This window comes from Schistocerca americana, chromosome X (assembly GCF_021461395.2).
Source record: "Schistocerca americana isolate TAMUIC-IGC-003095 chromosome X, iqSchAmer2.1, whole genome shotgun sequence".
In the NCBI taxonomy this organism is placed as follows: domain Eukaryota; kingdom Metazoa; phylum Arthropoda; class Insecta; order Orthoptera; family Acrididae; genus Schistocerca; species Schistocerca americana.
This window is the reverse complement of record NC_060130.1, coordinates 557298249-558451681: the sequence shown is the minus strand read 5'-3', so window position 1 is coordinate 558451681 and position 1153433 is coordinate 557298249. Positions and strand designations below refer to the sequence as shown.

The following is a 1153433-nucleotide window of genomic DNA, read 5'->3' as shown; positions in this document are numbered from 1 at the left end:
AGATATGACAAGAGACAAATTCAACGTGCTTTAGCGAAGTATGAACCCAGCAAACAGAAAATAACAAGGAGGAAAAGACAATAGTGTATCTGCCACACACCAGCAAATTATCAAACAAAATCAGCAGAATCCTGGCTCAACATAACATTGAATTCATTTTCTGTCCACCACTGCAAACACTTGCCCTATTAGGAACAGGGAAAGAAGACTTGGGGCTCCATAAACCAGGTGTTTACAGTATTCCATGTATACGCAGTAAGGCATATATCAGGAAGACTGTACAGACAATGAAAAAAAGATGCAATGAACACAGAAGACAGATTGAACTCAAGAAATCAACAAAATCTGCAGTTTCAGAACACTCCATAGCTACAGGAGACCTGTGAAGTGTGAAGAAATGGAAGTGTTAAGACAGATTTCTTCATTTTGGGACTGTGTTCTGAAGGAAGCCAGTGAAATATGAGTGACTGTTGGGCTTATCAACAGAGACACCGGGTTCACTCTCAGCAAAGCTTGGGACCCAACAAAATCACAGTATTGGCCAAGAGTGACTTCTGAGCCTGACACAGGCCACAGGAATACTAAGGGACCAGAGTCAAAATACCACGTCATAAAAGTGACTCCACCCAGCTGGAAACCCGACAGTAGTACAAACAGTTGATTCACTGGGAAAATGTAAGACTGCACATCACTAACAAGCTATTTATAAACCTCACAACTGTGAACAAAGACATCTTTTTCCAGGTGGACCAGGAGCTACAATTTCTTTGGTATCCCTCCAAAAGTACAAGTATCTATGTTCCACAGAATAGTCTCCACCCGCCTGTGTGTTGGTACCATATTGTAGCACATCAATTCACCTCCATGATCAGTCACAATCACAGCCCCCTATAAGAATGTTACAGAGTTGATAACTCTATTTTTTGTTGATAGTCACTCAGCCCTAAATATTTTTGATCTGGATACCTTCTCATTGTTTGGTTTCTCCATCAATGATGACGTTCATGATGTCCCTGCAGTTCCCTTCCAGGAACTTTATGACCTCTGTGATGCAGTCACACCTGTATTGAAGGTTGGCCTACAGTGCACCACAAATTTCAACTCTCCTGTCTCCTTGCGACCACATGTGGTGCCCCATTTCTGCTAAATTTGGCCTGTTCCAGTCTCCTTACAGACTGTTGTTAAGTGGGAACTCAATCAGTCTGACAGTGCTTGGGTGGCTGAACCAGATAAAACAATAATCACATGGGCCACATTTCTGCTAGTAGTCAAGAAACCCAGTGGCTTCCTCTGGCTATGCAGAAAATTTAAATCAACAGACAATGCCCGGAGATAAGTAGAAACCATAGGCTGTGGCCATAGGCTTTACAACTACTTCATTGTAGGCACTGGAGAATTTCACAAATGAAAGTGCTTGTGAGACAACATGCTTAATGGACAGAAATCAACAGGGACATGAAAGCCATGGTGTGCTGCTGTTCAGCTTGTGCCCAGTGTCAGGCAGCACCATCCCAGTCTTTCAATCCCTGGTCCATCTCCTATCAACTTTGTGTGACTAATAGTCATGGATGCCTACTCTTAAATACTGTTATGTGGTAAGTATGGTGTCCACAACAACAGAAGTCACAATGAACATGCTACTTCATATTCTTTCCATTGAAGGGTTTGCCTGATCTACAATATCAGACAATCATGTCAGTGGCTTTCAAACAACTGTGCATATCAAACAGCACAAAACACCAATGTCAAAGTGGAGTTTATGATGAAGACATTTAAGCAGCAAATGTTGCAAGCAATGGGAATCACCATCATAACAGCAGCACTTGCACTTTTTCTCAGCATGTGCTGGACCACTCCCATCAAAGAACGTAGTGTGTCAGAGCTCCTTTGCAGCAGACAACCACTAGCACTCCTCCATCCCCTAGTCCAACAGCCCCAGGAACCCCAGACCTGACACTTACAGTGGTACCCACTGGGAACAGCAGTATGGGCATGCTCATACAGAGCAAGAACCACAGGGACACCAGCAACAGCAGTGAACACCCATTGGCAGTCACCACATCAGTCAACACACCAAAGGTGCTGTCATACAAACCACATCCACCCACATCTACCAACTGCACCGACACCTGTGGTACAACCTGAACTAGAAAGACCAGCATTACCAGTCCTACGACCTCGCAGATATAACTTGTGCCCACAAAAACCAGTGCCAATTTCATGGGTCACAAACGTGAAGATGGAGATCTCCCTGCAGCCTCTACAGCCACAGCCAACAATACTCAAGCCAACAACAGCCACACCACCACATCCCCGTATAATGCCAGACATTCTCATTTCCTCATGCCAGCTAGTGGGCTTAAGTGTTGGGACACCAATCATGCCACCAGTTCGCCTTTCAAAAAATTGTTGAGGACATTTCCAGCCATATATGCTCATTTCCGGTGTGTGTGTGGGGGGGGGGATCTGGTATCTTGACCTGGCAAATTTGGAAGCTCACTGGAGAGCAGGGAACTGGATCTCAGCTGCAAGGTGGAGCTTTTGGAGAGATAAGTGTTAGTATTGTCTGGCCACACCACCACACATCATTCCACTGGGCAACTGGAGCTCATGGCCACCCTGTAAGTTATACCATGAAGCAACAGGGACTCAGTGGTGTATTTGCTTCACTATTGTGTCACTGCTGTAATGCACCATTGGTTCTTGGTCATGGCTTTCATTGCATCTTAGGTTTTGTCTCTCAAGATTACTCACCGGAGTTTGTTTATCTATAGTGTCATCTCCACTTGTCCATTTCCTCACTGTTTGTCTTTCTGTTCACACTCAGCAATCCACTTTTGATGTCCCCAGATTGGTCAGTCCAGCCTCATCAGGTTTCTTCTGAGTCATTCCTGATATTCACTCAAATCTTGGTCATAATACTCAGTTTTCCATAATTATAAATATGTCTTTGATGTTGCATTCCCCACTGAAGAAAATAATACATAGATAGAGGGCATAAAAAAATTATCAGAAACTATTAGAAAACTTAAATGCAGCAGCAAAACAAAACGTACATTTGAAACTATGAGGGCAAATAAAAAATTACTTACACTTTTGCCATAATGTTTGTTACATTGCCGTTATCTTCTGTGCTTGCACATGTCATTGTTATACTGTTGTGGTAATGCTGTGACAGTTTTATCTTATTTCTGCCATTGTTCTTCCTTCTGTTGCAGATATTGCATGGCAGCTCCATTAGAAGTGTGCACCAAAGAGAACAACAGACGGTGATCCGATTTCTCTGGTAGGAGGGTGTCAAAGGGGCAGACATTCATCACAGACCATCATCTCAATATGGGAGAAGTTCACTCTCACATAAAACTGTGTTTTTGTGGATCGAGAAGTTTAAAAGGGGTCAAACAAGTGTAACACATGAAGAAGGAGTGGGACGGCCATCAAACTCCGCTACAGATGACAACATTCAGCAAGCTTGAGAGATGGTTCTGGCAAAGAGGCTAATCACTATCAATAAGGTAGCATCCACTTATAACATCAGCCATGGCTCTGCCCATCACATCATCCACAACAAGCTCAGTTTCTGTAAGGTCTGTGCATGATGGGTACCAAGGAAGCTTACTGACAACCATAAGCTCACTCATTTTAGGGTCTGTCAGTGCTTACTCACTCACTTCAGCAATGAAAGTGATGTGTTTTTGAGCAGAATTGTCACTGGAGATGAAACTGGGTGCATCACTACGAGTCTGAGTCAAAGCGCCGGAGTATCCAGTGGAAACATCCTGGATCACCAACGAGGAAAAAATTCAAGACGGGGCCATCCGCAGGAAAGGTTTATGTTAACCGTGTTTTGGGAATCACAGAGGCCCATACTGGCAAGGTTCATGAAAAAGGGAATGACTATCAACAGTGTGGGGTATAGTGAATTGTTGGAAAATAAGCTGAAGCCAGCAATTCGCACCAAACGCTGATGTTTGCTGTTGAAGAAGGTGTTGTTGTTACATGACAATTCACTGCCACACATGGCCTGTCACACTATTGAAACCATTAACAAGATGAAATTTGATGTATTGGAAACGTTCCCTACAATTCAGACCTTGCTCCAAGTGACTTTCACTTGTTTGGGCCACTCAAGAAGGCTTTGAAAGGTCGCCAATTTGCATCAGATGTTGACGTGTGAAATGTGGTGCAAAAGTGGCTTCATGACCAACCAGAAACCTTTTATTTGGGAGGAATACATAAGCTCATTGACCGTTGGGCCAAGTGCATTGAGAAGGAGGGAGATTATGTATAAAAATGATGTGGATTGTATACCCCTAGCTTCATGTTAATAAACGGTAGCATAAAAAGTGTAGATAATTTTTGACTTGCCCTCGTATAGGTAAGATACTACAGGAATGCATACAGTAAAGTTATCATTTATTACCAAGTCTGTGTCATTCACCAAAAATGGCTGGATGGACTGCATGAAGAATTACAAAACTGATGTACTGCAATACAAATATGTAAAATTTCAAAAAAATTGAACAGCTTAAGCATTTTACTATACACACATTTCATCTCCCACTGACATTTTAATTATGTGGCAGATTTATTAGTTTTGGAGGTAGTTCAGTAATCCATTCACTTTCCGCGCAGTCAATAATTTCTTGGATGGTATATGGCAGACATAGTTTTAAATACTGAATTTTTTTCTTGAACCTCTCCAGTAGCAGAACCTGCACTTCTATGGATAGTAATTGTAACATTTTCAGTGAATGTGTCAAAAAGCTATCACTCGTTTTGGACAATTGACAGGTTGGTACATTTATGTTCTCTTTGTTGTGGGGTATGTGCCTCTTGCTCAAGGAATATAAATTTTCCTTGAGAAGGAAAGAGGCATGTAAGTCCATATTGACTGTAAACAGTCATTATTCAAAAGTTTGTGAATAATGGCCTGCAGTGCTCCTGTTTCCTATTTGATATAATGATTCTTACTACCTTTTTTTGCAATAATAGCACATCCTTGTAGCCTGATAAATAGCCCCAAAGCTGTTGTCAACAGGTAATATGGCTATAGAAGAGGGCATGATCTAAAATTATTAGACATTGTTCTGCAATTATGGGTTTTAAACTCCTCAGGAGGTATACTACTCATGAAAGTTTCTATACATTGCTCAGTGTGTCTATTCCATGTGAGTTTGTGGTTTATTACAAAACCCAGCAGTTTCACAGTTTCTCCATTTTCCAGATATGTATTAATGCTGAGGCTGTGTACCATACACTGACTTTTGTCTGCATTTATTTTCATCTTATTTGAGGTTAACCATTCCGTGGCCTTTCTGAATAGCACATCTGATTCCAGCACTGCTCAAGTTGGACTTTCCCCCTTTTCAATAAGAGAAATGTCATTGCCAAATTCTGGCATGTTACCATCTTGGCTTAGATTATTTAGAAAAATGAGAAAGAGTAGAAGGGCTATGACAGAACATGGTGGTACTCCATGTTCTAACTTTTGTTTCTGTGGTGTTGCTCCTGGGACTGAAACAATCTGCTATCTGTTTTCTAAATAGCACTGAAGGGTAGTTAGAACAGCGCTTCCTACACCATAGCATTTTAATTTTTGGGTAAGGTCTTATGGAGAAAATGCAGTCAAATGCTTTGTTCAAATAACAAAGTATGAGTGTCATTAGCTCTCTCTTTCTTCAGATTCTAGCTGTATTATTATTTTTTAGCAAGTCTATTGCAGCTGTAATTGTGGACTTTCCCTTTCAAGAACCATGTTGTGCATGATGGAAGAGAGTGTTTTCCTCAAAGTAATCCAAAAGCTGATTATTCATAATAGATTCAGTCACTTTCGCTAAGACTGGAATGACTGAAATTGACCTATAGCTTGATACTCGATCTGGGTCTCCCTTTTTGTAAATTGGAACTGTCCATATCAGCTTCAAGAAGTCTGGAAAGGCTCTTGCAGATAAACAATTGTTTATTGCTTTGATTAATGACTGAGCATTTCAGTGCTATTACAGTTGCAGAAAAATATATCAAATGACTTAGTTGTCAAACAAGGATGTAACAAAAGGAAATTAATCTAGAAATTGATTAATATTGATGTGGGAAGAAATAAAGTAAGACCATTAATTTGTCACATGAATTTAGAAAAAATTAATAGAAAATCAAAATCTGCTATAGAGATCCATGTTCAACATTGTGTGCTGCACAGTGTGCTCCAAAACACTTGTGCCTACAGTAGTATTATAATCTGTCATCATCTACACCTACATGTCTGTTATGCAGTTCAAACTTAAGTGCCTGACTGAGTGTTCACTGAATCATTTTCACAATATTTCTCTACAGTTTCACTCTCAAACTGTGTGCAGGAAAAATGAACACTTAATCTTTCTGTGTGAGCTCTAATTTTTCTTATTTCATTATGATGGTCACTTCTCCCAATGTAGAAGGGGGCCAACAAAATATTTTTGCACTAAGAGGAGAAAGCTGGTGACTGAAATTTTGTAAAAAGAACTTGGCACACTGAAAAATGCCTTTGTTTTAAATATTGCCACCCAACTCACGTATAACACCCATGACACACTCTTCCCTTTTCTTCAATAGTACAAAATGAGCTGCTCTTCTCTGGACAATTCTATCTAATAAGGATCTCATACCACACAGAAATACCATGTCAGAGGATGGATAAGCATAGTGTGGGCAGTCTCTATAGTGAATTTGTTGCACATTCTAAGTGTTCTGCCAGTAGAATGCAGTCTTTTGTCTGTATTTCCCGCAACATTACCTATGTATCACTCCAATTCAAGTTGTTCATAATTGTAATCCCTAGGTGAATTTGTAGCCTTTAGATCTGTGTGATTTTTGCGTACCAAAATTTAATTGATTCCCTTTAGTGCTCATGTGAATGACCTCACACTTTTCACTGTTTAGGGTCAATTGCCACTTTGTGTATCATACAGATATCTTGTCCAAATAATTATGCAATTGGTTTTGATTTTGTGATGACTTTACTAGAGGCAAACGACAGCATCACCTACAAACAATCAAAGATTTGTCGCTGAGTGCCACCTGTGCTGCTTCATAAAGTGGGTACGCCTCTTTTCACTGTTGTCCAATCACTTTCCACAGATGTTCATGACAGTAGCATGCAACTGGCTCACTAGTTTCACTGTTTTCAAGACACTTATTCCCAGGTGCTATTTTACTTTATTTATTTATTGCAATACATGTTCTGTAGCTCTAGTTCTGCATGTTAACACATGGATGTGGAACAAGTCAAAAACATTCAGTTCATTATTACATTAGTTTCCATAAGGACAATAAACAAAGATTAATAATACAAGTTGGAAAGACAATTGATAGGATAAAATTACACTCACAAGCCGAGTTCCAGATATAACATTCTGATTTTGTCCAAATAATTTTTTACAGCTCACCAATTAATCTGATTAACACAGAAAGATATATTGAGGCAGGAATATACAACAGTATTTGGGAAATAAAATCAGCTATCTCTGCTATAGAATTCATCTAGAGAATAGAAAATTTTTTCAAGCAAGAACTTTAGCTTACTGGTAAACAGTACTTTTTTTTATCTCTTAGACACTTTTTATTACTTGGAAGTGCATTGAAGATTTTTGTGCTTGTGTATTTCACACCTTTTTGCACCAGGGACAGATTTTTCAGCTTACAGTGTATGTCACATTTCCTCCTTGTGTTATGGTGATAGTACATTTCATTTGTTTCATATTGTGAAGGATTGTGAAGCATGGATGTCATGATTGAAAAGATATATTGTGAAGCAGTGGTTAGGATCCCTATTTATTTAAAAAGCTTGTGACATGAGATTCTTGTAGGCACTCTACGCAAACTTCGGACAACCTTTTTCTGACTTGTAAAAACCTTTTTCAATAGTGGTGAATTTCCCCAGAAGATTATTCCATAACACATAAGTGAATGAAAGTAGCCAAAGTAAGCAGATTTTGAGACAGTGATGACTCCAATTTTGGCAATTATCTGAATGGCAAATGTTACTGAGCTGAGCCTTTTCAGGGTTTGATTGATGTTCTGTTCCCAGGTAAGCATGCTATCTATATATATTCCCAAGAATTTCAAACAATCTGCTCTCTCTATCTGCTGGCTCTCGTATATAATGTTTATTTTCTGTGGACTTTTGTGATCAGAATGGAAATGAATATAATTAGTTTTGCTAAGGTTTATTGATAAAGAATTTACTGTGAACCAGTTGAGAACATCCTCAAGTAAATAGTTGGCATTTAATTCTAGATGAGAGGGTATCTTACTGTCTATCGCAATACTTTTGTCATTAGCAAACATTGTAAAATTGCTTGCTTTGTTTGAGGACAATGGTAGGTCTTTAATATATGTGAGGAATAGCAGGGGACCAAGGATAGAACCTTGTGGAACTCCATATTTTACTGTTCCCCAGTCAGACTCTACCCCTCCTATGTGACTATTGTTACCATCTAGCACTGTTTTCTGTTGTCTGCCCTGTAGGTAGGATTTGAGCCAGTTGCCCATTTGTCCTCGGAGTCCATAGTGGTATGTTTTCTCTATAAGTATTCTATGACTAACACAGTCAAAGGCTTTAGACAGATCACAAAATATGCCCACAGGCAATGTATTTTTGTTGAGGCATTCCAAAATGTTATTCGTAAACGAAAATATTGCTTCAGTTGTGGAGATACCTTCTCTGAATCCAAACTGGTTTTTACTAATTATTGCATGCTTTTCTAGGTGACTGACTATTCTGGCATATATTACTTTTTTGAGAACTTTAGAAAATGTGGTCAAAAGAGAGATAGGCTGATAGTTTGTAACATCTGAGGCATTGCCTCTTTTGTAGAGGGGCTTTAAAGTAGCATATTTCATCCTTTCAGGGAAGATATCTTGTTTGAGAGGGGCACTGAATATACGAGATAGGATTTCACTGAACTCATTGCAGTAGGCTTTTAGCAGTTTGCTAGAGATTCGTCAACACCAGTTGAATTTTTTGCTTTTAAAGAAATAATGGTTTTTCTTACTTCCTGTACTGTTATATGGGCTATACCTATCTGCTCTATGGAGTTTGAGAAATGAATTTTCAGTATTTTTAATGCTTCTTCTAATGAGTCATTGTATCCTGCTTTCCCAGCAACACTTAGAAAGTGCTCATTGAAAATTTTTGCCACAGTATTTTGATTTTGTACCTGTCTATCTTCAGTATTGAGAACAATGTTTTGGGACCTAATGGGGCAATTTGCACCAGTCTCACTCTTTATAACTTCTCATACAGTTTTGATTTTGTTATTAATTTTGGAGCACAGGTACAAACTTTTTGACTTCTGAATAATTTTGCAGTGGTTATCCAGGGCTTTTTGGTATGTTTTGTGGTTTGGATCTTGTATATCCTTTTTGGGACGGTGCTTTCAAATCTCAGTTACTCTTCATTACTGAAAAAATTGTCCTTGGAATGGGTAATTTCTAAATTATACATAGGTGCCCAGTCTGTGGCTTGGATATATGGTTTAAAAATCTGGATAGTTTCTTCATTAACTGTCCTAACTGTTTTCCAACTGAGGCCACTATCATTCAGATAAATATTTGTGCTGTTTATAGTGAGTCTTTGTCCATCGTGGTCAGATAGACCATTCATGACTTTCCCAGTAGTCGTATCACCTATTTTGGTCTGTCTATAAATATATTATTCATCAGTGTGCTTATACATGAAGTTATTCTAGTAGGGAAACTAACCACAGGAACCAGATTATACGTGGACAACAGATTTTCTAGGTCTGACCTGTCTTTAGAATTTGTTAGAAAGTTAACATTGAAGTTCCCAAGCATTATCACATCTGTTTTGTGTTTGGATATGTATATTAGGAGAGCATCTAGCTTGTTCAAAAAGAGACTAAAGTTCCCTCAAGGTGCTCTGTATACTGTGACTAGTGATATAGGGGAATTATTCAAGGACAATTCTGTGGCGCAGACCCATAACAACAGATTTCTCCATTTACAGATTGTATCATCACTAGAAATATTCCCAGTTCATTTCTATTCTTTTATATACTTTCCTTACTGCATCACCTGCAAATAACACTACCAGGGAGCAGTCAATCTCAGGGGGTCAGAGCTCACAATGTTTTGGCTCTTCAGGGTTTTTTACTGTCTGTCTGAAGCTTCTCTTCCTGGGACAATTATGAAGTTCATAAATGGATGTTTAGGCACAATGATTACTACATGTTTTGCTACTTTCTTTTGTGACACTGATTTCAATTTGTTACCTATGTCAGTATTTTGAATGGCCACTGGCGTGGAAATAAAAGTTGCTGCACTGGTGTACGTAGAGGAGCATGTATTTGTTATCACACTGTTGGTCTGTGTCAGAGTTTAATGTATTGACTCTGATCTCTAAACCACTGATGAAAAGGGTGTGGTAAATGGGAATAGGTGTAACAATCTGTGTATCTTCTTTTTTTTCACATGAGCTATTCATCTGGTGAGCTTTATCCCCTGTAACTTCTTTTCCACTTGAAACACTGAGCAGTTTTGGCTCCATGCTGCAAAGTTGCTGGAGTAGCTGATAGAAAATTGTGGGAGTGAGGATTGATATCTAATTTATATGCTGCATTGCCTGTGTTGGCAGCTGGTTACATGCAAGTGTAATTTCATTGTATTGCTATTGGCAGTTAAAACACTTTATGTCTTAAATTAATACATCAGATAACAAAATTAAAAAATGGCTCTGAGCACTATGGGACTTAACATCTATGGTCATCAGTCCCCTAGAACTTAGAACTACTTAAACATAACTAACCTAAGGACAGCACACAACACCCAGTCATCACGAGGCAGAGAAAATCCCTGACCCTGCCGGGAATCGAACCCGGGAACCCGGACGTGGGAAGCGAGAACACTACCACACGACCACGAGATGCGGACTAACAAAATTAAATCTACATGGGCAACAGTTAAAAAAAGAAACTGAGGAAGCAGTTAAAGAATGAGACGACTTGGTCATTACGAGAAACAACAAAATAATTAGTGATAGCTCTCCGGTACCCAGTATATTTAATAATCACTTTCTTGAAGTGGCTCAGAAGATTGGCACTGACAGCCATAAAGCAATGGAAGACTTGCAACAAGTATTACCACATACATATTGGCAAGAAATTAAGAATGTAATTATCTGCCATAAACACTCACAGAGTTGATACTATCTCAAGTAAAGTACTTAAGTCCTGTTCTTCAGATATATGCAATGACTGTCTGGCCTCACTGCCTACCATATCTTTAGAGGTGCTGGAAAGGACTATGTGTGCAAGAATAATAACAAACAACTTTCAGAATAGGATACTTAGTCTCAATTTGGATTTCAAACAGACTCTCTCTTAGACGAGCTCATATATTATGGTATCAGAGATCTTGGTGGTTATTGATTTTCTAACTAAAAGGATGCAGACAATGGAAAGTCCAGGATGGAGTAACAACAATATGAGAATGATATGTTGCTACTCACTACATAGAGGAGCTATTGCGTTGCAGACAGACACAATAGAAAGACTACATATATATGCACATCTCACACACACATAGCTACTGTCTACAGCCGAGATAGTAGCTCTGTGTGTGTGTGTGTGTGTGTGTGTGTGTGTGTGTGTGTGTGTGTGTGTGTCTTTTTTTCTGCTTCTGAAGGAGGACTTTTTTTTTTGTCTGAAAGCTTAAAGTATAGCAGTCTCTTCATTGTGTATGTCTCAATTCCCTACCTCCTCTATGAGGTGAGCAGCACTTTATTTTTTTCATATTGTTGTTAAAAGCATACAAAGTGTCACATTAAGTAATTCAGGGAGTGTATACAACGAAACTTCTTCAGAATGGGGAATAATCACTACAGGTATTCGAGAGGACTCAAATTTGGTCCAGCCTTGTTCATTTTATGTACAAATAATCTATCATCTCATATCTGAGAAACAAAAATAATTCTCTTTGCTAGCAGTGCAAGTAATGTCATCAAGTCTAAGCATGCATTTACACTGCCATCTTGCTGCTTGCCTGCATGGCCCAGCAATGATGAAACAAGCCCACTGAGTCTTAACAGCCCATTTAACCTGCACCATTGTTGCTTGCCTTGCTGCTAACAACAATCTTCATCAGGCAATGATGTCAAGCTGGTTTGTGTTTTGTGCCATGACCATCATTATGTACGCTGAAACTTGAGCTGTAATTGGCTGGTTCAAGGTCACCCCAGCAGTGCCTTGTTTGCCTCTACTAGCCACGTGAAGAGCTGCAGGGTAATTACTCCCAGTGAGCAGTGAGCAGCGATGTTGCAACATAAATGTGATAAGGCTCCCAGCAAGTAGTGAGGAATGATACACCAACAGTGAGCAGCAAAGTGATGGTGCAATGTATCAGCAGTGAGAAGTGAGGTGTCAGCAGCAAGGCTGCAGTATAAATATATCCCAATGGAGTAATTTCAACACTTGAAAATGGAAATAACAGTTACTGAAAATTAATAACTGGTTCTCTGCAAATGGACTGTCATACATACAGTTCCACACTGAAAATACCTGACAGCATCATTAGATATAACACATGAGGGAAAAATCCATAAATGAAATAGACTATTCAAAATTCTTAAGTGTTTATATTGATGAGAACATGAACTGAAACTCACATGTTACAGATCTTCCTGAATGCCTGAGCTCTGTAACTTTTGTGTTAGAGATATAAGATTTTGGAGATTAAAATTAACTTACTTTTTTTCTATTCTCATTCACTAATATCTTATGGCATACTTAAATATAAATCACTACATGTGTTAAAAAAACTGATTTGTTCTAAATCCCAGCAAGAGGTGATGACCATAAAACATGCAGATAACTAACCAGCGATCCAGGAGCTTGGTACACATAGTCAAACTTTCAGGTGAAGGAAGTACGGAAAATTTTGTTTCAATTCACACGTTATGCATTTTTACTACATTAACTTCTTTCAGCTATAGTAAATACAAACTTAAACTTCAGGGAACATATTGAGCTTTCAATGGACACAGTGCATGGATGTTTGACTCCTTAGTATCTTCTTAACCTTTGACATTAACGACATCCGTATTCTGTAAAGTATTGAGTCTGTGAAATGATGGATAAATTACTTATTTTCTACAACCTCCTTCCATGGCATAAGAGTGGCATTCCAAAGGTCACCTCAGCTTCTTGTTATGGAGTCAGACCAGTTTTTTCATACTGTGAACTTCCTCTCAAAATGAATGATAACATCATTATCGCCTTAGTACAACTATTAGATAACTTAAAATAAATGTTATTGAAAGGAGCAATCAAACAATGGAAAATCCAGGATGAAATGCAACAAGGAGCATATTCAAGAATTTCTAGGACATGTAAAGTTTGACTGTACACAAGGTGTTACAAATAATTCTGATCTGATAAGCTCTTTTATTGTTTGCAAAGATCAGTAGTTTAAGATTTGTACTTGTACTGACTTTCCTTCCAAAACTGATTTCTTTTTACTAAAAAAAATATATATATATTTGCTGCACTGGTCCATATGGTTACCTACTTGTGATTTCCAAATAAACCAACTGCTATAAACATATTAATTTGTAAAGAAATACATAATAATACTGAGAGACACAGCAAGTATTTTAATCATACACTATAATGTCATATCTTCATTAATATGCTATTTTTCATTCACTTGTTCACCTCCAAAAATACCACAACATTTCAGAAACAATTGTCACTGTCAGAAGTCATTCATTGTATTTTTAGATAGTGATTCACATCCTTCTGAATCTCCTCAATGTGTAGGTTTTTGTAAAATTGCCAATGTTCTGATCTTAGTGGTGGAATTGCACTGACTTGAATAGGACATCAGATCATTGAACTTTCCTTTTGTTATAGACAGGACATATATGTACAAAGGTTCAGTGGCTGATAATGAGATATTGCTGATTTTTCTTTTTATAGTCCAGAGCTCTAAACTCCTCAAAAAGTGTTCTTTACACGGAGGTCATGGGGTACCTCCTAATATTGTGTTGGACCTCCTTATGCCTATTGCACTTCAGTAACTAGACACAGTATGGACTCAACAAGTCTTTGGAAGTTCCCTGCAGAAATACTGAGCCATGTGATCTTTACAGCCATCCACAATTGTGGAAGTGTTGCCACTGCAGGAATTTTGTACACAAACTGAGCTCTCAATTATGTCCCATAAATGTTCAATGGTATTCACGTCAGAGGATCTGGGTGGCCAAATCATTCACTCATACTGCCCAGAATGTTTTTCAAACCAATTGTGAACAGCTGTGGCCTGGTGACATGGCAATTGTCATCCATAAAAATTTCATTATCATTTGGGAACATGAAGTCTATAAATGGCTGAAAATGGTCTCCAAGTAGCTGAACATAACCATTTCCAGTCAATGATTGGTTCAGTTTGACCAGAGGACCCAGTCCATTCCATGCAAACACAGCCCACACCATTATGGAGCCACCACAAGCTCGCAGAGTGCCTTGTTGACAACTTGGGCCCATAGCTCCCTGAGATCTGTGCCACACTCAAACCATACTATTAGCTCTTGCCAAATGAAATCAGGACTCATCTGACCAGGCCATTGTTTCCCAATTGTATAGGGTCCAACCGATATGGTCATGAGCCCAGGACAGGTGCTACAGGCAATGTCATGCTGTTAGCTGTCATCTGCTGCCACACCCCATTAACACCAGATTTCACCACACTATACTAATGGATAAATTCATTGTATTGTCCCACTCTGACTTCTATTGTTATTTCGTGCAGCACTGCTTATCTGTTAGCACTGACAACTCTGGGCAAACACTGCTGATCTTGGCCATTAAGTGAAGGCCGTCAACCCCTAGGTTGTCTGTGGTCAGAGGCAATGCTTGAAATGTGTTGTTATTGGCAAACTTTGACACTGTGAATATTGGATTTCCATATAATCTCCAAAATGGAATGTCTTATGTGTATAGCTCCAATTAGTGCTACACATTCAAAATCTGTTAATTCCTGTCATGCACCCATAATCACATCACATATCATTTCACATGAATCACCAGAGTACAAATGACAGCTCCACCAATCCATTGCCCTTTTAGACCTTGTGGACACAACACTACCACCATCTGTATGTGTGCATATCACTAGCCCATGACTTCTGTCACCACAGTGTAGATCACATAATAAATGGGCACTGTTTTGTGAAGTTTAGCCAGCACATCCTTTGTCATCTGAATGGATTCCCATTCACATCTTCTTTCGTAATAGTCATGTGGGGATTCAGACAATACTTCCAATTGATAATCTTCTCAGGGTTATTTAATGAACAATATAAGGTTTGTAAGCCTTCCGTTTCACACTTCGCGCAAATCCCTTTTAAAATCCCTTGATCAACATAAATTAGCTGCAGGTATTTTTCTAGATCTATCAAAAGCCTTTGCTGTCCCAAAACATAACATTCTGCTCGAAAAATCAGAAAGATGAGGAGTAAGAGGTGTAGTACATAGCTGGTTGTGTTCATACCTAAAAAACTCGCATGCAGAAAGTATCACTTCAGTATGAATTCAACAAAATGAATAAAACAAGAACTAACTCCTTTCTTTCTAGTGATTTACCAATAAAATATGGTATACCACAGGGCCCAATCTTAGGTCCACTTCTCTTCTTGATTTATGTGGGCGACTTAGTTGAATATATGAGTCCCACAAAAACTATCCTGTTTGCTCACTGGATCCAGTCCAGAAACTTTGCAGTCAACAGCAGAAAGTTCTATGAAAAGACTTTCTGAGTGGTTCACAAAAAACAAACTCATTATAAATACTGAAAAAACTGTGTGTGTTGATTTTTATTTAATTCCTCCAACTAATCAAATGTCTATTCAAGCACAATTAAAAAATGATCCCCTAGAAAATGTAAGTATCACAAAATTTTTGGGTCTATGGGTTCAGCAAGACTTAAAGTGGGACACACATATGAATAACTTGTCTAGAAAACTATCATCTGTGTGCTATGGCCTAAGGATTTTAAAGGCTACAACAAACAAAACAACAGTACTGCAGGCATACTATGCACAGTTCCACTCACTATTCCAATATGGGAACATTTTCTGGGGATACTCAACTCACAGTGTAAAGGTTTTTAGAATGCAAAAAAGAGCTCTAGGAATAATTTGTGGCCTTAAAAAGATGGAGTCCTGTAAATCTCATTTTACTGAGCTTGGTGTTCTAAATGCTCCAGGTTTATTCATTTATGAAACTATCTTGTTCACTAGGGACTACCTCCTGAAAACAGACAAACTGCTACAGAACAAAAATGTACACAACTATAGTACCAGAGGGAAATCAAATATACATCAAAAATATCACACAACAACCACCTATCTGAGGAGCATAATTAACATTGGTGTAATACTACACAATAAGATACCAGAGGAAATAACAAAATGCTACTCATCCAATAGTTAAAGCTAATCTAAAGGCATTTCTAATAAAGCACTGTTTCTATTCTGTCAGAGAAATCTGAATACATAACAAAATTAATTGTAATAGGTACCTATTTTTAATTTCCCTACTATTTTGCTAATACTATGTATTATTGTAACTTATCTTTGACCTGTCCAATATCAATTGTACAATTTGTGCTATATAATAAAACTGGACCCATAAAACATCAAATCAAATCAAACAGTCTTCAAATCAGTAGGCCAGTACACTTTTCTGACTATTTTTTTTTTTCTGTAGTGATTGTCTAATGCACCATGTCAATTTCATTGCAGTATGAATGAAAACCAAGCATTTAAATCAATGTTTTTGAGGATATATATTTCCTGAACAGTGGTCAAGGATATTGCAGCAACAAATTAGTTTAGATTCTGTCCTCAACAGTGATTGCAAAAACAGGAAATGTGGTTTATCATTTCAGTGAGGGATTTGAAATATTCGTTCAAACAACTTGCTATCCCAAAGCTTCCTTGTTTTCCCTCTATTTCTGACCACGTGAAACAATCTCCTCGATTTCATCTTATGTCAAACACTGTAAAATTAAACGTTTTCAAGCAATGTTGGAGGGATCAGTTGGTGCCAAAACTTGCTTGAGATTAAAGTTGCACCTTACCAAATTCCCATCTGAGCTTTGTGCTCTCTCATTTTTTTTTTTTTTTTTTTTTTTTGTTTCTTCTCCTCTCAAGCCCCATATTTTGTTTAAGGGTGAGATAATTAGGTGTAAATTCGTCTTTTCTGACACCAGGGTTAACGTAGGCCAGTAAGAGATGACACTGGCCATTTTTGAGATACTGAAAAGCTTGATTATACGTCTGTGAAAATATATTCCTGTAAATACGAGGTTTAGCCATTTCACATTTTCTGTACATAGGGATTTATACAGGGAGTACACAAGTGTTATATTAATTGATGGACTTAGAAATTTTTCTGTTGTCCCAGAGTGACAATTGTGGGATTAAACAACTGCAAAACTTTCAGTGTGATTCACAACATTAGCCCAAAGTTCTGGTGAAATCACTTTCTTTACATAATGGACCCTTTTGTCTTTAAAACTTGTCTATTTGTATGTTCTTTCCTTGATCTCTATAGGCGCAAAACCTTTATAATTTCCAAGTGTATCCAAAAAACATTTCAATTGAGCTGTGGTGGCATGATCTGGTCAATATTCAACCACAAAACTTTATGTGATTCTTGAGTTTCTCCCGGCGTATTTGATAATCAAAATATCCATGGGTGTACTGCCGGTCTACAGTGTCCAACGGGCACAATATTTCGCTGATCATACATGTCGCCATCATCAGGTGAACTGACGGACTGAGCTCCTGTGAACGTGCCGGCACAGAGATCCGTATGCTATGGCTGCTCAGAGGGAGTGGGTTCGGTTGCCGCGGCGGCCGATTTAAATACCCTCCGCCCACGGCGCACTCCCTCCCCTGTCCACGTCCCGAGCCACGGTCACACGGTGGAACAGATTGCGATGGCGTCTGAGATGACGTTGGTGTGAGGCTCTGTCCGCCGTGATCATCACAACTATATGTTTGCTCAAATTACTCTTGATTAACCCAATCGCTGGTTCCCAAGCCTTATTAAGATTATAGCCACAGTCACGGTTTATGTGGTCATCATTGGTGCGAATTTCGATGGCCCCTCTAACAACGCTGTCCCAGTATCTCGACGTCTGTACCAGAATCCTCGTGTGTTCATACTCCATAGCGTGATTTTCCGACAAACAATGTTCATCGACTGCTGATTTGCTTGGATACATAAGTCAAGTGTGCCTCTGGTGTTCACGGCATCGATCCTCGACGGTATGCATCGTCTGACCAATATACGACTTGCCACATTGACATGGAATCTGGTACACGCCAGCCTTCCTCAAACTGAGGCCGTCTTAGGCGCTCCCCACCAGTGCACGAGTTTTATTCAGAGGACAAAACACAGTTCCGACCCGGTGTTTCTTCAAAATGCGGGCGATTTTCCCCGAGAGTGCGCCTGTATATGGAATAAACGCAGTGCCTACCTCCTCCCTCATGATTTCATCCATCTCCACCGGTTGTGCTGTAGTGGTTGGGCAGAGAGCACATTGAATCTGCCACTCTGAGTACCCATTTTTTCGAAATACAGTTCTCAGATGTACCAATTCCTGGGGTAGACTCTCTGCGTCAGAGATAGTGCGCGCCATATGTACTAGAGTTTTAAGTACCCTATTCCTCTGTGAAGGGTGGTAGCAGCTGCCTGCATCAAATACAGATCAGTGTGCATTGTCTTCCGATACACCCCATGACCTAGGGTGCCGTCAGCCCTTCTCTTGACCAAGACATCAAGGAAAGGTAAATTACCCTCTGTTTCAGTCTCCATAGTGAATTTGATGTTGTGGTGTATGGAGTTTAGATGTGTAAGGAAGTCAAGTTGTTTATCCATACCATGTGGCCAGATGACAAACATGTTGTCCTTGTAATGGAAAAAGCAAGTAGGCTTCCATTTGGATGATGACAGGGCTTCCTCCTCGAAGTTCTCCATGTACAAATTCACTACCACCGGTGAGAGTGGGCTACCCATGGCGACTCCCTCCGTTTGTTCATAGTATTCTCGATTAAAAAGAAAATACGTGGAAGTCAAGACATGCCTAAAATGTTCAGTGGTCTTCTCGTTAAACTTCTGACTAATCAATTCTAGTGACTCTCGCAGGGGTACCCTCATAAACAAGGAAATGACGTCAAAACTCACCATGATATCTGACTCATCCAACCTGAAGCTATCAAGGCGTTTAACAAAATCCACGGAATTATGGATGTGATGAGGGCATTTACCCACATAAGGACTTAATATTCCCGTGAATGACGACCTCATAAACCGTGACTGTGGCTATAATCTCAGCAAGGCCTGGGAAGCAGGGATTGGGATAATCAAGAGTAAATCGAGCAAACGTATAGTTGTGACGACCATGGCAGACAGAGCCATCACACCAACATCATCCCAGAAGCCGTCGCAATCTGTTCCACCGCGCGACTGTGGCGCAGGGCGCGGACAGTGGAGGGAGCGCGCTGTGGCCGGAGGGTATTTAAATCGGCCACCGTCGCGACCGAACCCAGTTCCCTCTGAGCAGCCATAGTGTACGGAGCTCTGTGCTGGCACGTTCACAGGAGCTCAGTCCATCAGTTCACCTGATGATGGCGACATGTATGATTGGCGAAATATTGTGCCCGTTGGACACTGTAGACCGGCAGTACACCCGTGGATATTTTGATTACGAAACTTGATCTTTGTCTGCTTTCTGTGACTCGTGGGTAGGTGGCACCTACAGTGAGAGAGTCCTGCTGTGTAGTGTGCAGAGCAGCACTGGGTAGGGTCAACAGTGAGCTCTTGTGTGTAAAGTTGTTTCTCAAGTCATTGGTATGGTGCCATCTGTTGTTGTTGTCTCCTGGAACATGGTCATGGATAAGAACTGGTGGTGCCGGGCCTCCCCGATAGCAGTAATATATATCTTCTTGTTGCCTTTGTGATGCAGATGAGGCTTCAAGGTGAAGTTTTACATTCCTACCCTTTAATAGCCATGAGAATTTTCCATCTGCCAAGTTGCACTGATCTCCTTCTGTATGGTCTGTTGCCATAAGAGATAACAGAATTAACACTAGAGTTACCATCTGGTGTGTTCATGAAAATCTGGGCAATGCATTATAATTCTTGGATTGGCAAATGAGATTTTAAACCCTGTGTTAAATATTAATCAAACCTTGAATTTAATTGAGAAACATTTTAGAGGTGTGATGATGTATGTTGTGTAATGTATTGTTTTAAACTGTTTTAGTTATTGCCAAGCCTTGGCACAACAAAGATATATTGTTACTTGATTTATGGGTTATAGTGGGCCAGTATAATGGGCATGGTACATGTTAGTTGGGAGTGGCTTCAGAGGTCAGTGTTTAATTTTAATTGTTTAGAATTGTTCCTGTGGGGCCAAATTTATATAGAGCTATACCTCAGTTCAAGGTTGAAGGCCCACCTGATTATTCTGGGTTGAAAATGTTGTACACTTTCAATGCCATTGCAGTTTACGTGGCTTAGGGAGTTGTTCGTTTATGAGAATTTAAATTAAATGCCTGCCATGTGAATTATTACTATTTAATATTAATCTGGCTGAATATCCATCATTTTAGAATATTTAGTATAACTGAACTTAACAAATTTGTAATGTTCAAAGAACTTTGCACTGAAAATCTAACCTGGATACTCACTCCACAGATTCTTACAATTTAATTATTGCCCAGGCTGCTCATTAATTATTTTAAATTTTCTGTACAACTGAATTTAACAAATTTGGGATTGTGTAACGAATGTCTTGTTGCTGAAAATTTAACCTGAATGCCCATCTCACAGATTCCTTGGTTTTATATTAACTGTGCTAATTTTGTAATTTTCATATTTTGTAAAATCTTAAGACTGTATGTATGTGCTTTCAGAAATTCAAAACAGTGAAATGTGTTGCAAATAAAGGTGAATCTGGGGCCCAATCCTTTTACCTTGCTTTTCTTTAAATTTAATTAAGGTGCTGCTGAGCACTATGAATGAAGTATCTTTTTCTCTTACACATCTCTAATTTATACTACCTTTAAAAAACGTAGTCTTTCTGCATGTCTCAACTTTTATAATACTTCCTTCTGCAGTTGTCTTGACACTGATTTTCCATGCATACTCCTGGAACATGCACTTTCGTGGATGAAGCATAGCATTTATTGTCCACTGTTCTAGGTGTCTTAATTCTTTCTATTATTGATTTTTACTGAATGTGGTTTTTCCATGTTTTCTACATTATGATCTTTTAAAGGGTTGCACATCAGTAATGTCATCTTCAGATGCTCTTTTCAATGAAAGTGTTCTACTTGATTAGCATTTGATGGTTTTAAGTGCTTCAAATGAACACCCACTCTTCATTGCGGCTCTTCATCTGATTTCTCATCAGATTGCATTTGGTATTCTGAAGAAGGAGGGGAGATATCAGATGGAATATCTGAAATAAGACTCTCATTACTGGCAGTCAAAGCAGAAGACCAACTGGCTGATTACAGAGGTTTTGCCCTTAGGACGTATGAAGAACCAGAGCTTTCTACAGACATGTTTTAGTATATATTTAAAACATTCCTTAATATTCAGCTTAATAAACATTACAAGAAACCAAAAGGATAAATTTTAATAATTCCATTTCCTGTCTATAGATATCTAATAAAACAGAAAAAAGAAATAAAGTATCACAATATGATTTCAAAATTATGGTACTTTTAAGAATATTGTAATACAACCACCCATGGGATTCTGAATTATGTACAAGAACTTTCATCATTTTTCTCTCTTGAATTCATTATTAAAAAATTAATGTCATGGAAGGAATTCTGGATGAACATAAAATGAATGTACTCTCAAAAACACATGTTTTGAGGCATAGTTTGTTAGTATCGCATAGTGGGAAAGGGGTGCCATTCATGTCAGTGCATTACCCTATAAACATCAACCTCATGGATATTATAGTTTAGAATAGGTTTGTTTACAGATAAATCTTCTGCTACCAGTCACAATTTTCTTTATTTACTTTCCACACAATGCGCATTGGGAAATGATTCCCATTTTCAACTGTGTTTTTTGTGTGTATTATGCCATTTCTATTGATGTTGTCAATGCATAAGAGTCTGCTTCATTTCATTCACTTTACTGCAATATATAAGAAACACGTGATTTTTTAGATGGTTATCGATTCTTTTCTGTGGGTTGTCACCACTAACTTCGAGCCTCCAACAATAATTGAGGTTAGGAATGTGCATGACTCTGGCTATCAGACGTCTTTGTTCCCACCACATGTGCCCTCCCTCATTGATGGTGCAGTTACCTCTTACAGATCTCCGTGCAGTGTGGGACCAATGGCGATTTCTGCAAATGCTTCATTGGACAACCTACCACCACCAGGACAACGATTTGCCACGCCGCAATCCATGCAGTACCACTCGGATTCCTGCCACGTGGCCAGAACTGCTTTGTTCACAGGTCAACCTCCTCAGCATCCAACCACACCCGCACCTGCCTCGGTTCAGCATCAGCACATGCCTTCCTGCTTCGATACCTTGGCCTGCAACAGGAACAATAGCTTGTTATCTGTGCCTGACCTCCATCTCCGTCCTACTGCTGCGCCTCAGTGTTTTGTGCCATGACATTCACCTTATCCACACACCGTTTTGAGTGGAGTGATTATGAACAGTGAACATTCACACATTCTGTCTGACGTTCGACATCATTTTCCACACTGTGCTTCTGGACAGCCCACACCTCTCCAGCCTCCCTGCAACACAGGTGGCTCTGGCTCTCATTGTACATTGAGCTTTCCGCGGACTAGCACGCGTTTTCAAACTTTGAACTTTTTCTCACCTGTCGCCCCCACGTCAGCTCCAGTCGAGCTTCCACTACTGTTCTCGGCACATCTCAGTACCTCATCCATGTCGGTCTTCCACGACATGTCAATCCAAACACACCTGCAATGTGTGGAACTTCCGCAACCGCAATCGACACATTGTGGTGTCTCACCCACGTCGCCCTTCAGTGTCGTGATGGATCCCACTCAACCACAACGTGTCACCTTCAAGCTGCCACCCGAACAGCTGTCGTTGTCACATCCCTTGCAGGCACACTCTCCTGGAATACTACAGCAACAACAGCTTGATTCAGGCAGTGCCCAAACAATCTCAACTCAACCTGCTCTTCCGAACATTCTACAACGCATACTGATGCTGCCGCCGTTTAATCCCGACAGAGCAACAACCTGGTTCAAAATTGTGGACGAAGTGTTTGGCCATTACAAACTCAATGAGTCAACCAGGTTTCTGTGCCTCATCACCTACCTGCACGACCAGGAGGACTTGATTGCTGACCTCGTCGATGCCCCGGACTCATCTACCCAGTATACTCTAGCCAAAAAGACAGTTCTACGTCGGCTTGCACGCTCAACTGAGGCAGCAGTAACGCAAGTGCTCCACATCAAGCAACTAGGCAATGACAAACCTTCCCAGCTCTGGAGACAGCTACATGCCCTGGTCAGCGCCGATCTATTCTCTGACACAGATCTCTTCTCCATCTGGTCAGATAAACTATCTCCTCACATCCGCTTTACTCTGGCTCAGAGGTCTCCCAAACCTGTCGAGCAAAGAATGACTATTGCTGACAAGCTACACGATGCATCACTGCTCTATTTCAGCAGCCACTGCCTACCTGACAAGTCTCAGGTTCAGGTTCATCATTCTGTGGCCGGACGCAGCCGGGGCCACACTGTGCTGACCATTCCGCTCGGTCCGGGAAGCAGTAAACAAGCTACTGGGACGTCACCGGCTCTGTCCACGGTCACGCCCCCTCCTGAAACCGAGCCTGCTGCAGCCACCGAACCTCATCCACCACCACTGGCAAACAACGTTCCACAGGAAATGCAACCGCACGACTCGTACTGTTACTTCCACACACGCTTTGGTGAGGCGGCATGGAACTGCAGACCACCCTGCTACTTCCCAAACGCCTGCGCACAACATGACAGGCACCCCCCCCCCCTCCCAGTGCTTCATTCTGTCCAGGAACGACCGGATAATTGCGGACAACTTTACATTAAAGACATTTCATCGGGATACCTTTTCCTAGTGGACACAGGCGCCAATATTTCGCTGCTGCCTACCTCCTTAGCATTGTCGAACATCCGCCCTCATCATACTACACTGCAGGCCGTGAATTCATCTAAACTCCAATGCTTGGGTTCAACCTCCCACGTCGTCTCACTCTCCACAAACTGCAAATTCGAATGGACTATTTTAGTGTGCGATATTGAGGAACCTATACTAGGCATTGACTTCCTGCGACACCACAAACTTTCACTGGACCTAGTGCAAAACACTGTTTTTCATCACCCATCCAAGACTCACTTCCCCTGTGCTCCGTCAAGCAAACCCCCCCTCGCCTCCCCAGCCCCACCCCCACCCACCAGCCCCATGTGACACATCGGTCTGGGCTCATCTCATCTGTACATGCTCGTCTCTGTCGACGGCGTTACAAGAAACAACGCACAAGTGCCTTGTTGAGCTTGAAAACGTTGCTCGCCTACACAAGGAAAACTTCGAGCTCTCCTCTGGCTCCACGAAACTCAGCTCCAGCTCTCCCACGCAGCAAAGGAATTACAGACACTGCAGCTAGGTCAAAGCAAGGTCAGTAAGTGCGCCGAATCTGCTTGTAGTCCCAGCAATCGAGCCTCTGTGTGCTTACCTCCTGCTACCCCTCGCAACTGTGCTATCAAGTCTGCCATAATGTGTACTGACAGTTCCACAGGGACACACCCTCATAACACGGCAGCATTTGACACTCGGCCGGACACGAGTGCGCTTGCGCCACGAGTGTCACATGTTCCCAAACTGACAGCTCCTACCCCTCCCCTTGTGGACAGTGCCTCAAACTATTCAACTTTGGCTCCGGCGCGCCGCTGTGTGACCGCCTCTGACAACAAAAACAGTGCACTCACACCTAGCACTTCGCCCGCAACCGTACTGCCACAGGCCGCGCCCTCGGACAATGGACTCACTAACGGCTTACGAGCTCTACCGAGCGCACCTGACCTTGGTGCCATTGCTTCGGTCCGGTGGCCATCTTGTCGCGTTGACTCCTGGGACACCTTGCCGCTTCGGCTACCGTCGGATCCGCCGCGTGGCTCCGAAGACCACGACCACGCCTCGCCCGCCCTGCCGGCCGCACATTGTAAACAAACCACCTCCTGCGCCGCTGGCAACATTTCCATCATCACTAACGACACAGTTCACAAACTTCGCCTCACGCCAGGTCCCCCGATCTCCAGTAAACCACGTCGACTTTGTCTCGTGCGCCTCTCCGACCTTAAAAAGCAAATTTCTGAAGTTCTAAGCTCCGACGTCATTGAACCCTCTGCCAGTAGCTGGTCTACGACCATTCATATGGCACCCAAGAAAGACGGGGCCTGGCGCATGTGCGGTGACTACCATCGACTAAACGCACAAACAATTATGGACACGTACCACATACCCAATATTGCCGACTTTACCAGTTCCCTCACATGTGCGACCACGTTCTCTGTCATTGATTGTAAACGGGCCTACCACCAGATCCCCATGGCACCTGAAGATATCGAGAAGACAGCAATCACCACCCCAATCAGGTAATTTCAGTTTTGATTCATGCCCTTTGGTCTGAAAAACGCAACCCAGACCTGGCAACGCTTCATCAACGAAGTGCAATTCGACCTAAAATTCTGCTTTGCATACCTTGATGACATTCTTGTGTTCAGCTCCTCCATCAAGGACAACATTCGACATGTGCAAACTGTTATGTACACTCTTGTGGCAGCAGGCATCGAGACCAACCAGGACAAATTGCAGCTACATCAACCCGTTGTCACTTTTCTTGGTTTTCGGGTCTCTGCCGATGGCATTTCACCGCCCCCTGAGAAAGTACAGACAATACTAAACCTACCCAGACCTGTGTCATTCAAAGAGCTCTGGCGCTTTCTGGGGATGGTTAATTATTATTGCCGACATCTACCTCAGGCTGCGGAGGTTCAGGCTCCACCGATGGATGCCTTGGCAGGCACCCACACTTCTGGATCTCGGCCCGTTCCATGGACCCCTGCTATGCTGACTCCTTCACCGCCCTCAATAATCTTCTTACCGAGGCCTGCACCATCGCGCATCCTCATCCCAATGTGCAGCTTTTCATCACCATGGACATGAGCGATACTGCCACCGGCGCTGTCCTTAGCCAGACTATCGACGGCCAGACTTTGCCTCTGAAGTTCTTCTCGCGCAAGCTCACCAATGCACAATGGAAATATTGTGCGGTTGACAGGGAGTTGCTCGCGGTCCACAAAGCGATCAAGCATTTTAAGACTGATGTTGAGGGTCGCCCTTTCTATGTTTTAACGGACCACAAACCCCTGGCTGCAGCCGTTACAAACCCGTCAGCGAACCCGACTCCTCGCCGATGAGGTCGACACCAGTATCGATCTGAGTATCGTCTTTGAACTAAGCTAAACATTACCTTTGTGCAGTCCCGCCATCCAGTTCTTTGTAAGCCTTGCTTGTGTAAAGAGGTGAATAAATGAACTACTGCAAAATGGGAGTGATGTTTGGTGTAACTGACCCAAACATCCTCCTCAACCCTCTGCAACCTGAAATATCATTGGACGTAAATAGTAAGTTCTAAATGTTTACATCACACATACACCAGTCAAACTGATTTCTCAGTCATTTCAACTTCATGAAATGACGTAGTACTACAGAATTTCTTTAGAAACCAAGGGCTTTGCTAACTCTGTGACAGTCTTGGTTACAGATTTATGGACTGCATTACTGGGTGGAAGGTTGTACAATTCCCTTTGATAGCTCAGAGATGCACTACACAAAGGAAACAGCTACTCAGGTAGCAGAATACTTGTGGAGAGGACGGAAGGGTTCTTTAGGCAAAGCAGCAGTTTGAGGCACTTTGATGAAAACTCACCAGCTGACATGCAGGTAGTGAAATCAGACCATGTTCAGAGTAAAGACACTTCAACTGCCAATATTTTATCAGTAAATTAGCAAAGTATTTGTGACAAATTTCGTGAAATTACTGCCCTCCAGGAAATTTGTCATGCTCAAATTACCTCAGCGAGTCATGGAATGCGTATCAGAAAGAGAGAATAAACACCATAGGAGGAGTAGTTTTCATTGCAGTTGACAAAAATATTGCCCCTATTGGGTTCCAATTTGAATGTGACTGGACGTATAGTATAGGTGAAAACAAGCTAATTGCTGGATGATTTTACCAGTCACTCGGTTCTTCCATGACAGTTTTTAAGTCATTCAAAGAAAGTCTGTTCACTAGTGCAGAAATATCCAGATCATGCATTAGTCAGAGATGACTTTAACCTACCAAGTATAGACTGTAATGTCTATCGATTCACTGCAGGGGTTATGGACAGGCAGTCTTGTGAAGTATTTTTGAACATACTGTCCAAAGACTGTCTAGGGATTAGGAATCAAGATGTCATACTAGTAATGATGGTTACTAAAGTTAAATTGATCAAAAAGGCTGCAAGAGTGTTTTTGCTAGAAAGAGTAGTTATGGAGTTGTTAGCATCCAACTTAGACAATGAATGGACACCATTCAGTTCCAATATGATGGACACAGAGGAAGTGTGGGCAAAGTTTAAACAGACTGTATATAGCACTCTGTAGGAGTATGTGCTGAGTAAGTCTATTAAGGATGGAAAAGACCCACCATGGCTTAATAACAAAATCTGGAAAATGATGAGGAAGCAAAAACTGATGAAACTGGGAACAAGCAGAGGAAGCAAAGACTGCTACATTCTCAATTCAAAAACATGCATCTGTTAAAAGGTCGATGTGCAAACCATGCAACTACCACCAACATACCTTAGCAAAAGATCTTGTCAAGAACCTGAGAAAATTCTGGTCACATGTCAAATCATTCAATGGGTTGAGAGCTTCAATCCAGTCACTCATTTGCCAGTTTAATGTGGCGACAGAAGATAGCAAAACGAAAGCATTTAAGAAATTGTTCATGCAGAGGGATTGTGCAAACATACTGTCATTTGACAATCAGACAGCCCCCATATGGAGGACACAGAAATAGGCATCCTTGGTGTAGAGAAGCAACTGAAAGAGTTGAAAACAAATAACTCACCAGAGCCAGATGGAATCCCAGTTTACCAAAAGTACTCTGTGGCATTAGCCTATTACTTAGCTTGTATTTATCGCAAATCTTTCGCCTAGTGCAAAGTCCCAAGTGACTGGAAAAAAAACGCAGAAGATGCTCAAGGATTCTGCAGTAAACCAATGTCAAGGATATTGGTCTGTAATTTTGCGGGTCAGTTCTCTTATGTTTCTGGTATACATTACCAGTTGGGATATAACTAATTTCCATGAGTCAGATAAGCTTTTATTCACAAATCAGCACAGATTTAGAAAGCATTGCTTGTGCTAAACTCAGTTAGCATTTTTGTCACAGTACGTACTATGAAACCATGGATGAAGGGTTCCATATTCCTAGACTTCTGAAGAGCATTTGACATGGTGCACCACTGCAGTCTGTTAATGAAGGTATGAACATTGGAGTAGGTTTCCAGATATGTGAGTGACTTGAAGACTTCTTAAGTAATAGAACCCAGTACGTTGTCCTTGATGGCGAGTGTCCACCTAAGACAAGGGTATCATCAGGAGTGCCCCAGGAAAGTGTGATAGGACTGCTATTATTCTCTCTATATATAAAAATGATCTGATACACAGGGTGAACAGCAATCCACAACTGTTTTTCTGATGATACTGCAGTGTACAGAAGGGTGTCAGCAATGAGTGACTGTAGGAGGATGCAAGATCACTTAGACAGAATTTGTAGTTGGTGTGATGAATGGCAGCTAGGTCTAAATGTAGAAAAAATGAATAGGAAAAACAATCCTGTAATGTTTGAACACAATTTTAGCAATGAGCTATTTGACAGTCACATCAGTTAAATATCAAGCTGCAACACTGCAAAGAGATACGAAATGGAATGAGCATTTAAGGATTGTACTAGTGAAAGGGAAGAGTTAGCTAAGGTTTGGTGAGAGAATTTTAGGAGCATGTCGGTCGTCTGTAAAGGCGGTTGCATATAGAACACTAGTGCAGCCCATTCTTGAGTACTGGTCAAGTGTCTGGGATCGCCACCAGTTTAGATTAAAGGAAGACATCAAAGCAATTCAGAGGCAGGCTGCTAGATTTGCTATGGCTATGTTCATTCAACACACAAGTATTACAGAGATGATTTGTGAACTCAAATGGGAATCCCTGGAGGGAAGGCAATGTTCTTTTTGAGGAACACTATTGAGAAAATTTAGAGAACCAGCATTTGAAGCTGACTACAGAACAGTCCTACTGCCATTAATGTACAGTTCATATAAGGACTACAAAGATAAGATAAGAAAATTAGGGCTCATATGGAGGCATATAGGCAAATGTTTTTGCCTCACTCTATTTGCGAATGGAACAGGAAAGGAAACGACTAGTGGCAGTACAAGGTACCCTCCACCATGCACCATATGGTGGCTTCTGGAGGATGTATTTGGATTTAGAACACCACTACATGCAACATGTAAATGTTGTACTTTAGAGGCCATAATGCTATTACCAGGTAGCATGCTTTCCTGGCATCTGGTGCCCCAAGTTAGTGCATTGCACAATTTAAGTTTTATTACACAATTCTTTTTGCTTTTTGGAAGAATTCTGCAAATAGTTTGTATTTGTCTGCAATAGTTTTAATTTCTATAATTGCTTTTGTATTTACCAGTGCTAGGCACCTTTTTTTTTTTTTTAATTAACTACTGGCAATTAAAATTGCTACACCAAGAAGAAATGAAGATGATAAACGGGTATTCATTGGACAAATATATTATACTAGAACTGACATGTGATTACATTTTCACGCAATTTGGGTGCATAGATCCTGAGAAATCAGTACCCAGAACCACCACCACTGGCCGTAATAACGGCCTTGATACGCCTGGGCACTGAGTCAAACACAGCTTGGGTGGCATGTACAAGTACAGCGCCATTCAGCTTCAACATGGTACCATGATTCATCAAGAGTAGTGACTGGCGTATTGTGACAAGCCAGTTGCTTGGCCACCATAGACCAGACGTTTTCAATTGGTGAGAGATCTGGAGAATGTGCTGGCCAGGGCAGCAGTTGAACATTTTCTGTACCCAGAAAGGCCCGTACAGGACCTGCAACATGCGGTCGTGCATTATCCTGCTGAAATGTAGGGTTTCGCAGGGATCGAATTAAGGGTAGAGCCACGGGTCGTAACACATCTGAAATGTAACGTCCACTGTTCAAAGTGCCGTCAATGTGAACAAGAGGTGACTGAGATGTGTAACCAATGGCACCCCATACAATCACGCCGGGTGATACGCCAGTATGGCGATGATGAATACACGCTTCCAATGTGCGTTCACTGCAGTGTAGCCAAACACGGATGCAACCATCATGATACTGTAAACAGAACCTGGATTCATTCGAAAAAATGACGTTTTGCCATTCGTGCACCCAGGTTCGTCGTTGAGTACACCATCGCAGGCGCTCCTGTCTGTGAGGCAGCATCAAGGGTAACCACAGCCATGGTCTCTGAGCTGATAGTCCATGCTGCTGCAAACGTCGTTGAACTGTTCATGCAGATTGTTGTTGTCTTGCAAACGTCCTCATCTATTGACTCAGGGATCGAGACGTGGCTGCACAGTTCATTACAGCCATGCAGATAAGATGCCTGTTATCTCGACTGCTAGTGATACGAGGCCATTGGGATCCAGCATGGCATTCCGTATTACCCTCCTGAACCCACCGATTCCATATTCTGCTAACAGTCATTGGATCTCAACTAATGCGAGCAGCAATGTCGTGATACAATAAACCCCAATCGCGATAGGCTAGAATCCGACCTTTATCAAAGTCAAAAACGTGATGGTACCCATTACTCCTCCTTACACAAGGCATCACAACATTTCACCAGGCAACACCGGTCAACTGCTGTTTATGTATGAGAAATTGGTTGGAAACTTTCCTCATGTCAGCACCTTGTAGGCGTCGCCACCGGCACCAACCTTGTGTGAATGCTCTGAAAAGCTAATCATTTGCATATCAAAGCATCTTCTTCCTGTCGGTTAAATTTCGTGTCTGTAGCATGTCATCTTCATGGTGTAGCAATCTTAATGGCCAGTAGTGTAGCAGTGTATCTGAATGCCACTGTAGCCCGATTCTGTTTGAACCAGTCACCATTATCACATTGACTACAATCAGGCTGCCACTGGCCATAGCAGAGCCTTACACATAACGCCACATGCCTGCCAGCAGCCACAGTGAAGCCTTATTCCCCACACCCTGGCCTGGGCTGGCCTGGCCTGGTGGTGAAACATCCATCACTACACACACAGCTGTCAACACGTTAAATAAGTTACAGTAGTGATTCAGATCCCTTGGCATCAGCACAAGGCATAGCAACTACTGCAGAACTTGGAGCCTTAAGGGGGGAAACCATATTTGGAGGTTCAAAAAATTCAATTTTGTATTGCATAAATCGTTAGCTTAACTATCCAAGAATACACTGTCAAAATTTCGGAGCGAAATTCGCATTTGTTTAGATTTTATGAGCATATAACTGAGTAACATCAGGCAAATCAATAATGGCGTCATACTACCATATGATTTCCATGGATGAAAATTTTCGACATGAATATTGCCCAGAGGGAGAACACAGCTGGTGTGAGTGGCAGGAACGAACAGCCTTTGAATGGAACATAGACTGCACGCTACTCCATTGCACCCCGACATACAGAAGGAAATCCTTCCAATATATGAAGATTTATCAAGGGATGAATTACTGGAGAGATGTTTAGATGGCCACACACAGAATGAAAGTTTTAATTCCACTATTTAGCGATTAGCTCTTAAACACTTGCACTCTGGACTAAAAGTTGCTGAATTGGCATTGTATTTAGCCGCGGGTTTATTCAATGAAGGAAATTTACCCCTTCTGATGGTCATAAACGAGGCAGGAATTGTAGCAGGCACACAAAGCTTCAATTATGCCGAACAAATGGATAACCAGTGCGTGAGCCAACAGAATTGACATTCATTGAAATCGAAGGAAGGTGGGAGAGCTCGGAAAGCACTGCTGCAAGAGCAAAACAAAGCCTATGAGGAAGAAGAAAGATTACTATATGGTGCTGAAATCACAGATTAATTGGTAAGCATTTTACATTATTGTTAACTTCCTTGAATTTCTAGTTTCCGAGAATTTATTTTTCAAACGCTTTTATCTCGAAATGACCTTTTTCACATTTGCATGCAGTCTAACTCAAAAAGTACAGAACTGGTCATTATGAAAATTGATAGTATAGTTCTTTACAAAATTACAAATTATATGAACCAACTTGTGAGATGATATGATTTTAAGGGTATTTTTCTTTGCATAATTAGAGAAAAAAATTGTAAAAATCGAAGTAAATTGTTTCAGCACCAGCAAAATTTTTAATTTTCATTATTTTCACCTGCATTGAGGTTCATATTCTTAGAAAATAAGTTACTAATGTAAAATCAAAACCTTTTCGATTTCAGATGAAAGTCAGAATGGCTACACTGCACACAATTGGAGAACTATACTCACAACCTTCAGCAGACAGCACAGCATAACTTTTTTATTTTTGGCTGAAATTATTTTTAAAAAATTCACAAAAACTGATCGAAATATGAATGAAGTGATGTTAAAATTTGATTAAATTCTAATTAATTCTTCCCACCCAAAAAAAAGCCCAAAAAATCGGTGTGAAACAGCCTCCTAATGTGGTTTCCCACTTAAGTGTGGTCTAGTTTTTATGAATGCACGACCCAGTCTTGTACCTAATTCTTCTACTTTTTGTCTTTGAGAAGGACAAGGGCATGTGAGGATATGGCTAGAGACTGCGGGCACTGTAATATTGTGATGGAGCAGGTTGCTGCTTGTGAAAAGCTGGAAGGCATGTTGACCACTATCTACTGGATTCATACGGCCACTGCAAATCATGTTAGTGATGAGGTGACATGACTGTCTCCTTTTGCTGTGGGATCAGGAACCTTGTCACCTACTCTTGCTGCTGATATGGTCCACAGAGAGCCCCAACACGGCTGTTGGAACATGCTCATATCCGGAGCTTTTTCATAAGAAATATTGGATATGGTGAATGGATGAAATGCTAGCTCCATCCTAGTACTGAAGAGCTATGAAGCATTGCTTCCCACCGTTAATGAGACAGAGTCAGCAGGCCTTGCCTCTCCTGTTTGTGCAGCCGTCTCTCCCCTATCAGTGTCCGGGCACCTACAAAGTGAAAAGAGGGATGCTGTTAATTAAGGAAATTCCAATGATAGCCACGAGATGGCTTCTCTTAGGGAAACAGAATTATGGGAGGGAAATAAACCAAATGCGCACTGTGTGCATCTTGGGAGGAATTGCTGCTAAGTGGAAGAAGCTATCCTAGGAGCAAATGAGAGAAGATGCAGTGGTCAGCTGTTTATTGTATCTCATAAGCAGAGATAACTTCTCGTCACTGGATTCTGAGTCTGGTACATGTAGTGAAGACAGCTATCCTCACTTGTTATCACACAAATTAGTAATAAGGGTCAATCAAACATAGCCTAAGTTTGATACAATGGAAACACTGCAAACATTCAGTAGTGGGATGCTATTACACATTTAGCAAATGCAGTATAATTGTGGTTACCTCTGAAAGACAATATATGAGGTCTGTTAGAAATTCCAAAAATTCTGGAACATTTGTAATTTCGCATCAATGGTGGGTTGGTGCGAAATGTTTGTACATGCCTGTGTTTAATGTTTCATTGTTGTATATCTGTTAGTTACTGTTCAGTACTGTATTGGGTAGAACACTGCATTACATAGTTTGCAAATTTGGAGATGGTAGAGTTAGAGGAGCAATGTGTCTGCATTAAATTTTGTATGAAACTCGAGAAAATCTTTACAGAGAGACACCAAATGATGCAGAAAGCCTATGGCGATGAGTGCTTAAGTCGTACTCTGTGTTACAAATGGTTCCTCATTTAGGACGCTCTTTTACATCTACTGACAATGTTCATGTCAGAAATGTCAATGACATTATGTGTGCCAATCAAAGACTGACTGTCCAAGAGATCCAGGAGCATGTAACATTTCAGTTGGATCATGTCATGAAATCGTAACACAGCACCTTGGAATGCATAAAGTTGCTGTCAAGTTCATCCCACAGTTAACAAGTTAAGACCAGAAAGACCTTCGCCTTGCAATCTGTGGATCACACAAATGAGAATGAGATGGCTCCTGGTGACCTTTTTTTTACTTCTGAAGCTAAAAACCACATTAAAGGATGAAGACTTGCAGCAATAGATGAGATAAAAGAAAATTTGCACACAGTGCTTCATGCAGTCCAGCAAGAGGTGTACCAAGACTGCTTCTGGAAGTGGAAATGGCACTGGGAGTGGTGTATCAATTGTGGAGGAGAGTGTTTCAAAGGAGATCATTCACATCACTAAAAGGTAAGCATAGAAAAATTTTGTAGCCAGAGGTTCAGGATTTTTTGAACAGGCCTCATAATCCACAGTCAAGATAGCAAGTAAATTAATAAAAGTGGGCAAAGAGCCATCTTGATTTAACTTACAGTTCAAAGAATTTTTGAAAAAATAGAACTACTACACTTCCACTGCAAAAGAGATTACAAGGAAATCGACAGAAAATAACTCTTCTGCATCAATAGTAATGGACCATTTGTTAAAGAGTTCATTCTAGTTAAAATCAACCAAGCTACCATGCTGGAACTCGACATAACCAGTGGCCACAATCTGAGTCTAACCATGGCCAGTGATGATGGCAGGTTGCAGCATGATCACGTGGCTGATTTGAATGAGAATGAGCCCCTCAGAATGTGCTTGTGACCCTGAAAATAGCAGCAAAGAAAGATGTAATACAAAAGAATTAAGTGTAGCTGTGGAACTGTTATTTTCAAATAAATCAGCTACAGACTTCAACATAATTTTTTTTCAAAATAATGAAGATCATGCCATGTGGCATGGTGTTGAAACTGAAGACACCTAGACCTACAGGATAAATATTACTTATTTATAAATGCATTTATTTATGAGGACATTACCACATCAATGCTCAACTGCCCCACAGACTTGCAAATTAGACACACTTATATTAGCACCCTTGATATTGAAATACAATTCAAGCTATTTTGGGTGGACAAGATTCCAGGACCTGGCAGAATTTCAGTTACATTTGTATCTGTATTTTATTCAACTTATAATATACATATTACAGATCATCTGATCGTATTGTACAGGAGACAGGTCAATTTTTTGATTATGATACACATAGTTACATAAATTTCCAACAATAATTTCACAATCACAGGTTTATGTCAAACACAATAATATTATTAAAATGTTTTTGTCATGATGTGCCAGTACTTATTGTCTATATTTTCCATACGTTATTTTGTACTTGCAATATTATACACAATTAAATCCGTCCTTTCCGAGGCCCGTTCTATTTTTGAAAGCAGAAATCATAATCCACTACTGACTTACTGGGCCTATCGTAGCTTCACCAGAGCCCTGTTAGCTGTCACTTTTCTGGGTTCCTGTAGGACCTTCACAGCTACCATAGTGGTCCCGGAGCATACACAGTCCCCACTGTACCTCGCTCCTACAGGCAATCCCCAACTTCATGCCGTTGCCCGTCTCCCACAACTTGGGCGAGGGGTTGGACTTGTGGGAGACAAGAGTGTCAGAAGCCTGATATGGAGAAAGGATGTACCCCAAATCAGTAAAAAGGTTACATACCAGTCATACTATGTCCCAATCCTGACATATGCATCAGAAACCTGGGTTATGAAAGGAAGAGAGAAAAAAAAACTACAAGCTAGTGAGGTGACATTCTTGAGAAACAGTATTGGAGTGACAAAGATAGACAGGTTAAGAAATGAGGGGACCAGAGAGTTAATGAAGGTGGAACCATTACAGGAGGAGATAGAGAAATCAACGCTGAGATGGTATGGGCACATTAAGAGAATGAAGGAGAAGAGGATACCCAGGAGGATACACGAGATGAAACTGGAAGGAAAGAGACCAAAAGGAAGACCGAGAGACATATGGCTGAAAGGAGTGGAGGAATGCATCCAGAAGAAAGGAGAAGACTGGACCAAGGTGAAGACGGAAAGATGGTGGCAAGACAGAAGATGATGGAGAGGCCTATATTCCATACAGACCTGGCCAGAGGCTGGAAATTGTCCAAGATGATGATGATGATGATGATGATGATGATGATGATGACGACAATGAATATTATACACAATACTTTATATTAAATAGTTACACTGTTCAAATGATCGTCTCATCATTTGTAAATTCCTCAACTGAGTAGTAGCATTTTTTTCACCACGAAACCATATAGTTTTCACGTCATTCTCATGTACTTGGGTGTCTGTTGGTAGAGTATAGGCAATGTGTTGGAAGCATGAAACTTTCTTTGTTTCTAGTATTGTACATATGTTTGAAATGGTTTTCTTCAGTTAGCTCAGGATTATCTTGTAAAAAGATGGTAATCTAAAATATGTACAGCACAGGATGAGTAACAGTTTTAGGTTCTTGAATAGCAGGCAACAGGATGTTCTTGGAGGGGCAGCACACATTCTTCTAACAATTCCTTTCTGAAGGAGCAGGATTTGTGACATGTGGCTTGAATTCCCCCCAAAAATTAAACCATATCTAATTATGGATTCAAAGTAACTATGGTACATGACTTTCCTTGAGTTTATGTCCACATCCTAAGCATGTCACATCTAAGTATTTGGGAGTAATACTAAGAAACTATACAAAATTGGACAATCACATAAAATCATTGTTAGAGAATGTGACTCAAAAGACATTTATTGGAAGGGTGTCTAAAGGAAATCACATATAAGGTGTTAGTGGCACCCATTCTAGAGTTTTTTTTTCCAGAGCTTGTAGCACTTATCAGTATATTGGAGTATAGTGTAAAAATCTGAAGAAAAATGATCAAGAACTTTTCTACATTTTCTCCCAACAACATTTCTCTTTTATATAGTATAAATATATCTATATATCCTAAATATTAAAGAAATACATAACCTATGTCTGTCTGAAAGTTTGTTACAGTATTGTTTAAAAATCTGAAGAAAAATGCTCAAGAACTTGAAGTTTTTTGCCAGCATTTTTTTCATGATGTAGCAATGTTTAGTACCTAAATTTTTTAAACGTTATTTTATACATACAATATTATACACAATACTATGATATTAAATATATACATTGTTCAATACAATGTTTATTACAGGGTTGTGTAAAAATCTTAAGTAAATTGGTCAAGGACGTTTTGAGATTTTCTGTAACAACATTAAACTACACCTTGCCCTCATATAGTAAGTATAGATAAATATGTATGTAATACACAAAGAGCAAAAAGGCAAAAAGTGACGAGAACTGTCAAAAACTTCTTGACAGATACACTTCAGAGGTTTACATGTTTGTCTAATGAACATTCCCACGGACACAGAATATACATTTTTAATATATATAATATGTAAATATATCATACATAATAGAGACACTTTGTTAGGAAAAATATTGCAAAGTTACTGACTGATTTACTTCTAAATATTACACATTACTCTAATAAGCATCAGATGCGCATAGATGTTTTTTTTAAATATATACCTGACAACACTTCTCAGTTGCTAAATACATATGGAAATTGGATGTATGTCCTAATCTCTGTCTCCTCACCCCTCTCTTTGTCTGTCTCCTCCTCCTCCTCCTCCCCCCACATTCTCTGTCCATCACCTCCTCCTCCCTAACTTTGTCATTCTCCTCCTTCCACCTCTCTATTTTCATTTTCTCTCCCCACTCTCTGTAACTTGGAGCCCTGTGTATCGGTGTTGCAAAGGAAACCTTGACTGGAAATTGAAATCGCTTAAAATGAATGGGTAAATCGGTTGGGATCATCTGTATACGGGGTTTGAAGAAGAATTCTCCAGCTGCTGGATTTAGAAGAATAATAGTAGTTTCAATGAGAGCAAAATTAAAATTTAAGACAGTCTTGATTGCAATCTTGTTAAAATATTGTTTTATTCGAGTGAGTGACCTGTTTCGGCAAAGAGTCGTCTACAGACTCTGGAACGATGGGTGAACACTGCTAGATGAGTTCCGTTGACCCTCGACGGAACTGATCTAGCAGTGTCCATTGACCGCTCCAGAGTCTGAAGATGACTCTTTCATAGAGTTGAAACCGGTCACTCACTCCAATAAAAAAATATTGTAATAAGATTGTGATCAAGACTGTTTTAAATTTAAATTTTAACCACTTTTAAGACCACTGAATATGTTTTCAAAACTTCAATGAGAGCATTTCGCATGGTTTTAACTGGCAAACAGGTAGGAGTAGAAAGTATTGGGTGAGTCAGATTCCATAATAGCATTTTAATCATAAGCAGATAAGCTGTAAGTACATCATTCCCATTTTCTGTTAAAACTGAATGTGAGGAATGAAACAAAACACCACATTGCTGTATATACAAATTTTGTTTACAATTTTATAATAGGGGAAAGAATATATATAAAGCAGAAAACAAATTCTCTGATTGTTTAAATGTCCTGATATGGCAATTAAAACTGCCTGCAAGACAGAAAACTAAACCACACATTTTCACAGCACAGCTCTTTTTTCTCGCATTTGGTTTTAACAGACTCCCTTTACAGTGTTGTTTAAAAAATGTATAGCCTACGTCCATCTGAATATACGAGGGTTGGAACTTTAATAGTGGCAACTATTTATTTACACCTCGTACAAAATAGATACATATTTCAAAGTTTTACTGTCCCTTCAAAGCAGTCACCTGCATTGTGTATTAGCCATTGCCAGCGATGTGGAAGTTGTAAGATACTCTTAGCAGTGCCAGTTGTGTTGACAGTTCGAGCAGTGTGGTCTATTGCCTGACGAATTTTTAGCAGTTCCAAATCGAATACCGTGAAGTGTTTCCTTCAGTTTAGAAATCGAGCTGAACTTACGAGGGCTTAAGTCAGGGGAGTGCAGTAGGTGGTACAGCACTTACCAGTCCCATCATCAAACAAATCAGTAACAGCTTGCAATGTACGTGCTTGAGCATTGTTCTGCAAAATGATGGTCAGGCCTTGCAGAAAGTGTCATCACTTCTGTCTCTAAGTTGGTCGTAGGTTGTGTTCCAAAAATGAACAACATAGAGGCAGAAGTGATGACACTTTCTGCAGGACCTGACCATCATTTTGCAGGACAATGCTCAAGCATGTACAGTGCAAGCTGTTACTCATTTATTTGATTGATGGTGCTGCTAAGCACTATACCACCTACTGCACTCCCCTGACTGAAGCCCTCATGAGTTCATCTTGATTTCTAAACTGAAGGAAACACTTCACAGCAATTGCTTCAGAACTGCTACAAATTCGTCAGGCAATAGACCACGCCGCTTGAACTGTCAACAAACTGGCACTGCTAAGAGTATCCTGCGACTCCCACATCTCTGGCAACAGGCTATACACAATGCTGGTGACTGCTTTGAAGGCCAGTAAAACTTTGAAACATGTATCTGTTTTGTACGAGCTGTAAATAAATAGTTGCCACTATTAAAGATCCAACCCTCGTATATTAGAATATTGTGCAAATGTCTGATGTAAATCAGTAAAGCACGTTTTGCTAACAAAGTTTCTCCACATACTTCCTAATATTCTGTCTGACGCCTTTTTGCCTGGTATAGTGTAGCAACTTGACATGGTCTCAACAAGTTGATGGACATCCCCTGCCTAAATATTGAGCCATCATGCCTCTACAGTCGTCCATAATTACCAATCTGTTGCTGGTGCAGGATTTTGTTCACAAAATGATCTCTCAATTATGTACCATAAATGTTTGATGGGATTAATGTCGGGCAATCTGGATGGCCAAGTAACACTTGAAATGTCAGTGATGTTCTTCAAACAACTAACAACTGTGAACAGTGACATGGCATATTGTCATCCATAAAAATTCGTAGTATTGCTTGTCTGTTAGCACTGACAACTCTACGTAAATGTCGCTGCTCTTGGTCATTAAGTGAACGCCATTGGCCACTGCATAGTCTGTTGTGAGAGGTAAAGCCTGAAATTTGTTATCCTCAACACACTTTCGGCACTGTGGATCTTGGAATACCGAATTCCCTAACAATTTCCAATATGGAATGTCCCATGTGTAAAGCTCAAACTACCATTCTGCATTCAAAATCTGTTAATTCCAGTTGTCTGGTCATAACGAAATCTTTTCACATGATTCATCTAAGTACAAATGACAGCACCACCAATGCACTGCCCTTTTACACCTTGTTTATACGATACTACCGCCATCTGTATATGTGCATACCACTATCCCATTTTATACATATAACATGTAGCCTACGTCCATCCGAACGTTTGTCAGAACACTGAGTAAAAGTTTGAAGTAAATCAGTCAAGAACTTTGATATTTTCAGTAACATGAAACTACAACTCGTTTATGTAGTACTATATATAATAAATATTGGGGAAATTTTAGCAAAGATCTCTACCTCAAATTTTTACATGATACTCTATCATACATTCAGATGAACAAGGGCTCAATACTTTTTTAAACACCAATGTATAGGTTCCCTGTTTAGACAGACAGAGAAAGACAATGCTGTGCTGCTTTGCTGTTAAAATGTGGAGTTTTGTTTTCTTTCTCACAGTTAACTTTAAATACAGTAGTGGGGCACTTAAATCATTAAACACATTGTTTCTCCCATATATATTCTCATTATATTTAAAACTGTATACACAACAATGGCCATTTTGTTTTCTCCTAACAGTCTGTTTTCAAAGAAAACAGGAAAGTTGTATTTCTGGTTTACTGGCTTATGATTAGAATACTATTACAAAATCTGAATTTGCAATGATGATGAACAAAGCTCAAGGTCGGGAGGAGGGGCAAGACAGACAGGGATAGAGGAAATGGAGATATGAGGGGGAGGAGATGGACAGAGAGAGAGAGAGAGAGAGAGAGAGAGAGAGAGAGAGAGAGAGAGAGAGAGAGAGAGTGGGGGGGGGGGGGGGGGGGAGGATGAGGTTAGGACGTATATCCAATTCCCATACATGTTTAGCAACTGCAAAGCATTGCCAGGTTCACGAGTTGCTTTATAAATGCTTCCCAAATACTTAGTTTAAATTTCACAAATTTATATAAACTATGGTTTGGCACACCACCATACAGCACATCATTAGTTCCAACTATCAAACATGAAGTAGTAAAGGTGATTAAAAGCCTAAAATTTAAACTGGTGTAACTGATGTATCGGTGTCACTTCTAATCTGTAGTTTTACAAATTGCAAAGCACTTGGCTCAAGTTGTGAATTTATCACTCACTGAGGGAGTGTTCCCTTAAAGATTAGAAATACCAAAAGTGGTACCTTCATTCAAGAATGGGAATAGGCATAACGTTGAAAATTATCAACCTATTTCAGTCCTCTTGGCATTCTCTGAAGTAACAGAGATTAATGGAACAATGAATTGATGAGTACTTAAGACAACCCAACCTGCTGAATAATAATCAGCATGGCTTTGGAATAGGCAGAAGTACAGAAATGGTAATAAATGATTACACTGGAAGATCATACATTGTGGAGCTCACATCAGCTCGTGTATGATAAAATCAGATTAGTATCAGCCAGGAAGGTCAAAATAGGTGTACTGCACGATAGTGTGTTAGGCCCCTATCTGTTTTGTTATTTATGTAAATTACACATACACCTAACGAACTGCAGCCAAGCTCATCTTTGCAGATGACAGTGTAATAGCGAGATATTGTGAGGACACACTGACCCTTAATATCAAGAAAACAGACTATTTACAACTTTGAAAGATGAATAAAAATCAATATCTCTATCTGGCACTGGGCACAAATGAGTGAGTTAGAAAGGGTACACTCCACAAAGCCATTAGGAATGTGTGTTGATCAACATTAAAACTGGAAAGACCATATAACCGAACAGTCAGATTCAGTTCTGCACATATTGCTCTGAGAATTATTTCTAGAGTTTTCTCCTCAGATTTTGGTTCTTTCCAATCCCTTGTAGGTTATGGAATAGTTTTCTGGGGTAAAATGAAATTTTTATGAACACCCAAGGGCTATTCGAATCTCATCACACAGCTCTACTACCGTCAACTGCCAGCCACTACTTACAAAATTGTCTTTGCTTACTGTACCCTCCTTTTACATATACAAATGTGTATTCAAAATAAGAACAAGACTTTGTGATCTGCAAATCAATTCCAATTACCACAGTTATAATACATGCAACTGTGGGTCCCTCATATAGATCAAGTTAGAACAACGTGTACTCGATACACTAGTGAGCCACTTAGGTGTTATTCCTTGTAAGTACTGCCAACATACATAATGAGGATGGAAATGGAAACAGCTTTTAGAGCAGAGTTAAAAATCTTTTCTTGTTGAGAAGTGTTCCAACACAACTGAATACATTAGTTTACAGGGCTCCTACACTCATTTACTGTCGAGTTCTTTTGATTGTTACCTTCTGTATCATCTTTGCTGCATGTGTGTTTGCAAAAGAATGTTTCTGCTGTTTGGTTCCCATTTCTTCAATTTCAGATGCAGTGCAATACACCACCTCTGAGAAGGGATATGGTGCTAGCGTAGCTGTGATGGATAGTATTGGCAGATTTGTGTGTGTTGTACTTTTCAGCAGTATCATAATGTGTTTGTGTTTTTATTTTTTCACAAGGTGTTTTATATCTAAGTTTCATGATTCAGCAACAGCATTGATTTCTTATACATGCTGCAATTTAGACTGTATTTGTGATCACTTCCAATAGTGTACCAAACAAGGTGGCTGTGCCAATGTTAATGTACTGGACTCCCATCATTCGGGAAAACTGGCATTTATTCCCTTTACGGCAAACCTGACTTGGGTTTTTCCATGGTAGTTCCTTCGATAAGGCCATGGCCAACTTCCTGCCCTGTCCACAGCTACTAATATACTTTGTCAGTGGTTTTTTAATATATTATTTCTGTGATGCATCTGACATGTCTGATACTATTGTACTAAATGGTCTCCCAATTATCAACACTATTATATTGTGGTTGATACACACTTGCTTTCCTCTGACAACGATGATGGAAATGTAGCCAGTTATAAGGGTATGTGCAGTTTATAGGGACATCAGAACCAGTGGGACCTTGCTTCTTACATACGAAAAAACATACAATTTCATATACTAAACTTTTTACCATCAGCAGAAGTGGGCTTATTTTCAATTTGGTAACACTTACCGTGCAGAAATGCTTGCCCTTAAATTACAACAAAAAAATATGAACTACGCATAAAGAAATTTTCAAGTCTGTTTTTAAAGACAAAAAGCTTTATTGGACAAGTGAAATATTCCTCACTTTACAAGATAAATGACAAAAATTATATAATTTTAATCTACAGCAGCATCATTTTCCTTGCTTCCTTTAAATAAATACCAATACTTACACACTAAACATGCAAAATGTAAACACGTCCTCACCAACATTACACTGCAATTCTTTAATGTGTTTTTAACAAACCCATTGGAGGAAATTACTGACTCTTGTATGAGATGCTGAGACAGATTTCTATGCATAGCTTTTAACCCCTTACAACATTCATCCATAATAATCTAGCATTCAGATGTGTGTCAAGAATTAAAAATACAAAACTTGTGCTTTAAGTCCATTTTACACATTTCTGTGAGTGTACTCATAACAGTATGAATTATATGAAGACTACTGTTTTGACAGTGTGGAACAGGTCACTGCTGTATATAATTTGCAATGCAAACATACAAAAGCTATGTAAAAAGAGGCAAATAAACAGCACTTACAAACATTCTTGGGAATGAAGAAAAGCACCACAAATGGAAACTTAGCCTATTATTATTATTATTTTGAGTGTATGACCTCAGTACATTGAGGCAAATACTCTCACTTAAAAAAGGACATTGACCAATGTACAAAAACTGATCACTCCAACAACTCGCTGCGAAAAAACCTCAAACATTTTGTAAATAAGTTCGATGTGGACAGAAAACACACACAAAAAATCCTCAAAAGAGTCAGAACCGTTAGATGCTAGAAATTTGAGAAAACATGTCTCGCATAGAACAGCCCTGAGCCCTTTAATGGAAACAGATGGAAAATTTTTCCATTTTCAGTACAGACTGTTCTAAACAAGGCAATGGGAGGCATACTAGGCAGCACATCTACATTTTACCAGTCTAAGATTTTTTTTTGATGTGCAAATGCTCAGTAATTGTGAATGAGAATTGCTGACATGAAGTATACCTGTAAAATTTCAGTCTCATCACGAAACAAAAGTCCACTTTCACTGAAGTCCTACTACACGAGAGCATTTAATATGTCATGGAGGCATTTTTGTGTGGTATGACAAGTACCAGATGTCATTAATATATAGTTATGTTTATCAGCATAGTATGAACAAAATAAAGATCTGCTAAGGCATATTTGAAATGGAATACTGAAGGATAGCAACTACATATACACAAGACATTTTCAGAACAGCGTACTTCAACGAATGTCAGTATGAAATACTTTACATACACCAGGCATACTGTTTTAAGGAAACCAAGTTACCATCTCGTTAATTTTTTTCCATTAACGTTACGTATTTCAGCCTTGGGTCATAAAATGACACTGCTGATTTTGACTTTTAGCAAGTCACTGTAAGTGAAGTCAACAAATTACTATGCAACTCTTCGAAGGACAACTGAAACGCCACTCCTGGTCCATTTAATTGTACTTTGATATTACACGACATGTTCTTATCATTTAAAGATATGCTACAAAGCTGAAACCAATAATGGCAATGTGTGTCACCTATGGTTAAAAGCTATAGTAAAATACTTCAACCGCTCTTTAAGTTCTCTATTTCAGTACTGACAACAGCCAATTAAACACACAACTGTGTTTTACCGGAAAGCATAAAACTGTGTGTTACTGGTCACTCCATTAAGTAATTCAAGTTACAAAATTTTGGGGCTGACCAAATAAACCACCTTTAATGTAATGAATGTTCTTTGGAACAACGTATACCACTAGTTTCCATAATACTGTAGCATTGTATACAACATGAGAACTAATCCAACAAAGTATGTTGATCTGTTGTGTGTGTGTGTGTGTGTGTGTGTGTGTGTGTGTGTGTGTGGTGGTGGTGGGAGGGGCAGGGGCGGGCAGCACTGTTTAAATCTTGTGAACACAAGTAATGAAAGTTCACAAGGTAACAAACATTTATTCAATTTAGTGTTAATGGCCGACATTTCTGCTGCACCGAATACCTAAGTATTGTTTTTCATTTTAAGACTTAATGAGAGCTGTTGAAATCCAAGAATTTTGTATCAATTCAATTACATGTGCAATGGAGAATATGCAAGCAAAATATGTAAGTGCATGTTATGTAAAATAACTTTTACACAATTGTAGACAATCTGACCTATTAGGGTACGCATTACAGCAATTAGCACGTTTCTACAAACAATTTGCAAGAAAGATGAAAATTATAGATTTACATATTAATTTGCTTTATATGTATGCTTCTCACATCATAACTGTTTATATTGATGTGTAGACCGCAAAACGACAAGTTGACATTCAACTCTGTCATGATTCAAGCAAATATGGAGAAACTGATAAATGATTCTGCAATTAACATGTTATCAAAGACAGATTTATGAGAAGAATGTTCTAGGAATCAACAATCTTGCCAGCAATCTCAAACGAACAGTCTGTAACTGTTACATAAAAGTCACCTCCCACTAACACTTAGTTGTACTAAGATGAGGAAAAATGATTTGATTTAATTATTTCAATCCCATTAAATAAAAATATTGCATTAGGGACTATCATTTATTATTAAATTGTTTCCAGTCATACTATCACAAGTATAATTATTTTTAATACATGTACTGTGTCCACCATCACAAAAAATTTGTTCCACATCCTCCCTACCTTCCTTCCGATTACAAACCCTTATGCCAACTACATAGATACATACTACTTCATCGACACTGGTAATAACATTTGGATTGGTACGGGTACAAAGTTTCTGTAAGTTATTGGAATCATTAAGAGCGTAATTTCTGACTGTGTAAGGCTGAGAACAAATTTAACAAACTTTATACTGGTGATTATTTCCAATTACGATACACAATGCCCCTCTGTAAAGTGAAATAAGTACCCACAACCCATTATGCAATATACAGAAAGTAATTGTCTTCTGTTTTGACCCTATCCAGTTAATGCATTAGCACATTACTTTCATTTTGTTAGATACATAATACTGTGACGAAGTAAAAAATTAAAAACTTGTTCAAAACTTTATTTCAGTTGTCGAGTACATATTATTCACAAGACTTAGATTATAATTCATTCATATCAGAACTTGTGCTTGGAACACAAATACATGACTGGAATCCATATGATATAGGTAAAGGAAATTTTACTATGTTCACCAACTGCAACATACCACACCACACAAGAGTCCACACTTCAAGTCACAACTGTGCTATGATAGAGATAGATAGAGATACAGAGAGAGAGAGAGAGAGAGAGAGAGAGAGAGAGAGAGAGAGAGAGAGATTGGGTAAGTTCAGATGGCAACCTGACCACCAGAATATACTGTTCTCAGCAAAAGGCTGAAGAACTTTTAAATGCTTTCATGGCTCAAATTTAATGCAGGATATGGTCCACTTATTTCAATGTCATTTTTGTATTCAAGTGTCATACTACTAAACAACCTGACACCAAAGGATAATGAAACCTGAAATTAAAGTAAACACATAATCCTAAACTACGATTTTTGGGCAGTTACATTGTTGTGCAATAAATGTGCACATCCCTGAGCATGTGCTGCAGTGTTTACTTTGAATTCAAGTAGGATTAAATATACTGTCACACCGACCCACATTGTATTGTTAAAAAGCGTAGTAAACCAAAAATTTTGTATATGGTTATGAAAATATCTATGTTCAAAGACAACAATTAAATGAGCTTTGCATTAACTATCACAGTTATGGAAGCAAAATACTTTCCACAAAACACATCACAGATGCAAAGAAATTTGTTGCAGTTCATTGAAAATTAATCACTTCAGATTAAAAGCTTCTATTCCTGTAATGAGATACGATGTAATTAATGTAATATAGAAAAATTTTAGTACAAGTTTGTGAGACACAAGAAGGATGCAAAAAATTTAATATGCTGTAGTATCTTTGCTTCAAAAATTAGGGTTACAACAAGAAGATTTGTGTCAAACAATTTGGAAATTCACCTTGTCATTTATTTCCTGACAAGCTGATTACCGACTAAAGATTTCACAAAATGTTTAACACTACTACTAATCAAAAGAATGAGAACTTAAATAGCAATGTACTGGATATGCTATCCAGAAATTTGAAGAGGCGACTGTTACAATACCCAGCCAACTCACTGCTCAAAATTTTAACACTTTAACTATATTGGGTTTTAAAGATTTATGAATTTCATAATGCAAAAGTCACATTATGCAATTACAGTGAATCCAGACACATCCTTCACAACATTACACAGTCATTAAGACAAAGTCCACTGGGACAGTTAAAGTATGCTAAGCGTATGACATATGGGAACAGCAACTTTTAGAACTTTTTGTATTTCATAACTCTTGACTGCACACAAGACAATCAGAATTCGTTTATTTCTGCAGTGTAACCTGAGTGCCTTAAACAACACTGGTGTTACAATAACCTGAATATTCATTGTGCAAATTTTAGAACAATATCCTATTAAGACAGACAATTTGAGGAACCACACTATCAAACTGACAGGCAATATCTGTTGCATGCCCACAGCTTGTTTAAATAGTGTTAAAATTTAAGGTAGAAATTGCACCTCGAAAATATAGTAAAACTTTAGAATCTATATCTTATGTAAATGAAACCCTTATTTGGTGTTTTGAATGTTTCATGTCATCACACAAAGGAAGGTATACAAGTTGCATTTAAGTTGTATATAACTTCATGGCCTCAACAGATGTTACCTTCATACAATACCAACTTCTGAAATGACAGCTGCATGCACTGTAAGGGATGCTCATACACACTCCCACCTAAATTTACTTAAATAATTTTGTGCAAACATCCAGTTAAACACTGGTCATATTTTTTGTGCTGATACAACTATAAACTGAGTTACCATTACAAGTTCTCACATGTAATCATGGGCAAATTAACAAAAAATATCAGAAAATATAAATTAAACTGCATGAAATTTATAAAAATCTTACAGACATCTGGAACTCACATGTGATCATTTCTGTCATTTTAAGTGTCACATAATGCTAATAATATTAGCAGTGCAGACAATCTATTAACTAATTCAGTAAATATCTCCTGCATACACCAACCAACATGCAAAACCAAGGAGAAGCAGAAGCAGAAGAAGAAGAAGAAGAAGAAGGAGGAAAGAGAAAGAGAAAGAGAAAGAGAGAGAGAGAGAGAGAGAGAGAGAGAGAGAGAGAGAGAGGGAGATGCTTAGCAAGGTAATGACTGCAGTTTTATTACTTAGGTTTGTACATGCTTTCAATAATAAAATTCCAGTGAATTACATAGTAGATGTTACAAGCAGAAAGCAAATTAAACCATAGCATTCCTTCAAGCAGTACAGTTCATACACAAGTTGCCTAACAGTAATTATTACGCTTTAACATTATTTCCAAAGCACAACTTAGTGCTTTGACTTGACTCTGGTACTACAGTGTGCAGCATGCTTTTGTCATTTTGCACTTGCTGGCACGAAAACTTCATTATAAAGCAATCAAATTAGCTGTGACATTATTAAATTTATGTTCAGAAATATATTTAGCGCTTTTCTACATGTTGCCATGTTAGTAGGCTAAGCGTATTATCTTGCTATCACCATGAGGTTAACATTTGTAAATGCAGCTCATCATAGCTTCCATGACTGATTCAAACATACATATTTCACTAATGTGACTCTGTACTGACTATGACCTACCATCCATTAAAGGTATTTCCATATTCAATAATATATTTACAAGTTATCATGAAGCACCAAACTGGCAGTACTTTTGTCGTCTTGTTATAATGAAAATTTAGAATATTTAATATTGCTAAGTACAGGAAGATAAAGAGCAAACCTCTGACATGTAACGAACATGACAAGCAGAGGACAAACTATGAGAACCAGTGACACATTTATTCACTGACAGTGGTATTAAATAGCTATCTATACAAAGGATTTCCTCTAAATATTGGAACAGATGATTTACAGTTCAAAACCGTCCCTAGCTTGAAGATACAACATCCAATACATTTACAATCAATACTGAAATGAGGTACCACTAATTACACAGATAAATATTTTTTGAAGAAATTTTTGTGGGACATACTATGTTGAAAGAAAGTTCACACCTATCAAATGTGAAAGGAACCACATGAAATTAAATTTGCAACAGCAAGCAATATTTTAAGTGTTGCTAATTGTGCAGCTCACATAATTAATGCCCTTCTGATAAAGAGTAGGAAGTTTTTAGAAATCTGGTTTGCAAAATAAACCATACTTTTAATTTATACACATCTTACTGACAGACAAATTCTACAATAGAAGCCAAACATTTACACACATGCTCTCCATAACACCAAAAATGGTCTGGAGCTACCTGCGGACTACATTAACCACAGTACAAACAAATGAACTAAACACGACAAGAGTTCACTACATGCACCTTTGGATATACAACAGATGTACCAAAAAATATACTACTGCAGTAATGCATACGATCATAGTGACCTTGACTTTATGATGTAGTGTCAAAAATTGTCAGACATTTATAAACTGGCAGCACATACCAAAAGCCTCATGATGTATTTTGGGGCTGAGAGGGTGGGAGGGGATGGGGCAGTCGCAAAGATTTTTTACTAACTGTTTACAAGCTTACAAGCACTTCCATATACAGGAAGAGCATGATTTTCAGAAAATACAAGTCATTTCCAGTGACACAAATTATACTTTTACATTTATGCCACCCATATAGTATCCTAATTTAGCCTAAAGAATTATTCATATCAAATCCTGATTTTAAATATCTTTACATTGCCACAAAGCTTTGAAAATTCACAAGCTGCTTCTGCCTAACAGTAAATAAAATGCAACCTATTATTCTAAGCATAAGGGATACAAAAATTATGACGACACTGATAGCATCACCTGCCTAATGTGGAAAAGCAGTCTATATAATGTTAGTACATACAACTACATGAAACACTGAATGCCAGTTCGGCACACACTGTGAACACACACTGACAGGGGAGGAAAGCTTCAGTGAGAAAACTATTAACATTTACATTTGGAAATACATTCTTTCTTCAAAATTCTCTTTGGTATTCATTCAATGCAGTTGTCGATCCAAGCTCTCATACAAAGCTGCAACCAGAACGTATTAACAGATTTACCTTTATTCTATACTCTTATTTCAGTTAAATAATAATAATAATAATAATAATAATAATAATAATAATAATAATAATAATAATAACAGTGGTAGTAGTAAATTCAAATACAAGTGTACACAGTTGTCATGCATACATTTAACACGCCTAACCAAAGAAATCTCCCAACACTGGAGTCCCTCAGAATATTAATACACTTAAATGAGATTATTTGAAAGTAACATTCACAAAACACAGAGAAGTTATTTAAATATGTGCAACTTGCAAGATGCAGTACAATGGTCACTTTACATCGGTATAACTTAAGTTTAACATCCTATAAACAGTGTGCGCTCCTTTCCACACACACACACACACACACACACACACACACACACACACACACACACACAAACAAAACAAACAAACAACAAAATGCATTATTTCTTGCTTCTAGCACTACAAATCAAAAGCTGGTTTCCTTCCTACATGATTCTGTTCTTTTTATAACTGTCCTCTTTCTCCATGCAATTAATTTAAAAATGAATTACATGCCAATAACACATTAGAATGATTTCTCAATTTCTGCAGTGCAGCTTTAATTCCAAATTCGTAGAAAACTGTCCCATGACCCTGTTGCCACTGCCATTCCATCTTCTGTTACTCCTAGACAGCTAACTCTGTTGTCATGGCCAGCAAGGATACCTATAAAATAATTTTACCATAAATTACATCAGTTAATTTTAGAAGTAGACGATCATTTTTACACTCTGCGTAATTAATAACTTCTGTCCAGTGCATTTTAATGGTCTTTATATGTACACAACAGACAGACTGTTTGAAACACTGGCTAACAATTCTACACTGCATGCACATAATATCTGAATATCTTGATTTTAGTTACCGCACAGCACAAGTATTAACAGAAAATATATCCAAGTGTCACGTAATCGAACTTAGCATAAATTACTATGGATTTTCAGTGCCCTACACCATAAATAATAATTTGAGGTCTTCAATTTCATTACTTTTCACTGATGGCTACTGATAGCTGACACACTACGCACTATTCACTTGACCAATGTAAGTAACTTCCACGATTTGCCTTTCAGTTTTTATTAGTGCAACAGTTTCCAGAATTGCATTTAGTATTTTTTTTGATAGAGGCAAAATTTCCATTGGAAAACATCTAGATTGCAAAAGATTTAATTAGACTTAAGTGGTTTCTCTTGACAATTGGAACGTACAAAGAAGGCTGAGTATCTACATTTCATTTCACTGTGAGCATAGCAAATTCAATTAACATACATTAATTTTAAAAGTAGTGATGAATGAGTGTACAAAACTGGAGAAAGTCTATCAGTTATGGTACACTAATGATACTTCTAAAGGTAATGACTGTCAATCAGAAAGGAGGAAAATTTAAATCAAGAAAAGCCTTTTCAGTACATCATGTATGATGTTAGGGGGAAACGAGTGTTCAACAACTGACACGATTCATGCTGACAAAACGTGAATGTTAAACAGGAACATGGATACCAGGAACACATTTTGAATTAATAATTTGAAATTACAGTTATGGTTTACTTTCTCTGTGCAGATGAAAAACACACAACAAATGCATGCAAATGAATCTTATGTCAACAGTGTGAAGAAAGAACTCTGAATACCAGTATGGCCTAATGATAAGCTGGAAGTGAAAAATGAAGTGAAATTTGTTCTAATTGAGGATGTGAACTAAACTAATGCCAGCTGTGTTGTTGCAATCATCAATATGGGAGTGTAGCAGAATAATTTATTTCTATTAAGTGCAAATACACAAATGTTGAAATTCTGGGCATTGACAAACAGAAGTGCAAATGTGTATATAGATAACTCATACTACTCCCTGTTGTAAGAAATGTGGAATATAAAAAAGCTGCCCACCAGCTGTACTTTTGACAGTTTTCAGAATTTATCTGGGGATTTAATCTCTTCATGGCTACCAATATGTGAACACGTCTTATTTGTTGATCAGTAGTTCATACGAATAAATTCATTACTATCATAAAACTGTTTTTACAATCCTGGAGCTGACTGTGGGAAAAAAAATTGCAGCTCTTCAGAAGTCCGAAGTTCTTGGGACATACCGTATTTACTCGAATCTAAGCTGCACTTTTTTTTCCGGTTTTTGTAATCCAAAAAACCACATGCGGCTTAGAATCGAGTACAAAGTATGTGGAAGTTCTGAAAAATGTTGGTAGGTGCCGCCACAACTAACTTCTGCCGTCTAATATATGTAGCGCTACACAGGCATGCTTTGCAGGCACAAAGACTGCCAGATTCTGCTCAGTTATAGACAACCCAGAAACAAGGTAGGTCACTTAACAAAAGCTGTTAATGTTTAACGTGGAGCAAAGTTGAAACCGGCCATGCCAGGTATGATGGAAATGGGAGAGACATGGTTGAAAACCGATGTTAAGTGATCAATGCCTGAACTGTGGCAGACAATGGGTTTTGTAGCCCTGAACTGAAACCCTTGCCCTAACCTAACCCCAACGTCCTGATGTGCCATGTATCCCAGGGATATGTGAACAATAATCTGCAGCCAAACTAAAATCACGATCCCTTCCTCGACAGCATGTAAGGCTAACCTCTATGAGCCAACTCTAGACCAAAATGTCAGTTTCACCGTTAAAAGCCAACTAATTTCTCTATGTCATTCGTTACCTGAAACTATCTTCACATTGGCTACACAAACTGCCATGTTACTGGACGATGGCGAGTCTTGCATGCAGATTACAAGCGACATGCATATTCGAAACGAAATATGCATGATAGGAAGAAAAAAAACCAGCAGATAGAAAAGTCAATATGATGATGAAAACAACACTGCAAAGTATTAGAAATAAAAAGTATGTTTAAACCACTTAATTGATAAGCATAATGAACTCTTTTGATTAGATTAAAAACTAATAAATTTCACTGCAGTTGACCGGATTTGAACCTAAGACCTTCTACCCATCAGTTTTCTATGCTAACCACTAAATTACGCTATTACTCTGCAGATATTTCTTGTATTTCCGACTCTTATGACGGTGTCCCCAAGAAAGAATGCTTGACAAGGAAACCAACTAATTGTCGTGGCAGCTTGACAACAGTGAATGGTTTGGACATCATGATGCATGCTCTGACTGGAGGGAATTGGCTCCAGTGCGTGAAGGTCAACTATCATTTAACTTTAATCAGACTATAGCAAATAAACTGAAAAGAATAGTTGCTACTCACCATATAATAAAGATGCTGACTGACAGATAGATGCAACAAAAAACTTTGAGAAATTTTCTAATGCATTACTATACTCAGTGTCCATCGTCCTTTCTCTTCTTTCCTGTGTTTCTCCTGTTGCCTTATGAAGTGTACTTTCTGATAGTATTTTTGTTGCGCCTATCTGCAACTCAGTATCTCCATCATATTGTCATTTGAAACTAATGAGTGGAGCTGTGGAAACTGGAAATGGAGTGTTGAGTGGAGATATCTGAATTTTTGTGACATCTTTCTGTTTGAGTTCAATAGGCATGTGACAGCAGCAGAGGCAGCCAGAAACATTTGCACCATGTAGGGGAATTGGTACCATTGCACAGAGCATTGCAAGAAAATGGTTCTCTCACTTTAAGGACAACTGTTTTCACATTAGATACTCTCCACATCCAAGGAAAGAACTTTGGGGTTTGATAATCACTTAAACGCATTAATCCACAATGATCCACATCAGTGTACTCGAGAGCTGGCAAATGGTATGAACTGATAATTCCAGCATCATGCAACACTTGCATACATGGGGAAGTTGTATGAGCACCACATGTATAATCACAAAAATCAGTGAGTGGCCATGTGTGCACCTCTGCTGGCTCATCATCAATTGGCTCGTGCATGACACCAATCATTCCCACCCTGTATAGTTACTGGTGACTAGAAATGGTGTCTATGTTATCATAAGGAAAAGGAAGGAATGGTTGTCCCAAATAAAGCAGCACATCCCAGTAGAAAGACCTGCACCCATCCACAGAAGATAACATGATGCATCTGGTGGAACAGTGATAGTGTGGTGCACTGCAAATTGCTCCCCACAAGATGTAACTACCACTGCTGACATTTACTGTATATAACAGTCATTTTGGAGATGCACTCCAAGAACAATGACCAGGGTGACTGCATGAAGTGACGCTACTCTACGGTAACTCCCACCTGTATTCTGCTAAACTGACAAAAACACTATACAGGAGTTTAGCTGGGAAGTCATTCTGCACCCACCTTATTCATCTGATTTTGTGCTCTCAGATTCTCACATTTCCCACTAACAATTTTCAAGCAACTTCCTTCCCAGATAAAAATGCATTCCGAACACAGCTTGACGAGTTCTTCGCCTCAAACCACACGATTTCTACAATTGCAGACTAAAAGCTATCCCAGCATTGGCCGACTGTTGTAAATAGTCAAGGAGAATATATTATTGGTGACTATAGCCTATGTTATGTGTACCTGTTGCATTTATTAAACTTACGGGGAGTCACTATGAACCTATGCACCAACCCAATATATTTTTCTGGTCAAAATTGTGCTGTTGGTTTTTCTTACGTTTTGCTGAAACACTATTATATGAAATAATTTATTAGAATAACACTTTGCACCATCTTATTTGCCTCTACAACCACACTGTTCTTTCTATACTGCTGCTAACAATTTCTCCCCCATACTGCCAATTATTTGCATCTGCAAGAACTACAAAAGCATTTTAGATATTGTAGTAACAGAATTATCCCACTGAATTTTGTTAAATTATTTTCTATTGAAGGTACAAAGTATGTACATTTGGTGAATGCCATTATACAAGCTATGAAAACACTGGCTTAAGTTTATGGAAGTAAATTCTTTTCAAATTTTACAGCAACCAATACCACAACAGAATATACTCCACAAGGCAAAACTTGTCTCTCAATACCAAATCTTCAATGATTTCTTACCTGCACGTTCCGTTTTCATTGAGTCCCAAACATTACAATTGAAGTCATCGTAACCAGCCAACAGTAAGCGACCAGACTTGGAAAATGCAACAGATGTAATCCCACAAATAATATTATCATGAGAATACATTGCTAATTCTTGATCTGCTCGAATGTCGAATAGACGGCATGTCGCATCGTCACTGCCTGTTGCAAAGGCATAGCCATTTGGAAAGAACTGCAAAAAATAAAATATAAAAATTAAATCAAGCATTGAGAAAAACTTACTATTACGCTCTGAATTTTTTGAAGTGCATGTATGCCTTGAGCCCTGTTTTGCTAAATGCGAGAGGAATACAACTACAAAATTAAGTTGCGTTCACTGGAGTACTGCTATATCTGTACAATTTCTGTAATTATTCATAATGAAATATTTAGGAAATAACAGACTTCATCAATAGGGTGGATAGCTCCAAATTTCAAGTACAAAAAAATTGATTAAAATTTTGACTGCAAAGAAAAATGTTTCTCACCGTCTCGAAGTTTTGTTCAGAATCTCTGTTTGAATGGTTATTAGTTTGGGGAACAAATTAACAATGTCTTCTAGTATAATTTTCCAGAGTAATTATTCTAGAAGAAAGTTTTGATCACATAAAAGCGAGAAGTGAGAGTGGTATGTGATGTACACCCACAGTCTTCTTGTAGAGACTACTACACAGAGAGATGTATTTTAATTGCACCCTCACAATGCACACATTCATTAATGACATTAATAATAAATAATTATTGTGATTTTGATAAAAATTGTGTTCACAGCTAAAGCACTGGAAGAAAACATGTATTAGTTACTTATTACTAAATCTGTTAGAGGAACATAAAATAATTCAGAATGCAACTACAAAAGCCTTTCAGCAATTTCCCAATACTATGAAATGTCGACAAATACAATGTACAATTTTCAAATTGATATTCAGTTAATTCTTCTGGCCACCTTCTATTCCACAGACATGTTTAATGAAAAATTTGTAGCAGGTATACTATACTACAAAAACATTTCAACTTTATTATTTTCCACTTTTAACGTGAGCAGTGACATTGCTATTAAGTTTACACCACTGAGATATTTAGAGCCAGTTGTACAAACGTCACTACCTGGAGATCAATTTTCACCTCGGTTCAGAAAGTCTGTTCAACAAACCACTAGATTGCTTTGACACTTAACCACTGAATGAGGTTCAGTATTGGTCTACATCAGAAAGAAACACATTTGGCACCACCCCTAAAAATCAGCTACTTACACGATTATCATGATTCGACCACAGATATTAATCATACAACAATATCTTTACCACTGAATGTATCTTGTCTAGTACAAGAAAAGTAAGCAGAAAACCGCACAGTCTTCTAACTTCTCCCCAGCCAAAAAATGTTTATTGCTGGATCTCTTATTGGGTCAGTATAGAGACACAACAGAGGGCAAAAACCTGATTAAGTTACAATGATTAATGAAGGGTAGGTGTGGAAAGAAGCTGCTGTTACGTAATTCACAGAACATAGGGACAAATCTTGACTGGACAAGTTTTAAAATGTTTTGCAACAATATCAAGAAATGCACAAAGAAAGCATTCACGCATGCCAACATATAATTTCAGCACACAATTATTAAATTTCATCTTCATGTAATTACAAGTGCTAAGCAACCTATAGCAAAATTGTGTCAATTTTTTGAAGCTGAAATGCTGGAGGTGGTAATTTTGTGAGGCCTACTGTTATGGTAAGGGGGCAAAAGCTAATTTCAGCACTGAAGCTAGACTATTTCCATTTCCAGCCCCTTACAATGATGCAGATTTTCATCTCTAAGTTACGCATGTTTGTTTGTATGTATTTTAATATCATCTGATGAATGTTGTGAAATAAATTTGCCATGTAAAAGGCAGTCTACAATATTATTCATTATGTTCCTGTTCATTTCTTGTTCTGATATACATTTACACAACACTGAAGGCTGCAGATGATTCACAGCAACAGTAAATGAGGAGAAGACTAACTTCAAATGAAAATATTGTTCTACTCTAAGACACTAACAGGAGAGGATGTTTAAATTGAGCTGATAATAATAGTGTAAGTTAAACTCTGCAGCAGAACACTGCATGTTTTGAACTGAAAAATCTAATTCTATGCGGATATGCAACCAGCAGGTCAGGATTCTGTTACAGAACCTACAGTGTCAGAATAAAATCCCGAAAACAAAAATATAGAAAACTTTCTCTATGTGAAATGCCAATTTTTACACAAGAAGTAGAGTTCCTTGAAGTTAAGCATAAAATGAAAGTACAGTGCTTGTTCGTGGAACGTGAAATAACGGTAATACTAAGAGTAGATAAAAGAAACCAAAATAAACAAAAAAAAATCATGTTTTCAAAAAATTTATTCCAATTTTGTAACCATTTTTACGTAAACACATTGACTGTAAATTCTGCCCTCATTGCACCACAACTCCAGTTACTGTCATTTATTGTTGGTAATGGAATGTCTTTGTAGACCCTTCTCCAAACAAAAGCAGTGTCATCTGTTTTAGGCTCCTTATATAATGCCCTGACAGCTATATCATACTGTGCCTTACAATTTAGTTTTACTGAGTCATGAACTTTAACAACTAGACATTCTGGACATTAGTAAAGATTTACAGAGGTGAAAAGTGGTATGTGGAAGAAAAGAACTTCCAAGAACAAACCTGGCATCAAATCTGAGATCCTATCTACTATTCCAGGACAACCACTGAGCTGATAGTTACCAACTAAAACATGTGCTTTGATGTAATCAATAAATTACATCACACATTAAGAGGGAAGGAGGGTCAACAAAAGTGTGTCGTCATGTGACAAGGATGGGTGGGGGTGGGGGGGAGTTGTAAGCTTTGTGATATAGCAAGTATGAAGTTTTGTTTTGCATTATGCCTTAAAAACATTACCAATTCTATCATCATCATCATTTACTAAGGTTTAAATCTGTCTGTGTACTTGCAAAAGGATGGGTGATATGGGAAAATTCCAGTTAGATTACATCATGACACCTCTAAAAAGGGCCATCACAAAAGCTGGGAAGGAAAACATAGGTACAAAGAAGGTAACTATGAAATACTTTAATTGATAGATGAAAAGAGGAAGTACAAAAATGTTCTGGGGAAACTCAGGTACAGAGAAATACAAGTTGCTGAGGAATGAAATAAATAGGAAGTGCAGGGAAGCTAAGACAAAATGGCTGCAGCAAAAATGTGAAGACATCAAAAAAGAAATGATTGCTGGAATGACAGACTCAGCAAACAGGAAAGTCAAAACCACCTTTGGTTACATTAAAAGCAAGGGTGATAACATTAAGAGTGCAACAGGAATTCCCCAGTAAATGCAGAGGAGAGAGCATATAGGTGGAAAGAATACATTGAAAGCCTCTATGAGGGTGAAGATTTGTCTGATGTGATAGAAGAACAGACAGGAGCCAATTTAGAAGAGATGGGGGATCCAGGATTAGAATCAGAATTTAGGAGAGCTTTGGAGGACTTAAGGTCAAATAAGGCAGAAGGGATAGATAACATTCCATTAGAATTTCTAAAATCATTGGGAGAAGTGGCAACAAAGACTATTCACGTTGATGTGTAGGATGTATGAGTCTGGCAACATTCCATCTGACTTTACGAAAAGCGTCATCCACACAATTCCGAAGATGGCAAGAGCTGACGAGTGCGAGAATTACCGCACAGTCAGCGTAACAGCTCATGCAGCCAAGTTGCTTACAAGAATAATATACAGAAGAATGGAAAAGAAAATTGAGGATGCGCTAGATGACGATCAGTTTGGCTTTAGGAAAGGTAAAGGCACCAGAGAGGCAATTCTGACATTGCGGTTAATAAAGGAAGCAAGACTAAAGAAAATTCAAGAGACGTTCATAGGATTTGTTGACCTGGAGAAACTGTTCGACAATGTAAAATGGTGGAAGATGTTTGAAATTCTGCAAAAAGTAGGTGTAAGATATAGGGAGAGACGGGTCATATACAATGTGTATGACAGCCAAGAGGGAATAATCAGAGTGGACGACCAAGAATGAAGTGCTCATATTAAAAAGGGTGTAAGGAAAGGGTGTAGCCTTTTGCCCCTACTGTTCAATCTGTACACCAAGGAAGCAATGATGGAAATAAAACAAAGGTTCAAGAGTGGAATTAAAATTCAAGGCGAAAGGTCAATGAGACGATTCACCAATGACATTGCTATCCCGAGTGAAAGTGAAGAAGAATTACATGATCTGCTGAACAGAATGAACAGTCTAATGAGTACAGAGAATGGATTGAGGGTAAATCGAAGAAAGACAAAGGTAATGAGAAGTATTAGAAATGAAGACAGTGAGAAACTTATCAGGATTGATGACCATGAAGTAGATGAAGTTAAGGCATTCTGCTACCCAGGCAGTAAAATAATCAATGACGGATGGAGCTAGGAAGACATCAAATTCAGACTAGCAATGGCAAACAGGGCGTTCCTGGCCAAGGGAAGTCTACTAATATCAAATAACGGCCTTAATGCGAGGAAGAAATTTCTGAGAACGTATGTCTGGAGTACAGTATTGTATGGTAGTGAAACACGGACTGTGGGAAAGCCAGAATAAAAGAGAATCTAAGCATTTGAAATGTGGTGCTACAGACAAATATTGAAAATTAGGTGGACTGATAAAGTAAGGAATGAGGAGGTACTGCCCAGAATCGAAGGGGAACGGAATGTGTGGAAACACTGATAAGGAGAAGGGACAGGAAGGTAGGAAATCTGTTAAGACATGGCGCAAAGACTTCCACGGTACTACAGTGTGTAAACTTTTAGATGGCAGACCTCTCCCTAGTCCTGAATCGGTAGAAGTCGGTAAACGTCGAGAGGCTTCGGTAGGCACGCAGTTTCGACGGCTGCCAACATTACGTAGCTGACTGTTGTACAAGGTAGCCATTGTTGTCTGCTTCATTATTGTTTTGCGCTGTACTGTTCTGCGTGTTTTTATTGTGCAGTTGTGCTAAACATTATCAAAATGAGTGAAGAGGCAGTTGCTGGCCCACCTCGGGAGTCGCCAACAACCCCTACTGGTAGGCCTACGGTTAGAAGGAAACCGGTATTAACGTAGCGATGCTCGCAAAATTATATTTCATGTTATTGAATGCTGCGAAAGTGAAAGGGAGCAGAAAAAATTGCTTCACCCCATTTACAAATCTTCAGTGAGAGCTGCTACATACACAGGACAAAGCATGCGTAGCATTCGAAGATTCAAACAGTTTTCCAAGAATTATCCTGGTGTTGCCACCACGAACGCCTGGCAAGAAAAGGTGAGTTTCCATTTCAAATATTTTGTTCGCGATAACTTTGAAGGAGCCCCCTATTTCGTCCGAATTACCTTATATTTCATTTTTCCTTGCTACCGTATTGCTTTGTATGGAAACACCACTGGTTACTGTATTATTTCGAAACGCATTCATTCATATTACAGTACATTTCCAAATTTAAAAAAATACATGCAGTGCAGAAGGAATTTTCTTATAAATCTTTCTCTCTTTTAACTTAGGAAAAGAAGTGGAGAAATCGAAGTAATGATCGATGATTTCAACGAGCGTGTCATTCGTGACACGATAGCGGAATTTTATTCAGTGCGGAAGATTGTGCCGAGCCTGCAAACACTGCTTCCAGTTTTCTACAACAAAATAGGCTGGAAGTGGAGTATTGTCTCACTGAGAAAAGTACTTTTGTCTATGGGATACATATGGCATAAGGTGGAAAACAAGAGGAATGTGTTCTTAGACCAGACATTGTGCACTGGCGATCTCGTTTCATGGTTTGTGAGCGCATAGTAAACAAACACTATATAATGGAAGGAAACATTCCACGTGGGAAAAATTATATATATAAACAAAGATGAGGTGACTTACCGAACAAAAGCGCTGGCAGGTCGATAGACACACAAACAAACACAAACATACACACAAAATTCAAGCTTTCGCAACAAACTGTTGCCTCATCAGGAAAGAGGGAAGGAGAGGGGAAGACGAAAGGAAGTGGGTTTTGAGGGAGAGGGTAAGGAGTCATTCCAATCCCGGGAGCGGAAAGACTTACCTTAGGGGGAAGAAAGGACAGGTATACACTCGCACACACGCACATATCCATCCACACATACAGACACAAGCAGACATATAAATATGTTTGCTTGTGTCTGTATGTGTGGATGGATATGTGCGTGTGTGCGAGTGTATACCTGTCCTTTCTTCCCCCTAAGGTAAGTCTTTCCGCTCCCGGGATTGGAATGACTCCTTACCCTCTCCCTCAAAACCCACTTCCTTTCGTCTTCCCCTCTCCTTCCCTCTTTCCTGATGAGGCAACAGTTTGTTGCGAAAGCTTGAATTTTGTGTGTATGTTTGTGTTTGTTTGTGTGTCTATCGACCTGCCAGCGCTTTTGTTCGGTAAGTCACCTAATCTTTGTTTTTATATATATAGGAAAACATTCCACATGGGAAAAATATATCTAAAAACAAAGATGATGTGACTTACCAAACGAATGCGCTGGCAGGTCGATAGACACACAAACAAACACAAACATACACACAAAATTCAAGCTTTCGCAACAAACTGTTGCCTCATCAGGAAAGAGGGAAGGAGAGGGGAAGACGAAAGGAAGTGGGTTTTAAGGGAGAGGGTAAGGAGTCATTCCAATCCCGGGAGCGGAAAGACTTACCTTAGGGGGAAAAAAGGACAGGTATACACTCGCACACACGCACATATCCATCCACACATACAGACACAAGCAGACATATAAATATGTTTGCTTGTGTCTGTATGTGTGGATGGATATGTGCGTGTGTGCGAGTGTATACCTGTCCTTTCTTCCCCCTAAGGTAAGTCTTTCCGCTCCCGGGATTGGAATGACTCCTTACCCTCTCCCTCAAAACCCACTTCCTTTCGTCTTCCCCTCTCCTTCCCTCTTTCCTGATGAGGCAACAGTTTGTTGCGAAAGCTTGAATTTTGTGTGTATGTTTGTGTTTGTTTGTGTGTCTATCGACCTGCCAGCGCTTTTGTTCGGTAAGTCACCTAATCTTTGTTTTTATATATATAGGAAAACATTCCACATGGGAAAAATATATCTAAAAACAAAGATGATGTGACTTACCAAACGAATGCGCTGGCAGGTCGATAGACACACAAACAAACACAAACATACACACAAAATTCAAGCTTTCGCAACAAACTGTTTGCTCATCAGGAAAGAGGGAAGGAGAGGGAAAGACTTCTTTCCCTCTCCTTCCCTCTTTCCTGATGAGGCAACAGTTTGTTGCGAAAGCTTGAATTTTGTGTGTATGTTTGTGTGTCTATCGACCTGCCAGCACTTTAGTGCGGTAAGTCACATCATCTATATACACACACACACACACACACACACACACACACACACACAGTTTTACTTCCAAGCCTTTCGTGTAAGCATGACGCGCAATTTGTAGTGCCCGCACTGCAACTGGTAGGCGTGCCTTGTCCCCCCAACGGCTCCTCTTCCCTTCCCTCGCCAGCCAATGCTTGCTTCCTACTCTCCCCGCACTCCCCTCACAACTCTGCCATCTTACAGTAAACACACTGTAGAGGGAGCTGCAGAGGGCAAAAACCGTACAGGAAGACAGTGATTGGAATACATCCAGCAAATAATGGAAGACTTAGGTTGCAAGTACTACTCTGAGATGAAGAGGTTAGCACAGGAGAGGAATTCGTGGCAGGCCGCGTCAAACCAGTCTGAAGACTGACAACATAAAAAAAAAAAAAAATCACTTTTTGACATGGCACCCATGAAATGTGATTCTTGTTCATGCTGACTGCACCTATGATGTCACACGTCAGACTTTCATATGAACTGCCAATGCTCTGATTTCATTTCTGTCAAACTGTTTATACCATTCCATCAAAATTCTACTTTCGCTGAGTAATGGACATGCTTCCTTGGTTCTACTATTTTGTGATTGTGACTGATTTATCTAATAAATTTAAAATGAGTAGAAAATGATTTCAGTTTTCTTTAGCGCAAACTATATAAAGTGTACAGTGAAGTTTATGCTGACATAAATAAAATCTACAAGACAAAGTCAATACCTTGTAGAGATGTTTGAAAAAGTGACTATGTTGAAGGTGAAGTGGTTCCCAAAATCAGAGAATTGCAAATAAAACTGAAGAAAAAAAATGACACTTTTTTTTAATTTATGAGTCGTCAAAACTGCCAAACAACTATTGCCCATGGGTGTAAAAGCAAGAGTGTTTTATATTTAACATTTCATTCTGCACCACAAAAAATATGTTTTGTGTGCTGTGGCAAATTAAACAGAATAAGCCCATCAATTATGTTCAGTAATAGTTCACTACTTATAAAGCAAAATCAGCCACCGCATCTTTCTGCTTGTTGGACGCAATCTCTGAAAGTACAAGGTCGTGTGCAAGATGCCCATACTCAACATTTTACATGCTTACGATTGACTGCTGGAAGAAACCAACCAGGACATACCAGGAGAGACTGAAGATATAGGTATGCAACAACAGGAAGCCTGTTACCTTGAACAGTACCAAAATCAACTCCCTTGTAAGAACGGAATGAAATTGTAGGACTAGAATCTGAGCTCAATAGCTTGCTTTTAGAATGGAATTCTGGCCTGGCGGCAACACATGAAGCAACAAAAAGAATAACAGCAGTCAATAAAGCCTTTCAACAGGAAAGAAACGTACCTAAGAGAAAGATCAGCACAGCCAAACGACAGACGAAAGTTTTAGTTCTAAAAACAAATTCTACGAATTTGTACAAGTAATTCCAACTTAGCAGAAACTCTTTAAATTTGAAATACTGTTTGTCAGCCTAGAGTAGAAGAGAATAAATCTGGTTTACTTTAAGTCCCAAAAGAGATTGCAGTTTTTGGTGGTGCAGCTGATGACCGATTCTGCACCGAGGTTAAAAGGTGCTGCAAAACACTATGATTTACAAGCCAAAGCATGTAAAGAAGGCTTCACAATAAGTCAGACTACTACTCTGGTGAATCAACATGGGGGAAGGGGAAAAAAAAAACACGTGGTAACTGCTCCAGTTAAACTGTACAAATGACACTTTGCTTCATGTAATGCATAAAGATGACAAATTCTTTACAGCTACTACAAGAAACCTTGAACCTTTAGCTTCAATTTTGGGCCAAGGTCAAGTATTATTTTTATCTTTGGATGACAAAGCACATGTGCCATTAGCTATTACAACAGTAAATGCTCAAGAGCCAATATTAAGGCACCTTGACTACAGTATAAAATTACCTGACTATAACTTTGTGGTCATCGAAAAATAAACTTTTCCCTCAGTTTATGCAGTTATCTTAATAAAGGAAAGATGGACACACATTGGGCGTACATTTGTACAGATTTGTAGTGGAAAACATTCTTCCTCTAATGCAGAGACTCTTGCCACAGACTGACTTTCTGAATTACCAGCTTTTGGAAAGTTAATGAGAACTCAATGTTTGCTTCCACTTGTGATAATGGTCCCAACAAAAATATGAGTTACAGTTTCAGCTGTGCAAAATAAAATATTTTAACCTTGATGCAATATACATTGCTACAAATGCTCCAGGAAGCAGTGCACTGAACACAGCAGAGCGACAAATGGTGCCTCTTAGTTGAGAACTTATCGGTGTTCTGTGCCAACAGATACCAGACTGTATATTGTACAGGCTAGGACTTCGACAAACGATTGCACGAAGTATGCAAATCACATATGTGAATCACAATATCTTTCTTAATTTATAGAATGCGAGGTTATGTGTTGCAGTCTGACAAACTAGTTTGTGGCAGTTATTGAGATATGGGGTTTTTTCTGCCACCTGTTTGGATTAAACATACTTCAGACATGTATGTGTCCTGTAGGAAATGGTGACTCCAATGGTAAATTTACTCCATTGTTACTATGTATCACATCTGAACCAAGTTCTGTACCAACACATGCAAGAGCCAACAAGAGGTATTCCTCAGATTCATCCTCAAAAAATTGCAGGTAGACATGGCAGGGGAGTTCTTTATTTGATGAACGATCACAATGCTGTATTGTTGGATGAAAATGATGTGAATACATATAATGTTCCCAACATTAACCCAATCGAGAACACACTGAACTGCTATGCCAACAGTAAGTAATATAAAGAAATGGGATCAAAGTTCTTGGACACAAAATGATTAAATTTTGTAGGTTATGTTTTACGAATTTTCTAAAACTTTTGATATATTCTTGATTTTATGACAAATGATTTTATACAGAAATGCACAATTCCAGAAGTGTTTAAATTTAATAATTTCTAAATTTAAAACTGCAAAATGTTTCTTCATACAAGGGGGTGGGTGGGGCAGTCACGTGGCCACCTGAAGCAAGGAGACAGCCCCTCCAAAAATCATGAAGTTTGTGCGAGGTAATTTATGGATGGCACCATACTACTAGTTTTGTCCCTAACAGCTTAATAGAAATTGAATATTTACTGATAGTCTAGCCAGGAAAACATTTTTGTAAGATGCGTTCGATCATTACTGGCTGTGGTAGAACGTGTTGTACTTCGTCTTTCACTGCAAATTTTTCTAGTTTCCCATTCTCACCCAGCCACCGTGTGTCTAGGTCTTAAATTAATGATAATTGTGAGCCACCTCCTAGAATTGTTATGAGTTCAGTTGTTATCTGCACTCATTAGTTACACAGCTGATAAAGTCCAAGCTTCAGTAATGTGAATGTGGTGTATTCATACATTTACTTAATGTATTTTGTGTTAGTAACTTTCTAATATTTCCTTCTTTTAACTCTTACTTGTGCAAAAAATAGTGTTGTTTTGTAATGTCACTAGGTTGAGAACTGACTACTGCAGCTGATCTTTACTTGACCCACGAAATTTCGCATCAAAAGAACTGGTACCCTTGTCTAATATGGTCTACAGCACACAGAAGTGCCGCAACAGGACGTGGGATGGACTACACTAATGTCTGAAGTAGTGCTGGAGGGAACTGACACCATGAATCCTATAGGGCTGTCCATAAATCCGTAAGAATGTTCAAATGTGTGTGAAATCTTATGGGACTTAACTGCTAAGGTAATCCGTAAGAGCACGGTGGGGTGGATATCTCTTCTGAGCAGCATCCCAGATATTCTCAATGATGTTTATTTCTAAGGAGTTTGGTGAGCAGCAGAAATGTTTAAGGTAAGATGAGTGTTTCTGGAGCCACTCTTTAGCAACGTGTGGGGTGTCCCATTGTCCTGCCGGAGTTGCCCAAGTCCATCAGAATGCACAATGGACATGAATGGATGCAGGTGATCAGACAGAATGCTTATGTATGTGTCCCCAGTCAGAGCCATATCTAGATGTATCAAGGATCCCATATAACTAACTGCACACACCCCACACCATTACAGAGCCTCCACCAATTTGCACAGTCCCCTACTGACATGCAGGGGACATGGATTCATGAGGTTGTCTCCATACCTGTACACATCCAGCTGATCGATATAATTTGAAACAAGACTCTTCTCACCAGGCAACATGTCCCCAGTCATCAATAGTCCAATGTTTGTGTTGACACACCCAGGCGAGGTGTAAAGCTTTGTGTCTTGCAATCATCAAGGGTATAAGAGTGGGCCTTCGGCTCCAAAAGCCCATATCAATGATGTTTCATTTAATGGTTCGCACACTGACACTTGCTGATGACCCAGCACTGAATTCGGCAGCAATTTGCAGAAGGGTTGCACTTTGTCACATTGAACGATTCTCGTTAGTTATCGTTGGTCCCATTCTTGCAAGATCTTTTTCCAGCTGCAGCGATGGCAGAGATTTGATGTTTTACCACATTCCTGATATTCTGTTTCATTTTCTACCAGCTTGTTCACTTACAACAGCCTATGCAATGATCCTTTTCATATTAATTCAAATTGTTGCACCCCTGTTAGTTATGTGAGCTGACTGATTCCAACTGCAATGCACTAACACAGTCATAGGTAGTATGTTTGCCATTCTGTTATATACAATTTAACATTCTTGAGCGTTTAACGTAAGCCGCCAATCAACACCACTTTTAAAGCTTATGAAACCAAACTAAATACATGTGCAGCATTTTTTTTTCTTTTTCGAGCACTTCATTACAGATAACTGCATCATCTAATGCACCCCAATCTTCTGATGACAATACAGATTCTCACTACCAGCCCAGTAGACACAGTTCTGAAAAAGGGGTTGGTTGATAACAGTGGAGTAATTTTAGTTTTCAGGTGCATTTATGTATTATCCTTAGCGTGAAAACCAAAGTTCTAGACCCTTCCCCCTTGTGAATTATTTGCCATCTTGAAAAAAGTGCTAAGAAATGCCACTTTTTCCAGTTTTTGATCAGTACATCGCTTACAGAGCATTTTTGGTAAAAATATGTGCTTATCAATTTTGAAGTGCGTTAAGTTTCCTGCGAGTTTCACATATAACGTGTTGGAAAATTCTGAACCGCTACTGAGACTTTTTTTAGTTCAATGTTGTGCAAAATGCATAACAGCTAATCTTGTAAAGGATTTAATTTCCTTCAAGAGTCATACAAAATGTTTGTAATTACTCCCTATACACACCAATACTGTTGCATAACAATTTTAGTGAAAGTGGACTTTAAAATGAATATACCATCCTCAGTAAAAATAGTATTCCTGAATGTAATATCTTTAAGTAATTATTCATGCAATATATAGACTTAGTTCATGAGATTCGTGTAATTTCTACGGAATGCATTCTCGAAGGAACAAAATCCACATTTTACTCTACCTTCACGCCATTACCAAGTGAAACAAAAATGGGAAAGAGCAAAGCTGATGATGTAGATGGTGGCTACCTCCTACACAGAGTTCAATGATATCCGAGCGAACATTTTTCTACTATTTTTGAAAGTCTTGTGACTATGTACAGTGACATGATCAAAATACTGTGGTAGTCTTCGATGGGTATGCCACAGAACAAAATAAAAGGGACACTGAAACAGCTCATTGTTCAAGGCTACAATCTTCTGCAAAATTTCTCTTTGTCAGTACCATGTTTCCACAGATGCCAAAGGATAAATTGTTTGAAAAAATTCCCCACTTCATTCACTGCTTTAGAAGGAATTTCTGCAAGCACAAATGGTCACGAAGCAGGCAGAAGATACAGATCTATGGTTAGGAGCCTGTGTACAGTGCTGCTTATTTGTGGACGATGTTGCCGTTTTCTGTTCCTCCAGCAGTGTTGCAAACCACTGCCCTGAGGTACCCCATTCTCCTGCTAAAAATGATCCAACAGCATATTACCACCTTGGGACCTAAAATAGGATGTCGACAGCAAGGACTGTATGAAGATAGAAATAAGCAGTGGAAGTAAGTTGATAGAGGAGCAGGAATGTAAGATCTGTGCCCTTCAGGTGCAGTTACAATGTGCAAAGAAAGGAACTAGATAGGTTGAGGAGGGTAAAGGGTGGTTGGGAATGGGAACTGGCAGTTGGCAAGAAGGCAGCTAGGAAGAGGAGGTATCCAGACAGTTATGCTTTTCGTATATTCAACAGATTTGACCAACTGTCAGAGTTGAGTGGAGAGGATCCTCGTGTAGCTGTAGATGTACGGACATGCAGCAATCCTCAAGCAGTTAGGAGGCATATGTCAGTTGTAAAGTCTAACAGAAAGAAAAGAGCTCTGATGCTAGGTCGTCCGCACGGTAGGGGTGTGGGCCAGCAGTTGCTGGAAAAGTTGGGAGTGAGTACCAGGTCACCAGCACTGTGAAGCCTAGTGCAGTGTTGGCTCAAGTGACTGATAGCATAGGGGAGTTATGTAGGAATTTTACAGAGGAGGATCAGGTAGTGATAGTGGGTGGAGCAGGGAACAGTCTTGATTGGGACAGGGAATATGATGGAAGTGGTGGCCTAGTAAAGATAGCTACTCAAACTGGTGGCACTAATGTGCATTTCGTGCAACTGTTTCAGCATCACGATTGGACTCATCTTAATGCGGAGTTAGGCACGTTAAGATAGGGCTGGAGAGGGCGCTGATGGCAGAGGGCAGGGGTCACATCTCAGTGGTGCCAGTTGGGTCTATCAGTAGATTGGAATTCACTAGGCATGGCCTGCACCTCAATAAGTACGGGAAGGGGAGGCTGGCAAAGCTTATAGGTGAACGTGTAGTGGGTGGTGGTATCACTCATGGAAGAATTCCTGTAGTAGGCGTTAGAGCTGCACCTGTTTTAGATTGTAGTCAGCTGACAGGTATACCAGCTTAAAGGAAGTCCCTCTAACTAAGGGCTCCCCTTCAGAGGATGTTATGTTTCCAAGTACGGAAGGAATTAGTATATTTCATCAAAATATAAGAGGTATAAGAGGTTAAGTTAGTGAACTGCTTATAGATGTTGACTAAAATTACTGGTATATCAGAGCACCACTTAAAATTATTTAACAATTCAGAGGCTTCCTTTACCAGGATACAGATTAGCTGGTTTTTTTCAAGTTGGGGTGGGGGAGTGGCTATGTATGTAAGAAACAGTATTCCATTTGAGTCCATAGACTTATCACAGCACTGCACTGAACAGATATTTGAATGTGGTGCAGGGGCAGTTGAATTTAGTGTAACTAAACTTCTAATAATTGATGTTTATAGGTCCCCTAACTCTGCCTACAGAGCATTTCTGGTCAAGCTAGAGAGGGTTCTTGATTCACTTTGTAGGAAGTACCAGAAATTAGTTGTATGTGGTGACTACAATATTAATTTTGTACATGATGGTGCAAGATGAAGGATGTTGGCATATCTCAAATTCAAATGATCTGATGCAGACAGTGTTTTTCCAACTAGGGTGGAGGGGAACAGTAGCACAGCCATAGACAATATTTTTATTCGTTCTTCATTACTAGATGGGCATTCTGCTGGTAAAAGGGTTAATGGCCTTTCAGGCCATGATGCACAAATTTTAACACTGAAAAGGCTTTAGTACTCAAACAAATGTCATATTTAATTACAAACTATGTACGAAAGTTAATCCAACAGCAATAGAGAGTTTTTTAAACATTGTCAAGGAACAGGAGTGGCAGGATGTTTATAGTGCCAATGACACAGTTGACAAATATAATGCTTTCCATAACACATTTCTAATGCTCTTTGAGAGTCTATTTCCATTAGAGCATTCTAAACAGGGTACTAGCAGTAATAGACAGCCTGGGTAGCTGACTAGTGGGGTAAGGATATCACATAGAATGAAGTGGGAGTTCTATCAAAACGTTAGAAGTAGTCACAATCAAGCTACAGTAGCCCATTACTAACAGTATTGTAAGATGCTTAAAAATGTTATTAGGAAGGCAAAGAGTACGTGGTATGCAAATAGAATCGCTAATTCACAGCAAAAAATTAAAACCATATTGTCAAATGTGAAGGAAGTGTCTAGTCAGCAGCACAAGATTGACGATATAAAGTCAGTTCGTAGTAAAAATGTTTCTGTTGCTGATAAATCAGATGAATGTACAGTATTTAACAGTCATTTTCTGAGCATTGCTGGTGAATTAAATAAAAATTTACTTTCTACCGGGAATCCTATCACTTACTTGGCAAATGCCTTTCTGAAATTGATGCCTGAAATACTCCTCTGTGATACAGATAAGGGGGATATTGTGTCAATAATTAAATCACTGAAGACTAAGGACTCTCATGGTTTTGATGGAGTGTCAAATGGTTCACAACTGATAATGCTATATTCTCTTTTCTCTGTGAGGTACCGGATGAGGTAAACAAAATATTTCAGAAGCTAGGTATATTTTTTGATTTAACTAAGGCATTTGATTGTGTTTATCACAAAATATTGCTCCAGGAAGTCTGACCATTACAGAATATAGGGAGTAGCTCACAACTGGTTCACCTCTTACTTTTGCAACAGACAGCAAAAGGTCATTATTCACAATGTTGAGAATGGCTGTCATGTGGGGTATGAGTGGGGTACAGTCAAATGTGTGGTGCCCCAGCGATCAGTGTTGGGGCCACTCCTGTTCCTTATTTATATAAATATGCCTTCTAGTATTACAGGTAACTCTAAGATATTTCTGTTTGCTGATGACACTAGCTTGGTAGTAAAGGATGTTGTGTGTAACACTGGCTCAGTTTCAAATGATGTAGTTCATGACCCAAGTTCGTGGCTTGTAGAAAATAAACTAACACTAAATCACAGTAAAGTAGTTTTTACAGTTCCTAACACACAATTCAACAAAATCTGACGTTTTAATTTCACAGAATGGGCATATGATTACTGAAACTGAACAGTTCAAATTTCTAGGTGTTCAGACAGATAGTAAGCTGTCGTGGAAAGCCCACGTTCAGGATCTTGTTCAAAGACTTAATCCTGCCATTTTTACTATTCGAACAGTACCTGGAGTGAGCGATAGTTCGACAGGAAAATTAGTCTACAATGCTTATTTTCATTCATTTATGTCATATGGTATTATACTTAGGGGTAACTCTTCCCATTCTAAAAGGGTATTTTTGGCTCAATTTTCGGGCAATACGTGGTGTAAGTTCGCGAACCTCATGTCGACCCCTGTTCATGAGCCTGGGTATTTTGACATAGACCTCTCAATATATCTATATCTATATCTATATCTACATCTACATCCATACTCCGCAAGCCACCTGACAGTGTGTGGCGGAGGGTACCTTGAGTACCTCTATCGGTTCTCCCTTCTATTCCAGTCTCGTATTGTTCGTGGAAAGAAGGACTGTTGGTATGCTTCTGTGTGGGCTCTAATCTCTCTGATTTTATCCTAATCTCTCTGATTTTATCCTCTTCGCGAGATTTACGTAGGAGGGAGCAATATACTGCTTGACCCCTCCGTGAAGGTATGTTCTCGAAACTTCAACAAAAGCCTGTACCGAGCCACTGGTGAGCAATATTCAAGCAGTGGGTGAACAAGTGTACTGTAACCTACTTCCTTTGTTTACGGATTGCATTTCCTTATGATTCCTCCAATGAATCTATGTCTGGCATCTCCTTTACTGACGATCAACTTTATATGATCATTCCATTTTAAATCACTCCTAATGTCAGTAGGAAAAGGGAGAGAAGGAAACATGGTAGGTGAATATGGATTGGGGGGGAAGAAATGAAAGAGGAAGCCGCCTTGTAGAATTTTTCACAGAGCATAACTTAATCATGGCTAACACTTGGTTCAGGAATCATAAAAGAAGGTTGTATACCTGGAAGAATCCTGGAGATACTAAAAGGTATCAGATAGATTATATAATGGTAAGACAAGAGATTTAGGAACCAGGTTTTAAATTGTAAGACATTTCCTGGGGCAGATGTGGATTCTGACCACAATCTATTGGTTATGAACTGCAGATTGAAACTGAAGAAACTGCAAAAAGGTGGGAATTTAAGGAGATGGGACCTGGATAAACTGAAAGAACCAGAGGTTGTAGAGAGTTTCAGGGAGAGCATAAGGGAACAATTGACAGGAATGGGGGAAAGAAATACAGTAGAAGAAGAATGGGTAGCTCTGAGAGATGAAGTAGTGAAGGCAGCAGACGATCAAGTAGGTAAAAAGGCGAGGGCTCATAGAAATCCTTGGGTAACAGAAGAAATATTGAATTTAATTGATGAAAGGAGAAAATATAAAAATGCAGTAAATGAAGCAGGCAAAAAGGAATACAAACGTCTCAAAAATGAGATCGACAGGAAGTGCAAAATGGCTAAGCAGGGATGGCTAGAGGACAAATGTAAGGATGTAGAGGCTTATCTCACTAGGGGTAAGATAGATACTGCCTACAGGAAAATTAGAGAGACCTTTTGGAGAGCAGAGAACCACTTGTATGAATATCAAGAGCTCAGATGGCAAACCAGTTCTAAGCAAAGAAGGGAAGGCAGAAAGGTGGAAGGAGTATATAGAGGTTTTATACAAGGGCGATGTACTTGAGGACAATATTATGGAAATTGAAGAGGATGTAGATGAAGATGAAATGGGAGATATGATACTGCGTGAAGAGTTTAACAGAGCACTGAAAGACCTGATTCGAAACAAGGCCCCGGGAGTAGACAACATTCCATTAGAACTACTGATGGCCTTGGGAGAGCCAGTCATTACAAAACTCTACCATCTGGTGAGCAAGGTGTACGAGACAGGCGAAATACCCTCAGACTTCAAGAAGAGTATAATAATTCGAATACCGAAGAAAGCAGGTGTTGACAGATGTGAAAATTACCGAACTATCAGTGTAATAAGTCACAGCTGCAAAATACTAACGCGAATTGTTTACAGATGAATGGAAAAGCTGGTAGAAGCGGACCTCGGGGAAGATCAGTTTGGATTCCGTAGAAATGTTTGAACACGTGAGGCAATACTAACCTTACGACTTATCTTAGAAGAAAGATTAAGAAAAGGCAAACCTACATTTCTAGCATTTGTAGACTTAGAGAAAGCTTTTGACAATGTTAACTGGAATACTCTCTTTCAAATTCTGAAGGCGGCAGGTATAAAATACAGGGAGCGAAAGGCTATTTACAATTTGTACAGAAACCAGATGGCAGTTATAAGAGTCGAGGGACATGAAAGGGAAGCAGTGGTTGGGAAAGGAGTGAGACAGGGTTGTAGCCTCTCCCCGATGTTATTCAATCTGTATATTGAGCAAGCAGTAAAGGAAACAAAAGAAAAATTCGGAGTAGGTATTAAAATTCATGGAGAAGAAATAAAAACTTTGAGGTTCGCCGATGACATTGTAATTCTGTCAGAAACAGCAAAGGACTTGGAAGAGCAGTTGAATGGAATGGACAGTGTCTTGAAAGGAGGATATACGATGAACATCAACAAAAGCAAAATGAGGATAATGGAATGCAGTCAAATTAAATCGGGTGATGCTGAGGGAATTAGATTAGGAAATGAGACACTTAAAGTAGTAAAGGAGTTTTGCTATTTAGGGAGTAAAATAACTGATGATGGTCGAAGTAGAGAGGATATAAAATGTAGACTGGCAATGGCAAGGAAAGCGTTTCTGAAGAAGAGAAATTTTTTAACATCGAGTATAGATTTAAGTGTCATGAAGTCGTTTCTGAAAGTATTTGTATGGAGTGTAGCCATGTATGGAAGTGAAACATGGACGACAACTAGTTTGGTCAAGAAGAGAATAGAAGCTTTCGAAATGTGGTGCTACAGAAGAATGATGAAGATAAGGTGGGTAGATCATGTAACTAATGAGGAGGTATTGAATAGGATTGGTGAGAAGAGAAGTTTGTGGCACAACTTGACTAGAAGAAGGGATCGGTTGGTAGGACATGTTTTGAGGCATCAAGGGATCACAAATTTAGCTTGGAGGGCAGCATGGAGGGTAAAAATCGTAGAGGGAGACCAAGAGATGAATGCACTAAGCAGATTCAGAAGGATGTAGGTTGCAGTAGTACTGGGAGATGAAGAAGCTTGCACAGGATAGAGTAGCATGGAGAGCTGCATCAAACCAGTCTCAGAACTGAAGACAACAACAACAACGCCTACTCCCAGATAATTTATGGAATTAACTGCTTCCAGTTGCTGACCTGCTATACTGCAGGCTAAATGATAAAGGATCTTTCTTTCTATGTATATATTCCTTACTGTCATTTCTTCGTAACAATATTAGCTTATTCCCAAGAATAAGCAGCTTCCACTCAGTTAATACTTGGCAGAAATCAAACCTGCATTTGGATTGGACTTAACTCTTGTGCAGAAAGGTGCAGTATACTGCTTTACCCGTTTTCAATAAGCTACCACCTGAATTCAAAAATCTTAGCAGTAATCCACACACTTTCAAACCAAAACTGAAGAGTTTCCTCATGGGTTTGAGGAGTTTCTTGAAAAATTAAGCTGATTCTTCTTGTATTGTTAATTGCGTTTAAGTAAACTTATGGAGTGACTTTTTCGGGTTCATAAACATTTACTTTTATCTGTTATTACTTTTATGTTGTAATTTCATATACTGACACGTTCCATGATCTGAGGTTAGCTCCTCAATTTGGTCCTGCGGAACTTGAAGTGTATGTAAAAAAATAAAAATAAAAGATGAGGAGCTCCAAGATGTATTGTACACCTTGCTGATATCAAAGAATATAGTGGGACAGTGTGTTTATATAAGATAGCCTACTTAACAGCCACCTGTAGTAGGATCAAGCTGGGGACAGTGGACTAAAATCTCTGGAATCCACACTGTGAGTGGTTAAGAAGTTGCCTGGTCTCTAACAACCAGACCACACGATGGTTTATCATCCCCTCCAGCACCTGGGCTACACAGCTAGTAAAGGCGACACTCCAGTAACTACTGGGACATGTTAAGTCCTTGGCTGCTTTGGGCAGAGGTATCAGAATTGCCTCCCTCCACAAGTTGGGCAAGTTACCTGTTTGCCATGTAGGAGTAAAACTTTCAAGCATTATTTCCTTTGACACTGCTGGCTAATGTCTAAGAATGCAGTACAAGATTTGGTTGTGAGTGGATACTGTTCATGAAAGGGCAACTGTAAGACTCAAAATTGTGGGATCTGAAGTTCAATTTGTTCCACCTTTGCAGCTGCACGGAAGTGGTGAGACGCCAGATCCTGGCTGGCATTGGCAGTAGTTTTTGCAAAATGCTCTGGCAGTGTGTGAGTGATGTCTCTCGGCATTGTTTGGAGACACCCCTGTTTCAACACTGCTACTACTGGTAAGTGACTGTTGACCAGAAATAATCCTGATAGTTTCCCATACTTATTGTGGACCAAGTGGAAAGGTTGATAGAGTCTGGGAACACTTGCCATGACCTTTTTCTTGTACTTCTTCATTACACATCAAGCGTTGGATGCTTTTAACCCAAGATGCTGTCAGGTTCGCCACTGTTGGGCAGAACTTTAAGCACTGAAGAGCCACATGCCTGACCCTTATGCTGAGTAGCACTCACTGGTTGTAAAAACAACAGGTTGCCTCTTAAGACGACCTGAGGACTTTCGGATTGGTAAGTCAGCGACACGACGGATTACTCCCTTGATGTGGTCCACCCATTCCTGAACACTGTAGTGGTCGAACACAGCCAACGGGCTGAACAGCATCCAGTTAGCCCTGCTTACCATCCACTGTGGTGGTTTCTCTTAAGGTAATGCTCCATCCAGTAGGTGAATGCTGAGTTGGTAGTGATCACTAGATGAAGGTCATCAATGACTTCCACTGAACAGTCTACGGGGGCAGGAGAGCAGAAAGAGAGGTTGATGGCAAAGAATGGCCCAATAGTAGAACAGAAATGGGTGGAAGTACCTGTGTTGAGCTAGCAGAGCTCACAAGACATGATCAGGCTCTCGAAAACGAAATTGTTTTTTGAAATTATTTCATTTTGTAAGGCAAATCCATGAGGGGAAAAAAGGACTCTCTGGAATTTACGTAGACCCTCTTGGAAAAAAATATTTGAGAAATACGAAGAGTGTGTCATTTCTCTTAACCCACGAATGCCCCCTCCTCAACCGACAGACATTTCCCAGAAGTCATCGAATCAACGGAGAAAAAGATCAATCCAACACTAGTACGCATAGTTTGCTCCAAGAAGCAGGAAGCATGTGGGAAGTGTGTCTGGAGAGGAACGTGATACTACTGCCCCAGTGTCATGTCCCCCTTGTGCATCACATCACACTTCAGAATCTGTAATAAAAAACAGATTTCCAATACCATTCTAGTGTGACTGCCATATGTGTATCTTATCTATCACCCGATTTTTATCTTTAACTCTAAAATGTCTATGTAATAACCATTGTGTTTTAAGTAACATCTGTAGAGACTTGTGATGAGCCCAAGTTATCTAGGGATAATACCTTTTATGCACTTCCATCTACAATATCTTCTTAGGTTTTCAAGATGAACATATGAATGAGTTTCCAAAGCAATGTATTTTCAAAAAAGTAAAATACACAGAAAAAAAGGTACGGTTTTGAAAGTTTTGAGACTGCAAGAGGTATGTTAGGAGGTTAAGTTACAAGTTCACTTCATTACAAAATCAAGCTGATACATAGATGGAAGGAGATGATATAAAGTTACTTCTACAGCAAAACATGCCGTAGGGATGAAGATATCTGAAGTAAATAAACTCCCAATTTAAACTATTGGGATGTGGTTTGAGAATGCAGGCATGACAATTACAGAACTTTGTTCTTAAATCACTGCAAGGAGAACTCAGAAACACTAACAACTTACTTGAAAATGTGTGCTTAACAGCACATATAGACACCAAAGGTGTGAATGGTGATGAAATTTCATTCATAACAGAAACAAAGCAGCCATTAAAGAGAAGACGTTTAAGCAGTGCACGCTGGCACTCAAGAATAGCACATTGGAAACACGAAGAGGTGATATATCCCACTTGCCCACATCGCACAAACTGTTCAGCCAAGTAGCTGATTCACTTGGAAGTGTCAGTGAAGTTTCAATAAGATACAAGGGATATTCCAATATGTTTGCTATCTAGTATCAAGTCACCAATACAAGAAACTATCAATTATGCTCACTGTTCACTTACAGTATATCACAGTGTTGCAAGTATGTCCAGTCAGACAATATACTACCCCATTGCTACCTACCAGTCAGAATGATTTGAAGGAAGTAAGCAAGCAGAGTTTAATGTCCTGTCAACTGCAAAGTCATTAGAGATGGAGTACAAGCTCAGATTATGAAAGGATGGGGAAGAAAATAGGATGCGCCCTTTTCAAATGGACCATTCCTCCATTTGCCTGGAGCGATTTAGGGACAATGTGGAAAGCCTAAATCTTCATGGCCAGATGGGAGTTTGAACTGCAGTCCTCCCAAATGCAAGACCAGTGTGCTAACCATTGCGGCAAGTCCTACGGTGGAGAATGGTTTGAGGGATATTACACAGATATGAGAGTTCTTGTGCGACTCTCCATATCAGCTGACTGTGCCCATCTGCGGCGACAATAATCAAGCAACATGTGCTTGTCATTCAGCTGTCTGTGGCAGCTGACTGATCAGAGAAAATCCCAACCCTTATGGACAGGTTTCAGGGTTTAAGAGTATGATGGCTTATTAAACATGAACCATAATTTAAATCTTACAGCTGTGGTTGTGAACAGAAATGTGTGCAACCTTGACGGGATGTTGCTGGGGCTGTCTAGAATCGCACTGTGATGCCACAGTTAGCAGGGTATGATCACTCAAGTGAGGCCACCAAGTGCAAAATTACCAAGTTTCTTGTGAAAGAAGGCCCCAAAACATCTGGAAATTTTGATGAGGCTCTGTGCAGTTTGGGGAAGAACCGCTTTGAAAACCAAAGTGTATGAATGGTATTAAACATCTGTGGCAGGATGGGTAGCTGTGGGTGACATAACCACTGGAGATGATCCTGTGCAAGCATCACAGTGGATGACGTTCATGTCACACAGGAGTTTATTGCAGAAGGGGCCAGACAAATCTTTCTGAAATTGCTTCAGTGGTAGGAATAAGCAATGGAAGTACTCAAGCCATCATCACTGGTGATTGTTTTGCATGACACTGCTAGGCTGCAGTGTACTACTACAATGAAGGGAAAAAATTGAGCGAAGTCACTGGCAACTAACATCCCCCTTACAGTCCAGATTTATGACCCTGCTCCTACCACATGTTTGGTCTGCTGAAAGAATATTTTCTTGACACCAGAGTCATGACAATGCAGCTGTAGAGGAATCCGCACAGAAGTGGCTGTGCGCGCGCGCGCGCACACACACACACACACACACACACACACACACACACACACACACACACACACACGTGGGGGGAATTAGAGTTATGTGTCAAGCTAGATTTGGTGGCCAGGGACCTTTTAAACCTTGACTTGGACATGGCCTCCCTGGCAGATCAAGATTGGAACAGGGTACAAAATGCCTCTTGGTCCCCAGTAGAGTGCACCAGGAAAAATGCCTCAGTGTGCCAGTCTGTGGCGTTTCAATTTACGTTTAAGGAAGCACAGCAGATGGTGGGAGGATGCCCACTTATTAATCCAAGTGGCAAGCAGTATGATGACACTACCCTACAGGTAGGAATGTGCCTATTTTAAGTTTCATCAGTGCAATGGTGCAAGTAGCCAAAACTTCCACTGGATGTGACAGAAGACATCTATAGGCAGACCTGCAGAGCACTCAAGACAAAAGCTCCAAAATCTAACATTTCCAGTGATGAGAAGCTGACACTTAAAAGGCTCTAGAAGACTGCAGCATTGTGGTTTTGCCAGCAGACGAAGTAAACTATGTTAATTTTGCAGCAGAGGGATTATGATGAGAAAGTTTATTAACTTCTGGAGGATGCAGCATACATATTTTCAGAATATGATCCTACAGACAGGCTGGACAAGACAACCACAGCTCTCTGAGGCAACAGCCATGCCTGCACGATTATTTTCTAATAACTACGGTCTAGAGCACCAGTTCAACATTAACTGTATGGACTGCCAAAAGTACACGAACAGGGTATGCCAATACACCCAATTGTCACCAGTTTCTTCAAATACTTACCTGGTGGGTACATTGATGTGCCAATGTCACTGAGCCCATATGTGGGCAAGTGGATTCACCACATCCACAATTCAGGACTTCTTTAGTGTCTTGAGCAACTACATATCACAGAATCTCATGTAATTGTCAGTTTTGATGTGGTCTCCCTGTTTACCAAGGTACCATAGAAAAAACTCGCTGGAATAGATAAATTTGATAGTGCTCTAGTGGACCTGCTCAGACATACAGGGTGTTTCAGAAGTGATGGTCAATAATTCACACGTTGAACGTACATGCTAAAAGTAGCTAGAAAGCTCCAATAAACATGGGTGCACAAATCAACCATTGTTGTGATACAACACTTTCTGTTTCAGTTCAAAAATGGTTCAAATGGCTCTGAGCACTATGGGACTCAACTGCTGAGGTCATTAGTCCCCTAGAACTTAGAACTAGTTAAACCTAACTAACCTAAGGACATCACAAACATCCATGCCCGAGGCAGGATTCGAACCTGCGACCGTAGCGGTCTTGCGGTTCCAGACTGCAGCGCCTTTAACCGCACGGCCACTTCGGCTGGCTCCTGTTTCAGTTCATTAGCTTCTAGGAACACATGGCATCTCTAAACGTTAAAGTAGGTGCTCGAAATGTTGTCCATGCATCTGAATGCAACACTGAATTCTTGTCTGAAATGAGCTGCAAATCCTCTCAGGCAGTTCTGGAGAATTCTCTAAATGCTGGAAGGCTGCTTTGATCCACAACTATAATTTAAGAGAGTAGACCTCAGTAGCATAGTTCAGGCTTTTGACATGCCCCCCACAACGAAGTCCATGAATTTTAATCCAGCCCTTGAGGCCATTGCATAGGCCCTGCTCTACCTAACCAATGTTGACCGTAAGTCCAAGTTAGAAGCCAGCACACTTATAAATAAAAATGTGAGGGAGCACAGTCATGCATGAACCACATGGTCAGGTGTTTGTTCAGTGAGACATAATCACGTGCATCTGTAAGTACAGTCCACAGGAACTACATGTACTTCTGTCCGGTTACTTTCTGTGGTAGAAAGTGTGATCCGATTATGCAGTCTTTGAGCAGTCCTGCCCTGATGTTCAACAAATAACGCTGCTGTTGTCATGAAATGTGCTGCATTAGGATTGACACTGGACGAAATGTGACAGTTATGTTAGTTGAGAAATACCGTCACAAGTAAATCCAGCCTCATTCGTGAACAGAATACTTCTTACAAACAGGTGTTTCAGGGTACACTGCTTTTGCACCCATTGGGAGAAATCCTCTCTGGGAGGGAGGTCTGCATCATTGAAGGCTTGCACTCACTGGAGATATGGACAGAGTACTTGCCAATGTTAATTCCACCACACACTGTTATGACTCTGTAGGACACACACTTGGGTAGCAATCCTCCTCATTGAAGCACTCCGACGTTCATGTAGGCCTCCACCACTTCCTCAACATCTGGTTTTATGGATCTGGGTCAAATGGTTCTGAGCACTATGGGACTTAACATCTGAGGTCATCAGTCCCCAAGAACTTAAGAACTACTTAAATCTACACTCCTGGAAATTGAAATAAGAACACCGTGAATTCATTGTCCCAGGAAGGGGAAACTTTATTGACACATTCCTGGGGTCAGATACATCACATGATCACACTGACAGAACCACAGGCACATAGACACAGGCAACAGAGCATGCACAATGTCAGCACTAGTACAGTGTATATCCACCTTTCGCAGCAATGCAGGCTGCTATTCTCCCATGGAGACGATCGTAGAGATGCTGGATGTAGTCCTGTGGAACGGCTTGCCATGCCATTTCCACCTGGCGCCTCAGTTGCACCAGCGTTCGTGGTGGACGTGCAGACCGCGTGAGACGACGCTTCATCCAGTCCCAAACATGCTCAATGGGGGACAGATCCGGAGATCTTGCTGGACGGGGTAGTTGACTTACACCTTCTAGAGCACGTTGGGTGGCACGGGATACATGCGGACGTGCATTGTCCTGTTGGAACAGCAAGTTCCCTTGCCGGTCTAGGAATGGTAGAACGATGGGTTCGTTGACGGTTTGGATGTACCGTGCACTATTCAGTGTCCCCTCGACGATCACCAGTGGTGTACGGCCAGTGTAGGACATCGCTCCCCACACCATGATGCCGGGTGTTGGCCCTGTGTGCCTCAGTCGTATGCAGTCCTGATTGTGGCGCTCACCTGCACGGCGCCAAACACGCATACGACCATCATTGACACCAAGGCAGAAGCGACTCATCGCTGAAGACGACACGTCTCCATTCGTCCCTCCATTCACGCCTGTCACGACACCACTGGAGGCCGGCTGCACGATTTTGGGGCGTGAGCGGAAGACGGCCTAACGGTGTGCGGGGCCATAGCCCAGCTTCATGGAGACTGTTGCGAATGGTCCTCGCCGATACCCCAGGAGCAACGGTGTCCCTAATTTGCTGGGAAGTGGCGGTGCGGTCCCCTACGGCACTGCGTAGGATCCTACGGTCTAGGCGTGCATCCGTGCGTCGCTGCGGTCCGGTCCCAGGTCGACGGGCACGTGCACCTTCAGCCGACCACTGGCGACAACATCGATGTACTGTGGAGACCTCACGCCCCACGTGTTGAGCAATTCGGCAGTACGTCCACCCGGCCTCCCGCATGCCCACTATACGCCCTCGCTCAAAGTCCGCCAACTGCACATACGGTTCACGTCCACGCTGTCGCGGCATGCTACCAGTGTTAAAGACTGCGATGGAGCTCCGTATGCCACGGCAAACTGGCTGACACTGACGGCGGCGGTGCACAAATGCTGCGCAGCTAGCGCCATTCGACGGCCAACACCGCGGTTCCTGGTGTGTCCGCTGTGCCGTGCATGTGATCATTGCTTGTACAGCCCTCTCGCAGTGTCCGGAGCAAGTATGGTGGGTCTGACACACCGGTGTCAATGTGTTCTTTTTTCCATTTCCAGGAGTGTAACTAACCGAGGCAGGATTTGAACCTGTGACCATAGAGGTCTCGCGGTTCCAGACTGTAGCACCTAGAACCGCTCGGTCACCCCGGCCGGCTGATCTGGGTCACCATTCTCATACATGGTGTGCAAAACTCCCAGTTTCTCTACGGCACTGGTGCCTGTCACATCACATCGCCTGTAGAGAGGAAAAGCTTCTTCATACAATCGTGCAGCCTGAAGAGCACTGCCACTTGCTATGTCATACATAAAGGGCAACCTCTGTCCGTGGTGCCTTCCCATTCATAACAGTGAGGCTGGTACCGCACAGTGCATGGAGGGGGAAAGGGAATTAGTTGTGCATGCATAAACAAAAGTCTATCTCAAACCTTGTGATACCAATGCAAATACCATCGTATCCAGGGGCATTTACAGTTAGTTCCTAACTTGAATTAGTGCAATACATCAGCAACGGCTGATTTGTGGACCCGTGTTTATTGGAGCTTTTTAGCTACTTTTGGCCTGTACTTGCCATGTGCCAGTTATTGACCATCACTTCTGAAACACACTGTATATGGACTAACATTTCTCTGTGTGGGGCCAATATTACAAGCAGACAGTAATGGCCATGGGCTGCCCTCTGTCTCGAGTGGTTGCCAATCTGTTCTTGGAAACATTTGAGGAGGAAGCATAGATACAGCTAGAAAAAAACTCGCAGGCTTATTCGGCCTACATGAACGTCGGAGTGCTTCAATGAGGAGGATTGCTACCCAAGTGTGTGTCCTAAAGAGTCATAACAGTGTGTGGTGGAATTAACATTGGCAAGTACTCTGTCCATATCTCCAGTGAGTGCAAGCCTTCAATGACGCAGACCTCCCTCCCAGAGAGGATTTCTCCCAATGGGTGTAAAAGCAGTGTACCCTGAAACACCTGTTTGTAAGAAGTGCATGACCTCACGATAGCAAAAGGCTCAATTAGATTTTACAACACCTTAACTCATGCTACCTGAATATAAAGTTCGCCACAGAACTGGAAAGTTACAGTCATCTGTCATTTTTGCATGTACTGGTCAAAAGGAGAGCAGATGGGTCATTTGGCCTAGCGTGTTATCAGAAACCAAAGCACACTGATTTATACCTGCAAGCTACAAACTGTCTTCACATAGCACATAATAATGGAGTCCTGAGACACTGGTCCAGAGGGCAAACACCTTGTCACACCAGACATCAGAAACAGAGTTCCAGGCTCAGTCTTCTGCAAAAATGGATGCACAATCAAACAGATTCAGAGGCCTTTCAACTAGCCACTGCACACATTAGAGAAGATCAAGATGAAGCAAAGGCCGTAATTTACCTGCCCCATGGGCCTCAATTTCTGACAATATTTGCAAGACTCTCAGAAGCATTAATATCATAATAAGACTTCTGGGAATGTGAAAGCTGACTTTGGTTTATGAAGATCAGAAATTTATGATACATCTTGCCAATGTGACGTGTTATACGTCGGCAAAATCACTAGGGCAGTGGACATCAGATGCCAATAACATCAGAAGCACACCCGGCTGTGCCAATTAACTAAATCAGCCATTGTTCAGCACTGTCTGGAATTTAATTGTATCAAAATGTACAAAAACATGAGGGCTTTGGCACAGATTTCCATATACTGGGACAGTGTTCTAGGAGTCAGCAGAGATACAGGTGGCAAAAGTAACCCCATTAATCATGACACAGAGTAGCAACTCCACAAAGCTTGGTATCCTGCACTGGAGCTGCTAAAAATGCAATTTTTGCAGCAGCAGAACTAAACAAAAGGAGCTGTGAATGCAGACATAGGGAACAAACCCCTACACAGAGCATAACTTGCAGGAGGAATGTAACCTCGTGACATCTTTGACAATCATCAGTATTTCGACATATGCATAAAAAAGAGACGTGCATATCCAGGGCACAAATAGAAACCTCAACCTGCAGAAACTAATTGGAACTAATACGAGCTTCGCACACTCTGAGAACATGAATTTTGACAACTACTCTTTCTCTTTGCCTAATCTGAAGATCACTGAATTAACTTCCCATTGCTTTTGTCAAGTAATACTGATGCAATATAACCACATGAAGTTTTTGCACTGAAAGATTTGAATGGAGTCTATGGTACCATATACTCACCGTTACAGCATTGATGTCAGACTCGTGGCCAGGAAAGGTTTGCTTGCATGAACCCTCTCTGATGTCCCACAACTGCAACAGAAATAAAAGTTTACTGATAAATATTAATAAAAGGTACAATTAGTTAAGATACTCTGTCACATTTACATGAAGAGTCATTCAAACAATAACAAATACACCAACCATTCATAAATTTCAGATGTATTATTCCAGGAAAATAAGCAGCACCACTGCAGTGACTATGGTGGCAGTTTGAACTATCAAGCGTATACAACATGTGGGCAGTCAACCAGTCAGTTGTGAGCAAGGATAAACCTAACTACTGGGTGTGTGGCCCCAGTGTGTCAATGTTTTAATGCCACAAATTATAATGGAGCAATGTCTCAAACATGAGTTCAAGACATTATCCAGACTGTTTTGAGAAAGAGAAAAGAGTGTGCAAAGTTCATTCCGTAGACCTCGACTCATTAATAGAAACGACACATGGACACCAGCTGCAACTCGATTGTAATGAAAAATGCAGTTCATTCTTTTCTGTAAATAATTATCACAAGTGACAAGACTTTGTGAATAATCTTTGGTGACAAGACTTACATCAATCTATCACAAAATGACAAACTGCATAATGGTGTCTTATGTTCCGCCGAGACATAGAAGGCACAAATGTCATGTGCGAGTTAAGCAATATCCCAAAGAAGGATTTTTCTGACAGTTTAACAAGGTCACATGAACACTGTGTACACTGTATTGAACTGGGTGGAGGGGGATGTGGAACACTAAGCTTTAAGACCACTGACTTTTCTCTCGTTTTTATTAATCCAGCATGCAAACTTTAGACTGACATGGTCTATTTAGGCACCTGTAGTTTGTGATACAGGTTGCCCAGCGAAGAAGCACCATTTTAAAAATTAAGTATCTCTAAAACAAGGATCAACAAACCAGTGCAACAAATGGTATGTTCATTGTGAAAACTATAAAGATTTTATACAGAACTTTTGCAGTAGTTCAAAAAACTTCTCACAGATGGCACTGTACACTGTGCAGCTCTTAAAGTATTAGTGAGCATAATTGAACTAGCCCTCCACACGAAGTCTTTGCAATCACATCACGATCTTTTCAAAATACCCACTATCTGCAGTACAGAGGTGGTGCAAACGAACAATGAAATTTGCTATGAATGAACAGAAATGGCTTCAGATACCACACAGATCGTCAATTCAAGCTTGTATAGCATGGTGGGATGTTCATGTGGATGGTGTCCCTCACTGTGCTCCCACAAAGTACTCTAAGGAAGTCAGATCGGGTGAATATCCCTGTGCTAGCAAATGTGCAATAATCCAATGCAATGGCTATTCCCAAAGTAGTCACCAAGAAAGTGAAACACCTGTTCAGTGTGACGTAGTCTGGCTCCATTTTCCATGAACCACTTGGTGCCTGGACAATCCTCCAATACTAGCTGTGTAGCAACTAACACCTCCAAAATTGTAATTTAACGTTCACTAGTTATCTTTTCTTGCATGAAATAGGGTCAATGATGCTTCTGCAGCAAACTGCAACCCTAAGAGTAACTTTGGGAGAATACAGTGGTTTCGCTTTACACAAACAGATTTTTTGGAACTCCAAAATTGTCTGTTTTGTTTATTCATGACACCATTCAGGTGGAACATACTTCATCTGTGAACGAGATGCAGTCAACATCAAATTCTTAATTATAAATAATTGTGAGAATCTGGTTCACAAAGCCATCCCTAAGTCTCACAGCTCATGCACGCAAGGCCTGGTAGCTTTGCATTTTGAATAGAAACATGTGGGCTGTGTCTCAGTATTTTCTGTGTGCTGGGATGTTTCAAACCAGTCTCTGCTACAATTCTTCGGACAGATTTTCTTGGACTTTGTTGAATAAACTGTGACGACATTTTCAGAAGTAACTACAGTTTGCCTGGGGGGCCCACGCTCCCCAATGTATCATCTACACAGCCTTTCCATTGAAATTTGGCAAAGAGCTTGGGCATGGCTTTCATATGGGTCATTTTGGAACATTAAATCAAATGCACACACTGCACCTTTTTGCCATGTAACTGTGCATTTTTCTGTGTATTTCTGTACCATAAAAACTTTTTGTTCATTGAAATACATGATTTCAAGCCTTTCCTTTGGTACTAACCTTCCACATCTCAATAGTGGAACTGATAGCTCTAAAATGTGTCACTATTTTTGGCAGTATGTATTGTGACTGGAGTACCATCTGTTAGCAGCTTTTCTAGCTATTCTGAAACTTCTGTGCAAGTCTTACAGCTTTTACAATAAACATACCCTTTGTTAAACTCATCTATCAATCTTAGTTTTCAAGATATTTAATTTCGAAATCACCATCTCCACTGGGCACCCTGTACCACAAACTGCAGGCGCCTAAGTAAATCTATCCTGCAGTTGTTTTCATGACCACACATGTTACCATGTGCTGCTTATCAAATTGGGTCTGCAATATGCTAACATACAAATGCAATAGCAGTCTAGTCCATAGAATTTTAAGTCTACTTTATTTCACTACAAAAGGTTTACAAATTGTTATACCTGGGTACTCTTTTCAGCACAAGTAACACTTTTTACTTCAGATTAAGTTAATACTTTAAGCATGATGATGATGCCCTCATGCTCATACACAATCAAGTGCCATATTATCATACAACATTAATGAAGACACAAGCAGTCCCATTAACCAACAATACGATGATATTACTTTAAGACTGACAAATATTTGCTGTAACTGGTAACAAGAGACTGCAAGAAAGGAGGTACTACAGAATTAGATGATGAAACAGGTTTTTCTTCAGTTCATTCTTAAGTGTTACTACTACAGTCAATTTTTTCAACTTTTGTAATCAGGTAACAAATCAAATGAAACTTCGTCTTCGTAAAGTGCTCTCAGCATTGTTTTGCTTATAAAAAGTGGCTTTTTAATGCACCCTCATAACCGTCATTTAGAGTTTGAACATCCAGACACTTATCCTTTTATCTGCAGTGCACAAGGTGGCTGAACACTTAAATGGATGGATTTATGTTTATTAGCACAGAGCCCTTGTTGTTGTTGTGGTCTTCAGTCCTGAGACTGGTTTGATGCAGCTCTCCATGCTACTCTATCCTGTGCAAGTTTCTTCATCTCCCAGTACCTATTGCAACCTACATCCTTCTGAATCTGCTTAGTGTATTCATCTCTTGGTCTCCCTCTACGATTTTTACCCTCCACGGTGCCCTCCAATGCTAAATTTGTGATCCCTCGATGCCTCAAAACATGTCCTACCAACCGATCCCTTCTTCTAGTCAAGTTGTGCCACAAACTTCTCTTCTCATCAATCCTATTCAACACCTCCTCATTAGTTACATGATCTACCCACCTTATCTTCAGCATTCTTCTGTAGCACCACATTTCGAAAGCTTCTATTCTCTTCTTGTCCAAACTAGTTGTCGTCCATGTTTCACTTCCATACATGGCTACACTCCATACAAATACTTTCAGAAACGACTTCCTTACACTTAAATCTATACTCTATGTTAAAAAATTTCTCTTCTTCAGAAACGCTTTCCTTGCCATTGCCAGTCTACATTTTATATCCTCTCTACTTCGACCATCATCAGTTATTTTACTCCCTAAATAGCAAAACTCCTTTACTACTTTAAGTGTCTCATTTCCTAATCTAATTCCCTCAGCATCACCCGATTTAGTTTGACTACATTCCATTATCCTCGTTTTGCTTTTGTTGATGTTCATCGTATATCCTCCTTTCAAGACACTGTCCATTCCGTTCAACTGCTTTTCCAAGTCCTTTGCTGTCTCTGACAGAATTACAATGTCATCGGCGAACCTCAAAGTTTTTATTTCTTCTCCATGAATTTTAATACCTACTCCGAATTTTTCTTTTGTTTCCTATACTGCTTGCTCAATATACAGACTGAATAACATCGGGGAAAGGCTACAACCCTGTCTCACTCCTTTCCCAACCACTGCTTCCCTTTCATGCCCCTCGACTATTAACTGCTATCAGGTTTTTGTACAAATTGTAAATAGCCTTTCGCTCCCTGTATTTTATACCTGCAACCTTCAGAATTTGAAAGAGAGTATTCCAGTTAACATTGTCAAAAGCTTTCTCTAAGTCTACAAATGCTAGAAAAGTAGGTTTGCCTTTTCTTAATCTTTCTTCTAAGATAAGTCGTAAGGTCAGTATTGCCTCACGTGTTCCAACATTTCTACGGAATCCAAACTGATCTTCCCCGAGGTCCGCTTCTACCAGTTTTTCCATTCGTCTGTAAAGAATTCGCGGTAGTATTTTGCAGCTGTGACTTATTAAAGTAATAGTTCGGTAATTTTCACATCTGTCGACACCTGCTTTCTTTGGGATTGGAATTATTATATTCTTCTTGAAGTCTGAGGGTATTTCGCCTGTCTCATATCGTGCTCACCAGATGGTAGAGTTTTGTCATGACTGGCTCTCCCGAGGCCATCAGTAGTTCTAATGGAATGTTGTCTACTCCGGGGGCCTTGTTTCGACTCAGGTCTTTCAGTGCTCTGTCAAACTCTTCACGCAGTATCATATCTCCCATTTCATCTTCATCTACATCCTCTTCCATTTCCATAATATTGTCCTCAAGTACATCGCCCTTGTATAAACCCTCTATATACTCCTTCCACCTTTCTGCCTTCCCTTCTTTGCTTAGAACTGGGTTGCCATCTGAGCTCTTGATATTCCTACAAGTGGTTCTCTTCTCTCCAAAGGTCTCTCTAATTTTCCTGTAGGCAGTATCTATCTTACCCCTAGTGAGACAAGCCTCTACATCCTTACATTTGTCCTCTAGCCATCCCTGCTTAGCCATTTTGCACTTCCTGTCGATCTCATTTTTGAGACGTTTGTATTCCTTTTTGCCTGCTTCATTTACTGCATTTTTATATTTTCTCCTTTCATCAATTAAATTCAATATTTCTTCTGTTACCCAAGGGTTTCTATTAGCCCTCGCCTTTTTACCTACTTGATCGTCTGCTGCCTTCACTACTTCATCCCTCAGAGCTACCCATTCTTCTTCTACTGTATTTCTTTCCCCCATTCCTGTCAATTGTTCCCTTATGCTCTCCCTGAAACTCTCTACAACCTCTGGTTCTTTCAGTTTATCCAGGTCCCATCTCCTTAAATTCCCACCTTTTTGCAGTTTCTTCAGTTTCAATCTGCAGTTCATAACCAATAGATTGTGGTCAGAATCCACATCTGCCCCAGGAAATGTCTTACAATTTAAAACCTGGTTCCTAAATCTCTGTCTTACCATTATATAATCTATCTGATACCTTTTAGTATCTCCAGGATTCTTCCAGGTATACAACCTTCTTTTATGATTCCTGAACTAAGTGTTAGCTATGATTAAGTTATGCTCTGTGCAAAATTCTACAAGGCGGCTTCCTCTCTCATTCCTTCCCCCCAATCCATATTCACCTACTATGTTTCCTTCTCTCCCTTTTCCTACTGACGAATTCCAGTCACCCATGACTATTAAGTTTTCGTCTCCCTTCACTACCTGAATAATTTCTTTTATCTCATCAGAGCCCTTTCATCAAGTAATTATTGAGAAATGTTTGTGTGCTAAAAAAAGGTAGGATGATGACAGATTCCTCCTAATGTGCCACACTAGGTAACTGCCATTCAAACAATCTCCTTCACCATATTCTTTTTCTGAATAAAATGTGTCACAATTGTGACATTCAGCATTACCTTGCCACAGACTGGTGCACAGTTACCACCACCAATCTCTCAAACTCCCTAACATAAATAAGTTTTTTTTTCTTTCTTTTCAAAACTGTCTTCTTTGCAAACCAAGGTCAAATAACGTTATATTTTATTCAACGGAGTTAATGTTTCCATCACAAAGAGAAATTTTATTTTTCTATTGCAATGTGTGGCAATATTTGTGGTGAAATAGGACCCGTGTCAACAGTAACAATGCTTTATATCTCCAACCATGTTCTTTGCTCAGTTACAATTCGTTGATTTGTTTAACTTTCTTACAGTTTCAGAAAGCGAAGTAATGGTAAATTGGGGGTATGTGGATGAAGACTGACTTCTCATTTTGTAAATAAAATGAGGTCATAGTGAAATTAAACCAATTGACTGAGGACATGAACCATTAAGCCAATGAAAGTTAACTGCTTACCTACTACACAAATGATGCACCCAAGCCTTCTGAGGATTATTTTTGCAATCATCTCTTATTAAATTTCCACCTGAGAATACTCATTTTACAAACTACTCAGAACAAACTTAAAAAGATAAGAACTTCATTACGAATCATAGAACTCTTTGTAACATTTAATTTCATTTGAAGGTTAATCTAGTTTTAACTTTATAGCCATCAAAGCAATAATAAGAAAATAAAGGGATTTCCAATATCTTGATTTTGTTTTTCCTCTTATATATTTAATACTGTCTATAGCTGGAACTAGTAATCATTTCAAGTGAAGTGATGAAGACTGCAGAATGAGATTTTAACTCTGCAGCGAAGTGTGCACCGATATGGAACTTCCTGGCAGATAAAAACTGTGTGCCCGACCGAGACTCTAACTCGGGACCTTTGCCTTTCGCAGGCAAGTGGTAGAGCACTTGCCCGCGAAAGGCAAAAGTCCTAAGTTCGAGTCTCGGTCCGGCACACAGTTTTAATCCGCCAGGAAGTTTGATGAAGACTTAATTATTTTCTTAGATATCAAGGTCTCACGTCTTCTAAAAAACCAAGACGCATTTCAAGAATTCCATGACTTTTAAACATGAAATAACTAAATTCCTGAATGTAGGGACAAGAATTAAATGGAACTGAACATATAACAAAATTAATTTATAGGCATCCATTACTTTCACACAACTGTGTACTTATTTTGCAGTCAACTTCCCACATGTACCTTTGCGGCAGCAAGGCGGAAATAAAGTAAATGTATACAATAAATATTGCAATGAAACCACAAAAATTTTGCAAGCTTTATGAACAACTGATTATTGAGAAACTACATTCACATGAATGCCATGGTAGGAAGGATGGATGGATGATTGGGTTTAATGTCCCATCGACATGAGGTCATTAAAGACGAAACAAGCTCGGTTAGTGCCAGAGATCGTGAAGGGAGATGGCCATGCCCTTTTGAAGCAACCATCCCGGCATGTGACTGAAGCCATTTAGGGAAATCACGGAAAACCTAAATCAGGATGGCTGGATGTGGGTTTGAACCATCGTCCTTCCGAATCAGAGTCCAGTGTGCTAACCATTGCGTGAATGTTGTGGGAAATATAAATTTTGTGACAACTAGGAATACTGCATTCATTTTACAAGGTCATTCTTTATAAAGTTTTGATTTATTATCATTTTTCCTGATCTGTCAGCACTGCATCAGATCAGACTTCAGTTTATACGAAGTAATCAAGTCAATAACAGTTCAAACAAAGTAGAGCTAAGTGCTGTATTCAGACAATTTTTTTCCCCAGATATTCCTACAAATGTTTTCAAAAATTTTATACCCAGAAACTGTTACAAAAACACACTGTTGTAGAATATCAAAGAACGCTTATTGTACTGAATTCTGAATAAACAATACAAGTTTTAACTTTGGTATACCATCCAATTACCATTCAACTACTTTTCCATTTTTTCTAAATTTTTTTCGCAAGTACATCATACACTAACAACAAAAACCTAGAGCCACAGAACACATAAGTGACTTGGTTTAACCCCGAGTCCCAATAACATGAAAAAGTTTAACTTCCAAAATATTTTCATAAAATTACACATTTATAATCATAGTAAACAATGAAGACAAGAAGAAATAGGCAAAAGTACACAATTTTTTTAAAAGTTGTGCTGTCGGTTTGGAACTACTGGGACACAGTTTTTAACCACCCAACATTTCATGAGATATAGTTGAAAGTAGACTCACATTTTACCTTAACACAATACATCTCTAAACTTCCATGAACTACGCACCTAAAACAATTTACTCTTAAGCAACAGGCAAAAAATGGGCCTAAAATTCAATAAATTCTGTATCAAAGCCGCATACTGCCCCAGTGGCATTTTGAAACCACCCATAAAAGCAATCGTATGCACTCAAATTACATTACAGTAACTTTCGATATGCATACATTCAGTGTCAATGGCAACCTCAATATGATAAAAAAGCGTCAGTCTCCCAGAATCAGATAGCACAACCTCTGCATCAAATGGCTTTGAATGCTGCTAGAATGCATTACTTTCATAAAAGTAATTCATGGTTCCACCATATGACTGTCTTCCAACAGCACTGGTGGTTTCATGCTGAAGACACTGGTACTTCAAAACAAAATTTGTGAATTTGTGGTTTCAGGCACTAACACTGACCCTGATTAGTTTACTTTTAATGTTTTTCATTATACTTCCAAATTTGCTTCATTACATCAAGATGGGTTAATTATTTTCAGTGTTTTTAAGGTATGATACCAACTAGCAGAATGAACTGACCAGGATTTTCAGAGATCCCAGTTATCATGTAACGATCTTTGTTTGACTTTTCTGTATAAATAGAAACCCCATTTGTTAACACTACTGATGTGCAGTGAGTTTCTTGAAAATTAGAGAGATTTTGCTTCATATCTTTCTTTACAGCCTGTAGCATTTTTCATGATGTATGCCACTTTTCTCACACACAATCTTACCTATTTCAAAATACGTCATCAAAGTGCTTTTAGAAATGAGTTCATAAATCAACCACCACCTCATGTTTTTTTTAGCACATTCCACCTTTAAGCTTGATTTCTGTTTAGTAGCAGAGTAGGTGAGCATCAAACAATAATTCAAATGTCCAAGAACCCAAATTACAATTGGTTTTAAGGAATTTTCTACCAGTAAAATTTCAACATGATTTAGATTCTACATTAATGTGGACATCTATTTTTAACAAACACACAAGTGTTTGGAAGGTAAGAACTTATCGTGTTCACAATAAAGCACTTATAACTCAACCTTTGCACAAATTGTTCTAAATACTCTTAATGATAGCTTAAAAGTATTGTTTTGCATATTTCATTTCCATTTTACTTGTTTCCAACCAACACTGTGCACAAAAACCTTTAATTCAACAGGGGCAATGAACTATAACAAAGTTTGATTCATGGGAAAGGAAACAAACCCTGGATTAAGCACTTGACAAACCAAATTTAATATCTGGAAAGTTCAATTACACTAGCACAACTTTACAAATATGCTGCACTGAGTTGTTAGCAACTAACTGCACATGCAGGGGAAAATAGCAGTAACATTGTCTAACAAAAACATTCCTTGTGTGTAGAGACCTAAGTGGATGTACATTTGTTGTGCTCTATGTTTCATGTCTTTTTGTGAGATATAATGCAGCTAGTGTTCATCTCTGGCATATTAGTGTAAAAGGGGGATGCAACATCAACTGAGTTGCGAAATCCATGTAATTAATGTTTATTTACTTAGTATATAAGCCGACTTCCAATATTTCCTTTGTCTTCAAGTAAAATCATGTCTTTCACAAATTCATTTTGTAAACTTATGGTACAATTGATACTAAATTTAAACCGTTTTTCATTTTAATTTTATCGAAGCTTGTGCTGGTGTCGTGATAAAATATGTAGCATTAAATTGTCAAATGTAAACAAACTGTGCTGCTGAGAAATTTTGGCCACACTATCTTTGTTCACAACAATTCCCATGCATCATTATCTAATTACTTGAAAAAAGGGCAAATATTTTCCATGAATTAAAAGTGTTTTGCATAACTTATTTCTTAATAAACTGGTGTTTGATTTACAGTTACTGTAAGTGGAATAGTGTATCACATTACCTCCCTCTGTTAAAAGGGATGTGCACCGTCTACATTTATTGTAAATTTGCACAAATGTCAAATATTTTTAATGATCATAAGGTGAAATACTTTTCAGAGAAATGGCAGAACTGTTATCAAGTTTTAGGCTAGCTGTAATATTTGTAGAGAGAATCAGCAAAGCTTAGTATCAAGATATTTGTTTACTATTCCGTGAAACACTACATCAGGGATAAGATATTTGCTCACTGTTCTGTAAAATACTGCAACAAGCATAATGAAACCCCACTGTCTTTCCTGTTCTCTGACAGGGACAAACTGGTTGCTATTCGTAAGCAGGTGGAAATCATCCTGACTACTGTCAAGTAATTAGATGCTGCTGTGGATGAGTGTTTAGGGAGTTGTGTACCAGACAAACCAAATGTTCCTCAACTACTATTCTCTCTTGCCGGACAGACATGAATCATCATTACTTTTCCATTACATAGTGAGTGGCATGTCAATACTGCATCTAGGTGTCCTAGACAGGGGAGACAGAACATGGAGAATGTTGGAATTGACCCCACCCAGCTAACCAATCAGTTCAAGGTGTTGTCTCCCACTGAGACCAAAACTGAGCCTGAGCCACTGACACACACACCACCTTTTGGGAAAGGTGCTGTATCCTGTAACAAGGTGCAGCTAACAAAAGGGTAGAGGTCTATTCACGAAGGATAATGGTCTATTAATCATTGGTAGTTTAAACATACAGTACCCTTTAAGAAAACAGCAACATAGTATGGGAAGAAACGTCAGGTGCACTCAATGTTTACTCCTGTGGGCCTCATCCAGCACACTGAAGAGGCTATTCCAGCGGCCATTGAGAAAACACGGAACACAATTAAGCAAACGATGCCTGTCTGGGCTCCCATGTCATTTTGATCATTCCAGTGATGAGCAGAGAAGGTTGAGAATGCCAGCCTTGCTCATCATGTTTCAATGACACTCACAATCTGTAGCACTGTACCCAGGACAGATAGTGGCCCCATGGTCCTAAGTCAAGTGGAAGGCTTGAAGCAGATACTATGAAGGTCATGTGCCTCCCTAAACTTCCGCCACACGGTCGAAAGTTGTAGGGTCCCCTACATAGGTCAGGTGTGCACTACATATCAGAGGCAGCTGCCAAAGTAGCTGACTGTATTTGGGGCCACGCATAAGGGTTCTTTAGATTAGGCAATTCAATCCAGATAATAGTAGCTGTAGGAAACCCAAAATTATCAGTGTAAGATGCAAAGTTAGTATGACTGTCAGGAGAGTGTCACACAGGTGTTGAAAGAAATTAACTGCCAACTCCAAGACAAGACAAACTATCCTGAGAAAGTCTAACAATGTTCCAAGACCCAGCTTTATAAGACGACTCTGAATATATTAGAACCCTTACGTATCACTCCCATATGGATCACAAGAACAAAATTACACCACGCACAGAGGAATTTATACTATCACTCCTCCCCCACACTAGACGTTAATGGAATGAGAGAAACCATAATAAATGGTACAATGGGAAATTTTTTTGCCAAGCACTTTACAATGGTTTGTGGAGTACATATGTGAATGTATTTAAGAACGCCTAATTACATGCTCTATTGGCCTGACAAATTTCAACACCCACAATTTTACTTACATAATTTCATGTTAAAAAGTAATTGGAACTGCAGGGTTTACAATGCCCTCCCCACCGTCTCAATTACTTTGTCATTTTTAATGCATTTTATTTAATAAATTAAATTCACCACTAGCAACATACTGTTTTGTCATATTAGTTTGGAAATATTTTCATGAAAATCATTAAGATATTGTGTAATTATGGAAGCAGATCTTAAAATGATTTGTTTTTCAATAATTAGAACTTTATTCCATTAATACCAGTCTAATTTGTCTCTATAGCAACTATGAGAAGAAATTCATTTTAAGAAGAACAAGATGAATTATCCTAATTGCTTTCAGTTTCATTTTAATAAATGAATGCGTAATCCACTCCTTTCAGAACACTATTTCTCCATTTCCATCTATAATAAAGTCCGAGTTTTGAACTATACACATTTCTTCCCCATAATTGGAAATTCTATCAGTTCAAAATAAGCAGAAAGCTCATTGATCATTTTGTCTCCCTCAACACAGCACTTTCATGCTAAATCTGTGTGTCTTCCATTGATCACATCAGCCCTCTAACTGTTAACTGTTCCTTTTATTTGTAACTAAACAGTGTTTCTGAAAAGGAAAAAGTTGGATTCTCCAAACCTTCTTTCCTGCCAAATGCATGTTCTTAAATTTTAGATAAAAACTGGACTGTGTTAGCACACTTAAACTGTAGGCAGAGCTAGTATTACTTTACTGGTGTATTATTTCAATGAGTTACACCACCACTAAGCTTTTAGTTTTAACTATCTTCATTCATACCTTTTATCTCTTCATGAGATTAGTAACAGAAAGCAGCTGATGTGTGAAAGCTAATCAGAAGTTCAGTTTAAATATATATGCTCCTGTGAAAGTGTTAGCAGATGTGCATTTGCAGTAATGTTAACTAGGGAACATTATGTTAATAACTATTTTTTTCGCTTATAGATAAAGTGAATACAAATTCCTGAAAGAGCAAACTTGTGCCATACACAAAATTCTATTTCACATAAAAATACGTATTCCCACAATATTTCATGTGATTAAGTGCTTTAAATAGTTTTATTAAAAACACATTGCACATTTTTCTTTGTTACAGTTTTTAAATCTGTCAAAAATGTGGGGAATCAGTAAATTTAGACCAGTGATCTGCAGTCTTGAAGCATTTAGCAGGCAGTAAACACAGAATGGCCACTTATGTGCAACTCCTAAACCATTTCTTCTAGGTAGAAGATCTTCCTCTTCACACATCGTAGTTTCGAAACGTTCCAAGTATTGTGCAGACTTATGACACTCTTCTTTTATGTGATATTCCTTTACATAAACTGGAAGTCCAGGGTACAGAAACTTTTTTACAAAATACAGAAACTTTGAAATCCCAGAAGAATCAACATTAAGAAAAATTTATGTGCCTGACTATTATGAAGAAATGCTAAGAAAGATCAGACCAGAACTTGAAAATAAGAATTGTGTAAGCACTCGCAGAGCATCAGACTCTAGCCATAGGAAAATGGGTTATCATGTGACAGGTGTGCTAGAAAATGATAAAATAATTTCCAAGTATTGTTTTCTACTAGCATGTAAAGAAATGTCATGCATCAAATCATTTAATAATGGCTCCCTTATTCAATTAATCTCTGCAATTATGGCTGAATGAGGTGACATTTGGTATTGCTTTACTCTTTCTTAAGAATGCTGCTCCATATACGAAGAAGGCAGCTAAACGCCTTCCTGTAAGCTAACCACCACTTGTGTAGAGATGGTTTGCATGGACTACGCGAGCAGTTATGTACATTGTACCCTAAAGTGGACACATTAACCTCAAACGGCAAAAACGTGTTAGTAAAAGTGCCGATTTGATTTGATCAGAGCCAAAAATCTTTATCTTGCACTTCCACCTAGACACAGTTACTTGTTGGGGACCATGGTTGGATGCAGCCGTGTACTACGCAAATGATTTTGAAATTTTTAAATTGTGATTGACGAACTACATAAAGACGACACTTCAATTTAAATTCTTCAGAATTTAACAGTACACTAAAAAATGCATTACCTTACATACCAAAAAAATTAGAAACATCAACCAGTGTCATAGTGGCCCCTTATCAGAGAGCCTGCACAACCGAAACTAGGCGGACTGCTGACCTCCCTTCAAGAGCTCATATCAAAACATTGCCAGTGGATGTAAACATCAACAGACTTTCTTCATAAACATGGCACTACTTTGTGAAAAGCCATTTGACAGAGATCCACCAATTGGAACTAATTTGACTAAGAGTAGCACTCCACAGAATCGGCGTTATAAGCACGCCAGTAGAGTCAGACCGGCAGTGCGTATCTACAGCTAGGACAGCTCCGGCCAATACCTACGCCGGCTCTAGCCCAGAAGACAGTCGTCATAGTCTTCAGTAGAAAGTTTTATCTTGTTGGGCGTAATGCCACTTTGTAATTGTGTAGCATAGTGTTTGGTTATTTGTTTCCATTGTCTTGTGCTCTTATCTGGCTTTTGCCACCACAAAAATTGTTGCATTTCTTGTTCTTGTGTTTGGAAATTAGTGCATGCCAAGAAGGCATTTTAGTTAAAGTGTGTTCAAACTTTATCATTAGTTCTTTCCTGCTGACCGCAGAACACTACAACCAGCTTGTAAACTAAGACAGTTAATGAAATGCATGACACTGAGGAAAAAATAATTCACTGTAAGGTCCAGAAGTGGAAGCTATTGAACAGAAATTTAAAACTGTGTTCGACAAAATCATGGATTTCATACTGTGTGTAAAATTGCCAAGGTTTTTGAAGGGGAAGAAGATGGCGGTGAAATTCTAAGACTATCATGCAATGTTCAAAGATCCTTCTCCCAGTGTTTTGAGTTGTTTTGAGACAACAGACATCACTTTGTGACAGAAAACTTTGATAAAGTTTTCAGGGTGAGCAAGTTGTTTTGATTCATCACTGCCTCAGCACGATTGGCGAGCTGATTTTTTTAACATAAGCATTTACAGTTTTTTTAATATTTGAACTAAATATTTTTTATATTTTTCCTACACATAAAATATGTTTAAGTTTAACACAAAAATCTGTTCCATAGTGATGACAGATGACGAACAACATAACCAAATATTGTACTATTGTAGTCAACAATATTAAACATTTTACATGAACCACTTACAAATTTTCAGTATTGGGGTACAGAACTAATTGCCGTAGTATATTTCACTGCAAAGATTCAATTTTTTATACTTTTGTATCAAACAGCTGTACCTTATTTCTGCTATAGTGCCAGTTGTACTAGTTTCATAACCTCAATTTTCATCAGACTGATACTAACTCTTCCATAAAGTAAATATCTTGTGTATCATTTTAGCTAAAGTAAAACAATGAAGAGTAGTATAACACTAATCATCATTTAAGAACCAACACTAAATAATCTGCTTACACTAAAATATTGTCACAATTGGCATGCGTGGAAACATTTGCAGACTAGTGATAAATGATTGTCAGTGCGAAACCTGCCTACAGTCGTCTTCTTCTTCTTGTTGTAGGATGCTGCGAGACAACCTGCTTGAAATGAGATGTGGTTGGGTTTTGGCACTGTAGTAATAGGGCTTATTCCTCCACAGTAATGAGAAGGAGCAGCTGATATGAAAAATCCCAAGACCATGTGGTGGTTAACACTAGTAGAATCATGACAGCTAAGAGCTGCAGATGACAGCAGTAAGGTTAATAATATGGGACATTATGGTATTGTGTGATCACGCCTGCCAAACTTGGCAAGAGATTTGAGATGCTACAAGTCTACTAGCTTCAAACTTAATGTCTTCAAAAGACTCAGGGCTAAGGGTACTGATGATTAAAGCAAGCAGACAACCCACAGAGTTTAACAACAGTAGCAAAATTGGAGAAAATGTGAAAGTTGAGGGTAATAGTAGTCAGAAGGTTAAAATGGCCAATGTCCTCCTGCAAGGGAGGTTTCATGGGAGGGGAACATCTTAATTAGTACAGTAATTCTGGGTAGTAAATACCAAGTAACAAATTTTTTATGGGGAGGGGCCACCATGAAGTACTTCGCCCATAACCTGAAGTACACAATAGGCTATTTTCCTATGTTAAAAATATGGTTCATATTATTGTTTTTCTGGTTTATTACAACATCCAAATAATATTTATACTCAATATTCTTACAAAGTCTTATTTTATGTATTTATTTATTTATTGTTCAGCTAATTCAATCTATACAAGATGTAGCCTCTAAGTTATTAAATGCATTTTTAAGAGGTTTTTCCATGCATCTCTGTCCAATGCTGTCTTCTGCCAGCTGAAGCCCGCAACTTTCCTGAGTTCCTTATCCCAGCATTCAGGGGGTCTCCCTGGTAGTCTTAGTGTTTTTTTTTTTTTTTTTTTTTCCTGGAACTCCACTCTAAAACTGACTTTGTCCATCTTTCCTCCTCCGTTCGTGCAATATGTCCTGCCCACTGCCATTATAGAGTCTTAACCTGTTCTATAATATCTTTTACTACTGTCATTGCTCGAATGTCTTCACTTTTCTGTCGATCTTTCTTAATGATACCAAACATTGACCTTTCCATAGCACCCTGAGCAGTTCTAAGTTTCCTTTTGAAAAATTCATTTAAATTCCAAGTTTCCCACCCATACGTTAAAACCGGTAGGACACACTGATCAAAATATGTCTTCCGTAAGTAGACTGGCATGTTAGACTTTAAAACATGTTTCATTCCTTCCATAAGACCTCCAACCCAATTTAATTAGACGAAAAATTTCAGGTTTCAAATCCCCTTTTGTGTCAATTGCCACAGATAAACGTATTCTGTAACATTGTTTATGATGTTGCCATTCAGTGTTGCTTGTCCTGCAGCTACTCACTTATTACACCTAAACTTAGTTTTAGAGTCCAACTTCCTGACAACGATCTGTTACGTCTTTTATAGAGGACTGCATTTCCATCTTACTGTTAGCTAGGACCACTATATCATCAGCAAATCTCAGGATGGTGAGCCTTTTACCATTTATCCTTATTCCTCTGTTGTTCCAAATAATTTTGGACATAGCCATCTAGAGAACTGCTATAAATAACTTCTGGGATATATGATTGCTCTGCTTTACTCGTTTTCCAATGGGAAATTCGCACTTGTTTCTTCCAATGTTGATAGATGCTACAGACATGTCATAAATGTTTTATAGGTTTTTTTTCCACTCCTTGCTCGGCTAGTGCTTGTAAGACTGCAGTATGGCTGACAGAATCAAAGGCTTTTTCGAAATCAATGAAGGCTATGCACAGTGGCATTTCATATCCACTGACTCGACTGATTACCTCATGCAGTGTGTTTATAAGGTCAATTGTACTGAAACCACTGCGGAATCCAGTTTGTTCTTTGGGCTGTGCAGTCTCCACTACTATTTTAATGCGACTTATCAGGGTTTTAGTGAACACTTTATATATAAACAGAAAGTAAGCTAATGGAGCGGTAGTTCTTCAGATCATGAATACTTCCCTCCTTATGTAGTACAACTATGTTTGTTTGGATTGGGATGCTGCCATTCTGTATACATGAAATAAAGACTTTAGCCAGATGTTTTTCTGTTTCCTCCCCCATAAGCTTCAGTATGGCAATTGTCAGACCATTATGACCCCCTGCTTTGCCATTCTGCATCTCATTTATAGCTTTTTGTATTTCCTAGTGGTTCGTATGTTCTTTCACATAATTTACTGTAGAAATTCTTTACATGCTTTAGAATTTCTTCCTTTTTGTTATGCACATTATCACCATCAATTGCTATGATTTCGTTTTTACCAATCATAAGCTTTTGTTTAGCTTTCTTGCAGCTCCTTTTATTCTCTAACATTAATTTGATGGTGTTTTCATCGTATTTTAGTACGTCAGCTTTCATATTCTTCCTTATACACCTACACAGTTCTGAATATTCTATCTTGTGACAAGTTTTAACTTTCATCTCTCGTCTTTTTATGAGTAAAGCTTCGGTTTCCACCCTAAACTTTCCTAGTTGTTTAGTAATTTTTGTCACAGTCCACCTATTTGTTTTGCAGTTTCCATTGTCACTTCAGCTAGATTTTCTACTGTTGACTCTTCTAATCTCACTCAAAGGGCACACAGAAAATCCTTTTTCCTTTCGTTCAATTTATCCATATCTATAATTTCTTTTTTCTGTGATATTGGTTTTCTTCGTTCTTGTTGAGTATTAATGTTTATTTTCACTGTTACCAGTTAATGGTCACTAGCAGTATTAAACTTATTCAAAATCTAAAGATCTTTGATTATTTTGGTGTGATTTGAGATGATAAAATCTTTCATTGTGGGTCTCATGATTTGGGCTTCTCAATGGTCATTTTTTATTATGGTGTTTCTTAAAAAAGGTGTTCATGATGAATGATTTATTTTCTTCAGCACAATGAACTAGCCTTTCACCCCTTTCGTTCCTCTCATCGATTCCATGGCAGCCTACTGAGAAATCACCCTGGTTTTTGATACCAACCTTGTCATTTAAGTCCCCAATTACCAGTTTAAAGTGGCAGTCTCGTCCTTTGTTATGTGCATTTTTACTTCATAAAATTCCTCTACTTCATCATCCTAAAAGCTTGCTGTCGGAGCGTATACTTGGACCATTTGTAGTTTTGTATCTTTTTGAGATTTTAATAACAAGCCTTGCTGCTCTACTTGATGTTCCTTATATTATTGATACTTTGTCTTTTCCATCTTTACTTATTAGGAAACCCACACCCTTTGTTCTACCATCTTCATCTCCGAAGTGATAAAGAACATTAATTATGTAATTAAAGCTTAAAAATCATTAAATATCATGATTTGGTCATGTGGTCAAAAACACTTATTGGCTGCAGCTCTGTTGATGTCAGAGGCTAGGTGTAAGACAAAGCTATACACATGTTAGCTAAAGTTACTAGGTTTCTGCGTACTACTTCCACAAACAGCTTCGCTATTTAGTGACAGTAGGCACAATTACAGGTTTTAAGAAACCCCCCGTAACATCATTAAACTCACTCAAAACTAAGGAATTTTTTTAAATTTTGCACATGGATCCACATTTTAGAACTAGATTGTCAACTACCAGTTATGAAAAACAACCCAAAGCATAATGGAATTATTCTTGGCAAATCTTGCAAACCGATTTCCTCTACACAAGACACTCAGCAGAGGCACCACTCTGAGCAGTTGTTCTGCAGTGCAATGGATAGCGCATCTGACTGTAGGTAAAGATGACACTGGTTCAAACCCCGACCCAGGGTCATGTATGTTTAGAAGTTTTACACAAAATACGAAAATAGCATTAGCAAGAACTCACTGTAGCATTTGTTTAAATGGTGGAATGTAATATACATAGCTTCACATTAACCTAGTCTAGCAATGGACAACTGAGGATAATTGCATTTACTTTCCTTCGTACAAACAATTCACATTTTGGAAAGCATTGCTAGTGGTGAAGATGTCACCACATACCCACAGTACAAGAAGGTGTAGGTTAATGAGGTTTTGTATACGGAGAGAGATAAAGCATGTACAACATGCAGATAACACAAACTTAAGGGCTGTGACGTTTGTCAGTGTAAGCTAACATCACTGTGTGAAGCAGACTTACTTCATCTATATGTAAGATGATGAAACTTCAGAAGTTTAAACAATAAGGTTCCTAGCTGGACTTGAAGATAAACATTGTTTCCAAAAAATATGTGGTTGCATTAACCATACGATATCTTTTTGAACATGACTTGTGAGAACAGCAATTGCAAATGTAAGCACACGTAGATGGCAAACGAAAAACAACAATGCTCTGTTTCTGATAGGTGTGGCGAAGCTTCGTAATTGTCATTTAGTTGACATACAAGAAAAAAGTTAAAATATTCTTTCTGGCTGGATTCAAAGCAGTGATCTATGGAAACTAACTATAATTCAACTGTCTACTGCTCTAACAACTATCCTTCCTCAACAGTCGGAAAACATATCTCAGAGGCAAATTAATGTTAACTTCAGAATGCACAATATTTTCAATTAAGCTAGAGAACTTTTTCATCGATGTGGTTGCAATTACGACGTGGCGACAATTTGCCAGTAATGTCCAACCACATTTTATGCATCTTCTCATTCTTTGGGACACTCAAAAACATTTTAGGGGGTTTTATAGATGTATTTGAACAGTGTTGTACTAGACACCATCTGTAACCCATTTTCCAAAACTTAAATTCCATAACAAGCTATCACTGTAAATGAGCTATACAATATTAGGAGCATCGATCTAGCCAGTGATGTCATAGCCATCATATGACAAACACAGTGTTTTAGAGGGGTTTCAAATTATTTGAATTTCATTACTGGTTTTTATAAAAGAATACTGAAATTCAAAAGGAAGAAACATGTTACGACAATTGCCCATTTAAGAGGATTTCCAGAACAGTCAAATACCCTATCGATGAGGGTTAAATCAGCCATCTTGATAGGAATGGCTTCACACTAATGTAAAGATTATAGCTAGGGAGCAAGAAGATTAGCATTTCACGATAAATACAAATACAGATGCCAATCTGCATTTTGCAGACTGATGTCTCAAGCAATCCTTGGAAGAGCATTTCATCTACATCCGTGTCAGTTGTTTGGGCAATCTTGTGTCACGTACCTGTTAGTTTCATGTAACAGCTCCGCTATAGGGCCCAGAAATGCGAGTTTGCAATATATTTAGGCATTGTACAGATCTTCTCACTTCTACTAATGACAGATCTGGCCTATATGACCAAATGTGCTTTTCTGACCGACTTATTTCATACCAGTCTGATGTCTGTTGACATACAGTATAATTTTGTACTCAACAGCCCAAGGCCGAAATCTGGATCGTATAACAAAATAATTGTTACTGCCAAATGGTGCCAGTATCATTCAAAAAATTGATGACTGTGCCGCCAGCCAAAATAAAGATCATCAGTAGACACATACTCAGTTCACAGCAGGAAAATACCACTGCTTCAACAGAACGATAATTCGAAGATAGCTTAAATGTAGCAGAAAGAATAAAAGGGTCTTTCAGGAGGCGGAGAACCTCTGATTTTTGCAACAAACAGTCCAGTCAGAAGTTCCCTAATCCTCCCCCTCCTCCTTTTAAATAGCAAATTTTGAATCACTAAGGCTATGCCTTCACACATTTAGTGTGGCAAGCTTTTGGACTTGTGCATCTAATCATTTACAATCTAAGAAAAGTAGATGCAAACTTTGCTGCCAACAAATACTACATTTTCCAGTCCCTAATTATAGCACAATGGCCAAATTCTTAAGCACTGGATAAAGCATTCTGCCCAATGTTTAAATGTTGAGCCTAGGAGTCACAAAGTAGAGTAATCACACATGGGTAACTGATTAAGCTACATCTTACAGTCACACCACACACTAAAGCACCAACATTTGGCAGTTTCCAGCAAGATTACCTGTACAGTTAATTTACAGAAGTGTTCAGCATAATCAGAGCACCATACGTTCAATCCTCATGATTTTAAATATTTTTCATTAGTACTTTAAGAATAATGTTCCTAACACCTAGTGGAAACAATCTAAGGAGAAATTAAAACTGCAGCTTGGTGTGCACAAAGGGTTACATCTAGACTTTTTAGCAAAAGGTAGAACATTAAAAATGCTTAATAAAAATGATTGTCTCACACTACAGGTAACTGAAAAATTAATTTTATCCTTGTTTTTGGAGCTGTTGATGTTACTATCTTCAATGAATGTGACTGTGTTCAATGCATAGGTAGTATGAATAAAAACACTTCCAGTCACAATCTGGTGCTGTTCTATTGAATTGCACAATACATTTCAGAGCCCAGAGGCATTTTTAATCATACTACCTGTGAAAATGTAAAGTTACGTATGTGCTATGCACAACAATTGTTTTGAGGTCATAGTAATTTAAGAGATGCACACAGACAGCTAAAACTCAATACCACATTACTGAAGGCACAATATACAGAAATGGTGGTTGGCCATATTAGAATTGAATGAAATCTCAAGCAATTAGCAAAAATGAGTATTTCCTTAAACAACTCTGCTAGTGTTGTACTTAAGCTGTGAACTCTCAAAATAGTAGTTGTGAATGGTGTACACCCCCCCCCCCCTTTCACCACAGCAAATGTTTTAATACTTCATTAAGCAATTAGAGAATATACTACTAAAACATTCTAGAAGCAAGTGTAAAATCCTTTCAAGTTTATTTCAATACCACAAAAATAATGTTACAATTCTATCAAGTCCCTTTTTTATTTACTCCTGGTGATCAGTTTTGTCTTCACCTGGTCATCAAACATGTAAAAAAAATAATGCACAATGCACAAAAAATCAAATTGTTAATTTTGCAAATTTGACCTGTGTCTAAGGTGAGTTACTGCAACATAAACTGATCACCAGGAATAAAGAAAAAAAGCAACTTTAGACTATTTCAAGCTTAGTGTTTCATGATCAGTCACTGCAATTCCTTAGAAGCCTTGCCTAAAATTTCTGATCACATTCGTTCTTAATTATGCTTAGTTAAAAGCATGTTTTAACTTTTAGCTTCATCTGATGGCTTCTCAGTTGTCTCTTCCCAAAATGTCGATCTGCTTAGTTGCTTCTTGCATTCTGCTGACCACTGTTTTCCAGTGGTGTTAGCTTCCTTTGCAAATGTGTGATTTGCAACCCCTGATGGTACCTTCTGTGGCATTCATTTCTCTCAAGTCCTGCTTTACTATTTGTAACCAAGTAATTTTTACCTTTGAGTTTATCAAGTTTTTTCCTGTTAATCTAGCACTGTCCATTTACAGATGTGACCACAGAACTTCAAGTATCTTCTATTTACTGCATCAGTAAACTCTTCTAGTGCTGCATACAGGTCCGTAGTTTTTCTTTTAATCCATATGTCATTAGTGGTATCATTTTTCTTAGAATTTCTCTCTTCCTTTGCAATTTCACCAATTTTCAAATGGCATCCTAAAGATTTGTTTGGAGCATATAGTGCCGTCTTGCAATGCTGAAGATTTGCATTATGAGATATCACTTTTGTATTTTAGTGATTCCATGCTATTCTGTCCACTTCCTGGAGTTTAGTGGCTCTTTCTAAATTGGCTTTGCTGTTTAGTCCAGACAATTTCTCCCAACTATTAACAAGAAGACATGTGAAAATTTCCCATATTCCATTTGTAGTGGGGCCCTTCTGATATTTTTATGCAGATTTCCCAATCAAACGATTTCTCATACGATATTTTAAGGTATGTCTTTCGATACTATCTTGTGTAGCTTCTCTATGGCATACTTCACTTCCTCATTAGTTTTAGTGAAGATAGATAGTGCGTCGAGAAACACTAGGCAGTTTAATTCTCTGTCCCGATTATGTACTTCAAAAGGTTCAGAAATTTCACCCAGAAACTTGAGATGATGATGTCTGCAAGGATCTGGCAGATTATCATCTGGTCTTCCTGTCTAAGCTGAGTTGTTCTGAAGTGTGTAAAAGTGTCAACAGTCATATAAACAAGGCAAAAGGAATATACTTATGTACAAAGGGCACGAATAGATGTTAGTTGCTTGTTTGTGATGTATGTGCTTCTATTCCTACATTTAGCTGATCCGCGACACTACAGGTGAAAAAGGGCTGCACACTGCTTATGAACTGCCAGGTGATGGTTTGGGATTTACAGCAGTATCTTTTATGTTTTGTTGGTACATGAAAATGCAAACAAAATACCTCACAGTGGCAATCTATACACAAAAAGAAATACACTGATTACAAAATTTGTACACGAGCCCCACGTGACAGGTCAGCAATGTAATGGGTAATTTGGAGTTCTATTTAATGCACAAAATAGCCAGGACCAAACCACGGCAATTTTCTTATTAATCAGGAAACGAAAACTACGTATGGCAAATTAGGTTCAACTGTCTGGTGCCAGTAACCAAAAATAAATTCAAACCAGCTACCAAATTCAGTTCATTCTTAAAATTAACTAAAAACACAAGTACAAACGTTGACTACTGAAAGCAGACCCATTAAAATTACATACTCTACCAGGAGACACATTCGGTTTTTCCATCCGAACTGTTAGATCACAAGAAACTATTAAATCACTGAAAAGCATTAACTCTTCTAATCATGTTAGTATTTGAACCAAACTATTAAATACCTGCTCCTCGGGTGGAGTGTGTTTTGATAAAGGTGAGGGTTGTAAGTACAGCTATCAGTTCTCTTGTGTAAATACAATACTAAATCTGGAGGGAACACTATTTGAAGAAATTATGATTGGCACATACATACCAATTATTTCTCAATCTACAGAGCATCCTACATAGATCTGGGAGAAGAACAAGTAGAATCAACAGCATTAAATTCCTTGGGTTTCACCAACCGTAATGTTTCGCCTGTAACCCGGTAACACAGTAGGGCAGGAGATACATCATAGTGGGTTTTTTATGACAGGATAGAAGTGCAAGTATCCAGAGTACACAAGAGTTCTTTGAAAACTTTGGTGAAATGTACTGAAGCTGCCCACCCTTTTATTAAACAATCACTAAGCAGATGCCAGACATGCAGGAGAAAATTGAATATGAGGGTTGTTCCAGTATTCTATTAAGTTTAACACTGTAAATTATGAGACAACTCCATATCTTCATGGAAGTACTAACACAAAAAAAGCCACTGTTACAAGCCAAATTTCAGCATGATCTACTTTGCTCAGCAACAACAGGATAGTTTGTGCAGGCAATCCACTGATGACCCTACCATAATTGAAAACAGTTGCACCATGATGTTTATAGAATTTTACAAGGTGGTCTGATCTGCTCACCGAGAGGTATTACCACAGTAACATACCAGGTCAAATTTGAAGTGTTGATACCCAGGTCAATATCTGCTGAAGTAGTTGGTGAACAGATATGAACTGGGAAAAGTGCAAAATCTGTCAAAATGTATGCTTCCAATTTTTGGTCCAGATCTTCAATCTATGTAAAAGTGGAGATAGTGTGCAGCAAACCAGAGTGACATGTAGCTGTTACAGGGCAAATATCAACGTAAAGCACTAATGACATCACGTCATGCACGAGTCACAGTTCCATCTATTTCAGTGATAATAAGCATGGTTCTTGAAACATATGTACTGTTTTCTTGTCTGCAAAGGCTGTTAAGGGGGTGTTCCAACTAACATGAAAACAAAAAACAAAAAAGAGAGAAAGAAAAGGAGTATGAAGACTGACAAGTTGCCACAATCCCTATCCATGTAGGGTGTTGCTAGGATGCAGTTCCTATCCATGTCAGAAGTCCAAGTATACTGCAATAAGTTGGTTGTTGATGCATGAAGGCATCCGACTCCCAGAGTCTAATCACAGAAGGTGACTAACTGTAGATCTGGCCCATTTAAATCTGCAATGAAGCAGTGAGAGCAAATGTCTAGATTACAATCACCAAGAAAATAATCTTAATGATCTGCTCCAGTAGTTTACACCAAGTTGCTGATAAACTGATCTGACCAGAACTGCTGTTTTAGTGTGGATCTTTGTCAATTCTGCAGAAGTACCTCTGCCTCAATGCCCAGTCAAAGAGGCATTTTATATCAATGTTTCTTTGTTCAGAAGAGGTATTAAACTGTACCCAAGTTCATGAATGCTGATGAATATGCTGATGCTTGCATTTCTGCATGATAGTATTCACTAACTTCATGGAGGATCAGTTCAGATGACGGCACTGATAATTCCAGAATTTTGACTGGGGAGAATAATTCATTTAAGCACCTCAACCTGGCCCACACTTGAGATGCTAGACATAAGCTACTGCATTGAGTTACTTCTATCCGTAGAGACACCTTAATCAGCTGTACCATTATGTGGGATAAGTTTGGATGATTTCATGTGAAAAATATCCACCTTTACAGTGTGTACTCTAGCAAGTAGTCCCCCAAGCGCAACACACAGCCATGTCCACCCATCACTAAGTGTCTACTCTGGTTCTCATCAGAAGGTAACAGCTTAGGCATCAACTATGTAAGTCCTGCATTGCCTCAGAATACAATCTGTACACAATACGATAACCTCAGCACAATTAAGGCTACCACAAAGGCTTTTCCGCCAGAGTAATTGTCCATTTATGAAGAAGCCTATCATCATTGCTAGGGAGCCATCTGGTATGTCCTACTCCAAATGATTTGCAGTACTATTAAAGTCTGGAAAACGGGGAGTAAAACTCTAAAGCAGGGACACACTGCCAAAACATGATATCAATGAAAATGTATGTCAGAACTTACAGAATAACCCGAGCAGCACACACATTTAATCAAGGCATCAACAGGTCAAAGGTGAGCTAGATAATCTGAGTAGTACGGGGCAGATAGCGAGAGAGAGGGAAGGGGAAGTGGAGGAGGAGTGCATCAGAAAGATAGAGAAATGATGCAATGGTTTAGTGATCCACACATGGGAGTCAAACCACCTGGGCGCACTGCAGGCTTACCATTAAACCAACACTACATGTACATATTTTCAAACAAAGAATATAACATTATTGTTATTTCCCTGAACAAACAGTTCAAGCCAGACACACCATGTAGTGCACTCAGCTGCAGAACTGCATGTCTTATTTACTTTTCCTCTCTTCACACCACAGGATCTGTCGGGTATCTTTGTGAATGCTACACATAGTGCCAAAAAGCTGTTGTACTTGTGATTAGGAGAGTGCAGTGGCTCACAACTGTCTGAACAAATGTAACATTTGGAACTTTCAAATGCTGTCAGATGACAAGTGCACTACAAATGAGCAAAATGTCAACTTCCATTATGTCAAATGGACTAAGCATCAGTAGTATCTAATAAAAATATGTGGATCATAAGCCAAAGTGTAATTTCTGAAGGACACCGCTGTTGCACAGCTTGCTGACACTAAATTAGACAGCTTACTAACAGGCAGACGTGCTGTGTCATCGATAGGCACACAAACAGAAGGTGTATGAAGCTTGGCTATCTTTCAGAATGCACTTCCTTTCTCTAGCTGTAGAAAATACACCCCCCCCCCCCACAGTGGCCGCGCGCGCGTGTGCGTGTGTGTGTGTGTGTGTGTGTGTGTGTGTGTGTGTGTGTGTGTGTGTGTGTGTGTGTGCACGCGCGCCTGCACGTAGTTTCAGGTCTTATGGTCAAAAGCTTACGTGTTTAGTAGTCTTTTTGTCCCTGACTGTGACTAGACATTTCCATTATATGCTGAGTAGAAATCTATCCTTTTCAAAATAATATTATTCCAGGCCATATTTTCCACTGTGACTGGAAATTCATTCCTTCCACATTAAACTGCAGTTTTGGCTACGAGTCATTTTCAAACATCAAAAATACAGATCTGCATCACAAATACAGATGACAGAGGTATATTTCTGATGCGTACTTTAGGATGCTTTGAACTGGCTTCCTAGCCGAAAGTGCAATTTAGTAAGGAATAAATAGATGTTACATTATCAGCCAGTCATAGAGCAATATTATCCTTCAAAAACATAATTATTAATTATCAGGAAGTTTATTTTGAAGACATGGGTAATTTTCCATGACACTAAACTTGTCATAATAGTAAATTTGTGTTACAATTTAAAAAGAAAGTGGAGTAAGCATATCTGACAATTTAGAAGCAGCAGTGTTGCAGCAACCCACTGCAGCTACTTTTTAAAATAAAATTTCTAACCAAGAAATATCTGCCCTTTACGCCATTGCCACTAACAACACAGCGAAATGGCCCTTACATCTGGCCAAACAGATAAACACGAGTGTAAAAGCTACCTCATTTGAAGCTAACGGAATAGCATTAATAAGCAATCAAAATGCAAGACAGCTACAGTTGACAAAGATCTTAATAACATACCTTTGCTGATGCATCACAAGCTCCAGATACAAATGTACGCATATCTGGAGAAAGAGAGAGAGACATCACATCACCAGTGTGTCCAATAAATGACGTGCACTGCTGTCCTGTTTCGATGTCCCATAACGCACTGCAAAAACATTTACATAGACAAATGATTGAACACAAGTGGCTTTATTAATTTTTGTGTAAATAGATTGATCAAAATTTGAAACAAATGTCTAATTTGATGTGGAATGTCTCACCATGACATGTCTCCTGAACTTGTGACAATCTGATTATCGTCAAGAAATCTGCAACAGGACAAGTAGCCGGTGTGTCCTGGCAGTTCCCGACTTACACGTACATTTCCTTCTCTCGTTTTGAGACTGAAATTAGACCAGGAATTAGTCATTTGTAGTTGTTGAGTTTCTACTTTCATACCAAGTAACTATGATTAAAGACTAATAATGTTACATCAAATTTAAATAACCCACATGAGGAAAGGCAAAGAACAGATTTGTTTATCTGTAGCAAAACATTTTGAAAGTTACATTGTGAATCCTTTTAGAAGTTATCTGAAAGAAAGAACAGAAAGTACAGAAGGTACACCATCGACATAGTGGTTGCCTAGTCGAAAAATATATATCTGGCAACCACAAACTCCTCTAGGACACCTGGACTTAAAATATATCAAGGTATCCTAGAATTGTTCATCTCTTCTAACATTTTCACATTCTATCACATCAGCTAATAAAAAACACAGGTTTCAGTTACTACGAACTACGCAAAATTCTGCCCTAAACTGAAATCAATACAAAATGTTAAAATTTAACTTTTTTAAGTTTATTTCTAAACATAGTCTCACATACCTGTAGATCGAACAAATGTTATCCAGGCCACCACAGGCCACGTAACTCCCTGAAGGAGCATAGGCACATGTCATAACCCAACTTGAACGCAAAGGAATGGCATGCACCTTGTTTGTTGTGTAACTATCCCAAACTATTAACTTGCCATCCTGAGACGCCGACACTAGGTTCCTGCAAATACTAAACATTGATTATATCTGTTACTTTAGGATATGGCTATGAAGGGCTAACTTTTCAATGAATATGCCAAAAGCAGTAATGGGTCAAGACTCATGCAACCATTTTAAAATAAAAGAACTTACTACACTCCTGGGACCTAAAACTACAAATTCCATTTATGGACTGGGTGTTTTGTTATAATAATAAAAAAAAGAGTCCAGTTATACTGCCTGCCTACCTACAGACTTTACTGCCAACATATATTACCTGTCCTAAACAAAAAACTGAATGACAATTACATATTACAGCTATATAGCTATATAACATGCAGTTCTAGCTCAAGCAATAATGTGTCTAAAGGAAACTTATTGAGCATGCAAGGATGGGTACAAAAGTACATCCAAAATACACTTATTTTGATATTTCTGCTTTAAGTACTTGACATATTCACCAATTAACCCTCCATTTTCTGCTCAAACAGCGAAACAGTTACATCAGAAACAAGCTTAGGAAAAAAAAAACCACACACACACACACACACACACACACACACACACACACAGACAGACAGACAGACAGACAGACAGACAGACAGAGAGAGAGAGAGAGAGAGAGAGAGAGAGAGAGAGAGAGATCTTACCTAGAATCTGAGCCCCAATGCATTGCATAAATCTTTGCAAGATGCCCCCTAAGTGTTCGACGTGTGCGCATTTGAATTCGTCCGATGGGTTCCATATTGCTCGTTGCCTGAACGAGGCTTGTATCGCATGCAGCTTTCCTTGCATCCTGAAAAAAAATGAAGGGAAGAAAAATCTACCTGCTACCACAGCACCAATTATAATAATACAGTATTCTTTATTATCTGATATCAAAGATAAAAGTTATGGTGGCGAAAGTTTGGGTCAACAGATGTGTCCAATTCCGGACACACACTAGTGAGGGACTACGTACCTGAATTGTTTGCGAGTGATGTTGGAGTGGGACTGAACTTAATGTTACTCGACATTTTGGGAGTTTGTTTTTGTCTTGACAGTGAATTATCTTCATGTAGGTAGTTATTGGCTACTACTTTTTTCTGGTTTAAAATTGTTAGTTGATATTGTTAATGGTTTGAAAGATTCTTTTGTACCAGGTATGGGTCTTACAATGACATTTACTAGTTCTGTAATTTCCAATGTGACAGTCTGCAGCTGTGGTGAATGTTTTGAATGATTTCATGATGCCTTGAGGTGCCATTCTCTTTAATTGATGAATGATTGTACAATTTCAGCCTTAGGCCATTTTCAAGTATCAAACTTAAGCATTATACACTGGATACATTAGTGGCATTTGTTATTTTGACATAGGAGTAAGTTATATCTGTAGATATACTAGACACATTGTAACTTACTTTATGGATGATTATTTAGTAGTATAATATACCATGTCCACCCTTGCTTCTGCGACTGCACGTAATGTTCAAAAATAAAGGTTTTTCACTATTTTAGGAGCACGTTACACGTTACTTTCAAGTAATTGTTGCGAAGCTCTCTTTTATAAGGTCCTTTTTAATACGCTTAGCACTAGAAAGATTATAATTATTTTACAGAAGTTTTACACAAGTTTGTTAATTACTCTACATGTGTAAATGTTATCAATTATATTTAACTATCGTTCATCATTAGTGCAAATACGACTATGTAATTCCTTTGAAGTAAATTATTTGTTCTCTTATTATGGGAGAACGTCATTTTTAAATAGTAGTTACGAAGATCTTCTATTTTAAATCTATCGCAGTACTCTAATGAAACAGTACTGAAAACCATGAGATTCGAGTAATAACTGCTTTATGTATGCGTGATGTTTTGCATCAGTCATTTATCACTGAGTGCAGCAATAATTTTACATTCTATGATTCTGCAATGCTTTGTTGTGGAACTGGTAGGAAGTTGTCTAAGAATTTCCCATTCTGCAGGATTTAATGGAAGAAATTTAAATTTACATCCATCTCATAGACCAGCCAGTTTTAAACGAGCAAAAAGATTGCAAAAATGGGAAATTCCTAGGCTACTTTTTAGCAGTTCTATGACAAAGCATTACAGAACCACAGAATGTAAAGTTATCACTACACTCATTGTTAAATACGACTAATGTGAAACATCACACAACCATAAACCAGTTATTACTCTACTCTTAGTTTATATGAGACATACTCCCACAGTAAGAGAACAAATAATTACACGTTACTTCACAGAAATTACATAATCATATTTACACCAATGATCAACAGAAACAAAATATAATTTTAAAAATGGCATATGTAGGTTAATTTACAGAATTCTATAAAATAATTATAATACTCTTAGTGTTAGGTGCATTAAAATGTTGATGTGTATAACAGCTTTGCAACAAATGGTCAAAAGTAACATGCTCTTAAAACAGTGACAAACCTCTATTTTATGAGCATTACATGCAGTCATTAGAGCAAGGACATAGATAGCATAATATACCACTACAGATTCATCTGTAAAGTAAGCTATGTGTCTAGTATATATATAGATATGACTACTTCCTATGTCAAAACTACAAGAGTCACTAATGCAATTTATGAACACCACAAAACAGTACTGATCACCACCCACTCTTAATCTTGCTTCAACAAAAATTGTTATGTCCTGCAGTTTCCTTAGCAGCTGAATCAGCTCTAGCTCATAAATGTTGTGTGAATATTCACGTAGTGTGATGCCAATAGGAAAACCTTCAGGCCCCCGTAACGAGTGAACTTTGTCAAATGCACCCTTCTCTCACTGCAGATTTGCAAACAAACCCATAAATGTACAAATAAAAAAGGTTTTCAGTTTAAACTGTGAGTATGAAGCAGATGCTATTCGCATATTGACAGCATACTGAGAATGGCCACAAAAACAGACAAAACAGTACTGGCACTGACTTTGACAATGTATCTGAAGAAGGAAATCGAGATGCTGGTTCAAGGAATGGTTTAAAATGAGAGAACTGTACACATGAAAACCTGTTAATGAAAATGTTACACTCAGAAACTGATTATTACAATCTCTTCTACTTGGTCCTCTAATGACAGTTTATTAAAATACTGTAACATGAGAACATATAGACAACATTACCTGTAGAAGAAACGGAGAACTTAAAGTTTTGTATTTCATCGCTGTCCAACTTTTATGTTATGCATAAAATACATATGTAGTTTGTTACATCTTCCTGCATTATATAAGGCTCAGAAAGATGTAGCACCTCTACCAATTTGGTAAATGCCAGTGCTGTTTTCTTTTTATCCTTGATCGTAGTTTCTATAGTTGTGGGAACCCTGGATAGTGTGAGATAAGGTGTAATAAAACCTATTTTTCACTAAACTTATGTCTTGAAGGAAAGAGGGAGGGGGGGCGGGGGGGGGGGGGGGGGGGGGGGGGGGGAACACACACACAAACAATGGCCACCATCTTGTCAGACTTTTCGTTAATCAAAATTTCTCACTAACACAAGCTATGCTTGACACGCGCGTCAAACAACACTGTACCTGGTCAAATGTTTGGCAAACATACTGACAAGTTGATTGTGAATGGGGGCCTTAAATAATGGTGGCCAGTTGGGATCTATGACCTAATTCTTTCAACACTACCAATGGCACAATTATAAGAAGGCCAATTCATCAGTACTCTCACAAGCTTTGCTTAGCTTATAAAATCTGCCACTAGATGGTGCTAATGGGGTTAGTATTCATGCTCAACAAATTGATACACTTGTTAATATTTTTTCTGTGCTATTTTACTTTGAGTTAGTGTTTGCAATTGTCATTTTTTTAGTTCAAAAGCTGACACAAATAGAGGACTTACTGACAATGAAATTCATAAATTATTAGAATATACGAGTGATACACAGTACTTTATGAAAGTAGCAATAGTTCAGAAAGTTCTTGCCGACATGCTGAATGAAAGTAGAGAGAATGGAAGATGCACAAAACAGTGAAGTATTTTAAACTCTACAGCTGCTACCACATGCATTTCACTTGCTGCCTGGACCAAAGCATATGCTGCCAGTGGGATCTTCTGCAACTGATTATTTCAATCTACTTTTCATTGCAGTGTTACTTCAGCTGATTGCCACAGAAACACACTGATTAGCAGAGCAGTTTATACTGAAACATGCTACTTTGTCCAGCCCATATAAAAAAAAGCGTCATAATAGCTGAGATATGAGGTTTTATAGAATTCTTGCTATGTATTGGACTGAACAAAAGATTTATACTGTTCTTGTACTGGACTACAAATCATCCTAACGCATGTCCAGATTTTGACAAAGTGCGTTCTGCTTCTAAACACATGTGTCAGGTGATACAGAATTGCACAAATTGGGCAGACTAATACTGTTTATTACAATTAGGCTATTATCTCTCTAAAAATATTTAAAAAATTCATTTCTCTTATGTCACAACTCAGAAATTTGTATAGATTTCATGGAGAAGTTGGGCTTTCTTTAAATTAAGTGTACAGTTAATCATGTAGAAAAGGAACCACATTTACACTATTATTTCAATATACTTTTTTTGGTTACTCAAACAATTTAAAGCAACATCTGACACTCCGGATGTAGCATGATAAACTACACACTTTTGTGGGTACAAAGTACCACTCAAAATTGAATGCAAAAGGGTTAAATGAATTTTGCTACCACCTCCTATTACTCTGAAGAAATAATGGTGGATTGGGGGGGGGGGGGGGGTCAACATTACACTGATTACTAGGCCATTATTGTCAGGACAAAACTATATATTATGAGGAGTAAATCTGATATTTACTTGTTAAAACTGACATCTGCAGTCATAACACGTCAGAAATAAATGACTGACAATCTAAATTTGATGATTAAATGCAATTCAGACACTACCACTCACGAATATGAGCTCAATGTTTTAACCACTTTACACCTCCACCCTCGTTGTGTACCACTTGCAAATTATCCTGGTAAATAAGGTAGTGCCAAAACAATGATCCATTTTATTCATGCCAACTTTGTCAAACTTTATGGGACTAATTCCTACTGAGCGCTTGGAATACATACTTGAAGGAAATAAAAATGTAAAACTGTGGACCAAGATTTGGGAAATACGGAAGCGTCCGATCCCACCCGTCTGCTTTGACCCATGACGTCACAAATATGGCGGAAACAAAAACAAACACACACACTTTCCACAAGAAGCCCAATGACACTAACGGGCCAAGCGCGGGAAATGGGGTGTTTTGGGTGGGGGGGCAAACTAAATATACACAAATTTAGGCGCCTTGCATAGCTACAACGTGTAAGTGAAGACAGCCATGTATGAATACCCACCCACCTCCCCAGGGGTCGTAACCCCTGCAACCCACAGAAGATGAAGATGCTTCAGTAGCTGATTAGTGTTTTTTGTCTTTTTAAAAAAAAATCTCACGGGATATAACGAACAGATCAGAAAGATAAATATAATAAACTAAAACAGAAATTCGAGGAAACAGATAATTAAAATAAGTAATAAGTGTTTTTAAATTAAAAAAAAAAAATCTCACGAGATAGAACGAACAGATCAGAAAAGTAAATAAAATAAGATAAAACAGAACTGGAGACAGCCACACTCAAACCAAACTCCGCACCGTCATGACGTCACACACGACAACACCCTTACGTCACGGGTCAAAGCCGACGCGTGGGATCGGACGCTTCTGTTGACCCAAGATTTGTAGCCAACTAGCCAGAACAGTAGTCCAACACTACAAGTGTGTACTTGCTTTCTCATAACAATTGGTAGCTGCAGTTCATTCAACAACTTAGCATATCAGCATCAACAAATTTTAAAGGCCCACATAACTATTTAGTGATTTTACAAGAAAGGTTTAACACTGTAAACACCTCTTTGGAAATTGCATACTTACTCTAATAGCATTTTTCAATGTTTCAGCTTCTTGTCGCAAACTGTCTAGCTCATTCATACTTGCTCAGAACACACTGGACACAAATCTGTAAACAAACAATGCTTAATACACCATCATAAGATATTGAGCAAATTAAGCACACTAAACCAGTATACTACCGCATACATTAAATAAAAACATCCACATGACTTAAGTAATATCTTACAAAACGAACGAACACACACACACACACACACACACACACACACACACACACACACACACGAGAGAGAGAGAGAGAGAGAGAGAGAGAGAGAATAGAAAACCTGCACATATCAAAATATAAGCACCATATCTTCACACTCCACTGCTTTGTTGACATAGGAAGAAATGGCTTTTCTTAAACATTCTCTTCATTTCACAGGATTCACTAACTATCCTGGGCAGCAGGTAAGATACTTTGCTTTCATACTGTGTATTGTACTGGATTTCACCTTCCACATAGCTTAAGCATACAAAAATTCGATTTTTTCCCCTTTCCTTTAATTAAGCTTACAATTCCTTTCACAATTTTTCACCCAAAACCTACATTTTTAAGACCAGCTTTGATGAACATTTCTATAAACATAGAAGGAATATCTGGACTCAACTGAAGTAGGTAATCCACAGGCAAATTAATTACTATAGGTTATTAACAAATCCAACAGCATGACAAGTCGTACAATGTATAGTAGTCCATGCTGTCACACTACCTATTTGAAAACACAGAACATCCAAATGAGATTTTCTGTTCTTTGAACACAATAGTGTTAATCATAGTATTATAAAATCTAAAAACTTGTCAATTTTTATATACCCACCAAATACTTGGCTACTCTAAGTTTGTCATCAAACCAGTTTCCTTCTACAATGTTTTTAATACCGCATCATAAATAAATCAATAAATTAGACAACAAGAACCACTTTTACCATTGCCATTTATACATAACACTATTCAAATAGCACACTAGTACATAAATGGTGACACAGCACTCAATACTCCACATACTCTGTGCAGCATTCCACTGAACACACTTAGTATTTACATTTATTTATCTCAAACTTTATTCCAGTACCCAAAAACATGGGCAAATGGAAATATTTTAGTAAACATGAGGGCAAATATAGATAATGATTTAGTAATTTGTAAATTTTAGTTTAAACTGGAATAAGCATAGGCAAATATGCAATCACTGCAATGTGATATGACAACTATGATCGTGACAAAATTTAAAACTACACTAGCCTAAGCTATCAAAACTTTAAAATATTTTCCTTTCTGCTGTCATTAGCAAACCATTGCAGAAGCGTCAAATACGGTTATCTCCACAGTTTTTAAGACTAGAATGATAGAGCTAGATTTTAGGAATCCTGAATAGAGGTACATGGGAGGACAGGAAATATCAAAAAAATTACAGTTCCGCCTGTAGTCAGTAGAGGACAAATACCAATACCTGAAGTGGGAGTGGTCGAACATTTCACAAATTTAGGAACGGGCGCTATAATTGCGCAAAGACCCGTTTACACAATTACAACAAAACATGTTTAACTCAATATGCTATTCCAATCACTTCTGCTGCGCTTAAAAAACATACGGATAACGATTATTTTGAAGTACATTTGTATAAACTTTTTTCACAAACACCCGTATCACGTAAACACCGCACAATTCCCCTAACACACAATAATCCTATGACGTTATCGTACAAACTTCACTTCTACACGCACTACCAATTACGAAAGGGAAGGTGCGGTTTTTGACATGAACGGCCATGATGGTAGAGTTGTACTTATTCCTCGCGATCATGAATCAATATTCCCCTCCGTCACGCAAGATCATCATAATTCGCACTTCGAAACAACTTCTTATGAATTACTACAACATATAATAACTGCTCTTACACGTACTTCCACGAAATATTGTGCTGCCCGCACCTCGAGTTACTTATACTACGTAACGGATTACAAACACAAAACACCGTAACCAATTTTTTTTCTGACGAATTACGATACATACTTACAACTTAAAATGCCCCTGACGATTTCTCGTGGGTCAGGGAAACATACAATTCGCGTTATATCCGTTTTCAGCCACAAAACTGTCCTATTCACAACACTTACTACACCAGGAACACGGTAGGGTGCGGCTTCCCTCTGCTAAACTTTGAAAGCCCCGTAGCTACATGACGTCACTCAGTCGATTTCTGAAATGAAACATGAAAAGCGAACATGCAGGAAAGCCATACTCTGAAAACAGACAAACGGGAGATTCGATAATGTGTAATGATGTTTATTTTGCTGTAAGGAGACTACTTCTAAAATTCATTAAAGCACTGTATTCGTAAGCAGAGTTGTACCATTTTCAGTTCCAGTTGTATAGCCCAGTTGCGCTTACAATAAAATGATATAAAATCTGTTGCAAAATGCGTTTTACGTTAAGTTGTAATACGAGAAAGCTCCTTGTCGTAAAAACTGCCACTATAGTTCATCACTGATACATAATAAATTATTATTACCATCTGCAGAGATAAGTATATTTAGAAAGTATGATGACGGGAAACACACAGTATCACGGCTGCAAACAGCATATCACAGGCGTCTACTTATCAAATATGCAATATGAAATATTTCAAAATTTCTCCAAATGAGTAACATGCGTTGAAGATTATTCTTTCGAGGCTTTAGATTCTTATTCATTTACAACTGAAATCCTCAATGACCAGAGAGGAGAACTTACTCAACCATAGAGCACAACAGCCACATAGTGACGTACTAAAATACATTAGTGATAACTTAGTGCTCATGAATATATACCGGGCAATATTACACATTAATTATTTGTTTACGAGTAATGTCATACAAAACTAGGACGTTTCCAACATTTCAAATCCGTACTCATTCTTTTGCTGCCGATGAAAAAATTATTAGTAGATCCAAATAGTTTGGCAAGTTCCAATGCATGTGAGAATCTTACATTTTTTCAAGTACTGGTATTTATCTTTTGTTTACATATTGTCAATAATGAACAGTACTTAACCATTCGTTAGGCCTAAACTGAAGCAGTGGCTGTTGTTTTGTATAAGACATTGCTAGTGTTAAATCACTTACCCTATTTCTGCCAAATATACGAGATTTGCAGATAACTTACTCATAACGAAATATCAAACAAACTTCATGGTTAAATGCTTTATGTTGATTGATTGTGCTCTTGGATTGACAATAACGTATTATGAAATGCGTAACAACATGAATTGTACCGTGATGGGTTTTCGTAGTTTCAGGCTTCAAAATAACGTTACAGCCACCTTTGCTAACCGTACGGATTCTATAGTCCATTAGCGATTTTGTAACACCCCTGTGTAATATGAAGGGCAAACCGAGGAAATAGAACGGTAAGTTGTCGATTCCAATTAGTTCTCATTGTTCTCGAGAAATGACGTCGGTTCTCGCTTTTCAGTTCTTTGTTTGTGGTGTCAATTGTTGACACAAGCGTCTGTACTCCTGCCAGTGTCGGAATTGCAGGTAATGTGACTCTTATCTACTTTTAGTATCAATACGGTAAAGTTGATGCTGTTGTCCAAAGCAGTTGCGTAGCGCGGTAATTCAGATACATTGCTGATATGTTAAAAGTCTTGAGTTTGAGTCTTGTGAAACGCTTTATCCCGTTATGGCCTGGCTTTTTGTTCTTCAGCGTTGCCAATTCCCAATTTTTTAATTTAATTGTGGCAGGGTAGAATTTGCTTTAGTAGAAAGTAAACTGGAGAAATATCTTTTTTTTTTTTTTTCATTAAATGGGCCGCCATAATGGTCCAGTCATCGACCTGAGAACTGCTTTTGATAGAAACAATTAAGGCGCTTGGGGCTTTATAATGGTAAACCAAGTTAAGTAAATTTTACAGGAGGCACATTTGAAAATTGATAAAAATCCATAAATTGGGTGTGGGATATGTTTATTGTATTATAAGATGCTACATACATTAAAGTATCTTCTCGTACGAAACAGAGCATTTTTAACTATTGCACTTTTCGAAAAACAATATTAATTGTAAGTATAGGGAAAACATAATTTTGTGGCTTGTCATTGTATATCACCAAAGTTTCAGTGCCAACCTTTGGCTTCACTGATATCACAATTGCCGTCACTTCCAGCGTTGTCTAAAGCCCCTCCCCCTACACACACACACACACACACACACACACACACTCACTACTACTGCATGCTTGACAATCACGCTTGCGCAAGCGTGCTTGTGCAAGCTTGCTTGACCGTGTGTTGGGCAAATTAGCGCAAGCATCAGACTTGCACAAGCAGCTTGACGCTTGACCGAATTTCGATTATGCGTGCTTGTGCAATCCTGCAAGCGTGTCCATTCTTGCTCGTGTGTGCCGAGAGCCTAGGGAGGCTTGAACAAGCACACATCTGTCATTCGGACACAGACTGTGGAGAGCGCGCGTTTATTTACATTTTGTGTCGTTTCGTTCTGATGTCGGACCGGGAAGTTTTGGAGGAATTTATTAGGTGCTACGAAAGACACCTATGTTTATGGAATATTAAAAGTAAAGAATATCACGATAAAATGAAAAGAGACGCAGTATATTAGGTGCTTCTCACAAAGTACAAAGAAATTGAGCCATCAGCAACTAAAGATACTGTTATTAAGAAAATTGATAGATTACGAACGAATTTCAGACGAGAAAAAAGGAAACGTGACAACAGGGCCCGCAGTAGACGAAGTTTGTAGACCTGTTCTGTGGTACTTTGATCTTTTCAGCTTTTTAAATGAACAGAAGACACCAAGATGCTCTTCGAGTAATTTACAAGGAATAGAGGTAAGTGAGACAGGTTGGTAGTGGTATTTAGTTACAGTAGCACTGTTACAATTTAGATATATACCTATGCTTTTATTTGTTTGTACTATACTGCAATATACATGGTTTTCTTTTACATTTTTCTTTACTGCTAATGCACAAAATTATGTTGCGAAGGAACTTATCCTTCATTCACAAAGTAGTTCATAAATTACTCTCTCACGTTTGACAACAAGTGGAATGTTTCCTGCAGTAGACCTTTGCAATGGTAGCATATTAGAATCCTCTATTGTTAAATCATTATGGAACAAGCCATGTTCTATGTCCTTCAAATCAAGAGAATCATGTGGGGCATAAGTTTGATTCACAGTACTCATTAAATAATTATGTAAAGCAACTGTTGCCTTTACCACCTTATCGATACAGCTGACTTCCAAATTAATAGGTGTCTGGAAAATCCCAAAGCGTGCTGCCAAGATCCCAAATACATTCTCAACAATGCGCTGAGCTCTGCATAATCTGTAGTTGTAAATTTTCTTTTCCATGCAGTTCAAGTCACTCTGCCGAAATGGTTTCGGCATATCAGTCCTCAAAGGAAATGCATCATCCCCCATAAATACATATGGTAGTTTTCATAAACTGTCTGCTACTTTTTTCTCTTTTGGAATGTTGAGGGTGTTACTTTGTAGTCTCCTAAAAAAATTCAGTGTTCCGAAGAACAGCGCCGTCAGATATTCTGCCATTTGTGCCAGAATCGAACTGAATAAATCTGTAATTTACATCACCTATTGCAAGTAGGACCATACTGCGTGTATATTTGTAATTGAAATAAAATGATCCACTTCCAGCTGGCGGTACTATCTCTACATGCTTTCCATCTATACTTCCAAGACAGTGTGGAAAATTCCATCTCCTTTCAAAATCCTTTGCAATACTGGCCCACTCATCAACTGTTTCAGGAACCTGAAAAATGAAAAGCCCCAATTTTCGACATGTTACCTTAAAATTACATTATTATGAAAAGTACTGTATAGTATTCTCACATCTATTAAATTATTTTGGGACCATAAACACATCTATGTGATCTCTCCTCCCAGCCCCACATGAAACATGCTTATTTACATGAAGGTAATATTTGCCCCTATTACTATATTTAGATTATAATTGTAATCTCGTTTGATTTTCAGCACTGCATACAGCATTCTCTACTGTTTAATAAAAAAATATTGTTTTCTGTAATACAGCTACTTCTTTGAATTTTCAATGTTCAGTATTCATGAGCATTCAGTATTATTTGCAGAATGAAATTACCACAGTACCACTCCCCATATCACAGAATATGGAGGAAGATTTGGAGGTTGAAGTAGAGCCTCTATCTCATTTGCAGCTATATGAAATTTCCACTGTCCCATCTACTAGTGATAAAGGGTCACCAGAAGTTTTCCTTTAAAAAGTAGACAGAGAAGGCCAAATAGTAAAAGAAGGGGTACTGGAATGGACTCTGTTCTGGGAGTTATTAGAGAACATTTCCAAAGACAAAAACAAAAGAAAGATGACGACCCCCATGAAGTTTTTGGGAAATCGGTTGCTGCTAAAATGAGAGACATATTGGACCACAAACAAAGACTGGTGGCAGTAAAAATTATAAATGATACCCTATTCAACTCCTCCAAGAACCACGGACCTTGCCATTGGTGGGGAGGCTTGCGTGCCTCAGTGATACAGATGGCCGTACTGTAGGTGTAACCGCAACGAAGGGGTATCTGTTGAGAGGCCAGACAAACATGTGGTTCCTGAAGAGGGGCAGCAGCCTTTTCAGTAGTTGCAGGGGCAACAATCTGGATGATTGACTGATCTGGCCTTGTAACACTAACCAAAACGGCCTTGCTGTGCTGGTACTGTGGACGGCTAAAAGCAAGGGGAAACTACGGCCGTAATTTTTCCCGAGGGCATGCAGCTTTACTGTATGGTTAAATGATTATGGCATCCTCTTGGGTAAAATATTCCGGAGGTAAAATAGTCCCCCATTCGGATCTCTGGGCGAGGACTACTCAGGAGGACGTCGTTATCAGGAGAAAGAAAACTGGCGTTCTACAGGACGGAGCGTGGAATGTCAGAGCCCTTAATCGGGCTGGTAGGTCAGAAAATTAAAAAAAGGGAAATGGATAGGTTAAAGTTAGTTACAGTGGGAATTAGTGAAGTTTGGTGGCAGGAGGAACAAGACTTTTGGTCAGGTGAATACAGGGTTATAAATACAAAATCAATGCAGGAGTAGGTTTAATAATGAATAAAAAAAATAGGAGTACGGGTAAGCTACTACAATCAGCGTAGTGAACGTATTATTGTGGCCAAGATAGACACGAAGCCCACGCCTACTACAGTAGTACAAGTTTATATGCCAACTAGCTCTGCAGATGATGAAGAAATTGATGAATGTATGATGAAATGAAAGAAATTATTCAGGTAGTGAAGGGAGACGAAAATTTAATAGTCATGGGTGACTGGAATTCGTCAGTAGGAAAAGGGAGAGAAGGAAACATAGTAGGTGAATATGGATTGGGGGTAAGAAATGAAAGAGGGAGCTGTCTGGTAGAATTTTGCACAGAGCATAAATTAATCATAGCTAACACTTGGTTCAAGAATCATAGAAGAAGGTTGTATACATGGAAGAACCCTGGAGATACTAAAAGGTATCAGATAGATTGTATAATGGTAAGACAGAGATTTAGGAATCAGGTTTTAAACTGTAAGACATTTCCAGGGGCAGATGTGGACTCTGACCACAATCTATTGGTAGTGAACTGTAGATTAAAACCGACGAAACTGCAAAAAAGTGGGAATTTAAGGAGATGGGGCCTTGATAAACTGACTAAACCAGAGGTTGTAGAGAGCTTCAGGGAGAGCATAAGGGAACAATTGACAGGAATGGGGGAAAGAAACACAGTAGAAGAAGAATGGGTAGCTCTGAGGGATGGAGTTGCGAAGGCAGCAGACGATCAAGTAAGTAAAAAGACGAGGGCTGGTAGAAATCCTTGGGTAACAGAAGAAATATTAAATTTAATTGATGAAAGGAGAAAATATAAAAATGCAGTAAATGAAGCAGGCAAAAAGGAATACAAACGTCTCAAAAATGAGATCGACACGAAGTGCAAAATGGCTAAGCAGGGATGGCTAGAGGACAAATGTAAGGATGTAGAGGCTTATCTCACTAGGGGTAAGATAGATACTGCCTACAGCAGAATTAAAGAGACCTTTGGAGAAAAGAGAACCACTTGTATGAATATCAAGAGCTCAGATTGAAACCCAGTTCTAAGCAAAGAAGGGAAAGCAGAAAGGTGGAAGGAGTAGATGGAGGGTCTATACAAGGGCGATGTACTTGAGGACAATATTATGGAAATGGAAGAGGATGTAGATGAAGATGAAATGGGAGATATGATACTGCGTGAAGAGTTTGACAGAGCGCTGAAAGACCTGAGTCGAAACAAGGCGCCGGGAGTAGACAACATTCCATTAGATCTACTGACGGCCTTGGGAGAGCCAGTCATGACAAAACTCTACTATCTGGTGAGCAAGATGTATGAGACAGGCGAAATACCCTCAGACTTAAAGAAGAATATAATAATTCCAATCCCAAAGAAAGCAGGTGTTGACAGATGTGAAAACTACCGAACTATCAGTTTAATAAGTCACAGCTGCAAAATACTAACGCGAATTCTTTACAGATGAATGGAAAAACTGGTAGAAGCGGACCTCGGGGAAGATCAGTTTGGATTCCGTAGTAATGTAGGAACACGTGAGGCAATACTAACCTTACGACTTATCTTAGAAGAAAGATTAAGAAAAGGCACACCTACATTTCTAGCATTTGTAGACTTAGAGAAAGCTTTTGACAATGTTAACTGGAATACTCTCTTTCAAATTCTGAAGGTGGCAGGTATAAAATACAGGGAGCGAAAGGCTATTTACAATTTGTACAGAAATCAGATGGCAGTTATAAGAGTCGAGGGACATGAAAGGGAAGCAGTGGTTGGGAAAGGAGTGAGACAGGGTTGTAGCCTCTCCGCAATGTTATTCAATCTGTATATTGAGCAAGCAGTAAAGGAAACAAAAGATAAAATCGGAGTAGGTATTAAAGTCCATGGAGAAGAAATAAAAACTTTGATGTTTGCCGATGACATTGTAATTCTGTCAGAGACAGCAAAGGACTTGGAAGAGCAGTTGAACGGAATGGACAGTGTCTTGAAAGGAGGATATAAGATGAACATCAACAAAAGCAAAACGAGGATCATAGAATGTAGTCGAATTAAGTCGGGTGATGCTGAGGGAATTTGATTAGGAAATGAGACGCTTAAAGTAGTAAATGAGTTTTGCTATTTGGGGAGCAAAATAACTGATGATGGTCGAAGTAGAGAGGATATAAAATGTAGACTGGCAATGGCAAGGAAAGCGTTTCTGAAGAAGAGGAAATTGTTAACATCGAGTATAGATTTAAATGTCAGCAAGTCGTTTCTGAAAGTATTTGTATGGAGTGTCGTCATGTATGGAAGTGAAACATGGACGATAAATAGTTTGGACAGGAAGAGAATATAAGCTTTCGAAATGTGGTGCTACAGAAGAATGCTGAAGATTAGATGGGTAGAACACGTAACTAATGAGGAGGTATTGAATAGAATAGGGGAGAAGAGGAGTTTGTGGCACAACATGACAAGAAGAAGGGACTGGTTGGTAGGGCATGATCTGAGGCATGGAGGGATCACAAATTTAGCATTGGAGGGCAGCGTGGAGGGTAAAAATCGTATAGGGAGACCAAGAGATGAATGCATTAAGCAGATTCAGAAGGATGTAGGTTGCAGTAAGTACTGGGAGATGAAGAAGCTTGCACAGGATAGAGTAGCACGGAGAGCTGCATAAAACCAGTCTCAGGACTGAAGACCACAACAACAACAAATAACCCTATTCATGGCTGAGCCAGTTGAAGCCCACCCACACCGTTTGCGATGTGAATGCAGACTCCATTCTGCTGTACGATAATTACTGTGCAACAGTGGGCAGAATCAGCTTAGAGTCACTTGCATTATTTGTCAGTAATGCCAGTGACAATTAATATGTAAAGTTATTCATTTTGTAATAAAAAATTAAATTACAATGCCATTTTTCATTGAATACAAGTTCATTTCTGCTTTTAGGGTAAAATTTAAATTTTAACAATTTTAGAAATTTACATTGTCCTTTTGATTAGGTTTAACCCAGTCGTAAAACATTATTTTTCCTATATGTAATGCTTTGGGTAACTGCAGGCAGTACCAAAAGAAAAACGAGTGTTAATAATAAGTAAAGACATAGAGTATTATTTCAGTATTCAAGATTCGCTTTGAAATGTCAAGATATTTGCAATGAATGACCTGCAGCTTTGCAGCTGAATTCACTGTCCTCAAATAAAGTCACCAAATAAAGTAATGCAGTTGGGTACTACAACAACCATTTCAAACTAAAGCAAAAGGTACAGAGGCAGCTGTAATCAAATGCTCATAAAATAAAATTATGCTGTTTGGTATGGCAACAACCATTTGAAACAAAAACAAGAGGTTCAGAGACAGTTCACTGATAAATGGTTGCCATGAGTGTACTGATGAAAAATAGTTCGCTAGCATATGAAATGTTTTCATTTCAAGTCCAAAAAACGTACAGTAATGTGGCATTTATAAGTTCTACAATATTTATAGAGTTGGGACTGTAAATGCTATGGGCTCAATAAGTAGTTAGGTTAAAGTGCACAAACCAAAAATACATTCAGTGGCCAGAGAAAAACTTCATAATGAGAAAACAGTGTTTCACTCTCCTTTAAGTAATTACTTTTGAGCGTCTCAATGATAGCATGGCAGGTTTCAGGCACTATGGCACATAGTGCCTGTGGTGAAATTACAGACGTGTATTTGAGGTCTTCATAACTCCTTCCAGTCGCGAGAAATCGTAATGTTGCTGTTAGGCTTTCGTGTGGTGTTATAGCCTCCCCCATGACTGTATCCAGCTTCTTAATCAAAGGCGTCGCGAGGGACAAAAGATTCAAATACGTTTCATCATTCATCCTGAGGTAATTGCGCCAATCCGGAGGATATATCTTTAATTCACTCAGTAAATTTGTATGAGAATACGATTTTCGTTCTTTAAGCCACTCTTTACTCCAAATATCGCATTTCCTCTTTTGTTTTTTTCCGTAAAACAAGCAAAAAGGCTGCAACAGCAAGCGCATCGTCGTCTGTGCTCGACATTTTCCAATGTAAACAAACTGATGCTTTTACGTGCGTGCATGAGTCGTGTGGAGGCGCGAGAAATGTGTGCACGCTTGTACATCCATAGTTTTCGCTTGTAAAAAGTTGGACCAGCAGTATGTTTTGGAACAAGAAGGACAAGCTGCAAGTCAACTGAGATGATCACGATATTGGAGCTGGTCTTGCCTCCAGCAATATCTGCTGTCATAGTAGCCTGCATTGCCTCTGTTTTCCGGTGATATAGTTTCTTTTCTTCCGCAGTCACCGACTTTTTGTTGGGCATTGAGTAGGTTGCAAGATTTAATCTCAGTATCAAGCTCGTTGCATACTTTACAAGTGACAGAAAAAGGCATCTTGAAACCCATGTTTTATTCTGTGCAGGAAATAAGTATGTACTTATATTCTGTAACAATGGAAATTTTCTTTTCCTCACAGTAGGGCAGATAATGATCCCTGTATAAAGAACTGATTGTCATCTCGAAGTCAAAATAAATCTTTCTGGGATCCATGTGCCTGCTGTAGTGACTTTGGTTAGTGGGTATGCTTCGTATATGCTTGTGAACACCTTCTGTCACTTCAGGTGGATATTTCCGGTGATTTTTGTGGTACCCCCTTTGATCTTGCTTTAAAAACTCTTTCCCACTACCAACTTTCCTGACGATGTTTTCCACTCTTTCTCATTTGGGTAGTCCATGAATGAAGAGAAAGGCCTTCTTACATACGTCGATGACTTCGCCTTGAATCTTAACAGAGTATGCAGCAGTGATCTTTCGAGAAGACTGTTCCTTTTTTTCCTTTTGTTCGAGTAGGAGTGTTTTGAAGGTGCCGTTGAGATGGATGAAAAGATGTAGTTGTTGAGTGCATCAAAATTCCCAAAGTCCCAGAAGCCACGGAATATTGCGGAAACGGCTTCTCCTGTCTTCGTCATGCATTTCCGACGGTAGTCACATGGAGGTCCCATTTCTCTGGAAAGTACTTTTTTCTTGGTTGCATCACTCGTACATTCTTGACCCTTAAAAATAACAATGATTCGATGTTATTACAACTTGTTTATCCCAAAGAAAATAGGTGTTGACAGGTGTGAAAATTACCGTACTATCAGTTTCATAAGTCACGGTTGTAAAATACTAACTCGAATTCTTTACAGGCGAATGGAAGAACTGCTAGAAGCCGATCTGGGGGAAGATCAGCTTGGATTCCATAGAAATGTTGGAACACACTAGGCAATACTGAACCTACGGCTTATCTTGGAAGATAGGATAAGGAAAGGCAAATCTACGTTTCTAGTATTTGTAGACCTAAAGAAAGCTTTTGACAATGTTGACTGGAATACCCTCCTTCAAATTCTGAAGGTGGCAGGGGTAAAATACAGAGAGTGAGAAACTATTTACAATTTGTACAGAAACCAAATGCCAGTTAAAAGATGCGGGGGGCACGAAAGGGGAGCATTGATTGAGATGGGAGTGAGACAGGCTTGTAGCCTTTCCCTGATGCTAGTCAATCTGTATATTAAGCATGCAGTAAAGGAAACAAAAGAAATATATTGTGCAGGAATTAAAATCCATGGAGAACAATTAAAAAAGTTTGAGATTTGCCAAACAAAATTGTAATTCTGTCAGAGACAGCAAAGGACCTCTAAGAGCAATTGAACGGAATGGACAGTGTCTTGAAAGTAAAAAAATGAAAAAATGTAGTCGAATTAAATCAGGTGATGCTGAGGGGATTAGATTAGGAAATGAGACACTTAACTGATGATGGTCGAAGTAGAGAGGATATAAAATGCACAATGGCTATGGCAACGAAAGCGTTTCTGTAGAAGAGAAATTTGTTAAGATCAAGTATATATTTAAGTGTCAGGAAGTCATTTCTGAAAGTATTTGTATCGAGTGTAGCTATGTATGGATGTGAAACATGGACGATAAATAGTTTAGGCAAGAAGAGAGCCGCACAGGATAGCCGCGCGGTCTGTGGTGCCTTGCCATGGTTTGCGCGGCTCCACCCATTGGAGGTTCGAGTGCTCTCTCGAGCATGTGTGTGTGTGTGTGTGTGTGTGTGTGTGTGTGTGTGTGTGTGTGTGTGTCGTGTAAGCCTAGGGATCGATAACCTCAGCAGTTTGGTTCCCAAGAATCTACCACAAATTTCAAATTTCCAACAAGAGAACGGAAGCTTTCGAAATGTGGTGTTACAGAAGAATGCTGAAGATTAGATGGGTGGATCACGTAACTAATGAGGAGGTACTGAACAGAATTGCAGAGAAGAGGAATTTGTGCCACAACGTGACTAGAAGAAGGGATCGACTGGTAGGACACATTCTGAGGCATCAAGGGATCACCAGTTTAGTATTGGAGGGAAGCGTTGAGGGTAAAAATTGAAGAGGGAGACCAAGAGATAAACACATTAAGCAGATTCGGAAGGATGTAGGTTGCAGTAGTTACTCGGAGATGAAGAGGCCTCCGCGGGATAGAGGAGCATGGAGAGCTGCATTAAACCAGTCTCTGGACTACAGACCACAACAACAAAATGAAAAAAATCGTGTTACTTACAATAATACTAGTATAATATTATTCTCTGCTGGCTCTCAGAAATAACCATGTAAATAATTGGTGTTATTTAAGTAAAGTTATATCATTTTTTCTAATGTTCTTTGACTCTGTTTAATAGCTGTGTACATATCAGATTATACCAACGTTTATGTTTTGCTGTTTCACTTAACTCCGATATCCGCTGCCACCATCGTTGCCTTCCATCCTTACGAGGGAGATGGGCACCTCTAACTACAGGTGTGAAGTCTCTCTCCTTACGGAAGACAAAAAAATGAAAAAATCACTAACAACATGAACCTACTTATCTACACTGAACAATACTGCAATTTAACACCTGTATAGTGGTAAGCCACAATAGCCCCTAGAACAATACAGAAACCTAACAACTATATAATCACAAACCACAGTAACTCTTATAGCGAGCTCCTAGATATGCCCATTGCAAGTATGACAATCGTTTATGGTTAATGGCCACCATATAAATATCTTAGAAAGTGTCCCATAGTTCAGGGTTCCAGTAATCATTACTATTAAGAAAGTTCAGCACTGACGTAGTAAGCCACTTTGCCACATGAGATAATACGGCATGTCACATAATTACAATTTGTGATGCGTACTTTTAATGATGCTGATATCAAATGCATCTGGCTGATAACCCACATCTACATCACTATCAGAGTATGAAGGTTCACTCTCAAAACCATCTGCTTCTCTGTAGGTTCCACAATGTATTTTGTCATCCGAACAAGTCACACTGTTTCCTCTGCAGGTCGCCATCTTGGCTGTGGCATACCATACTAAAGCAAAATATAATAATAATAAAAAAATGCAGTACTGTGTCTTGGGGCAATACAAAATAACAGAGAGTGTGCTGCCATTTCTTGGTTTCTTCAAATACTACTCCACCAGTGGCTTGCCATCCTCTAACAGATACGAAAAACGTAAAAATCTCCATTTCGCCCCGTCTGTGGCTTATCATTATCTAACCCTGAGTGCCTCAATTTTTTCTCTCATTGACACATAATAACATTTTACATTGGGAACACTTTGAATGGATTCCTGATTCTGTACTGTAAATAACATAGGTTCACATTTTCAAAGATTAGCAATAAAGTCTGACCATGAGCTCCAAGATCTTCTGTTCAAATTTCATATGACAGCGAAAATCCCTTCTTTCTTCCTTTGATCTGAAAATAATTAGGTAGATATTTTTTGTTATAACTACCATCTTAAACCTGACTTTCTTCAGATACTGGAGAATAACCTATTATCTCCTTATCTACCAGTTTTCTTGTTATGGTCTGTCATGCAAGAATACGAAGTTATAGACCTGACAGGACTATGTACAAAACATTTTATAAGTATATTTTCTAAAAGTTTTCGATACTTTGTGCTTCAAACAGTTATTATTATCATAATCAGATTTACCACGAAATTGGGAAAAAGTATGATGGCCAGATTATCACAATAAACACTCAAAACTAAGCACAGAATGACCCACACCCAACTATATGCAACCGAATAGCATGAGCACTGCAAGTGCTGAGATTCAAACTGCTCTGGAGCTACCAATCACACATCTGTAAAAGCTCTGTGATATGTTAACAGCGTATCAAACTAAGAATAAATGGGGCATAACAGTCGTAACAGGCTCCGAACTAAAGACAAAGTTTATGATTTTTTTTTGTTGTTGTTGTTGAAGTGGGACACACAGTACATCTGATCATAAAATTTTAAAACTTTCATTTTTAAATCTTTATCTCAATTACTTTTATTATTAATTTTCCTCAATCAAGTGGTTTAAATGTAATTTATTTCATTTCTAATACTTTAATATGTCATTTTAATCATTGTGTTAACTATTTTATTTTCTCTCGTTTCTTGTTTCTATCATTCTTCTTTCATTTTGACTCTCTGTCCATGTGACTTTAATTATTTTCTATGTATTAAATTCGATTTAATTTCTTCCATTTCATCATTTTATAAAGAGTGGTTAGAAGCAGTGTGAAAAGTTTTTAAGGGTTTTGCAGAGTAGATTGTGTTGATAAGTAACTGTTAAGAAAAAAATTCGATATGTTGCCCCGTTTCCTGGTTAATTAACACTAAAGTTAACAAGTCGGGCCGTTGCGCACGCAAATTCAAGCGGCCGCTAGACACAATCAGCCCCGGATCTACAATATTTTCAAACTGTGGCAAAAACGTGATAGTGCTGCCAGACCCCCCTTCCCCCTTGGCCTTAAGTGTGCCAAAGTGCAGTGCCACGTCTCTTTACACAGCATTCTTCTATCGTACGTCACTGTATTTCGCTCTGTGGAAGTCAAATTTGTATATTATGTAACTTATATTCAGGGCAGTGGTGCCTCTCTTGCTCCCAGTCGGCCGATTTGATGTCGTACCTACCCCCCCCCCCCCTCCCCCCTTAAAAGAACTAGCAGTTATTACTGGGTGGGATTATTTGTGACCGGGAGAATAAGAACTCTTCAGATAATTTGCACTTTTTTTGCGTATTAACTAATAACTTTCTCTTTTTTGTGACATCACATTAAATATAGGAAACATAAAAGCAATGAAGACAAGAGACAAGCAAGACAGTACACATTTCGTCAGTGCTTCGGTCCCAGACTTTTTTTCTCTCTAAGCTTGCGACGGCTTCACAGGGCGTGCTTTCCTTTCTGCGAAAGACTATTACCTCATCAAAGTTTGTCAAACGTTCTGCTACTTGAAAAATCAAAATGTCGTTGACTAGCACAGAAAAAGCTGTTAATACGAGTAATACCCAAGACTGAAGTGGTTTCTCGATCTAATTACGTCTGTTTTGTCGCTTTCTGCTGGATAAAGCGAAATAGGCCTTTCCAATATTGCAGCAACTGTAACACACGCCTAATAAGCCAGACTGTTTTGGCACAAATGGTCATTTTTATCTATCTCATTTACACAAATAACACGACAGAATATAATTCACGAATTACCAATATCAAATGACTATTAGGGCTACTGCAAGCAAAAAGTTTTATGGTAGGGAATAGTTTCACATTTCATTCACATGGTCCAGTTTCTCAAGCATGACACTGAAAAGCAGTAGTAGTAAGAAATTATTATGGAAATCTGGAATCGTCATATTCTTCAATATAATTTGTGTGATGTACCCATTTCTTCTCCTTCTTCGTTCTCACAAACAATCTTGTCACCACTAATTCTGTAACTATTCCCGCCATGATCAAAAGTTATTCTGTGGTTAACTCCACTAACCCTGTCAGATATCACCAGTTTAGTTATCCCGCGTTTATTCTCCGGTTAGACGCTACTCCGTATTCGTACAGTACGTTTTCGACACTATTCCTAAAATAGAATTAAGCGGCTGCTGACCAGGAACTGTACAACTGGCCCTTAGTAGTGCAACGATGTGGCAAAAATTTTCTCTCAGAATTTCATTTTCTTGAATACACTGAGAAGATAATATGTAATCTTTCTTACCTGTTATTACTGTTAGTCATTTATTTCCACTCTGGTAGTCTGAATCTATGGATTTCGCTAATAATTATAAAAATGCTTATCATTCGCACACCCAATCAACCACGTAAACAAACAGCGATTGGCATTCACCCGTTCGGGTTTTTTCGGCTCTGGTCGTATAGCCCCGTCCCCTTTTCACTTGCGGGAATGAGACGCAAGTTTTCGATTCTCGGACTCTTATTTGTGCCTGCTGACTTTTATTATAGGAACTGAGAAAACGTCATTGACTTCTTCATTTGTTAAACAAATTAGAATGTTGAATTGATATATCTCTTAAAAGATGCAATATATTTGCAACATCAAAATCATAGAATTTCGGAAGGAAATGTCTCATTAACTTTCAAAAATGGTTGTTAATATGCAAGTGGGTAAAATATTTTGCAAATAAGTTGTGATGAAAATAATGAACCGGCAACAACCTCTGTGGGCACCCCACAAATACAAGTAAAAACCGCTGGTAAACGTCAATGCGGTTGTGGCCCTCTAAGCCCAGGTGTCGAAATGCGATGCTGAGCAGCCGTTTGTGGCCTCAGGGTAGTGTCAGAGCCTTGTGTAGTGGAGGCCTTGGTTTGCATCTTTCAGGGGTATGGATTTTAATGTGATGTTGCTGAGGACATAGCTTCTATGGCTCAGAACGATTGAGTCAACGATTAGATTTCTAGTAGATGTGGTCTTCGTACATGAAAGCCAGTTCTAACGGAAATAACACACGTAACATGTGATACATATGATTGCAATAATGAGCAAATTCAATTTAATCTGTGGAAGTATATTTCTGCTATCTCTGGAAGGCTTAGAAAATATTTAACAAGACTATGTACCATCTGAACAAAAGTACTATAATATTGTCCTAGAGGAGTTACTGAGAGCGATGGACTGGGCTGGCAGTAGGAAAACGCTGACGTGTGTCTAAAACGAGCGATATTAATGTCAAATCCACAATTTTTGGGGTCTCTAGGCGTTTAAAATGTACCACAACGAATTCTTGTCCTCATGGTCGTACACATACCGAATTGAGATTGTAGTAATGTCGCTTACCTTATACCATTGACCTGAGATCGACAACAAAGACTTGTTTTTGGCACGATAATGTCCCACTGAAGCTTGTTGCACACACAAGATTGGAAGTGACCAGTTCCAGAACAAGACAGTGCTGTTTTGTGTGATACCGTTTGCTGTCACTTTACGTTTTCTGTGACATTTTGTTTGTTCATTTAACATACAAATCCGAGACAGCAGTGACTCTGATACTGAAACATAAAGATACAGAAAATGGCGACACAAGCGGTCATGGAAAATATAACAAACTACAAGGATTGTTTGTGTTCATAGCTGCCCAGCTCGGGGAGGGTGAAAAGTAAAAGTCTGTCATGTAACATTTATTTCAGAACTAAGAAATTAGAAAATTCACAACGAAAGCAGAAAGAGCATAAAATATTGCTGCGAGCTACGCTTTGGCAGTGTGGCGTAGTGATTATTTGTCGCTGGCTTGTGTGCTGTTTGTCGCCAGTCCAAAACTAACCACCAGTAATCATTTTTTATTTAGTATTTATCATTTATGGAAGGTTCCTGAAATATCATATGTTTGTAATGTTTGTATATTCTGAAATATTCGATGTCCATATAAATATCAGCATTCTGGTATATTTTATGTTTGAATAAGTAATTGCACTTTCTGTACAGGAGTTCAGTTATGTTCTGTCTGTACAGTGGTGTTCGTAATAAACGTCCTTTCAGTGCTAAGTGTTAAATTTCATTGACGATCCTGCTTTCAAATATGGACTTGCGTATATATACAATGTGATGTTGTTTGTTGGAGACGCCAGGTATTTCAAAACCTCTACATCGTTGTGGCTCCAATTAGGCTATGTAAAACCTCCAACTACACGGACAAGAACAAGGATAGAAGCAGTACATCTTTCCTAAGACCCATATATTCAGGAGACCAACGGATTCCAAGCCAGCAGTAAATCAGCTACCCATCAGGCATCCACCAGTGTTCTCCAGAGATACTGTTCAGGACCCGACAAAATGGCTGAAAGGATTCGACTAAATCACCAAATAGAAAATGTAGGATGACATGGTTTGTTTGGCAAATGTGCAATTTTACTTGGGCAGCACAGTCCAGCAGCAGTTCGAGAACTACGAGACTAGCTCAATACCTAGGACAATTTCCTGACCAAACTGAAGGAAACGTTCAGAGACAATCAGCAGTAAGTCTGCTTAGTGGAAGAACAGGGTTCAAAGTCATGGAGAATTGATATAGCGCTACATACAGAATGTTTTGGCACTAGGTCACATTGTAAGTCCATGACACAAGCTGACAAAATCTCACAATTGGTGAAAGGTGTTGTAGAAGACACATACCAAGCGCTTCTGGTGAAGTGTTACAGTGTAGAGTCAGCGCCAGCACGCCAGTCGGGAACGACAGAGAAGAGATGGCTGTGAGAAGACATCAATCAATCGCATGCTGACTGATCCCCCTCCAGGACGACAACACGACAGCAGCGGCCCCTAGGTGAAGACGACATAACCACCGCTCCCGAGTGGTGCCAACCGACTTCGATAGCAGCTTCATCGTTAGCCACTTCGTTAGGCGGTACATCGTAACCTCTTTCTTTAGCAGTCTCTAACAAGGGAACCTCCCCATCGCACCCCCCCCCCCCCCTCAGATTTAGTTGTAAGTTGGCACAGTGGATAGACCTTGAAAAACTGAACACAGATCATTAGAGAAAACAGGAAGAAGTTGTGTGGAACTATGAAAAAAATAAGCAAAATATACAAACTGAGTAGTCCATGTGCAAGATAGGCAACATCAAGGATAACGTGAGATTAGGAGCGCCGTGGTCCCGTGGTTGGCGTCATGTAGTCCAAATTCTAGATCAGTATGATTCAGGTGCCATAGCGGTTGACAAATTTGAGCATCCGCCAATTTGCCGCATTGCGTCGTCCCTTGCTCCAGACTGGCTCAGCAGGCAGTAACAGCACGTGTGTGCCAAGTCACGTAAACAGTTCTCTAAACAGCCAGCTACATTAGTGAATAGTCCACCCACGGTAGCTGAGTGGTCAGCGCGACAGACTGTCAGTCCTACGGGCCACGGTTCGATTCCCGACTGGGTCGGAGATTTTCTTCACTCAGGGATTGGGTGTTGTGTTGTCCAATCATCATTTCATCTCCATCGACGCGTAAGTCGCCGAAGTGACGTCAAATCGAAAGACTAGCACCAGGCGAGCGGTCTACCCGACTGGAGGCCCTCGTCACACGACATTTAATTTAATTAATGAACAGGATTAAATCATGCCTTTATTGCTATTCACGGCACAAACGCCAAGATTTCCCATCCTGACAAGCACAGCGTTATGCTTGTGGCAAGAAAGGTTATGTACAATCTGTATGTGTGCAACAGAACGAACATAAGAATTCCACCCTCTCACAAAAATCTAGTCTCAAGGCCCATGTAATCAATGCAGTGTTTTCAAAGCCTGCTGCCAGCAATAGCAACGCTACGCCAGTCTAACAAACTTTTTTTTCATTTGCATCTTACAAGGGGAGGCCGCCAATTGTGAAATTCAGATTCGATTCATACTGCGCATAATAAAAGCTCATGGCCAGAGGTGTAATGTGGCAAAGCACCAAGATGCACTTCTCAGCCGTTGTCGAGAAAATCGACAGTTAAAAGAAACCGTTACGGTGAAATACTCTCGACTATTAGTATTTTGCTACAGCGTCGTGGCGCAGCGGTAAGTACTCGGGTTCGTAATCCGAAGGTCACCGGATCGAATCTCGCGCCATGCAATTTTTTCTATTATTAGTTTTTTGTAATTGAAATATATATATACAAAGTATTAATGAATTGCTTATGCATGTTGGTGAAGGCGGATCGCTCTCCAATTGTACCACCTCCATTTTTCCTTTTTTTTTAACAGGATGTACCAAAGCTCTCCCGTCGGCACTGATTTTCGACAATGTTATAAGTTGCGCTAGGGACCGCATCTACCTTCTTTCGAAGTTAGCAGGCAACTACGCTGTTATGCGGCGGCTCGTTTCGGCCCATTCAACATCTGTCCTCCAAGTGTAACGAGCGAGTAACGGAGTTTATATTTCATACTTGCCACAGCAAATTTGTGTTCGTGGGGTCTCTATTCTAATTCGAACGTTTGACTTACGCTATACGTATTCGTTTCGGAATATCGTTTCTACGTCTTCCGTTAACTATACGTGGTTAACATTATGAAGACAATTAATAACATTCGTGAAATACATATATATATATATATATATATATATATATATATATATATATATATATATGTGTGTGTGTGTGTGTGTATATTTGAATTACAAAAAACAAATACTAAGAAAAAAAGGTTGCATGGCGCGAGATTTGATCTGGGGACCTTCGGCTTACGAACCCGAGCGTTTACCGCTGCGCCACGACGCTGTAGAAAACTGTTAATCGTAGAGAGTATTTCACCGCAACGGTTTCCTTTAACTCGATTTTCTCGACAACAGCTGAGAAGTGCATCTTGGTGCTTTGCCACATTACACCTCTGGCCATGGGCTTTTATTATGCGCAGTATGAATCGAATCTGAATTTCACAATTGGCGGCCTCCCCATGTTAGTGGGAAACGTGTGAAATTTCAGTTGGACACGGGCGCCTCTGTTACATTGCTGAATCGTAACACACATGAACTGTTAGGGTCCTCGCGACATCTAAAACTAGCACGCACTTGACGGCTTCTAATAGACAATACATTCCCATTCTTGGAAAATGTACTTTGCCTGCCATGCATCGCTCACATACATGAACTGTGACTTGCACTGTGCTACAACCACACGATTATAGAGAACATTTTTGGCCTCAATACGTTTGATTTGTTTGGCTTTCAAATTCAGGACAATGTATTATCAGCGACTGCATTCAATGCCAACGACAGTGTAGCTAGCTTGCTGAAAGAATCCTCTGAACTCTTTTCTGAAGGTTTAGGCAAGGCTAACAATTTTGTTGCACGTATTACTAAGAAAGACAGTAACTTTTCTCATGGCATTCCGGAACAAAGTGAGTGCTGAACTTACAACGTTCCAAGATAGCGGAGCTATTGCACCCTAACAAACTAGTCAGTGGGCAAGTTGTAACGTCGCGAGTCAATACGCAATAGCATTTATTGCACTACTTTGCAGTACGGCTCGTAGCTTTGGAGCCGTTGGCGGTGATAGAAACAGCCGCTTGTATCTTAGGGTCTCATTAGCACCTGTCGCTAGCCTAGCCATGGGAAGCGGTACCTGTGTCAATTCGAGCGGCAGAATATTCAAGCCCCTAGAATCTAAATAAACTATATTAAATATTACCCAATTCAGTTAAAAGTCAATATACTGCCCTTTGTTATTAAAAGAAGATTGTGTAAAAATCTCACTTTCTAGCTGGCATACTTTCAGAGTTAGAGAAAATTATCTAAAGTACCCCAAACAGACACTTATAAGATGAAATTCAGTTAGGATTAATAACAGTTTGTCTTTTAGTATTATTTGGAATCATTACTGGAGTTCACAAAATGGCAGAACAATTTATTTGAATTTTCATAATTAAAAACGTTAACTATTTTTCATTTTCGTAATATAAAATTCAGAAAAGATCAGTATTTATTGTGTTGTGTGAGTAAATGAGAATGAGTCAGTGTGTATGTGGGACATACGAAAAAATTCAATATTATCTTATGTTAAACATTACGTAACTATGTCATGGGAAAGTGTTAAGCAAGCAAGTTGCAATGAAAAATATAATTTCCCCACCGTGCTGATGATGTATGTCCAAGGGTACTCGCTTTTGTAAGAAGGTAGCCAGAATAGCCATTTGCAGAGTAATAATTTTCTAGTTCTTTCAAGATTAGTTTTCTTTTCGTTTGGTTTTCTTAAACATTTTATTAACATTTGCATGATGAAGTGACGTAAATGCATCTGTGAATGTTGATTGGCGTAAGACAGTTTTAGCGTGAGAAAGAACTCGAATTATTTGATTGGTCATTTTGAACAGCCAATCAGAGTTAAGCATTTCCTGTGCTTTGCAAGTAGTTATAGGCCCTGGGAGGAACGGCAGTTAGAGGAGTCGCTGGTTAGCTATCGGACATGCAGGTAATGTTGGACGTGTCCGTCTACATTATGAGTAAAATAAAGTTATTGGTTTCTTGCGTGCGGATTGTATTGCTGTGAAAACAGTTGCATTTACGGACAGATTGTACCCTTGGACATACATCATCAGCACGGTGGGGAAATTACATTTTTCATTGCAACTTGCTTGCTTAACACTTTGTTAGAGAGATTAACACGTGTGAACTTTCGGCCTTTGTAAAATTCCGTGTGGCATGTTTCATATTCGTCTATGGAATATTTGGCGAGCAGTTTCTTTACTAGAAATCTACTGAAAAAGGACCGAATGTGAAACTCGTATATTGTAGCAGAATAATGACTGTAACTCGCGTAATAATTCGTGTCCGAGTTAAGTACATTTCTGACTGCCTTGTGTGTGTGTGTGTACTGGGTTGTATGAACTGTGAGCTGAGGACAGTGCTATTATTCGTTAATTAAATACGGGCTGATGGCAAGTGTTTAATTTTGAACCTAAAGAAGTAAAAGAACTCGTTGCAGAATTTTGCCATTTTTCTAAAGAGATGAAGCTATCGCCCTCCACCCGAAATTTGTTAAGATATTACTAACAGGATAGGTTGCTACCAGAGTTTACCGGACTTTGCAAACGTAAGTATTGACGGTGTTTTTCTTTAACACTGCTTTTAACATCGTGTGGACAGTATCTACGTATGCAGAGAAACGGGCTGGTGATCAGACGCCGTACTGAGGTAGGTGGAACTTCTGTAGTGCACAAGCCGCGCGGGATTAGCCGAGCGGTTTAAGGGGCTGCAGTCATAGACTGTGCTGCTGGTCTCGGCGGAGGTTCGAGTCCTCCCTCGTGCATGCGTGTGTGTGTGTTTCTCCTTAGGGTAATTTAGGTAAAGCAGTGTTTAAGCTTAAGGTCTGATGACCTTAGCAGTTAAGTCCCATAAGATTTCACATACATTTGAAAACTTTTTGAACATTTTTGTAGTGCACAGTAAGACCAGAAACAATGAACAAACATTCACGCCCGCAAAAACGACAAGCCGGCCCCGCCGCAAAGTCCACTGGTTTTGCTCCCCAAACCTTCAGGTCGCATTCGCCTCTGTGTTGACTAAGTCTACTGTCAACCCACAGACTGTCATTGATACTTATCCATTGCCACGCCCAGAGGATCTCATGAACAGGTTAGGCACTGGTCGCTACTTTTCAAAAATTGATTTGCGCAACGCAAATCTTCAAATACCACTAAATGAAGAATCTCAAACCGTGTGTGTTGTGAACACTCATTTGGGCTTGTTTAAATATTGCCTTTTGGCAGTGCTTCCGCATCCGCCGTTTTCCAATGGTATTTGGAACAGTTGACTGCTCAAGTACGAAACTGTTCAAACTATTTTAACGATGTTGTCATAGCATGTCGTACACCTGAAAAACACATTGCAAATTTGTGTGCTTTGTTTCATGTGTTATCTGATGCAGGACTAAAGTGCGGATTGGACAAGTGTGATTTTTTAAACTTGAGTTGCAGTGTCTTGGTCATGTCATAAACATTCAAGGTGCACATCCTATTCAGTAAAATTTGTTAGTCATACGTGACCTGCCAGTTCCTTGCAATGTCACATTTTGCGGTCAGTCTTAGGGAAAATGAACTATTATATTCGGTTCATACCAAATGCTGCACAAATCGCAGCTCCATTGCGTCGCAAGAACGTCCGCTTTGTTTGGACACATGAATGCGAAGAAGCTTTTCAAAAACTTAGTGGCACTGCTCAGTGATCGATGCTTGGTTCTCCTTGATCCTGACAAACCAATTGTGTTGCAAGTTGATATCTCTTCTTATGGAATCGGTGCAGTGTTTTCGCATAGATTTAGTGATGAAAAGACGTATTGCTTCCGCATCAAAAATATTGTCCAAAGCTCAGTGTAACTATTCACAAATAGAGAAATAGGCATTGGCTATAGCGTATGATGTGTCCAAATTCCACCACTATTCGTATGGAAGGAAATTCTACTTAGTAACGGATCACAAGCCATTGCAGCACTTGTTTCATCCGATGAAGGCGGTTCCTGTACGAACTGACCGAAAAATTGCAAAGATGGACTTTGTTGTTCTCTCAATACCAATACCAGGTTGTGTATCGTCCGACAGCTCAACATGGTAATGCGGACGCGCTTTCACGTCTTCCGACTGGCCCTGATATAAACTTTGATGCTTCTGCTGCATCTTGTTATCACATCGATGCTCAGGATTCTATTGCTTCGATCCTTTCCTCTGAACTATAGGAAAATTGCACAGGCCACGGGAGCTGATTCAGATTTGCAGCAAAAAATACACTCGCACATATTGACCTCGCTCATTGCATAACATAAAGAACTCTGTAGTGCGCCGATACTTTCCACGTCGACATAGCCTCACTATACAGCGATATGTGATTCTTGTGCATAATGACATTGGCAATCACGCGTGTTGGTCCTCACAACTTTGCAAAAGGAAGTCTTGCAGTTACTTCACCAAGGACACTGGGGAATTGTTCATACGAAATAGTTAGCTCGTCGACTCTGTACTTGGCAGTGTATACACCCAAATAGAACAGATGACGTCACAGTAGCAAGCATATGGGGAAAATCAGTCTGCTCCGCCACAAAAGTTATCTGCTTGGTCTAAGTCGCAATCACCATAGCAATGTGTGCACATAGACTATGCCGGTCCATTTCGGAACATTCGTCGGTTGATGGTGGTAGACCCTTACAGCAAGTTTCGTTTTGCTGTGCCAATGAACTAGACAACGTCACGTAGCACAATTCAGGCGTTGTCCTCTATTTTTTGCCTCGAAGGCTTGCCTGAAGTCAGTGTCCGACAACGGCTCTCAGTTCACGTCGAATGAACGTGAAACATTCTGTGAACGCAATGGCATACAGCATCTAACTAGTGCACTGTTTCATCCACAGTCAAACAGCGAAGCGGAACTGTTTGTCAGAACCTTCAAGCAGTAGATGACCAAACTTCGCACTGCACACACCAGGGATCTCGCCTCCTATGGTCCGCACCCACGAGTTGGACCATCGCTGGCGGAATTGCTTCACGGCCGCCGCCATCGGATACTGTTCCACCTGCTTCACTCTCCTCAGCATTCGGCACCAAAGGAAGGTCGCAAGTATCGCATCGCGCTACATGATATTGTTTTTCAGGGTTTTTAGCGACAGCCTCGGTGGGCGCGAGGCGAGATACTTTGACGACTTGGCATATGCATGTATCTCATTTCAGGCCCAGACGGCTTGCAGCGCTGACATCACAATCAAATACGCCACAGTCATGTGCACGGTGATCCTTCTGTATCTCTACCCCCAGATTGACGGATCCTGAGGACAGTGCTGCCACAACAGCCACCAGACGGTGTCATCACGACCTTGTGGGACGCCCCCATGAAGACAGAGCCTTCGCCTCCTCTGCAGGCTCTCGTCCTACCGATGGAGCTGTACCCGCCCACGCCGCAGCGACCGGCACCTTCTACATACTGGTATGGTCCTCAGGAGGAGGACGCATACCATTTTGGGCATTCTCTGGGGGAGGTTTCCACGAGAGTGAAGGCCGGATCGCGGGGCAGGACCGGAAGTCTGACGTCTCCTGTAGCCACAGCTCCTGGTGCATCAGAGCATCCACGCACCTGCCTCCCCCCTCCTCCCCCCCCCCCCCTCGTTGTCGTGCTCCATGTATGACGACGGTCCATCGCTTTGGGGCGGAGGAATGTTATGGCGTAGAGTCATCGCCGCACGTCAGTTGGGAACGACAGAGAAAAGGTGAGCCAATCGCATGCTGACCTACCTCCCTCCAGGACGACAATGTGACAGCAGCGTCCCCTAGGGGAAGACGACATAAGTGCCGTGTGTGACTGGTGGCAGCCCACTTCGATAGCAGATTCAATGTTAGCCACTTCCTTAGCTGCCGCATCATAGCCTCTATCTTTAGCAATCTCTACCTAGCACAGTCTTGTATTTGTCTATTCTGAAGAAGACTGATTATTTTGTATGTCGCCCTTTGCTTGAGACAGATCTATCCAAGTTAAGTATTTGTACTTCTCTCGTTATAAAAAAACTCATTAATACGAGTTGTTCGGTTGTTTATCTAGCAAACCGAGTATGCAGGATTCCTAGACACAACATAAAAAAGTCCCATCAACTGAGGAATTCATAAAGAGGTGCCAGTGCATTGAGGGAATGCAACAGAAAAAAGTGTATGAGAGAAGTCTGACCCACTCCCGAATGAGGGCCCTATGGTAGATGCAGAAGGCCACTGTGACCTCGCCTCTCTCATCCACCACATTATAAGAGAATAGATACAGCATTTTGTGGCAACTAGAACTGTCAGACCATACAAGCAAGATACAGCTGCCATGAATGTTGACCTGGTACTCCAGAAGTTAACTGAGATTGTTTAAGAAGAGGTGTATCAATATTTATCACTGCTTTCAATCACCATCTGAATGCCCCAGGAAGAATGGACTTGGCCAGCTCAGACCACGCAGCCATCAAATGACAACCCAATAATCGACCAATGCAGGTCCAATCAACTCCAACAGCAAGTGCAAGAAGACACATCTAGAGGACACAGGACAACATGCCAGAGTGTTTCCACTGTAAGATGCCCTGGATACATTGTATGTTGATGCAGATAAAGAAGGCATGTTATAGAAAACTATTGCGCTTCAGGACATCAGCCATCACAACAGTTTTATTGACACCAGTCAACATCAGACGACTGCAGTCGACCTGTCTAACAAAGCCCATCCCTGTACCCCAGACAAAGTCGCTTCCCAACACGCCCTAACCATTCCCTGATGCTGTACAGAGATACCAGCCGCTAGCCTAGCTGCCAACATCAGGAAAACTGTGCAAGGCGATCATCTGTGGTGGTGAGGCTACCACAGATGAAAATCCTTCATGGACGACAGTAACAAAGATGTCAGGAAATCTCTCTGAGGTCATCATTGATGGTCTGTCTGGGTGCTAGTCGACTCGGGGGGACTTCCTTTTCTGCAAATTTGTATGCTTATCGTTGTCAGCTGAAGCAGACAATGTCCTGTGATACCGCAGAGATTGTGCTAAACGTCGCAAATGGGAAATACATCCAGCCAACAGGAAAATGTTTTGAAAGAATAACTATCAATGAAATAACACAGCCATTCAGTGTTGTCTGCTTAACTGAGTGCTGTCATAATAGTATTCTCGGATGGGGCGTCTTGCATGCATCACAAGGAGTCAAAGATTGTGGAAGATTAGTGCTTCAGACTGACAATGTTATTCCAGCAAGCACAAATAACGAAGATTGATCTGGGCGGCTTTTTTCGATTGAAGGTACTGTTATCTCGCCATCAATGGGCGAGTTCCAGTTGCCAGTCGAGATGCTCAGTTAAACTGTGAAGTTTTCGTTGACTGCAAAACGGTACTCAGGCTCACAAAAGAAATATACACTCCTGGAAATGGAAAAAAGAACACACTGACACCGGTGTGTCAGACCCACCATACTTGCTCCGGACACTGCGAGAGGGCTGTACAAGCAATGATCACACGCACGGCACAGCGGACACACCAGGAACCGCGGTGTTGGCCGTCGAATGGCGCTAGCTGCGCAGCATTTGTGCACCGCCGCCGTCAGTGTCAGCCAGTTTGCCGTGGCATACGGAGCTCCATCGCAGTCTTTAACACTGGCAGCATGCCGCGACAGCGTGGACGTGAACCGTATGTGCAGTTGACGGACTTTGAGCGAGGGCTTATAGTGGGCATGCGGGAGGCCGGGTGGACGTACCGCCGAATTGCTCAACACGTGGGGCGTGAGGTCTCCACAGTACATCGATGTTGTCGCCAGTGGTCGGCGGAAGGTGCACGTGCCCGTCGGCCTGGGACCGGACCGCAGCGACGCACGGATGCACGCCAAGACCGTAGGATCCTACGCAGTACCGTAGGGGACCGCACCGCCACTTCCCAGCAAATTAGGGACACTGTTGCTCCTGGGGTATCGGCGAGGACCATTCGCAACCGTCTCCATGAAGCTGGGGTACGGTCCCACACACCGTTAGGCCGTCTTCCGCTCACGCCCCAACATCGTGCAGCCCGCCTCCAGTGGTGTCGCGACAGGCGTGAATGGAGGGACGAATGGAGACGTGTCGTCTTCAGCGATGAGAGTCGCTTCTGCCTTGGTGCCAATGATGGTCGTATGCGTGTTTGGCGCCGTGCAGGTGAGCGCCACAATCAGGACTGCATACGACCGAGGCACACAGGGCCAACACCTGGCATCATGGTGTGGGGAGCGATCTCCTACACTGGCCGTACACCACTGGTGATCGTCGAGGGGACACTGAATAGTGCACGGTACATCCAAACCGTCATCGAACCCATCGTTCTACCATTCCTAGACCGGCAAGGAAACTTGCTGTTCCAACAGGACAATGCACGTCCGCATGTATCCCGTGCCACCCAACGTGCTCTAGAAGGTGTAAGTCAACTACCCTGGCCAGCAAGATCTCCGGATCTGTCCCCCATTGAGCATGTTTGGGACTGGATGAAGCGTCGTCTCACGCGGTCTGCACGTCCAGCACGAACGCTGGTCCAACTGAGGCGCCAGGTGGAAATGGCATGGCAAGCCGTTCCACAGGACTACATCCAGCATCTCTACGATCGTCTCCATGGGAGAATAGCAGCCTGCATTGCTGCGAAAGGTGGATATACACTGTACTAGTGCCGACATTGTGCATGCTCTGTTGCCTGTGTCTATGTGCCTGTGGTTCTGTCAGTGTGATCATGTGATGTATCTGACCCCAGGAATGTGTCAATAAAGTTTCCCCTTCCTGGGACAATGAATTCACGGTGTTCTTATTTCAATTTCCAGGAGTGTACATGCCAGCGATGATCATGAGCATTATAGTTGGTCAAGGAGAACTTTGGATCACTGACATGAGCGTCCACAGCTCATCCTTAAACGTTTGTGCGTAGGACAGGAAGGGAAGCTTAGTGTCGCTGATGAAGAATCATACTCTATTACTAAGGACAACATAAGGAGGGAAGCTCATACGGAACTGCCTATAGGATCTGGTCTGATCGAGGAACAACATTGTGGACTGATGCCATTCTGCGGCTATTTTCTTTGTTTTCTGATCCGGAGTGGAGAAAAAACAGACCAAACAGCCCACAGTAAAACACTGTATCAACATCAGGGATCATTCATACATTATGCAGCACTTATATAGTACACCCCAGGCTGAACAACGGATAATCAGGGAGGAAGTCGAGGAGATACTGAAAGATTAAATCACTTACATTCAGGGAGTCCTTGGTCTTCTCTTGTGGTCCTCGCAGTGAAGAAACAGGGCACATGGCGTTTCTCTATCGATTACCAACGACTGAAAAAAGTCTGCACATTAGTGATGTGAGAAGTTTTCTTGAAATGTGCTTGCACTACTGGATATTCTTAAGGGGCTCTGGAACGCCCTATACTTGCAATGTTAAAATAACGCTTATAAATTACATCTTTCCTCACAAAGTATTTGAGGTAGGAAGTTGAACTTTTTACAGATTATTTATTGGAATATGGGCTACAACTTAACACAGGGATTTTACAAAATTTTAGTTCAATTATTAAAGATGATTTTTTTTTTCAATTGTAATGAAAATTCACAACATTTTTTTGCAATTTTTTATTTATATATTCAAAAATATACAGTTTTTTGGAAAAAGGCTGTGTTAAATTGTGCAGAAGGTACTGTGTAACATTTACTGAAAGTTTGAAACAAATATGTTTGGAAGTTCCTTAGAAAACATGTAATTAGTATGAGAAAATAAAAGTTTTGGGAATCGAGCGACAAAGATTGGATTAACTTTTTAGTGCATTCCAGGTCCATAGGATGGATTATCTTCACCATCTGCAAACTCCTCCTCCAGCTTCCTCTTGTTCCTCCTCCTGTTTACTCTTGCTTGTATTTCTAGACTCTTTACAGCCCTGTCTGCAGCCCGAAGGCGTTCCTTGTCTAAAGCAAGCATCGCTCGTTGTTGTGTTCGTAGATTTTGCTACCATTTTCTTCAGTTGCAGTTACTGCAACACTGTTCCAAAGGTGGTCATGTATGAACACTTATCACATTTCAGTTGTATTTCACTAGCAAGTCCTACGTGCTTTATTATGGAGAGTTCCAGACCAGCTTCACTACAATGAATACATCTTACACAGTTTGAAAAAATTCCTTTGAGAACCGACATATCAAATATTTCATTCACATCCGATTCGCCCATAAAACATTCATAGTTTTCACTCATTGAACCAGGCTTCTTCTGTGAAGTATTTTCTTTCCCACTTTGAATGCTATGGGCAGGTGTACTTGATAGGTTAGGTTCACTCACTTGGTTATCGTCTTTATTGTTTACAGTAATAACACATACCTTTGACTTTCCAACATTTCTCCTTTTCTTAAAAGCCTTCAGAGGATTTCTAATAACTTTACTTTTACTCATTATTATACTTCAACAAAACAGAGACTCAAGAAACAGAATTAATTACGAATATTTTCGAGATAACGACAGAGTAAATAAACATGAAACAATCGACAATCACACCAGCGATATATATTGAACCATCACAGGTTAGCCACAACACATACTTTATCTCACATCACTAAAATGTACCTGATGAACTCGGACGTTAATAATAACACCATTTGACAGCAGTTTAACAGCGCCACAGTGGGTCACGCCCATGTAGAACACATTTCAAAAAAAAATTTAAAATAGTTGTAGTCTTCAGAATTGAATAAATTATATATCTATTAAAAGGTAATAGTCTGCAGATTCAGAAAACGCAAAAAAGTAAAAATTGAACTTTTCATGATTTTGAGCCTTTCCGGAGCCCCTTAAAGGACTTCTGTACCAAGGCGAGTCCCTTGCAAGAACTACTGCAGGGAGACGCGACATTTTCCACGAAGGAAGTGCAAGAAAGATTTTTTTCTCCTCATTAAGAAGGCACTGACATCTTCTCCAGTCATATTGTTGTATGACAAGAATGATGAGAAAGAACTGCACGTCTGCACTAGCGGGTATAGGACAGGTGTAAATTCAGGAAAGTTCCGAAACGGTGATAGTTTATGCTTCCAAACGACTGTTCAAGTCCGAGATGAGCTACTCTGCAACCAAAAAAATAGTTATTTGGTAAAACATTCACTGTTGTGACTGACCACCATTGTGTGTGGTGACTGATTAACCTGAAGCATCCGTCAGGTTAATTGGTGAGATGGGCACTGAGGTTTCAGGAGCATGAAGTGACAGTAGTATACAAATGAGAACGTAAGGACAAGGATGCTGACCACCTTTCAAGGAATCCTTTGGTGTAACACAGCAGTGTGGCTGAAATGTTAACCACAGATGCAATAAATGGCATTGCTGCTAAGCAGAGGGAAGATCCAGCAATTGTAAAAACCATAGAAGCCTTGAAGGAGGAGGAGTCAACCAAAGGAGATCTCTAATTAAAGAAACCAACATTGATTAAGAAAAACTATGATCCAGGAGGGCAGCGATGATTGCTAACCATCCCAACTCATCTACGGCTAGTTCTCCTGAAGGGTTTTTCCATGATGCACCACCATCTGTTCAGCTCGGATTCGTGAAAACTAGAAATGCGTTAGGCTGGAAACAAAAGATGAATTGTGCTTGTAGTGAAGTATCGAAAATATTTCATTTCCATGTATTCATGAAAATGCCTTTGAAACTAAGAAAAACATTCGTACAAAGAAACATGCATGATTTATAAATGTATAATAACAGTATCCACATTAAGAAACATGATCCCGGACAGTTTGTGTACGCTGGGCGGAGCTGCTTCGCGTCTCTAAAACGCGATTTTGTGATTATGTAAACGTCTCTATGGCAACACCTCCTCATAGCTCTACAGACAGCTAGCGTTTCCACCTACAACCGTTTATGCTTCGCAGTTGAAAACTGCCAAAAGTGCTGCAAGGTGTCAGGGAATTCCTTCAGATGACTAGACTATTGGAGTGTTTTCGTAGTAAAGAATACATGTATTAAAACTTCATGAAATATGTGGCATCTTTTCGGGTGTCTCAGTATTTATGACGTCATATTCCTTGAACTATGAGTCATACAATAATATATTTTTGTAGATACATTCGGCGGCCTGTGTGGATACTGCCTGAAAATGTGTCGCCAATACATGTACAGATCATGGTATTATAAAAGGTATTAAATGGCAATACCTTGGAGGAGCTGTCATTTGTACTCAAGTGAGTCACGTGAAAAGGTTTTCGACGTGATTATGGTCGCATGAAGGGAATTAACATGCTTTGAACTCGAAATGGTAGTTGGAGCTAGACACAGGGGACATTGCATTTCGGAAATTGTTAGGGAATTAAATATTCCGCGATGCACCACGTCAAGAGTGTGCGAGAGTACCACATTTCAGGGCTTACCTCTCACCAAGGACAGCGCAGTGGTTGATGATCTTCACTTAACGACCGAGAGCGTTTGCGTACAGTTGTCAGCGCTAATACACAACCCTGCGTGAAATAACTACTGAAATCTGTGTGGAATGTACGACGAACGCATCCGTTAGGGCAGTGTGGCCAAATGTGACGTTAATGGGCTATGGCAGCAGACGACCGACGCGAGTGCCTTTGCTAGCAGCATGACATCGCTTGCAGATCCTCTCTTAGTGTGTGACGATATCGGTTGGACTCTAAATGACTGGAAACCCGTAACCTGGTCAGATGAGTCTCGATTTCAGATGGTAACAGCTGGTGATAGGGTTAGTGTGACGCAGATACCACGAAGCATATAGAGACAGCATGGTTCAATATTTATTCAGGGGACTTCCAGTGTCCTGTTGAGTCCATGCCACGTCTAGTTGCTGCACGACGCTGTGGAAAAGGAGATCCGGCACGATATTAGGATATTAGATGACTTTTGTCACCTCAGCGTAGAATTAGTAGAAAAGAAGTAATGAATTTAAATGTCATAGACTGTGGCAGTTTTTCACACATCTGTTATTATGACATGATATCTCCTGAACTATGTGTGGTACCATGATATACTTTTGCAGATACATTTAGCGGCATATGTGGATACTGTCTGCGAAATTTATCGCGATTACAGTCAGTAATACATTTAAATGTCAGCGCGATGCGACAGTTTTTCACGCATCTCATTGTTTATTACGTCATATATGATGAACTGTGACAGGTAGGTGGTTCTTACCTCACAGCGACTATTGCGTGACAGTAAGAGATATGTGCACCAAGTTCGGTTGAAATAGATAGGGTAGTGCAGGAGGAGATGAGGAACACACACTTATATACATACATTACATACATACATACATACAGACAATGAGGTGACAAGTCATTGGACACCACCTAATATCCTGTCGGACATGCTTTTGCCCAGCGTAATGCAGAAACTCGACGTGGTATGGACTCAACAAGTTGTTGGAAGTCCCCTGCAGAAATGTTGAGCCGCGTTGCCTCTATAGCCACCCATAATTGCGACAGTGTTGCTGGTGCTGCATTTTGTGCACAAACTGACGTCTCGACTGTGTCCCATAAACGTTCGATGGAATTCATGTCTGGTGATATGGGTAGCCAAATCATTCGCCCGAAAAAAAAAAAAAAAGGCTCTGAGCACTATGGGACTTAACTTCTGAGGTCATCAGTCCCCTAGAACTCAGAACTACTTAAACCTAACTAACCTAAGGACATCACACACATCCATGCCCGAGGCAGGATTCGAACCTGCGACTGTAGCGGTCGCGCAGTCCCAGACTGTAGCGCCTAGAACGGCTCAGCCAGCCCGGCCGGCCATATTCGCTCGAATTGCCCAGAATGTTCTTCGAACCAATCACAAGCAGTTGTGGTCCAGTGACACGGAGCATCGTCATCCATAACATGAAGTTCATGAATGACTGTAAATTGTCTCCATGTAGCCGAACATTACCATTTCCAGTCAATGATCGGGTCAGTTGGAACAGAGGATCCAGTCCAGTCCATTCCATGTAAACACAGCCCTCACCGTTATGGGGCCACCACCAGCTTGCACAGTGCCTCGTTGACATCCTGGGTCCATGGCTTCAAGGGATCTGCGCCACATTCGAACCCTACCATCAGCTCTTACCAATTGAAATCGGGACTCATTTGACCAGCTGACGATTTTCCAGTCGTCTAGGTTTCAACCAACATGGTCACGAGCCCAGGAGAGGTGCTGCAGATGTTGTCGTGCTGTGAGCAAAGACAGTCACGTCTATGACTGCTGCCATAGACCACTAAAGCCCAGTTTCGTAGCACTGTCCTAACGGATATGTTCGTTGTCCGTCCCACACTGATTTGTGCAGTTATATCACACAGTGCTGCTTCTCCGTTAGCACTGACAACTCTATGCAAAAGTTGCTGCTCTCGATCGTTAAGTGAAGGCCGTCGACCATCGCGTTGTCCGTCGTGAGAGATAATGCCTGAAGTTTGGAATTCTCGGCACACTCTTGACACTGCGGATCTCGGAATATTGAATTTCCTAACGATTTCCAAAATGCGTCTAGCTCCATCTACCATTCCGCGTTCAGAGTCTGTTAATTCTCGTCGTGCAGCCATAATCACTTCAGAAACTTTTTCAAATGAATCGCCTGAGTACACATGACAGCTCCACAAATGCACCGCTCTTTTATACCTTGTTTAGCCGATACCACCACCATATGTATCTGCGCATATCGCTATCCTGTGACTTTTGTCACCTCAGTGCACATACTTTTTAATCATATGTATAGATTCACCCATCAATCCTGCAATAATTACATCTGACTTTTCTTTTCCTTGTTTAGAATCTGATTGTGATTCAGTTCACCACCTAGCCGAAGTATCGATAGAGAAAATGTCAGATACTCAGGCTACATGCGACGGCGCGCATGAAGCGCTGCAGCCGCGGCCAGGTCATCTGCATGTGTGTGTGCCGCCAAGTACTGTACTTCGCCCCGACTCGCTCCAGCCAGTATCTCAGGCTCTGTTCACAGTGTACGGTTTTTTCTGTAAGGTAAAAAATCGAACGGTGACGGACTTTCAGTGGAACGAAGAAGAGCATGACCGCTTATATATTACGCAGTGACGGCAAAATACCATAATCGTGCCTAATAGGAGCCGTCCACTGTCAATAGTCACAGCGACCGATAACGTAGTGGTGTACGTGACCAAATATACACTTTCACATTTGACGGTTTTAAATCGAACGGTCAGCGGTTAGTTGCCATCGAAAGCGTGTAGTTGCATTTTCGTTGTGTATTATCTATTGTAGCTGTTTAAACAATGGAAAATATAGATGCAGAAGTTTTGTTTAACCTTGTGGTAGCCCGACCTGGTGCTGTGGGACAAATTTATTGACATCTACGGAGATAGAAATGCTACGAAAGGTGCCTGCCATGAAGTCGGCGTGTACAACTACTCCCAGAATTAGACACTCTTGATGTCAAGGACAAAAATGCATTTGGTAAACTCCAAGATGCTACTCCAGGCGGATGTAAAATGAATGTGCGCAACGGAAAATAATAAACGCTAAAATGATGATTTGGCCCTGTCTGACAACCCCCTGAAGCAGATCTTAGGATCTCTTAATTTTGTAAATTACAATCTAAACATAAATGAATGATGAAGGCAACTCATACTACTAAATGATAAACCCTGTTGTTGAATATATTTATTTATTATAGACTAAATTCCACCCTTTAAGTACAATTGTCTATATTTCCTAACTAAAATTATTAATCAATTGCCCAACTGTGCCCCTTATTATAACTGCGGGATCTAATATAAATAACGCGAAATGACTGACATCATCTACGTACCAACACTAGAAGACACTACTTTCAAAGATGATCTACGGTGATGTGGAACCTCAGTGGAAATAACCTAACATGATCACAGCTGTTTAGCTTTATAGCCCTAATAAGCCGAAGCAAGTTGCGATATCACCATATGTACTGCGTCCGGTGTGTCGAAGTGTTGGTTCTCGTACTCGTCTGCGATGATGGAAGAACTCCAGCCACAAATAAACTCTTTCAAACACTAGGACGGCAGAATATACTCTAATACTGTCTTCTCCCACTGTGTTCTACAGACGATAAACGTGAACTCCCAGACACAAGGACGGAGTTTACTTAACGTCTCAACGTAAGCATAGGCAGAAGAAGTGCTCTCACTTACTGAACGCTGCATACTCAACGACGACTTCCAAACCGGAGGTGCAGTCCAGAATCGTATAGGTTCGCAACAGTACAGTGCCTAAGTATTCTAACCGTAAACTCTCCGAAGAGGAAAGACAGCAGGTCCGTCTGTACCAACAAAGCTGATACTGAGAGACCGTCAAACACAGGCGCTGACAACGGAAGACCTCATCTCTCCGCAGCTGGCTTCCCAGCAATACTCGGCTCCTCCCCCCCCCCCCCCCCTCGTAATTCCGAAACGAATCATATTCCCAAAACCAAGGAATATTCTCCCTCTCTACAGATTCTTCCAAACACCGACGAACCATATTTTAGTCTTTTGTCGTCCAACGCGGAAAGTTTGCGAGGAAATACCTTTACTCATACAATGGTATGCTTCTGAGTAAAAATCCGTGGAAATAACCGAACCTTCGTGGTTTCCAAGGTGACGCTTCCTCGTTCCTCTCAGCTGCGTCCAAGATTTTCGTAGTTTTCGAAGTATAATCCTTCCCGTCCGGCTAAAACACTGGCCGGTCGCGACTCAATTGTGCCCCAGCACTCAGGTGTCCCAACGTCCGTCTTGCTACTTCCTGTGTTTATGCAGGACCAACTCACCTGTATGGGCCTTCCACCCAGGGCTTGAGTTCTGCCTGCCGTTTCATTTCCACTATCGTTCCAACCTCTACTAGTATAGGTAATCATTAATTACGCCATTCTGATAATAAAGACACTCCGTCACCTTTCATGCAATAAGCGTTAACAATTATTTACAAGGGGTACGTGACAATGTCAGTCTCCATTATGTAATCATATATACGTCCCATTTGTCTCGCCACACTTCTGACGTCAGAAACGACACATCTACACTGTCATCAAAACTATCCGGACACCCCCCAAACCATGCGTTGTTCATATTACGTGCATAGTGCTGCCACCTACCGCCAGGTACTCCATATTAGTGACCTCAGTAGTCATTATACATCGTGAGAGAGCAGAATGCGGCGCTCCGCAGAACTCACGGACTCCGAACGTCGTCAGGTGACTGGGTGTCACTTGTGCCACAAGTATGTATGCGAGATTTCCTCACTCCTAAACATCCCTAGGTCCACTTTATCCGACGTGATAGTGAAGTGGAAACGCGAAGGGGCACGTTCAGCACAAAAGCGTATAGGCCGACCTCGTCTGTTGACTGACAGAGACCACCGACAGTTGAAGAGGGTCGTAATGTGTAACAGGCAGACATCTATCCAGACCTCACACAGGAATTCCAAACTGCATCGGGATCTACTGCAGATAGTATGACAGTTAGACGGGAGGTGAGAGAACTTGGATTTCATGGTCGAGTGGCCGCTCATAAGCCGCACACCACGCCGGTAAATGCCAAACGACGCCACGCCTGGTGTAAGGAGCGTTAACATTGGACGATTGAACAGTGGAAAAACATCGTGTGGAGTGACGAATCACGGTACACTATGTTTCGATCCGATGGCAGGGTGCGCGTATGGCGAATGCCCGGTGAACTTCAGCTGCCAGCGTGTGTAGTGCCAACAGTAAAATTTGGAGGCGGTGGTGTTATGTTGTGGTCGTGTTTTTCATTGAAGTGGCTTGCACCCCTTGTTATTTTGCGTGGCACTATCACAGCACAGGCCTACATTGATGTTTGAAGCCCTTTCTTGCTTCCTGCTGCTGAAGAGCATTTCATGGATGGCGATTGCGTTTTTCAACACGATCGAGCACACGTTTATAATTCACTGCCTCTAGCGGAGTGATTACACGACAATAACATCCCTGTAATGGACTGGCCTGCACAAAGTCCTGACCTGAATCCTATAGAACACCTTTGGGATGTTTTGGAACGCCGATTTCGTGCCAGGCCTCGCCGACCGACATCGATACCTCTCCTCAGTGCGGCATTCCGTGAAGAATGGGCTGCCATTCACCAAGAAACCTTCCAGCATCTGATTGAACGTATGCCTGCGAGAGTGGAAGCTGTCATCTAGGCTAAGGGTGGGCAAACACCATACCGATTTAGGGTGCCACGAACTTGTATGTCATTTTCAGCCACGTTTCCGGATACTTTTGATCACATAGTGTACAAAAAACCTTTCTCACGTCATTTGCACTCGGTCATTTGCACATAGTGTACAAAAAAACCTTTCTCACGTCATTTGCACTCGGTCCTCCTCTTATGGTTCTGTCTAGAGGCAACTCTTTCAAACCTGTGACAGACATTGCATCTATATCGCTATATCCGTCTCTATCATGAACAGAATTATGGAATACAATGTAAGCATTTACAATAACGACAGCATAGTCTGGTTGTACGTTAATGGCCCTGTGAAATATGCGCCAGTTATTAGTGAGAATACCAAAGGCGCACTCGATATATCTTCTGCTCCGCACAGCCAATAATTAAATATTCTTTCCTCCACTGTTAGATTTGTTCCTCTAAAGGGTCTCAGGAAATGATTATGTTATCCAAAAGCTTCATCCCGAGGGAGAAGTTACATTCGGGTTTTCCGTTCCTGGCAAACGTTTTTTTTCTGGTAATTCTTGCTCTCTATTTTCTGTTGACTGTCTCAAACTGGACTGCTTAAATATTGACGAGTCGCAGTCCTTACCAGAACTTCCCACATCAACATACATAAATCCATATCTGGAATCTGGTACTGCCATTAGAGCTAATGAATTATATCTTTACAGTTAAAATACATTGACACGGCGTTAAAGAGGCAGGTAAGATGGATGTGTTTCCACAGATTGCTCCTATGCAATGTTGAAAATTAGCTCTTGTTTCAAATCCAGAAGCAGTAGAGTTCCACATCATTAGCTTTGGCGCTGTAATACAGTCCTCTCTCATTATGGACTAAGCTGCTCGATATACATCTTGTACTGTTTTACTTGTCGTTGAAACTCCGATTCTGTCACAATTGTAGTGTAGATCGGTAAAAGTACAACCACTTGCATAATATCTAGAAAATAAAAATTATACACGTAACTTTGAATTTTCACCTACAGTTACATATACCGCTTTATTATTGTTGCGTTTCAGGTAAAGAAGTAATAAGGAGATGGATTAATCTTCGGGATTTTTTTTTCGAAGCACAATATCAAGGTCAACAAGAGAAGAGCTGGAAAGCTGTATAGTTGAAGAAATACGTATATATTGATCATCTGCAGTCCTTAGCTGAATTCTATGACAAGCGAGAGACTGTTGATAGTTTGGAACAGAGCAAGGAACAACAAAATGAGGGGGAAGAGGACATGGATCTGCAACTGCAAGCTTCTGCTGATATTTGGGGTGTTTCTGCTCCAGTGACTAAAAGATCAACAAGTATATCACCAGTTAAAAACACAGGAAATCTGATGAGGTCGAACTGAGAATTTTAAAAGCAATAGAAGAGAGAAATCTTGAAGTAAAATGGCTTTCTTACAAAGTCTCATGCCTCATCTGAAAAACTTTGATGATGAGGAATTACTACAGCTTCAAATGGTAGTTTTGCAAGTCATAGGAAACAAAAAACATTGCACCCTCATCCACCTTATTAATTACCAGTCCTCCAGTTATCCCCAATTGCATTTTCTGTAACCTCTAACCACAACTCAGTTTCAGTTCAGGAGTTTCTCAACACCCCTAATCAATCTCCTTTTCTTTTTACCGCCAACAATTAAACATTCATGGCCAAACTCCTTGAACTTATGCGCAACTACCCAAACCTCACCAATCTCAGCAGCGAGACTGAATGTGCTATGTCTGCAGGAGCTATACTACCCTGCTGGACAAATCGCTTTCATGGCCGCCTCATGGCAAATTATTAGCATTGGAGAAGAGTTAAAGACCGCGCTAATTGTGACCAACAGGGCATGATGAGTCTCGATTTTATCACAATTATCGAAGAGCCAGTGTAACTTCGTAGAACTTCAATCACCTCTGGGTGTGCGTTACCTAGTGAATATGTACTTTCAGCATGGAGGGAACATAAAGGAGCACTTGGACCATCTTATTAGCGTCATCACAGCGATGTGGGGGCGAAAAGTCATTGCGGTGGCGACATCAATGCGAAATCCCGCTCATGGTGGCAGTGGTACTCGAGCTAAGGCGGAAGAAGCAATTATGGCCTTGCAATTTGTGGTGGCTAACAGGCTGCGTAACACCCCCACATACACTGGCGGAGGGGAGCGAGGCCACGAATGTCGATGTCACTTTGAGGAGCCCAGTGTTGCAGATAATGTTAAGAACTAAATGGATATGGTACATGATAGGGTCACCACAGGTGATTACATTCATGTCGAGTGACAGCGAGTGCCACTGGGGCACAGCGTGGGAGATGCAGCTTAACAGCTTAACCGCAACAATACTGATTGGGAATGCCTGGCAAGGAAGTGTGACATTCCAACATTGTCAGATGACGACGTAGATGAGGTTACCAAGGAGCTGGTAAGAGCACTTACCAAGGCAGTGAAGGCAGCTGTACCAACTAGGAGGAGAGCTGTAGCGACCTCTCCATTGCCATGGTCTGCTGAACTAGGGCAGATGCGTCAGTCTGTCAGGAGAGCGAGGAGGTACTACCAACAAAGTGCCATCTGGGAGGAAAAACAGTACTGTCTTCAGCGATACCGAGAGGCCAAGGAGCTCTTCCAAAAAGAGCAAAGTATAGTTACACCCCACTGCTGGGAGTGGGATGGGGACTGGATAACAGGGTCTTAGTGCGAAACTGCTGAGGTCTTCTCCAGTCCTTGTTGCCTGATGATGATGAGCGAATGAACACAGATGAGCAGTGCCATATGAGAGCAGAGGATTGGGCTGATTATACTAAAAATACGTTGATATACACCTTTTCAGAAGAGGAGGTAGCTACCCAGATAAAATCCTTGAAGAGAGTTAAAGCTCCAGGGCCAGATGACATTGTAGTGCAGGTGATGTAGTTCCTTGCTCCCCAGCTACTTGCACCTCTCACAAGACTTTATAATGAGTGCCTTAGGCTTCGAAAATTTCCCACCATTTGGAAGAAGGCCAATGTAGTAATAATTATGAAAGGTCCAGATAAGGACCTGGCAGAGGCTAAATCGTATAATCCAATCTGTGTATTAGGCCTACTGGGGAAGTTACTCGAAAAGTTGCTGGCTGGCAGACTGGCGGTCCACAGAGTGCTGTGTGGGATGAGTGACAGGCAGTTTGGCTTTCAGCTGGGACGATCGTCATCTGACGCTGAAGCCCTGGCAGCTGAGGTCTGTGATTCAGCTCCGACAAGTACATAGTCGACATCATAGCAGACATCAATGGTGCCTTTGCACCCCCTGTGGTGGCCCCCACTCTTCTCCTGTTTACTGGAGAAAGAGTGTCCAGGGCCATTATGTGGTTGTCTTAAAAGCTGCTGTGTGGGTTTGGCTATTGTGCCTAGTGGGCCAGTTCGTAAGAAGATAACAATGGAGTGTCCACAGGGCTCTATCTTGGTGCTGCTCTTCAGGGATATCAACATGGAGCCTTTGTTGGGCAGCTTACAACATAGCGACGATTTGCTAGAGGTGGTAGCCTATGAAGACGACCTCCTCCTGTTGGTTGGTAACCGTAGCCATGAATATTTGGAGCATAAGGTTGAATGGGCCATGAGTTTACTAACAGAATGGTGCCACAAATAAAAAAATGAAGACTGCCCCCAAGAAATCCATATACTTACTCCTAAAAGGACAATTAGTCAGGAACCTGAATGTGAGGAATGATGGCTCACCATTTCTTTGCCGTTGCGAGGCACAATACTTGGGAGTTGTCATAGATGAGAAATGGAACTTTGCCACACACATTGAGACGGTAATGCAGGGATCGTCAGATGTGCTCAACAACCTTATTGGAATTGGGCACAAAAGATTCCATCTAAGAACAAACTTAATTGAACCGTATCATAATAGTATTCTTACTTCTATAGTGGGTTATGGTTAAGGAGTCTGGACACACACGATCACCTGGGTCATGCCTGTCAAGACTGTGAGAATAATGCAACGAAACATGTTAGTATGTTCTGTGGGGGGTTACAGGGACATGTCTGGGCGGCGCCTTGTTGGTGTTAATGGGGCTTTGTCCCCTTGACATCAAGATAAGGGAGCAAGCAGCTTGATATTGGGTAAAAAAGGGCAAAATTGAGAGGACAGCTGAAATTCTGGGTGTTCAGGTGGGGGGAAGAGCTGCGGAAGGAATCCTGAGAGGCTGAAGAAACAGGCCATAGGACCTATCAACTGCTGCCCGGCATTCACTTTCTCACGAGACGTGGACCACGTACGATATATTTTTGCCGGCTTGGGGAGCGGATTACACCTTCGTGCGACTGTGGGGCGATGGAGGACAGGCCTGACCACGTGGTCTAAGAGTGTCCCATACATGATGATGTGGCAGCCGAACTCACAGCAATTACCCAACTATGACACATATAACCTGATACGACAACAAGAGACCTTTCAGACACTTAGTAACCTGGTAAACGAGGTATAAACTAAGACTCTACGGGAATTCCTGAGGGATAACAACGAACCGTAGGATATAAAAGGTGAAGGGCGATTGCGCCTATCCTATGCCGCCAGGTCGTGGACTGGCCGACCGCCGTTACGGTCGGAATCCGCCATGCCATGGAACAGGGGCGGGGGGGGGGGGGGGGCGGGCATGGCCACACTTTCTGCGCAACCCACTTAGTTTTAGTTATAGAATCAGACTAGTTAATAGTAGGGAGCAGTTAACTGGTGATAGTAAATGTAGTAACAGACTGCAACCAAGGTAAAAGTTTTTGGGCCAGAACAGTGCCAGGGCAGACCCACTGATGTTACCATGGAGGGCATGGCCAACTTAGTAGGTTCATAGATCTCCGGCACAGCCTATAACGCTTCAAATAATGTAGTGACAATAGAATTTAAGTAGCTTCAGTAGAGTACAATAGTAAAAGGTAAAAGTAACTTGTCCTTTGCAGACTTAACTGTAACTTCACTACTTGTTGATTAGCTGCACGTAAAATTAAAATCATACGAGGGTTGGGACTTATAGTGGCAACTATTTATTCACAATCGATACAGACAGTTACATGTTTGCAACTGTTACTGTCCTTCAAAGTAGTCACCAGCGTTGTGTAGAACCCGTTGCCAGTGATGTGGAAGGCGTAGTATACCGTTAGCAGAGCCTGTTGTGTTGATGTTGCGAATGGAGCGGTCTTCTGCCTGTCGGATCCCTGGAACAGTTCTGAAGCGAATGCCATGAAGTGGTTCCTTCATCTTCGGAATCAAGGACTCAAGTCCGGGGAGTATGGTGGATGGTACAGTATGTCCCAGTCCCATCGACCGAACAGAGCAGTCACAACTTGCGCTGTATGCGCCCTCGCATTGTCGTGCAAAATGATGGGGTGGGTTGCGCAGGAAGTGTGGCCGCTTCTTTCGCAAAGCTGGTCGCAGGTGATGCTCCAAAAACGAACAGTGATACTGTGCACTGACCATCTGCTATGGATGAACGTAACGCGTTAGGATAACACCATCGCTATCGTACACGAGAATCACCATAAATTTAGACCGCTCCATTTGCACCATCAACAGAACAGGCTGTGCTAACGGTATACTACGCCTTCCACATCGCTGGCAACGGGTTCTACACAACGTTGGTGACTACTTTGAAGCACAATAACAGGTGCAACCAAGTAATTCTTTTGTATCGGTTGTGAATAAATAGTTGCCACTATTTAAGTTTCAACCTTCGTATAAGTAGGACCCATTAATTACTTAGTTGTTGGGCTATTATTGTATGATTATTGATAATAAGAATAAAGAATTTAAAAAAAAACAAGCACCCTTACGTCAAGAAATTTCTTATAGCTAACCAATTTCAGCCATCTACAATTAGAAATAAGCGCGACCAACTGTAACCAGTATCTCGTTATTTCAGGGACTTCACTTCTGCAGAAAGTGACGAGAACAGCCTTTCCATAATTTCGGTAGCATCTTCAGTTGCAGACAGTATTGATGTTGGTACAAGTAACTATGTATCAGTTCATTATTTAAAAAATTGTATGTTCTCTGCTTTGTATATATTTTATTTTGCAATGTTATATAGTTCAATAAAGGCATATTGAGATCATTTCTGTCGCTTTTTCTTTCAGTATCCAGCAGCTTAATAGCATGTTTCAAGAGTTCTAGTAAATGCAACTATACACAAACAAAGCATTTATTTATATTTACCTTAATGTAATGGCCAACATCTCAGTTGCTTGTACACAGTTCCTAGTTTGTGTATTTTGGCGCTGAATGGCATTCTTGAGTTTTTCATCTAGTTCATCAAATGACGCAATGGAAATTCGAAGGCTCAAGTCGCTGCAGCTAGGTACGAGTTTAATCAATGTGTTAAACAACGTAAGCTAACCTACCCAGCCCGGGTTGGTGACTTACAAGACTGGGCATGCAAGTGCGATTTTCCTGTAAACAGTATGGCCCACGTATACTGACTCCTTAAACCGTGATATTATTGTCTGTCTAGCTCCTCGTGGAAAAATTAAAGCGATAGCTTTAGAGTTATTTGATCCCACCCTGAATGATGTCTTCAAACTTGCCATAACTTATGAATAAACTGCGTCAAAGGTATGTCTCACGTTCTTAGCAGTATTAGTCGCTATTGTGCTCTGTGATCAACTGATGACTTCCAATCAACGACATCATCCGAATTACCGAGCACCCGTTAGTCCCATAGTTCGGTGACATGGGATTCACTAGTTAGTGCAATACTTAGCGATCCCCCACCCTCATCGTCGGCAGATGCACACGAACAGAAGCTCTTTGTTCGCAGCCAGTGTGTCCCAAAGCGATCGGTGGCTCATGCGTTTTCCACGTCGACATTGTCAAACGATCCCAAAAAAGGTCGTGCCGTCAAATCATGTGCAGTTTGCGGCTCACGGCATCAACAACGTCGCTTCCCTTCCATGACGTCACCTGCTTTGCATGTCGCAATCCGGCTCACCTCGCGAGTGGCTGCCTCGGCCAGCGTGCGTAAGCATCGGCCGTCAGCGTGCCACACGCTATCTTGACGGTGCCCATGGCGGCAACAGGTGGGATACAGCGTCTCATGTTGTAATTGGACATTAATGAAACGACGGCGGATCTCTAGTTGGACACAGTTTCGGATTAAGGGGGATACATACCAGAGCACTGGTTTCCGCAACTGTGGCCACCGCAGTGCAAATTGGTAATGTACAATGGCAAATCGATCCCGTTGCGCGATCACATCGTCGTTCAAGCTGAGTATAAAAATTCAGTTTAGCAACCTAACTTGCTAGCAGTCAACCCTCGGGTGACAACTAACATTTTTGGCCTAGACGCTTTTGCACTTTGCCGATTTCAAATTCAGGACCAGGTAAATCTAGTTTCAACTGCAATCCCATCACGCTATTTGATACATTGTGTGCGACAGTTTAAGCAGCTGTTTGAACCTGGGCTGTGCAACAGGGTTCCAGGCCCACGTATCCTTCCGCCATGTGTAAGCAAGTTAAAGCAGAACTAACCCCAGTATTGTCTAGCCATTGGGCTATGTCCATGGTCATAGTTAACCAAATGGTTCACTTTGAATTTATAGTGATTTTAAGTATACAGTTAATGCTCAAGCAAATGTCGATTTCCTGAGGGTATTTTCACTCTGTAGTTGCAACCACAAAGAATGCGTGTTTTTTTTCACCATACGCGTTTCGCTTTATTGAGGAAAAGCATCATCAGCAATCTGTAATTAAGTTATTTACATTGTGATTTACTTACGATCGAAAATCAGTTCGTTACTTACGGTGATTTTCGTTTGATTTCTCGCCTACATCAAGAAATGCCGGCATTTCCCGATGTAGGCAAGAAATCAAGTGGAAATCACCGTAGTTAAAAACGAGCATATTGTTAACGAACTGTTTTTCGATCTTAAGGTAAGTCAAAATGTAATAACTAAATTACAGATCAATGATGCTGCATTACCTCAATAAACCAAAACACGTATGGTAAAAAAAAACACGGATTTTTTTGAGGTTGCAATGACAGAACAAAAATACCCTCAAGAATTGTAAGGCAACCATGGACAATATGGCCATGCAAATGAAGAATTCGATGTCTATTTGCATACCTGTTCTGGGCCAGAGGAACTGTTGACTAAATTAGCTGGGCGCCATTACTTCTCAAAGACGTCGCTGACACCTACTTTCAGTTGGCTGTAGATGATCAGATGAAAGAGCTTTTGGTGATTAACACGCCGTTCAATATGTATCGCTACAACATGTTGCCATATGAGGTTGCAAGTGGTCCCGTGATATTCCAAAAATACCTTGAGAAATTCATTGAATGTATCCCCAAGAATGTTAATTACTTAGATGACGTGCTCGCAACTGGGGCCACTTGGGAGCAGCACATGCCCAACATGAAAAAGTTGTTTGAGCGGCTCCAGGTTCATGGTCTGCATCGTCACCTCGACAAATGTAGTTTCTTCGAGCCAAGTGTCAAGTACTTAGATCATGTATTAAGTAAAGATGGGCACACACCCACAGAATCATGTGGATGCCATCACTAACTTACCAGCTCCTAAAAACGTCAAAGAATTATGCTCTTTGCTTTGAAAAGTGAACTATTATGCCATGTTTATTCCCACTGTGGTCCACATTTCGCATCCACTCAATCAGTTATTTTTAAACAATGTGTTAAATCTGGGTGGTCAGAGCCATACCAGAAGGCTTCCGTGAAACTTAAAAAGTGCCTTAGGTCAAACCTTTGTTTAGCAATGTTCCATCCCCGCATGTGTTTAACACTTGCCACTGATGCATCTTATTGTGGCGTTAGTGCTGTTCTGACACAAATTTGTAGTGAACAGCCAAAACATTATCTAGTGGGAACTTCAGCTACCGAATGTAACAGCATCACCAGATGTAGCGGGAAGAGGTAGAAAGGCACCGTATTATGACTCGTCTGAGCTTTCCAAGTGATTTATTGTTTCCAACTACAGTGCCCCTATTCTTCTCCTTCTGTGTTACTGGGTTCTGCAATGCTAAGGACACCACCTCGCTGTCTGTGAAACGGCTTGGCGTGGGATGACTGCCTCAGCGACCTGTGCACACACTGCTGTGTGTCGGCCTTGTACGGCAGCGGGGTTGCGGCGTCGTTAGGATGCCAGCAGTTGACCCAGCGGTCTGCGACCCTTCCAACTCTGCTCCGCTCAGTGTTGAGCCGCAGGTAGCCAGCTGAGTGCTTCTCGCCAGCTGGCTAAGATCGTGGCGACAACAAGCGCCAGCGATCCGGAGTCCGAATCTGCGGCCCTCGCCTCAAGATGCCTCCAGCATGTGTTGGAAGCCAGGACGACTGTCCACGGTAGCGCGCCGTGGAGTGGCACACCACTGGCTAGCTACGGACCCCGCGTCAGCCTCAGAGGTTCGAACCAGCGACCCACCATGGACTGGAAAGTTGGAGCCCCATCTGGTGCTGCGTGTAGCTGGTGGTGTGACACGCCCCACAATCCAGGAGAGCTGCCACACTAGAATGAATCTCGTTAGAAACCTGCACCTATTTATATGGGGCTGTGCACCTCTGTTTTGCCATATACGCCACTTCATGTCACATACTCATAACACGCTAGGTTGGCCAGTGGACCCTTCTGCCTGTGATATGCAACATGCAAAACCACTACATATACTCTTTCAGCAATTTGACCGCCCTGTGGCCTCTATTCTACTCCACAACTGTTGGTATGTGTAACTCACTGCAATCCGGCCCGCACCTGGCTGTAACTTGTGCTCAGAATATTGCACAAAACTAAATTTCCATATCCTAAACGATGGTACCACTACAATTATGACCACTGCTCACTGTGAAGCTGGATGTCGCCTGGTGGCATTGCGGGCATGTGACATCGTAAGAAAAGTATCTAAGTGGAGCAGAGAAAGATGGGGGTTCACACTAGTGAAAATGTGGGCTGCAGATGGGGAAATCCATTGAGATAAGCGACTCTGATAAAGAGCAAATTATTGTTGTGTAGAGCCTGTGAACGACTGTCTCTGAAGCGATGAAGCTGGTCGAATGCTCACCTGCTACTGTCGTGAGCATTTACGGAAAGTGGTAGAAGAAGAGTTAATCTCCACTAGGTGCTAAGTGGTTAGACGTCCAAGGCTCTTCACAGAAATTGGAGTTCTGAGGCTTCTCTGCTCTGTAAAGGAGGGTGGATGGTGATCTGTGGCATCTCTGCCTAAAGAGCCCAATGCTGATGCATCAGATGTGCTTCGGAGCACACCATTCATTGTACATTGTGGAACATGAAGCTTTGCAGCAGACTATTCCTACGTGTTCACATGTTGACCCAACTACGTCGATAATTACGACTGCAGTGGGCACGGGACCATCAGTATTGACCATCAGGATTCGACTGTGGATCATTGGAAACGCATCGGTTCTTTAGATTAATCATGTTTCTTGTTGCACTTGGGTGTTGGTCGTCTACACAAGTGCCATCATTGAGGTGAACAGTGCCTTGAAATGTGTAGTACGCCATCGATGCAAGATGATGGGTGCAGTATTATGCTATGGATAACATTCACCTGCGCTTGAATGGGACCTGTAGTAGAAATCGAAGACATCATTTCAGCTGCAGACCACTTGCATCCGTTCATGCTTGCAGTCTTTGATGATGGTAATGTCATCTTTCAGCAGTATAATTGTCTGTGTCTTGAAGCCAGAATCGTGGTACAGTGGTTTGAAGTGTATGATAGTGAAATCATGTTGATGTCTTCGCCACCAAATTCGCCTGATGTGAATCCGATGGAACCCTTCTGGATCGCTATCGGGCGCTATCACCAGATACACAAATCAGTGGCCTGTTATTTATGGGAACTACATGACTTGTATGTAGACACCTGATACCACATACATCCACAAACCTGCGAACAAATACTAAAATTTATGGTATGCAGAACTGGTGCTGTATTGAGTTCCAAAGATGGACCAACAAACTGTTAAGCTGGTGGTCATATTGGATAGCTCGTCAATTCATTCCAACAGCACAGAAAAACCCATTGCATTTGCATTTAAAACATTAAATGCGGTGCAGAGAAATTTTTCGCAAATTGGAAAAGAAGCATTGGCTATCATATATAGCGTCCGGAAGTTTCACATATAGTTCTTATTTTGATGTTTGGTCCCTATTCAAAACCTCCCGATAAAATGGCACAGTGGCTGCAGTTGTGGGTATCATTCCTAAGTAACTAGCATTCTAACGTTGTCACACTTTCTAGCTTACTATGCGGCCCAGATGCCAACTCTGCTAGGCATGAAGTGTTGTGTTTTGCCTTAGACGCAAATAAGTGACACACCCTTGATGGATATCCAATTACGGAAATTGATTCAGCAGTAGAAACGGGCCATGATTCACTCCTCTGCATGGTGTTGTCTGCTGTATGGCCGGGTTAGCCAGAGCTCTTTCCTAAGGACATCAACCCAGAACAGCGCACTTTTTTTTCCTTACGGCACAAGCTTGTCTTCACTGAGGGGCTTATTTTGTTAGATACGGACAATTCTGAATGCAGTGTGATAACTCCTCCTATGCTCTACTGCTGCACACTGAAACTCTCCCACACCGTACACTGGGGGATGTGCAGAATAAAGGCAATAGTGTGGTGTCATATGTGTTAGTCTGGGTTGACACCACCATTGAATGCACTGTCCAGAACTGCCATGCTTGAACCCACAACCAGTCGGCCTCATCACAATGTATCTCCCTGACCACCCCTGGCAAAGCGTATATGTTGATTTCGCCGTGCATTCTGGGAAACAATGTAATTGCTAGTTGTCAACACCCTCTGTAATTTTCTGTACGTCGCACAGTTGGCTACAACTACTTGGCAGCTTCTAACTGTGTCTCGTCTGACATATGTGCAATAGAGGGGGCAACTTCAACCCTAGTTTCTGGCAATGGCCTCCAATTCACGGCATCTATGTTTTAGGATTTTTCTCAATGAAATGGCACTGAACATCTGACCACCACTCCTTTCAATCCTGTATTCAGTTCAGTCAGGACATTCAAGACACAGACGTGCAACCAACCATGGGGTAGCGCTCATCAGCTTTCTCGCCACCTACTGATCCACCCCTGTAAATGGACGTAGCCTGGTCGAAATTTTATGTGGTTGTAGACCATGCACGCTATTTTACCTGCTGCCCCCAACTCAGTGGACCCATCTCCCCCCTGCGCAACTGTATTACCACGCAGGCTCCCACATTTGGGCTCATACTTTCGGACGTAGACTTGGGTGGACCAAGAGTGGTATCATCGAGAATAGGGGATGGCAGATGTTTGAGGTTTTGGCTGGTCAGGAGCAGCTGGTCTGGCATCGGAATCACCTCCAGATACAATATGGGAGACTATCCCCATTTGCCCTCAAAAGCTGACGGAAAATTATCTCGACAACCACCCTAGGGGCGAGCCAGTCCACCAGCGTCTTTCTTGCCACTACAAGCTTCATTTTCATGTTAGGCATTAACAGGAAGTCTAAAATGATATGCGATGGGAGCCAATGGAGATGGAACCGCTTCCGACCCCTACACCGCTTCTGGCTCTTACCCCTACCACCGGTGGCCCTCTCTCTTTGTCTTCAATGGCGGCTGAATACTTTTGGACCGTCATGTGTGTGGATACCGAACCATTGGTCGCATCTCCGCCACGTCTGCCACTCATTCCCCTGCTGGCAGGCGCAAGGTGTACCGGAGACTCTGTCAATTGGTCGGGACTCAAGCAAATGGCACTACCTTCTGACCCAGCCGATCATGTTGAGGACCTTTCGTGTAGGCCTCGACGGGGATTCTTGCATCTTCTCCCCTTTCGCTGCACAGTCGGTACAGACCTAGTCATTTCTGGCCCTGTGCGTTGACTGACAATAGGTGGGTTTTAGAAGCCAACAGTGATCTAGTTTGTCCACCTAGCGCGAGTATCGATAGAGCAAACATGTGAACGATACTCTGGCTACATAGGATGCCGTAGTTTCTGCCCACATGAGGCAGCACAGCCGCTGCAAGCGCGTTGGGCGGTGCCTCCTCCTGACGTGTACCATAAGTAGCACGTTCCGGCTCGCCGCAGTTAGTCTCTTGCCAGTCTCTGAAGCCTTTTGTTATGTGCCATTGAATAGTAGAGTCGACCATGCCTGATTTACGTTTGTGATTTGGATTGCTCCCTCGACTGTTGTATACGCTTAAAATGGCTTTGCTACACTCAGGACTTGTTTTAATTATCTTCTCACTTCGTGAACTCTGCTGTCATTGACCTCAGGAGCCATCTGTTTGTTTCGCTGGTCTCTGCGTTTCCACAGTGCGAGTAATTACAAACTGTCTTCTGCCTACGCAGAGTAGGGTAGCAAAGTGGCAGTCAGAACTTTCTCACCGTGCAGTTATTCCAGTGAAGCATTGGTTACCGCGTTCATAAATTTGTGGTAGCATTTAAATGGGACACAGATGATTGCAGAGGTCATAACATCCCTCTAATAATGTAATTCTGATTAATAATATATTCAGTGTGTATATTGTACTAGGCTGTTAAACTAGCAGTCTCAGCAAGCCATTGCAGCGACGGGCGTCCTCTTAGCCAGAGGCTGAACATCCCTAGGGACAGACTTTCCCGTGCTCTAAGAGCTGTGCTGCGGGCACAGGGCAGCTTCTCCATCCTCTAGGCCCAGGCCCAGCGATAGGGCGCCGCTCCTGTGACCGTTGTGCACTGGACGCCACACTGGCGGAGCAGGCTGGCTTTTTTGGGACGTGGGGACGGGCATCTATCGCATTCACCGCGCAAAATAGCTCCCAGCGTTATGAATTGAAGAAATAGGTGGAACTGTGGGAGACCTCTATCTTTCTTTACACTGTGTCCTATTCTACCAAACAGCTCCCTGTAGTGTTTACTGGCCACAGGCCAGATGCGCGTCACAAAGGAATAGAGTGTGGGCGGCTGGAATGGCAGATAACATTTTCCAGGTCTACGGGAGCGCAAAACTTGAGGAATGTTTGGCCAGCTTTTGAAAAAAGGCCTGTGTGACCTTCTGTGGACATGGTGACTGTTAACCCTAGTACTGACGTAGACAGCGGGACACTTAATGATTGGACAGGGCCTAAAAAGTGGACAGAGTGGGAGACTGGCTGCACTTTTTCAAGAAATGGGAGCGTGTACGAGCTCGCACTGGTGTGAGCTATAACCTTTTTCGAGAATGGGAGTTTGCTACCAGATTGTTAGTATTTTGCTTAACCTGGAGAAATTAGAGAACGGCTAGCGGGTAAATAAACTTTTCAGAGGAGAGAGGGCAAGGATTGTAACGAAGCACACCATTGGAAGCTCGTCTGACAAACTCTCTGATTGACAAACCGATGCTTTTCTGTGAAACCTCCACAGAGAACTCAGAGCAGCGTCGTTTCTCAACATTTCTTCTTCGAGTCGTTTTGGAGGCACTTTCTTTCATACTTCATTGAGGACTTCTTCACAAGGCTTCTACGCAAACTCTTCCGTTTGGGCTCCTGCACGAGAACGCAGCTCGTTGTCTGCGGCTACTTAGGTTGCAGAGACCTCTTTGTTGGCTCTTCTAGATTTCACTTAGGCGCGTCTTCATCTACAGTGGTTGCAGCCTACCTTTTCATAACACAGAACTATGGTAAGCTCACGCAACTTAAGTGAGTGCGGGATGAGACCAACGAGACAGTGGTAGGCACAGTTCTTTCTAAAGCTAAGGGGGCTCGTTAGGACTTTGTGTTCGATAGCTTACTGATGATTCTGATACTTGGGGTTCGTCTATGTGTTTTTCTTTCCCCAGAAAGATTTATAGAATCATCATGTCCGATACGGAATCGTTTGTTTGAGTTCGATGGCGTGCAGCTTAATTACTAAATTTTTTTCTCTACCTCTTCCCCGCGAGCTTTGCCACTCACAGGTTGTGTTTAATTAAAGGTGTTGTATGAATTTAATGTGTCATTTTTCTTTTGTCTCCGTTGGTTTGGAGGAGGTACTGTTCAATATGTAGGGTGATTCAGCATAACAGTTAAAAACTTTCAAGAGAGGCAGAGTGCCCTAGGCGATGGAAAGTCACATATCAGGTCACGATCGGAAACGCTTTCATGGCGCGGTAGTGACGGTACAAAACACAAGAAAGGATGCACAGACACAGAGTGAGAAAAAGTGTTTATTATGCTTAGTACAGCAGAAACCAAGAAATAGGGACAAAAACAGGCATCATCAAAGGAAGTGTCCGAAATTGCGACCCCAGACTATGAAGCTGGCCTTACATCTCCGGCACACCCGGAGATCTGCTGCTCTGGAAAAGACTGGGAGTGTCCCTGGGGAAACGTCAAAACGCTGATGTACGATACCGCCGCCAACGGTACTGAAGAACTTGCACACATCGTGGAAGCTGCTGGGAAAGTCCAGAACATCGGATCTTCCATGAGACGGAGATGTGATCCTTACATCACGGGCTGGTGTCGTAATTTCGAACACTCTCTTTGATGACGACCATTGTCTGATTTTATCCTTATTTATTGGCTGCTGCTGAGCCAAGTGTAATAAACATGATTTATCACCCTGTTCGTGTCCCGTTTTCGACCATGTATTGCTATGTGGTAGGCACAGTTCCTTCTAAAGCTAAGGGGGCTCGTTAGGACTTTGTGTTAGATAGGTTGCTGATGATTCTGATACTTGGGGTTCGTCTATGTGTTTTTCAAATGGTACAAATGGCTCTGAGCACTATGGGTCTTAACATCTATGGTCGTCAGTCCCCTAGAACTTAGAACTACTTAAACCTAACTAACCTAAGGACATCACACAACACCCAGTCATCACGAGGCAGAGAAAATCCCTGACCCCGCCGGGAATCGAACCCGGGAACCCGGGCGCGGGAAGCGAGAAAGCTACCGTACGACCACGAGCTGCGGACTATGTGTTTTTCTTTCCCCAGAAAAACACCATCGTCTAGGTGTACTCTATCTCCTCTGAAAGTTTTTGACCGCCCTGCTGAATCATCCTACATAAATCATATATTTGTTTTCCTTTTGCATTTTTATCACAATAAACTACGATCAAAGTAAAGATATCTTGGATTTCAGTAGACAGATTAACCTCATAATTCTATTTATTACGATTGTTTTTGGCACGAACCACACCAACGTCTCATTTGTCAAGGCCATTAATTTCCAAATAGTTTCGTTGTGCACAGATGGTCACATCACATCTGAGACAGAGGGGTAGGGGGAACAACATGCATATCGGTAAGTTTCATTCGATACAGCTCAGAGGCAATGTTTCCATTTAGCCATAGCCCACTCCATCGTATTGTACCGCACGTCTCTGAATAGCACTGACTAATGAATGGGCCTGTCATTGATTCATAGCAGGTTTTGTCGTGGGATAATGTAAGTACGATACAACAGAGCCACCTTATGGACAAATAAAACAAACAAAACCTGCATCATGACTTCCTGGTAATCAGGCTCGTCCTCTATGTTCCCTTCCAGGAAATAGAGAATGTACATGTAAATAAACAGCCCAGTACGTGTAAACTTGTGTGCATGTAATTCCAGACAAAGCAGCAGAGAAATTTACTTCTCCGGCCGCAGGTTCCCTATCTTAAATTGTTCAGTGGAGCATTCTCTAGGTCCTGTTACGTTTTTGCACGTTCTTACGGAAACACCCTGTATAACTATCAATATACATACGAAGGGAAGGGGCTTAACTAATAAATGGTTTCATGTTTCCAATGGTACCTATCTCCTTCTTTGTGCCAGTATTGGGGTACGCAAGTAGGTATGAGTGAGCACCTAAGATCTTGGCCACTCGGCAACGGCCGTCACATAATAGATAGAATTTGCAGATTTTCTTCTGTATCAAGTCTGACCGCAGATGTCTTCGGACTAATTGTGGATTTCCCTTTATGACAGAAGGTTTCCAGAAGGTGTGATAGTGCCTGTCTTTCCTCAAAGCTTCCTGCATCCAGATCCTTCTCAGGGCAACTCTTAATTTTGTTTCCATGTTAGGCGTAGAGGAAGGGGGTAAGCTCACCGCTTCTCTTACTGGCGTCATTGTGGGATTGTCTAACAATGCTCGATATTCGATAATGGACGGGTGTCTGAGTTCTTGAGGGAATAGTGCCCAGAGCAGAAACCTTGCATTGATGTGCCGACTGCTATTCAGGGACGTTAGCGCCCAGTGGACGGTCGCTTCTCAACCTGGTGGCCTAGAGCGTACCATCGGAACCTATTCAGACTGTAGACAGTGGTCAATAGCCCATTATGTCTCAAAATGCGCCAGAAGGTCTTCCGCGGCTTCTGGTGAGGCCTGTTCTGTGTTGAGAATCTGGTTTAGCCGATGAGCATCCAGAATTAAATGATTGCCGGCCCCTGGTTTGTTTAAAGCTAGTCCGGCTTTGCTAAATGTCCTGTTCGATCTGTACATCACAATGCATCATCTGGTCAATCTGCTCTTCCACTGCCTTCAGTAGATAGGGAATAGAATAGGGAGAAGAAAAAAAATTGTTACCCTTCCTTCATCTGGAGGTGACAAGGACAGTGGTGTGGTGTACCTTAGGTATGTGGCACCCCTGGCAAGAATTTAAAATGGCGCCCTCTAAAGAAACCCCCAGGAAGCAAAGAATGCACCCCCTTATCAATACAGGGAGATTGATATTTACCCTTGTCCCAAGAAAATGTGAAGGCGTTTCTTGGCAAGTATATATATGCAGTATTGTTAATTTACAGAAATTTAAGACAGAACGAAACTAATTTATAGCCCAGAATCAAAGATGTTATGAAGGATTAAGAAACAGAAACGCACGTTTAAATACAAAAACTCGTTATATTTTACAAAGTTTATTTCAAAATACATTGAGTTGCTAGGAATACCTATATCAAATTTAACTTTACGCTGTTATTAAGCTCAGTTAATTTACTTAAATGCTACTTTCCTGACTTTGATTTTCGCAAAATTATCAATTAATTCCTCTGAGTTAAGTTTCACTACCTTTTCATGTTCAGTCGATAAAATGGCTAAATTTGACAAACGTTCCTGTCCCATGGATGATCTTAAATAATTCTTGATGAGCTTTATTTTACTGAAGCTTCGCTCACATGAGGCCACTGTAACAGGAAGTGTTAAGTAAATTCTAAGAGCTATTTGGATCTTCGGATGTATATCTTCTAAAGAAAGCTCTTGAATCTTTTAAGAATGTCAAGTGGTGTTGCTTTTTCAACATGGTTAATGAGTTCTTTAGCTTGTATACGAAAAATTTCCAAGTCTTGTGACAGCTCAACTACATCTACATCATGTGAATATTTAATCCAAAAATCTGCAGCATGTTTAAGAAGAACATCAATTGGCTCTTTTTTTAGAGCTTCTCCCGTTAGAAAAATTCCGAAGATATTGAAGCCATTGCCTCACACCTCTTAGTGAGTTCTGTCAGGATTTGATTATAAAACAAATTTGTTTCCCTCTGAAACTCCTGTTCTGAGTCGAGATAGTCATCATACATTTGTTTGTTTGAATCTGAAAGACGTTGAATTATGATCTTCCGTCTTTTTTCAGCAAAATTATCATCGATAACGATTTCTTGCGCCTGCTTTGTTGCATAGTCGATTGCTGGACCAATACCTTCATCTCGGATTTCCTGAATCGTATTTGACAATCCCTTTATCATTTTGCTAGCCTTGTTGTCTGCAACAGTCTCTTTCTGAAGTGACTTGCTGATTTTATCAATCGAGACTAGAATCCTTTCCCACAGATGCAAAAGACATAGGAATTTGATGAGCCCTTGACCCCCCACTGACGTTTACAGGTTCCATTTGTCTTGGTTAATGTCAATCATTTCGTCCAGACTTGCATACAGTTCGTTCAGTGTACTTTTTAATGCGGTGACTGCTCTTCGTTTGGTTGACCACCTAGTGCCACAATGACCCTTCAACGTAATGTCGAAGTTACTTAACACAGCTTGCCACCTTTCTGTAGAGCTACTGAAGAAAGTAAATATCTTTTGAACTGTTCCAAAAAAAGTAATCATTATAGGCGAAACAGCGGCAGCATGCGATTCGGTAAGGTTTAAACTATGTGCAGCACATGGTACAAACTGAGCAGTATCATTTTCTTTGAGGATCTGAGCTTGCACAGCGATATATTTTCCGGCTATATTGCTGCCATTATCATAACCCTGACCTCTGCAATTATCAATACTTAGCCCATCTTCTATAAGTTTTTTAAGAATGTGCACTGAAATGCCTTCACCTGTTTTCTCATTAGTGTTGCTAAAGTCAATAAAACTTTCTTTAACTTGACACTTCCCATCTGACAAGTCAACAGATCTAACAACATGGCTCATTTGCTCAATATGAGCAGTGCCTGATGTGCAGTCAAAGATGATCGAAAAGTATTTTCCATTTTTTATATGATTCAAGATTTTCTGCCTCACGTTACTTCCAATTAAAGTTATGAGCTCATTTTGGACTTTAGGGGAAAACTAACTGAGTGCATTTTATTTGATTTAACGTATGCCATATGTTCTGCTAGTTTAGGATGACTGTGACTTATTAGTTCTAATGTTCTAAAAAAACTCAACCACTTGACTCGCCAATGATTTCTTTCTTTGCTGTTCCTCGAAGTGGTAGATTATTCTTAGCACAAAACATAATTACATCTATGACTAATTTCAGTATGTTCCTCCACTTCTCTACCCCCTTCTGAATACTTTCTTAAATTCCATTATCTAGAGTTTTCTTTTGTTTTGGTCGGTTTTGCAAATTTTCCACTGGATGCAACACAACCTGTGGCTGGATGAGTTTTCGTGATTGTAAATGAGAAGGTTTAAGTGATTCCAGTCATTGAAGCCTTTATTAAAATCTGAAAATGAAGATGACTTTCCACGATGATCCTTCCCAAGAGGAGACTGGGAAAACAAAACAGAGAATCTTCCGACTGGCTATAAAGTAACCATTGTCTTCGCACACGTTCGCCATGTGTGAGCTTTTTGTAAAACCACTTGCATCTAAACGTCGATCTCCATCCGACACGAGAAACTTGAAGGTTGATTCGTCAACTATTTGAGGGCCACGTTCAACCAGCACAATTCGAATACTATCAGTAATCAATGGATAGCTAGGCCATTTTTTGGATCATTAAAAACTATTTCACCTATTTCTGATGAACAGTCTTCTTCTAATGGAGGTAAATCATGACAACCTCATCTAAAGAACTATGTGTGGAAGATTCGTACTCTTCAAAGTCGTTTTCTGAAACTGGTGGGGCTATATGATGGGAAGTTGATGGTTGTGATTGGTTGTCATCATTTGTATGTGGATGTGTTTCCGTATCATCAGATTCAAAATCGGCATTACTCTCATCTTGATCTGTTGCAATGTTACATGTGTCCACCTCCTTGTTGGGTTTTAGCCAATTTTTCAAGTCTCCTGAAAGGAAAACTGCAGTTCTTTCCTTTTCTTTTCTTAGTTTTTTGAAATTCACTTCCAGATAGTTTTTTAGGTCCCATCTCTTTGTTGTATGCAAAGAAATATTTTAACCTGGAATGAAATATAAATGAAAATAAAATGAACCTATACACATAATAATAACAATAACATATGAATAAGTTATAATGGGCCACACACAAAAGAACCCTCTGGGCTCAAGTACCACCAATTCGCTCAAGTACCGGGTGATCAAAAAGTCAGTATAAATTTGAAAACTTAATAAACCACGGAATAATGTAGATAGAGAGGTAAAAAATGACACACATGCTTGGAATGACATGGGGTTTTATTCGAAAAAAAAAGAAAAAAAAACAAAGTTCACAAAATGTCCGCAGATGGCGCTGGACAGCAAAACGTCAGTGACTGCGCATGACAATCGTGTATAAAAGGAGCTGTAATGAGAGAGAGAATCAGATGCGCCAGCAGTCGCAACATGTTGACGTTACCTGAAAAGGCGCTTTTAGTGAAGCTGTATTATCAGAATGGGGAATGTGCTTGTTCAGCGTTACGATCCTATCGCCATAGGAAGGGGATTCGAACGTGTAAAGGTCCGTTGACAAATGCAGCTGTGGCGAGAATGATTTCGAAGTTCGAAGCCACGGGTTGTTTAGACGATAGACCCCGTAGTGGCCGACCGAGCACAAGGCGTAATGCTGCTGAGACGGTTCAGGAAGAAATGGAGACTGTAGCGGGTTCGTCTATGCACGGGGAAGTCAGCGCTCGTGCAGTCGCACGGCGCACCGGCATTCCATACACTACTGTTTGGTTGGCACTTAGGCGTACCCTCCGATGCTATCCGTACAATATCCATCGGCATCATGAACTGTTAGGTGGCGATTTAGTGAAGAGGAGGGCATTTGCGGTGTGGGCGTTTCAAAAGATGGCGGAAGATGACGATTGGTTGAGTACCGTGTTGTGGACCGACGAAGATCATTTCACCCTCCGAGTGTCTGTCAACGGCCACAACTGCAGAATTTGAGCTACCGAAAATCCTAGAACTGTCGTGGAAACTCCATTGCACGACGAGAAAGTCACGGTATGGGTTGGATATACCACATCTACCGTTATCGGGCCTTTTTTCATCGAGGAAATGCGTGATTCTGGTTTTTTAACTGCTACCGTGACGGGTGAGAGGTACGCCGATAGGTTACAGAATCGCATCATCCCCAGCCTGGCTGATAAACACCTGCTGGAACGTACGATGTTTATGCAGGATGGCGCTCCACCCCATATTGCTAGACGCCTGAAAGATCTCTTGCGCGCGTCGTTTGGTGATGATCGTGTGCTCAGCCGCCACTTTCGTCATGCTTGGCCTCCCAGGTCCCCAGACCTCAGTCCGTGCGATTATTGGCTTTGGGGTTACCTGAAGTCGCAAGTGTATCGTGATCGACCGACATCTCTAGGGATGCTGAAAGACAACATCCGACGCCAGTGCTTCACCAAAACTCCGGACACGCTTTACAGTTCTGTTCACAACATTATTCCTCGACTACAGCTATTGTTGAGGAATGATGGTGGACATATTGAGCATTTCATGTAAAGAACATCATCTTTGCTTTGTCTTACTTTGTTATGCTAATAATTGCTATTCTGATCAGATGAAGCGCCATCTGTCGGACATTTTTTTAGCTTTTCTATTTTTTTGGTTCGTATAAAACCCCATGTCATTCCAAGCATGTGTGTCAATTTGTACCTCTCTACCTACATTATTCCGTGATTTATTCAGTTTTCAAATTTATAGTGACTTTTTGATCACTCGGTACTCTCCCCAGGTCAGGCCGAATCTAGACGAGATAATCAGACTTGTCATGTCGAAATTTGCGTTGATTTCTGCCACTTGTAGTTGAAGTCACTTAAACCCACATGCCAAATTTCAGCTGCTGAGACACAGTGGAAGTTACCTAAGAGAAATCACGAAAGAATTTATTTAGTGTGTTGGCGCTTACAAGGAAAGGCCGGTCCACACATTACAATTTGTCTGCACAGATATCTGCGCAAATGTGTGTGCATGCAAAAGATCACCGCAAATCAGATATTAGATTGTAGAGCGTACCCAGGAGCCGATATAGACCCAGATCACAATTTAGTAATCATGAAGAGCAGGCTTAGGTTTAAGAGAACCGTTCGAAAGAACCTGTCGGAGATTAAATGGGATACCAAAGCTCTGAGGAATGATGAGACGCGTTTGAAGATAGCGAAGGCTGTGGATACTGCGCGGTCGTAAATACCAGAGTAAGAAGTTCAAGTGAAGAATTGTGGACATGTCTGAAAACAGCAGTCACAGATGTTGGAGTGATAAACATAGGAACGAGGAAGGTAAAAACGAAGAAGCCATGGGTAACAGAGGAAATACTTCATCTGATCGATGAAAGAAGGAAGTATAAAAATGTTCAGGGAAATTCAGGAATACAGAAATACAAGTCACTTACAAATGAAATAAATAGGAAACGCAGGGAAGCTAAGGCAAAATGGCTGCAGGAAAAATGCGAAGAAATGGAAAATGAAATGATCGTCTGTAAGACTGATTCAGTACAGAGAAAAGTGAAAACAACATTCGGGGAAATTAAAAGCAACAGTGGTATCATCAAGAGTGCAGTGGGAATTCCACTGCTGAACGCAAAGGAGAGGGCGGATAGATGGGAAGAATACATTGAAGGACTCTATTAGGGGGAAGACGTGTCAGATGGAGTGCTAGAAGAAGAGACGAGGGTTGACATGGAAGACATAGGGGATCCCGTGTTAGAGGTAGAATTTAAGAGGGCCTTGGAGGACTTGAAATCAAATAAGGCTGAGGGGATAGATAATATTCGATCGGAATTTCCGAAGCCATTGGGAAAATGCAACCAAACGACTGTTCAACTAGGTGAGTAGAATCTATGAGACTGGCGACGTACCATCAGACTTTTGGAAAAATATCATGCACACAATTCCGAAGATAGCAAGGGCAGATAGATGTGAGAACTACCGGACAATCAGATTAACATCTCATGCATCGAAGATACTGACGAGAATAATATATGTAAGTATGAAAAAGAAAATTGAGGATGTGTTAGGTGACGATCAGTTTGGCTTTAAGGAAGGAAAGGCACCAGAAAGGCTGTCACGACACTGCGACTGATAATGGATGCAAGACTGAAGAAAAATCGAGACACATTCATAGGATTTGTCGACCTAGAAAAAGCGATTGACAATGTAAAATGGCGCAAGATGTTCTAAATTCTGAAGGGAATAGGAGTAAGCTATAGAGAAAGCTTATCCATCGACTCTTTGATTTGGTCTGAATGTCAAATATCAAGTTAAAAAACTAAAGCAGCAAAACAATGTAGAAGTATATCAAAAATAACGGTGACAATAAATGCATGACTTTTTAATATTTCTTTGAATTCAAACAAATTTTATTGCCACCACATTGCGCACACGATTTTGCTTTAGAGTACACAATACTAACGAGGTAAGAGCTAGAGAATTTAGAGTTAGCCTATTTGTTTCAAAAACATTTTCCATAGAGAGATACAATGTGTATCGAGAAACATTTCGCAACCAGATATGACTGAAATTGAAATGCTCAGAGCTTGGTTTACGAATGCAAATTGACTAGTGCGGTGTCGTCAGTTTTAGTGAACATTGAATGCACAATGCACGTAGATCTGATATTAAAAAGAGAATGAGCGTTAGGACACTTTCAATCAAAGCTGAAAAATACAAAGGTGACTTTGCATTCAACGTCTGCTATTGACACTTTTTTACACAATAATGCCCGTTATTAATCTGGAAGGTTCATTGTTACCTGTGTGAATGGACAAGAAACTTTGGTTCACGCCTGATAATATCAGCTTAACGTACAGAAAAAATTGTGAAGGGATCATCGATGTCTGGAGGGGAAAAAAACTGTAAGAGAGAGAGAGAAATAAACATCTAGCATTTTTCACACGTCAGGATTTATTTCCGTTTTACAGAAAGTTATTGTTGTCGTTCTGTGTTCTGTATTCCATACAAACGCTTTGAGAAATGCAAGAAAATTCTGCTGGATTTCATTAACCCGGAGAGTCACAGTGGAATGCACGAAGGGACACTTCGTGCCTCATGTGGCAAAACAGCAGATAGTAGTACAGTGGAAAAAATTCAGAGATACCATCAGTATCTCGTTTCTACTTGGCACGTACATCAGAGTTGCTTCCTTAACACTGCTTGCTTTTATCAAAAACATTCAGCTGAGATTACAATGAAATTAGCGTCACTTTGATATTTATCGAATTTGATGACATTTAGGATAAAACAACTGATTTCATCTTCAATACTTTTAAATCTTATGTGTAATTTTAACTGGTACGTCTGTTATAAACAATATGGCAAACAGCCAAATCCTTTTAGACAGCATATCAAATGTTACTGAAATAAACAATAAAGGTGCTACAATTATCAAACACGAGCATGTTCATCTTTATTAATTTTAGTAAACGAACTGTAGTTGTGAGAAAGAAAAATTGTATGACTGGCATTGTAGATGAATGAGTTCATATTATTTTAAATAATCAAAAGTTAAACTCTGTTTTTTTTTATGAACTCGTTAACAACAAGACTGATAACTTTAGTATCTTCCCTAGGGACGCTTTTGGCAACACCTATGTCGATTAAAACGTATAGTGACATATGCATGACTTTCCACAGATTTTGATACGTATATATTGTTATAATGTAGTTTTGCCTACTTCTACGAATTTCAAATAAAAAAAATTGACTGTGAAAAAAAATCAGTCCATAAATTAAGCAGATATACGTAAGAAGCGTCAAATCATAAATAGTGCTTTTCTACTGCGAGGAAAACGGGGAAAATGTTTAACTGCCTGCAAAAACAAAATAAGTGTTTCATTCAAACATGAATGAATCGTAGCTGCTTATGAACCATGAGCATGAGCACAGGAAACATATTGCTATTACAGAACACATGACTCACCTTCCTTGATGTACGACCGATCACTTCCTCTTGCTACACAGGCTACAGATGAACTGGTAACTGTTGAGTTTTGCAGGGCCGTGTAACTGTGAATGCAGCTTCGGCGAGCCTTTGAGGGGGACAGTCAGCCTCACGGTCGACAGGATTAGTGTCGGCACCGAGGTCCTTCTGCGAATTGGCGACAGGCGACACGGGGGTGCGTATCTGGCCTGGCTTCCTTTCGCTCGCCAGCTAACACAAACACCTACCACTACGAAGGTGGATGGCGATTTTGAAACCTGATGGAAAGCGACCAGGATGGGGAGGTAGGCGAGTCGTCACTGCCAACGAACTTTTAAGTGCTTAATTAATTCTCAGTATGATAACCAGGTAATGCCGAAAGTGTACATGGTGCGTTCAGCATTACTTGTTCTACGTCGCTCTCGTAAGGCCTCGTGCTTCAAAATCTTCACCCCCAAACGTTTGGGCAAGTCGTAATTGCCCTGTCCTGGCGAGAGTACAATTAAGCCAAAAGGATCTATGTTCCTTCAAAACCTCAAATCTGCTAATAAATTGTCGACTCAGCGGAGATAAAAGAATAAGGTAAAAAGATTTGATATGGCAATTAAAATAGCAAAATTAATGGGACCAGTAATATTAACAACGAGTCTTGTTTACAGGTGTATGTGATAATTGTTATTAAATAGGTCTAATATGACTTTCTGGGTACTTTGTTAAGGCAATATTTTGCAACTGTTGCCATAAGCTAATATAACAAGTAAATAATATTTGCTTACCGTGAATATAGAGTATACGTTTACTTGCCCAATTAAACAAGAAATATGTCAACTGGATCTGACCACAATCGCACTTTATGCATTTGCAGGTAGATGAAGATGTCAAAACTGGTTTCCAAGGTTATGTGCTCTCGTGCTCTAATAAAAAAGTTCATGGATTAAGGAGATTCAGCTTGGGTAATATATATCAGCTGAGCACTGCCAAAAAATCAAGAATAAATTAGTAGTAGTAGTATTTTTCAAAAGTTTGTCTAAAAAGATAATACCGGCCGCGGCGCACAGTGTGTTTTAGCAGACTGCACATCTACGCCATAGTCTGCGTTTCTTGGACTGGTCACTTGGAGTGACATAAGGAAAGTGCCTCCCAGTAAAGCGAAGAGGATTCTCATCAGAGCGTCTTCCTTTACTATCTCTTCTCCGTTCTGCAGCAAATTTTTCCACAATTTCTCGTACCAGACTGGCCGCGGCGCAGCGTTATTTCTTCAGAGGGCGGCGCGGCGCTCCGTCATGTCATCGTCGGCGGCCTTTGGAATTTGCGCCCCCCTTGCTCTTGTGCCCCTGTCGGGGGCCACTCCTGCCAACCCCTAGGTACACCCCTGGACAAGGATAGGTCGTAAATCTTCACGGTCTTTTTTGGAAAGCTTCAGCAAGGCAGCAGTTCAGTAAACAAACTCGCTTGCTATTCCCGAAAGAAACATTTTCCCTCTCGTATTCTTCTCTCCAGCGCGACCTCTGGCGGGCATGGGGAGGGGAGCACTTGTCCCTGAGTATAAATGCTAGTACCTATCTGATTTCACGCTTTTCCCTTGCACCCTCGACGTCCGAGAAGGGCGGCACATACATAACTGTCACGGAACCCCTCTTCCCATGGACTGTCAATGGTTTGCAGGAGGGTAAAATTATTCACACTCCGTTCACACAGCTGCTAATCTCTTCCCTTTGACAACAGATTATGGCATTCGTGCACCTCTGTCAGTCACCCCTAAAATTATAGGTACACACATTTGACTCGGTATAAGTGCCTGCTGGTACCATGTTACAGCGGATAATGGTAGCTCTGTCAAAATTTATTTATTAATTGGTCTTGACCTGCGACGGTAGTGCGCATAATTCTCACAGTCATTATGTGGAAAATCCCTATTTTGCTGAGGTCTTTGAGGACGTCAAAAAAGTCCTCGGAGATAGCCGAGATAATCGCGTCGGTATCGATAAGAGTCTTCTAGGTCGCACCAATGCAATTTAATTCACTTCTTGGGCTCTGATATGTCTGTTCAGAGAACTGGTATTCCTCTGCTAACAGATCTTCTAAGAGATTCTAAGCGCGGTTGGCGTCCCTTCCCAGGTCACTACAAATAGCCAGCGGGAGTAACTTAGTTGTGGTTTCTAGTTTTCCGACGAGACTTCTCAGACTGATACAAAGGCTGTGACTGGTGCTCTCTCCTGCACTATTGGTGGGGGCTTGAGATGCCAGCAGTTAGCCTTAGTTTTCTCCCTCTAGTGTTTACAAAATGCACTGACATGATGTTTCTTTCGTTTGATTTACTTGTCCGTAATTACTGTTCATATTACGTCCCGACTTATTATTCGGCCGTCCAGACGTGTTCTCTCCATGACCATTTGAAGTTCGTGACACACTAGGGGAACAACCTTGTCCTTCGCTATTGCAATTTTGGCGACTTCGCTCTTCTTAGAAGTCGTCTAACGTGGCGTGGATCTTTAAGAACGGTTGTATCCCGACAATGGGGATGGTTAACAGCTGACAACACACCCACTCTGATATGCAGTGCTCAAAGTAAATGTTGCATATTGTTTTGTTGTTGATACTGAACATAGTAGATACAGTCACAAGAAAACAAAAATAAGGGAGATAAACACATTTCCACTTGACAAAACAAACAAAAAAACTAAAACAAAACCTTACAAAAGATTCCACTCCAAACACTAAAGTTTCTTTTCAGTGTCATCTTGCGTAACACACCGTTTACGAACCAATTGGCCCTCCTCTTAATTGGAGGCACTTTTGAATATTGTTAGCCATACACTTTGCCACATTGTCCAGATTAGCCTGTGGAATATTCTCAAACAATCCACGTGTGCACTGCCGGTCCATAGTGTCCAACGGGCACAATATTTCGGCGATCAGACATGTCGCCATCATCAGGTGTGCTGACGAACTGAGCTCCTGAGGGCTGCGTGGCTTCTTCGCGAAGAAACTTCAGTCTTCGAGTAAAGCGGAGTTCACAACATATACATGTTTTGCCTCCTATTTATTCTGGTGGTGCGTCTTCTAGAGGTGATTGGCTTCTGGTTGTTTCCACTCTGTCTTCTTCTTCAGTTACAGCCTATGCCGTAAGGAGCTGGGGCCAGCGTGTGTTGGCATTGCGCCGTATCTTCTGCCCCAGAGAGCGTATGTACCGGTTCTCGGATTGCCGCGCCTGTTCGTAGAAGCGGCGGGCAACCATACGGACGTGGTCCTTGACTTTGCGGACCTCAGCGAGGTCGTGCAGTGGTCCAGATGGGAAGTCCCGCGGCAGGTGCAGCGCGAGGCGGAGAGCCCTGTTCTGCAGAGATTGTAGTTTCTTCAGGTGGTCGTCTGCCGCATTCCCCCAGACGACAGACGCTTAATCGAAGACAGGGCGGATTAGCACCCTGTACAACGTGACGCCCAGTCGCGGAGGAAGAGTCGACGTCGGGTTGAGCAGGGGGTAGAGCTGGAGAAGTCGACCCCTTGCTTTGTTTACGACGCCCTTCACGTGTGGGCCCCAGGTGAGGCGGCGATCTATGGTGACCCCAAGATACTGCGCTGTCGGTCGCCAGTTGACAGGACTGCCTCCAACGACGAGTGGGGGCAGAGCGGCTGGGATGAAACGACGGGTTGCAATGAAAAATTGCGTCTTGGCGCCATTGAACTGCAGTTTCCACTTGACGGCCCAATCGGCTAGGGTGTCGACAGCGTGCTGCAACCTCTGGCGAAGTGTGTCCGCGCGCATACTTCGTGAGTAGAGCGCAGTGTCGTCGGCGTACAGTGCTAGATGCACACGAGGGACCGTCGGCGTATCAGCCGTGTAGAGCGTGTACAGGATCGGCCCCAAGACCGACCCTTGTGGCACGCCTGCTCTGATGGGACGGACTGTCGACAGGCCAGTTTCTGCACGGACGTGAAAAGTCCGTCCATCGAGGAAGGACCGCAGCAGACGGATGTGGGATCCAGGGACCCCCATTTCGAGAAGTTTGAAGAGCAGCCCATCGTGCCAGACGCTGTCAAAAGCGCGCGAGACATCAAGGAAGACTGCTCCGAAGTATTCGCGCCTCTCCAGGGAATCGAAGGCTTCTTCCACGAGTCGGAGAAGTTGGTGCTCCGTAGAGTGGCCCTTAAGGAAGCCGAACTGGGCATCTGGGAGTAGAGCTTCGGCGGTGACGTGTTGCTGTAGCCTCTTCAGGTAGATGCGCTCGAAAACTTTCGAGATGGCAGGCAGCAGACTAGTCGGGCGATAGCTCTTCGGCTGCCGGAGATCTTTTCCCATCTTAGGAATAGCCACAATCTCAGCATACTTCCACTGCAGGGGAAAGTGACCGGTGCGAAAGATCTTGTTGAAGATTGCAGCCAGGTGAGTAGAGGCATCCTCAGGCAGTTGTTTCAGCATGGCAGTGGAGACGTCGTCAGGACCTGCAGTTCTCTTTGGATTGAGGGCCTTCAGAGCCGCCGAGACTTCTTCAGGAGTTGTGGCCTCGATGTCATCATCGCCCTCCGTTTCCAGATAGCGAGGGAGCCGGTCAGCGACCATCTCTTCATGTTCTGCGTCCAGTGGATCCTCTACAGGCTTGAAGTTCTCTTCAAAAACATCGGCGAGGGCATCAGCCTTCGCGTTTGGTTCACAGACAGTTCCGGTTGCAGTTCGGAGAGGCGGCATACGCTGCGTTCGCCGTAGGAAGTGTTTCGCGGTCCTCCAGGCAGACCCGTCGTCAAGCTGAAGAGTCGCCACACGGCTAGCCCACTCCCGGTTGCGGTGATTGTCCACAGCCACCGTGATTTCGCGCCGCATACGGTTGAGTTGCCGTTTGGTGGCGGGGTTCCGTGTACGCTGCCATTCGCGGTACACTCTGTTCTTCTCGGCAATTTGTGCAAGGAGATCGGGGGGCAGCTGTCGAGAGTGGTCCTGGCGCTCGCGTCTGGGCGGAGCCGCTTCATTGACTGCGGCGAGGGCGGCGTCCGTGAAGTGGAGGAGGGAATCTTCACCTTCTGCGTCGTCTACAGGTGGCATCCCAGCTAGGGACTCGGTCAGGGTGTGGCGAAAGAGATCCCAGTTGACTCCAGAGAGTGACACCCCACGCCTGGGTAACTGCAGTGGGTCGAAGTCGACGTCAAAAACAACTGGCACAAGGTCGGAGGAGAGAACATTCCGTGTCGAGGCGAGGATGCGGTGCGGAATGCCTTTCACGACCGCGAAGTCGACGATGTCCGGTTGTCCATTAGCGGGGAAGATGGTGGGATCATAGGGACCCACTACCACGGCGTCATTGCGATCCACGATTCGGAGGACGCGGCGTCCGTCTCTGTTGGTGAGTCGTGAACGCCAAGCGACGTGCTTGGAGTTATAGTCTCCAGCGATGAACAGCTTGCCTCCGATGGAGAGAAGAGATTCTAAGTCCGCATCTACCCATGGATGCGACGGTGGTTTGTAGATGGCAATGAAGGTTATGGCTCCCGCTGACGTGTGCGCGACAACTCCAATCACCTCCAGAGTCACGAGCGGCGGCAGTTGAATCTGGTGGTGACGGATCCCATTCCGTATGTAGATGGCCATTCCTCCGCCGGCAGTTGGCCTGTCAGCACGGTAACAGGAGTAGTTCGGCGCTTTGACTGCAATGCCTGGTTTAAGGCGGGTTTCGCTCAGCAGACAGATGTCCACGGCTTCATCACGAAGAAATTGACGAAATTCGCCAGCTTGTGTGCGTAGACAGAGGGTGTTCCACGCGACGACCGTGAGTCCTCTAACACTTCCCATAATGAGTAGTGGAGGAGCGTCTGGTGGCTGCCGGAGCGGCAATCTTCTGTGCAGCGGTCAGGTGCTGCGTGAGGACATCAAGCAGTTTTGTTGTGCTCGCCACAAGTGCGGTGAGTTGAGTAATCAGACTGGCGATGTCCGTGGCGGAGGCGGCAGGAGCCGTATCTTCTCTGGCGCCGATGGAAGTGGCCACCCCTTCGCCATTGTATGTGGCTTCTTCTGGGGCGTTGGTTGTGCGACCCCCCGTCCTGCGCCGGCCGCCGCGGCGTTGGGGGCGTGCACCAGACGTCACGGGTAGGGCAGCAGAGGAGGGGCCCGATTCCGGGTCCGACGAATTCTGCAGAGGTGGAGTGGCGGAGTTTAGTAGTGGATGTCGTGCCCCTGCGTCTTCAAAAACATCGCGGGTGTGGGAGTCTTCATTGCGGCGACGTGCCTGTGGGCCTGCATGGTCGGCGTCATCGCTGTTGGGTCGGCGGGGCGCCAGTCCTCTGGCGACAACCGTGGCGTGGGAGATTGTAGGTTCAGCCTTGGCAGACTTCTTCTGTTTCGCGGCGACTGGCTGGCCTCGCTGACGAGCACTGGCGCGTCTCCAAGCTTCACAGCCGCGGTAGCTGGCAACGTGAGCGCCCCCACAGAGAGCGCATGTTGGCTGCTGCTTCCGAGGGATGGGGCAGTCCTTCGCTGGGTGTGCACCGGCGCACTTTACACATTTTTCAGGCATGGAGCAATGCCGGGCGACATGGTTGATGCCCTGGCACCGGTAGCACTGAACAGGGCCTCTCTTGGCGCGCAAGTCTTCTGTGGTCACCGAGACGTTGGCGAGTCGGGTGAGCTGGTAGAGCTTCCTGTTCTCGATTGTATCGGTTGCGATGACGAGAAACAGGGGCATGTAGTCACGTGATTTGGGCTGCTTCATCTTGACCACAGTTCTGACACTGAAGTCGAGCTCTTCGAGTTCTTCTTTAATGTGATCCGGCTCCATGTTGAAGGGCAGATGCCGGATGACAATCTTCAGGACGCGGTCCGGTGTGGTGGCGTGAGTGAAGAAAGGGATTGCCCTTTCAGACGCCTCCTGCGTCACGCGTCGGTAGTCGTCTGCTGAGCGCAGCGTAACCTTGTACATGTCTCGTCCGGCGACCTTCATATTGTAGACTGCCGTCGTCCAGCTATTGAGAAGCTGTTGCAGCTGCCGGAAGGTCCCTTCGTATTTCAGAACGATCGGCGGAAGTGGCGCATCCCTCCTTGGCGCCGTGGAAGGGCGCGGTGGTTCCTCTGGGGCATCCTCAAGGGCAGCAAAAGTGTTGGCAGTGGATGCCGGCTCGTGAGTGGACAGCACCCGTCGTCGCGCTGTATGGCGTCGCTTCGAGCGAGTGAATCCGTCAGCGTCGTCAGCAAGCGTTCGTTTCGATCGCTTCTCAGCCGGGGAGTTGCGCCCGCCGGTAGGGGCCGTATCGTCTTCTCTTCTGCTTTTGCCGGATTGCCGACGAGGTGGTGGTATGGCAGACGGGTCGTCTTCTTCCGACTCCGGAAGCGGAACTGTAAGCGCACCCATAGCGATATCCATCATGTCCTCATTCGATGCGTGGTCCGTCATAAGTGGGGGGCCAGATGGGGCCGCCGACGTAGCAAGTTCCGCCGGACGGCGAACTGCCACACCCTTCGCAGTACGTAGCTCCGTTCGCTTCGACATCTCTCGCGCGAATTGAGCTCCTGAGTGCGAGTGGCCGTCTTAAATCCCCTCCCCTCGTGAGGCGTTTCCCTCTGCGGTCCGCGCCCGCGCGTCAGCGGTCGGCGAGACGCTGGCGTTGGCGTCTGTGGTGGCGTCGGTGTAATTGCCTCGTCCGCCCTAGTCGCCCGTTCGTTTCCTTTGCTGAGCGCCTTTTTAATTAGATACGATGCTGCTTCCCATGCCATGCTGAGGTTGTAGCCGTAATCTCAGTTGATGAGTGTTTCCCTGGTACGAATTTGGATAGCCTCTCTAACGACGCTGTCCCAGTATTTAGATGTCTGTGCCAAGATCCTGGCCGGCTGGTGTAGCCGAACGGTTCTAAGCGCTTCAGTCTGGAACCGCGCGACTGCTACGGTCTCAGGTTCGAACCCTGCTTCGGGCATGGGTGTGTGTGATGTCCTTAGGTTAGCTAGGTTTAAGTAGTTCTAAGTTCTAGGGGACTGATGACCTCAGATGTTAAGTCGCATAGCGCTCAGAGCCATTTGAACCATTTTTTGAACCAAGATCCTGGTATGTTGGTAGTCCATTTCGTGGTTTTCGGACAAACAGTGCTCTGCGACCGCCGACATGTTGGGGTACCCAAGTCGAGTATGCCTCTGATGTTCTAGGCAATGATCTTCGATCGTGCGCACTGTCTGTCCAAAATAAATCTTCCCACACTGACACAGAATCCGGTATATGCCAGCCTTCCGCAAACCGAATCGTCTTTGACACTTCCCAATAATGCTCGAGCTTTTTTTTTTTTGGTGGGCAAAAGACAGTTCCTACTCCGTGTTTCCTCAATACTCGTCCTATTTTCCCCGATAGTGCGCCAGTGTACGGTATACAGGCAGTGGCTATCTCTTTTTCCGTGACTTCTTCCGTCTCTACACGCTGTAGTGTAGGGGTGGGGCAGAGAGCGCTTCCGATCTGCCATTCTGAGTACCCGTTTTTCCGGAATACAGTTTTGAGGTGTTCCAGCTCTTGGGGTAGACTCTCTGCGTCAGAGATGGTGCGCGCCCTGTGCACCAGTGTTTTTAGCACCCCATTCCTCTGCGCAGGGTGGTGGCAGCTATCCACTTGCAAATACAGGTCGGTGTGCATTTTCTGCCCGTATACCCCGTGGCCCAGGGAGCCATCCGCTCTTCTTTTGACCATGATGTCCAGGAATGATAATCTTCCTTCAGTTTCGGTCTCCATAGTCAATTTGATGTTCGGATGTATAAAGTTCAGGTGTGTAAGGAAGTCTAGGAGTTTGTCCCTTCCATGGGGCCAGATCACGAACTTGTCATCCCCATAATGCAGAAAACAAGTAGGTTTCCATTTGGATTACGCCAAAGTTTCCTCCTCGAAATACTCCATATAGAAATTCGCGACCACAGGCGAGAGTGGGCACCCCATTGCGACTCCTTCTGTTTGTTCATAGTATTCTCCATTAAAGAGAAAATACGTGGAGGTCAGAACGTGCTTGAAAAGGTTGGTCGTTTTCTCGTCAAATTTCTGTGCAATTAGCTCAACTGAATCTCGAAGAGGCACCCTGGTGAATAATGAAACAACGTCAAAACTCACCAGGATATCTGAGTCTTTCAGATTGAAGTTGTCGGGACGTTTTACGAAATCCACGGAACTACGAACATGATGAGGGCATTTACCCACATAAAGGCTTAGTAATTCTGCCAGGTATTTGGCAAGCAAATATGTAGGTGCCCTAATGTTGCTGACACACCTGAACTCCATACATCCGAACATCAAATTCAATACGGAGACCGAAGCAGAAGGAAGATTACCATTCCTGGACGTCATGGTCAAAACAAAAGTGGATGGCACCCTGGGCCACGGGGTATACAGGAAGAAAACGCACACCGACCTGTAGTTGCAAGCAGATAACTGCCACTACTCTGCGCACAAGAATGGGGTGCTAAAAACACTGGTGTACAGGGCGTGCACCATCTCCGACGCAGAGTCAGCCCCAAGAGCTGGAACACCACAAAACTGTATTCCAGAAGAACGGGTACTCAGAATGGCAGATCAGACGCGTTCTCCGCCCCACCTCTAAAGTACAGTGCGTAGAGACGGAAGAAGTCACGGAGAAAGAGAGAGCCACTGTCAGTGTGGGAAGACTTATATTGGACAGACAGTGCACACCATCGAAAATCGTTGCCGAGAATATCAGAGGCACACTCGACTTGGGTACCCCAACAAGTCGACGCTCGCAGAGCACTGTTTGTCCGAAAATCACAAAATGGATTACCAACATACCAGGGTCTTGGCACAGACATCTAAATGCTGGGACAGCGTCGTTAGAGAGGCTATCGAAATTCGTACCAGGGACCGACTCATCAACCGGGAATGCGGCTACAACTTCAGAAAGGCATGGGAAGCAGCATTGTGTCTAATTAAAAAGACGCTCAGCAAAGGAAACGAACGGGCGACTATGGCGGACGAGGCAATTACACCGACGCCACCACAGACGCCGACACCAGCGTCTCACCGACCGCTGACGCGTGGGTGCGGATCATGGAGAGAACGCCTCGCGAGGGGAGGGGATTTAAGACGGCCGCCCGCCCTCAAGAGCTCAGTTCGGCAGCGCACCTGACGATGGCGACATGTCTGATCACCGAAATATTGTGCCCGTTGGACACTATGGGACCGGCAGTACACCCGTGTACTGTTGGAGCAAGAAATACGCTGGGAGAAACTGAAGAATCACACTGTGGAATATTGTCCCATTCCTCCACAGTGGCCTCTTTAATGAACTGTAACATCTTCGGTGGGACAGAACGGTTGCGTGGCGCTCGCTTTAGAATGGCCCATGCATTCTCAATCCAGTTGTGGTCTCGAGAATATGGTGGCAAGTCTATCCGACTGATTCTCTGTTCCACTAGGAAGGATTCACAAGATTGTGACGATGGGAGCGCGCATGCCCGTCCATCAGCGTGAATCTCACACCAAATGGAGTGACAATGCGTGCATTCATGTCGTCCTAATATTTCACACCAGTCATCGTCCCATGTATTGGCACAAGGGGTGTTCTGCGGCCATAGATGATTCTACCCCAAAGTATGACTGAACAGCATTGCTGAGGATGGCGGTCTACGATTCAGTTAGAGTGTAAAGATTGTCCTCGTCGCCTCTACACACGAATATCAGTATGGTCAGGGTGGAGACTTATATGGGTCTCATCAGAAGAAAACGTTGTGTCCCACTGTTGCCCACTCCACAAAGACAGGTTTCGTGCCCATGCGACACAAGTTCCTCTCCGAATCCGATTTTGTGGAGGAGCCTTGAGAGGTCTCCTGGCACGTAATCCCTGCTCATGGTGCCTGCACTCCTGTAGTTGTTTGAAACTGCCGCCATAGATGTGTAGCATTGTGTTGATTTCTGCTAGTTGTTATACGCAGATATCAGTCCTGCACACCTACTGTTTTCCTCCCGTGGCCACTTCTGTGACGATACTCAACTTCTCCTGTCGATAGAAACTTGTTCCAGATTCTAGAAATATCATTTTGACTAACAGCAACATTCGCTGCGACGTCCACCTTTCTCATTTCCTGTTCCATTAGAGCGATTATTCGGAGCCTCTAGTAGTAAGTTATTCTAAAGCAAGACCAGTCCCTTGATGACACACAGCACCAGTACTGAAATGTTTACAAGTGACACTGTTGCCATAAACTGTACATGGACTGTTTCAGCTAGAATTACGTGACAAACAAAGCAGTGTACTGATATCACAACATATTTCCGGATCACAAGGTTCATTATTAAAGCTTCGGCAATATACAACATTTATTTTGACCTCTGTGCATTGGAATCATTTCCTCTGCGTCTACTAGTGGGTCCAGATGTCGCACCGCCGAAACTTCACACAAAAAGAACTTTATTAGAGTCCTTCCACCCGGACTGTACTGTGGGCCGGTCGTTAAAGATTGTCTGACTCTTTGCTGACGTGCCCGACTTCAGTACTGAGCGAGAAGCTCTCGGCCTAACTGTGACAAATGGAAGCAGTGCCGCCATTTAATTTACTACCGTAGACCTCCTTCTGAAACCAAGTGCTGACCAAATGCACTCGACAGCTGCCGTGGAATAATGCGAACTGTGTAAAACCAGTCGCTGAAATCCTGCACTAAATCTACTGGATAGTTATTCGACGACGTACCACTAAACCTTTGCCAGTCAAGAGGGGTAAACGGTACCGTTAGGTGACAGGGAAAGTAATCAGCAATTAATTACACGTAAACGGGACGTGTCCTCGCGAGCCGAATTTTCAGTGCCTACACCGGTCGGAATGGTCATGGTAGGCTCCGTCGATGTGTGAAAGATTTTCTTGTGTTCGTACTTTCTACTTCAGTGACCACTATTTATAGCGGACGAGAGTTCAGAGGACCCCAGCTGATGACAGCTGCGGCGGCGCAGTGCGACCGCCGGCGCCCAGCTCAGCAAATGCTTGTTGCCACACCAAGACGAGCCACTTGGTCTGTGGCGCGTCGACTTTGAATTGCTTCCTGGTCTACGGAGCTTGCCTGTGGTTCAGCCAACAGTGACATGGCCACACTCCTTTGATTAATCCGTCGTTCAGCCGTGACATTCAAAACTCCACAACTTATTTGTTATATATTTTTTCTACTTCTAAGCACTGCTCGGCAGTCTGTTCTTCACACTTGCTTCGAGTTCTTCCAACTGTTTTTCAGTTAAGAAACAATGTAACATAGCAATACGGTGTGACCAGATATTACAGATTTTGTTACCCCCACGCTTTCGTTTAGTGACTACGTTGGACATCTGATCATCAACCTGACTAGCTTTTCCACTGTACTATTCTCTGAAAGAACTGTGTCACATATCTCACCCCACTCCTTAAAGGCTAAGATCTGGGCTTCAATTTGACACGACTTGGTTACAGCGGGCTTGGAGAACCACAGAAAAAGAGTTACTAAATGGTCCAAATAGCTCTAAGCACTATGGGATTTAAAATCTGAGGTCATCAGTCCCCTAGACTTAGAACTACTTAAACCTAACTAACCTAAGGACATCAAACACTTCCATGCCAGTGGCAGGATTCGAACCTGCGACGGTATCAGCAGCGCGGTTCCGGACTGAAGCGCCTAGAACCGCTCGGCCACAGCGGCTGGCTAAAAGGGGTTACTAACACCTTCCATTTTCTGCTCAATCTCTGTAATTAATCCTGCAATCAGTTTTACACTTTGCTCATCTGACATTGATAAGTTGACATTTTGAGCTTCTAAACCTCGCGACAGTTTTCCCCTTATTCCTGTCATCAAGCGCCCACAGACAGTTTGCATCTCGATAGCAGCAACAGCCGGTTGCAAATAGATACTCCACTTTCGATGATCTCTGACTGCTATCGGAGGTGTTGGTGATCGGGCGTTCACGCGTTGTCGGCGTGCTGTGACTCGTCGTTGTCGTTGGTGGCGGCGGTAATGTCGTCGACGTTGTTGGCGAAGTCGTCGAGGTCGGTGTCGGCGGAGCAGCAAAGGCGTCGGGGGTGTCGGGTTCGGCTCATATCTTAACCACAGCTGATGTGCCGGCCGGCGCATTGACGCTTCGAAAGGAAGCTGGCGTCTGCGGCGAGGCCAGTTCTTCCGTAGGCGGCGGGTTTAGAGAGCACGCATTGGAGGGTATCTATCCTCTCTGCCACGCTGTTTTTCGAGCTGCCTATCCGATTATGCAAGCACTTCCTCATGGCTAACTTGTTGCAACAAGTAACGACTGGAAATTACTCTCTCTAGCGTGATAGGATAACAACAGAAAAATGATCGCTACCCAGAGTAGAGGAAGAGATTAGTGCGAAATGGATTGTTATCCTGTCATCACTAAGGGGTTGGCCAAGCGTGGCTAAAGTCGCACTAGGGGTGATTTTCCGAAGTCTACTGGAATGATTTGTGATCCGGATTGTATTGTGAGACTGCAATTAACGAAATCACTATCGGTCGTATCACGTTTCGGCAAGTTTGTAGCTTGTTTGTTTCTTTTATCTTTGGGTGGATTTAAATTATAGGAATAAATGAGTTCTGCCTGTCACCGTCTTCCCTACAATCAGGTTAGATAGACCTGACCTGATGATCTGCAGCTCTCTGGACCATGATGGCATTGGATTATTCTACATGTACTGCAGGGATTTCGATTGCTTATTGAAACTAATTCGTTAATGAAGACGACAGGGGAGCCCACAGACAAGTAACAGACAGGTAATTACATTATTTAGTATTTATTTATTTATTGTATGGATATACATATAAAATTCACAGAAAAAAAATGGTTCAAATGGCTCTGAGCACTATGGGACTTAACAGCTGCGGTCATCAGTCCCCTAGAACTTAGAACTACTTAAACCTAACTAACCTAAGGACATCACACGCATTGATGCCCATGGCAGGATTTGAACCTGCGACTGTAGCAGTCGCGCGGTTCCGGACTGCGCGCCTAGAACCGTGAGACCACCGCGGCCGGCAATTCACAGAAATATTTTGAAAATAAAGTAGAAAAGGAATAGGCAAGACCTTTAGTCTCAGTTGATCTTATAGAGTGACGTCAAGAGAGTCTGTCGAACCCAAAGTTGTTGGAGAGGCACTGAAGATATCTTTCATGTCTCCAGTGAAACAACTCTTCTGACATTCGTCTACAATGTGGTCAATGGTCTGCTCTGAAGCTTCTCAGTCTCACGTTGGGGAACCCGACAGCCCCCATTTGGACATGAAGGACTTAGTCTTCTGTGTTGACATCGAATTCTGTTTAGTTGACACCAGTTTCTTCTAGGCTGCTGAAGCCTGATAGAACTATGGGGCCCTCGAGGCCATGAAAAGATGTGCTGGTGCTGTCTCATGACAAACCTCTGCAATCTGGACTGGTTGGATCTCACGAGCTGTGGAGAATGGTTTCCTTGAGTTGATATACAGGCTGGATGGACTGAGCACAATTTTCTGGAGAGGTACTCTTTGGAAAAATTGTTTTTCCACTCACAGGTCACTGCTTCTTGTCGTCTTAAGTGTGACAGAGCAATGTTACTGTAGCAGACCAACCATATTTCGTAATACAGCAAATTTGCAGAGTTAGAAAGAGGACTGCAGCATCACCAGCCACAGGCGAGCGCAGGTGTTGTGCTTCACAAAATGTAACAATGTGTCACACTTCTGTGAAGCAGGCCAACATGGTGCTGTGTGGAAATAATTAACGCATAAGTAATGAAGCAACAAGGTGTCACAAGCCTTTCCACACTGGTGGCTGTCGAAATGTTTAATGTATGAACCAAAATGCATAGTGCATACCAAACACGTGTATATTGGAAGAGTATGTATACCCAAACCACCTTACTAAATTCACTTCTGTCAGCACTACAGCTCTACCATTATAGGGAGAAGTGTCGCCTAGCCAGTGTATGGGATGCTGATTGAGGACCACATTTCACATCCATGCTGGGGCAGCCCACACTGAAGCTGTACGGTCCTGCAGCCATCGCTACAATGGGAAACTCTGGACCAGAGTAGCAGCTCAGTGGCTCACTCCCCATTGCATCACCAGTCCGCCAGTAGCAGAGCAACCTGCACATCACCCCACTCTCCATTGTTGCCAGATGTATCCAAGATGGTGGCGATGACGTCATCCAAGATGGCGGCGTGTAGACTTGGCAACAGTGCATGGCATCATCCTAGCTGGTGGCCATGACATCATTCAAGATGGCTGATTTTGGCAGGAAGGTAGGTCAATTGGGCTACCTCCACTAACCCAACCCCCCCTCCCCCAGAAAACGGTGGGCAGTTCAAATTCCATTAGGACAATGGAATGCACCTAAGAAAATGGCGGGAAAATAGGTGACATGGGCTACCTCCACTAACCTAAATCATCCGACCGCCACCTCTTCCTAGGAAGTTTGAATTTTGGAGGGAAGATAGGTCAGTTGGGCTATCTCCACAAACCTAAGAAAATGGCGGGAATGAAAGGGCGAAGGCCCGCATCTCGTGGTCGTGCGGTAGCGTTCTCGCTTCCCACGCCCGGGTTCCCGGGTTCCCGGGTTCGATTCCCGGCGGGGTCAGGGATTTTCTCTGCCTCGTGATGGCTGGGTGTTGTGTGATGTCCTTAGGTTAGTTAGGTTTAAGTAGTTCTAAGTTCTAGGGGACTTATGACCACAGCAGTTGAGTCCCATAGTGCTCAGAGCCATTTTTGAAATGAAAGGGCAATTCCACTAACCTAAGTCATCCAACCGCCAATTACTCCTAGAAAATGGTGGGGAGAGGACTCGATTGATGCAGTACAGCCATCCAGTGTGTTCCCCATGAGGTCTAGACTCCAACTGACCTAGTACACAGTACCACCAGCAGAGAGTGCACTCATATGTGATGTAATCCAAGATGGCGGTCATGACGTCAGCTGATGACACAAGTACCATTACCCAAGATGGCGGGAAACAGTGTGTTCACCATGAGGTCGGGACCTAGTACACAGGACTTCCACCAAAGAGCGCTGTCGTCCATTCCGTTACGTAATCCAAGACGGAGGCCATGATATCAGCTGATGACACAAGTACCGTTATCCAGGATGGTGGGAAACAGTGTGTTCGCCATGAGATCCGGACCTGGTACACAGTACCACCACCAGAGAATGCTGTCATCCCTTTTATACGTTTGACCACTTACTCTCTTTTGCTATTCTAATGGGACATGTCTGATGTGTATAGCCCATGTGCATACTAACATCACACTGTCTCACCCACATGCGCATTCTTATGTCACAGTGTCTAGCCTGCAAGCACATACTGACGTCACAGTTCGTGTTCTAGAAATATGCTAGCGATTATAATGGAACACGTGCGACATGTAGCTGACACATTGCACATCTAACAAAGTTCTCAAGTCACATCACTTTGTAAAAACAAGCACCAAGTCGAAATCACGGAAATTCTATAGTGTCCCACAAATATTTAACGTTCACTTTCTTGATATCTTCATAGAAAACTTCCTACCCTAACATAAGCTGTTTACCAAAATAGCCCAGAATTTCATCTTTTCTGCTGTACACCATTCCTGAATACTAAAAAAATTCTCTATTTTACACTATTGTCCATTAAAATTGCACGAAGATGACGTGCTACAGACCCGAAATTTAACTGACAGGAAGAAGATGCTGTGATATGCAAATGATAAGCTTTTCAGAGCATACACACAAGGCTGGCGCCAGTGGCGACACCTACAACGTGCTGACATGAGGAAAGTTTCCAACCGATTTCTCATACACAAACAGCAGTTGACCGGCGTTGCCTGGTGAAACGTTGTTGTGATGCCATGTGTAAGGACGAGAAATGCGTAACACCACGTTTCCGACGTTGATAAAGGTCGGATTGTACCCTATTGCGATTGCGGTTTATCGTATCGTGATATTGCTGCTCCTGTTGGACGAGATCCAATGACTGTTAGCAGAATATGGGACCAGTGGGTTCAGGAGGGTAATACGGAATGCCGTGCTGGATCCCAATGGCCTCGTATCACTAGCAGTCGAGATGACAGGCATCTTATCTGCATGGCTGTAATGGATTGTGCAGCCACATCGCGATCCCTGAGTCAACAGATGGGGACGTTTGCAAGACAACGACCATCTGCACGAACAGTTCGAAGACGTTTGCAGCAGCATGGACTATCAGCTCGGAGACCATGGCTGCGGTTACCCTTGAAGCTGCATCACAGACGGGAGCACCCGCGATGGTGTACTCAACGACGAACCTGGGTGCATGAATGGCTAAATGTCATTTTTTCGGGTGAATCCAGGTTCCGTTTACTGCCTCATGATGGTCGCATCCGTGTTTGGCGACATCGCCGTGAACGCACATTGGGAGCGTGTATTCGTCATCGCCATACTGACGTATCACCTGGCGTGATGGTATGGGGTGCCATTGGTTACACGTCTCGGTCACCTCTTGTTCACATTGACGACACTTTGAACAGTGGACGCTGCATTTCAGATGTGTTACGACCTGTGGCTCTACCCTTCATTCGATCCCTGCAAAACCCTACATTTCAGCAGGATAATGCACGACCGCATGTTGCAGGTCCTGTACGGGCCTTTCTGGATACAGAAAATGTTCGACTGCTGCCGTGGCCAGCACATTCTCCAGATCTCTCACCAATTGAAAACGTCTGGTCAATGGTGGCCGAGCAACTGGCTCATCACAATACTCTTGATGAACTGTGGTATCGTGTTGAAGCAGCATGGGCAGCTGTACCTGTACACACCATCCAATCTCTGGTTGACTCAATGCCCAGGCGTTTCAAGGCCGTTATTACGGCCAGAGGTGGTTGTTCTGGGTACTGATTTCTCAGGATCTATGCACCCTAACTGCCTGAAAATGTAATCACATGTCAGTTCTAGTATAATATATTTGTCCAATGAATACCCGTTTATCATCTACATTTCTTCTTGGTGTTGCAATTTTAATGGCCAGTAGTGTATCACCTCAAGACTTTCTAAATGATTTTCTTCAGCGTTTATGAAGCTAAACTAAATCTAACAAACAGTAGTCTTAATACCAGCAACCTAGTATTACACATAAATAGCATTCACGTTCGAAAAAATCACTAAGCTCACAGACCTTGAGCGAGATGCAATAAATCCTTGATCAAGACTATATCTAATTGCATTCTCTTCAGATGAGTTCGTAATATACACATAATTACTTCAAATTCGAAGTTTGTACTCAGTATCATCCAGTGTGTGTTCCAAATAGCATCTTCACTCATAGTATGAATTCTTTCGCTGTAAATCGAAAAATAGACTCAGTTCTCCTCGAGGTACTGGAAGCATCTGGCAAGTTCAGCTTCCAGTCACTAGGACCGCTAGTGAGCTCACCCCTCACCCCCACCCCCCCATAACATTCAAGACCCATTGGTTCACGCTGAGATCACGTGATACTACGTCAACACATCTGTATAAGGAATCGCTCTCCAACAGTCTTTCTCACTCATCCGTTGTTCGTCGCATCGTTTGTTTGTTCGTGTGTGTGTTCGCTATTTCTTTTATCCCTGCAAAGATGAAGAGAGTTAACTCCAACAACAACACATCAGAGTCTAGTGAGAAGAGACTTAGAGTCCAGGATACGGGATTGCAAAGTGAGTAAATAATTTCTATTTTTAGTGGGAATTTTCGTGTTTATGTTAATTTCGCCTTATTAATTCTGTGTCCTTGTTGTAGTATAACTCGCTGATTTTGTCCTCAAGTGTGAGGAGCGGGCTGGACCGCAACAGGCTCTGGAAGTCTAGGTTCCTGTGTTTGATGCACAGTCGGAATTGCCTTGTGAGTATAATTTTCATTCTAATTTGTACTTCTTCTTCTATATTAGCCCATTCAAATTTTTTTATTTCATACTTCTTATTTTTTTGGTTCTAGATCATCTGAAGCACGCATCTCGTGGTCGTGCGGTAGCGTTCTCGCTTCCCACGCCCGGGTTCCCGGGTTCGATTCCCGGCGGGGTCAGGGATTTTCTCTGCCTCGTGATGGCTGGGTGTTGTGTGCTGTCCTTAGGTTAGTTAGGTTTAAGTAGTTCTAAGTTCTAGGGGACTTATGACCACAGCAGTTGAGTCCCATAGTGCTCAGAACCATTAGATCATCTGAAATAAATTCAGATTTAGGCAGAGCTGGGGGATGTTAGACGTAGCAGTGCTGCAGTAGATAATTGTTTTCAGATCCCAGTTGTAGACAACCGAGAACGGCACTCACGTAAGTATAGAGAAAAATATCCATGTGTGTGATCTTTCAGCGTAACTAGACATTCAAAATAAATAAAATTATCTCTCATCCTGTTACAGGAACAGCTCTAGACGATATGGATTTACTGGACAAGCAGCTGGAGGCTGTTCATCGGCAGATACAGGAGCAGCCTCCAGCAAATAACAATGACATGGCCCAGCAGCATACTTGTAAGTGAAAAAAAAGATTACCTATCTCTAATAGTGATGCTAGTAGTAGTATAGAAACTTTTTTTTCTCTAACAAATCGATTTATATATCTTCTTTGTTCTAGTCGAGGACCGACGAGATCAATCATATCTCTCGCTCCTGTATGACAGTTATGATGATTTTTTTGACGGTGTGTTGGAGTCACCTGATGAATTGTTTATGCCCTGGAGACAGAGCGGATAGGGTAATTACTTATTGCCATGTGATCGTTATAATTCATCCTTTCACCGCACCAGCAGCGGTAAACAATGTACCTAACTATTATTGTTTATTTTATCTCTACTTGTTCTTCTACAGCGGTCGCACCTCGACACGGCATCGCACGCATACCGGCGGCAGCTAAACCATCCTCGTTATCATCAAAGCAGCAAAGCAGTGTCCGGAAAGTCATGCATCTCCTATAAGGGCGCCGCTAGTCTCCGTGCGGGAAGTGCACGCCTCAGCGGCCACGGCTGCTGCACCTGTGGGCGACCCTGTTCCGGGCCGCTCTCACTGGGAAGCGGCTACTGCAGCCTACCCCGCCACCATCGCTGCAGCTTCCGCTACCCTGGCCGCTACACCATCACTCTGCTCTCCACGGGCCGCCATCTCACAGTGGCTCGATTCATCATCAACGTCTCCTCCTGCACCGTCACATGAGGTACAGCGCTCACGCCTATCCGCCTCACTAACTCCGTCGAATAGTTCTAGTTATAGAGTTATACTATTAGTGAAGATCCAGTGGCTAGTGGCAGTCCCCTCCCCAGTCCTTTTAGTGAAGGACATCAGGTCAGTGATACCATACCTCAGTTGTAGTGCTCGGTGATTGTCGACGCCTTTGAGGAACGAACGTCGTTCACCAGGATCGAAAACCCGGCAGGGGGGTACCGCGATTCTGTTGGATTTCTAACCGCGTGCCTTCCTGTCATGGAAACGGAACTCCTCAAGGTATTCAATGATCCACGGTATCCCGCAATTAAATGCAGTGCTACAGTGCTATGCTTTGCACTGAATTATCGCAACCCCCCCCCCCCCCCTCTCCAAAGTTGAATCTGGTGTTGGAGAGACGAGTATTCATTATCTTTGGGGGGGTTATGGCATGATAACGCTGAGCACATCAATCGCCGAGTGGTTTCGTAAATTCACCAAGTCAGATGAGGAAGACAAGCACATCGTTGTCGGCCCAGCCAATTTCTCAAAATTTGCCGCTGAGAGTGAGCTGCATGTAAACGTGCTGCTCTTCTCTGAAGGTGGTAATTATCACCATGTTTGGATCAAAGACAAGTCCTGACTCCTTTCCTACCAACTGTCAAGTGATCGTCGTGTAAAGCATATTTGCTTAAGGTGCCTCAATTATTTCTCCTCAGGCAAGTTAGTAGCTGTGCGTCTAGTAGACTGCACTTCCAAGGATCCCGTACGTGTTATTATGCCTACTGAGGACAACAAATTCATAACTTTTAAGATTGCTCACCACCAGGACTGATGCCCGTTTGTAGTGTATGCTGACATTGAATGTCTCCTAGCTCCTGTGACCCGCTGTGAAGGCGACCTTACAACTTCACATGCCACCTTTACAGAGAAACAAGTGCCATATGCGGCAGTGTACCAAATTGTATCGTCATATAATTCTAGTCTTAACTACTACAAATCTTATGCTGGGGACAGTCCTGCGGTTTGGTTGCTCTCTGAACTCTAAAAATTTTCACCGGAGGTTGATAAGCTTTACAGCGGCAATGTTCCCATGAACAAATCGAAGGAGAATGAAGATTTGTATAATAACGCCACTGATTTTCATATTTGTGGGCTGCCTTTAGACAGAAAAGTGGAAACTCCTCGTAGGGAGCACTGTCATCTTACAGGGAAGTTCCGTGGCACAGCTCACAATGAATGAAATTTGAAATAGCAGCTACCTGGACACATACCCATTTTCTTCCACAATTTAAGTTGGTATGACGCTCACTTTCTAGTTGAGCGCTTGACTGATTTCGGTTTGGAGAACAATCAGGACAGTGTTCTACCTTAGAGCGTCGAGAAGTATATTTCATTCTCCAAATGAACGATGCCAAGAATTACGATCCGCTTCCTTGATACGCTACGTTTTCTGAAGGCACCACTCCAGAAACTTGTTGAAACTCTACCTCAGAGGGGATATGCATATCACTCGAGCTGTATATCCCGCCGAGGAAAAGTATCAACTTGTCACTAGGTAGGGGGTTTTCCCATATGAGTATGTGGGTGGTATGGCGAAACTCAACGAAACCAGGCTACCCGACATAACTGCATTCTCCAGCAACCTCACAGGCGATGCCATAACGAATGCAGAGTATGAGCATGCTGTGAATGTCTGGCAGGAATTCAATATTTCCACTTTAGGAGAGTATGCACGGCTTTACATGGACACAGACATGCACTTGCTTGCGGACGTTTTCGAGAAGTTACGGAATCTACCTATGACCACGTATTCTCTGGATCCCACCTTTTATTACATGGCACCTGGGTTGTCTTGGTACGCAATGCTCAAGAAAGCGAAGTGCAGCATCGAATTATTGATTGATCCTGACATGCTTCTTTTCTTTGAGCGAGGGATCCGTGGGAGACTTTGCCAATGTGTCTATAGGCATGCGAAGGCAAATAACCCATGGACGGGTGACAGGTTCAATGCATCACTTGATTTGAGTTATATAATGTACCTCGACGTGAATAACTTATACGGGCACCCCATGCAGCAATCACTGCCGATTGGCGAGTTTCTATGGGTGCCCAAAGACGAATGCAAGGGGTTAGGTGGAAAAATCATGGGGGGTATGGCTGGTGATTCTGATGTATGGTATGTGGTCGAGGCAGAACTCACATACCAAATTAGTTTGCATGATGCGCATACCAATTTGTCACTGTGTCTAGAGAAACTAGTTCTGCGAGGAGGCTCCACACCAAAACTGATGACAATGCTGGGGGATAAGCGGATATATTTTATTCATTATCACAACCTCCAGCAATGCCTCAGCTTGGGTATGGAACTGGTTACAATCACCCAGGATATCTTCTTCAAGCAGTCCCCCTGGTTGAAGGAGAATATTGATTTGAATACGAGACAGAGAGTTTCCACGACATATGACTTTGAGAAAGATTTTTATAAATTAACGAATACTTCAATTTTCCGTAAAACAATGGAGAATTTGAGGGAGCGACGTGAAATTTTTATTAGGACCGAATGGGATGGGCGTTATGGCGTAAGAAAATGCATTGCCAAACCAAATTTTAAGTGGGTCGCCATATTCAATAAGAACTTTGTTGCTGTGGAGATGGCGAAGACTGCAATAGAGTTTACGAAACCTGTTTATGTGGGGATGTGCATACTAGACCTATCCAAACTCCACATGTACCGCTTTCATTATGAGTTTGCGAAAACTCATTTCGCAGATCCTAAATTACTTTATATAGATACAGATAGCTTCATCTATTGGGTGAAGAACTGTGATCCATTTGAAGTAATTAGGTGCCATGGTAATGAATTCGAAACGTCCTCATATGCGGCCGATAATCCTTATGCTATTATTCCACAGAACAAGAAGGTTATTGGTCTTATGAAGGATGAGTCGAATGGATTGCCGATTGTGGAGTTTGTAGGTCTACGCACAAAAATGTATGCCTATTGCACATTGGAAGGCGCCACCCAGAGGCGGGCTAAGGGTGTGCATCGCATGGCATCAAGAGCCCTCTCTATCAAAGACTATTTGCAGTGACTGTGCAGTGGCGTTCGTGGTGCTGCACTGCAGCCACTGCATATGGTACGACAGACCAGTATTCGATCGAGAGGATACAAGGTGTACACTGTACTACACCCTAAAACTGGTCTGTTGCCTTATGATGAAAAAAGGGTCATTTGTGATGATGGGATTGAAACTCACCCATACTCACACTACTCACTTGTAGCGAGAGAAGGGGTGGGGGACTCTGATTGAGTGATAGTGAGAGAGAGTGTGTATGTGTGTGTGTGTGTGTGTGTGTGTATGTGTGAGAGAGAGAGAGAGAGAGAGAGAGAGAGAGAGAGAGAGAGAGAGAGAGAGAGGGAGAGAGGGAGAGAGAGAGAGTGTGACTATAGAGTACTAGTATGACCCTTTTATTATAGTGTAAGTATGTGATCACCAATTTAGTACTGGAGGGCAGCATGGAGGGTAAAAATCGTAGAGGGAGACCAATAGATGAATACACTAAGCAGATTCAGAAGGATGTAGACTGCAGTAGGTACTGAGAGATGAAGAGGCTTGCACAGGATGGAGTAGCATGGAGAGCTGCAGCAAACCTGTCTCAGAACTGAAGACCACAACAACAACAACAACAACAACAAGTATGTGTGTGTGTGTGTGTGTGTGTGTGTGTGTGTGTGTGTGTGTATGTGTGTGTGTGCTGGCCAGTGTGGCCGTGCGGTTCCAGGTGCTTCAGTACGGAACCGCGTGACCGCTACGGTCGCAGGTTCGAATCCTGCCTCGTGCATGGTTGTGTGTGATGTCCTTAGGTTAGTTAGGTTTAAGTAGTTCTAAGTTCTAGGGGACTGATGACCACAGATGTTAAGTCCCATAGTGCTCAGAGCCATTTGTGTGTGTGTGTCATGTAAATATTTTGTGTGTGGAATATATATATATATATATATATATATATATATATATATATAGAGAGAGAGAGAGAGAGAGAGAGAGAATGTGTGTAATATTTTTGTGTACTATGTACACGTGTATCGTAGAGAGAGAATGTGTGGAAAAGAAAGGATAAAACGGAAAAAAAGAATAAAATTTTATGTTTATACAGGGTGTTACAGAAAGGTACATTCCTCACACACAAAGAAAGAAAATACGTTATGCGGACATGTGTCCGGAAACGCTTACTTTCCATGTTAGAGCTCATCTTATTACTTCTCTTCAAATCACATTAATCATGGAATGGAAACACACAGCAACAGAACGTACCAGCGTGACTTCAAACACTTTGTTACAGGAAATGTTCAAAATGTCCTCCGTTAGCGAGGATACACGCATCCACCCTCCGTCGCATGGAATCCCTGATGCGCTGATGCAGCCCCGGAGAATGGCGTATTGTATCACAGCCGTCCAAAATATGAGCACGAAGAGTCTCTACATTCGGTACCGGGGTTGCGTAGACAAGAGCTTTCAAATACCCCCATAAATGAAACTCAAGAGGGTTGAGGTCAGGAGGGCGTGGAGGCCGTGGAATTGGTCCGCCTCTACCAATCCATCGGTCACCGAATCTGTTGTTGAGAAGCGTACGAACACTTTGACTGAAATGTGCAGGAGCTCCATCGTGCATGAACCACATGTTGTGTCGTACTTGTAAAGGCACATGTTCTAGCAGCACAGGTAGAGTATCACGTATGAAATCATGATAACGTGCTCCATTGAGCGTAGGTGGAAGAACATGGGGCCCAATCAAGACATCACCAACAATGCCTGCCCAAACGTTCACAGAAAATCTGTGTTGATGACGTGATTGCACAATTGCGTGCGGACTCTCGTCAGCCCACACATGTTGATTGTAAAAATTTACAATTTGATCACGTTGGAATGAAGCCTCATCCGTAAAGAGAACATTTGCACTGAAATGAGGATTGACACATTTTTGGATGAACCATTCGCAGAAGTGTACCCGTGGAGGCCAATCAGCTGCTGATAGTGCCTGCACACGCGGTACATGGTACGGAAACAACTGGTTCTCCCGTAGCACTCTCCATACAGTGACGTGGTCAACGTTACCTTGTACAGCAGCAACTTCTCTGACGCTGACATTACGGTTATCGTCAACTGCACGAAGAATTGCCTCGTCCATTGCAGGTGTCCTCGTCGTTCTAGGTCTTCCCCACTCGTGAGTCATAGGCTGGAATGTTCCGTGCTCCCTAAGACGCCGATCAATTGCTTCGAACGTCTTCCTGTCGGGACACCTTCGTTCTGGAAATCTGTCTCGATACAAACGTACCGCGCCACAGCTATTGCCCCGTGCTAATCCATACATCAAATGGGCATCTGCCAACTCCGCATTTGTAAACACAGCACTGACTGCAAAACCACGTTCGTGATGAACACTAACCTGTTGATGCTACGTACTGATGTGCTTGATGCTAGTACTGTAGAGCAATGAGTCGCATGTCAACACAAGCACCGAAGTCAACATTACCTTCCTTCAGTTGGGCCAACTGGCGGTGAATCGAGGAAGTACAGTACATACTGACGAAACTAAAATGAGCTCTAACATGGAAATTAAGCGTTTCCAGACACATGTCCACATAACATCTTTTCTTTATTAGTGTGTGAGGAATGTTTCCTAAAAGTTTGGCCGTACCTTTTTGTAACACCCTGTATATGCACACCATGTGTGTGAAAAGAAAGAAAAAAGGACAAAAATATTAAAAAAAAACAAAAATAGAAATAAAATTATATATTTATTTATTTGTTGAAATACAAAGTATTTCTATACTGAAAAAAAATATGTCTATGAGCCATGTGTGTGTGTGTTTTTTTTTATAAATAGAATAGCTTTTAAGTTTTTCACCTGCTGCTAGCCATACAAGTCAGAATAGTTTTTAATTCTGTATACATACCTCACAGATCATCATGATTCTTATCGTAAAACAAAAAAAAAAAAACCTTTGCTATTGTGGACTGTTGAAATTAGGTTCTACGTGTGTGCAATCCATCAGAATTATTGCAAAAGCTATGCTACTGGGGCTGTCGAATTTAGTTGTAGTAAAGAAACTATCTCCGCTTTAGTTTTTAGCATAGGTTTATAAAATAAATTCATACCACTGTTACTGTTGTAGCGTTTAAATGAAAAGTATTTCTGCATTGGAGTAGCAGATTCAATTTGTACCTCAAGAATACTATATTTTACCTCAAGAATACTATATTGTACCTCAACAATACTATGTTGTATTTATGTTAACTGAATAAAGCAAGAAAAAAAATTTAGTTACCATAAATCTTTCTTGTTGTTATTTACAAAAACCCTAACCCTATTGCATTATGTATGTATATGTACATATATAAAGCCTGTGCATGTCTCAAATGACATTAGTTTTGCTGAAGATGAGTGCTGTTAAGCAGGTGAAGTTTAATATGGATGATAACAAATTATATAGAATGGTTACATGGAATTATGCTTATCATACAACATGAACTGTGTTATGGGAACAGGAGGCATGTGACTGTGTTCGCTTCCAAAGATATATAGCAGACATATCTAAAATTATATATTCTGTGCTTGAAGAAAAGCACAGACATAGCATGTGGTTGAAAAACTGTACAGTGTCAAAGTTGGAACAGGGTTGGAAAAAAGAACACAGAGGTTGTGAGGTAACAATTCATTTATTTCTCAGCCAACTCAAAAGTAATTTTACATTTTCATAAGCAGATACAGCAACACTTTTTGATACATGTTCTTGAGTCGATGGAGAGAAGGACACCCGTAGAATTCCAGGACTTGAATAGCGGCAAACTTATAGATTCGACGCATCCATGAGATCTTCTCCTTCCTCTTCACGTAGACAATGGTAGCCGTGTGATCGAATAATTTAAGTGCAGTCACCCTATCTTTATAGGGTATGACAGGATCATCCCAGTAAATTCAATAGTAGAAACGTGTCAACCACTTCGCACTCTTCCGTGTCTTAGTACACTTCACATACTTGAAAGACCTTGGTGATGCAGTGATTGCTGAGAATGTCTCTCTTATACCAGCATCTTGTGTGTACACTACAAACGCAATATCTTTAAATACGATCTGTCTACTATCACCATCATAGAAACCCTGAGCGTCCGCAATGATGTCCACACCTTGAGACGTCATTGTGAAATGCTCTAGGTATCGTGCAGCACCTATTCATTTATACAGCTCGTTGTGCAACACCGGTGAGCGGTCAGTAGTTGATCACATGGCCATGTAGAACTAGAGCATACACGGCAGTGTGTTCTGGGAAATTTGTCGATGATTCAAATTCTATTCGCACATCTATAGGTCTAGATTTAATTATCTCGTTCTGCTTCAAGCAGTCTATTACAATTATCTGTCAAAGCTCCTTGTACTTATGTGGACTGAGTAGACACCCTCCACCCTCTCATTCGGCTATTTCATAGTAAGAAGCACGAAACCTTGCATACATGTGATAAGCTAGACTGTATACATTTTGATTCCACTGCAGATGAAAATTGTCATATGGGTAGAACTCTGAATTGAGGTAGACTTTGGGATTAGTTAACTTACAGTTGACGAACATGATGGAGTCATTTGTTATATTAGCTCTTCTATCAGTCTGAAACGCAAGTATGATGAATCTAGGTGTCTCTAGCTGCGAAGAGGTTTTAATATCCCATTTTTGTCTGCTCTCAGTAGGTAACACTGGGTACTCGAATGTCTCCCACGAGCGAAATGTCAGTGACAGAAATGTACCAGAATTTAGGACTTTTAAAAGCTTCAAACGCTCCTTGTCGGATACACTGATGTGAGGCATTTTCCATATTATCTTGCTGATTGTGATCATATTCTACTCTTGAGCTCCTTGAATGTATGAGTTATTGTCCGTCGCACTCCATACCAGAATGAGTTCCTGTTTAGCGATCTTAATAATCTGTCTCCTGTTCTCAAAGCACCCCATAAGCATTTTTAGAGGTATGCATGCAGTAAATCGCTTGTACTCTGCAACTGTTCTACCCTCTCGATCGTCTATGAACCAACCCGCATTTTCTAAGCTATGCAAATCTGCGAGTGATGCAGAGACGTATGTTTTAAGGGTTGATGTTATGCTGACATTGCGTGTACAGTCGATCTCACATCCATTGAGTTCATAGCGCATCTCTTGGAACAGGAATGCTAAAGCATTACATGTCAGCTTGGATCCCACTGTATTGCTGCCGTCAGTTTTCTTGAATGAGCACTCTAGATATATAAAACTCTTGCATGGAAGCGTGATCCTGATTTCATAGTTCTTGTTAAATGTGGTTGAAGCGTAACATTTATGGGAGAAGTATTCCTGTCGTATAATTCTCTCATAATACTCTACTGGACTGGTTATAATGAGCGAGGACGTCATTGCGCGGTTTCAGGCCAACTGATTTAAGAAACTCGTAGTTTGCACGGGTTATCTCTTTGCTGTTCGGTAGCGAAGTGGCATGCCATGGATTGCGCGCACTTGCTTTATACCGTATGCCCATCCTGCCTAAGATGTAATCGTACAATTATTTCCTCACCATGAAAGTCAACAAGTTGATTAGTCTGGTCCACAATACGCAGCTCCATATAGTCCAATGTCTGAGCTGTCACTGGAAGGTATACTGCATTGGCAGGGGTCTCAACAATCTTATAACCCGTTGCAACTGAGGGGAAGAATCCGTAAATAGTATGAATCAGACTATCGTTGAGATAGGCGTTCGTTGCAATGTTACACTCGACTCGGATTGTGCTGATGGGAAGTGTGTCCACAGTCTGATCTGACTTGTAAAATTTACTTGTATCCTTCTTCAAAACCTGCCATTTTGTGAAACCCAGCAGGTGCCCTATTGAACCGTTCTGGTTAAAGTCAGTCGTTGCATTTACAGTCTTTATTTCAGATTGAAGTGTATTGATGTTTGCACATAGTGATATTTGGTATGCTGTTGTACGTCTCCAGTCCAATCAATGAAATATTCCATTCACCAACGTTCAAATCAATTGGCGGGAAGTAATTTGCATGCAATACAGATGACCGTTCTTTTAACATCAAAGTGTAAGACATTGCATCTGAACCTCAACTGATGATGGTATGTTTAAAGCTCCTCCTTATATAGCATGCTTCTTCTTTTTATTTATGAATAGACCAAGCCCTTTCCAGTACGGTTTCAAGTATAGTCCTTTTCCGATGGCTGCGGCTTCCGTCATGCGGTTATGTCTTCTCGCCTCTTCTAACTGTGCTTGCGAGTTTTGCGCGTTCTTGACCGTTCGAGCGATAGCTGCAGCACCACCAGCGAGGGAACCTACCGCCGAGAGCGCGGAAAGCGTGGGAATGAGAAACGGAATAAAACCGCCAGATATCTTGGGTATTTGCAGAACTCGAGGTGCTTTAACCGATCCTCTTCTTCTTCTTCTTCCCGCACCTCTGTGCTTCAGGGCGTTTTTAGCTGCATACAGCGCTGTCAGGATACAGTTCTTAAAAAAAGCCCTACTTCCCGCCCTTGTCCTTCTTGGTTAGTGCAGAACGTGCAGCATTCATAACTCGCTCTAAATTCATCACTACTAAACCCAACTTAATTTTTCCCCGCATGGTTTTATCAGCTGCAAATGCTGCGATGCATTGACCTATGCCAATATCCTTTCTTCTCCATACCGCCTTAGCCTTCTCATCTAAAATCCTGTCTGCAATGTGACGACTTCATAGATCTTTATTTGCAGCGTATGCAGTGTCGTGTTCCGTACACGCTTCGTCGAGCAGATTAACCTCCTTATCATCTCGTGCCAAGCGTTTCTGAAGCTTTGTCCCACGTCCACAGTAGTTATACCCAAGGACGTGTAATTCCACTGGCAGTTTGTCTAGAATACCACCACCTCCTCTAATGCGTCTCCTAACACGCATGTTATGCCACTGCGGTGGTTGTGGACTATTTGCCCCCATTATACAGCTTATCTATTATATAGCTTTTCGTCGGCATCAATCCAACTGTTTTGTGTAGCAGGAAAACCAAGCCATTTGACTAGTGCTTTATTTCTCCGACGTCTTATGACTCTTTCCACGAGAAAAACACTCGGTTCTGAGCTTTTCTGCAACTCTTCGGTGTAGAAGCAGCCTGCAATTTCTTCGCCTTTACTATCCTTCAATATATAAGCTCTAGGATTCGTTCTTTGCACCTTTGAAACTGTAAATATCTCAGTTGACCAGTTCGGTAGGTATGATTTCTCAAATGCCGTCTTTTGTTTTGAGATGCGCACCAAATCACCTACATTAAATTTCTGTCTGCGTGGATCCAGCATTTGAACGCGATAGTACACCGTATCCACGAGTTCATTATCGCGAACATCGATTGGTCTCATTTTCATTGTGGTATGTTTGGTTCGATTATATTGAGCAATTATTTCTGTGAGGATGTCTGTCCATTTGTATGGTCCGCGATGGTTAAAATGCATCTACATTCTACCTTTTATTGTTCTGTTCAGATGCTTCACGATACTTGCCTTCAAGTGAGTGAACGTTGAGTAGTGATGTATTCCGTACCGCTGCATCACGGTCTTGAAGTACCTATTATAGAACTCCCCACCGTGATCGGTTTGGAGGTTGTCTGGGCATCGATTCGTTCCTGTCTGTAGGAAATGCTCAAAAACATCCGCAACATTTCTACCCGCTTTTGTTTTGACAGGTAATGGGCAACCAAATTTGGAGTATGTATCAATAACCATTAAAATATATTTGAATCCGTTAGTCTCATGTGAATATTCCCTCATATCTGCAAGATCAGCTTGCCATAAGTCATCCAAACCCTTAATCATAATATGCCTACGAGGGTATGTTTTGCGTGCTGGTTTGTGCAGTTCTCGAACTACTGTTTCCATACTTATTCGATGATACCTCTCTCTCCAAGCTCAGAGATTACTGGAACAACCTCATTCGAATGAGCTGTATTACCTGCAGCAGCTGATGCCATGAGCAGCCGTAGTCGATCTATTAGCTCGTTAGGGTCGTCATAATATATATACTGCGAGATTCGACTGTTCACTGCTTTATGCTCAATGTCAATACCATCACCGCTGCTGCTGCTGTTGTTGTTTTCACCTTCCAGTATTAGTTTTATAATGGTTTTATATTTCTTGTTGCTCAGGCTTTTCGTGATCTTATGTACACCAGTCATGTGCAGTATTTCATGGTACATTTACCTATCATTAACTGAATAATTTATAGGTTTTTTGGTAGGTCTTAGGAAAATAAGATTCATTATGGCAGGCGTTCTCTCAAGCCGCCTATCACCAATCTGTATTGTGTCATCAGTTACAGTTATAGTATGCGTACCCAACATGTACGGTCTTCCCCTGCTAAGGCCGAATGTTGTGTCTATCTGACCAGGGGTGTGAAGGATAATGAATTCGTCAATGGAAACAACACCCTCGTTGTCTTTTTTTTCTGAGAGCTGTCGTAATTTCTCACGAACAGGTTTTCCGCAATTGAATCACATTCTGCTTCGTCGACAGCTCGGTGTATACTAATCAGACATCTCCACAGCGTGAGGCTTTATATATTCGGTCATTTTCTTGTTCCTCTTACTATCTACCTGCTCCCCCTTCTCAACAACAGGGAAATCTACATCTGTTTTACCCTCAATAGCCTCGACCTTTTCAGTTAAGTCGGCTACTTTCTTACCGACTTCATTAACTAACTCATTTAACACATTCACCATTCTCAAAAGAGTCTGGTAATACGTCTCTAATTCCCTGCGCATACCTCTAACTTTATGCACAATAGCCTGAATCTTCGCATCCATCTACAGGTGAATGTTCTGTCTGTGTACACCCATTCTCTCGGGTTGAGAGCTAGACACGCGCGCGAATTTGTCCATGGTGCAGCGTATACTGATTTACTAACCTCTCTTACCGTGCTATATATGCAAAAACTCTTCAAAGTTTCGCCTGTATCTACCATCACTCAGTTTTCTTATTTTATCAATAACGAGCAACCCATACTGTGAATGATTCCAGCAATCAGCACATATCTTTACAAAATCATTGAACGACATGTCAGTTCCGACATATCCCTAGTAGATGTGTTTTAAAATCAGATTGTCTTGTTTGAAGGCTATAATGAGGTTTGCATTATTCCTAACCAACTGTTTCGGACTTCTGGAATATGTTTGGCTTAGATAAAATACATCAGCACCCATATGACGACCAAAAGAGAAATATTTTCGAATTTGGTCTTGGTTTTCCACAGCAACATCGTCAAATATGAAGACAGTGTTTGGCTTTGCTTTTTCTGGTGGAGGGATATCACCGCTTTCACTGAATGTCGTGTATGTAACACCATCTACATCGCGCAATATCTTCTGCAGTAGCTGATACTTGGGTTGAAACGGTGTTTTTGAGAATACACAAACATGCTCAAATCCGCCTCCATCTACATGTGTTAGCAGCGTCATGAGGACATTAGTCTTCCACAATTGGATGGACCTACAATAATTGCTCGTATATTATGAGGAAGGTGAATTCCATTCTTCTTTTTCTTCTTCAGATCTTCTTTTGCATCTTCACAGGACCAGTCACCTACAACAAAGTCCTTGTGATGAGGGTGTTTCACCCATCCCGCCATGATACAGGGTGTCCCAGCTATCTTGTCCACCCAAAATATCTCTGGAACAATAACAGCTATTAGAAGACGACTTTCACCGGTATCAATGTAGGGCTGGGGCCCATGAATGTACATATTTGGAAACATTCTAAAACGAAAGCATATGTGTTTTTTAACACAAACCTTTGTTTTTTTAAATGAACCTCCTATATTTTTTCTTCAGCAATCCATAGCATGACAAAGCACATACACAGTGGCGTTGATTGCATCGCAATATTCCCATTACATCCCGAGATATTGAGACGCGAAGTTGACGCTTGAAACACCCGACATGCGCTGCTAGCGCACGTCCTGAGGCTCAGGCGTGAACCCCATGCTGCCCTTAATCGCGATGTGATTGACATGTGTAATCACACCTTCATACTTATCAAGAGGTCCGAAACGAATAATACTGTCTGCTGCATTAACGTCGTACATTCCAGCAGGTATTTATCCCATAGGCTAGGGGTGATGCGGTTCTGTAACATATCAGTGTACCGCAACGTTAGTCACAAGTTAACATATATATATATATATATATATATATATATATATATGTGTGTGTGTGTGTGTGTGTGTGTGTATTACCCATGTAACTTTTTCATTCATTATGTGAATAACTGATATGGCATTGAAAAAAGTATTAGTAATTGTAATACTTTGACTATAATGAGAGAGGTATGAGATAAAACACAAACACAGTTTGAGATTATGTATGTACATAAATTATTTATTTATTTAAATATCATACGTGGGGTTTAGTATTTAAGGAATATCATTACACATTGTATGTGTCTTCTTCTTCGCACCTATACAGTATTTGCCAAATAAAGTTTTCTGACATGCACTAAATTAAGCAGGTTATCTCACTCAAGCCAATAGATATTTCACAGTACTCAGGTTTTTCACACACACATTTAATCTGTTTCTCTTTAGGTTCAGCGTTCATGTGCAAACAAAGCTGCTGCTTCAGATCATAAACATGTACACTATGCACATGTAGGGAGTTTATAACTTCATTGTATGCACAGTCTATGCTAGGCAGCCAACGATTCAGTCTCTCCAATGCAAGACATAGCACAGCGTTCCGATCGTATAACTTCATAACTGGGGCATGTCTTAGATAAACACAGTTGTCACTCAATTTCACACATAATGCACAGTCATCATACACAGTTGTAATAGAAAGCGTTATACCAATAAGGCAAATGTCTGGGGGAGAACGAGTTGGGTAATACTCTGTAGTATTCTGCTGATTGATGTAGCGCTCTGCACGACATATTTCTTCCCAGTTGAAGTCGGGAATTGTCACTTTAACACCTCTTGATACATTTTCAATTTCCATTCTTGCATGCAAGCCCCAGACATGATGTGCTTCTATACCAACGTTTTCACGTTTCATTCCGCTGAGAGTTAAATTGTTGGTGGAAGTGAAAGGCATGGGTACACGTGATGCCTTCTTATCCACAGCATCTGCACTCTGTGGTTGCACTATCACAGGGATGTTCTGCTGGGAAGGGTCATATGTCGGTGACCAATACTGTCTTCCATCTTGATGTTGTTTAGGACCACTAGCAGCAGCGTTTGATGTGTGTGTGTGTTGGGGGGGGGGGGGAGGTGGGGTAGATCGTATGTCCTCATCACACAAATTTTTGAGTGGGACGGACAACAGCACCTCCTTGTTCTCCTCCAGCAATTGAGCTAAGTGTGATGCAGGGTTCCACATTCTGGAAGTTGTTGCTCCTGCAGCTCTAGAGGCAGCTGCAGGTCTTGACAGGAAAGCAGCCGAGGTTGCTACAGGTCTGGAAGTGGCAGAGATTGGTATATTGGCACTCGACCCTGTTGGCTTGGATGCATCAAGGGCTACTACTGAGCAAAGACGAGGAAGCATTTGACATGGACCAATACGAGGAAACAATGAAGAATAATAGTAATAATAATAATGCTAGTCACAGAGAAAGATGTGATATGGGATACTTACTTTTCCATTTCCTCCTGCATGGCCATGTTGGATTGCGACTGCTGTTGACACTTCATGGTTCTTCTTCTTCTTCTTCTTCTTCTCATGCTGCTGACTGACTGAGCAAGACTGAGGTCTCAGAGCTGCTGAGCCTCCCCTATACCCCCTCCAATGACGTCACCGGCAACCAACATCCTACTGGCTGAAATCTAACACGTGACTGGATTAAGGGTTCCCATTGGTTCCCACCATTTCCCCCATCCCAGACAATCATCTAGGATTATGTCATGGATGAGGGCAACATCTGGTGGTGGTACTGTGTACTAGGCCTGGACGTCGTGGCAAATACACTGTTTGCCACCATCTTGGAAAATGGTACTTGCATCATCAGCTGACGTCATAGCCACCATCTTGTATTACGTCACAGATGAGGGTGCTCTCTGTTGGTGGTACTGTGTACTAGGTCAGTTGGAGTCTGGACTTCGTGGAGAACACACTGGATGGCTGTACTGCATCAAGTTGTTTAAATAAATAGTGCATGCAAAATAATAAAGACTTATGTCCAGCACAGGTTGAGTCATCTCCCCGCCATTTCCTAGGACAAGGTGGTGGTTTGGTGACTAACACTACTGACCATTAAAATTGCTACACCATGAAGATGACATGCTACAGACACGAAATTTAACCAACTGGAAGAAGATGCTGTGATATACAAATGATTAGCATTTCAGAGCATTCACACAAAGTTGGCGCCAGTGGCGACACCTACAACATGCTGACATGAGGAAAATTTCCAACCGATTTCTCATACACAAACAGCAGTTGACTGGCGTTGCCTGGTGAAACGTTGTTGTGATGCCTCGTGTAAGGAGGAGCGTACCATCATGTTTATGACTCTGACAAAGGTCGGTTTGTACCCTATTGCGATTGCGGTTTTGCGTATTGCGACGTTGCTGTGCGCGTTGTTGAGATCCAATGACTGTTAGCAGAATATGGAATCGGTGGGTTGAGGAGGGTAATACGGAACGCTGTACTGGATCCCAACGGCCTCGTATCACTAGCAATCGAGATGAAGGCATCTTATCCATATGGTTGTAACGGATCGTGCAGCCACGTCTCGATCCCTGAGTCAACAGATGGGGACGTTTGCAAGACAACAACCATCTGCATGAACAGTTCGACGACGTTTGCAGCAGCAAGGACTATCAGCTCGGTGACCATGGCTGCAGTTACCCTTAACGCTGCATCAAAGACAGGAGCGCCTGCGATGGTGTACTCCACGACGAACCTGGGTGCAAGAATGGCAAAACGTCATTTTTTCGGATGAATCCAGGTTCTGTTTACAGCATCATGATGGTCGCATCCATGTTTGGCGACATCGCGGTGAATGCAAATTGGAAGCATGTATTCGTCATCGCCGTACTGGCGTATTACCCGTGTGATGGTATGGGGTGCCATTGGTTAGACGTCTCGGTCACCTCTTTGTTTGTATTTACGACAATTTGAACAGTGGACGTTACATTTAAAAAAAATGGCTCTGAGCACTATGGGACTTATCTACTGAGAACTTAGAACTACTTAAACCTAACTAACCTAAGGACATCACACACATCCATGCCCGAGGCAGGATTCGAACCTGCGACCATAGCAGTCGTGTGGTTCCAGACTGTAGCGCCTAGAGGCACTCGGACAATCTGTCCGGCGTTACATTTCAGATGTGTTACGACCCGTGGCTCTATCCTTCATTCGATCCCTGCAAAACACTACATTTCAGCAGGATAATGCACAACCGCATGTTGCAGGTCCTGTACGGACCTTTCTGGATACACAAAATGTTCGACTGCTGCTCTGGCCAGCACGTTCTCCAGACCTCTCACCAATTGAAAACGTCTGGTCAATGGTGGCCGAGAAACTGCCTCATCACAATACGCCAGTCACTAGTCTTGATGAACCGTGGTGTTGTGTTGAAGCTGCATGGGCAGCTGTACCTTGACACGCCGTCCAAGCTCTGTTTGACTCAATGCCCAGGCGTATCAAGGCTGTTATTACGGCCAGAGGTGGTTGTTCTGGGTACTGATTTCTCAGGATCTAAGCACCCAAACTGCGTGAAAATGTAATCACATGTCAGTTCTAGTATAATATATTTGTCCAATGAATACCCGTTTATCATCTGCATTTCTTCTTGCTGTAGCACTCTTATTAGCCACTAGTGTAGTTTAGTGGAATTCCCCTATTACTCCCCCTCTTTTCTTAGGTTAGTGGAGATAGCCCAATTGACCTATCTTCCCTCCAAAATTCAAACTTCCCACCAATCCCTAAGAAGAGCTGGCGGTTGGATGACTTAGGTTTGTGGAGGTAGCCCAAGTGAGCAATTTTCCCACCATTTTCTTAGGTGTGTTGCATTGTCCTGATGGAATTTGAACTTCCTGCCATTTCCTGGCGGAGGGGGTTAGGTTAGTGGAGGTAGCCCAATTGACCTATCTTCCCACCAACGTCAGCAATCTTGAATGACGTCATGGGCGCCATCTTGGATGCCGTGATGCACTGTTGCCAAGTCTACAAGCCTCCAACTTGGATGTCGCCATCACCGTCATCTTGGATACATCAGGCAACAATGGAGAATGGGGTGATATGCAGGTTGCTCCATTACTTCCACCGTCCTCTGACAACGTGCGATGGCTGGGCGAGGAGCACGCTGCTGTAGCACGAGAGCCGTGCCAGTCCTGCAGAGCATGGAGAAGTGCTGCTGGCAGAGGAGTTTGCATCATGAAGGACACAGCTCGCTAAAACTTCACTCTGTCAGGAATCCTAGTCATCAACAATACCTGAGGCAGTGGAATTGCTGCAATCCTCTACTGGGCTGCGGTAAGATGAAATAATAAAGAGTATTGAGTGTTTTCCAGACTGTTTCCCTGGAAATGCCAACCACATCCTACAGTGACATTCACAAAGGGGTGCCAGTATTTGGTGCCTTCCACAAGTGGTGTCAGTTGCTGGCGTTGCCTTTTGAGCGTGACGTTCGAACCTACAGTCCATGGTGCAGCTAGTCAAGATATTTGATTGTTTATTGTGGAGAGTGTAAGAGTCATGGAGAGAAGGCTGGACTACAGGCCATGTGGAAAGTTAGTTTCGTTGTGGGTAAGTAATCTGTGAATGTATCAGGCGTTAAAGGTAATAGAAAACAGGATTCGTTAGTGCCTGTCCGATGTACACGGTGTAATTTGCTAGGTCATTCAGCCACAGTGCCCAGACTTGGTAGATGTGATGTGTTTCACATTCAAGCATGACGTTTACATTGCTTGACAGTCCCAGGAGTCCACGTGGTTAATGGTTAGGCGTAGGAATTAAGATGATATGCTTTCTTCTGTTGTAGTTATGATTTTCTTTTGTGCCAGAATGAGTAAGAATAATGGCTATGATAGGGCAGAGTCAGGGGTGCAAGGAATGCCACAGCCAGAGGGAATACGTATATTGTCAGAAAAGGTAGCACAATTTGCTGCAGTTAATATGGAGTTGCGTGGTCTATTGTAAGTGCAGTCGCCACAGCTAGGTATATGGCTGTCAGACACAGGTCTAGTTGCTTCTTTTTTTGGTAAATCGGCTGAGGTTGAGCATCTTAAGAATTTGACAGAGATGGCGAGTTGGATGTATATGGAGCTTTTAGCAGTGGCAAAGCTAAGGTTAACAGGAGAAGCAAAATCTTATGCGTGATATATCGAAGCTCGTAAGGGAGCAGAGACATTTGAGGAGTTGGGAAGGGGTTGGTGCGTAAGTATAGGAAAAAGAACTGCGCCAGATATTTCCAGAAGCATTTAGGTATGGTAGTGTATATACATGGAAAGTCTGTGGAAGAATTTGCAGATAGGGTAAGAAAAATCAGTTGATGTACACATGAGTTGGGACTGCGTGCAGTAGTGAATGGAGTAATATTGCAAGAGGCTGAACACAGGTCAGTTGACGCATTTTTAAGGGAGTTGCCTTCAGAAATGTCAAAAAGATTGCGAACAGGAGTTCCAATTGATTTGTATGCAGCTCTTAGGATGGCACTAGAATGTGAGGAAAATTATGTGTCGACCGGATTAAAAGGCAGACGAGGAATATTGTCGCCTAGTATAAGATGTTTAGGGTGTGGGCAGGCCGGCCACTGTGGCCGAGCGGTTCTAGGAGCATCAGTCCGGAACCGCGCTGTTGCTACGGTCGCAGGTTCGAATCCTGCCTCGCGCATGGATGTGTGTGATGTCCTTAGGTTACCCAGGTTTAAGTAGTTCTAAGTCTATGGGACTGATGACTTCAGATGTTAAGTCCCACAGTGCTTAGAGCCATTTTGAGGTGTGGGCAGATGGGACTTGTGTGGAGGTTCAAATGGTTCAAATGGCTCTGAGCACTATGGGACTTAGTTTCTGAGGTCATCAGTCCCCTAGAACTTAGAACTACTTAAATCTAACTAACCTAAGGACGTTACACACATCCATGCCCGAGGCAGGATTCGAACCTGCGACCGTAACGGTCGCGCGGTTCCAGACTGTAGCGCCTAGAACCGATAGGCTACTCCGACCGGCTTGTGTGGAGGCAATGACGCGAACCACAAAACAATGGAAGTAAGGTCAAAGGTCAGTATAATGGTAGCAGTTGTTGTTGTTGTTGTCTTCAGTCCTGAGACTGGTTTGATGCAGCTCTCCATGCTACTCTATCCTGTGCAAGCTTCTTCATCTCCCAGTACTTACTGCAACCTACATCCTTCTGAATCTGCTTAGTGTATTCATCTCTTGGTCTCCCTCTACGATTTTTACCCTCCACGCTGCCCTCCAATGCTAAATTTGTGATCCCCTGATGCCTCAGAACATGTCCTACCAACCGGTCCCTTCTATTTGTCAAGTTGTGCCACAAACTCCTCTTCTCCCCAATTCTATTCAATACCTCCTCATTAGTTATGTGATCTACCCATCTAATCTTCAGCATTCTTCTGTAGCACCACATTTCGAAAGCTTCTATTCCCTTCTTGTCCAAACTATTAATCGTCCAGCTTCAGGGATAGTGGATCATGGAAAAAACGACGTCGAACAGAGAAGGGAACTCAAGGTCCATCTAAAGACGATTCCACCAAAATCAGATGCTACAAAGGTGTATGCGGAGTTGAACTGTGCAATCGAAGGAGCAGTATGTGAGAAGAATTGCAGCATAGTACTGGACACAGGCGTGCATGTGTCAATTGCCAGTAGGGATTTGGTGAAGCAGAAACAGAGGAACCCACCACTGTACAGGCTATGTGGAGTGGAGAATAGTGACGTCAGGTAATTGAAGTCAGTGATCATACATTTTTGTTTGGGTGAGGTTCAGTTCAGTGAATGTGTCGACATTGTGGTACATGTAAGTGAGGGATAGGACATGATTCTGTGGTTAGTTTTCTTGCATCAGCATTTTGTCAAAATCTACCTTCGGCAACACACAGTGGAGCTGGATGGAATGATGTTTCAGTCAGGAGAAATTGTTGCCAGTATAGGACTGTCTTGAGAGGAATCTATCATTTGTGACAAACCAATTAAACAGTGAACAACTGTACTAAGGCTCGATTCACACTATTGTGTAACAGAGGGTACCAGTAAGTTGCTATGGATTAATGTTGAGTCTAACTTACCTGTAAGAATGTCGTCTGTAGTAGAACAATTAGAAGCAAATGAAGTATTAGATACAGCCGGTTGTTTTGTGAAAAGAAATACTATGTCCATTATGATTATCCAGGGTGTTAAGCTGTGGTCGGTTGATGAATTTTGTCTCAATTCCCAACGTTTCGTCTCCGTCTGCGGGAGACATCTTCAAGGGGACGAAACTTTTTATCTCCAAAGTCTTGAGGTTGACAGAATGGCTGTTAATCCCTAGTGTGGATATCCCGGATGAGGAAGCACGAGACGCGTCGGGTATCGGCCACGGGAAACCACCAGACGCCACTGAAACTGCATTATGAGGAAAAGAGAAGCATCTAAAGGGGAATGATGAGAAGCAGATGGGGAAGTTACTGCTGGAGTTTAAAAATGAGGTTATTCCAAGTGCGCCAATGTCAGCGACACATATTACGCAGCACTGCATACCGGTGGGGAGTGAATCACCAGTATACCGCAAACCATCTACAGTACCAAGATACTTACAGCCAGTCCTGGAGGAGTTCATTCATCAGAAGCTGAGGGATGGAAATGTTGAGGAAAGTAATAGCCCATGGTGCGCAGGGATTGTTATTGTTCTTAGAAAATCAGGTGGTGGACCATGAAAATAGAGATTTTGCCGTGAATATCAATACCTGAATGTACAGACGGTAACAGATGACAGCCCTTTGCAACACACTGCGGAAACTACAGACTATTTGGGCCAGTGCAAATATTTTTCGATTATGGGCTGAAAATTGGCTACCATTAGCTAGAAGTGGTTCTGGAAAACTGGCCATGGGGTCATTATCAGTTCAAGAGGATGCCTTTCGGACTGAAAAATGTACCTATGACGTTTCAGTGATTGTTGTGAGTTGTAAGAGGTTTAAAACCACATTAGTGTATGGTATATCTGGATGATATAATCATGTTTGCGAGTGATATGGAGCAGCACAGACATTCCTTTAGGGAGGTAGCATATCTCTGCCACGCAATTAGTAAAGATAGCGTTGATATCGACCCAAGGTTAGTGAACACGTGTGCGAAGTGCCTGAACCAGAATCAGTGAAGGGACTGCAACTGTTGCTTGAACTCACAAATTACTAGGGGAGGTTCATGAAAAGATTTCCAGATATTGGCAGACACTTAACATAGTTACTGAAAAAATATTTGAAGTTCGTGCGTATGGGGGATTGTCAGCATATATCCGGGAAAATGAAAGAATTTTTTTACAGAAAATCCAGTTTTGGTGTTTCCTAATTTCAACAAGGAGTTTATTCTTTTATGGGATGCATCCAAACCTGAATTTGGTTGTGTGTTGAGTCAAGAAGTTGAGGGCATGGATCGCCGGCCGTGGTGACCGAGCGGTTCTAGGCGCTTCAGTCCGGAACCGCGCGACTGCTACGGTCGCAGATTCGAATCCTGCCTCGGGTATGGGTATGTGTGATGTCCTTAGGTTAGGTTAGGTTTAAGTAGTTCTAAGTTCTAGGGGACTGATGACCTCAGAAGTTAAGTCCCACAGTGCTCAGAGCCATTTGAACCATTTTTTTTCTGTTTTTGTTGAGTCAGTTGTTTGGTTTATGCACAACATAGAAAGAGCGTCTCCGCTGAATTCAAAAGGGATTTGTCTTTTCAGTTTGCAGTTTACTCTCTCAGTCCATGTTTGAAACGAGGAGACACAGTTCTGGTTCTGTTCGTCCTGCAACACGTACAACTGAATTAGCCGTGTATCTCTGACGGTGTCTTCCGAAGTCGGAGACGAAACGTCAGGGAATTGTTTCGTATATCGACCACGGCCTCTCGGGCAAGAAATTTTAAATGAAGTAAACGTCGGTCGTGAAAGCCTACACTGTATCAATAGAAATTAACTTACCGAGATATAATTTCAGTGACAAAAGTTGTGGTAGAACAAGCTGACATTAGATACTGTGCTTTATCAAATTAACCGGTAACATAGAAACAATTGAAACTATCAGTTTAGAATGATTAATCAACGTCAGAAGTTATCAGAAGAGTACAACAAAAGCAAAACAGGAATAATGGAATATAGTCGAATTAGTCCGCAGCTCGTGGTCGTGCGGTAGCGTTCTCGCTTCCCACACCCGGGTTCCCGGGTTCGATTCCCGGCGGGGTCAGGGATTTTCTCTGCCTTCTGATGACTGGGCGTTGTGTGATGTCCTTAGGTTAGTTAGGTTTAAGTAGTTCTAAGTTCTAGGGGACTGATGACCTCAGATGTTAAGTCCCATAGTGCTCAGAGCCATTTGAACCATTGAGGTCACGGGACATCCAGTAGCCTATGCATCGAGACAGATGAATTCAGTGGAGAATAGTTACATCACGCCAGGAAAAGAAATTTTGAGTCTTATTTATGGAATCATCTACTTCAAGTGTTATCTCTAAGGGAGTAAGTTTCAAGTCGTAATGGATCATGCAGACTGAAATAGTTGCTGGGGTTTAAGGATCCATCGAGTACATTATCAAGATGGGTGATATGGAGTGAGTTCGGTTATGAGGTGATACCTAGACCTAGAAAAAAGCATGGAAATGCAGACAGGTTAAATAGTAAAGTAGCGGTATTACAGGTGTGAGGTAATAAACTTAAGGAGTGGCAAGCAGCACAGAGAGTGGATAAGGAATGTAAACAGTTTCGTAAGCATTCACTGTTCTGTGTGCATGACTGGTAGTTGTGCAGAGAAATTAAGTTTGGGAACATGAATAGTGGTGCCAGCAAAGTTTAGAGGAAATGTAATGAAGGAGACACGTGGATCATGTGTTGGTGGGTCATGGGGGGTGTAGACGTACCAACAGAAGAGTAGGAGAGAGGTACTAGTGGAGGAACAGAGAGACACACATGGATCAATACGTATGGAGCTGTACACAGTGTGCACAGAGGGCGGATTTGTGTTGAAAGAGAGTACAATTACAGAGATTATGTGAAGCATTAGCACCATTTCAGTTACTTTGGATCGATACCTTCGGCCCTATCAGCAAAACATCTGCAGGTAACAAGTATGTGCTCACAATTATAAATAATTTTTAGGCATATGTAGAATTGCTCACTATGCCATCTAGAGGGTAATAACGCGAGCACAAGCGCTAGTTAACAATTGGGTACTGACGTTTGGAGTACCTGAGATGAATGTGACTGATCAGGGAGCCAACTTTGTGTCAGATATGTTAAAAGAATTGTCTCGGCTGTTGTGTGTAAAGAAACTGAGAACTAGTCCCCTACAGCCGCCAGCTAATGGAAGAATGGAGAGGGTCCATAGAACAATAGGTTAGAGTACTATGCGGATGCACACTATAGCAATTACGAAGTAAATAAACATGCTGGCGCAGCATAACCTTCACACAAATACTGGTTGTCCACTTATGATGTAGTGTATGATCGTAAGATGCCATCACTGCTCGACCTAATAAAAACTAAGAAGAGATAAACGGGGGAATCAGTTAAAGAATTCACAAGGGTGATAACAGAATTATGGAATAGGCACTGGAAAAGGAAGAGGAAGCAGTGAGCCACACACAAAGAATGCCACAGTACAAAGTGGACCAATGGGTCATGTTGTCAATCCCAATGCTCCAGACGGAGAGATGAAAAAATTCATTATGATGTGTTAGGAACCACATTAGGTTGTAGAAACTACGTGGCCAGTAAACGTCAAGATCCAGTTACGTACAAGGTCTACAATTTCACTTGTGGGACGATTGAATCCCTTTTGGGAGAGTCCATAGGTTATTCCGGGAGTTACGGAACTGGGACGAAAGAAGAAGGGGAAGGAAAGATGCAGCGGATCCAGCAGGGAGATATGGACAAGAAGAGGCGAGGACGCTCATGTGCTACAAATAATTCAATACTTTCTATTGCTGACAGTACGGGTAATGTAACGGATGATGATAATTAGAAGGCCGAAATTCAAACTCTAGCTTTCAAAAACTCGTTTACGGTAGAGGACTGCAGCACCATTCCCCCTTTCAATTATCGAACAGACGCAAGGATGGCTGACATAGTGGTTAGTTTATCTGGGATTGTAAAACAGTTAAGATACTTAGACGCCAGGAAGGCATCTTGCCCAGACGGTATCCCCGTAAGATTATATGTTGACTATGCTACAAATATAGCACCGTTCTTATCCATCATCCATCAGATATCATTGGAACAGCGGAAAGTTCCACGGGACTGGAAGAAGGCCCAGGTCATTGAAATCTATAAAAATGGTAGAAAATCGGATGCACATGATTACCGACCAATTTCACTGACGTCGATTTGTTGTAGAATCATGGAACATATTTTGTGTTCAGACATAATGACCTTTCTAGACTCTGAGAAGCTCATCTGCAGAAACTAGCACGGTTTTAGGAAACAGCGGTCATGCGAGACACAACTGGCCTTCTTTGTGCATGATATACAACAGGCTCTAGATACCGGCTCCCAGCTTGATGCCATGTTTCTCGACTTTCGAAAGGCGTTCGACTCAGTCGCACGGTACAGGTGCGGGACAGCAGTTCCAGGAAGTGTTGGGGAGTGAGTACCAGGTCACCAGCATTGTGAAGCCTTGTGCCCGTTTGGCTCAGGTGACTGACAGCATAGGAGAGTTATGTAGGAATTTTACGAAGGAGCAACAGGTAGTGATAGTGGGTGGAGCAGAGAACAGTCTTGATAGGGACGGGGAATGTGATGTAGGTGGTTACCTGGTAAAGATAGCTAGTCAAATTGGTGGCACTAATGTGCACTTCGTGCAGCTGTTTCAGCATCATGATCGGCTTTATCTTAATGCGGCTGTTAGCTGCGTTAACATCGGGCTGGAGAAGGCGCTGATGACAGTGGGCATGGGTCACATTGCAGTGGTGGCAGTTGAGTCTATCAGTAGATCGGGTTTCACTAGGCATGGCCTGCACCTCAATAGGTATGGGAAGGGGAGGCTGTCAAAGCTTGTAGGTGACAGTGTAGTGTGTGGTGGTGGTGGTGGTGGTGGTGGGATCACTCATGGAAAAATTCCTGTAGTAGTTGGTGTTAGAGCTGCATCATTTTTAGCTTGCAGTCAGCTGACAGGTATATTTGCTTAAAGGAAGGCCCCCTAACTAAGGAATCACCATCAGAGGACGTCATGTTTCCAAGTAGAGATGGAATTAGCATACTTCATCAAAATATAAGAGACATTAGATATAAAGTTAGGGAATGGCTTATAGATGTTGACTCTGAAATTATTGGTATATCGGAGTACCATATTAGTAATTTGACAATTCAGAGGCTTCCTTTACCAGGATACAGATTAGCTGGCTGTTTTCCAAGGAGTTCTTTGCAGGGTAGCGGAGTGGCCATGTATGTAAAAAACAATATTCAGTTTGGTCCATAGACGTATCATGGCACTGCATTTAAGAGATATTTGAATGCTGTGCAGGGGCAGTTGAATTTAATGAAACTAAACTTCTAATTTTTGTTGTTTATTGGTCCCCTAATTCTGACTTCATAGCATTTCTCCCCAACTAGAGAGGATTCTTGATTAACTTTATCCGAAGTACAAGAAGTTAGTTACGTGTGGTGACTTCAGTACTAATTTTGTACATGATCTGTGCAAGAAAAATTCATATGATCTGATGCAGATTGTGTTTTTTCCAACTAGGGTGCAGGGGAACATTAGCACAACCATAGACAATATTTTTATTCATTCTTCATTACTAGATGGACATTCTGTTAGTAAAAGGGTGACTAGCCTTTCAGACCATGATGCAAAAATTTTAACACTAAAAGGCTTTTGTACTCAAGCAAACGTCACATGTAATAAGAAACTATTTAGGACAACTAAATCAATGGCAACAGAGAGTTTTTCTAAACTCATCAAGGAACAAGAGTGGCAGGATGATTATAGTGCCGATAACAGGTGAAAAATACAGTGCTTCACTTACTTTGAGAGTTGTTTTCCATTAGAAAGTTCTAAATTGGGTGCTAGCAGTAAAAGGCAGCCTGGGTGGCTGACTAGTGGGATAAAGGAATCATGTAGAACAAAGCGGGAACTATATCAAAATGTTAGAAGTAGTCACAATCAAGCTACAGTTGCCCATTACAAACAGTATTGTAAGGTGCTTGAAATGTTAATAGGAAGGCAAAGAGTATGTGGTGCACAAATAGAATAGCTAATTCACCTATATTTGTGCATCTATTCATGTGGATTGCTAGTAGAGTCGCACGGCGGCTAGGCGCAAGGCGCACAGGTGTGACCGATGGCCGGCCGAAGTGGCCGTGCGGTTAAAGGCGCTGCAGTCTGGAACCGCAAGACCGCTACGGTCGCAGGTTCGAATCCTGCCTCGGGCATGGATGTTTGTGATGTCCTTAGGTTAGTTAGGTTTAACTAGTTCTAAGTTCTAGGGGACTAATGACCTCAGAAGTTGCGTCCCATAGTGCTCAGAGCCATTTGAACCATTTTGTGACCGATGTCCCCAGTTATATAATAACTACAGTCAAGGAAGTACTAGGTATTAACAAATGCAAGCGAATGACAGACAAAGACCCAACCTGGTGGAAGAGACACATGAAAAACAGCTTGCAACATAGAAAAGTGCTTCAAAGAGTGGTATTCGTCAAAGCAGAATCCGAACGCCTTGCTTACATACCAGCCAACAACAGGCCAGGAGGATATTTACTATCTTGAAAGCAACAACCAATAATAGTATGAATAACCCACTCAGAATATCTGAAAAAGATGAGAAAATTTTCAAAGTTGCTGAATTCAGAAGAAATCAGTTCAAAGATGTAAGAGACAATAAATACATTAAAAAAACTTCTGCAACACTGTTAACTTTCAATAAAGACATTAATGGAAGGTGGCAAGAAAACTGTTACAAAATGTTAAATGAAGACTTCTCCTAAGAAGCATCATATAATTTCTCAGCAGTTTCAGGCCCATTAGAAGTTATAACTTTGGAAGAAGTAAAAATCTCCCTTAAAAACGCAAAAAACGGTGAAGCAACTGGTCCAGACGAAGTACCAGCTGAACCTCTAAATATGTGTGGGGATTCCAGTACATTCTGGTTCACCATACTGTTTAATCTTATCTTAAAAGCAGGAAGAATGCCTTATAACTGGAGAGGAAGTAATCTAATCCTGTTCTGCAAAAACAAAGGCGCTGTAGCCGGTTGTGGAAACTATCATGCAATAAAAGTAACATCCAAACATTGACGTGGGAAGCAGCGCTTGCAAACGAATTAAACAAGATGAAAAGAACTATGTCCAATCAATGTGGTGTTATCAGCGGGGCAGGCACTGTAGACTCTTTTCATACTGATAAAATCATAATGGAAAAATACAAACCACAAGAAAGACCTCCATCTTATGTTTATTGACATCATTTAAGCTCTCGATCGACTGTCAAGAAAGCTTACGCGGCATGCTCTTTGAGTGCAGTGTTTCTCAGAGTACTACATATCTGCTGTCAAGGACAGTATAAGAACACCAAGGCAAAAGTTGTGAGCCTCAGCGACGTCAGCGAAGAATTCTAGGAAAAAGATGGAGTCTCTCCTTTGAATTCACTGCTATACAAACTCGTCGTGAACGGTGTCACAGAACATCTACAGAGACCAAGTCATTGGGCAGTTTTATACACTGAAGACTTAGATCTAATAGCAGAATTCCTGCCAAAAATTCAAGACGACCTTCATGCTTGGTACACGGTGGTAGAACGTAGAGGACTTAGAGCAAACAGGACTAAAATGGAGCATATGTATTGTAGCTTCTCAAGATCGGCCACCAGTTCGAAAATTAAACGACATCTGGACAATGCTCTTATAACGTCAAACGATTAGTTCAGGTACCTCGAATCAGTAATAATTACCACAGCTTGCATGGATAAAGACACTGAAAACAATATAACAACTGTCTAGTTGATATGGAGGCCACTAACTGGGGTCATCTGCGATGCAAAAACACCTATTTAAGTCAATGAGAATGGATACAAACGAGTGATGAGACTAGCTATAACGTATAGTTTAGAATGCTAGGCTACGTGCATATCAGACGAGCAGAAGTTCCAGTTTACAGAGACAAGGACACTCTGCTGGTCTGGAGGAGTGATCTTACAAGACAGAGTAAGAAATGATGATATTCAAAGCTTGTTGAAGGTGGCAATCACGGCAGAATGTCTAAAGATAATCAGCTAAAGATTATCACCTAATTTGGTGGGAGCAAAGACAAGAACAGTACTCTGCAAAAAAAGAACTGAAAAAAGGCCCTGAACACTCACCAAATGCATGGCATACCACCATAAGAAACAACCTGAAAACGATGGGACTGCACCCTGAAATGATGCAAATATCTTCAGAATTGCGTAACAAGATTAAGAGGGCTGAACTCAAGAAGTAATGCACGGAAAATGAAGAAGAAGAAGATGAAAATGAAGAACAGAAGGAGGAGATTATGTGCTCAGTAACTGTATAAATAGCTGACTCAGTAGGGTGACCCTTTTCAAATTCAGACTGTGATTGGTTAAGTATCCCATTAGTACCCAGATGGTTGACAACCCTTGAATACATTACCTTCTCAAAAATTTTAGAAAATGATACTGGGAGTGATACTGGGTGGTAATTATTAACATCTGCAGAGTCATTCTTTTTTACAGAGAGGCTTAACGACAACATATTTCAACCTGTCTGAGACGACACCCAAAATTTAATGATGCATTTCACAGTGACTAAGAACATTACACATTGTGGGACTACAGCTATTTAGTACTGTATTGGCTATATTATCCACCACATATGAAATTTTCCTTTTTAGAGTCATGAAGCTTTTTCCAACTTCAATTGTGGATATTAGATTAATTTTTATTTCACTAAATACCCTCTGTATTGCTTCTCTGGCGTACTCTCTTACTTTCTCTTCTGAATAATTTGTAACAGTTTTACACCTACTTCTTAAAACTAAATATTAAAAATACCTGATACAGATGAACAGGTTTTTACAAGCTGCTGTTCATTTAACATATCATCTTATATGTATAGCATGGCACCCTCTTGTATGACTCCGAAGGGGCAGGACCACACTAATGGGACTTCGCTGGCCGAGGATGGAGCTGAGTGGCGTGCCAGTGGGGCCCATTGGTAGGTTGCTGGTTGATAAAAACCCTTCATTACGTTTCAGTTAGACATTTCTCCATTGTCAATGTGAAGCAGATGCGCCCAATCTGGTGCAACCAGCTGGCGAGGGTCAGCAGAAGGCTGGCTAAACACCAGTGGGATCTTTCTTGCATTGGCACACTGCAGTGCTGATGTTAGGCTGGACAGAAAGCCACCAGTGGTCCATTAGTAGGCTAAGGCGCAGACATCAATGAGGAGCTCTTCTTCTTACTGCACCTGCATTATAATTACATTCATGGTTCTTTTAACTTAATGCTTTAATAATTTTCGTCTTATTCATGTGAATTGCAAGAATATTTTCATTTGATATTGTGCTTCCTATGAAATTTGGTTTTGCTACGAGTTTTTCACATGTATTTGCATCTGAAACTAATATAATATCCACTCTATTTGCAATATTTTGCATCATTTTTCCAAATACTGAGGTCGTCATGAGCGAAAAAATACTTTACAAAATCATTTGTTCCTTTAGTTCTTATTTTCGTATTTATATCAACATATTTTTGTAGTTAATTAGGTTGTTTAAATTCTAGTGCTCTATATATTTCTATCCCCCCCCCCCCCCCCCACATCACAAGAACCATGGACCCTGATGTTGGTGAGGAGGCTTGCGTACCTCAGCGATACAGACAGCCATACCGTAGGTGCAACCACAACGGAGGGGTATTTGTTGAGAGGCCAGACAAACGTGTGGTTCTTGAAGAGGGGCAGCAGCCTTTTAAGTAGTTGCAGGGGCAACAGTCTGGATGACTGACTGATCTGGCCTTGTAACACTAACCAAAACGGCCTTGCTGTGCTGGTACTGCGAACGGCAGAAAGCAAAAGGAAACTACAGCCGTAATTTTTCCCAAGGGCATTCAGCTTTACTGTACGGTTAAATGATGATAGCGTCCTCTTGGGTAAAACATTCCGGAGGTAAAATAGTTCCCCGTTCGGATCTCCAGCCGGGGACTACCCAGGAGGACGTTGTTATGAGGAGAAAGAAAACTGGCGTTCTACAGGTTGAAGCGTGGAATATCAGACCCCTTAATCGAGCAGGTAGGTTAGAGAATTTAAAAAGGGGAATGGATGGGTTAAAGTTAGATATAGTGTGAATTAGTGACGTTCGGTGGCAGGAGGAACAAGACTTTTGGTCAGGCGAATACAGGGTTATAAATGCAAAATCAAATAGGGGTAGTGCAGGAGTAGGTTTAATAATGAATAAAAAGAATAGGAATGCGAGTAAGCTACTACAAACAGCATAGTGAACGCATTATTGTGGCCAAGATAGATACAAAGCCCACGCCTACCACAGTCGTTCAAGTTTATATTCCAACTAGCTCCGCAGAAGACGAAGAGATTGATGAAATGTATGATGAGATCAAAGAAATTATTCAGATAGTGAAGGAGACGAAAATTTAATAGTCATGGGTGACTGGAATTCCATAGTAGGAAAATGATGAGAAGGAAACGTAGTAGGTGAATATGGAATGGGGGTAAGAAATGAAAGAGGAAGCTGTCTGGTAGAATTTTGCAACAGAGCATAACTTAATCATAGCTAACACTTGGGTCAAGAATCATGAAAGAAGGTCGTATACATGAAAGAAGCCTGTAAATACTGGAAGGTTTCAGATAGATTATGTAATGGTAAGACAGAGATTTAGGAACCATGTTTTAAACTGCAAGACATTTCCAGGGGCAGATGTGGACTCTGGCCACATTCTATTGGTTATGAAATGTAGATTAAAACTGAAGACACTGCAAAATGGTGGTAATTTAAGGAGATGGGACCTGGGTAAACTAACAGAACGAGAGGTTGTAGAGAGTTTCAGGGAGAGCATTAGGGAACGATTGACAAGAATGGATGAAACAAATGCAGTAGAAGACACATGGGTAGCTTCGAGAGATGAAATAGTGAAGGCAGCAGAGGATCAAGTAGGTAAAAAGACGTGGGCTAATAGAAATCCTTGGGTAACGGAAGGTATATTGAATTTAACTGAAGAGAGGAGAAAATACAAAAATGCAGTAAATGAAGTAGCCAAAAGGAATACAAACGTCTCAAAAATGAGTTCGACAGGAAGTGCAAAATGGCTAAGCAGGGATGACTAGAGGACAAATGTAAGGATGTAGAGGCTTATCTCACTAGGGGTAAGATAGATACTGCCTACAGGAAAATTAAAGAGACCTTTGGAGAGAAGAGAACCACTTGTATGAATATCAAGAGCTCAGATGGAATCCCAGTTCTAAGTAAAGAAGGGAAAGCAGAAAGATGGAAGGAGTATACAGAGGGTCTATGCAAGGGCGATGTTCTTGAGGAAAATATTATGGAAATGCAAGAGAATGTAGATGAAGATGAAATGGGAGATATGACACTGCGTGAAGAGTTTAACAGACCACTGAAAGACCTAAGTCAAAACATGGCCCCAGGACTAGACAACATTCCATTAGAACTACTGATAGCTTTGGGAGAGCCAGTCATGACAAAACTCTACCATCTGGTGAGCAAGATGTATGGGACGGGCGAAATACCCTCAGCCTTCAAGAAGGATATAATAATTCCAATCCCAAAGGAAGCAGGTGTTGACAGATGTGAAAATTACCGAACTATCAGTTTAATAAGCCACAGCTGCAAAATACTAACACGACTTCTTTACAGACGAAGGGAAAAACTGGTAGAAGCCGACCTAGGGGAAGATCAGTTTGGATTCCATTGAAATGTTGGAACACCTGAGGCAATACTGACCCTACGACTTATCTTAGAAAATAGATTAAGGAAAGGCAAACCTACGTTTCTAGCATTTGTAGACTTAGAGAAAGCTTTTGACAATGTTGACTGGAATACTCTCTTTCAAATTCTGAAGGTGGCAGGGATAAAATACAGGGAGCAAAAGGCTATTTACAATTTGTACAGAAACCAGATGGCAGTTATAAGAGTCGAGGGGCATGAAAGCAGTGGTTCTGAGGGGAGTGAGACAGGGTTGTGGCCTATTCCTGATATTATTCAATCTGAATATTGAGCAAGAAGCAAAGGAAAAAAAAGAAAAATTCGTAGTAGGAAAATCCATGGAGAAGAAATAAAACTTTGAGGTTCGCCGATGACACTGTAATTTTGTCAGAGACAGCAGAGGTCCTGGAAGAGCAGCTGAACGGTGTGGACATTGTCTTGAATGTAGGATACAAGGTGAACATCAACAAAAGCAAAACGAGGATAATGGAATCTAGTGGAATTAAATCGAGTGGTGCTCGGGGAATTAGATTAAGAACTGAGACGCTTAAGGTAGTAAATGAGTTGTGCTATTTGGGGAGCAAAATAACTGATGATGGTCGAAGTATAGAGGATATAAAATGTAGACTGGCAATGGCAAAGAAAGCGATTCTGAAGAAGAGAAATTTGTTAACATCGAGTATAGATTTAAGTGACAGGAAGTCGTTTCGGAAAGTATTTTTATGGAGTGTAGCCATCCATGTATGGAAGTGAAATTTGGACGATAAACGGTTTAGACAAGAAGAGAATAGAAGCTTTCGAAATGTGGTGCTACAGAAGAAGCTGAAGATTAGATGGGTAGATCACATAACTAATGAGGATGTACTGACTAGAAGAGAAATTTCTAGCACAATTTGTCTAGAAGAAGGGATCGCTTGGTAGGACATGTTCTGAGGCATCAAGGGATCACCAATTTAGTATGAGAGTGCATGCGTGGAGGGTAAAAATCGTAGAGGGAGACCAACAGATGAATACACTGAACAGATTCAGAAGTATGTAGGTTGCAGTAGGTACTGGGAGATGAAGAAGCATGCACAGGATAGAGTAGCATGGAGAGCTGCATCAAACCACTCTCTGGAGTGAAGACCACAACAACAACAAATATTCCTGTCATCTTTATTCCTATAGACATACAGGGTCTCCCAGCTATATTGTCCACCCAAAATATCTCTGGAACAATAACAGCTATTGGAAAACGACTTTCACCGCTATCAATGTAGGGCTGCGGCCCATGAATGTACATAATTTGGAAACATTCTAAAACGAAAGCATATGTGTTTTTTAACACAAACTTATGTTTTTTTAAATGGACCTCCTATATTTTTTTCTTCAGCAATCCATAGCATGACAAAGCACATACACAGTGGCGTTGATTGCATCGCAATATTCCCATTACATCCCGAGATACTGAGACGCGAAGTTGACGCTTGAAACACCCGACATGCGCTGCTAGCGCACGTCCTGAGGCTCAGGCGTGAACCCCATGCTGCCCTTAATCGCGATGTGATTGACATGTGTAATCGCACCTCCATACTTATCAAGAGGTCCGAAACGAATAATACTGTCTGCTGCATTAACGTCGTACATTCCAGCAGGTATTTATCCCATAGGCTAGGGGTGATGCGGTTCTGTAACATATCTGTGTACCGCAACGTTTGACACTAGTTAACTTCGCTTATCGTTAATCCGTTACTAAAAAGGTAATGCCGTTCAACGTTAAAACTTTACTTTACTGTAGATCTAGCGCAAGTGACAGTTAATCATTCACTCGTAATAGTAAAATTAATGTTGATGGTTTTAGTGAAACGAGCAAGTGGACTAAACGTTTTACCGTTGTTTAGGTAAAAATGTTTTGATTTGTGAAGTTCAGGTAGGACATAGAAGATGAATATAAACGTGTTTAACCAATTAGTTTTATTATCACATAATTATCAATGTTATGTTTATCTAATGCGTTAAATGACAAATTGTTGCAAACAAAAGTTTCTTAACATCACTGGGTAAAATGGCCCTTTGTAGAAACTTCCACTGTGACACCAGTACTACGTACTAAACATATCGTTCACATCTCATGCTCAAAGTGATGCCCATTGGCTTGCATACATAGGGTCACTCTGCGGATGAAGGATGCCCTACTTCGTGCTACTGTTTCCTCTTTGATGGTTCTATAAGCATCAATAATGCGTTGCTTCATGTCCTCTGGTGTTGTTGGTTCATGTTGGTAAACAGCATCCTTCACTGCTACCCAAAGAAAATAATCCAGCGGTGTAAGGTTCGGAGATCGGGCAGGCCACCTACGTGGGCCACCTCGTTCAATCCACCTACCAGGGAACTTACGGTTCAGAAGTCGTCGTACTCGTAAGGCGTTATGTGGAGGGCATCCGTCATGCTGATACCACATGACCATTCTCCGGTTCAGAGGTACGGTGTCCAAGAGAACAGGAAGATTGTGTCGTATAAATCTGGAGTATTGTCTGCCATTTTGGATGCCATTTATAAAGAAAGGTCCGATAATGGTATCTCCAATAATCCCACACCAAACACTAACTTTCCACGGACGTTGATGCTCTACCTGACGGAGCCATTTTGGATTGTCTGCGGAAGAATAATGCATATTCCTCATATTGACAATTCCTTTGTTGGAGAATGATGCCTCGTCGGTAAAGAGAACATCTGCAAAAAATTTGGATTAGTCAGAAGTTTTTGCTGAGCCCTCCGACAAAATGTTACCCTATTGCGGAAGTCATTTCCATGAAGATCCTGGTGTAAATGAACATGGTAAGGATGAAATTTATGACGTTTAAGAATACGCTGTGCACTTGATTTCGGCACACCAACTTCACGTTCAATTTGACGTGTGCTGATTTGAGGATTCACAGCTATGGTAGCGAGCACAGCAACTTCAGCACGTTCATCTGTGCGTGTTCTAGGACGATGTCGAGGTCTTGGATTTAAGCTTCCCGTTTCACGTAGACGAGATGTGAGACGACCAAACATCCGGCGCGAAGGCGATGGCTTGTCAGGGAATCGTCTTCTGTGCAGTCGTTCTGCCAGAACAGCATTTCGTCCACGTACAACAGGGTACAGTACAGGTATGTAGAGTAGGGTAGAAAACAGACGTCACTAGATTACTCTGATGCACGACTACACTGGCAAGCGGTGTACCGCACGCCAAAGTAACAACAAATGGGATGCTCGGAGGGTGGTGGAGTACAGGAGTTTGCATGGGTCGCAAATCATCAACAAGGCGAAGTGGTAACTGTGGCAGTAGTGGGAACTACGTTGGACACTTGACTAGGTAGAGCCAGGCCCTGCGCGACAGGCACAATGGGTCATATAACGCATTAGATAAACCTTATTTTGGGGGAGCAGGATAAATAAGACAACCTGACGGGTGTACACCGATCGGTACTGGTTCATATTGTGTACGTAGATACGTAAAACGTGCAAGAGGGAAACATTATGTGCGTATTATTCGTTTCGGACCTCTTGATAAGTGTGGAGGTGTGATTACACATGTCAATCACATCGCGATTACGGGCAGCATGGGGTTCACGCCTGAGCCTCAGGACGTGCGCTAGCAGCGCATGTCGAGTGTTTCAAGCGTCAACTTCGCGTCTTAATATCTCGGGATGTAATGGGAATATTGCGATGCAATCAACGCCATTGTGTATGTGCTTTGTCATGCTATGGATTGCTGAAGAAAAAATACAGGAGGTCCATTTAAAAAAACATAAGTTTGTGTTAAAAAACACATATGCTTTCGTGTTACAATGTTTCCAAATATGTACATTCATGGGCCGCAGCCCTACATTGATACCGGTGAAAGTCGTTTTCCAATAGCTGTTATTGTTCCAGAGATATTTTGGGTGGACAAGATAGCTGGGACACGCTGTATATTGTTTAAAATTTCTATAATGAACTATATGTATTTTTTGCTATTCAGTGTTTGTAGTAACGTTTTTCTTTAGTGCCAGGCACAAAATTATTTTGAGGAGCTAATAATAAATTTTTATATTCGTCATGTAAATTTTTTAGATATTATAAGTCTACTTAAAAAATATATCATTTTTATGAATTACCACCAGTTTTCATCACGTTAGTATCTAAATTGTTGTCTAACTCATATTTCCCAAATCATAATAATTGACTCACAGCCCAGTCATAAATTATATGCTTCTAAATATATTAAATATTTTGGTTTCGTATTTTAACAATAATTTTTCAGATATGTATTGTATGTTTTGACATATCTTTAACAACATTGAGATATTGCCTCTAATTCAATTTTCAACCATTAATAGAATACTATAATGATCTAATAGTTGTAATTTAACCTCAGTCAGTTTCAACATCGAAACATAACTTATATTTGGAGCTATAAAATTCCAAGATGGATGTAAATCGCAAGCTTTTATACAATTTTTTCTAAAATTTTCAAAAACATCAGATAACAACACAACATGTCTTAAGACATAAAACATGATTCCAAGATATTTTATATTAAATTTTCCCCTAATTAAATTTGGATGTTTATTCTTATCATCTCTAATATCACATTCATTCAATTTATTACAGAATTTTTGGTTTGCTCAAAAATCTGTTTCTTCAGATTTTTCTCTTCAGCTATCCATATAATCATATGGATAAACAGCATTTTTAATTACTCAGTGTACTAGACCTTCTGGAAAAAGTTTTCTAATGTTTGTAGTTTGATTATCTCTTAAATTTGGTAACAGTTTATCAAGTGAAGATGATATCAATTTAAATGAATCAATGAATCTGGTTTTCAAAGTTAGTGTTTTTCTATCAAAACAAATAGATCCATCTTCATTATTTCTTATTGAATCAGTTTCTAATTCATCATAACTGAGTCCCTTTATGAACAACTGAGAATCATATCATGAGAGATGTGTACATGAATAGATGCAAAATTTGAATGTTTTCTTGCAAGTTACATTTATTATGCAATGGATTTATCTATTTTCCAGTTAAATGGCTACAATAATGAACTTTATGTTTTTGTGAGTAATGACATGTTTTTGATTCATTATATCTTTGTTGTTCTTCACGTATTAATGGCGTCATTTTCTCATTTTCGTTATAGACATTACCTATATTTTCAATTTCCTTTTTCCTATCTTTGATATATTTTTATAATAATTTGGTCTTCTATATACAACTGGATTTTTGTAATGTTAGGCAGTAGATTTAATGTAACAACAAAATTTATTTGCTTTTACTTTTTGATATTTCACTGTACATGAGTTTTCTTGATCAGGTTGACAGTTATTCGTTTTTAAAAGTAAGCTTTCAAACTCGATATAAATCACAAGAAAAACTCTCTTTTGTATGTTTGTAATTGTAAACTAATGTATTATCATTTATCCAGTAATTCTACTTTGAAGGGTTTGTTAACTGAAAATGTGGAATGTGATTGAGTTCCCTTTATTACTCAAATTTATTAAATGTATTACAGAAATAAATTTCGATTCCATAACTATTAATGTCTAAGCTGAAAAAAAGTGGAGATAAATCTTTAATTCAACAATAATGTGAGATATTTTTTCTTTAAATATTATTGATTAATGTGCTTATCACATTCACATTTAGCTATTTTCGTTATATGTACTTGTTAATTTTTATCCAATAAATAAAGATGAGTAGATACATTAATTTTGGTCTCTAATTTTGGAACAGCTTCAAATGGAACCAGAAAATAAATTCTGTGTTAATTTGTCAAGCTTCTGATGAATTCTGAGCCATCAGTTATATATTTTTTAACTTACTCTGTATTTCAATCTCCAGGATACAGTGCTGATTTTTTAGATCAGAGAAAAAATTCTTGTTCATTGTTTTTTATTTTTCTAGTAATTATATGTAAGATTAATCTCTTGATAGAATACATTTATTGATTGCTAATTTTAATTCAATAACTCGATCTAGATCCAACAAGATCCTCAAGAGTGTAATTCAGGCACTTGTGATATTATTTATTTTTTTCCCCTTTACATAAAATGTAATCAATTTTATTTCATTAATGATCATGCAATTATGTGTTTCAGTTTTAAAATTCACTGTTTTTTCAGAATCTGACGTATGCATCCTATAAATCAAAAAAAGTATAAAATTGACTGTTTTCACATTATGTAATTTCGAATTTTCTATCACTGTGTTACTAATTTTTGATTTCACACATCCGAAAAGACAAGTAAATTAAAATTGTTCTCTATGTTAACAGTGTCTAAATTGTTTTCAAACACTGTATTAATTATATATTGTTTTTCATTTTTTTTACAAATACATTGGTAGAAAATGCTAATATTAATATGAGTTGTTTCTGACTCGTGTGGCCTATGCAGACAAATTACAATGCCAAAGCAAACGTCAGAATCACAGAAAAATTTGTAAATAGTGATATATTTCTGATAAAAATGTTGGCACTAAGCATAGAAATACAAAATTACGGTAAAATGGATTTTAACCTTACATCCAAAAATGAATGTTAGTACAAGACTAAAAAAAAACTATCCCCGAACAGGCTATGAAGGCCCAACGGTACTGACGGACCGCCTTGTCAATCTCAGCCCACAGGTGTCACTGGATTCGGATATGGAGGGGCATGTGGTCAGCACACCGCTCTCCCGACCGTATGTCAGTTTACGAGACTAGAGCCATTACTTCTCGGTCAAGTTGCTCCTCAGTTTGCCTCATAAGGGCTGAGTGCACACCTCTTGCCAACAGCGCTCGGCAGACCGGATGGTCACCCATCCAAGTGGTAGCCCAGCCCGACAGCGCTTAAATTCGATGATCTGACGGGAACCGGTGTTATCACTGCAGCAAAGCCGTTGGCTTACTACAAGACACATACCCATTAAAATTCACCGGCACCATAACGTTTTCCCTTCCTGCTTATATGATATTTCTTCCTGTAATTTCAAGATCAGGGTAGCCATTTTCGTGCGTTTTCTGAATGAAAACCTACCCACAGCCTTCTTGAGGAGGTGCAAGGGTACGGATATCTGATTGTAAGCCAGTGCCTATTTCCTTGGAACTTGTTGATTGTTTTGAAAAGGACTTCAATGTATTCCCTAAATTTATATTTGCTTTCGCTGCAGTTTTCCTGTAAATCTTGCAACTCGTATTTCACAGTTTGAGTTGATGCCAAGTTTGGAGTAAAGATGGTTCTGTTTGATGGTGATAGAAAGCAGAAATTGTCTGAAATTGTCTTTGCCAACTTTCAGCGTGCCATAGCCCATTACGCAGTCCGTATTTCAAACATTTCTTAGATGTACTTGTAATTTGAATGCAGCGAAATCATTTTGGGATCTAGGAGTAAACATTCCAAAGATGTGAAGTAGCCAATACATTTTTTGAAAAAAAAATTGAAGTTTTAGGCTGGAGTCTGCCCTTAAAATCTGGGGTATCTGTTTCTAAAGGGATTACAAGTAGTGTGATGTTTGAGTTAGAAACTTCAATGCGGTCAGACGCATCAGCATCAACGTATCAGTGCCAGATGCCTAGTCTATAGGTTTATTGTATGCAATGGTATGGTATCTTGATGCACTTAGTGTTCTACTAATGTGCTTCATAGCTTTGGACACAACCAAAAAATCCAGTTTACAGCAACTTACAATAGACTCCAAGCAAAAGATTATGGACACCTGGAAGGCAACAGAGAGACGCTGATGTGAAAAAAAAATCCGCTTTTAAGCTATATGATTGAAGAAATTATTCATCACAGAGGAGCAGAGAAATAAACGTCTCAATAATTTTGACTATGACAAAACAGTTTTGTTTTCGGGAGGAACATTCAACGAATGAATCTGCAGTTAGATCAAGTTACCATACTGCTTTTCAGCTTGCAAACTACTTCGCAGTTTCACTGATTATGGGTTATGTTGAGAGCGAGGAAACTCGGCTATAGCTATAATTTTACACCTACAGTGTGACGTCTGCGTGATTAGTTTCATAGCAAAATTAGTCACATAGACTTCGTTTCTTCAATGTAAATTTTCACGACTTTACAAGTCTGTAGCTATGATTATGTCGATGTTTAGACTTCCATGTACATACTCCTTTTTTACGCAGTGAAGAGAACGGAATCCATCCTCAGAAGCACACTGGCAGATGTTAACTTAAGAGTTTGTCTTCGAATTAGCATTAGTCGAAAATGGTACCAGACACTAATCCCTTAGTGAATAGGGAGCTAACTAATATTAATTGACATTCTGTATTTTTATGTTTAACTTTTAAATGAAATGGTAACGAAATGTAAATTTTTCAGCTTAAATTTCGCCCTAAAACGGCATTCTTCATAAGGCTCCAACAGTCGTAAGAAACACCTTGTTTCTCACTTAGCTGGCCTCCGTTCTTTGCATCATCAAAATATTAAAAGATATGTTGAATTTAATCGTCAGTTCTCATTATGGTGAATTTCATTACCAGTTCTCATTAATACGTCTTTGCCACGAAACACATCAATGAGTCACCCTGAAGCGGTTCATGGTTCCTCATTGCTGTGGTGTGAGCGAGAGCTACTATGCTGAACTGCTAGAATTTTTAGTTCCCCTGTACCTGCGAAAAGTCGGTTAGCCCGGCAACAGCTCCAAGTTCCGTGCAAATGTCACTCCGTGCAATTGTCCCAACCCCGATTTCTTCGCGTCGAAACAGGGTAATTTCTACCCTAGAGACGCTGAACAGCTTGTTGAACGTTGGGAAGCAGCTGGGAACAATAATAAAATACAGATATTGATTGATTTGTTGTTCATTTCCTGTCTATTTTTGTGGATACCTAAAATTTAATAAAAAACGGCAGAACTTACGGGCAAACCCAATACAATAAGGAATAATGGTGAAAACAATATTTATTTATGGATGCGATCACGAGCATTTTAAAACGTTATTACAGCGAAAAATTTAATATTTATAGCTCCTTGGCTTTATTGGGATACCGCCTGTATTGGGGTGATACTGTATCTATCACAAAGACATGAGAAACACAGTACATGGAGTCCTTTTCCCACCATGCACATTTAACCTTAATAATATTGGTGAAAAACGGCTCTCTTTAACATTTAAAAGAATAATCGTTCAAAAATATTTTAAGGCAAACTATGCTAAACGAGCATGAGCTTATTTGTGGAAAACTAGGAAAGAAAATGACAAGACTCGAACGCAGTACGTACAGATTTTTATTCTGCCACCTTAGACAGTTCTCATAAGACTTTAAATTTCAGTTTCTGGAAAATGCTTGAGGAGCACATCGAACATGAGAAGCACTTATTATATCTACGTATGTAGTTCTATAGTGCCGAAGTTGCTGGAAATTCGTGACGTGCTGGGGTATACTTCCCTTGTGTGTGGTAGCATAGGCGTCCGCAAGGGGGGGCCAGGATGGAAGTTGCCCCCCCACCCCTGGAATTTGGTGTACAGAGTTTTTATTCATTGCAGAATTCATATACGCTTCTAGAAGAGTGTGGGTAACTGTCAATCCTCTGGGATATAATACTTTTTTGTGTCTGCTATGAAATTTAGTTCTTGTGGCGTGACACGTCCCGAAACTGACCCACTCATTTATTTAAAAAATGGCGCTTTTAGGGTCTTGCCTTCCTGGATAAGCTTATGCGGGCGCCCATGTGTGGAAGCACTAGCGCCGATAACGGCATAGCGTGTGGTGCCCCCTTGTCCGAGACACGCCATGTGTAAGGGCACCGTGATCCCTGCTTGCCACGCACCTGTGCGTGCTAGCGTGTGAGTTCTCCACTCCCTTCGTCCCGCCCCCCCCCCCCCCCCCTCCCCATCCCACCCTACCAGCCAAGCATCCGCCCGCACTTCCGCTGCACTGCAGCTAAGACAGGAACACCTGTCGTCGGATTCAGAGGGATCTTGTTGCAATGCAGGCCCATGGGCACAAGTTACCATTGTAGAAGGGCGATAGTAAAGCAGACGAATGAGTAAAGTTACAGGCAAGAGAAGAGTCAGGAAACAGATGTGATACACACTACAAGACAAAGCGAGGCTCCCTTCCTTAAGTGTTGTGGAAATAAAAGAAAAGGGAAGGAAGGAGATACCAGTCGACCACAGTATCCGTTTGAGAAGTATGTTAACAGAAACAGTAGTTTCCTTGACAAACTTCTATTTAAAGACGATTATCGCATAAACAGCATCAGCAGTTCGTACATCGGTACGAACACGGCGTGCTTAGCAACCTATAATTGTCGTTTGTGTTACGATCATTTCTGCGTTTCGATGTATCGTGGCACTCCGTCTATTCACTTATAGTGTTGGTTTATGAGAGATAATGCTCAGTCGTATTTCTCATCTACATCTACGTGATTACTCTGCAGTTCACAGTTAAGGGCATGGCAGATGGTTCATCGACCCACATTAGAGCTGTTTCCCTATTGTTCCACTTTCGAACAGCACGTGGGAAAAAGGAACTCTTAAATCTTCCCTTGTTAGCTCTGATTTCTCTTATTTTATTGTGATGATAATTTCACCCCAGACAGGTGGGCGCCAACAAAATATTTTCATACCCTGGGGAGAAAGTTGGTGATTGAAATTTTATGAGAACGGAAAACTCCTTTGTTTTAATGATTGTCACCCCAATTCGCGTTCATATCCGTGGCACTCTCTCCCCTATTTCGCGATAGTACAAAACGAGCTGTTCTTTGAACTTTGATGTCCTCCATGAGTCCTATCTGATGCGATTCCATACTGCACAGCAATACACCAGAAGAGGGCGGACAAGCGTAGTGTCAGCAGTCTCTTTGGTAGATCTGGTGCATTTTCTAAGTGTCCTGCCAATAAATCGCAGTATTTGGTTTGCTTTAACCAAAAAGTTATTAATGTGATGGTTACGGTTTAAGTTATTCGTAACTGCAATCCCTAAATATTTAGTTGAATTTACAGCCTTTAGATCTGTGTGATTTATCATGTAACATAAATTTAGCGGATTCCATTTAGTACTCATGAGGATAACTTCACACTATTCATAATTTAGAGTCAATTGCCACTTTTCGCTTTGTAATTGGTTTTCATCATCTGATGTCTTTACAAGACGGTCTATGACAGAATCATCTGCGAACAGTCTAAGAGAGCTGCTCATTTTGTCTCCTAAAACGTTTATGTAACCGAGGAACAGCAGAGGGCCTATAACACTTTCTCATACAAGTTTAATGAAAGGGAAAGAGGTGGAGAAAACGAAGAGCACTTTTTTTAAAGTAAAATACAAAACTATTGAAAAACTGTTTTTATTCATTACCAGTCATACATAGGTCTTACAATAAATAATGCTGCACAATGTTTTTCTCGAAACATTTTTGTTCTTATGAGTTAGAATATGTTGAATGTGTCAGTCAACACTTATTCTACATTTACTAATTTTCTACATCGTTTACATTACGTGCTATGACCTTACACAAGCGTTGTGAAGAGTATGTATTCCCTGTGCTAGGATCCATGGATTTCTCCCATCATCTACAAAGGCTACATAGAGAATATTTCATTGGTCCGAACAAGTTCCCATGTTCTGTGACTTACGTGTGCTTGTACATTATCGTATTGGAGGAAGACTTCTCCTGGATTCTTGTCAGACCGAACACTTCGACAACGGTTTTTGAGCTTCTTGAGAGTCTTCACATATGCCTCTTAGTGAATGGTTAATCCTTTAGGAAGCACTGTCTCGAGAATGAAACCATCACTATCCCAAAAGACTGTCATCTGGAATTTTCCAGCAATGGAGGATGCCTTGAATTTATACTTTTTTGGTGATTGTGGATGGTGTCACTCGAGTGACTGCCTTTTTCTTACCGACTCAAAATGATGCACCCAGGTTTCGTCACCTGAAATTATCTGTGACAGAAAGGACTATCCAATTGCTTCAGATTGCTCCAAGAGGTCATATGAAGCGAATTGTCTTTGAATCTTATGGTCTTTTGTGAGCATTTGTAGAACGTATCTTGAAAAAACCTCTGAATATGTGAGAGTGTCAATACTTTATGTCTTCCAATGACGGAGTCTCAGTCATTTCACATGCACTTCCAACGCTCACGGATAGCTGTAGAACCGAGTGTTAAGTTACGATGCACCAATATGCACTAATAATGGCATCCGTGTGATCCACCATGTCGAGCGCAATGGCTCCGACAGAACGTCCCGATCGTGGTCGACCATGAAGCTCACTTTCTGCGCTTCCTTACGCTTTAAATCTCTTTACCCATCACCCAAGAGTAATCCTATGAACTGAAACTCTACCACATACAGTACACAACGTTTATGGATGTTCGTCATGGTTCCTTTTCCCTCAACCAAGTATATTATTACAGCACATTGCCTATAACGAGTGTCTTGCGTAGACACCAATTTGACGGTTCACTACGACTCTGCCATCTGTCGGAGTCGTTCGACACTTCACACAAGCGCAGAAGAAACATCAAATTTGAAGCACATTATACATAATTTGTTTCCAGAAAGCAATTAATATGTATACCAAATATGGTTGAAATCACTCCAGGGGTTTAAGAGGAGCTTTTCATCAGCGGCTTTGCCAGAGTACAAATATGTCACACATATTCAACATATTTCACATATATTTGTACATATATTTCACCTGTATCTGTAGTTTTACTGCATGTCTACATCTACATCTACATTGATACTCTGCAAATCATATTTAAGTGCCTGGCAGAGGGTTCATCGAACCACCTTCACAATTCTCTTTTATTCCAATCTCGTACAGCGCGCGGAAAGAATGAACACCGAAATGAACAGCGAAAATGTAATAAGCGATAAACTCTTTTCCATTCATCATTTTGTGAGTGTTGTCAGCCAGAAAAAGTTTCATAAAGGTTTGAAATTGTATTTAAAGTTTGTTGTAGGTCACTAAGTGTTCTCATTCTCAAGTACTGGAGAAAAAAAGTCTGGCTATTCGCGTGTCGTGGACTGCACAATTTTTTCAACCCAACCCCCATTGCTTTGAGATGTAGGTGATTCTTACCTCCACAGTGATTTTTCCCTGACAGTAAGTGATACGTGTACCAAGTTTAGTTGAAATCGGTCCACCGGTCTATAAGGAGATGAACATACAAACATACATTTTTATAATATGTATAGAGGTAATATATATACACATCAAGATAATCAGTTAAATCAGAGGAGGCACTCCCATAAACAATAGGCAAATGAAAATGCGTCTACGGTGAGCGCAGACAAGAAATATACCATTATCAATGTACACGCCCCCGCGAATGGGAATAACAAAAAAGATCACAAATCAACAGAGAAATTCTGGATACTATTAGAGACATTGGTGGCCAAGATCCCCAAAGATGACACAAAAATTTCGCTTGGGGATTTCAACGCACAAATCGGGAGACAAAAAAGTCACCAAAGAAATGTGGGAAGATTTCCCCGCACAAATTTACAAACAAAAATAGCACGAGACTCACCGAACTGTGCCAGCAGAACAACCTAAAGATTATGTCAACATCCCTCAGGAAATCTTCGTGAAAACAGAAAACATGGAAGATGAGATGGGAGAATTCCAAACTGACCGTGCAGCGATATCCTACCCAGTCCAGAAACAGATCCATGACATTCATGTTCTCAGAGGTGCAAATGTTGATTCAGACCACTACTTAACTCCACACAAAATTAAATTTACACCGAAGAAAATTCAACAGAAAAGAATACATGTAGAGTAGTTTGACGCGAGAAACATCATAGAACCCAACACAAATCAGAAGTGGGAAAGACAAAAAGCAAACACATGGGAAGAATTCCATAGAAAAATCACATAAAAAGCAAAAGAAGTGACACCACTGAAAAGGAACACTAAACACCCATGGTGGGACTGAAAGTGTGAAGATGCACTGGAAAGAAGCAAACAAGCCTTCCAGGAATACAACAGTAAAAAATCTCCGGAAAGCCTATTTTGTCTTAACGGGATGCAAAACTCATTACGCAGACCAAGAGAAAGAACACGAAGAGCGCTACACAGATATATTTTCGCAACCACAATACGAGAGAATTCTACAGGATTTCCGCAAGGAAGGTCCGCGGGTGCACATCTCAAAACTTATGCTTCAGAATAAAAGAGGGAAAACTCGCATTAACTAATCAACAGGATTGTCAGGAACTGGCACGGTATTTCTCTGGCCTCTTTAGCTCCTCTGAGCCTGAAACAAGATTCCCAACACAGACGGCAACCACCATCACCCGGAATCATTCCCACCAACATGTGAAGTGATCCACAAACATAAATTAAAAACAACAGGACATCCGGCGATGACGTCATCACTGTAAAACTACTAAAGCACCTTGGGCCAAAGTCTCTTCAGGAACTTACACAAATAATCACAATCAGGTGGCAAAGAGAAAAACTTCATGACGGCTGGAAAGTGCACTTATCCGTCCGCTGAACAAGAAAGGAGATAGGGGGACTGTTAATAACTACAGAGGGAGGAATCTAGCTGATACAAGTCATACACAAAATTTTCTCGGCGTGTTTAAGCAAGGACAGTTAGAACACAAAATTGATGAACAGGCTTCCGCTCTGGCACTAAGATGGTTCAAATGGCTCTGAGCACTATGGGACTTAACAGCTGTGGCCATCAGTCCCCTAGAACTTAGAACTACTTAAACCTAACTAACCTAAGGACATCAGACACATCCATGCCCGAGGCAGGATTCGAACGTGCGACCGTAGCAGTCCCGCGGTTCCGGACTGCGCGCCTAGAACCGCGAGATCACCGCGGCCGGCTCTGGCACTAAGAGTCTAAGCACTATGGGACTTAACATCTGAGGTCATCAGTCCCCTAGACATAGAACTACGCAAACCTAAGTAACATAAGGACATCACGAACATCCATGCCCGAGGCAGGATTCGCACCTGCGACCGTAGCAGCAGCGCGGTTCCGGACTGAAGAGCCTAGAACCGCTCGGCCACAGAACCGGCCCAGGCTTTCGCCGCGGTCGTGCATGCACAGAAGAAATCTTCAACATGAAAACAGTTCTGAAACACAAGGCTATGAGGAATGCATCAGTTATTTGCACTTACCATAGCTAGTTTGATTTCAATATTTCAAGAAACCATACGATCCTGCTGACCGACAATCCTTGTTCAGCGTCTTAGAAGATCAGGGACTCGACCCAAAAACACTACAACTAATCACAAAATCGAAAAAAAATTGGTGAAATCTCTGACCCCCTTCATGAACCAAACTGGAATACGTGAAGACAACAGATTATCGCCAGTGAATATCCAAGGACGCTAGGACAATCCTAGGACAAGATAGAAATCTCAAACCTAGCTTTCGCAGACAACCTGGCCATACTCTCTGATAACGAAGCAACGGCACGAACAACATGAGACTGGAATAGAAGGGAGAACCGATAGAGGTACTCAAGGTACCCTCCGCCACACGCCGTCAGGTGGCTTGCGGAGTATGGATGTAGATGTAGATGAATAAATAGAAGCACTAAAAGAACGGGCAGAAAATGTTGGCCTGCAAATCTCTTGCCAGAAGTCTGAATTCTTCTACTCAAAATTGAACATACAAAAATTTGACACAAAGTACGGCAAGATAAACAGAGTTACAAATTTCAGATATCTATCCGAAATCCTCGAGCCTACAGGAGGAGAGAAGATCTTACAGAAGACTAGACTACAAAAAAATGAAGAGAACTTACAGTAAAACACAAGACATATACACTAATACGCCAAAACATTATGACCACTGCCCACCGCGATGTTGGATGTCACCTGGTGGCGTTGCGGGAACATGACACTGTAAGGAAAGTATATAAGTGGATCAAAGGCAGATGGGGGATCATTTTAGTGATGACACGGGAAGCAAATTGGGAAATTTAGTGGCATAAGCGACTTTGACAAAGTTGATATTTTGCAATATTTTAAACATAGGTGCACAACAGCAACGGTTTCACGTGATAAAATTATAAACAGCCGACCAGTTGCAATGGATAAAGAAATTCTTTACCTAGGTTTCGACAAATATAAATTTGTCTTCTTCAGAAGGTAGCCTAAGGACAATGAACATCATAGCTTACGTTAGAAAAGTATGAAACTTTTAAGCCAAGAATAAATTTTAACACAAATTAGAGAACTCTTGCACTACAGAAGTATGATAACGGCGACTGGTACTTACAATTTTACATTAGTAAAGACTAATCTGCCATCCCCGTTTTTACAAACGTCGGCATAGATCCATGTGTCAAAAATAAAATATAGTCCTAGAAGTAAGGTTTGTCATGTAAATATAAAATAGCTCATGGATCTTGCAGAGCTCACAACCGACTGAGTGTAATCGGCGAGCGTAGTTACTCTGAAAACAGGGCAGGTGGCGCTCGTGCCGAGAAACATGTGCCAATTGGCGTACAAAGGCAACGTGTAAATTATCAGTGCGTGACAAACCCTAATTCTAGGGCTATATTTTATTTTTGTCACATGGATCTATGCCGACCATAGTAAAAACGGCGATGGTACATCAGTCCTTACTAATGTAAATTTGTAAGTACCAGTCCTCGTTATCATTCTTCTGTAATGCAAGAGTTCTCTAATTTGTATTAAAATTTATTCTTGGCTTAAAAGTTTCATACTTTTCTAATGTAAGCTATGATGTTCATTGTCCTTAGGCTGCCTTCTGAAGAAGACAAATTTATATTTGTCGAAACGTAGGTAAAAAATTTCTTTATCCATTGCAACTGGTCGGCTGTTTATAATTTTGTTGATATTGTTGTTACCCACAGCCTGTGAACGAATTTCTAGGAAATTTGGCATAGCTGATCGAATGTACACGTGGTACTTAATGAGCATCTACGGAAAAAGGCAGAAGGACAGCGAAACTAAACTACCTCTAGGCACTAAATTGTTGGACGTCCACGACTCTTCACAGAACGTAGGGTTCAGAGGTTTGTCTATTCTGTAAAGTAGGACAGGTGTGGCAATCTGTGGCATCTCTGTCGAAAGAGCGCAATGCTGGTGCATACGTAAGTGTTTCGGAGTACACTCATCATCGTACATTCTTGAACATGGGGTTCCGCGACAGGCGAACCCTACATGTTCACATGTTGGCGCAAAGACACCGTCAATTACGATTGCATAGGCCGCGGATCGTCGAGAGTGGGCAGTGGATCAATAGAAACGTGTCGCCTCGTCGGATGAATCACGTTTTTGCTGCACCAGGTTGATGGTCGTCTCCACAAATGCTACCATCCACGCGAACTGTGGTCCGGAATGTGCACCACACGAAGGACACAGATTGATGGGAACAGTATTGTGGTATGCTTGATGTCTTCCCCGCTTGTGATGTCATCTTCCAGTACGATAACTGTCTGTTTCTCAAAGCCAGAAACGTGTTACAGTGGTTTGAGGAACATGATAATGTACTCACGCTGATGTCCTGGCCACGAAATTGATTTGATGTGAATCTAATGGATCCCAGTTGTGTCACTATCAGGCGCCATCATCGCGTACACAAATCACCGGCCCACTGTTTAAGGAAATTACATGACCTGTGGGTGGACATCTGGTGGGACATATCGCCACAAACCTACAATAAACTGTCAAATCCATGATACGCAGAATCGGCGACATATTGCGTTCCATAGATGGACGAAGAAGTTATCAAGCTGCCAAACCTAGCAGCAGATGTCAGAAAAAGAAGGATAAAGTTCTATGGGCGCATCAGCAGACTACCGCCAACAAGACTCACGAACAGAATTCTGACATACATACAAGGGGTAAACTTGACCTAGAAAAAGCACAAGTCGATCCATTCATACAGAGATCAGACACTACAACACAGTAGTCAAGCGTTAAAAGCTGTAAGAAAGTGAGACACTAACACTCCATACGAAAAGCGACATGAAAAGCACATTGAAGAAAGAACGCAAAATCATAAGAAAAATTCTCGGCCCAGAACTGAGAGAAGACGGATACAGACTACACTCTAGGAAAACCAAGACAAGATGCCAAACCTAGCAGCAGATGTCAGAAAAAGAAGGATAAAGTTCTATGGGCGCATCAGCAGACTACCGCCAACAAGACTCACGAACAGAATTCTGACATACATACAAGGGGTAAACTTGACCTAGAAAAAGCACAAGTCGATCCAATTCAAACTGAGGACAGAAACATATACAGAGACAAGATATGTGAGCCTAATCCTAAAATATTGTTTCCAAAATTCGAAATATCCAAACTAGTATTTGAAGCAGGAACGTTTGTCAAACAATGCGTTACGAACAAAAGGTTCACACAACGTTTATCAAGATCGGAGCTTGCAGTGAATTCTTTGGAGTTGCTTGCAATGCAGTAGTGCTCCAGTCGAACACCAACGAGCCGCCAGCAGCAACGGTACACATTTTGCTTACTTGCGACTGTAAATAATTGAACAGTAACAGTCTGTCTTTGTTGAGGAGGATTTATTAGTTTTTTTCTAGATTTTTGCTGTATATAGCATTCATTGGTGTTGAAAAGATGACAGTAGCGTAGTGCTCTAGTCATTGGCATTAAGCGAGGTGGTGCAGTGGTAAAACGGTGGTTTCGTTCTTGGGAGGACTTCAGTTCAGAACCCTGTCCTTGAATCCAAATTTATGTTTTCCGTGATTTCGCTTAAGATAAACTTCTGGATGGTTTCTTTGAAACGTCACGGCAGTTTTACTTCCCCGCTTTTCTCCGCTACGACCTCCGCGCCGATGGGGCGCTAAGCCATAATCTTCTTTTAGTCTTTGTCATGAGCGGCAGCCAGCACCAGCACTACTGAGTTTCTGTAGAATGCATAATTTGGTTTCCAGAATGAATCGAGGCTTCCTGACAGAGTAAAACTATGTGTCAGACTAGAAGTCGAACTGGGAACTTTGCCTAACACGGGCAAGTGCTCTAATGGCTGAGCAGTCCAAGCACGACTCATGACCCGCCGTCACAGCTTTACTTCCGCCAGTACCTATCTCCCACTTTCCAAACTTCATAGAAGTTCTGCATACCTAGCGAGACTAGCACTCCCGGAAGAAGCGGCATTGCAGAGACATAGCTTAGCCGCAGCTTGGGAGACTGTTTTCAGAATGAATAGTTTAGTTGTTTTATTACGTACCTCAAACTGGAAGTGGTTAGTTGTTTATTTATTGTCTGTTTTGTGCAGTGATTTTCATTTCTCTAATTGTTTACTTTTTAGTGTAGCGTTATCTGATTTTCTGGTGTAGTTTTACAATGCTGAAGCGTCAGAGTCTCCTGTCTCAATTTGTATTAGCGGCCGTTGTAAATAATAAGTAATGCTTCAGTCTGTGAGGAGCGAATGATAACCAAGAACAGCACACCAACAGTACTTAGATTTCTCTGGCTATTCATTTATTTCTTGTTGTATACTTGAATGCAATAGCCTCAATTTGTATTAGCGGCCGTTGTAAATAATAAGTAATGCTTCAGTCTGTGAGGAGCGAATGATAACCAAGAACAGCACACCAACAGTACTTAGATTTCTCTGGCTATTCATTTATTTCTTGTTGTATACTTGAATGCAGTAAAGATGGATAGCGACTGTGTCTGTTGTATACAAAGGCAGAGAGAGGAGGCTTCTCTCTACAAACAGTTGAAGGACAGTTGATCATTCTCGACAGACTTCAAGTTGCTGCCCTTGATTACTGTGGCGTTGAGGCAACTGTAACGAAGGCTGTGGCACCTTTGGTGTTTTTAGCATCACCTGGGATACCCGATGTAAGAGCACCTAATGATATGCCTGACATGGTCCATTGACACGCATCTGAGGATGAACAGCTTACAATGGTGTTGTCACGAATCTCTGGGCGAAAAGTGAAAGTGAATACTGGCAGCACAGCTGCCCTCTTGCGCCTTAAGAACAAATTTGATGTCTTGGCCATTGCTGAGATTACATTTAAGGCAGCGTGGCATGCATCGTCTGCTGGAGCAATCTGCTTGAAAAATCTGGGCAAATGTAGAGGGTGGACCTGCTGGTAATTGGGAGCCCAAAGGCAGTTGATGTAGCCTCTGAGAGAAATAGCAGGCTCATCGAGAAGCAAGGCCTGAGTCCACTCGGTACATTTACTGCCACTGGATCTGCTGTGTATGAAGGCAGGGAGAGTAGATCACTGTCCAGAGACAGTTGGAAGCTGTGTCGATCGTGGTCGACAGACTTCAAGTAGCTGCCCTTGGTTTCAGTGGCGATGAGGCAACTGCAGCGAAAGTTGTAGCATCTCTGGTGCTTCTAGCATCACTCCGCAGGAGCGTCAGTGGGAAGGTCCAAGGATGAGTTTCACTTATTAACAATGTCTACGAAGTAACAGAAACAGATAGCTAGATGAAACTAGAAGAAAATAGCAATAAAATTTCAAATTCCAAGTTGAATGTATATGCCAATGATGAATGAGTGCTTACAGCCGTGAATTATAGAAGGTACGTCTGGAAAGATCGGTGAATAGTCTCATAAAAGAAAGGAAAGAAAAGTTATCAACAAAATACCTTTACCAACCTTGAAATTAATCACAATTAGCTGACAGTTTACAGCACTTTTAAAACCGATGCCGTAAGTGTCTTGCCGCTAATGGTGATTACTTTGAAGGCCAGTGAAGGTATTTTCCTTGTAACTCTAATTTCCAGCATTTTAGAAGACCATTCATCGAACTTCCCAGAAGCACATTTTCCAATATCTAGGGAAGTTAGTACGGATTCCGAATGTAAAATAATATGGCTGAAAATAAGTGTTAAAGATGGACCATCCAAGGGCTTTTATTGAGTCCGGTCTCAGGAGCCACTGTGGCACAACGTTTGACGAAAAATTTCCTTATCATGTTAAAGCACTTGGAAAGGGGGGGGGGGAGGTGGGGGGAGGGATTTTAGCTTTTCAGCTATAGAATGGATACTTACAGTATTGAACCAAAACATTATGATCACTGCCCATCGCGAGTTGTACACTGCCTGGTGGCGCCGAGGACACGTGGCTCGGTAAGAGAAGTACATGAACGGAGCGGAGACGACTGGAGAAACATTCTAGCGACGATAGCCGGTCACTGTGGCCGAGTGGTTCTAGGCTCTTCAGTCCGGGACCGCGCAGCTGCTACAGTCACAGTTTCGAATCCTGCCTCGGGCATGGGTGTGTGTGATGTCCTTAGGTTAGTTACGTTAAAGTAGTTCTAAGTATAGGGGACTAATGACATCAAATGTTAAGTCCCATAGTGCTTAGAGCCATTTGAACAATTTTCTAGCAACGATAAGTGGCGCAAATGCGGAAATCCACCAACTTAAGCGACTTTGACAAAAGCCAGATTATTGTGGCTCAGTGCCTGGGAGTCAGCATTTCGGAAACGAAGCTGGTTGGCTGTTCGCGTGCTACTGTCGTGAAAATCTATCGAAAGTGGTTGAAGAATGCTGAAACCTCGAGTAAGCGACAAGAAGTTGGACGTTCACACCAATCAGTCCAGTGCACAATGTTGAACATGGTGTTCTGAAACAGAGGACCCCTACGTGTTCCCATACTGACCCAACAACACCATCAGTTGTGATTATAGTGGGTACGTGATCTACAAGATTGGGCTGCAGACAAATGGAGTCGTGTCGCCTGGTTGGCTGAATCCTGTTTATTCTTCAACCTGGTCGATGGACATGTCCAGATACGTCGTCATCCAGGTGAATGGCTGCTCGGAAGATGCAGTGGGCCACAGGCACAGGCCGATGGGAGCAGTGTTAAGTTATGGAGGACATTCGCCTGGGCTTCCATGGGACCTGCGGTAGTAATCAAAGGCACCATGAGTAGCATTTCTGGAAAATTTGGTTTCTGCATCTTGAATACATTCAGGGCAAGCATACATTCAGGGGAAAATATATTGTTCTGCTAAGTGGTTTTTGAACCTCTCGGGAGAGTCCATCCTTCTGAGAAACCCTCACCCCATCCCTCCTCCTCCTCCTCCTTCTCCCCACTCCTCTGAGAAATCCTCAACTCCCCTCCTCCTCACTGATACAAGCACACTTTTGATATCAAGTTAATTGACTAATTAATTAAACTGATAAATTAACTAACTCCTCCCCCTCTGGTAAACCCCCAGGCCTCCTCTCACTTCCCCACTTCCCGACCCCATCCCCATCCGGAAATTGGCGAAAAAAGACTCAATCTGTGCTGGAGAGGAAGGATCTCAAAAAACGAATTTCAAAACAATTTCAGTATTAATAATAATATTTTTGATGCATATTTTTTGTTTAATCAGTTTGCAGGAAACAGGGCTTCTCCACTTGGGTAGAGCTCATTTCTGCCCCTACTTCCCATGGTGTAATATCTGTAAGCACTGAGGAATGGAGTGAAGTGCAGTATGGCAGCCGCCTTTTTCGGTCACCCGTGCATATGTCTGTCATCCAAGCTGCAGATGCATGCATCTGCACTCCACAGAGGTCGAGCCTCTACTGAGACCTCCAGGTGGCTAGATGGCAACAGCATTTCAGTTGGTCCCTACTAGTAAATCGCTCAGTCTGTGTTGAGCTGTCAGATAGGAAGTATCTCAATATGGAGTGCTCATGTGATGATGATGAAAAAAAGTGAGGTGTTTTGGTATAATATACATTTTGCTAAATATTTTAGCTCCGTTGAGAACTATGTTACTGCAATATCTCAGTATGTAGTCTCCTCATGAGAAGGTACTGTCATAATGTGTTCAATTGACAAGATGTTGGTATTGGAGATAGAGAAGTTTATTACCTGTAAGCATGCAGTTGAGGACTAGTCCATAGCCTCTTACACGAGGAATGGAAGGAGGTGGTAATGGATGAGCTCAGTACTTTCCAACAAATAATGGCGATGCTGCAGGATGGGCTGAAGATACATTTTGCAACTCATAGAGACTGCTGCCTATGTTGGAACTGTTCACGTTTTTTGCAATGTCCCGTCAATCCACAGTGCAGGATACAACTTTGTCCTATTCCACTACCCATGACAGAATGAATCAGACGTGTTTACCTTGGTGTGTGGGCCTTCACCATTCCCCCCTTCCCCCACCTGAAAATTGGTGGGAGCTAATAGCAATGCGGGAGCACTGCATTCGTTCATGTGATCGTGACATTGGGAGCAGAAGACAGACGTGTTCTTCGTGACAGTTAGTCAGTGGAAGAACCATGAAGAGTCAACAGCAGCTGAGATCGTCCAGCGCCTTCCAGCAGGATAGAACGAAGCAGAAGAGTAAGTATTCATTACATGTCTCTCTTACCATTACCACATGTAGTGGTTCTTTCTTTTCTTTGTCAAGTCTCATTTCTTTGTTCAAATTCATGTCTTTGTCAGTGGATGCTTATTGCTTTTTCTTCTTTGTTCAGCAGCCTCCAACATGTCTGGACCGGCAGTGACCTCCAGCGTGTCTGGACCAGCAGCAGTCACAACTGGCTCGTCAGGACCTCTGTTAACTCTGGCATGTTGGGGCCAGCAGCAGCACCGTGGGATCCTGTAGCGCTGTAGCACACCTGACCAGCATGTTGGAGCAAGACAACGAGCTGCTATAACCTATCCCGCTCACTGATTTTTGTAATGAAGACAGACAGACAGTCCCTAACCCTCAGAATAACTGTGCTAGACCCTACACAACACAATGCAGTTCAGTATTGGTGTCCATCATACACATCGAAGAACATTCCAGTGTTACTGCAAGGACAGAGTGTTGATGTGGTGGACGAGAATCTTCCAATTTCTCCTAGTCCTCCACTGGTTTTCATTTCAGCTTATAATTTAACAGCTAGTGGTATAGAAGCCTCAGTGGATGGTGACTGGCATGTTGGGTTAGAGATTGAAAATGCAACAAGAAGTGTTGAAGTGCAGTTTATAGAGTTAGAATGGGATGAACTTTGTAATACAGAACCATACATTATTCAACAGATGACCTCTGAGTATTCTCCATCTCCAGGCACTTACTATGCTGACCTAACGCTATCTACAACATTATTGTATGACTTTTCAAACACTCACGGTGAGATCTAGAGGTCGATCCATTTATCTGCAACGCTTCACCTTTGCAAACTCGTTCAGTTTATAGATGGTGCTACCCCTTGCGTTGGAAAGACTCAATTGTGGGCTGCCATGTGTGCCAACTGTGTACAAAGACATTGTGAACTATCTCTGTTTGTATAGTTTGCATGCAGACCATTTAGAACACTGCATCAATATGGTGTAAAAGAAAAACTTAAAGGAACACCCATCAGTTTGAGAAAATACAGGCTGAATTCTGTGCGTGCAAGAAAGCTTTATTTGCTAAATACTTTACTGATGTGAAGAGTAAACTAGTGAATTCTTACTGAAGTATACCATTGCTGATAGGTAAATAAAAAAATATATTATCGCAAATTTTCGTTGTTTTTCTTATTCAAGTACCCCGTCATTATACAATGTAAGGTGTAGCCATTGAAGCTCAGTCAGTAAGATGACTGCGCTATAGTGACTACACATATTATTGTTACAGGCGTTCATTTTTCTATAGTAATCCATTGCACACCAAAACTTGATGTAGTCGGTATCATGGCAGGGTGAGTGAAGCACGACGACTTTCTTGTGTGTGAAGACGTCAATTAAGCATATGAACACCACTGCACGGAAGGCTGTTCGAGAGAAGTTACAGCTACTGAGATTAGGACATTTGAATTGAAGGCAGACACTGAGAGAAACTGTTAAACCAGTTACTGACTCTTTCGATGAAATCTCAGCGAAATTACACAGTGACGTCGATGATGCTATTTCCGGTTTCACTAATCGTCACAGTGCTGCTAGGATAGACAAAACATTCGGTATCAGTGGTGAAAAACCGTACATGTTTAGCATGTAGCCTATAACTTTAGATGAAGCCGAGCGAGGGGCGCGGAGTTTAGCACACCGGACTCGCATTCGGGAGGATGACGGGTCAGATCCACGTCTGACCATCCATATTTAGATTTTCCGTAATTTCCCTAAACCGATTCAGGCAAATTTGGGATGGTTCCTTTGAAAGAGCACGGCCGACTCCTTTCCCCATCCTTCCCTAGTCCGATGGGACCGATGACCTCGCTCTTTGGTCGCCTCCTCCAACCAACCAACCTTTAAATGAAGAAACAATACAGATGGACGATAGGGAATTTCAAATAACACCAGGTTTACTGAATCTCATTTTCATGCCTCAAAAACAATAAAATTTCCTCCCAGAGATCAGGAGATGTATGGTGAAATAATACATCTTACCAGAGTACACAGAAAATCAGGAAACCGACGCAGTGCGAAATACAAAAACATTATAAAACCGTTAATATTAGACAGTCGGCGTAGCAGCGGTTAAGGTACTGACATTCAGCATGAAGGAGTCAGCCCCCACAGTATATATACTACAACGACCCCAATGAGCTGGCATATTGACTACGACTGCACATGGCATCAGCTGTTGCTGGCAATACCAGTCATTCGAATGAAGTTGTCTCGGTAATTTCAGGGCTTACAGAGAAAGGTCTAATCGAATAAGCATGGAGACAGTAGTTCGAGAACTGCGCATACCAGCTTGTAAGGCATACCCTCGTAGGCATGTTACGATTACAGGTTTGGATGACTTATGATAGGCTGGTCTTGTAGATATGAGGGAATATTCACATCAGAATAACGGATTCAAATATATTTTAATGGTTATTGATGCATACTCCAAATTTGTTTTGCCATTACTTGTTAAAACAAATACGGGGGAGATGTCATGGAGGTGTTTGAGCGTTTGCTGCAGACAGGGATGAATCTCGAACAACCTCCAAACTGATCATGGTGGAGAGTTTTGCAATAGGTATTCAAGACCGTGATGAAGCGGTATGGAATACATCACTACTCAACATTCACCCACTTGAAGGCAAGTATCGAGGAAAATATGAACAGAGCAATAAACGGTCAAATGTGGACACGTTTTTATCTTCACGGCTCATCGAAATGGACAGTATTCCTCCCAGACATAATTGCACAGCACGGTCGAACCAAACATGGCACAATAAAAATTAGGTCAATCGATGTTCGTGAACATGTACTCATGGATACAGTGTACTGTCATATTAAAACGCTGGATCCGTGTGAACAGAAATTTAATGTGGCTGGTATGATGCATATCTCAAAACACAAGACAGCATTTGAAAAGTCATACTTCCCATGCTGGTCTAGTGAGATATTCACGCTTTCCAAAATGCAGAGAACAAATCCCAGAACTTACAGTGACACTTAAATTTCAGGATGCTTTTACAAACAGGAAATGCAGAAGACGCTCAGAACCACATAGAGCGTGTCATAAGACGTCGAGGGAATAGAGCACTAGTTTAATGGCTTGGTTTTCCTGCAACACAAAACAGATGCACTGACGCTGACAGTTTGCTATTTAGTGGGGAGCACATAGCGCAACCAGCACAGCAGCATAACATGTATGATAGGAGACAATTTGTAGGAGGTGCTGGTATTCTCGACTAACTTCCAGTCGAATTGCACATTCCGGGGTATAATTACTATGGACCTGGCACAGAGCTTCAGAAACGTTTGGCTCTTGGTGATAAAGGGATTAACCTGCTAGACAAGGCATCTTTGGAACACGACATTCCATACGCAAAACATTACTGTGCGTTCTTGACTGTTCTGGCAATAGCCGCAGCACCACCAGTCAGTGAACTCATCGCTGAGAGACCTGCGAGGGCAGGAATGCAGACGGGGATAATTCAGCCTGTCTCGGGTATCGGCCGAACACGGGGTGCCTGGACCCCACACTGCAGATCGAATTTTAGCTGATAAAGCCAAGGCAATACACGCGAGAAAGGATTTTGGTATAGGGCAGCGCATTGCTTGTGAATTCCAAGCAAGTTATTAACTCTGCACGTCGCGCACTGAAGAAGAAGAAGAAGACAACTATGGAGAAGAAGAAAAAGAAGAAGAAGCCAGAGCAAGGGTGTTTAAAAAACTTTACCCTGAGGGCGATGTATGCAGCTAAAAGTGCCTTGATGCATAAAGGACCTGTTAAAGCACCCCGGGTTCGGTCGATACCCAACACATCAGGCGGAATTATCCCCGTATTCGTTCCTGCCTTCGCAGATCTCTCAGCGATGAGTCCACTGAATGGTGGTGCTGGGGGTATTGCCAGAACAGTCAAGAACGCACAGTACTCCCAGAAGCAGCTAGAGGAAACAAGAAGACGTAACCGATTGACAGAAGCAGCGGCCATCGGAAAAGGACTACACTTGAACCGTACAAGAAAAGACTAGGTTTCTTCATAAATAAAAGAAAAAAGCCTTTTAGCTATCCAACCGGATACACCGCTCTCAAACACAGATGTGCTCAAGTTTTTAGGAAAAAATTCAGCGTTACAAGATTCCATGGTGTTTTTTTTTTGTGGCGGTGTTCGTAGCGACAAGCAATTCGCTGTAGAAACGGCTTACGAAGTCACCGCCACACTTTTAATAGCGGGCCGACCGGTCCGCTGGAACAGTGAACAGAAAGATGAAAACCCAAACACTCAGGTCTTTATTAACGAAGATACAGAAACACAGTGGTGAACTCCGTGTCTACAGAAATCTGTCTAGTTCGAGTCGGAGCGGCTAGGTCAGCGTCGGCTGACGACAAACAACAACTCTGCTGCGATGAACACACAACTGACTAGCAAGTACACAATTCGGTGGCGAGTATACAACTGAGCGGCGAATACAGAACTGTCCTAGCGCTCGCGACTCCAGCGCTTAAGAAGCCAGAAGCCAGCGGTGGCGCGCGCAGACTTGCGGCGATTTCCTGTCTCGCTGGCGCTGCTTATGCGGACGGCGTCCGGACTTTGATGCTGCCAACCTTTTTGGCAGCGGGCTCGGGTGGCATTACTGGCTAGGATATAACAGTTTTTGTGCGGGATACATTACTGAAGACCGTGTGGAAATCTGGAGAATGTGGGATTGTGAATTTTGATGTTGTTGGGGGACCAGGAAAGCAGTGGGTGGTAAAAGTTAAGAAAAATACAAATAACGTCTACTATTCCTATTCATTTGGAGATCTGCAGCCACCAGAAGAGTTACAACGATACTTCACCAACAAAAGATGTGTATTGTATAATTTTCATCGCTACCAAGACATTAATACCTACTTACAAGGGTATCTCTGCGTCATATTTCTCCTAAGTTTACGAAGAAAGATATATATAAGGAGATGAATTAAGCATACACCAGTCACTTGAGATTCAGGTGCAATGTCGTGTTCTCTGACTTTAAAAGAACGATCGTCATTATTACATGTGAATTACTCCCCACCACCTGATTTAAGCAACGGATAATGGAGCATTGCACTGATTGGACTGTAGACATACAACAGAATTCCGAATATCACAGAGGCTAACAATAAACTTCATCTGGAAAATAATGGTGGAAAAGAAATAGGGGAAATAGAGCCTTTTGAATACGATATTGACGATTTAAATAGAGTTTTAAAATAGTCTGGAAAAAGAGCTGTGCTTAACACCAGTACAATTAAATTTGAAATAAAGACAATGAGAGCATTCATTAACTTTAACCAGGAAGATTCAATATGACGGCTACAGGGGTTTCACAAAAGGACAGGTTTCGAAGAAGGATCCTAATAAATTTTACAGATCCGACCTGTCAGTGAATATACTTCCTGTCAGGGCAATCCGTGTCGAGTGTAGCATTGCAATAAACTCTTATTTCAACAATAGATTGATTCTAAGATCGCTGAGACTCCGACCAACGTTATTTACCTCCCAGTAACAGTTCAGACATTGGACTATCTGGAGCTGTGTGTTGTGGACCAGGATAATCAACTTGTCGACTTTCGTGGCGATGAAATCATTGGACGACTACATCAAAAGTGGAACCTCGAACGTGCAGAGACCTGGAAGCAGCGGCGGGGAACCTCAACCAGCCAGAACCTGTTGGAAGCAGAAGCGACAACTTTTAACACGCCGGACCGCAAGTGTTGGCGGTGAGCTTCAACGAGTCAGGCATCGCAGCATCCCCCAGCGTCCCGTATTCTCAGCGAAGACAGGATGGGCATAAAGTATAAAACCAACATGAACAACGCACGGTGCGGCACTTCACGACAGAACACCAAAGTGAAATACGTGCAGACTACGAGTTCCTTAAATCAGTGGGTCTGAAACCGCGCAATGACATCGTTCGATATAACTAGCGCGGTGGAGTATGATGAATTTATTATAAGCAAGGAATTCCTCTCATATAAACCTTATGCATTAACCACATTTAACAAAAACGACGAAATTAGGATTGTCATCCAACACCAAGCACTTTAACCCTCACATGCAAGAGTTTCATATATCTTGAGGGATCATTTACGAAAAGGGATGGTATTGCTGCAGCGTTATCGAACCTTACATTAATGCTTTAGCATTCCTGTTTCATGAGGTATAGTATTAACCTAACGGGGTCGAGACTAAGCGTACGTGCAACGCAGGCATAATATCAACTCTTAAAATATATTTCTCTGCTTCTCCCTTGGATTTGAACGATTTAGAAAATACTGGATGGTTCATAGACGAGCCAGCGGATAGAATAAGGGAAGAGTACAAGAGAGTTACTGTACGTATACCCTTAAAACTGCTTATGGGATGCTTTGAGGACATGTGGTGAACTGTTATGAATGCTAAACAAGAACTTATTCTGGTACAGAGTGCAACGGATTACTCATACATTCAAGGAGCTCAAGAGGAGTGCGAGTTCACCATCCATAAAATAATTGGAAAATGCCACATATCACTGTGTCGGATGAGCAGCGTTTGAAGCTTTTAAAAGTTCTAAATGCTGGTGTATTTCTACTGTGAGCATTCCACTCACGGGAGATTTTCAAGTACCCAGTGCTACCGACTGCAAGCAGACAAACGTGGCCTATTAAAACCTCCGCTCAATTGGAGACTCTCAGCTTCATCATACTTACGTTTCAAACCAACAGACAAGGGAATATAGCAAATGATTCCACCAGATTCGACAGTTGCAAGTTAACTAATGTCAGAGTCTACCTGAACCCGTAATTTTACCCATATGATAATTTACACCTGCAGTGGAATGAAAGTGTATACAGTCTAGAGTATGACGTGTATGCGAGGTTTCGTCCTTCATACTATGAAGAGGAAGAGTGTCTACTCAGCCAACGGATATTCAAGAAGCTGCGGCCAGTCATTCCAGTCACTGTAATAAACTGCTCAGAACAGGACAATATAATTAAATCGTGTTCTATAGAACTACAAATTGAATTTGAATCTTCGGCAAAAATTCCCAGAATTCACTGCAGCGCATGCTCTAGTTCTGCATGACTGTGATTAACTATTGCCCCCTCACTGGTGTTCTGCAACGAACTGTATAAGTGACAGTTGCTGCACGATACCCAGAGCATTTCACAATGGTATCTCAAGGTGTAAACATCATTGCAAAAGCCCAGGGTTTCTATGACGATGAGCACAGGTAGTTCATATTTAAAGATGTTGCATTCATAGTATACACAGAAGATGCCGGGATAATGGAGACATTCTCAGAAAACAATGTGTCACCAAGGTCTTTCAAGGATGTCAAGTGTGCTGAAACACGGAGGAGTGCAAAGTGGTTAACATGTTTCTACCCTGGCATTCACTGGGATGACCCTGGGATACGCTATAAAGATATGGCGATGTCGCTTTGATTATTTGATCACACGGATAGCATCATTTGCATCAAAGGCGAGCAGAAGATCATACGGATGCGTCGAATCTTCAGATTTTCTACTATTCAGGACCTGGAATTCTATGAGTGTCCTGCTCTCTATCGACATAAGAGAAAGAAGAAGAGGGAGAAGATGTGTGAAAACAGTGTTGTTCCTGCTTATGAACATGTAGAATTACTTTCAAGGTGGATGAAAAATAAATAACTTTTTACTTCACAATCGGTGTATGATATCTCTTTACCCTGTTTCATCTTTGATAGTAAACAGTTTTGCTCAGATACTATGTCTGTGGTTTTCTTCAAGTACTGGTGATATATATTTAGATGTGTTTGCTATATGTCTTTGGAAGCAGACATGGTCACTTGCTCACGTGCTTCCTGCTACCATAAGCCAATTCATGCTGCACTATAGATGTAATCCCATGCAATCATTTAATATACTTTATCTTCCACGTTAAATATGTTAAATTTCACCTTCATGTTCAAAACCAATGTCATTTGCGACTTGCACATTCTTTATGTATACAATTGGGGTAGGTTTTTTTGTAAATAACAAGAAAGACGTATGGTGACGATTTTTTTTTCATTTGCTCGGTTCTCACAGATACGATTTCGTTCTTGAGATACAGTTTGGTTCTTGGGGTACAAATTGTTTGTAATATTCAATACAGAGATACGTTTTTTACTAAAAAAAAAGAAAAAAAATCACATGTTGAAATATTTACAATTTTCAGATATACAAATCTATGCCAAAAGCTAATGTGGAGATACTTTTATTCTTACACTACAATAGTCCCATTAGTAGCAGTTGCGTGATTTTTATACAACAACAATTTCGATGGACTGTAATCACACTTGGTCGACTAGTAACAGGTGGAACTTAGAAAAACTATTTTATTTTTTATTTATTTTTTTAACCTTATGGGACTTAAATGCTAAGGTCATCAGTCCCTAAGCTAACACACTACTTAACCTAAACTATCCTAAGGACAAACACACACACCCATGCCCGAGGGAGGACTCGAACCTCCGGCGGGACCAGCGGCACAGTCCATGACTGCAGCGCCTAAGACCGCTCGGCTAATCCCGCGCGGCAGAAAAAACTATTCTGTTTACTTGACGTGAAAGGTGGGTATACGTATTTATGAAGTACAATTTTTGTCTTGTCGGCACACATGGTGTAGAGATATTTTTTGAAGTGCAACTTTTGTCGATGCACATAGTGCGCAGATATTTTACACTTCTTGTCGATGAACATAGTGAGTAGATTTTTTTTACAAGGTATGTATATTTACAAGTGTAAACAGTACAAATTCCTCACACACATGGTGTGCATGAATAAATAAATATTTACATGACACACGGGAGGGTTTCAATCCCGTCATCACAATGACCCTTTTTATCTTCATGAGGTGAGTGTCCGACTTCAGATTGCAGCTCAGTGAACACCACGTGTCTTCTTGATTGAATATTAGATTGCTGCACTATATGCTGCAGCTGTGGCGGAGCACCGTGAACACCACTGCACAGACACTGCAAACCGTCTTCAACAGAGATAGCTCTCGATGCCGCAAAACGCACACCATTAGCCCGCCTCTGGGTGGCATCTTCCAATGTGCTAAACACATTCATTTTTGCCCACAGACCTACAAACTCCACAATCGGTAACCCATGCATTTCATCTTTCATTAGGCCGATAAACTTCTAGCTCTGAGGAACAATACTCTAAGGATTATCGGCCGCGTATGAAGATGTGTCGAATTCTTCACCGTGTCACCTCACAGTTCTTCACCCAATAAAAGAGTCTATCTGTATCCATATAAAGTAATTTAGGATCAGCGAAATAAGGTTTCGTAAAGTCATAATGAAAGCGGTACATGTGACGTTTGGATAATTCAAGTATGTACATCCCCACATATATAGGTTTCGTAAACTGTACTGCAACCTTCGCCATCTCCATAACAACTAACTTCTCACTAAATATTGCGATCCGTTTAAAATTTCGTATTGTGATGCATTTTCTTATGCCCCGACGCCCATTCCATTCCGGTTCTAATCAAAATTTCATGATGTTCCCTCAAATTTTTCATTGTTTTACCGAAAACCGAATTATTCATTATTGATTTAAAAAATCTTTCTCAAAGTCACGCATCTCAGAAGCCCCCGGTGCCGTATTCAAACCAATATACTCCTTCAACCAGTGGAACTGCATGAAGGACATAGCTCAGGTGATTCTCAGCAGCCTCATCCCTGATCTGGGACATTGCTCCAGATTACGATAGTGGATAATGTATCTCCCGTTCTTCCCCAGCGTTGTCATCAGTTTTGGGCTGTGGACTCCCCGTGGAACTAGTTGTTCTGGACAAAGAGGCAAACTGGCGTGTGCATCATGCAAAGTAATAGGGTATGTGAGTTCTGCCTCCACCACACACCTCAAATCGGAATTAGCCTCCACATCCTCGATACGTCCACCTAATCCCTTGCATTCAGGTTCGGTAACCCATCGGAAATCTCCAATCGGCAGTGATTGTTGTACAGCGTGCCTGTATAAGCTATTGACATCCAAGTACATGATGTATCTCGAGTCAAGGGATGCGTTGAACCTCTCACCCAACCTGGGTTATTTACCTTTGCAAGCCTACAGACACATTGACAGTGTTCCCCATGGATCCCTCGCGCAATGATAGTTCGATGTGTTTATTGAGCATAGCGCCCCAGGACAACCCAGGTGGTGTGTAATAAAAGGCAGGATCCAAAGAATATGTGGTCATGCACAGACTTCGACATTTCTCGAAAACGGTCGCAAGCAAACGCCAATCTGTGTTCACGTAAAGCTGTGTACACTCTCCTAAAGTGGAGATTCTGAATTCCTTCCAGACATTCACGGCATGCCCATACTCTGCATCCATTATTGCATCACTTGTATGGTAGCTGGAGAATGCAGTTATTGGGTAGCCTTGTTTCGTTGAGTTTTGTCACGCTATTCATATACTCGTATGGGAAAACCCCATTCCGGGTCACGAACTGAAACTTATCCTCATGGGAAAATCCCTTAGAGGTAGAGTTTCAACGAGTATCTGGAGTGCTACCTGCAGAAAATGCCTGCATAAAGGAAGTGGAGTGTAGTTCTTGGCGTCATTCATTTGCAGAATGAAATATATTTCTCAACACCCTCAGACAGGACATTAACCTGATTTTTCTCCCAGCCGAAATCAGGGAAGTGCTCCACAAGAAAGTGAGCGTCGTACCCACTTAAATTATGAAAGAAGACTGGTGTGTGGCGTGGTAATTGATACTGCAAGTTGCATGTATTGTAAGCTGCGCCACAGAACATCCCCGTAATCTGACAGTGGTCCCTACGAAAGTTTCTGCTTTTCTATCTAATGGCAGCCCACAAATATGGCAGCGAACTGTGTTATTATACAAATCTTCATTCTCCTTCGATTTGGTCACGGGAACGTTGTCGCTGTAAAGCTTATCAACCTCCCACGAAAGTTGTTCAAGCTCAGTGAGGAGCCAAACCGCAGAACTATTCCCGACGTATCAATTAAGACTCAAATAATAGGATGATGCAACTTGTCACGCTGTCACATATGGTACGTATTTTTCTGTGAATGTAGTGTGCGAGGCTGTAGAGTCACCTTCACAGAGAGTCACAGGAGCCAGGAGGCATTCAAAGTCAGCATACACAACAAACAGGCATCGCTCCTGATGGTGAGCATTCTTAAACTTTATGAATTTGTTTTCTCCAGGAGGTACAATATAAAGGTACTGGGTCCTTGGAAGTGCAATCTACTAGATGATTTGCTAATGTCTGACGAAACAACATTGAGACACCTGTTTATCATTGTGAATACTCAGTTGGGATGAAATCACTCGGGAAATGTCCTTGATTCAAACATATTGATGTCTGTCTCCATGAGAGAATAGCAGCATGTTCACATGCATGTTACACTCAACGGCAAATTTTGAGAAATGGAGGGGTCCGGCGAGTATATGCTTGTTCTGCTCATCTGACTTCCATTTCTCCAGGCCATAAACATGAACCGATATTCCGGTATTCTGCTCCTCAAATTTAGGTATGTACAGGATCTTGATGGGGAACTCAATACTATCAAAGTTCTAATGCTTATGAATGTCAAGGTATCTACCATATTGAGATGTGTGCTGCGAATTTTTTGCGTAATTTCTTTCCCAGCTAGGATGGAACATGCAAAACAAGCTTGATCAGTTTTACTTTCGACATTAATACATGACTTTTTGTCAACTATATCCTTAGGAAGCTTGATATAGCTTGACCCTCCATTTATTGTGGAATAGACATGCATATGGATGTCAAGGTGTAGTATACGACTGAGTGCTTTAGCTGACCCTCTGACTTCCATCTCAAAAAACCGGTCCACTATAGCCTCAAGGTGGATTCATGAGACTGATTTACTCTCAATATCACGCCACCATCCCGCCAAAGATAGTGAAGGCTTTTCTCTTCAGTGGCAGAAGTCTGTTTGGGGTGATGGTGGGGGGGGGGGGGGGGAGAGAGATAGCTCGATGCGAACACCATGCTGTATTTAATGGCGGGATAATGTGAATCATTAAAAAGCTTGAGGAGTTCCATTCCTAGAAAAGGAAGGCATGCTCTTAGAAACCCTACATGGTCTCGGACATCCCTGCTGGATTCTCGATCCTAGAATAAGATTCGCTCCTCATAGGCATCTGAAATCATTGTGTATTTTAATTCTTGTGTGGTGTTACTAATCTGGTGCCTATTATTATCACTAAAAGAGTAGGCGAGGGAACTGGCACTAACTACAGGATTAGTACCATTACTACTACAACTACAATTATTTGACGATGACTCTGTTGCTGCTGGCTGCATGGAGAAGCAGGGAGGTGTATGTTGTGGTTTAGGCAAGAACATTAGGGAAGGAGGAGATAGTGCAATGCCCAGTGTGAGCACCCTGGCTTTGGCTGCAGAGATGGTTGTTGGCACAACCCTGAGCCAGTTGCCTGACGGAGGGTAGACCATGAGCACACAAGGTCTGTCTTACAAGGTGTAGCGTGCCGCACAGGACCTTGTCTACACAGTTGTTTCTTCGCTGCCCCTGGTACCTACCCCATGGCTTACTGTGCTGACTGGGACTGTCCCACAGGTACAAGTGATGGTAGAAGAATAACAAGAAATAAGTACAACGTTCCAGACATCGCAGCTGCTGCTGCAAGGAAGGAACGAACACTGATTATTTTGTAGTGTAATAAATATGTAATGTACTGAATCGACTGTGAGAAAGCTAAGTGGCAAAGACGTTATCTGAGAGACTCTATGATAATTATATCGTTGACTCGGAATATTACTCTTCCTGTGGTTTACTCGTAATTAATGGTAACTAGAGTTTTCTGTTCGCTTCTTTTGATGTTATGTGGAGAATTGTACAAGAGACACAATAAACCGTTATTATTTCATGAGAACAAAGGTGAGCGTCACGACCTTTATTAGTATTTTTGGAAGTATTGAAATAGCAGAATTGTTTCAGATTGAATGCGACGTGTACGGGAAGAGACGTGGACAACAGCACTCGAACCTGCAGTCTCATGTATGAATAGTTGCTAAAAATATCCAGCCGTCTCTCCCAAGACTCTTCATACGCGCAACAAACAGTAATTCTTTTAACAGCACTATCAGAGACAATTTTATCACGTTGTTACGACCTTTTACTGCGAGCATAATACATCGACAACAGACAAACAAAAAATAGACAAGCACATAAAAGAATCTACCACAATTTGTAAGTAGATTGAGTACAGATATAAATTACCTACGTCTCTCTGGCTCCATGACATACCCCTCAGGTCATCAGGCATCTCCTCATAGCAATTCAGATTCCTCTCTACCTACTCCACCCATTGAGGCAGCTCCTTGCCCGAACCATTGTGGATCCATCCAGCGAGGTCCCCAAAATCACCTGCAACAGCAATATACACTGAAGAGCCAAAGAAACTGGTACACCCGCCCAATATCGTGCAGTGTCCCGCCAGCATGCAGAAGCGCCACAATATGTCGTGGCATGGACTCGACTAATGTCTGAAGCAGTGCTGAAGGGAATTGACACCATGAATCCTGCAGGGCTGTCCATAAATCCGTAAGAGTATGAGGGGGTTGAGATCTATTCTGAACAGCATGTTGCAAAGCATCCCAGATATGCTCAATAATATTCATGTCTGGGGAGTTCGGTGGCAAGCGTATTGTTTAAATTCAGACGCGTGTTCCTGGAGCCACTCCCTAGCAATTCTGGATGTGGAAGGGGGGGGGGGGGTTCGCATTGTCCTGCTAGAATTACCCAAGTCCGTCGGAATGCACAATGGACATAAATGGGCGCAGGTGTTCAGGCAGGATGCTTATGGACGTGTCATCTGCCAGAGCCACATCTAGACATATCAAGGGTCCCATATCACTCCAACTGCATATGCCCCACACAATTACAGAGCCTCCACCAGCTTGAACAGTCTCCTGCTGACATGCAGAGTCCATGGATTCATGAGGTTGTCTCCATACCTGTACACATCTATCCACTCCATGTAATTTGAAACGAGACTCGTCTGACCAGGCAACTTGTTTCCAGTCATCAACAGTCTAATGTCGGTGCTGACAGACCCAGAGGAGGGGTGAAGTTTTGTGTCATGGAGTCATCAAGGGTACACGAGTCGGCCTTTGGCTCCAAAAGCCCATATCTATGATCTTCTGTTGAATGGTTGACACGCAGACACTTTTTGATGGCCCAGTATTGAAATCTGCAGCAATTTGAAAAAGGGTTGCCCTTCTGTCACGTTGAACGATTCTCTTCAGTCGTCCTTGGTCCTGTTCTAACAACAGGATCTTTTTCCGGCCGCAGCGATGTCGGATATTTGATGTTTTACCGGATTCCTGATATTCACGGTGCACTCGTGAAATGGTCGTATGGGAAAATCCCCACTTGATCGCTACTTCGAAGATGCTGTGTCCTATCGCTTGTGCGCCGACTATGATACCACGTTCAAACTCCCTTAAATCTTGATAACTTGCCATTGTAGCAGCGTTGCCAACCGCAGCGCCGATTCTGACTGTTTACGTATCTCTGTATTTGAGTGTGCATGCCTATACCAGTTTCTTTGGCGCTTCAGTGTATTTATTTAATAAAAAAACGTACACACACAACTAAGAAAATTTTTTAGACGATACACTTACACGATAGCTGTGACGTGGATGGTATCACAACCTCTCTGCCGCTCCCTGCACCTGATCTTCGATATCATCTACAGCAACCATGTGTATACATCAGACTCGTTGGTCGTGAAATTACAGCAACAATACTTTTTTTAACGAAAAGAACATTTCTCTGACTCGTTTACTACTAAATAACAATAACATATTATACGTACACAGTACAGCAAAGAAGAAAATATATATGTACTGACGCTGTTGACGCTGCCGTTGCTGTTTCCTCTCAGCTTCCAGCTGATCCATGGTTTGGTGGATGTATGCTGAAACAACAAGAAAACAATTGACACAGAAATCTGAACAAATGCTATGAAATCTGAACAAATGCTACGAAATTTACGAAATCTAAACAAACAGTGGTTTGATACTATGACACTTTTTAAAGAAAATATACACTACGAAATCTGATCTCATGCTATGAAACCTAAATCTGAAAAATTACTACGATACTGAAATCTGAACACAGTGCGATTTGAAACTAAGAATATTGTTACGAAAATATACACTACGAAATCTGATCTCATGTTATGACATTAAATATGTACTTACCTGGCAATTCTCTTTGCCTCTGGCAATTGGTACTGGGACTGGTGCTGTAGCTGCTTGAAAAACGCTTCACCTCTCAAGCAAACTAACACAGAAACAGGAAAACTGAGAATCAAACTGACGCAACTGTGCGAGGACGAGAGTGGAGGGGTAGGGTTCATATACACTTTGTGATCAAAAATATCCGTACAGCCCCAAAAACATACGTTTGTCATATAAGGTGCTCTGTGCTGCCACCTACTGTCAGGTACTCCCTGTGAGCGACCTCCGACATTGTGACAGAGCAGAATGGGGCGCTCCGCAGAACTCACGGACTTCGAACGTGGTCAGTTGATTGGGTGTCACTTGTGTCATATGTCTGTACGCGGAATTTCCACACTCCTAAACATCCCTAGGTTCACTGTTTCCAATATTATAGTGAAGTGGAAACGTGAAGGGACACGTACATCACAAAAGCGTACAGGCTGACCTCGTCTGTTGACTGACAGAGACTGCCGACAGTTGAAGAGGGTCGTAATTTGTAATACACTGACATCTATCCACACCATTACACAGGAGCTCCAAACTGCATCAGGATCCACTGCAAGTACTACTACAGTTATGTGGGAGGTGAGAAAACTTGTATTTCATGTTCGAACGGCTGCTCATAAGCCACACATCATGCTGGTAAATGCCAAACAACGCCTCGCTTGGTGTAAGGAGCATAAACATTGGACGATTGAACAGTGTAAAAACGTGTGGAATGACGAATCACGGTACATAATGTGGCGATCCGATAGCATGGTGTGGATACGGCGAATGCCTGGTGAACGTCATCTGCCAGCGTGTGTAGTGCCAACAGTAAAATTCGGAGGCGGTGAAGTTATGATGTGATCGAGTTTTTCATGGAGGGGGCTTGCACTCCTTGTTGTTTTGCGTGGCACTATCATAGTCACGCCCGGGTTCCCGCGTTCGATTCCCGGCGGGGTCAGGGATTTTCTCTGCCTCGTGATGACTGGGTGTTGTGTGATGTCCTTAGGCTAGTTAGGTTTAAGTAGTTCTAAGTTCTAGGGGACTGATGATCATAACTGTTAAGCCCCATAGTGCTCAGAGCCATTTGAACCATTTGAACTATCATAGTACAGGTCTACATTGATGTTTGAAGCACCTTCATGTTTCCACTGTTGAAGAGCAATTCGGGGATGGCGACTGCATCACGGTCGAGCACCCGTTCATAGTGCACGGCCTGTGACGGAGTGGTTACACGACAATAACATTCCTGTAATGGATTGGCCTGCACAGAGTCCTGATCTGAATCCTACAGAACACCTTTGGGATGTTTTGGAAAGCCGACTTCGTGCCAGGCCTCACCGACTGACATCGATACCCCTCCTCAGGGCAGCACTCCGTGAAGAATGGGCTGCTATTCCCCTAGAAACCTTCCAGCATCTAATTGAACGTATGCCTGCAAGAGTGGAAGCTGCCATCAAGGCTAAGGGTGGGCCAACACCATATTGATTTCCAGCATTACCGATGGAGGGCGCCACGAACTTGTAAGTCATTTTCAGCCAGGTGTCCGGATACTTTTAATCACATAGTGTACCTTCACAGATTCAGCATTAACCAATAGGAACGTGGTATTCTGAGGAGGGATGAAAACCTCTGTCTGCGTGTTCTGACGTGTTGGTTCGCATACGAACAGGAAGTAGCCACTTGAGAGAGAGTGGTGGTGATTACCGAGGTATCAAATATTAGAGGGTTGCTACCACCTGACGCTTTGGTCTATAGGAAGTAGCCGCTTGAGAGAGACGTAGTGGTTTGATAGGAATTCCCCAGTTATCAAATATAAAAGGGCTGCCACCAGGAAGCGGCACTTTACAGGGGCTGACTGACACACGTGTGGGCCTCCAGCCTGCTCCAGCCAGTGGCAGCTGGCTGTGAGGCCTCCGACAATGGTTTCCCTGCGGTGGGTTGTGAATCACACAATGGGGGTTTTCTGTGTGCACAGTCGGCGTGGTTGATGGCCACCCTGCACATATCCAGTCTCACCGTAGATTTGTGGCGACAGTAGAGGCGTACACTAGAGCATATATGCCATTAGACTGCAGACATCTACAGCAAATGGAAATGTCAGTGCTCAGTGCTCCGCCTGGCATCTGGCAGCGCTCAGCCAGTAGACGTGTCACAGCCTCTGCAACATGGCGATGTGTGCATCCACTGCCCTGTCGACAGACATTTATGTGAGCAACCCAAAATGGGGCTACTGTACCACACTTCATTTCATTTCTCGGTGCTTACAGTTATTATATCATCGGAAGTGGAGGAAGACGTGAGCTCTATGCAAGTGGCGGAGACCTGTCTCCCGCAAAATAATAAAATGAAGAATATGCATCAAAATATTATCATTATTATTGAATTTGATTTGAATTTCATGTTGTAAAATTATTCCTCTCCAGCACAGACCGAGTCTTTTTTCCACTAATTTCCAGATGGGGAGGGGAGGGAAAGTGGTAGAGGAGAGAGGATTTCCCAGAGAGGGAGGGGGTAATTAATTGATCAATTTAATTAATTATTCATTTAATTTGATATCAGATGGCTCTGAGCACTATGGGACTCAACATCTGTGGCCATCAGTCCCCTAGAACTTAGAACTACTTAAACCAACTAACCTAAGGACATCACACACATCCATGCCCGAGGCAGGATTCGAACCTGCGACCGTAGCAGCCGCGCGGTTCCTGACTGCGCTACTAGAACCGCTAGACCACCGCGGCCGGCTTAATTTGATATCAAAAGTGGCTTGTTCAGTGAGGGGGATGAGGAGTTGGGGATTTCCCAGAGGGATAGGAGAGGAGGAGGACGGATTATCTCTCCAGGGTGTCATAAACCACTTAGCAGAACAATAGGTTAAGGGACCACTGGGTCGAGGAGAGGTGGAAGTTAAATCGCCGTCAGGGAAGGCGTCAAACATGAGGGGATGCAGATGGTTCGCAGCTGTCAGCGTATCTTTGATGATTACTACCACAGGTCCTATGGAAGTGCAGGAGAATGTCTCGCATAGCACAGTACTGTTCCCAGAAGCCTGCGTCCGTGGCGCGCTGCACGTTACGAGCCGCCGTTTACAAAGATGACGGAGTTTGTGGACACGACCGTCGGCCTAGTGTAGCAAAAATGTAATTCACCCGAGGAGCAGACACGTTTCCATTGATCGACGATCGAATCCCGATGGTCTCGTGCCCACGGCGAGCGTAACTGACGATGTCGTCGGGTCAACATGTGAATACGTAGGAGTGGTCTGGTGCGAAACTCCTTGTTCAACAATGCACGATGAACATTAGGCTCTGAAAGTCTTGTCCGTCCACCAGGAATTTGCTCTTTCGGTGGAGATATCACAGATCACCATCTGTCCTAGTTCACAGAGAAGACAAGCTTCCGAACCCCACGTTCTGTGAAGAGTCGTGGACGTGCAACCATTTAGCGCTTAGTCGTAGTTCAGTTTCACTATCCTCCTACCTCTTTCATGACAGTAGCAAATGAACATTCGACCAGCTTCGCTGTTTTCGAGATAATCGTTCACAGGCTCTGCGTAATATAAATCTGCTCTTTGTCAAAGGATTTCCCCATTTGCAGCCCATATCTTGGCTAGGGCGATCCCCCGTCCGTGTCTGCTCCGCTTACACACTTCTGTTACCGAGTCACGTGCCCGCAACGCCACCAAGCGGTATCGAACGACGCGGTGGCAGTGGTCATAATGTTTTGACTAATCAGTGTATAAAGATGATACGTTATTTGACGTCGTCACCCAAAATCTAGAAAAGTTATTGACAGATTTACTTCAGATTTTTACTTGATGCTCTAATAAATACTAAGATGGATATATATGTAAAGAGGAAGCGTGGTTAGGAAAAATCACGAAAACTTACTGATTGATTTACAACAAATTTTTACACGATATTCTAACGTAAGAAACTTTCAGACAGGCAGAGGCCATATATTTTTTTAAACAACTACTGAAGAAAGAAAACGCTGTGATGTGAAAATGGGCAGCTTAATTTTTCTTTCTCGTAGTCAGTTTTAACTGTGAGATCAAGTCTTTTAAACCTTTAGACAAACTGTTTCTGCCATGTTCTTTCTCCTTATATATAATTTTAAACAAAAATTGTATACATAACAATGTGCTGTTTTGTTTTCTTGCTCACAGTCGACGACAAAACAAGAAAGTTTTATTTTTTGACTATCGACTTATGATTAGAATACTACTACGACATCTGATTCGTCCGAAGTTCCAATCTAACCCGTTCGCAGATTAAATCTATGCGAAATATTGTCATTGAAACCTCTATCCTCATAGACCCGACAACTGGAGTTATCGCTCTCATACCCTGTGTACCAACGATCCCAACCGATTGGCCTCTTATTTTAAGCGCTTTCAGTTCCTAATCAAGGTTTTGTTAGTAATGACTATAAACAAAAGTTAGTGTCAGGGGGTGGGGAGGGGGGGGGGAGAAGAGACAAACGAAGAGTGGGGGGGAGGAGGAAATGAATACATAGGAGGGGAAGGCTGAGAGAGACCGAGAGAGAGGGAGAGGAGGAGGTGGAGAGAGAGAGAGAGAGAGAGAGAGAGAGAGAGAGAGAGGAGATGGAGAAGAGAACGTATATTCAATTCCGATATCTGTTTAGCAACTGCGGAACGATGCAGGTTTCGGTAGTAGCTTATGAAAGAAAGGAACATGTAATGGGTCAATGCGTCTCAGAAGTGACAAGAAAGTTGATGGCGAGCTACTAGAAGGGTTAGGTATAGCTGCTTTGTTTACTTTCCTGAAGAATAATAATATAAACTACTACACACAACACGGAACACGAATCATTCCCACCGAGCGAGGTGGCGCAGTGGTTAGCACACTGGACTCGCGTTCGGGAGGACGACGGTTCAATCCCGCGTCCGTCCATCCTGATTTAGGTTTTCCGTGATTTCTCTAAATCGCTCCAGGCAAATGCCGGTAGGATTCCTTTGAAAGGGCACGGCCGACTTCCTTAACCGTCCTTCCCTAATCCGATGAGACCGATGATCTCGCTGTCTGGTCTCCTCCCCCACAGCAACCCAACAACCCAACGAATCAAGCCTGCTTTCAGAATGGCTATGTTATTGATACGGTGTACAGTATTGTTACGTAGCCCAGGTTGACAAAGGGCGTGAGCACTCTACGGTGACCTGAAGCCACTTGAATTTCACCTACCAAAATACGGCCACCATAAAGTGTGCGACTAGAACCCTACATGCAACTGAGCCCATGTGATCATTCTATTTCATATCTCTACAAATTGTTACACACAGGTATCTTTATGAGTTGACTGATTCCATATTAGATTCAATTTTGGTCATATAATATTACTTTTCTTCGTTTTGTGAAGAATATAGGCTTACATTTATGAACCTTCAAAGCAAGTTGCCAGTCTTTTCTCCTAACCGTAGTCTTACCACGCTCTGTCTATGCATTTGCACAACGTTTTCAGATAGTTCTCGATTACAGATAACTGTATCATCTGCAAAAAGTATGACGATATTGTTAGTATTGTCTGCCACGTCATTATTACACAACATGAAAAACAAGAGTTTTCACCAGTTTCCAAGTGCACGCCTGAAGTTACTTCTACTTGTGTCAACGCCTCTCCAGCCACGGTAATATGCTGCTTCCTCCCTACCAAGAAATGCTCAGTCAGGCACAAACGTTTTTTGATAACCCGTATAATCGCACTTCCTTTAATAAACGCTGGTGCGGTATCATATCAAATGATATTTGAAAGTCAAGAAATACTGCATCCAACTTATTGTCAGGCTCTCAGGATGTACGTGAAAAAAGCACAAGTTAAGTTTTGCATGACTGTTTTCGGAATCCATGATGGTTGGGCTATAGGTAGTCGTTCTGTTCGAGATCCCTTATTATGTTTGAACTCAGAAATAAGAATATATGTCCAAAGGAATACAGAAATATAACCATACCTAAGCAAACACAGAAGGATCTATTGGAAAGTTTTACTAGCACCAAAACTGCAGAGCATCAACATGGGAAGCAACAAAACAAAACAAATTTGGAAGATAGTAAATAATAGAACCTTTTTGGAGTCATTAGTCTTATGACTGGTTTGATGCGGCCCGTCACGAGTTTCTCTCCTGTGCCAACTTCTACATCTCACAGTAGCACTTGCAGTGTATGTCCTCAATTACTTCTTGGATGTATTCCATCCTCCGTCTTCTTCTACAGTTCTTACTCTCTACAGCACCCTCTAGTACCATGGAAGTTATTTCCTGATATCTCAACAAATGTCCGATCATTCTGTCCTTTCTTGTCAGTGTTTTCCGTATGTTCCTATCTTCGGAAATTCTACGGAGAACCCTCTCATTCCTCACCTTATCAATCAACCTAATTTTCAATACTTTTCTGTAGCACCACATCTAGATGCTCTACTGTTTCGGTTTATCTTAGGAGAATGAAAAACTGTGCTCCGTAGAATGCCAATACAGTTAATGAACATTACGTGAACATAGCACCAAATATAGTAAATACATATGCAGTTCAAATAATAAAAATTTAGAAGCACAAATTTGTAAAAAAAAATCTGTAACAAGTAATAGATACTGAAATGAGAAATGCTATTCATAAATTTTTAAAAAAATAGAATGTCTAGTGTTGTTGATAGGATTCCAAATAAGGTAATGAAACACAGTCCACCGGGATAGATTCTCAGCTTAATGATATCTTAAATATTTCTTTCAGGACAGTGTATCTACATCAAAACTAAAACTGTTGTTGTGGTCTTCCGTCCAGAGACTGGTTTGATGCAGGTCTCCATGTGCAAGCTTCTTCATCTCCCAGTACCTACTGCAACCTACATCCTTTGAATCTGCTTAGTGTATTCATCTCTTGGTCTCCCTTTACGATTTTTGCCCTCCACGCTGCCCTCCAATACTAAACTGGTGATCCCTTGATGCCTCAGAACATGTCCTACCAACCGATACCTCTTCTAGTCAAGATGTGCCACAAATTTCTCTTCTCCCTAATTCTATTCAATACCTCCTCATTAGTTATGTGGTCTACCCATCTAATCTTCAGTATTCTTCTGTAGCACCACATTTCGGAAGCTTCTATTCTCTTCTTGTCCAAACTATTTATCGTCCACGTTTCACTTCCATAGACGGCCACACTCCATACAAATACTTTCCGAACGAGTTTCTGACACTTATATCTATACTCGATGTTAACAAGTTTCTCTTCTTCAGAAACGCTTTCCTTGCCATTGCCAGTCTACATTTTATATCCTCTCTACTTCGACCATCATCAGTTATTTTGCTCCCCAAATAGCGAAACTCATTTACTACTTTAAGCGTCTCATTTCCTAATCTAATAACCTCAGCATCACCCGATTTAATTCGACTGCATTCCATTATCCTCGTTTTGCTTTTGTTGATGTTCATCTTATATCCTCCTTTCAAGACACTGTCCATTCCGTTCAGCTGCTCTTCCAGGTCCTTTTCAGTTCCTGACAGAATTACAATGTCATCGGCAAACCTCAAAGTTTTTATTTCTTCTCCATGGATTTTAATTCCTACTCCTAATTTTTCTTTTGTTTCCTTTACTACTTGCTCAATATACAGATTGAATAACATTAGGGAGAGGCTACAACCCTGTCTCACTCTCTTACCAACCACTGCTTCCCTTTCATGCTCCTCGACTCTTATAACTGCCATCTGGTTTCTGTACAAATTGTAAATAGCCTTTCGCTCCCTGTATTTTACCCCTGCTGCCTTTAGAATTTGAAAGAGAGTATTCCAGTCAACATTGTCAAAAGCTTTCTCTAAGTCTACAAATGCTAGAAACGTAGGTTTGCCTTTCCTTAATTTATTTTCTAAGATAAGTCGTAGGGTCAGTATTGCCTCACGTGTTCCAACATTTCTACGAAATCCAAACTGATCTTCCCCGATGTCGGCTTCTACCAGATTTTCCATTCTTCTGTAAATAATTCGTGTTAGTATTTTGCAGCCGTGGCTCATTAAACTGATAGTTCGGTAATTTTCACATCTATCAACACCTGCTTTCTTTGGGATTGGAATTATTATGTTCTTCTTGAAGTCTTATCAGTAGTTCTAATGGAATGTTGTCTACTCCTGGGGCCTTGTTTCGCCTTAGGTCTTTCAGTGCTCTGTCAAACTCTTCACGCAGTATCATATCTCCCATTTCACCTTCATCTACATCTTCTTCCATTTCCATAATATTGTCCTCAAGTGCATCACCATTGTACGGACCCTCTATATACTCCTTCCACCTTTCTGCTTAGAACTGGGTTTCCATCTGAGCTCTTGATATTCATACAAGTGGTTCTCTTTTCTCCAAAAGTCTCTTTAATCTTCCTGTAGGCAGTATCCATCTTACCCCTAGTGAGATGTGCCTCTACACCCTTACATTTGTTCTCTAGCCATCCCTGCTTAGCCATTTTGCTCTTCCTGTCGATCTCATTTTTGAGACGTTTGTATTCCTTTTTGCCTGCTTCGTTTACTGCATTTTCGTATTTTCTGTTTTCAGCAATTAAATTCAATATATCTTCTGTTACCCAAGGATTTCTATTAGCCCTCGTCTTTTTACCTACTTGATCCTCTGCTGCCTTCACTATTTCATCTCTCAAAGCTACCCATCCTTCTTCTACTGTATTTATTTCATCCGTTCTTGTCAATCGTTCCCTAATGCTCTCTCTGACACTCTCTACAACCTCTGGTTCTGTCAGTTTATCCAGATCCCATCTCCTTAAATTCCCACCTTTTTGCTATACACACAATAAAGCAACTCTACAAAAATGAAAGTGTATCTGACTGAAATAATTATAGATTAGTGTCACTATTGACAGGTTTTTCTGAAGTAATCGAAAGGGTACTGTATGAAAGGCTAACTTATTCCACGAATAAAAATAAAATATTGACAAACCCTCAGAACGGGGTTAAAAAGGAACAGATCAATAGAAACAGTAGTCTTTCATTTCATGAAAATGGTCCGAAATGCCCTGGACAGTAATGAATTAAGCAATATGATATTGTTAGATTTGTTCAAAGCGTATGATGTAATCAGCCACGCCGGCCGCGGTGGCCGAGCGGTTCTAAGCGCTTCAGTCCGGAACCGCGCGACTGCTACGGTCGCAGGTTCGAATCGTGCCTCGGGCATGGATGTGTGTGATATCCTTAGGTTGATTAGGTTTAAGTAGTTCTAGGGGACTGATGACCTCAAATTTTAAGTTCCACAGTGCTCAGAGCCATTTGAACCATTTATAATCAGCCACGACTTACCGCTTGTGAAATTAGACTGTTATGGGGTCTGGGAATTTTCCTACGATTGATTATAGTCATATCTATCTAACAGCCAACAGACAGTACAAACATGTCATGAAGAAAAGGAATGTGTTCAAAATTACAGAAAATTAAATACGTAGTGCCCCAGGGTTCCCTGTCAGGTCCTCCGTTATTCCTGATGTACAGGGTGGTCAGAAACAGTCTGAAAAGCTTGTAAGGGTGTTGCAAGGTAGGCTGTGCTGAGTGAGAAGTGTTAAGAAAAAAATTCGATACGTTGCGTCGTTTCGGTGTTAATTAGCGCAGAAGTTAACCAATCAGGCCGTTGCACGAGCAGATTCATTCGGCCCGCCAGGGACGGTGTCATCAACTGTGCTCTTCGTTTGATTTTCTAAAACCGAACAAGAGAGCGATAAAAAAAATTGGACTTGGGACGGGTAGTAAGGATCGAACCCCAGCCAAAGACTGTGTACAGTCTCGTGCGCTATCATCTGCGCCGTAGCAACTGACTCTAAGGCCTCGTTCGCACGAGAGCTTTCTCAACGTCCGTTAAAAAAGCGTTGAAATGAAACAAATGTGTACCGAAGTATTTATTCACACGTCAGCGCTTTTAAAAAGCGACGCTTCATTGTCGAGTACTGCTCTATTTTAAGCGCTGGGCGTTTTTTAATGTACCATACGGCACTGCTAGGTTACGTTCAGACGAGAGCTAAAAAAGCACGACACTGCGTTCAGTAAAACGCGCACTCACTTAGCATTCACTCGTGCCTCGTCTGTAAATATTGTGTACACGTTCACTATTCGCATCTATCTACGCTTTTAGCTTGATACGAAAGGTTAACGTCGTGGGCTGTAGATTCTTAAGTGCTGATTATAGAGGCTGAATCTCAGCCTTTGCTACGTACGAAACCTCTGCCTGAGTTCGATTATAAATCTTTAAGAAATGATGCTTGGCACTAGATAGCAGTAAAATTATCAAGGACTGGAAATCACTAACCAGAGAAGAAAAAATAATCGCTGAAAGTATATAACGAATCATTACTTCAATGAAATAAAATAATTAAGAAAAATTATAAAAACACCTCTGATGTAGATAGTCTCAACAATTGATCTTATATTCATCTTTCCTGCTTATTCGAGACATACTGCCACGGGATGGCAGGTCCGCAACTGTTCAGTACTGGGGAAATTGGATAATTTTTACTACCGGTAGCCGGCAACCTCTACAGCTGAACTTTATATCAGTGCAACTGAGACGGACAAAATACAAACTATCCTATTCTTCTTTCTGTCTATTGATAGCTTTGTATTGCCACGTAAACGAACATTGCGACGATGGAAAATATTTAGTAAAATAATCTAGTACTTCCAGACCCACGTAGTTACTTCTTAGGCCTGTTAGCTGTAAACGTTGTAATGCGCTATCAAATCAAATAATATTTCATCAGATTGGACTCCATCTTTAATTCTGACAAAATTGTGCAACACGCCACATGCTTTACTTTCTGATATTCTGCGATCGCGTTGAAGACCTATGGTTCTAGTTAAAATTCGCCACTTGTTTTAAAGAATACCAAAAGTGCATTCAATTATTCTTCTCGCTCACGGAAGTCGGTAATTATGAATACGTTGCTGCACAGTTAAGTTGCGATTTGGATATGTTTTAAAACGTCTTTAGGTAAGGCGAGGGCTTAATCACCAAACAATATCCGTTTGAATAATTAAGTAGTGTTCTCGTTTCTGGTAATCAATTTGCCCAATCTCCTGTTAAATGATATATGTTTAAATACGTTTGGGTCAGCGAAACCACCTTATGCCCCTATTTCACTGCAAGTAAAACAGTCGTTTGCATCACACATTGCCGTTAAAACAATAGAAAAGTAGTTCTTGTAACTGTAGTACTGGGAACCACCTTTATAGGGGATTGTTATTTCAATATGTTTGCATCGACAGCCCCGATCACATTAGGAAAATTAGTGCGGCGATAAAATTCTTCTGAAATATTTTAAGGTCATCCTTTTCTTCTGGTATATACGTAGTCATTAAACAATGCCATATTGCGTCACGAACTTGCTTAACAGTGGTATATATGGTAGGCACTTCAAGTAGAAACTGATAATAAAAATCATGAAACTTATTACCTGACGTCAGAATTCTGTTAACAAACGAAATTCAGGTACAAGGTGACAATTACTGAACTATACGAAAAAAACGTAAATTAGTTAAAAACTACGGTGTACACACACTTTATACAACATGTAAACGTCACAACAGATATTCGGAATTAGGTTATGACATGTTTGATAGCAAAATTTTGCATGGCCTGCTGAAGTGTCAGAACATCGACGCTGTCGATGGCCTCTTGAATGGCTGTTTTCAGCTCGGTGATGGTTTTGGGGTCATTGCTGTACACATTGTCTTTAATATAGCCCCACAAAAAGGAGTCACATCTGTTCAGATCCGGAGAATATGGCGGCCAATCGAGGCCCATACGAATGGCCTCTTGGTACCCAAGAGCAAGAATGCGGTCCCCAAAGTGCTCCTGCAGGACATCAAACACTCTCCTGCCTAGATGGCGTCGAGTTCCGTTGTGAATGAACCACATCTTGTCGAAATCAGGGTCACTTTGGATTATGGGGATGAAATCATCTACCAAAACCTTCACGTTCCATTCAGTAGTCACCATCCTATCAAGGAATATCGCACCAATTTTCCATAACTGGATATTGCACACCAGATAGTCACCCGTTGAGGGTGAAGCGACTTCTCGCCGTGAAATGAGGATTTACAGTCTCCCCAAATGCGCCAATTTTGCTTATTGACGAACCCTTCAAAATGGAAGTGGGCTTCGTCGCTAGACTAAACCGTGCATGCACATACTAATTCCCATCATGTCCCACAGCCAACCGTGCACTTTGAACGTCATACTGCAAACCGTTCAGAAATTATGACCATTTTATTTCATATAATTCAATAATTGTCACCCTGTACAAATAGATAAATAAATAGTATCATTTTTTTATTCAGGCAAAGACTTCCAAGCAAAGTAGAAACATATAAGAGTCAATTTCGGCTTGAGTATTAAGTCTAGAAAGATGAAATGAGATGATCATGTGGCATTGATGGCCTGGAGGCCTCTTCTGGGAAAGTTCAACCGCTGGGTGCAAGTCTTATTTCAGGTAACTCCACACTCGGAGATTTGTGCATGGGTGATAATGAAATGATGATGAAGACAGCACAACACCCAGTCCACAAGAGGATAAAATCTCCAAGCCAATCTGGGAATCGAACCTGTGCCCGCTGCACGGTAGGTAAACACATTACCATTCAGCTAAGCAAACGGACTCCAGAAGGATGTTACATCAGGACAAGGTGCAAAGAGGAGAGAGAGAGAGAGAGAGAGAGTGAGAAAAAGATATGGTTATCACGACGAATGCTATTTCTTGTTCCACATGTCAAAGATACCAAAGCATTTGTTAACTACAACACTCTGAGAAGGGAGTGAAAGTACTCAAAACGACATATCAGCATCACCAATTACTGAAAATTCACCGGCTTCGCCGCCTACTGCCTCTAGTAACGTGCAACGAACCGCAATAATAAGAAAAAAGAAAAAACATCTTTTGAGGCGAGATTTTTAAAAGCAGTAAGAACTGAGAGGACAGAATCTGATGAAGACAGAACATTTTGTCTCTCCTTCATCAAATCGCTGAAAAAGATGGATGATGACACCAAATCGTCAGCAAAAATTGAAATATTATATGTAATTCACACATTTTCAAATAGATCACACAGCAGTTCCCGTTCATTGTTTCATACTACAAACTCCGAACCATATTTCAATCAGACACAGTCAACACATGAGCAGCACTCACTGGGAGCGTCCGTCGCTCTACATCAACTACACACAGTTCTAGACAGATTCGGCACAAAGCTATTTCACCACTTTCGATTCTGTTGCTAGCTCACTTCCATCGGCTACCAACACATCAAGTTCAATAACGATTCAAAGCCTACTGAATGTACGCTCACCTGAAAAATTATACAGTATGCCTCAAGATAACTATTGAATTCAATACCCATGTTGTAATGAATAAATAATGACTGATTGTAGAACTTTTTATTTGTTTAACCTACTTACCTCAGTGGTACAACTAATTGTTGTATAGGAGGTATCGCCAATCACATGTTGGTATCATGAAGTGTTATTCGAGATCCCACTATTCATAACAGTTAATTGAATGTGAGTAGCAGGGCAACAAGAGCATCACCCCACTCTGCATTGTTGCCAAATTTATTCAAGATGTCGTATCCAAAATGGTGACCATAAATATGGTAATGTTGCAGTGACGTCACAGCGGGAAGTTCAAATTTTGGGGAAAATAGGTCAAGTAGGCTACCTCCACTTATGTAACCCCCCTCATCTCCCCCTCCCCTCCCTTCCCTGCCCCAAGATAATGGCGGGGAAATTTTGGCGGGAAAATAGGTTATTTGGGCTACCTCCTCTAACCTAAGTCATCCAACCTCTACCTTATCCTTGAAATTGACAGGAAAAGGACTCAGTCTGTTCTGGGCTTCTGGATAAGATGGACGCAAGTCTGTATTTTGCATGCTTGTTTCTTGTCATAGGCAGTAGCTCCATCCAGTTTGTTCACAGTGAGGTCCAGAGACCACCTGACCTAGTACACAGTACCACCACCAGAGTGGCACTGTCACCCCCTGACTCTCCCCTAAGCCAAGATGGCGGCCTGGGGACAAAAGGCCGAAAAGGATTCAGTCTGTGTCCAGCTGCTGGAGAGGAAGCAGTGTACATTATTTATTTTCAGTGGGAAGCTGGGGCAATTTATTTAGGGGGTGGATTTCACATAGTTTATTTTTTTATTATGCTGATACAAAACACTCACTGTGATGTGCTTGGGGTCACAATACGTAGCCTACAAACCTGCAAACGACTCGTAAATTAGTGAAATAATGCAGTATACTGATGTACAGGCAAGCAAACAACACGTAAATTGTAAAAATAATACATCTAAAATGCTCTGCAAACACACTCACTAATTGTAAACTGTCAAAATGATGCATTGCACAGCCTTCAGACATGTTCACAAAATAGTGCAGTACATAGATGTACAGACACATTTACTAGACCTAAAATTGTCAAAATAATGGACGTATAATGGTCTGCAAACACTCTCACAAAGCTTAAATAGCCGAAAATATTGCAGTGCACAAACACTCATTGCATGTAAAACCGCTTTCGAACTATCGTTAAGGAATTCAACCGTAACGTGTCAGTGGTCTGTTCCCTAGAGAAGTTCAAGGCGCAGACGCCAGGGCGGTGTGCGCACGCCTGGTAATGTGTTTACCTGCCCAATATGACTGGTGTGCTAACACATCGACATGAGATGTTTACCTAGTGACTCCCCCTCACAGATGCAGCCTTAAGGTTGTCAGTGCTATACTGACGTTTCATGTCTATGTAAATAACAACCAAGACTCCCTCTGGACCAACTACAGAAATCTTTTGCAATTTTTTCAGAAACTGTTTACGAAAATATCCCACAATAACACAGGATGCATTCTTCCTAGTGATCCTAACAGGACAGCATATCCATTACATATCAACCGTTCCTGGAAATCGTGAAGTGCTGCAGAAATAGTTAGCGGTCGCTTTTGTTGTTGTAGGACCTTTCGTGATGTCTCAGGTTTTCTGTATGGAAATTCTTGACGTAAAAGAACCTGTTTACGAAAATAGCCCAGAATAACACCGAATGCATTCTTCCTGATGGTCCTAATGAGACACCCCACCCACCATGTGTTACCCTTCCTGGGAATCGTAACGTCCTGCTTTAAACATACATCTCAGAAACGGTAAGTGTTCTCGCCGCTAAAAGCCTTCATCATGTCTGTACATGCTTGCAAAAACACCTTTAATCATAACAGCATTCTTGTCATCTGGAAAGAGAAATGATGGCCGCATCAAGCCCTTCCAGTAAATAGTGACGATCCATAAACGTTTCTCATTGGCTGTCCATTCAAATGAAGTTCTTATCATTGGTCGCCTTGGTCTATATATAAACCCACAACCAACCTCCATTGTCCTCAGTCAGCTGCTGTCCGCCTTGTTGTGCGTACCTTCATCTCTGTGTGTGCATGCATTTTTCTCCCCAAGATGAAGAGAGGTAGCAGCAGCAACAACTCAGAATATAGTGGGAAGAGGTGTAGAGTTCTGGAAGCAGGTTTACCGAGTGAGTAAATAATTAGTATTTTGAGTCTAAGGTTTCGTGTGTATGTTAAATTCACCTTATTAATTCCTTCTCCTTGTTATAGTACAACTCCAGGATTTTATCTTGGAGTATGAGGAGAGATGGGAGGGGGCTGTACCATGGCAGACTCTCAAAGTCCAGCCTCCTGTAGTGGATTCACAGCCAGGATTACCTTGTGAGTATAATTTTCATTGTAATTTGTTCTTGTATAATAGTAATTCAAAATTTTCTTATTTCATACTTTTTTTTCGGTTTATATATCTTGTTTTTTGTTGTTGTGGGTGAGACAACCAGTTGCCAGATGCCAATTCTGACGAGGACAATGACATGCCTGAATGGATCAGATAAAGGGCCACTGAAATAGAGGAGGAAAGGCGCCATGATCTGACCCTGTTAGATGATGATGATGACTTCTTTGAGGGTGTGGAGGAGTCGCCCAATGAAGTGTTAGCTCCTTGGAGCCATAGTGAAAAAAGTAAATACTCACTCTGCTTATAACCTTGTGGTCATCAGTATTCTTTCTTTCACTGTGCCAACAGTGGTAAGTAATGTACGCAACTATTATTTTTCTATCTCTTCTTCTACAGCGGTTGCATATCCGCAGCCACAACACAGTGTGGTGCACATACCAGTGGTGGCTAAACCTTCTTCCTCACCAAAGCGCGCCCGTTAAGGCAAGCATCGCCTATAAGGGGAAGACTGTTTAGCTTTCGCAGATTATCTGACACTTATAGCAAGCTCAGCTTCCCTGGGGGAAGCCTCCATCGTAACCGCCGCCATCAGCTCGGCACCGCCGCTCTGGCCGAGCAACGAGCTACCATCCCTCAAGTTACCGGGTTGGGTCTACAGCAGCAGCAACAACAGCATTGGGAACCATCACCACAGTATTGATATTCCCATTTGTCTGACGCGGTAGCACCACAGCATCCTCCTCTGTCATCATCATCATCTTATTCGCCCTGTCAGAATCAGCGTAAACACAAGGTATTTGTGCCTCGGCGCATACCGATTTGCTCCTGCCCAGCACCATCATCAAAGGGGTGGATGCAGAATAGCATTACTAGTAATAGGGAAGATCCTATGGCTGGTGGCAGTTCTCTCTCTCGTCCTTTTTGTGAAGGATATCAGGTCAGTGATATCACACCACAGTTAGAAAACTCGGTGATTGCAGACACCTTCTAGGAGTGAATCTAGTTCACAAGGATCGAGAACTTGGCCGGAGGGTACCGCGACCCTGTTGGTCTTCTAAGGGTGTGCCTTCCTGTCATTGAAACGGAGCTTTTCAAAGTAGTCAATTATCCATGGTATCCTGCCATTAAATGCAATGCGGTGCTCTGCATCGATCTATCGCAATCCCCCCCCTCAGCTTGATTCTGGTGTTGAAGAGACAACTCTTCATTATCCTTGGGAGGGTGTGGGGGGGGGGGGGGATGGCGTGATGATGCGGCGCACTTCAGTCGCCGAGTGGTTTCGTAAATCCACTTGAGTGCTTTACTGGCCCCGTTTGCTTAGATGGAAGTCAGAGGGTTAGCTCAAGCACTAGGCCTAATACTATGCCTGGACACCCATACATATGTCTATGATTCGGTAAATGGATTGTCAAGCTATATCAAGCTCCCTGAAGATATAGCTTATAAGCAGGCATGCATTAATGTCGAAAATAAAACCGATCAGACTTGTTTTGTGTGGTCAGTCCCGGGTTGCGAGAGAAATTACAATTACAGAGATTATTGCAAGCGTCCCAGTACATACCACGTAGTTGATAATATTCATAAGTGTTATAACTTTGTATTGAGTTCCCTGCCAAGATCCAGAGCATACCTAAATTTGAAGCTCAGGATACCAGAATATCGGTTCACGTTTATGGTCTGGAGAAGGAAAGCATGTCAGATGAGCAAGACAAGCATATTGTTGTAGCGCTCCTCCATTTCTCAAAATCTGCTGGAGAGCGTGAGTGCTCCTCTCTGAAGGTGATAATTATCACTCTGTTCGGATCAAATACATGTCGCGACTCCTATTCTCTAAGTTGTGTAACTGTAAGTGTAAAAAGCACATTTGCTTAAGGTGCCTCAGTTATTTCTCCTCAGACAAGCTATTAGCAGTGCATCTAGTAGATAGCGCTTCCAAGGGCCCGGTACGTGTTATTATGCCTACTGAGGAAAACAAATTCATAAAGCAAGTGATGCCCATTTAAAGTGTATGCCGTCTTTGAATGCCTCCTTGCTCCTGTGACCCGCTGTGAAGGTGATCCCGCGGCCTCACACATCACATTAAAAAAAAAATAAAAAATAAAAGTACCACATGTGACAGCGTACCAAATTGTGCCGTCCTATGATTCCAGTCTTAACTGCTACATATCTTATGTTGGGGATAATCCTGCAGTTTGGCTGCTCACTAAGCACGAAAAACTTTCATCGGAGGTTGATAACCTTCACAGCGACAATGTTCTCATGACTAAAATGAAGGAGAATGAAGATTTGTATAATAATGCAGTTGATTTTCATATTTGTGGGGTGTTGTTAGACAGAACAGCGTAAACTCCTCGTAGGTTCAAAAATGGTTCAAATGGCTCTGAGCACTATGGGACTCAACTGCTGAGGTCATTAGTCCCCTAGAACTTAGAACTAGTTAAACCTAACTAACCTAAGGACATCACACACATCCATGCCCGAGGCAGGATTCGAACCTGCGACCGTAGCGGTCTCGCGGTTCCAGACTGCAGCCTCAGAACCGCGCGGCCACTTCGGCCGGCACTCCTCGTAGGGACCACTGTCATCTAACAGGGAAGTTCCGTGGTGCAGCTCACAAACGTGCAATTTGAAGTATCAGCTACCAAGGTACATACCTGTTTTCTTACATAATTTAAGTCGGTATTACGCTCACTTTCTAGTTGAGACCCTGGATGATTTCGGTTGGGAGGAAAATCAGGCTAGTGTCCTACCTGGGAGCATCGAGAAATACATTTCATTTTCCAAACGAATGACGCCAAGAATTTTGCTCTACTTTCTTGATACGCTAAATTTCATGCTGGCGCCACTCCAGAAACTCGTTGAAACTCTGCCTCAGGAGAATATGCATATCAATCGAGCTGCATTTCCCGACGAGGAAAATTTCAACTTGTAACTAGGAAGGGAGTTTTCCCATATGAGTATGTGCATAATATGGCGAAACTCAACGAAACCACACTATCTAACATAATTGAATTTTCCAGCAACCTTACAGGCTATGCCATAATGGATGTATGAGCATGCCATGAATGTCTGGTGGGAATTCAAACTCTCTACTTTATGGGAGTATGTATGGCTTTACATGGACAGAGACGTGCGCTTGCTTGTGGATATTTTCTTGAAATTCTGGAGTCTATGTTTGGCCACATATTCTCTGGATCCCATCTTTCATTACATGGAACCCAGGTTGTCTTGGGACCCAATGCTCAAGAAAACATAGTGCAGCATTGAATTATTGACTGATGCTGACATGCTTCTTTTCTTTGAGCGAGGGATTCGTGGGCGACTTTGCCAAAGTGTCCATAGGCATGCGAAAGCAAATAACCTGTGGATGGGTGACAGGTTCAACGCATCCCTTGAATCGAATTACGCAATGTACCTAGATGTAAATAACATATTTGGGCACACCATGCAGCAATCACTGCCTATTGGTGAGTTTTGATCGATGCCCATAGATGAATGCAAGGGATTAGGTGGAAAAAATCATGGGGGGTATGGCAGCTGATTCTGATGTAGGGTATGTGGTGGAGGCAGAATTCACACACCCTATTGGTTTGCATGATGCACACACTGATTTGCCACTGTGTCCAGAGCAACTAGTTCAGCGAGGAGGCTCGATGCTGAAACTGATGACAACGCTGGGGAGTAAGCAGAGATACATTATTCATCATCGTAATCTCCACTAGTGTCTCAGCTTGGGTATGGACCTGGTTAGAATCACCCAGGCTATCTCCTTCGTGCAGTACTCCTGGTTGAAAGAGTATATTGATTTGAACACAAGACAGAGAGTTTCTGCGACGTGTGCCTTTGAGAAAGTTTTTTACAACTTAATGAATAATCCAATTTTCAGTAAAACAAAAGAGAATTTGAGGAAATGACATGAAATTTTAATTAGAGTTGAATGGGAAGGGGAGGTAAGGTGTAAGAAAATGCATTACCAGACCAAATTTTAAGTGGGTTACCATATTCAATAAGAAGATGCTGTGGAGATGGCGAACACTGCAATAGAGTTTATGAAACCTATTTATGTGGGGATGTGCATACTAGACCTATCCAAACTCCACATGTATCGCTTTCATTATGAGTTTGCGAAAAGTCATTTAGCAAATCCTTAATTACATTATATGAATACAGATAACTTCATCTATTGGGTGAAGAACTGTGATCCATAATGAAGTAATGAGGTACCACAGTAATGAATTTGACATGTCCTCATACACACCCGATAATTCTTATGGAATTATTCCACAGAACAAGAAGGTTATCGGCCTTATGAAGGATGAGGCTAATGGACTGCCAGTTGTGGAATTTGTAGGTCTGCAATCAAAACTATATCACACAGTGGAACGTGCCACACAGAGGCAGGCTAAGGGTGTGCATCTTATGACACTGAGAACACTTTATTTATTTTATTGAAAGTTCCATTGATCCTCATAGCAATGGAGTTGTAAAGATATGGAATGAGTCAGTATTTTTACAATATTAACAATACAGTAGCACACAATACGGTTAAGGATACAGGGCACTTTTCTGGTTCAGTATTATGTAAAAATCAACACCTATTTCTTTCAGGCACTTCTTTTTCTTTCAAATGGGCCAGCTAAGGACCATGATATTCAACTTTTCAGCCTGGAGAGAGACTTGATGTTTGCCCAGTAATCCCACATTCTCTGGCTATGTTTCTCCTTCCTCTCCTTTGCCCACAGGGCACCAGTCTTTTTACGGGGTGTCCTGAAACCTCTTTTCTTTTAGTATCCTTCTGAGAAGTGCTTGGTTTCTAATGTTGCTTTCAGTTATGTTCAGTTCCTGAATGTCTTTCTTGACTCCTATCCGCCATGGTGTCATGGTCTTCCTGCTCTTCCAGTTGCTGAGAAGTCGGTTGGTTAGTCTTGTTTGGTCCATCCATGTGATATGTCCATAGAAAGCGAGACTTCTCTTCCTGGCTACATCTGTGATTTTCTCAGCATGATTAAATAGCTCCTGGTTTCATTGTCTTCTGTACTCACCATCTGTTTTGACTGGTCCCAGAATTTTTCTCAGGATATTCCTCTCCTGAATCTCTAGTTTATCTGCCAAGCCTTTCCTGTTCAGATTCAAGCACTCTGAGGCATATAGGGCTTCAGGGCGGATAACTGTTTGATAGTGTTTTAGTTTGGAAATGCAAGATAGGCATTTCTTATTATAGATGCTCTTGGTTAATCGATATCCTAATTGTAAATTATTAATCCGAGTTGTTAGTGCTGCTCCTTCTGATAGATTAGGTTCCAGCCATTCTCCTAGATACTTGAATCTGTCAACTTTCTCAATTTGACCTTGTTCCAACTGTAGTTCATTGGGAGTATCACTGATGTTGGTGAGGTATTTTGTCTTTTCTAGGGCGGATAACTGTTTGATAGTGTTTTAGTTTGGAAATGCAAGATAGGCATTTCTTATTATAGATGCTCTTGGTTAATCGATATCCTAATTGTAAATTATTAATCCGAGTTGTTAGTGCTGCTCCTTCTGATAGATTAGGTTCCAGCCATTCTCCTAGATACTTGAATCTGTCAACTTTCTCAATTTGACCTTGTTCCAACTGTAGTTCATTGGGAGTATCACTGATGTTGGTGAGGTATTTTGTCTTTTCTAGTGACAATTGAAGTCCTACCTTGGCAGTCTGAAGTTTGAGCATATTGAGCTGCTTTACTGCTACTTCCACTGAGCTTGCTATAAGTGTCAGATAATCTGCGAAAGCTAAACAGTCTACTACTAGTCCCTTCCACCTGTGTCAAAGGTAAATACTGCTTGGCATATTTTGTACTTCCATTTCTTTTTGCCACTCTCTGATCACCTTGTCCAGTGCACAGTTGAAGAGAAGAGGTGAAAGTCCATCTCCCTGTCTAACTCCTGGGTTTATCTCAAAGCTTTCTGAAAGGGTTCCCCTGAACTTTACTCGTGAACCAGTGTTACTCAGAGTCTTTTGGGTAACGCTCTGCGTTTTCTGGTCCAGGCCTATTTCCTGCAAAATTCTCATAAGAGTATGTCTGTTGATTGAATCATATGCTTTCTGGAAGTCAACGAAAGTAACTTCTTTCAGGCACTGTTTATAATGTAATGTTTTACAGATTTTTTGTTGATATCAGAAAATGCAGTACACTTTCTAACCAAATTAGAAGTATTTTGAATATTTTTGAACTTGCTTAGGGTTATTAAAAAAGTTACAAGGAAATTGATGCAATTTTTTTTTTTTTTTTTTTTTTTTTTTTTTTTTTTTTTTTTCAGAATGCTTCCTCAAATTGAGGTGCCATTTAATCCAATGTTATACATTTGAAGGAGACCAAATTTTTACCAGATATGGATGGCATGATGCCTGAGGTACTAGACCTATTTAATTCCATCTGTTATGTATATTACAAGGATAAAAAATATCACATCTTACATTTTAATTTTTATAATTTTTTCCTACTAAAAATGTTATTTTTTCTATAATTTAGTTGATTCTGCAATAAAGCATTCAAGTAATGATGTCCTCGACATTGTCATGTCCCATCAAGTGCAACAGCACTGTCCCAGCTTCCACTAATATTTACAGTTTCTTCCACTGCATGTTTCACAGATGCTTTAGACACAACTGTCAGGGCACATAAAATTATTTTTATGTACTTGCTGAACCTACTGGGAGGAGGAGGATGGTCCATCAAACCACAAAACATTTGGGCAGCCTTTTTTCCTTTTCCTATTGCATGCATTGCATACACTAACTTCAAATTCACATCATACAAATTATGCACAATGTTCGAAGTCATTTTTGAGGTAGATTTATTACAGGATCTACACATAACAACTAATTTGGATGCTAAACCCTTCCTGGTACTTTGTTGTTCAGTTATTTCCAGACAGCCTACACCATCACATTGTTTACATTTCACCACTTCCTTCATCAAAGAAGATAAGACGCCCACATAAACATCACAAATCCGCTACAAACAGCATCATTGTTGACATAAAAATTTGAATCACCAGGAGGTGTGCCATGTGGGAGTTTCTTCCCTGAAGAACTGATACATAGGTTACATTCAACAGTGTGGCTTGCTTTGTTTGTGAACTGGTTACCACGGAATTTCCTTTTATTGAATTTCTTGGTCCAAATGGCTCTGAGCACTATGGGACTTAACTTCTGAGGTCATCAGTCCCCTAGAACTTAGAACTACTTAAACCTAACTAACCTAAGTACATCACACACATCCATGCCCGAGGCAGGATTCGAACCTGCGACCGTAGCAGTCAGACTGTAGCGTCTAGAACCGCTTGTTGAATTTCTTGATGGGTGGCATAGTTTGTATTTATTGTACACTAAAACATATGTACTTCCATAAATATATGTAGCACTTGGGCAACAAACATTCAGTAACCGGTGAACTAACTGCTTTAGCAAAACAAAAGCAAGTAGTAGCAAAGTTAATTACGTCCAGACACTAGAAACCTGCACTGTTACCAACATATACAATGTATCACACATATAATCACTGGAAACGGAAAGTTCACAGTCCTTTTGGAAACAATACTTTTTTCTGTAACAGAAATAAAGGGGGCGCAGTGGCATATATGACTGTAACTTTAAAATTTGGTACATATAGGTCTTTTTCATTTGAAACCCTGTAATGTACATATCAATGTAATCTGGAAAGACTATAGAATTTAATAAAGTCACAAAAAATTTTCGATTTTTCCACCATTTATAAGTACCCTGTACCCTAAATTCGGGAAAAACTTTTCCCGAGGGCATGCAGCTTTACTGTATGATTAAATGATGATGGCATCATCTTGCGTAAAATATTCCGGATCTCCGGGCGGGGACTACTCAGGAGGACGTTGTTATCAGGAGAAAGAAAACTGGCGTTCTACGGATCGGAGAGCGGAATGTCAGATCCCTTAATCGGGGAGGTAGGTTAGAAAATTTAAAAAGGGAAATGGATAGGTTAACGTTAGATATAGTGGGAATTAGTGAAGTTCGGTGGCAGGAGGAACAAGACTTTTGGTCAGGTGGGTACAGGGTTATAAATATAAAATCAAATAGGGGTAATGCAGGAGTAGGTTTAATAATGAATAAAAATATAGGAGTATGGGTAAGCTACTACAAACAGCATAGTGAACGCATTATTGTGGCCAAGATAGACATGAAGCCCACGCCTACTACAGTAGTACAAGTTTATATGACAACTAGCTCTGCAGATGACGAAGAAATTGATGAAATGTATGAGGAGATAAAAGAAATTATTCAAATAGTGAAGGGAGACGAAAATTTAATAGTCATGGGTGACTGGAATTCAAGTGTAGGAAAAGGAAGAGAAGGAAACATAGTAGGTGAATATGGATTGGGGCTAAGAAATGAAAGAGGAAGCCACCTGGTAAAATTTTGCACAGAGCATAACTTAATCATAGCTAACACTTGGTTTAAGAATCATGAAAGGAGGTTGTATACATGGAAGAACCCTGGAGATACTAAAAGGTATCAGATAGATTATATAATGGTAAGACAGTGATTTAGGAACCAGGTTTTAAATTGTAAGACATTTCCAGGGGCAGATGTGGACTCTGACCACAATCTATTGGTTATGAAGTGTAGATTAAAACTGAAGAAACTGCAAAAAGGTGCGAATTTAAGGAGATGGGACCTGGATAAACTGAAAGAACCAGAGGTTGTACAGAGTTTCAGGGAGAGCATAAAGGAACAACTGACAGGAATGGGGGAAAGAAATACAGTAGAAGAAGAATGGGTAGCTCTGAGGGATGAAATAGTGAAGGCAACAGAGGATCAAATAGGTAAAAAGACGAGGGCTAGTAGAAACCCTTGGGTAACAGAAGAAATACTGAATTTAATTGATGAAAGGAGAAAATATAAAAATGCAGTAAATGAAGCAGGCAAAAAGGAATACAAACGTCTCAAAAATGAGATCGACACGAAGTGCAAAATGGCTAAGCAGGGATGGCTAGAGGACAAATGTAAGGATGTAGAGGCTTATCTCACTAGGGGTAAGATTGATACTGCGTATAGGAAAATTAAAGAGACCTTTGGAGAAAGGAGAGCCACTTGTATGAATATCAAAAGCTTTGATGGAAACCCAGTTCTAAGCAAAGAAGGGAAAGTAGAAAGGTGGAAGGAGTATATAGAGGGTCTATACAAGGGTGATGTACTTGACGACAATATTATGGAAATGGAAGAGGATGTAAATGAAAATGAAATGGGAGATATGATACTGCATGAAGAGTTTGACAGAGCACTGAAAGACTGAGTCAAAACAAGGCCCCCGGAGTAGATAACATTCCATTAGAACTACTGACAGCCTTGGGAGAGCCAGTCATGACAGAACTCTACCATCTGGTGAGCAAGATGTATGAGACAGATGAAATACCCTCAGATTTCAAGGAGAATATAATAATTCCAATCCCAAAGAAAGCAGGTGTTGACAGATGTGAAAATTACTGAACTATCAGTTTAATAAGTCGCAGCTGCAAAATAATAATGCGAATTCTTCACAGATGAATGGAAAAACTGATAGAAGCGGACCTCGGGGAAGATCAGTTTGGATTCCGTAGAAATGTTGGAACACGTGAGGCAATACTGACCCTACAACTTATCTTAGAAGAAAGATTAAGGAAAGGCAAACCTATGTTTGTAGCATTTGTAGACTTAGAGAAAGCTTTTGACAATGTTGATTGGAATACTCTCTTTCAAATTCTGAAGGTGGCAGGGGTAAAATACAGGGAGCGAAAGGCTCTTTCCATATTGTACAGGAACCAGATGGCAGTTATAATAGTTGAGGGGTATGAAAGGGGAGCAGTGGTTGGGAAGGGAGTGAGACAGGGTTGTAGCCTGTCCCCGATGTTATTCAAGCTGTATATTGAGCAAGCAATAAAGGAAACAAAAGAAAAATTAGGAGTTGGAATTAAAATCCATGGAGAAGAAAGAAAAACTTTGAGGTTCGCCGATGACATTGTAATTCTGTCAGAGACAGCAAAGGGCTTAGAAGAGCAGTTGAACGGAATGGACAATGTCTTGAAAGGAGGATATAAGATGAAGATCAACAAAAGCAAAACTAGGATAATGGAATGCAATTGAATTAAGTCAGGTGATGCTGATGGAATTAGATTAGGAAATGAGACACTTAAAGTAGTAAAGGACTTTTGCTATTTGGGGAGCAAAATAACTGATGATGGTCGAAGTAGAGAGGATATAAAATGTAGACTGGCAATGGCAAGGAAAGCGTTTCTTAAGAAGAGAAATTTGTTAACATCGAGTATTGAATTAAGTGTCAGGAAGTTGTTTCTGAAAGTATTTGTATGGAGTGTAGCCCTGTATGGAAGTGAAACGTGGACAATAAATAGTTTAGACAAGAAGAGAATAGAAGCTTATGAAATGTGGTGCTACAGAAGAATGCTGAAGATTAGATGGGTAGACCACATAACTAATGAGGAGGTATTGAATAGAATTGGGGAGAAGAGGAGCTTGTGTCACAACTTGACTAGAAAAAGGGATCGGTTGGTAGGACATGTTCTGAGACATCGAGGGATCACCAATTTAGTATTGGAGGGCAGTGTGGAGGGTAAAAATCATAGAGGGAGACCAAGAGATGAATACACTAAGCAGATTCAGAAGGATGTAGCCTGCAGCAGGTACTGGGAGATGAAGAAGCTTGCACAGGATAGAGTAGCATGGAGAACTGCAGCAAACCAGTCTCAGGACTGAAGACCACAACAACAACACCCTTAATTCATGACCAGACTCATAGCAACAATATGGAAAACTAGAAGAAATAAAAATGTATTACATACATCAGAATTAATACGTATGTGAACACTTTCATATTACCAATGTTAGAGTATTTGAGCAATGATACACTATGTGATAAAAAGTATCTGGACACATGGCTGAAAATGACTGACAATTTGGTGGCGCCCTCCATCGGTAATTCTGGAATTCAGTATGGTGCTGGCCCACCCTTAGCCTTGATGACAGCTTCCACTCCCGCAAGCATATGTTCAATCAGGTGCTGGAAGGTTTTTAGGGGGATGGCAGCCCATTCTTCACAGAGTGCTGCACTGAGGAGGGGTATCGATGTCAGTCGGTGAGGCCTGGCACGAAGTCGGCAATCCAAAATATCCTAAAGGCATTTTATATGATTCAGGTCAGGACTCTGTGCGGGGCAGTCCATTAAAATGATGTTGTTGTGTAACTACTCTGCCACAGGCCTTCCATTATGAACAGATGCTCGATTCTGTTGAAAGATGCAATTGCCATCTCTGAGTTGCTCTTCAACAGTGCGAAGCAAGGAGGCGCTTAAAACATCGATGTAGGCCTGTGCTGTGATAGTGCCACGCAAAACAACAAAGTGTGCAAGCCACCTCCATGAAAAATACAACACCATAACACCACGACCTCCAAATTTTACTCTTGGCACTACACACGCTGGCAGATGACATTCACCAGGCATTCGCCATACCCACACCCTGCCATCAGATTGCCACAATTGTACTGTGATTCGTCACTCCACACATGCTTTTCCACTGTTTTATCATCCAACGTTTACGCTCTTTACGCCAATCAAGGCATTGTTTGGCATTTAACAGCGTGATGTGTGCCTTATGAGCAGCTGCTTGACCATGAAATCCAAGTTTTCTCACTTCCTGCCTAACAGTCATACTACTTGGAGTGGATCCTGATGCAGTTTGGAATTCATGTGATGGTCTGGATAGAGATCTGCATATTACACATTATGACCCTCTTCAACTGTCGGCAGTCTCTGTCAGTCAACAGATGAGGTCTGCCTGTACGCTTTTGTGCTGTATGTGTCCCTTCACATTTCCACTTCACTATCACATTGGAAACAGTGGACCTAGGGATGTTTAGGAGTGTGGAAGTCTTGCGTACAGATATATGACACAAGTGACACCCAGTCACCTGACCAAGTTCGAAGTCCATGAGTTCCACACAGTGCCCCATTCTGCTCTCTCATGACGTCTAATGACTACTGAGGTCACTGATATGGAGTACCTGGCAGTAGCTGGAAACACAATGGACCCAATATGAAAAACTTATGCTTTTGGGGGTGTCTGGATACTTTTGATCACATAGTGTATAACACTGCAGTAACAAATAGTTTACATTTATGCTTACATTGAATGGCTAACTGAGTTGAATGATAAAAACTCGCTCCTATATATTAAAAAATTCTCTAATTGAGTAGAATGACTTTTGCACTACATATTCCTTCAGTTTGCTCTTGAACTTTGGTGTTTCAGGAGCAAGACTTTTGTAGGCACTGGGCAGAGCATTGTAAATTTTGATGCCTGTATAATTTACCCCTTTCTGTACAAGGGTATAGTTTGACTGGTTGTTATGAAAGTCCTCTTTTGACGTTGTGTTGTGATCATGACATTCACTACTGGTGTTGAAGAGAGAGTGGTTTTTATTAATGAAACATACAAGAAAGTATATCTACTGAGATATCATTGTAAATACCTGCAGCTTCCTAAACATATTCCTGCATGAATGCCTTGGTTGCACACCACTCATTATGCATATTGCTCTCTTCTGAGCGATAAAATCATTTTTTGCCAAGGCGTGGTTGCCCCAAAAGATGATTCCGTAAGACAAAAGTGCATGGAAATATCCGAAATAAGAATGTGTCGTAAGAGCTGCCCTCTCTATCAAATACTATTTGCTGCACCACAACCGCCGCATATGGTATGGCAGACCAGTATTCGATTGAGAGGAGGCGAGGTGTACACTGTGCAGCAGTCTAAAATCGACCTCTTGCCTAATGATGATAAAAGGGTCATTTGTGATGACAGGATTGAAACTCTCCCCTACTCAAACTACTTACTTGCAGCGAGAGAGAAGGGGTGGGGGACTCTGATTGAGTGAGAGTGAGAGAATGAGAGAGAGGGAGGGAGGGAGATAGAGAGAGAGAGAGAGAGAGAGAGAGAGAGAGAGGAAGATAGTCTGCAGAGAAGTAGCATGACCCTTTTATCATAGTGGAAGTAATTTTGTGTGTGTGTGTGTGTGTGTGTGTGTGTGTTTGTGTGTGTGTGTGTGTGTGTGTGTGTGGTATAAATATTTATGTGTACCATGTATGCATGTACATACACACACATAGACCATGTGTGGAAAAAAAGATAAAAAAGAAATATACACACACACACATCATGTGTGAGCAAGAAAAATGTTTAAAAAAAACAAAAAACAAAAGAATATTGAAAAAGCATAAACATAAAAAAAATTGTATATTTATTTATACTCTATATATGTGTAGCCTCCTTGTACATCTTGCAAATAGAATAGTTTTTAAGTTTTTCACCTGCCGTGAGCCATCTAAGTCAGAATTATTTTTAAGTGTATACAGGGCGAGTCACTTAACTATTGCCACCTATAGTAGCTCCAAAAGTATGATATGAGCTGAAAAGTTTGTGGGACAAAAGTTGCATGGGACAACAGGGGCCATATTATGATGTTGGTTTTTTGTTGTTAGGTGGGGTCACTTCAGAGATATGAAGGTCACCTTTGTTTTTTTAAATATGATGCTACAGTTTGGTACTTATTTTCTGAAAGCTGCTGTTGGGACAAATCCAATGATGTGTAACAGTAAGGTGTTTGATGGTCAACGAAGGTCACAAAGGTGGCATGAATCTCCATTCACAGAAGGTGTTCTAAGTGGTCCATTGGTATTAACGCAGTGCAGCAATCTTCTCATCATGGACTGAGTAGTATTTCTTATCACATCGGCACTTATCGAAGCACATGCTCTGACAATTCTCTCTCGTATATCTTCAGGTGTAGTTGGAACATCTTTATAAACAGTGTCTTTTTATGAATCCCCACAAGAAAAAATCCAGAGGCGTCAAGTCTGGCAAACTAGCCAGCAATGACACATATCCTCCGCAACCAATCCAACAATTTGGGAATTGTCTCTGCAACCCATTTCTAGCCATCAGAGAAAAATGTGCTGGACACCCATCATGTTGATACGACATTCTGTTCCTTGTTGCAAAAGGTGTTTCTTCCAATAACAGACCTAACGTTTCTTGCAGGAATGTGGTGTACTTCCTACCATTAAGATTTCCTTCAATGAAGTAGGGGCCTATAATTCCCACACCATACATTCATCAACCACAGCTTTTGGTGTGCAACTTGCCGCAGCCAATATGAATTTTCAGTTGCCTAATAATGCATGTTATACAAGTTAACATTTCCATGGGTTGTGAATGTAGCAATATCAGTAAATAAAATCAAATTAATAAATGTGTCATCCCTCTGAATCTGAAGTTGACCCCATTGGCAGAATTCAATGCAACGCATACAATCCATACTAGTTAATTCTTGGTAGAGACTGATGTGGTAAGGATGATATTTATGGCAGTGCAGAACATGAACAACACTACTCTGGCTTTCAATTTGATGTGAACTAACACAAGAATCTCAGACCACAGTGGCAAGAGTACCAATTTCCGTTTTCTCGCTAGTAACTTCCCTTTGCCGCATATGTTTCCAATGTGTTAAAGGTCCAGTTGTTCTCAACTTATCATACACATATTTAAATGTATGACATGGATATCTTTCAGTGCATAACCAATGAATTTCATTGGCATTCTCTGTAACATTAGATGGATACACCATATTCGGCGAACATTTACTATTTGCACGATATACAAGAGAGAATTGTCAGAGCATGTGCTTTGATAAGTGTCAAAGTGGTAAGGGATACCACTCAATCCATTATGAGAAGATTGCAGCACTGCATTGATACCAATGGTCATCATTTCAAACACCTTCTGTAAATGGACGTTCTGTACAAAGTCCCAAGTGACTGGAAAAAGTGCAGGTGATTTCTGTATATAGGATGGGTAAAAGAAGAGACCCACAAAATTTGCAGACAAGTATCCATAACATTGGTTTGTTGCAGAATTCTTGTACATATTCTCAGTTCAAATATATTAAGTCTCCTTGAAATGGAAAAACTTCTGTCCAGGAATCAGCATGGTTTTAGAAAGCATTGTTAATGCGAAACTTAGCTTGCTCTTTTCTCACACAATATCCTGCAAACCATGGATGAAGAGCAACAGGCACATTCCATATTCCTAGATTTTCAATAAGCATTTGACACCTTGTCCCACTGCAGATATGTGAGTAGCTCAAAGACTTCATAAGTAACAGAACACAGTACATTGTCCTTGACGGCTAGTGTTCATCGGAAACAAGGATATCTTCAGGAGTGCTGCATGAAAGTGTGATAGGACTACTGTTATTTCCTATTCACATAAATGGTCTGGGGGACAGTATGAGCAGCAGTCTGCATCTGTTTGCTGATGATGTTGGGGTGTCATCATGAAGTGAGTGTAGGAGGATACAAGATGACTTACACAAAATTTCTAATTGGTGTGATGAATGGCAGCTAGCTCTAAATGTAGAAAAGTGTAAGATAATGCAGATGAGTAGGAAAGATAAACCCATAATTTTCAAATACATTATTAATAGTGTGCTGCTTGACAAAATCACATTGATTAAATATGTGGGCATAATGTTGCAAAACAAAATGAAATGGAACGAGCATGTAAGGATTGTAGTAGGGATAGTAGAGAAGACAAATAGTTGGAAGAATTTTAGGAAAGTTTGGTTCATCTGTAAAGGAGACAGCATATTGGAAATTAGTGTGACCCATTCTTGAGTACTACTCAAGTGTTTGGGATCTGCACCAGGTCAGACTAAAGCAAAACATTGACGAAATTCAGAGGAATGCTGCTAGATTTGTTACTGGTGGGTTCGAACGACATGCAAGTATTATGGAGATGCTTCAGGAACTCGAATGTGAATATCTGGAGGGAAGCAATGTCCATTTTAAGGAACACTATTGAGAAAATTTAGAGAACCAGCAGTTAAAGCTGACTACAGAACAATTCCACTCCTGCCAATGTACATTTCACATAAGGACCATTAAGATAAGATACTCGTAAATTAGGGCTCATACAGTGGCATGTAGGCAGTCACTTTTCCCCTTGCTGTACTTGTGAGTGGAGTGCTTTAAGCAGTTTGCAATAATATCTATTACTGTACAGTACATCAGTTACAAAATGTGTATTAAAGGTTTCATGCATGTTTCAGAATATGTGTATGAAAATTATTTTGATTATTACCTTCTTGGAATTACATAATAATCCAAAACAACCAATTCAAGATGTGATGGCATTTTATTATCATTGCAGTGCAATGATACAGAAACAATTTTATTTCAGATCAATAAATTCATCAATATTTATTTTTATTTCACTACATAATTTATGACTCACAGTAACTGTGTAATACTGACAGAATATATTACAATTAAAAATATTTTTAAGTCTTGATTAAATATTATTACAAGGATATTTCCTTGGACAATATATGTACAACACTGCAAGAAGTCATTAATTAGCTCAGACTCAGACTAGTGACAGTGGATGCTGCTTGCATGGCAGAGCATACCACACAGCTGCTTATCATAAATTGACACAAACAACACAGGAAAGACAATTGTTTCCACAGCCTTACTACATATAGCCTTGGTGGCTTGTAAATAAAAGAGAAAAGTACATTGGAGATAACAGCTGAAGAAGCAAGGGAGAGCTGCGATAAAAAAGGAAGGAAGAAAATGTAACTTGAGGATTTAGTGAGTATCATTCATTCCTAAGAAACCCCGTAGCTCCCAAAAAATCATAAACTTTCCAGATAATACAACAGTTCAAGGAGGTGATACAAAATGATAGCAAATATTCAAAAGTTTCGGTAAGGATACGTTTCAAGAAACTGGACAAAACAACAGAAAAAAAATTGAAAGGGGACAGAAGAGTGGAGGAAACCAAACAACATGTCAACATTAGGAGAAAGAATGAAATTTGCTTACATTCTCAAAAAAGAAGGATTATGACACATGAAAAATAAAATATGTCTTAAATTTATTATAAATATCTAAAACTTCTTCTGATTTCTCCCATTGGTACAATTGCTTAAATATGAAAACTAATTAATAGTTTCTGTGTTCATAAACACCATCACTCACTCACATGTAGGCCTACAGAAAAAGACAAAGACAAAGAAAAAGACACACACACACACACACACACACACACAAACACACACACTTATGTAGAACAAATAGCTTACACACATAACACAGGAAACAATTATGTTGCCTGCAACAGTTAAAAAGACTTAGCATAAGGTGATTTTCAAAACCTAACAGGTATTTTCAGAAGTATTTTGTTTTTGGTAAACTGTCCTAGTAATTTCTGTTGAAGATCCACCAAGACAGTGCACAGCCTCTCAGTATAAATTATTTCAACTATTATCCTGCACATAGAGCCGTGGTTATCTACTCTACATCTGTGCAAGATGTTATAACATTCACACAATCATATTTGCTACACAAAGAATAACTTTCGATCTAATAGAGACAATAGTCATATGAAAAATGCACAATAAATTAGTAAATATCACATAATAAAATTATGAGGAAATGATCTTCTATGTAACCATAATATATTCAGCTACAATGTAATCTAAAATGCCCTTTATGAGGTCACATCAGTATTTGAATCACAAGTGCTGCACATTTAATGTTTTTCTGATGTGCATTTGGCTTTGGGATGTTTCCTGTTGTACTTAAATGAAGAGAAGGTGTAGAGCCACTAATGTACTGAGGTATTGGAATTCTGCTCATTTCTTGAGTCTTCATAGTCACTTTCACTTCCCACAGTATTGTTGCTTGACACAGACTCTGTAGGAGCATTTAGTGGTTGCCCTTCACTAAATTTTGGCACTTCTAGAAGGCTTCTGTTTGCTGCTGGCTGCTGCTGCACAGGCAAGTTACCAGCATTTGCATCTTCAATAGCTTTCCGTAACTGAAAAATTATATCAATATTAATACAATATTGGTGGAAGTGACCACTACTAGAGTACATCTGCCTAAAAAATTAAACATGCTTTCATTTACTAAAAATCAAAAAGAATTTTCAAAACACATAAGAATTTATGAAATATACTAACATCACAAACAAACGTTTTGAACTGTTTGGTACAATTTGGTTTCAAGAGGAAGTGCTCATTGTTCTGATCTGAATCTTTATCTTTGCTGAAAGTTGCATTAGTACAAATACAGGATTGTCGACATAAAAGTTTTCTGGGTATGGCACTGCGTCATAATGTATAAAACTACTGCTGCTGGTTTCCTCCACTCTTCTGTCCCCTTTCAAACCTTTTTTTCTGTTGTTTTGTCCAGCTGCTGCAACCGTGGCTGAAACGTTGGTTTTTCTCCAGCAGCAGTAGTTTTATATATTATGATGCGGTACCATACCCAGAAAACTTTTATATCGACTGACTCTGGCCGCGGAAGCCTACGCAATTATATCAAGAGATTGCTTTGTCTTGTGTATTATTTTGATTCACAATTCTTGTGTGTGTGTGTGTGTGTGTGTGTGTGTGTGTTGAGGGGGGGTGGGGTGGGACTGCACTGGACTTACAGTAATAACGTTCTAGGGGAAAGATAATTAAATCTGGTGTTAGTTCGAAAACATCTGACACAGACTATTCATAAAATTTCATACTTTGATAATTGCTTCATATATAAGTGTTAATGTTCTCTGTCATAATCACTATTTGTCTTTTCTCAAAAAATTGTGGAAGTCATGTTTGCAATACCTACATAAAAATTAGCTCCACAAAGACATCATGCATTTAACACTACAATAGAAAGGAGTTAAACACAGGTGTATGCATGTATCCAACAACCTGTAAGAGCAAGATAAATGTCTTTTGGGTAATATAGTGGATGTTAATAAAGAAATTGGAAGAACCTTCTGTTGGGAAACTCCTCATATTCAGTTTCAAATGATTTTTATAGGGAGTTTTAAAATTAATATATTAAGTTATAGTATTATTAATATTAGCATTATAATAGAGGGTACACCAAATATATCTAGACAGAGCAAATATACTGAGGTGCAGGTTTTGCAAAGTTATAGTGAACAATGTGGCAAATTTTCTGTCGTGTACCTGTGACTTTTAACATTTAATGCTGCTGAATTATGTCACTACCTTTGCTTTTTTAAAATGATACTCTTAAAATTTTTTTCTGAGGCATTGGATAGAGCCTTTAGAGAGGACTTCAGTGACATAGCATGTGTGGAACTTGATTGTATAATAAAGTAAACTCTTGTGGTATTGTTGGCTGGGAGAACACAAAGTACAAATTCAGCTCCTAATTAAAAAGGTTTTTCTGTCTAGAATGGCACCCTTCCTTCACAAAGTATGAGAGTTGTGTTTGTAAATGTATCTGAATAGTGTAGATGTGTGTGTGTGTGTGTGTGTGTGTGTGTGTGTGTGTGTGTGTGTGTTGGATGATGATGAGAGAAGGGAGAGGGCCAAAAATGACTGCCCTACTGTAAGAAATGTGATCTTACTTGCCACTCAGGTGTGATTCATGTGTTTATTATTATGAAAGTCACATTAAGCGGTGAAAATGTTGACATTACTCACTGATACATGCAGTAAAACTTTCTGGACAGTCGTTACTGCATGTAGACTTTCATTTGAATTTTTTGCAGCACAGGCCCAGGTTATAAGGCATTTAATGCTTTGGGAGGTACTGCTGTTTCCTTTTACATCTTTTGTTTTAATATTTCCAACCCACAGTTGAAAGTCCAGAAGAGTTAAGTATGGTGAACATGCACACTATTTCATGTTTCATGAATGACTGAACCAGTGACCTGCAAATGTTCTGTTAAGGTTTTAACATGTGTGCAGCTAATTAGTCATGAGGATCACTATCAAATGGAGGACCTGAGTTCAGTTTCGATTTTTGTCATATTTTATTGCCTGCCTTATTCCTGGGAGGGCATGGTTGTGGCACACTTAGCCTCGTGAAGATATCAGAGAAGGTACTTTAAGAAAATAGCAACTTCAGTTTTGGAGAGTTAACAGAACAGCTGGGAGAGTGGTATACTAACTACAGACTACCCCCTATTCTGATGGCCAGTAACCCGTTAAACACAGGATCTAACAGCAGTTTATCAAGATAGCTTAGTCCTCTTGGTTTGGTTGTAGTACGTTAAATCAGTTCTACTTTCAATCATATCTTGTTCAGTTTGAGAACACTTCTGTCTCAGTCAATGCCCCTTTGTTCTTCCTTAATATTTAAAAATTATTGTGAAATTATGCTATACAAAACCAAGCTTTTTTCTATAGATGTTTGCAAATTTTAACACAACAAAAATATCTACACAATTGTACTCACTGCACAGAAACATTTACTTACCTCTTTCAGTCCTACTACTCCTATCAGTCTTCCAGTGGCAGTGACATAGGCATGATTAATTCCAACCATTGAGAAAAGTGAGTGGACCTTGAGGAGGGAAGTTCTTTCCACCAGCTGAAATGGAGCTGGATCAATGTGACACTTTTCAAAATTTGTGGCTTTCCTCATTTCTTCCTCTTCCCAGTGTTTCTGGTCCTCAGGAGACATGTCTATAACCCTTTCTCGAGGCTGTAAATGTGCAATAGTTCATGACACACCTGGCTAAGACATACAATGATTTCTGTTGACTTTGACTAGCATATCTACAATATTTGGCAGCACTGTGAATTTAATTTTTCGCTTCCATAAGAATAATATTGAACATGCATGCAATTTATCTGTTACAGTTTATTGAAGAAAAATCACATGAAAACAAATCATTCACTTAGCAGTGTTAACACAGCAATAAAAAATTACCATTTATAGATGATACACAAATTTCATAAAAGTTAATATACACTTCATGAGTAATTATTTTTACATCATACAAGAAGTAAAATTCCTAACAGTTTACTTGCTTGGGGAGCTTGTCATTACAAACATGTCACTTGTCTGATTATAAAACTTGGTTTTTTCACAAATTTAGCACCCAAAAGTACAGTATCATATTATATTCACTGATCAAACTTGACAGTTTAAATTGTGAAATCACTAATACTGATATTAAAATAACGACACGTTGTTGTTTTGATTAGAAGTTCTTTTGCATTTCCTGTTATTTTTAGATTATCACTTAATATATTGAAAATAGTGTTTTTTGTACATAATTACAGCATTCAGCTTTATTTCACTCTCAAAGCTTTAGGCACAAAAATTTTTGAAATTCATAACAGCTATAAATCATAGCCGTGACTTTGTTGACATACATAAATATATTACATCTAAGGATCACCACTGATGCATGCAGCCAATACAACACTAACTTGATGGTTATTAATGATGTAGAGGTTATAACAGCTGTGTAGCAGAAGGATAATTTGATGCCACAGAAGGAAATTTTTATGGATAGCATCAGATTATAAATATATTAATGAAAAATGCAGAACATGTAAGAGAAATGTGCAGGAAAGGTTTCATCGAATGGAGCAGCAATGCTTCCCCATCACTCTAGGAACAAGCAGAATGAAGGCACTGGAAATGAAGAGGAAACCTGAATTAACAGATGGTGCAGAGGATGATATAGATACTGTGGCTTATGTTACACACAAGAACTATTGTGAAATTTAAGTAAACTACACACATCACAAAAAGTTTTGCATCACCCTGGTTCCCAGAACTCCTGAAGACAGACGTTGACTGCGGATATTGTTTCACAGACACAGTCCCTTCGACTGTTCAGAGATGTTACTAAACCTGCCCAAAGATGTAAGCAACCATGGATGAGCAGCGCCTATTAGTCGGTGGGGCTCCGACAACCGATCAGTTCCAGTCATTCCACCAGGATGGAGGTACACGGGTCATGTTGTTTGTAGTTCAACCATGCCTAGATGGTCAATACCACAGTTTGATCATGTCCACATTGCTACTTTGTGCCAGGAAGGGCTCTCAACAAGGGAAGTGCCCAGGCATCTCGAAGTGAACCAAAGTGATGTTGGTTGGACTTGGAGTAGATACAGAGAGACACGAACTTTCGATGACATGCCTCGCTCATTCCGCCCAAGGGCTGCTACTGCAGTGGATGACCACTACCTACGGATTAGGGCTCGGAGGAACCCTGACAGCAATGCCACCATGTTGAATAATGCTTTTCGTGCAGCAACAGGACATCGTGTTACAATTCAAACTGCGGCAAGGTGGAGGTTCCCAGATGTTTTGAGGTGGCATAATGTGGGGCTGACAAATTCTGCTGGTGGTCATGGAAGGCAGTGTACCAGCTACACGATATGTGAATGCCATCCTCCGATCGATAGTGCAACCACATCGGCAGCATATTGGTGAGGCATTCGTCTTCATGGATGACAATTCACGCCCCTATCGTACACATCTTGTGAATGACTTACTTCAGGATAACGACATTGCTCGACTAGAGGGGCCAGCATGTTTTGCAAACATGAACCTTATCAAACATGCCTGGGGTAGACTGAAAAGGGCTGTTTATGGACGACGTGATCCACCAACCACTCTGAGGGACCTATGCCAAATCGCCGTTGAGGAGTGAAACAATCTGGACCAATAGTGCCTTGATGAACTTGTGGATAGTATGCCACGATGAATACAGGCATGCATCAATGCAAGAGAACATGCTACTTGGTATTACAAGTACTGGTGTATACAGCAATCTGGACCACCACCTCTGAAGATCTCACTGTATGGTGATACAACATGCAATATGTGGTTTTCATGAGCAATAAAATGGATCAAAATGATGTTTATGTTGATCTCTATTCCAATTTTCTGTACAGGTTCCGGAACTCTTGGGTACGAGGTGATGCAAAACTTTTTTTGATGTGTGTATTATCTAAACACCCATTGAGCCTGGTGGATTTGTCTCTTAGACAGACGGAGTTTAGTGATCTCAATGTATCTAATAGGTGCATTACGTTTGTAGTCCGATATCTAATGTCTATGTTAATATTGCCAAATATCAGATGTCTGCAATTTTTACATCTTAGGAGCATTATTATCAATTTTTTAAAGTTTTATATAAATTATTCTTCGTTATTATTAGAGGAGTGATACACTGATACAGATATTAGTTTCTGATTTGGTATCAATATGGCTGAAACTGCTTTTATAGATAAAGAAGTTACATCTAACCTCAATATTCTACATTATATGTTTCTTTGATAAAGATTGAAACACCACAATGCTTCAACTTGGAACTTGGAACTGAGGCGATGCAAAACTTTTTTAGGTGTGTGTATTTGTTTTTGCTTTATTTTCTATTTTCAGTTATTAACATAATTTACTCAACAAATAATTGGCATAGTTCTACTACAGGTATTTTTTGAGGCTCTTATGTTAAAAAAAAAAAAAAAAAAAAAAAAAAAAAAAAAAAAAAAAAAAAAAAAAAAAAAAAAAAAAGAATATTTGTAATTATGATAACACACTTTTTGTTAATGATAAGAAAATTCTTAGGAAGACTCTGTAAATTATGGCAGTTGTCTTATTTTCAGGATCACCAGGTAAATGTAGCATATTTGTAATGAGCAGTTGGAAGTAGTCAGCAAAGGTAAGGTATGTAAGTAACCATACTCATTCAACATAGTGACATAGGTGGTTATTAACAATAAGAATAATGAGAGACAAGAAAAAAGTAGCCATATAATGGCAGCAAAGTGGAGAGCAGACATCAAGTGTAATATGCTATCATTCCTCTTAGCCACAACTCCACTGATGTGAGTAGTTACAAGAGGCAATCAGTAAGTTTTTGTTTGAGGCTGTTGCTGCAGTGTATATGCAATGTAGCACAAATCCAATGTGGGTATATAATCCCCAATGTATGGACAGGGATTAGGATAGCATTCATGTCTTTCTGACATGCATGCGGTAAACATGCCAGGCTGTGGCTAAGCCATGTCTCCGCAATATCCTTTCTTTCAGGAGTGCTAGTTCTGCAAGGTTCGCAGGAGAGCTTCTGTAAAGTTTGGAAGGTAGGAGACGAGGTACTGGCAGAAGTAAAGCTGTGAGTACCGGGCGTGAGTCGTGCTTCGGTAGCTCAGATGGTAGAGCACTTGCCCGCGAAAGGCGAAGGTTCCGAGTTCGAGTCTCGGTCGGGCACACAGTTTTAATCTGCCAGGAAGTTTCATATCAGCGCACACTCCGCTGCAGAGTGAAAATCTCATTCTGGAAACATCCCCCAGGCTGTGGCTAAGCCATGTCTCTGCAATATCCTTTCTTTCAGGAGTGCTAGTTCTGCAAGGTTCACAGGAGAGCTTCTGTAAAGTTTGGAAGGTAGGAGACGAGGTACTGGCAGAAGTAAAGCTGTGAGTACCGGGCGTGAGTCGTGCTTCGGTAGCTCAGATGGTAGAGCACTTGCCCGCGAAAGGCGAAGGTTCCGAGTTCGAGTCTCGGTCGGGCACACAGTTTTAATCTGCCAGGAAGTTTCATGGAAATGAGAACTTCAGCGACATTATTCCCAAATGAGTCCAAACAGGACCAGCATGCTGTTATTCTTTTCTTGGCTGCTGAAAGACAAACTCAGTAGAAATCCATCTGAGGATGACGAATGTGTATGGAGTAGCTTGTCTGTCAAAAGCCACTGTTTTGTGGAATGCTGCACTAAGTTCCGGGATGGGATGCATGTCACCATATTGCAAATGTCGTAATGCAGAAGTTATGCCAACCAAAGAAGGAGACACTTGAGTACCTACCCTATAGTCCTGATCTCTCTCCATGCAATTATCACACCTTTGGTCTCTTAAAAAAGGCCTTGAAATGTCAATGATTGCATTCAGATAAGTATGTGTAGCAGGAAGTTACAGACTTCTTCATCGGGACATGGTGTTTTACCAAACAAGTATCTTCAACCTGGTGCATTGGTGAGATGATTTCCTCAATGGTCATGGCAATTTTGCCTGATTGGCATACCAACTCTGGAATGCATAGCCTTTGAATGGAAACTTTTTGATTGCTCCTTATACATGCATCTAGTCATGCTTGACATAGCATTACAAGTGACAAGAAAGCTGTCAGTTTTGCAATAGTAGATGAAGAGACAGCAACTTTGATATTCCATAACATTCCTTTTTTAACATTTTATAATTTATCCTTTATTAAAGAGAAACTGATAATGCTTGTTACACACTGCATGCTTTTAAGTGGTAACGACAGGTCTGTTACTTCACTCTACCATGATTTACAAAAAAAATTAAATAAGCTGGTCATATTTTCAAGAATGAATGTGCCATCTATGACCACCTTTCAAACTTATAAGGGCTCAAATAGAAGGAACTTACACCAATTTCAATCTGAGCATATGAGCTGAAGAGAAATCCAGTCTCTTCTAGATAGATAAGTATAAATATTTTCATTATATTTTGGTAGCATCAGGGAGAAAACACTAAAGCAATGTAATACAATATTTTGTTCATATGCATACAAACTACATGCAGTCATTTACAGTGATGAGCTGAAGCTTTATGACCACTGCACACCAGAAGACTGATTGACATCTGCTGGTATTGTGGGCATCTGAAGCAATTTGCAAAATATATAAAAGGAGCAGAGACAAATGGGGAATCATTTTAGCAATGATGCAGGCTGTAGATATGGAAATCCACTGACATAAGTGACTCTGACAAAGGGCAAACTGTTATGACCTGGCATTGTTTTGAGCATCTATGGGAAGTGGTTCATGGACAGTGAAACCACAAGTAGGCAACTAGGTGTTGGACATCCATGCCCTATCAAAAAATGTGGAGGTTGGAGTCTTATCCACTCTGCACAGCAGGACAGGAGGCAGTCTGTGGCAGATCTGATGACAAGAGTATATTGTTGGTGCAGGCACAAGTGTTTTGGGTATCGCACTGTTCAGTCCATGTTGTTGAACAGGGGGCTTTGCAGTAGATGACCCAATTACATCATAAATTATGATTGTAGTGGGCACAGTATCAACAAGAATGGACTGTAGATCAATGGACATCTGTCATTTAGTCGGACAAATCACATTACTTGTTACATCAGTTTGATGGCAGTGTATGATTAAACTGTCATCTGGGAAAACAGCTGCTCAAAACAAGAAATATGATAAGAACACAGACTGTTAGGACCATTATTATGCTGTGGGGGACATTCACTTGGGGCCTCTGGTAGTAATCAAAAGTACCATGACAGATGTGGACTACATGACCACTACTGTGGACCTTCTGCATCCTGTCATGCTTGATGTCTTCCCTGATAGTGATTGCATCTTCCAGAAGGAGAACTGTCCATGCCATAAGGCCAGAATCATGCTACAGTCATTTGAGGAGCATGATGGCAAAGTCACACTGATGTCTTGGCCAGCAAATTTTTCTGATCTGGACGTGAGAGACCACATCTGGGAAACTATCAGGTGCCAGCTCCACACCCACAAACCACTGGCCCACAGTTTACAGGAACTGCACGACCTGTGTGCAGACATCTGGTGCTGTATACCTCTGGAAATCTACTAAGGGTCTGTCAAAACCATGACACACAGAATTGCTACTGTATTGCAATCCAAAGGTGGACCAACACATTATTAAGCACAAGGGCATAAAAATGTGGCTCTCAGTGTAAATCACGTAAGTCTATAAGAAGCATTAAAGAATTCAGTTATTCACATATGAATTGTCTAAAGCATTCTCATAATGACTTTTTCATTCTACATAAATGTAACCAATACAACACATTATTCAAAGAAGTAATTTCAAAATAAATGCATCTGTTTTGTTTTGGGTTCAATGTTCAACATACAATGGCCACAGCGGAAAGTGTATTCCAACTGATAATCATTACCTTGCTAGGCCACATGTGGTAGTTTGTGCATTGCATTATAAATTTAAACTCACAGACATTGTGTGAGGTCCTTCAATATGCATGTGGTTAAGTTTACAAGTGTGAAGTATAAGTGGAGGAACAGCCTTGATGCTTATTAATAGCAGTAACATTCCTGCCAAGGCCTATTGCATGTTAGGGAAAAAGTCAGTTGTTTTCGAAACACTTCCTTGAATAATTCATTGTTCCTGGACTCTTGAAATACTAAAATGCATTTGGTTATTTTGTACAGAACAAAAAATCACGTTTAAGTGTACATACAATGTGTTTATATTTGTTGTTCATGTTACAGTTAAACTTCTATAGGTTCTTAAATTATGCCTAAGAGTGCAGGTTTACAATTTACCAATGTGATTGTATTCTCCTGGTATTATGAAATGACAGGATATGTGTGTAATAGATTGTATATCCTGAATTGATACAGCTTAGCTAAGTCCTGGCACATACATGATACTATATTTTCAAACAGTATAGAAATATGGCTGCAGCAATTCTGCAAAAACAACTTCTGCACAATTTATTTTCCATCATCTCAGGTCACTGCCAGTAACAGAACTGTACAGTGTCTGGTAGAAAAAGAAAAAGTTCTCAGCTACAGCCTTACATTTCCGTAAGTATTAACATGTTGCCAGCTATGAGAGTGTGTTGGTGATCAAGATTTGCACCCTACAATTATGTCTTGGGAAACAGTATTATATTTAAGGTCAGAGCACTTATTGGAGTCAGTACAAGATGAATCAAATTTTCTAGATAGAACACCAATAAACATGCCCAGTAGTTAAGTGTGTGTGTGTGTGTGTGTGTGTGTGTGTGTGTGTGTGTGTGTGTGTGTGTGTGTGCATGTGAGAGTTTCACAATGTGATTACTAACCAGCTGAACCTTCTTCAAAGCTCTTGGGCTGGTAGGAACAGTGTTAACATGATTTGCTTCATCTGTGGCATCAGTTGCTTCCATTTCCACACCTTCAGGTTCTGGATTAACATCCTGAAGAGTTGCTGATTTTTTGAAAATGGCTTCAAAGGCTAATCGAATTCTGGAAACAAAATATATAAAAAGTATAATAGAAATTCAAGAACATTTCTCAAGGAAAATTTTAATATTTTTTTTTATGAACACATCAATTCACTGACATAAGACAAGGATAGGGAATAGTTACAAATATCTTGGCCTAATGATATTTTAACAGACTCCCTAAAAGTGCCCATTCAGTGTCATTGAACAACTTCAAATGTACACAGAGAAAATGGATACCATATATATGAAGTAAGCCATGATTTTCTGTTTCTGTTCAATCCCCACCAGTTTATTGTAGTATATTGTGTCTTTAATAGTAACTCAGTCATTACCTTGGTATTAGGTTCAGATACCATACTGTTTTACCAATCTTATTTCTATTGAACATATCATACTCTCATATCAGAGTCAACTCACAAAGCCAGTTACAAGGACACCCACAGCATAATGAGGCACCAAACCATGATGGGACTAGACAGTTTTTACATTCACAGATCAGGACAAAAGTTTGCATGTTACTATAATTACAATATCATTGGCTTCTAGCAGATCTCATTACACGTTTTAAGTGAAAACTGTGGTACAAGGAGATATTTAACTAGATCAGAAATTAGGTACGGCATATTGTCTTAACTATGATCATAGAGGAGTGGCACACATTGTCATGTAATTTTAAATGTTTTTCTCTATGTATAAATGTAAAATACAGTTTGACACAATGTTTGGTGAACACACAGTATTATAAATACTGTAGATTGTTTTCAGAATCTGCATTGTTCAAGACAGAGGCTCAAAGTCATTAATTACACACACCTGAAATTCTTGTACTGGATAATATGCTTAAGTATTCACCCGTTTTCTCTGTATACATTAGAATTTATTTAATGGCACTGAAAGGGAACTTTTAGGGAGTTTCTTAAATATTGTTAGGCCATGATATTTATAACTATTCCCTATCCTGACATACTGCATGCCAGTACCTTGTGTTATATTACTGAATTGACATGTTCACATAAAAATTATTAAAGAAACGAGGCATATTTATTCATGCACAACATCTTGCAAGCAATTGATACAGATGAACAGGTAGATTTTGTCATCCTATTTTTCCGTAAGGGGGTTGGCACAGTACGATATTATCAACTACTAACAAGGAATTGATCATATAAACTATCTTTGCTAATATGTTATTGGCTCCATGAATATTTGACTTATCAGAATCCAGTGCATTACACTGGACATTGCACATTTCACATAAACAAAAGTAACACTGCATATGCCTCAAGGAAGCACAATAGGATGTTTAATGTTTTCAATATACATGGACAATTTATCATATAGGATCAGCAACAGTGTAAGATTGTTTTCCGTTATTGCAGTTGTTTTCAGGAAAGTATCATCATTACACAAATTTAAGGAATTCTGAAATACTACGTCAAGATTTCCACTTAGTGTAATAAATGCCAGCTCTCTTTAAATGTAGATAAATGTAACATAATAACTATAAAAAGATTAGTGATGAACATCATGAGCACATCACAGTATATACATATTTAGTGATAATACTTAAGAAGCAATATGAAATGGGGCAAGCACACAAAATCAGTACTGGCAACTGTAGATGGAAGATGTAGATTTGTTGAAAGGGTTCTGGGAAAATGTGGCATATATGTAAGGAAAAACACTTACAAGACACTCATGTGACCAATTCTCAAATATTGTTCAGATATTTGTAGTCTTTATCAAGTAGACATTGAACGAATTCAGAGATGCATTGCTAATACTATAAGAGGTTGCTACAGCCCACACAAAAATTTAACAGTAATGCTTGGACAACATAAATGGGAATCACTGGAAGAAAGTTGATGTAGTGCTCATGAAACCCTGCTAGGTAAATTCAGAGATGCTGTACTGAAAAAAGACTGTGTGACCATTATGATTGCCTTAATGTATGTCTCATGCAGGGATCATGAGCAAAAGATAAGGGAGATTAGGGTGTATACAGAGACATATAAATAATCATTTTTCCCTTACTCAGTCTGCAGCTCATGGTCTTGTGGTTAGAATCATTGACACTCAATCGCAGAGCCATGGGTATGATTTCTGGCTGGGTGGGGAATTTTCTCCGCTTGGGACTGTGTGTGTGTGTGTGAGTGTGTTTTGACCTCATCATCATTTCCTCATCATTGATGCACAAAAAGTGCCATCAAATAAAGAGACTTGCACCAGGCAGCCAAACTCCCCTGAGGGGGGTCTCCGACCTCGAATTTTACATGCATATTTCACTTTATTTCCTCACTCAATAACTGAACAGAATACAAAAGAAAATTGATAAGATTGGTATGATATACTGTACAATGGTTTGCAGGGTATTTATGTAGCTGCAGAAACATACCAACTAGGGTCTGTCACAACATTAAATTATATTTACCAGTGCAGTATCATTTTTCACTCAGAGGGTTTCCACCACACCAGAATTCTAAAACCAGAGGGGAACAGAGTAAGATAAAATGTCTATAGAGTGGGAGTGTGTTAGTAATGCAAACTGTTATCATATTTTTGCCAGAGTTGAAAGCCACATTATGTGAAAAAAAAGTAAGTAACTGAATATTAAACACCAAATCTTTGGCTTTGCATGTGAAACATACCCACTGACAGTAATATGTTATAGCAAACAGTGTTAAACAGCCACTATAGTAATTAAGATGCCAGTACTGATGATTTTCAGGTTTCTCATTTAGATCAACAAAGCTTTGGAGACTTACAGTTTTATTAACATCATCTACATTAAAAATAAAGCCTGTTGGTCTTTTTTTAATTTTTATTGGAAACAAATAAGAATATGATTTATTTACAGATCATGCAGACTGCTGACTTCCCTCCACCATAGCAATAAATTACAAGTACCATTCCTTTCTTGGAGGGTGGACCTGCATTCTTTTAAAATTTATAAACTACCTCAAACAATGGAAAATCCAGGATGGAATGTAACAGTATTATGAAAACGAAAGTTGCTACTCACCATATACCAGAGATGCTGAGTTGCGGATAGGCACAATAAAAAGACTGTCAAAAATAAAGCTTTTGGCCAGTAAGGCCTTCGTCGAAAATAGATGACACACACACACTATGCAAATGCAACTCACACACACGACTGCAGTCTCGGGAAACTGTGTGTGTCTATCATCGATGTTTGACGAAGGCCTTACTGACCAAAAGCTTTATTTGTGACAGTCTTTTTATTGTCCCTATCTGCAACTCAGTATCTCCACAATATGGTGAGTAGCAACTTTTCTTTTCATAATACTGTAAACTACCTCAAATATTCACTCACTTCTACCCATGTTTCTTTCCTCATATCCCAAATATCTTTGGTTGTAGATTCTAATGGCTCTTTAAATGAGAATATAATGGGTACCTGCATTTGTGTCAAAACTGGATGGGTACTTAAATTACATTAAAGTCATTAGGTCGGTAAATTCACTCAAAAAGGGGCGGGGATAGATAAACAGACAGAGGGAGAGAGAAAGAGAGAGAGAGAGAGATGCCCAATATCACCACTGGGTATGATTTCCAGCACTTAGCAGTGATGATGTGGGGCAGCGTGATGTGCATAGAATTGACTGGCTCATTTTTCCTGGAAGATCGCACCATTGGGGAAACCTAGCTTGAGTCAATGTGGGATTTTGGCATCCCAGAACTTCAGAATAGACCCAACTTTGGTGAACTGTGGTGGCAGCAAGATGGTGCTCACCCTACTTCACCAACATTGTTTGGGTGTTCTTGCATGAAGTGTTCCCTGAGCGCAGGATTGGCTGTGGAGTGGCCAGCCAGATCTCCTGAATGCACCCCATCAGACTTTTATTTGGGGTTATGTTAATTTCCTTATCAGTGAGCAACATCTGTGTAAGCTGGTTGTTCAGGAGTTCAACGGTGTTCCGGTGGATATGTGCAGGAAGGCATGTGAAAGCATCGCTGTGCATTTGGAAGCCTGTGCTGATGTAGAGTGTGTCCTGGTCACCCACTACCTTGAAAATTAATGATTATGTCATAAAAATTACTAACATGTAAGCATCATCCTATTTTTGTAATCCTTACTAGCATGTAATAATAAAAATAACATATAATCAAAAATCTGTCTAAATAAGTATCTTGTACAGCAGTTGAGAAGCATAATGATCAGGCATCAAGAAAGCCTACAGATAAGTGAAGGAGGACAAAGGTTGATACAAGGATCATTCTTCCTCATCATTATGTGCTATTTGATTGAAAGTGAAATACTAACCTATAAGGACCTTCCCTAAGGGATGAAGCCCACAGTAAGCACAAGGTGATACACTTGTCCTGTAAGGCAAGTGATGAAACAACATCCACCAGAAAGGACACAGTGTTTCCTGTTTTGTGTTAGCAGTGTGCAGCTTTGAATTATGATGAAGTAAAATCACATTTTGTGACAATTTGCATGGGCACTTATATCCAAAGGTTCTTTTAAGTGTTTAATAGCAATGAGCATTGATTGCAGTCCCAGCAACCATCCACTACACCTGCAGATAGTGAAGAACAGGCTTAACATTACTTTCCAGCCAGAGATGACTGGGCCTTCTTTGGATTCGGTGACATTTGAGACTGCTTTTTGTGACTTTGAATTGCACATGAGAAATGGACACCCTGTTTCATCCATAGCCACAATGTGCTCAAAGAATTTTGTTGTTTTCTTTTGGTATTGGAATAGATGTTCTCAGCCCATTCCCACATGCAAGTCTTTCTCATGAAGTTATGCAGCATTCTTCTTCACCAATATGCAAACTGAGATACTGTTCCAGAACTGATTAGAGGTTTCTCTTTAAGAGGACCTGTATGTGAATAACTGTCGAAAAATCAATTTTTTGATTTTTGTCTTAATAATTCTCTGTAGTTTTATGAATGAGAAAAAGTTTACTTCCATGAAAATGGACCACAGAATGTGCCAGAATTACAGGAATTTCAAAGTGAATGCCTGCACCACGATGTCCCCATGCCACACCATCAGTTCAGTTAAAAATAAAGTTTTCTCATTCATTTCGTTTCTATGACTATTTAGTCCCTTAAGTTGGCTAGCCTGTGAAAGCTTTACATCTGCTTATCTTTTGATTATGCAGAGAGTTTAGTCATGGTTTGCTGTGATTTTGCTGCAAATATTTTGTTTGTAGTGAAGTAATTGTGTGTGTGAATTTATTATTGTGTACATGAGTTTCTTATTCCACTTGAAAGCAATGAGAAGAATTAAGAAGTTCGGTGTTAAACAATGTAAATTTTATGGAAATTGGTTCACCAAATGGATCAAATGGATTAACTCTTCTAATACTGAAATACAATGTGATACAACACTTAAATCAGCTTCAACTACTCAAAGTGCTTCGAAGCTAAAACTGAAATATTTGGACAGTGGGCTTGACAGTATTAATGATGATAATACAGAGACACCAACTATTGATTCAGGTAGTGTTATTGTTGACCTCTCTGTTCTGTCTGAACTAATAAATAAAGCTTTTCAGTGTAAGGAATGTAGCAACAGAGGTGCAAAGGTAGTTGAACAGATATGTGCTAGAAGGGGTTGTGCATCAAAATTAAGCATTGTAATTTTTATGATTTAAGCAAATGAGGTTATACTTGTGGCATAAGTAAACAGATAACACAAATATTAAACTTGCTTATGCTATGAGGTGTATAGGCAAAGGGTACAGAAATGCACAAGTTTTCTGTGCTCTTATGGACTTACCTCCCCCAACAAGGTTTGACAGGTACAATAAAATTATTCTACAGACTTAAGAAGAAGTAGCAAAGGATAATATGAAAAATGCTGTTCAGGAAAGTGTAGGCACGAATGACAACAATACATGTGTGTTTGCACCCTGGATGCATCCTGGCAACAAAGAGGCCATAGTTCCCTAAATGGTGTAGTGACAGCTACCTCATTGGACAATGGTAAAGTCATTTATGTGGAATGTATTACCAAGTACTGTCATGACTGTACTAATTGAACTGAAAATCTTAAATGTTTGATTAATTTTAGTGGTTATAGTGGAGGGATGGAATCTCAAGGTGTTGTGAAGATATTTCACAGGTCAGTGGAGAAATATGGTGTGATGTATAAGTCTTACCTAGGAGATGGAGACTCAAAAGGGTACCAAAAAGTTTGTGAATCCAAACCTTATGCTAACACAAAAATTGAAAAAATGGAATGTATTGGACTGCGTCCAGAAAAGGTAGGGTACAAGATTGAGGAACTTGAAGAGTAATTTGAAGGGAAAGAAATTAGCTGATGGTAAGTTCATTAGTGGACGTGGTCGGCTTACAGATGAAGAAATGGACAGGTTGAAGTATTATTATGGACAAGCCATAAGACAAAATAAACATGACCTTGAGGGAACAAAAAAGACAGTATGGGCTACCTTCTTTCATAAATCCTCCACAAATGACAACCCATGCCATGCACTCTGCCCACATGGCAGTGATTCATGGTGTGTCCACCAGAGGGCTGTTACCCAAGGTGAGACCAAAGTGACAAGATTATTAGAGAAATATTTACATGGTAGGACTCAAAATCCAAATGAAAGTTTCAACAATTGTATTGGGAGCAGATACCAAAAACTGTTCTAGTAGGACTAAATACTTCAAAAATAGGTGTGCTAGATGCTGTTCTATGTTTCAATGACAGTGCAGTGTCAAGGCTTAATGTTATGGAACTGATGGGAGTGCCTGGTGGACTAAATATGCATAGAGCTCTAATACCCATTGACCGAAGGAGACTCTTCAAAACCGAAAAATCAGTGTTGGAAGCCACCATAGAAGCAAGAATAAGAAGAAGACGTGTGAAAAAGGGAAGGGAGAAGAACAACACAGGAAACAAGATGAATATGGACATGGGATGTATTAGTGTCATTCAATTTTAATAGAAAATGCAAGTTTTAACTTTAACTTGAATTTCCCAAAAGTTAAATTATTTCATGTTCTGGTACACTTTGGGCTAAAAACTATTAAAGGTAGAGAGCTGAAATTTTGTGTACTGTCTTAAAACATGCTCTACTAAAAAGTAGACTACTCCTGTGACTTAACTTTGAAAATAAAACGCTGTTTTGAAGAAAAACTCTGAATTCATTTCCAAAATTTTTGATAATCATACTTAAAATTTTTTTGTACTCAAATTTATGACAGCACTATCTTTTCAAGAGTATTCTTTAAAGATAATACTTTAAGGAACTTACAAGAAAAAAGGTAAACCTTCTACTTTGTTTGTATTCTGAGTAATGTGTAGTACCTATGATGCACATGAATAATCAGCATGGTTTATTTCGCTTGCAACAAAAAAATACATTTAAAAAAGCATGAGAGTAAAGCTGCAGTTCATACATAAAAATGTTCCCACATGATGTCTTTAAAGATGGTAAGCATTATATGGGCTTACAAATCTTATTCTTTGAGTTACACTGTTTAGAAAACTGACAATTTTTTCACTGTTTCCCCTGGTATTCACAGACCAGTCCCTCTAGGGTGAGGGAGATCCACAGTACTCCATTTGCACTCTGAAACTGGATCAAACATTTGACTACAGTGCTATGTCCAGAGCATGTTTCATAATACATGGCATCTGTACCAAGCGTGGTGGCGCAGTGGTTAGCACACTGGACTCGGATTCGGGAGGACGACGGTTCAATCCCGTCTCCGGCCATCCTGATTTAGGTTTTCCGTGATTTCCCTAAATCGCTTCAGGCAAATTCCGGGATGGTTCCTTTGAAAGGGCACGGCCGATTTCCTTCCCCATCCTTCCCTGACTCGAGCTTGCGCTCCGTCTCTAATGACCTCATTGTCGATGGGACGTTAAACACTAAGCTCCTCCTCCTCCATGGCATCTGTTGATAGTAAATTCCATTTGCTGTCACACTTTCTTTGTGTGAAAATTTAATAACTACATGTTGTACTTACTTGAAAGTATCCACTACACACCTCTGCTATGACAAATAATCATAGCACCGTGAGCTATTGTGTATGGAAGTGCACAAGTTCTGAACAATTGTGACATGACTAGTTTAGCTATATTGCCAGCTCATGGCTGAATGACAAGTATTCTCACTGTTGAGGACTTTCTCTACGTTTCACTTAAATGACCTTATATAAGGCTCAAGTGTTTTCACTCAGCCCTACTTTGACCACTCTATCACTATCAAAGTAAAGTCCTGAAAGGCATTCTTTAAGTTTTGGAAACAGATGAAAAGCAGAATGGGGCCAAATTGGGACTGCATGGAGGATGATCAATGACAGTGAACCCAAGGTGTCGGACTGTTGAAGATGTTGCAGTGCTTCAGTGTGGTCTGGCTCTATCATGCTGAAGGAGAGGGTGGTCCATGTGTGGAGAAACTCTCCTAGTATGAAATTTGATTACAGAATGCTTTTTCTCACACTCTGACATAGTTACATTACCCACCACACTACCATTCAGATCCCTTTAGTGGCAGAGGGATGCAAATCTGCAAACATGAAGAATAAAGATGTAGAATATTACTAACATCTTGTTTTATTGAAATACCTTTAAGAGCCTTCACATAAAAAAATTCAGAGGCATTACTTTTCAGCATGCCCTTGTACATTTCATTCCTTCACACACACACACAGTTACTATTGTGATAAATTATTAAAGTTTGTTATCATTTGTACAAATATTTACCATTAAATTGCAATCTGCCTGCTTTAATTCATGAAAGGTATAACAGTATTCCACAAATATAGTTGAGTAACACTCTTCTAACTGAAAATTATTTGAATATAACTCACCTACTCTCAGCACCCGTCACAGTTGTGTATGGAGTTACACTTGGGCTTACGAGAGGGCTGAAGCTTCTTAGTGTAAATGAGTTTGTCTTCTTCAATATAGATTTCTTTGGCTGACTCCCAGAAACCGGAGAAAAATGGTTCTATAACGTAATTATAAGCTTTTAAAAATCAGAAGTGAAGATTCACAGAAGAATTACATGCTTTCTGTGCACAATTTGTTCTATTAGGAAATCGCTTACAATTTCAAGAGTATTTTATATTAAAAAAGGGAAGTAACCCATTTTTCTTATTCTATAAATTACATACAGACACAATGTTGTAATATGTCTATCATAATGAAAAACATGTACAAGATTAACAAAATACTTGTCAATTATTTTATGGAAATGACAAATAGCCTCTTAGTATGATATGTAGTTGTAAACTTTACAACAAACAAAAAAAGCAAGTTAGTATTTTTAAGTGCAATTATATTATCGGGAATCTTGAAAATATGCACAGGAACTAGCTATATTTTATCACTGCTGGTAATGATATATGCTGATGAGCCAAAACATTATGACCACCTGCTTAATAACTTGTTCATCCACCTTTGGAATGAAATACATCACTGACTCTGTGTATCAGGGATCTGCCAGTTTGTTGGTGGTACATGGCATTAGATGTCTATGCACAGGTCAAGTAATTCACATAAATTATGAGCTGCTGATCTACATACTCAATGATGGTACCTGACAGTGACCCAGATCGGTTCCATAGGACTTACATCAGGCAAATTCTGTCACCGAGACATCAACTTCAGTTCACTATAATGCTCCTCAAACCACTGTAGCACAGTTGTGGCTCTGAGACACAGACAATTATACTGCTGAAACATGACATCACCACTGGGGAAGACATCAAGCATGAATGGATGCAAGAGGTTTGCAACTATTAGCATGTCTTTGATTACCACCACAGGTCTATGCAAGTGCAGGAAAATGTCTCCCAGAACGGTTCCATAGGACTTACATCAGGCGAATTTGGTCACTGAGACATCAACCTCAGTTCACTATAATGCTCCTCAAACCACTGTAGCACAGTTGTGGCTCTGAGACACAGACAATTATACTGCTGAAACATGACATCATGACTGGGGAAGACATCAAGCATGAATGGATGCAAGAGGTTTGCAGCTATTAGCATATCTTTGATTACCACCACAGGTCTATGCAAGTGCAGGAAAATGTCTTCCATGGAATAAAACTGCTCCCACCAGCCTGTGTCCATGGTGCACTGCACAGTTCAAGCTGCTGTTCACCTCAATGATGGACTTTGTGGAGATGATCATCGACCTCACGTTTTGTGAAGAGTCGTGAACATCCAAACATTTAGCACCTAGTGGTAGTTCCTCTGTCCTTCTACCTCTTTCCATAAATGCTTATGACAGCAGCATGTGATTATTCATCCAGCTTCACCGTTTTCAAGGTAATCATTCATAGGCATTATGTAACAATAATCTGCCCTCTGCCAGAGTCGCTTATCTCAATGTATTTCCCCATTTGCAGCCCATATCTCCACTAGGGTGATCCCCAATCCATGCCTGCTCCCCTTACATACCTTTCTTACTGCATCACATGCCTGAAACGTCACTAGGCAGCATCCAGCATCACAGTGGGCAGTGGTACTAATGTTTTGGCTGATCAGTGTATGTGCATACACACTAAATGACTTGCTGCTAAAATTGTTGAATCACTACATACTTTAACCAGTTCCCAGTTTAGCTGTTTTCTCTGTGTGATTTAAAATATCAGTACAGTACTGAAGAGATGAAATATGAAGTATTTTAACAACTGTCAGCACCTGTCAACCATATGTATACCAGACAATTACCTTTCGGTTTCCTCTAAGCCTGCTAATACCCTCACTTACGTCTGTGGAAGCTGTTCATTTCTCTGTCTTCCAGTCCAAATTACCCCATTTTCCTTCCAATCCATTTTCCTACCAATCCATTTCCCTTCCCACTACTGTCTTTTTCCAACCTACCCCATCTGAGACAACATGCTCTAATTTGATAGATGATCAATAATAATCTATAACATTTTATGTGTCTGCAAGCTGGTTGGTGTATTGTGAGTTGTTACCTGTCCTCACACTTCTTTCTATTGACACCTGTAGCCTGCAAATTAATGTAAGATGGATGGCAGAAGTTATTCTTTTATGTGATTTACTTATAGCTCTTCTAAGTCTGTTCACAGGTAGGACACAGGCAGTCTTATTGAATTCTAGCCTCTGTACCAACTATTTCCTTAACATACATGCGACTTTCCCCCATAAGTTAAACTAGTTTGTGATTGAAACTTCTTGGCAGATTAAAACTGTGTGTGAGACCAAGACTCGAACTTGGGACCTTTGCCTTTCATGGGCAAGTGCTCTACCATCTGAGCTGCCCAAGCATAACTCACACCACGTCCTCACGGCTTTATTTCCACCAGTACCTCATCTCCTACCTTCCAAACTTCACAGAAGCTCTCCTGCAAAACTTGCAGAACTAGCATTCCTGGAAGAAAGGACATTACAGAGACATGGCTTTGCCACAGCCTGGAGAATGTTTCCAGAATGAATTGTTCACTCTACAGTGGAGTGTCCACTGATATGAAACTCTGCTGCAGAGGGAAAAATTCATTCTGAAAACACTCCCCAGGCTGTGGCAAAGCCATGTCTCCACAATATCCTTTCTTCCAGGAGTGCTAGTTCTGATAGCTTTGCAGGAGAACTTCTGTGAAGTTTGGAAAGTAGGAGGCAAGGTACTGGCGGAAGTAAAGCTGTGAGGATGGGACGTGAGTCATGCTTGGGTAGCTCAGATGGTAGGGCACTTGCCTGCGAAAGGCAAAGATCCCGAACTCGAGTCTCAGTCCCGCACACAGTTTTAATCTGCCAGGAAGTTTCATATCAGCGCACACTCCACTGCAGAGTGGAAAATCCATTCTATCTTGTGATTGTTTCTAGTATACATCACACAATAATTTTATAAGCAATCTCATTCATAGATAAATTGCAATGTAATACTGTTGTATCAAAGCCTAACACCTGAAATCCACAAATGACTGTACGTGGTCCAGCCTCTTTAATTCAACCACTGCCTATGTTCGACATCAGCATGTAATAACAATGCACAGATGCCAGGTGGCAGCACTATCAGTTGGTGGGGTGGGGGGGGGGGGGGGGGAGGTGCATTAAGTGTGTCAGGGATACAAAAAACAGTGCAGTCATGATCACAATGCAGAAATAGAGCTATTTATCTGCTGTCCAAAAGAGTATCATCATTGGCTTTTGAGCCAAGGGTGGAGCCATTTCCAAAATGGCTGAATCTGTTAACTGTTCACGTCCCAGCCACTATGGTTAAAGTATATCATGCATGGCAAAATGAAACTACCAAAACCCTGCACCAGGGGAACTGTGGTGCACCATGGGCCACAGATGGCAAAGGTGTACAATAGCAGCAGAGATGTATACAGGTGAATAGATGTGCAACTGTTGAGCAACTGACCACCCAGATGATCCAAGGGGCTACCAACAGTGTCTCCTCAATGATTCTTCAGCAAATGTTAATGCATATGGGGGTCTCCACAGAAGGTGCCTGATTCAGGCACCCATGCTGAATGCTGTTCATTTGTCATAAAAGCTGGTATCTTTTCAGACGAATCACATTTCATACTCCATCGGACAGATGGGCACTGATATGTACAGCACGAAATGTCTGAAAGCAAATACCCTGTAATAATCATGGAGAGGGCCAGGCCAAAGGAGGAAGCATTATGGCCTGGGAATGTTTGCATGTCTAATCATTCTGGAAGGCACAGTGGATCAACACAAGTTTACACCTATCTCTGGGCTTCATATTTTTTCTCAGCATGATGGCATCTACCAGCAGGCTAATGCAATGTGTCACACAGCCCACAATGTACTTGTGCAGTACAAAGACTCCCTGGATTTGAATCCAGTCAAGAATCTGTGGGACAACCTCGGTTGGGCTGTTCACACCATTGATCCTCAGCCAGGAAACCTAGTGCAGTTGGCTATGGCACTGGAGTTGGCATGGCTCCACATCCCTGTCAGTACCTTCTAGACCCTCAGTGACTGTCTTAGTGTGCCTCTTGCAGTGGTTCACACTGCAAAAGGCAGTTATTCAGGCTTTTGACAGTTTTTATTAAAAGTCATTAAACATGTTGTAAAATGATACTACAGTTTTACATTTTACGAGGTATGTAATTTCACATTTCTCTAGATATGGGATTGTTGCAATCTTTGTACCAGTCTGGTAATTTCTTGACATCTATCTCAATATTTGTGCTTTTTTGTGAGGGGGAGGGTTTTGTTTGTGTACAACACTCCTTCACTCACACATAACTTTATAATATATGTATGTTTATTTATATTTCTTTCAGTGGAATTATCTCACTGGTAGTTTTTCCAATCTCAAACAGTGCACAGGAAAAGTGTACAATTAAATTGTTCTGTAGGTGCTATATTTTCTCTTATTTTATTACAATGATGATTTCTCCCTATGGAGTATAGTGTCAACAATATATTTTTGCATTTATAAAAGAATGTTGGTGACTGAAGTTTTGAGGAAGATTTCGCAGCACTGAAAAACACCTTTGTTTTAATGATTGCCACCCCAACTCACATACACTATGTGATCAAAAGTATCCAGACACCTGGCTGAAAATGACTTACAAGTTCGTGGCGCTCTCCATCAATAGCCTTGATGACAGCTTACGCTCTCACAGAACAATGTTCAGTCATGTGCTGGAAGGTTTCTTGGGGAGTAGCAGCCCATTCTTCATGGAGTGCAGTACTGAGGAGGGGTATCGATGACAGTCAGTGAGACTTGACATGAAGTCGGCGTTCCAAAACATCCCAAAGGTGTTCTATATGATTCAGGTCAGGACTCTGTGCAGGCCTGTTCATTACTGGGATGTTATTGTCATGTAGCCACCGGCCGTGCATTATGAACAAGTGCTTGATCGTGTTGAAAGATGCAATCACCATCCCAGAATTGCTCTTCAACAGTGGGAAGCAAGAAGGTGCCTAAAACATTGATGTAGGCCTGTGCTGTGATTTTGCCATGCAAAACAACAAGGGGTGCAAGCCACCTCCATGAAAAATACAACACCATAACACCACCGCCTACAAATTTCACTGTTGGTGCTACACATGCTGGCAGATGACATTCACTGGGCATTCACCACACCCATACCCTGCCATTGGATTGCCACATTGTGTACTGTGATTCGTCACTCCACACAACAGTTTTCCACTGTTCAATCATTCAATGTTTATGCTCCCTACACCAAGCGATGCATCGTTTGGCATTTACTGGCATGATGTGTGGCTTAGGAGCAGCTGCTCAACATGAAATCCAAGTTTTCTCACCTCCCGCCTAACTGTCACAGTGCTTGCACTTGATCCTGATGCAGTTTGGAATACCTGTGTGATGGTCTGGATACATGTCTGCCCATTACACATTGTGACCCTCTACAACTGTCGGTGGTCTCTGTCAGTCAATAGATGGGGTTGGCCTGTTTGCTTTTGTGCTGTACATGTCCCTTCACATTTCTACTTCACTATCACATTAGAAACAGTGGACCTAGAAATGTTTAGGAGTGTGGAAATCTCGGGCACAGATGTATGACACAAGTGACACCCAATCACCTGGCGACATTCGAAGTTCGTGAGTTCCGCAGAGCACCCCATTATACTCTCTCATTGTGTCTAATGACTACTGAGGTTGCTGATATGGAGTACCTGGCAGTAGGTGGCAGCACAATGCACCTAATGTTAAAAACATGTTTTTGGGGCTGTCTGGATACTTTTGATCACATAGTGTATCATATCCATGACATTCTCTCCCCTATTCTGTGATAATATGAGGGCTATCCACAAAGTACATTACGTTTTGGAATTAAAAATAAATAAAGTATTGGAAATTTTTTTAATTATATACAGATGAAAGCCACACTTAAATACTACTTTTCTACATAGTTGCCATTTAAATTAAGGCACTTATCGTAGCGATGGACGAGCTTGGAAATTCCTTCATCATAAAATTCAGCTGCCTGCGTCTTCAACCACGTGGTTAATCAGTAACCCAGTAGGAATACGATTTTTGTGGATTTCCTGGAAAGAGGCACTACAATAAACTCTCAAAGGTATTGCCAAACTCTGCACAACCTCAGAACAGCAATACAAAACAAGCGCAGGGGAAGTTGGGCTCAAAGATCTTGCTGATTCACGACAACGCCCGGGCCCACACGGCAAATGCCACTCGTGAAGTTCTCGAATCTTTTAAGTGGGAGTTGTTTCCTCATCCGCCGTACAGTACCGACCTGGCACCGAGCGACTTTCACTTATTCCCAGCAATGAAGAAGTGGTTGGCTATGCAGCGTTTTGATGACGACGCACAGCTTCAAGAAGAGGTAACCACGTGGTTGAAGGCGCAGGCGGCCGAATTTTACGACGAAGGAATTTCCAAGCTCGTCCATCGCTACGATAAGTGCCTTAATTTAAATGGCAACTATGTAGAAAAGTAGTATTGAAGTGTGGCTTTCATATGTATATAATAAAAAAGATTTCCAATACTTTATTTATTTTTAATTCCAAAACGTAATGTACTTTGTGGATAGCCCTCGTACAAAATGAGTTGCCATTCTTTGAACTTTTTCAGTATCCTTTGTCAATCTTATCTGGTACAGATTCCATAGCGCAAAGAAATACTCCAGGACAGAATGGACAAGTGCACTGTAGGCAGTCTACATCTACGTTAACATCTACATTTACATACTCCACATGCCACTACATGGTGTGTGGCAGAAGGTACACTGTACCACTACTGGTTGTTTCCTTTCCTGTTCCACTTGCAGATAGAGCAAGGGAAAAACAACTGTCTGTATGCCTCCATATGAGCCCTAATTTCTCATATCTAATCTTTGTGGTCACTACGTGAAATGTATATTGGCAGCAATAGGATTGTTCTACAGTCAGCTTCAAATGCCAATCCTCAAAACTTTCTCAGTAGTGTTCTTTGAAATGAGTGTCTTCTTCCCTCCAGGGATTCCAATTTGAGTTACTGAAGCACCCTATCAGAAACAAATTTAGCAGCTCTCCTCTGAACTGCTTCGATGACTTCTTTTAACTGGACCTGGTGTGGATCCCATTCACTCAAGCAGTACTTAAGAACAGGTCACACTAGTGTCTTGCATGGGGTCTGCTTTACAGATAAACCACACTTTCCCAAAATTCTCCCAATAAACTGAGGTTGACAATTCACCTCCCCTACCACAATCCCCATATGCTCATTCTGTTTCATATTGCTTAGTCTCTTTAGCAGACCTGTTGCATCTTCTAAGTGTCCTATAAACAAAACACACTCTTTCATTCCTGCTCCACAACATTATCTCTGTGATCATTCCCATTTAGGTTGCTTGTAATAGTAATCCCTAGGTCATCATCATCTTGGACAGTTTCCAGCCACCAGGTTGGGATGAAGTAACAGTGGATATGATAAGAGCAGCAGGAGAAGTAGGAACCCAGTGGCTATACAGAGTGCTGAGGGTGGTGTGGAAGGAGAACGGAATTCCTGAGGATTGGAAGAAAGGAATTATAGTCCCGATCTTCAAGAAAGGGGATAAAAGGAGATGTGAGAACTACAGAGGAATCACCCTGCTATGCCACTGTGGAAAAATCTATGAAAAGATCCTGGAGAAGAGAATAAGAAGCAGTATTGAAAGTAGACTGCAAGAGGAGCAGTATGGTTTCAGACCGGGAAGATCAACAACGGACCTCATATTTGCGGTAAGGCAACTGCAGGAAAGGCACTATGAGTACGGGAAGGACTTAATCATGGCCTTTTTAGATATTGAGAAGGCGTATGACAGTATCTATAGGGACAAGCTCTGGGATGTGCTGAACGCAAAAGGGATAGATGAAGAGATAACACGAAAAGTCAGAAAAATGTATGAGGGAAGTGAGAGTTGTGTGAAAGTGGGGAGGGAACGTACTGCATGGTTCAAGCTGGAAAATGGGCTGCGACAGGGAAGTGCACTTTCGTCTTTATTGTTTATTATTGTTATGGATGAAATCCTACAGCAAGTATCAAATGCAATTGGAGATCATAAAATGAAAGCAGTGCTTTTTGCCGATGACCTGATGTTATGGGGAAATTGCGAGAAGGAGGTGCAAGAGCAGTTAGATGTATGGGAGGCAACGGCAGCACAATATGGAATGCATTTCTCTGCAAAGGAAAGTGAAATAATTGTCACAACAAGGAAGAAGAATAGGCCAAATGTGGATATAACTTGTGGAGGGGAAAAACTACAAGTGGTAGAGAACTTCAAGTACCTGGGAAGCATGATTGAAAGTAAGGGGGGAAACGCAATGGAAATAAATGAAAGGTGCAGAAAAGCAGGGCAGTTCTTCAAATGCATTAGGGGGCTTATTTGGAGCAAGGAGGTGCCACAGAAATCCAAGGGAATTATATACCGAACCTACTTTGTCCCCATATTGGCATACGGAAGTGAGACATGGGTAATGCACAAAAGCGACAAAAGTAGAATACAAGCTAGTGAAATGAAGTTCCAGAGGAGCAGGTTGAGTGTAACAAGACGAGACAGATTGCGAAATGTGTATGTGAGGGAAAGACTAAAGGAGGAACCAGTACAGGACAGGATAGAAAAATCAAGACTGCAGTGGTACGGACACATGAAGAGAATGGATGAGGGAAGAATTCCAAAGAGGATGTTTGATCTGCAACTGGAGGGGAAGAGGCCCAAGGGAAGACCAAGAGATAGATGGGTGAAGGGAGTGAAGGAATGTGTGGCGAGAAGAGGAGAGAACTGGACGAAGGTGGAAGAGGGGGAATGGTGGAAAGACAGAACACGATGGAGAGGCTTGTGTTCCCGACAGACCCAGCCAGTGGCTGGAAACTGTCCAAGTAATCCCTAGGTATTTAGTTGAATTGATAGCCTTCAGATTTATGTGATTTGTCATGTAACCAAAATCTAACAGATTCCTTAGTATTCATGTGGATGACCTCACACTTTTTGTTAATCAGAGTTAATTACCACGTTTTGCACCATACAGATCTCTTGTCTAAGTTATTTTAGAATTTGTTTGATCTACTTATGACTTTATCTATGGCAAATGACAACATCATTTGCAAAAAATCCGATCTCATAACTGAGATGATACCACATATGCACACAGTTTGATTAGAAGTAGCTTGTGAGAAATGGTGTCAAAAGCCTTTAGGAAATCTAAAAATATGGAATCAATTTCAGATCCCCTGTCGATAGTCATTATTACTTTGCACAAATAAAGAGCTAGTTGTGCTTCATAAGAACAATATTTTCTCAATCCGAGCTATGTCTTAGTAGATTGTTTTGTTTGAGGTAATTCATAATGTTTGAATGTAGTACATGCTCCAAAATCCTACTGCAAATTGGTGTCCATGATTTCTTAAATATTGGTGTGGCCTGTGCAACTTTCCAGTTCTTAGGTACGGATCTTTCATCAAGTGAGTGGTTATATATGATAGCTATGTATGGAGCTATTATATCAACATACTTTGAAAGGAACATAATTGGTATGTAATCTGGACTGGTAGACTTGGTTTTATTAAGTGATTTATGCCACTTCGGAATGCTGAGGATATCTACTTCTAAGTTACTCACATTGGTAGCTGTTCTTGATTTGAATTCTCAAATGTTCACTGTGTCTTCTTTGAGGATGGTATTTCAGAAAACTGTGTTTAGTAACTCAGCATTAGTGATGCAATCATTGGTAACATTATCATTGCTGTTGCACAGTGAATGTACTGATAAGGCACTGATAGTGTCTTGCCGCTGGTGTATTTTATATACAACCAGGGTCTCTTTTAGTTTCTACCAGATTTTGAGACAATGTATTCATTGTGAGAACTGTTAAAACATCTCACACTGAAGTCCACACTAAGTTTTGAGACCGAGTGAAACATCAGCAATCTTTGAGATTTTGCATTTTTTAAAATTTGGCACACTGTTTTTGTTGCTACTACAACAATGTTCTGGCCTGTTTTGAGTACCTTGGGGGATTAGTTTCATCTTTTATTAATTTATTTGGTATAAATGCCTCAATTGTCACTGATATTGTTTCTTGAATCCAAGCAACATAGTTAGAGTGTAAGGAATGCAGACTGTCTCGTAGGTAAGCATCAAGTGAATTTTTATCTACTTTTTGAAAACAGATATATTTTGGATTTCTTTTCAGTGGATTTGGGTGTCACAGTACTCAGTCTCGCTACAATGACCTTGTGTTCACTAACACCATATCCATTATGATGCTCCCTATTAGCTAAGAATTATTTGTTAGTAAGATGTCAAGTATGTTTTCATAGCCATATACACGTAAGGTGGGCCCCTGAACTAACTGCTCAAAATAATTTTCAGAGAAAGCATTTAGTATGACTTTGGATGGTTTTATGCTGGGCACTGACTTTATAGACATATTTTTGTAATGAATAAAGGATATGTTGTAATCACCACCAACTATAACTGCATGAGTGGTGTATCTGAAATAAGACTCGTGTTTTCTTTGGACCATTCAAAAACTTTATCACCTAAGTCAGGGGTCTATAAAAGGAACCTATTATTAATTTAGTCCAGTTGCCAATTATAACCTCTATCCCTACTATAATACCAGAACTTTCTACTTGAATTTCCCTACAAGTTAAGCTACTTCTAACGGCAACAAGCGCACCACACCACCAAGTGTATTTAATTTATCCTTTCTGAACATCATTATGTCCATTGTAAAAAATTTATGTGAATTTATCTCCAATTTCATCCAGCTTTCAGTACCCATACTTATTTGAGCTTCAGTCCTTTCTTTTAATGCTTGGAGTTTAGGTTCTTTCCCAACACAGCTATGACAAATTACAATTACAACAACAACAGTTGTTTTAGGAGTAAAGGAGACCACTCACTGAACCAAAACTTTGCTAGCTTTTGGAAGAAATTCTTGAACGAGCTAGAGTTTAAATACAAAATCTACATCTTCTTACAAAATGGCTGCAACTGTACAATGCTTTCAGTAAGATATATAATAATATCATTAATAAAGAACAGATTTTACTTTCTACTCATTAACTATTAATAGTGTACAAACTATTAATTATAAATAAAAGAAAAACAGCTATAATTAAGAGTTGAGAAAATATCCTTTTCCAGAAGTAGTAATGCCATTATAATTTCAATTTACATTTCCCTGTTCTGAGTGAAGCAGACTAGCATATTTACTTCAGCATATGCTTGCCAGTCTTTGACGTCCTATAATAGAGTAGCTAAGTAGCAGTGAGAACTTGACTACTGAACATGAGCAAGCTGTGTAAGCACCAGCCATGTGGATCAAGTGCACTGTTACCACAGAACCATGCTAGTGATAGAGATCTGTTCACTAGTAGTAACTCTTAAACTATTTTTCTTTCTTGTTTTTGTCCCATTAACATTTTGTGCCCCTCTGTGCTTGCACACATGACAGGAGCCTATCTTGCCACCCCTTCAATATGACCCTAATCACATCTAAAAATGTACCTGCCATCTGCATCCTCTGGTCAAGTGTAAAGTATACTTCATGGAAAAACTTTGTTAACTGCTGTGGCCATGTTTATCTCTTTTTTCAAAACCATACTTTGATTGTACCAGTATAAGCAGTTCATGTCTCATGAAGAAGACACCAAGCTGAGTCAGAATACCACTTTCAAATATTTTGCTCATAGTGGGGATTAGTGGTATTGGTGTCCACAGCTTCTGGCCTAGCAGTGAACATTGCTGGTTCTGGATTCTGGCATCTTGGGTTTGATTACCTGCCAGAGTGGAGATTCTCTCTGCTTGTGGACTGGGTGTTTGTATTGTTCTCATCATTTCATCTTATTATCATTGATGTGCAAGTGGTGTAAAATAGAAAGACTTACGTTAGGCAGCCAAACTACCCAGACAGGGTCTCCCAGCCAATAATCCCACACAACCATTTCATCCAGTGACACTGGCCTACTATTTTCAGAGTCATGCCTTACTTTCTTTTTATAAACCAGCTCAACCACACCAATTTTAGTGGAGTTGAATATATGTTTTATCTAATGCTGCAAATTGTACAGTAAAGTAAGAGTTTCTGGGATTTCTGCTAGCCAGATCTTAGAGTGAACAGCCTAAGACTGTGCTAATATTAATAGCTAAGTCATTAACATGTAACATGAAGAGAAGGTATCCCAGCATACTCCCCCGGGCAAACCTGAAATTTTTTCTGTGCCTGTGGATGATGCTCCATACAGTATAAGAAAGCATGTCTTGCCTATGAAGAAGTCCTCAATCCATCCACCGTACTGGCTAGATATGCATTATTGTATCTTCTTCAGCAGGAACTAGCCCAGTGTCAAACTACAAGCTTCTCAAACATCGAGAAATGGTCAATCAACTTGGTTACCTCTATCAATGGCTATATCACATGTGAACTGTGAAAGTTGGATGTCACAGAACTAGTGTTTCAGAAATCATAATGATTCCCTTCTAGAAGGTGAATTAATGGCAGATGTGTTAATGTTAGATAGAATGAATTACATGATTTTGTTGCAAATGGAAATGAATAATATTGGGTGGTAGTTTTGTTGCCCTTTTTATAAATATCTGTTAGTTTCCAAAGTTATTTAATTAAAAATTTGTCATGGATGGATGAGCCTCAAGCCCCTGAAGAATTCAAGAAATTTCAGCCATTTTTGTGGATTACTGGTGCTGATTTCTGTACTGAGGACATTTCAGTTGTTACTGAGACTAAATGGAGGTATTATTTCTGGACCATCCTTTGCAAAGACATGTTTGCAAATGAAATTACATATTTCTACTTTTGTTTTTCAGTTGTCTATATTGGATCTTATGCTGTCAACAAGAACATGGACAAACATTTTTGTACCTCTAGCTAGGAACCCATTTTTTAGTGAATAAGCAACTAGCTTCATGAACTTCAGGTATGAGTTCACATTTCTACTCAAAGTGAGATACAAGTCCTTCTCTTGACCAAAGGGAAAGAAGAATTGATTATGTTCTTAGAGATGTGGGAAGAAGAAATGTTTCTTCACATTTTTATTCATTTGCAGAATTCTGAACTCCCTGGCTTTTGATTAAGCACATCATCTTAAAAACTTCAATAACAGTTCTCCTAAACTGAGTAAGTGCTTCTTCACACTGACCTTAGGTTACCTATCCTCTACAGTTTTCCCACCGTCTACACCTTATCCTTTATTCATTTTTATCTCTTGTTCCATAAGAAATTTGTGACCCATCACGCTGAAAATTCAGTGGATGTTTCCAGTCACAATACCATGATATTTGGCCAAGCTGCTGATATGTGACTGCTTAATCTTTTATTAATGCGTGTAAATTGTATTGATTTAGTTAGTATCAGTAATATAAGAGACTTACTCCATCCCCTGCATGAATATTATTTGGTGAAAGTAGATCAGCTGCTGACTGTTGTCGAAGTTTGAGGATGTCGGGTGCAGGAATGACTTCAAATCTAGATGGTCTCCTCTGCTTTTGCTGAAATTCTTCTATCATTTTTCTTTCCATTTCTTCCTTTGCTCTAAAAATACATAATGAAATAAATACATTATACCGGTACTCCATTTCTTGACTGATGTACATGTCTGTACAAGAATATAATGAAGGAAAATCATGAGTGGAATATGAATATCTGTGAGTATAAAACCAAAACTTAAAAATTATTTACAAAATAAAAGTTTTTTATGGTAATGGAATACCTGAATTAAAATGGGTTACTTAAATTAAGAAGTTCTGGATGGTAGAGGGAGACAGGTAGAGAGAAACCTTCTCTTATCCTCTGGTGTTTGAAGAGGGGGATGTTGTGTGAATGAGTGCCAGCTAGTAATAGTTATTTCCTATGCGCCTACATGCTGCTATATGCCTCCACTACCTAGTGGAGGCATATATGTAAACTGAAATGTAAATATTTAGCATGACCCATCACATGGAAGAGAATTATTTTAGCAATAAGTAAACACTAATAGTTGATAGCTTGAAAATGATATTGCCTATGAAATAAATCCCCCCCCCCCATGAACCATGGACCTTGCCGTTGGTGGGGAGGCTTGCGTGCGTCAGCGATACAGATAGCCGTACCGTAGGTGCAACCACAACGGAGGGGTATCTGTTGAGAGGCCAGACAAATGTGTGGTTCCTGAAGAGGGGCAGCAGCCTTTTCAGTAGTTGCAAGGGCAACAGCCTGGATGATTGACTGTTCTGACCTTGTAACAATAACCAAAACGGCATTGCTGCGCTGGTACTGCGAACGGCTGAAAGCAAGGGGAAACTACAGCCGTAATTTTTCCCGAGGGCATGCAGCTTTACTGTATGATTAAATGATGATGGCGTCCTCTTGGGTAAAATATTCTGGAGGTAAAATAGTCCCCCATTCGGATCTCCGGGTGGGGACTACTCAAGAGGATGTCATTATCAGGAGAAAGAAAACTGGCGTTCTACAGATCGGAGCGTGGAATGTCAGATCCCTTAATCGGGCAGGTAGGTTAGAAAATTTAAAAAGGGAAATGGATAGGTTGAAGTTAGATATAGTGGGAATTAGTGAAGTTCGGTGGCAGGAGGAACAAGACTTCTGGTCAGGTGACTACAGGGTTATAAACACAAAATCAAATAGGGGTAATGCAGGAGTAGGTTTAATAATGAATAGGAAAATAGGAATGCGGGTAAGCTACTACAAACAGCATAGTGAACGCATTATTGTGGCCAAGATAGATACGAAGCCCACACCTACTACAGTAGTACAAGTTTATATGCCGACTAGCTCTGCAGATGACAAAGAAATTGAAGAAATGTATGATGAAATAAAAGAAATTATTCAGATTGTGAAGGGAGATGAAAATTTAGAAGTCATGGGTGACTGGAATTCGATTGTAGGAAAAGGGAGAGAAGGAAACATAGTAGGTGAATATGGATTGGGGCTAAGAAATGTAAGAGGAAGCCGCCTGGTAGAATTTTGCACAGAGCACAACATAATCATAGCTAACACTTGGTTTAAGAATGATGAAAGAAGGTTGTATACATGGAAGAACCCTGGAGATACTAAAAGGTATCTGATAGATTATATAGTGGTAAGACAGAGATTTAAGAACCAGGTTTTAAATTGTAAGACATTTCCATGGGCAGATGTGGACTCTGACCACAATCTATTGGTTATGACCTGTAGATTAAAACTGAAGAAACTGCAAAAAGGTGGGAATTTAAGGAGATGGGGCCCGGATAAACTGAAAGAACCAGAGGTTGTACAGAGTTTCAGGGAGAGCATAAGGGAACAATTGACAGGAATGGGGGAAAGAAATACAGTAAAAGAAGAATGGGTAACTTTGAGGGATGAAGTAGCGAAGGCAGCAGAGGATCAAGTAGGTAAAAAGATGAGGGCTAGTAGAAATCCTTGGGTAACAGAAGAAATATTGAATTTAATTGATGAAAGGAGAAAATATAAAAATCCAGTAAATGAAGCAGGCAAAAAGGAATACAAACGTCTCAAAAATGAGATCGACACGAAGTGCAAAATGGCTAAGCAGGGATGGCTAGAGGACAAATGTAAGGATGTAGAGGCCTATCTCACTAGGGGTAAGATAGATACTGCCTACAGGAAAATTAAAGAGACCTTTGGAGAGAAGAGAACGACTTGTATGAATATCAAGAGCTCAGATGGAAACCCAGTTCTAAGTAAAGAAGGGAAAGCAGAAAGGTGGAAGGAGTATATAGAGGGTCTATGCAAGGGCGATGTACTTGAGGACAATATTATGGAAATGGAAGAGGATGTAGATGAAGATGAAATGGGAGATATGATACTGCGTGAAGAGCTTGACAGAGCACTGAAAGACCTGAGTCGAAACAAGGCCCCCGGAGTAGACAACATTCCATTGGAACTACTGACGGCCTTGGGAGAGCCAGTCCTGACAAAACTCTACCATCTGGTGAGCAAGATGTATGAAACAAGCGAAATACCCTCAGACTTCAAGAAGAATATAATAATTCCAATCCCAAAGAAAGCAGGTGTTGACAGATGTGAAAATTACCGAACTATCAGTTTAATAAGTCACAGCTGCAAAATACTAACACGAATTCTTTACAGACGAATGGAAAAACTAGTAGAAGCCAACCTCGGGGAAGATCAGTTTGGATTCCGTAGAAACACTGGAACATGTGAGGCAATACTGACCTTGCGACTTATCTTAGAAGAAAGATTAAGGAAAGGCAAACCTATGTTTCTAGCATTTGTAGACTTTGAGAAAGCTTTTGACAATGTTGACTGGAATACTCTTTTTCAAATTCTAAAGGTGGCAGGGGTAAAATACAGGGAGCGAAAGGCTATTTACAATTTGTACAGAAACCAGATGGCAGTTATAAGAGTCGAGTGACATGAAAGGGAAGCAGTGGTTGGGAAGGGAGTAAGACAGGGTTGTAGCCTCTCCCTGATGTTGTTCAACCTGTATATTGAGCAAGCAGTAAAGGAAACAAAAGAAAAATTCGGAGTAGGTATTAAAATTCATGGAGAAGAAATAAAAACTTTGAGGTTCGCCGATGACATTGTAATTCTGTCAGGGACAGCAAAGGACTTGGAAGAGCAGTTGAATGGAATGGACAGTGTCTTGAAACGAGGATATAAGATGAACATCAACAAAAGCAAAACAAGGATAATGGAGTGTAGTCTAATTAAGTCGGGTGATGCTGAGGGAATTAGATTAGGAAATGAGACACTTAAAGTAGTAAAAGAGTTTTGCTATTTGGGGAGCAAAATAACTGATGATGGTCGAAGTAGAGAGGATATAAAATGTAGACTGTCAATGGCAAGGAAAGCGTTTCTGAAGAAGAAAAACTTGTTAACATTGAGTATAGATTTAAGTGTCAGGAAGTCATTTCTGAAAGTATTTGTATGGAGTGTAGCCATGTATGGAAGTGAAACATGGACGATAAATAGTTTGGACAAGAAGAGAATAGAAGCTTTCAAAATGTGGTGCTACAGAAGAATGCTGAAGATTAGATGGGTAGATCACATAACTAATGAGGAAGTATTGAATAGGATTGGGGAGAAGAGAAGTTTGTGGCACAACTTGACTAGAAGAAGGGATCGGTTGGTAGGACATGTTCTGAGGCATCAAGGGATCACCAGTTTAGTATTGGAGGGCAGCATGGAGGGTAAAAATCGTATAGGGAGACCAAGAGATGAATACACTAAGCAGATTCAGAAGGATGTAGGTTGTAGTAGGTACTGGGAGATGAAAAAGCTTGCACAGGATAGAGTAGCATGGAGAGCTGCATCAAACCAGTCTCAGGACTGAAGACCACAACAACAACATGAAATAAATTTATTTGTCTACATTACCAGAAAACTGAAACATATCTACATTATTAAATGACTAAGTCAGCTGATGGCACCCCATTCCAGTTGCAGACTGCCTACATTACAGCTTCCAGAGGCAACAGAAATTTGATTTTCAATATTTAATATAATTATTTACAGAATTTACAAACTTAAAATGCTGTAATAATCTACTCATTAAGAGGTGTAATCTTATGTTAAGGTTTTCACAAAGTAATATGAGTATTATTGTTTGAAACTATATATGTTTTGAGGCAGTCTAGCCTGTGGCACACAAATTAACCAGACTACAGTCATCACTTGTTTGACAGTGAGACTACTTATTAACTTTCAACAAGCTTTACACATAATTTCAAAACTTTATGAAACTCTCTCTGACACTCCCCCACAAAATGATGAAAGGAAAAGTGTTTATCGATTACTAAATTTTTGCTGTTCATGCAGTAAAACTTAAGGATCAGGCATGATATTTCAATTTATTACTCCATTGCATTGACTATTCTGTCAGTTCTTGGTAGAATATTTTATTTGTTATGAACGAAGAAACACAGAACTGATGTAATGTTCTACAATATTTAATACTGTGGCTGTGAAATTTTTTTTAAGGGTCAAACATTTTTAAAATAGTTGAGCTACAGAGTATCTCAGTTGGTTTACAAAGATGACAATAGTTATAGTTGGATTTAGGAGTAAAACAAGGGATTGTATCAGTAAAAATATGATTAAAATCTGTTTAAGTTGGATAACATATGTGACACATTAAATAATGAATTACATGACAAATTACAAAAATTGTTCTGGGATGAAAAAAAAAAGTTGAACTGTACATAGTGAAATTTGGTCACATGTTCCAATGGGGTGCCTGAACAAGATAATTTGGTCCTGAAAAGGTCCAATATTACAAAGAGGTACAACATAACAAGTGAGACAGAAAGGGAAATGAAACATCTGTAAGTATACAAAGTAAATTTTTTAACAGGGAAATATAAATTACAGTAATTGAAATACAGGACAAAAATTAGGCATGTGAGTAGTAATGGTGATTAACAAAGTGGTTTGCATAGGATTATTAGTAGTATTTACAGTTAGAAGTGACAAGCAAGGGGACTTAGTCTGATCATTCAGTATTAAGCTTCAGCAGTGGACATATACACTCCTGGAAATTGAAATAAGAACACTGTGAATTCATTGTCCCAGGAAGGGGAAACTTTATTGACACATTCCTGGGGTCAGATACATCACATGATCACACTGACAGAACCACAGGCACATAGACACAGGCAACAGAGCATGCACAATGTCGGCACTAGTACAGTGTATATCCACCTATCGCAGCAATGCAGGCTGCTATTCTCCATGGAGACGATCGTAGAGATGCTGGATGTAGTCCTGTGGAACGGCTTGCCATGCCATTTCCACCTGGCGCCTCAGTTGGACCAGCGTTCGTGCTGGACGTGCAGACCGCGTGAGACGACGCTTCATCCAGTCCCAAACATGCTCAATGGGGGACAGATCCGGAGATCTTGCTGGCCAGGGTAGTTGACTTACACCTTCTAGAGCACGTTGGGTGGCACGGGATACATGCGGACGTGCATTGTCCTGTTGGAACAGCAAGTTCCCTTGCCGGTCTACGAATGGTAGAACGATGGGTTCGATGACGGTTTGGATGTACCGTGCACTATTCAGTGTCCCCTCGACGATCACCAGTGGTGTACGGCCAGTGTAGGAGATCGCTCCCCACACCATGATACCGGGTGTTGGCCCTGTGTGCCTCGGTCGTATGCAGTCCTGATTGTGGCGCTCACCTGCACGGCGCCAAACACACATACGACCATCATTGGCACCAAGGCAGAAGCGACTCTCATCGCTGAAGACGACACGTCTCCATTCGTCCCTCCATTCACGCCTGTCGCGACACCACTGGAGGCGGGCTGCACGATGTTGGGGCGTGAGCGGAAGACGGCCTAACGGTGTGCGGGACCGTAGCCCGGCTTCATGGAGACGGTTGCGAATGGTCCTCGCCGATACCCCAGGAGCAACAGTGTCCCTAATTTGCTGGGAAGTGGCGGTGCGGTCCCCTACGGCACTGCGTAGGATCCTACGGTCTTGGCGTGCAACCGTGCGTCGCTGCGGTCCGGTCCCAGGTCAACGGGCACGGGCACCTTCCGCCGACCACTGGCGACAACATCGATGTACTGTGGAGACCTCACGCCCCACGTGTTGAGCAACTCAGCGGTACGTCCACCCGGCCTCCCGCATGCCCACTATACGCCCTCGCTCAAAGTCCGTCACGGTTCACGTCCACGCTGTCGCGGCATGCTACCAGTGTTAAAGACTGCGATGGAGCTCCGTATGCCACGGTAAACTGGCTGACACTGACGCCGGCGGTGCACAAATGCTGCGCAGCTAGCGCCATTCGACGGCCAACACCGCGGTTCCTGGTGTGTCCGCTGTGCCGTGCGTGTGATCATTGCTTGTACAGCCCTCTCGCAGTGTCCGGAGCAAGTATGGTGGGTCTGACACACCGGTGTCAATGTGTTCTTTTTTCCATTTCCAGGAGTGTATTTATTAATTCCTTTTATTATGTAAACTAAAGGTGGAAGAGGGAGAAGGAAAAGAAAGTAGAGGAGCGGATGATACCAGCTACATTGGAACTTTATACAGAATGGGCGGCGATGGGTGAAAATGTGTGCTGGGCTGGGACTCAAACCCAGGCTCTCCTGCTTACTAGGCAGTTGCGTTAACCAGTGCACCAAATGGGCATAGTGCTTACTGCGGTGTCACTGAGTATCAAGAGTGGTGCAAGAAGATCTGACAACTGCAGAGATACTGCACAGCAAAGCAGTATCATGAGGTGCCAATGAGATGCTAGGAAGAGGCCATGCCTTTCACAATTCCAAGGCACTGCCACTAAGCCTCTGCCCTGAAATAGGATCACCAGAGGTCAAGAGGGCAGTTTTGTTCAAGGTTGGATCCCACCCACTTCCAGGAATTTCCTGTTGGAGTTAAACCATCGTGCTGCCTACTCGCCAACGCAGCCTGTGTCAGCCATCAGGGATAGAAGAAACTTCCATCTGCTGTGAAATGTGCCTCCACACCAATGTTAGTAGAACAGCATCAACACAGGTTGATGAACTTGTGTTTTCTAGTGACTTTAGTGAAGCCACGATACAGCCATTCTGAACATGTATCAACTTGTCACCTAGTAATCATTGCACATTTACTGTGTTCTGAACCACAAGTCCACAATGTTCAGTTTCATAGCTACAGCTGAATCTGGTGAGCAAAGATAAGTTTTTCTGTAATTAATACAGCATTACTTATTTAGAGTGTTCTAATTAACAATATTATTACTATCCATCTCAGTGTCCACGAAGTCGGACACAACTTTTATCACAAATGTGAGGACTATCTCAATGCACTCCAGCTGACTCACATTCCCAACTGAAAACCACCTACCCACAGTACCCATCCATGTCCTCCATGCTCACTGATTTTTAGATTTCCACTGGAGGCCGAAAGATAATGTGCATCCAGACTAAAGATTGTGAATTCACTGACTATCAAGGAGAGTAATTATATGAATGCGTGGTGTCTGTTGTCTTGGACAAGTCTGAAAGAACAGACACTGCACATTTATATAATTAACATTCTTTCATGGTAGTTCCTTACTTTGTAGATGTTATGTAAGACTTTATGTTGTACCTTGTAATTGTGCCTTTCTTTAAACAGGTGGTCTGCAAAAGTAGAGTCTCCTTTTCTATGTTTCCAACTTATATGGAATTCCTTCAAGCAGAATGATATTGACCTACCAGACTGGTTTGTATAGAATCTGTCACAATTACAAGTGATTTTTCATATTCCACCCTTTTCCAAAGCTGACTTTGCCATTGGACAAAAAGTGTCCAGTGGCACTGTGCTAATAAAATGATGTTGCACAGTGCCTAGATTTAAGCATTCTGGCTACATTCAGAGAGATTTTTCCTAAGTATGGAACCATGCACCATTTATTAATTTTACTATATACTCTTCAACTTATTTTTCCTCTCAGAACAATTGTAATTTGTCATGTAGTTCATTATTTAATGTGTTACGTATTTTACCTAATCTAAATATTTTTACATTACATTCTTTCCATTTCCATTTTTATTATCACATAACACGCCTAATACAATCAAAGAATGTGACATAGGTGACTTTTCAGTTTTACATTATATATAATAATACTGAAAATAGACAATAAACTAATAATACATATGGTGTAACATCTTCGAAGAGGTATTTTAATTACAATTATAATGCATTGTTGCCATTCAAGAAATCTTCTATACTATAGTAACATTTATCTTTCAGATATTTTTCCAGGTCTCTTTTTGTACCTTTTACATTTAGGTGATCCATACCTTTCCATATTTTATTTACAGATTTCATGCCCATACAGTATAGGGTTTTTTCATATGATTTTAATCGTTGGGTAGGTAATATGTAGCTTGTTCTATATCTAGTATCATACTGATGCAAGAAACAGTTGATCTCAAAAAGTTGTGGGTTTCTTTTCGTGAAAGTGAGAGTTTCATAGATGTATATGCTTGGAATGCTCATTAGGTCTAGTTTTACAAATAAAGGTTTACAATGTTGCTTTGGTTTTGCTCCCACCATTGCTCAGATGATTCTTTTTTGTAGTCTAAAAGCTCTAAGTAAATTTGTTTTTTCAGACTTCCAGAAAATTATACTATACCTAATGACTGAAACAAAATATTCATTATATACAGTTTTTCTTACAGCCGAATCAGTAATACTATACAAGATAAAATATATACAAGACTATTCAGTCGACCCAGTATGTTGTTAACATGGTGACCGCATAACAGGTTTTTATTGACTAATATGCCAAGGAATTTGACACAGCCTGCAGTCTCTAATTTTTTGTCCATATTCCTTACTTCACTTATAGACTGTGCAGATTGTTTTGTGGTGAAATGAATGATTTCTGTTTTTGTAAAATTTAATGTCAAGTTATTGTTTTTGACCCATGCCTCCACAATTTTACAGTTTTAGTACTTAATCAAGCATTAACAATTGTCACCATTGGAAACAAACTGAAAAACTCTGTAGCTACTGTTTTAAAATCTTTGATCCTACAAAAAAATTCCACGGCTACATATATTTATCTTTTTACCTGACAATGTCATACAGCTGAAAACTGGTTGGTAAAATAATAAATGTTGCAGAATATTTCACCAGTCTCATGTGTTTTTTCATTCATAATATTACTTCTCTGCTGCTAATTCTATTCACAACACATTTTTCAGACAGTATTCACATATACCACTGGGTGTACCTGTGTAATTATGACATTGTATTGCACATAGTTCAGGAGATATGACATAGTAAATATCGAGGTTTACGAAAAACTACCTTTTGATTATAATGGTGTGGAAATTACTCAGACTATATTTATTCAGTGTTTCATAATGAGAGCACTTAGAGACCTCCAACAAACTTGACACATAATTTCAAACATTTTCTAAACTTTTTCCTGTTTACATGCTTATTGTCGAATATTTATCACATTGACTCACCTGTAAAGTAATAAGAAGTTTGAAGGTGTTTACTACATTGGAGTTTGATTCTTTGCCGAACAGAAGAGGTTTATCAGTAGAAACTATAACACAATACAGAACATTGAGACATTCACTTTCATATGCCTCATTTTCATTATGTTTGCAGAAGAATGAAGCTGATAATGTAGAATCATGAAAAATTTTTCAAGTAATCCTGACAGTATATATGTCCTATTCATGTAAATTTTCATCTGGACAGAGAAATCCCAATCAGAAAAATAACTGTTCTCTCATCTTCTGTGTGCAATATATGCAGTTTTCATATACTGTATATAGTAAAAAAAAAAAGTGGTATAGTGGTAAGGCATTATGCATTAATCAGAAAAGACCTCTGCTCCAATTCTTCTGATGTATGTTCTCTACAACTTTCTTTAAATTTAGTATTCTTCTCAGAATTTTTGCTAGATCCCAAAGTACACTTGATATAATATTTCCATGATTCACCTAAATATTGTCTTTAAATGAGATAATGTTGCTGTCTTGCTGAACGGCATTAGCACATTGCTGCAATGACCTTGGTCTTTGCAGGATTTTAAATTCAAATAAGAAAAGCCTGTGTCACTTGTTTGTTTTTATTACATCTTGCCATCTGGCAGTGTTTTATGTCACAGTGTTCTAAAAGATAAGAAATATCTCACCTGATGACTCAATGCAGAGTATGCTGGATAACTGAGACTACAAAGGCTCATGCAGAAACAATTATTGAGTGAGAAATAAAATATAAACACAAATAGTACCACATAAATCCCATTTACCTTTCTTGTGCCTCTTTCTGCCATTTGGCTGCCACTTGAAGTCTTCTTTCTCGACCAATATGTCTTTCAATGAGCTTTATCAACTCAAGTCGCTGAATAGACCCAAGCAGGATCATAGACTCTGAAAATATATTTCATAATCACATACTTCTGTATATTTATGTAAAATAACTAAAAAAAGCCTGTATAACAAATTTTACCAGGGCTGTCAACCAGAGGAAAGCCTTTTAGATTTCTGTTCTCTTTCAAGGTGTTCTTCAGGCTCTTGTAACTCATTCCATGCCATATGAACTTCACATCACGAACCATGAAGTCTTCTACATATATGTTGTACATTCCTGTAATGTAAATTATCATGTTCTTTATAACATGCAACTTAAGCAATAGTGTAAAAAGCTAAATTGCAACAAAAGCAACATGAAATTATGCAAAGAAATTTGTATCTGAACACATTATACCAAATAAACAGCAGTACACTTATAGAATTAATATTTACCTGAACTAGATGGCAAAAGGTCAGGAAGATATGGCAGTTTTTTAATGAGAATAATACTGTCATAAAGTGATGGCTGCAGAAATGATGCTATTGCATTTGAGATTAAAACAGCAATCTGAAAAATAATAGAACAAGATCACTTAAATTTTTGTTTCAATATTAGGATGTTGGTAAATGTAATCAATAAATTGAAATGCTATGATGCAAATAGATGAATAACTATATGTGACCCTGTACATCTGTGTCAACTGCTTACTGAAACAAAGTGAAATGTCCTATGCTGAAAATATAGTAAAATAGATAGCCCAACAACTAAAGCCACATACAAAGGAACAGCAAAGTAATTTGACCAGTGGTTGCTTATCAAACAAACGTCAGATAAACTGGCAAATGAGTGATAGATGTTGTTGAAAGAATTCTATGAAAAATGTAAGACCAACAGTCTGTCTATTTTAAAGTGAGGTCTATTATAAATTTTGTGTCCTGATCTACACAATATCAATCAGTTAGTTTTTTAATGTGCAATCTCTTGAGGAGAAAGTAATGATGTCCCCATATTTCATTACATAAAAATTCAATAAATGATTTAACGTACAGAAGATTCACAAAGCACAAAGAGTAAACTGAATGTTGTGTAAATTTACAACACTTTTAATCATGCATCATATAGTTGAGAAACATTCTTAATAACCTTAAATACCTAAATTAATCTTTAATTTACAAGTGTCTGCATATATTTTCCATATTCTTCTATGATAATATTACCATCAATGAAAAATTACATTGCAAAACACTATCATTTCTGCACAAAGATAAAGTTTAGTTTCTTGCTTTTAATTTGTTTTGAGGGATGACTGTGATGCTGACCCAGAAGTGGATGACTGTAAGGCCAATGGCTGATTATTGTGAACAGTGAACAAACTACACTTCAAGCAAACAGTGCTTGACCAATGAAATGTAGAGTGACGATTACAGTGGAAACAGGGAGTAAAATTCATTGCTTCTTACATGGTTTATAGAAGGCTCCAGTTTCTCTTTCCAAGATATATCACTTTTGATGAATGAAGTTTGAGTATAGAACTACACGTTAATGATTAACAGAAAGAAGCTGTAACCATCAATGCAGCCGCATAGTGGTAAAAATACAGTACAAAACATGCTGCAATTAATTACTTAAATTCTCTTCCTTAGTATAATGATTGATTGTGTATGAATGGACATCATTTGTAAAAATAATGTCAGTTTCTATTAAGTACACTCTCCCCATCCCATGAATTGTTGTATTTATCATAAATGAATAAAATTGTGTTTTTTCTGCACTGTAGTAATTTCTAAATGTCGTATTCTACATGAGATATTACATAAAACACCATTATTGTAATGAATGTAACGTAAAATCTGTGGAGTGCCTGGTGGGTCTAGTCTTGTCAAATTAAATAAATAAGTAAACCAAACAAATAAATCTCTCCCTCTTTCCCAGCATTTAGAGTCTGAGACCAAACAAAAACTATGTTTAGAAATTTAGAAATGTCATTACTGTTCTGTAATCTGATAACTGTCATATGTTTATTAAGATGTGGCCTAGTGTAAATTATATGGCAAAATACTGCGCTCTTTTGGGTCACTGTGCTATAGTAAAAAGGCCCCTAACCTTAGATTGAATACATTAGCAGAAGTATGTCATGGTTATTTAATCCTACCTAAGGTACAGAAATGTGGCATGCCCCAAGTTGTTAATATTATCAACGACAGTTAATTACTTATCTGTAGTGAATTATCTTACTCTTGAGAAATGAACATCTGTCTGAGCAGTAATTTAAAGGAAGACAGGAAGACATCATAGAGTCCTGCACAAGATTATTGCTACCTATTTTCGGCTACCTCATTTTCCAGATTTCCTTTGCGTAATGCACATGTTAGAAGAATATTCTAGTATAACTCTAGAAAGAGACCAGACAGGTACATAAACAAGACTGGCTTGTAGCTAAGCTTTCTAACAAAGTGCTTTCTCAAAACTAACAAATTAACTAAAACATGCACACACACTCATTCTGTATTGTCTTAGCTTTGTAGCCATACTGAGATGATGGATGCATGAGGTGGAATGGGTACAAGGAGAAGGAAGAAGCATAGTGATGCTTTCTAGAAATAATGTAGATTGACAGAACAGGGATACATGGTGAGCTGTTACTGTTAGTCTTTCTACTGTTTTTATACCATCGTGGTCTTTGATATGTTGGCAAGTGGCTCCTTTCCATCCTGTAACCATGTGTCACTCATTCTTTGTACCTGTTTTGTGTCCTATCTCTGTATTTTCTCTCCCTCATTGTCTATCCATATTTCCCCTTAAATTTTCCTTCTTGCCTTTCTTTTCACAAACCAATTATCATCCCACAATAGAGTGCTTGTGCAAAACTATTGTTACACCTCATTGCACCAGTCAAGCTATTTTTGTTACAGAACAGTTTTCTGATTACCTTCACTAACCCAGGACCTCAGTTAATCATTCTCTATTTGTGATGTTAATTCATTTTAATTTTTAACCTGCCAATTCCTCCTCTAATTTCTTGCTATTATTTCACGTTATATATCAGAACCAATGTTGCAAACTACACCATGGTTACTCTGCATGCTATGATCATAGATGCAAATGCAAATGCACAGAACAAAGCTATCAAGCATTGTGAGAGTTCACTCTCAAGTAACCCAATACTACTGAAAAACTGCCAAGGCTTTCATAGCCACTTGTTGACAAATTGCCTGTTGGCTTTTGTCTTGAGTTTCTCTGAAGATTTTTCTGATATTTAACCAGCACAAGTGACTGGCATTCTCAAAGCTTCACTCTCTGTTGCTGGTGCCACCAGCAGTGGAGGGTGAAGCTTTAACAATGTTAGGCACTTGTGCTGATGAAACATCTGAAAAATCATAAAACAACTGTCGGCCAAAGAACCTGAGCCAGAAGCCAAAGGCAATTTGCTTATCATACAGAGTGAATAATTTTTCAAATGGAAACACCCAACAAACCTCAGTAAAACAGAGGTCACAGTGTTCCATCTCTATAATGAAGAGATACACTGATGAACCAAAACATTACGACCATTGCCCACCTTGAGGTAGTATGCTGCCTGGTGGCACTGAGTGCACATGAAGTGACAAGAGAAATACATGAGCAGAGCAGAGATGGATGGGGAATCATTCTAGCAATGATAAGTGTTGCAAGTGCAGAAATCTGGTGACTTAAACAATGCTGACAAGAGCTACATTGTCATGGCCCAGTGCCTGGGAGTGAACATCTCAGAAATGGCTAATCTGGTTGGCTGTTTGTGTGATACTGCTGTGAGCATCTATGAAAAGTGGCTGAAAAAAGCTGAAACCATGAGTAGGTGACAATGTGTTGGACATTCATAACTCATCACAGAACATAGGGATTGGAGACTTGCCTGCTCTCTAATGCAGCATAGACAGCAATCTGTAGCAGAAATGAAACTTCCTGGCAGATTAAAACTGTGTGTCAGAGCGAGACTCGAACTCGGGACCTTTGCCTTTCGTGGACAAGTGCTCTATGAACTGAGCTACCCAAGCACAACTCACGCCCCGTCCTCATAGCTTTATTTCTGCCAGTACCTCGTGTCCTACCTTCCAAACTTTACAGAAGCTCTCCTGCGAACCTTGCAGAACTAGCACTCCTGAAAGAAAGGATATTGCGGAGACATGGCTTAGCCACAGCCTGGGGGATGTTTCCAGTTGGTAGAGCACTTGCCCGCAAAAGGAAAAGGTCCTGAGTTCGAGTCTCGGTCCGGCACACAGTTTTAATCTGCCAGGAAGTTTCATATCAGTTCACACTCCACTGCAGAGTGAAAATCTCAATCTGTAGCAGATCGGACCACAGAGTACTGTGGTGGTGCAGGCACGATTGTTTTGGAGCACACTGTTCTGTGCACAGTGTTGAACATGCTGTTCCACAGCAGAGGACCCCTATGTGTTCCCATGTTTACCCAACAACATCATCAGTTATGCTTACAGAGGGCACGGGATCATTGAGAGTGGACCGCAAATCAATGGAATCATGTTGCTGGTCAGATGAGTCCCATTTATTGCTAAACCCTGTCAATGATTGTGTCCAGATATGCCATCAACTGGGCTGCTTGAAACATGCAGTGCGCCACAGATGAAGGCCAGTGGGAGCAGTATTATGTTATGGAGGACATTCACCTGGGCTTGCATGGGACCTGCAGTAATAATCAAAGGAACCATGACAGCTGTGGACTACGTGAACATTGTTAGGGACCACCTGTAACCCCTTATGCTCAATGTCTTCCCAGCAGTGGTGGCATCTTCCAGCAGGATTACTGTCCCTGTCACAATGCCAGAATTGTGCTGCAGTGGTTTGAGAAGCATGATGGTGAACTCACAGTGATGTCTTGCCCATCAAATTCAGCTTATCTGAATCTGATGAAACCTAACTGGGACACTATTGGGCACCAGCTCCATGCCCACAAATCAGCTACCCATAAATTACAGGAAGTGTATAACCTGTGCATAGGCATCTGGTGCCACGAACCTCTAGAAACCTATCAAGTACTTGTTGAATCCATTGCTCTCAGAATTGTATTTCAGAGGTGGACCAACACAGTTTTAACTAGGTGGTTATAATTTTTTGGTTGATCAATATTCATAGTAAGATACATGTGTTATTTGACGGCACTGAAGTTTTCCCTTATGTACTTCCCAAAGTGTCTAGGTGTAAGCCTTGACTGGACACAGCAATTAACCAGCACTACACATACCTGTCAAAGAAGCTTAGCACAAGATTAAATTTTCTCCACAAAATATCTGCAAACAACTGGGGAGCAAATGCAGATACACTACTCTGTTCACTAGTATACTCAGCTGCTGAATATTATGCCCCTGTATGGAAAAATAATGCACATACAAACAACACAGACATACATCTGAAAGAGGCCATACAGACCATTGCTTGTATTGTCAGATTAACTCTCATATAATTCTTTAGATGACAGGTTACCATACGAAGTTAGTTCTAAATGGCTCTTTCCAGATTTCCCCAACGTTTCACAAGCTACCTTGGTTTTATCTTCATACCACAGAAGTTTTCAGTGCGATCAATAAGTCGAAAGACCACTGAAATGATCTTCCACCACAGAAGATGAATCACATTCGAATTTCCATGAGGGAAGTTGTAGAGTTCTATCAACCTAATCACGACTGGTAAAGATTTGACAAAAACCAAACAAGACAAGGGAGATGTAGAAACATATTGAAGATGCATGTTTATTGTTAAAGTACAGCATGTGAATGTTGTCCAGAGAAACAGATAACAAGAGATACTGAGAAGAGTTGCCCATTCCATGTTTCTATAGGTGGTCTGAAAGACATAAATAAAGTGACACCAAGTGCTGCAATCTGGCTGTCAAACTTAATCTTTAATTTGTAAATAAATTATATGTGTATATGCATATGTTCTGTAATTCCAAATGACAATAGTATTAGTAGTACTAGTGATGATGATAATAATAATAATAATAATAATAATAATAATAATGGTAATAATAATCCATACCAGTTGCCATATAATTTCTATTTTCATTGTCATTCTCCAATCCCTTGAATAGTTTTTCATGTTTTATGTACAGTCATTTCATGTTGTTATTCATCCACTGTACATACTTGTTTTGCAGATATTCTTCCATCATTTATCGAGAGTGTTTAACTCCATTATTGTCCTACAAGTGTCTACCTATGTAACCATTCCCCAACATGCACTGATTTCTTTCACTAAAGCCACATCTCATTCCTAATGAAATACTGGTCCACATAACTGTGTCAGTTCAGGAAAGCACCTCTGCCCCTTCCCACTCTTCCTCCTTGTTCCCCTCAGCCAGGCCACCTAACACAAACACTCACCCTGGTTGGGCTGCACCACCAGGATATTGTAGCTGCAAGTGTATATGTGTAAGGATATTTTCATCAGTTTATTATCTCTCAGCAAGGATGTTATCTGAAAATTTAACCACAAGTCAGTCCTCTTTATATGACTGTCTATTGCTTAAAACCTCAACAATAAGGTGAGTGATTGTAACATAACAGGTGAAACTGTGCACCTGAAACAGAGTCATCCACATATACATAAAGTTATTAATTTCTGCTTGGGTAATTTGTACTGATATTTCATTTTCTATGTTCATTTAATAATAAATTTCTATATTAATAACTATAGAAGAATTTGAATAACATAATGCAAAATGGGCAAAAAGGAATAAAGTAGTTGTATTGATTAGTGATTTCTGGTATGGTTTGTGCAGTATATTAAAAATAAAAATAATTGCAATTAAAAAATATAATAGTACGGGATAGAATAAGTGTACAGAATTGTGTAATATATTTGGTTTAAGTATTTGTATATTGTGAAAAATGTTTGTTTGCAAATGAATGATGGTCAGGTGTTTGGATGTTAATTTGAGTAGAGCAGTGTCACTTGACAAAATGCAGGACAGAGATGCAAGGCAGACATCATGGTCTTTTGTGTGCTGGGAGCCAAGCAGGTATGGTGAGCTAGAACGGCCTGGGGCCATACGTGTTTTGATTCTGAGGCAAGATCAGACCTACATGACTCTTCAGAAGCTAGTTTCTGGTTTATAAGTTTGTGAGCTGTGAACATAGTGGAATTATGGTGACTGTGATGCAGTGAACTGTTTATTGCCTGCCACTGTTTTGCTAAAATTACATACATATTTGATTGGACCATTGTGTATAGGACCATCATCATAGCTAAGCAAGTTTCTATGAATAAAGCAATGATATAAGTCTAACATGTGCTAAACATACATTAATATACCTAATTCTAGATTTCATTGCTCAATTTACTCTTACATATCTGTACTTCACTGACTGATCTCATAGGCCACCTTAATAATCGTTTATGTAATGGCATAAAGCAATGGTGTCCAACAAAACTCCTGTGCAGACGATCCATTTAACAGACTGTGCGCTCACCCTCTGCTCGACTTCAAGCAGCAGTAGTTAGTGCTAACTGCTGGTAAGACTGCAATTGGTTAGGCTCATTTTGGATTGGACTGTTTCCTTTCCACTTAAAGTACTTTGGGATCAAGAGTTCCAGGAAAAGTATAGGCCTGTGAACACAGTTAGTGTGTGTGTGTGTGTGTGTGTGTGTGTGCAGAGCTATATGCAGTGCATAACAGTAATGGTCTAGCAGTGCAACCATTGCGCATATGTGAATATTAATATAATTGTAGGTGGCAGTGCCTAGTTTGTGCTGTAACATTTTGTGGGACAGTCTGTTTCACAAATTCGGGACCCTGCTCATCCATGTGAATTTCTCAGAGCTGCAGTGTTTATGCTGGTACCAGTCCATGTGGCAGCTGTAGCAAAACGTTGCTGACTGTACCGGCACCCGTGAGTGTGTCTGCCTTTGCCTGGCCATCTCTGCATAATTCCCTGGCCATGTCCACACTGCCACCCAGTCATTTCCACACCATCACCCGCTCCATGTGTTGCAGTAATAGTTGACATCGCAGAAGCCCCAAGTTAAGTACAAGCATCAGTTGCATTATATATCTTGCGTTGCTAGTCATCAGCCATGGCCAATGAGATGCAGAGACTTTTAAGTGAATGCAGATCACAGGATATTAGGAGTGACTGTAGTAGCCCTGGTATCCCAGAGGAGCATGGTTGGGTGCCAGGAACTGAACTCACGCACTGAATGCACTGATAAAAAATTAGAAATTAGAAAATCTAAAATCTGAACTAGATGCAAGTGTAAAATTGGCGGTTTAAAAACTGAACTTGGAGGTAAGATAAATGCAGTAAATCAAAAGTTTGCGCTGTTGGTGAGTGTATTTGAAAAACTTGAAAATAAACTAGAAACTTGTGAAAAAACTGTGAAAGACATCAGCAAACAAATATACAAATTAGAAAAGTAGTTGGGTACCAAACTGGGGACTGTAGAATCTGAATTTGGGGGACAAATTGAAGCACAGGAGATGAGGTGTAGGAACTCCACACAAAAGCTGAACTAGATTCGGTAATTAAAATTCGTAATGAAAAGTTAAAAGGGGAGGTAGAAATTATTCAAGGACAGATAGACAATCTGAAGGAAACCATAAGTAATGTAGCACCCGGGCAGGCAGGTATGATAGGGTGTCCCATGACAATTGGTACAAATACAGGGTGCGGCAGCATTCATAGCATAATTTGACTTGCATAGTACAATAACGTACTCCAGGAATGCACGCCAGCTCGTGCCACATTCGTGTACTAACGAGCTACCATTTCAAGTGTCACAGTGATATGGAGTGGTGGAGTGCACAGCACCATGCCTTTGCTGTTGAAAGTTATTTCAAGAATAACAACTCTGTTATTGCTACCCAGCGTCTATTTCAGCAACATTTCAACTTGGGATGTCATGGGAAAGTTCCAGATGGACAGACCATTGTGAGGTCGGTATGTGCATTTCGAACAATAGGTTCTGTTTGCAATGGGAAACCAGGAAGAAGTGAAAGAACTGTGCAGACACCAGAAGCCGTGGAAGATGTTCATGCTGCACTCCCGCGTAGCCCAAAAAGATCAGCTTGTCGTCACGCGCAAACTGTGCATATGTCCAATCGCTCAATCAGGAGAATATTGCATTAAGATCTCCATTTTCACCTATATAAGCTGCAGATTCTTCAGGACATTAGGTCTCACGATTGGGTTTCATGTGAAACATTGTGTTTAATCATGCGTAATCTCCTTCGCCAAAATCCACAGATGTTGCACACCATCCTGATGTCACATGATGCTCATTTTGTGTTATGTAGTTGAGTGAATAAACAGAATATGCATTATTGGAGTGATGTAAACCCACATGAACTGCACATCAAGCCCTTGGACAGTTCTCGTGTCACAGTGTGTTGTGGAGTTGCTTCCTTTGGGATTATTGGCCCTTACTTCTTTGAGGATGACAGCAGTGTGGCTGTAACTGTCACCAGTGAACGGTGCCTAAATATGCTGCAAGACTTCGTTCTTCCCCAATTAGGTATGGTCGATGTGGATGTGGAACAATTATAGTTTCAACAAGGCAGAGCGACCTCGCATACAGCCAGAGTTTGCATGGATTTCTTGCGACAGGCATTTCCTGGCAGAGCAATTTCTCATTTTGGTGACATTTTCTGGCCACCTCACTCACCTGACCTTTCATGTGCAGACTTTTTCCTTTGGGGCTACCTGAAGCAAGAAGTGTTCCAATCACATAGTGCCACCATTCCTGAGTTGAAGGATCGCATCAGAACTGCCTTCGGCAATGTCCCAGGGAATACATTACGCCGAGTTATGGAAAGCTTCCAACGCTGCCTAGATGAATGTGTTGTGCAGAGGGGGCATCATTTGACAGGAGTCATATTCAAAGAGTAATCCACACAATGGACAATGACTTACACATTAGTAAATGGCATACCTTTAACTATTAATTGACATAATGGTGTGTTTTTAATATCCTAGTATCAACACTGCCGCACCCTGTGTAAAGCCATTCAGTGGTAAAATAGGTTCCATGTGCTAGATTTCTTGGCTAAGTGCAAAAATAGCTTTATAACAGGGATGAGTGAGGAAACAAAAGTAAAGTTTGTAAATAGACAGCTGGAGGGACCAGCTCAGACTTCGGCTAACCAACTTGCTGATGAATTTGTAGACTATAAGAAATTTGAAGTAATGTTCTTGCATAAATGTTGGGGACAGGCCAAGCAATTAATATTGGAAAATGACTTCTTAAATGGGCCAAATTATAGAAGTGGTAGAGAAACTATGAGAGAATTTTGTGTGAGGGATCTCAGCAAACTAATACACTCCTGGAAACTGAAATAAGAACACCGTGAATTCATTGTCCCAGGAAGGGGAAACTTTATTGACACATTCCTGGGGTCAGATACATCACATGATCACACTGACAGAACAACAGGCACATAGACACAGGCAACAGAGCATGCACAATGTCGGCACTAGTACAGTGTATATCCACCTATACCTATCGCAGCAATGCAGGCTGCTATTCTCCCATGGAGACGATCGTAGAGATGCTGGATGTAGTCCTGTGGAACGGCTTGCCATGCCATTTCCACCTGGCGCCTCAGTTGGACCAGCGTTCGTGCTGGACGTGCAGACCGCGTGAGACGACGCTTCATCCAGTCCCAAACATGCTCAATGGGGGACAGATCCGGAGATCTTGCTGGCCAGGGTAGTTGACTTACACCCTCTAGAGCACGTTGGGTGGCACGGGATACATGCAGACGTGCATTGTCCTGTTGGAACAGCAAGTTCCCTTGCCGGTCTAGGAATGGTAGAACGATGGGTTCGATGACGGTTTGGATGTACCGTGCACTACTCAGTGTCCCCTCGACGATCACCAGTGGTGTACGGCCAGTGTAGGAGATCGCTCCCCACACCATGATGCCGGGTGTTGGCCCTGTGTGCCTCGGTCGTATGCAGTCCTGATTGTGGCGCTCACCTGCACGGCGCCAAACACGCATACGACCATCATTGGCACCAAGGCAGAAGCGACTCTCATCGCTGAAGACGACACGTCTCCATTCGTCCCTCCATTCACGCCTGTCGCGACACCACTGGAGGCGGGCTGCACGATGTTGGGGCGTGAGCGGAAGACAGCCCAACGGTGTGCGGGACCGTAGCCCAGCTTCATGGAGATGGTTGCGAATGGTCCTCGCCGATACCCCAGGAGCAACAGTGTCGCTAATTTGCTGGGAAGTGGCGGTGCGGTCCCCTACGGCACTGCGTAGGATCCTACGGTCTTGGCGTGCATCCGTGCGTCGCTGCGGTCCGGTCCCAGGTCGACGGGAACGTGCACCTTCCGCCGACCACTGGCGACAACATCGATGTACTGTGGAGACCTCACGCCCCATGTGTTGAGCAATTCGGTGGTACGTCCACCCGGCCTCCCGCATGCCCACTATACGCCCTCGCTCAAAGTCCGTCAACTGCACATACGGTTCACGTCCACGCTGTCGCGGCATGCTACCAGTGTTAAAGACTGCGATGGAGCTCCGTATGCCACGGTAAACTGGCTGACACTGACGGCGGCGGTGTACAAATGCTGCGCAGCTAGCGCCATTCGACGGCCAACACCGCGGTTCCTGGTGTGTCCGCTGTGCCGTGCGTGTGATCATTGCTTGTACAGCCCTCTCGCAGTGTCCGGAGCAAGTATGGTGGGTCTGACACACCGGTGTCAATGTGTTCTTTTTTCCATTTCCAGGAGTGTACACTTAGATAGACCATTAGGGGTACTAACGGAAATATCAACATTAAAAAGAAGGCCGCCTGAGAACTTGCAATGGGATATAATGCACAGCCCTACTGATTCAGTGGAACAGTTTTTGAATTTTGTTGAGAATGTGGACAGGGCACTGCATTATAAACCAAAATTGGTAGAATACAAGGAAAGTAGCACAAATCAGAATAAGGGTAATAATTATGGAAATAATTTTCATCACAATGTGAACAGGTGTTCAAGTACTAGAAATCGGCAGAGTGACAATGACAGGGACTGGAGAAACAGGCAGGAGAGAGAATAAAGAAACCATTTGGTCTCTGGAATGTGATTGAGTCGATGCTGTATGTTGACAAGTGATATGGTTAGTGATAAAAGGAGAAATTTCTGTTCCAGTATATTAGTTATATATGTGTAATCGGTTAAGCATATTGGGAGATTATTATGTATATTGACTTCTTGTTGTGTGCACACGCGTAAGAAATTTTGGAGGAATTATGGTCTCTGTTGGGTAAATATAATTGTTATTTTGGGGGGTTTGTTCAGTATTTGTAACCAGGAATAATATTGAGGTGTGGAAAGAAAACTTGTGGGGACAATAGGTTGTTTTCTAATATGGCAAGAAAACTTACACATGGAGCTTGAGGCACGTGTGTGGGGGTGGTGCAGGTTGTGAGCTGGCCAAGAATTAAATAAATAAATAATTATTAAATAAATAAAAAGTCTCAGCAATGGAAAATATCTGTAATTTGAAGAAAATGGTGATGGAATTATAACTAGAAATTATATGCAATGAACTGGTAATTACTGTTTGCTGGGTGAAGTAGCACATAATTTACCTCTTTAAGTTAATTGTTTATGGATTATGAAATCTGTGGGAGTGATTAGGTTCTGAGATTTATTCACAAGGAGTTTGCATTTGTTTGAAATTTATCTGTGCACTTTGTTCAGTGTTTCAGGATCTTTCACTTGCGAACTGATACAGTGAACACATCATAAACCAATGAGGATTACATTATATTGATTGCTGGGGAGCCATGGGATCATAGATACAGGCAACTTTTGATTTTGGTCCTTTGTTTGACATTTGTCACATTAAGGCTTGGCTGATGAGAGGAGTACAACGCACTGGTGGCTGTACTATAATGTGAGACATATGGTGTGCTGATGCAGAGATGGAGATGGGACTCAAGGAGGAGGTCCTTGCTTTGGCAGCAACTGAACAACTGCAGTGAGTGCATACTCAGTGAAGTGATGTATAATGACAGGGAGAACTGAAGATAGGCAATTCCATTTAAATTGATTTTCATTGATGCCTTTAGAGACCAATTATTGAAATTATTAATGTGTTTAGAATCTAGAGATCACTTATGGTTTAGATGTATAGTTGCTTACACATATCTTATTTCAATGCCAAAATCTTCGTCCCATGAAGTTACTATTAGCTATCACAGAGGTAATGTCTTCATGAAGTGGAAGTATGTAACATAACAGGTGAAACTGTGCACCTAAAACAGAGTCATCCACGTATACATAAAGCTATTAGCTTCAGTGTGGGTAGTTTGTACCAATACTCTGTTTACTATGCTAATTTAATAACAAATTTCTGTATTAATAATTGTAGACGGATTTGAAGAACATAATGCAAAACAGGCAAGGAAGAATAAAGTAGTTGTTTTGACCAGCGATTGCTGGTACAGTTCGTGCAATATATTAAAAATAAAAATAATTGCAGTAAGAAAATATAATAGTATGGGATAGGATAAATAAACAGAATTGTGTACTGTATTTGGTTTAAGTATTTGTATATTGTGAAAAGTGTTTGTAAACAAATGATGGTGAGGTATATTTGAGTCGAGTGGTGTCACAAGACAAATCGCAGGGCAGAGACGCAAGGCAGAGATTGTGGGCTTTGGTGTGCTGGGAGCCATGCAGGCAAGGTGGGCTAGAATGGCCTGGGACCACATGAGTTTTGATTCTGAGGCAGGATCAGGCCTATAGGACTGTTTAGAAGTTAGTCTTTGGTTTATAAGTTTGTGAGCTGTGAACATAGTGGAATTATGGTGACTGTGATGTAGTGAACTGTTAATTGCCTGCCACTGCTGTACTAAAACTATTTACAGATTCCATTGGATCATTGTGTATAGGACCATCATTCATAGCTAAGCAAGTTTCTATGAATAAAGCAACAACATAATTCTAATGTGTGCTAAACATACATTAATATCCTTAATTCTCAATTGCATTGCTCAATTTACTCTTACATTCTGTACTTCACTGACTGAGCACATAGGCCACCTTAATAATTATTAATGTATGGGCATAAAGCAGTGGTGTGCAACAAAACCTCTGTGCAGATGAGCTGTTGAACAGGTTGTGCACTCACTCTCTGCTGGATTGCAAGCAGCAGTAGTTACTGCTAACCATTGGTAACGTTGCATGATTACCTTTATTCTTCCCATTACAATAGTTCAGGGAAAATGTGTTTGGTAGTGCTTGTGAATATTATATGTCATATGTGACAACTGAGAAATAAAAGCTTTAAATTATATACAAATATGTTCACTCCAACTGCGGTACAATCATTTTTTTTTTTTTTTAAATCAATTTGTGTTAAGCACAATTTTGAAAACACTATTTGTCACAATAAATACTTCTTTATATTATACGCCTGAATTATATGTTAAATATATTTGATTGCATAGGATCTCATAACATTATATATTTTATCAGTTGAACAATCCTCTCGTGCCACACTTGTTATCAACTTTGTCGTTTGTAATAACACTTAGAAATATACTGAGGGCTTAACAAATAAATATGTATACTCTTTCATCCCTACATTGTGTCAGTTATTCTATATCATGCAAAAGGATATAACAAGAGACTGCATGTGAAAAAATCAGAATTTGCCATTCAAAGGCTTACTTTGCTATGCTAAATCTTAGTCAGCAGCTTGCCATAATAGGTACTTAGGTGTATCATCTGTAGATTTAAGCTGACTATTGTACATTTAAGTACAAATAAGAACATACAGAGTGTTTATCATATAACAAAGCAGTTATTTTTTCCACTGTAAATTATTGAGAGAATCTTGAATGAGCATTTTATTTTTCTGAGTATATTTGTACTTATGTTTATCTCTCAGTTCAAAACAACCCTGGGTATTAGTGTGACAGATTTTCTGCCCTTACATTTTTATAAATTCCCTTCCCCCCATTTTCCCTGTTGCTTGCAGATACATATTTGTACCAGTTTTCAGTTTACTTAATCATATTTTATTTGCCAGTTCATTTTAGTTCATCTTTTATTTTCATTTCAGAGCCATAAAAGCATGTATGAAAATTGACATCTATTCTAGAAGCAAAATTTCATTAGAATCCTTACCATGATTGGAATGATATGAGTTACTTGTCCTGTCAGTTCAAATACTATAACTGATACAGAAATTGTGTGAGTAACAGCACCAGAAAATGCTGCAGCTCCTACAGTGGCATAACCACCTGCAAATAAAACAATATTACATTAGTTGTGAGAATGTTCTTATTTCAACTTATATGAACACATTTCTTCAAGATCTCACCATGTCTAATGAGACTACTTGTGCATCAGCATTATATTAAACATTACATGTATTTTGGACAATGGAGACACAACAGTCATAGAAAGAAAGATAACAAATGTATAGGCCTATTAGGGCTTGAGCTGTTCTGGGGTCATGATCGGCCACACCTTGATGGAGCTGTGAGGCGAATAAATTTTGGGTTAGGGATGGCTCTGGGGCAGCTAACTTTGCTTGTGTTTCTCTGGTGCCTGTCAGGACTATCAACACATGGGGTTTCACTAGGCATGGCCTACACCTAAACAGGACTGGGAAGGGAAGATTGGTACAGCTGATTCATGAAAGTATAGGGGGTGGACTTCGGGCCACACATGGGTACATCTTGCCATGGGTAGGAAAAGTAAGTCTTTTTAGGATAAATCCAGACAACAGGTTCCCTTGCCTAAAGAATATCTCCAGCACTTTAAAAAATACTGAAACAATCACCCACAAGACAGATTTTAACACTCCAAGTATCACACATACCAGATGTTACAAAGAAAAACAAACAATTGTAAAGAGTAACACGGGGCATTTCGCAGACTTAACGATCCTCCATCAAAACGTGCAATCAATAAAAAATAAAATACAACTATTAGATGTTGAGCTCCAATCTTTGAACTGCACGGTAGTTTGTGTTACTGAGCACTGGTGTAGGGAGACAGAAATACGACATGTAGTGCTATCATCATATGAAAGGGCAAACTCTTACTGCAGAACTGCTTCAAGGGGTGGAGGATCATGCATTTATGTCAGAAAAGGAACACAATTTAAATCAAGTCACGACCTCAGTACAGCAAGTGAAGACAAACACTTTGAAATATCAGCTATTGAATTAACAGGGCTTGATATCACCATAAAATTAATCATTTTATGTGTGTATAGATCTCCCAGTGGTAGTCTGGACACTATTTTCAATAAATTAACAGAAGTTCTAGATAATGTCTCAAGTACAAAGGTCAACATAATTCTGTGTAGGGACATTAAGATCAACACCAATACCATAAATGAATCCAGCAGCACCCTCATAAATATCCTTCAGAGTTTTGGCATGTCCCTATTGGTCAATAGTGCAACAAGGATTACTACAATGACTGCATCAGTAATTGGCCAGGTGGCCACAAGTATGGACAGGGAAAAATGTGATGTAGCTGTAAAAGATCTCAGACTATCAGACCATCTCTGTCAAATAACAACAGTAAAATCAGGCATCGAATCATTCCCTAAACTACAAGCCTATAAATGACATCTACCAGAAATCAAAATAAAAGATTTTTCAAAGAACTAGCAAAACAAAGCTGGGATGAAGTGTATAAGGAAACCAATGTGAATATGAAATTCTCTAAATTCTCCACATTATTTAAATTGAACTTTGAAAAGGCATTTCCAAAAGTGTGCATGTCTATATCAACACCTCACAAAACAGCAGGTATTAAGAAGTCCTCCCAAACACTTAAATACCTCTGTTCCATGAAAAAGAGTTGCAATGATCCAGAATTCTTAAATTTCTATCATAGATACAAAAAGATCTATAGGAAGGTGCTGATTGCTACAAAAAAGACATTTAATGAAAAAATAATATATAATACAGAGAATAAAAGCAAAGCAGTCTGGAATGTGATAAAAAAGGAAACAGGGAGAGACAAGGAACCACAGACTAACATAGTGCTAAGGGAGGGGGACAAGGTAATAAATGATCCACAACACTTAGCAAACTATGTAAATGAGCATTTTTCGAGTATTGCAGAGAAGTTACAGCAAAAATTCCCCCCAAAAAATATAACACCTGTAAATAATGTTGCACTAAATACAATGATGTTACCTCCAACCACAGAGAATCAAGTCAATAAAACTGTTCAAAAAATAAAAAATAAAAAGTCAGTAGGCTTATATGAAGTACCAATGTGTGTACTGAAACAGTGCATAGAGATTATACAAGACTCCTTAACAAATACAATGAATGAATCCTTCACATCAGAACATTTCCAGAGCAGTTAAAACAGGCAAGAGTTGTACCTTTGCTTAAGAAATGTAATGCAGAAGACGTAGAAAATTACTGGCCCATTTCCCTGCTGTCACCATTCTCAAAAATAATAGAAGCAATTAAGAAAGACAGATTAATGAATTACCTGAATAAATACAATCTTTTAAGCAAACCACAGTTTGGTTTCTGAAGTGGCAAAAATATGGACTCAGCCATAGTAGAATTCACAAAGGTTGTACTTGATGCTCCTGACAAAGATGAGTGGATCTTTCTAAGGCCTTTGATACAGTTGACCACAAGATTCTATTAAATAAATTAGAGGAATTAGGAATAAGAGGGGTAGCTAATGACTGGTTTTGATCATATACCTAACAGATAGGGTACAAAGAGTAGAGATAACACATACTTCAAATAGATCCAAACATTTAGTAAAACACTTATCAGAACCAAAATACATTAATATAGGGGTTCTCCAATGTAGCATATTGGGACAAATACTATTCCTGATATACATCATTGACTTTCCCAGTAGTGTTACTTATGGCGAAAAAATTCTCTTCGCTGATGACAGCAATATTATAGTCACTGAGAAAACAATGCCATGAACTTCAGTTTGGAGAGGGAAAATGACAATGTTAAATTAAGTATAGATGGCACCTCTATAGACTGTGTAACAAATGCAGAATTTCTAGGAATGAATATTGATTCTCAGTTGAAGTGGTGTGAACACACAAAGGTACTTGCAATCAGAATGTCATAAGTATGTTATGCCCTTAGAATCCTATCATCAGTGTGTAACGTGCAGTGTTTTTTAGTTACATACTATTCATATGTAAACTCAATTCGTACCTATGGCAATCTATTTTGGGGAACAAATGCACAAAATATGAAAACAATTTTCAAACTCCAGAAAAGAGCCATAAAAGTCTAACCAAAAATGGTAGTCGAGCTCACTGTAAAGATCTGTTCAAACCACTGGGAATTTTAACTGCTCCATGTGAATATATTTATCAGTCAGTTGTACAAATCAAAAATAATATTAGTAATTACTGCACAAACAGTTTGTCCACGACCATGGAACAAGAGCTATACTCAACTTACATTTGCCAAGAAAAAATAAACATAAAACTAAAAAAAGGATTTTCTACCAAGTAATAAAACTGTACAATAAATTACCAAAAGAGATAAAATAAATTGTAAAAATACTCTTGTTTAAAAAGGCACCTAAAAAGTACCTGTTATGCAATACATTTTATAAATTGAAGGATTACTTTGATAAAACAGAGTAGGGGTTTGGTAAGCAAAATGTCATACAAATAAATAATAATAATGATTATAAAACATCCGACATTCCACATAACACCTTCACACTATGTTTTTCCTTCTTTTTTCCTTTTCTAGAAAAACTTACCCCCAAGCTATGCATTGTGCAATACTAACACCTCTTCCTCTTTCTGAGCTCAACATCTCACTCAAAGAGGGATGCTGACTCAGTTTTTCAGGATAGCAAATGGGGAGTTGTGGTACAGAAAATGGCCCAGAGGGTACCAGTGTCTGTCTGTGTGTGTGTGTGTGTGTGTGTGTGTGTGTAGTAAGTGGACTGTTATAAAACAATTTGTGACAAGTGTGTGCAGTGACTGATAGTGAAATATGAGTGAACAGTGTGGCATTACGTTACTTAGTAAGTTATTTGTAAAAAAAAAAAGTATTGTATACTGGAAGTGAATCTAATGATTGTCTCTAACTAGAAGTCTGTAAATGTGTGTGTATATGAATTAGCTTATTTTAAATTGGTCTTAACTTGTAAATACTTTGACATGTCCTATATCCTTGTAATTCTTGGATATTCAAAAGTGTGTGCAAGACGGGTCTCATGGTGTCTAATGGTGGGTCACAAATTGCACAGAAAAAACATTTGTCTTGATTTGTTGCCACATTTTGAAGCTGTGGGGGAGGCCTTGTAATGGATCGTGACTGGTGACGAACCATGGGTTTGCTGTTTTGAGCTGGAAACAAATCAACAGTCGATGGAATGGTGACATTCCCACTCCCCACAAAAGAAAAAATTCAAAGCAACTGCTTCAGTTGGTAAGATCATGATCACTGTGTTCTGGGACTGTGAAGGTGCGATTTTCACTGATGTGATGCCAAGAGGAGGTACCATTAATTCAGAAGCATGTGTCAAAACATTAACAAAACTCAAGATGCACTTCTGATGATTTCAGTGCCACAGCAACCCAGGAGATGTTTTGCTGCAACACAATAACGCTCGGCCCACACATGTCTGAGGACTGCTGAACAAAATGCAAAATAGGGTTGGACAGTGTTGCCCCATTCATCCTACAGCCCTGACCTAGCCCCTTGTTTGGGCCATTAAAGGATGCTATTAGTGGAAGACATTTTTGCCACCAGGGCAAGGACTGGTACTGACAGGGCATACATGCACTTGTTTCGTGCTGGAGAAAGGTCTTAGAACGGCATGGGGATTATGTGGAAAAATAGGGTGTGTAGATAAAATACCATTCTTTCGTGTGTGTAATTCTCATTATGTTCAATAAAGAATTGTTGAAGAAAAAAATGCAGTGAATTACTTTCTGGGTAACCTTGATATTAAAGATGCGCCAACAGTATACATAATCATCTTTACACTGATGGCATATGAGATAACATGTATGTAGTGAATAAAAAGTATTGATGCCAATGTTTCAACTACTGAAAATTTGAGTTACCACTTCTTAAATATTATCATATTATAAGTTATTTTTGCACATTGCTCTCTGATTCCAACAAAAGGTTTTATAATATTAGTCACTTTCCCTCTTATGCTATAGAAAAACAATCCCTCTAGAAGAATACCATGACAAATACAGCTAAAAATCATGGAAAGATCTAAAAAAACACTACGGAGTTTCTCCTCTTCTTCCAAAACCTCGATGACATGTATTATCAATAGCAGAGGGATTGTAGCATGTATGGATACATATAATACATTAGATATATATAGATACATATAATACAGTAGATTTTAAATGTTTATCTTTTCTAATAAATGAATAAGAGCCCATCCCATCAAATTTCGCACATAGCTGTAAAAAATGAGGCATTTTTTAGGAAAAGAAAATAGCTGCACAACATTCTGGACATGGTCAGATAATTTTTTATGAAAACATGTGGATCCTTGCACTTTCCTACTTCTTGGAATGTTATTGAAAACAAGCATTTAGTACTGTTGAATGAAGGATGAAAATGGCAGACCACCAAAAATGAGCCCACTGAAGTTGTGTTGCCATGACTACATGGTATTTTCCATGAGATGAATTGAGATTGTTGTGCAAGGAATTAGATGCTTTAATTCTCTGTGTCAAAAATTTGCTTATGATTTGTAATGTAATGCTTGAGAGAAGAACATGCAAAACATTCAAAACAGTAGGTGTGAAATGGCTTAAAGCAGAGAAAATAAAGAATCTGCATGCTCTCAAGCCTGCAAAAAATCTGTAAATATAAAAATCAAACGAGTAATTTAATCATGTTTTTCAGTTTGTTAATGACATATGTACTGCTTAGCATTTTATTAATAAACAACTTGGTATGAATTGCACATAACTTTCCAATAGTGATTCCACATGAGGCAACATTTTTATCAAAGACTCCATTCCATCTTGTAAATAACTTGAATAAGCAATTGGTCATAAGCTAACACTGAGAAATGTGACTCTTAATGAAACCACTAAAGAAAACAGTATATTTACAAACATTTGTGCAGGTCTGTGCAGCTTAGTAGAATGTGAATAACGTTAGTAGCCATTACAAAATTTATCAGTCAGTCTTTAATTATAATGTCTATTGTTTTGGACAGAACGGATTTCAACAGGATGATTGTAACAGAAACTGTCTTATGGTATGGAACAGGAGAGAAAGAAAATTTGCATTATCAGCTTAAGAACTTGGCAGTGGTAAAAACACGTGTCAAAAGGTCTAGCGCCAAAGTTTTCTTCTGGAACAGATAAGATGTTTGAGAGGCAATGAATCTCTATTAAAAGCTAAATTAAAGAAATATTCATTGGATATGGCTGTCTACTCAGTAGGAGAGTTTTATGTGTAAAAAAGGGACTTTTATTTAGAAATAACTAAATAATTTCCTATGACAAATTATTAAACCGCAATAGATAATTTACTTTATTTATTATCAGATGATTGTCTTTTATAGTGTTAATCTAGATTTTTTTTAATTTTTCAAAAAACAAGGATCAAGAATGTAAATCATGATTGTTTTGTAACTACCTTTGTGTTTGACTTGTTTCACATCTTGTGTGACATGCTCACATTTTGAGAGCAACAGAACATGAAATAAATGAAATAGTTTTTAGACTATAATTTCCTGGAACATTTCTTTCCCCTCCTGAAAATATTTACATAACCTTGCTCCTTTTTAACTATTTCAGAACTCCTTTTTAACTATTTCAGAAATCCTCCTTCATTCATTACGAGAGTTATCACAAATATCATAGAATGTACAAAACATTTAGAGTAGTGTTTAACTATTTTTGCTGATATGCCACCTAATCCCTTTGTATTATTTTAGACTGATCCAATAATGTTTAAAAATTACAATTCATCTGTCAGCAAGAGGAATAAACAGTTACTGACAAAAATAGAATGTGTCATGCTTTTTGATACTGCTGCATTTTGTTTTAGAAGTTTCTCAGTTAGATCTTTGTAGTGCTGATTGAAACTTTGAAAGGACCAGTAAATTGTTTCTCCTCTCTTTTCAGCATCATTTTGTCTCTCCTACAATGTGAGATCCTATTCTGTTTGCATTATGAAGGTGTAGATTATCTTACAAAGAGACCACACACCAAATGGATTTTGTAATTTTTTATATTTCCAGTATGTGAAATTCAGGACTCAAATATCAATCCTCCAGAGCATTTAGATGTAACTCTCAAAATTTCTGAAGAAAACTGGCTTTGATGTTTTCTGGCCAACTTTAATACACTAAAGTAAGGTCAGTTATTCGATGTGGTGCCTGGCACCTGCCACTTGGGGAGGGGGAGGGGGGCTAGTTTTATTCCATGGTGGGTTCCAAACTTATAAAGAAAGGTGAATGTTCTTCAAGCACTTCCATGAAAAACAAAATACACAATTTTGAGACTGGTAAGTGCTGGATTTAGTCTCATTTCAGTCTTTATTTATTTTTTCATTTTTTCACATTCATTTCTAATATTTACCTCATTTAAATCTAAAATTTAACAATATATGCTAATTAACACATATGTAACTGTTATTTTTATGAAAAATGAATGACTTCTTATTTCTAATTATGCATCACACACAAAAATCCATTTTTCTTTGCAAACACAAATCTTAATTTCCAATCTATTACAAAAGATCATTAACCAAGGTTTTTTAAATTAAGAAGAACATTAAAAACCAATTTTTTCCATCTACATGTATTTCATGCTCACAAAAATGTTTCTTTAAATATATTTATTTATTTAGCCATCTGTGGACATTTTAAAATGTATGGATGTTGTCAGTTTGTGTACATTCATATATTTATACAGTTTGTTGTTACATGTGGTTAAACATTATGACATATAAGTTATTTACAATCCTCTTTGCTCCTTATTGAAATGTTGCATATAGTTAAATATTGTGAAACAAAAGTTATTTACAATCATTTTGTACTAAGGAATTCACTTACAGTGTAAAAGCAGTGTTCTTGCAAAAACAATTTATGATTTTTCCTAAAGTGGTACATGTAATCGGTTTCTTTTACTTTCTGTGGCAGTTTATTATACAGTTTTACACCTTCATACAAGAAGCTATTTTGAGTCTTATGTTTATTCTTCCTGTCTAGGTGAAGACAGTGACTTGTTCTTGTACTATAGTTATGAAAACTGCTATTTGTGCTATAATTTTCTATATTTTTCTTGATGTACACTATGGTTTTGAATATAAATTTACAAGGAGCAGTTAGAATTTCTAATGTTTTGAAAAGTTCTCTGCAGGGGGCCTGCTTACTGCTTTTTGTTATAATTCTTACTGCTCTCTTTTGCATTTTAAATACTGTTTGTAAATTTTGAGCACTGTTTCCCCAGAAAATAATACCATAACTGATTACTGAATTAGCATAACTAAAGTATACTGTTCGCAAACATTCATTACTGCATGTGGATACAAGGACTCTAAGTGCATAAGATGTTGTGGATATCTTTTTCGGAAGTTCCATAGCATGTTCATTCCACTTCATTTGGCTGTCAATGTGCAACCTAAGAATTTTGTTGTAGGTTCATCATCTATGGAGATATTATCTAGTTTTAAATTTAAGGTATTCTATTTTCTGTTGATTCTAAAGCATCTTGTATTTGTTTTCTTTATGTTGAGAGTTACTTTGTTTTCCTGAGACAATTTGTGAACATCCCTCAGCACTTCAGTAGAATTTTCCAGCATTTGTGCTGGTGTCTTACTGGTGATTACTATGTTGCTGTCATCAGCAAACAATATCTTCTCTCCTTGGCTGATATACTGTGGGAGATCATTTATATACACCAGAAACAATACTGGTCCCAGTACACTTCCTTGAGGGACTCCAGTATTGAAATATTGTGGATCAGATATATGTTTCTAAATGTACTTTGATCCACTGGAGACATGTATGATCTCTACTGACTGTGCTCTGTTTTCTAGATATAAATGAAACCACTCCCCTTTCTCCTAGTGCCTCTAACTTATGCGACAGCTTCTGGTGGTCAACTATATCAAATGCCTTAGATAGGCATAGGAAAAGGCCAGTTACATGGCTGTTCTCATCCAGTGTTTCTAAAACTGGTTTTGTAAATTGTGCTATTGCAGATTCTGTACCTCTACCAGGCCTGAAACCATGCTGGCCATTGCAGAGGAGGTTGAATTTACTTAGATAGCTCATAAACCATTTTTCATTATTGTTTCTACCACTTTGGAAAAGCATTGTCAGGGAAGCAACCAGTTTTGAAGGATTCATTTACGATTTCTGTTAGTGGAGCTTCGATACCATTTAGGAATTTTTTCACCGCACACATTGGGATTTCATCTAAACCTACTGAGTTTTTGTTCTTTAATTGCCTTACAACATTGCATACATCCTCCTCAGTAGTTGGAAACAATACCATTGAGTTTGCTATATGCTTAGTTTGAATCTGTCAGGAAACAAACCCTGGGCCCCCCACAGGGCACACCAACCCTGTGGAGGGTCCTGGGTTTGATCCCTGACAGATTACTGAATGCATTCTAGCACACAGCTATGCTGCTTGCTGAATAAATAACCTAACTTTAGCCTCTTAGAGATCGTCAGAAAATTTCAAAGTTGATTTTCTCAAGAATTGTTGAGAGTTGCACCTGACTGCTTTGGTAAATGGTACTCGAGTTCTGAACTTCACATACCATTAATAGTGAAAAAAATACAAAAATCAGATCACCTTGTTGACTTCTTGTTACAGATGTAAGAATGTCTAGTGATTGATGTCCAGCTTTAGCTTCTCTCAGTATTTTACTGTGTGCTTTTGACTTATGCCCAAAACTCTCTCTGATGAGCCACAGTTTCTCTCTCCATTAAATTTTTACACATTCCATTCACTTTTTCTCTAGTATTTATAATTTACAGTGTAACCCATTCCTTGTTGCATTTACCACTAATAGTCCTGTGTACCTCTGGGCAAACTACATTCGCACTGGACCTTGAAATACCACCAAAGGTTTCTTATTTTTTCTTTGACTTGTCCCCACACATGTATTGCTCAAGTTTTCTGATTCGAGTAACAAAGTTAAATTTCATGGTTTAGTTTATCCTAGATATACTTCTGTATTGTCCTATTTATTTATCTCAACTCATAACTCAATTATTAGGTGAAGGTGGCTCACAACAGCAGAGTTTATAACCTGGACATTTAGTCACTCAGTGAATATATTTGACAAAACATGCTCTGTTAATACGCAGGATGTACCACTACATTTGGTCACATTTTTACATGACAATGGAAATTATATGTTCCTAAAATGTCTGAAAAGTTTCTAGTTCAGCAACCATCTTTCATCACATCAATAATAAAGGTCTCAGTTTATTATTATACATGGAAACTGCCTCATGGCTTTATTCAGTAGCAAAACAAGTTCCAGGAAGATGCTTTTAGTTTATGAGCCTGGTGAGTGATGGCATATGCAGAATGTGTTTTTCACCTATGTATTTTATTTGTGTAGCAGCTACCTTGAATAACATTTCTGTGCATTCATCATATGCTAAGGAGTACAATCCTATAGCTTACTGTTCACATATATTGCTACTTTCCATGTTTATGGTTAGATCTACAATAACTGGGCATTGTGGTAGACCTATGTTACCACATCTACCATACCTGCACCATGTTGGTTATGAACATATCAAAATATGGAGGACAGACCCATCTGGTTACAATTCAACTTGCCCATGCTGGTGCCCGGTGGTAGGGGTCTGGCCACCAAAGTGGCAGCACAGTCAAACAGCAATGACAGGATCAAAGTGAGGCTGGTGCATACAACCCAAGGGCAGCAACATCTCACCAATCAGAGTAGCAACCTTTCTATTACAATTCTGGAGTGGAGAGCTCTCTTCCTCATAATTTTATGATTCATTGGTCTGCTCCCTTGATTCTGGTCTTGGGACACTGGTTACTTGTTTCAACTCAGCCTAGCTATGCACATTGATTTTATATGGGTTTCATGACTGGTGTTCCCATTAAAGTGATTTGGTTAATTTATATGTAATTATTTGTATGTGTTACAACACAAGTGGTGAAAAGTACGGTTCATTATTCCCATGTGTTTTTTTTTTTCCGTCACCTTTCCCTCTCTACATCAAGTTGACGAAGACCGGGAGTGTTATGAGAAATGCCTACAGCAACACTTCACAGACTTCAAGGTCAAAGACACTGACTCTCTTAAACCTATCTTTCTGTCATGAATCTCTCTCCAAACATACAACCTGTTAGGGAAGTTTGCTTCTCCCCCCTCCCCCTTTCAGGATCCTGCATTTCAGTCATTTGATGAAATGTGTCATTTTCTGACTTCATATTATTGCAGACACGCTCATGTGGTTTCCATGAGAGTGCAGTTTTATCAGTGCAGAAAACAACCTTGCCAATCTTATTGGACTTGGGATGTGGAGCTGCAAGGTTTAAGTCACAAGTGTCATTTTGTTTCTGCTCAGTCTAAAGAATCTTCTGTGGACACAATGGTTTGGCACCATATCATTAGGGCAGCCCCAAACCCCAATAAAGAGGTCTGCCATTGAACACTGCAGTTTGAAGACCTCCACCCCCTCCTTAGAAGAAATACTTAAGACAGCAGAAGCATGACCAGATGGTTGCATTATGACATAGTAATTGGTGGAGATCTGAATGCGGATTTTGATATAACAACACATAAACGTACTGTGACTGAGTTGAAAAACCTTTTAAGACAGTGCAATTTGCACTCAATCAATAACAGGCCCACAAGAGATAAAGCATGTCTTGACAATATTTTTGTCAACTTTAAAACTACAGAAGAATCATGTGCTGTTACAGCGTTTCCATTTTCAGATCATGACTCTGTATCTTTAAACTATACAAGTAGGTTCTGTATTGATAATAGTAATATTCCTAAGCCTGTCCCAAAAGTTATAATCACCAGGCCTGTCACAGATGACAAAATTGTTCAGCTCTGTAAGTCCCTTGCTGAGAGAGACTGGTTCAACCAATGTCATGATGACACAAGTTATAGTCTTAGTGCTGATTTGTCAGGGAAACTATTATTTGAGAGATTTTTTAAAACATTTCTGACACAATTTAATGACAATATCCCCATAAAGAAATGCAAATTAACTGACAAAGGCTTTACAAACAGGGCTACAAACAGACAAAATTCATGGTTCACTAAACAATTATCAAGTATGAAAAACCAAGTTATGGTGTTGCACAATATATGTAGCAATCAGAAAACAGAACATACCAGATTAGCCTATATAAAATGCAGGAATGAGTATAAAAAAGCCATCGTGGAAGCCAAAAAAGCACATAATTTCAATACCATTGATAATTCTACAAATAAGTGCAAAGCTGCATGGAAATTAATAAATGGTGTTGCTAAAGATGTAAGAAGCAAAAAAATTAATATAAGTCCCCAAAAATTCAATGATTTCTTTATTAAATCTGTTGAAAATGTAGGAAATACTATAATCAAACCTGATATCAATTCATCAGAGTTACTTTCTAAAAATGTTTGCAGAACACCAACAGACACTGGTACGTTTATGTTCTCCGAGGTCTCACCTAGTCATGTCCTAAGCATTGTAAAACGGATGAAATCTTCAGACAGTGTAGATATATACGACATATCCTGTAATTTACTAAAGAAAGTAATAGACTATATTGTGTACCCCTTAACATTCTGTATAAATAAATGCATATCTGAAGGATATTTTCCCAAAGAACTCAAAGTGGCTAGGGTAATTCCAATATATAAAAAGGGAGATATGGACTCACCTTGCAGTTACAGACCAATCTCCATAGTCCCAGCTTTTTCTAAAATACTGGAATGTGTAATTTACCAACAGCTATCTGTCTATTTTGAAAAATTAGGAATAATTAGTGAATCTCAGTATGGTTTTAGGAAAAAGTTGTCTACTGTGGATGCTATAGACTTTGTAGTCAAATACTTACATCAAGTGTTTGAGGATAAGGGCTATGCTCAACTCACATTTTGTGATCTAAGCAAAGCTTTTGACTGTGTAAAGCATAAGCCACTCCTAGAAAAACTGGAATTCTATGGCATTAGACATAACAGCCTTAAATTAATAAAATCATATCTTCAGAATCGTAAGCAAGTTGTTTGTGTAGGGAGAGAAATGTCGAGTATAGAGCAAGTCAAGGTAGGTGTTCCACAGGGATCTGTGCTGGGCCCCTTTTTGTTCCTGATAATGATAAATGATCTGCCGTCATTTATCAAGTCCACCACTGTGTTGTATGCAGATGATACAACATTTCTTCATGCTAGTGAGGATTTCAATAGCCTTAAAACTTGTGCAGCAAAGACAATTGACCAAGCATCCTATTGGTTCAAGGCAAATGGATTCCTGCTGAATGAAAACAAAACACAGCAGATGGTCTGTAGTCTTAGAGACAAGCTTCTGTCAGACGATCCAAGTTATGTCAAATTTTTGGGGGTATACATTGATGATAAATTATCTTGGGGTCAACATGTACAATATATTAGTGGTAAATTGTCTAGAGTTATTTACCTGTTAAGGTGACTTATGGATTGTGTTCCTGAAAAATATGTTAGAACATCCTATTTTTCATTCTTTCAGAGTATAATAACATATGGAATTATTTTGTGGGGGAACTCTAGCTGTGTACATGACATATTAATACTGCAAAAAAAAGCTATTAGGATAATTACTGGTTCTGCATATAAGGCACACTGTAAACCATTGTTCTGTGAACAGAAAATCATGACTGTTATAAACTTGTACATATACTATGTTCTAATTTATACGAAGAAGAAATTACCAGAAACAAAAACCAGAGAAAATGTACACGGCCACAATACAAGAAGGAATAGGTGCCTCTATATTCCTTACCACAGGTTGTCAAAGTCACTCAACAGCTACGAAATCATGGGGTACAAATTATTTAATAAACTTCCTCAATCTGTTCAAGAATTACCTGAACAATTATTCAAACAAACAATTCATGACTGGCTAGTCCTCCACCCATTCTATGACATAAGAGAATTTATCAACTGTAATATAATACTATAATGTTAACAAGAAACCTGTTGTTTCTTTCAAACTATTAATTGTATTTTAGTATGTATATGACGTTGTCTATTGCTGTAATGGCCGAATGACAATAAAATTATTATTATTATTATTATTATTATTAGAAATTTCCTGGGCTGCAGTCCATCAGTTAGATTCCTGGGCTGATATGGCCCCTATCATCTGAGATGACAGTGAGCACTCATGTTCCAGCATGCCTTCAGAGGCAGAATTCATGGCAGTGCAGTACACCCAGCTGCTGTGTTCCACAAACACACTCAGCCACAGTAGACAAACATCCACAAGCCCCTGCCTTTCTGCCCCATTGTTTTGTTTAATATGACCAGCTGCCTACCCTCAGTATTGGGCTGCTTGCCATCACTGACAAAAGTAAGGACACACAGCAATGGTGCGCAACTCTCAGTAGGCTCTGGGCTGTGACTTCGAATCCTCAAGCTGTTAACCATGCATGCTGCAATTTTGCGACTGTTTGTAACAAACTGTTTATCTATGTGCATATCAATGGCACACCCCTTTGCTTGCAAATGGATATGGGTGCAGCAGCATCCCTTCTGAACTCTAACATTTACCTGCATCTCAGTTCCCCTCTACTGTCCCCTACTTTGTGCTGTCTTGCCAGTAATAACTGGCAATTAATTCCTATTCTGGGACACTTTATGGCAAATGGTTGTGTACTCACTGACAGTCCTTGTGGCATACAGCGCCTTTACAGAAAATCTGTTTGACACAGATATCACCAATTTGGTACTTTTAGTGTCAGACCTTGTGCTCTATCAAGATTTTCCATCCTTTTTTTCCTGGGCTAGGCAAGGCTACGCATAATGTGGAACATATCACCATCAAACCCACTGCACAAACTTTTTTTCATGTCCAACATGTGCACTTGGCAGTTCATGATTAAATGAAAGAAGAACTATACAGGCTGTCAGCATTGGGTATCATGGAACCTATATCATCCAGTCGACGGGCTATGCCTTTGGTGATTATTAAGAAGTCAACAGGCAAACTCTGCCTTTGGAGTGATTTTCAGGTGATTGTCAAATTGCAATCTGTAGTCGATACACAGCCCATTTTCCATCCAGAAGAACTCATGGCAGAATTGTATTTTTCAAAACTGGATTTGTCAGAAGCACATGTAAAGCTCCTGCTTGATGAAAATTCATGTCAGCTTCTTGTTCTCAAAATACCATATGGCCTCTACCAGGAAAACCATTTGGTTTTCTGAGTTGCTAGCACTCCAGCTCTTTTTCAACATGATTTGCAGCAACTCAAACAATTAATCCCTTGTTGTCTCAACCACTTTGATGACATTGTTGTCACAGGTCCCACCAACAAAGACCATCTTCACCAACTTTTGGCTTCCATTTCAGACATGGTGGGAAGTGGGTCTCAAGTGCAATTTGTTTGATGCATACTTCTTGCAACCCTGTACTGAATACCTGGGCCATGTCATACTGCAGCAATTGAGGCTGCCCCTTGTCCTACTAATGCAAAGGAGCTACAGACATTTTTTTGGAAAAGTCAAGTATTACCACAAGTTCATGCCACAGGTAGCTGCAGTAGCATGTCCTCTCAATTAATTGCTCAAGAATGGCACATGGACTGTTTGGACACTTGCCTGTAAACAAAGCATTCCAGAAATGACAGACAGTCTTCATTCAGCTCTGTGCCTAGCCATCTACCAGCCAGGTAGGTAGTATTCATTCAGCCCCTGCCCATCTTTGATGAGGTTGAAGTTCTTTGTTTCTATCTTGATGATGAAACTCACTGGACAGTGGACAGGTTTCCTATTACTGGCCTCTGCATCACCCATGTGGTCAGCTCAGATTCTGTACTTCATCAGATGGGACAGTGTATTCATTGTTGGTGGCCATAATGGCCTTTAGTTCATGCATCAGATCTCGTTCATAATTTTTTGTGCTTCACCATAGATTAACTCCTGTTCATGGTGTTATTCTGCTATCTACAGAACATGCTGTGAAGGGCATGGGCATTCTGGTGTCCTTTAGGTGGAACATACTTCACCTACAGCACCATGGTCACTTGGACAGGTCATGCCTATTGGCCAGAGATTGATTTTGAGACTGTACATTTAATTGCCACTTGTTCTAGGAGTGCAGATCACAAGGATGCTACATGGCAGTGTCAGTCTCTATGGCCAGAACCTCCACAGCCATGGGAGTGAGTCCACCTAGATTTTGCCAGCTCCTTTCTTGACACTTACTGGTTGGTGGTCATAGGTGCCTACTCTCAATTTCCATAGATAGTAAACTGCTGCTCAACAGCAGTGAAATCAATGATGTGGACATTCACCCAAATCTTCTCCATCAAAGGTCTCACCCCACACCTTGGTGAGGGAAATGGCCCACAGTTTATCTCATAGACTTTTCATGGTTTTTGTTGGCAACATGGCATCCACCATATCAGGGCACCTTTGTTCACCATCAGATGAATGGGGAAGCAGAACATCTTATCTGGACTTTAAAGACAAAGTTGAAGGAGTACATAGGGGATGCCTTGGCTGAAGATGCAGTCACCTGTTTTCTCAGTTCTGATGCATCCACGGTGTTGGGTGAGAAGAGCTCAGCAGAAGTGCTGCACAGACGCTAGCTGTGCCAGCTCCTCAACCTCCTGCTAATTGCCCTGCATCCTTCTTTATGCCTCTGTTGCAGTGATACATGCTAGGGACCCCACCTGGGCTCATGCTTTTCATCGCCCCAAGTGTTGGATCCTAGCGGTCATTCAAAGTCATTGGGGTCAAACAAACTCCATGCTACAAATGGAGGACACCATTAATGGATCCCCTTTCCCTGTTTCTGCTTCCATCTCCTATGCTTTGTGCAACTTGTCTACTTCACCCTTCTCCAATGTCTTTTCTAGCCCTCTGTGTGAGCATCAGGGACTGGGTTTGAACAAACCTCATCAACAACAGGTGGCACCAGGTGTCAGTAGGTGCCTACCATCCAGTTCCTACCCCTGCCCAAGAGACCCCAGAGGCCCCATGGATCCTGTTCTAGCATCAGCATGCCCTCCAGATGGTGTCTCGCCTGCAGGTGTCTCCATGTGGTGGAGCCATCACTGCCAGGATCATTTCCAGCCCTACTCTCCATGCCAGCCAATGGGAGACATTTGGCTTTTCCACAGGTGCCCACTGACAGTGCCCCAGAAGACACGGATGTCACTTTCCTGGGTGCCACATGCTGGCAGGAGAGGGACATCTCACAGTCACTCCACCAAGGAGAGAGGACTATGGTAACCCTATGTTACGACATCTGCTGTTGATGGCTGTGAACATAATAAGATGTGGGGCACTAGTTCATTTCGTTATGATGGCCTGCACTGGTGAATGGTGGCACAGGTCCATCCACTAGACAGCAGAACAATGAAATAGCAACAGTAGCATTACAACAAGTTTGGCACATGCAGCCCGCAGACAACACCACCATGCAAATCAGACTAGCGACTTACCTATTATAATCCTAGTGTGGAGGGCTCTCTCTCTCATTCTATTATGTTTCATTTGTATGCTCACTTGATTCCACTCTTGGGATGCTTATCACCTGTTTGGGCTTGGTCTACCTATGTACACAGACTTTGTTTGGAACTTGTGATTGCTTTCTCACTGAAGTGATTTGGTCACTCTATGTGTACTTATTTGTGTGTTTTACTACAGGCCTCTTTCTATATCAAATAAGGGTGGTGATTTTTAAATTATTTTCAGTTAACCAGAGCACAGTAACTATAAATATATTGGGTACTTCATTAGTTAGTAGCTCTTCTAATTCCTCTTGTTTTTTACATAGAATATTGAACATTAAAATAAAACTCATTCAGACTTATTATTGTATTCATGATAGCACTTTTTTCCCTCCCCTGGAGGCCAAAATTTCTTATTCTTTAGGTGTGTGGTTCCTGGTGCTTCTTCCGATAGGTTCTAGCACTGTACCAGTAGTCAGCAAAGTATCTTATGCTGATATGCTACTACTGTTCACAGTGTTGAAAATGATGTTGCTACTTATGCTGTTGCTAGTTCTGCTACTGCTACTGTCGTTGATGGCATTGCTGATGATACATCTGCTACTGCTGCTGATGCTGGAGATGATACCGATGATACTATGGTTGTTGGTTTTATTTCTGCTGCTATTATTGTTGCTGGTTTGACTATTACTTTTGCTGCTACTACTGTTGTTAGTGATCTTACTGACATTGCATCTGCTACTGTTATTGGTTCTGCTGTCAGTACTATTATTGGGTCTATTGTTGCAGTAGACAATACAGATGATGCTGCTATTGTTGGTTCTGTATATACTATTGCTGTTGCTACCATTGCTGTAGCTACTTTTGCTGTTTTTGTTGGTATGGCTACTATTTTCACTGTTACTATTATTGTTTGCACAGCTGCTTCTTCTTATGGTGATACTGCTATTTGTGTTGTTATACCTACTGTTCTTGCTACAAATGCTGTTTTATTTCTATTCTTCCTAGTGTTGTGTTTAGCTATTTGTTTGATTCAACCTTTGTCCCAGCACTGGCTAATGATTGCCAATTTGTAGTCAGCTTCTTAGAAGGTTTTCTTTCTGAAACAATGATGGCTATAGTTTTGGATATCAGTTTTTTGCCTCATCTGTTCACAGGATGGCCACATCCAATATGAAATCTGTGACCAGTACATCTACATCTACATGAATGTTCTGTAATTCACACTTAAGTGCTTGGTTGAGAGTTCATAGAACCACCTTTAGGCTATTTCTTGACTGTTCCACTCTTGAATAGCATATGGAAAAAATGAACATGTAAAGGATTCTGTGTGAGCTCTGATTCCTCTTATTTTATTATGATGATCATTTCTCTCAATGTAGGTGGGAGTACAATAATTTGCATTTGAAGGAGAAAGTTGGTGATTGAAATTTTGTGAATAAATCTTGCTGCAATGAAAAACTGATTGCTACCCCAACTCATGTATCATACTCAAGACATTTTCTCCCTTATTTCATGGTAAAACAGAACAAGGTGCTCTCCTTCAAACTTTTTCAGTGTGCTCTGTCAATCCCATCTGGTAAGGATATCACACTGCCCAGCAATACCCCAAAACAGAGTGGACAAGTATATCACAGGCACGGTTTTTAGTTGTTTTGTTTCATCTTCAAGGTGTTCTGTCAATAAAACACAGTCTTTAGTTGCAACATTTTCAATGTGATGACTCTAATTTAAGTGAGGAACAATGTCAAAATCCTTCTAGAAATCTAACAGTATGGTAGCAACTTGAGATCACCTGTTGATAGCACACATTACTTCATGTGAATAAAAAGGCATTTTTGTTTCACAGGATTGATATTTTCTGAATATGTACTGGTCATGTGTCAATAGATCATTTTCTTTGAGTATTTCATAATATTCAAATACAAGCCATGTCCATAATATGGAATTTCTGAAGGGGCTGTAAATATCTCGGTAAAGTTTGTTTGCAACTTTGATTTCCATATTTACACACGATTATTTTTTAAATCATACCACTGTAGTATATTTCAGACAATGACATTTGTCATCACTTAACACTTCTGGGCTGAGATGCCATGGTCCATACATAACACGCTCCCCTGACGTTTCGCCTTCAACTGCGGAAGGCATGCTCTGAGGACAATCGGCAAACTGCAATGGGAGCGTGAGTGAGCGCTGTATATATAAACCGTCCAGAGGGCACCTCTGTCAATCTCATGACGTCAGCTGTGCTATGATCTCTGATATTGCCATCTTTCTCAATTGAAATTAATCGACTGTCATGCTGTTGCAGCAATGCTGACATCCATATCTTATCCAGCTTAATGCCTTCATCTTTTCTACTAAAATTATTGCAGTGTTTGGCAATCTCAATCACCTCTCTGTACGTTCGCACATAATAATGTGACATCTTTGCTATGACGGTTGTCTCACTAAACTTTATTTCATGATCACCTTCTTGAAACACATGTACTGCTACAGCCGATTTATCAATGTGTCTGAGGTGGCAGTTCCTTTTATGTTCACACAGACAGGTATTGATGCTTCTTTTTGTTGTGCCTATCTAGACCTTTCCACAACTGCATGGAATTTTATAGACACCTGGTGTAGCTAGAGGATGTCGTTCATCTTTTACGGATCTTAAACATTCTTTTATTTTCATGGTGGGTCTGATAACAGTTTCCACATCGTACTTGCTTAAGATTTTTCCAATACAATCAGTGACCTTACTGATAAATGGTAAGAACACTTTCCCCTTGGGTTGGTGTCGATCCTCGTCCATCCTGGTTGTCAGTCTAGGGTGTAGTACACGATCTATCTCTCTGTTGGAACACCCATTCTTCTTGAAGGTCGCTCTAAGGTGTTCAGTCTCATCATCTAAGTGAGCTGGTTCACAAATTTTGTGCACCCTGTCTATTAATGTTTTAATCACCCCTCTTTTATGTCTTTGGTGGTGGTTAGAATCTTTCTGCAGATAGCGATCAGTGTGTGCGTCTTTCATGAAAGGCTTATGACCCAATCATCCGTCCTCTCTTTTGATTACAATCACATCTAAGAAGTTCAGGTGACCATCAATTTCCTTTTCCATAGTGAATTGAATTCTTGGATTAATACTATTCAGATGTGACAGGAAGGCATCCATTTCCTTTTTCCCATGGGTCCATATAACAAATGTATCGTCTACATATCGATACTATCTGGCTGGTCTTTTTCTAGCTGTTTGCAGCACCCATTGTTGAAAGTTCTCCATGAACAAGTTAGCCACAGCTGGACTAAGAGGACTCCCCATAGCCACCCCATCAATCTGTTCATAAAAACATTATTATATTGAAAATAAGTTGTTGTAAGGCAATGTCTGAATAATGCCAAAATATCACTAGGAACAATGTCCGCTATACATGTGATCACTTAGCGGACATTGTTCCTAGTGATATTTTGGCATTATTCAGACATTGCCTTACAACAACTTATTTTCAATATAATAATGTTTTTATGAACAGATTGATGGGGTGGCTATGGGGAGTCCTCTTAGTCCAGCTGTGGCTAACTTGTTCATGGAGAACTTTCAACAATGGGTGCTGCAAACAGCTAGAAAAAGACCAGCCAGATAGTATCGATATGTAGACGATACATTTGTTATATGGACCCATGGGAAAGAGGAAATGGATGCCTTCCTGTCACATCTGAATAGTATTAATCCAAGAATTCAATTCACTATGGAAAAGGAAATTGATGGTCACCTGAACTTCTTAGATGTGATTGTAATCAAAAGAGAGGACGGATGATTGGGTCATAAGCCTTTCACGAAAGACACACACACTGATCGCTATCTGCAGAAAGATTCTAACCACCACCAAAGACATAAAAGAGGGGTGATTAAAACATTAATAGACAGGGTACACAAAATATGTGAACTAGCTCACTTGGATGATGAGATTGAATACCTTAGAGTGCTTCAAGAAGAATGGGTATTCCAACAGAGAGATAGATCGTGCACTACACCCTAGACTGACAACCAGGATGGACGAAGATTGACACCAACCCAAGGGGAAAGTGTTCTTACCATTTATCAGTAAGGTCACTGATTGCATTGGAAAAATCTTAAGCAAGTTCGATGTGGAAACTGTTAACAGACCCACCACGAAAATAAAATAATGTTTAAGATCCATAAAAGATGAACGACATCCTCTAGCTACACCAGGTGTCTATAAAATTCCATGTAGTTGTGGTCAGGTCTATATAGGCACAACAAAAAGAAGCGTCAATACCCGTCTGCATGAACATAAAAGGAACTGCCACCTCGGACACACTGATAAATCGGCTGTAGCTGAACATGTGTTTCAGGAAGGTGTTCACGAAATAAAGTTTAGTGAGGCAAGCATCAAAGCAAAGATGTCACATTATTATGCGTGAATGTACAGAGAGGTCATTGAGATTGCCAAACACTGCAATAATTTTAATATAAGAGATGAAGACATTAAGCTGGATAAGATATGGATGTCAACATTGCAGCAACAGCGTGACAATCGATTAATTTCAATTGAAAAAGTTGGCAATATCAGATATCATAGCACCGCAGATGTCATGTGACTGACAGCAGCTCCCTCTGGATGGCTTATATATACAGTGCTCACTCACGCTCCCGTTGCAGTTTGCCGATTGTCCTCAGAGCATGCCTTCCTCAGTCGAAGGCGGAAGCACACTTTCAAATTTCTTGGAGCTATTTCTGTTTCATTTTTATAAATATCATTCAACTCATTTGTTAGGACTAAACAATTGTTTATATGTACATTACTACGATCAGCAAATAGTTCTAGGTCAATTATTACTGAAAAGGGAGGACAAGATTTGATTAAATTGGTTTCTTTTTGCTTTGAAAACTGACATGGGTTCTGCTGGTCCACAATGATGACTGTCTAGTCATATATTATTTTACTGTTTTTACTCATTGTCTGTCTACATTTGTGCTCAGAAACTTCCTCACATAGATTGACTGATATATTTTCATCACTAACCACTTGCAGCACTAGAAATCTGTTGTTCTATGTAACTGGTACAATGTCATAATTTACTCTTTTAGCAATCATTTTCTGAGAACAGTTTATGGGTTAAATCAATCATAATTATAGAGGATTATTTGACTGTGTTCAAGCTTTTGTGTGCAGATAGCTACACCATGACAAAATTACAGTTTGGAATTTTTATTGGAAGGTGATCAAGTTCATTCTTTTAAGATTTTCTATCTGTTGAATTCGAGATGCAGTTACTTAATATTTGTAATTCAGACCTATGATATTATTTCTCAAGGATCATTCTACATTCTTCACACTGTAAAGATACTTCACTTAATATATAGTGCACAGCAGCTTCACTGCAGATTTCATGCAGCAGCAGAATATTCTACATCTACATCTACATTTATACTCCGCAAGCCACCCAACGGTCTGTGGCGGAGGGCACTTTACGTGCCACTGTCATTACCTCCCTTTCCTGTTCCAGTCGCGTATGGTTCGCGGGAAGAACGACTGTCTGAAAGCCTCCGTGCGCGCTCTAATCTCTCTAATTTTACATTCGTGATCTCCTCGGGAGGTATAAGTAGGGGGAAGCAATATATTCGATACCTCATCCAGAAACGCACCCTCTCGAAACCTGGCGAGCAATCTACACCGCGATGCAGAGTGCCTCTCTTGCAGAGTCTGCCACTTGAGTTTATTAAACATCTCCGTAACACTATCACGGTTACCAAATAACCCTGTGACGAAACGCGCCGCTCTTCTTTGGATCTTCTCTATCTCCTCCGTCAAACCGATCTGGTACGGATCCCACACTGATGAGCAATACTCAAGTATAGGTCGAACGAGTGTTTTGTAAGCCACCTCCTTTGTTGATGGACTACATTTTCTAAGCACTCTCCCAATGAATCTCAACCTGGTACCCGCCTTAACAACAATTAATTTTATATGATCATTCCACTTCAAATCGTTCCGCACGCATACTCCCAGATATTTTACAGAAGTAACTGCTACCAGTGTTTGTTCCGCTATCAGATAATCATACAATAAAGGATCCTTCTTTCTATGTATTCGCAATACATTACATTTGTCTATGTTAAGGGACAGTTGCCACTCCCTGCACCAAGTGCCTATCCGCTGCAGATCTTCCTGCATTTCGCTACAATTTTCTAATGCTGCAACTTCTCTGTATACTACAGCATCATCCGCGAAAAGCCGCATGGAACTTCCGACTTGTGTTGAGTGCTTCAGCATTTGGATCAAACACCAATCCTGAAGATGTACCTTTAGCTGTATAGTAATTTGTGCTTTTCATTCTGTTCTGATAAGTGGCATTGCATAAACTATACTATATCGTACATGTTAATGCTGGAATGACTACAAAGTAATTACTTTTGAAAGTTAATTATATGCCCAAAGTTCTCTGTGTGGCAAACACTCACACTGTCTCTGGTTTATGAACACATTAATACTTACTTCAAAGACAACAATGACCTCTTACATTTTGAGTGTTTCGGTGTAGAATTTTGAAGTAATCTTTGCAGGGACCTCTTAAAAACATTTTCTTATACATATTATCTTCCTTCCTACCTCATAGACCCATAAATTTACAAATATAAGATACAATAGACTACTTCCACTCTCTCATGAAAGAGCATGAATAGTCAGCTGCCTATGAATATGACTTTAGACAAGCAAGAATTAAATTAAATCCTATATTATAATTCAAGTGTTAATATGTTATAAAGAGGACTGAAAAGTATATGGTTTATGAATGGAACAAATATTAACAAACCTGGTATGATAGGCGTGATTAATCCTCCATAACGAACTCCATATGGAAACCACAGATGCATTAGTTCACCAACAATGCGGCCTAGAGCAGCACCAATTTTGAACACTGGGATGAAGCTGCCAGCTGGCACTGGTATTGTTGAGGCAATTATTGAGAATATGAACTGTTTGCAAAAAGAAAGGGAAATGTGAGTGTTCAGTAAAAATAACCAACACAGAATCAAATATTCTATTTCAGTGCACATCAAGAAATTCATTTTTCCATGTTTACATTGATCAGGTAGTGTATTAGTCCACTGGTGGTCAAAAGAAATTTTATACACTTCAACTCCATGCAACGACACATATTGTTTCTTTCATTTCAGGAGCAGGTTCAACACTTTATCACAAGCCATTGTATATTTTATGTTTTAGAATTTATTTCTTTGTAGAAGTAGTGTGTTCAAAATGGATGGGACTGTGACAAATCCCATGAAAAGAAAATTAGATATTCAAACCATCACACATTGGAATAGAAGACTTCAAGTCTACCATTCATTCTGGGAAAAATAATTTCCAGAATTACGGCCAGTTCCAGGAAATGTATATAAAGCAAGGTGTACCTTATGTGTTGGAAAAGCTGGTGAGGAATTTTCAATTTCACATGGCACTGTAACTGATGTTAGGCATCATTTTAACAATATCAAACACAAACACACACGCTTAACATTAGTAAAAACCACACTGATGAAAAGTCTCTACAAGGTGACTCTGTTGAAGCAGACAATGTATATAGTAGGTGCATGCTAATTTTAACATTTGTGATTTTCAAGGTAATAATAGACCTGTTTAGGCAATTATAAAAAGATGCTAGTATTAGTGCTTCTTCCTTTGTTTCCAGATAATGGCATCTGAGGATACATTTGTGTTTCACACAGTTAAGCATCATCTTAGCTATGCCAGCACTGACTGCAATGTAAAAATATCTTCTCAATTATTCTTGGATTTCACAAATGCAAATAAAATCATGTATGGTAAAACAAAATGTGAGGCATTAATTACTGGTGTTTTGGGACCAAATAGCATCAATAATTTAACTCATAAGTTGGAGCATAACAAGTTTTTTGGTGTGGGGCGTGATGCTTCCAACAAAGGTAACCAAAAGTTTTATCTTATTTGTGTAATGTTCTTTGATGTGTTCCAAGCAGGTGTGTCCCACAAAATTCTAGATTTCCATGAGGACTCTGATGAATATGCATCTGCTGTGTCTGAACAGATCTTGAAAAGGATTGCAAAACATGAGTTTAATCTGTCCCAGGTTTTAAGTTTTATTGGAGATAATACAAATGCAATCTATGTTTATATTCACTTAAAAAAGGAAAATTGTGGTATAGTGAAATAAGACTGATAGGCACATATAGTCCACAACTGGTGAAAATCTGGTATGGACACTATGTCAGAAGATGTTGAAATGTTGGTAATTAAGACTTTCAACTATTTCTCAGAGTCAGCTAAGAGGGTATCTCAGTTGAAAGATTTCTTTCAGTTTGTTGATATAGAACACAATGTTTTGTTGAGACATGTACCTACAAGGTGGTTAAACCTAAAGGCTGCCATTGAAAGATTGTTGAAAAATCTTCCTGTTATTATGTCACACTTTTCTAGTGCAGATGATTGCTTCAACTTCATTAACAACAATTTGATAGGTGTGTCCGGTTCAGGAAAACAACTTATTTTAGTGGTAGTATATCAATAATTTTCTGTGTACTTAACTGACATTTTTTTGAATGCTGTATGCAACTCAGAAAAAAAATGAACTGACAATTTGTGAAGTATACTGTTTAATGAAGAAAGTAAAAATGGAGTTAGAACATAGGATAAATGATATTTTTTTTTTTTTTTTTTTTTTTTTGTTATAAGGTGCAACAGTTACTAGACAAATTGGAGGACTTGATCCCAAGTGAAAAACACAACTGGAAGAATGCAGACATATATACGAAGTCTGTCTGAAATATTTAAATAAATGATTTGATTTTGATGAGAGTAATGTTTTGTCCTTAATGGATTGCATATAACTTGATAAAAAACGTGTGTTTCAAAATAGTTTGAAATTACCCGAATCACTTTGTATTGTTGATTTCCTTAGTGTAGGTAATATGTATTCAGAGGTCACTATGGTTTCTGATTTGTTTTGGGGGAAAGGGAATGAGCATTTAAAAGCAAAGTTAGCTACTATGACAATACCACAGAGATGGGTCTACATTATAGAAATGATTGGCACATCAAAATTGTGCAGTGTTATACCGGAGAGGGACTAGATGGAACTATGAGAACATAGAATATGTGAGCAGTAAAGGTAAAGTGATTTATGAGAGGAAGATTCAGAGAGAGCACATGAAACAAATCCATCATAAATTAATGAACAAAAGAAAATCAGAATGTCACTGGATAGCAACAATGATTCCACTACAGACAGTACCAATACTTGAAATCAAGTTGTTTGCAGGCCATGGAAACTAATGACAGATTGCTCTTCTGGCCGCTCTCTTGGTCCTGCCATCTGGAGAACATATACCCTTCACAAAACATGGTGAGGAGCAACATGAGAAGGACATTTGCTCAATGAAGATTGCTTGCACCCTCTGCATGATGTGCTTCTAGAATCTGGCTGCTCTCTATGGGACATCAACTTTGCATTAATCTATAGACTCATAATTCCTGTACTACTAACAACTTTTGCAAGGACACACAGACTTTTTTGTATTATTCTTCCACAGTCTATCTTGCTAGATTATGCCAACTTAGCACATTCAAGATTTTGTGAATTTTTAATTTCTCCAGTGGTTGCTTTAATTCAGAGCTCATAAAGGCTGTGCATGCTGGTACACACATTACTAGTGTGTACAAAAGTGGCACAGGATTCTGGCCACAGTTCAGAGCACAGTATGTGAACCCATACTGCATTCAGTGAAGAAAAACATGAATCCTGCATTTGTTAAACTTTGGCAGAAGCAATGAACACTGCATCAGCAACAAGTGTATCAAAATCAACAGCAACCAGCCTGTTTGGAATAGCGGATGGAGACACTAGTCAAGCTGATACAACAACTTCTGGTACAAGCAGCAGAGCTGGTACACCAACTACCACAACTTGCACCTTTCCAGCCAGATGCAGAAGACTGAAACAGCTACTATCAATGCCTCTCCATTCCCTACTGAGCATGTAAAATTATGGCACTGCTTTGCAACAATTCTGTCTACTAATTCTAAGTTGATGAATTTCCTTTGCAAACTTAGTGTAGTGTCACCGCTAGACACCACACTTGCTAGGTGGTAGCCTTTAAATCGGCCGCGGTCCGTTAGTATACGTCGGACCCGCGTGTCGCCACTATTAGTGATTGCAGACTGAGCACCGCCACACGGCAGGTCTAGAGAGACTTCCTAGCACTCGCCCCAGTTGTACAATCAACTTTGCTAGTGATGGTTCACGGACAAAATACGCTCTCATTTGCCGAGACGATAGTTAGCATAGCCTTCAGCTACGTCATTTGCTACAACCTAGCAAGGTGCCATTACCAGTTACTATTGATATTATGAATCATGTACAGTCAAGAGTGACGCTCATCTTTAATGGATTAAAGTTAAGTATTCCACCAGCTACGTCCGTTTTTTCTAAATTCTGATGTCCTTGACCTGTTCTAGACCTCACACCAGCCTGCGTGAGCTAAAACGCGTGCCTTTCGGCTTCCTCTCATAACACGGTGTTGGCTCTCCTGCCAACCCACAACATTGGCGACGAGGCCACATTGCGTTCTTAACTATACTGCCCTGATTTACTTGTGTAATGGCTTCGCCACCATCTCCAGATGTACTGTCCGAATTTTATCGCTTACAGAATCAGCAGACGCAGGATGCCCTTGGACAGCTCGTCCAGGGTCAATGTGCGAAGCAAAACGATGTGGCAGCCACCGCTCCACTGCTAATGCAGCCACAAAACGCAGTTGCACCACCTTTTCGTCCTTTTGATGCTGCACTGGAAAGCTGTACGGAGTGGTCACACCAATTTGGATTCCATCTCACTGCCTACAGAATTGAAGGTAACGAGCGGCAGCCTTTTTTGTTGTCCTCCGTAGGGGTGCACACGTACTGTGTGATAGTCAAATTATTTCCCAGACGCGACGTAGCAACTCTGTCCTACGACAAAATTTTGTCTGCATTAGATGCATATTTCAAAGAATCAGTCAATGTTGTTGCCAAACGGTATACCTTCTTTTGTACAAAACGTACGGCAGGTCAGACTAATGGGAGTGGGTTGCAACCTTGCAAGGCCTTACTAGGGATTGTGCTTTTGAGTGTCAATGTGGACTCCCTTATTCAGATACTATGGTGCATGATGGAATTGCACAGAACGTTTCTGATGTTTGTATATGGGAACAGATTTTGAAACTAGTCAATCCCTCCCTTCAACAAGTGATGGACATATTGGATCGACAGGACACACTTGACTTTGCTCAGGAATCATTTGAAACTTCACCACCCGTGTGTCAGGTTAACTGGCCTGCCGGGCGAGCTGCATGGAACAGTAAACAGCCCTCGCGCCTGGCCGCGCCGCTGCCGCCAGGCTCTCAGCCACGTGTACCGCGCCGGCAAGCAAATGCAGTGCTAAAATCATGCCCGCGGTGTGCTACTAGACATTCGCGTGAGAATTGCCCATCACGCCAAGCTATTTGCTTTTACTGTAATAAAAAAGGACATGTTCAAAGTGTTTGCCAGAAAAAGCTCAGATCGGAAGCTCAAAACCATTCCAGGCCCTTTGCTTCACGCCAGAATCGGAATCGAACCAAGGATACTCAGGCTCGCGAATGGGAATTCATATAGTTCATGCCACTCCGCCCAGTGCCACTCTCTCTAACAGTGACTGTGTTCATCCCACAAATAGCGTGCATCGACATCGCAGGAACTCCCGTCAAGTCGCAAGTGATTTTGTACCAGTGTCAGTTCACGCTGCACGAGACAGTCGCTCTTGTTGTCAGCAGGACAATAAACTTTTTGTTGACTTGGACATTAATGGCAAAGTGATACCATTCCAGCTCGATCAGTTTCACTGATCAATCAAGACACTTACGAACTGCTGGGCACACCTCCGTTGCATGCCGCAACTGTTAAGTTAACTACCTAATCAGGTCACAAGAACCCTGTGTTAGGACAGTGCAGCCTTGTTGCAACATACAAGGGACAAACAAAACTTATGTCATTTTACGTCCTTCGTTCTTCTTCTGCAGTGAACTTGTTTGGTTTCGATTTATTTCAGTTGTTTAACTTGTCTATAGTAAATCAGGTCCTATCAGTGAACCAGACTGTGCCTTCCAACAGTGTTTCTCTTCTATGTGAAGAATTTGCAGACATTTTTGCACCGGGCCTTTGTTGTGCTAAGAACTATAAAGCACATTTGGAACTGAAAGTAAACGAGCAACCGAAATGTTTCAGAGTGCGCAATGTTCCCCACACGTTGCGTGATGAGGTCGCGAAAACATTACATGATTTGGAATCACAAGGTGTAATTGAACGTGTGCAGACTTCTCTCTGGGCATCACCCTTAGTAATTTTGCCAAAACCTTCCGGAAAATTGACGCTTTGTGGGGGCTTCAAGGCAACAGTGAATCCACAACTAGTGACTGCAACTTTTCCTTTACCCCGCCCGGCAGATCTTTTTGACAAACTGTGCCCGGGTAAATATTTTTCGAAGTTGGACCTAGCAGATGCGCACTTGCAAATACCGGTGGACGAAGAATCCCCACGCATCTTGGTTTGTATCGATTCAAACGACTGCCATTCGGGTATGCATCTGCCCCTGGATTGTTTCAGCAATATCTACAAACTGTTTGTGCGTCGGTCCCTACTGCAGCAAACTATCTGGACGATATTGTGATCTCCGGAAAGACGGAAGAAGAACATTTAGCCAATCTCAGAACATTATTTCAGGTCTTGCGACAAAATGGTCTTCACTTGCGGAAGGACAAATGTGTGTTTTTTGCTCGTGACTTGCCCTACCTGGGACATGTACTCAATGCCCAAGGCATAAATCCCAGTCCAGAGCACCTCCGTGCCATACAAGACTTGCCTTTGCCGCATAATTTGAAGCAGCTACAGAGTGTGCCGGGAAAAATTAACTATTTTCATCGCTATGTTCCACAGGCCTCTTCCATTTCAGCTCCGCTTCATCGCTTATGCCGTAAAGGTGTTCCGTTCGTCTGGACGACGTAATGCGAACGCGCCTTTCGCCAGTTGAAATCGGCGTTGCTTTCCAATACTTGCCTTACGCCATTCGATACCCGGAAGCCCCTTTTGTTGATGGTGGATGCATCGGATTTCGGGATCGGTGCTGCGCTTGCGCACAAAGATGGATCGCACGATCGTCCTATTGCCTTTGCGTCCAAATTGCTCTCGTCTGCGCAAAGAAATTATTCACAGATCAAGAAAGAAGCATTGGCTCTCGTATTTGGTGTTACAAAGTTTCATGATTTCTTGTATGGTCATCACTTTACCACCCTCACAGACCACAAACCTTTGACATCGCTTTTTCAACCGACCAAGCCTGTACCTCCACGTACAGCGCAGAAATTCATTCGCTGGTCTATTTTCCTCTCGCAGTACCACTACGATATCTTGTATCGGTCCACTGCTCAGCACGGAAATGTCGATGCGTTGTCCCATTTGCCTGTTGCTGAGGATAGGGCATTCGATTCCTCCGAACTTGCTTGCATGTTCATTGATTCGGAAACCAATGACGTGGTCGAATCGTTTCCGATTGATTTTCGTCATGTAGCTACAGCCACAGCTGCCGACGCTGTCCTTACTACCGTTCTGCGTTTTGTTGCTACGCAATGGCCCTTGTCAAAGTCACGGATCGGGGATCCGTTGGTTCGCTGATTTTTTGCTCACCAGGAGAGACTTTTTGTACGATGTGGTGTTTTGCTGTTGTGTTCGGATAATGATCAGTCCAGGGTCGTGGTCCCACGTTCGTTACAGTCCTCTGTCTTACAGCTTCTCCACCGAGGACATTGGGGTATAGTGCAAACGAAACAACTTGCTTGTCAGCACTGTACTTGGTTCAGAATCCATTCCGCGATAATGAATATGTGCTCTTCTTGCAGGGTGTGTGCCAAACAACAATCAGCACCACCGCAGAAATTCTTTGCATGGCCAAAAGCCACTTCCCCTTGGCAACGCTTACACATCGATTTTGCTGGTCCATTCTGGAATGCTCGATGGTTGGTTGTGGTAGATTCATTCAGTAATTTTCCTTTTGTTGTCCGGATGTCTTCCACAATGTGACCTGCCACCATCCAAGCGTTATCTGCTATCTTTTGCATTGAAGGTCTTCCACAGACTATTGTTTCCGACAATAGCCCATAATTCATGTCCACAGAATTTCAGTCATTCTGCAAGGCCAATGGTATTCAACATCTGATGTCCACGCTGTTTTCGCCACAGTCAAACGGTGCCGCTGTACGATTGGTCAGGACTTTCAAGTCACAGATGTTGAAGTTAAAAGAGTCGCATTCTCGGGAGGATGTGTTATTGCTCTTTTTGTCCTCGTATCGGTCTCAGCCCCGAGATGGTCGCTCGCCGGCTGAGTTGCTTCACGGTCGCCCTCATCGCACCTTGATGTCTTTGCTACATCTGCCGCATCAGGTTCCTGTGCAGCGGCAGACACCTGCTTTTGCCCCAGGCGACGTTGTCTACTACCGCCACTATCGAGGTTCACGGCGTTGGCTCGAAGGGCGCATTCTTCGCTGCCTCGGCTGCGCTATGTATCTGGTTTTGGGGGCCTCTGGTGAGGTGCGTTGGCATCTCAATCAGCTGCGCCTCTGTCGTCGCACAGGATCTGCCGTTCCCCGTCTGCTTTCAGCGATGGTGCCGTCCGGTCAGCACCCTGGGGACCCATCTACTGGCTCGCCTCAGCCCCAGGTGTTACCGACGCTGTCTTCCATTTTTCCCCATGGTGACGCGCCGCTGTAGCCTGTTCTCCCACCGGCGACGCCCGCAGTGGACACGTCTCTGCAACCGCCGGGCGCCTCCCTGGGTCACGCGCCGCCGATCGCTTCCCGTGACCAGTTGTCCTCCGCCATGGAACTCTTGCCCGCTCTGGACCATATGTCATCTTCGCCCATCGGGTGCCCCGGCCCGATGGAGATTGACCCTTCGGCCCCTCCTGTCTCTCTGCGGGCACATACACCGCATGTTGGCGTGCACCCTGGAGTAGGTTTTCAGGCGTTTCCTAGCTCCCCGCGGTCCGAATGGCAGGGTGCGGGTGGCACAGCCTCGCCTGTTGTTAGGCTGTCCACCTCGTCGCATACATCAACATGGGGTCTTGCCCACGGCGGGCGGAAGACTTATGCCACAACCGTCTGCCGATTTGCGGGGGAGGAATGTGGTGTCACCGCCAGACACCACACTTGCTAGGTGGTAGCCTTTAAATCGGCCGCAGTCCGTTAGTATACGTCGGACCCGCATGTCGCCACTATCAGTGATTGCAGACCGAGCGCCGCCACACAGCAGGTCTAGAGAGACTTCCTAGCACTCGCCCCAGTTGTACAACCGACTTTGCTAGCGATGGTTCACTGACAAAATACGCTCTCATTTGCCGAGACGATAGCATAGCCTTCAGCTATGTCATTTGCTATGACCTAGCAAGGCGCCATTACCAGTTACTATTGATATTATGAATCATGTACAGTCAAGAGTGACGCTCATCATTAATGGATTAAAGTTAAGTATTCCACCAGCTATATCCGTTTTTTCTAAATTCTAATGTCCTTGACCTGTTCTAGACCTCACGCCAGCCTGCATGAGCTAAAACGCGTGCCTTTCGGCTTCCTCTCATAACACGGTGTTGGCTCTCCTGCCAACCCACAACACTTAAGACATTAGTAGATTTAGGAACTTCAGAATTTTCAGAAATTTCTACACTGCTTTCTTCATACCATGAACGAAGTTGTTATTTAGTACAAGCCTGACTAAACTTTTTTCGGTGTCACAAATGTAATCATTTGGTTTTCTCCTGATCGGGAAGTGTGTTTGCAGTCACTAAAGTTGGACAGTACAGTCCTAGGAGAGGTTCCCAAACTTGCTCAGGCTGACAAGGTTTCACGTTAGGGACAACACATGTTCAAGGAACAACATATGACTTCTGTCAGTAACTCATGCTGTTTCCACAGGAGATTGTGGAACTAATCAGCTTCTAGTAGTAACATCGTTGAGCCTTCTGTACGAAGTTCCTCTCATTCTCACATCAAATCACAAAAACGTATCCTTTTGTGGAGACTGCACTAAGCAAGCTCATGATTCTGTCGCTATTACAGCACATTTTGATAACCACTCATCTACATTCAGTACAGATTCTGACCACCTGTTCCATTATTTCCTGCTTGGGTGGCCACAATGTTATGATACACACTCCTGACAGCAGTGTCCTCATGAATGAACATGCCGCTCAGAATGTTACAAGCTTGTTCACTTTGCCACTGTGTGTGGCAGCTGCACACTAACTTCTGCACTGTGACATGGGCATAAACAAGTTCACATTGTCTTGCCTCAATTAGATCCTTTTATGATTCAACTGCAGAAAATGTGGATCACACTCACCATTTTCCATTACCTGGTTACTCTTCAAGTGGATAAAGGACCTTCCACGTCTCTCATAAATGAAGACATCTATGCTCAGATTGAGTCTCCCAAATTGCTTCCAGCCCACCAGCATCTTATGAGTTACAGCCAACAGCACAGGTTCCTCTGCAGTCACTGCAAGATGAGAGCCTGCTACAAGAATGTTGACAGAAAATAACTATTACTTGTAGCCACTTCAGACAATGTTCAGAATGTTTTTGGTTCTGGTTCTTTTCACGCATGTGGCTTCCAACTTGACACTTCAGCTAACATGACTTCCCCTGTGACTCCATTCAACAATATTAAGAGGCTATGTGAAGAGTTTCATTTTTCTTCAGACCTGGACTTGGTTGTGCCACCAGTTACATGGTGTACATAGAATTTCAGACCCACCCAATTCTCACTGCATTTCACAATATGTCCATAACTCAGATGGACTATCTTGAAGTGTTAGCCATATTGATGCCTGTTCCTACAAATTTTCGGGCTACTCCTTTGGTGTTTCTTCACAAATCTGATGACAGACTTTATGTGTATGGGAATTTTAAAGTAATGGTCAATGCTCAATCAATTCTTGAGACACTGCAATTCTCATCATATAGAACGTGTATCAAAACAGTCAGGTGCAAATATTTTTTGAAAACTGATCCAGCAGAGGCATATGTACAGTTACCATTGAACAAGACTTCCCAATAGTTCATGATAATCAATGTTCCTTTAGCCTATATCACTACAATTGTTTCCCTTAGGTGTGACACTGCACTGAAGTCTTTCAGTATTATCCAGAACAGATTATCTGTGACATCCCATGATGCAGTAACTACCTGGATAACATCCTTGTCATAGGTGAAATGAAGGAAGCACATCTGTGCACTCTTCCTCCTTCTCTTCCAAACCTTTTTTAAGTTCTTCAGTTTTAGCCTACATTTCATAACTAACAGATTGTTGTCAAAATTTGCCTCTGCAACTGCACATGTTTTGCAGTTAAAAATGTAGTTTTCAGTCTCTGTGTCACCATCATGTGGTATGGTTCTATGGATGATTTACAATTGTATGACTGTGCAATATGTTGATGAAAACAATAACTGTATTGAAATTTCAAGAAAAATCAATGTTTTATCAATTCATTCCCCAAACATAGCATTATATTAGAAATACATAAAATAAGAGAAAGGCAACCTCTCACATAGAGCAGATCCATGTGTGGAGCACAGTAACACATAACAGAAAACAGCATTCACGCTACCTTTTGAGCACTACTCTTTTTCCAGCAATAGTACACACATTCATTACACACACAACCACACAGACAACCAAACACACATATTAACACTTTGCAAAATTTTCTTTGTCATTTTCCTGCACAAGTTGTAGAATACAACAAACCAACACGTAATTTGCGAGTCTCTGAGCACTCATGGACCCATGTGGTCACACAAAAACTGAATATATTAAAAACCAATGCCACTTGAAATGAGTGGACATGTACTACTATATTGATCCTTCTCTGTGTTAAATTAATGGCTTTCTGCAAATTAGTGTGAATAAAAAAATTATTTGAACACAAGATTGGAGTCTACTGAAACATGAAACACAGTTTCAGTTTCTGAACTGAAATTCTGATCTTAGCTTCTGTTTACAGTTTAGAAACTCCAGTGTAAGTATGGCAACTGAGAAATGTGGGCACCCAAAGTTGTTTATAAACTGAACACAAGACACAAATACCAAATTACTGATGTAAACACTGTTCAAAATTGTGTTTTACATATCTGGTATATATGCCATAAATTCCAGTCATGTATTTCAGGCCATCAACAATAAAAACAAAATAAAAGTAAATAAATAAATAGGCAGAGAGAGAACTGAAATGTTTATGACAACCATATAATAGCACCAAGTCCTTGCATCAATGTACAGTGTGCCCATAATTAAAGCTCCACTTTCAAAATGTTATAGAAAGAGAACCGCTGCTCTCCCTTAAAACCCACATCCTTTCGTCTTTCCCTCTCCTTTCCTCTTTCCTGATGAAGCAACTGTTGGTTGCAGAAGCTTGAATTTTGTGTGTGTATGTTTGTGTTTGTTTGTGTGTCTATCAACCTGCCAGCGCTTTCGTTTGGTAAGTCACATCATCTTTGTTGTAAGATGTAAATGGGGTCAGCTACAGATGGCAGATGACTTGCAGTACAACAGCTATGGTTTGAGCTGCACATTACAACACCCATACTGTTCAATGAACATGATTGCACAAGTTTGGTAGTCAACAGTTGTGGCACTGTTAGGTGCCTATCCACCACAGCAGGGTAGTAGCACATCAGACGTTAAAAATTGGTTTTTAATTGGGCTGAAGCCAGAAACCACATAAAAACACAAATGAAATTTGTTTCAAATTGTAGTGAGAGTGGCACAAGACAGTCCAATATGCTGCCCACTGTTTTCTGCCACAAGCTGAAATCAAGAAACAGCATCTTCTACAACAGATCAAAGTGTCTCAGATGTTACATTCAGAATGTGTTGCTGAGTGCATGCCTTCAATTCAGCAACATTCATAATTGGAGCACTAAACATAACATCTTTCAGATAACCCCACAGCCAGAGGTCACATGGATTAAGATCAGGTGATCTGGACAACCAGACTCTAAGGAAATGGTAGCTGATAATTTTAACATTTATGAAATGACCCTGCAGCAGCCACTTCATTGACCATGCAGTTTGCAAGGTCCACCATCTCAGACAAAAATGGTACTTCCCACACATCCACACTGCTGGAGGGCTGGGATGACATTGGCATGCAGAAGACTCTCACAGCATTTACCAGTAACAGTACAGGTAACAGGACCTGCAGTACTCATCTCATCCAAAAAATATGACCCAATGATAAATGATGCCGTCAACCCTCTCCACATAGTCACCTTTGAAGAATGAAGCGGTACCAAATGATGTGCATGTGGATTTTCCATTGCCCATATTCTGTGTATTGACATCTCCTTTGAGATGGAAATGGGCACTATCTGTCCACAGAACGTTCAGTGACCATTCATTGTCCACTACCATGTGGGCAAGAAATTACAGTGCACACATTTATCTTGCTGGCAGGCCAGCAGGAAGTAACTTCTAAACAGGGCTGGAAAGTAGTATAGGTCACACCAATATTCAAGAAAGGAAATTGGAGTAACCCATTGAAATACAGACCCATATCACTGACCTCGATTTGCAGTAGGATCCTGGAGCATATACTGTACTCGAACATTATGAACCACCTTGAAGAAAATGGCTTATTGGTACATAGCCAACACTGATTCAGAAAATATCATTCTTGTGCAACACAGCTAGCTCTTTATTCCCATGAAGTAATGAGTGCTGTCGACAAGGGATCTCAGATCGATTCCATATTCCCAGATTTCCAGAAGGCTTTTGATACTGTTCCTCACAAGCGACTATTAATCAAACTGCATGCATATGGAGTATCATCTCAGTTGTGTGACTGGATCTGTGATGTCCTCTCAGAAAGGTCACAGTTTGTAGTGATAGATGGTAAATCATCGAGTAGAACAGATGTGATATCTGGCATTCTGTGAGGTAGTGTCATAGGCCCTCTGCTGTTCCTGATTTACATAAATGATCTAGGTGATAATCTGAGCAGCCCCCTTAGATTGTTTGCAGATGATGCAGAAACTTACCATCTAGTAAAATCATCAGATGATCAATTCCAATTAGCAAATGATCTAGAGAGAATTTGTGTATGGTGCGAAAAGTGGCAATTGGCACTAAACAAAGAAAAGTGCGGGGTCATCCATATGGGTACTAAAAGAAATCCGATAAATTTTGGGTATACAATAAATCACACAAATCTAAGGGCTGTCAATTCGACTACATACCTAAGAAATACAGTTACAAGCAACTTAAATTGGAAAGACCACATAGATAATATTGTGGGGAAGGCAAAACAAAGGATGAGCTTTGTTGGCAGAACACTAAGAAGATGCGACAAACCCACTAAAGAGACAGCCTACATTACACTTGTCTGTCCTCTGCTGGAATACTGCAGCATGATGTGGGATCCTTACAAGGTAGGATTGACAGAGGACATCGAAAAAATGCAAAGAAGGGCAGCCCATTTCGTCTTATCGCGCAATAGAGGTGAGAATGTCACTGATATGATAAGTGAGTTGGGGTGGCAGTCACTGAAACAAAGGGGGTTTTCGTTGCGGTGAGATCTATTTACGAAATTTCAATCACCAACTTTCTCTTTCGAATGTGAAAATATTTTGTTGACACCCACCTACATAGGGACAAATGATCATCATAATAAAATAAGAGAAATCAGAGCTTGAACGGAAAGATTTAGGTGTTCCTTTCCCCCATGCGCCATTCAAGAGTGGAATGGTACAGAAGTAGTATGAAAATGGTTCGATGAACCCTCTGCTAGGCACTCAAGTGTGAATTGCAGAGTAACCATGTAGATGTAGATGTAGACTTTTTATCGACAGCAATGCTGGATGTTTTTTCAGATTTTATGCATCGTGCTTTCAGGTATATGTCCAAAGTATGGGCAATTCCCCATGCACTGCACGTTTCCACACCACCACACTTGCAATGCTGGGGCCATATCTCTGACTGAATTCCTCCCTCTGCCACATAGCACTTCAAAAGAATTTGTCTTTTCAAATTTTGTAATCATTTTCTCCAGCTCATTAACAAACAATGGACCAAATCCTTTTTTCATACCTTCAATGTCCAGAATGTCTGCAGGACTACTGGCAAACAATCACTGTTCTTGTAAAAGAGCTTTACTAGCAGTGTGTGGTCCTTCATGGAGACAGTCATGTTGGGTGTCTTGAACGCAAACTGAAGAACAGCCAAGTGTCACATGTCTGCTAGTGTACACACTGATACTTGCAGTACTGTCTATTGGTCACATTTTCATTAATTTTTTTTATGTGATGCTTTCCTCTGCATCAATAATGTGCTGGTGCTGTTGAAATCTGACATCTTTCTGAGAAGTGTTTCTTTTTCTGCAGCTTTTTGAATATTGGTAACTTTTTTTTTTTTTTTTTTTTTTTTTTTTTGTTATGTGATGCTTTCCTTTGCATAAATAATGTGCTGTTCAAATCTGACATCTTTCTGAGAAGTGTTTCTTTTTCTGCAGCTTTTTGAAACTAGAACTTTAAATATGGACAACCTGTATTTGTCATCCATAGCTGTTATTCCACTGATCTGAATTATATTGTTCTTCATGAGGCAGTCTCCACTAACTGAAACTTATTCCAAAGGCTATCAGACTATTTCAGAGCAGTGTGACAACAACCATGGCTGAAGTGATTAAAAAAAACCATTTGCCACATGGCCTCACAAGGAATCCTTGAATTTGAGGTTGTAAGTTTAACCCATAGTAAGGTTCATTTGAAAGTGTTGTGTTAATAATTATGAAAGGAAAAATATTAGCTGCTAATGATTCACCATGTGCATCAAGAAGGCAACAGAAAACGAGTGTTCAGGATGAGCAAAGATCAAGCTTCTACATTATGTATGTATTATACTTCACAAAAGGCCCGCATCTCGTGGTCGTGCGGTAGCGTTCTCGCTTCCCACGCCCGGGTTCCCGGGTTCGATTCCCGGCGGGGCCAGGGATTTTCTCTGCCTCGTGATGGCTGAGTGTTGTGTGGTGTCCTTAGGTTAGTTAGGTTTAAGTAGTTCTAAGTTCTAGGGGACTGATGACCATAGATGTTAAGTCCCATAGTGCTCAGAGCCATACTTCACAAAATGGAGATTTTTGACACACAAGAAATGTTAATAACAAACCATTAACTTGCACCATCAACACCAAATGAAAACTGGTGCACCGCAGTCATCACAAAGGATTGCACCATCAAAATTGAAGGCAAACTCTTTGTGAGTTACAAACCATGCAGGATATTCAGCTAGGTATCCACTCTTAAGGAATGCATACAGAATCATATTGGTGTAATGGGGTGATGAGAACTGATGGAGTGTGATGGCATGCAACCAAATGCAAAACAGAGTGTCATGAAGCTTATCGTGTAACTGGCTATCCTTTAAGGTATAGCTGCAGATAGTGTGATAACATGTTTTATAGGCATGGAAAAAACAAACATCCAGAGACTGAACTTGTCCAGTGGTTCCAGATGGTGTGAATTGCAATGTCACACACATTTCAGTAGGGATAGTTTTCTCTCAGGGAGTATGATTTTCATATGCAGACCAGGAATCAAGCAGAATCAAGTTATTTTGACCAGCTATAGGTGAAAAGCAGTGCTTATACCATAGTTATAGTTCTTTATACCCATTTTCTCACTCTTGCTTGCTGTGATGTAAATATTCCTTACTGCCCTTGCACGACCATGCACACAAGAAAGAATCATAGGAGGCAGAGCGCCGCCAACTTCTCACAGCACAATAAATAACTTTCCAGCCAATTTACCAACCACATTAATAGTCAGCATAATTGTAAATGAATGCATGAAGGCACTGATGTTAGCTGATCTCGATACAACTCTTTGTACCTCTTATTTCCAGAGTTCCTTTCAATTCATTTCCTCTTCAAATCCTGACTTGGTTGGAGTTGAAAACAAATTCCTTACTGAATGATGGGATAAGTTTGTTTACCTCACCTACAAATTTTTGGGCTGATTCCACAATCTGATGTGCATTGTCAGATTGACGCTTTGTCTGAAATTTCATTCTCTAAGTGTTCCAACTCTGTAGCACTGTTTGAAGTCATGTTACCATCCACTGCTTTCCTAGAAATCACTCTAATCTATGCCATGTACAATATGATGTGTGTAACGTAGTAGGTCGCTATCATGCACATCCTGTAAATTGTATCAAGCATACTTGAAACTTGCAAATACCAGGTTTTGTAGCAAGTGTGCCTTGTTCTCTCTCTAATAGCCATAGTTTTTCTTATCCACTACATGATCATATTGCTGCAGACCTATTCAAAGTGTTTTTTACTATGCTGTGGATAAGCTTCCATGTACATAATTATGTTTAGAATCCTCTACTTGGGCAACAATTGTCTTATACTACATTTCACTGGAGATAGGATTTGTGGCTCCCTGTCCAACAAGGATGATGATCTACATGGCTCGACACCTGTTACAGTATTGCTTTCACTTGTTTAGCATGTATCGTCATAACTGTACTCCTCATGTACACTGTCCACACAGTCGAGCATATACAACACCACACATTCCACAGACTCATGTTGCAGAAACGCTAATATTTCATCTGACACATCTTGCTCACTCAGTGAAATTCCTTGAGTTCTTTTCTGATTAAATGTCAACTCTGGCAACTGTTGTTGTAGATATAATGTAATGTTTTCTTTGTATATTGTTGTTGTTGTCTGCTTTGTATCAATACCACTAGCACTGTAGTGTTGTTGTGGATAACTTATTGACTAAGCAGTTCAACTACTCTCTGCAGCCTCCTGCTGTGCTCACCACTGGATACCTCCAACCCCACTCACTGTTCCATTAGCAGCCAACATTATGGTTGCATGGTAAACAATGCATGGGGCACAAACATTATTGGCCTTTTGTGACCTCACACTCAAGGGGTTCATTGTCAGGCCACCATCAACACTTATATGTTAATTTGTGGGCTGGAACTGTACAAAATCATATAAAAAGGGAATTTATTTGATTCCATCCTGTTTGAGCAATTACCTGATGTTCAATTGTGATGTACTACCACAGGTTAGGTTAGGTTAGGTTATTAATATCTGTGAGGACTTGAACATAAGAGACTCATCATATAGATATTTGTTGTTGGAAACAGAGGTCCTGTCCAATGACCAGAGTGAATGCTGATCCTCACACACATGTATTTTTTCCATTGGGGATAAATGAAGCCATTGGTGCAGGAAACCCCAGTAGAAACTGAAGAGGATCTTGTTGGTAGGACTCTCGGTGCCTGTCTTGTTTTACAACACACAACACAGATATTTGAGACAGTGTAGAAAAATTTTATTTGCTTTTGTGATGCATCCATTGACATGTGGCCATTGCTTTGAACTGTTTCTATAAGCTTAAACTGTTAGTGTAGAGTGTGAGTTATTTATATCAATAAAAAAGTAAATACGACTTGCAACTATTACTTCCACATACCAAAATACTCTGTTTAGGATATTCTACCATGTGCATGTTATTGACATAAAGATTTGGGAAACCTGAAAATTCCCACACAATACATTTTATCTCCAGATGGATGGATAAATAATTGAAAAATAAATGACAAAAGTGTTCTGTTTTAACTCAGGCACATTGTACTGTTCATTGTATCACTCTATGTTTGCCCTGTTTCATTGATCCTATCACTCCAAATTTCTAAGTGTCTACATAACAAATCAAAAACTTACTCAAATATTTATATCCATGACAAATTGTATATACATAAAAGTGTTACCGTTCTGTAAGTATAATACACACATCAAAAAAAGTTTTGCATCACCTCGGTTCCGATAGTTCCGGAACCTGTACAGAAAATTGGAACAGAGATCAACATAAACATCATTTCCGCCCTTTTTATTGCTTATGAAAACCACACATTACATGTTGTACCGCCATACAGAGAGACCTTCAGAGGTGCTGGTCCAGAATGTTGTACACGGTGGTAACTCTAATACCCAGTAACACATCCTCTTGCATTGATGCTTACCTGTATTCGTCATGGCATACTATCCACAAGTTCATCAAGGCACTGTTGGTCCAGATTGTCCCACTCCTCAATGGCGATTCGGCATCGATCCCTCAGAGTGGTTGGTGGGTCATGTCATCCATAAACAGCCCTTCTCAATCCATCCTAGGTATGTTCGATAGGCTTCATGTCTGGAGAACATGCTGGCCACTCTAGTTGAATGATGTCACTATCCTGAATGAAGTCATTCACAAGATGTGCATGATGGGAGCATGAATTGTCATCCATGAAGATGAATGCCACTCCGATACGCTGCTGAGATGGTTGCACTATTGATCACAGGATGGCATTCATGTAACGTACAGCCATTACGGCGCCTTCCATGACCACTAGCGGCGTATGTCGGCCCCACATAATACCACACCAAAACAGCAGGGAACCTCCGCCTTGCTGCACTCACTGAACAGTGTGTCTGAGGCGTTCAGCCTGACCAGGTTGCCTCCAAACACGTCTCCAACAATTGTCTGGTTGAAGGCATATGCAACACTCAGCAGTGAAGAGAACGTGATGCCAATCCTGAGCAGTCCAATCAGCATGTTGTTGGGCCCATCTGTACTGCACTGCATGGTGTCCTGGTTGCAAAGATGGACCTCGCCGTGGATGTTGGGAATGAAGTTGCGCATCATGCAGCTTATTGTGCACAGTTTGAGTAGTAACACAATGTCCTGTGGCAGTGCAAAAAGCATTATTCAACATTATGGCATTACTGTCAGAGTTCCTCCGAGCCATAATCCATAGGTAGCGGTCATCTACTGCATCCCCTAGGCGGCCTGAGCGAGGCTGTCGTCAACAGTTCCTGTCTCTCTATATCTCCTCCATGTCCGAACGACATCGCTTTCGTTCACTCTGAGATGCCTGGACACTTCCCTTGTTGAGAGCCCTTCCTGGCACAAGGTAACAATGCAGACATGATCAAACCACGATACAGACTGTTGAGGCAAGGTTGAACTGCAGACAACACGGGTCATATACCTCTTTCCTGGTGGAACGACTGGAACTGATCGGCTCTCAGACCCCCTCTGTCTAATAGGCACTGCTCATGCATGGTTGTTTATGTCTTTGGGCATGTTTAGCGACATCTCTGAACAGAGAAAGTGACTGTATCTGTAATACAATATCCACAGTCAATGTCTATCTTCAGGAGTTCTAGGAACCAGGGCGATGCAAAACTTTTTTTGATGTGTATATAATTGAATGGAAATGTCCTGTTTCTCAAAGATATAAACTTAAGCTTTCATTACATGAGTCACATAAAACAGAAATCCTTTCCACTATGCATTATCGTTTTCCTGTCTTTCGTACTGTAAAATTCATTCACAAAATTTAGTCCATGCACTGCTTACCTGAAAGATTGTGAATCCAGCAAGGCTAACAAAAACACTTGTGTATGGCGTTCTCCAGTGATTAACAACTTCTTGCTCTTCAACTGATAGCCACTCTTTTGTCCAAGTAAAATTGGTGAATAAGCCTGCAACCTGTTTATTTATAAAGAAGATCCATTAGTTCATATTTTTAACCATAAAATGAATAACAAGAAAAAATATTTATGTTCATTGTGCCATTAACTATCATCATTTAATAAATGAACAATTCTAATGTTTTAGGCAATTGCAGCAAAAAGATGTCCTCTTTAACTGCATCCACTCATTCCAGTTTCTCTGAAAAACTGCTATACTCTTGCCCACTTAACCATCAAGAACACAAATGCCAAACACAGTGGTATGTTCACACATTCACCTCAGCATAGTTCACATTAAATAAAACTGCAATACTGTAAGGAAATTATTGCATTACTTTTCTATTTCTGCTCAGCACTGGTGCATATATGTATTTTATTTTACATCCATTGGATGTGATTTTGAAGCAAGAGTGAGGAGGAAACAAAAGAAGCTACAATAACCTTTCCCCCTCACTCACGAAAAGTCTGTTTAAGGGGATCATCAAGACTGAACGTTGGGTGAAATTCTATATGCTTTACTGGATAATTGATACAAATCAAATCTTAAATGTGTAAAGGAACTAAAAGCCAAGTGCTTAACATGCTCAAATATATGACCTCATACCCAAAAACAAACACACAGTGATCACAACAACAATGTTGAAATGTGTTTAAAGATTAGGCATTGTATTTCTTTCTGTGTCCTTTTACCTTGTATACTTCTGCTCCTAAGGCAAAGAGTGTTTCCAAATTTTAAAAAGCAGTTAGCCACTTTCCCCTTTATTGTTGGCTTGGCCTGGCCTAACTTTGTGCATATTATTTTAAACTATCCAAGACATCTCCTTGGTTGATTGAGTAAGACACTAGGAAATGTATATATGCCACTATGCTTAGATAGTTTCATTAGTAAATTGCTTTACAAATAATATCAATGACTTGGTACAGAGTCAAAGAGGTATGTGCAAGGCTCCTGCTAATAATTTTGTAACCCTGTAATCTTGATATCCAGTTAATTCAGCCATAGTGGTAAACTTTCTTCTTGTTTGAAACTGGTACATTATGACTCCCTTCTTGTTCTATATTTTCAGTTAGTTACCAACAGAAACAATTAAAACAGAACACAGAAGTTCCAGCTTTCAGAAAAATTAATTCTAACCTCAGGGAGAAAAGAGTATGGGAAGATTGAAAGAGTGGAGAAGACAAGTGTCTCATACCTTAGGCTATGAGTCTTATTCTCAAAACAGTTCTTCTTTCCCACATCTTTACCCCCCACCCCCCAATGAACAATGGACCTTGCTGCTGATGGGGAGGCTTCCATGACTAAGTCATACAGATAGCCATACTGTGGGTGCAACCACAATGGAGGGGTATCTGTTAAGAGGCCAGACTAATGTGTGGTTCTTGAAGAGGGGCAGCACCCTTTTCAGTACTTACAGGGACAACAGTCTGGTTGATTGACTGATGTGGCCTTGTAACATCAACCAAAACAGTCTTGCTGTGCTGGTACTCCCACCGGCTGAAAGCAAGGGTAAACCTGACACTACAACTTCTCATAGAAGATAGGCTAATGAAAGGCAAACCTACATGTTAATAGCATTTGTAGACTTAGAGAAAGCCTTTGACATGTTGACTGGAATACTCTCTTTCAAATTCTAAAGTTGGCAGCAGTAAAATACAAGGAGCAAAAGGCTATTTACAATCTGTACAGAAACCAGATGGCAGTTGTAAGAGTTGAGGTTCACAAAAGGGAAGCAGTGGTTGCGAAGGGATCAAGACAGGGTTGTAGCCTACCCCCATGTTATTCAATAGGTATATTAAGCAAGCAGTAAAGGAAATAAAAGAAAAATTTGGAGTAGGAATTAAAGTCCAGGAAGAAGAAACGAAAACTTTGAGGTTTGACGATGACATTGCAATTTTGTCAGAGACAGCAAAGGACTTGGAAAAGCAGTTGAACGGAATGGACAATATCTTGAAAGGAGGACATAAGATGCAGACAGCAAAGGACTTGGGAAAGCAGTTGAATGGAATGGACAATATCTTGAAAGGAGGACATAAGATGAACGTAGACAAAAGCAAAACGAGGATAATGGAACGTAGCCAAATTAAATCAGGTCATGCTGAGGGAATTATATTATGAAATGAGACACTTAAAGAAGTAAATGAGTTTTGTTATTTGGGAAGCAAAATAACTGATGATGGTCGAAGCAGGGAGGATATAAAATTTAGACTAGCAATGGCAAGAAAAGTGTTTCTAAAGAAGAGAAATTTGTTAGCATCAAGTGTATCTACATCTACATCTACACACATACTCCACAATCCACCATATGGTGCGTGGTGGAGGGTACCTCGTGCCACAACTAGCATCTTCTCTCCCTGTTCCACTCCCAAACAGAACGAGGGAAAAATGACTGCCTATATTCCTCTGTAAGATCCCTAATCTCTCTTATCTTATCTTTGTGGTCTTTCCGCAAAATATAAGTTGGTGGCAGTAAAATATTACTGCAGTGCATATTATTGTAAGCACAGGAGCCTAAATCTGTGAAACATATACAAGGTGTTCATTTTAACTTAAGACATTAAGTATAGATTTAAGTGTGAGGAAGTCCTTTCTGAAAGTATTTGTATGGAGTGTAGCCACATATGAAAGTGAAACATGGATGGTAAACTGTTTAAACAAGAAGAGAACAGAAGCTTTTGAAATGTGGTGCTATAGAAAAATACTGAAGATTAAATGGGTAGATGATACAACTAATGAGGAGGTACTGAATAGAATTGGGGAGAAGAGAAATTTGTGGCACAACCTAACCAAAAGAAGGCATTAGTTTGTAGGACACATTCTGAGGCATCAAGGGATCACCAATTTAGTACTGGAGGGAAGTGTGGGGGGTAAAAATTATAGAGACCAAGAGATGAATACAGTCAGCAGATTCAAAGGAATGTAGGTTGCAGTAGTTACTCAAATATGAAGAGGCTTGCACAGGATAGAGTAGCATGGAGAACTGCATCAAACCAGTCTTTGGACTGAAGACCACAACAGCAACACACCTCTTTTTCTTTACACAGAGTCACAGGTGCTATAAAACAAAAGTGGCCTCCATATTAAGTTCAGCAGTTTTCTTTCCTTTTGTTTAATGTTTCTGTTCTACATATGACAAAATATGTGGTAATTCATTTTTGATCAACCAGCAGTGCAAGCAAAGCATACCTTTCTAAATGAGATATTCTCATTACTATACCATCATTGATCCTGTTATAGTACTCATTTATAGCTGCCACTAGTTATCACAAGCACAGAAGCCTAAATCTGTGAAACTTATACAAGGTGTTCATTTTAACTTAAGACATTAAAATATCTTGAAAATTACACATCAGATCAAAAAAAGTTGTAATTTCTTTCAATTTGTTTGTTTTGGAGGGGAACAACCAAAGATATCCCATTCAACCCCCCCCCCCTTTCCCCTTGCATGGGTGTTGTGTCACTGGCTACTTTGAAATCTTCAATGGAAACCCCCATTTTTTAATTGGAGATTATAATTATACACCAAAACCTACATATGTTTTGCCTGAAGCATTTTCTCCATTTTGACACAGATGGTGCTGTAATTGGAGGAATAGAAATGGATACATAATCATAATTTATGACATACTACTCAATGGCCCTTGAATATCTATGGCACCTGAGACCCCACCTCTATGGTGCGAGGGTAGGACAGGCCAGTAATTCATACCTTCTAATTGGAAACCCCATTTGCAACATTGTATTCCTCCAACATATCGAACATGGGACTACGTGGCATGGTATACATAGGACAAAAGTATATCTCCAGGAATGTCAGCACAGGCATTCCTGATGTGGTCAACCATGTCTTCATGGTCTGTTGGCACTTGCTGGTACACCCTATCTCTTAAATATCTCCACAGAAGGAAATCAGGTGATGTCAAATCCAGCAACCTAGCAGGCCAGGTAATAGGGCTACCTCCTTCAATCCACTGACCAGTTTAAATACAATCTATATCTGGTCTGCTGAAACATGTCACTTCAAGGTCACTCCCCCAGTGCAATAAAGTTGGTAATGTAATTGACAAACAAGTGAGGAATGTGAGGCGCTGTGTCTTCTGAACCAATAACAGCACCGAACAAAAGTCGGTTCCGGCACTGGCACTACCATGTTGCTGGCTTCCGTGAAAACATTGTATATTAGTGCGCAAATGCCTGCTTCTCTGTTGTGTTACCGCCTCAACTACAGTTTTGTTTACTACACAATGTCACCAAAACAATGCCATTCACCAAGTGACAATCAGCTGAGCCAAGGAGTGCCATTAAATAGTCAGACTTTGTAATTGCTATGGAGGATGCATGAGTTTTACGAGCAAGAAAAGGGATTTGTTTTTGTTCATGGGCATGAATCGATTCCTGCTGATAAAGTTTTAGAGCATACCTTGAAAACTTTAGGACTCAGTCAAAGAACAGTTATAAGGAAAGGGGTGCTACTTCAAGACTTACAAGACACTGAAGTAAAAAGTGTCGAAGAAAGCCCCTGTGGGAGAAACAGTGTGTTTTTAAGTACTCCAGGAAAGAAAAAAATGCAGCCTTGTCTTGTTACAGATATTGATTCTTTCCAGCCTGATGCAATTTGTCAGCACATATATGGAGAATACCCCACAATAGTGAAGTCGCTAATTTCTTTAAAAGAAAGTGAACTTTTCTCAGGGGGGAAAATGTCACTCAAGATGGTATTAAAAAGTATGGGCTTCTGTTTTAAAAAGTCAGATGGGCAAAAACTATTACTTGAAAAAGTGCACATCATTGCAGCTCATACCATTTTCTTACACAAAGTTGTAGGAAAGGACATACATTCAGTCATATGGTTAGACAAAACCAGGGTCAATGCTGGAGAATCAGTTGAGAAATGCTGAACTGATGATACTCTGAACAGCAGCAGTCATCAGCCAACAGGAAGAGGATCGTGATTAATTGTGGCCCATGCAGGATCTTCAAACAGCTTTGTACCTGAAGGACTTTTAGTTTTTTGATTGAGAAAAACAAGTGACTATCATGAGGATATGATCCACCCATGGTTTCTACAGTGGTTTAAAAATTTGCTGCTCCAGTTTAGTGTTCTGACAGTGTTTGTGATCGACAATGCACCATACTATTCTGTGATTTTAGATAAAATTCCCACCAATAGTGACTGTAAAGAAACTATGGAGCAGTGGTTGCAGGCAAAAGACATTGCTGCGGACATGAGCATGACAAAGCTGTTGTTATACTCGTTCATAAAACAAAATAAGCCCATGATGCCTAAATATTTTGTAGATGAAACTGCAAGGAAACAGGGTCACTTGGTAATTAGGCTATCACCTTATCACTGCCATTTTAATCCAATTGAATTGGCTTGGAGTACTTCAGAAGTAACAACAAGACTTTTACTACAGAAGTGCAAAGACTGCTACATGAAGGTTTCGCTACTGTATACATTACCTCATGAAGGAAGAAAGTAGACCATGTTGCTAAACTCATAAGAGAAGCACAGACTATAGATGGAATTATAAATTAAAATGAACAATTAATAATTTCTTTAATGATGATGATGGAAATGGAAATTTGTGGTAAGGACTATGGGACCAAACTGCTGAGGTCATCGGTCCCTAGGCTTACTTAATCTAACTTAAACTAACTTACCCTAAGGACAACACACACACCCATGCCTGAGGGAGGGCTTGAACTTCTGACAGGAGAGCCATGCCAACCGTGACAAGATGCCTCAGACTGCATGGCGATGATGATGATGATGATGATGATGATGATGACGAAGACAATGGTTTTGTGCCAGTTCTGATGATAGTGAAGGAGAACTGGCTGGAACTGCGCCACTGACATTGTAAACTGGTGAGTGCAAATGTATACAGAATTAATTCTTTCTCTCTGCAATCGGGTAGGCTATGCATGTTTTGCTTTATTTCATTCTGTGAGTGGGAACAGCGTGTTCTTTGGTATGCTTAGGTTTACATTATTATATAATGTTTTACTTTCAGCTATTATGGTAACAATTTGGAATTACTTTTCATAGATATTGTAATTAACTTCGGGTGTTTTTATTTCCCGGTTTCATATACTATCAAATGCTTAGTCTCCAGCGTTGTTCTCTCCATTGTTAGAAAAATGTACTTTGTTGCACTTACATATGAGCATTGATTGTAGCTTACATTTACAAAACATACTTCAAAGTTGTGGGCTTCTGTGGTGGCAGCTATTGCAACCTCGCAATCGCAGTATAGCCAACTACATGCGAGCTGTCAAGTGACATGTTTCACCAGCCCGGGCATAATACCTCTTGTGCTTGAGTTGCATAATGCACTGGGTCCACATCTCATGGTCTAGAAGCTAGCATTGCTGTGTCTGGATCATGGAGTCCCAGGTGCAATTCCCAATTGGGTTGTGGATTTCCTCTGCCTGCGGACTGGGTGTTTGTGTTGTCATCATTATTTAATCATCATCATCATCATCATTCATAACAGTGGCTAGATTGGACTGTGTAAAAATTGGACCTTGTAACAACTGGAAATTTGTACAGGCACTGATGACCCCGCAGTTTAGCGCCCCACAAACTGAACTTCATCATCATCATCATCATCATCGTAATGCACTGGGCAGCTGTCATGCTGAAGCCACACTGATTGTCTAATGGCCAGGGCAATGTCCTGCAGTGGTACAGGTAGTTACTGTTCCAAAAATGTTTGATTTTTGTGCCCATTCGATGTGCCATTGATAACATATAGACCAATGAGTCTATTCTCCATGATGCCACACCATACGTTAACTGACCAAGGATGTTGAAGGTCAACTTGCTATAACCAATGGAGATTGTCTACACTCCAGTAATGCATGTTATGTCGGTTAATAATACCTTGGTTTGTGAATGTTGACTCATCAGAATATAGTAATTCAACAAAATATGTGAGGGTTGTTTGCATTTGTTGACATGCTCTTTCGCAAAACACTACCCCATTATGGAAATTGGTGCCATGAAGTTCTTGATGCAATGACACGTGGTATGGATGATACTTATGATGATGCAGTATTGTGACAATACTACCTACTGACATACCAGAATTGTGGTGTAATTCCCAGGCATTTAGCTGAGGGTTGTGTTGCATTGCTGTTAGTACAGCTGTTTCATTAGTTTCTCCTGTAACATGTTTGCTTCATTTCCTCTTATCAGTCTGTACGCTGCCATCAGACATACAGGCATTCACAACGTCATAAAAGAATGAACTATAGCAAGCTTTCTCTGGAAAATGCTCTACATACAAGGCAACAGCAACCTCACCATTTCTCCTACATTCTGAGGAAATCAGGATCTTTAGTTTTGTCTTCTGTGATTGCAACATTCATCATCCATTTACACATCTGTTCTCCAAATGATAGGTAGGTGAATGGGCAATAAACACTGTATTATAATGTTTGGAGCCACTATCTGTTCTTCATCTACACGATACTTGAGCTCTGGTCACAGTGTACTGCCTGTTACAATATGTAGTAGTTTGCTACATGGCCATGGTGGCACATCGAATAGTCCCCTTTTCAATATGTCAGAGGAATACAATGTTGAAAATGGGTTTTCCAAATAGAAGTTATGAAATACTGGCCTGCCCTACCTTTGCAGCATGGAGGTGGGATCCCACATGCCATTGGATATTCATGAGCCATTGAGTAGCATGTCATAAATTATGATTGTGTACTCATTTCTATTCCTGCAATTACAACACCATCTGTGGTGAAACAAGGAAAATGCTTCAACCAAAACATATGTAGATTTTGCCACAGACTCATAATGTCCAATAAAAAATGGGGGTTCCCCTTGAAGAAGCCAAAGTTGCCTCCTCACCACCGTTACACGGGATGGGGTGGTGGGTTGAGTGTGGTATTGTTGGAAGTCCCCTTCAAGAGAAACAAATTGGAATCATAACTTTTCTTGATCTGCTGTGTTGTATTTGAGATATTTCAATGTCTTCAGTCAAAATGAGCACCCTGTATATGCTTATTTAACTGAAATTATTAACGTTCTTCAATTTTAGTAAGTATTTTTCTGCATGATGAACATTTCATTGCTAATAATTCTTCATGAATTTGTACGACATTGCAACATTTCATTGCAAATAATTTTACATGAACTTTTAAGATATTGTCTCCTAAAAATGTCTCAGAATTTGTGCAAAGCAAAAGTGTTACTTTTTAAGAGCACATTTCCTTTCATGAGAAAGAAAACATATGCTGTTCCAAGTATGAAAAAGCGTGAATGGATATGAATGGAAGGGAATGCATTTTCCTTATAATACAAATATAAGAAATGGCTAATGAAATAGCATATTACATGGTACAATATTCAGCTCTGGTTCTTCAGTGGTTCAGCCCTGATTGACTGACTTTTATTTGAATCACATTTGCTTACAGCATGTACAGAGTGTGCACTTGTAATATAGGACAGGTCAACTCATCCTAATATCTTTAAATATTTAGCCTGCATATTACAGTATAAAAGAAAATACTACAAGTTATTTACGTACTACCTTCTTCAATATTTTCAGTTGATTACACTACACACATACTGGTAATAATACCATTCCTCATTTCTTACAAATATACTTCTCTACACTATAATATTCTTTTTTCCATTAAGCAACTCTTTAGATGTTTCTGGAATGTTGTTTCACTCATACTGTCCTGTAGACTCTCTGAAAGATGTTTTACCAGTTGTACACCTGAATATCTAGGACCTTTCTGAGTAGCTCTCAGCCTGACTGGTATGCTTCTCAGCTGACCTTTATTTATTGTGTCATATGAATGAACATCTGCATTTTCCCCAGTAATGTATTGTCTTTGATTGGTGAAATTACTGACCTGTATATGTACATGGATGGAAAAGTCAATATTTTTCTATTACCGAAGGCAGTTCTGCATGGCTCTGTTTGTTTTTATTCAGAATGGTCTAATGACCTTTTTTTTACAGAACAATTTTTTTCTTATTGATACTGCTGTAGTTTCCCCAAACAGTAATTCCATACTGTAAGTATGGCTCATACCTCAATGATGTTGGGAAGCACTTGTTAACTACCTCACGCAGAAGACATGCTTTGTTAGTACTACTCAGTTTTCACTGTCTTCAGTGGAATACATTGATGTTACAGTGTTCATCCATGGCATGCTATTGTAGAAGGTGTCACTAGATCAGCTAAGTACAACATTCATGCCGTTCACATGTTTATTTGCATATATAAGCTGAATTCCAGTTTTTCCTTTCTGTACAACCAATGTATCAAATGTATTTGATTCAAAACTCTAAATTCTAATACTTAACATAAAAAATAAATGTGCTGTTCATATCATTTCCCCATTATCTTTCACTGACTGTATAAAAACTTGCATGTCTCATGATTTCTTATGTATTGTATGACATTTTTGTGTGCTTTGCAAAGCTGGTAGTATAACATTAATTGCAAACTACAGTTCTGATTCCTACAAATACTGACTGCAAAACTGAAGTAGCCTCATTCAGATAAGTGTTTAACCTTATTTTAGTATATATATGATGTTCCACCTAACTTTACCATCTCATACATATCTGAAATGAAAAAAAAAAAAAATATTGTGAAAAATGCAATTGGCCAGGGATGCACCTATGTCAGGGGCTCACACAATGGGCAAAAATGCACAATTCATAAATGTAAACAAACATCAGTTTCAACACAAAGCTATGATTTTTCAAATAGCACATGTATGATTTTTCTACAGAAATGAAAATTTGAGGTACAGTTAGTGATGGCAGACTTATTTTCACTGCTTTAAACCTCATACCTTCTGAAATATGTAGACTTTAAATGATGTCAACAGTACCAAAGTTTCTGCCGTAATATGCAAAGCAAGGGTTGCCTACAGCAGGATTCAGGACAGTGCAGGCAACCCGCAATACAGCAGAAACTGTGGCATCATTTTCAGTATCTAAATCTAAGTACTCCAGAAGGTGTAAGGTTCAGAACAGTGAAATCAAGTCTGCCATCTCTAACTGAATCTAGAGTTTTCATTTCGGCTGAAAAAACATACATTTGCAACTTAAAACACATAACTATGTGTTGATAGTGATTTCATACTAAACTGAAAATTTGAACTGCAGTTATCAATTCTGCAAATTTTGGCAGCAATATATTGATCAGAAAATCATTTCCCCTTAATTTCAATGTAGGTGATTATGTGATTGGTGCAATATTTCCACCTTTTTCCTCATGTTTCCCAGGTTGTTCTATGGAACTGTTGAACAGTTTGTGAAGCACTGGAACATCCCGGATGGAATAATGACAATATTATGAAAAGGATAGATCACTACCTGCATATAGTGAAGATTTTGAGTTTTAGTTAGACACAACAAAAAGACTGTGAGCATTAGAGCATGATGGGAGAAGCAGGACTGGGTGGTGGGGGTAAGGAGGAGGCTGGGGCAGGGAGAGCAAGGGATAGCAGGGCAGGGCAGGGGTGGTGGATGGTAAAGTCATGCTTATAGGAGCACACAGGGCCGAGGTAGAGAGAGGGTAGGGCAGCTAGGTGCAGGTGGGAGGTTAGAAGGTGGGTGTGGAAAAGGAGAGAGGACTGTGGCTGTTTGGGTGGAATAGAGGCATGTAATACTGGAGTGGGAACAGGGAAGGGGATAAGTGAGTGCAGGACAGTTACTAACCAAGGTTGAGCCCAAGAGGGTTATGGGGACACAGGATCCTCCCTACCAACAGCAGCTTTTCTGAATTGCCCACGTGGAGCTCTCCCTGCAATATATCTTACATTCCCATAACCCTCCTGGCCTCAACCTTTGTTAGTCATTATCCTAAGCCCAGCTAACCCCTTCCCTGTTCCCACTACAATACTACGCAGACCTCTATTTCATGAAAGCACCCACAGCCTTTTTACTTCTCTACTTTTCCACTGCCCCCCCCCCCCCCCCCTTCCTCCCACCCTCTGTCTAGCCTCCTGAATGCACTAACTGTCCTACCCTCTCTCCACCTTGGCTGAAATGCTCCGACAAGCAGCACTTTACCACACACCACTCCTCTTCCTGCTGTTCCTCCCCCTCCCCACCCTAACCTCCTCCTTACCCAACCACCTAGATTGCTTCTCCCATTATGCACTGCTGCTCACAGTCTGGTTTTGCTAGAGACTGTGGTCATGTGTGTGTGAATTGCATTTGTGTTTGTTTGTGTGTGTGTGTGTGTGTGTGTGTGTGTGTGTGTGTGTGTGTGTTTTGTCTAATTCTGATGAAGGCCTTTTTGGCCAAAAGCTTATTTGTTTGAGAGTCTTTTGTTGTGCCTATTTACAACTCAACATCTCTGCTATATGGCGAGTAGCAATCTATCCTTTTCAAAATATTGTCAAATGTTTATGACTGTGGCCTAATCATAGGTCATAGAATGTCCACTGCAGTGGTATAATGTTATTTTCCATGCAGGTCACATTCATTTACAAGAAGCATAATAGAAGTAATCCACAAAATACAATCCATATCACTCACAAGCACCTGGTGTAGAATTTTAGAAGATATTATGAGCCCAAATGTAATGAGATTGCATTCTGAAAACCTCAGTCATGCAGAAAACAAATCATATTTTTCTTATAGATTAAAGGCAATCTGGTAATGTTTACTGACTTCAAAAGTGCATTTCACTTAGTGCCACACCATGTCTTATCAAGGAAAATGTAATACTATGGTGTCAAATGAAATTTGTTACTGGACTGAGGCTTTTTTGTTATGAAAGACCTGTTATACTGGGTGGAGAGTAACCATCAAACATAGAATTAATTTCACATGTTTCCAAGGAAAGTGTGTTGGGACCCCTTCTGTTCATGTTGTGTATTAACCCTTTAACTGCTCCGGGTGTGTTAATGAGTGCCTTTGTACCTGTCCCTGTGTGCTCTGAACATGTTTATGCGAGCCACTAGTCCTTCCACCTGTTACTCTGAACATGTCTAGGCACACGTTAACATTTCCAGAGCAGTTAAAGGGTTAAATGACCTGCCCGATAAAATTTATAGTAACCTCAGATGTTTTGGAGATAATGGAGCTATCTATAATGAAGTGCTATCTTAAGAGAGCTGCACAAATACCTAATCAGATATTGATAAAATCTCAAAGTTGTGCAGCTGCTGCCAACTTACTTAAAATGATCAGGAATATAAAAGTGTACACTTCATGAAACTCAAAAATATGGTGTCCTATGATTACAGTATCAGTAAGCCACAACTGGAATCACTCAACTCATACATATTCCATTATGAAGCTATGAAATGGAAAGAGCACATAGGTAAAGCAAGTGACAGACTATGGTTCATTGTCAGGACACTGGGCAAATGTAGTCAGCCTACAGATGAGACTGCTTACAAAACACTCATGCAACCCATCCACGAATATAGCTCAAGTTTGTGGAACCCGTACCAAACAAGACTATCAGAGGATATTGAATCTATACAAAGAAGAGCAGTATGAATGGTGACAGATTTCTTTTACTCATGGAAGAGCATCATAAAAATGCCATTAAACCTAAATTGACAGACACTTGAACAGGTGTTTACTATTCTGTGAAAGCTTCCTTACAGAGTTTCAAGGACCAGAATTAATCCTTTTGTTGCTGCGAGCACGGATACACATCCTGCTACACCATTCCCCCAATGTTCCGTACATGTGTGCACATGCTGTTTGGGTTTTCCTACAGTACTATGGATGTCTGAATGCATTCTGCACTGCTGAACTCTCACAGCTGCAGACATGTTACTTCCACATCTCAGTGAATAAAAAAGTTTTGAGTATTTATAATACAACATATGTGCTTAAAAGTGTGTGCTACCATTTGCAAAAAAACCTCATTTCAATATTCTGAACTGTGTATGAGATATGACAATTGTTATAACTACATGATTCACAATGTGCAAGGATGCGAATGGGCACATCACCCGTGATCATCCTTCGCATATAAAACCCAGTAACTTGAGAACAACATGAGATATCCTTATGCTCTCAATTTTAAATAAAATTTTGATATCTACATTTGATTCACTGCAGCGTATGAGCTAAAGTAAACGAAATGCAAAGTTTATGCAATGGATTTTTGCCCCAATCTGTACAATTTTGTACAATGTTTTACTTAATAATAATACTTTATTCAACATCAAATGATTCATTGCATATGCATAAAGACAGGTTACAATTCTTGATACATAACACAATAATACAACCTTCTGAATACGTCATTGATCAACAAAATGATTAAATTACAAATAAAATGGTTTGCTTAGCACTATTTACATATTTTTTTTCAGAGCACTTCTTATTCTGCATGTGAGTATGGTATTCTTCCAATGTGTAAAAGGGATTTTGTAACAGGAATTTCTTTAGCTGAAATTTAAGTTTCTTTGAGCATAGGGTCGAAACTTTACTGGGCTGTGTGTTGGCTAACTTGAAACCTGCAATATTGTGGGCCCTTTTCATAGAGTGCTGTTCTGTAGCTGCTGATGTAGAATTTTTCTTTATTTCTGGTGTTGAACAGATGCAAATCAGAACAAATGTTTGGCTGTAGTCTTTTAACAAGTAATGTGGCTTTTAGAATGTGCATGTTTACAATGTGTAGCACACCAGTTTTTGGAAACAAGCCATGGCATGATTCCCTATATTTTTGCTCCTTTTTTGAAGTAGCAATAGCTTATTTAGACTTGCTTTGATTGTTTCTATCAAAATTTCTGTTCTGTAATTTAGGTGAGAGGAAAATAGAGCATGGTATGCAGTCTTCAGGTCACAGTGTCTTCGTAAAACTTACTAATCATATTAACTACAAATATATTCTTAGACAACTTAGATGCTAGAGTGTCAACATGTGTGTACCATTTTAGATTGCTTTGAATTGTTAAACAGAGGAATTTTACACTAAGCACTTTTTTACTGATTCATTGCTTATGTATAGTTTAATTTCATCATTAAAATCATTTTTGATAAACTCCGTGAGACATTTTTTACTACTGCTTACATTTAAGTGGCTTTCAGTAAAATATTGAACAATTTCATATGCCACATTATTACAGCGTGTCTCTAGTTCATTAAATATCATCTGCATACAGAACTACTTTGGGACTTTGAGTGCAATTTTTATGCCATTTACATAAATCAATTTGATGCAACACATAACTATGGCCTATAATGAAAAGAAATTCAGTCCTTTACCAAGCAAAGACATCAGACTGTAAGATGTGCAAAAATGAAACTTATTCACCTTATAGTTTTCATAGAAATGGATGATAAGTAATTCATAGAAGCCAGAAAGTCCACATGGATGGAACTGGGCGCATCACGCCTGCCGAACCATTGGATATAAAAACCAATAACTTGAGAATGAAATGAGATATCATTCTGCTTTCAATTTTAAATAAACTTTTGATAGCGTATCTAAATTTCATTCACCACAATGTATGTGCTAAAATCAACCATATGCAAAGTTTACCCAGTGTGCTTTTTACTTCTGCGAACTCTTTAAAATTTCGTGCAATGTTTTCATTAGGTGATGCAGCACAATTATTATGATGGATAATGAAAAGAAATTCAGTTCTTTATTGAGTGAAGATATCAGACTGTAAGATGTGCAAAAATCAAATTTTTTCACCAATAGTTTTTGAAAAATCAGATGATACATATTTCATATCGTCCCAAATGCCATGTCTCAGTTCCGACACGAGCCTTTGGTCAGCAGTACAGCCATAACAAAAGCTGTCTCAGCATGGAATGCAAAGATCATGTCTGTAGCAGCCAAAGAGTTCAGAGAGAAAGATAGGAATATAGTATAGCTTCCTGTGTATCACTCCTGTAGGGCCTAGGACAAGGTTAGACCAATTGCAGACCATGCAGAGGCATTTAATCAGTCATATTCTTGGAATCCATACAAAAATGTAATGGAAAGCAACCGAAATATGTGGTACAAAGGGAAGACTTATCTTCTATGCCTTCACAATGGTATGCAGTGGATGCGTAAAAGTGAAACTGCTGGCTTATTATCCAACTAAGTAATTCATCTATGTTTCTGCCAGCTGTGGACATATAATGATCTGTGGTCTTTAGCAGTGAAAGCAGTTTCCCCTTCAAAACTACTTCACATTTACAATGAGTTAAAACTGTTGTTCCAGAATACAAATGTATCTCTAGAAATTTTCTTCATTTTACTGGCAAACTTAGGAAAAAAATATTGCCATCCAAAATAATTCTAGAAAGTTTTAAAAAATGATGTCTCATTTATTCAAAACAACACTTGTAGGTAAGAACTAAAGGCAATAATGTAGCATATGTGACTACAGTGTCTTTCCAAAATTTGCTGCTAACCAGCACCCCTCTTTTGCATGCAAGCTGTGCACTGCTTAGCTTATGTTTGCAGAGGCGCTCACTGTATTTTAAGCACACTTCATATTCAGCATACAAAACAGAGGACTTGAATTAAGCTGTTTTGCTTACCTGATCATGAGTATTAAGATCTCCTGCCATGTATTGGCCAAGACCCAGTGGGAATGATATTGATGATACAACTAAAGCAACAATACCTGGATAAAGGAAACGGCTGAAAGAAAAGCAAATGTTAAGTCACATTTTCAAGATTCAACATCATGACTACGCTAACATTACATTTTAGAAAGAGAAAGTAAAAAAAAATCAATAATATTGCAATATTTGAGACCCACATCACTTCCATAACTTACTGCAAGGAGTAAAAGTACAGTACCATGGAGGTGTTGTGTGGTTGAAATTCATGTAAACAGGACTGCTAATGTTTCTAAGCCTTTGGATGATATCTTTATTCAGTGATAATTGTGAAACACAACACACCTGCACTATTACACCAATGTATATGTAGCTTCTGTACCAGCTCTCTGGTGCCACATTCCTATCTCATGTGTTTTCTGCCCTCTTTTCCTGTCATCAGACCTTCTTCCCTCCAAGCCTCTCTGCTCCTCCCCTCCTTCTTTCTTACCTCATCAACTCCACCTAAAAGAACTTCTCACTCCAGCTGAGTTGCAGTTCTGATACAATATAGACAGAATGAGTGGGAGCTCCACAGACAAACTTTCAGCACTGGCAGTACTGACCTAAACAAGAACAAATGTTCAGTAAACAAGGCTCTGACATGCACATCTTAAGAGGTATGGACACTTGTACAGCAGAAGAGATGTACTTTTCAGTAGTGAAGGTGAGCAATTGCTCGTGGCTCTTCTGGTATACACTTTAGAGCCCACGTTTGCAGGTTTTTTTCCTGGTATTGGTCCGTATTACCATGTCTCGAACTAGGAAAGCAAAAAGTTTTCAGTAAAGGAAATGTGTCCCACAGTAGTGAAGATTAACAAGAGCTCATAGCTCCTAAGATATGCATTTTAGAGCCCATGTTTACTAGGCACTTTTTTCTTATTTTGGTCTATAATACCACTTTCAAAAGCTTGTTGGTGGTTCTGAAAGCCTAGCAATTTTATTGGCCTTGTTTATGTGCCTACCAACAACTCAATGCCTCGCCTCTATGGTAAGTTGTTACCTTTGATCCTACCGTTATTTATATTTCACCAAGTACTTTACATTACCTTATTTTCTTAATTTTTTATTATTTACTAGCAAATTTTTTCAATTATCATCTTCCCTCATATGTCTATTAAATCTTTAAAATTTTGAATGTGCAAAAAATGTAAATTTCTTCACCACAAATATTTAATAATGCTGACACAGAAGGAATTATCAGTTTCAATTTACCTCAATCTTCCATTTCTGTATATTAATTTTCCATGAAAATAATCAACCTTTCTCTAATACATTTCTGCATGCAATGTCTTACATGTTGAATGTGGTACAGTGCAGGTGATACTCCCACACTCTTTGAAACTGTTCTATGCACTTAGTAAGTGACCTATCAACATTAATATAAAAATTAGTGGCTCTGCTCTTGCATCACATAATAATATGCATATTAAAGAATGAATATGACACATCATCTTTTGAGAATGTGCCTAAGAGTATCTATCTCTTACTTCAATGGGTTACACTACAGGAAAGACATTGTGTATGATTGTTAGGGTTATTCTCAAAATTCTAATAGGTTGAAAACCAGGTAAAAATAGCATATTACCTGAGGTCCCCTTCCAGCACACATTTGGACCACAGTCACAAAAATTAGAAAAAATATTCTACTCACCATATAGCGGAGATGCTGAGTCGCGATAGGAACAACAAAAAGATTCACACAATTATAGCTTTCGGGCATTAAGGCCTTTGTCAGCAATAGACACACATGCACACACACATTCATGCAAATGCAACTTGTACACACGTCTGCAGTCTCAGATGTGGGGTTTCATTTATCTGAGACTGCAAGCAATAATTATGTGAATCTTTTTGCTGTGCCTATTGCGTCTCAGCATCTCTGCTGTATGGTGAGTAGCAACTTTCCTTCTCTAATATTGTTACATTCCATCCTGGATTTTCCATTGTATGAGAAAAAATATTCTGATATCTAATCTGAAGATAAAGCAGAGACATTAGTGTATCATGGTTAGCATCAACATCTTTTCAATCCTCTGCACATATGGCATGCTATAAAAATGTGATGGGCACACCCTCTTACAAGCAACAAATAAATACTCAGGCATGGTTCACCAGCACTCACTGCAATACACTGAATTAAGTATCCAGTAACAGGACACTTATTTGTTTATTTAGTTAATTTTGTGTGTGCAGTCATCAGTGTGATGGCTTTTGCAAACATCAAATACTTATAGGTTATAATATTATTCATAGTAATTACAAGACTCAATAATGCTTATAAAAATACATTACAATCCTTACGCATATTAGTATAACAAGAATCATTAGTTTATAGCTTTCCGTAAATTCTGTGTTTTATACAGTAGTCTTGTTGAGTCATAAAAACACTTGAAATATGTCTAGCTTGCATATACCTTATATTACAATACATCAATGAACTTTTAATTTTTCCATTTTTAAAGTTGTTAAATAAAACAGACACTTTTCAGTTAAAAAAATTAGTTTTGATTCAAACTGTTTTTGGTTACTAGTTTTCAGAGACTATGGCAGCTTATTATACCCTATCAGTCCATCAATGTACGGGCTCTGGTCTGTCATTTTTGATGTAGGTCTTTGTTGGACCTGATAATGTTGTTATGTGTATCACTATATTGAATTATTTCAATCTTCTGGGAGACAAAAGAGTAATTAATTTATAGAGGTGCAAAGAACTGATGATGAAATATTTATGTTGTATGGAAATTTCACAGCAAGAATATTTATAGCCCAGTCCATGTATAATATTTAACCCTCTTTTTTGTAGCAGCAGAACTCTGTTAAGGTGTATGTGTACAGCACAACAGTAGCTATGATAGTGATAGTTTGTTCTATAGTACACAATGTGCAGTGGGTGGGTGGGCAATATTTTGGACAGCTGGCTAAAATGATACAGGCCGTTGCTGACTTTACTACACACAGCATTAATATGAGTCATCTATCAAAGGTTTGAGCCCTGATGGACACCTAGGAATTTACAACTTTTTATGCCCTCTGCCCCATTACCCCATTATCCTGCATACATCAAATGTTGGTGAATGCTATGAGCTGCCAGCTGAAAACATTATCATCTGGCTTTTACTTACAGCAACCTTTAGTCCTTCAGCATGGAAATGTGTAATTAGTTCTGTTCCTCACACTCTTTGCCATAAAATAAAACTGAGGTGTCCACAGAATAATTTACAATGTGCAAGTTTAAGGGATGTACAGCGTCATTAATGTACCTTAGCAAAAGAAAAGGGCAAAGAACTGAACCTTGAAGGATTCTTTGTATTACTACTTTGCTTGTGGATTTGAAAGTTAAAACCTTACTGTCAATTTGATATGCTGTCTCTGATTCAACAGCAACATAGATAGAAGTTTCATTGATACATCACTGATATCATATGCCTGTGGTTTTTTTTTAAAATAAGCTCATGGTTTTCTGATTCAAAAGCTTTTCTAAGGTCTAAGAATGTTCCAGCAATGCACATACCCAGTTCTTTGTTACTGTATACATCATGGAAGAAACTGATAACAGCAGTGGCCACTGTAAGATTTGTCCTAAATCCATGCTATGATTCGGTAAACGTTTGACATGTTGAGAACAGGTATGTATGTTGGGATAGGTTAAGTGTTTTAGATACTTTGCTGAATGTGCAGATTAATAACATCAGACTATAATTTGGTTGCTTCCCTTCTTATGGACTGTCTGAATTTCACTTATTTTTAAGGTACTTTGGTCTATATTTTTACAGGTACCATGATTAATAAAATAGGTAAGTGGTTCAGTGATTTCATTTGCACATTTCTTTAATGCTCAAGATACCTGCACATCAAGATGAGCAATTGCTCTTAAGCTTTTTTGTTGTGTTAAATACCTCCTGATAATTCCCCTCCACCAATTCAAGCCCAACAAAGTGTGTGATATTATTTGGTGTCTGAGCCTATAGTTCAAAAATTGGAACTGGTTGGTCGAAAGGAGAGACAAAATGCTTATTGAACAAATTATATTATGCGTTTGCATCTTTTGCTAGGTGGTCTTCATGTCTAATATTGACTGCTTCAATTCACACCTTGCTGGTTGTTTTACAATGTTTATTAATGTGTTGGCTGAATGCTCTATTGTATTGTTGTTTATCTCTTTCTTCAAGAGGAAAAGGTCTACGTTATAGATTTTTTGGTTTGATTGTACTTTTCCTCTTAATATATGTAGTTTTATTTCATAGTTTACCTTAACTTAATTAGACAAGATGCAAGTCACAGTCTAGTAATACGTTCAACAAGGCAGTTTATTAGTACCCTGGACATCTATTGTGAAGGGCAGCAGTAATCAAAATGCATCAACGGGCTTCTATACCAAGAAAGACTATTAAAAAAGTTTCAAGAACAATTTTTAAATGGTGACTCTGTGTATATTTCTCACATAGGGATCATGAGAATAAAATTAGAATAACTACTTTCAAACAATTATTCTCCACATTCTCCATATCTGAATGGAACAGGAAGAAACCCTGATAACTGGTACAATGGGACATACCCTCTGTCATGCACCTCATGGTGGATTGCAGAGTATAGATGTAGATGTAAATGTAGATATAAAATTAATCCCAGTGAGTTCCTGATCCTTTAGCTTTGTAAATGGTGTCCCATATGTTGCCTGCTCATTTAGTTTTTAAGTTACTACTCAGAATCTACTCCCGCTCAAGTATTTTAGCTGCTTTTGGTACAACAAAACTAAGTACTCTAACAACTTACAATAGTAATCTGAGCAATGAAAACAAGCTCTTCAACAATTAAGATTGTCTCTTACAATTTTTTTGACAACTGTATAATCTATTTTACTGGAGCTTGACTCTGTTGTCTGAGTGTAAGGGTTTACTGTATTTGTGAGATTATATGGGGACACAATCAATGGTCACAGATGTTTCTCTTCACAGTGTCCCCACAAATTTAATACATCCATCAGTTTCAGGTTGGTTATAGTATGAAATTTTGTGTCAATATTTAGGTCTCCAACTATACTACAGTCAGTGGTGCCTGTCTGCCTAATTAAGTCTATCAAGACATTATCTTTGGTGGGCAGTATATTACAGTAACTTTATTTTCAGCTAATCCACTTGAACGAGCACTTCTGTGGACCACAACATCAGCTATTTCAGTTGTTTTTTCTTCTGTTGTCTTCTGTTCAAGAAATGAGAGTGTGTTAAATGTAAAATGATCACTAATAAATATTGCTACCTCACCGTCTTTGTGCTGTTGCCTGCAGTAACTAGCTGCTAATACATAACAATCTAACCTGTGATACTCAGTTTCATAGACTTTCAGTTCATGTTCTGTTATTACTAATAGGTGTGGTCAATGATCATTCATAAACATTTGCGGAAAATTGACCTTATTTCCAAGATATTGCACATTTGGGTGTATTATCCTAAGACATACTAACCTTTTTTGTTTATCTTTCATTCTTTGTAAATCATAACATTTTGGGATAAGGGATTCTGAATCAGTGGAATTATTACACAGGTCTATCACACTGCACTGCAGTGATAGTTTATTCACTTCTAAGCCTGTTCTGCAACATCTGAATGGGGTTTCTTTAGATCCAGAATGTTTATGTCAACACTTTTGTGTTGCTATTTGTGCTTAAAAAAATTGTTGATTATAGTCTAGGATGATTGGCTCCATGGTTTTATGCCATTCATCACACTGTTCCACCATCTGGTTCCCTAACTTGGGCTTTCCATTTATATTTGAGTGAAGTCTGCACCTGGTATGTTCTTCATGCTTCATTTTCCTTATGTCTGGTAGGTGCACATGATTTAATTTTTTAAACAGATTCTGTAGCTCAGTATTGTACTGCTCAATTTCTTCATTAACACACAACCACTGAGGGAGATCATGTTACAGTGATATATTTATTATTGTTACATTTGTGTTGTGTAGTTTGGCAACAACTTCCTGTACCCTCAGAGTGCTGACTTGCTTTCATTTTTGTAAATTTCATTTGGCACTGCCTATGATTACAGTGTTATTATACGGCTTGGTGACCACATTCCATTAATACTATCATAAATAACAATATAGTTGTGATGAGGAAAGTTCCCTCTATGTAATGATGTTTTAAATATGGTTTGGATTTGTGAAAACAGTGGTTGGACCTGTAATAGCAGAAGCTGTTGTGACTCGCTGATCTTTCAAACTGGCACCATGCAGTTACGAGCATCCTCTACATGTGGCACTGTCTGCCAGCCATGCAGCAGTAACGACAACTAAGCGGCCAGCCAGCCAGCGGCCGCTACACTCGGACTCAGTTACAATTTGACTGTTAAAGTGACACACATCTTACTCTGTTTACTTGATCTGTGACTTCCATGTCTTGTGTCATCCTTGAAATATATTTGTTCAACTTGAAGTTATAACAATTGGCGACGGGGTAGTGAATTTTTCTTTTTCATCATTGACCCACTGCTCGGCCTAAGTTTTTTCGGGCTCGGCCCATTCCTGTGGCCCGTGATCAGGTCAAACAGGAACTGGATCATCTCACTGCTTCAGGGGTCTTGCTTCCTGTCACTTCCAGTGAGTGGTCCTCTCCTGTCATTGTCATTGCTAAGCCAAATAGTGATATTCATCTCTGTGGTGATTTCAAAGCCACTGTAAATGCTCAATGCCTTATCGACACTTACCCTATGCCTCGATCTGAAGAATTGTTCACTAAACTTGCTGGAGGCCAGTCTTTTTCTAAACTTGACCTGTCAGAAGCTTATCATCAACTTCCTCTTGACGCTGCTTCCCGGCAGTTTCTGGTCCTTAACACGCCTTTCGGCCTCTTTCAATACCAACGCTTGCCATTCGAGGTTGCTAGCACCCCTGCTCTCTTTCAGCAATTCTTGGAACAATTATTGCTCCCTGTCCCTGGGTGTATAAATTACATGGACGACATTGTTGTCACTGGCTCCACCACTGAAGAACATCTACAGAATCTCCGCCCACTTTTTCATGTCTTACAGACTGCCGGTCTTAAGTGTAATCTTCAGAAATCAAAATTTTTTCAGGCATCTATCACGTACTTGGGGTTTCAAATCTCTTGGGATGGTATTCGTCCGCTTCAGCAAACTGTCACTGCAATTGATGCCCTTCCTCGCCCTACATCTGTTAAGGAACTGCAGGCCTTCTTGGGGAAAATAGCATACTATCACAAGTTTTTACCATCTGCCGCTTCGTTGGCTCAGCCGTTGCATCGCCTGTTGCATAAAAATGTGCCTTTTCACTGGTCTGTGTCATGCGATGCGGCTTTCCAGAAATTGAAGACTATGCTGAAACGGGCCTCGTGCCTGGCTACTTATCGACCTGGCCAACATCTTGTTCTTGCCATGGACCCCTCCCAATATGGGGTTGGAGCAGTCCTTGCGCACTGTTTTTTTGACGGTTCTGAACAACACATTGCTTATGCCTCCAAAACGCTCACGGATGCCCAACAAAAGTATTCTCAAATTGAAAAAGAAGCTACCCTCTCCCAGGTTTTACACTGTATTCAGAAGGGCTGGCCAGATCGTCCATCCGCTAAGACTTCTGATCCGTTGCGGAACTACTATGCTTTTCGTTACCGCCTCATGGCTAGGGATGGTGTTACCCTCCTTTCCACCAAAAATGCTTCACTGCATGTTGTGGTACCTGCGTCTTTGCATGCTTTGGTCTTGCGCCTCCTTCACCAAGGGCACTGGGGTGTCTCTCGCACAAAATCTCTGATGCGCTGTCGTGTGTACTGGCCTGGCATCGACTCTGAAACCGCACACATGGTCGCTGCCTGCGGCCCTTGTGCGTCACAGGCCGCTGCCCCAAAGTCATCTTTGTCACTGTGGCCTTTGCCTGAGAAGCCCTGGGAGCGTATTCATGCTGACTTCATGGGACCTTTTTAGGTACTTATTGGCTTCTCGTTATTGACGCCTACTCTAACTTTCCTTTCATTGTCCGTTGCACGTGGCCAGGACTCCATTTTGGCCGCCTGCCATATCCCCGTACCCATACAAGGTCGCCGGCGGTGAACCAGAGTAAGATGTGTGTCACTTTAACAGTCATATCATAACTGAGTCCGAGTGTAGCAGCCGCTGGATGGCTGGCCGCTTAGGTGGCGTTACTGCTGCATGGCTGGCAGACAGCGCCGCATGTAGAGGATGCGCGTAACTGCATGGTGGCACTTTGAAAGATCGGCGAGTCACAACAGCTTCTACCACTGCGGCGACCACCAATGCTCTAACTCGCATTTTCTCTTTGGAAGGCCTTCCCTCTACCCTTGTTACTGATAATGGCCCACAATTTGCCTCTTCCGATTTTGCGGATTTTTGTGCCCGTCACAGCGTCACGGCCCCTCCGTTCCATCCACAGTCAAACAGTGAGGCTGAACAACTGGTCTGCACATTTAAGGCTCAGATGAGGAAACTCCTGACTTCTTCTGCTGCTGATGATGTGCTTCTCCAATTTCTGGCTTCTTACCATTTCACCCCCATGGCCGACCATAGCCCGGCTGAGCTTTTACATGGCCGACAGCCCTGATGCTACTTCATCTTCTGCGGCCTTCCACCTCACGGCCTTTGCTTGGCTGGTTCACCGCCGGTGACCTTGTATGGGTACGGGGATATGGCAGGCGGCCAAAATGGAGTCCTGGCCACATCTTACGACACCGTGGCCGACGCCTGTATGAAGTGCAGACGGACATGAGTGTTGCAGTGCACCATTCGGACCAGCTTCGGCCTCGTGTGCAGGCAACGTCTGTTCCGTATGCCGCTACACCACCTTCGGCTATACCAGACGCTCATGATTCTGGAATCTCTCATTACTCACAACACAGTCCTCTCACCATCATATCGGTGCCAGCAGAAGGACTGACGCCGACAGGAGACGTGCCCATGCAGGAACCAGATGACCATCATCTGTCGGAGCAACTCTACTCACCTCCTTCTCCTACAGATGCGGACACATCGCCCACGTCTTCTGTTATAGCAACCGGACTTGCCACAACGGACAGACTGGTGCACGGGGCCCCAGCAGATTCGACCCCCATGTCTCCTGTCATCTCGACCCGTTATCATCGGGAATAAAGTGCAACACTACATTCTAAAAATTGACTGTGGCTTTTTGCAAATGGTTCTGGAAAGCTGCCAAATCACCATCTGAGAGGTTGTTGATGATGTTGGCACATCATTTGGCTCATGCCAAGCCTTTTTTTTGGGGGGGGGGGGAGGTGGAGGGGATGAAACATGTTTGTTGTGAACTGCTGAATTTCAACTAAAAATGATGTTGCATAGACATATATAGACATCAATCAGGAATTGCTGAATGAAGTCAACAATGATCCGGAACTTCTAAATAAGGTTATACTAGGTGATGAAACATGGGTATACAGGTATGACATTGAAACCACAGCCCAGTCACCCCAATGGATACTGCCTGAAGAGCCAAAAGAGCCAAAACTGAAAAAAATTCGACAAGTTTGATCACATGTGAAGGGTCTTGTCAGTGTTTTCTTCAGTTACAATGGGATAATGCATCATGAGCTCCTGCCTTATGGTTGTACAGTCAATAAGGAATATTACATGGAAGCTACGTGCCATTTGCATGAAGCAATCTGACAAAAATGAGCAGAATTGTGGCAGCACTACTTGTACAAACTGCAATGCAATAATGCTCCCACTCACACCTCAATGCTTGTTCATGATTTTTTGGCAAATAACAAAACTGTTACATTGCTTCTGCCATCATATTTACCAGATATTGTCCCCTGTGACTTCTTTCCATTTCTGAGGCTGAAGAGAACCATGGGAGGATGTTGTTTTGCAACCACTGACAAGACAAAAATAAAATTGGTGAATGAGCTGAAGTGCATTCTAGATGTGCTTCCAAGATTGGAAAAAGTGCTGGCACAAGTGTATTATATCTGAGAGGGATTACAAAAAGGGGACAAATGTGATACTGAAGAATAAATAATGATTCTTTAAAAAAAACAGAAATTCCCATTACTTTTTGATCACATCTTGTAAGTGTATTGAATTTGAACTCTAATATTGCTTGTAGTTAAATCAAGAGTACCAACTAATATCCTCCGTTTAAACACATTTAAGTTGTTCAGTTTTTGAGTCAATGAGCAAAAGTCCCCGGTATTAGCTGTGATTCTGTTTGTTGTTTCAGACAGGTTGTCTATCAAGTGCAAGCTATTTTTTGAACCTGGATGTAGGTGTACAAAAGATTTCCAGGTGTATATCTTGGTAAAATAATCAGTGTAACCATGTATTTGCCAAGCATAGCCAATGCTATTCATCATGCTTCAACATGAAATCAGAAGTTACAAAAGCTTGATCTTAATACATCCGTGTCAACTAACTAGTGGGCAACACTTACAGTGACAACAACAAAAAATCAAATGGAACTAATAGGATATGTTGAGATATCAAGTCAACAGTCAATGTCCAGCCTAACATAGATCCTAACCTGATACAGTGACCAGAGTAATAACTGGAATAATTAGACAGGGGCCAGTACTTTCAAAAATTTAGCTTGCTATTGAATATTTGCTGCATTCTTTAAATGATAAATCTTTCAGATTTCATGTGCTGAAATCACTGTATGGGATGTATAACTAATTGCCACTGAGAGTGGTCATCACTTCCACAGTATCTCAAAGAAATCTCAAGCAGCAATCCAAAATACTTTCGATTGCATATATTATCTTGATGATGTCAATGTAATGTAGTCTACTTGAGAACAGCATACAGTTAGACTTCAAGCACTGTGCGCATACTTGCAAGAAAATGAGTTGCAGGTTCTTCAAGCCAAGCACTAAGTACTTATGATACATTTAATATAAGAACTCACACAAACCTATATCAGAGCATGTAAAAGCTGTTCATAATGTAAGAGAAATAGTATTTCCTGGGAAAAATAAATTACTATGGCAGATTTATACCACAAGCAGCTCAGTTTGTGCAGCCTTAAAATCAGGTTTGACCAAAAAGCATACAATTCATATGGTCAAGTGCATGCCACCAAACATTTCTGCAACTATAAAAGTGTATTTGATCTCTATGTCTAGCAGCATTAGTATCTGACAAGTATCTCACAGAAAACAACTGTCAAATAAATAGGCAGATGGCATGGGGCAGCCAATAATGTCTGCATCAAAAGAGCTTAGAGCAGCTCAGTGAAAATATTCACAAGTAGGAAAGAGGCATTCAGTTATCGAGTCTGGAAACTTCACAGGTACCTATACAGTACACAGTTTCAATTGATCATAGAACAGAAACCCCAGCTGATTACCCATTTTGGATCACTTTCCTAGGAAAAAACAGCTCAGTGGCTGCAAAAGTGACCTTATACTTTAGTAACTACAACTATGAGATTAATTACTGGCCCTTGACACAGCATGTAAATGTAGATGTCCTATCTCATCTGCCTGTGGAGCTGATCAGAGCATTTATCAAAAATGAGGCAATGCATTTTGCACTTGACAGAAACCTACACCAAACCCTAGATGAGTGACCTATTACTATTTATGAGATAGCAACAGTTATCGAGCAGGACCCACTACTTCATGGAGTGTAGTCATTGATATAGTGGGGCTGGACAGAGCAGCTACCAGACGAGACACCCCCATCTACAATGGACATTCATTTCATGGTAACAAGGAGAATAGCCAAGGAAGAATGTCAGGTTGCAATCTCACCCTCACCTTGACCAGAATGATGAGGCCAGAATGATACTGTCTTTACATGGCAAAGTAGACTCTGTGATTGCACGCACTGCCATGCTTGAGCCAAAGACCTACTGATCCTGTCACAATGTTTCTCTTCCTGGCCACAACATGAGCATTCTTGGAATTTGTTGCTCCATTGCCATGGCCTAGACGATTATTATAGTTGGATACACTCTCAAATTTCCCATATGTAGTATGGATATCAAACATTATAGCTACACTCAAGATCTGTGCTATAGCCATTTATTTCATAATAATATGTGCTCCTCACCATTGTGACTGATAATAGACCTTAGTTTGTGGCCACCACGTTGAAGATGTTTTGTCAATGTAACAGCCAGAACACCACATCACCACCCAACTTCACGCAGTATTGAGTTCTGAGACTGAGTAGTTGGTCAGGAGGTTTGATATGTAAATGCAGGAAACTATGCTACCAGTTCTGCCTGAGGAAGTATTCAGCAGCTTCGTTCATACAGACCACACTACTCCCGTTAAAGGTTATAGCCTGGGTAAAACTCTGGACAGGCACAGACACAGTGCAGTGCTTGATCTTCTATGCCCAACACGGCGAACATGGAGCCCCTGAATATATACATCAGCTTGTGTAGACCTACACCACCTGTCTGCACACCCATGATCTTGCAGCTGCAGCCTTACAGTCTGCATCCCTTCCATGAGCAGTAGGTACAATTGTAGGCCTATACAGAGATGAGATGATGTTCATGGAGACAGAATCCTGTCTGTCCTATGACATGTCCTGTACCCACCTTGCTGAACGTGGGTGCATATAGTTCAGCATATTCTGAAAATTCCATTTTCAGTGCAACTGGCTGGATGTGACACCTGCATGCTGGAGGAAATGGATGTGAAGGTTGGTACCATTCTCCTTCCTCACGTCATTGATCCTAACACCACCCTGGCCACTTCTGTTCATGTGCACCAATTAAAAGGGGGAGGAATTTAATCTCATGTGACTGATGAAAAGGCAGACATGTTAGCAGTATAGAAGTTGCGGTCTTTGAGCTCCATCTGTGTGAGATGCACTAGGCAAGTAAGATGGCCACAGCTTCTCACAAACAGTCAATAAATAAGTGGATGGACACAGCTCACAGACAACCAGTGCAGTTGTCATGAATAAAGCCTGCAGTAATGCGACATTTGAGTACCTGTATTATGATGTGGCACTCTCTGACTTTTTGCGTATAAGGATTTGTGTGTTGGCACTGTGGATGTTGACTTGTGATTACAGTGGCTTCATCTTAGTTTACAATCAGGTTATCAATTCACTTTGTGAATCTTCACACCATTTTAACGACTCTCTGTGTCCCTTTAGGGTTCTACATTAGCCCAGCTACAAAGAACAGTGACATCCAGGTTTTTGCAATTATCAATAGTGGCCATGCCTGACAGCATAATTCCTATTCCTACAATTGTTCTTTGTGCACACCACCTGTAAATAGAATGGGAAGGAGGGAATATGATACTGGAACCCTTGCACCCTCTGTCACATACCACTCGGTGACCTATGGTGTAAAGACATATATACAGCAAGGGAGTCATCAGAAAACACAGAAATTTGTTGTCAAAAGTTAGGATATTTCTAGCAAAATATTGTATTTTTGATGCACTTTTTTGTCTATATATTTAAGTGTCTGTACCATATAAAATGTGTAAGCCAGAAGGAAACTCATGTTTGTCATGAGCACTGAATAACATCAAGACTGATAGACAGCCAAGTCAAGGTCCAGAGCTGGGTCAGTATCAGTATAGAAGCTAGGCATGATTTGAAACAACACATACGGCATACTGTATGAGACAGAGCCACAGCAGCTTGCATAGCCCACCTCTGCTGGCACTCTTCTCTCATGAGCTGCAGCATCTCTGGTCATGTATTGATATGCTCCACTGGTGGGGATAGTAAAATCTTAACATGTTGTTAAGGAACTATTAGAAATCTTTATATTTCTGAAATTATGTTGTGTCTATGGTTCTCTGCCAAAACACACTACAAAACTTTCTTACTTTTACACGAAATATAACAAAACTAGAGTGGTAATTTTGTTAGTTTGCATTTAAAACATTGTAATATTTTGAACATGGTTATGCTTCAGCAGTTAGACATCAGTAAATGAATCTGAAGAAACCAACCAGTTTGCAACAAATGGTGGTTTTATTCAACCTTTGATCTTCTTCAGGAATACACGTAATCAGAAGATGATGTAACAGCAATAACTACAAACCTGGAAACATGCATGTCTGAACTGTGTTAAATAGAGACTAGATTCCCACAAAGGGATGGGAATATTACATATATCATAAAACATAACCAAAAGAATAAAAACTAGTACTTACTAAAATTTTGCATTGGGAAAACACTGAATAATGAAGCAGTCTTACATTTATCCAATGAAAATATGCTGTCAGTGCATATCACTGTATACATCATTAAATATGCTGGCTCCTATGATCAGGGCTTGTCAAGTAAGAACAGTTAAAATCCAGAAATAAAACCAATCAAATAAAATGTCTGTTCATGTAATGTGATGCACACTGACTGACAAGAAATGGAGAATGTGAACACCAGAAAAAACAAGGTAAGTGGCACATGTGCTTCAAACCTATACTTGTATAAAATCTTCATATGGTTGCCAGTAGTCTCTGTGAGTTGCTCATTCCTCACTACTCTAATATACATTATTTTCCATACATGTTCATTTGCCCCATTTTATATTTTGTGAAGACATTGGTTTTACCCAATCTTGTTACTGTATGTTTTGCTCAATGTGATGACCCAAGAACTAATCTCCTTCATCATCATGTACATTTATTACAGCATGTTCATGCACTAACTTTATTATTGTTCATATGATAATGTACTTGTGGTCTTATGAGAGTTTTAATGTAAGTCACCATATTTATCAGTGTTCTCTCACAGTCCCCCCCCCCTCCGCCAATGCGTTTCCACATATTGACCACTTATGCTGCAAGAGTATTTCGATCTCAACCTATCTTGTTTTCCTGGTGTCCACGCTCTCCATTTCTTGTCAGTCAGCATGCATCTCATAACATGACCTGACATTTTATTTGACTGGTTTTATTTTGAGGTTTTAAGTATTCTTACTTGACAAACCCTGATCATAGGGGCCAGCACATTTTATAACGTATACAACGATGTGCTCTGACAGCATATTTTCGTTAGACAAATGTCAAATCGCTTCATTATTTGGTGTTTTTCCATTGTGAAATTTTAGTAAGCTCTAGTTTTTAGTCTTTTGGTCATATTTTATTATTTACGTGATATTTCCACCCCTTTGTGGGGCTCAAGGCTCCATATGAAACATAATTTTGACATGCATGTTTCCAGGTTTGTAGTTATTGCTGTTGCATTGTCTTCAACTTACATGTATTTCTTAAGATGACGGTTTTATATCTGTGGAAATCAGGATCAGAAGTTGAATAAAACCACAATTTCTTGCAGCTGGTTGGCTGCTTTGGATTCATTTACTAAAACATTATAGGTTATATATTTAAACACATCAGTAAGATTTACTGCAAATCTTGAAATGTCTATCAGTGTTAGCAAAACCAAATTAAAAATAAAAGAAAACTTTCAACTGCAAAGAGAAAGTCAAGAAACTACATGCACTGTTGATTTTCTGTATCCTAAAGCATCCTTAGATGGAAAATATGTTCAAAATCTGAATAGAATAATAACTACAGCTAGAAGACTTCCATCAAAGGAGACAAATATGGGTTCTTCAAACATAAACATGAACTTACTTTCTCTGAAGAAACGCTGTCATTTTTTTATTCCTTCTCATAAATAGAACATACTGTCTGTGGACCCAAACATAAGCTGCTCCGCCCAGACCACATAGTGCCCTGTCAATTAAACAGAAATATTTTATAGGATCAATGGCAAGAAAAATTAAATTAAAGCTCACATGTGGTTCTCATGAAGTACAGTAAAGGATCTGCAATAATTTTAACAGTTGTTATGACGAACAGGAAAATATAATTAGATCAATTAATCTGCAAAAGACAAACCAATCAGAAACAGAATTAAATATATTATGTGGATATTAATGGAACAATCAATAAACCTTCAGCTGTGTTCACTGAAACATTTGGAGAATCCTTACAAGATGATATAAAATACATTACAAGTGCAACCACGTATCTCAGTTAAACGTATTTAGTATCCTTGTATCTCATCATATAAAATTATATAAGATTCACTGTACATAATATTATATAGATAATAGTACATCAAAAAGTCTTACATTTACATGTTGACTAATAAAATATTCTTATGTGTAATATGAAACCACATATGACATTATTGGGCTAATACATAAGTTTGTAGTGTTTTTCCATGTGATTAATAAACATAACAGATACACATAACAGAGACTTTCATCATTAATGATGTATTCTCACTCATTATTTGCAACAGTCTGCCAATGCTAGCATAACTTTTCCATTCCCCAACTGTAGAAAACATGTGGTGCTGAGGTGAAGAACTCATCAGGCCATGTTTGGAGTGCATCTTCATCTGGAAAGGAAGTTGCTTGATGGTTGTTTGGTAGAGAGCAAAAAGGGTTAAAATCTGAGGGCACAAGGTCTGGTGAATACAATGGGCATGAAATGACTTCTCAACCAAACTCCTGTAAAGTGTGTTTTGTCAGTCTCACAGAACGTGGGTAGGCATTATCATGGAGTAGCAGCACTTCATGCTATCATCTTGGTCATTGTTCTTGGATTGCTTCTGCAAGATGTCTCAGATGATTGACAACAAATGTCAGCAGTGATGATTACACTTCGGGGAAACAATTCATAGTACATCACACCATCGCTGTTCCACCAGATGCATAACATCATCTTTTGTGTACGCAGACAGGTCTTTGTACAGGAAATTGCTGCTTTGTTTGGGGTCAACCATTGCTTTCTTTTCCTTATGTTAGCATAAAGATACCATTTCTCATCACCAGTAATGATAAGGATAGGAATGGTCAGCTTTGTTCATGAACCAATTGATGATGAGCAAGCAGAGATACACATTTGCCCACTTGCTGATTTTTGTAATTTAGGCTTAGAGAATGTGATACTTGTACACCTGATTTTTGAACCTCTCCACTGCAAGTAAATGTCATGCAAGGAATCATCACAGCTCATCACATTTGGCAGTTCTCGAGTACACTAATGTGGATCATTGCGGATTAATGTGTTTAAACAATATTCATAAAACCTCAAAGGTCTTCCTCAAAGCAGAGACTCACTAATGTCAAGACAATCCTCCTTAAAATGAGAAAACCTTTTTCTTGCCATGCTCCAACCAGTGGCATAATACCCACGCACAGTGCAAATGTTTCTGGCTGACTTAACTGCTGTCACCCCTCTACTGAACTCAAGCAGAAGAATATTTCAGAAATGTTCCGATTTCACCACTTGGCAGTCCATTTTCTAGTGTCCACAGCTCCATTCATTATCTTCAAATGACAAAATGACAATATGTAAACTCAAATATCATCAGTGACCTACACTACTGGCCATTAAAACTGCTACACCAAGAAGAAATGTAGATGATAAACGGGTATTCATTGCACAAATATATTATACTAGAACTGACATGTGATTACATTTTCGCGCAATGTGGGTGCATAGATCCTGAGAAATCAGTACCCAGAACAACCACCTCTGGCCGTAATAACGGCCTTGATATGCCTGGGCATTGAGCCAAACAGAGCTTGGATGGCATGCACAGGTACAGCTGCCCATGCAGCTTCAACATGATACCACAGTTCATCGAGAGTAGTGACTGACGTATTGTGATGAGCCAGTTGCTCGGCCACCATTGACCAAATGTTTTCAATTGATGAGAGATCTGGAGAATGTGGTGGCCAGGGCAGCAGTCAAACATTTTCTGTATCCAGAAAGGCCCGTACAGGACCTGCAACATGTGGTCGTGCATTATCTTGCTGAAATGTAGGGTTTCGCAGGGATCGTATCAAGGGTAGAGCCATGGGTTGTAGCACATCTGAAATGTACCATCCACTGTTCAAAGTGCGTCAATGCGATCAAGAGGTGACTGAGACATGTAACAAATGGCACCCCATACCATCACGCCGGGTGATATGCCAGTATGGCGATGACGAGTACATGCTTCCAATGTGCGTTCACCGCGATGTCACCAAACACGGATGCAACCATCATGATGCTGTAAACAAAACCTGGATTCATTCAAAAAAATGATGTTTTGTCATTCGTGCACCCTGGTTCATCATTGAGTACAACATCGCAGGCGCTCCTGTCTGTGATGCAGCATCAAGGGTAACCGCAGCCATGGTCTCCATGCTGATAGTCCATGCTGCTGCAAACATCATTGAACTAATCATGCAGATGGTTGTTGTCTTGCAAACGTCCCCATCTGCTGACTCAGGGATCAAGACATGGCTGCATGAGCCATTACAGCCATGCAGATAAGATGCCTGTCATCTCGACTGCTAGTGATACGAGGCCGTTGGGATCCAGCACGGTGTTCCATATTACCCTCCTGAACCCACGGATTCCATATTCTGCTAACAGTCATTGTATCTTGACCAACGCAAGCAGCAATCTTGTGATATGATAAACCGCAATTGCGATAGGCTAGAATCTGACCTTTATCAAAGTTGGAAATGTGATGGCATGCATTTCTCCTCTTTACACGTGGCATCGCAACAACGTTTCACCAGGCAATGCTGGTCAACTGCTGTTTGTGTATGAGAAATCGGTTGGAAACTTTCCTCATGTCAGCACATTGTAGGTGTCGCCACCTTGGGTGAATGCTCTGGAAAGGTAATCATTCGCATATCACAGCATCTTCTTGCTGTCGGTTAAATTTCGCGTCTAGCATGTCATCTTCATGGTGTGCGCAATTTTAATGGCCAGTAGTGTATAAATATAAAATGAAAATTGATAAATAAACTCACAACAACTGGAATTCTAACATGCAAAATAAAAATGCTATGAGCTTATGTTCCAACATAATACACAGATAATAGTGCATGAAAAAAATTACAGTTAATGTTGGCTAATAAACTACTCGTAACCCTATGTATAACATTAAACCATACATATAACAAGTCAGAATATACTAAATTAGAATAATAAAAGGAGTTTTATTATGTCTGCGCAAATACAATTTATTTTCTTAAATGAGCACTTCAGTTCACTATAAAGAAATAAGATGCCCTACTACACCCAAGCACCGAAGAAACTGGTATAGGCATGTGTATACAAATACAGAGATATGTAAAAAGGCAAAATATGGTGCTGTGGTCAGCAATGCCAACGTAAGACAACAAGTATCTGGTACAGTTGTTACATCAGCTACTGCTGCTACGATGGCAGATTATCAAGATTTAAGTGAGTTACAACATGGTGTTATGGTCAGCATACGAGTGATGGGACACAGCATCTCCAAGGTAGTGATGAAGTGGGGATTTTCCCATACAACAATACCACGAGTGTACTGTGAATATGAGAAATCTGGTAAAACATCAAATCTCCAACTTCGCTGCTGCCAGAAAAAGACCCTGCAAGAAAGGAACCCATGACAACTGAATAGAATCATTCAACATGACAGAAGTGCAACCCTTCTGCAAATTGCTGCAGATTCCAATGCTCGGCCATTAACAAGTGTCAGCATATGAACCATTAAATGAAACATCATCAATATGGGCCCACTCGTGTACTCGTGATGACAGTATGACACAAAGCTATATGCCTCATCTGGGCCTGTCAACACTGGCATTAGACTGTGGATGAGTGGAAACATGTTGCCTGGGTGGACAAGTCTCATTTCCAATTGTATAGAGCTGATGGATGTATACGGGGATGGAGAAAACCTCACGAATCCACGGACGCTGCATGTCAGCATAGGACTGTTCAAGCTGGCAGAGGATCTGCAATGGTGGGCGGGGAGGGGGGGGGGGGTGCAGTTGGAGTGATATGGGACTCCTGATATGTCTATATATGACTCTGACAGGTGACATGTACGTAAGCATCCTGGCTGATCCCCTGCATCCATTCATGTCCATTGTGCATTCTGAAGGACTTGGGCAGTTCCACAAGGACAATGTGACACCCCACATGTCCAGAATTGATACAGAGAGGCTCTAGAAACACTCTTCTGAGTCGTAACACTTCCACTGGCCATCAAACCCCCCAGACATGAACATTATTGAGCATACCTTGGATGCCTTGCAACGTGCTGTTCTGAAGAGATCTCCACCCCCTCGTACTCTTGCAGATTTATGGACAGCCTTGCAGGATTTATATTGTCAGTTCCCTTCAGCACTATTTCAGACATTAGTCGAATCCCTGCCACATCGTGTTGCAGCACTTCTGGGTGCTCACGGGGGCCCTACACGATATTAGACAGGTGTACTAGTTCCTTTGGTTCCTCCTTGTATCATTGCTGATGATTAAAGTGTTCCTTGATACTATAACAGCTCTTGCTCATTAGCATTTTGAATTTGTTTTTATATATTTGAAATTCCAACATGTTTTTTTTTATTTCCTTTAGTAGTACACTAAGCATAATTTTTGGCTGACAAAGAGCACTTTTTTGACACATGACTTTTGTGTGCATTTCTCTATGAACGTCATCTCTATTTCTTGTTTTGCAGCTATTGACTTGACTGTTTAACATGGAAAGCTCCATTTGGTCCTTCAGGAAACATATGCTTCCATAAATATAAATACATGGTAGGGGCTCGCTTTTATGTTCTTTAAAAAATTCTTACATTTTTAACTATATGTCAAACCTCTGACTATTCTTTTGCTCCCTTTCAAAGCATATTTGGGGAGACTAATATTCACCCAAAACATGATGTCCAATCTTAATGTGTTATACATAAGTGCACAGTTAGAACATAACACAGCATCAGTACTACAGGAATTTTTAAGCAGCCTAAGATATAAAAATATTAACTTAATTATTTGTTCAATAAGTCTGCACATTTCTCCAACCATAAATGTTCATCAAGCCATAGACCTAAAATTTAGTGTTTGGTGGGTGGGTGGGTGGGGGGTGGGGGGGGGGGGGTGGGGGGGGGGGAAGAGTTGCTCTCTCTTACACTGCTGAAGTGAAGTTCTACTGTTAGGCTGGTTCCTAGTTTGTTTCCCATAAGGGTGATGTGTACCCAAATTGTTTTTCGTCATTTACGATTCATCTTTTATCTCTAAACCATGTGTTTGCTTTTCAGTAGCTGCTGTGACTCTCTTGTAGGTCAGCTTCATTCATAGCTATAGCAATCAGACATGTGATGGAAGATACATAGGTCAAACCAGGAGGACATTTGACACCAGATACAACGAACATGTAAGAGCATGGAAGTATAGGACAAATCATTCAACTTTTGCAGAACACTTACACCAACACCAACATAAAATTACAACCAGAGACACAGACATGGAAATCATAAGGATAAACAACAACAAAAAACACTTCCTCACCTTACAAGAGAACTACCACATCCAAAAAACCATAAGAGGAAAGAAACAACTCAAAAATGATCAGATCAAATTGGCAAACCACATACTCTTTAAACTGATTGGCCACTTAATATAACATTAAAAGTACACATATACCCACAGGCTCCATTTACCACCAGCATTTCCTCCCAGATCTATCCCATAATTACTGTCCAGGCCATCCCTGTTGTTCCTCCCCCATTTCATAAGTTGGAAACACTCACAATGTGAACAAGAACAAAGGAATAGGCATAAAAACTGTGGCAGTGATGAATGAAAAACAGTTAAAAAGTCAATTATAAATAGTGCAGGGCAGGAAATAATGCAAAATGCCAAAAACTGCAGATGTGAAATGAAGCCTGCCGACACCAACCACTGCTAGCAAGAGGGGAAGGAGCAGGTTATGTAAAGAAACACCTTAAGTAGCTTGCAGACCAACTTTATACAAAAAAATGCTGTTTTTAACCTAAATGAATCAAAAAATAAATGTACAAATGTGTGTATCCAATTTACAGAATACCACAGAAGATGCTTTGTAAATAAAAGTGAAACACGACAGGTGTAATTCTTTTTAGTTACACAGCAATCAGCATAACATTGCAAAGCAATATGAAATAGAATGAGCATGTAAGGATTGTAGTAGAGAAAGTCAGTGGTTCACTGGGAGAATTTTAGAAAGTGTGATTCATCTGTAACAGAGACTGCATATAGGACACTAGTGCCACCCATTCTTGAGCAGTGTTTGTGTGTTTGAGATCCATCCCTAGTTGGACTGGAGGGAGACATCAAACCAATTCAGAGGTGGGTTGCTAGATCTGTTACTGGTGGATTCCAACAACACACAAGTATTACAGAGATGCTTCAGGAACTCAAATGGCAAATGGGAATCCATGGAGGGAAGACAACAATCTTTTCAAGGAACACTGCTGAGGAAATTCAGAGAACTGGCATTTGAAGCTGACTGCATAGTGAAACTACTGCTGCCAGTGTGCATGTTGCATAAGGATCACAAAGATAAGATAAGAGAAATTAAGGTTTTTATGGAGGCACATAGATAGTCATTTTTCCCTTTCTCTGTTTGCAAGTGGAACAGGAAATCAAATGTATAGTAGTGATACACGGTACCCTCCACCATGCACCTTACAAAGGCTTATGGTGTGTGTAGATAGAGGTAGATATTTTTCAAACATGAGAATACTTCTCTGCACATGGTATCATTAGATGAGATTAAGTTTTTGTCGTATAGACCCAAAAAATTAGAAGATTCTCATTGGTGTGGAACATGTCAGAAAGTATAACATAATAAACATAAAACATTTGAATATAATACTCACTACCCTGGTCATTTGTCTGGAGAAGGTGAATGCATTACAATAAACTGGAACTGCTGTTGTTTATAGAATTAATACACTGTCAGAATGGAACATAGTTATGTACTTATACCTAGTCTTTACTGTTGTGACCAAGTGCTGCCAAAACTGAAATCTAACAGATACTTTTACTTAAGCTGGTCTAACAGTTTGAGGGAATATGGTATAGTTGTAGGTAAACAACTAGAATTCTCTCATATATAGATATATTCACACTTAGCGTCTACATAGATACCAGTCCGGAGGCTAACTGCCATTTGCATCCAACATGCTCTCCAAAGCCCTCTCCTCCAAGATAGCACCACTTACGCACAGAACAAATAACGATTTTTATGGTGCTCTATGCCACAAAGCACCACCCCCCCCCTCCCCGCACAGTATGGAGTACGTCCCTGTGAATGGGGGGGTGAGAAGTTAGGAAGGTAACACACAGTTCTTCTGCGTCAGGCGGAAGCGGTCGACTGGTAAGAGACCGGGGGGGTGAAGCCTGGTACGTCGACGGTGAAGTCAGCAAGCGACGCCGGCGGCTGAAGACGACGTCCCGTCCTGGAGTGAAGGTGTATCACTTCGTCAGCCGGCAGGCGAAGAATCACCTTGCCAGAAGGCCTAACAAAGGCACGCAAATTGCCACACGCAGCACTTCTGCTCAATTTAAAGCGGCGCACCACACGAGATTCTGCACTTCCTCCCTCAATATTGTCACACGCGAGTACCACACACACTGTATCGCCATCTACGACCACAGATAATTTATTTATGTCATCAGGGTGCACATGTGTTGTGAATTCTTGGATGGCACCTGTACGAGCAATGGTAGGGAGGCAGGGAGGTGTGGGAAAGCCATGGCAGGGGGAAGCATCTGCTAAGAGGGGGGTGGCAGGTGCACTAGACTGTGCAGGAGACAACCTCGGGCGACCAGCTGACAGACGAGGGAGCGTGACCGAAGGCAACGAAGAGCCAGCGTGGGTTGAACGGCATGACAAAGAGCTGTCACACGAAGATGGTAACACAGTGGTAGAATCCGAGTGGTTGGCAGTTCAACTGCGAGGGCTGTGAGGAGTGAAGCCCCGAAAAGATTGGCCACTTGAATTAGATGAACGCGGAGAAGGAGCAGTGCTCGGCAGAGAAACACGCTGTGGAAAATCAATACCCAAATGCATGGTGTGGGAAGATGGATGGCCGCTCGAAGCAGGAGTGGGAGAAATAGGGGCAGAATCAGGGAGGTTCACCTGAGGCTCAATGAAAGCTGGTTTCACTCGGTTGAGTGAGACCGTGGTTACAGAGTCTTTTATGAGGAGATCCATGTTATTCTCAGAGCGTTTGATGACCTTGTAAGGACCTGTGTAGGGCGACTGAAGCGGGGCTTTGACTGAGTCGTCTCTGAGAAACACGTACTCACAAGAGTCTAGCGTGCGCGGTACGTACACGCGCGGAGGTGTATGAGCAGCCGGAGGTGGCGGCTGAATTTTGCTGCAGTACAAGCGCACCCGCTTGAGAAGTGAAGGGAGTTCAGAGGGCCGTGGATGTGGGGTCGGAGTGACTAATTCTCCAGGCAAAACCAGAGGTTGGCCATATACAAACTCGGCTACGGACCCCTTGAGGTCTTCCTTGAAAGTCGCACGAAGGCCAAGAAGCACGAAGGGCAGTGCCTCTGTCTATAGTGAGTCATGGCAACGCAGGGCAGACTTCAGGGTGCGATGCCATCACTCGACAAGCCCATTGCTTTGGGGGTGGTATGCAGAAGTATGAATTTTGACAATACCACACATTTTACGTAAGTCAGAGAAAACTGAAGATTCGAATTGTCGCCCCTGGTCAGTGGTGAGGTAAACAGGTGAGCCAAATCTAGAGATCCACAAATCTAAGAATGCTCGACTTACTGTCTCAGAGGTAATGTTCGGAATAGGCACAGCCTCAGCCCACCGAGTCATCCTGTCAATAGCTGTAAACAAGTAACGGAAACCCTCGGAGGGGGGCAAAGGGCCTATGAGGTTGACATGAACATGGTGAAACCAGCCTGGAGGTTGGGCAAAACAACCAAGGGGTGGAGAAGTGTGCCTGGAAACTTTGTTCTGTTGACACACCATGCATGCCCTTGCCCAAGACTGACAGTCACGGTGCATGTTTCTCCAGACAAACCGTTCAGCTACCAGACGGGTGGAGGCTTTGACACCGGGGTGTGCTAATGTGTGTAGTTTGTCAAAGACCTGGCGTTGAAGGGGCTTAGGAATGAATGGCCGCAATGTACCAGTCGATTCATCACACCACACTAAGTCAGATATGCCAGGGAAAGTAGAGCGTACCAGTTGGAGAGAGGAGCTGTGGTCTGAAATTAACTGCATGGTATCGGGGTCTGTCGATTGCAACCGAGGTAGGTCCGTTAAGTCAATTAAGGTTGTGACAGCACCAACACGCGAGAGAAAATCAGCGACCACATTGTCCGCTCCTCGGATGTAGCGAATGTCATTTGTAAATTGCAAGATGTAATTGATGTGACGAAAGTGTCATGGGGGCGGATCAGCTGCAGGATTTTTTATGGCAGGAACCAACAGCTTGTGATCAGTGAGCACATAGAAATCTCGTCCCTCAACATCAGTTCTGAAGTGTCTTATGGCCTTGTAAGCTGCAAGTAGTTCTCTGTCGAATCTGAGTATTTCTTCTGTGCGTTGTTTAGCTTTTTTGAGAAAAACTGCAGGGGGGTCGTAACATCGTTGTATGTCTGACTCAGTACTGCGCCAATAGCATTGTCACTAGCGTCAGTAGTGATAAACATTGTGGCGTCCGCCCGTGGGTGAGCAATAGTGACAGCGGAGGCCAACAGCTGTTTGAGTTCATTAAATGCCTTGCCCATGTCTGGTGTCCATGGTACCTGGCGGGTGCCAGAAGTTTGAGGGCCAGCGAGAGCATCTGTGAGAGGAGCCTGCACGACAGAAGCGGCTAGCAAATGTTTCCGGTAATAATTAACTGTTCCAATGAACCTGTGTAATTCCCTGTAGGTCTGAGGGCGTAGCATCTCGAGAACAGGCTTGATCTTGTCCTGCGGTGGTGTCAGACCGTCCGATGACACAACATAACTTAGGAATGTGACGGATGACTGGTGCAATTGAGTCTTTTTATTGTTCAGTTCAATACCAGCGGCTGCTAAAATATCTGTCACGACTTGAACACGCTCCTCACTCTGTTCTAAAGTAGAAGCAAAAACCAATATGTCATCCATATATACGAAACAAAAGTCTAGATGGGATAAAGTTTGATTGATGAAACGCTGCCACGTTTGGGGTGCATTTTTCAACCCAAACGGCATAAATTTGTATTGGAACAGCCCGAAGGGAGTGGTTATGGCAGTCTTTTCAATGTCCTCCAGAGCCATAGGAATCTGATGAAATGCATGCTTACAGTCCAAAACAGAGAAGTACTTTGCACCTGCAAGCGCATGATTGAAGTCTGCGATGTGTGGGACCGGATTTTTATCAATGATGGTGCGGGCATTTAAACGCCTATAGTCTCCGACCATACGCCAAGTACCGTCTTTCTTTTGGTCAAACAGGATAGGACTAGCCCAGCAACTGGAAGAAGGTTCAATTATTCCCTTTTGTAACAGATCGTCCAATTGTTCTTTTGCAATTTTCATAAATTCCGGCTTGAGGCGGCATGGACGTTGCGATATGGGTGGCCCATCGGTTAGACGTAACCGAAGAACTGTGCCATTAGTGACTACTGCAATACGTGGCGCGGCACGATAGTCAGATGTCCGTGAAGCGGAGCAGGCAGTGGCGGACGGGCCAAGCTGTGGCGCTGAGGGCACGGAAGTACAGGTGTGCCACCCGCTCATAGGCTGCGTAAAGGCCGCTCACGTGTTAACATGGGTGAGGTTGGTACACTGGTTCTTGGTAGCGGGCCGTGCCGCTACGAGCGCTGTAGGCACGAGTGGGCGTGGCCGGACAGCAGATGGCCGTAGTTCATTGCCACAAGCTTGGCAAGTTAATTTTCCATTCGGAACGCAAGGAGCATGAGCACTCGGGCATACCCTATCATTACAAAAGGGGGTGCTGACACAGTTTACAGAGTTCACAACATTGTCATTAACGTGCGCGGGCACGGGAACACCAGGTTGGCACGGACTGACCTTGTCTGTAGCCGACGAGTCGTGTGCTTGTAGTGCCACGAGGCGTTGTTGTGTGGAGGCCAACTCGTGGTGTATGTCGCGGAGATGCAGCAGCATTTCCATACGTTCCATCCGCAACTTAGAAGACTTGGCGCACTCCACTAGCCACTTGTTTGTCCAAGATTGCAGCTCCAAGGATAGGTTTACACACTTCTTAGCACAGCACACATGTTTGGTGTTAGCCGAACTGTCACTCGGCGAAGCGAAAGGAATATGTTTGTTAAGGGAGGGGTAAAACACAGTATTTTGCACAAAATCTAGTGACAACTGATAGTGCTTGAGGAAATCAATTCCGAGAATAGGTTCTTCAATTGTTGACACTAGAAACGTCCACTCCAGCTTGCACTCGGGCGAAAGTTTCACTGTATACAAAGTGGAACCCGAACACTGCAGGGTAGACAAGTTCACTGCACGAAGTACTGTTTTGTGTGGTTGCACTTTATTGGTTGCTAGGCGAACCGGCAGCAAAGAGATATCTGCACCAGTGTCTACCAGAAAACATACACCTGATCGTAAATCGCAAACATAGACTCGACCACACTTACTGTTATTGTCCGAAACGAAGTGCAACGTGGGATGGTGCCCGTTGTTTACATCGCAGGAGGTGGCACCGTAGCCTACCTGCGGTTGGAGTTTGGGTAAGAACACGGTGACTGGCATTTGTGAGCTTGCTCCCCGAATCTCGCATGGAAGAAACAGTAAGGTTGGGCGGGCCTGTGCCCTTGTGGGTAGTTGCTAGGTGACGGAGTATGTGCCCCAGAGTCTTCCACAGAGGCCGATGCACTGTCGTTGCGAGGAGTTGAAGGTGCAGGCAGGGCGGCTAGTTTAAAAAACTTGTTATCAGCAGCACCAGACAAGGGCGTGGCGTCAGAAAGCATCTTAGTGCGGTCACGTCCAGAATGCAGTGCACGAAGCTCACGTTGCCTGGCGGAGTATGCTCTGTCGGCGGTGCGTAAACGTTCATTTACTGGCCTATCTTCATACGCAGAGATTGCAGTCTGGACAGGCAAAGGCAGCTTTTCAGTCCAGATTTCTGCGAGCGTGTCATCATGCATAACTTGCTCATCGACGAGAAGACGGATGCACCACCACAGCTGGGACGGAGACCTATCGCCGAGACGCTCTTCGTAGATGGGCTGTCGCACATTTTCTCTCCTGGTTTTAGATACGCGCTCCAGTATCGTTTATTTCGCCACAGCATACTTCCCTGCTAGGGGGGGGGGGGGGGGGTGCTTTGACCAGATCATAAATTAGATCAACGCGGTCGTGAAGATGGTTCATGAGGCAGGCGAAGCGTGCGTCGTCGTCCAAAGCACAGACATTGAATGTTTGCTCAACCAGGTTAAACCAGAACTCTGGGTGAGCGGGTTTGAAGTCTGGTAATTTTGGCAGATTCGGCACTGCAGTCACTGCGGAGGTGCGCCTATTACTTCGGACGGAAGTAGAGCATGAAGAAGATTGCGAGTCCGGATTATTGGCGTCCCGTAATGCGGGAATCGCGAAATTCACTTGACGCCGGGGAGGGGGGGGGGGGGGGGGCAGCTGAGAAGCGACGGACGCTCGAACGGTGTGAGGATTGTAGTCAAAATGTGCATTCTCACTGACGTGGTAGCTCGGAGAGAAGCCACAAGTGCTTAAGTACGCCGGTGAATGTCCGTTATGCACACAGTATTCACTCGAGCATGAGTGGTGGGGCTGGTTGTAGATGTCGGAGTAATTACTATCCAGCACAGAATTGTTGACCTGATTAGAAGCAACACAAGGATCCCACACACGTCCACTAGGATGCACACTTGGTGTGATATTTGCTGTTTGGCGAGCATTGAGCACCTGTTGACTAGCCGGTGCAGAAGGATACACATGTGGCGGGAACTGATTCGAGTTTGAATTTACTACTGGATTTTCCAAAGTAGCAAAACCTCGCTCGACGCCACGAACTGTATTGAATTGAATTGTGTGTTCGACACAGGAGTAGAAATGTTCCGACCAACACTCTGTGGAGAACACGAGGGAAGGTCCAGGCTAACAAAGCCAGAGTCCACGACCGTTGGCGGTTGGAAGAAACTGGCGGCACTCGATGAATTCCACTGCATGTTCTGGCTGAAGGATTCCGAAGATTCTTGCAGCATGTCCACTACGATGGCAGGGGTGCTGGAGAGATGTTGCTGGAATCCGGGCGGTGGTGAATGCTGAAAGGCCATTGTCTGGAGCTGAACAAAGGCCCTCGCGATCGCGGAGCAACCCGACGCGGTAGGCATGTAAATAACCTTCAGGCGGTAACTCGGACGCGTATTACACAAAAACAGGGTCACCAGTGAGGGAATATGGTATAGTTGTAGGTAAACAACTAGAATTCTCTCATATACAGATTTATTCACACTTAGCGTCTACACAGATAGCAGTCCGGAGGCTAACTGCCATTAGCGTCCAACATGCTCTCCAAAGCCCTCTCCTCCAAGATAGCACCACTTACGCACAGAACAAATATCAATTTTTATGGCGCTCTACGCCACAAGTTCATGTTAAGATATTTATATATAGAGTAGGAGCTGCCTAGCAAAAAGTCTTTCAGACTCTGTTTAAACTGTGCTTTATCTGAAATCAAATTTTTAATGGCAGCTGGAAATTTATTGAAAATGTGTGTTCCTGAATATTGGACACCTTTTTGGACAGCCTGCATTATGTTGCTGTAGCCATACGGCTGGTGTGATCCTTCAACTTGCTCTCATACAACAGTTGTTATGTCAGTTAGGATGTTGACTCAGACATGGTACTTATACCCAGAATATTAAGAAGTACCTGCAGCAGCCATGGGGCTACTTGTGTCAAGGAATGTCACTTCATGTGAAATTGCAATTACTATCTAATATCATATAATTTATGAACACATAGAGCTTCATTTCAGTTTCATCACCACCACCACCATCACCACCACCATCACCATCACTACTACTTCTACTTCTTGGTGCTTCACATTTCTGTCACCATGTGAACATCTATATTCGTAATATACAGTGCTTTTTTTTTTTTTTTTTTTTTTTGGTAAGTGTAACATATTTTCAACAGAAAACATTACATGGTTCTACACATTAATTCACGTGTACATCTCAAGAGTATGTAAGTAACTTAGCTGAACTGCATATGATACACATAGGAAGTAAATATATCTAACTTTTTTCCCCTAACACTTTTCTATTTATTCGACACAGCCAGTGAAGTCTTTCTACCATGATAATACATTTCTGTGCATGTCATACTTTGACACCTTAAGATATCCTGCCATTAACTTTATTTAACCAAATAACACTAATAAAAAAAGGTTATAAATGTATTTTCACAAGCTCTGCAGAACATGCACATAGTTAATTTCTTTATTACAAAAATAAATCTAAAATAAATATAGACAATACATACCCAATCATTGCAAAAATTATAAGCTCTTGTGGATCAAAGGGAAAATCCATTGTGAAGTTTGTTCCAAACACTGCTGTTACAGTATCTGCATTTCAAAAGAAAAAGCCATATATCAGAAATTTATGAATTTCCACAAAGTTACTGCAAATAAGCCATTACATAATAATGCTTATAACAACTATACTAGAAGGTATTCATATTGTGGTCAGAGCTCACTTTTTGCCATATTTGCTTAAAATATAATTATGGAAGTAGGTTTCTGTCTTGACCAAACACAATTTTCATGTTTAATATCCATACATGTTACACTTAAGTTTCATCATTGCCATTGGGTTCATTTCACTTTCTATTGAATAACTGATTGCTTCTCATCCCGTCTGGAAAGTCTCCCCTGACAAAGTGCTCTGGGTGACTTTTTCAAAATTTACCTTTTTGATAGACCTCTTCAGTCCTATTCCTTCACCCCTCTTCTTACCCCTTCAACGTGTCTGCCCAAAGAAGGAGCCACTGGCTCTGAAAGCTTGCTTAATTATAACTTTCTTTTATGTGTGTGATCTGCCACCAGTTAGTGAGTAGCTTTTTCATCTACCCTAATACATTATACTGTCAGATAAAAGTTTTTGTATGATTATATATACAGCTTTGGGATTATGGTATTTATCAATGCTGATTTGTGCGGTTCTAGGCGCTTCAGTCCGGAACCGCGCGACCGCTATGGTCGCAGGTTCGCATCCTGCCTTGGGCATGGATGTGTGTGATGTCCTTAGGTTAGTTAGGTTTAAGTAGTTCTAAGTTCTAGGGGACTGATGACCTCAGATGTTAAGTCCCATAGTACTCAGAGCCATTTGAACCATTTTTGAACACTGATTTACTACTAAATGTTTAAATGTTGTTTGCTACATTAAAAAATAGGTCACAAATCAGTGTTGACAGCAGAATGAAAGACGAATGAAGAAGAGCGACTCAACATTAACAAGGAAACTGAGTATCTGGTGTAACATTACTATCATCTTCCGTGATGCCACATCTCAGATGACACTGATCCTCAGATACATTCTCTGACAAGATCACATCAAACTTAGTATATAAGCCAGCCCAGGGCCACCTAAGCAGTTATAATCTGAGGAGTGGAGTGCACACCATGAGAGTTATCATATTTCCTACAGTGTACCTCAGGTGGATTATGTCTGTAAATACACAACTCTGATACAGTGTGCTGTTATTTGTACAAATAGACTGTATTTTTACAAAAACCAGAAAATTAAGAACAACATACAGTTATATAAAATTTCATTAAGGATGCAGGGGTACTTATAAATGGTGGAAAAATCGAAATTTTTAATGACTTCATTAAATTCTATAGTCTTTCCTGATTACATTGATATATACATTATAGGGTTCCAAATGAAAAATGACCTATATATACCACATTTTAAAGTTATGGTCATGTATGCCAGCACGCCCCCATTATGTCTGTATTATTTTGAAAAGAACTGTGAACTTTCTGTTTCCCTCGATTACACATATGATACATTGTATATGTTGGCAACAGTGTAGGTTTCTAGTGTCTGTAAATGATTATCTTTGCTAACAATTATTTTAATTACACTGAAGCAGTTTGTTCACATGTGACTGAATGTTTGGGAAGTACATATCCTTTAGTGTGCAATAAATGAGAACTATGCCACGCATCAAGAAATTCAATACAAGGAAATTCCGTCATAACCGGTTCACAAACAAAGCAAGCCACACTGCTGAAAGTAACCTATGAGTTCTTCAGGGAAGAAACTCCCACATGGCATTCCTCCTGGTGATTCAAATTTTTGAGTTAACAATGACGCTGTTTGTAGTGGATTTGTTGTTGTTGATGTGGGCATCTTATCTTCTTTGATAAAGGAAGTGGTGAAATGTAAACAATGTGATGGTGTAGGCTGTCTGGAAATAACTGAACAACAAAGCAGCAGGAAAGATTTAGCATCAAAATTAGTTTTGAGCTGCAATAAATCTACCTCAAAAATTATGTCGAACATTGTGCATAATTCATTTGATGTGAATTTGAAGTTAGTGTATGCAATGCGTGCAATAGGAAAAGGAAAAAGAACTGCTCAAACGTTTTGTGGTTTGATGGACCTTCCTCCTCCTCCCAGTAAGTTCAGCAAGTACATAAAAATACTTTTAGGTGTCTTGATGGTTGTGTCTCAAGCATCTATGAAACATGCAGTAGAAGAAACTGTAAATACTAGTGGAACCAGAGAGATTGCTGTTGCACTTTATGGGACATGGCAATGCCAAGGACATCATTCCTTGAATGGTGTTGTAAGTCTACTTCTCCCAAGAATGGTAAAGTTGTTGATGTTGAGTGCTTATCTAACTACTGCCACACCTGCCACGCTAACACTGAAGGACATATTGAACACAGATTGAGGAAGCTACGAAGAGAAATGAAAGAAGCTATCTGATGGAAAATCTCTGTCTGGCCAAGGCAGATTGACAGAAACTGAAATAGACCTTCTTCAGATTTATTATGGACTGGCCATTAGATGAACTGCATCTCTGAATGATGTTACAGCAATGAGAAAAGCTGTATGGACCACTTACTTTCATAAGTTGTCCACAGATGGCCACCCTGTTCATGGACTCTGCCCTAAAGGAGCTGATTCTTGGTGTGGTTACCAAAATGCAAAAGAAAGTGGTTAAATGTACCATCATAAGCATTCTCTTCCTGAGCCTGTTATGAATGAAATAAAAACAATTTTAAGAGACCTGAGTAACCCTGTTTTGCTTAGTAAATGTCTTCATGGGGGCGCTCAGAATACAAATGAAAGTTTCAACCATTGCATATGGGAAAGATTACCCAAGAATGTTTTTGTAGGACTAAATACATTAAAAGTTGGTGTAATAGATGCAGTGATATGTTTCATTGATGGAGTGATAGGGAGGTTGCAAGTCTTGAAAAATTTAGACATAAAATGAGGCTCTAATATGGAAGATCAACTGCTTGCATGTGACAGACAACAGGTGCCTGAAGCTTAAAGATTCGCTCTTCAAGTTACCAAAGAAGCAAGAAGTGCTAAAAGGAATGCAGAGAGGAAGCTTCAAAATGAAGAAATGCTGCAGGGTGAAGACTATGCTTCAGGAATGTTCTGAGGCAATTCTTAATTGGACTCATACCTTCATTTTCAATTTCGTGCAAGTTGTATTTTTCAGAATTCAGGTACACATATTTCCTAAAATTTATAAAGCATTGCTCTAATTTTTTTTCTGTAACTTGCAATAGTCCATACTTATGTAGTAGACCTAAGCTTTATTGTAGAATCAACTAAATCAAAGAAAAAATAACATTTTTATTAGGAAAAAATTAGTAAAATTAAAATGCAAGATGTGATATTTTTTATCCTTGTAATATACATGATAGGTGGAATTAAATAGGTCTAGTACCTCAGGCATCATGCCATGCACATCTGGTAAAAATTTGGTCTCCTTCAAATGTATAGGGGAACCCGGGGTAGAACGGGGTGCTGGGGCAGAATGAAGATGTACATATTTTCGTTTCAAGTAGGAGCTGCCAACAATCAGCAGTAAGTAGAACTAGTTCAGACAGTTACTGCTCAACTTTGGCAACCATATTTGTTTGGCTTTCATAAGCATTGGATCGTGAAGTTTTCGTTGCGCTAATTTTTGCTCCTGCCTTGTAACTTCTGGCAAATTGGAAGCAAGAAAAGGTTTACCTACTTATTTACAATATGACTATTGTTAGTAGATGCTTAAAATATGTTTAATAATCTTTAGATTCATGTGGTTAAATGTTTGTTTTCATATCTTTGTTTAGTGGCCTTACCTCCATAACCTAAACCATGTACCTGGGGCGGAATGGGAAAGTACCCCATTCTGCCCCACTAAATTTTTATCAAAGAGATCACTTTTATTAGGCTCCAAATCTATTTTGCTTTCGATTTCAGATGGTTCAGGTATATAACAGAAAAACAAATAGGCAGTCATGGTCTACTGAGACCCTCAACAATGCAGTGGAGGCAGTTAATTCTGGCCATTGTGGGTATTTGAAGGCTTCAAACCAATTTGACATTCGCCAGACTACTCTGGAAAGATACATTAAAAAAAGAAGGGAAAACCCTGACTACAAAATTGATAAAATGGCTGGAAAGTTTAAAAACGTATTTACAGAAGAACAGGAACTTGAGCTCGTTAAGTACTTAAAAAGTATGGAGGCTAGCTTATTCGGCTTAACAATCAAAGACTTGCGTAACCTAGATTATCAGTTGGCTGTAAGGAATTGCATTGTTCATAGATTTAGAAATGAAATTGCAGTCAAAGATTGGACCACTGGATTCCTTAAAAGACATTCTACTTTATCTGTTCGCAAACCCGACGCAACATCTGGTGCAAGAGCCATGGGTTTTAATAAAGTAGCTGTCGATAGGTTTTTTTTTTCATTACTAACAAATGTAATCGACAAACACAAACTAATGGTTTCTCAAATATGTAATTGTGATGAACAGTCATTTCGGTGGTTAACAGTAAAAACCAGTCAAAGATCGTAGCTATCAAGGGGAAACATCAAGTAGGGTAATTAACATCTGCAGAAAGGGGCAAAACTGCAACCTGGCTCATTCATATGTCAGCAAGAGGAGCTTACATGCCTCCAATGCTCATTTTTCCATGAAAGAAGAAGCAGAAAGAATTTGAGTTAGGACTGCCACCAGGAGGTTGGGCTGAGGTCCACAGCACCGGATGGATGACCACAGAGTCACTCTTTGTATGATTTCAAAAATTTGTGGAATTTTCTGAGGCATCAAAAGACTTCCCACTGCTTCTTATATTAGATGGCCACTCAACACATACCAAGAACATTGACATTATAGACTACTCAAGGGAGAGTGGTGTTTCATTGCTATATTTACCACTACATTGCTGTCACAGACTTCAGCCACTTGACGTTTCTTTTATGAAGCCTTTAAGTCTTCATTATAGTGATGAGCTATGAAAATGGCTATGAAGAAACCCAGGGAAAGTCATAACTCTCTTTCAAATTTCAACACTTTTTGGTTCAGCTTTCATCAAAAGTGCAACAATTAAAACTGCTATTAAAGGTTTGCAAGCTACTGGAATATGGCCCACGGACCCATCCATATTCACCGATGCAGATTTCCTCCTGGCAGACACAACTGACACTGGACTTGACAGGCCAGCAGATAAAGAGGTTATTATACCTGGAGCTGAACAATTGGAATTGCCTTCACCTAGCGCACTAGCTAAAAAAGACAACGACATCGGGTTGGATGATCAAGCTGGTGAGGTTTCACCGAATTGTAACAATGAACTGCCGTGTAAGAATGACAAAGTTATTGGAGCTAATTGTTCTATTCCTGGGTGCTCTTGGATGACAACTGACAACATGGCCTCCTCATTTCATATTTCACCTGAAATTCTGATGCCCTTGCCAAAAGTTAACAAAAGCATGAAAAGGGTGAAACAGAAGAGGGGGAAGACCATTGTTTTAACTGATTCACCGTACAGAAAAAGAGTTAGAAGCCATTATTAAGGAAAAAGAGGGAAAGAACTTTGCCAAAGAATAAAGAGCAAAGAAAAAACTATTTGTGAAAGAGAATAAAGTTAAGAATCCAAAAACAAAGAAAAGGGCCTGAAGATAAATGGAAAAAAGAAGGAGAGAGCATCCAATACTAACAAGAGTGATTATGAGGGAAGTTCTGACTGTGAATGTTTATATTGTGGTGAGTTTTATTCAAAATCAGTTGAAGGTTGGGTTGCTTGTTCCATGTGCAAAAAATGGGCACACAATTCTTGTGCAGGAATAGATAGCGAAGACGACGAGTCTCTCCTCATGTGTGAATTTTGTAAATAGCCTTAAGAAAAGAATACAGTACATGAAAACTGTAGTTTGATATTAACATTCACTTTTGACTAAATAAATACTGAGAAAGCCAATATTTTCTGCATTTCTGATAATTTTATACATTTTTATAATCACTTGTACTTACCACCCCAATCTGTTCCATGCATGGAGCAGAATGGGGCAAGTGACATACCTTTCTGTTTTTGAGTGACAAAAATATCGTTCTTTTACTTTATGGCAATGTTCTTGTATTTTTGTGATTAGTACATCATAATGTGTTCATATAAAAATTGGTAAATCTCGTATTTAACACATTTGTACTTTTAATCAATGTTTTCAACTTTGTACCCTGTTCTACCCCGGGTTCCCCTAACATTGGATTAAATGGTACCTCAATTTGAGGAAGCATTTAAGAAAAAAAATTCCATCAATATTTTTGTAATTTTTTTAATAACCCTAAGCAGGTTCAAAAATATTTAAAATACTTCTAATTTGTTTAGAAAGTGTGCTGCATTACCTTATATCAACAAAAAATCTGTAAAACAAATACATTATAGACAGTGCTGGAAAGAAATAGGTGTTGATTTTTACATAATATTGAGCCAGAAAAGTACCCTGTATCCTTAAATATGTGTAACACACTATAAAGACTCCTGATTAGTTGCAGATGATCAGCTGTACTGCAGACAAGAGACACCTATGTAAATGTGAGTGTGATAGAAAAGTGTATATTTTTGTTAATAATGTAATGAATATAAATGTCATAATCCTGAAACTGTACATATTATCATGCAAAATGTTTACCTTCACTGCATAACAAAAAAAGTCAAGCAACCAGAAGATGAGGAGGAAACTAAATGAAGCACCTAATATTGTGTTGGGAAGATGTGGACCACTGGCAATACACTCAATTATATGAGATGACAAAATGAAACTTCATGGGTTTAAAGGGTATGACGTTATTTCAGTGATTTCAAAATCAAGACAAATTTGCAAATAAATTGGCCTCTTTATCAGCATGATTTTGCACCCTCTCTGATCGGGATACACACACTGATTTGTTTGGGGAGCGTGTTACAAACTAGTTGTATCTTCTCCTTAAGCAGGCTGGTTCACAATTGTTATAACTGATCCTTGATATCATGAATACTGGTACTGGGACGAAGCTAATGTCCAAGCTAGTCCCACATGTTTTACTGAGGGCAAATCTGGCAATTTTGCTGGCCATGGGACTACTTTAGCATCATGCAGACAGTTCATAAGACACATGTGGCATTTGTGAATCATGTTCCTACTGAAAAATTGTGCTATAATGAGGGGTAACACATGAGAATGTGTGATGTTTGTGACATAGCATTGTGCCATCAAAGTTCTCTCAATCACTACCAACCAAGACCTGAAGTCATATCCAATGACTCCCCACACCATGACACCAGAAGTTACACTGCTGTGCTTCTTCAAAACACTGGAAGAATGGGTTCTCTCTCAAGTTGCCATCATAGCCACCAATGTGCAGTGATGGTCATCTGCAGTAGTGCTGATCTGTGATTCATTGGCGAACACAATGTGATGCCTTTCATCAGCAACTGTGCTTTCTAGTCATGGCACCACTCCAATTGAAGCTATTTGTGTTGTGGTGTTAACCACAGCCTATGCTTGGGATGGTAATTCACTGATATGGCTGCTGCTAATCTCTGATCAATGGTGCAGGATAACACAAATTGTTATAGTGAGTCCATTACTTTTGACAGTCAATTGCCTGACCTCACATTCCCACATAGTCCCACACTTGGTCACTTTCACATCTGAACGTCCCAAAACCTTAATACTGCACAATTTCACCACCCAGTCACACTGAGTCCAGTAATTGGACACATTTAAAACTCTATGTATGTGGAGTCACCATGTTGTTCACTTAACATATGAAGCTGGCAACACTCTTTATACATCCAACCAGGCCTGGTATTAATAATAAGAATATTAATGCAACCTGGTGGCCTTTCTACCTGTCACAGAGAACTGCAACTCTAATCATTCACATAGTCTCTGATGGTGTGTATGTGTGTGAAGCTTCATTGACATCAGACCATGTCTTCTAGATGCTTCACTTTTTATGTTAAGCAGTGTATTATTTGACAGAAAAGAACCAACTAATGATGGTGAAACTTCATTGAAAGAAGTTTGGACATTAAATAATAAAATTGTATTTGCTCAAGGTGGAACACTATGTCTCTAATGTTTTTGAGAAAGGTAAAATGACATTTATTACACTTCATTAAATTTTATGTTAGCTCTTACAGTGGTGAATAAAACTGCTAGAAAAAACTATGATCAGTTATCTAATGATATGAAATTCCTTACAGATAACAAAACTAAATTTGAAAGCAAACCAAAATATTTCTTTGTGGGCAACTTTTCTATTTTGGGAGAAGAAAGTTGTTAAATAAAGGTAAATGATTAAGTACAAAGTTGATTTTCATGAATTCCACCTGCAACTCTTTTGCACCTTCATATTTACTTGACAACATCATGTATTGCTCTACTGAGGTTGTCTTGGCATTATTTTATGGGGATACACTATTTGTAATCCAAATGATCAAATGATGAATTTGTCGTCTGTGTTTATTTCTGTATATAGAAGTAGTGGATTGGCCAATCAAACAACAAAATATTCCAGCAGCAAATAACATGAACATTTTTGTGAACATTACAGAATGTATAATCTTGTGACCTACAGATGAACCAGGAGTCACAAATGTAATTAGATCATTAAACATAAATATTCTGAGAGGGTAGGTGGTCTATGTCCTAAAATAGTCAAAGTGTGTTAGTAAATATCTAATAAAACCTCTGACACCTCTAATAAATCTAGTGCTGGAATTAAGGATATTCCTAAACTGCCTGCAAATGATTAAAGTAATTCCCATCTACATGGGTAAAGTCAAAGGGAATCTTACAAATTACAAACTTATTAGCATCAAACCTAAACTAATGAAAGTTTTGAATATAGGCATAAAGGACAGAATAGTAAATTTAACAATTACAGAAAGGATAGATTGTGTTACTCACGGTAAAGATGACACATTGATTTGTAGACAGGCACAATGAAAATACTGTTACGCACTAAGCTTTCAAGAAAAGCCATCTTCAGAAAAGATAGGAAACACACACACACATTCACTTAAGCAGGCACACTGTTAGCTCCAGCCACTGAGGCTCCATAAATTTCAAAGGAAAAACAACTTCATAAATGGTTCACTATATGGTTTCTGAAAAGACTGATCTACAGAGATAGCTGTTGCATATGTAATCAATGGACTGAAATATTAGGGACAAGCCTTTGGTTTATTCCTGGACCTAAACAATACTTTTGATTGATGGTGTCACAGGTTTCTGTTAGAGAGACTATGTAGCATAGCACAAAAAAGAAAGCAATAAATATTTCTAGAGGATCATGAGTCATAATATATCCCTGTCTGCATCATCAATACAATAGATCATTTAGAAACATGATTCCTGCGCAATTGATTAATTCAAACAGAAAAGAAGTCAGCAGTTTCCATGATTCAATTTGTATTTAATTGCAGATGTATATTTCAGCTACAGTATTGTTGTAACTTGGACACACAGCACAAGCAAGAATGTTAGTACAACTTGATTAGATGTGGCCTGTATGCAAACCACCATAACATACACTGAACACAATAAGATAAGGCAAATGTACATAAGCAGTAACAACATGATACTGAGTACGAACATAGCTCATAAGGGTTTAAATAGGCACTCATCCATGGCAGGCTCTATTAGAAGGTCACAGTATATCTCTTTTGCAGCGAACGCTCACGGATGACAATACACTGCCAACGTATGCAACTTTCAAGTGTGTGCACATTACTTCATTCCCCTTCTCTTGGTAACAGTGCAGATTCACGAGATGTTCATGGCATCTTTCTCCATGAGGCTCTGACTGAGATGACGTTCTCACACTCGGAAGTCTGATCAGAAATACTTGGAGCACAGACAGTGTTGAGTCTACCTTCTTGTGTCAACCCATACGGTAGGATGGATGACGTTGGCACAAGCTCTATGTCCACATCAGGTCCAGGGAATTGTGGTGGTGGTGCCCCAACAGTTGGCAGCTGAGACAGAGGAGATGGCTCCTGCATAGGTGGTAGCTGTATTGGTACTGGTAACAGTATTGGAGAAGCTGCGCCAGGTTCATTCATCAGTGATTGGGGATCCCTCATATGTCATGGTAGGGACCCTGCCACATCAGGTGATCTGTCAAGCAATGCCAACTGGTGTGGTGACATGAGAGTCCCGGTCAGGGTCATCCAGCTATCCACAGGCTAGTGCAACAGGTTGCAATGACGTGCACAGAGGCCCTCCTCCATATGGATGTTGCAGAGATGTTGGCCGCAGCATTGGGAGATGACAGTGGGAATTCATTTTGGGCAATGACCAAACTTGTGTGCCCAGACAGCCACCTCACAATGGAAACAGAACAATGGCTGCACAAGTTGGAATCCTTGGCCAGGCTGCAGGAGATGCAGGAACATCCAGAGTTGACACTCATGGAGCAGTTCAGTGAGGCCGTTGTCGCCAAATGGTGTGAACCAAGAGGAAGACGGGAACTGATCCAAGGCAATATTGGATGGGGAATGAGGCACATTCTAACTAACCCTTCGGTCTCATCATTGGACTGTGGGTGGAAGGGCAGTGTGAAAATGTGGCGAATCCCATGGGCATTGCAATAGAAGGCAAACCCATGCAACACTAACTTAGGGCCATTACCAAAGGCCAAAGTTGCCGGAAGTCCTTCAATGGCAAAAAAATCAACAGGGCTGCAATGGTGACAGAGGCTGTAATCAGTGTGCAATGAACAACATATGGGAATCGAGAGAATGCATCAGTTAGTATGTATTATGGAAACAGCTGGCGAAATTGATGTAGAGACAGTTCCTGGCCTGCAAATGTTGCAGCCATTGAGACAATGTTGCCCGCAGTACAGTTTGCTGCAATGCACATTGAGAACATGCCATAACCAGACAAGTGATGTCACCATCCAAACCAGACCAAAAAACATGATGGCAGTCCAACACCTTGGTGTGTGACACCCCCAGTGATCAGCATGCAGCAATTGCAGGACCTCTGAATGGAGAGCCAAGGGAACCACTACACGAGGAGCTCAATAGTCTGTACCAAGGAACAGAACACCATCAATGACAGAGAAGTGATGCTGAAACACACAGCAGTTATGGAGGGGGTCAGAGGCCCATGATGGAGGAACCTCAGGCCAGCCATGTTGTACACAATGTATACTTTCCACAAAATTGGATCGGTGGCACTAGCCTGCGCGACCCAAGCACTAGTGATTGGAAAACCATCAACAGTTTGTTAAGTACATTCATCAATTTAGAATCAGAGTAACAGATCAGCTGGAAGATGGAAGAGTGCATCACCATTCACAGGTTTAGCCACGGGGTAGAAGTGAATCTCATAGTCGTACCGAGAGAGGAACAGCACCCAACACTGAGGGCGATCTGCTGCTTTGTCTGGCAATGACGCTGAGGGGGCTAAGCAGTGAAACTAACTGTCTGTGATCCATGATGAGATGGAATTTTCTTCTTTCTCTATTTGTGAATATCTAGCCTGAAACGAATTAAGCGTCTTCGACATCTATGCAATGGGGCGCTCGGAGCGAACAGAATATTTATGAGCTAATGCCACCCCCCCCCCCCCCCCATGCTGGGATGCATCTGTTGCTAACACTGAATTTGAAGCCAGTTATTAGGTTATGAGGCAAGGTGCAGATTGTAACATAGACTTCAGTTTGGATAATGCCGTTTCACACACCTGCAACGAGTGGAAAGGCAACCCCTTATGCAGCAAGGCTTGTAACAGTTGTTCAACTGACCCTGCCTCTGGGAAAAAAGGGATGATAATAAGCAATCTTACCTAAAAAAACCTAGAGTTCTGTGACTGATGTACGAGATGAAAGAGCCACAACAACAGAGACATCTGAAGAAGGAGTTAGATACCAGCACTAGAGACTGCAAACCCAAGGGAAACAATAGAAGGCTGAAAGAAGCTGCACATTTCCAAATTGCACTTTAACTTGGTGGTCTGTAACATCAAATAGAACATGTGCAAATTGTTCACATGTTCAGCAGTGGAGGAGCCATAGACCACAGTATCATCAAGATAGTTGGCACAGCCATCACAGACCTCATGAGTTGTTCGAGAAGCCATTCAAAAATCACCGAGACACTATCCAGTCAAAATGGTAACCACAAGTATTGACATAAACCTGAAGGTGTGCTAAGAACAGAGAACTGTTGACAGCCAACATCAATGAGAAGTTGCAAATATGCATCAGAGAGGTTGATCTTGGAAAAATACTGACCACCAGCGAGCTTAGAAAAAAGTTCATCAGAGCACAGCCAGGAATACATGTCAGTGACAGACTGAGCATTGACAGAAGCTTTTAAATCACCACAAAGGCATAACAATCCAGATGGCTTCTTGACAATGACTAAGGGGATAGCCCATCAGATGCAATCAGTTGGACGATCCCGGAGGCCATGAGGTGGTTGAGCTCCACCTTGACTTGGTCACGGAGCACCATCAGCACAGGGAGAGTTCAAAAGAAACAGGGTCTGGTGGAAGGTATTATGGTGATGTGGGCTCTGAAATTATTGGCACAAGCCAAATGTGCAGAAAACAGGGTGGAAAATTCAGAGCATAAAGAGTCAAGTTGTGTATAACGCACTCAATCAGGGACCAGATTAACTTCATTGGAAATAGTTAACCCAAAAAGGTTAAAGGTGTACAAACAAAACAGATTTTTGGTGCATGCATTGTTCACCACTAGAAAAATCAGTGGATGAACTACAGATTTATATGTACTGGAACTGGGAAGCTACCTTATATCAGAATGCTTTGTTTATTGTAGGTGACTAATATATGTGACACTGGCACTAAAAAGGGAGAACCAAGTCCATGTATGTTTGCAAGTTGAGTAATGACACGGCAGCACCAGTGTCAACTTGCATGTGCAAAACCTTCTGATAAACCTTGACATCAATAAAAAGCTTATCAGACGCAATGGAGATTCTGAAAAACAATTGACACCCATGGCAGCATCTGCAGTAAGCTTTCATTACAAACAGGAGCAACATGGCACATTTGGTTGCACTGGTGGCAAACAGCCCACCATTTAGGACAATCCAGCCTATTATGAGTGACAAAACATGATGGACAAAAGGGAAGCGTGAAACACTTGTGCTGTTGTTCATTACCAGACTGGCTGTACTACTGCTGCATTGAGGTGGGCTGGCTGACATGATGTTTTGCTCACACATGGACCATTGCAAGCATATCAACCCCTGTGAACTGTCCGACAAGTGGCAGAGGGAAGCAGGTTGATCTTCTGCAACCTCACACACCAATAAAATTTGGGTACCCATAGCCTTTGAAATCTCAAAAGATTGTGCAGTTGTCAGAACATCAGAGAGAGAGAGGGGTTTTCACACTGAAAGGCCCACTATCAAACCTCATGATTTGGGACCAACTGAATGATTGCATCATGAACCATTTGGTTGGCATATGACTCTTTCTGGGTGTACATCAGTGACAAAGTGACAAAAAAGCTTAAACTGTGAAGCTCAGCTGCTCAAGTCTTATAGGAATGTTCCAGCTTCTTGCAACACCAATACAACTCAACTTGAGTTGAAGTGACATGTGTACATTTTCAGTAGCATTTCAAAAGAAGGTCAGACATGTTATCAAAAGAGAGTGAAGACAGATCCTGCAATGGGGCCAGTTGGCAAAGGAGTTGATACAAGAGAGGCGATAAACAACACAAAAAGAAAGCACAGCATAAGATAACATCAGTCAATCCAAACACATGAAAATACAGCTACAATCATTTTTTGTAGGCTTTCCATTCTTTGACAGACTCATTGTAAGCCAGAAAAACAGAGGATAAATAACTGGGGCAGTGACAGGCAAAACAGAAGGTGCAAGCAGCAATGCATCAGGAAATATAAATTGAGCCAGACCTGAATTGGCCAAAACACAGGTAACTGCTTGCAATACCTGGGTTTGATTGTGTTGCACTATAGCGAATGCCTCCTGAGATTCTCCAATGCTGCAGTAAGAATCCCTTGCTTATCAATCAGTCAGCACAAAAAATCATCAGTAGCACCATCAGACATCATAGATGCAGTGGAGAACCAACCGGAGACTCAAAACCATGCGGAGAACAATCCCATCCTCATCGTCACATGTGTTGTAACTTGGACACATAACACAACCAAGAATGTTAGTAGAACTTTATTACTCTGTGGCCTGTATGCCAATCACCACAACATACACTGAACACAATAAGATAAGGCAAATGTCTGCAAGAAATAATAACATGATAACTGAATGTGAGTGTAGCTCAGTAGTGTTTAAATAGGCACTCGCACTTGGTGGGCTCTATCGAAAGTTCACACTATTTCTCTTTTGGGGAACACTCTTGCAGATGACAACAGACTGCTTTAAAGTGTGCATGCATTACTTGAAGTACAGCTATGATCAGTGTGAGAAAATATAGGAAACATAAAGGAATCATACAATGAATTGCATAAAACAAAATCTATATCACAGTTGTACAGAGCTAAAAGCCAAGAACTGTATAACTGTTAAGTGCCAGAAAATATAGTAAATATAAAGGAATCACACAATGAATTGCATAAAACAAAATGTATATCACGGTTATACAGCCCTAAAAGCCAAGAATTGTATAAGTGTGATACAGATTTCATTTTGTGCCAGTGAATGAAATCCTTTGTATTTCTTATATTTGCTAGCACTGATGACAGCTATACTGTAGCTGAAATGTAGATCTGCAATAAAGTACAGATTGAATTGTGACTGACTGCTGACTTCCTTCCTGTTTCAATTACATCACAGTCACTGTGGACGGTGGTTCTAGTGGAATTCAATTTGATCAATGGATTAACCCCGAACATATCAAAAACCCATGTGATCCAATTCAGAACAAAACAGTCAGCATCCCAGAAAATTAAAATAAATCATAAAAATAAAGATCTAAAAGACATGGATTCTCTGCAATTTTTAGGATTAAACCTAGACAAGAATTTAAATTGCAGTAAACATGTTGAATATCTAGTAAACAAATTAGGCAGCTTTGCATTTGCAATTCAAATATTACCAAATGTATCTAACATGAACACGAGTAAAACTTCATACCATAGCTATTTCCAATTAGTTACAAGGTACAGTACCACTTTAGGGAAGTTCTAGCAACACAATGTGCATACTGAAACTACAGAAAAGGATCACTAAAAATATATGTGCTGGGCATCCAAGGAAAACATATCACCCATTATTTAAAAATCTGAAATTATTAACAGTTTCTCCCTGTATATTTATGATATTATCATCTTTGTACATAGCAATTTAGAATTATGCAAAGAAAACTATTCTGATCAGTCATATGATAAGAGAAATAAAAATAATTTAATGCTCCCTAACCATCTTTTAAACTAATACGTTCAGACTCCCCAGTATACAGGAATGAAAATTTACAGCAAACATTCTAAGTTTGAACCTAGATTCACTGAAAAATATGCTACATGGTACTCTGTTCCAGTGATGCTACTACTCAGTTGAAGATTTCATGAAGGATAAACAGAATAGTTGAGCAGGACATAGTCTATCAGTTGTCTTTTTATGTATCTATAAATGAACTATAGCTTTATATCATTTTTGACATGCCTTCTGTATTCTAAGAAATGGTTAGCACATGTAAGTCATGTGATAAATAAATCACAGTTCACAAAGAGACAAAATCTAACAATGCCAACAGAGTGGAATACGTACATTCAACTTTCAAAGAGGTGCAGTATGGAAAACCACATGGTCTTTTCTTTATTTGTGTGTGAGGAATGTTTCCTGAAAGTTTGGCCATACCTTTTTGTAACACCCTGTATATGCTTTTCCTGCCTACTACTGGTTTACAATATGAAAACTGTAGAGAAATAAGACCATGGTCTTACTACATACTTGGGAGAAGTAATATATTTGTGCTTATTTCTGAACAGGTTTTGTTATGAGCAAAGTTGTCATAAGACAGAATCATTCATCATCAGACCCAGAAACTTGCTATAATGAACTTCAGAAATACTGAAGTTCCCAAGCTACATATTCAGCTCATATGCCTTGATGCCTCTTTTGTTGGTATTCTAACATATTTTGTCTTACTTCCATATGTCAAAAGGTATTTCTTATCAAAGTATTTGCTTGCTCTTTCCAGTTTTGTACATATCCTCATTTACCCGTTACTGCTAGAGATGTGTTACTAACATTCATTATCAGTTAGTCATTCAGCTTTTAGTATGTGATCTGTATACCATAAAGGATAAAAAGTCTTTGGACTTTGGTAGAGGCGGACCAATTCCATGGCCTCCATGCTCTCCTGACCTCAACCCTCTTGACTTTCATTTATGGGGGCATTTGAAAGCTCTTGTCTACGCAACCCCGGTACCAAATGTAGAGACTCTTCGTGCTCGTATTGTGGACGGCTGTGATACAACATGCCATTCTCCAGGGCTGCATCAGCGCATCAGGGATTCCATGCGACAGAGGGTGGATGCATGTATCCTCGCTAACAGAGGACATTTTGAACATTTCCTGTAACAAAGTGTTTGAAGTCACGCTGGTACGTTCTGTTGCTGTGTGTTTCCGTTCCATGATTAATGTGATTTGAAGAGAAGTAATAAAATGAGCTCTAACATGGAAAGTAAGCCTTTCTGGACACATGTCCACATAACATATTTTCTTTCTTTGTGCGTGAGGAATGTTTCCTGAAAGTTTGGCCGTACCTTTTTGTAACACCCTGTATACAAATGTATGTTTCTGAGATTGCAGAAGAAACCTGTTAGGTGCTTTGGAAACATGGCACAAACACAATACTGTAGAAATAGACTTAAAGAACTGCAGTTACATTTATAATAGTGAACTGTTCAGTTTTTCTGCACAGAGATGTACAAATTCCAGCATTACATGCGATGATGACTTCTCATGTACACTGAAATAGCAACAAAAATACTGAAACAGCTGGATGCATATTTTGTTATAAATTTCCATGAACTCAAGAACATAGAAACCATGTCTACATTCAAGCAAAAATTATGATGTCACTTGAAAGATTTCCACAGAATTTAAATAAGGGAAAGGAATTCAAAGGCATTTATCCCTTATTTCTTTTTATCCAAAAGTAAAATATCATCTAAAAATAACCCATTCGTTTGTACAACTTGGTATTGTAAACATTGTCTGAAACTTGAAATTTGTGTAAATCAAGAAAACTGCCTGTAAACCCCTTAGATCACTACACATTTTTTTCATAAGATGGCATCAATAGGAAAGTGTAGGGATACTTCACTGTCATTAAAAAGGCAAAAAATAAACTGTTATTTGTGTAGGGAATGCAAAAATCAAGTGATGAAATGTGTTTTACGCATAAAGTGCAATTTATAGTTAACAAAAAGTGCATGAATGCAAATCTGAAATTCATCAGTGATGGTTTTCCATCGACATGCAATGGCTGTCGATGAAGAAATTATGAAGGTACTACAAAGTGACACTGAAACAGTAAAAAAACAGAAGTGATGACTGTAAAGAAAGACCACGAAAACACATGTGCACCTACAAATCCTTAAAATTACAACACATCCAGCATTTCCGATGCCATGATAAACTCAGCAAGCCAGAAAGCTGTAGACAAATATAAATGGAAGATGGTGACATACAATAACAGAAAATGAGTTTCTAATAACTGGTGACTCAATGCCGAAAAATATCCCTGTCTCCACCTGCAAAATCAATTTCAGACAGGGAATTACAATGCAACAACTTGGCAAATATTTTAAAAATATAGTAAATTCAAAACATATGAATACAAAACCAGATTCTGAACCCAAGACTAATAACAGTAGCATCTTTATACACATTTGAACAAATCCATTAAGAAGCAGCAGCAAAGAAGAAATTAATGATGAAATAAGAAATATGATTCGTTCAGCAAGAAGTATCTTTGTGTGACCCCAGCTGATACTCCGCAAAATCATGCAAAGGAGGTCAGTGAGTGATAAATATATCTCCAAAATAAATTATGCTGTCAAAGAACAGTGTGATCATCTTGGGGCAGTTTTCATTGACCCAAACAAATTTCTATGTGAAAACAGCCTTGGAAAAGATGGCTTGCATTTAAATGGATTAGGGTCTGTAACACTCGGCAGAATGTTTACAGATGTCTGCAGAGTAATCATAAGCAAGGAAAATTGTTGCATCTGAAAAAGCAAAATACAAGCACCGCACAAAAAAGGGGGGACTACAGAATATGCTCTCGGAATGCAGCCCACAAGGTGTAAGTCAGCAAAGGAAAAGTTACATAAAGGTACTTCATCATGATATTCAATACATTGGTAACAAGAAATTAGAAGCAGATGTAGTCCTAAGTGGAAGACATACTAGGTATCAGTGAACATGGTCCAACTGAAAGTCAGAGAGATAATTTTACAATAAAGAACTGTACCTTGTCCAGCTACTTCTGTACATCTTAACATAAAGGTGCTGGAGTTTCAATATGTATATAAACTGCAAAGCCCCTAAAGACTGTAAACAGTAAAGGTGTGAGATTACCCATAGCTAGAGAAAAAGACATTGAACCTACAAATGTAATTACTGATGACCTTAGACTGTTTTGTGTGTACAGATCACCAAATGGCAAGATTATCATCTTTCTGAGAAAAAAATTACCAACTTACTAGGAATGAATACGAAGAAAAACGTTATTACATGTGGAGACTTCAACACTGATATGGGAAAAGACAATATTTTGAAGAATTGTTAACATAATACAATATGGAGGCACTAATAACTTCACTGACAACAGTGACTTCCCGAAGTCAGAGTGTTATTGACAACATTGTTACTAATATTAAGAGGTTTAACTATGAGTCACATATAGTCCAAACAGAAATATCTGATCATCACGGACAGCTGATCTGCTTCTGCAGAAGTACGGACATAATATCAGGACCAAAACAAACAACCAAGGATATCAGGAACATCAGTGATCAAAATATTAACATCTTTAGAATAATATTAAGCAGGGAAACCTGGAATTAAACCCTACAGGTGCAGAATGTAAATGAAAAGTATGATTCATTTATTATAACAATTAAACACCATTTTGATGTGGCAGTCCCCAAAGTAAAGAAATAACAAAAGCTGCACGATCAGGCAAAGCAGATTACTAGTGAAATAATAGAACTGTGAACGGAGCTGCAGGATCTGACACAGAGGGGTACAGCTGAAAATTATAAAATGTTATGAAATAAATATAGAAAAATAATAAGAGAGGTAAAAGAAAGAGCAATTTGTGCCACCATAATGATCTCAAAAAGCAAGGCAAAGGCAGCATGCATTGCAATTAATGTTGAAAGAAAGGAAAAAGCTGAACTGAACAAAGAAACAGGTATCAGGTCGGTGAAATAGACAACACAGTGGTTAGAGATGGTAGACAATACTCAATGACAACTGTATAAAAGTGGTACAAAACTTAAAATTGGAAAGAAATAGTCTACAAGATAAGGTTACTAAGTTATCAAAAAAATCAAGCAGAAACATATTCTTGAAACCTGTCACAGAAGATGAACTGAGGAAAACTATTGAAAACCTTAAGTCCAAGAAATCAGCTAATTATGATGACATATTAAATCATATAATAAAGCAAGTAAGTGAGCAAATAATCTCACCATTGCTGGACATAGCAAACAGCTCTTTCAGCGATGGAATATTTCAACAAACTGAAGATAAACAGGGTGGTACCTGTATGCAAGAAAGGGGATAAGGATGGCCCCAACACCTATAGGTCAGTTACATAGAGTTAAGATTTCTCAAAAATCCTGGAAATGCTAATGTCTAATAGATTAGTTGATTATCTGGACAAATACAACATTTTTATACCATCACAGAAAGAGTAAATCTATGGAATCAGCAACTGCCAGTCTGACAGAATATATTATACAGACCTTAGATGAAAAACAAGTTGTATCTGCAATGCTTCTCGATCTCTCCAAAACATTTTACATAACTGACTATGAAAAATTCACAAGATATTGGAAAACTATGGAATTCAAGGGCAATCAGGCGAGTGGATACAATTATACTTATGCAACAGGAAACAATATGTATCAACAGGGAACGCATATCAGTCAGAAACCAAAGCCACCAAATAGGTCAGGTGTGCACTACATGCAGGAAGTGGCTACAAGGGTAGCGGAGTACGTGTGGAGTGCACATGTGGGTTTTTTTAGGTTAGAGAATTCCCTCCCTAGGCCCGACAAGACACCTCCTGAGACACAGCAAGGTAGGAGTAGGCAAAATGCAACAGGAAATAACAATATTAATGTGCTAATAGTAAACTGCAGGAGCGTCTCTAGAAAGGTCCCAGAACTGCTCTCATTAATAAACGGTCACAATGCCAACATAGTACTAGGGACAGAAAGTTGGCTGAAACCAGACGTAAACAGTAATGAAATCCTAAACTCAGATTGGAATGTATACCGCAGAGACAGGCTGGACAGTGAAGGGGGAGGCATGTTTATAGCGATAAGAAGTGCAATAGTATCAAAGGAAATTGACGGAGATCTGAAATGTGAAATAATTTGGGTGAAGGTCACGGTTAAAGCAGGCTCAGACATGGTAATTGGATGTATCTCTAGGCCCCCTGGCTCAGCAGCTGTTGTGGCTGAGCACCTGAAGGATGATTTGGAAAATATTTCCCCACCATGTTATAGGTCTGGGTGGAGATTTTAATTTGCCGGATATAGACTGGGAGACTCGAACATTGATAACGGGTGGCAGGGACAAAGAATCCAATGAAATTTTTTACGTGCTTTATCTGAAAACTACCTTGAGCAGTTAAACAGAGAACCGACTCGTGGCGATAACATATTAGACCTTCTGGTGACAAACAGACCCGAACTATTTGAAACAGTTAACGCAGAACAGGGAATCAGTGATCATAAAGCGGTTACTGCATCGATGATTTCATCCGTAAATAGAAGTATTAAAAAAGGTAGGAAGATTTTTCTGTTTAGCACAAGTAACAAAAAGCAGATTTCAGAGTACCTGATGGCTCAACACAAAAGTTTTGTCTCAAGTACAGATAGTGTTGAGCATCAGTGGACAAAGTTCAAAACCATCGTACAATATGCATTAGATGAGTATGTGCCAAGCAAGATCATAAGAGATGGAAAAGAGCCACCGTGGTACAACAACCGAGTTAGAAAGCTGCTGCGGAAGCAAAGGGAACTTCACAGCAAACATAAACATAGCCAAAGCCTTGCAGACAAACAAAAATTGCGCGAAGTGAAATGTAGTGTGAGGAGGGCCACGCGAGAGGCGTTCAATGAATTCGAAAGTAAAGTTCTATGTACTGACTTGGCAGAAAATCCTAAGAAATTTTGGTCATATGTCAAAGCGGTAGGTGGATCAAAACAAAATGTCCAGACACTCTGTGACCAAAATGGTACTGAAACAGAGGATTACAGACTAAAGGCCGAAATACTAAATGTCTTTTTCCAAAGCTGTTTCACAGAGGAAGACTGCACTGTAGTTCGTTCTCTAGATTGTCGCACAGATGACAAAATGGTAGATATCGAAATAGATGACAGAGGGATAGAGAAACAATTAAAATCACTCAAAAGAGGAAAGGCCACTGGACCTGATGGGATACCAGTTCGATTTTACACAGAGTATGCGAAGGAACTTGCCCCCTTTCTTGCAGCGGTGTACCGTAGGTCTCTAGAAGAGTGTAGCGTTCCAAAGGATTGGAAAAGGGCTCAGGTCATCCCCATTTTCAAGAAGGGATGTCAAAAAGATGTGCATAACTATAGACCTATATCTCTAACGTCGATCAGTTGTAGAATTTTGGAATACGTATTATGTTCAAGTATAATGACTTTTCTGGAGACTAGAAATCTACTCTGTAGGAATCAGCATGGGTTTCGAAAAAGACGGCCATGTGAAACCCAGCTCGCACTATTCGTCCACGAGACTCAGAGGGCCATAGACACGGGTTCACAGGTAGATGCCGTGTTTCTTGACTTCCGCAAGGCGTTCGATACAGTTCCCCACAGTCGTTTAATGAACAAAGTAAGAGCATATGGACTATCAGACCAATTGTGTGATTGGATTGAAGAGTTCCTAGATAACAGAACGCAGCATGTCATTCTCAATGGAGAGAAGTCTTCCGAAGTAAGAGTGATTTCAGGTGTGCCGCAGGGGAGTGTCGTAGGACCATTTATATTCACAATATACATAAATAACCTTGTGGATGACATCAGAAGTTCACTGAGGCTTTTTGCGGATGATGCTGTGGTATATCGAGAGGTTGTAACAATGGAAAATTGTACTGAAATGCAGGAGGATCTGCAACGAATTGACACATGGTGCAGGGAATGGCAATTGAATCTCAATGTAGGTAAGTGTAATGTGCTGCGAATACATAGAAAGAAAGATCCCTTATCATTTAGCTACAATATAGCAGGCCAGCAACTGGAAGCAGTTAATGCCATAAATTATTTGGGAGTACGCATTAGGAGTGATTTAAAATGGAATGATCATATAAAGTTGATCGTCGGTAAAGCAGATGCCAGACTGAGATTCATTGGAAGAATCCTAAGGAAATGCAGTCCAAAAACAAAGGGAGTAGGTTACAGTACACTTGTTCACCCGCTGCTCAAGCTCAGCAGTGTGGGAGCCGTACCAGATAGGGTTGATAGAAGAGATAGAGAAGATCCAACGGAGAGCAGCGCACTTCGTTACAGGATCTTTTAGTAATCGCGAAAGCGTTACGGAGTTGATAGATAAACTCCAGTGGAAGACTCTGCAGGAGAGACGTTCAGTAGCTCGGTACGGGCTTTTGTTGAAGTTTTGAGAACATACCTTCACCGAAGAGTCAAGCAGTGTATTGCTCCCTCCTACGTATATCTCGCGAAGAGACCATGAGGATAAAATCAGAGAGATTAGAGCCCACACAGAGGCACACCGACAATCCTTCTTTCCACGAACAATACGAGACTGGAATAGAAGGGAGAACCGATAGAGGTACTCAAGGTACCCTCCGCCACACACCGTCAGGTGGCCTGTGGAGTATGGAGATGTAGATACGGAGCGCCACAGGAATCCATAATGGGGCCATTGCTATTTAATCTGTTTGTTAATAATAAAGATCATGAAGAGAAGGAGAAGGAAATATTGTATGCAATACTATAAAATGACCACAGCTCTGAGCTGTGGTGTTAGCAAATATGTATGCTGGAAAATGGACTTGTTATAAACCTAAAAAAGACTGTGTATGCAGTGTTCAGAAATAGACAGAAGGCTGTGCACATGGGTTTAGAGGTGTATGAAATGAGAATGGAAGAAGTCAAATCCACTAGATTCTTCGGTATTACTGTGGATAATGAGCTGAAATGAAAACAACATATTAATTCTGTTCATAAGAAGCTGAGCTCCATCATATTCATAATAAGGCAGCTGCCATGGTATGCAGACAAACAGCTTTTGTGCACGATATACCATGGACTCTTCAAACCATACCTGCAGTATGGAGTGGTAGTGTGGGGAAACTCAAACATTCCTAGAAATAAAAAGGGTGTTCACAAAAAAAAGCAATCTGGATCATGTTAAGAAGAAAGACTTCTGAAACTACTTCAAAAAACTAGGCATCTTAACTTTTACATCCTTGTACACATATAAAACTATAACATATGTCACAAAAGATAGTGCAGAGTGGACTACAAATGCTAGTGTACACACCCATAACACACAGAGGAAGGATGACATATGAAGCATCCTCCACTGACTGACAATGCTTGAAAAAGGACCCCAGTACTCAGGTATAAAATTACTAAGAAGTCTGCCTAAAAAATTGCACTAAGTTTTCATAGAACCTCAAAGACTAGATGGGAAAGGAATTTTACAACATTGAAGAGTAGTTATCACATTAAATTTGGATATATTGTTACTTATAATCAATAATGTTAAAATTTAAGAAAAATTGTTATGAAGTATGTGACAATGAAAGTTTTCTATATTTGACATGTCCTACATTACACATACATTCACTGTACACCATGTAATCCAACAAGACCAAAGTAAGTTCAATTCCATGACATAACAGTTTTTGTTTGTATAAACACTATATGTTTACTAACTCATTTATCTATGTTCTGACATACAAAAGTGATAAGAAGATGGATTTGTGATTTCCTGTCCAAAAGGTCACATTTCATAGCAATCAATGGAAAGTTGCCAAGTAAAACATGAGTGATACGTGACATTCTCCAGGAAGTGTTATAGGCCCTCGACAGTTCCTAATTTATATAAATGCTTTAGGAGACAGTCTGTGGAGCCCTCTTAGATTATCTGCAGATGATGCTGTCATTTACTGTCTAGTATACTCACCAGAATATCAAAACCAATTGCTTAGACACAAAATCTATATGGTGTGACAAGTGGCAATTGACTCTACATAAGGAAAAGTGTGAGTTGTCCACACAAATACTAAATAGAATTTGTTACATTTCAGTTACACAATAAATCACACAAATCTAAAGGCTTTCATTTCATCTAAATAACTAGGAATTATGATTACAAACAACTTAAATTCGAACAATCACATGGATAACATTGTGGGGATGGCAAACCAAAGACTGTGTTCTATTGCCAGAATACTTAGAAGATGCAACAGACATACTAAAGAGACTGTCTTCATCACATGGGTATGTCCTCTGCTAGAGTATACCTGTTTGGAATCGGATCCTTAGCAGATAGGACTGATCGAGGACATGGAAAAAGTTCAAAGAAGGGCTGGTTATTTTGTATTATTGTGAAACGGGGGAGAGAGTGTCACAGATATCATATGTGATTTGGGGTGGCAACCATTAAAACAAAGGCATTTTTTCAGTGCAGTGAGATTTTTCACAAAATTTCAATCACCAACTTTCTCCTCTGAGTGTGAAAATATTTTATTGGTGCCAACCTACAGAGGAAGAAATGATCAGCATAACAAACTAAGATAAATCAGAGCTCTTGGGGAAAGCTTTAAATGTTCATTTTTCCAATGCACTATTCGAGAGAGGAATGGTAAGAAATAGTCTGAAGGTGGCATTTATGTGTTAATTGCAGAGTAGTCACATATATGTAGCTGTAGAAATAAAATAACCCACAGAATGCTTTAATAATTAATAAACAGGGAACATCATTTCAAACCCAGAATCAAGACTGGGCCACAAGATGAAAAATTTGGTAATGCAGGAGTTGCCCCACAAATATACTTAGTAGCTTCTGAGACTGCCTCAAATGATGGTTTTGAGCTAGTACTTACAGTTTTACAGAGTCAAAGCCTATTTAAGACTCTGTGCCTGCTAACTAGTAATGGAAATCAAAACCTTATGGGAGTATGCATGAACAATTTTATTTATTTTGCATTAGCAGGATAATATTATTTTAAGATTTTGATAGGGTATGCAATCTGCACATATGGGCCATGATGTCTGTTTATGGGCCTAAACTATGTTTATAAGGTTCAGAAGTACCTTGTATTTTGATGAAACTTGTAACACATGGAGCCCATATGAAAGTAAATTTATATTCTGTTAGGACCAAAGATATACAGGAGAGATCTCTTGGCACATAACGGATATGAACTGTATAGTGGAGATACTTGTGTTGCTTGGTAATACTAGTGGAGGCAGAATATCTTACATGTGATTATGCAGGTCTGAGTTAGTCAAATAAGCAGAGTTGAAAAGAAACACTAAAATGTGAAAAACATTTTTCTCATACACTTTCACATTATTCAAAAATTCCAGTCACTAGAGTTTTTTGTAACTGATTCACCATTTGGTCCACTGTATTAGTGTGTGTGTGTGTGTGTGTGTGTGTGTGTGTGTGTGTGTGTGTGTGTGGTGGGGTGTTTACAAGCAAGAATATGCATACTGTAAATGTTTCATCTTTTAAAGAATACTAGTTCAAAAGGTAAGCTACATTGTTCAGTACATTCATTATATGCCTGCACATTTCTCAAGAGTCCCTACTATGACTAATACTATTCCAAACATTATTTCAGCCTGTAAATCACTATGTTTCATGTGGCACCTCATTCACTTAATCTTTAACTGACCCATTGTACAGTTCATACTCTAGTTTCAAGCATGTAGAATGATCTGTAGTGATTGTACATGTCAAGCACACATTACTATATAAAAGTAGTTCCAACATATTGTCTATATATACTACACTATATTCAGTGGTTTGTTAATAATGTGATATTAATCATGAGAATGGCCTTAGCTCTGTTTATGCTTGAATTTATTCAGATGAATATCTCAATCATTATACACAAAATATATTGCTATAAAAGAGCTGTCCTCTCTTTGGTGATACAAAAATCTGCAGTTCAGCCCCTAGTTTGTTCTTCATGTCCCAGTTTATTATAACTCGGTAAATAATTCCCAAGATCTCTGAAAACAATTTTCAGACAGTTACTTCATCCTAGCTGTACTTTTATCCCAAGTTCTAAGTTATTTGCCTTTCATGTCATTAATAGAAAAACTGAAAGACATTGTGTCATTAAATAGCTGCTGATTTTCTCAAATTGTGAGCTTTTTTTCATAGCGGTAGTTTACCACTTACCACTTACATCATGTTTGAAGCAGAGACTGTTAAGATGCAGCAGCAGCTTTAGTAGTTAGTAGTAATAGTGAGTTAAATTTGGGAAAAGCTCCTGAAACCTATGACATATAATTAGTTCTAATTAATATTAACTTTTTTCAGATGTAGAAAACTTTTTACGCTGAAGAAGTGTTAACCTTCATCAGTCAGAGTCTATTCACTGATACACCTCTACTGCAAAAATTAACAGCAACACTGCAGCTCATAAGACCACTTGGCCCAGATCAGGGGAACAGTTTACAGTTATACTGTTAATTTCTTGAAGTATGATACTTCAAGAATAAATTAAGTTTTGTGGCATGGAAAAAACAGCACTAGTCATCTATAAAATGATTCTTGCTTTTTTCCTATAACTCAAGTATCTATTAGTCAAATCACATAATTAAGCTCACCTTCTTTTTGCATCCAGACAGCTAGAAGCCTGAAAACAGTAGCTCCACATACTGCAGCAAAGAAACCACGCCAATAATTTCGAACTGCAAAGTAGACTGTTGTTACTTCTATGCTGAACAACACTCCTGCAAAACATGAAATGAAATAAATATAAAACATTTGAATATTTAGTAATTACTAATAATGATTTGTATTATACTTATGTAACAGACAATAAATCGCATAAACATTATAATGCAAGAAAAGGACATTGATTAAAGATGTAAAAGAACTTAAATATTTCTGCATAACGTTTTTGACAGTGACTTCTATGCAAATATCTTAGTGATTCCCCATCCAAAATTCTATATTTCACATTACAGCTTAAATTGTGTTACCTTCTCCTATATGCTTGAGACACATATAAAATCCATAAGTACATGCAACACCAGGTACTGAGGAGATTCTCATGTTTTAATTAATTACTGAGGCCAGCTTTCTACTTCAATACATTTTTTGCATAATTTTATCACAGAAACTTCCTTTACCACTGCCAAACAGTCCTCAAGAAATGTATGTCAATTCTGAAGAATTAATATGGTGGTTTGCTTTTTGATGAATATTTGACTCTGACATGAAACAAATTTTATTCGAGATGCTCACCAGCTACCAACATCCATGCTTTTGTAACTCCTTTTGTTAGTTCCAAATAGAGATGGGTCATTCGCGAACTAATGGGGCCAAAGGAACGGTTCATCAAGATGAACGGAATGGGCGCAGAACGAATTCTAAGGAACAGTCTTTCATAGTTCACTTTGGTTGCAGATTTCTACTTATAGTTCCCAGGAATGGGAAACAGTTGGTCTCATTCCCACAACAGCACACTGGCTGGTCTAGTTCCAGCCTCAGTCCCTTTCCCATCTGTCTCGGTCTCAGTCGTGGCTTTCTACATATAGTTCCTGGGAGCAGGAAATGGTTGATTTGCTTCCCGCAACAGCACATCAGCCTATCTCATTCCAGCCTTGGTACCGTTTCTGTCCTTCTTCGCGTGGCCACTTGTCACAGTTCCACTGCCGACTGCTCATAGTTAGTTCAGTGTTGAGTTGTTATTTGTTTTGTTCACTGTGCACACCCATTCTAGATCTGCTTCAAATCTTTTTTGAACTCTGAACTTCTTGTTCTTTTCATATTTTATTCAGCATCCATGACCAGTAATTAAAATGTATTTTATAATTATGTAAATAACATAAAATTACATGGTATGTAATACATACACCTTTTCAGGTAACAAAACGGTATATCAGCTTACTTCACTATTTTGATAAAAAGCAGAAGAAATACTTGTAAAAAGGCAAGATTCTTTTGTTATTACACATGCAAAGAAGTCGGCACGGCACATGTGAGAAGCCATTTTCCATCTTTTTTGATACAATGTAAAAGAGCGTGTTCATTAGTATGGAAGGCAAACCGACTTACAATAGAATGAAGCCCGTGCTCCATAACTGAGTGTCTGGTATCACATTTTATAAAGAGAATATGGTAAATTCTACAGTATCATTTCAGTGGTACAGGGTGGCGCACGAAAAATCAGCCCCAAGTACTAGACTGCTCATTATCGCCCACCAATCATTGACTATTGCTTCAAAGTTGTTGTTTGCATTAGTTTATTTGTTATTTATTCACTGCCTGATTATTACATGTTTACCTATTCTGCTCATAGCGGTCAACAAATTGTGCATAATTGGTGGGCAGTCTGTACTCGGGGCCGGTTTTTCGTGCGCCACCTTGTATTATTTCATTGCGATCAGCCGCATAATCTACAGTTGGCTGATTGAGAGGTTTTGCGGAATCATGAAAATTACAAGCGTGTGAGAATTCTGTTATGAATAAAAACTCTGTGCCCTGGGGACGGTGGGGGTGGGGGGGGGGGGGGGGGGGGGGGGGAAGGGGGGGGGGCAAGCCTTCCCTCTCCAATCACCATATACCAAACACAAATAAACGGTGAACGAGTAAAAATGAACAGTTCCCAAAAAAGAGTGATCACCAGTGAACTAGTTCCCAAGGATGAAAGAGTTTGCCGATCTCTAGTTCCAAACTACCATCTGATCAAAGTATAAGCTACCTTTTTATCTAGTCCCAAAATAGTCCCATATGATCAAAGTTTAAGCTACCTATTTATCTAGTCCAAAATGATCACATCAGTTTAGCACCCTCTCCCCCCTCTTTCTCGAGTTCTTCATATGTTAGGATATTCGTTACTAAACCAATACAGTTATTTGGTGGAGGAAATTGACTGTAGCAGTGACATAACAGCACCAGAGCAGCAGAGTTGCAGCTTCTGCAGGTGGCCTGCACTAGAGCAAAATTTACTGTGATGACACCAAAGCCTGAAGACTTTTATACAAGCTGAATCACCTAAAACTTGCACATCAGATATTGTGGAAATGGAATATGCTATTCATGTGTGGTTTTCAAAGCATGGATTGGTAGTCAGGGACTCTTACTGTTAGCCAATAAACAGGTTATAATAGTACATAGGAAGTGTATTTTTTATGTGAACATAAACTTTTTTAAATGAAACAATGCCTATTGACATAAACAAATTAAAAGTAGGATAAATTAGAATGTCAGTGGTGTTTGCAGCAGGATTCTAGTGCGAGTTGTTTATGAGATACCATATTTTGAAAAGTTTCCACACTGACATTTGTTTATGCCATTCAACCAGTGTAGTTGCTAGGTACACTGTTGTTCTATTGGCTTATGGTGTGCTTCTGTGCTCCTTGAGTGCATTGTGATTTGCTAGTCAGTTAGTGTATGTCAGACCAAACAGCAGATCATGAATAGATGATGGGATTTATCAATGCAGAAAAAGCCAACATGCTCATGGTGTATATAGAGCATAGGAGAAATGCAGTTTGTTCTTGTATGGCATATGGAGCAAGATATCCCAATAGATGCCAACCATCTTGGCAATTATTTATGATATGGTAGTGTAGCATCTAGGCAATATACTAGAAGGAAACAAGTGATGACAGAAGAGGAAAAAATCAATGTTCTTGCTGCTGTTGCAGTTGATTTGAACGTTTTCTCCCTTCCAGTTGCATAAGGAAATGACATTAGTCAAGCAAGTGTACTATGCATTCTCCATCGACATAGGTTCCATCTCTATCACATTTCTCTCCATCAAGAGCTGCACGGAACTGGTTATGAGAATCGTGTTAACTTCTGTACATTGGCATTAAGACAGGATACTCCATGTGTATCATGTATCTAGTATAGTGATGAAGTCACATTTATCAATCATGGCGAGATAAACAACTGAAACATGCACTGCTGGTCTGTCGACAATCACCGTTGGCTTTGTCAGATGGAATGTCAGCATCTATGGAGTGAAAACATGTGGTGTGGGATACTGACCATCAGCTCATTGGCCTGTTTTTCATAGATGCAACACAGAACATGCACAAGTATCGCAGTCTCCTAACAGACCATCTTCCATGGATACTAGGGGATGTTCCTCTGCAGACTAGGAGGAACCTGTGGTACCAACATGATGGTTGTCCAGCACATAGTGCATGAAGTACTACACTATTTCTTTATGAATTGTTTCAAAATTGTTGCAGAGGATGTAGAGGAACAGTACCTTGGCTGGGCCATTCCCTGGATTTGATGTTGGTAGACTTTTTTTCTGTGGAGAAAGCTGAAACATGCTGTCTATAAGGACATATCAACTACCTTGTGATATGCAATGATGTATTACTCCAGCCTGATCAAACACCTCTGCTGAAATACTGGCACATGTGCAGCAGTCATTCCATAGCAGACTGGAAGTGTGTATTGCCACTGCCAGAGATGCAACCTGTGATGGTGAGTTGTCTTTTTAGTGGTCAGAATCTACATAACTTGTGCATGCATTTGTGTTGTTCTTTAGTGTGTGCTACCACAGGTATTATACAAGTGTCGGTGTGGCAACTTTTCAAAATACAGTATCTCATAAATGACTAGCACTAGAATCCCACAACAAACATCACTGACATTATAATTTACCCTACTTTTAGTTTTTTAATGCCAGTAGGCATTGTTCCATTTAAAATAGTGTATGTTTGTGCAAAAAATACATTTTATAAATATTATTACAATCTGTTGATTGGCTAACAATATGAGCCTCTGACTACCATTCCATTCTGTGAAAGCCACACATAATAGCATTTTCCACTTCCACAATATTTACAGTGTAAGTTTTAGATGAATGACCTCATATACCTTAGCAAAATATTCCTTGCATTCTGTGATAATAATATATCAACTGACAAAGATCAGACTTTTCCATTACAGTTGCCAATAGAGTTTTTCAAACCAAGAATGTACATGATGCTGGTAGCTTAGTTATGGGTCCTAAATTGGAAAATGAAATTTGTCTTTGCCTATCAGGCCCAGTTACTTATGACACACTACCCTCTATCTACCAACATCCTTGGAAACAATGCACTTTGGTTACTTGCTGTGTATTTATTTATCTTGGCAATATTATGGCCATCAGGATATGATAGTCATTATGTCATGTGTGTCATAAGATGACTCACATCTTATACGAAATCCATCACTTTGAAATAATTATGACTTAAACTGTGGAAATATTAGTAGGCGTAGCAGAAAAATACACAGCTTTTGTTCATTCATGAAAATCAGAACAAGAAAGACCAGTTATAGGCAGTTAGATTTACACTGTGGGCACTGGCAGCAATGGAACTGAAAGATGAAATGGAATGGGGAGAGAAAGATGAATGTGACAGAACACAAGTGAAGAAGAGAAGGAGGAAGAAAGAGGTGTGACTGACTAGTAAACTATAAGAGAAACAAGCATTAATGAGAGAATATGGGAGCATTTGCTTTACTTTTTGATGGAGAAAACTTGACGAACATGTTAATACTTCAGGGGAACGTTATAAAGCTTACAAAAGGAAGTGTTTCATATTTTTCTTAAAATTCAGAACTGCATTGTACATCTTCAGAGGGTCTCAAGGATATGCTGAGTATTGCCGATTCAGATATTGGGCTTCAGAGTGCAACATAAATATTGTGAAAAGTGGGTGTGATTGGTAGAGATAATCCTTATCAAAGATAAATTTTAACTATTGACTGTTGTCTATCAAAGATAAAACTTCACTATCAACTCTGTATGATAATCACAGAAGCTGGATGGACAAACATATGTACAAGGGAGATAACTGTGAAGAAACCTTGGATAAAAGAAGAAATACTTCAACTGATTGGCAAAAGGAGGTACAAAAACATTCAAGGAAAGATAGGAATACTGCAGTATAGCTTAATTAGGAATGAAATAAATAGGAAATGCATGGAAGCCAAAGAAAACAGCTGCACGAAAATTGTGAAGAAATCAAAAAAGAAATAGCAGTCAGAAGAACTAATTCAGCACATGGAAAAATCAAAGCCATCAGTGAAATTAAAAGCAAGGGCATTGACATTGAGAATGCAATCATAATTCCACAGCTATAAATGTAGGAGAGAGTGGATAGGTGGATAGATTACATTGGAGGCCTCTTACAAGGGAGAACAATTGTCTGATGACATGATGGAGGATGCAATAGGAGTTGAGATGGTAAATATAGGGAATCTCGTACTACAATCACAGTTTAAAAGAGCTTTGGAGACTTGTAATCAAATACAATGGAAAGAATAGACAACATTTGTTTTGGATTTCTAAAATCATTGAAGGAAGCAGCAACCAAATGACTCTTCAAGTTGTTGTGTAGAATCTATGAGACTGGACACATACTATCACACTTTTGGAACATATCATCCACATGATCCTGAAAATACCAAGGGCAGATAGGAGTGAGAACTATCATTCAATCAGCTTAACACTTCATGCATCTAAATTGTTGACAAGAATAATATACAGGAGAATGGAAAAGAAAACTGAGGATCTAAAAATGGGAAGTCGTGGTTGGAACATCAAAAATACTATGAAAAAGATAGATTGCTACTCACAATAAAAATCTGTGAGTAGCAGTCTACCATTTTCATAATATTGTTAAAATTGAGGATCTGCTAGATGATGATCAGTATGGTTTTAGGAAAGGTAAAGGCACCAGAGAGGCTATTCTGACACTGTGTCTTATATTGAAAGCAGAACATAAGAAATATCAGGACAACTTCATAGGGCATGTCAACATGGAAAAAGCATTTGACAGAGTAAAATGGTGTAAGATGTTCAAAATTCTGAGGGTTATAGGAGTAAGCTATAAGGAAAGCCAGGTAATATACATCATACAGAAGAAACAAAGTGAACACCAAGAATGGAAGCACAAGAAATCAGTGCTCAGATTAAAAAGAGTTTAGGTAGGACAGTGATGTAATCTTTTGTCCCTAATTTTCAATCTATACACTTAAGAAGCAATGACAAAAATAAAAGAATGAATTTACAATTCAAGTTGAAGTGTAGCGAATGAGAAGATTCACTTATGATATTGCGATCAGTGGAAGTGAAGAGGTACTACAGGACCTTTTTATTCGAATGAACAGTAAAATGAGTAGAGAATAAAGATTAATGATAAATTTTAAAAAAATCAAAAGTAATGAGAAGTAGCAGAATTGAGATTACTGATAAACCACAAATTTAAAAAATGCAAAAGTAATGAGAAGTAGCAGAATTGAGATTACTGATAAACTTAACACCAAAACTTGAATTCTGCTCCTTTGGAAGCAAAATAACACAAGACAGATTAAGCAAGGATGTAAAAAGCAGATCAGCAGAGACAGAAGATGTCTACTAATATCAAACTTAGGCCTTAATTTGAGGAAGAAATTTCTGAGAATGTATGTCTGGAGCACAGCAGTGCATGGCACTGAATCATGGCTTGTGGGGAAACTGGACGGGAAGAGAACTGATGCATCTGTGATGTGGTGCTATAGAAGAATGATGAAAATTAAGTGGAATGGAAAAATAATGAATGAGTAGGCTCTGCACATAGCCAGCAAATAAAAGAACATACTACCTGCACTAGGCTTGTCCATCATCTTCTGGAATATTGTTGTGCAGTATGGGAAATGTATCAGACAGCATTATTTGAGGAAACCAAAAAAGTTCACAGAAGAGCAGTTCATTTTGTAATATCATGAAATAGGAGAGAGGGTGTCACTGATGTGATATGTGAGTTGGGATAGCAGTCATTAAAACAAAGGTGTTTTTCATTGCAGTAAGATGATTTGACAAAATTTCAGTCACAAACTTTCTCCTCCAAATGTGAAAATATTTTGGTGGTGTCCACTTACATAGGGAGAAATGATTACAAAAATAAAATAAGGGACATCAGAGCTCCCATGGAAAGATTTAAGCATTTTTTTCCTGATTTGCTGTTTGAGAGTAGAACAGTAGAGGAATAGCTTCAAAGATTGAAGGTGGTTTGATGAGCCCTCTGCCAAGCACTTAATTATTAATTTCAGAGCAGTGATGTAGATGTAGACATAGAAAACACTGACAAGAAGAAGGAACCAGAATTATAGGAGATTTGTTAAGACATCAGAAAATAACTTCCATTGTGCTAGAATGAGATCTAGAGGGTAAAAACTGCAGGAAAAGACAGAGATGGGAATAGATCCAATAAATAACTGTGGATATATGGTGTAAGTGTTACTGTGAGACGAAGAGGTTAGCACAAGAGATGAACTTGTGTTGGGCCACATCAAACCAGTCAGAAGACTGATTCACCTCCCCACCCCCCACCCCTCCCCACCCAAAAAAAGAAAAAAATACCATGTTCATGCTTTGGTGTTTACAGAAACTTGACTTACATACATCATATAAGTATTCAGCCAAGCCTGACTGGTAGAGAATCACATGGTGGCCATGTATTTCTTTCTTAGGGCTAGGTTTGATTGTACTTCTTTCCCATTGAATGGTATTTAAGCTGGCTTAGTCTTTTTGATTCAGGATTGTACTCAAAAATCTATATCTTGGTGCCTGTCATTACTCTGTCCAAAAAATCAGTGTTACTTCCATAGCATTCCAATGGCTCATGACACTTCAGCACACAGATTTCCTTCTGTTCATCTATCAGCACTTTTGGGGCTTTCTTTGCATTAACTTTTCTTATCCCTAATTTGTCTCTCAAAATGCAATAAACATTCAATTTTGGAACATCGAAATCTTCTGCTATCATTCTTATGCTCTGGCATTGATCCCTATTCAAAACTTTCTGCAATTTATCCACATGTTCATGCATTTGAGATGCTTTAGGCATTCATTGTCGTTTATGTTTCCTTGGTCCTGCCAGAACATCTTGTGCCACTCATGAATTCTTGACTGGAAGCTTCTTGATCCAGGTCCACCCTCTCAGAGCCTAATTACCATACCATACTTCTTAAGAAGCTAGCAAATAAAGGTATAAGAGGAATTGCAAACAAATGGTTAGAATCTTACCTGTCAAACAGACTACAAAGAGTTGAAATTAATTTGGAAAAAAAGAATACAACCACCCATCAATGTACTGTCCACTCCTCTGACACAATGCCTATTAGATATGGTGTGCCACAAGGCTCAATCCTGGGACCCATACTGTTTCTGCTTTACACTGATGACATAAGTACAAAGCTTGCTACAGGACATACCACACTATTTGCCGATGACACGAGTATACTAATAACAGGTACTGATACAGAGGACCACAACCAAAAAATTAAACCGCTTGTATAGTCACTCAGCATATGGTTCAACGAGAACAAACTGATTATAAATATACAGAAAACAATGTACATCAACTTCAGACTCTCATCCCCAAAACAAGAAATGGGCAATGTGATTCTAAATAACCAAGAGCTTATGCGTGTGGACTCTGCCTAGTTTCTTGGCATATGGCTTGAAGAAAATCTTAAGTGGGAGACACACACAAATAATATCTCAAAAAGGTATTAACTGTGTGTTACATGTTAAGGATACTCAAAAAATCAGTCACAAAATCTGTTCTCATACATGTATATTATGCTTATCATATTTTGGGGGAACTCACCTGGGGATAGATATATTTTCAAAATGCAAAAAAAGGCAATACGCATAATATGTAACCTAAGACATAACGAATCACGCAGACAACATTTCAAAACAAATGGCATTATGACTCTGCCCTCTGCTTACATTTATAATATCGTCTCATTTTTTAAGTCATACCTGTTAAACAATGACTACACATTAAAATTCAATGGAGATATTCATAACTGCGCAACAAGGCAGCAATCTGACCTATATATGATTCAGTCCAGAACTGCCAGCTACCAAAAAAGTGTTTTAAATGTTGGGATACAAATGTATAATAATTTACCAAATGAAATCAAAGCAACAAAGAACCCAAGCACCTTCACACATAAATTTAAAAAAAATCTCTTGGACCAATGCTTTTATGCAGTTGATAATTTTTTTGAAAGGGGTTAAAATTGTAAACAGTTTTATAATAAATGTTCAATTAGATCTGAAAATTATATACTGTGCATGTCCATGAAATATACTGGATTATTATATACTGTGCATGTCTATGAAATATACTGGATTATTTTACTATTACATTTGTACTGGCTGCTTGTATTTTACTATACAACATTTGTATTTACTGTTTTGTTAAAGATAGATAATTTCATCATTACAAAATAATGTAAAATCAATTTATTAAAAATAACTTGCAAATATGTTCTCTTGATGTGTCCAATATCGTATGTACAACCATACAGTTCTATGATTTGTATTGACTGTTTTGTTTAAAATAGATAATTTCCTCACTACAAAATAATGTAAAAATCAATTTGTAAAAATTACTTGTAAATATGCTCTCTTGACCTGTCCAATATCATATGAGCAACTGTACAATACTATGATTGCCTGGATCAATAAAATACAACACAATACATTTTTTTTTTGTTTAATGCCAAATTAAATTGCATATTGCTGCTCAATTAACTTTTGCATCTTGAATCTTGATGCATCACCAAAACACACTATGCACCAAACATTATCTTCACTCTTTCACTGCTGTATGTGACTGATACAAATCCCATTCATTAGCTGCGACCCTTCATCACCATTCCCACTGAAAATCTCATAGCTCTAGTCCTTCTAGTCACTGGTAAATTTTATTTTGGAAACTTTTGTAAGAAATTCTGAATAGGTGCTGATGTCCCCCATCTGGTTTATCTTTTCTAACAGTTATAAGAAATGTATGGCTCATAAGATGAACAGATGCAGAGTAATGTTTCAGACAAGAGATTTGTGAGACAGATTAGTTGATGGAAAGTAAGGCTCAGTTCTTTGTAACAGATGGCCAAGGATTGGACATTACAATGTACCACTAATAGTTCTGTCACATCGGTCTGGGTGATTTGCTGCAGACAACAATGGATTACACTCCAGACTGCTATTTGTCTCACAAAAATAATCTGAATCACTTCAGAATCTAAATGAAAGTTATGCCATATCCCAATTCCCCTTTCACCATAAAACCCGTTTGTAACAATGAAGAATTGTGAGTACAAGTGACTCCTGGGAATGTGACAATGAGTGAACATGTATACTGTGATGAGCACACAGAAGGAAGAGAAACAAATAAGTATTCTGATCCAATATTTCAAAGCCCCTGCTGTCTCCAGAGACAGGGATGACCACAACTGTGGAAGAAAATAGACTGCTAAGAATAGACTATTGCTTGGGACAGTAAAATTAAGAATATTAACTGTAATAGTAAAGGGACAATCATTGAGAGGTGGACTTATTTATACGGTAGATGTTAGGACTCATATCAGAAAATATAGTGACCAACTTACAAGATTACCAGTTTGTTTTTTGACTGCATAACATAAATTTACGAAGACACCTATACAAAGAAAAGGGAGATCAGAATGACCTGTGATCATTGTACTTTGATTTGCAAGTTCATTAACCACATCAAAGAGAGAATATGAATTATTTTGAATATGTAGCCCCAAAAACTCACTGGGTACTTTCTGTCAACACCTTAAATTATTATTCCACCACTTAGTAGCCAGCTGAACTGATCCAATATAGATGATGCAAATAAAATAATCAGTCCTATATGTTACCATCTTTTAATGTCACTAACAAAAGTACAAACCACTTTCCCTTTTGTGATTAAACAATGCATGTATTAACATCATTAAACAAGCCTCTACTTAATTTTATTAACACTGATGTTAACACACTACTACAACAAACAGTTGCTAGATGTTATTTTATGAATATAGCTTTGAAACTGCAGACAACAACTATGCAATACCTGCTGCATAGATAAATATGCTGTTGAGTATGTGATAGTTGGAACAAATCTGTACCATAGTGTCACCTCCATTCATATTCTGAGAATGTTTCTCTGAAAATCGTGTATCTTATGTACCAGGCAGTCATAATTAAACTGATGGTGTTCTGAGTGCTACAGTGTGTGCTGTATACATCACAGGAAATTGAAACAGCATAGATATGTTCTTTAATTGGTGTGCTTGCACAGTATGCTGAAAAAAATAATAGTTTCACTTTCTGTCACCAGGAGAAGATGTGGGGCTGTAAGCAGTCGAAATGTGAACTGTTTCCTGTTTCGATGTCAGTATGCTGTTTTTCACTTGGCGACATGTGTTGATTTCTTTTGTGAAGTGACGGTAGCTGTAAAGAGTTAAGAAGGTTGAAGTTTTCCGTATGAAATGGAATGGATATTGAGAAGCAAGGCCGTGCACTGCTGGTAAAGTTGTTTTAACAAAATGGCAGCAATAGCAGTGCTGCATTTCAGTAATACCACTGACAGAACCTATCACTGGCAGAACCAGCTGTGAAGAGGCTAGAGAATATGATCAAAAAATTTGAAGAAACAGGTGAATTAGGGGCGCATAAGGGAGAGGGAGGCAGCCCATTCCCATGACAAAGTTAATAAAATTGCTGCAGCTATAGCCAACTGTGCAGTAATGCCTCAAATTCTGCAGCAGCGCTCAAGCAGTGTCATGGGGATTGTATCTCCCCTGGTCAACAGCACAAAATACTTTGTGGTGCATTTTACACTGATATCCCTACAAGATTCAGAATGTGCACCAAATGAAGCCTCAAAATAGGCTACAATGCTGTGACTTTGCCCTTCACCTTTTGCCATGCATGGTAATGGATGACATGTGGCCAGTGGATTATTCTTTGAAGAGACAAGGTGCATCTCATTTTGCATGGTGTCGTGAAAGTGCAGAACTCTTGCCTATGGGGTTCTGCTCCACCACATAAGTGTGCAGGAACATTCATTGCACTCAGCCTTTGTGAATAAACTCCTCCATTCTCGGTATGTTTTTCTTTGAGGATAAGATACCTCATAGGCTTGTTAGGTGTACAATGACATCTGCACTTTATAAGAACCTCATTTGCAACAAATGATTCCAGCTTCACAAGAATTCAGCTATGTCCGTAGAACTATTTTCATGCAAGATGGGCCGACATTTGCCAAGTAAATGTCATGTGACTAGGGCCTCCAGTCGGGTAGACCATTCGCCGGATGCAAGTCATCCAATTTGACGCCACTTTGGCGACTTGCATGTCGATGGGGATGAAATGATGATGATTAGGACAACACAACATCCAGTCCCTAAGCAGAGAAAATCTCCGACCCAGCCGGGAATCGAACCCGGGCCCCTTAGGATTGACATTCTGTTGCGCTGACCACTCAACTACCGGGTACGGACATCTGCTAGGTGAAAGATTTGCTTTGAGAAACCATCAATAACAACCACATCATCTCTAGGCAATCACTTCTGGTTGTGGTGATATTTGAAAGATCTTGTGTATCAGGGATGTATCTGGACTCTTCCTGATCTGAATGATAGCATATGAGAATATATCACACCAATTAGACTGATTATGCTGCGAGCAACTGTCGACCATGCCATGTTAGGGATGCAGCATACTGCTGGGTTGGGAGACCATATTGAACACATGTAACTTGTGACTATATTCTAATAAACATGCCAGAACTACCATTGTCATGTGTTTGATCATTCCTTCCTTTTTTCTGCCCCCACACCACAATGTGACTGCTTACAGTACCATATTTTCACCTACTGGCAGAAAGTGGAACTATTATTTTTTTAGAATACTCCACTAATGCACCAGTTAATGAACATACCTACAATGTTTCAGCATCCTACAATGTATACAGCTCACACTGCAGGAAACAGAACACTGTCAGTTTAATTACAGCCATGTGGTAGCTTATGGGGACCTTTGGGATTTCTATGTTGTTTGGGATCATTAATTTGACATTTATTTCTATTTCTTAAATTTTCTATAATATATTGGAAATGCATTTTTTTATTTTCAAACTTTTAAAAATGTTAAGTATCCTACAAAATTATATCTCCTTCGTCTGTTAGTAACTGGCAGATATTTAAGCATTTAACATTATTTAGATACCAAAACTTCATTACAAAATTATACACAAGCTTGTTTAATTGAATTACTACTATAAAATATTTTTGTGTCTTGAATATAATATTTTTTGGCAAATGCAAACTTAAAAATTCTGTAAATATTGATTGCTGACTCATTGCACTGAGTCATGCTATCTTTGGTTACTGTGTGAGTGTAGTAGTATTTGGGGACAGAGGTGGCAGGGCAAGTCTGTGACTTGCTTGCATGTAATATGGAGTGTAATTTTTATCTTGTGAACTGAATACTGTCAAAAATGTGTGTATTTAAAAAGTAACTAACTGTTGATATGAGGGGTTGGGTTGTTTTGGAAAGGAGACCAGACAGCGAGGTCATCGGTCTCATCGGATTAAGGAAGGATGGGGAAGGAAGTCAGCCATGCCCTTTCAAAGGAACCATCCCGGCATTTTCCTGATGTGATTTAGGGAAATCACGGGAAACCTAAATCAGGATGGACGGATGCGGGATTGAACCGTTGTCCTCCCGAATGCGAGTCCAGTGTCTAACCACTGTGCCACCTCGCTCCATGTGTACTGAAAATGTTATTTTTGTACATCATCAATTATGTGAAAGAATATAAATACAGCTGTTTGGAAACCAGTGTTTAATTTTAAGAGTGACCATCTATGTCAAATCTATTGTATGATAATAATGAGAAATGAATTACTGGCTGCAAAGAAGCTATCAGAAATACTATGCTAATTTATTCTTTAACAACACAGTATCTAAACAAAAACTGCAAGTTGATCAGAACAAACCACCATAATTTCTGTGATATGAATGAGTCACTGGTTTATTCAAGACGGAATCACAAAACACATCAGAATCAAACAGTTAACGTGAAAGGTGTTCTATAATAGCTTACAGAATAATTTTTATGCACTGTGTTCCACACTAGCTACCTGAAGATAAAGATCCAAGAAATAGTTGTCAGCTAGTCCCCATTTCCTCCCGCCCTCTCCGCAACAGCCTCCCAATGCTCCCCTGGCAGGCTTGTCCTATTGCCTTCTAGTCCCTGAATGCTCCACCAGACAGTGCTCTTCTCTCCAACAACCCATACAATGCTACTCCTTCCCTGCCCCAATGAGGATTGTTGCTTTCCTTCAATGCGATAGTTTCAGTCTTAGCAGAGTGGCCAGAGATAGTGATCACGTGTGGGTGAGGTGTACCTGCTTGTGTGAATGTGTATTTTCCTTTTTTTCTGAAGAAGTCTTTGGCTGAAAGCTCAGTATGTTCTTTTGTTGAGTCTGTCTGCAGCTCATTGTGTCATCTTTATGGAGTGTAGCAATCTATCCTTTTCATAATTGTTTATGTTCAAACCTGGACTTTCCACTGTAAGACAGCAAATAATTAGATGTACTTTTGGTGTAGGGCATTGTTTCATTTCCTTTCCTCTCATAAGATGGTCTATGAAGAGATTCATACTGTTTGCAGTACAAATCCATGCAGATACAGTAATGATTGTCGAAACAATGAGGGAAACTGAGAGGGCAAATAATAAACAGAACTAAACATAAAAGCTTGAGGAAATAACTAAACAATGTAAGAGGAAGTATTAATAAGTTTGGAATTAAATGCAGAAATCACATCTGAGGTATTACACACTAAAAGTAACCATAAATTCTAAAAGTGGTCAGTTTTCAAAGAATCGCTAGAAACATAATGTTAAATAAGTAAATATATTCAAAAATATTAGGATGCAAGTACAAAATAATTCAGGAAACATCTAAATGGAACAGAGAAAAAATGGAATAACTGCAGATAAACAGAGATAGAGATGGGGAAGAGTTCTTCTCGTGAAGAAGGAATGAGGCTCAATTTTAACATATGAGAAGAAGCAGGTATTGTATAAAAATATTTCAAAATATTCAGTTCATAGCTCTGACTTTACAACAGTATTTGCAAGTGAAATAAAGTATCAGTAAAGGCAAGGAACTAACATGTGCACAAAATCATTGATTAATGATCTGTCACATGATCTGTTTAAAATGTTGTTTGTAGGTTATCACAGTAGAAATTTACTTTAATCTATGGATTATGTTATCATAACTCTTCAAATGAAGAACACATAAACAATTTAAAGCACTTATGCTTTGATGAAAAGCAATAACACACAACAAGAATAGTAAAAAGAACATGAACCACAACAATACCAGGTACTTAGCTAATATGCAAATTACATCCACATCTGCCAAATGCCCAAATGTACGAAAAACAAGTACTTTGGAAATGTAATGAAGAATCAAATGTTACCAACTGAATTTGCTATAATGGAGGGAACAAAATTTCTTGTTTTCAATACTGTTTTATCATCTCGGACTCAGTGTTTCTCAGAGAGTATACCATCACAAACAACTCCCAGAGTGTTACTACAGAGTATATGGATACAAGGTATTCTTCTCCAAATATAGTGAAAAAAGTGCATAACAGACTAATATTACATGCTAAGAACAGAGAAAAAATGAAGGTCAAGTCAAATATCTACACTTGGCAGGAAAGGAAATTCCTCATGCATCACAGATATGAAGCAGTGAGCAACAAACAAGCAAACTGATAAAATTCAGCACACATGAGCTTTTGTATTCACCAGTTATTTTCTTAAAGTGTTGAACAGTGGTTCCAGAGTAAGATGATTCCACAAGCAAGGGAATCTGGATGGTTATGCAGACTAGTAATTCTGCATGCTCTGATCATCATTTATTATATCATCTGTAATTAGAATGGGAGCATTTTGCAAAGAATATTTCCCACTTTTCACAGTTTTATACAGACTTCTGTTATTAGACACATAATTTATGAATCATTTCTGAGAACTTACCACCAATGGGGGCAGCAAAACAGCTAGCAACACCAACAGCACAAGCTGCTGCCAACATCTCACAGTTGCGTGATTCATTTTCATAAATACCCTGGAATGATGTCACCAGCTTCGATAACAGCTGAGCAGTAATACTTGCTATGTGTACAAAAGGACCCTGTGTGAAATCAAATGTCTTTGTTAGCATATAGTTTTAATTTAAACATATTTTAATGTGAGGACAAATTTCAGGTGTTTGTTACACAGAGAAAAACACTAAATGATATGGATACTAATAAATAATGGAAGGAGTAAAGGTGACAACTCGCCATATAGCTGAGACATTGAATGGTTGACAGGCGAATAAACAAGACCATAAACATTGCTAAGCTTTTAGACAATGTCCTTCTCCAGAGTTAACTATTACAGAATACTTATACCAGGTGTGCAAGTACAAAATATGGATTTCAGATAACAGGTGTCGCACCAGTGCAGTTTGTGCTGTAAAGATTTGACACTGCACCATTTTTTTGTGTCATCAACAAGTATCAGACACGCACAAGTGATAAATTGGAAAAGTGTGTGTGTAGTGTTGTGTTCACTATGTTGAAATTTATACTGAAGAAAGAGCATTCACGGACAGCCTTAATTTTTTGTTTTCATTAGAAGAAAACTGCTGCTGAATCATACCGATCACTTTGAGAATCTTATGGTGAACATGCCCCATCACATGATATGTGTGAACAATGGTTTCAGCATTTAAAAAATGGTGACTTTAATGTTGCAGACAAGGAAAGTGGAAAACTGCAAAAAAATACAAAGATGTGGAACTGGAAGAATTGTTGAACGATGATAATTTGCAAACACAAAAACAACTCACAAAGCAATTGAGTGTTAGTCAACAAGCTATTTCCAATTGGCTTCAAGACCGATAGATAGGTACCACATAAATTGAATGACAGGCAAATGGAAAAGTGTGAAACCACATGTGAGATTTTGGTCACTTGGTACAAAAGGAAGTCATTTTTGCGTTATATAGTTACAGGGGATGAAAAGTGGATTTATTTTGAGAATCTCAAGCGCAAAAAATCATTGGTAGACCAAGGCATACCATCCACATCAACCATAAGAGCAAATCGCTTTGGCAGAAAGATAATTCCCTGTGTCTGGTGGGACAAGAGGGTGTGGTCTAGTATGAGCTGTTAAAATCTGGGAAAATGGTTAATAATAAATGTTACCATCAACAATTGACCAAAATGAACCATTTGCTGCTTGGAAAAAGGTCACAATACCGAAAGAGGCAGCACAAAGTCATTTTTCTTCATGACAATGCTCCTTCACATACGGCAAAATCGGTTCGCGGCACGTTGGAAGCACTCAGACGGAAAGTTGTACCCCAGGCGGCTTACTCACCACTCTTGGCTCCTTCCAATTACCAGTTGGCTGCATTGATGGGTCATGCACTTGCTGAGCACTAGTTTGATTCATATGAAGATGTGAAAAAATGACTCGCTCAATGGTTTGCAGCAAAAGGGGACATTTTTACTGGTGTGGTATTCACAAATTGCCCAAAAGTTTGGAAAATTGTACATCAAATGATGGAGCATTCTTTGAATAAAGCATTATTCATCATTCTTCTGGATTTAACATTTTTTTAGACAAAAATATCTGCATTTCATACATGTACACCTGGTATACACATGGCTACATTGCCTTAGTCACATTGCACCAACATAACAGCTTGGCTGAGATGAGTGGTTGTATCAGTTGGGGTGTGTGGCAGAGAAGGGAGATGGACAGGAGTAATAAATGTTGGAGGTAAGGGTAGCTGGTGACTATGAAGGAGAGGTAGCAAGCAGATGGAATATGAATGTTACGCCAGTGATAAGCCCTAGCACAGGCAGAGGGAGTTGTGTGTGGCACACAATGAGGCAGAGTGGATCGGGAGAGAGGTGCAAGTGAAGAGTGTATGAAGTGGAAGTCTTGGCCACAGAAGTGATGTGAAGGTGGGTGAGGGACAGGGGCTAGTGGAGACTGAGGCCAAGAAGATTGTTGTACTCAAAGATGTGTTGTAATTCAGAGATTCTGGCTTGTGGGGACGGGAGGAGGGGGGATAAGAATACTTTTGGTATCGGCCATGCAGCAGCCACTGAAGTTGAGCATGTAGTGCTCAGCTGCATTTTATGTCAGTGGGTGATCAATTGTCTGTTCTGATCTTGGTCACAATTTTGCAGTGACCATACATTCGGTTGGAGAGTTGATTGGGGATCATTCCCACATAAACGGCTGCACAAAAGTTGGTATGTAATGTGACTGCTGTCACCAATAGCCTCACCTCTGACAGTGTAGGATATGTCTGTGATGGGACTTGAATAGGATTTGCTAGTTGTGTGCATAGAATCAGTCTTGCACCTGGGTCTTCCAAGGGGTGTGACTCATGTGACAAGGGGTTGGGAGTGGGTGTGGCGTAAGGATGGGTGAGGATATTTCTTAGATTGGGATGCCAGAGTACCACTTTGGGATAGATGGGAAGGATTCTGGGTAAGATGTTCCTCATTTCCAAGCTTGACAGTACATAGTCAATGAACTAGAAAAAGATGTAGCTGAATTGTTCCAGTCTGAGGTGATACTGGACAAGAAGGGAGCTGCTCCTTTCCAGGTGTATAAGAAGGGAGCTGCTCCTTTTCACAAATTTCATAGGGATGGTTGGTGGATTATGGGCATGTGCGGATATGACACAGAGTTTCTAGTATCAAGGGTAATGCTAGCCTGTGTAGCCCTTAGCAAGACCTTCAGCTCATCACTGCAGATGTGCTATCCCTGGGTGGCCAGCCCAAGTGGGAGACATTTTTTAGAGTTGAAGGGATAATTCCTATAAAAATGCGAACTGTTTATGGTTAGTGGGCTTGATATGGATAAAGGTTGCTACTGTGTTACAGTGCAGGTAGAAGCCAACATCCAAAACATGGGCACACTGGACTGAAGAGGCCAACATGAAGTGGATAGGAGGACGGTGTTGGGGCTGAGAAGGAAGAAGGATAAAGTGTCATAGGCCTCGGCCACATCATGAAGATATCATCACTGAACCTGAACCAGATGAGGGGTTAAGGATATTAGAGGGCCAGAAAGATTTCCTCTAGAAGACCTATAAATAGGCTAGTGTAAGAGGTGCCATGTGGGTACCCATGGCTGGCTGTCCTGCAAATTTATCTGTACATCTTTCCCTAAAAGAAGTAGCTGTGGGGAAGGATGTAGTTTTTTTCAGATGTGTAAGGAATGTAGCAGTGGATTTGGAGTGAATAGGGGATTGGGAGTGGTAGTGTCTGATTATGAAAATGTCACTGGCATGGGGAATGTTGTGAAGGGAGGTGGCATCAGCATTGACAAGTAGGCTTTATTAGCCATCATCATAGAAGATAAAAACTTCTGTGTTGTTATGCTATGTCATGTTCCTATTCAAACTTCTTCAGCAGTATTCAATGTCTAAGCCAACTGTGAACATCTGAATGGTCCTGATGGCCCCAACAGAGGGGTAAAAATGTTGAATAATGAAGAAGTTTGAAGAAGAACATTATGTGGCCTACCAACTGAAACAATTTAACTTTCAGTGGACAAAGTCATTTCTGTGTTTGTGAGTCTGGTATGGGAAGCTATGCTTGGGGCAATGGGTTGAAGGTGTTGGTCAGTAAGAGTTGAAATTTTTCTGTTTGAGTATAGTAGCCAGCTACAGTTTATGCATTTTGGGAAGCATGTAGTTGGTGGGTTTGTTGGATGTAACTATTGTGAGGAGGGAGATAGATTCAAGTGAGAGTTTCTGGGATGAGCCTAAAAATTTGAGTGGGGATTGGTTTTCATGCTGGTCTTCTGGGAGGGAATTATTCTGATAGGGCTTGTACGTGGAAGAGTCAGGCAGTTGGGAGTCATCTTCCGTGGACCATTACAACAGTGATGGAGACTTAGTATGCAGAGAGGATGTTCAGATCAGTGTCTTCCTTAAGGCTGTAGTTGGCTGCATTTTTCTCTGCCAAAAGGCTTGTGTTTTGGGAAAGGTACCTAAGAAAAGAGGGTAAGACCAAGTTGCAGATAAGGAATTCTCAGAAGAAACTGGGGAAGTGACTGGATGGGAATGGGTAAGGACCATAGTTGGATGAGGTACGAACAGGGAGAGGAAGAAGGTTCAACAATGGCTTTGTTGCTTTTGGTCATAAGGGTTGTTGGCAAAATAATGTTGCAATAGGGGTTAGGATAAGGAGAGGTCTCTGAGAAGTTCAGTATTATTGAAATTGTGTGGGTGGCATTTGGATAGGATTGAAATTTATATTGGACTGAAATTTTTGTTAGATCAATTGACAGTATTGTTGTGACAGTGCCACGACATTTAAGAGTGCCGCCACATCAGTACGCGCTAACAGCGATAGAGGCGCTCCGCAACTCGGCTGAGTGTGGGAGCGCCACCTAGCTACGAACGGCACCGGCCGCATGTCACGGCACGGCAGTCAAATGACCGATACGGAATTGGTAGCATGTAACCAGCTATTGTTTCTACGTTTGTATATCCACGCAATTTATTAGTGATTAAAGGTTATAACACTTTTTGGCAACTTTTTGTTCCTGCGTTGTGGATTTGTGTGTTGGTGTCGGGGCAGACATGGAACAGCTTATGCAAGCGCTCATTGAACAGCAAACACAGCTGACAGCTGCTATTCAGGTGTTGTCGACACCGCTTACTCATCGTCTGTCTTCCTCTTCTCTGCCTCCGTTCCCTCCTTATGACAAGGCCGCTGAAGACTGAGAGGATTATGAGAAGCATTTGTGGCAACACTTCTTGGCTTTCGGCGTTGTCGATGCTCCTATGTGTAAGTCGTTATTTCTATCTTGGATTTCCTCACGGATCTATCAGCTGCTATCTCAGTTAGCCCCACTGCGGGAACCTGCCTCTCTGTCCTTCCAAGAAATGTGTGACTTACTGTCTAACTATTACCGAAAAAACACCCATGTCATTGCCGCCGCATGGCGTTCTACCGGTGTCGTAAACAGTCCCATCAATCTTACCGGGCTTGGGCGGCGGAACTACACGGTCTGAGTAGGAAATGTCAGTTTGTCACGGACACTCATCATGAGTCTTATGCTGATTCAATGGTTAGGGATGCTATTCTACGGCTTGCTCTCGATAAAGAAGTTCGGCAACATGCCTTACAACTGCCAAACCCATCATTGTCTGAAGTTCTAAGCATCGCTCAATCTTTTGAAGTGTCTCACACTGCTGGTACGCAAATAGACGCATGGTGTGATGCAGGTGCTATACAGACCACTTTCGACACTGACAATTTGCCTGTTTCCCAGGGGACTGACGATGTGGCGGCGGTTCACTCGTGTCAACAACGTCGCGTTGGGCCGCCATGCTCGCAGCGAAAACAGCAACCACAGAAGCAGGTTCGCTCCGCACTTCCTTCTTGTCCACGTTGTTTCGTACAGCATGACAGGGCCGCGTGCCCAAAACGTTGGGCCACGTGTAATTCATGCAGGAAAAAAGGCCACATTGCTTCTGTGTGTCAGTCCCCTAAAGTTCCTGTCGACGAGGACGAGGCATCGGACATGGATGTTAACTGGGTGCTTTCTCAAACAAATAAGTTGTTTGTTACTGTCCGTGTTCTGAATAAAGACATTTGCATGCAAGTGGACACTGGCTCTGCAGTAACTCTCATTAATTCTCGCATGTATTTGGAGTTGGGCTCCCCTCCCTTGTCTCCAGTTACGCGAAATCTGAGAACTTATAATAAACAGAAAATTCCTATCGTTGGCCAGTTTGATCCTTCCACTGCCTACAAGTCTGTTGTTCGGCCCCTCACGTTTTATGTGGTGGATCATGCGGGCACTGAAAACCTGTTCGGTTATGATGCTTTCCATTTGTTCAGGTTCTCCATTGATGATGATGTGCACCTCATATCTGAGGATATTCAGTATCAACAGCTGGATGGATTGTGTTCTGAATTCTCATCCGTGTTCTCTGCTGGTCTGGGTCGTGCCAAGGATTTTGAAGCCCACATTACTCTTAAACCTACAGCTCGCCCTACGTTTTTCCGGGCACGCCCTATTCCGGTGGTGTTGCGTGCACCTGTCAAGGCTAAGATAAACAGGTTAACAGCTTCAGGGATTCTCCTTCCTGTTACCTCCAGCGAATGGGCATCGCCAATCGTGGTGGTTTCTAAACCAAACGAGAGTCTGCGATTGTGTGGTGATTTTAAAGCCACTGTCAATGCTCAGAGCCTCATTGACACTTATCCTCTTCCCCGTCCTGAGGAGTTATTTACCAAGCTCGCTGGAGGCCAGTTCTTTTCCAAACTTGACTTATCGGAGGCGTACCATCAGTTGCCGTTGGATGCGTCTTCCAAGGAATTTCTCTTCATCAACACTCCTTGTGGGTTGTATCAGTACCAGCGGTTACCGTTTGGCGTCACTAGCACGCCGGCCATTTTTCAGTGGTTTTTGGAACAGCTCACGGCTTCCGTTCCCGGCTGCATAAACTATCTGGATGACATTGTTGTCATGGGGGCCTCCACTGAGGAGCACCTTCGCAATTTGCGTTCACTGTTTTGGGTTCTGCATTCGGATGGGTTGAAGTGCAATCTGGCCAAGTCACAGTTCTTCCAACCCTCCATCATGTATCTTGGTTTCCACTTGTCCCGTGAGGGTATATGTCCTCTACGTCAGCATGTTGCAGCCATTACCGCTCTACCCTGGCCGTCTACGGTAAAAGAACTTCAGGCGTTTATAGGCAAGATTGCTTATTATCACAAATTCATTCCATCCGCGGCAGCGGGAGCTCATCCTCTGCATCAGCTGTTATGCAAAAACGTTCCTTTCCATTGGTCCGACGAGTGTGAGCAGGCTTTTGTCCGCCTGAAGGCTCATTTGCAGTCGGCGCCTTGTCTTGCCACATTCCGTCCGGGTCAGCACTTGGTTCTGGCGACTGACGTGTCCCAGTATGGCCTAGGGGCTGTTCTCACCCATCGGTATTAGGATGGGTCGGAACGACCCATCGCCTATGCTTCCAAGACCCTCAATGATGCGCAACGGCGTTATTCTCAAATCGAAAAGGAGGCGCTCGCTATCATTTATGCTCTAAAAAAGTTCAGCATTTTTTTGTATGGTTCTAAGTTTCACCTCATCACCGACCACAAGCCGCTGGTCTCTCCGTTCAGCCCATCGGCGTCGCTTCCGGATAAGGCAGCTCACCGCCTGCAACGTTGGGCCTTATACTTGTCTCGTTTTCACTATGAGATTCACTATCGCCCCACGGCCCAGCACGCCAACACTGACGCGTTGTCGCATTTGCCGATGGGCCCCGACCTGGTTTTCGATCGAGATGAACTACTCTGTTTCCACATTGATGAGGCAGAACGTTGTGCGGTCGAGGGTTTTATGCTTACAGGTTCGCAGGTCGCGTCAGCTACTGCGCGGGACCCGGTCCTGCATCAGGTGATTGGTTTTATTCAACGGGGTTGGCCGGACAGGACCAAGGGCCGGGCATCGGATCCCCTTCGCAACTACCATGCCTTGCGCCTTCGTCTGTCTGTTCGTGATGGTGTTGTTCTTCTGGCCACGGATGGCGCATCTCCACGGGTCATGGTGCCAGCCTCTCTTCGCAAAGATGTTCTCCAAATGTTGCATGAAGGCCATTGGGGGATTTCTCGGACTAAGTCCCTGGCCTGCAGGCACGTTTATTGGTCTGGTATTGATTCGGACATCGCCCACATGGTCGCTGTGTGTAGTCAGTGTGATCAACAACTGGTTGCACCCCGTACAATGCCCTCTCCGTGGCCTGACCCAGCACAGCCATGGGAAAGGGTGCACGCTGACTTTGCTGGCCCCTTCCTCGGAACTTATTGGCTGCTGTTGATTGACGCCTTCTCGAAGTTTCCGTTTGTTGTTCGATGTCCGTCGCCCACCACTGCGGCGACGACGCTGGCTTTATCCAAAATCTTTGCGCTAGAAGGTCTTCCATCCACAATCGTCACGGACAATGCCCCTCAATTCTCTTCGCAGGCCTTCCGTGATTTTTGTACTGGACACGGGATTCATCATGTTACAGCACTGCCTTTCCATCCACAATCGAATGGGGAGGTCGAGTGCCTTGTCCGCACTTTCAAAAGCCAGATGAAAAAATTCCTTAGTGATTTTTCCACAGATGACGCTCTGTTACATTTTCTGAGTTCTTATCGCTTCATGCCTCTGGGTGATCGCAGCCCTGCTGAACTCTTGCATGGCCGCCAACCGCGCACTTTACCGCAGCTGCTTCACCCTGTCAGGCCTTGTACTGTGTACCCTCGTGCGGGAAAATACTCGGTGGGCGCCAACGTGTGGGCACGAGGGTATGGATCTCACCCTAAATGGATTCCAGGGGTGGTCAAGGCTCTTCGCGGCCGCCGGCTTTGTGAAATACGTACGGACGACGGCATGGTTGTTCACCATTACGACCAGATGCACCCACAAGTGGTGGTCACGCCGGTGCCACCGCCCCTTCCTTCGCCTCCACCAGCCCGAGAAGCCAGTCCTGTCACTGCTGCCGATCTCCCGTGCATGTTGCTGTAGCCGACGTCGCTACCGCTTCCGAGTCCGCCGGAACCGGCCCCAGTCGCGACGCCGCCTTCTCCGGGACCCATCTCGCTGGAGCACACCCCCAGGTCCACGACACCTATGGATGCAGCTCCGGAGTTTTCAACCATCATCTTGTCCAGGAGGCACGTTCCACGCACGGGCTTCCATCCTGGACATTTTCGACTGTACTCTCGTGTTTCTCCGCGGGATCTTCTCGGGGCCTCCCAAGAGGCCATGGATGTCTCCGTGCTGTCCGTGTCTCCCAGGAAGTGAGTGTTTTTTTTCATGGGGGGAAAAGTGTTGCGACAGTGCCACGACATTTAAGAGTGCCGCCACGCCAGTACGCGCAAATGGCGATAGAGGCGCTCTGCAACTCAGCTGAGCGCGGGAGCGCCACCTAGCTACAAACGGCGCCGTCCGCGTGTCACGGCAGGGCAGTCGAATGACCGATACGGAATTGGTAGCATGTAACCAGCTATTGTTTCTACGTTTGTATATCCATGCAATTTATTAGTGATTAAAGGTTATAACAAGTATTGTTTTGGGTTTGTTTGCATTCTGGGATTTATGGGATGTTGGAAGGTGGAGTTGGAGAATGCAGCAGATGGCAGATGGAAGAGGTCAAAAAGGCAGGGTCTGAATATTGATAATAAGATGAACAGGCCAATTAAAACAGGATGCATTAAACAATTACCGTCATCTCTGAAGATATTAAAGAGATTTTTAGAACAGAAGAGGCTTTCAGATCATTAAAGCATGCTGGTAAAAAAAGTACAGACAGCTGGGACAATATGAGACTAAACTTTATGCTGTTGTTTATAAACATCAAAACACGGTAAATGAATCCCACATCTGAACAGTTGAAAAAATCTTTCCAATTAAATTTCTGTTTCAGGACTATGTTCAAATAAATGTGCTCAATGAAGCTACGTAAGTGTGACAAGAAAATATTGGGCATTTTTATGCACAATATCTGAATTTCAATTGTGTTTTTTAATGATTACCTCAGGGCTCTTGTTTTTAATTGACTTGAGAGCTCGGTCCTACAGACAGCTCACTAATAATCTTGAAGACTCAATTATTATACCTACTACCATCACATACACATTTTAATCTGTCATTTTTTATAATTATTCCTACTACCGTCATATACATATTTTAATCTTGCAAGTATAAAGCACATTTTAAATGTTGGACACTTATTTATGGCCTCCCTTTCACAAAGTATTGGAAATAACCTGAGACTACAGTGATTGGTTAATCATATCTTTGATCAGGCTCTGTATGAACATCATTTCATTGCAAATTAATGAACACAGGGTAAACAGCATTAAATGATACCTGCTTCACTAAATAATGTACTCTTTTACACCCATACTAATGAGATGTACTATAAGCTTTGTCAAACCACTGATTTCACGCTAACTGTGTCTAAGGAGAAACAAATTTTGGCAGTCTTACAGTGAGTGCAGATGCTGTTTTGACATATTGTGCTATTGAAGAATATTGGTGGATTTAATACTCAATTCATAGCCAAGGGCATAAATGCGAGTATGTATGGTGGTGCTTTACTCTCGGGGTAGTCAGTTTTAATCCTGATGATGGGACATAGTTTCATCTTCTCACTATATTATTTGCTGATGTCTTGGATGGAATTCCAAACCTATTTGCAAGGTATCATGGATGGGGTCATGTGACACTGTTGATGGTGATACATTCATCAGACAGGGAGATTTTGCTTAGTAATCCCCTTAGTGTTATTCAGTAGGAGTAAGTTATGTGCCAGCACAAAGTCTGACCTTCTCCCTTCTCTTTCAACTTCATCGTTTTACACACATCAAAAAAAGTTTTGCATTATCGCAGTTCCCAGAACTCCTGAAGATATAAGTTGACTGTGGATATTGTATCACAGACACAGTCCCTTTCACTGTTGAGAGATGTCACTAAGCCTGCCCAAAGATGTAAATAACCATACATGAGCAGCACCTATTAGACAGTGGGCGAGCCAATCAGTTCCAGTCATTCCATCAAGAAGGAAGTACACGGCTCATGTTGTCTATAGTTAAACCATGCCTAGACGGTCAATACTGCAGTTTAATTGTGTCTTCATTGTTACTTTGTGCCAGGAAGGGCTCTCAATAAGGGAAGTGTCCAGGTGTCTCAGAGTGAACCAAACCGATGTTGTTCGGACATGGAGGAGATACAAAGAGACAGGAACTGTTGATGACATGCCTCACTCAGGCTGCCCAAGGACTACTACTGCAGTGGATGATCGCTACCTATGGATTAGGGCTCAGAGAAACCCTGACAGCAATGCCACGATATTGAATAGTGCTTTTCTTGCAGCCACAGGATGGCATGTTATGACTCAAACTGAGCGCAATAGGCTGCATGATACGCAACTTCACTCCCCGACGTCCATGGTGAGGTCCATCTTTGCAACCACGACAACATGCAGTGCGCTAAAGATGGGCCCAACAACATACCGAATGGACCGCTCAGAACTGGCATCATGTTCTCTTCACTGATGAGTGTCACATACGCCTTTAACCTGACAATCATCAGAGACGTGTTTGGGGGCAACCCAGTCAGGCTGAACCCCTTAGACACACTGTCCAGAGAGTGCAGCAAGGTTGAGGTTCCCTGATATTTTGGGGTGGCACTATGTGTGGCTGACGTACGCCACTGGTGGTGGTCATGGAAGGTGTTGTAACAGCTGTATGATATGTGAATGCCATCCTCCGACCAATAGTGCAACCATAGCGGCAGTATATTGGCAAGGCATTCATCTCATGGACGACAATTTGTGTCCCCATTGTGCACATCTTGTGAAGGACTTCCTTCAGGATAACGACATCGCCCGACTAGTGTGGCCAGTATGTTCTCCAGAGATGAACCTTATCGAACATGCCCGGGATAGACTGAAAAGGGCTGTTTATGGACGACATTACCCACCATCTACTCCGAATTGCTGTTGAGGACAAACAGTGCCTTGATGAACTTGTGAATAGTATGCCACGATGAATACAGGCATGTATCAGTGCAAGAGGATGTACTACTAGTTATTAGAGGTACCGGTGTGTACAGCAATCTGGACCACCAACTCTGAAAGTCTCGCTGTATGGTGGTACAACATGCAATGTGTGGTTTTCATGAGCATTAAAAGGGGCAGAAATGTTGTTTATGTTGATCTCTCTTACAATTTTCTGTACAGGTTCTGGAACCGAGGCGATGAAAAACTTTTTTTGATGTGTGTATCATCCTCATCATTATCAACCAACAACAGCACCAACATAACACTAAACTCTGTATGCACTCACCACAGTCACCTACACTTAATTTGCACATCTACAACTTAACAATGATCCATTTTCAAACAAAAGGTGCCTAATTGGTACACATACAGAAAACTTTATCAATTTACATGGTTGAATCCTTTGGGATTATACCAGTCAAAAATTCCATAAGACATTAACATTTTACAAAATTTAACATGGCACTGTTTTTGCCACATTCATAGACATTACTGGAAGAATGGTTTATCCTACAGCATATACCTGTTTTATGTACTGAAGTTGACAGTTTTCATGTTGATCAGGGATGAGATTCTACATTATTTTTCATTTTAGACGGAGACTGAAGAACAATAAATGTAAGCCACATTGCAATACATACAGATGTTTACTTCTCCTAACAAATTACAAAAAAATGCTGCATTAAGTTGGAGAGATAGGTTTCTGTTATTCTTGCCTTCTATTTTATCTCCCTAGGATACAAAAGAGGTTTGTCAATAGCAACTGAAATTTTTGTAATCACTAACACTGTTTCAGAGATAATACAATTTAACATACAAGCTGATCAAAGGACAAAAAAAACTCATCTTTAGAATAACTATCACATTCCTGGAGTGCAAAATACATTTATATGAGATCAATGAATGTGAAAGAGTTACCATGAGTGCACAGGAAAATCACAGCTTCCATAGACACACATATTTTTAAAATTGCTTCAATATATCACCTATTTTTCTGTCCCAATAGCGTATTTTGCAATATGACTAGTTTCAGTCTCCTTGGATTATCTTCAGATCTATGTAGTTGCATCAGAACTACACATCAGAGTACTGATTACATATAATTATGTATTTCTTTGTTTCAATGAAATAATAATAATTATTTATTATATGTTTATGTGTTATATATGCATAAATGTATAATACACTTGTGTGTTGGACTTAAAATTTAAAAATGTGATGGCTACTTTCCAGTGTTTGTTAGACTGTGTGGTATGGAATCTGAAAATTCATGGAGCACCTAGCTATATCATTGTTTTCTCCAAGGACATCAAGGAGCATATGGTACATCTACAAGAGATATTTGGAAAGTTACGTGTGGCACAGCTGACCCTTAGTGTAGAAAAGTGGAATTTGGTATTACTGGAGATCCATTATTTAGGTCACATTATTGGGCAAGATGGTGTGTGAACTGACCCATGACTGGTACAATCTATAGAGGGTATCCCAATGTCAAGCACAGTAATTGCAGTCATATCTCGAGATCACCAATTTCTATAGAGGAAACATTCCAAAATTTGCAGAGTCAGCAAGACACTTGACACATTTGCTAAAGAAGAGAGTAAGGTTTAGCTGGACTCCATATCGAGAAGCAGCATTTGAGTGTTTGAAAGAGTGATTAACAACTGGTTCCATCCTATCAAAAAACAGTTTATACTGTTGTGCAACTTGAGTAGCAATACTCTAGGCTGTTCTAAGTCATGAGATGGGGGGCAGAACACCCAATTGCATAACCATGTAGGGAGCTCAATAAGGAGAGAAAAGAAAACTATTCAGTCACTGAAAATGAAATGTTCACACAAATTTTTGGCATCACGTATTTCCATTGTTACCTGCATGGCTGACTTTTTAAGGTAATAACAGGTCATGCTGCATGGAAAAGGCTTGTGGGAATAAAAGTCGTTTGACCCACTGGGCCTTACAGCTACGCAAATTTGATTTTTAGGTTGTAGACTATCCAGGAAAATATCATGAGAATGCAGATTGATTGAGCTGCAAAGTACATGCTGATGGAGTCCTGTACAAGCAAACATGTTGTGGCTGGTGAATAGCTATCCCAGCAAGCTTGCAAAACAAGATATTGATCAAGCTCATGATTCCATATTAGCAAGACAAAGTGGCTGATGTGCCACAGGCCTCGACATTGTGGAAAAGTTCTTGTGGCCAAAAAGGAACAAGGAATAGAGCATTACATTACAGAACAGCATTCCTTTATGAAATTTTCACTCTGCAGAATAGTGTTCACTGTTATGAAACTTTTGGGAGTCATTCTTTGTTGCCCGCATAAGGTGCAGGTCCCTAGGTCAACTCTCGATCCAGCACACAGTTTTAATCTGCCTGGAAGTTTCAACTGTGTTTCTTGTGCTCAAAGAGCCAAAATGAGTCATCAGTGAAACCCATTATAAAGGTTACCTGAGGTGGATAGACCATTTAAAATGATTGGACTGTATGTCTATGGCCACTTTGCACAAACAGCAGCAGGGAATCCATATGTCCTAACTAATTGTTCATATCTCATATTACTTTGTCGTGATTGCCATACCAAATCAACAGGTAGAAATGGTGGTTCAGACTCCGGCAAATCAATTGAGAACACCAGAGACTGTAATAACTGACCAAGGCACTAACTTTAGGTTTCACTTATTGAAGCGATTACGCTGACTATTATGCATAAAGAAGTTATGAATCAGCACACCACAACCACAAGTGAAGAGCAGAACTGTAAGAGTTTTCAGGACATAGAGGAACATGTTAAGTTATTATGTAAATAGTAGCCACAATAATTAGATACCTTTCCACAATTTGTCATGGCTGAGTAAAACTTGGAAGTCTCCCTATGGGTCTGTTTTTGGCCAAAAAAGTGATCTCCATTTGAATTATGCTGCACTATCCCAGGAGAAGATATCACCTCCATTCAAGATTTTGCTAAAAGTTAAAAACATATTGGTGAAATGGTAAAAGAGGAATGCAAAGGCTCTAGAAAGACAGGAAAGCACCTACAACAAAAAGCAGAATTACCTAAGTACTACATTCGGCAGTGAATAATGTTATCTAACCCTTACGTCCTGGAAAGAAAAACTAAAAAGTTCAGCTCAAATTACCAATGATCTTATCAGATAGTCAAGATGACATCTCCAGTTAATGTCAAACTACAACTTCCAACCAAAAGCACAGTGGTGCATGCAGGAAGAGTTTGTCAATTTCAGGGTGAACTGGAAGCACTGCCTAAATCATCAGCCGCTCCTCCCAACAGGGGAAGGCAATAGTTAGAGAAAGGGAGAACCAGGCAACTCAAGCAGGATGTAACTGTGATTGTTCCCACCCATCCCTATGCTCTTAGGACTCAAAGGGGACTAGCAAACTAACAGGAAATTGCCTCTTCACATAGGATGCATTCTGGACCCGGTCAAGGACCAAAATACAGAGAACAGGAGGAAGCAACTCCAGCTCCAGCCGTCAAGTTCAAGACAAAGAGGAACATGAAAGCAAGAGGCATTATTGTTGGGGTGTTCCTGAGTCTGCTGGATGGATAAAAACTGGGATTAACCCTCAAGGTATATCCTTTGGATGCTGAGCCACTATTTACATAGGAGATGGATATAGTAACGTTGGAACATCGGTGGTCATTAAGTACAGATTTCAATACATGGGTGGTATAAAATGAAATTCAGTAACTGAAAATACCTACAGGAAATTGCAACTCATGATGCAAGGCAGGATGCAGCTGGATTATACCTGATAGGAATATCAGCTATTACAATCAGCTTTTGTATATTTGCAGGAGCAGCTGCACCAGACCACAGAATTGGTCCTGTGGTTTCAACAAAGAAGGGGCTTGTTGGATGTGTATAGCAGAATCTTAAAGACAGTATCCAGCACTGCCAATGCAAAAGACTTAGGGGTGATAAACACAGTGTTGCAACAGGTACAAGCAGCTGCCTTTTGGAATCAGGAGACCCTTGAAATGCACACCACACAGCTTGAATTGTGCCACACTCAAGACTCACATACAGGAATCAGCAGGCGCAGAAAATTGTAACTCAGGCATTTTCAAGGAGCAGTCGGATAATGTTGACACACAGTTGACCATCGCAAGACTTTTATGGACTCACACTGAAAGTATTGCCGACATGCGCATTGAAGCCACAGAGCTGCAGGAAGCTCTCCTCTGTATTGTCTGTGGCCACTTGGCACCAATACTCTTACCTCCTCGATAGTTCTTGGAAGAACTATGTAAACTCCAAGCAGAATTACCAGTGCCCTTAGGAATGTTAGGAGCAGTAAACCTTCCAGTGTCTTCAGGTCTCTTTCACATATACAGCCTTCTTTCATGATTCTTAAATCAAGTATTAGCAATGATTAAGTTATACTCTGTGTAAAATTCTACCAGGCATCTTCCTCTTTCATTCCTTACCCCCCAGTCCATATTCACCAACTATTTTTCCTTTTCTTCCTTTTTTTATTACTGAATTCCAGTCCCCCATGGTTATTAAATTTTCGTCTCCCTTAACTATTTGAACAATTTCTTTTATCTCATCATACATTTCCTGCATCCCTACCACTGCACTACCGTAGGGTCAGTGTAGCCAGCACGCAACAAGAAACCAGAGCATGACTCCAGTCGCAGTTCCCACGAACATGTAAAGATTGCCAGTTTGAGTGCTTTGCCATTCATACCTGCCCAATAGCAAGAGGAGCCCTGCAGAAATTTGTGCACTTACAGGGTCATGAAAAATTATTGGTGTTGCTGGACAGAAAGTCACATGTGCTGTTCTTCAATGTATAGTTACTGCAGTGTCAAACCAGGCAAGTCACTGTCTGCTCCACAAAATAAATATACAGCCCCTGAATCACTTGAGTAAACATTGTTTCGCTTTGGGAGCCTGCAGCCGAGTGTCCCAGGAAGGTTATTACACATGAAAACAAATTCTTTCAAAAGATAGGGTCCAACAGTCTATTCTCAGTACCAAAACTGATAGATGTAATTTGCACCAGTAATGAACATGGTCATTTTGGCAGAGCACAGAGAACAGAACTGGAGGGGCAGGGATTGCTGATAAGCAACATCTCAAGACCTACTTTCCCATTACCTGCCACCATCACTAGAACCACCACCCTAAGCACCAATTCCTCATTAATCTACCAACCAAACCCACCCAATGGGATCTTGCCCAAGGAAAATCTAACCTACTTAAGTAGCATTCTAGACCCAACCCTTCTCACTTTCTTGGACCAGATGATAGTAGCACAGAATAGTTGCATGATGATGGGACATCTGCTTGAGCATGTCAAAAAATATAGGGCCAAACATCACCCTCAACTTATCACCATAGGGACTAGCACATCTGCTGCCTACATAATTTTGATAACAGTAAGTATTTTGTTCTGCCACCTCAGATGTAGAATTATCCAAATCCCGCCTTTACCGTCATTGAACATACAGATCCATAGTTATCATGTTAGCAGCTGCGAAGAAGTGAATCAATGACAGTGAGTGAAGTTAAAAGTGTATCTAGAAACTCTGTGCCTGAGCATCATGAGATTGAGATAGGGTACTAATGTAACATAAAAAGTGAAGAAGGACAACCAAAGGGGGAAAAATGATGAAAAAAGAATATTTCACTCTGATTTCATGCAGTAGAATGTAAAGTATAGAAATGTTGATGGAAAAATCAGTGTCTCCATTGCAGTCAGGCTCTTGTGCTGTAATCCAGAGCCCCTGATTAATCTATGGAGGGAGGAAAAGAAGCAGTCTAAAGCTCTAGTAGCATGGAAAACAGCACAGAACCACAAGCAGGTCAGAGCCACTGTCTGCCTGCCAGACATTACCCCTACCGATGCTGTAATTCAGCAAACATTGAAACTTCCATGTGGCCGTGCTTGTGTTCCAATGACTAGGGAGTGGGACAGCCTTCAGGATGCTACAGCAGTTTGACCGACTGCAGCATACAAACAGCTGAACCCTGATCATCCGCCTCCACTCCAGAAGCACACAACACATGGCTCAGCACTGGGTCATGGTACTTAAACTGCCTTGTCCAGCCCATTGTCATCAGCACAGCTTGTCATTACAATGGTGAACAGCCCACGCCATTTCTTACCATACTTATGACACAGTTATATTTGACATCTCCAGGTCACGAAGCAGTGACCGTCCTCTGACTGTCTGAGCCCGTGGCCATGAGCACCAGCCACTGTCTCCATGTTTTAGGCTGAGCCATGAGTTTCAGACAGCCCAACAATGGCTACTGCTGCCACCACTACTCTTCAGCCTGCAGATCTGTTTTCATCACCTGAGTAGTCGTGCTAGGCTCACCTGCCAAGACCTGGCTTTCACCTGGCTCATTGCCAACCAGCATTTACTCTCTGCCTGCTGCAGATGCACTGACCTATGATCATGTATGATTGCTAATAAAGAGTTTTGTCAACAGACTGCTCTGACTACATTGTCAGCACACCTCTACCCACCTCCAGCAGAGAACCACTCTCCCACACTGTCCATAATAACAACCTGTTGCACAACAGTTGTTACGAATGTATGTTGTTGCCATATGAGGGAACATATTAAAATCGACAAAAAAGTAAATATTGATTTCTAACCATTAGTTCCTTATCTCAAAGTACACAGTTGAGGATCCTCTATCATCTGTATAATTTTGACCTTAAAAGTTTTGGACATCATGTACACAAGTTAGGTATGACATCATTATTATTATTATTATTATTAGGGCCTAAATAGAGGGAGTAACATTTAAAAACCATGCATCTGTTCAGTGGTAAAATGTGACAAAGAAATAAATGCACCTGTCTGACTGAATCTGTATTTTCTTTTTAATATTCCTCGAAAGAAGGATACAACAGACTGAGGGAATATTCTTATACACACATGCAAAATAAATGTTGCCTTCATTCACTTTAAATGCTGTTTTAATTACTAAAAGAGATGTTAATAGAATTCATAAGTGTAGTTCACTGGACTGTTACTGGAAAAATCAAGTGCTTAATTGGTATGATGTAATTAGATGTAATCAATTATTTCTGCAATGAGCCATGTTGAAAGAATGCACATGGTTTTCTAAATAATGTAATAATACTTCCCCATTTCAGTGTTGAATAAGGAAGAGTAATTTCTGCAGATATTTATGACATTTTATGCTAATGTGCAATACATATAGTGTGGTAATATGTAGGTCTACTGACTCTGAGTTGTTCTTAAAAAGCATTTAAAACAATGACGCTATGGTTATACATCTGGAAATTATATATAGCTAAACAAAAAATTACAACAAACACTATGCCCACTAGAAACTATACTTTTGAGACTCAATAGAGATATTTTGGAACATATCTTAGTTTATAAATATAGGTTTTCCTCAGTGATACTTCGTATTTTGCAATTTTAAAAATTCCCACATAATTACAATCAACTTTAATGAAAGATAATAGGAATAGTTTACCTCTTTCCCTAATGGCAGACCACTTCCCAGAGTGGCTGTCAGTCCTATCACTTTAGCAATCAGTGTTCTGAATGTCAGGTATTCCTTCAGAGCAACACCCCGTAAAATAGTTTTCATTTCAGGAATCCCAGAACCTGAAAAGAAGTGAAATGCAATTGAAAATTTATTAGACAAGTGTTGAATATTAAGCATCACATTAAAAATCACTATACTATTTTAGAACATTTTGCTAAAAATATTGCACTGAACACATGGTAAGGCCACTACTTACAGCACCCTTGCTAACATTAAACTAAATAATGTTTCCTAGAACAAGAAATAATGCCTTCAGTACATGTTAGGAGATGGCATAAAATTTATCCATGATGCTTCTTGGTGATGGTGAAGAGAGGACAAAATGAAGGTTAAGTTACTAATAATGGATACAGCAATCAATGATATAACCATGGAATGTCAATGTAGCTTCTGGTGATTTGGTGTCTGTGTGACGTTGCACTAGAAAAATGAGGGAGGGTACTGAAACCTACAGAACTGTCTGTGCCATGTGTGTTTCTATGCATCACAAATTAACACTCATAATCTGTAGGTGGGTGGTTACCTTTCCCCTCTTTTTGTTTATTAGTGGACCACACAGAAGTTACATTTGTATAATTTGATAATTCTTGGTTCAGAATAAAGGGCTGTATTGCTTTTATCCGCTCATCTCAATATGTTCTGATGTCACTTGAATATCTAATAAATTTCTGTTGGGCATTAAAGTATATTCAATTAGATATTAGAAAAATGGAACACATTCCAACTTATTAACAAAATCAATTGGTGACTAATTATAAAATCCGGTCTAAGAGCCAAAAACAAAAAATTTCATTTTATTATCAAAATATGGGCTACGTGCTTAAGCTTCTTCAGTAAAAACTGGGCTATTCCATAATCAGTGTGGAAGTGTTTTAAAACATTGCCACCAGAATGCGCCAGGTGCTAAGTGCCACCTGCTCTGAAACAAAATCTGGGCTATGTGCCTGTGCTGTTGTATTTAGTTTGAGATTCAATTGTGTTCAAGTTGAAGTAATTAGTCCTGTCTGTTGTGTTTACTATTGTGGTTTATGTGATGGATGAAACAACAAAACGTTGGAAAAGGGGTGAAGGTAGTGTTTCCCAAATAAATAAGAAGCTAAGAGCAGAGGGAAAATCATATGAGAACAATAAGAAAGTTACTGCACCACAAAAACAACCTCCACCAAATGAGGTAAGTGTATATGATAACTTTAACACATTAGGACTAACTCTTTCATGAAGAACTTCACTTGATTATGATTTTTCTGTGGCATTTACCACACAACATTTCCATCAGTTTTGAGAAGCACACGTGATTCCGCACGCGGCGCACGGCTACTGCGAGCCGTACAGGTAGCATGTTGCGCGACACAACACGCACATCGAAAGACATGCAGTCTAGTCAGTAATGATCCTTCTGCAGGTTCATAAGTGTAAATGATAACTTTAACACCTTAGGACTAAGGCTTTCATGAAGAACTTCACTTGATTATGATTTTTCTGTGGCATTTAATTGAAAACCAGTAGCCAGAAAACATCCCTCTCTACATAATAAACACAATGAACAAACTAGAAACATGGTTCAAACTGAATGGATTAAGATTGAACATCCCCAAAACCCACATGGTCCAATTCAGAACAAAACAGTCAAAGCCCCAAGAAATTAAAATAACTCATAAAAATCAGGATATAGAAGAAGTGGATTCTGTGAAGTTTTTAGGGTTAAACCTAGATAAAAATTTAAATTGGAATAAACATGTTGATTACCTGTTAAACAAGTTATGTAGCTTTACATTTGCTATGCAAATATTAGCTGGTGCAGCAGACATGAATACAAGGAAAATTGCATACCACAGCTACTTTCAATCAGTTGTAAGGTCTGGTATTATTTTTTGGGGAAATTCAAGCAATATATTGCGCATACTAAAGTTACAGAAAAGAATAATAAGGAACATGTGTACTGCCCATCCAAGGACATCATGTCACCCACTATTTGAAAAACAACAGTTATTAACAGTTCCCTCCTTATAAATCTATGATATTATCATCTTTCTACATAGCAATTTAGAGTTATTCAAGAAAAACTGTTTCAATCATGCTTATAACATGAGAAACAAAGACAATTTTATGCTTCCCACTCATCGCTTAAACCTATATGCACAGTCTCCTCAGTATATAGCAATGAAAATTCATAACAAGTTAAAAGGAAAGAATGTTTTGAGTATGAACCTAGAGACACTGAAAACAAAGCTATATTATATACTTGTCAAATGTTGCTACTACAGTGTTGAGGAGTTCATGAAGGACAAACCGAACATTTGAGCAGGATAAATTTACATATAGTCTTGTGTGTAAATGTAGCTGTCCTTCACAAAAGGGAGGAAAGAAAAATAAAAGTTTATATTAATGTTAAAATTCTTTGTACCAGTTAGGCCCAAGTTGTGTTATCCATTTTTTTGACGTGTCTCCTGTACACTAATCATATGATTAGAAATTGTATGTTATGAGACGAATAAAACACTATTCACTATTCACTATTCATTAGGTTATGTTTGCCTTGGTTCCTGGACAATAGCAGACCTGCTAACTATGCGTGGTAATAAACAAACAGGTTATTCATGGCAGTCATAAATTATTTAATGCCTCAATTCCTGTGTTTGTTTGCTGTAGGTTTCATGCCAGTGCCACTATCAATGTACAGACACTGCATTGAATCACAAATTAAACATATTTAATCAGTTCTATGAACTAGGTGATAATGTTAAGCAAAACTCTTGTTTGCTGGGAAACATAAGTGAATGCAATTTCAGAAGAAGGCGTCATGGTTCTTATGAAGAATCCAAGGTGAGTCGCAGACAGGCTAGTGTTTTTTATTCAGTTCCTGATGATGAAGGCAGACATTTTGAAGTTTGCAAAAAAACCTTTCTGATATACACAAAATTACCAGGCGAAGACGGGAAACCTCGGTAAAAGCAAAAAAGTGTGATGATGTTACCTACATTGAACATAGGGGAAATAAAAACAAAGAAACGAAATATACAGCTGGTTTATGTAAAACGCATTGTTGAACACATAAAAAGTTTCCCCAAGGCTGAAAGCCATTACACAAGTGCTAAAAGCTCCTTTCTATATTTAAGCCAAGATTTAAATTACAGCAGAATACATGAGGCTTTTGTTATGCTTTATCCAAACTCAAACATTAGATATTTGTACTACAAAAAGTATTGAAAGAATTCTTTCCCAAAATGAGATTTCACCGCCCAAGGAAAGATATCTGTAACAGATGTGATCTGCTAAAAAGTAAAATGTTAAATGACTTAAACAATAGAGCTGTACATCATACTTCACTAGAATTTCATCACAGACATGCTGAAAAAGCTATAAAAGACATGAAGCATGATCATGTATGTTCTACCACTCCTACAAGTGACACATGCACAGTATCTATAGATTTACAACAGGTTTTCTCTTTGCCAACATTGTCACACTGCCAAATGTATTATTTATGTCAACTTTCCTGTTACAATTTGGGATTGCATATGGCAGATAATAATAAAGGTTTTATGCTTCTTTGGCACGAGGGCAGCAGTGGCAGGGGAGGCAACAAAATAGTGAGCTGTGTGTTAAGGAGGATTAAAAGTAAAATTACCCAGAAAAAAGTTAATAGTATGGTCTGACAACAGCTGTGGCCAAAACAAAAATCAAATGGTATTGTTCCTACGGATATACTTGGTCTGCAATGATTTCTTTGATGAAGTTCACCACAAGTATATCGTCTCTGAACACTCATACTTAATCTGTGACCGAGTCTTTGCTATAATTGAAAAAAGAAAAACAGTAGAAAAATGTGAAGTTCCTTTGGATCTTGTGAGAGTTTTGGGTAATGCCAATAGCAAGACTCCTTTTCTATGATGAATGATGATGATTTTTATGACTTCTCCAATGTAGCTAAAGAACACCTCATCACAAAAAATTTAGAAATTTCCAAGACCATTTGGCTCAAAGTTTCCAAAACCAATGCAGGAAAAGTGTTTACAAAAAAAAAACATTCAATGAAGTTGAAATGTGGGCGCAAACGAATGTATTCAAAAAAGGTGTGAAGATGGAAGCCATAAAAGGTTTGAAAACTGAGAATGAGGAGGACTTAAAAAAGATGATACCTTATTTCAAACAAGAAAACAAAATCTGACTGAGTAAACACATCAGCTGTTTATAAGCTGCAACACTGTAATATTTTGTTTGTACAATAGTGGTAGATTAATAAAAAATGTAACTTTTTAAACTTTGTAAAAGGCATTTATTTTGAGATAAAACTTGTAAGAACACAGTAATGTACTTGATTTTGTCTTTGTTCTTTAACTAGTTTGTTTGTTAACACAGAAATTCTGTAGGCCTTACTGGCTTTTCATATTAATATAGGTTTTATAGAAAAACTGTAAACAGTAGTTTCCAGCTTTTTTATAATAGTAAAATTATTATTTTTATCCTTCCCACACCCCTCTATTTGTAGATATGAGTGGTAAACTTAGCCCACTTTTTATGTTAGAGAGGTTGGCACTGTTCCTGTTTTGTTCCATCAACAAGTCTTTGTTGTTGTTGTTAAATGTTTTACCGTAACTTTACTCTAAAAAATGTTTGTAGATTAACTGTCTTCATTTGTTTAGGCTATAAAAAAATAAGGATATCAAAAAGGAATGCTTTCTGGAAGTTTTTTGCAATTTCCACAAAACAGCAGTTGTGGCACTTACCACGGATTTCATGATTAGTCAACAGTTGTTTATATCACATAAATAGCTTGAGTGTCCAATCACCATAACCCATTTTCCGCTTGAGAGTTCTGCTGTAAAATATAACATGGAGCAAATATAATTCAGTTTCAAGTTCTGTGTTGAATGCAGCTGTAAGGTAATTAGGACTCAGTATCTTGCTGAATTTACATATTTCAGGTCTTTTCTATAAATATTCAGGAAAAGTTCATTTAAAATTCCAACCCATACTTCCACAATCTGATTTTACTTGGTTTCCATCAGTCATTTAAGGACAATGTTGGTGATTTCTTAAATGAGGATTGTACATATTTCCTTCTAGTGTTTTTACACTGGAAACAGCTTTATGTTTATAGTGTCATTGATCTTAACAGTGCATAAAACACTGACATACCTTCCCTTGTTTTTATGTTACACAAGTTTTTGTCCTACATTTCTTTAAAACAGTGTTGCACAGTTAGGCTTTCATTTTGCTCATGGTAACTGCATTTTTTCTGTCCTCAAGGTTTTGGTACTGAAAACGTTGCACATTGTGTTTTCATTGCCAGCACATTTCATTACCCTCTATGCTTTGCTTTAGAATTAGTGTGCAGTATTTCTAAATCCACTGCGAGGGTCAATAAAGCACACTGCTCATAAAATTTATAGAATGTGTACACCATTTAATTCCTTTAATAGTCTGTAAAACCTTGTTGACCATTGTTGTTAAAACTGAAACATTGCTGTTGATAGCAATGTCAGTGTGGCATTCAGGAAGAAAAAAAGAGGGTTGCTCATGTCAGACTCATGATCCCATTGCAAGTGAGTTTTTGAATCATCTACAGGATGAGTCACTAACTATTGCCAACAAGAATAACTTCAAAAGTATGATAGGGGCTGAAAAGTTTGAGGGACAAATGTTGCATGGGACAATGGAGGCCATAATAGGATGTTGGTTTTTTGTTGCTGTGTGGGGTCACTTCAGAAATATGAAGGTCAACTTTGTTTTTTTAAATGGGATGCTATAGTTTTGTACTTATTTTCTGATAGTGGCTATCAAGACGAATCCAATGATGTGTAATAGTAAGGTCTTTGAAGGTCAATGAAGGTCAAAAAGGTGGCATGAATGTCCATTTAGAGAAGGTGTTCAAAGTGATGGCCATTGGTATCAATGCAGTGCTGCAATCTTTTCATCATGGATTGAGTGGTATTCCTTATCACACTGGCACTTATCAAAGCACATGCTCTGACAATTCTCTCCCACATATCTCCAGGTATAATTGGAAAATCTTTATAAACAATGTTTTTTATGAATCCCCACAAGAAACAAACAAAGTTGACCTTCATATTTCTGAAGCAACCCCACATAGCAACAAAAAACCAATGTCATATTATGGCCTCCATTGTCCCACACAACTTTTGCCCCACAAACTTTTCAGCCCCTATCATATTTTTGAAGTTATTCTTGTTGGCAAGAGTTAGTGACTCACTCTGTATAACATACAATTACTGAACACTTTTTGCTGTTGTTGTAAATGGTCCATGTTTGCATCATACTACAGGACTTTTAGGTCTGCCTAGATGAGAAACACTTTATCCACCTTATCCAAATATGTTTTGGCAGAATTTTGTTATAATCAGTGCTTTTCTAAAATTATTTTCTTGCCAGAATTTGCAAAAACCAGAAGTTTGTGACATATAGGAAAGGCTAAGAATTAAAAATCAATTGATGATGACAGAATTTCATCAAAAATCTTTGGGAACACAATGTATACTGATTCTTAAGATGTCACAAGTCTGCATATCGTTTCACACATATACATACATTGGCACATTGTGAGATATACTGATTCTGCAGTGTTAATCTTTTGCATGCTAGTGTTAAAGGCAACAAGAACAAGATAAGTGGAAAACACATGCAGTTTGCACATTTATTTACATATATTTATGCATATGAGCCAACTTCCGGTACTTTCCTTGAGTATGTGTAAAATCACGTCTCAGATAAAATTGCCTTGAAAATTTAGGTCTAAAAACTTGACTTAAAATTTAAACATGTTTTTCATGTTGGTTGAATCAAAACTAATGTGTGTGTCATGATGTATCACAGACCTTGTAAAAAAAACTAGACTGCCTGAGGGCACTGTAGGTGCAAGATATTTTGAAGCTTCAGCTGGATGCCATTGTGGTGATAAGAGTCTGGCAGGCTAAAGTGTATTGTTGCTTGTAAGGACCAGTTTGAAACTTTATATATTTATTGATGCAGACACACAGTATTTGTTAGTTGTAATTGTGCTGTTTATACATTCCAGTGTACGCGAAAAAAATGGTGAAGAGCTGTGCAGCATTTAATTGCATGAACAAATCTGGGAAAGGAACCAATATTACCTTCCACAGATATGTAGATATGTTTAAATGACTTTCAGTCATAGCACTTACATTTCCAAAAGGCAAAATCAAACTGTGGAAAATCCAGGATAGAATAATGAAAATTTTATGAAAGCGATAGATTGTCACTCACCGTATAGTGGAAATGTTGAGTTGCAAACAGGCACAACAAAAAGACTACTTAACAAGCAAGCTTTCAGCCAGAAGACCTTCTTCTGAATTAGTCAGCATACACAAACACATTCATAAAAATGCAGTTCACACACATGTGACCACATTCTCTGGCAAGTGAGGCCAGAAATTTTCAGAAGGGATGAAATGATGACTTTACATTCTTTTTTTAACAGTAGCTGCTTTTTCTGGCAGTACTAGTGGACATGATACTTGAAAATAAATACATTTCAGTCCAAAAATTTTGAGCACTAAACAATGACATGGTACAATTTGCATTCATGCTAACATGATAAGCTGCATTTGGTTGTGAAGAACAGTTATGGCAAATTTCTTCTAGTATGTAAAAAAAATGGTAAACAAGTGTCTGGTTGCCATTTGTTCATACATTAAAGTGCTATCTTGTAGTTACATACTTAAATTAGACATCGTTTGGTACATAATGGAAGATCTTTTATAACTAACCCTGTTGTGGCTACAGGCGTAAATGTATGCCCGCCAGATAGAAAGGCCAGATGGCTATGGGCGTAGATATATGCCCAGCATGTGGGAAGTCCATATGGTTATGGGCATTCATGTACGCCCGGCATGTGGAAAGTCCAGAAGGCTAATGGCATTCATATATGCCCGAGCTCAGGTGCAAGTAAACATATAATATAGAATGGCTACTCACTGACAACAGTGTTATTATCTTGTCTTCTTTGTAATGTAGGAAAGCACTTTAGTTTTCACCTCCCATGGGCCCTTTCTGCTTACAAAACATTCGGCCAATCCTGTTTTTGTGTCTGGTGTGATGAGAGCATTCACGTGTGTAGCCTTTGCCATTTCAGGACAAGGAAATCATGGATATTCTTATGAATAGTAGCAACAAAGATTGAAGTGGTATTTCGGAGAGTTGGATGTATCTGGACATATTGCTGAACCTTTGACATCACAAACAGAAGATTCTTCCTCTGAGAATGGAAAAGAAGATGAAGAAAGTGGAATTTCATCAGGAAAAAAAAGTATGTGACTGGATGGAGAATCATTTTTATTTATTATTATTAATTTTTTTTTTCTTGATGTCTGTGGAATTCATTTCTGCCATCTGTTCACAGATCAGTAATTATTACAAATTTATCACTGAAAAAATGATGACAGTACCCAGGAGATTAGCATGCTGGAAGCATATACAGCCAGCAGAATTTTATTGCTTCCTAGCATGTTCTCTGCTACATCCTGGAGGACCTCCTCACTATGAATGAATTGGAATGAAAGTAAATCTAATATCATCTAATCTAATCTAAGCCTAGAAGTAAAAAGTTAGAAGTGAATGAATATTGTTTGAGAGATTCTTTGCTTCAAACACCAATATTTTGTAACATAATGGCCAGGGACCAGTACAAGTTGATCCTGCATTTATTGCACTTCAGTGACAATTCCACCGCATCTCAAGATATTCTTCTAAAAATACATCTCATTGTAGATCACACAAAAACTAAATTCCGTGAGGCAGTAGTACCCTTTGAAAAACTAGTGATTGATGAAAGTCTGCTACTTTTCAAAGGAAGGCTCCAATATAAGCAGTACATACCAAATAAATGTAGCCATTTTGGCATTACAATTTTCGTCCTTTGTGACATACAAACCAATTATATATTGGATTATATTGTCTGCACTGGTTCCGCCATGGAAATAGAATCTAGAAATGTTGATTGTTGTTAGTTTGTTATTGCCATACCTCAAAAAATCTCATACCATTTATTTGGACAACTTGTATTCAAGCTCCAAATTATTCCTGTGTCTCCATGATAAATGTACAAACACTGTCAGAACAGTACGCAAAAACAGGAAACATTACCACCATTGCCAGACAAGCTGAAATATAGGCAAAAACAGTTCAAGTGCTGTGGAACATTAATGGCACTAAAATGTATGGACAAGAAAGAATTCTGCATGCTTTCCATCATAAATGGATGAGAGTTTGTGGAGACAGAAAAAAAGAACATAGAACAAGCTAAAACAAACTGAAACCTACCTGTGTTGTCAGCTATAATAAGTCAATGGGTGCAGCTGATAAGACAGACATGCTGTTATCTTTTGCACAGTGTATCCGAAAGACAATGAAGTGGTACAAGAAAGCATTCTTTCATTTGACTGACTTGTGTGTGCTTAATGCAAAAACTATTTCTGAAATACAAAAGCAACAGAAGATACTACTAGTGAAATACTACTTGGAAATGTCCTTCAGTTGGTTGATGAATTTCATAGTCAAACGTGCAAAAGTGCAGTCCCACAGAGAACTAAACAAGAAAGCCCTTTCCAACTGCAGAATAATGTCCTGCTCATTCACAATGAAAAATGACACGCATAAGGCGCAAAAAGTGTGATGTGGCTCTCTGCATGGTGCCATGTATTGAAAAATATCACACACTAAAGAAATATTAGGATGTTTTAGTAACTGCATGTGTTTCATGTAAAGGAAAGTAAAAAACAAAAAAGTAAACAAAAGTAAAAAAAAAAATGGTTTTTAACTCAGCCTGCGGCAGTCCAAAGCATGCATCAAAAATGAGGATGGCAGACCACTAAAGTAAACTGTACTGAATGTGATGAGCTGAAAAAGAAAACAGTGAGCAAGAAGAAGGTAGACGTTTACTATCCGATTTCTTACAGTGGAGATTTGACTTTAGGCTTTAACACAAGCAAACAAAGCCGTGGGCCTATTGCAAAATGAGTTACACAGATATACTCTTTGTTTAACTCTGAGTCTGGATACATGATGCTATTTGGTTTTAAATTTCTGTAATTATTTTTTAAGATAGTAGCAAGAATTGTCCGAGATTTGGGCATTTTTCCTACAAAGTACTCACTATAAAACTATATATCTTGAAACACATTTGTTCAATGTTAATGAAATTTTAATATGTTGTAGACACATACATCAATGATATAAGTCTCAAGTTACAGGAATTACTATTGAAAAAGATCTCATCATTGCTCTAAACCAACTGTTTTTCAGCCCATAATAAACATATAACTGAAAGTGTTGGTTAGTTTCGAAGCTCTCTTTCATGGTTATCAGAAACTATAGCCACTGTGACCATTCAGGGTATACTGTTTTTATCGAAGCTCTCTTTCATGGTTATCAGAAACTATAGCCATTGTGAGCATTCAGGGTATACTGTTTTTAGGAAGAACAATGGTTCTGTGTGAATCGAGAACACATGGGTAGCCTGCTGTGGCCGTACCCTACAGCAACCACAGGGCTGAGCCCTCTCCCCGCAGACCAGGTGCACACTGTGTTTCCTCCCGTCAGCCGGCCAGGCAGCCAGGACGCTTAGTGTTTGTTGCCACAAAAGGGCTAAAGGTGCATAAGTTTACCACCACAATGGCCACCTATCAAATTATCCACTGTTCACAGTAGACCACTTATGAGCTTGTGGAGCCTTGTGATATATTGGTATTTTCTTACAGTGTGTACCATGAAAAACATATTCCGTACTATAGCATGTGTCATAATCATTACCTGTGCTTCATGAAATTTTAGCAGTGGTATCCTAGTTCAAAGTATTATTCACCCAGAATTTAAGAGTATATCAATGTGAATTAATGAACATTTTTGAGAATTTTCAGAAATTATGAGTACTGTTTGCAGATGCCTGCAAATGTATATCTTCAAGATTCTTCATAAGTTACAAGTGTAGTGCATCCTATTTTGGAATAAATTGGTGTTTGTGATTTACAGTTACTGTAATAAGTAACAAAATATGTCACATTAGTTTTCTATTTTAATGGGAGTGTATATTGACTCCATTCATTGTAAATTGCCAAAATTATTAGTGACCATAACCTGAAAAACGTTTCAGAAAAACAGTAAATTTTGTACCCAGTATTTCTGTTGTTGAATACATATAGTTTTCACTATAAATCACTTGAGTCCTAAAAGGCTACTGGTATATCTGTAGCTTATCAAACCTGTAAGTTTTGGCTACAAATTGCTTCAGTTCTAAAAGGCTACTGGTATATTTGTAGCTTATCATACTCATAAATTAAATTAAAAGAGACTCAGCCGTCTTGATTTAAGGTTATGTGTTTACTGTACTGTAAAATATTGCACCAGCCCCACTGCGTATGCTGTTCTTGGGGTCAAGATGAGTTAGCTGCTGTTTGTAAGCAGATGGAAATTGCCCTAACTACTATTAAATAATTGCAAGCTATTGTAAATGGCTGTGTGGGGAGAGCTACCAAGAGTAATGTTCCAGAGGTACCAAAAGTACCTTAAGTACTGTCCTCTCCTGTGGATACTGTTTCTTCTGCAGGAAATATAGGATCTATCACTACTCATTCACTTGACTGTGAGTGGTGCATCAATAGTATGTCTAGGCATCCTCTAAAAGGGAGAGACAGACCAGTGATGACTCAGGACGTAATGCCCATCCTCCTAACCAATAAGTTCAAGGTGATATCTTCCACTGAAACTGAAATTGAGTGAGTGACACTCACTCCACCTGTGTCAATGGGAGGCAAGCACAAAGGGGCACGGGTCTATTAATCATCAGGAGTTCAAACTGAATAATGGTAACTCCTTTGGAAATGGCAGCAAGAGATAGTAAGGAACACCATGCGCACTCAGTATGTGTGCCTGGGGACCTCATTTAACATGATGAAGATGCTATTCCAGCAGCCACTGAGGGAACTACACATTGTAGCACTTGTTGGGATAAATTATGCCTTTCTTCTGGGCTCTGAGGTAATACCTGGATAACTTCAATGACTGGCAGAGAAAGTTTACAATACCAGCAAAGCTCACAATTTGCAGAATTGTCCCAAGAACAGACCATGGCCCCTTGGTTCTGAGTAAGTGCAAGGCATGAATCAGATGCTGCAAAGGCTCTATGACAAACTAGGCTGTGATTTCCTGGACTTGCGCCATAGGGTTGAGAAGATACGGACCAGAAGTGTGCACCAAGCCTGTTTGATCCACCCGGGACCATAATGTTGACTGCCAGGTGAGCCTCGACATGTGCTGCCCAATCAGCTGGTCAAATTGCACCAAGGCCCACTGGGCCATGTGGTGCACTCCCAGAAACGGAGTCCACTCGGGCACTCGTGTGACTCTGCTGCTTGTCGAGTCGCGCACCCGTTAGGCAGCACAGTGTTGCGGGCATGAAATGAAATCTCTTTTGCAAGCAGTTTTTTACTTTGCACACTATTTACCAACACAGTACTTCACCTCTGGTCCTATATTGAAATAAGTGATGGCTGTGACATAAGCAACAAATCAAATTATGTACATGTGAAAAACCTCTGTATCTTATAATTTAGTAAAAATCATTAATTTTATTAATGGTAATCCTACTGATTAGTGAATTTTGGTAATACTAACCTAAGTATTTAAAAGTTTTTATCGACTAACACAGATGTAACATAGTTATTCACAGTAGAACTGTTCTCATATTGTATGACATTTATCTTTTTCTCACCAGGCATACATTTCTCTAGGCAAAGTCTGGCTTACAACTGTAGCCTATTTGTAACGTGCAAGACCATATTCAATCACTCATTAAAATCCTTGGAGTTGGGAAAACTATCTAAGTTTAAATTAGATTGAGTGCTTCAATACCATTCACTATTTCCTAGTAGAAGTTCATCTTTCTTCAGATGAAAATATAAAGGCTAAAATTAAGAAATATCTGAAGGGATTTGGAAAAGTTTTAAATGCTGTATACCTCCTCTATCTAATAATAACAAATGGATTTGCAATTGCTCAAAAAAGACAATAATTTTGGAATCCACATGAAGTGTAAATTGAAACAAGCAGTTACTCAAAACTTCCAGTCACTAAGTTTCAGAAAATAAATCTTTGTCATGGATAAATTTCTGGTTAAGCTTAAATATGGAGTTTCCAGTGCTAGCAAATAAAGCGGTAACAAGTTTATTACCTGTCTCGTCCACATATATGTGTGAAAAGGCTTTTCCTTCTTACACATATATTAAAAATAAATCCAGAAACAAACTTCACAGTGAAAGTAATTTGAACTGTCTTTATCTTCTGCGGTTGCTGATTTCAAAGTTATGTCACACACAAAGCAGGCAGATCTTCCTCAACGAATTCTGAGGAAGCATTGAGCCAGTTAATTCCATAATGAATAGCCTTAGACCAACAGAAAGATGTAAAATACTTTAGTATAGCATACTAGACCTACCCATTGTGCAAAAGATTCATCAGCCCTTTCGATGTGATACAGGCAAAATGTAAAGCATTATAAAAGCATTAGGCTATTAAATGATTTGGTTTGAATTCAATTACTTCTATGTTACCATACGTACTTTTTTTGTGTTACAGCCACCACATTATGCATTATTATTCTTTGTAGAGGCTCAGGAACACCCTGTTCCTAGCATATCAAACCTTCATGATTCTCAAAGGATTCTGCAAGTGTGTGGCCACTCATCCATGCCTTCCCATTGCTGCCCGTTTTCCAGTTGCACCAAGCCCCATTGACACCCAGGCTCGGCTGGGTACCTGAATGAGACGTGGGCCTTGACGCCGCATCGTGGCTCACATACTTCATTGCCAGTACACTGCCCACAGTATGGGCAACAGGAGGGAGCTGTTAGCCACAGGTAGGCTCAGGTGGGTAAATGTGATGCAATGTATGACTCTGTTATGGACCACTAAATGGATTAAGTGCACATTACGCATGAGAGACTCCTACCCAGGTAGCTGACTGTGCATGGGGTGCACGTGAGGGCTTTTTAGCTTAGTTTTCTCTCATCCAGTCCAGACAACAGCAGCTGTAGGACACCCAGAAGCACCAGTTTAAGATCCCAAGGAAAGCCACCCAAGAGTGAGTGTTTAGATACTAGTGTTTAACTACCAAAAAAAAAATTGCAACGAAATCCCAGGGTTTGAAGCACTCTTAAAAAGCAGTGAAGCTCACAGAATGCTAGGTACAGGAAGCTGGTTAAAACATGACATTGGCAGCAGTGCAATTTTTGGCTAAAATTTAAGTGTATATTGAAAAGATAACCTAAAGGGAAATGGAGGTGGTATATTTGTCACAGTAGACAAGAAACTCAAATCCATCAAGTTCAAAATTGAAGCTGCATGAAAGACTGTTTGGGCAAGACTCAGGATCAGGGGTGAGCATAAAATAGCAACTGAAGCCTGCTATCGATCACCAGACTCACCTCCTGATATAACTGAAAATTGTAGAGAAAATCTCAGTCACTTGTACATAAGTTCCTGAATCATACTGTAGTCATCAGGGGATACTTTAATACAGTTTTATTAGTGGTGCTTATGACAAGACACCCTGAAATATTAAGAAAGGCATTCCCTGAAAACAATGAAGAACAGATAGGCAGAACCCAGCTCATGACCGAAATATATTAAATATAATGGCAACAACTGGACCTGGTCTCTACATAATAACTGGTATCAGCGACCATGAGGCACTTATAGCAACAATGGTAACCAAAGTACAAAGAGCAACTAAAACTAGTAGAAAGATTTATATGTTCAACAAAGTACATAAAGAAGCTGTAGTGTCATATTTCAATGACGGACTTGAAGCTTTTAGCTCAGGACAGGAGCATTTAGAAGAACTGTGATTCAAGTTTAAAAGATAGATATTTGCTCAGTAGAACAGTTCGTGATGGGAGGGACTCTACATGGTATACAGACAAAGGAAAGGATGGTGGTGGTTGTTGGGATGTTTAAGGGGGACTAAACAGCGAAGGTCATCAGTCCCCCATTCCAAAATCAGGCGAGCCGAAAATCGACGGAGCAGGTAAAAACCAAAGGGGGAGGAGACGTCCCCCCAGGCGCTAAAAGAACACAAATGCATCAACAAACACTACAGACAAGAACAGGACAGAGGAACACCAGACAGAAAGAAACAGAAGAAAGGAGGATGGCCGGAGACTGGTTGACTGACCATGAGAAAAAAAAGGGACAGAGTCAACCATCTCACGGCACACCAGAACAGCAACAGACACAAGGACAAAAGACACAGAAAGGGAAAGGTGCAGGACCTCCCTAAATCGAACCATAAAACGGACTACCACGGATAAAATTTAAAACGTCATCAGCCATGGAGGCATCGTCAGATAAAACCAAAGCCAAAGTGCTCGGGAGATTAAAAGATCGCCGGAGTGTGCGCAGTCGAGGACACTCCAGCAAAATGTGGCCGACCGCCCCTTTGGCCAGCCTGTCTACACGTTCGTTCCCTGGGATGCCAACATGACCGGGCGTCCAAACCAAGACCACCGAACGACCAGAACGGGCAATGGCGGAAACAGACTCCTGAATGGAGGACACCAGAGAAGAGGAGGGATAGCAGCGGTCGATGGCCTGAAGGCTGCTCAGGGAGTCACTGCAGATGACGATGGACCCACCTGAGCAGAAACGCATATGCTCAAGAGCGCGCAATATGGCCACCAGCTCTGCAGTAAAAATACTGCAGCCAGCCGGCAAGGAGCGTTGCTCAACATGGGCAGAGTGAGCAAAGGCGTAGGCAGTGCGACCATCAACCAGGGAACCATCAGTGTAGACAGGCTCACAGCCTGGAAATGATTCGAGGAGCGCAAGAAAACGGCGACGGAGGGCCACAGGCGGAACCGAGTCCTTGGGTCCCTGTGCCAAATCCAGACGGACGGACGGCCGGGACAAACACCAGGGAGGCGTAGGTGTACGGACCTGGAAGGGAGGCAGAAGAGGGAACGACCCCAGTTCTGACAGCAGGGACTGAACGCGGACAGCGACGGAAAGCCCAGACCTAGGTCGCCGTTCGGGCAGATGGAGGACCATGGCAGGGAAAAGCAGGCGACGATTGGGATGGCCTGGCGAGCAATGCACGTGGACAGCATAGTCGGCGAGCAGTCGATGGCGGCGAATCCGCAGCGGGGGAACCCCGGCCTCCACCAGTAGACTATCCACGGGGCTCGTACGAAAAGCACCAGTTGCAAGCTGGACCCCACAGTGGTGTATGGGGTCTAACAACTTCAACACTGAGGGTGATGCAGACCCATAGGCGAGGCTCCCATAATCAAGCCAAGACTGCACAAGGGCTCTGTACAATCGCAGCAGCGTGCAGCGATCCGCACCCCAAGACGTGTGGCTAAGGCAGCGGAGGGCGTTGAGGTGCCGCCAGCATTTTTGCTTCAGCTGAGTAATATGAGGAACCCATGTGAGCCGGGCATCAAACACGAGTCCCAAGAAGCGGCAAGTATCCACCACTTCAAGCAGGTGGCCGTCGAGGTAAAGTTCAGGATGAGGGTGGACCGTCCGACGCCTGCAGAAGTGCATAACTCGAGTCTTGGCTGCAGAGAACTGAAAACCGTGAGTCAGAGCCCATGATGCTGCCTTCCGAACGGCTACCTGCAGCCTGCGTTCGGCGACTCCCGTAGTCGTGGAGCTAAATGAGATGCAGAAGTCGTCGGCATACAAAGAAGGAGACACCGACGACCCCACAGCTGCAGCCAGACCATTAATGGCCACTAGAAATAAGGACACACTCAACACCGAGCCCTGTGGGACCCCATTTTCCTGTGTATAAGAAGAACTAGAGGCGGCACCGACTTGCACCCGGAAAGAGCGGTGCAATAGAAAGGTTTGAACAAAAGCCGGGAGCCGACCACGAAGACCCCACCCATACAACGTGGCGAGGATGTGATGCCTCCATGTGGTGTCGTACGCCTTCTGCAGATCGAAAAATACAGCAACGAGATGCTGACGTCGGGCAAAAGCCGTACGGACAGCAGATTCCAGCCGCACCAAATTGTCCACTGCAGACCGGCCCCGACGGAAGCCACCCTGGGATGGAGCGAGGAGACCGCGCGACTCAAGGACCCAACACAAACGCCGCCCCACCATACGTTCGAGCAATTTGCACAAAACGTTGGTGAGGGTAATGGGACGATAGCTGTCCACCGCCAGTGGGTCCGCACCGGGCTTCACGATGGGGACAATAAGACCCTCTCGCCATTGCGACGGGAACACGCCCTCGCTCCAAATGCGGTTAAAGATGGTGAGGATGTGTCTCTGGCAGTCCCTGGAGAGATGCTTCAGCATCTGCGCGTGGATGCAGTCCGGTGCTGGTGCTGTATCAGGGCAATCGGCGAGGGCAGCGAGGAGTTCCCTCTCGCTGAAAGGAGCATTGTATGTTTCATGACGACGCGTGTGGAATGAGAACGGCGTCCGCTGGGCTCGCTCCTTTAGAGAGCGAAAGGCGGGGGGATAGGATGCAGTCGCAGAGCTCTGAGCAAAGTGCGCGGCTAGCCGTTCAGCAATGGCGGCAGCGTCCGTGCAGACAGCGCCGTCCAAGGAGAGCCCAGGGACACCCATAGGGGTCTGGGAGCCATAAAGCCGCCGGATCCGGGACCACACGTGCGAGGACGAGACACGGGAGCCCAGGGAGGAGACGTACCTCTCCCAGCACTCCTGTTTACGCCGTGCAATAAGACGACGGGCGAAGGCACGGAGCCTCTTAAAGGCGATGAGGGTCTCCAGAGACGGGTGCCGCCTATGACGCTGGAGAGCCCGCCTACGGTCGCGAATAGCCTCAGCAATCTCCGGCGACCACCAGGGGACAGCCTTCCTCCGAGGGAGGCCAGAAGATCGGGGGATGGCAGCCTCGCCCGCTGAAATGATGGATGTGGTTAAAACACGGACCACCTCGTCAATGTCACCCTGTGGGGGAGACTCAATGGCAGCAGCAGAAGTAAAAGCCGGCCAGTCTGCCCTGTGGAGAGCCCAGCGGGGCAGGCGCCCGGAAGAACGACTTTGGGGTAGTGACAAATAGATGGGAAAATGGTCACTACCGCACAGGTCAGGGTGCACCCTCCAGTGGAGGGATGGGACAAGTCCGGGGCTGCAAATAGAGAGATCGATGGCCGAGAACGAGCCATGGGCCACACTGAAATGCGTGGGAGCACCGGTATTCAAGAGGCTAAGGTCGAGCTGAGCCAACACATGCTCCACGGCCCGACCGCGGTCATAGGAGACAGTCCCACCCCATAGAGGGTTGTGGGCATTGAAATCGCCCAGCAGCAAAAAAGGTGGCGGCAGTTGGGCTATCAGAGCAGCCAGGACATGCTGTGCGACAGCACCATCAGGTGGAAGGTAAATACTGCAGACGGTGATAGCCTGTGGCGTCCACACCCGAACAGCGACAGCCTCTAAAGCTGTTTGTAGAGGTACAAACTCGCTGTGAAGAGAGTTAAGGACATATATGCAGACGCCACCAGACACCCTTGCATAAGCTGCCCGGTTCTTAAAATAACCCCGATAGCCACGGAGGGCGGGGGTTCGCATTGCTGGAAACCAAGTTTCCTGCAGAGCAATGCAAAGGAAAGGATGACGGCTGACAAGTTGGCGGAGCTCAGCTAGATGGTGGAAAAAACCGCTGCAGTTCCACTGGAGGATGGTATTAGCCATGGATGGGAAAGGCGTGAAGGGATTGGGGAGGCAGATTACGCCTCCGGGGCCCCTGCTGCTACTGAGTCACCACCTGGACAACAGCCATCTACTGCATCCGAGGGACCGGCGAGATCCATGTCCTCAGCGGACGCCAGAATCTCCACCTCATCCTCAGACGCAGAGCTTGTAGGAAGCGGTGGAATGGGTGCCACCGCAATGTCGGTAGCCTTGGGGAGTTTCTTCTTCTTCTGCTTCTCGCGCTGCGCCTTGGGTGGTTCAGGCTGGGAGGGCGTCACCGGGTCAGTCTCAGGGACAGACGATGACCGTGTGTCCCGACGACCAGGGACTGGCGGTTGTTTGAGCCACTTGCGGCCGTCGGCTTTGGAACCGGTCGGAGCGTGCGAAGGAAGGTCCCCAAGGGACCCCTTCCTTACGAAAGTAGCCGAAGAAGACTTACACTTCTCCGGCTGGGAAGGGGGGACTGATGTCCCCGATGGTTGGGGGGGGTGTTGCTCCTGAAGTAGATGGAGCAGGAGCAACAGGAGGTTTAGTGCCCCCCACCATCAAGGGGGCAGGTGTGGGACTTCGACTCTGAGAGCTGACTGGAGCGGATGGAATTGTAGAAGGAGTGACAGTTGCGGCATAAGAAGCTGTCATGCGCACCGGATGAAGCCGCTCATATTTCCGCTTCGCCTCAGTGTACGTCAGGCGGTCGAGAGTCTTTATTTCCATGATCTTCCGCTCCTTCTGCAGAATCGGACAGTCTGGCGAGCAAGGCGGATGGTGCGCACCACAGTTCACACAGATTGGAGGCGGCGCACAGGGATGATCAGGATGGGAAGGACGACCGCAATCGCGACAGACGAGGTCGGACGCACAGCGTGAAGACATGTGGCCGAACTTCCAACACTTGAAGCACCGCATCGGGGGAGGGATATACGGCTTGACATCACAACGGTACACCATCACCTTGACCTTCTCAGGTAACGTGTCACCCTCTTAGGTGCAAAAATGGCCAAGGTCGTCGTCGCAGTTAAAAGAAACACTGCAGAGTGCAGCGTGGTAATCGCCCAAGAGATCGAAAACGAGCGGGACACCATTGCAACGACGAGAAAGACGGCTAAAGGTCTAATTGCACGACGGATACAGTGCACCATGTAAGGCGCCCTTCCCCAATTGGCTCGCTCTTCGGAATAATTTAGAAAGATGGAGGTCAAACCCGAGAGGGGACCATCACATAAGGCCGAAACATATGAGACTCCTTTTAGTCGCCTCTTACGACAGGCAGGAATACCGCGGGCCTATTCTAACCCCCGAACCCGCAGGGGGGAAAGGAAAGGAACATTGATTACTGTATAATAAATGTAAAACTCAGCATAGGGCTATAGACATAGAGATGCTGAATGAAACATGTTTGGATGTCAAGAGAGAAATACGTGAAACTTTCAATGACTTCTGTAGCAGGATATTGTCAAATGATCTTTCACAAAACTCAGAAAAAATCTGTTCATATGTAAGGACTGTTAGTGACATCAAGGTTAGTGATCAGTCACTCACAGATTATACAGGAACTGAAACTGAACATAGCCAAGCAAATGTAAAAATGTTTTACTCCTTTTTCAAATGTTCCTTCATGAAGAAAAACTCATGAGAATTGCCCAATTTATTCCTCATGCCAGCGGAGCAATGAGTAAAATAGGTATTAATGTCAGTGGCAATGAGAAACAGTTGAAATCATTAAAACTGAACGAAGCTCCAGCTGAACCCTTAGCAGATTCTATACTGAATTTGTGGCTGAGTTAGCCCCTATTTTAACTATAATCTACTCTAGAGTCCTCAAACCTTTTTTGCCCAGAAGGTGGAAGAAGGCATGTATGCAAAGGTATACAAGAAGAGTAGCAGAAGTGATCCACAAAACTACTGTTCAGGATCCTTGATACTGATTTGTTGCAGAATCTTAGAAGGTATTCTGACACGGAGATGGCACGAGCGTGGGGTCGGGGATTTGTCCGAAATTTTGTGTGGTGAAAGAGGACCCCTAACACCTCACGTGGTTAAAATATTAGGACGCACTACCAGGAAAATCCCGGGAAAAATCGATCCAAAGTTTCTTAGGTGCCTTATGAGTATACAATGTTCGTCCATTGCCGAGCTGCCGTCTGGCCTACATGATTAGCGGTCAGACCCTTATGCTAGAGGTCTCGGGTTCGATTCCTCCTCTGGCACAATATTAATAGTAGCCTCAGATCTTTTGCAGATGATGCAGTTATCTACAATGAAGTACTAGGTGACTGAAGATGCACAAATACTTAGGCAAATCTTGATAGGATTTCAAAGTGGTGCAAAGATTGGCAACTTGCTTTAAATGTTCAGAAATTTAAAACTGTGTACTTCACTAAATGAAAAAATATAATGTACTATGACTAAAATATCAATGAGTCACAGCTGGAATCAGTCAACTCATATAAATACCAATGTGTAAGACATTGCAGGGATATGAAATGGAATGACTACATAGGCTCAGTCATAGCTGGAGCAGGTAGCAGACTTTGGTTAATTGGTAGAATACTAAGGAAAGGAAATGAAATCATACTACAGAGAAGATTGCTTACAAATCACTCATGCAAGCCATCCTATAATATTTCTCAAGTATGAAGGACCTGTTCCGAGCAGTTCTTTACACTCCATTTGGACCACAGGAACAGTTATGTGAAATTTGGAATTGAAGAAAACTAGAAGAGTGAAACTCTCGGTGTGACTCTCATATAACAGTCAGTATTATTGTTATCATTTGCAGTGAATTTGTGTACCTCTGCATCATTCCTAAACTGAATAATTTGAGTCAGGTGCATCAATTCAGATACTGTATGTACTTTATGTGGAACTGACTGCTAGATATCATGAGAGGTGTACCCACCAATACGAAAAGATTTGGGGAGAAATGTGTTATCAGTACAGAAGCAGTAACAGCAGAATGGGTCTGTTAGAAGTGCTCAGTGACTTCGAACATGGACTAGTCATTGAATGTCACATGAGTAACAAATCCATCAGAGACATTCCAACCCTTCCAAAAGTGCCAAAGTAGCCTGTTGGTAATGTGACTGAAAAGTGGAAATGTGAAGAAACGACCACAGATAAACCAAGACCAGGTCGACATTATGCTTCTATCATCAGCTAACACAATTGGAGAATCATCCCATGTCCCAGGTAAACATTTAGGTACAAAGGGCCAAATATCGAGCCTTGTAGGACAGCATATTTAATATTTCACCACTTAAAAGTTAGGCTTATTCCTGTCTCATCATTTATGATGGTAATTTTTGTTGTTAATAAGACATGACTCAGTCTATGCAAGGTGAATGCCTTTAATGACACACCATTTCAGATTCCATAGCAGAATATAATTACCTACTCAAGATCACAGAAAATGCCTACAGAGTAATTTTTTTCTTGCTTAGCTCTACCAGAAACAAGTTTGTGAGGACATATATATTTCTTTCTCAGTAAAAAATTCTTTATAGAAGACGAAATGAGCTGTTATTAAAAGACTATTATCAGAAATGTAGCTCGGTATTGTGTTGTGAACTACCTCTCAAAAAAATTTGACAACAAGTTTGATCTATGATTGGAATTCCCCTGCTTTTCTCCAGTTTTATAGATCTGTGTTATTACCACATATTTTAATCTTAGAGGTTATATACTTTTACTGATCGACAACACTGACTCAGAATACTCAGACAGGTGCTACCAACTGAGAAAAACATTTCTGTGCATTGATTGATATACTTCCTCAAAAGTAGCATGAGTATTTACATCCATATCTATCTCTGCATCTACATCTATACACTGCAAATCACTACCCTCATGGCAAAGGATATGTCACATTGTACCAGTTATTAGGCCTCCTCCCTATTCCATTCGCATATGAAGCATGGGAAGAATGACTGTTTAAATTCCTTTGTGTATGTTTCATTAGTTTAATCTTGTTCTCACAGTCCCTATGAGTGCAATACATATGGGGTTGTAGTATATTCCTAGTGTCATCATTTAATGTTGGTTCTTGAAACTTCATAAGTAGGCTTTTATGGGATAATTTATGTCTGTCTTCAAGAGTCAGGCAGTTCAGTTCTTTCAACATCTCTGCGGCACTCTCACGTGGGTCATACAAGCTTGTGACCATTTGAGCTGTCCTTCTGTGTATATATACAATAATCCATGTTAGTCCTGCTTGGAACAGGTCCCTCACACTTGAGTAATAATAAATATTCACATACAATCCATACGTTACTGTGTGGGAGATAGGATTGGCCACCAGGATTATATAATGGCTGAATCATTCTTTGGCATATATCTTCTCCAAATAATGGTAGGCCTTTCCAATGTATGGCTCATTAGGGAACCTTTGTGGTGCATAAAACAACAGGAAAGAAAATGAAAATGTAGTACTACAGGCATGGTCAACTTTATGTATAGGCCACGGAACTGGAATCAGAAAAAGTATGGAAACCCTGAGAACTGCTTTCTTGAATATAAATGCAGATGCAAGCCAAATGGTGTTACAGTGTAAAGTTAAGTCTCAGCGTGCCAGTCGTGAAGAAGGGGTGGCTGTGAGAAGAGATCAGCAAATCGCACGCTGACCAGATCTCCCTCCAGAACAACAACACGACAGCAGTGGCCCCTATGTGAAGAGGACATAAGGGCCACAACTGACTGGTGATTCCTCAGTTCAATAACAGTTTCAAGATTAGTGACTTCAATAGCAGTGTCAATGCTAGTCTGGTACTCTCTATGCAGCACAGACTAGGGATTGTCTATACTGAAGAAGAGTGATTATTTTGTATGTCACCCTTTGCTTGTGACACGTCTGTGTAATTGCCAAAGTTAAGTATTGTAATTTTCTTATTGTAATAAAACTCATTAATATGACTATCTGATTGTTTGTTTAGCGAACCGAGTATGCAGGTTTCCTAGACACTACAAATGGAATCTTTGCAGTGTCCTCAATATGTTGTAAGTGTCAGTTCTGGTCAGAACAGTGTTCTGGGTAGTTGTGAGTGCATCACAGTGGAGCTATGTGACTTCACACATGGGCAAATTGTTACTGCTCGTATGGTGGATGTTTCCATAACCAAGGTAGTTGAAGTGTTTGGTGTTTCAAAAGGCACCATTTCGAAGATTCATACCGCATACAGGGAAAGCGGAAAAACATCATCCACTAAGTCACAACATAGATGAAAGTATGTGTTGAATGATCATGACAGACCATCATTGAAGAAGAGTGTGACAAAAAAGTCACTGCGGAGCTGAATGTCAACACGCGAACTCTGACACCATCAAAACAACAAGAAGGGTGCTCTATAAGCAGGGGATTGCAGGGCGAACTGGAATTCCAAAACCACTCATCACTGATGCAAATGCCCCTATCAGGAAAACATGGTGCCAATGCCATAAAACCTGGACTATGGAGCAATGGAAGAATGTTATTTGGTTGAATGAATCTTGTTTCACACTTTTTCCAGCTTCTGGCTAAGACTATGTCCCAGGAGTGGAAATATCAGGAAAAAATGGTTCAAATGGCTCTCAGCACTATGGGACTTAACTGCTGAGGTCATCAGTCCCCTAGAACTTAGAACTACTTAAACCTAACTAACCTAAGGACATCACACACATCCATGCCCAAGGCAGGATTCGAACCTGCGACCGTAGCGGTCGCGCGGTTCCAGACTGTACCGCCTGGAACCGCTCGGCCACCGCGGTTTGGTGATGATATGGGCAGTCATATCATGGTACTTCATGGGCTCCATGGTTCCTCTGCAATGTCGCATTACTGCTAAGGATAACATGACCACTTTGGCTAATCACATCCATCCTGTGGTACAATTTCCCCAGTGGTGGTGCTGTGCTCCAAAACGACAGTGCCCCGTTTCACACAGCTCACATCATGCAGGATTGGTTTTGTGAGCACGAGGATGAATTGTCGCATCTCCCTTGGCTACCTCAGTCCACAGAACTCAATATTACACAGCCTTTGTAGTCTACTTTGGAGAAAAGCGTATGTAATTGCTATACAGTTTCAACATCGTTATCTGAACTTTCCCTTAAAATCCGTACAGAATCTGAATTTATTCATTCCGGTTTTCCTACATTGTATCAGATATGGTAGTGTGTGTTTGTGGTGTTTCCACATTTTTGTCCACCTCCCATATGCCCAGACTAGGGCCCTGGGAAGGAAGGGGACAGCGAGAGATTCGACCGGCGCTTGTGTTTGCTGTAGGCTTATACACACACACAAAAAGAAGACCTGCATGTAATTTGAAAATATGGAAGGGCAGCCAGCAGCACTGTCACTAGCATAGACTTTGGTCCTTTGTTAAGTTGAAGAGCAATGTTAATGTCTCTGGTTGCAAATGCTGTACTATTGGACTTCACATCAATTCATGTAGTAGTTTTGGTTAAAGTTGTCATAACTGTGCGTGTTAGCTATTATTCCTATTTAAAAAGCAGTCTGGCTGACGCAATGAGCGGCATTAAGCTAAGAAGTGCTCACAAAGGGAAACGAACTATTGAACAAAAAAGCTATTGGAACCTAAAAGATTTTTTCGAATTTTTTTCTAAGCGTGAAAATGCGAATCTGAACTGCCCAATACTAGCAGTAACATTAAAATTTTACTGTTGTTGGTGTTGATGCTGAAGAGACATTAAAAACGGGGCATGTCATGTGGTAGCACGGAGCTTCGAACATTTGGACTCTAGGAACTGTAGGACAGAGCCGGTGATAAGTAAAGTCATGAAGAGTGTCATTACAGTCGGAAACAAACCATAGGTAAGGGATGTGAGGCGCCTAGGGCGTCATCGCCTGAACTCTGACCATAGCTATGAAAGGTGTTAGGGAAGAAAGTTGAGCAGTTCGCGGCAAAGTCCTAGCTGCAGAAGTGACCCTCAGCCCAAAAACTCAATTTAACGCTACGACCAGTTCGTATCAAACACAGAATTTTTGGCACAACCAGAAGCACAAGCTCCACTTGGGTGACACTTTCGTCGCGGCATACTGTTTTCCACTATGGTGGCTAGAGAATCTAAACAAAAAGAGCAATGAGGTCAGCTTTATAAGCTAAGCAGTCACTGATAACAGTTCAGTCACTCTCAACCTTGAAATGATACATTTGTGTTTGTTTCAATAGTATTATTGGAGACAGCAAAATTAACTATTTTTGCACTCTTACCTATGGATTGCGGTGCTACTATATGTACGAAGCCAGCTGAAAAGAGGATGAGGACGACAGGCAAGCTGATCCATGCGAAGAAGCGGGCAGCGGGATGAGTCGTCAGGTCTGCATACAGCCAAATCCGAGCTGAAACACAGAGCGGTTAAGTTAAATCATATGCTGCTTTGCGAACTGCAGCGGACACCCATCACCTACCTGCAGGCCAAAAGTAAATTCACTTCTAACAAAATTGTTAAGCAGAGTTTATTAGTCTCTATCCAGTAAAGTCGAAAAAGACTGGCGAGTGATATCCCCAAATAACTTAACAATGGCTCGCTACTGGACAGGTGTGAACACAGTCTATTTAGCAGGGTCTGTTCGTAGTTCGTCTTCGTCCTGCTGCTCTCTCTCCTATAAATCATCTCTGTGTCTTGTGCATAGGCAACATGTCTAGCTGTAGTGATAACAGGCTGGTCAAATTTCTTTTGCTTACTTGGAACAAAATTTCTCGTAGGATGAAATGACTGTACTATATATATAAAGGCGAAGAAAAGTTGCCACGGTAGCCACTATCAGTGAGTTGGAAAAGGCAACGGGAATATCAAGGTTCCGTGAGAAGATGCAATAGAAAGTTAAAACCACCAATTTAGTATCCTGTTTAATGCTTGATTTCCCTACAGAAAGTTATGTAATGCTGTTCTTAATCTGCATCCTGCATCCAGTAACAGTAGTATATAACACTGCAACCAGTTTTTTTTTTTTTTCGATGCAGCTTTTCTCAGGTGAGTGTCAGTACATTGTATTTTAGCCTATATAATTTCTAATTTGATACAGAAATAACTTTCTCTCATTTACAGCATGGTCTTCAGATATGAGGTCACTACGAGCCACATAGAACGCTCCATCCATGTTTTTAAATCAGCCTGTTTTCTGATTTTTTATAGTTAATCTTTACTTCCACGTCATGCAGAATAAGCCCTGCTGTAGTATTTATTGTTTCATTCGCCCTCATTCAGGTGATTACCTTGGACTGCACACACCACAGGAGTCAACACCAATTGAACCGTGTCTGAACCTTGTTCTTTTCTAGTTTAGAAGAGATGCTAAATCACTTGCCAATGAACTACATTACTCGTCTAGTGTGAACCGGATTAAGTAACCCAACCGCTACCAGAGCTCCAACAGCCTCAAGCCACACGTACGTTGCTTCATACCCGTCGACATGTGCCAAATATTTGATACTTCTACTTAAATCCTTTGTTATAAAGTGGAAGAGTGATGGAGAAAAGCGTTAACCACGTCGGGAAGTAGAAGTCGATAGGCCTATTATCTACATGTCTTTCGGACAGATTTCAACAGATAATACAGCAAGTGTAAAACAAATCAAAAAAAGAAAATGTGCTAAACTTGAAGCTGTTTGTAACTGTGTCTACAGCTTCGCGATTAAAGAAAATACTGAAAAGCAGTTTCCTGTAACCACATTTTTAGGGGCTTTATAAAGCTCATCTGTTCTTTGTGTGAATTGGTCGTATGGAAAATGTATGCTCCATTAATTTCCTATTTTACTACTGCACTCCAGTTCCAAAAATATACACTGCACTTGTTACCTAATATTAACGATCTTCAGTGCAAAGTGCTGCCTTCCTGCGACAGAAAACCACTTCAAACAGCACTCTGTGGATTTACAGTTTTGCAGAAACAAGTATAAACAGTAAAATAATAAAAATGTTTCTTCTAGACTCTAGATTTTTAATTTATTAATGGACATATATTTCCCAAAGAATGAAATGCGGTGACTTGATGATAGTCTTCAGTGTCCATCACCTCATTGACTCTGTGCCAGCTAGAGGCTAAGAAAAATTCATAACAATATTGATCTTATTCGTACGTACACTAAGAGAAGCAGAATCGGACACGGCGTCTCAAATGTTTGAGCGCTCGCCTAGACATGGAATTCCTAAACAGGGATTCGACACGATTAAGATATATCGAAATGTAAATGATACATTACACTGTATTTGTGCTAGAAGTAGTGAACAAACTGACGTCCTTTCAGAATTGTAATACATATCGAACCATGTTACATCAGGTTGGATTCCATTAGGAACTGTTGCTCTCAGCGATTGTGAAAGTGTAATAATAGGGAACGACCACAGTAACCGGACACGTACAAATCTGTATTTCATTGCAGATCTAGCTAGGTTTCAGCTAAAGTAGAGCCATCATGAGCGCTGAAAGGAATAAGAAACACAGGGATCAGACATTTGAACTGGATATATCAAGAAGCTTCTTTCTTATTCTCTTCAGCACTGATGCTGGGTATACTGTAACTGAAGTATAGTTAGATTTGCAATAAAATACAGATTTATATGCGACTGATTGTTGTGTTTATTCGTGGTTAGAACTATGTTGTTATTATTAGGGGCCATAGAAAAATTTCCGTTCGAAGGCTGTACAGTCCAGAATAGATCCACCAATCAGGGAAAATCGTGAGCATTGAGGCAACCATCCCACCGATGCACCAGGCTGAAGATACTTTTTAAGGGACCGAAGGAGTGACAATCGCATGGGAAGAGATCAGGACTATAGGGTGGGTGCTCGAATGTTTCCCCCTTGAGATGTTAATTTCCGCTGGCCTCCCTGATCGACCGACGTCTTGTCGAATCGCGACCAGCAAGGAACTTGGCGCACCTTTCCACAACGGTGGTTTTCAAGAAACATGCTGCCTCATACACATTCTTCATTCTCCGATGAATGTCTACCAATATGCTTCCTTCGGCAGCCAAGAAAAGAGCAACAGCACGTTGACCCTGTTTGGACGCATATGGTATCCAGAATGAAAAATGCTCCTATCATAGCACAAAAACGTCGAACACGTCCCGGGCAGATTTAAGAATGTAAAAGAAGAGAACTACCTTTTCGACTAATCTGGTAGCTTCAAAGACATTTAAATCACAGCATCTTGACGTATTTGCGCTTTCACTTGGCAGTGTTAGTACCCTTGTCATGTAATTTAATGCACGGTGTCAAATAAAGTAATATGATACATAACGTCATTCGTATAATATGACACGTGCCATCATGTCATCCAACATGGCACTTGTCATGTCGTGCAATATGACACAATGTGTCATTAAAGTTTGGCATGCATGCTTATTCACTCTGGGATACTTTCTATTACAGGTTCACCTCCACTCTCAGATACTTCCTATTGTAGATGCATCCCACTCTCTAGACGCACATAAATTTGTGTCTATTTATTCTTGGACCCCTCAGCATACATGTAACGGGAGTGGGTTTGGGAGAGAAATGGTCCCTTTGAGGAAAAAAACAATCTCCCCGCCATAAATCAAAAAATTGTTTTGGCATCCACCCACAGAAACTTTATCCCTCCAGAGAAAAACATTTTTTAGCTATTACATGTACGCTCTTCAGCCATATTACATTATATGTTGTTCACTATGACTGGCGAGCCTTGAAGATTGTGGGCTCAGGATCGGAGACTTCAGCCTATAAATTGCAAGATGCAGGTGTGCCAACACCTTGCAGCTAAGAGAGCTCACTGCGTTGCGGAAGTAGGGATAACTCGTAAAAAAGCGTGAGTAGGTCAAATATTTCGATTTAAATGCCTTTGAAACTGCCAGATAAATCGAGAAGCTAGTTCCCTTGTACTATGAAAGGAGTATTTTTCATTCTGGCTCTTACAAGGGAACCTCCCCATCGCACCCCCCTCAGATTTAGTTATAAGTTGGCACAGTGGATAGGCCTTGAAAAACTGAACACAGATCAATCGAGAAAACAGGAATAAGTTGTGTGGAATTATGAAAAAATAAGCGAAATATACAAACTGAGTAGTCCATGTGTAAGATAGGCAACATCAAGGTTACTCTCACTGCAGGAGCGCCGTGGTCCCGTGGTTAGCGTGAGCAGCTGCGGAACGAGAGGTTCTTGGTTCAAGTCTTCCCTCGAGTGATAAGTTTACTTTCTTCATTTTAGTAAAGTTATGATCTGTCTGTTCGTTCATTGACGTCTTTGTTCACTGTAATAAGTTTAGTGTCTGTGTTTTGCGACCGCACCGCAAAACCGTGCGATTAGTCGACGAAAGGACGTGCCTCTTCAATGGGAACCGAAAACATTTGATCGCAAGGTCATAGGTCAACCGATTCCTCCACAGGAAAACACGTCTGATATATTCTATACGCCCGCATCTCGTGGTCGTGCGGTAGCGTTCTCGCTTCCCACGCCCGGGTTCCCGGGTTCGATTCCCGGCGGGGTCAGGGATTTTCTCTGCCTCGTGATGGCTGGGTGTTGTGTGCTGTCCTTAGGTTAGTTAGGTTTAAGTAGTTCTAAGTTCTAGGGGACTGATGACCATAGATGTTAAGTCCCATGGTGCTCAGAGCCATATTCTATACGACACTGGTGACGGCATGTGCGTCACATGACAGGAATATGTTGTCGACCCACCTAACTTGTAAACTTGGCGAATGGGTAAAAAGATTCTTCTACCTTTCCCGATTTAGGTTTTCTTGTAGATGTGATAATCACTCCCAAAAAAGTGATGAAAACATAAGAGTTTGTAAACTGAAAACAAAAATTAAACTTTCCACTCGAGGGAAGACTTGAATCAAGGACCTCTCGTTCCGCCTCTGCTCACGCTAACCACAAGACCACGGCGCTCCTGAGCGCACCTTGTCCTTGATGATGCTTATGCAGCGCATGGACTACTCAGTTTGTATATTTTGCTTATTTTTTCATAGTTCCACACAACTTCTTCCTGTTTTCTCGATTGACCTATGTTCAGTTTTTCGAGGTCTAACCACTGTGCCAACTTAGAATTAAATCTGAGGGGGGTGCGATGGGGAGGTTCCCTTGTTAGCTCCTACTCTACCGTAATATTCCCTATTAGTCGTCGCCCGACCTACATCGGTCGCCAACCTATAAGCTATGGCGGTCTAATGTGAATAAGTTTTTTTTTATCGTCTCTCGAACCTCGTTGCTTGAGTTGGGCATAATTTGTCTGGCTCCTCTACTATTACCTGCGTGATATGGTTGAACCTGTCCAGCGAAGCTTACCATGTCCTCCAGAGCACACAAGCCTCACCACCACGTCAAGGTAATATGTCCTTTTTTTCAAATATTTTATTTTTCATTATTTTTATTACTCGGTTATTGTGTTTCATATGTTTTAATTTCGTTTAACTTTACATTGCTTTTTATATTTTTTCTTTTATAGTTACACACATTTTATTTATATACGCATGAGACACTATACGCAAACATACGAAAAATAACCACAAATTCTTAATACAATGCACAGAATAACACCAAACATAAATACTATACCGAACGAAATATTAAATACTGTGCGAAGTTTATCATAACAACAAATGTAAATAGTTTATATTACGGAGATAAACATACCAAACGACCATATTACACAAATAAACTTATTTAAAAGCTTACTATATCGCAAGCTGAACGATTCACGCAACAAATCATAAACTGTTGAAAAGCATTCATCTTGTTGTTATTTCTTATCTTAAAATTCTCGTAATTGTTTATTTAAAGTATGCAATAATAAAAAATGAAAATTACGAAACCACCGCTAGAAAAAACTCACGAGAATAATTTTGGAGTGAAATGTTATAACCATTAATCCGAATTAAATATGGACACGACTCGCTGAAATACGCAGAACTATGAAACAATGTATGCACGACAGAATACTATCAACTTCTCATCCCTGTACAAAAATTGACGAATTTAAGCTTTTTTTGTCCGAAAATAAATTTTCTGCAAGACAGCACAATGGTTTTTGAAGAAAACGCAGGAAAACATTTCCTACTGGTTCGAAAGAAGATGTTCTTTTTCCTGTCAATTATTTTATAGTAGTTTCCGGGTTAGTTTACTTTTCTGATGGTCATCGATTAAGATTTAAATGCTCGATGAAATAGAATATTATTTTGTAGAGGGCTGGACATAATTCTGGTTTGATACATGCATTGTTTTGCACGTCCAAAGATACTTCGATGTTTTTAAGGCACTGGTGCATAAAATCTTTCATGTACAAGCTACGAAACGATTATCAGCTGTAATAAGCAGTTTTAATTATATCCAAATACAGCGCTTAAAATGCAATGTATTTTACGAAACACACTTTCACGTGAAAACGTGTGGTTTTTCACACGTTGAACCCGAATGATGAAAGGTTTTTGCAAACGCTTCTAAAATTACCGTAAGAATATATTTTTTATTGTCATCTGTATTACTTTAAACGATCCCAGCAATTGCGATTCAAGTAAAACCGGATTTTATGAGCAACTTTAGACCGCTATATCCTGGCAATGGTTAAAGCTTTCACAAAACAACAGGACGACCTTTAATTAAGTGTACTTGTCTACCTTTTTACAAAATTTGAACTGATTCCCATACTTCTGAAACATAGAAGTGGCACGCGTAAAATACCTCACAAAAATGTATTTTTTGCACACAAAATCCGAATGAAGCTAGATTTTTGAAAGTTAGTTTTCAGCTTCATTGTAAGAATGCGTTCTTTATTTATTTGATTGACTTTACACCATTTCCGCGCATTCAGTTCACATAAGAACGAATTTTACGTGTTGCATTTAGCTCGATTTTAAACCAACTTATCTCGAGAAAGGACAAAGATTATTCGATAAAAAAAATTCTTTTCGACTTCATCCATTTATCTACCTTCAGTCAAAGTTTGAACCAATTCGTACAAGTTTAAAGTACAGGAGTCGCAGAATTCAAAAACCACCCCGAAAAACATGTTTTTGCACGTAAAATCCAAACGAAGCAAGATTTTTTTCAAATGGTTAAAACTTACCTCAGACCAAAGTACGATTACACCGGTGTACCAAACTTGAGCCATCAATGTCGCTCCTGTCCAGAGTTACTTAACGGTGCCTGTTCCGTACAATCCGAACGGTCCACAAACAAATGGTGTCATTTGCTGAGTGTTAATTTCAGCCAACTTAAAAAATTTTGCAAATCGAATTACTCGATTTGCACAGTTTGCCTGGGCCCCAGCTCGGTTCGTCGTTCAAACATTGCTTAATATACCGCAACATAGCTACAGTAAGACAGATGTTCGAATAGTTATACAAATGGCTGCTGGTCCTGGCTAAACCAAAACTTTTTACCCTATGTTCCTAGGTCAAATAGGAACCCAGCAACAAGAGCCCCCAAACCGCAATTCTGCACGCGGCTTCCGCGCTGTAACGATAACGTCTCCATTGTTCTCGTTTCCGCATTTACAGCACGCGAAAGACACGAATACCTCACTAATCCCTTGCCTACATGTCGGTGCTTGTATATCCGCATCGGGGACGCGCTGCGTTGCATATACGCTGCAGCAACGCCATCAAATGGGAACTTTTTGATCGGCCCTTATATCATTGGTATTACACAGGTGAAAAGTAAGCTGTCATCATGCTTAAAGTTGATCTGAGGACCACAGAGCTTTACTGGACTTGTTCTTGATAGAGGCGGTATGCCGTTGCCTTCTTCCGATCTTTGAACTGACTTAACCAGTGAGTTAGCGGTGAACGCACTGTTTAATGTGGACCCACACACACGGTGTAACTTGGCATTTTTCATATTAGCATACATTTCCGGAGATGAAATAAGTGATAAGTGACTCATGAAATTCCTAGCTCTAACCGGGGACTGCACACGATCCTTAATCTGGCTTATTACCACTGAGATCATGTACTTCAGTCAAAGAACCATGGCGATGGCTACAACGAATACTTGCTATCATATTACGAATGAAGATACAGCACATTTGTATATAGAATATTTGCTATGGCCAGATGCAAAGCGGTCCCCAGTCCAAAAACACAATATGGTTATCTGGTTAGTTTGTCCATTATGTAATGAGTGTGGACATACGAGAGCTCTTGAAATTCAAATAGATAATCGCTACACAGGAAGACGAATTGCGGAAGACAATAAAATATAAAGAGATATTTGCTAACTATGCAGAGGCGTGGTATCCTTGTACATAATACTGTAACCATTTGCTTTCTTGTTATCTTGATGTCTTCAAGAACCTTAACATTTAGCACAAACAATGAGTGAGGATACATTTATATGTAAGCCCACTGTAACTGTGAGACAAAATGACGAGAGCATTTATTCCCTGAGGCATAAAGTTTCACCTCAAGAGAGAAGTTTTCTTCATTTTCTTAAATGACTGCATTTTATTATGTATTAATTGTGCTGTAACTATTTGACCAGAAAAGGAACATTCAGCTCAATCAGGAATTGATCTTTATTTCTCTCTTTCTAAGTGTGTAAATTTGGTTTACACACTTCCGTTTTTTACTTTAACTGTTTCATTAACACGTTAACATACAAATAAGGAAGGCAGAGAAACCATTTTATTTACAATGATCCATCAATTGTTTTTCAACAGTAACGATGAAATCAGTTACGTGGGAAGATTACACGAACATAGCATCTAACTGCTACAGAAAATTATTTTCAGCTCTTTACTGAGAAGGATATTTATGTTGCAAACGACATCATATTTGTGACCAAGAGGACTGCATCATACTTCATTTCAAAATAACAAAGCTCAAGAAGCTAGCCGAATAAGACAGATATGGAGAGCGCAAAAATGGTCCACAAGGGGTGGTTGGAGGCTCATGGAGGTAACCATATTTGGATCAAATAAGCACGGCAAATAAAAATTTGTGTCAGGCCGTGATTTGAGACCGAATCTTCTACTTATCGCAAGCAGTCACCTTTAGAACAATCATGCACGCCTTCAGGACCGACTCTAATTTTCAGTGTCACTGAGGTTTCCTTCTATCCCTTCCGAACAGTGGAACACTGGCCCAGAGGTTTCCCCGCCAGGTATTTCATTCGTGGATTCAAAGGGGACCTCTTGACCCCTAACCACAAAAAAGTTAGTAAAAGCATTTATATATCTTTTTAACTTATTCGAGCCACCTGTGCACCATAGACTTGGTCCGTGTGTTTTTATGCTGTGCTGTTGTCTGCCAATTCCACTGCTCTTGGTGAAGTTTAGTGCCTTTCTGTTAGTATTCCTTCATTTTCCTGCTGGACATTCCCTTGGGTTTCTCAGACCATTTCCTGATCTCATTGTGGTTAACTTCTCTAAGAGATATTTGGAAGGGTCTGGTTTCATTGGCTAAATGATAGTCACCGCTCTCAGCTATTATGTCTTGCCTAATATGAAGTCCTGTAACGTCTTTCTATATTTGCTTGATCCACAGGGATGTGGTGGCTTTACCCTTGTTAGCTACTTTGAAGATATTATACGACAACCTATGGGGATCCACTTCCTCATGTGGCCACAGAAAGCTAGTCATATTCTTCTGACGGCACTGACAAGGTGTTGGTAGAGTTCGCGATTAGGTTTGTACCACCGTTTGGCATCTGGTAAGATCTTTGATCTCACTACCTTCGCAGGAATTTCCTTTCTTGTACTTCCAGGACTCTTATTGGGATATTGGTTAGGGCAGGTGCTCTGGTGGTCAAACTGCTGTGTAATCTTATCTGACTTTGATAATCATCTACAGATATTTCGAGGCGTAGAGTTATCTGCAAGCATAGTATGCCCTATCTAATTCGATTTTCCTTTGTTTGAGAGCTAATGTTTGAATGAGATCATCTGAGTTCCACTACCCAAGTTACTTTACGGTTTGGGCTCTACAGATGTGCTTGGTAGTGCTGAAATTCGTCGTCCTAGGGACATTTTTAATATTGTTAAGGAATCCGGTCTTCCTATGTTGGTCAATAGACCTGTTTTGTCCGCTACTATGAGGCTCATTCAAATGAAACCTGGTCAGTGCGTCTACCTTTCCCTTACACGTAAGGTGGCACCACGTAACTGCGGGTATGGTGGCGCCATCTATTGATAGAGAGACTGACGCGTGCGCACCGTTTGATGTTGCATAGCGCCAGTGTGGTTTCACGCCGAAGAGAAGGTGGTCACACAAGTTATAGTCTACTACCGAACATGCTGGCGAGTAAGCAGGAACAACGAGGAGTGATTCGATTTTTGACGGCGGAGGGAGCTGGAGGCCGTGAAATCTATCGACGGATGAAGGCTGTGTACGGTGAGTACAGTCTGAGTCGTTCAAGTGTTGTGGAATGGCGCAAACGATTCCTTGAGGGGCGCGAGTCACTGGAAGACGATGCTCGTCCTGGGCAGGCTCATCGTGTCATCACAACGGAAATGGTTGCGGAAGTGAATGCTTTAGTCTTGCTAAAGCTAAAGTTTGCTTTAGCTAAAACAAGCTATTCGCGGACATCGACTCGCAACGGTCGACGAAGTGTGAGGCCTGGATCCGACAGCAGCCTACTAGCTTCTTCAAGGATGTAATCGACCGGCTAGTGTCGCAGTGGGGTAAATATGCCAACAGTTTTGGCGACTATTGTTGAGTATGTGAACTGTGTGTAATTACATTTTTGAATTAATAAAATTGTTACCGTTACTTTACACTAGTGACCGGGTTCATTTGAATGCAGTGCTTGGCGTCTGTAGCATGTCATTTTCCAGTAAGGTCAGGTCATCAGCGAAAGCCAGTCATGGGATCCTTAGGCTGTCTGCTTTGCTCCCCATTTCAGCTAACGTTCGGAGGATAAAGCATCATGAAAATTACGAGTATCGAAAATGTCAAGCAATTCTAGAAAATTTTAGGCTGTGTTTAACACAGGATTCTTTTCAGTTTCTTGCCCATGTGAATGGACGTGTGTCCTGCGCGCCTGCGCATATTCACAGGCTGACCTCACTGAGCTTGTGACACTTGTATGGACTGACATTTGTGCATAATAGGAATGTGTTGACATTTCTACGTAGCTCAGGACACTTCAGATAGTGGACTTTGGGATAGGCTGTTCCAGATGTAGGATGCACCGGCCTGCCCGCGCAACAGTACGTCGGCAAACGGCTGTGGTGTGTGACTTTCTCCCACGGTTCAGTACTGCAATTGATCTCTGACTGCCACGTAGTGTTGCGTGGTCTAAGTGTTGTGGAGATAAAGATCACCGAGATTACCTAAAGGAGGCTTTTATTGATTTACAACGGACATCAGTATATAGGTAACTATACCAACAAAGAAGATGAATTTAGTGGCGTTGTGTAAACTTCATAAGACTATATGCAAAGGAAGATTATACACTAAAAATAACACAGTTTTAGGCGGTGGTAGCCATGTTTGTATTCCAGATCAAGCAACAAATGAAGTGCGAAAACATTTTACAAACCCAAAAAAGTGTGCACAAGAAAGAGATTCTACAGTGTCATCAGATTACGTCGAAGCAGTAGGGCAGCTCTTCAATCGAGGTTATGACATAGTAACATCGATACCATCCCACAAAAGAGTGAAACAATCGCTGCAGCGCAATATGTGAAAATATATGAGAACTACGCATGATCCGACTGATTCTGGAGGAATATTTTTTCAAGAAAATACACTGTCCAGTCACATTAACGTGACCACCGCGTATGTTCGACGTCAACGTTCAATAACCCCTCACAGACAGCATGTGGCAGCACTAGCGGTGAATGTTATACAGAGTGAAAAGTATTTAAACCGACAAATTCTGGGAGGTTGTAGGGGACATCAAAACAAATATTTTTCCCTAATATCATTTTTTCCTACGAGGAATATTGAAACCGGTAGAGGAAGATTTCTCTGCTCGCAAATTAAATAAACCAACAAACACTTTTCCAATTTTTTATGACCAAGAGACAACATATTATCACAACCCAATTTCAGTTACATTAGATTTTCAAAAATGCCTCCATTGACACGTAAACAAAGGTTACACCGTCGGATCACGTTCTGTCTGGCACGGGCAAAAACCCCAGGAGTATCCTGAATTGTTCCTGTTGCTGATACTACGCAGGCAACCAGATCCTCTTCTGATGCAACAGGAGTTGCGTAAACAGGGTTGCGCATCTAGCCCCACACAAAAAAGTCCAGAGGGGACATATCTGGGGATCGAGCAGGCCATGGTACAGGACCACCTCTGCCAATACACGTTTCTGGGAACCGTCGGTCCAGGAATCGACGCACACGACGACCGAAATGTGCCGGCGCTCCGTCATGTTGGAACCACATCCGTTGTCTTGTAAGGAGCGGGACGTCTTCCAGCAATTCTGGCAATGCTCTGGCGAGAAAATTGTAATAGTGCCTGCCATTTAATGGCCTAGGTAGCAGATACGGCCCAATTAAACAGTCCCCAACAACACCGACCCACACATTAACGAAGAAACGCTCTGATTGAAGGATCCCGCTCCACATGCTGCAGGACAGCTTCCTCATTGCAGCGTTCTTACCGTGCGACGGCGTCCCTGTCCAGGTAATCTGCTAAAGGTCGTATGATGCTGGATACGGCGATTAGGATATTGTTGTTGATAAACCCGCTGTGCAGCTCGTCCGTTGTGGTGCACTACGTAGTACGCATCAACCATATCAGTGTACTCACTCCAGGTGTATCGCTTCACTAGTAAACAGAGACAGTAATATGCCCTCTAACAACTGAAGGTCGTAATACGGCGTCTAACAACTGACGAGCGTAATACGGCCTCCACCGGTTTAAATAATCCTCATAGAAAAAAATAACATTAGGGAAAAATATTTGTTTTGATGTCCCCTACAACCTCCCAGAGTTTGTCGGTTTAAATACTTTTCACCCTGTACAAAGCGCGGACAAGAGTGCAGTCGTTGTAATGTGGAAACGGTGAGATTTATGTGACGTCCAAAAGCGCACGATAATTGGCTTTCGCGCCAAGGGTGGAAGCATTTCGGAAACGCTGAGTTTGTAAACTGTTCGCGTGCCGCCATGGTTGAAGGATACCGTGTTCGGGCGAACAGATGTGCAGCTGTTGCGCAACTGAAAGCCCAGATGAACCAAGGCATTACCAACAGACCCACCCTCTAAACGACCGCCCAGCGAATGATGCTGCGTATGGGCCTCCGCAGCAGACGCTTGTTTCATGCGCCCATGCTGACTGCTGTCCATCTGCGACAAAGGCTGGAATTTGGACATCAGTATCGCAACTGGACGTCCACTGAGTGTCAACAGGTGGGCTTTTCATATGACTCACGTTTAATGCTCCATCGGACAGATGGCCGTTGGCGCGTTCGGTGTGAAACGTCTGATAGCTAACACTTCGCAACAATCGTCAGAAGGGCCCAGGCTGGAGGAGGGTGCATTATGGTCTGGGAAATGTTTTCAGGGCATTCCCTAGTTGATCTCGTCGTTTTGAAGGCGCAATGGATCAACACAAGCATGCATCTATCCCTGGGGACCATGTCCACCTGTACATGCACAGTTTGTTTTTTCTCGCCACGATGGCATCTATCAGCAGGACAATGCAACGTGCCACACAGCTCACAGTGAATGTGCATGGCTCGATGAGTATCAGGATGACTTTAGTGTACTCCCCTGGCCACAAAATTCCCCGGATTTAAACCCAATCAGTAATGCATGGGACCACCTCGATCGGGCTGTTGGCGCCATGGATCCTCAACCGAGAAACCTAGCGTAGCTGACCACGACAGTGGAGTCAGCATGGCTCGACATCCCTACCGGTATCTTCCAGAAACCTCATAGATTCTGTTCCTGCACGTCTCCCAGCGGTCCGCTCTGCAAAAGTTGATTATTCAGGCTTTTGACAGGTGGTCACCTCACTGTGATTGTACAGTGTAACTTACTGATAATGATGGCAGCGATTTTTTTACTTGCAGATTATAACAGGGGACCAGATGAGTCTATATTGATGTTTGACAGCAAAAGGGGAAAATTATGTTCATTAAGCTGTGAATCATTTTTTGTGGACGGAACGCTCAAGAAGTCGAGCTAGTAGCTTGGGCAGTTGTTTATAGTCCACACCAGTCTCACAAATTCTTGGGAGGGGACAAACACTATTCAAGCTGTTTACGCTTTACTACCGAACAAAATACGAGAAACATATGATCTTTTTTAAGCTATTAAAACTAACGTGCCTGAATGGAACACTGCATCACTCGTGACAGACTTCGAAATTGCTATCGTCCACTCAGTTAGAATTTTGTTTCCTGAAACAGAGGTTGTAATTATCATTTTAATCAATATTTGTGGAAAGAAGTCTAGTACTGCGGTCTTGTTCCTTCCTGCCTATAAGGAAAACGAAAAGAATACGCTGTCACATAAGAATATGTTTAGCTGTAGCACATCTTCCCATAGAAATGTTGGACAGTGGTTGGATGTGTATTCAGGAAAGCACGCTTGTAAACCAAAAGCTTCAGTTTCAGGAAACTCGTGACACGTGGCTGCACTAAAACAATTTATTAATTTGCTGCCGGTTTCGGTCAACGATCATTATCTGGCAACTGAATTAACGTTAAAAAATAGAAATGACAACAAAACCTCAATGTACAAAACGTCATAAGGACACAAAAAAAGGAGACATAACTTATGAAAAATTGGCTAATGCAAGTCACATTTCATTCTTCTTGAAATTTAGAATCGTATCAGCTGTCAAATATATGAATAATAATACAGAAGAACAATACTTTTCCCACACCAGCAACCTTCGTCATGCCTGCACAACAATAAACTGAACATATGTAATCTAGACATAGCATGAGTAGCCAAAGTACTTGTAGCCTCAAAGATAAACCACAAATATATAAATGATGACACACAATGATAATTTCTTAAGACAAAAGCAGCCATAACTACAGTGACTGTAGTAGAGTCATAAGCAATATTTGTTCAAAAATTGCAAGCATCAATTATCGAAAACATTTTCATATTTTTGGATCAGTTAATGTATATGCACATCACAATGTGCTATCTGTTTAATATGCACTCATCATCATCAGTTATCTGCTATATTAGCAGATATGCACTACATGACCATAATATGAGTAATGTGACCTGTGACAAAAATCTTTGAAACCTAATTAACACGGAATTTCCAGATTTTGAGTATAATGAGTAATTCAGTGTATCACAAAACACGTATTGCACTGTTTCACACGCTGCGACATTGTCGCGAAAAAACAGTGACCCGTATATGTAATAAGTTTCCTTTAATTTACGTCTATGGTCATAAACATTTTCTTAACAGATTACCGGTTTCGGTCTTTAATGACCATCATCAGATCTGCAGCAAAAATTGGAAAAACATAAATACACTCGCAGACTGTCTACAGCTTAAAAACAATACATAGACCATAATGAAAAGTAGTACTGACAAAATTTACATTTGTGCGCTTTAAATATGAAGAGACATACCTGTTTCATAAAAACAAAGTACTGCAGCCATAATGGCATCGTCAAATGTTAAGCGTGGAATCAGCACCAGGATCGTCAAAAAAATGGCTCTGAGCACTATGGGACTCAAGTGCTGTGGTCATAAGTCCCCTAGAACTTAGAACTACTTAAACCTAACTAACCTAAAGACAGCACACAACACCCAGCCATCACGAGGCGGAGAAAATCCCTGACCCCGCCGGGAATCGAACCCGGGAACCCGGGCGTGGGAAGCGAGAACGCTACCGCACGACCACGAGATGCGGGCCCAGGATCGTCAAATACATATAAATAACATCTTATGCACGAGTCATGTTGTCAGTAGCACTACTGTTTAAAATAAGCTGCCGTACAGTTGTCACAAGACGTTTGTGTTGTAAGTTCACCAGATGTCGCTAATGTCGGCATACACTAGTTTTCAATAATTAATTGAAACAGCGAAATTAAGGGGGATACGATAATTGAAGTCTGTAATAAGCTTATAACGTATAAAAGGCATTAGAGTAATAAAAACAATAAAAAGAAGAAAACGACAAAAGTAAGATTGTTGAAAGAGGAAGAGTTACGAAACAGTGGTTGAAATGTGCTCTAGTGTCAATATTCTAAACAATGACATAAATATTAAACACCGTTGATAGTGCACCGGGTAATATTAAACAACCATAAAACAAATCGCTAAAGGAGCCACAGATGAAAGAAAACATAGTGCTGCACATAATCAGCGCCCTCTGTTAGCGCTACGGCCAGAATTCCGCACAGGCGGGCAGTCGAGTTCGCGATGCCGACGAGCGAGGACGATGCGCGCGCGGCCGGGGAAGCCGCCTCGGACGCGGCGGAGTCGGCCGCTGGTCGGTCGGTTGGGCCTGGCCCGCCGGACGCTCCAGCGGCCGCTCCACACAGGACTCCCAGGTTGACGACCCAGGCTACGGCACCGGTTCATGACAGGATAGAACGACGATCGACAGGCGCTATTCGACGGCAGAAGACTACACACCACACGACGAAACCGTATTCGGACGTCGGCCATACATCACATCACGATGGACGCAGCAATGAAGACGACCGCCAGGACTACGCCAGAAGACTCGATATATGTCGGGAGGAGGACAAAGAAACGCTGAAGGACATACAACGCCTTATCCGCTATTCACGGGAAACGCAAGAGCAGGATAACGACACCTGTCTGGCATCTCCATCTATGGACTCAGATGTCGAATCACAGCACTCCCACCAAACGGTCGACGACGCGGAGATGGCAGCGGCCTTACAAGCAGAAAACGACAACGACTCCCCACACGCAGAGGGGGAGTTTACGCTCGTACACAACAAACGGCGCAGAAGCAACGCATTAGCCAAGGACTTAGCCAACCCGGCTAAGAGACGAACGGAGACCATCTCCACAACGAACCGATTCGCCACACTGACACCTCAGCTGCACCTCCATCAACCACCAACAAGCCACAGGCACAAACTTCTAATGCCGCAGAAGCCGTGGACAGAGACAAGAATGTGCTTCGCAAAGTGCCCCCAGTCACAATTTATTACACAAAGGATTACGTTCACCTCAATGAAACGCTCAACGGACTTCTAGAGGGCAACCTTAAAGCTATATACCAAAAGGACCGCATCAAATACCACTTTGAGTCCTTCGAAGACCAAAGACGTGCAATAAAATTCTTCACGAACCACAGCTTCTCCTATTTTACGCATCAAGCACCAGACGACAGGGAATTGAAAGTAGTTGTCAAACGCCTTCCGGCGGAAGTTACCGAAGAACAACTTTACTGTGCCCTCAAGGAAAAAGGCTTCAAAGTGCTACAAGTCTACCAATTTAAGGAACGCGACGAGAAGACGAAACAATTGATACCGCAACCTGTGTACCGAGTCACCCTCCCATCCGGAAAAGACAGTGACAAGATATATGATGTCAAATACCTGCTCTACGCACGAGTGATAATAGAAACCTATAATAGTAAAGAAGGACCAGTCCAGTGCCGACATTGCCAACGTTTCGAGCATACAGCGAACTACTGCAGCATCTCAGCACGCTGCGTCCGCTGCGGTGGATCCCATAAATCATCGAATTGTACCCATCCTAGGACGGCGACCCCAAAGTGCGCCAATTGTGAACAAGAACATCCAGCGACCTTCCGTGGCTGCCCCAAATGTCAAGAACTCCTACGGAAATACACTAGAAGGACACCAAAGAAGTCGACCCCACAACGGCCTATAATTGTTAAGAACTCGGCCATGGCAGCGATTCCGGCCACCCAACAACAAGCGGCACCTCTCCCTGTGGAAACAATCGCCTCTCGACCACAACCAGCACCCAGAGTGACTCTACGACAGACAAGACAACAGCGCTCTTACTCCGAAGCAATACATGCCCATCCACCGACGCCAACACCAGCGGAGATATCATCTGCCTGCTCGACCACATTTACACCAGCGTTAACAGATATTCTTAAACTACTCACCGCCCTCCAGCAGAAGCTGGCGTCTATCCTCTCGCTTGTAGAAAGCGTGCTGGCAGCTTTTCAAACACCCTAAATGGATAGACGGCATCACACGAGGAATCTTAACTTCTGCATTTGGAATGCCAACGGCCTGAAACTGAAGAAAATAGAATTCACGGACTTCTTACATTGCCACAAGATAGACGTAGCATTTGTCTCCGAAACACATCTCCGCAAGTCAACCGACCTCCGCTTGAGGAACATGCACATCTACCGGACGGACAGACGGGACCAACGGGGTGGAGGGACCGCAGTTCTGATCAAAAAATGTATTCGTCACCACCAAGAACGTTTACCCCAACTTCAGACTTTATAGAGGCCACGGCAGTAACAATCCATACGACGCTCGGTAACACTACCTGTATTGCGGCTTACCTTAGCCCAAAGAAGCCTCTCCACTCAGAAGATCTTTACGCCGTTACAGAGGGTTACGACAAGATCCTCCTTGGAGGGGATCTTAATAGTAAACATGTTGCCTGGAATTCCCGTAAGACTATCCCAAAAGGACATATGTTGTTTGCACTGGCTGAGAATTTACATGTTTCCGTCCATGGACCACGGGAACCGACGAGGATACCTTACGTCCAGACACAAGACCCTGATGTTCTAGACATCGCCATAATCAAGAACATCAACCCGAATCTCCATCTGCGGACGCTGGATGATCTTTCGTCGGACCACAGACCGGTGTTAGGACTCATAGAGAGGGCTACTTTGCAACTTCCACTGCCGAAGACAAGAACTTACGACTGGCAGCAGTTCCAAATGTACCTCAACAACAATGTTCGACCAACCCAGGTTGTTGCTACCAGAGAAGCGATTGACGTGGCAGTCGCAGTACTCACGAAGAAGATTAACAGTGCGAAACAACGAGCACTCACGGAGCACCTGCTACCAGAAGTCAATTATGACGAGTTTCCACCACCACTGCAGGAACTTAAGAAAGGCGCAATCGATTTCGGAAACGATGGGTCCGTTACCACCATCCGGATGATAGACGGGAGACTCACAGACTAACCCGAGAACTCCGGCCGAAGGTTCAGGACAGGAAGCAACACACGTGGGAACTCAAAATGGACAACTTTCTATTACACACCAAAGATGAATGGCGAATAGTTAAAAGTCTCAGACAGCAACAGCCACCCAAAAGGGCAATTCGAGGACCCCCTGGCCTCTTGTGCGACTCACTGGCGCAGGCGGAGCTGTATGCGGATACATACCAACAACAGATGACTACGCCCCCCACGGAGGATGGAGATGATGCACTCCACCGTGCAAAGGAGGACACAGCGGCGGAATGGGAAGCTATTCGGGACGCCCCGACTACCACTATGCCCCGGCTGACAACGCCGGAGGAAATTCGGAGGATTATCAAGTATAGCAAACACACCTCACCTGGAACAGATAGAATCAGCAATATAGAATTGAAACACCTACCGAGAAAGCCTGTTGTGCTTCTCACCCGGATAGTGAACAGCTGCCTCAGGACTGGATACTTCCCAGAGGCATGGAAGATTGCCAGAATAGTGCCAATACCAAAACCGGGCAAGGATCTCTCACACCCTGACAGCTACAGACCCATAAGCTTACTGCCGACGCTGGGAAAGGTACTGGAACGTGTCCTACTGAAACGCATGCTGGACATCCTTGTGGCTCACAACATCATCCGACCGGAGCAGTTTGGCTTCCAGGCAAAGCTATCGGTTGAGTTTCAACTACTGCGCATCACGGAATCTATCCAGGACAATTTTAACAAGAAACGACATACTATTGGAGTCTTTCTCGATATAGAGAAGGCTTACGATAAAGTATGGCGACGCAACTTGATCGTCAAGCTCCGGTGTACCACTCCCCTACCAGACTGCTATTTAAAACTTCTCGACAGTTTTCTTCAGGATCGCAGATTATATGTTCGCATTGATGACAAGAATTCAACAACACGGCCTGTCCTTGAAGGACTTCCACAAGGATCGGCCATATCTCCACTGCTGTTTAATTTATATATTAACGACCTCATGACTGTGACATATGTTACTGCCAGTTTCTATGCCGACGACACAGCGCTCCTGACTGCAGGCACCAGAATGGACCACCTCGTCACGCGGATGTAGCGCCAACTAGATTTAGTGGACCACTGGACCCACAGGAACAAAATAACGGTCAATGCAGAGAAAACCGAAGTTATTGTCTTCACACGTCGGAGACCCTTCGTCAATGAACGCCTACGGATATCAGACCAGCCACTCCCTTGGGCAACAACTGTAAAATACCTGGGAGTGCATCTGGACGCCAAACTGCTGTATAGTCATCACATTATGGAGAAGAAGACGTCTGGCCTCAAAATGCTGGGAGCTCTCCTCCCATTTCTGAAGAGCTCATACTTCAGCCAACGCACGAAACTCCAGTTGTACCATGCCACAGTCGAACCATCTATTTTGTATGGATCGACCTCTTGGGGTACTACGTGTGCCACTAACTACAAGAAGTTACAGGTTGTACAAAGCAGATGCCTACGATGGATCACTGGAGCCCAATGGTGGATCCGGAATCATGACATTCATCGTGTCTTAAGCAAGTCTTACCTCTCAGACAAGGTCAAGGAGAAGGCACGAACCTTATTTCGGAAGTTGGACATGATACGTGACAGTACACCACAACTCACCACAGTAGGTACGGTAGAACCCTTACGCAACCACAAATATAAAGTACCGAAGGCGATAGTATTTGAGCCTCCGTAAATGTTATCCCTACGTAATGCTCCACAATTTAAGGACATATAGTCCTTTAGCACGTCTACACACATGTTTTCAAACACACACCAAATGCAGCGAGTTAAAGGACCCTTCTATGTGCCCAAACTAAAGCTGAAAGAAGAATAAATAAATAAAGAGAAAATTTTTACCCTTTCCATTCCCTACAGAAGTAAAAATCAACGAAGTTGATCAGACTTCAGCACCACCACCAAAAAAAAAAAAAAAATAAATAAATAAATAAATAAATAAATAAATCAATCAATCAATAAAATAAAGCACAGGCGGGAAGTGGTTGGAGGAACGTGACCGGCAGAGGGCCCCTCGTACCCTGCGGAACTCCGTTGAAAGAAAAGAATGATAAAATTCCGTAACAGTGGATGACCCACATTATCTGATTAATGTAGTCTACGAAAATAAATCGCTTAAAATGATGAATGTCAAACTTCCCCAGCTCAGATCTCAAGTTAAGATCCACAAAGATGGAAATCCGGTTCGTCTGATTGTGAACAATATGTCATCACCATGCTGTAAGGTTCCTTACCAATAAAACAAAGTCTGTAGGTTGAAGAGCGGTATACTAAGCTGCTACTAGTCCGCCAACTAAAAGATAAAACGATTTATTATTGATAGAAGGTGACACCAGTGAGGTCAACACATTTGCCCTAGCAATAGATAGCATGAACCCAAAAATAACTTTTACCAGTGAAATAGAAGAAGCTGGCTCCATTAACTACCTTGATCTCATTATTAGGAAAGTTAATAACTGACATAAGTTTTCGATTTTTAGGAAACCAACTCGTACAGACAGAATCATCAATGCCAGTTCATGCCATCCTCCCCGATACAAAAAAGCTTTCTTCACTTCAATGGTTCACCGGCTCCTTCGTCTGCCTTTGGACAAAAACGAAATACGTAAAGAACTTAGCATTTTAAAAGCAGATTGCAGTAGCTAACGGATAGTAGGCTAAAGAAACGTTTAACAAACAGCAGGCGCACACACACACCCACACACAAAAGAGAACCGGCAAAGATAGAATGAAAACCATTCCTATGAAATTTAACGGCAAAATGTCCCTGCAAATAGAAAAAATGTTTTTAAAAGTCTGATGTAAGATGTGGCTTTCAGGTTAATGACATCCTAAAACTGCGAATAAAACATGAACTGAAAGGGAACTATGATAAATTTGATGGCTCTGGAGTATACAGGATTGACTGCAGTAACTGTGACAAATATTATATCGGTCAAACACGCCGTTCTTTTACATTAAGGTTTAAAGAACACTCACAACCACGAAACGAAACGGCTTTGGGACAGCATTTATCTGATGCTGGTCATTCAATAGGGAGCACTGAAAATTGCATGAGTATTCTTCACAAAGTGGAAAAGAGCCGTGCTCTTGATTAATTGTATGAGCTCGAAATTTATAAAGCGAAAAATAAAGAACCAACTAAACTACTTAACTTGCAAAATGTCTTTGTACCCAATGCCTACATTGCCCTATCTGACAAGGTTTTACTCTAATCACTGCACGCCTCTGTTATATATAGTGTGTTGATAATTTCACCTAGTATTGAGTGCCTCACATATTTACTTCGTTTCCATACGTTTTACGCATGACTCTGGTATGTTCGTGTTTTTTTTTCCTTATTGTAATTTTCATACCTATACAGATACATAGGTAGGCTGGCAGCAGCATTGTATGCTGCTCTTCAGCCTTCGATTTTCCAATGATAAAAAAACAGTAAGAAAATACATAATAGTTAGAGTGACGGGTAAAAAACAGTAGACATCTAAAAATACAAAACACGGAGGATAGGGCGAATGAGGGATTTATAGGTATGGAGGATGGTAGAGGGGCCCAGACCCCAAGTTCGGCCGGAGAGGAGTTTGAGGAGACAGAGGCGGGAGTGTGCCTTGGCTTGGATCGTCTTGAGGCGGGGGGTCCAGGAGAGGCGACAGTCAAGGGTGACACCAAGGTACTTAAGGGTGGGGGTGAGAGCGATAGGACGGCCATAGATGGTGATGTAGAAGTCGAGGAGGCGGAAGGAAGGAGTGGTTTTTCCTACTATGATCGCCTAGGATTTGGCAGGATTGACCTTAAGCAACCACTGGTTGCACCAAGCGGTGAACCGGTCAAGATGGGATTGGAGAAGGTGTTGGGAGCGCTGCAGGGTGGGGGCAAGGGCAAGGAAGGCAGTGTTCTTGTTCCTTCTCTATTCATTTCAGTGGGTCATCCACTGTTACGGAATTTTATATATTCATTCTTGGAATGACATGATATTGATATAATTGTACAAAAAATGACGATGTCCAAGACTGTAAAGTTAACATGGTCAAATAAACATTATTATTATTATTATTATTATTATTATTATTATTATCATTCTTTTCTTGCAACGGAGTGCCGCAGCGTACGAGAGGCCCTCTGCCGGTCACGTTCCTCCAACCACTTCCCGCCTGTGCGGAATTCTGGCCGTAGCGCTAACAGAGGGCGCTGATTATGTGCAGCACTATGTTTTCTTTCATCTGTGGTTCCTTTAGCGATTTGTTTTGTGGTTGTTTAATATTACCCGGTGCACTATCAACGGTGTTTAATATTTATGTCATTGTCTAGAATATTGGCACTAGAGCACATGTCAACCACTGTTTCGTAACTCTTCCTCTTTTAACAATCTTACTTTTGTCGTTTTCTTCTTTTTATTGTTTTTATTACTCTAATGCCTTTTATACGTTATAAGCTTATTACAGACTTCAATTATCGTATCCCCCTTAATTTCGCTGTTTCAATTAATTATTGAAAACTAGTGTATGCCGACATTAGCGACATCTGGTGAATTTACAACACAAACGTCTTGTGACAACTGTACGGCAGCTTGTTTTAAACAGTAGTGCTACTGACAACATGACTCGTGCATAAGATGTTATTTATATGTATTTGACGATCCTGGTGCTGATTCCACGCTTAACATTTGACGATGCCATTATGGCTGCAGTACTTTGTTTTTATGAAACAGGTATGTCTCTTCATATTTAAAGCGCACAAATGTAAATTTTGTCAGTACTACTTTTCATTATGGTCTATGTATTGTTTTTAAGCTGTAGACGGTGTGCGAGTGTATTTACGTTTTTCCCATTTTTACTGCAGATCTGATGATGGTCATTAAAGACCGAAGCCGGTAATCTGTTAAGAAAAAGTTTGTGACCATAGACGTAAATTAAAGGAAACATATTGCGTTGTTTTGATCCTTTTACATACCTGCTAAGTTTCATCAGTATCATCTATTTGCATCTGGGAATGTTCTCTTGTTAATGGTCTAAAGTATCACTGCCATGCATTACATGTAGTGGGATTACAAAATTAATAAAGAAAAATAATTATTTGACTTGCACCAAATAGTGTTTTTCCTAAAGAAACTCAGTTATACTTACAAAGATTACACAGAAAAAAACTTACAATCTTTTTGACAATTTATTGATAAAAAGGAAGTTGTGGGTCCAAAAGACCCCTATTATGCAGACGATAGTTAATCTGCCAGGAACTTCCAAAACAGAGCAAACTCAAATGCAGAGAGAGAGATTAATTCTGTTAACAGTCCCCTGCGCTGTGGAAGTCATTTCTGGGCAATATTGTTTCTCTCAGGAGCGCTGGCCCTGCACGATTTGCAGGAGAGCATCTGCAATGTTTGGAAAGTAGGAGGAAGGTACCGGCAGAAGCATATCAGCGAGAGTGGATCATCAGTCGTGTCTACATAGCTGAATCAGTGAGATAATTGTTCATGAATAGGCGAAGTTCCGGGTTTGAGTTCTGGTCCGCATCAAGATTTTAATATGTCTGCAAATTTCAAAGCAGTGCACGTTCCGCAGAAGGGCTAAATACTGATTCTGCCATCATGACTTGTTTATATAGTTTTAGCCAAGGCAAGAGTCGGCTTTGTATTAAGATGTACACGATAAGTCTTCTCGTACAGTGTAAGGACCCTGTATGAAACGCAATCGACGGATACATCACATAATGGACAACTCAAAGATTATTTTATAACAGATCTCTGTACGGGATGATGCACATTTTTGCCTTCTAGTAGTGCATACGCTATAATGAATATTAGTTACAAGTTAAAACGTGTGAATTAGACCAGGGCTCAAACACATACGTACCGATTGCGTTATCCGTGCACGTCCCACCCTCCGATTCAGGACCACTTGTTCCTCCACATACACTCCTCTACATACATTCCAAATACCACGTAGGGCCTTGCAGATGCTGCATCGGAGATAGAGGTTTCGTCAGGAGTAGCCCCGGGAAATGTGATAGGACCTGACTGCCAGGATGACCAGCTATCTGAGACAATTTTCTGATGACGCTGTATTGTACGGGAAAGTGTCGTCGTTGAGTCACTGGAGGACGATACAAGATGACGTAGACAGAATTTCTATTTGGTGTGATAAATAGCAGCTTGCTTTAAATGTAGAAATACGTAATTTAATACAATTGAGTAGGAAAAACAATACTGTAGTATTCAAATACAGTATTAGTGGTGTTCAGTGGTCTGCTGCTTGACAGTCACAGCGATTAAATATCTAGGCGTAACGTTACAAAGCGATATGAAATGGAACGAGCATGTAAGGTTGGTAACAGGAAAGGCGAATGGTCCACTTCGGTTTGTTGGAAGAGTTCTATAGAAGTGTAGCTCATCTATAAAGGAGACCGCGACAGAACAATAATGCGTCCCATTGTTGAGCACTGCTGTGCTTGGGATCCTCACCTAAAATATTCAGAGGCGTGCAGTTAGATTTGTTACCGGTAGATTCGATCAACGTGCGAGTATTGCGGAGATGATTCGTGAACTCAAATGCCAATCCCTGTAGGAAAGACCTCTTCGCGAAACACTATTGAGAAAATTTAAAGAACGGGCATTTGCGGCTGGCTGCAGAACGATTCTATAGCCGCCAACATACATTTCGCGAAAGCAAAAAGTTCAAAGAAGGGCAGCTCGTTTTGTATTATAGCGAAATAGGGGAGAGGGGAGAGAGTGTCACCGATATGATACGCGAGCTGGGGTGGTAGTGATTAAAATAAAGGCTTTTTCCGTTGTGGCCAGATCTTTTCAAAAAATTTCAGTCACTAACTGTCTCCTCTAAATAATAAAATATTTTGTTGACGCCTGCCTATGTAGGGAGAAATGATCATCGTAATAATGTAAGAGAAATCAGAGCTCGCACGGAAAGATTTAGGTGTTCAGTTTCCCACGTGCTGTTCGAGAGTGGAACACTCGACAAATAATCTGAAAGTGGTTCTATGACCCCTTTACCAAGCACTTGAACATGAGTTGCAGAGTAGTGGTGTAGATGTGGAAGACAAGACAAGAGAAATTTGGGCTCGTTTGGAGTCGTATACACTGTCGTTTTTCCCTCGCTCCATATAGCTGTGGAGAAGGAAAGGGAATACCTAGTAGCGGTATAAGGTACTCTCTGTCATGCATCGCACGGTGGCTTGCAGAGTATAATAAGTGGCAGTCAAATGAGTATGAGACAGACGGAAAAAAGTAACTAAACTATATTATTCGGAAAGTAATCGTCATAACAGTTAATAAATTTATCCCACTCTGAAACAAAAATGTCATTGCCTTCACGGAAAAATGTTTGCGATTGCCTACGGAAACGTGCATCTGTTCTTCCGAAGAAACCGACGGTCTCTAATGTTTTTCTTCGGGGCTTCAAAGATTTGCAAATCGTTGGGGGAGAGATCGCGACTGTATGATGGATGCGTAAGGGCTTCCCACCAGTGAAACTTCTGCTTCATAGTCGAACGACCTTGGCAAATGGAAGCAACTTGCAAGCTCGCACCCTGTACGCTGAAAAATATCTTCGTCTCAGAGTACCATATGGTACGCTGTTCAACCGAATCTTTCAGCGTCTTGACATAGGCTCTCTGGCACCCCAGATGCTGAACAGTGGAAGTCCTCGCTCAGTCCACACGCCTGAGGTGGACGAGGGTGCGCTACATTTAGTGGACGAACATCAAGAAACAAGTCTGCGATGATTAACAGAAGTGGACGGCAACAGTCATCCTCCTGTCTGGGTGCTATTTCACAAACAAATGCTGTATCCATTCCATCTTCAGTGCCTCCACGTCCTAAGGCCGCAAGTCCACCATGGCAGATTGCAGTTCTCTCAAGGGCTTTTGCAGAAACGTGATGAAAATCTATTGTTTACGTCTAAGATTATATTTACTGGCGAGGCGGTGTACACAAGAGACTGTGTTGTGAATTTTCGTAATCAGCATGTGCGGACTGACGAAAATCATCATGTAACTGCAGACAGAAGGTATCATCACCGTTTGTCAATCAACGTACGGACAGGCGCCCTTGGCGATGAGTAGAGTGGTCATTCGTACTACCACAGAGATTAAACTGGACTCATTGTTGGAACTCCCCATTAACGTACTGTTTTCCTTGATGACGAATGTGACATGTCAGCAAATAATACAGATGCGGTTCATGCACGATCCTGAGGCCAGCATACTTTCTCGACAATGTGCGTTAACATTGACGCTGACATTTCAGGTACGCTGGACTGGTTAGGAAGACATTACAACTTGGCCTCTTAGTTTTCCAGAGCTCAATCCCCTAGACTTTTTATTATGCGATCATTTCAAGAAACTGGTCTACACCACTCCAGTCAACGATACGCTGACAATACAAGATCGCGTCTTTAATGCGTGGCTGCTATACAACAACAACCAGGTCAACTTCAAAGAGAAACAAAGATGTCACATTGAGCACTTCCTATGAACAAGTGTCGCGATGGCCTTCACGTTGAGCCCTTCTATGACTAAGAGTTCACAACGTATGCATTTTTAGATCTTAACTGCTACCAGAAAATATGTAATAATCACAGTTAGGGACTGAAACGGACACAATCACAGTTCCTTCAGGATAGTGTTACTTCGCAAGTCGTTCGCATTGAAAACAGTCATGAAAATGGGAGTACCTTTGCGTTTTGTTCAAGGATCTCTACTTGTTGGTACCTGTAGCTGTCGATTACAGAACGAATCCTTGAAGTGCGAAAATCTCAGGCACATGTAAACAACACATTATGTTTTGCGAGTCAGTACTTGGGTGTTGTTGCAACTTCCGTCGAAACTGTGGGCTGTTTGCGATGGCTATCAGCACCATCACTGAAAAGAGAAACATATTGTGTGACAAGTTCTTATCAAAGCTAAATTTTTAATGACCTGCTTCAATAATATAGGAAATAAGCCAACGAGCTGCCCTGGTTGTTTCAACTACGCTGAAGAAATTTCGCTGGGAAGCCCTTACACATCCTCCGTACACGCCCGATCCCTCTGCTTGCGATTTCCATATTTTTCGAGTGCTGAAGAAAGACATTCATGTCTATCGATTTGCTGTGGACGGAGAGGTGCAAGCCTGGATCATGTTTCCTTAGGTAACTGTGGACATTTTTCTATGAAGGCATTGACCGTCTTGTCTCACAGCGTGATAAGTGTATTAACAGTTATGGTGACTGCTATTGAAATAATTGACTGTGTACTTACTTTTTTCCATATGTCTCATTTTCATTTGACTGTCCCTTATAAACGGTGATTCAAAAGTCATGTTCCATAGGACTAACAGGGTGAACCAGAATTCCACCGATAAACTTCCAGAGGCGGTAATATAGACCAAAACAAGAAAAAAAGTCTAGTAAACATGGGCTCTTATGCATACCTTGAGAGCTATGAGCACTTCCTTATCTTCGACACAGTGAAACAAATCTATTCTACTGCAAGATCTTTGCTTTCTATATTTTGAGAGGTGGTAGTATGGACCAAAACTAGCAAAAAAGTCCAGTAAACAAGGGCTCTAAAGTCCATACCTTAAGAGCTATGAGCTCTTGTTGAGTTGATGAGAGCCGGGCGGGATTAGCCGAGCGGTCTCAAGCGCTGCAGTCATGGACTGTGCGGCTGGTCCCGGCGGAGGTTCGAGTCCTCCCTCGGGCATGGGTGTGTGTGTTTGTCCATAGGATAATTTAGGTTAAGTAGCCTGTAAGCTTAGGGACTGATGACCTTAGCAGTTAAGTCCCATAAGATTTCACACACATTTGAACATTTTTTGAGTAGATGAGATGTGTTTCGCAGTAGCAGAGATAAACAAGCGCTCGTAGCTCTTAAGGTACACATTTTAGAGCCCATGTTTACTAGGCTTTTTTTCTTGTATTGGTCCATACTAACACCTCTCAAAGTTTGTCACTGGAGTCCTGGTTTACCCTATTTCTCCTATGGGACATGATTTTTGAAACACCCTGTATAGAAGGTTTAGTGTTATTAACCTGCCCTACATATTGTAAAAGTAATAAAACTGTTGAAATATTTTTATACAAATTCCACAAGTTTCTTGGCAAAACTTACGTGTAGTTCAACAGCGCAAAATCGTGCAAAATATTTAAACAATATTTCGAAACTAACAAATGTTTCAGATAAGTATCGCTCTTTTTAACGCCTCGAAACTCTAATATTTCGAAGATATCCGTGTTTTCCTTCCAATATATCGTCAGCCTTGTTCGAGAGCGGAACGCTAGAGAAATGATTTGAAGGTAGAGACATAGTCTGAAGGTGGTTCGAAGACTAGGAGCTTAACTGTGAACTGCAGAGTAGTCATGTAGATATAAATGTAAATAATTCAGACGATTTATAGAAAAGTCGATACATCGATTCTTCATAACACTTTTCCATATCTAGTACAACATTCTTCAACAGGGCTAATTGCGTATAGTGTGTCACAGAGCCAAAATGGTTAAAAACATACATGACACTATGTGAATTGATTTGAAACAAACTAAGCTGCAAAGCAAGGTGGTGAGTATTTGAAGTATAAGGCGTACATGCGTATTCAAGATAAGAAAAAAAGGAAAAAGTACGCCTTCTGAAACTAAAAGCAACGTTATGTTAACTGTGAAATTAAAACAAAACAATAAAAAAAATGAACGTCTATTCGAAAGTTCACGTAAATCCGTGAAATCAAAAGCTGCTACTGGGTAAGAATCAAATTTGTTTTTCCGCTTTTCCGCACCCCACGCTTGGATCGTCCTTGGCATGCTGTCCACACGGTGGCAGACATGTTGCTTCTCGAGCGGGTCCCACACTTTGTATCCCGTCTAGTGTGTCCGAAGGCTTCCAGCGATGACGCCTGTGTGGTTCAGGTGGTACCAAGCGTATTCAGTCGGGTTCATGTCACGAGATACCACAGGTTGATACCTACCTTCTGGAGAATATGTTTACGAGGTGGGTTCAAATGGTTCAAATGGCTCTGAGCACTATGGGACTCAACTGCTGTGGTCATCAGTCCCCTAGAACTTAGAACTACTTAAACCTAACTAACCTAAAGACATCACACACATCCATGCCCGAGGCAGGATTCGAACCTGCGACCGTAGCAGCAGCGTGGCTCCGGACTGGAGCGCCTAGAACCGTACGAGGTGGGTTCGAACTCACAGTCGCATGTTGACAGTGGAGTCGGGCATGTTGGAGGATCTCGTCCCAATACAGAGCAGTCCTCAAATTGCCATCGATGACAATGACGGACATCAGATATTCGTAAACGACAGCGGCTCAATCCCTGCTGGAACTGTGGGACTGCATGCCTGACATGTGCATTGCCATCTGGCCTCTTCCACACCCTTCTACGACGATCGTAAGACGTCAAAAACTCTTGCACTCATCGATGAAGAGAACTCATTGAAGCTGATCGAGAATCCATTCCAGATGCTACATTGCCTTCCTTCTTCGCTCACCACAATGCTGGGAGGTTTGTACTGTGGTTCACTGTGGATGCCTAGAAGCAATTTGATCGGATGGAGATGTTACCGCATTGTCTGGGTCGAACATCCATCCCAATTGCCTCCAAAAAGGCTGCGCATGGTTCTGTTGCGTTTCCGTTGCATTTTCCTATAAGCCGTAATTTGGAGGTAGCAGACATGAGGTGGTGTTGCTGAGTGCGGGCGCCCACTGCACAGCAGATCTTCATTCTGTTGGTCTTCTCATGACGACTAAATGTTCAAGTGAGGTCACTGTGGTGTATACTAATTCGGTAGGTGGCTTTCCATTCTGAGTACCCATCTTGCCGTAAAGAGACAATGTGCGAATGCCCTAACCATGATATGACATGTTGACAGAATGAACAGAATACACAAGCCAAATTGTCCCGTTCACGCTCTGTCTAACTGAATGGAGAATGCATGTTTACTTTTACCCCCATTATGCTGAGGTGGCTCTACCTAGCGATGTGGTTAGTTAGTTAGCTACGTGTTGCAGAGATCACGGACGACCCCCGGTGAACACCACATATTATTCTTTGTGATCACTTTTGTGCGATCAGTACTTTCTTTCTCAGTGATGTGTTACCCAAAAAATTATACAACAAGACCTTATTATGTGGAAATATGAAAAATATGTCAGAAGGTTGATTCATTTGATTACAAGCCAAGCAATTATATGAAGGGCAAAAGCAGCTGCACTTATTGTGTGAGCAGCTCAGTAAATGCTTCTTCCAGTTCAAGTTTTCATCAATATGTACTCTCAAAAATTTGGAGCACTCTAACATGAACAGCAGTCAGTGAACATATTGACTCCTGTTCATGTGCTACATTAACTGTTGGTATGACAATTTCTTGTAGAGAACTGGATATAATGTGTTTGCTCAAAATTTAGGGAGATTCTGTTTTCGAAGAACATAATAATCCCTTGATAAACATTGCTGACCCAACCTTTTGTTGGTTTATCTCTAATGGGATAATATGTAACATTATAACTGTTTGCAAAAAATACCACTTCTGCTTGTTGAATGTTAAATGGAAGATCATTCGCATATACAGGGTGTTACAAAAAGGTACGGCCAAAATTTCAGGAAACATTCCTCACATACAAATAAAGAAAAGATGTTATATGGACATGTGTCCGGAAACGCTTAATTTCCATGTTAGAGCTCATTTTAGTTTCGTCAGTATGTACTGTACTTCCTCGATTCACCGCCAGTTGGCCCAATTGAAGGAAGGTAATGTTGACTTCGGTGCTTGTGTTGACATGCGACTCATTGCTCTACAGTACTAGCATCAAGCACATCAGTACGTAGCATCAACAGGTTAGTGTTCATCACGAACGTGGTTTTGCAGTCAGTGCAATGTTTACAAATGCGGAGTTGGCAGATGCCCATTTGATGTATGGATTAGCACAGGGCAATAGCCGTGGCGCAGTACGTTTGTATCGAGACAGATTTCCAGAACGAAGGTGTCCCGACAGGAAGACGTTCGAAGCAATTGATCGGCGTCTTAGGGAGCTCAGAACATTCCAGCCTATGACTCGCGACTGGGGAAGACCTAGAACGACGAGGATACCTGCAATGGACGAGGCGATTCTTCGTGCATTGACGATAAGCCTAATGTCAGCGTCAGAGAAGTTGCTGTTGTACAAGGTAACGTTGACCACGTCACTGTATGAAGAGTGCTACGGAGAACCAGTTGTTTCCGTACCATGTACAGCGTGTGCAGGCACTATCAGCAGCTGATTGGCCTCCACGGGTACACTTCTGCGAATGGTTCATCCAACAATGTGTCAATCCTCATTTCAGTGCAAATGTTCTCTTTACGGATGAGGCTTCATTCCAACGTGATCAAATTGTAAATTTTCACAATCAACATGTGTGGGCTGACGAGAATCCGCACGCAATTGTGCAATCACGTCATCAACACAGATTTTCTGTGAACGTTTGGGAAGGCATTGTTGGTGATGTCTTGATTGGGCCCCATGTTCTTCCACCTACGCTCAATGGAACACGCTAGCATGATTTCATACGGGATACTCTACCTGTGCTGCTAGAATATGTGCCTTTACAAGTACGACACAACATGTGGTTCATGCACGATGGAGTTCCTGCACATTGCAGTCGAAGTGTTCGTACGCTTCTCAACAACAGATTCGGTGACCGATGGATTGGTAGAGGCGGACCAATTCCATGGCCTCCACGCTCTCCTGACTTCAACCCTCTTGACTTTCATTTATGGGGGCATTTGAAAGCTCTTGTCTACGCAACCCCGGTACCAAACGTAGAGACTCTTCGTGCTCGTATTGTGGACGGCTGTGATACAATACGCCATTCTCCAGGGCTGCATCAGCGCATCAGGGATTCCATGCGACGGAGGGTGGATGCATGTATCCTCGCTAACGGAGGACATTTTGAACATTTCCTGTAACAAAGTGTTTGAAGTCACGCTGTTACGTTCTGTTGCTGTGTGTTTCCATTCCGTGATTAAGGTGATTTGAAGAGAAGTAATAAAATGAGCTCTAACACGGAAAGTAAGCGTTTCCGGACACATGTGTGTGAGGAATGTTTCCTGAAAGTTTGGCCGTACCTTTTTGTAACACCCTGTATAAGGAATAGGAGTTGACCAAAAATTGAATCCTGTGGGACTTCCTTTGTGATTTCTCCCACACACTAAAATTTTCTCTCCTTCCCACACTGTTTGCATTATTCAGCACAACGTTCTGCATTCTGTTTGTTTTTATATTATGCTACACCACCCAGTACTACGATCAGTTACAATTCGGAGAATAAGGGGTCTGGGTAATGCTTCAAATCTTTGGTCACGGTCTTTAAAGATCTTAGAAATTTTCTGTCTCCTGTGAAATGTCATATGCACTTATCGCACCAGTTTCCACAGGTTAAAGGAAAATACAACCACCAGTAACTCAGAAAACGTAATTAAACAGTCATGAAAATTGAGTATGCCTTTGTCACAGAACTACACGAGACCAGTTCCTTCTCAACTGCTCGCCTCGAAATATTGACTCGTTCAGGATATGTTTTGGACGACTTGTCTTAGTTTCCTCATCATGATACTATATGACACGTCGGCATTATAAATAATAGATAAAAATACAGTAACAAAAATTAGTCCGTACAAACACACACTCTAGAGCCTAACTTGAACGGCAATGACAGAGCATGGCTTCTGGAAAACCAATATCACATAATAAACACGTAAGCACTTCATGCAATAATAACCATTGTATACAGTGGTGAAGGACCTTCCATATTTTCACTGGCAAAACAGCCAGTGTCAACACTGGTTAAAGTAACACTAGAATAGACTTGGTTGTATGACTTTGACTTGACATTTTTTGTTCTTTGACTTCAACTTATCATTGTCTAATCTCTGACTGCCATTACAATAACAGTGAATACTGTGAAAACGTGTTTTTAGTGGAAGGAAGACGCATTTTGGAGGTTAGCAAGCATTCTTTAACACTTTCGCTGCGGCTGACGCTTATAAGCGTCACAACAAGCAATGAGCCAGTGCGGCTGACGCGATAAGCGTCAAAACAAGCCACGAGCCAGCGCGGCTGACGCTTATAAGCGTCCGCGTTCACTGTCGGATTACTCAGTCTAGTTGCAGCGTCTAAGCTAGCGTCAAAGAGTGTAAACTTTTGTTTTGTTTGGTCAGTTATCGAACGTATATTGTTTGCAATGGCGGCTAATGAACCGACACCTGGACCTTCCAATGTGAAAAGGAGCAGGAAAAGTGCTAAACTGACAGAGGAACAGTTACTTAGTGTACTAGACGACAGTGATTTTCTGTGAAGTGAGGACGAGACATATCACGGAGATTATCACTTAGAAGCTGCAGAAGAATTGCAGAGTGATGAAAGCGTGGAAGCACAGCTTTCGAATCTGTTTCGTGACAGTTCCGAATCTGACGATACGGATCACGACGATTGTGTGGAAATCGACGACGAAAAAGAGCCCGACCTGTCACACGGAGATAATCTAGGTGAGTCCTGGCATAAAGAGCCACATAATATGCAGTATCACCCATTTACGAAGGAAGAAGTTTTGCAAATTCACCCTGCTGGCAATTCTCCTAAGGATTTCTTCAGATTATTCGTAACAGACGAATTGTTGCAACTTGTAGTTGACGAAACGAACGATAACGCAGTTAACATATTGCTGAGCGAAAATACAAAAGAGGGATCTAGGATCTGTAAATGGAAACCTCTAAGTGTAGGCGAATTACTGGTTTTCCTGGGTGTTTCGTTACATATGGGTAATGTTAAATATCCGCGATTACAAGACTACTGGAAGAAAGAACCGCTATATGAGTATAGAGGAATAGCAATGAGTATAAGCAGAGACTGGTATTTGATCATATTACGCTCTCTGCATTTTGCAAAACATCCACTTCCAGGAAACCCGAAACCAGACGATCGTTTATATAAGATACTACCTATATTGGACTATTTTAACACGAGAATGTCTCAAGCGTATTACCCGGGAAGATATTTATCAATAGATGAATCAATGATTGTTTGGAGGGGAAGACTGTCATTTAGACAATACATAAAAAGCAAACGTAATAAATATGGCATTAAGATGTACATGGTCAACAATCCAGACGGTTTCATAAATAAGTGCGCTGTGTACACGGGAAGTAGTGGAGATATGGGGGGAAAAGGTCACGCTGAAAAGGTCGTTTTGCATTTGATGGCAGAAAAGCTGCATGTTAGTCATCACATTTACTTGGACAATTATTATAAGTTTTCATTTAGCTACAACTCTGTTGAACCTAAAAACGCTTTCCACAGGTACTATGAAATAAAATAGGAAATATACCCCCGTCGAATGGAGCTATGATTGGAAAATGGAAGGATCAACGAGAGGTTTCCTACATTTCCACAGAACATCTAAATGTTATGGTGCATGTGACGACTGCGCTCCAGCAAATATTCACGAAACCTTTGCCTATTATTAGGTACAATGCGTGTATGTTTGGTTCAAAATGGCTCTGAGCACTATGCGACTTAACTTCTGAGGTCATCAGTCGCCTAGAACTTAGAACTACTTAAACCTAAGGACATCACACACATCCATGCCCGAGGCAGGATTCGAACCTGCGACCGTAGCGGTCGCTCGGCTCCAGACTGTAGCGCCTAGAACCGCACGGCCACTCCGGCCGGCTGTATGTTTGGCACTGATAAACAAGATATGTTATCGTTTTATTTATGTGAACGAAAGACTATCCGCTGGCCGACAAAACTATTCTTTCATGTCACTGACATGCTAGTTTTCAATTATCTATATCTGTACAACAAATACTCAGGAAATAAAATGACGTTGTACGATTACAGAATGAACATTATAAAGGGCTTCCTTCCACCAATGGACGTTCCACGAAATGTGAGCAAGAATCATCACAAACAAACACACGTTGTGCAAAAGCGGGAAGCTACTGCAGGGAAGAAGCAAATTATGAGGAAGCGGTGTAAGAAGTGCGCGGAACAAAGCAACTGCACTGATACACCATACGAGTGTACAAACCTGGATACTGCTTGAACTGCTGTATAATTTCCCATAAGTGGCAAAAACGCGATAATATCGGGGAAATTCCAATTATCAAAGACAACTTCTTTTATTTCTTTTGACATTGCATGATTTCTTTTTATGACGTGAAAGGTTAGAACTTTTTTTCACGAGTACTCAGAAAGTGAGGTTTTCTTTTGTTTTAAGTCGACTTATTTCTTACTGCGTTGTAGAGTGTTCACATAATTTTTTTGCGAAAGAATTTGTTGTGCTAAATTTGTTTTAATAGCACCGCAATTGAAGTGATGGGGGACACGAGAGAAGCCCCCGCGTATGGTGTGTTTCGCTTACTAATTTCTACACATCCCGGCGTCCCCTGGGCGTCTATAATTAATGTAGACTGCTAATTCTCTCATACCAAGTGCAAACATGCTACTAAATTGACGACCTCTATCAGAGTCAATCTTAAAAATGCGCATTTAAAGTAAATATAACTCCAAATGAATCCAGTTTCCTTTTTCCTTTTTTTCCTTTGCGTTTGCGTTTTGGAATCCAAATTTTTCCTGAATGCAGTGGATTTGTAGCTTGTTTGAATCGTATTTTTTGTTACATAATCAACAAATCACGAACAGTTCAATGACACCTGTGATCTCTATAGGTGTCAGACAGCAAACAGACTTTAAAACAAGACCACAATACAGTCGAAGCTTATTTGAAGTAATGCATCTAAGGTGTCATCATGAAATCAGTATAGAAGAAGATCCTACATATCTTACAAGGTCTTGAAGTCAGCCTGTAGCGCAGTGTGCTTAGGAGCGTCGGCTCCGAGCGGTACCTGCCGTTTCAGAGTGTTATCGGCCCGCACTCGAGCATTACCGGGCCGCACTCGCACGTTGCCGGGCCGCACTGGAGAGTTGCGCGCCTGCACCGATGCCGCAGCGAAAGTGTTAAGCAAATAATGTGGTTATTACTAAATTTTCTATTTTTAAAAGGAAAATTATGTGTGTTGTGAGTTAGACTAATATAATCTCAAAAGCTGTGTCTTCGTTCATTCAGTTTTACTAAGTTCGGATCAGTATTAAAAATCACTTGTTGTTTCGAAGGTGTTGATGTTTCCGGCAATGATTTCTATGAACACTCCATACATAAAACTGCCAATGTTGTCACGTTTACACCCTCTACGTCTGGACGCGATGCAACTAATTTAACAAAAGGAAAGGAATTCAACACACTGTCAAATACAAACATCTGCACGACAAAACTGCGTCTGAAACTACTAGTTCTGCACGTTCATTGTTTTCAGACATTGAGTCTGAATGTATTTTGACAGCAAGTTACACTTATTCTGATTTTGCGATTTTAGCATGCAACAATAAACAAGGTTAAGTGAAAACGGCGTGTTACTGAAATTAATGACAATGCTACGTGTATTAATCGACATGTAGAGTACCTACCGGGTGAAACTAATGATGAATAACGTTACAGCGTGAAAATTAAAATTTATTTGAGTTTTGAAGAGTTTTCTCGTGTCTTTCTACAAGCTAATGGAACAGAAGGGTAAAATTATAGAGGGAAGAAGTGTACAAGAATGCGAACATCTGACCCAGCGAAATGGGCTCGTAATATCTGAAAAAATGCAAGATACAAGGAAAGCAATACATTTCGAGAACAAGAGTACAGCAGCTGGGTAAGTGTGGGAAAAAACATTTTGAGAAATGGAGCTTTATAAACTATCGAGCGAGGTACAAAATCAACAAATAGTATGTTCTGTGCGGGAATACCCTAAGAAAATTGTTCATTTAAGAGAAGCGAATACAGCAGGTTCACTCAGATGTCACTTTTCAAGAAAATTTTTCTTGCAACAATCTAGTCTGGAAACAATCCGGGTGTGCCAGACAATGTATCCAAAGACATATGGTTCGACCTCAATGAAAGTTCGAGTCCTTGTTGAAAAGAAACGTACTGGTAACGTGGCATTTGTCATGAAGGCGGTAGAGTAATACAATGCAAACAAACCGTACACCATTAGACGCAAAACAAAGAATTATGAATCACATAGCCATGTTTCCTGCTTGTTGCAGTCATTATTCATTATTATATAGAAAAGGAAAAAACAAACAATGGCGGAAGAAATTCTAGTTAAGAAAAGTGGTAGAGAACTTTTAGATAATAGCATTTATAATCATGTTTATCAGAGCCATACAGGCTGCCCGAGAATTGTTGCGACAAACTTCTAGGGGAGGTGGGGCACATCATAAGAATTGAGAACCTCATAACAGCCCATGGCCGCAGATGTTAGGGGTAAGTGGTAGCAGAGGTCGTAGATTGGAAAGGGAACAAAAGAAGGAATCATTTGAAACATTCATTGAACATAATGAGTAAACATGGCGTATGAGATGAATATAGCTCTAATGTTACAACAGATGCACGCAGTTCGCATCATCAGACGCCACGCTTGCCTGGTACCGACGGATCATTGATTGCCGGACTCTGTCAAACACACCTGTAGCAGCTGCGCAGACGATTCTTGCGACGAGATCCATTTCATACGCCACAGGATCGCAATACATGGCAGATTCCATGACTCTCCACAGCAACAAATCAAAGCTCGATAAATCCGGTGAGCGCGGGGCCAGAGAACCGGTCCACCACACGCAATCCATCGATGCGGGAATGATCTGATCAAATGCCTACGAATAGCCTCTTCAAAATGAGCAGGCGTCCTATCATGTTCGAACCACATGCTGAGCCTCACATTTGCTGGAACATATTCAAGGAGATCGATAAGAACCTGTTCCAGAAAGGTTTGATGACTCGCGGGATGGTAAAAGTGTACGGCCTGACTAAGCAGTCGCTAGCCAAACCCGCCCGCACATTTACTGTAAGGCGACGATGTTCCACGTGGTGCCGCATGCCGTGGGGGTTACCTGGTGCCCATAAACGCTCATTGCGGTCATTGAGTGCTCCATTTCTAGTAGATGTGGCCTCATCAGTGAACAAAACGTGAGCTGGGAAATGCCTATCTCGGCCACTTTGTTGGAGAAACCACTGTGCGGAAGGTACACGTGCAGAATGACCATCGGGGTGCACTAACTGTACCCTTTGGAGATGAAAGGCGTGTAATGACTCGGCGTTCAAAACACGCTGGACACTGCTACGAGACATTCTTACGTCCGAGACAACGGTATTCAACACACTTTCTTCGCTAACGACGCTTAGCCGCGCGGTCTCAGGCGACTTGCCACGGTTCGAGCGGCTCTCCCCGTCGGAGGTTCGAGTCCGCCCTCGGGCATGGGTTTGTGTGTTGTCCTTAGCGGAAATTAGTTTCAGTTAGATTAAGTAGTGTGTACGCCTAGGGGCCGATGATTTCAGCAGTTTGGTCCCATAGGAACTTACCACAAATTCCCTAACGACAGGACGTGGCGATCGTGACCTGCTCTCACTAACCCTGCCACTCCTTAACCCTCGCAATATCGAGGGCGGGTGGTACCCTATGCCTAACTTTTGAAAGTATTGTAATCTAGTCATGTACTTACTATTTTTAAATTATGAAAAAAATATTTATTGTTTTTAATGACTTGTTATACCAGATTTCGTAATTTGTTTTTAGTTTTTCAGTAAACGTAATCCAAAAATTTAATCCTTGGTAGTCAAATTGACTTTCCACAATATTCATATTTGCTGGTTTAGGACCGTTCTTACACATCTACATATCTTTAAAAAATATGTTGCTAATAAAACTCAAAAACAGTTGACGAAATATGTATTTTAAAAAAAAAATTTGTTGTGGTCATAAAGCTCCCTTTCTCTCTCTGTACTCATTACGGAAAATGCGTTGATATTGCTAAGATAGTGCTGAAAAATATTTTCAGGATGTGGACCCTATTTATAGATCAGCACCTATATAAAAAGGATATATATAAATAGAATATTGTTAACAAAAGTTAACAACAATTAACGATTTTTTGTGGTGGGCATAAAAAAATAACCCCCCCCCCTTTGGTAGTAAGTGTTGTGGTTCAAATGGCTCTGAGCACTATGCGACTTAACTTCTGAGGTCATCAGTCGCCTAGAACTTAGAACTAATTAAACCTAACTAACCTAAGGACATCACACACATCCATGCCCGAAGCAGGATTCGAACCTGCGACCGTATCGGTCGCTCGGTTCCAGACTGTAGCGCCTAGAACCGCACGGCCACTCCGGCCGGCTTAAGTGTTGTGAAAATGTACGTATTTTTATTGCTAGGGTTAATGACTCGTACTCGCAAAAATTCCGATGCAGTCGTGCAAACAAACCGTGGTGCGGCTAATGTCTGCCTGGGAACCGTTCTCGAAAAGTGCTCGCTCAATGTACTCAGCTATTTCATACATCACGCGCATGTCTGCAAGGTCACCGTTCGTATACCGATCCATGCTCCTCTTACGCTGGCTAGCGCTCGAATGAGGAAATCCTGACGTTCCCCTCCAATACTCTCGTGTACATCACCACCTAGTGGCGTTCCCCTCCAGTACTCTCATGTATAGTACCACACAGCGGCGTACGACGTCTGCGGCCATGGATTTCTGTGCAGTTCTCAAACCTTACGATGTGCCGCGCATCCCCTAGAAGTTTGTCGCAACATACCTTGTATATGAAATTGCAGAATGAAGTATTAACGGTATTAATGACACTGAAACTTCTATCTAAATTTCAATGCTCGACTCCCACAAACGAAGTTTTTTTGGCATTTGTTGTTCTTGCATTAAAGGCTTCAAAGTCTTTGAGAGATACGTCTAGTGGTGACGTATCACGTCATGGGGACCAAGTTTTGTTAGAGAGAAGATGTTCGCTGACGGTTCCCGACAACGCTAGGCGTCCTTTTGTATTGGATATACCCCTGAGAGGCGGCAGGGCGCAGTCAGTCTGTGACGCTCCTGCGCAGTGTATGTTGCCTACAATCCAGTCAACTGCTCCACATGAAAGACGGTAGTCCGATCCAATTAAACTTTCCGATTCGCTGCTAGCTATCTTCCTCCGCTTAGAGACACGCATTCTTATGGTTTTCTTGTTGAAAATCACTCTGTCAATTTATTGGGGTAAATAGTATGTTGCATACCTGGTTAGTAGCTCCAGCCAGTTTGGTGAAAACAAGTCGTCCCAGGGCCGACGATTACTGAAGGATGCCTGGCGTCCCTGGGAAGCGTCATGGATCATTTTGTCTCTGTCGGAGATTGTAGGACGTTATCTACCACCCACAAACGTATGTCGCAAGGACTTTGAAACACCCTGTATATATTTGAGTTCGTAGGGTTTCCCGGCGTATTAAGTCTCGAAAATCTCCTAGGATTTTTTGTCGGATCCTAAAATCAACATGATCAATTTTTTCGGCGATCCAAATGTCCGTCATCTTCAGTAGAACGCTGCTGCTGAGTCCCGCTGAAAACTCATGCCAAGGCGGTAGATCGTCGTCCTATACAGGTCTCCGTACCGTACTAGGCACTTGCGCCGGCCATCACAGTTGCTGCGCTGGAAGACAGGGCAGGTGGCGCCGTCCTTAGTAGAACACCGGCGGCAACGTTACATAGCACTCAAAGACTATTTTCAAACACTCCGAGATTGAACCACCCTCGGCGGTGCATTAAGGCGAGCATAGTATCATCCCTTATGGTGGGGACACGTAGTTTAAAACTGGAAATTTTTTAAGGAGTTTTAACATTAAGAGTATGTTCCGTCTACGTTCCAAGATTAGGCCACTACTCGGCTCCGTTAAAGATGATTTGGGACTTAGGAAGCCGGGCATATATAAAATTCCGTGTCAGTGGGGAAGGGCTCATATCGGCCGTTGGATACGCACAGTTCAGCACAGGAGCGTGGAACATGCTCGTCATACGAGGCCACAATAGCCGGAAAAATCGTGGGTAGCGGAACACTGGTTAAACGAGATACACAGGATGAAATCTGACGAGACTGTGATAGTTGCCAACACCTCTGGTTTTTGGAACAGTGTTTATAAAGAGACAGTTGAAATTAGTTTGGCAGACAATTTGATTAATAGAGATAATGGTCTTACTCTCAGCAGGACGTGGAACATTGTACTACCCTGCATCAAAACAGAACGTTCTTCGGTGCGGCAAGCCCGAGAGTTTTAAAATAGTCTTTGAGTGCGATGTATCGTTGCCGCCGGTATTCAACTAAGGGCGGTGCCACCGGCCCAGTCCTGGAGGGCAATAACTGTTATGGAGGGCGCAAGCGCCGTGTACGATAGTGAGACCTACACTATGTAATAAAAAGTATCCGGACACCCACAAAAACATACGTTTTTCATATTAGGTGTATTGTTCTGCAACCTACTGCCAGGTACTCCATATCAGCGACCTCAGTAGTCATTAGACATCGTGAGAGAGCAGAATGGGGCGCTCCGCGGAACTCACGGACTTCGAACATGGTCAGACGACTGGGTGTCACTTGTGTAATAAGTCTGTACGCGAGATTTCCACACCCATAAACATCCCTAGGTCCACTGTTTCTGGTGTTATAATGAAATGGAAAAGTGAAGGGACACGTAAAGCACAAAATCGTACAGGTCGACCTCATCTGTTGACAGACAGAGACCGCCGACAGTTGAAGAGGGTCGTAATGTGTAATATGCAGACGTCTATCCAGACTATCACACAGGAATTCCAAACGGCATCAGTATCCACTGCAAGTAATATGACAGTTAGGCGGGAGGTGAGAAAACTTGGATTTCGTGGTCGAGCAGCTGCTCATAAGCCACACATCAAGCCGCCGAAAACCAAACGACGCCTCGCTTGGTGTAAGCATTGGACGATTGAACAGTGAAAAAAAGTTGTGTGGAGTGACGAATCACGGTACACAACGTGACGATCCGATGGCGGGGTGTGGGTATGGCGAATCCCCGGCGAACGTCATCTGCCAGCGTGTGTAGTGCCAACAGTAAAATTCGGAGGCGGTGGTGTTATGGTGTGGTCGTGTTTTTCATGGAGGGGGCTTGCACCCTTCATTGTTTTGCGTGGCACTATCAAAGCACAGTCCTACATCGATGTTTTAAGAATCTTCTTGCTTCCCACTGTTGAAGAGCAATTCGGGGATGGCGGTTGCACCTTTCAGCACGATCGAGCACCTGTTCATAATGTACAGCCTGTGGCGGAATGGTTACACGACAATAACATCCCTGTAATGGACTCGCCTGCACAGAGTCCTGACTTCAATCCTATAGAACACTTTTGGGATGTTTTGGAACGCCGACTTCGTGCCAGGCCTCAACGACCGACATCAGTACCCCTCCCCAGCGCAGCACTCCGTGAAGAATGGGCTGATATTCCCCAAGAAATCTTCCAGCACCTGATTGAACGTATGGCTGCGAGAGTAGAAGCCGTCATCAAGGCTAAGGGTGGGCCAAAACCATGCTGAATTCCAGCATTACCAATGGAGGGCGCCACGAGTTTTTACGACATTTTCAGCCAGGTGTCCGGATACTTTTGATCACATAGTGTATGTAGGACGACGTACTGCGGCCTTGGCATTGGTTTTCAGAGGGGCGCAGCAGCAGAAGTGTTCTCCTGAAGATGGCTGATAGTTAGATAGCCGAAATATTTAATCATGCTGATTTTAGGATCTGGCACCAAATCCGAGGAGATTTCCAAGACTTCAAGAATCCATCATGTCCGTCGGAATACGGCAGTATAAAAGGAGGCAGCGAGTATTGCGTTATCAGTAGAAAAGCAGCAATTGCACAATGGGTCGGTCTGCAGAGGTCAGTGACTTCAAACGTGAATTAGTCATTGGATGTCACCTGACAAGGGAACCTCCCCAACGCACCCCCCTTAGATTTAGTTATAAGTTGGCACAGTGGATAGGCCTTGAAAAACTGAACACATATCAATCGAGAAAACAGGAAGAAGTTGTGTGGAACTATGAAAAAAAAAAGCAAAATGTACAAACTGAGTAGTCCGTGTGTAAGATAGGCAACATCAAGGAGAGTGTGAGCTCTGGAGCACCGTGGTCCCGTGGTTAGTGTGAGCAGCTGCGGAATGAAAGGTCCTTGGTTCAAGTCTTCCCTCGAGTGAAAAAGGCAATTTTTTTGTTTTCAGACAACTATTATCTGTCCGTCCGTCCGTCCGATGCGATCACTTTTTTGGGAGTGATTATCACATCCACAAGAAAACCTAAATCGGGCAAGGTAGAAGAATCTTTTTACCCATTCGCCAAGTGTACAAGTTAGGTGGGTCGACAACATATTCCTGTCATGCGACGCACATGCCGTCACCAGTGTCGTATAGAATATATCAGACGTGTTTTTCTGTGGAGGAATCGGTTGACCTATGACCTTGCGATCAAATGTTTTCGGTTCCCATTGGAGAGGCACGTTCTTTCGTCTACTAATCGCACGGTTTTGCGGTGCACTCGCAAAACACAGACACTAAGCTTATTACAGTGAACAGAGGCGTCAATGAACGAACGGACAGATCATAACTTCGCGAAAATAAAATTTTCACTCGAGGGAAGACTTGAACCAATAACGTCTCGTTCCGCAGCTGCTCACGCTAACCACGGGACCACGGCGCTCCTGCAGTGAGAGTAACCTTGATGTTGCCTATCTTACACATGGACTACTCAGTTTGTATATTTTGCTTATTTTTTTCATAGTTCCACACAACTTCTTCCTGTTTTCTCGATTGATCTGTGTTCAGTTTTTCAAGGCCTATCCACTGTGCCAACTTATAACTAAATCTCAGAGGGGTGCGATGGGGAGGTTCCCTTGTGAGTAACAAATCCATCAGGGACCATTGAACCATTGTAAAGCTGGTCAAATAGACTTTCGGTGATGTTATTGTGAAGTGGAAATGCTACGGAACCTTCACAGCTAAATTAAGAGCAGGCAGACCTCATGCACTGGTGAACAGGGACAATTTTAGCATTGTGGAGGGTTATTCTAAGAAACCGCATGAAATCAGCGGAAGGAATCAGTCATGAGTTACAAACCGCTACCAGCGGCCCAGCTAGCACAATGACCTTGCATAGGTGGTTAAAAAGAAAGGAGTACAATGGTCGAGCAACTCCTCATAAGCCACACATTTCTGTAGCGAATGATAAGCAACTCCTGAGGTGATGTAAAGAGTACCGCAATTGGACAGTACATTCCTGGAAACGAGTGATTTGGTGTGATGTATCACCATACACTCTGAGAAATCGGGTAGAAGGGTTTGGGTTTGGCGAATTCCCGGAGAACGTTACCTGTCATCATGCGTAGCGCCAACAGTGAAGTACAAAGGAGATGGCGTTACACTATGGGGATGTTTTTCGTGGATAGGGTGTGGTCCCCATATTGCGCTTCAGAGATCGCTAAATGCGAGAGTATACGAACACATTTTACGGTATTTTGTACTGCGTAATATAGGGGAACTGTTGGGAGACGATGACTGTATGAGACAGTGCACAGTGTCATGTAGCAGCATCTGTGAGGCAATGGTTTGTGGACAATGTAACATTTCTGAAATGGATTGGCCTGCTTATAGTCCCGACCTAAACTCAACAGAATACTTTTGGGATAAGTTAGAACGCCAACTTCACGCCAGACCGCAGCGTCCAACACCACAACCTTCTCTGGTTTAGGCTTTGGAGGGAGAATGGGCTGCCATTCCTCCGCAGACATCCAGACACATCACTGAAAATGTCTCCCGCAGCGTTCAAGTCGCAATAAACACGGAAGGTGGACTCACCCCATACTGATGTCCGCTAATAACTGTCCGGATATTTTTGATCGCACAGTGTATTTTATCTACCTTTTTTAATGCTACATATCAGCTAGTATGATTATAAAATCATCAAAAGGACAAGTGAAGTATTACTACTGCTACCACTACTTTGTTGGTTTCTTAGCTAACATCCTTCAGGTTTCCATGCAAAACCTGCACCTTTATCTAAAAGAGGGTGGACTGGACTTGGATTTTCAAAAAATGTGCGGCACTTCTCATAAACAAAACAAATTTATTAATAGAAAGATGTCCTGACGCATCAGTTGCAATACTATTCAACACATATCGCATCGAATCTGAGCTTCCGATGATTAATATCGCCAATATTTCTTACACACTAAATTTCATGTGGTACAGTTATTTAAATAAACGTTGCATGTCATAGAAATGCCTACAGGAAAGAACAATAAAATAATCGAAATTCTGAAAAAAAAAACTGAAAATAACTGGGAAGTCTGAATGAGACAGCAAGACTGTATTTACATGAGGGAAAACTTAGCGGCGAAAGTAATACCAGAAAATGTGATACCACTATGGCTAAATGTAGCAAGGTGGACAATAGTGGCCAGTCAAATGTTCAAATGTGTGTGAAATCTTATAGGACTTAACTGCTGAGGTCATCAGTCCCAAAGCTTACACACTACTTAACCTAAATTATCCTAAGGACAAACACACACGCCCATGCCCGAGGGAGGACTCGAACCTACGCCGGGACCAGCCGCACAGTCCATGAAGTGGCCAGTCCCTAGCTTTACTATATTCAGTTAACTTCGTCCTGTCCATGCGTAATATTTACTACGGAGGACAGCATCGAACACAGTTTTATATGCCCAAAATTTATCACGGTATAGGACACAAGAAGAAACACGCTACAGTTAACCAATAAAACAGATAAGAGCAAAATACAGGTTTCTAACGCCATAAATCCGGAGAGGAAATCCTTCCAAAACATAAAAATGTGCCAATAGGTATCTTAACGCATATACACCGACGGTAAAAAAAAAATCGCAACACCAAGAAGGAGTTATGCGACATAAACGAAGGTTTGTAGACGAGTTTCTACATCTGAAAGATGATGTCTACCCATATTTCTCGCCAGTCGCATAAATGTGGCGCTATGAGGATGCACATCAGGTTTGCTTTAAATCAGGCTGGAAAATTCATGAGCGTTAGTTACCCTTGAGATTCGACTTGGTGAGTTGATGTTGGTCAAGAATGTCTTTAAGGCGACAAAGACTCCCTTATCAGAACCTCACTGAGTTTGAACGAAGTCGTGTGACAGGGCTACGAGAAGCTGGATCTTCCTTCTACGATATTACAAAAAGACTTGGCAGAAACGTAGCCACTGTACATGATTGCTGGCAGCGGTGGTCACGAGAGTGTACAGTCGCAATAAGACCGGGCTCCAGTGGCCACCAAGCACTACCGACAGCGAAGATCATCGTGATCGGCGTATGGCGCTGGCGCATAGTACTGCATCTGCAGCAGCAAACTGAGCAGCAATTGGCACCACAGTGACACAACGATCTGTTGCAAACCGGTTACTTCAAGGACAGCTCCGAACCAGGTGGCCTATAGCGAGGACCCCACCGCCATTTGTAGCTGAAGTGGTGTCAAGCGAGAGCTCATTGGAGGGCAGGGTGCAGGTCTGTTGTGTTTTCTGATGAAAGCTGATTCTGCCTCAGTGCCAGTGATGGCCGTGTGTTGGTTAGGAGGAGGCCAGTTGAGAACCCGCAACCAACTTGTCTGCACGCTACACACTGGACCTACTCCTGGAATTATGGTCTGGTGTGCGATTTTATGTGACAGCAGGAGCACTTCCGTCGTTATCCCACGCACCCCGACTCCAAATCTGTACATCAACCAGATGATTCGACCTGTTGTACTGCTATTCATGAACAGCATTCTAAGGGGTGTTTTCCAACAGGATAACGCTCGTCTACATACCGCTGTTGTAACCCAACACGCTGTAGAGAGTGTCGATATTTTTCCATGACCTGCTCGATCACCAGATCTGTCTCTAATGGAGCACATATGGGACATCTTCTGGAGACAACTTCAGTGTCATTCACAAACAGCATTAACCGTCCCTGTATTGACCGACCATGTGCAAGAGACATGGAACTCCATCCCACAAACGGGCATCCGGCACCTGAACAACACAATGCATGCACGATTGCATGCTTGCATTCAAAATTCTATTAATGTACCATCATTTTACGTTTGCAACGGCTTATCTTGCTCTTAGATTAACCTGTGATCTTGCAATGTTAATCGCTTAAATATAATACCTAGATAAATGTAATTTCGAAACTTTATTACTCTACATTAATTATATTTTGGTGTTGCGATTTTTTTACGTCAGTGTATGACACACACTGTTTGCTGTAAAAGTAGCACACAAAATACTACGTCTGACTTATACAGGGTGACCCGAGCACCATCGAAAAGATTTCGAATATTTTTCTGGGATATTTTCTGTGTATATTGTTAAAAGGGACCCGAGGTCTCCATTGACTAATTGCATTTAGGTTGATTTTTTACCCCATTTATCTTTGGATCTGTACTGGACTCAAAAGATCTGCACAACAGTGTAGATATTTTGTCGACAATATGTGCCGTATGTCTTGTTTGTTTCCAAACTTGTTCCCTTTACTCACGGTACTTGTTCCTAACAACAGTAATGCCCACTTTACTCCACGACTCAAGCGCACACATTCAGTAATTCTTAGCGTCCGTCTCGGATTTGTTTTGCCATCACTGTTAGTTATATGTCAACAGTGACACACACAAGCATGAACACTTCTACTCGCGAGTAGTTTGCCGATATGTACGTCGTGTAGGGGTTCAATGACAGCAATGGAAGAACGCATAACGACGTTAAGCAGAGCTGCTCCCGCGGCGACGACAGCCATATCACAGTACTTTGGGTTGTAGCACTACTCTGTGTTCTATGCTGCACGTGTTGGTGTTTGCACCTCACAAGCTTTTTCACTGTTCTTAAGGTATTTTCACAGAAACAAATTATACTGACGCGAATGCACTGTTAACGCCATCGGAGAACACGAATCTTTTATACTAAAATATTTAAAAATTATCCCTGAAAAACTGCCGAAGTTCTGTCTGTGGAGTTTTGGTTCATGGTGTATATATGAGGTGAATATGCAAAAGAAAAAAAAAGTCTATTATAATACAGGACATTGTATGCCAATTTCCTGAAAATTCCTATAATATTCCAATATAAGAGGAAGGGAAGTCAGATGTTAATGTCCTGTCGTCAATGAGCTCATTAAAGAAAGAGCTCGGCTTGTGGAAGAAAATCGGCCGTCTCCTTTTCAAAGGAACCATCCTAGAATTTGTCTTGAACGATTTATGGGAGCCACGGGAAGCCTAAACCTGGAAGGCCAACGGGCATGTTAAGCGCCATTCACCTGATTGTGATTCGAGTGTTCTGGCCACTGCACCGTCTCGCTCGGTTATACAGGAACAAAATCACGATTTAGAAACACAGGCTCACTATAAAAACGCAAATCTGCTTGATTGGACTTTCGAGACATCAAGGAGGCACTTTCTTTTTTAATTTACTAATATTTGAGAACGAACTTGTTTACTTCTCTTGGGAAATGAACTTCATTTAATGCACTTGCTAAAGTCTTAAGAAAAACTTATAGTCAGCACGGCGTTTATTTTAATCATGTCCGACGCGAAGACACCTTTACCCCTATCGTTTGTGAAGTGTCAGACATTTATCTCATAATATGTAATTTAAATTACAAGATTTTTTCACTTTTTAACCCTTTTACTTTTTATGTTTATCCCCCTACAAATGGCTTTCATATCTTGAGAACAGAAACGGAACTAACTTCCGTAAATTTTTTTTAGCGGTTAATGTAAAACAAAAACGATAAAGACGAGCAGAAGAAAAAGAAGAAGAAATAGTATGCATTAATTTATTTATTATTTTATTTAAATACTTCTTCTTCTAAAATCGAATAATTTATTCTGCCAGAATAATTATTTAATTTCGTAAAAAGAAGAGGTTTTTCGTAACTTTGAATCACAGAAAAGAAAAGAGAATGAAATAGCAGTAGGCCATAAAGGCATAATTTGGGGATTGTACATTACAAAAATAGAGAGACATAAAAATGAAAACCTATACGCTGTATACTGGAGTTCGATTTACAGTAGTGCTGAAAGCTTTTCGTTGTTGAGAGGGTTGGGGAGGGGGAGGGGGTGTTACACTTTCCTTCGTTAAGACAAATTAAGAGCAACCTGAATTTGTTACATAGATTATTTATACGACTTTTATACTTTGTCTGTTTTGAATATGACAAAATGATGGCCACACTGACTTAAATCGAATAAGAGTGGTTATATTAGTCTTGAATAATACATACCTAAGTAGTTTCGTATATTTCAATTTTTTTTTAGCTGCTCTTGGCCACGCTACAAGTTAATAAAAAAAAAAAAATCGTCTATCAAACTGAAGAAGTTTCGCGGAAGAAATGATTTTAGGCTAGATTTAAAATTTGCTCGGTCGCAGGTTCGAATCCTGCCTCGGGCATGGATGTTTGTGATGTCCTTAGGTTAGTTAGGTTTAACTAGTTCTAAGTTCTAGGGGACTAATGACCTCAGCAGTTGAGTCCCATAGTGCTCAGAGCCATTTGAACCATTTTAAAATTTGCTTTGCTAACTGCCAGACATTTTATGTTATTGAACAAATGATGAAAGATATTTATAGGTGCATACTGAACTCATATCTGAGATCTTGGCAGCTTATGTAATGAGTAATAAGTATTGTTTGCGAGTGTAACAGAAAAAGAAATGACTAGTAGTGGTACAAGGTCCCCTCTGCCACGCACCATACGGGGATTGCGGAACATGTATGTAAATGTAGATGGAGATAGAGAAGTAGATTTCTCTCATCTAGTGCTGTAGCTGAGGACATCAATATCAGTGAGAAGTGTAGTGGCTCTGGTTTGATAAAGTTATAATTAATGGTCTCTAGAGCAGTAGAACACTATGTTGTCCACATGTGCTACACACCGTTGAGAGCTAATACAGCAACCAGCCATCGGTCAGCAGGTTGTGATCCATAAGGCCTGATCGCACAGTTCTAAATAAAGTTAGGTATACAAATACAGTTAATATTACTACTACACCTTCCCTCGTATTATTTTGTTTTGTTGCAAAAAGTGAAAACTCTGCTTCAAGGTCGGTAATTTCTAAGAATGAATAACTGCAGAAGTGGCATGATAAATGTACGTGGCTGTCAGAGGCTAGCATGAAAAGAAAATAGTTTGGTGAGTGGTTCTGAAGGATAAATAATGTAGTGGAAAATATTTTTAAAAGTGCAATAAACTGGGTCCTGAAGGAGGAGCCTCATAGAACTCCCTCTGACAGAACACGAGAGCAGCATGAGTTATGGAAAATATCACAGTGCAAGAGAACAGAAATCATCAAATTAATCTTGGCAGAATTTATTATCCTTTGTTTAATTTGTCTGAACCCATAAAAACGGAAAAAAATATTATCTGCCCTATATTTAAGAAAAGAGGCAACATTTACCATACGCCTCTGTTCGCTGTTATATTTAATAGATGAAGTTACACTGAGATGACAAAGATCAGAGGATACCTCCCAGTATCGAGTCGGTCTCCTTCTTTTCTCTGCCTCGTGATGACTGGATGTTGTGTGCTGTCCTTAGGTTAGTTAGGTTTAAGTAGTTCTAAGTTCTAGGGGACTGATGACCATAGCTGTTAAGTTCCGTAGTGCTCAGAGCCACTTGAACCATTTTTTGGACTCCTTCTGCCAAGCGTAGAGCAGCAACTCGACGCGGCATGGACTCAACAAGTCGTTGCAAGTCCCTGTAGAAATACTGAGCCATGCTGCCTCTAGAGCCGTCCATAACTGCGAAAATGTTTCCGATGCGGGAGTTTGTGCGCGAACTGACCTCTCGATAATGTCCAATAAATGTTGGGTGGGATTCATGTATGGCGATCTGGGTGGCCAAATCATTCACCCGAACTGTCCAAAATGTTTTTCCACCCAAAAGCGAACAACTGTAGCCCGATGACATGGCACATTGTCATCCACAAAATTCCATAGTTTTTTGGGGAACATGAAGTCCATGAATGACTTCAAATGGTCTCCTAGTAGCCAAACATAATAAGGACCCAGCCCATTCCATGTAAATACAGCCCACACCAATATGAAGCCCCCACCATCTTGCACAGTGCGTCATTGACAACTGGGGCCCATGGCTTGGTGGGGCCTGCGCCACACTCGAACCCTACCAGCAGCTCTTACCAACTGAAAGCGGGACTCATCTGACCAGGCCAGGGTTTTCCAGTTGCCTACGGTCCGATAGATGTAATCACGGGCCCAGGATAGACGCTGCAGGCGATTTCCGTGCTTTTAGCAAAGATCGTCTGTTACCATAGCTCTTTAACGCCAGATTTCGCCGTACTATCCTGACGGATAGGTTCGTCGTAAGCCCCACATTGATTTCTGCGGTTATTTCACGCAGTGCTGCTGATCTACGCAAAAACCGCTGCTCTCGGTCGTTAAGTGAAGGCCCTCGGCCACTGCATTGTTCTTGGTGAGTGGTAATACCTGAAATTTGGTATTCTCGGCACGCTATTGACACTGTAGATCTCGGAATATTGAATTCCCTAACGATTTCCAAAAAGAAATGTCTCATGCGTCTAGTTCCAGCTACTACTCCGCGTTCCAAGTCTACTAATTCCCGTTATGCGGCCATAATCTCGTCGGAAACCTTTTCATATGAATCACGTGAGTACAAATGACAGGTCCACCGATGCACTGCCCTCTTATACCTTGTGTACCCGATACTACCGCCACCTGTATATGTGCATATCGCCATCCCTTAACTTTTGTCTCCTTGTCGCCTCCCTGTATATCGACACCACGGTAAATCCAAAATTTCTTTCCTTCTTTTAAAGTCTGTCCACAGAGAGGCCATTACCCACTTATCAATCTAATCTTATCTTATGGAAGGAGATAGTGCTGCCCGTCTCTCTTACCGAGAAGCTATGTACTTTGCGAAAGTTGACATTTTTTTGACTGTTGTCAAGGAACTGATAGTTCACTTTGCAAAAAATAAATAAATAAATAAATAAACTATTCAGGTTCGCAGCTGGAATTACACAGACATCATGCGAAAACTAAATGATACTAGTTTATGCAGTCAGTGAGAACATTTCATGTTCGTTCTCCGCGAAACATCTAACTTATTAAAGTTTCACTCAGAAAAGTTTGATTACTACGCATATTGAGTTTATACTGAAAAATGATGTCTCTATAAGAATGAATTTAATGTCAATTTATGGTTTTAATTTCTTGTGAACTCATCCTTCAGAATTTGGAAAATGTGTCTTAATGGAGCGAGTTGTGTATTTTAGTTCATTCGCTGAAAATAATTTTATGCATTTTATTTTTAATGGTTCAAATGGTTCAAATGTCTCTGAGCACTATGGGACTTAACATCTGAGGTCATCAGTCCCCTAGAAGTTAGAACTACTTAAACCTAACTAACCTAAGGTCATCACACACATTCATGCCTGAGGCAGGATTCGAACCTGCGACAGTAGCAGTCGCGCTGTTCCGTACTGAAGCGCCTAGAACCGCTCTGCCACCACGACCGGCTTTATTTTCAATATAAGAGAATCAATATAACGTGCTATTGCAAATGCACAAATATGACGACGATAAGATCTTATTGTGCCAAATGTCATTAATTAAAGTAACAACTTTGTGGTTCTCGGACATGCGGTCCTCTGGTCTGGAGGGCTTCAAACCAGTGGTTCAGACAATTCTGTGACACTCTTGGATACGGATTTCTCGACCTCCAGTATGCCATGGCGTATTGTAGCACGCACATTAACAGGTTCAAATGGTTCAAATGGCTCTGAGCACTATGGGACTCAACTGCTGTGGTCATCAGTCCCCTAGAACTTAGAACTACTTAAACCTAACTAACCTAAGGACATCACACACATCCATGCCCGAGGCAGGATTCGAACCTTGCGACCGTAGCAGTCGCACGGTTCCGGACTGCGCGCCTAGAACCGCTTGAGACCACCGCGGCCGGCCATTAACAGGTCAGTCGTCCACTACACATAGGAAGTGGCTGTTAGTGTAGCAAAGCACGTGCAGCATGCAAATCTATTTTTTTTTAATAGAGAAACCTCTCTACAGGACTGATAATCTATGTATCAATTTCGGTAAGGCTGTAATATGAGAACCTTAAATACAAAGCGTAGCATTCGTCATTGCGGATTGGAGAAATTAAACATTAATGTAGTATTATAAGGGATGATCAATAAGTTTTCGTTTGAGGGCGTTGCTGCAGCGTGTACGCAACCCATTGCGACTCCGATGCGGCTGTATAACCACGGACATGGAGGCAAGAGGTTAGTGTAGCCTACAAACAAAAACTTTTTGACCGCCTCTAGTAGTTAACCACAGGAGCGTACTGGAAAGTTCCTAGTACAATTCTCACTTATAAACTGTAACAATGTCCACGTAGTATTTTGAACAGAAAGCTGACTGAAACGAGAAATGAAATTTTAAATTCCAATTAGAATGTACGGGGCTAGGTTTTTCTTTCGTTTTTCAATCGCCGATCGGTCACGAAATTGACCCACAACGAAAATTCGGTGAAGCTTTGCGCAGATGTGTCACGCAGTGCCTCTAGTATTCCCGTTCTCGTGTCACGTCGCATTTTTCAATTCTGAGCGCACAGTGAGCAATTAAAGATACGTAGAACAATGGTGTCTCCTGCCAAGTGTAAGGGTGCCTGCTGAGGGGTTTCGCCTGATTTCATGCAGGCTATACAACGTAACTGACATGCGATTCCTTCTTCGTGACAGTTCTCGGCCGTACACCACAGGTGAAGCGAAGACGCTCCTGCAGCATTTTCGATGAGCAATGCTTGATCACCTATCATACAGCCTGGACTTGACACCCTCTGATTTTCATCTTCTCGCTCACATGAACCGCTCGCTATGAGGACAAAATTTTGGTATAGACAACGAGCTACAGACCAGCGTAGGGAATTGTCGGAAGTCACAGGCTACTGCCTTCTACGACGAGGGTACTAGGAATTTGTGCCACGCTTGGACATTTGTCTAAGTGGAAGTGGCGACTGCGTAGTGTAGTAGCTGAAAGGTATAGCTAAATGTTGAAAATAAAACATTTTTGACTTTCACTGCGGTTTCCATTTCGCGACCGATCGGAAGTTGAAATATATATACAGATTCCGACAGCGAAATAATTTGACTGAAGGTGGCTCACACATGGTAATTAGGTATTTTTATGGACCACCTGCCTCAAGAGCAGTTGTGGCGAAACATTTCAGGGTAATCTTGGAGGAGGTCACACGTAAATTTCCTAATCACGTTATACTATCGGAAGATGATTTCCACTAACAAGTTATCGAATGAAAGACTCAAGTGATTAGAATGGGTGACGAAGAAACTACTTGAATCTGGTTTATTTGGCAAACTACTGCTGAGGTTCTAGAAAGTTAGCCTGTGCGTCTGTTCACGTGTCCTTTTCCTTATGCCGCGTAGGAGGTCATTATACGAGACCTACTAGGAAAGTAAGGTTCGATCGGTCGCGAAATGGAAACCACAGTGAAACTCAAAAACGTTTTATTTGCAAAGTTAGCTACATCTTCCACCTACTTCTCTATATAGTCGCCGCTCCGACTGAGACATTTTTCGTAGCATTGTACCAACTTTCCAATACTCTTGTCATAGAGCGCAGCTGCCTGTGCTGTCTGCCAATTCTCTGCGTTGGTCTGCAACTTGTCGTCTGTACCAAAATATTGTCTTCATTATCAACGGTTCATGTGAGCAAGCTAAATCCGGACTGTATGGTTAGTTATCAAACACTTCCATTCGAAAATGTGGCAGGAGAGGCATTGCCCCGCAGTGAGCGATCGAGAAATGTCATGAAGAAGGAAACGCATGACAGTTATGTTGTGTGGGCTGCATGATATCAGGAGAATTCTTTCACAGGCACTCATACTAGGCGTGATACACTATTTCCTAGGCATATTTACGTGCTCACCGTGAACTCAGATCTGGAAAGAGCGACGTGACGCAATCGACAAGTATACTAGAGAGACTGTCCAGCACATCTACGCAAAGCTTCATCGGATTTTCACTGTGGTTTCCATTTTGCGACAGATTGGACCTTACTTCCCGATTTGCCCTAGTAGACTACATGAGATAGAATAGTGTATCTTCAACAAGTTAATCTGGGGACAGAAGAGTCTCCATGGAGCAGTTTGATTTAGAAGTGACCGAGTAGCTACAAAAGTTAGGTTGACAATATGACAAAGGATAGTAGCAAACAGTATCGGAACACGGACTTACTGCCGCCTGTCTTCGATTATGGACTCTAATACAAGCTTTTTACTTGGTTAAAATTAATCTCTCCTGCGGCGTCTACAGAGAGGAAAAATACTTTCATTTCTTCTGTATGAAAATACGAGACTGTGTTATGAGAGGCTATACATCACAGTTTGTAAAGACGAATTTATGGGAAAATAGTTTTTCTTAATCTGTGCAGAGTATCCGCTGCGTTGGTTGTGTATGTCACAATTTAAAATTGACCCTGCTTTTTGTGTGCTGCAGATTATCAGAGATTGGGGAGAAGTCCGTGACAATTAAGTTAAAGCGAAAATTCTGTCCGTGAGACGTGCTTGGATCCCCAGCGCAATTCTGGTTAAAGGTAGAGATCATGATCTGATTCCCTGTCCAATTTGGAGTTTTAATTTGTCCCGCACATTCAGTTAACTTCTTTTTTCTTTTGCAGCTTCAAGCTAATTTAAAAAAGAAATGTTCAAATGTGTGTGAGATCTTATGGGACTTAACTGCTAAGGTCATCAGTCCCTAAGCTTACACACTACTTAACTTCAAGTATCCTAAGGAAAAACACACACGCCCCTGCCTGAGGAAGGACTCGAACCTCCGCCGGGACCAGCCGCACAGCCGGCCGATGTGGCCGAGCGGTTCTAGGCGATTCAGTCTGGAACCGCGCGACCGCTACGGCCGCAGGTTCGAATCCTGCCTGGGGCATGGGTGTGTGTGATGTCCTTAGGTTAGTTAGGTTTAAGTAGTTCTAAGTTCTAGGGGACTGATGACCTCTGATGTTAAGTCCCATAGTGCTCAGAGCCATTTGAACCATTTTGAACCAGCAGCACAGTCCATGACTGCAGCGCCTCAGACCGCTCGGCTAATCCGCGCGGCCAAGCTAATTTACGCTAAATAAAACAGAATGCACTGGTGGATTACCTTTATTGCACATGCTGATGCCCCTGTCCATAAAATAACTTAATAATGCCATAATGACACCTAGAAGTGCCAAGAACACCCAGTCTTCACCCAGTTTGGCGAAGGTATGGCGCCACACGAACACTATGCCAGCTATGACCTTGCTGGTGCATTTGCCGCGGTATTTTTGAAGTTCTTGATTCCTTAACCTATCTTCCTTCTTTCTCTTCTTTTCCAGTGCTTTGAGCCGGCGTGCTTCTTCTTTTGCAAATTCTCCTAGGTCTTTGGTATACCGGCCATACATCTGAAAAAGTAAGTACTCAGTTAAAGAAATTAAGACACAGTATAATGAGGAATTTTCATTGACACTAACTGAAAAAGTAGCCTTTTTATAGGAGATATAATGTCATCAAGTACGTAATATTATAAATGTGTAACGTATCAGCTCTAAAGAAAAGTTTTCACTCACTACTTGTAACTTTTATCTTTTAAGTGCCTGACTATTAATTCCGTCGAAGTTCTCACACAATGCTTAAATGATTTAAGGGAACAGTGTGGTAAAATATTTAAAAAAAATTAGGGATCGTTTATCTCGGATTTCATCTTTCGTAAATTTCTCAGGTATTATACACAGGTCTAACGTTAATCCATCATGAACTTTAACTATTGACAATCACCTTTAATTTTTCATGAAATATAACGAGCAACTCTCAAATGGCATATTAAAAAGTGGCATACGCCAGCACACCATTGCGGGAATTTCGGTAAATTATTCGTCAATACAATCGCTCTGTTTTGAGGAGAAGCTAACACGTGCTTCAGGTTTCATTCAGAAACTATCCATTTCAGCGAAAACCGCAAGGTATGTTAGGGTGCTCCGTCAGGACTAGACTAACTTGCAGAGACTATGGAAAATCATAAATTGCTTCAGTCAAACGTTACAAGCCGAATTATTTACCGGTAGCCAGAAAATGTATGTTTTACCGGAGGTACGCAAACCTAATTTTTTTCTTTATTTGTGTGTCTACCGTGCCTGTCGTTGTTTTACAGTGATTAAAGGCATTTCGAATACGCCTTTGTAACTACAAAAAATAGGTCTTCGTTGTACGTGTTATATTTTATTCACTTTTTGCAATTTCTGTTCAGTGCTCTGCATGTGCACGAGAGGACTATAAAGGAAATTCTGGTGAACGGAGGGAGTAACTGCGATACTATCGTTGTTTTTTCCGCTGTCATTGCCGACATTTTCGCTTATAACTTCTGACTGCACAGTTTCCGATTTCAGTTTCATTGTGTTATTTTGCTGCTTTTGTGCTTCCCCATCTTTGATAGGTTGCCACTGAATCACCCTGTAAGCGATATATCTTTGTTTGAAGCATTTCGCTAACAAACAAATAAGAAAAAATTACTCGCAGTTTCCCGTTACTGAAAGCAGACCGCACATGTTACGCACTGAAATATGTACGAACACTGGCTCAGTTTTCCAATGTGAGACTTTGCAATCGCGTACCAATAAACAATCACTGTAGTCATCTATAGAGCTCTCTTACTCTCTCTCTCCCTCTCTCTCTCTCTCACTGTATATCATCTCTTTTTTTTTCTCTCTCTTCAAAACCGAAACCAAAAGTATCGAGTTTTTGCTAGCGAAACGCATATATGTTACATAATATTTCAGCATAATTTCTATACATGTTAAATAAGGTTATTTATTTGATCATTGCATGCATTCTATTGAAGCATTAAATTGGGTAACAAGTTTACATCTAATCTATCTGCAGTGCTTGGATTTAGTTTTCGTAAGTTAAGGACCACTTTTGACTTGACCGTGTGTCAGCAATTCGGAGACATGAAATAGAGAATTTTTGAAATTCCATTTTTCATCAAACATCACTGTTTAAAAGCAAAAACCGAAACACAGTGAAATAAGAATACTATCTCGAGTATACAGTTATCAACAGCAAAATAGAAATTAAAAAAAACAAAACAAGATAGTGTCTATAGATCGTGCAGAGGGAACTGAACTAAGCAAAACAGGCTCTGCTCATTCTGGAGTGTCGAACTCCTGTACGCAAACTCACCACTGTGTGGACATAATCGAAGTCCTCCATTAATTCGGCAGGCTGGGGTGCGGGACACGGGTAGAACGCCTGCTGGTGCATTTTCCTATTACGCTGCTTCATGTCCTTCATCGTAGAGTCTTCCAAATTGTGCCTCCGCATTTTGTACTCGTTCATGAGACGATCGAAGTCTTCCCATTCTGAGTCAATGTCGTCCTCTTCCCCGTACTCCTCCGGCACAGTCGGTAAATGCGACATCATGTCAGTTTCCTTTCTTTCTTCTGTGAACTGTAACTTGTCTTTACTTTTCCTTTTCTAGTGTCAGCTTCTATACACGCGTGGGAGGCACTGCAGACATCTTAAATTGCAACTCCACCGCTCATCCACTGCCGACTCCGATCAGCCACGGCGTCCGAACGCAGTGGCCAGGTCGTATCCGCTCAAGCCCGTCTAGCGCCAGCTACTGTCTGACTAAGCGTGCGACGTGCGCTACTTGCCCAATCTACTCCGCCGACTTAATTGGGTGTCATTTCAACCTCAATCAAATTCAATCTAACGCCGTACCACTCGCAAAGAACTTCGCAAGAAAGAAACTGGCGTATCTGCCAGCCTCGCGCACTTCTTATCGCAGCGCCAATATCGAATGTAACAAAAAGTTGCACTGAGTACCCCTACACAAAAGGGAAAGTTACTTGTGTGTCCGAAAATAAGGTAAGTGTATTTTTATTATGTAATTTTACTTAGATCTGTTGGCTGCGCAAAATGCATATATGTGTAAAGGATGCAAATTAACTGAGTGAAGTTAACACACAGCCCTTATTAAAAATTGTGACGTGTTATGCACCATACCTTTTTAAATACTCTGAATGATCTTAATAAAATAGTTAACATTTTAATTTACATCAGACTTTTTCTTACTGTGATGGTAACAGAAGTCTCTTCATACAAACAACGTTAATAATATTGCGTATTTTAGAAAATGGAACATTGTACACTGTATTTTGTTGTATATGACAAGAGACGTCGTATCTATGAGTGTTGTGAACCACAGGTTAATGATATGTGCTGTTGGTTGCTCGTGTTACAGAATTAGATGTTATTCGCTGTGATATCCTGTGATATTGTGAAAATAACAAATATTTTAAGGGATGATCTTTCCTTTTCCGTAAATATTATAGCTACTGTATATGGAAGTACAAATATGTTTCAGATTCGCGACACGAACACAACAAATGAAAGCGAATACTATTAGTATACAATAAATTCTTTTTTTCTCATCCAGCCTAAACTTAAGTTATATTTACTCTCCCGTGGATTTATTGCTCCTCATTAAAATGACATGTCAGAAAATTATGTGAAAATATGTTATTAAAGCACAGAGAGGGCCGGCTATTAATTTTGGACTACAGTAAACAAGTAATTATCTTCTTATGCTTGTGTTTCTAAGATATTCCGGAAAATTGAACCAGTCTGTATTAAAAAGATACGGAATTGATCGAGCTGCTAGTTTCCGACTAAAACACTAGGGTAAGTGTTATTTTCTTACTGTGCCAGTAAGAATTTTCAACAAATTGTAGTAAACTGTAAACACAACGAAAAACTGGCAGATGTATTACTTTCATTCTAAAATAAAAGAGTAATAGCTCTCTTTTTATTTTCTATGTTTATCTGCTGTCGTCTATAATGAAGGCAGAAGTGGAACTTGGGTTGGATTTCAGTGTTAATTCCATGTTACGTATGTATTGCATCGCTCACCATAATCCATTTCATACGTCGTCTAAAAGGAATGTTCTTCTGCTTTATAAAAACTTTGCAACGATCAAAGCTAGACGCGTTTAAAGACGTGAAGCTGGAAACAAAATGGTTTTCTATGTTGCGGAAAGGCTACAGACGTCCACCGAATAGAGGACACGTATAGAGCAATGTGAAAGTAAATTTCAACGTTTTACAATGCAAGCATTCATGGAGGTCTGTGTGCACCTAACGCTGGGGGATGTGATGAGAAAGGAGGTGGGAATCGCAAGCTCACTTCACGTTTACGGAGAAGTCTTGCTAACGAAGATCAATTAGTGGTACAAAAGTACCCTCCGCCACATACCGTCAAGTGGCTTGCGGGTTATTGATGCAGATAGGAAAATTAGCGTTTTGGTCTGTATGGGTAACAGTGAACCGCCTTCTTGCCGCATTAGTAATTAAAGTTCATTAAGGCCAACAGGATTAATGACTTCATTTTTCCTTGGAGAACGTTAAGGGACGAGAGGGCTAAGTGGAATGTCATGATATAGCATAAAAAAATGTGGTGAAAATTTGAGATGACAACAGCAATAGTCTGCCTGACTCGCAGTCAAGGGCAATTTTGAGAAATCGGAGGTGAACAGCGCGCCGCGATGGACGAAGTTATTTGGCTGTTACAGGAAAAGTGGTTTATTCTCCCAAGAACTGAAGTTTATAGGACCGCAGATACGCAGAATGTACTGAGCTTCTAGCTTAGAATCACTCACATTAAAGCTGCAAATTACCTACAAAACAAAACCAGAATTTACAGCCATTCCATTGTACAATATGAAGGTAATGATGTAAACTGACACTATCTGTGCTAAGTTTGAAGATAAGGTAAGATTTACAGAAATGACGGAATGTCCAGTGCTGTAGTAAAACAAAAAAGGGGATTAATAAGGTATGAAAAACACAGGGAGAGGAAAGCATAAGAATTTCCATGACTGAAAAAAAGCCAAATTCGCAATAAATTGTACGCCTATGCAGATAACAGTATACTGATGCAGTCTCATATATTTTGTAGCTAGAAGGATATTTTTTCTAAACAGAACAAAGTATGGTAATTATGAGCAACGGAGAGCACAAGAAAATAATTTGGTTGGGTTAAATAAACCTATTTGTTTTGTAAATAAAAGCTGCCTTCTCTTGGTACACTGTATTTTATTTCTCCCAGACGCGTTTTGCCTTTTTCACTGTAAGGCATCATCAGTGCGATCTCGAATGATACAGTTTGGTTTTGATATGTGATATTTATAGGGTATAAAACAGTTCGCGTCTCGTTTTTATGTAAATTAGTGATTACTTACAGATCTTCGCGTTTTTCGTTGGCATCTGCGTTTCCTCTTATCTGGTCAATGAGAGGAAACGCAGATGCCGACAAAAACGCTAAGAACTATTAAGTAATCACCTATTTACATAAAAAATGAGATGTGAACTGTTTTACAGCCCAAAAATAACACATTTCAAAACGAAACTGTATCATTCTAGATCCCATTCGTGATGCCTTACAATGAAAAAGGCAAAACGCGTCTGGGAGATATAAAATACAGTGCAGCAAGAAAAGGCGGTTTTTATTTACAAAACAAATATTTCTGTGCTTGCTGCGGAGGATGGCCACGCAATTAATATGAACCCAGTTTCATCAATAAATGACTTTAAAGTGAAAGACAAAACTTGGGAGAGGCATAAATTTCCACAAGAACTAAAGAAAGTTCTACAGAAGGAAAGAAATACGAGACGGATGAGCGTTGTTTGGTGCATTACCCCCAACTTAAATTCCGAATTCAGTAAAATCAGAAACGCATATCATTCATATTTGGTCTGATTCAAGCTCTCTGGAGGAAGCGCCTCGAATTATAGGAAATCTAAAAATAAAATAACACAAAATTCTTTTCACGTGGTGCAAGGTGACGACAGAGGGATGTACCACTGTGGAAAATTTGGTTTGCAACCAGCACGTCGAAATAATGAAACTGGTGTGCAAACGAGCAGACAGTCTGATGACATGATAACAACAATAGCTCCGTGATCGCTGCAGAATGCGTTACAACAATTGGAATAAGTCGAAAAGTCGAAATAAATTATGTACTGATAAAATTTGCTACACAGAACCAGTACAGGAAGTAAAATCCATATCCATTGTAGTATCTTTCATTCATCATAAAATGCGGTGTAATATTTCCAAAGTTACTGAATTCCTATCACTGTCTATCCAAAATGGTTAAATAAATTTGTCCATGCGTCTCTTCTCTATATAGGGAGAATTCCAAACAGTTCAACAACATATTTTTCCGTTTGCAGCCAATGTTATGAAACTTGTTGAGATGTTTTGCTTCCAGGCACTATGACAGTTATTTGGCCGCCGTATCTCGAAATGCTTTAATGATCTATAACTTTCCGCTTGTTACCTTTACTACTGTATCATACAAAACACAACATTATTTACGCAAGTTCTTATAACTGAGAAGTCCCCATACACCACGCTCGACGTCTCCTCTTTGCTTTTCCACTTAAACTGTTTTACCTAATGTATTTTTCACTAACATATAATTAAAATAGACCAAAAGTACAACCATAAAGAAAGGAAGAGGGTCTAATTTCAAATGATGGAAATTAATAAATTCATTTCCATTTGTCCAAGCTTAGTACTGAACGACCAGGCACAGTTCCCTTATTTGCCACTTGTAACGCATACAAGGTAAGATCGGAGAAATTAGGGCTCGTACGGATGTTTATAGGCAATCGTTTTTCCCTCCCTCTATTTGCGAGTGGAACAGGAAAGGAAATGACTAGTAGTGGTGTGTGGTACCCTCCGCCATTCACCGTATGGCGGCTTGCTGATTATCGATGTAGATGTAACTGCAGATACTACTCATGATCCCATCCAGGCCATGTGAATTACCCCTCTTACTCACATGGTCCATTTTTCCTTTATTACAGTTACTATAATTGTTCTTGCCCTTTTTAAAAATTACTTTGTATATTTACAGCTGTTTCACTTACCTGCTTAATCTCACTAGTATACCTTATCTGTTTGTAATTTAGGACCTATTAAAGACAAGATTATTTTGTTCGGCCACTCTCTTGCAACATGTCACCAAAGTTTATTATTGAGTTTATTTTCTTCTAAGAACAACTGTCGTAATTTATTGTATAGTTCATTAGTTAATGTGTGACATATTTTATCTTAGTTAAATATTCTCACATCACATTTCCACTGCGATAATTCCTCTTGTTTTTATCCAAAACCAAACATTAACAGCTTTCATATTTGGAAACCGAGATACTCTGTCGATGCCTTAGTTTAAAATCTTTGATCCTGCAAAAATATCACTACAGCACATATTTATTTTTGTACTTGATGATGGCGTATCAGCCAAAAACCAGTTTGTGAAATAAATAATAAATATTGTAGAGTGTTACACCAGTGTCGTGCATATTGTCATTCATAATGTACCAACGTAAAAATGCTCCTATCGGAGCACAAAAAAAGGCAAATATACTACTGGTTATTTAAAAGCCTCTGACTGGAATGCAGGGTACCAGCTGTCTCACTCTACATTCCTCAGCATCTTTAACAAATTGTCAAAAATTGTGGCGAACGTATTCGCGCTCTTTTTAAAATCTCTCATTCCCACAAGCTCCCATAACTGTAACAAGCTCACATCCAACAGTCCATCGCTGTAAGTTGCTCACACCCATCCATTCCCAGCTTGCCCGTTCTTACTCACTCATTCACCCCGATACATTGTCATTATCTTGTTGTGTCAATCTCCTGTCTCACAGGCACAGTCTCCTTCTTTCTGTCGTACTTCCTCCTCCCATTGTCACTGTCTCCCTCCTGCTATCTCTTACTGCTACTATCTCTTCCATGACTTCCCACTGCTGCCTTCTCTTCTTACTGTCACAATCTTTATTCGTTGCGTTGTCATAGACCCTGTCTCTCATTCTCAGTGGCTCTCACCCACGTTCACTTTGTTCTTCTCTTTATTCCTCTCCCACTGGCACTGTCTCCTTCACTCTTTTCCTAACACTGTTCCATCTTCCAGTAATTATTGCTTTTCCGTCTCTTTCACACTGCCACTGTCTCCCTCACTCTCAGCATTTCGAAAATGGTCGCATGCCAAAACTTTTGGGTAATATTTACAGATCCTGAGGAAGGTAGAGTGAGGCAGGTGATACCCCACTTTTCATTCAGTCTTTTATAAGACAGGGGCATATTCGCCTTGTTTGTGCTCTGATAGGAGCATTTTTGCGCTGGTCCCCTTCTTTTGCCTACTACAGCAGGCCATGCCACTCATATGAAAAGAACTTTATGAGTCATTAAAATTTTTCATTTATTTAAGTACTACAACAAGGGGTTCCCAGAACTCTTCTGCTAATAACAGAGACACTGTAAACGTATGTAACGATAATCTGTTGTCATTTAAGGTGAGCACAGTTGCACAAGAATGCTGGCTTATTTATTGATGAACAAACTATTATTTATATTTGTTGTAAATGTCTCAGTGTGGCCAAATTTTTATAACTTTTCTTTATTTAAATATTGTTGTAATATATTAGTTTAGTGTGAAAAGTGTTCACATAAGGTCAGATCATGTATGCAAAACATAAGAACGATGTGTTGTTGGTGGAGATGGCCTTCAACCAGTGGAAAAGGAGACAGTGATGGAACACCAGTGGAATCAAGTACAGAGAAATTTTTTTTTAAGTGGTTCGCTCAAGGGAGGTATTTGGGTACTTATCCGTTATATCTCGAAGAAGGAGGACACTTTAATATTCGTTCTGGAAGACGGCAGACCCACCTGTGGTAACGTGCGCAATTTGATCGTATCGGTGATTGATTCTAGGTGGTGAACAGCTGCTACAGAAATCTAAATTTTCCCCGTGGCATTACGGAATTGAGAATAGACGAGTATGAGTTTCTGCCCGTCATTTCAGGTGAGTTAATTTGTAAATCATCATGTTGAACTATGAAGTATTTTGAACTGGCGAATATTTCTTGTATTCTGATCACGAAATGAATTTAGTTTTTGCGCATCTTAGCTGACTATTTAGTTTGGGGATTCCGCGACAATTCTTGCAACCACCTCAACAAAACTTTATTACATTTGATAAGGTTATTTTCTGTCTGTATTTTAAATCGGATATCGTAGGACCACTTTTCGGTTATTTGAGATGTACTTTCTCGAAAAACATTTTTTAACTTAGTTCTCTGTCATTTAGATCAATTACAAACGTTAGAATATAACCTTTTTTATTAAATTATTCATTTAACTTTTATTAATATTCCTGTGTATTTTATTAATTCGCAATTCTAGCTAGTGCATAGACTATCTGGCTGCAGGATCACGGCTACAGGTTATTGTTTGCAGCGCGTTAGCTGCCAGAGGTGCATGCAGACGTGCACGGCTTGAACCTATGAATATATTGCGCTATTCCTTTTAAACAGAGCCGGGAAGAGCCCACTTATCTAAGATGCGAGTAACATCTGTTAAAGACGCAGCTGGTTTTCTCGCGTGGGATGCTGTTTAGAGAACAACTACTCAGCAGGAAACTGTTAGCTAATGTCGCAAGATCACTGGTACTTACTTTAGTACCTACAGGTTTGTCTCGGCGCTGTGCCTGTAGATAATCCAGTGGGTTAGAATGAGGAAGTAGAATGAATTACCATAAAGACTCACCAAATATTAAGGTTTTTGCACCTGCACTTTGATGCTACTATTGTAATGCACCATTGCTCGTATGATTATACTACCAAAATAATCAACTTGACAACCGAATCCACGTTTGCATCCGTACTCTGCAAACCATCTTACAGTGTGTCACAGCGGGTATTTCGTGTACCACTATCACTTATCCCTTTCCTGCTCCATTCGCGAACGGTGAGCGGGAAGATCAATTCCTATCCAGCTTCTTTGATTTTATTGTCATGGTCATTTCCTGAGATATATATATAGGTGTAAGTAATAGGCCCTATATTGATTGACACTTCTTTGAAAGTTCGCTCTCAGAATTTTAATAGCAAAACTCTTCTTGATGCAGGCGCCTCCGTTGCAATGTCTACCATTGGAGATGTATGAACGTCTGTGTGACGCTCTGAGGCTTAGTAAAAAACGCGAAACGCGCTGCGATTTTTTGATATTCTCCGTATCATGCATTAATCCTAATGGTCAGGGTCCTACGACGATGTTCAAGAACCGGTCGATCGAGTGTTTTGTAAGGTACTTCACTCATCGGTGAATTACATTTCTTTAGGAGTCATCCAATGACTCAACCTGACGTCAGCCTTTCCTACAACTAGTTTTATCCAGTCGTCGCACTCTAAATCGTTCCAGATGTGTATACCTAGACGTCAAACCGTTGTGACTGAGTAAGAAAGTTGCAAGTGATGACTCTGATATTCCAAAGCCTTTTGCAGAACGACATCAACATAAAAATTTCAGACCATAACAACGTCATCTGAAAGAAGAGGGTTGTACTAAACATCGACTCCCTCATAAGCACTGTGACAGAAATACCTTAGCACAAATGTTTCAGGGGCTGAACCAAAGACACAACGCATTACCGTGCCTAATACTGTGCAGGAAATCCGTTGGCGTTCAGAACGGCTTCCAATCGTCCCGGAATGGATAAATACAGGTCCCGCATAGTTTTCAAGGCAATTTTATACCATTGTTCCTGCAAAATAGTGGCACGTCAGGTAACAATGATGCAAGTGGATAGCGATCACACACACTTCTCTCCAAAGTACACAACAAAAGCTCAATAATATTAGGACATGCTAACTGTGATGGTCAGAGGCGGTACGACAGTTCAGCCTCGTGCTCACAAAACCAGTCCTGGACGATGCGAGCTGCGTGAACCAGGGCTGTGTCGTCTTGGAATACAGCATCACCGTTGGGGAACAATCACTGTAGTATGGGATGGGACTGGTCAGCCAAAATGGTCACATAATCCTTGGCAATAATATGGCCTTGTAGAGTAGCTATGGGGCCCATGGAATACCACGATATGATTGCCCAAATCATCACCAAACCTCCTCCATGTTTCAATTTTGGGACTTAAAGCCGTCCTGAAGTTGGAAATACTGTGGAGAAAGAGTCATCCGATCAGATGACATTCTTCCATTGTTCCACAGTCCATTTTTTATGGCTTCGGCATCACGCTTCCACGTAACGAAAATTTGCACCTCTGATGAGTGGTTTCTGAATTCCACTTCGCCCTGAAATTTCCTGTCTCGTGTTGTTTCGGTGCTGCCAGGGTTCGCGAGTGCGATATTCAGTTCTGCAGTGATTTCTACAACTGGCGTCCACTTCATTGACCGCCTGCCAAGATCACTCAGCACACACTTTGGTCCACTCTGTTAGTCAGTGGACGGTGTTTTACACTTTCCTGGTATGCGGTGTACATCTTCGATACGGTGCCTCTTGTAACACCCAACACTTCGGCTACCTTGGCTACGGTAACACCCACCATACGAGCTCCAACCATTTACCCGCGTTCGAATTCACTTAGCTCCGAAATAACTCACAACTACACAGAACACTGTTCTAATCACGACTGACACTTCCAACACATTGAGGACACTGCACAGGTGCCGTTCGTAGTCACGTACAATACCACAACCTGCAGGGTTGGCTATCATCTCCATTTATGTTCAAGCATGGATTTCTCGCGATGTTTCCACGTTTTTGTCCAATACCTGTACTTAGCAGGACAATTTATCGATTACAAGCATCGTTGCATCACGTAGAAAAAGGACGGTTGATGTACTTGAATAACATCACAAGTACACCAATTAAATGTACATCCTTTTGAATGGTGCCAATGAAGGACATAAAGCATCTCATAATTCACCCCTGTTAGCGTGATTAAATTTTGCAGTTTGTAATATTTACTAAAAGAAACTTACACGACTCTTTGTCGCGGCTGACGGACGAATTTCTATGGTCCGATACTTGGTATCATATAGCTGGGAGTGCAACCGTGTTGAGCGTAGGTCCATCGCAGAAGCACTAACGCTGCGAGCCGAAAAGAAGCTAGCGCAGTAATCATTGGTGCTAATCCTCCGTATCCCTTAAACCGAACGTAAACTTACTCGCACAACAAACTGCGTCACGAGATACGACGCTGGTTCCGTATGAGTATTTCCGTTGTGCAAACAACTAAGTCTGCAACCAAAACTTATTGCAGTGTTATCTTAAAACGCTTTTTTCCATAATAAATAACGGGAAGAAACCTGGGGCGTGCTTAGCACACACAGAACTGTTGGGATTGTTTTAAAGTTTAAGTGACAATGGAAGCTAACGTTTGTTATATTATACCTGAAGTTGCAGCATTTAAGCTTCTATAGTAATACTATTGTAGTGGAAGAACGAATATAAGATTTAAACTGAGAAGAAAAATTATTAAAAGTGTTCACATTTCGAATTGTTAAACGAGATATTGCTTGAAAGTTTTGCCTCCGAAACATTCGAACAAGTCGTGGGACAGCGACATGCACGTGTCAGACGATGACAGGATCGCGTACACAACGTATAAAAGGGCAGTGCATTGGCGGAGTTATCGTTTGTGCTCTGGTGATTCATATGAAAAAGTTTCCCACGTGATATGGCTGCACGACGGGAATTAACAGACTCTGAATGCGGAACGGTAGTTGGAGCTAAACTCATGAGACATTCAGTTTCGGAAATTGTTAAGGAATTCAGTATTCCGAGATCCACAGTGTCAAGAGTGTACCGAGAATATAAAACTTCAGGCATTGCCTATCACCGCGGACTACGCAGTGGCCGATGATCTTCATTTAACGGCCGGCCGTGGTGGCCGAGCGGCTCTAGACGCTACAGTCTGGAGCCGCGCGACCGCTACGGTCGCAGGTTCGAATCCTGCCTCGGGCATGGATGTGTGTGATGTCCTTAGGTTAGTTAGGTTTAAGTAGTTCTAAGTTCTAGGGGACTGATGACCTCAGCAGTTAAGTCCCATAGTGCTCAGAGCCATTTGAACCATTTCTTCATTTAACGACAGAGAGCAGGCGCGTTTACGTAAGAGTTGTCAGTACTAACAGACAAGCAATACTGCGTTGACTAACCGCAGAAATCAATGTGGGACGTACGATGAACTACCCGTTTTGACAATGGGGCGAAATTTGGCGTTAATGGGTTTTGGCAGCAGACGACCTACATGGGTGTCTTTGCTAACATCACGACATCGCCTGCATTGCCTTTCCTGGGCTCGTGACGATATCAACTGGACCCTAGCCGAGTAGAAAACCATGGCCTGGTCAAACACCGAGTGAGGTGGCGCAGTGGTTAGCACAATGGACTAGCATTTGGACGACGACGGTTCAAACCCGCATCCGGCTATCCTGATTTAGGTTTTCCATGATTTCCCTAAATCACTGCAGGTAAAGGGCGGGATGGTTCCTTTGAAAGGGCACGGCCGACTTCCTTATCTATCCTTCCCTAATCCGATGGGACTTATGACCTCAGTGTCTGGTCCTCTCCCCCGAATCAACCAACCCTGGTCAGATGAGTCCGCATTTCAGTTGGTAAGAGCTGATGGTAGGTGCGAGTGTGGCGCAGAACCCAGGATGCCATGGACTCAAGTTATCAACAAGGCACTGCGCAAGCTAGTTATTGCTCCATAATGGTGTGGATAGTGTTTACATGGGGTGGACTGGTTTTTCTGGCCCAACTGAACCGATCATTGACTGGAAATGGTTATGTTGAGCTACTTCAGACCATTTGCAGCCATTTGTGGACTTCATATTCGCAGAGAACGATGGAACTGTCACTAGGCCACAATTGCTCGCAGCTGGTTTGAAGAACATTCTGGGAAATTCGAGCGAATGGTTTGACCACTCAGATCGCCTGGCATGAATCCCATCGAACATTTATGGGACATAATCGAGAGGTCAGTTCGTGCACAAAATACTACCCTGGCGACACTTTCGCAATTATGGACGGCTACAGAGGCAACATGGGTCAAAATTTCTCCAGGGGATTCCCAAAGACCTGTTGACACCATGTCACGTCGAAGTGCTGCATTATGCCGGGCAAAAGTAGGTCTGACACAATGTTAGAAGCCGGCCGAAGTGGCCGTGCGGTTAAAGGCGCTGCAGTCTGGAACCGCAAGACCGCTACGGTCGCAGGTTCCAATCCTGCCTCGGGCATGGATGTTTGTGATGTCCTTAGGTTAGTTGGGTTTAACTAATTCTAAGTTCTAGGGGACTAATGACCTCAGCAGTTGAGTCCCATAGTGCTCAGAGCCACAATGTTAGGAGTTATCCCATGACTTCTGTCACATCACTGTATCCTCTCCATAATGTTGTTGTTATTCGGCATCTAAAGTTGCATACAAATCTCGATCGCTGCTACAACGATATGTGGTGGTAACAACTTAGAAAACAATTTATAAAACGTTTTGAGAGTGTTAAGAAATACAAAACGAGTAAGTTTGCATATCTAACTTAAATTATCTACGGCGGGTGCACTATGGTCGCGAATGAGTAATTCACTAAAGGGCAGACACTTCTCAAGGTAAGTTTGTTGCTGATTCAGTATTGCATCCTTCTTTTTGTCTGAGCGGAATTCTCATAACTTGGTCAGCGAGTATGTCTTCTGAAGCTAAGCAGAATAAACAGTTGCACGAAAGAGGCTGATGCGGCTCGAGTAAACTGAACCCGACCTGCGAGACGATCGAGGAAGTTACAGTTGTTTAGGTAAGAATACTGAACACTAGGGTGAAAGTTATACTCGTACAGAGTTTCTTATTATGCGACTGACTCAAGTGCGCTCATAGAGGATCTGGAGAACTGGAGGCGTCCTTCACATTTTCTCAATAAAACTGGAACGTATTAATCGCAGTTCATTCTAGAAATGATTCTCCAACACATCGCCGCCTCGTCACTCTTTTCCTTGGGCGACTGAATATATGGTTAAATATTACCAGGTGTCACAGTTACAGATTATCCATTGTGTCTACCGGTTATTTACGTGTTCTCTCTATGAGTTGTGATCTAGTTCCTGAAGTGTAGGTATTCCAGTGTCGCCAGATTCCTGCAAGAAATTTCACGTCTGCTGCTTGTATCTTCCGTTTTTCTTTTGCTTCAGTTACACATTATTCACTTCCCCAAAGCATACCGGGTGCTGCCGTAATTTTGCAGAATTTCGGTGATGTCCCCACTATCAAGTTATTTTTGTAGTACTGCAGAGAAATCGATACATCCTTTCATTCGTGGTGAAAGATATCATCCATCATAACTGAATAGATATGTAAAGTCAATTATTTCGACATCATCTAACAATATTCCTAACGTGGAGCAGCATTTTTTCTGTTTCCGTTTGAATCCAGTTGATACTTTCATTCCACACCAGACCCGATTAGGACAAAGCGAGGGTCGAGTAAAGATACTTAACACCCCAGTTTAATGAAGGTCAAAAAGAAGGCAAACAGTCAGATAGCATACTCGGATTCATTGACGACCTGAAAGACTCATTTTACTTTGTCAAAGTGCACGTGAAGACTGACGTATTACGTTACTTGTTTATAATCTTAACAGAGTTAACCACTTAACAATATCTTTGGCTTGGCTTGTATTAAATAATACTATCAGTTTTGTAAGAAAGTTCTTGTAGAATGTAACTACGTCAGGATTAAAGGAGACCAATCACCGAAAACCACAAGCGTTACTTGTCGATAGGCACAAACAAAAGAAAGAAAACTTCCTAGCTTTCAGAGTTGTCCTTTGACGAGCTAGAGGAAAATACACGAGCGCGCACGCGAGCGCGCATGTATTTTTCTCTAGCTCGTCAAAGGATAACTCCGGGAGCTAGCAAGTTTTCCTTCTTTTGTGTGTGCCTATCGACAGCTCAACGCTTCTGCTTTTCGGTTTCTATTAAAAACTTAGCTCCGTTCGAACAGGCCTCGGAAGGCCCAACGGTACCTACCGACCACCGGGTCATCCTCAGACGTTAGACGTCACTTGATGTGGATATGGAGAGGCATGTGGTCAGCACACCGCTCTTCCGGCCGTTGTCAGTTTTCGCGACCGGAGCCGCTACTTCTCAGTCAAGTAGCCGCAGAAGCGTTGAATGCAGCCAGGTTGCCAACATCGCTCTACAGGCCCGAACGGTTCATCTGACGGGAACCAGTATTACCACTGTGGCAAAGCCATTGGCTTTTCGGTATATGGTCTCCTTTAAACCTAAAATTTTATCAGTTATCTGTTTCGCAAAGTTGCAGCTGTCGAGTATTGAAGAAGTCCGAATGAGCGTCTACCCCCAAGGACACACAGCGTGCATACCCGTATTTGTCAGTGGAGAAAGCCTGAAGATTCGGAAGAAAATCTGCTGTATGGTACGTGCAACAGTTACAACGTTGAAGATAAGCAACTTATTACGAAAAGTTCTGTTCGTTGAGCTAAATTTGTTGTCAGCCAGTTGGGATACAAATGTACGTCTGTACCGTTCATCCTCAGTTTATTATTATACTTCACTTCCGACATACAAATAAAATATGTAAAAAGCTTATAAATTTACAGACATAATTGATAACAAGTGCTGTAGGGTCGAAGAAGTCCGAAGGTTTCCAGGGTACAAATTTCGAGGGTATTCTGCAACAATAAATGTCTGACAGTCTGTCTTGGAAAATCACAGGTGCACTCCGCAATGGTAATCTTTCCGCATGTGCATAATACGTCACCGCATCTTCCATGATTAGTCCGGGTCCTGTGAAATGTACTTCATGTCCTATTGGGCAGCTCAAATTCCCATGGTGTTGTTGACTTGGAGGAAGCTATGAAGCAGTGGTGGAGTGTTGTTATACAATTCTTGCGTCCAAACGTCGTGGAGACTGAAGTTATAGTTTACCGAATTGCTAGCTGTTCTGAGTGGCCTATGTCTGGAGCGAAGTCTGTAAATTCGGGTAGCAGGCATATCCTCATGAACTAGTAACTGCTGGTTGTTGCAGATTTTTTTATATTCCCTCAGAAGGATATTCTTTCTTCGCAGATTAGGTGGTGGAATGCGGCTCAGGGCAGGTGACCAGAATGCTGGATTAAACTTAATTATGCCAGTGACAATCCGAATCGTTCGATTTAGCTGCGAATCTACCAGCTTCTAGTGGCTACTGGTTATCCCCAAAGGTCTGCAATATTCTGCCGTTGAGAAGACAAGACCACGGACAGATGACTGTGATGTCGAAGCTGCAGAACCTCATGTTCTACCACATAATTTTTGCAGAATATTATTTCTCTATCTCAGTTTAGCTGCAGTCTATGTTAGATGTTTAAATCACTGCGTTCTGTCAAGCATAACTCCATGGTACTGTGAATATTTGCTATCAGCCAGGAGATTATCCTCGAAATATGTGTCCAGCTTGTAGGCTCAGTTTTGTTAGGGTTGGTTGAAGTCCACATTTAGGCAAATGTTGTCCCCTTATGCTTAGCTATTTTGTTGATATAACATCAGTGATCTCGATTTGTTTATGCTGTGTTGCTATCACCCAGTCAACAGTATAACCAAACTTACCGGACTGAGTGTGTAGAATATGTGCAATATACGAGATAAATAGTAGCGGTGTCAGGGCTGAACCTTGCGCTAGGCCGTTGGCTCTGAGCACTATGGGACTTAACAGCTGTGGTCATCAGTCCCATAGAACTTAGAACTACTTAAACCTAACTAACCTAAGGACATCACACACATCCATGCCCGAGGCAGGATTCGAACCTGCGACCGTAGCAGTCGCGCGGTTCCGGACTGAGCGCCTAGAACCGCGAGACCACCGCGGCCGGCTAGGCCGTTGTTAAGGGTCTGTGGGCACTAATGGGATTGCCATACTGCTAAGAAGTTGTGATGTTCATCTATAGATTATTACACGGAGCAGCTGATAGACGCCAACCTAGCTCCACACGTATTCATCTTGGGGTATTTAATACGTAGTATGTTTTCTACCTCTAATAGTATTCTCACTTAAATAATGAATAATCGTTTGTGAAATAAGGTCGCATCATAATGTAAAAACAATATAAAATAAGAAAAGACCTTGCGAGAAAGAATTTTATCCAAATTAACAAAGTGACAAGCTGCGGAAGTCTATGCACTTTGCACTAACATATTTGTTTAAAATTAACGTGGTTCTAGAGAAATGAAATTGTCAAGCGACGTTTAAGATCACGATAAACAATTACAGTTTTACAATTGTCTTGTTCACCAACTTATGCGAAAATACTATACAACTAGAAAAACGTAAGAGAAAAAGACATAAAAACGTGTAAACGAAATGGGAAGAGGATTGTCGAGGAGCATAGGGAAGAGAAACAACAACGGAAGTACGAGATCTGATACTTCGCTGCACACTTTTCAAAGAGCGATTGAAGACAGTCACTGCAGTGGCTTGCGATAGACTACACTCGAGAACATGTAGTTCGCTGCCAAACAGGTGAGAGAAGGACACATGAAAAATCTACAGTAATATCAGGTTAAGATTATAAATGAATTATCGAATGAATTATCTCCTGCCGGCCGGAGTGGCCGAGCGGTTCTATACGCTACAGTCTGGTACCGGGCGACCGCTACGGTCGCAGGTTCGAATCCTGCCTCGGGCATGGATGTGTGTGATGTCCTTAGGTTAGTTAGGTTTAAGTAGTTCTAAGTTCTAGGGGACTGATGACTTCAGAAGTTAAGACCCATAGTGCTTAGAGCCATTTGAACCATTTGAATTATCTCCCAGAAATCGCCAAAACTTTGGTTCGTTGTAATGAATTACAAGTTGATGCTCATTCCGTGTAGATTTTATTAGAAGAAGTTGTACATTCTTCTTTTCGTGATAGACCGTCTAAACACGACCTTTTTTAATGTATACAGTGGATCTCCATCTTTTGTCTTGAATTAATGCACAACTGACACCCTTAATTAGTACTTTTATCTCGACAATGATCTAGCATTAAGGCGCATAACAAGACCATTCAGTAACAATGGCAACAGGTTCAGATATCTGCTTTCGTTTTACTTTCTTTGTAAATACGAGGGTTATTAGGAAAGTAAGGAACGGTCGGTCGAGAAATGGAAAATACAGTGAAAATCTGATGAAGCTTTGCACAGATGCATTGGGCACTGTGTATAGTACGCCCGTCAATCGCATCAGGTCTCTCTTTTCAGTTCTGAGCTCACAGTGAGAACGTAAAGATGGCTAGAAATTAGCGTCTCCCGCCAAGTATGAAGGCCTGTAGAAAGATTTCCCCCGAAGCTATGCAGTCCACATAACATAACTGTCATGTGGTTCCTTCTACACGACAATTCTCGGCCGCACTCTGCAGGGGCAATGAAGATGCTCCTGCAGCGTTTTCGATGGGAAGTGTTTGGTCACTCACAACAGAGCCCATAATTGGTTATCCCTGAGCTTCATATCTGCTCAAATGATCCGCTGGCTATGACGACAGTATTTTGACACAGAAAACGAGCTACAGTCCAGAGTAGAAAATTGTCGAAAAGCACTGGCGGCTGTCTTCTATAACGAGGGAATTGAGAAGTTGGTACAACGCTACGACAGATGTATAAGTCTGAGCGGCGACTGTGTAGAGAAGTAGTTGGAATATATAGCTAACCGTTTTGATTTTCCCTGTGGTTTCTATTTCGCGACCTATCGTTCCTTACTTTCAGAATATCCCTCGTATTTAACTGCTTACTTCTGTCTCTAAGAGCCTTTGCGTTGTAAATTGACGGGCCCAATGGATGTGCGTTTTGACGACACATGACACCCTGTCTCAAGTCTCGTATTCAGCCTCAACAAATTATTGCCCACACTGAATGCAACATTCGGTTAATCTCTGTAAAAGTCATGGCGTGAACCACATACCTCTCAGTCAGTCACGATTAACTCAGTGATTCAGTGTTCCAGGTGTAGAAATAGGAAACCGGAGCCGTCAGTGATTGGCCCGTGACACCGCGTCTGCAGCTCCATCTGCTTCCTATAGCGGCTGACGACGAATGTCAACACACAGTAACCCAAGTTCCATACATTGGTATCTGTTTCAAACCCGTAAACATGTCGAGTTTTGTGCCTACGAACTACGATTTGCGGACAGCATAGCTTTTCTGTTTTCTGTTGAAGAAAATTTCTGTAGTATAGCATTGAATGCTTGCCGAAGCTTTCAGCGAACATGCTCTAGGGATAACACAATGTTTCGAGTGGTGCAAAAAATTCAAAAGTGGTGATTTTGACGTGGGAAACGATGAGCATGGGGAACCGTCCGAAAAAGTTAGAGGACAACGAATTGCAGGCATTACTGGATGAAGATGATACTGAAACTCAACAGGAATTCGCAGAACAATTGAATGTGATGCAGAAATCCGTTTCTTTTCGGTTGAAATCCATGGAAAAGATGCAGAAAGTGGGAAAATGGGTTCCGCATGAACTGAATTAAAGACAGCAAGCAAATCGAAAGACCACTTGTGAAATGTTGCTCGCCAGATACAAAAAAAGTCGTTTCTCCATCGAATAGCGACAGGTGATGAAAAATGGATATATTTTGAGGATCCTAAGCGTCGTAAATCATGGGTGAATTCAGGCAAACCATCGACATCCACTGCAAGACCAAATTGCTTTGGAAAGAAGGCAATTCTCTGTGTTTGGTGAGGTTATGAGCTGCTAAAACCTGGTGAAACCGTTAACACTGTTCGCCACCCACAGCAAATGATCGATTTAAATCGAGCATTAGGTGAAAAACAACCGGAATATGGAAAAAGGCAACACAAAGTCATATTGCTCCATGATAATGCCCCATCACACACAGAAAAATGAGTCATGGAAATGATCGAGGCGTTCAGTTGGGAAATACTAGGGCATGACGCTGTCCCATTATTGTCTATTCCATCACTAGGATACGCTCTCGCTGTACAACGCTTCGATTCGCATGAAAATGTACGAAAATGGCTTGCTGACTGGTTTGCTTCATAGGAAGAACTGTTTTTTTGGCGTGGCATTCATAGCCTGCCGAAGAGGTGAGAGAAATGTATAAATAGCAGTGGAGTTTATTTTGAATACAATATTGTTTATCAGTTTCAAACAAACGACATGTAATTATTGCAACCAAATTCCAGATTCATACTTATGCTGTGTATCCGAGTTGGAACTGAAAAACATCATTCAGTGACTTACCTTTTTAACAAGCGTCTCGAACGAGGTGAGACAGAGGGCACAACACTGGATTGCTTTTCGGGAGGAATGAAGTTCAAATTAACATCTAGCCAGCCTCATAAGGTTTCACGTGGTTTCCCTTTGCCACTTCAAGTGAATGAAGGAATGATTCCTTTGAACAGGCGAGGGCTGATTCTCCCATCATTGCCTTTCCAACTTAAATAGTGATCTGTCTTTAGCTAATTTGATGTAGACGGGGTATTAAACGCTAAGCTGTATTGTTTCAGCAGTTTTCGGGCATACAGTCGAGACTTGATATTGAAACTCATCCAGTCACCGTAAAGTGATACCTGAGTTTATTTCTGAGGGTAAGTACCTACTTATTTATTCTTTTAGACGCCAGCAACGCGTGACAATGACTTCCTTCTAAATGGGGAAGGAAATTTCCATTAAAAAATATGGAGGTTATCTGGTGAATCAGGGTATCCGTTGTCAGCCGCACCGTCAATGTCTATTCTATAGTTTGGTCACATGCGGTACTATTATTGACAATGCTTTCCATTACATCTGACTGCTTTGTTGTTTCAAAATCGAAAACATCTTTGCAGGCTAATTCCTACAGCGATATATAGCAAGCTGATCCTGTACAACATGAGCTCTTGCCCCGTACAACCATCTTGAACGAAGTTTTCTCCATAAAACTCTGACATTATTAATTTTGAATAATGCTTCAATTTCAACGTAAAAGCAATTACAATCCCTGTAGCATTTATCTGGTTTTAATAGTATTTGTCTAGACACTAGTGTCACGATGATCCAGTTCCGAACATTTCAAATTTTCAATTTTTGTTTCCATGTCTTAAGTTTTTTCATTGCAAAGTCGCTGGAACTGTAAGACTACCAGAAAACCGCTATGTTACCGCAAGAAATGAATATGTTTCCAAGGAACGAAAACGACGAAAGAGATACAGACTTATGACAGCTACTCAGTTGACGTCCTATTTGATCAAACACATGGGTTAAATCTGCAAGATACTGACATCAAAAATGTTAATTGCGGTCAATCCACATTACTGAGGAACTTTATTAATCAATTATAAACACAGAACTGTTTTTAATGGTGTCGAGTTCGTAGAATCGTTACCGAATGCGCAACCATCGCACCGTTCTATACACCATGCCAACAGTGTGTAGCTCTGCTCAACAGATGGCGGGCAAAGACAGTGCGGGGCTTCGAGTTCAGGTTTGTAGCGGCGGTTATTACGGGCTGGGACCGCTAGCCACTCTTCTGAATTTAAATCACTCAAACTTTCTTATTTGTCCGAAAAATACACATCCTGCTGTGATAATTGATAGTTTTCAGAGCCTGATGTGCGAAGAACTACAACCTGTTTTCATATAACTGCAGGAAACTAAATTCCGTTTAGAGGCAATCAACAATGTCTATTCCGTGGGAACCCAGGAAAACCAAATCCACGAATAAGATGGACACAACGGAGAGTTGCGCCATTCCACAATCTCGGGATGCATGCCATTTGCGCATTTTAAACACTTGTTTTTACCTGTGTGTGGCTTTCTATTTAATTATCTTATACTAACTGCAAATCTCAAGATATGGTGCGTACGAAAATAGATACGAGCTCAAGGAAACCATTCTAGGGAAATTGCTGCTGCATGTGCACCCTTGTAGATGACAACACTCTTTGAGGTTTTTTTTTTTTTTTTTTTTTTTTTACCACCGACCATTCTGGGCAGCAGTTTCCTGAACCCGATCCAAACACAACGCAGGTGGCTTTGACCTAGAAACAAGTACGCTCTGGGCGATGTGCCACACATTTCAACCGAATGTGTAGAATGTCACGAAACCGTGAACTTGTCCACGACCTTCTTAAATCAGCGCAATGTACTGCCGGTATAAAAACATTTTAAATTATAATTACTTCCGTTTGCATTACTTCTGTTCGCGTTATATATTTACTGGTGCAGCAGGATTGTTTTGATTATTTATGTTACACAAATACTACTCCTTTTAAGCTGTTCTATATGTTTTACCAGCAGGGCTGGCATGGGGGAGTTTTATTGTCGCTTTATTTGACGCTCCAATCGCTTGACATCTCTAGAAAATTGTTTTCTGCTGGTCGTCTTAGCCCGCGAAAGGCAAGATAAGGGAAACAATAAAAATTGAAAACTGAGGTTGAACACGAAAACGTTTCCACAAAACCTGTCATTTTCATCACAAAAGGATGGAGTCGTAATGTCAAACTAAAAATTAATGGAATTGTAACATACTGAAACGTATAGTAGATACTTATAGGAGATTATTGTTTTAGAAAACTGGTGTTTGAAATGACTGTTTTAAACAACTCTGCAGTGGTGCGGAGGTTAGGAGGAGATTAGTGTTTAACGTCCGGTCGAGAACGAAGTCCTTAGAGACGGAGCACAAGCTCGGATTCGAGAAGGATGTGAAGGGAAATCGGCAATGCCGTTTGTCAAAGGAACCATCCCCGCATTTGCCTGGAGCGATTTAGGGAAATCACGGAAAATCCAAATCAGTATGGGCGGATGCAGGCTTGAACCGTAGCCCTCCTGAATGCAAGTCCAGTGTGTGCAATTATGAATCAAAGAATCGAGTAACTGTTTAAAAGTCGGCATTCTTATGGTTAACATGAGTCTATTTTTCCTCTTTTTGATTTCCGTAGTGTTTCATTTACTCACATTTACACATTCAGTACTATTAATAACTTTTTAATCGCTGATTATCGATTCTGTCACTCCATGAATTTTCAACTTATTTATTCGAAATCAGTATTTTAGAGAAATGTTGATGTAAATTTTCTCTTCGAAACAATGTGTAAGAGGGGTTTATACATATTATTATATGAAGTCGAGAAGAGTGCAGTAATACAAAACGATTAAATTCGATGTGTGGAGTGCAAACAAGGCTCCCTCGGATACCTTCTCGGATTCGAGATGGATATATGAACCAGTATTTCTTGAACAAGAATTAAACCATATCCCACCCAGCCACAAATATCCCATTTTTTTCCTTTCCATTTTGCCCCCTAACAAAGACTTAATAATTTCGTCAACTACTTGATTATTGTGATCAAGATGTCTGCATCTACTCATCATAACGATTGTAAACGCTGTGGAGAAAAGGAAGATTTAGTGCTACGATATGACACCTACAAGTACTAGACCTTACAAAATGAAAGGGAATAGTATTTCAAAAGGAAGCGAGGCCAAGAGTCTGCAAGAAACGGGTTCTAGAGACAGTTCATTTCCAGTGGAAATAACGCCCGACGACGCTCGGATGAACGATGGCGTGCGTGAAGACTTGTGCGTTGAGGAGGCCACAATCACGGTGGGGTCTTTATTAAACCAGACTCACGGGTATTGCCCACCGGAAGACGCTGTCATGACCTTAAGGGGAGACACTTCACGCACGCGTTGCGTGTGTCGTGCTCCCGCCGGAACTAACAGCTCAGCCAGCGAGCTCGCGCCACGCCATTCGCTTTCCAAAGCGCACAATTAAGACGTGCCACTGCATGAGGGTCTAAAAAATGACTATAATATACGCTTTATGAATGTTTCTTTCTCGGTTAGAATAAGAGTGTACCCAATATCTGAGATAGGGGCAGGAGGAACTCGTATTAGTTTGACGGCAAATGGCGAAATAGTTTTCAGATTTCACAGCAAATTGTTCTGGATACACTTAATCGGTATCTGTCACATGTTCTGCTTCTTTTCAAATCGTTACTGAGTTGATACGTCTTTCTGCGTGGCGGGCAGGACGCCTGGGCGTCAGTTTTTCCGGGGTAAGAGAGCGAGGGGGACGGTGAGGCTCTGAAATTACCAATATTGATAAAAACAACTCCGTCATTTTCGAGATAGTCATGACATAAGAACCGAATTTTAAACGGGACACCAAAAACTTTATTACATCCCAGAGAACTGATGATTATTCATTCGATATATAAATAAAAACTCTGTACTACATATTCGGTGAGAAGGGGGTGGGGAGGGGGTAGGGTGAGGGTGAAGGGTGGAAAGTGTCCCTCCTTGTGGATGCCTATGGTGGGACTCGAGTTCCGTTCGTGAAAATCACACTTTTCTTGGCAGTATCGTTAGGGGGATGCAGAACATAGCACGAAATTGTAAAAAATAAAAATGGATGAGAAAAAACTGAAACCACTCGACCTACATATTGGCGTACCGGTTACCTTCTGCCAACTGGTGCCTCTTCTGGCAGCACCGAGAGAGTTGGCACAGTGATAAGAAGACTGGACTGTGCTGGATTGGTAGGAGCGATCTTGAACCCGATACGGTCATCCAGATTTAGACAGTCTGTGGGTTTCCTGAACCAATTAAGGCGAATATCGCGATGGTCCCTTTGAAACGGCCACGTCCGCTGATCTACCTTATTCTTGACCTAAATGAACCTGTTGCCCGTGTCTAGTCACCTCTCCGGCCGGAGTGGCTGAGTAGTTCTAGGCGCTACAGTGTGGAACCGCGCGACCGCTACGGTCGCAGGTTCGAATTCTGCCTCGGGCGTGGATGTGTGTGATATCCTTAGGTTAGTTAGGTTTAAGTAGTTCTAAATTCTAGGGGACTGATGACTTCTGATGTTAAGTCCCATAGTGCTCAGAGCCGCTGGCATATCAGAAGAAATAATCCGGCACACTGTAAAGGAAAATTTAATCATGAGAAAGCGAACGTGGAAGATACAGCTGTAAATGTTGAACACTTACTAAAAGAAAAAGGGAAAATGAATGTGTGGATCGTTTTCAAAAGAATACAACGGAAGCTGAAATCCGATTTGTTTCTGTGAATGACATAGTAAAGAAACAAGTAATCAAAGAATGGATCTGTAACAAAAAACTGCGAATTCAGTTTCTTCTTCTCGAAAGGTGATGAACAGTATTTTATGGGATGTAAAAGGCATTTTTTATGTTGATTACGTTGCAGCATGAGTAGAACAATATAGTACCATGCAAATCTTATGAACTAACTTGATGAAAAAGGTACATGAGTGGTAGCTTAAACTGCTGAAGCAAGAAATCGTCTACCGAGAATACAATGCATCTGCCCAAAAACGTACTTTAGCAATAGGAAAACAGTAATTTATAGTACGAATGGTTGGAAGAGCCATGTATTCCCCAATTTTGCACCCTTGTGCTTTTACGTCGTCTCATATCTAAAGGACTTAGTGTGTGGGAAACGTTTTGAATCCAATGAAGATACTGGAGCGCCAGTAGATAAGTATTCTGCAGATCTTCAGATACCCATTTCAAGGAAGGAATGGGTTCATTAGCTTTTTTTTCTAAAAGGGGCAAACGTTGAGAAAAAAAAAATTTGTCGCGGAAAATACGGCCTTACACTGAAAGGCTAAGAATTTTCCACATAGCCCTAGTATCTGGCAATGCGTAAGTCACTTACAATCTTATATTGCGGATGTTCCAAAACTGTTGAGCAAAATAGGAAAGCTCTAGCATTTGGAAGAATTTTTTTTTTTTTAATCTCGATCTGCGCATTCTGGTTCGAGCTTTCTGTAGTTTCAAGCAGTCGCTTTGGTCTAATGCTGTGCTTGTTCCATCAACAAGGCGTCGACTAGTTCCTTGTCTCATCTTTGTCAGACACAAAAATGATGCTGTGCGTCTTGTGATTTCGCATGTACCGGTATGGGGCACTGTATGTAAAATAAGTTCATTTATAGTAAATGCTTTATTGTGAAAATGGAACAACTAGACTTGAGCGAACTTTTTGCAGGTTAACAAAATGACCAAAAGAATACATGATTCAGCAACACCGCAAATAAATGTGTATCCCACTAACAGCGAAAAATATAAACACCGTTAGTAACTCACTAGAAAACGTGCACCTGTCAAATTCACTGGCCACAAAGATTTTTAAAAAATTAAAAAATCATTGGATCTTTAAAGATTCTATGCAATCACATATAGATATATGCTATTTCCATAAAATTTAATTCTGACTCCATAGGGACACACACTAGGCACAGTACTGGCCATTAAGCACCCACATGCACTCATAGACTACGGAGACCGACGAATCAGAAAAGCAAACATGCAGAGAACTGGTAGACAGTATGCTGCTTGCTATTTTATTTTAGTATATAAGATTATTTCGGCTTCATTGCTTCATCAGTGTATCTGCAAGCAATCGAATTTATTTATAATTTACAGAATATATAAGGTTTTTTTTTTACATTTGACGTTGTACTCACGTCCTGACGTTGTAGACCCGCAGCAACATAAGTATCTTTGAGTAAACAACTAGCTATCAAACTTGAATTTCTACAACTTTCAAAAAATGAAAAACGTATTATAATATACGTGCTACCGCAAATTACTGAACAACTTTAAAGCGTCACTGAAAAAGAAGTTGCATTCAACAACTACAGACAGCAATAATACTTTACTCAAAGTTGACATACATCCATCTACAACGTCAGGACGTGAGTACAACATCATATGTAAAAAAATCTGTATAAACTATATATTATGTAAATTATAAACAAATGTGGTTGTTTGCAGATGTGGTGATGAAGGCAATAAAGCAGAAGTAAGCTTATATACTAAAATTAAATATCAAGCAGCATATTGTCTATCAATTCGCTGCATATTGTCCTACTGTGACATAATATATGCGGCAGGTCCCACAATAAAGAAACTTATGGCAGTGTTGTCTCAAACGATGTTTTCGATAACGAATAATTCGCGATCAGTGTTCTGCGTCTTGACGCATTAAACTTGCGATAAATTATTTGACCTAACAGGGCTCAAAAGGGTTGAACGGTGGAATAGTTTCTCTAGAACATATATTGTGTGTGAACGAACACACTGGAAACTGGAACCGAATGACCAACTCACAAGCTATAGCGCAAGGAGTCGCATAGTATACGTACTTCCAGTTATTAACACCACCAATAAACACTGGTATTTGTACTTCGAACGACAATTTTCCGTCTGCAGTAAAAAGTGTAAAGCGTCAAGAAATACAAAACGCCGTTGTCTGCCATTATCCCTGCAGATGGAGACAATAACATCGTAGTTTTACTGAGAATACATTTCAATGGAGTCAGTTACTGCGCTACAGGCATTAGCTGCATCAGTGTATGTGAAAATTTCACAGGAAGACGGGATTCCAGTGCATCTAAGACGTTGGTGGTGTACAGAGAAGCAATTCTAACTTTCTGATTTTCAGACAACTGTCACACCGTCTGATCAGGTACGCCGACAGTGTGATACACAAGTCATGAACGAATATCTGTGTGTGTGTGTGTGTGTGTGTGTGTGTGTGTGTGTGTGTGTGTTTTATTGTATATGAACTGAATGTCAATTCCCATACTAGCCCCGTCAGTCGTTGAAGTTCGTGTATCATATGTCGTCCAACTATTCTTGTTGCTCACGGAAGATTCGATGTCGGACTTCATGTTCCCTTCTAGAGATTGTATGGATAATACACACGAAGCGATTACCATAGTACGTCATCATGTGATTCGCCTTCACGTGAAAGTGTAGCCATTTACATAATTAGTTTCCGTCGACCTAGCCACTTATCACATTTCGCAGCTACGGAATGCGCGAATGATTATGGCAGTGAGTCTATTATCCCAGCTTCTCGCAGGAACGTGACGCTGCTACTTATCGCTGTCGTTAAGCATAAAACGTTTAGATCATATCACAGCGGGAAACCTGTTGCAGCAATGCGATTCAATCACTGGGGCAGAAAATCTGTTGTGCTCTCTCTCCTTCTACCCCCTCTCCCCTCCCCCCCTCTCTCTGTCTTTACACACACACACACACACACACACACACACACACACAAACGCGCGCGCGCACACACACACACACACACACACACACACACACATTTATTCACTTATTTATGTATAAATATCTACTCCACGAGCTGTTTTATTACACTTGACAGGTATGTCTATTAATTTCACTATTTATCAATTTCGAATAACATGGGCGATCAGAGCAACAAACGTCGTTAGCATCTTAAATCACTCCTATAGTAAGAAAATTATGCCAGTACTTAATCGTGGTATTCAATTTGTTGAAATTTCATGTTTATAGTAACCACTCACATTTAGTCTGCTACAGTCGTGACTAGTACAGTACAGCGCACGTTGTGTAGCTTTAGCAACGTGCCTTCTGCTACTGTGCCGTCTGAGAAATATATTATTTTTCTTTGGGTTACTTCCGATGGTTAAAAGTCGGAAAAACTGTTTGGAAAACGTATGCATTACTAAATGACAGGCAAGAAAAGTCAGAAGAGCCGCGCACAGTGGCCGCGGGGTTTGAGGCGCCCTGACACGGATTGCGCGACCCCTCCCGCCGGAGGTTCGAGTCCTCCCTCGGGCATGGGTCTGTGTGTTGTTCCTAGCATAATTTAGTTTAAGTAGTGTGTAAGTCTAGGGACCGATGACCTCAGCAGTTTGGTCCCATAGAAATTCACACACATTTGATCATTTGAAACGTCAGAACTTCAAACTTCCGTAAAATACGGTTTTCACCTCTGCGATCATTTTGTTGTACGATTTTACATAAAAACCCACGCTAGACCAGTGCAAGATACATGAGTAGTGTGTTCATACATTATGACTGCGCGCTAAATTTTGGCTCAGTAATCTCGTATAATTCCGTTTGAAGACGGTCGTAGGTACCCGAAATCGGGCATGGGTTCAATGAAGAACCGAATATCGTAAAATAATTACTGGTGGCACTTTTCTTCATCATATAACATGCGATCAAGAAGTTTCCGTTTCAGGGTGTTGTTAGAGCGTATACAAGCACCGACACATACGAAAGGGATTAGTGTGGCATTCGTGTCTTTCCGACGTGCGTGCCGTAACGCTGAAACGTGAACTATGGTGAGGTCATTTATTAGCAGTTAGGTCCAAACAGGACCAAAGAGTTGTTATTCTTTTCTTGGTGCCCGAAGAAACGCCTGGAGACATCCAGCGGACAATGAAGAATGTGCATGAGGCAGCATGTCTGTCGAAAACAACCAATGTTGAAAGGTGCACCGAGTTTCGTGCTGGTCGCGATTCGGCACAAGACGCAATACGTTACTTAAGCGCATTGTTGCAGGCGACGAAAGCTGGTGGGAGACATTCGAGTTCCCGCCCTGTAGTCCTGATCTCTCCTCATGCGATTAGCACACCTGCGGTCCCTTAAAAAATGCCTTGAAGTGACGATGATTCCTGTCGGACGAAGATGTGCACAAGCTATTGCGGACTTCTTCTCGCAACAGGACGCGGTGTTCTACCAAATGTGTATCTTCGACCTGTTGTGCGTCGGTGGGATGATTGCCTCAATGCTCACGGCGATTTTTCGTGACTGGACTACCGATTCTGGACTTTACGGCCTTGAACAAAAATTTTTTCATCGTCCCTTATAGTTCGCCTAAGGATTGTTTCGCCTGATTTAATTATTACGCAAACAAATGAAGAACAAAGCACGTATTGTTGCGAAACAGTCAATGAGTTGTTATTATCTTTTTTGAATCTTGTGCTTCCTTCTGTAAATCTACGGAAACAACGAGAAACACACCTTCATTAAGTCTCTGTTGGACTCAGTCAAGTCATTTGTAACATCTCATTCTGTGCTATCATTGTCCTTTAGTATGTCAGTTGGTAGGAGCTGTCCCTAGCATTTGGCAGTAGCGGAGCTGGAGAGTAAACAATGGGAACAGACAGTATAAAGTTTTGAGTTTTTTGATCTTCAGGTACTGTTGACTGCATGCTTCCTTGTAGAACGTACCTGCCCGAAGACATATGTGTGTGTTGCAATATCTGACGAGTCGTCAGAGTTAATTTTGCGAAAGATGGCAATCGTGACATTGCCAATGAAATGTACTGCGTACTAGTTCGAGTTTTGCGTGAAACTATTTTTAGTATATTGCAGGCTACTTGAGGTCACTGCATCATTCCCATATCATTTCTGGATTTATTGCTAAGAACACAAGCATTTTGATCGTGACGATCTGATACGCCTGTGGTATCAGCTTTGTCATATACCTCTATCATTTATCATCCAGTTACATATCGCGTACTTACTCGATTTTTCTTCACTTTTGGGACGTTTTTCACGTGAGTCACCTGCAAGAGATGTACGCCCACGTCTAAATTTACCGATAGAGGTGGCGCCCGGGTTAAGACACTAGTCTCACATTCGGGAGGAGAGGATCCCCAATTTAGATTTACATTTTCTGTTGTTTCCGTAAGTTAATTACGCCGAAAGAAGGGATGATTTCTTTGAAGTTTAAGCGCCAGATCTTCTTCGTCATGCAGGTCCTGTTGGAGCTTATGCTCCATCTCCAATGATCGCATTCCTTCTATCAACCAACGGGCGATTGTATTCAGCCGCTCATCTCTTAACTGTCGGAAATAAAGGAAGATTCTTCATAAAAGTTTATCATCTTTAGATAAATTTCTTTGCGGACAAACTTTTTAAAATAATGAATTATTTGAATGATGGCATTCAAATTTATATATTAGAACAAAACGCATGCAACACGACTACTTAAATGTGCCGTGCAAATAAAATAATACTGTATGAAGTGCATTTTACGTGTGTACTCTATCCGAGCTGCAGTTTATTCTTTTTTACGTTATTTCATTTTCCCGCTACCAGTTTCGGGTATGGCTCATTTTCAGCTGGCACCAGCATAAAATCAATCTATTACAAACATACATTTGTTAGTTGTATTGACACTATTTACTTACATCGATCGAGGTCACGCAGTGGTTAGCACACTTTAGTCGATTCGGGAGGACGGCGGTTGAAATCCGCTTCCAGTGGTCCTGAGTTAAGTTTCCCGTCATTTCGCTAGTTTGCTTATGGCAAATGCCTTTTCCAACACTTCCCTACACCGAGCTTGTACTCTGCCTCTTATGATCTCGTTGTCGACAGGAAGTTAAACACTAATCTCCCTCCAGTATCTAGTTAAGTTAAAGGGGGTCTTTAACGTTATTAATCAACTATAACATTATTTTGCTTTGTCTTATTTGTGACGTACGTAGGGGCTTCAGGAAGTTAGTCACACATGTCGTCCCACGCTGAGACCATTACGCAAAAGAGTGGTGCATTGCCAGAAGGGAGAAAATGTTCCGGGTTTCCAGCAGACACAGTTCTGGTGCGGTACGGGTAACAGGTGCACCATGTGGACAAAATGTCGAAACTGCACACAGATTCGCCCTGATATTCTGGCGATGTATGGACCAAATGCGGTGTTCCGTCCAGCCGTAGTGAAATGGTTCCCACAATTTGACCAAGGCTGCCCAGATGTGGGTGATGTTGATACGGCAGTCGAGATCTTGCACCATGTGATTTCCATCTTTTCGGCAAAGTGAAAAGAACGTCTGGGGAAAGAGATTTTCCAATGAAGAGGATATATACACAGCGGTTCTCGTATAGCTCCGTGACCATGGAGCGGTTTACATCGACGAGGAATTGAACAATTGGAAGAACCTTCCCCACCGTTCTTACAGAAACTTGGTGACTATCTTGAAAAATAGTGTTATGTATATGTGTCACTTTGAAGTGCAGCGTCCAATAATAACTACTTGGTCTACCATAATAATGTTAATTTACTTTTTGAATTGTTTTCGTAACTGGGTAATTACCATATTATCGAATTATTTTTATGACAGTGTATATAGTCTTCGATTACATTTAATTATCTTTGATGAAAGTGGGATTTTAATTGAATCTAAAATTTCGGGCTGTCCCTTGTTTTGAATTGTCTGTCCCTCGAGAAGAATTTTGTCGAAGTTTTTATTTCGAAGTTCGAGATCTTCGAGTAAATGTTACATCGATTTTTTGTCAGCTATGAGTCAGTATCTATCTCCTCTAGAATTTTCATATACTTCCCCGTTTCGGCTCTATAAAGAATTAAAACATTACTGCTTTTGTGTACTGTGGAGTCCTGTTTCTTTAAATGTCGAGAGGTTGATTTAGTTTTTTTTACATATTCTTAGTATCTTGTAGTAAATGTTCGTCCTGTTTGTCCGATATAAAACACTGTAGAAGCGCTTCATTTGATTTTATATGTATCTGACTGATCGTATATTTGAGTTTTGCCTATTCTGTGTACTATGTTCATTCGTACGTAATTTTAGGGTTAGTAATACAAAATGTGTAACATCAGAAGAATAATTGGCGGATACACAGATAAAAAACGAATTTCTTGCAATTTATTGAACCTGTAGAACACCATTTACAAGAAATATTCAAAATAAAATTGTTCCGCATGGTTATAATTGAAGTGCAGCTACTCTCGGAGGTCCAGTGTAGGCTGTAATTATGGCATGAGAGAGAAACTAGGTAGATATTCTAACGCATCAATGCGGAAACAATTTACGCCGGAGAAATTAGTTTCAAGATTGGCCACCAGGCGCAAATCTGGCGCTTTACAGCATCTCGTCGAATTTTCCGGTGCTGATGTTGAACATATAACAAAATCAACAGTATGCCTTTCTCACTTGTCTGACCTTTCCGGCCCACGCCCCGTGCCTAATCCATTGCATATGGAAACATTTCTACAAGTCTTTCTTGCATTCACAGCGCCAGATTCGAACCTTGTGGATCAAAACTAGAACTAGCTTTTAAGAGCGGAAATCGATTTCGCATTAACCCATTAGAATATTTACCAAGTTTCACTGCCATACGTTAATTACAGCCCACACTTACCGTTATTGAGTAGCTGCACTTTAATTACACCTACTCGCTATTTCGCAGGACATGTTGACAGTCAAATCACATTATTACTCAAATGTGTCAACATGAAAAATGTAAATTTGATTGGCATCAACGCTAACTCGCTAAAAGTCCGGGAAATGTTCGAGTAGCCATGTTACAACAGGCAAGACAAGGTGAATGTGTCAGCAGTTTGTTGAGGAAGCTGGTGGTGCAGCCATCGTGGGTTGGGAGGCTGCGCCCGCCTTGGCTCTTGACCCTGATCCGCCAAGGCTGGCGTGTTATGACGCCGCCGCAGGGCGCCCGCTGGCCGGCGCATCGCATCAAGGACGGCCGATGCCCGAGCTGCATTCCTGCCTGCCACTCCTTTTCCTTCCTCTTCTGTCTTACTTATCTTTCTCCTCCTTTTTGCTCTATAATTATACTTTCTGTCTAGTGAGGATAGTTACTGAACTTGGCCTACCATAAGAAATAAGTACGAGGATATAACAGACATACGAGGGTTGCCCAGAAAATATTGCACCGCATTTTTTTCTTCAACAGTTCTTTATTGAACATAATGAGAATTACACACACGAAAGAATGGTGTTTTATCTAAACACCCAATTTTTTCACGTAATCACCATCCCGTTCTATGGACTTCCTCCAGCGTGAAATAAGGGCGTGTATGCCCTGTCGACACCAATCCTTGTCCTGATTAGGGAGCCAGTGCTTCACTGTGTGAATCACCTCCTCATCGTCCTCAAAATGTCTTTCACGAATGGCATCCTTTAATGGCCCAAACAAGTGGAAGTCCGAGGGGGTTACGACAGTTGTGTCAGGTGTGACAGCCGTGAATGCCAGAATGCAGGAGAGCTTCTGTAAAGTTTGGAAGGTAGGAGACGAGGTACTGGCAGAAGTAAAGCTGTGAGGACGGGGCGTGAGTCGTGCTTGGGTAGCTCAGATGGTGGAGCTCTCGCCCGCGAATAGCAAAGGTCCCGAGTTCGAGTCTCGGTCCGGCACACAGTTTTAATCTGCCAGGAATTTTCAGCCGTGAATGGTCTCCCTGATCGCTGCAAATTGTGGAGCTCCGCCGAACCCCCTTCTGATTACCTCACCCTCCGTGCCCAACGTCATACTGTACTTCTGTCCACAGCAGATGCTTCATATACTTTGCACAAGCGTTTGTGAAGATTCCCCATAGAATCTTTCTCTGCAGTGAGACATTCAACGAAAGCACGTTGCTAGTAACGTACATCACCTACAGATGCCATTTTGAAACTGTCCTGCAGCTACACTATATGTCGGAAGTGACAGAAACGTGGCGCGTTCACTCAGAAGGCTAAAAATGATACGTACGTATCGTTTCGCATTCGTAGCATTGTTTTCGGCCGAGAAAACTACTTTCTGGGCAACCAGAGAGGGTCGCGTTGTGTACACAGTGGCAACCCGTACCACCACACCGGTTGCTGGGCCAGTACAACGGTGGAAAATATGGTCTAGCAATGTTCTTTGTCCTGGGAGCTTCCACACACGGATATCCATCGTGGTACTGTATGTAGAACAATGTGTTGCTGTTCCTGTGTCCAGTGTTGCTTGGCGGTCTACTGTAGACATGCCTCTCTGCAACCACGTCAAGGATAGACGCAACATTGGTCGTCTCGCTGAAAATCCGTAGTGCAGTGTCCGTCGTCGTCCGTCGTCGCAGTGTCCGTCTGAGGCCTTGCTGCAAACAAGTCGTTTTTCTGATTCAAGGTACCTTACGTGTCTGTACGATCCTGCACGGCCGAGCGAATAATATGTCTGCCTTCTCGGGCACAAGTGGGGTGATGCCGTTGAAAGCTTATATGGCACTGAATGTGGCGTTCCTCAACCCATCGATTCCATATCCACATGACAGTTGTGGGATCCCACCCACGGTAAGCAGCAACGTCGCACAACTATAAAGTGCAGTCTCGATAGGACACAATCTTCCCACTGCCATATGAACGTGCTGGGAGACGTTCTCCTTTTTACAGGAAACATAACACGATATTCTCACAAACAACCATTATTCAACTGCTATTTCAGAATGGGAAACCCGCTGCGTAATCGTTTCTCATACACATAACTAGCTGAATACCCAGCGTTGCTAGGATATGTATTTATTCCAGTATTTTATTAGTCTGTCTCCTCTCCCCCCCCCCCCCCCCTATCCGCCTGACCATTTCTGTCTCCCCCTCTCCCTGTCCACCTCCTTCACCTCCTCTCTGTCCATCTGCCATCTGCTCTTCACCCTTCTGCCCATCTGCTCCTTCTGCCTTCTATCCGTCTCCTCCTCTGCATCTCTCTGTCCACGACCTCCTTCCCCCCCCTCTCTCAGTCCATCTCTTCCTCCCCCCTCTCTCTGTCTATCTCCTTCTCTTACCATTCTCTGTCTGTCCGTTGCCTCCTACCCCTCTTTCTGTCCATCTCCTCCTCCACCATATCTGTGTCCATCTCCTCCTCCACCTGTCTGTCTGTCCATCTCTTCCTCCCCTTTCTCTTTCTACGTTGTCACACCCATCTCAATATGAGGCTGGTGGTTCTTACCCACATTGAACATGAAATGGTAGTTGGAGCTAGATGCATGGGACATTCCATTTCGGAAATCGTTAGGGATATCAGTATTCCGCGATCCATAGTGTCAAATGCGTACCGAGAATATCACATTTCAGGCACTCCCTCCCAGCATGGACAACGCTATGGCCGACGGCCTTCACTTAACGACCGAGAGCAGTTGCGTTTGCTTAAATTTGTCAGTGTTAACAGATAAGCAACACTGAAATAACCTCATAAATCAATGTGGGACGTACGAGAAACGTATCTGTTAGGACAGTGCGGTGAAATTAGGCGATAATGGGCTATGGTATCAGGCGACCGACGCGAGTGGCTTTGCTAACGGCTCGACATCACCTGCAGTGCCTCTACTGGGCTCATGACCATATCGGTAGGATCCTAGACGACTGGAAAACCGTGGCCTGGTCAGATGAGTCTCAATTTCAGTCGGTAAGAGCTGATGGTAGTGTTCGAGTGTAACGCAGACCAAACGAAACATGCCCCAAGTTGTCAACAAGGCACTGTGCAAGCTAGTGGTGGCTCCATGATGGTGTAGGCTGTTTTTCCATGGAATGGTCTGTGTCCTCTGGTTGTTCGGCTACTTGGAGACCATTTGCAGCCATTCATGGACGTCATGTCCCCAAATAAGTATGGAATTTTTATGGATGACCACGCGCCAAGTCACTGGGTCGCAACTGTTCGCAACTGGTCTCAAGAACGTTCTGGACAGTCCGAGTGAATGATTTGGCCACTCAAATTGCCCGATATGAATCCCACTGAACATTTATGGTCAGTCAGTGCACAGAATTCTGCTCGGGCAACACTTTCGCAATAATGGACGGCTATAGAAGCAGCATGGCTCAATATTTCTGCAGGGGACTTCCAACGACTTGATGAGTCGACGCAAGGTCGAGCTGCTGCACTACGCCAGGAAAAAGGAGGTCCAACACCATATTACGAGGTATCCCATGAGTTTTGTCACCTCAATGCAGATACATACCTACTGTATTTTTATAATATGTATGGGTAAAATGGATGTTGATGGCTTTACACGTACCTTGCACTGAAATGCTTAATCATTTGCATAGTAGCACACGTAGTAAGCTTCACACCAGTATGACATCTATTGCATGTTGCCGTCATGGTGTTGCAATTTCAATGGTCAGAAGTAAAGTTGCGGCTCTCACTTAAAATTTTGTAAAAGATTGTGTTAAACAGGTAAGCAGGATTCAATCTCTCCTGTATCTTACTAAATCTAAAATTACTCGGAACCTCTTCAGTAATTAGGTTGGCAGACGTTTTGTAGCCTTGGGTTTTGATTGGTACTTGCTCCACACTAAATGTTTCTAGTTGGTGCTTCACGTGGTTTTCAAATGGCTTCACTGCTTTCGGAAATTTTGAGGAAATTAGTTCCATAGTATGGTGATCAAAGGTTTTGCACGCTGGTGAATTTGGAACAGCAAGTATCTTACATGCCTAACGCACCACGAGGAGTTGCTGTCGGATGGTAAGTCGTGTCCCCCCAGCATTAGCACAGATTGGGTATGGAGCTGGTCCAGTAAGCACCTGTGGCCAGCCTGAGAGACTCATAGCGGATGGCGTCAGCGATCTTGCACGTCTCACTAATCCACGCTTTAGGCGCTCTAGCCAAGATCTCATGAAACCCTTAGAAAACTAGAACAGACACGCCCTGGCCTGCTCTTCAAGACGCGAAGCTAAAGCACTTCAATATCTTCAAAGCCTTCATGGTCTTTACTTTCACGTGCTTTCGGTGTGGTAACCACCAACCAAATATGTTTCAGAAATCTAACTGAATCTTTAAAATGTAGAATAGCGTCGCTCAAATGCAGAGTAAGTAATTTAAAAATACCAATAGAACGGATAAAATCAAAATACACAAACTTAAATTTAAAACCTGTCTGTGCACCCTTTATCTCCAACCTCTTAAAACTAGTTTCAACTGACGGGTTGCTCTTGGAGGGTTGGAAAAGGAATAAAAACCTGCCAATTGGTCCGCAAGTAACAAGCATTCCACAGGACTTCTTACTGTGGACGTTATAATATTTACGGCTGTGGCAAAGAGGGTAACACTTAAAACACTTCCTTGAGGGACTTTATTCTCCTGCTTAGAACTATCATACCGAACTTCACCACCCTGATACCCAAAAAGGCATCGTAACGAAAAGGACCGAATGAATACAGAGAGGTGGCCAAATTGATGGAACTGTCCTAGAATCTTGTACCTCAAAACAGTGTAACAAAAAAAAAAAAGATATTCCTACACAAGTCTGTCTACAAACGAACATCTGCTCTGTAGCCGCCTCCAGTGGGGTCATGCTGCCCACAATAGGTCGACACCTTCTGAACACACTCTGAGAGCAGCTAAAGAGGTGTTGGGTCTCTAACGTCCGGACTAGAGGACGGTTGATTTCCAGGGTGATTCATGCACAGCTCGGTAATGTACGCTTCTGCGACTAATGGGGCACGTTCCGTCCTTTCTTGATTTGAAAAGTGGTATGAAACTCGCTTTCCTCCGCGAATTGTGAAACTCCTTCTGTCATCTCGAAAAATAACATTCATGGAGGCTTACGCTTGATTGCTTTCGCAAATGTCATAGCGTGCAGTACTGGATACGGTCATAACCTGACGCGGTATCAAAAGCCTCAGACAATACCGGTTCCAGCTCCCACACTGAAAAGGAACAGGTATATGACTGAATTGTTAAATCTGAAGTCCGCAGTCACACGGTAATAGAGGAATGCAGCATTCTGGCTGGCAGTGACAGTAGCCATCGCAAAATGCTCTGCGATTGTTTGGGAGATGTCACACGGTGTTGTCTGGATACACCCCTGCCTCAGGACCGCAGCAACAGCCACCATGACAAATGTTTATTCTCTTTTTTTATACGTGCAGCTTTAGACCTTGCTGCTCGAAGGCTGCGGCGTTTCTGTCATTGTTTGGTATTTAAATTGTAGCAGACCCAGATTGTTGACTAGTATTCATCACTCCGCCAATATTCATTATGTAGGGCTGTACTTTTAACTGGATAGATCCTGCCGTAATATATACAATGAAGAACATGCGTTTTAAAAGTAAAAATAAATGCAGCTCCCTTGTGCAGTTCTCCACCGACTTTTCTTCATGATGTTACGTACATCAGTCACTCCCTCAGCCTCCCAATCTTCATTTAATTCGCTAATGACTAGGTCTGTGATGTCCTTACAAGTCACAACACATTTGCTAAAATTAAAGATGTTGAACAGCTACGTCTTACTAAGTCGTTTCGCATTCTGCAGCAGTATTTCTGGACTTTTAGTGGCAGTTTCACAAGTAGTCTCTCATTTCGCAGTCCTTTCAGCAAATTTAGGCTTTCTGTTATACCGTATAATGCCTTCTGAATATAGAAAGGTTACAACTTCCTAAATGTGCCTTCCTTTCTCTATAATTAAAAACACATTTTAGCGGATGATGTGTGTTCTGTTACAGTCAGCTACTTCCATCTGAGGTTGAGCGTTCCCGTGGGCTGGACTCCCTACATGTACAATGGGTTGGATGTCAGTACCCCAGATCATGTGATCTGGGTCAGTTCTGTTCAATGGCCCACTTGAACCGCCCGAAGTGTTCTTACTTGATGTAGTAAGATTCATGGATGTTCAAAGAGCAGCTAGAGAAAACGGTCCACCCAGACAGAGCCCCGCTTGCCTGGGTAAGCTTTATACGACTAGGGTGCGGCAGGTTCCCCAGAGGTTGCCTGCTAACGACTGTTTCATCTCAACAGCCATCCACGCAATTCCCGTGTAGCACACCTTGAGGTTTTTTTCGTTTTTTTTTTTAGAGGTTTGTACCATCCACGCGATCCAGGCGGTTAAGCTAAGCTCCTCCTTCCCTATGACACACAATGTTCCACTGCCGATGAATCGTTTGCAGAGATCTTGTTAAGGAAAACTAATGGTACTCACAAGTTCCCGGCTCAGAAAATCCGGCTTCGCTAAATCTTAATTCAGCCAGTGAAGACCGGGTTACCAGAGTTGTGCGCCACTTGCAACGATCCTGGTGGCACGAGACACTCGTGAAAATCTTACAAGCTCTAAGATACTCAACAAGCTGTAGGAGCCTCAAAACTCATGGCCAGGTAACGTCTTCGGAGGGTGCATGTCACATCTGTCATTTCCAGTATAGTTTAATTCACCACCCGCTCTCGCTTCATTATAAACTTCCCAAAGTACTTGACGTATACTTGTTATTAATCATCGTTTAGGCTTTAGATCTTAGTCACGTCCACTGATAAAGTGGCAGAGTATGAAAGAAGCGCTTACTCGCTTTTGGATTCTACTTTAATAATGGTTATTTTGTTCGCATCTTTGCTGTCCTTTAGGTTCCAATAAGATAAAACAAATATCTAAAACTACGGTTTTTCAGAACTAAAGTACCGGTATCAGTTTGAACCGATCGGTTTTTTCCTGTCCCCATAATGCACAATAACGCCCGCCTACACACTCCAATCGGACGAAGGCTGCGCTTCAGCGATCTGCGTGGGAAACATTGCCTCATCGTCCGTACAATCCCGGATGTTTCACAGGGTGATTTTCATGAGGAAATACGGGAGTGGGTGCGGCTCTGGATCCGTCAGCGGCCAACCGCGTTCTAAGAAACAGGAATTAATCGTCTCGTCTCCCAGTGGGATAAACGTCTTAAAGTGTGTGCTGATTATTTTTAAATCTAACCAGTCAATGGTCTCATTGCGGCTGGTGTTCAGTTTTCATTTGACTGCACCTTATACGAAAGATACTGGCACAAAATACAGGGTGTATCAAAAACAATCATCCGATCTGGCGCGTCTATATTACTTAAACTAATAAATATATACAATGAATTTTGTTTTTTGATGGACGGGAAACTCAAAAAGTTGTTTTTCATACATTTCCATAGGTGTTCAATACGCTTCCCTTGAGAAGCACGGCATACGTCAATGCGGTATTCAAATTGTTCCCACACTGCAGCGAGCATGTCTTGAGTTACAGCTTCCACAGTTGCTGTTATGCGATGTCTCAATACATTCATTGTTGTTGGTAACGGAGAGCATAAACAGAGTCTTTTATAAACCCCCACAAGAAAATCACATACCGTCATGTCCGGTGACCTTGGAGGCCAGTAATTAAGGCTGAATCATCTGGTCCAGTGCGACCGATCCATCGTTCAGTAATTCTTTGATTTGGAAATTCCCAGCACTTCCAGATACCAGTGTGGCGGTGGCTCATCTTGTTGGTAAATGAAGTCGTTTGAATCGATCTTCAACCGTAGGAAAAGAAAGTTCTCAAGCATCTCGAAATATGTGCTCCCTGTAACAGTATTCTCGGCAAAGAAGAAAGAGCCATACACCTTTTCCCGTGAAACGACACAAAACATATTACATTTTGGAGAGTCCCTCTCATGTTGTACAACTTCATGTGGTTGTTCCGCACCCCATATTCTAATATTATGACGATTCATCTCTCCGTTTAAATGAAATGTTGCCTCATCACTAAAGACTAAGCGTGGAAGAAAACTGTCATCCTCCATCTTGCCACGAACGAAATTATAGGATCAACACGTTGTTGTTTGTCACCTTCACGAAGAGCTTGCAGTAGTTAATTTCGTATGGTTTTGTGTGTAAACGTCGACGCAACACACGCAAGACGAACATCGGGAGCATGTTGAGCTCTCGAGCTGCACGACGAACGGACTTTTGCGGACTCCTTGTGAAACTCTTGTTGGAGTGTCAGACACTCGGGGACGCCCCGGCGATTTGCCTTTACACAAACAACCTGTTTCTCGGAACTTTTCATGCCATCGTCTAATGCTCTGTGCTGTAGGAGGATCCACACCATACCAAGCACGAGTCACAGTGAACAGTTATTACTGACCCGCACTACGCAAAACGTAGGACACAAAATGCTTTCTGTTGTCCCGAAACCAATTCAACTAGAACGGAAGCGGGCGCACACTGCTACTACCTATCAGGAACCATGTAAAACTCTAGAGTTTGCTCTTTCTAACAGTACATTGTTCGCGCACGTATCTCAAATAACATAACAGTTATTATTTATTTAAAATCGGATGATTCTTTTTGATATACACTGTATTATCAAGGGTAGTGTCAAAGCATTATTCTCGAATATTTGTGTGAACAGAAAATCTGGCCCAGTTTTGAGAGACACAAGTTTATTGATGAGCTGACGGCAACACGGATGAAAACCGATGGAGAATTAAGCATCTCCGTAAACCATAATCACACAGGATAACATCTAGTGGGACAAATTGGCTCTATAGGTGGGGAAGCAATCATAATAAACGCAGCACCGAGATATTTGTATCGTACACTGTATCGTACAATCAAAAATATGTGACGACTATGCTTCAATCTGTGTCAAAGCAAGCATAAGCTATCAATTTGCTGCACCTTTATATTAGGCCTGCCTAAAAGCATCCGACCTTATATTTTCCCCGCGCACTTTTATATTAGCAGGATTCCGTCACTTTCCACATAGGATGTATACCATCACACTGTGCAGTCTGACTTCAATTATCGATGCGTTTTCAATAGTTCTAAAGAAAACTGACACACTTTTAATCTCCGTTGAACTTTCTCAGCTACTGTCTTGTAAAGTACGCCGGAACTTTATATCGCAAAGCACATTTTTTCATTTATCAAATACAATAGTTCTAGACCGAAACACTTGTGTTAAAATCATAGAGGTTCATTTTGAATGTTTCCATTATCGCAGGCGTGCCCTTGCCTTCTACCTAAATGTTTCAATCAGTTTAATGAGTAGGACTGATTACTTAAAGTTTAATTTATAATTTAAATTATAGCGTAACCTGAAATCCTTCCACTTTACACATTAAACATTATGTTCGCAGTGGGCATTTATCGCAACTCGTAAAATAAATGCATCTTAATGTTGGCCATTGCTGTAAAAAAGTTACTGCTGGCCGCGGTTTCGTTGACATCCGCTTCATGGATTTCCAACTTGCAGCCGCTGTTCTGTAATAGATCCACTTCAACTTTTTCTAACATCAATATATTTCCAGAAGGTTGTGACGACAGCTTGCAAATATTTGATTTCTGTTTATTCGTTTTCGGGACGTGTCCATACAGCCATATCAAGAATGGAATGTCATTTGTCACGATGCGAACGTAAAGACAGCACAACAGCCAGTCTCCAAAAGAGAAAATCTCTGAACACACCAGGAATCAAACCCAGGCTCCTTCTGTTACGAAACCACCGCGCTGGCCGAGCAGCTACCGAGGCGGACATTGTATATATTTCAAGAACGTCATGATTTACGGCTAAGAGGTAATAAAATTTCTTTATTGAACAACCAGTTTCGGTTCACGGACCACCATCAGGCTCAGAAAAGCATTTGTAACATCACACTAGCCGATATAAAATAAATGCCATTAGATTATAAAATCCATGAATTGGTCACCGATGTCACATAGTAATATAAATTAAATCGTCAGTCATAACATGTGCCAAATAGTGCACCCGTACAAGCTAAATCAACAGTCAGCATTAAAGCTACGAACTGAACGTAGAATCCCTGCGTTCGTAGCTAGTTGTTCAATAACGAAATTTTGCTAGCAGCTCTTGGCGTTAAACCATGACGTTTTCAAAATTTTCTAATCTGTCTCTGATACGAATCAACATACTTCAAATCGAAGGAATCTGAAAGGATTCGAAACGAGGGATTGTTACGCTACATACAGGAAATTAACGTCGTCATAACTGTTGCCCGTTGATATTCCTAGATAAATATGTTTTTATTTAAGAAATACACCCCAGCAAGCACCAGTCGAATTTCATATTTCAAGATTATGGCCCGTTTCCTGCCTCGTAGTTGTCCAAATGAGTTAAAGCTATGTTTTTCTATGACAAAAAAATTCTTACTCGCTTACTTTCTTTCTTTCTTTCACATTTATTAAACAGACTTCACGGTAATTTTCAAGTAAAATAGCAATTACTGGCACAAAATTAGCAACTTCAGAGTACTTCACGTTGTTCCACAACTCATCAATTAAGAATCAAAATTCTTACAAAGACTAGACAGTCTCCATGGTGTAGTGATTGCTGGCGCGTGGGTCGCGGCTTCGTGTGTCCTACAGATCACCTTATTGTTTTGTAGTGGGTGGTATGGAACAGGGTCCATTCGCTCTCACTGGAGTAAACGTGATCCCGTTTCAGTAAAATAAGCAGCAAAATTGACACTAAACGCCGCGCGGAATGGCCGCGCGGTCTGTGACGCCATGTCACGGAATGCGCGGCCCCTCCCGCCAGAGGTTCGAGTCTTCCCTCGGACATGAGTGTGTGTGTTGTTCTTAGCATAATTTAGTTTAAGTAGTGTGTAAGTCTAGGGACCGATGACCTCAGCAGTTTGGTACCTCAGGAATTTACACACAATTGACACTAAACTACCGATATGGTTTAAAATCGGAAGACTAGCTTCAGGCCCGCATCTCGTGGTCGTGCGGTAGCGTTCTCGCTTCCCACGCCCGGGTTCCTGGGTTCGATTCCCGGCGGGGTCAGGGATTTTCTCTGCCTCGTGATGGCTGGGTGTTGTGTGCTGTCCTTAGGTTAGTTAGGTTTAAGTAGTTCTAAGTTCTAGGGGACTGATGACCATAGATGTTAAGTCCCATAGTGCTCAGAGCCATTTTTTTGAACTAGCTTCAGGCTGGGAAGACATTAATTTCCTAAAAGACAAACCATTAACGCTGTCGCTAAAAATGGTCTCACTCTGCACTTAGTGATGCGGCCCTATTGGGAGCGTTCTCAGAGCAGCGAAGCAGGTGACGGCACAGTGGGAGTTGCCCCACGCTGGTCCCACGTGTCCGATTACAACTTAATTGAAACTTAGCTGCCCCTTATCTTCCGAGATGCTGGAGGAATTGCCACGTGGTAAGAAGCGGCGCCACAGCTGCACCTAGCGCTCTGCATTTGCCACCTCAATAACTTGTATACTTCAATCTGTAGCTCATGGAATGTCGCATTTGGGATATGATGCACATTAGGAGCTCCTGAATACTACGGGACGATGTAGAATGATGAAGTCTCATCTCTGGACTGAGTAACAACGTAGGTGTGATTGTAGAGACGAAACAGATTAAATCCGAGATCGCGGAAAAAAGTTCTCGCCCTGCTACAGATATGCCGTTCATACATTAATGAAAATTTGTTTTGTGCTGGAACATGTTGTCCAATAACGTAAGTCAGAAAAAACTAAATATTTTGACTAGTTTTGTTTATCGGGGTCTTTAAATAGCTGTGTTGCGTGAGTTTCCCTTGGAGAAATAAACTGTGACACTGTACCACCAGTAAATACCTTATTTTGGCCAGTTTGTAGCCAATGGAAATTTTAAAAATATTGGTGAGTCTGTCAATGCGTTTACAACGGTTACGAAGAGGCTGGCTGACCTCTAACGTGGCAGAACTTAACTTGCTTGAAAGGGGTGCCGAAAGTGCAACCACAGCTGAAAACGTCGAACAAGTGCACAATATTGTACTGAACGATGTGTGGTTATAGATGTGTGAGATAACTGACACCATAGACATATAAGAAGAATGAATACGGTACATTTTACTTGCAGACTGCCCATTTGTAAGCTTTTTGCAAGGCGGATACCGCATTTATTGAATCCCGACCAAAAACAAAAGCAAAAACGAATCTGTTCAGTGGAAGAATGTATGTGAAGTGCACTGATATCCAAGGGGTCAAGTCGAAAAATAAATGAGCTATCGACGTCGCTAATTTTCTATGGCATACTGGAAGGTTCTCACTTTACCCTCCTACGACTACTTTCCTGTTAGTTCTCTAAGGCTGATCTGAGTGTAAGAGTTGCAGCCAGGGAAGATCAACGGAGCATTTAGGGCTGCGGCTATAAACTAATGACGTAATTTAAACATACTAATGCAGTTTGATAATGACCAAAGAGACACGTTAGGTAGTGGATTATCAGTTAACGTCAGTGCTCACTCGGAGCCTTATTGGAGTAAGATTGTATGTACATTACTCCACAGCTTCACTACTTTCGCAGGATCGTATACAGTGCGAGAAACTGAGTAAGCTGGTTTCCCATCAGTAACACACTAGTTGTCGACCGAGTCTAGGTTCTTGTGACGCGGTAAGGAAAGTATATAAGTGGGGCAAAGGCGATCAGGGAATCAGTCTGGCGACGATACAGGCCGCAAATGTGGAAAGCCACTGACACAAGCGACTTTGAAAAGGGCGGACTACTATTCCCAGCGCCTGACACGAGCATCTCGGAAACGGCGAAGCTGATCGTCTGTCGTGTGTCACTGTCGCGGGTATCTATGAAAACTGGTCGAAAGACGGTGACGTCACCAGTAGGCAAGGGATTGAAGATACGCGCTTTATCACAGAAAGTGGAGATCCGAGGCTTACCGACTCTTTAAAGTGGGACAGACGGCGATCTGTGCCAGGTCAGACGACAGAGTACAATCCTAGTGCAGGAATTAATGTATTAGAGTACACCTCACGGTGAATATTGTTGAAAATGGGGCTCCGCAGCAGATGACACATAGTCACTGATGAGCCAAAACATTATGACCACCTGCTTAATAGCTTGTTTGTCCGTCTTTGGAACGAAATAAATCTCTGATTTTGCGAATCATGGGTCCAACAGTTTGATGGTAGGTTTGTGGAGGTTATGTGGCATTAACTGTCTGCGCGCAGGTCATGTAATTCGCGTAAATAATGGGCGGCTGATTTGCGTACGCGGCGATGGCGACCGATAACGACCCAGATGATTGCCATACAATTTACATCAGGCGAAGTTGGTCGCTGAGACATCAACGTGAATTCACCATAATGCTCCTCGAACAACTGTAACATTGTTCTGTCTCAGAGTTACGGGCAATTATAATGCTGAAAGATGACATCGCCGTCGGGAAAGACATCCAGGATGAAAGTATAAAGGTGGTTCGCAGCTTTCAGCGCGTCTTCCATAGCTACCACAGGTCCCATGCAAGCGCAGGAGAATGTCTCCCATAGTATAACATTGCTTCTACTTACCTACTTCCGTGGTGCGGTGCATGTTTTGAGCAGCCGTTCACCTCGATAACATCATTTGTGGAGACGAACAGTTACCTAGTGTAGCAAAAATGTGATTCACCCGAAGAGCCGACACGTTTCCATTGATCGACGGTCGAATTCCGATGTCCTGTACCCACTGAAATCGTAATTGACGATGTCGTTGGGTCAACATGTGAACACGTAGCGGTGGTCTGTTGAGGAGCTCCATGTTCAACAATGTACGATGAACAGCGTGGTGCGAAACACTTGCGTGTGCACGATCATTGTGCTATTTCGGCAGAGATGCCACAGATCACCAACTGTCCTACTTCACAGAGCAGGCAAGCCTCCGAACCCCACGTTCTGTGAAGAGTCGTGGACTTCCAACCATTTAATAAAAAGTGCAAAACGAAGAATTTTATGATGCTACAGTATTGTTGTTCATACAGTTGAACGAAACAAAGATGACATAACCATTTTTAAAAGGAAATAAATGAAAGTTATTCGCGTAGCAAAAACGAAATTTCTCTACTATCAACTCCATAGCTGTGCTAGGCCAAGAACTTCTCTCCTTGCATTCGTATAATACAGACTTCATCCCGAATAACTCAGTTGTCTCCACTTTCTGTCTCCGTTCTGATCCCTACTTATTCGTCTTGAGATTGAAGCACTTGTGTCCGCATTTGTTTACAAATAAATTTGTTTTAGGATGGAATACATCTTGAGCAAAATCATTTTTTCCTTCTCGGTCTCCTCCTTCCATCCTTTCCCTTTCCATCTCTTCCACCCTTTTTCTCTGCTCACCTCCAACACTCCCCACACTGTGTCCATCCCCTCTCGCTCCTCTCTGTCAATGTGCTCCTCCCCTCTCTCTCCATCTGCTCCTCCTCCCTCTGTCCGTCTGCTCCCTCTCCCTCTGTGCATATCCTCCATCCCCCTCTCTTTGTACACTTCCTCCTCCGCCACTCTCTGTCCATAGACTCCTCTCATCTCTCTCTGTCCTGCTCGTCCTCCCCCTCTACTAGTTCACCTCCTCCTTTTTCCTTTCTCTGTCAACTTCCTCCTCTCCCCTCTCTTTGTCCATCTGCACCCCTTCCATTTTTCTGTCCATTTCCTCCTCCCCTCTGTCTCCTCCCCTTCTCTCTGTTTGTGTCTTCCTCCACTTGTCCCTGTCCACTTCCTCCTCTTTCCTTTCTCTCTCCATCCACTCCTCTTCCCTTCATATGCCCATTGTCTCTCCCCTCTTTCTGTTCATCCCCTCCTCCCCTTGTGTGTGACCATCTCCTCCTTCCCCTTCACTGTCTGTCCAGCTCCTCTTCCCCTTTCTCCCTCTACGTTATCACGCTCGTCCCAATAGCAGGCTGGTCATTCTTATCCCCACACTATTCCTTTACAAATTGTAAATAATATGTGTACTTTGGATGAAATCCTTTCAGGAGCTTCGGATAAGCTTTTTCCCCGTGCCTTCGCCCGTGTGCGCACAAATATATTCACATATATTTATCATATTTCACACGTATTTGTACACATATTTCACCTGTAGTGAATTTCGCCCAGCAATTTCAATCTGGCGCAACTCAATATTTATGACGTCATATCTCCTTGACTCTATGTGGTACAATGATATATTGTGGACACTGTCTGCGAAATGTGTTACGATTAGAGTTAGTGGTAAAGAAGTATTAAATTAAAACGTCCTATATGGTGCCGCAGTTTTTATGCATCTCGGTATTTAACGTCATATTTCCTGAGCTACAGGTTGTACAATGATATATTTTCGTAGGTGCATTCGGCGGCAGGTGTAAATACCGTCTGTATAAGCGTTGCGAACAGTGAGTAGCAGCGAACTACTAAATTTAAACGCCTTGCACGATGTGGCAGTTTTTCACGCATCTCAGTATTTGTGACCTCATATCTCCTGAACTATGCGTTGTACAATGACATACTTTTTCAGGTGCATTCAGTGGTATATATGAATATTGTCTGCAAAGCTTGTCGCGAATACAGTTAGTAGTAAAGAAGTAATAATTTAAAATTTCACGCTTCATGAGGCAGTTTTACTGCACGAACAGTGAAAATGTAGTAAACGATGAACATTTTTCCTTTCATCATTTTGTGGGGCTCATCAGCGAGGAAAAGTTTCATAAAGGATTGAAATTGTGTGTAAAGTTTATTGCAAGTGTCCTAAGTGCTCTTTTCCTCAAATACTGGTTGACTAAAGGATGGGTATTCGCGCTTCCGGGGCTACAGTGCTTTTTCACACCTATCCCAACCCTTTAATGGGTAGGTACTTCTTACTTCCACAGCGATTCCTTCCAGACAGTAAGTGATATGTATACCAAGTTTGGTTGAAATCGGTCCAGTCGTTTAAGAGGCGACGTAGAACACCGGTAAGTACATATATACGTACATCCATTTTTATTATATGTATGGATTCATGTTTAAAGTCCTTATTATTCTAGTAGGGCTGTCTAAGTTTGTGCATAGAAGTGGTTCACAGGTAGGTGCCTGAAGAAGAACAAAGCCCGGGCTGGCAGCGGGAGGCGGTGACAGCTGGGAGCTGAATGTCCGGCCAGGCTGGCAGGCGGCCGCCTTGGCCTTGGCGAGAGGCGCGCAGCTGTTCCGCCTTGCCGGCGGTCAATGTTAGCAGCAACCTGGCTGCTCCCGCCTGACCAACAGACCCCTGCTTGCTCTCCAGCAGACGTTGCTTACCTGTTTCAGTTCCGGGGCGCTAAGTCAAAATATTGTTCTATCTTATGCATCTGAAACGGTTCCTGTCATGTCATCGAAGTTAAGCACCGTCGGGCATGATTGGTACTGGGATGGGTGACCATCCCGGGCTGACATCCGCTGTTGACTACTGGGTTACAGTTAGTCTCGTGATGCCAACTGAGGAGCTACTTGACCGATGCTGACTCCAAGCCTCAACCGAAGACGCCAGTAGGCTGAGGATGACACGGCGTTTTATTTATTTATTCATTCGTCAGTCGGATGGTACCACTGGGCCTTCCGAGGCCTATTTGGACGGAGAGTTAATGCAGTTTAAGTGCGCAGTTGATGTGGTTATTTTACCAAAAATATCTAATAACTAATGGAGTTCGTTTTTTAAAAAAAACTGCAGGTAATTTATTGAAAAGCTTTATCACTAATATACTTAGTGGGATGGATGAGCTGCTTATTCTGCAAATGACTTTTCAGATCTCGGAATCAAATTGTATACAGATATCCTAATTTCATATTGCACGTTAATTTTCAAGCGATATTTGATCATTATTACACCTTGCCACAAATACGGCATTGCAAGTGGAACTGATGTTCGTTCAGTTTTGCTACTAAAGAGTGGATATTCATCTTTTACCGATATTCAAAAATCTTCAAGTTATGTACTGCCAGACTTTGTCTTCAGTGTACTGTCACAGTCAAATCAATAAGATGTTGCTTCTAAAGAAGTAAGTTGAGATACAGAGTTGGTCCTAAATGGTTCTTGAAACGTCGAAAATTTATCGATATTATCTGTTTGAAAGTATTCTTCGAACTGTTTGATAAACGTTGGAAGGTGGTCTTCAAACACAAATTAACATATATGGAAAATACATCTTCGATAATTTTTATATTCTATACCTGTTGTTTTTCTGCAAGCTGAAATCTTCGTTATTAATTTTAAAAAGTGCGTGTTCCGTTGTAGGGAGAGATTCAGCTCATTTAAATTTCCAAAAATATATCATACATATGCTGTCTGTGCCCACGCACTCGTGGTTTCCTGCTTCAAGAAAAGTATAGATTTCTTATTGTAACTGGAACGAACAAGACAATTCATTGCTACAAGATACCCATTGTGAGTAGTAGTATAAGAACCACAACATCACAAACTTGTTTTGGAAAACTTTGCTTTCAATAGTCGAGTTTTTTGTATAATTTACGATATTCATCAACAGGTATAGACTAGATACAGTGGAGGACTCAAATGCTTTGGTGTGAGTGCTTCTCTATTAATGAAGCCTTAGGTCCACTTTGAATCCAGATTTTTGTTTCTAATAATAAGCTGCAATCCCCCATACCATCCGGACATAGATCGAATATCTTCAGTACAAACACCAACGCACTTTGTCCCTTCCAAATTATTTTCATACATAAATGTGACTGCATCTTGAACTAGTCCTGAGCCGTTTTACTTGTACTGATACTTTTACAAAAGAGAAGGTCCCCCGTAGAGGGATTACCATATAAGAACCGTACGTAACAAAGCAAGGGAAATCCCTTATTGCTGTCTGTGGCCTCATAGAGCTGGAACTCAAAACAATTTCCTTCTAATATTTCAGTTAATTGTACATTTACATACTCAAATGTGTGCTGAATTCTGCGGCTGATGACATTGTTACACAAATGCACATTTGACAGCAGTTTAGCTGTCGACGCGCTGGCCATAATAATCATCAAGTCTACAACAGCCAGTAAAATTAGTTAATCTGCGATGCTGTGGAACATTTTAAGATGCTTAGCTCTGTATGCAACCTTGTGTGGGGCTTTTTACACTTCGCTACTCTATATGTAGCCGTGTATGGTGCAAGCAAATCATTATTTTCTGTTGATAAATGCTTCGAAAAGGTACATCTTTCTTCTTTTAATTCTCATAACTTTCTGGTAAACTGGTTGCAAAGTTTACCAACAAAGTCTGAAGACATAAACTTTTAGACATAATACACACTGTGATCTCTTTTCACCATTGTCATTTGTTGATATAAAGCCAAAATGCAAATAACTTTTCGCTTCCTCAAATTCCTGTCACTGGTTTGTCGTGTGCTCTCTTCATTTTTAGATATATCTTCCTTACTCCAGCTAAACAAAAGATTGCTACTTTTTGTGTGTTTAGAACGACAACTTTTAGAAATTAACTTAATCGCCACACTGTTACAGTGTGGAGCAGTGGTATCTGAGAGCGCAACGTAAGCTCTCCCACCCCTAGCGTTTCCTTCCTATATAATTACCAATGAGATGACTTTTCCTCCGACCATAAGGCCCTAGGGCAGGTTTCCATACGTAGTTTTCCATGTGGTCCGGTCATTTGATACCCTCTTCTTCTCATTTAATGCCTCCTTGGCAATTGCTATACGCGTTTTCACCTCCTCATTGGTCTCATGTCTTCCGTAATTTTGATTCTCAGATATCTGAAAGAACTAACTGGTTCTGTAGCTTCCTGACATAACTTTATAGTTGTTTTTATTTCTCTTGTACTTATCAACTTATATTTTGTCTTTTTTTATTAACTCTCATTCCGAATTCTTCACAGGTCTTACTTAATTCTTTTAACATTCCAATCATATTTATTTCGCTCTCTGCCAATAACACCGCATCATACGCAAATCGAATACATTCTCTCCTCCTACCACCCGCTCGCGCTCCTCTTTTTTGTTTCAAATATTTCTGAATAATATGCTCCAAATTTATGTTAAACAGTATTGGGGCGAGACCGCAGCCCTGCCTCACTCCCATTTTCAGTTGTGATTCCCTCCGTTGACTAATCCCCAATTTGTACTCGTATTTTCTGTTGTCTGTATACATTCTTAATCAACCTTCTATCCCTCCAGTCGACTCCATTCTTCTCTAGCTTATCCATTAATTTATTCCACTGTGCTCTATTACAGGCTTTCTCACGGTCAATGAAAACAGTATAAACTTTTCTTCCTCTTTCAATGTATTTCTCACATACACTGAAGAGCCAAAGAAACTGGTACATCTGACTAATATCGTGTAGGGCCCCCGCGAGCACGCAGATGTGCTGCAACACGACGTGGCATTGACTGATCTGAAGTAGTGCTGGAAGGAGCTGACACCATGAATCCTGCAGGGCTGACCATAAATCCGTAAGAGTGCGAGGGGTTTGAGATCTCTTCTGAACAGCGCGTTGCAAGGCATCCCAGATATACTCTAATGTTCATGTCTGAGGAGTCTGGTGGCCAGCGGAAGTGTTCAAACTCAGAAGAGTGTTCCTGTAGCCACTCTGAAGCAATTCTGGACGTGTGGTGTGTCGGTATTGTCCTGCTGGAATTGCCCAAGTCCTTCGGAATGCACAATAGACATGAACGGATGAAGGTGATCTGACAGGATGCTTACGTACGCGTCACCTGTCAGAGTCGTATCTGGAAGTATGAGGAGTCCCATATCACTCCAACTGCACACGCCCCTCACCACTACAGAGTCTCCACCAGCTTGAAAAGCTCCCTCCTGACATGCAGGGTCCATGGATTCATGAGGTTGTCTCCGTACCCATACATGTCCACCCGCTCAATACAATTTGAAATGAGACTCGTCCGACCAGGGAACATGTTCCCAGTCATCAACAGTCCAGTGTCGATGTTGATGGTCCCAGGTGGGCCGTAAAGCTTTGTGTCGTGCGGTCATCAAGGGCTCACGAGTGGGCCTTCGGCTCCGAAAGCCAATATCGATGATGTTTCGTTGACCGGTTCGCACGCTAACACATTTTGATGGCCCAGCATTGAAATCTGCAGCTATTTGCAAAAGGGTTGCACTTCTGTCACGTTGAAAGACTCGCTTCAGACGTCGTTGGTCCCATTCTTGCAGTATCTTTTTCCGGCCGCAGCGATGTCGGAGATTTGATGTTTTACCGGATTCCTGATATGGGAATCATCGCTGCCTCAAAGATTCTGTGTCCCATCGCCCGTGCGCCGGCTATAACACCACGTTCCTACCCACTTAAATACTGATAACCTGCCATTGTAGCAGCAGAAACTACCATACGCAATATGAGATTACACAGTTAGTCCAGCTTTTCGAAGGCGAACACAATGTCACATCACTCACCTTAGCCAGTTTAGCGTCCATCAGACTGACCCGTCAACTGGTTCTATCCTTGGATGCAATTGATACGTATCCCCCGATATGGGCGATTAGTACCGTTATTGTTGAATTTTTCAGCATTTCGGCATCTGGATATTTCCCGCGAAATGCGTCTACAACATGTGCATGCGAACGACTGTCACAGTACTGTTCAGGAATGGAAACGCGTTGCTCATGCGGATAACACATGTTTACTAAGTAACGAACTGCGCAGTACTACAGACATCATGTGACATGTACCAGTTGCCGGCCGGTGGTGGCCGAGCGGTTCTGGCGCTACAGTCTGGAACCGCGCGACCGCTAAGGTCGCACGTTCGAATCCTGCCTCGGGCATGGATGTGTGTGTTGACCTTAGGTTAGTTAGGTTTAAGTAGTTCTAAGTTCTAGGAGACTTATGACCTCTGCAGTTGAGTCCCATAGTGCTCAGAGCCATTTGAGCCATGTACCAGTTACATTGGCATTTTCGTTTGTTGTCGGCAATGCCTGCGGTGTTATCTTGAATCGGACGAATGCAATGCAACTCAAATTTACAGACACATGTATATTTATGTGCGCGACTTTTCGGTCGCACTGTTGCGAACCAAACATTTCCAAACAAACGCTTATCTTTGACAAGGTTTATGTGATAATACTGCGCTTGATTTACACAGCTGCCACCAGCACAGTTTGTTCGCTTTCAACAACTGAGCTGTGGCTGCTGCTTAGCTATAATATTGTTGGGTCGGGTCGCAATAGCTGGAGGGTGGGAGACGTAAGGTTTCGCCAAGGCGCCGCGGACGGAGATCGGCGCTCACATCGCTTTCGACGTCACGTGCAGGCGAAGGTAAACGTAGGAATGCAACCAGCGCTCCATTACACACACATTCCTTATTACGTCGCTCGGACCTGTATGCCGCGTGCCTCAAAACGGGTCGAGAATATACGCAAATATTTTATCTGTCCTCTCTGTATCGGTTACTATTGCTGAAGGTGTCTAATATTGGAATAATTTCACAGCGTTTGTATAGAATTTCACAGCGTCAGTGTAGTGCAGCCACGTCGCACCATTTCTTCAACCACTCGGTCAGACTCGTACCTTGCCTCGTCCCAGATTCCAAATACTCAAGATTAAAAGAAGAGAAACGTATACACGAAATATTTGTCGATGGAAAACAGAAGAAGATTTTGCTAATGGTCGTCGCGAAAGTGTAAGTTTTATTGCTATGAGTGTCTTTACATACAATGTGGGTGACTCGATTCATATCTTAATGACAACATGAGTTAAAATACGTTTATGTGCAAGCACGTGTGCACGTGGAATAGCATCTCGCATCATCATACACATTAAGCTGAAGTGGATTTGTCAGATGCGGCCAGTAAAACGTTATGAATGAACGTGAAGACATGTTCTTGTGCTGTGGAGCTACGCAGACAAAAGAGATTTCATCAGTTTAGTAGATGGCAACTGCTTCCCAGATTTTCGGCAACAACCCATATGTCACAGGGTTATCACCGACGAAAATCAGTTCTTGTTATAATATGATAATATCGCTGTTTTTGAGTAGCTTATTCCACAATTTAAAAGAGCTGCAGTGAAATAATTAACAGGAAGCTATGAACAGACTCAGAAAACGTAGCCAGAAAACTAACTGCCTGTAAAAGCGCTTTGGAAATACCCTGTTTGGATGCTTTGATATTTCGTGCTGGGCTAGATGGCGCAGGAGGTTTAACGTTCAAATACACATCTAGCCACAACGATTTAGGTCATTAGAGCCTTTTTAGGCAAATGCGTGAATGGCTACTTCAAACAGGCTGCAGGAAATTCCAAGCACCATTCTAGACCACCCTAATTCTGCTTGAACTGCAATGATCTTGGTTTCCGTGGGGTGGTAAACTCTACGTCGATATTCATGGTGTCAAATTCCAGAAAATCTAATTTACCTTGCCAGGACGCACTCTAGCGAAAACTATTTAATTTGTTTGCATCCTTCCTCAGTGAAGAGTAGTTATACATGTATAATGCTAATTTATTCTCAACCAACGGGGTGAATGAAGTAGACTACATTGTCTTAAAAGATATCACTCCGAAGGAAGATCCTTACCAAATTCTTCTTCTGACACCTGTTACTGCTGGTTTTGGGAGATCTGCAGTCTCTCACGATGTATGGATGTTTGCATCACAGCGTGACTTTGAAGACTTTCAATAAACAAAACCTCAGTAGGAATCGTTAAGGCTGTACCATATTGTAGTTACAGTTGGATTCCAAACATAGAATACTGAAATGAAACAAAGTACCCACCAACGAAAATAAAACAAGAATTAGAAGGTCTAGTATAAAAAATGAGGATAAAAAGAGCTTTGGGGCAAAATGGAGCAAACGAGCGATAATACTGAGTGGGCTCGAGGTGAGAGACAAGGTAGGAAGAGCAGGTGAGACAAGAAAATTTGTGGGAGGTGAACTACTTATTTGTAAAGGCAGTGGAGAAAATTGCAGCGTGGGTAGCAGTGGGATGAAGAAGAAATGTTGAAGGTAATAGAGAAATGATAAAAAAGGGAGGAGGACGGAAGAATAAGTACACTGCTAGCCATTAAAGTTTCAACACCAGGAGGAATAGAAAACAACAGCGAATTTTATTTGTTGTTCATAGAGTACGAAAAATACATGATTAAACTTGTAGGCCTTGAGGTATACAGGGTGTGAAATTTGTATCCATAACTGCTATCTCTGGCAGAAACATGGCTCTAACCCGGCTGTGTATGGAGTCGACATGAGATCAGATGACTGATACAAGTATGTCATTGCATGCTGCGTCGACTTTATGCCAGGTTTCATCAAGCGTAGTGGCTGGCGAATAGAGGCCTGCCAGTCTAACTGCAACCCATTAGCAGATGTTTTCAATGGATTGAGAGATGGGAGAACGTACTGGCCAGGGCAACAGCCGAGGTAGGCTACGACAGCAAGGGCAACAAACGGTCTTGCGTTATCTTGTTGAAAGAGATCGTCACTGAAACCTCGAAGACAGGATATAGCCACTAGCCTAAATACGTCTGAAGGGTAAACGGATGCTGTCCAAATTACCGGCTAGGCGAACCTGGGGTGATCGTGTTGTGTACGCAATGACACCTCATACCAACACGCCAGGTACTAGGCTGATACACTATGCGATCAAAAGTATCCGGAGACATGGCTGAAAATGACTCACAAGTTCGTCGCGCCCTCCATCGGTATGACTGGAATTCAATATGGTGTTGGCCCACCCTTGGCCTTGATGACAGCTTCCACTCTCGCAGGCATACGTTCAGTCAGGTGCTTGGAGAGTGGCAGCCCATTCTTCACGGAATGCTGCACTGAGGAGAGGTATCGATGTCGGTCGGTGAGGCCTCGCACGAAGTCGGCGTTCCAAAACATCCCAAAGATGTTCAAATGTTCAAACGTGTGTGGAATCTTATGGGACTTAACTGCTAAGGTCATCAGTCCCTAAGCTTACACACTACTTAAACTAAATTATCCTAAGGACAAACACACATACCCATGCCAGAGGGAGGGCTCGAACCTCCGCCGGGATCCCCAAAGATGTTCTATAGGATTCAGGTCAGGACTCTGTGCAGCCCAGTCCATTACAGGGATGTTATTGTCGTGTAACCACTCCGCCACAGGTCGTGAATTGTGAACAGGTGCTCGATCGTGTTTAAAGATGCAATCGCCATCCCCGAATTGCTCTTCAACAGTGGGAGGCAAGAAGGTTCGTAAAATATCAATGTAGGCCTGTGCTGTGATAGTGCCACGCACAATAATAAGGGGTACAAGCCCCCTCCGTGACAAACGCGACCACACCGTAACACCACCGCCTCCGAATTTTACTGTTGGCACTGCATACGCTGGCAGATGACTTTCACTGGGCATTCGCCATACGCACACCCTGTCATCGGATCGAAGCATGGTGTACCGTGATTCGTCACTCCACACAATGTTTTTCCACTGTTCAAGCGTCCAATGTTTACGCTCCTTTCACCAAGGGAGGCGTCGTTTGACATTTACCGGCGTGATGTGTGACTTAGGAACAGTCGTTCGACCATGAAATCCAAGTTTTCTTACCTCACGCCTAAGTGTCATAGTACTTGCAGTGGATCCTGATGGAGTCTGGAATTCCTATGTAATGGTCTCGATAGGTGTCTGCCTATTACCCATTATGACCCCGTTCAACTGTCGGCGGTCTCTGTCAGTCAACAACGAGGTTGACCTGTACGCTTCTGTGCTGTACGTGACCCTTCGCCTTTCCACTTCACTATCACATCGGAAACAGTGGAACTAGGGTTGTTTAGGAGTGTGGAAATCTCGCGTACAGACGTATGACACAAGTGACACCCAATCACCTTACCACGTTCGAAGTCCTTGAATTCCGCGGAGCGCCCTATTCTGCTCTCTCACGATGTCTAATGACTACTGAGATCGTTGATAGGGAGTACCTGGCAGTAGGTGGCAGCTCAATGCATCTAATATGAAAAACGTATGTTTTTGTGGGTGTCCGTATACTTTTGATCACATAGTGCATGACGATGAAGAACGCAAACTGAAGTTAGTTCTCTGAGCCTCTACACACGGATACGTCCAGCGATGTATTGCAAGGAGCGACAGAACTTGTCTAAAGGTATGACGTGGCGCCTCACGTGTGCCCAGTGTTATCGTTGGCCATTCTCCTGTCGGGATGTCTCGGCTGGCAGAAGTTTCTCGTTCTTACAAAATACATAACACAATATTCTCACAAACTACTAACAGTCAACTGCCACTTCTGAATGAAAACCCACTGCGGAATGTTTCCAGAATGTAGAAGGAGCCAAAATGACGATTTTTGGATGCTGCCTTCACTGTTTCTGTTTTACTGCTCAAAAGTGTATTTATAATTAGAAGGGGGGCGGGAGGAAAAAATGAGGGCATTGGTGAAAGTAAACGACAGTGAAATTAAAACTGTGGGTATTATGAGGAAGACGACAATAATGTGGACGATACGTGCACCTATAAATTTAATAAGATCTGGAAGTTAGACCTTTACTTTTTATTCGAGAACATAAGAATTTCAGTAAAGGCTAAGGCGGTACACGTCATAATCACGTATTCAGTCCAAAGCAGGAAATATTTGGGGATTGAGAATGGTGTTTTAAAATCGCTGCAGTAAGAATCCTAGCCGTGTAGGCATCGGTACGATGCAGCTACTGAGATTACGTTTAGTTACAGCCATTTTTATATACCCGTTAATATCGCTGATGACGACGTGGCGCTGAATGTCAGGAAACAACAGCAGAACAGCTGAAGGGCGAGTATCCAAGTCGGTGTCTTGAGCGACCAGAGATGCGTTTGACGACAAAAGCTGCTGCGGAAGGCCATGGATCGGTCAGAAATGTCCAGAAGGTGCGAAGCTGCTGCTTCCGCGTCGCTTGGCGACAAGGCCGCGGGTTCATTGCCAGCGGCGGCCACTCGCCGCCCACCTGGGCCCGTGACGTCCACTCTGGCCGATCCTGCTGCCTCACGCCTTTCTTCTTACCGTAACACTCACCACGGGAAATTCCAGGTCTGTGAGGAACTTCTTGGCTCTAAGTCCCGCTATAGCCAAACTTTTTGGCCAAATGTTTGAGCAAAGCGAGAACGAGACCCCCTAGGAATTACACAATGGGCTTTTATCTGAATTTGCGCTGCCAAACGAAGGGTGGGAAATGGAGAAATGGGCTAGCAAATTTACCAGCGTGTAGTTAAATTTTATAAGAAAATTCAGTTGCTCGAAAATAATCAGAGCATTCAAGAAAAACTTAATTAGTGAATTGACTGGAAATTTAAACATTTCACTGACAGCTGCATTTAGCTATGTAAATGAAATGTCGAAAAGTTCATTTTTTTCAAAGTAAATGTAATTTTGCACACAAGAAGTTACCATGATGTGATATTTAGCCGTGAAAATGGCTTCCTTTTAATCAGGTACTAAATTCGGGACATAGCGGAAACAAAAGGCGTTAGGGAAGCAAACGAGTTGTCAAAAAGGTCATGCTTTCTGAGCAAAACTTGAATAAACAAAAATTTAAAAAGACTGCCAAATGTTTTGTCAAAAAATAAGAAATAAAACAGGTTAAAGAAACATTTGATGCGCTTTTGAATGATGCTCGAAATCACATACAACAAATGAGGTGCCGATTGACAATTTAACGTTCAGTTTATTTATTTACTTACTGCGAACGGCTGAAAGCAAGGGGAAACTATAGCCGTAATTTTTCCCGAGGGCATGCAGCTTTACTGTATGGTTAAATGATGATGGCGTCCTCTTGGGTAAAATATTCCGGAGGTAAAATAGTCCCCCATTTGGATCTCCGGGCGGGGACTACTCAAGAGGACGTCGTTATCAGGAGAAAGAAAACTGGCGTTCTACGGATCGGAGGGTGGAATGTCAGATCCCTTAATCGGGCAGGTAGGTTAGAAAATTTAAAAAGGGAAATGGATGGGTTAACGTTAGATATAGTGGGAATTAATGAAGTTCGGTGGCAGGAGGAACAAGACTTTTGGTCAGGTGAATACAGGGTTATAAATACAAAATCAAATAGGGGTAATGGAGGAGTAGGTTTAATAATGAATAAAAAAATAGGAGTGCGGGTAAGCTACTACAAACAGCATAGTGAAAGCATTATTGTGGCCAAGATAGACACAAAGTCCATGCCTACTACAGTAGTACAAGTTTATATGCCAACTGGCTCTGCAGATGATGAAGAAATTGATGAAATGTATGATGAAATAAAAGAAATTATTCAGGTAGTGAAGGGAGACGAAAATTTAATAGTCATGGGTGACTGGAATTCGAGAGTAGGAAAAGGGAGAGAAGGAAATATAGTGGGTGAATATGGATTGGGGGAGAGAAATAAAAGGGGAAGCCATCTGGTAGAATTTTGCACAGAGCATAACTTAATCATAGCTAACACTTGGTTCAAGAATCATAAAAGAAGGTTGTATACATGGAAGAATCCTGGAGATACTAGAAGGTATCAGATAGATTATATAATGGTAAGACAGAGATTTAGGAACCAGGTTTTAAATTGTAAGACATTTCCAGGGGCAGATGTGGACTCTGACCACAATCTATTGGTTATGAACTGTAGATTAAAACTGAAGAAACTGCAAAAAGGTGGGAAGCTAAGGAGATGGGACCTGGATAAACTGAATGAACCAGAGGTTGTACAGAGTTTCAGGGAGAACATAAGGGAACAATTGACAGGAATGGGGGAAAGAAATACAGTAGAGGAAGAATGGGTAGCTCTGAGGGATGAAGTAGTAAAGGCGGCAGAGGATCAAGTAGGTAAAAAGACAAGGGCTAGTAGAAATCCTTGGGTAACAGAAGAAATATTAAAGTTAATTAATGAAAGGAGAAAATATAAAAACGCAGTAAATGAAGAAGGCAAAAAGGAATACAAACGTCTCAAAAATGAGATCGGAAGTGCAAAATGACTAAGCAGGGATGGCTAGAGGACAAATGTAAGGATGTAGAGGCTGATCTCACTAGGGGTAAGATAGATACTGCCTACAGGAAAATTAAAGAGACCTTTGGAGAAAAGAGAATCACTTGTATGAATATCAAGAGCTCAGATAGAAACCCAGTTCTAAGAAAGGAAGGGAAAGCAGAAAGGTGGAAGGAGTATATAGAGGGTCTATACAAGGGCGATGTACTTGAGGACAATATTATGGAAATGGAAGAGGATGTAGATGAAGATGAAATGGGAGATACGATACTGCGTGAAGAGTTTGACAGAGCACTGAAAGACCTGAGTCGAAACAAGGCCCCGGGAGTAGACAACATTCAATTGGAACTACTGACGGCCTTGGGAGAGCCAGTCCTGACAAAACTCTACTATCTGGTGAGCAAGATGTATGAGACAGGCGAAATACCCTCAGACTTCAAGAAAAATATAATAATTCCAATCCCAAAGAAAGCAGGTGTTGACAGATGTGAAAATTACCGAACTATCAGTTTAATAAGTCACAGCTGCAAAATACTAACACGAATTCTTTACAGACGAATAGAAAAACTGGTAGAAGCCGACCTCGGGGAAGATCAGTTTGGATTCCGCAGAAATGTTGGAACACGTGTGGCAATACTGACCCTACGACTTATCTTAGAAAATAGATTACGGAAAGACAAACCTACGTTTCTAGCATTTGTAGACTTAGAGAAAGCTTTCGACAATGTTGACTGGAATACTCTCTTTCAAATTCTAAAGATGGCAGGGGTAAAATACAGGGAGCGAAAGGCTATTTACAATTTGTACAGAAACCAGATGGCAGTTATAAGAGTCAAGGGACATGAAAGGGAAGCAGCGGTTGGGAAGGGAGTGAGACAGGGTTGTAGCCTCTCCCCGATGTTATTCAATCTGTATGTTGAGCAAGCAGTAAAGGAAACAAAAGAAAAATTCCGAGTAGGTATTAAAATCCACGGAGAAGAAATAAAAACTTTGAGGTTTGCCGATGACATTGTAATTCTGTCAGAGACAGCAAAGGACTTGGAAGAGCTGTTGAACGGAATGGACAGTGTCTTGAAAGGAGGATATAAGATGAACATCAACAAAAGCAAAACGAGGATAATGGAATGTAGCCGAATTAAGTCTGGTGATGCTGAGGGAATTAGATTAGGAAATGAGACACTTAAAGTAGTAAAGGAGTTTTGCTATTTGGGGAGCAAAATAACTGATGATGATCGAAGTAGAGAGGATATAAAATGTAGACTGGCAATGGCAAGGAAAGCGTTTCTGAAGAACAGAAATTTGTTAACATCGAGTATAGATTTAAGTATCAGGAAGTCGTTTCTGAAAGTATTTATATGGAGCGTAGCTATGTATGGAAGTGAAACATGAACGATAAATAGTTTGGACACGAAGAGAATAGAAGCTTTTGAAATGTGGTGCTACAGAAGAATGCTGAAGATTAGATGGGTAGATCACGTAACTAATGAGGAGGTATTGAATAGAATTGGGGAGAAGAGGTGTTTGAGGCACAACTTGACAAGAAGAAGGGACCGGTTGGTAGGACATGTTCTGAGGCATCAAGGGATCACAAATTTAGCATTGGAGGGCAGCGTGGAGGGTAAAAATCGTAGAGGGAAACCAAGAGATGAATACACTAATCAGATTCAAAAGGATGTAGGTTGCAGTAAGTACTGGGAGATGAAGAAGCTTGCACAGGATATAGTAGCATGGAGAGCTGCATCAAACCAGTCTCAGGACTGAAGACAACAACAACACATACTCGTTCAGCTTTTGAGGCTTTCATCACATAATACATTAACTAAAACGTTCTGATCGCTGTTCACTGAGTTCAATATTCATTACATATTTTCTTATAAAACTATATAACAATATAAATATTCTTGAGACACTGTGTGGCTGAGTCGGAGAGTCTGTGTATGTCCTCCAGATCACCCTGATAACCATGCAGTTCACACACAAATCGTTTGGATTTTTCCGCACTCACATTCAGAACTGTCCGATAGGCCGCATTTGCTCATTAGCTGCTTACATCTACCACCACTCGTCCTGAAACGGTTCGAGGAGAGGCTGAATCTGTGAATCGTGTTGTTGGGGTCGTCCACCAAGTTCCGGCTCTTATGTCCATTTACAGTCCAGTTCTCAAGCTGTCTTCGAGTCGAAGTTTTGCAGCTCTCCGCCAATTTTTCATAAACGTGACCTGGATTTAATTTTAATATTGAACTCATAATCTTAAAATTTTAAGGAGTAGTATAGGACATTTGTCTGTTGGATTATGTAGACTGTGGAGTTTGCTGTTGTGTGGCCCTAACATATTTCTATCATCTATGCCCGAAGATTTAAAAAAGTTTCAACAACCTTTCAGTCTCAAAAATTTTTCAGTAGGGGATCCAAATATCAGGAAGTAAATGCACATTCTGATCCTGCACTTTCTTTGCCGCAGATGAATTCAATCATCATTCATAAGCGCCTCAAATGTTTCTCTAACTTATTTTATTTCTCACTTTTACAAAAAACATTTCACAAAACATTTGACCTTTTTTCAATTTTTTTTTAATTTCCTTCTCATTTGATTAGCACTTCTTGACATGTCAACATCTTTGCAAGATGCGTCCAGAAGTTTCGGGTAACGTACCAGTATTTAGCTGGTAAGAGCGTTGAAAGCAAGTGTACGTGTTGTTAATGGAGAGAGGCGTAAGTAGGACAGTACATGTCGTCTACTGTATTAAGCTGATGCAGGGTTCGCTTCATACTGCATTGGAGCAGTGCATTCACGGCAATATTGGAAAAAATCTCCATGGAAACGCATTAAATGTTGGAATATCATTGAAAAAGTTTGTGGTAAAACAAAAAACGTGTTTCCTATTTGTGCCGTACAAACTGACTGACGAGCTGACGGCAACAAAGGCGGAGATTTCATTGCCACGTATGCCCGACGATTGCAGTTGCAGTAAATCAAACTATGAGTGTCCTTTCTACGGGGCCTTTTTGAAATGTTTGCAACTGTGTGTCCAGATTATTCGACCAGAGTCGTACAGGACTAGAAAGTGAAGTCTGCAGAGCGACAGTGGCCGGTCGCACTCTGCGATGCAAGAGACCGCCTCTTTGATTAAGCACTGCATTAGCTTGGTTCAAATGGTTCTGAGCACTATGGGACTTAACATCTGTGGTCATCAGTCCCATAGAACTTAGAACTACTTAAACCTAACTAACCTAAGGACATCACACACATCCATGCCCGAGGCAGGATTCGAACCTGCGACCGACGGCATTAGCTGTTCAGAAACTTATGCTGTAGCCCGAGAGCTAGTATCTGTTGACTATTTTCATTCTCTCATGCCAAGGGAATCCTGACAGATGTACATTTTGCAGACATCTGACTATTGATTCGGTAAGAATCTGTCGTTGGCAGTTTTCAGCATACTTTCAAGCGTTCTCGAAAGTGCAGTGTTGCCAATGACGAATACTTTGAAAATGAATAAATTTCATTTTTGCATCTTCTGTGTTCATTTCCTTTTGTACTATTCAATGCATAATGTGCCACCTTGAATATTCAATGGGTTTTATTGTGTGAAATGCTGACCTGAACTGCTCGAAGACGTTAATTTGTCCATGATACTGGTGGTTGAGATCCGCAGTTGAGGTTCAAATTACTTGAAGATATTTCAGTTCAAGATCACATGCCTCAACACACTCCGGGAGATGTGTGCCGCAGTATTTGAGATGAGCCTCCCCATCGAGATGGATAAAACATGGAGGTCAATCGCGTTTAATCGCCTTAAGATTCGCTTGGTGGCACTCTTCTTTCTCTCTCTCTCTCTCTCTCTCTCTCTCTCTTTGGGACCGCACGAACCAAAAGCTTTTTGTCACTGCGGCTTACAATGTGACAGAGCTAATAGCTCAGATCCATTGTGTATCTGCAACGATGGACGGAGCCGCGTTTAGAAGAACAATGCGGGACTGCCAAGCGTTATAAAGCACACCAGAAATGTCGTTGCACTTCCAATACAAGGAATAAATTACGGAAACAGAGAGCTCTGCTGAATACATCTGAAAACCAGAATGAAGTGTACATTAAAAATGTTTGGAAAAATTGTGAGTAGACGCACTGATGCTTGCCAGTGGTATTTGACAATTCTGGCCACTTAAAGCTCTCACAATGCACAGCAGCTGCATCTGCGCGTACGGTGCTAAGTATCAAACATGGCTGCAGTATTGCCAGCTAGTTTTCTTTATGATGGTACTTGATTAACAAAGATCAACATTTTGACACACAAATATTAAATTAAATAGCCAGAGAATCACATGATGCACTCCGTGAGAATAACTGTGTGATCCGAATACTGAATGCAGGAAAAAGCGATTGAATTTCATAATGTAGTGGCTTTCGGATGTAGGTCTATTTTTGCAAAGGAGTTGTTAAAACCTGAACTATAGCTAAAAAATTTCAACATAAATTTACTCCACGATCCTGCAGCTTGTCATCACCAGCAAAACACCTCTGCAATTCTGCGCGTCCGTCTCGCCATCATTTTGTTTAAATTACGGTGACTTCCGCTCTCCCCAGTTCAGTTACTCTAGGGCGATCCGTTATTTTAAATATGGCAAGGAACAATCAGAAATGTGATTATTTTTGTCAAGTATGCATTATAAAGAGTTATTATGAACAATGGGGGTAAACTGCTGGGGACGACTTTGAGAGGACAAGAAAGAAGTAAGGTTTAATGACCATACATTCACGTTCAGAAAAAACAGAACACCTTGAACGACTAGAGATAGGACGTTCATGTTACAGGACTTGTACATTAGTACGTTCTGCAGAAATGATTAGCATTTGGACCATGTCGGCCCCCGGATTCAAGGTCAACATCGATATCGCGGCGCAACACCACCTACTGGTAAAATGTGCCTGCGGCTCTCGTTGTCGCTGTAAACTGAAGATAGTGGATCAGTGTGACTTGAGCAGACGTGCAGAATGCCTCGCAGACATGCGGGACGTCGCTATAAACCGAAGGTAATGGAGCAGTGTGTTTTGGGCAGACGTGCAGGATGCCTCGCAGACGTATGCGTGAACTGTACCGTCAAATCAGTGAGCTTGAAAGAGGGCGCATTTATTGGCATGAGAGAATGTGATGCATCCATTCGGGAAATTGCTGCTCTTGTGGGATGAAATGAAAATTAAATGTCGTGTGGCTAGGGCCTCCTGTCGGGTAGACCGTTCGCCTGGTGCAGGTCTTTCAAGTCGACTTCTAGGCGCTCAGTCCGGAACCGCGAGGCTGCTACGGTCGCAGTTTCGAATCCTGTCTCGGGCATGGATGTGTGTGATGTCCTTAGGTTAGTTAGGTTTAAGTAGTTCTAAGTTCTAGGGGACTGATGACCACAGATGTTAAGTCCCATAGTGCCCAGAGCCATTTTTTTTTCAAGTCGACGCCTCTTCGGCGACCTGTGAGTCGATGGGGATGAAATGATAATGATTAGGACAACACAACACCCAGTCCCCGAGCGGAGAAAATCTCCGACCCAGCCGGGAATCGAACCCGGTACCTTAGGATTGACATTCCGTCACGCTGACCACTCAGCTACCGGGGCCGGACTCTTGTGGGATGAAGTGTTTCGACGGTGAAACCGGTGTGTGCCGAATGGTTCACGGAAGGCCGTAGAACACGACGAGATGGGTCAGGTCGCACTACCTAGACAACCCTCCGAGATGATTGACACTTCATCCGAATGGCACTGCAGGACAGATCGGCGTCCTTCTCGGCATTGGCGCAAGAGTGCAACAGTCTAACACGTCATACACTGTCAGGGGCGACGTCCGTCGCCGTTTTTTACAGCATGGGTTACGTGCGCGCCGTCCACTTCTCTGCCTATCTTTGACAAATGTGCAGAAACATCTAGACAGCAATGATGTACGGAACGACGTTCATGGGGACAGGAATAGCATCAGATAGTGTTTTCGGACGAATCCAGGTTCTGTTTGTTTGAAAATGAGGGCCGCATTATGGTTCGCAGCAGACAGGGGGAGCGACATCACAAAGATTTCACCATTGGCACAAGACATACAGCACCAACTCAAGGCCTTATCGTGTGGCGTGCTGTTGGGTCAACCACAAATCATAGTTGGTGCGTGTCCAGGGACTTTGACCAGTGTGACCAACGTGAGTGACATCCTGCGACCCGTAGCCGTACCCTTTCTGAACAACACCCCAGACGCCATTTTTCAGCAAGACAATGCACGACCACATGTTGCTTCACGACCAATTGCCCTTTTGTTGTCACAAGATGTCAGCCTTTTGCCCTGGCCCGTCAGATCAGCAGACTTGTCGCCAATAGAAAATGTGTGGAATGTGGTGAAACGACGGGTGCAGCAGTGTGGCCCAGTGCCAACCACCACAGACGAACTTTGGAACCAGGTGAATGCAACATGGATGGCTATACTACAGGACGCCACTTGCGCCTTATATGGGTCGATGCCATCCCGCTTGGAACAATTTATCAGGGACCATGGCGGACCCTATGCCTACTAGGCAATAGGACTCATGCTGAACCGAGGTGACTGAATGCTAATCATTTCTGCAGAACATACTAATGTTCACGTCTTGTGAATATTAATCTATCTCTAGTCGTTCAAGATGTTCTGTTTTCTCTGAACAGGAGTGTATTTCTGAAAAATATAGCCTCCATGATAGACGACATTTTATTCATACTATGAATCACCCTACACAGTCAATCCCAGTGGACATACACGTTTGCCGTTGTCGAATTTATTATAGAGGGTGTTACACTGTATGAAGAAACTGCCTTTAGCATAGAGATCATGCATTACGAACATATGTTCATGAGAATTGATACGTTCCTTATCCTCCCAGGGATTTTTTTCCAACAATTTCCCCCATTCATTACCACCCAGAATATTGTTATTAAATTTCTGGCCACCTACGACATAATAAAGGTGAGAACACTTGAACATGACACCGTTTTTTATTACTTTTCAAATTTTTGATAAGGTTTTATCCTTACATTTATTTCACTTTGCATTAACCTTTCTAGAGATTGAAATGTATCACAAACAACATAGCATTCTTGGTTATGTGCGTAGCCTCATTGCTGGTGCTTTGTCGCCTTGGAACACAGATCTTTCCGCCTGAAACATTTAATATCTGACAGGAATCAACATCTACTCCTCATGATATAAGTAACTTCGTAGCATATTTACATGTCGCCTGCAGTAATTCGTCCACTGGAACAATTATTGGGCCAGATGAATACCATGTAAGTGCTGTCCAAACAATTACCAATCTTCCAACGCAATACATGACTAGCAGCTCGGAATATCCGTTTCTTTGGACATTAATCGGTTCGGTTATCTCATCAAACATAATCATGTGTATCTGCTGGGATTGACTGTATAGAATGATCCATGGTACAAATAAAATTTCATCTAGCATAGAGGCCATCTATTCATGTTATCTGCCGGCTTTTCTTTTTATACTCTCCGCATCAAAGTCTTGTCCGTAGGGCGTCGTCTATTATAATAAAAGGTTTCGACAAGGCATACATTACGCTTTTGAAGTCTTCTTCGGGCTGTTAGTTTGGATACTGGTTATAGAGGGTGTAACCTGTATACGTGCAGTTATTTTTGTTGGTGACTGAGGACGGTGTACTGAACGGCATTAAGTCAGTATTTACGTCGTTTGCATACTAGTAATTATAGTTATTACAAGTGGTATGTTTTTCGGCTGGGTAGCACCTCCAAGTACATGTGGCATATATTCCCATGGTCAGGTGTTGGAGAGTAAACGTGTGGACGCAAAATTGTTAATATATATAGACAAGGGTAGTCCAGTTGGTGATACAGTTACGACAACCAACACACTGGTGTATGTACATATTAAGATATTACATATAAAAAATCTGCACTTACAAAAGTTGTTCAAATGGCTCTAACCACTATGGGGCATAACATCTGAGGTCATCAGTCCCCTACACTTAGAACTACTTAAACCTAACAAACCTAAGGACATCACACACATCCATGCCCGAGGCAGGATTCGAGCCTGCGGCCGTAGCAGCAGCGTCGTTCCGGGCGGAAACGGCTAGAACCGCTCGGTCACAGCGGCCGGCTATCTGCACTTACATCCGTTACACCCTGTATAGGATATTCATTGGCTTCTGCTATATCTTGAATAGCAGTAACTGAACGGCCCCTTGCAACAGTTATTCTGTTACGTGAAGTTGTACGGGCAATACTTTTTTCCCCTGGCAGTTCCTACTTTAGGCTCTACGCTCTCGCATAGCCAACAGGTGAGTGAAGCGTTTCATTAAGAATTAAAGGCACGCAATCAGGGTTCACGGCGCTCCACGATGTTCCTGGGGTGCCCTTCCTTCGAGTAAGAGACTAATTCATATTGCGAGTTCTTATCGGAATTGGGATCTTGCTTCAGCCAATCTGTTGGATGGTAGAAATTCGAAATATAGCATCTAATGGTGAAAAGTATGTATGCAGAGAATTTTCTTTAAGCAGTCATGTAGCAGGGTTTGTTGCACAGCTCGTGGTTGAAAGTATAGGATAAGAACAATCCGTTGGTTGAGTCTGACCTGCATCTGGAGAAATTGAGTTGGATGTCAGCTGTTGGGGTAGGAGTCATGCAAGAGAAAGATAATGATTGAACGTGATAATTATCGCAGGCGTATTCACAAGAACGTACGAAATTTTTGGATAAATGAGCCCAGAACCCTGCAAGAACCGCATGACGGTACAAATCAGAACGTATGCACAATATTGCGCACTTTATAGATGTTTTCATAGGTAGTTTCAGTTTTCTTCGGTCTTTCAAGTGGATTACCTGTCCATAACTCAGTTCAGCCACCTTGTCCGTGTTGTTGAAAATACAGTCTTCCACCGACTTTAGATGAATTTCCTCTGGCGGTGAACTAACATGAAAATATAAAAAGACACGTCACGTGTATGCAAAGTGATAGAGCGAAAGCAGAGCACATTCTTTAGCTCACTGGGCTGGACCGGGCCTTGAACTTGCAATACTTTCTGCGAAAAACTTTAAGTACACTGCCAGGGCAAAGTTTTGAGAAAAGCACCTTCAGAGGTGGAAAACAAAGTGCAACCATGAAGGTTTTCATGCTTTTGAGTCCAGAACTTCCGGCTGGACGCTTAGCCAATGATACGCAATCATTTAAATACTGTGCCACTGGGTACGGACAGTTAGTAACGTTGTATTTACAGTATAGCGCGAGTGGAAGCTGTGCTGTCAGTAGTCAGCATCCAGAAGAATCAAAGACGGCTGCCAACTCGCAAGCATTAAATAACGAAAGTCCGTCTTCCACAGTCTTTGCTCTATCAGTAACCGCCTGCCTAAAGACTGCTCCGTGGAATAATCTCTGCACTTAGTCAGACCTTTTTTCAGTAGTTGTACTTCACACAGAATAAACCCTCTGTGCAGCAGACTGGAGTCTGACTCCCGTTTTTTCTCTCCGAAATTTCCTAATCCATCGAGATCCGCTAACCTTAAAGTATTACTGCTAGGTACCATATCTCATTTTGCCACTGGTAACCGCCATTCTGTTTATAGACCACTTGCTAGATACGACAGACAGCACAGTATTCCAGTTCAGCAATGTGGATGAAATATACAACACGTGACTGTTTTACAAGGCTGTGTTATGGAACGTATTTTGCGGATTGTTGTGCAAAATGTATGAACAGAACAAAACAAAATTTCGTTATCACCAGCATTATATCTCACACAGGACGAGTGATTTTCTCCAAAGTTTTCAGTTTGTGAAAAAAGAAGTTTAGCAGAGTGCGCAGGTGTGTGAAGTATTACTTGCTTGCTTTAGCAGTAGCTGGGTTAATATTAAACAAGGTATTACACATGTTGTGGTTCGTCACGGAAAATCAATCTCTTGCAAAGGCGATGCTTTAGCACTTCTCTTTGCGCGTGACAGAGTACCGCTTCGGCGGCGGAGTATGGACCGAAAGAGAGGCAAGGGAACACCGGAAGAGTGTCAGCGGTATGCGGCTGTCTCCCTGCCCTGAAAAGCGCGTACTCACCCGCAGTGTGTGCTGGCTCGCCTCTGCACGAGAAACCCGGCCTGCAAATGGCCGAAGATGCCGATGCATGTCGTCTATTTAGGGAGCCAGCTTACTTGGCGACGGTATTTTTAGCGCCCGGGAGCCGTCAGTGGGACAAAGAGAAAATGCAAGTTTGTTGACCAAATCGCTGTCACAAATTTACCCCATGCATTAGCGCTGATATTTCGGGCATTACAGTGGTTCTCAGACAAAGGGACTCGCGCGGAAGTTCAACGGACGGTGATATTTACACTCTCTTGTTCCTGCGACGCCTACTACTTCACAAACTGTTGAAACATTGAAACAGATTTTACACGTTCGCCCCAAACTTTTAGCTCAGAAAGAGAGCGAATGTATCCAGCGCAACGGAATTTAGGCCCTGTTAAACAATGTCTGCGAGAAAATGGAGGACACACTTCATTGTGCTCATAGATTACGACGAAACGTTTAACACGTTCCGCGCCTGTTTCTACGAAAAGTTTGAATGGGAACAATGATATACACAATCTGCTCAAAAGTGTCTGGACACATATAAGTGGACATTAGTATTAAGTGTGTCCATTCGTCGCCTTTATGACGGCTTCGACTCTACAACAATTTTAATGAGGTATCTGAATGTCTGAGAGGAACGGTAGCCCGTTCTTCCTCAAGAGAAGAAACCAGAGAAGGTGGTGATGTTACTGTTGGCAGCTGGGGTCTGGAGCGAAGTCGACCTTATAACTCGTCCCAAAGGTGTTCTGCTGGGCCGAGATCGGGACTCTGAGCAGGCTAGTCTATTTCACGTATATTATTGTCCTCAAACTATTGCCTCGCAGATGCTGATTTATGGCAGAATGCACAAACCGATACAATCGATCATCATCTCCGGACTGTACCTCTACAACACGCAGTACACTGTCTTAAGGATAATATGATCACATCTTAATCACGAAAAACACCCTCATACCGGAACACCACCCCCTCCGTACTTCATTGTTGGCGCTACACATGGTGGAAGGCAACGTTTTCGAGGCATTAGCCAAACCCAAACCATTTAATCGGATTTCCACAGGGCATAGCGTGATTCATCACTCCAAATGACTCTTTTCCAGCCATCCACAGCTCAGTGGCGTCGCCCTTTATACCACCTCAAGCGTATCTTAGCACTGACTCTAGAAATTTGAGGCTTATGAGAAGCTGCTGGACCATTGCACCCCATTCTTTTTAACAACCTACGAGCAGTCACTGTGCTAAATGGGTTGCTTCCTTCGGCTAATTTCATGCAACATCCGCAACGCTCGACGATCCTTGTCCGACAGTACTTGCCTGGCCCTGGTTTAGCTGTGGTTGTTGCGTATCCATTTCACAATCACATCACCAACAGTTGATCTGGGCAGCTTTAAGAAGGACTGAAATACCCCTGATGTATTTGTTACTAGCCAACGTTCGAAGTCACTGAGCTCACCTGATCCACACATCCTGCTGTTACTGCCTCACTACTGACAACACAGTACTCCCTGCCTCCTTTTATACTGACAGGTCCGCCTTCCGCGACGTCTAGTGGTCTATTCAGCTTTACATAGCGGTATCCGGATACTTTTGATCAGATAGCGTATTCTCTATCATTGTCAAAAGAAGCTTATCGATTCATTTTTTGTACAAACAGCAATTTGTCATTTGCCCAAAGCCTCGTCTTGGTAACTTCATCAATTTGTGAAATATTCAAAGACTCCACGTTACGTGTGTCTCTTTATGTATTGCATCTTTCCTTCCGCTCTCCGTGGAAAAGACATCTCTGCATCTGCTACAGGAACACTGTCGAGATTATTATGTGTATCATTTAGTATCAAAGACAACAAAAACTACAATTTATTTGTTTCTTATTTTATCTGTGTTTGTTCTCTCTGTTTCCTGTACCTTCGGATAGGTTGCAAACTGCCGACACGAATGTTGTAAAGAGTAAACACTGAATTTGTATAGGGGCGTTCTATAATTGAGAGTAGTATAAACATTAAGTAATAAAAAAAGTATCGATACTACCTGCATGTCTGGGAACGTGTGTGGGCTTTGAGTCAAGCTGAACAGGGAATGTAAGAATAACCCTTAGAAAACTACATCAAAAAATATTAGTGTGACATAAAAATGTACTCTTTTCGAACGTGCATATCCTTGCACACCTGTGAAAACAAATTCTGTTGCTGGGTAATATTCAACATCGTGTTGTTCCATTCCGTTTATTGTAACATGCATCTCCCTGGTATGTTGTCTCCAAGATAGTAGATATTGCTGCTCAACCTAGTCCCACGCATCGACATCATTCAGTGTGTGACAACGGTTCCTGGGAAGACGCATTGCGAGTTTCAACTCGTACCAAGCATGCTCAGTCTAGTTCGTGTCACCAGATACCACAGGACGTTCCATGCCGTGGATTCCTGCCTCTTGAAGGAAGGTGTTTACAGAGGGGAAGCGGTGTGTTCGTGCGGTTTACTCATAAAAGAACATTTCGCCGCCAATGTTAACTGTTACATAAACCTGTTCCCATGCTGCACAGCCCTCAAATTACCCTCGACATCGATGACAGGCGTCAAACATCCGTACATGATACCGTCCGAAAACATGACAGACCCACTTCCTGCTGAACTCGTGGAACTGCATGCCATCGATGGGCACTAGTATTTGGCCACTTCCACGCTTTTCTAAGACGATCATAAGACGTCAGATAAATTCTGCACACACATCTCTCGATTCTCGTGCAGGTTTAAGAATCAAGACAACGAGAATCAATAATTTTTGAGAACACTACTCGTGAAGAATAGCGGTTACCCTTAGTACTTTAAAATGAACATAAACAGTCTCGACCGCAAGAAATCTTTATTTTTGTGATTATCGGTTTCTGTCAGTTACTGACGTCATACCATGTTGGTAGGCTGTGACCGTGAACGGAGCAAGCGTTACGAACTGCTCAGGCAACTCGGCGGTTGACGTTCGTAGAGTTCGTAACACCTGCTCCGTTCACCGCCACTGCCTACCAACATGGTATGACGTCTGAAGATGGTCAGTAGCTGGCCGAAACCGATAACCACAAAAGTAAAGGCTTCTTGCGGTCGATACAGTTTATGTTCATTTTAAACGACAACGAGAAGTGATAAACTATCTTTGCCATTTTCGTCACAGGCCCGGTCCGCCTTCGCCTTGTACAGGGTGAGTCACCTAACGTTACCGCTGGATATATTTCGTAAACCACATCAAATACTGACGAATCGATTCCACAGACCGAACGTGAGGAGAGGGGCTAGTGTAATTGGTTAATACAAACCACAAAAAAATGCACGGAAGTATGTTTTTTAACACAAACCTACGTTTTTTAAAAATGGAACCCCGTTAGTTTTGTTAGCACATCTGAACATATAAACAAATACGTAATCCGTGCCGTTTGTTGCATTGTAAAATGTTAATTACATCCGGAGATATTGTAACCTGAATTTGACGCTTGAGTACCACTCCTCCGCTGTTCGATCGTGTGTATCGGAGAACACCGAATTACGTAGGGATCCAAAGGGAACGGTGATGGACCTTAGGTACAGAAGAGACTGGAACAGCACATTACGTCCACATGCTAACACCTTTTTATTGGTCTTTTTCACTGACGCACATGTACATTACCATGAGGGGTGAGGTACACGTACACACGTGGTGTCCGTTTTTAATTACGGAGTGGAATAGAGTGTGTCCCGACATGTCTGGCCAATAGATGTTCAATGTGGTGACCATCATTTGCTGCACACAATTGCAATCTCTGGCGTAATGAATATCGTACACGCCGCAGTACTTCTGGTGTAATGTCGCCGCAGGCTGCCACAATACGTTGTTTCATATCCTCTGGGTTGTAGGCACATCACGGTACACATTCTCATTTAACGTACCACACAGAAAGAAGTCCAGAGGTGTAAGATCAGTAGAACGGGCTGGCCAATTTATGCGTCCTCCATGTCCTATGAAACGCCCGTCGAACGTGTACCTCACCCCTCGAATGTGGGTAAATGAATTAATAATAATGTATGAAAAGTGTTGTGGATTGGCAAGAGAGCGAACCCACTATGAGAGGAAGCCGAAAGGCACGCGGTTTAGCTCACGCAGGCTAGCGTGAGGTCTGGAACAGGTCAAGGAAATTAGACTAGCAAAAAAGGACGTAGCTGTGGAATACTTAACTTTAATCCATAAATGGTGAACATCTCTTTTGACGGTACATGTTTTACAGCATCAATAGTAACTGGTAATGGCGCCTTGCTAGGTCGTAGCAAAAGACGTAGCTGAAGGCTATGCTAAACTGTCGTCTCTGCAAATGAGAGCGTATTTTGTCAGTGAACCATCGCTAGCAAAGTCGGCTGTACAACTGGGGCGAGTGCTAGGAAGTCTCTCTAGACCTGCCGTGTGGCGGCGCTCGGTCTGCAATCACTGATAGTGGCGACACGCGGGTCCGACGTATACTAACGGACCGCGGCCGATTTAAAGGCTACCACCTAGCAAGTGTGGTGTCTGGCGGTGACACCACAGGAAGAAATAGATAGGTGCGTGAAATATGGAAGTTTGGGAGAGTCCAGGGAGCGTGCTCGGATGTCTAAGTGATAAGGCGACCGCTCGCGATAATCGGGCAATCTGGGTTCGAGTCCCGATTCGACATAAATTTTCGTATGTCTATACCTATTACAGTAAAGTTGAATTTTAGAAATAAATTTCAACAGTTTTGTTCTCAGGGCTGCATGCTTATGATCCTGATTTGACAAAAACTCAGGCCCGGTAAATCATGCAATCTTAATCCCATAGAAAATATGTGGGATTACTTGCAGCAGCTCGTGAAACGTAGCCGTCAATACCCCACAGTTTCGTTGCACTGTGGGGTCTAATGGTGAATGAGTGACTTCACCTGAAAGAACTTCTTAACTGCCTTCCTGCCGAATCGAGCCCGTCAAGGCCAGAGACGGTGTTACACACTATTAGCGTAATATCTCCTTAGAGTGACTAATATCTTGTGCGGTTTCCTTACAAACTTTTGTAGCATGTGTTATTGTTCTCTCAAAAAAATGGTTCAAATGGCTCTGAGCACTATGGGACTCAACTGCTGAGGTCATTAGTCCCCTAGAACTGAGAACTAGTTAAACCTAAGTAACCTAAGGACATCACATACATCCATGCCCGAGGCAGGATTCGAACCTGCGACCGTAGCGGTCTTGCGGTTCCAGACTGCAGCGCCTTTAACCGCACGGCCACTTCGGCCGGCTATTGTTCTCTCAGGAGGACGAATCCAAATGGTTAAGCAACAAAGACATCATGGCCATACTGAAACGCAAAGAATTCCTATACACACCGCTGTTCTTCACGCAGATACTTTGATCGCGTTGTGAAGCGTTTGCAGTTCATGTTGGACGCCGACGTGGAATCGTTAGTGGACGTTTTAGGAAGAGCGCTGTGTGCCGTATTGTCGCAATGGGTCCTTACTACACGTCAGAGCATTAAAAAGGAACTACTGTTACACGTAAACTGAACTCTTCCGTACTTTCCACAAGTTGTTAGTAGCGACGATGTTAGCACAAGACAATGGGCCACTGTCTTGCGTGCACACTGGGAACGGTGCGTGCCGTGCGAAGGCTATTGCTAACACGAAGCAGCGTGCCTCTGTCCGTCATTCACCATTCTCTATGCGAAACAGACACGTTGACAATAATGGTCTACGTCTTAGTGACACAGAAAATTTTTAATTGCACGATTCACAATTTGCGAGGAAAAACATTATAAAACTTTAAATAAAAAGTACACTCCTGGAAATGGAAAAAAGAACACATTGACACCGGTGTGTCAGACCCACCATACTTGCTCCGGACACTGCGAGAGGGCTGTACAAGCAATGATCACACGCACGGCACAGCGGACACACCAGGAACCGCGGTGTTGGCCGTCGAATGGCGCTAGCTGCGCAGCATTTGTGCACCGCCGCCGTCAGTGTCAGCCAGTTTGCCGTGGCATACGGAGCTCCATCGCAGTCTTTAACACTGGTAGCATGCCGCGACAGCGTGGACGTGAACCGTATGTGCAGTTGACGGACTTTGAGCGAGGGCGTATAGTGGGCATGCGGGAGGCCGGGTGGACATACCGCCGAATTGCTCAACACGTGGGGCGTGAGGTCTCCACAGTACATCGATGTTGTCGCCAGTGGTCGGCGGAAGGTGCACGTGCCCGTCGACCTGGAACCGGACCGCAGCGACGCACGGATGCACGCCAAGACCGTAGGATCCTACGCAGTGCCGTAGGGGACCGCACCGCCACTTCCCAGCAAATTAGGGACACTGTTGCTCCTGGGGTATCGGCGAGGACCATTCGCAACCGTCTCCATGAAGCTGGGCTACGGTCCCGCACACCGTTAGGCCGTCTTCCGCTCACGCCCCAACATCGTGCAGCCCGCCTCCAGTGGTGTCGCGACAGGCGTGAATGGAAGGACGAATGGAGACGTGTCGTCTTCAGCGATGAGAGTCGCTTCTGCCTTGGTGCCAATGATGGTCGTATGCGTGTTTGGCGACGTGCAGGTGAGCGCCACAATCAGAACTGCATACGACCGAGGCACACAGGGCCAACACCCGGCATCATGGTGTGGGGAGCGATCTCCTACACTGGCCGTTCACCACTGGTGATCGTCGAGGGGACACTGAATAGTGCACGGTACATCCAAACCGTCATCGAACCCATCGTTCTACCATTCCTAGACCGGCAAGGGAACTTGCTGTTCCAACAGGACAATGCACGTCCGCATGTATCCCGTGCCACCCAACGTGCTCTAGAAGGTGTAAGTCATCTACCCTGGCCAGCAAGATCTCCGGATCTGTCCCCCATTGAGCATGTTTGGGACTGGATGAAGCGTCGTCTCCCGCGGTCTGCACGTCCAGCACGAACGCTGGTCCAACTGAGGCGCCAGGTGAAAATGGCATGGCAAGCCGTTCCACAGGACTACATCCAGCATCTCTACGATCGTCTCCATGGGAGAATAGCAGCCTGCATTGCTGCGAAAGGTGGATATACACTGTACTAGTGCCGACATTGTGCATGCTCTGTTGCCTGTGTCTATGTGCCTGTGGTTCTGTCAGTGTGATCATGTGATGTATCTGACCCCAGGAATGTGTCAATAAAGTTTCCCCTTCCTGGGACAATGAATTCACGGTGTTCTTATTTCAATTTCCAGGAGTGTATTTCCTTCAGGGCCATTAAAGAATATGTCGACCTAAGATGCCGGTGTTTGAAGATAATATTGCTAATTAAATGAAACTTATTTGTATTCATTGCTGGGACAACACTTGTGCAGTTGTAGACAGGATGGTCAGAAATAGTCTGAAAAGCCTGTACGGGTGTTGCAGAGTAGGTTGTGCTGAGAGATAATTGTTAACAAAAAATTCGATACCTTGCGCTGGTTTCGAGTTCATTAGCATTTAAGTTAGCCAGTCGGGAGGATTGCACACGCAAATTCAAGCAGTCCGCCAGGGACGAAGTCTCCAAACGTGTGCTTCGTTTGGTTTTCTAAAACCGAACAAGAGAGCGATACAAAAATTCGACATGAGACGATAGTAAGGATGGAACCCGAGCCAAAGGCTGAGCGCTCTCGTGCGCTATCATCTACACTACGAGAGCAACTGACACTAATCTTATCCGCCGTGGCGCTTGAATTTGTTCGCGCAACGGCCTGATTGGCTATGTTCAATGCTAATTAAGTCGGCAACGGCCCAAAGTATTGATATTTTTTAAGAATTATTTCTCAACACAACCTATTATGCAACATCCTTACAAGTTTTCAGACTGTTTCTGATCGCCCTGTAAACAGTGTTAAGTTTATACCGCATGTTACATACATGACAACACACAGTTGGTTAGGCATAAAGAACTGTACGTATGACAAAGTAGTTCACCGGCTAACTGCCGGATGTGAGTGTCCTGTGGACGCAATATTTCGACAAGCGAACTCGTTGCCATCATCAGGTGCGCTGATGAACATTTCATCAGCTCGATTGATGATGCAACGTGCTCACTTGTCGAAATATTATGTCCATTGGACACTGATATCATACTATTCACCCGTTAACTATCTCGTAATGAAGCACGCCGGGAGAATCTGAAGAATAACAACTATACTTACCTTTGTTTTTGAGAATTCTGTATCATGTGAAGCAGTCGTGTGTCGCAATCAGAGTACCTAAGCGTGGTGGCATGGAATCAAAGAAGTCCTGGATATAGGCAGCTTGTACTAGAGCCCAAAAAGCACTAAAGGGGGCCGCTGACGGACTGGGAGGAACGTTTTACGCTATCAATCACATTAATAGTGTTTGATGGGTGAAATATCAGGCGAACGTGAAAAATAGGGATACAGTGGTACCAATCCTTCTTTGAGGAAGGCTTGTCCTTTCTTCGCCTCCTGTGGCTGGGCATCTTGCTGCTGAAATACGGCAATGTGGGCTAATGGTTCTAATGGCTCTGAGCACTATGGGACTTAACATCTATGGTCATCAGTCCCCTAGAACTTAGAACTACTTGAACCTAACTAACCTAAGGACAGCACACAACACCCAGCCATCACGAGGCAGAGAAAATCCCTGACTCCGCCGGGAATCGAACCCGGGAACCCGGGCGTGGGAAGCGAGAACGCTACCGCACGACCACGAGATGCGGGCCCGGCAATGTGGGTTAGCTGAAGAAGGTACAGTACGTTGTGTGAAAAACCTCGCTGAAGTAGCAGGTATTGTTCAGATAGGCTCAATACGCAGAGGTCGAGATCGCATTTTGTATCTAATCACGATCCAAACAGTCACTCTAAGCGTCTCTTAACGGCTTTACTGAACAATCCACGCTGCCAATTTTCGGACAACACTGTAGAATCTAGCACATATGCAATCGTCATTGTAGGGCAGTATGAAACACTATGTTACAGATTTCCAATTAGTACGCCACTGATGACATTATGGATCCACAGCCCTCTGAGAAGCTTGTGGTTTCTTGTATTTTTGCAGTTAGAGCCAACATAAGGCCATAAGTGACACCAGTCCTACCCTTCTCAGATGCGTCGACTCGTCGTCACGATGTGTGTGTGTGTGTGTGTGTGTGTGTGTTTGTATGTGAGTGTGTGTGTGTGTGTTTGGAGCTTACGGGCGCCCAACACCGAGGTCATCAGCGTCCTTACGGATATTAAAACAAACGAATATGGAGAATATGACTAAAACTGTTGTTGCACAGTAAAGAGGAAGCACGTAAAACGAAAAACATTCACTCACTCCCACCTTACTCGGATTCACTCACACAGTCACTCATCTCACACGCCTTAAGACAACGGACAAAGGGTGAACGGTGCTATACATTGGGTTAAAACGTAAGTGAAACGAGAGAAGAACTAAAAGAAAGACACAAGGAAATATGACTGGCTGACCACTTATAAAAAACGTGGGTGAACCAGTCACTCCGTTAGCACATTAACATCAGCTCCCGAAAATTTGCGGAAACAAGTTGGACAGATCACAAAATCTTAAAACTCTAATCACATTTGTTTTAGTGTCATTTAAAATAGAAAGCAAGTCTGCCGGCAAATCCGCCGCTGCCCTCTGGTCTGAAAATAAAACACAGTCTAGTAAAATGTGGCGCACAGTGATCTGTGCATCACAATCACCAAACATTGGAGGGTCATCACGCCGGAGCAAGAAGCCATGCATCATAGAGCTGCAGCATATGCGGAGACGAGTAAGGAGGACCTCATCCCGTCGACGTGGCTGGAAGGAGGTACGCCACGGCCGCGAGTGGGCTTTACGAGACGGAGCTTATTGTCTGTCACTTCCAGCCACTCATCCTCCCATCGATGCAAGACTCTGTACCTCAACAGCGAGGCTACAGCATGCATGGGGATGGCGCACTGAGACAACTGAAGATCATGGCACGCCTCCTTGGCTGTTAGATCCGTCCTTTCATTCCCCGCAATACCCATGTGTCACAGTACTCAGCAGAAGGTCATTTCCTTCCCCTGCCGTTGTAGTTGGAGGAAGGCGTCCTGGATATTCTGGACTACTTTATCTGCTACATACAGACGTTGTAGAGAATGAATTGCACTCAGAGAATCGGAACAGAGGAGGAATTTAGCAGTTGAAGAACGTGCCCGCAAAATCGCATATAATTCCACGTCGAAAACAGTAAAGTCTCGAGGCAGTCAGCCTTGAGGACATGATCAGGGTAAACAACAAAGCAACCAACGGAATCCCCCTGTTTCGACCCATCAGTAAAGACAGCTGTAGCATTGTGATGTTCAGTCAAAATTGCAGAAAATAAAGTGTCAAAACGTATGCAGGAGTGAAATTTCTCCTGTATTGCATTAAATCTAAAATCACCCTGGGCCTTTTGCAGTAACCATGGTGGCAGACAATTAAAACCTTGGATTTGGGGCTGTACGTGGTCCTCACCAAGTGACTCCAGCACATGTCGCACGCAGATCCCAAATGGCAGTGTTGCTAGTGGACGATTGGCGAAAAGGCGTTCCAGAGGTGGACGAGCAACAGCATGGTATGCAGGTGAAGTCGGAGCAGCGAGGAATTTACATGTTTGATGCACCATAAGGAGTTGCCGCCAAATGGTTAGTGGTGATTCTCCAGCCTCAGCACAGAGACTGGGTATGGGACTGGTCCAGTAAGCACCTGTGGCTAGCCTAACCCCCTCATGGTGGATAGCGTCAGTCTTCGGGTAAGACAGCCTCACTGGCCACGAAAGCGCCACTGATGTAGTTGTGCGGGAATACTGTGCCTCCAAGTAGAGTCATACGCCGCCGGCCGGGGTGGCCGAGCGGTTCTAGGCGCTACAGTCTGGAACCACGCTACCGCTACGGTAGCAGGTTCGAATCGTGCCTCGGGCATGGATGTGTGTGATGTCCTTAGGTTAGTTAGGTTTAAGTAGTTCTAAGTTCTAGGGGACTGGTGACCTTAGAAGTTAAGTCCTATAGTGCTCAGAGCCATTTGAACCAGAGTCATACGTCTTATTGATATCAATGAACATGCCATCACAGTGATGTTTACGTAGGAAACACTGCTAAACAACCGCCTATAGCAGGGTCAAACGCGGCCTAAGGCGCCTTGTCATGGTCCGTGCGGCTCCCCCCCGTCGCAGGTTCGAGTCCTTCCTCGGGCATGGGTGTGTGTGTTGTCCATAGTGTAAGTTAGTTTAAGTTAGATTAAGTAGTGCGCAGGCTTAGGGACCGATGACCTAAATAGTTTGGTCCCATAAGACCTTACCACAAATTTCCAAATTTCCAGGGTCAAGTTGTCGATAGTGGACTGAAATCTCCGGAATCCGCACTGAGAACGGCTAATAAAGAATTGCCTGGTCTCTAACAACCAGACCAAACGACAGTTAACCATTCGTTCCAGGGTCTTTCCTACACAGCTCGTTAAGGCGATACTCCGGTAACTATTGGGACACATGCGGTCCTTTCCTGGTTTGAGGAGAGTTATCAAAATTGCCTCTGTCCACGAGTTGAGGAAGTGACCCGTCTGCCATATCAAATTAAAACATCCGAGGAGGATTTCCTTTGATACTGCTGGCTAATGTCGAAGCATGCAGTACCGGATTTTGTCGTGGCAGGGTGAGTCTCAGAGAGGGTCAATTCCAGCTCCCACACGGAGAAACAGGAGTTATAGGACTCAGAACTGCTGGACCTGAAGTCCAACTCGCCCCTTTCTACAATCGCACAGCAGCGGCGAAACGCTAGATCCTGGCTGGAGCTGGCAATAGTTTTTGCAAAATGCTCTACCAGCAACTGAGCAATGTCTCTCGACGTTGTTTGGAGACACCCCTGTTTCAGCACTGCTGCTATTGGTAAGCGAAAGTCTTTACCAGAAATCCTCCAGATGGTTTCCCATACTTTCGTAGAACAAGTGTAACGGATGATAAGAGTCCAGGAACGCTTGCTATGACCTTTTATTGCTCTCCTTAGTTACATGTCGAGCCTTGACTCTCGTAACTCGAAAAGCTATGAGGTTGTCTGGTATTGGGCGGCATTTAAATAGTCCAAGAGCTGCACGCCTGTCCTTAAATGCTTAACAGCACTCACCTGTTCACCGAGGTACAGGTCACCTCCTAAGATGACCTGAGGACTTTGGGATGGATAAGTCAGCGCCATGATGGATCCTTTTTTGATGTAGTCCACCCATTCCTGCCATTCCTGGACGCTGTCACGGTGTTCAAACACAGCCAGCTGGCTGAACAGCGTCCAGTTAGCCTTGTTGACCATCCAGTTCAGATTTTGGTGGCTTCTCTTCAGGGAATGCTCCATCCAGTTGGGGAATGCGGAGTGTAAAGTGGTCACTAGAATGAAGGTCGTCAGTGAACTCCCATTGAACAGTGTCTGCGAGGGCTAGAGCAGAAAGAGAGGTCGATGGCTGAGAATGACCCGATAGCAGTACAGAAATTACTGTGAGTATCTGTGTTGAAGATTCACAGTTTGTGAGACATCATAAGGCTTTCCAAAACCTGACCACGAGGACAAGTAGAGGTCGAACTCCACAAGACATGATGGGCATTTCAGTCTTTTAGTAGGAAAAGTGGTCATGGGAGTTGTTGCACAAGATCTATAGAGCCTCAGAGTCTATTGCATCTTGCAGAAGTACAGATAGCGAGCAAATAGTGATCCTCCAACACACATGAATTTCAACAGCAACTGCTTCCAGGTTAGTTGCCAGGGGGAGAGCAGAGGAGTGATGTGCCTTATTGACATACACAGCAACCCTTCCCTTGTCCCTGTCCCAGTCAGGTCATTATTTTGATGAAGGTATAGCCCCATAGCACAGAGGCATCAGTGGCTTTAAAATGTGTTTCTTGTAAACACAGGTACAGGGTGTGTTCCTTTGCTACAGTTCCTCCACATGTGTCCTGTAACCATTAATGTTCCACTGTATTATGGGAGCCACCTATCAAAGGGCTTGCACTTTCACCCTGTCATTCGCCAGGGAGGAAAGTTCATAGTGGATGGGGGCTCAGTCTTGTGGTGTGAAGATTGCCCCAGTCCGACATCCAGGTCCATTATCAGAAGAGTCAAGAGACACGTCAGAGAGGATGACGTCGACTCTGTCGGACTGTTTACTTCTTGACTCCATCAGTATTGGACGCTTGGCTTTGGATTTTATGCCCTGGGTAGTCTTCGGAGCCAGGACCATGGCAGTGGTAGTGGCAGCGCTGGATGGTGGACTAGACTGATCTTTGGAGGAGTAGGGAGCTCCACAACGTTAGCAACCACAGACTTGTCTGATGGTGTGGGGGGAAGTGCAGGCTGAGAAGTAACTAGAGTAGCACAAGAACACTGACAAACGCAGGTACTTGTGCTAACACTTGGAACCTCCGTTTGTGTAGCAGCATCGGTTTTCTGTACTGACTGTTCAACAATTGAAGCAAAGGAGGTAATGAATGACGAGTGTTGCATGGTCTTATAAATCTTTTTGGCCTCATCATAGCGGATCCATCTTGTGGTTTTGATCTCCTGTATCTTCTATTCTTCAAGGAAGATTCAGCAGTCCCTACTCCAGACAGGGTGAGCCCCAGAGTAAGTCACACAATTTGGAGGGGATGAGCATCCGTCTCCTTCATGAGCAACAATACCACATTTGCCACAAGTGACTTCTTCCTTACGCCCAAGAGAGATGTACGCAAAGCACTGTTATTTAAAAAAGGGCATTGCGGCGGGGACATAGGATCACAGGGTTTAGCGAAGGAAATCCACCTTAACTCGTTCTGGGAGTTTATTGCTATTCAACGCGAGTATGAACAACTCGAACTGAATCAAATCACCTTCCACCCTTTTCATAATATTCTGCACATCTACAATGCATTCTTGGGCCCATTCAGCTTTCAGATCTTTTTTGGAGACGCCCACCAGTTTCCTGCATGTCACAGCACCTTTACTGTAGTTTAATGTGGTGTAGAGCCCAGTCTCAATGGCATATTCCCCAAATGTTTTGGCCTTCTGCAGGTTTGTCATTTGTTGTCAAAATGATGTTTCCACCAACATTGTCCCATATCGTAACCGTTTAACAGATATTAAAGTACCTGTAATCCCCTCTAAACCCTTTTGAATCCAAGGAGGTGACACATTTTCAAAATTTCCCTCTTTCCTTTCAACCAATAAAAATACACTCTGACCAGCAGCATGCATTCTGTTACTAAAGGCGCTAGAATTCTTAAATATCCCTGAGTATGGAGGACTGGCTGCACGAGCCCTCTTATTTGATTGGTACTACCAGCGCCCCATCCATTCCACAGGGAGCTGGAAGAGAAAACTTCGAAAGATCCATCTCGGTCCCAGGAGCAGCTAGGGACATAACAGTCCACATAGACAGAGCCCTGTGCCTTGGTAATTCTTATACAACTTGCCCAGAGGTTGCTCGCTAACGACAGCCACGCATCTCATCGGCTCGCAGCACAGCGTGAGACTGAGGGGCTCTTTATAGAGGTTTTCACTATCCTCGCGATCGGGGCGGTCAAGCCAAGATCCCCGTTCCCTGTCAGATACAACATTCCACTGCTGCACCGTACAGGGGTCAGTGAAGCATGCCCAGGACTTACGATGATGCGGGACCGGCGGCGCTTACCACTCTCTAGCTCAAAAACCCCAGGGTTGCCAAGCCTGTACTCAGCAAATGAATACTGAGCCCCGGAGGGCCCGTCGCCACGAAGAGGCCCAGGCCCATCACAACGTTTTGGAGTAAAGCAAACACTGGACGCTAGAGCACGATCCGTTATTACCGTGTGGACAAGATGGCAGTCATCCTGTGCTATGGTCACACTGCTCGTTTCTGCATCTGATGTGCTCTGGATCCACACGCAACACTGCTGTAGCAGCGTGCTGTTCACAGGACGAATTATCATGGTATAAGAAACCCATTTCTCTAAAAGCAACATTATGCCCCACACTAACTCACTCGCCTGCTAATATACTAGAGCGCTAAACTTAAGGACGAAAATGACTTCCGCATGATGTGTCACTGACAAGCAACATAGTTCGATGAAACTTGGATCATACGTAGAAAGAACTGCTATAGTATAGTACAGAAGATAACTGTAAGAAACGCGCAATGAGACGAACATAAAAGACACTTTTATTCAAAGTCAATAATTACAGTGGAGTCGCCGCGATTTATGATGGTCCCCTCAACATTACAAAAGGGATACATGGTTCTTAATAGGTTTAACGATCACCGTGGACAGCAATGTATGCGTTGCAACGCGCTCACATGGTGGCCACAAGGTTGGTACGGAGGTCGTGTGGTAGGGCTTCCCATTCCTCCACCAATAAGGTTGACGACTGTCAGTGGTCGTTGGTGCACGTGGACGTACTGCGATGCGCCTCACCAAAGCATCTCACAGGTGCTCGATGCGATTTAAGTCCAGGGAACTGGCAAGGCAATCCATTCACCGAATATTCTCTCCTTACAAGAACTTCTCCTCCTGCTTCAATGCGGTCATGCATGGTCATACGTAAAAATGAAGTCAGGGCCAAATGTATCCCTGAAAAGGAGAACATGGAGAAGGAGTACAGTGTCGCCATGACGTTGACCGGTGAGTATACCGTTTTCAAAGGTTGGAGGTCAGTACATCCATTCAGAATTATGTCTAGCTACACCTCAACACCTGGACTACCAAAACGATTATGTTCGACAATATTCCTTGTTGCCTTACACGTTGGCACCTGTCACCATATCAGTGTACGTGCAGAATCACTACTCAGACTCAGTCTGCTCCCATCTGAGAAGAGCAGGTGGCCCCACTCGTCGTTGTTCCAGTCCTTGTGCTCTTGGCACCATTGCAAACTGAGCCGCCGACGTGCAAGTGTCAACGGAACACAATGCGCTGGTCATCGGGCAAAGTGGAGTGTGAGATTGCGTGGCTTGCATTTCTCTCAATTTTGGTTGCAATTACATCCAGTGTTTGACGTGGATCCCTTCTTGCCTGTTGCACAATGTAGCGGTCATCTGCTGCTGTAATTGACCGTGGGGACCCCCTCCTCTCCTACTGGCAGCATTTCCTATGGTTTACAATGCACCCCAAGCACGAGAAACAATGTTGTGAGCAACACCAAACTCTTGGACTGCATTCGTCACATTTCTTCCCTCCTCTACTTTCCCGATGACTCTTCCCCCCCGTGTGTAGTCATCCAAACGTTGTCTCCGGCAATATTGCAATGAAGAACTCTACCGGGGTGCACTGTAACTGCTCGCCGATTGACACACACACACACACACACACACACACACACACACATACACACACACACACACACACACACGCACGCGCGCGTACAGAGTCTTTTCCAATTCCTTCAACAGCCTCGTATTGCAGAGCCAACCCCATTTGGTGCTACAGTCACGCTCACCTCACGCCACGTGACGTCCAACTTTCTGTGCACGACTGGGAGACCTTTGGCAACATGCCCCAGCACCTTTATTCATTTCCACGAAGTAGTTAACGTGTTATGTTATTTTATCTATCTTGTCCTCAATTTTTGCAGAGCAGTATATTCCCGTTGACGTCGACGAAGCATAGTGCTGCTTGCTTTTTCGTATTCACTTCACATAGATGCTCTTCTGTGAATGAATTTGACATAATCACCTTTTCAGTCACACAAGAGCAGTGGCTGCTGAGCTTCGATGTACGCCATCTCTTCGTATTTATTATCATTTTGTGGTACAGTGCTCTACACACCCTCACCGTTTGCATTCATTCGGCAAATATTGCTGGTTGTTACTTTGACTATGAGTGCTGTAGTTTTTGCATTGCTGTGTTTTATTTTTGTGACATAATCTACTTTTCTCCACTATTACTGCAAGTGTGATAGCTGAAAGGTTAAGGACGGGAAGCTTTTGTCTGATTTGTGCTGGGCGTGGCATAAATAACACTGTTGGTTACAGAGGCCGCCCCCACTAGAAACCAGAATAAGAAATTACGTACGTGAAGTGTTTGTATACATTTCTGCCATCTCAGTGAAACACTGTAGAAGCTTTATGACTTATCGCAGGCACAATGGCAGCGGTTTTTACTGCGACATTACATGTACTCTATTGATAAAATAAAGCGTCTCAACACAAATGTGTAGTGCCACATTTTTCATTTAGGACGCACTGAATAGTGTTGCTTTATAATCACATAATTCGAAGTACCGCTGTCAGTTGCTAACGGTGTTTTTGCTTCACTTAGCATGCAGACAAAAGATCACTGGTCACGCCACAGCGAACTGTAAACTCTGTGGTTCGACAGCAATGCTGTGGCGGCTGAGCGTACACCAAACAGACGACGTGGTTATCTAATATGAAACATGATTGTACTGGCAGTTTAGTGCCTCTTAAAAAGATAACTGGCATTGTATTTTTAACATTGTAAAGTTAACACTAGGGCCTCCGACAACTACCGCATCTGTCAACTACACTATGTGATCAAAAGTATCCCGACACACCCAGAGCCGGCCGCGGTGGCCATGCGCTTCTAGGTGCTTCAGTCTGGAACCGCGGGACTGCCACGGCCGCAGGTTCGAATCCTGCTTCGGGCATGGATGGGTGTCATGTCCTTAGGTTAGTTAGGTTTAAGTAGTTCTAAGTTCTAGGGGACTGATGACCTGAGATGTTAAGTCCCATAGTGCTCAGAGCCATTTGAACCATTTTAACACCCCCAAAAACATACGTTTTTCATATTAGGTGCATTGTGCTGTGCCACCTACTGCCAGGTACTCCATATCAGCGACCTCAGTAGTCATAAGATCTTCTCAGAGAGCAGAATGGGGCGCTCCGCGGAACTCACGGACTTCGAACGTGGTTTGGTAGTTTGGTGTCACTTGTGTCGTGCGTGTGTACGCGTGATTTCCACACTCCTAAACATCCCTAGGTCCACTGTCTCCGATGTGATACTGAAGTGGAAACGTGAAGGGACACGTAGAGCACAAAAGCGTACAGGCCGACCTCGTCTATTGACTGGCAGAAATTGCCGACAATTGAAGAGGGCCGGCCGCTGTGGCCGAGCGGCTCTAGGCGCTTCAGTCCGAAACCGTGCAGCTGCTACGGTCGCAGGCTCCAATCCTGCCTCGGGCATGGATGTGTGTGATGTCCTTAGGTTAGTTAGGTTTAAGCAGTTCTAAGTCTAGGGGACTGATAACCTCAGATGTTAAGTCCGATAGTGTTTAGAGCCATTTGAACCATTTGAAGAGGGTCGTAATGTGTAATAGGCAGACATCTGTCGAGACCATCACACAGGAATTCCAAACTGCATCGGGATCAACTGCAAATACTATGACAGATAGGTGGAAGGTGAGAAAACAGATTTCGTGGTCTAGCGGCTGCTCATAAGCTACACATCACGCCGGTAAATGCCAAACGACGCCTCCCTTCGTGTAAGGAGAGTAAACATTGGACAATTGAACAGTGGAAAAACGTTGTGTGGTGTGACAAATCACGGTTCACAATGTGGTGATCCGATGGCAGGGTGTGGGTACGGCGAATGCCCGGTGAACGTCATCTGCCAGCGTGTGTAGTGCAAATAGTACAATCCGGAGGCGGTGGTGTTATGGTGTGGCCATGTTTTTCATGGGAGGGGCTTGCACCCCTTGCTGTTTTGCGTGGCACTATTACAGCACAGCCCTACATCGATGTTTTAGGCACCTTCTTGCTTCCCAGTGTTGAAGAGTAATTCGGGGGTGGCTGTTTATCTTTCAACACGATCGAGCACCTGTTCATCAAGCACGGCTTGTGGCTGAGTGTAATGGACTGGCCTGCACAGAGTCCTATAGAACACTTTTGGGATGTTTTGGAACGCTAACTTTGTGCTAGGCCTCACCGACCGACATCGATACCTCTCCTCAGTGCAGCACTCCGTGAAGAATGGGCTGCCATTCCCCCAAGAAACTTTCCAGCACCTGACTGAACGTATGCCTGCGAGAGTGAAAGCTGTGGTCAAGGCTGAGGGTGGGCCAACACCATATTGAATTCCAGTATTACCGATGGAGGGCACCACGAACTTGTAAGTCATTTTCAGTCAGGTGACCGGATACTTTGATCACATAGTGTATCTGTGAGTCCTATGTCCGTAGCGGAGTATTTTGTAACACATTGATTTAGTTCACATATCGTTAGTATCATGACGCGACGATAGATATCGTGAACTATCTTCACCTCGTCAGTCTTGTGTGCGTCTAGATATCTATGTTAGTTACATATCGTAGATCTCATGGAACTGATATGACGAAGTTCGCTGTCATATGGGCATGTGCGTTGTTTTGACATACACTGATGAGCCAAAACATTAGGACCACCTACTTAAAAGCGTGTTGGTCCACCTGTGGAAAGCAAGCAACAGTGGTTCTGTGTACCATGGATTCGACAAGTACTTGATAGGTTTCCAGAGGTTCGTGGCACAAGACGCCTACGCACAGGTTACACAATTCCCATAATTTATGGGCGGTTGGTTTTTGGGCGCGGAGTTGATGACCGATAATGTCCCAGTTGGGTTTCATCGGATTTAGATAAGATGAATTTGATGGCCAACACATTAACATCAGTTCATTATCATGCTCCTCAAACCATTGCAGCACTATTCTGGCTTTGTGACACAGACAGTTATCCTAATGGAAGGTTCCATCACTGGTGAGGAAGACATCAAGCATAAGGGAGCACAGGGGTGCCTAATAATGTTCACGTAGTCCGCAGCTGTCATGGTTCCTTCGATTACTTCGACAGGTCCCATGGAAGCCTAGGTGAACGTCCCCTATTAACATAATACTGCTCCCACCGACCGGCCTGTATCCGTTACTCGCTGCATGTTTGGACCAGCCGTTTGCAGGATAACAGCATATCTCAACACGACCAGCGACCTAGTTTAACAATAAACGGGATTCATCCAACCAGGTGACACGATTCCATTGATCCGCGGTCGAATCTCGATGTTCACATGCCCACTGTAATCGTAACTGACGATGTTGTTGGGTCAACATGGCAAGACGTAGGGGTTCACTGTAGCGAAACACAAAATTCAAGACTGTGTACTGAACGGTGTGCTCCAAAACACTTGTGCCTGCGCCAGCACTGTACTCTGTCGGCAGATCTGCCACAGATCGCGGCCTATCTTGCGTTAGAGAGCTGACAAGACTCCGATCTCTCTGTTCTGTGATGAGGTATGGACGTCCCAACTTCTTGTCGCCAACTCGTGATTTCAGCATTCTTCAACCACTTTCTATAGATGCTCACGACAGCAGGACGCGAACAACCGACCAGTTTCACCGTTTCCGAGATGCTCGCTCACAGGCACTGGGCTACAATAATGTGGCTTTTGTCAAATTCGCTTAAGCTGGAAGATTTTCGCATTTGCGCCACTTTTCATCGCTAAAATGATTCTCCATTCGTCTCTGCTCCTCTCATATACTTTTCTTACCGCGTCACGTGCCCTCAGTGTCACCCGGCAGCACACAACCACACGGTGGGCGGTGGTTCAAATGGCTCTGAGCACTATGGAACATAACAGCTGAGGTCATCAGTCCCCTAGAACTTAGAACTACTTAAACCTACGTAACCTAAGGACATCACACACATCCATGCCCAAGGCAGGATTCGAACCTGCGACCGTAGCAGTCGCGCGGTTCCGGACTGAAGCGCCTAGAACCGCTCGGCCACCACGGCCGGCTGAGCGGTGGTGATAATGTTTTGACTCATCAGTGTATACAGGATGGTCAGAAACAGCATGAAAAGCTACTAAGGGTGTTGCAGGGTAGGGTGTGCTGGGCAATAACTCTTAAGAAAAAAATCCGATACGTTTCACAGTTAATTAGCATTGACGTTAGCCAATAAGGCCGTTGCACTCGCAATTTCAAGCGCTACCAGATACAACTGGTGTCAGTTGTTCTCATAGTGTAGATGATGGCACATCAGACTGCTCAGCCTTTCGCTCGGGTTTGATTCCCACTACAATCCCATGTCGAAGTTTTGTTTCGCTCTCTTGTTCGGTTTAAAAAAGAAAAAAAAATGTAATGATTATAAAGAATCCGCCTCGATTGCAAATAGAAACCGGATGATGACCTACGTTTCGGCGCGGATAACAACGCCTTCTTCGGAACACACTAAAACTGCAAACTGCCTAAAAAAAGTCTCGCGCGGGCTGCTTGAATTTGGGAGCGCAACGGCCTGATTGTCTAACTTCAATGCTAATTAACACGGAAACGCAGCAACGTGTCGAATTTTTTCTTAACAATTATTTCTCAGCACAACCCACCCTGCAACACCCTTACAAGCTCTTCAGACTATTTCTGACTACCCTGTATGTTACAGATCCGCCCCAACTTCGCACGGGCAGCATTAAATATCTACGGTCAGACGAGGAAATAAAGGTATATTTTGAAGAGAGGCAGCTGGGGCATAATAGGAATAAATATTATTTAGTGGTCATTCTCGACAGGACGCTCAGCTTGGTGGAAACTGTCGCTAAGATGAAGGCAGGAAACAATATCTTACAGAAACTTCGGGATACGATATAGGCTTCATCAACTCCAGCACTAAGAATATCTGCTCTTGGACTGGTGTAATATTGCGCTGCAGTGTAGATCATCAGCTCATACACCAGACTCCTCGACATTCAGCTCAATGTGACTACGTGTATCATCATAGGAACGGCCAGAAACATTCCAAGTTCTTGATTGGTTACTATCCGCCGTATATACACTCCTGGAAATGGAAAAAAGAACACATTGACACCGGTGTGTCAGACCCACCATACTTGCTCCGGACACTGCGAGAGGGCTGTACAAGCAATGATCACACGCACGGCACAGCGGACACACCAGGAACCGCGGTGTTGGCCGTCGAATGGCGCTAGCTGCGCAGCATTTGTGCACCGCCGCCGTCAGTGTCAGCCAGTTTGCCGTGGCATACGGAGCTCCATCGCAGTCTTTAACAGTGGTAGCATGCCGCGACAGCGTGGACGTGAACCGTATGTGCAGTTGACGGACTTTGAGCGAGGGCGTATAGTGGGCATGCGGGAGGCCGGGTGGACGTACCGCCGAATTGCTCAACACGTGGGGCGTGAGGTCTCCACAGTACATCGATGTTGTCGCCAGTGGTCGGCGGAAGGTGCACGTGCCCGTCGACCTGGGACCGGACCGCAGCGACGCACGGATGCACGCCAAGACCGTAGGATCCTACGCAGTGCCGTAGGGGACCGCACCGCCACTTACCAGCAAATTAGGGACACTGTTGCTCCTGGGGTATCGGCGAGGACCATTCGCAACCGTCTCCATGAAGCTGGGCTACGGTCCCGCACACCGTTAGGCCGTCTTCTGCTCACGCCCCAACATCGTGCAGCCCGCCTCCAGTGGTGTCGCGACAGGCGTGAATGGAGGGACGAATGGAGACGTGTCGTCTTCAGCGATGAGAGTCGCTTCTGCCCTGGTGCCAATGATGGTCGTATGCGTGTTTGGCGCCGTGCAGGTGAGCGCCACAATCAGGACTGCATACGACCGAGGCACACAGGGCCAACACCCGGCATCATGGTGTGGGGAGCGATCTCCTACACTGGCCGTACACCACTGGTGATCGTCGAGGGGACACTGAACAGTGCACGGTACATCCAAACCGTCATCGAACCCATCGTTCTACCATTCCTAGACCGGCAAGGGAACTTGCTGTTCCAACAGGACAATGCACGTCCGCATGTATCCCGTGCCACCCAACGTGCTCTAGAAGGTGTAAGTCAACTACCCTGGCCAGCAAGATCTCCGGATCTGTCCCCCATTGAGCATGTTTGGGACTGGATGAAGCGTCGTCTCACGTGGTCCGCACGTCCAGCACGAACGCTGGTCCAACTGAGGCGCCAGGTGGAAATGGCATGGCAAGCCGTTCCATAGGACTACATCCAGCATCTCTACGATCGTCTCCATGGGAGAATAGCAGCCTGCATTGCTGCGAAAGGTGGATATACACTGTACTAGTGCCGACATTGTGCATGCTCTGTTGCCTGTGTCTATGTGCCTGTGGTTCTGTCAGTGTGATCGTGTGATGTATCTGACCCCAGGAATGTGTCAATAAAGTTTCCCCTTCCTGGGACAATGAATTCACGGTGTTCTTATTTCCATTTCCAGGAGTGTAGATCCCGAGTTTTGCGGAGAGAATCAGCTCTCAAAGCACAGTTTACAAACGTAGCTGGTAACCTTTATCTCCCTGTACATGAGGACACTCCTGCACTAAATAGAAACAGACTTAGGTCCCATCATCCATCTCTACAAGATGCAAATTTTTGTAGGACAACGGAGAAACAATAACGACCGATGGGCAGAAATATGGCAGAACAATGCTACCCTAGAATAGCCGAAGTTGCACTGCATCTCGTCCAGGCCACCATGTTCTGAAGAGCTCCGCAAGATCTGGTCTAGCTTAACGAAATAAGGACAAATAGTGGAAGATGTCCTTGAATCAATATACAAATGGGCTAACAACGTTTTCCAGCTGTGATTGTGGCGCAGAACGACAAACTATTCGGCATATCGTACATACGTGCGTGTCCAAAACGATTATTTCCCGGCCGTCCGGGAGGAGTTACTGATAACAACAAAGAAATCAGCTGAATGTATTCAGCAGCTGGATAAATGTCTGTGAACTCCAGTGCTTTGTAAATACGGCAAAATTAATTAACTTATAATTATGAATTTTTCTGTATGTTAAATATATGTGTATGTATTAAAAATAATTTTCTTGTGTGGTGTGATACTAGCCATTTACTAAATAAATAAGTGTATGGTCACTTACGAAAAGTTTTGTCGTCAAAGTCCTCCCGCCAATGACAGTGGTGTACAAGCCAATCTAAAGGCGTCATTTCCCGTAGGTCACCCTGTACTTCGATGCTCTCCTGTTTCACAACTGTGATGCTCAACTGTAATAACTGCTGTTCTTATTTTACTTTGACGTGTTCCGTTCTTCATTATTACACAATTGCCATCACGGTACGGATACAAACCTTTTACTATGAAATCTTTGAAGACATTCTGTTAAAAGATCAGGTTTGTACTCCGCATCGATCATACGATGGCAAAACAGGACCAAAGGAATGATTTTTGTCTTGCAGTTCATTATACAATTTTTATCAGTCTGAAGTTGACTTCCTGTCGTTTTGTTGGCGAACAGTCAGCATACTGTAAACCGTCGTCAGGACACGCTTATGTAATGCACTAGCTGAAACTTTCCTAGAGGCATGTGTCGAAACTATTACGTATTCCAAAACTTTCATAAAAAATACTATTTTCTGGATCAGAGGGGGAGCAGCAGAGAGAGGAACATCAGCTATGTGAATTGCGCAGAGCAGATTCTACGAGACCCATTGACCAAAATCCATCTAGCATATAGGTATACAAGTTTTTATGACTGGTAAAAGATTTACGAAATTTGGATATCGTTATAACATAAGTATGCATTACAATTGGAAGATAATAAAGCACCGAAACTAATCTGGTACCCATTGCTTTATTGTGATGCACATTTCACTCCGGTAGAGATGGAACATACAAATTTGGATAATCAATATTAATCAATGTGGTGAAGTGAATATGACGAAAAGAGTCTATGTCTAAGCTTGAATGATGCCTTACCCAGAAACAATGCGAATGATGTCTGCCCAGAGATTGTCAGTAGTTTATGGTTTCTCGGAATAAATGAGGGACGTAATATGACTTGCTATGATAAAGATTCTCAGTGTCAGGTCACCAAATTCTAATGGTCAACTGAGGGCTGCGTGTTTCTGTATGATGATTTTACAAAAAGAGTATACAAATAAAACGAATGTACCAACTAAGCTGAGAACTGTAGCAGTATTCCACAGTCAAATCAGGTCTGCGCAGTTCACGCCAAATATGCGCTCGTAACTACCTATTAAAATATCGCGTTTTCCTTATATTTTAGAAAGCAGTCTCTTTAACTCTTTATCGACACTAGTCACTTCTTGCGGAATTCTCGATCGACTACCGAATGTAAAACTGAATCTCTCAGTTCCGGTATTTTTTTTTTTAATCAAGAAGAGACTTTATCCCCATACGTACTTAGTCGTGAGATATAAATTTAACTGGGAAAAATCATCATAAAATTGTGAAAAAAATTGTGTCAATTCAGTACTGAAGCAACTAATCGATAATGACTGATCCATCTTCTGTATCTTTCCAAGTTAAAATAAACATAGGAAACGCGACCATACAGACATAGCAGGCATGGCAAATGAAAGTGCTAATAGTTTCACTAGAAACGCTTTAATATGTAGCAATACACTGACATGAAGGATACTTGAGAATCAACGCAGTGTTCGCTCGGAAGAGTATGTCAATGCGCAAAAGTCACTCTCTGTGTAGCTTTTCAAAAGTTTTTCCTTGGTCCGGAGCAGTTCTTTATTTTAGATAAAATGAAGCAGCTACAATTTTTATAAAATTTATTGGCAGGTTGTTTTCAAAACTTTATACCTCCCTTATCACGACTTAAAATCCAAAAAACGTAAAATAAAATTTGCTCAATGTTGTACACTGCATTTATAATGGAGCTAAAAATCTTTCAAAGAGGTTTGCTAATAAATTTTGTAAAAATTTTTGGCGCTTTGAAGATTTGCTTCCTCTACAAAATGGACTGCGCAAATGCGACTCACTGCAATCGAGCACAACATGAAAATGGATAAAGAAACATTCTTTATACGTTTCTTGTAATAGAAGTAGGCCGCGTTAAATACAGACGTCGAATCTTCTGCTCTCACGTATACAAATCTATATACAAATGTTTATATAGAATCTTGCAAAATTTTACTGGAGCTGTCTGAAAAATAGCACAGACGTAAGGAACCGCAGATGTTGGCGCCACTTTTATTATCGTATTTGGAACGCTCATGAATAAAATTTAAGGAAATCTGTTACAGTGACAACAATCCATCGTCACTCGCCGATAAGGCAAGAGGCTTATACTGTAACGATGCCCTCAAATGGCGATTAATTTGAAATTACGTAAATGAAAATAGTTTAAAATTAAATTTACGCTCTGGAACATACGACGATTTCCATCTTCTCCTTTGAAGCAATCAGGTCACATAACTTTATTTCTAAGTGGAACAAATCTGAGGTTCAGGAACTCTGCTATAGTTTTCTATCACTTTTTTTGTTAAACTGTGTTAAGATAAAGTATTTCATTATAAAGCAAACACACGTATGTTGGTTGTTTCTTCTAACAGATTTTTCGAGACTCTGAGAAAGTTTCAAAAGTCAGTTTTTAATCGTAATACTTATGTCTGTCTACTAGACAGGCAAAATTCAATAATTACTTCCCTTTGTGTTCCGTAATGTTGTCTTTCTTTTTTTCCTGCTCCCCAGAAATGTGTTAGTACCGCGACAGGGTCACTGGCCCTGTGCCAAGCAAGGCAAAGATTTCATAACCATTAAGTGTCTACCTTTGACATGCCAAGGCTATCTGCTTCCTCCCTGATTGTGAATGGACAACAGGTAGTATGATAGGCATTTAAATGTAACGTCTTTCCCGCCTCCTGTGAGGACTCTAATTCTATGGGCGATCAGCGACGCGATGAACAATGGTTGAGTATTGACCTGAATACTTGATAGGGGATTGTGCCACTAGATTGGAGAAGCGGGTCGTGTAGTCAAAGCGCCGAATACTGCCGCTTTCCATACATGATGCCACAGACGCCTTGGCACACGAGCGTGTCCGACGTGCCAACGAACTAATACTTTGCTTTGTTGCGGAATAGTAAACAATATATTATTCCCAGGACTATGAATGAAGAAGTCAGCACTTCACTAAGGCGCTTAATATTTGTGAAATCTGAGCTTCTCGTGCTCTTTCGAATATTCAAATAACCCACTGGAATGCAGACGGATAACGTCCTCCACAACCGCCGATATTTCGACAGGTGAATACATCATTTTCAAGCCGCAAAGGAAACGAGAAATCGCTCTGCATGACAATTTAAACCCTCGGTGGGCCCGGCTACAACCAGGAAACACGTCTACAACCAGGAAACACAATACGACGTATGCAGAAAATTAACACCAATGAGTGTAAATATCTATGGAGTGAGCATTCGGATTTGCGGAACAAGAATTTTTTCCTCAACATCTACTGTAGCTCAAGCCACGTGATTTTGTGACGGTGCATTTTAACCCGCATAGCGCTTAGCTTATTTTGAGTGTTATTACTTCGTTGCTACAGAGAGATCACCTACAGATGTACCGTGAAAAAGTCTGCACACGAGTTTTACAGACACCTTAACAATTTCAGTCTACGAACTGAAGTCGGCTTACAGATGTGAACAGCAATGGTAATGTGCCTTTTCGGCACAGTATGACAGCTCAGATTCCTCTGTATTTACGTTTTTCGGTAACGGGATAGGAAGAGAAAGCCAACAACAGTTTTTACGTTTTCTATTGCACTTGTTCATATTGTCGAACCTCTGTTCTAATTAATTACATCGAGCGAGGTGACGCAGTGGTTAGCACACTGGACTAGCATTCGGGAGGACAACGGTTCAAATCCGCGTCCGACCATCCTGGTTTAAGATTTTCGTGTTTTCCCTAAATCGCTCCAGGCAAATGCCGGGATGGTTCCTTTGAAAGGGAACAGCCGACTTACTTCCCCGTCTTTCCCTAATCCGATGGGACCGATGACCTCGCTGTTTGGTCCCCTCCCATCAAATCAACCAACCAATCAATTACATAACAATGGCACCGTAGACGGCGACGAAGTGTCACGAGAAAACAACACATTTGGGACTATGAAACTGTTAATAGTAAATACGGTAAGAGATTTGCTCCATTTGCTTGTCCATTATTATCGATTGTGAAGAATTAATTAACAAGTAATGAACAAGCAGCAGTCTTAATTCATGAATCTAGGAGAATTCAATCTAGGAGAATTCAATCTAGGAGAATACTACAACTCCCTAAGTATCACTCCCGTAAGGATTACTAGGACAAGATTAGACTAATTACAACGCGCAAAGAAGCGTTTAAACAATTATTCTTTCTGCGCTCTATACGTGAAAGAGAAGGGATAAGCCGTTACAACTGGTACAATGGAAGGTACTTCCCGCCATGCACCTTACTGCGTTTTACAGAGTATGGCTGTATGTGTGGTGGTATGATATGGTATGGCATGTCAGAATCGGTCAGATAAACCTGTTTCTTCAGAGCGGTAGGCGACGAAATTTTTAGAGAAGTTACCAGTTTCTCTTCCTTTCGTATTTATTTCGCTTTCAGTCAGAAATCCAATGACAGAGTTATGCCCTCAAATTAACAATACCAACAGTGCTAATGGAAAATGAGTGTCCAAATCCGTGTCTCTTCCTTTCGTATTTATTTCGCTTGCAGTCAGAAATCCAATGACAGGGTTATGCCCTCAGATTAACAATACCAATAGTGCTAATGGAAAATGGGTGTCCATTATACTTATCAACATTATTGTACTCCTTACTGAGCGCACTGGCTTCAAATGTACACTCCTGGAAATGGAAAAAAGAACACATTGACACCGGTGTGTCAGACCCACCATACTTGCTCCGGACACTGCGAGAGGGCTGTACAAGCAATGATCACACGCACGGCACAGCGGACACACCAGGAACCGCGGTGTTGGCCGTCGAATGGCGCTAGCTGCGCAGCATTTGTGCACCGCCGCCGTCAGTGTCAGCCAGTTTGCCGTGGCATACGGAGCTCCATCGCAGTCTTTAACACTGGTAGCATGCCGCGACAGCGTGGACGTGAACCGTATGTGCAGTTGACGGACTTTGAGCGAGGGCGTATAGTGGGCATGCGGGAGGCCGGGTGGACGTACCGCCGAATTGCTCAACACGTGGGGCGTGAGGTCTCCACAGTACATCGATGTTGTCGCCAGTGGTCGGCGGAAGGTGCACGTGCCCGTCGACCTGGGACCGGACCGCAGCGACGCACGGATGCACGCCAAGACCGTAGGATCCTACGCAGTGCCGTAGGGGACCGCACCGCCACTTCCCAGCAAATTAGGGACACTGTTGCTCCTGGGGTATCGGCGAGGACCATTCGCAACCGTCTCCATGAAGCTGGGCTACGGTCCCGCACACCGTTAGGCCGTCTTCCGCTCACGCCCCAACATCGTGCAGCCCGCCTCCTGTGGTGTCGCGACAGGCGTGAATGGAGGGACGAATGGAGACGTGTCGTCTTCAGCGATGAGAGTCGCTTCTGCCTTGGTGCCAATGATGGTCGTATGCGTGTTTGGCGCCGTGCAGGTGAGCGCCACAATCAGGACTGCATACGACCGAGGCACACAGGGCCAACACCCGGCATCATGGTGTGGGGAGCGATCTCCTACACTGGCCGTACACCACTGGTGATCGTCGAGGGGACACTGAATAGTGCACGGTACATCCAAACCGTCATCGAACCCATCGTTCTACCATTCCTAGACCGACAAGGGAACTTGCTGTTCCAACAGGACAATGCACGTCCGCATGTATCCCGTGCCACCCAACGTTCTCTAGAAGGTATAAGTCAACTACCCTGGCCAGCAAGATCTCCGGATCTGTCTCCCATTGAGCATGTTTGGGACTGGATGAAGCGTCGTCTCACGCGGTCTGCACGTCCAGCACGAACGCTGGTCCAACTGAGGCGCCAGGTGGAAATGGCATGGCAAGCCGTTCCACAGGACTACATCCAGCATCCCTACGATCGTCTCCATGGGAGAATAGCAGCCTGCATTGCTGCGAAAGGTGGATATACACTGTACTAGTGCCGACATTGTGCATGCTCTGTTGCCTGTGTCTATGTGCCTGTGGTTCTGTCAGTGTGATCATGTGATGTATCTGACCCCAGGAATGTGTCAATAAAGTTTCCCCTTCCTGGGACAATGAATTCACGGTGTTCTTATTTCAATTTCCAGGAGTGTATTTTTACAGTGCGTGTGTTGAGCGAGGAGATCAACACGACATTTCAGCCACGGATACACTACTCCTAGCTATTCTAGGAACTGGTGTCATCACAAATAGCTAGTTGTATGCTAATATACATATGGACATGATTCAGAGGTTGCAGAATCGCTGGAAAATATTTAACTTAAAGTATGCTGCAATATGTCAAAGCAGTAATGTAATAAGTGTACCCAAAAAGGTTTGTTTCTATAAAAGTTGGTTTATATGTTCCAGAACAACGAAACCTTGTACTCACAACATTTTTTCTAAGCAGACCAAACAAGTTTTCTGCTTCCACACTTGTGTTGTATGTCTGTTATAGTCCACTTTTGGTAAAAGAAAGAAAGAAATCCTAATAAATTTTATTTTTAAATTAGTATTATTTTCATAAATAAACAAGGGCCCCAATAAATTTATCCCTTGTGCGTTCCCCTTTTCTCCGTTTGACAGGAGTGTTTTTGTATAACCCTCTAAATTCTCTCCTTTTCAGTTACTTAAGATAAGCTTTCTCCGCTGCATCCTTGTTTGTAGAATACGCTTAATAAATAGCTTGTCACTTATGGGCTCTAGATGTATTGACACATTATCAGATAGTTCGTAAAGTGTCACGCATCTAATTAGGGCTATCTGTATATTATTTGAGTTTAGTTTTCTATTATACCTCATATCGGTCGCGGGTAAACACACAGTGACACATTAGGTGCTATACTGCATCATTCCACATTATAATAGGACCATCCTATCATTGATTTCTTGGCATCAGATACTCGCGAAGAAATACTAAATTTAATAGTCTTAGAAGTCGATCGAAAATAAAGGTAAACAATACTGTGTATTTATATGCCACGCACATTCCCGTTCGTCCCCCTTCGGAATCATGCCACTGTTTCAAGTTCTTGTCCGCACGGCTACAAATTATTAACGGCGAGCCATCAACGTATCAGAGGTTAAATGATGACACTGATTGATTTTCTGTTAAAAAAGACCCCAGGCCTCCTTTACACGTCTTTGGTCTAAACCACAAACTGCAGATTTACACTTATGCAAAAGTAGCAGTCTGTGGGGGGGCCGACCCGAGACCTCACGGACGATGGCCTGGCACGATAACCAGCATCGGGTGTCGTAGGTCAAGAACTACGGCAGTATGCGTTACAGGCGACTCAGTTTTTGATCCCACACTCTGTGGCCTCACGATTTAAACATGTCAAAAATCAGAGGTCCAGAAAATTCTGAGGAGCATAATTTAGAGCGAAGTTAAAAAGTAGAAACCATACTTATATAAACAAATTCACACATTTAGCATGTGATCGTCGGATTAGTATGAAACATGACTCATCCGACTAAATGACTCTCTTCCATTGTTCCATAGTCCAAGTTTCATGGTTTCCATATGTGGATTCATATACGGAAGGAACGGGGTTCAATCGTTATCTAACCATTTAAGTATAAATTTTCCATGATTTTCCCAAAATACTTAACTCAAAATCAGGAATGGATCCACAGAAAGGGACACGTCAATTTCCTTGCCCATCCTTGTGGTCCATCTCAAATGACCCTATTGTCAACGAAATGTTCAACCCTAACCTTCTTTCCTTCCTTACCTCATTCTGGAAGGAAGCTGGAACCACGGTGACATCCGTGTGACATCCGTGCTCTGCCATTTGTCATCGTATAGTATGACAAGCGAAATGAATTTTCCGAAATTTCTTTATTTTCCATAGTAAGGGTGTTAATCGCATCTTCGTGTCTGTGTTCTCCCTATGAGATAAAATAGCACCTTAGGTTTAACTTTATGTAATCGCTAATGTATTAAAACTTTGAAATTTTTACGCACGATCCCTTCCTGGATTACAGTAGATGATTTTCAGCCCACTGACCCCTGGTGAAAGGAAAACGTGACTCCCTTGCTTCATGGTATCTCCAATACCTCAGGCTCATAAACCAGCGAAGACCGTACCTAGACAGTCATGGGAAATGATCGTTTCCACAGATTCGACTCATTCTAAATCAGAGGCTGCATGTAAACGATGCTGGTGGCCTCTCGGTATCAATTTGGCGGCCGCGGTGGTCGAGCTTTTCTACGCGCTTCAGTCTGGTTCTAAGTTCTGGGGGAATGACCTCAGATGTTAAGTCCCATAGTGCTCAGAGCCATTTCAACCATTTTTGAGTATCAATTTGTTGCTAGTGACATTTACAGTGGAAACATTTTTCAGATTTAAAATTCTGTCCAAGTTAAGTTTCCCCTCTCGTGAACTGAATTACATCGTGCAAGGGATGGAGAAAAAAATGGAAAAACCAAAGACACAATACATTACTATGCCTAATACGGTGAATGAAAACTGTTGGCATTCATAACATCTTCCAGTCGTCTCGGAATGGGTAAATCGTCTCGGAGTGGATAAATACAGATCGTGTATGGTTTTCAAGGGAATCTTATACTATTCTTCCCGCTAAATAGTGGCAAGTTAAGGTAAAGATGACCGAGGTGGATAGTGGCGATGCATCCTTCTCTCCAAAGAAGACCACAAAGGCTCAATAATGTTGAAACCTGGTCACTGTAGTGGGCAGGGGCGATGGGACGATTCATCTCCGTGCTCACAACACCAGTCCTGGACGATCTGAGGTGTGTGAACAGGGGCCCTGTCGTCTTGCGACACACCGTAACCATTGGGAAACAAACATTGTATCATGGGATGTCCCTGATCAGCCAAATTGGTCACATAATCATTGGCTGTAATGCGACCTTGCAGAGTAACCACGAGGATCATGGAATACCACGATATGGGTGCCCAAAATCATCACCGATCCACCGCCACGTTTCACTCAGGGGACGTAAACTGGGCCAGAAGTTGAAAAGAGTATGAAACATGACTCATCCGGCCAAATGCTTCGGCACCATGTTTTCCTGTTACGAAAATTTGCGACATGGATGAGTGGTTTTGGAATTCCAGCTTGCCCTGTAGTTCCCAGCTTATGCACCGAGCGAGGTGGCGCAGTGGTTAGCACACTGGACTCCCATTCGGGAGGACGACGGTTCAATCCCGTCTCCGGCCATCCTGACTTAGGTTTTCCTTGATATCCCTAAATCGTTTCAGGCGAATGCCGAGATGGTTCCTTTGAAAGGGCACGGCCGATTTCCTTCCCAATCATTCCCTAACCCGACCTTGCGCTCCGTCTCTAATGACCTCGTTGTCGACGGGACGTTAAACACTAACCACCACCACCACCAGCTTATGCAGCTCCCTTCATGTAGTTTTGGCGCTAAAAGGATTCCTGAGTGCGTCATTCAGTTCTGCAGAGACTTTTGCAGTTGTCGCCCAGTTATTTTTCGTCGCAATCCTCTTCAATGACAGTCTGTCATGATTACTCAACACACACACGCGTTGTGACGTAGCGGATGATGTTTTCCCACTTTCCTTGTAGGCTGTATAAATCATCGATACGATGCATTTTGAAATACCGAATACTTCGGGTCACTTCGTTACGGAACCACACACCACACGCACGATCGCCACCAATTTGCCCCACGTTAGAATTTACTTAGCTCCGACTTACTGCACTCACAAATACACAGAAAACTATTCTAACCACAACTGACTGTTGCAACGTATTTAGGACATTGCGCAGGTACCGTCTGTGGTCAGACACAACAGATCAACCTTCAGTTTTGACTAGGATCAAGATATATCGAAAAAGGAGTAAGGCAATTCCCCCAAAATATTCCCAGGCGCCCTTGCGCACCTTGACGTCACTTTGAGGACTGTTCAGCATAACGCAGAAGTTGTGGTGTGTATCCAAAGAAAATAACTCGCCTTGTGTCAACCATGAGCAAAGATCACTGTGATTGCGGAGTGGCACAATCTTTTAGTACTGCTCGACAGAAGATAAACGTTATTTATCATAGTTTTCTGGAACGTGAGCACCTGCAACGTGAATAGATAATTCGATGCAAACGCGTCGACAAAGTGAATGTGACAACTGTACGTATGTGTTCAGTTCATTTTCAGCCTGAAGATTATGAACGAGATTCGAGAAACGAACTTCTAGGATTACGTTCGACAAAGAAGCTTTCTCGGACCAGAAGCATTTAAGTCTGAGCTGGCAGTGATGACGGTCATGTGCGCTCGAGGTGCCCTTGCTTGTGCTTTCTGATGAAAGCTAATGCGTAAATGTCTTCTAAATGTGCCTGTCTGCAACTTAACGTGCCATCTTTACGGTAAGTAGTAATATGTCTGTCCCTCGCAATTTTGATATTCCAACCTGGAGTTACCACTGTTTGAAATAAATAAATAAGAAAGTATGTTGCTCAGGTTTATAAGTTTTTGGCTCCTATATATTATAGCTTCATTTTTCGAGGAAACAGCCCTTCTTTTTTTCGTATTCTCAAGATCTATTAACTTTTAAAATGTGAAATACTAGCTCTGTGTAAACGTTTATGAATCGCCAATACGAGAACTCTCAGAAGCTGTGAATGTCGAAGAAAATCTATTAACAGATTTCATAACAATGTGTGATGACTCTAATCTCGAATGTTCTTCCAGGGCCGGCCGCGGTGGCCGTGCGGTTCTAGGCGTTCCAGTCCGGAGCCGCGCTGCTGCTACGGTCGCAGGTTCGAATCCTGCCTCGGGCATGGATGTGTGTGATGTCCTTAGGTTAGTCAGGTTTAAGTAGTTCTAAGTTCTAGGGGACTGATGACCACAGCAGTTGAGTCCCATAGTGCTCAGAGCCATTTTGTTCTTCCAGGTGCGGTGAAATACACTGCAAGCTAGATTGCATTGATAAGTCAATAGGTTTCCCAGCAGCAAAAATGAAAGTTGGAGAGCCTAAAGTAAACTTGACCTTGGTTATCTCTCGTGGTGGTCTTTACTCTCCAATGCCAGCATGGACAAACAAAATGATGCAGATTGAAGAATAATTTGCTGCTCTTCATGGAAATGGTGTGTGGAAACAAAAAAATCTCGTAAAATCTGTGTGCTCTATGTCGAAACAAAAATGTCCCGAGGATCACGACAATTAGGTTCTTTTTGTAAGAACAAGAACGTTTATAAGGATTAGGTAACTGAATCATAAGCAAAGTTGTAAACCATGAAGAAATATGCCACAAGGAGGAAACAGCTATGGATTGCATCTTCGCCTGATAGATGGCAACAGAAGACAGGAACGCGCTACGTCAACACCTGCTTCTTCATAAAACGAGTCGTATTTCTCAGCTTAATTATCATTGTTTAGTCCTAATGTGTAAGATATCTGCCATGCCACTTGTTTTGATTTGTCGAATTGTATATTGAACCAACCCGAAAATAAAATAAACGAGTAAAACTCCACAGCGTTTGTAGTGCAGCGTATTTGGGGAATCACACTGCTACGCTGCGCTACGAAGCCTTATCGTGACGTCAGGAGCCTCCAGCCAATAGCTAGCGTTGTTGCCGGAATGGGGCCCCCTGGCTAGCGTCTGCGTTTATTCTAAGCATGCATTTCTAGCGATGTTTCCATTATTTTGTCCAGCCGCAGTATACATCACAAGATATCGCTAGACCACGAGATTCGCGTATCGACTGTGTCAGAAACAAAGACTGAAGTACATCTGGCGAGATATCTGATTAGTGATTGCGTACAGCCGAGGGTTTCTAAATTTGGTTCAGTTCTAGTTAACAGTTCAAACATTTTACATAGCAGTTTCTTATTTAATTAACAAAATAGAGACGAAATTAAGTCGTAATTGTAGATTGTTTGTCTGCGTTGGTCTCGGAGCGTACTCATTCTGTCCCTCGAAGTACACGGACGAAGCAGCTGACGTTCGTGCATGTCGCGCGGCGGGGCGTTGCACCGCCGGACCGCTACGCAGATAGGGGACGCCGCACAAGGAATTTGGGATGGCTACTAGCACAGCGAGAGAGTGTCACGCCTCTTCGCGTAACCGCGTGGTCCGCTCCTCTGGTGGGACTGCTGTTTATTCCTGGCACGAGCGGCGAGACGCGACAGCAGAAAGCGCAACCGCGCCGCCGGCCGCATTACAAAGGCGCGCCACGGAACACCTACGTCGTTTAACGCCAATTTTGCTGCTGACCGCTCTTCGTTTCGCGGTCGGTTGCTTCTTGCGAATGCTTGAAATGATAGGCGTTTAGTTGATGGCGTCTTTGACTTGCAAGGCCTTTTTTATTAGCTTTCCTTTCATGGTTATACAGCCGCCCACACGTGGCACATTTCAACAGTTATCGATGTTAGAATACTGTCTATGTACAATGATGCAAGAGCAGTAACGGTAAATATACCGGGTGGTTATAATTAAAGTGCAGCTTCTCATAGAGACCCAGTGAGGGCTGTAATTACCATACAACAGCGAAACTTGGTAGATACGCTAATGCGTTAACGAGGAACCAATTTACGCCCGAAAAAAATTAGTTCCCATTTTGGCCACTAGACCCAAATCTGGCTCTGTGAATGCAACAAAGACGTACAGTAATGTTTCCATATGTAATGGATTACGAACGGGACTTGGGCAGAAAAGAGGTCAGACAAGTGAGAAAGGCATAATGATGATTTTATTATCAACCGCCTCTCACACAATTTATTCAGTATGAGCACCGGAGACGACGAGATGCTGCATCTATAAAACTACGTCATCAGTAGTTGCTCGCAGCAGTTCTGAGCAACATGTTCCTGTATACTCTGCCTCGTGATGACTGGGTGTTGTGTGATGTCCTTAGGTTAGTTAGGTTTAAGTAGTTCTAAGTTCTAGGGGACTGATGACCATTGATGTTAAGTCCCATAGTGCTCAGAGCCATTTGAACCATTTGTTCCTGTATACTGTCCTTTAGATCTGGTAGAGACCGAACATGTCCTTGTTAAACGCTTTCTTTTAGATATCTCCAGAGCCAAAAAACACAAGGATTCAGATCGCGTTATCTTGCAGGCCATGCATCTGGGAAACTTCTGGAGATAACACGTTCGTGGAAGGTTGCATTAACCAGACCTTTCACTGGACGAGTGACATGAGGTGTCGCCCTATCTTGCACGAAAAGATGGTTTACGCGCACTTGCGCTGTGCCAAAGAAAGAATCACATACTGTACAAAGTGGTCTCGATAACGTGCAGACGCCAAGGTACACCTGACAGACCCTCTGAGTGTATTGTCTTCGAAGAAGAACGGACCGTAAATAAAGGTGCTTGTGAATCCACACCACAGAGTCATAGAAGGCGAGAGCAATAGCTCTTCGTGCACACCACGAGGCTTAACAGTGCCCCAAATTCGGCATTTCTGTGTATTCACTGCACCGTGTAGTTTAAAGCGTGCCTCGTCACTCCATACAATATTGCCTGGTCACATGTCATCAACTTCTATTCTTGCCAGAAACCAAAGAACAAATTCAGAACGTTGCTGCGAGCCATGAGGTTTCAGTTGTTGCAGCATCTGGATCTTATACCGGTGCAAGTTCAAGACAGACCGCAAAACTTTCCTTACCGTTGAGATGAGATGGACGATTCTCGCGAGACAGCACGAGCACTGGCACTATCCAGGCAATGTGCTGCATGGTCAGTTCCAGCAACAGCAGCCTCGTCAGTAACCTCCACCGGGACAGAACGCCTTCCTCTTCCAGGTGGTGCCACACCAAGTTCACCCCAGCTTTCGAATTTCATAATCATCATCTTGAAATAATTTAATGACATCGGGCCTCTCCTCACACCTTTCAGTCGGAGATACTCCACTAATGCAGCCCTGTAATTGTTGCCGTGCACATAAAACAGTTTCACTAACAGTGCACGGCCTCTCTTCTCGACAGCCGTACTGTTCACTTACGTTATGGCTTGTCAAATGACAGCGTGATTGTCATAACATCACACAAACAAAACACAGCACCAGATTTGTACCTGGTGGAACTAATTAGAACTAATTTTTCCTGCATCAATCTGTTCGCCGGCTAGAGTGGCCGAGCGGTTCTAGGCGCTACAGTCTGGACGCGCGCGACCGCTACGGTCGCAGTTTCGAATCCTGCCTCTGGCATGGATGTGTGTGATGTTCTTAGGTTTGTTAGGTTTAAGTAGTTTTAAGTTCTAGGGGACTGATGACCTCAGATGTTAAGTCCCATGGTGCTCAGCACCATTTGAACCATAAGTCGGTTCCGCATAAACACATTAGCATATCTACCACTTTTCGTTGGCATATGATAATTACAGCACACTCTGGACCTCCGTGAGTAGCAGCACTTTAATTACAACCACACAGTACTACTAAAACAAAGAAGTAAACGTACAAAATATGTTACGGAACAGGGAGTGTACTTATTCACGAACTGCACAGACAGAAATAGAAAGGGTTATACCAGAACGACTACACCACGAGAAGATCGTAGGATTCTGCGACTGACTCTGACGAACAGACAGGTGACAACATCTGAAACCCGGGCAGAGGTTATAAGCAGATGGTCACCACGAAACGTCGTGAACAGATGGCTAGAAGCTGGGTTGAGATCTCTAGTTGCCAAGCGTCGTTTACTGCTGACGCCACACCACACACAACAGAGACTTGTATGGTGGAGAGCCAGAGTCAATGGCACTCCGTGATGTTCAGCGATGATTCTCGCTTTTGTTTGTGACTATAAAAAAAATGGTTCAAATGGCTCTGAGCACTATAGGACTTAACATCTGTGGTCATCAGTCCCCTAGAACTTAGAACTACTTAAACCTAACTAACCTAAGGACATCACACACATCCATGCCCGAGGCAGGATTCGAACCTGCGACCGTAGCAGTCGCGCGGTTGTGACTATCATATCGATGCCAATGTGTCAGTAGAATATCTGGTGAAAGGTCACAAGAAGCAGCTATTCTCGACAACCATATCACTCAAATCCCCGGAATCATTGTGTGGGGAGCTATTGGATGTGACAACAGAACTTACGTGGTAATTGTTAAAGTAAACTGACTACTCGCCAGTATGTGGCAAGAATGGTAAACCCTGTCGTTATAACCCTTCATGAACAGGATTCCAAATGACATTTTCCAGCAGGATAATTCAAGACCTCACACTGCAGTTCACACAACAAACTTCTTGAGGAATTTATGGATCCGCCATAGTCATGTCCAGTTCCCTGATTTGTCACCCACAGAGCATGTCGGCGGATGCGATAGGACGGGGTTACTTTCAGGACAGTCTCCAGCTACGAGTTTTCGTAAAATGACACAGTGTGTGTTTCAGGCATGGCAAGAAAATCCTTAATATGACGTTCGGAAACTGGAGTGTCACGGGCATGATACAGGATTTGGGGTGGACATCATAAAAACAAAGGCGTTTCTCGTTGCGGCGGGAACTTCACACAAAATTTCAATCGCCAACTTTCTCCTCCGAATGCAAAAAAGTGTTGTTGGCGCTGACCTGCGAAGGGAGAAACGAACATTACAATAAAATAAGGGAAATCATAGCTCGCATTGAAAAATATAGGTGTTCGTTTTTTCTGTGCTCTGTTCGAGAGTGGAATAATACAGAATTATTGTGACGGTGGTTCGATGAACTGTCTGCCAGACACTTATGTGTGATTTGCAGAGTATCAATGTAGATGCAGGTGTAGATTTGCTTCCATGCCGCAACAAATACTCCGTGGGAGTCACGCCTCATACTGATGTTGATGCCGAACGACGGTTCTGAATAAAATGGAAGTCTCATGATTCAGTACCTTTTATGTGATGGAAGTCTCCGCAAAGTTTGCTACATATCGGACTGGTTCTCCGTGATATAACACTTTTCATTTTCGTTAGCGTATTAGTAACATCATGTCATATAAATTAACCTTGCAATGAGTATGACCGACTTGCATCAGTTTGGCTGGAACTGTACACAGATGTTAATAAAGACTGTCGTTTCGTATTCCTTACTAACACAGTGGTGCCTTTATTTCCTTCAGGACATAATCGTGTTGAAGTTTGATTTGTTGCTGCTTTCTTGTCCAAACATCATAACGTTACGCGATTCACATATTCTTCGTCTCCACATCCACACACCAAGGATTATTATGACTGTCGTTGTATTTCATTCGTGACGTCGTTGTATAAAATTCCCTTGATACCACCTGTCCGGCACACCAGTAAAGTGTTGGAATTACTGGGTCCACGTCACCACAATATTTCTCTCTTTTATAGTGCTCTTACTTTGTTCTTCCTCTCACCTCATTCTAGTTATCATTTTTAGTTGCTGTAGGAAATCAGTATGCGGTAACTTTGTATGCTATGCTGTACACGAAGGCCTTCCGTAGTCCGTTTTTACCATGAAAGCCGCAGTGCTCTATGAGCAAGATTAGTATGGTTCCTTCGTGTTAATTTCGCGATCGCCTGACAGTTTTTCATAATATTATTGACCACGAGATTGCTATATATTTACACAGTATGATTTCGCAGCATGATGACTGCTGCAATGGAACCGGATAACATAATAATTTTGTCATCAATACAGTTTTTGGGCACTGTAGTGGCTCTAAAGTGGCTACGAACCCTGTCGTGATCACAGAGAAATAAACTGTGAATTTATAGCAGCCTCAAAGTTACGCTGTCTGGTGTCTTCTTTTCGGGCTTATCCCGTGTCGTCACGGGATCGGCATGTTATTTTGGATTTGGCAATTTAGCGATGAAGGGTGCAGGGTGGCCAGATGCCCTTACATCTGTTTACGACATAATGTAATCTATATTTGTAGATTTCGAAGTGCAACTGTGAAGACAAAGGTGCACATAGCGATCTGTCCATCCTGATGCAGTCTGTTTTGTATTTCATACAACTCAGGTGGAAGCCGAGATACCCCCTGCAGTAACTGTTATAACAAAAGGCCAATTTCTTTTCACATAAAATTAATTTTTTTTTGTAAGTGGTTAAAAGGTCCATTGACAATGTGTTGACAACATGTCATTAAAAATGGTACCGTAGTTCGGTTACATAAGAATAAGAAAAGCAATGCTCAATAGATTTCTGACGGCACTCAACCGCGCTTCGATCAGGAGAAATTCAGGGAAAGGCGAAAAAATCTGAATGAAGGTTTGCCAGGCTGGAATTGGAACTCAGATTCCCTCGAAAACATAAAATAAAAAATGTAGCGGAAACTGTCTCCATCTACGCCCTTGTCTCAGGAATATTCTTTTTAGTGTGTTGTATTCAGTATTAACGATTCTTCGCAGTCCACTTACTGGTGGAGCGACGTGTCGACTTATACGTCTAATTTCATTTTTACAGACCTTACGTAAGCAGTATGCAGGAGTTGAAGAAACAAACGCTTAACCTTTCGCTCTTTCTTGTTCTATTGACATAATAAAACTTTTGTGGGGAGAGAACAAGCGTTTTGAAGGTAGCAAATTTATGTCTCCATAGACGCCGACTCGGCTAGAAATTAAATGTAACCACAATTCACATAAAAATGGAGTAATAAGAAGGCCGCGTTTTTTTTAGTTAAACAATCCTGGTTATCGTTTTGGCTGCAGCGGAAAAACTCTGGGTGCGAATTCAGGTACTAACCATGGTATTATCAGTTAGTGCAGAATTTTTATTCCTGTGCACGGAATTCCAAAAAATACCTTTTTTTATGGACAATGGCTAGCCAGGATCAGCCTGATGAATGTAACTATAGCGCGATGCGAATCACAAGATAATTAGACTGATTATCTTCGACGGCTGTTACAGAGCTAAATGTTTCAGCCCGTCGGTAAATGGTTACACGTGCTCGACAAAGTAAGCTCACTTGTTAACACATGCTATAGCCAGTTCTGACTGGTACACCGTGATTCTTTACTTGTTTTGCTTTTTATGGTAGCCAAACTTATGGTGGTAAGTTCCTATGGGATAAACTGCTGAGGTCATCGGTCCCTAGGCTTACACACTACTTAATCTAACTTAAACTAACTCGACACGCACATCCAAGCTCTGTTTTTTTTTTGTTTGGATTTTATCGAAGTCATTAGAGCCCATTGTTACCGAGCAAGGTGGCGCAGTGGTTAGCACATTGGACTCGCTTTCGTGAGGACGACGGTTTAAATCCGTGTCCGGCCTTCCAGATTTAGGTTTTCCGTGATTTCCCTAAATCACACCAGGAATATGTTGGAACGGTTCCTTCGAAAGGAAACGACCGATTTCTTTCCTCATCCTTGACACAATCCGAGCTTGTGTTCCGCCTTTAATGACCTCGATGTCGATAGGATGTTGAACCCCAATATTCCTTCTTTCTTTTTATCAGGTTTGTTAAAGAAATTTTAAAATGAAACAAGAAGAGAACCAGCGACAGACTCGTTTAAGGAGCCACTGGAATTCCCCTACGCTAATTTTAAGATATAGATGAAAATGCTCCATCACAAAAAAAATGGTTCAAATGGCTCTGAGCACTATGGGACTCAACATCTTAGGTCATAAGTCCCCTAGAACTTAGAACAACTTAAACCGAACTAACCTAAGGACATCACACACACCCATGCCCGAGGCAGGATTCGAACCTGCGACCGTAGCAGTCACGCGGTTCCGGACTGCAGCGCCAGAACCGCACGGCCACCGCGGCCGGCTGCTCCATCACAATCTGTATCTGATTTAAATAAGGCATTTAAGGTGATGCGGATACCGAATTGTGTTGTATCTGTTGTATAGTTCATAAATCTGACCATTCTATACGAAATCGTTGCAGCTGAATTACTTCCGTGACCTTGCTAAAAAATTCATTCCTTCGCTGACATACTTCGAACTAATAAGCACTTACGAAAGGCGTGCTAAACACAACTCGAAAAAACGTACGGAAGATTATCTCAAAGAAACATACATATCATAAATGACACATTGCAGTATTCGCAATTGCGCGGATAATCAGTTTTAACTTACGACGTTTGGAGTGAATATACGCAAGCTTAATAAATGACAGCTTTCACATATTAAGTTCATTCTATTAGAGTGTTTATGGAGCAAATGAATTGCACTTGTGCATTATTAATTCTGCAATGTTCCTTAACATCATCTGAACTAAAACAATACTAACACAATTTTCAGTTCTAATTCCGTAACCATGTGTTATGAGCTGGCCCCAAAAGTCAAGTTTTTAAATTTTAAAACGTAACTGTGTGAAGCTACATTATAATGACAGTACTTTTAACGTATTTTGAAGCTAAAATAATAGAAATTTTTGTAGAGAGGGATAGAAGTATTTTGATGACTGGGTGTTATGTGATGTCCTTAGGTCAGTTAGGTTTAAGTAGTTCTAAGTTCTAGGGGACTGATAACCACAGCTGTTAAGTCCCATAGTGCTCAGAGCCATTTGATAGAAGTATTTGCAAACAGTTCTTCGCCATACGGACAGAGGTCACCGTGTAGTTACAAATACATGAAAGCCTCGCGTGGACTGTAGCGTCTTACACAAATCGTTACTCTGGCTCTGTGCCACAGCATACTATGAAGCGTAAGAAGCGTGGCGTTCGAGTACCGGCAATGTCACGCGGATTTGGGTCATCAGTAGTTAGCGCATAGCAGTTAAAGCAAATTCAGAGATGTTTGCTTCTTAAATTCAATAGCAGTTTTTATTTCTTTATATTCCCTGTCATTACTAACTTAACTTATGTTCTGGCTCTAATAAACTCTACGTCAGTAGAACGTTGAACTCCAATTTTTCTTTCCTTTTTCGAGTTTCTGACATGTTATGTCGTTGGTGATAACGGGAGTGTTTTTCCATTCACAGTGTTCCCTAGACAGGCAAGCACAAACATGTGTTTGCTACCGAGATAAGGAGTTACGTATGTAGTCTGTCTGAAGCTGCGCACAGTAGGCAGTAGAAGCTGTGTGCTGCTCATTCGTCACTAAAATGTGATACAGGTATCTCTTTTCTGTTTGCTATTTAGGAATGAGGCTAGTACCGATGGAGCCGATAAAGTCCTACAAGGATGTGAGGAACAACTGACTACGTTTTGATTTATTTTTATTTTATTTTTAGGGTCCAGGCCATAGATAATACAAAATAATAATAATAACAAAATTCTGACAGAAACTGCTGATTTTCTGTTAGATGGACCCTAAGCTCCAGAATTCCGCTGTCTTGAAGGTCATATTACTTGCTACATACACACACATCAAAAAAAGTTTTGCATCACCCCGGTTCCCAGAACTCCTGAAGAAAGACGTTGACGCTGGATATTGTATCACAGACACAGTCCCTTTGACTGTTCAGAGATGTCTCTAAACCCGCCCAAAGATGTAAACAACCATGCATGAGCAGCGCCTATTAGACGGATGGCGTCCGACAGCCGATCAGTTCCCGTCATTCCACCAGGAAGGAGGTACACGGCTCGTGTTATTTGTAGTTCAACCATGCCTAGACGGTCAATACCGCGGCTCGATCTCGTCCGCATTGTTACTTTGTGCCAGGAAGGGCTCTCAACAACGGAAGTGCCCAGGTGTCTTGGAGTGAACCAAAGCGATTGTAATCAGACATGGAGGAGATACAGAGAGACAGGAACTGTCAAAGACTTGCCTCGTTCAGGCCGTCCAAGGGCGACTACTGCAGTGGATGACCAGTACCTACGGATTTTGATTCCGAGGAACCCTGACACAAACGTCACCATGTTGAATAATGCTTTTCGTGCAGCCACAGCACATCGTGTTACGATTCAAACTGTGCGCAATAGGCTGCATGATGCGCAACTTCACTCCCGACGCCCCTGGCGAGGTCCATCTTTGCAACCACGACACCATGCAGCGCGGTACTGATGGACCCAACAACATGCCAAATGGACCGCTCAGGATAGGCGTCGCATTTTCTTCACCGATGAGTGTCGCATATGCCTTCAACCAGCAATCGTCGGAGACGTGTTTGGAGGCAACCCGGTCAAGTTGAACGCCTTAGACACATTGTCCAGAGAGTGCAGCAAGGTGGAGGCCGCTGGTGGTCATGGAAGGCGCCGTAACGGCTGTACGATACGTGAATGCCATCCTCCGACCTACAGTGCAACCATATCGGCAGCATATTGGCGAGACATTCGTCTTCATGGACGACAGTTCGCGCCCCCATCGTCCTCATCTTGTGAATGACTTCCTTCAGGATAACGACATCGCTCGACTAGAGTGGCAACATGTTCTCCAGACATTAACCCTATCGAACATACCTGGGATATATTGAAAAGGGCTGTTTATGGACGACGTGACGCACCAACCACTCTGAGGGATCTACGCCGAATCGCCGTTGAGGAGTGGGACAATCTGGATAGTACGCCACGACGAATACAGGCATGCATCAATGCAAGAATGCGTGCTACTGGGTATTACAGGTACCGGTGTGTACAGCAATGTGGACCACCACCTCTGAAGGTCTCGCTGTACGGTGGTACAACATGCAATGTTTGGTTTTCATGAGCAATAAAAAAGACGGAAATTATGTTTATGTTTATATCTATTCCAATTATCTGTACAGGTTCCGGAACTCTCGGAACCGAGGTGATGCAAAACTTTTATTGATTTGTGTAGATCTTCTGTGGTGCAAGGATCGGGCAGGTTTCTGCAGACCAGGAGATGTCGTGGGTCTTGCAGGTCACCACACGCATAGCACTCGTCTTCTGTCATGAAGTACCACTTCCTGAGGTTCGCCTTGCGCCGCGACACTTCTGTCCTCAATCGGTTCAAATTGGTTCAAATGGCTCTGGGCATTATGGGACTTAACATCTATGGTCATCAGTCCCCTAGAACTTAGAACTACTTAAACCTAACTAACCTAAGGACAGCACACAACACCCAGTCATTACGAGGCAGAGAAAATCCCTGACCCCGCCGGGAATCGAACCCGGGAACCCGGGCGTGGGAAGCGAGAACGCTACCGCACGACCACGAGCTGCGGACAAAATGCTCCTCAATCGGTTTAGTGCCTTTCGCATCACATAGGGCAGATGAAAGCTGACAGTAGGTTCCTTATCGATGTTCTCACCATTACTTTCGGTTAATGAATTTCGCCGTAGCTCTTCTCGGTGACTCCTAGGCTCTTATGGAATTGCTGACGTTGTGCATATTAAGCTCTTCCTTGACTTTAAACTATATTTTTCTAGTTTATATCCAAATAGGTGGTGTCTGGGATCGATTTGTTCAAAGGCACCCAGTCACAATTCGTCCAGTCTCATCTAACGTCCTATCCACCCGTTTGGAATGTGTAGAATTTCCTTAAACTGGTGCTGCGTGTTCTGCTACAGAGAAGCATAGTGCCAGGGCATAATTACGGAGCACGTGTGGCTGTGAGCTTTAAGTGTCTGATTAACAATTTTCCCTACTACTCATTTCAAAATACGCATGGAATCCATTGAAATATTAAGTAAGATAGGTCGATGAAGTTTTAAGTTACAGATTCAAGTTACGTCAGTTCAGCCGATTGCCGGCCGGTGTGGCCGAGCGGTTCTAGGCGCTACAGTCTGGAGCCGCGCGACCGCTACGGTCGCAGGTTCGAATCCTGCCTCTGGCATGGATGTGTGTGATGTCCTTAGGTTAGTTAGGTTTAAGTAGTTCTAGGTTCTAGGGGACTGATGGACCTTAGAAGTTAAGTCCCATAGTGCTCAGAGCCATTTTTTTAGTTTAGCCGATTACTGGGATGCAAGCGAGAAGTCTTTACCTTTTATGGCTGTCCTTACTATGAATGGTATTGTTAATCTCAAATCTCACAGTGTTGTTCCAAGATTCGACTAATACGTAACTAATATTGTCTGACTTTTGCCCCTTCTCTGATGACCCCGCTCCACTCGTAATTTCTCCGCCAATGCGCACATACAACAATGGTATTTATTACAACTAGCTTTCCTTCAACGCCTCTCCCTAGCCGAAGTTCGTTTTCATGCGGCATCGTTCAGTCGGGAATAGTTCTGCCGACTTATAGTCAAGAGAAAAGTTTTAATTTACGGGATTTTGCTTTTGCAAAGAGCAAGGCTGGATACCGTGGAGTTCCTAATTATAAGCTATGCGTCAACGTTCTGATTTAAATAAAAAATTCTTGGCTTCCACGTAACATTCCAAGAGCGATTTACTCAAAGTTGCCATCTATCCATCCTTTTACATACTTTCAGCGGATATGTGTCCGCCCCGATAGATGAGTGGTCAGCGCGACGGACTGTCATGCCAAGGGGCCCGTTTGCGATTCCCGGCTGGGTCGGAGATTTTATCCGCTTAGGGACTGGTGTTGTGTTGTCCTCTTCAGTGTCATCTCATCCCCATCGACGCTCAAGTCACCGAAGTGGCGTCAACTCAAAAGACTTGCACCAGGCGTCTGGTCTACACAGAGGGGGGTCCTAGCCACACGACATTTCCATTTCCAGTAGTCATTTGAGTTAAAACTGCGACCAAGTACAGTGATGCAGTCGGGATGCGCAGATTTAAAATCGCCATCCGGATTTAGATTTTCTGCCATTTTCCTTAACTTTATAATGAAAGTATCGATTTCCTTACTCATCCTCGTCCCTTCCGAACTTCAGCTCCGACTCTAATTACCGTTTAAACACTGATCTTCCTTTTTTCTTTTTTCAGACTTGACCCTCTGCCTGACGAGGCTACCTGACGACAGGGGCCAGCATATTACACTTCAAATCTCTCGCAGTGAGGCGTGAATTAAAGCGGATATTCATTCTTTATCGGAAGAGGGTATTAATGGAAGTTACTCATCGAGTGACGTGCGCCATGTGCTAGTATCGCACAGGAGTTTACCTTCTCATTTCCTTTCCTCTCAACACCATGTGCTTGACACTTTAGCTGCACCCATTGCACTCACCCATACGATGTGCCTCGATCTAGTGAAGTGTGTGCCTAGAAGGTCAATCGTGGATTTCGGAACTAACTGAGATACAGTGTACCAAAGGCATTAACAATTTATATTCTCTTGTACTCTGCCTGCAGATGGGGAGCAAAACGATGAATAAAACATTATAGTTACTGGTACGTTTTTCCCTGTTCCTCTGAATCACAACACAATGGAGTGCTGACTTCACCACGACGCTTCTCATTTCTCTTATTCGGGCTGTATCATTACATGTCTGATACGTCATATACTATTCATAGGCAGACGACCTTGATTGTGAGAGCAAAGTAAGGCACCCTGCCTTATTACTGACCGCGTGAACCTAATCTCTGCCATCTTCTTTTTGAAGCTTGCATATTAAATGCAATCCATGATAGTGACTCTGTAAGGAAGAGTGCAATGTAGGACAACCTTAGAAGGCTGCCTATGAGCTATGTTATTATTCATAGTTGCGGAATAGGAAACTCAATGTCGATGCCATAATTCTGACAGAAACATTTCTCTCAGGTTAACGTTATAATTGTGAACAGAATGACGCTGTCAATTATATTAAGCGTGAAACACATTTGTGCGTTCATTTATCGTGTATGTGAAGTAGATACGCACATATCAAACATTTGAAGATTTTCTCACTGATGTTACTAGCGAGCACGTTATTAATTTGCTGAGATGTTCGAAATAAACTCTTACCGCTAGCGGATACCAGTGCGCTAGCGATGAAAATTGAAAATCTTCTGCTTAAAACCGGCACAGAGCAAGCATTGGTCAATTATGATTTAATAAATGTTTCCAGTGAAAACGCCACAACTCAGCCAGAGAAGGGATGGTAGTGGGAAAAACAGGGAAGTGTAATATAAAGGAAAACGCTTTAAGACGTCTTTAAGGCCACTGGAAGTATCAGAAGCGAAACACAGCAACATATAAGTTACCTAAATCGGTTCAGATGAACGCCGCTTCTTAATTTTTTAAAAATTTAAAACCGCTGAATTTGACCCCCACAGTTAGTTATTTTTTGCTCTCCGTCTCTGAGAATTTGGGTATCGATGATCATTAAGCATTAACGTTTCTTCTGGTAGACTCATGGTGTGTTAGTTGTAACTGCCACTTTAACAACGTCTTGTCTCAACATTAAGTCTGTCGATCTAGCATCTTGTACTTACTTTGAAAAAAACGCTGAAGTATCGGGATGATGGCCGGGAAAAACAGACATGGGTCATTTTTTGAGGAAAAGTGATAAATTATGTCCTCTGGTGAAAAAAAAAAACACTGTGAAACGGTTTTCGGTGGAGCAACACATTTAAAAACAACAAATGAAACGTAAAAAATATTTTTCATAATAAATTCAACTCCGATCAGATTTGAACCGTTACCGAGAGAGCAATCTAAAGTTAAGTGACATTTTCCCCTGACAGCCTTGTCAGTGGCGCAGTCTAAACTGACACGTGTAATGGCAGTCACAGACTAATCCAGCTACGAAGTGTCAATTATGTTAGACTAATGTTTGCTTTAGAATCGCTTAACAGTCGGAACGAAAACTCGCAATTCAAGGAGTCTTCAGCAATAATGTTACGTGCTTTATGTTGATTTAGAAATATTCGTAAAAATGTTTGACCACCTATCAACGGAATATTTTGTTCATTTTCCTACACTTGACTTTTGGTAGAACAACAGAAAATTTATGTCTGTTGTCTACCCTGTTGCTTAGATTTAGAGAACATGTACTTGAAGAAAATTGTGTGATCATTATGTTGTCACCAGTGTATATTACAGGTTATGGGTTATTGGTTCTGAGTTACGGGTTGTGTGTTTTGGGTTACAGGTTATGGGTTATGAGTTACAGGTCATGGGCTACAGGTTATGGCTTATGGGTCTCAGGTTACGGCTTATTGGTTACAGGTTATGGGTTACAGTTTATAGGTTACAGGTTCTGGGTTAAATCATCATTAACCACAGATCATCATCAGTGACCCATGTTGCAGTAGTACTGTAATTAGTGTAACAATTAACCCTCCTATTTAAGATTTATTACCTGACACCCCAATAGCCAACACCTCCAGTAGTTGACACCCCCAGTAACTAACATATCCGGTAGCTGACACCCCACTGCAGATACACACTGATTATAATGAGTTGTACAGTATTTCCTCTGTCTGTAATGCTTACTTTAATGAGGCAAAAACATCATAATACAGTATACAAAATTGGAGTACTTGTTTTAGAGTTGACCGTCATTTTTAGGCACTAATTTGACGAATATGTGGGTATGTGGAAAATGATATTGCAATATTTGAAGTAAAAATTGCGCTTTCTGTGTTGTAGACGTATTTTTGCACAGACTTTAGACGCGGAAAGAACGTTGTGACACTTGACAGGCATCACAGGTGTGGGAAATAATCGATATGAGCTTCTGCTGTGCTTTAAACTAAGTCTAGTACTCAGAACGTTGATCGTAATACCGTTGCAGCCATCTGTTGAAGAAGACAAACATCAGTAAATTGAATGTGTGTGTGTGTGTGTGTGTGTGTGTGTGTGTGTGTGTGTGTGGTGGGTGGGTGTGGGTGGGTGGGTGTTTAAATTGACCGCCCACTGCAGTCTTCAATTTCTTAAAATTTTCCACCAACTTTTCTATTTTCCCCACATTCATCTCCTGATGATGTCATAAAGAAAATGGGTGTAACTTGTGATGTCATCATTATGATATCATCAAAAAGGGCCATGGCTTGATGATGTCATCCCAAGTTCACTGACCTAGGTCACAAATATAAACAAACTGCTCAGACCTAAGTCAAGGTCATTGACCTAGGTCATAAATGTAAGCAAAACCATACTGTTTCCGATTACAAACTTTAAGGGGCTCCGGAACGTCCTATACTTGCAATGTTAAAATAACGCTTATAAATTACATCTTTCCTCACAAAGTATTTGAGGTAGGAAGTGGAACTTTTTACAGATTATTTATTGGAATATGGGCTACAACTTAACACAGGGATTTTACAAAATTTTAGTTCAATTATTAAAGATGATTTTTTTTCAATTGTAATGAAAATTCACAACATTTTTTTGCAATTTTTTATTTATATATTTAAAAATATACAGTTTTTTGGAAAAAGGCTGTGTTAAATTATGCAGAACGTACTGTGTAACATTTACTGAAAGTTTGAAACAAATATGTTTGGAAGATCCTTAGAAAACATGTAATTAGTATGAGAAAATAAAAGTTTTGGGAATCGAGCGACAAAGATTGGATTAACTTTTTAGTGCATTCCAGGTCCATAGGATGGATTATCTTCATCCTCTGCAAACGCCTCCTCCAGCTTCCTCTTGTTCCTCCTCCTGTTTACTCTTGCTTGTATTTCTAGACTCTTTACAGCCCTGTCTGCAGCCCGAAGGCGTTCCTTGTCTAAAGCAAGCATCGCTCGTTGTTGTGTTCGTAGATTTTGCTACCATTTTCTTCAGTTGCAGTTACTGCAACACTGTTCCAAAAGGTGGTCATGTATGAACACTTATCACATTTCAGTTGTATTTCACTAGCAAGTCCAACGTGCTTTATTATGGAGAGTTCCAGACCAACTTCACTACAATGAACACATCTTACACAGTTTGAAAAAATTCCTTTGAGAACCGACATACCAAATATTTCATTCACATCCGATTCGCCCATAAAACATTCATAGTTTTCACTCATTGAACCAAGCTTCTTCTGTGAAGTATTTTCTTTCTCACTTTGACTGCTATGGGCAGGTGTACTTGAGAGGTTAGGTTCACTCACTTGGTTATCGTCTTTATTGTTTACAGTAATAACACATACCTTTGGCTTTCCAACATTTCTCCTTTTCTTAAAAGCCTTCAGAGGATTTCTAATAACTTTACTTTTACTCATTATTATACTTCAACAAAACAGAGACTCAAGAAACAGAATTAATTACGAATATTTTCGAGATAACGACAGAGTAAATAAACATGAAACAATCGACAATCACACCAGCGATATATATTGAACCATCACAGGTTAGCCACAACACATACTTTATCTCACATCACTAAAATGTACCTGATGAACACGGACGTTAATAATAACACCATTTGACAGCAGTTTAACAGCGCCACAGTGGGTCACGCCCATGTAGAACATATTTCAAAAACAATTTAAAAATAGTTGTAGTCTTCGGAATTGAATAAATTATATATCTATTAAAAGGTAATAGTCTGCAGATTCAGAAAACGCAAAAAAGTAAAAATTGAACTTTTCGTGATTTTGAGCCTTTCCAGAGCCCCTTAAAGCCTAACTGGCGCTGCACACACCAGACATATAGCGATATGCATCTGCAAGATATGAGCTGAAGAAAATAGATCTCAGTGGAATCCAACCACTTTTTGGGCATCTATCCTATCCAAAAGACACCTGCCCAGGACAGATATCATCCGTATTTTCAGTTCCCTGGATAAACCGATGGTGAAAGCGCGTCGATACATTTGGTGAGCCAGAGAAAGTCCCTCCACTCATTAGCCGCATGAAAAAGTTGAGGAACCCGAATCGTTTGAAAAGTAGTGTTGGCAAATCTAGGAAGAACTTCAACTAATGGGGTTAACTGGAAGATCAATCGGAAGGAAATGAGTTTGAGGAACTATAAAGTACCTGATATACTTACCAGTGTCAACTCTGCTCTATCTAATGACAACTCACGCCTTGACACAAACTAATGTTGTTGTTTGCTCGTTTCTGCTCAGACTCTGTATGAGTTGCTGACGTCCTTTATTTTTTCAGGGGACAGGAAGAAGGAGAGCGGAAGGGAACGCACATGTTGCTTTATGTTTCTAAACTTTTATTTTACAACGTGTAATATTCAGCAGTCTGAAACGAAATATTAATGATTACCACGGATAAAACAAGAGCACGCAACTCTCCTCTGCAAAGACGTAATGTTGAACAAGAAACCGTCTGCAGACAATGCAAAGAAGAAGCCGCGACAAACAATAAGTGCTTGCTAAACTGGTCTTAAATTTTCTACGTATGAAGACATCAACAGGCTAGAGATAAGGAACCATTTGAGTTCAAATCTCTGTTACACATTTAACGACTTTTCTTGATTTGTTTCTCAGAAGATAATAAGTAGGATCTCTTGAAACACAACATTATTTCCGCCGAGGCCGTATTCTGCGCAAGACGTTGTTTATTTAAATCACTATTGGCCATTTTTAGGAACATTGCCATTTTCATATATAAGTCATACGTCGTCCAAACAACAACCGGGACATCTAATCAGGCGACGTAATTTTATATAAATATACACAATAATCGTTAGGAGTGCGAGAACAATATAATGTACGTGTCAAATTAGAAAATAACGGTTACCACACAGGATTATGCGCATGTCAGATCATGAATTAATAGTTACCACTAAATTGTTAAATTTGGCAGCGCGGGTCCGCATAACTAAATGATCGATAGTGGTTTAAATAATCACTGTTATATGCAGATATGCAGTCTCGGCGGAAATAATAGTGTCTTTGAAGAGCTTTCAAATTACTGTAGAACCATGCACGAAGAAAGTAATAATCACTCGCAAGTAAGAACACAGAGCTTATCAAAATGCGTTTTCGTTATATGATAATTTTCTGAACCAAGAGAAGCTCTGATCACAGATATTCTGTTTTTACAGGCACCGTGTCACAATCAGATTTCTGCATGGCAGTGCTCCAGAACTGCCGTATGAAATTCATGTGGGAATACGAAAAGCGAAATCAATCCTGTGCCAAGATAAACCGTCAATCGGATGAAAGGATGAGCACGTGCATAAACATATTGCTGTTTAGATAACGACTCATTCCTTGACGTCGGCACAGAGTTAAAAATACAAAAATTAAAATGAATTGTTACCATAAATCATTCGCTGCAAATCTAATATGATGCAGTAATGCATATACCACTACTGCTGATGCGCCATCCTAGACCGGTACTGCGTACTAATATATACACTTCTGAACGGTATCAGACCCTTCACTGCATAGTATATCGTAATTGTTAATTAAACAAACACAGATTAAAAAGTTGTAAACTAATGAAGAATATTCATATGTTTTGTTTATCTTTCATAATCACATTCTACAAAAATTCTGAGTTCAATTTTTCTAATAATTTGTAACATTAACAACGTAACGAATGAAGTAAGGAAAAAAACAGAGTTTTAAACTCAAAGACATTGATAGTTCCCGTACTTTCCCTCTGCTGGTCATACGTTCCTCGCTATTTTCCATTCCGGTAAGAAATGTCGGACATATCGAAATGCACTGATGTAGAATCAGACCTGTGGGATCCAGACCATTTTACTGCCAGTGGCCAGCTGTGAATCATCGTGGAATACTGTGTGGAAACGGTTTGTCTTCTTATCTTCAGATAGTTTTTATACAAACTGTACAGAGTTTTGGACAATGGAATGTTCACATTTGACGGCTCGTCGACATTGAGATCAAGAGAGGAGAAGAACGAGACGATAGTGGATGAAAGCAGATTTGGTCCCGTTGAAGGAACCACGTACTTACTCATTAGTAGTGATGTAGTGAAACTGTGAAAAACTACATCACGATAGTTGGTGGCATATTCTTTACTCTTTGCGTTGCATTTAATTTCTGTTATGATACTTCCTAACAAAAATCAGAAATGTACGTCGACCTCGTAACCTTGCCTTTTATCGACTGTTATACCCAGGCATAATCAACGAGTTGTTTCACGGCTTTTGCACTGCTACTTTCAAAAGTCAACACAAGCATTACACATTATTCGGTTAGCACTACTGAGGAAGGGATATCGCGGATAATACAGCCGCAACTTAGGCTTTGATTCAAAAGCTCTGTGGCAGAGTGTACTCGGTAGTGAAACTTTCTGAGAGATTAAAAAAGTTTTCAGGACCAAAACTTGAACCCAGACCCTTGCATTTTAGTTGGCAATAACTAAGAACTCTGACTGCCAAAGGCAAGTATCTTATTTTGAGTAGCCCAGCGCATTGCTTTAATCTCTAAGTAAGTTTAAAATGACAGGTACTTTTCTATAAAGTGTAAAGCATTCAGTGACTAGTACTTTCGAATTGTGACACACACAAGATTAAATGAAAACATTAACGGCGAAGTTCGTACAACAAGGCTTCCACAGGGATTTACACGCATGTCAGAAACAGCATTTGCGTAATAAGCATAGGGGGAGAATCCTTGCAGATAACGGAAAACACGATTAATCAACTTTATCCTACTATTAAATTCCTGTAATCCTAAAGGGAATTACATAGCTTCACTATTGCACCGTAACTATTGACATAAGATAATGCTGACTGTACAGAAAAACAGTCAGCAACGGCGGCAGAAACTTATTGGATCTCACGCCACACGATACGTGACATTATCTTCTGCGGTGCTGCTTACGTAGTGAGCTACCTAATCACTGTCGTCCGTCTTATCGAAAAATTTGTGGTATTTAGCTGTTCCTTGTCATTAGTTTGAACGGTAAAGAAAGGAAGATCAGTGTTTAACGTCCCATCGACGATAATGTCTTTAAGGATGAAGAACGAGCGGGGTTGGGAAAGGATAGGGTACGAATTAGTCTTAACTCTTTCAAGGGAACCATCCCGGAATTAAGCGATTTTGAGCAATCACAGAAAACTTAAATGTGTATGGACGGGTGGAGATTTGAACCGCCGGCCTCCCAAGTACGAGTCCAGTTTATTAACACACAAGTTCGAAGCAGAACATAGTGAACTAACTCCAAGGATGTCCTTGAGACGTATAGGTAGGGGCCATCTTCTCGTCGCTGTTTCTAGTGAGATCCGTGTCGTGTGGATGACTCCGATCAATTCTTGTGTTTGTGATTCCAAGCAGTTTATAAAAAGAGACGGAAGCAAAAGGATGACTTCCGAAACCTCTTCTACTCGACTAGCGAAGAGGGGACAGCGAATTAAACATCCTTATCTAGTAAATCGAGGTATTGAACACTTATTCCATGATCAGAATTTTGTACGCATTCCTCTTGGTCGAAAACGATCACAGTTTGTGCTTGGTTATTTGACAGCCTGTCGTGATAAAAGAGTCAGTTAGAAACATCACAGGATGTCGATATCAGTTTTGGTCGTGGTAGGCATAGCTCCACTTGGTTTTGGACGCCAAGTAGCACGGGGAAATTAGAATATAAGGCAGATGACGGATGAGTGGAACCTCTTCTCCTCCTTCAAGTATGATCGAGATATTTTCAATCAATTACTCCATTTACTACCATGTTTGAAGAGCCTCGTATCGACATATACAGGAAGTCAAGAGGTCACACTGAATTCAGTAGTGAGCTGGATGCAGGCAAAAGACTGCTACACCTTACGTGGAAAGCCTTGGTTCGGCTGCGAACAGGAGTGCCACGATGCAAAAGCAACACCGTAAGCCGGCGGCCGTGCGGTTCTAGGCGCAACAGACTGGAGCCGAGCGACCACTGCGGTCGCAGGTTCGAATCCTGCCTCGGGCATGGATGTGTGTGATGTCCTTAGGTTCGTTAGGTTTAATTAGTTCTAAGTTCTAGGCGACTGATGACCTCAGAAGTTAAGTCGCATAGTGCTCAGAGCCATTTGAACCATTTGAGCCACCACCGTAAAGTGGGGGTCACAAAAATGATAATTATAGTAAAGGTGATGCAGAACATCTTCTTACTTGCCTCAAAATGTAGGAAGGGGTCTGCAAGCGAGAATGAAACTGCCAAGTTAGCAAATACTAGAGCAGTTTCATTCGTTTTCGGAATCAAAAGATGATTTAATATTTTCAGAACTACAACTACACTTATTTACCTGTTAATAATCGGTATCACACAATATTTTCTTGGAGCCATACTATTTGTCCGTATCTGTGGAAGAGAAATTCTCGCCGAGAAAGCAACTTTTCCCCAAGTATTTTATTAGTCAAATAAAAGCTGCCTTTAATTTTAACAAAGAGCAATGCGAGATCGGAATGCTAAGTAGCCCTGGAGAAACTCTCAGTCCGCGTTAAATTCTAAGACACTAATACAACGTCAATTACGAGCCCAAATCGTCAGAGTGATCTCTGAAGCCTAAATTTTAAGCGATTTTGTATCAGTACTGAATGGAACATACATCTTTTGTGCCGCTTGGCAAAGATACAGACAATGATTCTTCCAATTATCAACTGACAACATGCAATATAACACGCAAAGTATACAGTGGCGTCTGTCATTATGACGGATACCATATTTAGAGACCTGCAGAATTGACACTAACACATAAAATGCAGGACACGCCACCATGACATCAAACCAGTGAATCTAAAAGTGGTTTTGGTACCACAGAGATAATTTTACCATGTTGATTATGTTAGCGGAGTGAAAACGTAGAGAAAAAAAATTACGGAAGTATTCACAAGTGATTAATAACTGCACTTTGTGTTGTTGTTTGCCTGTTGTATCATATACTCAATGTCACTGCATGTGAGCATTAAGACTACGACTACACGGTAGTGGCCTACTTTATGAGGCTATAATAGTCACTGGCAGGAGTCACGACCATTATAGTTGATGACGTGTGCCTAGTCTACTGGGATGCTACGTCAGGTGCTGGCGTCCGTGATGCGCTGTTACACACTTCGCCGTCTTCATCGTCCTCGATATTTCTCTACTTAATCCGTAGATATTTCATGTAACACTTCTATTGTACGTTCAGAAGATTTTTTTATCAGTCGTGCGTATTTGTCAGTTGTTCTTCGCATCATAAGAGACATATATGTTCTATTTGAAGACACATACATATCCTACATCAAGCCACATGAACCACGTCTCAGGTATTAATGTCAGATTAATCATTAATGGCCGCGCAGGGTAGCCGCATGGTGTAAGGCACCTTGTCACGGTCCGCGCGGCTTCCCCCGTCGGAGGTTAGAGTCCTCCCTCGGGCATGGGTGTGTGTGTGTGTGTGTTGTCCTTAGCGTAAGTTAGTTTAAGCTGGATTAAGTAGTGTGTAAACCTAGGGACCTATGACCTCGGCGCTTTGGTCCCATAGTCCTTACCACAAATTTTCCAATCATTAATGAACTGACTGACTTCCTGTGATCTTCGCATTGTTACTAGATTCCCCTTAGAGTTTGTTGGTGTTCAAAAAAACCTGTGATGCTGCCTTCTTTCTTTTTTTTTGGTATGATTTTTGCTCACTGTCTTCTTTCATTTTCTCTTTTTCCTGCTTTGACTGTGTGCTTGTTATGTGCCCAAGATTGTCACACTGAGACTGTGATCTCATTATATACTGACTCGGATAACACCTACGAACAACCGCTAAAAGCAAGTCAGCTTCACTCAGTATGTTCAGTTTATAATCAAGGACTTTAGGTTTTTCATGAGAAGTTGACCGTACCTATCGGGAGATAACCATTGTCTTCTCACCCAAATGGCAATAGACTCACACTTAGGAAGGAAGTACTCGTCGACGAACTATTATTACGAATTGGAAAGGCTAGGACGGTGAAATTGGAGGACTGTGCGACTGCTCTGGAGACAATAGAGCTAACCCAATCAGTTCATGTAAAGTGTTTCAAATTTCGTTTTCTTACAGTTTCCTCAAAACTGCTTCAGAAGCATTTGGAGACAGTTGCCTCAACAAGTCTTGAAGAGATTTTTTCCCCCAACTGAAGTAATTTAGGTGAACTATAGTAAACTTCTATCTGGCCGGACAGACGAGGATTTCAGCCATGCCCCTCCAGAATACGAGAATAGTGTCGTAACCTGTGCGTCCGCTCGTTTTCTGCATGAGTGTATTTGTGTCAACACTCCCTTCCTTTCATTTTCATAGTCATACTTAAGTCATACTTTACTAGACCACATAATCGATCACCACATCATCCCACACTTCATAAAGACACTAACAGAGAAGAGGGAAGTGACTCTCATGATCACCTCTGAAAGGTCATACAATTCTAAACTACAAATGAGCAAAACCATAATCTATGCGTTTTAGTATGTATACTCCAATGACAGATGAAACGCCGTTTCACATGAATAAGAAACTTAAAAATTTTAACCTATTGGAATCGCTAGAGATAACATGTCTGTTTCTTAGTGTCTTCGTTTGAGCTTAGTGTCTTCGCTAGAGTGAGCACTTTCCTTGAAGCTGAAATTTCTTGGTTTACGAATATTCCGCGACACTGAAAGGCACAATATTACCTTACTACTTCTCTCTAATTAGCTGCATAAATTCGACATCTTAGGCTAATATCGAAACTACATTGATTTGCTGCTAATCTGGTCTGAGGGTAAAATATAAGAAGAGTTATGCACAAATGTAACATTCAGCAAGTAAATAGGTTATAGTTTTAATTTCAAAATTCACGTCAGGTATAGTAAAAGAAGAAGTGGATCATCCAGTCTTTTTGTATTAGGTACTAGGAATTTTACCTGAATCTACTCTGTTGTTTCATAGTTATTCTTTTCAATTTTTATACAGAACGGCAAGAGGCAGTTGCGTCTTGGAATACATTTCAGAAGTTTAACATATTTTTTTACTCCATTTTTAAATGGTGGCATTTACTTTTGTGTGCTGCATTCTTTTTCTGAAATTACAAAAATTACTCCTGAAAACTAAAGTTTTTCCAAATGTGAAAAAACTTTCAAAGGTGCAACATGATCGTGTGTCTAAGAATCAATATTCTATCAAAATTTAAAAGTGTTGCAGTCGAATAAATCTTGTCAGTATTGTATTTAATCGTCTGTCTGTTACATTATTATTCTACTGCACACCAATACTCAGAGAGAGAAATCAAATTAAGTAAAACATTTTAAAAAACATTTACAAGTTAAATACATTTTAAAATATAAGCTATTGAAAAAAAAAACAAGTTTCCATTTTCAAGACAGGAAAAATCGTTGTGGTCTTAAGGAAGCTCAGTTAATTTGCAAATTTCACATTTTTCATTGAAGAAGATCTCGTTCCGTATCAGCGTACAAGATAGTGTACGACCGATGACGTGTGGCTTAATCGCAAATATCAACTAGTTTCAAAAATATTTAGAATTTTTCTCACCATAAAATTCTGTAACTGGAGTATTAACAATATCTTCCCAATAGCTTTTATATATTACACAGCACTTAAATGTGGACTGTCTGACAACAAAAACAGCAGAAACTGCCGCAAACTACTCATAGCGATCTCTCGCGCACATTCCGTCATGTGATTCTAAACTCGGTCACTAAATTCAGACACTGACCAGGAAATAGCATGTGTTCCTTGGTACACTATCCCCAAGGCACAACACTCTCCGGTAATTTCAATAGCAACAAATGATAAAATGTTTCAAAAATATGCCAGGAATGGATGGTTGGTAGCTTTTGTAAAACGTATTGTAAAAGTTTCATTTCCTTTTTAAATGTTTAAAAATTCTCTCAAAGACCGCTACAAAAGGACGGTGTTACATGAAACATCAAGTCTGTCTTGCTTGAGTATCTCGCCAGATATTATGTTACGTTAGTCATACTGCAGAATACTCGTTCATTTCCATACATTCGCTTGTTTAAAACTTTTTTTCGGTACTTTTACACCTGTATTATGCATTAAGCGTGTACATTCACTCTAGGGTTAAGAACCAATGAAGCTATAAAGTAGTTTCAAATTTTACTTTGCAGCATTTTTTGCACAGTGTTTGCTTGTGTGTAGTCTTCTCGCTACTGGCGGTGTGAAAGTTAGGGTGTCACGGTTGTGTGATCACGCACGAAAACTCCTCATGCGCATCTGCAAATTGCGCTGAGTTCCCAGGCCACATAGAAAACAGTCGCACAGTTATAGCCCTCTGTAAACGAGGAATCGTAGTGCTGCACATATTCTAAACATTTCAAGGGAGAGACACTGTGTGTCGCTGAGGCCGCAGACTGGCACTGTGAACAATAACAGCCCGAATTACGAACACTTAGTTGTTATGTACACCTCCCTCAGCGCCACAAACATCAAAAACCCCCTGGGAATCGAGAAAGCTGAAACGGACCCGGCAGTTGGTTTATTTTACCTTTTTGGACTCCCTCACCTCCGTGTGTTTGGATAATTCGATTGGTGTCCATCAGACACTGTGAATACTGTGAATAAAAGTCAGGTGCGAAGCATCATAAATCTCACTGGTAGAGCTCTGCGTATGCATTACCGACAGTTGTTGGAATTACGAATGTACACGTTCTTCTCATCCACATCTGAGTCGGCGACAGCGATTGTATAACATTATATCATGAAATTATTGCGTTACTTAAGATATTTTGTACTAACTTTCTAACATCCGTAACGATTGGTTAAACACATGTAATAAAAAGTGTTAGCTGCTTGGTGATTATCAAGTTTACTGGGGTATTAAGTGCCTTGTAGTTGCCGGCGACACTTCGGTGTACGTCTATTTCTAATGGGAAATCAGGTCGAAAAAGGCCAATTTATCAGGTATGTTGAACAAAAGTCGACTGAATGTAACAAATTTCTCGAGCTCTCCAGTTGTCGAAAGTATCCAAAGAGTTTGTAAACAATTGCTGAGACTGATTTTTTTTATCGCACTGCCGCAGATAGTGTTTCAAGACAGGGGAATCTCAGAGCAAGGTCCTCACCGTAATCTCAACAGCTTACATCACTTCTACTCAACAGCTGCCAGATAACTCGCTGGTGGCACGTTCCGTTCCTCAGAGGGACATGTTTGGCTGTGCCCCCAATATTTGCTTTTACTCTTAGAGTTGATGTCACGTGATAATATTTTTTTCAGTTCTTCCACGATCTGAAGCTTGTACGGACGAAAATTTAAATTACCATGGAAGAATCGGTGGAAACCATCCCGTCATTACCTCATGACAGCCTTTGGCTTACGAACTGAACTTCGTACGCTCGGTAAGACTGAAGTGTCTACAGGTTCGATACTCTGTGAAGTACACGCACTTGTTGCACCCCGCCTCCACTGATGTCATTATCAGAGGCAGTTCAATGTAGTCAGTGTTTGCAACTCACATGTTTTGAGGCAACCCTAACATAACACACTCGCTTATTATTTTTTATAACATTTTAGGGTGATAGCATGGTGTCGTACCAGAGCAAATAGAGATGTTTTCTGTGGATAGCGGGCCACATCGGCAAAATGGCCAACAACTTTAATAGTCATTTAGCATGTCAGAATATGCTACAACATGATTATATTTATTTTCCACAATGAACTTCATTGTTAGCCAATGTGATAGCGACATATTGACATAGTACTATGTATAAATAACCTTCGAGCAACAACTGCTTTCACCCCCAATAACGCAATGTACCATTGAAATTTGGATGTCATTTTCCAAGAAATTTGGTTCTGGATTCTTCATCGCCATACACCCCATAGAGCACAGGCTTTTCTTCTGGTCTTAAGGTGAAACGGATTGTCACCAGAGATAAGAACCCCATCTAGCTACACGGATTTATACTTTCCGTGATATCTCTAACTTGCTTAATGTCGAATCTTACCCAATCTGAGCTTCTGATTCGTTTCTATAGACCTCGTCGTCGATCGGACGATAAAAACTAATCTTCCATGTTTCCTTTCAAACCTCCCAATAAGCTGTAAGTCCCATTATAAACTGATTTTTAGTATTATCTTGTCACATGCTTTCCTAATTTAGTACTTCCTCGTGGTGGTCAATTGCTTCAGACTGTAATAAGAACCACCTCGATGTGGTTAGTTGTATGTCTATGGCAGCAAGCTTCAGATGGCACCGGGTGCGTTTCAGAGGATCCGCTTTTCAGTCACCCTGTACTGTTTCTGAAAGGAATAAGCAGAGGGAAGGGAGGACGAGAGGAGGAAAAGTAATGCTCGTTGAACAACACGGAACAGTTAGCGGGCGGGCTCGTTCACACTCCAGGGTTATCCGCAGCGAACCCCTGGGACATCCCGCCCCACGGAGAGCATCGAGATTTACCAACGCAGAATGAAGTTTGTGCAATGTGCGCTGCAGAGAGAAAATTTTATTCTGTAAACATTACCCAGGCTCTGGATAAGGCATGTTTCCGCAATATGGTTTTTTCCAGGAGTGCTTGTTCTGAAAGTTTAGCAGGAAAGCTTCTGTGAAGTTTGGAAAGTAAGAAATGAGATATTGGTGGAAGTATAGCTGTAAGAACGGGTCGTGAGTTGTACTTGGGTAGCCGGTAGAGCACCTGCCTGTGAAAGGCAAAAGTCCCAAGTTCGTCTCTCGGTCCGGCACACGGTTTTAATCTTCCAGGAAGTCTTACCAACGCAGCTTTATATGCAAGTTGATTTGGTAATAATGTTACAAACTTTCATTAATAATGGAAAAGAGTAAATGGATCAGTTTGAGGTAAGGGACCCTGGTCTGGAAACGACCGAGTCGAATGTTCTAAGAAAAATCTTTCTGATATCTCTGACATTGAAATACATGCATCGGTACTGTTGTTACAAATACGGCAGGGTAGACAACTTTTAGTGGTGGTAGCATGGCCCAAAACAATAAAAATGTCTAGTAAACACGAGCTATAAATTGCATGCCGTAAGAGCTATGAACACTTGTTCATCTTCGATACTGTGAAACACCTCTCTTCAACTGCAGGATAATTGGTTTCCAAATTTCTGGAGGAGGTGGTAAAGAAACATCCAATAAAATTGAAGTCTAAAATGCATTCATTAAGAGCTATGGACGCTTATTCAATAGAAGAGATGTGCTCCACAGATGAACTGGTGCTCATAGCTCTTAAGGCACACATTTTAGAACCCATGTTTAATACACAGTTTTTTTTGTTTCGGTCCATACTACCACCTCTGAAAGTCGCCTATGCTACAGTCTTAGCAACAACAGTACCAGTACTTGTATTCCACTGTTGGAGGTATCAGAAAGATTTTCGTTTATAGCTTTCGACTCGTTCGTTTCTGGCCACGGTTCCTCTCCTCAAATTGATGCATTTACTTTTCTCCATCAACTCTGAAAGTTTTCAACATCACCACGGAATCTTCCTGTATACTATTAACAAATATATCAATGAAGGCGAGTCAAAGTAATGGACACATCATACTTCGGTTCTAACGATCACAATATTGACGAAATGCTACACCCTCCCCCAAACATAATCATCATTAGTCCTGCTAGATTAGTCCTCCTGTAGACATTCCATGCATAGCAGTATTCAGCTACACGCATCAACGTTGGTAGCCAGCCTCGGTGGTCTAGCGGTTCTAGGCGCTCAGTCCGGAACCGCGCGACTGCTACGGTCGCAGGTTCGAATCCTGCCTTGGGCATGGATGTGTGTGATGTCCTTAGGTTAGTTAGGTTTAAGCAGTTCTAAGTTCTAGGGGACTGATGGCCACAGATGTTTAGTCCCATAGTGCTCAGAGCCATTTGAACCTAGACTTACACACTACTTCAGCTAACTTATGCTAAGAACAACAGACACACCTCCATGCCCGAGGGAGGACTCGAACCTCCGGCGGAGGGGGGGGAGGGGGGGGGCAGTCCGTGGCATGGCGCCTCTAACCGCGCGGTAACTCCGATCGGCGAAATAAACGGAAAGTTAAATGAAAATTTCATAGAAAATCTTAAACTGACGTATGTTATTCGCCAAAGCATACTGCAGATCAGTTAAATATTGCTGCGATCTTTGTTACATGCAACGTGCAACGGTTAGCGTTGCTGGCCGGCCTGCGGCAGGTCGCCACTTCAAAACCAATCACTAGCAGTTATTTGTTATTTAGCATTTGTCATTTCTCATTTCTGGAATGTTCTTGAAATTTTTTGTGTTTGTAATGTTTGTATATTCTGGAATATTCGGTGTTTGTATAAACGGCAGCGATCTCCGTCCATGAGTGCAGTTCCGTGCTTTGGTGTTCGTTATAAACGTGATTTCAGTGCTAAGTGTTGCACTTCATGAACGACTTTTCGATCTGAAATGGATCGCGGTTATGACGTTACGATATCGAAGGGCATTCTCCGTGACTTTAATTCGATGGAAACGTGTGACCTGTGACTAGCGTGATGTTTCTTTGCACATAAGAGTATTGCAGTCTATCGTTTGATAAAGAAAACTGCAGTCATAGCCGAAGCGGAACTTAACCCACCTCAAATCAGCGATCGCTATATCCTCGTAGTGCAAGCGAGAAGGTGATTACAGCTTTAAATTTTTTTGGTGATGAGCGTTAATTATATCTAGAGTATTTAATTTTATATGACGCCTATTAAACGACTGATAGTCTATGAACAGCAATACACACTTCCTTGGAGGGTATACTATTTTAGATTTTTACGACAATACGGAGCATGCAAATTCTAGTAGTCAGCGGTTTATTTTTGCGGGACTAGGATTCGGACTCACTGCAATGCGAATAAATTCTGGCAAGCAACATTGTGCGATGTGTATTGTCGAACAAATGCGCTGATCGATATTTAAGTGTCACTTGGCTTTGATGTGTGGTAGCCTTCCACTTGTAAGGTTACACTGCTTGCTGTCTTCGTCATCTGCTTCTCGGTCGGAAGCCTGTCTACGTTTGTCACTCTAACTGTGACTTCATTTCATGTTGTCGAATAATAGTTCACTGTAATGGAACTTGAATCTCATAAAGTACTGGCGTACCTCATTAAAATGTCATCTGTAAATAAGCAGCATACTATTCACTTAAACTCGTTTGCAAAATGCGGACATCGTGATGAAGTCCTTCAGGAGTATGCTGAAGCCCTTAAGGTGAAACTGCTCTACAAAATGTTCACCGACGTATACCATCTTCCATTACGAGACAAAAGGTTTTGTTATTTAACTTTCCAAGGACACTGTCGGATAGACTTGGATGCGGTGGGGACTGGAGGAAAGCGGGGTAATTTGGTTATCGACCAAGTGATCATCAGGATAACTGAACAGCAGAATGCACAAAATAGAATTGTATATTTAAGTAGAAAGTCAGTGCCAAAGTTTATGCCTCACTTCCCAACTTTAAGAAACAAAAGCTGTCAGTGTCTCCACAACAGCGAGCAGGTGTATAGGATTACAATGTGTACAGCACATCCACTCCACGCACTATACTGTGCTCTGTATAGTAGTGACACTCTCCAGAAAGTAAAGATCAGCTGCAGAACTTTGGCTGAATTTGATGATCGTTTTCTTAAAATTTGAGTGCAATAATTCAGTGAGAGCATACTAATGAATACTGATAACTACAGGCTTTTTGGTGGAAGGCAGACGCCATAACGAGATCACATTTCAAATACTTTTAGGAACGTGGCGCTTGTCAAGTCATTGCCTTAACGATATCGTTATAGTTATGCACAAATAGTGCGAAAACTTTGTCCTGTAACTACGTCACGAAACAGCAAAACGCGACAGGAGCTTCTCGTTAAAGGTAATTCAATGACTTAAGAAAGTTTGACGGTACCGATGATTCTGAATACATTAACCCAGTGAGGTGACACTTTTGTTCGAATCCAGGTGAGGCAGATTTAAGTAATCATCCGATCATATAGATTCAGGGTGTTGTGGTTTCCTTAAATCACTTCAAGCGAATTCCAGGACAGTTCCTTTACAAAGGTTGCGGTCTTTTTCCTTGCCGGCCGCGGTGGTCGTGCCGTTCTAGGCGCTCCAGTCCGGACCCGCGCTGCTGCTATGGTCGCAGGTTCGAATCCTGCCTCGGGCATGGATGTGTGTGATGTCCTTAGGTTAGTTAGGTTTAATTAGTTCTAAGTTCTAGGGGACTGATGACCACAGCTGTTAAGTCCCATAGTGCTCAGAGCCATTTGAACCATTTTTTTTCTTTTTCCTTCTCCATCCATGTCCATTTCGATGCTCTAACAATTTCGACATCGGTGTGGCATTAAAGCCCCTTATATTTATGACCCAGTGAAGAATATACGTATCTATCTGAAGTTGGTCAAATACGACGAAGATATACGCAGAGAGGTCACATCATTAGAAAATTGCGAAGTGCCACAAAACCTACAGGTGGTCTACGTTTGGTTGAAAGACTGACAGTTGATCCTCGACGTAAGTCAATGCAACGTCACACACGTAAATAGTCGAAAGTACTAGACACTGTGATATTACATCAATGTGATGCAATCACTGACATAACTCGAAACTGGATATCTAGGGATAAAAAACCAAAGTGAGTGAATGTACAACGACCACATACATCTAATTTAGGATATCCGAGTATTCCCTGCGTCATTCGAGCCAAGTGCTCCGTTTCTAATTATCTCGAGGTCAGAGAGATGTTAAGGTATAGACTTCCTGTAGGAGCATATCTAGAAGAGCTTTGTGGTGGTCTGTACGTCTTAGACCTGGTGCTTGCGTTGCATGCCTAGATGAGTATTTAACTAGTGCTCTCGAAATACGTGTCGAACGTAAACCCAACTGACTTTTCAGAATGTTAGCGACAGTACGGTGAAGCTGGAACAGATGAGAGAACCATACGGAACTCTTTGATGGTGGACGCTCCGACGTCCGTGACCGCGTGAGCAGAGGAAGCTGCGCACAGCGTAAACATCCGGACCTCGCCATTGCGTAGCGATGGGCGCTCTGCTGCCAGCCGTGCAATGTTCCATTCACAGATCGGTTTTTCGGTCATGAGTTTCGTAACTATAGTCCTTGTAACTGTTTCTCGTTCATTTATTTGCATTAGATTAGAGCTGTATTCCAATGGGCACTATTTAATTTTAGCCGTTACTCATGTCTTTTTAGGTATTTCGTGATTTTGACAAAATCAGTAAACGTTAGTGAATGGTTTTGTTAGAATACAAGACTCTTAAACTTGATTTATTGATTGTAGAAGGACTAGATGTTAACTGGAAAGAAAAGTACAATTTGTATGGAATTAGTAATATCTGATTCATTCTACGTTTCTGAGATATTTTGTGATAACTACCCATAGTAGTTGTGAATACATCCTTCCTTGCAAGTAAAGGCAGGTGACACTCTCGGAAGGAAATGAGTCTGGATCTTTCAATTGAACAACCGAGTGTTGTCGTTTGATCTCATTTCAGGTAGTTTGAGAGGACGGAAAGCAGATTTCCCTGGACTTCGCCAAGGGGACTGGCAGCTGCGAGACGAAACGACATTGCGGAACTGTTAACCGTTATCTCTTAAGGACTTCATGAAGCTTCCAAATTATCAAACTACTTTTATGCTATTTCATATCTAAATCATGAACATCCTGTAGAAAAGTGAGAACTCTTCTTCATGAACTTAATACGCTAAAACCGCAAAGCGTTGAACAGGAACCTGTGATACCGACATAATTACGAGCTCGTACTGAAAAGTAATACCTCCGAAAATTGTATGTGAAAACTCTTAAAGCTTTTTAAATAAAAGGAGCGTTATTAACTTTCTACATACATATTCTTTATGTCTACATATTTATTTCTCTACATAGTCATCATGGCGATGAACACATTTCTCACAACGACAGATCAGTTTGTTGTTACTGTCACTATAGAATATTTAACTTTGATGACGGATCTGATTGTACCGCTTTTTCACTATCAAAGTGAAGTCCTCGAAGGTGTTCTTTAAATTTTGGAAAGAGATGAAAATCAGATGGAGCCAAGTCGGGACTTTATGAAGGAAGGTCGATGACAGCGAACCCAGTGCGTCTGATTGTTGTAGATGGGTGTGGTCTGGCATTTTCGTGCTGAAGGAGAGGGTGTTCCATATGTAGACGAACTCTTCGAGCTGGCAACGCGATTACAACACGCTATTTCTCGCGCACCGACGTTACGTTACACACTGCCGTGTTACACGCCACAATTCGGAGCCCTCTAGCGCCACAGGGCTGCAGATATGTAGACAAGAAGAATAAAAACGTTGAATGTTAGTAACATTTGTTTTCTTTAATAAGCTTTAAGAGTTTTACAGAACAAATTCGGAGGCATTCGTTTTTAGCACGCCCTCGTATAAGTTGATACGACAAGTAGCGCAGTCAGAAGTCCCAGCACAAAACTAACTTTAAGAGTTAGTTGTATTCAGAGAATAGACGAGAAGAGACTATACACTGCTGGGCCAAAGCATTATGACCGCTACCTACTGCGAGATTAAACGCCGCCTGGTAGTGTTTCAGGGACAACACGCGCTAAGAAATCTATAGGAACAGAGCAGAAACGAATAGGGAATCATTCTAGGAACGATAGGGGCCGCAAATGAGGAAATCCACTAACATAAATGTCTGTGGGAAAGGGCAGATGGTTACGTTCCGACGACTGAGAACCAGCATCTCGGAACCGGTGAAGCTAGCTGGTTGTTCACGTGCTACTGTCGTGAGCATCACTGGAAGGTGATTGGAGGACGTGAAACCAAGACAGGGCGACAAGATGTTAGATGTTCACACCTCACCAGTCATCATGGAGGGCTGAAGCTTGCTCGCTGTGTAAAATAGGATAGGTGGCGACCTGTGGCAGGAATAAGTGTTTCGGAGCACGCCGTTCAGCTCACGTTGTTGGAGATGAGGCTCTGCAGCAAGACTTAGCTTGTCTAAATCATTTTACAATTGGTTTTGATCTTCTGATGATTTTACTAGGGGGTAAGCGACAGCATCATCTGCAAACAATCTATGAGAGCTACTCAGGTTATCTCCTAAATCGTTTATCTATGCAAATCAGGAACAGAAGAGGCCGTATAACACGTCATCGGGGAAGGCCAGACATCACTTCCGTTTTACTCGATGATTTTCTGTCAGTTACTATGAACTGCGATATGACTGGCAGGAAATCACGAATCCAGTCGCCAACTGAGACGATAATCAATAGGCATGCACTTTGATTAGAAGCCCTTGTGAGGAACGGTGTCAAAAGCCTTTTGTAAATCTAGAAATATTGAATCAGTTTGTCGATAGCACTCATTACTTCGTGTGAATAAAGAGCTAACTGTGTTGCGCAAGAACTGTATTCTGTGGATCAGTGCTGACTATGTGAAGATAGGTCGTTTTCTTCAGGGTGATTCATAATGTTCGAATACAGTGTAGTATAACATTCTTGGACAGTCTTCTCTAGAAATACCGATACCGTTAATTATTCCAGTCTCCACATATATTTATTATTATATTTATTACATATTTTATGTCCGCAGTGCACGTTAATTTTGTCGCCTCATTAATTGCATTATCCATACATTTACCTTTTCTAAATCTATAGAGAGTATAATTTTGATACCCTTAGAATCCTGTGACTTTCAATCTATTGACTACCTCCTTTTGGAAAATCTTACCCCGTACGTTTATTAGGCAGAAGGACCAATATGATTTGAGGCCATGTCTATCTTCTCCCTGCTTCTGCGTTTCCAGCATTTTGGAAAACCCCTTGGATCATGCATTCATTAAATAATCTGCTCATGTGAGGAACTACATAAAAGTTAACTGGGAATAAGCAAGCCGTTAGAACGATATCTTTAAGTTTTCGTAGTCAGAGAAAGTGAATCGCTGTTGCAAGAATAGCCAGTGCCGCCTGGAAACGATTCCTCAAAGTGTGTCAGACATCGCACCTCGAAATTAACTATATACACACAAGTACCGTTAACAGAATTCTTCATCGCCGTTGTACTTTCCAATAAAAACGACACTAGTAGCAGCCCTATGTCTCAGTTGCACAGCCTGCACGAAATTCATAACGATACACCAAGTTCTTTCCTCTCACCTATCACTGGTCTTTTCACATAATTCATTGAGGTATTTTCCTCCAACGTTCAGAAATGTAAATTCATGTAATATTTTCTAATACATAATTTGAAGTATTTTTTCCATCTCATTTGTTATTTCCATATAGTTCGGACTGATTAAAAGAAAATAAATAGCATCCAGCATTCGTGTTTGCTATCTCTAAACCAATGCATCGCGTCGCCCGGCGAACTGAAGGTAGCTTCGAGTGGCACAGCTCAGTACACACGCAGGGTGTCTGCGTGAGATAATGTTGCCTGCTGCTAGCCGAGATTACTGCTTTCAGATTTTCCAAGCTGTAATTTATCATAAAAGTTGATAGCCTCACTTGTCATTTAATCCTCGTGGAAACATTACCTCGCGGTCATTGAAACGAGATTTGTGCAAATCCTTTAAGAAGTGTCACAGTGATTGACGTTTCGATATCTGTGTACTTTGGTGCGATACGATGAAGTCAAGCCTCTGGAGCTAAGTCAGCCTGCTGATAGCGTATCTGACGAGCACACAGCTCAGTATCTTATGCTCACAGGCTTACGCTTTGAAGCTCCAGTGCAGTGATCCGTGTTAACGACGCTAAGGAATCCGACCGTTATTATGCGTTTTTATCTCCAGTAACCAGAGATCAAAATGTCAAGTAATAAAACTTGTGAACATCGACTGAGAAAACATCATAAAATTAGGCTTGCTACTTGACCAAACTTATTTTCAACATTGATAGAAATGAAGGAAGAGAAGACAGGTATACGAAAAAATTGGAAAAAAATGTTCAGATTTTATTTCAAATTCACTGCCGTTATTTCCATTCGTCTTTCAGTACCAGCAGAAAATATTTCCGAATTTTTCAAGTTATTTATCACTGGGGAAGGAAGTAATCTCAAATGTCTTTCGTACACACTTCATTTCGTTCTCATTGCAAACAAAAAAAGAGCTACTTTTGCGTCAGACAAATTACATAATTATAAATGTAAGGGAAGATAATATACCCCGAACTTAATCTGAATATCGTAAATTAAAAGCAATTTTAGTACTGGACGAAAGCTGGTCTGGCGATTTTTAATGCTTGTTATTAAAGGTGTTTAAAATCCGTCTACGCATCTGCTAGAAAATGCGTGTTTAAATAACCATACGCATTTAGTTTTATTGATATAAAACGTCGACAGTGGTTCGCAGTGAAACATATTTACTGTTTACTTTACTTTCTAGATCTAAAAACAGTTCGTTACAAAAGACACTGACGTTTGACTTTTACTTGCAGCATTTTATGTCTCATTCTCGCTTACAACAGGAAGTGTCGTCTGCTTGGACACTTTTGAGGTACTTCTCTGTTTGACATTGTTGTTTTTTGCACAGTCTCACGTTGTTTCTAAGCACTACACATTTTCTGAAGCGACGACACAATACAGCATCACTGGTATTCGTTTCTATCCTCCTGGCTAAATGTTTCTGCACACAAAAATATGTTGCCTCGACATGGAAACAAGTACTTACTGAGATTGGCATTGCAGTAGTGTGTTCTACATAAATTACATCTTCCTGTACGTTCTGGTATACGTTCAGTTTTACAGGGTGTCCCATGAGGAATGGCCAGTATTGAGTGATGTGACAGGAACTGTCATTCGAAGCAAAAAAGTTGAGCAAACATGTGCTCTAAAATGCATAAAGGTATGACACGAGACATTCCTGCGTTGACCGCGATTTCCAAAGGAATAACATTCAGGGTTTATTAGTTTAAGAAAACAATAAACTGTGGTTAAGGTCACAAATTTACTTTGTTGTCTCTGTCATCACTTGACAATACCCTTAACTGATTTTCCTCACAATCATGTATGCTACTTGAAAAAAATGAAGCACTCAGAAGACATTGTCCTATGTCAATGTAATTCCACACCATTTACACACCTTTGGCGGCTGCGTAAGCCGCGCGGTCTAGGGCGTCTGCGTCTTGTCACGGTCCACGCCCCCCCCCCCCCCCCCCCCCCCACCCCGCCGGAGTTCGAGTCCGCCCTCGGGGATGGGTGTGTGCGTGTTGGCCATAAGTCAGATGTCAGATTAAGAGGCTCCGGAACGCCGTATACTTGCAATGTTAAAATAACGCTTATAAATTACATCTTTCCTCACAAAGTATTTGAGGTAGGAAGTGGAACTTTTTACAGATTATTTATTGGAATATGGGCTACAACTTAACACAGGGATTTTACAAAATTTTAGTTCAGTTATTAAAGATGATTTTTTTTTCAATTGTAATGAAAATTCACAACATTTTTTTGCAATTTTTTATATATATATTCAAAAATATACAGATTTTTGGAAAAAGTCTGTGTTAAATTATGCAGAAGGTACTGTGTAACATTTACTGAAAGTTTGAAACAAATATGTTTGGAAGATCCTTAGAAAACATGTAATTAGTATGAGAAAATAAAAGTTTTGGGAATCGAGCGACAAAGATTGGATTAACTTTTTAGTGCATTCCAGGTCCATAGGATGGATTATCTTCATCCTCTGCAAACGCCTCCTCCAGCTTCCTCTTGTTCCTCCTCCTGTTTACTCTTGCTTGTATTTCTAGACTCTTTACAGCCCTGTCTGCAGCCCGAAGGCGTTCCTTGTCCAAAGCAAGAATCGCTCGTTGTTGTGTTCGTAGATTTTGCTACCATTTTCTTCAGTTGCAGTTACTGCAACACTGTTCCAAAAGGTGGTCATGTATGAACACTTACCACGTTTCAGTTGTATTTCACTAGCAAGTCCTACGTGCTTTATTATGGAGAGTTCCAGACCAACTTCACTACAATGAATACATCTTAAACAATTTCAAAAAATTCCTTTGAGAACCGACATATCAAATATTTCATTCACATCCGATTCGCCCATAAAACATTCATAGTTTTCACTCATTGAACCAAGCTTCTTTTGTGAAGTATTTTCTTTCCCACTTTGACTGCTATGGGCAGGTGTACTTGAGAGGTTAGGTTCACTCACTTGGTTATCGTCTTTATTGTTTACAGTAATAACACATACCTTTGGCTTTCCAACATTTCTACTTTTCTTAAAAGCCTTCAGAGGATTTCTAATAACTTTACTTTTACTCATTATTATACTTCAACAAAACAGAGACTCAAGAAACAGAATTAATTACGAATATTTTCGAGATAACGACAGAGTAAATAAACATGAAACAATCGACAATCACTCCAGCGATATATATTGAACCATCACAGGTTAGCCACAACACATACTTTATCTCACATCACTAAAATGTACCTGATGAACACGGACGTTAATAATAACACCATTTGACAGCAGTTTAACAGCGCCACAGTGGGTCACGCCCATGTAGAACACATTTCAAAAAAAATTTAAAAATAGTTGTAGTCTTCGGAATTGAATAAATTATATATCTATTAAAAGGTAATAGTCTGCAGACTCAGAAAACGCAAAAAAGTAAAAATTGAACTTTTCATGATTTTTGAGCCTTTCCGGAGCCCCTTAAGTAGTGTGTAAGTCTGACCTCAGCAGTTTGGTCCCATAAGATCTTACAAATTTATTTTTGCGGCTATGTAAACTATATGAGTTGCAATTTCTGCAGAACAGGTAGAATAGCCACCAGAGTTCATTAGTACTACTTGTGTCTAGTGTTGTTACCAGACCTGTCAGTGTATACAGGGTGTTACAAAAAGGTACGGCCAAACTTTCAGGAAACATTCCTCACACACAAAGAAAGAAAATATGTTATGTGGACATGTGTCCGGAAACGCTTACTTTCCATGTTAGAGCTCATTTTATTACTTCTCTTCAAATCACATTAATCATGGAATGGAAACACACAGCAACAGAACGTACCAGTGTGACTTCAAACACTTCGTTAAAGGAAATGTTCAAAATGTCCTCCGTTACCCTCCGTCGCATGGAATCCCTGATGCGCTGGTGCAGCCCTGGAGAATGGCGTATTGTATCACAGCCGGCCACAATACGAACACGAAGAGTCTCTACATTTGGTACCGGTGTTGCGTAGACAAGAGCTTTCAAGTGCCCCCATAAATAAAAGTCAAGAGGGTTGAGGTCAGGAGAGCGTGGAGGCCATGGAATTGGTCCGCCTCCACCAATCCATCGGTTACCGAATCTGTTGTTGAGAAGCGTACGAACACTTCGACTGAAATGTGCTGGAGCTCCATCGTGCATGAACCACATGTTGTGTCGTACTTGTCGAGGAAGTACAGTACAGACTGACGAAACTAAAATGAGCTCTAACATGGAAATTAAGCGTTTCCTGACACATGTCCACATAACATCTTTTCTTTATTTGTGTGTGAGGAATGTTTCCTGAAAGTTTGGCCGTACCTTTTTGTAACACCCTGTATAAGGGGAGTGAAACAGCGTCAGATGCTGGGAGATCAGTGTGAAGGATACAGTGATGCCATGTACCCGTGTGATACAGAGTTATCAGCAACTGATAAAGTTTGAAGGGAGTCTTATTGTGGATCTCCATTTGGCCGGCTGGTCGAATTTTGGAGTATCCAGATTTGTGAGGCATGCGGATGTGACAGAAGCCTATTGTTGGCCTGTATGAGAACGTGAGAGCAGGGACGCTCGTCGTCAATGTTCCATTCGATCACGTCTGACCGCTACAAGGGAGGATAGCCGTATTGGGCACATCATAACCCTTTCACATCTGCACCCGCCATGCGAGAACAAGTAATGGACTCCTTGCAACATCCGCCCTCACAATTTCACTTTCGGCAGTACCTGAAGTGGTATTTTCACTACCCTGTCGACATAATTGAAAATGCAGGTAATGAAGTTAGATGTCCATATCTGTGGCAAACGAAAGTATGATGTTGGCAGTTTTCGCTCCTTAGTGTTTAACCATGGACCTTGCCGTTGGTGGGGAGGCTTGCGTGCCTCAACGATACAGATGGCCGTACCGTAGGTGCAACCACAACGGAGGGGTATCTGTTGAGAGGCCAGACAAACATGTGGTTCCTGAAGAGGGGCAGCAGCCTTTTCAGTAGTTGCAGGGGCAACAGTCTGGATGATTGACTGATCTGGCCTTGTAACATTAACCAAAACGGCCTTGCTGTGCTGGTACTGCGAACGGCTGAAAGCAAGGGGAAACTACAGCCGTAATTTTTCCCGAGGACATGCAGCTTTACTGTATGATTAAATGATGATGGCGTCCTCTTGGGTAAAATATTCCGGAGGTAAAATAGTCCCCCATTCGGATCTCCGGGCGGGGACTACTCAAGAGGACGTCGTTATCAGGAGAAAGAAAACTGGCGTTCTACGGTTCGGAGCGTGGAATGTCAGATCCCTTAATCGGGCAGGTAGGTTAGAAAATTTAAAAAGGGAAGTGGATAGGTTAAAGTTAGATATAGTGGGAATTAGTGAAGTTCGGTGGCAGGAGGAACAAGACTTTTGGTCAGGTGATTACAGGGTTATAAATACAAAATCAAATAGGGGTAATGCAGGAGTAGGTTTAATAATGAATAAAAAAATAGGAGTGCGGGTTAGCTACTACAAACAGCATAGTGAACGCATTATTGTGGCCAAGATAGGCACAAAGCCCATGCCTACTACAGTAGTACAAGTTTATATGCCAACTAGCTCTGCAGATGATGAAGAAATTGATGAAATGTATGACGAGATAAAAGAAATTATTCAGGTAGTGAAGGGAGACGAAAATTTAATAGTCATGGGTGACTGGAATTCGTCAGTAGGAAAAGGGAGAGAAGGAAACATAGTAGGTGAATACGGATTGGGGGGAAGAAATGAAAGAGGAAGCCGCCTTGTAGAATTTTGCACAGAGCATAACTTAATCATAGCTAACACTTGGTTCAAGAATAATAAAAGAAGGTTGTATACCTGGAAGAATCCTGGAGATACTAGTAGGTATCAGATAGATTATATAATGGTAAGACAGAGATTTAGGAACCAGGTTTTAAATTGTAAGACATTTCCAGGGGCAGATGTGGACTCTGACCACAATCTATTGGTTATGACCTGTAGATTAAAACTGAAGAAACTGCAAAAAGGTGGGAATTTAAGGAGATGGGACCTGGATAAACTGAAAGAACCAGAGATTGTACAGAGTTTCAGGGAGGGCATAAGGGAACAATTGACAGGAATGGGGGAAAGAAATACAGTAGAAGAAGAATGGGTAGCTTTGAGGGATGAAGTAGTGAAGGCAGCAGAGGATCAAGTAGGTAAAAAGGCGAGGGCTAATAGAAATCCTTGGGTAACAGAAGAAATATTGAATTTAATTGATGAAAGGAGAAAATATAAAAATGCAGTAAATGAAGCAGGCAAAAAGGAATACAAACGTCTCAAAAATGAGATCGACAGGAAGTGCAAAATGGCTAAGCAGGGATGGCTAGAGGACAAATGTAAGGATGTAGAGGCTTGTCTCACTAGGGGTAAGATAGATACTGCCTACAGGAAAATTAAAGAGACCTTTGGAGAGAAGAGAACCACTTGTATGAATATCAAGAGCTCAGATGGAAACCCAGTTCTAAGCAAAGAAGGGAAGGCAGAAAGGTGGAAGGAGTATATAGAGGGTTTATACAAGGGCGATGTACTTGAGGACAATATTATGGAAATGGAAGAGGATGTAGATGAAGACGAAATGGGAGATAAGATACTGCGTGAAGAGTTTGACAGAGCACTGAAAGACCTGAGTCGAAACAAGGCCCCGGGTGTAGACAACATTCCATTAGAACTACTGACGGCCTTGGGAGAGCCAGTCCTGACAAAACTCTTCCATCTGGTGAGCAAGATGTATGAGACAGGTGAAATACCCTCAGACTTCAAGAAGAATATAATAATTCCAATCCCAAAGAAAGCAGGTGTTGACAGATGTGAAAATTACCGAACTATCAGTTTAATAAGTCACAGCTGCAAAATACTAACGCGAATTCTTTACAGACGAATGGAAAAACTGGTAGAAACGGACCTCGGGGAAGATCAGTTTGGATTCCGTAGAAATGTTGGAACACGTGAGGCAATACTAACCTTACGACTTATCTTAGAAGAAAGATTAAGAAAAGGCAAACCTACAATTCTAGCATTTGTAGACTTAGAGAAAGCTTTTGACAATGTTGACTGGAATACTCTCTTTGAAATTCTAAAGGTGGCAGGGGTAAAATACTGGGAGCGATAGGCTATTTACAATATGTACAGAAACCAGATGGCAGTTATAAGAATCGAGGGGCATGAAAGGGAAGCAGCGGTTGGGAAAGGAGTGAGACAGCAGCCTGTCTCCGATGTTATTCAATCTGTATATTGAGCAAGCAGTAAAGGAAACAAAAGAAAAATTCGGAGTAGGTATTAAAGACAATGGAGAAGAAATAAAAACGTTGAGGTTCGCCGATGACATTGTAATTCTGTCAGAGACAGCAAAGGACTTGGAAGAGCAGTTGAACGGAATGGACAGTGTCTTGAAAGGAGGATATAAGATGAACATCAACAAAAGCAAAACGAGGATAATGGAAAGTAGTCGAATTAAGTCGGGTGATGCTGAGGGAATTAGATTAGGAAATGAGACACTTGAAGTAGTAAAGGAGTTTTGCTATTTGGGGGGCAAAGTAACTGATGATGATCGAAGTAGAGAGGATATAAAATGTAGACTGGCAATGGCAAGGAAATCGTTTCTGAAGAAGAGAAATTTGTTAACATCGAATATAGATTTAAGTGTCAGGAAGTCGTTTCTGAAAGTATTTGTATGGAGTGTAGCCATGTATGGAAGTGAAACATGGACGATAACTAGTTTGGACAAGAAGAGAATAGAAGCTTTCGAAATGTGGTGCTACAGAAGAATGCTGAAGATAAGGTGGGTAGATCACGTAACTAATGAGGAGGTATTGAATAGGATTGGGGAGAAGAGAAGTTTGTGGCACAGTTTGACTAGAAGAAGGGATCGGTTGGTAGGACATGTTTTGAGGCATCAAGGTCTCACAAATTTAGCATTGGAGGGCAGCATGGAGGGTAAAAATCGTAGAGGGAGACCAAGAGATGAATACACTAAGCAGATTCAGAAGGATGTAGGTTGCAGTAGGTTCTGGGAGATGAAGAAGCTTGCACAGGATAGAGTAGCATGGAGAGCTGCATCAAACCAGTCTCAGGACTGAAGACCGCAACAACAACAGTGTTTAACTTAGTATTCAGCCGAGTATAAGCGATTCTTGGACGAATAAAGCTCTAACTGTCACATGTCGTACTCCCAACCTTATTGCATCTAAACTCAGAGTAATGAATTATGGCCCATTCACAAGCTGTCACAAAAATTGTATTACTTCATCCGAGAGAAGCATCACGCACTTAATTTATCAAACCATTTTAACAGCAATAAAACTGATACATAATTTTGGTTTGTAAGGTATGTGTAGCTATCTAGAGAGGTCCACCTTGTAATAATTAAATGATAAAAGATGTAAAGAGGGTACGCAGGAGAGTCGCTCATATATTTTTCTGCTGAAGAGCAAAGGAAACAGAGAGCTGTATTGTTTCAAATAATCCACAGGAGGGAGCTAAACGGCTTTGAATCGCCTGTAGTACCTTATCTTAGGCTGTTATTGGAAAAGAAAAATAATGAATTTTCAGTGGTACTGCAGTTTTGGTACACATCGCGTTTTTGTCTATGACACGTTGACTCAATTCTCTGAAATTTTTGTTGTTTTGTTCGTAATTACTGAGAACGAAATTCATAGTGCTCTCTAGGGGATACCACCTAAACGAAGCTCTGTCCGTGCGGACGGAGAGATTTGCGTGCTCCAGTGAGACAGGGGGCTATGTCGGTGGTAGCTTAGCTCCTGGTAGGGTCACCGTTGCCGAAAAGGCCTTGGCTGAGGAGCTAGACGAAATGCGTCCTGCAACGACCTGCCATTCGCCGACCTTTCCTTATCCTCAAGGGCCGATGAGTGAACGGAGTAACTCTGAGTCTCTCGCTATCCTTAGTTATACCTTCTTCATTTTTTCCTGGCGAAGGTATGGTAACGCCGGTCACCAAGTTTGGGGGCGTTCTTAGGGTTTACAATCATCTCACACAAAAACAAATTGTTACGAACCTCTCACTTACGACTCGGAATGATTTAAGAAACAACCATCTACGACGATCTGGCAAACCAAAATTGGATTTACGAATTGGTACATGGAATGCAAGGAGTCTCTGGAATCCTGGGTATATGCAAGGATTGCAACATCAGTTACAGAAATACAATGTAAAAATTGCTGCAGTACAAGAGACAATATTTCCTGGAGAACACATGCAGAACCTTGGACAATACAGTATGTGTAACAGCTGTGTGCAAACTGAAACGCAAGAATTTCGAGCAGAATTTCTAATTTCCATGGAGTTAGTTGAAACAGTCATCTGGTTTGAGCCAATTAATGAGAGAATATGTTACGTTCGAGTGAAAGGTCGATTGATGAATAGCTCTATTGTCAATGTCGGTGCACCTACAAAGACAAAGTAGATGTGAGAGACAGTTTCCATGAACTCCTTGAGAATGTGTATTATAGCCTACCATAACACATAATCAAAATCGTACTGTGAGACTTTAATGCCAAGGTAGGAAGAGAGAGACATTTTGCAACAGACGATATGTAATGAAAGCCTCCACGAGAAACCAATGAGAATGAACTAAGAATTTCCTTATTCACTGAATCAAAAAGCATGAATGTTAGAAGTACAACCTTTCCACACAAAGATACACACAAAGACACATGGTATCCGGCAGATAGAAAGACAGGAAACCAACTTGATCTTACATCATTCTCAAATAGACATAGGAGTGCCATCAGGAATACTTGTACTTAACGGGGAGCAGACACACGCTCTTAGCACAACTTAGTGGTTATATCTATGGAAGTCAGATTAAAAACTAATCACAAGAGAACAAGGATGCACAATGGTGTTTGAAGTTGAACCACTGAGGAACAGTATTTAAACTTGTAATTATCAAGTGGAAGTGAGCAACAAATTTGAATCACTTGACAAAACAACAGAGGAAATGATCAGAGTGAAACTAAAAGACATAAATGAACTCTGGACGGACTTCAAGAAAGTCATTCAAACGTCAATCGAAAACACGATACCAAAGTAGGAGAAGAAGAAATTGTTAAACGATACATGCAAAACAGTAGTAAAAGCTAGCATCACAGCCACGATGGCATGGTTACAGGACAGAAAAGACGAAGAATTAGGACAGGGCTACAAAGAGAAACATGCAATATCCTACGAAAAGAAAAAAGGCTGTACCTGAAGCACACCGTCCCGAATATTGGGAATGAGCAGGACGAAAAAAATATCCGCAAAGTATATGGCACCGTAAATAACATCAGGAAGGAGTATCAACCGCCGACAGCTGCTCTTCACGACGTCGATGGAAATTTTATCGCTGGATCGGATAATATATTACAGGCTAGGAAAGAATGTTCTGATGACGTATTGACTTGCCCTGAATCAGAAAACAAACTAGAGAATACTTGCCCTACAACAGCTGAACCTCTTGTAAACGCTACAAGATACGAAGAGGTAACTGGCTGTTTGAAAAAAACTGAAAAACAGCAAATCGACTGGAAATGGCGGAATACCAGTGGAATTGCTGAAATATGGCAGGATTAATGATAAACTGTTTCACCTTACTCTTAAAATGTGCCGAGATGAAAAAACACCGGATGAAAGAAGGAATCAGTACAAAACGAGGAACAAATGGAAGGGTCACAGATAAACAACCAAACATACTGGACTATTTACATGACGTAGTTTTAATAGGAAATAAGAATAGCGAAATTCAAACCCTATTCAGGAAACTAAATGAAACTGTCATGAAAATAGGGTAAAAAATTAATGAAGAAAAGACAATATATTATCATACGAAGCGAAAACATGACTACGGAACAACGTGACAACCTTCACATAGGAAACTACACTTTCAAGAACACTCCCAACTTCAAAAACTTTTGAGTAAATATAAATGACTAAATTAGAAGACAAGGCGAATACTAAACTAGACTGCGGAATGCAAACAAAGTTTACTTTCCCCTCCAAACTCTTGACCAGAAAATCCAAACTGAAAGTGTACAACACATTCTTCGGGCCAGTACTGCTGTATAGAGCAAAACAGGGAGTATGACGAAAAGAGAAGAGAACCTACTCTTAGTCTTCGAAAATTAAGTGTACAGAAAAGTCTTTGGACCAAAATTTGACGAAACAACATAAAGATGGGTTAGGAAATCCAATGAAGAACTAGCTACGCTAGCTGGTCAACCTCGGTTCGCATTTGCATTGGGCAGGCCATGTAGTCAGGCCATCTCTGGCAGAATAGTCTGTCAGATATACGACAAAAAGATAGAAAGGCCAAGATGAGATGACCTCAGACTGCAAAGTGTAGGACGTCACAGAATGGAAGGAAACGGCGCAAGGCAGAAAGAGCTGGAGGCAGATAAAGAAAGTGGCGCGGTATCGTCACGTACCAAAGTAGCCAACGGACTAAGTGAGTGAAAATGTATAGTAACCATTCAGGTGAGATGGAGTTTTTCCACTCTTTTGTCCGGTATGGACTGTGTAGATTATATGTAACAATTCTAAAATGTATTCCGCATGGGACTCGAACGCAGATCCCTGAATTTTGCTGGTGGTCCTCTAGTAGCTGCTGCGCTCGGTCAGGCCTCTGACAATAAATCAATAAACCGTTGCTTCCAAACGTTGCAGACGATTGCGAAGAAACCAGGAGTATGTTGAAAATTTGAGGCACTAACGGAGAGGTGCTTTCGTCGAGCAGTAAGTGTGGAAGTTTGATGATTCAAGCGCAGTATCACGTGTCCAGCAGTCTTTCACTACTAGCAGTTAGTACCACACAGTCTGTGAAACTCAGGCTTCTGGTTTCGGTGCAGTACTCACCTTTGGCTGGTCACATGTAATCAATACAGCGTACACTCTGCTAAAGATTAAACTCTATATCGTTTAGGTAACAGAATTTGTAGCACCCTGCTTATGGAACGCAAGGATCTCGTCTCGAATCCCCGTAGGATGCGCTTTTAACTGATCACATGTAAATAACTCTTGGGTTCTATAGTGTCTGCGGAATCAGTTTCGCACTCAAAGCTACCCCTTTCAGTTCTTTGTTATAAAATGGGATTCCACCATTGAGCTTCAGTATTGTCAAAGATGCTATCAACATATCATCCTAGTCCTAGTCGACTGCATTCCATTGTTTTTCTTTCTCTTGTAAGTTTCGACTTAAGTCGAAAATAATGTCAGAGCCTCCGTATATAATGTTAGACTCAAGGCATGGGCGCTGTACAGTAGCATCAGGCATGATAGTACTTGTGTTGGGTGCACATCGTCTTACAAAGAGAACGATTCCCTTTCGGAATAGTATATTCGTTCTACAACGTTGAAACGTTACACGCAGCCGTTTGACGTGCAAAACAGACATGGTATATGTATTCATCGTCGTCCAACAATGATATCAGTCACACATAAAATATCGCAGTCCTTTTCTGTTTTGATCGACACGATTTCTGAAGAAAACACTTTTTGTGATCTCATTTCCAGGCCAACAGACAGATAATATCTGTGAAAATGCAAGTTGCGATTCTGTTTCCGTATTCATGGCAGTATTGGCAGTAAGTACCAGTTGAAACAAGTTCGGAGTTCCTAGACGTCCGTATACAGTGAGTGATTCTGTGAGAATTCATGTTGATGATTAATTTCTCTTCGAAGCGATTAAAGAAACCAACTATTGTCGAATGTTTTAATGATGGAGCAGCATCTAAAACACGATTTTGATTTGCGTAAATATCTAAATTAATTTCTTAAATATCTTTTAATTAATTTTCTTTTTTAGAAATATAATCGATAGAGACTGGCATGATTATCCTTAGGAAAGATAATTTTTCAGCGTTTTTTGTCAAAAAAAAGATACCTTTACTCTTCTCTATGCTGAATTAGCTATTTCTTATCTTTGGCTTTTAGCCAGAAGACGACTGAAAATAAAGCGCTTGAGCTGCCAAAAGAATGCTATTAACGTCTCCTCGTATTGCATTCGCGTGTAATTCAGCTGTAACTTATACGAAGATTGTTGCCTATTACTTTGGTTTTGAAACATAGTGGGACAACAAGCTTCACATTGCGTCGTATAAGCAATTTTTAATTTGTGTGGGAAAGAGGCACATTCGATAATGAAAGTGTAATAAGTGGGGTATTACGTCGACATACAGTACAACAAATCAAAAAACAATCCACGCACAATAATCTCTTCGCCAGGGACTACATAACAGATTCATATTGAATTTTTTTTTTTTCAAAACATAATCATTGACTCTGAGAACATAACAGTTCAGTTACTTTGAAATCGACCCTCTCGATCAGAAGGAACAGTATCCAGAATAGGTCTAAGATAGAATTCTGACTGGCGACAAAAGTTAAGAAAGCCTACAAACATAGTTCGTGTGGGCTTTTCGGAAAGTAGGCGTCACGGTCTGCATGAGAGAAGAGTAAGAAACATGAAAACAAATATTTAGTTCAGCCGCAAGGCAAGGCTGAATAATATACAGAGCAGTTTGGCAAGGGTGACAAGTAAGAAGAAACTCATTGTTGTAGAAATCAAACAAGATACCCGTCGCTGTATTTGTAATTAGAGGATAATGCATAATACAAACGCAATATCTTTATTCGCGAGAGAAATTGCTGATAATGTTTGTAAAATGGATCATATTCCCGGTTGCAAAGTACACTGAAGCTGACGCTGTGGAACAGTTCTTACAACCCAGAGTGTCCCCGAGCCCACTTTTACTTCCAGCATTTTTTTTTAAATCGATCGCAAAATTTACAAAGAGATAAGCCATGGCGTGGCAACAAATCGGACCATGCATGAACTTGGTGTAAATGAAACTGCTCTCAAATCTGCAACGGAACAGTCTAAAGCTTTACTTGTGTTTCAGATGTAAGCTTTCAGTGTACCAAAACACGGATAGTCACTGTCTTTGTAAAACTAAGGCTTCAAACACATATTTAAAGTCTGTCATCACCAAAACGTTCAGTCGCTGTATAGCTGATGAACTCTGAGAGAAATGAGGAGGACCGTTCCACTCGTGTTGTTCATCGGTTTAATGAGAAAAGACACATTTAGAGATGATGATGTTACATCAAACTTACTGCCGAAAAAGATAATGTAGAGGAAGAATCAGTAACTTCAACAGAAGCAGTGGACAAACAGGTGTGTCAGAGAGATGATACTATACTCGATGAGATAAAAAAAATGGTCTTGAAACAGATAGACAGCAATGAGGAAAACTGCAAGGCCTGATGGCATCAACGTATAACTGCTTACATGTGGAGAATTAAAGCGACAGCTGAGGTTACTATGGAATCGTGGAAGACAGATATGAATAAAACAATGCTTACAAGAACTATAAAGGAATAAACTTTCTAAATGTTTCTTATGAACATTATGCATAAATTATTGACACCAGAATGATAAAAGTAGCTGACTATAATGAAGGGGAAAAGTTATATGATAAAGGTACGACCTTTTAGCGACAGTGACACTACAGTGTGACAGTTAATCGAAAAATGACGAGAATACAACCTGGAGATTCACACCACGTTCATTGATTACGAAATTCCTCATTATAGGGAACAGAAGTAAACTTTGGTACATCTTAGAAGAACGACGACCTCCCAGACATTGATGGAAGTAATACGGGTTTTATACTGTCACACATAAATTGTAATAAATAATGCAACAAAAATTTCAATGAAAGTCAAAAATCAATGTCCTCAAGAGGAAATTACCAGTATATTTCAAAACAGAAATAGACGAACAACCAACGGAAGAGGTGTCACACTTTTAGCTGTCTGGCTGCGATACTAGTTATGCATAGAGAAACAAGACCAATAAACATCAACAGGGGAGAACGGCAAGGGTTGGTCTTTCACCTACTTAATTCAGTGTAAGGCAGATTTGAGGTTAGCGTACCGTCAACGAAGAAAAAGAGGGAAGGATGGGGAAGGAAACTACCTGTGTCTTTTGCAAAGGAATCATCCCGGCATTTGCCTTAAAATGTTTAGGGAAACGACGGGAAACCTAAATTTGAATAGCAGGACTGGATCTGAATCATCACCCTTCCGATAAAAATACTAAATTAATCACCTATGAAAGGTAAATTTCCAGTGCGTTCCAAAATAGTGACAGACGAACAACCAATAGAACAGATGTCGCACTTTCAGCTGTTAGACAGGAAACGACGTCACTAACAAATTAAATAAGTTTCAAATAATATGTAGCATTATACACAGTGCACAAGGTGACAACACAAACAAAAATACAAAGCTATTTTTTATTATGTTATGGTTACCCCTATAATAAAACATGGAAATAAAACAGGGAAGCGAATCTTGGACATTGAAAAACAACGACAAAAAGGAGAATACAGTCGGCTGAAACGAAAATGAAGGAAAATAACAGGATACATTCTCAGAGATCAAATACGCAACAATATAATAAGAGAACTTAATCCATATAGCATTAGTGAAAAAACTAGAGCTTGGATGTATTTAGCCGAAAAGAAACAAAATAGGATGACAGAATGGTTAAGCGAGCGATCAGTTATAAGCCAACAGGAAAGAGACATGTCTATCGACCGAGAAATGTATAGCTTCACTGAAGGCAAAAGACATTTTAATCCCCCTTCATGAAGCGAAAAATAAGAAAAACAGATGTACATTCTAAATTAAGTTTTGCTTTCGCGTACATCGACTTATTACAACAAAATGGTTTATAATAGCATTGCGAATTGTTCCTCAGTTGCACGAAAACTTAACGGTAAATAACAGACAGTGTTTCACAGGAAACATACATCGTTTGCCCCCTATGTAGATTTTACCATCAATTAAATATCAGTCATCCAGAAGTTAGCTGAAGACCTGAGCTTGAAATAATAATAATGGACGTGGGAGATGTATGTAGTTGACACTTGATCCGAGACAAATTAATCATTTAAAGGCTATCGATTGTAAGAACCATGAATACTCTACTCTAATTTTGGAAAGAGCGAGTGAGGTATATCGAACAGTAACTTACTAGAGCGGAATGTGGACGCTGTTGCTAATCACATCAGGCGCTCCCATGATATTCAGATATACCACAGTGGCGAGAGAAATTTTCGAAGAAGGTGAACGTCTCCAGAGTCGCTGTTTTACTTTCACGTAACTCTCAATATCCTAATAAGTGTGAAAGGAAATCGATGGTAACTCTCTAACACCAGGAAAAAAATTTAGAGACGAGAAATCGAATCCGGGTTTTCTTTGCCGCATTCGTACACGTAGCCGCTCAAACCCAGAGGCAAAAGAGACACTTGTAGGGAAAAAAGGAGTAAACTTAAAGACGTTGTAGCATGTTCGTACAGTTTGTTTGCTGCTGTCGACGAGCCGTGGACGTGTAGCGAATCTAATTCGTGCGGCCGAATACACTGGCCAGCTTGAGTGTAGATTTAGGCGGATCCCCATACCCACATAAGATAATGATAGGCTGGGTTTCCAGCATTCGCTTCAGACCAAAATACAAAACAGTTAAGACACAATTTTTTTATACATGATACACAAACAGATGGGTTATACGACCGTTCCTCCCACCCCAGATTTTAAAAACTTTGCGTCCACTTAAACACAGTAATATTAAATCAAGGCTGCCATAGTACTCACCACGTACAGAGCCCAAAATGGAATAATGCCAGGAGATATATAGAAAGTGGGGGGGAAGGGGGGGAGGGAAAGGTTCACTGCCAGAAGACACATGCAGAATACGCCCTGGACCGGTCTTTCTCGCTACACGATTGTAATCGAAGAGCACTCGCATATACGTACATAATCCTAACGTGCAATGAGAAAAGGGTCTAACAACTGGTGACGCACTCATGTACAGGCATACACACTACGTCAGTAATGTAAACGAGTCGTCGAAGAAAAAATAATAATTCTGCGGACGATGTTCATGTGCGAGCGGAAAGGCGAGCTGGCGCAACTTACGTGATCGCGTGGCGGTTGTCCTGCCGGTGAATAGTGGCGCAGGAGGGACGCCCGATGCTGGCCTGCAATTGTGCCGTCGCGCTCTGGCGGGGGAAGGACGAATACCGGCTGCTCGACCACGGCCAGTTGCAATCACGTGTTCACATACGGAAAAAAACTCTTTTGCTCTTGTTACAGTTATGAGTCTTAGATGGAAGCCAACCCAGTTCTTTAATTCCAACAAGATCCCAGTTACATCAGTTTCTGAGGGAAACGGAATGGCCACACAGGGTTATGCCGTCATAATATTAAAAATGTGTAGCATTATCAGAACAAAGATAACATTTCTCAAACTAGCACAGAGATGGCGTTGATACCAACGAAATCTTCTTTTTTTATGTTGATGCATAGTGTGCAATAATGAAGTCAAGCGTCAGATTGATCTGCGGGATAGGTTTCTTCAGGCGGACCATGTTTGTGTGTATGATTTGTTCAAATGGTCAATCTGGAATTCTATACTACCATTAAATTTCCGCAACGACAATCCATCTAAAGTTCGAGAAAGTTTAAAACAAACCTGCTCTTTCTTTTTCAGTCGTTAAGAAATACGTGACTAATCCCAACATGACTCTATATATCATGAAGATGATTTACGCGAAAGACGTCCCAAAACTGCAACAGCAGTTGAAACGTACGAGCAAATACACAATATGGTTTCGGACGATCGACAGTTAACTTTATAGGGCATAATCCCTAGACATACCACAAGGAAGAGTATGGTACATATTACATGAAGAATTAGCAGTGAGAAAGCTTAGCGCAAGACGAACTTCTCGGCAAGGTCTGGACTGTTTTAAAAATAATCTGAGTTTGTGTGCCGATTTGTGATATGTGGATCCACCTTTTCACGCCAAAAGATTTTCAGCATTTAAGATAATAGGTGGAGGTCTGTGACCATCCACAGAAAAATAGAAGTCATTTTCATCCGAGAGAAATTTGTAGCCAATGTCCTCTAGGGTGCTAGAAGGTGTCTGGATTACAAAAGAAAATTCATCATTCTGCCAGGGTAATCGCTTTGTGGGATTTGAAATACGATTTGTGGGAGCAACAACTTTATTAACTGGATTTAGCACACCTTGTCTGATACTTATCCCCACATCAAATCAAATATTTGGCTGTGAAATGTTTTGATCCAATGAAGAAATTGTTGCAGTCGTGTTTATTGTTAATCTTCCAATATCGCATTTTGGGGATGAAATCTACTCACGGTAAATACGTCGGATAAAGAGTATTGATTCAAATGGGTACTATATCGAAAAAGACTTTCATTTTTAACTTAACAAAAGTCTTATACTGCTAGGCCGAAAAATTTTGTCCTTATCTACACTACTATCGATCGAGTCTATAAAGCCGTAGCGTAGAATTTCTCTTCTACTTTCCCCACGCCCCAATACTGCATAAAGTAATCAGTTGGGGGTAATCATTTGGTTTTGGGTCAATATGGTCTCTCCTAATTTTAACGTCTGATATATGCAGAGTTAAAGACAACACTATCTGGTCAAAAGCATTCGGAAACCTATTAGTAGATGCTAACATGGAGAGCGTCCACCCTTCGCCTTTACGATGCCTTCAGCTCGGTTGAGGGCACTTTCAAAGAGGTATCTGAATGTCTGTGGAGAAATGGTAGCCCATTCTTCCTCAAAAGCCGAAGCCAAGGTGCGTAGTGATGTTAGATGCTGTGGTCTGGGCGTAGTCGACGTTCTAACTCAACCCACAACTGGTCCATTTTCTTCAGGTCGTGGTTCTGGAGAGGCCAGTCCATTTCAGGAATGGTATTGTCCACAACCCATTACCTCACAGATGCTGCTTTATAGCAGAATGTATTGTCATGGTGATACAATTATCGTCTCCGAACTGTTCCTCTACTGTACACAGTGCTGCAAAATGTGTTCCTATCCTTCTGCATTTAGCGTCTGCTTAATTGCAGTTATGGGACTATACCCTAACCACGAAAAACTTCCGCATACCGTAGTAACAATACTTCCTCCGTGCTTCACTGTAGGCGCAATAAATGGTGGCAGGTAACATTCTACAGGTATTCGTCAAACCCAAACCCTGCCATCTGATTTTCACAGTGTACAGCAAGATACATAGGTCCAGATCACTCGCATAGAGTCACCCACTGTCCGTGGCGTCACTGTTTACACCACTACGAGCGTAGCTTAGCACCGATTACACAAATGTGTGGCTTATGAAGAGCTGCTCGACCACTGTATCCTACTCTTTTTTACTCCTCAACCACTGTCATGGTGCTGGCTGGACTGCTGGTTACACTTTGAAAGTCATGAGTGATTTCTTCTGCTGATTCCGTGCGATTTTGTACAATCACTCTCCGGAATGCTCGACGGTCCCTCTCGGTCAGTACACGAGGTCTGGCTGGACTGGATATAGCTTTGGCTGTCGTTCGCGTTTCCACACCACAATCACATCACTAAAGGACGACCCGAACAGCTTTGGAACGGTTGAAATATCCCTGATGGATTTGTTAATCAGGTGACATCGAATGACTAGTCCACGTTCGAAGTTACTAAGCTGTCCTGACCGACCCATTCAAGTCTGCTGCCTTTCTGCAGACAACACGATGCACTCCGCCTCCTTTTGTATTGGCAAGTCCGTCTCTCGCGACATCTAGTGGTCAATTCCATATTGTATAGGGATGGCTGGATACGTTGGATTAGATAGTGTACATCTACGAACTTCGCTGTTCTGTTATAAGAAATAACAATTCACAGCATTTGCGCTGGTAACTTCTCGGTCTGCTTGGAAGACGTAAATGATAATTTTTATGGACCTAGGAGTAAATATTGAAGGGTATTATGTATTAATTGTATTATTGCTGACACCAGTGCTCATTTTTTGAAAGCTGCACAGTAACAGAGCTATTACTGCAGTGCCAAAGAAATATGAGTTCATTCTTCGGGGGAACTCATGTAATAAATATAATGTGCTAATCGTTACCTGTTCTCAGCCTGCTGTAGGGAGGGATGAGAGTCAGTGACTATAAAACTGATATATCTGCGTCTACACAGAATACGTACTTACCAAGCCACTCTACAGAGTACAGAGTACCACAGAAAATAAGCTTTTGTGCACTTCAAACAGTGCAACACAATATAATTTATTCTTGCAGTTGGCCAAATATTCGAAATATCTTAGGTAAGATGAGTAGGTCTATCTCAATCACATACAGATTACTCTGTAGTTATTTTTAGTGGCTACGCAGATTGTGAAGCGAGATTCATGAGAAGAGGATCGTAAATCCTGTTAATCTCTGGCCAGTACTTACTGGAAAACAAAGTAATTTCGGAGAAGAGCAAACCCAATCTCGTGATTTTTGGAGGTAAAGCAATGGAGATACTACTCAAGCCTCGGATTTAGGTCTGGTTGTGACTGCAGTATCCAGACGATACCGCGTAAAAAGACATTTATACCACACTTGAGGTGCATACAATACCTCGTTTTGTAAAACACAATATGTTGTTTCGTGTATTGGCATATGAGTTTTTAGTGCATCACAGAAGTGTACCATCTCTTTTATCTTCTATTGACAAGGAATGACACAGAAAGGGACCTTCATTCCTAAAACACTGCATGGAAAGCTGCCTCAAATCTCGCATGTGACCATTCATCTGTTGACAGAACGACAAAATGTCAGCCTGATAACACGAGTAGTTATCTCTAGTAGATTACCGCGTGTATCAGTGGAATCGAAGCACGTAACAACACGTAATTTCTAATCGTTACGAAAAATTTACAATAAATCTGAACAAAGAGAAAGGTTCCACTACAACGCAGCATCGGAAGAATAAGTCACGAAATACGTAGATGGCGTGAAAAAGGTACAATTCTGTCTGAGAAGTGGTTTCAGTTCACGTTTACTGGAGACCTAACGCATCAAAGCAACGTAAGCGCGCGCTCTTTGTGAAAGCGTGACGTCACGGCGACAAGGCTTACTGGGAAACATTCATTCTTCGAAGTGGCCCCGCATCTCGCTTATTCTTGCGCTTCGACGTTCGATTATTTCTGCGTAAGTTTGTTCCACCTTCAAGGACAGCAGCCTCCTGTGAGTTTTCTGCACCCTCAATCCAAAAAAAAATTGCACAAGTTGGATGCAGCAAAGGCCGACTACGTTATTTTCCATACTGTGTTCACGGTATGCTCTCTCGTTTGTTCCTTATAGCGAACCTTACCAGGTTCCTTGTTTCATACATGTAATTCCACTTCGGATGAAGTTGTAGCTGATTAATCCGAGAAGAGTCTAAAATGTCGTTCGGAGAACACAGTCTACATACTAAACACGTATGGAAATTGTTAAGTGATATCTGATGCGATATTACTGTATCAAATTACAACACATTCCACAGTGGCAGACATTTAACCTTTTTACTGACGACTTATTGGAGTTCCGATGTCCAATGCATGAAGAAGAATGCGTGTACAGATTTTACGTCCCGGTGGAAGTAATGGTGGAATTCAGAAAGAGAAAGGGAGGGGGCTCATGCCACCACATACAGAAAGGTAGACTAGGGTGTAACGTCCAATCGACGACGAGGTCATTAGGGACAGAGAATAAGCACGAGTTGGGCAACGATGGGGAAGAAGATCGGCAGTGTCATTTCAAAGGAATCAACACGGTATTGCCCTTAATCGGTCTAGGAATACCACGGAAAATAAACCTAGATAGCCAGAAGACTATTTGAACACCGTTCTTCCCGAATGCAAGTCCAATGCGTAACCTCTGCGGCAGCTCGCTAGTTACTCGTCACACAAATACTGTTCTTTAATGGCACCAAGACTACCAGAACTAACTTTCGCATATTTTAGCTCGTAATACACTGTAAATAGTGACAATGCACTGCGATAAATTTCGAGAATTTGCCATTACACAAAAGACACTGTAGAGAATTTCGGTATTTCACAGTAAATTGACGCACAATCTGCTGACCGGGAGCTGCCATTTCTCATACCTTCGCCAGTGAATTGTGGCCCTAGAGAGGGAGAGGTGTTCACTCCATGAGCAGTACTGTAGTGTCACTGCTGCTACGAGCGCAGAGGCAACACCTGTGTAATTTACCCTTTAGTAATCGTCTTTTCTGCTCAGAGCTTCCGATTTCTGTTTAAGTTTTTTAAATGATACTTTTTTAGTGTTGACTCACTTGCCAGATGACAGGAAATGAAATGATCGTATGGCATTGTAGACAATACCTTTTCTTTCACTATATTGATTCTAACCATGTGTGGTGCATGTTTATACATCGTCACACGTTCTCTCCGCTACAGTGTCGAAGTTTTTGTTTAGAAATTATTTCGGTCATCCTTTTACTAGGTTCAGTATCTAGAATGTTGTGTCTCACACGCCACAGATCAGTTTCTGGATTGTCATAACTTTTGAAAAATTTTAAGTGAAGTAATGCCACTGTGAACTTTCAGCCAGTACACATAAAGATAGCAATACGATTAATTATTAGACATAGAATAACACCATCACCCTTAATCTCGAGCATTAGATCCTCTGCGTCAGACGAAAGATAAAATAGCGACCCGGAGGTTGGGGGCTTCATACATACACTACAATCACATTCATCTTCATTTAAGCGGAAGGGAAGTACTGAGCTCAGCAAACGACTTCTCCGTTGCTATGATATGATATGTTAATGATAATATGAGAATTATTACTATCTTTGAAATCATGATATGTACAAAGAAATATAAAATGTGCCAGACCGGGTAGCACTGACGCCCCGTGCTACGTTGCTGCTGTTTATATCAAGTTTGTATTTTCTCCCTTTCTGTCAACATTGTCTTATCTGTTCGGGAAAAAAGTCTATGAATGAGATTTAGAACGGGAAAAGAACAGTCCCCTAACGCAAGAAATCCAGTCCTGCAGCTCTGTATGATAACTCAGTCAGAAAATTTGAAGATACTTTCAGACGGAAGGAAGGAAGTTTAGGGTTCAATGTCCTGCAGACAACAAAGTCATTAGAGGCGGAGCACAATCTCGGATTTGGGAATAATGGGAAAGGAAATCGGCCGCGACCTTTCAAAGAGACCATCCCAGAATTTGCTTTAAGTGATTCAGGGAAAACATGGAAAACCTAAATCTGGATCGGCAGAGCCTGATTTTAACCGTTGTCCTCCCGAATGCGAATCTAGTGTGCTGATGACTGCGCCACCTCACTCGGTAATTTAACTGGAATGCATGCGCTCATTCGGCTGGGAAGGGTGTCGTAAAGCTTTTGTATCCTCTCCTGATATAAGCTGGCTCACAACTGTTGTAACTGGTCCTTGATGTCTTGGATACTGGCACAGCGACGGAGTTGACATCCGAACTGGTCCCACACATGTTCTGTCGCGGACTGATCCGAGGATCTTTCTGACCACGTGATTACCTCAACATTACGTAGATAGTTCATGCAGACATGTGTCACGTATGGACGAGCATTGTCCTGTTGAAAAATAGCGGCACAATATTGTTTCATCAAAGATAATACACACATAAAAAAAAGTTTTTCATCACCCCGGTTCCCAGAACTCCTGAAGTTAGACGTTAACTGTGGATATTGTATCACAGACACGGTCTCTTTGACTGTTCAGAGACGTCACTAAACCCTCCCAAAGATGTAAACAACCACGCATGAGCGGCGCCTATTACACGCAGGGGTTCCGACAGCCGATCAGTTCCAGTCATTCCACCAGGAAGGAGGTACACGGCTCGTGTTGTCTGTAGTTCAACCATGCCTAGACGGTCGGTACCGGGGTTGAATCGCGTCCGCATTGTTACTTTGCGCCAGGAAGGGCTCTCAACAAGGGAAGTGTCCAGAGGTCTCGGAGTAAATCAAAACGATGTTGCCCGGACATCGAGGAGATACACAGACACTGGACGACCAGTACGCCGAGTTCCGTTGACACACGCTATCGGTGGCACCGATCGCTATGGCTCCAAGAGCATAAGGACTGGACCGAATATGTGATACTGTGCTCACGTGCTCTTCTCGGATGAGAGCAGATTCATTCTGAGTAGTGATACTGGACGTATACTCATATGACGAGAGGTGGTGACAAGTGAGTCACCCATTAATATTGTAGAAACTGATCGTTTTGACGGTCCAGGTATTGTGGTGTGGGGAAGCATAATGTAGCATAGATGTACTGACCTGCAAATCTTTGGACACAGTACACTAGCCAGACAACGTAATCGTGACACTGTACTCCTTTCCCATGAGCGTTTTTTCAGGGGTTTATTCGTCGTTGACTTCATTTTTATGGATGACAGTGCGTGACCTCATCGGACAGCGTAGGTGGAAGAGCTCCTGGAACGAGAGGATATTCGGCGAATGGACTGACCTGCCCGCTCCCTCTACTTAAATCCCGTCGAGCACGTGTGGGATGTGTTAGGGAGGCGCATGGCAGCGCGTCCACATGCACGAATGACCATTGACTAGTTATCAACCGCACTGGTGGAGGAATGGAAAGCCCTACTACAAGAACTCCTTACCAACTTTGTGGCCAGCATGGGAGCATCTTACAGAACATACATTGCTCTCGGTGGTGGTCACACATAAGAACCATGTCCCGCCTTTTGTAATGTCTACGGGATCATCGTAGATCGCGGTGACTTCAGTGTAATTATTGTCTTTGAATTAAAGTCTCATTTCTGTTCGACCCATTATGTCTTTCAGTTACCATCTTTAATATGCTGTTGCACTCTATTCTATTTACGGTATAATTTTCATCGAAGTAACTTATTTGGTAGTGACACATCATGCTAAAGTTACTTTCGTCTTTGGTTCTGCAAGCCAGTATATACTACGGTAAGACGATGGCACATCATGATAAATAGCATATCGTGTATAGAGTGGCAGTGGTAAGTGTAGCTTTAAAGGGTACTCTTCATGTTGAATATAATCGGCCGGGAAGAATATAGAGGTCATCGTTAATTATTTCGCACGTATACCCTACGCTAGGCGATAGAATGAGAGAGAGAGAGAGAGAGAGAGAGAGAGAGAGTGAGAGAGAGAGAGAAGGGAGGCAGAGAGGGAGAGCGGCGGGGGAGGGAGAATCTTAAGAAGAAGGAATATGTGATACTGTGACACAAGGCTGCGTAAAATTTAGCAACAGATTCAGTTGGCAACAAGTACAAGTTAGCCACATTTTAGCGTAAGGAAATTCCATGTGTTACCACACTACTGGCCATTAAAATTGCTACACCAAGAAGAAATGCAGATGATAAACGGGTATTCATTGGACAAATTATTATACTAGGACTGACATGTGATTACATTTTCACGCAATTTGGGGACATAGATCCTGAGAAATTAGTACCCAGAACAACCACCTCTGGCCGTAATAACGGCCTTGATACGCCTGGGCATTTAGTCAAATGGAGCTTGGATGGCGTGTACAGGTACAGCTGCCCATGCAGCTTCAACACGATACCACAGTTCATCAAGAGTAGTGACTGGCGTATTGTGACGAGCCAAGTGCTCGGCCACCATTGACCAGACGTTTTTAATTGGTGAGAGATCTGGAGAATGTGCTGACCAGGGCAGCAGTCGAACATTTTCTGTATCCAGAAAGGCCCATACAGGACCTGCAACATGCGGTCGTGCATTATCCAGTTGAAATGCAGGGTTTCGCAGAGATGGAATGAAGGGTAGAGCCAGGGTCGTAACACATTTGAAATGTAACGTCCACTGTTCAAAGTGCCGTCAATGCGAACAAGAGGTGACCGAGACGTGTAACCAATGGCACCCCATATCATCACGCCGGGTGATACGCCAGTATGGCGATGATGAATACACGCTTCCAATGTGCGTTCACCGCGATGTCGCCAAACACGGATGCGACCATAATGATGATGCTGTAAACAGAACCTGGATTCATCAGAAAAAATGACATTTTGCCATTCGTGCACCCAGGTTCGTCGTTGAGTACACCATCGCAGGTGCACCTGTCTGTGATGCAGTGTCACGGGTAACCGCAGCCATGGTCTCCGAGCTGATAGTCCATGCTGCTGCAATCGTCGTCGAACTGTTCGTGGGCCGGCCGGTGTGGCCGTGCGGTTCTAGGCGCTTGAGTTTGGAACCGCGTGACCGCTACGGTCGCAGGTTCGAATCCTGCCTCGGGCATGGATGTGTGTGATGTCCTTAGGTTAGTTAGGTTTAAGTAGTTGTAAGTTCTAGGGGACTTATGACCAAAGATGTTAAGTCCCATAGTGCTCAGAGCCATTTGAACCATTTGAACTGTTCGTGCACATGGTTGTTGTCTTGCAAACGTCCCCATCTGTTGACTCAGGGATCGAGATGTGGCTGCACGATCCGTTACAGCCATGCGGATAAGATGCCTGTCATCTCGACTGTTAGTGATACGAGGCCGTTGGGATCCAGCACGGCGTTCCGTATTACCCTCCTGAACCCAGCGATTCCATATTCGCGATGCGATAAACAGCAATCTCCATAGGCTACAATCTGACCTTCATCAAAGTCGGAAACGTGATGGTACGCATTTCTCCTCCTTACACGAGGCATCACAACAACGTTTCACCAGGCAACACCGATCAACTGCTGTTTGTGTATGAGAAATCGGTTGGAAACTTTCCTCGTGTCAGCACGTTGTAGGTGTCGCCACCGGAGCCAACCTTGTGTGAATGCTCTGAAAAGCTAATCATTTGCATATCACAGCATCTTCTTCCTGTCGGTTAAATTTCGCGTCTGTAGCACGTCATCTTCGTGGTGTAGCAATTTTAATGGCCAGCACTGTAATAGAAAGATTCTAAGCCGTCATTATCTTTGTTTCGCATAACGATAAAAGGTGAGACTCGCAGTTTAATTTTAGGTTTTGTGTAGAAATGACTGAAGTAACATTTCAATAGAAATCGAATCGTAGAGGGGCGCCCTCACTGACCTTGTTCGCTTCTCGTATTACCGCACGATGATTCGGCCGTCAAAGCAGCTTTAAGAATGTTTAGCGGTCTCCTGTAAATTCACTAGGCAGGTCAGCATACAACTCTGTAATCATGCGGCTTAGCCGTCCTTGTTCCAGATGGAAGATTTTCGACATCGACAAACCGAAAACGTTTCGCACAACACACCGTATACTCTCTCACAGAAACGATGTCAGAGCTGATCGGTAAATTTTTTGAAGTATTCACACTGACTCCGTAACAGCAAAAAAATCTTTAAGGCACACGGCTTTTATAAGAACAACGAAAATTAAATGTTAAAGTTTTTAACTTAAAAGAGCACACTGCGTTCTTATTTTTATTTCACGTTTTAATATAGATATTTCAGCATTTGAAATAAATGACCAGTAATATAAATATGTGGTCAAAATTATGGGATGATACTACAATTATTCTAGTAGTATCTCGTAATATCGATAAAATATTGAATAGCCCTCTGTTATCTCCAGCTGCGGATCAGACATTAGCATTTCATTAACCGTTTTATTATTTCTTCTTTGCCAATTGTTCTCTAGTTCATTATATGGCTAGCTATTGAGTTGCAGTTTCTGGTCACGTTTTGACTTAGGCACTTTCAATTACTCTTAGCCATCAAGAACAGGAAACACTTTCTTCTGTCATTCCAACACTACAGGTACTATACACAGTATCTATACACTAGTGTTTGTGAATGTTACTAGATCACGAAGGAAATATTTAACTGACATAAAATTTTCACGAGGTTATAAACAGAATATAACGTATAAATTATTTGAATTACGAGACTTACAACACTGAGAACAGAACGACTGTTTCAGATGTACACATGAAGAGCCGTAGTAGCGTTATACCTTAACGGTGAATGTTGCCTGAGCGGCTACTGTGGCAGTGATGTGCGTGTGGATTGCATGAAAACTGGACGAATCACAAACCAAACTAATGACGTCGAGAAGTATGCCACAGGCAAATGTCTGAACTTCACAATGATTCAGGGAAAAGTTTGGAGCATTCCTGCAGGTTAGTAATTGTTCGTTTCGGTTTTTAGTTGGTGTCTGCTATAACGCGGGCTGCATGCATGTATTTGGGTAACATATCGCTCACGTAGAACGAAAAACGTCGATTTATCCAACAATTTAGATCGTCGAAACACAACTAGATACAATGAGTTCGTCTACATAGATAGCAGAGCGCCTATAGCGACAGAAGTGTCTTTGCTGGTATGTCTGATTACAGTCTCGACACAGTGATGGGCAAATACCTATGAGACACTGTAGAGATCCTATCCCAAATGCTTTATTCAGCGTTACATCAGGTGAAGGTCAGGCTTGACGATGTAAGTCGCCATTCGGTGTAACGAGCGTTTCCAATCGTTCCGTATTGTTAATGTGCTACACTCAAAGCAATAATAAGCACATAATCTGTACAGCCCTCATTCAGTATACTTTTGTAGCTTATGAGACAGGAAAATGTTTCTCCGCCTGTTTGCAAAGGATTTTCAAAACTTCTTATCTTCAGGACGGCTGGACCCGTTACTTTGCCTGTTCATTTACCTGATATTTCTTCTCCTTCACATGTTGGCAATTTCATTGGTCGGTGACTCGCTTGAAGCGATCGACTACTAACGATAAAACTGATTTTCGACTCGCTATATGAAGTGGCCTTCCTCAACGGCACGTTAGAATCTCTCTTCTTGATTGCGACCACAGGTAAGGGCTCATGATGCAGAGCGTCTCCGCTTTATCAACACTGGGCATAAATATACTTTAACTGCTACAGTCTTTTATCTATTGCTCTTACGTTATAGGCTATATAATCCAGACTGCGCTGGTCTGTTTTAGATTCTTATGGGTGTTGCAATTTTCACCAGCAGGAGTCCACCGTGTGCAGATGTTTATCAAACGACGTTAAAGACTCACATTTAAAAGTTTACTTTGACGCCAAACGTTTGGTATGTTTAAAAAGCTTTTTCTCCGGCAGTCATTTTCTTTAAATTCTCTTTTACACTTAGTAATGCTTCCGAGTTCAAATACAGAAAACATTCACCAACGTAGGAAATGTGTATCGTATCTTTCCAATACAAATCAATCATTTCTCTTACAAATTCCATTGCATTATATTTCTATTGCAGAATGGGAGAAAAATTGAGAGACCTTATCAGTACATGGTTGTAAAGCGTTTCAGATTGAGTCAGTCAGTAAAATAAAACATTTATATTCAAATGGGAAAGTTCTCTAAACATGGCAGTAAATTAGAAAAATTTATTTTGTGATTTGGCTTATAAAACAGAGAAACTAGATCAATCTTCGATTAAACTATTGGCTACATCTACATTTGTATTCAAACGAGAAAGTTCTGTAAAAAATGAGAAAGTTCTGAAAATTTATTATGAGGTTTGATCGATAAAACATAAAAACTAGACCAATCTTCGATTACTCTGTCGACTACATTTACATCAACAAACTCCGCAAGCCACCCTATGGTGCGTAGCGGAAGGTACCTTGTACTTCAACTCGTCATTTCCTATACAGTTCCAGTCCCGGTAAACAGAGCGAAGGAAAACGATTCACTGGACTCGCATTCGGGGGGCCGACGGTCCAAACCAGCATCCGGCCACCCTGTTTTAGGTTTTCCGTGATTTCCCTAAATCACTTCAGGAAAATGCTGGGATGGTTCCTTTGAAAGGGCACGCCTGATTTCTTTCTCCATCCTTCCCTAATCCGAGCTTGTGATCCGCTTCTAATGATCTTGTTGTCGAGGGGGCGTTAAACACTAAGCTACTCGTCCTCGAAAAACGACTGTTGATATGCCTCCGTACGAGCTCTAATTTCTCTTCTCTTACCTTTCTAGTCTTTACGCAAAATGTACGTTGGCGCCAGTAGAATCGGACAGCAATCAGCTTCAAAAGCTGGTTGTCTAAATCTTCGCAATAGTGTTCCGTGAAAAGAAAGTCGTTTTTCCTCCAGAGATTCCCAATTAAGTTAACGAAGCATCTCCATAATACTCTCCTGTCCCTCTGAATTGCTTCGACGCTTTCCCTCAGTCCGACCTGATGAGGATTCCAAACACTCGAGCAGTATTCAAGACTGGGCCGCACTCGTGTGCTATACGCGGTCTCATTTACAGATGAGTCACACTTTCGTTAAATTATCCCAATAAACCGAAGTCGATGATTCGCCTACACTACTACAGTCCTTACGTGCTTGTTCCATTTCATATCGCGTTGTAGCAGTACGGCTAGATATTTAAACGACCTGACTGTGTTGAGCAGTATACTACTAATGCTGCATTCGAAATTTTTCTATATTTAGAGCAAGATGCCATTCGTCACACTAACTAGAAATTTTGTCTAAGTCGTCTTGTATCCTCCTACAGTCACTCAACGGCGACACCCCACCATACACCACAGCATCATCAGCAAATAGCTGCGGGTTGCTGCTCACCCTATACTTAAGATTATTTGTGTATACAGAGAGCGATCCTGTCACACTTCCCTGGGGCACCCCTGACTATATCCTTGTATCTAACGAACACCCGCTGTCGAGGATAATGTACTGGGTTCTATTACTTAAGAAGTCTTCGAGACACTCGCATATCTCAAACCTATTTCGTATGTTGTTACGTTCGTTAACACTCTGCTCTGGGGTGCCGGGAATCTAGAATTATGGAATCTGCCTGTTGTCTTTCATGCATGGTTAGCAGGATACCATGGGAGAAAAAAGCAAGTTGAGTTTCGCACGAACGATGCTGTCCAAATCCGTGCAGATTTGTATACAGAAGCTCTTCCGTATCAATCAAATTTATTATATTCGAACTAAGAATATGTTCAAGAATTCTCCAGCAAACCGATGTCAAGGACACTACAAATAGCGTTGATACGGCTTAAGCATTGTGTTTTATTTTAAATTGATCAAGTGACCCCAAGAATTCAGCATTTTTGTGAGGCTATTTTACAATGATAGCATATTTAATCAAACAGAAGACACTGTATTATTGGGACTGACAGCAGACGGAAAACTCTCAACGGAAAACACATATTCACAACCTCCTGCAGATACCCACTGCAGCCACATTTACCAATAGAATATTCTCCACAGACAGCTCCAGTGATACAATTAAGGTCATAGAGGATAATATTTTGGGGCAACACAGTTCCGACAGAGTGAAAGTGTTTCTGTGTCGCCGGCCGGTGTGGCCGAACGGTTCTAGGCGCTTCAGTCGGGAACCGCGCGACCGCTACGGTCGTAGGTTCGAATCCTGCCTCGGGCATGGATGTGTGTGATGTCCTTAGGTTAGATAGGTTTAAGTAGTTCTGTGTTCTAGGGGACTGATGACCTCAGCTGTTAAGTCCCATAGTACTCAGAGCCATCTGAACCATTTTTTTGTTTCTGTGTCCCAAAATCATGTCACCTGGTTACACGATGTTAAATCACAAAGCCCATGTACGCCTCTATTTAACGAGCTGAAGATTCTTACACTGACATTGCAGTACATCTGTTTGCTTGTAAGCATTGTGGTTGTACAGAAGAAACAGCAGAATCCGTTCAGCAAACACGGGACAGTACATTGATCTTTATGTAGCAAATATTTCCTTAAATACAGTTCAAACAAATATCCAGCGTTTATAAATGAAAAACACAGTCTGTGGAGGTGTGCAGAATTTATTAATTTGGTTCAAATGGCTCTGAGCACTATGGGACTTAACATCTATGGTCATCAGTCCCCTAGAACTTAGAACTACTTAAACCAAACTAACCTAAGGACATCACACAACACCCAGTCATCACGAGGCAGAGAAAATCCCTGACCCAGCCGGGAATCGAACCCGGGAACCCGGGCGCGGGAAGCGAGAACGCTACCGCACGACCACGAGCTGCGGACAATTTATTAATTTTTTGGAGCGGTACTCGATTTACAATTATTATTTGAAGACGATCTTGCAAGACGAAGACATGTTAACAAAATAAATTAATACTGTAGAACATTCACAATTTGTGTATTTCATACACATGAACTGAGTTACTCTAGGAAGCGGAAATGGAAGACTGCATTAATATGGAATATACAGCTCTCTGCGATATAAACCCGAAGCAGTATTTCTTTTTTCTTTCAAGGGTGGAATGCTGTAAGTGATAAAGCGCAGGCTTTCAAATTAAGTCCAAAACCTTTCTTCTAGCAAAAAACTTGTAATCTCTGTAGGAATGCTTCCGAGACTATACGTTCCTAGAAGAGCCAACCAATATATTGCTTCCGCCTACGTGCATCTACCTCGCGAAAAGACCATGACGATAAAATTGGAGAGCTTCGAGCCCACACAGAGGCTTACCATCAAACGCTCCTCGCAACAACAATATGGGCCTGGGACATGAAAAGGGGAAGTGACAGTAATACACAAAATACCCTCCGCGGAGTATGGATGTAGATGTAGTAGGTGTAGATCTACAGAAGAAAATCTTTAGAACAAAAGAAGATACAGGTATTCTGATTTGAGTTTTCTCTGATGCTTCAATTCATTCCAATCGTACACACGGCGTCTTTCTCTAAATCGTTCTCCACAGCCTATAGTGTCACTCATTTAATACTGGGGTGATTTCTCTTAATAGGCACTAGCCGCCATCTTTTCCTTTACATGGCCGTTATCAAAGATCTGTTAAATGAACTACCTACATTCTTATACCATATGCTGTTCACAGCTTTTTAGCCAATTGAGGAGCGCGATTGAGCTTATTTAGTTGATAAATGTGATTTTCTTCTTCTCTCCAGATCTATTTATCTTCATGCTGAAATTTTTCTTCCGATCCTCTGTCAAGATTTTGTTGATTCCAGTTCTCGATTTGTCTGCAAACTGACAGTTTTCGAAAAGAGGTCTGATTGCAGATCTCTCTAGTATCTTGCCACATGTGATTCCAATTTCCTGAAGATTTCTTGACGTTTCAAGCTACCAATTGTTATTAACTTTCAATCAATTGTGTGAAATCTTATCGGACTTAACTGTTAAGGTCATCAGTCCCTAAGCTTACACACTACTTAACCTATATTATCCTAAGGACAAACACACACACCCATGCCCGAGGGAGGACTCGAACCCCCGCCGGGACCAGCCGCACAGTCCATGACTGCAGCGCATTAGAACGCTCGGCTAACCCCGTGCGGCTATTAACTTTCACTGAGGTGAAAAAAATGAGAATTCTTTTAGTAAGCCTATCGTAATTCATTCTGAGAAAGTGTCTGTAATTTTTTCATTATGTCTTCCTGCAAGTGTAAGAGGTTTGTCTCAATATGTTGATATAATTCCTGAAATTTCCTTCTCGCCCTGTTTCCACATATGCACACTGGGCCAAACCTTTTCCCTGATATTCTTGTTGGCTTTTCTGCGTTTTTAATTAGCTATGTGTCTCCAGTTACCAAGGTCCCGATCCGAATAATGCTTTCAGTTTGATTACTCTGTTGTTTTGTCGATGTTTTGTGGTACAGATGTTTTGTTATATCTGTCACTGGTGTTTCTGCAGGCTTTCTATTGTTTAGCGATTCTCTCAGTGTTGCATCACGATGTAATACTAATGATTGTCAGATTTCCCCCAAGAATCTAAACTCAAGTACCTGAGGTACTTTGCCAAATTGAGGTACTCTAGGTTATCCGTCAAAGTTCCGAGAAGTTACGTCTGTTTACTGAGTTTTCACATGTGATATTTGTGATATTTGGACCAAATGTTTTGGCTACAGTTTCGTGAAGCTTTTCCCACGTAGTTTGCTAAATATTATTGCTTTTACTTTTTCTAGTGTCCTGATACTTTTTCAAGAACGAGACTGATAAATAGGAGCACGTAGTTCGCCTCGTTATCGGACACCTGTTTTAAAATCAAATGCTTAGATATTTTAACTACGGAGTTAACTTTTGATACGGTGTTGAATAATGCTTGTTTGATCAGCTCTGTTGTGCAAATGGTTCAAATGGCTCTAAGCACTATGGGACTTAACATCTGAGGTCATCAGTCCCCTAGACTTAGAACTACTTAAACCTGACTAACCTAAGGACAACACACACATCCATGCCCGAGGCAGGATTCGAACCTGCGACCGTAGCAGCAGTGCGGTTCCGGACTGAAGAGTTCTGTTGTTTTTATATCTACTTTTGGATATGTTGCAAAGTGTATGCCTATCTATCGAATCATATGCTTAGTCTAAAAAGGTGTTCACCGTTTGTAGACTTTATGGATTTGTAGGATGGTCTTGAGGCTGAAAATTTCTGCAAAAGATGTCCTTTTCCTGAATAAAACTAACATTGACTGATTATGTGGTCTATCTGTGCTTCAAATCTATTGAGTAAGACTTATGAAGAAATGTTGTAAGGAAGTGGTAGCAGGTAATTACTGATATCTCTTTTACCTCCATTCTTATGAAAACTGCGGATTAGGCACACTGCCATTCATCAAGGTATTTTTCCCTGAGTCAAATATCTTTTTTATTAGAACAATTGTTACTCTCTACGTACACTCTTTATTATTGCTGTTATTGTTACCAAAGTTTTCCATTATGTTCTCATTCTGAAATGTCATTGTTCCACGTTTTGTCCAAATATATTATCTTCATAGACAACATTCCCGTATTTTAAAACATATTGCTTCATTCACATGGATATCCGGTTGAATAATAATTAAATAAATAAATAAGAAAAAAACAGTTATTCAAGATGTTCAGGGCGTATATTAAACCAGGGTTCCTTTTTATTCTTTTTTTTTAAATCAGTATCAACCTTTTATCATGGTCTCATTCAGTAAGACCCAACGGAGAGGTTTGGAAACGAAAAGGAGACTTACGCAGAGTTTGGTAATCAGGAAGTGCACGAGTCCCAACAAACCGGCCAAATTCTGCAAATACCAGTAATCTCAACGGCAGCAACTATGTCGAGAGCTCGTTAACGACCTACGCCACTGAGGTGCTTATCAGGTCCCGGTTCTACGTAGTTCTAAGACGCTTTCGGAAGATGGCTGGCAGGAAGTGGAACGTTACAGCTCTTTGTTGAGTAATCCCACTGCTGATAAAGTTGCCTGTCGACTGCGACTATAGTATCACCTACTGATTTTAGCTCTCGGGCATACCTCGTAGTGAAACTGTGCGTGTTATCTATCCTCACACACATGTAAAACATTGCTATTGCTATTCATACCAGTTGCGTTGCAAATACTGATTTCTTCCTGACACAGCATTTCTTTCCTGTCTATTAATACGTTCTAAATCTCAATGTTCTGCCATTATATTTCAAAATGAAATTCTACTGGTCTCAAAACTTAAGGGCTTTAAACACTCCGATTTTGAAGATAGTATGAGATATTGGAGAACTTGACTCAAGTAACTGTGTCATGAAATTTATTTCCTGTGAAGTGTGCAAAAATTGTGAAATTGTCATCAAAATCCATGCACGCAGTACCCTAAAACCGCGAAGTGTCGATAGTAACTCTAAAAATTTTTTCTTGTTATATTAACAGATTTATCCATTGCTACTGTGTTTCTTTTTGGTTCATCAGATTCCTGACTCATAGCCTTGATACAATCACTTATATTCTTTCACACACATTATAATGAATAAAATATTAACTGATAAAGTAGCGAGTTATTTGCATGTGGAATTAAAGATTTAAAGAACATATTATGGACAATTTCCAAATAATGCTATTTGAATTCTTTTCACGTAACTGGTATGGCATAAAAGACAATATAGCATACAAAGCTTTCTTGAAAACACTTATGATATCATGTACGGAGACAAAGCAACCTACATAATTAACACAAAACAACCATGTGAACCCAGTATTTCTAAATTCATTGACAGAAAAATACCTTTGCTCCATTAATGTCTCAGCTATAAAAAGGCATGGAACCATGACAGTATGAGGGTTCTACCGATTGTGGACGCAACCTGGATGACCTACCTTATGTCGCTCCCCCTTGTCAATCTGTCATGACCTTTCCCTCCCCTCTCTTAGTTTATAACTCCCACCCCCACCCCTGTGGGTCACAAAGGATACAGTAGGGTCTCTGCTAATTTATAACCCGCTCCTTGTCCCCCTGGCAGTCAGCTGAATTAATTAGGATAATTTATTACCCTGCTCTAACGAAATCCTTATCCCCTGGCAGACAACTGAATTAATTATGGCCCCACGAATTATTGTCTGTATTAAAACCCAACACTGGGTGCCACCCAAGATGGCCGAGATCACACCTCCTCCTCCCGTGCCGCTCTAGGCCAATTGCCTTGCGTGTTAATGGCAGAAAATTCAAAATTTGAGATGATGGGCTATTGTCGTCTTGGTTGGGGATACTGCCACAGCCTGTATAGTTGTCAGATTTCCGCAGGATAGTGGAATTATGATGTCACAATCCAAGATGGTGGAAGAAGACTCCTTACCCTTGACAGTTCTAAAGAATTTCTCTCACTCCTCTCACTTCACGTTCAAGATCAAGGGGTCACAGGCCCTGGCACACAACTCTACCTGACACCGTGATATACATGGTGTCCATAAAGTCCCTTTACAGCTTCAAAATTTTATTACAACAGAAGTTGTTGAAATATTTTAACAAAATTTCTTTTATTGTAATCACTGTTTAGTAAAGTATTCATATATACTAAAATTTTGTGTTTTAGATACTCTGTAGATGGAAGGAACTGAACCTCTATAAAATGGTAACTCGTCAAGAGTGTGTCCTGGTTTATTGAGAAAAAATCGGATGTTCGGGCTCAACGAAACATGAGAACGAATTATGGAAGAGATCCACCATCGCGCCCTTCAATCTGTGTATGGCACAAAAATTTATGGAGGCAGGGACAGTGTTAGATAAACGGAGGAGCGGTCGTCCAAGAACATCCGAGGAAAACATCGATCGCGTTTTAAACGTCTTCACTCGTTCACCTACGAAGTCCATCCGCACTGCTGCCAGACAGTTGCAACTACCACGTTCAGCTGTGCATAAGGTCCTCCACAAGAACTTAACGGTTGTACGCTTACGAAGTGCAACAGTTACAGACACTTGAGCCAAATGAAAAGCCAAAACGGACAGAGTTTGCACTCAAGATGCTGGAACGCCTTTCGGAGGATGAAGCATTCCCCAAGCGAGTTTGTTTCAGTGACGAGGCAACTTTTCATATTTCTGGGACATGAAACAGACACAGTGTGAGCATCTGGGGAGCTGAACACCCCCATGTGACGAGGGAGCTTCACCGGGATAGTCCGAAAGTGAATGTGTGGTGTGGAATCATGTGCAACCGAATAATTGGTCCATTTTTCTACAACAACAATCAATCTTCTTCAGTATAGAGTGCTACAAAGAGAATACCAGCGAAGTGACTAGCGTTGACGCTGCTATCGAAGTCGCTAACCTTGAAGCTGCTATGGAACTGGGCCTATGTCCCCTTCACATAGAGACTGCTGCTGTCGCGTTGTCGTCCTGGAGGGACGTGTGCGATTGGCTGACGTCTTCTCACAGCCGTCTCTTCTCTTTCGTTCCCGACTGGCGTGCCGGCGCTTGAGTTTACGCCGTAACAGTTATTACATGATACAACAGGGCGAGGATATTTCGCACACCTGTGGTTTGTCCATTATTATTTGAACAAGGATAAAGAGGATGGAGTACTAGCGCATTTGTTTGTATGAGAGAAATGGTTCAAATGGCTCTGAGTACTATGGGACTCAACTGCTGAGGTCATTAGCCCCCTAGAACTTAGAACTAGTTAAACCTAACTAACCTAAGGACATCACAAACATCCATGCCCGAGGCAGGATTCTAACCTGCGACCGTAGCGGTCTTGCGGTTCCAGACTGCAGCGCCTTTAACCGCACGGCCACTTCGGCCGGCTTGTATGAGAGACTTTTTCTCAACGAAGTTCATCTATCCTATGTAAAAATAACACTATGGAGGTATTGGGCTGCATTTTTAAACAAAGTACACCTTTGCTATATAACAATTACACAAGGTTTCCAAACGTTTTCTCTGACAGCATTACGATACTATGATGGAACAACTTGTTTGTACTGAAGGTTAATAAAAATTTTAAAAATGAGAAAAGTTTGTTTTATTCAGTGTTTACTTCAGTTTTAAATCATAACTAATAAACAAATAACGCATAAATCATAATAAAAAAAATTGCATCTTCAAAATGTCAAGAAAACGCGATGTTATTCATAGTGTTTAGTGGAGCACTTATTCACTTCCCAAAGAACGTTAGCATTAGGCGGAACACCAGTATTATGCGGAATACAGTTTGGGAAACTCTAGGCTATACAAACTCTGTACCAAAAATCAGATTAATAATACAGGTGTCATCCATCAGTTGTGGGTTGTGTAGTAAGTTTCCTCATTTCAGTTAGGAATAACTATGGATTCCTTAGTATATTTTTATTCTAATTAACATAAACTTTTGAAACAACTACGACACAAAGACAGGAAGCATAACACTCAGTTCCTGTCACAATGCAACAGTACCATTCCATTAGATAGAAAGCTGTATCTGCCTCAACCCCTCACTAACCACGTAGGGCGCTATCACAATGAGAAAACCACTAAACTACATTCTGAATTCACAGCCAAACGAGATATCCAATCACAGGTTCATAAACGCAACGCACACACACACGCCACTTAAATGGACTACACCAAAGCCAGAGGAAAAAGTGTTCTTGTAAATTCACCATTAACTCTATATAAAGATCAATTATTAATTACAAATTTGCATGTGTTTATAAACTGAAGTATAGGCAACAGAACAAAGTAGCACATCACACATCGAAAACATGATGTATAAACGGAATAATACACAAAAAACGCTCTTGAAAACTGGAATCATTTCCCAAAATGTTTCGTGTAAGGAATAAATTAAAAGTAATTCGTGAATGGCTGTAGAAAAAAGTTATTTTGTAAACAAACCCATTACTTCATTCCGAAGATAGAACAAAGTCTCACTGATTTACGAATTGTAGATTGAAGCCTCTTGGATGTAGCCAAATTCTGACTAAGTCTTAATATGGTAACTTGCTGACAGGAGGTAATTCAGGGGCTAGATTGTCGTGGTTCAATGATTATCTCTACGATCAAGGCAACAGCAAAGAGAAGAAGCTCATAAAATGCAGATATTTGACAAATGGTAAGTGCTCGAGTAACCCTGGGAAGTCGCAGGTGGCACCAGAAATAACAAACGCTTCTCTTGGAAAACTTCTAGCGTGGCATGCTCTACTTTCGTAAAAAAGAAATAAATTGTCACTCAGTCCCCTGCTTGACTAGAGGACTTCCACTTATCGTCGGAAGCTGCTAACGAAGCTTCTTTGCGGTACTTGAAGAACAAGCACACAATACGTGATGACGTTTGCATGTCTGCAACATTATCGTCCACACAGAAGAGTATACTCCAACAAAGAAATGGATTTGCACTAATAAGGACGTTATTTACTGAGTCAACAATCTGAGATTTCGGGGCGTCATCGCTCGCGACTTTACTCATCCTTGAGCGTCATAAACCAGTTAGCACTCTCTTCGTCACACGCAGCGAAGTTTGCTGTGTCCTACAGATCACACGCTGTTACTGCACTATTCACGTCAAAATTATTAATGCGATTTCGATCAGACACATACACTTGCGTCGACAAGTTAATAGATATTCGAGAGTCTCGAAAATACAATGCGTTATGCGATACTGTGCGAACTAAATGACATCAGGGCAATACGAAATCATGTAACATTCATCGGTAATAAGTTATTATTAATTATTTGCCATGCGGCAAAATAAGATCTACGAGCTACATATTACAAATTTTACAGAAGAAAAAAATTGCAATTTGTGTAAGTGGTCATTGACAGCTGTAAGATATTTGAGGAAGTTCACTGTCTGTAAAACAGTTTCAATTGCTTTTTATTTGTTATTTAGCAACCGATTTCTGTCTATATTGGACTGTCTTCAGACTATGTAAAAAGTTTTATATATCCTGAATATGGTCCGATATAGGCCAAAATCGGTTACTCAATAACAAGTAAAAAACAACTGCAGCGTTTGTACATTCATTGAAATTTCTCAAAACATTGCAAATCATAAATTTTAAAAAGAAGAATAACATCAGAAATTCAACAAAAAAGTTATAAAATACGGAACCGTATTCCATATATATTAATATTCCATAGCCAGGTAACACCTTCAGCTATAGATCCAGGACATTATCCCTTTGCTGTCTCCGACAGAATTACAATGTCATCGGCGAACCTCAAAGTTTTCTATTTCTTCTCCATGGATTTTAATACCTACTCCAAATTTTTCTTTTGTTTCCTTCACTGCTTGCTCAATATACAGGTTGAATAACATCGGGGAGAGGCTACAACCGTGTCTCACTCCCTTCTCAACCACTGCTTCCCTTTCGTGTCCCTCGACTATTATAACTGCCATCTGGTTTCTGTACAAATTGTAAATAGCCTTTCGCTCCCTGTATTTTACCCCTGCCACCTTCAGAATTTGAAAGAGAGTATGCCAGTCAACGTTGTCAAAAGCTTTGTCTACGTCTACAAATGCTAGAAACGTAGGTTTGCCTTTCCTTAATCTAGCTTCTAAGATAAGTCGTAGGTTCAGTATTGCCTCACGTGTTCCAACAATTCTACGGAATCCAAACTGATCTCCCCCGAGGTCGGCTTCTACTAGTTTTTCCATTCATCTGTAAAGAATTCGCGTTAGTATTTTGAAGCCGCGACTTATTAAACTGATAGTTCGGTAATTTTAGCATCTGTCAACACCTGCTTTCTTTGGGATTTGAATTATTACATTCTTCTTGAAGTCTGAGGGTATTTCGCTTATCTCATATATCTTGCTCAGCAGATGCTAGAGTTTTGTCAGGGCTGGCTCTCCCAAGGCTGTCAGTAGTTCTAATGGAATGTTGTCTACTCCCGGGGCCTTGTTTCGACTCAGGTCTTTCAGTGCTCTGTCAGACTCTTCACGCAATATCATATCTCCCATTTCATCCTCATCTACATCCTCTTCCATTTCCGTAATATTGTCCCCAAGTACATCGCCCTTGTATAGACCCTCTATATACTCCTTCCACCTTTCTGCTTTCCCTTCTTTGCTTACAACTGTGTTTCCATCTGAGCTCTTGATATTCGTACAAGTGGTTCTCTTTTCTCCAAAGGTCTCTTTAATTTTCCTGTAGGCAGTATTTATCTTACCCCTGGTGAAATAAGCCTCTACATTTGTCCTCTAGCCATCCCTGCTTAGCCATTTTGCACCTCCTGTCGATCTCATTTTTGAGACGTTTGTATTCCTTTTTGCCTGCTTCATTTACTGCATTTTTATATTTTCTCCTTTCATCAATTAAGTTCAATATTTCTTCTGTTACCCAAGGATTTCTAGTAGCCCTCATCTTTTTACCTGCTTTATCCTCTGCTGCCTTTATTACTTCATCCCTCAAAGCTACCCATTCTTCTTCTACTGTATTTCTTTCCCCCATTCCAGTCAATTGTTTCCTTATGCTGTCCCTGAAACTCTGTACAACCTCTGGTTTAGCCAGTTTATCCAAGTCCCATCTCCTTAAATTCCCACCTTTCTCGTAGTTTCTTCAGTTTTAATCCACAGTTCATAACCAATAGATTGTGGTCAGAGTCCACATCTGCCCCTGGAAATGTCTTACAACTTAAAATCTGGTTCCTAAGTCTCTGTCTTACCATTATATAATCTATCTGAAACTTGTCAGTATCTCCAGGCTTCTTCCATGTATACAACCTTCTTTTGTGATTCTTGAACCAAGTGTTAGCTATGATTAACTTGTGGTCTGTGCAAAATTCTATCAGGCGGCTTCCTCTTTCATTTCTTCCCCCCAATCCATATTCACCTACTACGTTTCCTTCTCTACCTTTTCCTACTACCGAATTCCAGTCACCCATTCCCTTCACAATCTGAATAATTTCTTTTATTTCATCAACCATTTCTTCAATTTCTTCGTCATCTGCAGAGCTAGTTGGCATATAAACTTGTACTACTGTAGTAGACGTGGGCCTCGTGTCTATCTTGGCCACAATAATGCGTTCACTATGCTGTTTGAAGTAGTTTACCCGCACTCCTATTTTTTTTTATTCATTATTAAACCTACTCCTGCATTACCCCTATTTGATTTTGTATTTATAACCCCGTATTCACCTGGCCAAAAGTCTTGTTCTTCCTGCCACCGAACTTCACAATTCCCACTACATCTACCTTTAACCCATCCATTTCCCTTTTTAAATTTTCTAACCTACCTGCCCGATTAAGGGATCTGACATTCCACGCTCCGATCCGTATAACGCCAGTTTTCTTTCTCCTGATAACGACGTCCTCTTGAGTAGTCCCCGCCCGGAGATCCGAATAGGGCACTATTTTACCTCCGGAATATTTTACCCAAGAGGACATCATCATCATTTAACCATACAGTAAAGCTGCATGCCCTCGGGGAAAAATTACGGCTGTAGTTTCCCCTTGCTTTCAGCCGTTCGCAGTACCAGCACAGCAAGGCCGTTTTGGCTAGTGTTACAAGGCCAGGGCAGTCAATCATTCAGACTATTGCCCCTGCAACTACTGAAAAGGCTGTTGCCCCTCTTCAGGAACCACAAGTTTGTCTGGCCTCTCATCAGATACCCCTCCGTTGTGGTTGCACCAACGATACGGCTATCTGTATCGCTGCGGCACGCAAGCCTCCCAACCAACGGCAAGGTTCATGGTTCGATGTACATCTAATTTGTTGATGTGCTTGCGCCTGCGCCATACTGCTGCGCAATATTTTCAGTAGAGTACACTACGGATTTTGCAAGGGTGTGTAGAATATCTGCTGGCGCTCCCCAGACTGTTCCTCCCACTACCCTTATTCTGTTGTTCCTGACCTTCAATTTTTATCTAGTAAGCTATAAGTATGAAACCACTTCGTACGCCCATTAGTTTCCATGTAGGAAGAGCTCTTGGGTGTTGAGGTTCAGTTTCAGGAGGATGTGAAAACTGAACTATAAACTGTCCAATCACCTTAATGTGACGACCTGTCAAAATCCTGAATAGCCATTTTATGTAACGCGGACCACTGCGAGACGTGCAGGAAAGGAGTCAACAAGTTTCTGGAAGGTACCGAAAGGGATGTGAAGCCATGCGGACTCCAGTGCCGCGGCCAGCTGCGCGAGGTTACTCGATTGATGATCCATGGCGCGAACAGCCCGACCGAAGCGGGCTACAGATTCTCGGTTTGATTGAAATCTGGGGAGTTCAGTGGCCATAGGAGTAAGATAAACTCATCTTGGTGCTCTTTGAACAACGCCCGTACACTGCGAGCTGTGTAACACATTGCATTGTCCTACTGGTAGAGGCCATCGTGCCGAGGAAAAACAAAGCCCGTGAAGGGGTGGACTTGGTCTCCAAGGATAGATGCGTACTTGTGTTGACCCATTGTGCCTTGCAGAATGAGATCACCCAGAGAATGCCACGAAACATTCCCCAAACCGTAACGCTCCCTCCTCCCGTCTGGACCCACCCGGCTATTGTTGCACGGTGTGAGCTTAGAGACGTTTCACGTCGTAAACGCATAAAACGTGATTTATCTAAAAAAGCCATGTGTCACCACTCAGTGGGCGTCCAGTTGCGGTACTGGCGTGAAAATTCCAACCTTCGTCACCGATGACAAGCAATCAGCATGGCTGCATGAACTGGACGCCTGCTGCGAAAACACATAAGCAGAAAAGTTCGCCGAACGGTCGTTAAGGAGACACTATTGGTAGTCTCTTGGTTCATCTGGGCACTCTGTTGCTCAACAGTTGCATGTGTATTCGCGGTATACATCTCCGCAGCCGTCGTTCACCCCTGTTGTCTGTGGCCAGTGGTGTGCCACAGTTGCCTTGGCTTCGGTTTCGGATTGTGCCATTTTGCCAAGCGCGGTATACTTTACCCACGGCAACATATGAACAATTTGTAAGGTTTGCCGTTTCGGAATTTTTTTCCAACCTTGGCCCAAAAGCCTATGATAATGCCCTTTTGTACGTCAGATAAATCGTTCCGTTTTCGCATCACGCAACAACTGCAATGTTTTTCGCGTACCCCCGACATGCTTTTTATACCCTCCACTGCGAGTGGCGCCAGCTGCCGTCTGTGAGTGGTTATTACACGTTGACGTCGAACATAGGCGGTGGTCACACTAATGTGACTGGACCGTGTATCAGGGAGAAGATAGACCACGTGCTGAAAACTAGATCAAGGGTTATTACAAGGGCGTGCTGAAAACTAATGCCTCCGAATTTTTATATAAAAACCCTTAAAGCTTTTTAATTAAAATAAACCTTATTATTATTCTGGCAACGGCCTTGGCACAGTGGATACACCGGTTCCCGTGAGATCACCGAAGTTATATGCGCTGTTGCCATTTTTCGGGGTGCACTCAGCCTCGTGATGCCAATTGAGGACTCGACCGATTAGTAGAGGCTCCGGTCGAAGAAAACCATCATAACGATCGGGAGAGCGGTGTGCTGACCACACGCCCCTACTATCTGCATCCTCATCTGAGGATGACACGGCGGTCGGATGGTGCCGGTGGGCCACTTGTGGCCTGAAGACGGAGTGCTTTATTATGATTCTAATGTGTACTCTTCATGTCTTCATATTTATTACTCAACATAACCGCCCTGGCGACGAACACATTTCTCCTAACGAGAGACCAGTTTGTTAATATTGTCACTGTAGAATGTTTGACTTTGGTGGTGAAGCACAACCTCACCTAAGCTTCCACCGCTTCATCACTATCAAAGTGAAGTCCTAGAATATGTTCTTTAAGTTTTGCAAACAGTTGAAAATCGGATCGAACCAAGTCAGGGTTGTGTGGAGGATGATCGATGACAGAACCCAAGGTGTCGGTTCGTTGCAGATGTCGTAGGGCCCGTGTGTTGTCTGGCATCGTGATGTTGAAGGAGAGGGCGTCTCATGTGTGGACGAGCTCTTCGAATTCGACACTCGATTACAGCACGTTCTTTCTCACAGGCCGACATAGTTACTTCTACACATGGCCACGCTACACACTACAATTCGGAGCCCTATTGCGACAGAGGGCTGGAAATATGTAAACATAAAGAATAAAGATGTAAAATGTTAACAATATTTGTTTCATTTAAAAAGCTTTACGAGGTTTCGCATGAAAAATTCTGTGGCATTACTTTTCAGCACGCTCTGGTATCTTGCTTTAAGCGGCCCTAGCCGTACAAGCAGGTTTCCGAACTAGGGGCCTCACGACGTCTTGGGTTGTATCTCTTCCGTCGATCTGTATGTCATCGCCTTCGAGAGGTTCTATGCGTGAATGGCTTCCTGTTCTATGCATTCACTTTACACTTACGTACTTCATGGTTCGAGGAGTGTGATGCCTTGCCCACCGTATGTAGACCCAGTAAAAGTGGCGTTCGCGGCTAAATTACGGCTCATCCTGTAGGTAATTGAAGTCATCAGCTCATCTGGTGCACTCCTATGACTTTCTTCAACGCTACCAATTTAGTGTTTTGTTGTGTTCTTCCCAGTATAAACATTCAGTTACTGTGATAAATATGTCTCTCAGCCTAGACACACAGCGTTTTAAACACATTAAATTGTTTTATTAAGGGTCACGACTGCAGTGTAGTTTCATCGGACACTTCACGGAAAAACAGAACTTCACGTCAGTGCTTCCCTTCTGGTTTCGCGAACTGCCGGCCAGCATGAGAGTGAAAATTCAGAATATCGAAAAAGACCACGATATCTACTGTCACACTCCAACGGACTGTAGGTGCCGTGCACCTAGTACACATTTTTGTGCATATTTTCTACTATTACGTCTAAATTTTACTTATTAACGCGATGTTTGCACCATCTGGAAGATTCCATTATTTTTTAAATATATCCACGAGAATATGATGTTCCGTACTATATTCTTGAACGCAAACAGAAACTAATTTTAAAATGGGTTAATTATTGAAAACTTTCCCCGCCACTCTAATTACCCATATAGGCATCTGCCATTCCATCTTGGAATCGAAGGTGTGTCACTTTTTCGCCAATAATAAAAATGAAAGTATATTTGCTCCACTTAACAATCTATGCATGTCACAGCCGCTCTTTAGAATTTGAACTCCGCTCTTCCCGAGAACAAATCCTATCTGTTAATCACTTGTCCGCTCACGAGGTAGCATGTGTTTATTAGTACCCGCTAGCAAATATGAGTAACGGAATTATTACTGAGGCTATTACAGGAATTATATTATGCCCCAACTTCAGCTGAGTAAATGTCATGTTCAAAAGCTTTGATTACACCAGCTGTTTCTGTGTTACAAAAGGGAGATTAGAGTGAGAATCAATGCACGTCTTGCAGTACTGTCCTAACACAAAAATCATGGGGCTTGCTGGTAGCTGTTGGCATTAATTTGCTATTGCTGGCCTGTTACTGCTGCAATCTCTTGCTGAAAGGTCAAGAAAGGTACTTACACAGCGCTCCGCCGAGTATCTGAGATATCGAGGGTAATTACTTAAATACAACTACCGACCGTCTCTAGAGGACAATTTTAGCTGCAGAGCATGAAATTACTTCACAATTAGTGCTATGATGTCATGATCAAACAAGCCGGTATATTCTTTGTAATCAGAGTTAATTTACATCACAATATACTCTCGCATGGTTTCCACAACCACGCGTTAAAGTTTCGCTTAAGACAAACTGCGTAAACCAAAGTATTAAAAGCAGATGAAAACACAGAGACTTCGTATATTTTTGTAATGCTGAAACATATGATTTTTCTCGACTTTAACACTCTCAGATTTTTACAAGTGTGAATGCTTCTGCCAAATGAAAGAGCATTACTCTTCAACATTTCATTTTATTTCCTTTTTTATGTTGAATCTCGAGCCGACAAGAAGGACATCATTGCAAACTAAATATAATTTTTTACCGGTAGATCACATTATTATGACTAAATGGTACAACGCCTTGCCCATGAAGAAGGCCATGTGTCAATAGTTGGCGTCTTGTCTTGCATGTATGACGCTTTGCAGCTTGCAAATATTGAAAATGCGAGGCTTCTTATATATAAGGGTTTCTTAACGCATGCCAAACGCGTTTGCTGATAACATTCAAATAATTATCTAATTGTATGACAGTGTAATAAGCATATACATTTGCATATTGCGTAATTACCATTTTTGTTTGCTTATTTATTTAATTTTTATTCCAATGGTCATCGCTGTCAGTGCCGTCAATAACAGTTATTATTATTATTATTATAACTGTACAGCACAAGAATATGAGCGACAGTCGTGTGCACAAGGACCAATCTTTTCTGTCCCGCGTAATAGCGGCTATTTATCAGAAATACAAAAAAAAAGGGGGGGGGGACAAATGAAGGCTCTCGAGACAGTTACGACAGCATTTGTGATGTCACGCGTTTGTGTTTCGAGATTGAGAAAACGGCACCATGACGAATAATCGACGCGTGCGCTGTCGAACACGGAGTGCTACTGATGTAAGAGGTGAACGTCACCGACGAACGTATGTGAGGACACGCTACGCGTACAGCGTAACAACAGACCGTCGAAAGAAACCAAGAGGCTACCACTGGCGTGCACCTCAAACGACAGCTACGATGCTTCCTGCATATCGGTCTCCAACCAAATGCACATAATCTTTATCTCTGGTACACGGTAAAACCGCAATTGGTACTCCGATGACTGGTAGGAAACTGCCCCATCCAAAAGTTCAAGTTGTACGTCGTCGGACCGTTGGACTGGCGGGTATGTGAGAAACATTGTAGGAAGAATACTTTTTAGCTTATGCTGCAGCAACACAACATCGTAAACTAACCTTCCATTTTTACGAATGTTTGTAAATAAGGTCCTGCTATTCAAAAAATTCATTATTGAAATTGTACTCCAACACACGCCAAAACTTTAAAAAAAAAAAACATACATATCATCACTTACGTAGGTTGGATGTTTTAGGTTTGTATTTGTTTGGCTACTACAATGTATGATGTTACTTAATATGTTATCAGGGTTTTCAGAGAGTAGACAGGTTACTGTCCTGCGGTAGTCGTAGACTCTTTTCTGTGCGGGCCCAGTAGATTTTTGCCATCAGACGATTTCATTTCGTTTTTATCGCCTGGTCGTTTAGGTATTTGAAGACACTCGTTTTTTGACGAGTGAGTTCACTGAATAGCACTTTTTACTGGCATCGCGGAGTCTTTTGCACACATGCAACCACTCTCTGTTTCATGTGCGATAAGTACGACATGTGCAACAGGAACACCAGAAGCAAAACACTAACACAATTGGAACGCCTGGTGTGAGTTGAACGTTGACCGACATGAGTGAGCGATTGGTATATTACTCATCTCAGGAACGAGTCCCTCGGATACAAACACAGTGCGGCCCTTCCTTGACACAACATGAGGTGTCAGGGCAGCTAGTCAAAGTCTACGTCTAGGACGTCGCAACAAGACTCGTACTAGAAGGCGCGGTCTACTAACTTTCGTGTAAAAAGAAAGGAAGGAAGATTAGTGTTCAAACACCTCGTCGACATCGAGGTCATTAGAGACGGAGCACAAGCTCGGAATGTTTCATGGATGGGGAAGGAAATCGGCCATGCCATTTAGAAGGTATCATCCCGGTATTTGCCTGGGGCTATTTAGGGAAATCATGGAAAACCTAAATGTGGATGGCCGGACTAAGACTTGAACCGTCAGCCTTCCGTTTGCGAGTCCAGTGTGCTAAGCACTCTGTCACCGCGCTAACTCCCGTGTATTCGTTCTAATTCCAGGACTCCTTGGTGTCTATGAATCACTGCTACCGAATTTTGTCATGGCTTCATCAAGAAGGCCATTGCCTTTACTTTTCCATAATTATTTCGATGCTGACAGGAGGTAGACTTTACTCTGGTCTCTCTTCTTCATCCGTACAGACTCGATTCTAGTATTATCTGGGACTGTCCGTGGTGTTAGATTGTATGCGATTATGAAAAACGAAAGTTTTAGAAACTAGACTCAAATTTCATAGAGACCAGCTTCAAATTCTGGTCCGACTCTTTTCATTTGGTTAAATCATCACTTCCGTACACCATTCTGGGTGAATATTTCAAAACTAAGGCTCTAGCTGTTTCCTGTGGTAATGCTTCATATTTGATGACCTCATGCCGGCGTGTCGTGATATAAAAGTCAAAAGTAAAATGTAGTAAGTCTCATGAATTTATTTTCAAGTTTTGGCTTTCGAGGGAACAACAACCGACAAAGTATAAATGTTTGGTAAATCTGACGCAACAGCATGGTCGCGTCATCTAAACGCACTTCTGTTACTACGGCTGTTGCGAATCAGTAGTTAGTATTCGGAAGGGAACACGCTCTTACAAAAGGCTTGTGGCAATGGTCCTGCCGACCTGAAAAAGCTTCTCACTGAATATGCATTACGGTGCTCGGTTAAATATTCTCGACGTTCATTACAAGAAAAGTGGCTGGTAGCCTCTAAGCTCTTCAGACTGTAATAAACACCGTAACAGAAACTATATTACTATAACGAAAAATCGATTTTCGTCTTGCATGACTGAAATTTTTCTAAATATGACAGATCGTTTGGTATATTTTTGTAACGACGTGAGTTCGAACAAATTACATGCACGAGGTCACTACTGCTGCAAGAGTTTCCAAATTTACATGACGTCAACGCAGAAAATATTGTATCCTAAAAACTATGTGTATTTTAAAGATGCCCGGACAAGATCTGTCTTCTTAAAGTGAAATACGGTTATGCCGAAGCTATACAGAATTTATCATCTAGTGACACAATTTGAGATTAATCTCGTCGTGCTTAAACCAAACTAAATGAAACAAATGTGGATAAATAAATCGTGTTAAACAATAAACTCAGAAAGTAAGAAGCATCAATATCCGCTGCTTTAAGAAATCTATGTCAAAACCACAATTTACACACAATTTGTACGTAGGAAAGGTTCGGACTGATGCTTTTGGTGCCGTTTTTGCAGAGAAACACAAAAGCACGACTTATTTAAATACTGAATTATCTGGTTTTCGTATGTATGTAAGTGTTTGTGTGTGTGTGTGTGTGTGTGTGTGTGTGTGTGTGGTGTCCGTGTTTCTTCCCCCTGCCGAGGACATCCTAAAGAAAGGCCAAAGGACGTGGGGGCGAGGGAGTCAACACATATCCTAAATATATCCTCCGCTGACGGGGGACGAAAGGTTGATGTTTTCAGTGCATGGGACCACGCCATAATAGTCTGAAAATTTTAATACGATTAGCTGTTCCGGCCGTGAGAGTCAGTATCTTATAGTTTTGTCTCAGTAAAGTATTTTTCAGAAATAGCGGATTGTTATGCTCCGTCCTCTGCAGTAACATTTGCTCGTACTTGACAGCGTGCATTCTTAAACAGAAGACGGCCGGAGTGGCCGTGCGGTTATAGGCGCTACAGTCTGGAACCGCGTGACCGCTACGGTCGCAGGTTCGAATCCTGCCTCGGGCATGGATGTGTGTGATGTCCTTAGGTTAGTTACGTTTAAGTAGTTCTAAGTTCTAGGGGACTGATGACCACAGTAGTTAAGTCCCATAGTGCTCAGAGCCATTTCAACCATCTTAAACAGAAACTAATTTCTGTTGATAAAAGTACCAGTTTTTAATGGAGAGCAGTAATTTAATTTATTTCATCGAAAAACTCATGCAATGAAAGAAAAACATTTTAAAAATGGTTGCCTTCCCGCTATCTTGCTTACATCTGAATTTATTGGCAGCATGAACATTGGCTAGTATTTTGGCCTCCTCTTGACGGCTGAGAAATTTCACCTGTCTTATATGAGGCAGTCAAATGAAAACGAGGCAGATGGTAAAAAGAAAGTAAACTCTTTATTATCTACGATAATGATCGAAGCAGACGAAATGAATTAAAATTTGTGCTGCGGCCGAGACTCGAACCCGGATCTTCTTGCTTGCTTGCAAGAAGACCCGGGTTAGAGTCCCGGCCGCAGCACAAATTTTAATTCATTTTGTCTGCTTCGATCGCTATCGTAGATAATGAAAAGAGACTTAAATGTCTCAGGGAAACATTTAATTGCAAGATCTTTAAAGAAACTCTTTAGTATTTGAAAAGTAATAAAGTAATCGCCAGAAATGTTAATAAAATTATGCCACTCTGAGACCAATAAATTTATCTTACTGTGAGACAAGACGGTCAAAGCCTTCCTGGAAAAATGTTTGCGACTGCCTGCGTAACCATGATTGTACCCAGGCGTGCACCTCTTCATCCGAAGCAAATCGACGGCTACGAATGTCTTTCTTCAGGGCACCAAAAACACGGAAATCGCATGGTGCCAAGGTTGTTTCGACTACGTTGCAGAAGTCTCTCAGGGAAGCTGTTACACATTCTCCAAACAGTGCCGATCTCGCCCCGTGCGATTTCCATATTTTAGATACCCCGAAGAAAGACATTCGTGGCCATCGATATGCTTCGGACGAAGAGGTGCACACCTGGGTACAATCGTGGTTCCATAGGCAATTGCAAATATTTTTCCATGAAGGCATTGGCCGCCTTGTCCCACCTTGGGACATATGTATTAACAGTTATGACGATTACTTTTCAAATACTTAAAAGTTTACTTACATTTTTCCCATATGTCTCGTTTTCATTTAACTGCCCCTTATATACATCTCTTTTGCACCAGGTGTAATACAAGTCTTTATAATTTTATAATTGTGGCCCTAAAGTTTAGGCTCTACGGTTTTCGGACACGATAAATACACTCACGTAAATCACACTGATTCTGTCTCGGATGTGAGTGACGCCACATTTAAGTTTACACGCATGTCCGAGACTGAACTCGAAATTGTAACCATGCCTCCGCTTTAAAAGGCAGCAACGCTACTGAGAGAGTACATTCGTGTTTTCAATCCAAATTTTCGCTTATAGTGGGGCGACATTGATAATGAACTGTTGACTACTGCCTTGAATTCAGGTAGAAGACTTCTGTTCTGTTCGCAGCCAGTCACAAACAAAGCAAGTGGTCGCCACAGCAAAAAGGCACTAATACCAGCCCGGCGGCATCGGCTCTGCCACAAAGTCTGTGAAAGGCAAAAAACTGGCATCCGTTGGAACCGCAGTGCTGCTCTACTGTTTTGCCACTGAAACCGTTTTGTGCCTTGTGTAACAGGTGGACAAAGTAAACGGTTTCTTTCAGAGATCTATACACCAGTTTAAATTCTATTTAGGACGTAATTCTTACTTCGTGAATTGAGGACTGGAAAGTAAATACCAAGTACTTTCCTTACACAAAAAGCATGATTCACTTGATGTGAGGTATTTTGACTTGCGTGTGATGCATTGTTCTCGTTATCATTATGCACACTTGAGACTATTTACAGATACCAGCCAGCGATACGCTATGAATGGCAAAAAAGTTTTCCAGTTGTATGAAATAACATGGAAATAATAAGTCTTATGTCAGGCAGGCTAATCATATTCACGCGAAAAATTAGGACGTAACGGTAACAGAACTGCAGGTAAATACACATATGCTTTTTTCACTCTCTTCCCGTCATGAGAGTGAAGCGCAAATCAGTAGAAGTAGCATTCAATTACACGACACTATTCATTCTAAATTTCGCGCTTTAGGAATGGTATGATGAAAAATTGGACTATTTGTACACGCTCGGCAACATAATATGGTCGCTATTTAAAGGTAGTGATCCTACTGTTACAGTTTCCTAACTGAGATAAATAATCATTCACAACGTGTTTCATCAGAAAATATATTTAGTGTTCGTAATTTCAGAAAACAAATTCTAACACGTTAAGGACACAATCTTTTGTTCAAAACGGAGCGTGAATCATTATTTTTCGACGTAAAACTAGATTTGTGGTATTATCAACTTTTAATCTTCAATGAAGTTGGATGTTTTTACATTAATTGTGGTGCGACAGGACAATCTCAGTACGGTAAAGCATATATTTATTGTTTCAATTCTGTAGATAGTGCTTGTGCGTTCAAACACCATGTTCCACCTGCGACATTTTTCTTTGTATTTTACATGTGATATTTCTGATATTGTAAGAGTAAAAACACATAAGATATTTAAAAAGGTCTTCGAGGCATTTTAGGGGCCGTAAGAGGGTATAAAATAAGAGTAAGATTCGACTAGGAACCAGTGTCTCTCAATATTTTCCTGAATCAATAAAGGTCTATTGCAAAGACATAATCTACATGTTTGACTACATGCCAAATGTTATTGGCCAGTACACAATATACGCACTGGGTACAGTTATTTGTTTGCGTAAACACAAGTTCTTCGAACAGAAACCCACCTCAGGCACCGCATTATCGAAAATAACATTGGCGAATTCATCCGAATATTGCGCGCGTTCGAGAAAGTACGTCAGATGCTGTGCGTGTTGTGGCTACTAATATATCCGCATCGTCCACTGGTGCCTCACATATTAAAGATTTGGTATGCCCTCAAAAGAAGCAGTCAAATCTGTCGAACAGTGTTGCCACGTAAATGGACCTCATATCATGTATACAAACGAAGCAATGAAATGAAATGCACATCGACGCCTCAATCAAAGATATTACTATGGACATGCCAATCACAGTGTACAGTCAGTCATTGCAGTCAACCTCATGATCACGACGGGGAATGCTAAGCTCATAATCCAATACTGCTATGCCTTCTTTCGTCTTTACATACCTCGAAATTGCCGGTTACATTCCGATATACCATGTATAAATAAATAAGTATATTATGTTGCACTCTAGAGTTTTCGGTTACTGTTATTTGTATGCCAATCGAAATAAAATTCGTGTCTGAATAATATTCACGCTTCTATAAGGGAGTCTGATTACACAGATACCGTCTGTTTCAGAATATGATAAGTTGGCTAAAGACACTAAATAATAGATCCGTACATAAAGCCGTACAGTTTATTTACGACTACTGTCATTATATTGATGAACACTGAGTTACAGTTAAATTCCATATCGGAGGGACAGAACTCCTATCTTTTGACGCATGTAACTCCTTAGTGTGGAATGTAACAGTGTTGTCGTTAGCCTTCGTATTCGTCTTCAGAGTGACTGTGGTACCTTTGTCTGGCAATTCATGAGATTTCTGTGAATTTGATCCCATTCTGATCGCCGGTGCCAGACGAACGGGCGACTCCATCTCCAAACTAGAACAGAATTTGTATTTTCAATGGATATTCCGTGACTACTTGTATGCAGAGTAAACCGCCTCCAAACGGGTCGGATCAGCTACGGTATTCAGCATCGTGTGAACACTAAGAGTCGACAGTAGCTAACTTAGATTTATAAAAGTAGATCGTCTGTCCACAGTGCAGCAACCACTGACCACTTCAGTGCTGGAGAACAACAACGCTTGGAAGCCATGTCATCCAGGAAAATCTGCTCGCTATGAAATACAGAAACGGCCGACCCACGGGAGTACCTCGTTTAACCGCACGTATCGGGACACAAAAATCACCAAGAACGCAGAAACATCGACAGTTGGCTGCTGTAGTTACGGTAGCAGGTGTACTCGACAGACGATTAGTGGACGAATATGTTTAAAAGCTGGGTACTATTTGAGCGGTGGTGCTATCGACCATGCACGGATCCAAAAGGGAGAGGGCAAATGGGTGAAGGGGGGAGGGGGGGGGGATGCAATGGGATCATGACCCCGCTTCCAGAAATAAAGGACACGCCAGTAAAAGCGTTTATATTTTCACATATATGGATTTCCAAAATTCTCAGAAAGTATTCGGAGAATAAGTACCAGAAAAAGGTTAATGAATCCCAGATAATTACACTATCTGATAAAAAGTAGCCAGACACTCTTATGTATTTCGAAACTGAGCATTAGCCAAACAAGAGACGGACCCGCCAGTATCAAATGCGGCGTGTCAGTAAAGAAGAAGTAACAGCAGAATCGGTCGGACAGGAGTGTTCATAGATTTCTAACGTGGGCTAGTCATTGGTTATCATCTGCCCGAATCGACTCATGCTGATGTGATGATGAAGTGCAAAACATGAAGGAAATCAATGACTAAACCAAGACCAGGTGGACCTCATGTACTGACAGACAGGGACCGTCAGGCATAGCGAAGATTGGTTCTAAAAAAAATGCGTGCGTGATGAGTTAAAAGGAATGGGATATAATGGTCGAGCAGCTCCTCATAGGGCACACATATCAGTAGTAAATGGGAAGCGACGGTGTAGGTGGTGTAAATACTTACGCCACTAGAGTATGTACGACGGTAAACCAGTGAGTTGGAGTGATGAATGGGAATCCGATGGAAGTGTTTGCATTTGCCGAATGCCTGAAGAACGTTGCCTGCCATCACGTGTAGTGGCGACAATAAAGTACGGGATAGATGGTGTTGCGGTATGGAGTGTTTTCCAACGACGTCATCCCGTTATTGGCCTTAAGAAATGGCTAAAAAACGGAAAGATATGAATACATTTTACTGCATAGTGTACTGCGTACAGAAGAGGAATAGTTCGGAGACGACGACTGTGTCAACATGGCAATGCACCCTGTCATAAAACAGCGTTTGTGAGACAATGCTGGCCGGCCGGTGTGGCCGTGCGGTTAAAGGCGCTTCAGTCTGGAACCGCGTGGCCGCTACGGTCGCAGGTTCGAATCCTGCCTCGGGCATGGATGTGTGTGATGTCCTTAGGTTAGGTAGGTTTAATTAGTTCTAAGTTCTAGGCGACTGATGACCTCAGAAGTTAAGTCGCATAGTGCTCAGAGCCATTTGAACCATTTTTTGAGACAATGCTTTGTGGACAATAACGTTCCTGAAACGGGCTGGCCTGCCCATAGTCCCGACCTGAACGCAGCGGAACACTTTTGGGATGAGTCAGATCGTCAACTTCGCTTCAGACCCCAACATCACTACCTTCCCTGGTTCGGCTCTTGAGAAAAATTCCGTAGCATATCTCAGGTCTAGCCCACGTAACTGAGATTGCGGTTGCAAAAACCGTTCTAGACAGGTATAGATGTCAACTGATTGGCTGAGCTTTCCTGCTGCTCCTTCCCGCCCCCCTCCAAAAAACTAAAAAGAATTCTAGAGTCCACAGGTAGCACCGCCAAACCACACGAAGCTGAGTAAGGCAAGGCAGAAAGGGACATACCATCCTCTAAATAGGCTGACTTCCCGAACGTGGGCGGAAATAACTGAAAAAAACACCCCCCCTCCCCCCATTTACACTCTCCATTAACCGTCATCTGCAACTTGTGTTCAAAATCGCAGTGCTCAGTGAAAAACTTACAGTGGCGAGTACACCCTTCTATTTTATAAGGGACAATCAAAAGGTGTCGGTTTGAGGACATTGTTGCAGCCTATATACAACGTAGCGCGACTCCGATGCGAATATGTAAACATCGTTATGTAGGCAAGAGCTTAGCGTGGCATTCGTGTCTTTCTGACGTGTGTGCGGTAACTGCGGAAACGTGGGCTACCTTATCGTGATGTACGTCCAAACAGGACCCACGTCCTGACATTCTTTTCTTAGCTGCCTTGGACAAACACAGGTAGACATCCACTCGAGAATGAAAAATGTGTATGGGGCAACATGTCCGCAGAAAACCACCATTGTGTAATGGTGCTCCAAGTTCCATGCTGGTCGTGATTCGACCCCATATTGCGAATGTGGCAATGCAGAAGTTCCGTCAAATCAAGTGGGTGACACTCGAGCACCCGCCACAGAGGCCTGATCTCGCCCAGTACGATTACCACGCCTTCGTTCCTAAAAAACTCCTGTCGGCCGAGGATGTGCGGCAGGCAGCTACGGATAACTTCACGGAAGTGGACGGTGCTTTAGTAAACGGCCGGCCGTAGTGGCCGAGCGGTTCTAGGCGCTACCGTCTGGAACCGCGTGACCACTACGGTCGCAGGTTCGAATCCTGCCTTGGGCATGGATGTGTGTGATGTCCTTAGGTTAGTTAGGTTTAAGTAGTTCTAAGTTCTAGGGGACTGCTGACCTCATAAGTTAAGTCCCATAGTACTCAGTGCCATTTGAACCATTTTTAGTAAACGATTATCTTCAGTCTGGTTCGTCGGTGATTTTGATTTGGGGGCACACCGATTCTGGACTGTATGCAATTCGAACATAAAATTTTTGATCGTCTCTTATATATTGTATATATTATGACACTGGCAAAATTTTGGAGATTAGTGCTAGTATAGTTCTTAAATCAGTTGCACAACATATTTATTTCTAAGATATTCGCACGAATGGTTTTCAAATGTTGTATTTCATTGAATTTCAGTTTCTGGGAAGTCATATCAAAGCAATGTGTCAAGCACTGACGTAAACAGATTATTATCACCGCAATTATGGTAAACATTTTGAATTTTTTATTGTAAATAAAGTGTGTATTAGTATTATTTCATACATTACTGTTATTATATTTAAAATCGTAGGCATGTGTGACACATTAAAAATGGGAGTGACGGGAAGCCATATTTGGTGTTAGTGATGGGGAGGGAGGAGGTTTGATACTAGCAAACTACGACCCTCCGCAGAACCGATATCTGGGTCTGTGCCTGCCATCGACGCATTGTAATTAACGCTAACGTTGAGTGAAATTAGACGCCTAGCATATTTTGCCTTCTGCCGTTTTATCGAACGATACCGTGAAATGCTGTCATATCACGTGTGCATCGCTGTCATATCATGTCTGCACCTACAGCAACACTCTGGAAATCTATACCTTTATCAAGGTAATCAACTAAGATATTGCCTAAAACCTGTAACAAGGTTTTCGACGAACTCACCAACATACAACGATCCCCTCCTAGTCCACAGTCAGCTGACCACTATCCTGTAGACCAATTTGGCGATGCTACAATACGAATTTAAAAGGAAATCAATAGAAGACGACGCCTGTAAATGTTTCCCGTTACAGTGTCGAGGTGTTGACAAGTTTTCTACTGATGGCGATACGGCACGATCACCTAAAATGTTTTAACTTAAATGTCGACGACTTTTACAAAAAACTCAGTTATTTAAGACACAAAGGAATTACAGACATTGACTGTGAGTGGGCACTGATTGAAATAAATGGGGAAAGATGAAATCTGTGCCAGACCGGGATTCGAACACACTTACTAGGCAGATGCCCTGACCACTAATCCATCTGAACAGAGTGGTCATTGCAACAGCACTGATTACCTTGGCACGCCTCCCATTAGACCTAAGTTCTCAATTTATCCGCACACTACTCATGTGGTACCCCTTGAGCATATCCTCACTACTCGCGGCATTTCGCCGATTCTCACCGTAAGAGTTCGAACCTGGTATGCATCTGCACTAGAGACATCGTTGGCCGTCTCGCCGTCTCGTCTTATATATATATATATATATATATATATATATATATATATATATATATATATATATATATTCTTTAACTTTGGTAGTTTCGATCAACTATTTCGTATTCCTCCGTTTCAGAGAAAGAAATGCTACAAACTGCTCTCAGGACGTGGGAATATTGAAGAATTGGACAGTAATTTATGAAATGAAAAAACGCATTGAAGAAATATGCAACCTTTTGTCTGAAGCGGCTACTCGGCAATTATCGGTAATTTCCAAAGAAAGCAGCATCCGGTCACGAGACTGTTAGCTCCACAGGTAACACACAAGCGAAGGCGAACGCTCTGGATACCGAAGCTCACGCGTTGCAGCGTTCGCTTGCATATAGGCCTACACCTCGTGCATGCTCGTTTCAGTAGGTATTAGTTTTACAGAATACCGCGCGTGTATGGTTAACGTTACAATTAATAGTGTTTTTGTTGTGGTCTGCAGTCCAAAGACTGGTTTTCTGCAGCCCTCCAAGCTAGTCTACCCTGTGCATGGCTCTGCATCCCTGCGTAGCTACTGCAACGTACGTCTGTTCGAAACTGATTACTGTACTCAAGCCTTGGTCTCCCTCTACAACTGTTACCCCCCATTCTTACGTTCATTAAGAACTGACGATTCCTTGGTGCCTTAGGCTGTGTCCTATCAACCGACCCTTCCTCTTAGTCAACTTGTGGCAAGATATTTATTTTCTCACAAATTCGATTCAGTATCTCTTCACTAGTTAATCGAGATACCCATCCAATCTTCAACATCTTCAGTAGCAGCTCATTTAAAAGGATCCTATTCTCTTCCTGTCTGAACTGTTCATCGCCCACGTATCACTTGCGTACAACGCTGCACTCCAGATAGCTACCTTCAGGAAATACTTCTTAACCCTTGATATTAGATATTAAAGAATTCTTCATTTCCATGATTGTTTTTCTTTCCCTTCCACCCTGTTTCTGCGATCGTCAGTCACTTCGATGCGTAGATAGTAAAATTCTTCCTCTACTTTTAGTGTCTCATTTCCTCACCTACTTACCTCAGTGTCGCCTGATTTCATTCGATTGCTCGCCATTATTCTTGTTTGATACTCATCCTATAACTGCTAATCTAAGCCTTTTGCCGTCCCTGACATCTATGACACTGGAAAATCTCAGAGCTTTCATCTCTTCGCCTGCCGTGGGGCCGAGCGGTTCTAGGAGCTTCAGTCCGGAACCGCGCTGCTGCTACGGTCGCAGGTTCGAATCCTGGAGCATGGATGTGTGTGATGTCCTTAGGTTAGTTAGGTTTAAGCAGTTCTAAGTCCAGGGGACTGATGACCTCAGATGTTAAGTCCCATAGTGCTCAGAACCATTTGAGCCATTTTTTTTATCTCTTCTCTCTGAACTTTAATTCCCCTACCAAATTTCTCATTGGTTTCCCTTACTTCTTCCTTAGCGTATAGCCTGAATAACACCAGGAAGCAGCTACAACCACCTCTCGACTAGGCGAGGCATCCCAGATATCGTCAGTAATGTTCATATCTGGGGAGTTTGTTGGCCAGCGGAAGTGTTTAAACTCAGAAGAGTGTTCCTGGAGCCACTCTGTAGCAATTCTGGACGTGTAGGATGTCGCATTGCTCTTCTGGAATTGCCCAAGTCCGTCGGAATACGCAATGGACGTGAATGGATGCAGGTTATCAGGCAGGATGCTTAGGTACGTGTCACCTGTCAGAGTCGTATCTAGACGTATCAGGGGTCCCGTATCACTCCAACTGCACATGCCCCACACAGTTACAGAGCCTCCACCAGCTTCAGCAGTTCCCTACTGTCATGCAGGGTCCATGGATTCATGAGGTTGCCTCCATACCCCTACAAGTCCATCCGTTCAATACAATTCGAAACGAGACCCGTCTCACCAGGCAACATGTTTCCAGTTATCAACAGTCCAATGTCGGTGTCGACTGGACCAGGCGAAGTTCAAAAAATGGTTCAAATGGCTCTGAGCACTATGGGACTTAACATCTTAGGTCATCAGTCCCCTAAAACTTAGAACTACTTAAACCTAAGTAACTTAAGGACATCACACACATCAATGCCCAAGGCAGGATTCGAAGCTGCGACCGTAGCAGTCCCGCGGTTCCGGACTGAAGCGCCTAGAACCGCACGGCCACAGCGGGCGGCCCCAGGCGAAGTGTAAAGCTTTGTGCCGTGCAGTCATCAAGGGTACACAAGTGCGCTTTCGGTTTCGAAAGCCTATATAGATGATGTTTCGTTGAATGTTTCGCACGCAGACACTTTTTGATGGCCCAGCACTGAAATCTGTAGCGATTTGCGGAAGGGTTACACTTCTGTCACATTGAACGATTCTCTGCATTCGTCTTGCAGGGTCTTTTTCCGGCCGCAGCTATGTTGGAAATTTGATGTTTTATCGGATCCCTGATAGTCACTGTACACCCGAGAAACGGTCGTACGGGGAAATCCCCACATCATCGTTACCACGGAAATGCTAAGTCCCATCGCTCATGCGCCGACTATAAAACCACATTCAAACTCACTTAAATCGTGATAATCCGCCATTGTAGCAGCAGTAACCAATCTAACAACTGCGTCAGACACTTGTCTTCTATAGACGTTGCCGACCGGAACGCCGTATTCTGCGTGTTTAGGTATCTCTGTATTTGAATGCGAATGCCTAAACCAGTTTCTTTGTCGCTTTAGTGCAAATAATCTGTGTCAGAGTTTTACAACAATTACTTTGGAACTGAATTATTAATAATATACAATAGATTAGCTTTGGCGCAACGCCACAATCGGAATGAGTTCGTCTTATGATCGTTATGTCAATGTACCGTCAAAGAAGTCACGACGACACACCACGGTTTGTGTTCCTGGACGAGTTTTCCAGGCCTGTAATGAGTACTCTAACGAGCAGCATCGCCCAGCTTTCGGGACAGCCTGAGTGTTGTAACAAGTCAACTTGCCGAAATACCAAAAAATTTGGCCTTAACCATTTGTGTCACCGTAGAGTTGTCTCTTACAGCTATATTGTGAAGGTTTGCATACCTAAGATCTGATAGTGACCAGGCCAAATATCTCACGAAATAAGCACCAAACGAAAAAACTACAAATAACGAAACTCGTCTAGCTTGAAGGGGGAAACCAGATGGCGCTATGGTTGGCCCACAAGGTGGCGTTGCCATAGGCCAAACGGATATCAACTGCGTTTTTAAAAAAATAGGAACCCCATTTTTTAATTACACATTCGTGTAGTACGTAAAGAAATATGAATGTTTTAGTTGGACTACTCTTTTCGCTTTGTGATAGATGGCGCTGTATTAGTCACAAACGTATAAGTAGGTGGTATCACGTAACATTCCGCCAGTGCGGACGGTACTTGCTTCGTGATACATTACACATATTAAAATGGACCGTTTACCAATTGTGGAAAAGGTCGACATCGTGTTGATGTATGGCTATTGTGATCAAAATGCCCAACGGGCGTGTGATTTGTAAGCTGCTCGGTATCCTGGACGACATCATCCAAGTGTCCGGACCGTTCGCCGGGTAGTTACGTTATTTAAGGAAACAGGAAGTGTTCGGCCACATGTGAAACATCAACCACGACCCGCAACAAATGATGATGCCCAAGTAGGTGTTTAAGCTGCTGTCGCGGCTAATCCGCACATCAGTAGCAGACAAATTGTGCGAGAATCGGGATTCTCAAAAACGTCGGTGTTGAGAATGCTACATCAACATCGATTGCACCCGTACCATATTTCTATGCATCAGGAATTGCATGGCGACGACTTTGAACATCGTGTACAATTCTGACACTGGGCACAAGAGAAAGTACGGGACTATGTCAGATTTTTTGCACTCGTTCTATTTAGCGACGAAGTGTCATTCACCAACAGCGGTAAAGTATACCGGCATAATATGCACTATTGGGCGACGGAAAATCCACGATGGCTGCTACAAGTGGAACATCAGCGACCTTGGCGGGTTAATGTATGGTGCGGCATTATGGGAGGTAGGATAATTGGCCCCCATTATATCGGTGGCAATCTACATGGTGCAATGTATGCTGATTTCCTGCGTAGTGTTCTACCGATGTTACTACATGATGTTTCACTGCATGACAGAATGGCGATGTACTTCCAACATCATTGATGTCGGCCACATAGCTCGCGTGCGGTTGAAGCGGTATTGAATAGCATATTTCATGACAGGTGGATTGGTCGTCGAAGCACCATACCATGGTCCGCACGTGCACCGGATCTGACGTCCCCGGATTTCTTTCTGTGGGGAAATTTGAAGACTATTAGCTATCGTGATCCACCGACCACGCCTGCAACATGTGTCAGCGTATTGTCAATGCATGTGCGGACATTACGGAAGGTGAACTACTCGCTGTTGAGAGGAATGTTGTTACACGTATTGCCAAATGCATTGAGGTTGACGGACATGATTTTGAGCATTTATTGCATTAATGTGGTATTTACAGGTAATCACGCTGCAACAGCATGCGTTCTCAGAAATGATAAGTTCACAAAGGTACATGTATCACTTTGGAACAACGGAAATAAAATGTTTAAACGTACCTACGTTCTGTATTTTAATTTAAAAAATCTACCTGCTACCAACTGTTCGCCTATAATTGTGAGCCATATGTTTGTGACTATCACAGCGCCATCTTTAAAAAAGCGAAAAAAGTGGTCCAACTAAAACATTCATATTTCTTTACGTACTACACGAATATGTAGTAAAAAATTGGGGTTCCCATTTTAAAAAAAACGCAGTTGATATCCGTTTGACCTATGGCAGCGCCATCTAGCGCGCCAGCCATAGCGCCATCTGATTTCCCCCTTCAAACTATACAAGTTTCGTTCTTTGTAGTTTTTTCGTTTGACGCTTATTTCGTGAGATATTTGGCCCGGTCACGATCAATGGACCACCCTGTATATATATGCTGTAAGGTGTTGATGCTTCTACATACTTATTTACATTCTAAGACAATATGGACGGAAAACATTCTTTCTATACAACTATATCTATAGTGTGGACTGCAATTTAACAGCTGTTAATATTATTCTTACTGCAACGAGTACACCAGCTCAGTTTCCCAAAAATTGCAATATATACTTAGGATATATTCGACCACTTCGCAACTGTTCATTTCGACCTTAAAGCACATCTGGGTGTCTAGTATTATATGAGCACCGCTGTTTTCCATCTTAGTTTCAATTCAGGTAAATATGTTTCGCGGCCACTCCCGCCTGGAGGTTCAATTCCTCCCTCGGGCATGAGTTTGTGTGTATGTGTGTGTGTGTGTGTGTGTGTGTGTGTGTGGGTGGTGTTCTTAGCATAAGTTACTTTAAGTAGTGTGTAAGTCTAAAATGGTTCAAATGGCTCTGAGAACTATGGGACTCAACTGCTGTGGTCATAAGTCCCCTAGAACTTAGAACTACTTAAACCTAACTAACCTAAGGACAGTACACAACACCCAGCCATCACGAGGTAGAGAAAATCCCTGACCCCGCCGGGAATCGAACCCGGGAACCCGGGCGTGGGAAGCGAGAACGCTACCGCACGACCACGAGATGCGGGCTGTGTAAGTCTAGGCAGCAGTTTGGTCCCGTAGGAATTCACACATTTTTTAGGTTCATGAAAGCGAATATTCCATACCATCACGTCGAGTTTTAATTTATATAATGGGATCTGACGAAGACCAGTATCTCTCTATAGTATTTAAATTGTCTGCAGCGTTGCAAGTTAAGTGTCCCGACCAGTTCCCAGTTTACACTAACGGGTCAAAATCTAAAGCTGGAAACCACGTAGGATGCCCCTTTTGCTGTCGGCTGAAATCAGTATGCAGATTTTTCCAGCTTCAATGGCTATATTTACGCCCTTAAGTATTACGGTAAACGTTTATTAAGGCATGTCTCACCGCAAAAATTTTGAACTTGACAATCTCGATGTTTGTGGTGAAAGCTTTGGTAGAGAGTAGAGAGTAACTGGGGTTGAAAGGCGATTCTGTGTTATAAAAATTAAAAATGGTACAGGTGATTACAAAACGTAGGGTTTGCAATAGAGAAATAGAATTGGTTCGGGTCAAAGGTTATTGTGAAACACTTAATAAAGAGAAGTTCCCCGAAAAAGGTGATCCAGAACTGTTGTAACTGGTCCTTGATACCCCGGATTCCAGCACTGGAACGGAGATGAAGTCCGAGCTGTTTCCACACTTTCTCTATAGGCGACAGATTTAGGAATCTTGCTAGAAGTAGCTCAACATCACGCAGACAGTACACACAGATACATATCATGCGTGGACGAGCATTGCACTGTTGATAAATGACACCACTATACCTCTCGCCAGGTTGCCGCAATACTTGCTGACGATGGTCATCCGGAGCGGGGCAGAACAGGGATTCATCAGTGAACCCATTGCGACGCCACTCATCAGCAGTCATTGCACCATTCCAAACCCAGCCGTTCGTGCTGTGGTGTTGACGGCAGTCTACGCGTGGAACAGTACTTCCCTAGTCCGGATGGTGCTAGTCTACAACGATCGGTGCGGTGCGACCCAGAATATTGCAGAGAGTCCGTTATTTATTCTCGGATGGTAGGCGCAGATGTGAAGGTGTTACGATTTGTTTGGTGCTCAATACGGCGATCCTCCCTGTTGTGGTCTGACGCTGTCGACCTGCACATTGAGGACGAGTATGCCTGTCCCCACGTTCCCATGCCGTCCAACATTGGGCCACTGTTACGTATGAATATTCCATAAACCTGGATACTGCACTATTCGACCACTCGGCCAAATAGAAACCCCTACAATGAGGATGGTTTCAAACTCTGTCAGGTCCTGATAACGCTGTCTCATACGTGTACGCGGCATCTGCGTGTCCTTCACGGTGATTACTCACCATCTGACATAGTTCATGCTCCTTACATACTCTATCAGGCTTAGTAACAACACGAAACACGAACCGTACTAACGCACTCTCGTGGATGCTCCACATGTCACAGAAAACTGCAACTCTAAATCATTTACATACCCGCCAGTGATGTGTACATGTACGAAGTTACATCGATATCCGACCATGTCCTCTGGCTGCATCACTTTTTTTGCCAGGCCAAATAGAAACCCCTACAATGAGGATGGTTTCAAACTCTGTCAGGTCCTGATAACCCTGTCTCATACGTGTACGCGGCATCTGCGTGTCCTTCACGGTGATTACTCACCATCTGACGTAGTTCATGCTCCTTACATACTCAATCAGGCTTAGTAACAACATGAAACACAAACCGTACTAACGCACTCTCGTGGATGCTCCACATGTCACAGAAAACTGCAACTCTAAATCATTTACATACCCGCCAGTGATGTGTACATGTACGAAGTTACATCGATATCCAACCATGTCCTCTGGGTGCATCACTTTTTTTGCCAGGCATTGTAAATAATTTTGTATCTGTCGGAACGGAGGATTGTTGATAAGTGGCAAGAGCAATGGAACACGTCAAAACGTGTTCGGGTAAAACATTTCACGAAGGAGCAACCTGTCGTGGTATCTCCAAGACCTAGTTTAAGCAAACCAATTCTCCACGTTGAACTATCACGTCAGGATGAACCGCCACACGATCTGCGCAGTGAGACTTGGTCATGGATGCTTCTTGTCACATCTACGTAGATTTAAAATGAACGAAAAGCCGTTCTTTGGCGTTGACATTGTGACTGTGGATGATGTAAACTAAATCTTCTTCTCAACTACAATGTTGCCAATCAAAAATCCATGCAACAACTCAGTCGCCATTTTCAACATTGACAGTCCGAATCGTTTTAGGCCATTTCTTGAGTTCATATTAACATTTTACCTTGTGAATTAGTGTTCATATAATTTAATGGTTTTAATTCTGCGTGAGATGTCATCTGGTAATGTTCTCAGTGGTTTACTTAGCGAAGTGTTCAGGTTAGTTGTGTATCTTAACTGGCTTACTGAAAAATGAAAAGTTTTTGTGGTAAGTTTCAGAAATTTTATGTTATTCGTTTGAGTAATGTGCTAGTGTCAGTTTACAAATGGGATTGCAGTAAGGTTTTAGCAGACCGAAATTAGAATAAAATAATCTCTGGTAATTTGAAATCAGACAGAAACTTCCCTTTCACATAATCGTATCGCAGTCTGGTGTTCATGGGTGCAGACATGGAAAATATAACCAAAGTAAGGCAACATCATGAGTAGCAGCAGGCTTTACTCGGCCTATAAAGCCGCCGTGGTCCTTTCCCAACAACAAGTTAGGTTATCCTTCAACTTACGAGAAATGCCTTCCCCCACTCCACGGCACCAGTTACTTCACCGGAATAATTCAGAAGCACGTACAATTACCACTATTACGCTCGGGGAAAGGAAAATCAATCCGCAGTGCGGCACAAGCTTGACAATAATTAGACCAACGAACTTGACACAATTTCCGAGGAGAGCAAGTCAAGCGGCCGGCACATTCGCAGTCTGAATACAAAATACACGTTCTTCAGAAAATCCACACGTCCACGTAACTCTTTCCAAACACGCAGAGAATACAGACCACAGTAAGCTGGCACTGATTGCCTGAGCAGGGAGCTTCTGACGTAACGTTAAGCTGCTCCTTGCATGCTGAAGAAGCTCGTCGCGAACGTGTTACGTCAGTTTCTACTTTTTCGGTCGTTTAGTAGATATGCATTATTATGTACACGTTGAGAATGCCTTGCATCTCTTGCACAACAACATTTCTTATATATGTTTTACTGCGTGGGGTTTAACCTATGAGGTCCATATTACATTACAGTCTGAGGGCGAAAATATGCACTTATAACAGTCATCTAATATATTTCATTTGTTGTGAAACAGTACATACTAAATTTAATACTTCGTAAGTCGTTCAGATAATTCTGAAATAATTACCACAAAGACCTGTTGTTTTTCTTTAATTGCATGTTACTTTCTGCAATAATGTGGATGATGATTTAAAAAAAATATAGCTCTTACGTCATTCATATCAGCATAATGCTAACATAAAATAAAATACACTACTCAGCTGAGTATCGTGTAACCAATCACATATCAAAAGTAGGACGTCACTCTTAGACATATATAGCTACTATTTCTCTCAAGTGGTCAAAATAAACAAAATGTATCACCACCACAGTGGAGCATTTAAAAAGTATTAACCAGAAAATTAAAGAAAAGTTGTTACTTGAAAACGTATTTACCAGAAAATTTAAAAAAATTAACAGATTGTTACTTCTTCTCCACAAATTCGCCCACATCTGACTGAGACTAACAGTATGGTTCTATAATAACAAGCCAAAACATTAGAGAATTGCCCACCGCGAGGTTGGATGCCACCTGGTGGCGTTGCGGGCACGTGGCGCAGTAACAGAAGTGTGTAACGGGAGCAGACACGGACGGAGGATCACCGTAGCGAAGATATGGACTGCAAATGTGAAAATCCATTGAGATAAGCGATTTTGACAAAGGGCAGATTGCTATTACGCAGAGACTCTGAACTCTCGAAAACGGCGAAGCTGGTCGAATGTTCACGTGTTACGGACGTGAGTATCTACGGACAGAGGTAGAAGGGACAGTGAAACAACCACTAGGCGCTAAATGATTGGACTTCCACGCCTCTTCACAGAACGTGAGGAAAGTTGTCTGTGGAATCTCTGCCGAAAGATCACAATTCTATTGCACGCACAAGTGTTTCGGAGCATGTGGTTCGTCGTACATTGTTTAACATGGAGCTCCGCAGCACACCACCCCTACGATTTCACATGCTGACCCAACAACATTATCAATTACGATTGCAGTTGGCACGGGTACATCGGTATTCGACCGCCGATCAATGGAAACGTGACGGCTCTTCGGGAGAATTACATTTTGACTACACTAGGTCTATGGTCGTCTCCACAAACGCCGTCATCGAGGTGAACGGCGGCTCGAAACGTGTAGAGCGCCACCGACGTAGGACAGTGGAGCCATTGTTATGCTATGGGAGACATTCTCCTGTGCTTGCATGGGACCCGTGGTAACCATCGAAGACACGCTGACAGCCGCGAACCACCTGTATCCATTCACGCTTGATGTCTTCCCCGACGGCGACGTCATCTTTCAGCATTATAATTGTCCGTTTCTCGGAGACAGAATCGTGCTACAGTGGTTCGAGAAGCATTATAGTGAGCTCAGGTTGATGTCTCGGAGACCATCATCGCCTGGTGTAAAATCTACGGAACCCATCTGCGTCGCTATCGGGCGCTATCACCGCGTACGCAGATCAGCAAACCATTACTTATGCAAACTGTGTGACCCTTGCGCGGACATCTAATGCCACATACCTCCACAAACGCCACCAAACTGTTAGAAACCGGATACGCAGAATCAGTGATGTATTTCGTTTCAAAGACGGAAAAACAAGGTATTAAGTACGTAAATGCCGTGTGACTCGGGCCACCCGTAAGGTAGACCGTTCGCCGGGTGCAAGTCTATCGATTTGACTCTACTCCGGCGACTTGCGCGTCCATGGGGATGAAATGAGGATGATTAGGACAACACAACACCCAGGCCCTGAGCGGAGAAAAATCTCCGACCTAGCCGGGAATCGAACCCGGGCCCTTAGGATTGACATTCTGTCGCGCTGACCACTCAGCTACCGGGGGCGTACATTAAGCAGCTGAGCATAATGTTTTAGCTCATCAGAGTACAGTAATCTCTCATCTGGTATCAATACGAGCTAAATTAGGTAAAACTGAAATGAAACTTCCTGGCAGATTAAAACTGTGTGCCGGACCGAGACCCGAACTCGGGACCCTTGTCTTTCGCAAGCAAGTGCTCCACCATCTGAGCCACCCAAGCACGACTCACGCCCCGCCCTCACAGCTTTACTTCTGCCAGTTCGAGTCTCCTACCTTGCAAACTTTACAGAAGCTCTACTGCGAACCTTGCAGAACTACCACTCCTGAAAGAAAGGATATTGCGGAGACATGGCTTAGCCACAGCCTGGGGGATGTTTCCAGGATGAGATTTTCACCCTGCAGCGGAGTGTGCGCTGATATGAAACTTCCTGGCAGATTAAAACTGTGTGCCGGACCGAGACCCGAACTCGGGACCCTTGCCTCATTTACGTAAAACTGATAGATAGAAGCGTGTTATCCAGTTTTTCAGGACTGAAGCTGTGAAGAGGCTAACGTGTTTGTCAGGATAAAGGAGATGAAATATGGAGAGGAAGGATGGTATCTTTGTTAAAGTGATCGAGAGTTGAAAAGAGTCAGGGAATAGAATCTTGCATAAGAAAACTAATATGCATTTCCCTGATACAATTCAACAGAACATTATTTTGTCTATTATATTGGTGGCTGCACCCCCTTACTGTGGATTAAGACGGTTGAATAAATTTAGCTACCAAGCGCAGTTATAGGATTTTATTTATGCCGGGAAGCTAAGACAAACGAAAATTACCATTTTATTCAGGTATCGTTTCAGTCCACAACAAATTTGTGCGTAGGCACATAGCGAATGTTGCGCGGCAATTGTATATTGCGAGTACGTCACCGTGTGCAAAAGTTTATATAATATGTGTTCAATATTAGAATAGGAACATACTGATTGGAGTACCAAAGTAGGCACACCCCAACTGCGACTTTGAAAACTGATTGGCTAAATAAATAGTTTTTTCTTCATAAAAGCTGCGGTTTTCAAAATTCATTTCCGACAAATCAATTGAAGATGGTCCCACGCGCGGTTGTGGTATTTCTTCCGAAAAATTAATTTATGGTCTCTCCAGGACACATAAATTTGGGTGATGGACTAAACCTAAGTCATTAAGACCCCTAATAGAATATTGTCTCATATTTACATGTTCGCCTCCGTGGTTGGATGGCAGATGTTAAGGGTTATGCTAATACTAATCTGGTAGCGTGGACTTCCAGTTACATACGGCTGTAAGTTTTCGAAAATTTCGTCAATGTTGATGGATTTCCTTTGGTCGCTGTAACATGTCGTATACAACTTTGAGCAACATGAAAGCGATTTGTTCTCTTGCGCTGCTCTACCCGAGTACTGGATACGATAAATAATATTTTTTTCTTGATAGTTTGAAAGGAGCGTAACGCCTTTAGGGGGATTGGAGCAACTGCTCGTCAAGGAGGTCGTCTAACTGCTAATTAGTGGCGTCCAACTTTCGTTCAGCGTGGTGTCTCAACCCAGAGAACAGGCATTTCGCCACTGGCATTCTGGAAACATCGCAGATGTTTGCACTGCGGCCCGCTCTAAAGCAGAACAAAGTTGTGCTCCGTTTCTACTGACCTTTCCGTAGATCAGATACAAAGCCAAAGGCTACCACATTCTTCGTGCCAGGTGTGTGACACAGAAATTACACGTGCGGAAAAATTAGCGAACGCGTGTTGGTAATTTTTGTTCTACAACTAACTTGCCATTAATCCTAAAGAGAACTGCCACCCATTATATATTGTTACATTACATTGTGCATGATGTCACTGACATTTCTACTATTATAGAGGGCCATATGCGTTTTAAGATTCGCCTTCTCCTCGCTGACTCATGTCAGATGATCTAAAAGAATATTCTTAACACACCGCAAACCAACATGAAATTAAATCATCTTTATTTTGCAAGAGTACATTTCTAGAATAATTACATTTTCTTTTTGCTGGATTTGGTATAGTACATGCGTAATCTGTACATTATAAATTCAGAATTCTGTCCGTTGGTCAGGTATTTACGAGGGTTGATTTACGTTAGCATGCCTCCAGTAATAACTGCGGTGCCTTGACACAAGGCTGGGTGCAGACACGCCCACACAGGTGTTGATCGTTAGTTTCCGTCTTATATGCACTAAATACCAGATGTTTGACATAATAGAGGGCTGAGCGTGGCCGGTCTTAGAACGGCTACTATGACAGCGCGAATTATTACGGATTCGCATCCCGAGGTATGTTAATTTGAAGCCTCTCACTGCCGGATGAGCATCTCCAGTTTCGACATCTCGTGCAAATGTGGATACGGATCTCCTGTAAGCTCTTCCCAAAGAGTTCTCGGTTTATTTAAAATAATCAGCAGCTTGGGGTTCGAATGAAGCGCAAAATCTTTTATGATGCAGTGAAAAGCACGTCAAATATCACCGATTATTTATTTCAATAGAAAGAAAGAAAGAGTCGCATGGTGTTTCTGGTTGGTAGACCCCGAACGATAGGATATTTTTCCTCCGCGACTAATGACTCCTTTCCTCGGTGTGAGTGAGAATCGTGTCTTAAGTGTACCCGTTGCTGTGGTTGCAGTGGATATTAATACTGAAAGCAAGCACGCAAACGTGCTGGTGATCGCTCACGCCAAGGAAGAATGTCGATATTCTGCAGAGCGTGTTGTATCACAACAGCGCTATGTGGGCGACCGTTATCCTGTTGGAAAACACCCCCTGCAGTGCTGTTCATGGATGGGTGCACTGACGTACAAATTTGTAGTCATGGTGCGTGGGATAAGTCACTAGCACCGGGGCAGAACCAGCTCTCATCAGGAAACACGACAGACTTCCACCCTGCCCTCCAATGAGCTCTCGCTTGATACTGCTGAGCAAAAAATGCGGTGGTTTGTGGTCAGTGGAATGCACGCTACAAGGTGTCTAGCTCGGAGCTATCCCTGAAGTAACCCATTTGGAACAGTTCCTTGTGTCACTGTAGTGCCAACTGCAATTCAAATTGCTGGTGCAGATGAAGTTACGATGCGCCAGAACTATACGCCGAACACGATGGTCTTCCCACTCAGTACCACTATGTGGCCGTCCAGAGCCTCGTCTTCTTGCGTGCGTACGTTCTTGTGACCACCGCTGCCTGCATTTCTGCCAAGTCTTTCTGCAAGATCGCAGAAGGAACATCCATCTTCACGTAGCTCCATTACAGGACCTCGTTAAAACTCAGTGAGGTGTTGATAATGGTGTCTCTGTCGCCTTAAAGGCATTCTTGACTAACATCAGCTCACCCTCACCACGTCCAACCTCAAAGGGAACTGACGCTCACGATTGTTACAGCGTGTATTTAAAGCAAACGTGATTTGCATCCTCATAGTGGCGCTACCAACGGCACTCTTATGCAGCTGGCGTGAAATTTAAATAGACATCTTTCAGATGTAGAAACACGTCTACCAACTTTCGTTTATGTCGCACAAGTCCTTCTTGGTGCTGCGATTTTTTTTCCGTCGGTGTATTTCAGCCGAGTTCAGTAATTCTCGACTGCGCATTTAAATTCGTACAAGTTCTCGATAGCACATGAAGAAATTACGACCTTTAGTGGGTGACTTTTCAATTCCGTACTGATCTCCCATTGGCTCTGAACGGAGGCGAGGATTCGCGAAGTGTGACTGACAAGCCGACTAGTGTGATGTCACAAGTTCGTTGCGGGGCCCGCATTTCTTGTGGGTCCCAGTGTCTATAGCGTGATATCGTGTTTGTGTTGTGTGATGACAGGAGAAGGGAGAGGGTGAAATGCGATGACAGCACATAGCATATTCCTCTCGAATAGTAACATGAGGGTCGCCGAGCTTCGATGCAACACACAAAATAAGAAACCAATTTAGAGGCAGTAAACGTACTAATTCGCTGGTTGATGCTCAGATCTCAACCCTGTTCTCTTCATACTGGGAATCATTATTACCCCAGCCTACTTACCTTTCCTTCTTCTGTCGATATTGCTTCGTAGCTGTCCAGGTATTATTTCATCTAATTCTATTCATAAAAAGGGCTCATGGTCTATGTTATTGTGCCCCTCTGAAGTGCCGTCAGGTGCATCGTCTCCGGCGCTTCGGCAGATATTTGCAGTTTCATTTTTGCAATGTTTAGCTGGAATCAGCCCAAACAAATGGTGCTCATCACATCTTTTATGCGACGACCAGTGTCGACGGGAAGCTTCTATTTGTTTCAAACAAAATGCTTTCCACAGCAGAATTTTACGTGTCATTCGATAGAACGGTCCCAAATTAGTCTAGTGCGATGTTCGTCTTGTCAATATGTATTAATAGGAACAGCAAAACACAGAGAATAGCGAGTACTCTAGCAGCGAATGAGCAGCGCTGCTTGGTACCGGTAGCAGTCAGCGCAGTCCAGTGTGGTGCTGTCGCGGCTGGACTGCTGGTTACTCTTCGTATTTTGCTGACCATGTTAATACATATCGATCCACCGCATTCTAAAGGTTGTATGAAATATCCTTCTGCTCGTCTATTAACCATCGATCAAAAACGCATTAACATGGATTCTGTTCAAAAACGTGTATACTTATTTGAACGGAATTTCATGGAGTTTCTCCGATGCTCATAGCAGTAGCTGAAATGTGGGTACACCACTACACAGAGGCAAAAGAAATGTGCAAAAGTTGGAAGAACACTGGAGAAATGATTTGCAGGTTATGCCGTGAGTAGCGATTGGTCGGATTCTCATAGCGTGGTCCTCACAGGGCAGAAACATCGACGGAGACTATTAAGCTTAGTGCTGAACAAAATGAAGCACGCTATTTAAGTTCAACATCCACACCTTGCAATTTAGGAAATACTCTCGCAAAGGATTACACACCCTCAGGCACATCTGCTGCACAAGTGTGTAATGTTCGTTACGAAGAGCTCCCACAAATCTGAAAATTGCTTTTTCAAAGGTAATCAGAAGACATACACTATCCGATCAAAAGTATCCGGACACCCCTATTTCCTGTAGAAGTGGTCACTAAAAGTCACGTGAGATGGACCCGCGAGTGTGAAAGGAGGCGCGGAGCACTGTGTTGTCAGTAGAGAAGCAGTTACAGCAAAATCGGTTGTGGCCTCGAACATGGACTGATCACTGGGTGTCACCCATCAACGAGCCTTGTTAAGCTGCCCAAGTGGGCTGTTTATTATGTGATTATGAAGTGAGTACGTGAAGGAACAACCACAGCTAAACCAAGACCCAGTGGGCTTCATGCACTGAGGCACAGGGACCGTCGAGCATGGCGGAGGGTAGTTGTAAAAACTCGCATGCAATCAGCCGAAGGACTCACTTGTGAGTTCCAAAGTACTGACAGCAGTCCAGCTAGCACAGTGATTGGCTAGGAGTTAAAAAGAGGGGGAGCAATAATCGAGCCACACATGTCTGTAGTCATTGGTATGCGACGGTTGGGTTGACGTACAGAAAGACGCCACTGGACGACTGGAAACGAGAAATTTGGAGTGATGAATCAGCTGTACTCTGTGGCAATCTGAAGGAATGATCTGAAATTGGCGAATGCCTAGAGAACGTTACCCGCCGTCATGTGACGCGCCGCCAGTGAAGTAGGGAGGAGGCGATGTTACAGTACGAGGGTATTTTCCATCAGGGTGTGGCCCCGATTGTGCTTAAGAAAAGCTAAACGCGGAAAGATATGAGCACTTTTTATTGCACTGTGTATTTCGTACAGTAGGGGAACAGTACCAGCATGAACATGCACCCTGTCATAAAGCAACATCTGTTGGGCAATAGTTTGCAGAGAGTAACATTCCTGAAATTGGCTTGGATGCCCAGGGCCCTGATCTGAACCCAACGGACCACATTTGGGACGACTTAAAACGTCGACTTTGCTCAAGACTCCAGCGTCCAGCATCAATATTTTCCCTGGTTTCGGCTCTTGAGGAAGAATGGGCTGCCATTCCTCCACAAACGTTCAGACACATTATTGTCAGCGTCCCTGGCACAGTTTAAGATGTCATAACGGCCAAAGGTCAACACACTCGATATTCATGTCCACTAACAGGTGTCCCGATACTTTCCACCAGATGGTGTATCTGGAAGAAGATTGACATCAAATCCTGAGGTTGAAACTGCTCAGTTCAACAAATCTTATTTTACTGAGGATGCGTAAAATTTGGAACGAATTAAAAGCATTAACTTACAAGGAAAACTCCCCATCACACCTTCATCAGTGGTGGTAAAATGGTTGAGTGGACAGCCCGTCAAAAACTGAAAACCGATGAATCATGAAAACAGGAAGAAGGTGTACTTAACTGTGTAAAAGGAAGCAAAATAGAAACAGTCAACGATCGAAGCTCAAGATGTGCAACATCAAGCGAATTCTAATAGCTGCGGCGTTGTAGTTGTAGTTATGTCGCCACTGTGTTGGAGTGGAAAGCGGGAGATTTGTGTTCAAATATTGGTCATGCCAATACTTTTTTTCCACAAAATTATGAACTTTTTGTCCGATTATTCACGTGTCTGTTCTCCTTCCATAGCCTTGGCAATTGTCAAACTATGCGTTGGTTATAGAATATGAGTCATTTGGTAAGCATATATTACCACCGCAAGTAAATGTGATGAACAGTGAGAGTGGGCGAGACACCGCATAGACCTGTCACAGAAATGAAAACAACAAATAAACGGGTGTGAACTATGTTACAACAAAGGAATTCAAGAGTCAAAACTTCCAAAACGTATTGCAAGAGATGTAACGCGTGGTACTTTTATAGAACAAATAGGAAATACGTACGTCTGGATTTCCCTTCCTTTCATTTCGCTCTTGCAAATGGACATTACTCCACAACAAAGACACACATCTGAATACAGCGAACAGACAAGTCAATGACCGGACGGAAAGTTCATCATTGCGTGGATACATGTACATGCGGGCAAGAGGGAGATTTGAATACGGATCTCCCTCCTCGTAATTCAACGCCGTGACCACATAACCACGACGCCGTGGCTATTCAGATTCGCTCGATGTTGCAAGATCTTGAGCGTGGACCGTTCACTGTTTCTATTTGCTTCTTTTTTCACAGTTCAGTACGCCTTCTTCCTGTTTTCATGCCTGATCTGTGCCCAGTTTTTGAAGGGCTGTCCACTGGGCCATTTTACGACTAAATCTAAGGAGGCTGCGATGGGGAGTTTCCTTTGTTAGAAGGAGATGGGCTTAATGAAAAGAAAAAGACAGCGTATATCTCGTGTTCTCTAAGTCAGGCAGAAACCTTTGGAACGGTCTTCGTATGGTTTCCCATGCACATTCGCTGCTGTCGTTTTTGCAAGTGAATTTACAGATGGAAAATATCTGGATAACACCAAAAATTTTAAACAAAGTCGATAAAGCTTGTATGAGGTTCTTCAGGGTGAAATTGCAACTGAATTTTAAGTTAGCGGACAGACACACTCGTTGCGCCGACGACTACGACAGAGGAGCTAAGCACGGTCGTAGCATCCGCGAATTAGCATCTGGTCGTCAGTGACGCCGGCTCGTAACACCACTAACGAGACCCGTGGAAGAAGTGTCAGATTCAAATTATCTCGTATTAGGTGCTCATTCGCGATGTTCGACGAAACGGCTGCTCTAAATAAGCTTGCTTATGCAGCCGGTAAGTCACAGTACTCTGCCAGACAGAAAGTGAGAGCACAAGCTTAGCGAATTTCCCTAGTATAAGGCGCACAGAAGGCTGCCACGTGCGCTCTTCGATACTGCAGTACAAAGCATGTCTTCCCCTGCAATACCTCCCTGATCTGTATATCACTGATTATCATCTCTTTCTCAGTCAGGAAAAATTACTGGGAAAGCTGACGAAGAATGAAGGAAGGTCAGGGTTTAATGTATCGTTAGCGACGAAGCCATTCGAGATGTATCACAATCTAGGATTGGACGAGAATGAGAAAGGAAACCAGCTGTGACTCTTTCAAGGAGTTTGTCCTGATCTTTATTTCAAACAATTTAGGGAAACCAAGGAAACTTAAATTCGTGGCCGGATCGGCATCAGAGTATCGCTCTGCCTGAATACGATTGCACTACCTAAACCACTGCTCCATGCTCTCTGTGAAAGACTCTTGACTACTTTTGATTTTTTATTTGCGTCAGGAACTACATTGACTGATGAAAAAGCACCCCCTCTGGCCTCAATGCATGCAATGAGTTGGTTGGGAAAGGTGTCATAAAATCGTTGTATTCTCTCCTGAGGCGAGGTGGCCCACAAGTGTTGTAACTCCATGCTAGCCATGCACTGGGACAGATTTGACGTCCTGGCTCGTCCCACACGTGCTTTATCGGGAACAGAACTGCAGATCTTGCTGGCCACGAGAATACCTCAAAATCACACCTACACTTCACAGAGACAAGTCCCATGTGAGGACGAGCGTTGTCCTGATGGAAAAAAGGCAAACGATACTGTCACATGAGAGGTAACACATGAGGAAACACGGTGTCTGGATGTACCGTTGTACTATGAGAGTTCCCTCAGTCACTATCAGTCCTGACCTGAAGTCGCACCCGATAGCTCCACACACAATGACGCCAGCAGTAATACATCTGAGGCCCTCTACAAAATATTGGAAAAATGGTACTTCTCCCTAGGTCGCTCCTTACAGGCCGACGATGGTCGTCCAGGATAGTGCGGAACCGCGATCCATCGCTGAACACAATCAGACGCCATTCAGCAGCAGTTCATGCTTCTTGGTCAAGGCACTATTCCAAACGCAGCCGTTTGTGTAGTGGTGTTAATGGTAGTCTACGCATGGGACGGTATAAAAATTTATTTGCTCCGACCAGTGCTGCAGGATGCCACAGAATATTGCAGGGAGCCCATTATATGGTCTCGGATATCAGGCACATGTGATGCGATTACTACGTGCATGGTACTCAATACGACGATCCTTGCTTGTGACAGTCTCACATGGTCGACTGGGATCTTAACTACGAGTATGCCTACTCTCACTTCCCCGTGCAGTCCATCACTGGGACACTGTCACATGCGAACGCACCACAGGCCTGGATATTATACAGTTCGACCAGCCAACCATTGGAGACGCTCAGTGAAGTCCCTTTCAAACTGTCAGATGCTGGGAACTCTGTTTCACACGAGTACGCGGCACCTCCGTGTCCTTCACAGTGATCATTCAATATCTGATGCTTTTCACGCTCCTTATATACCATACCTGGACTTGTAACAACACTAAACACGAGCTATGCTAATGCACTTCTGGTGGCCGTTCTACCTGTCACAAGGATTTTAAATCTAATCATTTACGAATACAATTCCGCCGATGGTGTGTACTTGTGCGAAGGTGCTTTGACGTCCACCTATGCCATCTGAGTGAGTGCTTCACTTTTTTTGGTCAGGCTGCGTGTATAACAATGATACATGTCGGTATTAAAAAATCCTTGCTCCGAGCAGCTTCATTTCACTACATGATTCTTTAATGCACAGACATATGTCTGAATCTGCCAATTTTTACACACAGTCACATAGTCGTGTCGGTTGGCTCTATGGAATTCCCCAAATTCGTGACGTTTTGCCCGGTTCTTCAAACGCTAGATTCTAGTCATCTGAGTGACGTCCAGTTTGATCAATCAGTCTGCGCAAAGGTGAAATGCTTGTATTGTTTTTTGTTTCATTCGTTTTTGTAGATGACCAGTCCTCTGTTACAGAAAGGTGTTGTGTGGTGAAATGCTAGGAACTAATTGTAAGCTGAGGAAATTTCTTCGGAATTCAGTCCAGTCATGCACAAGTGCCGTTGATTTGCCTCAGACCGTGTCCCATCTGCAGCCGAAGCTATCCTTCCTATCCTTTGGCCAGTATTGATAGAAAATACAATTAGTCACCACAAAGGATCAGTCATAATGAAATAATGAACGTGAAAGACTCTTGAACTCTTCTGACATTAATTTTAATCATCTCAAGAACAATGTTGATGTGGAAGTGGCAGAGGATATGACGGCGGACTAGTGTTAAGGGGAATCTGGTTCAAATCTCTATTTAACTATTCTGATTTGGGTATTCCGTGATTTTGCCAGATAATCCCAAGTGAACTATCATATAATTCCTTCAGATGCGGCTACACTCGCACCTTTTTTCGATAAAAGTCAAAACTGAGATCTGTTCAGATGCCTAAACCGGATCGTTGACAAGACATTCAAATAACAAGAAAACAGTAAGCTCAGAAACGATTAAATGCGGCGGGAATCACATCGACAAAACGGTTATAAGCGTTTTCATTTAAGTTACTTTCAGAGGTGGCATACCTGTATCGAACATTTGAATTGTATTATCCCAGAAAATATTTTCAACTGTCGAGTTTATTGCTTCGTTACAGATAATAACAGAGTGGTACTTAACAAATAATGAGAAAGTTTGATGAGCTCGTTAATATTTTTGACTAAGGAAACGTAGAAAACTGGTTTATTGGCAGCCTTTGACATTTATTTTCAACCATGTGCAAAAAACGGTTATATTAACTTTGCTTGTGATCTTCCGCTGAGCATTCTTCCCTTACGACCTTGAAACTAAAAAACTGGCTCCAGAAGACAGCTACTCTGGAAAGATTACGTCAGATCTGTGGAGAGATGCGCCTTTTGCAGTTACCAGCAATAGCAATAGCTTTTTTTTTTTTTGAGTTAATGTCTTCACTAATGTTTGCACACTTTTTGCTCTTCTTCTGACTGGTCTGCGTCTACAGAAAACACTTTTGTGTGTCTGGGCCTGCCTTGATGCCAAAAATTTTATTAGTTTCATTAACAGTAGTTTCAGCAAAGTGTTCCAATCATAAACTGGATTTTAGTTCCATAAATTCGTGAAGTACGGGAAGACATACAGGGTGCTTTCGTGATGATGTTATCAGCATTCGGGGATGACGGAGAAGTGTGTGCGTGGCCTCGTAGTAACTAAGTTATGCCAGCGCTGCTTACGAACCGTTTCACAAGCCTTTTTTTTCTGTAGCGATCTCCTGCCTCTGTTGAACCCAGAGAGGTGCACGCACCGACAAGCAGAAATTCGGTGTCGCTCCGCGAGACACGCTGTCGTTGCGCAGATGGTACTCGATTAAGCTTATGACAATTTTGGTGTGTCTAGAACATTTTTTCGTGGTATATTCTGGCGCATAATGAAGGATTCCGTTGCGGACTTGAACCTGTCTCTATCTTCTCCCAATGAATGCACTTTTTAAGAGCGCTTAGCGCAGTGTAACGACGGCCGGCTTACACCACTCAACGGTACTGGGCCTATGTGAGCCGCCTCGTGCACTGACACTGCTTAGCGCCTGGTAGGCCTATGTTTGCTTGCGTGCTCTCCGCTGTCGCCTCTACCTCGCTAAATACTTGGCGGCGGATCGCACCAGTCTCTCTGCTATCACAAGCGGTAGCTATATGCTGCTGCGCTCTCTCACTAAAGTTACACCGCAGATTATCTTGCACATATTCCCGACTGACGACACAATATTCGTTCTTGCATTTCGAAAAATGCTACTTACATAGCAATATGCACTGGGCGACGTAACCATGTAGGACTTGAGAGAGGTACAAATCACCGAGCTGCGATAGTGATTTATGTCTATGCAATTTTATCGATGACTTTGTAACATTCTCATTCGTTTTGACGAGTTAAATAATTTATGGCTTTTGAAATGTAAACTGTTCACAAAACGTTTTCGTCGTACTAATGATCTTTTTTTAAAAAATCGAAAACCTGCATTCTCAGTGCAGCGCAGTAGAGCACGATGTGTCCCCAATCATTAACGGGACATTGCGGCTTATGTGGATTGTATTGTTCGTCAACATGCCTCAAAGGCACTTTTGAAACTTAGCCCGTGAGCGCATTGTCACTTTACTGCAGGAAGGCAGGATAGTTCCTTCAACAACGCTTCGTAATTTTCCATCTCTAATAATCTTGGTTTTTATAAGACGTCTAAATTTGATCTTACTTCTTTTACTAAATAATGTATTTTATTTAGTAGGGAAACAGCAAAATAAGGGAGTGAAGAGAGGGCTGAACGTGTTGTCGAAAACGAGCTCATTACGTGTGGAACTAGATGGGGATGGGCAAGGATGGGGAAATAAATCAGCCGCGAACTCTTCAGGGATATCGTCCCGTCATTTGCCTCAAGCGATTAGGGAAACCACTTAAATCGTACATCTCGATGGCTAGACGAGAATCTGAACCGCTGTCCTCCCGAAAGCAAGTCCAGCCTCCATGAGCGAGGGCGCCACATCACTGTAATGAATTGACTGACGCTCGCCAAGAAAGTCTTAATCCTTTTCATCGCAAAAAGGTTGTCTGACAGGGGTACGAGAAATAATGCCGAACTACATTTTCTGATTTTTGAACTGAGAGCCGATATCTCAGCACAATTAAAAACCTGACCACAGTGCCTTACAGGATGTAGATATAGAAATTATTAACGGTGATCTCTCTGTTGAATGGGAACAAGAATTTTGTTATCCTCCTGGTGGGATGGTATTTGAGAGGAAGAGGTTATATGTTGGTACCAGGTATCGCCCCTTCTTTTGATACAAAATCATCCATAACAACATAAAATCTGTATAGTGTACAAGCATTCATCACAGACATAACACAACAGAGTTTCAGAACTGACTCATTATCCACAGAACAAAGGAATGGACTGTTAAACCACATTTACTACGACCTCACTAAGAACCAAATGGTGCTTGTCTTCAAATCTCATTATTGTATGTGAAGGTTTACATCTCAGGTGGAACGATCTCAACATAACATTAAGAAACTGAAAGTGTTCAAAGAGAAACGAATTTTATTCCAGCGCGAGAAACCTGGATAATTTGCTTTCCACCCTTCAGAATTCAATTTGGTGATTATTTTAACACTTCCCACACAATAACGCCCACCTTTTCCAGTCTGGAGGCATCATATCCAACTACTGTTCAAGAGTTTGCCAAGACAAATATTGGAGCTGATCGTGAACAGAACTGATCAGTAATGAAACTGAATCCCTTGCCGACAGAATAAGTTAAAGAAAAACCGGTGATGTGGATGTCTGTACAATTTACAGCATTCTTCATCTATGAAAATACAATACATTCTCTCGAGGGACTCTTTTGTAGGATTTTCACGACGGCCGCACGGGCCAGCCGCGCGGTCTCAGGCGTCTTGTCACGGTCCGGGCGGCTCCCCCTGTCGGAGGTTCGAGTCCTCCCTCGGGCATGGGTGTGTAATTAAGTAGTGCGTAAGATTAGGGACCGATGACCTCAGCAGTTTGGTCCCATAAGACCTTACCACAAATTTCCAAAAAAATGGTTCAAATGGCTCTGAGCCCAATGGGACTTAACATCTGAGGTCATCAGTCCCCTAGAACTTAGAACTACTTAAACCTAACTAACCTAAGGACATCACACACATCTATGCCCGAGGCAGGATTCGAACCTGCGACCGTAGCGGTCGCGCGGTTCCAGACTGAAGCGCCTAGAACCGCTCGGCCACAACGGCCGGCACAAATTTCCAATTTTTCACTATACACACGACTACTACAAGTAGATGCTGTTGTGGAAACTTTGTCACCTCGTCAGACATGAATGCAGTTATAGTTTCACGAGGTTTCTTACAAGAGGAATAATCAGATTTTACAACGGATAACGTAACGTAGAACATCACTGCGTTTTCCCATTTTGAACCCATAAATTTACGTAAATCATAAGTGCACTGAAATCGAGACAATTATTTTTGCAATAATTCTCGAAATTTCTGCTCAGCTGAATTGATGTTCCGTTCCATGTCCGTTTATGTAAATGCAGTACTGATTTACCGATTTCCCCTCTAGTAAGGTTCTTATTGCATAGGCAAACAGCAAGCAGTTTCTCACGAGCATATATTGCACAACGCCTTTTGCATCACAGCTTCCCTTCGTTTAGTTAGGTAACGTTAGTGTGTCTCTAATAAACCCGTTGTTTACAGGACGTTCCGTTAGAAGACGAGAGAAGAGGGGAGGTACAACTTCTCAGTCCTTCCCGTCGGTTTCGTAAAAGGTGTGAATCGTTTCCTGCTCCGTTCGTGATAATCTGGGTTCCTGGGGTTTCCTTTCGCAATAACGAACTTTAAAATCTACTGCGAATTATTTTTTCGGCCTCTGTACTACCAGACAAACTTGGTTTAGAAATTACGCTGTGTTTCAATTTGTAATGTTGTTATAGTACGGATGGTCATATTCGCATTAGTACGCCCTTATTACTTTCTGACCTTATGGTGACACAGTCAAATGTGGAAATCGAGATGCGATACTTGACATCTTTCACACGTACGAAGAATAATGTGAAGATCATTTGATCTTAGCCTTTTTGGTCGTTTTTTAACGCAGTGACCGATGACTATGAGCAAATTCTTATCTCGAAATATTTACAGTCACAGCAGGTTCATCAACAGATGACAACCTTTACCTAAATATTAAATATTATTTTGCGAAGCACACGTAGAACGTGATCAAACTGTGGTGGTCTTGTAGAATCCAGAATGCTGTAGCTTGTTGTAGTTTTCACTCTGCAAAGTGGTTTGGTGCATGAGTCCACGCTAGTCTACCCTGTGCAAGTCTCCTCATTTCTTTAACAACTGAAATCTGCAGCCACTTGAACCTATTTAATGTAATCAGACCTTAGTCTCACTCTACACTTCTTAGCTCACACTCTTCCCTCTATTACCAAACACACTACTCCTTGATGCGTCAGAAAGTATCTCATCAACCGACCCCTTTCGTCCGTCAAGTCGAGCTACAAATTTCTTCTCTTCCCCAACTACTTTGATATCTCTTCATTAGTTAACTGATGTATCAGTCTGATCATCAGCACTGTTCTGCAGCGCTACATTTCAAAAGCTTCTATTCTCCTCTTGCCTGGACTGAACATCGTACACGATTCACTTCCGTACGAGGCTACACTCTAGAAAAATATAGTCCGAGAAGACTTCTCAATACTTAAATTTGTATTAGATGTTAAAATATTTCTCTTTTTCAGGAAAGCTCTTCTCGCTTTCTTTACTTTACATTTGCTTCACTTCTGTCGTTCTCAGTTACTATATGCGTCTGAAAATTCCGCTGAATTGTCACAGAATATGAAAAAAACAAGAGTTACATACAAAATACCTCTATTGGCCTTTAAAGCAATCACCATCGCACTCATCTCATTGCGAAATGGAGCAACGCGTTAAAATTAGGTCTCGCTTAAAATTAGGGAAACGGCAACGGGGACTCGGGGAATGTTAGTGCAAGTATATGGTGTTGAAGCAGTGAGTAAACGCTTTAGAGACGGAAAGGACGGAGTCGATGACGAGCCGCATTCGGGTGAAGACTCACTATCCCTGACAACATCGAAAGAGTGCGACGGATGCTTGCGTATGATCGGTGGCTGTCTCCGAAAATAAGAGCAATAGAGCTGAAGATATGCAAAGATTGTACAAGAACTGCTGTTCAAGAACATTCGCAGACGTTGCGTATGTCCAAAAGCGCGTGACCATGGCGCTTCGAGCAATCCACGAGAAGCGTTCACTGATGGTTTCCAAAAGCTTTACAATCGATGTCAGAAGAGTGTTGCATCGAATAGTGATTACTTTGAAGGCCAGTAAAGACATATAGTATGTAACTCCTGTTTTCTTTACTTTCTGAGACCATTAATCGAATTTTTCAGAAGCGCTTTGTATTCTGATGCCCACATAGCAATTTCTATCTACTTCTTTCAGCGTCTCGTTTTCTAATTCAATCGCTAGAGCATTACCTAATGTCATTCAGCAAAACTAAACTATTCTTGTAGTGCTTCTGTTTATGTTAACCTTATGAGCTCTTTTGAAGACACTGTCTATACTGTATTGTTAAACTGACGTTCAAAGTCCTCTGCTGTTTGTGAGAGAATAATAATCCGGTCGTCAAATATCAAAGTTTTATTTCTTCTTTGACAATGGGCTACGATTCTGTCTCACTCCCTTCTTAACTACTGTCTATCTTCTATTTCCTTCGACTCTTATAAACGCAGTCAGGTTTCCGCGCAAGTTGTAGATAAACTTTCGCTCCTTATGTTTTTTCCTTGATAACTTGAGAATTTCAAAGAGTGTATTCCAGTCAACACTGTCGGTTTTTTTTAGAGGTACACAATTACTGTTAACGTAGATTCGTCATTCTTCAGTCTATTTCCTAAGTCGGAGGGTCACTATTGCCTCAGGTGAGGCTGCATTGCTTCGGAACCTAAACTAGTCCAGTCGGCTTCTACCAACGTTTCCAATATTCTATGGATAATTCGTATTAGCATATAGCAAAGCAATGTAAACTCTAATACAAAGAAAAGACGCATACGAAGAAGTTGCGCAAATAGGACAATAATTCATATTCAGTGGAAAATGCGAAATTGTAAACTTTGGTGGCAGATGTATGAATGTGTGTTGCTGCAGCGCAATGTCACCGCGCAGCTGACAACGATCGTCAACAGGGGACATGTCGATAGCAGGGCCTATTCATTCCGTGTACTCAGCTGGACAGTGACTATGCCTCGTAAACAGGCGAGTGAACAGTATACGGCGTTATCAGCTTTTGGGAGAGGACGTGTAGTTGGGTTGAAATAAGCCGGTTCGAGAAATCGGCGAATCGCTCGACGTTTGAATAGGAGCGATGCCACCATTCGACGATGTTGGCAAAAACGGGTGAACCATGGCCGAACACAACGTCAAGATGGAAGCGGTCGACCTACAGAGACGGAGAACGGAGCAGTCGTGAGAGGGGTACTCACCGCCCCGGATTCATAATTATCATAGACCCGAAGTGCAAATGATGCTTCATCATAATGACCAATAATAGGGGGTTTACAGAAACGGGGTGCCCTCTGCGCCAGGTGCCATTGACATCCGTACATCAACAAGCCCGTTCGCAGTGGTGTCGGGCACATTCGAAGTGGAATCTTACTGACTGGTGTAGAACTGCCTTCAGTGAAGAATCCCACTTCGAATTGGGCCCTGTTGACCAGCGAAGACGTGTCTAGAGACGCCCCGACAGCGGTGGGATAACAAAGTAGGCTGTCGCCCGCCACACGGTCCGACAACCAGGAGTGATGGTGTGGGGTGCCATTTCATTTCATAAAGGACCCCTTTGGTTGTCATCTGCGGCACCGTTGCACCACAGAGGTACTCGACAATATTCTATGCTCCTTTTTGTTTTCCTACACGGTAAGCCATCCTGGCTTACATTTCAGCGAGATAATGCCCGCCTGCAGACGCCGATAGTTTCTACTGACGGTCTTCGTGCTTGCCAGACTCTACCTTGGCCAGCAAGGTCGCCGGAGCTGCCCCCAACTGTGAAGGTTTGGAGCATTACGGGCAGGAACCGAGCCAGCTTGGTATTTTGACGATGTAACGCGCCAATTTGACAGAATTTGGCACGATATCCCTCAGGAGGACATCTAAAAACCCTATTAGTAAATGCCAAGCCGAATAACTGCTTGCATGAGGGCCATAGGTGGACCAAGGCGTAGCTGATCTGCTCAGTTTCTGGAGCTCTTTCTCTTGAGTAACTCATCCAATGTTTTCTGAAAGCCGAGCAGTTCTAGGCGCTTCAGTCTGGAACCGCGCAACCGCTACGGTCGCAGGTTCGAATCTTGCCTCGGGCATGGATGTGTGTGATGTCCTTAGGTTAGTTAGGTTTAAGTAGTTCTGAGTTCTAGAGCACTGACGAAAAAAATGGTTCAAATGGCTCTGAGCACTATGGGACTTAACATCTGAGGTCATCAGTCCCCTAGAACTTAGAACTATTTGAACCTCACTAACCTAAGGACATCACACACATCCATGCCCAAGGCAGGATTCTAACCTGCGACCGTAGCGGTTGCGCGGTTCCAGACTGAAGCCCCTAGAACCGCTCGGCCACTCTGGCCGGCTGTACATACATCTAACGATTTCTGCTCCACTCGTATAATTCCTTCTTAGTGCTTAGTTTTTTTCCTTTTGGTGTACATTCACTGGTGGCAACGGCCTTGCCGCAGTGGATACACCGGTTCCCGTGAGATCACCGAAGTTAAGTGCTGTCGGGCGTGGTCGGCACTTGGATGGGCGACCATCCAGGCCGCCATGCGCTATTGCCATTTTTCGGGGTGCACTCAGCCCCGTGATGCCAATTGAGGAGCTACTCGACCGAATAGTAGCGGCTTCGGTCAAGAATACCATCTTACGACCGGGAGAGCGGTGTGCTGCCCCATGCCCCTCATATCCGCATCCTCCACCGGGGATGACACGGCGGTCAGATGGTCCCGGTAGGCCACTCGTGGCCTGAAGACGGAGTGCTTTTTTTTATTCACTGGTGCATAAAGGATGTTGACATTGTGCTAGTACATAAAAAAATACATGAAAAAATTTTCACACAACTTTCTGGATTCTACAACATACAGCTTTGGCGAGTTGCATTGTGATGCTTGAAATAATCGTCCTGTAAATATCGCTACTCACTGGTGAGCGTTTAGTAGCTTCAAGCTACCTCAAGGGGAATATATACTTCAGTGCAGTAACTCGCTATACCTTGTTGTTTATATCTGAACTGTTTTCTGAAATTTGTAGGCTTGAACGCTACGTTAAGTGCAAGAGAAAAAACGTACAGAACAACACGGCATCGTTCCAGAACCTTTGGAATCATACTCATAGTACGACACCTACACAACGAATGAAGCTATTGGCCGCAGGTTTAATCGACGCAGGTTGGTTGGTTGTTTTGGGAAAGGAGACCAGACACCCGAGGTCATCGGTCTCATCGGATTAGGGAAGGACGGGGAAGGAAGTCGGTCGTGCCCTTTGAAAGGAACCATCCCGGCATTTACCTGGAGTGATTTAGGGAAATCACGGAAAACCTAAATCAGGATGGCCGGAGGCGGGAGTGAACCGTCGTCCTCCTGAATGCGAGTTCAATGTCTAACCACTGCGCCACCTCGCTCGGTTCGACGCAGGTAAAATACTATTAGTGGCGATGGTCAGGTAAAGGATTAATCGAAATACAAGTCGTCAAATATTCATTCTGCAGCGGTAGGAGTAAAAACCACAATTTTTGGCAGTTTGAGACGTTTTGAAACGTGGGCCGCTCTATTTCGAGCACCCAGATGCAAGATTGAATGAGAGAAAAGTCGTGACAATGAAATACAAGACACTGTAATGTTGTCAGGTGGAGAAAATAGCGATATTCAGTTTTGATACATTCCTTCTTTTCGCAGATCTGGAGACATCGGTGATCGTAATGCTAAAGTTTTTTCTCGCACTTTCATTTGATTTATTGTGATTTAAATCTACTTCGAGGTTATTACAAGCTGAAGATCATCTTTCTTGATGGAAGGAAATTGTGTCTCGCTGCCTCTGAAGCATAAAGATTGGACCTAGCTAATATTGCATGTTACTGAGTGTTCAATTGGCACGTTCCACATCATCTTATATAGTGAATGTTATCTATGGAACGTGGAATTAACTAACTAACCAACTAACTAGTTAGCACGCAAAATGTGGAGCTCAGGACTCATGCAAATGATCACGTATTATATTGACAAACAACAAAGCTCGAATCGGCCCGAATTTCTGTTCTCACCGTCCTGCAAGACATGTAATAGAATTCAGTATTCAACATTCTTTCCAGGTTTGTTACTTTAATTGAATAGTTATCTTACACATGATGCGTGCTTAATGTTAGTAATTATTACACAAGATTTTTGTTAAAGCTAGTGACTGCCATTGTAACGGGTAACATTATTAACAAATGAGTGGCTATTTTCACACCTAAGATAGATTTTTTTGTGCACAGTAGCAATATGATGTGGTAAACCTCTATCACTGAGTGAAATTCGACCATAACTATCAGCTATTACGCTGTAGGTAATATTGAATTTCCTCTTAAATTATTTCAAAGCCAGATATCGCAGCCCTTTACCCAGACCTCTGTTAACAACACTGAGTCATTACACCCTCTATACGATATCCTCAGACTGGTTAAGCGAGACGATTTCAAATTCTGTTGTTTCCAGACAATCCTAGAAGCAAGCAAATTGGTACAGCAAACAGTGCTGCTGCTCTCTGCGCGTAAATGGTTTAGTTACTAGAATTTAAGATTATCGATAAATTCTTGTATATAGAAAAACTGTTCCTCTTAACTTTGATCAATGTGTTTACTGTAGTTCTCTATCAATGTGTAGTGCTAATAAGGTCTTCGAACCCATTGGTGGATCGATGGAAGTTGATTTCTCTTAAACGATTACATATTCAGTAAAAAGTACGCGTGCTATTAACATTACGTGATGATACTCTCGAGAAAGAGTAAGAGAAGACTTGGCGTTATGTATCACAAGCGTGGCGGATGTGCAAGCACTTCACCGTACTTATCAGCCATGAAATACTAACAGGAAGATAGCCCACTCCCGTACATTCTCGCTCCACGCGGGTTGCTGGGTACACGCAGTATTTGCGATAGGAGACAATTTCTCGTCCTGGTACACAGATCGCGTTGATATCAACCCATTTTTGAAATGTTCGTACATGCTGAGAAAATGTTAATTCGATGAACTCAATAATTCTGTTTATACGCCTTTTTAAAGTAGTCTTGTTCTGCGCGTTTCTTTCAAATGGTTACACTGCATTACACTGTTATCTTATCAGCAACAGAATTCCATCCAAAGGTGATGAAGGTTTATAATGAGTTTGCTTCTTCATGTTCAATAGTTAAAAAATGGCTCGCTGGTTTCAAACGTGGCTATACTTCTTTTGAAGATTCTCCCTGTCACGGACGTTCCGCAACTGCATCGATAGATGAAAGTGTGGAAAATGTGCACAACACGGTACTGGATGAGTAGTGATCAAAGGTGTTATCAGACAGCTAACACTAAAGGCATATTTTAGATTCTTTAAATTAGGGAAAGCTTCGTACATTACGGACGCCAAATTTATTGAACGCTGACCAAACGCAAACGTGCAAATGAATTTTCAACAACGTTTCGACCGTTTTAGGAAGAACACAACAGAGTTTATGGCCATATTTGTTACTGAGCGTGAGGTATGTGTCCACGATGTCACATCGAAAACGAGACTGTGGTCGAAATAGATAGTGGAAATTACTATTAGTGCAACAAAAATGACGACTTTTTTCTGGATTCTGTAACACATTCTTCTTATGAAATGCCTTGCATAATGGGTAATAATAACTGACGCACGCAATGAGGGTCTTCTTGACAAATGTGGAATACGTGGGAAGAGGCTTGGATGCTAAAACGAAGACTTGTCCACTGAAGCATCTGAAGTAAACATTCAGCATCTATGTATTGTCTAGATGTTGCACCCTTTTACTTCCGTTTAATCTCACGTCTGCAGAAATTTGTGGCTGGAATTCGTTTCTGTACAGTGAAGTCGTCATGACTTTATTAGATGTGTAGTCTGCAGGCTTTTCCTAATTGTACTTCTAGGCTGGAATCACCTCACTACAAAAACTTTGAACGAAATGCATTGATCTAAAACAGGACTGCATCAAAAAGTATTGCCAGGCCAAAAATTTATCTTCTTGTCCTCGGATGTACTTGAATGGGTATTGCTGGACGTCCCAAAGTACTCTAAGTAATTACACATTGCATTCTCTAAGAAGAAAACCGTGTTATTAATTTGTTCCATTCTTGAAGAACAAAATGGGATGTATTTATACAAAATTCAAAATTTCTTAAGAGAAAAATAACTTCTTAGTCGCGATCGCTGTAAAAAAAATATTCATTGTACACAGCCGGTTTCGACAAAGCTAAGTTACCATCTTCACATGTTAGTCTTGCGACGCCCTGGTAAGCATGGCAGACATGTTCTGTTAGAGGAACGATGATTTAGCTAATTGTGATGTACACAGTAATTTTAATTTTGACTTGTCAACGCATCACTCATTTCATGTTTTATGTACCTGGAAATTCAATGGAAAGATTTTGTGTGTAGACGGCACAGCATGTTTGTAGCAAGTTTTGCGGAAACAGATTATCTACAATAACGTTTCTTTACAGCGATCTCGGCTAAGAAGTTCTTCTCCTAAGTAATCACTACAGATCGCCCCTACAAACTCAACATGAGCAAACTAATTCGGAATTTCGATACTGCATTTATATTTGTTTTTCTGTTTGGGACCTGTTCTCCAGTCGAGGGCAGATTATGTGGAAAAGATTAGTCTGATGGAGGATTAGTGCAGTATGTTATTGGAAGCATTGTTTATGTATGAAAAACATTACATCTTTCATGTATGTAAGTGGTGAAATTGAACTGGAAGGGGTATGTTAGGTCACAGTGGAGAACTGCTTGAAAAAGATATTCAAGTTTTCCTCTTATACACATACTCCACCTACGAATCCAAGCTCATACACCTTCTAGCGATCGGCAAACGTTAGCACTCAACACGCACAGATCATCACAAGACCAAACTAGAAGGAGAGATAGAATGAATTCAAAGGCGTGCTGTTAAAGATATAAGTGGCCAGTTGAAGAAAGCTTCGAGTTACGTTATTATTAATCTAAATATGCAGATATGATTGCTCGAGAGAGTCTCGTCAGAGTTTTCACTAGTTGCTTCATGGAATGACTGATATAATTCCTCCCGCACCTCCCGCCGATGATTCATAAAAATTGTTGCAGTGCCCCTGCAGTAACAAAATACGCCAGGCACGAACCACGCAGCGCTGATTGTGTCTTACACTTCTCCAACAATTCGATGTTTAGGGGCAACGCCCAAAACCTGTAGCAAAAGAAAATCCCAGAGCGGATGAGGGGTTCGTATCTCCGTTTTTCAGGTGAGACACACAGTCGTTCGTTGTTTATGTACTCATTCATAGATTACTGTGGTCGTGGTCATTTCCTTTACTCATCACGGTGAACAAATAACATAAGATCTTTAATGCCGCTCATTCTTGTCACTGGTTTCGTACTGTTGTTACCTTCGAAAGTATCTTGACATTGTACAACTAGTAGCTAATGCTTGCGCACTGAAATAGTTTTATATACTTCTTCCAGGGGCGTCGGAAAACATTCTCTTTCTTCGAATATCTTTATAAATAATTTTATCGTCCTCAGATATCTTGAAGTTGTTTGCTGTGTCCTGTATGTAAATTTCGAATAGCACTGGTCTTAAAATAATTCCTTGATGTGCGTCGGACGTCAAATTGTAACGTGCAAAACTCATTGGATTGATGAAACGAAGGGTGTTTTCTGCGAAAGAAGGTAACAACATGACACTTCGAACGATATTCCATCAGGGAAAATCCAAGCTTTGTTGAAGTAACACAGAGTATTCAACGAAACATCACACACTGGACCGAACTTTAACGTTTGGTGCTTAGTGATTCACTTCCATAACACGTTCAATGGTAGAGTCACGCTCATATAAATTCGCCACATTTTTCTTGAATACAATTTAGTCAATGCATATATAGCTGACAAAAGCGGACCGAGAAGCCCCAGGAAACAAAAGGAAGCAAAACAACTTGTAATTTAATTTATTATAAAAATGAGTGACGGTGCAGGAGATATGCAAAGTTCTGGGCAAAGAGTGCTTGTTGACTGTCTTCGAATACTTTCAGTATTAATTGTTTCATTACCTGATAGCACTCCCAAAGAGTGCGTGATAAAGTAGCAACAGTCATCGTCTGGAACTGTGATAACGACAATCTGAGTTCGTGATTTCACATCTAATTCGAAAAATACCTTCAGCTCTGACACTTTCGTTTGTTCAAGGACAAACCACTTCGCAACAAACGATAATTTTTGGTTTGCCGGCAAGCAAAGCAATGTTAATCAAGAAACGCGTTGCCAGTTCCGCAACATACAGTTTCGAAAGCATTCAGTAAGCACTCTGTCATGGCCTTTCCTTTCAGTCAGGCTTTAACTACTAAGCAAGAAATCTCAGCAGCTGCGCGAAATCAAGACTTTCGTTCGTGACTCTCTAATCTGTCGGCCCATGTTGAATTTCAACTGCTCTCATTGTAAACGATCGATCGCAGAGGCTTAACTAATAAGTTGTGTAGATCAAGAAGCCATTTCTTTAAAAACTTAATTGTCAGTGATTTATAAATATTTCAACTTGGAATTAAAATACTGTTGACTGTAATGTTCAACGAATTTAAAATCATTGTTGATACTCTTCTTAATTTGCTCATCACGATTTAAATGAGTGTTATTTTTCTTTAGATACATAATGAATCATTTCAGTGTTGTTATTCACGCATTTTCGATGACTTTTAAAGTGACAAGTTACAAAAACATTTTCCAAACCGAGAACTTGTATACTAAAAGCAGTAAAGCAAATGCATCAATAGTCATGGGAAATTGGAGAGCTGCACCTAAAAACGCATCATTTAGAAATGCTGCTGTAGCGAAGACAAACTGAGATCAATTTGTGACGAATCTGAATATCATGCTTTGTGTGTCGTGATTATTATCTGAAATGGACACCATCTTAACTCAAAGAGTGAACAAATAACACACGCCGGTGGTCGCGGTCGAGTCAGTGGTGAATTTCTTTGTAGTAAGGCAGATGCCGAGCCATTCATCATTATAATTGGTTAGTGTCTTCATAGACCGAAAAATAAATGCAAACAATGTAGCTGCTCAATTTTTACCAGCGATACATATTATACTAACAAATGTACAGAGACACTGCGTGCAGAAAGATGTTTGAAGGATCAAAGCATTTTTAGCGTCGTCGGAATTGGAATTTTTAAATAACACTATTGTTTATCTCGAGTTTTTTTTTGTCCTCTAATATACGCATCCTCGTATATGAGCCCAACCAAAGCGTGTAAATGACAAATTTGTCATCGAATCTTACACTGCTGTCAATATGATGGAGTTATGCCTTCTGATCGTGTTCTGACTATTCAAAATACTGCGATCGGAGCGTAATGGAGAACATGAACTGACTGTTGCCACTTGGGTGATACACAGTATTTGAGTTTTTAAATCTTAATTTCCGTTTTGTTTGTGCAAGCCAGATGCAGACACAAAATTTGCACAACCAGTTTTTTACAAGTGAGCGAAATACTTCGAATATTTTTACTCGGGGATAAAACAAGAGAAAAATTACTGCAACCCTCGAAAGTGGGAATCCTATTGAAGAGAAACCTTTGGAGACACTAAATCTGGCAAATCGCAATATATTGGAATGTCATTCACGAGGACATATACGACCAGACATGACTGAATGAATAACTTTATCAACATGTTAAGGTAAAGGAGTTCGCTGGGTCGTCTCAAAAGATATCAGACAGAAACAGGTTTTCAGACAAGGGAGGCATATCAAATAATTTTCTCCTCCAGGCTACATTATCGGGATTAACATATAGCGAAACACTTTGGATCTATAAAAGAGTCCTGCAATGGTCTTAAAAGCTCTTACGTGAATTTCGTAAGTAAATATATTGATAATTGCTCACTTTTTCATTCATTTGGGACAGTAAGTATTTGGCAACATACACTGACAATTAAATAATTGCATTAATTACTCCTTGTTGCTATTTTTTCCGTCTGTGTAGATCAAGAAATGCTTGGCTGAACAACAACAGAGCTGTCATATCTTTCCCTGAGGAACGAACAAATACAGCGGAATATGTAGTCTTCTCTTTTCCTTTAGATATATCTTTTTATGCTGCTGTTGCTCATAGTGATAAGTGAATAACTGTTTCAACAGAAATCATCTGCTCAAATCGATGTAAATACAGTAATAACACCGATATCTAAATGTTTCAGTCATTTTCGCTGCCGCACCACGTGCAGCAACAAAGACCGGTAGATACTCAGTGAGTGCACGCGCGAGTTCTTGACGCGCGGCAGCCTACGAAATTCAAATGCATGAGACTTTATATGGCTCAAACAAGACATCTGATTATGTGTGGCAAACCTTTCGTGCTAATTTCTCGCTCTCATACAAATACACACTGATAATGACAAGAAAGGAATTGATTTAATGCAGAAAACGTCGGCTGATATATCATTAGAAAGGAAATATTTTTACTTACCAACGTGTGCTGGAAGCCCAGCTCATTTGGGACGTGTAGCCTGTCAACCTGACCCATTTTGTGTGCTTTGTGATATTCAGCTCAAGCGAGGAACACTAGGAAGCAAGCACTGGGCACAGCGATGTGCACGGCATTGTAGTGCGTCGGCGACTGAGGTGGGGAGAGCAGCGCGACCGCCACCTGTTGACAGGACGCTAAACTACCGACGAAGTCAAATCAGCGTCCAATTTTTGTATCCTTTTCCTTTACGCGACGTAACAGTCAACAAACGGAGTGAACGGCAATGTTATGCACCGAGACTAAATAGTATTCATTGCTGCGGCAGCATCTAATGCTTTAATTAAAATGTTTTAAAATAACAGAGTTGTAAAATGCCCCATTTGTGAACCATGTTTCAGCTATTGTTGGGCACCTCATTTCCAAACAACAAACATGTGTAACAATTGTACTGACAACTGGGTTAAGGCATATGGATTTCAGAAAAATTAATACTACAAATATTATTAAAATACCGTGGAACTGTATAGTTCTATCTTGACAATATCTGTCTGCCTTTTTTGCTAGGAATGAAGACCATTCATACCTAGCTAAAGCGCCAACTTCGCGAGGGGTGGGGACGACGGGTTGAAGGTGAAGCATCGATAGTGACGGGATATGTAAATGCAGTCCATTAGCGTGAAATATCTGCCGACAATAAACTGTGTGATGTGATTGTCTCATTTCTAACGACGCAGTGAAATCAATTTACTTGTAAAAACTGCAACCAGGCAACGCATGAAGGCGCAATGCAGATCCTCATTGATGGTTCTTCCCAATAAAAGCGAAATGTATTGAACACAATATTATGAACATGCAGTAACGATAACAATATATTGTTAAGTAGACCGTAGAAACTGAGAGAGCCAATACAACAACAAAAATAATAGTTTAGTAAAATGTATGATGAAAACCATTCCTTCGTGTTTTTAATAAGTGGCTCTGATACGTGAACACGCGTGCTCTGATAAATGAACACGCAGAAACCGAAGTTCTTTAACAGCGATATGTATTTATTTTCAGTTGCTGCCGCTACCGAGTCTTGTGCTGTTAAAGGCATTCGGAGGATGTTACATGGTACTATTTCTCCACTCTCCTGCAACATTCCTGTCGCCTTTTCTTTTTGTCTTTATGTACCCTTCAGTTCCTCTCCGAGTCGAGGTCGCAGTGTTACTCGGAACACACAGAATCAGGAAATTTCTAAAGGTAACTTCTATTACTTCTTTGAAGCATGGGTCCGCAGCTGTTTCTGAACACCGATTACAATATTCACTGGAGTCGTTTTCGGTACCTGGTAAATATTTAGGCCGTTAATCGAGTGTAGGATTTCAGGAAGTGGAACATAAGACACAAAGATGCTTCGCTGCGTTATGGGTGCGGCGATTAGAAATTCATAGACTGTAACTTCTGGTATCGTGTTCAACCAAATCGGTGCTGTGTGTAAATAAACCATTGTCACTGAATCGTAGCTGATCTCAGCTGCAAGTCTTACCCAAGTGTTTTACATATATATGGAGCAAATGACAAAACAAATATCATACATGATTAGATTCTAAAAGTGCATCGCCTCAGAATTTTTTAAGAAAATTTGCTTATTTGTACTCATTTTAATGTATCAGTGGGAGCTGATTCGTTGCCGTCAGAACCCCAACTCATATATGTCACAAATCTTGGAAAGGGAGGAATGAAGCCAGAAATCTGAAGTCCCATCCACATAGAACTTAGATTTACAAATATGAGAAACAAAAGAGGCAATGACCTAATGAAAGGATTAATTTAGGGCAACCACAGGAAATGGAAATCTGAGAAGAGATGGACATAGAAAGCCATGGAGTACGTTAGCATAAAAAATTTTTTAAAATTAGCAAGGCGGGGATATCAAACTGTGGACAATTTAAGGCAGCTTGGTCGGAAAGATATGGAGCACAGAAAGATATGGAGCACAGATCCCTTTGGTAGTGGGTACAACGCTCTGCTACTGGACATTTAGAGACGCGGACGTCCGCAGAAATTTTTCATGGGGATGCATTACTTTACAGCTACCATGTTTTATATAAATTGACTGGACAATCTCGTGACTTTTCATGAGACGAGAGTTTCATAGGTGACAAAATATTTATTATATCCCAGAGAACTGATTTTTTTATGGGTAGAATACTTCGATATTTAAAATGTAATTGTGATTTCATGATTATCTTCAAAGTAATTCTTCACGTATTTTTTAAACGATTATGGATGTTGCACACTTGTGAAGTTGGTTATCTAAAATTATATCCTTGTATGATTAAATCTCACATGTATTCAACAAAATAATCAATAAGTTAGAAAATAAAGCAGAAAAATATTTAGAAAAGCAATTTATACTCGTATACCGACAATGTTGTATTGATACTGAACGTGAAAAATCTGACGTAGGAAAAAATCGGAAATGAGAAAACTGTTGGTTACAAACAAAAATAACCAGTTATAAACAGCCTTTGATTAATCTTCCTAAAAAGCGAAAATACCGAGAACAGACTTAAAAATGCTTATACATTGTCATCTATAACTTTGCTTTAAAGAAATACGTCTAATCACATTCACAAAATATGCTGTTTCAGTCATGTAAAGTGAAAGCTTACTAATTGTAGCTCGAAATAACAAAATAATTAATTTTTCTCAACAGGAGCTGACAAAGGAAAGAATAACCATGAAGTACTACATGTGATATGGAGATACACAAAATGTAATATTACAGCCGAAGCTTTTTGAAGGTGAATAATAATCCTCGACGCAGTTGCACAAACTTATCAATGATTAAGTTAGTAAAATCAGATTTTTCAATCACTTTTCTTCCGTAAACACTTGGCATTCATATCCTACACAACATGTTTTCACTCACTGTAGAACAAAGTCACATTTTTACTCTTCGTTGAGTCATGAAGGATTGTTCAACATGTAGTTGCAAGCAAAGAAAGAGCAGTTAACAGAGCCTTTTTTGTAGCAGGGAAAACTGTATGTTATCACTAATATGAATGACTGACACATCGGTACGTAACTGTGACCAAAACTCATACCACAGTGTTGTTTCAGATAAGAAGTTATCAATACTTTAATAATTTTAATATTCGTTGCTGTTTTGTCAAATTCTTTGTTTTTCATTTTTCATTTGCTGAGGATGTAATTAAAATAAACTAAATGTTTCTGTATGCTCATCTGAAACTCGGGCTCGCAAAGCGAAAATTAAAGAATCAGTATACAGGAAAATTGGTCGTCTATAATACTCATTTAGAGAGAGTTACATATAAGATTTATCTGTAAGTCTGCTACTTAGTTTGTCTTGGTATGGAAAGGTCCACATTTACCTTCTCTGTCATATTTTTAGCTGTTGTAAATACACTCCTGGAAATGGAAAAAAGAACACATTGACACCGGTGTGTCAGACCCACCATACTTGCTCCGGACACTGCGAGAGGGCTGTACAAGCAATGATCACACGCACGGCACAGCGGACACACCAGGAACCACGGTGTTGGCCGTCGAATGGCGCTAGCTGCGCAGCATTTGTGCACCGCCGCCGTCAGTGTCAGCCAGTTTGCCGTGGCATACGGAGCTCCATCGCAGTCTTTAACACTGGTAGCATGCCGCGACAGTGTGGACGTGAACCGTATGTGCAGTTGACGGACTTTGAGCGAGGGCGTATAGTGGGCATGCGGGAGGCCGGGTGGACGTACCGCCGAATTGCTCAACACGTGGGGCGTGAGGTCTCCACAGTACATCGATGTTGTCGCCAGTGGTCGGCGGAAGGTGCACGTGCCCGTCGACCTGGGACCGGACCGCAGCGACGCACGGATGCACGCCAAGACCGTAGGATCCTACGCAGTGCCGTAGGGGACCGCACCGCCACTTCCCAGCAAATTAGGGACACTGTTGCTCCTGGGGTATCAGCGAGGACCATTCGCAACCGTCTCCATGAAGCTGGGCTACGGTCCCGCACACCGTTAGGCCGTCTTCCGCTCACGCCCCAACATCGTGCAGCCCGCCTCCAGTGGTGTCGCGACAGGCGTGAATGGAGGGACGAATGGAGACGTGTCGTCTTCAGCGATGAGAGTCGCTTCTGCCTTGGTGCCAATGATGGTCGTATGCGTGTTTGGCGCCGTGCAGGTGAGCGCCACAATCAGGACTGCATACGACTGAGGCACACAGGGCCAACACCCGGCATCATGGTGTAGGGAGCGATCTCCTACACTGGCCGTACACCACTGGTGATCGTCGAGGGGACACTGAATAGTGCACGGTACATACAAACCGTCATCGAACCCATCGTTCTACCATTCCTAGACCGGCAAGGGAACGTGCTGTTCCAACAGGACAATGCACGTCCGCATGTATCCCGTGCCACCCAACGTGCTCTAGAAGGTGTAAGTCAACTACCCTGGCCAGCAAGATCTCCGGATCTGTCCCCCATTGAGCATGTTTGGGACTGGATGAAGCGTCGTCTCACGCGGTCTGCACGTCCAGCACGAACGCTGGTCCAACTGAGGCGCCAGGTGGAAATGGCATGGCAAGCCGTTCCACAGGACTACATCCAGCATCTCTACGATCGTCTCCATGGGAGAATAGCAGCCTGCATTGCTGCGAAAGGTGGATATACACTGTACTAGTGCCGACATTGTGCATGCTCTGTTGCCTGTGTCTATGTGCCTGTGGTTCTGTCAGTGTGATCATGTGATGTATCTGACCCCAGGAATGTGTCAATAAAGTTTCCCCTTCCTGGGACAATGAATTCACGGTGTTCTTATTTCAATTTCCAGGAGTGTATATCTTCATAAACTGAAACTGAATTTTCGTTATGCTGTTTCAAGATATTTATTATTTCTTGTTCATAGATCAGAAGTTTGCATAAATCCAGTTCAACAGCGTGAAAAAGACTTATACTATGATTGTAGCACTGAAGAATATTTGCTTATCACTAGAAGTGACACAAAAACTTTGCAGTAAGTGAAAGCTTGTACAAGTGCTATGCCATCTGTCTTGATTTAGCATTGCCATCCTGAGAGATATTTTCCAGCTGGTTTACAATTATTGTAAAATTAACTGTAAATATTCGAATGTTTTATATTTCTGCGTCCATTGAGCTTCACGCAGTATAGGAATATTTGTCAATGCAGCTCTTCTGACCGAACTTTCTCGAGAAAACTGAAGTACGGTTTTTACTGTACTGGCTACATTATAGATGCCACTTAATTCAACCAAGTCATGCACCACTAAATTAAGGTGGTGAGAGGAATAATGCACAAATATTGCTTCTGGGTACTCATTTCCATTTTCACCTACACACCTCTTTCCTTTCCTGTCCTCACAGAGTAACTACCATGCCCTTGGCCACGTGAAGTTTTCGATTTTCAGTTTACAATTTGAACAAACCTTATAAATTTCAGTGGACATACCATCTGCTCTACCATTTATGAATGGCACAATTCGAAAAAATTCTTCTCTGATATTTGTTTCTCCATTAATGTCTTCGGGAGATTTTATTCCTGGAGATAATTGCTCTATCCCGGCAATATCAGGAAGAGAGTGTATGAGGTTTCTGGAAGGCTAAGGCAGGGATGTGAGGCCTTGTCGACTCCAGTGCCGTGGCCAGCTGCGCTAGGTTTCTCGATTGAGGCTCCATGGAGCGAAAAGGTCGAATGAGGTGGTCCCATAGATTGTCCATTGGGCTTAAATCTGAGGAGTTTGGTGGCCAGGGGAGTACGGTAAACTCGTCCTGGTACTCGTCGAACGTTGTATCTTGTGACCTGTGTGACACGTCGTATTGTCCTGGACCGAGCGAAGTGGTGCAGTGGTTAGCACACTGGAGTCGCATTCGGGAGGATGACGGTTCAGACCCGCTTCCTGTCATCCTCATTTAGGTTTTCCATGGTTTCCCTAAATCGCTTCAGGCAAATGCTAGATGGTTCCTTTGAAAGGACACAGCCGACTTCCTTCCCCATCCTTCCCTAATCAGATAGGACCGATGACCGCGCTGTTTGGTCCCCTCTCCCATATCAACCAACCAAAGTATTGGCCTACTGGTAGATGCCATCGTGCCGAGAAAAAACAAACTGCATGCAGGGATGGACATCGTCCCAATGGATAAATGTGTGCTTATGTAGATCCATTGCTCATTACAGAATGAAGAGACCAGCAATGAAATGCCACGTCAACATTCCCCAGACCATAACGCTCCCTGCTCCGGCCTTGACCCCTTTGCTTTCGAACGTTTCAAGCTGTACACGGCAACGGCCATCTGTCCATTGGAGCATATACCCTCCACCGATAGTGCTACCATATGCCGTCTGTGAGTGGTTGTTGAACGTTGATGTCGAACACAGGCGGTAGTCAGATCAATGTGTCTGGACCGTGTATAGTCTGTCAGTTTCCAAATTTCTCAACTAGCTTTCGGATAATAAAATATTTTGAAAACAGAGTCTCGAAAATTGTAAGGAATTCTAGGTATTAAAAGTTATGTTAAACACAGGATACTTCTCAATTTCTTGTATGATGGTTAGCCTGCTAGGATGGGCTTGCGGCCTGACCTGTTGGAAACAACATTCCTGTCAGGAAAAGGCCCCCATTCACAGAGTGACGGTGCCTGCTGTCGAAAACAAATCCGACACATTTCGTCATTCACAAGCAGAAACGGCAAACTAGAGGAAGTTAAGTAAGGCAAGACAGAAAAGAAAAGACTCTATACTAAGAAAACCATGTGGGAAGACTGACTTTCCGTAGATAGGCAAACCGACTGAACGAAACAATATATATTATTTATTTATTTATTGGTCATTTAGCCTGCTTGCATGGCCGTAGCCTGCAGACCTATATCCACAACAGTAGTGCTAAGTTAAACACTGATAATGGCGTGTGCACACTTCGATGTTATATTGTGTGAATTATGATGTTGACAAAGTAGGGACAGTTTGTTGATATTACCGTTCTTAAATCAATTTTATGACTACTTCATAAATATCTGGACCAATGCTTTGCGTATGACGTATATCGCTGAGCTAGAATTTCTTTGTAGGTATGTTAAAGCTATGTAGCAGAAGCTAAGGTAAAGTGCCCAATCAAAGGGAAACTGAATTTTCACTAAATCACGATTATTGATGGAAGCTTGCCGTTTACACCTTTCTAATCTACGTATTGTAAGGAATTGCACCAAATATTTTCAAGTAAAAAGAAAATAATCTCTAGCAACTACACTAATTTTTCTGAAGGCTTACATAATGACCACTTTTGCCTACATTACGGGGTAATGTGGCATGTTACAACGCAAGAGGATTATGCGTTTCGTGCTCTATTTTCCAGGCTTACTGATGCTCTAGTGTTTGAAACAATAGCACGTTCCTGCAGGAGGCCATTTTTAATCGAACTTTTGTGTTAGGTCAGGTACAATAGAAACGCGTTTAAATATAATAAATAAATAAATTCAAAATCGTTACAAAGTGATAGACTGGCGTATGATAGTTTTATATGTAAAATGGTTTAGAACTCAGTCCGTGGTGTAGTATTGTGCATGACATACTGAAGTAACAACACTTATTGGGGTAAACTTCTTGGCCACTAATCCCGACGAGTAGGTAGCCGCTTTTGTCGACTGGACGTCAGACCGAGATTAGCGGTTCACAGAGGAAACTGTCAGACCGAAAGAAACAACAAGGAACTATTTTTGTAGGCCAAAGAACGTTGTTTACACTTTCATAGTGTAAAAAGGTATTTCTCTACGCACCAGATGCTTATAATTAAAGTGCAGATAATCACAGAGGTCCAGTAACGACTGTAACTATCGTATGACAGCGAAAAGTGGTAGATATTCTACTGCGTTAATCCGGAACCGATTTAGGCCTGGAAGAAGTTAGATCCACTTTTGACCACCAATTGCAAATCTGTCGCTGTGAATGCAAGGAAGACGTATAGAAATGTTTCTATATGCAGTGGATTAGGAATGGGACTAGGACTGAAAAGACAAAACTAGTGAGAAACGCAAAATGATGATTTTATTATTGACGCCGCTTTCACAGTCTGTTCAGTATGAGCGCCGCAGACGTCAAATGGTTCAAATGGCTCTGAGCACTATGGGACTCAACTGCTGTGGTCATCAGTCCCCTAGAACTTAGAACTACTTAAACCTAACTAAGCTAAGGACATCACACACATCCATGCCCGAGGCAGGATTCGAACCTGCGACCGTAGCAGTCGCACGGTTCCGGACTGCGCGCCTAGAACCGCGAGACCACCGCGGCCGGCCGCAGACGTCGATGAGATGCTGCACCCATTAAACGACATGATCAACACTTGCTCGTAGTAGTGCCAGTGGAATAGGAGCAAAGTGTGCTTGTATACTGGCCATCAGATCAGGTGGAGGCAAAACGTGTCCCTGGTAAACGCGTCAGATATCTCCAAAGCCAAAAGACACGTGGATTTAGATCAGGCCATGCACCTGCAAAGCCTCTGGGGATAAAACGTTCTTGGAAGGTTGAATTAAGCAGATCTTTCATTTGGCTAGCGACTTGCATGAAGCCAATGGTTTCCACACAGTTGCGCTCTTCAAAAGCAGAAATCACATGCTGTAAGAGGAGGTCTCGATAACGTGCAGACGTCACGGTACACTTGATAGGCCCACTGGGTGTATTCTCTTCAAAGAACAACGGATCGAAAATAGATGTGCTTGTAAACCCACAACACATAGTCACGTACAAAGAGTGCAAGGGCTCTTCATGCATAACACTCCGTTTAACAGTCCTCCAGATTCGACAGTTCTGTGTTTTCACTGCATCCTGTAGTTTAAAATGTGCCTCGTCACTACACAGTATATTGTTCAGCCACATGTCATCAACTTAGATTCGTACCAGAAACCGAAGAGCAAATGCATAAAGTTGCTGTGCATCATGGGGTCTCAGTTGCTGCACCGTCTGGATCTTGTGCGGGTACCAGTGTCAAACAGACCGCAAAACTTTCCGTAATGTTGATCATGGGATGGACTATTCTCGTGACATTGCACTACCCGGGGCACGTTCTGCGTGGTCAGTTACAGCAACAGCAACCTTGTCAATAACTTCCACCAGTATAGGACGCCTTCCTCTTCCATGTGCCACACCAAACTCACTCGTGTTTTCGAATTTCATTATCATCTTCTTTGAGCCACGCGACCTCTCCTCAGACGTTTCACTCGATGACACTCTTTCAATGCATTACCGTAATTACTGTCGTTCGCGACAACAGTTTCACTAGCAGCGCACGGTCTGTCTTCTCGATAGCCATACTGTTCACTCACGTTATGGCTTGTCAAATTACAGCGTGGATGTCATACCGTCATAGAAGCGGTGTACAGCGTCAGATTTGCACCTGGTGTCCACAACTGGGACTATGTATTTTTTCAGCGTAAATCGGTTCCGAATTTACGCAGTAGCATATTTACCAAGTTTCGCTGTCATACGTTAATTAAAGCCCACACAGGATATCCGTGAGTAGCTGCACTTCAGTTGTAACCCCGCAGTGCGAGTGAAGTAAGAATAATAACACATTAGGATGACAAAAGTCATGGGATAGCGATATGCACATATACAGCTGGCAGTACTATCGCGTGCTCAGGCTATAAGAGGGAGTGCATCGGCGGAGGACACCTTTTCACACGAATCAGCTGAGTACAAATGACAGCTCCTGCACTGCAGTAATTGTGACCGTGGCCGTACGACAGTAATTAATAGACTTTGACCGTGGAATGGGAGTTGGAGATAGATGCATAGGACATTCCAGTTCGGAAAAAAATAGGGAATTTAGTGTTTTCAGACCCACAGTGTAAAGAGTGTGCCGAGAATACCAAATTTCGGGCATTCCTCTCACCAAAAGGTAACGCAGTGGCCGACGCCTTCACTTAACTACCGAGAGCAGCGACGTTCGCGTAGAGTTCTCAGTGCTAACAGACGAGCAACACTGCGTGAAACAACCGCAGAAACCAATGTGGGACGTACGGCGAACGTATCTGTTAAGACAGGGCGGTGAAATTTGGCGTTAGCGGGCTATGGCAGTGCCTTCGCTAACAGCACGACTTCGCCTGCAGCGCCTCTCCTGTGTTCGTAACCACAGAGGTTGGACCCTAGACGACTGGAAAACCGTAGTCTGATCAGATGAGTCCCGATTTCAGTTGTTAAGAGCTGATGGTAGGGTACCAGTGTGGCGCATAGCCCACGAAGCCGTGGACCCAAACTGTCAAAAAGGGACTGTGCAATCTGGTTTTGGCTCTATAATGGTGTAGGCTGTGTTTACATGGTATAGACTGGATGCTCTGGTCCAATTGAACTGACCATTGACTGCAGATGGTTATGTTGGGCTACTTGAAGAACATTTGCAGCCATTCATGGAAGTCACGTTTGCAAACAACAATGGAGTTCTTATGGATGACAATGCGCTGTGTAATCAGGCCAGAACTGTTCGCGATTGTTTTGAGCAAAAATTTGAACAATTCGAGCGAATGATATGACCTCTCAGATCGCCCGAGATGAATCCCATCGAACATTAAAGTTTATGGGACTTTCGCAATTATGGACGGCTATAGAGATTGCACGGCCCAGTATTTCTGCAGGGGACTTCAAACCAGTAGTTGATTCCATGCCACCACGAATTGCTGCACCAACCGGGAAAAGGAGGTCCTACAGGTTATGAGGAGGTATCCCATGACATTTGTCACTTTAGTGTATAAATGACTTACATCAGATGACTGAAAATCAGAAAAATTGTTACCGAAACCATCTAAAAAAATCTGAACAAGCTTCCTCAGCCAAACTCACTGACAACAATGATGGTGTATATTAGTACCAGTTCGACCAGTTCTCGGCAGGAAGCAGCACCGTTCAGGCAAAAAATGCAACGGCTACTTCTCTCGTTTTGGCTACCCCAACTTCACGTACTAAGTACGGATATAAACAAATTATTGTTATTATATTAAAATATTTGATGCATTTTTTGTATTTAAACTATTATTATTATATTAAAACATTTATATATTATTATTATTATTATTATGAAAATTGTAAGTATGTATGACATGTCAAAAGTGGGCTTGACTGCAAGTGACGAACTGTGACCCCCCCCTCCCCCTCCTTAAAACACACACACAGAACCTAACCCTTGATCCGAGCCTACGTAGATACAGGACGACGTTCAATAATTTGGCTCCAGCCCTGTGATGGAACATTCCCGCTTATATAATCAAGTGAGAAACCACGCGGCTTTAGAGCGTGGCACAACAAATACCGAAATGGCAGCTATTTTGTGGACTACCGCTGGAGCTCGCTGGAAAAAGGAAGGCATTGTCAAGGTCTATCCACGGTTCGATTACTCTTTCCTAGGAAAAAAGTAATCTTTTTAACTTGCGGGAATCAGGTGACCGTCATGGCGTTGATCATACCACAAAATAAAAAAAAGTAGACAAGAAAGACAGCACGGACTGTAACTTTAGGATTTCAAAATCCGTCGAAGTTCACTGAGCCGTCATGACTCCTGCAGATTCTCCGTCACTAGCTGATGTGTTTGTATGTCTTTATTCTAGAGAGACAATAGTACTGCAGTCATTCATTAAAGATGTAAATCATTCATTAAAGATGTAAATCTTGCAAATGAGTCTAATTACTTCTGCACGTAGGCGTAGAGTAATCACGAAAAATAAAATAATTAATGAGTGCTCTGCTGCTGCATCTTTGCTTTCAAGGTCACATAAAAAATTACTGAAAACAGCTGTATACGCACACAAATTTCTTATAGTCGAATATTGTATTTTGAATGTTAGGCCGGCTTAAAGTAAAACACAGCTTCGTTTGTTCCGCAACCGCTGTGCCTTGGTCAGTGAGTTTTTGCTGCTCATCCTTTAATTCGAAACATTTGTTAAAACTGTTTTTTATTATTTTCTTATTTATTCTTATTTTTTATTGTTTTCTTTCAAACTGGCACATTTGCTCTTTTTGTCTCACATTAGGACATGGTGATAATTTCTCTATTTGGCACAGAGATGACGTTGAATATGTTGAAATTTTGTGTTTATTATATTGGTGAACTTGCAAAATTGCACAAGCCAACCGTCAGTTTGATCAGCAGAATAATTTTGTTTATACAGTTTTTATAATTAGCCGTGCTTTGTGTCTCTTTGAAACTGATAAACTGAAATATCGCACCTAAATACAATTATTTGTCTTATGCGAATCACTGCCAAAGGAAGCCGGTAGCTCTGCACGAAACTGGGTGAATGCGTTTTCGACTGCCGGAAAGATCAGTTTTTGTTGTGCTGCGACAGGACATCGTATTTTTTACATCAGTAAATCGCACTGATCGTAACCCTTTGTAAGGTAAAGTAAATACTAACGAACAGGCAGCTTGTCACCAGGAACAAATGGATAAAAAAATGGCCTTATCTAGAAAAAAAAGAAAAAAACTTCGGTACGTATCATGTGCCGAGAGAGGTATTTTGCCAGTTTAAAACCTGAGGAACTTTATGTACGAATTGATGGAACGTACACTCTCTTTACAAGATTCGGTTCCCTCTTTCTTTCACCTGCTCTCTCATCTAAAGATAAGTAATGGTCGCTAGAGATGCGTATTTCGACCAACCGGACCACACTTCCGGACTGGATTCTACTCACTCGAAAAATAATGGACAAAATGCTTCATTTAATGGAACTACGTCGGAAACGAAAGTGCGACTTTGACTGTGAAATACAGTATTCAGCTGTAACTTAACCGCTTGTCTGCTTATCTCAGTCAGAGTGAATGTTCCTAAAACTGTCTACCAAAACTTCTCAAAAACTGTTACCGAACAAACTAATTTCTAACTTAGACTCGTGTCCTGTGCAAAACTCTGAGTGTACTGAATCGTACAAAGACTTAATATGACTTGCACATCACTGACTACAAACTGAAGATGTTTTTATAAAAATGAGCTCTACCCTGAATGTAACCTGACTTCTGAAACAAACGCGCAACCGAACTTACATACAAATTCCTGGTCCTAAACTGTATCTTCAGTTACCTTGTGCGTTAAAAAACATTTCTGCAGGTTTCTAGAAAGCAGCGCACAGCATACAGCAGCTAAGTAACATTAAAAACGACGCCTGAAAATTCTGTGCCAAAAGTGCAATGTGCGTACTTACATAATGAACTGAATGAAGGATGGGAATTTTAACTGTTAAGAAATAACTTCTAACAAAATCCAAATAATGCTCTACATTCAAAAGTAATGTTTTAAAAAAATCAACTTAATGTTCACAATAGTATATACATAATATGACTTTAAGAAATAAGTTGAAGCAAAGTGAATCTCATCTTTCTAGCAAAGCAATCCATATAATAATCCTACTATCTGAACGTCGTTAATACAATGTCAGTAACATACTTATTTCAATCTTGTAACTCACAAATAATCCTCCTTAGCTTCCCTCTCTATGATTGCATCAAAAATATTCATACTCCACTTCCATCAACCCCATATCATGCTGATAAAGAAAATTTCCTGATCATTCTTCAAAATACATTTCAACACTGCTCAACTTAGAATGTTACGTATAACCTTGCAAGCACTCTCAGGCAGAGGCGGTGAGGCAACACAAAGATATTTTAACAATAGTCACATATTACTCAGCTCCATGGCTTTACTCTGTGTAATCTATACATATCGATATTTAAATAAGAAACAGAGTTTACGGAGGGACGAAAATAGTGTCTAACCGTAAAATTTTCACCTTTCCCTCGTATAACTCCTACAAAGTTCTTTTATTAATGTAACAATAATTTTTAAATGGAATTTTTTTCTATGCTATGATGAAAGTCACCTTACGTAATACAAGTAACCAGCCATGGTAGATAAACTGTGTGTTTAAAAGCTTTGTTCGAAGTATATGTCACAAACACTTAACCGATTGTCTGTGCTAACACGGTATTTTCGTGAAAACTGGTCCTATTGATTATAGACCTTGGCTGATATTGCTGTGGTCAAAACTCTGCCGAGGTTAGGCACTGTTCATGTGTCTTTCGTGTCCTGGCAGGCTATTATAAGTTGTCCGGGTTGTCAGAGTCCCTGGAGGCACATGTACGTTCATGGGACGTTGCTATTCTGGCCCGGGTGAAAGAACAACGATAGTGCATCTGAGAGAACTTCAGTAGTGCTCTTAGACTACGGGTGACTATCAGCTACTTCTGCGCCCGGACCCTGCTTCACGAAGCGTGGTTGTATGAACAGTAATAAGTAACTTAGGACCCCAATTGTTTCTGTAAATTTTTATTTAGAAAAAATAAATTACGGAACTTAAGGATCTGAAGATAGGTACATAGTGCTACAACAAGAGTTAAATAATGCCAATGAGATGTATCACAGTGATTAGAAATCCCGGCGAATAAACGAAAACCAAATAGAATTAATGTCAAGATTTGTGTTTTGTAACAGAGGAACAGAGCTGGCAGTAAATTCAGGTAACCCTTACTGAAAACGAGAAACATCAAAATATAATATTGGAAATATTGAAACAATCTCAGACAGAATAGCAAGAGTTATTGTAAAAATAAGCAAAATACATCATTCAGATTGATACACCAACGTGCTCGCATTCTGATCAGACACGACATCTACGAAGGGTTCCAGAAATTGATAAATGAAACAAAATCCCACTACAAGATGATGAAGGGTTATTTTAATGCATTAGTAGGACAAAACTAAAAAACGATTCTCCATGGCAAATCAAGAATTGCAATTTTTCATGGGCTCCTTGATGAATAGCCGTTGGCTGTCCCGCCTGGTATTTTTCGCCGTCGCCACTGATTCCGTGTGGCCTTTCCCACATCACAAGATGGACGGCATTATAGATCTTCAGTGCCATTCCTAACGTGATAGTATCAGATACGTTTCTTGATTGGCGAACGTCGGTCACTGAAGGTGAAGTACCTCCGTTATGGTGCTAGACTGGACCTCCTGTCTGAAGTACTGTGATTTGCGTGGATAACTCGGCTAACTGGGGTTGTAATGTGCCAACAGAATGTGCCGTTTGCGTGGACACAGTCACAACGCTTGTGAAGGGATACATCTCCTAAATCCGATCTGTTGCTTGCGTCAGTGCGTCAAGGCCTCCTGCAAACACCGTGAAGATTTTCTGAACTTTGCTGGCAAGTATGAAAGGCACAATACTTTGACCACTGGGTTACTTACATGAGTTTCAGGACGATGTAGCGGACTGAGACAGAGTTTTTTAGTTTGCATGACCTTTTCAAGGCGCTTACCCTAAGATTACGAGAAACGACTGACCAACGCGTGCCTAATCGCATTGTATTTTTACTCATAATCTTATTTTCTACGCTATTTCCGTGACAGTATGTTTAAACTATAAATAAATAATCGTAACGCAACAAGTTACTAAACTCGAATTCTTCAATAAAGACTCGTTCCGGAGGCCCGACTCTATACTATCACCAAAGACAAATGGTTCAAATGGCTCTGAGCACTATGGGACTCAACTTCTGAGGTCATTAGTCCCCTAGAACTTAGAACTAGTTAAACCTAACTAACCTAAGGACATCACATACCTCCATGCCCGAGGCAGGATTCGAACCTGCGACCGTAGCGGTCTCGCGGTTCCAGACTGCAGCGCCTAGAACCGCACGGCCACTTCAGCCGGCCACCAAAGACAGTTTCCATTTTTATTTGGGCAGCATTGTTCTCGGGACAGCAACGATGTCGAAGTTGCTAGAAATATTTTTACATTATCACTTTGATTAGAACTTCATTTCTTGGATTAATGCATTGAAATACTTTTAGAAATGATGCATATTCGCACTCCGGTGAACCTGCGTTATATGTTCTCATAGCTCTGCATTTAAGCTTTACACACCCACTGTTTACAGTACCAAAGACGATACGGGTATTTAGCGTCTTCTGGATAACAAAGATGTTGTAATTCTTTGGATCTGATGGTGTGAAGAGGTTACCACAAAATTGAACATCAGTGGACATGGCTTTTACATATTTTAACAAACTGTATTTCTGCATAAACGAGATCTGTAGTGAAATTATTTCATAAATATAATCCACAGTATTTCAAAAATAATGTAAATTCATTCGTTTGTGTTCAGAATTTTATGATATATTCAATAGCTTGTTAATTTGTTATCTGTTTTTATATCTAAGAAACTGATCTACAATAAAAATTGATTGGATCAACAACATGTGAGATGGCTTTAGGGAAGACGAATGTCTTATTTAAGTTCCTAAATACCTTTCAGCGTTCATTTTCTGTATAGCTTTGTGAATTACATTGGCTGTAGGTTTTTGCCTCTGTAGATTTTCTGTAGATCTCTAGGACATACAGTTTTATGTCTTTTGGCTGCAGATGCTGAATGATCAGTGCTTTATTCACGTCTTCTATTTTGTGTCCTGTTTCGTGCGGATGAATTGCGGCAGCTGATGTACTGTAAGTATTCCGTTCAAAGCTTGCATATGTTCACAATATACATATTAGAAGCCGTTCCAAACTATCCGATATGGAACGTAACATGAATAGTACAGATCGCTTCACGGCAATAGAAGCAGTTGAGTGACGGATGAAAGGTTCTCACGTAAGCAAGCGGATTCCGTGACATACTATGTTTACTGCGCAGTTGCAGCAGAAAAGTTTGGGTGGCATTCCGGGGTGGTTCTCAGGACCTGCTCGGCGTGTTCTGCAGTTGCGGTTTCCGGGAGTTACTGCCTTACGCACGGCATCCAAGGGTGTCGCAGCCCGCAAGTGCCCACTTGAGATGTTTAGTAAATACCCATTCAGTATGGAGGTCAACAAGTACATCGCCTTCCCGTTCCCATGAAAAGTGAGAAATTTTGCACCATCTCAATAGCATTCCTGTTCTTCTCATCCTACGTTTTGCTTCCCCTGCTAGACACTGTGTATGTTACGTCAACCGAAGGTAAAGACCATTCAAACGCGGTAACAACCTAGCAAATTGATTTTACGTTTTTGTACGGTATGTCAGGGAAACTTTGGCAGCGTTCCCCTCTATTTTCACGCTTGAAGAAACATTCTCATTCGTCACACTGGCTACAAGAACGCTGTCGCCCCTCCAACAGAGTCTGGGCTGAAAACAGAAAACTGAATTCCGATCATTTCGCTTTCTGGCTGTAGTCCCGTGCTTAATATGCAGTTTAAAGATGTATGTGTCACTTTTTCCTAAGCGTGAGGTGTTAATTTCATATTTCAGAGTCCATACTCCGAACAGCTCACACTTATCTGGTTCTTTGTGCATTTTGGAAGCGAAGTTCACTGTTATTTCTGTTGCTAATTTGAAAACGCGAGTTGTATAGACGAGGAAATCCGTTTTTGTTCTTCTTTCAGTCTTCCCAAGAATGTCAATCGAAAGCCCACTTAACTGACTTACATATGTCGTGTTAGTTTTTCGGGTTCTCGTTTTTCAGGAGACATATTGCAATAAAATTCCCTGTCGGTTTTGAATTTGAATAAATGTTTGCAGCCAGCCGTTGTGGCGGAGCGGTTCTAGGCGCTACAGTCTGGAACCGTGCGACCGCTAGGGTCGCAGTTTCTAATCCTGGCTTGGGCATGGATTTGTGTGATGTCCTTAGGTTAGTTAGGTTTAAGTAGTTCTAAGTTCTAGGGGACTGATGACCTCAGAAACTGCGTCCCATAGTGCTCAGAGCCATTTGAACCATTATTTTAAATGTTTGCAATTGTTATATCGACTTCCGTTTATGAATCCTACTTGGTGCACTGTATTCCGTGATTACCATTATGCACAGTGGCCAAATTACTAACGAAATGTCACATAGCATGCACAGCTGTTTATTGTGGTCAAGAGTGTGCAGTGCTCACAGATTTTTATTTCGAAGCTCAAACCGTTACTAATGCATATTAGCTTCAAGATGCTTGCATCAGTACTGTACACTGAATTTTATACGCTAGAGTTTTCACCACATTTACCTAAATTGTTTACTGTATGTGTCAGTGCTTAGCAGCTCCGCATTCCGGCCCTGATGGGACGTACAGTGCTGACTAGCCGCCATCTCATTACCTGCCCTATGGTTTCATTTAGATGCAGTATAGAGGGCATGATGTCACCACACTGCCCTCCCGGCCGTCGTCGGCTTTGCAGATTTTGGATTCGCTACTTCTGCCAAATAACTCCTCAGTTGACTCCAAGAGGCTAAGTGCACCCCGTTCCAGTTCTTCCACCAGGGAAAAATCCCTGGCAGTATCGAGAACTGAACCCATGTCTTCTGGGTGACCGACCAGTAAGAAAACTTACTTTTAGTTGAGAAGTTCATGTTGATCACATGTTACTCCAGGGTTCTTGCTATCCGTTCTGAAATTTTACCAGTAAGTGGTATGCTGAGGAATGGGATGTCCTTGCATTTTTCAAATACTTCTTGATTAACTTCGCCTCTCTCTATCCTCTTAATTGATTACATTTTTATTATTCTGTTGTAGTTTCAGTTTTGTGACAATTTTTTGTTGCTCGCTGTTCCATGAAACGCATTTCGCCGGCAAGCACATTTTCCAGCAGGGCACGAGTTACTGCTCTGTGACTCAAACCCCTGAAACCTACCAATTTCTGTGATGCGGGATAATATGGATTACTGTGAATTGTTATCCCTGTATTACTTCAACGTTTTTCAAGAGACCAAAAGCAACAGTACCAGTTTTAACACTGTTAAAAGTTACTGCAAGAAATTTCGATGTCGTTCCCTTTCTGGGACCCCTGTGGTTGCGATAAAAATCAGAACTGTGATTTGACGGTGGATCGAAGCATCCAGTACGTGGCATAATTCAAGAATTAATATTCGGTAACTGGTTACGTTGTTTTAATTTATTTACAGATGTTATATCTGTTTACGCTGGAGCTGCTCGGTTAGCTACGCTTGTTAATATGCCACTTCCTGGATTCGCAGAGACGCGCCAGCCTCGCATGGAATTCGACCGACGGATTAACGACTAGGGCCGATGAGCCGACCAGCCTAGATGTGGTTTTTAGGGAGTTACCTGCATCAGACTATGTGAATACCGGGCTGGTACCCACGTCCCACCGGAGTTATACGGTCCACAAACTCTTCGAAAGTATTCTAACGCTTTTACATGGGATAACACAAGAGATAGACAACGGAATACATAAATTCCGTATCAGTGGGGAAGGGGTGGCAAAAGGAAGGGCATCCGACCACCCTTTACGACTAACATTGCCAAGCACAGATTAACATGACAACCTCATGCAGATACGGGACAAGATCAGAGAATAGAAGAAGATGTTTACGGTGGGCTGTGAGCCTATCCTGTACTTCCATGAGGGCAGCAAACACATAACAGCATTTTGTCCTTCAGATTTGCTCTTGGCCAGGACGAACTGGCTCTCTGATTGTGTGAAACCACTGTTTTGGGTTGTCCTCCCCGAATGGCAGAGGCTTCGCAGGTATGGTACTGAGCTTGACCTTTGTGATCAGGGCATCAGAACTTGCCGAAGGACTCAGTGTGTTGTATCACGTTGATTGATGAGTTGCACATTATAGCCAATGTTGGACCCATGAAATAGTTTAGAATCGCTTAATATGTTGCATTAATCATTTAAAATTCTCTCAGCATGTCCGACGTTTTAATTACGGTTTCAACAGTCCAAACTTCGTATACCCACTGGAACTACCATTCCATACTGCATGAGTATGGCGGCACGATGGGAATTAACAGACTTTGAACGCGGAATGGTAGTTGGAGCTAGATGCATGGGACATTCCATTTCGGAAATCGTTTGGGAATTGAATATTCCGAGATCCACAGTCAAGAGTGTGCCGAGAATACCAAATTTCAGGCATTACCTCTCACCATGGACAACACAGTGGCCGACGGCCTTCACTTAACGACCGAGGCAGTGGAGTGTTAGTACTAACAGACAAGCAACACCGCGTGAAATAACCGTAGAAATCAATTTGCGACGTACGACGAACGTCTCCAATAGGACATGGCGGTGAAATTTGGCATTAATGGGCTATGGCAGCAGGCGACCGACGCGAGTGCCCTAGCTAACAGCACGACATCGCCTGCAGCACCTCTCCTGGCTCGTAACTATAACGATTGGACCCTAGACGACTTGAAAACCATGACCTGGTAAGATGCGTCTTCATTTCATTTGGTAAGAACAGACTGTAGGGTTCGAGGGTGGCGCATAACCCATGAGGCTATGGACCCAAGTTGTCAATAAGGCACTGTGCAAGCTGGTGGTGGCTCTATAATGGAGTGGACTGTATTTACATGGAATGGACTGGGTCCTCTGGTCCAGCTGAACCGATGATTGACTGCAAATGGCTATGTTCGGCTACTTGGAGATCATTTGCAGCCCTTCATGGATTTCATGTTCCCAAACAACGATGGAATTTTTATGGATGGCAGTGTGCCGTGTCATGTTCGCGATTGGTTTGAAAAACATTCTGGACAGTTCGAACGAATGATTTGGCCATCCAGATAGCCTGCCTTGAATCTCATCGAACATTTTTTATGGAGAGGCCAGTTCGTGCACAAAATCCTGCACAGGCACTACTTTCGCAACTGTGGACGGATACAGAAGCAGCATGGCTCAGTGTTCCTGCAGTGGACTTCCAACGGTTTGTTCGAATCCATTCCACATCAAACTGCTGGTCTACGCCGGGCAAAAGGAGGTCCTAAACGATATTAGGAGGTATACCATGACTTTCGACACTTCACTGTATAAGGACAGAGCAGCTAGCTGCCAAGTCAAAGGAATTTCGCAGCTGAAATTGATCTGTTTCCTCTGTACCAGCACAGCAGATGGCGCCTAGTATAAGTTATAAATTCAGAAATCTGCAAATAAAGTTAATTAGTCTCTGGTAAAGTGTCTGATTTGCATAAGGTACGACATATATTGTGTATTTCGTGTTCTGTTATGAAAGAATCACCGAAATAACCGCGGCAAAAGCAGAAGAACAGCGCAGGTCACATTCAGCAAAGAATCAGAAAATCTGTACAACAGATCAATTTCAGATTGTACTGAACCACTTACACATAGCAAAAAATTAAACGTTAGTGGTGTAGTAATGTGCTCCATCAGTAATTCCTACCGTCTAAGAATGTGTTTGTGTTGTCTGCACTCCGAAGACCGGTTTGATGCACTTCTTCACGCTACTATATTCCGTGCAAGCCGTTTTGTCTCCTAAGAACTGCTGCAGCGTACATCATTTTAAACTCGTGGAGGTATGTACCGTCTACGCAACTAAATGAAGGCTGTTTGTTTGGTGCCATACGCGTTTCGCTTCATTTATTTGGGAAGCATCATCAGTGGCGATTTCTAGCGCCCAGAACCGATCGCGGTCCTCTGGTTTGGAGCCGAGTAGAAGGCTTAAACCAGAGTCTCAGACGATTCTGCGGAGATCTGGGGTGCAAATTTCTCGACCTCCGCTATCGGGTGGAGAAATGTAGGGTCCCCCTGAAAAGGTCAGGCGTGCACTACACGCCGGAAGCGGCTACAAGGTTAATGAAGTACGTGTGGAGTGCACATGTGGGTTTTTTAGGTTAGAGAATTCCCTCCCTAGGCCCGACAAGACGCCTCCTGAGACGCGGCAAGGTAAGCAAAATGCAACAGGGAATAACAATATTAATGTGCTAATAGTAAACTGCAGGAGCGTCTTTAGAAAGGTCCCAGAACTGCTCTCATTAATAAACGGTCACAATACCCATATAGTACTAGGGACAGAAAGTTGGCTGAAACCAGACGTAAACAGAAATGGAATCCTAAACTCAAATTGGAATGTATACCGCAGAGACAGGCTGGACAGTGAAGGGGGGAGGCGTGTTTATAGCGATAAGAAGTGCAATAGTATCGAAAAAATTGACAGAGATCCGAAATGTGAAATAATTTGGGTGAAGGTCACGGTTAAAGCAGGCTCAGGCATGGTAATTGGATGTCTCTATAGGCCCCCTGGCTCAGCAGCTGCTGTGGCTGAGCACCTGAAGGATAATTTGGAAAATATTTCGAGCAGATTTCCCCACCATGTTATAGTTCTGGGTGGAGATTTTAATTTGCCGGATATAGACTCGGAGACTCAAACGTTCATAACGGGTGTCAGGGACAAAAAATCCAGTGAAATTTTTTTAAGTGCTTTATCTGAAAACTATCTTGAGCAGTTAAACAGAGAACCGACTCGTGGCGATAAAATATTAGACCTTCTGGTGACAAACAGACCCGAACTATTTGAAACAGTTAACGCAGAACAGGGAATCAGCGATCATAAAGCGGTTACTGCATCGATGATTTCAGCCGTAAATAGAAATATTAAAAAAGGTAGGAAGATTTTTCTGTTTAGTAAAAGTGACAAAAAGCAGATTACAGAGTACCTGACGGCTCAACACAAAAGTTGTGACTCAAGTACAGATAGTGTTGAGAATCAGTGGACAAAGTTCAAAACCATCGTACAATATGCGTTAGATGAGTATGTGCCAAGCAAGATCGTAAGAGATAGAAAAGAGCCACTGTGGTACAACAACCGAGTTAGAAAACTGCTGCGGAAGCAAAGGGAACTTCACAGCCAACATAAACATAGCCAAAGCCTTGCAGACAAACAAAAATTACGCGAAGCGAAATGTAGTGTGAGGAGGGCTATGCGAGAGGCGTTCAATGAATTCGAAAGTAAAGTTCTATGTACTGACTTGGCAGAACATCCTAAGAAATTTTGGTCTTATGTCAAAGCGGTTGGTGGATCAAAACAAAATGTCCAGACACTCTGTGACCAAAATGGTACTGAAACAGAGGATGACAGACTAAAGGCCGAAATACTAAATGTCTTTTTCCAAAGCTGTTTCACAGAGGAAGACTGCACTGTAGTTCCTTCTCTAGATTGTCGTACAGATGACAAAATGGTAGATATCGAAATAGACGACAGAGGGATAGAGAAACGATTAAAATCGCTCAAAAGAGGAAAGGCCGCTGGACCTGATGGGATACCAGTTCGATTTTACACAGAGTACGTGAAGGAACTTGCCCCCCTTCTTGCAGCGGTGTACCTTAGGTCTCTAGAAGAGCGAAGCGTTCCAAAGGATTGGAAAAGTGCACAGTTCATCCCCGTTTTCAAGAAGGGACGTCGAACAGATGTGCAAAATTATAGACCTATATCTCTAACGTCGATCAGTTGTAGAATTTTGGAACACGTATTATGTTCGAGTATAATGACTTTTCTGGAGACTAGAAATCTACTCTGTAGGAATCAGCATGGGTTTCGAAAAAGACGGTCGTGTGAATCCCAGCTCGCGCTATTCGTCCACGAGACTCAGAGGGCCATAGACACGGGTTCACAGGTAGATGCCGTGTCTCTTGCCTTCCACAAGGCTTTCGGTACAGTTCCCCACAGTCGTTTAATGAACAAAGTAAGAGCATATGGACTATCAGACCAATTGTGTGATTGGATTGAAGAGTTCCTAGATAAGAGAACGCAGCATGTCATTCTCAACGGAGAGAAGTCTTCCGAAGTAAGAGTGATTTCAGGTGTGCCGCAGGGGAGTGTCATAGGACCGTGGCTATTCACAGTATACATAAATGACCTTGTGGATGACATCGGAAGTTCACTGAGGCTTTTTGCAGATGACGCTGTGGTGTATCGAGAGGTTGTAACAATGTAAAATTGTACTGAAATGCAGGAATATCTGTAGCGAATTTACGCGTGGTGCAGGGAATGGCAATTGAATCTCAATGTAGACAAGTGTAATGTGCTGCGAATACATAGAAAGATAGATCCCTTATCATTTAGCTACAAAATAGCAGGTCAGCAATTGGAAGCAGTTAATTCCATAAATTATCTGGGAGTACGCATTAGGAGTGATTTAAAATAGAATAATCATATAAAGTTGATCATTGGTAAAGCAGATGCCAGACTGAGATTCATTGGAAGAACCTAAGGAAATGCAATCCGAAAACAAAGGAAGTAGGTTACAGTACGCTTGTTCGCCCACTGCTTGAATACTGCTCAGCAGTGTGGGATCCGTACCAGATAAGGGTTGATAGAAGAGATAGAGAAGATCCAACGGAGAGCAGCGCGCTTCGTTACAGGATCATTTAGAAATCGCGAAAGCGTTACGGAGATGATAGATAAACTCCAGTGGCAGACTCTGCAGGAGAGACGCTCAGAAGCTCGGTATGGGCTTTTGTTAAAGTTTCGAGAACATACCTTCACCAAAGAGTCAAGCAGTATATTGCTCCCTCCTACGTATATCTCGCGAAGAGACAATGAGGATAAAATCAGAGAGATCAGAGCCCACACAGAAGCATACCGACAATCCTTCTTTCCACGAACAATACGAGACTGGAATAGAGGGGAGAACCAATAGAGGTACTGAAGGTACCCTCTGCCACACACCGTCAGATGGCTTGCGGAGTATGGATGCAGATGTAGATTTAGATCTGTGTGTTCCTGGAGATGTATTTGTTGTTCTTCATACTCCAGCTGGCCGATTTCTGGCGTCATTTTAAACGTTTTTATTTTATTCATCCCTCGATTTCCCTCTACAACTTGTATCCAACACACTTCCCTCCAGGGCCAAACTACAGATTTCATCATACTTCAGGATGTGTCCTATCAACTGAGCCCTTATTTAATCAAGTTCTACCGTAGATTTCTTTTTTCCCCGATTAGCTGCTATATCTACCAATCTGATCTTCAGCATTCGTCTGTAGCACCACATTCGAAAACTTCTTTTCGTTTCTTATTTGAAATGCTAATTGTAAACGTTTCATTTCTGTACGACGCTACATTCCAAATAAATACCTCCAGAATAACCTCCTAACACTTAAATTTATATTAGAGGTTCATAAATACTTGTTTCTAAGAAATTCTTTTCGTGCTTTAGCCAGTCTGAATATTATATCCTCTTTACTTTGGTCATCGTCAGTTACTTTGCTGCACAAATAGCAATCTGATGTACTGCTTTTAGTATCTCATTTCTCTAATGTAATTTCTTCAGCTTCACCTGATTTAATTCTACTACATTCCATTACCCTTGTTATACTTTTGCTGATGTTCATTTTATAACCTATTTTCAAGACACTGACCATTACATTCAACTGCACTTTCAAAGTCTTTTGCTGTCTCTGACAGAATTATGATGCCGTCGACAAACTTCAAATTGTTTATTTCTCCTTCCTTATTTTGTAACAGCAGTCTAGCTTCTGTTCAAGTTGTGGATAACCTTTCACTCCCAGTATTTTATCACTGTTACCTTCATAAGATCAAAGAGTGTATTCCAGTCAACGCTGACAAAAGCTTTCTCTAAATCTAAAATGGCTCTGAGCACTATGGGACTCAACTGCTGAGGTCATTAGTCCCCTAGAACTTAGAACTAGTTAAACCTAACTAACCTAAGGACATCACAAACAGCCATGCCCGAGGCAGGATTCGAACCTGCGACCGTAGCGGTCTTGCGGTTCCAGACTGCAGCGCCTTTAACCGCACGGCCACTTCGGCCGGCCTCTAAATCTACAAATACTGTAAATATAGGTTTGCATTTCTTCACCCCATCTTCTAAGAAAGGTGATACGGTCAGTATTGTCTCACATATTGCTACGTTCTCCAGAAACCGAACTGATCTCCCCGAAGTTGGCTTCTACCAGTTTCTCCAGTCTTCTGTAAATAATTCGTGTCAATATTTTGAAACCTGTCAACACCTGCCTTCTTTGGAATTGAAATTATTACATTCTTGTTAAAATCTGAGGGATCTCCCATGTTTTACGTACCGTGCACAAGAGGTGAAATAGTTCTGTCATGGCGGGCTCTCGCGAGGTTCTCAATAATCCTGAGAGGATGTCTTCTACTCCAGGGCTCTTTTTGCGACATGGGTATTTCAATGCTCTGTCAAATTCTTCTCACTGCATCATATCTCGAAACTTATCTTCATCTCTTTTCTCTTCCCTTCCTATAAGATTATCTTGAAGCTCATTTCCCTTGTATAGTCCTTTTATGCAGGGTGTATGAAGACATGTGTCAGGAACTTTAGAGATTTATATTTGACATCAAACTATTACAAAAAGTTTAATTTTATTCATTGCTATCAGTGTTTCTTCCGTGACTGTATTACTTTCGTAAAATAAAGAACAACCGCCTTTAGTCACAATCTTGATTTCATGTCAGTGCACGATGCATTTCGAGCATTTGGGGCCCATCTTCAGGTACTTTGACAGTGCACATCGATTTATTTCAGATTTAGGCTACTTGTGGTCCTGGTAAGATTACATTGGTATATTAAAAAGTGGCACATTGTGAATATAAGTTCACAGAATCGAAAAATAACTTCTTGTTTCCAGTACTTGATACATGGTTTTGAAGCACATTATGAGTAAATACGTTTATGAACATTTATACACTTTCCATTCTACAGTACATTTGTGAACACAAGTCAAAGAATTTAATATATTAAGATGTTGCATTTCTGCAAATTCACCGGTGTTATTATTTCAAAGAAGATACGAAACTATTACATTGTTAATTGTTCACGGTATCATTTACGAAACAAATATTTGTGAATAGGTCGAATGTGGATGTATGTTACCAAGTGGTTGCACTGTTATGCAAGTACGTCTGCACTACTCCACCAACGCTTGAGAGGGACAGGCTCATTTGAGAAGAGAGTTGCAGATAGTGTGAGGCTAGATAATGTACGAACGCCTGTGCTTGAAGAACGACTTGTCCGTACTGTGGATGGAAGCCCATCAACCAGTAAAAGGAAAATTGCGAGAAGTGAAGTCGTTAATCACATGACGAAGTGGAACATTCTGCATGGCGATTTTCTGTACCCCTATGAATTATTATTTTCGAAAAAAAAGTTTTCTCTCTATTATGTGTTCCGCTCTTTAGTGGTAACTGAAAGATAAAGTTTGATAAAAGGAAATGAACTGGAGTGCCGTTAATCAAAAGAAGCAGCAAAAAAAAAGTAAGTTTAAATTATGACACGGCACAGATAAATTTACTACTCAGAGAGAGAAAATTGATAATACAAGATTTTGTCTAACCTGCTTTGATACCGCTGGAATGGACTGATAGCGCACATCGTTTGTTGGCCGAATGCCGATCATTAATATTACGCGTTATACACAGAAGTGCTGCCGGAAACTGATTTACAGATCGGCTTAACAGATCTCAGGGACGCACTAGCGGCTGCTACAAGTTCGAACATCAAAGATGTTCCGCAGCGGCCAGCAAACGGTATGTCTGCAGTCTTGCAGTGCTCCTAGTTGAAACATAGAAAGGTTGGCAGGCAACCTTAACGTTATTGAAATGAAAGATTGGTAAACAATAACAGTTATTCATATACTGACGATAGTTTTACATAGATGAATATTATGCACACCTTGAAAATATCTTTCAAGTACATCTGCCTGTTACATAATGATTCGAGAGAGCAACCATTAAAAGAGCGACCGACAAGAGCGGGTACATCAATAGAGAGTGAGGCTCAGAAGATAGAAAGATATCTAGAGAGACCGAGCCAGACGCCGCTTGTGTTTATATACAAGTAGACAACTGAAGGCAAGTTCACTGTCATTTTTCCTTAATCTCTTCCTGTTCTGGAAGCCTCTTGCGTGGAAAAATGTTCGAGAGACGTTGCTGCGCTCCTTTCCGGCGCGGCTGATGGCATAAAATTTGATTGTTGACGCCGCTTGCGCAGCGTCTGATGCATTAGTTGCCAATTAAAAAATACAGTTGCTCTCTTTCGCTAATTTTAACATCTGTATACTCTCATATTTAAGAATTAATTACAATTTTACATTATAAGGCCATTTAACGACAATACATGGAATTAATACAAAAATACAGCGTTTCTTAAGTAGATTTACATAAATTATTTTAGTTTTGGGGCTTAAATTTATTTACACACAAAAAACATCTCACCAACCATCTTCTACTGGTTCAAGGATTAAGTGAGGCAGACTTTCAGCCAATAACTTTCTGTCAAAGCATGTTAGGGCACTGTGCTGTGTTTCTGCAGTTCTTAGCATGTACGTTATTCACGACGTAGTTGATCATAAAGTATCATAACACTCACGGCTGGGCTTATGAAACGCCCGCACAAAGTGCGACAAGAATGATATCAGAGGTTCAGCCTCAACGTCATGGATGGAATCATTTATGATCATTTCATTGGCCACTACGTCTTTCCACAACGTCTTACTGGACAACGTATCTGCAGATGCTCATACATGAGTTTCTTCATTTACTTCATGCTGTACGTCTAGACGTCATCCCACGAATGTGGTTATGTACGATGGTGCTCCAGCTCACTTGTGATGGATAGTTCTCCAGTACCTCGATAACCAGTTTTCGAACATGTGGACTGGTCGAGGGGATTTCACTGCATGGGCTGTCCGATCGCCAGATTTGAATTCAACGACTTTTTTCCTTTGTGGACGTTTAAAACCCTTGGTATATTCAACTTCCGTGCTCATTGTCGATGTTCTAAGGGAGCGTATCCAAACTGGGTAAGGGAAAGGCAAACTAGAGTTTAACGTCCCATCGACAGTTAGGTAGATAGAAACAGAGCAACACATCGAATTATGGAACGGTGGGGAAGGAAATCAGCTGTACCCTTTTCAAAGGAACCGTACCATCATTTGCTTGGAGTGATTTAGGGAAATCAAAGAAAACCTAAATCTGTATGGCCGGACGGGGATTAGAACCGTATTCCTCTCGAATGTGAGGCCACTGTGCCACATTGCTCCGTCCAAAATGGGTTTAACCATTTATGGACACACCAGACTTCCACAACACGCGGCGAAGTATGGAACGCAGGCTCAGCGGATGCATGGAAGCAGGAAGTGGTCCCATCGAGCAATCTTTGTAAATGTAAATGTAATGTTTGGTAAATGTATTATTTCTGTGATATAAATAATAAATTTTGTATACCGCTGTAACGAATTACTGATTCATGTTCATATGAACTTTTTTTTTTAATGTTTTGATGTTAAGAATAAAGTTTCTAACTCATATTTTTATACATCCTGTCTATTCCTTCTAAATTTCAGCTTTCCCTCCTTTTTGTTAGTACTAGCTTGCCATCTGAATTCTTCATATTTATATAGCTTGTATCCAACACACTTCCCTCCAGTACCAAACTACAGATTTCATCATACTTCAGGATGTGTCCTATCAACTGAGCCCTTATTTAATCAAGTTCTACCGTAGATTTCTTTTTTCCCCGATTAGCTGCTGTATCTACCAATCTGATCTTCAGCATTCCTCTGTAGCACCACATTCAAAAACTTCTTTTCGTTTCTTATTTGAAATGCTAATTGTAAACGTTTCATTTCTGTACGACGCTACATTCCAAACAAATACCTCCAGAATAACTTCCTAATACTTGAATTTATATTAGAGGTTCACAAATACCTTTTTCTAAGAAATTCTTTTCGAGCTTTAGCCAGTCTGAATATTATATCCTCTTTACTTTGGTCATCGTTAGTTACTTTGCTGCGCAAATAGCAATCTCTTGTACTGCTTTTAGTATCTCATTTCTCTAATATAATATCTTCAGCTTCACCTGATTTAATTCTTCTACATTCCATTACCCTTGTTATACTTTTGCTGATGTTCATTTTATAACCTATTTTCAAGACACTGTCCATTACATTCAACTGCACTTTCAATGTCTTTTGCTGTCTCTGACAGAATTACGATGCCGTCGACAAACTTCAAAGTGTCTTGTCTTTCTCCAAAGGTCTCCTCAATTTTGCTATGTGCACTATCTATCTTTACCCTATTTATGCGTACGTCCGCAGCCTTGCTTTTTTCGTCCAGCCATTCTTGTTTTCTCATTACGCAAAAAAATGGCTCTGAGCTCTATGGGACTTAACATCTGTGGTCATCAGTCCCCTAGAACTTAGAACTACTTAAACCTAACTAACCTAAGGACATCACACACATCCATGCCCGAGGCAGGATTCGAACCTGCGACCGTAGCGGTCACGCGGTTCCAGACTGACGCGCCTAGAACCGCACGGCCACTCCGGCCGGCTGCCATTACGCACTTCTTGTCAATCTCATTTTAAACGTCTGCATTACTTTTCGCCTGCTTCATTTGCTGTATTTTTATACTTTCTCCTCTCGTCAGTTGAATTCAGTATCTCCTGTTGCATTCAAGGTTTTTTACTGAGACTTGCCTTTTCCTCTACTGAGTCCTCAGCTGTCTTCAGTATTTCATCTCTCAAGGCTGCTCATTCGTATTCAATTGTGTTCCTCACCCCTGTTTCATTGCGTCGTTACACCATGCTCTACCTTGGTTACTTTCAACTTATCCAGGTCCCATCACCGTAATTTTCTACCTTTCTGCAATTTCTTCAGTTTTAATCTGCAGTTCATAACCAATATATTATGGTCAGAGTCCACATTAGCCCCTGGGTATGCTTTCCAGTTTATAATCTGGTTTAAAAATTAATAATCTGGTTTAGAAATCTCAGACCAGTTGTCATGCAACTATTTGAAACCTTCCATTTTCTGTAGGTCTCTTCCATGTATACAGCCTTCTTTCATGAGTTCCATACAGAGTATTAGCGATGATGAAATTATGCTATGTGCAATATATTACCAGGAGGCTCTCTCTTTTATTCCTTTTCCTCAGTCCGTGTTCTCCTACTGCATTTCTTTCTCTTCCTTTTTCTACTACCGAACTCCAGTCCCCTATCACAATTCTATTTTCATCTCCATTAACTGTATGAATAATTTCTTTTACCTCATCAAGCACACTTCCAATCTCTTCATCATACTCGGAGCTAGTTGGCATGTAAACTTGTGCTATTATGGAAGGTGTTGTTTTTGTGTCGATATTGGCTACGATAATGCGTTCACCATGCTGTTCATGGAAACTTACCTGCATGCCTATTTTCTTATTCATTATGAGACTGACTTTTGCGTCATTCCTATTTGATTTTGTGTTTAGAGCCCTTTACTACCCTGATCACAACTCCCGTTTCTACCTGCTACCACATTTGACTAATTCCCACTCTGTCTAACTTTAACCTACCCACCTCCCTTTTTAAATTCTCTAACCTGCTACCCGATTAAGGGATCTAACATTTCACGCTCGGACCTGGAGAATGCCAGTCTTGTTTTTCCTGATGGCATGCTCTAGTGTAGCAGTCGCCTGGATTCTGGATGGGGGACTATTTTACTTGAAGAATATTTTACCCAAGGGGATGCCATCGTTATTTAATCATGCAGTAGAACTCCATGCTCTCGAGAAAAATAACGGCTGTAGTTCCCCCTAGCTTTCAACCGTTTGCATTACCAGCTTAGCAAGACCCTATTGGTTAATGTTACAAGACCAGATCTATCGGTCATTCAGATTGTTGCCTCTGCAACTACTGAAAAGGGTGTTGCCCCCTCTTCGAGAACCGTAGGTGAGTGGCCTCTTCACAGATATCTCTTGTTTGTGGTTGTACCTGCAGTACGGCTATCTGTGTCGTTGAGGCACGCAAACCATCCTACCACGACAAAGTCTACGATTCATGTGCTAATTTACGTCTTAATGGCAAATCCACACGTAATTATGGAATAGAGAACACATAAAATTAAGATACAAGTGAAAAAGTCTATGTAGAACCCCAGTCCAAGAAGAGAGAAAAAAAATTCAGAACAACTCACAACACTAAATTCTTCACTGTTAGTTTCAGGAGACGAATAACAACCGAACAGAAGACACTGGTCTCTATAGGTCGCCAAAAAACAAGAGGAATAGTGACATCAGGAGCTATGCTCTGTCAAACTGTGAGCAGTGCTCAATCCATCGTTCGAGATCGTCCGCGGTATCGGAAACTGCTCACGCTGAGCTCTGCACTCTCTGTCACGTTGCATAAAAACTCCATCCGAACAGGTCTTGGAAGCCCCAACGGTACCGACCGACCGCCGTGTCATCCTCGACCCACAGGTGTCCGTGGATGCGGACGTGGAGGGCATGTGGTCAGCACACCGCTACCGCTGTCGTTATCAGTTTTCGTGATCGGAGTCACTACTTCTCAGTCAGGTAGCTTCTCAACTGGCCTCACAAGGGCTGAGTGCACCCAGTTTGCCAACAGCGCTCGGTAAGCGCGGTCTCCCATCCAAGTGCTAGCAAAGCCAGACAGCGCTTAACTTCGGTGTTCCCACTGTGACTTTGCTGGAAGGTGCAAGCTTTATGGTCTTCTCTGGACTTTCTTGAGCATTAATTCGGGAAAAGAAATGATTTCCTAATCCGCACCATTACGGGCGATGAGACATGGGTCCATTATTTCACACCTAGGACAAACAGAGTGTGTATGGATTGCAGACACTCCTCGCTTCCACGGAAGTAATGTAAAGTTGCTCCATCAACAGGGAAGTCACGGTCACCGCTTTCTTCGACTGTCAAGGAGTTGTGTACCCAGAGTTTATGACAAAGGGCACAGCCATTAACGTCTATTCGTACTGCTCAACACTGGCATCACTGCGGAACGCCATAAAGAACAAGAGGCGTAGAAAATTAAGCAAAGGCATTGTTCTCCTGCTTGACAATGCAACACCCCACACGGCGCGCACAACACAAGTTTTACTTCAGCGTTTTCGAGGGAGGGTTTGGAAGCATCCGCCTTAAACTCTAGAGCTTGCATCATGCTATTTACAAATTATCGGCAAACTGAAAAAACATTTGGGGGAAAGAGATTTTTTCATGATGAGGTCATCCGCATAGGGGCTCTCCAATGACTCCTTGACTAAGCACCGAATTTCTATCGTCGAGGAATTATACGACTGGTACAAAAGTTGCGACTGTTGGTCACAGAGACTTGCCGATTATCTCCAAAAATAGTATCATGTATCCGAGCCAGTTTCAACTGTAGTGCAGCATTCAATCAAAATTATTTGGCCTGTCATAACAATGTCTAACAAACTTTTTGAAGTCCATCGTTGTACTGCGGCAGAAATGGGCAATTCGGCGGATGAATGGATTCGAGTACTGTCAGTACTGTCGTTTGTGAAATATAAATTTCTAACGACCCTTTTCTTGTATTTGTATCAGCTGAAAATATTTTTAGTACAAAATCAAAGGGGAACAGACGAATTAATGATGTTTGTGACTATAACACTAGAAGTACGGGAAATTACTTCAGGTATAGAGCTAAATCAAGAATAACATACCTGATGGAATATGGTCTACAAGCTCCTAGCCACCAAAAGAGCATAGGGAGGGAAAATACTAACAACAAAATTTAAATTTTTTCTGTTAAGAAAGTTTGTATTCACTTAATGAATTTTAACCAACAGGACTGTTAATTCATTCAGGCTGTGAAACTAATATTTTAGTACACAGTTAGTTTCTAAAAATTTGCTATAATGTTTAGTTGTGTAAGACAGCTTTATTATTATTTCTCTTTCGATCGTTAGCAATATGAAATTCAGTATACTACAACTACACAATTGTTAATCTCAAATAATTTGTGAGACTATTACTATCACCATTATGCCCTATATAGTGCTTTCAGGTCATTTTACAAACATGTACAAGTACAATGTTTACAGAAGTCAACAGTCTACTGAATGAATGCAAAAGAAAACAGAAAAAAGTGTAAATGAATGAACATTCACAATGCTACAGTAAGTGGCGGACGCTTAGTTTTCTACCGGATATCAACTATCGATTTTGTCAGTATCGAGACTTGTGATAACAATAGCCTAACAGATATTTGTTTACCACCTACACATCTTACATCTGTTGGGCTAAGCTTGACTTAAAGCTATTGAAGAATTTTGTATATCTAAATCACTTAATTGTGATTACTCTGCTATTCACAGTTAAGTGTTTAGTAGGGGGGTTCAATGAACCACCTTCAAACTGCCTCTACCGTTCCACTCTCAAACGGCGCGGGGGAAAAACGAGCACTTAAATTTTTCTGTGTGAGCCCTGATTTCTCTTATTTTATCGTGATGATCATTTCTCCCTATGTAGGTAGGTGCCAACAGAATGTTTTTGCAATGGGAGGAGAAAACTGGTGATTGAAATTTCATGAGAAGATCCCGTCGCAACGAGAAACGCCTTTGTTTTAATGATTGCCACTCCATTTCACGTATCATGTCTGTGGCACTATCTCCCCTATTTCGTGACAATACAAAACGAGCCGCCCTTCTTTGAACTTTTTCGATGTCTTCCGTCAGTCCCTCCTGATGCGAATCCCACATCGCACAGCAGTACTCCAGAATAGAGCGGTCAAGTGTGGAGTAAGCAGTCTCTTTAGTAGATCTGTAGCATCTTCTAAGTGTTTTGCCAATGAATCGCAGTCTTTGATTTGCTTTACCCACAACATTATCTATGTGATCGTTCCAATTTATATTACTTGTAATTGTAATCCCTATTGTGTTGTATTGTATGTTAACCGGGGGCCTAGAAAAGACGGAGAGGCTCCGTCCCCGCCGCAGCCGCAGTGGTCCACAACCCCACGACGACTACCGCAGTCCACTTCACCCCTCCGCCGCCCCACTCCGAACCACTCTTTCACGGTTATTGTGCGGTTCGGTCCCCCGTGGAACCTCCCTCCCCCCCCCCCCCCCCCCCCACAATGGAACGTCTCACACCAGACGAGCGTAACCCCTAACCCCTATGTTTGCGTGGTAGAGTAATGGTGGTGTACGCGTACGTGGAGAACTTGTTTGTGAAGCAATCGCCGACATAGTGTAGCTGATGCGGAATAAGGGGAACCAACCCGCATTCGCCGAAACAGATGGAAAACCGCCTAAAAGCCATCCACAGAGTGGCCGGCTCACCGGACCTCGACACAAGTCCGCCGGGCGGATTCGTGCCAGGGACCAGGCGCTCCTTCACAGTCCGGAAAGCCAATTGTAATCACTAAGTATTTAGTTGAATTTACAGCCTTCAGATTTGTGTGACTTATCGCGTATTCGAAATTTGGCGGATTTCTTTTAGTACTCATGTGAATACCTTCACACTTTTCTTTATTCATGATGAATTGCTAGTTTTCGCACCGCACAGATATCTTATCTAAATCATTTTGCAATTCGTTTTGGTCATCTGATGACTTTACAAGACGTTAAATGACAGCATCATCTGCAAATAATGTAAGAGGGCTACTCCGATTGTCTACGTCGTTAATATAGATCAGGAACAATAGAGGGCCTGTAACACTTCCTTGGGGAACGTCGGATATTACTTCTGTTTTACTCGATGACTTTCCGTCTATTACTAAGAACTGTGACCTTTCTGACAGGAAATCACGAATCCAATCGCACAACTGAGGCGATATTCCATAGGCACGCAGTTTGGTTAGAAGACGCTTGTGAGGAACGGTGTTGAAAGCCTTCTGGAAATCTAATAATATGGAATCAATTTGACATCCCCTGTCGATAGCACTCATTACTTCATGAGTATAAAGAGTTAGTTGTTTTTCACAAGGACGATGTTTCCTGAATCCGTGCTGATAATGTGTCAATAAATCGTTTTCTTCGAGGTAATTCATAATGTTCGAATACAGTATATGTTCCAAAACAATACTGCAAATCGACGTTAGTGATATGGGCCTGTAGTTCAGCGGATTACTCCTATTTCCCTTTTTGGGTATTGGTGTGACATGAGTAATTTTCCAGTCTTTAGGCACGGAACTTTCTGTGAACGAGCGATTTATGTAATTGCTAAATATGGAGCTATCGCATCAGCATACTCTGAAAGGAACCTGACTGGTATACAATCTGTACCGGAGGCCTTGCCTTTATCAAGTGATTTAAGCTGCTTTGCTACACCGAGGACATCTACTTCTATGTTTCTCATCTTCGCAGTTGTTCTTAATTGGAATTGAGGAATATTTACTTCGTCTTCTTTGGTGAAGGAGTTTAATAACTCTACTTTAGTGGCACTGTTATCAGTGACTTCACCGTTGTTATCGCGCTGTGAAGGTATTGATTGCGTCTTGCCACTGGTGTGCTTTATATATGACCAGAATCTCTTGGGTTTTCTGCCAGATTCCGAGATGTAGATGTAGATACATTTGGAGTAATGTTTCCATCCACTGGATTATGAATGAAATTTCCCATCTTCCTTGATATCCGTCCTTTTACTCTTTTCGATTTTGTATAAAATTTTCAGACTGTCTTCAGTTTGGAAAACGTGACCTGTGTCTTTACAGTGTGCTACTATTACTGGTTTGTGTGACATTGTATTAGTTAGTGAGGGGTAAGATCCATTGTTCATAATAGTACATTCTATGATGTGTATTTCTTATTCGAAAATTGTGTGATTACGGGAAATTTTTGGACTCTATAGAGCAATGATCTGTCTGATGCTTTCTTGTTATTTCTGGGGTATGTGGAACAGTTGTTATTCTTATTCTAACTTAGAATCTTAGCGTGGAGTCGAGAGGGACGTCATGCCTTCACTCCATGAGACTCTGCCGAGATGTTATAAATTTTAACCATATCAGCAGAATACAGTCTGCTCGTCAAGAACTGTACACCGTCACACGTCGTTCACTTGTAGGCAAGTTCTGACGTTGAACTTTTCTTTGAGAACCATGATTCAAGCCAATAATTCCCCATAGAACAGTGCCATTTGTGCGTACGGAAGGGATCTCTATTGCGGAAGGATATCACACAGACCTGAGGGCGAGTCGTTACTGGATGACTCAGCGAAACTTTAAAACAGATATTTCTGAATTTAGTATTGTGCGTTGATCTTCCATAAATATGCATGTCAAACAACTACGTACTGCTACTTTTTAAAAAGACAGACAGCGATACTGGTTTTATAAGACATGCACGGTTTAGAATTCCTACTCGTCATTTCTGATTTCTCTTTTTCTTCGTCGTCTTGCGTCATTCGAAGGAAGGCTCGTCTCTTTCCTTAACAACTAATAGCTGTGAATATTTTTCTCAAACTACTAAAGAGCAGGCGTCCTCGCTAGTATCGTCAGTACCAGCCGCACGTTAACAGCATCTCCAAACACGACCAAGTACGTACGTACTCGTTGTTACGCATTTTCTCCAGACAACACGTCTGAGTCACTGGCCTTGTTGGAGTCGTTTGCTCGGCCCAAACGCGGATGAATCGGAGTCGTGTACATATCGTTCACCTACAGTAACGGCCTTATGTAGTGAGACTAACAACCCTAACGGTGATGCTATTAAGGTATCTGCGTGTATCGAAGAGAGGAACTGGTACGAGTAATAGCGCGCGATCTCCGGATAGGAACGCGCTTGCAGCCGTGACTCGACCGAGAATCATTGCCGTTAGCCTCATTTCGCTTCATGTCGGTGCGGCGCACAGAAAATGACACTATAATCGAGTAGCCAGCCCATTTATAGTATCCAACGTAACCAATGTTCTCCGTAGTCTTATTTTTTCCCAGAAGAAAAAAGCCTTCGGCGTGACAGGAGGAGGAGGAGGATATTAGTGTTTAACGTCCCGTCGACAACGAGGTCATTAGAGACGGAGCACAAGCTCGGGTGAAGGAAGGATGGGGAAGGAAATCGGCCGTGCCCTTTCAAAGGAACCATCCCGGCATTTGCCTGAAGCGATTTAGGGAAATCACGGGAAACCTAAATCAGGATGGCCGGAGACGGGATTGAACCGTCGTCCTCCCGAATGCGAGTCCAGTGTGCTAACCACTGCGCCACCTCGTTCGGTCTTCGGCATGACAGGTTTGCTAACTACAAGACTACGTTATGCTTTCGCAAACCTGTGTACCAAGTGTTCCATAAACAACTATACGAGCATCTCCTAAATTATTATTAATGTACAGGGTGGCTAAAACAGTATGAAACGCTTGTAAAAGGGTTGCTGTGTTGGTTGTGCTGAGACATAATATTTCAGAAAAAATTCTATAAATTGCGTCATTTTCGAGTTAGTTAGCATCGAATTTAGCCACTCAGGCCGTTGCGCGAGCAGATTCAAGCGGCTTTCCAGTTACACTTGGTGTCAGTTGTTCTTATAGCGTAGCCGCTATCACACCTTGGCCTTGGGCTCGATGCTCACTACAGTCCAACATCCAATTTTTGTTTCGCTCTTTTGTTCTGTTTTAGGAAACCAAACGAAGCCCACGTTTGGCGGTATCATTTCTGACGGGCCGCTTGAATTTGCAGCGCAACTGCCTGATTGGCTATTTCAAAGCTAATTAACTCGGAACGGGAGCAATGTATCAAATTTTTTATGTTATGTCTATTTTTCTCAACGGTTGTTTATCAGCACAACCTACCCTGCTTTTCTGACTGTTTCTCTCCACGGCATATGGCTGCACATGAGGCGTAGGTTAATTCTCAAATGTTCTCTTCTAATGACACTACAGGAATATAACGCGCCACAGACATATCAGAGAGATTATTTGTAGAGAACTTCGAACACCCACTGGATACACTGACCGAAAAAAAGCCGCAACACGAAGAAAGAGTTGTGTGACGTAAAAAAGTTAGTAGGCGTGTTTCTACATCTGAAAGATGACGTCTATTCAGATTTTGTTCCAGTCGCATAAGAGTGGCCCTAGCAGCGCCACTATAAGGATGCAAATCAGGTTTGCTTCAAATACACTTTGTAACGGTCGCGAGCGTTAGTTACCTTTGAGATTGGCCGTGGTTAGATTAGATTTACCTTCATTCCATTTGATCCGTAGTGAGGAGGTCCTCCAGGATGTAGAATATGTCAGAAAAACAATAATACATGACAAATATTTACAACTGAAACAAATAAGATAATGTAACTTCCACAGGTCCCAAGTGGAATGAACGTAATTTTTTTAATGAACGCTGTATGAAAAAATCATACTCTAATACTTATTTACAATGAACAAATTACTGCGCTAAAATGGTGCAGAAGTTTGATTCTACTTACAACACGCACACACACACACACACACACACACACACACACACACACACACACACACACACACACTCATTTACAATGAACACATTACTGCACTGAAATTGTGCAGAAGCTATACATATATATCTGTTGGTTCTACTGACAAATTCATAACTCATCAATGGAGTAGAAGGAATTGGCCACCAATAAATCCTTTAGGCTTCTCTTAAACTGGTTGTTAAGCTTGATTGGTTGTTAAGCTTTTTATGGCTGCTGGCAAGTTATTGAAAATGTGTGTTCCTGACTAATGTACACCTTTTTGTACAAGAGTAAATGACTTTAAATCCTTGTGAAGATTATTCTTATTTCTAGTATTGATTCCATGAATTGAGCTGTTGGTTTCAAAACGTGCTATATTTTTAATGACAAATTTCATTAAGGAATAAATATATTGGGAAGCAGTAGTTAGTATCCCTAGTTCCCTAAACAGGCTTCTGCAGGATGTTCTTGGGTTCACACCACATATAACTCTTACTGCACATTTTTGTGCCTGGAAAACTTTAGCTTGATTTAATGAATTACCCCAAAAAATAATTCCGTATGACATTATGAAATGAAAGTAAGAATAATATGCCAGCTTTTTCATTTTATATCCCATATATCTGACACAATTCGCATTTCAAATAGGGATTTGTTAAGAAGCTTCAGCAGTTCTGTGGTGTGTTCCGTCCAGTTGAATTTATTATCTAGCTGTAATCCCAAGAATTTAACACTGTCCACTTCTTCCATCTACTTGTCATCGTATGTTAGGCATATACTCGTGGGACACCCCTTACAAGTTCTGAGCTGCATGTAGTGTGTTTTTTCAAAGTTTAGTGACAAAGAATTGGCTAGGAACCAGTGATTAATGTCCACAAATATTTTATCAGCCGATCTTTCTAAGACTACACTTGATTTGCTATTTATTGCAATGTTCTTATCATTGGCAAACAAAATGAACTTGGCATCTGGTAATGTTACTGATGATAGGTCACTGATATACACTAGAAAAACTAAGGGCCCTAAAATGGATCCTTGTGGGACCCCACATGTAATTAGTTCCCAGTTGGATGATGCCTGATAACTTAAGACATGTCTCTTTCCTAATAACACCCTTTGTTTCCTGCCAGAGATATAAGATTTGAACCATTTTGCAGCATTTCATGTTACACTATATTATTCCAATTTACTTAAAACGATATTGTGATTTACACAGTCAAATGCCTTTGCAAGATCACAAAATATACCAGTTGCCTGCAATTTTTTGTCTAATGAATTAAGCACAAGTGTAGAGAGCCTTCTCAATATCAGAACCCTTTAGAAATCCGAACTGTGACTTTGACAGTATGTTATTTGAGATAAGATGGTTATAAAGCCGATTGTACATCACTTTTTCAAAAATTTTTGAGAATGCTGGCAAAAGTGAAATTGGACAGAAATTTCATGCCATTTCTTTATCTCCCTTCTTAAACAGTGGCTTAACTTCAGCATATTTCGACCATTCAGGAAATATTCCACTGATAAACGACTGGTTAATGTGTTACTTAACTCAGAATCACATTCTTTAATTAACTTTGTTGCTATTTCATCATACCCACTAGTTTTTTTTATTTTAATGATTTTATGATGGACATTATCTCTGCTGGGGTAGTGAGGGTCATATTCATATTATGGAAGTTACCTGAAATGTCTGGTCTGAGGTATTCCATAGCAGCATCTACAGAACCTGACAACTCCATCTTTTCAGTAACAGTTACAAAATGTTTGTTAAAAAGTTCTGCAACACTACACACATGTGTCATCAATGTATCATTTACTCTTAATGCTATTTGTCCCTCTTCATGTCTGGTTCTAACAGTCTTCTCCTTCACTATATCCCATATTGTCTTTATTTTGTTATCTGGTATGACTATCGTTTACTTGTAATATCTTTACTTTGATGTCCGCATTACAGTCTTTAATATTTTGCAGTATCTCTTGCAATGTCCTATAGCACCAACATCAGAACTGTTTCGGATTGACAGATACAGTTTTCTTTTTGTTTTACAAAATACCGCTAATCCTTGAGTAATCCATGGCTTCTTTGTAGACTTCGCTCTAACCTTGGTTAGTTTTGGGGGAACACAGTGTTCAGATAAGGTAAGCACTTTATTAGCAAAAGTGTTATATTTTTCATTCATGCCATGAACACTGTAAACATCAGTCCAGTGAATGTCTCTGAGGAGTGTCCTAAAATAATCAATTTTTGGCTTATTGATTACCCTCTTGAGCTCAGATGTAACAGATTTTATATCCTGTTCAGTATTAAAATTTAGCAGAAGGAACTGCATGTCATGGTCTGAGAGGCCATTGACTGTTGTAATATAATTTTGTTCATTAGACTTTTCTAGAAAGATATTATCAATGGCTGTTTGTGAGCAGTTGGCTACCCTAATGGGGAACTTTACAGTGGGAATGAAGTTGAATGATAGTGTTACTAACTCAAATAAGTTCTTATTGGGAGAGTCTTTAAGGAAATCTACATTTAAATCACCAGTAACCACTATTTCTTTGATTTTGGTTGTTAAATGGGCCAGTACAGCTGCAAAGGGGTTTATGAATAGATTAAAGTTACCTACAGGTGCTCGATATACACTTAATATTATGAAGGATTTTTTGTGAAATTCTACATCTGTTGCATATGCTTCCATATGCTGTTCTAGGCAAAATATATGAATGTCTATGTTCTTAAATTTATGACCGTTCCTGATGAATGTGGCAACTCCTCCTTTCTCCATTTCTGCCCTACAAAAGTGAGATGCTAACCTAAACCCTGTAACACTTAAAAGTTCCATACCAGCAGTCACATGATGTTCAGTGTTAGTTGTGAGTTGATGTTAGTCAAGAATGTCTTTAAGGCGACAAAGGCGCCAATATCAACACCTCACTGAGTTTGAACGAGGTCATGTAACAGGGGAGTAAGAAGCTGGGTGTCTCTTCTGCGATACTGCGTAAAAGCTTGACAGGAATGTGGGATCTTGCCCACTCGTCTAACATAGGGTGCCTAAGAAGCTGTTTTGTCGGATAGCTAGACAACATTAAAGCAAATCTTATTAATGGAGTTTATTACAATAAGCTAATTTGACAATACTTAACTTTGCGTTTCTACAAAGATGGGTTTCAAGCAAATGGTGACATGGAAATAATCAATGTCCTTCGATGTATACAATTTACATGCAAGCAATTAATATAGATCCCAAGTCTCGCCCGAGGCTAGCTGGAACGGCGCTTATATTCTCTTCGTATAGAGGTATAGAGGCCGCTCCTGTCGTAGTGTGGTGCTAGTCAGCGTACTATTGGCTGACGTTGTCCGACGGCCAAGGAACGTAGCCGCTGTACTTGACTGCCTGCACCAGTGCCACAGGAATGTACTGTCGCAAGAATGCCGGGCTCCGGACGGCAACGTGGCACTACCGAGAGGGCAGACCATAGTGTTCGGCATATGGTTCTGGCGCATCGTACTTTATCTGCAGCAGTAATTTGAACAGAAGTTGGCACCACAGTGACACAACGAACTGTTACAAATCGGTTACTTCAAGGACAGCTCCGAGCCAGACGCCCTGTGGCGTGCATTGCACTGCCCGAAAGCAACCAACATTTGCGACTTCGGCGACTTCTGTGGTACCACGCGAGAGCTCGTTGAATGGCAAGGTGGTCTGCTGTGTTTTCTAATGAAAGCTGGTTCTGACTCGGTGCCAGTGATGACCGTGTGTTGGTTAGAAGGAGGCCAGTTGAGGGCCTGCAAGCAACCTGTCTGAGTGCTAGGCACACTGGACCTACACCTGGAGCTATGGTCTGGGGTGCGGTTTCGTATGACAGCAGGAGCTCTCTCGTGGTTACGCCACACGCTCTGACTGCAAATTTATACATCAGTCTGGAGGTTCGACCTGTTGTGCAGCCATTCAGAACTACCTTGCAGGAGGTGTTTTGCAACAGGATAAGGCTCGAGCACATGCCGCAGTTGTAACGCAACATTCTTTACGGGTTATCGACATGTGACCTTGGCCTACTTGATCACCAGGTCTGTCTCCAATCGAGCACGTGTGGGACATCGTCGGACGACATCTCCAGTACCATCTACAACCAGCATTAATCGTCCCTATACTGACTGACCAAGTGCATCAGGCACGTAACTCCATCCCACAAGCTGACATCCGGCACCTGTCTGCGTGCTTGCATTCAACATTCTGGCGGTTACAGAGGTTATTAATGTACCAGCATTCCGATTTGCAATGGCTTATTTCGCGATTACATTAACCTGTGATCTTGCAATGTTAATCACCAAAATATGTTACCGGTATCTAGACAAATCTACTCCCGAAATTTCATTACTCTACATAACTTTTTTGATGTCGTAGTTTTTTCCGTCATTTTATTTACATAAATAACGGAAGCATAACGCCTTAACATTCACTATCAGGCGAATATTTTGTATACTGTGTCTTAATGATATGGAGAGTTGAAAACTCTGTACTCCGTTACACGGAAAAATACGGTTACTGAAAACCGTCCAGGTGATAAGTGCAGGTTATATAGTACTGTCATCATAAAAGGTTAACACAGGAATGCAATATAACAATCAGCCAATAAACCAAATATAAATTACATAAATAGAATAATTTTAAAATCTGCACCAGGAGTAAAACTTGAATCTAGACATCGTACTGCCCAGTGCGAATTCACACTGTTTCTCCAATGTTCCTTCGTAAATGCCGAACATATATGCAGAGAAATTTCTTGGCAGATTAAAACTCTGTGCCGGATTGGGACTCGAACCAGTTTTAATCTACCAGAAAGTTCCATGACAGTACACAAACCTCCACGAGTGAAAGATTATGCTAGAAACGTGCGCAGAGATGCTCGCATCATGAGAATGTCGCCTCAGCAAAGCATCTACGACAAATATTTTCCAAGCTATAAGAACGCGGTGTGATTATCATCCCATCCCATCCCATTTGGAGCAGCGTCGCTGCATTTCTGGATTATGCCATTAGTTCAAAACAAATTGAGGGGCCACTATAACGGACTGAATTTCTCTTTTCTCACAGTTCAACATTAAGTACGAATTTCGCCGATTCCTAAATTTAACGAATTTTCGCCGATGTTTCGCTCTAAAAATGCACTTTTGGCCGTAACGTTCTATGAAATTCTCCTGGGTCCACCCAAACCAACGGGACGCATTAGTGGGCAGATGTGACGAAAATTGATTAGCATAGGCTGAATTTCTGGCATATGCAGTACCTCAACCATCTCTCACATTAATGATGGACGCGTCCTCATCCGTTAAAGGAACTCTACCACTACAATACACCGATCAGCACTGGCAGCGTTAAGTATTTTTAAGTCAGAAGTTAGCTCCAGAGAACGTAAACTGATCTTACAAGCGCGAGTTTGACGTCTCTTACGCTGCAGTGAAGAAGTTTAAACACGTCCATATATCTTTTATTGAGAAGGATCAGATATTTAAGATTACACTGTCCAGTTATATTAATGCGACCACCAGTTAAAAGACTGCGTAACCACCTTTCGGAGCGCAGAACGCCGCGTGACGTGCAGGAAGAGAGTAAGTGTGTGGTAGAGCCAGGAATGTGCAGCTATTCCGACTCCAGCGTCAAGGTCAACTGCGCTGTTTCTCAGTTGACGATCCATGGCCCAAAGAGCCCTAGCGAGGTAGTCCTACAGATTCTCGATTGGGTTTAAATCTGGGGAGTTTTTGCCCGCATCTCGTGGTCGTGCGGTAGCGTTCTCGCTTCCCACGCCCGGGTTCCCGGGTTCGATTCCCGGCGGGGTCAGGGATTTTCTCTGCCTCGTGATGGCTGGGTGTTGTGTGCTGTCCTTAGGTTAGTTAGGTTTAAGTAGTTCTAAGATCTAGGGGACTTATGACCACAGCAGTTGAGTCCCATAGTGCTCAGAGCCATTTGAACCATTTTTTTCTGGGGAGTTTGGCTGCCAGAGGAATAAGAGAAACTCATCTTGGTGCTCTTCGAACCACGCACGTACTCTGCGAGCTGTGTGACACTTTGCGTTGTCCTGTTGGTAGATGCCATCGCGCCGTGGAAAAACAAACTGCATCTAGGAGTGAACACTGTCTCCAAGGACATATGCGTACTTCTATTGATCCACTGCGCCTTTCAGAATAACGAGATAACCCCGAGAATGCCACAAAAACAATCCCCAGACCATAACGCTCCCTCCTCCAGCCTGGACACTTATAAAATGTGATTCATCTGAAACAGCCACCCGTCACCACGCAGCGGACGTCCAGCTGTGGTACTGGCGTGCAAATCCCAGCCTTCGTCGCCGATGAGCAGCAGTTAGCGTAGGTGCATGAACCAGGCGCCTTCTGCGGAAGCCCATATGCAGCAACGTTCGCTGAAAGGTCGTTGAGGAGGCACTGTTCCAAGGTCCTTGGTTCATCTGGGCGGTCAGTTGCTTAACACTTGCATATCTGTTCACCTGTACACATCTCCGTAGCCGTCGTTAATTCCTGTTATCTATGGCCCGTGGAGCACCTCGGCGCCGTTTTGGATAGTGTCATTTTGCCACGCTAGCATGCGAACATTTCACAGATTTAGTCGTTTCCGAATTGCTTCCACTCTTGGCACGCAAGCTATCCTCCCCCCGATCCACGACACGCTTTACGAACATAGGCGTTGGTCACATTTATATGATTGGACCCTGTTTTACAGTAACAAATTTTATAAAGCGTACTGTTGTGGTGGCATATCTTACAATTGGTTTCATTCAAAATTATATTACAGACTCTATCTTTCTAATTAAATAAATGTCTTTTCAACGAGAAGTGACTTTCTGTGTATTGCCTGTTAACTCTGTCTATTATCCAGATGATGATGATGTTTGCTTTGTGGGGCATCAACTGCGCGGTTATGAACGCCCGTACAAATTCCCAGTCTTTACACAGTCCAGTCTCGCCGCTTGCACGAATGGTGATAAAATGATGAGACTATTGTTAACAAAAATAAAAAAGAACAACAGCTCCAAGTACCACCAAAGGGAAACGAGAATATGTAAAACTAGGACAACACAAACACCCAATCCTCGGGCGGAAAAAATCTCTAACCCGACCGGTTTTGTTTTCCAGAAACCATACCGTCTGGTTCTTAGGACGCAACCTTTATGGGCCCAAAGAGATTCAGTTCGTCTTCAATGTATGACATATTTCTGCTATTTAATATTCAATTAATATAAATGAAGAGACACACGGGATGTTAAGTCCTTCCTCACTGACCCATCAAGTTTGCTTTGACGGCTCACACAACCAATTTCAAATGCAGAGTTGCACATTTTCGCGTCTTCGATCGTTCGTACTGCCAGAATTTCATGAGCATTATTTCATACTGCAGTAAGAGTTATTAGACTCCTAGTCAGGGACTCATTCTACTCGTCAGGTTTGGGAGGGACTGCAAGATATTTCTTCGCCAATGCAACGTTCATTCAGCTCCACTGCAGCTGTTGCAGCTAGTGAAAACGATTACTGGTGGCTATAATGATTCTAGAACCACGGCAGTCGTATATCTGGATATTGCTCTAGCCTTCGATATGGTATCGCATAAAGGTTTATGTACAAGTTAATGGCAAAATACTAACACAGGTTGTCTACGTAAGGGTGGAGGCGCAATTACGGGTCAACGGGAAGAAGATCAATTTGGGTTCCAGAGATATTTGGGAACATGTAGAACAGTACTGATATTACGGCTTTCTTAGAAGATAGTTCAAAAATAGAAAAAAAACACATTTATAGCGTATGAAAATTTAGAAACAGCTTTTCATCATTTTGAATAGAATACACTCTTTAAAATTATGAAGGTAGCAGGGATAAAATATACGGCCTGTAAGTTTACCTACAACATGTACAAGAACCACAGTGCAGTTGTAAATGTCTACAGAATTGAAAGAGAGATATTATTTGAGGAGGAAGTGGGACAGATTTGCAGCCAGTCTCCCATGATACTCAGTCTGTATGTTGAGCAAGCAGTGAAGGAAAATAAAAAGAAATTTGAGAAGGGAGCTTAAGTTCAGAAAGAACAAATAAAAATTTTAGAGTTCGTCGATGACATTTTACTTCTGTCATAGACGGCAAAGGACTTGTAAGATAATTTGAACGTAATGGATAGTTGCTCGAAAAGTAGTTATCAGATGAACCTCAACAAAAGTAGAACATGGCTAATGGAGAAAAGTCCAAGTAAATAAGGCGTTGCTGGGGGAATTAGATAAGAAAATTAAATATTAACAGTAGTAGACGAGTTAAGCAAATGGGGCTGCAAAATAAGTAACGACAGCCAAAGTAGAAACCGTACACACTGATGTAACAAAAGTCATGGGATGCATCCTAATATCATGAAGGACCTCATTTTGCCCGGAGAAGTGCAGCGACTCAACGTGGCATGAACTTAACAAGTCGTTGGAGGTCCCCTGGAGACATATTGAGCCCTGACTTGCGAAATTTTTGCCGGTGCAGGATTTGTGCACGAAATGACCTCTAGATTATGTGCCATAAATGTTCGATGAGTTCCTGTCAGGAGATCTGTGTGGCCAAACCATTAACTTGAAATGTCCAGAATGTTCTTCAAACCAACTGCGAAGAACTATGGCTTAGGGACATGGCGCATTGTCATCCATAAAAATTCCGTCGTTGTTTGGGAATATGAAGTCCATGAATGGCTGCAAACGGTCTCCAAGTAACCGAAATTACTATTTCCAGCCAATGATGGGTTCATTTGGACCAGAGGACCTAAGCCATTCCAGATAAACACTGCCCACATCATTATGGAGCCACCACCAGCTTGCAAAGCGCCCTGTTGACAACTTGGGTCCATGGCTTCGTGGAGTCTGCACCACACTGGAATCCTACCATCTGCCCCTAACAACTGAAATCCAGACTTATCTGACCAGGACACGGTTCTCCGGTCGTCTAGGGTCCAGCCAGTATGGTCACGAATCCAGGAGAGGCGCTATAGCCGATGTTGTGCTGTTAGCTAAGGCACTCGCGTCGATCGTCTGCTCCCACAGACCATTAACACCAAATTTCGCCGTAATGTCCTAATGGATACGTTCGTCGTACGTCCCATATTGATTTCTGAGGTTATTTCACGCAGTGTTGCTTGTCTGTTAGCACTGACAACTCTACGCAAAGGCCGCTGCTCTTGGTCGTTAAGTGAGTGCCTTCGGCTACTGCGTTGTCCGTGGCAAGAGGTAATGGCTGAAATTTTGTATTCTCGGAACATTCTTGATACTGTGGATCTCGAATACTGAATTCCGTAACGATTTCCGAAATGGAATGTCCCATTCCTCTAGCTCCAACTACCATTCCTCGTTCAAAGTCTGTCAGTTCCCGCTGTGCGGCCACAATCACGTCGGTAACCTTTCCGCATGAATCACTTGAGTACAAATGACAGCTCTGTCAATGCACTGCCCTTCTATAGCATGTAGACGCGATGTACCCCATTTGCATATATTTTTATTGCTATCACATGACTTTCGTCACCTCAGTGTAAAATGCAGACTGGCAATAGCAAGAATAATATTTGATAAATGTTGAAGTGAGAGAAACTCTTTCCAGAAAGCGTTAGTCTGGACTGTAAGCTTTTACAGAAGTGAAAATGGACAATAAGCAGTTCATATAAGAAGCGGACATAAGGTTTTTAAATATAGTATTACAGTGGAAAGCTGTAGTTTAGATGCGCATCTCTAATAGTGAATCAGTGAATCGAAGTAAAGGAAAAAGTTTTTTATCGTATAACATGACAAAAATCATGTATAGATTGATAGCACCCATCCTGAGGCATGAAGGAACAGTGAATCTGGTATAGGGGTAAGCATGTGTATGTGTGGGGGAGAGGGGTGATAACAATTATGGAGGGAGATCAAGAGTTGTCTACAATAAGCAAATTCACGTGGCTCTGGGTTGCAGTAGTTATACACATATAAAGAGATTTGCACGGAACAGACAAGAGTTGAAAGCTACATCAAACTAGCCTTCGGAAAAATAGAGGCATCGAGGAACCTACAACTGCAGTGTTTCCTGGCATTCTGATAACATTTTTTGAGTAATTGCTTTAGAGTTACTTAACTTCTCAGTATTTGCAGTTCCATTCCGTTTCTATAACTTCTTGCGTCTACGATTTCAAGGAATGGGTACATTATTGTTAGTATGTTCATATATACAGGGTGGTCCATTGATAGTGACCGGTCCAAATATCTCACGAAATAAGCATCAAACGAAAAAACTACAACGAACGAAACTCGTCTAGCTTGAAGGCGGAAACCAGATGCCGCTATGGTTGGCCCACTAAATGGCGCCGCCATAGGTCAAACGGATATCAACTGCCTTTTTTTTTAAATAGGAAGCCCCATTTTTTATTCCATATTCGCATAGTACGTAAAGAAATATGAACGTTTTAGTTGGACCACTGTATTCGCTTTGTGTTAGATGGCGCTGTAATAGTCACAAACATAAGTACGTGGTATCACGTAACATTCCGCCAGTGCGGACGGTATTTGCTTCGTGATACATTACCCGTGTTAAAATGGATCGTTTACCAATTGCGGAAAAGATCGATATCGTGTTGATGTATGGCTATTGTGATCAAAACGCCCAACGGGCGTGTGCTATGCATGCTGCTCGGTATCCTGGACGACATCATCCAAGTGTCCGGACCGTTCGCCGGATAGTTACGTTATTTAAGGAAGTGTTCAGCCATATGTGAAACGTCAACCACGACCTGCAACAAATGATGATGCCCAAGTACGTGCTTTAGCTGCTGTCGCGGCTAATCCGCACATCAGTAGCAGACAAACTGCGCGAGAATCGGGAATCTCACAAACGTCGGTGTTGAGAATGCTGCATCAACATCGATTGCACCCGTATCATATTTCTATGCACCAGGAATTGCATGGCGACGACTTTGATCGTCGTGTACAGTTCTGCCCCTGGGCACAAGAGAAATTACGGGACGATGACAGATTTTTTGCACTCGTTCTATTTAGCGACGAAGCGTCATTCACCAACAGCGGTAACGTAAACCGGCGTAATATGCACTATTGGGCAACGGAAAATCCACGATGGCTGCGACAAGTGGAACATCAGCGACCTTGACGGGTTAAAGTGTGGTTCGGCATTATGGGAGGAAGGATAATTGGCCGCCGCGCGGGATTAGCCGAGCGGTCTCAGGCGCTGCACTCATGGACTGTGCGGCTGGTCCTGGCGGAGGTTCAAGTCCTCCTTCGGGCATGGGTGTGCGTGTTTGTCCTTAGGACAATTAAGTTAAGTAGTGTGTAAGCTTAGGGACTGATGACCTTAGCAGTTAAGTGCCATAAGATTTCACATACATTTTTTTGATAATTGGCCCCCATTTTATCGATGGCAATCTAAATGGTGCAATGTATGCTGATTTCCTACGTAATGTTCTACCGACGTTACTACAAGATGTTTCACTGCATGACAGAATGGCGACGTACTTCCAACATGATGGATATCCGGCACATAGCTCGCGTGCGGTTGAAGCGGTATTGAACAGCATATTTCATGACAGGTGGAGTGGTCGTCGAAGCACCATACCATGGCCCGCACGTTCATCGGATCAAACGTCCCCGGATTTCTTTCTGTGGGGCAAGTTGAAGGATATTTGCTATCGTGATCCACCGACAACGCCTAACAACATGCGTCAGCGCATTGTCACTGCATGTGCGAACATTACGGAAGGCGAACTACTCGCTGTTGAGAGGAATTTCGTTACACGTATTGCCAAATACATTGAGGTTGACGGACATCAAAGAAATGGTTCAAATGGCTCTGAGCGCTATGGGACTTAACATCTGTAGTCATCAGTCCCCTAGAACTTAGAACTACTTTAACCTAACTAACCTAAGGACGTCACATAACACCCAGTCATCACGAGGCAGAGAAAATCCCTGACCCGCCGGGAATCGAACCCAGGAACCCGGCCCGGGAAGCGAGAACGCTACCGCACGACCACGAGCTTCGGACTGACGGACATCATTTTGAGCATTTATTGCATTAATGTGGTATTTACAGGTAATCACGCTGTACCAGCATGCGTTCTCAGAAATGATAAGTTCACAAAGGTACATGTATCACATTGGAAGAACCGAAATAAAACGTTCAAACGTACCTGCGTTCTGTATTTTAATTAAAAAAAACCTTCCTGTTACCAACTGTTCGTCCAAAATTGTGAACCTTATGTTTGTGACTATTACAGCGCCATCTATCACAAAGCGAAAAAAGTGGTCTAACTAAAACATTCATATTTCTTCACGTACTACACGAATATGTAATAAAAATGGGGCTTTCTATTTTAAAAAACGCAGTTGATATCCGTTTGACCTATAGCAGCGCCATCTGGCTGGCCAGCCATAGCGCCATCTGGTTTCCCCCTTCAAGCTAGACAAGTTCCGTTCTTTGTAGTTTTTTCGTTTGACGCTTATTTCATGAGATATTTGGCCCGGTCACGATCAGTGGACCACCCTGTGTGTGTATATATATATATATATATATATATATATATATATATATATATATATATCACTCCGTCTTCAGGCCACAAGTCCCCCATCGGGACCATCCGACAGACGTGTCATTCTCAGCTAAGGATGCGGATAGGAGGGGCGTGTGGTCATCACACAGCTCTCCCAGTCGTCATCTCCGGCGGTAATCCGCAAGCATACCGCCCTTCGATTGGCCTTTCGGTTCTAATCGAAGTGTTAGGTGTATTGCAGGTGCCAGCACCCTGCAGCGGTCCAGCCAGCAGCCAGCAGCGGTCCCAGCCAGCGGCGGTCCCAGCCAGCAGCCAGCAGCAGTTCCTGCCAGCAGCCAGCGCAGATCCTGCCAGCAGCCAGCAGCCAGCTTTCAGCGTCCAGCAGCGGTCCCAGCCAGCGTCCAACTGCCTGCCGCGGTCCAGCCAGCAGCCACCAGCGGTTCCTGCCAGCAGCAGCAGCGCCCCCACCGGCCAGCCAGCCAGGTCGCCTCCCCCGCCAGGAGCAGCAGAGTGGGGCTTCGGCCCCAGTCTCCTTCATCGTTCTCCGTCCCTTTTACTCTGTGTCTCTCGTCGCCTTGCCCATCCCTTGTTGCTTCTTTGCCCTGTCCTGTGTCTTTCCCCTTCTCGTAATGTCGACCCCCACCACCACCACTACTGCCACCACCACTGCCATCATATACACCTCCCCCCTACGCCGCCTCCACCACTATCACTTGGTGTGCCGCATCACTCCCCCCTCAGTCCATCCCCCCACTCCTCAATCTCCCATCTCCCTCACTATTTGTCGCCCCATCCCCGGCTCCTCCCTCCTGTGCCTCCTCTGACTACGGCCCACGCTCATCTCTCCCCTTCACCTTCATCATCATCGTCTTCCCCGTCGCCTTCGCCATCACCCTCATGATCTCCGGCGCCGACTCCAACACCGGGACCTGCCACTCCCCGCCATATTCCAGTCGCTCCCATCCCCCACACCTCCTCCTCCGCCATCAAGCGCCCCAGTGGCACCCCTGCCTCCTCTACTCCCAAAAAGGCTCGGCCTCGTCCCCCTTCCCCAGCCCATGATGCCATGGATGTTTCCCCGCCTGTCCCTGCCCCCTCCTCCTCCTCCTCCTCCTCCACCCCCTCCTCCTACCGCGACCTCCTCTCTCGTCCTGATCCCTCCCTTCTTGAGGCCCGGAACCTCACCCTCTTCCTTCGCCAGAATTTTCCTGGTGCCCCCATCTCCCTCCTCACTCCTCGCTGTGATTCGGTGCTCATCTCCTCCCCCAGCCCAACCCCCCACACAGATCTCCTTTCCCGCATCCCTGTCACCCGCTTTGGCCCTAATGCCTCCCTCACCCCTGCTCCTTCCCCGCCACCCTCCCGCCAACCCAACCCCCGCATCGCCCGCCGACCTTCACCACCGTGATCACTCGGCTTAGTCCGGCGATCACGGAGGAGGAGGTGTTGGCGGAGCTCAAGGCGCAGCCCCATCTGGAGGTGCATGCGGTTCGCCACATCCACAACTCAGCAGGCCCTACCCACCTTACGCGGGTCTTTCCCGAACATGCCCCCTCCATAGACCGTGTCCTGAAGGAGGGTGCCCTTCTTTTTCACCAACGCTACCCTGTTGACCCTTCCCGTTCCCCTCCCCAATCCCTCTGCTGCCAGAGGGGCTTGTGGTATAATGCACACACGACATCTGAGTGAGTGCCGCGAGGACCCCACCTGCCCGCACTGTAGACAAGCCCACTACTTACGGCAGTGCCCCAATCTCCAGTCCCACCCCTCCTGTAATACCTGTAACCTCCCTCATCCTACTTACTCCCAGAAATGTAAGGCCCGACCCCCTCCTACCACTCCTGAACTCTCCGTTCCTGTCCGCCCTCTGGACGCCCCCACCCCTCCCAGCAATTCCCTTCGCCCACCCCCTACCGCTGAGGACACCATCAGATTCCTCACCATCGTCCTTCAGAATGTTCATCCTTTTCAGCACCCCCACACCCTCCTCCTCGCCGCCTGTTCCGTTTTCCACCTAAAAATGTACGCCACCTACTCCAACAACCAGTCCCATTTCAACTTCTCCCGTCTTGACACCCTCGTCTAAATCCCTGTCATGGCGCGACAGCACCGTATCCTTTTCAACAACATCCGCTCCCTTCCTGCCAACAAGAATCTCTTCCTGCACACCCCTGCCACCCACCGCATGGATGCCTTCCTCGTCAATGAAACCTTCCTCCAACCCCACCAAACCGTCCACACTTCGCCCTACCTCCTTCACCGCTCCGATAATCCCCTCCCGATTGCGCGTGGGGAGTGGCCATTGGTCACCACCATCAGATCCCCGTTCAGCTCCAACCTCTCCTTCCCAACCCCACCGAACACCTGATCCTTATTCTCTTCTTCCCCGGCCTTTCCGTCACCTGTGCCACCATCTATGTCCACCCTAACGCCCCTCTTCCCTTCGACTTCCTCTCCCACATTGACCGTACCTTCTCCTCCTACATGATCGCCGCCGACCTCAACATCCATAGTCGTTCCGCCGCCCAGGTACGGTGGTGGCATCGGTTTCTCTCCTCCCTTTAAGGCGACCTCATCCCCATCCCCCAGCACACCCATCCCAAATCCAACTCCACTCCCGATGTTATCCTTTCCTCCCCTAACCTCCTTGGCCGCATAACGGTGGATGTCCTGGAGCCTATTGGTAGCAACCATCTCCCTGTCCTCCTCACCGTTTCAGAGGGTCGTCGCCCCTGCCCCGACCCTCGTAATGGCCCTCCCCCCAAGTACGTCCATGACTATTCCTGTGCCAACTGGACTGCCTACCGGCAGACCCTCTCCACCCAGGTAGATAGCCACCCCTTCACCTACCACCACCCTAACGATGTGACCTTGCCGCCTCCTTTCTCCAGCAGACCTTGTCTGAGGCCATCGAGGCCCACGTCCCTACTGTCGCCATACACCCCCACCATCCTACCCTACCCCCACAAGCCGTCCTCCTCCTCCGTGAATCCCGTCGTCTCTACCATGCCTTTCTTCACACGCATGACCCGGACACACTACGACGCCACCGGCAACTACAGCGACACATTCGTAATTTGCTCGTGGCTAAAAAATGCTGGGACTGGCGACAGACATGCACCCGTTTAAATGCTACCCTACCTATCAACTCGTCCAAGTTCTGGTCAGCCTTCTGTCGCCTTACCGGAACTAAACCCTCCCCCTACTATCCTCTTCTCCACGATGATCACCCCTTCCCTGACACCTTTAGTAAGGCCAATCACTTTGCCTCATACCTCTCCGATGTGTTTTCGATCCCCGATGATCCTCAGTTCGATTACTCCCTCTTCTTGGCTGTCTGCGATCGAACTGACACCTCTGTCCCTCCCCTCACGCCTGGTTTCCAGTACTTGGACAACATTGCACACACGGAACTCAATGCCCCTATCACTACACAGGATCTCATTGCTACACTCCACACAAAACGCAACACTGCTCCTGGTCACCTACCATCACCTTCGTGAAGCTCCTGTCTCTTTCCTCTCCACCCTGGCCAGGCTCTACAATGTAGTCCTGTCCACCAGTTACTACCCCGACCTGTGGAAAACCTCCCGTATCCTGATGTTCCTTAAACCTGGCAAACCGCCATCCGCCATCTCCTCCTACCGTCCCATCAGCCTTACCTCGGTCTTCAGCTAGGTCCTGGAATCTATCCTCACCCAACGCATCCACCAGCATCTCCGCCAGCACCGCTTCCTTCCCGTTACCCAGTGTGGCTTTCGGCCGTCCTTCTCTTCTGACGACCTTCTCCTTCACCTCACTCATCTCCTCTCTGAACAGCTTAATTCCCGTCGCTCCGCAATCTTCCTCTCCCTGGACCTTGAACGTGCTTATGACCACGTATGGCATTCCAGTCTCCTCTTCAAGATCCAAACCTTCGCCCTTCCCATTAACTACATCCGTCTGATCGGCTCCTTTCTCTCCCACCGTCCTTCCTACGTCACCATCCATAACACGGATTCCTACACCTTTTTTCCCTCCGCTGGTGTGCCCCAAGGCTCTGTCCTCTCCCCCCTTCTGTACGTTTTGTATACAGTGGACATGCCGCCGCCGTCACCCCCTATCCACCTTCTCCAGTTTGCCGATGATGCCGCCTTCCTTGCCCTTGGCCCCACCCTGCAGCGCTCCCAACACCTTCTCCAATCCCATCTTGACCGGTTCACCGCTTGGTGCAACCAGTGGTTGCTCAAGGTCAAGCCCTCCAAAACCCAGGCGATCATTGTAGGCAAAACCACCCCTTCCTAACGCCTCCTTGATTTCTACCTCACCATCTATGGCCGTCCTATCGCCCTCACCCCCACCCTCAAGTACCTTGGCGTCACCCTCAACTGTCAGCTCTCCTAGACCCCCCCATCTCTGGACAATCCAAGCCAAGGCACGCTCCCGACTCCATCTCCTCAAGCTCCTTTCTGGCCGTACGTGGGGTCTGGACCCCTCCACCATCCTCCACACCTATAAATCCTCCATCTGCCCAATCCTTTGTTACACCCATCCGGGCTGGATCTCCGCCCCCCCCTACCTTTTATAAATCCCTTCAAATCCTTGAACGCCATGCTCTCCACCTCGCCTATCGCATCCGTCTCCCCTCCCCCACACAGATCCTGTACGATCTCATTCCGCTCCCCCACCTCCTCCTTTCCCTTGAAAGGATATGGGTCCTGTACACCTCCCGCAAACTCGATCCTCCTCACCCACTTGTCTTGCCCATCCTCTCCCACCCCTGCCCACTGCTGCACTTGTATTCCCACATCCCACCTGGTCTCCATCTCTCCACCCTCCTTACCCTCTCCCAAGGTGGCTTCCGCCAGCTCCCCCTCCCTGATGATGTCCTCCTCCCCTCCATCTACCCCTCCTATCAACTTTGATCCTCCCCGCCCCCACTTCCTGTGTGCTTTCCTTTAGGCACCCTCCCTCCCTTCTCTTTCCTTTTCCCCCGTCCCCTTCCTCCACCCCTCTTCCCCCGGGCTTCCCCTCTCCCTCTCCCACCCCCCCTCCTCCTCTCTTAGCAGGTCCCTGGAGTCGTACACAGTTAGTGAACATTCGCGTGCCGGAGATCAACGCCTCATGTTTCTGTGTGTGCCGTCGTTTTGTGATTAAGTGGTTCAGTGTTATTCGTTTTGGGCACCTACGTTCACGTGTGACAGTTTTCGACTATGTATGAGTCCAAGTGTCTGAACAAATTTTATCTTGGACTCTACGCCTGTGAACGGCTCCATATATTTTAAAAAATGTTTGTCTCCGTTTCTATGTCCACCATATTTTTCTCACTCTAATTGTCTTCATTTGTCTCTTTTGTGTTTCTCTGCGGCCAAAGAGAAGGGAAAAAAATCTCCCAGTCGTTACCATGGTTTTCTTTGGCTGGAGCTGCTACTATTCGGTCGAGTAGCTCCTCAATTGGCATCACGAGGCTGAGTGCATCCCGAAAAATGGCAACAGTGCATGGCGGCTTGGATGGTCACCCATCCAAGTGCCGGCCGCGCCCGACAGCGCTTAACTTCAGGTGATCTGACGGGAACCGGTGTATACTCTGCGGCAAGGCCGTTGCCTCAGTTAATTGATAGTGTATGCTAAATTATTTCCAATAAATTTACCCAGAGAGCCCTTCCTACAATCACAAAAGACACGATAACAAATCTGAAATCCGAATGATAGGGGTTCATATGAACTGAGTGATAATGATGACTTTATTTGAGAGGTGTATCGGTAAGGTCTGTGTGCGAGAACTAAGTTTAAACGACATTTAAGTGGAAAAGGGCAATAGCACATGTCACACAAGCCACAAGAAAGTATAAGAGTAAGAGAAGTGGAGGCATTACTATCGATTAAGAAAAGTCAAGACGAGAGCATTCATGCTGAAACAGATTATTCTCTATTGGGAGTAAGTAAGCAAGGAGAGAATGAGTGTGCTCTGCATTGTTGCCAGATTTATGATGATGTCATTATTGATGTCGTTGATGATGTAATGCACTGTTGCCAGATTTCTGACAAAGGCTAGTTGCCCTATCTATAAGTTTGTGAGTAATTCAAAACTGGTGGAAATTTCAAAAAATTGTGAGAAATTAAAACAAATTGTCCAGTTGCGTTACTGGGTTTTTCCCCCCACTCCTATGATGTCACTGTGGAAGAGGGCTGTTGACCTAAGTATAAACTGGTGGGTAATTCAAAAATCCAAGATGCTGCAGTGTCATGTTGGAATTCAAGATGTCTGACCTTGAATACTGGTTCAAATGGTTCAAATGGATCTGAGCACTATGGGACTTAACTTCTGAGGTCATCAGTCCCCTAGAACTTAGAATTACTTAAACCTAACTAACCTAAGGACATCACACACATCCATGCCTGAGGCAGGATTCGAATCTGCGACCGTAGCGGTTGCGCGGTTCCAGACTGAAGCGCCTAGAACTGCTTGGCCACTCCGTCCGGCTTGAATACTGGCATAGCCTCTATGTTGTCAGATTTCCTTTAAGACAAAGGATGTTTGTTCTCCCTACAGGCCCAACCCTCCGGTTCTGGAACAAATGCCAATGTCACCTCCCTTCCCCCTGTACCAGTTCTAGGACAAAAGTTGTTTATTCCCTTTCAGATCCTAGCCTGTCTGTTAGACAATTGATATCAGTCTGCTGACCTTCTTAACATGTATTCTCTGAGCTATTAGTCACTCAGAGGCTTATGGTTACTTATCGAATTCCTGCATACTACTTCTCCTAATTCCAATTCCTCTAACTTTAGATATCTGCATTTTATTTCTTTAAGACCACAGTGGGGTGGGAAATGGTCTACTTAATGGCCTAAGTTAAAGTCAAAGCTTTATAACTGTGTGCTATGTTGTAGAAACAAATGTATCTTAATTTATTTAAACAACCACTAGGATGAAAGCCACCGACTCAGTCTATGGTGAAGGTATTTTAGACCATCCTTTGATGCTACTACTAGTCTTGAATGAACTGTGACAGTAGTCTGAACAACAGGGAGCTGACGTATAAGGACATGTATTGAAACTATGAAATAGTGTAATGATAGTGGCTAGGCATTAGCTTAATTAATATATCCTGAAAGAAAAGAACGACTTATTGCTGTGCTCAAACATTTTGAAAGTCGTACCGCAGTCATTGAGTGCATCTTTACATACACTCCAAAATGCATGAAGACAACACCTCCTGTGGCAGATGGTCAACCCTATATATAACCATCTGATGTATACCCTATATCATGTGATATGATGATCAAAATCATGGGGGTGGGGATAGGGGTGGAGTGGCAGGTCTGCAAAGGACTCTTCATACTGGTGTTTGTTTAAATAAATAAAGCACACAGTTTTAAAGTTCCAGCTTTAACTTAGGGGATGGTAGACCCTTTCCGACCCCAGTGTGGTGTAAAAGATATAAAATGCAAACATCCAGAGCTAAAGGAATTGGAATTAGGAGAAACAGTATGCAGAAATTCGATAAGTGACTGTACACCTCTGAGTGAATGATAGCTCAGGGAAAACGTGTTACGTAGGTCAGCAGGCTGATATCTGCTGTCTAACAGAAAGGCCTGGACCTGCAAGAGAACTACTTTTGTCCCAGAGCTGGTAGAGGGGGAAGGGGGATGACATTGCCCTTTGTTCCAGAATGATGGGCTTGAATCTGTAGGGTGAACAAATATCCTGACACTATAGAGACTGTGCCGGTATTCCTGGTTAGACACATTTAATTCCAACATGACAAAATGCAATCTTAGATTTTTGAATTTCCCACCAGTTTATACATAAGTCAACAGCCATAATTCGATAATGATGTCATAGGAGTGGGAAGAAAATTCATTAATGCAACTGAGCTACTTTTTGAATTTCCTATCAATTTTTAATTTCCTGCCAGTTTTTGAATTCTACGGATCGGAGCATGGAATGTCAGATCCCTTAATCGGGCAGGTAGGTTAGAAGATTTAAAAAGGGAAATGGATAGGTTAAAGATAGATATAGTGGGAATTAGTGAAGTTCGGTGGCAGGAGGAACAAGACTTCTGGTCAGGTGACTACAGGGCTATAAACACAAAATCAAATAGGGGTAATGCAGGAGCAGGTTTAATAATGAATAGGAAAATAGGAATGCGGGTAAGCTACTACAAACAGCACAGCGAACGCATTGTTGTGGGCAAGATAGATACGAAGCCCACACCTACTACAGTAGTACAAGTTTATATGCCAACTAGCTCTGCAGATGACGAAGAAATTGGAGAAATGTATGATGAAATAAAAGAAATTATTCAGATAGTGAAGGGAGACGAAAATTTAATAGTCATGGGTGACTGGAATTCGAGTGTAGGAAAAGGGAGAGAAGGAAAAGTAGTAGGTGAATATGGATTGGGGCTAAGGAATGAAAGAGGAAGCCGCCTGGTAGAATTTTGCACACAGCACAACATAATCATAGCTAACACTTGGCTTAAGAATCATGAAAGAAGGTTGTATACATGGAAGAACCCTGGAGATACTAAAAGGTATCAGATAGATTATATAATGGCAAGACAGAGATTTAGGAACCAGGTTTTAAATTGTAAGACATTTCCAGGGGCAGATGTGGACTCTGACCACAATCTATTGGTTATGAACTGTAGATTAAAACTGAAGAAACTGCAAAAAGGTGGGAATTTAAGGAGATGGGGACCTGGATAAACTGAAAGAACCAGAGGTTGTACAGAGTTTCAGGGAGAGCATAAGGGAACAATTGACAAGAACGGGGGAAAGAAATACAGTAGAAGAAGAATGGGTAGCTTTGAGGGATGAAGTAGTGAAGGCAGCAGTGGATCAAGTAGGTAAAAAGACGAGGGCTAGTAGAAATCCTTGGGTAACAGAAGAAATATTGAATTTAGTTGATGAAAGGAGAAAATATAAAAATGCAGTAAATGAAGCAGGCAAAAAGGAATACAAACGTCTCAAAAATGAGATCGACAGGAAGTGCAAAATGGCTAAGAAGGGATGGTTAGAGGACAAATGTAAGGATGTAGAGGCTTATCTCACTAGGGGTAAGATAGATACTGCCTACAGGAAAATTAGAGAGACCTTTGGAGATAAGAGAACCACTTGTACGAATATCAAGAGCTCAGATGGAAACCCAGTTCTAAGCAAAGAAGGGAAAGCAGAAAGGTGGAAGGAGTATATAGAGGGTCTATACAAGGGCGATGTACTTGAGGACAAAATTATGGAAATGGGAGAGGATGTAGATGAAGATGAAATGGGAGATATGATACTGCGTGAAGAGTTTGACAAAGCACTGAAAGACCTGAGTCGGAACAAGGCCCCCGGAGTAGACAACATTTCATTGGAACTACTGACGGCCTTGGGAGAGCCAGTCCTGTCAAAACTCTACCATCTAGTGAGCAAGATGTATGAGACAGGCGAAATACCCTCAGACTTCAAGAAAAATATAATAATTCCAATCCCAAAGAAAGCAGGTGTTGACAGATGTGAAAATTACCGAACAATCAGTTTAATAAGCCACAGCTGCAAAATACTAACACGAATTCTTTACAGACGGATGGAAAAACTAGTAGAAGCCGACCTCGGGGGAGATCAGTTTGGATTCCGTAGAAACACTGGAACACGTGAGGCAATACCGACGTTACGACTTATCTTAGAAGAAAGATTAAGGAAAGGCAAACCTACGTTTCTAGCATTTGTAGACTTAGAGAAAGCTTTTGACAATGTTGACTGGAATACTCTCTTTCATATTCTAAAGGTGGCAGGGGTAAAATACAGGGAGCGAAAGGCTATTTACAATTTGTACAGAAATCAGATGGCAGTTATAAGAGTCAAGGGACATGAAAGGGAAGCAGTGGTTGGGAAGCGAGTAAGACAGGGTTGTAGCCTCTCCCCGATGTTATTCAATCTGTATATTGAGCAAGCAGTAAAGGAAACAAAAGAAAAATTCGGAGTAGGTATTAAAATTCATGGAGAAGAAATAAAAACTTTGAGGCTTGCCGATGACATTGTAATTCTGTCAGAGACAGCAAAGGACTTGGAAGAGCAGTTGAATGGAATGGACAGTGTCTTGAAAGGAGGATATAAGATAAACATCAACAAAAGCAAAATGAGGATAATGGAATGTAGGCGAATTAAGTCGGGTGATGCTGAGGGAATTAGATTAGGAAATGAGACGCTTAAAGTAGTAAATGAGTTTTGCTATTTGGGGAGCAAAATAACTGATGATGGTCGAAGTAGAGAGGATATAAAATGTGGACTGGCAATGGCAATGAAAGCGTTTCTGAAGAATAGAAATTTGTTAACATCGAGTATAGATTTAAGTGTCACGAAGTCATTTCTGAAAGTATTTGTATGGAGTGTAGCCATGTATGGAAGTGAAACATGGACGATAAATAGTTTGGACAAGAAGAGAATAGAAGCTTTCGAAATGTGGTGCTACAGAAGAATGCTGAAGATTAGATGGGTAGATCACATAACTAATGAGGAAGTATTGAGTAGGATTGGGGAGAAAAGAAGTTTGTGGCACAACTTGACCAGAAGAAGGGATCGGTTGGTAGGACATGTTCTGAGGCATCAAGGGATCACCAATTTAGTATTGGAGGGCAGCGTGGAGGGTGAAAATCGTAGAGGGAGACCAAGAGATGAATACACTAAGCAGATTCAGAAGGATGTAGGTTGCAGTAGGTACTGGGAGATGAAGAAGCTTGCACTGAATAGAGTAGCATGGAGAGCTGCATCAAACCAGTCTCAGGACTGAAGACCACAACAACAACAACAACCGATTTTTGAGTTTCTCACCATCTTATACATAGGGCAGTTGACCTACGTAAGAAACCTGGCAAGCATGATATAACAGATTCCAAATCATCCTTCTATTTTACAAAGTCAACTAAGGTGCTTCTCATGTCTAGAGAACCAGCATACGTGTCTTCCACCCGTCTTTCACCATGTAGATGCAGAAAACACACACCACAATCGACGATCTCGCAACCATATAATGATGGGAAATGCTTAGAAGCAATCAATCAGGCAGCTTACATGAGAGGGAATAATGGTTCCATGCAAATTCATGCCCATATTGAATGTTCTCAAATTTCCACAGAGAATGTATGCGATCACGAAGGCTGCCCAACACGTACTGAGTTTTAGTTCACTATTCACCTGCCTAGAGGGTGTGGTGTCACCGCCAGACACCACACTTGCTAGGTGGTAGCCTTTAAATCGGCCGCGGTCCGGTGGTATACGTCAGACCCGCGTGTCGCCACTATCAGTGATTGCAGACCGAGCCCCGCCACTCGGCAGGTCTAGAGAGACTTCCTAGCACTAGCTCCAGTTGTACAGCCGACTTTGCTAGCGATGGTTCACTGCCTACTTACGTTCTCATTTGCCGAGACGATAGTTTAGCATAGCCTTCAGGTACGTCATTTGCTACGACCTAACAAGGCGCCATTATCAGTTACTATTGATATTGTGAATCATGTACCGTCAAGACCGACGTTCATCATTAAAGGATTAAAGCTAAGTGTTCCACCAGCTACGTCCGTTTTTCTAAATTCTAATTTTCTTGTCATGTTCCAGACCTCACGCCAGCCTGCTTGAGCTAAAACGCGTGCATTTCGGCCTCCTTTAGTAAAACGGTGTTGGCTCTCTTGCCAACCACAACAGAGGGTGACATAGTTAGGTCAGCTACAATCCTGTACCCCAGCCAGCTTCTCCAGTCCGGAAGGCCCCACCGTAAGCCATAAAACATAAATCGTTCCAGCAACAGACCACTGCAGCCGCGCGCCCCTTATACTTGCGTTGGATCCTATGAGAATTACAGCCACTAGTGAATCATATTCGTGGCACTCTCATATCTTGAAACGATTCACCCTTTTTGAACCTATCTGCTACAGTAAAATTCCAATGTGGTTTTAGACAGTCCCTGTGCGTCTTATAACTGTTCCTGAGACTCTGCCCCGTCATCCCTGCAGCTGTGTGCAAGTGATTGTTCCAATTTAAGTCAGAACTGAGCAGAAGCCAGAGAGCGCTATATCTACCACCTGCAGCAACATGTTCAGAAACAAAGTGAGGTGAGTTAATGTGATAGGACCGTCTTTTTTGACTACTCCGTGGAAATGGGGACAGGTTCAAATGGTTCAAATGGCTCTGAGCGCTATGGGACGTAACATCTGTGGTCATCAGTCCCCTAGAACTTAGAACTACTTAAACCTAACTAACCTAAGGACATCACACACATCCATGCCCGAGGCAGGATTCGAACCTGTGACCGTAGCAGTCGCGCGGTTCCGGACTGAGCGCCTAGAACCGCTAGACCACCGCGGCCGGCCTGGGGACAGGTCTAAGGTGCTGCAGTCATGGACTGTGCGGCTGGTTCTGGCGGAGGTTCGAGTCCTCCCTCGGGCATGGGTGTGTGTGTTTGTCCTTAGGATAATTTAGGTTAAATAGTGTGTAAGGTTAGGGGCTGATGACCTTAGCAGTTAAGTCCCATAAGATTTCACACACATTTGAACATTTTTTGAAATGGGGACATTTTGTCGTAGCTCCGCCAACTGTGTACGATGTGTAAAGTCAGCACCAAACGAAGCTTGCTCCTGCAACATGAGGCAGTATAAAGACAGTACAAGCAGTTAAGGGAACTGGGAGAAGGACAAGGATTTTGCTACTGCATTGCAGTGCATCTCCAAACTACAAACAGGTACTGCAGTCTGAAGGAGATCTGCGCCCTTCAGGGTACATCCACATCTGTCAGCCAAACATTCTCTCTACCGTGTACCACCCAACAGAGAATAAAACACTACGAACTACACTCCTGGAAATTGAAATAAGAACACCGTGAATTCATTGTCCCAGGAAGGGGAAACTTTATTGACACATTCCTGGGGTCAGATACATCACATGATCACACTGACAGAACCACAGGCACATAGACACAGGCAACAGAGCATGCACAATGTCGGCACTAGTACAGTGTATATCCACCTTTCGCAGCAATGCAGGCTGCTATTCTCCCATGGAGACGATCGTAGAGATGCTGGATGCAGTCCTGTGGAACGGCTTGCCATGCCATTTTCACCTGGCGCCTCAGTGCTGGACGTGCAGACCGCGTGAGACGACGCTTCATCCAGTCCCAAACATGCTCAATGGGGGACAGATCCGGAGATCTTGCTGGCCAGGGTAGTTGACTTACACCTTCTAGAGCACGTTGGGTGGCACGGGATACATGCGGACGTGCATTGTCCTGTTGGAACAGCAAGTTCCCTTGCCGGTCTAGGAATGGTAGAACGATGGGTTCGATGACGGTTTGGATGTACCGTGCACTATTCAGTGTCCCCTCGACGATCACCAGTGGTGTACGGCCAGTGTAGGAGATCGCTCCCCACACTATTGATGACGGGTGTTGGCCCTGTGTGCCTCGGTCGTATGCAGTCCTGATTGTGGCGCTCACCTGCACGGCGCCAAACACGCATACGACCATCATTGGCACCAAGGCAGAAGCGACTCTCATCGCTGAAGACGACACGTCTCCATTCGTCCCTCCATTCACGCCTGTCGCGACACCACTGGAGGCGGGCTGCACGATGTTGGGGCGTGAGCGGAAGACGGCCTAACGGTGTGCGGGACCGTAGCCCAGCTTCATGGAGACGGTTGCGAATGGTCCTCGCCGATACCCCAGGAGCAACAGTGTCCCTAATTTGCTGGGAAGTGGCGGTGCGGTCCCCTACGGCACTACGTAGGATCCTACGGTCTTGGCGTGCATCCGTGCGTCGCTGCGGTCCGGTCCCAGGTCGACGGGCACGTGCACCTTCCGCCGACCACTGGCGACAACATCGATGTACTGTGGAGACCTCACGCCCCACGTGTTGAGCAATTCGGCGGTACGTCCACCCGGCCTCCCGCATGCCCACTATACGCCCTCGCTCAAAGTCCGTCAACTGCACATACGGTTCACGTCCACTCTGTCGCGGCATACTACCAGTGTTAAAGACTGAGATGGAGCTCCGTATGCCACGGCAAACTGGCTGACACTGACGGCGGCGGTGCACAAATGCTGCGCAGCTAGCGCCATTCGACGGCCAACGCCGCGGTTCCTGGTGTGTCCGCTGTGCCGTGCGTGTGATCATTGCTTGTACAGCCCTCTCGCAGTGTCCGGAGCAAGTATGGTGGGTCTGACACACCGGTGTCAATGTGTTCTTTTTTCCATTTCCAGGAGTGTATAAAAGCTCCGATAACTTCGGCCAACAAAGAACTCGATATCGAAAACAAATACCATCTGTGTGCTGGCATCGAGCATATGCGCCGACCGCAATGAAATATACAGGAATTAATCCACTTAGTTGCCTGCACAGACCAGTGTAAAATGTCATCGGCCGTGCTGTAGGTGGAGGACCATATCCCATAGGCAGTACTAGCAGTCGCAAGAGAAGATCCCGGTGTTGTTGTTAGAAACATTGTCTTTTGCTCCTGTAACACATCCAAGCAGTCTATGACACTGCTTTATACACCCCCATTCATGTTCTTTTTTCCACCATGACTTCGAGGTTTGGTCGGGTTCTAAACTGACAGCACATTTCGAGCTATTGGCTCTCGCAGAAAACTAGACATCGCATGAGTAAATTATGTTGCTGCTGCTCCCACCACACACACACACACTGGATGATTTTAAATAAAAGATAGTCACAACATATGGCAACTGGAAGAGTCTAGCTGCGTTTTGGAGAATTTTCAAACAGCTGATTGATGGTCTCTACATTTAAACTCATCTTTCACAGTGACGAAATAGCTGATGGGTCGGTTTTCCATTTCGATTGATTCCTCGTTTTGCAGTCATGTACGCAATCACTGTTTCAGTGCTAGCCATCCCTGGAAGGTGTTGCCCCTCCACCAAGCCTCTTTCTCCATCTCAAACAAGTGATGTCAGTCAATCGTTATATCTTAATCGACAGCGTACCAGTGGAGAGGTGGGATGGAAACAAACACCGTCGACGTACTGTAATAATAAGCGTCACAGTTGATAGTGCGATCAATTTCAGAAATTTTACCTTAAGTTCAACACTGACCAATTTCTGTATCATTACTAAACCGCCCCTCCACTACTTTGCGAGGTCCATATACTTGATTGCAAATGTAGATAGATGACTGTGCGTAATTTACAATTTTTCCTTATGTGGGTGGAGGTCACACAGCATTCTCGCATTCTTAGAATAAAGTTAGAGATTGAAAAATCTCCTCACATTGTCTTTGACCAACCCTCGCTGCAGCACTGTTACTGATTTAATCTGCTGCTGGCCAGAAGCAGACTGCTACGTTCCACGTCACATGAAGGGACAGAGCGAGCCGACTCTGTAACTGCTGTTCCGCACCAATCTTGCTCACGGTACCCATACAAGTGCACAAGATTTCTCCAGATGCGCTCATGTCGAGAAGGTTAGCACCCGTTATCAGTGTATAGTAGTAGATGTGAATGTTTTGTGATGTAATAGCAGACGGTTAAGAAGAAGAAGGAACGAGTGATTTTTATGCATGATGGAGCTCCGTACGGACGGAGTTTGAAGCATTTTACGTAAATCAACTGCGTTATCAATGCTAAAGTATTGTTCTAGTGTCTGGGATCAGTACCACGAAGGTATTGGTAAGAGATAACATAAACACAGGTACTCCTAAAGTTACATGGTTATGCATTAAAACACGCTATAATATTAGAGCGGTGCGGTTCCTGGGCTATTAGTCGTGCGGAATGCAACGCTGTTAGTATTCCAATGTAAAAAATATATATATTTCCAGCGCATGACATACATTCTCCTTGCAGGTTTCTCTACGGTAAACTAGGGTGACAAACTGTAAAACTGGAAAAACTACATCCCTAAAACATCGATTGTTTGTGATACAAGCACAATATAGCTTTGAAGAGGTGTACAGCGCCCACTGTTCCCATCCGATCACGCTTCAGAATTTATACTATACTCGCATCAGTCTTATAAAGTGATCGTTAGTAACGTAGAATGCCTCCTACAAGGAAGTAGAAAAACGCAGCGGTGTTTGACATGTGAAATTACACGTTATGCCGTCACAATCTCTGGAAACTGGAGATTTGTGAAGCAGATGTACACAAGGAGCTTGCAGCACCACGCAAACACCTGTCACTAACTTAGAATCACCGTAGTCATGAAAGTGAAGACTCGATTTTATGCCCAAGATGAGTCAGGGAAATTTGGAAATTTGTGGTAAGGTCTTATGGGACCAAACTGCTGAAGTCATCAGTTCCTAAGCTTACAATCTACTTAATCTAACTCAAACTAACTTACGCTAAGGACGACACACACACTCATGCCCGAAGGAGGACTCGAACCTCAGACTGAGGCAGGGGAATGGAGTTCGCATTGACGACACCTTGAACAGTGGGCGTTACATTTCAGGTGTGTTACGACCCATGGCTCTACCCTTCATTCGATCCCTGCGAAATCCTACATTTCAGCAGAATAATGCACGACCGCATGTTGCAGGTCCTGTACGGGCCTTTAAGGATACAGAAAATGTTCGACTGGTGCCCTGGCCAGCACATTCTCCAGATCTCTCACCAATTGAAAACGTCTGGTTAATGGTGGCCGAGCAACTAGCTCGTCACAATACGCCAGTCACTACTCTTGATGAACTGTGGTATCGTGTTGAAGCTGCATGGGCAGCTGTACCTGTACACGCCATCCAAGCTCTGTTTGACTCAATGCCCAGGCGTATCAAGGCCGTTAGTACGGCCAGAGGTGGTTGTTCTAGGTACTGATTTCTCAGGATCTATGAACCCAAATTGCATGAAAATGTAATCACATGTCAGTTCTAGTATAATATATTTGTCCAATGAATATCCGTTTATTATCTGCATTTCTTCTTGGTGTAGCAATTTTAATGGCCAGTAGTGTATAAACTAAGCCCACTCACCGTTTCAGAAAAGTGACGAACACCAAAGCAGCTGTAGGGCTCAGAAATTTTTCCTCGTTTTGGCGTGTAAAATCAGATATTTCAGCTGGTACCGGTTTCGGTATCTGTTTCACACAAAAGCATGTGAAGTGTCTCAAGGAATTTTCACAAGTGTCTTTTTAGAGTCCATGTTCGAGTGCGGTGGTATACATCGAAAAACTGAGGCAATCCATTGTGCCGCGATCCTTATTGAAGGTGTATTTACAGACATTGTCAGTTGGATTTAGTAACTTCTGAAGCAGCTCGTGCTCGAAGACAAGAGTACTGCCCACAAAAGTGCGCAAAGAGTCTCTGGGACGGTTTCACAACTGTGTCGCTATCTTTTTGTTTTAGAGTTTGTGCTCAAGTGTGGCGGTGGTGCTGTTCCTCTGAACGTGTAATTATTTAAATATTCTTGCGTCATCTGCAAAGATTTCTCTCTCTCTCTTTGTGCAGTGGTACATTTAGTTCCTGTGGTATCTTCCTCCGCAACACCAGAAAAACAAAACTTTCGCACTTCGTTTACAACGCAAAACATTTTCTGTGTATGAAACTAACTGGAAGATGAAATTGCAGATGATATGATGTATGCGGAGAAAAACGGCAACAGAAAAAGCACTAAAATATGCCGCAAACTGCAACAAAGGTTCTTAAAACGATATTGCGACGTACAATAAATACGATTTAAAGAACTCGCTGATGATGACGATATTTGTAGCTGAAACTAGTTTGGGGAATAAATAAGTAAATAAATAACAAAAGGTGTTTTGCACCAAGTCGGATTGACAATTCCCAGCTGCGCGGGGTAGCCGCGTGGTCTGTTGCGCCTTGCCACAGTTCGTGCGGCTCTCCCCATCGAAGGTTCGAGCCCTCTCTCGGGCATGGGTGTGTGTCTTGCCCTCATCCTAAGTTAGTTTAAGTTAGGTTAAGTAGTGTGTAAGCCTAGGGACCGATGACATCAGCAGTTTGGTCCCATAAGAACTTTAACCACAAAATTCCAAATTCCGTAATTCCCATATTGTTGTTTTCCTATGTAAGCGTGGACCATATGGAAGACGTACAAGATAAAGTTACTGATAGTGTTATAAGCAGAGAAGTCGCAACTCTAGGAACTGTAGACAAAAACAGGAAGACTTGAGAGGATCAACGCTTGGTGCAAGCATTGGCAGTTAAGTCTCTACCAAAACAAATGTAACGGACCCATTACTGTAGAATTATATGATTGCATAAAAGTGACTGTACGCACTCACATCCATAAAATATCTAGGAGTATGCGAACAGAACAATTTAAAGTGGAACGACCACATGAAGGCAATCGTGGATAAGGCAGGTCCACCCTGAAATTTATTGAGAAAATCCTCAGGAACTGCAGTTAACCCACAAAGCAGGTAACTTACAAAACCCTCTTACGTCAGTCTGGGATCCACACCAGACGGGATTGATAGAGGAAAGAGAAAGGGTCTATTGGTGGGCGTCGCGTTTCGTTACAGCTTCATTTAGTCAGCGCCAAAGAACCGCGGAGATGCTCAGTCCGTGCCAGACAGTACAAGAGAGGTGTTCTGCATCACGGTGAGGTTCACTGTTAAGATTCCGAGAGTGTACATTCCTAGAAGAGACGAACAATATATTGTTTCCTCATATGCATAACTCGTGATAAGACAATTAATGTAAAATTAGGGAGATTCGAACTCACATGGAGGCTTACCAGAAAACTTTTTCCCGTAGATCATTAGTGACTAGAACAGGAAAGGGGGGTTAGCAACAGTGGCAGACTCAGTTCCTTCCGCCATACACCACAAGATGAGTCACAGACTATATATGTAGATGTAGATATAGATATGTCTTCGCTACACCATCGAAATTGGGCAACAAGGCGCTGAGTAAGCCTGGCTAGCCATGTTTATCTCATAACCTTAATTCCAGGATACACTTCCTGATGGTCATAGCTGATGTGATACACCACTGGCCGTGCGCTCACCGTTGCACCGGTAATGACTGCTCGAGTAATGTGACGTCCGGGAGAAGCTAGTTTCACCCGAACCTCACTGGAAAGTGACGACAAAATGAGCTATATTCCATAAAACTCTGTGCGTGCTGGGTATCTGATGGAAGTCGGCAAATGAAGAATTTTAGAGACGTCATATAAGATTTTGTCTTTGTTGTTTTCATATTATGACTTCCGTGTTAAGACAGTATGCAGTTTCAAGGCAACGGCGCTTTGAAGATTTATACCATACGCATCACTCCTGGTACGATTTGTTGTAATTAAGTATCAGTTGATGACATATCGGGGGAAAAAGTCTTCAGAGATCTTAAGATGAAATAAACTATCAGACGCTCTATGAGTTCACTGTAGTGTAGGAGTTAGAAACATGGAGCTCTGAAGTTGTAAGGAATAGGCTCCCGTCCTACTACATGCAGTATTTTCTTACTATAACTTTATGTTTGTAAAAGATCGTGGAACTTTCTTGTTAACTTCTCATGAGCGAATTTGTTCGCTTTTATAAGTACAACACGGTATATGGACGAAAAAAATTCAAGAATGGTCATCTGAACCACATCCACATTAACTGCAAAAATTGTGGAGATAACGTGGTAATAAATGTTATAATTGAGTTGCTGATAGAAGTAGTTTCATATATTTACTAGCAAATATAGGTAAAATACTAGAGTTATAAGACAACTATCGTTTCTTAATCATACCGAAGTGTATACTTTACATCAAATTACGTTCTTTCTTTTTCTGCGAAAGCAATCGCATGTGTTTCTGAATTCAAAATGCACTGCTTCTGGCGTATTTGTACAAATATTGCATTTAATTACTCAGGCACAGAGGGCACGTAATATTCCGTAAATATAACAGGAAAATGTATACATGTATATATATATAATGAATAATGTAACACGAATGAATCAGCAGACGCAGTATAGTTAATTGGAATACGACAACAGAAGTGTTTGTGATTCACCCACGTATGAACTACATGTTTCTCTTTCTGAACTGACGTCAGAATAAAACGCGTGTAATTGCTTTGCCAGAAAAAGAAACAATCAATTTGTTGAAAAGTAAACATTTCAGTTTGAGTAAAAAACGAAAGAGACGACTTATTCTCTGGTACGTAACCTATAAATACGTTTCCACTTCTTTGTTGGAGTGATTCTTAGGGAGTCAACTACGTAACTTTTACTGTTAGTATTAAAAACGTTACAATGCAACAGATATACCGGAAGCAACATTACATTCAAAGCGGGTATACCAGACAGAACATTACCTTCACACTACGGTGGGACTAAACGATCCTAAGGTGGTGACGTTGTATTAACACGATTGTGATGCCGTATCATTAAAGGTGAGACCTCAGGTCATCACTACCGAGTACTGAGTAAAGTTCGAGTGAAACTCCTCTCTCAAACACCTAACAGCTGTAAAACTCGATGCGACCACGAAACTCTATGCTAATCTTCTAATGTGGAACAAGCATACGTGTTTCGACTCCACTTCTCATTATGCTTCGGCCTGCTGTAATCTCATTGACTGCCGTAGAATTGTCTTCAGTGATGAGTCTCGCTTCGAACTGAGTCCCTATGTCCTGCGAAGACGTTTCTGGAGACGCCCCGGACAGTGGTGGGATACCAACGCGACTGTCGTCCACCGTACGGACCGACAACCAGAACTGATGGTCTGGGGTGCCATTTCTTTTCAAAGGAGGATCCTTTGGTTGTCGTCCTCGGCATCCTTACAACACAGCGGTACGTCGACGATATTCTACGACTCATTTTGTTACCCTCATGGCAAGCCAGCCTGGGCATACATTTCAGCAAGATATTGCCCGCCCGCATACGGCGAGAGTTTCTATAGCTTGTCTTCGTGCTTGCCAAATCCTACCATGGCCAGCAAGGTCGCCGGATCTCTCCCCAACTGAGAACGTTTAGAGCATTAGGGACAGAGTCCATCAATCATCTCGGGATTTTGACGGTCTAACGCGCCAATTCGATGGAATTTGGCACGATATCCCTAATAAGGACATCCAACAACTCTGTAAATCAGTGCCGAGGCGAATAACTGCTTGCATGACGGCTACAGACGGAACAATGCGTTATGGATTTGCTCAGTTTGTGAAACTCTTTCTCTTGAGTAAATCATCCAATTTTTTTCTGAAATAGTTTGTCTGTACATGTATATCACATCTACCGATTACCATCCCATTCGGATAATTCCTTCGAGGTGATTTTTTTTTTTCTTCTTAGAATGTGGTGAAATGAGGGCGAGCTGAAAATTAATACTTCCGAATTTTGTATGTGAAAACGCAAAGCTTTTTAAATAATACGAACGTCATTAACGTTTTGCACCCTTATTGTTCATGTCTACGAATTGACAGCTCTCTGCGTTAGAGGGCTTCGAATTGTAGCGTGTAACATCGTGGTGTGTAACGTAACTATCCCGGTGGGCGAGAAACAGCGTGCTGTAATCGATTTTCAAAGGCCCCGTCCGATTTTCATGTGTTTCCAAAAATTGAGGAACACCCTCGAGGACTTTCACTTTGATAGTGACGATGCGGTGCAAGCAGAGGTGAGGTTTGGGCTCCGTCAACAAAGTCAAACATCCTACAGTGAAGGTATCAACAAATTGGTCTCTGGTTGGGAGACATGTGTTCGTCTTCAGGGTAACTATGTTGAGAAATAAATACACTATGTGATCAAAAGTATCCGGACACCTGGCTGAAAATGACTTACAAGTTCGTGGCACCCTCCATCAGTTATGATGGAATTCAGTACATTGTTGGCCCACCCTTAGCCTTGATGACAGCTTCCGCTCTCGCAGGCATACGTTCAATCAGGTGCTGGAAGGTTTCTTGGGGAATGGCAGCCGATTCTTCACGGAGTGCTGCACTGAGGAGAGGTATCGCTGACGGTCGGTGAGGCCTGGCACGAAGTCTGCGTTCCAAAACATGCCTAGGATGTTCTATAGGGTTCAGGTCAGGACTGTCAGGCCAGTCCATTACAGGGATGTTATTATCGTGCAACCATTCCACTACAGGCTGTGCATTATGAACAGGTGCGATCGGATCGTGTACCGTGCTTCGTCACTACACACAATGTTTTTCCACTGTTCAATCGTCCAATGTTTACACTCCTTACACCAAGTGAGGCGTCGTTTGGCATTTACCGCCGTGATGTGTGACTCATGAGCAGCCGCTCGACCATGAAATCCAAGTTTTCTCACCTCCCGCCTGTCATAGTACTTGCAATGGATCCTGATGCAGTTTGGAATTCTTGGGTGATAGTCTGGATAGATCTCTGCCTATTACACATTACGACCCTCTTCAACTGTCGGCGGTCTCTTTCAATCAATAGACGAGGTCGGCCTGTACGCTTTCGTACTGTACGTGTCCCTTCACGTTTCCACTTCACTATTACATCGGAAACAGTGCACATAGGGTGTTTAGGAATGTGGAAATCTCGCGTACAGACGTATGACACAAGTGACACGCAATTACCTGACCACGTGGCGAAGTCCGTGAGTTCCGCGGAGCGACCCATTCTGCTCTCTCACGATCTCTTATGACTACTGATGTCGCTGATATGGAGTACCTGGCAGTAGGTGTTAACACAATGCACCTTATATGAAAAACGTATGTTTTTGGGAGTGTCCGGATACTTTTGATCACATAGTGTAGTTGACAGATGTAGTAGTTGTTGGAGGCCCTAGTGTTAACTGTACAATGTTTAAAATACAATGCCAGCTATCTATTTAAGAGGCACTAAACTGCCAGTACAATCACATTTCATATTAGATAACCACGCCGTCCGTTCGGTGTACGCTCAGCCGCCACAGCATTGCTGTCGAACCACAGAGACACTTGAGATACCTCCAACATCTTCAGAGGCGCATTAATAGTCTTCGGAATGGTCTCCATCTCTACGAGCTTCTTGGCAGCGAATGGTGTCATCTTCTGTAACAACTCGTTTGTGATGAGATCAGCACTCCAGTCTTACTCATACTTACAAGGGAACCTCCCAATCGCACCCCCCTCAGATTTAGTTATAAGTTGGCACAGTGGGTAGGCCATGAAAAACTGAACACAGATCAATCGAGAAAACAGGAAGAAGTTGTGTGGAACTACGAAAAAATAAGCAAAATATACGAACTGAGTAGTCCATGTCCAAGATAGGCAACATCAAGAGTAGCCTGAACTCATGAGCGCCGTGGTCCCGTGGTTAGCGTGAGCAGCTGCGGAACGAGAGGTGCTTGGTTCAAGTCTTCCCTCGAGTGAAAAGTTCGCTTTTTTTATTTTCGCAAAGTTACGATCTGTCCATTCGTTCATTGACGTCTCTGTTCACTGTAATAAGTTTAGTGTCTGTGTTTTGTGACCGCACCGCAAAACCGTGCGATAACTAAACGAAAGGACGTGCCTCTCCAATGGGAACCGAAAACATTTGATCGCAGGGTCATAGGTCAACCGATTCCTCCACAGGTAAACACGTCTGATGTATTCTATACGACACTGGTGACGGCATGTGCGTCAGATGACAGGAATATGTTGTCGACCCACCTAACTTGTACACCTGGCGAATGGGTAAAAAGATTATTCTACTTTGCCCGATTTAGGTTTTCTTGTGGATGTGATAATCACTCCCAAAAAAGTGATGAAAACATAAGAGTTTGTCAGATAATAATTCTCTGAAAATAAAAAAAATTAAACTTTTCACTCGACGGAAGAGTTGAACGAAGGACCTCTCGTTCCGCAGCTGTTCACGCTAACCACAGGACCACGGCGCTCCTGAGCTCAGACAATCCTTGATGTTGCTTATCTTGCGCATGGACTACTCAGTTTGTATATTTTGCTGATTTTTTTTATAGTTCCACATAACTTCTTCCTGTTTTCTCGATTGATCTGTGTTCAGTTTTTCAAGGCCTATCCACTGAGACAACTTATAACTAAATCTGAGTGGGTGCGATGGGGAGGTTCCCTTGTTAGTCACTGGAGGTGCATTTACTCTTCCTAGATGGTGATGGGCCTAATGTGGTCGTTCTCTTCCTGAATGGTCAAGAATCGTAGAGGTTATTCGCTGACCGTCTACTGCGATTGTCGATTTGCCGCTGCGGTATCCGCTGTTTCATCCGCAAGAAATGATCACTTTCCTTGCCAATCTGTTGCCTGTCCATAGCACAGCCACAGTGCCTGTCCCAGATAGGTTGCAATGAGCGCCTGTGCCTTTTATGTTTCACTACACCCTGTTTAAGAGCATCTTCGTTGCGAAGGTGCGTGTTTATTGCTATTTACGGAAGACGTGGTTTTTTTCCCCGTGACGGCAGCCAATAAGTGCAGAGGTACTAGGGATTTGTCTGCATTATTGGTTGCTGTTATATACTTGGTGATAGACGTTACATGATTTCCATGTGATAGCGATGTGTTCGTCACCAACACAGTGGTCATCGTTTTTTTAATAACAAATATATGAAAGATTTTTAAAGTAGTTCATCAGTCTCCTCTAACGCATGCCAGAATGTTGCATAGCTTTTGTTGCTGATTTTGCATGAGGCAGACACACTTACGATCACAGCAGCAACGACCAATAACAGTGTCATCTTCATCCATTGCATCGGTTTAAAAGGTCTCCAATGACTTCAATGAGAAAAGCAAAGTAAGCTCGTATGTATCTCACACAGACATTTGACACTGAAATTAGATTAACTCATGACACTAGAAAGTTTTTGTCACATACATATTTTCTTAAAAGCGTGAACACAGTCACTTATGCAAATTCACAGATGATTGCAAACCTCAGTCCTTCGAATACCCCTGAGCTACAAATTTGGAAATGTAACTCTTCAGAAAACATTCAACAAAAATAAAACTTGTACTCACGCAACCACATAGAAGGCGGCTGCTAAGACGAAAATCATTCTCTTCACTCATTGTCTTGCCGAACTTCAGTCCGAGAAACATTTCTTTCAGAAGACACCGAGCAAATAATCTTCAAAAGTCGTCTTTATCAGCCCGCACCAGTTTTAGTTGGAAAACTCATTTGTTACGGAACTGTAAATATGTTGCACTGCTGATAAACGTTCCCACGATACACTGAGAGCTCAAGTCTTGTGTGACCGACGCACATAATTACTTATCGTATCACGATTTCACGCCGCACTCTGACATACAAAGTAAGTATACATAATGAGATCTGGGTGTCACAAGAATTTTAATTTTTCCTGTGACACAGTTATCCACCCAAGATACACTAAATCCAGATGTCTCCTTAATACCGATAGCAAATGGAAATTGATGGCGTGTTTCACCGTAAACCGGTGATAGGGCACTCACGCAGCTGTCAACTGCAGCCCACCTCTAATCCAGCTCTGAAGGTTAGATTGTACGTTCTACAGCATTTCTTGACTACTCCATCACACATCTCTTACAACCACGTAAATTCTGCGTGTTGTGGTGTCGCTTCGTTGTCGCCGGTCGTGCAGTAGCTTCTTACTTGTTATATTTTATCTTCTCCAAATCAGTAGAACACTACATAACAATTCAGAGAGCAAAGAATAGCAAAGCGTAACAAAAGTCTTAACTGACTGATAATGTCACTTTCCATTCGTACGTAGCTTCGGCTTTCTACAGCGTGAAAAGGAAATAGTAACAGGGTGCGTGCCGGCCGAAGTGGCCGTGCGGTTAAAGGCGCTGCAGTCTGGCACCGCGAGACCGCTACGGTCGCAGGTTCGAATCCTGCCTCGGGCATGGATGTTTGTGATGTCCTTAGGTTAGTTAGGTGTAACTAGTTCTAAGTTCTAGGGGACTAATGACCTCAGCAGTTGAGTCCCATAGTGCTCAGAGCCATTTTTGAAACAGGGTGCGTAATGCAGGAATAGCGACTTTGATAAACTTGATGCCTGTCTGTCGTCAATAGCATTCATTAAATCGATGCCGAGCGGCACAGAATTTCTCGTTGAGTAGAAGGGATGTGCTTCACAATAGCAAAGACGAACAAGTGCTGACAGATCTTACGGCCGAGCGGGGTGGCGCAGTGGTTAGCACACTGGACTCTTATTCGGGAGGACGACAGTTCAAACCCGCGTCCGGCCATCCTGGTTTGGGTTTTCCGTGATTTCCCTAAATCACTTCATGCAAATGCTGGGATATTTCCATTGAAAGGGCACGCCAGATTTGTTTACCTATCCTTCCCTAATCCGAACTTGTGCGCCGTCTCTAATGACCTCGTTGTCGACGGGACGTTAAACACTAGTTTCCTCCACCAACTCCTCCTTCTCCTCATAGATCTTAGGTTATGTACGTTAGAGCCCATGTTTACTGGCCTTCTCTTTTCTTGTTTTGGTCCATTTTACCTCCTCCAAAAATATGGAGAGCAAAGAGCTGCAGTACAACAGGTCCGCTGTCATAAGTATCAGAATGGTTTCCGCTTATAACTTTCTACTCGCTCGTTCCCGGACAGGGTTCCTTTATCTCAGATTAATACATTTACGCTTCTCCATCATGCCAGTAAGTGTGTAGCAGCAGTGTGGAATCATCCTGTATAATTTGACGTAAGTAATCATTGGCAAATCTCGCTAAACGTCATCGCTTGGTGTACCTACAACACTCCGTGTATGCAGAGATCTTGAGTATAGTGAATCTGTTAAAATTTATGTACATTTGACACACAGTACTGAGTCGTAGGAATGCATGAGGGCAAAGCAAACACATCTGGATGGCATTACGCATGGCCAGATTAGTGGCGTTTTGGAGGTCATTCACAGTTCAAAATGGTTCAAATGGCTCTGAGCACTATGGGACTCAACTGCTGTGGTCATAAGTCCCCTAGAACTTAGAACTACTTAAACCTAACTAACCTAAGGACATCACACACATCCATACCCGAGGCAGGATTCGAACCTGTGACAGTAGCGGTCGCGCGGTTCCAGACTGTAGCGCCTAGAACCGCTCGGCCACTCCGGCTGCCTCATTCACAGTCAGTGCAAGGTTAGCTGAGAGTTGATTGTCGTCTGTTGTGTGATTTCACAGCTATGGCGAAAAATGCGGGAGAGAGAAAATATTACTTATGCAATTAATACAACCTTTAAGAGGTCCTGACATGCTACTACTCTTTATAGTTAACTAAGATTGTATAGTAGCTGTAGCCCAGGTAAAACTGGAATGCATTAATATAATGATGATGATGAGGTCCCATAATCCGGAAGACACACACCGCTGACTAGTCAAGGTTCTAGCGGAGGTGGTTTGCCATTGCCTCTGACCGTATTGAGGATGAATGATGATGAAGACGACACAACACCCACTCATCTCGAGGCAAGGAAAATCCCTGACCCTGCCGGGAATCGAACCGGCGACCTCGTGCGCGGGAAGAGAGAGCGCTACCGCAATGACCTGCAATGAAAGCGCTTGGAAAATGACAAAAAACGTGGTGTCCAATGGAACTCAGTTCTACAGTGCTCATCCACTGGCTTGGTGTCGTTATCAAGCAGACATGGTAGCATCCATCAAACGAATGTAGAGACTGGATACTAGGATCATAACAGGTCAACATGCCCATATGAAAGTGTATCAGAGATGCTCTGAGAACACAAATTTATACTTACAAGAGAAGTACGCCACCTTGAACGTTTCCACGGAATTTGTGAATCATTTATGACGAATTCCGGTATGGTTCCTTTAAGAAGGCCGCTTCTGATTTATACCGAAGTCGGTGTGAGACAGCATTTTGTCTCTAATGTTCTAGATGTAGACTGTATGTTAAACTTCGATCCTCACTCCTATTAAGAGAAAGAGTTCTAGCCTTCGGGATAGCATTGCATATTTAAATGAGTGCTCACAAAAATGTTAATGAATGACTCGGTTTATGTCCAAGCTGATTGCACGTATATCAGATGCACAGAGAAGATTTTTTTAGGAATCTGATACAGTTTTTCACATTCGTAAATTCCCTGAAAGTCTTTTCGGTCACACACGACTGTTGCAAGGCAGGACATTCACCAATCAGAAGCGCAACTTTGACATATCTAGAACTATTTACAATACTGGTAGGTATGAGACTTTTATACTACTTCTGCCATGCTCGTACAGGCTGTGATCTTAGAAATGCGACTATATGGACTACGATTGCTTTAGGTTGCATCCAGTGCGATACAGACAGATGGAAAATCTTTTATAGCACAAAATTCCTTGATTTCGATACAAGAATTCGCAACCAAGTTGCATGGTCTGTTGACACTGGAGTTTGTCAAACGATGAAGTAAATGTGCGATGTGAAGTACACCGTTTGTAAGTAGGCTGTTTAGGTTTTTATATTGGTAACGCCACGTAGCGCTCTGTATGAAAATCACTGGCTGTGCCGTGTGCAGTCTGTGGCTGGGTGGCATTGTTGTAATATTCGCTATTGTAGTGTTGGGTAGTTGGATGTGAACGGCGCGTAGAGTTGCGCAGTTGGAGGCCAACCGCCAGCAGTTGTGGATGTGGGGAGAGAGATGGCGGAGTTTTGAGAGCGGATGATCTGGACGTGTGTCCATCAGAGAGAGTAAATTTGTAAGACTGGATGTCATGAACTTTGAACGCTGTTAAGGTAAATACGTTGTTTGTTCTCTATCAAAATCTCTCATTTGCTAACTATGCCTGTCAGTAGTTAGTGCGTTCAGTAGTCAGAATCCTTTATTTAGGTGGCAGTATTGGCGCTCGCTGTATTGCAATAGTTCGAGTAACGAAGATTTTTGTGAAGTAAGTGATTCATGAAAGGTATAGGTTAATGTTAGTCAGGGCCATTCTTTTGTAGGGCTTATTGAAAGTCAGATTGCGTTGCGCTAAAAATATTGTGTGTCAGTTTAGTGTTGATCAGAATAGGTAAAGAGCGAAATGTCTGAGTACGTTCAGTTCTGCTCAGCTGTTTGAAAATCAAATAACGAAAGTGGTTTACCAGCACAGTGATTCATAAATTTTTCTAAGGGGACGTTTCATACGTTTTCCTTTTGCACCTTACTAAGTTTAATAAAGTGTCATGATATGCGTCTCTGCTAGTGCTATGCCACATTTTTCTAGCCACTTGCTTGTCAGTTATCGCAAGAGAGATATCAGGATGCACTAGTGTTTTGTTCTATTCTCGTTCATGACGATAGTACAATATCCGCTAAATACTTTTTAAGTTCAGACCTCGCGCGCTGCTGCAATGCCTACGTTTATTTCTCTCAATGAGCCCACATTCATTATGTCAGCTAGTGTGACGTGTACTGATAAAAGCTAATTTTGGGAGTTCTCAATGTAAAACTGTACAATACCACTGGAATTACAAATGAAAAACAATAAAATTCACTGTATATCACACTATCCTTCCACTAGGATAGGTGTCTTTATACAAGGTCCAAGTGCTACATTTTTTTGAGGTTTTGCATAGTTCACTGTAATGGCAGCGTAATACACGCAGTCATAACTCTCCTGCTACCTGCCACGTTAACGAGGTACCGTCGGATATAGGGTGCAGCACTTACGTATGGATGAAGAGACTTGTGGAGAATGCACGAATGTGAAAAACTGCACCGAATTCCTAAAAGAATATGCACTTTCACATCTGGTATACTTGTCAACTTGGACATCAACCGATTCGTCCATTATTCTCTTTGTGAGGGATCACTTAAAATTTCAGTGTTATCCCCTAGACTAGAACTATTTTTGTTTATAGGAGTGAGGGCTGAAGTTTAATATGTGGTATGCAGCTAGATCATTAGAGGCAATGACATGGGTCTAAATCAGTTACGACCCTGTTAAAAGAACCATACTGACATTCATCAGAAATGATTTACAAATCCTGTGGAAACGTTCAAGGTGGTATCCTTCCCTTGTAAGCACAAACTAGAATTCTCGAAGTATCTCTGTTACACTTTCATATGAACGTACTCACCTCTTATGATGCTAGTAGCCGATCTCTAAATTCATGCGATAGATGTAATCATGTCTGCTTGTAAACAAAACCGAGCCAGTGGATGAGTACTCTAGAATTGAGTTGTAGTGGAAACTGTTGTCTTGGACGTCACATTTTGTCCTAGGCCCTTGTATCACAGAACTCCATTTCAAATTTTACATGGGTCACAGGTACTACATACTCTTAGGTAACTATAAAAAGTAATAGCACGTCAGGGTATCTTAAGGTCTGCACATATCTGCACAAGTAACCAGGGCCTTTGCTAGGTGTTTTGCGCCCCTAGGCGAGAACTGGGAAATTTCTCACCCTCTTTTTTACTACCATCGGCATCCCTGATATCCCCCTCCACCACCACCGACATCCAACGGCACAACAATGCAGTTCTCCTATTATACTTTTAATCATTAAATTAAGATGAGCAGAAGTCTTGATTTTCTGCGGGCAGCCCTCAGTTTTCATGCTTTTTCCTCAGTTCTTTTAACACTGATTGAGGACAACACAAGTCCTCAATTTATTGTTTTTTGCCCTCAGTTTTTGAAAGTTCTCAGAATATTTGAACTAAGAAAAATGCGGTGAACATTTTAAACTAGAACTCGACTGAATACACCAGAGCAACGAAATTTGGCATCAATTACTTATTTTACTTAATTGTAAGGAAACGGACTAATAAAGGTGTGGATCTATTTTCTAGCGCGACTGAATTTTCCCTTGAATTTAAGAATGATGCTATACTGATGGGAGACATGCGAAGCATCAAACTAGGTCATTTGGGTAATTGTGGTATTATTTCGTTTCTGGTTTTGTGGAAATATTTTTAGAATGAGGAATAAAACTCATATTTTTTATTATCCACTTTCTTGTGTAAATAAATAGATGACACCTTGTTTTCATTTTCTATTGAGAGTTCTGCAACTTTTATTAGCAGCCCTAGTGGTGCAGTGGTCTAAGCGACTGACCTCTGAACAATCGTCCGAGATGGGTCAGGATTCGAATCCCGGTGAGGCATGGATGTTGTGTTTGTTTAAAGGCACTGTCTCCGTCCCTTCCCTGGAGTCAGTGGCCCTAAATTAGGGACAGGCTACTGCTTATAGCCCATTGAGTTTCTCATGGCGATCGTTAAACCCTAAATGAAAAAAAAATTAAGCTGTTTCTTCAAGCGGAGTTACTGGACTAGGAATATTCCTTCTTCTGCGCGGTTAATTTTTGGCTTCATACGTTTTTCTTGTACAGAATCACAATGACATTTCAGTTCGAAACCAAAATGTAGCTTCCTTTGTATGTGCTGCCCCCTATGAGCAACATTTAAAATTTATCGGAAATAATGATAGTACTTTATTCTTATTTTGTACTTATTTCACATGACAAGTATCACCCAGATTCATCTTACGTTTACTGGACAATCATGACGCAGTTCATACATTCTTTACTAAACTTAGATTTCACGATAATACGTCAGACGTCGTCATCAATTACGTCCTCATTTTGGAACGTAATTGTTCCCAACTTTTCATTGAAATGGAGGACAAATGTCATTTTCTCTTCAATTTCGTGCTCAAAAATCTGGTTTGCTTACATTAAACCGATTAATTATTTACATTTTAACAGTTACTTGCCCGCAGCTCGTGGTCGTGCGGTAGCGTTCTCGCTTCCCACGCCCGGGTTCCCGGGTTCGATTCCCGGCGGGGTCAGGGATTTTCTCTGCCTCGTGATGGCTGGGTGTTGTGTGATGTCCTTAGGTTAGTTAGGTTTAAGTAGTTCTAAGTTCTAGGGGACTGATGACCTCAGATGTTAAGTCCCATAGTGCTCAGAGCCATTTGAACCATTTGAACAGTTACATAAGTAACTTTTAATAGTAGGGAAATTCGGAATAGTACAACGATCTCTACATGGTATAATATTGTAAATGCATTTTTTTTTAATTTCTGAAACGTGAGACTTTAAGATGTAATATTTCAAAATACAACACTGTATCATCCTTGCTGACGTTAGAAAGCGTAAATTCATTGTATATAAAAGAACTTACATTGAAAATTAAACAATAAAACACATCAAACCTTAAATAACTAAATAATTACTGTTTATGACATTTTATGTGGTTTTTTAATTTCTCTCTTCCAACTTCAATGGTGTTTTGCATTCTTCCTCTAAATACAGTAGTATCTTCTTAGCTTTATTTTAGCGAAGTCTTTAATAAGGTCTCTAATGTGAAGCTGGTAAACAATATCTTTTTCTACTGAAATCGTGGCTAGCCCCACAAGTCTAAAATGGTTCAAATGGCTCTGAGCACTATGAGACTAAACTTCTGAGGTCAGCAGTCCCCTAGAACTTAGAACTACTTAAACCTAACTAACCTAAGAACACCACACACATCCATGCCCGAGGCAGGATTCGAACCTGCGACCGTAGCGGGCGCGCGGTCCCAGACTGAAGCGCCTAGTACCGCTCGGCCACCCCACATATCTCTCTTGGCTTATAGAACTGTGCAGAGAGGTTTTATTAATTTGGTTTTGAGGAACTCCTCTCTTCACTTGCCACCAATATCGGTAACGTGAAAAGGATACGAAGAGCTACAACCAAATTAGGAAATCTATTTTCCAATTGGATTTGTTACAGATAGTTCAGCACATTAATTAAGCTTATCCATTACACATATTTTAGAACTCGTGACTGTTAATTGAATGTAAATACATAAAACTGCAACCAATCTCTTTTTTGAATAGTTATTTATTATTCCATGAACCAGTTTTCGAACCTTTTCAGGTTCATCTTCAGATGGTTTTCTGGAAGTTACATCACTATTTCTAGTATAATGCTGGATGCTGGCTTGCGACAGTGTGGGCGGCTTTCGTTAGTGTCCATCTGTCTGCTTTCATTTTGATGGACCGTTGGTACATGACTTTACACACTTTTACACAATCTGTACAATCTGTATTCATTTACACTTTGACAGCGAAACTTTGCCAGCATCCAGCATGTGCTGTACAACTGTTGTTTATTACAATTACAACCAACAACCTCTCCCCCCCCCCCTCTCTCTCTCTCTCTCTCTCTCTCTCTCTCTCTCTCTCTCTCTCTCTCTCTCTCTCACACACACACACACACACACACACACACACACACATATTAATTTTTGGTGATGAATTTTAGAAGTATAGTACCTGATTCTTTTGGGTCCTGAGCCACTGCGTAAGTCCTCATGAGAGAACGAATGTCCTTTGATTTTTAAATTCCCCTGCTGAATGGATGTGTAGGACATCTTACAACTGGTGTCTTTTTAACGTGGAACGATTAGGTTTTCCCGCCATTTTTCAGTATAGGCTAAAGCAGAAGTGTGTTTCTTGCGTTTTCAACCCCCCCCCCCCCCCATCCCATTTTAACTTAGATCAGATGGCGTATGACGTCAGAATGGTTGTATGGGCGACTCTAGTGCCACCACAAACAACATAGTAGTGATGGAACTTGTAACTGTCTTGGATTGTTATATTTTAACCGCAGAAGATGTACTCTGTGGTCGCGTGGGAGATCACCTATCATGATTTGCACTTCATGTCATGTAGCCGCTTCGGCACTATGCATTCAGTGTGCTGCAGTGGTCCTGTGTGCGGAGCTGCCACCAACCAATGGTGGCGTGACACGAACCCAAGTACGTGCTTCGCTCGGACTTCTCTGTTAACACAGGCTGTGGAAGCCCTCTTTGGTGCTGCATTTGTTTACATAATGACACAAGTGTTACTACCTACTTTAAATACTTAAACAAAACACTATTTTAAGCTAAGGGCAAATGAGGTAGGGTTACACCAGTTTGCTGGTGTATCAATGCGAACCGTCCAGTGTGTCTACAAGGAACAATCAGCGATCATAACAATATACTGACTGACAGGGACTGGAGACGAATATCACGTATTGTCCAGTACACTCCGTATTAAAGTAGTCAGAAAATGGTGTTATTAGTGAATGTAAGTACACTTTTATCAGTTCCCAAGCGAAAATTTCTGAAGAGACCTGCATGCAATGTCCTTTCGGAGTTGGGGTACTTCGCAGATAGCCATGGTCACAGACGCACATAAAGCTACACGCCTCCAGTAAACCAAGCAACACAGAAACTGGACTGCAGCTGAGTGTTTTGTGGTCTCGAGAATGCGATTTTACCTATGTCTAGGTATAACAAAGGCGTTGAGTTACAGACTGTCCAATGAGCCGTTTAGCTCACAGTGTGTGGTTTTAGTGGAGACCGGAAGCGGTCTCTGATACTCTGGGGGTGTTTTTCGTACTAAGACTTGGATCCACTTATTCAGATTACCGTAAACACGGACCAGAACGTCTGTTTCGATATTCTCGGTGACCAAGTGATAACCTTTCTTTTACATCTTCGTGATGAATATACTGTGGAAATTCCCCACTTCCAAGATGACAACAGCTGTGCTCACGGGTTGGCATGCATAATTTACTGGTTTGACGAACATCAACGCACCGTATCGTATCTCGACTGTCCCGCTAAATCATACGATCTTAATCTGTTAGAAAATACCTGGGACTATTTGGCGCAGCGAGTGAAACGTAGCGATCAGTCTCCCCACAATTTGTTACAGTATCTCCGCGAGCCCCTCCCCCCCCCCCCCCCCATGAACCATGAACTTTCGTCGGTGAGTGAAACAAATATGGCATTCCATGGATCGCAGCTGGAATGTTAGATCCCTTAATCTTATTTTGGAAACGTGTAAGACCATATAACTTGATGTTGACGAGAGCGCAAGCTCGCGCAATTCGAGAAAGACAGAGGTTAGTTAGACGGTCGGAGATGGCGGAAGAACGGAGATTATCGCAGATAGGGCAAACTGAAGATCTTGACAGGACAGAGATTGATGTACAACAAAAAGTATCGAGTGCGAGTCTCGGAACGGATCGTAGTGATAGTGCTGAGGGAATGATGGTAGTTCCGCGATTGGTAGCACATTCTGAGAATTCACAAAAACAAACAAGCTAGTAGGTCGGAAGCAGAATCAGAGGACCAACAAATTTAGTACGTTGAACCAAATATCGTGATTCTAAATCATGCGGGACAGTTTCCAATGGAAAGAATGTGTGTAACTGCGTCCGCACTATGTACGGAAGTCTGTGAGACGCCACGTGAAAGACGCGGACGGCAAAATTTACATCAGATAGTGACAGGTGACGATGGCGAAGAGTCAGATAGCGTGTTCACAATGTTGAAGCAACTCACTATAGTCGTACAGCAAACGTGTGAAACAACAAATGCAGGGTTAGCAGATTTGAAAACCGAGAAAAATGTTGGCTTAAATAGTCTCAAATTTGAAATCTGTGCTGGGTTCGAAAAGGTCCGCGAAGATCAACAAAAACGACGAACAGAAGTCAATGAACAGTTTATCGAAATCCGGAGAGAGGCGAGAGACTCGCGCGAGCTTATACGATCGTTATGGCTGACCAGAAAAAGGTGCGTTCTGACGCTGACCAGGTGCAGGATGCAGCGTCTAATGTTAATCAAAGAGTGGTTAAGTTAGCACGTAAGTCGTATGGTAAGGCGTAACAAATTGTGGAAGACCTCAATGTCAGAATACGTGTCACGTGAGCCGCATTAAAAGATTCGACATGCGCATTGAAAACATAGTTTCGAAAAATCAGAAACAGTATGAGCAGCTTCGTACAGAACTGAAACAGGGGTATCAGGAAGTAGTAGTGAGGCAACGGAATCGGTAGTATCATCCGACATATTGATGGACAGAAATCCAGAAGTAAACAAGTCAGTTGTGCAGTCTTCCGTAGCAGTAGCGGAAACACAAACACGTCATGAAATTCCAGTGGTATATCCACAAGAGGTTGCGTCAATAATTATCGAAACGAAACAGGAGCAAATGGGAAGAGAACAGTTAACACAGGTGAGCGGATCAGGTAACGTACGGTCACAGCTGACAATGGAGTGAGAAACGGTAAACGCGCGCATTCCTACTGAGCGGCAGCCGACGCTCCGAAAGCACGCGAGTGACGCGAGAACAGAGCAAGTTACGGCGGCACATGTACCAATTCCGCAATATCCAAGTTGCAGTACAACAGGTTATAGACCGCAAGTCAATATGAATCAAATAGGAAGGCAAAACACTGAACCAATAACGGGAAATGTAAACGAATCTTTCAGTCAGATACTCGAGGAACGGTACGATTTAGATAACTGCACACCACTGCGTAGATACGATGCAAAATGGGACGTAAATCTGTCATCTCAGGACCCAAATATGGTAGAACGAACATGAGGAAACATGACACAGTTGAAGGGAGCGGATAATGTTGGGAAAACACAAACGCTGTATGGTGGAATAGAAAAATTTGACAATGATCACTTTTTGACAGTCAGAAAACTCCAACATTGCAAAGAAAGCGGGAATGACTTCCACCCACGCACGTTTATAAATCAATTTCAGATCGGTTTACCAGAGAATTGACCACTTAGACATAAACTTGACTTTATTTGTGGGTATATGGACGGCGCAATAGCGGAATCCATGCAAAGAGTAGCTGCAAAGTGTCAATCATATGAGCAATTTAAATCCACATTCTTGGAGCGATATTGGTCCATGGAAACCCAAAATATAATAAAGTATGAATTGTTACAGAAAGAGTTATTCGAAAATTCAGGAGAAAAGAAACAAGTTAGATTTTTCGAAGAATTGACAAAAAGGAATCAGTGTTTAGATAATCCATATAGTGATGGGTTGGTTCAAATGGCTCTGAGCACTATGGGACTTAACATCTATGGTCATCAGTCCCCTAGAACTTAGAACTACTTAAACCTGAAGACATCACACAGCACCCAGTCATCACGAGGCAGAGAAAATCCCTGAGCCCGCCGGGAATCGAACCCGAGAACCCGGGCGCGGGAAGCGAGAACGCTACCGCACGACCACGAGCTGCGGACTACAGTGATGGGGAACTGATACGAATGTGCATAATGAAGTTACCGTTACGTTATCAGCGGTCATTGGTTGGTAGGACATTTAAGGGATGTTAAGAGAACTTGAATTCATTTTCAGTGAAGATGACGCGAAGAAACAACGTGCAGTCAGAGAAAACAACGGTAGGGGGAGTAAAAGCAACCGATCAGGCTTTAATAGTAATTACAATGGCAATGATAACGTAGGAAAAGGTAATCGTTTTGGGAGGAGTGACAATCGCCCATGGGAGAACAATAATAACTATGGTTTTGGAAACGCACAGAGGACGAACAATAATTATGGTTTTGGTGGGCCGCGGAATTACAATAGGGGATTTGGTCCTGGAAACTACCGTGATAACTATGATCCGAGATATAATCCCCGTGCAGACGAAGTCGGAAGGTTTAGATGTTTTCAACAACAAAATCCAAGTTATTCAGGTGAAAATGGAATGGCCAGAACGCAGAAAGGTTGGGAAAATCAAGCTTCAGCAGGACAAAACACGCGAAATGAACCGGTATGGGAAGTTGAGTTGAGGCCATCAAACCCAGCTAAAAGACAGAATTGATGAGATGAACGGTACGAAGACCAGTCACAAGTGATTCAATCGAATAATGAGGTTAATTATATAATTAAACATGTAAATAGACTTAGTTCTTTTCAGCAAGATTCAGAAGTAGGTTTAGGGGGAGATGGTATACAAACACCAGCATGCTGGGATTCAGTTGATTGGGAATCGACCGATGATGAGGAACAGGAGTTAGTAACAGTGAATATAGACAGTAGCACAAAAACTGATTATAACCAAATTGTAGAAGATATAGCTCATTTATATGAAACGGAGAGAGAAATAGTATGCCGAGAGGATAATGTACCATAGGTTTGCACCATGTGAACCACTTAAAATTATATAAATGCTAGACAGACGGAAAAAGAGTAACTCCACACGAGAATTTAGTTGTATTAAAGGTCCAGAAATTAAAGAAAGGTGACAAAATGCACACAGATAAAACTTTTAACTTGTACTTAACTAAATAAAAATTAATTTGGTAGGAAGGTAAAAGGAGAATGATGAAGAAATGACAGGAAAATAAGAACTAAAGTAACTCTTCTGCTAACGAAATGTGTTCTGGGGAAAGAATAGAAAGCAAGGAGGAAGATAGAGATCAGCATGTGGATAGTTTGACAAAATAGTAGTAGATTCTCTCGTAAAGATGTAGTGTGAAGGAGGAGGAAGTTGATTTTTGTGGACGAAAGGAAGTGAAGAAGTAGGAAAGGAACAGATAATTAGGTAAGAAGGAGATAATTATTTCTGATTTGTTCCGTAGAGGACGGTGAACAAATAATTGAGGAGATATTTTGGGGAAATATGTGAAGCATAGATGATTTGTTGACGGTACCACAAATTGATATTGAAATAGAGATATGAGGGAAGTAAAATTAAGAAGTTGTTAGGAGGTGATAATTAGGAAAGAGAACTGAATTATTAAACTTAGCAAGAAACATGTTATTTTGTGGAAGGAGGTAAAAGGTAGGAAGTAAGATTGACCCAGAAAAAATTTCAATAAGGAAGAGTATGATGAGGGAAGAAAGGAATATAAAAGTTTACTATCGATAAAAAGGAGAAAGGGATAAGTACAACTGGGAAAAGAAATTTTTAAACTTTAAAAGCAATAGAACAACAGAGAAAATTTTGAAAAGGGAAAGAATAGAGAAAGAAGATAAATTGTGTTTTTGAAGTTCTGTTACAGCTAGCGCCAAAGTGAAGAGATTGCTGAGAAAAAGGCACTGAGTCGGAGTCAAGGTGCGAAGTTTTCAAAATAACATAATATACTTGTAGTAGAAAAATAATAAGCGCTAATGGGAAAAATTCACTAACGTACTAACAGTCATCGCTCTTACTATCCATCGGGATGAAGATGAAGAAACCATGACCTTTATCTTAAGGAAGAATTAAACAAAATAGGGAGAAAAAAGGATAAATAAGTAAAAATAGTGATAAGAAAAACAATTTTTGGATGGAATTAATGATACTTTTTGTAGAGTTATAAAAAATGTAATATTCGTAAAGTTTGTAACCTAACTTAAGGGAGTAAGGGTTATATTAAAATAAATACTGATATCAAAGGAAAAATAGAATAGGTGCGGATGTAAAGAAAGTAAGAAAATGTAGTCGGAAACAAGCATTGTATTAGATAATGAAGTCAGCAGACAAGGTGCACCATCATTGCGGCCAGATCGACGACAGGACTGAGGAGAGCGGTTAGGCGTGGGAGGAAGGGACCTTGAGCGTGAGTGCCTGGCACGTCACCTAACGAGATGACGACAGAAGAGGCCTTGGTGAAAGCAACGTTCCTAGAGGATAACACCTCTGTGGAAAAGTTTGGAGAGCTACAACTGATCCTGGATAAAATCAACATGTACCATTAAGTTAGCTTCACTCATATGTAAGCCACCTACTAGCTTCATAACAACGGTTTTGCGAAAGTGTTAGATACCTGACACTTCTATCACGAACTGTTCAAAGCAGCACATGGAGAGATGAGGGATGCCCATCAAACCGGAACGGAGGCGGACGTAGTACAGCGAGGAAGAGCGGGTGTTTAAATTCACCACAGGAAGAAGAAGAGACGCGTTTCTGTAACGCAACTTGCAGACTCGCTGAAACGGTTATCAGACCATACGGTTTGCAACAACTGCGATACTATCCCTGAATACTCATAGGACGAAGCAAGAAAACGATGGAACGCTATCTAATCTATCTAGATGAACAACCGAACACAATAAATGAACACACCACAATTTCAAAGAAGACGCCATAAGAACGGATTAAACGATAACGAGGTTCCGTAGGTCTTCAGTTCAAATTCTCGGTCCAGAGAAGAACGAAGACACAAGTGAGAAGACAGCAAGATTCGCCAAGAACAGCAGATGCAGCGCAGAAGATTTGGAAGAAAGAAGAGCCTGGACCAGAAGAGATCAAGAAACCTTTTGAAATCCCTTCCCATACAAGACCATTGTTGCATTTAACTGTTCTAGCAATACAAAAATCCGATGACTACTCGTATGGATACCTGGAGACAAATAGACCATTGATGAACCGACGTAAAGATTCGTCAAATGAAGAAGAAAAGTTTATGCTGCCAAGAACAGATTCTCAATACAACGTCGCCACCGACACATGCGAAATGGAACAAAGGCAACCATGCATTCACGACACGCTCAGACCTTCAGCAACCTTTCTCCCCGCCGACCGTCATTCCATGTTCAGCGCAGACGCGGTGAGGCGCAGGCCGACCGTCATACCCTGTTCGACGGAAGCCCGTCGAAACACACGAGAAACCAGGAGACGATTTCAATGAAGCGTGTTAAAGATGTAGGAGAAAGAACTGTCTTTGACGGACTAGTGTCCTAATAAAGGGAAATAGGAAAAATTTTTGCAATTGTGTTTAAAAACATTTGCATTTAAAGACTTTTATGTGTTAGCAACTGACTCTCATTGGCGATGCGTGTAATAATTATTGTCTTGACACAACGATAATATTTCTTAGTAGTTCATATTTTTTAACATGTTTTAATTAAGAAAACCTAAAGTTAACATTTTTGGAAAGATTAAGATTCTACTGCGTGATACGTTTTTCAAAAAGAGAGGATAGATAAATATAAATCGGTTTAGGTATCCCATGATGTCTGTTTAAGCTTTGTAAAGTAATTAATAGGATCAGAAATTTAATATGATTGTATAAGTCAAATTTGAAATTTGAAATAAACGATTTTAGGGGATATAAACATGTTTATGAATAGGATTGTGCCTGTAAAGTGATGGAAATCATTTGGTTGAGTTTAAAATAAGTCATACAGCTGTATTATAAGAAATGAAACTTTCTTAGATTATGATTGATATAAAAGCTGGAGATTATGGAAAAGGGGAGGATAATGTTATATGATGGTTTCCTCAACTTCAATACATATCCATCAAGATTTAAATAAATTACATAATAAAAAAAAAGATCAGTTTCAAAACTAAAATTTTTAGAGATAATACAAATTTAAAGATAAGCTCCAATTGTTTGTATTTAAATTGAAATTAAAATGTAGGCAACTATATTGAAAGAAAAGGAGCTTAGATGAGTTAAATAGAATTGTACAAAAATCAGAAAATTAGACAGAATGTTAAATTTTGAAAGAAAAAAGTACATAACCGAAGAGTTCAAATCTATAGACGTTAAATCCAGCACAACGTGAAACAGAAGGATAAGAAGACTAGATCGAACCACTGTCTAAGGTATACAAAATATTAAAATAGGAAGTTCGTCAGTAAACAGGTCAATTGCTACAGTCAGCAGTTGCAGAGAATTTTGCACTGTCAGTTCTTAGCCATTGATTGACCCAGCTCAAAATTGAACACAGAAGGAGGAGGATATCTAAGGTGGCAGTATCTATGAAGGTCAATTTTGCACCTTACATGTGAGTTTTATACATCGTAATGGGAAGTTGAATATGACACCTAACTTAACTTTGGCGGTAATGAGCAAATTTGCCTATAAGAATGTAATGGTAAAGGGATGACACTCAATCGACAGTGTTAACTCACCACTCCTGTGTAATGCATCTCAATGAGCAGAAGGTGAAACAAGCAGCGAGAGGAAACATTTTGTGTGGAAGTCAGTGCAGGCAGACGCAGAGGCTGCACTCTGGGAGGCACTATGGAAAGCTCTTAAGATGGGGTGTCCTACTGCGGGTCAGCAACCGGACAGGTGACGCATACTGCAGGACGAGTAACGGGTCCACCAGAAGCAGGACAGAAAGAAGCTTTAGAAAACTACGTTTCGGAATTCCAAATGGATACGAAGAAAACCAGTGAGGCATTCAATCATGTGAACTGCAAGTGGTACACACATGATAGACACATGTAACTTTTTAGGCGTCTGGAGCAGGCACAAAACGTCTGATTGGCGGAAACGCACCGGGAAGGATAAAGTGCCGAAATTTCGACGCTGTTTAATGGTAGGACCCTTGCGATTGGTAGAGAGAGTTTCCACAAAACAAGAGGAACGCTCCTATTGGTCGAAAAAAGATGTGACATGGAGAACGAAAGAACCCAGGTGAGGAGAGAGTTTGGCTACGAGAAAGATGAGAGCGAAATTTTTGGGGACTCTACAGTGAACTGGGGTCAAATGCAGAATGGAACGCATAAATCTCTCTATTTCGCAGAGGAGAATTTGTGTGAACACTGCGTTCACAGCGGCTGGCCTCCCGCTAGAAATTAGCTGTAGCATTGTTGAGTTCCACCTGTGGAGAAACGAACCAGCCAGTTAGTTAATTCTTCTTGTGAGCATTGAAAGGGCATTATAATATGCATGCTGCTCCAGCCATGCGTGTGTATATCGCCATAGTCTGAGACTAGGGTTGAGTTAATGTTTTCTCACATGTCGAGAAACATAGGAGGATATCTGCTGGAAAATTCAACAAAGATCTAATTAGATTTTATAGGAATTCCGGTGAGAAAGAGCAGCCATGCAGACGACAACTCATCGCAGCTAAGGTAAATACTGTTAACTCGAGCGACCTTTGGTAATCTTTTGCTCAACTTGTCACAAAACTAACCATCCTCTGTAGACTTGGTTGTCACCCTAAAAATAGTACCGAACTTTGAACTGATATCAGATGATTTATCTTAGTACTGGCCAACATCATAACATAATTGTAAGAATAATTTTGCAAAGAAACTTCTAGTTAAAATTTAATATTGTTGTGTTTATAATTATTTAACTTTCTAAGAGTTACAATTTAATATTGTTGTGTTTAGGCTTAGTTCACTTTCAGAGGCCGAAATGCATCATTTTGACAACTGTCTTAACATTGTCACATTGTAAACCGTGTAAAAGCGTGTATTTCCGTGACAAAAGTGCAATATTAAACAATGTCATTACAGTTTACACAGTTGTGTTCAGTCATAGAATAAGAAGCCACCTAACCATAAAATTACACTGGTGGTGGTGCTAAGAGAAAACAGATCAGGTAAACAATGCAGAAAGATTTATTAAAGAGCACATAAACGTATAGCTCCTTCTTGGAGTGAGTCATTTACAAGAACTGTTTGTAGTCGATTGTGATTTTCACTGATTTGAAACAAGTGCATAATTTGTCAGAGGGCCCCAATAAATTACAAAGTCAGAGCTTGCATTCACTTTGCAGTACAAAAGTTACAGCACGAAGTAACGGCGACAGCCAAAACCAAAGTTTTCTGCAGCCTCCCATGTAGAGACAACTTCCTGACGATGCCTGATGTAGTCACTGGCAAATCCATGTACGGTGACGACTACTGATAGCGTCGGAGATTCCGATGATTTCCTTAACGGGAGCTCTGATTGATGGACCTCTGCTGTGGTCGGCACCTGGCCCAGAGGACTCGAAGGAAAGAACTGGCCTGGCTCAGCTTCGCACTGACCTAACTATCCTGACAATATCAGGAGAGAGATGGATCTACATTTGCGGCCATGTGACCACGTGGAAGCAAGCAGGTCCACAGGGCCAGCGACCTCTGCTCACATTCACACTGGTGCTTGTCGGCCCTGTGAGCACGTGAGGGCTCTGTCTGCCAACCGCAGGTGTGGCCCTGTGGCTTCGCCGGGTAGGCCATTGACATGATACTGATGTGAGAGGCGTTGCTGGTAGAGAGGGTGAACGGCCCATACACAGCAGTTTCCTTTAAATTTATTTTGGTCCTCAGTGAGGGAAATGTTCATTCTTTTCTATGTATGGACTCTGTATATGTTTTGAAGATCCTTTAATGTTTTTACGTTCACCATTCTTATGTAAATGCTTGTGAGCACAGTCAGTGGTTTTACTGTTAAGATGATGGACCAGTGGTGAAGCATATCGAGAAACATGTTCATTCTCAAGCCTTGTGAGGTACTTGGAGAAAAATGTGATAACTCAAGAGTTGCTGTTTTATTTTCTGCTAAAAAATCATTTTTAGAGCTGGTAATACCATGTCACTCATTTGGGTTCGCTGCAGGATTTTCATCACTGTAAATCTCAATCTCACAGAGCTCATCATCACTCCCAGAAGGTAAATCTAATAGCTGTCTTACATACTCCACAGCAGCGTCTTTCTTCAAAAAACTCCTGTGATTGAATAATGGATCAACAACCTAAAAGTCAACTTTAAATAACAACAATTTACTACCGAAGCACATGTAGCACCTTAGAAAATAACAAACAACACAAAAAACAGACCATTAAATAAGGGTATTTATACAGAAATCGTGAAAAAATCTCACCATTGTTGTGCGTCAGTATTCATATAACGTTGCACATATGTAACATAAAGAAACTTCCATGTAATATCCGAAGTTGAATGATTTGAACAGCTTTTCCTGTTGAATATGGTTCTACATACTTTCTATAGTTTGTGTAATTTATCTTCTCCCTAAACCGGCTCTTCAAAGGGCAAACACAATGAAACTAAACAAAATTGACACTCTGTGTCAGTCCCTGCACTCATTCAAAGAGGTTACGTAAGTCTGCAATGCAGCCAACAATTACCAAGGCAGTTATTCTGAAATCCTTGACTACCATGTAAGACCTTCACTGCTTCTGTGAAAACTGGGTTAGTTCACTAAAATTCCCATTACAGAGGTACAAAACAATTTCAAAATGCATGCTGCAGATAACCAAGACTACTCGTTTAAGGGTTAGAGTCCCCACCTTATGGATGAAGGTCCATCACTAGTGTCATATGCCCCAACTCCACTATACACTGAAGTTTAAACTGAGACACTAGCCTCCAATTTTGTACTCAAGCATTGTAGATCACCATCTCTCCTCTCCTTACTGGCCAAATACTGGTGTAGGTAATTTCGTTTGTAGGTATGAACTTGATTATTTTACTGATTCCATTTCTAAGCATTCTTCGAAAATTTTTCATTAAAAGTAAACAGTTACAATTAAAAAATAGTTATTGTTTTCGAACTTTTATCTTTGGATCCTAACAAAACTGGTCAATCAACGAAGACAATGAGAATTTTAACTTAAGAAACGTGTTGCCTCTCGCCGTTTCCACAAGTGTGACAACAGTAAAACGCAGTTCCTTCCGTAAGTGATGTGAGGTAATGGGCTAGTTGTGGCACCCTGAAAATATTCTAAGTTCGGAGTTGGCGTGGCCGCACGGGCCGCTCCGCAGGCCGGGGCTCGTCAGCAATCGCATGGTGCCGAACATTAGCCAGAGCAAGAGGCTCTGGCTCTGAGCACTATGGGACTTAACATCAGTCCCCTAGAACTTAGAACTACTTAAACCTAACTAACCTAAGGACATCACACACATCCATACCCGAGGCAGAATTCGAACCTGCGACCGTAGCGGTCGCGCGGTTCCAGACTGTAGCGCCTAGAACCGCTCGGCCAACCCGGCCGGCCCAGAACAAGAGGGATAGCCCCAGTGCGTGGTCCAGGCCGACTGCATGGCTGGGAATTCCATGTTGACGCTGTGTCGAGGACTGTGCTTTGTGTTGATCAAGGAGATTTGTATGCCGGGAGTGCCAAAGATGGCGGACTTTTCGAAACCATAATGGCAAACATTTCGCAGTTCATGTAGAAATTAATAATAGCCAAAGCAATCATGAAACCTTAAAAAGAAACGTGTACATTACCATTATTTGCATGACGATTCTGATGTGTAATCAGATTTTCAACATCTTGATTAGTTTAAAGTTTAGTATCTGACTGTAAATTATACAAGGAACACCCAGCAACGGAACTCCAAAATCTAAACGGTTCGTCCGATTTTACCGATTGACGCGTCTTTAGAAAGCTATTAGTGTAAACCTAAATTGATATGAATTACAGACATGTAACTTGAATAGTAAATGAGTTATTCCAGGTCAAAGTGGCCAATTACTATTGATCACGTCAGGCCATAAGCACTCCACAGTTACAAGAAAAAACGGTAGCAGCATGCTTATAAATATATTTATTCGTCTATGTCTTTGTTTATATCCGATATATACTATTCATGAAGAAATTGGTCAAATATTTACTGTGTTTTAGAAAGCACAGTGACATTAGTCTACTGGTCTAATTTTGTTTCTATTCCTTTGATATATGTTTATTTTATTTATTTGTTTGTTGTTGTTGTTGTGGTCCTCAGTCCTGAGACTGGTTTGATGCAGCTCTCCACGTTACTCTATCCTGTGCAAGTTTCTTCATCTCCCAGTACCTACTGAAACCTACATCCTTCTAAATCTGCTTAGTGTATTCATCTCTTGGTTTCCCTCTACGATTTTTACCCTCCATGCTGCCCTTCAATACTAAACTAGTGATCCCCTGATGCTCAGAACATGTCCTACCAACCGATCCCTTCTTCTTGTCAAGTTGTGCCACAAACTTCTCTTCTCTCCAATCCTATTCAATACTTCCTCATTGGTTATGTGATCTACCCATCTAATCTTCAGCATTCTTCTGTAGCACCACATTTCGAAAGCTTCTATTCTCTTCTTGCCTTTATTTGTCCTGATAACGACATCCTCCTGGGTAGTCCCCGCCCGGAGATCCGAATGGGGGACTATTTTACCTGGAGACATCACGGGAACGCTCTAGCCAATCACAGCGCTCGTTACTACGGTAGGCAACTACCAAAGTCAGTGGAGACACTGAATGGAAGTGAGGGGGGGGGGGGGGGGGCGGGGAGGAGCATTGGCTGCGCACAGGACACAGGGAGTGCTGGATGGGAAGGCGCGACGGACGGTCGCAGGAAATACTTGGAGTGTGTTGAGTAAGTTGCTCGTGGTCGAGGAGATAGAAATATTTCGTAGTGCCGACTTGTGCGCTTGTGAGATTTCCATGGCTTCTGCAGTGAAGACGTAGCATGCGTTTGGAAGTAAATACCTCACGGGCTATGTTGTTGTTAATAATTAATTACGTGAAGTAGGAACTATTGTATTCCTGTTATTCAACTTATATTTTATTTAATTCCTGGACCATATTTTATTTAATTCCTGGACCATCGACACCAATAAGTGTTTTGCAGTAATAAACGGCATTCTTAAAGGTATTTCTGCTGTCGTACTCATCATTTAAAGTCGTTAAAAATAGTACTTGCAGATTTTATTTAATTGCAATCATTCATTTATAAATTTCTATGTTACATTCAAAATTAGCAATTGCCGTGTGATAGGAACCTTCGACCATTCGATTCATGTGTATATTCATATTGTATACTGTAGAAATGCGGCAACTACGTATTCCACCCCCTAGACAACGAAACCAGCCAAAACTTTTAATATTTCAACTCTGAGTCTGAGGGTACGTATATGAGGGCCACATTTATATTTGAAAGCCCGCAGTGCGTTGTCTCGCGGATACAGGGCGGAAGCGGCTGTCGTCGTTCCGTTCTCGAGGTGACTGTCAACAGTTGGAAAGACAACAGGATGTCGTAGTTCTGCGTGCCACCAAATTTCCGCGAGGGCCTGCGTGTCTTTCATCAGCGCTGTCGAATGAATCAGTGAATGCTACTGTTTTCTCTCCGAAAAAGTGGTCTATTATTTATCGTTAATAGAATCAGGGATGATAAAACCATGTTTTATGACGGGAAGAATAGTAATATTGAGGACTTTTACTTCCAATATTTTCTTAAATCCGACAGGGAGCCAGAGAAGACGAAAGAGACTACGATCTTTATCCCATTAGAAGTATAACCTACTCTGGTTGAAAATCTGTAGTTAGAATTCTCTTTTGAAATGACGGATGATCGGCTCGTAATTGTGTTATTAATGAAACAAAGAAAAATTAGGTAGGGAAATTTAACAGAATCTAAAGAAGATGTAGGCCTAGACAATAGAATTGTCTTTATGGTATATGTTTTACCTGCAGGCTTCAGTACAGGTACACCAACCATCATAAGTTTCACATAATCACTACGAATCTGCAAAACATTAGACTAACAATCGGGAAAGCCATGGTCGTTACCTTTCTCTGGCCATCCTGATTTCGATGACCCATAGAACACGTATAGTCAGAGAGTAAGATTTTAGAACAATCAGTGGCCTCACTTGATTTGTTTCAGGATTTAGTATTGTAAGGTGGCGTTATTTTACAACTTACAACCGCGTTTTACATCCAATACGACATAAGTAAGCCCCCTCAATGACAGAAAAGGCAGTTTTGTGCTTGTTCATTAAAAACATGTAGGCTATGTATCTGATATCGTCTAGTACTCTTAATTTATTGTATAATGTCTGCATCTTGGGTGGCTGGGGAAAAAGCAGAGGTGTGGAACTCGTGGTAGAACGGAAGGACAAAGGAAGCTCACACATTGCTTCGGACAATAAGACGCCACAGCCGCTTCCGGCGCTAATCACGGGATCCGCCCGAGAGCTGAACCACCTGCAAAACGGGAACACATGGCGTGAGAAAACGGCTTGGTCAGCCAAAAACACATGGCAGCAGGTATTACTACTGACATAGAAATAACTTCCAGAAACTTCGATCTGGATTCTAAACTGTGATTGGTCGGCGTTCCGAAACGAGCACCTTCCGGAAAGATGATTCGCCTTCCAAATTTAAGGGGGTGAAAAGACTTTGAGCAGCGAAAAGAGGACAGAAGTAAAAAGGGGAGTCGTTGCGGGGTCGTGGAGCAGGAGAGTCGTCTTGGAGGCCCACGGCAGTCGACGGACATCTTCGGCTGTAATTTTGGTGAAGTACAATTTTGCTATTATCTCACTGAGGCGAGAAGTTCTGCGGTTATAGCTTCTGATCATTACGGTGATCTTGCTTATGCACCAGCGTGTAGGAAAGTGAATTTACATCGGTGAATCACCCTGCACTGAGGTTACACACTGCTCGTTGAGATAGTAGTTCCTTCTTGGTATTTAGTACAATAGGGGATGTCAGTTACTCCGCGTCTAATCCCAGATCGCGAGTACATTATAGGGGAGAGCCAGACAGTTTAAGGACCAGTATTAATGCAGGGAGGACCTGAGATTTTTAATCATTATTTAGTTTCTTTAAATTGTTTTTATGATGAATAAATGTGTTAAAATCACGGCATTTACCCATTAGTAGATAGTATTTTCCTGTACCAATTAATCTTGTCTCTTGTGTATATTTTATAACTTATTCGTTAAAAGGTGGACTGGATTTTGTCGGCTTATCCGGACTTTATATCGTATCCACAGGATAAGATTAGAAAACAGGTAGGTTATCACATGACAATTTACATAATTAATGAGAATAGTGTACTCCTGCTGGGGGACATGTAAGTGTCAGGGCGACTTCAGTAGCGCTAAAATATCCAATGCGCAAATTACCACTTGTGCGTACTCATGGCAAGTCTCCATCAATAACCAGTAGAAGAAGTGGAGGTACGTTAGATTATAGGCAGTTGTCTTTTACGCAGACCGTATATTGACGAAAAAAATCCTAACTCAAATGGTTGAATTGTGCAACAATATATTTTTTACTATCAAAAATTTCGTTAATTTATCTAGAGATAATTTATTAAGAGTTGTCAGTATTCAGCCTCAGGTTGTGCCTAATCTAGTCAAACCTAGCCTAGCCCTGCGTGGCCTAGCCTACCTTTGCTTAACCCAGCGTAGTCTAGCCTAGCCTAGCCTAGCCTAACCTCACCTCACTAAACCAAACCTAATCTAATCAATTCATTCTATCGACACACGTTCTCTTCTTCCACTTCACAAGACTCTGCTCCTAAAACTTATTTTTTACGTTTGCTTAGGCCACCACTCCCGAGCAAGTTTGCAAATGAGGTATATCGTCCAGTCGACGACGAGATGATCAAAAGGACTGGAATATGCTTCCGTGGGAAACTGGGAGAAGGAATATGAAATTTCATTCGCGTTTATTGAGCTAGAGAACTACAGAAAATCCGAAAGTGGCTGGATGGTTAGAGACTTGAACCATGCTCCTCTCGAATGCGAGTCCAGTGTTTTAATCACTGCGCCACCTCTCTCAGTCCTAACCAGTTTATAATGCATGGCACCATTATTAGATGGGCCCATTGTTTTAGGTCCCTTTCCTGTTGCAGTCGTCCACTGATCGTGGAAAATATTACCGACTGAATCGCTTCCTTCTCTCTTACATAGCCCTTATGCAAAGGTGCAGTGTTGATGTGTTTTAGACTATATATGAGACACTGCTTTTAAAATGCACACAACAGGGTTTCGCAAGATGAGTGATGTCTTTCTTTTAGCGATTCCGATTTATGTTCGCTGAGTATCTTTGCACCACTTTCATATGGACTGCTAAATCAGTGATTGCTCATCCAGTACAAACAATTTCGTAGCGTTAGCCAAAGAGAACGAGTCAGTAGGTTTGTTACTAATTCTATTGTTGATATTGTCTTCAGGTCAGAAATTGGTTTGATGCTAATCTTAATGATAGCCTATCCTATGCAACTCTCATTATTTCTGCATAACCTTTTCAGTCTACATCCATCTGAACTAGTCTACTACACTCAAGCCGTGGCCTCCTTCTACAACTTACACCCCTCCACCCACCACCTTGTCCCTTCCTCTCATCCGTTTCCTCCACTATCAAATTGATGCCTGCCAATGTGTTGCATCAACCGGTCCCTTCTTTTAGTCAAGTTTTGCCATACATTTATTTCACCCTCGATCAATTCAGTACTTCTTCAAAAGTCATCCGATCAATTTATTTCTTCAGAGTTCTTCTGTCACACCAATTTTCAAAATCTTCAAAGTTTCTATTCTCTTCTTCTATTGCACTATTATCGTCCACGTTTCACTTCCGTATAAAGAAGAAAAATTGATTGGAAATACCTCCAAACGCTTAAATTTATATCAGATGATAAAATATTTATCTTTTCTAGAAGTACTTTTCGTGGCCGAGCGGTTCTAGGCGCTTCAGTCTGGAACCGCGCGACCGCTACGGTCGCAGGTTCGAATCCTTCCTAGGGCATGGATGTGTGTGATGTCCTTAGGAAGTGCTTTTCTTGCAACTGCCAGTTTACATTTCATATCCTCTCTATCTTGACCACCGATAGTTATTTTTCGACTCAAATAGCTGAACTCGTCTATTAGTTTCAGTGTCTCATTGCCTGACATAATCCCCTTAGCATCGCTTTAGTTAATTCGATGACACTTCATTACACTCGTTTTATTTTGTGTAGGTTCTTCGTTTGTCTTTTCCAGGCACTATCTACTCCGTTCAACTCATCTTTAAAGTCATTTGCCGTCTTCGACAGAATTACATTGTCGTCGGCACATCTCAACATTTTTCTTTCTTTCCCCCAAACTTCAATTCCCTTTCCAGAATTTTCCTTGGTTCCGTTTACTGCTTTCTCAATGTACAGATTCAGTAACACTGGGGACAGACTACAACACTGTCTCATTTCCGACTAACTAATCGCGAACAACTGTGACCTATAGACATAGTGCACTGTCATCCATAAAAATTCCATTGTTGTTTGGGAAAAAGAATTCCATGAATGGCTGCAAATGGTCTCCAAGTAGTCGAATATAATCATTTCCAACTAATGATCGGTTCAATTGGAACAGGGGACCCCGCCCATTCCATGTGAACATAGCCCACACCATTGTGGAGCCACCGCCAGCTTGCACACTGCCTTGTTGATAACTAGTGTCCGTGGCTTCGTGGGATCTGCACCACACTCGAACGCTGCAGTCAGATCTTACCAACTAAAATATGGACTCATCTGATCAGGCCACGATTTTCGAGTCGTTTAGGGTCCAACTGATATGGCCACGAGCCCAGGAGAGGTTCTACTGGTGATGTCGTGTTGTCAGCAAAGGCACTTGTGTCACTCGTCTGCTGCCATTGCCCATTCACGCCAACTTTTGCCACACTGTCCTGATGGATACGTTCGTCGTACGTCTCTCATTGATTTCTGCGGCTATTTGACTTAGTGTTGCTTGTCTGTTGGAACTGGCAACGCCACTGCTCTCGGTCGTTAACTGAAGGCCGTCGGCCATTGCGTTGTCAGTGGTGAGAAGTAATGCCTGAAATTTGGTATTCTTGGCACATGCTTGACACTGTGGATCTCGGAATATTGAATTCCATAACGATATCCGAAACGGAATGACCTATTAGTCTAGCTCCAACTATCATTCCGTGTTCAGAGTCTGTTAATAATGTCGGAAACCTTTTGACATTAATCACCTGAGTACAAATCACACTTCCATCAATGCACTGCCCTTTTATACCTTGCATACAGGATACTAACGCCATCTGTATATGTTGATATCGCTATCCCATGCCTTCTGTAACCTCAGTGCATGTCCATCGTGATGCTGTACACAGAACCACGACTTACCTGAATAGACCGTGTAGCGTCAGTCTTGTGTCCAGTGTTAATGTTGGGTGCATCACTGTCAGCGCCCCTCCCCCTGCGGCCAAATCAAGGGAAGCTATGATTTAACACATATGCTGGCGAGCTGGCCGAGGCAGGCGGATCGTCACAGCTGTCGGCGAGAGGCAAGCGGAAACGGTTAAGTGCCCCTGGTGACAGGTTTTGCCCTAATCCTGGGGAGGAGGGGGGTAAGAATGTTGGCTTGGAGACCAGACTGTGAAAATGGGATGGAAAAATTTGGTGCATTACGCAATACGGGAGAAATGGCAACTAAGACTTGGCAATGAGTGTATGGGACATCAGACCTCTCGTGTGATTGGATTGAAGAGTTTCTATCAAACGGAACACCATGTCATTCTCGGCAGAGAGTACTCTTCCGATATAAAAGTAACTTTGGGTGCACCCCAGTGGAGTGCTTACCTTTACTTTTCACTATATGTATAAATGGCCTAGTATATAACGTCGGAAGTTCCATTTCGCAAATAATACTGTTGTATACAGAGAAGTCGCAACGCTAGAAAACTGTAGCAATACGCAGGAAGACCTGCAGAGAATCGACGCTTGGTGCAGGGAGTGGCAATTAACCCTTAACGTAAACAAATGTAACATAATACGTATACATAGACAGAAAGACTCATTATTGTATGATTACATGATTGCACAAGAGTCACTGATAGCAGTTATTTTTATAACATGTTAGGAGTGTGAATACGGAGCGATTTGAAGTGGAATGAACACACAAAATTAACTGCAGATAAGGCTGACGTCAGACTGAGACTCGTTGGAAGAACCCTCTGGAAATGTTGTCCATAGTAAAGGAGGCAGCTCACAAAAGACTCGCTCGACTAATGTTTGAATAATGCTCGTAACTCTGGCATACATACCAGACAGGATCGGCAGAGGAAACAGAGAAGATCCAAAAAAAGAGCAGCGCGTTTTGTTAAGGGTTCATTTAGTATTCGTTAAAGCGTCATTGGCATGTCCAGTCAGTTCCAATGACAGATGCTGTAAGGGAGGCGTTGTGCATGACGGTGTGGTTTACTCTTATAGTTCCAAGAGCGTACAATCCTGAAGATTCAGCCAATATGTTGCTTCCTCCTACGTATATCTTACGAAAAAACATGAAGATGAAATTAGATTCGAACCCAGACAGAGGCTTACCAGCAATCGTTCTTCCTGCAAACCACTTGCGAGTGAAACAATAAAAGTGGGAATATATATATATATATATATATATATATATATATATATATATATATATATAGTGTGGTGTTAAGTCGAAATATGTTGATAAAACGCTGAAAACGGGACGCCTTGGGAACAGTACGCAGACCCATTAAGTACAACTCCAGGACGGCACATATGCACTAATAAGATTATAAATCACCACTGAAGATATTTTACAAATAAAAAGAACCGAAATGCATATGGCTCAATACAAACAGCTTTTCATGTACTTATTTTAGATGAACCATATCTCCAAGAATATAGAAGCAACTAAGGAACGATAGAAAACATAAAAACTAAGACAGTTTAGATCGCAGTATCACAAGTTATTTTAATTTGCAGGTAGTTTGACAGCTTGGGCATAAAGAAGGTGGTGTACAGCTCGACTCTAAGCCAACAACGAGGTACTACTTCTAACAGGGTCGCGCATTTGCCCAACTGAGTGTCTTGAACATTGCAGTTGCTTGTTCTTATCAGAGATTAAATTAATTGTTTCATCACACCAGTACAGTGAAAAATAGGGTCTCGTCTGGAATTGAATTGCCAGCCGTTGTGGCCTAGCGGTTCTAGGTGCTTCAGTCTGGAACCGCGCAACCGCTACGGTCGCAGGTTCGAATCCTGCCTCGGGCATGGATATGTGTGATGTCCTTAGGTTAGTTAGGTTTAAGTAGTTCTAAGTTCTAGGGGACTGATGACCTCAGATGTTAGGTCCGATAGTGCTTAGAGCCATTTGGAATTGAAATTTTGTCAGGTTATTCATTCGGAAACTCATAATTGGTGTTGCTAATATTTGTGACCCAGGTTCTAGTGGAACTGGTCAGTTGATCTTCTTTTGTCATGTTCTGGAGTAGTCGATACACGCAATAAATTCACGATACGAGGAGCCCATAGAGTTAAAATTGTGATCTCGCAGTTTTGCGTAGTTTTAAAGATGTTAATGAGACGGTTTTGTAGACTTACACCGAAAGTCTGTATTCGAATATTGCTCAAGGATAAATGATAACGATATTGTTATTTGTTATTATTTTTAGAAGAATCTGATTACTTACTATATATTATTTTCTTTCAAAGTTTAATTATTGAATGTTAAGATCGTTTGAAGTTATCAAGGTTAAAATTGCTAACTATAACTTTTCAAATCATATTCAGGGAAAATATAATTAACACGTAAGTAATTTGTTATGTAAAAGAATCACTGGTATGTATAATAATCTTTCTTCTTGCTGGTTGGTTGATTGGTTGTGTGAGGTGGTTGTTGTGTGAGGCCAACGGGAAATGGATGATGTGAATGTTGGTTTTGTAACCCACATTCACAACATTGTGTCTGTAATTAGCTTGTCTGAAGGATAATTACTTGAAAGTGTGGAATAAATATGATTTTTGTTAATGTCAACAACTGAGATTTTTCGTACTGGTGTTAAGGAGTTCTAAGGTTGAAGAACCTAATATCTCTGTGCGTTCATTATTGATCTAAAGTACCTATAGACCACGGTGCCATATTGCCCCTACAATGAGAAGGAAATGTGTACACCTTTGAGGACACAAAATAAGTAAAAATTAATTATTTTCAATTTTCTCATTTGAAATAATATAAAAAACTCTATTGTGTCATCTGCCCTTCAGTTGTTTAAAACACTGAGGAATAATTTCACCTAAACCAGATCGTTGTGTAAAATGAGGTCTGAAAAGACATGTTGAATTTTTGATGATTTGTTTTTGTTCTGAGATGTGGTGCACATCAGAAGTTCCAGGATCAAAGATGTAATAGGCAGTTCTGTGTGGGGCCTCCGATCTAATGATTTTGTGACCACTGCGTATGTACCAAGTATAGCAGCAGATGTTGGGCATGCGTACGTTAAACTCGTAGTGGAACTTCGGATGATGAAGATGATGGCGGATGGCGGCGCGGAAGTTGGGCAAGCATGTAGAATCGATAGCAGCAGGGGAGACTTCAACGGCGGCTGAGGCATCGGCTGCAGCACCAGGGTCTTCAGCAACAGCAGTGGAAGCATGGAGCAGTGGGGCGGCTTCAACTTAGGCAGCAGCAACACAGGAGAGGCAGCCAGCACAACCAATAAGGTAAGTACTGAGTCTGAAAATGTAAATGTATGTGAATTCGTAGGTTTGTTATCAGAAATGGAAGGTATGGTTAACTGATCACAGAGTTTATGTTGGTCGGACAATGTTAGTGGATCAGATAGGCAGAATCAGCATGGGGCAATGCTTCTACAGATGGTCGTATGACAAATACAAGCTCTTTTAGGTATTGCATCAAAAATGACTAAGAATCTTAAATAAAGTGCAGAAATTTTTTAATCTGAAGGGGAAGTGCAGAATCTGCAATCAAATCTAATGTTGAAAACGTTAAATTTGACAATCCGGAAACGATAGACAAAGAGGGTGGTGACTTAAAAGTTGAAGTGGGAGACTTATTGGAAGAGATCTGCAATGTTGACAACAGAACTGAAACGGGAGGGAAATAGGTAGGAAAATAAATAAAATGACGGAAAAAAGGGCAACACCAAAAATTAATTAACGTAGAGTAATGAAATTTCAGGAATACATTTTGTGAAATTCTGGTACACTAATAATCGGCGTAATTGCCAGAATGTTGAATACAAACATGCAAGCGTGCATGCATTGTGTTGTACAGGTGTCAGATATCAGTTTGTGGGATGGAGTTCCATGCCTGTTGCATTTGATGGTCAATATAGCGACGATTGATACTGGTTGTGGATGATGCTGAAGTCGTCATCTAATGATGACTCAAATGTGGTCGATTGGAGATAGATCTGGTGATCGAGCAGCCCAAGACAGCATGTCGGCACTCTGTACAACACGTTGTGTTACAACATCGGTATGTAGGCGAGCGTTATCCTGCTGGAAAACACCCCCTAGAACGCTGTTCATGAATGGCAGAGCAACAGATCGAATCACCATATTGACATTCAGATTTGGAGTCAGGGTGCGTGGGATAACCACGAGAGTGCTCCTACTGTCACACACAATCGCACCCAAGACCATAACTCAGGAGTAGGTCCAATGTGCCTAGCATACAGACAAGTTGATTGTGGATCCTCAGCTGGCCTCCTTCTAACCAACACACGGCCCTCACTGGCATTGAGGCAGATCCAGCTTTCATCAGATAACACAACAGAACTCCACCTTGCCCTCCAGTGAGCCCTTGCTTGACACCTCTGAAGTCGCAGATGTCCGTGGTTTGGGGTCAATGGAACACACGCTAAAGGGCGTCTGGCTTGGAGCTGTCCTTGATGTAACCGATTTGTAAAAATTGTTGCGCCGGTGCCAACTGCTGCACTGATTGCTGCTGTAGATGCAGAACGATGCGACAGAACCATACACCGAACACGATGGTCTTCCCTTTGGTAGTGCCAAATGACCATCCTTAGCTGCCAGCAATCATGTGCAGTGGCTACATTCTTGCCAAGCGTTTCTGCAGTATCGTAGAAGGAACATTAAGCTTCTCGTTACACTATTACACAACCTCGTTCACACTCAGTGAGATGTTGTTAATTCTTGACAAACATCAACTCATCATGCACAATATCGAAGGTAACTAATGCTCACGACCGTTACAGCACGTATTTAAAGCAAACAGGATATGCATCCTCATAGTGGCGCTACTAGCCCCACTCCTATGCGACTGATGCGAAATTTGAATAGACATTATCTTTCAGGTGTAGAAACACACCTACCAACTTTCGTTTAATTCTCACTACTCCTTCTTGGTGTTCCGATTTTTTTTTTTTTTACATCAGTCGTTACAAAGTGCGGAATAAGATATGTAGTGACATGGTGATCCTGCTGGCCAGGGCTGTTGTTGTACACCATGAAGAGTATGCTGCACCACAGCAATCATATGTGGACATGCAGTGTCCTGCTGAGAAAGAGCATCACATTCCTGTCAAAGAAATAACAGTAGGACGGGGATGATAACTTGTAGACTGTAATGGGCAGTGGTTACTTTACAATGCAGATACTCCAAAAGTGACTGTGAGTCGTAACTGTTGGCCGTCCACACCAGGAAGTCTGGGGTGGGACCTGTGTGTCTTGGGTGAATGCACTCTGTAATAGGCAGCTTACCAAGTCTACACAATACATGTACAGGGTGACAATTATTGAACTATATGAAAAAATACAAAAGTTTGTTACAAACTACTGTGTGCACACTTTATTCAACATGTAAACATCACTACAGAAATTCGTATTTTGGTTATGACATGTTCGAAATGCCTGCCATCGTTGGAGATTATGTAGCACAGGCCAATAGCGAAATTTTGCATAACCTGTTGATGTGTCAGAACATCAATGCTGGCGATGACCTCCTGAATGGCTGTTTCCAACTCAGCAATGGTTTTGAGATTATTGAGGTGAACCTTGTCTTGAATACAGCCCCACAAAAAGGAGTCATATATGTTCAGGTCTGGAGAACATGGTGGCCAATTGAAGCCCATGCCATTAACCTCTAGGTTCCCCAGAGCCAGAATGCGGTCCCCAGAGTGCTCCTCCAGGATATCAAACACTCTCCTGCTTTGATGGGGTCGAGCTTGTCTTACATGAACCACATCTGGATGAAATGAGGGTCACTTTGGATAATGGGGATGAAATCATCTTCCAAAACCTTCACGTACCATTCAGTTGTCACCGTGCCATCAAGGAATATCACACCAGGTATTCCATGACTGGACACTGAATGCCACACAGTCACACATTAAGGGTGAAGAGACTTATTTATTATAAAATATGAATTCTCAGTCCCCTAAATGCGCCAATTTTGCTTATTGATGGACCCATCCAAATAAAAGTGGGCTTCATCGCTAAACAAAACCATACATGCACAAACTAATTCCCATCATGCCCTGTGGCCAACCTTGCAATTTGAACATCCTAACGCAAACTGTTCAGAAGTTATGATGATTGTATTTCATAGAGTTCAATAATTGTCACCCTGTACATCCCCAACACTCATGCAAAGACAGAAACTACTCTCATCACTGGAGGCATTCCACTCTACAGTCAACTGTTTCACAGCACCAGGATAGCCATGCTTGATGGCCTTGTGGTGTCAGTGGTAGCTTGGGCAGAGTCACATGTGATCTTAATCCTGCTACAAGCAGATGGTTTCCAATGGTCCCTGATGACAATGAAAGTTCAATATGTAGCTGGATTTCCTCCATGGATAATTTTTGCTCAGCCACCACTGCTGGCACAATGTGTCAATCTTGACGTGTGTCTGTAGTATACAGACAAAAGAACATGATCTATAGGTGTGAGAACATTCCGCAGACCACTGTTGAAAGCAGTGACATACTGCCAATACAATGTGCCCAACGTGTGTGTGAGTGTGACAAATGAATCACTAACAGTGCAGCCCCTCAGTATGCACACTGGTGCTACAGAACACATTCCTTGAGGGCATTGCATTTTTTTATGGTAGTGTATTTATGTGCTTAGTAATTTGTTTTTGGGTATCTATGCAAGATGATGACAGTTGTGTATAATAAATTTCATATTAAATTAACAATTGTGACCTATAGTCATCTATTCTACAGGTTTAGTAGTAGTATCTTGTTTCTGGTACTTGTTTGCCCTTAACTGTAGTAATTAGCACAAATATTTTCACATTTCATTGCTCTCAGACCACTCAAAGGTGTAAAATGTGTTAGATTTTGTTGAACACATTCAAAATCTGGATGTCTCATGCAACTGTAGTTTACTTAGTGACTGTATCTTGTTTCACCAATACACCTCTTATTATTCAATGGATTCTACTCTACATGGTATCATATATTTTGGATTTTATCTGTTGTTGTTGCTATTGCAGACTTTCATTTTTTTCCAGTTTCTCTATGTGAGTTTTTGTATTCAGGATAATGTTGGCACAAAAATTCATTGATTTTAATTAGAATGGAACCTCATTGTAGTTGCTCTTTTCTAGCTTGTAACGAGTTGGTAGAAATATGTATATTGTTGAAAGCTACCTTGACTATTACTGAGCAACTGGAAGATTCTAGAAGTGGATGTTTTGGTACAGCATCCCTAAAAAATGCATGTCACATTGCACCTCAAGTAGTATCTACTCCCACAGATGCTGTACCTTCCTTCAGAAAAGTTTGGCTTTGAAACTACATACCCACTTGATTATAAGTTGTGTACCAGTGACAGAACTAGATTCCCTGTGCTGAAGAATCTAGTGGAAGGCACATGGTACTAAACTTTGCTGGCCGCTGTGGCTGTGCGGTTCTAGGCGCTTCAGTCTGGAACCGAACGACCGCTACGGTCGCAGGTTCGAATCCTGCCTCGGGCATGGATGTGTGTGATGTCCTTAGGTTAGTTAGGTTTAAGTAGTTCTAACTTCTAGGGGACTGATGACCTCAGATGTTAAGTCCCATAGTGCTCAGAACCATTTGAACCATTTTTGAACTAAACTTTGCCCCAATATCTAGTGTTGTGAAGTGGGTCTGAAAATGACAGGAAAACTGAACCAAGCCAACAAGTTGCCCTGTTTGGGAATCCTGCAACATTCTGGATAACTATTATGTAAATTGAAGGAGAAGTACGGAGAAAGGAAAGAAAAGGGAAGGAACTCATGTTATCAGCTGCATCAGGACTTAATGTGTAGTCAGTGACACTGAGTAAAAATATGTGCCAGGCCAGTATTCGAAACTGGGATCTCCTGCTTACTAGGTTGCTGCATTACCACTGCACCATCCAGACATAGTGTTTATCACAGTTGTGCGGACTGTCTGAGTATGCCCCTTGGCCAACACACGTTCCCGTCTAGTGCCACTTATCCACAGACCCTATCCATGTTCTTCATGCTTCTTACTCCAAGATTCCTCCAAGAGGTCAAACATGATTGTGCATTCACCGCTGTGGATTCTGCATGATGTTTGTTCTTTTGGGGATGCTCAAAAGAACAGACATCACACATTCATATCCTGGATAGCATTGAAGTAAGTGCATAATCTGAGGGATCTGTTGACCATTGACAGTCCCATCATGTGGTGAGTAATGCTATATCTTAGATAATGGCTGCAAAGGATGGCAAGGAGAAGCATATGCACTTAATGTGCTGATGAGGACATTCCAGCAAATATATACTGTACTGGTTCCAGTGAGTTACAAATTGGGGAACAAGTTGGAACAAACAACATCTGCTGCTTGTGTTCTGAAGTTTTGCATGATTCCTTGTCATGACTGACAGAGTAAGTATGGCTAAAGAACATACAGTTATTATTTTGGTAATATTTAGCATTAATGAAAAATCCTTATGACCTGTGACTAAAGTCAATGATTTCCTTTTGAGTTTGTACATTTTAACTTATTCTGTTTATCATTTATGACACTATTTTTTTGTCTGGTATGTTTACCACATCTCTTTTTACATTGCAATATAAAATAAAATCATGCTACACTTCTGATTGGTACTACCTTATGGCCATTTCCATTTCCTATTTCACTCAGTGATGCCACTGTCCTATTGTGATTTCATTTTGTGGGCTGAAAGTTTATGTAATTGACACACATCTTTATTTATATGACTGTAAGTTGTGGCAGGTGAGATTGCTCTTTACCTTATGTTTGTAATATGCTTCTGAGTCATTCCTGTTGCTGTATCCCGATACAGTGAGCATGTATAATTAAACAGCATGCACTTCCGTAACTGGTCTAAACAGACTGCCTCACATCAGCACAGGTGGAGCAGCAAGTGCTGCACCTTATGCAGAACAGGTGTATGTAAGCTGGCATTCTTAGCCCCTCAGCAACTCTGCCAGCCGATGTGGCTGAGCGGTTCTAGGAGCTTCAGTCTGGAACCACGCGACCGCTACGGTCGCAGGTTCGATTCCTGCCTCGGGCATGGGTGTGTGTGATGTCCTTAGGTTAGTTAGGTTTAAGTAGCTCTAAGTTCTAGGGGACTAATGACCTCAGATGTTAAGTCCCATAGTGCTCAGAGCCATTTGAACCAACCTCAGCCACTCTGTTGTTTGCGACACTTAATGTTGTGTTTGCACTGTTTATTACATCATACATGTGAAAGCGAATTAAAAGTTGGTTAGTGAAAAATATGATATTGTGTTTGTGCAACATTACAATATTTTTGGCGATGAGTGTGGTATTCTACTCTATGCGTTTCATTTGGCAATTCACTATGGCCAGTGTCAGTAGACGAAATTCTTGAATCTCTCATGGATCAGCAGTGGGCTCTCACCAACCAGTGGCAGGCTCTCTCTGTAATACTAGACAGTCTGGCACCATCATTGCTACAACTGCTACCATTTTCTCCATATAATGATACTACAGAAGATTGGGACACATATGAAAAATGCCTTCGGCATAATTTCCGAGCTCAAGTTTTTGGTGTCTCTGACCCAGGACTGTGTAAAATTTTCTTTTTGTCATGGATTTATCCTTGTGTTTATCTCTTTTTGCATCTGTTTGCTCCTCCACAGGAACTTGCCAGTCTCTCTTTTGGTGAACTGCATCAGTTTCTCTCTAACTATCACTGCAAATGTGCTCATGTTACAGCAGGTCGTGCTGAGTTCTACCATTTTCAAAAATGGCCACAACAGTCATACAGAACATGGATAGTGGTACTTCATGGGCTTAGCTGTGACTGTCAGTTTGTTACTGACACTCACAGTGGCTCATGTGCTGATTTGATTGTTTGTGCTGCTATAATATGCTTGGCCTGTGATAGAGAAGTTTGAGAATGTGCCTTTCAATGTGAAAATCCCCCTCTCACAGAGGTTTTGCACATTGCCCAGTCTTTTAAAGTATTTAGGGAATCAGGAAATCAAATTGAAGCTTGATATGAAGTAGCCACTGTTGCTTCTCCTTGTCAGGCACCATCAGTTACCTCACAGGGAGGGAGAGGGCGTCACAGCTGTGAGCCATGCAACTGCGGCCTCCGCATCACATGAGGTGATGCCATGCTAAATAAGAACAGCAGTCCATGTCACAACAGCAGCAGGAAGTGCCTCTCCCGTCATACCTTATTGCTTTGTTCAAAACAAGTGGACAGTATACCCAAAGCGACATGCAACCATTTTAAAAAATAAAGGGACATATTGTGTCTGTGTGCATCTGTCAGACCCATTCATCAGACATGAACATTGACATGAACAATGTTTCCCAAGTGATGAAAGCCCCAGACAAACTTTACATTGAAATACATATTATTGGAAAAATGTTAAAAATGCAAGTGGACACGAGTGTAGCAGTGACTTTGTTAAATTCTCAAAACCGTGTGGATTTTAGATAACCAGCATTGTCTCCGGCCTCTTGTCATTTAAAAAGTTATAACAAACAACCAGTATCCATATTGGGACAGTTTGCTACTCCCATAGTGTATGGAGCAGTGGTTTGGCCTTTGACTTTTCTAGTGGCAGATAACGGCAATACTGAAAACTTGTTTGGGTTGGAGGCCTTCAAAATTTTTGGGTTCCTTATTCTGATGACATGTATTTGGTATCAGACCAAGTTCTGAACCAACAACTGGATGTGCTCTGCTCAGAATTTTTCTTGCTGTTTTTGGAAGGAGTAGTAGGGTGTGCTACCAATTTCATGGGCCACCTCACAAGGAACCCTACAACATGCCCCAGATTTTTTGTGCCTGCTCAATCCTGCTTGCTTCATGCGAGCAAGTCAAAGATGAACTCAGTTGAATTATATCCTTGGGTGTTGTCACACCTGTCTCCTCTAGTGAACAGTCTACTCTGTTGGTAACTGTCACAATACATAATGGCAATTTTCGGCACTGTGGTTATTTTAAAAAGTCTGTAAATTCACGGCCTATTATTGATACCTGTTCCTTGCCCCATCAGCATGAACTCTCAGCTTGGCTTTCCTGGGGCCAGTATTTTTCCAAAATAGAATTGTTGGAGGCCTACTTGCAACTGCCTCTGCACGATGATTCCAAACATATCCTCATAGTGAATACCCCCTTCAGTTTATACTGATACCAGAACTGATATTCAATGTAGCTAGTGCCCCTGGTATTTTCCAATGACTTTTGGAGCAACTCATCACTTCCGTGCCAGCCTGCATTAACTACCTGGATGATACTGTAGTCTCTGGTTCCTCAACAGATGAACACTTGCAGAAACTTCATGCCTTGTTCACCATACTGTAGGCCACCAGTTTGAAACGTAACTTGGAAAAATCACAGATTTTTCAGCCATCTTTTGTCTCTCTCAGTTTTGAATTCTCATGTCCTGGTGTCAGGTCTTTATGCCAGCATGTCAATGCAGTTACAGCTTTACCACATCCTATGAATGTCAATGAGTTGCAAGCTTTCCATGGAAAGATAACATACTGCCATAAATTTCTTCGTGATGCAGCCACAATGATTCAGCCACTTCATGCTCACTTACGTAAAGGTGTTCCTTTTCATTTGTCAGCTGCCTGAAAGCAGCTTTTACCAAACTGAGGTCAAAATTACACTCAACTTTTGCATGCTTACCTTCCAACTGGGCCAACACCTTGTTTTGGTCACAGATGTCTCCCAGTACGGCCTTGCGACCATTCTGGGGCACAAATACACAGATGTTCCAAACGCTCTATTGCATATTCTTCCAAACCTCTGAATCAGGTGCAACTGTGCTGCCCACAGATAGAAAAAGAAGCCCTTCCTGTTGCGTATGCACTCAAAAAATTTCATCTTTTCCTTTACGGTTCTAAATTTCATTTGATTATAGATCATAAACTTCTGATTTCTCTTTTCCATACTTCAGCATCTTGACCAGACAAAGTGACCCATTGCCTGCAATGTTGGGCTCTGTTTTTGTCATGCTACAACTATGAGATTCATTTCCAACCTACAGAACAACACGCTAATGTGGATGCTCTTTTGTGCTTGCAATTGGCCCTGATTCGGTAGTTGATCAGGATGAATTGTTGTGTTACTATTTAGATGTTGAAGCCCAAAACACTGTAGATAATTATTCCATTACCAGGTCCCACATTTTGCTATCATGACCAATCCTGTCTTGCTTCATGATGTCCAATTTCTCCAACATGTTTGGCCAGACAAACAGCCAGGCCAGGCATCAGATACCTTGCATGATTATTATGCTCTCTGCCACCATCTCTCCATTCTTGATAATGTGTACTGTTGGCTATCAAAGAGTTGGTGCCCAATGTTGTGATCCTGTCTGTGTTGTGATGGGATGCCATGTGCCGTCTCCACCTGGACCATTGGGGTGTTTCTCATATGAAATTGCTGGCCCACTGCCATGTGTTTTGACTGGGTATTGACAATGAGGTGACCCGTGTTGTGTCAGCCTACCCACAGGATGCCATCCATTAGGCGGCACCACAGGTCTCTCTTTCCCTGAGACCTGCCCCCCAGCACCCCTGGGAGCATATTTATGTTGATTTTGTGGTGTCACCGCCAGACACCACACTTGCTAGGTGGTAGCCATTAAATCGGCCGCGGTCTGTTAGTATACGTCGGACACGCGTGTCGCCACTATCAGTGATTGCAGACCAAGCGCCGCCACACGGCAGGTCTAGAGAGACTTCCTAGCACTCACCCCAGTAGTACAACCGACTTTGCTAGCGATGGTTCACTGACAAAATACGCTCTCATTTGCCGAGATGATAGTTAGCATAGCCTTCAGCTACGTCATTTGCTACTACCTAGCAAGGCGCCATTACCAGTTACTATTGATACTGAATCATGTAATGTCAAGCGCGACATTCACCATTAATGGATTTAAGTTAAGTATTCCACCAGCTACGTCCATTTTTTCTAAATTCTAATTTCCTTGTCCTGTTCCAGACGTCACGCCAGCCTGCTTGAGCTAAAATGCGTGCCTTTCAGCTTCCTCTAGTAACACGGTGTTGGCTCTCCTGCCAACCACAACAGATTTTACAAGTTCCTTCCTTAACTTCTTTTGGCTTGTGGTAGTTGATGTTTTCTCAAAATTTCATTATGTCGTTCATTGCCCATCCACATCCATAGCAGCTGTGGTCAAGACCCTCACAAAAATCCTTTCCTTGGATGGATTACCGTATGCACTTGTGAAGGACAATGGCCCACAATTTGTCTCTCAGGATTTTGAAGATTTTTGCACAAAGAGTGGCATCCTGCATGTTATGACCCCTCCGTTTCAATCAAATTCAAATGGTGAAGTGGAGCAGCTGGTCCATACTCTAAAAGCTCAGATGAAAAAATACATGATGCTATCTTGTCTTGAGGAAGCACTTGATAGGTTCCTGAGCTCATATAGATGCCCGGCTGTCTGCTAGTGACCACTTCGTAGTGGTTCCATCCGAGCTTCACTGTCTGGGCATGTGGGTTTGGCCAGTACCATACGTGGATACCTGTGACCATCCATCCCAATTGAGGCCACCACCACTGCATCATGTGCACATCTGATGGCTTGGTGTCATGACACTATGACCAGCTCCTACCTCGCATGGCTGACCAAGTGCTGGAGAGACCGCCACCACTACAGCTCCCTCCACAGTCCACACCAGCCCCCTTAACACAGTCCATGCCCCCTCCTACTCCTGTGCTGTCTTCATTCTGGGTGCCACCACTTCTGGGCAGGGTGGTTAGTGCTGCGCTGCCTCCAGCTCCTGTCCCTGCTGCCATCTCCATTGCCACTGCTGCCTTTGTTATCTCTGATGTCTCTGTTGCTGAGTGCCTATCCGAAGGTGAACATGGATCCATTATGATCTCTTGTGGCAGAATGGACCCCACACCTGTCCATGCCAGTGCCATTTCATATCATATTTTCCAGTGACAGCATGACATCCGCTCCAGCGGTCACCCCCTTCCAATGACGAAATGAACATTTTTGCGGTGAACAATTTTCCCCAAGAGGAGGAGTTATTTAACCCTATACAGTGAGTACACATAATTAAAGAGAGCGTTCCTCTGTATCTGACCTAAAGAGGCTGCCTCATGTCAGCACAGACAGTGCAGCAAGTGCTGCTCCATGCACAGAGCAGCTGTATATAAGCTGGACCATCGTGCACCTCAGCCACACTAAAGTTTATGGGACTTAAATGAATTCTTTCACTGTCTGGGTCTCTATGTTGTGTGTGTGTGTGTGTGTGTGTGTGTGTGTATGTGTGTGTGTGTGTGTGTGTGTGTGTGGTGTTTATTACATCATCTAGTGTATCAGTATTTTCCTGTATGTGGAAGTGAATTAAAAGTTGGTTGATGGGAATTCTGATATTGTGTTTGTGCAATGCTACAATACCTTTTATATTTATTGCAGTATATCAATATAGCTGTGCCACATTACATGATAAATAAAATCTGAGCAATCTAGACAGGAAACTCTCTTTGAAGCTATAACTAAGTATGACAGAGCTGTAGAAACATTTGTCACAAAGATACAAAGGGCTACAAAAGCAAGCTGGTAAATCTACAGATTTCTGGAAGACTGATAAGAAGGAACTTACCTCATTTCCCAGACAGAAGCTAGAATAATTTAGTATAGTTAATGAACATGTTGAGGAACTGTGGCTCAAGTTCAAACAAATAGTTGATTAAGCACTAGAAAAATATGCAGTAGCAAAACAATTAAAGATATAATAGCATATGAACAGTATTAGGAAATTTCTTACAAATATACTGCTTACTAAAGCAATGCATTATTTCACAAAGGTATACAAACAATATTAGGAAGCTATTTGACAGATAGTTTACACTACCCAAAAAGAAAAAACCAAAGCATAAACTCACAGGTAGGGTGATGTTAACTGAAATATGTTATTGTAAGAGAAATATACAATGCATTCTCAGCTATTGAGGCAAAATATTATTGCTGAATCTCTTGCAATACCCAATAAATTCTTTCTCTGTGTTAAAAGCATCATTGGTACAAAATTTCAGCCCAGACTTCTAATGACAAATCATGGACCAAAATAGATACTGGCAAAATGCAGGCCCAAATGCTAAATTCTATCATCAAATGATCACTGGTAAAGGAAAATCAAGGGAGGTCATCACACCCATGTTCTACACTGCTGTAAAGATGTGAGGCATAATAATCAGTACGAGCAGTGTTAAAAAGGAATGAATATTGCAGGAATTCAGGAATATCGCAGGGATTGACAGAATCCCTGTCAGATTCTGTGCAGAGTTTGCTAGTCAGTTAGCTCCACTCTTGAACATAATTTACAGAAGATACTTTGTGTATGTAATGTTACTTAACTACGAGATTTGTCTGAGGTCACTTTCAGCCTCAAATGATAATATAATGGATGATGGTAGGAATTTTCACTGAACAAGTCAACACTCCCAGTATTTAATGACAGCCAATATACACTCCTGGAAATGGAAAAAAGAACACATTGACACCGGTGTGTCAGACCCACCATACTTGCTCCGGACACTGCGAGAGGGCTGTACAAGCAATGATCACACGCACGGCACAGCGGACACACCAGGAACCGCGGTGTTGGCCGTCGAATGGCGCTAGCTGCGCAGCATTTGTGCACCGCCGCCGTCAGTGTCAGCCAGTTTGCCGTGGCATACGGAGCTCCATCGCAGTCTTTAACACTGGTAGCATGCCGCGACAGCGTGGACGTGAACCGTATGTGCAATTGACGGACTTTGAGCGAGGGCGTATAGTGGGCATGCGGGAGGCCGGGTGGACGTACCGCCGAATTGCTCAACACGTGGGGCGTGAGGTCTCCACAGTACATCGATGTTGTCGCCAGTGGTCGGCGGAAGGTGCACGTGCCCGTCGACCTGGGACCGGACCGCAGCGATGCACGGATGCACGCCAAGACCGTAGGATCCTACGCAGTGCCGTAGGGGACCGCACCGCCACTTCCCAGCAAATTAGGGACACTGTTGCTCCTGGGGTATCGGCGAGGACCATTCGCAACCGTCTCCATGATGCTGGGCTACGGTCCCGCACACCGTTAGGCCGTCTTCCGCTCACGCCCCAACATCGTGCAGCCCGCCTCCAGTGGTGTCGCGACAGGTGTGAATGGAGGGACGAATGGAGACATGTCGTCTTCAGCGATGAGAGTCGCTTCTGCCTTGGTGCCAATGATGGTCGTATGCGTGTTTGGCGCCGTGCAGGTGAGCGCCACAATCAGGACTGCATACGACCGAGGCACACAGGGCCAACACCCGGCATCATGATGTGGGGAGCGATCTCCTACACTGGCCGTACACCACTGGTGATCGTCGAGGGGACACTGAATAGTGCACGGTACATCCAAACCGTCATCGAACCCATCATTCTACCATTCCTAGACCGGCAAGGGAACTTGCTGTTCCAACAGGACAATGCACGTCCGCATGTATCCAGTGCCACCCAACGTGCTCTAGAAGGTGTAAGTCAACTACCCTGGCCAGCAAGATTTCCGGATCTGTCCCCCATTGAGCATGTTTGGGACTGGATGAAGCGTCGTCTCACGCGGTCTGCACGTCCAGCACGAACGCTGGTCCAACTGAGGCACCAGGTGGAAATGGCATGGCAAGCCGTTCCACAGGACTACATCCAGCATCTCTACGATCGTCTCCATGGGAGAATAGCAGCCTGCATTGCTGCGAAAGGTGGATATACACTGTACTAGTGCCGACATTGTGCATGCTCTGTTGCCTGTGTCTATGTGCCTGTGGTTCTGTCAGTGTGATCATGTGATGTATCTGAGCCCAGGAATGTGTCAATAAAGTTTCCCCTTCCTGGGACAATGAATTCACAGTGTTCTTATTTCAATTTCCAGGAGTGTACATTTATTTTAACAACTACTCAGAAATGATTATCAACTTGCAGTTTTAAATTGTCCAATACTTGTCAAAAGAAAAAAAGGGGGGCATTTCAGTTACATACTTAGATTCATGCGGAGACTAATGTAGTTCCATGAGTGGCATTACCAACACACATTCTTCACATTCCTACATCTACCACTACATGATTACTCTGCAATTCACAGTTAAGTTCCTGGCAGAGGGTTCATCAAACCATGTTCAAGCTATTTCTCTACTGTTCCACTCTCAAACAGTGCGCAGGAAAAACGAACACTTAAATCTTTATGTGCGAGCTCTTATTTCTCGTATTTCATTATGATGATTATTTCTCCCTATGTAGGTGGCCGCCAACAAAGTGTTTTCACACTTTGAGGAAAAAGTTGGTGATTTAAATTTCATGAGATGATTGTGCCGCAAATCGTTGTTTCAATGATTGCTACTCCTATTTAAATATCATATCCATGGCACTCTCTCCCCTATTTCATGATAGTACAAAATGAGGTGCCATTCTTTGAACTTTTTTATGTCCTCTGCCAGTCCCATCTAATGCAGATCCCACACTGCACAGCAATACTCCAGATGAGGGCAGACAAGCATAGTGTAATGTTAATAACAATTCTGTTCTTTTATAGCATGTACTGTATCGTATTGTGTGTATGACTTTGTCTATTGCTGTAATGGCTTCAAGACAATAAAATTATTATTATTATTATTATTATTATTATTATGTAAGCAGTCTCTTTAGCAGACCTGCTGCAATTTCAAGTGTTCTGCTAATAAATTGCAGTTTTTGGTTTGATTTCCCCATAATATTATCTATGTGATGATTCCAATTTAAGATATTTGTAACTGCAATTCCTGGATATGTAGTTGAGCTAACAACCTTTAGATTTCTGTGTTTTATCCTGTAAATGAAATTTAGTGGACTCCTGTTAGTACTCATGTGGATGACTTCACACTTTTAATTATTTAGAGTCAATTGACACTTCCTGCACAATACAGATATCTTGTCAAAATTGTTTTGCAATTTGTCTTGATCATCTGATGAATTTAGAATATGGTAAATTACAGCATCATTTGCAAACAACCTAAGAGGGCTGCTCAGATTGTCTCCTGAATCATTTATGTAGATCAGGAACAGCAGATGTATATAACACTTCCTTAAGGAATGCCAGATATTACTTCTGTTTTGCTCAATGATATCCCATCAATTATTATGAACTGTGACAGGAAATCATAAATCTAGTCACACAAGTGAGACGATATGCCGTAGAAACACAATCTGATTAGAAGTCATTTGTGATGAATAGTGTAAGAGTCTTCTGGAGATCTAAAAATATGGAATCAATTTGACATTACCTCTCAATAGCTCCCATTACTTCATGAGGATAAAGAGGTATTTGTGTTTCACAAGAATGATATTTTCTGAACCCATGATGACTGCTTGTCAATAAATCATTTTCTTCGAGGTAACTCAAATGTTCAAACGCAATGTATGTTCCAAAATCCTACCTCAAACTGACATTAGCAATATGGGCGTGTAATTCAGTAGATTACTCTTATTTCCGTTGTTGGGTATTGGTGTGACTTTTGCATCTTTAGGTTCAGATCTTTTGACGACCAACCAGTAGTATAGGATTGCTAAATATGGAGCTACTGTAACAGCAAACTCTGGAAGGAACCTAACTGGTATACAATCTGAACCAGATTAAGTGATTTAAGCTGCTTTACTACACAAAAGGTATCTATTTCTAAGTCACTCATGTTGGCAGTTGTTTGTGATTTGAATTCTGGAATATTTACTTTGTCTTCTTTGGTGAACAAATTTCAGAAAAAACTATGTCTTAGTGGCACTGTCATAAGTAATATTGACATTGTTATTATGCAGTGAAGGTATTGATTTTGTCTTGCAGCTGGTGTACTTTATGTATGGCCAGAACCTCTTTGGGTTTTCTACCAGATTTCAAGACAGAGGTTCATTGTTGAAACTATTAAAAGCATCTCACATTAAAGTTCATGCTAAATTTTGAGCTTCTATAAAACTTTGCCAATTTTTTTTTTTTCATGCTTTTTTGTTGCTTCTGCAACAGTGCTGTGACATGTTTTGTGTGCCATGGAGGATCAGTACTACTTCTTACCTTATTTGGCATACATACCTCCATTGCCAACGACACTATTCCTTTGAATTTAAACCACATCTGGTAACCACTTACATAGTCAGACTGGAAGGAGTAGAGACTACCATTTAGGAAAGCATCAAGCAAATCTTTATCTGCTTTTTTTAAAAGATGTATTTTATGTTTATATTTTGTGGGTTCTGATGTTATGGTACTTACTCTCACTACAACCAGCCTGTGGTCACTATTCCCTGCATCCCCCAAATGGGGTAGCACAGTGGTTATCACACTGGATTGGCATTCAGAAGGATAACAGTTAAACCTATGTCCAGCCATCCTGATTTAGGTTTTCCATGATTTCCCCAAATCGCTTAAGACAAATGCTGGGATGGTTCTTTCTCCATATTTCCATGTTTTGAGGTTGTGTTCCGTCTCTAATGACCTCACTCTCAATGGACATTGTAATGTAATGGACTACTGAAACTACTGACACCACCGGCTGGCGAGGTGTGCGGTCCTGTCAATCAACTTGAAGGAGCAAGTGAACTTTAACTATGTAAACACAAACTGAAATATCATTATTTTGTTACAAAACTGTTAATATGAGGACAATCATGAGGTATATTGCCACAGAACTATATTATAAACACTTTTCATTTTTCATACTATATTTTTTATATATGTATACATGTGATGTGTAAAATATCGATATACAACCAAGGTTGGCAGTACTACACAGTTTGTAAGCTCTGTGAACAGGAGCCAGTTGTTGGCGGGTGTAGAGACAATGGGCAGTTGGTGTTGAGACGTCTTGTAATATGCTTGCTGTGAGAAGGTCAAGGATAGAGGGAACAAAATGATGTATTGGAAAAGCTGTTACATTGAAAATTATTGAATATCGTCACAGTCAGCATTTATCAAATAAAAGTTGGAAGTTTAAATATGTGTCAGTTCTTACGCAGCAAAATACACACTCTGGACCTCAAATTGATTTAACAAACAGCGGATGGCGAGATTCATCACTGGACCACTGGCGTGCAACAATGACCAATAAAGGTAAGAAAGTTACATTACTCTAAATTCAAATTGAGATGATACCTTTCTTTCTCCATGTCTTCAACCCTGTATGTACTCTGTTGTTAGAGTGAACAGCGAGAAGGGGACTTGTGGTCGACTAGGCACACCAGGAAGACAACACAGGTTTAAAATGATAATTTGTAGCATTATATACTACTACTGATAATAATTAATATTTGTCCCCCGGAGAAAGAGGTGCATTACAACATGAAACACTAATCTCATCCTACAATCCTTGCACCCATCATGATGCTCTTTACTTGCTCAGAATTGTATGTTACAAAGAGGTAAAGTATGGTTTCACTACCATTTACACTTCGAGTGGGGTCCTGAACTGATTGTTCAAAACAATTTTTTGAGAATGCATTCAGAACAATTTCATGTGACATTATATGCCTACTACAGGCTTTAACATATTGAGGGTAGATTGAAGTCACCACCAGCTATAATGGTATGAGTGGGATACCTATTTAAAATGAGATATGTTTCCTTCAAACTGTTCAGCAAACAAATCATCTGAATTGAATTGGTAAAAGGAACCAATTACTAATTTATTTCAGTTTTCAAGTATAACCTGTAGTCATACTAACTCATAGGAACTATCTACTTCAATTTCACTACAGGGTAAACTACTTCTGACAACAACAAACACTCCACCACCAACTATCCTTTCTGAACACATTAGGTCCTTTGTAAAAATTTCAGCTCGACTTATTTCTGGCTTTAGCCAGTTTTCTATACCCACAACTATTTGAGCTTCAGTGCTTTCTGTTAGCACTTGGAGATCTGGCTGTTTTCCAACACATCTAATACAGTTCACAACTACAATACCAATTATTGCTAGGTCTACCTTCCTGAGTTTGTCTTGCACACTTTTAGACTGACATTATTTCTGTAGTTTCCCAAGACCATCTAACATAAAAAAACTGCCCAGTTCCCTCCATACAGCCCCACTACCCTTGTAGTCACTTCATGGGTGTAATATATCCGTGACTTATTAAGCAGAACCCAGAAATCCACCACCCTATGGTGCAAGTCAAGGAATCTGCAGCCTACATGGTTTGCAGAATCTTCTGAGCCTCTGATTCAGAATCTCCACTCAGATCTGTACCAAGGACCACAGTGGGTTCTGTTGATGGTGTGACAGATGGTGAGCACTGGCTTCATCTCACAAATAAGACTGGCAGTCTTTACCACATAAGCTAGCTGTTTGAAAGTAGAGAGATACTCTACCAATCCAAGGCGACACACATTGTCAGTTCTGACATGAGTCACCCTGTGCTCTTCATGGCATATGGAAGCAGCCTTTTCACATCTGGAATGACTACCACTGATATGCACACATAGAGCTGACTAGATTCCTTCCCCTCCTTGCCATCCAAATCCCTTACGGGACTCATTATGCATCTAACATTGGAGCTCCCAATTACCAGTAATCCCACCCTCTGTGAATGCCCAGACCTTGCGGGCCAAGAGGTTTCCTCTGGAACAGGGTAAGTCGATGCATCTGGTTCAGGTACTTCATCAACCACATGTAGCACCTGAAACCTGTCTATCAGACAAACTGCGGAGGCATTCTGATAAGCCTACTGGAAAGTCTTTCACTGTCTGCCACTTGACCACAAGTGAGGTGTCAACTTCAGATCGGGCAGTATGTGGGGTGGTCACAGTAGTGGACCAGTCGGGAGACACGTGGGATGTGCTGGATGTCCCGTGGATCCCCACATCTGGTCCCCAACAACCTTTTTTTTTTTTTACATGTGACGAGGGCCTCCCATTGGGTAGACTGCTCGCCTGGTGCAAGTCTTTCAATTTGATGCTACTTTGGCGACTTGCACGTCGATGGGGATGAAATGATGAGGATTAGGATAACACAACACCCAGTCCCTGAGCAGAGAAAATCTCCGACCCAGCCAGGAATCAAACCCAGGCCCTTAGGATTGACAGTCTGTCACACTGACCACTCAGCTACCGGGGGCGGACATCCCCCACAGTAACCCCCAGTGACAACAGCCTCAAGCTATGTGACTGAAGCCAATGCTGCCTGGAGCTGTGCACTTACTCTCATTGTAATTGACTACCTGAGCCCAATTAGCAGTGACTACCTCATCATGAATAACTGCAACATTCTTCACTGGACCTATTTATGGACTCACATTGCAAACTTTCTACAAGTTATCTATAAAATTTTACACCACAACTCAGTTACACTTCCAATAATAACAGAAATTACAGGCAACATCGACACACATTCAGGAAAAAGTTACTTTGCTTAGTTATTGCATCAATATTTTTTAATCAGCTGTTGTAACTGTTTCTTTTTTTATAGGTGGCTTTTTAGAAATGCAAATTCCTCCTATGTTTTATATTAAAGACTGCCAATATTGTTTCAGAAACTAAATCTTATACTTCAGATATTTCATTCGTTAACATACGTTTTCCAATAATGATTTACATTTTTAGTAATCCAAAAATCAGAGATTTAGAATGACAATAATGTATTTTTCAATAACCAAGTTTTACAGGTTGTACAACAACAATTTTGAATAGTAACATTTCCAAAACAACACAATTCTGAAAGAAGATAAAATGCTCATAATACAGACAAAAACAGGTCTTTAGAATGAGGTATATTAATTCTGCAACAGACACTTATTGGCAGGGGTCCAAATTTTGACTGAACAAAGTCCTATTGAATCTTAAATAATGAACATTTATTTCAGTATTATTTATACTGAATGTTTGTATTGTGTTAAATAACAAAATGTAAGTTATTTTTAAACAGTAAGGATTAGGAAAATATATCTTGTAAAAGTATTTTGGTATTTGAGGTCACAAATATACATAGGATGTTTCAGGAAATATTTTAGTAGTTGGTAGGCTTAGTATGGACTACTTAAAATAAAATAGGCCATATAATGAGTCTCTAATTTTATTCATTTCAGAGATACAGATGATTAAAAAGGTAAGTTTTCATTTCATATGTGGGCACAAAAGCTGCTAAGGGTTCATTTAAAATATATATATATATATATATATATATATATATATATATATATATATATATATATATATATATCATTGCGAAATTATGCTTGAGTTTATGTATTTGAATTTTTGAACTGTGATTGTGATTCTGATATGTTGACCAGTTCTACTGTATTGTTTAAGCATGCAGCATATAAATGCAAATGCTGACTATTCTGATATGGTGTTTGCGTATGTCTTTTGTTCTGGAAATTCTATTACTGCTTGCAGAGAATACAGTAGATCAGGGGTGCTCAACCCATCAATCGTGATCAGCCAGTTAACTGCCATGGCTTTATGAGATGACCTCCCAAATCCTTTGTCTGCAATCTGTTTAAATGAGCTATTTTTGTAAAATACCAGTTTGTTGCCAAAGACTGTTTCACACTCTATTTGCAGGCATTAAATCTGATAACACTATTTCTGCTTCTTTCATCTCCATTGTAATTGCACCATCTTTACTGCTCACATCTTTCCTCCTACATGGTGAGGTAACGTGTTTGTGAAAAATAAGTCCAACACATGAAAACATACCACTCCCATGGTGAGTGGGAAGAACAGCTTTTTGTTACAATGCATAAAGATAGGTGTATATGTTTTATGTGTATTTCTACTTTAGTCATACCTAAAAAAAGGTCACTATTGAATACAATTTTAGAAAAGTTCACAAAGGCATTGAATCAGGAGCATCTGTTAATAGTTAGATGAGGAGGGAGAAATTTTCTAACCTTAAAAGTAATTTACAGTCACAGCAGCCATTTCTTGTTAAGTGCACACAAAAATGTTTTTCTTCAAACATAGCATCATTTCACGCATCAGAAGTACTGATGAAACATGAAAAAACATTTTATGATGGCACTGATTTTAAGGAGTGCTTTTTGGAGGCTAGTGAGTCTTTATTTTCCACATTTAAAAACAAGTGAGGGATAACATCAGCCATCAGAGACATGCCTCTGTCAAGAACTACTATGACAAGAAAACTGGAATTAATGGCAGAGAATATAAAAGTCCAACTGATAACAGGTTTCAATCCTGCTTGTATTTCTCAATGCAGTTAGGTGAGTGAGTAAAGGGAATCGATACACCTTAAGTTATGATTTTTGTAAGATTGATATTTTCAGATTTTGGTGTAATAGAAGACTTGTTTACAGCTTTGACCTTGAAAGACACCACACAAGGAGAATATGTTTACAATGCATTCAGATCACTCATTCCAGAATACAATTTCATGATTCAGAAACTTGTGTCTATTATTGCTGAAAGAGCAACTTGCATGGTAGGCAAACATGAAGGACTTTTTTCCATATGTGCAAATGTTGAATCATTCCTTGTGTTGTGCATCAGCAAGTGCTTTATGGACATATTTTGAAAATGGTACCATGTGTGAGTATTGCCACAAAAACTGTGAATTTAGAATCACTACAGAGAAGAAAGTTTGAAGTGCAATTAGAAGAACTCAGTATCCAGTATGGAGACCTGCTATTGCACACCACAGTTTGATAGCTGAGTAGAGGCATGGTTCTAAGCAGATTTAGAGAACTTCTGCCAGTGATAAAATCTTTTATGTCTCAAAGAGAGGAAGATTACTCACAACTGTATGATTTGAGTTGGTTTTTGCATTTGGCATTTGTAACTGATACGGCAGTTAAACTAAATGAGTGAAACAAAGAACTTGAATGGAAAAACCAAACTGTCATAACTTTTATGTCTTCTATAAAGTGTTTCTTGCAAAAACTTGACCTTCGGATAGCACAGTTACAGAAATTAAATGTGAAACACTTTCCTCAAATCCAGTTGAACTATTGAATCAGCAAGCATCATTGGACCAAGAAGCTGCAAAGAAGTATAAAGTCAAAATGACAGCCTTGAAGACAGAATCTGAAAACCGATTTTCAGATTTCAAGGGAGTGTAACCTGTTCCAGCTTACGTGGCTCAACCCTTCAAAAAGTTGGATGTGAAAAGTATTTTAAGTAAAATGAGTACTCTTTGCTCTTGTAATAAGACTAATCTTGATGAGGAAATAACTGAATTTCAAAATAACATTACTTTAAAATAATACAATAAAGATAACTTTTGGATATTAGTGAGTGTAAAAACCTACCTTAACATTGTGAAAGTGGCATCATATGTTTTATTTTTTTTGGATCAACTTCTATGAGGCAGCTTTTTTGACAATCAACATAGTGAAATCAAACTTTGAAATGAACCAACTGAATCTCATCTTTCAGACTGTGTAAGGTTGACTCTGACAAATTATTCAGCAGATTATAATAAACTTACCACCAATATGCAAAGCCAAGTATCTAACTAAACCTTTTTCAACATTTATGATGGTGTACATTTTAATTTTTTCATATATGTAATGTCTCAAAAACTGGGTAGTAGGCCCACAACTTTTGATGGAGAGAATGGTACCTTTTACATATTTTGTGTAATTAAAATTGTTAATTTTGGCAATGGTGTTGTTTTGTGCTTAAATCTTTATGAATTTTTAAGTCAGTAGATTTCTAAATGGACCAGATTGCATGTAGTAGATCTTAAGCCTTAAAAATTGAACATCCATGCAGTAGATGATTTCCTAAGTGCAGAGTGCCAGATTAAAGAGTGTTTACATATGTTTTTACTACACAGTGTGAGACGTGTGCAGTGCGTAGCAGTCATTTCTCAGCTGAACATGCAACCTGCACAGAGCAAAAATAAAAAGAAGACATATTCAGTTTGTAGAATGTAATCCTTGAACAAGCACACACAAAATTATGTTTGTATACATGTTTCACATACAAGAAAGTGGCAGACGTGATATATGCATGGCCTCTATCTCTTTTTGTTGATAGTGAATTAGAAACTTTCAAAAAGGATATGAAGGTAGACAACTGAAACCTGTTCTTTGGCCAGTCACAAATCGCAAAGTAATCTCATTAGTCACGTTTAATGATGAAGCCACTTTTGCTGTGTTGGTATCAACAACATTCATAACTCGCATTGGTGGTTTGATGAAAACCCATATGCCTTTTTTGGAGACATATTTTCAAGAACACTTCACTATAAATTTGTGATGTGCTATGGTGGAGGATCAGGTGATTGGACCTGTTGGGTTCCAGAATCATGTTTCAGGGTCTCATTATCTAGACTTTCTTGAAAACTAGCTTCCTGCATTACTGGAAGAGATTGCTTTGTCTTCAAGGTTGGGTATGTTCTTCCAGCAAAATGGGGCCCCTGCTCATTCTAGTTTTCAGTGGACACATCATCTAAACATAAAATTCTCATGAAGATGGATCAGCAGAAATGGTAACATTTCTTAGCTACCATCATCTCCAGGCTTTATGCCTCCAAATTTTTGCCTATTGAGGTGGGTGAAAGGCAAAGTCTACATAGAAAATGTAAAAAGTAGTATCAAATTGATTATTCAGGTAATGTATAGTGCTGTACTCATGAAAGAATGCCAAGATGACTGCAGGAGAGCGTCAGGTGGTGCTCTCAAGTGAATTCAAAAGTTTGTTGAAGTTGTAGGTGGAATTTATGAAAATCAACTTTGAAATTTATTATTTAGCTTTCCTAACGCTTCTTCAAGTATTTATTTATGTTACATTCTAACAGCTTTATCTCTGTAATCAATAAGACATGGACACGTGTTATATAGAATGTTTTATTTGAATTAGCCTATACTACTACCTCCTCAAGAACATATACATCTTGTAGCTAAAGGAACCTCTTACAATGATGCTGCGAACTTGTTTTCAAGAAAGTCTAGGTAAAGGAACCTTAGAAGACAATTTGGTAACACAGCTGTTCCAGTCATCTGACTGTCTGTCATACAACACCACACATACACAGTGAAGCATTCTTGAAACTGTGTCTCCCCAATGCATGGGGGATTCTGTCACACCATCAGTGTGAGTTACCAGTGTTGTTGGCAACATCATGACTGAAAGTTGCTTTACCAGTAAACAGTATTACTGGGATTACTCAATTATTTGCAGTTAGCCAACAATAAAATTCCAGTCATCTACTTTCAACATCTTTTTGAAGGTGTTAAATTTGCTGTGAATGGTAAGGATAGAGGCCACATTAACATAATGTCCACCATATGCTTGTATGTTAAATACCAATATGAACAGAAATTCTGTATTTGCTTGTTGTAGGACTTCTTTCAACAGACTTCATATGCAGTCTGTTCATTTGCATGTTCAGTTGAGATATGACTGCTAGGCATTGCACCAGTCTCACACAGTGTTGTAAAAATACAAGTAACTGTTAAGATCCTTGAGAGAACCAACCATGATAAAACTATTCCATCTGTTATGCAAGAAATAGGAAGAGGTAATACATCCTCAGACTTTAAGAAGAATGTAATAATTCCACTTCCACAGAAAGCATGTGCTGACAGGTGCAAATGTTACTGAACTGTTAATTTAATAAGTCATGGTGGCAATAGCATGTAGTAGCAGAAGACAGTACCATAGGTAACCTAAAAGGTATACACATAACTCATAAATGTCTTATTAATTTACATAAATCCACCTGATGATGGAAGTTTAAACCACTGCAATGCATTGTGGAAGTAAATAAACTGTGAATAGTAACAGTAAACTTGTGCTTTCAGTTAATGTTATTGATAGTCACAGTAAACCCCACCTTGAAATATTTGCATGTAAAGTCAAGACTGAAACTTATCTATTAAAACTTGAGAATTTATTTACATAACTTTCTTTTACATATGTATACAATAACATTTATTATTTGTTTAGTGTTTCTGGCAACTTGGAAGTGAAGGCACATGCTGAAATCAAAGAATTTGCTAAATCATTTATAAGTCCCTATTTTGCAGTCACTGGAGTGAAGTTGCACTGACAGGTAGAAAAGACAACACACTGTAGACTCACACAGTTACAATTCTGTAGTCAGAGGACACTGTCCAGTACCTGCAGCCAGCTCAGTTCCCCCACTTACACTAAGGAGGACAGTTCTATGAGTTCCATTTTGAAGACTACATTCTGACTTAGCAATCTTTTATTTATGGAGAACTAGAACAGTCAAATGAGTGTCTGTATAAATACTTTCAGTCATAGTGGAAATAAGCTGCATGACTGAGGTGACACCAAATACTCGATTTCAAAATAATGTGAGTTGTACTAATAGTGCCAGTTGCAAGAACCTGCATATAGATGTAAACACTGAAACTGCAGAGAAACATGAAATGAAGAATACTGCACAAGGTGAGTTCATAACCCAAGTAAATAAGTTTCAGCAATATGGTAAACTTACATGAACAGCTGTTTATTATGACAGTCATGGATGCAGCCTTGCTGAAATCTTGTTGTTGTTGTTGTGGTCTTCAGTCCTGAGACTGGTTTGATGCAGCTCTCCACACTACTCTATCCTGTGCAAGCTTCTTCATCTCCCAGTACCTACTGCAGCCTACATCCTTCTGAATCTGCTTAGTGTATTCATCTCTTGGTCTCCCTCTATGATTTTTACCCTCCACGCTGCCATCCAATACTAAATTGGTGATCCCTCGATGTCTCAGAACATGTCCTACCAACCGATCCCTTCTTCTAGTCAAGTTGTGCCACAAGCTCCTCTTCTCTGCAATTCTATTCAATACCTCCTCATTAGTTATGTGATCTACCCATCTAATCTTCAGCATTCTTCTGTAGCACCACATTTCGAAAGCTTCTATTTTCTTCTCGTCTAAGCTATTTATCGTCCACGTTTCACTTCCATACATGGCTACACTCCATACGTATACTTTCAGAAACAACTTCCTGACACTTAAATCTATACTTGATGTTAACAAATTTCTCTTCTTCAGAAACACTTTCCTTGCCACTGCCAGTCTACATTTTATATCCTCTCTACTTCAACCATCATCAGTTATTTTGCTCCCCAAACAGCAAAACTCCTTTACTACTTTAAGTGTCTCATTTCCTAATCTAATTCCCGCAGCATCACCCGACGTAATTTGACTACACTCCATTATCCTCGTTTTTGTTGATGTTCATCTTATATCCTCCTTTCAAGACACTGTCCATGCTGTTCAACTGCTCTTCCAAGTCCTTTGCTGTCTCTGACAGAATTACAATGTCATCTGTGAACCTTAAAGTTTTTATTTCTCCTCCATGGATTTTAATATCTACTCTGAATTTTTCTTTTGTTTCCTTTACTGCTTGCTCAATATACAGATTGAATAACATCAGGGAGAGGCTACAACCCTGTCTCACTCCCTTTCCAACCACTGCTTCCCTTTCATGTGCCTCGACTCAGTATTGCCTCACGTGTTCCCATATTTCTACGGAATCCAAACTGATCTTCCCCAAGGTCAACTTCTACCAGTTTTTCCATTCATCTGTAAAGAATTCACATTAGTATTTTGCAGCCGTGACTTATTAAACTGATAGTTCGGTAATTTTCACATCTGTCAATGACTGCTTTATTTGGGATTGGAATTATTACATTCATCTTGAAGTCTGAGGGTATTTCGCCTGTCTCATACATTTTGCTCACCAGATGGTAGAGTTTTGTCTGGACTGGCTCTTCCAAGGCTGTCAGTAGTTCTAATGGAATGTTGTCTACTCCCAGGGCCTTGTTTCGACTTGGGTCTTTCAGTGCTCTATCAAACTCTTCACGCAGTATCCTATCTCCCATTTCATCTTCATCTACATCCTCTTCCATTTCTATAACATTGCCCTCAAGTACATCTCCCTTGTATAGACCCTCCGTATACTCCTTCCACCTTTCTGCTTTCCCTTCTTTGCTTAGAACTGGGTTTCCATCTGAGCTCTTGATATTCATGCAAGTGGTTCTCTTATCTCCAAAGGTCTCTTTAATTTTCCTGTAGGCAGTATCTATCTTACCCCTAGTGAGAAAAGCCTCTACATCCTTACATGTGTCGTCCAGCCATGCCTGCTTAGCCAATTTGCACTTCCTGTCGATCTCATTTTTGAGACGTTTGTATTCCTTCTTGCCTGCTTCGTTTACTGCATTTTTATATTTTCTCCTTTCATCAATTAAGTTCAATATTTCTTCTGTCACCCAAGGATTTCTACTAGCCCTCATCTTTTTACCTACTTGATCCTCTGCTGCCTTCACTACTTCATCCCTCAAAGCTACCCATTCTTCTTCTACTGTATTTCTTTCCCCCGTTCTTGTCAATTGTCCCCTTATGCTCTCCCTGAAACTCTGTACAACCTTTGGTTTAGTCAGTTTATCCAGGTCCCATCTCCTTAAATTCCCACCTTTTTGCAGTTTCTTCAATTTTAATCTACAGTTCATAACCAATAGATTGTGGTCAGAGTCCACATCTGCCCCTGGAAATGTCTTACAATTTAAAACCTGGTTCCTAAATCTCTGTCTTACCATTATATAATCTATCTGAAACCTGTCAGTATCTCCAGGCTTCTTCCATGTATACAACCTTCTTTTATGATTCTTGAACCAAGTGTTAGCTATGATTAAGCTGTGCTCTGTGCAAAATTCCACAAGGTGGCTTCCTCTTTCATTTCTTATCCCCAATCCATATTCACCTACTACATTTCCTTCTCTCCCTTTTCCTACTACTGAATTCCAGTCACCCATGACTATTAAATTTTCATCTCCCTTCACTATCTGAATAATTTCTTTTATCTCATCATACATTTCTTCAATTTCGTCATCTGCAGTGCTAGTTGGCAAATAGACTTGTACTACTGTCGTAGGCGTGGGCTTCGTGTCTATCTTGGCCACAACAATGTGTTCACTGTGCTGTTTGTAGTAGCTTACCCACATTCCTATTGTTTTATTCATTGTTAAACCTACTCCTGCATTACCCCTATTTGATTTTGTATTTATAATCCTGTCTTCATCTGACCGGAAGTCTGTTCCTCCTGCCACCGAACTTCACTAATTCCCACTATATCCAACTTTAACCTATCCATTTCCCTTTTTAAATTTTCTAAACTACCTGCCCGATTATGGGATCTGACATTCCACGCTCCGATCCGTAGAACGCCAGTTTTCTTTCTCCTGATAACAACATCCTCCTGAGTAGTCCCCGCCCAGAGATCCGAATGGGGGACTATTTTACCTCCGGAATATTTTACCCAAGAGGACGCCATCATCATTTATCCATACAGTAAAGCTGCATGCCCTTGGGAAAAATTACGGCCATAGTTTCCCCTTGCTTTCAGCCGTTCGCCGTACCAGCACAACAAGGCCGTTTTGGTTAGTGTTACAAAGCCAGATCAGTCAATCATCCAGACTGTTGCCCCTGCAACTACTGAAAAGGCTGCTGCCCCTCTTCAGGAACCACACGTTTGTCTGGCCTCTCAACAGTTACCCCTCCGTTGTGGTTGCACCTACGGTACGGCTATCGCTGAGGCATGCAAGCCTCCCCACCAACGGCAAGGTCTATGGTTTATGGGGGGTGGGGGTGGGGGGGCAGAAATCTTATGTAAATGAATTCATTGTGTAAGCATGTGGCTATGTTAAGTCTTGTGGCACCCATTCACGAAGTTGTCAAAACCATTGAGGAGGACACCGTTGGAAGCAAAAATAGAAGTATTGTGTCGATTGGTGGTGCAAATGATGTTTATAGCAATGAATTAGTGAGTGCAGTCCATAACCTAAGGCAAGTTCTTCATTGTGCAATAAAGGACATCATAATTGTAACTTGAATACCACACAGACACAATCTCATGCCTACATCCTGTGTAAATTTTGAAATGAAAAAGGCAAACAGGCAGTTCCATAACATCTGCAAAAGGTTCTCAAATGCACATTTTCTTAGTGTAGATGTTCTCTAAAGCTATACAAAACTAGTGCCATATCTGAACAGAAGTGGCAAAAGACAACTACATCCTCATCACTGAACTACCATTCTAAAAGCTATGAAACAGAAAATGCAATACCAGCTAACATAATGACAGAAAATAAAATAGCAGAAATATTTAGTCTACATGCAGCAGTGAAACTGGCAGAAACTACAATAACAGAAGGAGCATTGATCCCAATCTCTACAGAAGGACAAGTGTCAACAGTAACTACAAAAGCTATAATTTCAGCATCACCTACAGCAATACCAGTACCAGCAAAAGGAGAGAAGATGTTCAAAGCAGAAGAAACAGGGTGAAGTAATGTGTGCAGGGGGAAAATAGTGCCATGCCAGTTTGAACGATTTTTTAATCAGAGGCAGACGGAAGGGGAAACATACAAGATAAGTGGTACATGTGAAAATAATACATTAAATAACATAATAATGTAAATGTAGATATAATGAGACATTTAATGCAATTGACAGAAAAATAGCTGATAAGGGTTCTAAAATTAAAGTACTTCACCAAAATGTGCAATATGATTCAATAAATAAGATGAAACTGATGAGTTATTAGCTACTGAAATGCTAAATATTTTTATTATGGCAGAGTATGGGATAAAGAAAAATGTAATCGCCCCATATAATCTAAAAGGATATAAAAATGGCACATTATTGTACAAGTTAACACAAAAGTGGTGGTGTCACTATATGTGTTGATGGTAATGTAACTGACTGTACTGTATATCATGTGCCTAACCGTGCAGGAGTAGTAATTGAAGCAGTGGCCATTCAAGTATGGCTCCCAGGAAAAAAAATGTCTTGTGCTGGGTATATACCATTCACCAAGCTCAAGAGTGGATAGCTTCCTATTAGAATTTCAAATATTACTAGGCAGACTCTTCAGAGAATTGACTTTTTTAATGATACCAGATGACTTTAATATTAATACAGTGAAACATAATGTTTGTTCAAGAAGTTTCATTGATATCTTAAGCTAATTTAACTTTCTGACTCACATAAAGAACCAAGTAAGATTTACATGTATAGTAGACACTAGCACAGATCATGTAAGATTAGATTAGATTTACTTTCATTCCAATTGATCCGTAGTGAGGAGGTCCTCCAGGATGTAGAACATGTCAGAAAAACAACAATACATGGAAAATATTTACAACTCAAACAAATAAGCTAATGTACCATTCCACAGGTCCCAAGTGGCATGGTCATTATTTTTTAATGAACGCTATATGAAAGAATCGCTTTACAAATACTAATGCACTCAATTTAAAAGAAAAAAGTTTTTTATTTATTTATAAAGTAATAAATGTGTAATACAACTACTAAATACTTATTTACAATAAACAAATTACTGTACTGAACCGAGCGAGGTGGCGCAGTGGTTAGACACTGGACTCGCATTCGGGAGGACGACGGTTCAATCCCGTGTCCGGCCATCCTGATTTAGGTTTTCCGTGATTTCCCTAACTCGCTCCAGGCAAATGCCAGGATGGTTCCTTTCAAAGGGCACGGCCGACTTCCTTCCCCATCCTTCCCTAATCTGATGAGACTGATGACCTTGCTGTCTGGTCTCCTTCCCCCAACAAACCAACCAACCAACTGTACTGAACTGGTGCAGAAGTTATATACACTCCTGGAAATTGAAATAAGAACACCGTGAATTCATTGTCCCAGGAAGGGGAAACTTTATTGACACATTCCTGGGGTCAGATACATCACATGATCACACTGACAGAACCACAGGCACATAGACACAGGCAACAGAGCATGCACAATGTCGGCACTAGTACAGTGTATATCCACCTTTCGCAGCAATGCAGGCTGCTATTCTCCCATGGAGACGATCGTAGAGATGCTGGATGTAGTCCTGTGGAACGGCTTGCCATGCCATTTCCACCTGGCGCCTCAGTTGGACCAGCGTTCGTGCTGGACATGCAGACCGCGTGAGACGACGCTTCATCCAGTCCCAAACATGCTCAATGGGGGACAGATCCGGAGATCTTGCTGGCCAGGGTAGTTGACTTACACCTTCTAGAGCACGTTGGGTGGCACGGGATACATGCGGACGTGCATTGTCCTGTTGGAACAGCAAGTTCCCTTGCCGGTCTAGGAATGGTAGAACGATGGGTTCGATGACGGTTTGGATGTACCGTGCACTATTCAGTGTCCCCTCGACGATCACCAGTGGTGTACGGCCAGTGTAGGAGATCGCTCCCCACACCATGATGCCGGGTGTTGGCCCTGTGTGCCTCGGTCGTATGCAGTCCTGATTGTGGCGCTCACCTGCACGGCGCCAAACACGCATACGACCATCATTGGCACCAAGGCAGAAGCGACTCTCATCGCTGAAGACGACACGTCTCCATTCGTCCATTCACGCCTGTCGCGACACCACTGGAGGCGGGCTGCACGATGTTGGGGCATGAGCGGAAGACGGCCTAACGGTGTGCGGGACCGTAGCCCAGCTTCATGGAGACGGTTGCGAATGGTCCTCGCCGATACCCCAGGAGCAACAGTGTCCCTAATTTGCTGGGAAGTGGCGGTGCGGTCCCCTACGGCACTGCGTAGGATCCTACGGTATTGGCGTGCATCCGTGCGTCGCTGCGGTCCGGTCCCAGGTCGATGGGCACGTGCACCTTCCGCCGACCACTGGCGACAACATCGATGTACTGTGGAGACCTCACGCCCCACATGTTGAGCAATTCGGCGGTACGTCCACCCAGCCTCCTGCATGCCCACTATACGCCCTCGCTCAATGTCCGTCAACTGCACATACGGTTCACGTCCACGCTGTCGCGGCATGCTACCAGTGTTAAAGACTGCGATGGAGCTCCGTATGCCACGGCAAACTGGCTGACACTGACGCGGCGGTGCACAAATGCTGCGCAGCTAGTGCCATTCAACGGCCAACACCGCGGTTCCTGGTGTGTCCGCTGTGCCGTGTGTGTGATCATTGCTTGTACAGCCCTCTCGCATTGTCCGGAGCAAGTATGGTGGGTCTGACACACCGGTGTCAATGTGTTCTTTTTTCCATTTCCAGGAGTGTATATAGACACACACACAAATCAGTTGGTTCTAGTGAGAAATTCATCAATGGAGTAGAAGGAGTTGGCCACCAATAAATCCATTAGGTTTCTTTTAAACTGAATTTCATTGGTTGTTAAGCTTTTTATGGCTGCTGGCATGTTATTGAAAATGTGTGTTTCTGAATAATGCACATCTATTTGTACACGACTAAATGACTTTAAATCCTTGTGAAGATTATTCTTATTTCTAGTATTGATTCCATGAATCGAGCTGTTGGTTTGAAAAAGTGGTATATTTTTAATGACAAATATCATTAAGGAATAAATATATTGGGAAGCAGTAGTTAGTATCCCTAGTTCCCTAAACAGGCTTCTGCAGGATGTTCTTGAGTTCACACCACATATAACTCTTACTGCACATTTTTGTGCCTGGAAAACTTTAGTTTGGCTTGGTGAATTGCTCCAAAAAATAATCCCATATGACATTATGGAATGAAAGGAAGCATAGTATGCCAGCTTTTTCATTTTTGTATCCCCTATGTTCGACACAATCACATTGCAAACAGAGATTTGTTAAGATGCTTCAGCAGTTCTGTGGTGTGCTCCTCCCAGTTGAATTTATTATCAAGCTGTAATCCCAATAATTTAACACTGTCCACTTCTTCCATCTGCTTGTCATCGTATGTTAGGCATATACTCGTGGGACACCCCTTACAAGTTCTGAACTGCATGTAGTGTGTTGTTTCAAAGTTTAGTGACAAAGAATTGGCTAGGAACCAGTGATTAATGTCCACAAATATTTTATTAGCTGACCTTTCTAAGACTATACTTGATTTGCTATTTATTGCAATGTTTGTATCATTGGCAAAGAAAATGAACTTGGCTTCTGGTAATGTTACTGATGAAAGGTTATTGATATACACAAGAAAAACTAAGGGCCCTAAAATGGAACCTTGTGGGCCCCCACATGTAATTAGTTCCCAGTTGGATGATGCCTGATAGATTGATATATGTCTCTTTCCTAATAACACCCTTTTTTTCCTGCCAGAGATATAAGATTTGAACAATTCTGCAGCATTTCCTGTTACATTATATTATTCCAATTTACTTAAAAGGATATTGTGATCTACACAGTCAAATGCCTTTGACAGATCACAAAATATACCAGTTGCCTGCAATTTTTTGTCTAATGAATTAAGCACATTTTCACTGTAAGTGTAGATAGCCTTCTCAATATCAGAACCCTTTAGAAATCCGAACTGTGACTTTGACAGTATGTTATTTGAGATAAGATGGTTATAAAGCTGATTGTACATTACTTTTTCTAAAATTTTTGAGAATGCCGGCATAAGTGAAATTGGATGGAAACTTGATGCTATTTCTTTGTCTCCCTTCTTAAACAGTGGGTTAACTTCAGCATATTTCAACCATTCAGGAAATATTCCACCGATAAATGACTGGATACATAGATAGCTTAATATGTTACTTAACTCAGAATTACATTCTTTAATTAACTGTGTTGATATTTCATCATACCCACTAGATGTTCTTGATTTTAAAGATTTTATGATGGATATTATTTCTGCTGGGGTAGTGAGGGTCAAATTCATATTATGGAAGTTACTTGAAATGTCTGGTTTGAGGTATTCCATAGCAGCATCTACAGAACCTGACAACGCCATCTTGTCAGTAACAGTTATAAAATGTTTGTTAAAAAGTTCTGCAACACTATACATGTCTGTCGCCAATTGTAACTTCCTCAAATGTCTCCAAAACTGTATGGGCACACATGAAGACAAGCAGAAAAGTGACAAAAGTACCAGCTCATGTTAATATCACACTTACAGAGGAAGAAATATAGCTAAATGATCCGTATGGAGTATCAGTAGATTAGATTAGACATACTTTTCGTTACAATTGGTCCATAGTGAGGATATCCTCTGGGATGTCAGAAAACAAAAATACACAATAAATTTTTACAAAATAAGAAAAGACATGCTAATGTACCTTTAACAGATCGCAAGTGAAAGTGCTCTTGTGGATGTGGAACCATTAAAAAAAGACCCCTTAAGCTTATTTACATGTAAAAGGGTACAAAACTAGTCACTAAATATTAAATACTCACTACACTTAGCTGCACATGATAATTCTTAAGCTATTGTAGTCATGCATCATCAATAAAATAAAATAAAAATTAAAAAAACATTTTACAGGACTTATTTACAGTGATCACAGTACTGCACAAAATGTGTACAGAAATAAGATTGTACACAATATTCACATTATGTGAAATTGTTAATAATATACATGCATCAGTTGATTCCTCTAAGAAATTCATCAGTTGAATAGAAGGAGTTTGCTACCATTAAATTCTGTAGACTCTTCTCAGAGTGAACTTTATTATTAGTTAAACATTTATGGCTGCTGGCATGTTATTGAAAATGTGTATTACTCTATAGTGGGCACCTTTCTGAACCAAAGAAAGTGACTTAAAGTCTTTGTGGAAGTTATTCTTCTTTCTAGTATTAATTCCATGAACTGAGATGTTGGTTTGAAAAAAAAATATTTTTAATGAAAAATTTCAATAAAGAATAAATATATGGAGAATCAGTATCCCAAATTCCTTAAACAGCCATCTGCAGGACATTCTTGAATTCTCGTCATTATATATATTGCAGACTTTTGGGCTCAGAAAACTTAAGCTTGACTTGATGAGTTACCCCAGAAAATAATCCTGTATGACATAATGGAATAAAAATAAGCATAGTACATTAGCTTTTTTATATCACCTACATTTTTCAACATTTGGACAGCAAACTGGGATTTATTTAGGTTCTGCAGCAGTTCTGTGGTATGCTCCTCCCAGTTAAATTTATTAGCAAGCTGTAATCCCAAGAATTCTCCTATCTGCTTGTTGTCATATTTGAGGTATATACTAGCAGAAAAGCTTTTATAAATTCTGAACTGCATATAGTATGTTTCTCCAAGGTTTAGTGATAGAGAATGGGTGAAACCATTTACTAATGACCTTGAAAATTTCATTAGCCAACCTTTCTAAGGTTATACTTGATAAACTATTTGTTGCAATGTTTGTATCATCTGCAAACAAAATGAACTTGGCACCTGGTAGTGTTACTGATGAAATGTCATTGACATACTCAAGAAAAGTAAGGGCCCTAAGATGGAACCCCAGGGGACACCACATGTTATTGGTTCCCAGTTGGATGATGCTTGATAGCTTAATATAACGTTCATTACCTATTGACAACATTTGTTTTCTGTCAGAGATATAGGATTTGAACCATTTTGCGGCATTTCCTGTTACACTGTAATATTCTTATTTACTTAAAAGCATATTATGATTTACATGGTCAAATGCCTTTGACAGCTCACAAAATGTACCAACAGCCTGTAATTTATTGTGTAATGAATTAAGTACATTATTACTTTATGTGTAGATAGCCTTCTCAGTATTGGAACCCTCTAGAAATCTGGGTTTGATTTGGATAATATTTTATTTTTAGTCAGATCTCTATTCTCCCCAGAGTAGGAATGTGTTCCAGGCTGAAGAGGTACACAACAAACACCATGAGGCCACAACCACACAGGCACAGTCACTCATCTGGTGCCTCTTAGCTCCAAGCAGCAGCCTCCAGGTGGTGTTCACAAATTTGGATCAGTTTCTGCCTCAGCACAACACAATCAGTGTGTTATACTCATCCACTGATAGTGTTGCCAGCCACCAAAGGGAGCGCTTTCAACCAGGGACTACCTTGCTTCCACCTAGTATTGGGCAGTGATGGAAATCCTTCTGCTGACAGGCAGAAAAGACAGTGCACTATGGCCAAACAAAAAGTTCCAATCCTGCAGTTACATGACATAATCTGGCACCTGCAGCCAGATCAATCAGCTCAATCACCAGGTCCAGATGGAATCCCAGTTCGATTTTATAAAGAGTACTCTATGACACTGGCCTCTTACCTCAACTGCAATTGTTGTGACTCCAGTACATACAAAGGGTAAAAAAATGGACCCACAAAATTACAGACCAATATTCCTAGCTTTAATTTGGTGCAGACTCCTGGAACATATTCTCAGTTCAAATATATTAAATTTTCTTGAGACTGAGAAGCTTATGTCCATGAATCAGCATGGTTGTAGAAAGTGTCTCGTGTGTGAATCTCAGCTTGCCCTTTTTCCACATGATATTCTGCGAACAGTGGATGAAGAGCAACAGGCAGATTCCATATTTCTACATTTTCAGAAAGCATTTGATACGGTGTCTCATTCCAGGTTGTTAACAAAGGTACAAACATATGGAATAAGTCCACAGATGTGGGAGTGGCTTGAAGACTTCAGAAATAATAGAACCCAGTATGTTGTTCTCAACAGCGAGCATTCATCAGAGATGGGAGTATCGTAAGGAGTGCCACTGGGAAGTGTGGCAGGACCACTGTTGTTCTCTATGTACATGTACATCAATGATTTGTAGGACAGGGTGGGCAGCAACCTGCTGTTATTTGCTGAAGATGCTGTGGTGTAATGGAAGGTGTCAAAACTGAGTGACTTTGAAAGATACAAGATAAAACTACACTCACAATCATAAATTAAGGATGATGCTGATGCATGGTGAAGCAACACTCTGGTGGGCAGTTTGCGGGTTTAAATCACCTCAGGGTATGACCATGCGTTCGTCACACGGTGGTGCTGGCAGCAGTCCACATACGCAAAGGTGTGTTGGTGCATGTCAGAGTACGGTGCAGCGAGTAAGTTTGCAGACGTTTTCACATGTGCTAATGGTGACTGCGTGTTGAAAATGGCTCAAAGAACACATATTGATGACGCTAGGAGGGGTAGAATGCTAGGGCGACTGGAGGCTGGTCAAAAACAGCAGGTCACAGCACGGACCCTCTGTGTGCCACAAAGTGTTATGTCAAGATTATGATAACAGTTCCAGTAGAAAGGAATCATGTCCAGTCACTACAGTACAGGACGTCCACAGTGAACAACACCACAAGAAGACCGATATTTCACCATCAGTGCCTGCAGACGGCCATGGAGTACTGCAGGTAGCCTTGCTCGGGACCTTACCGCAGCCACTGGAACAGTTGTCTCCAGTCACACAGTCCACAGATGACTGAACAGACATGATTTATTCACCCGGAGACCTGCAAGGTGCATTCCACTGACCCCTGGTCACAGGAGAGCCCGTAAAGCCTGGTGTCGAGAACACAGTACATGGTCATTGGAGCAGTGGTCCCAGGTTATGTTCATGGATGAGTCCAGTATAGTCTGCACAGTGATTCTTGTCGCTTTTTCATCTGGTGTGAACCAGGAACCAGATATCATCCCACTGATGTCCTTGAAAGGGACCTCTATGGAGGCGTACACCCCTGCATGTGTTTGACAAAAGAACTGTAACAGGTCAGGTGTATTGGCACGTCATTTTGCACCAGTATGTCTGCCTTTTCAGGGGTGCAGTGGGTCCCACCTTCCTCCTGATGGATGATAACGCATGGCCCCACTGAGCTGTCATCATGGAGGAGTACCTTGAAACAGAAGATATCAGGCAAATGGAGTGGCCTGCCTGTTCTCCAGACCTAAATCCCATCAACCACGTCTGGGATTCTCTCGTTCGATGTATCGCTGCACATCTTCAAACCCCTACGATACTTCAGGAGCTCCGAAAGGCACTGGTGCAAGAATGGGAGGCTATACCGCAGCAGCTGCTCGACCACCTGATCCAGAGTATGCCAACTCATTGTGCAGCCTGTGTATGTGTGCATGGTGATCATATCCCATATTGATCTCAGGGTACATGCGCAGGGAACAGTGGTGTTTTCTAGCACATGTGTTTCGGGACGGTTTTCTCAACTTATCTCCTATACTGTGGACTTACAGATCTGTATCGTGTGTGTTCCCTATGTGCCTATGCTATTAACACCAGTTTTGTGTAGTGCCACGTTGTGTGGCACCACACTTTGTAGTTATCCTTAATTTATGAGCATGAGTGTAGATAAAATTTCCAGTTGGTCTGATGAATGGCAGCTACCTCTAAAAGTGGAAAAATGTAAGCCGATGTGGATGAGTAGGAAGGTCAAACCGGTAATTTTTGGATACTGTATTATTAGTGTCCTGCTTGACACAGTAAAGTCATTTAAATAACTAGGCATAACATTGCAAAGCAGTATGAAAAGGAACGACAATGTGAGAACTGTGGTAGAGAAGCCGAATGGTCGACTTCTGTTTATTGGAAGAATTTTAGAAAAGAGTGGTTCACCGGTAAAGGAGATTGCATATAGGATGCTGGAGTGACCTATTCTTGGGTACTGCTTGAGTGTTTGGGATCCATACTAAGTCAGAGTGAAGAAAGTTGTTGAAGCAATTCAGAGGCGGGGTACTAGACTTATTGCCAGTGGGCTCGAACAACACGTAAGTGTTACCGAAATGCTTCGGGAACTGTAATGAGAATCCCTGTGGGGAAGGCAACATTCTTTTCAAGAAACAGTATTGAGGAAATTTAGAGGACTGGCATTTGAAACTGACTGCCAAATGATTCTACTGCTGCCAACATAACTTGCACGTAAGGATCATGAAGATAAGATACGAGAAATTAGGGCTTGTATGGAGGCATATAGACAGTCATTTTCCCCTCCCTCTATTTGTAAGTGTAACAGGAAGGGAAATGAATAGTAGTAGTACAGGGTACCTTCTGCCACACAACATACTGTGGTTTGTGGAGTATCTATGTAGATATAGATGTATAACACAGTTCCAGCAATTATGCTAAGTGCAGCTCCATGAGTTCAAGTCTGAAGACAACATTCTGTCTTAGTAGTCATTATCTATGGAAAACTAGAGGAGTCAAATGAGTGTCTGCGTAATTACTTTCAGTCATAGTAACAATATCATTAGCTACCAAGAGACAGCAAAGTTATTTAGATTTAATTGTATCAGGAATAGGACATCAAGTGTCACACAGAAAACTATCAAAAGTTAAATAAAGTTTGCATCATAGCAAATGTTATTGATTATTTCTTATTGTGTTACCACATGTCTGTTCTAGTGCTACCCTGTCAAGCAAGTATATAAATTGACAGTAGAGTAGTCCATCGATTATTTGAACATCAGTCAACTGAATGACGGCTTAACAAAACTCACTTGCTCAATTCTGCCACCCGTGCATTGTGCTATGGTCTTACCCTCTGCCTTCCTGGCTGACATAGCTGCTCGTAAGTGGGTAGGCTCGATTAGACAGACCAACATTAAGGATTTTTTTGAAGTGTTAAATCTAAACATATGAACTGTGCATTCAAACTACATAGTTATATATTACATATTTTTTGTTTAGTAGGCTATACTACATCATTCCCACTGTACTTTCCTTTTTTATAATGAAAGGGATTTATTTTATTATAAATATATGTAGCTTTTATTGGTAAACTAGTAAATAAAATTATGTAGTTCGAGTATCTGAATAAAACAGTTTTCCGAACACCCATGGAGGTTAGATTAGATTCAGTTTTCGTTTTATAAACCCAAAAATGAGATGAATCCCATGGGTGTGGAACATGTCAGAAAATATAACATAAAACACATAAAACATTTGAATACAATACTTACTACCCTGATCATGTGTCAGGAAATTGTCAAAATAGGTGAATACATTACAGTAAACTGAAACTGCTAATATTTACAGAATTAATACACTGTCAGAATGAAACATTGTTATACACTTTTAATAAATTTATCATACACAATTCGTTCCAATAATCAACACTCTAGAGTACTAGCATACAACCTGCCACCCATTTAATGAACTATAGGAGCAAAGAAGTTTTCTGCTACTGTGGATATTCTGGCTGAATTAGTAGCAAAATTCAGTTGCAACATCCCAACATTTTGGATCCTCTAGCACATGCTGTGGTGTGGAGATTTCAGTGCATACCAGGACTGCAGACATGAATCTTTTAACAAAAAAGAAAACCATATATTTTTATGTTTTGAGGTGATAATTAAATTTTTATGGCTATCCTCTTTGTTTATACTGGCTCATCCTGTGTTCTAGCTTTCTAGAAGCAACTACTCCACCTTTTGCTCCATTTCATAACAATGTGTTTATTTGCCTATAGGTGTCTAACTGCTTTCCATTTTACTCAGATAAATCTGACCACATTTAATCCTACTCTATCTCATTTCTTTAGAGTAAACATAACAACCCATTGGTTAGTAGAAGAGCTGAGTCTCCAAAAGGAACATAAACAAGACAGAAAACTTTGCTAGCTTTCAGACAAATCCTTTTTTGAGCTATAGAGTGCACCTGCATTCTCTACAGCTAAAAAAAGAGATTTCACCAGTAGCTAGAAAGCTCTCAGGGTTGTTACTGTTCCTTTCAATGATTCAGTGTCTGTACTATTCAGTGAGTTGTTACTGTTACTCCTTAAATTATGTATTTTTCAGTTGTACTTTCCATTGCAATGTAATCAGTCTGTCTTTCTTTTTTAGTTATATGTCTTAATAGATGGTTTTTTAAATGAAAAAAGATGAAGAACCCAGAACTAGTTGAATGGAGGGAATAAATTGATGAGTTGAATGCTTGAGTTGGTACATGAGCTGCTCCTGGGTGTCTCAGCTGATAAACAGTCCTGAAAACAAAAGATGGCAAAATGTGTTGAGTCCCTTTCTGGAACACTGTTTTAACAATTATGGCAGTAAGGAGAAGTAAGGTAAAGCCACCGGTAGTTGACAGAACACCAGTAGTTGACACTTTCAAAAAAAAGTTCTTAAATTAAGAAAATCGCTTTATTCAGAGATAGAGTTTTAACTATTGTTGGATGGTGCTGCCATCTACAGTGTAATTTGATAACTGTCATATTTTTCTAGCAGCCATCTTGAAGTGGGTTCTTCTGTTTGTAACACTGTGTTTGCTTCTGTTTGTAACAGTGTGTTTGTGTTTCTCTGCTTTCATTGATTTTCGTCTCGAAATCGATAAGGAGGTAAGTTTTTTGATGTGGCAAAGCAAAGATAAGATATTATTATTTTTTGTGTATCGTTTTTAGATGGTTCCAGTATTAAACAAAGTAAGCAAATTTGTGAAATATTTGTGAATTTAGGTTATGGTATGGTCAGGTGTCAAGTACTGGTGCTAATATATTCCTTTTTTTTAGTAGTTGACACATCTGTCAACTACTGAGTCCAACAACTTTTTTAACACCTTTTTCATTTCCTGTATCCTCATAAGCTTAGCTCTGTGGAGCTTGTGTTAAATTTATCGTTGCATGAATGGATCCAGTAGTTGACAGCCTATGTCAACCACTAGCTCATACCATGTTAACTACTGGCATTCAAGTAATGTGAATTTCTGGCATTATGTTTTATATTATTTAGGTCATTATAATGCCACCAGTAAAAGGGAAGATGCTCAGTTCTCCAGAGGAACAAATGCAGCTTGCCATTGATGTAGTACTTAATGGAATGCCTGTTTCTACAGCAGCAAACATTTTCTCAGTTCCTCGAATTACTTTATGTACAAAGCCAGAGGGAAGATGCCTAGAAATTGTCGCATGGGTCCTGATACAGTTCTTACCAAAGAAGAGGGGTATTTATTAGTACACTGGATTTGTACTATGGCTAAGGCCGAAATCCCCATAACAAAACGCGAACTTCTGGACAGGGTGCAGCACCTGATTGAACAACTGAAACATAAAAATCCCTTCATTTGTAACCGCCCAGGGAAAACTTGGTACAATGCTTTTTTGAAGCGCCATCCCAATATTGGGATTATAATGTCACAAAATCTGACATCAAGCAGGGCAGGAGTAAAGCCGGAAGCTATAAGAAACTGGTTTGATGAGATAGATAAATATTTAACAGAGAACAATTTTAAGTCAATTCTTCAAAGTCCTGAAAGAGTTTTTAATTTAGATGAAACTGCTTTCTTTCTGAACCCCAAAGAAAACAAAGTGTTGCCCCTGAAATGAAAAAAAAAAAAAAAAAAGAATGTGTACCAGCAAGTGAGTAGTGACGAGAAAGAATGTCTAACGGTTTTGTTGACTGGAAATGCAAATAGTGATTTAGCACCTCCATTGGCAGTGTTTAAATACGCTAGAATACCACAGGAACTAGCAGAGAGTGTACCAAAACATTGGGGAATAGGTAAATCTGAAACAGGTTGGATGACAGGTCCATTATTCTTTGAATTTGTAATGAATATTTTCCATCCTTACCTTCTAGAAAAGAAAATACCACTGCCAGTCATTGTGTTTATTGATGACCATGTGTCACATCTCACCTTACACATTAGTAAGTTTTGTAATGAGCATGGGATAATACTCGTAGCTTTGCTTCCAAATTCTACACATCTTCTTCAGCCTATGGAGGTTGCTGTCTTTCATTTGTTAAAGGAAAGTTGGAAAACCAAGGTACATCAGTGGAGATTGGAACATTTGGATCAATCAGTGCTTAAGAAGATCCGTGCTATGCCAATAAGAAAATATTTCATCTTACCACCAGCTGACTGGAAGACGCTCATGATCAATTTTAAAGCTGCAAAAAAGAATCATTTGCAGCGTGTGATCTGCACGCTCGACGGCATCATGTCGACCATTATTTAAAGACCTAAAAATATTAACTGTCCCCTCCTTATACTCTTTAGGTGGTTCTTTTCCTATGCAGCAGAGCTGATCTATTAAAAAAAATCATTTTGAACACTCGTACGACACAAGACATAAAGAAAACCTTATGCTCACCTCTCATCACTTAAAACTGCATACTCAGACTCCTCAGTATATAGCCATGAAAATTCACAACACAATAAAAGGGTGTGAGATAATGAATATGAAGATAAATATTTTAAAAAGGAGGTTACATGATTTTCTAATTAAATGATGCTACTACTCTGCAGAAGATTTCATGAAAGACAAAGTGATAGTTTGTACTGGATCCCTAAAATGGAATTAAAGTTTATGATAGTTATAGTAGATGTAAATACTGTAATTTTGACAAATTTTAAGTAAGTAAATTCTCCACAAAGTACACTCCTGCAAATTGAAATAAGAACACCGTGAATTCATTGTCCCAGGAAGGGGAAACTTTATTGACACATTCCTGGGCTCAGATACATCACATGATCACACTGACAGAACCACAGGCACATAGACACAGGCAACAGAGCATGCACAATGTCGGCACTAGTACAGTGTATGTCCACCTTTCGCAGCAATGCAGGCTGCTATTCTACCATGGAGACGATCGTAGAGATGCTGGATGTAGTCCTGTGGAACGGCTTGCCATGCCATTTCCACCTGGCGCCTCAGTTGGACCAGCGTACGTGCTGGACGTGCAGACCACGTGAGACGACGCTTCATCCAGTCCCAAACATGCTCAATGGGGGACAGATCCGGAGATCTTGCTGGCCAGGGTAGTTGACTTACACCTTCTAGAGCACGTTGGGTGGCACGGGATACATGCGGACGTGCATTGTCCTGTTGGAACAGCAAGTTCCCTTGCCGGTCTAGGAATGGTAGAACGATGGGTTCGATGACGGTTTGGATGTACCGTGCACTATTCAGTGTCCCCTCGACGATCACCAGTGGTGTACGGCCAGTGTAGGAGATCGCTCCCCACACCATGATGCCGGGTGTTGGCCCTGTGTGCCTCAGTCGTATGCAGTCCTGATTGTGGCGCTCACCTGCACGGCGCCAAACACACATACGACCATCATTGGCACCAAGGCAGAAGCGACTCTCATTGCTGAAGACGACACGTCTCCATTCGTCCCTCCATTCACGCCTGTTGTGACACCACTGGAGGCGGGCTGCACGATGTTGGGGCGTGAGCGGAAGACGGCCTAACGGTGTGCGGGACCGTAGCCCAGCTTCATGGAGACGGTTGTGAATGGTCCTCGCCGATACCCCAGGAGCAACAGTGTCCCTAATTTGCTGGGAAGTGGCGGTGCGGTCCCCTACGGCACTGCGTAGGATCCTACGGTCTTGGCGTGCATCCGTGCGTCGCTGTGGTCCGGTCCCAGGTCGACGGGCACGTGCACCTTCCGCCGACCACTGGCGACAACATCGATGTACTGTGGAGACCTCACACCCCACGTGTTGAGCAATTCGGCGGTACGTCCACCCGGCCTCCCGCATGCCCACTATACGGCCTCGCTCAAAGTCCGTCAACTGCACATACGGTTCACGTCCACGCTGTCGCGGCATGCTACCAGTGTTAAAGACTGCGATGGAGCTCCGTATGCCACGGCAAACTGGCTGACACTGACGGCGGCGGTGCATAAATGCTGCGCAGCTAGCGCCATTCGACGGCCAACACCGCGGTTCCTGGTGTGTCCGCTGTGCCGTGCGTGTGATCATTGCTTGTACAGCCCTCTCGCATTGTCCGGAGCAAGTATGGTGGGTCTGACACACTGGTGTCAATGTGTTCTTTTTTCCATTTCCAGGAGTGTATTACTGTAAGTGTGACAAAATTTTAAATAAGCAAATTCTAACCTTGACGTGTCTCCTGTACTTCAAACATATGTTCTGAAATTATGTACATTATGAGATGAATAAAACACATTGCATTACATTACAAATCAAACCCAGGGACAGAGATTTGTGCAACTATTCTAAACCTCTTTTTTGCTTACTGATTTGAGCAGTTAGAGAACTCCAGAATGAGATTTTCACTCTGCAGCAGAGTGTGTGCTGATATGAAACTTTCCTGACAGATTAAAACTGTGTGCCAGACCGAGACTCGAACTCGGGACCTTTGCCTTTCGTGGACAAGTGCTCTAGCCACTTGCCCGCGAAAGGCAAAGGTCCTGAGTTCAAGTCTCGGTCCGGCACACAGTTTTAATCTGCCACAAAAGTTTCATTTAGAGAACTGATATGCAAGGTAACATCTTATATCCCCTGATGATGAACAGACCCGAACTAAATTCAGTAAATGTACAGGAGAAATTGTGACCATGAGGCTACGACATCAATTACTACATGTATGTTAAGAGACACAGGAAAATATTTCTGCATAAAAAGTGCAACAAGAAGCAGATTGCCTAAACAGTCAACATTGATGTATCATCTGAAGGCTGAAAATGAGTGTGAATGGTTAAATTTCAAGAGTATTGCTCAATACGCTTTAAAAATATAAACTACTCAAAAAAAGTGTTGACCCTCAGCATGTCTCATAACACATTGGGGAGCAGATTTGATGTGAGCAAGAAATGACAGAATAAGTTTCATGTCTTAAATGAAATTAATTAAAAACTTTATTGTAAGGGCTGTGAGGAATATGAAAGTCTTTTCACTATGACATAATGAATATGAAGATAAGGAAGGCCTCTCCAGTTCGTCTGAGCAACTAGTTTAAGGCTCTGTCTCCGGCTGATACTGATCTTCGGCCAGACATGGCTGCTTGTCCTATTCCAGAGGTTGCCCCTCAGTCTGCAAGATCTGGGCGGCCGCACAGGGTGGGTTTACTGGTAGTTGGGAGCTTCAACGTCAGGCACATAATGGGGCCACTTAGGGATATGGCTGCAAGGGAGGGGAAGAAAACCAATGTGCTCTCCGTGTGCATACCGGGGATGGGGGGGGGGCAGTCATTCCAGTCATGGAAAGGGTCCTTCCGGATGTCATGAAGGGTACAGGGTGCACCCATCTGCAGGTGGTCGCTCATGTCGGCAACAATGATGTGTGTCGCTATGGATCAGAGGAAATCCACTCTGGCTTCCAGCGGCTATCTGATTTGGTGAAGACTGCCAGTCTCGCTAGCGGGATGAAAGCAGAGCTCACCATCTGCAGCATCGTCGACAGGACTGACTGCAGACCTTTGGTACAGAGCCAAGTGGAGGGTCTGAATCAGAGGCTGAGATGGTTCTGCGACCGTGTGGGCTTAAGATTCCTCAACTTGCGCCATAGGGTGGTGGGGTTTCGGGTTTCGCTGAATGGGTCAGGAGTCCACTACACACAGCAGGCGGCTACATGGGTAGCAGGGGTTGTGTGGCGTGGACTGGGCAGTTTTTTAGGTTACATGGCCTTGCCCAAGTACAGAAAGGGCAGCAGCCTCAAAGGGTGCGGGGCATGCGGGGACCAAGCAGCAATCGGTATTGTAATTGTAAACTGTTGAAGCTGCGTTGGTAAAGTACCGGAACTTCAAGCGCTGATAGAAAGCACCAAAGCTGAAATTGTTATAGGTACAGAAAGTTGGCTGAAGCCAGAGATAAATTCTGCGGAAATTTTTACAGAGGCACATACGGTGTTTATAAAGGATAGATTGCATACAACCAGTGGTGGGGTGTTTGTCGCTGTTAGTAGTAGTTTATCCGGTAGTGAAATAGAAGTGGATAGTTCCTGTGAATTATTATGGGTGGAGGTTATACTCAACAACCGAGCTAGGTTAATAATTGGCTCCTTTTACCAACCTCCTGACTCAGCAGCATTAGTGGCAGAACAACTGAGAGAAAATCTGGAATACATTTCACATAAATTTCCTCAGCATGTTATAGTCTTAGGTGGAGATTTCAATTTACCAGATATAGACTGGGACACTCAGATGTTTAGGATGGGTGGTAGGGACAGAGCATCGAGTGACATTATACTGAGTGCACTATCCGAAAATTACCTTGAGCAATTAAACACAGAACCGACTCGTGGAGATAACATCTTGGACCTACTGATAACAAACAGACCTGAACTTTTCAACTCTGTAAGTGCAGAACAGGGAATCAGTGATCATAAGGCCGTTGTAGCATCCCTGAATATGGAAGTAAATAGGAATATATAAAAGGGAGGAAGGTTTATCTGTTTAGTGAAAGTAATAGGAGGCAGATTTCAGACTACCAGCAGATCAAAACAAAAATTTATGTTCTGATACTGACAATGTTGAGTGTTTATGCAAAAAGTTCAAGGCAATCATAAAATGCGTTCTAGACAGGTACGTGCCGAGTAAAACTGTGAGGGTTGGGAAAAACCCACTGTGGTTCAACAACAAATTTAGGAAACTATTGCAAAAGCAAAGAGAGCTTCACTGCAAATTTAAACGCAGCCAAAACCTCTCGACAAACAGAAGCTAAACATTGTCAAAGTTAGCGTAAGGGCTATGCATGAAGCGTTCAGTGAATTTGAAAGTAAAATTCTATGTACCGACTTGACAGAAAATCCTAGGAAGTTCTGGTCTTAAGTTAAATCAGTAAGTGGATCGAAACAGCATATCCAGACACTCTGGGATGACAATGGCATTGAAACAGAGAATGACATGCGTAAATCTGAAATACTTAACACCTTTTTCCAAAGCTGTTTCACACAGGAAGACTGCACTGCAGTTCCTTCTCTAAATCCTCACATGAACAAAAAAATGGCTGACAAAGAAATATGTGCTCAAGGAATAGAAAAGCAACTGAACTCACTCAACAGAGCAAAGTCCACTGGACCTGATGGGATACCAATATGATTCTACACAGAGTACATGAATGAACTTGCTCCCCTTCTAACAGCCATGTACCACAAGTCTCTAGGGGAAAGGAAGGTTCCAAATGATTTGAAAAGAGCACAAGTGGTTCCAGTTTTCAAGAAGAGTCTTCAAGCAGACCCACAAAACTATAGGCCTATATCTCTGATATTGATCTGTTGTAGAATTTTAGAACATGTTTTTTGCTCACGTATCATGTCATTTCTGGAAACCCAGAATCTACTCTGTAGAAATCAACATGGATTCCGGAAACAGTGATCATGTGAGACCCAATTTGCTTTATTTGTTCATGAGACCCAGAAAATATTAGATACGGGCTCCCAGGTAGATGCTATTTTCCTTGACTTCCGGAAGGCGTTCGATACAGTTCCGCACTGTCGCCTGATAAACAAAGTAAGAGCCTACAGAATATCAGACCAGCTGTGTGGCTGGATTGAAGATTTTTTAGCAAACAGAACATAGCATGTTGTTCTGAATGGAGAGACATCTACAGACATTAAAGTAGCCTCTGGTGTGCCACGGGGGAATGTTATGGGACCATTGCTTTTCACAATATATATAAATGACCTAGTAGATAGCGTTGGAAGTTCCATGCAGCTTTTCTTGGATGATGATGTAGTATACAGAGAAGTTGCAGCATTAGAAAATTGCAGTGAAATGCAGGAAGATCTGCAGCAGATAGGCACTTGGTGCAGGGAGTGGCAACTGACCCTTAACATAGACAAATGTAATGTATTGCGAATACATATATAGAAGGATCCTTTATTGTATGATTAAATGATAGCGGAACAAACACTGGTAGCAGTTACTTCTGTAAAATATCTGGGAGTATGCATATGGAACGACTTGAAGTGGAATGATCATATAACATTAATTGTTGGTAAGGCAGGTGGCAGGTTGAGATTCATTGGGAGAGTCCTATAGAGAATGTAGTCCATCAAGAAAGGAGGTGGCTTACAAATCACTCGTTTGACCTATACTTGAGTATTACTCATCAGTGTGGGATCCGTACCAGGTCAGGTTGACAGAGGAGATAGAGAAGATCCAAAGAAGAGTGGCGTGTTTCATCACAGGGTTATTTAGTAAGTGTAATAGCGTTACAGAGATGTGTAGCAAACTCAAATGGCAGACTCTGCAAGAGAGGCACTCTGCACTGCGGTGTAGCTTGCTGTCCAGGTTTCGAGAGGGTGAGTTTCTAGATGAGGTATCGAATATATTGCTTCCCCCTACTTATACCTCCCGAGGAGATCACGAATGTAAAATTAGAGAGATTCGAGCACGCACTGTAATGTAACGAACTACTGTAACTACTGATACCAATGCCTGGCAAGGTGTGCGGTGCTGTCAATCAATTTGAAGGAGCAAGTGAACTTTAACTATGTAAACACAAACTGGAATATTATTATTTTGTTACAAAACTGTTAATATGAGGACAATCATGAGGTATATTGCCACAGAACTATATTATAAACACTTTTCATTTCTCATACTATTTTTTTCATATATGTATTCGTGCGATGTGTAAAATATCAATATACAACCAAGGTTGGCAGTACTGCACAGTTTGTAAGCTCTGTGAATAGGAGCCAGTGGTTGGCGGGTGTAGAGACAATGGGCAGTTGGTGTTGAGATGTTTGGTAATATGCACGCTTTGAGAAGGTCAGGGATAGAGGGAACAAAATGAAGTATTGGAAAAGCTGTAACATTGAAAATTATTGAATATCATCATGATCAGCATTTATAAAATAAAAGTTGGAAGTTTAACTATGTGTCAGTTCTTACGCAGCAAAATACATACCCTGGACCTCAAATTGATTTAACAAACAGCGGATGGCGAGATTCATCACTGGACGACGAGCGTGCAACAATGACCAATAAAGGTAAGAAAGTTATATTACGCTAAATTCAGATTGTGATGTTACCCATCTTTTTCCATGTCTTCAACCCTGTATGTACTCTATTGTTAGAGTGAACAGTGTGACGGGGACTAGTGGTCAACTAGGCACACCAGGGAGTCCACACAGGTTTAAAATGATAATTTGTAATTTAATATACTACTACTGATAATAATTCATATTTGTCCCCCGGAAAAAAGAGGAGCATTACTGCACGGAGGCTTTCCGGCAGTCGTCCTTCCCACCAATCATACACAACTGGAACAGGAAAGGGAGGTAATGACAGTGGCACTTAAAATGCCCTCCGCCACACACTGTTGGGTGGCTTGTGAAGTATAAATGTAGATGTAGAGTAACAAGCTAAACTAATTAGCTGTTCTTTATCCCTTGTGTTGAGAAATGCGTACTCAAAACTCTTTTCAACTTCATTGAAAGCACTTGATTGTCAGTATCCCAGAGTATTGAGAAAATAGAAGATGTATGTTTAAACTATCACTATATATCCCATCTCCCTAAATTATTTTTACTGTAAATATCTTCTCTTGGTGTTTGAAAATAATACATTTCTTTCCTTTTTTTGCAGTAAAATGTTGATGTTACTTAGCTTTTGAAATACATGTGTCAGATGGGCAATAAAAAATCAAATTCTTTTATTTTTTCTGGCAGAGGGTGGCAGTATGTCCAGTCTCAGAAAGGTAATGTTAAATAATCTCTCTAATACCTTGCCATCTGTTGCTTCTACCAGTGCGAAATAACAAATGGATGGGTCTGGCTCCCATTTCTGCACACAGAATGTACAATTTCTGGACCTGAGTATTTGACTATGTTAACATTTTCTGATACAATCCATAGCACTTCACAATGAGATTAATTTCAATGAGACGTGTTCCTGCTAAATCTTACAGTGAATCTGTAGGTGTTCTGGAGTAACAGCTTTGGCTTATTGTTATAACCCATCATGGACTCACACACTGCATAACACATATCATTAGATACTCCAAGATATTCCACTGTAAATATTTATGATAGTAAGAAAACTTGCAGGAATTGTTATTTCTGCAACAAGTTCACAGAATAGAAAACCCACCTTGCAGTTTGTTCTCATCAGCAAAATGAATATTAGCTCTCAGTTACTTCATCTACTTGAGGAGCAAAACAATTGTTTCCCAACATCTTGATTAACTGTTGACACAGATGTTATGAGATAAGAAAAACAGCCTTCATATTCCTTCTTGCTTTTTCCATGTGCTGTCTCTTTCCAGACTTGACATTTTCATTACCATCACTGAGTAGGTACTATTTAATGGAAATTGCTCATAGGAAACTCAGCACTGAAATATAAATAAATACCACCACATACAAAATTCAGAACTGAACTGAAAATTTAAAAAAATGCAAGAACCTCTTGACGTTTTGAAAGGTGAAGAGGTTGGCTAGGCAGAAGGAGAGGGATTGGTTGCAGAGAGCAGTTACTTTGGCAAAGAAGCTCTGAGTTATTAAGACAAGAGGACCTTGTGAGAATGCCAAAACATGGACAAAAAACTGGCTGTCAGAACAGATGGCCAAAGATGGAGTGAAATGTGGCTATCCACGTGTTGCACCATGATGTTTAAGGCAGAATTTTACATTTTCCAATGCAGCCAGATATTAGATTTTAAAGATAATTTTTCAATGAGTTTGATGGAAATAAAGGGTACTTTCAAGAGTAATTAATTCAGGAGATTTGAGTATCAGAAGACAGGTGAATAGAGCAAACTGTAAAGTTCACTGCTTTCAAATGCAGTCAGTTACAAAGATCAGTACACTAAATTATAGTACCTGAGAAGCACTATCAAATTACACACAAAAGTACTTGAATTATCACTCATTCCTCCCACTTATCATCATTTGCACTTTACAAGTGCATGTTGTGATGCTTTAGGATGCACAGAAGACTGGCTGCCAGAACAGATGGCCAAAGATGGCATGAAATGTGGCCATACATATGTTGCACCATGATATTTAAGGCAGAATTCTACATTATCCAGTGCAGCCACACATCAGATTTTAAAGATAATTTTTCAATGAATTTGATGAAAATAAAGGGTACTTTCAAGAGTAATTAATTGAGGAGATTTGAGTGTCAGAAGACTGACAAATAGAGCAAAATGTAAAGTTCACTGTTCTTGAATGCAGTCAGTTACAAAGATCAGTACATTAAATGATAGTACCTTAGAAGCACTATCAAATTATCCATAAAAATACTCTAATTATCACTCATTCCTCCAGCCTCTTATCATCATTTACACTTTACAAGTGGGGGTTGTGATGTTGGAGGATGCACAGAAGGGCTCCATTTTGTACATATAACACCAAATCATGAAGGTGAATGCCCTTTTCTTTAAAACACTCCCCTGTGGGACCTCACTCTCCTGTTTAAGGCATTCAGGTAGAGATTCCTGACTCAGTATATAAAAAAATCTTTTTAAAAGAAAGGACAATATGAAGATGAGAAGAATTCCACAGCAACACCACTTGTGGAGCTGACACAGAATTTTATACCTGTAGGTAGTATTGTAAACTTCTTGTAGATGAAAAAAATTCACCTAAAAAGGCATTGCTTCCACAGTAAAAGATATTGACTTTCCAGTAGTCATGTTACTAAGTGCAGAGTGATGCTTTCTGAACTCACACTGGAAACGACTTAGCAGTGATAGTTTTCAGACCCCACACTAGATACCAGGTGACCATGCACTACGGGATCTTTCCTATACAGCTCACTGACAACCTTTGCGCTGAGTGCCCATAAGCTCCTTCATTCCTATAGAGCAAGTCAGATCAACACTACAGTATTTACCAGCCAAATAGGGTCCTTTCCTAATTTTTTAATTGAAAATGGCTTCCTTACAGTAATCTGAAAATATTCCTTTCAGCTAAATTCTGTTTCAAATCTGACAGAATATTTCCTGTGACCACTGATTCAGCTGTTTTAATGTACTGTACATGTTCACAAGATTGGCTGATGTAACTCCTCCAAGGACATGATCAGGTGGGTGGCACCACCTGCAGGAACTTTGTCTCCATACATTCCAGTAAGCTATCTCAGTCCCTTTCATGTTGGGACACAAGAATATAACAATATAAAGATATTCTTTCACTGGAAGCGATAGTCATTTATTCAAAGATATGTACACCTTATTTACCGAAACTCAATGTGCTAGTATGATGAAACATTCACAAAAATTATCTGAGCCTGAGTTAAGTGTAGTGTGCAGCTGAATGGAGTGTAGGAAGGACATTGTCAAGAACGGAAGATAAAGTGCTGTTGGGATTTCAAGTAACTGTCACTGAGTCTGATTTGAAATGGAAAGTAATTGCAAATGGAACCTCTCCATAAATGGGCTCTTCCCAGTAGACCAACTTTAAAATGTTCCAATGTCCTTTTCTTTCTGTCCTTAATGAAATAGAAATTTGCAGTCATTGAAAAATTGAATGTGTTTAAAACCAAATTTACTGCTGGTTTCCAAAAAAGGATAACATAAAAAATATGTAACAATATGTTTCTTGGAAAAATCTGTAAGCAGAGTGATGAAATGTATAATATCATGTAAATTAAAGGTGGGAGGAGGAGAAAGGAAAGAAAGGAACTATTGGCGTCAGCTACATTGGGACTTTATGCGGAATTAGTGACGATGAGCAAAATTGTGTGCCAGACCAGGATCCAGACCCATGATCTTTTGCTTATTAGGCACTTGCATAAACCACAGCACCACCCAGATACAGTGTTTATCACTGTTGCGTGGACTATATCTGCACGTTCCCATCTGAACCACGTTCCCACCCAGCACCATCAATCTGCAGTCCCTGTCCATGTCCTCCATGCTCACTGCTTTGAGATTTCTGCAAGAGATTGAATGTAAGAGTGCATCCACACTAAAAGTGGTGGATGCATTGCCCAGTGAGGTGAATCAGTTACATGAGTACATGATGTCCGACAGGACAGACACCACGCATTTGTATCATAGAAATGTATAATTGTATAATCATTGTTTGGTATTGAAATCATTATTACAGAAATCATATGGCTCTGCAAATTACTTATGCCCCAAATTCAGAAAGATAATTTTCTCATGGCAAAATGAATAATAAAATAATATAATGGCCATTGAGAGTGTAGAGCCCTTGACTCTATGACAACTTTCTATAATGGCAGCGATTTACCTCTAAAAAAGTTATGTTGACTTTCTTAAGACTGGTAAATAGAATACCTTAAGTAATAATTCTTATGAAAGATGTGAAGAAATACACATTAAAAAGAAAAGTTGATGTCCACTGCTTTGTTACCCCTTTTAGTAATTTAATTCAAAGTACTACAGCCAATCGATAGCATCTAGTGCCCTACAAGCAGCATATGGATTTGCAGTTGACCGTCACTTAAGAACCTTGCTATTGCCAATAACTATAATCAAAAGATCATTCAACAAACTGTTCAGTAATGCCTTCATCATCCTTGAAAGAAGATAGCGTTGAATGTGAGATCGATTAACCAATAATGGTTTTTACGAAATGCCTCAACAATTTTTGAGCACAAGTAGCTGCCAGTAGTGAAACAGACATAGAGTTACACTCTTTTGCACAATAACTGATACCACTAATCTAGAATTAAATATGCAATTTCATGACATGAAGTAAGTTTTACTTGAATAGAAGCATACCACCTCTGTTTATACCCACTGCTACTGCTAATGTATTTGATATTTCTTGATGATGTTCATCTTGTTTGCAGCACTACTGATCTCAATGAAAACTTTTATTTCCACTACATATATCCAAACTGCTGACTGACTCAAATTAGCAGAGGTGTTACTAGCAGTGAGTTATTCTGACATATGCATGGGTGACATGACATATCTAACATTTATTTTGAGTGTTTGAAACGCGTAAAATTTCTTTTTTCCAAGCTGGAAGAAATAAACTACTTACATTCTATAATGAGCCAGAGTTTTTTTGTCCATTTTAGCAATACTGACAATAGAAAATGACATTTGTTTGGATGGGCATCACCTGCAGCAGCCCTTACATACATGACTTGCTTTGTCTTAAGCATACTGCAAAAAAATGGCTCTGAGCACTATGGGACTCAACTGCTGTGGTCATTAGTCCCCTAGAACTTAGAACTAGTTAATCCTAACTAACCTAAGGACATCACAAACATCCATGCCCGAGGCAGGATTCGAACCTGCGACCATAGCGGTCTTGTGGTTCCAGACTGCAGCGCCTTTAACCGCACGGCCACTTCGGCTGGCAAGCATACTGCAGTTTAAGGGACTATTACATCAGACTCTTTACACTTTCACTGACAAGGCATCATTAGTGTTAGTTGGTATTGTGGCACACAATACAAATGAACATTGGACATTTAACTTGTTTATTGAACCAAACACAAGAGAGCACAGAATACAATAACAGGAAAATACCAGCCTAAGGCAATACCAAGTCTGTAGCACAGTTCTTGCCCAGCATAGCACTAGACATCTGTAATGTAACTGAAAGTCCAAATAGCATTGTTGTTGTTGTTGTTGTGGTCTTCAGTCCTGAGACTGGTTTGATGCAGCTCTCCATGCTACTCTATCCTGTGCAAGCTTCTTCATCTCCCAGTACCTACTGCAGCCTATATCCTTCTGAATCCCAAATAGCATAGCATATCCAAATCTCAAGTGCAACATGAAATCATGTCACTGAACAACATGATGAAGAACGAGCCTAGAAAGCTTGTGTTGGCATAAATATAAGCCAGCAGTGGTCATTGGCATTGTATGTGCTGGTGTTGAATCGAATCGGTGCACGCATCCCGTGTTGTAGACTTGCACTGGGGGGGGGGGGGGGGGGGAGGGACGGAAGGGGGGGGGGCAATGGTGGAGCCTCTGGTGCTGGCTCCAAATCCATAGCTAGCAGCTAGCAAGCCTTAGCTCAGTACGAAGAACCATGACTGTGGCCATGCCAGAGCAATGAACTGCTTGCATGGTCGGCGCAGCATATCTCTCTGGAAGTGCAGCAGATGGTGAATGATGCTGGTAAATATGGATGGTGGGGTCATAGAGATTCCAAAGATTGGACTGGCCTGTTGCTGAGAATGCAGTGATGTGTGTGAGACACATCTCATCAGTAGCCCAGCTGAGGCTCAAGGTGAAGCTAATCTGCTGGCACTCGAGTGTAGGGCTAATAATGGCCCGGGTGGTGATGGCGGCACTGGGTGGGCGACTGCAGGAACCAGGTATTGTGGCTGGCTGATGCTGGAGGCAACATCACTATAACATCTCGGCTCCCAAGTTGTGGCCACCCTTGTTGCTGTTCCTGGCTGTGGATATCACCATCCGAAGCTGCAAGCTGTCCCACAATGGAGAAGTTGGAGTCGAGGCCAGATTCTCCTCCTGTTGTTGTGGTGGCCTTTAACAGCTAACTGTGGGATGAGAAGGGGCTGAGTGGAGGCTGGGGGGGGGGGGGGGGGGGGATGGACTCAAGGATGAGCTTGTCTTCTGCCAAATGACAGAAAACCAGGGAGCAGTGGAAGGATGGATGAGGAGAGAAATGTGGACTGAAGTTCCATAACCTGAACTGGTTCTGTTGTTGAGAAGTAATTCAGTCTACAGCATCTAGTATCAAGACACATCGCACTCATTGCTGATGAATGGTAGCAGATAACCACCAGTCTTATCAGCAAAACCCTAAGGCTCTCATCTGCATGCCAGGCCAGAACTTTGGTGTAGGAGGAGAGACCAGTGAGCTGGGTAAGGGCATCTGAAAATGCAGTAGAGACTGAGTTGGCATCCATGTAACAACTCTTATGTCTCTTGTTGCCAATCAGTGTTACTCACTATGAACTTAAGAACAGTGTTAGGGCATCTCCTGCAGATGCAGTATGTATGTACTTCAGCTTCTGTTTGAATGTCAAAATCAACCTCTCAGCTTCTCCATTTGATTGGGGATGAAAGGGACAGGAATGGATGTGCTTCACTCCATTCTTAGTCCAGAAGTTCTCAAAGGCTTCTGCTCGGAATTGTGGTACATTGTTGCTGACTAACATCTGACCTCAGTGTCAAAAATCCTGGCTAGTGCTGTCTCTGTGTATTCCACTGTGGATGTATGGCACTAACAACATACGGGAACCTGGAGAAAGCATCTATTATGATGAATTATGTTGCAGTTATGAAGAAATCAGTAAAATATAGGTGCACCTGTTTCACGATTTGGTGGGTGCGATCCATCTGTTGCATTGATGGACTAGGTGCTCCATTACCTGCTTGAGCCTACTCAGTAAGCATAGTGCCAGACGAGCAGGTCAGTTCTGAAAGTACGCCAGTATCCCTCATCAAGCAATTGTAGGATCTGTTGTCATAATGATACTGGGATTACGACTTGTGGTGAATTGTTGTCCATGTTTAAAAGGACCATCCCATCCACCAGAATCAAATGGTGCCTCAGCACATAGTGATGTCAAAGAGGATTAGATTTTTGATTTGCCAGTCATTTTGGACACCCGTTAAGATATAGGTGTGAACTTGTAGGAGAATGGCATCCAATCCTGTGGCCTCAGCCATATAGGATCCAGTAATTGAAAAATTGTTCATGGCTTGTTGGGCTTCATTGTCCAGGAAGAAGCAAAGGATTTCTTCCTGAACAAACTTGTGGTCCGGTCCCACAGGTAAGTGGGAAGGGGTGTTTGCAATAACATACTGTAATGTCTTTCTGAAATGGATATCATAGTTATATCTAGTGGAAAATTACAGGGGTACTGGAGACCCTGAAGACCAACTGCTTGAATTTGTATAAGCTGTAGACTGTTTTAATTACTAAAATATGTTGATAACATTCCAATGGGAGCTGTAAGTATGCTTTGAAAAGGTCAGCTTTGAAGAAGAAGCATCTGCCTGCCAACTTTGCATAAAGTTAATCAGGCTTTGGGATTGGGTATATGTTCATTTGTCGTGTCCTATACATGGATTTGCAAGGGATTGAGCCACATGGTTCGTGAAAGGGATTTAGCTGGTTGACCTTAGTGAGAGGGAGACTTTTGATCTGGCTAAGATGTTGAAATCCTTGGTGTGAAGGTACCAGGATAGGAAGTGGGTAGAAGTAAATTCTCCCGAATGTTATACAAGTTCTAGTTTATTCAGAAAAAACACAGATTGCCCTAACTGAGTAGTGATTGTACCTACAAGATGGCCAAGTCTATTACAGAAATGGTGACTAACTTCAACCATTCCGACTGCCTGATAGAAGCTCTTCAGTACCTTCTGTCCACACTAGCACCCTACGTCAGAGTCCCACAGCCACTGCCCAAAACGCTCATCGGCGACTATCTCCGGCTGCCTGCCTACAACCCTTTCCTCAGGCCAAGTCGGCTGCCGCCATCCACACTGACTATTGTTGTTACCGGAAGCCTAACCTTGAGAGAGACCCGGAGAAGCGTGCTCCCGAGTTTTTTTAACTTTTTCCCTTCGACCCCGCCAGCACTTGGCGTGACGTAGCGTCAAGTACAACTTGTCCTTATTTGGTATTGTTTAAGAATTAATTTCATTACTTTTCTTCAGAAGCTGGGTGGAGGGTTAGAGGGGCCTCTCCCTATATGGTCATGCACTGTGTCCTGAGCCCTTCAATGGCTCCTCATGATGTAGTGTGGTCCCCACCAGGGGCCCTCTTTCTTTATCTCTTCACTCCCAGATTTCTCTCTCCAACCAGAAATGCTTTCTGTCGATATTCTAAGTGACTGCTTATTACGGGTCTCTGCGCAGAGCTTCTTTGTATCTATAACTTGGTGGCTGTTTGCTTTCTTATGGCGCGCAGCTGCCCAGCAGGCAGTTTGGACTGCTGCCTCGGCTCTCCAGCTGCATCGTGTTTCTTTTATGACCCCTCTGCCATGCCTTGTGTCCAGCGCTACATTTTTTAATTCACTTACTACATACTATTTCCGGCATACAGTCTGAGAACAACTGTAATTAGACTTGGCTTTTTCCTGTGGTTACAACACATTTCACCTTGAACACTCACCATTACATTGAAATTCCCACAAAGCTGGAGTTTCCAGATGGCTTCTTTACAATAATTAGGGGAGTAAACCACTGGCTTGATGAGACAGGTTTGATGACACCAAATTCCTGCAGCCTGTCTAATTTGTCCTTGACCTGGTCATGGAGTGCCAGAGAAACAAGCCTGGGATGAAAAAATCAAGGTCATGCCACTGGTTTAGTGAAATATGAGATTAGAAATTCTTCTCCTTTCTCAGACCGGAAGAGAAAATTGTTGAGGAATTACGTGCAGAGCTCTTCCAGTTGGTGGTAACGTGCATTCATGTGCACCAGACTGACTGTATGATTGATGGAAAATCCAAAAGACATAAACCAATCCAGGCCAAAAATGTTCTCCGCGTCGGCACTGTTGGCAACTAAGAAAGTGATTTATCTTGTCATATATATGTATGTGGTTTCTGTGGTAAACTGACCTATCAGCAACACTTGTTGCTTGCTGTAAAAGACTAACTATTGAGCCAACAGAGTGAGTGCATACACCCCTAATTGTAAATATGTTTGGAAGTTGATGAGACTTGAGCTTGAAAGTTCACTGCCAGCTACTCACAGTGAAATGAGTTAATGCAGGATCTAACGTGGGTTGATGGGGCAGAACTGATAACATTAATGTTCATTTGCTCTTCCGATCATGAAGATGGAATAGCCACCCGTCATATGCATTTAGCATACTCTGCTGATCTATTTGGACACTTTTCTCCAAAGATTAGATTAGACTCAGTTTTCTTTCTATAAACCAAAAAACAAGATGATTCTAATGAGTGTAGAACATGTTAGAAAGTGTAACATAAAAACATAGAACATTTGACTATAATATTCACTTCCCTGATCGTTTGTCAGGAGAATGTCAAAATATGTGACTATATTACAGTAAACCAGAAATGCTAATATTTACAGAATTTATACACTGTCCGAATGAAACATAGTTATGCATTTTCATAAATTTAATACCTAATCTTGACTATTGTGGCCAAGTCGTGCCAAAACTGAAATCTAACAGACATTTTCACTTAAGTTGGTCTAACAGTCCCTGTTGAGATATTCATCTACAGAGTATAAGGAGTTGCCTGCCAAAAATCCTTCAGACTCTGGTAAAAATTTGCTTTATCTGAAACTAAGTTTTTAATGGTTGTTGACAAATTACTGAAAATGTGCATTCCTGAATATTGGGCCTCATTTTGGACCAAGGTAAGTCATTTTAGGTCTTTGTGTTGGTCACTCTTATTCCTAATACTGATACTATGTATTCAGCTTCTGGTTGAAAACAGAGGAATATTATTTGCAACAAATTTCATCATCGAATAAATATACTGAGAAGCAGTGGCTAGAGTACTCAACTCGTTGAACAGGTTTCTACATTATGTTCTCTAATTTGCACCACAAATGAGTCTTATTACATGCTTTTGCACTCTAAAAACTTTTTCTCGGGTTTGATGAGTTACCCCAAAACATGATCCCATATGACATGATAGAATGAAAGTAAGCAAAGTATGCAAGTTTTTTGTATTTGTATCTCCTACACCTGACGTCATTCACATAGCAAATACAGACTTGTTTAGGCACTTCAGTAATTCTGTTGTATGCCCTTCTCAACTGAATTTGTTATTGAGTTGTAACCTGAAAAATTTAGCACTGTTGATCTCTTCTATCTGTACATCTTAATTTGTTATATACATGCTGGAAATAAATCTCTTACAGGTTCTGAACTGCATATAGTTGGCCTTTTCAGAGTTTCAGGACAGTGGATTAGCTTTACACCATTTATTAATCTCAGTGAAAATTTGATTAGCAACCATTGCTAAATCTGTACTTGACTTACTATTTATTGCAATGTTTGTGTCATCTGCAAAGAAAAAAAACTTAGCATCTGGCAATGCAACACACAAGAGGTCATTAATGCACACAAGATGGAACCTTGAGGAACACCACATGTAATTAATTCCCAATCAGATGAAGAGTGATTGCTTACTCCACACGTATTTCACAACAAAACCCTTTGTTTCCTGTTAGTTAGGTATGGCTTGAACCATTTTGCAGCACTGCCAGTAACACAATAATATTCCAATTTACATAAGACAAAGCTGTGATTCCCAGGTTTGCCAGATCACAGAAAATGCCAAAAGCCTCTAATTTGTTATCTAATGAGTGAAATACATTCTCACTGCAAGTGTAAATAGCCTACTGTATATCAAAACACTTAAGGAACTCAAACTGTGACTTGGAAAACATATTATTTGCAGTCTGATGCTTAAGAAGATGCTTGATCACAACATTTTCAAATATTTTTGAAAAAGGTTGCAAAAGTGAAGTTGGTCAACAGTTCAATGGCATCTCTTCAAACCCCTTTTGTAAAGAGCATGCTTATGAAAACAGTCTGTGCAGGAAGGATATGGCTGTTAAAATCAGGAGCATCTTGGGACTCACTGTTTACTTGCAGAGGGACAAGCTCATAGGTATCTGTGTGCCACTGCTGTTTTCCCACTAGCTGTCAAAGCATAAAACTTTGCTGGGCTCACCGCTTACCAAGGCAATATTGTCCCAAGAATCTAAGTGTTGGCCCCCTGCTTGTGTGACCTTGTACGACTGTGCTAAATGCAACATGTTGTCTAAAGCAGGGTCATCAAACTGTAAATCCTTTAAGCAGAACCCTTTTATCAGGTGTTGCACGGATGAGTGAGTCTCTAATCATGGTCTCTGCATAGGATTCCTTATTTTTTGATGTGAGAAACCTGCATCCCTGACTTAGCCCCTAGAGTTCTACTGCCCTAGCTAGATAGGATTGATCTAGTTGCTTGAGACATTGGTAAAACTCAAAGTGAGTAGAAATCACATGACAATGCCACTGGTAATGGGCACTCACTAGAGAACATATGTCCTCAATTGCCTGTTTATTGGGCTCTGTCAGAGGGGCTAATCTGCACAGTAAATGATAAGTTTGCAGCTAAATCCAGTATAAAAAAGAGATGTACCAGTATCATTACCCTTTACTTTAACTGCCATAAAGTGTAGCTAGAGTCATTTCTCATATAAGACTCAGTCCTCTGAATTCTCCTTGTACAGTGGGAATGGGGAAGGATTCACTGTCTGTTGCTGAATCAGTAGCCTGTCCACGAGTTCCTATACATGCTTTTGACTTTCCACCTGCTGAGCCATCAGCTTCTGCAGAATAGCCACCAAAGATAGTTCTTCAGTGGTGAATGAAAAGAGAAAAAACACACACACATTTTGCCATTCAAAGCACAGAGGACCAAGTTCACAGAAAAGGCCACAGTCCACGTGGCAATGCACAAAATAAGTCACAGTCCTAGTGCACAAGCAAAGTTCACAGTTCTGAAATCGCACAAAAACTGGCACAGTCTGAGTGATGGAACACATGCAAAGTTCAAAGTTCTGTAAGTGGTGCACATGAAAGCTCAGTCTGTAGTTGACAATTGTGTTGTAGCACACAATACATATGAACTCTAGACAGTTGTGTACTGAATCAAACATAAGATGGCACAGAATACAGTAACAGGAAAATGACAGTGAAAAGCGATACAAAGTCCATACTATAGTTCTTGTCTAGCATAGAGTTGCAGATACATAGTATAACCAAAAGCAAAGTCCAAATAGAGCAAGAGAGTAATATATTCAAATCATTGGTGTGACATAGTATGATGACAGTCAACAGCATGATGAAGAATGAGGCAAGAAAGCTAGTGTCAGCCTAGATATAGGCCAGTGGTCATCAGCATTGTCGGCACTAATATTGAAGTGGCGTGTGCATCTAGTGTTATAGACTCACATCACTGGCTGATAGTGGAGCCTCTGATGTTGGTCCAAATCCGTGGCTAGTGGGCCTTAGCTGAGTGCAAGGAGCCACGACTGCAATGTGTTGGCGCGATGTGCTGCTCACGCAACTGGCACAGCGTACCTCTCTGAAAGTGTAGTGGACATTGAATGGTAGTGGTAAATGTGGATTTACCACAGCTGGCATTTATTGTTCCTTTATTACATGTTTTCAAGATAACAGTGTTTTTTCTCACTGCTAGTAGAGGCTGTAGGTGAAACTGACTGAATATGCTATCACTGTTTGTATTCTTTCAGTTTTTAAGAATGCATGTTTCATTTTGCTGCTGTTAGTTGCTTTCTACTTTACTTTTGTAAATATTCCTTCACAATGGTTTTACTGGAATTTCACATATCAGCAATGCATTTTGCCATTTTCATTTATTTTCCTAATGATATTATGAACATTCAGTAACAAATATTGTATAATGCAAGAAAAACAAATTTCAGGAATATGTAAATACTTCATTTCAAAAATAACTGAACTGTAAACATTAATATAAATCTGTCTTGCTAAATACATATGTCCTGTGCCCTCACACTCTCTCACAAATACTCTGTAAACTTCTACTGTGAAACAAAAATGTGCACCAACTGCGAGCAGCATATTTGTTTGTGTCTTTATATTTCACTGCATAATGTTCCATTGCAAAGGTATAATTGTTGTTTAAAAAAGTGGAAAAAGTTGAAATCAGAGCCAGTATAATTTGGTGCAACAAATAGGATATGTTCCTTGCAAACTGCCAAGAACTCTATGCCCTGTAAATGTGAAGACAAACAACACTATAATAGCCCATGTTCTAAAAAATATCTTTTTCTTTGTGAAACATACAAACTCCCTCTTATAATATATAGTATATTAATTGATTAGTATCAAATATGGTAATACAATCATTTTAAACTATTTCATCACATCATTTACATCCGTATAATTCAATGATTGTGGAAATATGAGTTTAGGAACATTGAAGTTTCACATTTAATATTGACAGTGAAAGCTTTTATATAAAATTAAACATCCAAATCATAAAGCTATAGATTAAATAAATTTTACAACTTTCAAAGATGAAAATTAACATGTTTAGAAATTCATATTTCCTCCCATTCCATCTAAAAATACATATACATATAAAATTTGCAACCCATATTTAAACCTGCTGCTATATATAAAGACATTTTATTAAAAATAGCAACTTCAACAATTTTATGAATAGTCCTGTAAAGAACTGTAGGATAATCAAATATTTACATGTGTGTGTTTGTGTGTGTGTGTGTGTGTGTGTGTGTGTGTGTGAGAGAGAGAGAGAGAGAGAGAGAGAGAAAGAATGACTGCACCACCACAGTTACACAAGAGAGACTGTTACAAAACTTGCGATGAAATTACCATACTATACCCGGAAATTACCATACTATACCCAGCAAAAATATAAGACACACACACATACTTTCTGAATAGAAAAATGGATACCACCATGAGCACAACTGGAGGAGTGCCATGGCATTGTGTGGGTATCCACTTAAAGCTACAGCTGATGTCACAGCATAACCCATGTTAATCATGCTAGATTGTCATGAAGAAGACAGAGATAATCAGCATAATTGGTATGGATGACAAAATGTTCTGTTTCAGTGATAAAGCAGTACACTTTAGTTTCAGTAAGCATCAGCACAAACCAATTTAATATTTTAAATACATTAACAGTTGACAAAATATATATATATATATATATATATATATATATATATATATATATATATATATGTGTGTGTGTGTGTGTGTGTGTGTGTGTGTGTGTGTGTGTGTAGGTAGGTGCATCCACAACAACCATTTCACCCAGGAACTTGAGTCCATCTCAGGTCAACTTGTGAACATGTCTTCTGGAAAGAAAGAGGAAAAAGTATCAAGACATATGTAGTAACTGTCAACCTGCAACAGCAGAAACTTAAATAGTTAGTTTCAGTAATCATAGTGAAGTGAAGGTAGGGGGTTATGAACACAATGAAACAAAGTAGACATCTGTTAAAAACCTCATAGTAGTGAATAATTCACAGAACAATTGTCTTTTTAACATTATCAATTTAACGCTGTTAGGTTAAAAAGTATAACATTGGCAGTTACAGTTGCTCGATAGCCATAAATATATTGTCTATCTATCTATCTATCATTATCATTATTATTATTAGTAGTACTACTATTAGCAGTTCTTAGCACTGATACTCCACATGGCATTAGACATATTCATACCCTGGTTCATATTATTTTTCTGTTCTATTACTGACACTTATTTGTGTTCTTTATACCAAAATTATCATCATTCTCTAAGAGACTCATGTATAAAGTGTGTGTAAGAAACTGTTCTGATGTAAAGAAGGTCTTAAAGACCCTCATCTAATCAGGTTAAATAAATGAATAAACAAATTAGAGGAAGACTGTTCAAAGCAGCATGCCACGAGATTTTAAGAAATGTAGTTAAAGAAGAAAAAAATTAAATTTGTGCGGTGCAATCTGAATTAACACTGTATAAACTGAGGTTAATTCTAGAAGCAAAATGATCATGTAGTGATGGTGTTTCCAGTTTGTAGAGGACAATATCAGAGCTAAATAACCTAAACCTCATAACAATTTTAATACTAAGACAAAAACATGTGACTGAAATGAAATATATTCCACACCTTATGTGACAACACTGTGATGTTTCATTTTTTTGTCCATGTCGATTGAAATCAGTTTCTTCATGCCGAGTAGTTAGGTAGCCCCTCAAGTTTGCAAATAACTTTGTGCGCACTTGGCAGCCAGTCAAGAAATATTTTAGGGATTGTGTTGATTTTTTTTTTATTTCAAACTGTCATTTTTCTTTAAGACTTTCAAGTACAATCCCAGTAGCAGTATCTACAGAGCCTACATGATAAGAACTGCAGAGCACATTTCATGCTGAATGCTGATGTTAGCATCATCCTTCTGCTAAATGCACTGGCTAGCTAATGAGGTGATGTCAGAGGAAGTCATGTGTATGGTCGCTGAGCAGTCAGGGAGAGCAGAGTACAGCTACAGCACTCTCTTAGTACCTAGCTTTCAGGCAGAACAGACATCTCTCTTGGGAGAGACAGCCTCTGTTTCTGTACTCCATGGCTGGTCCTCAGCAGGACTCGATGTGTAATGCTGCCTCTCCATCTTCTCATTCAACGACATTTTGATTCAGACAGACCTTCAACCTATAATTTCCTCGCCAGTGTGAGCCCATGCACCCTATATTCAAGATTCAAATACACCATATTATTCTCCACTCTTTTGATTACAAAACCCTATATTTCAACATAACCTTCGTTCAATGCAGTGGCCTTATGCCACCTTACAGGGATGGCTTGTATACCCACACAGTACCACTCTACTGGTCGACACTGGAGCCAACGTCTTGCTGCATCAATAACCTTGCCACCACGAACATACTGCTGCCCATGCAGTGCATCCTTCACTGGGCCAAACAGAAGGAAATCAGAAGTGAGATGGATGATGGTTGGGGAAGAACAGTCCATTGGAGTTTTGTGAGCTCATTTCAGTTGTGTACACTTGTGTGAGGCCTTCCACTGTCATGGAGAAGGAGAAGTTAGTTTGCATTTTTGTGGTGATAAAAATTCTGAAGTTGTTTCTTCAATTTTCTGAGGGTAGCACAATACACTTCAATGTATATCATTGTACCATGAGTTAGGACATCAAGCAGAACACCACCATGAATTTACCACCAGCTGAGAGTGCAGTTTAGAATCCCCCTCCCAGAGTAGAGGTGGTGTGGTGTGGTGCCACGCCACGGATTGCTGTTTTGTTTCCAGTTTGATGTGATGAACTCATGTTTCATCACCTGTAATGAGCATGAAATTCTGCACAGATGGTCCTTCATTGCTCTTTATAGTGTTCTGTTAGACAGTGAGAAACCCAGCAGGCACACACCTTAGAGTACCACAACTGGTGGATGCTTATGTAAGCACTACCAACAGCAACATCCACTTGAGCAGCAAGACATTTCAGTGTGATCCACTATCACCTAAAATGAAAGTCTTAGTGTGTCCAACACTGCAGGAGTCCCTGCTGTGCATGGGCGGCCAGCACACAGGAGATTGGACAGGATTCCATGGCCATCTTATGTCGATGACAGATGCCTCACCCAACAACTCACCATACTTTTGCTCACTGCCAGGTCTGTGTAGACATTCTGCAAGTGCCTAGAAATATCTGTGATGCTATGGTTTTCCAACAAAAGAAACACAGTGATAACTCTCTGTTACAGGCACAATTTTGAAGACTACATATACACTCCTGGAAATTGAAATAAGAACACCGTGAATTCATTGTCCCAGGAAGGGGAAACTTTATTGACACATTCCTGGGGTCAGATACATCACATGATCACACTGACAGAACCACAGGCACATAGACACAGGCAACAGAGCATGCACAATGTCGGCACTAGTACAGTGTATATCCACCTTTCGCAGCAATGCAGGCTGCTATTCTCCCATGGAGACGATCGTAGAGATGCTGGATGTAGTCCTGTGGAACGGCTTGCCATGCCATTTCCACCTGGCGCCTCAGTTGGGCCAGCGTTCGTGCTGGACGTGCAGACCGCGTGAGACGACGCTTCATCCAGTCCCAAACATGTTCAATGGGGGACAGATCCGGAGATCTTGCTGGCCAGGGTAGTTGACTTACACCTTCTAGAGCACGTTGGGTGGCACGGGATACATGCGGACGTGCACTGTCCTGTTGGAACAGCAAGTTCCCTTGCCGGTCTAGGAATGGTAGAACGATGGGTTCGATGACGGTTTGGATGTACCGTGCACTATTCAGTGTCCCCTCGACGATCACCAGTGGTGTACGGCCAGTGTAGGAGATCGCTCCCCACACCATGATGCCGGGTGTTGGCCCTGTGTGCCTCGGTCGTATGCAGTCCTGATTGTGGCGCTCACCTGCACGGCGCCAAACACGCATACGACCATCATTGGCACCAAGGCAGAAGCGACTCTCATCGCTGAAGACGACACGTCTTCATTCGTCCCTCCATTCACGCCTGTCGCGACACCACTGGAGGCGGGCTGCACGATGTTGGGGCGTGAGCGGAAGACGGCCTAACGGTGTGCGGGACCGTAGCCTAGCTTCATGGAGACGGTTGCGAATGGTCCTCGCCGATACCCCAGGAGCAACAGTGTCCCTAAATTGCTGGGAAGTAGCGGTGCGGTCCCCTACGGCACTGCGTAGGATCCTACGGTCTTGGCGTGCATCCGTGCGTCGCTGCGGTCCGGTCCCAGGTCGACGGGCACGTGCACCTTCCGCCGACCACTGGCGACAACATCAATGTACTGTGGAGACCTCACGCCCCACGTGTTGAGCAATTCGGCGGTACGTCCACCCGGCCTCCCGCGTGCCCACTATACGCCCTCGCTCAAAGTCCGTCAACTGCACATACGGTTCACGTCCACGCTGTCGCGGCATGCTACCAGTGTTAAAGACTGCGATGGAGCTCCGTATGCCACGGCAAACTGGCTGACACTGACGGCGGCGGTGCACAAATGCTGCGCAGCTAGCGCCATTCGACGGCCAACACCGCGGCTCCTGGTGTGTCCGCTGTGCCGTGCGTGTGATCATTGCTTGTACAGCCCTCTCGCAGTGTCGGGAGCAAGTATGGTGGGTCTGACACACCGGTGTCAATGTGTTCTTTTTTCCATTTCCAGGAGTGTAGCACCGCCATCTATCATAACTTCATGAAACAATAAGGGCTGAAGTGGGAATATCCTGCAATCTACATCTACATCTACATTTATACTCCGCAAGCCACCCAACGATGTGTGGCGGAGGGCACTTCACGTGCCACTGTCATTACCTCCCTTTTCTGTTCCAGTCGCGTATGGTTCGCGGGAAGAACGACTGTCTGAAAGCCTCCATGCACGCTCGAATCTCTCTAATTTTACATTCGTGATCTCCTCGGGAGGTATAAGTAGGGGGAAGCAATATATTCGATGCCTCATCCAGAAACGCACCCTCTCGAAACTTGGCGAGCAAGCTACACCGCGATGCAGAGCACCTCTCTTGCAGAGTCTGCCACTTGAGTTTGCTAAATATCTCCGTAACGCTATCACGGTTACCAAATAACCCTGTGATGAAACGCGCCGCTCTTCTTTGGATCTTCTCTATCTCCTCCGTCAACCCGATCTGGTACGGATCCCACACTGATGAGCAATACTCAAGTATAGGTCGAACGAGTGTTTTGTAAGCCACCTCCTTTGTTGATGGACTACATTTTCTAAGGACTCTCCCAATGAATCTCAACCTGGTACCCGCCTTACCAACAATTAATTTTATATGATCATTCCACTTCAAATCGTTCCACACGCATACTCCCAGATATTTTACAGAAGTAACTGCTACCAATGTTTGTTTCGCTATCATATAATCATACAATAAAGGATCTTTCTTTCTATGTATTCGCAACACATTACATTTGTCTATGTTAAGGATCAGTTGCCACTCCCTGCACCAAGTGCCTATCCGCTGCAGATCTTCCTGCATTTCGCTACAATTTTCTAATGCTGCAACTTCTCTGTATACTACAGCATCATCCAAGAAAAGCCACATGGAACTTCCGACACTATCTACTAGGTCATTTATATATATTGTGATAAGCAAGGGTCCCATAACACTCCCCTGTGGCACGCCAGAGGTTACTTTAACGTCTGTAGACGTCTCTCCATTGATAACAACATGCTGTGTTCTGTTTGCTAAAAACTCTTCAATCCAGCCACACAGCTGGTCTGATATTCTGTAGGCTCTTACTTTGTTTATCAGGCGACAGTGCGGAACTGTATCGAACGCCTCCCGGAAGTCAAGGAAAATAGCATGTACCTGGGAGCCTATATCTATTATTTTCTGGGTCTCATGAACAAATAAAGCGAGTTGGGTCTCACACGAACGCTGTTTCCGGAATCCATGTTGATTTCTACATAGTAGATTCTGGGTTTCCAAAAACGACGCGATACTCGAGCAAAACACATGTTCTAAAATTCTACAAAAGATCGACGTCAGAGATATAGGTCTATAGTTTTGCGCATCTGCTCGACGACCCTTCTTGAAGACTGGGACTACCTGCGCTCTTTTCCAATCATTTGGAACCTTCAGTTCCTCTAGAGACTTGCGGTAAACGGCTGTTAGAAGGGGCGCAAGCTCTTTTGCGTACTCTGTGTAGAATCGATTTGGTATCCCTTCAGGTCCAGTCGACTTTCCTCTGTTGAGTGATTCCAGTTGCTTTTCTATCCTTGGACACTTATTTCGATGTCAGCCATTTTTTTGTTTGTGCGGGGATTTAAAGAAGGAACTGCAGTGCGGTCTTCCTCTGTCAAACAGCTTTGGAAAAAGGTGTTTCGTATTTCAGCCTTACGCGTATCATCCTCTGTTTCAATGCCATCATCTTCCCGGAGTGTCTGGATATGCTGTTTCGAGCCACTTACTGATTTAACCTAAGACCAGAACTTCCTAGGATTTTCTGTCAAGTCGGTACATTGAATTTTACTTTCGAATTCACTGAACGCTTCACGCATAGCCCTCCTTATGCTAACTTTGACATCATTTAGCTTCTGTTTGTCTGAGTGGTTTTGGCTGCGTTTAAACTTGGAGTGAAGCTCTCTTTGCTTTCGCAGTAGTTTCCTAAATTTGTTATTGAACCACGGTGGGTTTTCCCCGTCCCTCACAGTTTTACTCGGCACGTACCTGTCTAAAAAGCATTTTATGATTGCCTTGAACTTTTTCCATAAACACTCAACATTGTCAATGTCGGAAAAGAAATTTTCGTTTTGATCTGTTAGGTAGTCTGAAATCTGCCTTCTATTACTCTTGCTAAACAGATAAACCTTCCTCCCTTTTTTTCTATTCCTATTAACTTCCATATTCAGAGATGCTGCAACGGCCTTATGATCACTGATTCCCTGTTCTGCACTTACAGAGTCGAAAAGTTCGGGTCTGTTTGTTATCAGTAGGTGCAAGATGTTATCACCACGAGTCAGTTCTCTGTTTAATTGCTCGAGGTAATTTTTGGATAATGCAATCAGTATAATGTCACTAGCTGCTCTGTCCCTACCATCCATCCTAAACATCTGAGTCTCCCAGTCTATATCTGGTAAATTGAAATCTCCACCTAAGACTATAACATGCTGAGAAAATTTATGTGAAATGTATTCCAAATTTTCTCTCAGGTGTTCTGCCACCAACGCTGCAGAGTCGGGAGGTCAGTAAAAGGAGCCAATTATTAACCTAGCTCGGTTGTTGAGTGTAACCTCCACCCACAATAATTCACAGGAACTATCCACTTCTACTTCACTACAGAATAAACTACTACTAACAGCGACAAACACGCCACCACCGGTTGCATGCAATCTGTCCTTTCTAAACACCGTCTGTACCTTTGTAAAAATTTCAGCAGAATTTATCTCTGGCTTCAGCCAACTTTCTGTACCTATAATGATTTCAGCTTCGGTGCTTTCTATCAGCACTTGAAGTTTCGGTAGTTTACCAATGCAGCTTTGACAGTTTACAATTACAATACCGATTGCTGCTTGGTCCCCGCATGTCCTGACTTTGCCCCGCACCCTTTGAGGCTGTTGCCCTTTCTGTACTTGCCCAAGGCCATCTAACCTAAAAAAACCGCCCAGTCCACGCCACGCAACCCCTGCTACCCGTGTAGCCGCTTGCTGCGTGTAGTGGACTACTGACCTATCCAGCGGAACCCGAAACCCCACCACCCTATGGCGCAAGTCGAGGAATCTGCAGCCCACACAGTCACAGAACCATCTCAGCCTCTGATTCAGACCCTCCACTCGGCTCTGTACCAAAGGTCCGCAGTCAGTCCTGTCGACGATGCTGCAGATGGTGAGCTCTGCTTTCACCCCGCTAGCGGGACTGGCAGTCTTCACCAAATCAGATAGCCGCCGGAAGCCAGAGAGGATTTCCTCCGATCCATAGCGACACACATCATTGGTGCCGACATGAGCGACCACCTGCAGATGGGTGCACCCTGTACCCTTCATGGCATCTGGAAGGACCCTTTCCACATCTGGAATGACTCCCCCCGGTACGCACACAGAGTGCACATTGGTTTTCTTCCCCTCTCTTGCTGCCATATCCCTAAGGGGCCCCATTACGCGCCTGACGTTGGAGCTCCCAACTACCAGTAAGCCCACCCTCTGCGACCGCCCGGATCTTGCAGGCTGAGGGGCAACCTGTGGAACAGGCCGAGCAGCCATGTCCGGCCGAAGATCAGTATCAGCCTGAGACAGAGCCTGAAACTGGTTTGTCAGACAAACTGGAGTGGCCTTCCGTTCAGCCCTCCGGAATGTCTTTTGCCCCCTGCCACACCTCGAGACGACCTCCCACTCTACCACAGGTGAGGGATCTGCCTCAATGTGGGCAGTATCCCGGGCAGCCACAATCGTAGTCCAATCGGGGGATGTGTGGGTCGAGCTGGCCGTCCCCGACAAACCCCCATCGGACCCCCACAGTGATGCCCATTGGCATCAGCCTCAAGCTGTGTGACCGAAGCCAACACTGCCTGAAGCTGGGAGCAAAGGGATGCCAACTCAGGCTGCATCCCAACACTGCAGTTGCAGTACCTATCCATGCTAAAAACTGTTGTGCAAAGAACGTCTGAAATAATCTACAGAGAGCGCAAACAAATCGACACAAAATTTAAACGGTTATTAAAATACAAGGTTGCCTAGTAAATGCAGTAATGCTGCTACTTCGGCACTGCTGACACACTGCTCGGCGGCGGAAGGAGACGACTCGATTTTACACTATTCAGGTACTACAACGCGATGCTACAACTCTCAAATACTATAATACGCCCCAAATTTATGAATTAAACAATGTAAGTACCAAAACACGCAAAGAAATTAAGAATTAAACTATGTAACAAATAAGTGAGCTAGGAGTATACGACTTTCTGCTGGCAACTGCTTATCCAACGGCGGCAGGGAGCACAATGTCCAACGACAAATTATACCTTTTTTTTAAACAAAATTGGCTGAGAAATAAGGGTTGCACTACTTATGTGTCCTGGTATACGTGAAAAAATACATGGCTGGTGCTGTGTTTAAGTCAAAAATTTGATTTTAAATAAATAAATGGGACTGCTATGGTATAAGAGAAAAAGCTGCAGATATTGTGAATACCTTTGTTGATATCAGGCAAAAGCGTGTTGAAATAAAACATAAGTCGGGAAATACAAAGAAAAATGTCTACTCTGATTTTCTGCAGTTAAAATAGGGAGTAGCTGAGGGTCAGTACTAGGACCTCTGCTCTTTACCTTGTTCATAAATGATATGTCCACTGCAGTAAATAAAAAACACAACTTTACTAGTGTTTAGACTTAGAAAAGAGAGCAAGTAAGAGCATGCAAATTACAGAAAGATCTTTTGGAGAAAAATAACCTACTGATCAACGGGAAGAAAACAACATGTACGAAGTTTGAAACTAATAGAACTAACAGCTCAGTAGATTTTATTCTTAGAGATTAGACTTAGAAGAAGACAGTAACAGGTTTCCGGGAATAAAGGTGAACAAATTTCTGACATGAGAAAGCTACACTGATAAGTACAAATATGTTCTTCATGAAGAAAATGTCATATACAGTGGACACAGAAATCTTGATAAAATATACCATGGACTTAACTTCTCAGATATGTTTTCCTGTATATCAATACAGGGAGGAGCAGCAGATGTACACATTGAGAGAATTTTAAAACTTCAAAAGAAAGCCAGCAGATGCATAGTGAAACTAACACAATGAGAATCCTCCAAAAACAAATTTAAAGCATTTAACATGAAAAATATGCAAAGTTTGTACATACCTGAAACAATAGGCCTACTCCTTTAGTAAACTTTACTGCACCTCTAAAAAGAGATTTTAATTACCACAACAGAAGACCTAGCAAAAATTTCTGTATCTGCAGCAAAAGGCTGAAATGACAAACAGGGACCCTTAAATGCAGGAAGCTTATTTTATAATCTCACATAAAAGAACTGAGCACCTTCAAAAGAAAAATGAAGGAACATTGCATCTCTGGATGCTGGTATAAGGTAAAGCAGCAGGCAAGTTCATAAAACAAAGGTAAGTATAAAATTGAGAATGGAGTAAAACACTTCCTTTTTCACATGGAAACAAACTTCCTGAAAGAAGGAAAGTCTAGTGCTGAAAATACGGATGGAAACATATAGACTAAGTAGAAAACTGTGTTTCTGGATTCTGTGCAATGTTATTTTAGAGCTTACGGTATGTATAAATGTCTAAGTATTTTCTGCAGTGTGGCTTACATATATGATTTAAGAAATTAGTTTTCAGTTTGAGTGAGTGTATTAGTATTTTCTGCAGTATGACATTAATAATTAACTTAATTGACTTCTCTTGTTGTGTAAATTAATGCATTTTATGTTTCAATGATAAATCTGTAAAAAATTTTGTTTGTACTGTATAAAACTGGCAACACGATGTGTCTAATACGATTGTAATATATGATCTAAGGATAACAATAAACTAAACTCTTTTTCTCATTTCAGACAACTTTTAAGATTTTTATTCTTTTCTAATGTTTGTGAAACTAATGTTCTTTTCTCTATTTACTTTTAATGATTTGCTCTTTGCTGTGATGTAACAGCACCATAATAGTGACTACACAATGTATTTTTGTTTTTTAATATGTATGCTTTGATTCAATACAGGGCATACGGTCTTGTGAATACTGCACTAATAGACCCTCTTGCACAACAAAATGTGTGGAGAAAATCTAAAATTTCAAAGAAAAGTTGAATGATCAGAAGTGTTATTTGATCTGCTGAGAATACTATACTAAAAGTGTGTTGTTTTAGATTGTATTTAAATACTAAGGACCTTGCATCAGACAATTATGAGCATTTTAAATACAAATGTGATATGTATATGTTATAACTCCAAGTTGAACAAATATATTTCAAGGACAATGAAATGCATGAAAAGTCACAGATCAAGTAAACAGAGTAAGGCATGTGTCACTTTAACAGTCAAATCACAACTGAGTCCAAGTCTAGCGGCCACTGGCTGGCTGGCCGCTTAGGTGGCGCTGCTGCTGCATGAATGGCAGACAGCGCTGCATGTAGAGGATGCGCGTAACTGCGCGGCGGCACTTTGAAAGATCGGCAAATCACAACACTTTTCCCCCCTTTGAAGTTTTTGCACAGGTCTTGGTGGAGGTGGCCTGTAGGTTGCTGATGTCCATAGGTGTTGTTTGACTGGCCGTAAAGTCTCGAGGAGGAGGCTTCCCGTACGGACTGAAGTGTCCCCGATGATTACGGGTTGAGATGACAGGAGCCGTGGGGGTCGAATCTGCTGGAGCCCCATGCACCGATCTGCCCGTCGTGGCAAGTCCAATTGTTATAACAGGAGACATGGGTGATGTGTCCGTGTCCATAGGAGAAGGATGCGAGTAGAGTTGCTCCGACAGATGGTGGTCAACTGGTTCCTGCATGGGCACGTCTCCTGTTGGCGTCAGTTCCTGTGCTGGCACCGATATGATGGTGAGAGGACTGTTGTGAGTAATGAGAGATTCCAGAATCCCGAGCGTCAGGTAGAGCTGAAGGTGGTGTAGCGGCATCCGGAACAGGTGTTGCCAGCACACGAGGCTGAAGCTGGTCGGAATGACGCACTGCAACACCCGTGTCCATCTGGATTTAATACGGGCGTCGGCCACGGTGTCGTAAGATGCGGCCAGCACTCCATTTTGGCCGCCTGCCATATCCCCGTACCCATACAAGGTCGCCGGCAGTGAACCGGCCAAGCGAAGGCACCCGTGGCCGTGAGGTGGAAGGCCACAGAAGATGAAGTAGCGTGCGGGGCTGTTGGCCATGTAAGAGCTCAGCTGGGCTGTGGTCGCCCATGGGGGTGAAATGGTAAGAAGCCAGAAATTGGAGAAGAGCATCATCAGCAGCAGAAGAAGTAAGGAGTTCCCCCAACTGAACCTAAAATGTGCGGACCATTCGTTCAGCCTCACCATATGACTGTGGATGGAACGGAGAGGCCATGACATGCATGACACTGTGACGGGCACAAAAATCTGCAAAATCGGAAGAGGCAAATTGCGGACCATTTTCAGTAACAAGAGTAGAGGGAAGACCTTCCAAAGAGAAAACGCAAGCTAGAGCTTTGGTGGTTGCCGTGGTGGTAGGCGGCGGCAACGGACAATGAAAGGAAAGGTAGAGTATGCGTCAATAATGAGAAGCCAATAAGTACCTAGAAAAGGTCTCGTGAAGTCAGCATGAATACGCTCCCAGGGCTTCTCAGGCGAAGGTCACGGTGACAAAGATGATTTTGGGGTGGTGGCCTGTAACGCACAAGGGCCGCAGGCACCGACCATGTGTGCTATTTCAGAGTCGATGCCGGGCCAGTACACATGACGGCGTGCCAGAGATTTTATGCGAGAGACACCCCAGTGCCCTTGGTGAAGGCGCAAGACCGAAGCACGCAAAGACGCAGGTACCACAACACTCGGCGAACCATTTTCGGTGGAAAGGAGGATAACACCATCCCTAGCCGTGAGGCGGTAATGCAAAGCGTAGTAGTTCCGCAACGGATCAGAAGTCTTAGCGGACAGATGATCTGGCCAACCCTTCTGAATACAGCGTAAAACCCGGGAGAGGGTGGGGTCAGAACCCATAGAAGCCACCAGCCGGTCCCCGGTGATGGGGAACCTGTCCACAACCCGCTGTTCGGCAACATCCAGGTGGTTCAAATGGTTCAAATGGCTCTGAGCACTATGGGACTTAACATCTTAAGTCATCTGCCCCTAGAACTTAGAACTACTTAAACCTAACTAACCTAAGGACATCACACACATCCATGCCCGAGGCAGGATTTGAACCTGCGACCGTAGCGGTCGCGCAGTTCCAGACTGTAGCGCCTAGAACTGCTCGGCCACTCCGGCCGGCCATCCAGGTGGAAACACAAAAGTTCGTCCCTATCGAATGCCAGATCAGGACCCATGGGAAGGCGAGACAGTGCATCAGCATTCGCATGTTGAGCCGTCGGCCAGAAATGAATATCATAATTGAAACGAGACAAGTTAAGAGCCCAACGCTGGAGGCGGTCTGCAGCCTTGTCGGGAAGTGACGTTGATGGATGAAACGAGGAAACAAGTGGTTTGTGATCCGTAACAAGATGAAATTTGGATCCATAGAGAAGAGCATAAATAATGGCCAAAGCTTCTTTTTCAATTTGAGAATACTTTTGTTGGACATCCGTGAGCGTTTTGGAGGCATAAGCAATGGGTTCTTCAGAACTGTCAGAAAAATGGTGCTCAAGGACCGCACCGACCCCGTATTGAGGAGCGTCCATGGCAAGAACAAGATGTTGGCCAGGTCGATAAGTAGCAAGGCATGGGGCCTGTTTCAGCATAGTCTTCAATTTCTGGAAAGCCGCATCGCATGACGCGGACCAGTGAAAAGGAACGTTTTTATGCAGCAGGCGATGCAACGGCAGAGCCACCGAAGCAGCAGACGGTAAAAACCTGTGATAGTATGCTATTTTCCCCAAGAAGGCCTGCTGTTCCTTTACATATGTAGGGCGAGGAAGGGCATCGATCGCAGCGACAGTGTGCTGAAGAGGACGAATACCATCGCGTGAGAGTTGAAACCCCAAGTACGTGATAGATGCCTGAAAAAATTTTGATTTCTGAAGATTACACTTAAGACTGGCAGTCTGTAAGACATGAAAAAGTGTGCGGAGATTCTGAAGATGTTTTTCAGTGGTGGAGCCAGTGACAACAATGTCGACCGTGTGATTTATACACCCAGGGACAGGGAGCAATAATTTTTCCAAGAAGCGCTGAAAGAGAGCAGGGGCGCTGGCAACCCTGAATGGCAATCGTTGGTATTGATAGAGACCGAAAGGTGTGTTAAGGACCAGAAACTGCCGGGAAGCAGCGTCGAGAGGAAGTTGATGATAAGCTTCTGACAGGTCAAGTTGAGAAAAATACTGGCCTCTAGCAAGTTTAGTGAACAATTCTTCAGGTCGAGGGATAGGGTAAGTGTCGATAAGGCATTGAGCATTTACAGTGGCCTTGAAATCGCCACAGAGACGAATAGCACCATTTGGCTTAGCAACGACAACGACAGGAGAGGACCACTTACTGGAAGTGACAGGAAGCAAGACCCCTGAAGCAGTGAGACTGTCCAACTTCCGTTTGACCTGATCACGAAGGGCAACAGGAATGGGCCGAGCCTGAATAGGCAACAGGAATGGGCCGAGCCTGAATAAACTTACGCCGAGCAGTGGGTTTGAGAGTGATATGAGCTTCAAAGTCGTTTGCACGGCCTAACCCAGGAGAAAAAAAGGGACGAAAATGTCATCGACAAGGAATCCAATTGAGCATAAGGAATAGCATCAGAGACGATATTGACAGAGTCATCTATGGAGAACACAAAAACGCGAAAGGCATCAAAACCATAAAGATTCTCCACGTTACTATGGTCGACCACAAATATGGGAACAGTGCGAACGACAGATTTGTAAGATACCTCAGCATCAAATTGTCCCAAGAGAGAAATCATCTGTTTATTTTAAGTCCGTAATTGCCTAGTGACAGGTGACAAGACTGGAGAACCAAACTGAAGATACGTCTGAGAATTGATCATAGTGGCAGCAGAACCAGTAACCACCTGCATGTGAACATCTTGACCAAGTATTTGGACAGTGAGGAATAACTTCCCTGAAACGGAAGAAGTACAATTGACAGACAACACAGAATCAGAATCAGCGTCATGTTCACGAACATCATGTATGCGGTCGGATTTGCAAATGGATGACGCATGACCTTTTTTTTTTTTTTTTTTTTTTTTTTTTTTTTTTTTTTTTTTTTTTTTTTTTTTTTTTTTTTTTGCAGTTGTGACACACGGCACAACGCTGTGGACAATCCTCTCGTGAATGTTTCGTAAAACACTGCGGACGTGAAGGAAGTTGCCGTGGGTTTTGCTGCAGTTTCTTAGAGGTTTGTTTACGGTTAAGCCGAGGCCGTGCTTGGGAGCATACTGGGGCCACGTCGGCCGGCGGGGACACGCCACACACTTCGTCAACAGCGCACAGAGGTTGTATTTCCCCGACGTCACCCCATGCCTCTATTTGCGCTGCAGCGGTGCGAGAAATTTCAAAAGACTGAGTGATGGATAGGACTTCATCTAGAGTCGGATTTGCCAACTGAAGGTCACTTTGCCTAACTTCTTTGTCAGGCGCCGACCGGATAATAGCATCCCGTACCATGGAATCGGCGTAAGATTCTTTGTGAACTTCAGTAACAAATTGACACTTTCTACTGAGGCCGTGAAGTTGAGCAGCCCAAGCGCGATAGGATTGATTCGGTTGTTTTTGACAACGATAAAAGACAACACGAGAGGCTACCGTACCTCATGCGTATGCTTTTGAAAATAAACGGACAGAAGAGAGCACATTTCAGCAAAGGACAAAGATGCAGGATCTTTCAAAGGAGCAAACTGCGACAACAACCAATACATTTGAGGTGAAATACATGAAAGCAACAGAGACTTACATGTTTGGTCATCCGCGACATGAAATGCCAAGAAGTGCTGTCGAAGACGGTTTTCGTAATCAGACCAGTCTTCCGCCGTCTCGTCATAAGGAGGAAAAGGAGGTAGAGACAACGACAAGAGACGACCCGCATTTGATGCCACGACGAAATCACGAATCGCATTTGTGAGAAGCGTTTGCTGTTCTATGAGACCTTAAAAGAGTTGCTCTAAAGTAGCCATGGAAACATGTGAGTCAACGATGAAAAAGAAAAATTCACTACCTCGTCGCCAATTGTTATAACTTCAAGTTGAACAAATATATTTCAAAGACGACGCAATACATGAAAGTCACAGATCAATTAAACAGAGTAAGACGTGTGTCACTTTAACAGTCAAATCACAACTGAGTCCCAGTCTAGTGGCCGCTGGCTGGCTGGCCACTTAGGTGGTGCTGCAGCTGCACGGTTGGCAGATGCGCCGCATGTAGAGGACACGCGTAACTGCGCGGCGTCACTTTGAATGATCGGCGAGTCACAACAGTATAATAGAATGGCTATGTTGGAAATGATTAGATATTAGGGAATACTGCTAAGAATATGAGCGCTTATGTTTCTGGAATGTCATAAATAGAATAGGAAGGGGAAGGTTACCAAATATCACTAGCCCATTTGCCATTGATCCCATGGCTTGTGGGTTATAAATGAATAGTAGATTCCCACTTCCAGATAGTGAAGTTATTGAGTACCATTAAGTTGACTCTACTTTTATGTGTAGTGGTCATATTAAAAACTATCTGCTTTCAAAGCTGAAGTCAGTAGAGCAAAATACTTTGGTGTTGCATAAGGAACTTACTTATTTGAATATTGGTGATGCAAGTATTTTCCATCGTCAGTTTTTGGCCAGCTATGGAGCAGAGTTGGTCACAGTTCCATATCAGTATTATGTCTTACCTTAATCCCAAGGTTCTTAGTGGTGTTTAATGGAATGAAGCCATGAGATGAGATGTGGTGGTGAAATTTCTAAAGTGAAGAGACCAAGCTTGACAGCCTCTTGCTTCTCTTCAGCAGTAGTAAGCTATATCCTAGTATTGAGTTTCACCATTATTTCTCTCTCATTGACACCAATAAAACAGACACAAAAAGTCATATTGGTTGTATCAACTACTGTAACTAAAATGCTACACTATATCTGAAGTAGCCGAATGAAATTTATTGCCACGAATCTACCTCAGACAAGACTTCTTAATATACACCTTGCTTATGTGAAAAAGTATGAGTTAAATTCGTCAGCAAAAGTCTATGATACCACGTGTCAACTTTGACCCATGATGTAGCTGTTGTTTACGTGATGTCCTGTTCCTGTAATGTATTTGGAATGAATTATGTCTGAAGATGGTGTTTTGTCATCCGTGATGGCACTCTCTAGGGTTGAATGTTGTCGTTCATGAGATGTATGTGAGCGATGTTAGTGAGTCATGGGACTTAGAGCTATAAGTTACTCTGTTGTGAGAGTTTTTTCCAGTCAATCTTAATGTTGTTAGTTAATGGATAATCATTTGTTTTCAGATTTAGAACTGTTTGTTCACCTTGTTGCTGACACTTGGAAATTTAATTTTGTGCATTTCATTTGTTACTAGTTATGGATCTTACAACGAAGATTATGAGTTTTACATTGTTTATTACTATGGGTGATAATGTGCCCCTACAAATAAATTTGTGCAGATATATGCCCTCATGGTAGAATGTGTGAAGTGCATTGAATTAATGAAACTGACCAGAGCAGCTGCATCTCAAACCAGAGGTTTGGAGGAATATGTAGATGGGTTAGAATTAGGGTTGTGTTAGAGTGTTTGGTTTGTGTTTTATTTTTCTGAAGTTGTGAATTTTTAAAAAAAATATTATTTTGGGGTGTGTTGTAGTCATTTTTGTCAGGTTAAATTTTCCATAACAGATCTATGAGTTGTGGTTTGTTGTCCAAAACACTGTAATTCCCAAAGTAGTCCCATTAGTTTCATTGTATATTTGCAATTTAATATTTCTTGTATTATTTGTGCTTCTTCATGTGTGTAATAAATGATGTTATGGTCACCATACCGTATGTGCTTGAAACAGAGGTAACCAATAGCTTGATGATATCATGAATCAAATCTGATGAGTGATAGTGCAATCTTTAGAAAGCACTGAAGGGGAAATTTCTCCATTTAGATAATAATAAAGCACTGAAGGGGAAATTTCTCCATTTAGATAATAATGAAATTATCATTACATATTCTATGGCTTACTGCTATGTTAGTTCCCAGCTGACAGTGTCATCACAGTTTTATCAGTAGTTTTCTCTAGTGAAAAAACAATGATTTCTCCATATCCCTACCACATGTCATATACCTATCATACAATGTTTCACGACATTTACATGTTAATGCATGCTGTTGACTAGAGGATATAATGTTCTTATTATTTACACTCTACATGTAAAAAGAACAGTGCCACAGTTCATAAAACTATGCTGTAACAAGTAGCAATTCATGCTGTGCCCCATTTTGTGATCCCACATATTTTACCAATAAGCAAACTGAAATATTTCAGTAATATTTTTTTTTTAATTTTATGTGTACCTGCAATAAAATAAAGTGACAATAGTTTTATCCATTCCTCAAGTGATTTTAATTCAACTTGGAAAAAAGATGTGACAGGTTTAGTGGAAATATGGGAATGCATTCTTTTCAAATTCTTATGACACTGCTTTCAATTTGAGGCCTGTCACTTCTTTGTCAGTTTCTATGTGTCTGCTATTTATTGTTACATAGAAAATTCTGTTAACTCTTTCTTGTAAAACTCATTACATGTAAAACACCAGATACCTGTAGAATGAGATATTCTTCCATTAAAACAAGGAATCTTCATTCATTTTGCACTGTTAAGAGATTTTGTTCAGAGATAATGTCTTCTGAAGTACATCTGTGTATCTAACAAGTAGTGGAAATAATGGAGCTCAGCTTTGAAAAAGTTTTGGAGTGTGAGCAGAAGTTGTCTGAATTGGACAAACGATCAGGTAAGGTATTGTAAAGTAAGTTTTTTGAGCAATTTCTTAATTTTCATGTAGAGTCAGTTTGTTTGTACAGTAAATGGTGGTGAAAAGGTTTAGTTGCTAAAGTCTGAGGTTTTGATTTCTTATGAACATTTGATGAGATTGAGATTGTGGTAGAATTGTTTTTGTATTTGTTGGCGCAGTACCACCAGCTACAATCCACTGTTTTCATTGGTATTTAGTTTCTGATGTGAAATGGTGAACTTATCTTTCCTTCATTGTAACAAATAGATACAGAAAGGTAGTTCAAATCTTTTTAAACTGTATCAAAGAATGCAAGTTACATAGTTTTCATGTTTACTATTGGTCTGTCTTTTATTAAAGGCACCCATCATTTACAGTGCTTTCTCATTGTTCATTCTGCATTTAAAGTACATCTTACTCTTTTTTCTGGTGTGTGAGCTACTTACACCTTCAAGTGGTCTCCAAACTAGCGTGACACATACCATGCTGCGACTGTCTCAGCATTTAAAGTCACACTTGAATTTTGTAACATGGCTAAATTGGGTGCCCACACTGACATAGCTGTCAACCACATGGTGCCAAGGTACTATGTCGTTTACTGCCATCAGATTGCCTGGTCCCCAATTTCTGGCCCGGTCCCCAATTTCTGACATGCAGCTATGCCACCTCATTCTACATGTATTCTTGACACAGGCAGGGGAACTAAACGTTTCTCAATTTTTCTTGAGTAAATGGTGTGGTTAAAAAAAGCCAAAATTTCACAACTTACAGTCTTACATCAGTACTTGACAGTGATCAAGTTATGTTTCTATTATTAGTCATAGTTATTATGATGTTTTGAGTTTCATTAACCCATTCCTAGACCTTGCATTAAAAATGTATTTGCTAGCTACTTTACAACTAATTGTCAATGGTTTTTTTATTGATTCACAATAATACATATTATGTTTTCAACATTTTCTAAATTTGAATAAAGTAATCTCACCTCATTCTAAACTAAACATAAAACCATTTCTTATCTACATAAAACTGCACTGTGGACATACGTTTTTATTGCCTGTAATAGTCTCTCTATTCTTTCTTAGTACAGTAAATAATATTAATTCTTCTGTACAGGTTGTAATTCAATACTGGTAGGTCATTATTTCATACAATCATGATCTTCCAGAATGAAATTTCACTCTGCAGTGAAGTGCGAGCTGATTTCAAACTCGGTGCGAGTAAAGTTTTGAAGGCAGGTTGTGTGTTGTTCTTGGGTAACTCAGCCAGTAGCACAATTGTCCCACTGAGGGCAAAGGTCCCAGGTTTGAGTTCTGGTGTCTGTACCAGGTGAACATTCCAGGTTGCACTTATTTTTCACGTTATTTTTAAATTTTAAATATCTATAATTGATTTGGTTTTAATTGATTTCAGAAACCCTGTCGTGTATTGTTGTACATGGATATGGGACAAGTCACAATTACAGTTTGCATATACAGAAATTTTAAAAATGGGGCTACAGCAGATTCTGTGGGAGAAATGCTACTATTTAGTAGAAGAATTCTTAGAGGATTAAATGATAATTTGAGCAAGGGGTAATTAAGTGTTAGATTTTATTGTATGTATATATAGAAAAATTGTATTATTATTATTATTATTATTATGCTGTTTGTTAACATCAGCTGTTCTTATTTTATGGTGAAATTTTACTGCAATTTTGATGTGTCTGAAACAAATGATTTAGATTATACACATTATGAGACAAATATAATAATTCACAAAAAAGTATTATAATTAACTCATAAGAAAAACTAGTCAAATGTGTAGAATGATTTAAACCATTCGAAACTTACGGAGTATTAGAAAACATTTAACTTGGTTATTTTAGACTGGCAATCTTAAATTCTTCTACTGTACAGAAACAGTTCTTCTGAAGTAACATTTTCATTCTTGCTTTGAATCATCCCTGTTTGACTTTATTTCCAGGTAGCTTGCTGTTTAGAAATATGCACATGTGCCTTATACTGCTGTGCCCTTTACACAGCTATTGACTAACCACAAATACATCATTGGAATGACAAAACTGATGATGGTAGATGTCTTAATTTTTTGCAGTAATATGTAAATTTTGTTGTTTTGATGCCACAGATTTTACTCACAACATTAACTGCATCACATGAACTACTCAGTCTATTTACTAACGTTTTTCGTGTATGTACCATGATGTGTCATCCATTAACTCTCCAGGGAATTTAGAGGTTACCTCTCGATATATAGGCAGATTTTTAAATCTGACATTATCTGTCTTTGATTAAACTACCTGTGATGAGCAAAAATTTGTGTACACAGTTTTGTCTTTATTCAGTAACAGTTTGTTTGTGTTTAACCATTTTACGAGCTTCGAGGTCATAACAGAAATCATGTGACGTAGTTCATTAGGATATTTTTTCAATGTAGTATGTTTATATAACCAGCAAACATTACTGGTAGACCTTTCTGAATTCTTTAGGGAAAACCATTAATAAATAAAATAAATGTAAGTGGACCAGGTGTGGAACCTGGTGGAATGCCTTGTCCTAGAATTTGCTCCTTTGTCTCCATGCTTCCACAATTTTTTGAGTTGATTACAACACATTCATACTTTGAAGGACATGATCTAAATTAGTAGTTATGTATTCCACTAATTCCATTCTGCAGCACTGCTTTTGTAAATAATTCATGCTTGGAAGTTCCAAAGGAATACTCCTGTTGTATACTTTCTGTCACTTAGTGATTATAGACTTCATTTACAAATGCGTATAGTGTCCCACTTACTGATCTTTTATGAAAGCTTGTTTCATGTAGGCTCAATAACAGTTACTTTCAGGAGCTTAATAACGGTCATATACTGCTTTCTCAAGAACTCTTGAGAGGACTGAGATGGTCTGTAGTTATTAACATCACTCCTTTCACCTTTTTTTAAAGAGAGGAACCATATTTGCTGCTACGAAAATTTTAGAGAATTGGCCAGACAGCAAAGAACAGTACATCATATCTGGCAGAGAGTAAAATGCATGATTGCAGATCTGTTTGAGAAGGTAATCTGATATGCCTTCAAAACCACTTGTGTATAAGTTTGGTTTCTGCACTGTAATACAGCAGATTTCATCTGGTGTGACTGGATTGAGGCACATTGTTTTGGGGGGCAACTCTAGATCTGAACAGAGAAAGGTCACGAGAACACCAGTTAAGGAAGAAAATTAGTTACTAACATTTATGAAGTCGTTATTGAATATCTCACATATTTCTTTAAGGCCATTCTGTATGCATGTCATTGAGTGACCTTTGTTTTTCTTATGAACTGTCTCACAGGTAACTTCCCACATAGCTTTTGATTTATTCCTTGAGCTGATTATAAATTGCCATTTGTAAGATTCTTCACTTTGTGATTTATTCTTCACAATTGCAGCTTACTATCTGAAAAGCTAAAATGGGCCATACACATCACATTTTCTTGGATAATAATAAATTTATATTAACTGTTTATTTTTGATACTTATTTAAAAAAAATACAACTACTTCTACTTCTATAAATGTACAATGAAACCCTTATCATGTTTTACAGACTATAAGACACACTTTTTTCTTTGAAAAATTGCCCCCAAAATTTAGGTACATCTTATACTCAAAATTAATATAAAAATGCCCAGTGGTTGATTTAAAATCCCCACCAGTCTTAAAAATGGTCATATATTTGATGCCACGGGAAACCTGTTTCTACCTGGCAACATTAGATTCAACTGGCAAACTGGCAGCAGCAGAGCACCGATGTGACAAACATGAGTTGGGGGGATTCACAAGCTTGCTAACACTGTCTCCCTCCTGCCCTGTCACCATAAACCCAGAACACTCTCTTGTCTATGATGCATCATTGCAGTCTACAGTGCATCATTGAAGTCTACAGTGCCAGTGAACTTGAACTGAAAGTGATTTGTGTTTATCAGTAACAGTACAATATTTTTGTTAGCAGCTAGTTTCATAATGGAAAATAAAATAAAATGATGACTAACTGACAACCTCAGCTGCCTACTGGTGTTGTTGATATACCTCGATGTGGACAGCTGAAAATGTGTGCCCCGACCGGGACTCGAACCCGGGATCTCCTGCTTACATGGCACATGCTCTATCCATCTGAGCCACCGAGGACACAGATGAATAGCGCAACTGCAGGGACTTATCCCTTGCACGCTTCCCGTGAGATTCACATTCCCAACTGTCCACAATTCTACATATGTATTGTACCTTATAGACATTTGCCAACCCACTCATTACTGGCACACACTTTGGCGATTCCCGTAAGAGTTTGGGCAACCTGTGCGCATTCGCACAGACGAAGGTCAATGGCTGGGTAGCCTTTAACTATATATACGAAGACAGTAACTTGTTCTCGAAAGAACAGTTACTGTTGGTGACCATGCAGCTTTTTCCCTGGAATAAATGATGACTAACTGACAATCTCAGCTGCCGACAGGTGTTGTTGATATACCTTGATGTGGACAGCTGAAAATGTGTGCCCCGACCGGGGCAAGCTGTTCCTGATTTGTTTGACTGATGGGCCTGCTAAGTGCTATACCACCTACTGCACTCCACTGACTTGAGCCCTCGTGAGCTGCCACACTCCTGATACTAATTGCTGAAGTACTGCTCCCACAGCCGACTGGCTGACATCAACAGAAAAACCCGTCTGTGCACCGGAAATGGAGTGGTGGACCAATAAGAAAGCCTTCTCTAAAGACAGTTTCACAAACTTGAAAGTCTCCTTGGCTGGACCCGTCCAAGGGCTTTTGCGACACAAGAAGTGTGTTTGCCCTTTAGCAGGTCACTGATAGGTTCTATAATTTCTGAAAACTTCGGCAGGTGTCGTAGGTAATATTTGACCATATCTGCAAACCTGTGTAACTCTTTGAATGTGATGGGAAGGGGCATCTGCAAAATATCTGAGACTCTCTGAGGAATAGGCGAAATACTTCCCCTTGATACAAGATAACCCAAGAATTGCACTTTGTCCTTAGCAAATACACACTTGCCCTTGCTAATTTTGATGCCGTTCATGTCAAGACAAGAGAAAACCACTTAAAAAAAAAAATGGAAAATGGTTCAAATGGCTCTGAGCACTATGGGACTTAACTTCTAAGGTCATCAGTCCATTAGAACTTAGAATTACTTAAATCTAACTAACCTAAGGACATCACACACATCCATGCCCAAGGCAGGATTCGAACCTGCGACCGTAGCAATCGCGCGGTTCCAGACTGTAGCGCCTAGAACCGCTCGGCCACCCGGCCGGCAAAACCACTTTCAAATTGGAACTATGGTCACTCATATTATCATGAGAAACCAAACACACCATCCACTACAGATCAGAGGGTTGTGTATTCAGGTCATATTGGAGTCACCACTGTAGGTGACTAGTTTACACAATATGCACTTTAATGAGTCCTTCTTCATTTACCACAATCTACCGGTACTTCCCTGCAAAAGAACACTACACTGACACGTTTTTACAGCTAAACAATAATACAAAGAAGATGCAAAGAATAATCAAACAAAAGATATAACACACAACATAATGTTCGACTTCTCAGTCGTTGACTACTGCACTCGCCACAAGAGCTTTAGACTAAACAATTCATTTCTCAAAGCAATCTCATTACTAATGATCTTCTTGTCGACGAGACATTAAACTGTAATCTTTCTTCCGTCAGCAAAGCAATCACGGTCACATACTAACCACTTTTAACATAACTAAGATGTATCCCACACAACCGAACAACAAACACGTTTGCGCTTGACACACACACACTCTTTCCTTCTACACTGAGTGATGACAGTGATGTCTTGTAGTTACTCTTTTTTAATTTTAATTTTTGGACAGCCACATCTTGCAGGTGGTCACTGCTGTTAGGACGTTAATGTCCATCTACATCTACATCTACATTTGTACTCCGCAAGCCACCGAACGGTGTGTGGTGGAGGGTACCTAACGTGCCACTGTCATTACCTCCCTTTCCTGTTCCAGTCGCGTATGGTTCGCGGGAAGAACGACTGTCTGTTAGCCTCCGTGCGCGCTCTAATCTCTCTAATTTTACATTCGTGATCTCATCGGGAGGTATAAGTAGGGGGAAGCAATATATTCGATACCTCATCCAGAAACGCACCCTCTCGAAACCTGGCGAGCAAGCTACACCGCGATGCCGAGCGCCTCTCTTGCAGAGTCTGCCACTTGAGTTTGTTAAACATCTCCGTAACGCTATCACGCTTACCAAATAACCCTGTGACGAAACGCGCCGCTCTTCTGTGGATCTTCTCTATCTCCTCCACCTTATCAATATGGGGTTGTTTTCTTCTCTTTTTAGCTCTATTTCATTCGTTGTGTACTTGCACAGGGGCGTGGCGGTGATTTAAATGGTTCTTATGGCTCTGATTACTATGGGACTTAACATCTGAGGTCATCAGTCCCCTAGAATTCAGAACTAAGTAAACCTAACTAACCTAAGGACATCACATGCATCCATGCCCAAGGTAGGATTCGAACCTGCGACCGTAGCGGCCGCGCAGTTCCAGATTGAATCGCCTAGAACCGCTCGGCCACACCGGCCGGCGGCGGTGATGTAAGTACCGAAATTTGCCTTACGGCCAGGGAGAACCTCCACATAAACTCTGCCTGAAACTGACTGTGCGCCTTGGGCTTGATATGTGTCGTACTGAGGTAAGTTATCATGTCTTGGTACACTGCATCTACAGTGCAGATGACATGGCATCCCTTACGATAGTGAGTAGCTCGCTGGTGGCCGCCCTCATTTCTTCTCGTAGCTCTGCGGCTTCGTCCGCAATTTACAGTAGCTGTGACGTGTCGCCACTTGGTGGGAATGACGTTGGCGATTCGTCTCTGTATTTCTTGACCTCCTTCTGCTTCCGCTGGTCAGGCAGCATTTGGCGCGCACTGCTCTGCCACTTGAGGCTCGAGACAGTGAAGAGCAATTTGGGCCGGCCGCGGGATCTCTCAGGAACGCTCGGTTCGAGATAGGCAGTGAAGTGAGGAGCAGCTCAGCGCGGCTGAATAGGAAAGCATCGCCGCACGCTGCCGGCGCCTTGTCGAATTAGCGTCAAATTGTAAATACTGTCACTATTGACACCATTGCCGACGTTATAAAATTTTACATACCACTTTACAAACTCAGCGAAGAAAATAATAAAACCAACACATCTACTTCTAAACTCCGCTAGTCACCTTACGGTGTTTGTCGGACGGTACTACTAGTACGACAACCTTTTGCCCCCTTTCCTGTTCCCTTCATAAATGGTGCCTGGGAAGAACAACTGTCAGCTGATCTCCGTGTGGTATCTAATTTCTCTAACTTTCTCGTGAGCATTTTGCGAGGCGTCCGCGGGAGAAGATACCCGCGGGAGAAGATATCATGTGGCCCGACTCGTCTTGGAACGTGAGCTCTCGAAATTTCGACAGTAAACTTCTCCGTGATGAATATCGCCCCCCCCCCCCCCCCCCCCTTGTAGCGTCTGCCATTTTTTTGAGCATCTCCGTGACGATCCCCCGCCGAGTAAACGATCTCCTGGCCAAACGGGTAGATCTCTGTCGGATTTTATCCATCTCTCCTATTAATTTTACTTGGAAAGGTTCCAGACTGATGAAGAGTATTCAAGAATTGGTTGAAGGTGTGTTTTGTAAGCCACCTCTTTAGTCGATGGATTATGTTTCCGTACAATTCTTCCAACGAATCTTAATCTGTCATCTGCTTTTCCTATTTGTCTTGTGCGCTCATTCCACGACGTAGTCAGGATATTGTCAAAAAAGATATCCGATTTGTTAAAGAGGACCTTAAAAAGGCTCATGTTTTTAATTTTATTCTGAAAACACAATTATTTATTTTTTAAATATTATGTAGATAATTTGTTTTCTGGAGGCCTTCATAAAATAATATTTGGTCTATAAAATTAACCAAGAGAAGCTTTACTTAACCGTCGCAATAACAATGGAGGGGGTACTTTATGTTCACCTTTTCAAAATATTGTTACCTTGACATGTAGGGTATATTTTAAAAGTTTGAAAAAATATTTATTGTTTTTGATGATTTCTTATACCAGAATCCGTAATTGTTTTAAATTTTTCAGTAAAACGTAACCCAAAAATGTCAAGGATGTTCGTAAATGGTGTAGAGAGTTTGCAGCTGGTCGGACCGAAATTCACGACGAACAAAGGAGCGGGAGACGGTCAATTTTTGAGGAGACAGTGTTGAAGGTTGAGGAAAGCATGCATTGAAGATCGGCGGATCACCCTGGATGATCTCTGCACGGTGGTTCCTGAGGATTCCCGAAGCACCGCTCACAGAATTTTAACGGAAACATTGAACTACAGAAGGTGTGCGCAAGATGGGTGCCACGCATGCTGACTGAGGACCACATGCGGCAACGAGTTGATGCTTCCCACGCATTTCTTCACCGCCTTGCAGCCGAACAGGAAACTTTCTGGACTCATTTGTTACGGGTGACGAAACCTGGGCATACCACTTTACACCTGAGACCAAGCAACAATCACGCCAGTGGCGGCATCCTTCTTCGCCAAAGCCGCGGAAATTCAAACAAACACAGTCTTCCGGTAAAGTCATGACAGCCGTTTTTTGGGATCGGATAGCGGTATTGTTGGTCGACTTTATGCCCACTGGGACCACAATTAATGCTGACAGGTACTGTGAGACTCTGAAAAAACTCAAACGGGCAATTCAGAACCGGAGAAGAGGAATGTTGAACAAAGGGCGTACACGTTCTCCATGACAACGCTTGCCTACACATCGCTCAGCAAACCGTTGCTCTCGTGCAACAGTTTCAGCGGAACATAATCACCCATCCACCCTATAGTCCTGACTTGGCACCCAGTGACTATCACCTGTTCCCTAAGTTAAAAGAACATTTGGCAGGAAAGCGATTCAGCTTCGACGACGAGGTGAAAGAAGAGGTTCATAACGTTCTGAACAGCATGGCGGCGAGCTGGTATGACATGGGCATACAAAAACTGCCACAGCATCTACAACAATGCATCGACAGAAATGGTGATTATGTCGAAAAATAGCTAAATGTTCAAGCTGTAAACTTATGTAAACCATTGTAGAAATAAACAGGTCTATGTAGTCATAAAAAATAGGAGACCTTACTTTTGGGATTACCCTCGTATATGAATCACTTGTTGGATTTATTGCATCTATTCGTAGCATGTTCGACTATTATGAAAATAATTCCTCGGAAATTGTGACTAATATAGACTATGAATGCACCTATAAAAGATCACGAAAACGCAAACTTCATGATGACGAAGAAGCGGACTCTGAAGAAGTTTTTCTGACCGGAAAGAAAAACTTTAGAGTCAAAACATTTCTTCCAGTACTCGACAACTTGTACGCCGAATTAGTGAGGAGGAAGAAAAATTGTAGAGCACTGTTGGACTCCTTCACGGTTTTCAGTAGCCTTAAGAACAATTCACCTGACGATATTGCTGAAGAGTGCAGCAGAACTCCAAGCGTCGTATGAGACAGATTCAGAGCCTTCCTTCCCTAGTGAATGTGTACATTTCGCAGAACTTTCGTAATCTTCTGAGATTAGTGATATACCAGCCGAAATGACTAAATTTTTAAGAAAAGAGAGGTTACAGACCGTGTTTCCGAATGATGACTTTGCTCTTAGAATATTTCCATGTATGACACTCAAAAATTATTCAGCAGAACGCTCGTTTTCGTCTCTTAAAAGACTGAAATCGTACCCACGTCCCACGTTGTCTGAGGAGAGGTTGAACGACTTGTCCAATCTTCATATCGAAGCCAGCTTCCTAACCGATAACCGTCTGAACTATGAAGATATGATCAACGAGTTTTTTGCCGTCAAAGGCAGACGCAAACTTTGCTGACGGGTGAGTTTGTTTTTTATTCATATTAGTTTTAAAAATTTAAGACTATAATGTGATTTTATCATAACTTAGAGCACATTCATTGAATTTACATGCTACGTATTACCTGTTTACAATTGCCGATGGCAGAGCGCGGATCACATTTCACCAGCATATGCAAAATTGTCCTGGCTGCGTGGAGACAAACGCAGAGATTTCCATACACTCTGTCTCATCTACTGCCTTATAAATGTACACTGTCCCTCATATCTCTCTTCGTCCTTAACGCTTATGTCGGAACAACATGACAGAAACACACGTTCCCATCATAATAAAATCCTCTCTGTTCCACTGCATCGCTCAGTCACCTTCTCCATGTCCTTTACAGTAGCGGGAACCCGACTCTGGAATAACCTCCCTCGTTATGTTAGAGAACTTAAAAACATGTCCGGCTTCAAAAAAAAAGTTAATGACGTATCTACTTAAGCAACAGTAATGCCTTCCTCTGTACATGAATGCACTTCACCTCATTACTTCCCTATTTCCCCCTCCTTAAATCTCCCTGCCCCAAAACTCGCTATACTAGTAAACATCTACTTTATACACCAAGATATTAATGTACATCTGCACAAATCTTCATTACTATTGCCAATTTTTCTCATGTTTATCATTATCATTTGATTTTTTTTTACTGTTATCATATTGCTATTATCATAATTTGTATGTATAGCACCTGTTGTAAAAATGCTGCCAGCATTTACTTCATTAGGTCTTAGTCCTTGCTTTTTATTCATATTGTCACTAGAGTAATCTACATCTACATCTACATCTACATCCATACTCCGCAGGCCACCTGACGGTGTGTGGCGGAGGGTACCCTGAGTACCTCTATCGGTTCTCCCTTCTATTCCAGTCCCGTATTGTTTGTGGAAAGAAGGATTGTCGGTATGCTTCTGTGTGGGCTCTAATCTCTCTGATTTTATCCTCATGGTCTCTTCGCGAGATATACGTAGGAGGGAGCAATATACTGCTTGACTCTTCGGGGGAAGGTATGTTCTCGAAACTTTAACAAAAGCCCGTACCGAGCTACTGAGCGTCTCTCCTGCAGAGTCTTCCACTGGAGTTTATCTATCATATCCGTAACGCTTTCGCCATTACTAAATGATCCTATAACGAAGCGCGCTGCTCTCCATTGGGTCTTCTCTATCTCTTGTATCAACCATATCTGGTACGGATCCCACACTGCCGAGCAGTATTAAAACAGTGGGCGAACAAGCGTACTGTAACCTACACTCCTGGAAATGGAAAAAAGAACACATTGACACCGGTGTGTCAGACCCACCATACTTGCTCCGGACACTGCGAGAGGGCTGTACAAGCAATGATCACACGCGCGGCACAGCGGACACACCAGGAACCGCGGTGTTGGCCGTCGAATGGCGCTAGCTGCGCAGCATTTGTGCACCGCCGCCGTCAGTGTCAGCCAGTTTGCCGTGGCATACGGAGCTCCATCGCAGTCTTTAACACTGGTAGCATGCCGCGACAGCGTGGACGTGAACCGTATGTGCAGTTGACGGACTTTGAGCGAGGGCGTATAGTGGGCATGCGGGAGGCCGGGTGGACGTACCGCCGAATTGCTCAACACGTGGGGCGTGAGGTCTCCAAAGTACATCGATGTTGTCGCCAGTGGTCGGCGGAAGGTGCACGTGCCCGTCGACCTGGGACCGGACCGCAGCGACGCACGGATGCACGCCAAAACCGTAGGATCCTACGCAGTGCCGTAGGGGACCGCACCGCCACTTCCCAGCAAATTAGGGACACTGTTCCTCCTGGGGTATCGGCGAGGACCATTCGCAACCGTCTCCATGAAGCTGGGCTACGGTCCCGCACACCGTTAGGCCGTCTTCCGCTCACGCCCCAACATCGTGCAGCCCGCCTCCAGTGGTGTCGCGACAGGCGTGAATGGAGGGACGAATGGAGACGTGTCGTCTTCAGCGATGAGAGTCGCTTCTGCCTTGGTGCCAATGATGGTCGTATGCGTGTTTGGCGCCGTGCAGGTGAGCGCCACAATCAGGACTGCATACGGCCGAGGCACACAGGACCAACACCCGGCATCATGGTGTGGGTAGCGATCTCCTACACTGGCCGTACACCACTGGTGATCGTCGAGGGGACACTGAATAGTGCACGGTACATCCAAACCGTCATCGAACCCATCGTTCTACCATTCCTAGACCGGCAAGGGAACTTGCTGTTCCAACAGGACAATGCACGTCCGCATGTATCCCGTGCCACCCAACGTGCTCTAGAAGGTGTAAGTCAACTACCCTGGCCAGTAAGATCTCCGGATCTGTCCCCCATTGAGCATGTTTGGGACTGGATGAAGCGTCGTCTCACGCGGTCTGCACGTCCAGCACGAACGCTGGTCCAACTGAGGCGCCAGGTGGAAATGGCATGGCAAGCCGTTCCACAGGACTACATCCAGCATCTCTACGATCGTCTCCATGGGAGAATAGCAGCCTGCATTGCTGCGAAAGGTGGATATACACTGTACTAGTGCCGACATTGTGCATGCTCTGTTGCCTGTGTCTATGTGCCTGTGGTTCTGTCAGTGTGATCATGTGATGTATCTGACCCCAGGAATGTGTCAATAAAGTTTCCCCTTCCTGGGACAATGAATTCACGGTGTTCTTATTTCAATTTCCAGGAGTGTACTTCGTTTGTTTTCGGATTGCATTTCCTTAGGATTTTTCCAATGAATCTCAGTCTGGCATCTGCTTTACCAACGCTCAACTTTATATGATCATTCCATTTTAAATCACTCCTAATGCGCACTCCCAGATAATTTATGGAATTAACTGCTTCCAGTTGCTGACCTGCTATTTTGTAGCTAAATAATAAGGGATCTACCCTTCTATGTATTCGCAGCACATTACACTTGTTTACATTGAGATTCAATTGCCATTCCCTGCACCATGCGCCAATTCGCTGCAGATCCTCCTGCATCATGTCGTTTTTGGAAACCCAGAATCTACTATGTAGGAATCAACATGGATTCCGGAAACAGCGATCGTGTGAGACCCAACTAGCTTTATTTGTTCATGAGACCAAGAAAATATTAGATATAGGCTCCCAGGTAGATGCTATTTTTCTTGACTTCCGGAAGCGTTCGATACAGTTCCGCACTGTCGCCTGATAAACAAAGTAAGAGCCTACGGAATCTCAGACCAGCTGTGTGGCTGGATTGAAGAGTTTTTCGCAAACAGAACACAGCATGTTGTTATCAATGGAGAGACGTCTACAGACATCAAAGTAACCTCTGGCGTGCCACAGGGGAGGGTTATGGGACCATTGCTTTTCACAATATATATAAATGACCTAGTAGATAGTGTCGGAAGTTCCATGCGGCTTTTCGCGGATGATGCTGTAGTATACAGAGAATTTGCAGCATTAGAAAATTGTAGCGAAATGCAGGAAGATCTGCAGCGAACAGGCACTTGGTGCAGGGAGTGGCAACTGACCCTTAACATAGACAAATGTAATGTATTGCGAATACATGGGAAAGAAGGATCCTTTATTGTATGATTATATGATAGCGGAACAAACACTGGTAGCAGTTACTTCTGTAAAATATCTGGGAGTATGCGTGCGGAACGATTTGAAGTGGAATGATCATATAAAATTAATTGTTGGTAAGGCGGGTACCAGGTTGATATTCATTGGGAGAGTCCTTAGAAAATGTAGTCCATCAACAAAGGAGGTGGCTTACAAAACACTCGTTCGACCTATACTTGAGTATTGCTCATCAGTGTGGGATCCGTACCAGATCGGGTTGACGGAGGAGATAGAGAAGGTCCAAAGAAGAGCGGCGCGTTTCGTCACAGGGTTATTTGGTAACCGTGATAGCGTTACGGAGATGTTTAACAAACTCAAGTGGCAGACTCGGCAAGAGAGGCGCTCTGCATCGCGGTGTGGCTCGCTCGCCAGGTTTCGAGAGGGTGCGTTTCTGGATGAGGTATCGAATGCATTGCTTCCCCCTACTTATACCTCCCGAGGAGATCACGAATGTAAAATTAGAGAGATTAGAGCGCGCACGGAGGCTTTCAGACAGTCGTTCTTCCCGCGAACCATACGCGACTGGAACAGGAAAGGGAGGTAATGACAGTGGCACGTAAAGTGCCCTCCGCCACACACCGTTGGGTGGCTTGCGGAGTATAAATGTAGATGCAGATGTAGATTTCAGTACAATTTTCCATTGTTACACCCTCTCGATACACCACAACAACATCCGCAAGAAGCCTCAGTGAACTTCCGATGTCATCCACAAGGTCATTTACGTATATTGTGAATAGCAACGGTCCTATGACACTCCCCTGCGGCACACCTGAAATCACTCTTACTTCGGAAGACTTCTCTCCATTGAGAATGACATGCTGCGTTCTGTTATCTAGGAACTCTTCAATCCAATCACACAACTGGTCTGATAGTCCATATGCTCTTACTTTGTTCATTAAACGACTGTGGGGAACTGTATCGAACGCTTTGCGTAAGTCAAGAAACACGGCATCTACCTGTGAACCCGTGTCTATGGCCCTCTGAGTCTCGTGGACGAATAGCGCTAGCTGGGATTCACATGACTGTCTTTTTCGAAAGCCATGCCGATTCCTACAGAGTAGATTTCTAGTCTCCAGAAAAGTCATTATACTCGAACATAATACGTGTTCCAAAATTCTACAACTGATCAACGTTAGAGATATACGTCTATAGTTCTGCACATCTGTTCGACGTCCCTTCTTGAAAACGGGGATGACCTGTGCCCTTTTCCAATCCTTTGGAACGCTACGCTCTTCTAGAGACCTACGGTACACCGCTGCAAGAAGGGGGGCAAGTTCCTTCGCGTACTCTGTGTAAAATCGAACTGGTATCCCATCAGGTCCAGCGGCCTTTCCTCTTTTGAGCGATTTTAATTGTTTCTCTATCCCTTTGTCGTCTATTTAGATATCTACCATTTTGTCATCTGTGCGACAGTCTAGAGAAGGAACTACAGTGCAGTCTTCCTCTGTGAAACAGCTTTGGAAAAAGACATTTAGTATTTCGGCCTTTAGTCTGTCATCCTCTGTTTCAGTACCATTTTGGTCACAGAGTGTCTGGACATTTTGTTTTGATCCACCAACCGCTTTGACATAAGACCAAAATTTCTTAGGATTTTCTGCCAAGTCAGTACATAGAACTTTACTTTCGAATTCATTGAACGCCTCTCGCATAGCCCTCCTCACACTACATTTCGCTTCGCGTAATTTTTGTTTGTCTGCAAGGCTTTGGCTATGTTTATGTTTGCTTTGAAGTTCCCTTTGCTCCCGCAGCAGTTTTCTAACTCGGTTGTTGTACCACGGTGGCTCTTTTCCATCTCTTACGATCTTGTTTGGCACATACTCATCTAACGCATATTGTACGATGGTTTTGAACTTTGTCCACTGATCCTCAACACTGTCTGTACCTGAGACAAAACTTTTGTGTTGAGGCGTCAGGTACTCTGTAATCTGCTTTTTGTTACTTTTGCTAAACAGAAAAATCTTCCTGCCTTTTTTAATATTTCTATTTATGGCTGAAATCACCGGTGCAGTAACTGACTCTGGAATAACCTCCCTCGTTATGTTAGAGAACTTAAAAACATGTCCAGCTTCAAAAAAACAGTTAATGACGTATCTACTTAAGCAACAGTAATGCCTTCTTCTGTACGTCTAATTTTCTTACTTAAACTATTGTCATGGTGTAACTCTGATGTGTGAAATGCCGCATGTGTGGAACACTGGTCCGATGTAAGAGAGGGCCTGATGGCCCTAATCTGATCAGGTTAAATAATTAAATAAATAAGCCTCGTTTACGTGCAGACGCGACCGAAGGCGCCCGACAATACTAGACAATACCCGAATGGCCAATGCCGCTCGGCACTGTACAGTCAAGTCATACTGATATTGTAGTATATTACAATAGATGCTTATTCTTGACGTCTGCTGAAACGTATAGTTATCGCGGAAATATGCGTTATCGGGGAGTACGCTCAGATGAAAAAGTGTTAATAAATAACGTAGTTCAGTTCTGTCGATAAACACGTAAAAGCTTTGCTAATACCGTTAGAAAGAGCTATGGTGAAAGCAGTAGCTGCAGTACAAAGCTGTTCAGCCCTTACATGGATGGAAGGTATCGTGTACACTTATTATGCAGCATCTAGCTACACAGACCCTAATGCTTTACACATTAACTATTAGATTACAAAACAAATTTGATTTTTCCACACTAGTCTGTAAAATTATGTAATAGCAAATCCAGTTCTGTGTTCGTTCGTCTATATTTAGTTATTAGTTCGTGCACCGAAATCTTTGTTTCATTTCCATTTCTTACACTTTCCTATAGATTCACGTATTAATACCGAACGTGTTTTTTTTATCTGCAACACATTCAAGTTATTAGGATCCTAACACAACTTTTTCATTTTCATTTCCAACGGTTTCGTGTAAATGAACATATTAAAAGTGAATGTATAACAAAAATCCGTTGTTTCCTACACACTCTGCTGAATTTTAGGCCATAAAAGAAAAGTTATCTTCCTTGTGTTCTCTGTTAACAAAATGCAGTTGTAAGTCTGCTTTTTCCGCTGCCGTACACCAAGTACAGTTCAGGAACCATGCTACATTTGAGTTGAGCGCGACTAGACCCCTGGCGCGTCCTTCAGAACAACGAATAGCAGAGTACGGAAACAGCTCACAGCGCTCCCATCAAAAACGGCAATAGTGAAGTGATCAGGTAATAGTTATTATTTAAAACATGTCTTTTTTTGGGGGGCGCATATAATATGCTGTGCCTAGGGGCGCAAAATTTTTAAATCCGCCACTGCTTGGGTAGCTCAGTTGGTAGAGCACTTGCTCGCGAAAGGCAACGGTCCCGAGTTCGAGTCTTGGTCCGGCATACAGTTTTAATCTGCCAGGAAGTTCCACATCAGCATACACTCCGTTGCAGAGTGAAAATCTCATTCTGGGAACAATCAAATAGATTTTGGTGTAGGATGCCATGAAATAGATCCGAAAAAGAAGAATTCAAGACTTTTTTCCAGCACAAAAAATGCATTGAAGAGCGGTGCAGTCACGGTGTGTAGCACCAGGTGCTGCTTGCTGCTTCACGGTAGAAAGTCTTCACACCAGTCAACGCTGTAGGAGGCCAAAAGCGTAAGTCAACGTACGGCTAGATTTTTTTTTTTTATGAAGGTGGAGCCCCTCCACGCCCACACCGGCATGATGGCCAACACAATAGGTCTACTGCCATCTCTGCATAAGTGTTAGTATTCACTAATGTGAGGTGTCGCAGGATGTGGGTACTGCGATGTTTGCGTACGTCTGGTTAAGATTAACCATTTAACGCGCTCATCTGGAGATAGATTGGGTCGAAATCGAACGAAGGGTAGCGGTTTGAAGGGCAGAGGAAAAAAAGTGCCAAGGCAAGAGCCAAGGGAAAAAACCTCTGCGATAGCTGGGTCTGGTGGTAAGAGCAGTAGCGGTTGTATTGCTGCAACAGGATAGGCAAGGATAGGCTTTGTTAGTAGTGGGTATCATGCATGTCAATACCTTGACGTTGTGCGGTTGTGCTGCTCGGAGGCTGGCGCTGAGTGCTGGTGCAAAGTCCTCGTTCAGCGTCAGCAACCTGCAACAGTTAGTTTTATTATCGTTCTTGTGTCCGATAGGTCATATACCGGAAGCACAGTGTGAGGGAATGTTGGCGGATTGTGTGTGTGTGTGTGTGTGTGGGCCAGCTCGTCGGTGTCCTGCTGTGGCCTGTTGGTCGGCTCTAATAGCAGCTGGTAGTTACCAGTCAGTGTTGCTGATATGCAGGGGCTTGCCGACGTTTGTCGCTTGTTTTCGTGTGTTAGTTTGCCATAGGTGGCTATGCCCTAGCTAGCAGTGTCTTCGGGAGCTTGTGCTTCCACCTGTGGTTGTGATCGTAGTTTCGCAGAGTGAGGATGAAAGGATTGTTCGAGTGTCTGGAGTTCCTGTATAGTCGTGTGGCGTGTTTTTTGAACAGTTCCTTGAGGGTATCAAGGCGGTATTCATGGTAAAGATCCACGGTGCGTGTGTAGCGTGGAGCGTTGCTAATGATTCGTAGCACTTTGTTTTGTACGATCTGTTGGCGGCGCAGTCGTGTAGGAGCTGCAGATCCCCAGACGGGAGCTGCGTACGTCACCAGAGGTCTAATCAGTGTCATGTATATGGACCTCGACATCCTCCTATTCAGTGTGCTTTCCCTATTGAGCATTGGGTAGAGCTGTTTGAGCCTCGCGTGCGCTCGGTTGGCAACGTAATCAATGTGGTCCCCCCATGTAAGTTTCCGGTCCAGCCAGACACCAAGGTATCTGACTTTCTCTCGGAAACGTATTGGGAGTGTATGTAGTGTTAACGGTCTACAGTGTTGATGTTTGCGCAGTAGTTTCGGTCTACGTGTGAACAGAACTGCTTCGCACTTGTCGACGTTTACTTTAACACGCCATCGCTCCAACCAAGGCTCAGCTGTTCTGAGTGCTGTCTGTATTCGTGAATTGATGTTCGACGGTTTCCAATCTTGCGCAAGGATGGCGGTGTCATCCGCGTAGATGGCTAACGTCGTGTTTTGTGTTGCTGGGAAGTCATTAATGTACAGGTTAAACAAGATGGGCCCTAGGCTGCTTCCTTGGGGTACTCCAGCTTGGATACCGTGTTGTGTTGATTGTTTATCCTGCACGTTAATGTTGAAACACCTGTTCGTGAGATATGAGTGTATGAGACGTACGAGTCCGTCCGGGAAACCAGCTTCGCTTAGTTTGCGTAAGAGTCCGTTGTGCCAGGGACGGTCGAAAGTCTTTTCGATGTCCAGGAACACGGCCCCTGTGGCTTTGTTCACGTTGTAGCCGTGTGTTATATGTTCGACTACACGGAGGAGTTGTTGTGTTGTCGAGTGGTGATTCCTAAAGCCGAATTGCTCCGGTCTTAGGGTGTCATTGGCGATGCAATGTCTAGTGATACGTTTTAATATTACCTTCTCAACAATCTTGTTGAGCGAACACAGCAGGCTGATGGGTAGGTAATTTTGTGGGAGGGAGTGGTCTTTCCCTGGCTTCCTGAACATAAGGACTTTGGCCGCCTTCCAAAAGTCATGGAAGTGTTGGTGTTTCAGAATGGCGTTCGTTAAGTGTGTAAGGTATTCTACGGCTTTATCCGTGAACTCCTGGAGGACACGATTTTGAATGCCATCAGGCCCAGGGGCTTTTCTAGCGTTGGTGTGCTTGATAGCCCATGTGATTTCATCTGTGCTAGTACGTCTAATTTCGTTGCGCGAGGGCTGGGCTACAAGTCGTGTAACCTCCTGGTCCGTTTCAAGTGTGAATACTGGGTCTGAGGGAACCAGATTCGTCATGAAAGACGCTGCAAGTGTTGTGGCCATAGTTCTGCCTTCTCCGTCGCGGAGTAGGCTGAGCCGTCTGGTCCTTGTAACGTGGGAATGTAATGTTTCTCCCTGGTGAAGTGTCTGGCCAGCTGCCACACGCCAGGACGTGCGGTATCTAGCCCAGCGAGTTTCTGTCCCCATTGCTCGTTTCTCAATGTTTGTATTCATCGTACGGCTGGAGGGCGAATGGGTTCGCGTAACTCCCTCAATGACAGATGGACAGAGCTTGTAAAATACAGTTCGCCAGTCTGATCTTACTTTTTTAAAAGCCCAAAAGCATAGTGTGGCACAGTGCCACATCGCAGCACATTGAAACGGCATGCATCTTTAGGCTAACACTGGCTCGCGTTCGGGAGGACGACTGTTCAATCCCGCGTCGGGCCATCCTGATTTAGGTTTTCCGTGATTTCCCTAAATCGCTCCAGGCAAATGCCGTGATGGTTCCTTTCAAAGGGCACGACCGACTTCCTTCCCCGTCCTTCCCTAATCCGATGAGACCGATGACCTCGCTGATTGGTCTCTTTCCCCAAACAGCCCAACCCAACCCTCTTTAGGCTAACAAGTAGCAAATAGATTGTTAGCTAAAAATACAATGACAATAAGAAATTCACGATATGAAGGAATAGGGAAATATGTTGCTCTTCTCATGGAAGTGAGGATGATGATGAACTTCGGTCAGAATGACATGGCAAACTGTCGATAATGAAAGTTTGTCAATGCAAGACATTCCAGATGTCACCAAAGACACTTCTCGGGTGACAATTGCACAAGTGCATTCAGTTGACCAGGGGTTAGAAGTAAGAGTAGCAGGTGAAAGTCTATATCGGCAGACACTGTACCTATCGACAGTGATGCTTAGAATTTGATTCAAAGTCTCAGTATGCTACTCAAGTGGAGTCTGAAATAAAGCAAAGGCTTGAAGCTTTTATGAGCAGGAAAAACAGAAAGATAAAAATAAAAATTGTGTAATATCCGATGATCAGATTTCTTGTGAAAAAAAAACAACAAAGAGCTGATGGTAAAAAACGAGATCCTCTTAAAAGTATTACTTAATACGCTGTCTGCCGTGAGGCCTACGGCCGACATAACAGAGATTCACGCCTGATACCACGTCCCCGCCGGCGACAACACGTTCCACTGTGTTTAGTACAGTAGAACTGTTTGAAAACATGAGCCTCGAATAACATGTTTAAAATTTAATGTTGTATGATCAAAAAGAAGCTAATGAGATTTTTGAAATGGCTCATACGCAGCAGGATACCACAATAGAAAAGGGTCATGTTGATTTGTTTAAGACAATAGAAGTTGTCCAAGAAGAAATGTGGTGCGAATGGAGGTGTGCTTCATTCAGAACTGAAAGAATTCTCGACAAAACTGCAATAGACCCCATATATAGAATCAGAGTCAGAGGCTCAGTATCCTACTCAGCTGGAGTCTGAAATAAAGCAAAAGCTTGAAGCTTGTATGAACAGCGAAAACAGAAAGATAAAAACAAAAATTATGTAATGCCGGATGGTCAGTATCTGCGAGCTTCATAGCTTTTCTGTCAGAGAAATCATACATTTTGCTGCATTCAAAAAAAAAAAAAAATGGTTCAAATGGCTCTGAGCACTTCTGGGACTTAACTTCTGAGGTCATCAGTCCCCTAGAACTTAGAACTACTTAAGCCTAACTAACCTAAGGACATCACACACATCCATGCCCGAGGCAGGATTCGAACCTGCGACCGTAGTGGTCGCGTGGCTCCAGACGGTAGCGCCTAGGACCGCTTGGCCACTCCGGCCAGCTTCAAACAACAGTTCGCGGGTCTATTTCCTACTATGGGTACACTGGGAGCTCTCTGAATGAATTGCAGGTGGTGCAGACAGGCAGTCTTCTGAAGTACTTTTGGACACGTTTTCTGAAAAATGTCTTGAGCAGCTAGTTCGACACCCCATACGCGATGGAAACATTGTAGTCATTGTAGCTTCAAACAGGCCTGACTTTATCTACGTTGCTAGTATAGAGATAGGGATTAGTAATCATATTGTCATCATAGAGACGATGGTCACTGAAGTTAATAAATCAATCAAGAAGGCTAGGGGAGTAGTTTTGCAAGAAATAACAGATAAGCTGTTATAAGCATTCCACTTTGAAAATGTGTAGATATCGTTTAATTCCAGTATGTTGGACCTAGATGTACTATGGGCAAAATTTAAATAGATTGTAAATCACGCCCTGGAGAAGTATGTGACGAATAATTGGATCAAGGCTGGAACAGACTCACCATTGTTCAATAACAAAATTCGGAAATTGCTGAAGAAACAGAGACTGCTGCACACTCGGTGCAAGAAAAAACGTGCAGATGACGATATGCAAAAGTTAGTAGAAATTCGCATGTCTGTAGAAAGATCGATGCGTGAAGCGTACAACAACCACCGTCATACCTCAGTAAAAGATTTATCTGAGAATACGAGGAAATTCTGGTCTTATGTAAAACTGATAACCGGGTTCAAGGCTTCTACCCAGTGATAGTTGACCAATCTGGTGTGGCAGTAGAAGACAGCAAAAGTAAAGCTGAAGTTTTAAATAGGGGATTTAAGAAATCATTAACGTGGGAGGGTCATATAAACATACCGTCATAGGACCGATGTACAAACCTCCGTATGGAGGACATAGTAATAGGCATTCCTGGCGTAGAGAAGCAACTGAAAGAGTTGGAAAGTCGCCAGGTCCAGATAGAATCCCATTTCGGTTTGACAGAGAGTACTCTGTTGTATTGGCCCCATACCTAGCTTGCATTTATCGTGAATCTCTTGCCATCCCTCCCCCCTCCCCGCCCCCCTCCACCACCCCAAATAAAAAAGTGCATCACACGGTTTCGCACCGATACAACTGATACAAAACTATCTGCATCCTACACAGGCTGTGGTGTCAAGCTTAATAAACTATGAGATACAGCTCCACACCAGCAGAAGTCATCATTCAACACCAATATCTGGCCAGCCTCTGCCGCCCGCCCCCCCCCCCCCCCCCCCTCCGACTACACAAACAGCCACACCGGCAACGAACAGTAAACAATAAGTCCTTTAGTTTAATTTAAGACATTTTGTTTTTAAGTAACAATTTTCTGTGTGTATGAACACCTAAAGAATAGCAGAACAAGCTCGAAACGCGCTGAATACGTTAAATTAAACATAAAACAAATAAGTAATTATCCCACACAGTCGCGGTACCCAGATGGCCACAAGTTAATGAAGATTGTCAGCGAGTTGTTTGAAAAGTGAAAGCCCTGCAAGAAGTGACAATACGCATAGTAAACGACAATGAAGTGTTCTGCACTTATACACTACTGGCCATTAAAATTGCTACAGCACGAAGGTGAAGTACTACAGACACGAAATTTAACCGACGGGAAGAAGATGCTGTGATATGCAAATGATTAGCTTTTCAGTGCATTGACACACCTACTACGTGCTGACATGAGGAAAGTTTCCAACCGATTTCTCATACACAAACAGCAGTTGACCGGCGTTGCCAGGTGAAACGTTGTTGTGATGCCTCGTGTAAGGAGGAGAAATGCGTACCATCACGTTTCCGACTTTCATAAAGGTCGGATTGCAGCCTATCGCGATTGCGGTTTATCATATCGCGACATTGCTGCTCGCGTTGTTCGAGAGCCAATGACTGTTAGCAGAATATGGAATCGGTGGGTTCAGGAGGGTAATACGGAACGCCTTGCTGAATCCCAACGGCCTCGTATCACTAGCAGTCGAGATGACAGGCATCTTATCCGCATGGTTGTAACGGATCGTGCAGCCACGTCTCGATACCTGAGTCAACAGATGGGGACGTTTGCAAGACAACAACCATCTGCACGAACAGTTCGACGACGTTTGCAGCAGCATGGATTATCAGCTCGGGGACCATGGCTGCGGTTACCCTTGATGCTGCATCACAGACAGGAGCGCCTGCGATGGTGTACTCAACGACGAAACTGGGTGCACGAATGGCAAAACGTCATTTTTTTCGAATGAATCCAGGTTGTGTTTACAGCATCATGATGGTCCCATCCGTGTTTGGCGACATCGCGGTGAACGCACATTGGGAGCGTGTATTCGTCATCGCCATACTGGCGTATCACCCGGCGTGATGGTATGGGGTGCCATTGGCTACACGTCTCGGTCACCTCTTGTTCGCATTGACGGAACTTGGAACAATGGACGTCACATTTCAGATGTGTTACGACCCGTGGCTCTACGCTTCATTCTATCCCTGCAAAACCCTACATTTCAGCAAGATAATGCACGACCGCATGTTGCAGGTCCTGTACGGGCCTTTCTGGATACAGAAAATGCTCGATTGCTGCCCTGGCCAGCACATTCTCCAGATCCCTCACCAACTGAAAACGTCTGGTCAATGGTGGCCGAGCAACTGGCTCGTCACAATATGCCAGTCACTACTCTTGATGAACTGTGGTATCGTGTTGAAGCTGCATGGGCAGCTGTACCTGTACACGCCATCCAAGCTCTGTTTGACTCAATGCCCTGACGTATCAAGGCCGTTATTACGGCCAGAGGTGGTTGTTCTGGGTACTGATTTCTCAGGATCTATGCACCCAAATTGCGTGAAAGTGTAATCACATGTCAGTTCTAGTATAATATATTTGTCCAATGAATACCCGTTTATCATCTGCATTTCTTCTTAGTGTAGCAATTTTAATGGCGAGTAGTGTATTAGGGAACGCACTGCTGCCACAAGGATAGGGAACGCACGGCTGCCACAAGGACAGCTCAAGCTACACTAAAAAGGATGTTAAAAAATGACGTCATCCCCCAGTCGACTCTGGCCAACATAAAACAATTGCCCACACTTCATACCGGGCTGCCGCACAACACCAGTTACCACTTTCCTACTACGTCAGAGCCACCTATAACTTTTAAATCTTCCAAGTTGGCATCTGAAAACTGTACTGAAGCAAAGAAAGGAAAAACATTATTCGGTGCTCAAACACCCCATGGTCGTCGCCCTCCTACCTTTTAGTGTAGATGGAAGACGGTTCCTGGCGTCCTTGAGAGGACTATCGCAGTGTGAATACAAAGACAGATGAAGATTGTTACCCTGTTCCATACCAAAACAGGGCTACCAAACTCGAGGTCCTCCCTTATTACTACAAGACAAGAATAACGAAACCACCATGGTTTCTGTGGAACGTTTGCTCCAGGCAGATGACAATGCGGGTCGCGCATCCCATCATTGCACGACACCTACATCACAGCACATAGTTTAGGTTAGATTAGATTAGATTCAGTTTTCGTTCCAGAGACTCAAAAATGAGTTGATTCTCGTGGGTGTGGAACATGGCAGAAAGTATAACATAACAAACATACAACATTTGAATATAATACTCACTACCATTATCATTTGTCTGGAGATTGCCAAAATAGGTGGATACGTTACAGTAAACTGGAGTTGCTAATGTTTACAGAATTAGTACACTGTCAGAATGAAGCATAGTTATGCACTTTTAATACATACACAAAATACCTAATCTTACAGACATTTTTACTTAAGCTGGTCTAACAGTCCCTGTTAAGATATTCATCTATAGAGTGAAAGGAGTTGTCTATTAAAAAGTCTTTCAAACTCTGTTTTAACCGTGCTTTAGCTGAAACCAAGTTTTTGATGGTTGCTGGCAATTTATTAAAAATGTGTGTTCCTCAATATTGGACCCCTTTTTGGATCAAGGTAAGTGATTTTAGATCTTTATGTAGATTGTTCTTATTCCTAAGACAGATACTGTATATTGAACTATTGATTGAAAACAGAGATATGTTACTGGTAACAAATTTTATTAAGGAATAAGTATACTGAGAAGTAGTGGTTAGAATACAAAGTTATATTCTTTAAAAGGGGAGATCATATGCTGTACTTGTTTTGAACAATCCGCCAAAACGCTGAAGAAATTCATCAAATCCGTGTACGATTACAAACAAACTGAATTAAGCAAAGAAGAAGCAGAAGTTCTAGGAGACATTGAAGACTTCCAGCCACTACCAAACTGTAATCTGAGCTTGTGCTCGGTCTGTAATGACCTCGTTGTCGACGGAGCATTAAACACTAATCTCCTCCTCTTCCTCCTGTCCATGATCAGTACATATTAAGATGGCCATATATATGGCTCAAACTTTCGTGTCCACCTACAGGTGAATCATAAAATCGCTTCAAAATAGCTTGTGTCTCTTCTTCACAGATAGCTGGTTGTTGGTCGTCTTGGTCTTTCTCGTCAGTCTCTTCCGCTTTCTTAATGACTGCAGCTGGGTCTTCTGGTGTGCATGACAGTCCATCTGCTACTTGTTTTGCAATTGCTTTCTGTTTGTTGTTGTTATGATCTTCAGTCCTGAGACTGGTTTGATGCAGCTCTCCATGGTACTCTATCCTGTGCAAGTTTCTTCATCTCCCAGTACCTTCTGCAACCTACATCCTTCTGAATCTGCGTAGTGTATTCATCTCTTGGTCTCCTTCTACGATTTTTACCCTCCACGCTGCCCTCCAATACTAAATTGGTGATCCCTTGATGTCTCAGAACATGTCCCACCAACCGAGCCCTTCTTCTAGTCAAGTTGTCCCACAAATTTCTCTTCTCCCCAATTCTATTCAATACCTCCTCATTAGTTATGTGATCTACCCATCTAATCTTCAGCATTCTTCTGTAGCACCACATTTCGAAAGCTTCTATTCTCTTCTTGTCCAAACTATTTATCGTCCATGTTTCATTTCCATACATGGCTACACTTCATACAAATACTTTCACAAACGACTTCCTGACACTTAAATCTATACTCGAGGTTAACAAATTTCTCTTCTTCAGAAACGCTTTCCTTGCCATTGCCAGTCTACATTTTATATCCTCTCTACTTCTACCATCATCAGTTATTTTGCTCTCCAAATAGCAAAACTCATTTACTACTTTAAGTGTCTCATTTCCTAATCTAATACCATCAGCATCACCTGACTTTATTCGACTACATTCCATTATCCTCGTTTTGCTTTTGTCGATGTTCATCTTATATCCTCATTTAAAGACACTGTCCATTCCGTTCAACTGCTCTTCCAAGTCCTTTGCTGTCTCTGACAGAATTACAATGTCATGGCGAACCTCAAAGCGTTTATTTCTTCTCCATGGATTTTAATACCTACTCTGAGTTTTTCTTTTGTTTCCTTTACTGCTTGCTCAATATACAGATTAAATAACGTTGGGGAGAGGCTACAACCCTGTCTCACTCCCTTCCCAGCCACTGCTTCCCTTTCATGCCCCTCGACACTTATAACTGCCATCTGCTTTCTGTACATATGGTAAAAAGCCATTCGCTCCCTGTATTTTACCCCTGCCACCTTCATAATTTGAAAGAGAGTATTCCAGTTCAAATTGCCAAAAAAAAGCTTTCTCTAAGTCTACAAATTCTAGAAACGTAGGTTTGCCTTTCCTTAATCTATCTTCTAAGATAAGTCGTAGTGTCAGTATTGTTTCACGTGTTCCAATATTTCTATGGAATCCAAACTGATCATCATCGAGGTAGGCTTCTACACGGTTTTCCATTCGCCTGTCAAGAATTCGCGTTAGTATTTTGCAGCCATGACTTATTAAACTGATGGTTCGGTAATTTTCACATCTGTCAACACCTGCTTTCTTCGGGAAAGGAATTATTATATTCTTCTTGAGGTCTGAAGGTATTTCACCTGTCTCATACATCTTGCTCACCAGATGGTAGAGTTTTGCCAGAGCTGGCTCTCCCAAAGCTGTCAGTAGTTCTAATGGAATATTGTCTACGCTTGGGGCCTTGTTTCGACTTAGGTCTTTCAGTGCTCTGTCAAACTCTTCACGCAGTATCCTATTTCCCATTTCGTCTTCATCTACATCCTCTTCCATTTCCAAAATATTGTCCTCAAGTACATCGCCCTTGTATAGGCCCTCTATATACTCCTTCCACATTTCTGCTTTCTCTTCTTTGCTTAGAACTGGGTTTCCATCTGAGTTCTTGATATTCATACAAGTGGTTCTCTTTTCTGCAAAGGTCTCTTTAATTTTCCTGTAGGCAGTATCTATCTTACTCCTAGTGAGATATGCCTCTACATCCTTACATTTGTTCTCTAGCCATGCCTGCTTAGCCATTTTGCACTTCCTGTCGATCTCATTTTTGAGACGTTTGTATTCCATTTTGCCTGCTTCATTAACTGCATTTTTATATTTTCTCCGTTCATCAATTAAATTCAATATTTCTTCTGTTACCCAAGGATTTCCACTAGCCCTCGTCTTTTTATCTACTTGATCCTCTGCTGCCTTCACTATTTCATCCGTCAAAGCTGCCCATTCTTCTTCTACTGTATTTCTTCCCCTATTCCTCTCAATCGTTCCCTTATGCTCTCCCTGAAACTCTGTACAACCTCTACTTCTGTCAGTTTATCTAGGTCCCATCTCTTTAAATTTCCACCTTTTTGCAGTTTCATCAGTTTTTATCTACAGTTCATAACCAATAGATTGTGGTCAGAGTCCACCTCGGCCCCTGGAAATGTCTTACAATTTAAAACCTGGTTCCTAAATCTCTGTCTTACCATTATATAATCTATCTGAAACCTTCCTGTATCTCCAGGCCTCTTCCATGTATACAACCTTCTTTTATGATTCTTGAACCAAGTGTTAGCTATGATTAAGTTATGCTCTGTGCAAAATTCTACTAGGCGGCTTCCTCTTTCATTTCTTACCCCATTCCATATTCACCTACTACGTTTCCTTCTCTTCTTTTTCCTACTATCGAATTCCAGTCACCCATGACTGTTAAATTTTAGTCTTCCTTCACTATCTGAAAAATTTCTTTTATCTCATCATACATTTCACCAATATCTTTGTCATCTGCAGAGTTAGTTGGCATATAAACTTGTACTACTGTGGTAGGCGTGGGCTTCGTGTCTATCTTAGCCACAATAATGCGTTCACTATGCTATGTGTAGTAGCTTACCCGCACTGCTATTTTTTATTCATTATTAAACCTACTCCAGCATTACCCCTATTTGATTTTGTATTTATAACCCTGTATTCATCTGACCGGAAGTCTGTTCCTCCTGCCACCGAACTTCACTAATTCCCACAATATCTAACTTTAACCTGGATCACTTCTAAGCGCCAACCGTTTCAAGAATTTGTGATCAGCGCATACTATAAATTTTCCTCCGTAGACATAAGGTCAATAGTGCTTCTCTACGCAGACTATGGCTAAATGTGGAAGGGGCTGACGAGGAAGAACAAGACGACCAACAACCAGCGATCTGTGAAGAAGAGGCTCAAATGGTTCAAATGGCTCTGAGCACTATGGGACTTAACATCTGAGGTCATCAGCGCCATAGGGTTGAGAGTTGTAGGGCACCCCTATATATGTCAAGTGTGCACTGCACAGCAACCCAAGTAGCTGACTGCATGTGGGATGAACACAGGTTTTTTTTTAGATTAGGCGACCCTCCATCCAATCCAGGTAACAATAGCTGTGGGAATTCAGAAGCATCAGTGTAAGATCCAAAAAATGCCTCCCACAGATGAGAATATCAAACTCCTAGTAGTCGACTGGCAAAGCATTCACAGCAAAGTGCCAGAGCATAAATGGCTCCTAAAAAATCACTGAAGCTCACATAATATTAGGCACAGGAAGCTGGTTAAAACCTAAAGTTGACAGTTGTGAGATATTTGGGGAAAATTTAAACCTATATCGAAAGGGTAGGGAAATGGAGGTGGCGTATTTGTTGCAGTAGACAAGAAACTCAAATCCACCGAGACAGAAGTTGAAGCTGCATGTGTGGTTGCTTGGGAAAGACTCAGTATCATGCGTGGGCAAAAAATTATAATAGGGTCCTTCTATCGACCACCAGATTGTTCTCCTGAGCCGAAACTTTAGAGAAAACATCAGTTCACTTGTAAGTAACATCCCCAACGATACTGCAATCATTGTAGACAAATTTTATCATCCAACAATCAACAGGGATAGTTATAGTTTTGTTAGTGGTGGACGTGACAAGACATCCTGTGAAACGTTAGTAAATGCCTTCTCTGAAAACTACTTAGAACAGATAGTTCAGAACCCCACTCATGATGGGAAGATATTAGATCTAATGACAACGAACAAACCTGACGTCTTTCAGGAAGTCCACAGTGAAACTGATATCAGTGGACACACGGCAGTCATAGCAATAATGAATACCAAAACACAAAAGGCAACTAAAACAAGCAGTAAGATTTATATGTTCAACAAACTAGACATTGAAACAAGTGTCATACCTCAATGAGGAACTTGAAAGTTTTACCTCAAGATAGGTGCATGTAGAAGCACTATGGCTCAAGTTTAAAAGAATAGTTGACCATGCACAGGATAGAAATGTTCCCAGTAGCACAGTTCATAATGGGAGAGATCCTGTACGGTATAAAGTAACTATAAAGAAACTTCTAAAGAAACAGGAACTGCTGCATAATAGGTATAAAACAAAGCATAGGACACTAGATAGAGAGATGCTAAACGAAACGCATCTGGCAGTCAAGAGAGTAATGTGTGACGCCTTCAGTGGCAACTGTAGCAGAATACTGTCAAATGATCTTTCACAATACCCAAAGATATTCTGGTCAAATGTAAAGGCTGTTGGTAGCACCGAAGTTAGTATCCAGTCACTTGTGGCACTGAAGGTGAGAGCAGCAAAGCAACAGCAGATATGCTCAACTCTGTTTTCAAATGTTCCTTTACAAAGGAAATCCCAGGACACTGCCACATCTCAATTCTCATACCACTGAAGGGATGAGTGAAACAGATAATAGTGTCAGTGGCGTTGAGAAACAGCTCAAATAATTAAGACTGAACGAAGGCCTAGTGCCCAATGGAATCCCTATCAGATTCTGTACCCAGTTCAAAGCTGAGTTAGCTCCTCCATTAACTGCAATCTATCTTACATCCTTTGAACAAAAAACTGTGCCCTGTAGTTGGAAGAAAGCATAGGTCACACCTGTGGGGGTAGCAGAAGTGATACACAAAATTACTGTCCACTATCCTTGATGTCCATTTGTTGTAGAATCTTAGGACATACTCTGAACTCAAGCATAAAGACGTATTTGAACAGAATAACCTCCTCAATGCCAGCCAATATGGATTTCGAAAACATAGATCAAGTGAAATCCAATTCGCATTTTTCTCACATGACATCCTTGAAAGCCATGGATCAAAGCAATCAGGTTGATGCCGTATTTATCGATTTCTGAAAAACATTTCACTCAGTATCACACGTACGCTTATTATAAAAAATACGATGATATGGAATATCAGACGAAATATGTTACTGGTTTGAGGATTTTGTGGTAGGGAGGACACAGAATGTTATCTTGGATGGAGAGTCGTCGACGGATGTAGAGATAACTTCGGTTGTACCCCAGGGAATCGTGTTGGGTCCCTGGCTGTTCATGTTGTATATTAGTGGACTTGTGGACAATATTAAATAAACCATCAGACTTTTTGCAGATGGTGCGGTTGTCTACAACGAAATACAGTCTGTACGAAGCAGTACAAACATTAAATCAGATAAGATTTCAAAGTTGTGCAATAATTGGCAGCTTGCTTTAAATGTTCGAAAATTTAAAATAAAAATAACATAGCATCCTATGAAAATAATATTACTGGCTCCCAGTTGGAATCTATAGACTCATACAAATACTTGTGTGTAACACTTAGCAGGGACATGAGGTGGAACGACCACACTGGCTCAGTCGTAGGTAAAGTGGGTGCTAGATTTCGGTTTATTAGCAGAATACTAGGGAAATGCAATCAGTCTACAAAGGAGATTACTACCAAATCAATCATGCAACCCATCCTAGAATATTGCTCCAGTGTGTGAGACCTGCACCAAATAGAAATGGCATGGGATATCGAACTTATGCAGGGAAGGGCAACAAGAATGTTCACACGTTTGTGTGACCTGTAGGAAAGTATCGCAGAGATGCTGAAAGAATTGACCTGGCGGACTCTTGAAGACAGACAGGAACTATCTGAGGAAGTCCAAGAACAAAGTTTCAAGAAATTGCTTTAAATGATGACTCCAGGAATATACTACAATCTCCAACGTATCGTTGCCATAGGGATGGTGAGGATAAGACTATATTAATTACAGCACTCACAGAGTCATTTAAACAATCGCCTTTTCCATGCTCCATACGTGAATGGAATAGGAAAAGCCCCTAATAACCGGTACAATGGGACATACCCTCTGCCATGCACTTCACAGTGGTTCACAGAGTATAATTGTTGTAGGTAGGCTGCTAGTAAATTCTGCCCTAATTCCCTTGGCTCAGTAAGGCACCGGTCGCTTCCTAGCTACCTGTCTGTTCTGATTATGTACTGCTTCGTAAAATCAGGATCTGTAAGATCGGGGAGATAATTATTTTCTTTTCTTTTATTTCTTGAAACTCTGTTTTCTGCTGGGATGACCACCCGTAGTTTGCTCCCTTCTTCAGTAACTGATGTAACATTTTCACTTTCTGACTGAACTCCTTGACAAACCTTCGATAAAGTGACGCTACACTTAAAAATTCTTCAACTGCTTCACAGTATTGGGTCTCGGATATTGTTTTATCGCGTTTACCTTCTGTAGGTCGGGTTTTAAAATTTATGTCCTAATTATGTGCCCTTATAAGTTACTTTCCTCCGTAGCAACTCACACTCGTCAACCTGCAATTTTATGTTGTGCTACCAGAACCTCTGAAATACCTCTCCAAGGCTGGAATTATGTTCTCCTAACATAGCTGCGAACACAACCACATCAACTAAATACATGAACATTTTGCGTCCTTGAAGTCCGGTTAGAAATATGTTCATCAGTCTATGAAAAGTGCCTTCAGTATCTATTGTTACAATTGGCAATCTCTTGTACTTGTAAGGTCCTTCTGGAGTAGAGAAGGCTGTTTTTTCTCTGTGATCCTCATTCAATGGTATCTGATGGTAACCCTTTACACAGTCTAAAGTGGTGAACTACTTGGCTTTTCATAAGCTATCTAAAATCTTATCAATATTGGGTAGGAGAAATACAGTGCTAATGCAATTGTCATTTAGCTTCCGATAGTTCGCGACTATACTCCACTTACGCTTCCCTAAAGCATCCATCTTCTTTGGAATCATTAATAACAGAAAATTACAACTACCTTTGCTCAGCGTAATGATATCTTCCCTTAACATTGCATCTATCTCGTTTGCACCTCTGGTAGTCAGTAAAGCCGGACATTTATCACTTTTCCTTGTGCCCCTGGTTCTAACTAAATTTTGTGCTTCACCATCTCGTTGTATGTTACTCTAGCTCGAGACAAGTGAAATACCTTGTGATATGCAATACGTAGTTCAATAATCGCAGCCCTTTTTTCTTCATTTAAGTGATCCACTCGAACCATTCCCTTTAACCTGCTAACTCGTGACTTTTTCTATTGATGCACCGAAACTACACTACGGGTGCAGCATTCCTCGCCTTCTTCTATGACAGGCTTAGGGTCTCTCATCACCTTGGGGCATTCCAGTTTAGTTTCTTGTTCCATGGTATGCAAAATATTCGTGACACAAGTGCCTCTCTGCACGGTCATCAATGCCGCGGGTAAATACACGTCTGTTTGCAACTGCTGCTTCTCCATTATTCCTTCGGTCAGATTTGTGGTCTCCACCTAATCCTTAAAATCTTTTCCTCTCACAGGCCTATTCTTATAAAGTGACACAGTCTCTCTTTCCTTTCCTTCTTCCGCCCAAGTTGGTTCGTTGTTTTCCTTAGATGCGGTACCCCAAACTCTGGCAGAAGCCTCTGCCTGTAATTCCTTCAAATTGGACATCCTCTACTGTATAGAACTTGGGTTCCACGCACACGTCGTCACCAATTATCAACATTGACATTGCAGCTCTGCACATCTCTGTTGTTTCTTTCGTGATTCTTTCTATTCTTTCCTCAGAGCTAATGCTCATCATGCTCTTTAATGCTGACTCTTTTTATTACACTAACCTGAGCGGAACTATCTATTACGAAACTCGCTATTCTAATGATTCCCTGCGCGCACGCGTATCAACAAAATCATGCTTGCCCTTGCAACCTACTGAGTACAGTTCTGTGGCACAGATCGACTGCATACTCATGTCATCCTTTTATTTCCCGGTTTCTGTGCCTTGGTACTTGCATTGGCATTACGCTGTCTGTCTAAGTTTCCTGGTTCTTTACAAACGTATCGTGAGTCTCGTCTTGTAGCACAGTTCTGAAAGCCCTTAAAGCTACATCGACGATACATAGTCGGTTGAATGCTTCCAATTTCTCAGTGATGACGTCCGCATAGTGTTTCATCTAATCTTGGCGGTAACTGAGTACTGTGTGTCTGTTTCTCTGCTCTCCTACAGCTCCACTGTATGGCGTCTATTCTCCTGATTTGTCTCTCCGTAGTGCAGTTCCTTGCATGATGGACTCCTGTTTCACATTTGAAGCAATAATCTCTTGGGCTGCTGGATTCACTGAACTTTACAAGACGCAATTTAGGCCGCTTCTATTAATGCTAGATACACCACTTGGGCTAACGTTAAATCCTCTCCTCTTGTTCTCACAACTGTTTTAATCCTTGCTCATGCACCCATACTTACGGCCCTACTCTCTCTACCTGTCTACTTGAGAATAATAGAGGTGCATAGTAAGACAAAGTTCGTTTTGGCTCATGGTTCTCCTATAGAATTCCCTGCACATTTGCCCAAGTTATGGTCAAATCACGTATGAGTAGCTTACTTCGTGCTGCTCTATGATCCTAAGTTTAAAAAATATTAATAACACACAATGACTATGGCTTGCAGTTAGTTCGAATACTATATCGCAATCGTCAACAAACTCTCTAATTTCATCTCTGTTCGCACCGAAATCTCTCGGGATTAGCTTAAATGCATCAGACAAGGCTATTTGATGGGCGGAGGCCTCACTACCTTCCAGATTCCTATTAGGGGATTTTATATCCACTCTCAGAGCCATAGATCTTTTTTCGATGCTATGTTGAGATTCACTCACTACGTTTGACGTTCAAGTGAGTGGTTCTATGTTTATGTCTTACGAAGATGTAACTTCGGAACTCTGTGCAGACAGCACGCTCGTGCCGCTGATTCAGGTGTCAGCAACCCTCACCTTGGCTGGCGCTACTGTTGCGAACGTGTCATCCGTAGTTCACTGCAGCAAGCTGTTTGCAGCAGTCCCGTAATTCTGCGATGCGGGATAGCGGATGATCTTCCTAATTCTTCTTCTTCTTCTTTCTTCTTCCATCTTCTTGCTTTGTTCCTCCTCTACACTAAAAAGGATTGTTCTGCCTGTTCACTGTACATGATCTATCTTGAAAGTTCAAGCCGATTTCTCCTAAGACTGGGCGTGCTACTTCCCCTCGGAGAAAATCGTATCTTCTGTACTGTAACGCAATTTCTTCGTACACTGTGCAAAACAATTCAAGAACAACTTTTTCGAAACTCAATAGCTGTCTTCCATTGCGACGTATATGTTTCAAATTGCCTCAAAGGCGCCTTCAGCCTCCCTCTGTCATAGCGCAAAAATTGGTGCCCTACAACGTCACCCTTGGGCTCGACAACGCTTCAAACACCAAGGTGTCGACACATGCGAAAATATAAAGGCCAGAGCTCAGAAGTTCATGCGACACTGAAGAAAAAAACCTGGTTTACAAAGCGCCTAGCATCCAGCACTACGCGAAAACTGAACGTCGGCGCCGTATTAGCTTTGCGAGGACCCTTTCACTTTCGAGTCAGAAAGAAAATGTTAAATTAATCGAGCTTAATTATACACTAATAATAGCTATGCACAAATTTTACTATTATAATATACAAGGATTATTGCAATGACAAAAATTACATTAAACAAATACACATTAAAGTAAACGAAACTTCCGACTTTTCGCCTCACTGAATTTTTTTAAGTTTACGTCGTAGGTAACACCAGCCGCTATTTTCACTTCAGCTGACAGTACTGACAACGCAGATAGTATTTCTTGACACATTGTGCTTCTTAACTATGTTTTAATCAATTTTAACTTTGAGAAACTTCTCTCGGCAGAAGCTGTACTGACCGGAGCGGTGAGCATGATTCTGATTGTTATGTAAAGATTTGGAAATATTTCGTCCAAATTACTTTCTAATATGTACTGATTAAGTTGTTTTGCGTCTTTGATAGAGTCCTGCAGGTTGGATTTTGAAAATCGGAGTTCCTCATAAAGTTCGAAAGGCTGAATGTCCGTATTTTCGCTTTCTCGAAATGTACCTAAATCATTACAATGTCGTCCTTGGATATCGATTTCAAATAATTCATATCGTAAGTAAAACCAAATTGTTCAAAATATACGTTGAGCACTTTGAACAGACATTCAGTGTCAATCATTGTGTTCAAAAAGCTAACTCAGTACTGCATTTCAGAAGATCGTATAGGTTCATCAGTTTGTTCATAACCGAACATTCGCTTTTTCTGTGCTATTCTTTTTTTTTTTTTAAACTGAGACTCAATTTCGTAACTACTTTTTTATGCAAACAATCGAGCTTCTGCAACGCTTATTTCAAATCCTGTGTTACGGAATTCTTGAATCGAGTCACGAGATGAAAGTAAAGTATTAATAGCGACTTGCAAGTTCACTTGAACTGATTGCCATAGTTTACTTATACTGTTGACCCGTAGTAAAATCTCATACCACACGTGTGTTAACATTTCCTTCAAGACTGGTTCGCAGTCGCTAAGAGTTTCGGAATCATCAGTTCTATTTTTCAGGTCTCTCACACTCTCGATGAAATTATCAAATTGCAAAAATATTGATTTTACAACTCCGATTCTACTTTCCCATCGTGTTTCAGACAGAGGTTTCAGTGTCTGTTTCAATTTAGTTTTTATAAGTTCCCAACGCTTGCTTGATTTTGTAAAAGAGCACATAACTTTATTCATGGACTCGAAAAACGTTTTAGCTGTTGTAGAAGTGTTAGCGGTATCTAGCAAAAGCAAATTCCAACGGCATCCGCACAGCGTGAACAAAGCTCGTGGGTTAATATTGAGTATTCTTGTTCTAACACCTTTATTGAAGCCAACCATATTGACACTATTATCATATCCCTGTCCTCGACAGTTTTGGATGTCTAGGCCATTATTTTCTAGTTCCTTTGAAATGGCATTTGCTAAATACTCACCCGTTGTTTCTGCGACGGCAATAAACCCAACGATATGTTCCTCTATCTCTCCAGTTGAGAAATTACAAAATCTTAATATTATTGACATTTGCTCCACATGGCTCGAATCCCTGGTACAACCGAGCATGGAGGCATAATATTTCGCTTGTTTGACTCTGTTTATAATTTTGTTGGCAACATATTTGGACATTAATGTAATTAGTTCATTTTTTATGTCAGATAATGCTGACAAAGTTGCTTTTCGTTAATACTTTGCAAGTGCTCTTTTAGTGTTAGATCATATTTGGATAAGAATTCAAATAGGTCTATAACATTTCCATTCTTTCCGCTACCGTTCAGGTTAAGGGATTCTCGATGCCCTCTAAACACCATATTGCGTGGAACAAAGTATTTTATAATATCGATCAATCCTTTCAAACAAGCTATACCAATACTTTTGTGATTTCCTAATCAGTCTCTCGTTTTCCTTATCTATTGTTTTTCCGCATTTTATTCCTTTACAGAGGTCCATCCATCTAATCATGCATTCCATGTGTCCTTGACGTTGTTCACGCCTTCGCAATATCCTGCTCAGATCTTTCCAATCACAACATCCTTCTTTTACCATCTGTCTCTGCAAATGTGAAGAAAAAAAAAATCGACATGGAAAGTGTTGTGTCCTGCCCACTCGTCTAATGTAGGATGCCTAGGAAACCTGCTTTCTCGGATCGCTAGACAACAATTCAAGCAAACCGTATTAATGAATTTTATCTACAGAAAATAAATGACAGTACTTAACTTTGTATTTATACAGATGGTGTGTCGCAAGCAATGGGCGACAGATAAATGGGAAGTCTCTTCACTGATGTAGTGATCGTAGAACTGCCTGACCGCCGTGCTGGCGCTTGCCGTTACGCCGGAACACAAAGCAATAAACTTTGGCTTGAGATATGGAGTAAGCTAACCATCTGCGATGTTGCTTTTCGCCGTTACTCAGTTTTCTAGTAAAACGAAATTTAGTAAAATTTCTTTTATTTGCATCTTTGGGGTAACTTTCACCAGGTTTCTCAAGGTTTTGTTGGGAACAATTTTGAATTAAATCATGACGCTGCGAATCTGTTACTGGGAATACCCACTTTCCCGGATTTAATTCTATAAATGACACTCTTATATGAACGGTTTGCTATTGATGATCACTTTTAAAGTCTTTATTCAGCTCACAGTCTCTGATCAGAGCAGTTTCACCCAACTCAGATGCTGTATCGGAAAGTGTAACAGATTCATTCGACCCTGAAGCTGGTTCTGTTTCAGAAACTAAAGACACTTGGATAAAAGCATCAGAGGCCTTACACCTGAAATTTTTGTAAGAAATTTCATCATACTCGAACTCATAGCTCGGTTGCATACATTCGTCTCAGCCTTTCTTTTTCTTTTTGATGCACCGAATTCCCATTTTCTCCCTATGTCTATATCTCTGTCTCTTAAAGGTCCTCCAAACATGATGATCTAAAAAGCATTTTGTGCTAAGCACGTTGATAAGTACAGTAGGGTACTTAAAGTATTCGGTGTCGTAGTATAGAGTGCATAGGCTGTGCGATTTTCATACATGGCAGAATAATTTTAAAAAAAGTCACGTATGATAGCAGCCAAATAAGCACGCCAAGAAATGTATATGTATACTGACTTACCAAAGGACGGGGTTCATTTAGTATGTATGGCTGAAATTGGTACAACCACACCTTCAGAGATAAAAGACTTGTTCACCTGCACCAGTTCAATAACATGAAAAAAGTGTCACTTGGCATGCTGCCTCTGAGCACTATGGGACTTAACTGCTAAGGTCATCAGTCCCCTAGAATTTAGAACTACTTAAACCTAACTAACCTAAGGACATCACACACATCCATGCCCGAGGCAGGATTCGAACCTGCGACCGCAGCGGTCGCGTGGTTCCAGACTGTAGCGCCTAGAACCTGTCACTAGGTAGGATTGCTTTCAGAGAGCCAGCATTACTGGCCAAGACAATGCTCCTGCCTCTATTGTCTCTTCCACAGTGCATTGTTGCATTTGCTTGATGTTGGATCGAAGGGTCAATTCTGAAAAACTGTGCATACCAAGCGGGCTGTGAATATAGTGTAAAGAAAAGTAAGTGTATTTTCCGTTTAAAATGCAATTTTCTTTAATATGGCGATCATTCTCCTCTCTAAGTACATAATTTAATAATTTATTTTAAAAAAATTTTTTGTCTGTATGAACGACATTACAACAAAGTCTCCGTGGCGCGCTGCTACATAGGTGTACACTTAGATGCATCTTGTAATGGGGCTCAACTGTCAATGTTGCCAGACGGCCCTAGATAAATACCACTACAGTCGTATGAAAATAGAGACGGACTACTAAGTAGCTGAAATTTCATCAGCTTCCACGACTTTTTTGCGAGGCCCACCACAGGCGCGAGGCCGCCAGCAGTCGTCGACGCCTAATGCCGCCACTGCATCCAGCGCATGTTGGTCTATCAATTATTCATATGATTTTCAAACGTATCACTTTTGGTTTTTGAAAACATACGAAGTTTATTTCGGAACGAATCAGAAGTCGCTATTGCAATGAGTGCATAGTCTACGTGATGTCTGTGCCAGGGAATCCCCGTTGCATCTAGAAATTAAAAAAACTTTCCCGCAAACGAAAGGGGACGGGCCTGTAGGAGCCGAGCCGAACAAACCCGAGCTGGTGAATGCCAATCGCTTTTTGTGTATGCGGTTGATTAGGTGTGTGAATGGTCAGCGCCCTTATGATTACTAGTGAAATTCAGAATACCAGAGTCGAAATAAACGACTAACAGGAATAATAGGTAAGAAAGATTAATATGTAATCTTCTCGGTGTATCCAAGAAAATGAAATTTTGACAGAAAATTTTTGCCAGACCACTGCACTACTAAGGGCCAGTCCCAGGTTAGCAGAAGATTAAGTTCTATTCTCGGAATAGCGCGGAAACCGCATTGGACGAACACGTAATAACACCTATCCGGAAAATAAACGCCGGCTAACTGAACCAGTGATTCTGCTGACGACCTTCCCATCGTGTGATACGACATCGGGTAGCATTTGGATTCAACTTCGCGCGTGTCGACACTTTGCTGTTTGAAGTGTCGTCAAGCCCAAGAGGAGGTCACAGCGCACCACGCTTTTGCACTAGTACAGACGAAGATTGTGAGCACCTTTGAAGCAAATTTCAAACTTATATGTCGCAATGGGAGACAGTTATAGGCTTTCAAAAATGTAGTTCTTTAATTGTGTTGTTCAATGTAATTAAAGTACTCAGGCAAGTATTGAAGCCTAGACCCCACATCTGCCGAGTTTATAAGTCTTAAGCCGACATGGGTTGCAACCTACATTGTATTTAACAATCAGACTGGAGGTGACGTTGGACTTGAGGTTGCGCTTCTTGGGTACACAAGTGTCTACGTGCAGGAGTGAGATGGGGGTGGAGAGTCGAGCCGAGATTTTTTTCAGGTCTCTGTGGTCGGAGACAGCACAATATTTGAATATCGGGCTGAGGTGGTAAATGTAGGTGTTAATAAGGAAATAAGACTGGGTGGTTTTTTGTCGGCTTTTAATGCTTTTTAGGCGGTTACACAGACATCCTGAAGAATACAGACACTGGCTTATCACTTGAGTTTTAAGTCCCACGTAATGTATGGGCAAAACGCAGAAGGGGTTTGTAACGACATGCTAGCATTAGGTGCTTCATCCAATTACTAGAACAAATGGCCACGCCAACCTAACACTATCAGCAATAACAGACATCTAATGATGGTATTCCATACCACAAATCATGAAATGACGCAGTTTCTATTACTCTAATCAAACCCCCAAATACGCAAGTTTTGCAAGTCCTTTTTAGTGTAGAAGCTAAACTGAGAGTAATTCTCCAACTGAAAAGCTTTATTACTGTGACAGAATCGTTATAATTATGAAGTTAGGCTCTTTTCTTATCACCTGAATGGAAGAGTCACTTTTACCTCAATTATTAATAGGCACTACAGTAGAAAGGATAACTTTTTTTTTAACATGGTGGTATAGGTCACTAAGTCACAGTTGATTTGTTGAGGATATTTCTATACAATCCCAATCTGATGCCTATGTGATGTAATGACTGTTTTATTGAGTGTGGTACTTGCTATATTGTCTGTGATCATCATTTGCTATATTTATGGCCTTATACATAGTGTGTAATATTTCATTATTTGTTGTTTTGATACATTAATGTGCTTTCAATCCATCCATGGGTGCCTTATGTGCCCCTCTACTAGCAGAGATCATACCATTGTGAACTCACCTGTTAGCTCACTGCAATGTTCTTATGCAGAGAACTGTCTTGCTCTTCATACTACCTGCTGCCCATGCGTCCTCTAAGTGCCACTGCGCCGATAAGCAATCCTTGTGTCACAATTGGGGATGAACTCCTTTTATGTGTAATCGCACAAATGACCAGTTCTGCCACCTTGTTGCTAAAAATAGTGCACCTTGACTGTCAACTCTTTTTGTAATGAATTAATCTGACTTGTGTTTCATTGTTGTGAATACATCTGCCACTGTTTCCAGTTTATGGCATGAGAATAAATCTTCAGACGTCATGTATTCACTGTGCCTTAACAAAACATCACTGTCTACCTGTTACACCCTCTACATCCAAACTTGTAACTCAGTAATTTATCTTGGTCTAAGCCTAGCACCAACCAAAAGTTGCACCTCAGACACTAGCTTCATAATTTTCTTTCACGACAGCCAACAGCACTGAAAAACTAGCTCTGTCCAATAAGAGTTTCAGATTATGTATGCCAATTATGGGTCTTCACAACTACTAGAAGTTATTGCTCATGTATTGCTCAGATGTCACTGAAATCGAGTGTCCTTTTACAACCAACACTCTACAATAAAACCTAAGAGCCAGTACTCTTTTGCAATTTCAAGCTGGCAACACACCTTCTCCAACCCCTCCTCCCCCTGAAAGGATGCTGTGTTCAGGTGCAGCTGAATTGAAGGCACACACTGTGCAATGCATTCTGAACATAACCCCAAGACACTACGATCTGTTGTTGAACATGCTGTTTCTCAATTTCAACTTGTGGCAGAAAATGGTGGACAGCATATTGAACATGTCTTGTGTCAGTCTCACAACAGTTAGAAACTGATGTTTTGCTTTTTGTGTGATATTTGGCTCCAGAACAAAAATACTGATTTTCGCCATCCACTGTGGTACAAACTTTGCAGGGTGGATGTGTTGACTAACTAACAACTCCACAACTGTTAACTACTGAACTCGTGCAGTCATGCGTAGTGAACAGTATGGATGGTGTAATGTGCAACTCATCACCATCATATTGCAATTCATCTGTCATTTGTGGCTAACCCAATTTAGATTAAGATGCCTTACAGTGGCATATATTGTAAGAGTTTTGTTAAATCTTTTCGTTCTGTGACACTAATAATATGCTGTTCAAATTTGATGTCATTCTGAGCAGTTGTTCTCTTTTCTACAGCATTTTGAAACTGAAATTTTAATCATGGACACCCCATAGTTATCTTAACTACCCTCGGAGGTACATTCTCATGACAGTTGATCGATGCCACTGAACCTTATTGATGACCATCTCCTGCAATCAACTGACACAATCATTCCTCACAAAAAGGGCAGACCAGTATGGATCCCACTACTGTCCATATTAATGACAGCCACTATCAAGGATACAGGTTAACCGTAGCACTGCCTGGCTCTAATTATTCTTGGGACTGCCATATGGAGCCTATAATGAAATCATTACTGTGAGTGACTTGGTAGGTCACCAAGCAAATTTTACTGGAGCCTCAGACCCAAGTCACTACAACAAGTGAAGGGCCAGTAGAGGCATGAACCCTCCCATAAGTTTTATGTTTCATTGTAAGAATTATTTATGTAAACCCTGACCAAAGGAAATGTTTAAATTTAAGAAATGAGTATGAAGTAAGGTGACGTATTGTCAATGTGAATAGCAAAGCATTTTTGTATGTTATTGAGGTATTTAGGTGAACTTTATGAATGTGAAGCAGCACATGTATTCAACTGAAGGGAAATATGGGATGGTGAGAACTGTTAGTTAGCGGCACAGTGGACTGATTTTTCCACCAAGTTCTTCGCAACTAATTTTATTATTTGTTGTTTTAATGGGTGTCATGTGAAAATCATGTTTAGAACAGTAGAAGGGATTCTTACCATTGTTTATAATTTACTTGCTGAGCTGTGTGTCCAAGCCTCACCCCACTGTATTTGAACCGCAGATCTTAGTGTTCATACCTAAAATCATTACAGTTTCTTGTATCTTGGAGTACAGATACATACCCAATTTTGTCGTACGTTAAGAAACTTCTGAGTTTGACTGAGTTTGGTATGGGGAGGTAACAGAGAGATTCTGGTGGCAATGAGTTTATGAATGCACCCTCTATGAAACTAAGAATGTATACTAGTATCTGCAAATCACGGCAAACTATTCTCTGTTGGACCAACACCATATATTAGGGAAATGGCAGCAAGAGAGGGGAAGAAAACCAACATGCACTCCGTGTGCATACCGGGGGGAGTCATTCCAGATGTGGAAAGGGTCCTTCCAGATGCCATGAAGGGTACAGGGTGCACCCATCTGCAGGTGGTCGCTCATGTCGGCACCAATGATGTGTGTCGCTATGGATCGGAGGAAATCCTCCCTGGCTTCCGGCGGCTTTCTGATTTGGTGAAGACTGCCAGTCCCGCTAGCGGGATGAAAGCAGAGCTCACCATCTGCAGCATCGTCGACAGGACTGACTGCTGACCTTTGGTACAGAGCCGAGTGGAGGGTCTGAATCAGAGGCTGAGACGGTTCTGCGACCGTGTGGGCTGCAGATTCCTCGACTTGCGCCATAGGGTGGTGGGGTTTCGGGTTCCGCTGGATAGGTCAAGAGTCCACTACACGCAACAAGCGGCTACACGGGTAGCAGGGGTTGTGTGGCGTGGGCTGGGCGGTTTTTTAGGTTAGATGGCCTTGGGCAAGTACAGAAAGGGCAACAGCCTCAACGGGTGCGGGGCAAAGTCAGGACATGCGGGGACCAAGCAGCAATCGGTATTGTAATTGTCAACTGTCGAAGCTGCGTTGGTAAAGTACCAGAACTTCAAGCGCTGATAGAAAGCACCGAAGCTGAAATCGTTATAGGTACAGAAAGCTGGCTTAAGCCAGAGATAAATTCTGCCGAAATTTTTACAAAGGTACAGACGGTGTTTAGAAAGGATAGATTGCATGCAACCGGTGGTGGAGTGTTCGTCGCTGTTAGTAGTAGTTTATCCTGTAGTGAAGTAGAAGTGGATAGTTCCTGTGAATTATTATGGGTGGAGGTTACACTCGACAACCGAACTAGGTTAATAACTGGCTCCTTTTACCGACCTCCCGACTCAGCAGCATTAGTGGCAGAACAACTGAGAGAAAATCTGGAATACATTTCACATAAATTTCCTCAGCGTGTTATAGTCTTAGGTCGAGATTTCAATTTACCAGATATAGACTGGGACACTCAGATGTTTAGGACGGGTGGTAGGGACAGAGCATCGAGTGACATTATACTGAGTGCACTATCCGAAAATTACCTCGAGCAATTAAACAGAGAACCGACTCGTGGAGATAACATCTTGGACCTACTGATAACAAACAGACCCGAACTTTTCGACTCTGTAGGTACAGAACAGGGAATCAGTGATCATAAGGCCGTTGCAGCATCCCTGAATATGGAAGTTAATAGGAATATAAAAAAAGGGAGGAAGGTTTATCTGTTTAGCAAGAGTAATAGAAGGCAGATTTCAGACTACCTAACAGATCAAAACGAAAATTTCTGTTCCGACACTGACAATGTTGAGTGTTTATGGAAAAAGTTCAAGGCAATCGTAAAATGCGTTTTAGACAGGTACGTGCCGAGTAAAAATGTGAGGGATGGGAAAAGCCCACCGTGGTACAACAACAAAGTTAGGAAACTACTGCGAAAGCAAAGAGAGCTCCACTCCAAGTTTAAACGCAGCCAAAACCTCTCAGACAAACAGAAGCTGAACGATGTCAAAGTTAGCGTAAGGAGGGCTATGCGCGAAGCGTTCAGTGAATTCGAAAGTAAAATTCTATGTACCGACTTGACAGAAAATCCTAGGAAGTTCTGGTCTTACGTTAAATCAGTAAGTGGCTCGAAACAGCACATCCAGACACTCCGGGATGATGATGGCATTGAAACAGAGGATGACACGCGTAAAGCTGAAATACTAAACACCAATTTTCCAAAGCTGTTTCACAGAGGAAGACCGCACTGCAGTTCCTTCTCTAAATCCTCGCACAAACGAAAAAATGGCTGACATCGAAATAAGTGTCCAAGGAATAGAAAAGGAACTCAAATCACTCAATAGAGGAAAGTCCACTGGACCTGACGGGATACCAATTCAATTCTACACAGAGTACGTGAAAGAACTTGCCCCCCTTCTAACAGCCGTGTACCGCAAGTCTCTAGAGGAATGGAGGGTTCCAAATGATTGGAAAAGAGCACAGATAGTCCCAGTCTTCAAGAAGGGTTGTTGAGCAGATGCGCAAAACTATAGACCTATATCTCTGACGTCGATCTGTTGTAGAATTTTAGAACATGTTCTTTGCTCGAGTATAATGTCGTTTTTCGAAACCCAGAATCTACTATGTAGGAATCAACATGGATTCCGGAAACAGCGATCGTGTGAGACCCAACTCACTTTATTTGTTCATGAGACCCAGAAAATATTAGATACAGGCTCCCAGGTAGATGCTATTTTTCTTGACTTCCGGAAGGCGTTCGATACAGTTCCGCACTGTCGCCTGACAAACAAAGTAAGAGCCTACGGAATATCAGACCAGCTGTGTGGCTGGATTGAAGAGTTTTTAGCAAACAGAACACAGCACGTTGTTATCATTGGAGAGACGTCTACAGACGTTAAATTAATCTCCGGCGTGCCACAGGGGAGTGTTATGGGACCATTGCTTTTCGCAATATATATAAATGACCTAGTAGATAGTGTCAGAAGTTCCATGTGGCTTTTCGCGGATGATGTTGTAGTATACAGAGAAGTTGCAGCATTAGAAAATTGTAGCGAAATCCAGGAAGATCTGCAGCGGATAGGCACTTGGTGCAGGGAGTGGCAACTGACCCTTAACATAGACAAATGTAATGTATTGTGAATACATAGAAAGAAGGATCCTTTATTGTATGATTATATGATAGCGGAACAAACACTGGTAGCAGTTACTTCTGTAAAATATCTGGGAGTATGCGTGCGGAACGATTTGAAGTGGAATGATCATATAAAATTAATTGTTGGTAAGGCTGGTACCAGGTTGAGATTCATTGGGAGAGTGCTTAGAAAATGTAGTCCATCAACAAAGGAGGTGGCTTACAAAACACTCGTTCGACCTATACTTGAGTATTGCTCATCAGTGTGGGATCCGTACCAGATCGGTCTGACGGAGGAGATAGAGAAGATCCAAAGAAGAGTGGCGCGTTTCGTCACAGGGTTATTTGGTAACCGTGATAGCGTTACGGAGATGTTTAATAAACTCAAGTGGCAGACTCTGCAAGAGAGGTGCTCTGCATCGCGGTGTAGCTTGCTCGCCAGCTTTCGAGAGGGTGCGTTTCTGGATGAGGTATCGAATATATTGCTTCCCGCTACTTATACCTCCCCAGGAGATCACTAATGTAAAATTAGAGAGATTAGAGCATGCACGGAGGCTTTCAGACAGTCGTTCTTCCCGCGAACCATACGCGACTGGAACAGGAAAGGGAGGTAATGACAGTGGCACGTAAAGTGCCCTCCACCACACACCGTTGGGTGGCTTGCGGAGTATAAATGTAGATGTAGATGTAGATCAAAAATATTGTACATAGAACATAAGTTTTAGTTTGCAGAGTAACTGCTTCTCTACTTTGAGTAGCTTGGCCTTCAACAACTAAAATTCTAGTTCCTACAGAACACCAATAGTACACGTGAACTTTAAGACGTGTAGTTGCACTGCTTGCTGCACAAATTTCTTTGAAAATCTGTAACTACAGTTTAACTTACTCGTCAGGGTTTTCAGCACTTTGAGCACCTGTGAGTAGATTAAGCACTGTGTGAATTTACCTAGGTGAATGAAGGACTAGAGAGGGGGAGTGGTTGGTTTAAAAGAGAGGGAGGGGGGGGGGGGGGGGGGGGGAAGGGACCAAACTGCGAGGTCATCAGTCCCTTGTTCCCAGTGAAATATTACACAATGGAAAGAAGAAAAGAAAGGAAGGAGACGTACAGCACAATAACAAGAAAAAGGAAGAACGAGAAGAATGACGGAAGGACAACCAACACCACTACGGACAAAAACAGGAAAAGAAACTCAAAAAGAGAGAAGCAAGAAACAGGTAGAAGGGATAAAAACAAGAGAGCTGATGACAATGGCTGGCTGACCACAAGAATAAAAAGGAAAAGCCAGCCACTCTGCGACACATTAAAACATCCACCCTAAAAGCATTAGTGTGAAGAACACAAAGGGACGAAGGACATGCGCTAGAACTTACATAGAATGATAGAACCCAGCGTCGCGTATAAAACTTAAAACTAAATTAGTTGATTATGCGTTGTCAGTTAAAATTAATGGCAACGAGAACGGTAAATGAAGGGTCTGTGGCAGGGCAGCCAAAGAAGGACAGCTCACCAAGATATGGGCCACTGTCAGCCGGGTGCCGCACCGACACTGAGGTGGGCCATCACGGCGCAGGAGATAGCCGTGTGTCACCCAAGTGACGTCGATCTGGCAGAGAACCCCAGAGCTCCTGCGAGAGGCCCTATAACTGAAGCCAATCTCCATAAGCGGTTTCCACATAGCCTGTTGGCAAGTTCATTGCCTGTGATTCCAACGTGACCTGTGATCCAAACAAATACCACTGAATGGCCGGACCTTTAGAGGGCATAGATGGACTCCTGGATGGTCGCTATCTAAGGATGACAAGGGTAGCACTGGTTGAGAGCTTGTAGGCTGCTCAAGGAGTCAGTACACAGAAGAAATGCCTCCCCAGGGCATGAACGGATGTGCTCAAGAGCACAAGATATAGCCACCAGCTCAGCAGTGAAAACACTGCAGCCACCAGGCAAGGAATGCTGTTCAATATGTCCTCCATGGGCATACGCAAAGCCGACATGACCATCAACCATCGAGCCATTGGTGTAATCCACTTCGTAGCATCAGTACTTGTCAAGAATCGAGAGGAAGTGCCAGCGGAGAGCCGTGGGGTTAACCGAGTCCGTAGGGCCATGTGAAAGGTCCAGGCGAAGCTGCGGCCTAGGTGTACACCTCGGAGGTGTGTGTCAATGGACCTCAAGTATAGGTGGTAAAGGCAAGGACTCCAGTTCAGAAAGAAGGGATCACACATGAACTGCAATTGGAAGCCCTGACCTGGGCCACCGATGTGGGACATGAACCGCCATGGGTGTGAAAAGGAGACAGTGATTCAGATGTGCAGGAGAACTATGACGTGTGCTGCATAACTGGCCAGCAGTTGTGCATGCCGAACTTGCAATGGATGCAATCCGTCTTCAACAAGGACACTGGTCACCAGACTCGTCCTAAAAGCTCCTGTCGCTAGGCGAACGCCACAGTGGTGCACTGGATCGAGTAAACACAACGCTAAGGGTGCCGCCGAACCATAAACCAGACTGCCATAGTCAAGGCAGGATTGAACAAGGGCTCTGTAGAGCTGCAGCAGCGTAGAGCGATCTACACCCCAGTTGGTGTTGCTCAGGCAGCGGAGGGTATTGAGGTGCTGCCAGCACTTCCGCTTAAGCAGACAAAGGTGAGGAAGCGAAGTCAATCGGTCAACAAAAACCAGTCCTAAGAATCAATGTCTCCGCTACAGTGAGTGGATCGTCATTAAGGTAAAGTTCTGGTTCTGGATGAACGGTACGACATGGACAGAAGTGCATAAACACACACACACGACTTTACGGCTGAAAACTGGAAACCGTGAGCTAGAACCCGTAACTGCACCTTGTGTATGGTTCCCTGTAGGCACCACTCAGCAACACCAGTACTAGTGGAGCAGTATGAAATGCATAAGTCGTCTGCTTATGGAGGTGAGATGGACAGACCTACAGCTGCTGGTAGACCATTAATGGCCACTAAAAATAGACACACACTCAATACAGAGCCCTGCAGGACCCCATTATCCTGGATATGGGGGGAACTATGGGAGGCACCAACTTGGACATGAAAGTATGAAGCAAAAGGAAATTCTGGATAAAATTCGAGAGTGGGCCTCAGAGACCCCACTCGTATAATGTGGCAAGGATATGATGTCGCCAGGTCGTGTCACACACTTTTCGTAAATCAGAAAAGATGATAACCAGGTATTGGCGTCCGGCAAAGGCAGTTCAGATGGTAGACTCTATGGACACAAGGTTATCAGTAGTAGAGCAACCCTGGCGGAAGCCATCCTGGCATGGAGTCAGTAGGCCATGTAACTCCAGGATCTGACCCAACCGTCAACACCATATGTTCCAGCAGCTTACAAAGAACATTTGTGAGGCTGATGGGCCGACAGTTATCCACACCAAGTGGGTTTTTACTGGGTTTGAGCACTGGAATGACGGTGCTCTGCCATTGTGATGGAAAGATGGCATCGCACCAGATCCGGTTGAATATGACGAGGAAATGTCGCTTGTAGGCAGGTGAGATATGTTTAATCATCTGACTGTGGATCCAATCTGGTCCAGGAACTGTGTTGGGGCAATGTGCACTGAGGAGCTCTCACTCTGTAAATGGTGCGTTATAGGATTCACTGTGGTGTGTAGTAAATAAGAGGACCTTACCTTCCAGCCGGTTTGAGAGTGCGAAAGGATGGGGCATAGTGCTCAGTAAAGTGCTTGGCAATCGCATTTGCGTCGGTAGATAACACGCCATTTATTTTAACACCGAGAACACCTGTTGGTGTCTGGTACCTTAAAACACTTCATCTTTGCTCAGACTTGGGAAGGTGACATGTGGCACCCAATGGTCGAGACATATCTCTCCCAATGGCCGAGTAACTACCCTGAGCCAGACTGAAACGTGTGGCAGCCCCAGTATTTAAGAGGCAAAGGTTGAACAGTGACAGTAAAGTTTCAACGTGTCTGCCTCGGCCATTAAGCACAGTACCACCCCACAAGGTGTTATGGGCCTTAAAATCTCCCAAAAGTAGGAAAGGTTAAGGGAGCTGATCAATCAGTGCAGCTACTGTATTTACTCTAATCTAAGGCGCACTTTTTTTCCGCTTTTTGTAATCCAAAAAACCGACTGTGGCTTAGAATCGAGTGCAGAGTAAACGGAAGTTCTGAAAAATATTGGTAGGTGCTGCCACAACTAACTTCTGCCATCGACTATATGTAGTGCTACACAGGCATGCTTGTGCAGACTCGAAGATAAATACTGGCACCAAAACCTCTGTGCCAGTAAATAAATTAAAAGAAAAGGTAGAAGAAGGTAAACATTATGCTATGTATTCTTTCGTGTTTGCTGCTATCTCATTTAAATCATGTCTGCCTAATAAATTACGAAACTAGAGTGAGACGACACAATCGCAGAAGAATATACGTATCATGTCATGTTTATAATCATATTATTCTTATGCTGAATAGTAACACAGTCAGAAATGAAGCATGGCAACTGATTAGATTTTTAAATCTAAGATGACTCTAATTTCTGTGCAGAATGTTATGTACTAAAGAGGCGTCTGCAAGGATTTTCAAACGGAGAAAAATTTTCGCTAAACTCTCGTTCAGAACATCTATCATACGCAGTCTATTATTTGGTTCTTGTTGGTCATTATCAAAGAAAGCAGCAGTTTAAGTAACAACAAATAACAGTCTCTTGTCATTGTTTCACTTATGAGAGAATTCCTCTCTTCCTTTTATTGTAAGTGGCGGTAGCGCACACAAAAGCGAGCCATGCCTCAAGCGGCGACAGGTCGTAATCACTCATTATCAGAATGCGACAAACAATGCATGACACAGTACAATAATGCATTTTCAGCTTAGAGTGATGTAAACACCTGTAACAAAGAGAACGGCACTTAACAGATTAAAGCAAAATAAGCAATCGATTCAAACCAGACAAAATGTGAAAAAGGAAAGGTACCCGTATAAATGTGGACTGAGCACCTGACACACAGCAATGGCTACTTGGTAAAGCTTAAATGTTAAGCTTAAACTAGAACCAAACTACTGTAGCTGTACCTTCATCCATTCAACATAAACTGTGTCTCATGTTACAATGGACCAACTTTGTTTCGATTTGCAGGGGTGGTCTAAAACTTTTCTCTCCCCTTGAATTTCGAGTCTCAAATTTCAGGTGTGGCTTAGATTCGAGTGCAGCTTAGATTCGAGTAAATACGGTAATACATTAAGGGGTAATGCACCATCTGGAGGCAGATATACAATGCAGACGGTTATTTCCTTGGTCGTCCTTATTCTGACAGCCACAGCTTTAAGAGAGGTTTGACGGAGCATAGTTTCACTACAGACTGAGTTTAGGACATAAACACAAACTCCACCTGACACTCACTCACAGTCGCTATGGTTCCTGTAGTATCCCTTATGGCCACGGAGGGCAGGGGTCCGTATTGCCGGGAACCAGTTGCCATAGCTCAGCCAAGTGGTGGAAAAAACCACTGCAGTTCCACTGAAGGATGACGTCATTGTGAGACTGGGAAGGCAAGGAACATTCAATGAGGCAGTTTACGCCTCAGGGTCACCTGCTGTCACTGACTTTTTGCCTGAGCAGTCTATATACATTTTGAAACTTCCTGGCAGAGTAAAACTGAGTGCTGGACCGAGACTCGAACTCTGGACCTTTGCCTTTCGCGGGCAAAGGTTTGCAGGAGAGCTTCTGTAAAGTTTAGAAGGTAGGATACGAGGTACTGGCAGAAATAAAGCTGTGAGGACGGGGCGTGAGTCGTGCTTGGGTAGCTCAGATGGTAGAGCACCTGCCCGCGAAAGGCAAAGGTCCAGAGTTAGAGTCTCGGTCCGGCACACAGTTTTAATCTGCCAGGAAGTTTCATATCAGCGCACACTCCGCTGCAGAGTGAAAATCTCATTCTATATCCATCTTGTTTGAGGATCCGGCGAGATATAGGTCCTCAGCAGACGCCAGAATCTCTACCTCATCCGCAGAGCTTTGAGGTAGCGGTGGTGTGGGTGCCACTGCAATTCCCTTGGTCTTTGGGACCTTCTTTTTGAATTTCTCTTGCTGTTCCTTGGGTTTCCTTGGCTGGGACTTCACTGATTCAGTCTCTGGGACTGAGGGTGAGCGTGAAGCCCTGTGACCAGCTGATTTTGGGCTCTTCAGCCACTGGCGGGTATCATCTTTCCCACTAGCAGGAACCTGGGAAAGGAGTGACCCAAGGGACACCTTCCTAGCAAGAGCAGCTGAAGAAGTTGTATGTTTCTCCAGCTTAGAAGTGGGGATGGACGTCCCCGATGGTTGGGGGCGTGATGTTCCTGAAATAGGTGGTGCAGGAGCAACAGGGAGGGAAGTGCCCCCCACCATCAAGGGGGCAGGTGTAGTCTTCTGGCTCTGGGGTTGGCAGAGCTGATGGGGCTAGAACTGTTGTAATGACAGTGTAAGACTATGTCATGCGTACAGGATGTAGGCGTTCACATTTCATCTTAGCCTCAATTTAGGTCAGTCAGTCCAGGGTCTTGTACTCCACGACTTTCCTTTCTTTCTGTACAATCCTGCAGTCTGGCGAGCAAAGCGAATAGTTATCGCCACAGTTGACACAGATGGGAGGTGATGGGCATCTGCAATCTTGACATGTGACGCTGCAAAGACAGCGGGAAGACGTATGACCGAACTTACAACATTTAAAGCACTGCATTGGGGAGGATACAGGGTTTTACGTCACAGCAGTACACCATCACCTTGACCTTCTCGGGTAATGTGCCACCCTTGAAGGCCGAGATGAAGGCACAAGTGAGAACCTAAATATCCTTCGGACCCTGGTGGACATGCAGAACGAAATGTACACCCCCCCATTCTAAAATGGTGCGCAGCTCATCGTCTGACTGCAAAAGCTCTTATGGGGCGTAATGGTTACAGAAACATCCCCCAGCTTGTCACATGCGAGTAACACCCGTGACTGGGCAGAGGGTGCTGTTTTGATCAAGACTGACCCAGATGTCATAACTTGTTCCCAAAAAGCTCAACAAAAAACTAAGGCTTGATCATCATGAAAGATTCCCCATCATCTCTCAAACATATGAGGTACGGGAGAGAATAAGAGCCACTGCCACCCTTAACTTGCTGTTCTTCCCATTGTGTGGCCAAGGAGGAGAACGATTTGAGGTCGTACTTCTGTGGACTGAATTGAGCCCAGGAACGCTTAGAGATTCAAAATGGTTCAAATGGCTCTGAGCACTATGGGACCCAACCGCTGTGGTCATCAGTCCCCTAGAACTTAGAACTACTTAAACCTAACTAACCTAAGGACATCACACACATCCATGCCCGAGGCAGGATTCGAACCTGCGACCGTAGCAGCAGCGCGGCTCCGGACTGGAGCGCCTAGAACCGCACGGCCACCGCGGCCGGCGACACTTAGAGACTGCTGGTTTTTGACCACAAGCAAGAGATGTACTACATCACGTGTCATGCACACTGATGCCACCCACTCCAACCAGGGGTCCTCCCCATGGGTGCCACCCACGCGTAGTTAAGGCCACCTGGTAGGATGACCATTGCCGGGAGTCTCGATGCCCCAGGGGGATGGGCATCTACCCCTTGGCATATGTGGGGAGTTAACAGCGCAGGCATCAGCAGAGCGATCCCTGTGCGGTTAGGGGGCTACAACCAACAGGGTACATGGCGGCCCCACCATAACAGACTGGCTACCATGCTGGATATCAGGTGCAACCAAGGAAACAAGTCCATTATCGTTGTCAGCTTAGAAAATGATACTGCACAGTTGATGGAAAAATATCTACCCAGGAGGGTGACCTCATCCAACAGTTGGAGATTGAGCATACGTGCAGATCCATGTTGACGAAGGATGTGACAAGTCTCAGTGCATGATGGACACGATGCACCGTGTAAGGCCCCCTTCCCCAATTGGCTTGCTCTTCGGTAAAAGTTTGAAAAATGGAGGTAAAACTGTACAGGGGACCCTCACAAAGGCTGAAACGTGAAAGACTCCTTTAGTCACCTCTTATGACAGGCAGAATACCTCAGGCCTATTCTAACCCCGGGACCCATACGGGGGCGACTAGAGAATCTTACACTGCAAAACTGTGGTTTATTAAGGAACGATGTAATACCCAAGTAACAGTTAATACAATATACAGTAGTCATATTTGCTGAGACTAACTAAAGATCAAATCCTAATTAAGCCAGCCTTCAGCCCTATTATGAGTCAGTGAAATGTGCAGGATAAAAATTGCACTACTTTTAAGTCCTGAACCCTCAATGTTCCTGGACTAACTATCAGAATTAAGCCATTTGGTGATGGTACAAGAACTTTTTCTAAATTAAACCCCTTTTCACTTTTTAAATGGATCCTAACTAATGCCCAGTGACCAGAGTGGTTAAGTTATGGTTTTTGCTAGTTCGTGGGGCAAGGGCAGTTTGAGAAGCAGCATCTACTGCCAGCAGCTGTGCAGAAGCCTCACCACTGCAACTGCAACACACCGCAGCCATCCGCCATTGCCCTGGTCCATCAGAACAGAAAAATAAATACAGTTTGTTAGGCAAGAAAACACAAGTAAACTTTCCCTTCTAACCGCAACCATCCTCAAAACATTGCATTCAGTATTTAAAGGCCCCTTTTTATGGCACCATCCATCCTACAGAGTATTCAGTGTTTTCAATCAATTACCACTTTATAACAGTTAATGCTTCACCCCTGTAGAATAGGGAAGGATGAGCAAGAGCTACTTGTTTAGGAAGCAGTATGCAAAAATATATTTTAACATTTTATTTTCCAAGTGCACCAGTGTACATCAAATTGGTTGCTGCAAAAACTGTTCATAGCCTGCTCCTGGCTCCTGTATGTGACGCTGGCCTCAGCATGAATCTTTGTGTGTGCTGACACAGAGACACCCTGGGAAAGTGTCAGTTGCAAATTTTGATCTCTAGGGGTGTAGGGAGGAGTCGTGTGGGAACCTGAATGTGGATTGCCGAGTGCCATGGCAGACACACTGCACTCACACTGTTTCTGGCTTGCTCCTACCCTGTCATTCCACTGGAGACTATGGCATCACCTTCAAACAGATGGCAAGTTTAGGAAGTGTGCCTTCTGAATCCCGTTTATTCTGAATAAATGATGCCATGGACAGATTTTTATCACGGCAACTGACCTGCATGCCCGCCCCCTATACCTCTCCTGATCATTCCTGTACACATTTATTTGAAATTAAATATGCAATTTCGCCAAGTGAAATATGTTTTACTTGAATGGAGGCATATACCTTTTGTTAATACATACCTGATCACCCTCTTGTTTCCAGTATAGCTAATCTCTATGAAAACTTTCTTCAGCTACATACATCCACAAAACTGTTGACTACAAGTTAGCAGAGTCCTATTTAGTAAAACATAGCTGAATAGCAGTGAGTTATCCTGATGCAGCCGTGGGTGGCCCAGTGTACCTTAACATGCATGTTGGACCGATTGAAATATGTAAGCTTTCTATTTCAAAGCTACTACACTGCTTAAAGTCTACAAGGAGTCTCAGATTGTTAACTATTTTGACAATACTATCAACAAAAAATGTCCTGGATGGTCATCACCAACAGCAGCTTTTACATAAAGGACTTTGCCTTAAGCATGCTACAGTTTTGAGGACTGTTGTATCAGATTCTTTCACTTTCACTGACAACACATCAGTGGTGGATTGCCTTTTAACTTCAAGGTAACAGGTTTTTCTGTCACTGCTAGCAAATGCTATGGATGAAACTGCTTGGTTTCACTTTCACCGTTTGCATTCTTTTGTGTTTTAGGAACCAATTTTTCACTTTGCTGAATTTCATTTCTTCCTAATTCACTTTCCTTTTTTAAATCTTCCCCCCATAAAAATTGTACTGGGACTTCACTTGTCAACAATGCATTTTGCCATTTTTATTTATTTTTCTGGTGATATTATGTAATATTAAGGGGATTCATTAATACATATTGTTTAATACAAGAAAAACAAATTTCATAAATACGTAAATACTTTATTCCAACAACAACGGAATTGTAAACATTAATACAAATATGTCTTGTTAAATACATACATCTTGTGCTCTTGCGCTCTCATAAATACTCTGTAAACTTTTTCTGTGAAACAAAAAAAAGCAACCAACTGCAAGCAGCATATGTTTGTGTGGCTTCATATTTGGCTCAGTAATGTTTCATTCTGAAGCCATTGTTTAAAAAAATAAGTGTAAAAAGCCAACATCAGAGCCAGTACAATTAGCTGCAAGAAATAGGATACGTTCCCTACAAAATGCCAAGAGCACTATGCCCTGTGAATGTAAAGGCAAACAACATGATAACAGCCCACATTTTGAAAACTTTTGTGGAACATACAAAATCCCTCTTAAAATATATATAGTAAATTAAGTGAGTAGTATCAAAGATGGTAATACAAATATTTTTAACTATTGTATCACAGCTTTTATATCCATTTAATTCAATGATTCTGGAAATCTGAGTTTAGGAACTTTGAAGTTTCACATTTAATATTGAGAACAAAAGCCCCTTATATGAACTGAAACATCCAAATTATAAAGCCAAAGGTTAAGTAAATTTCAGAACTTCCAAAGGAAAAAACACGTTAAGAAACATACATTTCCTCCCACCCGATGTCTAAAAGTGTGATCATCCATTCATACACACACACATAAAATTTGCAAAATAATATTTAATTCTACTTCTATATATAAACATTTTTTTTTTATAAAAAAGCAACTTCAGTGACTTTATGAATACTCCCATAAAGAACTATAAGATAATCAAATATTTACGCAAGAGACTGTTACAAAACTTGCTACGAAATTAGCATACTATACCCAGAGAAAATATATTACATAAATATATGTATATAGAAGTATTAAGTGCACTTTCCAAATAGAAAAATGGACATCACCAAGATTTTCAGAGCACAGCAACTGGAGGAGTGCCATGGCATTGTGTGGGTATCCACAAAAAGCAGCAACTTATGTCACAGTATAACCTGTGTTAATCATGCTGGAGTGTCATGGAAAACACGGAGCTAATCAACATAATTGGCACGGATGACAAAATGTTCAGTTATCAGTGATAAAGCAGTACTCTTTAGTTTCACTAAGCATCAGCAACAACCAATTTAATATTTTAAATATATTAACAGTGGATACTGGGTGTGTGTGTGTGTGTGTGTGTGTGTGTGTGTGTGTCGGCGCATCCACAACATCCAATTCATCCAGCAATTTGATTCCATCCCAGGTCGGCTTTCAAACATGTCTTCTGGAAAGAAAGAGGAAAAGCATCAGGACATATGTAATAATTGTCAACCTGCAACAGCAGAAACTTTAATATTTAGTGATCACAGTAAAGTGAAGGTAAATGAGAAGTCAAGCACGCACTGCTGCATTTAAGTTCCCATGATTGTTGGTGACCACAGAGCACAGTGGGAGTCAAGATAAAGTAGGTTCTATTCCATCAGCCAATAACAGTTTTGCACCAGTTTCCTGGATCGAATAATGTGATGAGTGTACTGAAAGTGTTCATTGGTCTGTTAAAAATGTGTAATTTTATCCAAAAGCATTGAGTGGCAGCTTGTTCTCAATTATGAGGCCACAGGTGCCGACTGCAGCTACTGCATCATATCTGAAGTGGTAATATGTCAGTATTGTTCAACTTCAGACAACTTGTTCATGATGTAAGCACTCAATTAGAATCGACCAATCTGACTGACAACTAAAATTCAGTTAAAACAATTTCTTTAAATATTTTACTTTGATCATGCTAATTAGAATCAGGTACTCTGTGCTGAGTAATTAAGTAACCCTTACCGTTTGCAAATCAGCACCAGCTATGTCCTTGCAGGACAGTACCTTTGTTCATGTTGCACTGCACTGAGGATGTGTGTGAATGCACTATTGGTGTGCTGATATGTTTTTGTAAGAATGGATTTCTTTTGTTTCCATTCACTTCTTTGGAGGTGGTGTGACTAGTATGTTGTATGACCTGACTAAATTGCTACTGAACAACCTGTTACAGTGTCCAGTGATTACTTTTCCATTTATTGCAATGGTGCTCTAATTCATACACAATTTAGGGAGGCATTATTTCATACATCCTTGAGAAAAAGAAGGCCAACAACATGATTGCTTAGATGCAGGCTTAACTTCAAAGCGTGTGTCTTAAGATTATTTACTACGATCTGACACCATATTTTACCGAGACATTCTGTACCTTACATACTAACTACACAAATACATGGAGCCATTCTGTTCTAACACTTTCACATTATCAGAATTAAAAACTAACACGAGTTCTGAGATGAGTAACAAAGAGGTCCTGGATATGTTGCTACGGAAAAATTGTTGAAAGTCTTCAAAACATCTGTAGTAGTTGGCTGAGGACAGATGAGCTAATGACTATCTACATCCAAGATACGTTTGTTGGGCATGACGACAAATTCCGCTGCCAGGTAAGGCACCCACGTGTGTGGGCATTGTACTAGTGAAGTGTGTTCTGTGGAGTTGCCTGACAAAATGGCAGAACTTTCCTGATTCAGCAGTTACGGTTCAGAGAAGTCTCAACAATAGGGTATCTAACCCGCAAGCTGCATTCAATATGATCTCAAACAGTTACACTTGGCATTGAACATTATTACTCAATAATGTAGATTGCCAGATTGCTCTCAACATGGCACCATCTAACACATATGTGACCATTATTGGAAGTAAGGCTGAATCTGGAATTGTGCCGATTGGAAATATGTTGTATGCTTGGACATCAGTGATGGCACTAATGTGCCCATTTAAATCAGAAGGTTATGGTTTCTGGACCATCTCAGCAAGTGCAAAAGCATGCATACCACCAATCCAACTCACAGCAGGTGGTACCAAGCCATTGATAAGTAGTTCTGCACTCATTGCAGTGCTCATGTACTGACCAAAAACTGGACATGATGGAAGTTAACTTGTGCTGTCTCAGTTTATTACAGCATGGCCAGTCATAGTACAACAAATTCACTTATAGCAGAGCAATCATGCTGTTTAATCCTAAGTTACTGAAACATTGATATTGTGCCCTCAGAGAATTATGAGAAATATTGGCACTTGCTTTTATGTCCCCACTTCATTTTACAGGTGTTCACTGGTTGACCTAGGCTTAACTCCAACCTTTGCAGTTTTGTGACAAAGAGCAGTGATATCAACACACACTAGTATCTGATACATTGTTTCACACATCATCCCTGTTCACTCATTTGGGTCACTGTTTCTGGGTGCTGCAATTTCCACATTGTTTTAATTTGATTTTCCACATAGGAAATCTGAAGTGTTCTAAGGTTTGCTGCTGTTCATGACATGTGTAACTGAGCTGGTGAATGACACTAGAAAAAATGAGGTGGTTTGTGAATGATGCTGTTATAGTTTGGAAGGCACATTGCCAGTAAATAATAAAATGTTGGAAGTAGTGCAGAAGACTAATGCTTTGATCAGAGAATAGCAGGTGGTCCTCAACAGATACGTGTGTTGCATTGTCTGTAACTACACAGAACAACAAACTGTTGTTATGTATATAACTTGTGATTAGACAATGGAAACAGCAACAACTGTAAATTATCTGGAGTAACCTAAACCAATTACAAGATATTGTTGCCAGGAGAGCAGATGCAAACCGAAGAACCACTGGAAGAACTTTAGGAAATTTTAATTCACTGACGAATGAGGTAATTTACAAGACCTTATTTACATGAGTCTTTAGTGTTTCTTGTCACTCAGAAATTCTTACCATGGGGTGGTATTAACAGAGAAAGCAGAAGATTCTAAAGAAGAGTGGCGCATTTTGTCACATGCTTATTCAGTCAAGTGTGAGACGGAAATTCTCATCAAATTCCAGTGGCAGCCACAAGGGAATGATGGTGTGTCACACAGAAGTTTACTGTTAAAACACCAAGGGGGGGTGTTCCAAGAAGAGACAGTCACAGTAGTGTTTCACGGAAGGCCCGATTCTACTGTGACCCCTCCATTTACTCTTGTGTTGTGTCTGTTCTATACTGGAAATGAAGTTTCTGTAGTAAAGTTCTGTCGTGATGAGCGATACCATAACTCACAGCAAACTGCATATGCTGATTCTAGCCAAGCACATAACGTTGACTATGCAAGGTAGTAGTTGGACATCAGTTTTTCCACAAGTACATTGCCGCAAGTGTGAAGGGGATGTGGAGTGGCTTGTTTGGAGACAAGCTTGTAGGAATTCATAACCTACAACGAATCAAAAGCAATCCTCTTTATAACTCTTTCCTTGCATAAATCACTGAATATTATAACTACATAAAAGTTTTCTTCATGTTGGTTGAAAATTTCACTAGAATTCAATGGAATGTGATGGACAACTGCTCCCAGGTCTGTTTCGAATATATCACCCCAGGAACTGACCAATGAGATACGGCAGTGGAAGACGCGAGGGGAGACAGGGAACTTTTGTAAGGGTTATCCCAGATACAAGGGCACAGTGACTCAGACATACACTGAGGTGACAGAAGTTATGGGATAGGTATGCACAATTACAAATGGTGATAGCATTGGGTAGAGCACTGCATCTGCATAGCTAATCTGCACACGTAGCGTTAGTCTATTTCACTTGCTATGAACACGCACGTGGAAACGTGTGGCTGACAGTTCACTCACTTAGTATCACACAGTTCTTACTCGTGGAGTGATGGGGAACAGCCGTGTGTCCGTGCCTCATAGGTAAGTAAACATGACTCCACTTGTACAGCTTCAACACAATGTAGTGGCACTAACAGTGCTGCTAGAGTTCAGATGCATGTAGAATAAGAATTTCTTTTTAGCTGTCAATTTTCCATTTTTTGTGTGGAGAAGGTGTATACTGTATACATTAGATTCACCAAGTGTTACTACAGAATAATGAAAAAAAGTGATAACTGAATATTGAATGTTGTTCCAGATCACTGTTGCAGTTGTGGAACTGTATATTTCCACAAAATAGCTGATGAATTAATGCTCACTTTTAGTCAGCTGCTAAAACTGCGCTGACGGACATATTTTGAACAGAATAAATGAAGAAGATTTATGCTGAGGAGTGTGACGACAGACTACAACCGTCAACGTTGTTTATAATTAGCTAAACTTCAAACACGTTACTCTGCAGGCTTTTGTGACTAAATCAAGCAAATGAACCAGTAGGGCTCACTATATTTGATAACACGAACAGAAAGAGAAAGGAAGCACAAGATGTAGTGGTGAAAGAGATGGGTATTATTTAAACAGATTTCTAACTACATAATTATTCAAATACATAGATCATTATACAAATTTCTTTGCCAATAAATTGTCTGTAATTTGAATGACAAACAACACATAATGCCAGGCTATTTTCTTTGTGTACTACTTCTACAAAATTAGAACTTTCACCCACGGCACAGCACAGTTTCTGTTAGATAAGTAACTTATTAATAGTTCATCCAGAAATGTGCCTTAGTGGCTCAGTGCAATAAGTTCCAGTCTACAAAACTGAGGCTTAGGGTTCGACCCCCTGTTGGTTCTACAATTCTCTCTGTTACTTATCACGTCTTTCACCTACAGCAGTGATGATAATACCAAGTCAAGTTGCTCCGTATTTTAGAGTACATGTTGAAATGCAGATCCCCCCACTAACTGGCTGTGTAAGTCTGTCTGGAGGTGGGAGGAAGTCAAGGGCACACTATGCCTAGTAAAGCATTCCAGTAGTGAAACCAACCTTCCCAGTTGAGCAGAGCTTTACTCTATTTGCAGCATAACAAATGAAACAAAAACTCTTCCAGGCAGAGAGCCTCAGCAATTTGAGCTGTAACGTACTAAGCAGCCGCAATGTTGAGCAGCCAATCAATTTAGCCAGCCAGTTGGTCAACCATAACTGATCAGCTGAGTGTGATGGATGTGGAATATATTATACCTTTTTTCTCATGGCACATGTACAAGACTATAATTACGCAAATTACTTTTCCATTGTTTTATTTGCTTTATGCACTGTGGATTACAAGTTCACTTACACAGATTTTGGAGCATACGGAAACTATAGTGACTCAGCTATTTTTAAGCAATCAATTTTGCATGAAAATCTCATTAATAAAAATTTATGAATGCTGATGCTGTGTGTCACTGTCAGAGATGAGGCATTTGGCATGAATGAAAATTTAATGCACCCTTATGGAGAAAAGAGTTTAATAAACAATAAAGAAACCTTCAACTACCAACAATCTCTCGACTATGCAGTTTATGGAATGCACTTTTGGCACTCTGGCAAATAAATGGAGAATTTTTCTGTCGCTCAATGGATGTTCTAGAGAATTTAACAAAATTATTTGTCAGATGCCTATGAATTTGAAGACGTATGGTAAGTCCCTCCAGAGCTGGAAATTCTCCAGATCCTACAAGCTGTCTAAACTCATTGTGCAATCTGTTTCAGGATCCAAGGATCGCCTGGCTGCTTAGGCAAGTGCACAGAGACTGAGGTCAGTCACATATGTTCTTCACGTGACAGCCTGGTCATGACTGGTAGTGTGGAGCCACAAAATCACAACTGCCCAGTGCACAGGCAACAATGCATGTCATTGTTTTATTGCCTGCTGCAGCCTGGCTGTTTCATGCTTAACAGCCCTTACACTACTGACTTGGCTCCATTCCACTTCCTCTGCGTCTGTCGATGTGTCTCCCTGTCCCACTGTTAACACTGTACAAAACTCTCACTCTTCAACAAGTTTTTAGATTGCAAACACTATCAGATATTCGTGTCTCCTCGATATAATTACACAATTTGTCTGTGTTATGCTATAAAGTAACTGAACCAAGCAAGAACTCAGTGGGTCCTAACGATTATCACCACCATTATTTCAATCTAATATATCCTAAAACGTTTATGGAATGCCGCTGGATGTCAAAAGTCATCCACAGTGTTTTCGGATTAACTCTGAGAAAGCTTGTCATTAGAACATGGAATAGTTTTTCAATCAGACATTGTCTATGCAGTTACATACAGCTTTGAGATTCAAAAATTTTGGAAGAGACACTGGGTTCGAGTATCTGGAAGGTTTCATAATATTGCAGCACACTTGCAACTTTTGTACTGTTGAAGTGCCAAGAGACAATTGGAAGAATTTTGCCTTTCTACACCAACTGCAAATAGTGCAGCACAGTCTGACCCATGATTTAAAAATTAGTTCACCTCTATCACTATCTATGACCAAAGGAGGCTTAAAAACAACTTCAGACACATAACAGCTGAAGAAACGCCAAAGAAATCTGGTCAAGAGTTTTGAATGACATTATGTTGTGAAAAGATTTTACTAGGAATGCGATTTGACAAGTGAAGTGGAATGACTAATTATTTGCTGAATACTACAGTGGAGTTGACGAGTTCTCAAGTTTTTGATGAAGAACATTGTGAGCTGAAAGTCATATCAAAGTGGATGAATTCAGGAGTGCACCACATGAGCTGGATGTATTTTGTTTAGGGTTACAATATTAAATCTCTGTAAATCGAATACTGTTTCTGATCAGGCATTTCAAAAAAAGAAGCAGTTGTTCTCTAAACTAATTTAAAACACACAAAAAGTTCATTAGTTTAATAAATGACAAATAATTGGAGCGGGATTTCAAATTTACCTATTATTCTATGACTTTTTATTTGAGGATGAAACAAGTGTGTTTATTCGTGTAACTTAATAATGTTTTGAGTATTTGTTATTCACCAATATAGAATAATAATTTGTATCTGTATTCATTATTCGTCATTTGTATAAATTTCACCCAAGTCATGCTCATCGCACATGTGCAAATGAGCAGGTACATGCATTCACGCTTCTGTCATTAGCATCAGTAATCTATGACAACTTCTGCAATCATTCACGAAGCGTATTCACACTTTCACTCGCACACTGCAGACGTGCGGGCCATGTGGATACTCCACACCCTTACAGGGCTCTAGTATTGGACACCCAATGTATGAAAGGGCAGTGAATTGTCAGTCATCATTTGTACACAGCTAATTCACATGAAAAGGTTTTATATGTGATTATGGCCTCATGACAGGAATTAACATACTTTAAATGCAGTATGGTAGTTGGAGCTAGACGCACGAGACGGTCCATTTCAAAAATTGTTACGGAATTCAGTATTCCCAGAGTCGCAGTGTCAAGATTGTGCCACGGATACCAAATTTCAAAAATTAGCTCTAACCATGGACAACCCAGTGGCAGATGGCCTTCACTTAATGACAGAGCACTGGCATTTGTGTGGAGTTGTCAGTGCTAACAGACGAGTAACACTGTGTGAAATAACCACATAAATCAATGTGGGATATATTATTAATATATCTGTTAGCACAGAGAGACAAAATTTGGTGCTAACTGTCTACGGCAGCAGATAACCACCACGAGAGCCTTTGCTACCAGCACATCACCTGCAGCACCTCTCCTAGGCTGGTGACCATATTGGTTAATCCCTACATGTCTAGATAACAACAGCCTGGTCAGATGAGTCCCAATTTCAGTTGGTAATAGCTGGTGGTAGGTTTCGAGTGTGGTGCAGATCCCACAATGCCATGGACCCTAGTTGTCAACAAAGTACTGAGCAAGCTGGTGGTGGCTTCATAATGGTGTGGGCTGTTTTTACATGGACTGGATCAGGTCCTCTGGTCTAACTGAACCGATCACTGATTGGAAATGGTTATGGTCGGCTACTAGGAGACAATTCGCACCCATTTGTAGACTTCATGTTCACAAACAACAACAATGGAATGCTTACGGATGACTACACGCAATGTCACCGGGCCACAACAGTTTGCAATTGGTTTGAAGAACAGTCTGGACAATTCGAGCAAAGGATCTGGGCACCGGGATCACCCAACATGGGACATGATAACATCAGTTTATGCACAGAAATTTGCACTCTCAACACTTTCACAATTATGGACAGCTATAGAGGCAGCATGGTTCAGTAATTCTTCAAGGGGCTTTCAACAACTTGTTCAGTCCGTGCCACGCCTGAAATGAAACTCCTGCAGCGAATATAAAGGTTGTGTTTTACTGTATGGAGGGGGCGGGGGGGTGTTTGATGTTTAGGCTGCAACTTATAAAATGCAGCACTGTGGACACAATAGGGGGGGGGGGGGGAGGGAGGGAGAACATTCAGAGCAAATAAATGACAGATTGCCTTAAAAAGTAATGAAATGCCATGAGAAATGTAAGGAGTTGTTAAGCCGAAGCACAAAGTCTCTTATTCCCTCCTGTAGTACAGAAGGACAATATAAAGAAAACAAATGCAATAGTTCCTAAGACATACATGAAACAAGAAGACCAACTATGGTCTAATTTACCATATCAACAATGGAAAATATGAAACATACTGAAAAACATACCACTTACACTAATATTCTATGGTAGACGATAAAGTTATGGAAAGTGGCATTTGGGTTATGAATCTGTTAAACTGAGAGAGGAAGACAAAAATCAGCTTTTGGAAGAAAACAAATGAAAGGCAAAACATTGACAATTTCACCAATTCTTCCAGCTTAGACCTAGTCATATCTGTTATACTACTAGTTTAATTTATTTCAATCACTTGCTTAGTGTTGTCATCCCTTTCCTCAACAATTACAGTGCTCAACAGAATGTTTAAAATAACTTTTCCATTGTGCACAAGCACTCCGTCTTCAGGCCACAAGTGGCCCAGCGGGACCATCCGACCTCCGTGTCATCCTCACTTGAGGACGCGGATAGGAGGGGCGCGTGGTCAGCACACCGCTCTCCCGGTCGTTATGATGGTTTTCTTTGACCGGAGCCGCTACTATTCAGTCGAGTAGCTCCTCAATTGGCATCATGAGGCTGAGTGCACCCCGAAAAATGGCAACAGCACATGGCGGCCGGGATGGTGACCCATCCAAGTGCCGGCCACGCCCGACAGCGCTTAACTTCGGTTATCTCACGGGAACCGGTGTATCCACTGCGGCAAGGCCGTTGCCAACTTTTCCATTGTGACAAGCTTTCTTCTGTTTCCTTTGTCAGTGTCCTCACACTTGCCTCATATGATTCTGCACTTTCCACAATACCCCTGTTCAGTTGCTCCTTTCTGACATTCAAGGTGCTGTCCCTCCATTATATTGGATGTTGCTACTTAGTTATGACCTTTGCTTTCCTTATATTTATTCTGTACATCTTGGAAGCCCTTCCATCCATGGTCAGGTGTGACACATTAAGCACTGATATAAGGCTGTCAGCAGTTCTCCGAAAACGGAAGAATGCTACAGATTAGATTGGTAGATCAGATAATAAATGACAAGGTACTGAATGGAATAGGGGAAAAAATTATGGCATAACTTGACTGAAAGAAGGTATAGGACACATCCTGAGGCATCAAAGAACTGTCAGTTTGGTAATGAAAGGAAGTGAGGGGGATAAAAATTGTAGAGGGAGACAAAGTCCTGAATACAGTAAACAAGTTGAAGTGTAATTGATTCCAGTAGTTATGCAGATACAGATAGGAAGATGCTTGCACAGAGTAGACAAGCACGGAAAGCTGCACTGAACTAGTCTTCAGCACTGATTTAGACAATCACAAGCAAACTTACTTCAATAATTACACAGAGTAAACCAAACTTTAAAATTGTGATCAACACATTCATAAATTAAAATCAGGAGCCAGTAACTCCTGCAAGTTCATTATTGTTATCTCACTTAGCTTTCTATTTATTTCAGTAAAAAACGATAAGAAAGGCACCAACAAATAGTGACTTCACTAGTAGCCACACTAAGAATAATGAACATGGTGACTGACTATACATACAAAATTAATTAGAAATTTTATTTACAGTGATACATACATGACACGATGACTATTGTGATTCGTTCTGTGGGGCAGCAGTTGTGACAGCAGCTGACTCTCCTCCTCCGGAAACTGAACTCCATATAGAAGCTGAGATTAGATAACCATCAATCAGTTACAAACTTAACTACAAATATTTTCTAAAATAGTACTCCATACAGGGGTGCATTGAAACTTTATTAGTGGAATATTTTTACTCATTATTTGTCACTTCAATTTTGAAGTTTATTCAACAGAAAGTTTGTTGTAGGAACACTTACTAGAAGTTTAGCACTATGAATAAAACATGGCTGACTGGATAAAGCAACTTGGAGGGAAAAAAATGATTTTGCAGGAGCAATAAAGAATTTCATACAGTCTTAGTATTAGAAACCAATTTAAGTTTTGTATAAATTACTTGTCTAATTCTTTTTTTAGGCTGCCATCATTATAGTTGTGCCATTTGTATTTTGCTTACTGCTCTAACCTTACTCTTCCCTTGTACTTTTCACTGCACTGGAGTCTTCAGCTGTATGCATTCATACTGCTTCAATTGATTTTACCTTGTATACTCAACTACCATGCAGCTACCACCTCAGTAATTTCTTTTCTTTTGGAATCCAGCAAACAAACATCATTGTCTACCACGCATTCACCTGGGCAAATGTCATGCTCACCTACAATTCGTTTTCTGTTCACTGATCCCATGAAAAGTGTTTCTGAAGCAGTGAAAACCCATTTCACATTGTGTCTGCAGACTATAATAACCATAAATTTTGATGATTGTGTTGTAACTGTCACACTGTCAATTCACCAAATTCACATACACCAGTAACTCACTTTATGATAAAAGTAGGGTCAAACACCAAACAGGCACTACAAACAAATTAATTTAGTGCTCCGAGACTCACTGAAAAGTGATGCGGTCTCTCATACTGGCCAGCACATATCGATTAGTCAGTACAGGAAGGGCCTCTCAATTTTTGGAGAAAGTGCTCGAATTGTCACAATAATACTTCCAGAGACTAACCTAACATGCTTTGATGAACTATCCTGGGTCTTAACTAATGAACTGGAGACATTTATATACTCTTTTCACAACTCCACAAAGAAAAGGAGTCAGTTGATGACTGTGTATCGGTTACAATACTGAAGACAGTGGTCTTTTATTTAATTTGATCTCTCAACTGTTTTTTGCCTTAGTCATTGAGAAGAAAATTACTGCCATTTGACGCATATTGTTATGAAAAGGCAGACTGTCGGTTAGTGGTGGAAGAAAGTGATGTCAATTCTGTAAAAGCAATTTCATTGTGTGAAGGAACAAGAGATTATGTGCATATGAGTGAAGAACGACTTTTATACCAATTACTACGGCTTTGTAGCTGGTGGTTATTCTTTCGCTCCTTGTGGTACAGATTTTGATCTTGTACAACTGTTGCTAAAGAGGCGTGGCCATACGTCATATCAGGGATAAGTGTGAAGTACGGCAAAAGTAAGTTTCCCCTTAAGGGAAGTAATAAAAATCAAATATTTCTCACTTTAAAAGTCTCAGCAAATCATATATAAAAAAGACTTCCTATCAGAAAGAAACTGGGAAGAGACACATTCACAGTGTCTGGGTCCTCACTGCTAGCATGTTCATGTTCATGTTCATACACGCTTTTTGAATGGCTCAACCAAGCTAACCTGCACCCAGATAACTCACAAATCTACCATATCTAACACTAGGTCCCAATAAAATATGCTTGCTAAATTAAGAGATAAAGGAAGACGTTTCTTGTATACCTGAGGAGTATAAACAATTTTATGATGTACTATGTTTGCCATTTCGTCCACAATTGCTATTCAGATTATCGCAGCAGGTCAGACATGACCGAAGGAACAGATATATACTATGTATGTACATATACCATGTCTGTTGTCAGTAGGTGAAAACAAAACTAAAGATTTTCTGCAAAATCTCTAAATTATTACAGCTGATAGGTACAGCAACTAAGAATCTTGAAAACCATGTAAATATTGGAGACAGTTACTAGTAATATTTTAAAATTAAGTTTGTACTTTAAGTGAACAGCACTTAATTTCCTTCATACTAATCGTCAATGAATGTTTCCCACCATTCCTGAATTTTTGTGGTTTTTATGTGTATTCTAGCAGAAATATGGGCAAAATCTAGTAATCTGCATCGAAATACATAATTATGTAGAAAGAGCCACAGTCCATCTTTATTTAATCATCCAAAGTAATGATATGAAATAATATGAAGCAAACCTGTGACTATTACATTGGGCAGTTTTTTCTACATTAAACACTGTTCATTTTACTCTAAAGTTACTTAACTGAACTGAGGCCCTGTCAACAAACACAACATTCGGTGTCTTAACTGGTGATAAAAAGAATGTCTATCAATTTAAGTAATAAATAAAATAAAAATGCTGCTATTGGAATGTCCCGGATTTTTATTTAACACAGCAATCAACGTAGATGAGAATGGAACTCACGTTTTTCCTGTGCTAGTGGTTGCTTCACAGTCTCAAAATTCAGAAAGACGCAGCCAACCTACTATACAGAAATGCCTATCTCTAGGTGGGAAGTGGGGTGTTTTTATTGACCTTTTACGCAGAATGCAGTTAAAAAATATTCCTTAGCGATCCTCTCATGGCAGCGCACTGAGACATTTTAGTTAAGCTATTTGGAAAGATGCATCCACATAAAGGAGAGTGCTTGGAGAATGTTATCTTTTTTCAAGAAATACTTGGTGGACACACATCTAGCAATGAAACTCCCTCTCGAAGAGGTCACAGATCACACCTGCCAACATCAGATAAACACCTACCGATTCTGCACCGTTTGAGAGTCAGATGTTCATATAACCAACATTCCTAAAATACTGACTGCTTCCTCTTAATGTTACAAAGGAAACAACATGATGTGACTCAATGACAAGTTGCATCCCAAAATCTCCAAGTGAAAATATGAAGTTGTACTCTACATGTGTGGCATTTACCAGACTCCTAATTATTCATCTTAAGTTAATGTTGTCTCTCTCTTGGACTTTCACAATGTTTTTTTGCACTTACCAATTTTCACTTTCCCTCCTCAATAATTTAACAACAACACATTAAACAGAAGGTTATTTCACAAGGAAACTTTGACAGCAAAAGATGCTGCAGGTAACAAGACAAAAATAAAATATACTCGCTGCAGAGAGAAAATCTCATTCTGGGTACACAAAAGCTATTCAGAAATCTTCAGGAGGATGTTGAAGATAAAATGAACACTTGGTACGTGGAAAAAATTGAACAATGGAAGCATGAAGAAAAAACTGAAGCTTATGATCCATAGACAGCACATTTAATCAATTTGGAGGCAGAAGGCACAGTAACCAACAACAGGAAATTTTCTAAACAATCTGAATTTCCTTTAAATGTTTCTTACACAAGTTAACACAACATATTTATGAAAATTATCACCAGCTACATAGAAAGAAACAAGGGGTTGTAATTCATTAGAAGAATGAAGAATACTGCAAACTTGTCTAAAAGCCTAAAATTGTGAGAGTTTTTAACACACTGTAACACAATATCCACAGTAACTGCCCTCAAGAAAGAAGGCAATGCCCGATATAAGTTAGTGTTGTAAGTGCTTGCCTCTGGTGCAGGTAAGTTTCAACAGGGCGAAAGAACTATATAGAGCAACTTTGTAAGTAGGCACAAAAATCATGTACTATCCAACTAAATTTTAAACTTGCATATCAATATGAAAATAGTGAAAATTCAAAAGATCATTGACACTGCGCGCACGCGGGTTCAAACATATTTTCCAAACATACACAGAGCGTAAAGGATATCATAGAATTGCCTATTGGGAACGATCTACTTGAATATATTAGCAATGGAACCAACAAGTACTACAGTCAAAATTGCAACAGAAGGAAATTAGATAAAAACATGCTAAATTTGTTGACTTTAAGAGACCTGAACTTTGATAATGGTTTGGGCTTGCTATCCTTATGAGAACTGTAAAAAAAAAAAAAAAAGCTAAGACCAATGATTAGTGGTTAACGAATCTGTTGATACACACACACCAACGTTTTGCAAAACGATGTTCCGCAACCGATTCAGACAAATATTATGTTTTCCACATTTTTCCGATGACAACAATAAACCAGATAATGCCGACCGCTTTTCGAAGTGAAATTCATAATCGATTATTTTTCCAAAAGTTTAAAGACACATTTAATCTAAATCAGAACATCTCTATTGATGAAGGAATGGTACTGTGGCATGAACAGTTATATTTTAAAGTTTACAATCTGTTGAAAGCTACAAAATATGGCATACTCATTCGGACACTGTGCGATTAAAGTATGGGACACATTTCCTCATTCAAGATACATTCCAGCAATGGACAGCCTTCAGCAAAAACAGTTATGGAACTACTCACACCTTCTTATGGAAAGTGTCAGCACCTCTACATGGGTAATAATTATAACAGTGTAGAACTTGCAAAGAAGTTACTTGAAAAGAAAATTCGTGTTTGTGGAATGATACGGCAAAATAGAGGATTTTCAGAAAAATTCAAGTGCGCAGAACTCCATGTGTTTGAAGCTTGTCACCAATGGAAAGGTGACAAGCAGCTGGCGACAAGCCAAGCAATCTGAATTAGCGCTGCTGGTGCCAAGTAAATAAATTTGTATGAGACTTGCAGACAGCAAAGTGTTAAGAACTGATGAAATCCATTACCACAAATTACTGTACAAACATTGTACTGTACATTTGATTTCCTTCACTCTGAAAGATTTTATACATAGTATTGGAGAGGACTGCGATCCTTAATCATGTATGCCAAGTACACACGTTTTTGTTTGTATTTTGGGGGTTTTAACATTTTCCTCAATTTTGCATTTTTTAGGTCTGGACCACATGAAAATGTAAAATACGAGTTTCACTGTAAATAGAAAGTGCAGAAGCATACTCAAAAAATTAAATTCCAATGTATCTGAAATGGAAAGTGTAAAACCAATATCTACTAGCATTTTGTCTTAAAATAGTGACACAGACTTTTAATGCAAAAGCTATCTAAAAATCAGAAGATTCTTCAGCAAACAATCCATAGATCCATGTCGGAAATTAACAGAAGAGATAATGAAATATACGAATGTGACAGGGTACAGACTGTAATGGAAGATTTAATTACCACTGTAATGAAAACAAAATGATGGACAGTGTGGGAAGCTAGGTGAAGAATGGAAAATGAGGAAGGAGCTCTTTGCCAGTTTCCAAAGGACAATGGAAGGCTGAGACAATAATCTGATGGGAAATGGCTGGACAGCATTGAAGAACATGTAGGATAATTATGATAATTATTGACATATAAACATTTCATTAGAAACTAATATAGCTATTTTCAAGCAATCCAACTAATCTGTTATTTATGCACTTGTTAAGTCGAGTTTTTATAAATGTGAGAGTTCATGTTTCACTGCTATAGTAATAATAGATAGTGAGGTTGACATCCTGTGATGTCTGCTATCAGTGATTCCTCTGGTGGCTAGCAAGAAATGCCAGAGGGCCATCACATGGGCCTGACCAACAACATAAGCTGGAAATAAATCCCAGCTGCCGGAACACATGTCAAATCCAGCTGTGCTAATGTCTACCCACACATATACTTTACTTTTATGGCCTGGCTGCTTTATGGATTTCAACTGGACTATTTTTTTCACTGCTGTTCTACAGATTGGCATATTTGCTGGACCCTGGGCTATTCACTTCATGTGTTCTACAATTTATGATGACATGGCTTGGACTGGAATTGTGAACCATCAAGTGATTACAGCTTATCTATATTTTCTGTATAATACATTTTGTGCTGTTCCATAACAGGTGTAACAAGAATGCCGTGTTAACATTTCTTTATAGGAAATAGAAGTTTGTTCTTAAAAATCCAATTTTCTTTTCACAGTTCTGTAACTAGCAGAATTTATCTCAACAATTTGTATTACTAACAGTATTTGAATTTCTATTCTTTACATGCAAGGAGTGCATAAAGAAGGCATTACTAATCTGTAAACCATTTCTTTTACACCATGTTTCAACTTCAGTTCCAATGTCCTGCATATGGTATTCATCAACCAATGCCGACAGAGAATATATTAATAGGTTGCATTTATATTGATTGCTTGAACATTTATTATTTTTACTCTAAATGCAGGTTTGATTCCCTACAAACTAGTTCATTTGGAAGTAGAAACCAAATCACAATTGAGACTAATCATTCACAATGTGTTAGATGTTATGCCAATATTAACTATGACACCAGAAAAATCAAAGTAAAAAGATTTCATAAATAATTATCTGTTAACACGGCCATGTCAATGAGAATTAGTATGTCAAGGACACACGCAATGAAAATTGCAGGAAGAGGGAAAAGTCAGGATATTTCATTAGCCAGTTGACATTAAAGACTTATTAAAAGTTATGATAATTTTATCACTATGGCACACTGAAATGTACTGATATGCTTATGTCAGGATATAAAACTACATATCCTACCACGTTATTGATATACATACCTATTATTATTATAAGGACAACTGTACAAACAATACCAATGATGATCATCATCTGAAACCAAGACAAATTAATCATTTCTTTTATTCTGTAGATAAAGAACTACTTAATAAACAAACATTATTACTATTTTTCAGTAGAATTACAACAAGAATGTTGAAACAGGTGCATCAACTACGAAAAATGTTGAACTATAACAGAACATATTAAATACTGAACACGACATTACATTTTTCCTTAAACCTAATGGACAAGAATGATATTAAATTAGTCAGAAATTACCTTTATGTTCTTCCACCAATACTTTCGTTTCAACTTTCCAGCCTGTTGCTCAAATTGTGATGCACCATGTCTCAGAGCATCTATTCAGAAACAGCAAAATAAATTACATATTAGACAAATTACAAATTTTACTTGCAGGAAAATCAATTCTTGGAAGGAAAGAATTAATTTCTAATCAAAACCTAGATTAATTAGTAAATGTGAATAAGATCATTAGAGCATTCTTTTACAATATCACAACTTCACTGCACATAGTCAGAAACTCCTCTTACTTAAATATAAATATCTCATCGCTGTTTCTTACATCTGCTGCATTAAAAGCTTCTGTACATAGCTAAGGAAGATTATGGTTTTTTGACAGTACTTTAATTGAAGATAGCAGAACATTAGATTGGATAAAAATGGGGAAATAAGTTTGCCATTGCAAAAGGTAAATGAGTATGACTGGTGAAAATCATAACTACTGCATCACCACGTGAATATAAACACAATTTTCCATCACTATGCCAAGTCAGTCATCCAATTAGTTTCTAACGTAACTCAAAGAAATAAAGAGAAGGAGAAATACACGTCAAAACTCTTCCTCTTCTTCTAGTGCTTGCAAAATACACTTTTCAAAATGTGTTACATTAATTTCATAAAGGCAAGTTTATTCCCATGAGCTTAGTTACTGCTTTTGAGAACCAAATGACTGCAAAAATTTGCAGAAATGTGTCTAAGAAGAGAAGGAGTAAGAACAAGTTAGATTAATGAAACGCAGACACCTCTGTTCAAAGAAAGCTGCCTGGTTTGACAAGCAGGCAGTACATCCTACAGCTGTCTCATCATGATGATCTTGCTGTAACTGCAGCGACATCTTGCACTTCAAGTATTTGCTCAATTTGCAATGCCAACTACTTAGTTTTAAATTAAAGACATGTTCTTACATGGTAATGACACCACACAGGGCACAGTACCAAGCACCAATTTGGTGTACAATAGTAAACAAAAAAACGACCATAAACCTATTTGACAACACTCATCAAATGTCTTCCACTTAAAATATTTTGTAAGTACCAGTATTAGCTCTTGTAGTTAACAACTGCCCTATTCTTCTGTAACTACCATAAACAACCGATTACTGATGAATGTCTAAAAATGTGATAAAGACAATGTAGTTCATAATTTTCTTCATGTTTTAGAGAGAACTTTGAAACGTATCTGTTGCTGATAACATTTCCAGAAGTAATTCTTCCACAGCAACTTTTTTCTTCTAGTTCATAATTAACTTCAATGCCAAAATCCTAGTGTAAGCCTCAAATTCATTGAAGCCACACAAACTATTCACACAGAAACTGGAACACACAACATTCAGGTCACATTGAACATGTTTCTCCTTACTTGTCAACAGTCTGATAAAGAAAAAAGTGTAGCTGTGGAAAGGCTATGCCTGAAAACCTTTATAGGCCACTGATTTTCACCTGCATACAGTTATTGCTGGCAGATAGCAACAACTGCCCAATTTTGTTATTAAAGTTAATAAATATTTTCATATTTACTATGTTGCATAACTTGGCACAATAATAAGAGTAATGCAAGAAGAGGTTTTCATGAAAGGTGTACCCACTGCAGCAAAATCAGCAATATAAGAAAACAAACTCATGTGACAACAAAATTACAACTGACTACATAGTTAACCACATCTTTCTCTAGTTTTCTTGAGAAAGAAAAGGTTTTCGTGGTGAACTGACACCAATGAGTGATTTCCGCTTCACCATACTTATATTTCCCTTATACACGATTACATAAAGGATACTTTTTTTCGTCTTGGCAGTTAAGGTGAAGTGTGACCTGATTTTGTTCTTTGCTGGTTTCACTTTTACTAAAAATTCCATGTTATGCATTTAACCAAGTTCTGACAAGGTAAGTGTTTATTTTCTGATGTATTAATATGTCAACAGAAAAATCAGATGGGTGATTTGCCAAGATCTTTCAATCATTGTACTGCACGGTTAGCAATACCCGTTCATTTAGTTGTAAGCTTCAAATATATGATGCCCACGACTGTGTACTAATAGTCAGTAAAGAGCCATTAAAGGTTTAGCTGTGATGTAACTATGAACTGTTCTGAGAAAAATGGAAAATGAAATTACACACCAACTCTTGTTCAGTGATGTATTGACATTGCACATACAAGGTCAAGTGAGTCATCACAACAAATCTTAGTGCTGCAGTAGAGACAGAAAGATGTAATTATCCACACGTTCATGTCCCCTGTGCTGTTTCACATAGCTAAGTGTACGGCTCTACCTGCTCCTGAAAAAGCTGTCACAGGTATAATGTACCTGAAAATGTTGCAAAACTAGTTGTTTCCTGAACTGATAGCTGTTACTCCAAACTTCAAATTCCAAAAGGATTGAGCTCCATCTCATTAGAATGAGGTAGTGCACCACAATCTGAACAAGAAACTTCCAAATTGGTGGATTGGGCATTGTGCTCCAGAGGATTTGGCACTCGGGGCCCCTGAGGTCTCCTGCCCTTCTAGTACTCTTCTTCGGGGATATGTTACGGAATGTTTACGTATCACATATGCTGGCAACACTGACTGAAATCCAGGATCATATCACTGCTGCACTCGCAAACACTGACTGGGTCATGTTTGAATGTGTGTAAGTTGAACTTTACCACCACATAGATGTTTCTAGGGTAACACGAGATGTGTAAGAAACTTCAAAATTTGCTTTTCCATACAGTGTATCCTTGCCTACTTTGCATGTAATGTTTTGTAGAATACATTTATCCAAAAGCTGAAATCATATTTAAACATCCTGCATTATTTTTATAAACTGAAGAGCAAACCTTGTTGAAGTTTGATTGTCAATGTGTGTGTTTCCCTAGCTGTGAAACTATTTACATTTTATGTCATCTGACTGCAGTATTTCTTCTCAGAACACCTCCAAGATTGAATGTGTGACCACTCTGCTGCACACTGGCCTTTCTGTCTGCCTTTAATATTATCGTAAAACTGAAAAATGTGGCCATTAGTACCAATGGACAACAAAAGGGTTTGCTTCATCATGGAAACTACATAATGGTGCTAGTCAATCATACTACTAATTACTGACTAACTCACTAGTCAAGGACAAATGTTGTGTATGTTCAAGATAGAACAGGTAAGTCAACCTAATATTCCCCACATGGTCCACCAAAGAGAAATCTTTGAAGCTGAAACACCCACAGGAATATGAAATTTATTGTGAATTTGGTAAATGAGCACAATTCTGCCAATGGGAAATCAGAATTCAGTACTCAATACATTTGCCACACGTTTAAAAAATACATCACTGTGCCACATCTGTTTACTACAATAAACATTGAACTATCATGTACTATACATACAATTTCAATGGAAAACTGGAAATGGTATGGGGGCTTTTAATACAGAATATGAAGTGTTACTCTGCAAGCAATACAGAGATGCGCAACATAGGGTACTGAGACCATGGGCTCATGGAAGATAGATAGATATCATTAGAAACATGCAGGAGCAGAAATGCATGGATAAGTCTGGTGGATATCTTTTCTAAATGGTGAATGTTAAAATGGAGAATGAACGAGCTGTAATACTTTTTAGCCACATTATATCTGGCAAATGAATCATACAGAAATGGCAAATATGTATAATATTTTCAGTACGTGACAGAAAGGGAAAGTGGAGATTAAGGTACACAGAAGCAGCCTCAGATGTTTACACACACTTTGTAAACAAGAATGATTTAAGTATTACTCTGAAAAATAGAATATTTTAAAATTCTAAACTTCTACGGATACCAGAACTAACGTCCACAACCTATGGATGTTAGTTCATAACAAGAACACACAATATCTTAGGTAGCAAAGGCAAATAATGTAATTAAACTAACTATTTTAAAAGTTTTGACACTCAGAATCTGTACAGTTATCAAGTACTGCCAAACCTCAATATATCTAAGACCTGTCTGTATCGAATTTTTCCTTCATTCCCTTCCCTTGGAAGCCCAAAACCTTGATATTTTTGAAGAAAACCCGCCTTTTGAAAGGCTCAAGAAGGGCAGATTTAACCTCTACATATCTACGATCAGAGGACAAAAACACTAAATCGAAACCACCACTAGATATCTAAGCCTTTCATATGGTGAGTTTGCACAAATAAGGGAATCCCAGTCCTGCCCCTCCCTGCATCAACGCAACAGTGATATCTGCATCGCATTGCAGCTCCGGCGACCTCCATGCTGGTGTGATTTTTGGCAGTGCAGTTTGACTGAGTGTGAGGACCAAGTGTGAGGCACGGGCTTTAAGCAGAACTGTCTGACAATCGCCAAAAGCAAAAGTCAATTGACAAAGTGAAAGAAGGAGTGAAGAAAAAGAAATATATAGCTGCAGAGTTTGAGATTCTGGCAAGAACACCATTGACCCTCCGCCACACACCGTCAGGTGGCTTGCGGAGTATGGATATAGATGTAGACAGTAACCAAAAATGAAGACCGCCTGATTAACACGGATGAAGGGACAGATCGGAAATGATAACAAAAGGTTCCGACAACAGAGGAACAATAATTGGTGGACTTCTTTTGAAAGAAAATGCAGATTACTTTGCAGCAACATTGAAATATAATACATTTAATACAAGTAATGGGTGGTTAGAAAATTTAAGGAAAAGACACGGTACTGTTTTTCAAAAAGTGAATGGTGAAAGTGCCACTGTACATAACAAATTTTGTTATGTTTGAAAGTTTGAATTGCAAAGATCCTTCAAGATGACAAACAGAATGATGTTTTTAACACAGACAAACTTTGACTTTTTATCAATGTCTTCCAGACAAACCTACAGGAACAAGCTAAGCAAAGATAGTGTTACTGTTCCATTAGCACAGAAAAACTAAAGCCACTTGTGATTGGGAAACCTAAGAAACTCCGACATTTTTCTGGGCAAAAATTGTTCCCTGTCGAGTAAACTGAACAAGAAAGCATAGATGTCAGAATCATTTTCCAACTGATTAATGGATTTTGATAGAAAAACGACTCCTGACAATTAAAAAAAGGTGTTTTTTGTGGATAATTGGAGTATGCACAATGCTATCAGTCTGTTAAAATCAATGACAAAGCAATTTTTACCATGTAACTATACTGAAATTGCAGCGCTTAGATCAATGAATAATCAAGAGTGCCAAAGGAAACAACAGGCATGAAGTGGTCCGAATGAAACGTCACTGATGATGACTTCCTTACGACTATCAACATCTTAGATGCTGTGAAAATGCTGGATAAAGCAAGGAGAAACGTGAATGGACAAATGATCGTCAATTATTTCCAAACATGTGAATTTTTGAGGACACATGGAAATGAGCAGCTGGTGGGGTCAATATGAAGCACATAAAATCTGTTTGATTCTGACATTGGTTTATGGGAATTCTGATGTTTTTTTATACAATACTTATAGGAAACATCTTGTCAGTACGCTCAAGTCCAAATGGACAAGTGGTGACTCACTGTAACACCACTCTCGCCCATTATGAAGATTCTGTGGATGTGGACAACGATGTCGCTTTAGTAGGATCACTAACAGAAGCCGAAATTATTAACTCCGTTAAGACAGCGAATGAGAAAGAAGGTGACAACAATGATGAAGGGGAAGGAGAGGAGGTCAAAGAAGCACCACCCATGACGGCCACGCAGGCCAAAGCAGCTCACAACACCGTCAGAGTGTATGTGGAGAAGTGTGAGGAGGGAGAGGATAGTGTGTTCTCAACCATCATAATCATAGACAATGATATTGACTTACAGGTGATCAAAAGCTTAGCTCACACTAAAATTACAGATTACTTTTAAAGCCAATGGTTTCTGGAAATGGGCATGTACATACTGCGTATTCTTTTACTGAATTTAATTTTTCTTAGGACAAAAGTATTTTATTGCGAATTTTTTTGAACTTATAAATTCTTGTCTAGTTTCTGAAGAAAAAGTAACATGCATAACAATCCATCTCGAGTTCTCTTATTTCCAAAACTAAACATACACCTACATCACAGTACAGAAATTGAAAAACTGTGGATTGTAAACTTACTCCCTACCCAGCCCCCCAAAACCTTGTTATAGCTAACATATTTTGCCTTCCCTACAGATTCAATATATTGGGTTTGACTTTAATCAATAACAGTAACAGTGCAATCATTAGAAACAGGAAATCCACAGGCTTGAAGGATTTTTGGTATCCTGCCTCAACAAGAATCCACACACGAAACGAAAGTCTACACCGACACATATTCTCAAAATTACTCAGAATCTGTAGATTTGCTCTGTGTACCTAAGCACTGGCTCCTCCCCCCCCCCCCCCTTTCCAGGCTAACATTGTGTTAATATCTTTTAAAGGCCATTATTTTCACCATTAACTGTAGAAATTCTTTATTTCATTGCTGCAGTTTCAACCTGTGGGACATTTTCAAATGGTACAGCCAAAGATTTTGCTTCAACACATGTCAAACTTTAAAATCCTATTACAAGCGTACATGTCATTGCCAAAATAGAACTTTTCACTGTAGATATACAACAACACCAGAGGAGTCTGAAGCTCTTTATGTCATGAAATGAGGTACATTACATGCAATGTTCATATCATCCACGTGAATCGTTTCAAATCTATCTAGTCTACATCATTTCACCGGGTACACAGCTTCATACTCTTCTGATTGCCTATTTTGACTACAACATGTAAACATGCTGGAGAATTTTGAAGTTTGAGTTGTACTGAAACAATAACTTTTGCAGTACCACTTGAAAATGGCCCAAAGGCTAAAATTGCAATAGTGAAATAAATAATTTCTACAGTCAAAGGCAAATATGCTGTGCTTTCAAAATTTACTTGCATGACCATCAACCCCGGCCATGAGAAGTTAATCAATTGTGCTAATTTTTGCAGACAGAGTTTGATGCCTAATTCCTGTAATTGTTAAAACTAAATTAGCCATGAGAAAAATTTTGAACATGTAGCAGTAGAGATCAAATTCGTAAAGCTTTTAGCTGTATGCTTCTGCTGATTGCCTCTTGGCAGTACATCACTATTCACTTCTTAACTAGACACAGAGCTACAACTCTACAGTACAAAGAACCAGAATATTTTGCTGTGTGTGGAGCTTAACACAGGTGTCTGAAGAGTTACCAGCTTGGCAAGAATTAGTGAATAAATTTAATGATGTAATGGGGATAACCTGAACAACAGACCTATAAGAATAATGTTTTCTAGTTCCCCTGCTATTGACAGTATCTCTATTAATACCAAAATATTATCATTATGAATATCACACAACATTTTGCTGGTGTACCAAATTATACCTAATATTAAGTAGCAATGGATAAGCAGAGGGAAACATTCCAACATATGTACAAACAAGCATCGATGAGCAATGAGAAACATCGTTCCAACTGTCACACATTTGCTCCATCAAAGTTACTGGAGGGATATTTACAGTACATATTATGATACTGTCAGTATGTCAGACGAACTGATGATTACTCCACACTATTGTTGTAAACCTGATAGGAAATGCTAGATCACATTTACAAAACACGAATGCAATGCAAACAAACTATAGTAAGAATTGGTTATTATTCGGCTAGGCTAACTAGCTACCTGGGCAGGGTGGCAGCACAGTCGTGTTTATGCCCAAGAAGCTGGGTGAGGAGGCAGTAGTATCACACACTTCACTACTATTACAAGGGGACCAATGCTACATGTCTTTATCTGCTGCTGAATGAAGTGTCCATTTACAACAAGAGCAGAAACAGGACACTATCCCACTTTGGCTGCTCATGACACTTTGCTGGCAGTATCCACAAAACTACCTTCAGCAGTGACAACTGTGTGCATTTGTCATTTGCCATTTCAATCACAGATGATGACACCAACTCTTTGTTTCAATCTGTGCCAAACAGTTATTATAGTTTCAGTGACCACCCGAATTTTTTCCCGCTGGAGGATAGGTGTGGGAGGAGGTTCAAATAGAGAAACCAACTAAAAAAGCTACTTTTATATAAAGCAACGAAACTATTGCGCAACTCGCTAAAGCATCGTTAAGTCAAAAGGCTTGCATCAGGCAAGGTGACATTTTATTTAATAGCAGCGGTTATTTTTTTCAGATTAGAGAGAGATACTTGTCATATTACAACCATGGCTCTTGTGAGGTTTCAGACCACTTACATAGGGTTCAGATCTAGACAGTACTGCCACAGTAGGAAGAGCTCCACGATTTGTCTAAATAATGCACTAAGAGACTAAACAGGCCATGAAGGCCCAATGGTACAGATTGGCTGCAGTGTCATCCCCAGCCCACATGCATCACTGGATGCGGATATGGACGGGCATGTGGTCAGCACATCACTCTCCCAGCCATATGTCAGTTTACGAGACCAGAGCTGCTACTTCAGTAATTGCTACTTAGCAACACATATTCAATGAAATATTTATTGTGTGCATTCTACTTACTCTGCTTTGGGGCAGATACTTGAATCCTGCTCCACTCGGCATTGTGTCCCATATACCACAATTTGCACACCACTGACTTGAATGCTATTTGCCAAAGTTTGCTTGCCCCTTCTGCTGGTGTCACTGTTGGAATTAGTCCATCTTTCTCATTCTAACTGTCAGTTCAATTTACAATGCTAATTGTATTTTCTGCCATCATTTTTCATGGTCGCACTTCAAGGTAACACTGTGCCCTACTTTTAATTGGAACGTGACTGTACCTAATCATCACATGACTAAGATAGTTCCAGTACACCTTGCTGAGTAATGACATTAGGGAATATTTGTTGTAGCAGCCCATGGAATTTATCTAGAGTCACACGGCAGTAAACTTGCCACAGAGGCACTGTGAAGACTTTTTCACATCATAGCACAATGTCTTCTGCAGACAGTCGTAACCGTACATCATCCGACAAAGACCAGGCTCTTATATTATATTTTGACTAAAGTTGAGTCTTGATCACATCATGTATGTTTTAATGATATAGGTAACCGGTTTCGGTTCTTTCTACAAAACCATCATCAGACCCATGGCTCCCTTAGGATGGTAGGCGGAGCTCTCCTCGCTGCTACGCAATCAACTGATCACTGTGTAACATCAGTTCTGTCACAAATAATGGCAGTAATTTCTTAAGTGCAGTTGTGTGTCTTGTCATCTAAAATGAAATCAGTTTCTGTGTATCTACCTCAGTTTTCGTGTGACATTACCTGCAAAATTCTTGGAAACCCTGCACTTTCATTTCATTTGTACTATGAATTCTCACAAAAGACTACTCTCACTCCGGAAAATCAATCTCTTGATAATGGTAGATGTTTAACAACATTACTGGCCAGTCGTGCTCAGATGTCTTGTATTTGTGTACATACGTCAACTTTTTCTCGTATTTGTTAAGAGTTAACTTTACATGAAAAGCAATGGGCTCCCAATGCATGCTATTTCCCATCTGTTACCATACTAACAGGCCAGGTAAGAGGATCACATCTCCTGTTCTTCAATGTTTCCATGATTAGAAGGTAACAAACAAAACAAACAGAGCTTTTTTTTCTCTCTCACACAAATAGTTAGAATCACCTCAAAAACAAAACAAAAACTGTGTAATATCACAATTCCCTATGAGCTACAAGGCCTGTTCATTGCACTTAATTATCAGTACTAGTGACTCCCAAGACTGTGACAGTGAGTGAAAATGAATATGGAGACAGGAAGACCACAATTTGAAACTTTCTAGCTGATTAAACCTGTGCACCATGACAGGATTCAAACCTGGGACTTTTGCCCTTAGTGTGCCAAGTGTGCTACCGACTATCACCCAATAACAACACACAACCTGCCCTCATAGCTTTACTTGCACCAAGTTTTAAGTCAGCACACACTCCAATGCAGAGCGTAATTTCATTGTGGAAGATCATGATTGTATGACGGAATGGCCTACCAGCATTGAATTACATATCTACAAAAAAATTAACATTTTTAACTGTGCTAGAGAAGTGAAGAGAGAATATTAGCGGATTTAGATAACAATTGGTTTTAGCTTTACTTTTGACTGACCCAAGATTACTTTACTACAATTTAGAAACTGCATAACCGTATCAGAAACCAAAATATTTATCACTGTGAATCAATATAAAAAAAAAAATCATTGATCATAACTTTACATTGACTTAAATTTCTGCTGTAACAGCTCAACAAAAACTTAATTGACCCTATGAAAACAGCATCAATAAAGGAAACAGACAGCCTTGCATTTCCCCATCAAATAATAATACTCAATACATCCACTATCTAACATTTATAGTTCTTACTTTCTCATTAAATTTCTGTTAGTATGTTACTACCAGTAATAATTACTCTATGTTTTGTGATTTAACACAAGCTTTATGAATGGGTTGCTTAAAGTAAAATATCTCCACAATTACAACTAATGCTGGAAACAGCTCTGGACCACAGTAGTAGTAGAAGGGTTTGGTGGGCGCACGACAGCAAGGTCTTCAGCGCCCGTTCAGTATCATAGTGAGACGGGTGTCAAAAAAAAAAAACACTCTGAACATTTACATAAAACGGAACATAAAACACGGGGAACAATCATTGAAAAATATGTGCTCACCCACACCGAAGTGTGGGATGAAGCAGGACGTCAGCAGTAAAACATGGACAACACAGGAAGAAAAAGGTAGAGGGAGCTAAAACAATGTAGCAGATGGAGGTGGCTGGCTGACCGCAAGGAAAAAGGGGAGGAGTCAGCCACTCTGCAATACACTAAAACCTCCAGCCTAAAAGTTTAGGCCAGAGTCCAGACACATCACAAAACTTAAAAACCCTAGACGTCCACGTCTCATCGTTAGCTAAAACACAAGGCAGATCCCCATAAACTTGTGCTTCTGCCCTTGCATCAAGGTATAAAATGCAGTCTGTTAAAATGTGCCGGACAGAGATTGGCACACCACAAGCATCACAAAACGGAGGATCCTCCCGCCGTAACAAATAGCTATGCATCAGAGGACAGTGCCCGATCCGAAGACGTGAGAGGGCCACCTCTTCCCGCCTGAGCAGCCGGCAGGAGGAACACCACGGCCGAGTGGTTGACTTTACCGACCGCAGTTTATTGGCCGTCACCGCCAGCCATTCGTCCTCCCACATCTCCATGCACTTCCTGTGGAGTGCAGCGATGACTGACTGCAAGGGGATAGGACACTGGACCACATCCTGCTCTCTGCAGGCCTCCTTGGCAGCCCGATCGGCCTGTTCATTGCCCCCATATGCCGACATGACCAGGCACCCAGCAGAAGGATACCTCTTTACCCCGCCGTTGGAGCAAGTACAGTTGGTCATGTATCAGCTGGACCATCTCCTCAGTCGGGTAGAGGTTCTGCAGTGATTGTAAGGCACTAAGAGAATCGGAGCAGAGAAGAAATCGATCACCCCGAACACGATGCATCTCCTCCAGTGCCTTCAGGATCGCGTGGAGCTCCGCTGCGAAAACGGTATATTCAGCAGGGAGGCGAATCCGGGGAACATGATCAGGGAACACCACAGAACAGCCAAGGAAATTCTCCTGTTTGGAGCCATCAGTATAAACAACAGTGAAACCGTGATGCACATCTAAAATGTTAAAAAACAGAGATTAGAATGTAAAATCTGGTGTGCCATCTTTCTGAAAATTAGTCAAATCTAAAATAAGTTTGGGTCTCCGGAGGAGCCAAGGTGGAGATCTGCTCCAACCGCGACGTAAAACACGAAGACCAGCCATAGACATCGCACCGAGGCAATCCTGTGCGCGAATCCCATAGGGCTGCGTCGCACGTTGCCGGTTATGAAACAAACATGCCAAAGGAGGCTGAGCAACGGTATGGTATGCAGGGGTGTATGGTGTGGACAAAGTTTTATACGCCTGGCGCACTGTAAGTAGCCGTCGCCGCATATGAAGTGGCGGTTCACCAGCCTCTGCACAGAGGCTTGGTATGGGGCTAGTTCGGAATGCCCCAGTGGCCAGCCGAAGCCCTTCATGGTGGACAACGTCCAAAATCGTTAAGTAAGAAGGCCTCGCAGACCCATACACCGTGCACCCATAATCGAGCCGAGATCGCACAAACGCCCTGTAAAACTGGAGCAGATCTGGACCACAGTCAAGAATTGATGTGAAATTTTTAACTTTTTAAACCAAGTCTTCTCCTCTAAGATTTGAGAAACATTCAGTTCCCAAGTACATGTCCAGAATACACGTAGAGTTCAGTAACATAGCTGCATGACAGAAACTTGCGACTGCAGTGAACACGTGGAAGAACGGCAATGAACTCTGCACTGCAATAGCACCATGAGGTTAATGGCCAAGTCGTCGTGGGCTCTCACAGACATGATACAAAATTCAGGTGTGAATTTTAACACTGTGGTGTTTGCAGTGCCAGTTCGTGTGGGGATCACCTGATAGCGCAAGCAGCAGCTCCCACTGTGGGCAAGCCAGAAGAAAGAGTAAGGTGTATTTCACACGAATAATTAACCATGAGTAAGCACTGTTAAAGATGGGCACCTTTAATAAAATGCAGACTAATAGTAAACACGAAAACTACCCAACTTGCAATGTGTGGTGCATTTATTTGCTACAAGACAAGAGTCCACGACTTCACATCTGAAATGAAATATCCATCAAGACAGTAGGTTGTAGCTTGTGATCCTCTACCTACAAATGCAGAATCAATTTAATCTTGCTAGGCAATGCATTCTATCACAATCTCCTCAATGTTAATAGAAAATCCAAAATTCAGACTCGAGAAACTAAAACCTTTTACCACTATTTTACTGTACAAACAAATTTATAATGATGAAAGCTGGGAAATGCTCACAAAACTTATTTTACAGTACCTTACCTGCTCGATTATCCAATTCAGACAATTTCTGGTCACGTTCCAACACTTTTTCAACGTTGACTCTCATTATCCCCACTACCTGTAAGAAACACAGATGTACTTTAGAAGACATTAGTTCTGATCAGAATCTCTGTGTGAAAGGAATCAACATTCTTTGTTTGAATGTAAGAATATCTCATTCTAGAAGTATTTGGCATTTCACATGCAATGAGCTTTGCAAGAGAGATGTAATAGAATTTTCTATGTACTAGGTGCACAGAAACTAACAAAAAAATGTCAGGCCATAAATTGAGAGAGATACCTTAACAATTCATAGGAATACGTTCCAATATTTATGTTGAACCTGCCTCAAAGTCGATTGAAGTCTCTGAGGAACAGGTGTATGACATGGCAGGGATATGGAGAAATAATTTTTTTGAACTGCAGAAACCTACTGATAAAACTGATGGCACTGTCAGAATGGAATGAGCTTCGCACTAGCACCAGGCCTCAGAATATGAAATTCCACTTTCATTACTACCAAAGTGGAGAAATTTCCCCTTCACTTGCTGCTATATTTAAATGCACTACATGTAACACATACCATTTTGCATCAGCAAGGTGTACGTCATTACCAATTTCCCATTGTTTATGTTACGATGTCTTGAAAGGTCTAGATTCTTAGCAGCAACTTTCATTCAACAACTTCAGACACTGTTTGACCATTTAATTACAGTAGTTGGTTCTTGCATATGATTGTAGTGTCATCTGTGTTATTGGTGACAATGAGGAAGAAGAAAGCTGAAACAATACTGCAATATAGCTTACAACTACTGAACAGAACCAAGGAGACTGTCAAGCCTGACCTCTTTAGACATTTCACCATCAACATCGTCATCATGTGGCCTCGTTCCATCAAACGATGTTATTAGTCTCCTGATTAAGGTAAGGTACAATAATGATCATGAACTGCCAACAACTCTGCTTTATTACTGGACATCAACTGTTAATGGAAAATGCTTTTGCTACCAATATTTAAATAAGTTAACTTCCACATACAACACCAAAATATCTTCCTCTACTGAATTCTGCTTTGAAAGCAGGTAGCTCTTAATATGATCACTACACATAAAAGTAGAGTCAACTTAATGGCCACTCAATAATGTCACTAGGCCTATTTGGAAATGGGACTCTACTATTCGTTTATTAACTGCAAGCCAAAAGGATGAAAGGCAGGTGATACTAGAGATATTCGATAACTTTTCCATTCCTGCTCTATTTATGACACTCCAGAAATGTAAGTGCTCATATTTTTACCAGTATTCCCTAGTACCCAGGCTTTTCAACACAGACTTTGTATTATACTATAAGTGCACACTTGTCTTTAGTATTCTAAGAACTATGTCAAGCAAAGTTCTCAGAATTTAAATACAATCTAAAAACAACACCATTTTAGTACATTATTCTAAGCAAATCACAAAACACTTATGATAATTCAATTTTCTTTGAAACTTTATGACTTTCACCACCCATTTTATTGAGCAAGAGGGTGCACTAGTGCAGCATTCACGAGACTGATCTGGCACATTCCAAAAACAAATTACCTCCTCAACTTTAGCCTGTGTTTGCTGAAGACGTTTCTGTGCTGCCTGCTGTTGAGGTGTGTGGGGACCACCGGTTCCCGACGTCCCCTCGACACCTCCAGAGTAAGGTCCAACATCTGCCCTGTATTGAATGAAAGCATACACATTAAAAACAATATAAATCATAAACTCATTATTGGAGCTGTTACACCACAGCTTCCCAGAACAGCAAATTAGTAAAAGAAAATACAGAAATGATCATTAGTGTCTCGAACATTAGAAGACAATAATAATTTAAAAAGTTCTCTGAAATGAAGAGTATCTTAGTGAATTCCATACACATTTGAGGTATGAACTCAGAACCTTTGATCAAAAGAACTTGCAACTGGATTGCCTTGTGCCCGATCACATTTTGAATGCAAGGTTTTGGTATTGAATAACACGTAGAAACTACTCTCTATGCAGTTGAACAGATACTCTCCCAATCAACAGACTCAAGTATATCCTCCAGTCTTTCTACTGGATTAGAGTTTTCACCCCACGAGTAACACTCTCGATAAGCTAACTTTTAACTTCGTTTGATGGCAAACTATAGCTTACATAGACGTAATTTTATAATCAACGTCCTGAAGACACTCATTGTACAAACCATGAAAAAATTTCCGGTCACATACAAACTCAAAGGTTTGTTGAATTCTCTCTACTTCGATCAGCTACAGAGCCGTAAAAACTGAATTAACTTCAGTAGGCGTAACATATCACTTCCAAGACTGTTTAACCTCTGGGCCATCCAGTTCTACGAAATTGTGGTACCAGTATCTGACACTGTACTGTATTAAATTCATACAGTTCCAATTTCACAAAATTGGGGAGTAAATAATTTGACATTGTACCAAAGAAATTTACAATGTCAAATACTTCACACAAATGAATTCTTTACCTACAGGTGGGTGACAGACGTTTTTTCCGTTTTTATAAATTAGACATATCACGTGACATTTAGCCCGACAGCATCGTTCATGGCAATCCAAAGTGTGGTTAAGTAATGAGATATACGAGCGTTTCCACATACAAATACTCTTTCTTCAAATTTGTCAAGTAAGGCATATTGTATTACAATACCAAATGAAAAACAGCACGTCATAACAATTCCAATATTTCCACACATTCGGCAGCAACACGTAAGTAAAAATATTCTTTTAAGCACCACAAAAAATTAGCATTACGCCAAGCAGTTCACTTCTTGAAGCAACAGCTCTCACATACCACCGACTTCGTAATGTAACTACGATCTTTTACAAACAGGAAGCTACATATAAATAAATACCATGCTTGGACTTACATTTTCAATAACAGTTAACAGCCAACAATAATTACAAAAACTGAACAACACACTTGTTTGCGCTTGACAGGCACACAACTTCCTCCCACACTGAGTGATGGCAATGACGTCACGTAGTTACTCAGACAAGAAGCACAGAAAGCAGACGATTATGAAGGACAGGGCGTGCTCAGAAAGACGCAGTGTAGCCAGAGATTACATTTATATTCACTGGTTCTGTATCAATTTCTATCGGTTACAGAATTCAAATATGTAAAACAGGTGACGAAAAGATAACAGAAAAAGATAGCGACTGTAGGTAAGAAGTATCTAAACAACAGAGAATTCCAGAAATACAAAGTGACAACGTTCTGTTTGCAAATTTCAGATGGAGGCCACAGCGAGATTTTTGATTTTGTGATTGGGACACTGCAGCGGTACGGGTGGCAATAATATTTCGTTATCTACTGACCGGCGACTTATATACCGTAATCATTTTAAACTATTTATTTCGTACCGTATTTAAAAAAAAAAGTTTCAGAGCTTAATCCTGAAACTGAGAAATACTCAAGGATGTTTCTTAGTCTTTATGTGAAGGTAAATGAAATTTCAAATGATCATTCGTATTTTATTTGGAAAAAAGTTGTTTATTCAACTTTAATTATGAAAGATTATTTGCATATCAACATCGTTAGACTCGACAAATTTGGGAATTTTGTAGATCTCAGAATCATCTAGAATGGAGGTTATATTTACTATTTTTATGTATTTTGCGTCATCAGCGACCTTCATTTATATTTCTAGTAGTTTGCTGAGGAGTTACATATACGCCATCACTCTTTTGTTCAGATATCAGGCTCCTCAGCTCAGTCGCCATAGTAGGAATATTCCTCCACAGTTTTCGTATACACTTTTCATAAATTTCTGGATTATTCTTCTCTGTTTTCCTACGTCGAAATTTACGGTATCTTATTCTATAGAGTAATATGATCAGAGACTCTTACCTAATACTTGACGCTCAGAGCACCACATCTGAAATTCTTGTACAAATAATCTTTAGAAGCGTCATTCCTTGTGACTTTTCTTTGTCTGTAATCGCCTATAAATTTAAGCGTGCTTCCTTTGGAGTCAGCAGAAATTATTGCACCTATATCGGTTCACAGCATAACCTCGGTCCACTATACGATCAAATACACATGGGCCCCACCTGCCTGTTGTCTGCTAAAAAGCGCAAAGATTCCCATCGAAACCGAGAAGCAATGAATAAAGCTTGTTTATCTCATGTTTACGTCATGTCAAGTCAAAACATTCCAAAATGGATGTCAAACGACAGAATTCACATTGGCCTCATTGTCATGTCACGTCGCCATTAAGGATACTGTGGAGGAAAGTTTTGTCGTTAGTGTTGGTGAGAGAACTGTGTCGTCAGAAGATAACCTATTTTTGCCGCACCCACTCATGTTATAGTACTGGATTTTATGCTTTTAGGTTTCTTAAGGCCAGTTCCCACTGGCCATCACGGCGTCATCACGTCAAAGTACTCACAGTCAGTGGCGTCACGTCATTTTTAAGTTACCTAATCTCTACTGTTATGACGCGAGTATTCTGGTCCTCGCGAGACCATTCTCAACAGTTTTTATGCACAAAGTGCACATACACAGTATGATAACATATATACATTGGTGTTGGAATCCACATTGGTCGAAAATGACATTTATTGGACTCAAACGGTCAGCAGCTAGCAAGGGTAGCTTTTATATTAAAAAAGGAAGCCAGTTGAGAAACAACGCAGAAAACGAGTCTGAGTCCGAAAAATGTCATTACATAGCACAGAATGGGAATTTCACACACTCCATGAGGAGTTCAGGAAAGAGAAATCTGGATTTTGTAGATATTTTGGAAAGTCGAACCATCGTTTTTTTATTTGTTACATCAAATTATAGCCAGAATCACTAAAAGGAACACCTCACGAAAAATTTCTTTGTTTAAGATGAAATTTAGTTACATCTTTCTCAGTACCTTTCCCTTCAAGATTTATAAGTTTTCTTTACATCTTGTATTTGGCCTTTAATCGTTCAAATTCCTTATTTATACTGGACTACTGGGATTAGCTAGTGAAACCAAGTAAGTATTGATCACTGATGCTTGCAAAATTGTTTCATACACTATCCTGAGAACTATTTAAAAATAAAGAAGCCTGCCACAGACAAACTTTTAAACAAGCAATTCTAGTACATTACTTGATGTGTACTTCACACAAAATAAGCATTATGGCACTGTTGCATTGTCTGAAGATTTCAGTCCATTTGTTTATCAAATGTTACAAATGCCCGACAACACACAAATACATTCCACTTCATAATCTGTGATTCTGCCCACAGTAATTTTTTCACTTCAAGTTGCAGTCATACTGCAATCCATTTCATTGTAAAATATTAAATACACTACCAGTATGTAAAAAAAGTGCACATTACACATACTGTAGGGGGTAAGCAATTTAGTCCACTCATGACATAGAATTCAGACTGCTGCCTCACTGCTTCAATTAATCTCCCATCAATCATTATAGGTTAATAAATTTTAATAAAAGAAATAACGTAATGAAATAATAAATAACAAATAACAAAGACTTAGAATAACAACTGATACAAACCGCGAAAAGCGCAATGAAATCAATATGGAGGTCAGCACATTACTGTGTATTGGAAGGAAATGAGCTTTGGGGTGATATGATCAACAATGGATGATGACTTCAGCCAACAAAACTTTCTTCCCAAGAAACCGTCGATGTGCCATGATATAGCAAGATGCGATGGGATGGCCAGTGTGAATGCCACCATTTGAAATGCATTATGGAATATTTTGATGGGATGTGACATGACAGGCCGTGTGAATTGGCCTTTAGTCTTTATTTTATTATTTTGAATTTTTTTGTGCCTGATTGCAAATATTCCATGCCAAGCTGGATATTTTTTCCATTGAGTGTTCTTCCATAAGAGGCCAGATATCTGAAAGTGGAAAATGGTTTCGGTTTTACAATTACAGAACATATATGACACTTACAACAATCTGTAAATAAGAACATGAACTGCTGGAGCTGTTTTCATTAAATAACCTTTTTAAAGCTCTATTGAAAGAGAAAAATACGGTTGTTTCTGACGTTATTTGGTACATGGGAAAGTAAATGGATAAGGTAAAGAGGTTTTATGCATTTACTTATAAATATAGTTTGACATATTTGCATGTATATATTTTCGCTAATAAATGTCGAAGTTTTGAAATGTTGTTTCACTTCATGTCAGTGCACCATACAAAATTGCTCCAGAATATCCGTTATGAAGTTTGCTTTGGCCATTAATAAATTTTGTCGTTGTTAGTTCCTTAACTGCAATACAATAACTCAACTTTTTGTATCACTGGTGGTATTTCATAACCTCAGTTTCACCATTCGGTGCTGGGCTAAGCAAATTGATGTGACACCGCATGTGAATACACCCTGGTGTTGACTTCATGTGACATGATGTGGTGTCCTATCCCATTGACATTTAGTATTTGACGACCTACAGACATACAGCCAGTTAACCTTACCCACTATTTTTTCCATAGGTAGCAGATAACATCATAAAGAACTGTATTAATTTCCTTCAGTGGAGCTGACCTTTTCACTTAGTAAAAAGTCATTAAATGCAGATTGGTTCATCAATTTATGATCTTACTAACACAACTCCATTCTGTTATTGTAAAACCTAAATCATTTTTTGCTTTCAGATATCTGGCCTCTGTTATGGAAGAACAAGCACTGGAAGAATAAATCAAATCTATCATAAAACATACGTTTTACAACTTGGAGGTCATTAAACCGGCTGCGCACTGGAGTAACTGGGTGCAAATCAAACCTATTTAAATGGGGTTACAGTGATAGAGATAGGTGTGAATGCGGAGCAATACAGGACTTGGACCACCTACTGATCTGCCCAGACATGTCTATGACATGCACTAAAGATGATATTTTGAAAGTCAATGACAAAGCAATCTACATTGCTAATTACTGGGAAGGGAAGATATAATTGGTGCATCCGGACACGGAAGAAGAAGAAATAGAACATATTCAGGTTGTCACAAAAACAAAGCAAAATAATAAAATAAAGATTAGCCATACATAAAATACGAAATACACTATCATTACCAGAGTGCGGCGAAAGGTTAACTTCTGAATTAGCAGACGATGACACAGTTCCACCCACCAAGATCAATGTCGAAAATTTTTCATGATAAATCTTAATGGTGATATGAAGTGATGTGATGTGATGTGACATGATACTGACAGCCTGTGTGAATACCATTGTTTGAAACTGATTGTGGAATGTTTTGATGTGATGTACCATTTCGTTCCATCACACGTCAGTCGGTCTTAGTGCTTTTATTAAGAAAAGTTCACCCTTTAGGTGACTTAAAAAAACATATCCTCATTTATGTCAGTGAGGTATGTTTAAAAATTCTCACATTATTTTTTTCTGTTTTGGGTTTTAATGTAAAATGCATAGGCATCACTGCTGTACTGCAGTTACACTTCCAAATGGAACACATTTATTCAACCCATCTGATCGGAAATGGCTCATGTCATAATAATGATGGTGGAGATCAGACCTCAGGACAACTCAGTCACATGACATATTTAAGTATTCCATACATTGTGGCATCGTGCGAGGGCACTACATCCAACACAACACGTCTCAAATATAGTTGGTTTCATACATATATGGCATGCTGAAAATTAATGCCTCCAATTTTTTTATTCTGTTTTCAATGTCAGTTGAGGTATTACAGTCATGCATATTACTCAGTCGATTTTCTGACTTCGCTGGCACAAGTTGAAACTCTCTGATGCTAGAGGACTGTTAATCATAGTGTGCAATGTGGTGGTGTGTAATGAAACTATGTTGGTGTGTGAGAGACACTCAGAAAACTGAAAGCACAAATTCGTAGAGTTCCTCCACACATAGAGCGCTCTCTCCTTCAGTATGACAATGTCATACCAAACATGAGAGCTGCAACATCTACAACAATTTGACACCTTGGGTTCATTGTCATTGATTATCCTCCATACAGCTCCAACTTGGCCTCACCCGATTTTCGTCTGTTTTCAAAACCTACAGAACACCTCTGAGCACTTCAGTTTGATAGTGATGAAGCAGTACAAGTAGAGGTGAGAATGTGGTTCCATCAACTGAGTCAAACATTCTACAGTGATGGTATCAACAAATTAATCTCTTGTTGGAAGAAATGTGCTCATCACCAAGTTGACCACGTTAATAAACAAATATGTAGATGTGAAGAGTAAGGATGTAGAATGTTAATAACGTTTATATTATTTAAAAAGCTTTGTGTTTTCACATAAAAATTTCTGAGGTGTTACTATTCAGCATGCCCTGCCCTCACACACACACACACACACACACACACACACACACACACACAAGGAGTGTTTTTTTTAAGTAAGTACCATTTTGAAACAAAAGTAAAACAAGTAGACTTTTCTTAGCATTTTTTTTTTACATCAAAAACCTGTTCGTTAAACTACTTCTCTATATAATCCTCACCAATATTAAGGCACTTATCATATCTTACAGCCAGCTTTTTAATATCATTCTTGTAGACATCTGTCATCTTATGACATGACCATTGCAACATGGCTGTTTCGATATCTTCATCATCATCATGACATTGACCACCCAGATGCTTCTTCAAATGCAGGAACATGTGATAGTCACTGGCCACTAGACTGAGGCAGCACAGAGTGTGATCAAGTTGTTCCCAGGCAAATGATCCAATCAGCTCTTGAATTCGATTGGCTGTATGTGATTGGGCACTGTCATGAAGCACAATGATCCCCTTACTCAGTATGCCACACCTTTGGTTTGGGTAGCACATCACAGTTTTTTAAGGTCTCACAATAATTCGTTAAATTTATGGTGTCACAGTGAGGCAAGAAAATCCACAAGCAACACTCCCATCCTATCCCAAAAAAATTGTACACCTAGTTCACCCAGACCGAAATTGTTTGCCTGATATTCACTTTCCTGGATGATGTTGAATGCAGCCATTCTGTTGATTGCTGCTTTGATTCAGGTATAACGTAAGCCATCCATGTTTCGTCACCTGTGACAATTGCGCTTATAAACTCATTACCTCCCTCACTGTACCACTCTAGGAGAGTCAAAGAACTTGCTGAATGTTTTATTTTGTGATGCTTAGTCAGCATTTTCAGCTCCCATCGCGAGCATAACTTTCTATAATTTAAACGTTCTGTAACAATTTCATTAAGTACACTTCTTGAAACTTAGGAAACTCATCACACAACGTCGAAATCGTAAAGCATCTGTTCTCTCTGTTTTATTCATCAACTTTCTGTACCAAATCGTCAGTAATGTTTGTAGGTCGCCTACTTCGTTCCACATCATGCACATTCCTATGGCCATCTTCAAATGCTCTCACCCATTTCCATACCATCCTATCGCCCATAATGTTTTCTCCATACACTTCAATGAGCTGACGATGAATTTCAGCCACTGTTACGCCTCAGCACTAAGAAAACGAATCACAACATGCATCTCACAGATGGAGGGATTCTCAATCAGAGGAGGCACTTCAGATACTCACAAACAAACGTAAACACGACGAATGATTCCGCAATGAAGTCTGTGGCTTGCCAACTGAGTGTGGTACACAGCATGCATGCGCAAATGCCAATGGAGGTGCTGCAGCGGCGGAATATCAAAACGGCACTTTCTTTAGAAACACACCTCATGTATACATATCAAGCCACTGCAGCGTTTAGGACTAGAGGGATTCATAGCATTATTTGTTACCTATCTTCTTCCAGCGTTTGTGAAATGATCTTGGAAAAAGTTACTGTCTCTATCCCTCCATTTGCGCACATATATCTATTCTCTTGTTCATTTTGTCATTCCGTGAACTGTAGGATGGGGACAGTAGAAATTTATGCATTCTAAATCATTTGTTCGCTATCTTATCTTATCCAACAGCGATTTTCGGCAATAAAGGTGTCTTTTTTCCTAAGATGCCACCATCTTGAGTATCTTGACAATGCTCTCACAGTGACTGAACCCACAATTACAAAATATAGAAGTACATGTCTGAACTCCATCTATTTTAATTTTTAAAGGGATTTAGGATGGATCTAAAACATTTTAGCGGCGCTCAAGAGAAGCTTGCGTAAGAAACTTGTAAATTGACTCTTTGGCAGACGTACCAAACTTTAGAATTTTTCTCAACAAATGGTTTCGACCATTTCTCTCCTTAAAAATTATTTTATACATTTTTTTAACGTCACACTGTTACGTAACTTAATACAGAGTTCCATTTTGATTTGTTTAACTCCAATAGCACATTTCTGATTCTGTACTCGAAAGCTATTGGATATTTGTCTACTACTCGATAATATTGTCCACGAAAATATAAGGTGCAGAGTTGAGCACCAGGTAGAAGACAGCATGGAATTATTTTGCCTGATCATCAGAATAAAGAATAATAGTCACCAACTATAAATTTATCAGACACCTACTACAACATAGACTACCATTCACAACACCTCTTGTCTCCCTCCAGCCCACAAAATGGCAGCATCCGGTATTTGATCACAGAGCAATACAATTATCACTTTCTGAAGTCAAATGCAAGTAAGAATTGGAAATAATAACACAAACAGCCAGTGTAAATGGTTATAGCAGCTCCACACTAGACATAATTAAATACTCAATAATGATGAAACAATCACAGCACAAAAACTCAAAAAGAATAAGATTTTCCACACAATCCTATTCGTGGACAATATTTCATATTAGATGAAAGGGTATAGACCCATCTTTCGCCAACTAAAGGAAGACTGGGCAGAAATTGCCTCATAGCAGCAACACAAGGAACCCTCTATACTACATGGGTGAATACAAAGTTGAATGTTTGGACTGTGATTGTTTTGACATAGATCAGGCAGCCACATCATTTAAGATTAGATTCAAGGAATGTATGGCAGTATTAAGGACTTAACAGTACCACACATCGAGAGTAGCTACACAGCTACATGAGATGCAACACCAAGTTAATAACACATCCATCAGTATTCTATACATGCAACCTAAAGACAAAAAAATACACATCCTTGAAAAACTCCAGATATACAAATACAAAAAAAGCAACCTGAGTCTAGCCCAACTGACAAAAACGACATCTGCAACGGTGTCATCTCTTTCCTTAACAGCAGCCTGCATTATTAAATTTGCATCACACACACATGCGCGCGCACACACACACACACACACACACACACACACACACACACACACAAATTGCCCATTCATACTTACCAATAATCAGTTAATCATTTCCATGTTTACATCATATTTTCTATATGAACAACTGATTGGATTGACTACAAACCCCAAAAGAACTACCGACATACAAACAGCTTGTACTCCTGTCAGCTTGAGGGTATATACATCTGTTTATATTGTCATGTCGAAACCACAATCAAGTCTAAATCCAAGGGGGTGTCGTCAGTGAAGTGCAACACTTAACAACTGAAAGTATGTTTATTACTGCCATCAACGTAGAGATAGAACAGAACTGAAAGAATGTTTATCACTGTCATAAATGTACAGACAGAACAGAACTGAAAGAATGTTTATCACTGCCATCACTGGCCGGTGCTTGTTATAATAGTGCTATCAGTAACTTTCATGGGTGTCGAGAGTGCTTACACGAGCCAGCTGTGTTGCTTCTGTGGTTTTGGTGATTAGGTGTTTCGTGTAGTAATCCTAAGTATCGTCCAGTTGAAACAAGCACAGCGTATCCATTGCCGTTGCGGCTTAGCGACCGTTGAGTAGAAAGAATGGTGTGAAGCCTGTAGTGTCTTGCTTCGCAGTGTTGTATGCAAATATTATGACAGGCAGAACTCTAACCCAGTCTCTCTCTTTGACATCAGTGTACATCAAGAGCATATCTGCCAACTTCTTATTAAAGCGTTCTATGAGGCCATTTGTCTGTGGATGGTAGTTAGTTATTATTCTATGTGTGGTGGTGTGACATGAAATTACCCCTGATACTAGTGTCTACTGCAAAACTTATCCACGATCAGAGATGATCACACAGAGTACTCTGTGTTTCAGAATGGTGTCTTTCACAAGGAACTTGCAATGTAGGGGACTTCAGCAGTCGGTATAGCTTTTGTGACAGGTGGTCACTGCATAATATTATCCATCGATTCTTATTTGTAGACTTCTGGAACTTCTCCAAGAGGTCGATCCCTGTTTGGTGGAATGGCACTGCTGCAAGTGGCATTGCCCCGGAGGTAATTACGGCATGTGTTTCCATTGTTGGACTTCCTTACAGTGGCTCACATAATGTCTAACTTCTCGGTAGAATCCTGTCAGTGATACTTGCATCTGATTCTGTCTAGAATCTTCGACAAGATGTTGGAGATTTGTGTAAATACTTCAGGATAGCTGGTCATAGATGAGCTGGGATAATGAGCAGCCATTTCCACCACACTGGATCATAGTTCTTCTTATGTAATACTCTGTTATTTAATTTGAATTCTCCATTGGTCGATTCCTCCTTCCTCAAGGCTTCTATGATTTTCAGCAGTGCTAGATCTTTACCTTTAGGGATGAGTCGTGATTGCTTGTGACAACTAGTTATCCACAGTTCTCCTTGATCACCTACAATAATTATGATCATCGCCGGCATGTATATTTCTTTTATAAGCCTGAGTAGTCTTTTGCAATTGACAGCTTAACTGGTCATCTCGACTCACGACTGGAACTGGTCTCGTTGATGATAGTGGAAAATTTGGAAATCTGTCGTAAGGTCTTACGGGACCAAACTGCTGAGATCATCGGTCCATAAGCTTACGCGCTAGTTAATCTAACTCAAACTAACTTACGCTAAGGACAAGACACATACCCATGCCCGAGGGAGGACTCGAACCTCCGACGGGGGGAAGCGCGGGACCGTGACAAGGCGCCTAAGACCGCGCGGCTACCCCGCGCGGTGATGCTAGTGGGATAACAACGTCGTCAATAGCAAACAACTGCCCAAAAAAATCTTTGTGATGCGTATTTGCTGGAATAATTCGCCGGTCTGGAGCTCTTGATCTTCCACAGTGGATGACTGCTTGTAATGCCTGCAGGAAGTCCCATCCGAGAATAACATTGCGACTACCTTCTGTAAAACGACAAATTCAGAGGGTTGTGTTCTGTGTAACATATATTCCAAGCAGCTGGGCATATTTCCCTTTTGTGGCTTTCAACACATTCGCTTTCGTATCACAGAACAGTCTTCTTTGGTTGAGGAAGATAAGCATCCGACATTATAGAAAACGAAGCCCCTGAGTGGATGAGCGTCTGGATAGGTAGGCCGACAGTGATGACTTCTATGTATTGATGAGAATTCCTGTTACCTTGGCCAATGTCGTCTGTGGAGTACTCGCATCTGTGGTGCCTTATCGTCATAGATAGTTACCTCGCTTAGTTTTCCTAAACTCGACGGCAAGGCGAGTGATTGGTACTTCTGTACAGATACAGGAAATGTCTATGGCGTACTGGTGGGCGACTTTGTCTGCGGTATAGTAATGAGCTTCGGCACACAGGTCGACGGTAATCGCAGTTGACTGCTGCGAATAGAACTGTTGTGTCTGTTGATGTCGCGTGCCGTGATAGGCAGGAAACACCTGTCCTCTTGCAGAGCAGTAGCGTATAACAGATCTAGGATGTCCACAGTGTAAACAGTCAGTGTGTCGCCCTCCTCCTCCAAATGTCTGAGGTCGGATGCTGGGTTGTCGTTTGATGGCAGTGGCGTGAGTCCGAGTTGGCCAGGTGCTTTCTTTACGATTTGTTTGACTAATGGTGGCAGTGTGATTCATACAGCTCTTCTTCGACATTCTGTATTACCTCCTGACATATGGGGTCGACATTCGTGCTCTTGTGTACTCGGTCAGACATTTATGGTTGCCATACGCTGCTGTATCTCTTCTCTTACTATGTGGCGTGTGAGAAAGGTGAGCTCATGGTGGTCCACCACAGCTGCCGTAGGGACTACATTTGGCAATTTGTCATATCACTTTTGTCTCTCTCGCTTGCTTGCTTGCTTGCTTGCTCTCTCTCTCTCTCTCTCTCTCTCTCTCTATTTTTTTTCGCATTTCCTCGATTAGCTGGCACCACTTGATGATTGATTACTCTATCGTTATGACAACCTGTACCAAAAGAGCAGCCGGCCGGAGTGGCCGTGCGGTTCTAGGCGCTACAGTCTGGAGCCGAGCGACCGCTCCGGTCGCAGGTTCGAATTCTGCCTAGGGCATGGATGTGTGTGATGTCCTTAGGTTAGCTACGTTTAATTAGTTCTAAGTTCTAGACGACTGATGACCTCAGAAGTTAAGTCGCATAGTGCTCAGAGCCATTTGAACCATTTGAACCAAAAGAGCATGGTATACGTCTTCTAAGACGCCTTTCTTCAAATGTGAGATTATGTCGGCTTCTGTCATGTTAGGATTCGCTAGGTGGCATAGTATCAAAACATTCTGTATATACGACTCTGTCGTTTCCCTGTGTCGTTCGGCCCAGTTCTTCAATTGATCTTTCGCTAAGCTGTTGATAGTTGCCAAACGTGTAAGTTCGTCCAGGAATTTGTCCCAACTACTGAGCTTCTCTTCGCTGTTTTCGAACCACTGCTGAGCTGTGCCGTCCAAATAAAAGTACGCATTCACCAAATACACCATGTGATACAACCAGTTGTATTTGGCGACTCGGTCAAATCCTTTCAGCCCATTCTTACGATCCTGAGCATCGTCTAGAGCAAACACTGTAGGATGCCCGATGTGCGCAACACTTGGGACTGAAAGCACGTTTATTACGCCCACCATCGCACAGTCAGGACAGAACTGACTTCCTAGACGCAGAGTGTTGCTATTTGTAAAGATACTGAAAATTCCAGAAAACCAGTATTTACACAGACACAGAGTAGTGTAGAAAACACAGACATTACGAACACAAGATTTTTCAAGAGCCTTCCAGAAAGGATTATTACTACACAACAAATAATTTCTGGTTGTCAGGTTTGAACTGGCGACCCACAGCATTACTGACCGCTACACCACACTCCACATGTCAGAGCTCATGGCAATATTATTAAGAGTATATCTATCTGCATATATTATTTTAAATCGTAATCAGTGTGTTGCTTTAACCTTTACTTCGATATAAATGTAATAGATTTAATCTTAACAACCCACACCTCTAAAAAGCACTCCGTCTTCAGGCCACGAGTGGCCTACCGGTACAATCCGACCGCCGTGTCATCCTCGTGGGAGGGTGAGGATAGGAGGGGCGTGAGGTCAACACACCGCTCTCCCGGTCGTAAGATGGTATTCTTGACCGAAGCCGCTACTATTCGGTCGAGTAGCTCCTCAATTGGCATCACGAGGCTGAGTTCACCCCGAAATATGGCAACAGCACATGGAGGCCAGTTTTGCCTCCTTCTGTCACCTGTAACCATTTTCACCCTCTGTCTCTGAATCACACACTCCCAGTAGTAATGTAACGTAGTAATAACAAATAAATTGTTGTTTTATGTATAAACTTCGCTACTGTTGGCGAAATAATTATAAAACTTCACGTTTCTTACACGTCATCCTCTTTACTCAAAGGTATACAGGGTTTTAAGTTACGTAAACTTGACAGAAAAGAATCTGTGGCCAGTGGAGACATTTACACTTACAATTCTATTCATCTGCGGAACCAAATATCTCCACAACATGTTGAGACTTGTTTTGGAACAGTGTTTTGTTTTGCTCTACATTCTTTGCACTTATTAGTTTCTAGCAGCCACCTTTGTTCCGGCACAAAGTAATTACCCGAATGGTATGAAAATCGGTAGGTGTGATGCACACGTACAGGTAAACAGACGATTACAGTTTCAGGAAAATAGGATGATTTATTCCCGTGAAAGAGCTCCACAAATTGACCATGTCAATAACGCGTTGGTCCATCTCTGGTCCTTACGCAAACAGTTATTCGGCTTGGTTTTGATTGACAGAGTTGTTGAATGTACTCCTGACAGTTATCGTACCAAATTCTGTTCAATTGGCGTGTTAGGTAGTCAAAGTGGTTGGAGGACCCTGCCCATAATGCTCCAAACGATCTCAGTTGGGGAGAGATTCGGTGACCTTACTGGCCAAGTTGGCGTTTGGCAAACACGAAGACAAATAGCAGAAACTCTCGCCGTGTGCGATCGGGCATCATCTTTCTGAAATGTAAGCCCAGGATGGCTTACTACGGGAGCAGCAAAACGGGACATAGAATATCTTCGCCTGCCGCGGCGCTGTTAGGGTATCGCGGGTGACAACTAAATGCGACCTACTGTGAAAAAAAAATAGCACCTCAGACAATTACTCCTGGTTGTCGGGCTATATGGCGGACGATTATCAAGCTGGTATCCCACCATTCTCCGGAGCGTTTCCAGACACTTCTTCGCTGGTTACTGGAGCTCTGTTCGAAGCAGGACTCATTGCTGAAAATAATTCTACTCCAGTCAATGAAATTCCAGGCCGAGGACGTGTCTGGAGACGCCCCAGACAGCGGTGGATACCAACCGGACTGTCGCTCGCCATACGTCCCGACAACCAAGAGTGATGGTCAGAGGTGCCATTTCTTTTCACAGGAGAATCCCTTTGTTTGTCATCTGTGGCACCCTTATAACACAGAGGTACTTTGACAATATTCTACGACCCGTTTTGTTGCCCTTCATGGCAACTGATCCTGGACTTACTTTTCAGTAAGATAATGTCTGACCGCGTACGGCAAGAGTTTCTACAGCTTCTCTTCGTCCTTGCCAAATCCTAGCTTGGCCAGCGAAGTCTCTGGATATCTCTCCAATTGAGAACGTTACAGCGTTATGAGCAGAACCCTCCAACCATCTCAGGATTTTGAGGATCAAACGCGCCAGTTGGACAGAATTTGGTACGATAACCCACAGGAGGACATCCGACTGCTTTGTCATCCAATGCTAAGCCGAACAACTACTTGCGTAAGTGCCAGAAGTGTAATTTCCTGGTAGTGTGAACTGTGTGTCACACTGGGACTCGACCTCGGAACTTGGTCTTTCACCGGAAATGCTCTTATCGACTGAGCTATTCAAGGACGAGTCACAACCAGCCATCACAGCTTTACCTGCCACAGTTTGCCGCAGTAGTACACGAAACCCTGCAGAACTGCAATCCACTTGCGTCATATATGTATAATGGAAAACTATATATTTGAGGGGAAGACAACAGATGGTTTTGTGAGGGTGAGCGCTGACAGCTGGGTTGGGTACCTCACTCAAATGATGCCAAGGCTTAATTCAGCGATCAAACTGCGACTGACCGCTATTAGAGGCAGGTCGGACTCAAATGGTTGTCAGGAATTGCTTCTGTAGATCACAGGCTGTGGCACAGTTTTTAGGCTTAGATTCGGCAAGCAGAAGGTTCAGTGAAGTTAGAGAACCGACCCATGAGGGCAACGTTTTAGATCTCCTAGAGACCTTAACTTTGCGAAAGAAAGTACTGGGGGGAATCAGTGACCATAAAACAGTTATTGTATCAATGACTACAGGTGTTACGAGGAACATTAGGAAAGGTAGGACGATATTTTTGCGTAGCAAGAGTGACAGGAAAGAAATTGCAGATAATCTTAGCTGCTGACATTAAATATTCAGGTGTAGAGGCGAATATGTGCAGCACAAATGGATAAGATTTAAAAGAATTGTAGAACACGCCTAAGATCTGTATGTGCCAAGTAAAGTTGTAAGGGATGAGAAAGACCCACTATAGTTTAATAACTGCTACGAAAACAAAGAGAGCTTAATCAGAGGCTTAAGTGCAATAAAAACCGTGCAGACAAACAAAATCTGAACAAATCCAAAATTTGCGTAAGGAGGTCAGTGCGAGAGCCTCATAATGAATTCGAAAGAGGCGGAAGTACTGTACATGGTCGCCCAGAATTGCGTCACCGCGTAAGATCGCACGAGCACCGAAATGGCAGATACCGATATAATTAATCGCGGAATAGAAAACTAACTAAAATTGTTCAGTAGCGGAAAGTCAAATGAACCGGATGAGATACCTGTGACATTCTTCACAGATTATGCGAAAGTATTTGTTCTCCGTCTAGCAATAGTTTATCAAAAATCAAATGGTTCAAATGGCTCTGAGCACTATGGGACTTAACAGCTGTGGTCATCAGTCCCCTAGAACTTAGAACTACTTAAACCTAACTAACCTAAGGACATCACACACATCCATGCCCGAGGCAGGATTCGAACCTGCGACCGTAGCAGTCGCGCGGTTCCAGACTGCGCGCCTAGAACCGCGAGACCACCGCGGCCGACAGTAGTTTATCGTAGGCCTCTGGAGTAACATAGGTACCAAACAACTGGAAAAAAAACTCAGGTCGTTCCAGTTTTCTGAAAGCACCGTCCAACAGATGCATGTAATTACAGACCTATATTGCTAAGGTTAAGAGCTAAGGTTGGAGAGCAAAAAAATGTCATCTATAGACAGAAACATGGATTCCGCAAAATCTTGCGAAACTCAGCTCGCTCTGTTGGCTCACGAGTTCCAGAGCGCTGTAGACAATGGTGTCCAGGTTGATGTCCCATTCCTTGGCTTTTATAAGGTATTCGATACAGTTCCGCACAACCGTTAAGTGAACAAATCAGGAGCTTATCGAGTATCGGAGAAGATCTGCGATTAAATTCAAGAATTTCTAGCAGACAGAACTGACAACGCCGCTCTTATACAGGCGTGAAGGTAACTTCTGGAGTACCCCAAGGGAGTGTTTACTGTGTACAGTACAAATAAATTATCTACTGGATAACATCGGACACTCCGTGAGCCTGTTCGCAGTCGATGCTATTGTCTGTAGGAATATTGCAGTATCAGAAGACTGGCGAAATGCAAAAGACCTGCAGAACGTTGACTGTTCGTGCAGGAATGACAGTTGAAACTGAGCGTAAATAAATGTAACTTCCGGTGCACAAATAGGCGAAGAGATCCAAAACTATTCAATTACGCCATATGCGGTAAAACACTGGAAGCTGTAACAACCGTAAAATAACTTGGAGTAACCCTCCAGAGCGACCTTAATTGGACTGACCACATAAGTTTAGTTGTAGGGAAAGCAGATGCAAGACTGAGATTCACTGGAATATTCTTAAGGCAATGGCTTTAATCCACGAAACAAGTAGCTTACAACCTCTAGTTCCGCCGATTCTTGAGTATTACTCGTAAGTCTGGGACCCTTACCAGATTGTATTAATAGTAGAGATCCAACGAAGAGCGGCAGGTTTCGTCTTGAGATTGTTTAGTAAATGAGAGAGCATTACGAAAATGCTCAGCAAACTCCAGTGGCACGCCTTGCATGATACGCGTTGTGGATCACGGAGAGTCAGGCGTCAAGAAAAGTTGAGTTAATGTAGCAGAGGAAAGAACAGTAAAATGACCAGATGGGAGAAGTGGCCATTAATTATTTGATGTCATCAACAGTGCTGCTTTCTTCCGAGAAGTGGCCAAACTAGGTGTAATCGACACCACTAGTGTTGCCAGTGAAGTTGACAAGGGGAGTTTGCTCCGTAATCTTTCTGTGAAAACGTTTAGGTTTTTCGATCCTTTGATGTAAGGTAAGTCAAACATATTACTTTAGTTGCTTCACTTTCATGTAGAGCAATAAGTTTTTACTGTATCATGGTTCACGCAATGCCTTTTGGGTTACAAATATAAGTCGCTGTCGTTTCCTTCGGTTGTACTGTTTCACGTGTGGACCGCTGACTGAGACATGGCGTCCGATTGAGAAAACTGGCGACGCTACATGTCGGGAAAAGTAGGCACCTTGGCTACTTTCCTGATGGATGGCCAATATTCCTGACAGTTCATTTTCAGTCTGCTTATTCCAATAATAATTAGCATTTTATGCATAGTGTAACAACTGAAATTAAAACATTACAAATCGTTTTATATACAAAACTAATATCCATTGCTCTGCTCTACTGCAAGGGTTTGCAAGAGTTTCAAAATGCCAAGGAAACACATCCGGTAAATAGAGCATCAAACATTGGACCCTGTTGCGATGCAAAAGGCAACTGAAGCAGTAAAGAACGACAAAATGCCTTTTTCAGCAACAGCAAAACAATTTAATATTGCATGTAATACTCTAAAACGAAGAGTTCTAGGAAAAAGTAGAGATGCAGTTGGCAGTAAAAATGTTATGGGCAGCTTAGGAGCAGTGTTCAGTGAAGAGCAAGAGCAAGAAATCCTTAATACATTTTTGAAATGGAATTATGGTGAATGATCTGGGGCGATTAGCATTCCAGTTGGCAGAGCGTAACAAAATATACATCCTTCCAACAAAGAGTCTGAAATGGCAGGTAAAGACTGGGTGGCAAGCTGTAGAGAGCGACATCCTAATATCAAACTTAGGAAGCCAGAATCTACCTCTTTGGCTAGAGCGGAAGTGTTTAACAAGGTGAACGTACACAAGTTTTTCGATATCATTAAAACATTGCAAGATAAACGATTTCATCTTGCTCATTGTATTTATAATGTAGATGAGACCGGTCTTCTGAGAGTTCAGTCCGGGAACAGCAAAGTGTTTGCACTCAAAGGAAGGCGACAGGTCGACCTTTGTAGTGTGCATGTCTGCAGGAGGAAATTTCATCCCCCCTCCCCCTTGTAATCTTCCCTAGGCGAAGAATGAAAGTTGAACGGTAAAATGTGGCACCGCCAGGAATCGAATTTCAGCGCCAGCCTAGTGGGTGGATGCAGAGTGAAAGTTTTTTGGATTGATTTGAATCTTTTTTTAAAACATGCAGAGCCAGCTGCTCAAGATACAGCTCTATTAATCGTAGATGGTCACTCTACCCATACTAAGAACATAGATTTCATTGATAAGTCCGGAGAAAATCATACAACCGTTGTGTGCTTGCCCCCACACTGTAGCCACAAGCCTTTGGATGTGGCGTTCATGTCTCCTTTTAAAACTTTCTACACACAGCCTTGTAAAACATTTCTTCGTAGCAATCCAAGAAGAACTATTACACAGTTTCAAATAAGTGCACCTTTCGGTGAAGCGTTTCTTCGTGCAGCCGTTACAGTGACAGCAACCAGTGACTTTAGAGAGTGTGGAATTTTCCTCTAGACTCTAAAGAGTTTACCTATGAAGACTATACTGCATCTGAGGTTACTGATATTCCTTTGGGTAGGGACACTAATACTGTGCCTATTTCAAATATTGGTTCTTCTCAGTGCGATACTGCAGAGTCTTCTGCAAGTGCTGATCCCTCTAGACGCCAAACAGCCGTATCTTTTTCAAATTGGCCTACCGTTTCATTTCCGGAACCAACTTATGAGCTGTCCTCAAGTGCAGGCTGCCTTCAGATTATAGGTGATAAGCCTTATCCAAGAGAAGGTTTCCCTCAGCGTCCGACCACTCAACATTGCCCTTTGAGCATCCAGCAAGTGGGTTCCACATATGCCCAAAGAATGTAAAACATCTGACTAAGAAACAAATTGTGAATCACAGACAAATTAGGAGTAAAAAAGGAGAGACTGCCATAATCACTTCTAGCCCTTATAAAAATGTGTTGGCTGAAGCTAAAAGAAAGAAAATGAAGAGATTTTAATGAAAAAAAGGAAATTTGAAGAAAAACAAACCGATAAGGCCAGTGGTGTACAATGTAAGGCAACGCAAAATAAAGGTAAGAAGCTAAAAATGAGACCAAACGCTAAGAGAGTTTATGCTCAAAGAAAAAAAAACCTTTTAAAGAATAAATGGAAGATGAAAATTCCACTGAGGCTCAAGTGACACAGACTGCTTTTACTGCAAGGAAGCGTTTTCTAGATCTAAAGAAAATGAAGGATGGGTAAGATGTCGGAGTTTTAAATGCTGGGCTCATGAACTGTGCACTGGATGTGATGCACTGTGCACTGTGTCGGCACGATGCCGACTTCAGGTGCGAATTTTGTGCATGACATTGTATTATTTCTGACGAGATAAACTGTGAATGAACTAGACTGAAATAGTTACACATAGTTTGTCGACGATTTCTCTATTTACATCTTTAGGAATAGTTAATAATTCTCTTTTGTTGACATTTTGTGCTAACAATGTATTGCAACACGTTTCTTTCTCATTTATATTATTGTACTCCTACTAATGATAATGGTGAAATAAAACTATAACGCTACTAAGTTTTTTTTTTAAACTGAACAGTCTATTTGGGAATGGTCGCAAAGGACTGGCCACGTTACCCCATTAGGTAGGGAAACGTGGCCACAATTGAAGCTTTCAGAAAAACGTTTATATATTCTATAAATTATACTTTTATCTTAGTTATAACTGTTTGGTGTAATACATTATAGCACGTAGATTCGAAATGTATATGCCATAAGATTCTGTTAACAACCATGGTTTCATGAAAATTCAACTTCACTTAGAGTGGCCACTTTACTCCACCTTCCTCTGCGTATAATGTCAGTTCGGTCTGTGATGTAACGATGTGCGACAATGTCTCGCAAAATGATCGCGACAATAAAATCGCAGAACGGAGACTTAGCGGCAGTTACTCTTACCACGCACTATTTGATAATTTGGTAGGAAATGTGTGGTGCTAATAGAAGTACCCTCTGCCACACACCGCAAGGTAACTACGGAGTATAGACGTAGAGGAAGCATGACAGAGCTAAGACACGCACCGATGACCGACTTAGCTGTTATGTACCTGAAACAGTACAAGCCCTATCCCGATTAAGGTCTGCCCTCTTTTGCTTCATCCATAGGAAGGGTGGCACTATTCGAGCAAAGTTTGCAGAAGGCTTCGCGAAGTTGGTATGAACGCTCAGCGAGCAGCCACGTGTGTGTGTGTATGTGTGTGTGTGTGTGTGTGTGTGTGTGTGTGTGTGTGTATGTGTATGTGTGTGTGCCACTCACGGATCATCGCAGGACACAATCTTTGCAATAGACATCCCAAGATGTATGACAGACAGCAGATCAGTGGAGTAACATTCTCTTCAATTGTCAGCTTAATTTGTTGAGGGAGGATGAATAATTGGGGTTTAATGTCCCGTCGACAGGTCGGTAGTTTGCTGAGTGACAGTATACACTATCTTATCAAAAGTATCCAAACACCTATTTGTAATGCTGAACTGACCGCCAGATATCGCGAGAGGCTGATGCGCCAGTAAAAAAGGAAGCGGGGAATATTGCTCTGCCAGTAGAGAAGCAGTAACAGCAGAATGGGTAGGTCAGGAGAGCTCAGTGATTTCGAACGTGGATTAGTCATTCGATATCCCCTGAGTAACAAATCCAAGTCTCTATTTTATTTCATTTATTACGTTCGCGGTTTGCTGATTCATTGGTTCTCAATAGTTCTTCTGTCATGCGCAGCAATTTTTAACACAAGCGAACTCTATGCTGTGTAGCTTTTCATTGCGACATACTTTAAAAAAAGTTCATGTAGGTCTTTGCAAATAAATGAAAGGCAGTTTGTTTTTTGTCATACGCGTTTCATTTCGTTTACGTGTGAAACATATCCAGCGTCTTTAGTTTTCATACATACACTCCTGGAAATGGAAAAAAGAACACATTGACACCGGTGTGTCAGACCCACCATACTTGCTCCGGACACTGCGAGAGGGCTGTACAAGCAATGATCACACGCACGGCACAGCGGACACACCAGGAACCGCGGTGTTGGCCGTCGAATGGCGCTAGCTGCGCAGCATTTGTGCACCGCCGCCGTCAGTGTCAGCCAGTTTGCCGTGGCATACGGAGCTCCATCGCAGTCTTTAACACTGGTAGCATGCCGCGACAGCGTGGACGTGAACCGTATGTGCAGTTGACGGACTTTGAGCGAGGGCGTATAGTGGGCATGCGGGAGGCCGGGTGGACGTACCGCCGAATTGCTCAACATGTGGGGCGTGAGGTCTCCACAGTACATCGATGTTGTCGCCAGTGGTCGGCGGAAGGTGCACGTGCCCGTCGACCTGGGACCGGACCGCAGCGACGCACGGATGCACGCCAAGACCATAGGATCTTACGCAGTGCCGTAGGGGACCGCACCGCCACTTCCCAGCAAATTAGGGACACTGTTGCTCCTGGGGTATCGGCGAGGACCATTCGCAACCGTCTCCATGAAGCTGGGCTACGGTCCCGCACACCGTTAGGCCGTCTTCCGCTCACGCCCCAACATCGTGCAGCCCGCCTCCAGTGGCGTCGCGACAGGCGTGAATGGAGGGACGAATGGAGACGTGTCGTCTTCAGCGATGTGAGTCGCTTCTGCCTTGGTGCCAATGATGGTCGTATGCGTGTTTGGCGCCGTGCAGGTGAGCGCCACAATCAGGACTGCATACGACCGAGGCACACAGGGCCAACACCCGGCATCATGGTGTGGGGAGCGATCTCCTACACTGGCCGTACACCACTGGTGATCGTCGAGGGGACACTGAATAGTGCACGGTACATCCAAACCGTCATCGAACCCATCGTTCTACCATTCCTAGACCGGCAAGGGAACTTGCTGTTCCAACAGGACAATGCACGTCCGCACGTATCCCGTGCCACCCAACGTGCTCTAGAAGGTGTAAGTCAACTACCCTGGCCAGCAAGATCTCCGGATCTGTCCCCCACTGAGCATGTTTGGGACTGGATGAAGCGTCGTCTCACGCGGTCTGCACGTCCAGCACGAACGCTGGTCCAAATGAGGCGCCAGGTGGAAATGGCATGGCAAGCCGTTCCACAGGACTACATCCAGCATCTCTACGATCGTCTCCATGGGAGAATAGCAGCCTGCATTGCTGCGAAAGGTGGATATACGCTGTACTAGTGCCGACATTGTGCATGCTCTGTTGCCTGTGTCTATGTGCCTGTGGTTCTGTCAGTGTGATCATGTGATGTATCTGACCCCAGGAATGTGTCAATAAAGTTTCCCCTTCCTGGGACAATGAATTCACGGTGTTCTTATTTCAATTTCCAGGAGTGTATAACAAATGCATTACGTATTTGTTACAACTGTGTTGATATGTCACATTTTCTCATCTCACTCCCGTGATTTTCAGGTTAGAAACAACTGTTACAACACAAGTTTCGTAAGGTTGAATTATCATTCGGTGTTACTTACGATTCCAATGTTGTCAGCTCAAGTGTGTCATCCTGTAGATGAGTTCTCTAGGTTTTCATACTCCAGATGACCGGTTTTCGGCGTTTTCTCGCCCACACCTGAAAAACAAGAGAGTTACATGAGAAAACCCTAACATATTAGCTTTGTATTGTATTGAACTGGGGACTTAGAAACGACGGAGAGGCTTGGTCCCCGCCGTAGCCCGCAGTGGTAGACAACCCCACAACAGGCTAAGCAGTCCACTCACCCCACCGCCGCCCCACACCGAACCTAGGGTTATTGTGCGGTTCAGCCCCCAGCGGATATATATATAGTGCAGGCCACTGGATATGATTTATAAGTAAATGAAACGAAATGCGTATGGCAAAAAATAAAACTGCCTTTCATTTAGTTGCGCAGACGGTCATTTCAACCCTTCTAAAGCTGCCTTAGTCGATTGTTGGTGATGTAACTGTGAAGTGGAACTGCGAAGGAATAACCACAGTAAAACAAGGGCCAGGGAGACTCATGTACTGACGGACAAAAAAAAAAGAAAAAAAAATGGTTCAAATGGGTCTGAGCACTATGGGACTTAACTTCTGAGGTTATCAGTCCTCTAGAACTTAGAAATACTTAAACCTAACTAACCTAAAGACATCACACACACACAAGCCCGAGGCAGGATTGGAACATGCGAACGTAGCGGTCGCACGGTTCCAGACTGTAACTCCCAGAACCGCTCGGCCGCTCCGGCCGGCACTGACGGTCGGGGACCATCGAATATTGCGGAGGGTGCTAGTAAAAAATCACATGAAATCAGCAGAATGAATCACTTTTAAGTTCCAAAGTGCTGCTAACAGTACAACTAGCCCAGTGACTGTGCGCAGGGAGTCGAAAGAAATGGGGTAGGGTGGTCGAGAAGGTCGTCATAAGCCACACTCCTGTAGTCAATGAAGCGTAGGGAGCGACATCAATGGAAGGGTATGGATTTAACGAATGCCTGGAATGTGTTACCCGCCTTCGTTTGTAGTACCAACAATGAAGTTCGGAGGAGGTGGTGTTATGGTGTGAGTGTGTTCTTCGTGGTTACGGTGCGGTCCTCTTATTGTGCTTCAGAGAACGATTAAAGCAGAAGCATATGAATTGATTTTACCGCAGTAGGTACTGCGTGTAGCAGAGAAACATTTCCCAGACGATGATTATATGACCAAGACAATGCACTCTGAGATAAAGCATACGTGTGAGGCAGTGATTTGAGGACAATAATGTTCCTGAAATGGACTGGCTTGAGCAGAGTCCCGGCCTGAACCCAATGTAACACCTGTGGCATGAGTTAGGACGTCGACTCCGCCCTACACCCCAGAGTTCAACATCACTGCTTTTCTGGTTTCGTCTCTTGAGGAAAAATGGACTGCCATTCCTCCATCAAAATTCAGACACCTCATTGAAAGTGTCCCCAGCAGGGATCACCCTGTCATAAAGGTGAAGGGCGGACACATCCCATATTAATGTCCACTAAAAGTGTCAGGATAATTTTGATGAAGTAGAGTAGTTTTTAGATATAACATGCATATAGAAACCTTTATCACTCATTACACACCTGTTCGGACGAATCAGTGTCTCTTTTTGGGGTGTACGTCTCTAGTATACATTCTGTAATACACTGCACAATTACAGCTGCGTAGGGCTACCGACGTGACCTCCCTGTTCCAGTGAAACAGGTGATAATTTGATTCTTCAAGACAACGTTGCTCATCATTACAGAAAGGCCTCGTATCACGGGCAATATTTTCAACAGCAACAATTCAGTACACGGAGTGGCCAGCTCGATTTCTAGTCCTGAATCCCATAGTGCACGTTTGAGGCGCTGCTGGAAGCTTGTTGCTGCTTGTAGTCGTCGTTCCCAAACAGTTGTCTCGCTGGGAGCCACAATATTTGACAGCATCACACATTGCTGTATCACAGTCCGAATTGACGTTATTTGTAATAGACCAAACTAAAACATTTATTTTGCACGTTTCAAACCTGTCCTAAGTTCGTCCATAAACTCTTTGCCTGAACAGTGCTTTCATATTTAAATTATAGCGTGCAGGGCTAATTTCATCACATAACTTTTCGATTTACAGTTTTTTGTGTTTTTGGAAAACTATTGTATATAGAGAGAGCAAAAACATTCCTTTCACGCATTCTTGAACCACTCTCGACTTTACCTGTGTTCCTGAAAACCCTCTGCGACCAGGAAACGTAGTATGGTACTTTCTGTCCACAAACAATTCTTCTATCCGATAACGTATTTGCAGAAATACTTTGCTTGCTTGTATCTTTATTATCAGTCGAAAAAAGGGAAAACATAACTATATGGAATTCGCCTTTCGAGTGAATTTGCACAGTCGGCTCAATTCCGATTAACTATGAATTTAGATTGAGTAAATGTTATGACTTCTTATCTATCTGGACTACTCGAAGGATGCAATCGATGGACAAAGTGCTTCACACAACTAAGATAAAATTCACGATGACGAAGTGCCTACTATAAGTCAAAGGTTCTTTTTACTTTTTTTATTCGTGTAATATAGATAGATGGGTAGTCTGCAATGACCTAAGTGTGAAAATATTAAAATCTGAAAGATAATGATTGTAATGATACAAGTGGTTTAATTGCATGTGACTGTGAAGAATGTGCGAGCATCCTTCTCACTGATAAAGGACCAAAGGATATATTCAGATTTTTGTCCATTTTTCAGTGCCAAATATGTGTTTCAGTACTTGAAACATGTAAAATCGTTTGGATGAAGAGTTTTTTTATATAAATAAGATACATGATTTTTGCGTTGCTTGCACATGTTAGGGTGTCTCAACATGAAAAAATACCGTTTTCTTACCTTTTTCCTGGTGAGGATATTCTCATGAAACTAATCACTCTCTCTCAGTAATTTTGGGTTTAACGTTCCGAAGTGCCTATAACTTTCCTCTGGAATCGTGTAAAAACGTGGCACCCCGAGACGTCACCATCGGGTTCGGCTACGTTTCAAACAGCAAGGTGTTCACATGTGCGAATAAAAGGACGGAGCTCAGAAGTTTATATGAGTGTAAGATTGGTTAGTGACGTCATGACGTCACATTGGCATCAGATTTCACGAGGTCCGCCCAACGCCACCGTGGGCGTATCACAAGAAGGGAAGGTCGTCAACCCCGTCCCTCCCTCTTACCAACATTTCATCCCATCTCTTCATGCCCCTGTGACTGATGTCCAGCGTTGAAATCACTCGGTTCTCGTATGGGTAGCTCAGGAAAATATCTGAAACACATTGCCGCCCGCACAGACATGAAAAGACATCAGGAGGTGGTATAAACAGCGTCATTGAAACCATCCCTTCTCTTTGGGCGTTTATTTACATACATTTTGATGTCGGAAACAGCAATTTCAAGTGTAATGTACAACAGAACGACGTTATTGACAAAGTTGACACTGCTGAATCCCCAGGACGATTCAGTCCTTCTCTAAAGTCATCGTGGTGCTTCAGCTCCACTGGACATGACCTGGCCCTTTTGGGGAGTAGTGTGACCTTAAGTTTTGCACTGGCATAGAGGGTGGAATCACTAGAGACTGTTCTAAACCATTCGACGAAATTTGAATGCGATCCGAAGCAGCAAAAGGTGTTTACGCTTCTTCAGCCCTGCTAGTTGCCAACCTCCTATGGCACGATGACTGGGGGGAGGGGGGGAGGGAGGGTACGACATTGATGTGTGCATAAATAAAACGGTAAAAGGTCCCTATAAGACCCCATTTTGCCAGTACTCCCAGTGCCACCAAAGCACCTTCGTTGAGCACTTTAAAAAGTATTCTCAAAGAGACAACCCTTGACCGATTCCTAGTAGCCTGCAGGCAGGCAAGCCCTTCTAAACACTTGAGATTTCGCATGCCCGGAAGCAGGAACTAGCCCAGTAGTGTACCATCAATCTGCTGCAGGGTGTTGAAGAGGTTGTCTGCCCGCAGGTGCCTAGGAATCGGTCAAGGGTTGTGTCTATACAGCCATATCTAAAGTGCACAACGAAGGTGCACAGGTGGCATCAAGGTTGTTTCCGAGCTGGCAGGTTTTAGAGGGACTCTTCACCATTTTATTCACGCACATATCAATGCCAACCCCCCAACCCCAAGGCCACCAGTGATCACACAAGAGGAAGGCGCCAAACAGCGTAAACACCACATTTGCTGCTTTCATTGACATTAAGATTTCGTCGAATGATTCACGTCAAGTTCAATGACACTCTAGCCCTACGATGACTTTAGAGAAAGGTTGAATCGTCTGGGGCGTGTTAGAAGTGTCAAACGTTGTCACGAACGTCGTTCTGTTGCACATCGCTCCTCAAACTGCCGTTTGTGCGAAATGTGCGTAAATGAACGCCCCAAGGGAAGTGATGGTTTCATTGATGCCCTTTAAGCCACCTCCTCGGGGTTTTTCGTGTCGATTGTGAATGGCAGTCTGCTTGAAATGTCTTCGTCAGCCACCCACAAGGAGACCGCGTGATTTCAATGCTGGGCGTCGTGATCGAGACTTCAATCGCAGAGACATCAAGAGAAGGGGTGAGATTTGGGTGAGGGTGGAGAGGGTGGGAGGACCTTCCCATCTTGTGACACACCCACGGTGGCTTTGGGGCGACCTCTGGTGAAATTTTGTGCCGATGTGAAAACAATGACCCAACTTACATCTCACATGAAATACTGAGCTCTGGCCTTTTTCTAGCTTGTGTCGACACCTTGCTGTCTGAAGCGTCGCTGAGCCCGAGGGCGACGTCTCAGGGCACCACGCTTTTGCACCATTACAAAGACAGGTTCTGGGCACCTTTGAGCCAAATTTGACACTTCTGCAAAACAATGAGGGAAAACGGCAGATTTTAAAAAAGTGACCCTTACATTATTTCAGTAATGTAATTTAGGTTTTCCCTGATTTCCCCAAATCGCTTGTAGTTAGGGTATTTCAGAAAACGTTACGGCCTATGTTTCTCTATGTCCTTATCCATATCGAGCTTCTGCACCATCCCTAATGATTCAGACCTCGACAGGATGTTGAAGGCAGAACTTTCCGAACTTCCTTCTCTTTCATTACAGATACAGCTACTCTAGCAATGTCTGATCTTCAGGTCGTTCAAAACTAATGTTTACCCTGTTTTAATCTTAATAAATGTAACACAAACGTCAAGTTCCGTGAACTCTGCCTATATGCAGAAGACGTTACGTTTACAAACTTTCAGCGTAGCTGAATCAACAACAATACATCGTCTTAAATTCTGTAGAATAGAATACTGGAGTTACAATTTCTGAGCGAGCATATTCACAGGTGGTTATAGTTGCGTCTGTTATGGCATTCAGAGCCACTAAATTCTTAGGTAACGGATGTCTCAGTATAACATCCGTCACAAACCTAAAGAGACGGTATACCATGATGGGAGTAACTGAGACAGATTGGGAATGTATTCTCATGGATATTACAGTTGCTGTTTGTCACTGTTTTGTTGTATTGAAAACGATGTGTTGTTGGTCATGGTTTGTGTTTCTTATATCCTTAATGGACACATTTGTGTTATACATGTGTTTGATGCTTCTTGTTATATGTCGTCTGAGTGTTACAATGGTAAACGTTAACTTGGTGTACCGGTGAATGCTTTACGTTTCCTCTTAGTCAACTTGACCGTTGATATTCATAATCCTGCCTTACGGCCAGATTTGAACACACTATACATATAATACAAAATCAAGGTGGTTTTTCGAGTTGGCGATGAAAAACTCAGATTTTAAGTAAATTAGCAGCTTATTTTACTGCATTTTTCCTTTTTACATTAACATGCTTAATCAAAAAACTTTCCAGTGAGTAAATTCCATCCGTAAATTGAGATTGTGGATGATCTACAAAATATCTATTGACGACTGCTGTAAGCTTTTCATTCGACTCGAAACATTTTCCATCCACAAACTTCTTTTGGAAAATGAACAGATGATAGGGGTGCCAAATCTGGAGAATGTGGTGGATGTTCCAAAAATTTACACTGGAAAACGGTCAGTTTTTTTATCTCCCTAAGTAGACGCATTGTCCTGGTGAAAGACAGTTGTTTCTACATTTGCCATCTAGGTCTCTTTTTATCCGCACACGTAATTTATCATCCATGTGGTCCAGAAGGCTTCGCAATATTCACCAGTGCTCGTCTAGCCCTTTGCGAAGCATTAATAAACGGCAGTTCCTCTTGTATTCAAGATAAAACTGGTCATAACAATTCTGTTATGTGACATTTACTTCGTCTATATGAGTACTGGACCATCTACTTTCATCTTTGGTTTAATTTCTTCTTCGTTTCCGTTACGAACTCTCGTCAATTATAAACGAACACTTCCCTTGAAATTTATCACCAACCATATTTTGAGACAGAAGCTCTCTCGACTGGAAAAAACTAATGAAAACATAGCGGTATTCGGACAACGATACTCAGCAATAAACACCCACTGTTTTACGTCGGTGTGCTTTATGTATGCACATCTCAAGATGGCACGATTTACAATGTAGTAATCCCTACGATCTATAACGACTCTTCTATTTCTTGGAATGTCTTTCTATTGTTTATAAAGGACAACCTCAGATAAAGAATGTCATCAACCACGATAACAAACAAGAATAACGATAGTAATAATAAAGGAAGTGCACTTAACAGCAGCTGTGCAGTAGGTCTCCAGAGCCAGCTCTCTACTGCGACGCAGCTCTGCTTAAGCTTTTTATCGTCCCCTCTATGCTTGACAGAAGGCAATCATTTCGTTTGCAGCCATTAGTTTTAAGTAGCGAGGAGTCCGGTTACCGAGTAGCCATGCTACGCCGCATCAGACGTGCTACGTTTCGCGCACGCGAGTGCGCACACGGAACTACCAAGACATAAAATACAACTATCTTGGTGTACATTCTCTTTTTTTGTAATATGGTCTGAAAGTATTATACTGAGGTAAGGAAGGCATACATGTTTTCTGAGTCATGTTTCATTGTAAATAATTGTACGACAGTATACTGTGGATGAAGAAAATTTCTGAAACATTTCCGCTTACTGTATCTCATAATTTCAAGACGTCATTGTTGGAGGGAAAACAATTACATTACTGTTCACGATCATGAATCTTAAAGTGATCTAAAAGTTTATCGCCGGCCGCGGTGGTCTTGCGGTTCTAGGCGCTCAGTCCGGAACCGCGCGACTGCTACGATCGCAGGTTCGAATCCTGCCTCGGGCATGGATGTGTGTGATGTCCTTAGGTTAGTTAGGTTTAAGTAGTTCTAAGTTCTAGGGGACTGGTGACCACAGATGTTAAGTCCCATAGTGCCCAGAGCCATTTGAACCATTTTAAAAGTTTATCAGATTTTCCGCCAGCAGCTGAAGAGGTGCAAATACCTGACGAATGTCGAGATTAGTTGTCTTCTTCTTTCCAATGAAACGTGAGACACTGCGATCAGCTTTGTGCCTCGGTCATCTCATGGGTTCCGTACAGGGTTCAACTGAAAGTAGGCTGCAATAGTTACGGAGAGATGAAGAGGCTTGCACAGGAAAGACTAGCGTCAAGAGCTGCACCAACCAGTCTTCCGATTGAAGACCACAACAATTTTCATCTCAAAATATCGCAAATACAGAACATCCCATATAATGTGTTTTATATATTGAAATCTTTGTCTGTATTTAGGGTATTCCTTATACTTTATTGTTTATTTCACATACAAAAAACAATAGAGGTTGTGAGATATAGCTCTTCTTAACATGAACGTTTCTTTCTTTCATCTTTCACTTCCCCACTCCGTCTTGGATTTTGAAGATTTAATATACTAAACATTTGTCTCTATTCTTCCCAGGGTTTAGAACGTCACATTCCGCCTTGTACTGTCTAAGGTTTCGATTTTTTAATGTTTTTCTTTGCATTATTACAGGCACGGTCAAACCCGCTTCTTTTCTACCTCAACTTTTCCTTCAACAAAGCTGGCCGGTGTGGCCGAGCGGTTCTAGGCGCTTCAGTCTGGCACCAGGCGACCGCTACGGTCGCAGGTTCGAATCCTCCCTCGGGCATTGATGTGTGTGATGTCCCTAGGTTAGTTAGGTTTAAGTAGTTCTAAGTTATAGGTGACTGATGACCTTAGATGTTAAGTCCCATAGTGCTCAGAGCCATTTGAACCATTTGAACCTACAACAAAACATTTTGGGTGATATTGTAATCAACAGTTCGAAAGCCACAGATGTCAAACTTATTTGTCTACGTTCTTCAGTCCAAGCCAGTGCACCTTCTCTAAAGACCTCTTTGTAGACGAGTCGTTAAGACTAACCTTCCTCCCTTTGTAACACAAAACGTTTTGAGGCGAATTGTCAGGAGTCTGGCTACAGAAAAAGTGAGCGACCATACTACATACCAGAGTAAAATGGGTTGCTTCTTACACAGATCGTATGTATTTTGTCAAACTTCGTAATACAATATGGAAAAGTGACAGAAAAATAACGCAAAACTTATTTTATACTTTGATAGTAGAAGTAGACAAGTGTAGGGCATGACTTTAACTGTTCAAGAATGAACTGAAGTATTTAAAAAACGTATGGAATAAAGTAGCCGTTGTTGATTGAAGCAGATTTTTATCTTATTATAAAAAATGGAGGCAAAATGTTGAAACGCCGTAGGAAAGCTAATAAGATAACATTTCCTCTGCCCGTACATAGATCAAGCTCTTAATGCGAGGGTTGGAACTTAAACAGTGGCAACTATTTATTTACAACTTATACAAAAATAGATAAAATTTCAAAGTTTTACTGTTCTTCAGAGTAGTCGCCAGCGTTGTTTATAACCCGTTGCCAGCAATGTGCAAGTTTTAGAACACTCGTTGCAGCGCCAGTTGTATCGATAGTTCGAGTGGAGCCGTCTATTGCTCGACGAATCTCTTCAACAGTTTTGCAGTGAACGCCACGAAGTGCTTCGTTCATCTTAGGAACCAAGTTGAAGTTACAACCACCAAAGTCCGGGGAGTGTGGTGGGTGATACGGCACTTCCCAGCTCCATCCATCGAACAAATTAGTCGTAAATTGCACACCATGCTCCAGAGCTCTGTCATGCAAAATAATAGGCGATTCCTGCAGAAAGTGTTGCCGTTTATTTCTCTAAGCTGTCCATTTTTGGAACACAACCTGTGACCAGCTTAGATGATGTCCACCAAGATACCACTAATATTTTCTAGGGAATCAGCTGGTTAAATACAGCCTAAAATATAACGGACCAATCTCATCACTTTCTCTTCTGCGAACGTTTCATTTTTGTGATTGTAAACTATCGTTACTATTCCTATCTTAGGCTACAAAAAGTAATCCTCACACTTCTTTCCAACTGTGTTCAAAAGAATAACTTAGGTTCCGGACTTTTATAGGAGGAGGTGGAGTACCAAAATATTTGACGGTTCTTCTAGCAAAATAAATCACTGCTTTGTTCAGTTCACATGATGCTGAAAGTGACCCATTTAGAAAATACGTCATGCTTTGCCTAGGTGTAGAAAATCTTCAATTAAAAATAATTTTTCCTCCTCCGTGCATAGAATCAATCAGATACTAAAAGTAGAAAGCAGTAAACGAGTATATCAACAGTGACAATGATACACTTCTATCTTTGATGAGATGAGCTTTGTAAACTACGTCGTTTCAGCCAATGTCTCCGCTATATGCTCCACGAAATACTACGAAGTCTTGTAAGAGATTGAGGAAATGTAATAATTTTTTCATAATGCGGGGCCGCAATCATAATATAATTATTTAAAGTCAGTACCGCCATTAGACTTGTTTATTTACAGTGTTACATTTACACTTACACAATCATGATTTCGGCTTCAAAGTGCCATTATCAAGTGTTTTAAGTGTTATAAATTGCCTAAGATGACATACTGTCGTATTAAAATACACTGTTAGACACACTGTCAAAGAGTCGATATTTCTGGCAGAGCCTACTGCTTTGTTTCATTACTGAGTGCACCATCTTGACTCAAGATCTTGACTCGTACTCAGTAATGAAACAAAGCAGTAGGCTCTGCCAGAAATATCGACTCTTAGACACCACTGTCCTCCATTTCAACTATGGATGTACGAAGATCTTAGACAATTTGTCTAATAGTGTATAACACTTGATAATGGCACTTTGAAGCCGAAATCATGATTGTGTAAGTGTAAATGTAACACTGTAAATAAACAACAGTCTAATAGCGGTAATGACTTTAAAGAAATTGAGGAAATGCTTTCGTAACTTCTGTAAAAATGGATATCGTCAATTCTGTAGTAATGTACTTACTTTACTCTTAATTGTGAGTAAAGTCACAGGAGCGAGTACTGAAAGTGTCGTTGGTACATCGTAAAAAATAGCTGTTAAGGCTAAAATACGAATAAGAACAACCTGACCAGCAACCAGAGGGAAAGAAGTGTTTGCTGGATGTTATTTTGACACTGATCCGCAGGAATAAAGCTAGGCTAGCTTTAATCAGTTGAAAGAGATTGTATGGAGGGAACTGTTTTATCGTCTTCATTCCTACCTGCAAAGAGACAGTAATTTGATTTATGCTTATGCTTTTGTTGTGCGTACATCGATTTGGAATAAAAAAAGGTAATTATGGTTAGCTGCAGCTGCACGTGCTGCGAAACCGACATAAATGCAAAAATTCTCAAATAAGGTACATCTATTTGCCAAGAATGTTTGTCGTTTGCGTACTCAGTTAGCAAAAAGCAAGGGCAGACGTTTTAAAAATAAAATCTTAGGAAGCAGCACAATATGTTTAAATTGTGAGTGACATTTTCCACTAATACACTACTCGTATCTTCGGCAATTGCTCCTAGACCCCGCAGAAAACTAAAGGTTTGAAGGGATTAGGCTCTGATTCGATTTCCGTTGTTTTAGCCTAATACTCGTCCTCAGTGTTGCACCCAATACCCTCATACAAGCGAATATTTGCCAAATTTCGTACTTTTTGTATAATAATTGTTCCTGGACATAAACACTGTGATACCATATCACGGGTACATAGTAATCGATCTTATACTACAAGAACAAGCTCGCAGTGCGAATACAGAAAATACAGAAACATCGTAAACCAACAAGTCACAAGAACTGTTTCTAACCGGAAAAGCTAACACAAACCTGTATGCTTGACAACACAACCGAAGACTAATTTTGTAACAAACGTGTAATTTCAGGCCATTGATGGTTTTGGGACAAAATGCCAAACGAATCTCGTGTAAATATACATCGCATTTTTAAATCGACTTTTTCGAGGGATAAGGGCGAACATGAAAAGAACACAAATGTGAAAGGCTAAGTGGAGTCCTCATAAGAATAACTGATCACATGTGAATCGAGAGAAATGGGAGAGGAAACACAAAGATATTGTCAAATAATTATATAATAGCATTTACATTAACAACAGCTACGGTTTATACTGTATCACGCTGCTAAAAACACTTGCTACTATGATTCGCGATAGCAATCACTGCCCAAGAACGAAAATCTTTCGGGCTCAAAAATAGCTTATTCTCGTATATTTGTACCTGCTGAATTCAAAAATCGCCGTAAAAATGACCGATGAGCTCTTGCTTTGGAGATACAATGTAATGCCTTTTTTTTCTAGATCTGCATTCTTAGTTTGGGGGCAATCTGGTTGCCACACGCGTTAAATGACAAAACGCAGAGTCCTCCTGCTACTTTTAGGTTATAAACATTATTACTGTCGCTCTGACTGTGAGGTTAATATTGTTTGTGTAATAATTAGTGCAGAATTTCTGGTTTTCGATTGCTTTTGAAATGTAAAATTCGTTAAATCAAATTGCCACGAAAACGTGCAGTCAGTCATTAATTTTTTTACATTTGTGATGAAATAACATTTTCGTCACAGACATTCAGTCTGACGCCTCTTGTGAAAACTGCCTTTCACCATTATTTTGGCATGAAGTAGGGTACCGCGGCAAGGTATGGGCTCAGCACGTATGTTGCAATATTGTGCGGCTGTACTACGAGAATGACCGAAAAAAAAAAAAAAAAAAAAAAAAAAAAAAAAAAAAAAAAAAAAAAGAAGTATGACATCTTCTGTGCCTACGGTTTCGCGGTAGCCTACAAACCCCCTAAGATAAACGCCACTTCTGCTTGACTCCACCAGCAAAGGTAGGATTGTCAATGAAGAAAAGGGGAACAGTTTAATAACCTAATCTTCTATCTGTTATTCGACATATACCATATTCAGATAGATTATCAGTTACTACTTCACCCGAAAATTATATGTTTGAAGTACAAAATGAAGACAGTGTGGAAGAAGAAGAACATAACTAGCCTTCCACATCACATGAATCCGATTTTGATTCAAAAGATGATAAGCCGCACACACCAAACGAAGTTGAGTGATATCATTCGAGAGCTAGATTTGACAAAGCATGAGGCTGAGCTTCTAGGGTCAAGACCACAGAATTGGAATCTTCGCCAATGTGATGTCAGGGTCTCAGAGTGCAGAAAGAGTCGTAGGAATGTGCTCATGATTAGCTGACTGGAGGCTGTCTATAGACTCATCCAAGAAGCTTAGTTTCAAAGCTGTATTACTTCACAATGGAAACACTTTTCCTTCTATTCCCGTTCGTCATGCAGTTCATGTGGAGGAGACCTATGCCAACATGGCAGTCCTCCTCGACTTAATCAAATATGCTGAACGCAAGTGGAAAATCTGTGTCGATCTAAAAGTCACCGCAGTACTTTTATGTAACTAACATATACCATACACTAATTACCGTTACTTTTTATGTGTGTGGGACAGTAAGGATAGCAGATCACATTATATTTAAGCAGCCTGGCCTGCAAGAAATCTTAACTCTAGCGAGAAAAATATTATTTCCGAACCCCTCGTGGACCCTAAAACGTTCTTCCACCCTTTTGTATAAAGCTGAGTTTGATGAAAAATTTCGTATGACCTGAAAAGGACAGACATTTACTTAAGAGCTATGGTCGAAGTAGAGAGGATATAAAATGTAGACTGGCAATGGCAAGGAAAGCTTTTCTGCAGAAGAGAAATTTGTTAACATAGAGTATTGATTTAAGTTTCAGGAAGTCGTTTCTGAAAGTATTTGTATGGAGTGTAGCCATGTATGGAAGTGAAACATGGACGATAAATGGTTTAGACAAGAAGAGAATAGAAGCTTTCGAAATGTGGTGCTACAGAAGAATGCTGAAGATTAGATGGGTAGATCACATAACTAATGAGGAGGTATTGAATAGAATTGGGGAGAAGAGGAGTTTGTGGCACAACTTGACCAGAAGAAGGGATCGGTTGGTAGGATATGTTCTGAGGCATCAAGGGATCACCAAGTTAGTACTGGAGGGCAGCGTGGAGGGTGAAAATCGTAGAGGGAGACCAAGAAATGAATACACTAAGCAGATTCAGAAGGATGTAGGCTGCAGTAGGTACTGGGAGATGAAGAAGCTTGCACAGGATAGAGTAGCATGGAGAGCTGCATCAAACCAGTCTCAGGACTGAAGACCACAACAACAATACTACATTTAGTGATACAAAAGTTAAGGAACATTTTTTGTTGGGCTACAAATTCGACAAATTGTAAATTATTCTACGTATTACCGTGTTTTGGAGGGGAAAGGTTCCTTATAGCGAATCATTCAAGGATTTTTAGGTAACAAAAGAAATGAAAACTACGGTCAGTTGGTCACAGGATTTCTGCAAAAATACCGTGAACTAGGATGCAACTTGTCCCTATAATTTCATTTTCTTCACACGCATCTAGGCTTTTTCCCTTCTAGTTGTGTAGTTGTCACTGATGGACACGAAGAAAGATTTCATCAGAATTTTTCTGTAATTGAAAAAATATATCAGGGCCGTTGGAATTAAATAATGCTTGCGGATTACTACTCGTCTGTGTGTAGGGGTTTTCCAGAACTGACAATAAGCAAGCAAA

At 41.5% G+C, this 1153433-nt stretch overlaps 3 protein-coding genes and 2 pseudogenes across 9 annotated transcripts; 1 reads left to right on the top strand and 4 right to left on the bottom strand.

Annotated features, from left to right (window-relative positions):
* Positions 1 to 50813: 50813 nt before the first annotated feature.
* On the bottom strand, positions 50814 to 121839 carry LOC124556470 (guanine nucleotide-binding protein G(I)/G(S)/G(T) subunit beta-1). Of its 3 annotated transcripts, none has more exons than XM_047130424.1 (9): positions 121689 to 121839; positions 119654 to 119738; positions 114376 to 114521; positions 113577 to 113756; positions 112971 to 113093; positions 112726 to 112855; positions 85352 to 85423; positions 55707 to 55923; positions 50814 to 51408 (listed from the first exon to the last, which is right to left on the bottom strand). In XM_047130424.1, the coding sequence occupies exons 2-9, from the start codon at positions 119708 to 119710 to the stop codon at positions 51302 to 51304; spliced, it is 1032 nt and encodes a 343-aa protein (XP_046986380.1). In that variant the 5' UTR covers positions 119711 to 119738; positions 121689 to 121839; the 3' UTR covers positions 50814 to 51301. The 3 variants fall into 3 exon arrangements, with proteins under 3 accessions (XP_046986380.1, XP_046986379.1, XP_046986381.1); XM_047130423.1 differs by having other exon boundaries at positions 121693 to 121839; XM_047130425.1 differs by having other exon boundaries at positions 113577 to 113747; positions 121693 to 121839.
* Positions 121840 to 156244: 34405 nt separating this feature from the next.
* LOC124556153 lies at positions 156245 to 172820 on the top strand (annotated as a pseudogene).
* Positions 172821 to 307378: 134558 nt separating this feature from the next.
* LOC124554888 (chloride channel protein 2) lies at positions 307379 to 839522 on the bottom strand. Of its 2 annotated transcripts, none has more exons than XM_047128563.1 (20): positions 604214 to 604621; positions 602157 to 602439; positions 545164 to 545292; positions 519179 to 519312; positions 500072 to 500228; positions 483803 to 483928; positions 456713 to 456797; positions 442025 to 442126; positions 426415 to 426517; positions 410796 to 410927; positions 391088 to 391250; positions 366752 to 366867; positions 352069 to 352183; positions 351773 to 351910; positions 351573 to 351693; positions 341233 to 341392; positions 327743 to 327882; positions 318791 to 318953; positions 311423 to 311650; positions 307379 to 309011 (listed from the first exon to the last, which is right to left on the bottom strand). In XM_047128563.1, the coding sequence occupies exons 1-20, from the start codon at positions 604451 to 604453 to the stop codon at positions 308799 to 308801; spliced, it is 3048 nt and encodes a 1015-aa protein (XP_046984519.1). In that variant the 5' UTR covers positions 604454 to 604621; the 3' UTR covers positions 307379 to 308798. The 2 variants fall into 2 exon arrangements, with proteins under 2 accessions (XP_046984519.1, XP_046984520.1); XM_047128564.1 differs by lacking the exon at positions 604214 to 604621 and adding an exon at positions 839386 to 839522 and having other exon boundaries at positions 307380 to 309011.
* A 244238-nt stretch (positions 839523 to 1083760) lies between these two features.
* Positions 1083761 to 1117434, bottom strand: LOC124556862 (vesicle-associated membrane protein 2). Of its 4 annotated transcripts, none has more exons than XM_047130883.1 (7): positions 1117278 to 1117434; positions 1115957 to 1116077; positions 1114374 to 1114452; positions 1101476 to 1101555; positions 1101196 to 1101247; positions 1094638 to 1094729; positions 1083761 to 1085049 (listed from the first exon to the last, which is right to left on the bottom strand). In XM_047130883.1, coding segments are annotated over exons 1-6 (414 nt in total). In that variant the 5' UTR covers positions 1117280 to 1117434; the 3' UTR covers positions 1083761 to 1085049; positions 1094638 to 1094649. The 4 variants fall into 4 exon arrangements, with proteins under 4 accessions (XP_046986839.1, XP_046986840.1, XP_046986841.1 ...); XM_047130884.1 differs by having other exon boundaries at positions 1083761 to 1085046; XM_047130885.1 differs by having other exon boundaries at positions 1094638 to 1094711.
* On the bottom strand, positions 1093662 to 1093779 carry LOC124557608 (annotated as a pseudogene).
* Positions 1117435 to 1153433: the final 35999 nt, after the last annotated feature.

Coding starts and splice junctions, on each gene's coding strand:
- LOC124556862 (XM_047130883.1), bottom strand. Junction 1,101,556..1,114,373: donor TGAATTGGATAATCGAGCAG/GTAAGGTACTGT, acceptor GTTTCTGAATAG/ATGCTCTGAGACATGGTGCA. Junction 1,094,730..1,101,195: donor TGTCCTTATAATAATAATAG/GTATGTATATCA, acceptor ATCTAATCTCAG/CTTCTATATGGAGTTCAGTT.
- LOC124554888 (XM_047128563.1), bottom strand. CDS start 604,453: ATGATGTCGCATTTACCGACTGTGCCGGAGGAGTACGGGGAAGAGGAC. Junction 500,229..519,178: donor GTCTGCCATTAGGGAAAGAG/GTAAACTATTCC, acceptor GATTTCACACAG/GGTCCTTTTGTACACATAGC. Junction 352,184..366,751: donor CTCATATCATTCCAATCATG/GTAAGGATTCTA, acceptor ATTATTTTTCAG/ATTGCTGTTTTAATCTCAAA.
- LOC124556470 (XM_047130424.1), bottom strand. CDS start 119,710: ATGAATGAGCTAGACAGTTTGCGACAAGAAGCTGAAACATTGAAAAAT. Junction 113,757..114,375: donor CATTGGGGCTCAGATTCTAG/GTAAGATCTCTC, acceptor ATCAATGTTTAG/TATTTGCAGGAACCTAGTGT. Junction 113,094..113,576: donor AACATTTGTTCGATCTACAG/GTATGTGAGACT, acceptor GTCTAATTTCAG/TCTCAAAACGAGAGAAGGAA.